The sequence below is a fragment of the Hemicordylus capensis genome, chromosome 4 (assembly GCF_027244095.1).
Source record: "Hemicordylus capensis ecotype Gifberg chromosome 4, rHemCap1.1.pri, whole genome shotgun sequence".
In the NCBI taxonomy this organism is placed as follows: Eukaryota; Metazoa; Chordata; class Lepidosauria; order Squamata; family Cordylidae; genus Hemicordylus; species Hemicordylus capensis.
The window spans coordinates 63,128,777-64,265,498 of NC_069660.1; the positions used below are offsets into that span (position 1 = coordinate 63,128,777).

The following is a 1,136,722-nucleotide window of genomic DNA, read 5'->3' on the forward strand; positions in this document are numbered from 1 at the left end:
GGGCTGGTACTCGGAGAGGGAGCCAGCGAGAAGTGCTGCAGGCAAAGAGTGGCACGATCCCAAGCGCATCTGCCTCTATGATTGTGATTTGAAAATTGGCATGCAACTGTGGTTAGAGCAGAGTCTGAGTTTGGACATAACCCTTCGGTGGCCAAACCAGAGCTCCCAGAGGTGAACCTTTGTGCAAACCAAAGGTACAATTTGGAGTTTGGTGAGGCAAACTGCAGGTCATTTTTGCTGTGAAACCGCAGTTTCATAAATTTGGATGTACTGGAGTTCCAACCTCTGCGGAGTTTAACTCTGCTTCCATGTTACGTATGAATATGGCCACAGAGTTAGTTCTTCACATTTCAGTGGACCCTTGGCAAACTGCCATTCATTGGCCTCTTACCTTAGTTACCCCGAGGGAGTTCCTCCACCACCACCAAATGAAGGCTATGGGTTCAGAGGTGATCAGGGAATAGCAGTGGGCTGTTCTGAAGTCGTTGACTCTCATGCAGTGGCCCAACAATGCCAACCATGACACCAGCCCTGCACAAAGTGGAACAAATCGCTTTTTTCATTCTTTACCATTCATATTTGACTGATAATTCATTAATTTAAAAAAGACTGGGTGAAGGACTTAACCAACCCTTCTCTCTCCGGTTTTCATCAGCAAGCAGCTTTTGAACTCAAGTGTGGCACATTATCTGTGACTAAGAGAATCCTCCACTCCCTAATAGTGTTGTCAGCCTACAATGAAAGATATGCTGGTCTTGTGGTAGCAAGCGTGAATTGTCCACTTTGCTAAGAAGGGTCTGCTCTGATTTGCATTGGAATGGGAGACTACATGTGTGAGCACTGTAAGATATTCCCCTTAGGGGATGGGACTGCGCACCTGTATGCTTGCATTATTTAATTAATTTATATACCACTGATATATGTGGTATATATGAGGTATACACCGTCCAAATTACAATATAAAAATAAAAACAATAAATTAAAACAGTTTCACAAAATGAAACAATTAAACAATTTAAAATTAATTTTAATTAAGAGCCTGGGGAAACAGGTGAGGCTTAAGGGTCTTTTTTTTTAAGCAATCAGAGATGGAGAAGTTCTTCTTTTGACAGTGAGTGCATTCCAAAGCCCTGGGGCAGTCACAGAGAAGGCCTGGCCCAGAGTTGCCACCCGAGAAGCCGGTGGCAACCATAACTGGACATCCCCAGATGATCTTAATAGGCAGCATGTTATTTAATGACAAAGAAGGTAGTTTCCTAAATACTCTGGACCTAAGCCATTCCACATGCAAAAGGTTCCAAGTTCCCTCCCTGGCATCTCCCAGATAAGTCTGAACGAGACTTCTGCCAGCAACCTTGAAGAAGTCACTGCTAGTCTGTGTAGACAATACTGAGCTAGATGAATCAAGGGTCTGTCTCGGTATAAGGCATCTTCCTATGTCCATATGTCTCTTTGTTATAAAGCCGTATAATTGTAATGGCTAATTTACATGACACTAATTAAAACATCAGATATTGCAGCATTTGGGGGGGAAAGGAAAATCTCTCTCAGTCACCATTGCAAGCAAAGACAAAGTAATCTGAGGAACAGATTATATAAGTGGATGTTGGGGAAAGGATATTTTTCAAAGAACTCCATCTATGTAGCCAGGTCAGTTTGCTTAATCTAACAGAACAGCTCTGCAAAGGATCACGCAGTAAGGCTATATAAAACCTGAACAATAATTACTTGGAAGTAAGTCCCACTGACTGAAATCAATGAGACTTACTTCTGAGTAAACATAGCACTGGGCTGAAAGCTAACTGGCTGCCAACCTGCTGAGTCCACTCCTCTGATGCCTTTGACTATTTCTCTCCTCTTTGAGACTAATCATTTGGTTACTTACTCATTCTCTATAAGCTGTTTGCAACCACTTATTAAGACAGGGAGCTTGCCAAAACTTGAAACATGAGTAAAAGAGAGAGTAGGAGCATGGCTTCTTCTGATAGTCAATTTACAGAAATTGGAGGTAGAGGATTAACTGCCATTGCCACACCCAGCTCAGTTTTCTGAGCAATTCCTTTCTATCCTCCATCCCTCAGCTCTGCAAATCTGAGCCCATGATAGACATAGGATGAACATAGGAATCTGCCTCATACGAGTCAGATCCTTGGTCCACCTAGCTCAGTATTGTCTATACCAGGCCTGCTCAACTTAGGCCCCCCAGATGTTTTTGGACTACAACTCCCACAATCCCCAGCCACAGTGGCCAATAGCCAGGGATTATGGGAGATGTAGGCCAACATCTGCAGGAGGGCTGAAGTTGAGCAGCCCTGGTCTATACTGAGCCCCTGGTGGCGCAGTGGTAAAACTGCCGCCCTGTAACCAGAAGGTTACAAGTTTGATCCTGACCAGGGGCTCAAGGTTGACTCAGCCTTCCATCCTTCCGAGGTCGGTAAAATGAGTACCCAGAATGTTGGTGGCAATATGCTAAATCATTGTAAACCGCTTAGAGAGCTCCGGCTATAGAGCGGTATATAAATGTAAGTGCTATTGCTATACTAACTGGCAGGGGCTCTCCAAGGTTTCAGGCAGGAGTCTCTCTCAGCCCTATCTTGGAGATGCCAGGGATTGAAAGAGGGACCTTCTGCATGCTAAGCAGATGCTCTGCCACAGGACTACTACAGCTGTTTGTCACCGACCCTGGAGCATGCACTCTCCCCACAATCCCCATGTGAATCTCCACTTCTGCTCTCAGTAAGTATATGCCAAGGGTGGTTCTGTCATATAAATCCACCAATCTCAGTATAGCCTGCTCTACTTGTAGCAGGGAACTCACATCTGTAACAGATGTCAGGTTCCCTCCCGCAAGTAGGATAAGGTATGCCAAGGTTGGTGGATTCATGTGAACAAAAGAACAGCCCTGCTGGATCAGGCCTAAGACCTATCTACTCCAGCATCCTGTTTCACACAGTGGCCCAGTAGATGCCTCTGGGCAAGAGGTGAGGATGTGTCCTCTCTCTTGTTGCTCCCCTACAACTGGTATTGAGAGGCATAAAGCTTCAGAGGTAGAGGAGGTCCATAACTAGCAGATTAGTAGCCATTGATGGGCCATTGATGTGTCACAAATGATCTTGGCAAATCAGAACCTACACCAGAAGCAGGACGTGTGTGTGGTCCCAGGGCTGCAGCACCTTGCAGCAATCTCAGGTGTGAACCCTGCCTTAGTTAGAAGTCACTGGCTTTAGACTCCTTCAGTCAATCAGTCTCTGTCTTTCTCCCACCTTCTCCTTGTTTCTATCTTTCCCTCTGGCAGTAGACACAGTGGAGCAGGGAGCTCTAGATTAGCCACTAGTACACGCATCTAGTTTGCATTAAGCACTGAGGCTTTGGAGAAGAAAGTTTAGATGCAGGGCTGCTCAACTTCGGCCCTTCTGCAGATGTTGACCTACGACTCCCATAATCCCTGGCTATTGGCCACTGTGGCTGGGGATTATGGGAACCGTAGTCCAAAAACAGATGGGGGTGCTATGTTGAGCAGGCCTGGTTTAGAGAAAGGGAATCAGCATTTGCATTTAAGAGAATAAATTAATGCCTGTTCTTTGTTTGGAGAGGGGGCAAGGTGTTCTTCAGCCCTCTGTGGCTGTCAGAACTATACTGGGATAGTCTAGATATCATCTAGATATCACAGAACATCTTTCACTGAAGATTTGAAAGAGTTCTGGAGCTGAGTTGTCTCTTTATAGGAGGTCATAATGTATACTTTTTAAAGAACCCATCTTAAATAGAGTTATTTGACAATTGTGTAACAAAGGCCCTCAGAGCGGGTGACCAACATTGCACTCACTTTCTTTCTCTCTGCATGCTTGGAAAGTTTATCCTTTTAATACGGTGAAGTATAAGATAGAAAACACCATGAGCTAAAATACAAAATAATCAGCAAGGCTGATGGATAAAAAAACTTGGGAGTTTTCATTCCAGAAATTATATTGCTACCAAATGTCAGTTTTGAATATACTAAGAAACTGAGGGAGACATTGCCCCTCTTTGTACATCACGCTAAACCAGAGGTGAACTCACCTATGGTTCATCCCCCATGATGTCCAGATTAAGCGCAGTTCCTGGACCCAACCATGGTTCTGATTTTGCCCACAAACCTGGGAATGAACCCTGGGTTTGTAGTGAGTCCCATCCACCCAACTGAGGATCCATCTCCTCCTCTATGTCCAGATTGGGATTTCACCCCAAACTGGAGTTAAGGGATGAAGCTCCTCCCACAGGCTGCCAGCCCATCGGCTGGGTCCTGCCAGGGTTGGAGGAAGCCCGCACAGCCAGTCTTTCCCACTTTGTCGGCCCCCAGACTTCAGATTGCGATTGTCTGGGAATATGTGGTGGGGGGATAGAGGCAGACCATGGTCTGCACATTGGATCCACAGTTTGCTGTTGTGTCCAAAGGGGGCCAGTCATTTGAAAAGCTCACAATACTTTCTTCAAACAGTAAACAGCTACTTTCCAGAATACCAGACATTTTCCCAGGTTAGAAGTACCAAGCTCTTGCCTGTGTTTGTTAATGTAACTTGGCTACAAAAGTCTTTTTAATAACAGCCCCATTAACCTCTTTGCTTGTCATGCAAGTTGGAATGCTTTCTGTGCCACAAGTCGAATAAAGAAATCTGACACTCATTCTTTAAGCAATTAGACTTTGTAAGATCAACGGTGTGCATTTCATTAAGGAAATGGATCCATCGGCCTCAGGAGTATCATAAGAATACTTCCTTGTAGTAGAAAAATGCACATGTTGACAAATGTAGGCACTCAAAATAGTTTTACAAACAGTTGTTTAAACGTGCTAGCAAAATTGGTAGCTGCATTTTTTAAAGATACAGCATTTGGTGTAAGTTGCTATTTCCCCGAATTAACTTTCATCAAGAAGCAGCAAATTATTTTACCTTTAGAGGATGTACTCGCATTCCAGAAGGGTAGTATATTAGTCTATTGCAGTGAAAATAACAAAGACACTTGTGCCAACTTAAAGAGAGAGCAGAACAGGCTGGGGAGTTGCCTCCATCCAGTTCATGTTCTGGCTGAGGTTTCCCTCACCCCACTCAGTTGTCACCACAGCAATCAGGGACCATCTTGTTCTGAAGGGAGGAGAGAAGGGAAAAGTGAGTCTAAAGAGCTCATGCTGAAGATCTTCGGCAAAGATCTAAACATGTTTCTTGATGAAGTTTTTATTGAAGTTTTTATGTAAACTGCTTTGGGAAGCTCACCTGAAAAGCAGTATATAAATGCCAGAAATAAAGACTTACTGTAGTACAGGTTTTCCATCTATAACCCACATTTCCTCCAAGGAACACAGAGAGGTGTACATGAGTATGTTTATACCCACAACAACCCTGTGAGGTAGGTTGGGCTGAGTGATAAGCAACTGGCCCATAGTCACCCAATGTGATAGATATAAGTTTATTTGGTACTCACCCAATGAGTTTCATGGCTGAATGGGGTTTTGAATTCAGATCTCCCTGATCCTAGTTGAACCCTCTAACCACTACACCACATCGCTCATATTACTGTGATGAATACCATGGCTATATAAGCCAGGGCCTTCTTAACCTACTGTAGTTGAAAACCTCATTTCTAAATAAACATGTCCTATTGGGACTAGTAAAACCACAGCACTGATGTAAAGGAGATTTATCTCTGCTTTACATTCACAGCTTCTAGTGACCCAGGGGGAGGTAGTAATGCTGGTTGCAGAGAGGATAGGTTATCAATACAGAGTATTGAATAGGAGCTGAATGAAATACTGGCTGCATTTGCACATAACATGAAACCGGAGGTTGCTGAACCCACAGTTAATTTTTTTAACTGTGAATAGCATCACAGATCTTCATCCAACTGCAGTCCAGCAACACCTGGTTTCAGGAGAGAGGAACCTCTCTCTCTCCCTCTCCCTGGTCCACTGAGTTTACATCCCAGCAACCTCCATAACACTCACATTGCCAGACTGCATCAGAGCAGCCATTGGGCATGATCTTCAAGGAGGTGTGTCGCGCACAATTGTGCCTTTTCAGAATGGGCCACCCATCCTCAGCAGGGAAAGGGCACTGAAATCCCTTTATATGCCATGCAAGCCCTTCATCTATCAGTGATTGTACCACGGCCCTCATAAGAGCCCCACAACAAAACCATCTCACACAAGCACAATTTCTGGAAGTGGGTAGATGCGGATGGGCACCATTTTTCTGTTACTCAAGGAAAGGAACATGATGACTTCCTATGAGGGGATATGTATATGAGGGAGGGCAAAGGATCCTGGGGTCTGGCCCACTGTGACCAAGGATGCACTTGTAATGGCTCACCCCAGCAAAGCAGTCCATTGAGACCAACCCACACTCCTGCCCCCATTGGTGTACCTGGGCAGGTCAGATGTGGAAGGAAGCACACTGTGGGGGTAGGCAAGGCAAAGTGAAACAAGCAGGAGGTCAGGAGTCAGAGAACAGTCCAGCAGATGCAGGCAAGCTAGAGTCAAAACAGGCAAAAGTGTCAGAAGCCAAAAATCAGTCCAGTAGGGATGTGCAAACAGGTTCGCCCCCGAACCTGTTCGAAGTCGAACTGAACACCCCACCCCGACACACACACACACACACACACACACACACACACACACACAATGGTTTGGGGGTTCACTGATTTTTTATTTTTTTAAAAAAATTAATTACATTTAGCCACTTCAGGGGGCTTCCTCTAGCCTGCCGTGGGGGGGGGGGGGTTCCGTGGAGGTTCCCCTCCCCCCGCCGGCCTTGTTTATCACCACTGTGGCTCATATAACCCTGGTTTTTGGCCATTCAGGCCTTGGTAAGCTGGCACAGCAGCCATGTTGCCTGCCACCACAGATGCACAAATGGCCTCTGCGAGGCCTGGCATGGCCCAGGGTCTCACAGAGGCCATTTGCACATGGATGGTGGCTATTTTTTTAAAATAGGTCTCGCAGAAGCCATTTGCACATGCCAGGCCTTGCAGAGGCCAATTGCCAATGCGCGGCAGCGGGGGAAATGGCCACTGTGCCAGCTTACCAAGGCCCAAACGGGCCAAAAAAACAGGGTTATACAGGCCGAGGCAGTGATAAATCAGGCTGGTGGGGGGAGGGGGAACCTTCGTGGACACCCCCCACCCCGTGGCCTAGAGGAAGCCCCCCAAAGGGGCTAAAGGTAATATTTTTTTAAGAAAAAAAATCCACACACACACCCCAGAACCGGGGGTGGTTTCTAAGGGGTGCCTGACTGAACTGGTCCGGTCAGGTCTGAGTCCGGTCCAGACTCGAACCAGGCCAGCCAGTTCTGTGCATATCCCTACAGTCGAGCAGGAACAGGAGCAACAAAGTTGCTTCAACAAATGGTGGAAGCAAAAAGAGAACCAGCACTGCAGCCCCACCCAAGCCTGGGTTGTCTTAAAGGGGCTGTACCCTATATCTTGAACACTGGCTGTGACGCAGCTGAGTGGCTGCTGGTGGGGATTGGGGTGCTTCAGGTTCATCCTTCGACAGAGGACCCAGGCAAGAGTGTGTTGAGGCTCCTGGGGAGAATTAGGAATTTTAAAAATGCCAACAGGTGCCTTATAGCAAGTAAAATTATTGGTCCATCTAGCTCAGTATTGCCTACACTAACTAGCAGCAGCTCTCCAAGGTTTCAGACTGAAGTCTTGCCCATCCCTAAACTGAGCCCTACCTGGGATTGCTGACAGGGACTGAACCTGGGAGGAGAGTTGTAGTCTGCAGGTGCTGGTCTGCAGGTGCTGGCATTTCCATTGGTAGGGGTGAGGGCCCCTCAAAGCTTGCCTTGTTCTATGACTCCTCTGGGTCAGAGTCAGGCTCAGGGGTCCAAACCACTTCACCTCGAGAGCCCATGGTGTCCAGCTCAGGCTCCTGACCCATTTGTCCTGGGACTCTTCTGTGTCAGACTCGGGGTGCATGACACCCATGTCGGCTTGCCACCCAGGGATTAGCCCTCTTATGAGAGGGCCAGTCTACTGGGGAGGGCCTTAGGCTCAAAAACCTTCAGTCTTCAATAGGACTGTGCACTCATGAGCTGAGCCATCATAAAAAGGGGCCCCCGCTTGTGTGGGTCCCTGTTCTCTCGGGTTAATGATAGCACTTTTGCACAGCGATCCCCTCCTCTCTAGGGCAGCCTTTGACTGTATATGTCCTGATGGGCAACCAGATTGGCAGAGGGCCCGCTTGGATTGATTCCTTGGAGCAGTCACCAAGACTGGGAGATAGAGATGTGCGTGAACCGGTCCAGAGGCCATGACAGAGGCCTCCAAACTCATTCAAATGTGGCCCAGTCTGGCGGTCCAGCAGTCCAGCATCGATGGGGTGGTTCTTTAAGGGCAGGGGGGTTGCACTTACCCCTCCCACCGCTTTTCCCCAGCCGACGCTCCAGTTTTTGGAAATGATTTTTGGGCGGCAGTGTTCCTCCCTGCCGCCCCTGCCCCCATTGTTTGCCAGAAATACTGGAAGTAGCAATGGCGCGTGCACCTGCCATACATGTCACACATTGCGTGCACATGCAACATGCGACGTGCGCGGCGGGCGCGCACAGCAGGGGGCACACATGCCATTGCTACTTCCGGTATTTCCGGCAAACAATGAGGACTGGGGCGGCAGGGAGGAACGCTGCCACCCCAAAATCATTTCCAAAAAAATGGAGCGCTGGCAGGGGAAAAGCGGTAGGATGGGTAAGTGCAAACCCCCTGCCCTTAAAGGGAGACTCCTGCTGATGCCAGACCGCACCTCCATGGTTCTGTGCGCATCCCTACTGGGAGAGGTGTTGCTGGGGTAAACATCCCCACAGCTTGCTTGTGTGGAGCAATCAGACTGGGCAACATCAGCTGTCCAGCCCGCATGCATGTGTCCATGGCCTAACACTCTCGTGAGAGAATGGTCTGTGGGAGAAAGGCTTTCATCACACATTATTAGTGATTCTGCTCGATCCCCCTGTCCCCCTGGATAGTTCTTCTCATGAGAGAGTGGTGTGCTCAGGAGCAGCATACATCCTCGTCACATATGAGGAATCTCTCCTTTTACTGGAGGCTATGCTGCACTTCCTGGACAGTTCTTCTCACGTCTAAGCCTAGGGACCATACACATTAACCTAAGGGGAAGGGGCTGGGCTTCCCTTCCCCAACATTATCTTACAAAATGTAGACCTAAACCATTCAAGAATTCCTGGGTGGGGCTGCCTTTTACACCTGACCCCAGTTATCTCCACCAAGCCATATGTTACATTCCCAGCATTCTAATGGGGTTGCCGAGTTTATGGTGCCACCGCAGCTTCATGTGCTTGTGATTGTACATCTTTATAACTTCATTTTCAGAGAGCAAAGTACATAGTGCCCATTTTGCCATCTCGTCTCCTTTATCTCCTGATTGCAAGTAGGAGGAAACAAGGGACAGAGTGGAGAAAGGACATGTCCCCATGTGACGTTCCTGTTTGACAGGCTTACAAGCTTGGGATGGGACGTGGTGGCATCCCTGTTGCTGGGCAACTGCTTTATTAGACTGGAGACAAGAGGTGGGACAAGTGCTCAGAGAAGAGGGCAGCAAGAAGCCCCACAGGGATGGAGTGGGCATAATCCCAGGTGGGTCTAGGCCAACCTCTCTATGATTACAGATCCTGAAACAGTACAAAACTGCGGTTATGGTGGTGTCCACATTTGGATGTATCACTGCCACCTCAAAATCTCAGGTTGGGGCAGAGAAACTCACTACAAACCAAAGGTTCAAATTGGAATGCGGCGTGGAAAACTGCAGATTGCTTTTGCCACAAAACCGTGGTTTCATGCATTCGGGTGTACACAAATTCTAACCTCTGCCCCATTTAACTGCAGTTTGGGGTTACATGCAAATGAGGCCTTGTATCTGGGTTTCCTGGTTATTTTTTATTTTAGTGTCTCTAAGCCTTGTCATTCTCTAAGCTCTTGTCAACTGCCTTCCACAGTTTCCGTTATAACAGAAATTACTATTCACAGAAAAGTTAGATAGGCAGGTTAAGCCATTCTTTTCAAGTGTTGCAGGATCTTTGGGTGAAAGGTCCAAGGGAGGTCCTGCATGTGACTGATGCAAGGTCTCTCCAAACTTTTCTCCCTCCCTTTAATAGAACTGGCCTCTCTCTAGCTGACTGCCTCATTTTTCTCTTTGGCTAGACACCATGTGGAAAGTTCCCTGGGTTATTTCCACTTGATTACAGCAGCATCTGTCAACAATGACAAAACTACAGCTAGAGTTAGTTGTGGAAGGGCAGTTTAAATCTGTTCATTGCCCTCTTGATGGGCTGAGACATTTGGTGTTTTAGGACATACCCTTTAGGCTAAGAAGCATATTCTGAAGCATATTTTCTCTCCCTCACCTCCCCGCTAATAACTTTGTTTTCTTCCTTAACACAGGATATATCTTGAGCCACAGACCACTCCAAGATTTACAGAATTGGGAAAGGGTGAAATGTTCACAACAACCTTTTCAGGATGAACTTCTCTTGGAAAAGAACACTGATATCTTACAGTGTTTTCATAAATACTGTAAGATGTCATACATTTCACAATATCTTGAACCTCATTTTTTCATAAAACATGGTGCTGCACTACTCAGAAGTCCACACGTGGCCACAGGGCTTCACCCAGCAGCCTGCATGTGGTGGTGGGACACACATGGCTACAGTGTAGACCACTCTACCCTCCTCGAACGAAAAGCAGAAGAATATAAAATGTATAAATACATAAATATGATTTAGTTTAGTTAGTTAGTTAGTTAGATTTATATGTCGCCCTACGCCCATAGGACTCAGGGCGGCTTACAAGCAATAACATACACAGCAACACAATTTCATAAAAATATATCTTACATAACCTCATAAACCACAACCCCATACAATGCTCATTCCACATGACATAATAACCATGGATTACAAGATCACTCTATGACCAGCTATCTCAGCGACCGAACACCCAGCGGAACATTTCAGTCTTACATGCCTTACAAAAGGCCAACAGATCATAGAGAGCTCTGATATTATCCAGGATAATAGGGATATCTATATATATAATTCTCCAAGGTTCACCCGTGGCTGATCCCATGCATGGCAACTCTCGCGATAGTTCGCAAGCAGAAGCACCGTGGTGATTGGGCAGTGGAGATTCCATATGCAGATAGGAGGAGGAACCGGTAAGAGCAGAAGCACCATGGTGATTGGGCAGTGGGAATTCCATATGCAGGTAGGAAGGAGGAGCCTGTGGCACCGTGCTGATTGGGCAGTGGGGATTCCATATGCAGACAGCCGGAAGGAGCCTGTGATGGTTAAGGACAGTTGGAATGCAACTTTTACTGGTTGGAAGATATTCTTGATTGTAGAGGAGAGGAATCTATATATATTAAAGGATACTGGACAGGGTTCTGCAAACAGAGGGGTCATGAGGAAGGAAAGAGCCCCTTCAGGAGAAGGAGGCTGCTGTTGTGTGAATTAGATGAGGTAACAAGATGAACAATATCTGTTAGCTCAGGAAGGGAGAAAGGGGGGAAGGGAGAGGAAGAAAGATAGAGGGGAAGAGCAAGTGGAGGAGAGAGGATGAGAGAAAAAGAAGGGAGAGCAAGTGGAGGAGAGAGGAGGAGAGAAAAAGAGGGGAAGAGAGAAAGAAGGAAGGGCAAGGGATGGCCCAAGCCTATCAATGACCTGAGGTGAACAAGTGGCCATGGCAGCAGCTGAAGCAAGGAAGGACCCAGTCAACCACTGCTGCTGTTTGGGGCTACCAAGGCCATTGGCAGAAAGAGCTACCATGGCGATCGCGGCAGCGAGGAAGGGCCTGGTCAACTGCTGCTGCTGCTCCTGTGGGGAGGAGCAGGAGCAGGACTTGGGTGAGGGTGGTGAGGTCTCTGGGGATAAGGAGCTGCAGCTTGGCCAATAGGCACCACAATGCTGCAGCCATGACCAAGAGGGGTGAGGGGGATGGGAGCAATGGGATGGAGGAGAAGGAGTGGGAGTGTGGCTCAGGTGAGGGTGGAGAGATCTCTGAGGTGAGGGGGCTGTGGCAGGGGGTGAGGGGAGCAATCAAGTACTAGTGCGCAGATGCTCTGCACGAGTTAAGCTAGTATATTAATATTTTAATTAGGATTATTCATCTTTTGGCTTGTGTTTTTTCTCTCTGTGAAAAATAAATATCAAACTGATGGATCTATATAGATATTTTTACTAATTTTTATTGCATCTGTCACCTGGGTTCTATCAACAAACAGTGATGCAGTAATATTTTGAAAACTGAATGCCATAAAGATGCCACTGGAAGCCTACAGGCAGGAGTTGAGGGCATTTCCTCTCTCCTGCTGTTACTCCCCTGCAACTGGTACTCAGAGGCATCTTGCCTTTGAGGCTGGAGGTGGCCTATAGCTCTCCGGCAACTAGTAGCCATTGATAGACTTCTCCTCCATGAAATTATCCAAACCCCTCTTAAAGCCATCCATGTTGTTAGCTGTCACCACATCTTGTGACAAAGAATTCCACAAGTTGATTATGCGTTGTGTGAAAAAGTACCTCCGTTTGTTAGTCCTAAACTTCGTGGCAATCAATTTCATGGGATGACCCCTGGTTCTAGTGTTATGTGAGAGGGAGTGCTTTGTCTAGGGTATTGCTGAAGTATCTATTTGAATAGAACCACATGGCCGGAAGGAAATTCTCACTTCCCTCTAATCCCTCGTTGCCTCTTAAGTTTGTCTCTTTCGACCTCTGCTTGATTCACAATTTCATTATCAATAGGCCAACTGCTTGAAAAATTCTCAGGCATGTTTCATGACCTGGCCGCTATTGCTGCTTATGATGTGTTAATTTCTATCTTGGATACTGTCAGTAGGTGGAAATGCAATGAATAGTGATATGTCACTGTGTTCCTTTAGCAGCACAGTGACATCACATGTGTGGGAGAAACTGTCTTGCTCTTAGTGTTTTGTGTGGTTTAAAAAAAACAAACAACTTTATACAAATTCTTCTTTTTCATTTTAATGTTCACAGCTTTGCCAGAGCTGTTGCCTGGAGCAGAGCTGTATCTCAGTATTTGTATTTATGTAGTAATTTTAAAAATGCATATCACATCCTTCCATCTTGAAAAGGTGCCCATGGTGGCTTACGCTGATAAAGGATTTAAAATATCAAAAATACCAGCTAGGGATGTGCAGAATCGGTTTGAATGTGAACCGGTCCACCGTGAGTTTGGTTTGAGCAGTTTGATCACTGGCCCAGCCAGTGGGTTCAACCAAACCAGTTCGGGGACCCACAGTTTGGTCCAAATTCGTTTTGAATTTGGACCGAACTATGGCAAACAGTCTGTGCATACCCCTATACTCAGCCTTCCCTCCCTGTCACTTCCCACCACATTCCCAAGGGGAAAAAGATTTTTCTTGGTAAGCAGATGAGGAGGCAGGGAGGACCCACTCCCACAGAACTCTCCTTAGTTGCAAATGACACCCGTACACATGCTATAAGTATAGGACTTAGGTTTTGCTTAGGAAAGATTGGAGATTAGGAGGAAAAGAGGGAACCACTTGAGCTCTTCAAGCATTCCTATCATATGCCTGAAAACATCCCTTGAGCTAGAACAAAAATAGAACCCATCTCTCTGATGCCTGGTTTCTATATGAAGGATTTAAAAAATTATTATTAGTTAATTTCCCCCCGCCACCTGCAATCTAAAGTGAGACAGTCCAGACACAAGTTTATCTTTTCTGCTGTTTGTGAAAATTCGGCCAATGTGTGTTGTGAGGAGGATTCCCTGAAAGATTGTAAGCATGCTGACTCATGAGGCTAAAGAGAGAAGAGTATAACAAGCAGCACAGCACACAATTCAACCACCTATCCTATTAATTGAAACTGAGATTGTAGGGGAGAAACAGCAGGAAAAGGTGCATGCTTTCTATTGTTGCTTGTGGGCTTCCCAGAAACAGGGCCGGCCTAAGGATTGGGGGTGCCCCAGGCAAAGCCTGGCTTTGATGCCCCCCTGCCCCTTCACTCACATGGTTGGGCACCTCCAATTGAGCAGGCAATTCCCATCACCCACCCTGGCCAGTTGATTGGCGGGCTATGACAGTGTGTGCACCCACCTGCCATCACTCATCACTCAGCTAGCTGTGGCTGGATGGATGGCAAATGTGACCCAAGCTGTCGCCACCCCTCCCTGCTTGGTGCCCTTGGCAACTGCCTAGTTTACTTAGCAGGCAGGCCAGACCTGCCCAGAAATGTCTGGCTAGCAATGTGGTAAAGAGGATGTTAGATCATATATGCCTTGGCCTGATCTATCTTATGTTCTCATGAAAGACCCAATTCTAGGGACACATTTTAGGTACACTTTCTATATATACCACCTATAGCTTATTCTATGGGGCTAGTCTCACAACCAGGAGAAATCAGGCTAAGGAAGCCTAGCCCAATTTCTCCTGGTTGTCTGATGCCATGGGAGCCACGTGGCTCCTGGCAGCAAATCACCCAAACTACCCCTCCCCTTAAACAAGGTTAGCGGAGTGAGTGCTCAGCTAACTCTGTTTAGTTGATAGTGTGCTGCCACGCTGCAGATCTCCGCCATGGCAACACACGAGGAGACCCCCGCCAGGAGGCTAAAACAAGCCTCCTGGTCTCAGGGTTCTTTCCAGAACGGCTCGCGCTTGGCATCCTGGGACTTCCAGGGGCCAAGTGGCCCCCGATCCCCGCAGCCCTCACCGGCTCTGTGACACAGCCAATAGTAGTGTGGGCAGCCAATCCAGACACCCAGGGCTTGGAGGCTGTTCATGTGCAGGGAGAGCGTGCTAAGCCTGCTCTCCACGCACAAATCCTCCTGGCACTTCACACTGGCCGTGTGAAGCACCTCTATATATATATCACCTACAACTTATTTACTCCAGGGTAACTCTTTTTTGAAAAGTGAGAGTGATCTGGGGCTGTAGGAGTCTATAGCTACCAAGCAAAACAAACAAAACATAAAAATGTGGGAGAGAAAACTAATAACATTATAGTTACAGGGTTGGCAGATACTACACAGGTAATCTCATCCAGCTTCCTATCACCTTGCCCAAATCTCACTATCCAATTAAACCTGCTTTCATGATGAAAAGAAAAACAAGAATATAAAACAAACTATTATTAGTTGAAAATGCATCAATTTTCATTGTTACAGTCCAAGACCAGCCAAGTCCAAAATGTAGCATTTAATGAATGGAGAGCAAGAAGGGCCAAGATGCCTATAGCCATGTGTTATTTAAAATGAAATTTTAAATGTTTTTTAAATTTTTAAAGTTTTTAAAGTTTTTAAAGTTTTAAATGTTATTTAAAGTGACACTATCATATCTATTTCTAAAGTGCTTTGTCCGTTTGTGAATATCCCAGAAGTCTGAATCAGGGAAGGGATAGAAAGGTAGGAGAGGCCCTTCCTTGCCCCGTCACTGTGTCACAGTCAAGTGGTGATAGGATGACAGCATTGCACTGTAGTTAAAAAGATGACAAAAAGCAAGAGGGCTGCCAACAAAACAAAACAAGAACAAAAGCAGGAATTGTCTGAGGGCAGTAGACAATTTGCTTGAAAAAAAATGAGCCTGATATGTTTTGAGACTAACCAGTTTCTGAAGGGATAGGACAGAAACATCTTTGGAAAAATACTCCTAAAGACTGTTTCTCAACTGCAAGACTGAGAGGAGAGGAGAGCTGGTCTTGTGGCAGCAAGCATGACTTGTCCCCTTAGCTAAGCAGGGTCCACCCTGGTTGCATATGAATGGGAGACTTGATGTATGAGCACTGTAAGATATGCCCCTTAGAGAATGGAGCCGCTCTAGGAAGAGCATCTAGGTTCCAAGTTCCCTGCCTAGCTTCTCCAAGATAGGGCTGAGAGAGATTCCTGCCTGCAACCTTGGAGAAGCTGCTGCCAGTTTGTGAAGACAATACTGAGCTAGATAGACCAATGGTCTGGCTCAGTATATGGCAGCTTCATATGTCCCTCTAACTGTTTATCAACTAAATAAAAAGTAAAGCAACCCAGTAAGTGAGCATAGGTTCTCTGACACATTTTCCCCTCACCTTGTGTATCACCCCAGCCACATCCTCCAGACCTTTCCTAGGAACATAGGAACTGCCTTATATAGAGTCAGACCATGGCACTGGTCCATATAGCTCAGTATTATACACTCAGACAGCAGGGTTTCAGATTAGGGTCTTTCCTCACCCTAGGCTGGGGATGCTGCCAGGAATTGAACCTGGGACTTGCTGCTTGCAAAGCAGGTGCTCTCCCACTGAGCAATGGCTCCATCTCTTAATGAGTACATTGTGTTTCTCTATGTGTATTCCTACATGTCTCCTGATTTTAGTGTACTATACCACACTCGCTTGATCTAATTGGTAACTCAGTCTTCCAAAATCTAAGGAGCATGCTCAGGCTCCTGCAGGAAAACATTGCAATGTTTTAGAGTGTAGCCAAAATTCTGCATGTTGGGGAGCTTTTGGATCTTGCAAAAGCCGCCTAAACTGGCAAACCTTGAGATACACTACCACCAGGACCACAACACCAGAGGATTGTTATGCCAGTGCACCGATTCCTAGAGATGTGATCGCCTGGGGGGGGAAGCAGAAATTGCCGGGGGGGGCAGTTCTTTTCCATGTTTTTTAATTTCCCTCCCCCCAAAAAAGAAAATATTTGGATTATGAAATATTTTATTTTCCAATTATGAATAAAATGTTTAAGCAAAGATGTTCAAATATATTCATATAAGAAAAGGTGTTCTGAGCTTTACTCACTTCTTGCTTGCTTCAGTTTCTTCTGAAACAAGTACGATGTATGAAATAATTTGGTCTGTGTTTAGAAATACACGAGATGAGGCAATAAACTAATGTGAAAAGGTAAAGAAGCTTATCTCAATCCACACAAACCTTCAGTTTTCAGATATCCATGACAATGATCAAAATGAAGGATCAGAAGAAGCAGAAACTGTTGATAGTGATAGCTCAGAAAATGAGACTGATTAGACAGTTTCATGTGACAAAAACTTGTATTCAATAAGCCTTGTATATTTTCTAGCTTTTCCCTATTTTTCTGTAAATGAGTGCTTTCCGTATTTGCTTGACACTGGAGGAGATTAAGTCCAAAACACATAATAACTTTCTGTGTTTTACTATAAGGTTATTGTGACTTAGATACAGTGCAGTACCCTGCTGATCTAGAATTATGGTGCATACAACTCAAAGACTGTTCTCACAAGCAGCCTCACTCAAGCTAGGGCAGCCCAGCCTGGGTTAGGCTGCTCATGTACAACACCAGGGTCTGCTGCACAGATCCCAGAGCTGCCCACCACCTGACCCAACTTTTTACGCTTTTACCGAGGGTAAGGGTGTGAGCGCACCATTAAGCCTTTTACCAAGGTTAAGGATGTGAGTGCGCCCTTAACCCTAGTTTCAAGGTTGTGTTCAAGGTCTTGGCCTTGCTTGCAACCCAAGTTGATCCACAGAGATGGTTGCCTAGATCACCTATCGCATGGGGGTATCTCCCAATGCACTGTGGGATACATGAAGACCAGGATGATCTGTGCTGCAAGGAACAGTGCAGATAATGTGGAAGTGTGCTCCACACTTCCTACCACCATTGAAGGATCAACTGGAGGGAAATATGTTTGACACTTCCCCGCACCCAACCACCCTCCCGCCTCCCAGTTGTATGGATAGCTGTTCATTTTGTGCATCGCTAAACCACAGCCCCACTTCTCCCAAGCTTGCAGAACTCCATGGCTCTGAAGAAGTGTGTCATTGCTGCAGCAATGAGCTCACATTAGGATTAATGGAAGGTTCACTGCTGTAGCAATGACACAATCGTGAATAGCGACGGAGCCTCTGCAAGTTTCATGAAAGAGATATTGAGGATGCACAGAATGAGCACGTGTCCTGCTCTTGGATAGGTGGGGAGCTGTGCTGTATGCAGCCAGTTTCTTCTTTTTTAGCTTTAAATTTTTGTCTGCTTCTCATAAACTGGCAAGCGCCAAGAGATGCTGGATTCCTCTGAGTTCAGCAGTTTGTAGTCCATTTGTAACAAAAGTAAATTCAATTAGTACATTTATTTGTACTAATACTTATTAACTATACTTCTAAATGTAATATACTAAACATGATCAATGTTATGAGCAAAGCATCTTATATATAATACATTTTATGTTCCAAAAGAAACCAAGTGACTTTAGGTCCGCAAAGGCTGCTAAAAAGGAGAGTGTTGCAGATATTTCCATTTTTTTTCTCAAATTGGGGGAGGAAATGGGGGGAAACAGTCTTCTCCCATTGCTTTGAAATTTCTGGAAATTTTACATCTCTACTCATTTCATAGGGATAACTCTGCCACCAGAGGCCCCAATCAAAAAATCATTGTGATATGGCATTAAAAAAAAAGAATACATTTGTCTGTGTACAAAACTGCTCTTCAGTGAGTACCTAGGGATACTTGAAGGACTCCCAGGTGTACTCAGAGCCTCCCTTCCTCCCCACTACTGAAAGTGAAGGACTCTGCACTGCCTCATGCCTCAATGACAGAGAGGGGGTCAGATTAGTGAGTCAGAGGGCTAGGGGGTCAAGTCATTGGCCATTCCTTCTCTCTACTGCTCTGACACTATCCCTTTGATATGTAGATTGCTACTCTCAGGGACTTCCTTCTTTCCTACCTCTCTCTCACTTCCTCTCTTCCTTCTTCTTCTCCCTATCACACATGCTCGGCTCTCTCTCTGCATCCAGCTAGCTAGCTAGATTAGAGATTCTATCTCTCCACCTTCCTATCTAGAATGGAGTTCTCCAATAAAGACTCCTCATATTGATTTGAAACTATGAACTGGCTCCAAGTCTTCTAAGAGGAGAGGAAGGATTGTGATAGGGAGACCCTTACTTACTGTCTCTACTGCCTATGCCCCTAGTGGTCATTGGGATAGTTGGTACAAAAGGTCAATGCACTGGAACTCCATCTCCAAAAATTGCTTATGAATAATTTAGTGTGGATGTGAGCCAGTGTCTGTCTCCATAACTGTAATGCTTAAATTTGTGTTTCTATGTATAAATATGTAGACACGCACTTCAATGTAAGCCAGTGATTGGAGAAGCCTGTCTCATCACTGTAACAGGGTACCTGAACTGAACATTTGTGACAGAAGGGGCACACTTTTTTAAAGGGGTTGGGAACCACTCCTGGGTCGTGCATCATTCTAGTGCTGGCATTTCCTGCAAACAAGAATTTCAATGCTTGGAATAGAATTCTCCCCCCTGCTCTTTATCAAATCCACAATATAGTTAATCAGAAGTGAAGAAATACATTCCTAACCTTTACATTTTATATACATGGACCTCTACCTACTGTGGCAGTCGGGGTGGGAGGGGGAAGATGAAGAGACTTTTGAAAGTGCAAGCTTGCTCTCTAGGGTGCTTCAGCTGATGAGGATTCTATTTGCAAAGAAAATCAACTTTGGAAATCATTGAGAGAATGATCTTTTTTTCTTTTTCTGGTGCTGCCTACCAGGTGATTGATCTTGTCCATATGGAGCATCAGCTCACTGCATTCTGTAATATAATTTTGCGTATATTACTTGTCTTTGTATATGATCAATATGATAAATATTATTTTAAAAACACACACTTGAAAGGAAAATGTGTTTTTTCTGACTAAAGCAGGGAGGCAAAGTGGCATGCTCTGCTCTCATGCTATGTGTCTCATGAAGCAGAAAAGCAATTCAGTCAGACTAAAGGCTACAGATGAGGCAGTATATTCTTAGCAATACATGCAAATGATTTGAATTCATTTCCCTGCTAAGAGAGGGCGGGGGAATTAAAGCTAAAGATGTTGCAGATCAAGGATTTCAACTTTAAGCTGGCACAAAATTATCATAAAAGAAAACAAGCCACTAAAGAGGAGAGAGAGAAATATTCTGCAGAAATAATCTGTGCTAATGAACAGACCCTGCACTGAGTTTGAAGTACCTTTCTAAACTGTAGCTTGGGAAAAAAAATTCCCGACCATGCACAATAGGATCAGGCCTTTGCTGCAATCAGTCTGCTGAGAACAGCTTGTAAATATTTGGATGCTCATTGGCCCATGAGGATAAATCGTCCTCCCTTAACATCAAAGAGTTCCTTTGCTAGTTCCTTTGTTAGGTAACAAATGGTTGCAGTTTTTGAAGCACATTCAGATTTCTTTTAATGAGTTGTGACATTTTTTCTTAGCCTTTTTTTTTCCTGGAGGAAAGTGAAGTGCTCCCTGCGTGATGATTAATCATGATGAAACAAAGAATAATAATGCTGATTTCTTTCATTCTCATTGCAAAGAACAGGAATAGATAGAAGTTCACCAGTGCAAAGATAAGTGGATTCTCTTATATAACAATTACTGAAGTGTGTTCTAATATACCAGAAAGAACATAAGAGCCCCTTTGCCATAGCATCCAAACACTTCAGAGTGTTCATCTCCACTGTTCCCACAATGCAGCTGAGCAGTGTTGCTGCCCTTGGTGCACTGAAGAGTTGCATAACTATTGTCACAATCATTTTGTTTGTCCTCCATTTTCCAAGCTGGATATAATGCTGCAATAAGTAATGTGCATTCATCAGCTATGCCCCCTGCAAACAAAAGCTGAATGTGCAGCCTCATCAGCATCAGGGAGCATGACTAGTGGTTGTGGTCCCACTCCTCTCTCCCCATATTATTTATTGGTAGGATTTATTGTGAACAGGGCGGGTATTTATATAGGAGCATAGGGAACTGCCTTATACCAACTCAAACCATTGGTTCATCTAGCTCAGTGTTGTCCACACTGACTGACAGCAGTTTCTCCAAGGTTTTAGGCAGAAGTATTACCCAGCACTACCTGCAGATGTCAGGAGTTGAACCTGAGACCTTCTGCATGCAAAGCAGATGCTCTAACACTCAGCTATGGCCCCATCCCCTACCACCATACATACATTACAAATTCTGAGAAGTGGCAATACCACAATAAAGGAAATGTAACCCAGTGGGTAGATTGCTGAGCTTGAGTATAAAACCCAGTCAGTCCAGCGAAGAAATTTGGATTGTCAGCTGTGGTGATTGTGGCAATAACAGAGCCTGGACATCATGTAAACTTTACTCTTACCTCTCCAAACCTTCCCTTTCTCCTCACACAGTGCCACCTAGTGGCCCTGGACAATATACATTTTTTTAAAATTTATTTAATCTATCAAATTTGTACTGGCCGGGGGTCGCCTCATGTGTTGCTGCACCATGGAGTTGCGCCACAGCAATACATGATCAGGAAGCCCAGGTTAGCGGAGCACTCGGTCCACTAACCTGGGCTTAGGGGAGGGCTGCTTTGGCGGGCTAGCCACCAGGGAACCACCAGGCTCACCTGCGAGCCCGCTGGTTCTCATGATGACTGGAAAGTGGGCCAAGCTCCCTTAGCCCACTTTCCAGTGATCGTGAGAATACCCTCCCTGTCTGGATACCTCCTCACAGGGGAAGGGGCTGAAGCATCAACTAGGGGTATGTCCTGGGTAGTATTTTCTGCAGGCTGTGCTTCAGTGATGTCTTCTGGAGACACTGCTGAATCTCCTGCCAAGAGAAGGTGTGCTCAGTTATGACTAATGATACCAATTGGGACGCAACCATATAGGATTGAAGATCTTTGTATTTCCCTGTACTGTCCCTTTTTCATGGGAGTCTTTCATCCATACTAAATCTCCCAGGTTCAGTGCTGAAAATGATTTAGCTTTGTGGTGTTTGTCATAGACTCTTTTTGGAAGCTTTGTAACGTTTGTCTTGTCCTTGGAGGCTGTGGAAATCAGGCCACCTGGGAGTTAGTTGAGACGCAAAAGTGGGGTTTGTGGGACGAAGTTTCTGTCCCATGAGCAGCTTGTCCAGCAAGCCAAGGTAGGGCCAGCAAGGCAAGGTAAGGGGTCAGGGGCCTTGAACTATAGATGTTTTACTGACTGGGCTGCTCTTTTAGCTTCACCATTGCTCTGAGGAAAGAGAGGGCTGGAGGTGATATGTTGGAATCCATAATCTGTTGCAAACTGTTGGGAAAGGTCTGGTGAAAATTGAGGTTCGTTATCAGAAATGACCTGCTCAGGTATTCCAAAGCGGGGGAAATTGGCTTCATTTTACTCATGACCACTTGAGAAGTAGTGCTGAATAGCTGAGCAACTTCAATAAATTTAAAAAAGTAGTCTATCAGTACAAAATAAGAGCTGTTATCAAGGTTAAAAAAAGAGGTCAGTTCCAACCTTTTTGCCTTTTGTCAGCTTGGAAGGACAGAAGGCTTAAGTGGTTCTGGTGGGTTGGTTCACATGGTGGCATCAAAATTACAGTGTTCAACCCACTTTTAGAGCTGTGTACTCAGCCCTGGCCACCACACAGACATTTTGGCTCATGCCCTACATTTTGTGATTCCTTGATGTCCTTCATGAAGTTTGTGTGGCATGTCTTGCGTAAGGAGGCAGGAATTACAAGTCTGGAGTCTTTCAATAACAGGCCCTGGTTTACTGTGAGGTCTCCAGAGACTTCCCAGTTTGGGTGGAAGGAGGCATCTGATTTTGCTTTTTCTGGCCAGCCTTCTTGGCAGTTGATGATGTCACAGCATAAAGTCTCAACTGCCACTTGCTTGCGTTTCAACTCATGCAGATATCTATCTGTTATAGGCCAAGATTTTAGAACAGAGGCAACAAACTCATCAATTAAAAGTTCCTCTTAAGCATGGTCCTCTGGTAGCATCTCAAGGAGTGGAACCCTAGAGAGGGTATCAACTGCAGTGAGGCTGTTTCCAGGTACATGGTAGATTGTAAAATGAAATCTCATGAGTCGCATGAGGAAGCATTGTATCCTCAGTGCTAGCTCATCCAGGATTTTGAACCCCAGCAATGTAAGAAGGGGTTTGTGGTCAGTTTCTGTGTGAAACGTTAGTCCTAACAGGAAGTCATGAAATCACTCAAAGCCCACATAATGGCCTACTTGAGCATATCACTGTTCAGTGGGTGTGAGTGATCTTGATGTATAAGCTATAGGTTGCCAGCAAGCTGGAGACTGCTCCTGGAGGAGGACTCCCATTAAGCCATAAGAGGAAGCATCAGCTGAGATCTTGATGGCTTTATTTGGATTGTAGAGGACCAAAAGTGGGAATGTGCTGAGGGCATTTTTAATCTCTTCAAAAGCCGGTTTTTGTGCCTCACCCCAATACTATGATTGTTGGGGTTTATGGAGTCTTGCAGTGGCTTTTATTTCTCTGCCAAATGAGAGAGAAATTTCCTCAAATGAGTAACCATGCCCAAAAACCTGCAGATGTCACTGATGTTCTGTGATTCTGACATCTGGGCAATTGCACAGACCTTTCCTGGATCTGGCCAGACCCCTGTACTATCAATAATCTGGCCCAGGAACTTGATTTCTGTTTTTGAAAACTCACATTTATCATTAAGAGCGATGCCAGAGGTCTCCAACCATTTCATGACAGCATAGAGTCATTGATCATGTTGTGCTTGCATGGATCAAAAAATGAGGATATCATCCATCTGGCACAGGAACCCTCCAAGGCCTTCCAGGAGTTGTGACATCCATTTCTGGAAGTGCACAGGTGCCGAAGAAATGCCAAATGGCAATCGATTCAAGCAAAAACATCCAAATGGTGTGATAAATGTAGTTAATAAAGTAGATTTGGGAGCCAATGAGAACTGCCAAAATCCTGACTGGGCATTCAGTTTGGAGAAAAAAATTGCATCACCAAGTTGTCCTATGGGTGTGTTCCACACCAGGGAGAACATGCTGTTCATGGCAGATGCTTTCATTGAGTCTATTAAGATCAACACAGATCTGTCCTCTCCCATTTGGTTTTGGTACCACCATCATGCCTGCACACCTGTTGATTGGGATGTCTACCCTTGAAATGACACCCATCTCTTGCATGCATTCCAGTTCATCCTTTACTCTGGGCAATAGGGGCAGGGAAACTCTGTGTGGTGTTGCTAGGGCAAAGGGCTTTGCATTGTCTTCAGTCTTATAGCCACCCTCCAGTTTGCCTAGACCCTGAAACAGTTTGGGGAATCTTCTCTTGATGTCTGCAGTTGGATCAGTTGTAATACTCGCTACTCTCTTCAACAGGCCTAGGACCTTGATTGCTGGGCAGCCTAGGAGAATCATGTGGAGACCATCCACCACATATATCTCTTGGAATATAGTGTCTCGACCATGTCTGAGGGTTTGTATAAAAATTTTCCTTCACATCTAACCAAGACTCTCCTAGCCCTTTCGGTTGTGGGGTTCTTGCAGTGTCAGTGCTCGAAAGTTCCTTTATCAATATAAAGAGAGGGATCACCATTACATCTGCCCCAGAATCAATTTTAAAATTTGACTTGGAGGCCTCCTATAATAACTATGGTGGTCCACGGTGGTTCTGTTGGAGTGTCTCTGTCAGTGGAGCCCAGGAAAGCTATTTCCATGTTGTTCAAGTTCTCTTCTTGGGATACTATTGCAAGCATAGTTTTGCAGCAGCATACTGCAGCATAATGCCCTATTTTTCTACAGTTCCTGCATATCGTATCATGAGCAGGACACTATCTCCTGTGGGTGACTTGCCACACCATAGGCAGTCTTTTGCATCCCTGGCTTTCAGACATTCTTTGAGTCCCATTCCTGCTGGCATCTGGGGATTTTTTATTTATCAATTTCATGGGATGACCCCTGTTTCTAGTGTTATGTGAGAGGGAGAAGAATTTATCTCTATCCACTTTTTCCACACCATGCATGATTTTATAGACCTCTATCATGTCTCCCCACAGTCGTCTTTTTTCTAAACTTAATCGCTCCAGATGTTTTGGATCCATGATCCATGATTTGGATCATTCTGGAGTGTCTCTGACAGGTGAATGTCTCTGAGCCTTACCACCAACCTGTCCCTGTTCAGTTCTTTACTCATTGCTCCATATCGACAATGTTGGATCAGGACATATAGAGCTGTGGTAAAATCAGATACAAATTCCCCAGGCTCTTGCTTGCGTGAATGAAAGCAGGCCTGTTCAAAAATAATATTACACCTGAGTAAGATGTGTTTGTCCAGTGCCTCTTTTACTATGTTAAATTGTTTCATCTGGTCATCTGTGAGTCCCCTAGAAATGATTATGTTCTCTGCAGCGGGGCCCATAGTATACAAAAGGGCTCGTTGCTCTTCAGACTGTTTATCCAGGTCAGATGTTTGGACAAACCTCTGGTATCTGTTTATCCAAAGAGGCTAGGCTTCAGGGTGTTTAAAATCAAATTCTGCAGGGAGTTTACTTTGAAGCAGGGTGGGGTGGCCATGAATGCAGCTCAGAGTAGCAGAAGCTAGATTGCTCTCACCCTTCAAAGTCCTTGTAGGCCAAACCTTTTCAGCTATAGGCCTCTGTTCTCAGGTGGCTAGAGGTGTACAACGTAGAAACAGGAGCAGTAACTGGTTGTTCTACAGGGTTAGTAGATTTTATTCTGTGTCTCCCTGTTTCCATAATGAAGTTTGCAGTGCCCTGCAAACAGTTATTCCCCACGCTGACACCATGTGGAGATAACAAAGAGCATGGACAACAGGTTGAGCTGAAATAGAAACTAACTTTAATCTTCCCCTTCCCAAACTTCCCTTTCTCCCCACACAGTGCCACCTAGGCTGGAGGAAGCCTATAGCCCTCTAACTAGTAGCCGTTGATAGACCTCTCCTCCATGAAGTTATCCAAACCCCTCTTAAAGCCATCCAGGTTGTTGGCTGTCACTAGGGATGTGCACGGAACCGGGTGGGGGTGGCTGGAGGGGGTAAGGGATTTCGCCTTAAGGGCAGGGGAGGGTGCACTTACTCCTCCCCCCACTTTCACCCTGCTGGCACTTGATTTTGGTAAAAGCCTTCGGGGCGGCAGTGTACCTCCCTGCCGCCCCTTCCTCCTCTTCAGCTGGAAGTGGCCAGAAGTATAGGGTGCACATGCGCATGTCGTGCATGAGACCGTGCACATCACAATCACGTATGTGCATGTCTGACAGTGTGCACGCACACCTGACCATGCACGTCACAATCATGACACCCAGATCTCATGAATTGCCTCTGGGACAGATGGTAATTGCTTTGTGAAGGTAGGGGCAATCTAGCATTGTTTCCCAATGTTTGTGAAATGGGAGACACCATGGCCAGGCTTGGTTTCCTGTTTCACACATATCCAAATGCTATCACTGGGGAGCTTACACCAATCATGGGTGATTGCTATGCTATCCAGTGAATTGTCTTGAATTGCCAGGGGATAATCCCGTCTTTCTCTGAGAAAATATCTGTTATGTAGAATTAGAAGCATTGTACCTATTGCTGTCTTTAGATTTCCACCCTAGGTAGATGCACACAAAAGAAAATGATTTAACTGCTCTCTCACACCTATAGCTTTAAATTTTCCATCCTAACACCTTTTAACACTCTCGGGGGATCAGGGGCCAGAAAATCTGGGGACAAAAGAAGATGCCCATTTGCAGGCTCAAGAGATGCAGATTTGCTTTGGGAATGTCAATAGAACAATACTCTGCCCAAACAGGAGATGGGACCCAGATCTTGTTTACCCTGGACAGACCTAATATCCTGAACCAATATCAATAATCAGAAGACAGGATCTGGAGGATAACAGCAACGAATAAGTCCTTTGTAGCCTTCTTCATGAACCTGGTGAGATGCCTATTCAGCGAACAGCGCAGCCTGCTCCCCTTTTCCCTCCTCCCTACAAATCACTGCCATCCCTTTCCTAAGCCCTTCCTCCTTTCTTCTCTCTCTGTTTCTCTATATATGTTTTATTAGGATTTGTTAGACAGCTGTAATTATTGATTGCACACACATGTGATAGCTAGGCACATTGCACTATGCCTTGAATCGGAAACGTGTTTAATTGGGATGACCTGTTTGAATTTTATCCTGATGAGCAACTCTCTATAATAAAGCCCTTTGAACTTTCTGAGAGTGTCTTCCTCTATCTCTGTTTGCACACCGATATCCTACATGGTCACCATCTCCAGGAACCAATTCAGTTTATGTATAATGTGACTTTGTCTCTTTCCCTCTGAGCATATACAGAGTGTGAAACCAGGTGTAGCTCACAACAAGATGGGGGGGGGAGTTCTCTCTATCCACTTGCTCCACACCATGCATAATTTTATAGACCTCTATCATTTATCCCACCCTTGTCACAGCACTGGCCCTACAGGGATCTTGCTAACCCCAAATCACGTAAGGTCTTGAAGGAGATAACCAGCATTTTGAGTTGTACCTGGAAACAGACTGTAGTTAGTGTAGCTGGCAAAAAGTAATGAAGAGACATGATCCCAAAGAATGACACCAGTCAAACCTTTGCTGCTGCATTTTATATCAATTCAAGTTTCTGGATAGTCTTCCAGAGCAGTCCACATAAAGCACGTTACAATAATCCAACTGGAAAACAATCTAGAGACTAAAGTTAGTTCTTTATAGCATGTTTGGATATTATCCTCTCTCTTTTTGTCATGGATTTGTGCAGCACTTTTTTTCCTCCAGATATGCAATCTGGAGATTGCCTGTATTTTCAGGTTACCTGAAGATTAGTCAGGGCACAGTTTTGAGGCTGGTTCATCTGAAGTGGAATATCAACACATTTGCAATGTTGCCACTGTTTTTCAGAAGACAATCTACTGTGACTTAACACAATTCTAGCCATTATTGCTGTACCCACAAGAATATTATTTTAAACTAAATAAATAAATTAGACAATCAGAAATATTTGATCTCTCTCAGGGACCACCAAGGATTGCTGAGAAATGAAGTACACCTCAAATTCCAAAGTGAGTTAGTAACCAAATAATTTCCTGTGTCAAAATTGTTCAGAGATTTGAAAGTTCATCAAATGCTGGCAGACAACTTCTTGGTTTTCCCTGTTGCCAATCCAAATTTTTCCTCCCAGTCAAGATAACATCAAGATACATGCAACAAAAATATCAAAATATTTATAATTAAAAGCAGCCCTTTCTCTTCATCAGGACTGGTATAGCTAGATGGTTGGGTGCTGGAACCTGTTAATATTTGCCAAGGAAAATATTCTTGCTTACCCCTTCTTATCTAAACATAGAGATGTTATAGAAATGGAACTTGGCAGACACCCACAGATCTTACTCATAAGGTTTTAGTAATAAAAAGTAAACTCCTAATTTTGATCAAGTTGCTTTTTCATCATTTGTATTGAGGTAGGTAGCTGGTCTGTTTAGCCATTAGCACAACAGAGCACATAATTTGAGGAGTGTGTGGTATGTCTTGCAGTCCCTGTCAATGTAATACAATGTCATGTGCATTTTTTATCTTCTACTAATCTATAGGCTGGAGATTTGGCTACTGGCAGAGCTGACTACTCTTTCTGATGTCAAACGCCACCTTTCACCAGGAATCTGATGTCAAACATCAGATACTTATTGTGCAGAGTCAGAATTTGGGAGATGATTTTGATATGCCAGTTCTAGATGAGATCACGCTCCCCCGGAACAGGTACACAGTTTGTGGATGCTTCTGGATCCGAACCTCTCCCTGGTGCCCCAGGTTGAGGCGGTGGCCAAAGGTGCCTCCTGGCCAGTGCAGTGTAGTGGTTAGAGTGCTGGAGTAAAACCAGGGAGACCTAAGTTCAAATCTCCATTCAGTCATGGAACTCACTAGGTGACTCTGGGCCAGTCACTTAACTCTCAGCCTAACCTAATTCACAGAGTTGTTGTGGGGATAAAAAATAACCATGTACACTGCTCTGGGCACCTTGAAGGAAGAGCAGGATATAAATTTAAAACAAAATAAAATCAGTGTCAGCTGATATGCCAGATGCATCTGTTTCTTGAGATGAATAGCCTCAGAATGGTGGTACATATGTTGGCAACCTCCAGGCTGGACTACTGCAATCCACTCTATGTGGTGCTGCCTTTCTACATAGTCCGGAAAATGCTGCAGCCAGGTTGGTCTCTGTGTCATCTCATAGAGACCATATTACTCCTGTGTTGAAAGAGCTACACTGACTGCCAATACATTTCTGGCAAAATACAAGGTGCTGGTTATTACCTATAAAGCCCTAAATATCTTTGGCCCTGGGTATTTAAGAGAACGTATCTTCGCCATTAACTTCATTGTCCATTGAGATCATTTGGAGAGGTTTGTCTACAGTTGCCACCAGCTCATTGGGTGGCTACTCAGAGAAGGGCCTTTTCTGTTGCTGCCCCTGGGCTTTGGAATGTGCTCCCTGTTTAAATAAGAGTCTTCCCCATCTATGGCAACTTTTAGAAAGGCATTGAAGACACATTTGTTCACCCAGGCTTTTGATTAGATTTATAGTTTTTAATGCTTTTAATGTTGTGTTTTAAACAATTCTATTGTTAATGATATTAATGTTTAAATGGTTTTAATCATAAACCACCCAGAGACACAAGTTTGGGGCAGTATAGAAATATGTTAAATAAATAAAAACAAGCAAGCATCACCGTTCACAGGTTCTACTGTGATAGAAGGGCATGATCATTATAGGGACAAGAGGAACAAAATAATCATACATGAGTAATGAGCTACAAAGCCTGGAACTAAAGACTATAGTGTAGGCAGGGGAAAGGCTAAAGTTCTTTTGAAAGAGCTTTGTACTGATGATAATCTGATTTTAAATAGAAAAAGGCTTGTCTGTTCCATTAAGTGATTGGCTGCCATAAAAGCTTCTCTGTGTGTGAATGCGTCTGTTCCACTCACGCTATGGCTGTCTAGGATTGTGTGCAGGATCTAAACATTTCTGCTAGCAAACTGCAAAGACCTACACCTTTTCTTTAATTAACCTGGCTATCTTTGTTGCTATGTGATTTTTATCACAGTATTTAACACAATTATCACCACACTCTTTTGCTAGGGATAAATTATACAGTTTGCTTAAGCTCACACTAAATAGTATTTTTGGAGAAAAGAAATTACTTCTCAATCCAATGCATGTTTACTAAGAAGTAAGTCCCACTGTATTCAGTGCTACTTACTTCTAAGGAAGTGTGCATAAGACTGCAGTCTTAGTGATTTTTCTGAATTGAAGACTAGTTCCCTGACCACCACAGCAATGACATAATGGCCACATTTTCATGTAACACAAAACCGGAGGTGAAGGGACCTCCAGTTCTAAAAACTGTACGTCAGAATGCAGGCAGCTGCAGTTTCAACAGAAAATGGACCAGTGGTTTCCCTTCCCAGACAGTGATTTGTGCCTTCGGTTTATAATAAGGTCCACCTCCTGGACCTCCAGTTCTGCATTGCCAGCATTATGACCAAATGTGAGACTGCAGAGAGGGATCTCTCTTGAATGTCCAAATTCAGACGATAGAGTAGAGGGAGGGGGCACGGAACTGCGGGTCCATTTGACCCATGGTTCCATGTTATGTTCAAATGCAGCCTCAGTATCTGTGGGTTTTATAGAGACCTAGCACAAACACAGGTGTATTAATTCCATCACCTCTCATTATTGCTGCCTCCTCCATTTTTATTAACAGGGGAGTAGTAGCAAGGCTGGAGTGGGCCCAGAGATGAGATTTTAAAATGCCCCCCCCCCCAAAGTCCAGGGCCTCCGCACACCCCAGGCCTCCAAGGATTTAAGTCTAATATTTCAAAATAAGTATGCAGCCTGGAAATACATTTCACTGAATACACACACACACACTTCACAATATATAGTGATATACATTGATACCTTGTATTTTATCAGCAAAAAGACATAGCAGAGAGCAAGAATTCAGAACAGGAAATACACTGCTACCCTCTCTCCTCCTCCTCCTCCTCCTCCTCCTCCTCTTCCACTATAACCCCAGCCTTCCAGAAACCAGGAGTGACTTCAGTTTCAAGAACTTCCTATCTTTCCCGTCCCACTCCCCACTTCAGATCCTACTACTGCAAGAGAGGCAGGAGAAGAGCAGAGACTGTTGCAACTACAGCTTTACTCTTTCCTTGCTCTGAACATATCCACACACACAGCCAAGCAGTAGCCTAGGCTGTGCTCTCATGCTTGCAAGCTCATCCCAACCCCCCCAAAAAAGTGTTGGGGTTTTTTTTTTTAACCTTGGTCTGCAGTTGCTGAGTGGACAGATGCAATAAAATGGGACACACGGGGGGTGAGATAGAGCTAGAGCTTCCCCTCGGCCCATTTCCACCCAGATCCTCATGAGCATGTGTGGGGGGGGGGCATGTCCCTTACTGCAATATCCCCAGAAATATTGGGAGATGAGAGAGACACACATATTAAGGAGAGAGAGAAAAGGTAGAAGCCATTGACTTTCCCCATCGGGGTGGATTTGGAGATGGAATGGATGCCTACTCTACAGTAGAGGCTGCCTGAGCCGCTGCCTTCATCTCCTGAAGAGCGGGGGGGGGGGGATAAGGTGCTGAGGAGGAAGAGGAGGAGGAGGAGGAGTTCTTCCTTCTGAGGCAGCTGCTGCCACCACTGCTACTGTTATGAGATTGCCAGGAGTAGTCCTTCTCCACCCCCCCCCCCGCCACCACAGCCTCACTCCCAGAGCAATGCAGGGGGATCCCAGAGTGATGCACACGACTCCCCATTGCCACTGCTGGGGGTGGGGGGAGGAGAAGGACTACTCCGGGCTCATCCTCTGGCAATCTCATTCCCAGAGCAGAGCCTGCCCTGCCGTTTGGCCCCAGCCATGTCTCTTCACAACTGCGAGGTGCACCAGCGCAGTGGAAAGAGTGTTGCTGTGATGTTTGATCGCTGCAACGCATGCCTCGCAGTTGTGAAGAGACACAGCCAGGACCAAAAAACAGGGCAGGCCCTGCTCTGGGAGTGAGATTGCCACTGCCAGGGGGTGGAGGGGAGAAGAAATTTTTTTAAAAAAATTACCAAGCTGGGTGCGGGCAATGGGAAGTCATGTGACATGTCTCGGGGGGGGGGGCTCAAGGCAGCAGGCCCCGAGACAACTGCCTCCCCTTGCCCAATAGTAGTTATGCCCATGTTCATTAATAAATACTGGCTGACATGTAGACTAATGAAACACTGGTGCAGCAAATGCACAGCACACACTCCAGGGGAAAGGCAATTTTCATAGATCTCCCCTTCCCTCTGAAACCCACTGTGACTGCTGAAAATATGTCCCTGAAGGCTGCACAATCATAGCACCACTCATCATCAACAGCACTGGGGCTGCCTTATAAATATCTTCAAATTGCCCTGAAGCAACTCCTTCAAACTTCAAGTTGCCCTGAAGCAACTCCTCATCTTGCCAAAGAGTCTAGTTACTCATGGCTAATGCTGCAGACAAGGTGCAGCAGCAATACCAACAGGAGAACTAAGGAGAGGCTTCATATATCGCTGTCCAGGTGCTGTCCATGACTACAGGCAGAAACAGAAGACTCAAAATAGCACTGTTTGATACCATAGACATCATCTGGTACTTGAGATCTGTCAGTGTAAGGGCAATATCATCTTATAAATCAAATTTTATTATTGCTGCCATCATAGTTGAAAAGTGAAAATGTTGTTAAATAAATAGAAAATGCATATTGGGCAAATACTCAACTAGTACTCTGGATGGGGAAGCTATTGGTGGGATTTGGAAATTTACTCTGCCTTGCCAGTAATGTTTTTTTCATGTTTAGAAAGGTCCATTGGAGTAATGCTCCACACATCTGCATGTAATGTCTAGTTTCATTCTATCCATTCAGATGAACATCACGGATGACATCGTAAACAACCAATGCAGATAAGCACTAAGTCATTTATCTTCAGTAGCTTCTATAAAAGAGATTGCTATCTGACCCTGTTTTCTGATGAACCGGAATATATACTTAAACAGCAACAACACTGTGCTGTCAGTCAGTTTACTTGCTGTCAGGTCTAAGGACCCATGATCATCTCCAGTGATCACTAGAACATGTTGGAGGTTTATTGGTAGCCACAACAAAAGAATTTAAGACAATTACTTTATTTATTAAAATGTGTGTTTCAACAAATGTTGTTGCATCAGATTTTTGCTTGGAAATGTTTGAAACCCAGAATAGTTAGGTTAGGGTTTGTTTTTGTTACCAAATGCCACAATTCTGTGGTTCCCAAACTGTAGTCCGTGGACTACTGGTGGTCTGTGGGGTACTGCAAGTGGTCTGTGGCCGGGGGGGGGGGATAAAGATAATTTAATAATATAATCCCATGTGTCTCTTACAGAGCCTCCTGTGGCACATTCCATTCTGCTCTGGAGGGTCCCCCAACTCTCAGGTGCAGATTGGTGGGGGTGGGCTAAAAAGGGACAAAATTGGGGGGGTATCATCTCCCTTGTCAGTCTTCCCATTAGGTAAGTGTTATCTTTTTCCCACTGATAGGCTACTACAGGCAAATCAAATATACTGTGATGAGTACAATATGTTTGTGAGTGAGCATAATAAATTATTAGAATAGCTGCATTTTAATACCCCTTGATATACAAGTTTGACTATGTTAAAAATGTTTAAAATGATTTGCTTATGTAGTGGTCCACCAAAGCTTTTGATGATGACACAGTGGTCCACATAAAATAAAAGATTGGGAACCGTGTCCATAATTGCTGATTTTTCAGAAATAGATATGGCAAAACTGTACATTAGGGAAGAAACAGCTGACATTGAAAACGGTATCCCTCCATCTCCTCCTCTCGTCTCTAATCATGCTTAAAACAAGAGAGTGCATGACAGGACATCAGCATCCTGCTCCAAGTTTCTCTGCTCCCTCTCCACTAGCCAGCTAGGAAGAGCAGGGCAGGTTCAGTTATAGGCTACTGACAGATTCTTGCACAGCCCCTTATCCACTGTCCTGAAACTGGTCCTATTCACAAAAGTGTTTGCTGACACCATCCATAAATACCTTCTCCAAGGTACTAATTTCACTGTTCAGAGGAGTGGAGCACTAATACAGTTATTTGTGTATATCATTCAGCTCCAATAAACTCAGAGTTCCCAAGGCAGCAAAGGATGGGCCCAACATGCCCCAGCTTTTTTCAGGAACTAATCAAAATCCTCTGAAAATCTTTTGAAACAAAAGGAAAGGAATCCACAAATTTACCACCTATACTCCAAGCCCCCAACAGCAAGCAATGGCAATGCAAAATGTCATTTCCTTGGGAACCATATTTTGAGTCTGTATTCCATAGACATGAGCCGGAGTCAAAGGCTGAAAGGAAGCCTGGGCAGAATACTGCTCACATCCCCAAACTTGCTTTAAAATGCCCTTTCAGCTTCATTACCATTTTTCTTGATGATTTGCAAGGGAAAGAGTGAAAAGACCAGCTGCACGGCTGAGGCTCCATAGGGACACTTTTTGACTACGTTGCTATTACTTTTTCTTCCAAACCCTCTAAAAGGGCCATGTTTAATTGGTGTCCTGGTGAAATAAAATGTTAAAATATATCAAATGGATGAGTTTTCCATCCTTTGCTGTAGAACTAATCCCCCAATATCCAGGCGCCCCTCACTGAGAATTCAACCAAAGAAAAGAACCGGCGGCTATCTCTCCTTCTACATCTGGCCATAATGCTAAAGCTCCCTAGGTACCTTTATCATACAATAACCCAATACATCAATTAAACCCGACAGACCTTTCTTCAATAATCACTAATGCACACAATAAATCTCTTTCAGTGATCATTTCTTTTCTACTTGGAGCAGACTCTTTTGCATATGGGATGTAAGTGTGTCGGTGTTAGCCTGGTGAAAAAGGAGAAATAATTGCTCAGTCACATAAACTGGAATGTGGTGTCTGCTTTGATGTCCTATATTTAAGCTGCCCACTACCACAATGCACACAAAATTAAAGGATAGTTTTAGAAGACAGCGGCCTAGAAACTGTACTTTCACATTACATTATAATTCAAAATAATGTGCTTTTGCAGTGCAAATTCACACCCTTAAGCGTTTGGGCACCATTTATACCCACACGCTTTCTTGTGCATTACTGTACTTTGGCCCCATGCCCATTCATTCCAATATTGAAAAAGAACTTCCAGGTGCATTATGCCCTTGATCCGCATTTGCACAATATGAGTTGAAAAATATTCCCTATCAAATTTTTTAAACTTGTGTTTGATTGTGGCAGTCATCGCTGTACCAAAACAAAATACTGAAAAGCCACCAAATAGTTTAATAGAATGATAGGCCAACATCAGGGTCACCTCGTCTCCAAGCACTTCTGAATTTCTCTCGAAAAATGATGTTCCTTTAGAGAAATAGAGCAAGATGAAGTATGTAATTTCTGGGGTATTGGGGAGAGAATCTTCTCAGAATATTTTAAATCATTATGGTCTTGATGATGTATCTGTTGTGGGAGCTGAGTAGATCTGAACATGACCAATGCTCGTATAAGCTGATCTAATCTTTCTAAGAGTGAAAGAAAAGTGAAATACATAATACATAAACAAATATTCTGCTTCCCTGAAAAGATAGATGAAGTCAAATTTCCTAAAACCCAGTGTTTTGCTCTTGTTTTATGCAGTACATATTTTGCAACTAAAGGATGTTGTCATTGGCAATGAAGGTATAATGTTTTGAGTTTGTTGCAGGGGGGATTTTTTGTTTTTGAGGGACTAGAAACATTTTCTGGTACTCAAAACTTAAAGAAAAATATGGATCAAGTGTTTTTGAGGAACTCCATATTTAGTATCTCTTAATTCCTGCTCTCTGGCTCTGCTGGATATAATATGAAAGCAAAATGTGCCAGTTTTGACCATATGTACTTGACTTTGTTTAGATTAGCACAGAAGTAGGGGTGTGCACAAAACTGGAAAACCTGATTCAGCTTCAATTGAACAGGACTTGACCTGAAATGGGTCCAGTTTTGTGCACACTGGAGCCAGGCCCAGTTTGGTAAGAGTTCGAACTGGTTCAGGCCCGGCTCAAGGGCAGTGGTAAAATTGTTTTTTTTTAAATGGCAGCTTACCACCACCAAGGCTTTGGCAGCCTCAGGGGGTGATGCCGTGGCCGCGGGAATTCTCCAGAGGCTCCCCCTTCACCCACCGGCCTTCCCTGGGCCAGTTCACACTGTTTCAGCCCACAGGAGAGGGGGAGCCACCAGAGAACACACACACACCCGGGTGGCTGCTGCAGCATCCCTTGAGGCCACCAAAGCCTTCGTGGTGGTATGTTGCCTTTTTAAAAACAATTGTAATGCCCCCACCAGTGTTCACCACCACCATCTTTGAACCGGGAGCTGGTTCAGCTTGAACTCAAGCCAAGCCAATTTGAGTTTGAGCCAGCTCGACCTCAAACCAGCTCACACACCCCTACACAGAGATTCTGAAACTATTTATTTAACTATTTATGCATTTGTTTATTTCTGGATCTTTATCCACCTTTCCACTCAGAGAGAGCCCAAGGCAATATACAATCAGAATAAAAATACAATTAAACAATAAAATGAGGTGTTTAAAAGTCTCAAAGAGGTGAACACGAGCTATTCAATTCATAGGAGATAATACACAAGGACATCAATGGTCAACTGAACATTCTCATTTTAGAGAGTTTTCTCTATAACTAGAATCCAACCAAGCTGGAGTCTTTTTATACCAGGACCATCCAGCCTCACATTTCCCACTGCACATAAAAACCAGGAAAGCACAATAGCTCCCCCTAACTTTCAGTACAGCAGAGGTTCCCAACTCTGGAGCTCCAGATATTGTTGGACTACAACTCCATTCATTCCCATTTATAGTGGACTTCTGAGAATGATGTAGTCTTGCGACTTCTAGGAAGTTCCCCAGATGGGAACCCCTGCACTAGAAAAGCTGCTTGTACTAATCTTCCCACCCAAATATGGGAGTGCTGCTCTTTCCACTCCACTTGAAGTGGTATCACTGCTTTGGTAACATGCCCAATACTGGTGACTCAACACCCAGGTCAGGCCCAATGTTTATCTCCCAGCCCAAAAATGGTCACTCAGGTGAGCAGGTGTCAGTTATCATCCAAAGAGTAATGATGATGAATGTATTTATTTGAAAGATATTTACCACAGTTTTCTTGCCAAATGGCAACCCAAAATGACTTATAACAAAAGCATAAGCAGCAGAATCATTATAACATACGTAGGAAGTGTGACTCTGTTGGTCCTTTTGGATCTCTCGGCAGTTTTTGATACTATTGACCATAGTATCCTTCTGGAATGTCTGAGAGTGTTGGGGGTGGGAGGCACTATTCTACAGTGGTTCCGCTCCTTCCTCTCGGACAGATTCCAGATGGTGTCGACTGGAGACTGTTGCGCTTCGAAATCTGAGCTTAAGTATGGTTTCCCTCAAGGCTCCATACTTTCTCCAGTGCTCTTTAACATCTACATGAAACAGCTGGGAGAGATCATCAGGGGATTTGGAGCTGGGTGTTACCAGTATGCTGATGACACCCAGATCTACTTCTCCATGTCAACTTCTTCAGGAGATGGCATAACTACCCTAAATGCTTGCCTGGAAGCAGTAATGGGCTGGATGAGGGAGAATAAACTGAAACTGTATCCAGATAAGACAGCGGTACTTATTGTGCAGGGTCGGAACTCTAGAGACAATTTTGATCTACCTGTTCTAGATGGGGGTCACACTTCCCCAAAAAGAACAGGTTCGCAGTCTGGGAGTACTTCTGGATCCATACCTCTCCCTGGTATCTCAGGTTGAGGCGGTGGCCAGAGGGGCTTTCTATCAGCTTTAGCTGATACGCTAGCTGCATTTGTTTCTTGAGTTGAATGACCTCAAAACAGTGGTACATCTGTTGGTAACCTCCAGACTTGACTTCTGCAATGCGCTCTATGTGGTGCTGCCTTTCTACATAGTCCAGAAAATGCTGTGGCCAGGTTGGTCTCTGCTTCATCTCATAGAGACCATATTACTCCTGTGTTGATAGTTACACTGGCTGCCAGCAGGTTTCCGGGCAAAATACAAAGTGCTAGTTATAACTTATAAAGCCCTAAATGGCTTAGGCCCTGGGTATCTAAGAGAACTTCTTCTTTATTATGAGCCCCACTGCCCACTAGGTAGTCTGGAGAGATCCGTCTCCAGTTGCCGCCAGCTCGGTTAGTGGCCACACAGAGACGGGCTTTCTTGGTTGCTGCCCCAAGACTGTGGAATGCGCTCCCTACTGAGATACAATCCTCCACATCTCTGACAACTTTTAGAAAGCATTTGGAAACCCACCTCTTCACCCAAGCTTTTTCAGTTCTTCAAAATGTTAAGGTTTTAATTTGTGGATGATTTTTAAATTGTTAATAAGTTTTTGTATATATTTTAACTTGTTTTATGCAAATTTGATAAATAAATAAATAAATAAATAATTGGGCAGCTACAATAAAACCACAACCTATCATAAAAACTCACCATTCACCTAAATAACCAGCAGCCAGTTTACATAACCACCCCCAAAGGCAGAACAGGAAAACCTGATTTTACCACAACACCCAAAAGGATAAAGACTGGGAGACAAGCAGGCTTTTCTGGAGAGGGCATTCCATAACATCAGCACAACCACCAAAAGCTCAGGGAGTAACTGGACAAATCTGGATAGCAATTGACAGATCAGGATTCTTTTTGCTGCTTAACACTTTGCTGTTAACACAGCAAATCTTTTGCTGGTTTTTGCTGTTAACAAAGCACACATTTGCACAACAAAAGCCACCTTTTATGTATTTATTTATTTTATATTTATTGTTAAATTTATATACCACCTTTCATTTAAACGATCCTAAGGCAGTTTACACAGAATTAAAAACAAAATTATAAAAGTGATACAATTAATGATACAAAATTTAAAACACAAACATAGAAACAGTACAAAAAAATACAAAGAAGAAGCAGCAGAGACAATCATATAAAAGCCTGGGTAAAAAGCAAGATTTAACATGCTTTCTAAAAGCTGTGATGGAGACCGAGGAGCGAATAGCCACCGGGAGAGCATTCCAGAGTCTGGGGGCAGCAACAGAGAAGGCCCTGTCCTGCGTGCACAACAATCAAGCCTCCCTCATTGTCGGCATCCGGAGCAGAGCCCAGTCAGATGACCTTGTCAAGCGGGCAACAACCCTTGGGGGCAGGCGGACCCTCAGGTATCAATGTAGTATCTTTGATGCTTGAAGACTATACAGTGAAATAAGGCTAGGAAAATGTCTGGCCTCAGTGGTCAGTTCAAAAGGCTAATCTCTTCATTGTAACAGGAGACCATATAAAGAGTAGGCCATTTCTCTAATAAACCATTCATTGATTGGACAGTCTCACAAATAATTTTTAAAAATCATGGCATACATTTTTACAATTACTTTTTTCTATTTTTCCAGCCCAAATTATGAATTCTATGGATTTTATTTTAATTAAGTATTGTGGAGATGAGATCGTTAAAAACATAATCATACCCTTGCCAGTGTGTGGAGATGTTCTGATTGATTTGATGGAGCCTGATAAAAAATCCTCTGACTCCAGCAGTGAGGATATAAGATATAAATAAACATTATCCTATTATTCCATTGTCATATTGGTTTCTGTCACCTGGGTAAGGACAGTTCCTTGAGAAGGCTCCTCTTACTAAAGAATGAGGCCACAACTCTGTGGTAATGCTCATGCTGTGTATCCAGAAGATCCCAGGTTTAATGTTTTGCTAGTGCAAGACGATTGGTGCATGGGGTGGGGGGGTGTTGGAACTGCTTTTTCCACAAAAGTTCCCTGCAAAACATACGTAGGTTACACACATTATTGTGCAAGCACAAATATGTTTGCACTACCACAACACAAGCCTGGAATGCAAACCACAGACTTAGCACAACTAGTTAGCACAACAGCCTTGCACTAGTGCAACTTCCTTGTACAAGCTCAGCATTGTTCAGGATGGTAGCCAATGTAGACAATGCTGAGTTAGATCAACCAATGGTCTGACTTAGTGTAAGGCAGCTTGTTATGTTCCCTATATGCTTCTCAAGTTGGTTAACATTTCACTGAAGCCACATAAAAGTGAATGCTCAGTAAAATTGCCAGTTCCCTCAGTATTATTAGAGATATTTTGATACTAGTCTTCATACCAGCCTTTCTGCTGGTGGCAGGAGTTTGCCCCTTTGCATTTCATCTGTCAAGAGCAGGGCTACTGAACTTCAGCTCCCCTGGAGATGTTGGTCTACAACTCCCTTAATCCCTAGTATTGGCCATTGTGGCTGGGGATTATGGGAGTTGTAGTCCAAAAACAGCTGGGGGTCAAAGTTGAGCAGGCATGGTCAAGAGGGAGGCATGGCCAAGATATTAATCCACAGACTTCACTGTAGGAAAATGTCTCTAGTTGGCAACTGATCAGCTATACAGTGCATTAATTCTCTTCTCAACAGCTAACACTGTGGTCCAGTCTTCTCTCTAACAGGGATTCCCAGGTGCTGTTAACTACAACTCCCAGAATCCTCAGCTGCAATGGCTTTAGCTTGGGGATTATGGGAATTGCAGTCAACAACATCTGGGAATCCCTGTTAGAAGAATACTGTTGTGATGAGATGAGGCTCTGGGCTTGCTGCTAACTGAGGACACACCAGGCCTATTGCTGCCAGCAGGAGCACAGACCCCCAGGCGGTGCCAGTGAAGGTGCTGCAGCATCCCTGATGCTGAAAGATGCTTAGGGTCCTTCTCCCTGCAGACTTGTGCCCTGCAGTGTATACGGACAGCATGGGTTGGGTCTCTATGGCAGAGCTCAAAGTGGTGCCACACCATGCTGTATTGAGAGCCGTTCCAGCCCCATTCCAGTAGTGGTAGAACTGGGGCTGCTGGTTACTTCTGGGGACCACCACTGCCCTCGGTCCAGAGCTGAGAAGGTCCAGGAAGCAGAATGCCTGCACCTCCTCAGAGAGGGGCTCACACTGCCAAGGGGGATTGGGGAAGATGGTAAAGGTGATCTGGCTGGGCTAGTGGCCAACTCCTCCACTGCCAGAGCTGCTTCCTTGACAGGGGTGGACCCCCCCCCCCTTCAATTCTACCTCAAGTACCATCCTGCAGGACTACCCTCCTCTGGAAAGATGAGTCTCTGTGGAATAGCCACAGCAGTGGGGACACCTAGGGCAGGAGGCCCCTCTTGCCTCCGTCACCCACCATGCCCAACATCACCCCTCCCTCTGCCTGCCAGTCTGCTCCTGGCTCTGCCTTGCATCCTCCTGGACATCTTGGGTTTTGTTTTGTTTTTAATTCAGTCCCTAACTCTGATGGGATTTCATAAACCCCGAGTCTGACACAGAGGAGTCCCAGGATAAACAGGTCAAGACCCCTGGACACCAAGTGAACTGGTTGTGAGGTGAAGTGGTGAAGTGGTTCTTTAGGTGAACTGGTTCTTGAGGTGAAGTGGTTGTGACCCCTGAGTCTGTCTCTGACCAAGAGGACTCACAGGATGAGGCAAGCTTCAAGGGGCCCTCACCTCCACCAATGGAAATGCCAGCACCTGCTGACCTCCACAACACACCCTTGCCTGGCTCCTTTGAGTCAGAGTATGAACCTGAAGCACCCCAATCCCCACCAGCAGCCACCCAGCTACACCACAGCCAGTGCTTAAGATATAGGGTGTAGCCCCTTTACAACATTCCAGGCTTGGGTGGGGCTGCAGTGCTTTGACTCTGACTTGCCTGACCCAATGGACTGATCTCTGGCTTCTGACTTCTTGCTTGTTTGACTTTGCCACAGTGTGCTTCCTGCCACACCGGCTTAGAGCTCTTGTTTAGACCTCGAAATGTTATGTTGTTTGTAGCAGTAAAGCATTCCAAATAAATAGTCAGCTTTGTGCAACTGGCTGATTTGTTAACTCTGCTAACAGGAGGCATAGCTACCCAGTGGCCCACAAAAACCCTGCAACTAGCAGACTATAGAAAATAAGCAAGCATCAAAATAGACTACAGGTACAAAAACTCACTCTAGAATAAGATATCATTTCTTAGAGAAAAACTCTGAGTCAGAGCTAAAATGTATTATTAGGCCTTTGTGCTATCAAGCTTGGCAATGTGCATGATGCAGACCCTTCCATGTAGCAGTACCCAAATAGAATGAATATTTAAAACCACAATTGGGACTGTTCTTAGATTCTCTCTCTCTCTCTCTCTGTGTTTTGTGTGTGTGTAAATGGCTACCTTCTTTCAGAAACAGGGATATTTCCATTAAAAATAAAATGACTAGCTACAGTTGCCTGTACCTGCCTTTTAGAACACCAAATGGCAAGGGGGAAATTAAAACATTGTGATGTTTGTATTGTCCTTCCAGGGGAACCTGCAAGGCCCAAGGGTGTAACTAGCAAGGACGCAGAAGTGTATTAATGAAAAGAGTTACAAGGACCTGTGACACATTACAGTCACATTATCAGTCTATTTGCCAGGCTGGGAATGAGGTGGATGTCCATATAACTGCAGTGAAGCTTGGCATGCAGCTTCCTTGCTGTGTTAACTTCAGTACCTAGCCAAGCTGGAAGCTGTTCTGATTGGATTTACTGACATTACAGTGTGCTATTGGTCATTGAGTATTACTGGTGATGATGATAATGATGGTGATCATGAGGCTTCATATGTTTTAGGCACGAGCAAGTAGTGTTTGTCAACTGCCTGCCTGAGATTTGGTACTCAGAAAGGGATGATGTAGGAGGAATGTAGCTAAGGATTCCAGCATCACAAGAGAAATCTGGCAAGGTCCCCAAGGAGAGAAGAGAGGCATGGATGAATGAGTAGCCTCAGTCCATTTAAATTCAGAACATGGCATGGACATGGAACATGTCATGGCTTTGGGGATTTTGGGGGATTTCCCATTTTGTGGAATGGGCAAGACCTGTCTTTTGTCCTTAGATGTCTTTTTGCAAAGCAAATATCAAAATGTATTCATGTTGCATAATTCATAAGCACTATTCAGGCAACAGTCATGCAGTCATGCAGGCACTGAATGGATGGAGAAGGCATGATTATACCCAATGTCCCTGCTGATGAACATCTCTGTGTCATCCAAGGAGCTGAACAGAAGCCATGCATGTGCAGACGTACATACGTAGGTTCTGCACATGCAGTCAGGGATCCTGCTTCTTGCAGGGTTCTCAGCTGTGGATGAAGCCTAGGCTGTACAACGTGACGTGTATCCATGTACACTCATTTTGGTTGCATGTGTGGGACAGGATTATGGATAGCAGGTGCAATCCCATTCTCTTACCTCCATACATCTTGAAAACCTGTAAAAATGTCTACAGTGTGCTATTCTATGAGAGTAGTGACAAAAAGTAATTAATTATTTGTCCAACCTATAGCTCAATAATTAACATCCAAGACTAAGAGCCTATATATTCCTCCTTAATCTAGTCTCTATTCTGCATCAGTTTATACTTCCTATAGTTCTTGCTTCTGGAAGACCATAAGAATAACTTGGGCAGGAATACCAAAGACAATTCTTAGTCCTTCAAAACACTGAGAACCAAGTGGTCTGAAGCGCCAGTACTTTGTGTCCACAACATCCCTTGTAGCCTCAAATAGCTGTATGGAAGAAAGCCCTGGCAGTCAGTGGACAGGATGAGCAGGCTAAGTCTATGGAGAGGGTGTACAGAGGTAGCCTTTGCAGAGGTAGCCTTTGCTACCTTTCCCATAGTGGTGAACCTCCCTGCTCTTACTGTTACTACTACTACATATTTAAATACTACTTTTCAACAAAAGCTCTCAAAGTGGCTTATACAGACAGACAGACAAATAAGATTATTCCTACCATACCCCTAATAATTCATCAAAAGCTACGAATTTTCTGGAAGTGCAGTAATATTTTAGGGATTGAGAAGTACTGTATGGAGTAATATTGGTTTGATACAGTATTTAATATTATAATGAATACTTGATTTCTTTGTTTTTGTTGGCATGTTGTGTTAAATGGTATTTCTGTTCATCCAAAACTCTGAAATTGGGTGGGCTAGGAATCTTTTAATAGTTTCAAAATGTATCCAAAATATATCTTTAGTACCCTTCTGCACAGTCGCAATCCATAAATTAAAAGACACAAACAGCTAATGTACTGCAATGAGTTCCTAGCACAGTAAGGAGAAAATGCCAAATGAAATATTCCATCTGCTATATTGTTGCCTCATTTTTAATTAAGTGGATAACAAATAATGCAAATTAAGATTTACATTTGCATAAATATCTGGCAGAACATGCACCCTGTTCTTACTGTCTCAGAAAACATCATTTAGGATGTTGCAGAATTCTAGGGTAATTCTATCCTTTTTGCCTCATATCCCGCCCTGTGCTGTAGAAGCCATTCTTAAGTAGCATATGAAGGCTGGTTAGAAATGCCATATTATCTGAGCCTTCAATTTTTGATATCTGCGCAGAAATTGTTGGCAATTGTGTTTTTGACAGTAACAAGACATTCTGTAACTCACGAGTCTCAGGCATTCTGTTCTGCTGTCATCCAACTTAATGAAAACACATTTCAATTGGGGGAGAAAATCCATGTTAATTTCTTCTCTATTCAAATAGCAGGCTGCGGGGGAAGAGAAGAACGCACAATTGCCAGGATGAGAGTGAGGAATCACAACAAACTGGTGAGGGAACTTGAGTCGCTTCAGCTTTCCAAGGAGCAATAGAGACAGAGCAAAATGATTGAATCACAGCTTAACACATTTACTGCAGAGTGGATATAAGAAATTCTTACGTTGAGGCAACTTTCATAACTGTTGTATGCTCCATTTTGTGTCCACGTGTGTGCACTTGCCTCTTTGACGTTTCCTTTTTCTGTCAAAGGCAATAATGGAGTGGAACTAATAATTTTGAAATAATTGCCTGTGATTCTCCTATAGTAGTGATTAAAGCTAAATAATTATTAGTTCCTTTGAACGTTGCCTCAGAGTGCTATGATGCCTCTCGGCAAAGTTTTCTAGTCTAGGCCAAGAAGGACCTGCCTAGTATGCTGAGGAACCTATAGATGGTGCTGTTTTCTCTTTATTTCCAACAAAAGGCGCTTTAGGGAGTCCAAATCAGAATAGGAGGTTTCCTGTACAATGCATCTCCAAACAATAGCCTAAAAGGTTTCTTGCAGCGCTGGGGGAGAGGCAGAGAGAGGGGGAGGGTCACTTCATTGGAGAAAATAGGGTAGAAAAAACTGCATATACTCATGAAGTGCAGTGCACATATTTATCTTGTTGCAAGTACATAATCTGGTGAGCCAAAGTACATCATACCACACTGTCCTAACTGTGGCAGAATAAATATCCATGCCACATTTCACAAGTGACAATGTGGAGAGAGAGAGAGAGAGAGAGAGAATATCCATGCTTGAAAAAACAACCAGTGTGCAGCCCTGACTGCAAACAATTTTAACTCAGACTGACTTGTAATAACTAAGAAAACCCAGGAAGTAAAACTTGAGCCAAGCTGGAGAAACTGAATGTTCAAGGATCACAAGGCCTTAAGATGGTTCAGCAAGATGCATGTTCTCTGTGAAGGTAACCCAACTTGTTTAGCTAAGAATTCACAAGGACTGTGCTGGAATTGGGGGGGGGGGGAATCTCATTCTCCTCCCTGGCTCCCAGCTTCAACCATGCGAATCAGTCACATCATCTGAGTGCACAGTGAAGCCATCCTACAACAGCATGGCATAACCTTAGTGTTGCCAATGGGTCACTTGGCAAGTGCTGAGAGTATGACATTCTAGTAGTAGACGCAGGGGTGTAGCTAGGGGAAAGGGGGCCCGTATTCATCCCTCTCTCTGGCGGCCTCCCCAGAGTGTGGGACATAATGAAGATAATAGGGAGGGGTGGATCTGGAGGGCCCTCAGGAGCTGGGGGCCCGTGTTCTTTGAACCCTTTTGCTCAATTATAGCTACACCCCTGAGTAGAAGTTTTCAGCAGTGCTCTACACAACCATGTTCCCAGCCTATTCCTGTGACTTACAAAAAGCTTGAAAGGACCCTGCAGTAGTGGCTGTTGTGCACAAGTCAACAATCAAATCATGGGGAATGTATTTGTCTGGTCACATGTTACGGTCAGTCACTTTTTCAGCTCCAGAAAGTGGTCTGCTTGGATGAGTACTGTAATGTGTGAGTTGGCAAATCACAGAGTCCCGCTGAGCAGCTTCTGTGATCATCTCAAAGGTTTCTTTGGAGCTTCCCTGAACACTGAAAGCGGTAGCAGCTGAAGCTTACAGTTTGCCAGCTGAAACATTACACTGCTTACCACTAAGCTCTCTTGCATGAGTCCTGAAACAGGAGAAAAATACAACTATGCATGAGCACCACAGCTGCATGTGTGTTTGCATCTGGCTTATCACAGCATGGGTGCCTCTTCAACTGTCAGTAGCTTTCAGCCTGCAACAGCCACTTTGTGAGAGCATATATGCATGTAAATGGCTAAATTTCTGGCTCTGTAGCTGCGTCCGTATTTATAGCTGTGCAAGAATTAGGGCTAATTCATACAACAGTTTTGACATAGTAGTGATGTCTTTGTGTATGCCAGAACTGCAACCTTACATTTTACAAATGCAAAACCCAAGCTGAGTGCAAGCATTAGCAGAACTGTGTGTATCAGTACAGATGATCTCCTGTAGTGGGATTCACACAGGCAGTTACAAAGAACTCCTGCTTGGTATATTGACATTAGAAGAAATTAACTGGTGGAAAGAGGTGAGGTTTCAGGGGCACACCAGTGTGCAGAAATTTAGTGGTCCCATTTAATGACTTATCTTCCAATTATCAGCATTAAGCTATGGCAGTTGACCAACAGTATCTTCCAGACTGCATCTGTCTGTTTGAACTTGAGAGTTCTTAACCCAAAGTTCACGGGGCAGGGGCGTAACTATAATAGGCAAGGGGAGACAGTTGTCTGGGGGCCCACTGCTTTGGGGGGACCCCCCAGAGGCAAGTCACATGACTGACTCCCCCAGCCACGCACCCGCCCGGGCTTCCTTCAGTTGTATTCATCCTCCGAAATTGATGTGAGTGTTAAGACCTGGAGCTACCAGAACAGCATGTCTTTCTCTAGTACCCTTAAATGACTTGCATCGTCCACAATTTACAAAACCTTTTCAAAAATAATTTAGGATGATGTCCTGTTGTGGCACATAGGTATATATATGCTTTCTGTTACCACTACTCAGCTTCATTTAAGATTTCTTTATGAAGAAATCATAAAGCTGAGCTTCAGTGAAGTGGGGCCTATTTTAAAATCTTGTCTCTGGGCCCACTCCAACCTTGCTACTCCCCTGTCACAGGGAATATTGCAAGACTAGTTATTGTAGGCAGCCTCTGCCCCTATTCCTTTCATACAGAAAACCCACTATGCAGGTGTCTCAGTGCATGTTTTACTACCCAGTCTTTGTCATTTTGCTGCAAATGACATTTGTTTGATTGCAAATTACTCCTGTTTGCATGAGGCCAGCAATGCACTGGATACATAATTACCCTGGTTCCATTTCAGGTTGATGATGGGGTCAGTCCTGCTCTTTTGCTTGTTTGGATCTACTGGGTGACTTGACAGCATCTGAACTTTGGCTTTTTACTGAACTTTAAACAAGTGAGGTTTGCTTCAGTATTTACTGCTTGACTCTTTTCAGTGAATTGTTGTATTGACCCTCTGTCTGCTAAAGGGGCTGCTAGTCTCTAACCCCAACCAAGCAGCCTACTTTGTGACAAACAGATACCCCATAAAAGAGCACTGGAACAGGTGGGAATCTAGCTTCAAAGATATTATTAAACTTCGAGCAGATACACAACTTACAGCCACTGTAATTGCTCCAGGTAGTGGCCATCTTCATGAAGCAAACCATCTGTGTGCAACAGCTCACCATGTGTATCGGGCAATTTGTCTATGCCACTGTAAGATTAAAAAAAACTTTAGGAGTCTATAGTGGTGTCGAGAAAATAGCTCTGGGTCATTAGGTTTGGACCCAGGTGTCACTGCTAAGCGTTCAGAGCTGGGATTTGGTATGTTTCATACATATGTATTTGCCTGGATATGCAATGGAGACACTTCTCTTTCTGTAACTGATGATGGGTTGAGCAGTGGGATTGCAGCCCACAGTTGGGCCTCTTAATAGAGAAATATTTAACCCGCCTCTCTCCTGAGATGAAAAATGGCCTCCGGCAAGCTAATAATCGCCTCTCTCTAAGCAGCATTCAGAGGAGCATGTGTGAGTGTGAAAGAAAGGCAAGCATCTCTTGCCTTTGGGTCCCTTCCTTCCCACTGTTTTATTTGATGTTTTATTTATTTAAAACATTTTTATCTTGGCTTTCCAATATCAAACTCTTCTCGAGGTGCCTCTCAACATCAAAAAGTACTGTAAAAAGCAAATAACACCAAGGGAGATAGAAATCCTGTCAAAATGAGCTAAAATAAGATGAGCAGAAGACAGCAACAAACTATATCATGCATCAAATCCTCAAGCAAATGAAACAGTTTTAAGCTGGGATCCAAAAGATAACAAAGTTGGTGTCACATGGACATTTCTGGGCAGGGTATTCCATGGATTGGGCGCCATCACAAAAAAGGCCCTGTCCCTAGTTGCCACATACCTAACCTCTGAGGGCAGGGGCACATCTGGAGCAGGCCCCTGAAGCTGATATTGAGGAAGGGGCAGGTTAATATTGAAGAAGGCTCACAATAAAACTGAGGATTCCGTTTGATTTCATTTTAATTTCCCAAGCACACCCCTCTACAATCAGCAGATTTGACCTGTGAATAAATGTGGTTTCAAAAAGCAGAAATCTTTCAGGTTTTTATATACTGAGGATTTATCAAAACCTGAAATTCAGTTCATGCAAGAATTTCCAGCTGGAGAATATAACTCTGCATATGGTCATCATTGCCCTTTGTGAGTTACAGTGCTGACTAGGCACTGATAATACTTCCCAGAAATTAACCCTAGCTCAAACTGAACTCCAACAATAATGTAAGTGCCATACAATCTATATTATTAGTTCTCCAAGACAGGCCATGTGTGGGGACGTTGCAGAAAGGAGGCGACTGGCTGACAGAGGGGGAGGAGGTGATTGGCTGACAGAGGGGGAGGGAGTTCCAGAGCAGCAGGGAGTTTTGCGAGGCATCTGGAAAGCAGTTTGACAGTTGGCTGGGGGTGCCGTGAAGCAGCAGGGAGCTCAGAGGCTGGGGGCAGCTTTGGGAGCTGGACAGTTGACTCTGGGGGCTGCAGGCAGCAGACAGTTGGCTAAGCTGTGCCGTGAAGCGGCAGGGAGCTTGGAGGCTGTCAGGTGAGTGAGTGACAGTCCCTGGAAACGGCAGGGGGAAGCAAGGACTGCGAGACAGAGATAGAAAGATGGAGGACAGGGGGGGGGCTGTGGGGAGAGTGAGCGAGAGAGTTGCAGAGGAGAGAGAGAGAGTTGGGGGAGAGAGCGAGAGAGTTGCGGGGGAGAGAGCAAGCGAGAGAGTTGTGGGGGGTGAGAGTGAGCAAGAGAGTTATGGGGGCTAGAGTGAGTGAGAGATTGGGTGTGAGAGCAAGCAAGAGATTTGTGGGCGGGGAGCAAGTGAGAGATTTGTTTAGGGGCCAGAGCTTTGGGGGGGTGGCAAGAGTTGCGGAGATGGTGAGAGAATTGTGGGGGTGGCGAGAGCGAGTGAGAGAGTTGTGGGGGGCGGCAAGAACAGGCAAGAGAGTTGTGGGGGGATGCGAGCGAGAGAGTTGTGGGGAAAGAACAAGCGAGAGAGTTGCGGGGGCAGCGAGAGCAAGCGAGAAAGTTGCAGGTGGCGAGAGTGAGCGAGAGAGTTGCAGATGGCGAGAGTGAGTGAGAGAGTTGCGGGGGGCGAGTTGTGGGAGGCGAGAGAGAGTGAGAGTTGCGGGGGTGACAAGAGCAAGAGAGTTGCGGAGGTGGCGAAAGCGAGTGAGAGTTGTGCTCAGTGAGAGCTGCAGGGGCAGCGAGAGCAAGCAAGAGAGTTGCGGGGGCGAGAGCGAGCAAGAGAGTTGGGGGGCGAGAGTGAGCGAGAGAGTTGCGGGGGGCAAGAGCGAGCGAGAGATTGGGGGTCCAGAGCCAGCGAGAGATTTGTGGGGGGTGGCAGAGCTTCGTGGGGGGTGGTGAGAGTTGTGGGGTATGGCGAGAGAGTTTTGGGGTGGCGAGAGCGAGCAAGAGAGTTGTGGGGGGGATGCCACAGGCTCATTGCACTACTGCACAGATGCTCTGGGCAGGGTCAGCTAATACCTCTTTAAACGGTAAAGCCAGAGGACCTCAGGCTGAGAAGGCTGTGTGAGAGAACTGGGGAATCCGTTTCTGTGTTACATCAGAAACCAGTGTGGTGTAGTAGTTAGAGCAGGACTACTTCGCTTTGGTCCTCCCTCTGTTTTTTGTAGTACAGGTTTGAGCATCCTCAGCCACAGTGGCCATTAGCAATAGCAATAGCAATAGCACTTACATTTATATAAGGCTCTATAGCTGGAAGCTCTCTAAGCGGCTTACAATGATTTAGCATATTGCCCCCCAACATTCTGGGTACTCATTTTACTGACCTCGGAAGGATGGAAGACTGAGTCAACCTTGAGCCCCTGGTCAGGATCGAACTTGTAACCTTCTGGTTACAGGGCAGCAGTTTTACCACTGTGCCACCCGGGGGTCTTATAAGTCAAGGATAATGGGATTTGTAGGCAAACATCTGCAGGAGAGCTGCAGTTGTAGCCCTGGGTCGCAGTTGTACTACTTGCACTTGCCCCTACTTTTTTTAAAAAAATGATATCCTGCTGTCCCTCTGAGGAGCTCAGAGTGGTGTATATGCTTATTTTTATCCTCACAACAATCCTGTGAGGTAGGTTAGGCTGAGAGCTACATGACTGGCCCAGAGTCACCCAGTGAGTTTCATGATTGAATGGGAATTTGAACTCGGATCTTTCTGTTCCTAGTCCAACACTCTAACCACTATGCTATGAGACGGGCCTAGGGGCAAGTAGACCCAGATGTGCAGGACCTTGTCCCCCTTCAAACATAACCAGTGGTTAGAGTGCTACTGTCCTATGCAGTGTTCCCTCTAACAGGGATTCCCAGATGCTGTTGACCACAACTCCCAGAATCCCCAGCTGCAATTGCTTTTGCTTGGGGGTTATGGGAGTTGTAGTCAACAACATCTGGGAATTCCTGTTAGAGGGAACACTGGTCCTATGGTCTGCTCCCATGCCATTGAAGGGCTGCATCACAAATGTGTTGATCTCATGGGCTGATTGGCACCCCTAACAACATGATTAGCCCCACTATAGATACTATTCCTGCCCTAATTCAGCTGCTTGGGTCGCACATGCATACTCCTGTTAGAAAAATCAACAATAACGCCAACCCTTGGAGGGCCAGTGTGGTTTAGAGACTAGAGTTTCAGATTAGGAGTGGACACCCTAACCATTGCACCCCCACAGTTCTAAGCAGTTGTGCAGCTGCCCGCTTGCACAACCCTGCCTGGGCTGCCTTTCACATGTGCAGTGCAGCAGCACCAGCTGATGGCCTGCACTGCCATTGCATTGCAGTGCACATCATGTATTGCACATCATGCATTGCACATCATGTGGGCCACTAAATGTTATCCGTGAACACTTTTTGCGGGGTGGGGTGGATGTTGATTTTTGGTGTTTATATAGATACTATTGCAAACCACCTTGGGAACAGCAAGATCCCTTAAAAATAATAAAATCAATTTGAGTCCAAAAGTACTATTTGGGGACTGTCTTTGGGAGTGGGTGGTCACCCCTTTCCAAACACTATATGCTTTCCCTGTTTCGGGGAAGTGCATGTTTATGCCCAGATTGTAGGCTTGGATGCCAAATAGCCTTGAAAATGGATTATGTAACCTGCAATATTAATATCCCCGCATACAAGCAGTCCCAGTGGTTTAATAACTGCAGCTCACAAGTCTGTTTTCTTCCAATCTGCATCCTAGCTCATAACATGCTGCCATGACTGAAGCAGGCTGCCAGACTGTCTTCTTGGAAGTCCCACCCCAGCTCAGCCATTGGTGAGCCCAGGAAAGGAATTACTTTGCTGGGAAAAGAAATAAACAGTATCAATAAATAATAGGCAGGAGGGGAACAGTCATGCAAGGAGAGAAATGATGGCCCTGACCCACCCTGTAGATCTTGCTATGGAAAGGAAGAACTGCATTAGTGGTATATAATGCTTTACCAAGGCAGAGCTTTCAAATGGATTGGAATGGAGTGCACTTCACTGTAAGATGGAAGGCACATCTTTGAGATCTTCCTGGCACTGAGTTCTTTCTCTGTGTTCTGTTTTTGGCACTCCAACTTAGCTTTGCTGTCTGTTGATGTATCCCACGTAAAGGATCCTCTCCAGCTTCTCCTTTGGTTTGTTGGAAATAAAAGTGTCTAAGGTCCCTTATTTAGGGCTGCCACTTGGCAGCCTTTGGAATAACTTGATCATTGATTTGTATTCCTACTTGTGTCTTGAGAAGTTTCAAAAGTTCAATTTAGATGCTATACAGTGAAGAGCAGCCTTCTTCCTCACTTTACTCTCATTGTATAGGAGCACCATTATTAAGGACACCACATTTCCTAAAATCCCATAGAACAGACAGACGTGTCCAGTTTTGATCCAGAGGGCAAAAAACTAAGAACAAAAGCACCCTGTGGCTAGAAGGAATTTCAGTACCATGGTGTAGTAGATCCTTCACCACCAGCATTCACCATGGTATATTTCCATTTTGGTTAACTCTTCCGCCATACTGCACAGCCCCATAAGCCTAAGGAGAGGAAGAGGTTAGAAAGGTTAGAAGAGGTTAGAATGCCTGGAGCCCAAATTACACATAAATTAGGAAGGACATTTAGCCCCAGATACCTTGGCTGCAAATCATCCTGCATCTAAAGCTGGAAGCTTTATAAATGGTGGGCACGGGGCAAATAAAATGCCAGGATCTCTCTTGTACACATGAGCTATTAGGAACGTAAAACGCATAAAGCTTCTTGGCTCATTCAGCAGGGATGCAGATCCCCTCATAAACATTTGAGGAGTCTCCCCATTCTACTTTATTGGGAGGGGAACTGGTCTTATGGTAGCTAGGGATGTGTAAACTGGTTCCATATTGAACAGGTTTGACATTGAACAAGTTCAGTTTGACAGCTCGATGTAGAGCCAACCCCCCGCACCTTGGGTTCGGCTCGAAACACACACCCTGCCGTTCATGAGCTTTTTCTGTTTAAATTTTTTAATTTAAACATGAGCTCATGAGTTCATGAGCTTTTTCCATTTAAATTTTTAAAATTATTATTTTGTACTTACCCTCTCTGGGGAGGCTTCTCCAAGGCTGCAGGGGAGGGCGGAGGTTCCCCCTCCCCCCCAGGACTCCCGCCCCCCAGGACTCCATTCTGCCTCAAATCACTCTGTTCAGGCATCTTCAGCCCATTCCGGGACTCACCCTTGTTGCTTGCCATTTTGGAGGCCGCCGCACATGCCCAATGGGCCTCTATGTGGCCATGTCATGACCCAGCAAAGCAGGCTGAAGGGCTAAGGCACAAGGAAGTTTCCTGACAAAAAGGGGAAGTTGAGACTTTTGCCCCAGGCACAGCAACACCCCCTCCCCAGAAAGGCCACCCACGCGTCTGAGTGGCCGGATCATGACAGAGACCACACAAAGGCCCATTTGGTCTGCCTTAGTTTGCATTTGGATGGGAGACTACAAGCAAGCACTGTAAGAAATTCCCCTTAGGGGATGGGGCCATAGCTCATTGGCAGAGCATCTGCTTAGCATGGAGAAGGTCTGAACATAAGAACAGCCCTACTGGATCAGGCCCATGGCCCATCTAGTCCAGCATCCTTTTTCACACAGTGGCCCACCAGATGCCACTGGAAGCACACAGGCAGGAGTTGAGGGCATGCCCTCTCTCCTGCTGTTACACCCCTGCAACTGGTACTCAGAGGCATCCTGCCTTTGAGGCTGAAGGTGGCCTATAGCCCTCCAGCTACTAGCCATTGATAGACCTCTCCTCCATGAAGTTATCCAAACCACGCTTGAAGGGATCCAGCTTGTTGGCTGACACTACATCCTGTGGCAGATAATTCCACAAGTTGATTATACGTTTTGTGAAAAAGTACCATTGGCTGGTCCTAGATTTCCTGGCAATCAGTTTCATGGGATGACTCCTCATTCTAGTGTTATATGAGAGGGAGAAGAATTTCTCTCTATCCACTTTTGCCATACCGTGTGTGATTTTATAGACCTCTATCATGTCTCCCCACAGTCATCTTTTTTCTAAACTAAAAAGTCCCAGGTGTTGTCTTGCCTCATAAGGAAGGTGATCTAGGCCCCTGATCACCCCTCTTCTGCACCTTTCCCTGTTCTACAATGTTCTTTAGATGTGTTGACCAGAATTATATGCAGTACTCCAAATGTGGCCATGCCATAGTTTTGTATAAGGGCATTATAATATTAGCCATCTTGTTTTCAGTCCCCTTCCTAATGATCTCTAGCATGGAATTGGCCTTTTTCACAGCTGCCACACATTGAGTCAACATTTTCAATGAGTTGTCCACCACAACCCCAAGATCCCTCTCCTGGTCAGTCACTGACAGCTCAGATCCCATCCAGGGGCGTAGCAAGGTTGGAGTGGGCCCAGAGACGAGATTTTAAAATGCCCCCCCCCCACTCAAAGTCCAGGGCCTCCGCACACCCCAGGCCCCCAAGGATTTAAGTCTGATATTCCAAAATAAGTATGCTGCCTGGAAATACATTTCACTGAATACACACACGCACATATCACAATATATAGTGATATACATTGAGTACTATACATTTGTTTTACTTTTAATGCCTAGAACACACTAGAAAGATGAATGATTAAAATGGGCCCCTCGCTGCAGATTAGCAAAGGAGACTTTCAACCATGCAGGGTGAACCTATGTTTGTTTTCTCAGAATTCTGAACAAATTCAGTCAAGTTTGATTCCAGGAAGTTTTTCACAGGAGGCTTTTAAAGCCCTTTAACACACATCTCCTCTGGAATGGAGGTGCTGCATTCACATGTTGGCCAGATTGACCCTGAAGTCCCTGCAAGTTATTGGGGAGCAGTTCACACACAAGAAAAATAAAATAAAATAAAAGCACAAGACATGCTTCACAGTTCTCACTCAGACCTTCTGGGTTGCAAAACAACTTGAACATAAGTGCATTTATAAATGAATGAATGAATAAAATAAATATAATACTGTTTCTTCCAGAAGTGTTTGTAATTTTCTGCCATGAAACAGGTCACTTATAGGACTTTTTAGATAGGTTTTTTTAAGCCAGCAAATTTTCCAAGCTGTTTAAAAATAAATATTTCTCAGTCCCTCCCCCCCCACCCATATCAAAGCTCTATGGCAAGCAGATGCCTATATATCCAGGGCGGGGGGGGAAGTTAACCACAAAAAGGAGTTCACACTCTACCTGGCTAATGCTGGGTTTGGCAGGGCAGCAGGGGGTCTTCTGCTGCAGAGAGCAGTGGTGGCCACTCTGGCTGCCTCCTCCTTCCTGGCTGGCTTGGGCCCTACTGGAGTTCAGGCTTCACAGAGGCCTACAGGAGGCCTCCGTGGAAGACCCGCCCACCCGCCGATCAGCTGAGAGGCGGGAGAAAAGGAGCTCTTTGCAGCTTGTCTGCTGCTCGATTGCCAGCCAGGAGAACAAGCTGGAGAGACGGCGAACAGGGCAAGTAGCTGAGGGGCCTTGGGGCTGGGCAGGGGGCAATGGGGAGTCACGTGAGGTGCCTCTGGGGGCCCCCTCCAGGCAGTGGGGCCCCCATACAACTGTCTCCCCTTGCCCGATTGTTGTTACGCGCCTGATCCCATCAACCTGTACTTGAAGTTGGGTTTTTCATCCCAATGTGCATCCCTTTACACTTGCCAACACTGAACCGAATTTCCCATTTTGTCACCCAGTTTGGAGAGAGACTTTTGGAGCTCCTCACAATCTGTTTTGGATTTCACTACCCAAAAGAGTGTATCATCTGCAAATTTGGCCATCTCACTGCTTACTCCAACTTCTAGATCATTTATGAATTAATTAAAAAGCACCGGTCCGAGTAATATCCCTGCAGGACCCCTTTTCTTACTTTCCTCCATTGTGAAAACTCTCCATTTGTACCTACCCTCTGTTTCCTTTCCTTCAACCAGTTAGCAATCCACACATGTACTTGTCCCCTTATCCCATGACTGCTAAGTTTCCTCAGGAGTCTTTGATAAGGAACTTTGTCAAAAGATTTTTGGAAGTCCAGGTATACTATATCAACTGGATCACCTTGATCCACATACTTGTTGATACTCTCAAAGAACTCCAAAAGGTTTGTGAGGCAAGATTTACCTTTGCAGAAGCCATGCTGGTTCTCCCTCAGCAGGGCCTGTTGTTCTATGTGCTTTACAGTCTGAGAATGACTCGTGTCTGAAACCTTGGAGAGCCCCTGCCAGACAGTGTAGACTATAATGAGCTAGATTGACCAATGGTCTGACTCAGTATAAGGCAGCTTCCTATGTTGCTAATCTGAGCCGGTCCTTGGTGTTAATGTATACTTATTTACATGCATGTGCCCTATAGCCAAGGAGAGGCATTCAATTCCAATTCAGAAATGTAGCTCTCGGAGACCTAAAGTAGTAATAAAATGCTAGTATCTCTTGCAAATAACAGTGTAACAAGATAACTCTAAAAAGCTAAAAAGCAAAAATAGGGACAGTGTTTGACCAGTGGCAGGGAACAGAAAATGGGGACAATATCTGATTAACAGGGAGGGGTCGTGCATGCTTGCGCCCATATGATGCCGACAAAAATGTCTTCGCTAGAAGATAATTAGGGTGTGCGTGTTTCTAACTACCATAAGAGAGGCCTGAAGAATGTGTCTTTCACTTTTCAAAAGAATCTCAAGTAAATTCTACATTGACATCACATCCATAGGCCTTGCTTTTGGCCCTGAATACATGGCAATAGGGGCCTGATGTTAGGGATGTGTATGAACCAAGGTTCATGCACAGGTTCGGGTCTGAACCAGTTTGGATGGGGTCCAAACCAGTTCGTTGTTGCTGGGGGCAAGGGGAGCCACCAGCGGAATCTTTCAAAAGAAAGAGAGCAGCTCCTTAGCTGCAATCTGCCGCTGCACAGATTCCTGCTATGATGGCACTCTCCCCCCTCCCCTGCAAGAACCCATACCCAGTGCCGGGACACTAATGGTGGCCACACATGAATGAGAGCCATTTGCGTGGTCAGCATAGTGTTGCTGACCATGCAAATGGCACCTGCGCATGCGTGGACACTATGTGCATGGGTTCTTTGGGGGCGGGGTGCCATCGCAGCAGCAAGCTGCATGCGGTGGCAGAAAGAAAGTAAAGACCTGTGCGCAAACCTCTGTTCGTGCACATCCCTACCTGATGTCAAGTTTGTCAACGTATTAGGGAACATAGGAAGCTGCCTTATACCAAGCCAGACCATTGGTCCATCTAGCTCAGTATTGTCTACACCAGGGATTCTCAACGTTGGGTCCCCAGATGTTATTGGACTTCAACTCCCATAATCCCCAACCAAAGGCCATTGGGGCTGGGGATTATGGGAGATGAAGTCCAATAACATCTGGAGACCCAACGCTGAGAATCCCTGGTTTACACTGACTGACCACAGCTCCTCCAAGGTTTCAGGCTGGAGGCTGTGCCAGAGATGTTTCCAGGGATTAAACCTGAGACCTTCTGCGTGCAACGCAGGTGCTCTACCACTGAACTGCAGCCCACATCCACAAACTATTGCCTTTAAAAATGCAATGCTTTTTAAAGGAATCATGATTAATGGAAGGTTATTTCCCCCATCTTTAGCACCAAAATAAGAGCAGGTTTTTACGCACTTCTGATGCAGTTTTATGCACTTCCTATCTCATTGAAAGTCACTTTAATTTACATCCGGTAATTGAACATGCTGGCAACAGAGCAGCAAGACAAATAGAGACAAACAAGACAAATATTAGACACAATTTAGATTTAATAGTAGAATTTCTACGTAGAAATAGTAGAATTTATGAGCCATAGCAAATATGGTAAAAGAAAGGGAAATGTGCACTTTTCCGGTAAGTGTGTGATTTTATATAAAATAAAAACATGCAAACAAAACAACTGCTCTTGCGTTATATACTTAAGCCCTTCTGATGAACAAAAATAAAATAGGATTGCTGTTTTGCTGTTATGCTCTTGCCCCAAAAACAATTTAAGAGGAAGCTGGAAGTAAATGACTGGGATCTGCATGGCTGGCCTGCTAATGAGTCCAGGTGAGGGAGACTAAAGGAGGCACTGCAAGGCCCATTGGCCTCCTCTACCTGCCTGACACCTCAACTAGGCCACCGCCCCACCAGAACCTCATCCAGGCAGTCACCACAGAATGCACCAGCCGCCACCATCCCCATCCTGCTCCACTCTTCCAATCATGTCTCAACCTGCCTTTTGAAAAGGCAGAGGGTGGGAAAGCTGAAGTGGCGGGATGTGTCTTCAGTGCAGGGGCAGGACAGGAAATCAGCAGGAAGGAGGTAAGCAAGAACAGCGGGGGAGTTGGTCAGTGAGGGGAATTGGCAAATGGTGGATTCTGAGCACCGCAGAGCTAGATGAGGGGGAAATCGGGTGGGAGTGATAATCAGGCTGTGGGGGACAGGCAACAACTTGCCACACCATCCTCATGCATCGGGGGTTTGGGCCAGGTCTGGGGAACTGCATGGTATTTCATTTATTTATTACTTTAAATAAATAAAGCCCCTAAAAAGTTTTGCTTATCTGGTGACAAACCCAATGTGAACATCACCACAATAACCATGCAGCTATCCAGAAATCTGTTCATGGGGATGGTGTCATTTGTTGGTAACACAGAAGTGACGCATGTATGATAACTGCCTCTCCTTGTAGCAGTAAACCTTCAAACAGCTGCAATGTGATTCTTATCCCAGTCCAATCCCAAGCCCAGTAGGAAGAAATGCAACCCTATTTATTTTTGATCCATTACAAAAGGAACAGGTTTAGGATGCGTTCCCCCACCCACCCACCAATTAGCCTTGACAATCTATATATGGTTTCATGGCAGATAGATAATCTCATTCAAATAATATAGAATATGCTTCCTTCTGTTACTACAGACATGCCTACCAATTCAACTTTACAATTTAAATCACCTATTCCCCAGGATTGTGTCCAGATCTGAGCTGTGCCATGATAAAATTGAAAGCAACTCTTTCGTTGGTATTTATCGTGCCATGCCCTTCAGCAAAAAAAGAAGGGAGCAGCTCTTTATTGTACAGAGTCACTTGTGCATACAGCTTAATGTGCGGCTGGTTACGAGAGTTGACCCGAATGTAGAAACTGTGCCATTGGCACCTGCCTTCTGCCACAGGCACATTGAAGAACTGTGGATGTAAGAAGCAGACCATCAAAGAAAGAGCAGTGTTGCCTGCCTACTACACTTTCCCTAGGGCTCCTGTGGCTAAAACCCTCAGCTGCTCCTGCACATATGGCTCTCCTTTTGTCATAATTTGTGCTCTTTGTGCTTTCCTAGATGAGAGATTTATTTACATCAGTCAGATCTCTTGAGTTCTGGAAGGCATTTTTGCTTGCTTGCTTGTTTGGCAATACATCTGGAATCAGGTCCCTGCAAGGTTAGCTATCCTTTCTTTAGTGCCATAAACATACAGTTTCTGACATTTGCAGTGAGGCAACACTATTTCCTCCCAATTGCTTGAAATTACTACGATCATTACAAGGCCACAGATTCACAAGTACTCAGTTTGCCTTTTTACTCTTCCCTCCGCTTCCACTTCGGAAAGCCTTCCTGCTCGTAGGGTCTCTTATCAATGTTAGCTTGTTGCCTTTGGGCTGGGCAGGATGGATGCAGGTTGGCTCCCTCAGCAGAGATTGTATTGGATTACTTCAGTTAGAACTGTTGCTGCTGCTGCCGCCGCTGCTGCTACTGCCAGCCATCATAGGTGTGAAAGCACCCTTTAACTCTGCCTGGAAACAATAAGCAGGTTGTAAGTATGAAGAATGTAGCACACTGACAGGGAGACATGCTGCTTACTCAGCGATCTGCTGGATTCAGGGCCTGAAGAAGTAACCCATGAACAAACACATTACATTAACATGATTTCAAAAAGGAAAGAGCATGCTACGATGCACATGCTGGCCATACAGTGATCATCTGACCCACTTCAGCAAGGGAGAGGAGGCCAGTTGTTTTTTCTAGGTGTAGCTCTGCTGTCTCTGCACCGCTTTTCTCTCGTCTTATGGTAAGGCTTTCTCCCTGGAGCAGAAGCAGGAGCAGCCTTTGTGTTGTTGTTGTTGTTGCTGTTGTTGTTGTTTTCTTGGTCATGTAGAGGAATACCCTGCCCACACACACATACCTAATTTTAGAATGGAACTAAATATATGATCAGTCCCCAGGTTCTATAATACATGGAGAGGTGTGACACAAGCCTTCCAGGAAGTACCAGCCATCCACAGATTCCTGACCCCACAGTCAGTTCCTTAGACCTTTTAGTTTATTTATTTTTTTCTTCCAGTGGCTAGGTTCCAGGATTTCTAGTGTTTGGGGGCATGAGGGCAACCATAGGAACATAGGAAGCTGCCATATACTGAGTCAGACCATTGGGCTATCTAGCTCATTATTGTCACAGACTGGCAGTGGCTTCTCCAAGGTTGCAGGCAGGAATCTCTCTCAGCCCTAACTTGGTCCCAGAAAGAAACTTTCAAGGAAACGGGATGGAACGGATCCCCTTATACTAGGGAACTGGAACGTTCCCCTTCTCATAATCAAGTGAGTAAACCTGTATGTCATTTATGCAATGCTCCTGCATAGAAGTAGGGAGAGAAGACGCGACCAAGAGGTTCACGTAGATGAGACAGTAAATTTCTTCTGGAAAAGTTTGTATGCTTATATGCAAAAAGACAAGTGTATCTCTTCTAAACAGCAATGGGACAAATCATGGAAATGGACGTTGGATGTAAACCCCCCCCCCGCCCCGATTACCTGATGTGCCTTGTAATCCCCCCCCCACTCGAGTTACAGTATTGCTTGCATATACTCTATAACCCTGTGGGTTACCAAATCCTTGTTTGTAAATCTTTGTAGATATATGATGTACAAACAACCGCTTTGTATATAATTGTGCTTTGGTAACATACTGTATGCTTTGGTAGTTTGTTGGTTCAATAAAAAAATCTTGCCCTATCTTGGAGAAGCCCGGGAGGAAACTTAGAACCTAGTTGCTCTTCCCAGAGCAGCTCCATCCCCTGAGGGGAATATCTTACAGTGCTCACACTTCTAGTCTCCCATTCATATGCAACCAGGGCAGACCCTGGTTAGCTAAGGGGATAAGTCATGCATGCTACCACAAGACTTGCTACCACAAGTGAAGGGGCAAAGGGCAAGCAGAAGAGAACTTAGTGGTCCTCTTCATTTGTTCTCCCACAGAGGACTCTGGGAAAGTGCAATCTTTACTCTGGGTATCTGATACAGTCATAAGCTGTTTCAACAGCCCTGCAATCCAGCATTTGCCAGTTCATATTGACCTCTAGTACTGGCTCATCCCATCAGTGTGTGTGTTTGTGTGTGCACACACACATAATTTGCCCCATCCTCCTTCCTTCTTATAGATTCTGCTCTCTGTCCAGCCAAGATCTTTCTTACCCCTTGTTTCTGTTGCATCTGATTCCATGCCACTCTTTTCCTTAGAAGAGCAGAACAGATTGCATCCAGGAAAAGATGCCTCTAATAATAGGATATTTCTTTCAGCATCCAGACAACTGTTCTTTAAGGAACTAGAAAGGATTTCCTGTTTCAGCTGTCATCTAAGGGCCGGTAGACTCCCGTGTTTGCAGCACTAGGGTAGCACAGTGGCTGAGAACATTAGCTTGAAAGTTCCTGGTTTAAGTCACTCCTCACAAGCTCACTAGATGGCCTTAAGCAATCTATTCTTCTCTTAGTGAGAATTTCTACCCACAGTTTGGGGATAAGAATGGTGCTCTTCAGCTTTATAGAGTTGTTGGGAAGACTACTGATATAATGTCTTGAAACGAGCTGTGTACATGCTACGTGTTTATTATTAGTAATTGGTTTATATATTTGTTTATTTATTTATTTGACATATTTTTATACTGCCTGATATGTGCATAACTAGGCAGTGTATAAAATTAAGCACAGTGTATAAAATTAAGCACAGCACAGATTAAATTACAAAACAATTAAAACAGTAGCATAAAACAATTATTAAAATTAATTATCAAAATTAATTCTAATTAAAAGCCTGTGAGAACAGGTGAGTCTTGAAGGACTTCCTGAAAACAAACAGAGAAGGAGATGCTCTTATTTCAGCAGGGAGCATATTCCAAAGCCCTGGGGTAGTAGTGTGCAAGGTTCGGTTCGGGGCAATGGAAAAGCCCTCCGGACTGGTCTGGAATTCTGGCGGTCCGGAGGTTCGGAAGGGCGGGGGACTGTCTCTTTAAGTGGGGGCGATGGTGGTAGTACTTCCCCCCTGCCGCTCTTCCCCCTCCAGCGCCGGTGCTTTTAAAAATCTTCTTGGGGCGGCAGAGTTCCTCCCTGCTGCCCCTGCCCCCGTCGTTGTCCTTCTAAGCTTGAAACGAAGAAGAGCTAGCGGTGCGCATGTGCCCTTCGCGGCGCGTGTGCTTGTCTCCGCCGCTGTCGCACACGCGCCACGTGATGTATGTGGCGCACGCGCGCCAGTGGCGGAGACAAGCACGCGCGCCACGAAGGGCGCATGCGCACCGCTAGCTCTTCTTCGTTTCAAGCTTAGACGGACAACGATGGGGGCAGAGGCGGCAGGAAGGAACTCTGCCGCCCCAAGAAGATTGTTTAAAGCACCCGCGCCGGAGGAGGAAGAGCGGCAGGGGGGTAAGTACTACCACCCCCTCGCTTAAGGAGACAGTCCCCTCAGTGCCGGACCACGCTTCTGTGGTTCCATGCACATCCCGACCCTGGGGCAGCCACAGAGAAAGCCCGGTCCTGGGTTGCCACCAAACGAACTGGTGGCAACCGTAACCGGACCTCTCCAGAAGATTGTAACAGTTGTCAGGGTTCATGACAAAGAAGGTGCTCTCTTAAAAGTCCTGGGCCCAAGGCAGGGCCCAGTTAAGTCCTGGGCCCAGTTAAAAGCTTTATAGGTAATAACCGGCACTTTGTATTTCACCCAGAAACATATCGGCAGCCAGTGCAGTTCCCTTAAAACCGGTGTTATGTGGTCCCTTCGAGTTGTCCCAGAGACTAGGAATATGCAAACAGGTTCAACATCGAACAGGTTCAGCATCGAACCCGTTTGGTTCAACCATTCGGGGTCGAACCGAACCACCCCCTGGACCGAACACCCCAGAATGTTCAAAAGGTTCGCAGGCCAGTTTTTTTCTTTCTTTTTTTATAACCTCATTCCCTCTCGGGGGTGTTCTTGGAGGCGGCATGGGTGGTCCACGGAGGTTCCCCCTCCCCCCACTGGCCTCTGTTATGCCCCTCTTCGCCCTGTTCAGGAACTCTTTGGCTGGTTTTTGGCCTTCATCTGGCAGCCTGGTAGCCATTCTGGAGGCCGCATGCCTGTGAACATGGCCTCTGCATAACAGAGGCTGGTGGGGGGAGGGGGAACCTCCACAGACCCCCCCCCCATCACCACCTCCAGGAACTCCCCCAAGGGGGGATGGGGTGTGTGTGTGTGTGTGTGTGTGTGTGTTAGAAATTGGTCCACGAACCACCACCCCCAGACTGAACTGGACATGGGGGGTTCAAGGGAGTGCTGGACCTAACTGGCCCAGTCTGGTTCAAGTCCAGTCTGGACTTGAACCGAACTGGACCAGCTGGTTCAGTGCACATCCCTACCAGAGACCAATCTGGCTGCCGCATTCTGTACCAATTGTAGTTTCCAGACTACGTACAAAGGCAGCCCCACATAGAGTGTATTACAGTAGGCAAGTCTGGAGGTTACCAGCATATGTACCACCGTTTTAAGGTCATTTACCTCCAGAAATTGACGTCGCTGTCGTATCAGCCGAAGCTGATAAAAAGTGCTCCTGGCCACTGCCTCGATCTGATAAATCAGGCAGAGCTTTGGGTCGAGGAGCACTCCCAAGCTACGTACCTGATCTTTCAGGGGGAGTGTAACCCCATGCAGAACAGGCAGGCTGGTGTAAGGGAGGAGGAGAAACTGAAGCACTAAACCCAATAAAGTGTGAAGAGGAGATGCAAGCATCCAGTTTATGATACCCCGTGGATATGCACCAAACAGCCATAGAACCTTTTGGCATTTGCCTTGATGCCCACTTCAGTTATCACCTGCACATAACTGACAATATTAACCCTGTCATATCATTCATATTATATCTAAGTGATGTCTCTGACTCTTACGTGTCTCTTCTAGCTAGTGGTAGAGGGAAAGCTCCCACATTTGACCTAGTCTTGAAACTATAGTATTGATAACAGTGGATGGAGAACCAATACTGCAGTTCAGGTCGAAGACACCTGTTGTTCACCGCTGACACAAATAGCACATGCAATTTTAAAAGTGAATATGAATCACTTTCCTCTATGAACTTCAGTCATTCAACACTGCACAAACTGTGCATTCAAAACTGGAGTATAATCATGCACATGCACACACAGATTGTGTCAGGGAAACTGGCAGTCTTTTACAATCATTTGTGGAAATGATTGGCTTAGGGCAGATGCAGATTCATAGCCTTGAACAGCTTGGCATTGCCACTAAAGTAAAATAAAGTGTGCCGTCAAGTCGATTTTGACTCCTGGTGCCCACAAAGCCCTGTGGTTTTCTTTGGTAGACTACAGGAGGGGTTTACCATTGCCTCCACCCATGCAGTATGAGATGATGCCTTTCAGCATCTTCCTATATCGCTTCTGCCCGATATAGGTGTTTCCCATAGCCTCGGAAACATACAAGTGGGGATTCGAACCGGCAACCTTCTGCTTATCAGTCAAGCATTTCCCCACTGCGCCACTAGAGGATGACAATTTAAGCACATACATAGTTGGTTGTTTTATAGTTGCTTCCCTTGTAAACACAAAACAATCTTATGTATGTTTAAATCAGTCTTATTTAGAAACAACTCCATTTTCTCCTTCTCCTTCCCCTCCCTTTTCCTTTCTGACTCTAACCCACCCGCCCCCTGCCCCACCTCACACACACTCACTCTCTCTCCAGGATCCCCACTGGGACAAACTTCTAAACAAAACATAAAAGATACTGGATAGAATACAACAATCATCTTTTCACAGCCTGATATTTGAGTCTTGAACTTCTGATGAACAGGAGATGGAAGACTTTGCCCAGTTTTATACTGTCACATTAGCCCTATTCAGATGAGCACCGTAACCATGAGCTGTGGGGGAGGGGAGGGAGTGACACACTGGAGGGTGGGACTTTGGGATGAAGAAGGATGAAGAAGGCTAATTACTCTGCCCTATCATACTGAACAGTCATACCTATATAATTCATACCTGATTGTCCATACCATTTAAGAACTACATTGTTGAATTAAACAGAAGGCCAGCACAGTGGCTTCAACAGTGGACAATGTATACCTCAAGGAAATCTATAAAGAGAACATAATGGTGATGGCCTGTGTGGTTATTTTCAGTTTCTGGTTAGGCACGTATTGCCTCTGACTACGGTTTCAGTTTTGGTTATGAAAGCTAATAAATGTTGATAGCCTTTATCTTCCAAGAATTTGACAAAATCAGCTAATCTAGTAGCTAACATCCCAATGAATTCTATACATTTATTGTGTTGTGTGTGTGGTGGGGGGAAACTTCCTTTTATTTGTTCTGAACTTATTGGCAATCGATTTTATTGGATGTGACACCATAGAAAGGTTGTGGTGTGAAACTGCAAGAATTTGGCTAGGAAGGGGGGGAAAGACTGTATAATAGAATAACGGCATCTAATGTGGGGGAGGGAAATCAGTACACCAAACAAATAGGTGTCATGTTTTGTCACAATTTCTCCCACTTTAATTTTTCACTTCATAGACAATATATTATTTTAGCTGGGATTTTCTTCTTTTCTAGTTTAAAGTGAGCCACAAAAATGTCAAAAAATGCAGCTTTTCCTCACCATGAAAATGCCAGAGAATCATATTTTTCACAGGAGACTTAAAAATGCATATAAGTAGCTCAGCAAGGGAGCATTGGATAGCTCACCAGAGACTAAGCGGTTTTAGAGCCATTAACTTTTAATCACCAGTTCAAACCCAGCTCAAGTTTGTAGCTTACTAAAAAGTGCTTACAATGCAGTGATTGTTTAGTGGTTGTGTGGAATCGCCCAGGGGCACAGGTTTTCAAGCTTTGTCATAGGGAGTCCTATCGTCATTATAACTCATGGCTGAATTATACATCCTCATTTGGGTGGTTGTTTTTTATTTGCTTGTCATAAGTGATAGGTTGTGTGAATGACAGTTGAGTGGTGGCTTTAAGACATGTTCAAATCGTTGTCATGCCAAGGAAGACAAGGCAAGGCTGGTGGGACTTTCAGGACATTCCCACAAATACTTATTTTGGGAATTAGAGATGCACATGGTTTGTGTGTATCCACAAGTGGCATTGCATTCTTGTTTCCTGACCTGTACGCAGAACTGACAAGGCCAATATGAGTTATGCAGCTCATACGGTTGGATTCCCACAGTTGGCATGGGCAGCAGAGAGGAATTTATGCTTGCCTTCCCTAGGAATAACTCCTATGTTTCAAGTCATGCATGATAATGCCCAGTCAAGAATATATGCAGCTGCTGCATGGGTGCGGCTCTTGTTGATATCAGGGTGGTGTGGGTGGGGGCTCTATCATGGCTCCCAGCATTGTCGGTTGGCACAAAGGTGAAGACAAATGGTTCCCACCACTGCTAACACTGTTATTCCATCTTGCATCCCTTCACTGTCAAGGAAAAGGGCATCATCATAGGAACATAGGAAACTGCCATATACCTAGTCAGACCATTGGTCCAACAAGCTCAGTATTTTCTACACAGACTGGCTGCAGCTTCTCCAAAGTTACAGGCAGGAGTCTCTCTCAGCCCTATCTTGGAGATGCCAGGGAGGGAACTTGGAACCTCCAGCATGCAAGCATGCAGGTGATCTTCCCAGAGTGGCCCCATCCCCTAAGTGGGATATCTTACAGTGCTCACATGTAGTCTTCCATTCAAATGCAAACCAGGACAGACCCTGCTTACCAAAGGAGATAATTCATGCTTGTTACCGCAAGACCAGCTGTCCTCCATCTGGGGTGACCCAGGGTATTGCAGCACCTGAGGTGAGGCACCAAAGTTGCCTTTCCCCATGGCCCTGATGAAGACCAGGCCCTTTCCAACACAACCCATACAAGCTTTGAATGTGGGGCAGGAAGGAGGAAAGGTTGCCAGCAGCCCCATCTTCTCTCCTCCTCCTTCTTGCAAGCTTTGCAAGGAGTGGGAAGAGAGGTGCTTTTTGCAAGCTTGCAAGGGCCAGATTTGTCTTGAAGAACTTCTGCAAAGGCAATGGCATCTTGAAGCCCTACTGGTGCCCCAGTAATCTACCACTTGAGGTGGCTGCCTCACCTTGCCTCATGAAAGGACCACTCCTGCCAGAGTTATGTGTTGTATGAGCAGAAACAGAACAAAAGCAAACTGTAATTCACAATGCAAGTGAATTAGACAAACTCAGGAAGGACAAGTCTGTCAATGGCTACTATCATAAGGACTATATGCTGCTTCCAGGTTCAGAGGCAGCATGCTTCTGAATGCCAATCATTGGAAGCAGCAGTGGAAGAGGGTTAATGCCTAAGTGTCTTGCGTCTGAGCATCTCAGAGACATCTGATTGGCCACTGTGGGAAATAGGGTGCTTGATTGGATGGATCATTGGTCTGATCCAGCAGGGGCTGCTTTATGTTCTCAACCCTGGTCTGGCATAATTTTTTCAGGATTCACACTGGTAACTCAGGCTGCAGTGTGGACAGGGCACTTTCCAGATTAAACCCTACAACAGGGTAACTACGGATCTGCTAAGTGTGCTTCTGTACTTCCTGTGTTGTGACACTGCAGTCCCTGCACTGACAATGAAGTGCCATTCACATTTCTGATGCCTTATTTTGGATGTTATCTTTGCGTTATAGTGCTACAATGTTTCAAGTCCATTGAAGAAAAATAGCTGTATTTTCCCATTGTAGGAGTTTGAGATTCTGGGGATCATTTTCAATGTGATCCTGTCAAATTGAAGCATTTTACCCTTGTTGTAGTGTGTAATCTGGAAAGGGGGGCACGTGTGCTTTTGCATAACCTGTGCCCTTGCATAAATGTGCCCTTGTTAGGATCTAGCCAAGTGGGAGAAAGTTGTCCTCTCTGGCTCTGTGTCAAGTCAAAATATATACAAAAACTGAGTTTGGGTCTGAAAAGGTACAGATCAGATCAGGAGGAAACACTTATTTGACCTCTGAATCCTTCAAGTGGGAGAGGAAGTATACGTAATCAATTCCTCCTATCCTTAAAAGACCTATAGCAGCACAGGGCAGGTAAAAAGTGACATTTTGAGAGGGAGGAATGCTAGGAACGGACTCACAGGCCTCTGAGCAACTGTCTATGCCTCTTGAGGGAGGAGACCAGTGTTGCCCTTTGAGATGCATGCCTCATGTCTGTTAAGCAAGAAGGATTTTATCGAAACGGGGCATGTAGAACTTTCGGCATCCAGCCCTGCAACTTTTCACACATCTCCTCTTCAGAATGTCTTTTAAAAGATGTTTAAATGCTAGGAATGTGAACCTGATGATATAAGATGTAGTCCTGTCATCAGTTATGCTTGGGTGATTCTGATTGACTTCAATTAGCTATATGCATGAGTAACTAGGTATAGGACTGTAGCCTTAAAACCTTTCCAAATGATTTTGTTTTTCTCATGCAATCATTTTGCAGTTAGAGGTTGTGTGCGATGCAGATGGCTCTCCTCAAATTTTTGCTGCAGAATTAATATGCACTGTACTTTGTCCCATAATCCAGACATTCTGTCATTGAGAAGGTGCAATTGTTCTCCCAACTAAAGTGTCACAGTGTGAAAGTGGTACTGTCTGAAATGTGGATTCCTATTGGATAGTGCCTATAACATCACCGGTGATGGTATGATCCTTCTCTCCAAGCCTCTTTCTCCACATTGTGAAAGTTTTAAAAACATTTCCCACTTAGCACTCAAGCACTAGAGTCAGGGGTGTAGCTACAATTAAACACAGGGGGACAACTGTCCTTAGGCCCCTAAAGGAGGGGGGCACTGGTTAAGTGACCATATGCCTTCCCCCTCACATCTCTCAGAAGAGGAAGAGGAAGAGGAGGAGGGAGGAGGAGGAGGAGGAGGAGACGATGACAGCGGGAGGAAGGGGCCAATCTTCAAGTTTTATCCCAAGGACCACTCCAGCCTTCCTGTGCGTTACCAAACATGGTCATGTAGCTCTTTAAAACAAAAGTTGGGCTCTCCATATCGCTTGTTCTGAAAAAGCCCCTTGTGTTGCACAGCTGAATCATTTGGAGGCTTGGAAAGAGCACTGAAGCAGCAATGCCAATGGCGGCTGCTCTGCCAGTGCTGAGGATAGAACTGGGTGAAAGCGCTGGAACAAGGAGACAAGTTGTTCCCTTTTTCTGGCAGGAGGGCTGTCATGGCATATGCTATGATATATCCATAACAAATACCAGGGCTGTTGGGATCGATACTGAATGTTTGCTGAACATGCTCTACCCTTTAAACTGGCCCCTAATTGTGCCCAGCTTTTCTGACAAAGCAGATGATTCGCAGTGATCCCATGCCAGGACTTTTAGGAGAGCCAGTGTGATATAGTAGATAGAGTGCTGGATTTCAACCAGGGAGACCTCAACTTAAATCCCGCGCATGCCCAGTCATGAAACTCATTGAGTGACACTCAGGGTTCTGCCTCCTGGCTTCACAGGGTTGTTGTGAAAATAAAAGGGGGTAACTAGCAGCAGGTCAATGGAAGGACTAGTTTTGAGGGTTGGCATCTATGCCACCTATGAGTCCATCTGCAGGTTCTTCTGCATCTCTCAGTCTGGAGGGCAGAGCCTGAAACCTGGACTGTGGCACCAGCTGCCAGACACCAGAAGAGACTCTCCCCCCGGCCCCGCAACACCCACCAACATGTCCCTAATTATATTGTAAATTTGTGTGGATTAGCAATAAGCTGCTTTGGGAGCCAATCTTGGCTGAAAAACAGGGTATACGTGTAACAAATAAATAAACCCCATGTACACTGCTCTGAGCTCCATGTTAGAAGGATAGAAATGCAATCCACAAATCTTCACATTTGTACTGCATTTACAAATTAGCATTTGTACTGCCATCGATGGATGTTATTGTGTGATAAGAGCATTGTGAAAGCCCTCAAGATTGCCACACCTGAAGCAAAAGTAAAAATGATGGAGACACTTCTTTCCCCCTTGCCTAGGGCTCTTTTTATTTTTTTATTTTTTTAATGACATGGAGATGGAAGCTGGAGACAAGGAAATAGCACTCTTTTGTAGCTTGTTCCTGGCAAGCAGAACACACTAGGCAGGATTTCAAATAGCAAGAACATACGCTCTGTGCAGAGAAAATGAAATCTGGTGATAAAGGCATGAAATGGGAAGCAGGATCATGCCCACTAGTCCTCCTGATGCTTACCTTTCTATCCCTATTGACACATTATATTCAATACATATATAATCCATATACAGTGTACATGACTGTCAATCAGTGTGTGCATCATTATTCCTATGTTATGTGCAATTAATGCACACGTGTTCCCACCTTCACATTTTTGCTGAATCCAGACTACAGACTTTGCACTGACTTTTTAAAATTAGGCCATATGCAGTCCCTCTTCCCTCTTCCTGAGCATCTTGGGACATCCACTACTGAGAACCAGAATACAGAAACGCTAAAGGGACAAACTTCACAAACAAGGAAATGAACTGTAGCTGTTAGGATACAATATGCCCCCTCTCTGGAAACCTGCTGCCTAGAGCAGGGATTCTCAACGTTGGGTCCCCAGATGTTATTGGACTTCAACTCCCATAATCCCCAACCAAAGGCCATTGGGGCTGGGGATCATGGGAGTTGAAGTCCAATAACATCTGGGGACCCAATGTTGAGAATCCCTGGCCTATTGGACAGCAACCTGTTAGCTCATGGTTGGGCTGGCCCTGTAACACCCTATCTTCACTGGTAGTCCAAGACATTTTGCTGCCTGAAGCCAGGCGCATAGGGATTATTTGTTTGTTTATTTCTTTTACGCATTTATATACCACCTCAACTCATGTCTCTATGCATTTTATGTCCTAAAACAACACAGATTTTTAAAACAATAATTCAAAGCAATAATAAAAGATTTTAAAGACAATCAAAACAATTAAAGGCAATTTTAAAAAATGATTTATGATTTTATGAATTCCTTCATGAACCAGGAAGAAAAAAGAAGCACTGGGCTAATGAAGAAAGTGCTTTGCCAGCGGAGAGGATGAGGGTGCACACCTTCATGCCCTCTGCCAGCCACACCTGCTGCATAGGCATGCTGATGCAGGGGAAATGGGTGAGGGAGCGTGTGTGACGCAGTCTCAGTGGCTTTTCCTGGGGCCTCCAGCAACCTTGCCACACCCCTGCCTGAGGCAAATATGCCCCCCCCCGCATTGACCATCTGCAGGCAGGTGCTCAGCATTCTCAGGCCACGCTTCTGCGGCAGTGGCTGTGGTGGTGGGCACGCAGACCCTCTCATAATGATGCTACCCAGTCGGGCAGTGGTGGCAGGTGCATTCCTAGATTGTGTAAGGGGGTGGGGGGAGTGTGCCCCAGCAGGGCAAAGAGAGGCAAGTGATCAGAATGCTCCAGTGGAGTGAGGAAGGTTGGTGGCAGCAGGTAGCTAGGAGGATTTGTGAACCACCTAGAGCTGTCTGGGCGATGCGGTATGAAAGTTTAATAAATAAATAAATAAATAAATAAATAGATCATACAAGTGTTGTGCCCCACAGAGCAAATAGTTTCAGGTGTGTGTATCTGTGTGTGATTTTTCATTGGGAAAACCATGTGGTGGGAGGAGTGTTTTTTAAAAAAGCATCCTTCTCCAGAGATTTGGTCCTGATTTGGTTCCCATGCTGTGACTTCTAAGCCTTTTTTAATGGGGCGGGGGGAGGAGTGGGAAATTCAACCATGGAATCCCTGCTGCCACATCTACGTTTGCCTTAGATATCGAGTGCTACTATGATGGGATCTTTATGACCCTAGGTAAGTAGTTCCAGTACTTAAACACCTCCAGTAGTTAAACACCTCCACTGTTGTTTATTTCCCCCACTGAAATCAGAAATGGTCTGATTTCAGCTACCATTTGTTGGCTTTCCTCGAACATTGCCTGCAAAATGTAGTTGAATTTTATTTTGCTCCCCACTCCTGTCAGCCATAGGATTCCCCTAGAACAGCTCATGCTGATGCTGTCCAGAGAGTTTAATTTTCATGTTTGGTGAATCACATTTAAAGCAATTATAATAAGGGATCCTCTTCACTGAATGATAGTACTGTAATAGTTACGATGTCCATCCACTGTGTAGAAAGCTGAGGAGAGCTGGTCTTGTAGTAGCAAGCATGACTTGACCCCTTAACTAAGCAGGGTCCACCCTGGTTGCATTTGAATGGGAGACCACATGTGAGCACTATAAGATATTCCTCTCAGGGGATGGAGACCCTCTGGGAAAAGCAGAAGGTTTCAAGTTCCCTCTCTGGCTTCTCCAAGACAGGGCTGAGAGAGATTCCTTCCTGCAACCGTGGAGAAGCCGCTGCCAGTCTGTGTAGACAAAACTGAGCTAGATAGACCAATGGTCTGACTCAGTATATGGCAGCTTCCTATGTCTCTAAAGATGGTTTGTGTTTGCTTTTAAGGAAAAACGTAATTGTTTATAGACACATTGTCAATGGCAGGTTAGCTATCCCTCTCTTCCTCTGCCTTTTCTGTGTGCCTCCTTCTCTCCCCCCCTTATGCAGACACAGAGAGAGTGAGAGTGAGAGAGAGAGAGAGAGAGAGAGAGAGAAGCCAGACAGAATGTGTGCGTGTGTGTGTATAATCACTGCAAGCAAATGGAAGTCTGGAGAAATTATTTCCCTCCTTTTATTTTGACCTAATGGGACCCTCACCCACCTCAATTTCAGAACAGAATTCCCCCTACTATGACAAGATATGACAGTTTGCCAAGCCTTATCCCCGCGTCCCCCCAATATAGAACCACCCCCACCTCTAAATTAAATAATCGCAGCGCTCTCCTGGGACTTTCACTATCACGCGCAACAAGCAGGAAGCAGGAGACCTCGGAGATCCTCTGAAGAACCACGTTACGTTTAGGGCGGCGATTCCTTAGTTGGGAAACGAACTCAATGGGTTTTGCCTCTCAGTTAACGGGACCGCCGCAAGATCCCTTCGACGAAAAACAAAGCTGTAGCGGGGAGCGGGTTCGAATCCCCCCCCCCGCCACACACACACACTTCCTCATGGATGGCAGCGATGACGAGGTCCCACCTGTGGCTGCGCACTGTGCACCTGGAACATGCTGACCCGACTGCAAGAGATCGCCTGTCCCCACGTCAGCTTCTGGTGCCTTTGGGTTCCCTTTAGCCAGCTAGCCTCAGTTGCTCCTATCGGTGTATCAGCCCGGACTCCGAATTATTTGCTGGAGTTGGATTCCAATACACACACACACACGTCACGAACCCAGTTCGCTTTCCCTTTTCTCATGGGCAAAGCAGCCCTCAAGGGGGTAGCTTCCTGGCTGTGGGTGATGGGGTCCTTTCCCTTGGTCCGTGGGGACAAACGGCTGCGACTATTTTTAAACCTGTCCCGCGCTCTCCCTCCGCCCGCCGCACCCCGCCCGGCCCCAAGCACGCCCGGTCCCCGGCTCCTAACCCACGCCCTCCTTTGATTTTGCTTGGCTCTGACGTCGCCAGAGGGAGAGAGACGCGTGGGGGTCCAGAGACTGCAGCAAATTGGGCAGGCCTGGGCTTTGGAGCGGCTGGCCGCGCAAGGGTTAACCCCCTGTGACTGTATGTTAATGAGCTACATGGTAATACAAGGAGGCTGGCTTTAGCAGGCGGGCTGCTGTTGCTACCGCTGCTGATGGGCGGCGGGGTGGGGGGGCGAGTGGAGGCAGGCGAGAGATGAGCGTAGTACCAGTCTAGAGCTGGAGGAAGGAGTGCACAGTGGCTGTGGTACTGGTGGAGGAGAGAGGAGGGGGGCAGGCGGAGGGAGGAGGGAGGGAGGAGGGAGGGAGAGGCACAGGCAGAGCCATCCATGAAGGAAATGGCAATGTGAAAAGGGAAGCCCGCAGGAGCCTTCCGGGAATTGCTGGTGCCAGTCTGGAGTCAGAAGGGAGCGAGGTGGGCAAAGAAGAGCCGGCAAGACCATTGGCCAGCTGAGAGCCCAGCTGGGCAGCCAGCCGCACGGGGGCTTCGGCGGCGGCATGACTGGCTGACGGACTTGACTGGCTGGCTGGCAGGCTGAAGGAAGGCAGCGCGAGGAAGGAGCCGATCCGAGGGAGAGCCGGGAGCGACTTTCGGAATACAGATACATGCCAGCGGTGGCGACGGACTTGCCGCGGATGGCCATGAATGCCGGCTCTGTGTGGATTACCTCTCCGTAATTCCCAGGAGGAGGGGGGGGGAGGAGTGGCGGAGAGAAACTGGGAGCCCCCCCTCCCCACCGGGGGAAAGAGGCGCGCGTCGTTCTTGAGCGTGGGTAAGTCACTCGAGCTGCCTGCCCACCCACCCCCCGAAGCTGGCACAGGGGCTGCCCATGCCTTCCGCCGGCGCCGGCTTCCCGCTGATTCGGCATGCCTCTGAGGGAGGGGGCGCGCACACCGATCTCCCAGCCACCGCACCCTTGATTCCCTTTGTAGCACGACACGGCAGTGTGATGGGAGGGATTTTTAAGACAGGCGAGGGATGTTCGTCCCACCTGGCTCCTGGCACTTTTCTACGGTGTGGGGGAGAGGCTGGGCTTTGGTTCTGCTGCTGGCCCTTAAGGCGCCATCGCTCAGTGCCCACGCTCCATGAGGACACCTGCCCCACTGGAACCACTTCTGTTGGGGGAGAGGATGGCGAGGATGATAGTTGCAGGCGGTTTCGCACCTTGCCAGAGGGAAGTTTTCTGGGGCTCGGTATTCTGCTGCCCATAGGCTCCCTCTCTCTCCGCACATCCAGTGCTGCTTCTGACAGCCCTCGTTGCATCTGGCGGAGGCAAGTGCATTAGGGGAAGCAAACAGGTTCAAAAAAGTTCCCAGTGAGAGAGCACGCTTGGTCTTCAAGTGTTCTCCAGTCCCAGTGATATATTCTTACGAAAACATTCTCTGGCTCTCCTAGTTTCTCTTGGGGAAACAAATAAATCCGTGTCTCAACTGGAGAATTGTGTGTTTTCCCCGATCCCCGCTCAAACCCCGAAGTTGTTTGCACAGCACATATGTACACTCTGCAACTGAAGCTTTTCTTTCTGTTGCACAGCAGAGAGATCTTTTACTTTTTGTCTTCCTTTGCCCAATTTAATCTGGGATGCCTGCCTCTGGGACCTCTTTTTCAGTACAGGTTGCTCCAAAACTTTTTGTGTCTGGAGAGTATGGACTGGTTAATGTTCACACCGACAGTGGTCATAGAAGAAAGTCCATAGATGGCATTCTATTCATAATGAACAGGGGTTTTTAACAGGCTAAGGGAAAAGAGAATTTTTTGCATCTTTAGTTGTGTAGTGCAGCACATGAGAGAGAGAGAAAGAGAGAGAATGAATATTATGAAAGGTGTGTGTGTGTGTTTGTGTGTAACTGTAAGATGGTGTTAGTATTTCCACCAGGATATCTACAGGATTTGTGAAACTCATAGGTGAAAGGGGTCACTTTAGTAACATCTGACTGATCACGGTTTATGAGCTCTCATTGACTGGACAGCCTTATTGATGACACTGTCTCACTAAGTTAAGTCAATGACCTACTTCTCTTCTATGGTCAGGAGACTGATGACTATATTCTCTACAGAGCAAATGCCATTCAAAGCCAGCAATGTCGATACCTTGAACAATTAATTTCCTTTGTATTTCCTTTGGTGAGTTCCTCATTCCCCTGAACCCTCGGACTTTATAAACATAATCTTTCAGTAGCATTCAGTTAACTGAATGAAAGCAATCAGTGTTGACTTAGGAAGTAATATCCAGTTGAAGATAAGTTCAGTATAGTGTTTGTGTTTTGAAATGGAACATTTATCAAAAAGTAAGTGCTTTGTTCCATCTATTCAGTGCTCTTTGCAATAAGGTAAAGTAACCTTATTTATTCTGCATTGCTCTATTTGATGAATTCATTTGTGGTTTCTCCCCATCCCAGCCCAACTTTTAACAAGTTTGGGCTGTGGAAACAGGTAACAGATGCAGTTTTAGAATCTGAACAGAATCCACAATTGTGATAGAAATACTTCCTTTCTCTCTCTTCCTCTTCTTTCAGCCTGCCTGACACTTTTCTGTTAACCCTGTACTCTGCTTGGCTCTTCAGCTGAAGAACCTGGATTTCTCAGAATTTAAAATCTTCACACACACACACACACACACACACACACACACACACACACACAACCAGTTCCAGTTCCATACGCTAGAGAATAAATGCCTGCACCTGCCTTCAGCTCTTTAACTCTCTTTGGCAAATTGCATTTACTGTAGGACAAATTGCCTTGCAAAGCAGCTAAACAGAAATGACATTTGGAGCTAGGTTTGTGGTAGAGGCATATGGGCCACAGGGTCTTTTGGAGGTCTCTTTTATGTAATCTGAGAGCCCCGATGCTGAAAGGAGCTGTAAAAACTTTCTACTTAGTTTCAAGATTGCTTGAAGGCTTCGGGAAATGTTAGCTGTCTTCGGGCAGTAGGTGTCCACCACATTCCATGGTAATGTTTAGAAATGAGAGATACAACATTGCCTTGACCACAGAGTTAGGTTGAAGAGAATTCTATGCATGTTCTTTTCCTGGCTGTGTGACACCAATGTGTGGTACTAAATAGTTGTGATGAAAGTGGTTTAAGTGTTTTGACAAAACTCTCCATAATGTTATATACTGGTACACCAAGCATCATGATAGATTGTTTTTCTAGAACTCCATAATGACTACCACTACAACATACCTGTCTGTTCCTTTGCACTTTTGCTCCAAAGTGGACCTTCTTGGAAGTGTCCAAAATGTTGCCAGACTCCATTGGAGATGATAAAGTGTTACTTGTTGGTTTTCATTCACACTTTAATTCCAATCTTGCAACAAGTACTGAAAGTTCATTGCCCACACTATACAAATGCTATTTGTTCTGCCTCTTGGTCCTTGTTTTTCAAAGTCCTTTCAACGGTACATACCACTTCTTCTTCCTATTTCTCACTCTTGATCTTCCTGTTAAGTTCCTGGAACATTTTACTCCCTGCCTATCAGGATCCCTTAAAAGAAGAAGAATAGTGATGATGATGATGATGATGATGATGATGATGATGATGTAAGAAGCTGTCTCTCCCAACCCGAGTCAGTGGTGTTCCTGAAAAATGTGCTTTCCCCATTTCCAAACACTCTTGATTATTCAGCTAATCTTTATTTCATGGGCACATTACAAGAAAGACACAAACAGGGGGAGAGAGAGTGGAAGGCGGTGACACGTTTAAAATACACAAGAAAGGCGCTGGCAGGAATATAATCGTCCTTATTCCACTGACATGAAATATTTATGCTCTAAGTTGTGGCAAGGTTTTCCCCATCCCCCCTCTGCTTTGCAAACCATTCCCCCACTTCTTTCTCAGTGAAATAATATTGAAACAATTCAACACGGGACCCTTCTTTCTGACACTCCCCCCACCTTCACCCAGCTGTCCCTTCATGTCGCTGCACACAGCTGTCTACATGCATAGCGGGGGGGGGGGGTGTACAATGTACTTCTGTCCATCACTACAAATGGGAAAACTGGGAACTGTTAGCCAAGCGACTACCCAAATCATAAAGAGACCCATGCATTGTATTACAGTCTGTTAACTAGAAATAATTCACAACCATTCATTTGGCCAATGGTGAATGGGGTGGGGGGGGACTCTACAAAAGAAGTCCCCATCCATGCTCGGTCTCCCCCCTCCCTTCTCATTTGAGGTGGCTTGTGTTTTATAGCCAATGTCTGCTTACCCCCCTGGGCGTTCTGCTATTAATTCATTAGATCTGAATTTTCTTTATTTTTTGCTCCCTCTTGGTATCTTCCCCCCACCTCCACCCCACCCCCGCTTGCAATTCAAACAGTGGTGAATGGACAAAACTCCCTCAAGGGAAACATTTTTTCACTTAGTTACAAAGATTTCATGGCTAATTAGAGTAAATGTGGTTTTTAGAGTGTTAATCTCTTAACCAGCTTGGCTCACAGGCCATGCTGCTGACAAAAGGGAGAGAAGGCTGAAGCGAAATGGCATCATTACTCTTAAATCTTCTACCAGTGTTGAGGGCAGGGTCCATCCTATCCAATAGCAGCCCAATAGAAGATCAGGTTAGTCCCACTGCTCTCCCCTACTAGGCGTTCCTTCATAAGTCGGGATGCTTTCTACTGCTTTAACAAAGAGTTCACATTTCCCCCCAATAACTTGAACTTGGTGTCTATGAAACTTAAGGCATCAGAGGCTAAGGGAAAGGAAAGGGACTTCTTTGTTGATGGAAAAGAGATTTCTTGAAAGCTTCGGATAATAACATCAGAACAAAGAGAGGATCAAAAGAGCATATTGTCCCCATCAGGTGTGGGCTACTGCCTAGTGTGCCTTTTATGGGAAAATTCATTCTGTGCCACTAAAAAAGGAAAACCCTTTATGGAGTAAAACATTATAGATCCTATGAAGAGGAAAGATGCTGCTGGTTTGTAGACTAAAGCTCAGAGCTTTCTGCCCCACCACAGATTGGCAGAACTTGGTTAAATGATTTAGCCTCTCTGTGCCTCATCCCCCGCCCCGGGTCAGGGCTGCACAACTTTGGCCCTCCTGCAAATGTTGGACTACAACTCCCATCATCCCTGACTATTGGCTGCTCCCTGCATTAGGGATTCAGCTGTGCTGTCTCACAGATCTGATGGGAGGACTAACATGTTGATAGTGGGAGGTGCTTGGGTGCAACATCCTTAAGTCTCTGCCTAGCCTCTCTGTTTTGGTCCAAGGTCAGGTCAGATTTATGATGAGGATAGGAAGGTAAGTCAAGTACTTCCCATTCTGTTTGTTCTGACAGCATGTTGAGATCCAGAAATTTTTAAAACAAAAACCTCCTTGTCATTGGTGTCTCTAGCTCTCAGCAAGAGTTAGTCATAACTTCCCCCTCTCCCATCTGAAAGAAATGCCGCTCTCTGGAACTGATGGTTCTTACCAGACCTGCGCTCTAGCTTCACCTTGCTATTTAGATATATTTATCAGTACACCCATAATGGGAAATGGGAAGCTGCCTCCGACTGAGTCAGACCGTCTAACTCAGTACCATCTAGCTCAGTACTGTCTACACGGACGGGCAGCAGCTCTCCCAGGTTTCAGGGGAGAGTATTTCCCAGCCCTATCCAGGGACTGGACCTGGGGCTTTTTTCTGCATGTAAAGCAGATGCTTTCCTACTGCGCTACACCCCCATGACTGATATTTAGATGTAATATCTAACACTGCCCTAAAATTCCAAGGCATTTCAGGCTAAAGAGAGGAAAGGCTCCTTAGTTTTCCAAAACAGAGCTGGTGGATTGCCATGCAATTTTACTTAGCTGTCTGCTTGTTGAGTTATACCCTTCATTCTTTCTATGCTGAAAATGCTCCAAAGGTTTCAGCCACTTTTATCTTTAGCTATATGTGGATTCTGCAATACCATCTCTTCCCACTAGAGGGCAGCTCCTGCAGATCAGGTTGCTCTACTAAACAGTGACTTTTGCATGAGTGTGGAAACCCTTTTACAACCACGCACTGTTAAGACCCTGCTAAAAACTGTCATTCTTATCTTCTATACATCCTTAGTCTCTTACAGCAAAGGGGTTTGTGTGTCTTGATAAAATGTATCAAGAGTCTGACCTCCTGTTTTGTGCAGCTCTAGCTATGAATGAAAATGACACTTGGGCAGACGAGCAATAGCATTTGAGTACTTGAAAAACATTCCTGGATGAGCCAGGTTGATATTTTCTTCCCTCCTTTCATCATGAAGAGAGACCTGCTCTTGGAATCTTCCCAGCATGGGTTCATCTTTCTGCCTCCCCTGCTGTGGCTGGAATGTGGCTGTGAGATCACTCGCAGATGGTGGCAAAACAGTATTAGGAGGATTCAGAAATATAAAAATGCAGCAACCCAGAAAACCAGTATCAACTGTGAGGTGTCTTTCTCTAATCCAATATATTCTAACATTGCACCGTGTCCGCTGCTTACCGTTTAGCCTGTATTATGTTCCATCCTTGCATTTCATTGGCTGGGAGAATACTGTATGGCCCTACTCTGTTAACAGATAGGGATGCTGCTGGCAACTCTGCAGGATGGTGCATGCCCATGCTGGGGTGCTGGGAAAGCGTTGGCCTCCCTCATTCCGATCTGATCTAGCCCAGCTCATGTTTCTGAGATTAGTCTTTGCTTCTCTTTGGGTTGAAATTGAACTGGGGGGAGGGGGAGGCTGGAAATATGAAAAGAGAGATAAATGTATCATGTTATGAAAGTTTAATCCTGCTTTACTGTGGCTAAAATTACATTCAGAGCTGAAGATAAAAGGCATCGAGGTAACATTATAAAAAGGCCAGATCATCTTAAAAGGCAGAGCGATAGTGAGCCGTGTCAGACAAGCCATCAATCCGATGCTTGCACACACACAGGCAGTTCTGGGGGAGGAAGAAAGCCAATGAGGTGTGTGCTTCTTCCCTCCTGCCTAATGCTGCTGACTAGTTCCACCGGGAGAAGTAGAGGAACTTGGCTCAGAATGGCCATATCTATGTCACCAGGGGCTGGCTGATATGTTACTGTCGGCTGCTTTCTTCATGCACTGGATGGAATAGTCTCATTGTGTGAGCGGTGTGAGCCATGTGCCCCGGGGACTCGGTCACAACAGGTTTGCCATCTGGAGTAAATTAGCCACAAGAAAAATGATGGAAGTTGCCAGGGTTGTGGTCTGTGAGGTTCCATTGCACACATTATACTGCTCACCCGAAGGGGTCATTCTTGGAAGCGAAGACTGCAGCCCAAAGTCAACATGAACCCAGAGGCATAGTGGAACACTGCCAGTACTTTGTGTGGCTCAATGGACAGATAGTGCCGGAGACTTGAGTTCAAATCCTGTTGTAATGAGGCTGTATATATGGCATTGTCTCAGGCACTTATTTAGAAAAGCAAAGGTCTGTTTTAGAAAACCAAGGTCTACTGCCTTGGTCATCTCTTTTACCCTTTCAAAAGCATATTTGCCCCCCTGTCTACGTCCCTAGTCAATGATGGTCAAGCCTTAGCTCAGTGGTAGAGCACATGCTTTGCATCCATAAGGACCAAGGTTCAATCCCCAGCATCCGTATAAGGCAGTTTCACAAGAACATTGTACAGTCTGAGGCCGTTACTGTTAATTTGTTGTTATACGTCCATTCCTGATTATTTAGGAATTATCCATTCCTATGGCATTTGGGTTGTTCTGGTTTCATCATGTGTATCAGAAGAATAGAATGGTCATTGAGAATACTGAAGTTGACCATCCTGTTCTGTTTTATGGTGTTAGATTTGTGTGGATTAATTTTAGATGATAGTCTTGTTCCTTCTGAGGTCCCGGGAGGGCTGAACATTTTTGTCCGCATTCTCATTAGCATCCTGCTGAACAGGATGGAGTATGGGTTGGCTAAGTCAGTGCTGACAGTAGTATGATTTCAGCGATGGCTCTAAAAATTCATGGCAACCCAGGTCACACTGATGCCCAACACTGGTAAATTAATTTAAACAGTATGTCATTTGGGTCACCTACAATATTTATTTTATTTAAAGCATTTTACCCTGGTCTTCAGCCAGAGGTGGCGCCACCATTCAGTGAAAGGGTTCAAAGAGCCCAGCCATGAGCCATGGGAGAGCCACGCAAGCTCTCTGGAGTTCATTCCCAGCCAGCATTTGCTATCTGGGTGCATTTATTTCCTTTTCTCTCCCTCACTGGGGTGGGGGGAGAGGAAGGGAAATAAATGCACACAGCCAGCAAACACTGGCTGGGAATGAGCTCTGGTGGGCTTGCTCAGGCCCTCTGGAGACCGGGCCACATCCATTTTGCATGATGGTGCATGATGTCATGTGCATGTAGCCCGGTCTCCAGAGGACCCACGCGAGCCCTCTAGGGCTCATTCACAACCACCGTTTGCTGGCTGTGTGCATTTATTTTCTTGCTTGCTCGCTCGCTCACTCTCTGCAGCAAGGGAGGAAGGGAGGGAAGCTGTCCCTCCAGTGATGGAGAGAAAGGGAAATAAATGCACCCAGCCAGCAAATGCTTGCTGGGAATGCGCTCCAGAGGGATTGTGCAGGCGCTTCGGTGATCGGGACACGCCCATGTGCTCATAACGTCATGTGCAAGGGTCGTCACTGGTGCATGCAGCACACACACACAGCAAGGCCGCTGGGCACAGGGCAGAACCCACGCCTTCATTCTCTGACTCCACCACTGTCTTCAAATGACAAGGCTCCCAGAACAGCTTGTATGAAATGGATAAAAATAGCAAGTAATGGATAGCTCCCAGAAACACTATTATGACGGTGTTGCTTTCTGACTGACTTGGAAGTAACTCAGTTTGCCGCTTTTGTAAGAGGTAAGCAAAACATCATCCTGATGAGGGGGATCATTTGATTCTACCAATCCACACAGCATCAGGCCAACTTAACCTGAACTGCTGCACATTTTGGGTTTATCTAAAGATCTTTCCTGCACCTTTTGGAGCCTGATGCAGAGAAGCTAGTACGAGTGCACATATTATAATCTGTACATGGAAGGGTCTAAGTTCTTTCAGGTGTGTGTGTGTGCACATCTTGAACATTTTCAGATATTATAATGAATGCATGTAGGAATGGGTCAAGGATAGCAGACATGATCGTAGTCCCGTCCCTATGTACATTCAGCATATATGATAATGTACACACTACACAGTCCTTAAGTGAGCCTTGCATTTCATTTTCGCCTATGTTACAAAGATATACACATCATAGCATATTTAATAGCACATCCAATGCATGTTTAATCAGAAGTCCCACTATGATCAGCAGGGCTTGTTCTCTACTCAGTGTATTTAAGATTGTAGTCTAAATCATACACAAAAATAGTGGCACCAGCAGGGTGGGGGGGGGAGCATATCCATGCATGCATATGTATGTACAAATATATGGCCATGAGTTCAGGGCAGCTAACTGTCCCCCTTACACACAGCCTGCCCCTGGTCACCAGTATAACGTGGATCATCCCTGCAAAAAAATGAAGAAGGGGAGTGGGCAACAAAATGGCAAATGTGGTTCAATGTAAGCAAGTGTAAAGTGATGCACACTGGGCAGAAAACCTCAGCTTCACATATACGCTGATGGGATCTGAGCTGTTGGTGACTGACCAGGAGAGAGATCTTGGGGTCATGGTGGATAGCTCATTGAAAGTGTCAACAGTGCAGAACAGCTGTGGAAAAGATGAATTCCATGCTAGTCATCATTAGGAAGGAGATTGAAACAAAAAAAAAAGAGCTAATATTATAATGCCCTTATACAGATCTATGGTGCGGCCACATCTGGAGTACTGTGTACAGTTTTGGTCACCATATCTTAAGAAAGATATTGTAGAACTGGAAAAGGTGCAGAAGAGGGCAACCAAGATGATCAGGTCGGGAAATTCAGGACCGACAAGACGAAGTACTTTTTCACACAGTGCATAATTAATCTATGGAATTCTTTGCCATGGGATGTGGTGATGGCCACCAGCTTGAATGGCTTTAAAAGGGGCTTAGACAGATTCATGGAGGACAGGTCTATCAATGACTGCAAGTCTGATAGCTGTGGGCCACCTCCAGCCTCAGAGGCACGATGCCTCTCAATACCAGTTGCAGGGGAGCACCTGCAGGAGAGAGAGCATGCACATACCTCTTGCCTGTGGGCTCCCCAGAGGCATCTGGTGGGCCACTGTGTGAAACACAGGGGTGTATTTGCTGTTGGGCAAGGGGAGACAATGTCTCTAGGCCCAAAGGGCTGGAGGGCCCCCTAAGGCCCCTTAGCCAGTCCCCCTTGCCTTGCCTTCTGGTCCCCTCTCCTGCTAGCTTTCCTGCTCTGGCCAGGGGAGTGAAGCAGCCTGCCAGCAGCTGCAGCCCCTTCAGTCTCCATCTCTCAGCTGTTCAGCGGGTGGGCGGGGCTTCCAGAGAGGCCTCCGTGCAGGCCTCCCTGAAGCCTGAACTTGAGTGCCGGCAGGCAAGCAGGCAGCAAGGAAGGAGGGAGGGAGGCAAGGTGGCCAGCACTGGCTGCCCTTGCCCACCACAGCTCTGCCCAGCTTTTGACTCCTCAGGCTTAGTAATGGAGGTAGGATATGATTTCCTTTTTGTGCTTATCCACCCCCTTGGATATTTAGGGATTGCTTGCCATAGAGCTTTAATATAAGGTGGTGGGGGGGGGGTGTAGGGCAGACTGAAATGACTCTGAATATTTAATTCAGAGATTGAGGAATTTGCTGGTTTTAAATTTTTTTTAATTTAAAAAACTTATTTTTAAAAAAGTAGTTCTATCCCAATATGGAAGAATCCGCTCTTTGCCTTCATAAAAAAAACCCAACCCCATTTCAGCCCGAGCCTTTAGATCACCTGGAATAACTGGGCATAGAGCAGAGAGATGTCGGAGAAATATGTATATTTAAATTGAAGTGGATCGGACACATTGTTGGTTTTTAATATTTTTTAAATTAAAAAACCATCCAAAAAGTCCTATAAGTGTCTTGTTTCATGACAAAAAATTACAAAGTCCTTTAGGTTTCAGTGAAATGTACTTCCAGCTAAATGTGGTTAGATTTTCTGCCTGAGGCTGCAATTCTCTACACACTTACCTGGAAGCAAACTGTAATGAATTTGTTAGGATTTATGAGAAAACATATATTTATGAGAAAACATACATCGTATTGCATGGTTGAAAGTCTCCTTTGTTAATCAGCAGTGAGGGGCCCATTTTAAAATCTCATCTCCAAGCCCACTCCAACCTTGCTACGCCACTGGTGAAACAGGATACTGGAGTACATGGGCCTTGTGCCTGATCCAGCAGGGCTGTTCTTATGTTCTTTATAGAAATTGAGGACCGCATCCAGACTAGATAGTCATGACTAGATAGTCATGACTTTGCACCATTAAAACCTGTGGTTTAGCCCCACTCTTTCATCAGCAGGGCTGGTGCACTGGCTGCAAGTTTGGAGAACCTGTCATCACTCCTTGCAAACATGCAGAGCCTCTGTGGCCCTTAAGAATTGTGTCATCGCTGTAGAAAATGTTGGGGATTATAGGAAGTGTCCTACAGCGCAGATGTAACTCTTAAGAGCCATGAAGGCTCTGTGTATTTGCAAGGAATGTCAACAGGCTCTCCACACTCTCGGAGCCAGCACACACGCCCCACTGATGGAAGGTGGGCGAGGGCTGCATAATATCTGAGCCGATAAGGTAAGTTCATCATGACTAAGTTAAGTTCCATTCATTTCAGTGGACATAACCATGGCTGATGTAATCTGCAATCTCCCCTGAGTCTGGTTTCCTGCAAAGAAGCATGGTTTCTATGGATGAGTGGTCTGAGAAGAGGCCAGGAACATTGCTCCTATTCATATATGTAATACAAATCTCAAATTGGAGGAGATGAATACTCTACCTTCTGGAAGTCTACGTTCCTAACCCCCACAATTCTGAGTTATATAGGAACGTAGGAAGCTGCCTTTAACCGAGTCTGATGTTTGGTCCTTCTAGCTCAGTATTGTCTGCACTGATTGGCAGCAGCTCTCCAAGGTTTCTAGGCAGCAGTCTTTCCCAGTCCTGCCTGGAGATGCTGCCAGGAGTTGGACCTGGGACCTTCTACATGCAAAGCAGATGCTTCACTACTGCGCTGTGGCCCCATCCACTACTAGTGCCCTCTTACAGTAGGCAGTGTTCACATGAAGTCATCCATTCAAATACAAACCAAGGCAACCCTAGCCAAGGGGACATTCATGCTTGCTAGCATAAGACTGGCTTAATTCAGAGTTGCCCCAGAGTTTTATATAAACCCACACTCTACCCTTGCATCGAAGGCAAGGCGTATTGTTTCATGGCCTTCTGACCAGTTTCTCGGAGCTCTTTCATTTCTTGTTTACTTTTAAAATGTGATACCTTGCCTTTTAGGTCACAGGCCTCAAAAAGCAGCTTACGAATATAATTTAGAGCACTTTAAAACTTACAGAGAGAGATACAGATTGTACAACCGACAGCAATAGAAATCAAGGTGGTGGTAGAGACACTTTGCTTTGCTGCTACTGCTGCTGCTGCTGTGCTGCTGCTGCTGCTCCTCCTCCTCCTCCTCCTCACAAGGAGGGAAGGACAAGTCCAGTCTAAAGAGCAGCAGCAGGTGAAGGTGGCAGGGGCATAGCTATAATTGAGCGAAAGGGTTCAAAGAACCCGGGGACCCAGCTCCTGAGGGCCCTCCAGCTCCATCCCTCCCTATTTACTTCATTATTTCCCTCACTCGGGGGGGGGGCACCAGAGAGAGGGATGAACACAGGCCCCCTCTCCCCTACCTATTTCCCTGGAAGGTGGCAATGGAGACCCTTCGCCTTGCTGGTTCTTGTCTCCATTGCATTGCTGTTTGTGCTGCAGCCAATATTAGCCTGTCATCCATGCAAAGTATCTCCTCCCTTTTCTCTGCCACTGAACTCCATTAACATTTCTCACACTGCTTTTTCCAGCTCTGCTGCAGTAGTCTCCCCAGCACACCCTCAGGCAACCGTTTCCATACTTCTGCTCTTCTGGTTGTTACACCTTGTTCCCAGAAATCTCACTTATGCTCATTCCATCAGCATTGTGGACCAGAAGGGTTGGAGACCCCATCATGGTCTGCAAGCAGGAAGCACTCCACTGTATTAGCATAAGCATCCTTTCTCTGACAGGCAGGCAATACTGTGCCTCACAGCCTTTCTTCTGCTTTGAAGTAATTCCCCCTGCTTCAAGAAAGTGAAAGGTGACATCTGGGTAAATATTTCATTGACCTCTCACCTCCCACTCCTCCTCCTGCTTCATCTGCCTTATCGCTTCCTAATGAAACAATCAGAGGGCCTAGTGCTGAGTGGCAGAGGGAGGCGGCAGCAAGGGAATCTCCTGCCCAAAGCCTTTGCTACTCTCTCAGCACTGTTTCCCTCTGAGGTGGGTGAAAGGAAGGAAGGTTCCAAATTCTGAGCAAAACTCCTGTTATTTCAAAACCAACGGCTAAACAGGAAAGGAAAGTCTCCTTCCTGGTTGCCCAGGGTGATTGTGAGGCTGGGTGACTGTCAGATAAGCATTTTTCTCAGCCTCAAAGTGCTACTGTTTCACTGCAGAGGAGTGAGACAGCCGGTACTTCCCAGCAGGTTGAATGCAGCTAAGGTTTGGGGTTATCAAAACCTCAAAGTTGGCTCCTGAGGAAATAGCTGTAATTTTGTGATAGGTTTGTGTTTTGCACCAACATCCCATTGCAGCAAATAATGGAATTCTAGTGTTGACAGGGTTGCTCAGAAATCCACTCCCCCCGGTCCATTAACACATCTGGGGCGCATGGCCCATGAGCTCCTAGGTGTGTGTGTAAGACTGCGTCTTGTGATAGTGCAAGGCATGGTTTTGCAGACAAGGTCCCAAGTGTGATCGGTGGTTCAGTGGTGTGATCAGGGGTTCTCAAAGCTGGGTCCCCAGATGTGGTTGAACTACAACTCCCATCATTCCCAGCTTGACCATTTTGGCTGTGGATGATGGGAGTTGTAGTCCAGCAACGTTTGGGGACCCATGTTTGAGAACCCTGGCTGTAAGGCTGTAGGGCAGTAAGACACTGTACTATGGTGGCTGAGGATGAGCTGGCACAAGTTCAGATGAAGTCAAGGAGCAGCTATACACAGGATTCAAGCACAAATTCTGAGTATGTAATCCATGTAAGAGAGTCAAAGGAGTCTATCCATGTGGAATAGCAGGAGGGTCATTGGAAAGAAGGACAGGAGTATAAGGAGCTTAGGCTGGAAGGTGAGAACTATGCTGGAGTAAGACTGGACTATGGGAATGTTGACGGCAGCCAAGGTCAAGCCACTCAGATCGCTTAAGACAAGCGAGCAAAGAATCGAAATAGACAGAAAAGAAGATTCTTAACCTTGAGTGCTCAGATGTTTTTGGACTACAGCTCCCATAATCCCAAGTTATAATGGCTGAAGCGGATGATGAGATCTTCAAAAGCAAGATCAGATTTCTAGAGAAGACCTGCTGCATTGCCCTTTGCTTAGCAGTTTTCTTGCTTGGATCATGCACACACTTGTCTTTGAACATGATAGTCCAGCAATTCATCCTCTTTCCCTCCGTGACTAAGGGGTATAGCCTGACCTAGAAAGAAGCCAGTTCAGGTCATCCATGGCCAGTCTGGGTGTGTGGTGGTGGTGGGGATCCCTCCGTGAATGTAATATTATAAGGCAAGATTTATTGTTCCAAGTTCTAGGATTGCTGCCTAGAAGGGCAGTCCTCTTTGGGACAGACAGAGTACAAGTTTGATGTGGTCACAAGAAGTAGAGACATATCTGCCCTCCAGCCCAGCACCCGTCTCCTTGGCAAGGAAAAGATGAGGGAGTTCAGCAGGCAGAGGTACAAGTGGCAGCACTCTTGACATTACAAGTGATAATCCATCATGTCGCCTTGTACAAATACAGTCCTATGAAGCTTCTTTACCATGGTGCTTCAAACAATGGCTTGATAGGGATTCTCTGTGGAAGGTGGATCCCGTGCCTGGCAAATGGGGGAAAGTTTACTGTCTTTGTCCCCCTACTAATGCAGTTATTGCAATCCCTTATATGTCTTCCTTTTTCTCCTCCCTTTCCCCTCCATTGTTTTATAACATGTGCACCATCATGTGATACTGTTATGTCACAATCAGACAATCAAGAGTTTGGAAATGCCAACAAACACTTCTCTACCATGCAAGAACAACTAGACGCTGGCACAACAACCCACAATGTAATGCTGTGCCCATGGGAAGCTATACACTGAAGATTAGGAATGGGGGGTTAGTTTTGGCTCCTTGCCTGCCAAATGGGATGTGATGGCATTAACATTACTTCACATCAGGCTGTGCAGTATTCATATAAAGAGGAGGGAGCTGGGTACTAAAATGCCTAGGATTTGTATAGATAAGCCGTTGGAGAATGCTGCCCTTGAACAGGAAAGAGGCTTAATCCAAGCTACAGTTCTTGTCTGGAACCTGTTTTCCTTGGCAAGCCTCAGCCCAGAGCTCCCAGCAGTTTGAGAATCAGTGGTCTGTGGGATTATTAAGTGACTATTTCCCTAAATCAGACTTGTCCGCCAGTTCTGGAAAGCTCATTTTGTTCAGATAAGAAACTGAAGCAGGTGACAGTCATATGCATTTTTCTGATTGCAGGATATTAATTAATTAAAGTAGATAAATGCTAGGTATTTAAATGTGCTTCTCATACATTGTCTCAGTAATCTTTAAAACAACCTGTTATGTAGAGGTGCATTATTATATCCATGTTGCAGACTGGGGGGCTAAAGCTGCAAGGGAGAATGGCTTACCTAAGACCACATGGTGAGTTCATGGTGGGGTGAGATTTCAACCAGCTGACACTCTTAGGTAATACATGACACCAGCTCTTAGCCATTTTATGCTTCCTCATCATAACCATATATAGCATGTGGCAGTCAGATTCCCACTGCTTTTTACCAGTTTTCAGGAAGCTGAGAAAAACAGGAAACTTCTCGGGAGCAGTGCTTAGTCACAAACTGTTCCACATGAAGAGGCTCTCAAGGAAACTGACTGGTGTTGGTTTGTTCAGAAATCAGGCTTTGATAACAACCTTTGGGACAGCTTATTCAGGTTATTTCCAGGCATGATCTGTTCAGGAACAAATGCCTCAAGAGTGGATGTGCTTACTTCAGACACTATATTGTCCGTGTTTATCTTTATTAGTAAGGGCCATCATAGTGTGATGGCTAACATATCTGGGCAAGGAGTAGGGAGTCTCAGGTTCAAATACCCATTTAGCCACAAAGTTTATTGGGTAACCTTGGGCCAATCGCAATCTCTCAGCCTAACTGCCTCACAGAATTGTTGTGAGACTAAAGGGGAGAACCATTTTCAGCATTCTGAACATCCTGGACAAAGAGGGGGATAAAAATGTTGGCCAACATCCAGACTAACCTTCAGTGAGGCACTGGGTTTTTCTGTTGCACCGGGGGGGTGATTTTTGGTAACTCCCCCTTCCCTCTGCCTATGCCTCCTGAAACTATCTCCCTGAGGGTTCCCAAACTAGTTTGAAGAGGCACAAGCAGTGGCAAAGGAAAGGAGAGATTGCTGAAAATCATCCCTCGCATAGCGGAAAAACCTCATGCATCTGTAGGATGCATCCCACATTTAGTCTAGATGTTGGCCGCTAATAATAATTGGGTCCTGTGAAATTCAACAGAAGCTTGCCTTGACTTTTTGCTGAATCAAGAGAAGTTAAATTTTCATTTTTCATTTTAAAATTAAAAATGGAGGCTCCTCCGATGTTTAAAATTCTTTGTTCTCATCCACAGTTGGCCAGTGCTGTGTTGGATGGTATGTGTGCAACATCCTGACTAGAAAAAATATATCCATACCTGCCAGTTCTACCACAGTTTCCCAGGAAACCCAAGGCCTCACCCATGGGAAGCAGAAGAGACATTGAGAAGATCTCGTTTATCTGATTTCTGTTACAGTTGGGTGAACTTGACCTGAAAGTGTGATCAGGTCAATCAGATTTACCAGGCTAAATCTTTTGTTTCCCATAGGTCAGCCCTGAAGTTAATTAAACAAACAGTAGAGTTAGGACCTTTAAGTGTATTCCCACCATCCTGCACTGATCTTTGCCTTATAAGAGGATGGCTCAGAAAACAGCTAGACATGTGAGAACAATGCCATTATCTGGCAAGAACCACGCTAAGAAAGCTATAGATCTACAACCAAAACAATCTTAACTTTGAATAGGGATGTGCTCGAAACACAATTTGGCATCTGAATCACAGCACAATCCCGAGGGTTTCCATCAAGGAGAGCATGTTCATGCCTGCTCGGAAGCCATGTGCATGCTGGCATCATGTAGGGGCAGCTGTGAGATGGCCCACTGGCACACAATCATAGCTGGGAGGAGTGCAACAATAATGGAAGTGGTGGCGAGTGGAGGAAGAGCAGATATGGACCTGCTCTCCTCCATGTTAAAGGGGCTGTTGAAGGCTTCAGTTTTAAAGGGATTGTGCTGTGATTCAGATAACAAATCGCATTTCAGCACATCCCTAACTTTGAAAGCCCTGAGGAATGTCTCTGCAAAAGAAAGAGCCTATCCTACTACTTATAGTAAGCACTTTTAAAATTCCTTTTAGCTCCAGAAGAGCCACTATATTTGTGAGCTGCAGGGAGGGAAGTTTAAAATACTGCTATTTGACTAGAGTCAGGAGCACAATTCTGTTCTCAGTACTGTTCATGGATGGAATGGACCAGGACTGGGCAGATTTTATATGCGGGTTAGGTGGCAATAGGGATGGGTCCTCCTTTGTGCCTTTGGATGGCAGCCTCTTGTATTATTGTTGTACATAGAAGTATGGAGAGCCATATGATGATTGAGTATATAGTCTTAGTGTCCTGGGATCCATCACTATAGTCCTATTCAGGCCCAGGTACATCACCCACAGTTTATGTAACTCGTGAAAACAGCTCAAGTCTCACCTTGTTCAGACAATTTTCCCAGCTGCTATTCAGATATATTTTCTTATAACAGTGTGAACATTCTAATCTCTAATGTACTTTTGTGCTGTTGAGATAACCTCATGCACTTTGAACTTGGCCACAGAGCAATAGAGATACCCAAGGCATTTGTTAATGGGTCTGGTTCACCAAGTGGGGCGTTAATACCAGGTGGGGCGTTAATAGTGGCTGCTTCATCACTGCAGTGTTGAAGGGAAGGGAGAGGACCCATAATACAGTATCATAATATAACTGTTGTAAGCTGCCCAGGTAGCCGCCTAATAGTGCAGCGGGGAAATGACTTGACTAGCAAGCCAGAGGCTGCCGGTTCAAATCCCTGCTGGTATGTTTCCCAGACTATGAGAAACGCCTGTATCGGGCAGCAGCAATATAGTTAGATGCTGAAAGGCATCATCTCATACTGCATGGGAGATGGCAATGGTAAACTCCTCCTGCATTCTACCAAAGACAACCAAATGGCTCTGTGGTCGCCAGGAGTTGACACCAACTCGACAGCACACTTTACCTTTACTTAAGCTGCCCAGAGAACAATTTGTTATTGGGAGACTAACAAATAAAGTTGTGGTGATGGTTGTTGTTTTTTATTGCACTGCACAACTTTTGATCTCCCAAGCCAAACACAATCCAGCAAGCATGTATTGTGGCATGTCTGGTTCTTTACCTTGGTTTCTGCAGGAAGCAAAAGAAGGAGACAGATAAGCTCCCAGTGGGCTGCCCTCCATGGGTAGTAGTCTGCTTTTGACATGGTTGATTACAAGTAGTGTAGGCCTGCTCAACTTTTAAAAAGGAAGAATGTAATTGTACCCTAGAAGGATAAAGCCACAATTATTACTGTGCTGAGACTCCATCCCTGTCTCCACACATCATGGGAGCTTTATACATGATAAAGCTCTAGGGAGCAACACTGTGCTCCCTAGAGATGCTAGCAAAACTTGTTAATCCATTACATATGAGTTTCAGTGGGACTGTAACACTCACCTTCAAGTAGGTAATCATTAGCAGCCCTGACTTCTCCATCTCTGATTAAAATCTGAGCTGGAGAAGAATTCTTGGCTTACCCCTCCAAATCCCAACCCATCTTTAAGTTTCACTTACAAGTTGGACTGCTGGAAGTAGTAGTGGTATTCTGGCCACAGGGAGAGGAGAGGAGGAAGATCCCCCCGCCACACACACCTTTGGTGCTTGGGGCACTGCATGGCTGAAAAACTCTGGTAATCCTTGGGAGACTGAAACCTTTCATTCTGGCACAATACATCCTTGGCAGCTTACCAGGTACTGGAAGGGGAGCGAGCGAGGAAAACCTTCCTCTCCTCACAGTCAAAGTGCCCCAGCACTACTGCTGAGAGTAGTAGGGGGAAGGAGCTTGGGGGATTGAATAAATAGGTGTGTGGGAGGGATGCAGGTTTGGGCTTTTAGCAAGGATTTGGTTTTGTCTAGTAAATGAGCTAAGCTACTTCCCAGGTATGGAGAAATTGTTCAGCTTACTTCTGAGTCAAAGCTGAGGTGAGCCATGGGGTGATCGCTGTAATGACTGCCTGTGGCTGTGGGACCCTTGGGTTTACTCACCTTGTGGATCATCTTGCCACAAACCATCCACTCTAGTTCTCCCAGACGCATATTTTATTATGAGTATCAGGTTTAGTATTTCCCAGACAAGCTACCCAGCAAGTACACTCCACCTTGTAAAAGTCCAAATGTGACATCATAGAAAAGTCCAGCTGCGTATCTCCTGTTGTCCTTTCCAGCCAGCTTTGAGCAAGTGGTAAATACAGTTCACAGTAAACTTCAGACTTCACCACCCCGCAAACACCCATGCTTTCTCATTATCGGATTCCTCAACAGAAAGAAGCCAAGCTAGGGAAACTTGTATATACTTTGGCTGGGCCTGTGGTAACAGTGGCAGACCCAGCATTCCACCCAATCATTATCCTAAACCTGGAAGCAAACCAGAGGGCCTAATTGCAGCAGAGCTGAAGTCCTTGAAGCTCAGTGTGCTCTTGCAATCTGCCTGGGCCGAAACCGGTCCATGTCAATGTGAAAGAAATAACTGCAATGGCAGACAGCCTGCAAATTCTTTGCAACCCTTCTAAAGAGGATCCTAGGAGTTCTTATTTGCTTGGCTGCTCTCTGTGTAATAATGTTCTGATAGAGGGGCTTGTGCAATGCAGCTTTTCAAGGCATAGAAATCACATGGCATGGGCAATTCTAGTGCATCAGTTCCACCAAATAAATTCTCTGACTTGGAGGTGGTCACAGATTGTGGCAGCCCATTCTGTAAAGCACCAGAACCAATTCTCGGGAAGATGCAAAGACAGCTGCTGTTTAAGGACTTGGAGGCCTGTTTTGTTGTTTGTTCAAAAAAGATAAATAGAATATGCCACAGGGACAGCAGGCTGGTGGGAAATCTTACTTTTAAGATTTCTTACTTGGAAAGTTAGGAAATCCAGATTGATTTTGTGAATAGACTTACTGTTATTAATCTGGCTTCCAAGAGGCAATAGTTGTTAACTTTTGCTTTTCCTAAGTCCACTTCTGAAAAGGAACGTGAAATCCCATTTTCAAAAGAAACTCCGATTTATTTATTTTTTAAATACAAGGATCCTTAGTAATTTAATTCTCATCGATATTCAGTAGCTGTGTTTTCAAAAAGCTCTGCTGGGTACTTCTGAAAAATTGTCTCCATAAGAACAAATCAGCACATCCAGCTGTCAAAAGCTGGAAGCAGCTACATCTATGGCAGAGCCTGTGGCAGAGAACAGACAAAATGAATCCCAAGGATGGGTTGGTGGAACACACATGATGCTGTTGCATTCATTCAGGTCTCTGGTCAATGCCCAGAATGAAAGTGCCCCGTGAACCACTCTGAAATCTCTGAAGGAAAAGCAGAATCTAAGTGTAATGGATAGTACTACCATGAGGAATGCAAATGCTACTCAGATAGCTTCTCCAGGTAGAACTTTGGCATTTTCCTAGCACTCACCCCACAATATTTTGTTACTGGGAAAATGCAGCTCGTTGCTCAGTGCAATGCTACTCCAAATGTTGTGTAGAATCGGGTTGTTAAGGGCAACTATTGGATATGATATCACTGACATCAGTTGTGATATGCCCTTCAGGAGAGCTGGACTTGTGGTAGCAAGCATGACTTGTTCCCTTAGCTAAGCAGGGTCTGCCCTGGTTGCATATGAATGGGAGACTTGATGTGTGAGCACTGTAAGAAATTCCCCTCAGGGGATGGTGCCGCTCTGGGAAGTGCAGAAGGTTCCAACCAAGTTCCGTCCCTGGCAGCATCTCCAAGATATGGCTGAGAGATATTACCACCTGCAACCTTGGAGATGCAGCTGCCAGTCTGTGTAGACAATACTGAGCGAGATGGTCCTATGGTCTGACACAGTATATGGCAGCTTCCTATGTTCCTATTGTATATGGCATAGTGATTCGCAACACAATTATCTCCTTCCTTATGCAGTTTTGGGAATTAGTCATTTTTAATATTTGATAATTGTGTTACCTCTATGGCAACCTTACCTAGCATTTAATAAAAATATGTATTAAATGTATATCCTCTTTATTTAGCAGGGGGAGAGTAACTGGCCCTATCCACCCCTAGCACAGTACCTCCAGTGACTGTAGCTGGTGTCTCTCTGATGTTTCTTTTTAGATTGTGAGCCCTTTGGGGGCAGGATCCATCTTATTTAGTTATTATTTTTCTGTGTAAACCAACCTGAGCCATTTTTGGAAGGGTGGTATAGAAATCGAGTTAACAACAACAACAAGAACAACAACAACCTGCATGGAACTTAATACTAAAAAGAGAGCATCTCTATGCATATGCAAAGTATACTTTCCATCACCGCTGAGTAATCATAGCTCATACATTAGGGGTTTGGATTTGCAAGTCAGAATGTGTAGCTTTCAGGCAGGTTTCGGTCTCAGCAGCCTTCTTTGTAACAATTAGTCACTACATATTTAAATGTTCTGTCATTGTCATCAATGTAGCCAATAATTGATTAAATGTTTGTAAATTTTGTAAACCAACATCCTCTAGCATGTTTAATACTAGTTCCTTCATCTGCTTCATTAGATTTGTTTCAATGATGAAAAATGTAAGAAGACCTTGCCAGAGGTCTTCAGGCAGAAGTTGGAGGACAGCCATCCGTTGGGGATGCTCTAGCTCTGGATTTTCTGGATTATGCTGGGTTTTGGACTAGGTGGCCTACAAGGCCCCCTTCCATTCTGTGATTCCAAGAAATCTAGCAAAATCCTGACTCATATATGTGGACATCTCCAATGGATTCATTTTCCATTCTCTGCTAAGAACCAGCTGTAAACAACAGCAAATGCTCAATGTTATCATAAAACCACCTTGTTGCTAAGTAGAATATCCTGGTAATTTTCTGGTGGTGCAGTTTGTTTTCCTACTGGAAAGGAATGTTTCCCCTGCAAGATGGGAGTGGGGATTTTATAAGCCCTTGGCAAATATATATGGCTTCAAATTATTGGATGCCTGGCTGGGTCTGTATTAAAAATGAGATTCTCGTTATATAGGCCAGACACAAGCTTGGGACCATCAGTATCAGCTTTTGGGTGGTGGTAGTGCAGGCAGTATTTTTTCCTCTTTAGTACTGGCAAAGTTCCCTTGCTCAGTTAAATTACATAACTTTGAATGTGGCTCTCAAAGTCAGATAGTTATGATTAAGCAGCAGGATGGGGGAAATGCTATCGGAATTTTGGAACAAGTCAAGTTTCCCTGTGTCCCTGTGAAGAACAGCCTCATGAACAAATATGCAGGTTCTGAAAGATTTATTGCATTCCAGGCCATGTTGGATCCAGCTTCTCCAGCTAGCTGTAGGAAGGAAATGACTCCAGTTCTTTACAGTGAAGAGCAACTTTGGAATGGGCAGAAATTCGAAGTTGAACTAACATTCCCAACTTACTCCTCTATAGAACCTTTTTATGGTGGTCCTTGTCAGTGGAGACCAGGCCATCCAATGCCAGGATAGGGAGGGACTTACCCTGAATGCAGCAATGTTCCTAATGCTTTATTCCATATGAGTGGATGGCAACTGTGTGTATTCAGGCACAGTGGATTTAACTGTGAGCTGTCCCATTAAGTACAATCCAATCTCCAGGCTCCCCACTCTCCCCTTTTTCTCGACTTAGCAGAAAGCCTGCTACAGACCTGTATTAAGAACCCTGCCAATGCACTAGGGATGTGCAATTTGATTTGTCCACGAATTGATTCATGCTGAATCAGGGTGATTCACATGATTCTAACGTGAATTGAATTGTCCTTAAAATAAAGGGGCTGAATCGCATTAGAACCGAATTAGTCCTGATTCAACATGAATTGATTTGCAAGAAAAAGTGGCCATTTTGGCAAGCTTTCCCCCCTTGCTGCTTGGTTTTCTGGCACTGGCTTCCGATTGGCTTGAAATCTCCTTGCTTCTTGGTTGGCTTGTTGTCATTCAAATCAAGTATTGTCATGGGCAACTATGCCCCCATTGGTTGTGGGGAGAGAGGGGGAACAAAAAATGAGGGAATTTCAAAATGTTTTCAAAGGGCATGGGAGGGAGACAGAGAGAACCCTTAGTGTGGTCTTGAGGAGGATACCTCAGGAGCGGAGAAAAATGGAATCAAGGAAGGTGTTTTCTTTTCTCTGCACTGAATATAATATGTTGTACTATTGCAGCTATATTAACTATTTGTTGTTGTTTTTCCCTGGATCTCAGATTGACAAAGGCAGAACTTGGGTGCCTGTCTGCCTTGCTTGAGTTGTGGTTCGGTTTGTGTTGTGGCATTGGACAGTGGCAGCTCAGCGCTATCTCTCTCTCTCGCTCGCTCGCTCGCTCTGTCTCTCTGTAACATCACAGGAACATAGGAAGCTGCTATATACTGAGTCATACCATAGGTCCATCTAGCTCAGTATTGTCTACACAGACTGGCAGTGGTTTCTCCAAGGTTGCAGGCAGGAATCTCTCTCAGTCCTATCTTGGAGATGCCTGGGAGGGAACTTGGAACCTAGATGCTCTTCCCAGAGCAGCTCCATCCCCTGAGGGGAATATCTTACAGTGCTCATATATCAAGTCTCCCATGCATATGCAACCAGGGTAGACCCTGCTTAGCTAAGGGGACAAGCCATGCTTGATACCACAAGACCAGTTCTCCTCTTTTCTTGGCTGTTACTGTGAGATGACCTCCATGTCTGGCCAGTGGCACACCTATGTATTTTTGGTGCTCGATCTACCCCCGCAGTGAGCCTCCCTGCTGCAAGCCCCCCCTGCATTTTGGAGGGCCTGTTGTAGCCCTGGATTGCAATATGTGTACACTCTGTTTGTTTCATCCATAGGGAACAATGGAGAAATTGAATCACCCCATTGTTTCCCATGGGTAGGGTCTTGTGACATCAGAGTGGGTTGGATGGTACGGCATTGTGGGTGCTACCTTCCACCTAACCCACAAAAGAAATGGGTGAACATGCAATTTAAAAAAAACCTTTTTAACCTAAACTCCCAAAGGGTCCTATGGGTTTTTTTTGGGGGGGAGGTTTTTTAAATTTAAAAATCACCTACTTGTGCAATTCTTTTGTAGGCTGGGTGGTAGGTAGCACCCATCATACCCGAACATCCAACCCACTTTGGTGACCCTAGGACCTTCCCATGGGGAACAATGGGGGGGTCATTTGTATTCCCCATTGTTCCCTATGGGTGAATTCTGAATCTTTTGCAAATTTTTGAATCGATTCATCAGACCAGCCGGCAGTGGCTGGCTGGTTCAGTGAATCAATTCAAATTTTTGCAATTCAATTTGAGGTCAAACCGAATAGCAAAAAATGATTCATGCACTGTGTAGAAGCCTGCTAAGTTGTGCTGATTGCAATGGCTATCTCTGCTAGTGTGATGGGGCTTGGGTAAAGGACCCTACATTGTTAGTCAGTAAGGTCATTTTCATGAACAAATTGGGGTAGGTTGGTGGGGAGGCAGGTTCCTACCTGTCTCCTCTCAAAGGCTCCTCTTGGCTCTTCCAATCACATGTTCAGATGACTGGCGTGGCTGTGATCGGCAGTGCTGGGATCCGAAGGAGGAAGTCCTCCGGAATCCCACAATGCACCATGCCAGGAGGGTGATGCATTGGGGGAGTTCCATGTTGCCAAGCTCTCCTTCCACCTGGCTCTATGGAAGCTCAGGCTTCCACACAACCTCACTTTTAGCCCAGGCACAAAACTTGGGCTATCCAGCGGAGGAGTGCCAGGATTGGGACTGATCTCAGCAGTTCTCACAACCAGTCCTACCTGGGCTAATGCTACACTACCCTGGTAGGGCTGGTTGTGAAAACAAACTCACTGTTAGTTATATTAGACCCTTCATTTTTTGCATAGTTATTTGAAGTATTTCCTGTTATTTCACCACATAGTAGGATATTTTACTAGCCAAAATGCTGGTGATATGAAAATCAAGTACAGTTTATTAGACCAGGAGTCTCAAATCTTGTCACAGTAGGTGTCCCTAAGTCCCTAATGTATAATTGCATTTCCTTTTTTATATATTGGAACCAGGAACAGTCTATTGCTGCCAAATAGGAATGAAGTGCTTGTGTCAAGGGACAAACTTTGGAGAAGAAAATGATTGCAAAAATAAAAGGTCACAGACCCCTGTATTACACTGAATGGCAGGAAATCAAGGCCCAGATCAGTATCTTACCACTAATATGTTACAAACTGAACTTGCTTATTACAGCACTGCATGCACATTTCAAAGAGTATGCAATTTGCTTGGTTAGTCACAGTGTCCACTTGTGTTGTGTGCACATTCCATTTGCCCACGCTTGCAATTAATAGACTTATAAAGATCCTTGAAGCTTGATCCTATGATCTACTGCCTTAGAAAACATTTCTAAGCTCTTCAAATTTTTCTGTCTTTTCAAGATGTGACTGACATAATTTCCTAAGAACATAGGAAGCTACCTTCTACTGAGTCAGATCATTGGTCCATCTAGCTGAGTATTGTCTACACAGACTGGCAGTGGCTTCTCCAAGGATGCAGGCAGGAGTTTCTCTCAGCCCTATCTTGGAGATGCCAGGGAGGGAACTTGGAATCTTCTGCATGCAAGCACTCAGATATTCCTTCCAGAGTGACTTGACCTGTTTATATTGCACCAGTGTCACAAGCCAATCCAAAAAGTTACAGCTGCACACCAGTGGATTGATTAAGTGCTGTCAAGTCGGTGTTGACTCTTAGCAACCACATAGATAGATTCTCTTCAGGATGATCTGTCCATAACTTGGCTTTTAAGGTCTCTCAGTGGTGCATTAATTGCTGTCATAATCGAGTCTATCCACCTTGCTGCTGGTTGTGCACTTCTCAAAGAAAAACAGCTGTTTCCATGCCCTAGTCTTAGTATCTAACTAATATTGGCTGATCATCATGGCATGTGAATGGAGCCTAATGTTCTTCTTATGCTTAGATAACTAGGCCCCCACTGACATTCCATGACTCATTTTGCAATTATTGGGTCCATGTTCTCTCCAAACATTTTGTCACAGATGGACCCATGTGTGGCAGGGGTCATACATAAGTACTGGGGTCTTCTAACAGTATTTTGGTCCTCATGGGTCATCTGTGCATCTGTTATTAGTAGTAAGCATAAAGGTCATCCACATGATCAATAGCTGGGTAGGACAAGTGTCCCACCCAGTTTCAGAAGCTGTATGCACTCCCAATTGTTGCTCATCTGCAAGGGAAAAACAAGGTAGGAGGCACTATCTGTGACCATGTGCTAAGCAACAGCTGGTATGAGGGCTTTTTGTCCTACCACATTCAGCAGCTGGGTAAGACAGAGCCCTTGTACACAGCTGCTGCTCAATACACCATCCCTGCTGGCTTCCTACCTTGTTTTCCCCTTGTAGACAATAAAAAATCAGAAGCACACACAGCTCCCAAAACTGGGTAGGACACTTGCCCCATCGAGTTATTGATCATGTGAACGTAAACTAGCACACATCACAGCAGAGCAGACCTGCCTCTCTTGCGTTACCAAGACTTCTAGTATTGAGACAATGATGCACCTCACCCACTACACTATCAGTGCAGATCTTTTATGTTATAGCCAGGAATCTCTAGGCTGTTTTGTGGAGCACTTTATTCACCCGGGTCTCGCAAGATAAGAAACATCTGGTAAGGGGAAAGAAAATTAGACTTCATTGCAAGATGCGAATCCATTCAAAACTGAATGAAGTTTAAGGGCCTCATTATATCATCATGCTGCCTGGTCTTCTCTATCTGCATCCAGCAGAAGTTCTAATCACAGCCGCTCTCACACGGAACTCTTGTCAGCTGCTTTCCCCACCCTGTTAGTATGGCTGGGGAAGCTAGAATGTGTTTTAAATGACAGAAACATCCTTAGCGAAGAAGAAGAGTCTATGTTAAAAATAAAGAAAACAAGACAGCTTGTTTCATCTAAACAGAAAGGTTATTAAAGAAGCTTGAATTAATCAGTGATCTGCCACCTCTCTGAAATCAAAAAACAGGGCTGAGGAGCACTGAGTGGGAAGGAAGTCGCTTTCCCAGGTAGAAATTTACATTAAATGGCTGCTGAAGAGATCATATTATGCTCTGCTGAAGGTGAGAAGATGCTCTTCATGCTTCTGTTTCTTAGGAGAAGGATGTGGGGAAAACACTCCAGCCAGGGGTGCACCATTATCCTTGATCAAAGCACAAGACTCCCATGATTTCAAGCCTGGAAGGGCTCCCACCTGTCTCTACTTCAGTCCCAATGATGAGAGCCAAAATGAAACAACCACAAGACAGATTCACACCACAGAATGTAAGACTAACATTATTATATCAGCCTGCTGGATCATATAACTCAGTTCTTTGCCTCTGATAGAGCTAATAATGGATTCTTGACATTTCCCCACCCTAATCTAAAGACCCATCACATGGCAAAAGCAGTTCACATGTTATTCTGGTCAGATTTCAAGTAATCTGGGAAAGTACTGTGTCCTTTCTGTGTTCTTGCAGTGTATAGGATCTACCACACTGGGATATCAAGTAATGTATATGTTAGTTTCCCCTTGTATTCTTTTTGTCTACTTGGATGTTTAGTTACTTTCCCAAATTAACTAATTCTCATACTGTTCTTAACCAAAAGGAAACTGGGATGCAATGAGGGGGAAATGTCCACAGTTTAACCGCAGCTGAGCAAGTACAAATCTTAAAGACATATGGTTTTAGGTTCCACCTGTACCATTTACAAGTGCTTTCTCAACATCTTTACAACATACAGATTTAGACGCCTATTTTGACATGTTTTCTGCCTAGACCAGTGTCATATTTATTTCTCCCCTAAGCTCATGAAAAACCTCTCTTCTTTTTCATTATACAAATGTATGTATGTACAGCTCTCTGTACAGTTTGTACACATTGCACATGTATAATGTCCCCTTGTAACTATAGGATAATCCCATAGACCACCCAGAGTAACTTCATGTAACACATTTATTTATATGCTTCTAAAGCTTTGTTGAATCTTTATGAGATTTAGATACATGAGACGCTGAAGGGGCCAGACCTCAACAGCAGAGCACATGCTTTATGTGCAAACAGTCTTGGGTTAAATTCTGGTGTCTCTGATTAAAAGATCTCAGGTAGCAGGACAGGGAAAGACCTCAGCCCTGACTTATGGCTAGAGTAGACCATACTGAGACACATGGACCAATGGTTTGACAGTCTGAGTCAACTTAATATGTTTCTGTTCCTGAGAGATGTTTCGCTCACTCTTGGATTGAATAAAGACCAATCAAAACAAATATAAAACCTCCAGTTGCAGATCTCACTATATCATGGAGATTAACTTTTTACTTTAGCTAGTACAGAAGTACCAAGTTATTGTTAACCTTCATCCAAATTAATCATAAATCTGGCCTTGCCAGTTGGTTTATATACCAATAACCGCCATTGTTAATATTGCTTTAAACATGCAGAAATGAAAATCTCCTAAATGGTTTGCTAGGTTGCACAGTATTATTCAAATCAGAATGAACCACAGGTCTATTCAGAATTCTTCTAGTTCATTTTAACAGATGAGTCAGCTTCAGTCACAATTAAGTGTTTATGTCCCTTGACCTCTCACTTTTTTACACCCCTTGTGGGTGTTAAACTATTCTCTCCTCTCAGAGAATAATAAGAATCAGAGTGTTGACAGACAGCTAGAGTTTGCATTTCTGTTGATTTTGCTCAGTGCTTACTGCTCACAAGCTCCAAAGATAATCCCACACCTGGAAGAGAATTATTTATCCAGTAACTAGAGAGAATCTTCTAGGGCTTGTGTATGCACAGGCATTTGCTGTTGCTTGTGCCTAATAATATCGGTGCTGGCGGCAGAGTAAAATCTATAGCTGCACAGTCGGGGATTCAGAATTTTAGAACCTAATTTAAGCAAATGTACAATTTCCTGGTTTACTTAGGTAACAGCACTGTGGCTTCTGTGTAGCCACCGTGGGGAGCATTCAGGATAACGAACACCACTCTCTTTTAAAGGGCTGGCACGGCCAAGGGCTTGTGTTGTTTTAATGGGGTGCCTGGGGAGCCATTTAATTTGGTGCTGGGCGGGTTTATCTGCTAGCTTTTCTAGCATGCAGCAGGGAGAAAACAAAGATTCTCTTAGACCTGCTTCTGTGATGTGCTTTGTGGCAGGCTAGCAGCTAGTATTCTGAACTTTGACATTGGAGTCTTAAATTCAATTCATTTGAAGTCAATTTTTGATATAGATTCTCTCTATGACCTTGGGCAAGGTTAGTCTCTCCTGTGTGTCTGTTCTTTTCCCTTTACATTTCTTTCTTTCCTACCCATCAGAGCAGTCCAGGGGCTCTACATCTGAGGTGCTAAGGGTCTTAGAGTCAAATCTTGTTTTCATTTTGGATGTGGTACAGTCCATCATATGGGGACAGCACAAGCTTAGTTGCTCATGTAGAGCTATTGGTATGACTGAGTGTCCACACCCAACCAATACACATCTGGAAAAAGAAGTCATGGGCTTCCATATGAGAGGGCAGGTCTTATTTTCAGCCAGGGCTGAAATGACTGCAGTCATTTGCAGTATGTGCTTGCCAAATTCAGGATGTGACATGCTTCTTGGATTTTACATCTCATAGCTGCATGAAGAAGGAAAATAGATTTACTCCTGAATATGTTTACACATCATCTTCCTCATATAGGAAGATGCAAACACTGGTTTATGGTAGGACTTCTGGAAATGGGTTTGCTGTCCACCTTGAATCATCCGTCTTGAACTCTTTGCTCTTCAGAGGTTTGTCCTCATGCAGGGTAAATTTCAAAAATATGTGATCTTCTTTTCAGGTCAGTTTGAGTCGAGTTTGTCTATGTCAGCTGAAGGCAGATGATTCTGAGGTGAATGTCATTCATGGGAACCAAGGCTGAAATTTCAGTCTGGTTTCTCAGATAAAGCTCAGAGTGTCTCAATGGGCATGATGTGGCATCTATAATTACTGTTGGGCTAGAGTTCATGAAGCTAGTTGTGCCTTTCTTCAAATTATTGTTTACTTAAATTCCTCACTGTGCTAAACGTTGTATATATCCAGATCAGAAGACTGAGATTATAACCTTAAGTACCGAGTCACACAATGTGTTTGGATAGGAATCTGTGGTTCAGAAACATACAGTCATCATTCTGAGTCATGAAGCTTCTTTCCATCAATGTGTTCTATGCTTTCAGGACATTCTTTTGCAGTGAGAGTTCTCAGTCATTTTCACAATAGGTTTCCTCAGGGCTAGACTGTACATTTCCTCTGCACCAGAATAAAATAATGATAGTGTTTCTGTGCATCTTGTCTTAGACAATGCTTTTGCTACCCTTTTGGCTGTGATGAGATGGAGAAGATTTCCAGCACAACTCAAGCTGCATATACATGTCTCATCTGTATCAAAGCATTTTAATTCCTAGTGCTTTACAGTCCTCTTGTAATAAAATGCCTGTTTTACACTAAGGGAAGTTGAATCACAGAGAAGGGAAGTAACTCATTCAGAGTTATTTAGTGAATCAGTGGCTAAACTGGAGATAGACCCCACTGGCTGGAAATCACTGTTTTTCCAAACCACAATTTGTCTACAGCTAAATGTTGTCATTACTTGCAGTTTACTGAGTTATGTGCATGGACAAATTCTGCTTCGTGTGTTTCCCTAGACAAGCTGATGTGTGCAAGGCAGAGATATGGGGTGGGGTGGAAGGAAAGAGAGGAGGCTCATCCGGTACACTTGTTGTACAAACAATATCTGAAAACGGCGACAATAAGTGAGCATTAAGTCCATAATTCATGTGATTATGTTTGTTATTAGGGAAATTCCTTTTCACAGCTGGATTTTATTCTTTCCCTCTAGCCTGCCGCCCTTGACACCCCCTCCCCCTTTCTGAATTTTGCAGGAAGCAGTTATCACAATACTGTACTTAGCTCACCTAGACATTTCTCAGATTTATGAGAACAAGATTGCAAAATATTATCCCTATGCTAGGTAAAAGATAAGAGAAAGAGTGAATTGTCAGGTCCTGGACAGTGTTTAGCTCTGACAAGTTTCTAGCTATGCAGCTCTTCTGCCCCATTACTGATATGGGTGCGGTCCTTCTGATTTAAGCTTTCACCCATCTCAAACATGCAGATACTTTGGGGGGCTGAACTTCTCAAAAATGGGCAAAAGTGGATTGCCCCGCCCCCTTTTTCTTTCTGGTTGCTTGTTATTGCTCTCTCAACTCCAGGGAGAAATTTTACATCATCATGCATTTAAATGGATCAACATATTGTCTGATGCAGCTGAAGATGGTCACTCTTGCAAAGGAACTCTAGAATGCTGCCGACCTGGTCCCTGCTGCAGGGCTCTCACCCCTACCTTAGAACCCCCTCCATAGCCCCTGGTCCCCAGGAGCTGAGGTGACACTGCACCAGGGTGGAGCCAGTGAAAACACCTCACTGTTTGAGGCCTCCCTCCCAATTGACCCACCCGGGAGAAGGAGGAGGCCAGCAAGGTGCTTCCACTAGAGTCTGGCTGGCCTGAGGATCCAGGAAAGGGCAGGGCTCTCATGAGCTATTATAAACTCTCCGTTGGCATCAGCCTCTTGCTGCTTCAACAGCTCTCTTTAGAGCTTGTGTCAGAACAGCCTGCTTAGCTGCCTGGCTTGACCTGTGTGTGGACACAATCCAGCCACAATTCCTTAGCCATTGACTTCCTTAGCCATTTATTTTCAATGGGAGACTCAAGCATGTTGTTGCATTACTCTTTTGTACTGGACCGTGTGGGAGCAAGAAGTGCTTACATCTAGCTGGATGAACCATGTAAGTGCCGTTTAAGCTCCTTGTACCAAATCAGACTATTGGTCCATCTGACTCAGTGTTGTTTACAGAGGCGGCTCCCCCATGAGGCAAGGGACTCATACAGCGAGTGGACCACCATCCCCCGTGGGCATCACACGCCTGCCTGTCGCCACTGCTCCCACCTCACCCTGCTACCCCTGAAGTTTTGTGTGTGTTCCCCTTCCTGGCCCTGCCCCATCCTCACCTCAGAAGCCGGTGCAGCTACTGCCTGACTTCCCCCTCACTTTATGGGTGCCATACATATTCTCTCCTGGAGTCAGCATATGCTGCTACTTGTTGTATTCAGGAGGCAGGGTGCCCCCTGTCTCACACTGCCAGTGCTGTGGTCACAGTTCTGAAAGTGCTTTAACTCTTGCCACTGCTGGCAATGGAAGGGAAAAAGGGGCCAGTGAGCCTGGATGCATGCACGCTACCTGCCAATACAACAAGCCATGGTCTGCACCAGCCCCAGAACAGAGCATGCATGGCACCCAGAAGGTGAGGGTGGTGTCAGTGCTGTCCTCTGCTGTGAGGAGGCAGCAGGACTGACAAGGGCAGGGCAGGGCTACATGGTGCCAGTGCTAGGCTCACCTAGGGAGGTGTGCCAGCATGGAGGGCAAGGCAACTCTCCTCATCCAGACTGGAAGTGGCTCACCATGGTTTCAGACAAGGGTCCTTCCCTGCTGTAGTAGAGATGACAAGGGCTGAACCAGGAACTTAATGCATGCACAGCATGTGCTCTACCACTGAATTACAACCTTTCCCCATAGATAGTGCAAATGTGTGTTTTTCCTCCCTATCTGGTAGAAGCACCCTGGGAAACTGCAACTATATTTACTCTTTTCTCTGAGCTCTCCTAAAAGGAGGCAGCCATGTTGTGGACAATGTAGTAGGTTTGCTTCATTTGCCTTAAGGCTGGGAAGAAGACTCCTACCTGCCATTGATGTTGCATTCTACAGCTATGTCTGAATTCTTTGATCTTGGTTGTCTTAACAGATGGGAACAAATGGCCATTGCACACTGCATCAGACAAGATGCATGTTGTCCTATATATCCTGAGATATACCCTCCCTCTTCCCACCTCATTAAGCTGGCAATTGTTTTACATGCTCATTTCTCCCTCATTCCCTTGACATTCTACATTATGCTGTGTCCGGAATCACTTAGTCCTGTCCTGCTGCCTTGCAGTAAAACTCACCTGGGACTTATTTGTCTCCTTGATTTCATTGGCCCCAGCCTTCCAAGAGCCCTTGTTCAAGCAAGCAGAAAGAGGTGGTGCAAAATCCCTGGGTCTTTTAGAGAGGTCCATTTCAGATGATTATCTAAAAACCATAGTCTTATCATGGTCTAAATCAAGAAGGTATCACAGTTCTCCACTACATCCAAACACAACAAACTGGGTTAACAACCTGGGATATCAAACTACAATTTGATATCTCGGATTTTTAAAAACTCATCATGGTTTGAACATACCGAAGTTCCTTGAATTTGGACTTTCAGTCTCCAGTTCTTGTGTGAAATAGCCGAAGAGGGGAGGAGGAAACATTGAAGCTTGAGCTCATGCAGAGTCATTTTCTTAACAAGCCATGGTTTGTAACTCTGTCTGACTTGGGACTTCATGACATACGGATAATCTTTACATCTCTCCTTATGCTGGGGCATCACTGGTAAACTAGTCTGGATGGCAGTCTAATTACTCCAACCTAGCTGCTGGAAATCTTCCCTGATAAGTGTATTTCTTTGCCCTGCACTGTCCTCTTGCCTGTATCTATTACTTGTCTTGAACCTTTTCTAAGAGTATACAACCTTTTCCTATACTCTTAACATCCATATTAGCCCCTAACCATCTAGAGTAAATGGGAATACACTGTAGATAGTGTGGGTTGATATAAAGAGGGATGGGTTGAGGCAACAAATAGCAGCACTTTTTACCGGCTGCATTTAATTCAAACACTCTGCCCATTCCTTGAGGGGAATGAACTGAAAACAGTGGTACACCTGCTGGTAACCTCCAGGTTGGACTACTGCAATGTGCTCTGGGTGCTCTAGGGCTAGGGAAGTGCAAACAGGTTTAACATTGAACCTGTTCCATGTCAAACCTGTTGGGTTCGACAGTTCAGGGTCAAACCGAACCATCCCCGGTTCGGTCTCACCCCGGACTGAACACCCCCCGACTGTTTGGAGGGTTCACAGATTTTATTTTTTTTTAAAAAAAATAATAATGACCTGAGCCATGCAGAGCCCAATTGCGCAGGCATGGCAGCCTCAAAAATGACCACTGTGCCAGAGGGGGAGGGCCCGAATGGGCCAAATTGCTGGCTGAACGGGCTGAAGAGCCGGTGGTGGCAATAAGGGAGGCCAGCGGGGGGGAGGGGGAACCTCCACAGACACCCCCCTGCCACTTCCAACAACTCCCCCATAAGGGGTAAGTTATTATTTATTCGATTTCTATACCGCACTTCCAAAAATGGCTCAGGGCGGTTTACACAAAGAAACAATAAATAAATAAGATGGATCCCTGTCCCTAAAGGGCTCACAATCTAAAAAGAATCATAAGATATACACCAGCAATAGTCACTGGAGGTACTGTGCTGGGGGTTGATAGGGCCAGTTAAAATTTTTTTTTAAAAAAATATTGTTCACAAATCCCCCGGACCAAACCCAACTGCGGGGGTTCAAGGGGGTGCCAGACCAAACTGAAACCAAACCAGACCAGCCAGTTCTCTGCACACCCCTATGTAGGGTTGCCTTTGTATGTAGTTCAGAAACTTCAGTAAGTTCAAAATGTAGCAGCTAGATATGTCTTTGGGGGTCTCCGGAGAGACCACATTATGCCTGTTCTTAAACAGTTGCATTGGCTACCAATATGTTTCTGGGCAAAGTACAAAGTGCTGGTTATTACCTTTAAATCCCTGAATGGCTTAGGTCCAGGTTATCTGAGAAAGTGCCTTTCTTTAAAATATCCCACTGCTCATTAAGATCATCAGGAGGGCTATATCTTCAGGTGCCCCCAGTTCATCTGGTGGCGACATAGGATTGGGCCTTTCAGTTATTTCCCCTGGGTTATGGAACGTGCTCCCCGTGAATATGAGAGGATTATCTTCCTTGGAGGCCTTCAGGAGAGCCTTAAAGACCTATCTTTTTAGCCTGGCTTTTAATGACATTTAGTTTTAATTTTAATCTGGATTTTTTTTAAAATTAAAATTTTAATTGTTTTATGTGTTTTTTATTTTAACGTAAACCACCCTGAGCCACTTTAGGAAGGGCAGTATATAAATTGAATGAATGAATGAATGAATGAATAGAATTGCTCATGAATTTTTTAGTTGAAACTATTGAGGCTTGTAAGACCTGCCCTCTTGGTGACCCTTGTTACAATATATGGAATTCTAGGGAATTTCTGACAGGCTGGTGACATATAACTGTGGTCAGTAGGGTGAAACAGTGATCTCCCTGTTATTGCCTTCCAGTAATGAATCTTATTTTGACATTACAAAGTGTGTGAGGCTGGGGCACAAGTGTCTGGAAAACCAGAAGGCAATCGAGGAAACCTACCCCACCACCTCTACCTGTAGATAAATCTGTTATCTATCTTGTATCTGACAGTATTACTTCTTTTTATCTATTTCCTCTTTCCTTCTGATACTGCATCAGACAAGATGCATATCTGTTTCCTCATTGACATTTTCTAAACAATATTGTTGGTTAAACAGAAACAAGATTGCTGAATTGCCTGACAACATGAGGCTCCCTGCAAGAGCTGCTCTGCACATTGATTAACATAAGCAACTTAAGCTTGCAAGAACTCAGATGAAATTCAATTTTAGATTAGAACAAAATTGCTTAAACCTAGTGTTTGTCCATATATGTGAACGTCAAGTAGTTTTGTGTTGTGGGGATTTTCATTTTTGAGATTTAGTTTCATTTTTGAATGAATGCCATTCTGAAAACACTGTGCTGGTTTCACTTTAGCAAGGGCCATGTAGCACAGATGTAAATGCAACAGGGGTTAGGGACTTTTGGATTTACAGTTGCAATATCTTCTTGTAGGTCGCAGAGAAGGAACCTACACTTACAATTTGAATTCTCATATGTAGGTTTCTGGGTGCTTGCTCTCTCTCTTTCTCCAATTAATCCTTTTTCAAGTATGGGTCATAACCCAACATAAAAAGCAAACAAGAGACACCCAGTTTCTGGTCCTGCTTTGCGTTGGTTCTAGAAAGACTCATTTCTGAAGGAAGATTCTTCTGTCTAAACTATAAGCTTTCAACATGTGCAACTAGTGAAAGTATATTGCTAATAAAAATTATTTTTATTTCTCTATGTAAACCATTTTGGGAACTTTTGTTGAAAAGTGGTATATAAATATTCATAGTAGTGGATGAGCAGTCTTCTAGAAGCTTTCAGAATTCCTGTCATCTTTGTGTTTCCTTATATAGGACATTTTTTGCATATGTGTTTTGCACATTTTGACCCAAGTTTAGTTGAACAAATAGTTGAAGCAATGGCAGGCTGAAGCCACCACATTATAATCTTTTTGGCCTTAGTGGCTGATCTTTTAAATATTCTGACACATCATATATGTGTGATGAACAGAGAGCTAACTATTTCTGGCTCAACCCAGATTTCATAAGTCCTCCAGAAGCAATTAAAAGTGATTGTAAACTCATTTAGAACATACACAGCAATCCAGAGTTGGTACAAAACCCTTGCAAATTACAAACCCTTGATTGCTACACAAGTGAAAATAGGGATATTTGTATGTGTACATCTCTATTCTCTGAGGATGTACACCAAGGATCACTTATTTATTTATTTATTCAATATATTGAATAAATAAGTCTTAATTATTTGACTTATTAAAGGAACTGCTCCCGAGGACTTGACGAGACCTCGTGCTATGTTTTAGGCATGCGGGTGGGAATTAGCAATCTTAAATGGAGCAGTCTACCTTCATAATAAATTTGTTTAAAGCTTCAGTTGCAGAAAGAATTGACTGGAGAGATTAAAGTTAAAAAACAAAGTAACATTGTATTTAAGTATTATGGGGAAGAGAAAGGAGAAAAATATTGGTTATTAAGCAACAACATTTAACTAGCAATAAGCCAACAAGTTATAAAGACTAGGTTATGGTTCACGAGGAGTTAATTTGGCTTGAGTTGTTGAATTGAATTCACTCAAGGCTGGCTAGTGAGAAATGAACAGATTTGGATTTTAGGAGAGATGAGGAAAAGGTAAGTAGTTTAAGGATAGGGGTTAGTTACATACTATCTCATTCCTTCAAGGAGAAATGGTCGAAACCTTGCAGCTCAGTCTTTACCGAGAGGCTTCTCTTCTCCGGGCAGAAAGGCAGGAGCAGGGATCCAGAGGCCCAGCAGGGGTCCAGGAGCCAAAAGTAAATCAAAAAATGAATGGGACCTCACAGCCATGAGTGCTGGGCAGACCGGGTTAGGAAAGGCTGGTGTGGAGGTGTAGGTCAAAGCAGGGCAAAATGCAAGTGCTGATGCCAAGACATGAGAAAAAGTTGAATGGTGGTTCCAAGGCACGCATACAGCACTGGTGACCCAGAAGACACACTGATTGATTGTGTCTTCACCAGTTATAAGCAAATTCTTGCCTGAGGACATTATGCTAAATGCACCTTGCAAAGGCAGACAAAAGGGACAAAGCAGAAGACTCACTATTGTACTATTCAAAAGTGAAGAGTAAGTTTCTTCTTGAACAAAGGCTAGGGAAGGTCTGAAAAGACCCGAGTGGCGTGGCGAGAGGCCAGATGCTTATATCCAAGTTTATCCCTCGCTCTATCAGAATATCTGTGAGTAACTAAAATGCAAACAAGCAGATTTCCAGCACCTTGAGTTAGTCCTTAACATGCAGGTTAGCAAAAAGAGATGACCTGTTGCTTTCTTATCACTCCTTTCTGAGGAAGTGCTGTCTTGACTTAATTAGCTGTGCCAACATAGGGAGAATACTTGGCTTACTCTTTAAAGCAGTGTTTCTCAACGTTTTTGGAGTCATGGACTGGTACATCCTTTGTGCGCAGTTTCCAGAACCAGCAGTTAGCAAAGGAGTCACTCCCACCCCGCCTCCGGAGAGCTCCCAGCAGCAGTGGCCCCCACCGGCTCGAAATTGTTTGGTTTGGGGATTAATTCCTCATGGACCAGCACAGACCGGCACTAAACTCCTCACGGACCAGCCCCGGTCCACGGACCAGTGGTTGAGAAACACTGCTTTAAAGAATGGCTCTTGATTAAATCACATCTGCTTTAGCTTCCCACCTGTTGACTAATCAGGGGGTGAACCCTACCCGGTGGGGAGGCCCTCCTGCAGTCTTTGTGCTTTGAACTTGACCTAAGAGTGGCTTCTCCCAAGCTGCTTGCCAAAGTGGCATGCCCTTTGAGTTAGCTACAGGCAAAACAAAGTGGAGATTTCACGATCCCGTGAAATCCAAATTGTGGTAACCAGAGGTTTGTAGTTCCAAATACAGCGGGGTGTTCCTTGGGGAAACCCACCGAAAGGCTCTCATGGTAACACTCTGTCTGAAGTCCCTCCTCCCTTTCACATTGGTAAAAGTTCTTGTGTACCTCCTGTGTGCTGTATTCATTTTCTCTGCAGTCACTTGTCCGGTACTAGCTTCTGATGCAAGTATGTGTTAATAAACTGACCACAAGAGTTTCCTGTTTTTTAAGCTTAAGAAGTCTATCTCATAATGCATGGAGTTATCTTTATTATAGAACAGCTGCAATTCATTCATGTTTAACATTTCCTGTCTTGGGAGACAGTGGGCAATATGGGGTGATGGTGGAAGGCGTACTGTAGGAGTACACTCTAGTGCAAGTGTGCGATGTACAAAAAGGAAAAACCAAGAAGGCAAACCCTTTTCAAGAACCAAAATGGGGACAATGATTATTAGGGATGATTACCAGAAAATAGGGACAGTTGGGGGGTGAGAGATTAGAATGCAGAATGTACTACACTGGAGTAAATGGCACCATACACAGGGCAAACAAGACCTATCACTGCAACATGTTTATATATAATCTTCATTCCTATTCCATAACTGTAAGTGATTTTACAAGGCATCATATAACTATCTGCCTTCTTAAACACAGTGGGAGTCAGAAATACAGAGACATCAGCCCAAGAGAGTTCACAGACTTATAAATGTTAAGGTTAACAGTGGGATATTTGGTCTTGCTTTCTCAAGGCAAGGATGAGAGAGCTTAACAGTGAAATGCACAAACTACTCAACCCAAAAATGCATATATGAAGACTGCAATCTCCTGAAAAATTCTGGGGAGTAATTTCTATTGAGATTTCCATGAGATGAGATGAGGAGGTTGTTTCAGGGAGCAGGCACAGAGGATGGTGCCACCCTGCCCCTACCACAGGCACCACCCCACCTGCCATACTGCCTGCTGCCTCAGACTCTGTCTCTGAACCACCTCTCCGAGCCACCTCGGCTTGCCTGAGGCATTGCTCACCAGCCGCTGCCACTATTTCTGCAGTGGCTGATACTCCATCTCCTCTTTCCAGAAGAGGGAGGAGGAGGAGAGTGATGGGCTGGAGCATATCCCCATCAGTCTCCTCTTCCAGAAGCAGGAGGAGAGTGGACCTGGAGATGCTGGTCATTGCAGCAGTGGGTGGGCAGTGCCTATGTGGAGCACATAAGAACATCCCTGCTGGATCAGGCCCATGGCCCATCTAGTCCAGCATCCTGTTTCACACATGGCCCACCAGATGCCACTGGGAGTCTACAGGCATGAGTTGAGGGGGTGACCTCTCTCCTGCTGTTACTGCCGTGCAACTGGTATTCAGAGGCATCCTGCCTCTGAGGCTGGAGGTAGAGGTCATTTTATCTCTACCACACTTTGGTAGAGGTGAGAAGGGGGAAGCATACCCTGGCAAGGAAGAGGAGTGCTCAGGAGCGGATTAAGCTTTTTGCCACCCTTTTACCCTAAACAAAAAAGGTTTGCCTTTTTTAAATAAGGTAAAAGGGGACTTTCTCCTCACCCACTCCACCATTGCTGCAGCTACTGCTGCCCACAGAAAGGGGTGGCAAAATTTGCTGCTCCTCAAATTTTGCCACCGTAGGCAAATGCCTACTTTGCCTCTCCGTTAATCCACCGCTGGGAGTGCTCGCTGGTGGTGGAGGAGACATGGGGTAACATTTGTTGCTTCACGTCACGTACCCAAAGACCTTGGACCACCCCTGCATTGAATTCACTAGGATTTACAGTTCAGTAAGTCTGCACAGAATTAGGCTGAATATAATACAGAATATCTGATATATATATATGAACATAATACTGAATATCAGAATATATTATAATACAGAATATATTGGTATAAGAGATGGGTGGACTGTGTTCCATTGCTAGGAACTTTTAGGAAGAATCCTTTTTACTTCCCAGGAGGAAAAAATAGCCAATGATAGAAGCTTTCACAGAGAGAAAAGGAGTTGCCTATAAATGACAACCTAGAAAGCTAGATATGTTCTATTTTTCCAAATACAGCAGACTCTAGTTTAATGAAGCATACACAGCTAAAAGCACATTGAAATGTTTCCCTCACTCCTGTTATTTTTTGCAGAAAATTATCTCATCTATATCTCTAATTGTCTGCATATAAGACGGATGGTAGTCCATAGCATCTGTCTGTTACTAACTGCAAAAATGAGAGAAAAGACTAATCATGTCTCTTGCCATCACATGGAGATTAAATAACACTCTCTCTCCCACCCGCTTTTCCTTCAATGAGAATCACAGGCATTTGAATAATAATACTATGGTCTCCATTAAGATGACAGTGGCGAAAAAATCAGCTCAAACCCTGTGATTATGCCTTCAATCTAATAATTATTTAAATACCAGATAACGCCTTTCAAACTAATTGAGGCCTTTCAGCTGCCTGCATTCGATTGCACCATTGCGTTTACTCCCTCTCGACTTCCTTTACCAAATGGGTCCAAATTGCTTTTAAAGTTGCATTTATAGGCTACATAAATTACATTGCACTCTTCTCATCTCCATAAGCCACCCCACAAAGTGGCCAAGCATTATAAATGATTTGAGTTATCTTGCCTGTTTTATCCTGTTTACAAAATAAAGAAAGAGTGTAGGAGGAGGGTTGCAAGGGTGCTATAGTCTTGTTTGGAGACATGTGAGCTGGGTTGAAACCTGCCTGGAAAAACTAGCGTTCAGACTCTGAAAGAAGACTTAAAATTTCAACTTTACCAAGTCTAGAGAGGCCAACTTTGTTCACATAAGTGAAGCTCCACAGACACAAGCGAGAAGAGAAAAACTGGGTAGCAATAAAGCTAGCTGAAAGGCTGCAAAGGTATGGTGCAACATAAACATACCAGATGAACAACAGTGTGGACCAGTAGTCTTCAGCTTTTTCAGACCTGTTGTATTCTATTTAGCAATCTTTTATGTTTTATTAATTAGAAGTGTGTCCCAGTGGGGATCCTGTAGAGTGTGGGAGGTGGAGTCAGAAAGGAAAGGGAGGGCGAGAAGAAGGAGAAAAATTCAGTTTCTGAATAAAGCTTAGTTAAAAAAAAATATTGCTTTGTGTTTACAAGTGAAGCAGCTATAAAATAAGACCCCAAGGCCCATCTTTCACTCGAGCCTACAACATGGGACCTGCTTTTTATTTTTATTTTTGTTCTTTCTGCTTTTGTTTTTAAGATGAGCAGCTGAAAGAAAGGACAGGGCTTCTGTATCCTTAATAATTGCCTAGAAAGTATAATTTTGGCAGGTGCAGCTTGTCACAAGGGGCTGAAAGGAACTGCAGTTGTTAAATTCTCCTCTTTTACCCAGTTATTAAAGATGCTAGAGGCCTGACTTTGTTGACATCTGGTCATCCTCTTTTTGTTCCTATAAGGAGAAAGACAATCTAAACAAATGATGTGGTGTTCATGCCATGCAGCTCTCCTTAGGTTGGCCTGCAACTCACTTGGGAGTCCCAGCCCATCACTGGTATTATATGCCAGTAGATGCTTTTGGAAGCTCAGGTGGTGGCAGTGGCCAGGGGTGCCTTTGCATGGCTTCGGCTAGTGCGCCAGTTGTGTCCCTTTCTTGAGAAGGCACATCTGGCCATAGTTACCCATGCCTTAGTCATGTCACAGCTGGATTACCGTAACACGCTCTATGTGGGGCTGCCCTTGAAGAATATCCGGAAACTACAGCTAGTGCAAAACGCGGCAGCTAGGGTTTTATCTGGAGCTGCCTGGTGGGAGCTCATCACACCCATTCTGAAAGAGCTGCACTGCCTGCCAGTTCATTTCCGGGTCCAATTGAAGGTGCTGGTTTTGACCTTTAAAGCCCTTAATGGTTTGGGCCTGGGATAGCTGAGGGACCACCTGCTCCCAAGAGTTGCTGCCCACTTGACGAGCTCATCTGAGGGGGCTCTGTTCCGGGTGCTGACAATAAGGGAGGCTAGGCTGTCTGGTACTTGGGACAGGATCTTCTCTGTTGCTGCCCCCAGACTCTGGAATGCTCTCCCGGTGGGTATCCGCTCCTCAGTCTCCATCACTGCTGCTTCTTGTATTTTGTACTGTTTTTATGCTTGTGTTTTAATTTTAAATTTTTTTAAGCAGATTTGTTTTTATATTTTTAGCTCAATGTTTTAATGTCTTTTTTATACTCTTATTTTTAAATTTTATTGTGACTTGCCTTGAGATTTTCTTAATGAAAGGCGGGGTATAAATTTAACAATAAATAAAAAATAAACAAAATGTTTAAAAGTAATCCCTGGGTGGTATTAGTCTGTAACAAAAACCCTGCCCTCAGGAACTCTCATTTGCTGCCAGGTACTTCCTGGGGACCATTTACCTGGGGGCTATTTACTTCAGGCCTCCTGCAGCAGCCATAGCCCAAGCATCTGCACAGGGTGGGGTGGGGGGTCTGTTGCCACTTTGTCCCCCAGTCCTTGCTGCCTCTGCGGATTAGAGGACAAGAACCAGAGGCTGCTCTTACTTCTGAAGCCCAACCATGGAGAAATCCCCGCCCCCTGCTGCTGTCAACTGCTGCCAGTTTCTTCCTGGTGGTTATTTTCATTGGACCTGCTGCAGCTTTAAGAACCAGCAGCCACAGCCAGAAATCTGATTGTTTTATTTTTCTTTAATTATATGCAAACCACTTTTAGAAGCCTTGGCCTGAAAGGTGGCATACAAATAAATCAATCTATATCAACAACCACGTATGGTCAGCAAGCAGTAGGATCTAGTACAGAGAATCTCTTGATACAATCATCCTATTATCTTTATTTTTTTATGGATAGATTCAATAAAACAGATCTTGAGTATTTTGTGTATTGCGTTATTGGCCCACATGCTACGGAGCCTACAGAATAGGTGGGCAGAACAAAGGCTGTACATTTTCAGGCAACCTTCAGCATCCCTTGCTGCTCAGGATCCTTCAGCTTGTAGGAGTATGTCCCTGAGGGTCACACAGCCCTCAGGAATATATCCCTGCAAGCAGAAAGGTCTTCTGCAGTGAGGGGAGAGAAGTGAAAAACACTCCTTGCTCCATGCTCCCTGCAGACGTGCAGCCCTCCTTCCTCTCACCGAATGCTGCTCAGCACATGGGCCACTGTTAAATATATTCATTCATTCATTCATTCATTCATTCAGTTTCTATACCACTCTTCCAAAAATGGCTCAGGGTGGTTTACACAGAGAAATAACAAATAAATAAGATAAGCCACTTTTCAACAAAAAAAGTTCTAAAAGTAGTTTATATTGCAAAAAGTATGAGAAAATGGTTCCCTGTCATAAAAGGGCTCATCATCTAAGAAAGAAAGAAAGAAAAGCACAAAGGAGACCTCACAACTGCCACTGGAGAGACACTGTGCCGGGCTGAATATGGACAGTTACTCTTCTGTGAAATATTAGAGAGCACCACTTATTTCTTTGCCCAGGTAGCAGGGTATAAGTACTAACACGGTTTAGTACTAAGGGAAAATTTTCTTCTTTTTAACTACTTTATTGAATTAGTAATTCTGGGCTGTTCATTAGGCCAGGTCCTACAAAGTATCCAGGTCAAATCCTTGACAGCTGCTGCCCCACACCATGCTTAGAGAGCATATCCATTAATATTTTTTTATTTGGGCTTGTACGCTATTGAGGAATCAGGAAACAAGACTTTTACAGGCAGAGAAGATACATATGGAATACATAGAGGCTATTCTCACAGTCATGCAAAATCGGGCTAAGGGAGCCTACCTGCTTGAACTTCCAAAAAGCTTTTGACAAAGTTCCCCACCAAAGGCTCTTGAGTAAACTTAGCGGTCATGGGATAAGGGGACAGGTTCATGTGTTGATCAGTAACTGGTTGGGGGACAGGAAACAGGGGGTAGGAATAAATGGAGAGTTTTCACAATGGAGGGAAGTAAGAAGTGGGGTCCCCCAGGGATCTGTACTGAGACCAGTGCTCTTCAATTTGTTCATAAATGATCTAGAAATTGGGGTAAGTAGCAAAGTGGCCAAATTTGCAGATGACACTAAACTATTTAGGGTAGTGAAATCCAAAACAGATTGTGAGGAGCTCCAAAAGGATCTCTCCAAACTGGGTGAGTGGGCGAGAAAATGGCAAATGTGGTTCAGTGTAAGCAAGTGTACAGTAATGCATACTGGGGCAAAAAACCCCAACTTCACATATACACTGATGGGGTCTGAGCTGTCAGTGAATGACCAGGAGAGAGATCTTGTGGTCATGGTGGACAACTCGTTGAAAGTGTCAACTCATTGCACAACAGTTGTGAAAAAGGCCACTTCCATGCTAGGGATCATTAGGAAGGGGGTTGAAAATAAAAATGCTAATATTATCGTGCCCTTACACAAATCTGTGGTGTGGCCACATTTAGAGTACTGCATGCAGTTCTGGTCACCGTATCTTAAGAAGGACATTGTAAAAAAGATGCAGAAGAGGGCAACCAAGATGATCAGGGGCCTGGAGCACCTTCCTTATGAGGCAAGGCTACAGCATCTGTGGGGTTTTAGTTTGGAAAAGAGGCTACTATGCGGAGACATGATATAGGTTTATAAAATTATTCCTGGAGTAGAGAGAGTGGACAGAGAGAAAATGTTCTCCCTCTCTCACAACACTAGAACCAGGGGTCATCCCATGAAACTGAAGTCCAACAAAAGGAAGTACTTTTTTCACACAGCACATAATTAATCTATGGAATTATCTGCTATGGGAAGTGGTGATGGCCACTAGCTTGGATGGCTTTAAAAAGGGCTTAGACAAATTCACAGAGTACAGGACTATCAGTGGCTACCAGTCTGGTGACTATAGGCCACCTCCAGCCTCAGAGGCAAGATGCCTCCAAATACGAGTTGCAGGTGCCAGTTGCAGAGAAACATCAAGAGAGAGAGCATGCCCTCACCTCTTGCCTATGGGCTTCTCAGAGACCAACACTGGACTAGATAAGTCTAGGGCCAGATCTAGCAGGACTGTTCTTATGCAAACACACACACACACACACACACACACACACACTCTCTCTCTCTCTCTCTCTCTCTCTCTCTCTCTCTCTCTCTCTCTCTCTCTTACTTCTTGGTATCTGCTTTCAGAGCTGTTCTGTCACTTTATCAAAGAAAAAAGCTGATCAGACAGCATGATTCTCGTGTTCCAGTCACTGGTGTGTGTTACTGTACAGGTTATCGGGCTCTTCTTGTGCACTTGAAAAGCAGTTAGCAGCCTCAAGTGTCTTCCATAGAGCAGAAGCACCTAAGACACTTGATTTTGCCCTTTGGAAATGATCTGGCTCCAGGAAGGAGGAGGGAGAGTTTTATTTTGTAAAACTTTGCTTGGAAAATTAATGAGAAGAAATATGTGACTGAGCTTGAGCTGAAAAGGTGAGCCAGTAACCTTGCGTTCCAGTCTTATTCTGTTTCCACTCTCTAATTCATGTTCATCTCACGGTAACTCTCCAGCTCCACTGCTGCAATCTTCCTCCTCATAATAGGAACTGTAGTTTTCCTTTCATTAACACTGAGACAGATACAAAGGCTGCAAATGAAAAGGCCTCCAAGAAGAGAAGGAGTCATCACTTAGCTGAACTGGCTGCCTGTTATTATTGCCCTCTTCTCCTTTTTGGCCTGTCATGTCCCTGACCGTAAGGAGTGTCTTACTTACCTCTGAAAAACACCTGTCTCTTTTAGCTTCCCTGCTGGGAAGAAATGTTAACAAGTTTAAGGGGAAGCCATGCAATGACTTATCAGCTCTTGATTTTGATGCTGCCTGAGGCATCATAAATTATTCTAAAAATGTGACATGAGAACAATATATGTGGCTTGCCTACAAATTGTTCCCTGTCCCTTTTAGGGATATCTTATGGAGCCACACATTCCTGATGAACCCACTTCTGGGGAACTATGGGACCTGGATTGACACATAAATTAGGGTAACTAATGATGATTATGTTTCAGTCCCCAAATACAGTATAAGATGCCCTGTAGCACAAAAGCATCCATGTCTTCTAGTGAAGGATCTGAAGTTACATAAACTGAATAGGGCTAAGGGAATGAGATGTATTTGACAAAAAGCCAAAAGGCCTTATTTGAAAGAATAACCCCTGCCCCTGTGACTATACGAGTCTTTTCTATCAAGCTATCAACCTCAATTCTTCAGTCAATTCAAATGAACGGAGATAGCACAGAGTATCATCCTTCCTGGACTGTAGCACATCAGAATGCAGATGGAGTATTCGATATTTGAATGTTGCCCCACATTAAAAGAAAGAAGTATCTTGCACCTGTTCATGGACGTTTTAATAGCATAGTGTGCAATGCTGGTTCAGACATATCATCCAAAGTGCTCCTAAGAGAGGAGGCAAAGATGTTCTGGGAGGGAGCTGCAGGCATATGGGGCAGCAAAGTGGGGCAGTTTGAGTTGTTTGAGGGATCAGGAGAGTTCCAAATGGCCTGGTAGAGCTGGAAGAGTAAAGGCCACAGGTAGAAGTGCAATGAGATGTGAGAGCAGAAAGATAAGCAAGGCAAGGCCATGGAGGGTGAGAATCTGGTGCTGGGTCTGGGAGGAGACAGGAAGCCAGAACAGAGGTTTAAGGAGGAGAGTGATATGATCCGAGTAAGAAGAGAGGTGAATGATTTTGAGGTGAGACAACAGAAGGCAAGAGAGGAAAAAGTTGCAAGGTGGAAGATTACCAGGGCCTGAGTCAGAGATTTTGCTGAGGGGTGCCAGAGGAAGGGTGATATGTATTCAATGCTGTAGAGGGAAAAGCAATATTATCTGGTAACAGACTGGATATGAGGATATTGGAGATAAAACTATGATAAACCTTATTTCTAGCCTAGCCTTCTCCGTTAGACAATAGTTAACTATGTGCAGGGAATTTTTTTGTATGCATGGATAATTTTTTGTATGTAGGAAATGAAGTGGGCCCACAGCATGTTTTGCTTCAATGAGAACTAGTTCTGTGTGACAGCTAGGAGAGGAAATCTGTCTGCACAGATTCAAAGCGAGGGCCAAATTCACCATTTCTTCCTTTCTATCAAACTCCACACACACTCACCCAAGTAATAGGAAACATACATCTTTACTCCTACTTCCTTAACAGCCCAATTTACTTGCTGCTTCCAGAAAGTTGACTTGTCTATCCCTTATGCTGCCTCTTAACCCACTTTGCATCAGAAATGCTGACTCATACAAATGAAGTTATTACAGAAGGTGATCCTTATCTTGAAGCACTAAATTCTGTTTTGTGACTTCCTGTATTGTACCTTCAATTCACCTCTGCTGTGCTTTTAGCCTGAGGGGCAGCTCTAAGGTTCAGGTTTGAATTAGCTGTTTCTGCATAAAGCAATCAGATTCCAGTTGAGCTGATTCCCTCCTTCAGCTTTCTAAGGAGGCTAAATAAAGTAACAAGCACACTTCTACAGGAGCTCATCTCCAGCAAAATTTTGGCAGAGTTTAATTTCTGAAATGAAGGGTGAGGGGCTTCAAGCCCCATGTTATCACATAGGATTTTTCTGTTTCCTTTTTTTTAGAGCTGGGAAAGATACAGCACCTTTCCTATCGCAATGAAAAGATGTTTAGGGTTTCTTAGTAAGTGGTGCAGTGGGGAAATGCTTGACTAACAAGCAGAAGGTTGCCAGTTCTGTACTGTACTGTATCGGGCAGCAGCGATATAGGAAGATGCTGAATGACAGCATCTCACTGCGTGGGAGGAGGCAATGGTAAACCCCTCCTGTATTCTACCAAAAAAGAACACCACAGGGAGATGGGAGAAGAAATAGGAGTGGGAACCATGAAAGGAAGGTGCTTTGCTGAGGGCCCTCTCAGACTTGAAAACTGGCCCTACCTCTCCCATGTGCCTATATGGTATACCATGTGCCTTTTCACCCTCTTTTTCAGAAAAGAGGGGCACTCTGATGTAAAAGCACTGAAATGGCATCTTGCTTTTTTGGGTTTACTTATCCACTTGTAAAATGCAACTCACATAGGATGGGAAAGCTGAGTTGCAGAAGGAAAGGTAACTGTCCATAAATTACACAGAAAGCCCAGCACAGACTAGAACTTAATGTTGCTTGTGTCCAAATGAACTATTCCACATAGCAGGGATCCTTGTGGTTATGGTGGCAATAATCACAGAACAAACGCTTCTAATTTCTGATGCTCTCTGACCATGCAATTCTGAGTAACTGGAACTTATTTTATCACATTAAAAAGCCAGCCCTCAGGTTTATGAGATCATATTGGAACTGGCACTCAGATAACAAGCTTTTCAGAGCAGTTTTGTTAAAGCATTTTCACTGGATTAAGTTAAAAGAAGTTTTGATTCTCTCTTAGCAGCTGTTGTCCTGTAAACAATATTGTATAGCTGCATTCCACAGTGTTTCAGGTAAGTGAGGAGTTCATGAGGTGCAAAAGGGATTATGAAGAATAAAGGATTTCATTTTCATTTTTCTCATCCTCATTTTTTCAAGCTTTGTATAGCTTGAGGAAGGGGGTGGTGGTGGTTTCAGAGAAAACAAGGAAAATACCAAAAGGAGAAGGCTTTTAATAACTTCAGTGACCCGGAAGGGTGGATAAAAGGCGTTCTGATATAAGCCTGCATCACATAGCCAGCGCTGTTCTAAGTCAAGCCTCTCATTTCCTAAGGAAATCCCAATCTTATGACTCCTCACTCTGCTTGACAGTTGACTGTGTGTGAATGAGTGAGAAGGAGGGGCAGGTGTACAGGAGAAAGGATCTCTAGAAGGGCCTACTCTGGCCGGGGGGGGGGGGTGACTCTAGAGCAACTAGTTTGGGGGGAGCAAATGAGTGGCAAAGAACATCATTATCTCTGATAGCTTTTAAAAGACAATTAAGACACATTTGTTCATCCAGGCTTTTAATTAGATTTACAGTTTAACAGTCTTTAGCAGCTTTTAACATTGTGTTAAGTTTTAAATTGTTTTAATGTTTTAATTTGTATTTTTTATTGTAAACTACCCAGAGACATACATTTTGGGCGGCATATAAAGATGTTAAATTAATAAAATAAATAAATAAAATTATGGGAGTAGGGATTTTGCTACGCATTAAATACTTACAGAGGTAAGGTAACTAATGTTAGTTTATTTGCCTTGTTAATTATCCAGATTCCTCTTAGAAAATGCTATCTTTTTGGATTAGACCGAACCTTCCATTCTGCTTTCCCCCAAGCCGGGAGGCTGCTTTTAAGCCTCCTGGCCGATTTTAAAAACCGGGTTTGCAGAGCGCTCACTCCACAAACCCAGTTTAAGGGGAGGGCTAGTTTGGCGGGTTAACCGCCAGGAAGCCACCGGGCTCGCCTCGTGGCTCCCACGATCAGGCGAAATCGGGCTAGGCTCCCCTAGCCCAATTTCGCCTGATCGTGGGAATAGCCCCATGGTCTCACCCAGCCCAGTTCCTGGCCTGGAAGGAAGCTAAGGCATCAGCCTGGCTCCTAGGGGGCTGGCTGAGTCTCTTACCTACCTGGCTGCACTGGCTTCTGATGCTTGTTCTGGATAGAAGAGTGAGTGAACTAGGCCTTGAAAAATAATTAATTCAGTCTATAAAACCATAATATACTATGACTCTTGCTACCAGTTGGAGTCATCCCTGGCTTTGGCTCTTCTCCGCCCACCTTTCTACTTTAATTCTATTTTGTATTACTCCCATTGTCACATGTTCACTGAGAACCAATTCACTCAACCATCTGGACAGTAGGAGTTGACTAAAAAATCTACACACAGTAGTCATGCTGTACATGGTACACATGTCAACCTGTAGCAAGCCAATCATATGAGAGTGGGTAAACTCAAATGTGGAGGGGACAGTCCTTTAGGTTTTCTGAGTCTAAGACACTACCCAGGTTGAAAGTTAGGTAAGAGGCCAACCAAGCTTGACCTACCTTCTTCTGTGGTTGTCTGTGCAGCTGTGCTGTTTAGAGCTACTCCTAGGCTGCCGGCTGCCATTTTAACCACAGAGCCAGGTGGAAAGAGGGGCCAGACAGAACAGAGCTGCTGCCTCTCTGCTGCTTCTGCACTGTATTTTGGTATAGCTGGAGGCCCCAGCTCCCAATTTCAGTAATGGAGACCAGCGTTGTGCTGTTTGCGTGGGCATGTGAGCAGCAAAGCCCAAAGCAGGCTCTGGTTGTCTGGGAGCAGGCAGATAGGGTCCTGCCTTCCCTCCAACTCTTCCCCCTTCATTTGGTTGTGAGAACAAGCTCTTTAAAACTCTTTAAAGCTCTTTAAAACTTTAAAAAGGAACAACCATATACCCCTAGTATTTCACCAATGAAAACAGGAATATGCCTGTGAAGATGTAGGGTGCTTGGCCAAGAAACCAGGGATGTGAGGCATACATTTCTGACCACAAGCAGGCCATAAATGAAAAGGAGACAAAGTGCATGCAGGGCATGTTGTTCCAGATTATCAAAGCAAATGAATCCGCCAGCACCTCAGTTTGAACCTGGAAATGAATTGAATTAGTGTAACTTTATGAAGGCTTCATGTCTTAACTTTAGTGTGTGCACTTTATGTAACTTTATGAAGGCTTCATGTCTTAACTTTAGTGTGTGCACTTGTACATTACCTCAGAAGAAGAGTTTCAGTGGCATGAAACAAGTCTTTCTGAGGATCCTAAAAATATGAGAACCACACACCAGAATCATGGAACCCCCATGGCCATGCAGTGGATGCCTACACAATCTTCAATTTAACTAGTCAGGTACGTAGGGCAATTGAATCAGAGTTAGGTAGATTCAGCTCTTCATCATTTTGAGGAGACATGACTATATTAAAAACTTAAAAGTTATTTAGTTTTCAATGTATGCTTCCAAGGAACTCTGGAAACTGTAGTTTCATCAGCACCTAAGCACTCTAAAACAAGGATTCCCAACTTTGTAACTGGGGATGAAGAGTGTTATAGTACTGAAACATCTGGGGATCCAAGGCTGGAAACCTCTGGTCTAATAGAATGAATCTTACCAAACTACAAATGCCCTGGTTCCTTCCTAGAATTTGGTGAATTCTGGAGGCTTTCCTGATGTTTGTAGGCCTCATTAGGCATATGAAGAGGCTGCCTGCATGGTGCACCACCATGACGATAACACGCTATGTTGGCATAACAGGCTTTTGTACATGTACGGTTATACCTGCTGAATTAGAGAAGCCTTTTGAAAATTTGATGGCTCCTCCTTGATTCTGTTTACTCCTAAGTCTTCCAGTTTGGTACCAAGTTCTGAAGAGGTAGAATTCAGCAGCATCTCTACTTATGAAAAATCTCTGCTAGAATGTTTGTTTGTCTAGCCCTAATTATGCTTGTAGGAGCAATGTCTTCTTTTAGGCAGCAGATTAGGGCAATGTTACATGTCATGATTGCTGTGGGAATCACTGTGTTGTTTTCTGCAGCAACCAAATAAAGCAGGGCTTTACAACTTCGGCCCTCCAGCGGTTGTTGGACTGTAACTTCCATCATCCCATTTAACTTCCATCATTCCAGGAGTCAGGAATGATGGGAGCTGTAGTCCAACATCTGCAGAGGGCTGAAGTTGTGCAGCACTGACAAAATCTGAAATTAAAGATGCATGCACAAGCATAGAGAAGGGGAACTGGTCTTGTGGTAGCAAGCATGAATTGTCCCCTTTCCTAAGCAGGATCTGCCTTGGTTTGCATTCGGATGAGTGACTACATTTGAACACAGTCTGTAAGATATTTCCCTTAGGGGATGGGGCCGCAGCTCTGGAAGAGCATCTGCACATTTGGTAGGGCTGAGAGAGACTCCTTCCTGAAACCTTGGAGAGCTGCTGCCAGAGTAGACAATACTGAGCTAGATGGTCCAATGGCCTGACTCAGGATAAGGCAGCATCCTATGTTTACACATTTGACCTGACTGACCGGAGTTTCCCAGGCATGTGTGCACTAGGGATGTGCATGAACCAGCTGTTCGGCCAGTCTGAAGACAGGGGGCATACCTTGAAGGGTGGGGAAGGGTGCTCTTACCCCTCCCGCTGTGTTTCCCCCACCCACACTCTATTTTAAAAGTGTCTGTCAGGGCAGCAGCCCTGCCACCCCATGTCCTCTTCAGCTGGAAGTAACAGGAAGTACCCAGCAAGCCCCAATGGACACATTTAAAATGGAGCGCTGGTGGGGAAAACATGGTGAGAGGGGTAAAGTTTGCCCTCCTGCCCTTAAAGTTGTGCCCCCTGCCTTCGAGCCACCCCCGCCAGTTCTATGCACATCCCTAGTATGCACAGGTGTTTAAAGGGGTGCTTATTACTCCCAGAGTTTACTCATTTGCTGTGAAAACACCACTATAACCCTGGACTTGCTTGCAACAACAATAAACTGTAATGTACAGCTTCTGTTTCTTTAAACAGGTTACCAAAAACAGGTGCCATGAGCACCATGTATACCAAAATCCTAGAACTTGAGTGCAGTAAGTGTGTATCCAAAACAACTTGAATGAGAGCCCTAGCAATTGCAGTCTTTGTATAAATAGCACTTTCCTCTCATCCAAGTCCAGCGAATGCTTTTGTTATAAAGAATGAATGCCACTGCTGAACTCTATCCCCTCACAATGAATGTTCTTTCAGACAGGTACGATGCACAGCTGATGGCCAGTGCACAGATAAAGGAAAGGGAGGCAAGCCAGCCTTGAAAGAAGCATACAGCTGCTGACTGCCAGAGCCAATCAAGGGCTGCCCTGCTGTGACAGCAAAGAGCAGGGGTTGATCTGTTCCTAGTCAGGGTGAACTTCAGCTAGCAGAAAAGACAGAGAAGGAGGTGGAACTGGAGATTCAGCAAGCTTCAGTGCAGTGTGTGGTGCAATGCAATGCAATGCAGGATGTAGCTGACTGAAATCCTGGCACATGGTTTACAATAAGGGCAAGTGGCTGTAGAACAAAGAACTTCACTCCTACCTGAAGTGATGGAAGGAAAATCTTTCTGTTTTCAGCAAGTACTTGAGCATCATACATGATTAATCCCCATCTTCTGCCTTTACATTTGATTTAAGCTTCTTGACTTGCTTAGTTGAGTGTTCTTCACTGTTCTGTTTCTGAGAACAGAGATTGTTGCATGCCACTGAATTTAAGGAGTATTAAAGGCAAATTAAACTGAGAACAGAGAAGTATTTTAAGAGCTCCAGAATGCTAACTGATGGGGCTAGTTGGATGTAGGGGATATTTATACTGAGTGTTAGCCCTGAAAGGGGTACATGAACGGCCACTGTCTCTTCTGGGCATACAGCAGTGTTTCATCCTTGAACTGGATGCAGTGGCATAGTCTGCCACTTTTGACAGGCACACACACAAGCCTGGGCTTCCTCGCTCCCCATACTGTTCTCATGTTGCCAGGCCCAGCACCAGTTTGCTTCCCCACCACAGTGAGAACAGGTGATCCCTTTAAGGCAGGCCTGCTCATGAGGCCACGCAAGCACGTCATCAGATGGCACAGCCAGTGTGGAGTTTGGGCTGAGCAACACTCCTGGCTGGATGGCTGATTCCATTGGAAGGCCATTGTGACTGGGGATGATGGGATTTGTAGTCCAACTATATCTGGGGATCCAAGCATTGGGCCAATGTGCTTAACTTCCCTTTTAAAAACAGCAGCTGTGTGTGGGATCATGGCAGGGAAAGGAGCCTCAATACTTTCCGCCCCACCATGGTCCAGGTCTGGATTGTCCTCCCCTCATGTGGTTAATGTTTTTGAAAGAAAAGTTGAGCCTGACTGTGCCAGTGGTGGATTTAACGTAGTGTTTAGCTTGGCCTCTGTTCTGGGAATCAAGGGAAGAAAGCAGTAGCTGCCAAACAGCTGCAGAACATACTCCACCGTTACTTTTGGTTCAACCACAGGCAGCAGCAAAGGTGGGACAGGGAAGAAGGAGAGGGGATGAAGGAGGTGGGAGCAGTAGGGTAGCCAAACCCAGATCCAGTGGAAAGGGAGTGAGTACATGGAGGTGTCTTGATTTTTATTTAGGGATGGGGCTGTTGTTCAGTGGTAGAGCATCTGCTTTGCATGCAGAAGGTCCCAGGTTCAGTCCCTGGCATCTTCAGGTAGGTCTGAGAGAGACTCCTGCTTGAAACCTTGGAGAGCCACTGTCAGTGAGTTGCAGACAATACTGAGCTAGATGGACCAGTGGTCTGACTCAGTAGGTTCCTAATCATTCTGACATTGATGGTTAGAAAGATGCCAGGGACCTCTTTCTGGAGGGTTTTTTTGTGGGGAAGGGGCACACCTTAGTGGTAGAGCACATGCTTTGCATATATCAGGCATATAGAAATTTGATTAAATAAATAAATAAAATATAGAAAGTTCCAGGTTCAGACCCACACATCTCTGTCTGAAGGAGTTCAGCTAGACTTCTACAAAGCTAGAATTTAGACAATTGGTCCCTAGAGGGGACAGTTTTAAAAGTATTTTCTTACCTGTGAAGGGTAAGTGAGCATGTGAAGCTTGTTTGTATCTGAGTATTTTGTTTGTATCTGAGTATACATACTGAGGGAGTGCATCCGAGTTTATAATGGTGCTGTATTTGCATTAGAGATTGGTACTGACAGGCCTGCAATGTATATGTGAAGTTTGGAGCAATTGATACATCTTGTAATGAAGACGTCCTGGTGGTTTGACACATGACCAGCAAAATACATACTCAAGTGCATCCTTTATTCTATCCATGCGCTTATCTTTGCCAGATATTCTATAGTTCTGTAAACTGGCAGTTGGTCTTCTGCAGAAAACAAGTTGCTAAACAATGTTGCCCAAGTCTCCTAGATCAATGCTGTTCTGTCCCCACTTCTATATACATAAACAAAAAATGCTTCGGGATCCAAGGCTTTGTCCACCTTGCTCTGCTCTCACTCCATCCAAGAGGAGATGCATGATGGCACATTGTACTTTACAATGTAGGAATTCCCCATTAACATCATTTCATACGAAGCTCAGTATTGTCTGCACTAAGTCGCAGCAGTTGCCCAGGGTTTCAGGCAGGAGTCTTTCACAGCCCTACCTGAAGATGCCAGGGACTGCCCTGGGACCTTCTGTATATAAAGCATGGGCCCTACCATTGAGCTTTAGCACATACAAAGTGCACCAGCGTGCATCTCATAAAATAAGTTGTTCCCAATGAGAACTCATACTGCGATAAATATATTAGTCTTAGAGGGTGCCATAGGACTCTCTCTCTCTCTCTCTCTTTTTTGTCTTCAGCTTGTAGCCAAGATTCCCTTGCTTAGTCCCATATCTTTGAGTGACTGATACATATGTGACCTGTCACGTGATGCAGATTGTGCAAGGTGATACAGCACTGGCACACTGCCAACACTCTATGGACTTGCCAATTACAGAGGGTGCAGATGCAGCCTAAGGCATCAAGATACCTATGAATGTGAGGTATGCAGAAAGAAACCGGAGATGCTACAGACATGTAAGCTCTCTCTGCCTGAGATTTGCTCTCTTTAATTAAATTGTAATCTCTGTGGGTTCCATGGACAGGAAAGCCCTCTTACTCACCTGTCAATTCAACACCTTGCAAATAAGCCCCTCTAGCCAGGGTTGTTAGATCTGATGATGGGGTAGGTAAACTGTCTGCAAAACACTTGTCTGTGGGCTGAGATTGATTATTCCCTCCTGCAGCTGAATGAACTCATGACTCAGAGCATATTATGAGCAGTTAAACTGCGTAACAATTAATGCACAGAGGCGGAACAGAGTGTTAAAGCCTGCACTGTTTACCCAAATGGGAACCCTGCTCGTGGGTTTAGAGATGTCCTCATTTTATCTCAAGGAGTCTGCTTGAGTCTGCTTGAATTGATTCTAAAGCATACTTTGGGTCTAATCTCTCTCTCTCTCTCTCTCTCTCTCTCTCTCTCTCTCTCTCTCTTTCTCTTTCTCTAGAACCATGTGAGGAACTCTGCTGCGGCAGCAAGAGACACACACAGGGAGTTTTGAGGTTCACACTCCCTTTCCTCTTTGCTCCGCACCGCAGGATGGAACAGAGAAAGATATGGCTTCGGATATGGGACTCCGATGAGTGGTCAGTGCCCTGGGCGTTTCTTTTCTTGGTTTTATGTTCATGGAATGTCACAAGCACTCCTATCTATAATACTTTTCACTCTGAGAATCGCGATTGGACTTTTAACCACTTGACTGTCCATCAGTCCACTGGAGCAGTCTACGTGGGGGCAATCAATCGGGTTTACAAGCTGTCTAGAAATTTGACCATCTTGGTAGCTCACAAGACGGGGCCTGAGGAGGACAACAAGTCCTGCTACCCACCACTCATTGTGCAGCCCTGCACAGAGATCCTGACACTCACAAACAATGTTAACAAGCTGCTGATAATTGATTACTCAGAAAATAGACTGTTGGCCTGCGGGAGTCTCTACCAGGGAGTCTGTAAGCTGCTGAGACTGGATGACCTCTTCATACTGGTGGAACCATCTCACAAGAAAGAGCACTACCTTTCGAGTGTTAACAAGACTGGCACAATGTATGGAGTTATAGTTCGCTCTGAGGGTGAGGATGGGAAGCTTTTCATTGGTACAGCGGTGGATGGCAAGCAGGATTACTTCCCGACCCTCTCCAGCCGCAAACTGCCCCGTGACCCAGAGTCATCAGCCATGTTGGATTATGAGCTCCACAGTGACTTTGTTTCATCACTCATCAAAATCCCCTCTGACACGTTGGCCCTAGTCTCTCATTTTGACATCTTCTATATCTATGGATTTGCCAGTGGCAATTTTGTTTATTTTTTGACTGTCCAGCCTGAGACCCCTGAGGGTGTGTCAATCAACTCGGCAAGTGACCTCTTCTATACATCTCGAATTGTGCGTCTCTGCAAGGATGACCCCAAGTTCCACTCCTATGTCTCTCTGCCTTTTGGCTGTGTCAAGGGCGATGTGGAGTATCGCCTCCTACAGGCTGCCTACATTTCCAAGCCAGGAGAGGTGTTGGCCAGGTCTCTCAATATCACTGCCCAGGATGATGTCCTTTTTGCCATATTCTCCAAGGGGCAAAAGCAATTTCATCAACCCCCTGACGACTCAGCTCTTTGCATCTTCCCCATCCGTGCTATCAATGGCCAAATTAAGGAACGCCTTCAGTCTTGCTACCAGGGGGAAGGCAACCTGGAACTCAACTGGCTGCTAGGGAAAGATGTTCAATGTACCAAGGCGGTAAGAATATTCACAGTATTTTAATTAGCTTTCCTTGGGAAGAAGATAATATAATGGTACCATCACTTGAACAGTGACAGGCATTCTAGGATCCAAGAACTTGATCATCCTTGAAGGAATGACACCTTCTAATGAATAAGACTCCTAATATTTATTTTAGAGAAGCAGGTTCAAATTGTAGATCATCAATAGGCTTGACCTTGTTTTCTCATGCTCTTATGGAAAATAAGCACAATGGTGGTGTATCAATCTCAAAATCATGCACCCCCACTGGGGGCATCTGCGGGGAAGGCAGGAGATTGCAGACAAGCGGCAGCATCTTTGCCTTCACTGCACTGTGCACCCACATGAGTGGTGGCATGGTAAAGGCAAAAGCTGGGAGCAGGAGGACTCCCCCCGCCCGCATCCCAGAGCGCCCGGCACCATGCGCGTAGCGGCTGCTCTCATGGAAGCAGGGGCTGTGATCTTTGTGGCCACTCTTCCCCCCACCCCAGCTCACTGCTGGAAATGGCAGCGGACTGGGCAGGAGCCTTTTAACCTGAGGGTGATCATTTACACAGTCGCCTACAGAGGTAAAACAAACCACAGGTTTGTTTTACTTCGGCACAATGCTGGGTAAAAAAAAGTCAAGCTAGCCTCTTCTGGTCTGGTGCATATGGTAACTCTTTGCTCCCGGCACTTCAGATGACACAGGGTAACCCAGGCAGCCTGTGTCGTGAAGACAGCCTCACTGTCTGTAAAACAATTCTCATTTGTAAATGCTGCTGTATAAAGCAGGAGCATCATGTTATTTTGGCTTTTGCTTCTCCAGCATCAAACTGAGAAATGTAATCAATTTATATAATATGACAGGAGAATTCTGTAATGACCGAGAATTGTTCTGCTATTACAGTAATCAAAGTCAAGAATAAGATGTCGCTGAATTCCATTTCTTTCTGATACCAAACCTGAGAATGGCTCAAAGGAACACCCTCCCTGAGCAGGAAGGTTTCATGCAAACAAGCCTCAAAGTTCCATGACAATCATCATACATTCTCATTATTTTTGTCTTTTTTCAGCTTGGTCCATCTAGTTGCCCCATTTGGGTAGGAACAGAAGAACTGAGAGTCTCCCTTTACCATGGCAGAAGTAACTTGATCTGTAGTTTCAGGTGTCATTTAGAGGTATCACACTCAAGGTGCTACATTAATTCAATCAGTGGCACCTGAACTGGGGTAACGTAGTGGTTAAGAGGCTGAGCTATGAAGCAGAACTTTCCCAATTTGAATCTTGCTTCTGCCATGAACTTGCTAGGTGGTCTTAGACAAGCCACTCCCTCTCAGCTACAATATGGGGATGATGATGATAATACTGACTTACAGGGGTTATCTGTAATCATATACTATAAAATACTTACAGGGTTTTTTAACAAGCTAATGAATGTGAACCATTTTTAATACTTGACAGTGGTATACATGTTAAGTATTTTTCAGTATTATTGTCTGTGGCCAGGTAGCAATTCTGTTTAGGCCCACTCAGCACAGAGAATGGTAAATGACATTCACATGTTATTCAGGCCTTGCTATTTTCAGAAGTGCCCTTATGGAGGAAGGATGCTATCATCTGTTCTCTCACACTCATTGTGAAATGAGGGAAGGGAAAGCACAGGCCAAGAGAAAGTTACAAATCCAGGTGTGAGCCAGCCCTGAGATTTGGTTTCTCAAGATGTGCTGAGCTGTAGCTGCCTTGCAAAGGAGCTTAGCACTTCTATGTTCTTTATGCAGGGAGTGTAGGCCTGAAAGAAGCCAGATCCTCTAGTCACACTGTTGTACAGGAGGGAGTTGGCTGCTTCCCCAAAAGGAGGGAGCAGTCAGGAGGAGGAAATCACATTTTCCTTTCTACTTTCAGAGTTCAGATACCTGCACTTCCTTTGCCTGATTTTGATCCCATGCCACTAGTTGAGTCATTTTTTCTCGCAAATCAGAAGGGTGATGTAGCTGATTTCAGCTGTCAAATCTCTGCCAGGTTGTTTGCAGAAAGATGGGTAGACAGCAGGACTCTGATTATTTCTGAATCAGGAAGTCCAATGTAATCTCAGCAGGGATAGTAGGAAGTTAAATTTGAGGCCAATGAAATGGCTCAAAAATGTCTCTTTGCTTGGCTGGCTGGCTTTCTGGGTCTGCTGAATTGTGGAAGCAAATCACTATCTCGGGATATGAAACAGGGAATTTGTGGAGAAGGGGAGTTAGGAAGCAGCATTGGCTTGTGTGCTCTTTGTCATCTCATAAAGAGCATAAAATTGCATTTTACTCAGGTCTGTATATACTTTTCCGATAGCAGGGGTGTATTAAATAACCAGGGAATCTGATTTCTAAATCCAGAGTAATCCACTGACTTTATGCAGTCCTCTCAGCAACGGTTATGTATGTTGTGAACTTATCCAGGAAGGAAAAGGGATTTCCTATCCCTCCCTTGTTCTCAGGTTTCTGTGTGGGAGCCTCAGGCTGCAATCCCATAACATTTACTGGAAAGTAAGGCTCATTGGACTTTTTTCTGAGTGCATATGCATCATTAGGGCTGCATGTTAATCAGCTTAGGTAACTGTCCCCTGCCCCCCACCCCCTTGATGTGGGAATTGAATATTGTGCTATTGTCATCACTGAGATTGGCAGATCAGAAAAAGTGCAGCTGAGGTATGAATTGCAGGACTGAATGGACAAGTTGTCTGTGAACTATTAAGTGACCAACTACAGGTAAAGTGTGCCGTCGAGTCGGTGTCAAATCCTGGCAACCACAGAGCCCTGTGGCTGTCTTTGGTAGAATACAGGAGGGGTTTTCCATTGCCATCTCCCATGCAGTATAAGTTGATGCCTTTCAGCATCTTCCTATATTGTTGCTGCCAGATATAGGTTTTTCCCATAGTCTGGGAAACATACCAGCAGGGATATGAACCAGCAACCTATGGCTTGCTAGTCAAGTCATTTTCCCGCTGTGCCATTAGGTGCCTACAAGTAACCAACTAGGAAGTAACTATCAAAACTGTCCTGTTAATGTGGAGACACCAAAGGTAGGGAAATCATTCTAGGGAAATCAAGAAAAAGGCCTTTCCTTTTCAGAGCGGTTAGCAAGCCTGCAAAAGACAGAAGAATGAGAACTTATTATTATTATTATTATTATTATTATTATTACAACAACATTTCTATCCTGCTCTTCCTCCAAGGAGCCCAGAGCAGTGTGCTACATACTTGAGTTTCTCCTCACAACAATCCTGTGAAGTAGGTTAGGCTGAGAGAGAAGTGACTGGCCCAGAGTCACCCAGCTAGTATCATGGCTGAATGGGGATTTGAACTCATGTCTCCCCGGTCCTAGTCCAGCACTCTAACCACTACACCACACTGGCTCTAACTTGCATTGTGTGTATGTGTGTGCATGCATGCACACACATGCACTTGTGTGCACAAATAGGTCTGCAAATATATTCCAAGAATGACACAGGAATTCAGTCTGTATGGTGAGTCTGAGAGATCTGAGAAAGAAACCAAAATATAGATAGAAGCTGCTCCTGGTGGTCTCAGATTATAAAATGCTATCCTGAGCAAAGCTTTATTATATGTATGTCACCAGGATATTGCTTAGAAGTGTTCAAGTGTGTATCCTTTGCATTTCTCTTCTCTCACAGGTCTTTTACTCACACTCACTTAAATGCCTTCTCCCTTTCAGCCAGTCCCAATAGATGATAACTTCTGTGGGCTGGATATTAACCAGCCACTTGGAGGATCCATACCAGTAGAGGGGGTGACCCTTTACACATCCAGCCGTGATCGGATGACTTCTGTCACTTCATATGTCTACAATGGCTACAGTGTGGTATTTGTGGGGACCAAGAGCGGCAAGCTGAAGAAGGTAAGCCTTTCTTTTGGCTCCAGGGAGCCTGAGGCCAAGAGGGTATTCTCATAACCGCTGGAAAGCGGGCTAAGGGAGCATAGTCCACTTTCCAGTGGTTGTGAGAACCATTGGGCTCGCGGGCGAGTCCTGTGGTTCAGTGGCAGCTAGCCCACCAAAATAATCCTCCCCTAAAACAAGGTTAATCCCGTTTTGGTGATTGTGGGCTGGCGCACCGCGGCTCTATGTCATGGCAATACACAAGTAGAACCCCAACCAGGAGGTTACAACAAGCCTCCCAGTGTCGGGAATTCCCCCAGAATGCCTCACGCACTTGTGCAAGGCATGCTGGGACTTCCGGAGGCCAGGCAGCCCCCAATCCCCGCTGCTCCAACTGGCTCCATGATGGAGCTGGTAATCGTGTGGGCGGCCAATCCAGCCACCCAGGGAGTCTGGAGTGCTCTTGTGCAGGGAGAGCTTCTAGTAGCTGTAAAACCATGTTTAATGAGTACCCATTTGTGAAGCAGTAGGACAATAAATTGGGTACACTCAAAATAATCAAGCAGGTAAGTACAACTGATAATTGCTTTATACTGCAATTGTTGGGCTTGCATTTAGATAACAAACACTGGATAAGTGTAAATGTGAGGATAAATGTAAAGACTGATATGAAGAATTCTGTACTTCAGATTCTTGTGGAGTTCTCATTGCTTCAAAAAGAAAAGAAAAATTTCAGAGCAGAAAAATCTTTCAAACACGATAGAACTCAACATATCAGAGATTCTATCAACCGTTTACTAGGCATGTCATTCCACAGTAGGATTTATATGTGTGTGTGTGTGCACACTCATCCCTAAGCATCTCCGACTGTGTTCTATATACATTTCTTGTTTAATCCAAAGTACTGTTTCTTTGGTGCTTAGAAAATATACAGGGCTTCCAACATTATCTCCAAACTGTGTTTCTTTACTTGGGATGGGAATCAAGCAAGTGTTCAAGAAGTGGCTTTAACTGGCGTGAAGGAGAAAAAGTCTTTTATTCATTGGTTGTTAGCATATACTGAGCAGTGAACATATAGCCATTAACATTTAGGTAATAGTTTTGTCTATATTTCTCTTACAATTCTCAGATAACATTTTATGATGGTCTCATAATCATTCTTGGCCTGCAGTTGAGCAGGACTACAATAGTGGATTTTTATTTGAGCAAAAAGACTGGAAACTTATCTTTCCCTTGTAAAATGCTCAGGAGTAGCAGGGTAGTCTTTTAAAACAACACTAAAAACATAAATGCATAATATTGGTAACTGAAAACCTGTTTTTATAGCTCATGAAATGCATCCAAAGATAAGGAGGGAAAGAATTGCACCATAATTCTTTGTACAATAAAAAAAATCTGCCCTTGAAACTTTCCTCCACGTTGTGTCAGTCAAGAACAAAACATATAGTATGGGGCACTAATGAAAAGGATATTGCTAGATCCAGTTTTGAGGTAGTATGTAACTAGCTTTTAGCAACTGCATGATGTCAGATATTTAGAATGTGTCAGTCACATGGCACTAGATTAAATTAACTGCCTCTGGATTTTACTGACTGTGCCCATGGTGTTTAACCAGCTTGGAAGTTAGGTTTCCTCTGGAAATACAAGTGTTTATGAATTTAGGCTTAGCTGTTGCCAAGTCCCTTTACAGAGCAATCACCAGAAAATAAGTCACCTTGATAAGTCAGAATGCTCAGGCCACTGTGGGGACTCTTACTGATACCTTCTCTAAATGTGCCCCGTGATGACTGCATCCACTGAAGAGTTCTTATTGACCCTCTAGCACACCAAAGTGTGGGGCATTAAAAAGATAGAAGTTTCATGTCAAGATTATAGCACTGAAGGGCAGAACTTCAGAACACTTGTATTTCCAAAGGAAACCTAACTTCCAAGTTGGTTAAACACTATGGGCACAGTCAGTAAAATCCGCAGGCAGTTAATTTAATCTAGTGCCGTGTGACTATGACACATTCTAAATATGAATGGAACCTCTACAATCTAGACACGTAGGTGCTTCAGCAGGCACTGGTTCACACAGCTGACAGGGAATGGTGCAGTAGCAGAATGGGCTATAGCAGGATGAGGCACGGTACCAATGCATGCAACTATGAATCAGAAGACTGCCAGACTTCTGTCGGAGGACGGACCATAAATTGGTGAGAAAGCACATATTTCTACACAGAGGGTCCTAGATTCAATTCCGGGCTTCTCCAGTTAAACGATACCAGGTAACATGGATGAGAAAAGCCTTTTGAGACTGGAGAGCTATTGCCAGTCAGGGTAGATAATACTGGGCTGGCTGGATGAATGGTCTGTTGCTATAAGACTGCATATGTTCACTGAATATGGGGGAAGTTGTAGGAAGGAAGAAAACTGCTTCCTAGGGATACTTCTTTTGCTCCTGGCTATGTGACCAGGGATTTAGGAAACTGCCCATGGCCTGTAGCATTTATGTTGTCCTAACAGAGCCAAACTCCAGTGGTAAAGGTAACATAAACTTAGTAATATGGTGTACATCTGTGTACTGTATTGAATGTTTACAGGGACAATGTGGAAACTCGTGGTGTTTCAAATGACACTTGGGCAGCCTAGCAGGAGCATCACTACTTGGAATTATTGTGTTGTGCTGTCATTTATTTATTTAATATATTTCCAAAACATGTATGTCTGGGCAGTCCAAAACTTGAGTCTCTGGACCATCCAAAACATGTGTCTTTGAGGCTCATCCTTTTATTCATGGCCATAGACTTGTACTGAGGACTGATACTTAATCTCTTCTGGAATATCTATGCATGTTTACGAAAGCCAGCACTCTTGATAGGGCTCTGCTTCTTGACAAGTAAGTCCTGAGTAATAACTCCTCTTCCAGTTCTTAAAAGAAGAATGAATGGGTTAAGTCCCACTGTCAGCCTTTTGGCTAGCCAAGTTGGCGGGGGTGGGTAAGCTTTCCTTTTCTGCACTGCAGACTTGCCTCTCACCTTCCACCCTTCTGATGGACCTTTGTGTGATTGATTGACTGCATTAGATAACATTCCTTCCTGTTTGCATCACAAAGGCAGGGCTACTTGCCTGAGGCAAAGAAAGAATCACATTCCTTTACCCTTCAAGGAGGGCCTTGTTTTTTGAAACTTAGGAATCCATGATTAACTTGGACTTTTCTGTTTGGTATATACTTTGTAAAGCCGAGTATAAAATAGATGTCAGAAGTGTTCACATGCATTAATTCATTTCTTTCAATTGAATGATCCAAGAGCTTTAGCTTCAAAGTTGGTGGTTTTGATTTGCCATCCATATGGGTAATGAATAGTGAGTATCTGATTTCATTTGCCTGCATAGTCTGCAGCCTGGCACTGGCACTCCAGTTCACAAAAAGCTGATGCCATATTGCTCAAAAACCTACAGTTCAATATGATGGATTTGTTACCTGCAGGAATTCATGGACATTTTTTTAGATGCGCTAAAGCAGGGTTTCTTAACCTTGGGCCCTCAGATGTTGGACTACAACTCCCAGAATCCCCAAGCAAAAGCCATTGCAGCTGAGGATTCTGGGAGTTGTAGGCCAACAACAACAGCCTGGGGGCCCAAGGCTAAGAAACCCTGCGCTAGAGGACACATTTATTTAATTATTTTAATTTATAAGCCCATCAGATCCCTGAGGCTCAGAGCAGGCAACAACCAGGCAGAATCAAAAGGCTAATTTAAAGATGGAGGATGAAATGCAAAGAAATTATACAGATAAGACATGTTGTGGGGGCGAATCCATATACATAGATGAAGGTTTCTTCAAAGTCTTTGACAGAATAAGTCACATTGCCAAAGAGACAAGCCACCTATTAAGTTCAGTAGCAGCTTGCCTTTAAAGCAGTCAGAGCTGTTGGATTAAAAACCTGTCATTCGTCTAAGTACTTTGTCTTCACATTATTAGTTTTCATCCAGTTATTTACACACACACGCACACACATACACACACACACATGCACACACACACCCCTACCTCTGAATTAAATCTTTCCTTATTTGCTAAAATGTTTGCCCAGATAGGTGATGTAAGCACTTGCATCATCACTGTAATATGTTCAAGCTTGGGTTTGGGCAGCTCCCAAGAGGAAGGGAATTCTGGAGCTGGGGACCAGCCACCAAGGATGTTGGCAACCACAGTTAGTTGGAGGTATCCTGTATTAAGGCACTGCCTACCAACCCAGGTCAAAGATATTCTCTCCTATGTTTTCATTTTATCGATCCAAGTCCAAATCGACTGGATAATTACTGCAAATACTGGATTCAATTAATTTTCTTAGCATTCAGCAATGTGGGCAACATCTGTTTCTCAGTTGATATATTAGTGCACTTGTCAAAAAATCACTATTTTTTAATTATAGATTTTAATACTTTGATCCCACCTTTCTAATAATTTACTCAGGGAGGCTTAGAATAAAAAAATGTTTTATGTCTTTGTTCATACAGAACATGTATCATGAGGTCCTGACGATTCACTAAGCAATAGTCCTTTCATTGCCAGAAATATTACACAACTTTAGAAAAGACCATCAAATTCCTTTAAAACCAAAGTCATAATTGGAGAAGGAAGGCCTGCTGACTTAACAGACCAGGACATTCATCTGAGGAAGTGTTTTCCAAAGCCTTGAAAGGGCTCTTACCTCTCACCCAGGTGAATTAACTTACTAAAACTGCGCAATCATGTCAAAATTGTATCTTCTGAAGTTCCTGACAGGAGTGTGCGCATGTGTTTTACTACATTTAGTGACTAGCGAAGGCCCTGCTTTAAAGATGCTTAAAGCAAGCGGCTTGTGCCTGCATGTTGGCTATTTAATATACCAAGTAGAATTGTGTCCCATTAATTATGTAGGATTGCTAAAGGAATGCTCTTTCTGGGTTGGTTTAATCCCTGATGGCATTTATATACTAGAGACCGTTTAAACAGCTACATCTGTGATGCTGAGTAGATCTATATGTGTTGGTGTGCTTTACTGCATTTACAGAGTAGTGTAAAGAGAGGAAATGGGCTTCTAAGTTTATTCAAGGAGTTGGCAAACAGTTGTAGGAAAATTAGATTGAAATATCTGGTGAGTTCACGCTGGCATAGAGTGAAGCTCATGGCATTTGCAAGATATCCTTATTTAACAGAATTCTGCATATGCATGCCTGATTGAACTTGGTGCTTTTAATATATGACTAGAAATACTACCCAGTCAAGCAAGAGAACTGGAATGAAGAGAGTCCACACAGAGAGAATTAGTAAGCATATGCTCGAACCTGGCTGCTCTTATTCTGTAGATGCTAATGCTGTTATTTTGCCCTGTACAGCCTGCTTTATCCTGAGTTCATTTGTGCTCTAGTGGACAAGATGGCAGTATTTTCAACATTCCATGTGGTAGAGGAAATTGGCTGATTGGTGAGGACATATGCCACAGTTCTGTGTGGAGCACTAAGGTCTTATTTACATAATCAAAACCCAGAGATAGTTATTTGATTTAGTAAAACACTTGTATGCCACCTTTCTCTCATTCATGGCAACTAGGAACATAGGAAGCTGCCATATACTGAGTCAGACCATTGGTTTATCTAGCTCAGTATTGTCTACACGGACTGGCAAGAGCTTCTCCAAGGTTGCAGGCAGGAATCTCTCTCAGCCCTAACCTCCTTTCGAGGTCCCAGAAAGAAACCTTCAAGGAAACGGGACGAAACGCGTGCCCTCATACTAGGGAATTGGAACGTTCCCCTTCTCGTAATCAGGTGAGTAAACCTGTATGTCATTTATGCAATGCTCCTGCATAGGAATAGGGAGGGAAGACGCAACCAAGAGGTTCACGTGGATGAGACAGTAAATCTCTTCTGGAAAAGTGTGTATGGTTATGTGCAAAAAGACAAGTGTATCTCTTCTAAACAGCAATGGGACAAATCATGGAAATGGACGTTGGATGTAAACCCCCCCCCCCGCCCCGATTACCTGATGTGCCTTGTAATCCCCCACCCCCGAGTTACAGTACTACCAGCATATATTTCATAACCTTGTGGGTTTCCAAATCCTTGTGTGTAAATCTTTGTAGATATATCATGTACAGACAACCACTTTGTATATAATTGTGCTTTGGCAACGTACTGTATGCTTTGGTAGTTTGTTGGTTCAATAAAAAAATCTTGTCCTATAAAAATCTTGTCCTATCTTGGAGAAGTCAGGGAGGGAACTCAAAACCTTCAGCTCTTCCCAGAGCGGCTCCATCCCCTAAAGGGAATATCTTACAGTGCTCACAGTTCTAGTCTCCTAGTCACTTCTAGTATAGTCACTTCTAAGATGGCTAATGCGAAATAATTAAAATTAAATCAAAACACAAAAATAAAAGCCTCAGAAAAAACATCAACACTGTATTAGATTGCAGGTAAAAGAAGCCCCTACAGGTTGACAGCACAACTTGTGCACACTTTGCTGGAAGTGAATCCCATTAAACACAGTGGCTTAGGTACAGCACAGTGAGACGTGCACCCAAGAGATATGTGGGCTCACTGGCTCCATGGCTCTCAGCATCCCATCCATTCACAGGCAGGGGAGGTTCAATGGGAGTGACACATTGCATTGGTAATGCTGGGATTTGTGCAACTTCAGTTAGGAACATTTGCAACATTCTAAGGCATAGGTGTACCAGTCAAGCAGAAGTGAGGAAATTCTTCAGGAATTTATAAACTTAAGAGTTAGGCCCTGGTTCCAAGGCATTCTATAAAAACTTGCTAGGTTTTATAATTGAAGTGGAGAATCTCCAATTCTCAGGACTTCTTTTCCTAGGAGGAAACCACAACAGTTTTTTTCTAAACTGGTTTTTAAGTCTGTAACATATTATGCACTCAAGGAAAGACAACAAAATAAGCCTGGAATGACATTATGAGAAGGGAAGTAGTTGGGGTGAATTCCAAAGTGCCCTGTGGTGAATGGGCTGGGGTTTTATGTGCTTAATTTACACACCCAGGCTTTAATCCACTCTTAGTAGGGCTGTCACCATCCTCCTGTGAGAGGAAAACTCCAAAGTTATATCAAAATTATATCAAAAACTTTTAAAGTAGTATGTGACTCAGAGCAGGCATCGTGGGGTGGCAGAACCAAGTACTTCTAGCACAGAGTTTTATTTTTAAAAGTAGTAATTAAAAATCTAGTTTAAGTAGGTATAAAAGGAACCATTTACAGGCAGTTAAAATGTAAGTAAAATGGTAAATATTCAAAATATACAAATAAGGTACCTTTCCATCCTGCTGATGTTAGGCAGGAGGTTGCAGTTCAGAAATAAAAAGTTTGCATTATGAATTGAGCTTTCTTCCACCCAGCCGAGCAAAGTAGCTTTCTGCATGCTCTCTGGAGCTATGCAACTTGGACTCAACAAAGAGTACAATAAAGATGAAAGCTAAAGCAGGAACATCAGGAGAACAACTCAACAACAGACAAAAACTGGCCTTTGTTTTTATAAGAAAAGATACGGTTTTTCCTGTCTGACAGGTAGACCTCAGAAAAGTATGTGTTAAGAAAGGTTGTGCCATCGAGTTGGTGTCAACTCCTGGTGACCATAGAGCCCTGTGGTTTTCTTGGTAGAATACAGGAGGGGTTTGCCATTGCCTTCTCCACAGCAGAACGAGATGATGCCTTTCAACACCTTCCTATATCGCTGCTGCCTGATATAGGAGTTTCCCATATTCTGGGAAACACACCAGTGGGGCAGGGGCAGAGCTACTATTGAGCAAATGGGTTCAAGGATCCCGGGCCACCAATAGGAAGGGCTGCTGAAGCCCCTGGTGGGGCATGGCTCAGGCTCCCTAAGAGCCCCAAACTTCCCCCCGCCCACCAGCCAGGCTCTGGCAAGCCTCAAGCCAGCTCTGCTTTGTCATTTCAGACAGCGTTAGAGGGAGAGAAAGGGAAATAGGTGCTTCCAGGCAGCACGCGCTGCCTGAAATGACAAGGCAGAACTGGCTTGGACTCTCCAGAGTTCAAGGCCATGCCCCCGGGAAATAGAGGCTTTCAGGAAGCAAACGCTGCCTGAAATGAAAGGGCAGAGCTGGCTTGGGGCTTGGTAGAACCTGGGCAGGGGGTGGGATTCCCTTGGAGCTCTTACAGATCCAGGCCCCGTGCATGTGACATCACACACATGGGACATTGCTTGAGGGGCCGCCGGGCGAGGCTGGACCCAGAGTGCCATTTGGCTGGCTCCACACCTGAGGTGCAGTTTCAAACCCAAAGCCTTCTGCTCTCTAGGCAGCTTGCTTCCCCACTGTGCCATTAGGTGGCTTGTTAATTAACAAGTTACCCATTTATCTGAGCACCATACAGCCTGGATGTTGGGTGAAATGTCTCCGGCTATATGAAGTCTAAGCTGAGCCATTATCCTCTGATGGGCAATTGGACCCAAGTTTTAGAAAGCAATTTACCTGCTCAGATTCTGCTGAACAAGGGGAACTTCTTACATAATGTCTCACCTATTCTCCCCTTTTGGCTGTTTTCTGACAGTCAGGAAATTATACAGGTGTTACTGGATAGACAACAGGCTGTTACATGAGGCAGAAAAGGCTCAAAATGGAGTTTAGACCAAAGGAAAGTTATGGTATGCATTTTAAAGGAGCCTTTTGACTAAATAAAGGCCAGTTTCATGACAGACCCCCTAAAAAAAATAAGTTAGAGTGCTGGACTAGGATCGAGGAGACCCGAGTTCAAATCCCCATTCAGCCATGATACTAGCTGGGTGACTCTGGGCCAGTCACTTCTCTCTCAGCCTAACCTACTTCACAGGGCTGTTGTGAAAGAGAAACTTAAGTATGTAGTACACCGCTCTGGGCTCCTTGGAGGAAGAGCAGGATATAAATGTAATAATAATAATAATTAATAATAATACCAGCTAATTACCCCCAAACTCCCTAAGCCCCAAGCAAACTGGGTTTGGCTGTGCTCATCTTATTTAAACATTGCATGTTTTAATAGATATTAAGCCTCGAATGCTAGGGCTATGCCTGCTTTGGTTCCTCTTCCTTCCTAAGACATTGGTTACTTTGCTGTGAAGAAACCATTCCCTTTGTGGTTGCCAGCAGCAATTTGGGGAAATCTGAAATGCTTTCAGGAAATGTTTGGAATGTTGTTTACACAGGAAGAAAAGCCAGGCTGTTAACAATGGATGTGACACAAACCTTCTATTGAAAGCAGTAACACTGGGTAGCATTATTCAGGTGATTTAAAACTCCCTGCCTCAGTTTCCTGAGGCAAACCAGGTCAGTAATACAATTCCCTGCCTGTCTTAAACATTATGGTTGAGAAGTGCATTGTAAAATCTAAGCACAATTTACAGGGTCACCACTTTGATTACCATTTTGAGCCAATGGGGGTTGGAAGCCAGGAATCCTGACTGACACAGTAAGCCATTATTAACTATGGTCTCCAATGGAATGGATTTCTTTTCCCTTTTTGCCCTGTGGTGATTTCCCTGCTGGAAGGGAGTCAGGATGCTGAGTGGATCATTTTCTAAATTTATCTGCATGCCCTTTGAGGATTAATTATTGAAAACATCACATTCCTTTGGAGATGTGCTATTTCCTATTAGCTAATTAGCTAATTCCTGTGAAATACTTGGGACTGGTCTGCCTTTGTATCTCTGTGAGCCTGTGTTGCAAAAAAAAAAAAAAGGAGGGGGGAATCCCAAAAGTACTCCAGTAACTGTGAGGGTGGTAGAGAAATGCCTTAGCAATGGCTACACTGCAAATGTATTCTCTATGGGCTTTTGCACATGCTGAATATCCTAGCCTCAGGTATAAAATACTGCAGCTTAAGAGCTGGCAAAAGATTTATTTTATTGTATTTATTGTTGAAATTATATACCGCCTTTCATTAAAAACAACCCCAAGGCGATTTACAAAAGTTAAAAAACATACAATAAAAATGACAATAAAAATATTAAGTTAAAAATATAAAACAAATCTAATTTAAAAACTATAAAATACAAGCATAAAACTATAAATGAGTAAAAAAACACATAGAAGCAGCAGTAGAAACAGTCAAGTAAAAGCCTGGGTAAGCCAAGATTTAAGAAGCTTTCTAAAACTGTGATGGAGTCCAAGGAGCGAATGGCCACTAGGAGAGCATTCCAAAGTCTGGGGGCAGCAACAGAGAAGGCCCTGTCCCACGTGCACGACAGCTGAGCCTCCTTCATTGTAGGCACCCGGAGCAGAGCCCCCTCAGATGACCTTGTCAAGCGGGCAGCAACCCTTGGGAGCAGGCAGTCCCTCAGATGACATCCTTACAATGGTGTAGACTGTGGATACCAGATTATAAACAATTATGTTCATTAGGACAAAACTGACCAGAGCACTGACTACGGCAATCTCAACCCCATCCACAAACAGGACAGTGCTGGTAGCTGTTGCCTGAGCTATGACCCATGTGGTATCCAGCTCCCAAGGTGTGCTTGAGATTTGCAGTAACTTGACCAGCTGCGTGTGACAGATGGAGAGGAGGAATAATCAGTGCCAGGGATCTGCAAATGTGCTTGCCATGGTGTACATCTCTCTCAGCCAGTAGAAAGTTAATCATGACAGGGACTGGTCCTTGACCCAGTTTGGAGCTGGGGAGGTTGGTGAGGTCTTCATCCCACAGTCAGACTGGGGCTCACACTTAAGCACAACAGGGCCAAGCCTTTTTACCAGTTTACACAGAGAGGGAAGGGTTAACTTTTGGTCCTGCAGTCATGCTGAGCCTTGCAGGCACTCTGAACACTTTTGAACCTCAGCACAGCATCACAGACTAGATTCCATCTGTCCTCCCTTGGTGAGAACAGAATCAGAAACAAGCACAGACTTTGGCTGGGGACCAACATTTGCACAACCCCTGATCACTAAATAGAGCACCTTTGTGAATTGTATCTCACTGCACAAAACAAGTTCTGAAAATGCTCTTACTGTCTCCACCTGTAAATCATCCTCAGCGGCTGCAATCCTTTGTTTCCGGCAGCTACTGTATTGTGTAAAATTGAACAGAATGTATTTAACTTCCTGGCACCTGGGCACCTATTGCTTTCCATAAAACGAAGGGAAGCTGTTTGCTATTGAGAAGCAAGCTGTTGGCCAGTCTCTACTCCTTCTGCAAACTGAAATTCTGTCATTGTGACTCAAGCTTGACCCTTTTGGACACTTAGAAATTCATCACCTCTGCCACAAACTGCAAAGCTCTGTGGTCTGTATTTAGGTATCTGCCATTCAGTTATGTCCTCTCTTTGTATACAAATCCCCACCACCACCCTTTCCTCTCTGTTCACACTATTTTGCTCCATTTACCAGCTAGTCACGGCTGTAGCTGACTTTTGGAAGGGGGGGGGGTGTTGTCTGCTCTAAGAGAAAGAGAGCTTAATGCTGCTTCCCCTATAATGAGATTGGCTCACTTCCCAGACTCCTGCAAGTGAGCTTGCTGTTTGTTTTGTTGCTTTATGAGCCCCACAGGGCCAAGTGAGTTGGGCTTTTGGAAGCTGGGCAAGGCCAGTGTCGGCAGTTTATTTACAGTTCACAATCAGCCTATGGGGGAGCTTTATTTTTGTGATAAGTCTAGAGAATGCTGGACCCTCCAGGAACTGGGCCCAACTTTATCCACATCAAATGTCAAAAGGATATTTGGCTGTCCTGAAGCATAAAAAGAGATGGACAAGGCTAAGTATCTGGCAGGGGGATTGAAATTTTGTTATGCCATTTGGAACACGGCATTCTGACACTATCTGTGTGATTCAGCATATTCCTTTTTGAGATTCTCTTACCACAAACACTATAGAAGTTCTCTTGGCATTCCTCCACATGCACACTCTAGGCAAGGCAGCTTCAGCTGAGTTTTATACATGGCTTAAATGTGCAAAAGTGGCCAACTCTTCAGTTTCAAAAGTGGTATAGGCACTTATTTAAGTCTCAGGAGGATTTCACTGAGATTTAGGAGCCTTGAACCACTTTAGCTCTCTAGAAAATGGCACCCTTGGTGAATCTAAAGTTTTTAAAAACATCTTTAACAGCCTAATAGATTTGCATTAGCTTCTAAGCAGGTGAAAAAATAATGGACTACTGAGAAAACTCTGCCACTGGAAAACTTTTGTAATTGTGGGCAAGTTTTAAAAAAGGCTTTATTTGCAGAGCTGCCAAGACTATTTCCCGGAAAAAGGTTCTATAGAAAGTTGTTTCATTAGATAAGGACATAAGAACGCAGGCTCCAGACAATTAAAAAAAAAAATTGAAGCACATTCAGCATTTTATGACTTGAGAAAAAAATCTTTTTTGGGTACTACCAGCCATCCTAATGCTCATCTTGATTTTTACTGTGTTCAAGCCTGTATTAAACAGTATCTTGTTTATCCAGGTTCTAGACCACATTTATTTTATTTTATTTTATTTTATTTTATTTTATTTTATTTTATTTTATTTTATTTTATATGTTGCCCTTCCAAAAATGGCTCAGGGTGGTTTACATCAAAGTAAAAACAATTAAAATCAATTAACAATTAAAATTAAAACTATAAAAACAGCATAAAACTAATATACAGTTAAAACATTTAAACAGTTAAAAACCCTGGAGGACCAGGCTGTTAAAAACAATTTACAACAAATGAAAAACCCTGGAAGGCCAGGCCAAACAGATAGATTTTAAGGGCTCTTCTGAAGGCCAGCAATGAACTCAGATTACAGATTTCTCCGGGAGTGTATTCCACAGCCCCGAGGCAGGTACAGAGAAGGCCCACCTCTGTGTTGCCACCAGATGAACTGGTGGTAACTGGAGACAGACCTCCTCAGATGACCTTAACGTGTGGTGGGGATCATGTAGAAGAAGGTGCTCTCTAAGATAACTTGGACCTAAGCCATTAAAGACTTTAAAGGCAACAACTAGCACTTTGTATTTTGCCCGGAAACATTTTGGCAGCCAATGTAACTGTTTCAAAAAGGCATAATATGGTCCCACGTAGAGTGCGTTGCAATAGTCAAGCCTGGAGGTTACCAGCTGATGCAACACTGTGCTGAGGTTATATTTTCACCTTGAAGATGATGAACAGGGGAAAGGCTACTCATTTCACAGCCCCCACCTTGCTTGTTTACACAATCACATTTGAAAACTGATAAGCATTTCATTTGTTTTATGATATGTGGGGATGCCACTGTAATCCACCAGGTTTGATTTCCCATATGAATACTGTGGTTCCACTGGCATGGTCAACTACCCTGGACCATTTTTATGTCTGGTGCCATTTATTTACTTACTTACTTACTTACTTACTTACTTATTTAATCGGTTAGGATTTAATCGGTTAGATTGGCAAAATCTTAAGTATGTCCTTAGAGAAACAAATTGATATGGTTGAAAGCATAACATCTTGCAGAAACTCAAAGAACTATGTACAAGGGGTGTAAAGTAAAGTGGTGAAACTGCAGCAAATCTGGAGAAATGCCTTCACAGGTGAAGTGAAATTGTCAAGGGATTTAACATGTATTGCTCATTTCACCTGTAAGTGAAGAAGTTTCTCTGACTTGCTGAAAGGGAAGGGGGAAATGTGTCATTTTCACTCATCTTTGCAGACTTTTCACAGGGTTATCACAGCTGAAGGAAGATGTTTGGCATTATCTAGTTCTCACCACAAAGGCTATGAAGAACAGTGGCTGACGTACAGAGTAAGGAAGCACCAATGCACCAAGAGGAGCAAACTAACAGCATTTCCCAACTAACTACACCATGGAAGGTACAATTTTTGATGACTTCCTCTTTCCCAGGAAACCCTCTGTGCCACCTGAAAATATGTCCCTGAGGGCTGTATAACCTTCAGGGACATAATTTTTGGTAACACAGTGGGCTTCATGGGGAAGGGGGGGTCATGAAAAATTGCACCTTCCATCATGCACCATTGCAGATAATTGGGAAGTGCTGTTAGCACTGCACTGGTGCTTCTTTGCTCTGTATGTCCGCTAGTGGTGAAACAGAGAAGTTTGAGTTGCAAAGCCTCTTTACTTTGTATGGGAACTAAATAGTATATAATTAGTGCTGAACTCTTCAGGACCAAAGGCTAGAAGCATAAACCATCATACAAGCAAGCAGACAGGGAAATAAGACAGATTTATGGTCAGGGGGAGAGAAATACACGAGTATGCAGAAAGGTTTTGGGAAATTACACACATATTTGAGACTCTCCACAGAGTTTATTGTTGATATTGGACATCAAGGGATATGTGGTGGATTAAAGCCTTTGTTTTAGAGCAAGCTCACGGAGGAAAGAAATGTTGAATCATCCCTGCTGAGCTGCTTGGCTAGGCTTCTCCTAAAACTATACTGTATTATTGGTAGGTTCAAAATACTGCCACCGCCACCCCTTTTATCGACAGAGCTTGAACCTCCCTGGGCTTGGGATGAACCTCCCTGGGCTTGGGGTCAAATCCCAGGGAAAACGCTCTTTATTTTGCTATTGGATAAGTACAAAAACCTTCCACATGCAAGCCTACACGTGGTGAGAAAACTGATAGCTGCTGAATGTTTGAGGATGTGTTTGCACCAGAGAAAATCCTCCTCCACCCCACTTTTTCCTGAGTTAAAAACCAACTCGGAGAGGCTTGTAAAAAGAAAAGACTTTAAAAATTAGTTTTATTCAGTTATTGCTAACTGCTTCCGTCTGACGCTTTCTAGCTTTCTTAGATACAGTTAAGAATACTTAGTAGATTATAAAAATAGGCTGTCTTAGGTATATTTAAATGGTTATAGAGTCTTTTGCAACACTCTATAGGATGGGCGTAGGCTAGTGTTTCTTATTTCAGTTATCATACCGCCCTGAGCCATTGTCATGGTCATGCTGGAAGACTCCGAGGAGGAGTTGGAGGAGGGGACAGAGCTGACAGCAGAGGAGGGAGGGCAAGGACCAGAAGTTGCAAAGGAGAGTGGGTCCGACGCATGGGGACTTGAAGATGAGTTAGTGCTGGGTGAGGCAGGTCTTGTGGAGGAGGGGCGACCAGTCTCAGCTGTGTAGAGGTGTCAGTCCAAGAGACAGCAAGAGTTTAGGAGCAGCATGCATAGAACAACAGGCAAAGCTGATGACTCAGGAACTCTTGGTTAACAGCTGCTGACTCAGGAAGTCTTGATTAACATTTAAGATGACTGTACCACAGCTACCCTGCTGATAGCAATGTCAATTTCCTGTGAGCTAATTGGCTGTTTTCATGTATTGCCTTGAGTGTGTTTGGACCCTGGACTGTGTTGACCTTGCCCATGGATTTCGCTCTGGACTCTGTTGGATTGATTGGATTGACTGGACTGGCCTTGGTTTGGAGGATTCCTTTCTGTAAGACTTTGCTGTTATACTGCCTGCCTACTTATTTTACGCTCCGTCTGGCTAGCCTGACAGATTTACGATAGCCATTTTTGGAAGGGCGGTATAGAAATTAAATGAATAATTATAATAATAATTATTATGTTGTAGGTAGACTATAATAAAACAGTACCAGGAGTATTGAAAACACACATACCAAAGAAATATAAGTTTCTAACTCGCAATCTGACTAACAAACTGTTCCCTATGCTGAATTCCCTTTTCCTTGAACTCACCCAATTCCTGAGGAGAATCAAGCTTCCTGCAAGCCTTTCTTTTAAGTATCTACAGAGTTATTCCATGAGAGAAACCTCCATGCTGGCTTCAACCATGAGGGATCAAACTCCATTGCCCCTCACTAAGCCTTTGGCTAACCTCGAGTTCACCACTGTGTCAGTCAAGACAACGGTTCACTCACTGTTAACTCTTTAGGGGGAGGAGAGTCTGATCACTACAGGATAGAAAACCAACAAGCTCTTAGGAAATAAAGTTCTGCAGATTTCTGTTGTGGGTGGGGGGGGGGTAACAAACCAGGGGTGCAAAACTTGTTGGACTACAGCTCCCATAATCCCCAGCCACTGTGGCTGTTGTTAGACTACACCTAGAGCAGGGGTTCCCAACCAGTGGTACTCCAGATGTTGCTGAACAACTCCCATTATCCCCAGCCAAAATAAATTGTAGCTGGGGATGATGGGAGTTGTAGTTTAGCAACATCTGTAGTAGCACTGTTTGGGAACCCCTGGTGGACTGAAATAGTGCAGCCCTAATGTAGACTATGCTTGGCTCCTGTTAATTTTGGAAGAAGCAGAGTATGAATACACTACATATAATTTTAGAGAAGCATAATTTCCCTTTGATTAATTATTTAATATAAAGTTTGGGGAAGGAGAAAATATCTGATGCCAACACTTTAATTCTAGTGTGCTGATTGCTTTAAATTCCAGTGGCATGATGCCAAGAAATATTTTTTTAAAAAAAAAAACTCTTAAAAACAATAAAATGCTTTGCTGGTTGTGCTGTTGAAGAATAATGCTTTGCTTTACTAAAAGCATCAAATGGCTGAGTTCTCTAAAACCACCAGTAAAGGTCAACTTTAAAAGTTTCACTATTGCAGACATGAGTCATGGGAACAAATAATTAAAGGACTGGGCACAATCTGTGCCTAACTAATTTAATCCTGCCACATTTGAGTTTCAAGTTGCATTTTGTTTGCTCTAATGCTCTAATGCCTTCTGACTGTATCCTCTTGTTAGATACACCCTTGACTAAAGTGCAGTGTAATGGCCCTTATTAGAATAAAGAATCCTATTATTAGAGTTTAGGATGTAGATATTCTGCTGAGAAATGCTTTGTTCTAGTGTAAGCTAAAGGTAGCAAAGGGAAACCTGCATTTAAAGTCAATGCGCTACTTTATGCTCACCTGGGACAAGTGGGAAATGCACCTGGGAACTAGGGAAAAGGCAGTACTAGGTCCTCCCTGCATTCCAAAGTGTTACGAAAAAATTATTGAATGAACACATACATAGTACATGTTTATGGGTGGTAGGTAAAGTAATGTTGGTTTTAGGTTTACAGATAACCTTTCAGTTAAACTTGCATTACAGCACAAATTTTCCATCCATCCTAATAATTCCTTCTTCCCACTACAATACTGATTCCACATGTTTTGTATTCTTCATGCTGGGGTCATGTCCCCTGTTGTGTCACAGCAGGGCAAATGGAAAGACTAGGGCAGATTGCATGGCTCATTGGTGAAAAATCAATCTTGTCTTTCATGCCAAGAAGTGGTGTATCTTATTATAGCTAATAAATCAGTGAAGTGCCCTTCATTTAGCTTGTCAATGGAGGACAGTGTTTGTGTGATTGAGAATAAATGAATGCCAAAGTGCTGTCAAGCATAGAGAAGTATATGTATAATTTTGCCATCATGCCGTTTATACCTGCTACCATAAGAAAAATGAGATTCTTAGGATAACTACAGCCACACTGCAATAGATTGTGATCATGAGGTAGTTGGGATCAAAGAGAGAGAGAAAGGGAGGAAGAAAAGAAAAAACAAAGATTCCACGTGTGGTTTTGTTGATGTTTTTTCCTTCAGAACGAATGCTAACCAAACAGTATGATTCTATCATGTTCAGTGTGTTCTAGTGTAAATGTACTAACACATGCGCTAGGCAAGCCCAGATTTCCTGCTTCTAGGTCAGTCAACACATATGAGTACAATCTTGCCATTAAGTCTAATTCTTTGACTTCTCAATTTATTTATTTATTTATTTATTTATTTATTTATTTATTTATTTATTTATTTGGTTTATATACCACCCTTCCAAAATGGCTCAGGCTTTACAATAAAAAGTTTGTTTAAATCATTCAGAACAATTATAAAATTCGGGAAACAAAATTCCATTACAAATCTCTACCCAAGTCTGCTAATCATTATCTCATCATTGTGTAGAGCCCTATAGTATTATTTATATACAGGTACTAGTTGACCCTGCACAGAGCATCTGTGCAGTCGTGCTCTGAGCCTGTGGCATCCCCCACCACAACTCTCTCGCTGGCTCTCGCCGCCCCCCCCCGCAACTCTCTCGCTGGCTCTCGCCGCCCCCCCGCAACTCTCTCGCTGGCTCTCGCCGCCCCCCCCGCAACTCTCTCGCTGGCTCTCGCCGCCCCCCCCGCAACTCTCTCGCTGGCTCTCGCCGCGCCCCGCAACTCTCTCGCTGGCTCTCGCCGCCCCCCCGCAACTCTCTCGCTGGCTCTCGCCGCCCCCCCGCAACTCTCTCGCTGGCTCTCGCCGCCCCCCCCGCAACTCTCTCGCTGGCTCTCGCCGCCCCCCCGCAACTCTCTCGCTGGCTCTCGCCGCCCCCCCGCAACTCTCTCGCTGGCTCTCGCCGCCCCCCGCAACTCTCTCGCTGGCTCTTGCCGCCCCCCGCAACTCTCTCGCTGGCTCTCGCCGCCCCCCCGCAATTCTCTTGCTGGCTCTCGCCGCCCCTCCGCAACTCTCTCGCCCCCCGCAACTCTCTCGCTGGCTCTCGCCCCCCGCAACTCTCACGCTGGCTCTCCCCCCGCAACTCTCTCGCTGGCTCTCACCCACCCGCAACTCTCTCGCTGGCTCTCTCCGCCCCCCCGCAACTCTCTCGCTGGCTCTCTCCGCCCCCCCGCAACTCTCTCGCTGGCTCTCTCCGCCCCCCCGCAACTCTCTCGCTGGCTCTCTCCGCCCCCCCCGCAACTCTCTCGCTGGCTCTCTCCGCCCCCCCGCAACTCTCTCGCTGGCTCTCTCCGCCCCCCCGCAACTCTCTCGCTGGCTCTCTCCGCCCCCCCCGCAACTCTCTCGCTGGCTCTCTCCGCCCCCCCCCCGCAACTCTCTCGCTGGCTCTCTCCGCCCCCCCGCAACTCTCTCGCTGGCTCTCTCCGCCCCCGCCACTCTCTCGCTGGCTCTCTCCGCCCCCGCCACTCTCTTGCTGGCGGTCGCCCCCCCCGCAACTCTCTTGCTGGCTCTCACCCCCCCCGCAACTCTCTCGCTGACTCATTTCCCACAACTCTCTTGCTGGCTCTCACCACTCCCACAATTCTCTCACCACCACGCCCACAAAGCTCTAGCCCCTAAACAACTCTCTCGCCCGCTCTCCGCTCCTCCGCAACTTTCTTGCCCGCTCTCCCCCCCCGCAATTTTCTCGCCCGCTCTCCCCCCTCCGTAACTCTCTCACCCGCTCTCCCCACAGCCCGCCCTCTCAATTTCTCTCTCTGTTCTCCATCTTTCTATCTCTGTCTCTCAGTTCTTGCTTCCCCCTGCTGCTTCCAGAGACTGTCACTCGCTCGTCTGACAGCCTCCGAGCTCCCTGCCGCTTCACGGCGCAGCTCAGCCAACCGTCTGCCCCCCGCAGCCTCCAGAGCCAACTTTCCATCCCCCAAAGCTGTCTCCAGCCTCCGAGCTCCCTGCCGCTTCACAGTGCCCCTGAGCCAACTGTCAAACTGCTTTCCAGCCACCTCGCAAAACTCCCTGCTGCTCTGGAACTCCCTCCCCCTCTGTCAGCCAATCACCTCCTCCTCCTCTGTCAGCCAATTGCCTCCTTTCTGCGAGCCACGTCCCCACGCATGGCCCGTCTTGGAGAATTAATAATATAGATAGATTTGAAACTAGAGATGTTACTAAATTCAGAATGTCTGAAGAAATCTTCAAAATATAAATAACTGCTTGGGTACATTTTGATATAATATCTTATTCCAGTATATTAAAAATGAACTCCAGTTTTCATAATATACCCTAACCTTGTTCTCTTTCCCCTTACCCTTCATAGAATCTAACTAGATGTCTAAGTATGTATAAGCATAATCATCTACAGCAAACCAACTTATTTTTATCCAGTCCTCTAAACAATTACCCTCAAGATCTTTCAATTTCTTGTGCATTTCTGCTCCAGCTATCAAACCATGGATCTACTCCAGCTATCAAACACTTGATGTTTTAGTGTGTGCAAAATCATTTCTCTCTCTCTCTCTCTCCCACCCCACCCCCCAATAGCAATAAAGTAAATGCATAGTACATAATTGGCTATATTACTAATTATCTCTACCATTTTCTTTCAAAAATCATGAATGTTTGCACAGCTCCAATTTAAATTTAATTTTAGTTAAGGCCCTTCCACACAACGCTTTTTTAAAACTGTGAATACACTGTCGTATTTTTTCTTTCTTGTGTGGTATCCACAGAGCTTAATTCAAGGCATCATTGACACTCCATGAATACAGCATTTTCCATACCTTCAATGCACAATGGACAGTATCTAAAGACAGTGAATCCTGGCTAAGCACCACTGATATCAATGAGACACGTTTGTTTTACTAAGTCTCATCTACTTCAGTAGAGCTTAGTCAGGAGGATTCACTTTCTTTGGATACAGCCCAGTATTTTGTAGCTGGGAAAATATTCTTCTCTGGTATAGCACAGCCTTCACTATTTAGAACTGTATGTGGAATGTGTTGCAAAAAATTATGGTCACCTATTAGATATAAGCTGTGATATGAATGGTGATGACTGATGAGAGCGATACAGATCGTGCCTATGTACTCACGGTTGTATGCCCTTTATTTTATTATTTTTGTTTTGTTTTTGTTTTGTTATTTTACATTATTATTATTTTCAAAGCTTTTATTTATAATGATTTACATACTGTGTAGCACCCTACTGATGGGGTGCATGCACTGCTTCTGTGAGGCTGCGCAGCCCATTGATGCTCCTAGCAAATATGGAGAGGCACTGTGGTTTGTCAATACTGTAGGATGCTTCTCCCATCATTTGCAATGAGAGAAGCATCCTATAGGGGGGATGCAATTCTTAGGAGCCACAGAGGCTCTCTGCAGCATTACTATCAGCACTGATGGGCTTTGCAGCCTCACAGAACTACATGCCTCATTCTACCATCAGCAGGGCACTGATAAGCCAAGGTGGAGAAGGACAATGAGTGGAAGGAAGGTCCCTCCCATCTCTTTGACCCTGAGCCCTTTCTCACGAGCAAGTGGGTTAGCGGGGAGGCCTAAAATGCTTACCTCCCAGCAGATGAGCATCGGGCTTCGCTTCAGCAGACGGATTGCCCACCCACACATCTACTGGATACTGCCAGTAGCTCCGAGGCCCAGGGTGCCAGGTTGTGTCACCTCACCCCCTGACACCCTGGGCCTCAGAGTGTGTGGTGCGTGAGTGTGTGGTGCATTAAGGGGATCCCTTAGGAGAGGGCTTGCTCTCTCAATCTCATTTTGGAGGGTGGCTCTGTAGGTGGGGTTGCTGCCGCAATGCAGCTGGGATCAGGCCCAATCCCAGTGGGTACACACACATGTGCACAACCAGGCTGGGCTTCCTTAGCCCGGTTTTGCACACGCGTGTGAATAGCTTCCCTGTGTGTTTGCTAACATAATTAATTTGCAACATTTAAACCAAGAAAAACATATAAAGGGTAGGTGAGTGGAAAACTTTGAGGCAGAAGGGGTACACTTGTTAGAGAATGAAAAGCCCTTCTCTACTGTGTTGTAGAAGTGTGGAAGTGCTTGCCTGTTTTCCATTGGAAAATAGGGGAAGCAAGCAAGACCAGCCCCTCCACTTCCAGTAGCACGCACCACAAGACTGCATGTACACTTTGCTTTGATTTTATTTAGGTATTTGATTCCTGCTCTCTAGCCACAGAGCTCATGTGTACCCTGGTTTTTTTAAAGAGAGCAAACAGTTGTATGGCAATCCTAAACACATTTGTTGTAAGTTGTGCAAATGCAAAAACTGCAAAAGACACTACACAATTGTTTGCAATGAGCTTACTCTTGTGTAACATTACACAACTGTTGTTTGCACAACTTGCATATATAGAATGTTACTGGGCTGTCTTATGTTGTATGTCAGCCATAAAACGGAACTGAATGCATATTTTATCCTGTTACCCTTGCATCTTCCTCCCTTGTGGTGAATTTTAGGTTCATGGGGCAGGGACCCATAATCTTATAGTTACTCCGCAAAAGATCATGCACATTGATGGTGCCATATAAAATGAAGTAATGTAAATAATAGTAATAAAAGTGGTAATAATAAGCATTTATATAATACATGCAAGTGTTCAAAGCATTTCAGAAAAATTATTTCAGTAATCCGTACGGCACCACTCAGCAGCCCTTGGCAGTTTCCAGTTCCCTCTGACCATGCACAGCTGAACTCTTGCATGCATGCGAATCCCATGTGTGGCACCCTCCCTCTTCCTACTCTAATCAGGGCCAAAAAAGGTTCTTCCCCCACCCCCACAATTCTTTCTAAAGCCAAAATGTTGCAATTAAGAGTAAATTATGCAAAGCTGACTGATTTGCATATTTCACTTTTAGGAAATCTGGATTTTCCGGTCACAGGGTTTAGGGGCTGGCGAAATCCTTTTCAACCAAGATTCAACCATATTTCATTACAGTCCATTCTACCAGGCTGTTTTCCAGACATTAATCAATATTTTGTTTAACTGAGAAGTTAGTTCATTTCTTGGACACAGTGCTGTGAAATATGCATTTGTGTGCCATGAAATAGACAATGATACAAAGTCTGGCACTTGGCCAGTTTGTCCAGAGAATTTAAGAGAACAATTGTTTTATTTTTCTGTCGGTCTGAAAAATTTTTCTCTCCCATGACAAAACAGCTATTTGGATCAGACACCATATTCTTTATTTCCGGCTGTAAATCTTTGTTTAGTTAGGGTGTGTGTGTGTGTGTGTGTGTTTACTTTATGTTGCTAAACTGCTGTCTTCTAACTTCTTTGTGATCATAGTTAGGAACATAGGAAGCTGCCATCTATGGAGTCAGACCTTCGGTCCATCTCACTCTGTACTGTCTACACCAACTGGCTGCAGCTCTTTAAGGTTCCAGGCAGGAGTCTTTCCCAGCCCTACCTGGAGATGCAAGGGGTTGAACCTGGGACTTTCTGAATGCAGAGCAGTTGCTCTGCCACTGAGCTACAGCTCCATCCCCTCTTTACAACAAGGTTATAGCAAGCTTGAAGGACAAGTCTACCCATTCATAAGAACAGCCCTGCTGAATCAGGTCCAAGGCCTATCCAGTCTAGCATCCTGATACACACACAGTGGCCCAACAGATGCCTCTGAGAAGCCTACAGGCAAGAGGTGAGGGCATGCCCTCTCTCCTGCTTTTCTCCCCTATAACTGTTATGTAGACGTATCTTGCCTCTGAGGCTGGTGGTGGCCTATAGTCACCAGACTAGTAGCCTTTGATAGACCTGTCCTCCATGAATTTGTCTAAGCCCCTTTTAAAGCCACTCAAACCAGTGGCCATCACCACATCCCATTGCAGGGAATTCCATACATTAATTATGTGCCGTGTGGAAAAGCACTTCCTTTTGTTGATCCTAAATTTCCTGGCCTTCAGTTTCATAGGATGACCCCTGGTTCTAGTGCTGTGAGAGTTGGAGAAAAATTTACCTTTGTACTCTCTCTCTACTCCATGTATAATTTTATAAACCTCTTATCATGTTGCCTCTCACACTGCACAATGGAGTGTGACTGGAAGTATCCCCACTGTTTGCCCCACATGTGAGCATATTGTTTGGTTTTCCTTGACTTGCCAGAGATTAGCTTCTGACAGCCTTGAACAGGATATGGACAGGGACAGAGCCACTATTGGGCGAATGGGTTCAATGAACCTAGGCCACTGCCGGTCAGAGGCCGCGCCTCGCAGCCCCAGACTCACACCCCGCATCTGATGTCAGACGCAGGGGCATGATTTCATAGTGTGGCTGAAGTGACTCTCCTTGCCTTTTAAAGGCAGGGAGAGCCGCTCCTGACCACGCTGTAAACGCAGCACTGGCCGATTTTGCTCTTGAACGGGATTCAGGAGTGAAGCCCCACCCCCTGCATCATACATATGATGCAGTTTAAAATACCCTGAGTCATACGTCAAATGCTGGTGGGGCACAGCAGGGGCAGAACCCGGGCCGCTGCTTGGCTCCCTCTGTGCCTGGATAGGGATTGTGTGGGGGGAAATTCCCCTGTAATGCTTCTCCCTACATATTTTGCAAAGCATCATACTTGGTGAACAACACCCTGGAATTGGTAAAAGGGAATGTGATAATACCTGGGGATATAGATAAAGTAGTAAGTGTATCGTTGTTACCAAGACAGTGAGGCTCTATTCCATGTTGCTCTTTATGCTCTTTGTTTCTGACTGCTTTTTATTGTTGTTTGCTTGAGGTAATACATGCAGCCTTTAAAATGGTTGCACTGAAACACTTGTGTTATTACAACTCAAACTTCGTTCAGTTAGCTTTATGTACCTATTGAATATTTCAGTGCACAATGCATAATGCTATCTATATTCATAAGTCAGCGAGGCAAACAATGGACAATTGCTTTATACTCTCTCCAGCTAAATAATAGTGGTAAGTGATCCTTTTCTGACTGGATGTCGTCATGACCCCGCAGTAATGCACAACCAAGCAGCAGTTCTCCAAATGAAGGTGCCAGAGAGGAGTGAAGCAGACATAGCTCCAAAAGAGGTAGAACAAACCAAGGACTTATCTGGGTGTGGTCAAAGTGAAGTGGGTGGGTGGGAGAGGGTTCATGGAGTAAGTTGTGTAACCAGAGACTGTCATCTATAGAAGAAATAAATAAAGGACAGTTAGAACAGAGGAGGTTCGTATAGAAAGAAGAAGAGTTGAAGGGGATGGGCCAGGAAACCAGCATGTGGTATATAAGGATAGCGGAGAGAATGATGAGATTCTTGCAGGCAGACTCTGGAAAAAGTATGTGATAGTAAACAGGATGAGGAAAGGAAATTAATATTTGGAGGTGAAGATTGAGGGTGCTCACTCCTGTTCTAAGACTTGAGAAAGTCTGACCTGAAAGCAGAATAAGAAAGACCAATGGAGGGGCTTTTTGCTACACTGGGTAACTTTAAATCTGATTATCCTCTTTTGAATGTGTGAATTTTTTATGCAGCTTACCCAAATGTGCCTTATTCCATTGGTGAAGACAGCTTAGATCCTTCCAGATGAATAAGAATTTCAGCACTTATTAGTTCATTGTCCTATGGATGTTGATCTTACTCATTTCATTAATCTTTAATTATACACAGTGTTGTAGCCTTTTTTATTTTTGAAAAGTCAGTCTTGCCTTCATTTAACAATGGCAAAAAAAAGTACAGCTAAAACAAATTTGCCCCTATCCAGCAAGATGGAGCTATGCATGTAATTAGCCTTCTGTGTCCATCATAGATACAAAGGTGCATTTGGATTAGAGATGTGCACAGAACTGGGTTTCCCTGTTCAGCTCGAATCCGAACTGGATTCAAGCTGCCCTGGGCAACTCGGGCTCAATCAAGCCAGGGCCAGTTCTGGTCTGGACATCGAGCAAGCCAGCTGGAGGGGTATACTTTTAAAGGGGATCCGGCGAGGATTTCCTTAAAGTAAATGTGGTGTGGTGGGGTTGAGAAAAGGCAGTCTGATACATCCTGGCCCCTGCAAGTCCATGCCTCCTGGGACAGTAGCAGATCATCTGGGCATGCATTCCACACGCCCAGTAACTGGAACTCAGTAGTCTGCAGGGGAGGTAAGCTTCTGTAGCCTTCCTCCCCTCATCTCCTCCTGCCCAGGTCCTATAAGTGGAATCCGGTCATCTGCAGGAGAGGTAAGCTTCTGTAGCCTTCCTCCCCATGTCCCTTCCCACCCAGGTCCCTGATTGCGAGAAAGGGCCCTTTGTGTTGATACTATTGCTAACCAATTTTCTTAAGACAGCAGTATAACCTCTTCAGCTTCAGTACAGTGGCTGTATTGTGCATCCTTGAACTATGCCCTGGGCCTATGGATTTCTAGAATATTTTACAAAGTCAATACTCGTGAAGATGTGGTGTCAGTTTTGAAAAGGTGGGAATAGCTGAAGAATAGCCTCATATATGCCTAATTGGGGCTAGGACTACCATAGTTGTAAGAGGTGGGAGCACTTCTGTTACTGCACTGAATAATTGCACTGTGTCTGAGGCTACAGAAATAAAACTGTAGCTCTTTTCAGTCCCATTGATTTCAACAGCAGAGATTTAAGCATTAACTTTGGGTAGATTGTGCTCTAATTTACTTTTTTATTTGGAATTACTATTGAGGACTTGTGAACCCTCCGAAGGTAGGGGCCAAGCCAACTAGTACCACGGTAAATCTACAATAAACTTCCATATGAACACCAATACATTTCACAGAGTTTACTTGGGAAAATATTTTGCCACTGATATAGATTATACTGTCCATGCCCATTACCCTGCATCAATCCCATTTGTCAATAGTGAGGCTCTGAAATGTGTTCTAAAATCACAAAATGGACTAAAATAAATGATTATTTTTATAACATAATTTATTTTCTTGTTTCCAAGCTTCTAGATGCTATGCATGTTGTAGATCACATTCTCTAGCATCTACATAAGAAGAGAAGATACTGGTTTGTTTGTTTTTAAAACCTATGAGATTCTCATAAAATTATGAGTTTTATTCACATCCTGCTGAATTTAATGGTAGAGCTGTCATAGATTTTAACAGAGTTGGGTTGCATCCATTATAACTTGGAGCGTCATTATTTTAAAATAGATTAAAAATTACGGGACTCATTCAGAAACATTACATTAGCAATGGAATCCAAGTACAAAGATGAATCACTTTAGTTTAGACAATAACCACAGACAATAGTGATACCAAAATGGAAGGAAGTAGATTTTTTAAATGTATTAATTTGTCATAAATGAATAATAGAAGCCAAGAGGTTCCCAGGACTTTTAAAGCCTTTGTGGACAACCGTTAGCACTATCCCCCATACTATAAATGGGGAGGGCTTTGCTGCAAGAGCAGTAATTGTGTGGTATAGGAACTGCCTGTTTGCACTTTTTGCTTAAAAAAAAATAGGATTGTTGTACAGGAGCCTGCATTGGAGAAGCGAAATGCAGAGCCTAGATGGAAAGAAAAACAAAAAATAAAATGGTTGACAAAATGGTAAGAGATTGCTAGACTTTTATTCTTCAAAATAAAAATTACTTCTTTTATTACTTCCAAGCGGCCGACATTCAATCTAATGAAGTGCCAGTGCTACATGGGAAGCAATGGTGCTGCCAGTGGCTTCAATTAGCACAACACTGGTGTGTGTGTGTCTGTGTGTGTGGGAGGGAGAGAGAGAGAATGAGAATGAATAGATCTGCTCTAGAGTGCTGTCTAGGTCTCTAACTATGCTTTTGGGCTAACGTGGGGAATCAGCTTCACAATGCGGGGAGCAGTCTATGACAGTTTTAATTTGAGCAGAGTTTTGGTCTGGAAATAACGAAGAGGTGGAAATACAGTTCAAGGATTAATTTAAGGATAAGTCAGGGTTCAGGAAATGAAAAAGTTGGTTAGGCAGGCAACAAAATCTTAAGTAACAGTCTTAAGAATCTCACGAAGAGGAATTTTAGTTTAAGGATCAAATTGTAAATAAATCATTGGAATCGATACTGGAACCTGAATCGGGACCTGCACAGGCTGTAGAAAGGGCTAAAGTGCAAGTTTAAGGCATGCCATAGACAGAGCAAGCTTGAAAAGGGAAGAGAAGGGGGTGAGGAGATTTAGAGGGGCAAGAGGTTAGTATTACTAATCCTGATCTGTTGGTGTGTCTGGTGCAATTGTAGATGGGCAGCTGAGCAGATCTCCTGACAGGGGGAAGGCAGCAGAAAGCGGGGGGGGGGGGGAAGAAAAGGGGAAAGTGGCGTAGATGCACAAGTCATGCACCCTGGCTGGAGGGGCTGAAATTTAGGCTGAACAAAGAGACTCATGGTTGCATAAAGTGATCACCTTGGGTATAAACCCGCTGAACAAAATACTGGAAATGGGTTGAATGGCTGAACTTAATGCTTTATGTAGACAGGAAATGTTTCTCTCTAACTTCATGGAGGACAGGCCTATCAGTGGTTATTAGTCTACATAGGAACATAGGAAACTGCCATATACTGAGTCAGACCATTGGTCTATCTAGCTCAGTATTGTCTTCACAGACTGGCAGCAGCTTCTCCAAGGTTGCAGGCAGGAATCTCTCTCAGCCCTATCTTGGAGAAGACAGGGAGGGAACTTGGAACTGTCTGCTCTTCCCAGAGAGACTCCATCCCCTGTGAGGAATATCTTGCAGTGCTCACACATCAAGTCTCCCATTCATATGCAACCAGGGCAGACCCTGCTTAGCTATGGGGACAAGTCATGCTTGCTACCACAAGACCAGCTCTCCTCTCTGGTGGCTATAGGCCACCTCCAGCCTCAGAGATAAGATGACTCTAAATACCAGTTGCAGGGGAGCAAAAGCAAGAGAGAGGGCATACCCTCACCTCTTGCGTGTGGCTTCTCAGAGGCATCTGATGGGCCACTGTGTGAAACAGGATGCTGGACTGGATGGGCCTTGGGCCTGATCCAGCCGGGCTGTTCTTATGTTCTTACCAGTTCTTCACTTCCTACTTGCTTTCTTGCTTCTCTTGCACATATCATAACTGGAAGCCATAAATATAAACTCCCTTAAAAATTCCATAGCAGATTTTCTTTTTTGCTGCCCCTCTAAACTGGGACCATCACATTTGTTCCTGTATCCCACCTTCTCTCTCTTGCATGATAAAATAAAGCTCATGTTCCTGTATCTTCTAGCTAGCAGTTCATTTGACCATTGTGCAGGCATCCTGTCACAAAGAAAATTGATTAGCACTAATGTAATTAAAAGAGTGGTTGCCAAGGTGTTTTTCATAATGTTTAAATTATTCGCCTCCCCGCTCATGCCTATCTGCATATTCACCCTGCTTGTGGTGAAGATGATTTTTCTTCTCTCCCATGTGTTCCTCTTTGAACAGAATTTAATTTTTGCCATTTACAGTAGTCCACGAAAGTTCAAAAGACACATCATTGGAAGCAAAGTGCAAACCATGTTAAACATGTTCCTAGTCCTTCAGAAAGAGTTGCCAGATTGAATGTTCTTTTAACAATTTGCCTTGAGCCAATCTCAGTTTATGTTTGGTAACACATACCTGCTTACAAAATACACATGTGCCTCATCAACTGTGATGAGTTATGAGTATAGAATTAAGCAGATATCTGTTTGAAATGTCAAAAGTGGAAACTGAGAAAGGATTAGTACCCAATTACAAAAAGTAAACTGAGAATCAGCTTTATTAATGGAAGCTTTTATTCCTTATTTTTCCTCCTGTGTGGACTAGTCCTTCCCACTCAGTAATGAGGACTTGTCTCCTTTAAACAAAATAATTATGTAATTTACAAAAAGTTAATTAGCACAGCTCTAATTTTTCTTTATTTAGAATATTGTCTGACATCCAGTACAATGTTAGGAGGGTAGATCAGGAGCTGTGCCAATGCAGAGAGGCTGCTTTGGATCTCAGCCAAGATGTTGATGAGCAGCAGAGTGCACACATGGGGAGAGGGAAGTGATTTTCACTGCTCTTTCCTCTCTCCAAAAGTACTTCATGGCTTCCAGGAATATGTCCCTGAGAGCATATTTCCAGCAATTTCTCCAAAATACAGAGATTTCGAAGAACCTAAAAGGAATAACCATTCTGATGCTTTGTACTATCTCGGTATTAACATGAAAAAAGAGTTCTATAATATGTTGTGATGCTTTCAATTGACTTCTTTTCCAAATTCTCAACCAGAATGATTTATCCATGGATTGTCCCAGATCTTCCCCCCAATTACTCATATATCTGAGCTTTATATACATATCGCTGGTACCAGCTACTTTCTTTCTTCTCCTGTCATTCAGAGTTAGAACACCCAATACTGAACTAAGAAGGCCAAAAGCTGAATGGAGGCCCCTATAAGTCAACGGGAAAGGGAAATTTAAAAATCAAATGATCTTCAGGAAGCAGTGCATGATTCTAGAAAAGAGAGTCCTTTGATAGGGCAGCGCACACTGCAGATGTCTCTTGCACTTCGTATACATGTTGGATTTACAAATGCAGTGGATAAGATAAACAGTAGTAAAAGATTGTGGAGGAATATAGGGGTACAGTGACGGTCAGTTGCCAGCATCCTGACTAATGCTGTGCATGGGCAGCTGAAGGATAAATGCCTGCAGTGGTGTTCACCATGGAGAAGGGGGTGATTTTTGCCCACAGAACCACTCTGTACAGTGTAAAACGATGTCCATGAGAGTCACACAACTCCCAGGGACATCATGCACATTGCTTAGTACACTTCTGGGGCAAAGAGATTGCCCCGTGCACGCACACACACTCACACAAGTCCCTGCACTTCAGAAGCTGAACCACTATTGGCATGCATGCTGCATGTGTGTGTGTGTGCAGGATGTTGGCTTTCTGACCCATGATATTTTGCTGCCTAAAGTATGGCACCAAATGACATTGCCTCCTTTCTCTATTAAAATCATACTCCCCAAATTTCTTTCTTCCTTCAGAGTTCTCCTCTTTCCCCCTTTTTTACTGGGAAGAGAAGATGAAAAGCAGTGTGGTGCCATTCTTCCTTCCTTCCCCTGCATCCACTTGAGGTGGGTTGCTGGGTAGGTTGTGGTGCTGACCCTGGGATCTAGTCCACAATTTGCTCCCTGAAGTGTCCAACTCCACCCAGCTTCATGGTAGGGCCTGTGAGGATATAGTGGTTTTTAGGGTAGACCAAAAACAAGGGTAGAGTTCTTAAACTCTACCCTTTTAGTGACAGATCAGTATTTATATTTACCCTGTTCTTGTTTGTTTGTGCGGTTTACCTTACTTTCAGCAACAAAATCACTGAAGTATGATAAGTAAGCCCTGGCATCCAAATCAGGAATCTTCCTTTTCTGTCAGTGTGGAAAAGACTTATTCAATGCACTTTCAGATCCCTGTGAAATCTATGGAACAGATGCATGCTCCTTGATTTTTGAACATTAAGAGGCTATTAACATGTGCCTGCAAAACCAGGCTGGGCTCCCTTAGCCCGGTTTTTCATGCATGTGTCAACTGCCAGGATCGGGCCAATCCTGGCAGCCCCACGGTGGCAAGCCCACCTAAATAACCACCCTACTAAATGAGATTAAGGGAGTGAGTGCTCCCTTAACCTTGTTTTCTTGATCATGTGGCAGTGGCTGCCACACTCCGGGGAGCCCGGAGAGGGAAGGGGGGATCCACATAATGCACCATGCACTTGCACGGTACATCCTGGTAGTTCCGGGGGCTGGGGTGACATATCCCAGCCCTCAACCCTTCCTGCTGCCTCAGCACACAGGGAATCGTCTGGGCACGCAGGGAGCGCACACAGCAACGCCAGTGGGATTGTCTGCGCGGAGGGTGAGTTTAACCTGCTCTCTCCACAGCCAACTCTGGAGCCCTTCTCTGTAATTGTGAGAAGAGGCTCTAAGGCTTTTTCCTCCAAGCATAATTCTTGATCATGAAGAATGCTCACCTATGCAGTATATGGAGACAAATCAGAATATGCTCATTTCTTGTATTGGATGAACTGGACTGCACAAGAGTGTTGTGTGAAAGACCTTGAGGCTGTTCTCATGAGCAGCCAAGCCCAGACTGACGCCTGGATGCCCGTGAGAGCTGCTGGGATCCACGTGGATTCTGGCGGTGGTGCGGCGCATAGCCCAGCTCAAAGCCGAGGTTAAGGGAGCAAACACGCCCTTAACCTCTGCTCCGGAATCGTGTGTTAGCATGAGCTGCTTGCACTCGTGCTGACACAGAGACAGGTGCCTAGATCGCCTGTCACTTGGGAGAACCCATCAGTGCACTGTGCTCAGCGCATGGTGCACTGTGGGATTTTTGGAGGCTGGGACAATGAGTCCTGGCCTCAGAGCAATCCACACTGCTCCACGATGCACGGAGCAGCAGGGATCATGAGGGAGCGCGCTCTGCGTTCCCACCAGGAAAACACTGATCATCTGGGGAGAAGGCAGGGTTTGGGAAGCCTCCTGCCGCCGCCTGCCCACCAAGTAGGTCGTGTGAATGGCCCCTTTATCTGCTCTCTAAACAGAGAGTTTTGTCTGTGCAGAACAAATGCAGAGTTTTATGCCTGAACATGCCATCGTGTTCTAACTATAGGAGGGGAGAGTAGTACGGTGACAGTATTTCAGTCCTGCAAGTCTATGAATGTGTGAAAACACTGATAAGATGCAGCTGCTTTTTACAGGCTACCAATAGAAGGGTCTTGTTTTGTGCACATGTGGCATCACAAGTAGATAGGGCATCTAAAGCTGAAGAGCAAATTTCCATGGAAATGTAAAGCAGAAAAAGGCCAGGATGTAGGCAGACATTCCTGTTTGAAGGTTGTTCATCAGAAAGAAATGCCTCCCTTAATTCCTGTTTGGTTTTCTGAGCAAGGGTACTACAGATTATTGTTATCATAATAGTCTGCTGCCAGCTAGTGCTACCCCAGCAGCATGGACGAAAACATAAAAGCTATAGCCAAAATTATTACATGTATTGAGCATGCAAATTCGTCACATAAGCTTCTGCTGGATATTTATGGCCATATTAAGCGGGTACGATCTGGATGCAGCCAATCTGTATTTCAGCACAAGTCTATTGCATCTCTCATGATGCATAGTCCTGTTCCTCCTTTTTTTATTACTGCCCTTTTCATTTCTGGAAATAGATGCCAGCAAAGGCAGATGTCATCTTTGTAAGGCTTGAGTTACATAATAAACAAAGGGTGATAAAACCATGGCTTGTGATACAAGCTCTCCTAGAGGCAGAGAGGTACACACATAGGAACTCTTCCTGTATCATGGAGTCAAAGCAGAATTAATGGGATAATGTAAGCTAATCTATAGGCTCTATTATACAGAGTGAAAAGGGATGCCAGAGAGCTTCCTAGCCCTTCAGGCTGCGTAATGTACTTACTGGCTGGCCTCCATCAGTGGGGTGATTATTTATGCTCCAGCCTTTAATACACTTGATCTCACAACCACTCCTCTATGTTGACGCAAATTTAACACAAGTAGAGCTGCCTGTCAGCAAATAAGGTTGCCATGCCCCAACCTGGTATCTTTAAGGCTTCTGTGTGAAGTAGACAGTGGTCCTCACTGGGTCTGTACAGTGAATTCTGCCCATCCTTCCTTCTTGTCCCCATATTGGTACAGCAGTTCCACTCTGCTGTAGAAGTGTCCTGGAGCCCTCTCTCATAACCCTCAAATTGAAGTTTCAGAACTGCATATCATCACACAGAGAGGGAATTGGGAATTGTGCTCAAAAGATAGGTTGTATTCTTGAATTCAAGCATACATTGTTTGCTGTAAAGCCAGCAGACTTTCCATTACTTCTAGTTGGTTCATGGAGAAGAATACGTATGTTCACTCTTCGTGTTTCTACCAAAAAAACCCCACCAAACCTTGTTACCAGAACACTGATTTAGTGGTGTTTGTTTGTTGGATGACTGACTGTTGCTGCCTAACATCCTGATGTGTGTGAATACCTCTGACTTCAGAAGATGGGCACTTGGTGGTGGTGGTAGGATGTGATTTTTGCCAATTTTCTCTTCTCCTGTTCAACATGCAGATATGTCCCCCGGATTGCTTCCGAGGGGAAGAGGAGATCAGTGAAAACTGCCCACAGTGTGTTAGTGCCACTTCATAAGTGGGAATGCACCCACTGCACATGTATTTCTTTTGGCTGCATGTGCACAGTGTTAATCAGAATGTCAGCCATTTGTTTATTTTATATGCAGCTTGTCAACAACAACAACAACAACAGTTCTCACAGCAGTTTATATAGAAAAAAGATGATCCTTCCCTGTCCCAAAAGGGCTCACAATCTAAAAGAAAAAAACAAGGTAGACACCAGCAACAGCCACTGGTTATGACTTCTTGCTAAGTGTTGAATTGGTATTCTTAGTTTATATAGTGCTTTTAACTTTTCATATCATTTTACAACTTGTATCCTACTCATCCTCACAACTGCCTTGTAATTTATTGCAATCTTATATATGTTTACATGGAAATAAGTTCAGTGGGATTTATTCCCATCATATAAGTGTGTATCCAACTGCAGGCTAAGTAGTATGCATAACCCTATACAGGTAGGAAATCCCTGCTACAATTGGCTTTTTAGTGGCCTTTTATAAAACCAGTTTCAGAACTTAACCCCTTTCTGTCTCCGTGTCTACAAAACTAAGCCCTCCGTTCATGGACTATGTATTTTGCCCACCTTTTTCACTCTAGACAATAAGCTGTTTGGTTCAGAGCTGTCTTTAACAGTTACACCTCTCACAAATGGGGGCCTGACCCCATTTAAGGCTGCTAGATAGTGGTGTTCTATAAATAAATAATACCAGATGCAAAGTGTTCACAATAATAAATGAATGAGGCTGTTTCTTATGAAATCCAGAGGGCCTAAAGTTAGATTTCAGAGCATACTTAGCATTCAGCTGCTGCCCCTTGTAGGGCATGTTTCTGAGCAAAGGGTGATGGATGCAACTACTTCCATTCCATAAACGTAGCCTGTTAAAGGAAAAAATAGTCTGAATTAATAATTTGGCCAAATGAGGATTTAAGATTCTTCCAACACACACAAATAGTGAAAGACTGAGAAACAGCAGCCCAGAATAACAGCAGGCTCAGAATAATTAGCATATAAGTTGACTGTTTCGCACACTATAATCACAGTGCCTACTTTTTTATCCCTGTTGATCTTCTCCTTCTTCCGTTTGTTCAGTTACGTGTTTTTGCATCAAAAAGATGCACAGCGATGAAAGTGGTGTGCATTTAAAATATATGTAGACATCATACTGCTTGAGAGAGATGCTAAATAATTTATTGTGTATTGAGCTCTAATCTCATAAACCTGCTGCCTGAAGGCCTTATATATAGCAGTGTAAGTATTCTATAAAGCACGTGAATCGGGCAAACGTAAAGCTTTTGATTGGCTATGGGTAGTAATTGTTCATCTTAGCTTAGGCTTCCCTTTCTCTAACCCATCAGCCAGGGGTGTCGCTATAATTGAGCTAATGGGTTCAAAGAACCGGGGGCCCCAGCTCCACCCCTCCCTATTTTCTTCATTAGCTTCCTCACTCCAAGGGAGCGCCGGAGAGAGGGCCGAACACGGGCCCCCTCTCCCCTAGCTACGCCCTTGCCATCAGCTTATTAAAAGCAGTTGGGCTTCCCCCAAGCAGATACTTATTTGGCCATCACTGCTAACTTATATGTTCACTCCAGCTACAACAGGTGGGAGGAGTGAAATCTGCTCCCTGGATCAGGCTTCCCCAACCTGCGGCCCTCCAGATGCTGCTGAACTACAATTCCCATCATCCCAGCCACAATGAGTTGTAGCTGGGGGTGATCGGAATTGTAGTTTGGCAACATCTGGAGGGCTGCAGGTTGGGGAAGCCTGCCCATGATCATTAGCTAGTAAAGTAAAAGGATAAAACACACTCAACTGAAGGTTTCTAGGTCTCTTTCTTCATCTCTGGGCAATTGACTTGTAGTGTTTGTCAGCAAGTGTGTGTATGTGTGTATATCTATATTATATATAGATAATTAAAGCTGCTTCCAGTGTGAGTGTAGAAGTTGGGAAACACCCCTGCCTAAAACCCTGGAGAGCTTCTGCCAATCAGTGTAGATAATACAGACCTAGATTTATCCAATGGTCTAACTTATAAGGCAGCTTCCCATGTAACTTAAGGGCCCTTTCCCAGCCCATTATTTTCTTGCTCTATGTTCTTACAAACAGCTTTTTTCTTGCAGACATGCATCTAAACCTGTCCAAGGGGGGAAAGACAGGGGTGGACAAGCTGGAGGGATATGTAAGGTGCGGAAAGGATTAAGCACATTTCTCCATCCCCACTAGAAGTACCAGCTAGTGGTAATTGTTCAGCTACTGTTACACAAGTTAGCCTGTCATTTGTAGTATGACTGTTAGCTAGCAACTTCAGGCGACTTAAGGGGGTGGTTACTTTACATCTGTATTCTGCACCTTCAAAGAACACATTGCTTCTTTACCCAAAGAGCTAAGCTGTATTCATGTTATGCACAGTGCATGTATAATATGTATACTGTGTATGTGTATAAATCTGTACACATGTACAGTTATTCACACATTATGTGTATAATAGTATACTCTCTGTACCCTGGATTTGAGGTGGCTTGTACCCAGGCTTACTTTTAAGATGAGTGCATTTATGCTTGGACTTTAGTCTGGTTTCTGTTAGGTGTGCATAGCCTGTATACATGAGTAACACTTTGATGGGGCAGTTCACTGATATTTTAGGCACAACATGCTAAACAAGTATCGGTAAAACATACTGGGGAAAATGCCACAGCATTTTCTGCTATTCCATATGTGGGTTCAGCACATGCAGCAGAGTTCACAAGCTCACTAGCAGAGCGCATGCACTGCACCCAGGAAGTCTCAGGTTCAATTCAGATAAGACTAGGAGACCCTTTCCTAAAACTCTGGAGAGCTGCTGCAAGTCAGCATAGGCAAGATTGAACTAGATGGCCCAGTGCTCTGATTCAGTAGTATAAGGCAGCTTCATAGGTTTGCACTTTGGATGGATGCTTTCCACCCTGTGTCAACTCACTTCCTGATCTGGAGGCAAAATGTTCCACATTTTGAAAGGATCTGAGGATGCTTTCACTATACTATTCTATGGCAAGCCAAGTTTGCAGAACGACATCACCCCCACTCTAATGCACCACGTAATTAATTCAAGTGGAAGCCAATGCTATCACGTTCCATCTGGTCATCTGACACCATCTAAATATGTTACTTAACAGTGTACTGTTGACCAATTCCCAGTAGATGCTTGTTTCTTCAGCCAGTGATGGTTTCTGGCTTGAAGCCTGTGAGTTGTAGTACACTTTTACGTCAACCATGACCTGCATGTTTTATATTGCTTTCACAAATCTTCTCCATTTGGGCATTGAAAAATGCCAGCTTCTCTGCATGTCTCTCAATTCACCCTCCACAAACAGAGAACTGCCAGAGACATGAGCCAGAATTGGACCTGAGTTTCAGAACCCAAACAGCTTCTGGATTATAGATGAAGGTGAGAAGTAACATGCCACACGACATGGCAACATTGCTACTATAACCATCAAAGCTGTCAGTCTTTCCTTTTAACCAACCCATGAGTTGCATTTACCAGTGATGAGGGTGCAGAATTGTTTTGTAAGGGCAACATGATACACTATCTGAAGTGGATGTTTTCCCAAGAGATGACAGTTTTGAGATTTTATAGCCAGTTAGGAGGAGAAAGTACCCCCTCCCAGAAATAAGGCCTTCTGTCTTCACACACACACACACACACACACACACACACACACACACACACACACACACACACCATCCTAGTATAGGCTACCATTCCCATCTGGCTTGTTGACAGCTTTACAACACTTGCCCCGCATGGCTATGGGGACAGGGAAGCATTACATCAGTGCTGAGCTCCTGATCAGCAGGCGTTTCCTTTGTTTAACAGTCTACTGGCTGGAATTCAGAGCCCCTGGAGAGAGCAATTCCCCATCATTGTCAACACTACTGTCCTAATTATGCTCATAAGAAATAAAGTGAGCACAAGGAGATTTACACTCCTCAAACTCTGTTCCTGTTATGTCTGAACAGGAGGGGACAGATGGAGTCTATTTCAGCACATGAAAAGATCGAAAGGAAGAAGGGGGGTTGGTTTCTCTCTACCCCTACAGATGATGCCAAAGGTTGCTAGATCTGCCCAGCTCATTGAGGCGGAAGACTTTTTGCACCTTATTAAATCTTGGGAAGCTGACATCCTAATCATCAAACTGGACATTTCAGGTGGGGGTGGGGGGTGGGGGATGCGGCGGTATATGCCACTACCAGATGTATCTTCAGAGAAAGCAGCTGCTTGGATAAATAAGACAAATTTTGACATGTCGTCTTCACATGTAGTGTTATAGCTCTTGAGGTACTCCTAGCTTTTCTGGTCAAATGTGAATGCTCTCAGGTCTGTGTGGTTACCCAGATACTACATATTCCTATCCTCTTGCCACTACAACTTGTTTTCTCTTTGCGGGTTATCACTGTTTAGCAGGTAAATACTGGAAAGTGATAAGCTGTACAAATACAGGGCTCTTGGGAATTTATGTCTCATTTTAGGTATGTCACATTTGCAGAAACTTGAGAGTGTAAGAATCTGTTTGTATCCTGAAGTAGATACAGAAGCAAGGCCTTAATCTGAAAGATGATAGTTTTGAAATATGTATCCACTTTCCATTGTTTTCTGGCCTGCTTACAATGCATTTTCTTTTTGTTTCAGTTTATTTTGTTTGATAACCAGATACATATGCATAATAATGATAATGGTAATAATAAGGATGATTATAAATAATTAATAAACTTAACAACCAAGAACTAAAAAGAATAATATAGTCAACCAAACCAGTTACAGATATACTTAGCATCAACCCATTCACTAATGAAAAGTTAATAAGTTATAAATATAATTTTACAAAGAGCAGAACATAATTTAGCCACCTTGTAACTAATTTCAGAACTTTGATCAGCTAGTAAGTCATAGAAAGTACTTTGTATCGTGCAGCAGGGACAATATTAGAGGAACAATTAAGAAATTCCAAATTTCCTGATCAAATTTACAGTGGAGAAACACATGTTCTATAGATTCAACTGAGCAAAGATCACAAGGACAGACAGTTTTGCTATAGGGTGTTCTGGTACCTTCCAGTCAAAACAGCTACGGGTATTTAAGATAACGTCTTCTTCACCATAACCCCCATGCCTGCTAAGATCTGGAGAGGTTCGCCTGCGGCTGCCGCCAACTCATCTGACAGCTATTTGGGAATGTGCCTTCTCCGTTGCAGCCCCTGGACTTTGGAATGTGCTCCCTGTTGAAATAAGAGCCTCCCCATCTCTGGCAACTTTTAAAAAGGCACCGGAGACACATTTATTCACCCAGGCTTTTAATTAGATTTATAGCTTTAAATAATTTTAATACTGGGTTTTAAATGTTTTTGATCTTTTAAAATGATTTTAATTGTTGATTGATTTAATGTTTTAAATGATTTTAATTGTAAACCGCCAAGAGACGCAAGTGTAGGGCGGTATAGAAATATTTTAAATAAGGAAATAAAGTAATACATTGCATCTGGCCAAAAATGTTCTAAAAATACTGAGTAGCATCCAAACTATTGCTGTCCTTGTGTCAGAATATCGGACACATACAATGATCTTTCCTGATCCCCTCCTTCCACGTGCTGCCCCTGATAGCCTCCCCCACCTCAAGAGATCCTAAGGAACCCTCTGGGACGTACACAGACAACACCAGATGAAAGTGGGAGTATTGGGAAAATTCACTGTGTGTGGGAAGTGTTCTAACACAAGGGCAGTATTAGTCTGGATGCTGCGCACTATCATTCAATCAGGGAGCCAAATTAATGCAGTTCCACAATTTCTCACTATCATTCACTCTGGGAGCCAAATTAATGCAGTTCCACAATTTCTCCAGATAAGACAGTTGCCAGAAACCTCTAGTCTGCAGGACTGAGGAGGAGAGTTGGTCTTGTGGTAGCAAACATGAATTGTCCCCTTTGCTAAGCGGGGTCTGCCATGGTTTGCATTTGAATGGGAGGCTACATGTGAGCACTAAGATATTCCCCGTAGGGGATGGGACCGCTCTGGGAAGAGCATCTATGTGCTTGCATGCAGAGGGCTCCAAGTTCCCTCCCTGGCAACTCTTAAGATAGGGCTGAGAGAGACTCCTGCTTTCAACCTTGGAGAAGCCACTGCCAGTCTGTGTAGACAATACTGAGCTAGATGACCAATGGTCTGACTGGTCTGATGACCTGTGGTCTAGATGACCAGTGCAGCTTCCTGTGTTCCTGTGCTTTTTGTGATGAGCCACTTGAGGCTGCAGAGTAGAGATTAAGGGTCATCAGTATCCTCTCCAAACTCTGGAATGGTTCCAGCTTAGTTGTCCCTGATCTGGCATGGTCTTGTGTGCTTCCAAGTTAAGCCTGGGATTTTGCTTGGTCAAAGCAAACAGTTTTGCCTAGTCATCTCTCTGCATTTGCCTATTGCCTCCCCCTGCTTCCCTTGGTCTGACAGCTTGGGTATGACCTCATCACTAATGGATAATCTTTTACACGTGTGTTGAGGGAGAGGCCAGCAGGCAGAGCACCTAGGTAATTTTGAAGCCTGGACCTAAAGGCCTTTGGAAGCCCCCACACTATGCTTCTTCCGGCAGGACCTGGTATGATGACTTAGTCAGCTACTTACACATTGTGGACTAAAAAGCATATGTTGCTTCCTTTTGAACAATTTGTTATGGGGTGGCTAACAAATTAAGTTATTTATTTATTTATTTGATGGTGTCAATTAGAAATGGCAGCCAGAAAGCACCAGTGAAATATGTCCTTAGTACAGGGCTGCACAACTTTGGCCCTCCAGCTGTAGATGGACTACAGAACCCATGATTCCTAGTCAGGGATGATGGGAGTTGTAGTTCAGCATCTGCAGGAGGGCCAAAGTTGTGCAGCCTTAGTGAGTGGCCATGCTCAGATATTGACTGAAGCAGTGGGTATGTGATAGCAGTATTAAGCTTGTCTTTGGGCCTCTTGCAGATGCTCTTTAGAGGTTTGTCCTATGAGCTGAGCTGTTCTGTCATCCCTATTCCGTACCCTTCCACTGGACTGGAAGAAGCCACTGGTAACTGTCGGTGGTGGTAGAAAGTTTCTACAAACAGAACAACAACAACAACAACAACAAGTATTGCAAATGATTCACAGTTTAGATCTCCTATCCAAAACCCTACTCTAAAATTTCTCTTCCTTGTATGAATCAGCCTTTTAAAAAATCTTCCTTTTAAAAAAATGAAGCATAAACAAAACAAAAGACACCAGGATACACCTCTAGCTTTTTTAAGGAAGGAAAGATGCATTTCTTATTTGAAAAAATGAGAAATGGACTCGCAGTGTTCCCAATGGATAGTCTGAGTTTTCTTTTCTTTTTCTCTTTTTATTTTAAATCACAGCTGATAAAAGTCTCCTATTAATCCAAAAGATAGGTTAAAAATAGAGAGCAACTTTGATTTGGGGAGCTGATAAGAACACAGAGGGGAGCTGAAGGCAGGAGAGACCCAGATAAAATTGCATCTGTTAAGAAGCCTGACTGGATTAGGGCTTGCTTGGCTTTCCAAGGGGGTCTGGATTTGCAATGAGTGATGGGAATATAATTACCGTGAAAGGGGATAAAGCTTTTTTCTTTTGCCAGATTTTGTCACTGTCCCAGCAATAAAGGAATTAACAGTTTTTCTGCCATCAGATATTTCTTTCATCTCTCTACCAGCCCCGCCTCTTCCCCCACCTTCAGCTCAAGCCTAGGCACTCTTTGTAACAAGAAGTTTAGTTCAGCTTTAGGGGGCATTCAGAAGAGAAGAATTAAGCTGATGGCTGCTGATGTCTGGGAATGAACTGTGATAATGGATCAGAAGTTTTATTATCCCCTTTCCCCGGCTCTGGGGCACTATGGGCCCTTGCAGTTTGCCTTTCAAGGGGAAGAATTAGATGTGGGCAATGGTAAGATGAGGGCAGTGCTAATGCCAATAAGCATCTAAATCTCCAGCCATTTGTTCCATATGTTCCTGAACTCACCCAATTGACTAGGAGCCCATTTAAAATTCATTCAGGTGCCAGGCATTTGTCCCTGGCAGCATGGCTATGGTCTGTGTATCCATTTGTATACAATTCAGAGGTAAGAGAGTGAGTGAGAAGGTAATCAAATCTCATCCGTGTAAGCAGGACTTCAAGTGCCATGCCAATCTTATCTAGCTGTGTTGTTTTTCAGCTAGTTCCAAACTAGATCAAAGTTGCTCTCGGTTGCAACAGTTCAGATCAGATCATTACAAATGGGTTGTTTGAAGTCTGATGTGAAGCAGTGCTTTGTTGCCTGGAAGGAGTGGCCATAGGCAAGAGACCAGCCAGGGGTCATCCTCCCCCCCCCCGCCCCACACACACCACTAATATACAGAGGCGATCACAGTAGGTTGTCCAAATATTTGGCTCCAAAAACCTGAAGCCAAATCTGCCCAGCCCTTCTGGCAGTGTTTGGAGATGGCTACTTCCACCATTGACCTGAATGCAGTGCTGTACTGCAGTGCTGTACTTTTCTCAGCACTGATAGTGCCCTTTATAGAGAGACTGAGCCCTGCTAAGCCCTAGGGATGTCTGGAAAGGCATATAGGGAGCACTGTGAAATTGAGTCCTAGAGCTCTATGGGGAAAGCACCCGAAAGGACTCCACTTCTCAGCATTCCCTCTATACCTTTCTAGATGTCACTGGGGCTTGGCAGGGCTCCATTTCTCTTTCAGGCACTCTTCCAGCATTGGGGAAAGTACTACAGTGAGTGATGGGAATGGTCATCTGTACATGGTGTCAGGGGCATTATTATTATTAATAGCATTATTCAGTGCCTAATATTTGCATAGGCCTAGTAGGAATTGCTGAGTCAGGCCATTGAAGCTGCTATGAAGGTCAGCTAAGGAATCTCCCTGAATTCAGAGTTTGCTGGTGGCCAGATAGTGGGTTGGGCTCTGCAAATCCTTCTGAGATGGGCTCTTTCTGGGTTCCTCTCACTGCTGGACTTGTAGAGCCCAGGTGCTGCTTTGCGGGCTAGTGCCCAGAAAGGAAGCATTTTGTCATTTGGCTCCATGCTAGTCAGTGCACATAGCCTATGGAGTAACCGGTCTAGGAGTAGCCTTCTCTTTCCCCCACATATCCACTGCAGCATATGTGTACTTGCACATCACTCTAATAAAAACAATTTTAAAGCAAAACTTTGAAGGTTCCGCTGCAAATGTCCAACCCTGACAACTTCTGACACAGGTTCTGAGACTTATTAGCTACTAGTCTGGTGGCTATAGGCCACTTCCAGCCTCAGAGGCAAGATGCCTCTGAATACCAGTTGCAGGGGAGCAGCAACAGGAGAGAGGGCATGCCCTCACCTCTTGCTTGTGGGCTCCCAGAGACATCTGGTGGGCCACTGTGTGAGACAGGATGCTGGACTAGATAGGCCTTGGGCCTGATCCAGCAGGGCTGTTCTTATGTCAAGTATCAGGCTGACCCTGGAAAGAATGAAAGGTTTTATGAAGGGTAATACTGTACACACATAAGAATCACCTTCCAAGTTAGACTGTCTGATGGCTTGGGTGGGCTTGGTCCTCCTTGCCTGAGCCAGCAAATTTATTAAACTTGTCTTACAAGCTCCTCTAGAACAGTTCACCTTCCTTGTGAAATATTCCTTGTACTTCCTTGTACTAAATTATAGCACACTATTATTTTGTGGGCAAATATGGGTTAATGTGGTGTTTCCCAAATTCTGTTTCTAGCAATGTTGGGGTTTCTCTGGAGGGATTGATCCATAACATGGTTGTACGATTTCAGCCGTCCAACTGTAGTTGGAATACAACTCCCATCATCTAGTGACCAATAGTTGGGGGTGATGGGAGTTGTAGTCAACATCTGCTGGAGGACTGAAGCTGTGCAGCCCTGCTCTATAAGAAGTGTAGTTCTCGTAGACAGTCTTTCTTTCCCCTGCAATGTACAGTACAGTGACAGGGAAACATTGGGCATGTTCTTAATATTGGGCATGATGTTAGCTTGCATAATTGATTCAAAACATCCTGGCTGACATTCCATATGGACTGAGAGTGTGTCCTTGACAGTGCCTGAAAATCCTCCACATCCAGGGGTTCTGTAGCAGGCACACCAGCGTTCCTTAATGGACAAATTAATGTGGAAACAGTTGGTTAGGGGCTGGAAGCTTGAAAACCACTAGGCGAGCCTGCTGAGGTCCTGCCTCAGCAAGGAATTAAACTATGTGACCCAAATTTCCCTTACAATTCTACAAATATATGATTCTATGAGCCTGGTTATTTTTGCTGTGAGTTTTCCCCCCAGTGTGCCTCAGGCATACTCAGATTGTGTTTGGAAAGTACCATGTGAACCAGAGGTCCATGGGACATTTTGCAGTAATGGTGTTTATCATTGCAGTACATTGTGATGGGGATATGACTACAGAAATCACTATGAAGTGGATCCATGTAGTTCACATAACACTGTCTCTATGCAGCTATATATCCTCAGGTCAGTTCTCCTGGAGAGAAATGAACCAGTCAACATGTTTGTCAGACTCCCAGGGGACAGGGTGGGCTCCTAGCTCTTCTTGGACCCCAGAATGACTGGGTCAGCACCAAAAAAGAAAAAGAAAAAAAAGTTCAGCCTCAGGAACAGCCAGGGGAGAAGGTTAGATTGTCACCTGAGCTGTCATCCTCCTGGCTTGCTGTATTCAGCCAGTTCCCTCTCCTGGAGAACTCCTGGCTCCCATACTCAGAAGCAGCTGCTTTGTCTTTAAATACCCCAGTGTAGAGCTGACAAGGCTTAAAGTCTACTTCCAGCCCCGCCCCCTTCCTGACCTGTTTCTTGCCACACCCAACCTAGCTGTCTTCCTGGAGCTTTTCCCTGGAGCTCTCCCTGCCTTGCCCTCTCAACCCCACTGGGATCTGACCAGTCAGGACCCTTCTCATCCCTACTGCCCCCTGAAGGGAACTAAAGCCCCACAGGAGGGGTGCTACACCCTTCTCCAGACTCCACAGGGCCAAGCAACCAGGTAACATGGCATCCCGACAATGTTAAAGTCCGGGGTACCAATGTTCTTGTGGAGGTGTGGACGCATTCTAGACAATCATAAGAAAATGTTTTCAGGTAAAAGTGATATGTTTCTTGCCTCTTGGTGTGTTCCAGTGTGAGGGGAAAAGGATGATGCTTTCCACTTATCCAGCCAGAAAAAGATCTGCCAAGTTTTCTCTAATAAGAGAGAGCAAGAAATAGCCAGCAGAGCATGGCCTTCAATCACTATTTCAACTTCCAGACAGGTGGCTGTTGACAATCTGTATGCTGACTTAACATTCTGAACTCTCTTCCCTGGAATACTAACTAAGAGCTCAGAAGATTCCAACCCAATTCTCAGGTTGAATTTGAGATCACATAGCAGCATTGCTAGGCCCAGGACTGGATTAACTCCTATACTGAATATTCCACAGAGATGAGCCCTATTCAGCTATTATGATCCAGATTCATACAAATGTACAGTATACACAGATACATCTATTTACACATTATGTTGAATACATGTTTAGCAATACACTTGTTAACTGTACTATCATTTGAGGGACCTGAACCCAGGTTCACTTTTAAAATGAATGCAGATAGACACTCACACAACATGTATGAGTGTACAGACATTTGTACACTTGTTCAACATAATGTCTGAATAGGGCTAACGTGTTCTGCTAAACTGGGATTCCTGTGCAACATAATTACTCAAGAGCTTGTTTGTGTGCAGAGAGTGCCTGTCCTGCTCCATCTGTTGGTGTGTGTGTGTGTGTGTGTGTGTGTGTATATATATATATCTCAGAACCTCCTGTCTGTTTCAGGATAACAGAAAAAAACCCCAGCCAATTCTCAATTGTTGGGAAACAGAAAATATTGGCAGTCAAGAAATTGTGATTTCTTTTGGTGATTTTTTCCAGCATGAATAAAGGGTAAAGATAGACATACTATAAAAGCAGCAGGTTCTATTCAGCTTCACAGCTGAAAGGATAGTCATGTATCCCACCAACTCAAACTCGAAATATATTGGTCTTGCTCCCCATCACTCTCTCACTTACCCAGTCACTACTGCTGCTCATGCCTCCTCTGGTGAAAATTAACAAAATGCCCCACAGCCAGGTGCCTGAGTTGGGAAGAGGTGGCTGTGCCACTTAAGGTTTTCCTTCCTCCCAGTTTTTCTACATGTTGGGCTTGTGGACAGTGGAATTTCCTCTCACTTCAAGCAGTGAAGCAAGTTGTCTTTGCACGTTATGTCTGTCTTCACTCAGCTTTGTACCTAGTAGCAGGGCACATCATCCAAATATACCTAATTTTCTGGGGAAGTACCAGTTTGCTTGCTTTGGCATCTTAACACATTTAGCAGCTTTGCTAGTATATACTGAGCCTGTGCACATGACATGAGCTGCCTGCGTTACCCCAGGCAAATGCTGTCTGGAGCCCTCCAGTCCTGGCTGCTCCAGAAGTGTGGAGCCTGACTGTTCTACCTGGCTCTTCACCAAGGTAGAATGAACCAATGGTTCATTCTACCTCGGCAGACTATTATGTGTGTGATCGTCCCAGGTAGCTAGATTTCCCACTGGCCCGCCACCACTCTACACAGCAAGCTGGGAGAAAGGCGTGGACTTGCAGAGTGGCGTGATTGCACTACTGAGAGCAGCCCTTTGCTGCTTTGGGATGCAAGAAGACTTCCTCCTTCTGATGCCACCTTGGGACTGCACTGCAGCACCAGTTGTGTGGGCATGTGGCATGGCTGAGCCTGAGGGAGCTGCCATTTATGTGAGGGGAAGCCAAGTAAGCTCCTTCCTCCTCCTCCCCAGCCCTGCAGCTAAGATTATGTGAACGGCTTTATTTATTTATTTAAAACATTTCTATACCGCCTAAAATCTGCGTCTCTGGGAGGTTTGCAATGACTGAATCTGGCAGTTCTGAAAATTGCAGCATTTCAAAACTTGATCAAATGTGTTGATTTACATTTGACACATTTGACAGTTAAATGTAAAATGTGTTTTCTGTGTAGAATTGAATTCTACATTTTGTAACCAGCATTTCTGAAATTGCAAAAAAGTGGAGTGTGTCAGCCATTGGGCTCCAAGGCTACATGGTACCCCACTATAAGCTGGAGCTTTCCCCCCCCCCCTTCAGAGTAAAATAGGGTAGGTGCACCTTTGTCTGACAAAATTTGGAATATGTAGTCTTGGTCAGATTGCTTGACTGGAAGTCTTGTTTACAAAATAGATCTCATAGCTAAATGAAATAGAAAAGACACTCTTTTCTTTAGCATGTAGCATGCAGAGCTTCTTGAAAAGCAGTATAACTGTTGTGTAGCACTATATTCCACATAGCTACCAGATCCACATCAAAAGAAGGACTCACTTCACTGGGTGCTGATAAATCACTTTGCCCAGAAAACACTGCTCACTTACCCAGATAACGTTTCGGAAAATCTCAGCAACTTGACCAAGTCTGTCAGAAGACTGTGGCAGAAAGAGGAGTTGGCTAAGCTAAATCTGCCAATGTCCAGCTTAAGCTATCTTCCCTTCTGGTTAACTTGCCCAGCAGACATGGAGTGGATGTTGCATTTGGTAAATTGTGTGTGTGGGGACGACAACACAACTAATTGCCCCATTTAGAGGGATACAAGTTAGTAGTGGCTTGCTATTAATGAATCCATGCAAGCAGGTGTAACTATAAAAACATTCTTGTCTCACATAGCATCTGTGATTGTTAAGAAGCTGTGATCTGAGCTGCTGAAAAACTGAGGTTCAGTGAGATCTCGGTGTTTTTTCTCTAGGAGTGTTGAAGAATAGCTGACACTGCTTGATAAACGTTGGTAAATAGTCTCCTGGAAAGTTTTCTGCCTTTGCAGCACAAATGCACATATGCTTGTGTTTGTGTTCCTTGCCATTTATTAGTGATACAAGCACAAACATGTTGTAGAGAGGGAACCTTGTTGTTTCCAGATGGGGAAGGCTGGAGAATAGGAATCGTCAAAATCAGGAGAGGAAAGGGTTACAAGGAGACATGTGGACACAGTGTGAGAAAAAAACTGCTGCTGTTTCGGTGATGGGCAAAAGAGCAGAGAGAAGTCAATGTGAAACAAGCGAAACAAGCTGGCAGGGGTGGGGGGTGGGAGTGGGGGGTGTTCAGTCAAGAAGAGACTGCATAGCATGAATAGAAAAAGGGGGAAATCCCAGAACTGTTACAAGGCCAGGTCTGAGCTTGCTGGTATCCTCAGCTGGCAGGACTCCATCTACCAGTTTTGCTCTGCAAATGCATCCCCACAGTTATGTTACCTCAGGAAACATGGGTTTGGGAACACACTTTCTGAGGTAACAAGTAGTTTCACCCAAAGACAATGTTTCAAGGAGCAAAAGAGGATTTCGGCTTGTAATATTTTTATTGTGGATTAGTAAGATTTAAAAAAGAAGGAATTATAGCGTTCTTTTTGGTTGTAACTGGAAAGCATTGCACTATGAAGAAAGGAGGAGGCAGCCCCTTTTCTAATACAAGGTGAATTTGCATTACCAAATTCATTCCAGACACCTCAGAACCAGTGAAATGTCCCCCCAAGTTGGAGAGGATCCAAGCAAGCAGTAAAAATGTTGAAGGGGCTGGAATTAGCTACTGAAGATGAAATATGGCTTGCTTAGCCAAGTGATGAGTAAGCAGGACTTGACAAGCATCTGCTGTGAACGTGTTTGAAATGTGCTACATAAGACTTTCTGAGTTAGCTGCAAGAATTGCTTTGAAAAGTTTGTGTCCTGTTATTTCGTAGATCATACTAGATGGTCATCTAGATACTCAGACTTTAAAATTTGTTAAGTTGTTCAGCACTTCCCCCACCACCACACACACATGCACATTAACACATGTACATGCACAAGCATACAAGTCAAATGGATAGGAATAATTAATTTGTGTGGCATGAGGAAATGTGCCAAGGGGATTCTCATTACAGTGCAATCCAAGAGTGCAAATGTTCAGCATAGGATCTGGTAGCAATTTAGGATACATCTAGCTGTATTACTTTAATTTAATAGAGCTAATGAAAAAGAATGTAAGAATTTGAGCTAGGAAGTTTCCAATTCATATCTCACCTAGGTGGCCTGAGACAAACTCTTCATCATCCAATGTCCCATCCCCATGTACAATATGAGGATAATATTGATCTATCTTATGTTTGTTGTAAGGGTTACTGACATCATGAGGTAATTCGCACAATTGCCAAGGGTGGGCTGGGGGGGGGATGCGGCTGGGGGAGGCTGCTCTTAACCTACCTTCCCCCAAGATGACCAAACCGTCCATCATCAGCACGCCTCCCACGCGCTCACACAGGCGGCCCTGCTATGAGCAGCTCCATGAGGCACAGAGCAGGGCAGGAGGGATCCGGGAACTTGTTGTTCCGGTCTCCGGATATCCCACAGTGCAACACATTACATGTGCATTGCATCGGGGAGTCCCCTGTCAGACGGGTGCTCTGTGTCTCCTTGGGCTAAACTCAGCTTGAAGAGAAACACGATACCTGGTAGCTGGGGTAAGGGTGCAAGCTCACCCTTATCCTCAGCTAACAGCTGGGTTCATTAAGAGGGTTAGGTGGGCAGAGAGCAGGGGGATCTGTGAGGATCCCACTGCTTCTCACAACCAGCCTAACCCCAGCTAGGTTGTCACAGGCTAGATTAGGCTGGTCATGAGAACAGCCTCCATGTAAATGAAGTACTATGACACTTAAAAATGTTATACAGTGCTTATTATAGTTGGTAACAGCTGTTAATTTGCTGTAGAACTCAGGTTAGTTCTTGTTCGGTGTATTCAGTGTTGTTATAACTTCTTTGGGCATTGAGCTATCTATTACATGCTTGATGATGGGGATGATTAAGTATTGCCTAAGCTGTACTGTAACAAAGAAGAGTTTAAACGGAAAATAGAAAAAAGGGAGAAGAAAAAGCCGGGGAAGGCAAATCAGGTAGCTTTGCAACGCCCTGCTGCTAGGCCTGAACTTGTTTCTAAAGCTGCTTTGGTTCCTGTCAGAACTGGACAGATGTGCCATTAGAATATACACTGCTGGCAGATGACCCTTTGTATTGTCCTATGTGGAGGGCCAGAAGGCTATATGAAGATGAATGCTAGACCGAATTTTGAAGCACTGTGGCAAAACTGCTTTCTACTTTGGAGAGATTCACTTTTGTCACTTTAATGTACTGGTGTGTGGGTGTGGGTGTGGGTGTATCTGTAGATGTACAATTATCCCCACTTACGCATCCAGCCCAGCAAGGATAAGTTTTTCCTTTTTTGTCTCCACTAGGGCTCTGCAATAACTACATTTCTGCAAGCTACATTTATTTTCTTTCTTTGGTGGCGCACACATCCATGGGATACAAAGTTAGGAACCCTCCTCCATGTTGCCTCAAGCCAGTAAGGAGTAGGGCTGCCATCTGTCATCTGACTTCTTTTAAACCCCTTTAAGTTTTTGTTGCCTCCTAGTAAGAGTGTTGTATTCTGTGTGGATTATTCTTTTGTGTGTGGGTGTGTGCACATGCATGCCTATACTAAGTCTTAATACTATCCTGGGTGACAATACCCAGAAGTTAAATGAACTAGCATGCGCTCATTTGCTGTAGCCTCTAGGGCTGCACAATCATATTTGATTGAGATTTTCTTAATGAAAGGCGGGGTATAAATTTAACAATAGATAAAATAAATAAAAATAAAAATATTAGTCTGATAGGAATATTGGATCAATATGGCCACTCCTGGGCATTATCAGAAGAATTATCAGAAAGTCCTATCTACTTTCAATAGTAATATTGGCTGGGAAGGGGACCAGCACCCACCCCCCTCTGCTTGGAGAAACTTTATCTCCAAGCTGGCTCAGGGCTGTTTTTTAAGGAGGGGGGTGGGCCAAAGGAACCCTCCAGAAAGCATTCACTAGCCCCATGGTTGCTTTGTGGGAGGTTACCTTGGCTCCACCCACCCCAATTTCGGGGATTCAGTACCTTGAAAACAGATTGGGAGCTGGCTTTGAGACACTTTGTCTCCAAGCTAGTTTCAGACCTGGCTTTTAAGCAGAAAGGTAGCAAGGGAACCACACAGAGACCTGGGAGGTTACCTTGACTCCCACCCCCAATTTCAGGGATGCGGTACTTAAAACAATTTGTTCTAGTAAGAACTAATCAGCCTGCTTTCTTTTCACTGTCTCTACAACTGGACTAAATTTGGTTCAAATCAAGGTCCACAAATTAGATCTCTTGCACTTCAAAAGTTCACATGTCCACAATCTTGGATTGGGGTGAATGACATCACCACAAACTACACCATTGGGGCATCACTATATGTCCATACAGCTGTAGCAGATTTGGTTCAAATCGGTTAAGCGGTTTACATAGTAGTCCACTTGTGGTTCAAAAGCTTACATGCCTGCCATATTGAATTGGTGCAGATTGCATAATCACAAACTACACCGTTGAGGTGTTCCTGTGTGTCACTCACTGCCACTGTACATAATTTGGTTCAAATGGGTTAGGCAGTCCACAAATTAGCCTGCTTGTGCCTCAGATGTTCACGTGGCTGCCATCTTGAATTGGAGTGGATAGCATAATCAAACACCTATGTGTCCCTGCAGTTGTAGCAAATTTGGTCCAAATTGGTTAAGCAGTTCACAAGTTAGCCCACTTGTGCCTCAAAGGTTTATGCATCCGCCATCTTAGACTGGGGTGGATGACACCATCACAAACAATGCCGTTGAGGTGTCCCTACAACTGTACCCGATTTGGTTCATATTGGTCCAGGTGTTGCGAAGTTGATAACGGGGGACACACGGACACACACCCGGAATGCCGGGTGATCTCATAAGTCTACTGGAAAGTAGGCTAAACAGGTTGGGAGCCGGCTTGGAGACATGTAGAGGCTGTTCTCACAAACAGCCAAGAGTGGGCTAAAGCAGCCAAGCCCGCTCTTGGCTGTTCATGAGAAGCAGCAAGAGGTAAGCGGCTGTGGGCGCAGGCTCTGGTAGTAGCAAACCCACCTGCAGAGCCTGCAGCTTAAACGTGGTTAAGGGAGCAAGCGCTCTCTTGGCCCTGTTTTTTAGATCTGTCAGCCCTGGCTGCTTGCAAGTAGGCTGGCAGACTGTGGGACTCCCAGTCAGTGCTGGGGGATACCCACAATGCACCACGCACTCGTGGTGTATCGGAGTTCCAGTGGAGGCAGAACCTCTGCTGCCGGAGGTAGTGGAGGATCATCTGGATGTGCAATCCGCAAACCCAGCTCCCTCCATGGATCATCTGTGGGGAAGTTAAGGTAACAAAACCTTCCTCCCCACCTCCCCATCAAGCTCTTCTCACAGATGGTTAGAAAGGACTCGTCTCCAAACCAGCTTCAGATCTGGTTTTTAAGCACTCCACAAAACTGGGGTGGAGGTGGCAAGGGAACCCCACAGAGACCGCCTGCTGAGGCCGTGGGTGCTTTCTGGAGGATTACCTTGGACCCCACTCCCCAAGGGTGCAGTGCTTAAGGGTGCAGTGCTTAAAATTCAGGTTGAAACCTAGCTGGCTTGGAGACAAAGAAAAGAGACTTCCACTCCAAGCGCACTTCCGATAAGGATTATTGGGTCAATGCTAACCCAATACCAAGAATGATAGTGTTGAAAGGCCATATCGGTCTCTCCAATATGTGAGATCCTTTCCCCATGATTGTATTAACCCCTGCTAACTGGGCAAAGAGGCACCTTTTACTGTGGTGATTCTCTTTATTTAGCAGGGGGAAAGTAACTGGCCCTATCCACCCCCAGCACAGTTGACTGTTGCTGGTGTCTATCTTGTGTTTTTTTAAAGAATGTGAGCCCTTTGGGAGACGGAGCCATCTTATTTATTTATTATTTCTCTGTGTAAACCAAGTGTGTGTGTGTGTGTGTGTGTATTCCTTATCAGATCAGTATTGATCTGATATTTATTCTGTGCAACAGGTGTAGTAGCCTCCCTGCTTACTGGGAGAAGTCAAAATACGACAGATTTAAAAGAATAAGAACACATCAGTGATGTGCCCTTGGAACCATGGTGTCTGATACAGAGTTATACTCTGAAAGCAGTGCCTTATCACCTAGGAAATTGCAGGCTAATGTATGACTGGGAATTTGTTTGCTAAAGCTGTGATCATGTCTGAAGTTGGTAAAGTTGCCTAGGCCCTATTGTCAGTCTGCTTGTTGTGAGGAGACTGAAGGAGGAGATGGAGGAGATGTATACCTTCCTAATCTTCCCATGATGCCTCAAATGATCTTCAGGTCAATGGGTAGAGCAGGCAAGCATGGCAGCAGACTGTGAGTATGGAGGGGAGAGGTTCTGCTCATAATATTTGAACAGAATGGCTGAAGAAAACGTAGTGGCAAAGACTGATCTACTGGAGATTTGCTCAGAAATGCAGTAGAATATACCCAGGCCAAGTAGAAAAGATGGCGGTTGCTTTTTAGCTAACAGTGCAATGTGAGAATGAAATGATATACATTCCTATTGCTTGCTGTCCTCTGGCTCATGATACTGGGAAATGTTATGAGAAGGGTTAGAGAGCTACTCCAGCTGTTGCTTCTTCCCTGACTGGTGTCAGAGAATGCTGCTACTTTTCTTTTTCTTTTCTTTTTAACTTGCTGCTTACATGTGTTAAGCTTTGAGGGAAGTCTTAGCAGGGCTTGGCCAGCAGAGCTGTTAGTCTATTAAGCATTGATAGATAAACAACATGATGGGTTTCTGCTCATTCCCTTGTGCTTGAGGTCAAAGCTGTGCGGGGCTTTGATGGCGCCAGATGCAGGGAGGGAAAGAGGGAAGCACCCTTTTGGCCCATGCAAAGGATGCCTTTTGGCCCTAATGCTCTAACTGTGGAGAAATCTTAATAAAGCTGATGCAAACATTGGCTGCAGAAGGAACTTGCGGTGGACAGAGCAAGATAGCTGGGCTTTGAATGGATGTTTCAAAGACCCGCTGATGTTTGCTTCATGCCAATTCAGATGGTGTTTGTGAGACGATGCTTATGCTACATAAAGTTTTTAATCTGACTTAAAAATTTTTTATTACTTGTATCTATGTCAGGGGTGTAGCAAGGTTGGAATGGGCCCAGAGACAAGATTTTAAAATGGCCCCCCCCACTCAAAGTCCAGGGCCTCCGCACACCCCAGGCCCCCAAGGATTTAAGTCTGATATTCCAAAATAAGTATGCTGCCTGGAAATACATTTCACTGAATACACACACGCACACGTCACAATACATAGTGATATACATTGAGTACTATACATTTGTTTTACTTTTAATGCCTAGAACACACTAGAAAGATGAATGATTAAAATGGACCCCTTGCTGCAGATTAGCAAAGGAGACTTTCAACCATGCAGGGTGAGCCTATGTTTGTTTTCTCAGAATTCTGAACAAATTCAGTCAAATTCGATTCCAGGAGATTTTTCACAGGAGGCTTTTAAAGCCCTTTAACACACATCTCCTCTGGAATAGAGGTGCTGCATTCACATGTTGGCCAGATTTACCCTGAAGTCCCTGCAAGTTATTGGGGAGCAGTTCACACACAAGAAAAATAAAATAAAATAAAAGCACAAGACATGCTTCACAGTTCTCACTCAGACCTTCTGTGTTGCAAAACAACTTGAACATAAGTGCATTTATAAATGAATGGATGAATGAATAAAATAAATATAATACTGTTTCTTCCAGAAGTTTTTGTAATTTTCTGCCATGAAACAAGCCACTTATAGGACTTTTTAGATAGTTTTTTTTAAGCCAGCAAATTTTCCAAGCTGTTTAAAAATAAATATTCAGAGACTTCTCAGTCCCTCCCCCCCCCATATCAAAGCCCTATGGCAAGCAGATGCCTATATATCCGGAGGGGGGGGGGAGGAAGGTAACCACAAAAAGGAGTTCACACTCTACCTGGCAAATGCTGGGTTCGGCAGGGCAGCAGGGGGTCTTCTGCTGCAGAGAACAGTGGTGGCCACTCTGGCTGCCTCCTCCTTCCTGGCTGGCTTGGGCCCTACTGGAGTTCAGGCTTCACAGAGGCCTACACGAGGCCTCCGTGGAAGACCCGCCCACCCGCCGATCAGCTGAGAGGCGGGAGAAAAGGAGCTCTTTGCAGCTTGTCTGCTGCCTGGATTGCCAGCCAGGAGAACAAGCTGGAGAGATGCGAACAGGGCAAGTGGCTGAGGGGCCTTGGGGCTGGGCAGGGGGCAATGGGGAGTCAGGTGAGGTGCCTCTGGGGGGCCCCTCCAGGCAGTGGGGCCCCCATACAACTGTCTCCCCTTGCCCGATCGTTGTTATGCGCCTGATCTATGTCTATCTATGTCTATGAGCCCCTGGTGGCGCAGTGGTAAAACTGCTGCCCTGTAAGCAGAAGGTTACAAGTTCGATCCTGACCAGGGGCTCAAGGTTGACTCAGCCTTCCATCCTTCCGAGGTCGGTAAAATGAGTACCCAGAATGTTGGGGGCAATATGCTAAATCATTGTAAACCGCTTAGAGAGCTTCCAGCTATAGAGCGGTATATAAATGTAAGTGCTATTGCTATTGCTATCTTATTGTTGTAAGCTTCCCCGAGCAGTATTGCACTGGAGGGGCGGGGTATAACTATCTTAAATAAAATAAAATAAAATAAAATAAAATAAAGCAAATCCTCAAATTTAAACCAGTCTGATCAGTGTCATTGCCTTTCAGTAGGTTATTCTGACTCAGGGGCGTAACTACTATTAGGCAAGGGGAGACAGCTGCCTGGGGGGCCCCATACCTCGAGGGGCCCCCCAGAGGCAAGTCACATGACTATATATTGTGAAGTGTGTGTGTGTATCAGCGAGGGGCCCATTTTAAAATTTTGTCTCCGGGCCCACCCCAGCCTTGTTACGCCCCTGTTCTGACTATCACCAGAAAGCGGGCTAAGGGAGTCTAGCCCACTTTCTGGGGTCATCAGAACTACCAGGCTGGAGGGAGAGCCCAGTGGTTCCAAGGTAGCTAGCCCACCTAACTACCCCTCACTCTAAACGAGGTTAACGGAGCGAGCACTCAGTTAACATTGTTTATTTGATCCTGTGTCAGCTGTGGCTGCTGACACTCTGGGAGGGGGAGGGAAGGCGGGACCCCAGAAAGGCATTGTGCACTTGTGCGGTGCCTTCCTGGGGCTTGGGGGGCCGGGGTACTGCATGGTGGCCCTCCCCTTCCCTCAACTCCAGGAGATCCTGATGGAGCTGCGGTCGGGCTCAGGAGCACCCGACTGGAGCAGCAGCTCATCTGGGCGGCCGATCCAATGAGCAACTGCTCATGTGTGGGGAGAGTGGACTAAGCCCGCTCTCCCCGCACAAACCCCATCTGGCGCTTCACACCAATTGTGTGAAGCGCCTTAACATGTGTTAAAGAAATTTCAGAATGTTTTACTTAGCTGCTAGGGAATGTGAAATTTTTTTATTGCTGTTGACTTTTTCCAGGAGTAACCTTGCTGTGGGAGAATAGAGGTCTTCTGTAGTCCAAGATATACATGCTGTATATGAAAGGGGGGTGTGTGTCTTGAATTAGCAGGACAAGATTGCAGAAAAGAGTAGATTGATTGATTGACATCTGGATTAATGAACTGCTTGCTCAAGGAACAAAACTGCCCTAGAGCAATTGCATAGCTGTGCAACATCCAGGAGATGATGATGATGATGATGATGATGATTTTTACATATATATCCCGCTCTTCCTCCAAGGAGCCCAGAGTGGTGTACTACATACTTGAGTTTCTCTTTCACAACAACCCTGTGAAGTAGGTTAGGCTGAGAGAGAAGTGGCTGGCCCAGAGTCACCTAGCAAGTATCATGGCTGAATGGGGATTTGAACTCAGGTCTCCCTGGTCCAAGATCAGCACTCTAACCACTACACCACGCTGGCAAGATGCCTTGAAGTTGCACTCTTGTGCAAAAGTTCCCCATGAAACATATGAGGAAGTGCTTCACAGTAGAAGGCATGCCACCTTGTCGTGCAACTGCAAACATGTTTGCACTAGTACAACTGTTTTGCACTAGTACAACTGTACAACTGTGGCCTTCCAGCTATTTTTAGATGACAACTCCCATAATCCCTGACTGTGTTTAGGTATGATGGGAGTTGTAGTCCAAAACCAGCTGAAGAGCCAAAGTTGTGCAACACTGCACTAGCACAATACATGCAAGCTCCAACTTTAGCACATCTGGCTAGCTCAACATCCATGTGCTAATGCAATACATTTGTGAATATGCTTTGTTAGTCTGGATGTCAGCTTCTGTTTTTATGCACTTTTAAAAAGTGTACTGAAATGTATGTACTTGCACTGAAATAGTATAGTGCAGGTGTGGGCAAACCTGGCCCTCCAGCTGTTGTTGAACTACAATTCCCATCTTTCCCAGCCACAAGTCTGCCCACCCTTGGTATAGTGGAAGACACAACACAGAAGTAGTTCAAAAGTCACAACATAGCACAAACATTGTGGCATAGGAGATGTATTGCTCAGTGCCATTCACAGCATACACAGTAGCCAATAGTTGCTTGTGACACTCATGGGACTATGTCTGTTTTTCATTTAGTGCTTTAGCACAAAAGTGGAAGTGCAAGAAATAGTACTGGAATAAAGATTAAATACATGGTAGGGACTCTCTTGCACATCAACACTGATTCTTTCCCCATGTGGACTGCGCAAGCAGTGCAGAGCCTGCGATTCCCTAACTAGCTGTGCAGATGGGTGGAAGATTAATCTTGCTCTTGTACCATACAGACATACACTCAATATTACAAGATTAGCATATGAAATAAAAGGGGCATCTATTGTGTTTCTGAAATATGGGGTGTCTCCCTTTAAAAAAAAGTTAGTTTCAGCAGTGGATATCTGGTAACTTGAGCTCTGCTGAATCTTGAATGTACATCATTCTGTATGCTGAACAGGTTTTCCCAGGTGCTAACTCCACGAATGTGAGATGTTATGACATGGTTTGACTTGTAGAATTCAAATACCAGCCATAGTGCAAACTCCTCGCCTCTGTCTTGCCAGGTGGGATTTGTTATGTTCCTACAGATGCTTGCAGATGGGGTGGAATTCTTCCCCTATGACTCTACCACCATTTCTCCTTGGTGACCTTTGGATTTCAGAGGTGACCTTTCTAGGACAGGGGCAATTGGGTGGGTGCAGGGTCAACCTAAGGAGCTATTTGAAAATACCAGCAGTTTGGAACAAAGAGCAAAGAGGCCGAGGGCGGGCTAAGTTTGCGAACACAGCCTCATGTGTCCTGTGGAGTGTGATGTGGCACAGCTGGGAATGCTCCATCACATCGATCGACTGATTTTAAAAACAACAACTGATAATTTCGTTCTCTGAAATGTAGAACATACATTTCATGAACTGAGCTCATTTCAGATCAAAACAGACAACTGAGCTCGTTTCAGGTCCACACTGCCCATAATTTGTGCATACTAGCTTTCACTCTTGTCTCAGTGCTTCCATGTGATTCCTAGCTTTCATCAGCATTTGTAAAATCTGATATGGGAATGGCAGGATAGCTGGGAAAGAAAATATCCCAGTCTCCAATGCGTACAACAACCTAGATAAGAATCTACAACATGGGGAACTGTCATTTCACTTGCCTTCCGCACTTGCTATGCACATTTCTCAGCACTCCTATTGTTTCCTGCTTTTCAAGAGAACACATTCAGGTGGCATCAACTAGCTTTCCCAGGGGAAGAGGCTGTAACAGATTTAAATCCCAAGAAACAAACTAGTGCACAAAAGAGTTTTTCTTTCTGCATGCATGTTTTCTATATTGCTTTATTCCTCCTAACCTTTGCCTTGATCCTTCCAATCATCGAGTTATTCCTAGCAAATCCACAGACATATACTGCAGCAATTTCTGAAGTGAGGTTTATATTATCACATTTCAAGATAGCAACTCTGTAGCCTGCACAATCAATAGGGTTATTGAAGTTGAAATGGATTGGGGCACGGACAAGAGCCCTAAAATAACCAAGCTACCTTTCCTCAACTGCTTGTCATTTCAGGGATTGCAGACACTTGCATCGTCTCAGTACTGCAAGAAGGAGAGGGTACCATTGGCTCTTTGTTGCAAGCACAGACAAATGTGAGGAATTGTACCCCTGCTTAGCCAGTGTGCAAGAGTTTCCTCACGATCTTGGCAAAGGCACGTTTGGATGCTGTTTTGTTTTCCTGCTTTTTCTGTCCTTTAGTTGTGGCAATCTAAGACATGGGATGTATGCTGCATATGGTGTTCAGTCCCTTAGAAAGTTGTGAGTCCTGATTGGCTCTGATAGCATGGAGGGGCGGGGGTGTGATGCTAACAGGAGGAGAGTTTCACAGATGCCAGAAAGCTCATTGTTTATTGGGATATGTCAGCAGAGCTTGGGTCAGAGAGGGGCCACAGATCTATCACTTTCCCTCCTTGGGTCTGGGGGAGTTCCCCTGTCGACAGCTCGTAATCTTTCCCTCCCCCATTTCCATCTTTGCTCGCTATGTGACTGTAATGACTTTAACACGTACAGGAGCCTCAAACAATGCTTGAGCCTTGAACGGTGGGAAGAGAAATGACCCGTCATGTGTTCCCTGATCTATGGGAGTGCAGATCTCTTGCTTCTTGAAGGATGTTTGATGCTCTTTAAGGTTAAAATGTTGCTGCTGCTGGGAAATAGTAGTTTTTCTGACCTGCAATATTAACTAACGAATGTGGGGCTCAAATCCCCAGGAATTCTCTGCAAAGCTGGTGTTGAAATGAATGGGAGCTGTGCAAGAAGCACAGCCTGGCTAATTGCACCCATGGTTCCAATCTGTCTCTCGCTCTGCCATCCTTCATGGTGCTCAGACCTTGCCTCATGGAAAAACTTATTTTGCAAGGGATGTGTTCACGTTCGTTCCTTTCATACTTCATGTGAAAACCCAGTGGCAGTAGCAACTCTGTACAATGTTCTTTTTCTCCACCACCATCCTCCCTGTGAGCTCAAATGCAGCCCCTGGTTATTTTCTGCATCCCAGCATCATTCCAGCTCATCCTATTGTTGTGGTTAATGATGTGCTGCCAGGGACTCTGCTCTTTACACTGCCCTTTCTTTTTCTTCTATTATCACTTCTATTCCTCCTTGATTCTTTATTTTCTGCAAGCAGCACTGGCTCATACCAGCATCAGATGTGGCAAATGGTCCCTTCACTCAAGCCATCCTATTCTGAGAAAGCGCTTTGTTTTGATTCTTTTTAAACAGGAGAAGGAAGTACTATACTACTGATTCTTGGGAGATCAAGCCCATTTAAACTGCATTTGGCTTTTGTGTTGCTCTAAGAAGGGCTTCCAGTCCTAATGCAAACATTGAAGGAGTTAAGAGAATGACATTTGTCTTCGCTCTTGCCATATTGACATAGGTAGGTGGTATGCAAACCTACCGGCTTGGAACTATAATGGAAACTAGTGTATTGCATGCCAGAAAGAGCATGTCCCTTTGAACGAGTGATGTAGTCGGGTACCTGGTTTTCCAGAGGGCTCTGATCCTGAAATTAATTTATGCATAGTGTACTCCACTTGTTATATTACACATTCTGGTTAGGAACAGCTGATTAGACCAGACAGCTGTTTGCCACAGATATCAATGGCTAATATTTTGGTAGCAGTAGTGACAAACATTAAAGCTGCTGATGGATGTTTACCATTGTATTGAACCAAATAGATTGACATCACTGCACCCAGTATAAAAGTATGTTGTAATGTTATACTGCCTAGCAGCAGCAAATTTCACAACTTTTGCCTCCTTCTCACATCTGTACACTTATGCACACCACACACACACACACACACACACACACACACACACACACACATTCTGTTTACATGTGCTTTTAAAAAAGCATAACACCTACCTTACCATCTGAATCTGCTGTAATCTCTATTTATTCTTATAATGCCCTAGTAAGGTTGAACATGTGTGTCTTTATCCATGCTGGACAGATGGGGACTGAATAATATTAACATTGAGGTGATATCTTTATATTTGTTTGTTTGTTTGCTTGATTTCTATACTGCCCTTCCAAAAATGGCTCAAGGCAGTTTACACAGAGAAATAATACATAAATAAGATGTATCCCTGTCCCCAAAGTGCTCACAATCTAAAAGAAACATAAGATAGACACCAGCAGCAGTCACCAGAGGTCCTGTGCTGGGGGTGGATAGGGCCAGTTACTCTCCCCCTGCTAAATAAACAGAATCACCATTTTAAAAGGTGCGTTAGGAGGGGTTCATGGCATAAATTTTCAGTTTATTTTTAATTGCTGTGATTTACAGCACATATGCTTTTCTCCCAGCATTCTTATCTCATGCAAATTTTCTTCCCCCCCCCCGCCCACCTTTGTACCTATGCTGTTGTTCCAGAGTTAACTGAGTTGTCCCTTGAGATAAATAGATAGTTTGTCTTAAAACCCTTCTAAATCAATAAGGTCATTCACACAACTAGTCAATGAACTGCGGGGTAGGCAGGTGGGGGAAGGCAGGCTCCTCCCTGCCTCCTCCCAGAGGACCGGAGGCTCCACTTGTGCTGCTCATGTGAGACCAGCATGGCAGCGATCAACAGAGCTGCAGTCCAGAACGGCAGCAATCGAAAGAGCTGCGATCCACAGCAGGAAGTCCTCCAGATTCCCCCACCAATGGTGAGAATTGCACAAATGCAATTCCATACACTTCCAGTATGGCATCATTGCAACAGCTTGGTTGTGACAACAAGCAAGAGAACACAGGAAGCGCAAGAACACAGCACAAAACGACAAAAAAACAAGAGCTGCAAAACTCTTTGCAAGTGTGGTTCAAAATACACTTGTGTTTTATAAAATGGCAAACTGACAAATATAGTGAGGTGGGAAAGGGTGCTACAAGCACATGGCTGTCCCTGCATTCAGAATCATGATGATCAATTCCTAGGGATTATTCCTAGGAAGTTAGTAGGGCCAAAGCAGAATTTTGGTCTACACATCTCTTGTATCACTCTTAACAATAGCAACACTGTACTGCAATTTGTAACTACTCTCCTCAATTACTGTGCATAATCTGTTCATCACATTAGCCCTATTCACACATTATGTTCAACACTTGTACAATGCATGTACATTATATATAAGTACAGTTCTGTACACAGGTACAGTTATTCACCTCTTATGTTGAGCACAGGTACAGCAGTATACTTAATATCTGTATCCTGCATTTCAGGGACCCTGTACCAGGTTAACTTCTAACATGAACACAGGTACAGTCATTCACACACACACACACACACACACACACACACGTAAGTGTACATACAAATGTGCATTCATACAACATAATGCCTGAATTAGGTCTGTTGTCTACATAACTTCCCAGTTAAGCACAGTGCAGATGCCGTAGATGAGTTGTGCATTTAATAGATATTTTAAAATAACGGGTAAAGCCGTAGTACAGCCATGCCCTATGATGCTTACTTAAAACAACACCAATTCTCGTGTAGAACGATCCATGTCCTCTCACAACTGACTGGGGCATGTTCTATCACATCCCATTTCTTAGAAGCTTGGAGATCTAATTTGCTTTGAGCCTGTGTTCACTGTTGACATACTCTAACATAGCAAGCATTAGGCTCCTCTCTTTAAATACCTATTCCTCAGTCACCTCAGGTGCAGTCAGCTCATCTCCGTTCTGGGAACATTGCCGAAGAAGAGAACAACAAGGCCCAAAATACTGGAGGCTCTGCAGGTTTGAATTGGCACCACTCTGTGTGCATCTTTCCTGTGGTACAAACAAGTGCCTCTTTGCCATCCCACTGCCACAGGAAAGCCGCTCTCTGACAGGTGTTATCCTGATTAAGGTGATGCTCCTGGAGTGCACGCAGTCATGGGGAGCATTCAATTTCCTCCCTGACAGGTAGGCTTTTCCTTTAATAGAATCTTGCAGTATTCATTACATTGGCAAAGCAGGGTTTAGTACAGCACAAAGCTTTTCCTCCCCCTCTTCTCCTCATGTACACAAAAGCCCTGTGTGAATAAGGATGCAGTAAATGTCTCCCTCTTCCAGATTTATTCCTTCATTAGGAATTTAAATAAATTCCACTGTATAGGAGAGACTTCTATAAAACTGCTGCATTTCCCTCCCCTTGCAGAATAAATACTGGGGCTGCACCCCTGATAACACACAGTACAGAAGACAGCTCCTTGGGATTTTCTCCTGGCAGCAAGTAACAGAGAAGGAGTTGTGTTTCTGCTGACTGCATAGGCTCTGCAGATTCAGTACGGGACAAGACTACATGTCTTATTGGATGCATAAAAGGGAGAATGTTGGCAGATAAACCCTCTCCCATTAAAGTGCTTCAGTGGTTGAAAAAAGCTGTACTTGTTAACATGTTCTCTTCTATGCCACTCTTCAGGAACCATGTGCTTTATTTATTTTGATGGTTCTATATTATTATATTAATTCTTCTCAGAAGTATTCAGTGATGTCCCTAAACCTTTAAAGAGTCCTTATGCAGGAGAACCTGCTATGGATTTAGCATTTTAGGTGGTCATTTGGTAAACTTGATTAGATGTTAGTCTAGTTACTCCTCCTTCAGTGGTGAGACTGAATTCACCTTGAAACACACAAAAAATCGGTAGCTGCCACCACCTATTGGGCTAGAGAGCAGTAGAGCTCATGTGGATTGAGAAGGGAGATATCTGACTGGCATAGGGAGACTCTAGCCCTGTACAGGCATTATTGAAACTATGGATAATGTACTTGTATACAGTGCCAGTGGAAACATGCTGGCAAACCCCACCAACATGCTTCTTACTCATGTCTTCTTCCTCACTCTGCAGATGCAGTGTTTGTCTGCAGAGACACATATTCAAGGAGAGATCCTCCCTGGGATTGAGACCAGAGCACACTCAGAATTCTTGGTTATAGGAAGGATCTTTCCCCAGTACAGCATTTGTCTTTGTAGATAACTACTGTATGTGCAGAGAATAGGGGGTGGGTATGGTTTAAGAGCATGTCAGTGGGGCTTGGTGGTGTGCTCCCATGACTACTTTACCTGAGCACCACATCCATGGTTTAAATAGCATCTGAAACAGGGCAGATTCTAGTCTCTAACCATCTAGCTTACACTTTTGTGGCTAAAAGGACCGAGGCAGTAATGTCAGGTGAGACAAAATTAGTTAGAATTATCTCTGACCAGAATACTCAAGTTTACTTAATGAAGAGTTAGATTTATTAACAAGCTCAAAGCACTGCAGTGAAGGAAATGAGCAAAATGGCTCAAGTTTCATATTCTTGTCCTAGCCAACCTACTAGGCTACAGAAGATCCATATCAAAAGGCTGAGTTAGTGTTGAGTTAGAAGTCAAAATTCCTCTCTGCCCTTCTGGCAGAAGATGCTGTATAGACTCCCTGGAGCATAGTTTCTGCTAATTCCAGACTGAAGAATCCTAATGAAAGACTTGGCTGAATATTATTTATAGGAAACTTGACTATGAGGTTGATGTGGGGGCATAACTTAATTGGGAATGGTTTCCTGATATAGGACATACTGCAGGGTGAGTTTGGGCTTGTCCTGAGATTGTTTCTGACACAGGATGCAAGATGAGACAAGTCTGAGCTAGCCAATATGCAGTCAGTGTCTGGACTGACCTAAAGGGCAGCTACTGGCAGTCCCTTAAAAACTGAGTTAGGTTGGCACATTCAGATACAGATAGAGGCCGCATTCACACGTAATGCCAAAGTTAAACGTGGCCAAGGTTGGAACTCCAGTATGCCCAAAAGTGCAAAAAGGTGGTTGTGAGCCGAAAGCAACCTCCGCTTTGCCTCGGCAAACTCCAAATTGAACCTTCAGTTATCTCTAAGCTTGGTTGCTGAGACCTGAGGTGTTGTCACAGAAACATTTTGCTCAACTCTGGACACAGCCATGACTGTGGTTTTCTCACCGATTTTCAAACTGCAATAATAGAAGCGGTGGTGCATACCCACCTGAGGACATGGCTGCTCCAAGCTTTTAGCACTTCTTCCTGGCAGCCTCTCAGAGAGCCAGCCCCTCCCATCCTGTCAGCTATGCAGCTGTGTAGCTGCCAGGCTACAGGGATGCCCCCACCCCCACCCCACCCTCCACCCCATTGTCAGCCTGTCAAGCTGCACAGTCGCTCAGGGGCATTCTCTCTTCCCACTCAATCCCTTGCTCCCCCCCCTGCTCTCCATACCTGGCAAGCAGTAGGAAAAGGGCACAGGATGACAGGATGGACACTAAGTGCTTTGCTCTCTAAGAAGGGAGCAACAGTGATGTCTGCTCACAAGCACAAACATTCCAAGTGTTTGTACAGGATATAAGCAGAGCACCCTGTCAAAGCGCTGGGAGGGGAGCAAATGCCTGGGGTGGTGAGGGGGACCCATGGTGGATATAAAAGGCAGACCCAAGCAGGGAACCTGGAGCAGCAAAGTCCTATTTTTTCACATATAGGTTGGGGAAGGGAGGCTTAGCCCCTTCTGAGCCTCCCTTCCCCTTGGCTGAGCCTCCCTTTCCCTTGGGGGTTTGGACTCCCTAGGTTTATTCATGAAAAGAACCATCTGAGGACTAATTTAAAATGCACAAGATGGTATTCTAAGTGCACAAGGTAGTACTTGTGATGTATGCTGCAAAGTACCCCATATACCGCTCCCTCATTAGAGTGCCTTTCTCTGGGGGACTTGATTCGGGACAGTGGGATGTTCCCAAAAGGGGGAGACTGTGTTTCATTCTGATAATAAAAATATCTATTTTGGATACTAGCTTTCAAAATTCACCTGCCTGCAGTGTCCAAAGCTTTCTAAACTTCCATGATTAGCTGTATATTTTTGTTTGTTTTGCAAAGCACCTTCAGACAGAGAGGGATGTCTACCTAATGGAGGAAAATGAGTTCACACAAGGACAAGAATATTGATTGCAAGGGAAACTCCCCAGGAACCACACAGGCATCTGAGTTCTAGAGTAACTCTGCTTCCAGAATGCAGGAACTACATAGTGCCACATTTAACAAGGGAAATGTGAACAGCATGTTTCGTTGTGAACATGCATGTTAATTGCACTGAGTCAGAATTTAAATGATTTATTATCATGCAAACATTTACTTGAGGTAAATGACATTCTGTGGGATTTTAAAGACTGGAAAACTAAGCTTAAAAAGATCTAATCTGTTTTGTACATGACAGATTATCAGTTATCTCTGGAGCCAAGAAAGACCCACTGTCATGAACCCTATCCAACCTCACCATAGCATCCCTCCAGTAGCTGCTGCTGATATTTGCCTCATGTTTCCTTTTAGATCGTGACAGGGGCCCCTCTTATTTATGTATTATTTATTTTTCTATGTAAACCGCTTTGAGAACTTTGGTGGAAGAGCAGTATATACATATTTGTTGTAGTAGTAGTCTACTGTCTTAGTGGAATGCAGTAGGTAGTAATAGATGAGCAGTATGTTGATGCATCCTTCCCTTTTTGAAAACTGTTCAAGTTATCTCTGCAGATCTAGGAAATGTTCCAGCAACCCTGAGCTTGCCATCCTCCCACTAACTGCTTCTTGTATAGTGCAACTTGAAGATGTTGATAGCTAGCTATTGGCATCTAAGGAAGCCATGTTTGTGTAGAACACCAAATTATAGAGTGCTGACAACTCAAACAGACTGTGAAGAACCTCAAAAGGGTCTCTCAAAATTGAGTGAATGGGCAACAAAATGGCAAATGGGATTTGATGTAAGCATGTGTAAAGTTATAATTATTGGGACCAAATGTCAACTTGGTGTGCAGCTCTAATGAAAAAGTTACGCTCTATGCTAGGAATGATCATGGTAGAGATTGACTGACATCCTGTTGGACACCTTCTTTGTGAGGAAAGACTAAAGTGTTTGGTGTTTTTTAGTTTAGTGAAAAGGTGTATGAGGTGGATATGGTTAGAGATCCTATAAAATAAGGAAGGAAGGCAGAGAAAGAATATAATGGAAAATGGGTATTTTCATGATTTCAAGAGGAGAGCTGGTAGCAAGCATGACTTGCCCCCTTTGCTAAGCAGGGTCTGCCCTGGTTGCATTTGAATGGGAGACTAGATGTATGAGCCCTGTAAGATCTTCCCCTTAGGGGATGGATCCACTCTGGGAAGAGCAGAAGGTTTCAAGTTCCCTCTCTGGCATCTCCATGATAGGGCTGAGAGAGATTCCTACCCACTACCTTGGAGAAGCCACTGCCAGTCTGTGTAGACAATACTGAGCTAGATAGACCAGTGGTCTGACTCAGTGAGCCGGGTCTCACGATCAATGAGACCTGGTTTTGGAGAGTGAGTGGGGAGAGTGGGCTAAGCCCGCTCTCCCCGCACACGAGCAGGGCGGGAGTCCTGGGTGGCCAGATAAGCCGCCCACACAATTGCCGGCTCCATGACAGAGCCGGCGGAGGGTGGGGGAAGCGAGGGCCAATCGCCCCCCGGAAGCTCCAGCATGCCCTGCGCGAGTGCACAGGGCATGCTGGTGAGACCCCTGGAGCCGGGAGGTGCCTTTTCACCTCCCCTCCGGGGTTCTCCTCACGCCACGGCTACTCACAATTTTTAAAAAATGGGTTTGTGGAGCGCTCGCTCTGCAAACCCAGGTTTTGGGGAGGGGTACTTAGGCGGGTTAAGTGCCTGGGAGCCACTGGGCTCACCTGTGGGCCCAGTGGCTCCCACGATCAGGCAAAATCGGGCTAGGATCCCCTAGCCCGATTTTGCCTGATCGTGGGAATAGCCCCAGTATATGGCAGCTTTCTATGTTCCAGGGTCACACAATGAACTTGATTAGCAAAAGATCTAACCAATAGATACCCAAGGTTTTTCACACACTGCACAGTTAATGTATGCAAAATATTACCTCAAGATGTAGCAATGGCTACTAACTTAGATGACTTTTTAACAATAAAAGGGTTGGACAAACTCACAGAGGATGGGGCTATCAACAGACATTAGTTATAGTTCAATAAAAGCTTCACACACAGACTGAGATATCATGCCTCTTCACAGCAGATGCTGCAGACAAACAATGGAGGAAGATTGTTGCCTTCATACCCTGCTTGTGAGCTTCTTGTAAACAGCTAATTGGCCACTGTGGGAAATAGGATGCTGAACAAAAAAGACTTTTGATCTAATCTAGGCGGGTGGTCTAAACCAGAAATGAACCCAGTCAAGCAATCTCGTGATATCCAAGTGCACTCAAAACTTGTGGTCTTCTCCACAAAGGGGGATTCAAGAGATGTAGAGTTGTGACTGGCTTTGGGAGTGGGATTGAAATGAGCCAGGCAACGACTATTGCTTGCCAGCAGCCATTGCAGGTGCTGCAAATGAACTTTACTAGCCAGCATATGCAGGCCTCCAACTTAAAACCCAAATACTATCCACCACTATAAGAGACATATACAAATTTTACGTCCCTCACCTTCCATTCTTGCAAGGTGGCTTCAGAGGGGTGGCTGGTGGTGGCAAGCATACCCTCCCCCCAGAAAAGTGGCCTCTACCCCCCTTTATTTCTGTTTCAGAAATCTAATATGTGGGCCACACAGCTCATCCACCCATAAATGCACTTTGCCCCTTCTGTGCCCCCATCATCTTTTTTCCTGGTGTTGCCACTGCACTCTTTTATATTACAGTTTCCTCATCTTGGGACCATTCTGGTATATTGCCTATTTCAGGCCACCAGACATAAGCGTCTGTGTTACGGAGAAACATCAACAGCTCTACAGTCTGAGCAGTCACTGAACCAAATGGTACAAGAGACAACAGGGAAACTAAAATTAGTCAAAGCTGCCTCAGGCACTGGGGCACTAGGGAATTGGCTGATTTTTACTTGCATCATCTCTATTTATAATTTATAGGTGATTGATTCCCACCCCCACCCCACCCTGTAAGTGACAATGAAAAGCATTATTAGCACTTGATAGAGCAACTAGTATTTTGCTCTTAGCCACGAGATCACTAAAAGTTATTAACACAGACACACCCCTCACAGCTTGTACCTGTTGTAGTCACCAGACCAGAACCACTATGTGTGCAAGTTACTGGAGTGAACTAAGAGCTCTGCAGGTATACATATTTGTGACACACTTGGCGGGGGAATGCAAATTTATCTTACCTATGTGTAAAAAGCTGTGATTTCTGAGAAGCAAGGAAATGTGTCTTTTGGAAATTAAGGTTTCTATCATTCCTTACTGAGGTGTGCAAACCACTGCAGAAGTATCAGGTTCATGTACCATGTTTTCTGCTGCTGTCCACTTAGTGTGTAACAAGTATGCTTCTTGTTGCATCACAAAATACATCTCAGTTGTATCTGTTATTGTTCCTTAGTAGGGATGTGCACGGAATGGGATTTGCATTCCATTCTGAGCTTGGAATGGAATGCAAATCCCCGGAATGTTCCATCGGAACAACTGGGTAAGCTGGTTGTTCTGAAGGAACGAGGTTGGTTTCTTGGTTGGCTTATCATACAAATCAACTTGACTTGTCATTTGAAGGGCATTCTGTTTCAAGCTTGGCACACTCGAAATGGCCCATTTCGAGTTGGAATGTTCCATGCTCGGAACATTCTGCACATCACTATTCCTTAGTCCTAAATTCTGGTTTGTGGAGTTCCTTCACCTTCTTTAGTATACCAACCACCATTGTTAAATTTCTATCCCGTGCTTCCTGCAAAGAGCTCAGGGTGGCATACAAAGTCTTCTAACATAGGTAGGCAGCAACACCCTCTACTTACTGTGGCCAGGCCAGGTTCAGACATCACAGTAGCATCTGAGGTTGCCATTGCAGTGGGAGTGTGCACTCCTTCACCCCCATGTGACCTCTAATTCCAGTGTTAGGATATGCCAAGATATGGTGGTCCAAACTTGCTAATCTTCTGTCTGCAACTTAGACTTGAAGTGAGGGACAGATATCAGTTTTCCTAAGGGAAGTAGGACAGGATATGCCAAGACTGATCATGTCATCCAAACCGGTTGATCTCGGCATATTAGAACCGACTTCAGAAACAGAGGCTCATGTGGGGATGTGGGGGGGGGGGGGGTGCACTCCAGGGCACGGTGGCAACCTCAGGTGCCACTATGAATCCGCCCTTAATTGTTGAGTGGAATCTGAATGAACTGAAACTCTTCCAATGCAAGATACATACTTCCGCTTTGGCTGAGTCAGTACTCTTCAGTTTAATATCCCAGATATTTTACTCACTATAACTTGTGCTCATCACATTTTTATACCTTGTTTCTTATTGTTAAGGATGCAAAAGAGTAATGTAGTGCTCTTTTGTGCAACAAATAAGTATTTGCCGGTGTGCTTTCTCCTTTGCATGGATCTACTTTCTGAGCTCAGGTTCTGTAATGATTCTAGGACTGTAATACATGTTGCGTGTATGTGTATAATAAATACACATAGAGGAGAGGTGGGGTTGTGCTCACTGGTCGCACCCACCCTATCTACATGCATTCAGCATAATCTGTGAAAGAGCCTAAGTGTGTGTCATTATATGTCTGTGGGCTCTTTCACCAGTTATTTTGAGCACACATGGAAATGGGGCTATCTTGCTCCTCCTCTCTACTGTTTTGTAATAGGTGTACTGTCACATGTACTGTAATAGGTGTATAGTCCTAATCCTAGGTTAAATTGGGGGCACTTCTGCAAATGTTTGGATTTTGTTATGATTCAAAGCTAAACATATACCATTATCTTGTGAATGCAAAACCCAGAGTACTGTATGTTGCTTCTTGGAAAAGGGAGTTGATCAGCTTGTTCTGCATTTTTAAAACAAGAAAATAAGTTTGCAGACTCTGACTGGTTCTGAACACGTCCTGTTTCTTTGTAATTTACTCTCAATGTGCAATGGATACTAAACAGTCTTTTTATGCTACTTACATTTATATATCAAGTTAATATTAACCAGTCCCTGTAGATTCTCTTGCTGTTCAAACTGTATAAATAGAGAGAGGATGGGCAGAGTTTACAGTGATTTTGAGGCATTAATTTGCAATATTTTAGTTTGGTGCTATCACTCCATGAAAATGCACTAGGCCCATAGTTGCAAGGAACCTCTGTGTCTTTTATGAAGCTCTAAATTATTCTTCAAGATGGTGAACCTTAATCCCAATTCCCTGGCTACAGTAAAGCACTACTTTGCTATTTCATTCCCTCTTTAAAATGCCTGGCTTCCCTCATCACAAAACTGTGTGTGTAAGCAGTGATATAATAAGACAGATGTAGGTGAGTCTCAATAGTATGGGGTTTATGGCCTTCTAGTTATCTTTGATTGTTTTGTTTTCCTGTTTTGGCTCTGCAACAGAAGAGCTTCTTGTGAAGGTATATACTTTTTACAAACCTTTGATCTGTCCTTAAATGTTTTCTGATAACCTGAATTTTAAAAACAACCCTGATGAGCCATCCTAAGCTAAAGGCAGAAGAAAGATCATAATGCCTCCAGTTCTATACCCTAAGCTTTTGGTTGTCTGGTTTAATAATGCTTAGAATACAGAGCTGCAGTCAAAACTCATAACTTCAGTTATCTGTAGACTCAGAATTCGAGATCTGAATGTATGATACAGGACTGCATAACTGATTAAAGTTTTCATTAATAGGAGCCCAAAACACAAGATCTCCCAAGCTATGAATGCTTCCAGTCCATCCAAGGCGGGGGTGTGTGTGTGGAAATCTAAGCAGTTTATTACTGCTTAGTAACTTTTTCTAACTTGTTAACCCATGGTTGCTGGAATCCTTAGTGCTGCTGAAGTACTATTTTTCTGCAATTAGCTGAAACTGGAATTAAAAAGGAGGTTCCACATAGCACTTTAATATAGTGCTGTAACGTAACAATATTCTTCGCCATGGCCAAGATCCCCCTATAATTTTAACACATAAGTCCTATTCAGCAAATACTCCAGGCAACTTCAATTAAAAGTATATTGCTTGCCAGTTCAGCCCATTTGATTGGTTTTAATTTATCCCGGCTGTGGGATTAGTGATTGATTATCCCTTTTTTGCCCTTGTTGAACCTCTTTGAACTGTCTCAGTGTTGGGTTTCTTCTTCCTGATAAGGGTAGCTTTAATTACTAATTGCATCTTGCTTTTCCTTCTTAATACTATTGCTTCACTGTTGTTGTTCTTTAAATAAAAAGACAACAACACGAGTGAAAATAAGCAATTATGCCCCCCCCCCCCCAAGTAACATTAACATGCACTGGTACAATTCAGAAAGAACATTCAGGGAGCATTAATTAATAGTTCCCCCACATCGGATCAACAAGAAGCAATAAAGTAGGCTGAACCTGCAGAGAAGAGTTTAGTTTAAAAAGCACAGAAGCACTGAAAAGCAGTGAAAGCACTGAATTGCTCATACAGGTTTTAGGTAGAAGATCATGTAATGATGTGTCCCCCCACAAGTAGGGTGTGTTCAGTTGAGTCATGGGAGGATGTTGCAGAGTTGTCTTCAGCTCCATTTCCTCCATGTAGCCATTTCCTTTGTGATGGACAGAGAAACAAAAGGAATGCAGCAGACCTGATCATGTGACATTGACACAAATGATAACTTTATATGGCAAATTTAGTGTTATATAACTAGGTGCTTTACAGAATTACCACAGGATGTTTCAAATAATAAATACGTTCCTGCTCTGAGTAGTTTATAGACTGTAATTTGACATTGGAAGCAACAGAGGTAGTGGAAGAAGATGGAACTGAGAGTAATAAGGATATGCATTCAGTTCAGCTGCCTATGCTTAGGCTTGGTTTCAGTAGGGGATGAGGAGATGCAATGAAGTACACCAAGTGTACTGGTGTATTTGTCCCCTGACAAAAAGAGCAAAGTGGTAGCAACCACCAACTTAATTTGTGAATTGTAGCTTTTATTAATTTATTTTAGGGTTAAAATGCTTATTTATAACGGAAGATATTTTATGTTACGACATAGGGACATGACTGCGAGAAGTTCCTTGCATGGAAAAATGTCCAAGAATAAAACTACCCATGCCTTAATGTTGTCTTTGTGCAGCTTTTCACAAAAATAAATAAGAAATTAGTGCACAACACCATTCAAAGCAAAAGGTTGCAGTGGAAGAAAACATTACTCTCTCTGCATCATCTTTGGGATAGATATTGTATTTATGAGCTCCCTAAGCAGGTAGCTGTCCCCTACATTTGATCTTGATAAAAAGATCAAAGATTAATGAAAATATTTGATCTTCAGGGTTGTGTTGCACAACTCCCTGCAGTGTTGCTGAGAACTTTGTAGCATAGCCTCTGTAGCCAGCCATAGCTACAAGCAGAGGTACATTAGCCTTTTTTGCCGCCCACAGGCAAAAAGAATTTTTGCAAAAAAACGCCGCTGTGTGGCGGTGGTGGCAGTAGGCTGCAGGAAGCGGGGTCGAGGGAAAACTTTCCCCATTTGCCTAGGGTGTGGCAGTGGCGGCTGCAGCAAGGGTGGGGGCGGGGTGAGAAGAAAGTCCCCCCCCCAAGGTGTGTGTATATGATATTTTTAAACACCACTGCATGGTGAGCTCCTTGCAGCTGCCTTCCCTCCTCCCAACTGACTGCACAGGGCTCTCGCCTCTCTGCTGAGCAGCCTGTTTCCAGTCTTCCTCCATGTGGAGGAAGCAGAGAGGTGGGACTTGGGAGGCCCGTGCAGTCAGGCTTTAAAAAACTTTTTTAAAAAAATTGTTAGATTTGTATACCACCTTTCATTAAAACAATCCAAGGTGGTTTACACAAAAATTCAAAACAAGACTATAAAAATGACACAATTAAAATATTAAGCTAAAATATAAAACAAATCTGATTTAAAAGATTTAAAATACAAGCATAAAAACCTGCACAAAATACAAAGAAGCAGCAGTAGAGACAATCATATAAAAGCCTGGGTAAAAAGCCAAGATTTAACATGCTTTCTAAAAACTGTGATGAAGACAGAGGAGCGAACAGCCACCGGGAGAGCATTCCAGAGCCTGGGGGCAGCAACAGAGAAGGCCCTGTCCCGCATGCATGACAATCGAGCCTCCCTCATTGTCTGCACCTGGAGCAGAGCCCCCTTAGATGACCTTGTCAAGTAGGCAGCAGCCCTTGGGAGCAGGCGGTCCCTCAGGTATCCCGGGCCCAACCCGTTAAGGGCTTTAAAGGTCAAAACCAGCACCTTGAATTGGATCCAGAAACAAACTGGTAGCCAGTGCAGCTCTTTCAAAATGGGTGTGATGTGCTCCCACCGGGCAGCTCCAGATAAAACTCTAGCCGCTGCATTTTGCACTAACTGCAGTTTCCGGATATTCTTCAAGGGCAGCCCCACGTAGAGTGCATTACAGTAATCCAGCTGTGACGTGACTAAGGCACGGGTAACTGTGGCCAGATCTGCCTTCTCGAGAAAGGGACGCAGTTGGGAGAAAGAGCTTGCCACCTCCCATCCCAGGAAAAGGGGAACTCTCCTCTCCTCGCCCCCCCTGCAGCCTCCACCACCAGCACCACGCCCCATTCCACCTTTCCTCCCTGGGTAAAAGGTAAGGGATTTTTAAAGGTGAATTCTCCCTTCCTCACCCTCCCTCCCTGCAGCTACTGCCGCTGCCATACAGTGACGGTTTAAAAAAAACATGGGGGGGGATTTCTCCTCATCCCCACCTTTACTGCAGCTGCTGCCACCATCCCCAGAGAGGTGCAGAAAAAATTGTCGCTCCTCATATTTTGCCGCCATAGGCAGATGCCTCCTCTGACTCTCGGGTAATCCACCACTGGTTACAAGCACTAATACATACTTATGTAGTGTTACTGACCATAGTTGGCATTCAGAATGTACAATGCAACCCATAGCCTTTTCCTTTCCTTTGTCACAAGGACTGATTGGAAGTACCTCTCTTCAAAGTATCCATGCCCAAAGTAGTGCAAGAGCTCAGATTCCTATGTCATTTTCAGCACAGCATGGCAACATCAAGTGTGAACGTTTGGTACTTGATACAGGCACCCATATACTGTACCATGCAAGTTACTACCTTTTGGATTGCTTGAAAATGATAATACTCCAAATTCTCATTTGTGTCACAATACTACTTGAAACTAGAGAAAATTGGAGAACCAGTTGGATTAACTCTTCTGAACTTATTCATATTAAGTGTGACCACAAAACTATGAGTCCATATTCCTCTTTAAAATCCGAATACTGCATTGACCAAACACGGACCGTTAATGGCATTTTAAGACTGCTAAACTGTTTGAGTACCAGATACATCCAAGAATCAGCAAGCACAAACGGGAGAATAATTATATAAAGGTTCAGTGGAAATCTGCCAAGGAAAGGTGATATGTCTGCTTAATTGTGAGGAAATACAAGCAACAAGTTAAGATGAACTGCAAGGTATATATACGTTAGGTGAGATAATGTCATTTAATGGTGGGCTTTACTTTTGAACTCTATGGTTCATAGCTTTAAGACTACTCTGAATACACTATATTCAGCCACTGACATACTTAGAACCAAAGTGAACAACTCATACAGGAGCTGTAAGACTCTTCCAGCTGCCCCTAGATCCGTTGCAGAGGCTTTCTTAGAAACGCACAGGTTAAAAGTTTAAAAGCTTAAGGTTTCATTCATAATTCACGTACCAATAAGGCTTTGATTCTTCCCAGGGAAAAAGGAGCCTTTATCTGGAGTGCATGCTGATAAGGTTACTGCTGAGATGCAGTTCAGGACCTGTTTAGGTTTCGTTTTGTTGGATTGTCTTTTAAGAAGCAAAGGCAAATTGTGCATGGCTCCTGGGGGTTGGTGAAAGGCTAGAGAAACTACTCTGTTTTGGGTCACTAGTTTGACCCTTGCCCAGGTCAGTAGTTGTCAAAAGTCGTTACTGTCAGCTCACTGTTCACTGGCCTGTGAAGAATGAGCCCCTGGGTTGTCTTAGTTGAGTCCTTAGTATGGGCAGATGTCCATAGGATGGTTACCATTTTAGCTGACCAGGCAACCACGGAACTGGTGGTCTGTAGAACTTGAGCTCAAGACCTACATGTTGGGGATGATGCCTGTAATAGATTCATATTCTTTGCTGTCTTGACACAATCTGGGATACAGCAACTAATGGAGTACTTTAATGCTGTCGACTCAGAAACTCTTACTACATCCATCTGCTTCCTTGCTGGGTTAAATGCAAACTATGCAAAATAAATATTAATCAGGGTAACACTGACTGAAAAAAAAGTTATACAAATGTTAAAGTAAAGTTGTGCCATCGAGTCAGTGTCGACTCCTGGCGCCCACAGAGCCCTGTGGTTTTCTTTGGTAGAATACAGGAGGGGTTTACCATTGCCATCTCCCACACAGTATGAGACGATGCCTTTCAACATCTTTCCTATATCATTGCTGCCTGAAATAAGTGTTTCCCATAATCAAGGAAACATACCAGCAGGGATTTGAACCAGCAACTTCTCTCTCCCTAGGCAAGTTACTTCCCCGCTGTGCCATTAGGTTATGAATGTCACAAATGCATAAAATATAATCATAGGAATAAGAACATGGATGAAAAGTGATATGCGTCCTCCTCTCCCCTCCCTCCTCCCATGCTTATGCCAATGCCATTTTTAGTCTCATATTATTTTCCCTAAGCAAGTACAGCTTTTTTGCTTCAGCCTTTACTAAATATTGCAATAGTGAAACACATTATCCATTTTTAACCTTCACTAAGGTGTTTACACATGAACACACAAAAACAACATAAATGGATGAAGGCAGTGCTCAAAAGTGATTGGGAATGCCAGGCAGCATGATTTGCCTCTGGGAATAGTGATATACTCTTGTAAAGATCCTTTTCTTTAGAACTTGTATAATCCAAATAACTCGATATATGGGTGTCTGTCTGCCATTAGTGTCTAGCCTTTATCTCTTCCACACACCTACACCCCACCTGCCACCAGTGCTTCAGTATAGAAAGGAAGGGGATTCAGTCACCCTTAGCCACCACTTCCATGTGCTTCTATGTTATCCTGCCTCTTACAAGAAGCCAGGACACTCAAGCCAGTCACACTCTCCCCTGTGTCATCCTTGGTGCTTTCCCTCCTTCCTTGATATAGTCCTGTGCATTCCACACAGTGTCACAGAAGGCTTCTGGCCTTCCACAAGATAACCTCCTGGCTTCATGGGAACCCATGGGGGCTGCCCCTTCTGTGTTCCTCCCTTCTGCCCCTTTGTTTCCCCAAGTGGGTAAACTGCAGCCTGCAAGTGACAAAGCCCTGCCCTATCCCTTTTGGCCATTTAGCTGTGTATCTGTAACTAGCAGCACAGTAGCATTGGGCATACCCCACTCCATGCCCACAGCTCTGGATTTGGCATACCAAGGCAGCAGAAAGGGGTCTGGACAATGGGATTTGGGGGTTACACTGGTCATAAGAACATAAGAACAGCCCTGCTGGATCAGGCCCAAGGCCCATCTAGTCCAGCATCCTATTTTGCACATTGGCCCACCAGATGCCGCTGGAAGCCACAGGCAGGAGTTGAGGGCCATATCTCCTGCCATTACTCCCCTGCAACTGGTACTCACAGGCATCCTGCCTTTGAGGCTGGAGGTGGCCCACAGCCCTCCGACTGGTAGCCATTGATAGACCTCTCCTCCATGAAGTTATCCAAACCCCTCTTAAAGCCATCCAGGTTGTTGGCTGTCACCACATCCTGTGGCAGAGAGTTCTGTGGATCAAGTGGATCACACGTTGTGTGAAACAGTACTTCCGTTTGTTGGTCCTAGACCTCCTGGCAATCAATTTCATGGAGTGACCCCTGGTTCTAGTGTTGTGTGAGAGGGAAAATAATTTCTCTCTCTCCACTTTCTCCACACCATGCATGATTTTATAGACCTCTATCATGTCTCCCCGCACTCGTCTTTTTTCTAAACAAAAAAAACCCCAGGTGGTGTAGTCTTGCCTCATAAGGAAGGTGCTCTAGGAGGCCCCTGATCATCTTGGTTGCCCTCTTCTGTACCCTACAATGTCCTTTTTAAGATGTGGTGACCAGAATTGTACACAGTACTCGAAGTGTGATCGCACCATAGTTTTGTATAAGGGCATTATAATATTAGCCATTTTATTTTCAATCCCCTTCCTAATGATCCCTAGCATGGACTTGGCCTTTTGAACCGCTGCCCACATTGATTCGACACTTTCAACGAACTGTGCACCACAACCCCAGGATCCCTCTCCTGGTCAGTCACCGACAGCTCAGATCCCATCTATCAGCAATCTGGCCACCCGGAAGGGAAGTCCAGGAAGATAGTCCACAATACAAACTGGGCTGCAGAAATGAAACACGGCTCAGAATAGTTCTCTATATCAGGCTCGGGCTGAAAGCTGTCAACAAGAGGGTTGACAAATGTTGTCTTCCAGCTGCTAACAGAAAGCTGTTGACGTGCTTTATAGTCCAAGCAGATAACTCTCAGCTGGCAGGGATTCAAGGCTTATCAGCCCTCTGCAAGAGGCGTTTACTCCTCCTGATAGTTTCCAGCTGTGCTCTTCGCCTTGTGACATGCCTTTGCTATGGAGTCAGTGGGGGTTGCCAGCACAGCTCATCTTCTAGTCTGTCCGTCGCTGTCTCTGCTGCCTCAGATTGCTGTTCCTGCTCTGAAACATCAGCCGGACCTTCCTCAGCCGTCTCTTGGGAACTGACAGCCGGGCTCTGCCCCTCAGGCACTCCTGCATCAGCTGAAAGGCTGTCAGCTTTCCCTTCCTCCTTGATATCTGAGATCGAGGGTGTGACACCATCAGCATATACTTGAAGTTGGGGTTTTTCGTCCCTATGTGCATCACCTTACACTTGCTAACATTGAGCCGCATTTGCCATTTTGTCGCCCACTCCCCCAGTCTGGAGAGATCCTTTTGGAGCTCCTCACAATCCATTTTGGATTTCACTACCCGGAAGAGTTTGGTATCATCTGCAAATCTGGCCACCTCGCTGCTTACCCCTGCTTCTAGATCATTTATGAATAAATTAAAAAGCACCGGTCCCAGTACAATCCCTGGGGGACCCCACTTCTTACTTCTCTCCATTGTGAAAACTCTCCATTTATACCTACCCTCTGTTTCCTGTCTTTCAGCCAGTTAGCAATCCACACATGTACTTGTCCCCTTATCCCATGACTGCTACATTTCCTCAGGAGTCTTCCATGAGGAACTTTGTCAAAAGCTTTTTGGAAGTCCAGGTATACTATGTCAGCTGGATCACCTTGATCCACACACTCGTTGACACTCTCAAAGAACTCCAAAAGGTTGGTCAGGCAAGATTTACCTTTGTGGAAGTCATGCTGGTTCACTCCCAGCAGGGCCTGATCTTCTAGGTGCTTTACAATTTTATCCTTGAGGATGCTTTCCATCAGTTTGCCTGGAACAGACGTTAGGCTAACCGGCCTGTAATTTCCCGGATCGCCCGTGGATCCCTTCTTGAAAATCGGTGTTACATTTGCTACTCTCCAGTCCTCTGGTACAGAGCCCGATTTCAGGGATAAGTTATATATTTTAGCAAGGAGGTCGGCAATGTCACATTTTAGTTCTTTTAGGATTCTTGGATGGATGCCATCCGGCCCTGGTGATTTGTTAGTTTTCAGTTTTTCCAGACAGTTTAGAATCTTTGGTGATTCTCTACCCACATGTATGCTGAATTTGATGGCAGTACGGTTACTGTTCCCTAAAGGGTCGATGACACTGACATCGTGCACCAGATCCTGGGTGCCATTCAGAATTAGGTCCAAGGTCATCCTCTCTCTGGTTGGTTCCAAGACCAACTGTTCTAGGGCACAGTCATTTAGCGTATCTAGAAATTTGACCTCTTTGTCCTGACCTGACTGTGAATTTACCCAGTCTATGTGTGGGTAATTGAAGTCACCCATAATTACAGCCCTGCCTCTCCTTGACGTCTCCCTGATTTCCTCCTGCAACTCCCAGTCACTGTCGGCATTATGATCCGGAGGGCGATAGCACGTCCCCAGTAGCACGTTCCCTTTCCAGCCTTGTATAGTCAACCACAGGGTTTCTGTGGAGGACTCCAGTCCACCTAGGTTTTCTAGCTTGTTAGATTCTATCCCTTCTTTAACATACAGTGCTACCCCTCCACCACGGTGCCCCTCCCTGTCCTTTCTATAGAGTTTATACCCAGGGATAACAGTGTCCACTGGTTCTCACTGTTCCACCATGTTTCTGTTATGCCCACTATATCTATTTCTGCGTTAGCAACCAAGCACTCCAGCTCACCCATCTTGGCTTGGAGGCTTCTGGCATTGGCATATAAGCACCTATACGCTGAATCTCTCACCTGATGTATGCTGTTCTTTTGACTCTTTGACCTGCTGGCACAGGCTCTGTCTGTTATTTATTTATTTATTCATTCATTCATTCAATTTTTTAGACCGGCTTTATGTGGCTCTGCTCTGTCCACATCTGTTTTATCTGAATTCGTTGCAGCCTCACACTTTAAAGGATGGCTTTTGCCAAACTGGATACTGCCCAGCTCCTATCGGCTGCTCCCCAGGCGTCATTTTAAAAGAAGCTCTGCAACCTTTTTGATGTTAAGCACCAGCAGTCTGGTTCCATCTTGGTTCAAGTGCAGCCCGTCCCTTTTGTACAGGTCTTGCTTGCCCCAAAATGTATCCCAGTGCCTAACAAATCTAAACCCTTCCTCCCGGCACGAATGTCTCATCCAAGCATTGAAACCCCTCAGATCTGTATGCAAACTGGGTGTACTCTAGGGGTGAGTCCGAACCGGTCCGGCGGCCATTCTAAGGAATGGCCGAACTGCCGGACCGGTTCGGCCCTTGCTGATTCGGGTCCGGGTGGGGGGTATAACTTTAAGGGCGGGAGGGCTTTCTTACCCCTCCCGCCTCTTCACCCCCTCCAGCGCCCGTATTTAACTGAATAACGGGGTGCTGGAAACCAGCCCCCCCCGCCGCCGCCCCCAGCAGAGTTACATTCAAAGGTACCCATACCCCTGCCGTCGCCTGCCCGCCAGCCAGCCAGCCAGCCCGCCAGCCCTCCCTCCCAGCTGCCCACCCGCCCGAGTCCTTACCCAGTGGTTTAGGAGAAAATGAGAGGAGCTACCGAACAGAGCTCCTCTCGTTAGGAAGGCCTCCAGCAGACTGAAGGCGCTTTGCGCGCGCGCATGCGCGCACCACAAAGGACGCCAATCACCGGAGGCCCGGTCTACCTGCTGGGAAAAGGCCGGGTAGACCGGCCCTCCCGCGATCGGAGGCCCGGTCTACCCCGCCATTTCCCGGCGGGTAGACCGGGCCTCCGGCGATCGGCGTCCTTTGTGGAGTGCGCATGCGCGCGCACGCAAAGTGCCTTCAGTCTGCTGGAGGCCTTCCTAATGAGAGGAGCTCTGTTCGGTAGCTCCTCTCATTTTCTCCTAAACCATTGGGTAAGGACTCGGGCGGGTGGGCAGCTGGGAGGGAGGGCTGGCTGGCTGGCGGGTGGGCGGGCGACGGCGGCGGCAGGGGTATGGGTACCTTTGAATGTAAATCTGCTGGCGGGGGCGGCGGGGGCAGCTGGTTTCCAGCGCCCCGTTATTCAGTTAAATACGGGCGCTGGAGGGGGTGAAGAGGCGGGAGGGGTAAGAAAGCCCTCCCGCCCTAAAAGAAAGGGCCCCCCTTCGGTGCTGGTCCGGACTGGTCTGGACCGTGCACATCTCTAGTGTACTCAGTCTGCAAGCAAATGGATTTCAGAACCGGTAGGAGCCCTGGCTACCTTTCTCCAGCCTCCTCCTCTCCAGAGGGAAGCCAGTCCTTTCCCACTCTCTCATCACCCCCACCAAGCCCTCAGGAGGCATTGGGTTTCTCCAGCATTTGCTGGGGTCTCTTTCCTTTTCCTTTCCTTTTAAAAAATGTCACTAGCAAATCTTGGCAAAATTCAGAGATCTAGAGAATGAGGGGGGAAATGGGGAATATGGTGGAGTGGCACTTCTTCTAGGTAGTTCTTTTACTAACAAGTAAGCACCCCCCCCCCTTCCATCTTCTTCCGGGACTAAGCAAAGCCTCTTGCTAGCTCTTTTCTCTTCCTCTTCCTCTCTCTCCTTTCTTGAGGGTGAAAGAGAGAGAGGGGAATTATAGCTTCCAAATCAAACAAGGCATTTTAAATGAATTTACTCGTTGGACTTCAAACTTATTCTCTTTGAAACGTGTGTGCCTTTAATGAAGAAATATATTTCTGCAGAATTCTGAGATTATTGCCTTCTCTTTGTGGGAAACCTAACAGCCACAGCTTGGAAACCAGGCCAGTCCAAAATAGTCAAGTAGCCCCACCACTCTCTTCTCCTTCTGCCAGTTCTTATTTGCTTTTGGTTGGTTATTTTGTCCCCACCCCTCTTTTTATTTATTTGGCGAGTGGTATAGTAGTTGAAGTGAAGGAGAAGTCCTTGGTGCAAGTTCTTTTGACAGCTCTGTGATTTATATGGCTTGATTTTCAAATCTGGTAAAGGATTCTCTCGTGTAAATGTTGCATAGAACTGCAGTCAATTCTATACAGTTTATTCCAAGTAAAGCCTTAATGAACTCATTGGGGCGTACTCCCAAGTAACTGTTGTATGCATAGGATTGCAGCTCAAGGGCATATCCCAGAAATGTTTATACTGTGAGAAGGGAGAAATAAGGCTTGCTTTAAAAAAAAAAGTATTCATGTCCATATTCATGAGAAGAAGAAAAACTAGTGGGCTCTCTGTGTGGCCAAATACATTGTCGTATTTTCAGTCAGTGTGAAACTTGTATGCAGGTGCTACCTGGAAATATGCGCTCAAGATTCAAAGCCTCCCCTGCCCACACAAAGTTGATCTTCTTAGTCTGGTCCTGCTTGGGTTGAGGAGGAGAGGGCTGAGATTGCAAGGAGGGGAAGAAATGGAGGCAATGCTGATAGAAGAAGGGATGGAGCTACTGAGGGGAAGAATAGGCATGGGGACTAGAGTGAGAGGGCATTGCTACTTTCCACACTGACACTAACCCCCGCTAACTTTGCAAAGAGGCACCTTTTACCGTGGTGATTCTCTTTATTTAGCAGGGCCCAGGGGAGAGTAATTGGCCCTATCCACCCCCAGCACAGTACCTCCAGTGATTGTTGCTGGTGTCCATCTTATGTTTCTTTTTAGATTGTGAGCCCTTTGAGGACAGGGATCCATCTTATTTTCTATTTCATATTTCTCTGTGTAAACCACCCGGAGCCATTTTTTGAAAGGTGGTATAGAAATCAAATCAATAAATAATAAATAAATAAAATTAGCACTAAATAACTAACTGCCAAGTGTTGTTTTGAATGATGGAGATTTTGGTTGAAAGAAGTAAACAATTTTATTGATGGAGAAAACCATGGTCTGGTGATTAACATTTTTTTAACTTGGGTTTGGACTTGCCTATTATTATCCCCACCTATGGTTACCCCTGACTCCCTCCCCTCCCACCTGCCCCCCAGCCCCAAGAAGAAGCAGCCTCCACTTCTGTAAAGTAATTGTGTGTTTTATTTCTTTGTGAGCCTCTGTAGTGAATAGTCTCCCCTCCCTCTAAAGGGTTAACAGGAAATGAACCCCTGTCTTGACTGACAGGTTGGTGACCTCTTGCGCTTGACCAATCAATCCACCAGGTGGGTGGGACTGGAGAGCTGTTGCTGGGAACAAAAAGGGGGGAGTCAACAGGGGGTGCGGACTAGCATGTGGTTGGCTGCCTCATGGCGGAGGCTGCAGGATAAATCTCTCAAGGTGAGAGATCTGCAGGAGGCTTGATTCTCATCAGTTCAAGAAGAAAGGAGCCAGGGCTTTGGATTCAGGAATTTCAGCATAGGGAAAAGTTTGTTTAGTCAGACTGTGCGTCAGGAATTTATTTTGCTTGTGTGTGTGTGCTTTGCATTTTCCTAAATATCTGTTCTTTGCAACTAAGGAACTAAGATTTCAAAGTGGGCCGCCCTACAACCAGCAAGGCGTATGAAGCATTCTTGTAACCAAGTTAAGCATTTTTAAGTGTATCTAAAAACTAAAAGCCTCAGATGGAACAAAAATGACTAGTCTGTAGTCATTTTAATAAAACGTCATCCCCCCCACCCCGTTCTTTACTTTTTACAAGCTTCAGAGGGTTGCTTATTAACTGAACAGGAGAAGGGGGGATTTTCTCTGGTGCAGAACAAGTCTTAAGGAGAGCTTGGCCAAATTAACAATTAACTCCACTTGCAGGCAGACATAGGGAGGGAAAGGTTTTATTCTTGCGTGGACGCAAAATGAAACGGGGATTGCTAGTCACCCAAACCCCGCTGAGAAAGACTTTCTAAGCAGTGACTTGGTGGCAGTGTTTTAAACTACCAGGACTTCTGGGATTACCAGAAACCTTTCTTAACTTTTCTGGGTTTGGAAAGTTAAAGATTTTTAAACCAGCTAGTCTGCTTCTCAGAACTCTCTCAGAGCACAGGAAAGGGATGACTCTGCACTAAAGTCTCCCTCATGCTGCAGAACTAGTTGAATCTAGCTAGTTAATCTAGTTAATCTTCTGCCTCGTTGCTGGCTGAGTCAGAGAGAGGAAAGGGAAATTTTCTACTACCCACTATTCATTACAGCTTCGTGAGACATTGCGCCTAAGAAGTGAGATAAGTATCTATTAAATTATATACATAGGATAAATAATAAAACAAGTATTATGTCTGTGGGGTTGTCATGACACAGAGCATTATTTGTACTGGCTGTGGGAACTTCTTCCACCTACTAAGATTTCTTCCTGAGCAGGGGCCTTTCCTGCTACCTTCTAAACAGCCTTGTTTTCTGTTGCCAGTGCTAGTTCCCAGGGTTTTGCCACTTCCTCTTTCTTTGGAAGTTAATGGATGCTTCATTTGTTGTGCACTAGCATTTCCCTAATTTTCTGCAATAAATCTGGTTTTTATGGCAGCTTTTATTTATTTAAAACATGGGTGGCCAAGGTGGCACACATTATAAAGTTTTAAAATAACTATAACACTAATAAAGGTGGGGGGGGGCACTCAAACTAATTCCAATAAAACCTGCAACAATAAAAATCCAGTAGAATAAAAGTCTGGAATTAAAATATGGTTCTTTACCTGATGTGCAAAAACCAGCCATGGACACCAGGGAGACTATGCTGATGAGGGTGCTCCAGAGACAGTGCGCCAGCGAAAAGGATCCTGTCCTCATTTGCCACCTGCCTGACTTGAAGGATGGGGTGCTTCAAGTGGAGCCTCTGATGAAGATCCAAGTGAATGTGTACAATAGATTCTGAAGCTTATGCTCCTCTTCTTTCTTATACTTCATGTACTTCTATGTCTTTTCTAGCCATTCTGTTCTTTTTCTTGTCAGACAAGGTTTGCATCTTCAGACAAGGAACACTTCTTCTGAAGTTTCTTCTGTGAAAGTATTTTGGGCATCACTTGCAATCAGGGATTGTTACGGTTTACTCTAAGCATTCGATTCTAGTGTTCTTACTGTTAGATGAGAGGAGTCTACCATCTCTGTCATGACAATGACATTCCTCTTTTTGACATGTCCTTTGCTGGAATCATTGGATACTATCTTAATCAACTTCTGTATCATTGGGATCCTTAATCCCTAGATCATCCTTATCCTGTGGACATGTTACGCTGGTTTCTTTGGATGCTGCATGTTAAGATGCGAGCAATTCTTCCCACAAGTACATGTTCACTCCCCACCCCTTCAAGTTGTCTTTCAGTTGTTCATTCAAGTTGTTCATTCCTCTGGTGTGCCATCCTGTTGCTGGAGTTCTCACCCCCACTGGTTAAATAAAAGGCACTCGTCCAACTCAGCTAAGTTGCACTTAAGAAAAGTTAATGGGGCTTAAGTCAGTTGTGACTAACTTGTCCCATTAATTCAATGAGATTTAGAAGTGACTGACTTGAGTTGGTTCAGATTTGTTGTGGTGTTTTTAGTGTAGAAGCAGCCCAGCCCCCTCCCCTTTCTCAGGAGCTGTTCCTTGACCATTTAAAAAACGTATTGTGGATTGTACACTCCCACATTGTACAAAGGTTTTGCATTAATAGTAAGCTGTTTGATATTAGATAAGTAGTTAAGATAAGTATGCTATTATGTATATGGTGGGTGGACTAAAACAATTCTAACTGATTTGTTGGTGTGTTCTGTTAGTCCCATGTACAATTCAAAATGAGGGGAAAGGAAAGGTTCCAGACAGGCGTATGACTATCCTGGTGCAAAAAGGCTACCCTCCTGCTGTTACTAATCCTGTCATTGCCTAATAACCTGTCTCCATCTACCAACTATTAAGCTACCAGATTGGGGCTAACACAAGTATGCAAGTGCACTTTCCCCCCAGTATTTGAAAAAATGCCTTGTCTTGCTCCAAATCAAGCTATCTGCCCCTTAGTTGCACATCTGCCTGGCACTTCCCTAAGTACATTATTTCAGAACATGGGCTCACTGATTCTTATGAATGAGTATTTTTCGGGCAGTCTGTGGTCCCAGCTGGAATGATAGAGATTAGAGCAGAACCAGCCTGGACTAGCAGATGCTGTTGTTGGTTGATCCCCTTGGCTTTACTTCATGACAGTGAACCTTCAGACCCATTCCTTCCATTTGTAAGGGGCCAGACTGATACTGAAGGGATTAGTTTAATTCCCACCCCTCTTACCCCAAGCTTCCCATGCAGCTGGTCCATGCTGTTCAGCTGTTAGTATTTTTATAGGCATACACATTTTGTTTTCACCAAGTGTTCAGATGTTTGCAGTATGTGAGATCTCCAGTTTGCTGTAATAGTTCTATCTGCAGTCATACTGAATGCAGCCTTGGTAAGGAGGATATAAGTATTTTCAGACATTGTATGAGGGTTAGCTGTTGATCAGCTCTGTGTGGGAGTTATGGAAGGGGACTTCTAGGAAGACTGGGCAGATGCTGCTTGTTCCTGTAGGACTGGACCATAAACAAAAAAAAAAGGTCAAATTCACTTGTGACAGTGGCAAAAGTCTACTTTAAAAGAACAAAAAATGTTTCTAAAAAACCTCTAACACTCCACCATGGATGGCCAATGAAGAAGCCCTGGAATCTTTTGAAAAGTTCACACCTCCTAGATTTGAGTTAACTGGGGAGATATGGCTTGGGAAGATATGACAATTCAACAGTGTACAATTTCTTATTTCTTAAATTTTAAGAAAATAAGTGAAGGCACTGAAAACTGTTAACCTATTAATTTTAGCAAAGCTGAAGATCTGTGTATGATATTTATATACAAATACAGTGGTCCCTCGACTTACAAACTACTCGACATAAGTATTTTTCGAGTTACAAACGGCAGTTTTAGATCCGGTTTTAGATGCGGTTTTTTCGACTTACAAATTTTTAGATGGGGTTTCCTCGACTTACAAATTTTTAGATGGGGTTTCCTCGACTTACGAATTTTACATGCGGTTTCCTTGACTTGCCTGCCTGTTTACTGCCTGTTTATTCTTGAAAAGAAATGTTCCTGTGCAGTTTGCAAGCCTTACTGGGGGTCTGGGTCTTTTTTCTAGGCTCTGGAACGCATTAATCCGTTCCCAATGCATTCCTATGGGAAACCGCTTTTCGACTTACGAATTTTTCGACTTACAAATGTGCATTCGGAACGGATTAATTTCGTAAGTAGAGGGACCACTGTAGTTCCTAGGGATAGTCATCTTGAAAAAGTTAATTGTAACTTTGATACTGCCCAATTTGACTATTATTTATGTCTATAATTATATTGCTAATTTTAGGCAAACATGCATTTTTAGAAGGGGAAAATTAACTGTGGGAAAATATAACAGTAGTGAATCTTCGAGGCCACATCACAGATGAAAACTGGTGTAAAAAGGCTCTAGTGGTTCCACCATACCCTTGATAGTATTTTCTTTTAATGTACGAGTTTGCCCTATTTTGCTGAGTAATGATCAAATTCCTGTGACTTTGGATTTTGCGTGTGTATATATGTGTTCTTTTTTCACAGAAGTGTGTGGGCTATTGACCTCTTTGCTGCTTAAGTCCTACTCTCTTTGAGATGTCGCTTCTGAGAAATTTAATTCAACCATGCAATGAGGAATCCCTGACACACTGAAATGTGGAGTCATGACCTTCCTCCTCCTCCCCCTCCTTTTGCTGGGCTGCCCAGGAACAAAGCACAGAATGAAAAACCATTTTGTCACCTTTTAAATTAGTTTCCCTCCTCCCCAAATCGGGTCAGTCTAACCACTCCAAGTAGAGCACTTATTGCTGCCCCTTCAGTGCGTACTTTAAACTTTACATAGCATTGTGCAATGCACTTAAAAACCTGCCCCAGTAAATGATGTGAAAGTGTCAGTCATCTATTCAGTGCAAAGCCAGAGGCCTTTGAAATTCACACTTGTGTTACTAGATATATTGTTTTATGGCATATTTCATTACCTACTAAAATATTGCCTTTCAAGGGCATTAAGGAAAATTCTGGCTTCTGTGCAGAAAATGTTACATAGATTAATATCATAGAGAATCCACACTTTACTCAGCAGCTTAATGTAGTAGTATGGCTCTTCTCAGTTCTCTGGAATACTCTTTTTTGGGGAAATGTTACTTCACAGTAAAAGCTTGCTAAATAATGTTACACCTTTCAAGCTCTTGAATGAAGACAAAGAGGCTGTTCTTATGATCAGCCTAAACCAGGCTAGGAAAGCCAAGCCCGGTTTTTGCTGACCGTAAACCACTGGGAGCCATGTGGTTCCCAGCAAACCCTGTAAAGAGGCCACCCTCTTAAATGGAGTTAAGAGAGCTAGTGCTCTCTTAGCCCCATTTTTTAAAAAAGTCATCTGCCAGTCATCTCACTGAGCGTGAGAATGTAAGAGTGTGAGCATGAGAGCGTAAGATGAGTAACATCTTAAAGTCATCTCACTGAGCATGAGAAAGGGCTCAAACTCTTTAACTGAGAAGAGGCTTGCTCTAGAACTCTGCAATGAAGTTGTTCCTGAATAAGGAGTTGAGTACCTTTATGGATCAGCTTCATTCTTCTTCTGGAGCCCTGCTCCATTACTTTTATTATCAGAGGTATGGCAAACATACATCTGGAGCAGGGCCTTCTTGGTGGTGGTGCTGATTCTGTTGGAATACCCTCCTGTTGAAGACTTGTATGGCCCCCATGCTGATCTCCTTCAGGTAGCCAGTTAAAACATGGCTTCTCTATTGTGTATTTGGAGGGGGACTGATATTTTAAGAAATGTTGCTTGCTGCTGCTTGTATTTTAGATTGATGTTTATTGAGGCTACTGTTGTTTTATTGGATGTTGTGGTTTATTGTGCTGACTTTTTAGGTTGCCTGTAGCAAGAAAGATGGGATACAAATATTTCAAATTTAAATAATATCACAGTTATAGTTCTACAGTGCTCAGATCTCAGAGTGGCTGTGATAATTAGCAACCCAGGGCCGGATTAAGGACAACTGATGCCCTAAGCACAGCCCAACAGTGGTGCCCCCCTTCCATCCACTAGAGGCAGCCATGGGGTGAGTGGGTAGAGGGCAGGCTTGGGCTGTCTCTGCCAGGGAAACTAGAGAATTAAGCCTGGGAAGGGGTGGTGGTCCGGGGTTGGGGCGGAGGTCAGGGGCCTGAGCTGAGGAAAGTGACGCATTAAGTCCTGGGAATGGGGGTGTATGAGGGGGATGGGGGCACCAGGGGGAAGAAGAAATGGGGTCTCCTCATGCGGCCAGCAAGATTTGCAGAGGCCTGGTCTACCTCCATAGCCATCTATGGTGGGTAGACCAGGCCTCCAAATGGCGGAGGCCTGGTCTACCTCCATAGGCAGCTATGGCGGGTAGATCAGGTCTCCGAATGGTATAGGCCTGGTCCACCTCCATAGCAGAATATGGTGGGTAGACCAGGCCTCCATTCCAGACTGTCATTTGAGGGTCCACAAGTCGAAGAGCCGGAAGCCCAGGCGGGAGAAGGCAGAGAAGGCCGCCGGTGAAATACCACTACTCTTATCGTAAAATATTACAAAACATACATGAATAATGCAATACTAATGCAAATAAAACTAAAACAAATGAGACAGCAACCCCAATATAGTTTATGAAAACAGAAGCTGAAAAAAACATGAAACTAGCTACGCCTCTATACAGATCTGTCACCATTTCATTTGACTTATGTTTCTGTGGTATTATACTCTTTATTTTTCTGTGGACCTGACTGAATAAAGCAGTAAAAGGTAAAACACAACAGTTCTACTGCCTATAAGTCAGCGTGGTGTAATGGTTAGAGTGCTGGACTAGGACTGGGGAGACCCGAGTTCAAATCCTCATTCAACCATGAGACTTGCTGGGTGACTCTGGGCCAGTCACTTCTCTTTGAGCCTAACCTACTTCATAGGGTTGTTGTGAGGAGAAATTTAAGTATGTCGTACCCAGCTCTGGGCTCCTTCGAGGAAGAACGGGATATAAATGTCATAAAAATTTATTATAAATAGCCACAACAGAAAGAATGATTGAGAGAAATATTTCATCTTCAGGGTCAGACATCATGACATACGATCATCTTTTACATGAAGTTTTATCAATATTTAGTACTGTTTACAATAATCTTTCACAAATCAATGACTTTTTACTTCAGATACGTAGTTTAGTAGTTTCTTGAAACTTTAGTTGCTCACCAAGCCAAAGAAATTTTTTTTTTAACAATGCAGAGTAAAGTCGAACCCGGCAGATAAAAACAATTACAAAAAATCGACTAAAGTTGAGTGTGGCAGTGAAAGAGAAGGGCATGATAGCTAGGGGGGAACTCTGTGGTGGTCCCCTTCCCTTGATGCCCTAAGCATGTGCCTGTTTTGCTTAATGATTAATCCAGGGCTCTAGTAACCCACGTACATAATTTTATTTGTACATGTGGGCACACTTGTTCTTTCCTTTATGCTTTTCTATATTTCTGTCTTATTTCCTGTTACAGACAGTGGAGGAAAGTACTGAGTCTGTCAGTATCTTTTTTAGGGTTATGTGGAAGCAAGATCCAGATGGCACAGAGCTCATATTTGCTCAAGAGGCACTGATCCCCTGAGAAGAATACAGGCCTAGAAATAGAGAAACAGCAGGTGTACGTGTAGGTTTGACTGCTCTAGATCTCAGATTAAATGCTCCAGGCAGATTGGGGACATCAGACAGCCAGAAAATTGTGCTGGCTTATTCATTCATTCTTGTGTGGCAAAGTCTACTTATGGTAAAGAGCTTGGTATAGCACAATTATTTTCATTTGATTAAAAATCACAGAACTTTTTATTAAAATGGTTACGTATACAAGGATTTTGATGCTGAGTCAGTCTTTGCTATGGTTTACCGAAGACTACACCATCTTCTGGATGGGATGCATACATTGGGGGAGTTTTTGCAGAAAATAACAGTTGAGAAAGTTCTTTGAGTAGGCATCAAAATATTGACCACAAACAACTTATGGGCTGTAGCTCAGTAGGAGGGCATCTGCTTTGCGTGCAAAAGGTTCTTGGTTCAATCCCTGACATCTCCAGATGGGGCTGGGAAAGACTCCTGTCTGAAACCTTGGAGAGCTGCTGCTAGTCAGTCAGTACCAACCTAGATGGACCAGTGGTTTGACTTGGTATAAGGCAGCTTCCTTTGTTGCATGCCTTGTTCACATGATACAAAGGCTGCAATTGTGACACCTTAACCATTTTGCATAATCATTCTCCTACATTATAGCTGCTCTGATTTTTGTGGGAAATATGGTCATGTGAATACATCTCATTGCCTTTAATTAAACCATTTGCCATATACATCTGCTTTTAAGCTGGAGGAAGAGATCTGTCTTTTCCCAAATCTGGACGTGCTGCTGAATGTGTAGTTTCTAGCCTAGAAAGCTCATAAAGTCTAGGTGTATCAACAGCTGCCACAATTACAGATTGATGACGTTGACCCTGTAAAATGTTGTTTGAAAAGGTTTCTTTGGTGGCTGTTACTCAGGAGCTGACTGATTTCCATATTCACTCTTGCTAACTGAGCAAAGAGCACCTTTTAAAATAGTGGCTTGCTTCTAGGTAGAAGAGGGAGAACTACTGTTGCAATTCAGCCCCGCATAGCATCTCTCCAGTTGCTATTGGTCTCACAGTCTAAAAACACACAAAGAAAATACCAGTGCATTTAGATTGTGAGCCCTTTTGGGACAGGGAACTATTTTTTCCACACCTGTTTCTACTGGAAGCTGCTCTAAGAACTTTGTTGTTGTTCAAAAGTCGTATGTAAATATTTTTAATAAGTGGTAAGGGGAGGAAGTCATATTTACTGCCTTCTTAATTGAGTAACAACTTATTCTGCAGTATTTTCCCATTTGTGGCACTCTGTGGTCTGTCTTGCATAGGCTGATCTGTGGTGGGCCAATAGATGGAATGTCCAGTTTCACAGCATGTTGCTGGAATAGATCATGTTTTTGGTATGGTTCATGTGCATTCTTCTAATCTCAAGCAAACAAACCTCTCAAGTGACAGATGCCGGAAAACTTTTTATATTGCTCTGCTGTTGACATATATTCGCTCCAGATCAGCCAGAGGGCAACATGGAATATACCTGATTCATGATGCATCTTGTAATGTTTGGGTTCCCGTGATTCATTTCTGAACTGATCTAAATTGTTAGATAGCTTCAACAATAGATAGTTGATATATACATAGTACAAGGCACCCAGATTAACTGAAAAGTCAAAACTTGGGATGGAAAGTTGGAGGGAGGGAACCTTTTAACAGCAGTCAACACATAAGCACAGAGGAAGCCATAATACACAGGAATTAAATGTAAGCAGATGGAAATTCCTCCTTCATATTCTTGACTGAGTCCTGGGGAATTTGCTGTGGTGGCCAGGAACATATCTATGCTTTGCACAAACCACATAAGAACAGCCCTGCTAGATCAGGCCCAAGGCCTATCTAGTCCAGCCTCCTGTTTCACACAGTGGCCCACCAAATGCTTCTGAGAAGCCCACAGGCAAGAGGTAAGGGCATGTTTTCTCTCTTGGTGTTTCTCCCTTGCAACTGTCATCTTGCCTCTGAGGCTAGAGCTGGCCTACAGCCACCAAACTAGTAGCCACTGATAGACTTGTCCTCCATACATTTGTCTAAGCCCCTTTTAAAGCCATCCAAGCTAGTGGCCATCACCACATCACATGCCAGAGAATTCCATAGACTAATTATGCACTGTGTGAAAAAGTACTTCCTTTTGTTGGTCCTACATTTCCAGGTGACCAGTTTCATGGGATGATTCCTGGTTCTGGTGTTGCGAGTAAGGAATTAAAATTTATCTCTGTTGACTCTCTCTATTCGATGCATACCTCTATCATGTCTCCCCATAGTTGCCTCTTTTCCAAACTAAAAAGCCCCAGATGCTGTAGCCTTGCCTCATAAGGAAGGTGCTCCAGGCCCCTGATCATCTTGGTTGCCCTCTTCTGCATTTTTCCCAGTTCTTTTTAATTACAGTTATATGCTTCTCTTTATAAATGCATATCCAAAAGCAGTGATATGGCAGAATGGAGAGTTGTGGATGTTTCACATCATACACTTAAAAATTGTCAGACTGAGGGCAGTGGTTTTCAGTGATAGTGGGGGCCATATCTGTGTTTGGGGGATGCTGTCTTATACTATTTTTGTTGGAGCTAGGACCCTGGCAGCATCAACTCTCAGTTGCATCTACTCTCAGTTGCAACGTCTCATAGTGACCACTGGGATCAGGGATAAAAGTGCTGGGCTCTTCCCCTCTTTGTTTTTCCAGTCCATTTTGTCTCTCCAGAGATGTCTGTCTGTTTTTGTCTCTGTCTTCAGCCATTAGCTACAGCTGAAATTAAGCTACAGGCTTTTTCACATATGTTTGTAACCTTTTCTTTAAATAAATCCTTGTAGTTCTTCAATACTAAAGAACTGTCTCAAGACCTCTTGCTTTGCTGCTTTCTCACCAAACTGATTTTGCTTTGCTATTTGGGGAGTGAACTGCCATTCTGCCCCTACAGTTTTTACTGGCATATGCAATTTCTGAGGGTCACCACCACCACCATCATTGTCTGATAATATGCAAAGTTTACAGAGTCTCTGTAAGTTTAATAGCCTTATAGAATGGGGAGTTTTCCCCCTTGCTATGCTGGAATGAGAAAAACGGCAATTCTTGAACTCCCCACATCTACATAATTATTAAAACTACAAGAATGCTCCTTTGCTTTTGATTACTTTGCCCCTAGTATGCAGTACACTAGAAGTTCTCAAACTGTGAATTTTGGAGCATCCATGGTCTGCAAAACAGTTCCAAGTACTCAGTGGAAAAGTGGCAGAACAGTTGAGAATATCTGTAATTCATCCTCAGAAGCACATGGTTTTGTTTGCCGCATCAGGCTAACATGGCTAGCCCTCTGCAATGGACAGGTGGATTTTGCACATGGTCAGCTCTGGATACTTTCCAAAGAATGCTAGAGATTATGCATTGATCAAAATAGTTTTGTACATTGCCAAATTAACATACATTTTGACCATGTAAATTCTTCATTGTCTCTGGGCAGTATGCATAGTTCTCAAGCAGGAAATATATGCAAAAATATATACTAGAGTTCAGTGCTGCAGTACAAAAAGCTGTTTTAATGGTTTAGTGATGTGTATTTTACTTCTGAGTGCTCGAATTGTTGCTGGCTGACATACTGCATAGTTGTTTGTGCATTTTAATGTAATGTGCATACAGTTGCACAAACACAAAAATTGTGCAGATGGACTAGCACTATAGTATTTATTTATTTATTCGATTTCTATACCGCCTTCCAAAAATGGCTCAGGGCGCTTTACACAGAGAAATAAGAAATAAATAAGATGGCTCCCTGTCCCCAAAGGGCTCACAATCTAAAAAGAAACTTAAGGCAGACCCCAGCAAGAGTCACTGGAGGTACGGTGCTGGTGGTGGATAGGGCCAGTTACTCTCCCCCTGCTAAATAAAGAGAATCACCACGTTAAAAGGTGCCTCTTTGCCAAGTTAGCAGGGGTATTGCCAAGTTAGCACAAGTTAGTATGACCATTATTTTCAATGGCTGTACTATTGTGCAACTGTGTGTGTGCAATTTTTGCATTCGCACAAGAGCACACATGTGCAACTGTGTGTATGCAATTTTTGCATTTGTGCATGTTATGTTACAAAGTGTGTGGAACTTTGTGCAGTATGTACACCATTGTTTTTATTGATAGTTGGTTTTATTAGTTTGTAAGTCACCTGGAGTAGCCACCTAATGGTGCAGTGGGGAAATGACTTGACTAGCAAGCCAGAGGCTTTCGGTTCGAATTCCCACTGGTATATTTTGCAGACTATGGGAAACACCTATATCAGGCAGCAGTGATATAGGAAGATGCTGAAAGGCATCATCTCCTACTGTGCAGGAGATGGCAATGGTAAACCCCTCCTGTATTCTACCAAAGGCAACCACAGGGCTCTGTGATCACCAGGAGTCAACACCTATTCAATGGCAAGCTTTACCTTTAAGTCACTTGGAATATTTTTAATAGTTGACACGTGTAGAGAGAAATGAATTTTCGTTTTGAATCTACTAAATAGACTAGAGCCTTTTATTCAGTAAATACTGCATGTTGTGGGTGGCTGAGGTTTTATCATCCATCTTCAACTTGCTTTAGATTAAAATAAAAACTGTTACACATCAGCTGTTCTCTGCCCGTCTCTCAACTAATCTGCCCACCTCATTGTTGCACCTCTCAGGTTGGTGATAATTGCTTCAAGACACTTCAACTCTCATTTAAAGTTTCTTTCCTGAATTTGGCAGAGGAGCAAGTAGTGCATCATTGCTTTAAGAGGAACTGAGGGTACAGGTAGAATAAGTTGGGGGGGGACAAAAAGAGAGAGAGAGAACAAGAGCCTTCATGTTGTTAGGAGGAAAAAATCATTTGACTATCAGCCTCTGGCAATCTGATGGTGCTGGCTGAGAACAATATACTGTCAGCACCCATCATAATGGGGGAAGTTTGAAAAAATATGCCAGCTGTATGGAGGAGAATCTGTGTGAGTGTGTGTGTGGCCGGGGGCGGGCGGGCGGATAAGCGTAAAGGCGGAAGAGGAAAAGGTGTGTTGCTGATGAGAACAGCACTGTATATTCCAGTGGCTTTTATACGTCTAGGAAGGGAGAATTCTGTGGGTGCTTCACTGTGCTCTCTTTCAGATCAATTCTTTAGGCAAAAGTGGTGGGTGGAGAAGGAGGTTTCAAGTTATTTCTGTTTTGTAGTAACAGTCTCTCTGCACCCCCCCCCAATAATATTCTAATGTATTTTGTATGTGTGATCGACATTTTCTTAAATTTTTGTTTGCATGCTGCATTGGTTATTATGGCTTATTTCTTGATAGCTCCTCCCAACATTGTAGGAACGGAGTCTCTGTATTCTATTAGCCAGAAGATTGCTGGATCTTTACCCATTCCTCCTGCAATCAGTTTGCTCCCCACTGCCCTGCCACCAGCAAGATGGACAAGTAACTGGGCGAGGAGCGAAACACACAATGGTTGTATCATTGCTCAGTGCCTTTGGGAGAGAACCTAGCAAAACTCCTATCAATTCATTATGGAGGCAATGCTGTGGTACATTAGAATAGCTGCTTTTCTTCTGATAGGAGTTTCTGTGCCTTTGCATAGCAGATAGAAAGTCAAAAGGTGAAACCTCCCCCATCATTGCATGTGAAGGAAAATGGCACCTGTTGCATTTCTGCCTGAAGGTGGAGGAGCCTTGCCAGAAAGAAAGATGGCAACTCTCTCCCTGATGCACAGAAGGGGGAAATGCCTTTCTTGTGGGGGCAGGTATTGAAGCATATACTGTGTCAGATTTACCTCCTCTCCAGAATGGACACAGCTGTCTTTAAAAGCATTGTTGAAATAGCAAAGGAAAGTCCTCAGTGCTCCCTGCTGCCTTCTGTGTCCTGCTTCCTACAGGGCAGATCAGTTCTGATGGAATAGGTAGCAAGGCATCAGCCATGTTAGCAGCGAGCTGAAAAAGCAGGCCATGTAGATTGGATCTGTCAAATGTTCCCTGGGCCCCTGTCTCCCTGTGGCAGCTCAGTAGTAGGGGTGAGCCCCAGAATTGCAAGCTTATGCCCTAATTGCTAGACTCTTGCCTTCTCTATAGGCTGCAAGCACCAGGCACCCTCTGCCTCTTGCTCTTCAAACTGCAATCTGTCCATCTCTCCCTTTCACAGTTTGCTGACGTACAGCAAATCTATCTAATAATCCATTTCAGTGTTCCCTCTAGCATTTCCATGCCTGGCTGGCTGGAAATTACCAGCACTTGGAGGGTTAACGCACCCAAAATAGCATGCTGGCTGGAGTTCTTTTAGGAGGAAACATTAAAACTGCCACAACTAAAGCCCCCTTACAAGAAAAGAATATTTCAGTAACAGAAGAAACCTTCATAAGTCAATTGTGTTCCTCTTCTGAGTTATGAAACCTTGCTCCTTTTATAAAAGGCATATCAACTCCGGATTCCCAGGTAAGATATTGCAAGCAGCCTACAAGTGCTGATAGCTCCTTCTGCCTCCCACCCACCCCAGCATAAACAGGTGTCTTATGATGATTAATGCTGGACCTGCCTGGCACTTCTAACTAAGACGCAAACTATGCTGGGCATGCAACTGATGTGACTTATTACCCCTTATTATTACTCCTACTTATTAGTCTGGACAGGAGTTCCTGACTCCAACCCAATCACATAACAAAGAGAAGAGGCTGTAAAATCCATGAACAAGTCTGGGCTTGATTAACCACTAGGTCTAAAAATATCTCACTGCTACTCAGGCTGAGGAAATCTCTCCTCCCCACCCCTTCAAAGCAAAACCAACTCTTATGTCCCTATAGTATTAAAAAGGGCAGATGGTGGCTGAGAAGTTGGGAGCATATCTTGCGTTATTATGGTTGTTCTCTCCCCACATACACCCCTTCTGTGCAGACTGTTGCTGAGATGGTAGTGGTTTTCTATCCAAGGGGCTGCAACTTAAAGCCATAGAGCAGGGCAATATTAAACTGTTCTAGAAAATGGCCCCCACATTTTCTAGACTGTGTTACCACCATTGCATCCATACAGAAGGCAAGGCTTTGACTGTTTTTGGTTAAATTTTTTACTGCAATAAACCTTTTATGGCTAAGCAGTGCACGTATTGTTTTGGTGTTCATATAACACATTCTGTTAAGTAATTCTGGGAGTAAAAAGGAAAGGAGGGAGCTAAATAAATAAATTAAACAGATTATTCATAGATTATCTATAGAAAAAGTGGCAAACATGGATAACATCACGGTTACATGAGCAAATCCGATGCTTTCAAAATTGTAAATTCTTTCACATTTCTGGAAATCTTCTCTTTGGCTGCTATAGCTGCCAAGTCCACATGTTAGTCCTCAATGCTAATCCTGGATCTAGTCCTCGGTGCTAATCTTGGATCTCCACTACCATAAGACCAGTCACCTGGTCACTAAGAGAGCGCTAGAAATCTATGAGGCTATTCTCGCGACCTCCGAAAACCGGGCTGGAAAGCCCAGCCGAGTTTCTGGAGGTCGTGTGCTGAAATGGGAGCCACGTGGCTCCCGACAGCAAACCTCTTTAATGACCCCCACCCTTAAACGAGGTTAGGAGCGAGTGCTCCTCTAACCCCGTTTAACTGATCATGAGTTGCTGCAACACGGCTTCATGCTGCGATGACTCATGAGGAGACCCCCGACCGGTAGGCTGCAGCAAGCCTCCTGGCCTCTGAGGTCTCCCCAGAATGCCCTGAGCACTCGTGCAGGGCATCCTGGGATGTCCAGAGGCCCCCAATCCCCACCACCCCTACGGCTCCGTGATGGAGTCAGTAATTGTGTGGGCAGCCCGATTGATCCAGGTGCCCAGGGTGAGCTCCCTGCTCGTTTACAGGGAGAGCAGACTAAGCCCGCTCTCCCCACAGAGCCTGGTTAGACTCTACACATGGATCATGTGTAGAGCCTCTGTGTGTTTTGATCGGAATTTAGGTCAGCTACCTTACATGGGAGTCCCAATTTAATACATAGAGTAGGTGTGAATACAACGTTTAAAACAAAAGTTGTACAACTTATAATTTGACTTGAGAATGTTGTAGAATCTGGATTCCTTGTGTGCCACATGCCTGTTCCAGTAGAATCTTCACCTAAGTGGCCTTCACTTTTAGGCTGCTTTCAGACAAGTTTTTGAACCCTATCCAGGGATGCCTTTGAAGAGTTGGAGACCAGCAGTCGAGAGAGATCTGCCTATATTATATTATAAATGTTGATGAACACAGTTTTAATAACTGCCATTTAAAGATAATCCCATGGCTTGGTTCCCTCTCAGCTGGGGAGACCTGCATCTGTGTCACTGAAGTTGGTGCTTGTCTGGTGCTTCCTGAAAAATTTCCAAGTAGTTTACCTTATGGAATTCTGACACATGTTTGTCTTCCCCTTCCTGGGACAACCTGTACTCTGACCTGTCCTTACTCTTCCATTTGGGCTCTGCAGTTCTTTCTTCGGTTACTGTCTCTGAGGGCTATATAAGTTGCAGGAAGGTAATGTCTGAGTGAATTGACTTTGACAGAAATATGTAACTAATAGTGCCCCAGAGCTACACATGTTTGAAGACAGAAATGTGCAGGTAGCATTCTGGAATACATCTCCATCCTTAGCATTGTGCACACATTAAATTAATTTTCTTGGAATGTTCTCTCTGAGCGACTTATTGAGCTTCATGAACGGGGACTAAATGGACGGGGACTAAATTCTGTGTTATGTGTTGTCTTTGAGGGTTGCATGAGCCCTCCTGGGGCACATGCTACAGGCTTCAGCTGGTTTAATAGTAATTTATTCCTCCCAGAGAATTATAGGAATGGTTCTGTGAGGCAGGAAGGGGCTAGACACCTCTAACAGAAAATTCTCAACAGCTTACCAGAGGGAAGCAATGGCAGTTGAGGTGGTATGTATGTATGCATTTATTTGATTTGATTTTTATACCACCCTTCCGAAAAGGCTCAGGGTAGTTACAATGTGGTATCACATTGTTTGTTGTGTAGACATGACATACTCTCTGACAATGGCAATGCCATGTTGTTGTTGTTTAAGTGGTGATATAGTCTGCTCAATGTCCCTTGAGATTTTGCCATCTTTCCTGGAACATAAGCACAGTGTGGTGGATGGTGAGTGCACTCAGATGAGAAAGTTCTGGATTCAGGTTCCATCTCTGCCATGGCCTTGCATAAGTTGCTTCTCAACCTCAGACTACCAACTGTAAAATATGAATAGTAGTAGTTGGTGACCAACTAGTCTAGTCTGTGGGTGATGAGGAACATTGCTCCAAATCTCTTTGGTTCAATTTTGCATCCCAAACTCCACCTTGGAGTGCATAAGAACCTGGCTCTTACAGCAGCGATCTTACCGATCTACCTTGCCTTGAGGGTGAATCCAAGAAAGAGCTCTGCATATTTAAAAGCTCTGCGTAAATTAAAAGTATTGTTCGTATTACAGATTGGCTGAAATGCATTTCTCTCCAAAGTTTGTTGGCATATACTATTGTAGTACTAGATATTCCTAATCCAAGTAGATCAGAAGTTCCTTCACTGATAATTATTTGTCTCTGTTGTATCTGTGGCAGTAGGTTCAAAGTTGAATCCCCAAGTCTACAATCCCAAAATTTTGATTAATATTTCACCATTCTCCTGTGATCAGGAATATGTAGATGCAAAGGTTTGGCTATTCTTTTGCTTTCACAACTGTCTTCCAGCTGTGCCACAGCCTGAGGCAGATGCATATTCAACTGGAATGCATCCTTTTTTTCAGACAAGGAGTTCTCCCCCACCCCCAGCTTTAGTTAAGGAGCAGCAGTGAGAAGAGAATTACAGCCTTAAGTGTGTAAATTATTATTGTTTTTAAAAAGTTATTAGTTATTTTAGGAACAGATAGCATATTAATTTAACCAGGATGGATGACTTTGCCTTCCCAAGTTTGTTGCTTTTGTGCTTGATTATTTGTCTCTTAAACTGATGGTACTCCTCTGACTTCCCCATCACCCAGCTCTGCACAACTGTTTTATTCTATTATGGACACAGATTGACATACATGCAGTCAGCACAGATGTGCTTCTGCTGCCTTATTCTCTCTCTCTATTATATAGAACCACATAACTATCTCTCTTAAGTATTCAATATATGTTTCATAATAGTTGCTCCTTTTTGTTAACTAGGAAACAGCAGCAGTTTAGCCAATGCAATAATAATTTGGATTCTTGCAATGCCCATAACGATGGGAATTGAACATATGTGTAGTGGGAGGCTGTGTCAGGAAGGTGTAACAGTAGCCCACTGCCCAAGGCAACCTTAATAGAGCAGACTATAGAGGAACAGAGAACTGAAGTAACAGCAGCAGCACAGAATATACAAATCCCTTTGTTCCACTATATCAGTGTATTGCTGATTACCTAGTAGTATAATAACATATCCCTCTCCCCCCCGCCCCGCCCGTGCATTATATTTCAACTTAAAGCTTTTTGTTGTTGGGTAGGAATTTCAAAAGGGCTATTATTTAATATATTGATTTTGCAATTGTTTTGAATATACTTGCTTTTTAGTATACTTTTAAAATTCTTAAAGCTACCAAAGTCTGAACAAATTTGGATTGTGGTATCACTGCTAACTGCTGTGTTCCAAATTGCAAAATGTTGACTGCTCAGAAAGAAAAGCTAAGCAAAATAATTTTTCCCTGGACAAAATACTGATAAAGTGAGAAATGTCTGCTATCATGCTGTGGATCTCCTAATTTCGCTTTGCATGTTGCTTTCCTTTCTCCCTTGAACTATTGCTTTCGTTTTATATTTGGTTTAAGGAGTCAGTGAGTGTGTGTAAAGCCCTGGATACACTTGGGTGGCTACTCTTCAGAAGTGCTTCAGATGTTCCAAATACTGTTCACAGGGGTGGTCCTGCAAGTCATTCATCCCTTTGCAAGTCTTAGGCAAGATTTATACCCATGTCATGTGTGTTTTATGAATCAAATGTAGGGCATACTTGAAGATTAGGGAATGGTTTAGCAACATACCCCTGTCTGACTCATTTGTGGTCAAAGGTATAAATCATTTCCCCACTATGACTTTCATCACAACCCTGATATGCTAGGGCAATGCTGTGAGTCAGCAGTAGTAGTATAGATTTTACTTTGGTCAGAATGATCGTGGGGCTGTATGTCAGTGCTTCAGTGTGAATCAGTTTGTGCTGATGTTCCAAACTACTCTTCTGATCCTAAAAGGGACAGAGGAATCCATCTCCTACTCCATTTGCATGATCCCTTATTGTTGGCTAGCAGTAGTTCAAGACTGCACTGCTGTTCCCAGCCGATGCAGTGATGAACTGCCCATAGGATAGATCACAAGGGCCAACCATATGATTGTCTCATATTTTGGATGCACCTTCATCTCTGTAAACCTAGCAGAGCCCTGAGGTTGGTGACGCAGACCTTGCTCTCTGACTTCTTGTTACCGTGAGCTCACCTGAGCTAACAGGCACAGGGTCATTGTTCAACTCGCTTCCCGAGGTTTTCCATCAGGCCCCTTCTTCATCCACCTTGAAGCAGCCATTGAAGACTTTGCCATTCTGCAAGGATTTTTAATATAGGTGTTGTAGGCTCTGAATTGTGTCCTAGTTGTTAAGTCTGTGGGTCATACACAACTAGACAAAATCCTCAGGAACAGGTTCTTTATTAACAGAGAACTCCTACCAGGCAGCCAGCAGCATCTTAAAATGAAACAACAACAGAAGCCCCCTAGAGGCTTGGCAGAGTGTGCATAACTCTCGAGATGGTGGTTGACATGATGTGCACTAGAAGCATTCCTGTAGTTCTTCCCAAAGTTGCAAGTGGGGAAAGGTGTGGTCATGTTTCTAGTGCTATCACCTGATCTCTCCAGCCTTGCTGCTGCTTCCAACTTGGTGGCAGCAGCAGCTCTGAAAGCTCTGCCTCCTAATGCAGGGCTTGCATACAATGTCTGCCACTGTGCTTTGTTGTTGCATTCTTCATTTCTGTTTTGATTTTTGGCGCTGCCTTGTGAAGATTTTATCTTAGCAAGTGGGACATGTGTATATTAAATAAATACTGCCATCTATTCATAGGCTTAACTATAGGGGGGGCAGGGGGGCACGTGCCCCAGGCGCCACTTGGCAGGGGGCACCAAAAAGTGCCCCCGCCGATTTGCCAGAAAAATTTTTTGTTTTTATTTTTTATTTTTTATTTTTGCAGAGCAGTCCCCCTCCCCCAGTCCCGGCGCCCGCCCCCCCATTGGCATTGCTATCCAGCACTGGGCGCCACAGCATCTTCGTAGTCCAAGTCTCTGACTCTCACTCCTCAGCGCGCCCCGCCGCCCCGCCACCAGTCGCGCATGTGTCGAGAGGAGGACATGCACCAGAGCAAACTTCCTGAACAACTCCCTCTTCTGAACAACTTCCTGAACGCCCGAACCAGTTCCCCTTTTTGCTCATTCAAGTCCTTCCTCCCCTATAATCTAACCATGTTTTAACTGAAAAGGTTCAGGGAGGGGGAGATGGGGGGATGTGGAACCTTGGGTTCCGCATCCCCGCATCTCTCCCTTCCTGGACTTTTTCACTATGTAATGCAAGCTAATTTAATTATATATCATCAAAATGGATTAGCTGTTTCAGCCCATCAGGAAAGTCTAAACCTCCACCGATTTAATTAACCAGACTGAAAATCAGATGAACAGAGAATGTTTTAATGAAAGGTGGTATATAAATTTAACAATAAGTAAAACTATCATTAGGAGCAATTAGCGATTACTTAAACATTGGTGCTGCCAAGCAATTTGTAAATAAAACTTGAAGCCCTTTGAAAATAAGCTGGAATTAATTGTAGGTTGGGCAGGGGGTGAAAGTATATACTTCTAAACATTTATTGTTAAATTTATATACCACCTTTCATTAAAAACAACCCCAAAGTGGTTTGGTTTTAGTCATGGATTTTAATTTTAATTGCTCTTTTTGTCAATGTGATGAAGATTAGTTAAATCTGAGTGGTCTTAGGCAACCAATGTTGCATCTGAAATGCCATTTCATTTTTTATTGTCATAAATACTCTCCAACCAATTTAAATAGCAAAGGTGTATATTATCACTTTATTCAATTGCAGGGAATCTCAAAAAAGCAGGATTTGCAACTAAGGCAGTGCATATCTTCTCTAAAATGGCCCTTTTATAGTTTTTCTAACTTTGAAATCGTAACATAAAACAAAGCATAAATGCATAAATGCTTCCCCCTCCATTTGAAACCTTTTCTGGTGTAAATAGCGCGCGGTTTTGGAAAAGGGGAGTCTTTCTTTAACAGCGGGAGAATAAGGAGTCTTTAGCACTATCACCCTAGTCCCTCGAATTACTTTGGAGTCCTTGGTTTTCGTTTTGTTAAAATACAGTCACTCACAAGGGAAAGTCAGGAACAGAACCAGGGCGTGAGGGAGGGGTATCATAATCATAATAATCATCATTGCATCATAATTCTGATGTTTGAGATACAAGCCAACTTCACAGGGTTGTTGTGAGGAAAAACCTAAGTATAATGTAGTATGTATCATCATTGCATCATAATTCTGATGTTTGAGATACAAGCCAACTTCACAGGGTTGTTGTAAGGAAAAACCTAAGTATGTAGTGCATTTTGAAATTTTTGGTAATTTTTGTAATTTTTTAAATTTTTAAAATAAAAGTTTTCTGAAACATGTGTGTCAGTCAGATGTTTGTTTGTTGTTTATTTACGATCTTAGATCAAACATCAATATATGCAGAATATACACAGTAAAAAGAAAATAATGGAAACAAAGTCTAAAATGTCATCAAATATATAAAATCAGGAATCTTTGACAGTAACCAATTGCTGTGCTCTAGCTTCTCTTAGTTCTCAGTCAGATGTATGTTGGGGGGGCGGCGGGGCGGACGCGGCGGGGGGGGGCGCAATTTCAGTGCTTGCCCCGGGTGCCGTTTTCCCTAGTTACGCCTCTGCATCTATTAGTATTTCAGTTATCCCTCTTTTCATCCGTAAGTTCCTAAAATGTCCGAGGTGTCTGCATAAGTTTCTTTGCCTGCCCCTGGACCCCATCTCAGTGAGCTGACTGATAGGTTTGGTCCATAGGTTTCTATGTGTGGGGTTAGGGAGTATTTCTTGGCTGGAAATTGTCATCTGACCGGTATTATTGCCAGTCTGTATTGAGTAACAAACATGACTATTTGAGGCCCATTCTCTATTATCACAGTCTAGGTGGGAATATAGTTTAATGCTTTAGAGAGCAGCAAGCCCGTGCTTTGATTTCCTCTTTGTTATGCATCTAGTCTCTGAGGATTCCGTTGAGGACTGTCCAAAATAAACGGATTAAGATGATGAGGGCAGACAAGGGATTCTGTGCTGCACAATGTAATTCAGAGCTGATTGCACTGAGCAGGAGAAGACCCTCCCAAGCTAATACAGTGTAGTTTGTTCCCTGATTTATTCCTATACCAATGATGCAGTTGGTATAATAGTGTATTAGTGTATTAATTTCCTTCAGAGTATCATGGATGTGCTCACATAGGACAGAAAATGCCAATTACTATTTATTTTTATTATTTACAATCTGCCTAAAAATATACCACTCCTAATAGGCCAATCATTTGGTCTAGTAGGGAGAAGCCAGAGTTCATGTGTTGCATGTAATTAGATCCCAGGTGTTCAAAATGAAAAGCAATCCTAGGTTTCTGGTAAGAAATACAAATGAGAGTACACGCATGGCATTCTTTTGATGCTTCCCTGAGCAGCTTCAGCATGGCACATCTGGAAACTGACAGTTTAGCTTCTAAACAACATTCTGAGTGTTTCTGTATGTCTTCTTCTGTTTCTAATTTATGTTGTTCAGATATGTTACATTTTAAAGGCCAGGAGAGCTGGTCTTGTGGTAGCAAGCATGACTTGTCCCCTTAGCCAAGCAGGGTCCACCCTGGTTGCATTTGAATTGGAGACTACACGTGAGCAATGTAAGATATTCCCCTTAGGGGATGGGGCTGCTCTGGGAAGAGCATGTCCTAATTCCCTTCCCTGGCATCTCCAAGATAGGGCTGAGAGAGTGGGACTTTGGCCTCAGGAGCACTTTCACTTTCCTCCTTTCATACTTAGCATTTTCCTTTACAAGCTCTTCCTCCTTATCTCCCCCCAAACTTGCCCCCTTAAGGGTCCTGAGTGACGTTAACTCTTTAGGCAGCTCAGAGTGTCAGTTGCAAATGCTATGATGCAGAAATGGGGCTGTAGATGCAAAGTCTTTTGACTTGTGGGGAAAAATTGACCCTTGAGTGTTGTATTTCCCTTTCAAGGGTAAGAGTGAATGCAGGTTGTCTGGTGTTTTGTGCCTAGTCAGCCCCCACTGACTACCTGTTAGCCAATGTTTTTTTCACTGAGACAGGAATAGCCATCACAGGAGTTTCCCATGGCTATCCACCTCTCTCCTCATCCCCTAATGCTGTGTATGTGTCATTTTTGTGCCATTTTGAACAATTAAAGACCTTTTATCCAGTGTCAGTGGTGACACTGAGCACGCCCAGCAGCAGCTGCCACCTGGGGCCAAGACAAGCCCTGCCCCTAGGTGCTCCTCCCCCCCCCCCCCCCGATTTCAGTCAACACAATGTTGGCAACCCTAGTGGTGAGTGTTTGTGTGACATTTGGTGAGCGTGTGTGTGGCATAATGCCGCCATGCACAGACACTAAAGACTGGCTTTGCCGCTTACCAGACTTAACCAGACTCTGGGTTGCTGCAAGGAACATCCCAAGGGATGGGCAAGGAGCTGTACATTTCAGGAGATGGAATGATTTGTGGCGAGCAACACAGACATTTGCTCTTCTTTCAGAAGTGGGACTTCGGCATAATATTTGTGAGTGAGTGATTGAAAAGTCTGCACTTTTAAATGGGGGGATTATTTTATTTTGTTCTCAAGGGTACCAACATATGTACACTTGTTTGTAGGATACCAAGATATACACACCTAGTTGGAGGGGACCCTTGTGGAGTGAGGGTTATAGACATATGGGAGGGGAGAGAAGTGTTGAGATGTGTGGGTATAGAAGAACCTCATTGTGGCTTTGTTAGGTGAATTTGCTGAAATATTCTGTTCAGTCTTTTCAAATGAAGTGGCTCCAATAAAAGACCTTTATGGACCTGGAATTTTGCTTTGTTTAACCTTTTTTTTTTTAATGGCTTGGAAACATGTTAAAATACTGGTGGGAGATTCTCAGGTTCACATCCTAATTAACACAAGCAAATACAGAAACGGTGCTAAGCAAAGGATACATGTGTTAGCTTTAATTATATAACAAAACCCAAGTCTATTACGGTTGCTCCTGGGAACAAAGATAGCAAGCAATGTAAGGTGGACTGGAGTTTAAAAAAAAATTAAATCCTGTAATGAATTAATTAAAGACTTACTATAGTCTATTTCCATCAGGGACATCTGAAATTGTAGGTGAGCTACTGTCAGATTAGGCAGAAGTCTGCTTCCTCCATGGTCTCTGTTGCATGTCCAGAGAGAAATCTCTCACTAGCCTTCATACAGGAGCAGTAATAGCGCTTCTTTAAGGAGATAATTAGCAGTTTTAAGAGATGGACACAGTGGCACTGAGTGGGGGGAATCTTTGTGAAGCAAATGTAGTTAGCTCTAGCGACTTCCATTCAGTGGTTGACAGCCAGGGCAGCCTACTGGTCACATGCCAGGAAGATGCAATTCTTAGGGGCCCCTTTTTGGGTGAATGTGTCAAATAATCAATTGCACTTGATGAATCAGCAAATAATCAAAATTCACTCCTCTCAGCTGTGCATGCAGCCCCTGCACAGCTAGGAAAGTTTTCTGTCATCTGACCATGTCTTCCAGGCACATTATTGGTAGGCTGCTCTGGATGTCCGCCATTCTGATTAGCCCTCACGAATTGTGTTATTGTCCAAGTTTTGAATTTGGCTGCCTAATGCGAGTTTTCATAGGATTCTGATCACTTGGATCTGACCCTTGTTCCAGTAGTAGACCAAGTCATTCATTATCAATTACCTATTGCTTGTTTTGCCTTGGTAAAATAGCATTTAAGACTCTTTTTAGGGGAATGACCTTCACAAATTTGGAAAATGATTGTGGCAGTATAGTATTTCTGAAAGTATGGACTTCTAATGTTTGATCATTCATAATTTCACACCAGCCTGCATGGCACAGATGTGGTGGTGATGGTAGTAGTAGCAGTAGTAGTAGTGGAGAAATCTAAGGATCCTTTGTGAAAGCAACATTTGGTGACAGTGTACAATCTTTGAGCTGCTTGAAACAGCATGAATGAATTCATATGGTGCTTTTACCCTTAATGATAGAACCCGGTCAAATACATTGATGCTGCAACTTTGACCCTGAAGCACTGGGAACTGTTCATATATAGCTTCCAAATTTGTATAGGTCAGGGAGCTGTGATGCTTTGATCATGATACCGTACTGCGTTTACTTCTAGTTTAGGTTTCTTCTGATCTACTGCCTGTGAAACTGGATGGAGCAGGGAACTCATGAGAGATGCATAATCTTGTAGCCTGAATTTTTACCACTCTTGGATCTCTTTCTCCATTTTCCCACATGTGCTGCACAACCCTTCCCTGTATTATAAATCTCATGCTGGCCCTGCCACCTGAAATAGTTATTGGCTACGTAACACCAGATGATATAATCTAAGCAAGAATGTTCTCGTGACTTATGGTTATGGATGGAGTACATTTAAAATCTAGTTAGAATAACCAGATTACTTAGCTGTGTAGCACTGTTCCTACACAGGAACAGTGCTGGTGGATTATCCTGCAGATAGGCTAAGACTTGCAAAAATCCAAAGGGAACTACAATGACTTGTGTCAGGCTTAGCCTCAATAACTACCAAAGGAGGCATTTATTAGGACCTCCCTTGCTCTACCCCAAACATTTCTGACAGCAGAAATGGAAAACAAAAGACAGCAGTCAGCAGAGTACTAAGAGATTATCTCCATAGCCTGGGAGCAAGCAGAGGAGATAGAGTGACTGACTGCTACATTTGTGACTGGGAAGGAATTTTCCCTCTGGTCATATAGGCAAGTGATCCTTTGTTTTGCCTTCCCATATCCTCTTCCATGTGTGGTTTGGCTGCCATGCATCGATCATCTGGAGCTATTTACACTGCAAGTTGAGCACCCTTCTGTGATGCACCTGCTCTCTGCTACTGACATGCTGTGGGCTGGATTGCACAGATTGCTGTGGTGAGTTGGTGTATGAATGGTTCTACTGCAGCAGGCGGCTTGGCGATTTGGACCCAGGAACCAAATATGCCCTTGTGGGTGAGGCTATTGTATGTAGCTTCACCTAAGGGTTGTATATTTATTTATTTATTTATTTACTTATCATATTTTTATACCACCTGATATGTACATCTCTAGGTGGTGTACAAAGTTGGATACTAAAAATCACAGGTTAAAATACATAAAACATAGTAAAAACAGTATAAAACAAATTATTAAAATTCTCATTAAAAGCTTGCAAGAACAGGCGAGTCTTGAGGTTGTTCCTGAAAGCAAACAGAGAAGGAGATGCTTCTCTGAGCAGGGAGCATATTCTAAAGCCCTGGGGCAGCCACAGAGAAAGCCCAGTCCTGAGTTGCCACCAGACGAGCTGGTGGAAACCGTAACTGGACCTCTCCAGAAGATCGTAAAAGGCGGAAGGGTTCATGACAAAGGAGGTGTTCTCTTAAAACGCCTGGACCCAAGTCGTTATAGGTAATAATCAACACTTTGTATTTCACCCGGAAACATAATGGCAAAGAGTGCAGTTCTTTCAAAACCAGTGTTATAAGGTCCCTTCGTGTTGTCCCAGAGAATGATCCGGCTGCTGCATTCTGTACCAATTGTAGTTTCCGGTCTGCATACAAAGGCAGCCACTCATAGAGTGCATTACAGTAGTCAAGTCTGGAGATTACCAGCATATGTACCACTGTTTTAAGGTCATTCATCTCTCGAAATGGATGTACCTGACATATCAGCCGAAGCTGATAAAAAGTGCTCCTGGCCACTGCCTCAACCTGAGAAACCAGGGAGAGCTTTGAGTCCAGGAGCACTCCCAAGCTACATACCTGATCTTTCAGGGGGAGGGTAACCCCATCCAGAATAGGCAGATCTAAATCATAGGAACACAGGAACATAGGAAGCTGCCATATACTGAGTCAGACCATTGGTCTATCTAGCTCAGTATTGTCTTCACAGACTGGCAGCAGCTTCTCCAAGGTTGCAGGCAGGAATCTCTCTCAGCCCTATCTTGGAGAAGCCAGGGAGGGAACTTGGAACCTTCTGCTCTTCCCAGAGCGGCTCCATCCCCTGAGGGGAATATCTTACAGTGCTCACACTTCTAGTCTCCCATTCAAATTCAACCAGGGTGGACCCTGCTTAGCTAAGGAGACAGTTCGTGCTTGCTACCACAAGACCAGCTCTCACCTCTCGGGTCATGACCCTCCACAGTCAGTACCTCCATCTTATTTGGATTCAACCCCAGTTTGTTATCGCTCATCCAGCCCATTACCAACTCCAAGCAGATATGCCATTTCCTGATGAGGTCGACATGGAGAAGTAAATCTGGGTGTCATCAGCATATTGATAACAACCTGCACCAAACCTCCTGATGATCTCTCCCAGCAGTTTCATGTAGATGTTAAAGAGCACTGGAGAAAGTATGGAGCCTTGTGGAACTCCATACTTCAGTTCTCGCTTTGCAGAGCAACAGTCTCCAAGTGACACCATCTGGAATCTACCAGAGAGGTAGGAGCAGAACCACTGTAAAACAGTGCCACCCAAACCCACCTCCCTCAGGCAGTCCAGAAGGAAACCATGGTTAATGGTATTGAAAGCCGCAGAGAGATCCAAAAGGATCAGCAGAATCACACTCGCTCTGTCAGTAGCCAATTGGAGCTCATCCATCAGGCCGACCAAGGCAATCCCATAGCCCACACAAAAGCCAGTTTGAAGTGGGTCTAGATAATCTGCATTATCCAAAACTGCATGGAGCTGAGAGGCCACCACCCACTCAATCACCTTACTCAACCATGGAAGATTAGAAACAGGTCTGTAATTAGCTAACTCTGAGGCATCCAATGCAGGTTTCCTCAAAAGTGGTCTAATAACAGTCTTCTTAAGACAAAGAGACATCCTGCCCTCCATCAGAGAAGCATTTATAATATTTACCAGACCCTCTCTGATAATATAATTATCAGATGAGATAAGCCAAGATGGCCACAGGTTGCAGTGTGCACAGTCCGAAGCAGTTTGTCCACTTCCTCAGGAGAATAGGCCCAAATCTTGGAACCCAGCTTGAATTCAGAAATGTCCATTGTGGATTTTCCAGCAACTTTGGTGCCTTCTAGGCTTCTCTGTTGTCTCCAGCACAATTTTTAAAACTTCTTCGCCTGAAACTTTTAAACTTGAAGTTTAGCTCCGTACACTTCCACTAATATTCCTTTAAAACTTGAGCAGTTCCACTTTTTTCAAATAGTTCAACTAAGTAAACGGCAACTTCTAGAGGAGATAAATACACACACACACACACACACACACACACACACACACACACACAGACATATACATACATACATACAGGTTATTCCCATTTTACCTGGCCTGAGAGTCAAATGGCTTGTGATATATATTTTTAATCAGAATCAGAGACTCAGTATTAAGGCATGATACTAGATTAGGGCGACCGAGGATCTAATCAAGTCTTGCATCTCCTATGAAGTTCCTATGGCAGTAAAGAGAACCTTCCCATATATTTAAGATAACGTCTTCTTCGCCATGTTCCCCATCGCCCATTAAGATCATCTGGGCCTGTCTGGTGGCTACCTAGAGACAGGCCTTCTCTGTTGCTGCCCTGAGGTTTTGGAATGCGCTCCCTGAGCCTCCCCATCTCTGACAACTTTTAAAAGGTCAATCAAAATGCACCTGTTAAATTTTAAATTGTTTTAGTGCTTTAATTTTGTTTTTATTGCATTTTTATTGTCAACCACCCAGAGATGTGAGTTTTGGGTGGTATAAAAATTTCTTCAATAAATAAATAAATAATAAATAAGCTTTTGCAGCAACAAATGGTGCACTGAACTAAATGCCCTTCCTTTTTTCTTTGGGAAATCAATATATCTGAAGAGCAGAATGCAATCCCTTGCTGTTAGAAAGATAATTGAAAAAGTCCAGGGGATGTAAATAATTAACACTTGTGGGGTATGGGGAGCTCTTTCCCTAGTGCTTTGTCAGAGTAAGTTAGTGCCATCTGATTGATCATCGTTTTGATCGATGTCTCTGCAACAAAACCTCTCATTCCAAGTGACAACATTGGCCACAGAGTGGTTGTTTGGACCCAACTGGCCACTTGCTTACAGAATATCAGTTGCTTCCTGTGCCTGTTGGAACATTGTGCATGTGTATGAGAAAGAGAGTGATTAAATTGGAAGGTGCTGCAATTATATTGTGTAGGGGAAAATTGCTTATTTTCCCCCAACACTACAGCATCACTGTGGTGCCTAGAATCCTTGAGTTCGAAGATTAGAAGGCCAGAAAGCAATCTGCTCCAACTCACTGTGCTTTACTAACACTAAGGATATGCCATTGGTTCCTAGCTTGACCTGCTGAAGGAAGCTGAATATGTGTAAGCAAGTGACTGTCACGGTTCTTTTAAACAGTATGACTGACTAGAAGTTGGTAGGAATGGCCCCTGTAGCAGACACAACCCCCCTAACCGTTTCTCTTAAGTTTTTTTGTGTAGCCTTCTGAATCGTGGCAACTCTCTCAAGAACAAATATACAGCAGAAGCATTTCAGGTGTGAAAAGTGGCATGAGGACATAAATGGTTATAAAAACGTGACCTGATTGGCAAGTTTGTGTTTCTAGCAAGCTGTGAGAGAGCTTTCCGTCTTGAGGTCACAGTAGTGTCATGGGGCCACCTTGCCTTCTCTGGCATGTTGCTTTCATCAAGTGCTGATATTAAAACAGTCAAAGGATGCAGTTTTGTGTGTGCTTACTTGGAAGTATGTCCTATTGAAATCAGTGGGATTTACTTCTGCATAAACATGAACAGGACTGGGCTGCTAAGTTTAAACAATATGAGTGATGAGAGAGAATGTCATATTATTACATCAGCTGCTACCTTATTATAACCAGTAGAATATGGCTATTGCCAAAGTATTTGTGAATTGAATGGATGCATTTCAGTAGGTGACAGAATTTTGCCTGTTGACATGACATGCAGGTGATGGAGAAAGAAGACTTCTGCCTAACCTGACAATAACAATGTTCTGTGGCTCGCCTACCATTTCATAGGCTTCTGATCAATAGTTTGACTCTTATACCATTTTATCTACCAGGTTCCACAGAATCCAGTTTTTATTTTAAAAATAGCAATCTTCATAGTTTAGAAATATAATTCCAAAAGTCAGGAGCTGCTAAACTATAGGAATAGATAAGAACATAAGAATCAGACCCAAGGCCTATCTAGTCCAGCAACCTGTTTCACACAGTGGCCCACCAGACACCTCTGAGAAGCTCACAGGCAAGAGGTGAGGGCATGCCCTCTCCCACTGTTGCCCCCCTGCAAATGGTATTGAGAGGCATCGTACCTCTGAGGCTGGAGGCCATCAATAGATCTAGTAGCCATCAATAGATCTGTCCTCCATGAATTTATCCAAGCCCCTTGTAAAGCCATCCAATCTGGTGGCCATCACCATATCCCATGGCAAATAATTTTATAGATTAATTATGCGCTGTGTGAAAAATACCTTTGTTTGTCCTAAATTTCCTGACCTTCAGTTTCATCAGATCACCCCTGGTTCTAGTGTTGTGAGAGAGGGAGAAACATTTATCTCTGTCCATTCTCTCCACTCCATGCATAATTTTATACACCTATATCATTCATATCTCCCCTTAGTCACCTCCTTTCCAAAGTGAAGAGCCCCAGATGCTGTAGCCTAGCCTCGTAAGGAAGGTGCTCCAGGCACCTGATCATCTTGGTTGCCCACTTCTGCATCTTTTCCAGGTCTACAATATCCTTCTTAAGATATGGTGACCAAAACTGTATGCAGTACCCAGATGTGGCCACACCATAGATTTATACAAGGGCATTATCCTATTAGCATTTTTATTTTCAATCTCCTTCCTAATGATCTCTAGCATGAAATTTGCCTTTTTCACAGCTGCTGCGCTCTGAGTTGACACTTTCAACGAGTTGTCCACCACAACCCCAAGATCTCTCTTCTAGTCATTCAATGACAGCTCAGACCCCTTCAGTGTATATGTGAAGTTGTTTTTTGGTTTTTTTGCCCCAATATGCATTACTTTACACTTACTTACATTGACTGGAATTGCCATTTGGTCACCCACTCCCACAGTTTGGAGAGTTATTTTTGGAGCACTGATCCCAGTACAGATCCCTGGGGAACACCATTTCTTACTTCCCTCCATTGTGAAAACTGTCAATTTTTTCCTACCCTCTGTTCCTGTCCTTCAACCAGTTACCGATCCACATATGAACCTATCCCCTTATACCATGACTGCTACATTTACACAAGAACCTTTGGTGGGGAACTTTGTCAAAAGCTTTTTGGAAGTCGAAATATAGTATTTCAACGGGATCGCTTTGATCTGCATTTCTGTTGAGACTCTCAAAGAACTCCAAAAGGTTAGTGAGGCAAGACTTGCCCTTGCAGAAGCTATGCTGGTTCTCCATCAGTAAGACCTATTCTTCTGTATGTTTAACAGTTTTGTCCTTAAGTATGCTTTCCATCAATTCACCCGGCACTGAGGTTAAGCTGACTGGCCTGTAATTTCCCGGGTCCCTCCTAGATCCCTTCTTGAAAACCAGGGATACATTGGCTACTGTCCATGCCTGTGAAGGGCTTCAAATTGCCAAGCTTTCTAGCCCCAATCCTCCTTGTTCAAGCCACAAGACCTCCTCTGTCTCTTGAATTTCATCTCTATTTCCGTTGATTGATTGATTGATTGATTGATTGATTAAGTGCCATCAAGTCGGTGTCGACTCTTAGCAACCACATAGATAGATTTCTCTTTCCATACTGTAGCTGTGATATATGGTAACTGGGACAAAGTACTGTACTTAAAAGAGCAGGAGTGGCACCATATTGAACAAGCTACTACCAGCTCTTCTGTTTCTTGACAGAGCTGGTGTGTTTGTTTTGAAAAAAATATAATTGATTCGTGTCAATGGACGAAACATTAAACTTGCATGGTTTATTCACTTTGTGTAATTCTGTTTCTAGTTCTCTTGCAAAATTGGCTTTCTGGGTTGTAGATTTATTCCTTACAAAAAATAATTGCTTGTTTGTTAGCTTTGTTTAAATAGAGCCTTCTTTTTAAGTATTGGAATTATCTTGGTGGTTCACTGATAGGATTGGGGCTTAATTTGATCCATGGCTCACCAGGGTCTGGCGTGCTGCTGAGTGTAAGTAGTGTGCTTTTCTGTCACTACTGAGTAACCAAAATGCTGTGAAAGGAGGTTTCCAAGTCATAGGGCATGACTCCCAGGATTACCTAAAGCTTTGCAAGTTCTCAACTGGCTGCCAAAAATGCAAGGGCTAGTTTTAAACTTTAATGTGATGCTGAAGTTTCTATTATTGTAGGAGCTCTAGTTTTCAGGGAAAACATTTCAAATAATAAAACTTAAGACAGAATCATAAGCTGACATAAAGACATTGTGCCCCAACCTTCTAGGCTTTTTCAAAAATGGGAGCTCAAGTAAATGACAAGCACCCTATCTACTAACTAACATTGATTCCCTGACAAAGGAGGTGTCGCTTCAGCTATTGATATAAAGAAAATTCCTAACTTACTGCAATACAATGAAAAGATTAAGTGTGGGACTGGGCTTCGATCAATTGTAATGGCTTTGACCCTGCCATTTGTAAAACATTCATGGCAAATGCAGAGAAACAGGTTAGGGTTCACAGATCTGGGACATCAAGGAGGCAGAGGAGATAATAAGCAGATCTTCTTCTTTCCAGGTGGGTGGCCGTCAGGAATAGAGTGCCTGGCAGAAGCAGCCACAAAGCCAGATTTGCCAAGGCAGAAATGCCTACGGCTGAGCTCAGTGGGGCATGTGGGCTACGTGTGACATGTTCAAGGGAGACTGTGTTTCAAAATGAAAAATTGTAGGTGAGAGGAGGATGGTTTTAGTTTTCTGTCATAAAATCTCTGTTATTTTCAGTAATGCCAAATTAAGCAACTTAACTTGGGTTGTCTCCTTGCAGTACTAGGTTAGAAATGAATGAAATATGGATAATTTTGAACTCATATTCCATATAAACATTTCAGGACAAAAGGACAATGTCTTATTTGTGTTGGGATATGTGATGAGCAGTGTTCCCTCTAACAGGGATTCCCAGATGTAGTTGACTACAACTCCCAGAATCCCCAGCTGCAATGGCTTTTGCTTGGGGATTCTGGGAGTTGTAGTCAACAACATCTGGGAAACCCTGTTAGAGGGAACACTGGTGATGAGGTATCAGCACTAATGCAAAATAACTTGAAGCCATCCAATATCCAACACAACTCTCTATGTAACCTTCTGTTTGTCTACAAGAATCCTATTATAACACAAGGCTGCTTTCATAGTCTTCTGGATACTTACATTACGTAGTGTTTGCCACCATTAGAAGACTGCAGTTTTGGGGATGGACTGCAGTTGAGGAGAAAAACCCTCAAATCAGAGCCTTTAGAAATGATAATTACCTCTGCAGGCTGTAGGCTCATTTCAGATATTGAAGTGGAGAGGGGCAACGTTGGTGGGACTGCATAAGATTGCAAAAAGATAGTGCAGTATTCAGTGCAGGTGAATACTTATGAGTGCTGGTGTGGTGTACTAGTTTATGTGTTAGGCTTGGACCTGGAGACCTAGATCCAAATCCCTGTTCAGGCATAAAGGTTCCTGGACAACCTTGGGTAGTCATCTATAGTTATTGTTAATTTCACTGTTGTGGTGAAAATGAAATAAGCAGTTATATATGCTGCCCTGTGCTCCTTGGAAGAAGGGAGCATATTATTAAAATGTAATGAATTATAGATTATCCCTACCTGTATCTCCAAATGATGTTGAATACAACATCAGGAGCATGTCCAACACAGCTTTATGATAGTCAGAAGACCAAAAATTGAGCACAGGATTTTCTACTTGTTTACGTATTATGGTAATATGTAGAGAACTAAGCATGCTTACCTGGAAGAAAATTCAATTGAGTTTTAATGGAATTTGTTCTCTTTCAAGCTTGTTTGGTTATTGCAGCCATGCAGTCCTTTTCTATGCATGCTTGCTCAGAAGTTGATCCCACGTTGTTCAATTTGACTTGCTTCCAAGTAAGTAAGTATGGAATTGTAGCCTTTCTTGATTTTGCCTCCATGCTGACTTGCAGTCGGCAAATGCAAATTAGATCCTTAAAATCTAAAAGTATTTTCACTCACAATCTTAAAAAAAATAAATTCAAGAGGATTTATTGGGGGATACCAGCAAGATTATTTTTTTACTTCAGTGGCTACACACATGCTTTGTTCAAAGTACACAGCAGAGAGGCTCCCAAGCTCTGATTAGAAAGAAAGAATAGAAATCTGTATTTAAAAAAAATGCACCCTAAAACAAACATAGGGTGGCATGAATTCACGTTTGCATAATGCTGTAGCTCAGTAGTACAGCATCTGCTTTCCATGCAGGAAGTTCAGGTTCAATCCCTGGCATCTCCATGTAGGGCTGGGAGAGACTCCTGCCTGAAAAACCTGGGAGAGATGCTGGCAGTCAGTAGACAGTACTGGAATAATAGTCTGGCTTGGTATAAGGCAGCTTCTTGTGTTCCTATGAAGGTATACCTGATGTCCAGTCAGAGGTACCATCCAGGTGAAAGTGATACTATAACAGACACATCTTCAGACATCTTAACTACAATTGTACTTGCAGGAGGGGAAACCATATTTAACCACCAACTGAATACTGCAGTTTTGAAAGCCGATCAAATGCAATTTCCCCACAATGCATGTGCCTGCTGAGGGGAAATGACACCTGAGCTATTACTGCACATCTTCTGTGCAAAACAAAATTGCCTGGAAAGGACTTGAGACTGTTGGCTACGTTGAGATTGATGCTTTCCCCAAGAGGAAGTACAGTATATTTGGGGGGCACCCACTACCTTCCCTACTCAGTGGATGGCATTTTGAACGTCCTTCGCAAACTCTGCTTGGTAGCATGGTTGCTTAAACAGCTGCCACTTATTACCCTAGGGATAGCAGTACATTATGGGCTAACTGACTTCCGTCTTTTAAATCTATGAAGTTTTTGCAGAATGTGAAGTGCTCTGTCAATATAAGTCAGTCTTCTATTAACAATAAATGCTGTGCTGTACATACTGTGTATGTAGACCCATAAAAATAAAGCAGTTACACTCCATAAGAAAGAGGAATAACTGACTAGATATGACTATAAGGTGTCTTCTTACATACTCATCTCACTAAGAAATATATCGATGGTTGGCTGCTGTCTGGTTAAAATCATCTTCCTGAGTAAAGCTCTACTGGTGATATCATCATGTGAAAGACTCCCTGCGGGGGATATTTTGACAGAAAATGTGATAAAGTATAATACTGTGGATATCTCCCCCTTTCGCTATTTATGAGGGATTCTGCTACCTAGGCGGATTAATTCTGTATCATGTTCCAGCACAATATAGATTTCCTCGCTTCTACTTGCTGTTTCTCTGCATGTGTAATAAGCTAACCTTCTTAAGCGTTCCACATGATATGGCAAATTTTGTGGCAGGGTCTTACACTTGACAGGCTATTAGGGTTTTTCCTTCCTCTATTCTAACCCCAAAATCATCTTGCTGAATGTACAGGAATTTTATCATGGGGGCAGGGGCGGGAATTGTCCTTGTTTTGGGGATGTTGCATGCACTATTCCATGCTTAGTTTTGCATGTAAGCACACCACCAGAATTACAGAAAATGTAAATTTAGAATTACAGGAAAATTTACCCTTTCCCTATGTCAGAAACATGCCATTTAGCATGCATGACTTTTCCTCATTCTGCCATTTCCTCCAGGCAGGAGGGAGACCACAGTGGGTATACAGACCATAGATGTACAATGTACAATAAACACACATCTGACCATACTCAAATAATCAGTACAGATGTCCCCTTACAGAAGATACGAGATCATTGCTGATTATTTTCTTCCCTCTTAATCTGGATCACTAACCTGACCTAAAAATAGTTCCCCTCTAAGTCTTTCCTCAGTGTTCAGAGGAAGCAGAATTAAATCACACAAGTCTGCAGTTTAAGCTAGTGAGTTGAAAATATATTCTTCTGAAGGCTGTCTTACACATTATGATTCTCTGGAAATAACCTAAGTTGTTATATTGCTGATATTTCCAACTATCGACTATTTCAAAACCCGTTGGTGGGTCTTAAATAACTGGTTCAGTTAATATTAATAATGGTCTAGTTGTTGACCTTGGGCTACTCACGCTGCGGCTACTCACGAGCCTAAAAAGGTTTGCTGCAGCGCTCGCTCCGCAAACCTGCTTTTTAGCAGGGGTTCCAGAGCGGGTTTGCCGCTCCAGAACCACTGGGCTCGGCTGCGAGCCTGGTGGTTCTCACGATCAGCAAAAATCGGGCTAGCGGAGGCTAGCCCAATTTTTGCTGATCATCAGAATCCCCCCCCCCATTGTGGTAGAATGTACTGTAGTACTTTAGACTACAAATGGCTCCCCATTTGTAGGGTGTCATTCCTACAAGGGTGTCATTCCTTATTGTTCTCTCATGTACCAAGTGCCCTGCAAACAAAAAAACAGAAGCACATCAGGATAGGTTCTGTCCCAGCCCCACTCCCTGCTGTGCTGTTTGCAGATTATTTTTTAAACAGGAGGGAATAAAGGGTGGGGGGGGAGTAATTCCCTATCCACAGTCTGGTTAAAGCAGTAGTCTATTCTATCATCTTGTGACACTTTCCTGTGATAGCCACCATCCCATTCTCTGCTGCATAAATGGACCAGGAATAAGACAGTTGGATGCTATGGAGTCTTTGTTCTATGGAACTCATCATGTGTTTTCCACAGGTGGGGAAGCTAAGAATTAAGTGACTTGTCTAAGGTATAATGCGAAGAGTCCTTTTCTTGCCTCTACTCTCCAGGTTTTCAAAATTTTACATAGAGCTATCATGAACCTGACACCACCTACTCTCATATGCCCCCACATAAGCAGCTGAGTCACATGCATTTATTTGTGCTCTCCAGCTGCTGGTGTCAGACTTGACTAACTACTAGTTTGTCAGACCTCTTGAGTTTCTGAGGTATTTTAATGCTTAAAAGTGTGCACCAGTGTCTCGGTTTCTCCACCACTGAAAGTCTTTTGCTCAGGAGAATATAATTCTCACTCACCAGGGACTCCTCTTAAGGCCTAATTTAGACAGTTGTGGTATGGGTCATCAAAGTCTGCATTCTGAAAGTGCATAGATCTGTCATCCTAATGTGTGAAAATAATTATGCATTAGGAAAGAAAATTCAATCACAGTGTGGGGGAGAATAAAGAAGGATAATTTCATTTGTAGTCTCGGCTTTCTGGATCTGTTTCCCTGTCCTTTCTGGGAAGTCCTAAACACAATTGCTTTATATCCTATGTCATCCATCATATTAGACATGAACAAATAATGATAAAAACCACATTTGTAATTTCATGCACATAATTGTAGTGCACAATGATGCAATCTTGGCCAACACCGAAGACTGAACCTGAGGTTCTTAAAACTGAAAGTACTAGGATACTAAAGCTTGAGCTATAACTCAGAGAACATGGTCTTTCACATATAAGGCTCCATATTCATCCTTGAGGTCTCCATAGTTAAAACGATCTTGGGCAGCAAGGCTCTGAAATACCTCTTTCTTAAAGCCTGCATACAGAGTCTCAGATAGCCAGAAATGACCATGTAATTGGGCCTAATAATAATTAATGAAGAAACACATCTGTGGAATGTGTCATACTCATGTCCTCTTTGGCTTGACCACAGCACAAAGCTCATTTAATGGTCTGCAACTCTTTTGATGTTGTCCCTTTTACTCTGTTCAGAGTTCCCTTATTTAATATGCTCTATCTGCATTTCCAGCAGGACCAGTGACCTATTGGATGGACTAGGAGTGGAAGGCCACTGAAATTAGTGTATGCATTCTGTTTGTTCTGATAAGATAAGAGAGACAGTACTGAGAGCGTAGGGAGGAGGCAATGTGGAAGTTATGCATGAATCCATACTGTGAAATTAATACCAAGAGACATGCTTTAGGCTAGCAATATTTCTACAGGATTTATTTTGGAAATGGAATATTTTTACCTTCAGGCAATAGACCTGTCTCTCTCACCCCACTGGCTTCCAATCCCAAAGCTGGGGAAGCCAATGGATACATTTTCTGTCTGCTGTGTGGAACAGCTCTAGCTTGCAATGAGATACTGAAGAGGAATTTTAATTTCATGCTGGATACAGCAAGAGCATGCATCCGTAGCAGTTGTATAAATTTTTATGTGAATAGATGTACAGTATTCATAAGAGGAATGGTGTTGTCATGCAGCTTTCATTTCTTCCGGCCTCTTTGCCATGTGCACATCACCCTTGTTGTCTGCTTATCATAGCGCTTGCTAAAATGGAAAGTATGTCTCTGCCAGATGGATGTGAACAGCAATGAGCGTGTCTCTTGGTTATGCTATGAGCAAGTTCGGAGACCCCTTGTTGCTTTAATTTCTCTGAGAAGATCCAAACATGATGCTGTTTTGCTTGGAAGGTGATATTTTTAACCTACTGCCTCTCTTGCTCAGCTTTACAAGCTTTAAACGAGAGGAGCAGTAAGATGGCAGAACCCATTAGTGCTGCTAGGATTACAAGGAGGTTGTTAAATAATTAGCTACTTTATTTTCTTAAGTGAATCACCCACTGGTGGTGGAAGTGGTTGGGCTGTTGGCCCTGGAGATGTAGGAAACCTATTTCCCTGCTTGACAAATCCAATGATAAAAAGCATTCTGATGTTGTTGAGCCCCTGAGCAAAAGTGGAGGACAGAGGAGGTTTTCATTCTCCACACTCTAGTAACATGCCACTCCCTTGATCACTTCTAGCAAGTTAGTGATTGCTTCCAGGCAAACAGGTAATCTTTGCACTCTGCACATTCTCTTTTTCCTCTGTCTCTTCTGGTCACAAAGCAAGAGATGTGAGTCTGAGCAAGGGAGGTTCCCTGGCTGCTTTATTTTCCCTACATTTTTCTTCTTCTTGGGGGTTTGGGGAGGGTGAGCAGTGGATAGAATGCATGAATCCAAGTAAGCCCTGCAATATTCACCCAGCCAGAAAGTTTTTTAAACACCCGGCTTTTAGTTCACATCTCCTCTGGAATGGAGGTGTGTGTTCACATATCGGCCAAATTTACCTCCAAGTCCCTGTGAACTATGAAGGAGCACTTCACACACAATTCAGGTTTTTTTAAATTGTGCGTTAAGAGTGTAGCCAGATTTATATCTGGGGGGGGGGGAATCCACTTTTTGTGTCGGTATTTTTGGGTAGCTTCAAACTCACAGTAAAGCCTTGCAGAAAACCCATGGAAAAACCTGCTGTCTGGGAAAGCTTTGGGTGACTTTTACAAGGCTGACTGCTTGCCTGTCATTGAGAAAAGCAACACACTTCTCACAGCAAACTCAACAGAATGGTTGTGTGAACATGGGTGTTTCCTGCAGCAAACACATCAAGTGTGAATGATGCATACATGGCTTTACATGCTTGCATGCACATGTCCGATGTATGTGCACACCTTAGTTGTATTTGTAGCATGAAGGTGTGAAGCTGCCCTGAGAAACACCAGAACAGAATGCAGCCCTGCGCACTCTGTTGCGTTGGAAGCTCACTAGTTGTGGCTGCTGCCCTCTTCAGGTTACTCACTGTAGTCTCAAAGGTGAGGGTCAGGAGCAAGTGTGTTAAACAATAAGAAAAGACAGCTAATTTAAGCCTGGGATGAAAATACTGAGCCCTTTCTCATGACCAGCGAGAAAGGGTAACAGGATTAGCAGGGAGGAAGCCCTGAAATGCTGACCTCCCCACACATGAGCAGTTCCCTCTCCTTGGGCAGGCGGATTGCCTGTCTAGATGAACACCGGCTGCTGCTCAGTAGCTCTGAGGGTCTGCTGGGATGTGTTGCCCTGCCCCCCCCGAGCTCCAATAATGCACCGTGTGAGTGTGTGGTGCATTATGGGGACCCCCTCCCCTCCCCAAGTCTGCTAGCCAGGTCTGCTTGCAGCTGTGGCTGACAGGCGATCTGAAAAACAAGGTTAGGGAGTGCTTGCTCCCTTAACCTTGTTTTAGAGGGCAGCTCCGTAGGTGGGTTTGCCGCCGTGATCAGGCCTTTTACAAATTTGTTAAAACAAATTTATGAAAGCCGAAGAATTAGCTTTAAATTTCTTCCGACTCCATCCTTGAGATGAACAACTCTGCCTGTTCTCATGCTAAACTGCTTGCAAATACATTTCAGCAAGTCCATCAAAAGCAACAGACTTTGTCACTTAACAGGTGAATACATCTTCAGCTGTATGGAAGCAGATCTTGCTAATTTGTCTGTGTGGTGAGAGGTGTTGCCAAAGAAACCTCTGTTGTAATTGCCTGAGAAGTGAATAGAGAGGTAAAGGGCCTAGAGTTTGAGGGAGTCATCAATACAACTAGCAGAATTAGCTAGGATGGCCAAGTTTGTAAATGAGACCAGAAGAAGTGTTTGTAACAATGCAAATTATCCTAGCTCCTCTTCTCATCTTATCTCCTTGACAGCCGCTGGCAATGCATTACATTGGAGCTGAGCAGTGATAGAGCTAGCTCTTTGCATTTCCTGCCAACCTGCTTGAAGGATGGAGGAACCCGGCAGAGTAACCAGATGGACCTTGCTTTGTAATCATTAACAATCCTGATGGGTTTGTCAGGCCATGGCATCCTCTTGACTATTAATTCCTTACCTGTAATTCACTGTCAAACCCACCAGGTGGAGGAGAATGCTTGTTGTTAGTGGTATATAAATAATAGTAGTAAGTAGTAGTGATGTCAGTTTTGGTTTGAGGGCTGAATCTCCATCTACATCAGGGGTGCACAGTTGAAATACAGAGCATCAATAGGCTGTTCTTCTAATACCAGCTGTAGGTTGTGATCTGTTGCTGGACAAATATTTATCTGTGATGCTGCTGATGTTGAGGGTTTCTAGTAAAAAACATAAGCACTGGTGTTTCAGTGTATGAAATTAACAATTATAGGCTAAGCATTAATTTGCAAAAGATTAAGCCCTACTCATACATCATGTTGTACGTGTGTATGGATGTTTGTACACACATACTTATTTATTCATGCAGTAAATACTAAAATTAAAATTGCCACTTCCCTTCTTAAAAGGTGGGCAGACTCATATGAGAATGTTTTCTCCCCCAAAACACCGTGAGGCTATTCACATACATGTGCAAAACTGAGCTAAGGGAGTCTCGTTTTGCGTGTATGTGTGTGTACTGCTGGGATTGGGCCTGATCCTGTGCTACCATGGCAGCAAATGTACCTATGAAGCCTCCCTTTAAAACGAGGCTAAGGGAGCCTGCACTCCCTTAACATTGTTTTTATGATCGTCTGTAAGCTGCCAGACTTGGGGAGGGGATCCCCATAATGCACTGCACACTCTCATGGTATATTATTGGAGCTCTGGGAGGCAGGGCTGCATGGGACAACATGTCCTGACACCCCAACCCTTCGAGCTGCAGCTGGTGCCCATCTGAGCGGGCAATCCACTCACCCAGGGAAGGCGGAATGATCATCTGCAGGGAGGTAAGTTCTTTAGGGCTTCTTCCCCGCAAATCCTGTAACCCCTTTCTCGCTGCTCGTGAGAAAGGGCTCAGTGAGTTGCTTTCAATACACAGTACCTTTTCCTTGCATTTAGAGTAGTTAAAAGATTGGCAGACAGCTGGAATTCCAACTCAACCCTCCCAATAGGAGCATGATTAATTTAACTATATTTTTTCCAGTTGTGCAATAGCTTCTGCTTGTCATTCTGCAGTGGCTAGTGGCATGGTGCATCTCTTGGCTTCTTGTCATAAGACCAGAATCCTCTCATTACAAAATGTTTGGAAAAATCCATGCAGTGGGGAAAAGAGTGCTTGTATGAGCCTCCGCAAAGGAAAAAAAATTGCACATATGCATGTATTACAGGAGAACCTCATTACTTGCCTACTACCATGAGTAACGGAACCGTGGGTAATGAAGCATTAGGGCTATGGGGAAAGGCGGTTAGGTTCCATGGTGGAGGGAAAAGTCAGAAAAAAGCTCCCAAACTGCCCCAAACATACTGTGGTGTGCTCCGTGGGTCCCCCATGTGCCCACACATGCCCTCCAGTATGAAATGGCCCTCAAAGCTGAAAAATCTCAGGGGAAAGTCCCCCCCCCCCAAGGAAATGAGCCACCAAATGGCTCATGCTATATCCTCTCTTTTCAGGACAAAATGGTGGCTGGAAGTGACCTTCGTGGAGGAGAGCTGGTCTTGTGGTAGCAAGCATGACTTGTCCTCTTAGCTAAGCAGGGTCCACCCTGGTTGCATATGAATGGGAGACTAGAAGTGTGAGCACTTTAAGATATTTCCCTCAAGGAATGGAGCTGCCACTCTGGGAAAAGCAGAAGGTTTCAAGTTCCCTCCCTGGCTCCTCCAAAAGAGGGCTAAGAGAGATTCCTGCCTGCAACCTTGGAGAAGGCACTGAGCCAGGTCTCACGATCCATGAGACCCGGTTTCTTTGGGTGAGCGGGGAGAGCGGGCTAAGCCCGCTCACGAGCGGAGAGGGAGCCCTGGGCAACCAGATCAGCCACCCACACAATTGCCGGCTCCGAAACAGAGCCAGTGGGGGCTGGGGAGCTCGGGGGCCGCGCGTCCCTCGCAAGCCCCAGTATGCCCTGCGCAAGCGCACAGGGCATACTGGGGAGACCCCCGAGCCAGGAGGTGGCTTTTCGCCTCCCGGCCTCACCATTGTAAAAAGCAGGTTTGCGGAGCGCTCACTCCGCAAACCTGCTTTTTACCAGGGGTTCCAGAGCGGGTTACCCACTCTAGAACCACTGGGCTCGCAGCCAAGCCCGGTGGTTCTGACAATTAACAAAAATCGGGCTAGGCTCTCCTAGCCCGATTTTTGTTAATCGTGAGAATAGCCCCACTGTCAGTCTGTGAAGACAATACTGAGCTAGATAGACTGACTCAGTATATGGCAGCTTCCTATGTTTCTATATTAACTTCCAGCCCTCTAGGAACCATGGATACATGGGTTTTAATCCATTAGTATTTGTGAATAATGGAAACAGGTGTTTATTAGACAACCCCAGATATATAGAAACACGAATAGCAGTTCCACATATAATGAGGTTCTCCTGTATCTCTTCGTAGTATTCAAGCCATCTTTCCACAACCACCAACCTCAGAATGAATGGCCATTTTGCAAACTTAAAACAATGCTTTGTATCTTAGTAATTTGCTTTCTTTCTGATAAGCTTTCACAGTTACACGTTCTAGCTTCTTCCAGCATTTCCTTTATGGACTTCAGAGCTTCTCAGCTTTGTTTGTTCTCTAAAAATGAAGCTGAAAATTTCACAAATTTTATCCCAAGCCTCTAGGCCAAGACAAAAATGGCTTCATGAACCCCATGCAGCTGATGAGCAGTGCATTGTTGTAAACCTACATGCTTAATTTCTGTGTGATGAATGCATTTTCGCCTAACTGTTATCCGTGCGTGCACACAAGCCATTTAGACTTAATGGCTATGGATTGATACAGCTGGGGAACTCATTAAAGAGTTCAGCAGCAAAGCAGACTCATAATTAATAAAATACAGACTTTCATTTGAAATCATTGCCCAGAGTAGCTTGCTAATAGAGGCAGAGCCGTCTGCTTGGTTAAGTCAAGCGCTCACTTTGCCACCATCCCTTTGGAAACCCACAGTCTCAAGATGATTTTTTCTTCTCTCCAAGGGTTAACCTGAGGTGCACATTTTATCCAAGCAGTGTTCCCATCAGCACTGCTTCATTGATTGAAGCATTTTCTCTATGGACTTGTAATAGGTCTGACAATTTAAAGGAAAAGTAGTAACCCCTTGTTCCTTGCACACCTGGGATGATTCAGCAGTACCTGTGTGCAGCCAGCAGGCTTGCTTTCTTGGAATAAAAACTCTCAAATTGCAAACTACAAGTCATTTAGATTTCTTGGCAAACAGATTAATGAATTATGTCAAATGCAGCCACTTTGAGAGCTGCAGCTTTTTATTCATTAAACAGTTGTCTTTGATTTGCAGGCAGCCTGAGGTCTAGAGCTTTAGTAAAGAGTTAAGAGGCCCTCTAGTAAGGGTTTAATAAAAGGTGTAGGACATTTACTAGGCTAGGCCCAAAACATGGAAGCAGCTTCTGTGCCATAGAGCTTGGGTGGGGGGAATAGGATTGTGGATTAAGACCTGCCTGTTAGCTAGTTTATTTGAAAACAGTACTTTTTCACTTTCTTTTTTTATTGCTCTGGTCCCTTCTGTAGGCATTCTGGATGTTCCTTAAGCCTTTGAAATGAGGGATTATATTTTGAAAGAATGCAAACAGCTTTGATTGTAAAAGTCTGATTCAGCACTGCTGCAGCTTGATTCATCAAGAAGATTTCTTGGGGGGAAATGAGCTATTTAATGAATAGCATGCTACCAAGACACCAGTTCCTCCTGGGCATAAAATTTCATATGCTATGTTGTAGAATTTGGCATCCTGTGTTTTGAAACTGTAATGCATGAGACCTCCCACTACCCAATAGTGAGTGAACTGATAGGGTTGCTCTAGTAGCAGTATACTTCTACCTGCATTATTACTACTACTTTCATGCAGTTGTGTATGCTATTTGGAAAGTAATAAGGAAAAGTTATGTAATATGTGGTAATGTTTCTCTTACTGCATGCATATAAAATTTGGTGTGACTGCATTTTTCAGCAGTAGTGCTTTATGATAGAAGCTTCAAACCATAATTACAGAATTAAGTCATAGCAGTTTTTGCAATATGTTGATCCAGTTAATATACATATTGTTTTCAGGCAATTGCTAGCTATGCACCATCATCTCAAGGACATAGCCTTATGTCTTAACAGGGACACTAAATGAGTAAGTTAGGCTGCAGGATAAGCTAAATCAGGCCTCAACGAATTTTCTTTGGCTCTAGGAGCCAGACTGCCCTTTGCTCCATGGGAGGTCGGGACGGAATCTCCACTTTCCCCGCACAATGCTCTCTGCTTCATGGGGTGGGTAGCTCACCATATCCCCCCACAAAAGCCCCTCCACCCCATTGCAGAGGCAGGTTTCTTGCTTTGCTTGTCCCTGCCTTGCTTGCTCACTCCTGGTAGCGTCTGTCTAACTCAGGTGGGCGATGGATGGACACAGCCAGGAAGAGGAGTAAGCAAACAAGGTGGAGACATGTTGCCCCTTTCTTCTTGATTGTGACTCTGCTCCATCACCTGGCTCAGGTGCCATGCTTAGTTTTCCAGGTGCCATGGCAAACATGGCAAGTCGGGGAATTGTTGAGCCTTGAGTGAAATGTTTGGTTTTTCCTTTTGCGCCTGTATGTTTTTGCATTCGGTTTCCCAGATAATGTTGTAACAATAAATGGTTCCTAGCTAAGCACTGAAGTGTCTCGGATGGTTTCTGCTGTTCCCCAAACGCAGTAAAATAATATATTTCCCTTTACGAATTCAAAATATAACACACAGTTGCTTTTTAAGTATAATCAGCATGATAAACACTCTAAATGGCTCTCACACACTATGGTGTAGTTAAGGATTTTATACTCCATGCTTTCTCTGAAGTCAAAACCACAGGGCATTGGACCCCACAATGCAGTTTATAAACACTCCATTTGTATGCCTCAGATCTCTAGTCCTAAGAGACTTCTGCAATACACTAGAGCTTGAGTCCTGCAGTTATTCTCACGGACAGCACTCTCTGAAGCTGAATGCAAACCGCCACATGTCTAACAAAATATGACATTGCAGTAAACTATCTGTCTTGGAAATCGTTATTATGAATCTGCTTCATAAAAATAAAAAAAGACTTTTCAAAATAAAGCATGCACAATTTGAAGGCAAAGTTGTATGAGAGAGTCAGCAATAACCAAGTCCTACCAACACAAACAGGACCCTCTAACTTGAAAGAGGTTGGTTGAGGTAGAATGGGACTATTCATTGAGGCTCTATACACGATCGGTGTGTAGAGCTTGCAGGGCTTGTGCAGGGGGAGTGGGCATGACCTGCTCTCCCTGCACACGATCAAATGTCGAGCCCTGGGTGGCTGGATCGGCTGCCCACATGACTACTGGCTCTGTCATGGAACTGGTAGGAGCAGCAGGTATCTGGGGCCGCCCTGCCCCTGGAAGTCCTAGGATGCTCCACACAAGTGCACGGGGCATCCTGGGGAGACCCTAGAGGCCAGAAGGCATCTTGTAGCCTCCAGGTCGGAGGTCTACTCATGTGTCGCACCGCAGTGGCACACGATCAGTAAAACACGGTGAGCAGAGCACTCGCTCTGCTAACCTCGTTTTAGGGGAGGTGTTCGTAGGCGGCTTGCCACAGTTGAACCATCGGGCTTGCCTGTGAGCCTGATGGTTCTCACAATGGGTGGAAATAGGGCTGGCCTTCGTTAGCCCATTTTTCCCCATTGTGAGAATCGCCTCATTTAACATTAACCTTAGTGAAGTAAGGTTAAGTTGTTGGTTTATAGGTTGTAGCTGGTAGCAGCAGCTAGTTAGGAATTCAGTGATTAGCAAAGAATGTGACAGCTAATGATTAAGTTTTCCTCTGAGGCCACTCTAGCAATTTAGTTTGTTATACATAGAAAACCTTGTAGTCAAACCTAGTTGTTGTATACTGTGTTCAATCTCCCCTGCTATTCTTCTTATTTTGTGAGACAACATGACACCAGTACCCTGGGAATAAAAACGTACTTGACAGTTTTAAAGAAAGTCAATGTAAATTGTAAATATTATTTCACAGAGGGATTTCTGTGTGTGTTTTGTAATTTCAGTGTATAAGAAGAGCCATAGCTAAGAGAGGACATAGTTTACGCAGTGGTAGAGCTTTGAATGCAGAAGAGCCCCAGATTCAATTGCTGAGATCTCCAAGAACGATGATTTTGGTTAGGCCATGGAAAGCTACTGCCAATTAAAGTAGACAGTTTTGGATTAAATGGACCTACAGTCTAGACTGGTTTAAAGTAGCTTCATATGTTTGTAAAAGTTTGCAAAGCCTAGATAGGCATTGCTAATGCAAGGAGCTAGAATTTCAGTTCTTTTGCCACCCACATGCACCCAAAAGCTTCCTTCATACTAGGCTTGGCACTTTGTGTATTTCTTGGTCCAAAGCCCATTTTCAGTAATTGAAGGAGACCTGTCATCCCCACTGACCTTTTTAAGAGAGAAAGCCCAGTAGGCTCATCACCTTCCACAGCCAAGTGTCTTCACAGATCAAGCGAATACTTGTTTTTAGAATCCAGAGAGGGAGCTGACAAGCATGAGGCTCTATCAGCCACACTCTTACTTTCAGCAACTGCTAGCTATTTAAACATTAAATAGTCGCATGTCAAGATAGTCGTGTGGCAGCCGCTAACCTTATGGCTTTTGAAGTGTGATTTGAAAAGCAGCCACAATCTGTTGTTTTGTCATCCTCAAGACTTGACTTTAGATACAGCTCTACTTGGCTCATAAATCAAGTACAAGTCAACTGCCGTTTGTGTGTTTGAGACATCTCCACCATTCTTTAGATGTTGTAAAAAGGCTGTTGAAAAATTATTGAACTGATTTGATTGTGCTTGCTGCTTTATCACCTGCCAAGTGGCAGCACAATATGCTGGAGCCAGTTACCCAAGCCTTATCCACTCTACCTCAGACTCCAGCCATCTGGCTAGTGGTCTGGCCTCCTCTGACTAATCTGCAATAGAAACTTTTATGATTCAGAGGCAGCAAAGGGAATTTGTCCCCCACTGTCTCAGCAAGCTTGTAGAATGTTGCGCTGTTCCTAGGTGAACACTGCCTTCCGCGGGCTTTACAAGCGACTCTTTTTCCACAAGATTCGTGAGATAAGGTTTGGGAACTATGCTGGCTGGCTCTGAGGCAGAGACCACAAACCAGTAGAGGTATAGACTCATGTTAAATTGGTATTCCATGGTGGATTTTTGGCAGGAGCGACTTTGTACTGAAACAACCCACCCTGCTGCAACCACAGTGTGTAAACTCGATATCCCAGCTGGAATTCATTAGCAACTCAATCCCCCTGTAGTGTGTTTAGCTTAGTGTGGCACTTGCGGCTAGAGAAGAAAGGGGTGATATTTATCAAGTTTTAGTTTGGGCTGCGGAGAGAATGACTCGCTTGTAAGTCTCCTTTACCGTCTGCCCCTGAAATACCCAAGTCTACGGGAAGCAGCTTGCTCACTCAACCCCCTTTTTGGGGGGGGGGGGTTGGGGGGGATCCAAGCAAATGCAGAGATCATCCTCGGTACATTAGTCCTGTTAAACGGAACGATGAACATTCTACATTCCAAGGAAAGGTAGATGGTTATGGATCAAATGCAGAGGGCATTGGTATGTGGCTTACCTGTAGAATTACGAAGTCCCCCTGCTCCCCTGACAAATGCATCAGTATCTGAGCCTGAATATCTTTCACAAGTGTTGCAAGAACTAGCCACAAGGGCTGTATCTTGAAAGTTAGCATTAAACCAGCAGGAGGTTTAATGTGTTTTACTCTGTATTATTATATATTTAGGAGGTTTATATGATCCTTTTTATTTGTTACCTCTGGTCTTCAGGATACAACATGTCATAAATTTCTCTGACTACATTTCCAGCCTGAGTCAAGAACTGCAGCTACATAAAGTGGTCTGAGACATTTGCTTGTTCAAGACTGGTTTTTTTTGACAGAAGTTCCAGGTGCTTTCTGTCTGTGTTTTGTATGAACCAGCTGGCTTTTAGATTTAACAATGTAGCTATCCTCTAAGATTTGAGGCAAATCTGATTGCTTCCACTTTCAGTTGGCACAGTTGCATGGCTGTTTCAACCCATCTGATCACTGTAGAACACAAAGGCAGGATGCTTCCCCATCTGTTCCTACACAGCTGAAGAGGAGACTGAGGAACCATACAGGCCATTTCATCTGCACAACTGGCTTTCCACAGTCAACACAGCAGTGTGTTGCAGCAAAGCTGCTGCCTTTTTCTGTGGCATTTGCTATGCTTTTAGCACTTATCAAGGAACATGGGCAGCTGGTGGCTTGACATATCCCTAGAGGCAGTATATCACCTATTACAAAGTTCAGATTGCTGTAGCATCAAAGGCCAGAGAAGTTACATACCATAGGCTGGTTGCCCTTAAGTAAACCAGGGGTCTCTTTAGCACTAAACGGTCACTATGAATCAGTTCTTTCCCCCCAATATTCTAGAAATTCAGGCTGAATTAAAATTACATTCAAGAGTTTTTTGTCTTTCCTGGAATCTCTCCCCATCTCAACTTCCCCCCCCCCGGCAACAACACTTTTGCTAATATTGATCAAATATTTGAATTGCTTGGTCATGCATTCAACATCATCTCATTTGTTACATGGTCATGCAACATCATGGCCATTATATGGTCAACATAATGAATTGCATGGTCATGTAACATCATCTCATTTGGTCCATGGTATCTGGCTCATAAACCCATGTGATCTTGCATTATCACGTAATAAACTGGTATCCATATGATGCCTGAATAAAAAGGATTGCGAAACACAGAGAATGTATTTGAAATCACTGTGTGGGAAATAGCACCAAATGAAAATGTTAAAGCCATTCAATGAACATGTTGTATTATTTTGAAAGTGCAGTTTTTGATAGGAAAACCAAGCACCTTGAATATTTAGTGAAGCCTTACTAGAAATGGTCCTGAAATCAGCACATAAAGCTGTTTTGAGTTGTTTCTCCCATTCCTTTCCTCTGTCGTCTTCCCCACTGTTGATCTTAGATTGCAAGTTCCTTTTTTGCTTATAAAATTGTAAAGTAAAGTGTATACTGATCAGGGCACTGTAGTAAAAAAAAAAAAAAAAAGGTCTGCATGTAGTTTACTATTACTTTCTCTGATACTATCAGCTGGTTTTGACCACTGCAGACAGGAGGAACAGAGCAGCTGAACCGTGGGGCCAGGCTACTGATTGTAGCATATGGGCATGTACTGTTCTGTTGTTGTTGCCTAAAGACTGCTGGACAAGGAAACTGAACAGCCTCAGTGTTATCCAAGCTTCAACATCTTACACCTGGGACTGCTGCTTGCCTTACAAGCTGATCTGCCCAAGCTCCTCTGGGACCACATGTTTGAGTTGATTTCTGTTGTGTTGATGGCATGGGAGGAATAGTTACATATTTGTTATTGCAGTCTAATGCCCCTATTATTGAAGTTCTGTCATGAAGCCAAAAGTCTCCAGTTGCAATCAATGCCTTGTTCTTGATGCCTCCCCAGTGTGGGAAAACGGAACTTGGAGGCAGGGGGTTGGTTTACCTTGTTCAGCGCAGTGATGGGTGTCAGCTGGTACTTCACGTAGGACTGCACTGTAACCGGAGCTTTTCCATTAATCCCCCCTTCGTTCTCTTCAGAGAACTGATTATTTTGTACAATAGATGTATCAGGCTGCAGATTTCAAGAGGAGGAGGAGGAGGATATTATCAAGGATAATCTTAGGCCTGATGTCCAAACATGTACCTAACAAAGAAAAAATATGGGTTTTTTTCTCCCTAATTTGATTAACCTTATCAGCCTGCTTTTCAGAGGGGGTCATCCGTCAGAATTAAAGAGACAGAGCCTTGGGAATCTGGTTTGGGTCTTCGGGTGTATAAAATAATACACTTGGATAAACTCAGAGCTATACTTCGGCTGTTAATGCAAGGTGTGGGATTCCTAAGTAAGAAGTTACTATTTTGTAGTAAACTGAATATAGCTACAACTCTGAAGATGGAATTATTAGGCTGATGGAATATCAGGGGAATTGTGATGAAGAGCTGTGAGGAGGTTCAAAGGCTAATTGAATGCCAAGGGGTTGAGAGAATTGTTTTCCCCCAGGCACCAGAGGGATGAGTCATAAGCTTCGGTTTTCCTGTGACATTTTGGCAGAATTATCTATTTTTAGGTCCTTTTTTGTGTTCACATACTGTTTCTGGAATTTGGTTCCAAAACCATATTGTGGGGACCTATACAGTGTTCCCTCTAACAGGGATTCCCAGATGTTGTTGACTACAACTCCCAGCATCCCCAGCTGCAACAGCCTTTGCTTGGGGATTATTGCAGTTGTGGTCAACATCTGGGAATCCCTGTTAGAGGGAGCACTAGACCCATACTTGCAGGTCATGGCAGACTTGCTGCTTCAGAAGTTCAAAGCAAAGCAAGGGCTTCTAGGCCCTGTGGCATGCCTAGTAATATCCCAAGTAGTAGAAAGTGAGTGTTGGGAGTGGGGTGAAGAAGCCAAACATTGTTTGTGCAACAGGCCCTAGAACCCTCTACTGACCACTCATTTTTTCTTTCTTATCTAAGCACATCTAACAGTTATCTTTATCATCTTTACAAAGTGTATTAAGTATTGGATCTCTTAAGGGGATCTAGCCCTCACTGTGCTCAAGACATATTCTAATCTAGATGATACTAGCTAAAATGCTAATAGGTGTTGGATGCAAGTGACCCTGCTCAGTACATGGATTGATGAAGTGGCTGATATGATGCACAGCCTAATGTAGCCGGATCACTTAATGTTCCCACAAGGCAGCCCCAATGCTGGAGAGAACAAGTGGTTGCACAATCAGTGCTGGTGCTGCTTCTCCCATTTGGGACAGTGTAACCATTGTTTCTCCCATTCCTGCTGCATTGCAGCCTCAACATTGAACATTCCGGCCCTGTTTAGACCATGTGGTCCCATTTAAACCGCACAGCTCCTTTTAGACTCTGCATCATGTCAGTCAGTAGTAATAAAATCCATTCAAGTCTGATAATTCTATACTTTGTGTGAATTCTAACCTTGTAATTGTATATCAGTTAAGGTACATGGAACTGAACATGTTGGCTTTCCATCCCTGCTGAAATTTAAATTAAAAGTTTGTTCAAGTGGAATCCTCCCAAATGCAATTTCTCTCTCCCCCCACCTTGCCGAGTATATGAGAAGTGACGCCAGTGAAACTGATGCTCGGAAGACTTGTGATTATCTTGATAGCTGGTCCTTAAGTAATGTGTCTATGTTTTCCACCTTTATTTTATTTATATTTTATTTATATCTATGTAAACTGCTTTGGGAACTCTTGTTGAGAAGCGGTATATAAATATTCGTCGTATTCATTAATACATGTCCCATTGACTCCTGCACATCTTTGTTTGGCTCTTTTCAACCTGGAAGACATGTAAAATTCTGAATTGCAGTATGAGATGTGACTTCAGTTTCTCTTCTATCAGCCTGATATTTTTCAGACCTGGCTGTTTTAAAAACAGGGATTCCAAAATTCACAGCTGGGCTTCCAATTAAAGTGGCTAAATTCTCCAAAGTGTTGAGCATCTGTCACTCTCACCGTCTGAAATCAGTCAGAGTTGCCTAGGCTCTGAAGTTCTGGGAACCAGGCCACTTTTATTCACAGGCCTAAATGTAGATTTTGGAGCTCAGCTTTAGACAGAGAAGTCTGTGGGGGGTGTGGGAAATCCTGGCCTGAGAAAATTGGTGTTCTCTCATGGTGTGCCTGTGTTAATTTGCAAAGTTAGAGGTGTAGATGGAAGAAAAAGTTGCCCCAACTGGCATTCTTGTTCTGCCAGTTCTATTGCTACCCTAACAGGGATGTGATGGCAGCCTTTTTGTCTGGGTGAGAAGAACGACCTGGCACTTTGGGAGATGTAAGGCCTATTAACGTTAGGAAATCATTCAGTGCCATTTAGGAAAACAAATCTACAACATAGTAGGGAGGGAAGGGGAGGGGAGGGGAGGGGAGGGGGCTGCTTTTTCTTTGTTGAACTACTGAACCGCACACTTGTATTTTCCTAGCCAGCTAGACCTGAAAGACTATTAAAACAGTGTTTTTTCTGCCTGACGTTAGCAATCAGAGAGCTAATTACACTGGATTAGGGTTTTCTGTTTAATTACATGAAAAATGTAGTGCAGCTAATGATCAAGAGCCTCTAGGGAGAGTAAAGGAACATCCTTCTGTTTATGGACTGGTTGGTCAGATAGGATGACTTAGGATAGGGCTTCTTTACCTTTAGTAGTTCTATAGAAGAGGGTATTTTGGCAGCTACATCTTGAGGCGCTTCATACGAGCAGTGTGAAGTGCCATAAGGGGGGTTTCAGGGAGAGCGGGTTTGAATTGCTTTCCCTGCAGAAGATCAGGCCGCTAGCCTTGGGCGGCCAGATTAGTCGCCCACATGATTACTGGCTCCGTCATGCAGCCAGTTGGGGTGGCAGGGATCAGGTGCCTCCCGGCCCCTGGAAGGCCCTGAATGCCCCACGTGAGTGCACGATGCATTCTGGAGAGCCCCCTGATGCTGGGAAGCTTGTTGCCTCCCTGCCGGGGGTCTACTTATGAGTCACCATCGGGCCCTGACTTTAGCCCACTGTAATGCTTTGCACCCAGCAGTGCTGGAAGGGAGGTTTAATGTTATCCCTCGGGAAGATTGGGTGTGCCCATGTGGTTCAGGAGAGGTGGAAAGTATGGCCCATGTTATTTTACACTGCCAAGTTTTATAATAATGCTAGATTTGAGCTTATTTGCCCTGAACTTGCTTTATACCCAGATTTGGATGATAATTTGTTTATCTCGTCTTTTAGCTTATCTCGTCTGTTAGGCACTGGGACACATTTTGGGGCAAGCAAGGCCTGTAAAAAAGGGACAGGCTGCACTTGAACCAAGATGGAACCAGACTGCTGGCACTTAAAATCAAAAAGGTTGCAGAGCAGCTTTTAAAATGACACCTGGGGAACAGCCGATGGGAGCTGGGCAGTATCCCGTTTGGCAAAAGCCATCCTTTAAAGCAGGGCTGCTCAACTTTGGCCCTCCTGCAGATGTTGGCCTACAACTCCCATAATCCCTAGCTATTGGCCACTGTGGCTGGGGATTATGGGAGTCGTAGTCCAAAAACAGCTGGAGGGCCTAAGTTGAGCAGGCCTGCTTTAAAGTGTGAGGCTTCAAAGAATTCAGATAAAACAGAAGGGGACAGAGCAGAACTGCATAAAGAGCAGACGGGAGCCTGTGCCAGCAGGTCAAAGAGTCAAAAGAATAGCATACATCAGGGGAAAGATTCAGCATATAGGTGCTTATATGCCAATGCCAGAAGCCTCCGAGCCAAGATGGGTGAGCTGGAGTGCTTGGTTGATAACGCAGAAATAGATATAGTGGGCATAACAGAAACATGGTGGAACAGTGAGAACCAGTGGGACACTGTTATCCCTGGGTATAAACTCTATAGAAAGGACAGGGAGGGGCATCTTGGAGGAGGGGTAGCACTGTATGTTAAAGAAGGGATAGAATCTAACAAGCTAGAAACCCTAGGTGGACTGGAGTCCTCCACAGAAACCCTGTGGGTGACTATACAAGGCCGGAAAGGGAACATGATACTGGGGACGTGGTATCGCCCTATGGGTCATAATGCCGACAGTGACTGGGAGTTGCAGGAGGAAATCAGGGAGGCGTCAAGGAGAGGCAGGGCTGTAATTATGGATGATTTCAATTACCCACACATAGACTGGGTAAATTCACATTCAAGTCAGGACAAAGAGGTCAAATTTCTAGATACGCTAAATGACTGTGCCCTAGAACAGTTGGTCATGGAACCAACCAGAGAGAAGGCGACCTTGGATCTAATTCTGAGTGACACCCAGGACCTGGTGCGTGACGTCAGTGTCATTGACCCTTTAGGGAACAGTGACCACAGTGCCATCAAATTCAGCATACATGCGGGGAGAGAATCACCAAGGATGTCTAACACAGACATTTTGAAATTCAGAAGAGAAAACTTCTCCAAAATGAGGAGTATGGTGAAAAGAAAGCTGAGGGGGAAAATCAGGAGAGTCACTTCACTCCAGAGTGCATGGAGTTTACTCAAAACCACAATACTAGAAGCCCAGTTAGATTGTATACCCAAAAGGAGGAAAGGTACCACTAAGTCCAGGAGCATGCCAGCATGGCTAACGGGTACAGTCATGGAAGCCATAAAAGGGAAGAATACTTCCTTCCGAAATTGGAAGGCCTGTCCAAACGAAGAGAACAGAAAGGAACACAAACTCTGGCAAAAGAAATGCAAGGTGACAATAAGGGAGGCAAAAAGAGAGTTTGAGGAACATTTAGCCAAAAGTATCAAGGGGAATAACAAAAACTTCTTTAAGTACATCAGAAGCAGGAAACCTGCCAGGGAGGCAGTTGGACCATTAGACAATGAGGGAGTGAAAGGGATTATTAAGGAGGATATGGAGGTTGCAGAGAAGGTGAATGAGTTCTTTGCATCTGTCTTCACGGCAGAGGATACTGAGCATACACCTGTTCCTGAACCAGGCTTTTTAGGGATGGAGGCTAGAGGGCTGAGTCAGATAGAAGTGACAAGGGATGATGTTCTAAACTGTCTGGAAAAATGGAAAACTAACAAATCACCAGGGCCGGATGGCATGCATCCAAGAGTCCTCAAAGAACTAAAATGTGACATTGCCGACCTCCTTGTTAAAATATTTAACTTATCCCTGAAATCGGGCTCTGTACCAGAGGACTGGAGAGTAGCAAATGTAACACCGGTTTTCAAGAAGGGATCCACGGGCGATCCGGTAAATTACAGGCCGGTTAGCCTAACGTCCGTTCCAGGCAAACTGATGAAAAGCATCCTCAAGGATAAAATTGTAAAGCACCTAGAAGAACAGGCCCTGTTGGGAGTGAGCCAGCATGGCTTCCGCAAAGGTAAATCTTGCCTGACCAACCTTTTGGACTTCTTTGAGAGTGTCAACAAGTGTGTGGATCAAGGTGATCCAGTTGACATAGTCTACCTGGACTTCCAAAACACTTTTGACAAAGTTCCTCATCAAAGACTCCTGAGGAAACTTGGCGGTCATGGGATAAGGGGACAAGTACATGTGTGGATTGCTAACTGGTTGAAAGACAGGAAACAGAGGGTAGGTATAAATGGAGAGTTTTTGCAATGGAGGGAAGTAAGAAGTGGGGTCCCCCAGGGATCTGTACTGGGACCGGTGCTTTTTAATTTATTCATATATGATCTAGAAGCAGGGGTAAGCAGCAATGTGGCCAAATTTGCAGATGATACCAAACTCTTCCGGGTAGTGAAATCCAATTGTGTGATTGTGAGCAGCTCCAAAAGGATCTCTCCAAACTGGGGGAGTGGGCGAGAAAATGGCAAATGCGGTTCAATGTTAGCAAGTGTAAAGTGATGCACATTGGGACGAAAAACCCCAACTTCAAGTATATGCTGATGGGATCCAAGCTGTCGGTGACGGACCAGGAGAGGGATCTTGGGGTTGTGGTGGACAGCTCGTTGAAAGTGTCGACTCAATGTGCGGCAGCTGTGAAAAGGCAAATTCAATGCTAGGGATCATTAGAAAGGGGATTGAAAATAAAACGGCTAACATTATAATGCCCTTATACAAAACTATGGTGCGACCACACTTGGAGTACTGCATACAGTTCTGGTCACCACATCTTAAAAAGGACATTGTTGAACTGGAGAAGGTACAGAAGAGGGCAACCAAGATGATCAGGGGCCTAGAGCACCTTTCTTATGAGGCAAGACTACAACACCTGGGGCTTTTTAGTTTAGAAAAAAGACGACTGCGGGGAGACATGATAGAGGTCTATAAAATCATGCATGGTGTGGAGAAAGTGGAGAGAGAGATTCTTTTCCCTCCCACACAACACTAGAACCAGGGGTCACTCCATGAAATTGATTGCCAGGAGGTCTAGGACCAACAAACAGAAGTACTTTTTCACTCAATGCGTGATCCACTTGTGGAACTCTCTGCCACAGGATGTGGTGACAGCCAACAACCTGAATGGCTTTAAGGGGGTTTGTATGACTTCTTGGAGGAGAGGTCTATCAATGGCTACTAGTCGGAGGGCTGTGGGCCACCTCTAGCCTCCAAGGTAGGATGCCTCTGAGTACCAATTGCAGGGGAGTAACAGCAGGAGAGAGGGCATGCCCTCAACTCCTGTCTGTGGCTTCCAGCGGCATCTGGTGGGCCACTGTGCGAAACAGGATGCTGGACTAGATGGGCCTTGGGCCTGATCCACCAGGGCTGTTCTTATGTTCTTATGTTAGCTTAACAGAATATAGCCAGATTGTGGAAGGTTGCCAAATATTGTTACATTGTGGGTAGGATACATATGGAGGATATGAATACTCCTTAGTTGGATATTTGACCATTGTTAATTATAATCTTGTTCCTTTATTTTATTTATATTTGTTATATTGATATTGTTATTTGTATTCTTTATGTTTCTCTTTTCTGGTCAATGACTGTAATAAAATAGAACTAAACTTATGAGTCACTGCGGCGACACACGATCAGGTAAACGGGGTTAGCGGAGAGTACACTCCGCTAACCTCATTTTATGTGTGTGTGTGTGTGGGGGGTGTATCTAGGAGGGCTGGCTGCTGGGAGCCGCACAGCTCCCTTTGCAGCACACAGCCTGCAGAAACTGAATTGGGCTCCCTTTACCCGGTTTCTGTAGGTCGTGAGAATAGCCTCCTTGTCATGTAAGAGGGCAAAAGTTGCACTCACTGGAATTTTATTCTAGAGAGTCATTCATAGGTGTAGGAGCATAGTTCTTTGCTTCTGGTTGCACTAAATGAGTGTGGGGTATCAGTTTGGACATGATATAAACTAGAGCAACCAGAGCAGACAGGTTGAACATATGAAGCTGCTGTAAACTGAGTCAAGCCATTGGTTCATCAAGCTCAGTGTTATGTACACTGATTTGCTCTACAGGGTTTAACACAGGAGTTTTCTCCAGACCCCCTTGGAGGTGCCGGGGATTGAACCTGGGACCACCTGCAGGCAAAGCAGGTGCTCTACCCCTGAGCAGTGATCACTGTTGCAGGTTGGGAGTAGACAAAAAGGAGGGGGGAAGAAATAAGAGCGAATGTAGCAGGTAAAGGCTCAGAAAGGGCAATGAAGGTCAAGGAAAAAGACCAACAACAGAATGAAACAGATGAGTTGGGTTAGTGAATACAATAAGTTTGATCCTGGGAGGTCATTTCTCTGTACAGAAAAATGGATATTAATTTTATCATTAATTGATAGAGATGGTTCAGAATGATAGACAGCACAGGCATCCATCTTGCCCTGTCTTCTCCAAGCTGGGACTGGAAATTCTATGGGGCCTTTGCTACTTCCTGTTTGGAGCTGTGTAGAGCTCCTGGAAAGTTTGGTGTCATTCCTAGATGCTGATTGCAGGGCCATCAATAACTAGTCACTCCAGGGTCACTGCCCTGGAGGTCATGAGCAAAAAAGCCATCAGGTTTAATCCCATTATCCTCTCTGAACAGGCTTTGAACCTGACCCTCTGACCCTGGGCATCTGAAACCCTGGACCACAGGAGCAGAAGGAAGCCAACCTGATTGTTTTCTCCTTCTAGCTCTGAATATTTGTATTGCTTGTCTACTTTATCCTGACCCAGTTCTGTCCTGTGCCTACATTAATCACATTGGTTCCCTCTGGGGAGGAATATAAAGGATGCAGGCATTGCATGAACTCAGTCCAGCAGCCCCCGAGTTCAGTATTACCCTCCCTCTCCCCCAAAAGCTCCACCTTTGGCAGGATTCTCATCACACTATACTTGCCAAAGGAACTTACGTTCATTCTGTTTTCATTGGCCAAGGAACTCAGAGAAAGCTTAATGGAACAGAGGGGAAGAAAGAGATGAGAAGTATCTGGTCTTACTCCCTCCCTGCTCTAGTGTTGTCCTTTTCTCTTCATAGTACTAGCCTTAAACATTCTGTACTCAGTGCCTTGTTAATTTGCTACAGTTCCATGATTTTCAGCAAGGCAGACGGTTCCCTAAAGAGGCTGAGAGCAATTGTTAGTAGAGAGGATTCTTTGGCACAGTCTTTAAGTTCGTCTTAACCCAGGAGGATTCCAAATACTGGGTTATTCATTGCCTTGTCTCCTTCTAAAGGAGTATCTATATGCCCCCCACTGCCTGTGTGAGGCTGGTAGTCAATGCAACAGCCCCCATTTTTCATGGCTTTTTTCACTTTAGTGTGTTGAAGTTCCTTCCCTCTGAGACCTGGAAGTATCCCACAGGCACAGGTGGCTCTACTCTCTTTCTGCTTGTTTGATCTGCTTGCCCTGGGCCTATGGCCATCAGCTGAGCTGTCTGTCTTTGTTCTGTCTTAGCTACACTTGGAGAAAAATGCATAATTTTATTTTCTGGCCTTCTGGGAATTCACGGTTTGTTGATTTAATGGGACTTGTGTGGTTAGAAGACTGTAAGGATATGTGCCAATGTTGGGCAATCCGTTGACTCTGTCAGAAGCACATCAGACAGGAACCAGTCTGGCTTTGCCTACATTCCTTTGCCCTCGAGGAAGGCGGAGACTACTCTGAGGTTGCTGGGATAACACAATCCCAGTGGATATAAATGGGTATATAAATGTCAGCGGGGAAATGGCTTGACTAGGAAGCCAGAGGTTGCTGGTTTGAATCCCCGCCGGTATGTTTCCCAGACTATGGGAAACACCTATATTGGGCAGCAGTGATATAGGAAGATTCTGAAAGGCATCATCTCATATTGCGTGGGAGGAGGCAATGGTAAATACCTCCTGTACTCTACCAAAGACAACCACAGGGCTCTGTGGTTGCCAGGAGTCGACACCGACTCAATGGCACACTTCACCTTTTACCTTAAATGTCAATTAAGTGACAAAATGGCACAGGAATGTAAACCGCTCTGAGCCATTTTTGGAAGGGCGGTATAGAAATTGAATGAATGAATGAATATTACCTGCAGGGTGCCTATGATCCCCTGAGGTCTGTAAGTAAGAACCACAAGGTCTTATTGGCATTACTATTGGCATTTTATTTGTAGGAACCACAAAGTCTTATTGGCAATATATGTCTTATTGACATTTCGTTTTTTAAAAAGCAAACTTCTCGTTCTCATGTTCTCTCTGTGTTAGTGCACTAACACATTCAGAGTGCCCTGTTACTCTGTGAGTGAAGAGTAGCAGCAATGCAGCATGCATTGTGTAGATTGGTCCAAATTACTGGTGCTTGCTTTCAAGTGCTTTGCCACCCAACTGCTTTAATTCTCCAAGAGCAGGTGTGAGCTGACATTTACTGTGTTAAAAATGAATAACTAGTACGGCTGTTAATTTTGTACTTTGCATTCCCTAGGTAACCCAACCTTAGTTTGGAAGCCATACTTTTTTCATCTCTGTGAAAGTAGGCACTAATCTGGGAATACACATTTCCCCCCACTAGTTTGTTAATAAAGATCTCAGATCCAGAAGTCCCTCCAGACAGAGGAGGTGTGGACAGAAAACAGGCAGCTGGATTAGTTTACTTGTTTCATGTGTATTTGCCAAGCCTCTGTAGTGCTGGATTATAACACTCCTGACCTCTGGAGATCTGCCGCGGCTTCCTTGGGATGCCAGATCTTTCTCTGACATACTCTGCCCTTGGAGAATATGCTTCTGTGACTGAAATATGATTATGCCTGCACTGTATATTAATTGTGTAGCCATCATGAATGTAAGATATTTCTGGCCCCTGTGATGCTTTATTCCTGAATGTGTGCTGGAACCATTCACACCTATTCTCCTTTATACCAAGTCTAGACTTTTATGTAGGCACATCTGACTCAATATCCCAATAACACTACCTACTGAGTAACCATGCTAATAGGACTTCTAACATTCAGGTTTCTTTCCTTCTGTCAGCTTTCTGTTAATTGCTAATTGTCATATGGATACTTCAAAGTGAGTTCTTTACTTACATGGGTTTGTGATGTCATCTACTTCAAAGAGTTCCTTCATTTTTATGAGGGAGGGATTTTATGTGACTCGGGTTGTCAGAATCTGCCCAGCTGAGAAACAGAGTGAAAACATTACTTATGAAGAATGATTGAAGTGAATCAGGAGATTCTGTCTGGCTCTCAATGGGGTAGCAAGATTGGAGGTGGCTGAAGCGTGACCCCTTGCCTGTCCATGTGCATGCCCTCCCCCATTTGATATGAGAGACTCGCACATCTCATTCACCCATTAGGACATGCTCATTCCAACTGCCCATGATAACAGGCCTACTTAATGAGGCTGCCTGTTCTATCTGGGACCACGGCCATGCTGGTGCAGAGTTGGGGTGAGTGCAGCCTGGTGGCATGGTGACAGCAGGGAGCTGCAAAGGTGGGGGTGAGCACCCTTGTGGGGGGAAGCGGCAAGCATTGCTGCTCTGGTCCCATGTGCATTGCACGTCCTCACACAAAGGTGGCTCTCTTGTTCTGCCTCTTATTTGCTAGAATAAAAACCCTATTCAGACATGTGTAGAGGTGTATGTTTTATATACGTATGTGTGTGTGTGTGTGTGTGTGTGTGTGAGAGAGAGAGAGAGAGAGAGAGAGAGAGAGAGAGAGAATTACTTATATTCATTCAGTTCAGACTTCCTCAAATAGAGGGCATAGATAGCAAGTCTACAATTGTTCATTCGTTGAACAGAATATGTGAATAACTGTGATAGCGATCTGTACATGTGTATAGTGTACATATATTGCTTGTGTGTTGAATGCAACATGTGAATAGAGTTAAAGGTTGGTTGTTAGTAAGAGTACTGTGCTATTTTATGTGATTTTAAAAACACAAAACGCCTAAATTGCTTTCTGTAGTTTTAAAGCTCTTTCCAACTGCAAAGGAGAGATCATTAGGAGATCTAGTGCAGGATGTTATCAGTACGCTGATGACACCCAGATCTATTTTTCCATGTCAACATTATCAGGAAAAGGCATACCCTCCCTAAATGCCTGCCTGGAGGTGGTAATGGGCTGGATGAGGGATAATAAACTGAGACTGAATTCAGATAAGATGGAGGTACTTATAGTGCAGAAGCCACCTAATGGTGAAGCAGGGAAATAACTTGCCTAGGGGCAGCTGTGATGTACGAAGATGCTGAAAGGCATCAATCTCATACTGCATGGGAGATGGCAATGGTAAACCCCTGCTGTGTCCTACCAAAGAAAACCTCATGGCTCTGTGGTCGCCAGGAGTCAACACCACCTCAACAGCACAACTTTACTTTTACTTATAGTGCAGGGTCGGAACTCCAGAGATGATTTTGATCTGCCTGTTCTAGATGGGGTTGGACTTTGCCCAAAGGAACAGGTATGTAGTCTGGATCCTCACTTCTGGATCCTCACTTCTCCCTGGTATCTTAGGTTGAGGCAGGGGCCAGAGGTGCTTTCTATTGGCTTCGGCTGATATGCAAGTTGCATCCATTTCTTGAGATGAACGACCTCAGAATGGTGGTACATATGCTGGTAACCTCCAGACTTGACTTCTACATAGGAAGCTGCCATATATTGAGTCAGACCATTGGTCTATCTAGCTCAGTATTGTCTTCACAGACTGGCAGCGGCTTCTCCAAGGTTGCAGGCAGGAATCTCTCCCAGCCCTATCTTGGAGAAGCCAGGGAGGAAACTTGGAACCTTCTGCTCTTCCCAGAGCTGCTCCATCTCCTCAGAATGGAGAGAATATCAATTCATCCATTCACTGAGAATATCTTACAGTGCTCACACTTCTAGTCTGTCTTTCATATGCAACCAGGGCAGACCCTGCTTAGCTAAGGGGACAAGTCATGCTTGCTACCACAAGACCAGCTCTCTTCTCCTATGTGCTCTATGTGGAGCGCTCTATAAAATGCGTTCTATGTGGGGCTTTATTTGTATGTAGTCCAGAAACTGCTGTTGGTACAGAATGTGGCAGCCAGGTTGGTTTTTGGGTAATCTCAGAGAGACCACATTACTCCTGTATTGAAAGAGCTACACTGGCAACCAATAGTTTTCAGGGCAAAATACAAAGTGCTGGTTATAACCTATAAAACCGTAAACGGCTTAGGCCCTAGGTATTTAAGAAAACATCTTCTTCACCATGAGCTCCATCTCCCATTGAGATTCATTTGGAGAGGTTCGTATCTGGTTGCCACCAGCTTGTATGGTGACCACACAGAGATGGGCCTTCTCTATTGCTGCCCTGAAATGGTGGAATGCACTCCCTACTGAAATACAAACCTCCCCATCCCTGACAACTTTTAAAAAGCACTTGTAGACTTATCTCTTCACCCAGCCCTTTTAATCTGACTCTGGTTTTAAATTGTGTTAACGTTTTTATTTTTCAGTGTTTTAACCTGTTTTATGTCACTCTAAACCACCCAGAGACTAAAGTTTGGGGCGGTGTACACATTTGATAAATAAGTATTGTCCAGAAACAAACTCAAATCACTTTTATACTTGATATAATATTCAGGAGACTGGTTCTTAAAACCAATTTTCACATGACATTCTCGTACACATAGGGACATGCAAGAAGATTTGCATTTTATAATGTGTGAACGATTATGCCAGGATGTTTTCCCCACCCAATACTGTATCAGGAAATTCTGATTAACAACACATGTAACTAAAAAAAACCCAACATACATCCTTGTACCTAAGTGTGTGGCCATGTGGATGCAACTGCAATGTGAGTCATGTGACCTTTTACATGGGGCTGCTGGTTTGGGAGATGCTTTGTCTGCCTAGACCACCACATGTGAGAAATACGTGAATATGCACATCATCCTCAGGGCACCTTTCTTAAATGCATGGGAGGTGGTAGTTTGTTCTGAACCACTCCTCTACATATGCTAGTGTGGAAGAAGAGAGGGGACTGAAGGCATGTCAGATCTTCACTGCACACCCCTAAAGTCTTCCCCTAAGCAATTTTCCCCCCTCAGCCACCACTCAGTTATTAGTGTGGAAAGACATGCACATGCAGTATTTTCTGAACAAGGCCTTAGAAGAAAGGTGACTGTTCAAGTGTTGAATCATGACTTATTTTATATTGCTCTGACTTGATTTACATTTACATTTCATTTCTCATGGGTCATCCCTGAACAATAATGTGTTTACAATTCTTAATATGCTTCAGCATCCTATTCACACAGGAGGGTAAAAAGGTACCAGCATGTAACCATAGCTAGCTGGCTCTCAGTGTGGATTGATTTAAGTCAAGGTGATTTAACTCATTGATTTAAAATATGATTTAAATCACCAAGAGAACAACTGGATATAAATCATTGATTTCAAACACGTTTCCCACTGATACTACTTCACATATTTCTGAAATGATGATGTAAATCTGATCACTAAAACTTGTTAATTCACAACTCAATAGAGCATTTACAATGTTTAGGAGAGTATACTTTATGTAATTTTTTAGATAACAATTTTCATTTAATATAGGAAATGGTACATAATACCTATATTTTAAATGTAATTTTTACTCATTACCTCTGTCAAGCTGCCCTGCATCTCCGTGTTGTACTACTTACACTTGACAGGGATTACTTTAAAATATTCCCAGAAAGGCTCTCTTACATCCAGAAGCCATGACCATTTTTCTGTGGCAAAATGTTGGTGGGGAAACATAGGAAGCTGTATATGGACTAACATCTTTACTTTTTCTTTGCACTGATTCTTCCTATTCTGCTTCCTGTCTCTGTATTAATTAACTCTTCTGCCTTGGACCAGCCCCACCACAAACCATCCTACTATCCAGACTGTGCTTTTTGTGCATGTGACTCAGAGGCATATCTAGGGGAAATAGCACCTAGGGCAAGCACTGAAATTGCACCCCCTGTCCAAACATTACCATAATATCAGCTGAAAAATACAAGTCAAGCTCGATAATCTTTTAATATGTCAAGAACTATTTAGCAGTGGACATAGCCAGACCAAAAAATGCTGGAAAACTACAAATTTCAGTATGCTGGAGCTCATGAAATACCCAAATACTATGTGGAGGTGTACTTGGAAAACTAAACAAGTGCCTGTCTAATTCTCTACTATGCATTGTAGCATCACTATTATATAAGTTTTAAAAATAAATGGAGAATTTGGCTTTTCACAGATACTCTGAAAATAATTAAAGGATATGCAGAGTAAACTGTGCCACTGCTTGGAATATATTCTAGTATTTCAGAGAGACAGTTAAAATGAGAGAAAGAGAGCAAGAAACTCCCAGTGGCCTTAATACTAAGGATTTCACACTGATTCAAAGACAAACTCACCATTAATAGCCATATTGTTAAGACATCACATTTAACTCACTTATCACAAGAAGCAAAGTAAGAGCAAATGAATCTTAGCTCATAAGCTTTAACTCAGTATTCACAAGCCCTGGTTCTCTGTACATAGTGCCAAACCGAATATGTGTACAGTGACCTATATTATATTAATTTTTTTAAAAAAATGTTTTTACCTGTAGCCCCTTTGGGGGGGTTCCTAAAGGCCCTGGGGTGGGGGTCTTCTAAGATTCCCTCTCCCCCCGCTGGCCTCTAGGGCCCCACAGGGACCATTTGAGCATGTGTTGTGGCCATTTTAAAAAAATAACCGTTTTTTTAAAAACTGGCCGCTGAAAACAAAATGGCCACTGCACATGCTCAAAGGGCATCTGTGATACCTGGCATGGTCTAGGGCCTCACAGAGGCCATTTGAGCATGCACGGTGGCCATCTTGTTTTTGGTGGCCTTTTAAAAAAAATTAATTTTTAAAAATGATGCCCCCTTCAAGTGGCACCCAGGGCACATGCCCTGCCTGCCCCACCCTAGATACACCCCTGATGGGACTTTAGTCTGCTTAGAAATAGAAATTGAAAGCCCAGTAATTTCCAGAAGGAAGAGTGGGTAGTTACCATGCAGTGCTGGGCAGATTAGAGCCATTTTCATGAGATGAAACTGAAATGAATGCCCATATTTGATTGGCAGGTGACTCAATGTAGGCATTCTCATGACATGTGTCATCTGGAGTGCCGGGAGACCTCTGCTCCTGGCTGCTCCAGTCGAGGATAGCTCACCTTTTCTACCCGGTGTTTTCCTGAGGTAGAACAAACCATAGGTGCAATCACCACCTGGTAGCGGGGCTTTACCCCGGCCCGCCACTATTTTGGGGAGTGAGCCACAGGGAAGAAGTGACTGTGCTGAGTGGAGTGGCTGCTTTCAGTAGGCACACTGGGATGTGGGAAGACTTCTTCCTCCCAATCTCAGTTCTAGACGCCACCCTGGCACTGTGGGCACACCGTGCAGTGGATCCCAAGATGAGCTACCACTCATCAGCTGTCACTAGGAAACAGAGGGGAGGTATACATGGACAGTTTTGTAAATGGAGGAAGTAAGAAGTGGGATCCCCCAGGGATCTATACGTGGACTGGTGCTTTTTAATTTATTCATAAATGATCTAGAAGTTGGGGTAAGCAGTGAGGTGGCCAAATTTGCAGATGTCACCAAACTATTTAGGGTAGTGAAATCCAAAACAGATTGTGTGGAGCTCCAAAAGGATCTCTCCAAGCAGGGGAGCAGGCGATAAAATGGCAAATGTGGTTCAATGTTGGCATGTGTAAAGTGATCCATATATGTGATGTTGGGGCAAAAAAACCCCCAATTTCACATATACAATGATGGGATCTGAGCTGACAATGACTGACCAGGAGAGGGATCTTGAGGTTGTTGTGGACAGCTCGTTGAAAGTGTCGAATCAATGTGCAGCAGCTGTGAAAAAAGGCCAATTCCATGCTAGGGATCGATTGAAAATAAAACTGCTAATATTATAAAGCCCTTATACAAAACTATGGTGCGGCCACACTTGGAGTACGCCATACAATTTTGGTTACCATATCTAAAAAAGGACATTGTAGAACTGGGAAAGGTACAGAAGAGAGCAACCAAGATCATCAGGGGCTTCCTAGAGCACCTTCCTTATGAGGCAAGGCTACAGCACCTGGGGCTTTTTAGTTTAGAAAAAAGATGACCGCTGGGAGACATGATAGAGGTCTATAAAATCAAACTCTCAACAAAAATACCTTTTATTGTGCAAACAAATGAAAACTAAACGTTGGTAAACATAAAAACATAACATGTTTTGGTGTGACACACCATCCTCAGCTAAGTAAAACAAATAAGCACAGATGAAAACCTCAGTTCCCCAGCTGTTACATTCCTTAGACATGATAACACACAGTTCCCTGACTGGCAGAGAGATAATGAGCAAGGGGTGGGGAGAGAAGGGGGGAACACCTTATTTTTCTCATAGGCTAATAAACTTCATGGCATCAGCCAGTGCCTCCCGAGCATTAATGTCAGGTCTCAATTTCTCTATAAATAATGCTTCCTTGATTTTCCTCCTTTGAAGGTTCCTTTCAGTCCCTAAAATAGATATTTTAGTGGGCACCATATGGCCTTCATGCTTAATCCTCATATGCAGTGACCAGGGTTTTGTTCTCTTTGCACAAGGCCTCGTATCTGCTAGATGTTCTTTATATCTTTGTTTCAGTGACCTGCTGGATTCCCCAATATAGAATGAAGTGCAACCTAAACATTGCATTTTATATATTGTACCTTTTCTTCCACAGTTTCCTCCCCCCCACATTCACAAATTTCACAGTTTTGTACATCACATCTCCTATCATACAATCTAGAGTTAACTAACCATTGTTTAAGTGTCATTGGTGCTGTGCAAACCACATTCACCATAATTCCCTGTCTTTCCAAGATTATCTGAGAAGAATCAGGTGTGTGTCTCCCCCCCCCCCCGCCCCCGCTCATTTTCTCTCCACCAGTCAGGGAACTGTGTGTTATCACATCTAAGGAATTTAACAGTAGGGGGACCAAGGTTTTCATCTGTGCTCATTTGTTTTACTTAGCTGAGGATGGTGTGTCACACCGAAACGTCTTATGTCTTTATAACAATTTTTAGTTTTTCTTTCTGCAATGAAAGGTCTTTTTTTTGCGTGTGGAGTTTATATGTGCATTGCATTGCCAACATATTGACTTATTCTGTAAAATCATGCATGGTGTGGAGAAAGTTGATAGAGAGAAATGTTTCTCCCTCTTGCATAACACTGGAATCAGGATCATCCCATGAAATTGATTGTCAAGAAATTTAGGACCAGCAAAAGGAAGTACTTTTTCACACAATGCATAATCAGCTTGTGGAATTCTCTGCCACAAGATGTGGAGACAGCCAACAACCTGAATGGCTTTAAGAGGGTTTTAGTTAACTTTATGGAAGAGAGGTCTATCAACGGCCACTAGTCTGAGGGCTATAGGCCACCTCCAGCCTCAGAGTCAGGATGCCTCTGAATACCAGTTGCAGGGGAGTAACTGCAGGAGAGGGGGCATGCCCTCAGCTCCTGCCTGTGGGCTTCCTAGCAGCATCTGTGGGCCACTGTGTGAAACAGGATATTGGACTAGATGGGCCTTGTGTTGCTAGAGAACAGGAATCAAAAGCTTCCTTCCTGTTCCCCCAAGAGATTTCATAGATCAGGACATTAAGGGTACTCAAGATTGGATAATGATAAATTGGTGGATACTTCTGAGCAAATATTAATTACAAAATTTCCACATATTGTCCTTACTTTAAAAGCTTAGCAACAGGGGGTCTTGTCTGAACCAGCAATTACTGCTAGGATGTCTTTGGAACAGCTTTTACAAGACAACAAGAAAGCAAATATGGCATTTCAGAGGAACCGTCTAATCGCTTACACTTGAGCAGGAGATAGTAACCATATAAAAGTGTGTGGAGTTCATAGTTCATGACTATAAAACACAAGAATTGTATATATCTGAGAAGGGAAATTTGGTACAGAACTGTTTCTGTCAGCAGCCACTGGTTGCATCAGAGGCAAGATGATGAGGCCCCTTCCATTGGCCTGGCTGGAAGCATCTACCATTTGACTCCTCTTCTCCCAGAATTGTTTCATGAAGTGGCCATGGTACCAGAATCTTATTTTCTCTTCCCTCTCCTTTCCTTATTGTACTGTGTCAGTTTAATTGTACTGTGAACCACTTACAGCACACAGGCAGAAAAACACTATATTCTCTCATATTTGGTCCAATGCATTGTTAGGAACTCTGAGAGAAATTCTAACTCTGGCGAAGTCAAGAGTAAAAATACTGTTGAGATGACATAAGGGGTATGTGTGTGTGCGCACTTGCTTGCTTCAAAAAGCAGTGAAGAGTCTTCACAATCCCTGAAACTCTGTGCTACTTTCATCTGGCATGTGCGGATTCCCCAAATTGTGTTTTGATCCTCGATTATAACTTGTCTTGCAATTTCTTATGGAGATGAATTGCCCTGAGCAAGTGAGTCACACTTGATCTATTGTTGAACAGTATTGTGAGTGGCTATTTATTCCATGTTGCCTGGTCATTCAACCAGACTGAGCAAGTTCAGGCTGTGCTGCTGTCCTCTCAGCTGTGAAACCTGTTACTATGAAACAGTGATCTTCTGGGAGAAAAATTGACGCGGTGGGTCGGAGGATTATTCATGTCGCTAGGCATGGGGAGGCATGAATGGACAATATTTAACAGGGCTTTTTGTAGCGACTTCCTTCAATTTGGACCGATATGGCATTTTTAGCTTGAAAGAAGCTTTCTTATGTTTCTGTTGCCCCAAATAAAAAAAAAACCCTGATGTTTGCCACATGCTTCACCCCAGAATCCCCTTTGTAAAACTTGCAACTAAGATCACTGGGAGATACTTTATGTACGAGTGCAGCCACAGTCTTATTTTGCTTTGGATTTTTAGCTGCCAATCCATTGGTTCATGGTGATATACAGAATTGCACAACAGTTTGGTGTTGGATGTGTGTCTGTGCATGTACCTGAGCCCTGTCTTAAAATGTCTGGACTCCCTACAATCTGTTTTGTACCCTGCAGGAAAGGGGAGTGTTACCTTCACCGTTTTTCAGAGGCAGGTGAAGTGATCTGCCCACAATCTTGAAAACAAGTTTGTTATGAGTGTCAGGGCAGTACTCAAACCACTGCACTTCTGTCTTAAGAGAAGGAAGGAAATGCCATTTTGATCCACAGAATCTCTCTAATGTCCAGACTCAAGGGGGAAATAAAATACCAGATCATGATAGAAGAAAAACCAACCTCATCTACCTGACTCCCCAAATTTGATTCTAATGAATCTATCCTCAGAAGAATAGTACTTAATTAATTAAGAGCTAATTTGCATAGAGGTGGCACGTTTATTAAAGTTCCTCTCCTGTGAGCAGGGATATGACAAGGTGCAGGCTGACAGCCTTTCAAATAAAAATTCTTTTAAAAGGAATTACCTTCCTGAACTGCTGGCTTTGTTCTCAACAAGCTTTCTCATGCGATAATAAATTAAAGATGCTGGCAGTGCTGATTGTTCCTGGTATGGCATCTCCTTACCTTCTCCCTTATTTGATCTCTTGAAGATCTCTCTTAAATGAGGAGAGGAAGAGTATAGAGAAAAAGGCTGCAGTGGCAAAGAGGAAACTGAGAGGACGGGACTGAATTATGTCCCATTTCCCTCCACCCCCGCTGCTTTCTTGACTGTGCTATTGTTTGAGACTGATTAGAGTACAATGAAAAACTTGATCCCAAATCCATTTATTGGATGTATTGGATGGTACCATGAGTCCAGGGCAAGTGTCACCCCTTGCAAGATTAGCCACAGCAAACTCAGCGGTAACAACAAAAATAAAGCATGAGATCCAAGGAAGGGCCAGCATCAGAGTTGGGCCTACAGTGAGGTGAAGGTGGCTGCTCAGAGTGGCAAATTTTGGGGAAGCCAGTGGGGTGGCAAAATGCTCCTTGCTGACTCATGTGATTCTTCCCATCACTTTGGGAGCAGTTCTTCGCCAAACAATGCCATCCATCCCCACTCAGTAAAGGAGGAATTCAAGACTGCCTCGCTCTTCCTCTGCCTCCCATTCTCAAACTGCTTAAAGATAGAAACCGGTGAAGGGAGCAATAGGAAATAGACTTGGGCTAGTAGAGTGCTGGCCTAGAGTGTCTCTGTAGAGATGCTCTGGGCCAGCACTGTGCATGCTGGTTCAAAACAACACATCCTTCAGCTCCCTTCCCTGGCTTTCAAAACCCAGGACAAGAGTGAAGGAGGTGGGAGGAGGACAGCAGCTCCGTCTCATGTGCTGCTGGGTGAGCTGAATGGGGGCTGGGCTGCAGTGTGTGTGCAGTGTCTTCCAGAGAGGGAGGAGAAGGAGAGGGAGGGATTTGTGCACCATGTAAAGAGGCGGCACGTTATTTCCCTGGCTCAAGTGCCACAGAGGCAAGGCATTTCTGTTCAAAATTATCAAACCCTAGAGATCAAGTGGGACAGAAATTTGGGGGAATGAATATTCTCCCTGTTTTAATGCATGGAGAAACTGGAAGTCAAATGAAAGGAACCATAGGAACAGCATCAGTCAGTAAAATGTCCTTAAAATATTTAAACAGACAAAAATCTTCCCTTTTTATTGCTCTAAATATGTAGAACTTGAAGCAAATAGCTTGAATACTATATTTTGCTCTAGAAAAACTGACTGAAATGGCAAAGGCTGGTTATATATTTGATGGTGTGAGAGCAAATACTTGTGTTCTTGGCATGACTGCTGGAGAGGACCATGCAAAGCTGCACATTCATCTCTTCCTTTTGTGCTCAAAAGCTCTTTAACATTGCCATTACCTTTTATCTCACTTGCCAGCCCTGTGCTGCTGTTGCTGCCATAAGGTGCAGTGCGATGGGCACTGATGCATTCATTTTTCTGGTTTCACTATATCTCATGGGACAAAATTAGATAATTTTCCTGCTCTCACTTCAGCTGTTTCCGTGAATGTACTTATTTATCACAATTGTATCCTTCCATGGAGCTCAGGGTATCGTGCTTTTGGGTTATTCTACTTTATCTTTGCAACAATCCTGAGACAGATTAGGCAGAGGGACAGTGGCCAAGGGCATGCAGGTGGAATTTGAACACAGTGCTCCCTAGGCAAAGTTGAGCACTATTTACTCACTGCACCACATTAGTATTGTTGGTTGATTTCCTAGGAGCTTTAGTTATATAAAAGGATACAGCGTTGCAAAGATTGAGAGGAGTGTGTAGTGTGTGCTGTTTGTCTCTTAAGGGTCATCTTCAGACATCAGGGCTACAGATGCACATCCAACCCTCATAGTTCACTCACTATTTTGGCTTCACTCTATGTACAGGTGAAACTCGGAAAATTAGAATATCGTGCAAAAGTCCATTAATTTCAGTAATGCAAATTAAAAGGTGAAACTGATATATGAGACAGACGCATTACATGCAAAGCGAGATAAGTCAAGCCTTAATTTGTTATAATTGTGATGATCATGGCATACAGCTCATGAAAACCCCAAATCCACAATCTCAGAAAATTAGAATATTACATGGAACCAAGAAGACAAGGATTGAAGAATAGAACAATATCGGACCTTGGAAAAGTATACAGTGTACTGTGCTTGATTGGCCAGCAAACTCGCCTGACCTGACCCCATAGAGAATCTATGGGGCATTGCCAAGAGAAGGATGAGAGACATGAGACCAAACAATGCAGAATTGCTGAAGGCCGCTAATGAAGCATCCTGGTCTTCCATAATACCTCATCAGTGCCACAGGCTGATAGCATCCATGCCACGCCGCATTGAGGCAGTAATTGCTGCAAAAGTGGCCCAAACCAAGTACTGAATACATATGCATGCTTATACTTTTCAGAGGTCCGATATTGTTCTATTCTTCAATCCTTGTCTTATTGGTTCCATGTAATATTCTAATTTTCTGAGATTGTGGATTTGGAGTTTTCATGAGCTGTACGCCATGATCATCACAATTATAACAAATTAAGGCTTGACTTATCTCGCTTTGCATGTAATGCATCTGTCTCATATATCAGTTTCACCTTTTAATTTGCATTACTGAAATTAATGGACTTTTGCACGATATTCTAATTTTCCGAGTTTCACCTGTAGCCTCTTCTTGCCTTATTCATGGATGGAGGGGAACTGGGATCCTGTTCACTGCCTGCAGCCCCACTTATTATGCAGCACATATAGGCTCCACATGTGGAGAGCTGGTCTTGTGGTGGTAGCAAACATGAATTGCCCCCTTTGTTAAGCAGGGTCTGCCCTGCTTTCCATTTGAATGGGAGGCTACCTGTGAGCACGAAGATATTCCCCGTAGGGGATGGGACTGCTCTGGGAAGAGCATCTGTGTGCTTGCGTGCAGAAGATTCCAAGTTCCCTCCCTGGCAACTCTAAGATAGGGCTGAGAGAGACCCCTGCTTGCAACCATGGAGAAGGTGCTGCCAGTCTGTGTAGACAATAGGGAGCTAGATGGACCAGTGGTCTGACTCGGTATAAGGCAGCTTCCTTTGTGTACAATTGAATATGCATAGGTTCTGTACTTTGAACAGGGCAACCATGATTTCCTTGTTCTGTACTTGTGAATAACAGGTTCTGCTCTTATGGGCAACCATGATCTCCAATTGCATGTAGAACTGTATGCACATAGATCCTGCTTTCATGTTCCACTGATTGCATGGGCAAGGGAATGGACCCAGTCCCAATTTCCCTCCACACACATAATCTATACATAGAGACTGAATCCCCTATGAGCTTGCAGAATAATGGTTCCATTTTGTCTGTCCTAGCTGCCTTTTAGCCAGAATACCTTCAATGCAGTTTAGGGTAAAAACACCATAAAAGATAACAAAGTACTTTTTGTTCCTGTACTTGCCATTCGTTTCACTGCCACAGCAAACTGAAAATATGAGAAACCCCCTTATCATGTTGTGTGTTGTATGTTTATTCATCTCTGTGTTTTGTAGCCAGCATATTCACGCCAGCAACCTCAACATTCTTACAGTAACACGCCACCAGAAATATCCCTTGTACTTGAGGATGCTGGAGCTAGTGATCAGTAGACCTCAGGGTAATCCACATACATATGCAACTCTGTGGCTTTTCTGCAGTCCTGAATTAAGAAATCTGTGGAGCTTCAGTGCCACCACAGCAAACATGCAACCCCCACCCCTCTGGGGCAGCAAGCTGTTTCTTATGCAAAGTATTGTGTGCCCTGAAAATTTCCTGTAACAGACAGTACATAGCAATTCTCTGTAACAAACCACATCGTAACAGCCCAGCAGCCTATAAAGCAAAATATTCAACAATAAACATTTGTGTGTGCATGCCCATGTTGAGTGAGTGAGAGGTTGAGAGAACACATTTTGGGAATGAATCAATTTTAGCTGCTTTCTTCCATTTAATGGAAATATATTCAAAGTCAGGAATGCTGTGTGTGTTGGATGCTTCTCCAAGTCTGAGTCTCTCCCAAGTGTCCTATATCTATGATTCAAGGGGATTCAGACTACCATGTACCAAGGGGAAGCATGGGCTCTTGCTAGAATAAAAGCCACCTTTAGTATCCTTGGCATGACAGCTGTCTTTCTGCTGTGTGCCTGTGTCTGGAATCAGGAGAGGTAACTTTGCCATTCTCTTCTTTGCCCATACCAAAGTGCCCTTGAAGGTATTTGGCCAGTGCAATGAGAAGAGACTTCAAACAGACAGAGTCTGGTTGACTCATCCTCACAATGCAGGGAAATAAGAAGTGGAGTCCCCCAGGGATTTGTACTGGGGCCGGTGCTTTTTAATTTATTTATAAATGATCTAGAAATTGGGGTAAGCAGTGAGGTGGCCAAATTTGCAGATGATACCAAACTATTTAGGGTAGTGGAATCCAAAACAGATTGTGAGGAACTGCAAAAGGATCTCTCCAAACTGGGGGAGTGGGCAATAAAATGGCAAATGCGATTCAATGGCAAGTGTAAAGTGATGCACATTGGGAGGAATAACCCCAACTTCAAGTATAGGTTGATGGGATCTGAGCTGTTGGTGACTGATCAAGAGAGGGATCTTGGGGTCGTGGTATACAGCTCGTTGAAAGTGTCGACTCAATGTGTGGCAGCTGTGAAAAAGGCCAATTCCATGCTAGGGATCATTAGGAAGGGGATTGGAAATAAAACTGCTAATATTATAATGCCCTTATACAAAACTATGGTGCGGCCACACCTGGAGTAATGTGTACAATTCTGGTCACCACATCTAACAAAGGACATTGAAGAACTGGAAAAGGTGCAGACGAGGGCAACCAAGATGATCAGGGGCCTAGAGCACCTTTCTTATGAGGAAAGGCTACAACACCTGGAGCTATTTAGTTTAGAAAAAATGCGACTGCGGGGAGACATGATAGAGGTCTATAAAATCATGCATGTAGTGGAGAAAGTGGATAGAGAGAAATTCTTCTCTCTCTCACATAATACTAGAACCAGGGGTCATTCCATGAAATTGATTGCTGGAAAATTTAGGACCAGCAAATGGAAGTATTTTTTCACACAACACATAATCAACTTGTGGAATTCTCTGCCACAAGATGTGGTGACAGCCAAGAAGCTGGATGGCTTGAAGAGGGGTATGGATAACTTCATGGAGGAGAGGTCTATCAACGGCTACTAGTTGGAGGGCCGCCTCCAAGGCAGGATGCCTCTGAGTACCAGTTGCAGGGGAGTAACAGAGAGGGCATGCCCTCAACTCCTGCTGTAGGCTTTCAGTGGCATCTGGTGGGCCACTGTCTGAAACAGGATGCTGGACTAGATGGGCCTTGGGCCTGCTCCAGCAGGGCTGTTCTTATGAGTCTTTCCCAATATTTTGGACACACTGCACAATTTTATCTGTTCAGCTCAGAACAAAGGAGTGTCGTCGTGTCCCTTTAAAAAAGAGAGAGAGATGAATGACTAGACTGCCCATGAATAAGTTCTTCCCATTCAAAAACTAAGGCTCTTAGAACTTGTGGATTGTGGCTCTCATATTTGTTGTCCTTCAGATCTGTTCTGTCCCATTTTGTTGGTATCTGAAAATTAATACACATAACCATATTGTTGTCAGTAGTTAAAAAGTTGTTAGGTTTGTTTAGATTGCAGTTTGCCAAGTGCTGCTTCAGTGAAGCCTGCACTGGTGACTGCAAAGGATCATCAGTCAGTAGATGGTACCTTCGGGGCAACATTAAAACAGTATTTATTGTGGAAAGTACTCTCTTCCCCGGCTGGACTAAAATGGATTAAAACCAGAAACTCTATTATAGTCGGTTCTTAAAAGCTGCTTTAATTTTATTTTTATTTTAAGGTTTTAAAACATTTTTTAGAAAATTTCTGAGACAATTTTAAAGTTATTTTTAAAACTAATTAAAGAGGGAGACTGATTAAGCCCCTCTAGGAGGGCATTCCGAAAGTTAAAAGGCTTGCTTGAACAGTATAGTTTAGAATTTTAATGAAGTACTAGCCGACCTGCACAGAGCATCTGAGCGCTCTTTGGGGCCTGCTGTTCCCCCCCTCCTGCCCCACTCTCTCTTGCCCTCCCTCCCCCTGCCCCTCTCTCTTGCCCCCCTCCCCCCACCCTCCTGCTCCCCCTCCTGCCGCCACAGCCAGGTCCTCGTCCACCAGGCTCAAATTCTATGTACAGAAAAGTGGCAGCAGGTTACCACTGTATAAGATCAGCATTTTACCAACTTCAGCAGGTCCCTACCCCAAAAGGATTGCAATATAAAATTCAGCACACAGGCCAGGGGCATAGCAAGGTTGAAGGCAGCTCTGAGGCAAGATGTAATGATGGGCCGACCAGCCTCATCACTTGCCCAGCTGCCTTTGCCAGCTGCGTTGATGCCAGTGCAAACAGGCCTTCCTTGAAGGGGTTGCCTGTTCTCGCTGGGATCGGGGCAGCTCTGCATGGCTCTGAGAGTGGCTCACAGAATGTACAGTGTGGGGGTGTGGCTGGTGACCCCTTGGCTGTGGGAACACCCCCTCCCCCCCACACACACCACATTGTAGCTATGTACCTGACACAGGCTCACCACATGGATTTGTGGTCATTGCATGGAGAATACCTGCCTCACTAGTGAACATTTTTAATAACAGCAGTGGGACCAGGCTTAAGGAAAATTATCTGCATGTCTTTGTTTAAATATATACAGATTGCATTATCTGCTATCAGGTGGCATTCGAAAGCCACGTCTAACCATAAAACAACCTAAAACCCCGAAAGACACAGATGAAGCACACACTCACATGATGATGGTGATCCAGGTAGTAAGCTGTTATTGCTGCCCTGTCGGGAGATGCAGTCCCATGATTGCTTCACCACAAACGCAGTTTAGCCCGGGCAACCCCCAGCCCATTTTCACACTGTCACTGTACCAGTCTGGTCTTGCAATTAGTCCTCATTTGCTGTTGTAACAAAGCATGCCTGTACTGTTGCAAGGTTTTCTAGAAATGGGCTAGCAAGTGAACAATCCTGGTGTTCTGTTTAGAAGCAAAAATTATGAGAAGCAATAAGGAAGCCATACCCACCTTCATCCATTTCTAATATAGCATCAGCAGGCAAGGCAGCCGCATGGGGGAAAGAGTTTAAGTTTTCTGTCCTCCTCTACAATTATCTTGGCATTTGGGGTCAGACTACGAGCCTTCCTCTAGGGAGCTTCAGGCTGCCGAGTTGAGACTTTGAACATTTAGTTAACATTTCCAAAGAGAGGGGTTGGGAGGCCTGTGTGTGCGCAAGAGAGAGAGAAAGAAAAAGAAATACACAGCCACACATTTTGACATGAGTATTGAACTTACAAAAGACTCGAATCTATAAATAATTTGGGTCATAAATCCTTATAAAAATAAACCCTGTGGCTCTTTTTTCTTTTGCTCTCAGTGCTGAAAGCGGGGCTGCACTCCCAATTCTACCTCATTAGCTCGCTTGCCAGCTTCTCAGATCTGATTCCCAGCTCTCATTCTTTTACATTCTCCATCACCGCCTCTTCTTTAGAGGTGGTGATTCACAGAGCATACATGCATTTTTTTTCCGCAGACACACACATTCACACAGATCTGTAAAGCCTGGGGGTAAGAGGAGATGGATATCTGGGAATGTTGTGAGGGGAAAATATGGGCGGCAGGCGGGTGGGGGGGGGGTCACCAGTTAAAGATTGGTAAGTACTATGTTTCTTAAACAAGAAACCAGAGAGGATGGGAGTGAGAAGGAAGGCATGTCAAAGAATGGCTAGGCCTGAAAATCAGAGCAGACAGGCTCGACTGGCCTCATGCTGGTTTGCTGCTTTGTTTATCCTATGCCCAGCAGTGTGAGAAAAAGACTGGGATGTCAAGCTGGATTTGCAGTCCAGGCTCAATTGTCTGCTCTTGGTTGAAATCCTGAATTGCACTTGAATATTCATGGTTGCCGTTGTAGCTTTTAATAGCTACTGCAGCACAAGTGTTGCCACCAGTGTCCTGTATATACGCTCGTGCAGGGCTTCGAAGTCTCACGGCTGTATAAGGAACCCTGCCGTCTTATTGCTAAAATGACCTTTGCTTGCATCCTGCTCAAACAGAGCTTTAGTTACCAAACAGGATTGTGGTACAAGTATAAAATTGGAGGAGGTGCCAGAAAACCACACTCTCTGACTTGGAAACTTTCCCCCTAGCCTAGATATATGAACATCTTGTTGGCGTTTATTAATTTTATTTGCATGTATATTCTGTCCATCCCCCAAGGAGATCAGAGTGGCTTAGATTATTCTCCTCCCTCTTTTATCCTCTGTGGAGGTAGGTTAGGCTGAGAGGTAGGTCCAAGGTTGTCCTGTAAACTACATGACTGAGTGAGGATCTGTATGCAGATCTTCCAGTCCTCATCCAATACTCTAATGACTATACTACACTAACTTTGGTATTAAGGGAAAGGTGTTCAGCAGGTGATCAGAGACATAGCTCTCCTACCAGGAATAGGTTTTGAGCCTAAATTCTGGTGAACCATATCTCAGCTTAATCTATTGTTACAGATTCAGAAGACATTGGCACATATGAGAGGAAAGGGAAGAAGGTAATGTAAGGGTGGTGTGTTGTGTTTCAGTGTTTCTGTAGTTTCCTAAACATATAGCCTTGGCTAGAAGCCTTGAAGGATCAGTTTATTTTTGGAAAAAAATTCTACACAGTAAATATTAGTGAACAGATATTTGGTTGGTTAGTATGTAAAACGTACATTATTTTTCCTGCCCTACTTTCTGGGGCTCCTATGTCTATGCAGTCCCTTCTTACTGTGATCATTTCAATTGCTGGACCACACCGGGGAAGTAACTTGCCTAGGGAGCAAGAGGTTGCTAGTTCGTATCCCCACTGGTATGTTTCCCAGACTGTGGGAAGCACCTATATCGGGCAGCAGTGATATAGGAAGATGCTGAAAGGCATCATCTCATTCTGTGCGAGAGATGGCAATGGTAACCCCCTCCAGTATTCTACCAAAGACAACCACAGGGCTATGTGGTCGCCGGGAGTCGACACCGACTCAATGGCACAACTTTACTTTAGTTTACTCTATGGAAGATTTACTTCTACATTCCTTTCTCTTTTTCTCCTCATTTGCTCAGTTTTCACCTTTTTCACACCATTGCCTCAGGCCTGCTACCACTGTTCCCTTGATTCCTGATTTTCAACCTACATTCTGCTTCCTTCCACCATTTTAATCCTCACTTGGGATTTCTCTGTTTCCTACCACTAAACCTTCATCACCACCATGGTAGACTCTGAACCAGCCCTGTAGCCATCACTTTAGGAACTAAACAATTGCTCCCTTTTGCTCCCAAACAATTAGCAAGTTGTCATGTTAGATCTATGCCATTGACAACTTTACTTGCATCAAACCTTTATTAACAGGGAAAAGCCAGTCTATATTTTTTTTCTTCTTACTTATTTATTTCTATGTCAATTGGCAAACTGAAGTCCAAAGAAAGGACTTACAGTGAAATTATATGCTTATTGCTTAGAAATAAATCTCATTGGAGTTAATGGGATTTGCTCCTAGGTAAGAATGAATAAGATTGCAGTCTTGAGGATTGCCAGTTGTGTGTAAAACAAGCTACATTGCACAAACAAGTATAACCATTGATCATTTATGGAGGGGCCCCCCCATTTTCTATAGGGATGTGCAAGTGTTTTCAACATTGAAAAATTTCGACTTGAAATGGGCCATTTCGAGCTTGAAACAAGCTTGAAACAAAACATCCTTTAAATAAAGGGTCTGTTTTGCATTCAGAACAAAACAAGCCCATTTTTATCTAGAACTTTTTGACATTTTGAGTGCCATTTTGGAGGCCTGTTTTTCCCTTGCTGATTGGTTTTCTGGCACTGGCTTGCAATGCTATGAGGGTTTGGGGGGGAAGGTTAAAAATGTGTTAAAAATAGCTTGCTTGCCCATTTCTTTTATTGGTTGGGTGGTAGATAGCACCCATCAAGCCCTATCACCCAGCCCCCTTTGGTGTCCCTAGGAGCTACCCATTGGGGAACAGTGGGGTGTTTCATGTTCCCCATTGCACCCAATGGCCAAAACACTAGCAATAGCAATAGCAATAGCACTTACATTTATATACCGCTCTATAGCCGGAGCTCTCTAAGCGGTTTACAATGATTTAGCATATTGCCCCCAACATTCTGGGTACTCATTTTACCGACCTCGGAAGGATGGAAGGCTGAGTCAACCTTGAGCCCCTGGTCAGGATTGAACTTGTAACCTTCTGGTTACAGGGCAGCAGTTTTACCACTGCGCCACCAGGGGCTCATTCTAAAAAGTTGTGCGTTCTGTTTTCTAAAAGTTGTGCGTTCTGTTTCGTCAAAACAACTGGGTCGACCGTTGTTTTGACAAGAAAATCTGGCCATCTTCGTTTTGTTTCAAGCTCTAAACAACATGCAAAATCTGTTTTGTGCACATCCCTAGTTTTCTTGCAGGGATCTTGTACCTGTAACTGATCTATGGCAAGCAAACATTCAGCTGTTATCTGCACGCTAGGAAATGTTTTGCCAAGGAGAATAGTATTAATATTGTTGCTGTTTAACAACTTGTAGAAACCTGCTGTGGGAACTCCTCATCTACATGGTCACGAAATGAGTCTCCTGCTCAGTTTATCTAAGCCTGTGTTATCAAGCTGGATAATCTTCTGGGAAAAATGCAGGCAAAAGTAGGAACCTGAACCAATGTATTTTAAACATTGATGAGATTAAATGGCTTCTGTGTATATTAAATCCCCTTTTTGCTTTGAACTTTATTGCACATTCTGCTCTTTTTAGCCGCTCTTCTTCCACCATTCACGTACAACAGATTTTTGCAGAGCTGTTCTCATTATGACCTATTGATGACCTTTAGAAAATGAACCCATTTACCAGTGCCCTCACAACAACAAATGGAGATGATACCCACTAAGAATGGCTTTATTCCACCATAATTTAATGCTAAATAGTAGAAATTTGACAGAGATGCTGAGATGAGGGGGCCTCCAGGTAACACAGTTAATTAGATACACTGATTTGAATTGAATATGCGTGTAAAAAGTTGTCATTAATTTCCTCATGGACATTTCTATGATTTAAGGGGAAGATATTTAATAGGATTAGTATTTCACTTTAATTTCAAAGGGGAATCTGCCCACACAGGAGACAGGGTACTAAATCACATCAATATTGCTTCTTAATGTACCAGAATACAGGGTGATGTGGGAAAAATGGCCTCCAGCCATTTTGTGGGCTGGGAGTTTCTTTTGTGATTGTATTTTGATGGTTAGGGTAGCCTAAATGGTAGAGTAGTAGCAAAGAGAACCAAGAGCTAAGTGGGTGCAAACCCAGAAGAGTCCAGATATCTGTGTTCCTCACAGTTCTACTTCTGTCTGTTACTAAAACAGAATGGGGTCAATTTATGCAAGATGTATTGTGGCTTTTATTCTCACACCACAGTCTTGATACTCTGGAGTCATGAGAGGTTTTTTCCCCATCTGTGATCTTAGGACATACCCCTACCCCATTTTCCTCTGGGGCAGCAGCTAGACACAAGATGTTGGATGTAATTATAGTGGATGCCAGGAACTACACCACAGTAAAATTTCTGGTTACACATGCAGGGTTTCACTTACAACCATTTGAGGTTGAGAAGGAATTTTTTCTCTCAGGTTGGGTAACAGTCTTGGTGAGAGGGAGGGAACAAAGATGCATGTATGGCTTGGCTAATTTGGTTGAGTTATCTGCACATTGATATCTGGGATTGTATAAACTGTAAAGGGCTTATCAGGGCTAGTGGCTGAGTGATCTATTAGACTAGAGGGACTTTTAAGTTCTGTAAGGGCTGCCAAGTCATCAGAAAACCCAGCCTGGCTATTATTTTGTTTGCTTGATTTTGAGTCATTTGAGCTCAAATAGCAAGTGGAAAGCCTGTTCTTCTCCCACTCTCAACCTGTTTTTATGTTTTTTAGGATTACACAACAAATAGACATGTGTCTGGCTTTTAAATCCATACAGAGCAGGTGGTTGAGGAGTAAACTAATAACAGGTTGGATAGAGTCTTCATCAACGAGTAATAGGAGTTTCAGGTACCAAATCTATGTCAGATCTCAAGCTTTCCTAGTACTGCAGTGGGCCAGATTCACTTCCTCGGAAGCTGGGAAGCAGCTCTCTTTTTACAGTGTGTTGAACATAATCAGGTGCTCTGTCAGAGTTCTATCCGTATGCTCTTCAGTGGCTCACTCCTATGCAAAAGCAAAACTATAGACAAATGGAAGAGATGTACAAGAGGTGAACTCAAGAGAGCCTCTGTCTCTCTTCACACTGAAGCCCTATTCACACCTTAAGGGTGTCCTCACAAACAGCCTAACCAAGGTTAGGGCAGCCCAGCCTGGGTTAGGCTGGTTGTGTGCAACACCAAGATCTACGCAGATCCTAGCACTGGCCACCTGCCTGACAAAGCTTTTTTACCCCAGGTTAAGGGCACGAGCAGTCCGAGCCCTAGAGCACCTAGTGTCGGACCATATCAAATGTGTGTACTTAAGTCTGGGGACCAGGGAAAGACTGGGACTTCTGTTGGTGTACCAATTGCCCTGCTGCTCAACCAAGTCCCTAACTGAGCTGACGGACTTGGTCTCAGACTTGGTGTTGGAGTCCCCCAGGCTTGTGGTGCTGGGGGACTTCAATGTTCACTTTGGGACCAATTTGTCCGGGGCGGCTCAGGAGTTCATAGCAGCCATGACGATTATGGGCCTATCCCAAGTGGTCTCGGGGCCGATGCACATTGCTGGTCACACGCTTGATTTGGTCTTTCACTCTGATCAGGGTGGTGTTCCTTGGGTGGGGAATCCTGAGATTTCCCCATTATCATGGACAGACCACCATCTGGTTAAGGTTGGACTCACAATCACTTCCCACCTTCACAGGGGCGAGGGACCTATTAGGATGATCCGCCTGAGAAGGCTATTGGATCCAATAGGATTTCAAGAAGCCTTGGAGGGATTTAGTGTTGGCTCTTCTGGTGATCCTGGTGATGCCCTGGTGGAGTATTGGAACAGCAAACTCACTGGGGCAGTAGACATGATTGCTCCTAAGCGTCCTGTCTGACCCACTTCAGAATTGGCCCCTTGGTATACGGAAGACCTACGGGGGCTGAAGCAGCGAGGTAGACGACTGGAGCACAAGTGGAGAAAGACTCGGCTTGAATCCGACAGATTGCAACATAGAGCTCATTTGAAGATCTATGCTCAGGCGATATGTGCGGCAAAGAAGCGGTTCTTTTCTGCCCATATTGCATCTGCAAGTTCACGTCCGGTGGAGTTGTTCAGGGTTGTGAGAGGGCTAGTGAGTGCCCCTCCTCCCTTAAATCAGAATCTTGAACCATTGATTACTTGCTGTGATGTGTTTAATGAATTCTTTGTTGAAAAAATCTCTCATATTTGGGCCGACTTAGACTCCGTCTCCACAATTACTTCAGTGTCTGATGTGGAGGTGTCCAGCGACTCCTCTTGTGTGATTGGGTTGGATCAGTTCCAGTTTGTGACTCCTGAGGATGTGGACAAGCTGATTGGAATGGTGCGACCTACCACCTGTTCTCTTGACCCTTGTCCTACATGGTTTATATTATCTGGCAGGGGAGTTGTTGTAGAAGGCCTGGTAGAGATTATAAATGCATCTCTGAGGGAAGGTAGGATGCCTCCTTGTCTTAAGGAGGCAATTATTAGACCACTTCTGAAGAAGCCTACCCTGGATCACTCGGATTTGAACAACTACAGGCCTGTCTCCAACCTTCCATAGCTGGGCAAGATAATTGAGAGGGTGGTGGCCTCCCAGCTCCAGACAGTCTTGGATGAAACTGATTATCTTTGACCCATTTCAAACTGGCTTTCGGGCTGGCTATGGGGTGGAGACTACCTTGGTCGGCCTGATGGATTATCTCCAATTGGCAATTGACAGAGGAAGTGTGACTCTGTTGGTCCTTCTGGACCTCTTGGCAGCTTTTGATACTATCAACCATAGTATCCTTCTGGAGCGTCTGAGGGGGTTGGGAGTTTGAGGCACTGCTTTGCAGTAGTTCCGCTCCTACCTCTCGGGCAGGTTCCAGATGGTGCCCCTTGGAGACTGCTGTTCTTCAAAATCTGAACTCTTGTATGGTGTGCCCCAGGGCTCCATATTGTCTCCAATGTTGTTTAACATCTACATAAAACCTCTGGGAGAGATCATCAGGAGATTTGGTGCAGGGTGCTATGAGTATGCTGATGACACCCTAATCTGTTTCTCCATGTCAGCATCATCGGGAGAGGGCATAATCTCCCTAAATGCCTGCCTGGAGTTGGTGATGGGCTGGATGAGGGATAACAAACTGAGACTGAATCTGGCTAAGATGGAGGTACTCATTGTGCGGGGTCACAACTTGAGAGATGATTTTGATCTGCCTGTTCTGGATGGGGTCACACTTCCCCAGAAAGAACAGGTACACAGTCTAGGGGTGCTTCTGGATCCGAGCATCTCCCTGGTGTCCCAGGTTGAGGCGGTGGCCAGAGGTGCCTTCTATCAGTTTCGGCTGATACGCCAGCTGCGTCCATTTCTTGAGGTGCACAACCTCAAAACAGTGGTACATCTGCTGGTAACCTCCAGACTGGATTACTGTAATGTGCTCTATGTGGGGCTGCCCTTGCATGTAGTCCGGAAACTACAGTTGGTCCAGAATGCGGCAGCCAGGCTGGTCTCTGGGTCATCTTGGAGAGACCATATAACTCCTGTACTGACAGAGCTACACTGGCTGCTGATATGTTTCTGGGCAAAATACAAGGTGCTGGTTATAAAGTCCTAAACAGTTTTGGCCCTGGGTATTTAAGAGAATGCCTTCTTCGTCACGAACCCCACCACCCACTGAGATCTGCTGGAGAGGTCCGTCTGCAACTGCCACCAGCTCGTCTGGTGGCCACTCAGGGATGGGCCTTCTCCGCTGCTGCCCCGAGGCTTTGGAATGCGATTCCTAATGAAAGAAGAGCCTCCCCATCTCTGACAGCTTTTAAAAAGTCTTTAAAAACACATCTCTTCACCCAGGCTTTTAATTAATGTTGTTTTAATGCTGCTTTAAAATATTATTTTTAAAAATTTAAATTGTTGTAATGTGTTCCCCCACCCCCTCCTATTTTTATCTTAATGAATGTTTTACTTTGTTTTTGTTCTGTTGTAAACCGCCCAGAGATGTAAGTTTTGGGTGGTATAAAAATGTTTTAATCAATCAATAAAATTAATAAATCTCATGGGGTTATCCCCCAATGCCCCACATTGTTGGATACCTGGAGGCTGGAACGCAGAGTCCTGGCCTCAGGAGATCCTCATTGTGTGCAGCAGCACAGATCATCTGGGAGTGCGGTCTGTGCTCCCAGCAGCTTTTCCTGGTTTGTCTAGGTGGAAGGTAAGTTCTGTGCAGCCTTCCGCCCATCCTCCCCACTTCCCGGTCATGTGAATAGCCTTATTATATTCAGGGGTGCACCACCTCCTCCTCCTCCTCCTCCTCCTCCTTCTTCTTCTTCTTCTTCCATTTATATCCCACTCTTGCTCCAAGGAGCCCAGAGTGGCGCACTACATACTTGAGTTTCTCCTCACAACAACCCTGTGAAGTAGGTTAGGCTGAGAGAGAAGTGACTGGCCCACCTTGTTAATTTGTGTGCATGAACCGCCCAGCTGCATGGCCCCACGAAACCTACTTTAGGGGGCCTGTTGCCGAAGCTCCATGGCTTTTTTTATTACAGCCACCACGCAGCTGAGGGTGAGTGGAGCAGTCCTTCTCTCCCCCTCCCCTTGGCGGTGGCTGGAGTGATGCTGAGCCTGTCAGTTCGGCCCAGTTTCTTTTGCCAACTGCAAGGCGCACCTGTGCAGTTGGTAAAAGACTCTGGGGTCCAGCATCGCTCCAGCCACCACCGGGGGCGGTGGAGAAAGACTGCTCTGCTCACCCCACCTCCGTTAGCCACCTCACCCCGCCCCCCCGGTGGCCACCCCTCAGCCACGCGGCAGCTGTAATCTTTAAAACAACAACAACAGAGGTTTGGTGGAGTAGGTGTGGAGTGGCTGCCAGAGGCTCCCCCCCCAGCCATTTGGAGGTTCCCCTAGACCTTGGAGGCTACGGAGCAGGTATGTTAACCCCATGTACAATCTAGCTCTGCTCAGACATTATAGAAAGTAGGGACTCTGTACTTGCATACAGTATCCCCAAGAGCATGCTTGGAAATTCTTCTCCTACTGTAACCAAATACATTTGCTTGAACTGATGAACATCGTACTTGTGAAGAGATTATCCCTGTGCTGACACTTGGGTGCAAGAGTTCCATATCAAAAGGGGCTGGTTTGGGACTATACCTTACTGGCCTATGTGATTAGAAAGGGAATATACCAAGAACATGTGTTGAGTGGCCACTCAGATGAACAGTCCCCCCACCCCCACCGCTCCATGTGATAAAGGAGAAAGCCAGGAGGGTGTTGGGATGTCTGTAGAAGATGTCATGACAGGCATGCTCTCAGCGTATTCACTTTCTAATTGTGTTGGTCAGTAGGGTATTGTCCAAATTGGCCTGGGGGGGATCTGAATGCAGCTGTAAGCATGGCAAGTGGGGGGGTTGATTCCATGGGGACAGGTCTTCTAAACATGCTCCCAGAGATGCTGTATATAAGTAGAGAGTCTGTATGCACATATAGTTATTCACACCTTCTGTTCAATGCACTCATGGTACTATACTTCCTATCTATACCCCGCATTGATATGACCTGTACCCAAGTTCTTTTTTAATGCATCAGTCAGTCACACAAAAACATGTACATGTGTACAAATTTATATATACATGTCCAACATACTGTACCTTTATGGTTAATTAGTGTTTTCAGTCACTTCTGTTGCAGGTGAGCTGAGGAAATTGTAGGGAGTTTTTTGTTTTTTGTATTTTTGCTGAAGTGAGGGTTCCCGAAAGTCATGATTGCACCTCTTTAAAATGGCATGATAGGTATTACATTTTTGCCCCCCACCCCTATGTTTGATCACATGGGAAATGGTAGCTGAGGTTCTCAGTTGAGAGAAATAGGCCTTGCTGATTTCAGGATATAAGGCTTGGAGTAAAAGCATTTATTCAGCTATTTTTCTGGCACCAAACATTTTGTCATGAGATTCTGCCATACTGAAGAATTCATAATGAAAAAAGACAGGTAATTTAATCATGGAAATTTCCCACAAAGAGTCTTTAACACCCTTTAATGAAAGCCTGCAGAGAGTAACTGGAAGAAGATGCAGACCCATCATAGCTTAGTTACAATGACAGTCATGATGGTGAGTAAAATACTGAGTGGAAGAATTGGTACAATAGGCAAATAGGGGCTTCTGTGTCTTATCAGAGCCTTGAATGGATCAGACACTATCACCAGGGGTGCTACTCTGCAACATATACATGACACAATATGGTATTTTGCTAATCTCTTAAGATAATGCAGAGCTTATGCCTGCAGTCGGCATTGTGAGGGTATTAGCCAGACAAATCTCCATGATGCCTTTGAAGAACTGAAATTTTCAAATCAGAATGCATTCTGCTTGATCACGTGCAAGTGTTTTGCTGGCCTTGAATGCTCTGAGCTGGCGCTGATATTTGGATTTGCAGATTACGTTGTTAGGCTCTTTTCAAGCTGTATTTGCAAACATTGATTGAGGAAACAAGCTCCATCCATCCCAGGAGACTCCTCAGCATTGCAGCTGAGTCCCAGGCTAGGGTTTCTTTGCCATTCTCTTGCTTGTGGACTGTTCTGTGGGTTTCTAACCTGCAGAGCCGATCCCTTTTCCAAGCAATCTGGACAAGATTCAACAGGTCACATTATAAATGGCTCTATGTCTTTCAGGCATCGTATGAAATCAATACCAGGTTAGCAGGGAGCCTCTGGAAATACGTACTTTTAAAAATGCGTTTATTAAGAATTACATTCATAATTGCTTGCAATTTGGAGCACTGTATCTCGCTGAATCTTCATCTTTATGATTGTGTATCCTTTGTTGATCCCACCCCCTCCACTTTGTGCCATTCAGTTCTATTGCCTCATTTTCACCTTAACCTCTGTCCTTTCCAATGGACGGTGGAAATAACAAATGCAATGCTGAAGAACAGCGATGGGCAACCTTTGTAGTTGTGGGGTAGACCCTCCCTGACAATGTTATTGTCCCCAGTATCATTAGAGGGCACACAAACTGGACATATCTGGCATGTTCCTTTACCTACATCATCGTTGTTGTTGTTGTTTACATAGTCAGACAGGTGTTATTGACTGGTTTGTTTTATCCAGACATCGAGTCCTTCCCAAGGACCTGGGATGGCTGAATTTTATTATCAGTATTGTTGCTGTTATTATTATAGATATTGTCACAGAATATAGGCTGTTCCCAGTAAAGTTGCTTATTGTAATTGCCTGATGGTGATTTCTGTGGCCCCTATGGTGTTGAGGTGCTCTTCAAGGTATTTTGGAATTGCACCTAGGGTGCCAATTAATACTGGGATTATTTTGGGTCTTCTTCTGCCACAGGCTTTCAATTTCAATTTGTAGATCTTTGTATTTTGTTATTTTTTCTATTTCTTTTTCTTCTATTCTGCTATCACCTAGTATTGCTGTGTCGATTATTTCAACTTGTTTTTCTTTCTTCTCGACTACAGTTACATCTGGTGTATTGTGTGGTGTCTGTTGCTGTTTATTTATTTATTTATTTAATACATTTAAAAACGCAAGTTCTCTGGGTGGTTTACAAAACAATAAAAACAGCCAATAAAAGATTAAAACATTTCAACAATTAAAATTAAAAAGTTAAAACTATTAAATCACAATTAAAACACAAACACAGAATACATGAAACTAGAAGGTGCCAAAGAGGCCTCTTCAGTATCGCAGATCAGTAGGCCTTTGATATGATCCAGAAAAACTGTTCCTATATTCTTAAATGCTTAAACATTGATGGAGAGACCACCAATAAATATCCAGTGGTTTGCTTTTGGGAAAGTTTCTCATTCTTACTGAAATATTTCCAGCAAGGCAGGGGCAGAGCAAGAAAGAGCTTAGAAGCCCCTGACTGCTTTGCAGGTTCTCTCTCTCTTTGCTTCGAAAATGGACTTCTGCTACAAGTCCCATTGTATTATGTAGGCGTGAGTGGCAAGTGCAAGGAAGTTTTGTCTGTAACAGTAAACACTTAACACATATGTAAATGTTCCTCAGCTCTAACTTATCCTATTTTTCCCTTGCAAAAGTCCTTGATAAGGACTACTTTTGAAATAAAATGCATAAACAGCATTTCCAAGTGGTAGGAATGTGTCAGAAATGTGTGTGTAGTTAATAATGTGGTTTAAATGAGAGTTTGTCACTATGCATGTTTTCTTACAAATATATGTTTTCTGCTTTCTCACAAATATGTATGCATTTTGCAATCTTAAGCTTTGAGGCTGTTCTTATGCGCAGCCTAACCCTGGATAGGGACATCCAGCCTGGATTAGGTTGCATGTGAGAATTGCCAGGATCAGGCCCGATCCCAGTAGGCCAGTGCCGCCTAGCCCCACTTTTTAGACCAGCTGCTAGCTAAGGTTTAGGGAGTGAGCACTCCTTGAACCTGGGCTACTTGCTCATGTGCGAGCCAGGCTGCTTGCAGTCCAGCCACACACAGAGCGCCCATCTCTTGGGGGAATTCCCCCAAAGCATCTCGCACCTTGCATGGTGCATTGCGGGATTCACAGAGGCCAGAACTTGTTCCATGCTGCATGGAGCAGGACTGAACATGTGGACCCGTGCTCTGTGCAACAAATGATTGTCTAGGGGGAAGGCAAGGTTTGGAAAGCCTTCCCCACACTCGCCCACCCGGTAGATCATGTGAAGGGCCCCTTTGTATTAAAATCCTTGCTCATCCATGAAGCTCTCTGCCTCTCTGCTTAAACCACCTCACAGGGTTGTTGTGAAAATGAAATTGATGATTCGCTGAGCGCCCTAGAGGCAGAAGAGGAATGTAATAAATAAATGCATATACTTGCGTGCATACATATATATACTGATATGGATGTACCTTCCTATAAGTATTAAGCAGCTTTAAAGTTGTAGTGTCTTTAAAAGGCATTGACACGAAAGTTGTCTGTGCAACAAGTTGATTTATAGAAATGGCTGTGAGATATCTGCCATAGGGTGCCATTCAAAACAGCTATCAGCAATAGCTGGTTATATGAATACACCTATAGCACTTTTGAAACGCACGAACAGTTAATGTTCTACGTAACGTACAGCTGACTTTTTCAAAATTGCGCATTCTAGATTTGATCAATGAAAATTGTGCAAATGCTGCCGCATCTTGCACATTCCTTTATGCCAGCTGTGGCCTATGCCTTAGGAAGCAGTTCTTGATAGTTATGAGATAATGGTGAAGGATGTGGTCTTTTTCAGTACCATTAATTACATGCTAATTATGTATCAGATACTGTACCAAACAGTTTTATTAGCGAGAATGGCATTTAGGTACTGCTTTTGCATATTCAGAATGCTTCACATACGTTGTTACAACAACCTTGTATGGTAAGCCAGTATTTTTCCCATATTGCAGATACAGAGACTGAGATAGAGAGAGAGAGAGTGGCTTGCTTGAGGTCACCTGGTGGATAAATTCAGGCAGCCTACTAAACAATGCTTTAGATCAGAGGTTCCCCAGACGTTGTTGGACTATAACTTCCTTCGTCCCCAGTCACAAAGATTGGGAGTCCTTGCTTTAGATGATAATGAATAAACCTGCCGACCTCATGGACTCCCCTTTGCCTCTCATTTTCCTTTGTGCATGCGGTGAGGAGGCTGAAACTTCAATTTAAAACTAACTGCAGATCCTCATAGGAAGCTGCCATATACCGAGTCAGACCATTGGTCCATCTTAGCTCAGTATTGTCTACACAGACTGGAAGGAGCTTCTCCAAGGTTGCAGGCAGGAATCTCTCTCAGCCATATCCTGGAGATGCCAGGGAAGGAACTTGGAGCCTAGATGCGCTTCCCAGAGTGGCTCCATCCCCTAAGGGGAAAATCTTACAACACTCACACTTCTAGTCTCCCTTTCATATGCAACCAGGGCAGATCCTGCTTAGCTTAAGGGGACAAGTCATGCTTGCGACCACAGGACCAGCTCTCTTCCTCGTTATGCCTGTATAGTAATGAACTGTGTGTTCGAACTCAGGCATAACAGTGTTGAACTGTATTTGTTCAAACAAATCAGGACCAAATTGTGGTTTGATATTCTGGTTTGTTTTAACAAATTACAGTTAGAACTAACCACAGTTCCTAAAGTTTGGACATAACTGGGAGCCGCAGTCAATTTTAAAATGAAAATAAGCTTTTAATCTTTTCTCCCAGCATACACAGGAAAGAGGAAGGGGAGGGCATAACCCCATGGGCAGGAAAGACTTGTTCATGATCACCTGAACCTTCGTTTCAGTTCTGTTGGATTCGTGAGAGACTCGCAAGTTGACCCAACAACTTCCTCAGTCATAGTTCAGTCTCTTAGCCACTATGATACCATATTACATGAAAGCCTGATTCTCATAACTAAATTAATAGACGCTGCTAGTATCCTACAGAGTCTGTAGCATAGGAAGGCACTGAATTGTTTCCCTAGTTCTATAGTCCATTCGGGGTATCTCTTTCACACTGAATGGGAAGAGGATCCCTTGTTTTGTTAAGAGCGGTTGGTTTTCTACTCACGGAAGGAAAAGACAAATCAGTCATGTCTCAGTGAGCCACCATGCCAGACCTAGCAACACATTGCCTGCTACCCTGTGAGGATTAATTAAATTACAATCATTTTAATGGAAGGACTTTGGAGATGTCATCTTGGCAACTGCTTTAAACAGCTGGTTTAATGATGGGTGATGAAGGGAATTTCTGGGAGGGTGTGTGCTGGACAGGGGGGTGGGATGGGGGGGCAGAGTAGCCTTCTTCCTTGCAAGTTGCCAACTGAGTAGGGATTTTGTTAGGGATGCTTTTGGAATGAATGTGGACCACAAACCACAAATTTTTCTTTCGGGTCTCAGCAAATCTATTATCTGGCCACCCTAGAAAAATATGTTTTGTTGTAAATGTTCTTATTCTATTCAACTCCAAACTATGTCTCTTCTACTTCCTTCCCTGGAAGTTCAGCTTCCTCAAACAAAAAGAAAAACCCTTTTCATGTTTTTGCCCCAGTGTGACAATCCAAAATTGAGTCACTGAGCAGAAAGATGAGATGATGTGCGACAGCCGGGCACAAGGCTCTAGCAGATGCTCTTTTGTAACAAGAGGCTCCCCCCTCCCCAATAGTTCAGCCGCCATCCTCATCCTCCTAGCATGGCAGCACATGCTTGTGCTTTGAAGCACTCTTTTTAATGCACAGCAGTTTTCTGGCCAGCAAGTCACAGCATCTCTATCAGCGAGTGCCACTGGGTCATCAGGCAGCTTCATGGAGGCTGGTTCACATGGCTGGTCTAATCTCTCTTCCTGGTGATTGCCAATGTTTGCAGCTTGGTTTTATGGAGACACCATGTTGTAATCAAATGGCTACTCAAATATGCAAATCCTGGTAAGGAAAACACAATGTAAATTATTTGTTTATCCCTCCCCCTCTCTTCCCCAAGGCCATCAATTATTAACATTTGGAAAGAGACCGGGATGTGCTCAAGCAGTTGTGTTCCCGCTGTGTGTGGTGGAGTCTATTACAATCTGAACAGAGTTTTCCTGCAGGGGGAGGGATTTGCATAATCAGGCCTAAAATATCACCAATACCAATAGGCCAGGAGGCCTTCATGTGGAGCAAGCCAAGTACTTGTTTCATTTGTTTATCTGCCAAGAGCTGTTCTCTTTGCTGGAAATGGCAAACTTTTAGAAGGTACTGGAGATGCTCAAATCAGGCCAAAAATAAAAATAAAAAATCAGTTTGATTTTAGAGTCTAAATTATACATTTTGGAATGGTGCCCCAAACAGAAAATCCTAATGCCATAATCATAAACTAGAGATTACCTGTAGTAGCTTGCTGCCTGCAGTAGTACCCCCAAATCTTCTGCTCAAGCTGGACAGCCTCACAAGGTTGCCAACTCTGATGTTGTTCTTGGATATTCCATCCACCCCCCCGCCCAGCAATATTTTTCACAATGTCAAGCCATTAAAATGTCTAGGATTGCTTTCTATAATCACCTGGAGATTGGTGCCAGTTTCTGGAGACTCCAGGCCAATCCTGGATCTGGCAACCATAAGCATCAATAATGCTGAGGAGATGCTGGTTCTCATTCCAATTCTGACTTACTGAGGTGGTCAACCTGCATCAGGGCTGTGCCACTTCTCAAAGAGGAAGCTAAGCTAGAATCCTTCTTTCTGTCATGCTTCTTCTGTATGTGGAGGAGCTTTTCCCTATATATGGATGCATAGGAAACTGCCTCATACTGACTATATACTAATGGACAATTGATCCATCTAGCTCAGTATTGTCTACACTCACTGGCAGGGGCCCTCCAGGGTACTGGCTCAGTATTATCCACTCCAGCTGGCAGGGTTCCAGCCAGAGGGGTCTTTCCCAGCCCTACCTGAGTTTTCCAGAGACTGGACCTGGAGCCTTCTGCATGCAAAACAGATGCTCTATCACTGAACTGCGGCCACATTCCATGGATTAGCACCCAGTCATTTCTAGTGAGAAATTTACTGTTTCAGTGTGAACTAGGTTTTTGTCTCAAGACAGTGGGATTGGGGCTTCTACTAGTTGGATTTGAAAAGGCATTGTTCAAGTTTCTAGCTGTTACCAACCTAAGCTGCAATTATATACGTAATTACCAACTCCGGCATGAGGGCTGTGACACTCATGTATACTCCATGTGTAACTGATAGAAGGCTTTCACGCTTATGAAATAACAATATTGTTTTTTACTTTCATGTTTTGATAGTAGAATTTGGGAGTCTACTTTGATGCTGTAGGAAATGCTGCTGTTATCTTGGAAAGTGCCAATCACAGATATGCATTGGTTCTTGGAGTTCTTATTATAGTGAGCAATGGATAAGATTGTGTAGTGTTTTTGTTGTGTGTTTTTTAAACCTCCAGTTGTTTAAAAATTCTGTTTTCAAAGCTAGAATAGATATGGTCAAGGAAGAATACAAAGCAACAGTGAAAGAAATGTGGTAAAAGTGGGAATCAATGCTTGGAGCCAACAAGTTGCCTACTTTTACATCTTCTGTTTCTGAAAGTGCAAGGAATTAAGGGTGTGTTCACAAATGATGCCAAGAGCAATATTTGAATGTCCCACACTTTAAATCAAGAGCCCAAATGACCAAATTATTCATTCTGTTTAAAAATAGCTCTCTCCTGCTTTTGGTCAGCATTTAGAAGTGGCACACTCACCCTTTTCCCATGTGCAACTGTGCATAAATAGATACGTGGAAGGGAAATTGGGATCATGCCTTCTGTCCCTGCTCCCAAATCCACACATTCATTGGTGTGCGCACATAGAGCCTAAGGGCATATGTTGTATACCGTGTTTCCCCGAAAATAAGACAGTGTCTTATATTAATTTTAGCCCCAAAAAATGCACTAGGGCAATTAGCGGTACATCAGAAATTACTGCTAGGTCTTACTTTCGGGGAAACAGGGTATGAGTAGGCTTTGTATGTGCAGTTTGTGCCCCTATAAAAAATTGATTCCTTGATTTGCATGGAGAGATCCTATGAGCATGTGGCTGGTATGAACCAAGGCTCTGTGCATACAGCTAATGAAGTACAAGAGTTTGACTTCCCCTGTGTGTTCATTCATGTGACAAGGCTATGTTAAAGACCAAAAACCATTCTTAGAATCAAATTTGAAAATAATATAACATGCTCATTCTCCATAACACTCTTCTCTTTCTCCTTTCTGATATGCTAGCCTTGACTTCAGCTTCAGATATATGGTCTGCCTCTATTTAGTATCTGCCTGTATTTCCTCTTACATTTGGTGACCAAAATTTAACCTGTAGTATGTCTGTCTTCATTCCAGATCCGAGCAGATGGACCTCCTCATGGTGGTATTCAGTACGAAATGATGCCAATTTTCAAGGATGGGAGTCCTATACTTCGTGACATGGCCTTCTCTACAGATCATAATTACCTCTATGTCATGTCAGAGAGACAGGTAAGCTCTGCCTCCATACCATAGTAGCTTTTAAGTTTGGCTTTACTGGAATAGGAAATTGCTTCATAGTATGAAATGTTCTCTGGGTTAGCATTTGCTTCAAGAATGCACAGTGCCGATGGAGGCTTTATTTTTATCTGGTTCTGACAATAATCTGTGCACCAGTGGAGGAGGAGTTTTCCTTCTCACCAGCACAGTATTGTCTTTTAAGAAATGGAAACTGGAGAGAGCCACTGTGAATGAAATATGGTTTGGGAATCTGGACTTCAGTCTGTTAGCAAAGCCTTTCTCAAGCAAAACCTTCATCCATTCATTCCTCTCCATATGTTTGGCAGTGGGCTACCTTTGCATAGAATTCTGCTTTTATTATTTTGTTTGGCTTTTCTGGTTTTCAAGGCTTGGGTTTAAAAAACAACCATGAAATTACATGATTATAATGTACAGGATTGGATGCAATGAAAACTGCAAGCCAATTATATTCAAGGAAATACAGGATATGGTTTTGATACATGTGTCTGTGATCTAAACATACATGTTGGGCACAGTGAACTTAGGAATTTTTGCTCTGCCTTCCTTAATGTTAGGAAAGATAGTAGTGTCTAAGGTAATGATCCCAAATGCTGCTAACATAGAAGACAGGAAGGAGACATTTTAAAATTGAAATTATTTGTTCTTTTTATGTCCCAATAATTATGATTCTATAAGTGTGGGGAATTTGAATACAGTTCCTTATGCTGTGTTTCAGCTTGGCAACCTGTTTATAAAATCTACTCCTAAATAAACCATCAGATAAGTTATTGAGCTAGGCATATAAAATGTCTTGGATGTAACCAAAGATATTACTCAAACTGTAATTAAATCCCTTAAATCCCATCCAGAAATAAAACCCAAATGTGTGCTCTTTCTGTGCTTGTCAAGTTGTGATGACAAAGAGGTCTACCAAGAGTTGTCATTTGCAATAGCAATATTGTGACAGTTCTGAGGTTCAATCCCTTTACTAATCACTATGCTCCTTAAGAATTTGTCTGTTCTTGGTAGGGTCAGACCAAGATTTTTATCTAATCCCCAGTTTAGTTAACTGTATGGATTCAGTTGGAATTAGAGTGCACCCTTACAATAAGTGTCCTTATTGTCATGATAGCAGGTTATTCCTTAGCAGGTTATTCCTTAGAATAAAGTCATTGTCTTATGTTGTGTCTCTGCCTCCCCAAGATCAGGCACAATTAATCTTTGTTTTCTGTAAACTATATGTAATAGTTCCTTCTGCTTCCTAGGGATTCCTGTTCATTTACATTACAAAGTACATTTCTCAGTGCCTATCTGTCATTACCTCTCATTTGAAACAATGGTATAAGTGGTATTCCACAAAAAACTTTAGCTGGTATAGGCAGGCTTTAGCCAACTCAGAGTGAATATGCAAGCTTTTGCAGAGCTGATGGTTTGCACTGAATGCTGTGAGCGTTCCTTTCTTGGAGGTCCTGAGGATATCTGATTGTGAGTGTAAAAAAGAGGAAAGCAATAAGGTCTTTTCAAACCAAATTTCAAGCTGAGTGTTGGTGGCTGAGTCACTGTTTCTCAGGCTGTGTCAGCTCTTCGATTCCCTGGTATTTACTGTCTGCATGGCCCTTGCTCTGAACCTATTTATGAGTGTGATAAACTGTCCTCCTGAAAAAAGGAACCAGATTGTACCCAGCAACTCCAAAATGATTATGATGGAAATTTATAGCCTTTGCAGTCCAGTAGAGTCTGTTGCTTAAGGCAGCCAACACCATGTAAATAATCTAGAACCTACATTGTAACATATCAGCCATATTCTACTCCTGCTGGGGATGAGAAAATGCAAGAGATCCTCGCCACAAAGCCTTGCTCTTGAGTTCATTGATTTTGTTAAGCATTTTAGTGGCTATCGCTCATGACTCTGTAATACTGAATAATGGGTCTGGATCTCTGTTTATGACAGAAGATGCTGAGGGCATGATGTCAAGGATGCTGGATTGCACAGTGTTTTCTTTGTGGAATTTAACAGTTTGGAAATGAATTTTCAGAAGCCAGGACCTGATTCTCTGTTAGCATGTAGTGATCAAAGAAAGACTCATGTTTTTGAAAGTGCTAAGAACAAAACCCCGTAGCTCCTATTGTTTTAAAAAGCCAAGCTTTTGAGATGAGCCTAATACAATGAGAACTGGGATTACACTCCTTTTGTACAATTGTACTCCAATAGTGATGTTTAATATTTTCTGAGAATGTTTCATGTATGATTATCCTTGTGGGTCTATATGAAAAAATCCTGAAGCAAAAAAGATAGTGATGTAGTTTCCAGTGATTGTGAGATAATGTTAATTGTTCATTCAATGCCTGTGAACACACACAGTATTATCCTTTCTGCTGCATATGTTTCTGTGATAGACATACTCCCTTAGGGATGGGGTTGGGAGATAAATCTTTAAGATTTCTTCATATATTTGAGTCATTTTTGGAAGGGCAGTATATAAATAAAATAAATATATAAATAAATGAAAGATGCTTATAGTGCTATTAATAAATTCACAGCAGTTTGCAATTTTTAAAAACAAAATCTACAAAAGAACTATAAAAGTATTTTTATTGTTAAATTTATATATTTTATATTTATATGTTACATTTATATATTTTATTTCATTAAAATAATCACAAGGCAGTTCACAATCACAAGTATCAGTAAACTGATCAAAACAAAATAAACAAACAAAAATAAAAGCAATAGAACAGCAATAGAACTGATAAACAAAATAAAAGCAATAGAACAGCAGCAATACAAGAGAACCTCGTCATTTGCAGATCCAGCATCTGTAGCTTTGTGTATCTGCAGTCAAGTAATTGACACCCCGACCTTGGCATACATGGAAGGAAAGGGCAAAAAAGGTTAATTCAATGTATCCGTGGGTTTAGGGTGGCCAGAAATGACCTCTGAAGTCAATTCCAGCTGCCATTTTGAGCACAGGATCCATTTTGTGGCTTGTTTTGTTAGAAAAAACAGAAGAAAAGTGTGTTTTCACCAAAACGATTGCGAATTGGGCCTTTTGGGGGGCATCGCTGGACATCTGGGGACCTGCAGAGCATGGCACAGCACTTTGTTTCTGTTATTTTGACTGTTTTTGACATTCTGTTGAGACACACACACCCAAATGTAATCCCCTGAGTCCCATTGATTCAATGCTCTGTTTCTGTGGTTCTGTTATCCGTGGTAGTAGCGGAGAATGGAACTCCCGCAGATTTGTCTCCTGTACAAAAAATGTTATAAGTGTTATAGTAATCAGTTTCCAAAGCCTCTGAAAACAAAGTTCTTAACTGGTTTTGAAAGAGCAGGAAGGAGGAGGAACACTCTCTCCCATAGTGTTGGAGCTGCGCTTGAAAGGAACATGCTCATAATGGAAGTTAATGGAAACTAGATGTGTGGTAAGGTGGGTGCTCATACAGGAGGAGATGTTTCCAGAGATAAATCAGGACTCAAACTATTTAGGGTTTTTAATGTAAGAACCAGAACTTAATAAAAAGAACTTCTTAGAGCTTAATGAGAGAATGTGGGCTTTTGAGTTATTATACTAGGTCAAAAGACTTGATCTTTGTTTTGGCAAACAGATCTTGTTTAAAGGCCCATGAAATTAGTACAGAGTAACCAGGATTTTCTGGACCCTGATATTCCAGATTTTGGTTTTTCTGACTTTGGCACTGAAAGCTTTGTGTTCAGCCATTTTGTTTACTAATTCTGCTTTTGCCCGATGTCAGGCATAAGCGACCTCATGCAGAAAAATTGCTTTCTGTGTCTTAAAGAGTGTTATATGTGGCAGCATACTGACTTTCATACCTTATCGTACTGCTTCCATACCTTATTTTAGTTTATTTTAGCAACTTTTGTGACTGTGTGCTTTGCACTTTAATTTTCCAGACAGTTGCCTAATCTGGACTGACTTTCCCCCAGTTAGTCTGGAAAACTGAGATTTATCTCTAGTTCAATTATCTAGTTTGGCCCACATCTTGACAAGGGTAGGCCAATAGGGCTTATTACAACAGTGCTCCAGTATCTGCAGTGGGTCCCCATAGACTTCCATCCATGGTTCAGGGTACTAGTTTTAACCTGTAGCATTATAAATGTCTGGAGTCTTAACTCCCCTAGTCTGTATACTTTAAATATTATTTCATACTGTGACCATCATGCTTTTTTAGATGTAGAAAGAAAACCCTCTTTTTCCACCTGTGCATCAGTTTAGGACAGCAAGGTCATGCAGAGAGGCTTTCTCGGGGGCTGTCCTGCTATGTAACCCCATGCTCCATATGACTCATTAAAGCCTAGTCCTGAGCTTCCTTTAGTTATATTTCATGACCTTTTTAATATGAGTTTGCCTTTGGTTTGGCTAGAGTGAAACTTTGCACCTTGGAATTTGACATTCGCTCTGACGTTTTTGTGTGGAAGGAAAAAATTGTGTGCGTTTATAATGTGTCTTGCCCAAAAGTCTTGGGATGGGATAGTCTAAGACCAAGATATTACAAAGTAATACAGGATGTGAATGCTTTCTACATCCACAACTTTTTTACAGTTTTAGTTTCTGTGTCCTCCCTCGTAAAGAGCTTCCCAGAATTCCCCTAGATTAGAATTAACTAAAATGTTGGATTAGTCACCCTTACCAGAACTGAGAAAAAGTTGGAAAAGTTTCTGCTTAGAGGGCATGATTCATTTAATGCTAATGGAAAAATACATACCTGGATTTTAATGCATTTGGGTCTTTCCACAAATGTTTTCATTTTGAGTCCACAGTTGATTGTGATTATATGTAAAATAACCTGAGCAGAATCTAGACTGGGGAATCTTACCCCATTTCCTTTGTATCACTGGAGCTTAATGCAAATGCAGTAATGCTGTCTCAGTGGGGTTTCTTTTGTAAGGCTAGCGCTTCCTTGCCAAGAAGTCCTTGGGATATCTGTGGCAATCCACACACACTTTTATTGTATTGGTTTTTGCTATGCCGTCAGAATACTCATTCTGTGAAACTCAAAAACTAGCTAACTACATCATGACCTCCAGTTCATCCTAATAAAGGTGTTAAATTGATGCTACTGTTTGGATTTTTTTTCTGACAGAGCTACATCGCTCTGTGTGTGTGTGTGTGTGTGTGTGTGTGTGTGTGTGTGTGTGTGTGTGAAATCTGAACACAGCTGTGAGTGGTCTTAAATGGGTGTGACCAGTGTTAAACGTAATGTCCCAATTGAAATTTAGACTAAGTGTTCTTTTTCTCAGGAGTACCTTATCTCTGTCTTATACAGAAGAAACAGAGAGAAATAGAACTGCATCTGAAGGTTTGCAATGGAGATCCAGCAGGGATGCCTCTAACTAATCTGTTATGGGGTGAGAGGGCCTAAATATTCATCAGAACTGCTAATTCTGTTAATTGTGAACTGGAGAGAATTACTAAATAATGAAACATACCTGAAGCGTAATTCCTTGTGTTTAACTCATTGGTGATGTTTTTAATGTTTCTATTGCTATTAACCTGTTTAAGATCGTTACTGCTACTGTTCCCGGATAAGGAGACACTCTTCTGACAAAGCCTAGTTGTGGGTGCAGTGTCTTCCTTAGCTATTCTACCTTGGGTTGGTTCTGATCCTACTGCCCCTGCCCTGTACCATCCTATGTTTAAGAAGGGGGACATACTGAGAGGGCACCTGGCCCGACTTTTCCCCGAACATCCTGGCATCTTCCTGCCATGTTCCTTTATGACCTAAGGTGAAGAGGTGTATTTGAACTATTTCTCCACATGCAACCCAAATACTAGTTTTTGTGTCACATGTGGAGCAATGGTTCAGATGAACTTCCCTCCCCAATGTGATAAAGGAACACGCTGGGAGGATGTCAGGATGGGATTCTATTTGGCACTTCTCCCTCCTTGTTAATCAGGTGGGCTGGTTCAGGGAGATGAAGCATAGTCTGAACCAGTCATGCTCCAGCCTGTCATAGCCCCTGCTGACTGGGGAGGCAGGACCAGGACCAGTCCTAGCCCTGGTAATTGATATCAGACCAGAACCTGTAGGAGCCCTGAAGTTGGAGACCCCTAAGGAAGCTCCCTCAAGGTCTGGAAACTTTGCCCACTACAGAGCTGGCCTCCCTCAGAATCATACTTTAAACTCCCTCAGAATCTTACTTTCCTCACTATCTGTACATCAGCAGCAAAAGCCAGCTGAGCAGGAGCAGATGGAGTGTAGGAGGAGTGCCCAGCTGCAGACGGCTGCCCCTTTAAGACTTGCATGCTGCAGACAGGAAGTGATGCTCAGGAAGTGGTAGTCTGGTCTTGGGGTACGTTGTCCAGTCTGTCTCTGACTGGTGTTGACTCAACTTGCTCCCTTTGACACCTCTGAGATCCTATGCACTAGCCTCAACACTTTGCATGTTATGAGATAGACAAGTTCCTATTTCCACATATACCATTCGAATGATGAATAGGTGTGTGTGTGAAAACATGGTAAGCACATATCTGAGAAGCGAAGTTGGCCCAGTTCCTGAATTCATGTGTTCTGTGTTTTCGGACAAACATATTGTAATATTCAGCACAAAGACACACAGTGGCCAAATGAGCACTCCTCCTTTCCTACAACATGACCTTTTTCTTTCTTCATAGGTCTTGTATTCAGTGCCAGAAGTGGCCATTTCTTGAAATGAGGAGAGAGGAAGTCTCTTCTTCTGCTGAGAAAGGAACAGTAAATCATATCTCCTGAAGAAAAGCAATTTGGGGTTGCAATGTTCATCAGAATAAACTAGAGGCGTAGCAAGGTTGGAGTGGGCCTAGAGACAAGATTTTAAAATGCCCCCCCCCCCGCTCAGCTCATGAAGTAAAAAAAATCTTAAATGAGGCTGAATGGTGGTAACAAAAAGCATAGTGCCAAAATAGAACATCATCCTACATTATTTTTTTAAAGGTTTTGTAAATTGTGGACGATGCAAGTCATTTAATGGTACTAGAGAAAGACATGCTGTTCTGGTAGCTCCAGGTCTTAACACTCACATCAATTTCGGAGGATGAATACAACTGAAGGAAGCCCGGGTGGATGCGCAGCTGGGGGAGTCAGTCATGTGACTTGCCTCTGGAGGTCCCCCCAAGGCAGTGGGCCCCCCAGACAACTGTCTCCCCTTGCCCTATTATAGTTACACCTCTAGAATAAACCATCTATCTAGAGCAGCAGATCCCAACCGTTTCCCTTAAATGGGCCACTACATTTTTTCTGAAAATTTTTGCGGAGCACCAGTAAGCCTTGACAGCCGCCTACTTCTACTTCTACTTCCTCCTCTTCCTCTTGCTGTGGCCTCCTTGCTTCTGTTTTTCTTGTCACCCCTGCTACAACCATTATGCTGCCCACTTGCTGGGGGAGCAGGGGGGTGCAGTACATCTTCTCTCACTGGTGCACAGGAGGATGCATTTCATCTTCTCTTTCGCTATACCAAAAACCTACTAGGAATATCATCCTCTATGCATCTAGTCACCACTGTTCCCTCTGACAGGGATTCCCAGATGCTGTTGACTACAACTCAGAGGCAGATCTATGATTGAGCAAAGGTGTGCAAAGAACACGGACCACCACTAGGGGGAAGCTGCAACTGAATTTCTGACATCCGTGAAAATTTCCCAATAATAATCAGTGGGAAACTCAAGAGTATTAATAATTCCGGAATGGCTGGGCAGAAAGATCTGAAATTTCACATGGTGTTCCTATATGTTTGTAGGAATATATATGCAGGTCTTCAAGGAGATCAGTCCACCTGTTGATTCTTAATGAATTAAAAAAACAACACCCTATTTAAAAACCATTAAAATGTCCTTGAATGCATTTAATGCTACCATCATGTGCAACTCCCATATAAATTTTGATAACTTTGTCCAGCCATTCTGGAATTAGAATATAAGGTGCCAAAACTGTGGTACTCCTTTTATATGAAGGTAAGAAGCAGTTTCCTGCAAATGAGGCTTGAATGATGGACAGAGCAGGGGATTCAATTCCAATTTTTTTGGTAACTTTCTGCTGTGAAACAAAACAGTTATCACACTTTTAAAAACAGTTTTAGAAACTTAAAAAAAAATCAACCAATATCCTTAAAAGTCTACACACACAGTCTTCAGTGATTTGTCTGAAAAGGCCAGTGGGCTAAAAATTAGGGATGTGCTTGAAGCTCAATTCAGCATCCGAATCACAGGCACCTTCCTTTAAAAATGAGGGCTTACACATCCACTTTAAAGTGGAGGAGAGCAGGTCCATACCTGCTGCTCTTCCGAAAGCTGCCATTGCTGTAATCCCCACACTCCCCCCAGCCCGAGAGCCAGCAGAGCATCTCCCAGCAACCCCTGCACAGCAGCCATTTGTGTGGTCTGCATGTTGACCACAGTGACCATGGCCACTGTGCAGGGGCAGCTGGGAGATGCGCCACCAGTGCATGTGCATAGATGGGGGAAGCACTGGGATTATGACAATGGCGGCAATCAGAGGAGGAGCAGGTATGGACCTGCTCCCCTCTGTTGTAAAGGGGCTGTGTATGCTCTCATTTTTAAAGCCATGTGTCTGCAATTCGGATGCTGAAACATGTTTTCGCACATCACTACGAAAATTGGAACCAAGCAGCCACTTCCAATAGCAATAAATTAGGTCATTCTCACTACCAACCCTAACCAGGTAGGCCAATGCTAGCCCAAGTAGGGCTGGTCATGAGAACCGCTGGGATTGAGACCGATCCTGGTGCTCCTCTACCAGGTAGCCCAGGTTTTGTAACCGAGTTCAAAGTGAGATACAAGGGCACATGCACTCCCTCCTACCTCATTGCCTGGTCATGTGAAAGCTCAGGTAGCTGGCTGCCTGAGCTTCCATAGAGCCAGCCAGAAGGAGTGGCCTGACAGTGGGGATTCCCCCAATACACCACACTCCTCGCGTGGTGCATTGTGGGATCCTGGAGGATGCAACCAGTTTCCCCCTGTCCTCTTTGCTGCTCTGGGAGTGCTCACACACCAGTCATGTTTGCGCGTGGCAGGGGCCCAGCAGCTAAGGTCATGTGATTGACCTTAATGACATGCTTTTAAAGGGCCTGTTTCTGTGTTGGTGATGTTTCACATGTCGTGAAGCAAAGCAACAATTCTGATGTTTTTTTAACCTCATACCAGACTTTAGTTATGAGTTTGTTGCTTTCTTAAGATTGTGGGAAACCATTAATTGTTTTATGCTTTTTAAGCCAAGTCATTTTCTGCAAAAATATATACTTGCCCCCCACTCCAATCCAGTTCTCTGCACCAGTCTGTTCCCATGCAAGACAAAAGTTAATTTTTACTTACTTTAGGGAGATATCTCTTTTTTTGAGAGAGAGAACAGATAGATTGTAGTTCCTTGTAAACTGGAAAATTACCTTTCAGTCTGCAAAACAGTAATAGTTTTGATCATGATCAACGTTGAACCAGGACAGAGGTCTTCTTTGATTGGTTTGAAAAAGCCAGTGGCCCAAAAAGAAACTTGCCATTTTGTTTGGCCAGAAAGGACCTCTTAAGGACTTAGCTCCATGTTGGTGGTGACCACCTGTGATCTTTTACACTTCCTCCTTCCTGAAACACGGCAACAGTGTGTATCACTGGACTTTTTATTATGAGTTTGTTGCTTTCTTAAACTGACTGAAAACCATGCATTCCAGTACTTATTTCTGTTTTGGTGTTGTTAATATCCCTTCCCCTGAAACAATGCAACAAATTATGTTCCTTACCTTGCATCATTCATTACATTGTGTGGCAATTTTTATTATGAGTTTATTTTCTTAAACTTGGAGGAATCTCTCCCCGCCCCCCCGCCCCAGCCGATGATTCTCAAAATGAAAGTTGTCTTGTCCATTTGTCCGTAGTTTCCTTTTTAATTCAGTCTATTTTCAGAGTGAAGATTCTTCTCCAGGCAGTGTAGTGTCTTTTACCCTACTGTCTCTAGAATTAAGCCTCGGCAAAGATTGTTTACAGAGCCAAACAAAGAAAGGAAACAAAATATTTTTGTATTTGGAGATGATGACATATACTCCTTACCTGCGGGATACTACAGAAAGATACTTCTTACCTGGAAGCCTCACCATGCATTTGTATATTGAAAAGGAGCACAATTGCTTTGCCATGATTATTCCATCTGTATTCTTGGGAAAGGAGGAGGAGAACCAAACTGCCCCTGTGAGATTCTACTTTTTCTCCTGAATCCCATACTCTGATGGCTAAAGCTTGGTAATGGCACTTTAGCATCCGCAAGGAGACAAATAGAGAAACCACCTGTGATGTCATAATTGCCAACTGCAGAGGTGGGGGTAAAGCCCTTTGGGGACAGTGATCCATCTTTATTTTTTTTTTTATTCTGCTGCTGCCAGAAACTGCTGGCAGAAACTGCTGCCAGTCTGTGTTGACAATACTGAGCTAGATGGACCAATGGCCTGACTCAGTATATGACAGCTTCCTACGTTCCTAAATTTTATTGAAAAGCAGTATATAAGTACAGTGGTCCCTCGACTTACGAAGCACTCGACATCCGAAGATTTCGACATACGAACGACAAAAAATACCGGAAGTCGTTGCCGGTTTAGATGCGGCTTCCTCGACCTACGAATTTTTAGATGCGGTTTCCTCGACTTACGAGTGTTTCCGGACCTCCGTAGATGCGCTTTTCGACTTACGGAAATTCCGACCTACGAACGTGCGTTCGGATCGGATTATCTTCGTAAGTCGAGGGACCACTGTAATAGTAGTAGTAGAATTGTAGTCAAACATCTGGGAATCCTGCTGGTCACACTATATGTGTCTGAGGTTCATGCAGAGCTTTAGAGGGTTACAAACTACACATGATTGTAGCACCACCTTAATGGTGATTAGGTCTGTGGTCCTTTTAAGAGTAGTTTCATGATTTCCATGCTTGCAAAAGTGGACTGGATTATCTCTGGCAGAGAAATTGGTGTTGAGACCAGTATTATTGCATATATGGAATTGCAGCAGGGGATTCTTCAGGTCAGGATTAAGTTGCACAAGCAGGGTGATGTGCTATGTCAGTATTGTTAGAAACAGCGGTGGGTGTTGCAGGCAAGCAAGACCAAGCAGTTCCATCAGCACATCTGCAGGGAGAGAATTTGCAAGGAGCCATTTTTAGCTCTATTCCAAGCATGAGCTGCCTTGCATTCTTCACAAACATCCAGATTCAATTAACATGTTTTTATGTGTATGCTTTCTAAAGAAAATACCACTCTGAATGCTGTTGCTGCTGCTGGTGTTTTCCCCTCCCCCTCCCCTTTCTTCTGTGGCCTCTGCAGAAATTAATGAGCCATGAGGATACACAATCGGGCATATTGCAGCTGGACAGTGATTAAGCAACAGGTGAGGGGTTAAAAAGAATGTAACAGCAGAACACTTATAAATGTCCAGGGACTGCCACAAGCCCACATATTGAAGGCAGGTTCATTCTGCTGCAATCGCAAACACTTGTTCTTGGAAGCAAATATTGAAATTGATTGGACTTCCTTATGAGTAAACACAGTTAGGATCAGGTTGTAAAACCATTGCAAACCCATACCTTCACATGTGCAAGAAAAAGTCTGTATGAATGTTTTCACTTATTGAGGTTTAAATCTATTTGTTTAGTTTGTAATAGGTTTGTAAAACCTCTTATTGGTTATAGTGTATATCTGATTTTTCTATCCCAAATGAATAATGAGAGAGAGGCTCAAAGGCCCACTAAAGCCTCACATCTGAAACTGCCCCAAGATTTTCTAGTCTTTTGAACAAACGAGCAACTAAACCTAATGTCCCCTCCTAACTGAGTAAAGAGGCACCTTTTTAAAGTGGTGATTCTCTTTATTTAGCAGGGAGAGAGCAACTGGCCCTACCCATTCCCAGCATAGCATCCCTCCAGTGGCCGTTGCTGGTGTCTGTCTTATGATTCTTTTTTAGATAGGGAGCCCTTTGGGGACAGGGAGCCTGTCTATCTATCTATCTATCTATCTATCTATCTATCTATCTATCTATCTATCTATCTATCTCTATGTAAACATTTTGGGAACTTTTTGTTGAAAAGCAGTATATAAATATTCATAGTATTCATATGTAGTTGCACTTTTCTGAACACCACAACCAGGAATTTTAAATTACTTGCTGGCCCTACACTGAACTGAAGTATGTTTAAATGAACAAGAACAACAACAGAATAGAACTAACAGTCTGCTTATTTGTGAGCACATGTGTGTGTTTCTGGTACTTAACTTAAATTCTCTCCATGCAGTTAACTGAAGAATTTTAAAACTAAAAAAATCTGTGAGTGTACGTAGGTTTCTGGTACAGTATATTAAATTGCAGGGGAAATGTTCCTAAAACTCCCAAATTATGGTCCTTGAATGGCTTAGGAGCTGGTTCCCTAGGGGCTATAATGAAGTCTTTCAGACTCGGAAGCCATAGAAAAGTGACCAAGCTGAAAGGCCAAACCATTTATATTAACTCCTGCTAACTAAACAAAGAGGCACCTTTTAAAAGTGCCATATCCACGGGGTGTTTTATTGACACCTGTTTACAGTACCCGCGGATACTAATGGGTTACACCCATGTACCTGCAATTCCTAGAGGACTGGAAGTGACTGCAGACGTCACTTCCGGCTGCCATTTTGTCTCTAGGAAGCCAGGAAGAGACAGGAGGAGCCACTTTGTGGCTCATTTCTAGAAGAAGAAGGAAGGAAGTTTTCCCTGCAGTTTGGGGGGTCATTCCGTCCTTTGGGGAGGCATTCCTGAGCACATGGGGAACCCACTGAGCATGCCAGAGTAAGTTCTGGCCTATTTTGGAGCTTTAAAAAAATTCCCTTCCACTCTGGAACCTAACCCCCCCATTCCCCATAGACCGAATGCCTCTTTACTTGCGGTTCCATTACTCATGGTAGTAGGTGAGGAACTGAACCCCCGCAAGTAACAAGGTTCTCCTGTATTGCATTCCATCTAAAATTTTCTTCCACTCTACAGGACAAGTATAGGTGGTATTCCAAACTGCCAATCCTAATGCGTGGGGGAAGAACATAGGCACATGTGTGGAGACCTCTACCCAGTGCACTGTCTCCTAATTTTACAGGGGTAATTCATCTGAATTTCTCCTAAACACTACATTAATATCATATTAAACTGGAAACACTACATTAATATCATATTAAACTGGACAGTTAGGAGCACCTACAATTATCCCTCACATATTTAGGGTAGTCCACAGTGTAGTCCCAAGTATTTTGATTGATTAGGAGGCATGTATAATCCAGTTCAATTTAGGTTGTCAGCTTGTTTCTAGTAGAGCGCCTCTGACAACTGTCGGCGGGGCGCAGAAAGGTGGATACCTTAGGTGAAATTTGAGTTATGAATGTTCTATAGGCAATTGTAGTCTGGAAGAGAAGGAGCAAGCACATCATTCTGCTTGACCTGTTTGCCTCAGCCTTGGCTCCTGTCTTCCCTTGACCACAATGCCCCTTGGTATTAATTGTCTCTTTTAAAGTTCAATTTCTATTACCTTTCTTGCTACCCAAGGAATTAAGCTATGTGCTTTTGCCCTTGTCCTCTTCTCTCCCTTCTTCCTCAGACACTACTGAAGAAGTGACAGGAAATAAAAGTCCTATTTGAAACATAGGAAGCTACCGTATACCAAGTCCATCTAGCTCAGTACTGTCTACGCCAGGGTTTCTTAACCTTGGCCCCCCAGATGTTGTTGGACTACAACTCCAATAATCCCCAAGCAAAAGCCATTGCAGCTGAGGATTCTGGGCATTGTAGTCCAACAACATCTGGGGGCCCAAGGTTAAGAAACCCTGATCTATGCTTTACATTTGCACTGATTGGCAGTGCCCCCCTCCAAGGTTTCAGGCAGGAGTCTTCCCCAGCCCTATCTAGAGATGCCAGGGATTGGACTGGGACTTTCTGCATACAAAACAGATGCTCTAGCACTGAGGTACAGCCCCATTCCCTAAGGGGAATATTTTATAGCAGACAGAACTCATGTGTAGTCACTCATCAAAATGCAAAGGGGACAAGTCATGCTTGCTACCACAAGGCTTTCTAAATCTCCTTAATTTATATTCAGCAATCATATGAGTGTACAGCTATTCCTATGTTTGTTTGCTTGTTTATTTATCATATTTTTATATTGCCCAATATATATATATCTAGGTGATGTACAAATTTTAATATTAAAAATCACAAGTTAAAACATGCAATACATGTTTGAATGCAGGTACAGCAGTATACTTCCTATTTATACCATAGATCTGAGGGGCCATGTTCACTTCTAAAATGAATGCAGGTACACTCATTTGCACAAACACATATTTGAATATACAGACATCTGTACACTAGTACGACATCACTTTTGAATAGGACCACAGTGCACACTAACTTTTTTATGTTGTTGTAACCTGCCCAGAGACAGATGTTCAGGGCAGCATAACATTTGATAAATAAAATAAATACATTAAATTAAATATTACATGAACCACTGCTGGTCTCAAAGATTAATATGCCAGCCTTAAACACACATCTGGGAAGCAGGTATTGGGAAGAGATGTGTTTAGAGTTAGGATATAAAAAGCCAACTGGCAAATAAAAGAACCACAAATGTATATTGTTACCATTGTTGTTTCTTTGTCCCAATAGCCATTGGTACAACCTGAGATCTGTTTTGCACATAGCCCAAGCCTAGTTCTGTTGTCTGCACCAAACATCCTGCAGTCAGGGGCGTAGCTAGAACTGAACAAGGTTGTGGGAGCAAATGGCTCTGGGCCCCTGAGGGAGGGGAGTCCCCACTGGTTGGGCAGCCTCCTTATAAAGGTAAGGTTTCCCTTATAAAGGTAAAATCTTACTGTGGCTTTTAGACACCACCACCCCCAGTAGGGATACACACACTCATTTTAGAGTTACATTCTTTGATCAGTCATTTTAATAACCTCTTTTCTGCTCAAGAGTTGCCCTTGACACTCCTTTCCATGTGAGGCCCCTTTTTATATCACTGTATTTTAATGTGGTTGCACATTGCAGGGTGGCCCTTTTTCATTGCCAGAGGGGCACAAAGAGGCTGTGACACCAGGTGGGCTCCCTGCTGCTCCCAAATGCTTTCTTTAGGAGCTGTAGGTGGTTCCCATTCCTGGGTTCACCTGTGGAAATAATTTTTGAAAGAAAGAATAAGCGAACAATAGAGCACCTGGGTGATTTCTCATGGCTGATGTGACATTTTTACACTGGTTTGATGTAGCTTAGAGATCCTTATGCAGAATATTATGAACAGAGGTGCACTCACACCTGTCACTTAGTGGGAGGTGGGAAAAAATTAATGCTGTACTCTAAAGATTCTCCTCACGTTGCAACAAGAAGGGCAAGGCAGTCAAAGCAAAAGGAAGGCTGAGCCCCTGCCTGTATAAATGATAGGCCTTCGCATTCCAAACCTGGGGAAGGCAGATGAACTCTGTATGGAAGAGGTGGGGACATTGACTCCTGAAGGTTATTTGAATGAAGGGGGTGGAGGGAAGTTGTGTGGGTGTGTTGTTGTTGTTGTTTTAAACTGCAGCTGAAGAAGAGCCATAGAAAGGGGGGTGTGTGTGTGTGTGTATATATATATGTGTGTGTGTGTGTATATATATGTGTGTGTGTGTGTGTGTGTGTGTGTGTGTGTATATATGTGTGTGTGTGTATATATATATGTGTGTGTGTGTGTGTGTGTGTGTGTGTATATATATATATATATATATATATATATATATATATATATATATATATATTCAGTTCAATGCTACTTTTATTAGCATGAAAAAGCTTTACATAAATTGCCAAGGAGAGATCCCCTCAGGCCAAACCAAGGAAGTTTTCACTGGGTCAGGCTATTAATATTTGCTATAGGGGGAGTCATTCCAAGAAGTTGTGAAAGAGAGCACATGAGGGAATAGATGGGTTTTCTGCTCATTACCCAATACAGAAGTTTGTTGTAAAATTCATTCCACTACAGCTGGAGATCTCATTGTTGTGCGGAGCGAATCTAGGCATACCAATCAAGATGTACATAGGATTCTCACTTCTTCCACAGAGGGAACTATCCCTTCACCAAATCTGCCATTGCATGTGAATTTGCAGATGTAAATTCATTTAAATGTAGGCAAATTTAAAATTGGTGCTTGCTGAACTCTAAGGCTGAACTTAGATTCTCAAAAGAATCAAAAGAGGCAGCATAGCATTGTGGTTAGAGTCTTGGACTAGAACCGGGAAGACCCGAGTTTGAATCCCCTTTCAGCCATGAAACTCACTGGGTGACTCTGGGCAGTCATGTATTTCTCAGCCTAACCTACCTCACAGGGTTGTTGTGAGGATAAATATAACCATGTATACCACTCTGAGCTGCTCGGAGGAAGAGCGGGATATAAGTATTAAAAAAAAAAGACTGCAAGACAGACATAAACTACGCAAGGAGTCTATTTTAAAACCAGCCTGATCAGTGTGAGGGAAGTGGCAAAACCCAGGTAAACATGGGTTGGGTTGGGGTGGGGGCAGAATTTGTTGTTTTTGAAATTTGAAGACAAAGTAGTTTTCAGTATTTCCCCCAGTTTTGACCTGTTTAAAGCTTCATAATTGCAAGACAATTAGGATATAATAATTATATCAGATATAAGGGCTGAAGTTCAGTCATTGAAGGTGATGGTTGTTTCTCACCATTTACAGAAAAATACTTTGATGCAGTCATCCATCATTAGTTTCTGTGAAACTTAAGAAAGGATTGTTCCTATGCCTTCACATGTCCAAATAAAGCAACATTTTTGCTGCTATTAATTCTGTTTTAAGAATTGTTGCAAATAGGTTTGTGATGTACTAATCATGTTGCCTATCTATAAATTTCAATTATCAAAGAATCTTTTTTAACAGTGAGCTTTTTCTCATGATCAGTGAGGAAGGGCTTGAGGGCGCATGGGGAGAGAGGCTTGAAAAACCTCCCTCCCTGCAGACGATTGTGGCTCTGGATCTGGGCGCGGAGATCATGCAGCCAGACGTGCAGCTGCCTCATCTGGCAGCGCAGAGGGTCAGGGACTGGGGCGCATCATCCCAGTCCTCCCATCATGTAAGTGCTCAGAGCATTATGGGGATTCTCCCAGCTATGGGCAGCTGCTCATCTGTGTTATAGCACCAGCTAAAAAAAGCCAGCGCTGCACACAAGCAAGGAAATGGAGTTAAGGGAGTGAGCGCTACTTTAACCTCCATAAGAACATAAGAACAACCCTGGTGGATCAGGCCCAAGGCCCATCTAGTCCAGCATCCTGTTTCACACAGTGGCCCACCAGATGCCGCTGGAAGCCACAGGTAGGAGTTGAGGGCATGCCCTCTCTCCTGCTGTTACTCCTCTGCAACCTCATTTAAGACTGGTGGGTGTGTAGGCAGATTTGCCACCGAAGCGCCGCTGGGGTTGGGTGCGATTCCGATGGTTCTTACGAGCAGCCAAGACAGGGCTTGGCTTCCTTAGCCCGGTTTTGGCTGATCATAAGAACAGCCTCAGTGTGTGTGAGAATGAGGGAATTGACATTTACCAGTAACAATGACAAAAGCTTCATAGGAATGCCAGCTCCAAGTCATTAATTTGAACTTGCACCTGGTGCTCTGTCACCAAGTCACAAAGCCACTTGAGTAGATGTTGATGATGGGCCTTGAGAGTCCTATTATTCTTTTGAAATGTGGGGTAAATCAGTTTTGAGCTCATATAACACTGATGGGGGTGGGAGGGGGCTTCCCCTATGAAATTGCTAAAATACTTGTGGTTCTGCATGGGAGTAGGAAGCACACAATTCTAAATAGCTAAAAATAATTGGTGAGGCTGCAAAGGAAAATAAAGGAAAAATGTGTACCCAGAATTAAGGAATAGGACAAGACAGGAATAACTCAGACAATTTACAGTGCTTCCACAGGAGATTTTGATTTCAAGTATTGTTCTTCACTAGGGCTGTCACTCAATTAGAGAAATCTTAATTATATGAGTTTTCGTCAATTTAATTGATTAAATTTGCATATGCATAAAGCAAGAGTACAGATGAAAAATAAAGCTTCCTTTATTTTTAGCCCATTAACACTGCATATAGATAGATAGATAGAGTAGATAGATACATGATAGATAGATAGATAGATAGATAGATAGATAGATAGATAGATAGATAGATAGATAGATAATGAGCCATTATTAATTAGCTTGTTAATGGGCTAACCACCATATTTTTGCATCTGCAGGCTCCTAGCTTGTACTTTTGCAGGGATCCTCCCATTCTGTGTCTTGAGCTTTTCATGGATTCCACGGCCCTCCTCTGCTGTTTGCAGTACTGCTGTTTGGTACTCAGAAGTATACTGGCACTAGACATGGAGGCTCCATTTGCATGGATGCAAATACTTTCTGGTTAATCCAGCAAATCTTTCCCACACAGCTGTTGTTGCTTACCTATCCACCCTCCTTAAAACTTGAGAAAATTTCTGCTGGATCAGCACACTGTTGCCCATTCCCTGAGATCATTCTCATGACCAACTCTACCTGGGCTAGCACAGCCCTACTTGGGTAGAGCTGGTTGTGAGAAGTGCCAGGATCAGTCCCAATCCTGGCGTTCCTCAACCAGGTAAGGCTAAATCTACCTGGATTCTAAAACCCATCCACCACACTGCCTGGTTGTGTGGATGCTTGGGCTGCCAGCAGCCTGAGCATCCATTTTGCTAGAAAGAAGAAGCGCCCGGCAGTTGGGAAATCCCCCAGTGTACCGTGCTCCTGGGGTGCATTGGGATTCAGAAGAATCCAGCCTGCTTTCCCCCCTCACCACTTCCAGTTGTGTGGGCACATGGTGCTGCAGAGCTTGGGTGAGGCCCCTGCCCTCCCTGCCCCTAGTTTGAACAACCTTCCTGTTTCCATCTGAGGATTCCTGAGCGAATAGATAAGGAGTGTTTCGACATCAACAGTTACCCTCTAAGTGTTAAGTATTATTGTTGTATCTTATCATTGACATGGTACACATGTATCCTATCAGGATAAATTGAACCCAAATGCAACAGCTGCATTGCAATATCTACCTCGATTTAGATAACCCCTTCCACAAGCTTCTTTCTTTGGCAAACACTTCTGTTTCTTGAAGATGATTTTTACCACTGTTGCACAAGAAGTGATCCAAGAGCATTGGTTCTGAGGAAGGGAGGGAACCTCTAGTTGATGGCAGTTTTTGCTTCTTCAAAGCAAGATAGCTTTAGCTGCTGGCAGCTTTTGCTTCTTCAAAGCAAGACAGCCATGACGCCTGTCCACTGTGATCAGCACCATGAGACACAAGCACATATCTCACGGCTACCACACTGCACTATACAGGCCCTTTAGAGCTGCAAGCAGATTTCCTCTCATGAGAATGTTGCATCTGGTCTGGCTTTCTTTGCTGCCTGCTGGGCCAGTGATGTGAGGAGCCACCTAGGACAAAATTGTTGGTAGGGGTACATTTTGGGTTGGGGCAGAGGATTGGGGCCTTTTAAAAAATAGAGACAGATATTTAATCAGTTTGGTTAATTGACAAACACTGCAGCCTACTTTCCACAGATTTCTGAAAATATGTACAGTACTATACATTTTGTAGATTTAATGCTAATCTGAGGGATGTACGTACTTTGGACAATTTGAAGTCAGTATATTCTAGGACAATTATAGTTAAACTTTATTGTCTTGTGGACCACTGCTCTGGTTTGTTTATTATTTGATCATCACCGCATATTTGTTTGTTTTTAAATATTTATATACCGCCCAAAATGCAAGTCTCTTACTTTATGACCTTGAAAGACCTTAAGTCAAACTCAGTTCCCCTGTACTCTGGTGTAAGTCTTTTGCCTTTTTGGGATGAAGGGAAATGATAATTTGCTATTTAGTGGGTAGGTACTACTAGATTTGTACACATTCCATGGAGTTTTAATGCTGTGTTTGAAGAATGCCTTTGTTTTCCCTCTTTTTTATTGTAGTCTCGTGGACCATCTGAAAGCACACCATGGACCACCAGTGATCCGTGGATCACAGTTTAAGGAACACTACTAAAACATCATTTAGGATTATAGTTGAGGATCTATGGATACATGTAGAAGGTTAAATTAAATAAATGTATTAGTAGTAATTGAAGTCCAAATCTTGATTTGTTCAGTGCGACAATATAAATTAATCTCTTCTTTCAGTGCCTCTACTTCCTACTTCTTCCACAACATGGCTTCCAGCCATGTTTGGAGAAATTATGGTGATATATTCTGTGCATATGTGTGCAAGGGGTGTGCCACAGACTTTCCTTTTGCCTCTTCCAAGCAGTGTTCTCTCTCATTGTTTTTATCTGTGTACAGAATGAATTTTGTTCTGGGCAGCAGAATCAAGGCAGTGTGTGCACACATGCATTCATAGAGGGGCCTCCTTGATTCAGCCTGAGCGGAATCTAAAATTAACTTAGTGGACTTCAAAAAATGTGTGAGCGCGTGCACATGTGTATGCCTTAGAGCAGGGATCCTCAACGTTGGGCCCCCAGATATTCTTGGACTTCAACTCCCATAATCCCCAGCCAAAGACCACTGGGCCTGGGGATTATGGGAGTTGAAGTACAAGAACATCTGGGGGCCCTTCGTTGAGGATCCCTGCCTTAGAGGGAACACTGATTCCAAGGCTGTGCAGAGTCACATCAGAAGATGGGAATCGGCTAAAATTTAGAACAGATGATTTGTCTTGTTTACCGAAGGTCTACCCAGTCCAGAAGTCTCCCAAATTGCCTAATAAGACAAAACTTCCCTTGAAGGCAGGGGAGTATATAAAAAAATACTAGGAGGCTCTGCACACAAGAAGTGTAGAGAGCCTAACCAGCCTCTGCGGGGAGAGCAGACTTAGCCCACTCTCCCCGCAGACAAGCAGGGAGCTCGCCCTGGGTGGCAGGAACAGCCGCCCACACGACTACTGGTTCTGTCACGCAGCCAGTAGGGGTGGTGGGGATTGGGGGCCACCCAGCCCCTGGAAGTTGCAGAACTTCTGGGGAGACTCCCAAGGCCAGGAGGCTTGTTGGAGCCGCCTGGTTGGAGGTCTCCTTGTGAGTTGCCACGGCGCGGAGCCACAATTGCCAAAACGGGGTTAGCGGAGCACTCACTCCACTAACCTAGTTTAAGGGGAGGGGTCCTTTGAGAGGTTTGCTGCTGGGGCCGTGCAGCACCTATTGCAGCACAAGACCTCCGCAAAGTGGGCTGGCTCCCTTAGCCCGCTTTTGGGAGGTCTTGAGAATAGCTTCTAGGATTTATTTTTTTAAAGCTCTATGAGGTAATGCTATTATAAATTCACTCATGTTCCACCTGAATCCAGGTATTTTTACCTTTTATCAGACACTTTCTCATTGATATAGTTTATTTCCCCTTTGCACCAGAAAACAAATTTTGAGAATTAGCAGGTCGTAAAGCTATACAATATTTTAAAAGCTGCATGTAATAGAGAAGGTAAAAATGTTGTTGTCATCCTTCCTGTGTTGTGGTAGCCTAGCCCATTTCTATTCCCACTCTCTTCCCAGACATTTATAATCATCCTCCTCCTCAAAAATGAATATGCCTCTCCTGGCCCTCCCCTAACTCCTCCCATAGCAATTGCAAGAATAGCAAGAATCCTGGTTGCTCCTGTTGTCTCTAGAAACATACATAAGGAAGTGTATACTCAACAGAAAAGTTAAGTTTGCCAGTCTGCTTACTAATGAGGCCTGGTGAAGCAAGCACCTCAGCTAGTGGATTGGTACAGGTGGCCACAGTAGCAAATGGGTGTTGGTAGCAGCAGCAGCTGCTGCAGTGATGCCTCTAGTACCGCAACACTCTTCCTTCTCCCAAGTCTTGCTCATCCCACTCCACTCCCTGCAATGCAGAGGATGGGGAATGGAGCAGGAAGAAGTGTGAGGTCACATGCTCCCTTCTACTCTATGTCCTTCTGCCTGCCTTTTCAAAAGGCAGGGATATAGAAAGAGCAGGAGGAAGGAAGAGCAGCAGCAGCTGCCACTGTCAAGTAAGTTTTTGTATAGACACAAAAGCGTTCGTGGGGCCAGAGATCAGACAGGAGCTCACATCCTTGGTTTCTACGGCCCATTTGACTCACGAGTATACCCCTGAGGTTCCGGCCACCCATGACATGGGTCGAAAGCATCAAGGACAAGCCTCCATCAAAGATGGCAAACCAACATTTACCCAAGTCAATATGACTGCTCTGTACTGCCATCATCAAGGTTACCTGGAAATAAAGCTGTCTTTATGTGTTTCTGTTTTTGCGTGCTCTCTCTCTCTCCTCCCTTTTCTCCTTTGCTAGTTGTGAAATAATTGCCTATCAAATGTTCCTATGTCAGGAGCTGCAGAGGCATAGGAGTCTCTAGAAATAAATTGCCATGAAACTCTGTGCCCTATAACCCTGAGATGTGTAAATCCTATGAAAACAGCTTTGTGTTTGAGCTGGATTTTCTGGCTGCTGAGTCAGGTGGTGGGGGTGAAGTAAGGAGTAAATGCTAGATGCCCAGTTGATTTACAAGGGGTTAGGATTAGATTGAGGGCTAAGAAAAGTAAAGAAGGGCCATCAATCCTGGAGTAGAGAGGCCATAAATGTTGCTGGTGTCTTGAAAAGAACCGAGAAAACCTACCAGAAATGCAAAAGATTGGAAAAGGCTGGGGTAATAAAATGGTGAGACGGGGTGGCGGGGAGGACAGAAACTGCTCAAAATGTGAACTTTATCTGCTTTTCCGGATGGTTTTCTGGACATGCTCTTGAATATTTGCTTCAGTGAAACATAGGGACCTGCTCTTGCTAGATTAATCCAACATATTATACATAATATTTGCACCTCTTTCTTGTGAAATATTGCCTCTTATGATCATGCTGAGCAAGTGGGTAATACGTGAGGATGGGATTGATGGCATTTGGAACAGGTTGTTTGAGTCAGAGTTTGAATATGTGTTTAGCTACTGAAGGCTGGAGCTCTATGAAATCTAAGGTTTAATGGGATTCAAGACATATTTTTAGAAACTGAAATATCTTTATTCTATTTCCAAACTTGCCAAATTGTGTGGAGTTAAGGCACTTACTGATCTTGTATAGGCAGTTCAGAGCTTCAATAAAGCTGCAAATTCTGTCGAGGGTGGGGAACCCAAAAGGTCAAAACCTGCATTTGTACTGTACTATTTACCTGAATCTAAGACTAGTTTTTTTTTTAAAAAAAAAACATTCTTTCATTTTAGAAATCAGGGGGTCATCTTAAATTCAGAGTCCTCTTCCTTTTGGGTAAATAAGGCTATATATATACCATTTGGGGTAAATAAGGGTATAACATATATTTTTAAAGGGTCTCATCTTAAATTCAGAGTTGTCTTGTATTCAGATACATATGGTAGTCCAAATGTCTGTTCTTGGGGACAATGGTACAGTTCATTAAAATAAGCACTTCTAGGTTTTGAGCATGCCCAGTTGGACCAGACCTGGAGAGTTTAGAATTGACAGTAGTATCTGAGCTTCCATCTGAAACTTTGTTTACAGGTGAGTAGTACCTGATCTGGGATGTCAAAAGAGAGAAAAGTTATGCAAGTTGGCTCCCAGCTGGTATCCATTGGAAAGGGAACTCTGGGTTGTTGAGGATCTAAGGAAGGAGAAAAGCATTCTGCATGGTCCGTTACCAAAAACTGATCTTGCAAACTAGAAGGAGCTGGAAGAGAGACCATAGGCAGGACAGAAGCTAAATTGTTAAGCAGTTATGTGGATGCTGAGGGGTGAGAAGTGGACATTTGAGACTTTTACAGGGGGCAAAAGTAATAAGATTAAAAATAATGTTTAAGGTGACTCTTACTACAATTAGATTTGAGTATTTCCCTCTTCTTTCCCACCTCTGTTTCCGTCATGTACAAATTAATTACCCAGATCAATCTTTTGTAGATGTGGTTGACTGAGGATTCTCTGATGCAAATCTTCCACCTTTTCTCAGCTGCCTAGGAAAATGAAACGGGGTGGAGGATAATGAAATTAAAATGCAGAAAAAGGGGGGAAACCTCACAGTTGAAGACTGGGGGCTTCTGCATCTAGAGATCATTTTTCTTTCCCTGAAATGCTACAGTAAAGGAGACACTGGGTGAGTTCAGACAACCAAATAAAGCATGATTTATTTGGTTGTGAACACTACCTGAGCTTTTGTGATCCCTCCTCCCCTTACCTCCTCCGCTCGCATCCCTTGACATCATCGTGTGCTTAAATGACAGCTTTGTGGCTCATGAAAACTCAGAGCTGTGCTTTAACTGTGGTTTATGAATCACAATTAAACCAGCACTCAAGCCCTTATCAGTGTAGTTTGTAAAACACAATTAAAGCACAACTCCAGCTACAGATATGTCACAGAGCTGTGGTTTAAATAATCTATGCTTTGGATGCTTTGTCTCAGTGACAGAAATGAAGACGCACAGGGAGGGGGACATTTGGGCATGAGGTATGGATGTTTTTGTTCATCTGAACCTATCCCACATGTCCTGGCTGGTAGATGTTTTCCTGACTCATCTTCTGCACACAATTGTTCTTTCCCAGCTTGCTCTGCCATTTGTGCAAGCCATGTGTATGTACTGGCCCATCAAAACTACCTGGTTTGTGTGCAACTCTAGAATATTGCAGATACACATAATTAACAGGAGTCAGTCTTGGAGATGGTTCCTGTTATAATTGTGGCATGATGTCCTGGAGGAAAGGCACCTGTTTTTCCACATAACATTTCCTTTGCTTCCCGTTCTACCTGGCAGTGCCAGACAGGGAAATTCCTTTGGAATGGAACTTGACTGTGCTACTCAGGATGATGCTTTCACTCATCCTTGCAAAGTGAGTCAAAGTAATCTCCACAGAATACCAAACGGAGGCCAAGAAATAGCTCAGTTAGAAATTGCTTCCCTCTATCAGGTCTTTTAGAGCAAGTCAAGAGTCTGTTGGGATTGGGGAGAGAGGCCAGAGTACCATGTAATCATTCCTGGTTGTAGAAAGGACCCAGTTTAGGACTCATAAAAGCTGCTGAGTTCCTTTAGAAAACTCTATATATGTTGCATTATGGACTAAAGCACAAGCAAGATGGAATCCTGCAGGAACCTCAGAGAACATATCTCATGGACAGGGCATCATCATCTGCTGCCTGTAAGCAAACCAACTCAAAAGTAGCCATAACAGCTATTGAGTCCTGCCTTCTATGCCACAAACACCTAATGATTAAGTATATTGAGGAACACTAAAAAATTAATATTTGCCAAGATATAATTTCCACTGTCAGTTTCTAGATGGATCATGGCTACATACTCCTGTTGTTATATCAAGGATGAAAACTGGACTGGTGTGATTGCTTGTTGAGATAATTCCTGGGTTGAGGGAAGGGAGAGACCCTAGAATGCTCTCCTGTGGGTATCCACTCCTCAGTCTCCATCACAGTTTTTAGAAAGCATGTAAAATCGTGCCTTTTTACCCAGGCTTTTATATGATTGTCTCCGCTGCTGCTTCTTGTATCTTGTACTGTTTTTTATGCTTGTGTTTTAATTTAGCTTTTTTAAAAACATCAGATTTGTTTTTATATTTTTTAGCTCATTATTTTAATGTGTCTTTTTTATAATCTTGTTTTTAAATTTTATTGTGAGCCACCTTGGGATTTTCTTAATGAAAGGCAGGGCATAAATTTAACAATAAACAATAAATAAAATAAGTGGCAAAGAAAGATGCTTGTGTTGGCACATTACTGCAATTTCCATTCTCATGATGGCATTTGGTTTTAGATTAGACATCCTTTTTTCCTGTAATCATTTAGAAGTAGTGGAGAAATCTACCGAAAAATTAGTCTAAGGTCATTTAAGAAAATCAACCCGACAAGCAGGATGTGTTAATTACATTTAATTGATCTTTAAAAAATAGTATAATCAGGTAGGATAACATACTGTCTCCTTTTTCCCCTCCACTAGGAGACAATTTGTCAGATTTTTAGAGCACTACTCGCTGAAGCACTTGTCCTTGTCTAGGTCAGTTTTAGGGCATTTCTGAATTGTTGCTCCATTTGCAAAAAACTTGCCGGTGGGCAGTCTTGTCTATTCATAGAGGCTGTTCTGAGAAGTAAAGTTCTAATGCAAGATAACTGTGTTTCTGTGTCTTTGTGTAAGAGGAGCTTTCCTCTTTTTAAATGGGCAAAACGAAACATGAATTTATTTCCAGAAAAAATTATTGTGAGTGCCTTTTCTCTAAGTGAGTTGAGTTGTTGAGAAGTACGGCTTTTAAAACAGCATGTAAATATTTCTTGTTTTCAATATTGGCCAGGGCTGCTTCACAGTACTTTTAAAGTGCTTCTGGGCAGGAGCATAGCACTCTTTTCCATTGTTTCCAGTGGAGAGGAGTGCTGCACTGCTGCCTGGAAACAGTTTAGCTCTATCACTACACTGGAAGGGATGCCTTTTAAGTTGTGCAGCAGCCCTAGAAGGCCTCTACCGCCAACAGAGGGCTGCCTATCATGTCAGCGACTGTTCGGAATCATTCAGGGGTTTTGTTTCTGTTTTTTTGCTAATCCGTCCACACTTCTGTATTTGTATCCTAAAGGTTTCCGTCATGAATTTGCCTTCATTTTAGTGTTTGTTTTCATTTTAAAAATCATGTTCTTGTTTAAGTTTTTAATTGGAAACCACACCTCTGAGACATTTCTAGCCTTGTTGCGAGAAAAGCATAGTTTGTACCAAATACCTGTGTGCAAAAACTGTGGAAATGTCAGCTGTTTTTAGTGATGGAGAATGTTTTGAAACCATGATTGAGAAGTTGTACACTACTATCAACTGAGGTCATGCTTTTAGCGTTGGAGGAGAATACTTTAAAACAATGACTGGTTTTAAATTGGGTCTATCCAATGGTGGTACTTTGGTCACAATCTCTTTTTATCTGGCAAAATCGAGAACAAGGCATCTTAATTCTTATGACTATCACTCCTATATTTAAGAGCCAAATTAGACAGTTTGGCTGCTAAAGTTTGGCATCAGTTCCATGTTTTGAATTCAGAAAACCAGATTTGCCTGGTAAGGCAGTGATTGAGATAGCATCATCAGAGACTCAATTTGTAACTTAGCTTCCACTTACTGTCCTACTGCAAAGCTGGTGAAATGGTTTGGTCTTGGGTGCAGTAAATGTGAGCCAAATTCCTACCTGGGTGCCTGTGTGATAATCATATCTCCATTTCAATGCAAATTGCATTCATATGGGTCCACACTTTCGTGTATCCTGTGCCAATGTGGTTGTGACACACAGGTAAGCTGTGATGGGTTAGAGATCCCCTGAGGAATGAAAATGTTATTTTTAAAAAGATCTCTGACACATTTCCTGGATTTAAGGTTTGCATCTCAAATGGTTTATGTTCTTGCAAGTAGAATTCATATAGTACATGTATATATGTGAGAATAGCTGTGTCTGTTCTTATCTCAAAACAGACACATCTGGAAGCAATGCAGAGATTCGGATCTAGATGTGTGTATAGACAGGTAAAAACTGACACTGATACAGGCATTCTCACATTACAAAATACACGTGCTTTCATGCACATGTGAAGACCAGAATGTATGAAAACGCATGGTGACAAACAGCTGCTAGTTTGCTCAATGATAAACAGGTCCATGTCTGACTGACACTTGCCTGCTCTAAGAATAAGAATAACAAGGTAGGAAATGATATTCTCAAGTCTGGTAATTACTTAAAGGACAAAACTGAAATGTCCCATTGTCCAATTCAAAAAGTGCTCAACTATGAAATTTAAAAGCAAACCTCAGACTCCTTGTTCTCTCTCTATCAGGACTTCCTTCCCAATGCCTTTTCAGAGCTGCCATAGCTGTTAGAGGTTTTTCAGTAAATGAGTTTGGCGGCTAGTCAGCCGGTGAGGAAGGGGAATTGTTCACGCTGGGCGCTAACAGAAAAGAAACATAACTCACAATATGGAGAAGGGAGCTTTGAAATTGCACAAATTATTCCATTTTATATTTTAATTAGTTTGAATTAGCAATGGGAATAGATGCATAAAATGATCCAGTGAAGGATGAAATGGGAAAAGGGATACGGTATAGTGTATCACTTCATTATTATGAAGTTTGCAGGGAGTGCATGTAAGAGAGACATAGTCCCTACTGGCTGATGAGACTCCCATCAAGCTGATTCATGAAGATTCCACAGGGACGCATGAGAAGTTGTCCTATGCAGGATTGCCTGTGGGTACATAAAAGGCAAAAGATCACCTGTGACTCAGAGGTTTTTTCTTTCTTTATTGTGAGAAGGAAATTTCCCAAACATAGTCCTTTGCGATCTGGCCAATTGCCATGTGTGGGTTTATCTCTTGCTGGGGTTGTGCTTCCCTTGAGAGAGACAGTTCATGATCTGAGGGTCCTTCTGGACTCGCGGCTCCTGCTTGAACAGCAGGTGGAGGCTGTGGCCAGGGGTGCTTTTGCCCAGCTTCAGCTGGTTCGCCAGTTACTGCCTTTTCTTGACCGGCAGGCCCTGGCAGCAGGAACTCGTACCTTTGTTATCTCTTGCTTGGATTACTGAAACGCACTCTACCTAGGGTTGCCTTTGAAAACAATTCGGGAGCTTTAACTAGTCCAGAATGAAGCATGGGTGGCCATAGATTTGATAGTGTCACATCTCTTTTATGCTCTCTGTACTGGTTGCCTGTTTGCTTCCAGGTCCAATTCAAAGTGCTGATTCTCACCTACAAAACCTTTATAGCCTTAGAACCTGAATATCTCTGGGATCACCTCTCTCGGCCGGGTGTATCCCATCCTGTGTGGTCTCCTCAGCTGGCTCTCCTTAGTGTCCTGTGCCCTGGTGTAGTGTGTGGTGCCTTCTCTGTGGCCACCCCTCTTCTTTGGAACACTCTTCCCCACCAGATTCATTCAGCCCCCTCCCTAGCTGCTTTTAAGGCCTTTCTTAAGACCTACATGTTTTGCCAGATGTTTGCCATTTAATTTAATTTAATTTTTAAAATTGGTATTGGTGTTGTTGTTGTCCACTGCCTAGCGTCTTTAGAAGAGGAGGTATATAAGAAAATTTTAATTAATTAATAAAATAATAAATAGTCCTTAATCTATGTTGATATTGAGGCTATTCTCACGATCGCCCAAAAGTGGGCTTGGGGAGCTTAGCCCGCTTTGGGGCGATCATGTGCTGCAACAGGAACCATGCAGCTCCCAGCAGCAAACCTTGCTAAGTACCCCTCCCCTTAGACAAGTTTAACGGAGTGAGCACTCCGTTAACCTCATCTTTTTGCTTGTGTGTTGCCGCGGTGTGCGGTGACACACAAGTAGACCCCTGACACTCGGGGTCTCTCCAGGATGCCTCATGCGCTTGCATGGGTCATCCTGCAACTTCTGGGAGCCATGTGGCCCCTGATCCCCGCAGCCCCCGCTGTCTCCGTGATGGAGCCGGCAGTTGTGTGGGCGGCCAATCCGGCCGCCCAGGGCTGTCTTTTGATCGTTTGCGGGGAGATCAGGCTAATCCCGCTCTCCCTGCAAACCTGCTCACGGCTCTTCTCCCTGATTGTGTGAAGAGCCTCATTATTTTTTACTGCTTTGCAACAAAAAAGTTATTTTGTCATACAAGAAAGGCTGTGTCTGCTCTTGTTTCAATACATCAATACAGACAACTGGAAGCAAATGCAGAGATTGGGTTCTAGCTCTGTGAACAGGTTGGAAGAAACTGACACTAGTACAGGTATTCTCACATCAGATAATATACATGCTTTCATGCACAAATGAAGACAGAGTGGTTTATATAGGAAAAAGAAAAAGATTATTCCCTGGTCTCAAAAGGGCTCATATTCCAAAAAGTAATAAAAGGTAGACACCTGTTGTTTCAGTTTGGATTATGAGCCCTTTTATTTATTAATTTTATTTACTTATTTATTTTTTACATTTATATCCTGCTCTTCTTCCGAGGAGCTCAGAGCAGTGTACGTGGTTATTTTTAGCCTCACAACAACCCTGTGAGGTAGGTTAGGCTGAGAGATATATATGACTGGCCCAGAGTCAGTCAGTGAGTTTCATGGTTGAATGGGGATTCAAACTCAGGTCTTCCCAGTCCTAGTCCAACACTCTAACCCCTACACTATGCTGGCTCCTACTAGGACAGGGACAGTCCAGCAGCTGCACTGAAAAGTTGCTATCCCAGGGTTGGATAGAGACAGTTCATTTCCGCCTCCTAAATATATAATAAGAGAATCACCACTTTAGAAGGTGCCTCTTTGCCCAGTTAGCAGGGGATACGTTACTCATGGTTTCCCAAGTAACCTGTCACATGAGGTTTTCAGAGAATAACATTCACATGTCATGGTAGAACACTAGCATTCAGTGGAGGAATTATGAGAGGACAGCAAGAGCATAAGGAAAAGTATGCCCCAAGTACCTTTTTTGCAACAAGAAAATGTTTGAACCTTTAGACATTTCTCTCACTTTATGGTAAGCAGTATTCAATATTGAAAGTAGTATTCAATTTGTTCATCAAATTGTATATGGATTTTCCATATTAATTTTCCATCAGTATTGTCATATAGGTCAGACCATTGGTCCATCTAGCTCAGTGTTGTCTACACTGACTGGCAGTGGCTCTCCAAGGTTTCAGGCAGGAGTCTTTCCCAGCCCTACTTGGAAAAAGCTGGGGCCTTCTGCATGCAAAGCAGCTCTATGACTGAGATATGACCCCATCCCTATGCCTTACATATTTGTAAGGCAGTAAAGTCCTCTTGTTTTAATGTTGCAAAAGGATTGAAAAGTGTGGGTGCTGAGTGATTTCGCCAAGGGTGAGAGGCAGAGGAAAGTACTGTACTGTGTCTGCAAGGGTCAACTTCCTTTCTATCAAGCCATCCTTCTTTTCCGGAAGTCTTCTGAGTTGAGAGTGTTAAGCTTTCTATTGATGCTACAGAACCTTTGCAGCTAAAGACTCGCTTTGCAGGCTAGCTCTATGTGAAATCCAAAGGGGGAAATATAGTTTGCTTATGTAAAGAGTCACTCTAGTCTCTTCCCCACAGAGCCCCCAACATTCTTCAGGAGCCACTTGATAACTTTGGCATCTCCTGGCGACGCTGCTGAGGAAAAGCAGCTCCATTAATAATCTTCTATTTATTTTAGCTATCCAGGAATGTGCCAGGCAGACTAAACATTCTGGCTTCCCCTCTCTACCTCAAAGCACATGGGAGTAAGGAAGTGAGGAGGGCAGGATGCCAGCATCAACAGTACCCACTGCTAAGCCTGCAGCTTTAAATCTGCCAAGTTTGCTAGTGTCCCTGCTGAGAAGGAATGTAGTGTTCACCAGCCCTTGTGTAGTGATTGTCTGATAGGATGTGAATAGTAGCACCGTGAGAATCTCTCTGGGACTTGGGCACACATTGCTAGATTTCAGATAAATCAGATAAAGGGGGATGGCGAATAAACAGTGCACAATTTGCCCCTAATCACCTGGGTTTTGAACTTCATTTTCTCTATTTCTGATGTGAGGGTAGCAGTTCACTACTTTACCTTCACGAATCACAATATGCTTGTGAACACATCCATTTCTCTGGAATGCTTTGTATGTGTTCAGAGTATGCTTCCAGAAATCAAAGAACATTTTTAAAATGCATTTATTTGTGTTACATATTTATATACGGCCCTATATAAAGTCTCAGGGCAGTTTACAATTAAACTCAGCAATTAAAACCTAAAATTCATATAAAACAGATTACATGATATGATAAAACAAAGCCTGATAAAACCGTTGTGTTTTCAAAAGTCAGTTTAAAACAACCAGAGATGGGGAGATTCTGATTTCATTTGGGAGTGTGCTCCAGAGCCTCAGGGCAACTCTAGAGAAGGCCCAGTTTTGGGCCGCCACCAAGCAACGTGGAATATAAATATATAATTAGGCTAGCCTCACAAGCGTGCAAAACTGGGCTCCCTTAGCCCGGTTTTGCACGTTCGTGAGAACCACCGGGCTTGAGGGCGAGCCTGGTGGCTCCATGCTGGCAAGCCTGCCTAAATAGCCTGCCTAAATAGCCAGCCTCTTAAATGAGGTTAAGGGAGTGAGTGCTCCCTTACCCTCACTTTTTTGATCGTGTGTCAGCCCCGGCTGCTTGCACAAGACCAGCTCTCCTCTCCATTTGATTTTATAGCCATTTGGGGCTATAAAATCAGCAGTTCATATTGAGCCCATAAATATCCTAGGAGCCCATCAGCAGTCATAAGAAGGGAGTCTCATGCTCTCAATAACTACCTTCTGTCCAGAATCAAACTGCAGCATTCTGGATTAGCTCTACAAAGATAAAAACAGTTGCAGCAGAGATTGCCCTATTAAGTGCCTGGGCAATTAACTATTAAGTGCCTGGGCAAACAAGCTGTGCTTCGATTAGTGTAGAAAATATAGTAATAATAGTGCTATTTGAACTTGGTCCACAACCACGGTGCTTCTACTGGAAAGACTCTTTCTCAGGAATAGTCACTACCTGTCTTATCTCCAAAGGCAGGAGTACCTAAGGGAGGCTTCAGAAGAAAATGGTGAGTAAGTTCAAATGGTGAGAAGTCATCTGTTTGGATTCCCAGATTGTCTAGGAGTTTGAAGGTCCAAACCAGAACTTTGAATTGTGCCTGGAAGCAAACTGAAAACCATTTAAGATCTTTAAACACTAGAGTTATATGGTCTTGATGACATATTCCAACTTGGCAACCATATTTGGGAGCCATATTCTCCATAACTTGTGATATCCAAATACCATTCAAAGTGGACCTAGCTATCCATGGTCCAAAAATAAGCACCTGACTTTGGTATATGTGGGTACAGAAAGGGTTAATACCCGCCTTTCCTCCGTTTCTAGGTGTCCGGAAGTTGCCTCCGAGGTCATTTTGCTTAAAGGAGTCATTTTGTGGCTCTTCTGTCAATTTTTAGCATACTTTCCTACTGGCATATGAGATCACCCAGCTGTGTGTGTGTGTGTGTGTGTGTGTGTGTGTGTGTGTGTGTGTGTGTGTCTCCACCCCCTATCAACTTTGCAATGCCTTGACCAATATGAACCAAATCAGGTACAGTTGTAGGGACGCATAGGGACACCACAATGGCATAGTTTGTGATGATGTCATCCACCCTGATTCAAGATGGTGGATGTATAAACCTTTGAGGCGCAAGTGGGCTAACTTATGAACTGCTTGATCGATTTGAACCAAATTTGCTACAACTGTAGGGGCACATAGGGATTCCCCAATGGTGTAATTGTTGATGATGTCATCCACCCTGATCCAGGATGGTGGACATGTGAACTTTTGAGGAGCATGTGCACTAACATGAGGACTTTCTAACCAATTTGAACCAAATTTGGTACAGTTGTATTGAGTGACACACAGGGACAGCTCATTAATGTAATTTGTAATGATGTCATCTATCTATCCTGATCCAAGATGAGCATGAACATTTGAGGTGCAAGAGATCTAACTTGTGGACCTCAATTTGAACCAAATTTAATCCAGTTGTAGAGACCGTGAAAGGAAAGTAGTCAGATTAGTTCTTACTAGAACTTGTTTAAAAATACGATTTTTCAAGGAAAATCCCAGTAATTAGAGTATATGGAGTTCCACAAGGTTCCATACTGTCTCTAGTGCTCATCATGAGATTTGATACAGGGTGTTATCAATATGCTGATGATACCCAAATTTCTTCCTATCAATTTCAGGAAATAGTGGTTTGGGTCCACTCTTAGTAATGGTCCAATACTATGTAGATAGTTTTGTTGGTTTATATCATAAATATGCTATATTGATTTGTATTGAATTATTGATTTGTGTTGAATTAAATTGAATAAATGTAAGAATGTCCCACCCCCACCCCCCAAAAAACTTTGGCAGTAAGCTTCCAGCTCATTTCCTATGGAGTTGGGTTTAAGATAGTATTGATGACATCAAGCTACCTGGCTGTTTTTATTATACACTAATATAATGTTGTACCCAGGCTTTCTGCACCAATGATCCATATGCTGGTATGAGTGTCTCTTTATGGTTTATTGTTACAATGTGTAAATTCATTCTTACTGTCTACAGTGGTACATTTGGAATTAGCCAGGGGGAGAACCTTAGTTCTAACTTGTAGAACTGTCTGAAGATTTTAATAAGAATTCCCATACATTGTAGGTCATCTTGCATTCCTTCCTGAATTCTTCCTGTATGAGGCTGACAATAGTCAGGCAAACCCTGTAACTGGAAAAATAACTAGAAAATTCGTTCTTGCTTAGCTGTCATCTATGACCACACTGCAGTGAACTGCCTAAGCTAAGTATGTTGTTAATTAGGCTGTTAATGAGTGTGATGTCAGAGTCCCTTGTTATGGATTGAGTTCCTGTGCTGAGTGCATAATGGCAGGAGAGAAGCATGGGAAACTGAGGTTAAATGACTATGGAGAATGTCCCCCACCCAAAGATTGGAAATATTTCATTTTAGCCCATCAGGTACCATGAGATCAAGAATCCAAGGTACAATGGAATAAGGTTAGCATTCAAAGGAGATAGTAATCTAATAAAGTTTGCATTGTTCCCCTCTCCCATTCCTCACTGGTACTTTCTACTATGCTGTTGCCTTCACTTTGAGGACCTCTTCATCTCTGTCCATCAAGTCAATGCTGTATCTTCATATTAAGCTCCTCATTCAATCTAGAGATGGTCCTCCATAGCTCATATTTTGCAAAGCTGCATGGGTTGATCTGTATTCTTGGGAACACATTCATTCTCAGGGTAAATCTGGCAGTGCTTTGCTTACTTAGTAGTAATCTCCACGCAGCATGAGCCATTTTGTACCAGCAAATTTTATTCTGCTGTGCTCATGAAAGGTTATGCAATTGGGCAAAGCTACTATCTAAAATCCAATCTTCCTGCCGTGATTGCTCGTCTCCCCTTGTTGGACAAAATTGGGCTATTTCTGAACATCCAGAAGACAGCAGGAAAGAGATTATGCATCAGATTATGGTTATCTTCCAACTCTGAGGATTGCCATCCCAAAAGAGAATTTGTCAGGGCAGTCAACTGCGGAGAAGTCACTACCAGCATTTCAGACTAAACAGGGAACTGGAGCAGAAAGGCTGCTTTACATGGACTTCAGCAAAAGGAAAATATTATTTCATATTTATGTTACTGACACCAATGCAGTGGTGTGTGTCACAAAAGAGGGGGTGGAAGATTGGCAGGCATAAGAGGAAGTCAAAATACATTCTTTTATGTAAAGTCACACAGACTTTGAAACTGGGCTGGTTTATGTACATTCTGAGAAGTGATAATAAGGCTCTACTGATAAAATCTGCCATCAAAGGCATGGATGAATACACTTTTGAACAGTTTGCCAATCCAATTTTTCTAGCTGTATAAGATATATTTTCTTGCTCTGTGGTCTCTGTTTCTTTATTTTAGCGTAAATGTTTCCTTGTAATGAAAATCAAGCCCAGATTTTCAGGATGGGTGTATAATATCACCACTCTAGTCTTTTCATTATTGGTACATTTAATACCTGGTCTGATACAATTCTGGAAAAGATGTTGTCATATAAATTAAGAAGAATTAAGATGTTTAATTAAATTGATATTTATACTTAAGAATTGGGAGAGTACGGACATGGTACATTTCTAAAGCGGCCCATGTGCAAACTGATGAAAGAAATGTGGTGTAGATAGTAATGATGATTATTCCTATACCATGTAGAGGACACTTTCCATATATAAGTCTCCCTGTACATTGAGATCTGGAAGTGAGGCTCTGCTCCAGGTGTCTTCTTTGTCTTAAATGATCTTCTGCCAAGTGCAAGGCAAACCTCTCTGGGATGTTTAGGAAGTAAGCAGAATAATTTCTATTCCAACAGGTTTTGGGAGCAGAGTAGAGATTTGTGGTATAGTCTGGAGGTGTTGAGATTGGAATTCTGGGATCTGGCTTGCATCTGTTTTAGATTGGGTCAAAGAACCCACTTCAAGGAACCAAATGGATATTTTTATTTTCCGGACCACTGTCCCCATTCTAAACTTACAAAGGCAAGGGAGGAAGTGGAGAGGGCACATAGTATTTGTAGGGCCTGAAGATTCAGACCCTGAGGATGCCATCCATAGACACTGCAGGACAACAGAGACACCAGGAGCTATGGGAATTACATTTTCTGCAGCCATTCTAACAAATATTAATATATATACATATATTAAAAACCCTTCAGTTTAAGGGTTTTTGAATTTAATAATTCAATACAAGTTAAATTGTCACCTTAACTTCTGTGCCATGTAATCAGTATTCATAAAGTCTTATGTATAGGCTCCATGCACCCACATTTCAGCCTGGTCTTTCATCTCAGCGTTGGGTCGGTGAGAGAATATGTCCAGGCAGAAATTCAACAGGTTCAGTCTCTTCAATAACTTGTTAGAGATGCACTTGATGAATTTTTGCCTGATGCATCTCTGAGTCACAGTGTTTCCCCAAACACTGTTGGGCCATTAGAAAAATTCAAAAACTACGAAACCAACATACAAGCAAGCTTTTGAATTCCCCAAAACTCTTCATCAGGCTGGATGTCAAGCAAAGCAAAAAGGAGGTGAGGAGAGGAGAGCTGGGCAAGTGGTCAGTAGAGCCCGAAGTCTACAGTTTAACACTCTATTGATGGAGGTGGAGTTTTAGCCGGAGTTGTGTAGTCGCAGGGCCGGATCCAGACCACGTTAGTCAGGACCACTCACTGAAATTAATTTAGTCATCTCTCATTTGTGTCAATGCTGCTTGGTCATGATCACCTGGCTTGATCTGGATCCTACTCTTAATTGTGCACGTTGTGAGGCGAACCTAATAAAACCCGCGCAGCTCCTCCAAAACTCCTTAAAAACAGTTACGTGGCAGGCGCTGGGCATATTTATTTTTTAATGGTGAAAGAAAACATGAAGAAGAGTAGTGGGGACCTGGTGTTAAAGGGAAGGGGGCAATTCTGAGATGGCGGGGGCGCAGGGCATTGTAGTGGTGGATGGCTCGTCTTCCTCGCTGGGGAGACGAGGCACTATTCAGGGTGGGAGAGGCAATGGTGCACCAGACCATGCTCGGAAGGTCGCCTGGGTCCAAGAGCTGCTGCCGCTGTGCTTGCGCACTGGAGTGTAGCAGGTGTTCCCCCATTCTCTCTCGCAGCGCACACTTCTGTGCCCCCTCCCAACTCCCCTGTATGCACCAATCACAACAGCCTGCCTTTGGGGCCACGCAGCTCACGTGGTCCCACATGCTGCCCACGTGTCGCTGCGAGGCGAGCCAAGGCAGCCCTCCTCCCTCCCTCCGCCACTTAGCCATCACCGCAGCGTGATCCCTGCCAGAGGTTGTCCCCCCACCTGGCGAAGTCATAAAGGGGACTGCTGTCTTCCACTGGCAGTGCAGACCAGGGGGTTATAGGGGGCTGAGGGACCACAACGCCCCACCAAAGCAAGAGGAAAATGGCGTTCCCTCTCAATGTGCCTTGGCCGCAACAAGCAGCTGGTTTTAAATCGGTTGGGATCGGACACGAACCGCGCTGGGCATCAAATCCCCAGGATCACTTCATTCCAGTGCCATTCATCCACTGACCCTTTTGCACGAATGCACAAAATGGTCTCTTGCCTCTCCCTCGCACCACGCCGCCTCCCTTTGCCACTTAGCCCTCCTTGGTGTGTGTGCTTGCTCCCCCTCCCCCGAGGAAGGTCCACCTGCACTCCCTCTCTGTAAAGCCCGAGCCAAGGCGGCCCTCCTCCCTCCCTCCACCGCTTAGCCCTCGCCACGGCATGATCCCAGCCAGAGGTTCCACCCCCTGGCGAGGTCACAAAGGGGACTGCCATCTTCTACCGGCGGTGCAGACCAGGTGGTTACAGGGGGCCGAGGGACCACAACACCCCACTGATGCAAGAGGGAAACAGGTTTTCCTCTCAAGGCGCCTTGGCCGCAACAGGCAGCTGGGTTTCAATCAACCAACCTTTGGCTACAAATAATGAGCATGCAAGAACCAGCAGCCCTTCAAGTGGCGCCCACTACCATACCTTTTCCTCGATGCCCCCATGCCGCATACAGTTTGAAGCTGTAAATATAGGGAATAAGATACCTGTAGGAAGATCTCAGCAGCACGTGGAGGCAAGGCGGAAGCAAGGTCCCGTGCCTCCATGATACTCCTCCTCTCCCTTTTCCATGCCATGTGGAAAATTGAGGAAGTGGGTGCCTTGACTGCAGTTGTTGGGGGGGGGGTTTGACTCCCAGTCAGGGACCGGCACTGGTCCAGGGACCGGTGGTTGAGAAAGCATGCTACAGCATGGGTAGCAACAGGGGAGAGGGGTAGCCTTGAAACCACACAAAGCTGCAGTATCAGAGCAGATGTTTCCACCCTCCTCTCTCTCTTCTCTCCTGCCCATGCTGCAATTATAGCCACTGTGTTATCACCTGACCCTTGGCAAGAGCCTTTTGGGAAGCTCATGGGGCTGCCCAGAAATGAGGTAATGATTGTATGGACTCTGTTTTCTGTAGCACATCAGTCTGTATGTGGGGGTCACTGTCTGCTTTTGCCCTCATTGCTCTGTGATCCCTTCTGTCTCTCCACTTGTAGTCAGAAATACTACCTCAATTTGTTATGTTCTGGAACATAAGAAAAAGATATGTCATTACTGCTCCAGTGTCACTGAGTTCCACAGATCAATTGGTTATTGATAACCAAAATAAGTGGTTTTTGCTATGGAATCTCTTCAGTCTGCAGAAATACACATCTCTTCCACTTGCAGACATGCTACTAATATATGACTTTTCAGATATGAAAGAAGTTCCTCTTAAATGCTTGGGAGGATTCAGAGACTTTATCCAGTTCTCTGCAATTCTTCCAACTGCTAATACTAATTTTGGCTGAGCTGTGAGCAATTGGTGTCAAACTGGGCAGCTTTCCAGGACTGAAAGTGCCTCTAGAATCCAGTACAGGTTATTTGAGGACCACAAGTGGATGCTGGGAAAGAATCTCCTGCATGGAATTGATGACACATTCTCTTAGCAGCCAATGCTGTGGATGATGTCATGTTGCATCAGGTGCATCTTTAGCAAATGATTGTAGGTTGATTGTGTACCTCTTGAATTTAAACCAGGAAGTTCACTGTGGCCTCCATGCTTATCTAAGTGACTCTCAATTCAGAAACCAAAATAAGTGTGTTACATGCAGGATTATTAGCATTATCAGCAGTAGGTGGACTCACTGGCACCCTTCTCTTGAGTTCTGTGGATAGGCCTCCTACCTATTGGACTATGAAATGGGCTGGCAGTTGTGAATTGATCTACACTCTTCCATTCCCTCTCTTAGCCCTGTCAAAAAGGCTTTGCAGGCTGTTCATGGCTGTGTTTGTGCTGCCCACCTGCTTGAGTGTTCCATTCCTGGGAGCTGTTGGCTGCAGGTGTCAGTTCCAAACCTCCTAACAACTTCAGCCCTCTGTGGTTGGACTATAAAGCCACAGGGCCCAAAGTCAGGGATGACAGCAGTTGTATTCCAACAGAGCTGGAGGGCCGAAACTGTGAAGCCCTTAGCTAAGTATGGACGTTTCATGAGAATGTGGGCACGTGTGTGGTGAAAGAAAACATAATATGGCTGTCACATGAAGTGTGCTACATGTGTGATTCATGCAATTTCCTACATGGGAATGTAGGAAACTGATCTTCTCTGAAGTGAACAATTCATCTCAACTACATTCAGACTCTGTGCTAATGTAAGGAAAACGGCAAATGTCATTTAGCCTTGCCAATGTTGATTTGTGATTTTTTACACCCATCCTTAACGGCCTGGCTTGAAGATGGAGTGGCTCCTTGTAACTGTGAGGGTCAGCTCAAATCAAGCTGTAATTCTGTAGGAGGCCAAGCTTTATTTCATTGTGCAGCCTGTGTGTAATCACATTGATGGCAGTGGCATAATGTGTGTGAATTATAGGTGGCTGTAGAGGAGGTAAGCATCTCCTTTTGCTCCCTGTTTTTACTGTCTCAGGAGCAAAAGGAGCAAGATGTATAGATCCCAGGCAAGAATGTGTAAATCTAGGTGGAAAACCAGTCCTTGATAATGAAACACAGGGAGAAAGGGATTTGGTTTCCCATCCTTATGCCTTATTACAGAGTATTTCCATCACAATTACTATATTTGTAGCCTCTTCTTTCTTCTGTATGGTTTTGTCTGTATATGTACTTGTACTGGTTGGAGAAACTGAGATGCTGCCATTGTTCTTCAATGTGGGCTTCAGGGGAGTAATTTTTTCCGTGTATACATCTGTGAAAATCACGGTTGCAAACAGTTTTGTTTCCCTGTACAAACATACAAAGCAAGATGTGAAAATGGCTAACAAAATAAGTCAATCAAGCTGTATGGTGCTTGCCTTTTCTGTTGTTCAGCATCTTTCTGTGTATAGACTGAAGCAATGGAGCCCTTGAGCAAATAAACAGAAGTAATGTCTCCCAGATAAATGTGTCTCATTACACATTTTCTTTCTTGGCTGGGAAAGCCCATGCTGTGGAGGTAGTTCCCATTCAGGGTCACACTTTGCTGCTCACTACATATGTGCCAGTTTCAGGCCTGATTCATACGTAACATGAAACCGGAGGTTGGCGAACCCGCAGTTTCAATTTGGAACCGTGAATTGCGCTGCAGATGTTTGTCAAACCACAGCCCACCAAATTCCAGTTCCAGGAGAGGGGAGTCCCTCCCAACTGCTTGGCTACCAATGCTGATCCCATTGAGATCCACAACCAGACTGTGAGCAAAGCACTGACCTGTCAGTGGAGTTGCACCCACTGGCCACAATCTTGAAGGGGTGTGCTGAGTGATCTGCACATCCTTGGCAGGTAAAGGGCATTTAAATTCCTTTAAATGCCCTGCCCTGCCATGGCATACCAGCGCTTCTTCTGGCAGCGATGGCATCGGTGGCCCCAAAAGAGCCATGCACCCTGATATTCCCGCACAAGCACACATGCAGGGGTTGTGGGGGATATTTCCCTGTTACTCAGGGAGGGGAGCATGGAGATTTTCGAGGAGGGGTTATGTAGATGAGGGAGGGCAACGGATGCTGGGGGGTCTCTCCCACGATAACCTAGAAGGATGTTGCAAAGGGTCACTCCAGGAAAACAGCCCATCCAGACCCAATGAGCATCCTGCTAAACCGGCAGCTTCCTGCTAGCGGGCTCACCGTCTCATGAGGGTGACAGTCTTCTGGGGAGACCAATGCAGCTGTCAGGGCAGAGGTCAATCCATGGACCGTGAGCTCATGAGTTGAGCCGTCCCAGCTACTCACCCACCCAAGGGGCCCCCGCTTGTGTGAAGGTCCCAACTCTCCATAGTAAAAAAATAGAACAGAATCTCCACAACCTTCCCACTCCCATTCCCTGTGTGAAGACTTGCAGGCACCCAAAGGAGATCTAGACACTTCATGTAACATAACCTGGCCATGTGCATGGATGGGGGAGAAATTGGGATGGACCTTTGAACCCATGCATGATTCAAGGGCCTGGTCCAGTGTCATGCCATATGCAGATCTGACAGCATGGGGAATTGTGGGAGAAGGGAGCCCATGTTTTGCAGGTACCTTGGGATAGCAGGGTCGCAGCTTTGGGGTGCTGGCCAGGGTGCACATGTCTAAATAGGTGGATGAGCTGTCAGGCGGCAGTCACCAAGACAAGGAAAGCAGTTTCCAAGATACCCCTCTCCACAGCTTTCCTCCACACAGCAACGTGGCTTGATTTAGAGCCCCAATGGCTTGGCAATCCCATGACAGAGCAGTCTGTGAGAGAAGGGGATGGTTTGCCATCAGGTATCATGACTGAATTTCTTCCCCTTCCCCTCTGATGGTTCTTTTCATGAGTTTCAAGGGGGTGTCCCCACAGCCTGGCACTCTTGTCCTGGGCTGGACAAATGTCTTCAAGTACTCTCCTAAGACTGGAGCACTACTGACCCTGGTGACCAGCCTTGCTCATGAGTAAGCCTAGAGAGTGCAAACCCCCAAAGAGGAATGAGCTGTGCCCTCTTTGCCCAACCTTTCAGTGGGGAAAAAAAATAGAACTTTGCTGCTCCAGAATCCCTACTTGGGGCTCCTTTGTAAACCTGGCCAGAGGCACCCCCCCAAACCATTTGCTCCCTTCCTGGCAATGGGGTGCCCTGATCATGTTGGCTACGCCTCCCATTAGAGGGGCTGTCAACTGGGAAGGAGGACCATGTGGTATCTGCCCCAGGACTCCCTTGAGACTGAAAGCTCATGGGTCAAGTGAATCCCCTCAATAGGGCCCTTCATTTGCGGGGGCACCCACGCTACAACCCCCCTTTCAATATTCCCTCTAAAAATAATTCCATCTGTGGGCAGAATGAGTTTGATTCTGGATGATAATATCAAGGCAGTCTGTGTGCACATATTTTAAGAGTGAGACCTTCCTGATCTAAAAGTAACTGAGTGGACACTAAAAAACTTGTGTGCATGCATATGCACGCCTTAGAGGGAACACTGCCCCCCTTCTCCGTATGTGTGTGTACACTGATAGGTGTTTTTGATGCCCCGTGAGTCGGAGCCTGCCCGTGTGTGCGGACAAGGGAGACACCAGGTTCTGGGATGGACCTTTAAACCCATTCAAAATCTCTGGGCTCAGTCCAGCATTGCTCCATTTGCAGATCTCCCAGCATGGGAGCCCCGGTTTCCAGTGGCCTCAGAGCAGTGGGGTCGCCGTTTTGGGGCACGGGCAAGGGTGCACATGTCCACAAGGGTGGACAAGCTGACAGGGTGCACAGTTTAAGAGCTGTTTGGTGGCAGCACTTGCCAAAGTACCTGTCCCTGCATTTTTCCTCCATAGAGCATCCTTGCTCAGTTACTGAGTCCCGAATGTCCGGCACTCTCGTGAGAGAGCAGTCCATAGGATAATGGGTGGCAAGCTCTCGAATCCCACCTAGAAAATTTGATTTTAGTTCTCAAAGACAGGAAGAGTTGAAGAATGCAACAAAGTACCTCAGAGTGCCCAGTCCTAGTCCTCACAGACAGTTCTTCTCATGAGTAAACCTACCTCCCCCTTACCTTTCTGTGAAAAGTAGAACTTGGCTGCTCCAGAATCCTGCTTGGGCAGCCTTTTAAACCTGACCATGGGGACCCCCTCCCCACATGCCAAATGCTCCCCATCCGGCACTGTGATGGGGTGCCCTGCTTATATGGCCACCTGGAGTGTCTGTGCTTGTGAACATACGTCACTGGTGCTTATTTCTTGAGGAGAACAGCACTTGGTGCCCATCCTGTCATCCCATCCCCTTTCCCTCCTGCTTGCTAGGTTGGGAGACCAAAGGACACAGTTGGAATAGGGAATGCCCATTAAAGGATGACAAGGCTGCAATGAGGCGTTTCAGCGTCCCTGTTCCCAGGCAACTCCATAGCTGGATAGGTGACAGGATGGGCAGGGCTGGTTCGCTGAGAGGTGGTCAGCGATGAGCGCCACTGGTATAGAGCAGCCACGTCCCTGGGCAGGTCTGCACTGCCGCCTCTATGAAAATCATAGTGAAACCTTGGTTATGGCAGTGTCTGGAGCTGAATATAATGCTGCGGCAGCCAAACTGGAGGTCTCAGCGGCAAACCTTTGTGCAAATGGAAGGTAATCAATTTGGAGTTTGGTGAGGCAAACTGGAGATCGGTTTTCACATGTTTGGATGTACTGGGGTTCCAATCTCTGCCCCCTTTAACTCTGGTTTGGCATTTCATGAAATAGACTTGTTGTCACTGTTCTCTCTAAGGCGTGTGCATGTGTGCGCGCTCACAAATTTTTGGATGTTCCACTTTGTTCACTTTAGATCTCACTCAGGTTGAATCAGGAAGGCCTCATTCTAAATGCATATCTGCACACACTGCCTTGATACTGCTGCCCAGAACAAAATTCATACCACACAGAGATGAAAAAAATTAGAGGGGCCACTGCTTGTCTTGGTCCTTTCTTGCTCAGAGTCTATTATATGTGCTGAAGTTTATGAGGACATCTATTGCATTGTTGGGCCTGTTTCAAAAAACCTGAATAAAAAAATTTGATCACAAAGTTTTGTTTTCAGGTCCAGACCACACACAAGCACTGCTGACTATGCTGTGGATTGCTGGGCTTTGGAAGAGCATATATTTCTAGGGATATAAAAACTGGAGTTTCTACAGTCCTGAGTTGTTTCTTTTTAAATGTCCTTACTTACTGGTTCAGTAATAGACACTTAGCTATGGTTGTCATATCATCCTATCTGATTTCTGTACAGAGAAATCAGATGTAAAGAAGGGCTAAAAGAGGGAATAATTCACTCTACTTCATCTTAGGTTTCCTGAAGTCACTCTGTGTCTCAGCTGTCCTGTTAGCTTTAAGAATTGCAATACAAGAATTCATACCAATCCTAGAGGCTAAAATAATAATACAAAGGTACAGAAGTGTCCTTCATTCTGGAAGGAACTTGTCGAGAATTGCACCTGCAGGGGGATTTAAGTAATGGTCTCTGTATTTTTGTGAGTCATGGTTTTGCCAGTAAAGCTGCACCCAGCATGGCTGAAGGAATTGTGGAAGTTGCTAAGCCAAATCAGCACTTCCTTTTCCAACTATCAACTGTGGAAATGTGGCAGTTTCTTGAACAAGCTAAGCAATAGAACACAGCAAAACAAACAATTGCTAACGGATGTCTGTATTATGTCCCTACCGTGTGAAATAGCTTCTTATATTCTGCCTTGCCTTATTTGTGCCTTTTGCCTGCTACTTGTCTACAGGGATGGATTCTTCTGGCTTATTCAGACATGACCTTTGTTCAACTCCGAATATTGATCTTTAGAATAGGTACAACTTCAGACTGACAACCTGCCTGTTTCACACAGTATTCGCCATGTTTGCAATCTTTGTCCTTCCAGAACAGATGCTGATAATGGATTCAGACAGCCTGATTAATCACATGATCATAATCTTGTCACATATTATGGCTTCAGTGAATGGAAGGTGATTGAATCTTTTGTCACTCAGTGGCCGACAGCCAGAGCAATGAACCATTTGCAGAAAGACGTTGTGATAGTGCTAAACTGTTGCACTAGCTAATTGGACTAAATATGGAGCTTGCACACCAAACGAATGTTGTGCTGCTGCAAGCATGCTTGCTCAACAGTTGCATAACTGCAGCATGCCTCATTGGTTTTAATGGGAACATTAGTTGAAGAGTGCTATAGAGCAATAGCGTGATTTTGAAATCTCTGTGTTTTTACACAAATAAGCTAAAATCTTGCGCTAGTGCAAATTTGCTTACTCTGCCAGTGGTTCATTGCTCTGAGTGACAGCCAGTGTCTTTAAAATAAGTCAATCTATCAGAAGCTACTTGCATTTAACAATACCATCATTGTCTGAATACCTTGGCAGAATCTTCATAATATGCATTTTTATAGCAATAATATCTTAGGACACCTAAACATGGTACTAACATAAGAAAAGCCCTGCTGGAACAGGCCCAAGGCCCATCTATTCTAGCATCTTGTTTCACATAGTGGCCCATCAGATGACACTGGGAGCCTACAGGCAGAAGTTGGTTTTTTCCCCCCATTGAATTAAAGTACAGGCAGAAGTTGAGGGCATGCACTCCCTCCTGCTGTTACTCCCTTGCAACTGGTACTCAGAGGCATCCTGCCTCTGAGGCTGGAGGTGGCCAATAGCCCTCTAGCTAGTAGCCATTGATAGACCTCTCCAGGAAGTTATCCAAACCCCTCTTAAAGCCATCCAGGTTGTTGGCTGTCACCACATCTTGTGGCACAGAATTCCACAAGCTGTTTATGTTTTGTGTGAAAAAGTATATTAGGATTTTTATTTTCAATCTCCTTTCTAATGATCCTTAGCATGGAATTGGCCTTTTCCACCGCTGCCACACATTGAGTCAACACTTTCAACAAGCTGTCCACCATGACCACAAGATCCCTTTCCTGATCAGTTACTGACAGCTCGGATCCCATTAGTTTATGTGTGAAGTTGGGGTTTTTTGTTCCAATGTGCTTTATTTTATTTATTTATTTTATCATATTTCTATACTGCCTGATATGTACATCTCTAGGGTTTATACTTTACACTTGCCAACATTGAAACACATTTGACATTTTGTTGCCCACTCTCCCAGTTTGGAGTGATCCTTTTGGAGCTCCTCACAATCTGTTTTGGATTTCACTACCCAAAAGAGTTTGCTGTCATCTGCTGATTTGGCCACTTCGCTGCTTACCTCAACTTCTAGATCATTTATGAATAAATTAAAAAACACTGGTCCTAGTACAGATCCCTTGGAGACCCCACTTCTTACTTCTCTACATTGTGAATACACTCCATTTATACCTGCTTTGTTCCCTGTCCTTCAACCAGTTACCAATCCACACATGTACTTGTCCCCTTATCCCATGACTTCTAAGTTTTTTCAAGAGTCTTTAATGAGGAACTTTGTCGAAAGCTTTTTGGAAGTTCAGGTATACTATGTCAACCGGATCACCTTATCCACACACCTGTTGACACTCTCAAAGAACTCCAATAGGTTCATGAGGCAAGATTTACTTTTGCAGAAGCCAGGCATGGAGGGAGGCCATCAGCTGCCTGGGTTCTGCTGCTGCCATGGCCCCTTAGGCCCCGTCCCTGCATCTAACATCAGTTGCAGGGAGCATTTTGCCACACACCCCACATCTGATGTCGGACCCAGGGTGTAGTTACGCTCCCAAATGGGGCCGCACAGCCCCGTTTGGAAGTTACGTCAGCCAGTACTGTGTTCACAGCATGGCCAGAGTGACTCTCCCTGCACCGCTCTGGCCATGCTGCGAACACAGTGCTGGCCGATTTAGCTCCCAAACAAGGCCACAAGGCCCTGTTTGGGAGCTAAATCTCCCCCCCGCCCGCAACTGATGTCAGATGCGGTGTGTGTGTGTGTGTGAAGGCACGAGGCGCTGCCCTGAGGGGTGGTGGCCCGGGTTCTTTGAACCTGTCTGCTCAGTGGTGGCTCTGCTCCTGGCAGAAGCCATGCTGGTTCTCTCCCAGCAGGGCCTTTTCTTCTATGTGCTTAACAATTTTATCCTTGAGGATGCTTTCAATCTATTTGCCTGTATCAGACATTAAGCTAACTGGCCTGTAATTTCTGGATTGCCCCTGGATCCCTTTTTGAAAATCAGTATTACATTTTCTACTTTCCAGTCCTCTAGTACAGAGCCTGATTGTAGGAATAAGTTATATATTTTGTCAAGGAGGTCAGCAATTTCACATTTGAGTTCTTTAAGGACTCTTGGATGGATGCCATCTAGCCCCGGTAATTTGCTAGTTTTCAATTTTTCCAGAAAGGTTTAGAACATTATATCTTGTCACTTCTATCTGATTCAGCTTTTTAGCCTCCGTCCCCGAAAAGCCTGGTTCAGGAACAGGTATATGCTCAGTATCCTCTGCCATGAAGACAGATGCAAAGAACTCATTTAGCTTCTCTGCAGCCTCCATATCCTCCTTAATAATCCCTTTCCCTCATTGTCTAATGGTCCAACCATCTCCCTCGCAGGTTTTCTGCATCTGATGTATTTAAAGAAGTTTTTTTTGTTATTTCCTTTGTTGCTTTTAGCTAAATGTTCCTCAAACTCTCTTTTCTCTTCCCTTATTGTCATCTTCTTCTTCTTTTTTTGCCAGAGTTTGTGTTCTTTTTTGTTCTCTTTATTTGGACAGGCCTTCCAATTTCAGAAGGAAGTCTTCTTCTCCTTTATGGCTTCCTTGACTTTACCTGTTAGCCATGCTGGCATCCTCCTGGACTTAGTGGTACCATGCATCCTTTTTGGTATACATTCTAACTGCGCTTCTAGTATTGTGGTTTTGAGTAAACTCAATGCATTTAGCATGGAGTGAAATGACTCTCCTGACTTTGCCTTTCACTTTTCTTTTCACCATACTCCTCATTTTGGATAAGTTTCCTCTTCTGAAATTCAAAGTGTCTGTGTTTCTTTATTTGGTGATTCTCTTCCTGCATGGATGCTCAATTGGATGGCATTATGGTCACTGTCCCCTAAAGAGTCGATGACACTCACATCACGCACCAGGTCCTGGGTGCCACTCAGGATTAAGTCCAAGGTCACCATCTCTCTGGTTGGTTCCAAGACCAACTGTTCTAGGGCACAGTCATTCAGTGTATCTAGAAATGTGACCTCTTTGTCATTACCTGACTGTGAATTTACCTAGTCTATGTGTGGGTAATTGAAGTCGCCCATTATTACTGCCCTGCCTCTCCTTGACACCTCCCTGATTTCCTTCTGCAACTCCCAGTCACTGTCAGCGTTTTGATCTGGAGGGCGATAGCACATCCCCAGTAGCACATTTCCTTTCAGGCCTTGTATTGTCCCCCACAGGGTTTCTGTGGAGGACTCCGGTCCTCCTAGGTTTTCTCGCTTGCTAGAGTCTACTGGTCTTTGCTCCTAAGTGTTTCTTCTAAAATATCTAAAACTGAATGCTGCCAGAGACAGGATAGTTAAGCCAGATGAACACGGTTGATGTAGCTGGACTGTTCCTTTTTCCTAAATAATGTGAACATGAAAATTCCCCCCTTTTCAGCCTTATTCCCCCCTTTTCAGCCTTAGCCTACTCTAGCTGTTCTGCTTATAATATCCATGTATTTTCCTAAAGCCATGTTTCTGCTCAGTAAATTCTTTATATTATTTTAGCATCCATAGTTTATCAACTCAATAATCTCATGATAAAGTTTCTAGAGCACTTTACATTACAGCAACTGTGTGCATCCAAATATTAAACCAGAAGCATGTATGAGTTGGTGTCACCTGACTGTGATGTCTCATAAGGAATTATGACTTATGAGCTTCACATGTAACAAACATAAATGCATGTGCTGCACCAGATACAAAAGCAGTGCAAAAAAAGCCCATCCCATTTTGCTTAAAGGATGCAGAGTTTTCATTGTTTTGCATTCTCTTCATCTCCTGCCCAGTCCAATGAGCATACATTGTCCTTTGCATATAATGAAGGCTTTGAATGTTTAATACAATTTTTAAAATGCTAACTAATCTTTCTTAATGTTCCACAGTTGCATGTTCTGTAATTGAATGTGTTTTATTTAGAAAATAACATTTAGTGCCACTTTGTATTTCCAATTATTTTTCAATTGGACTTTGAGGGTCTGATTGCTTTGTCATTTCGATACGCACAAAAGAGGGAAACATCAGAGAAGGCAAACAACAAATTATTTCCGGCCCTGATTACTGAGGAAGTTGATAAAATTGGATAACACAGGGCCAAGGAGATTTCATGGGACAAACCGATTGAAGCAAATGGAGTTTAAAGCCAGGGATAAGTTTGGCCTAGAGTCCAAATGTGCAGAGAAATTGCCTCAGTGGAGGAAGAAATGATGCTACTGACACAGGTGTGACCTGCTCTGTCTATTGACACAAAGATAATTAGTTTTCATGTCGTTATTTTGGGATGCTATTGTAGTGCATTATACATTAAGATAATCAAAAGAGAGGTCCATCTCCATCTACCACCAGCTCATCTGGCGGTGATTCGGGAGCGGGCCTTCTCTGTAGTAGCTCCTAGGCTGTGGAGTGCATTCCCTATAGATATTCGTGGTTTAACATCTTTACCAGCCTTCAAAAGAGCCCTTAAGACACTTTTTAAAAGCCAGGCTTTTAGTAATTTCAGAGTTTTAAATTTTTAATTGTTTAGATTTTTGAGCCCCTGGTGGTGCAGTGGTAAAACTGCTGCCCTGTAACCAGAAGGTTACAAGTTCGATCTTGACCAGGGGCTCAAGGTTGACTCACCCTTCCATCCTTCCGAGGTTGGTAAAATGAGTACCCAGAATGTTGGGGGCAATATGCTAAATCATTGTAAACTGCTTAGAGAGCTCCGGCTATAGAGCGGTATATAAATGTAAGTGCTATTGCTATTGCTATTGCTAATTGCTGTAATTTTTGAATGTTTAAAAAATAATTGCTTGTTGGAGTTCAATTGCTTTAAATTTTGAATGTGTTAGGTTTTTTTAATTCTTGTTTTAATAGCTGTTCTTGTTTTTTTGCTTTGTGAACCTCCTGGAGCCTCCAGAGTCAGGCAGTATATACATGAAATAAAATAAAATAAAATAAAAAATACCATATTTATCTGAATCCAAGTGCACATGAAAATGTGTGAACTTCAAAGTAAACAAATCAAGGAACAATATGAAAAAATATATTGTCCCAGTTGATTGTGGCTTGCAGGGGTGCATACTGGGAAATACATTCTGTTGGGAACTGATGCTACTGATGCATATCCATTTACTTGGTAGAAAGCTACCTTTCTTACTTCTGAGTAAATATGTAGCAGATTGCACTGAAATCCTAAAATTATGTGCCTGAGACTAAACTAAATGGAACTTGATCTAACTTGTGAGTAAATGTGCACAAGATTAGGTTGTGAGACATATAGAAATAATGAGGTTGGAGGTTGGCTTGTCATTTGGCAAGGTATGCAGAGGAAAGGCTCAGGTCCTCTCACTTGTGCATACCACTTGATTTTAAAATTAGACTCCATCCACTCTCTGTTTCATACATGATTGAGGTGGAGGTGGACGTGTGAACAACAAACATGGCGGTCATGTTGCACCTAGTTTGGCTCTGCTTCTTTTGAGTCTGTTATGCGCTCTGTTTCCTGCCCGCCCTGTGACTTTATCTGTTGTGCCTATGATATGACAACACCTAGATTATGGGACTGGGATTTAACCTCACCTAGAATCACAAAATATACGAGCCAGTTCTGTATACCCCTGTTGTCTTAATTGTAATTTGTGAGTCTATTTCCCCCTATTCAGGTGTTCGAAATAATGCTGCTCAACACCCTTACAGATATCAAAATCAAGTTGGAAGTCCTGCCTTGGCATGTGAAGGCAGGCCCTTCCCAGGCTGTCCATCGCAGAAGCGCCTGGCATCACAGTTACAGCACTTCTCTCTTCATACAAATGCTGCCATTTCTATGAGCAATCAGATGAGGGAGGTGATTGACATGCTAGGGTGAGACTTCCCACCCGCTTATTTCACATGTAAGCAAGTTCAGCAGCATTCTTTTGAACATCTGAATAAAGTCTATAAGAACAGTGAGAATAACTGAAGATACTTTCCAATGAGCTGAAGGTAACAAGTATGGAAAAGTATTTTTTAATTTAAATAATAATTAAGAGGTGGAAGAAAATTATTATGGGGAAATATGTGATAATGCTTTTAAAATCTACCTTGTTGACAGATGGAGTTTTTCAGGCTATGGAAAATAGCCAGTTCTGCCAATTTTACAGGTGTTAACTTTGTAATTCCATTAGAACTTCTCTCCTTATTTTCAGTTTCTTAAAAGTGAAAATCTTTTCAGCAATCCTCCCATGACAATTAAAAAATACATTTCTCAAATTCCATAAATTATTGGCAGACTATGGCTTGAGGAAATCAGTCTTCCCTTGCTCTTGAAGAGATCCAGCTTAAGCCTGGTTTTTCTAGTGGACATACAATTTCTTGGTAAGGTAACATTGTACCTAGGCAACAGCCAGACATTTTGAAAGCCTTCACTCTGTCACTGTTAGATCTCTGATATAATTTCTTCTTCAGCTGCAATAAATCATGTAGGGAGCCTTGTAACCGGGAGCTTCAAATAAAGGTCTGGTGGGAATAGAATGAGTAGTTTAATTTTATTTCATGTTGGGAAGACCTCAGGGAGCTTCTGAGTGGTTAAAAACTTTCTACAGAAATAGGTGTAAAGTTTGTCCTTGATTTACAGCTCAGTGCATTGTGGGTACGAGAAAGAATTCATCTTGGAGCTGTAAGCAAGATTCAAAATGCAGCTTTTGCTTTGTCCGTGTTTTTTTTTTTAATCCTTTCCTTTAGTGGCATTAAAGAAATATAAGCATCAGTTTAGAAACGGATGCAATGATTTCCTTTAAAATCAGCAGGTTCTCTGTGGAGGTGTTTGTATTGGTCCTGTTATTAATCATTCAGGCCAAGAGGAGCTTGGTACCACAAATCTCCTATTAACTGGGCACAGAGGGCATACCTTTTAAATTGGAGGCTCTCTTCTACTTAGCAGGAAGATAGCAACTAAATAGTAACTACTTTCCCTCTTTAACCCAGCATAACACCATTCACAGTGGCTGTTACTGTTATCTCCCTTGTGTTTCTTTTTAGACTGTGATTCCCTTTGGGACAGGGAACTTAATAGGGATGTGCAACATGTTTCGACATCAAAATGTTTTGACACGAAATGGGCCATTTCAAGTGTTTTAAGCTTGAAACAAAACATCTCCTGTTTTGAGCTTGGAATGAAACAACCCTGTTTTGATTGAAACCTTTCGAGTGCCATTTTGGAGGGCTGCTTCCCCCCCTGTTGATTGGTTTTCTGGCACTGGCTTTTGATTGGCTTGCAATCTCCTTGCTTCTTGGTTGGCTTGTTATTATACAAATCAAGTGTTGTCATGGGCAATTGTGCCCCACTGGCTGGGGGAGGTGGGGAGGAACACAAACGGAGGGAATTTCAAAACGTATTCAAAGGGGCTTGGAGGCAGAGTGAGCCCTTATGCCTCTCTTGAAGACAATACATCAGGAGAAGAAGAAGGAAGGTTTGATTTTGTGGTTTTATTTTCTCAGCACTGAGTGCAATATGTTGTGCTATTATTACTACAATAACGTTCTGGTTTTGCTGGATCTCAGATTGACAAAGGCAGCACTTGGGTGCCTACCTGCCTTCTTTGAGTTGTGTTTGTGAGATGGTGTTGTGGCAAGAAATGGACAGTGGCAGAGGTGTGTGTGCGTTTGTGTGTGTGTGTGTGTGTGTGTGTGTGTGGGTGTAATATTTCTTGGTGATTGCTGTGATGAGCCCATGTCTGGCCTTTAGACTAACGTGTGCTTCACTCACTGCTCTGGTCTGCTCTACAGTCTTCATTGCAAGCTGTACTCAGTCAAAATTGTTTTGTCTTTATTGTATGTATTGTTGTGAACCGCCTAGAGCAGGGCTGCTCAACTTTGGCCCTCCTGCAGATATTGGCCTACAATTTCCATAATCCCTGGCTATTGACCACTGTGGCTGGGGATTTTGGGGGATTTTAGTTCAAAAACAGCTGGGGGGGGGGGATAAGAGAGTATATTAAATAAATAAATAAATAAATAAGATTAAATTACATCTATTTCTCCTTATTAACCTCATCAGAAAATGGCATAACTTCTCTAAATGCAGAGGCAGTAATGGGCTGGATAAGGGATAACAAACTGAAGCTGAATCCAAATAAGATGGAAGTACTGACTCTGGGTGGAGGGGTGTGTGGTCTAGGACCTGAGAGATGGTTTAGCTCTGCCTGTTTTAGATGGGGTTACATTCCCTCTGAAAGATCAGGTAGATAGCTTGGGAGTGTTCCTGGATCCAAAAATCTCTCTAGTTTCTCAGGTTGAGGCAGTGGCCAGGAGCATTTATTTATCAGTTTCAGCTGATTCATAAGTGATGCCAATTTCTGCAGGTAAAGTAAAAGGTAAAGTGTGCCATCAAGTCAATTTCGACTCCTGGCACCCTTTAAAACAGTGGTACAGTAGTCAAGCCTGGTAATCTCCAGGCTTGACTACTTTAATGAACTCTATGTGGGGCTGCCTTTGTACTTAGTCCAGAAACTACAATTGGCACAGAATGTAGCATCCAGACTGATCTCTGGGACAACCCAAAGGGACCACATAACAATGATTTTAAAAGAAGTGCACTGGCTGCCAATATAGGAACATAGGAAACTGCCATATACTGAGTCAGACCATTGGTCTATCTAGCTTAGTATTGTCTTCACAGACTGGCAGCGGCTTCTCCAAGGTTGCAGGCAGGAATCTCTCTCATCCCTAGCTTGGAGAAGCCGGGGAGGGAACTTGAAACCTTCTGCTCTTCCCAGAGCGGCTTCATCTCCTGAGAGGAATATCTTACAGTGCTCACACATCAAGTCTCCCATTCATATGCAACCAGGGCAGACCCTGCTTAGCTATGGGGACAAGTCATGCTTGCCACCACAAGACCAGATCTCCTCTATATGTTTCCAAAAATATGTTTCCAAGCAAAATACAAAGTGTGGGTTATTACGTGCAAAGCCCTGAACAGCTTGGGTCCAAGGTACTTAAGAGAGCACCTTCTCTGTCATGAACCCTATCACCTATTAAGATCATCTGGAGAGGTCTGGGTACGGTTGCCACCGGCTGGTCTGGTGGTGACTCAAGACTGGGCCTTATCTGTGGCTGCCCTGGGGCTCTGGAATATGCTCCCTATCAAAATAAGAGCTGCTTCTTTTTTGTTTGCTTAGGAAGACCCTCAAGACACACCTGTTTTCTCAGGCCTTTAACGAAAATTAATTTTAAACTGTTTGTTTTTATCCCGTGAGATTGTTTTAACTTCTAATTCTGTGAAATTATTTTAACTTCTTATTCGTGACATTGTTTTAATTGTTTTAATTCTGTTTTATATTTGTGGTGTTTTAAACTGTGTATGCCACCAAGATGCACATATCAGGCAGTATATAGATAGATAAATCTTCCCCCCAACCCCCCCCCCCATAGGATCTTATGGGGGTTTAGGGGGAAGGTTAAACATTTGCTTGAAATATCCCACTTGCCCATTTCTTTTGTGGGTTGGGTGGTAGGTAGCACCCATCATGCCCTACAACCCAACCCACTTTGGTGTCCCTAGGACCTAGCCATGGGGAACAATGGGGTGTTTTGAGTTTCCCCATTGTTCCCTCCGGCCAAAATACTCAAAACATTTTGAGTTTTTTTAGTTGAAACAATTGGCGTCAACCACTGTTTCAATGAAACACTTCAGCCATCTGTGTTTTGTTTTGAGTTTAAAACAAAACAGAAAATGTTTTCACCCAGGCTTTTAAACTGGATTAAGCTTTTAAATTTTTAAACATTCATCTTTAATCCCTTTTTTGTTGATGTAAACTGCCCAGAGACAGAAGTTTGGGGCAGTCTACACACACACGCACACGCACACGCACACACACACACACACACACACACACACGTGTGTGTGTAATTGTGTGTGTGTGTGTCATTTTTATATGAAAATATAAAAAAAACACTCCTAGCAATAAGTACTGGGTTGACCTTGTTTGGAAACGTCATTGATAAAATATAGTCAGAACTTCTGGATGCTCAGTTCTTGTGATAATCAGATTGCTCTCAGCCGATTTCTGAATGTAGAACAATCCTAAAATATATCACTTTCATTGCAAACTTATGCATTTCTACTTAGAAGTAACTTTTCACTGAGTTTAAGGGTCTTACTTTCCTGTAAATGTCATAGGATTGCAACCTTAATGAATACGCTCCCTCCTTATCAGGAGCTCTGCAGTTCCTTGTGATATTCTTTTGGGCTGCCTCTTTAATGCATTTGGTGACACCAACTTCTCCACAGGTCCTGTGAGTTTGAGACTGTTCACTCCATTGCTTGACACCTTTCCTTTTGCCTCTTATTTTCTAGAACAGTGTGACATTCAGTCTTTTCATGGTGAAATGCTTCCTAAATTAAACACTGTCATGGCATTACACATTTGAAGAGTTCTCCCTAAGTGGGTATGCCTGCAGTTTGCAAGCTGCTTATTGCTTTGAATAAATATACAGGATTTCAGTGGGTCTATAATGTTATCCATCTAATGGTGCAGCGGGGAAGTAACTTGCCTAGGGAGCATGAGGTTGCTGGTTTGAATCCCTGCTAGTATGTTTCCCAGACTATGGGAAACACCTATATAGGGCAGCAGCGATACAGGAAGATGCTGAAAGGCATCATCTCATACTGCATGGGAGATGGCAATGGTAAACTCCCTCCAAAGAAAACCACACGGCTCTGTGGTCACCAGGAGTTTACACCAACTCGACAGCACAACTTTACCTTTATAGTTATTACTGAATTTAAGCTATAACCCTTAGAGCTAAAAACTGAGCTTACCAACTTCTCAATGTCTACATGCTCCTGAAACTCAGCAAAATACAGCATGACTTGTTCTAAAACTCAAAGATATTTATTTCTGTCTTCATTTTCAGTCAGAATCCATAATGAAATCACAAATTAGTGGTGTGTATGTGGGGGGCACAGCACAGAGCTGTTTTCATGAAAGCTGAAGATGGAGATGCTACACTGGCCAATACTTGTAAATGTTTTGGAGCCTCAGCAATGCCGCACTGGCCAATAGTACAGAATGCACTTTGCTAGAACAGCATATTGGCAGAAATATTTGTATCATTGATACAAGTATTTTCTGCCAATAAGAAAGCTTAAACACAGTGAGGTGATTCTCACAACCAGCCTTTTGTGGGTGAGGGTTAAGCCAGCTACAGAGGCTCTTCTGGAGCCACAGAAACCTCTCCTGCCCAGTGACTGCCTAATTGGGTAGCCTAGCTTTTGTACCCACTCTTTAACCTAGATGGGACAGAACCCCCACTCCCGCCACACTGTTCTACCTCAGCTTTTGATCATGTGGGTGATCGCTCCAGCTTCTGCAGCTCCTAGTAGCCAGTGGACATTTTTACAAGCAAGTCCAGAGGAAAATGGAACCAAGGAGAGGAATGCTGCTGCATTGCCGAGGGCAGTTCTACCTCAGCATTTGATCATGTGGTTGATCTGATCAGACCAGCTTCTGCAGCTCCCAGTAACCAGTGGCCATTTTTACAAGCAAGTCCAGAGGAAAATGTCACCAGGGAGAGGTGTGCTGCTGCATTGCTTAGGGCTGACCCTCCACTGCCTGTGCAGTGCATTGTGGGATACTGGAGGACTCCCAGCTCCTGAATGCAGCCCTGAGGAACACTTCTGTGGCATTCATGTGGGTGCACAGGCAGTGGAGTCCAGTGGAGGCTCTGATAGTGTGGGAGGGAGCAGATAGGTTCTTGACTTTCCTCCCAACTCCTCCCCATTTGGTCAGGAGAACAACTTCAGTGGCTGACATCTTGACTAATGAAGTACTTGTGTAATGAACAAAGATGCGCTAGCACAAGGTTGCATAGTTGAGCTAAACAAAGAGTTTCACCATTGCTCAGACATCCCACTTAAAACAAATGAGACATGCTGCAGTTGAGCACTGTTGTTCAAGTGCAAGCATGTTTGTGGAAGTGCAACACTAATCTGTAGCACACAGGAGCATAGGAAGCTAATCTGTAGCATGTAGGAGCATAGGGAGTACAGTCTCAGTACCTTCAAAGCTTGAACTGGGAGCATCGGTTCAAGGTTTGAATGTGAGCCATGACATAGGAACATAGGAAGCTGCCTTATACCGAGTCAGACCATTGGTCCATCTGCTTCAATATTATCCACAATGACTGGCAGCAGCTCTCCAAGGTTTCAGGCAGGAGTCCCTCCCAGCCCTAGCTGAAGATGCCAGGGACTGAACTCGGGGCACCTTCTACAAGGATGCTCTTTCACTGAGCTACAGCCCCATATCTTACAGCACTCACATGTAGCACCCATCCAAATGCAAATTGAGGCAGGCCCTACTTAGCAAAGTGGACAATTCATGCTTGCTATGAGACCAGCTCTCCTCTCTTAAGAGTAGATAGTTAGCGCAACAGCTTTGTACTAGTCTGGTTCAATATCATGGTTACATAGAAAGCTGCTTCATACCAAGTAGGCCATTGGAATAACCACTGAGAATAGCTCAGTGTTGTCTATTCTGACAGGCAATGGCTTTCCAAGTTTTCCTAGCCCAACTTGGAAATGCCAGGGATTGAGCCAGGGACCTTCTTCATGCAAAGCAGATTCTCTACCACTAAGCGACAGCCCCTTCCTTCCACAAGTGCTTTGTTAGTAAGAATGTCGGCCAGTGTTTTCTTGGAGCAGTATGATTGGTAGTTGAGGCCTGCACAGATGATGAAATGACCTCAAGATAACCTCTTTCATCCCAGGATAGTTTGGTTATCTATATAATCCTGCCAAGTGTGGCGAGGAGAATTTCACCACACATGAGATACTGCTTGTGTGGTAAAATGCTCATAGTTTGCTCTAAAAACTATCGAATTTTGTGTGTACTTGTGTGTTGGATGTGCCTCTGTTGTGACTGAGCTGTAGTTTGCTGTTGCTCCAACTAGATTTGCTCCAGTCATAAACAGTGGGGTTTCTTTCATCTTGACTGGATGTGGCTTCCTATTTTGAAAGGGAATTACATACATTGTTTTTGTTTGTCAGTCATTCCTAAAACCATTCTGATCCCTTCTATTTGCATTTGTTACCACATGAATTGGAATTATTGTCATTTGAATCCATTCACAAACTGTGGGTGATCAAATTAGAACAGTGTTGTTTTTCTTCTTCTGGTGAACTGCTATCTCAGTCTCAGTGCCTTTAGTTTAGGGTGTGCAACATATAACTCCAGCATGGAATGGTCCTAAGTAGATTCTGGCTACCGTAGTTCCTGGCTTTCTTCTCTCATATCTATAGCACTGGTGAGAAACCAAGGGCAAAGATCAGGGTGCACTTGTGATCTTCCTACTAAGATTTTCTTAAGAGCTTCATTCTTGGAGGAGCTGAGGGATTACCAACTCTTCGTAGATTGATGTAATTACATCCATAGAGGTTTACAGGCCCAGAAGGATTACAAAATGTGCTGCTGAATTCCAATTCCATCCCCCTTTTAGGTGCTAAGCCCTTTTGGATCACAGGACTGTGCAGGAGCCCCACATGTTCTATGGCAGAGAAGATGATGCAATCTGTACATATAATAATGTTTTTGAAACTTGCACCTAAGTTTGTTTACAAATACTACTCCTATTTGACACAGTGGGTCCTTGTGTTTAACAGATGAGATTTTACTTGAGATTTTTTTATATTTTATTTGGTAGAGATCTGGTTTTCCCCTCCGCCCCAGCTGCATTTATCTCCTGTGCAATATAATCAAACATCCAGCAGTCCTGCTTTCCAAGCAGCTTGGTGTCTGTGGCCAGCTACTGCAATGCTACAGTTTTCTGTATGGATATCTGAGGAAGGTTCATTTTTCACAGTGGTGGTCAGGTTCCTAAATTGCTTTTGACAGCTAGATTAGCTGATATATAGAACTGGGTGGAACGATAGAAAAAAAGGTGAAGGTGCTCGAACAGGAAGGACGATAGAAGGTAGTTTTAAAAATGACACCAAACAGCTGCAGTAGAAGAGTGTCAGGGTGCAATCAGCTCAAAGAATGAATGGCCATGTTACAAAGTCTAGTACAATACATTTCTATATCATCTCCATTCAGATTATCATTAACATTAGTTTGCAAATTATATACAGTACTATAATTATGTAAATGTATGCCTTGAGTATTTCTGCAGGCCATATATGGGGGGGGGAAGCTATATATGTTGCCCAGTAGCTTTCAAACAGTAATTAATGTGATTAATTAATTGACGATGGTGAGTCCAGATAAGCAGCAAGCAATGTTTGGTTCAGATGCAGGGTATTTAAAGAAACCCATTAGGTTATGACAATCATTTTCAGGCTTTCTACCCTCAGGGAATTTTTCTCATATTGACTTTATTGTTGAAGAATCCATGAATGTTGCAGGTTGTTTTGGTTGTACGCTCATTTTATGCAGGGCGCATGACCTCTCAGTTGTTGCCTTTGATCTGAGTCTGCCCTAGAACACACCCAAATGTAGTTGCACATTTGAGAGGAGAATCCTTGTGGTGGAAAGCTGCCTTTTAGGGAGCTCTGTTTGCTATTGTTGACTTTCTTGTTGAAGAACTCCTGAAAAGCTTCCAAGGAATTCCAGGATTCATTGAAGCACAGTTTGAAAAACACTGGAATATGGAGTTAATTCATTAATTGTCATTCTCAATGCTGTTGTGTGATGCCCTGCTTGAAGCCTGCTGCTGGCATCTCAAAGCACCATGTTTCTAACTGAGCTGGCGTTCTCTGTTCTCTGCCTCTTTCAGGAGATAAGCTGCTCTTATTAGGGAGACTGGGAAAGTACTGAGGAGCTCAAAATGTACATTCTGAGCACTTCTTTGTGGAGGGGAAAGGACTGCATGAAAAGTTGGAGTGGCCATTGAGACTTTCTTCCTCTTCCTATTACCATCCAGTGTGTGTATGTGTGTGAGAGAGAGGAACATAGGAAACTCCCATACCAGAGTCAGACCATTCATCTAACTCTCTCAGTATTATCTTCACAGACTGGCAGTGGCTTCTCCAAGGTTGCAGGCAGGAATCTCTCTCAGCCCTATCTTGGAGAAGCCAGGGAGGGAACTTGAAACCTTCTGCTCTTCCCAGAGCGGCTTCATCCCCTGAGGGGAAGATCTTGCAGTGCTCACACATCAAGTCTCCCAGTCATATGCAACCAGGGCAGACCCTGCTTAGCTATGGGGACAAGTCATGCTTGTTACCACAAGACCAGCTCTCCTCTCCTGAGAAGAGAGAGAGCACGTGCATGTGTGTGAAAGATAGAGTACACCCTCACACAGACCTGGCCCCTGTTGTTTTACCCTTTTTAGAACATTATTTTTCATTTTATTTCTTGTATTCTCTCTGCTTACGTGTCCTTACTGTCTGAAAAGCAGCTCTTGGCATTGATGCTTATAGCTTCAGGACAAAATCTCAGCTGGCCCTAGAGCTTGTTTTGGCAACAGACATTTTCGGCTTGATAAGAGGGCAAAGAAGCTGGATAGTTTAACTAACATGTGAAAAAGAACATGTGTTCTGCCATGGAAAGGTGGCAGGTTCCCTCACCGTATAGTAAAATAGTGATATTCTGTCTTCTAGGCAGAAAACCTGAAGACCAAGAGAACCAAGTGACTTGCTTTGGATAGTGGACTGTGTTGTAAACCAAAGAACAGTGTCTGCATCTCTATCATTATGTGTATTCTTCCCAGGGGCCTGCATAGATAGGTGTGACAGAAGTCAATAATGAGGCAGGGAAATAACCAACCTGTTTCAAATTCCTGAATACGCTGAGGAAATGTGAAAGAAGCAGCCAAGTCCCCTCATTTCCAAACAACCCCCTGCTCCCATTTGTCTTGGATACATATGCTGCTCATTTTTCATACTCTGCTTTCCTGCTGCCTGCATCTTTTTCATAAGAGAGGAAGCCGATCACTGTGGAGGTTCATTTGCCAATTGTCATGCTGTCAGTGCATTACAAACAGTCTCATCTGTCTGATTTTCCCCACTTCATCTTAGCCATGTGGTTCTTTTTTCATTAGCAATGTTATTTATTTATGCCCTCCATGAGCTACTGAAGACACTTGCTGGTTTGTTCCTACCTTCCAGGGCCAGCCTGGCCTTGATTAGTTGCCCAGTGAGAGATGAAAAGCTGATTTTATGGTCTCTCCTTACTCCACCTGGAGGGAAATTCCTTCATTCAGCCCAGCAGGTGGCTACCAATCTATTGCTGAGTGAAGAGCTCAGCTTGGCAGGGTGGACCTGCTCAGTAGGATCTCCTTTCTTCCTTTTGCCTGGTAATTAGAGGTTCAGAGTGAGAAAGGGGAGATCACACATGGGGTTGGCCTATTAACCTCATCCTTGACTGATTGTCCTACCGATAAACCCCTCTGCAGCGGTGAGTTTTCATTCAGCTTTGATGGGGAGGTTAAGGGGAGGGAAATCAATGCTTCAGTTCTTCCTGTATCCCTGCTGTCTACAATAAGACATGAAAACCAGGAACAGTGAACTAGAGTGAGCTAAAGTTAGATGCTGGTAGAGTTAGGTAGTTATTACAAAAGAACTGTTCTTATTTCATGATTGTTCCTTCTTGAATAATCTTGGAAGGCATTTTCCTCTACATCTTGCTTCAGCTTCTTCAGATTCTTATGTACATAACTATCTAGAGAACATTTTCTGATGGCCCCTGATAGGGATTTCAATGGTCAGCTTGATTTTTAATGTCAGCTTGATTGTCAGCTTCCTTTTTAATATTCTAGTAATATCTGTTGTGAAATACTATATAAGTAAGAAAAATACACTTGATGTTGCAAAAATAAACATTAAATTTATCAAAGCAGGTTTAGAAAATCATAATCTGGATTAACCACATATAACCTTGCACTAAGTTTGAAATATCTTGTACATGTTGCTAGTATACTGCTGATCTTTTGGTAGACCTTGCCAGAATAAACAAGTCTCATAGCTTCCTGAGCAATTCTGTTTTTCCTGGTATCACCCTAATAAATTTTTTTCCAGAATTTGGCAAGTGTTAATTTTGCAGCAACCAAAGCACACAGTAAAAATTATTATACTCATTAAGGATGAACAATTTTAACAAAATTCAGTACACAAACTTTGTTTGGGGATCTAATAGCATGTACACATGTAACATTCCATTACTGTAATTGCCTCTAATACCAGTTTCCAAAATAAGTTCACATACAAAGCCAGAAGAATCCCATCACCTACTGCTGTCATATTATATATTTTAAACTGTTTCTGTGGTGTAAGGTGCCACTGCATAGTCACTTTAAAACAGTTCTTTTTTACATTTGTCAACTGGAAATTCCTTAGGAAATAATACATTCCAAACTACATCCAATGTTCTCTCTCTCTTTTTTTTTTCATCTGTGTGTGGAATGAATTTTGTTCTGAGTGGCAGTATCAAGGCAGTGTGTGCACACGTGCATTCAAAATAGGGCCTTCCTTATTCAACCTGAGTGGGATCTAAAATTAACTGAGGGGGCATTAAAAAACGTGTGAGCATGGACACACATGCACGCCTTAGAGGGAACACTGGGACTACTTTCACAGTGTAAATTTTAACTTCATTTGGCCATATATGGTTTTTGCTAATCTGCATAGAAGTCAAGTAAGATTCTATAAAATTTTGATAATACTTTATATTATCATACATAACTAGCTTTATCAAATTTGTAAGACATTTTAATATATTGCATGTTTGATTAAGCAAGAAAAATAATTTTGAATACCAGTACACCTTTAAAAAATCTTATCAGTCACATAGATCTTAGCACAGTACATCTAAAAAAAATTAATAGTAAAATCATAAATATTGGAGAAAATGGATTTAATTTCCATTTTGTGTGTGAGAAGAATATACGTTTGCACAATTCAAGTTAACATTTATTTCACATTTGGCCTCTTTTATTCCCCAAGCCACTGGGGAACCCTAACACCTTGGGAGCAGGCACATTAACTTTTAAAAAAATGTTGTAAGTCACTCTGAGCCTTCTGTCTCTCTCTCTCTGTCTCTCTCTCGCTCTCTCTCTCTCATATTTTTATACCACCTGAAATGTAAATCTCTAGGCAGTGTACAAATCCCAGCATTAAAATCACAGGTTAAAATACATAAAACACAATAAACACAATATAAAACAAATCATTAAAAGCATGTGAGAACAGGAAAGTCTTGATGGTCTTCCTGAAAACAAACAGAGAAGGAGAAGCTCTTAATTCAGCAGGGAGCATATTCCAAAGCCCCAAGGTAGCCACAGAGAAAGCCAAAACACTATAAGCAAAAGGCCAAGGTGTCAACCCAAAATTATGCAGTACCGCCTTCTGAAAGCTACAAGTTGTATTGGTTCCAGTCAGGAAGGACTAGAACTTATGCAAAATGATGCCCCTGAGTCCCATACTAGAAGAATACTGTGGTTGATGATATTGAAAGACTTTGGGAGGATCCAGCAGAATGAGCAGGCAGTGCCAACTCAAGCACTGTTGCCACCTGAGGCAACACCAAGATGGTGCCAGTCATGCCCCAAAGCCAGTGCAACAAAGGAAGCCATCCTGGCAGCTAGCCAAGCACTTGCTAGCTGTGAAATATGGGTGGAATGGTGGTGGTGTGTGCCTTAAGGCCTTGGTGGCAAGGATTCAGGGATAGCAAGGCAGGTGAGGAAATGCTGTGGGTGGTAGGGATGTCTACACTCGCTGCCCCAGGACGCAGGCACCACCTGAGGTCATCACTTTGCCTCATTAATGAGTCACCCCTTGAGCAAGGACACACTCGCTCTGTCTAGCTCCCAGAGTAGATTGCCCATTAGATAGATCAAAGCTATTTCAGCCCTCAAAGCAGGTCAGATGTTAAACTGAAAACAATTTAATATTTGATACCCTCTAGTTTATTTTTGGTGGGATTTGTTTTTATAACAATTAAAACTGGCAGCTAAAGTTGTGGTTACTTGAGTTGCATATATATGGTTCCATGAGCATCAGCAGTGGTTTGATAGGTGTTTATCATAACTTTTGAACTTTGACAAGTCCCGCATTGCAGAAAAGTACATAGATATTCTCTGGTTGAAAAGCTATTGAGCATTAGACCCCCCCAAAATAACTCTCGGTCAAGCCATTAAGGCCCATTTTAGGGTTTTCCTCCATTGTATTCATGAGAAAAATTAGTAAGCAAAATCCATATAGATTTGTGCATTCCCCTACAGCCCTTTTCCACATGTATTATTACATCAGTATCCCTTCTCAGACAACATTAGTTCAGAATCGGTCATCTACATGATAACACTGTGTGTCTTGTGAGACCAGTGCACTAACCTTATCTGACTGGCTCATGGCTGAGCTCCTTGACCAAGCCTCCTGTGGCACAGGCAGCTGTTTCTATTTTTAAGTAGGCTAATGGGAGCTTCTTGTATGTTCTTTTCCTCTAGTTCTCTGGGGCACTTCCAAACCACAAACACTAGAATCTGCGTTGCAGTGTGCAAGAGAATAAAGTAGGAACCAGGAACATCATATACTTGACTAGCTAGTGGTAGCCAGTCTAACCCCAGGAATGGGATTTCTGAAGAATAATGGGCTGTTGCTGTTGTTAATAAATAATAACAATAATAATAAATATGCAATAATATTCAATATATTGGTTTTTATCCTTTTAAAACTAACTGCATTTTCTAATAATATGGGTGTGGGTTTTTTAGAAGCACCATTGAATTTCTCTGTCCCTCTATCTGCTTTTATTTGGCAAGCTAGATTATTTTTCCAGGGTTCCTGTCACTCATCCATTGGTCTAGGACTCAGTCACTGTAGTTTTTAGGGAAAGAATGTGGAAGGTCTATTGTATGAGCCAGCCTTCTGTCTGCATATACCCAGCTCTCAGCATAAATCTGTTGTAGAAAATGATTTAACCTGAACTTATTCATTTCTTTTGTAAGAAATTTCATTATTTAAGATTTATAAAGGTACTGTATCGGAAAGGTCATCTGTCCCCTCAGCTGCAGGAATAATAGTGCACGTGACTCTCCTGCCTTCCTGAACAGTTGGTTAGAGTAGGAGAGCACAGGCAGTAGGAATTTATATTTTCCAAGAATTGCATTTAATCTCTCCAACTTCATACATTAGTGGAGTTCTTTAGAGATAGTAGTTTGCTGTTCTCCGATGGGAGTACAGTCTCAATACCTTCAAAGCTTGAACTGGGAGCATCAGTTTAAGGTTTGAATCTGGGTTCTGACATAAGAACATAGGAAGCTGCCTTATACCAAATCAGACCATTGGTCCATCTAGCTCAGTATTATCTATACCAAGGCTCCTCAGCTTTGGCCCCTCAGCTGTTTTTGGACTACAACTCCCATAATCCTCAGCCTCAATGGCCCATAGCCAGGGATAGCAATAGCAATAGCAATAGCACTTACATTTATATACCGCTCTATAGCCGGAGCTCTCTAAGCGGTTTACAATGATTTAGCATATTGCCCCCAACATTCTGGGTACTCATTTTATCGACCTCGGAAGGATGGAAGGCTGAGTCAACCTTGAGCCCCTGGTCAGGATCAAACTTGTTAACCTTCTGGTTACAGGGCGGCAGTTTTACCACTGCGCCACCAGGGGCTCCTGGTGAGCCCTTCGTCAGGATCGAACTTGTAACCTTCTGGTTACAGGGCGGCAGTTTTACCACTGTGCCACCAGGGATCATGGGAGTTGTAGGCCAACATGAGCAGGAGGGCCAAAGTTGAGCAGCCCTGGTCTACACAGACTGGCAGCAGCTTCTCCAAGGTTGCAGGCAGGAGTCTCTCTCAGACCTAACTTGGAGATGCCAGGGAGGGAACTTGGAACCTTCTGCATGCAAAAATGCAGATGCTCTTCCCAGAGTGGCCCTAAGACAGTGTTGTGTATAGACTTAAAAGCTTAAGTCTAAACGCTTCTTAGTCTTCAAGCCATGCCTTACAGCATCCATGTGGCGTTATGTGAAATCATTGTGTGTGTATGTGTGTGTGTCTTTGTACACACATACAATTTTATTTTAAAAGATTTATATCCCACCTTTCTCTTCCAAGGCACACAATTTTTTTTCTTAAAAAATAAATAAACCAAACTATGATGTAGAAACAGTTGTCTATATACAAAAATGATACCTTCTCAGTAAGTTCCTTAGTTTAATTTCCTATAAGATCAAGAATGCCCTTTCACGTTACCCAAGATGAATATGGGTGGTGTAATGATCAAAAGGGGGGGAAGATTAAAAAATCTCTCCTCTAGCTGTGGAGTCCCGAGTAGGCTGCCACCATCTGCTTTCTTATATGAGCAGATTCACCCTTCCAAGTAAATATTCTGAGAGTGTAAAGTGGAAAACTCTTCCCTACAAGAAAGGCTTGAGCAGTCTTAGGCCTTCAGGAACGTGTGACTAGGACAGGACCCAATAAGTAGTGACACTCTTTAACAACAACAACAAATAAAAACACAGAGAAGCCGCAGTAGAAAACGATCATGTAAAAGCCTGGGTAAAAAGCCAAGTCTTTAGAAAGCTTTTAAAGACTTGGCTTTTTACCCAGGCTTTTACATGATCGTTTTCTACTGCGGCTTCTCTGTGTTTTTATTTGTTGTATTTGTTGTATTGTTTTTATGCCAGTTTTTATATGTTTTTATACTTTTAACATGATGTTTTTATTGTCTTTTTATTGTATGTTTTTAACTTTTGTAAACCGCCTTGGGGTTATCTTTTTAACGAAAGGCGGTATATAAATGCAAAAATAAATAAAATAATAAAAAACAACAAGGGTTTATTATTAATTGGATGATAAAGAAAACTATAGAGGCATCAACAACCTAAATATAATGAAAATCAACACTTTGAAAGGTGCCTCTCTGCCCAGTTATCATGGATGACAATGGACAAAACAAATGAATGTGTGCATTATGTCTCTATCATACCACATTCTTAACAAGTAGTTCTGGTAAGAACTAATCTGCCTACTTTCCTTTCACTACCCCTACAACTGGACTAAGTTTGGTCCAGATTGGTTAGGCAGTTGACAAGTTAGCCCATTTGTGCCTCAAACGTTCACACGCCCAACATCTTGAATTGGGGTGGATGACATCATCACAAAGTATGCCTTTGTGGTGTCCCTATGTGTCCCTAGAACTGCACTAAATTTGGTCCAAATTGTTTCCTACTTGCACCTACTACAACCTTACTAAATGTGTTTAAAATCAGCTAGACGGTCCGCAAGCTAGTCCACTTGTGCCTCAAATGTTTATGCGTCTGCCATATTCAGTCGGAGTGGATGACATCATCACAAACTACACCGCCAAGATGTTCCTTTGTGTCCCTACAACTGTACATTGGTCTGGGCATTGTGAAGTTGATGGTGGGGACATACATGGATACCCTCCTTCCCTCCCTCCCCCCCTCCCTCTCAGAGAGAGAGAGAGAGAGAGAGAGAGAGAGAGAGAGAGAGAGAGAGAGAGAATGAATGCCAGGTGATCTCATAAACTCACTTTCCTTAGGGAAAGTAGGCTAAAAAAATTCTTATATTTTTCAAATTAAAATTTTAAAAATAGGCTAAAAATGGTTTCTTCCCAGTCTTATAATGCTAGCCATAACTGGCAGGAGAGACCAAGCAGCTATTATAATATGCTTTAAGATATATAGTGCTAATACATTTTTGCTGCTGCATTTTTCAGCATCTCTCTGTGTTATCTCATTCTCACTTTTCATGGAATAAAACCACCAAATCTCTTTTAATGGCTTCAAACAGCAGCCGAGAAGAATTTGCTTTTACGTGGAATATGGCCTTGTTATTTATCGATGAAGAGTAATTGAAATAATTTTATAGAGTCTGTTAATGCAGTATCCAGGGATCTAATCTATCTGCTGGATATTTATGGGTAATATTCCAGTGCTTCTTTCATTCATTACTGCTTTCATTAAGGCTCTAATCCCATTTAGAGGCTTGTTTGTCATTTTAAACTCCTCTGTTTAATCGTGCCCTGTCCTAATCCTTTTTTAACAGCACAACTGAACTTGGGGTTTTCTGGCAGCTGCAGACGGGGGAGGGGTTCCCAGCTTTCCAGCATATGGTGCTTTATAAACAGCAGGTCTCTTGTGAATGGATGAGCCTTTATAATTAAAGGAAATTGACTAAGTTTGCCAGAGGAGCTCAGCTCCCTTTTAACATAGCTCTTCTGAAACTTTTACCTGTGGGGAACATGATCACAGGGATCTATAAGGGTAAAAGGAGTTTCTGGAGCATGGGTCTTTGCAAACTTGAGCTTTTTATTTGCGTCCAAATGCAAGTTGACCTTTTTAGCATCTTGGGACTGCATGGCTGGAGGCAGAGCCTGAGTACATCCTCTGTATGGTGCAGCAGACTTGCCTACTTGATAACTGTGGACAAGACATTCCTGAGATTACAGCTGATCTCTTACCCTGGTGATCTTGGGTATAGTTTACCATCTGGAACACTAGGTGGTGTGATCTCAAGCAGCGTGCTTTCCAGTGCAGTGGTATGAAGTGCAGTGGACCTGAGAGAAATGCTGACAGCTAGCAGTGGAGCCCGAGGCTCCAGGTTCTGAGGGATCCTTGGAAAAGATTCCCTCAGCAAGACGTGTGTCCTTCAGCATGCCCTCATCCACCTCACCCAACTGCTCCCAGCTATTGCTGCTATTATCTATCTATCTATCTATCTATCTATTTCTCTTAGGCATACCCGTTGCTAATCCCATGTGTGGCAGCTCTTGCGACAGTTTGTATTACACAAGTTGCTTTGGGCTATAGTTACAATAAATGTGGGGTATATGTCCTCTTGATATCATTTATTTACTATATGTACATATATAAGGTTGACAACTTTGTATAAGCACAGAATTGTTAAATCTACTTCCTAGTGGTGGCGGCTTTTTGTAATGTTTGTGGAAGGTATGTTTCACAAGAACACTAAACTTGGTGGCTATACTCCAATTTTGAATAGCTTCCCCTTGTTTATAAAATGCCTAAATATCCCTTCAGGTGGATGGTATGCAGATATAGACCTATTTGCTTGAAGAGGCAAATGACTTAAAAGCAGAAATTGTATGTAGATCTCGACACCAGGAAGCATGTGCATTATAAATGGGCAAAACAAAAGAATCTAGGTCATGATGTACAATTTGTGATAGCTATAATTTCTATGGATTCCAAATGAAAATGAATGAAAACCAGTTCAAAGACGACTTTCCTGTGCACCTACACTTTCTACCAGTTTCGTTTTTAACCTTGTCTAATTAGCAGTGTGCAGTTCTATCATATATTTCCTCACCAACTGCAGACTGCCACCACCCCAACCCCATTTTCCAAAACCTGAAGATGCTATTTATTGATGAAGATACCCTAGCTTATGCTGAGGAGCAGTATTGAGTGCATTCATCACCACCAAATTCTACAACTGACCATACAAAACTGGCGCTAGAGAGTAAGGCTTCCAGTATGCTTGAGCCTTATCACCCGCTATGTTTTATTGATGATACATTAGCTACACAAAGTGACAGTGCAACTGGCAAAGCACTAGCATGATGTGAGCAAAACACCCAGTCTCTGTTAATCGCATGGCCCTCTTTTGGGGGAAAATGCAGTAACTGTAATTTCTGAATTGTTTTTAAAGCCAGCTGTAGCGGATTTTACCCAGCCTTTGTCTTAGAGCCAGCCCACGTGAGGGGAAGAAAAATGCTGAATCATCTCCTCTCTATGCTTTCACCCACAAAGGCTTTTCCTTTAAACTTTCCTGTTTCTCCAGTAGCTTTTTCACTGCTACCACCCCCCAATTATGAACATAGTTTAACACCACCAGCACCTTGGACTTGGGTGGAATTCCAGGGAAAACTCTCCTTCTCTTACTATTAGAAAAGTACAAAAACCTTCCACATGCAAGCTTACACGTGGTGAGAAACCTGGTAGCTGAACCTATTGAGACGTGTTTGCACTAGAATAAACCCTTTTCCAGCTCCCTTTCCTGCATTAAAATACACCCAAAGAGGCTTTTTGAAATTGTAAAGAACAAAAGAAAAATAAACTTTATTCAAAATACTACAGACAGCTTCTGTCTGAGGCTCTCTCAGCTTTTAGTTACAGGTAAAAAAACACCACTCAGTAGTTGCAAGAATACTTCAAAAAGCATTCCAGCTGATATTGGAGTTGACACACTTTAAAAATTGTGGTTACCCAGTTATGGATGCAATAATATGGATGCAAGAAAATACAGAAGCACCTTTAAACTTTACATAGACTCTTTCAATGCCCTAGCTGGATGGATGGTAACAGGCTATAGCTTTCTTAGCTTAGTTGTGTTCTAGGTAAAACAACAATAGACCAGTTGCAGAGATATGCAAGGCACACGAAAGGAAAATAGAAGTCTAACGCAAACTGACTAACAAACTGTTCCCGAGGTTAAATTTCCCCCAAAGCCCTGGTAGAGGATTCAAACCCCTGCAGTCCTTATCTTTCATGGATTGCAGTCCTGCCTGTTCCAGCCTTTTCCCGGCCAAACGTCTTGCTGCCAGCCCAGCCTAGCTTCAACTGCACAAACAAATGCTTCTCTTCCTGCCTCATGGCTCTCTAGGTCCCACCCACCATGTGCTGAGTGGCTGATCCCTAGAGGTCACGGCCTGTCAGTCAGGAAAGGGTTCACTTCTGGTTACCTCTTTAGGGGAGGGCTGATCAGTGCTTGATTGTTTCAGCAGCCTGTTAACCTTTTATTTTTATTTTTTTTACAAGCATAATGATCTACTTTTTGTCTTTTGCTGTACCAGTCGTATTACTGGCACTTGAATAATGTAGTTATAGAACTCCCAGCAATTGAGGTCACCAATTATAGATAATACTGTTTGCACATGCAGCCTGTTTCGATAATCTGTCCATCAAGCATTCATCAATGGGGGCGGAGGGGGAAGCTATCCAGAAGATCTCTCTTTTCTAAATTTGCGAAACCTCCTGCCAGCCTTCGAGGCCACCTAAACTCAACAGCTGGGCAGCTAGAATAAACCTGGGTGCTACTTGGTATTTGGAAGTCAGTCAAAAATTAAAGAAGTTGTTTAGCTGGCCCAGGGAACATGGAAAGGAAGGCTCCCTCTTCCTCATCGTTGCAGGCAATCACCTCTCGATTGTGAAAAGAGCACACTGGTTGGCAGAACTGAGGATCCCAAGAACAGGAAGGGTGTGTGGCAAGAGCCAGGCATGCACAAAACAACTAGGTCTACATAGGAGCAGCGGGAGGCACATAATCACAGCCAGCAGGGGGCTAAGCAAATCCGGGTGAATAAACAGATGAACTGGGCACTGGGGAACAAAGCTGAAATCCGGTAACTACCCGAAAATCTGCGGGAGATGGCAACCTGATCTATAAGCACACTTCTTGGCCTCCTTAATGCTCTTGTGCTGAAACCGAGGTGCTGGCTATTGGTTTGAAAGAGCAGCACAAGGAAGAGTGGCACAAGGCCAAAAGTGTTAGAAGATGGAATTAAGAAAAACACAGACTTCCTTGCCTAAAGCTATACGGAGCACAGAGGAGAAGCATTAAAGGTAGTCGTACAAAGCAGCCAGAGATTTTCCCTCGTTACATCAGGAGACTACAGAGTTACGGATCTGCTTCTCTTGGGGTGACCTTTACAGTCTGACCAAAGAAACCAATTCTTCAAACTAAAGTAAACACCTGATCTTTGATTCTTTCCTACTCCTGGAGGCAATAGCATGAGATTCTTTAATATTTTAGGAGGACAGCCTTTTACAACCTTTCTTTTTTTATTTTTCAGACATTGCCACAGCCACCATTGACTACCAAGCTTTTATGGTCAGCGAAGGAAAGTTTGGTGAGGTCATTGCAGAGCAGAATTGATCTCCTTTTCCTACAGGGAGTGGGTGGTGGTAGATGATATTGCATCACCTGTAGCACCAAGGTAGCATTACATTCCCCAGGTGGTGAGGAATATGGGCCTAATTAGAGTCCCAGGAAATCAAACTACTGTGCTATTAAAGATTCTCTGGCAACATTCTGATTAAAATGGTAATTTTAATAAGCATAGCTCAATTGTTAAGTGCTCACTGAACACCTAATTACAGTGGTTATAACTCCAAAATTATTTAAAATCCTATTTTTTGTCACTTATACTAGAGTGGGAGGGATGCCTGCCCAGTAATGATTCTCCATAATTAATTTTTTTGTCTTTAAATGACTGTCAGGTATGTGTTTCTGGTTATATGGTAAAGCAGAAAAACAGCCATGGGTAAAGCCATTAGCCGATGTGAAATCAAAGTCTCTCTGTGTTGGACACTTTCCCACCTGAACTGAGAAAATTTTGAAGACTGCTCTCCTTTTATTCTTAATAAACATTTTCCCCTGAGGTCTAATGGGAAAGATTGGCAGGATAGATCATAGTATATAGATGTGCTACGTGACTCTGAATTCATTTCTAGGTTTTAAGAGAAAACCTTTGCAAATAAAATTAAGGCAGTGCATGCTTTAAGGAGAGAAGTCCAGCAAGGTGCTGAGATAGATTAGGCATGACATTCTGCAAATTGTGTCTGAAAAAACATCAAAATTTATCATTCGGCAGCGGGGTGTGTTTGTGTAAATAACATCTAAATAAGTTTAAATGGAAAATTTAAAATGAATTTAAAAGTTTTCAACCGTATAAAGTGGGTTAATTTTGTTTCCGTATGAACACTTGACATTTTCTATTTCAATTTTCAGAATGGAAAATTGAATAAAAAGAAATTGACATTTCACTCTCAAACTGCTGGTGATGGTCAGGTTTCATGATGTAGAGATAGAGGCCTGTAATTGATAGGATTCAGCCTCTCCTGAATCTCCTGAAACTTGACTCTCCTGAAGTCAAATTTTCAGCTTTGAGACCACCCTGATACTAAACAAATTGGCTTAGGTATGAAACCCAAGATGGCATCGTCAGTTAAGCAACTAACTGTACAGACCAGAACCCTGCTTTGCCAGAGATCACACACATTCAAAATAGAACTGCTAGATAGAACTGGCTAGCTGGCTAACTGCCACACCAATTCAATTCATAGGATCCTTTAACCCATGATTTTTGCTGCTCACGTTCTCCCTCTTCCTTATCTGCAGCTTCCTCTTATCTACAGTGAGGGAAATAAGTATTTGATCCCCTGCTGATTTTGTCCGTTTGCCCTCTGACACAGAAATGACCAGGCTAGAATTGGAATGGTAGGTTTATTGTAGCTGTGAGAGACAGAATAACAACAAACAAACCCTCAAAAGCCCAGTGCCCAAAAGTCAGCGATGGATTTGCATTGTAGTGAGGGAAAGAAGTATTCGATCCCTTCACAAAAGATGTCTTAGTACTTGGTGGCAAAACCTTTGTTGGCAATCACAGAGGTCAGACTTTTTTGTAGTTGGCCACCAGGTTTGCACACAACCCAGGAGGGATGTTGTCCCACTCCTCTTTGCAGATCCTCTCCAAGTCAGAAAGGTTTCGAGGCTGATGTTTGGCAACCCGAACCTTCAGCTCCCTCCACAGATTTTCTATGGGATTAAGGTCTGGAGACTGGCTGGGCCACTCCAGGACCTTCATGTGCTTCTTCTTGAGCCACTCCTTTGTTGCCTTGGCTGTGTGTTTTGGGTCATTGTCATGCTGGAATACCCATCCACGACCCATTCTCAATGCCCTGGCTGAGGGAAGGAGGTGCTCACTCAAGATCTGACGGTACATGGTCCCGTCCATCGTCCCTTCGATGCGGTGAAGGTGCCCTGTCCCCTTACCAGAAAAACACCCCCAAAGCATAATGTGTCCACCTCCATGTTTGACGGTGGGGATGGTGTTCTTGGGCTCATAGGCAGCATTCCTCCTCCTCCACACACGGCGAGTTGAGCTCGATTTTGGTCTCATCTGACCACAACACTTTTCGCCCAGTTCTCCTCTGGATCATTCAGATGTGCATTGGCAAACTGCAGACGGGCCTGTACATGTGCTGCCTTGAGCAGGGGAACCTTGCGGGCACTGCAAGATTTCAGTCCTTCACGGCGTAGTGTGTTACCAATTGTTTTCTTGGTGACTATGGTTCTAGCTGCCCTGAGATCATTGACAAGTTCCCCCCGTGTAGTTCTGGGCTGCTTTGTCACCATTCTCATGATCATTGCAACTCCATGAGGTGAGATCTTGCATGGAACCCCAGACCGAGGGAGATTGACAGTTATTTTGTGTTTCTTCCATTTGCGAGTTATCGTGCCAACTGTAGTCACCTTCTCACCAAGCTGCTTGGTGATAGTCTTGTAGCCCAGTCCAGCCTTGTGCAGGTCTACAACCTTGTCCCTGACATCCTTCGACAGCTCTTTGGTCTTGGGCATGGTAGTGAGTTTGGAAGCTGAGTGATTGCTTGCTTCTATGGACTGGTGTCTTTTATACAGGTACTGTAACAAGCTGGGATTAGGAGCACTCCCTTACAGAGGGTGTTCCTCATCTCAGCTCGTTACCTGCATATAGTGAAAAGACACCTGGGAGCCTGAAATCTTGCTGGTTGATAGGGGATCGAATACTTCTTTCCCTCACTACAATGCAAATCCATCGCTGACTTTTGGGCACTGGGCTTTTGAGGGTTTGTTTGTTGTTATTCTGTCTCTCACAGCTACAATAAACCTACCATTCCAATTCTAGCCTAGTCATTTCTGTGTCAGAGGGCAAACGGACAAAATCAGGAGGGGATCAAACACTTATTTCCCTCACTGTATGTCCTGTTTAGCAGCACTGACCATAGCATACTGTGACATTCAAAGTGGCAAGCTGTTGTCCTCCAGTCTGAACCAGGACCATAAACTTACTCCAAATCATGTGTCTGATTCTGGTTTGAAGAGCACCCTACGTAATCAATTGGTATGAGAGCATGCCAACTCACAGTTTGTTTCTGTTTCTCCTGGAATATATCTGGAAAGGTCACCTGAACTGATCCACTGATTGACTGAGCATGGGATCCTGTCTGTTTCTCATGAAGTTGCCTCTGTGCTTTCAGCGAAGGTCATAATTTTAGAATCGACAGAGTCCTTACTCTTAACCTGCACTATTACATTATTTTGTAGACTGGTATACAACACTAAATCCCATTGTTCTGCAGGCATTTTGGAATCTATAATCAGCTATCTCTTTTGAGAGAAATTACATCTCTCTCAAGATTCTCCAAGGAACACTGGGTTGAGTCAAAGTGGCTGTTTCTAAACAAAGGAAGCAGCTATTGTGATTTGAAGGAGATGTTGGAAAAGTGGGGGTTAGAATACAAAAATAAACTGTGCGGTTTGTGTGGTCCCAATAGCAGCTGATTTGCAAGGAGATATGGATTTATTCTGAAATAGTTTACTCAAATCCTGCTTTAGAATCTAGTTTGTAGCTGTTATGTTTGTGTGTGTACATGTAGCATGTTCTCTTTATCACAAAAATGAAAAGGCTTTGGGCTATAAGTACGCTAAGGTTTCTACTGGGTTTTCCTGTTGAAATGCCTACAGAATCAGATGCTGTGCACGATATTTCATCACTATATCCTGGCCTGATGCAAAGGTTTTATGTCCTCAGATGGAGCAGCTCTCAATCACGGCAACCAAGGACCTGGCTTTCTGATTTCTTTGCTCTTGACAGCCATAGTTTAGCATTGGGGTTTATCTCTGACATGTGCATGCACAGGATTGAGTAAATAGCAATGCTGGTGGCAAAACCAGGATACTATAAAGATTTCAGCAGCTTATTCAGGTTGCCTGAGTGATGTGTCTGGGATGGGAGGAAGTAGCCACATGTTTATACAAGGCTAGAGTTTGTTCATTCTTTGGAGCTTTTCTGAAAATGAGGCCATGGGTAGTGTAATAGGAATTGCTGGGGAAAGGTTCTTACCTTTATTAAATATTTATATGAAATGTTGGCCTCTAGAGTGCATATTAGCCATGTATCAAGTTTTCAGCCAGAGTTGAAATAATAATGACAAACTAGCAGTCTGCAGCCAAATACTTGACTGATGAGTAGTGATGGATAAGCTCACTTTGGATTGGCCTAGAAATGAGCACAATAATCATAATTTTATTCTCTCCCCCACCCCCAACTCAGATATATTATTATTATTATTATTATTATTATTATTATTATTATTATTATTATTAATTTGATTTCTATACCGCCCTTCCAAAAATGCCTCAGGGAAGACGAGCTGGTGGCAGCTGCAGACGGACCTCTCCAGCAGATCTCAGTGGGCGGTGGGGTTCATGCAGAAGATGGCGTTCCCTTAAATACCCAGGGCCCAAACTGTTTAGGGCTTTATAGGTTATAACCAGCCCCTTGTATTTTGCCCGGAAACATATCGGCAGCCAATGTAGCTCCTTCAATACAGGAGTTATATGGTCTCTCCAAGATGACCCAGAGACCAGCCTGGCTGCTGCATTCTGGACCAGCTATAGTTTCCGGACTACGTACAAGGGCAGCTCCACATAGAGCGCATTACAGTAATCCAGTCTGGATGTTACCAGCAGATGTACCACTGTTTTGAGGTCATTCACCTCAAGAAACGGACGCAGCTGGCGTATCAGCCGAAGCTGATAGAAGGCACTTCTGGCTGTCACCTCAACCTGGGACACCAGGGAGAGGCTCGGATCCAGAAGCACCCCTGGACTGCGTATCTGTTCCTTCTGGGGAAGTGTGACCCCATCCAGAACAGTCACTGGAGGTACTGTGCTGGGGGTGTATAGGGCCAGTTACTCTCCCCCTGCTAAATAAAGAGAATCACCACAGTAAAAGGTTCCTCTTTGCCCAGTTAGCAGGGGAAATTAGTTAATATAGTTAATATAGCTTGTGTTAATTCTGAGTCAATCTGAATTCAACCCCCTGACCCCTCACCTGCAAATCACAATGCTGTGTTTTGCAGATGGGGACTGTAGAGGCTTGCAAGACTTCACAATCCACGGTTGCAAATGAGCAGAGCACAACTCAAAGAAGAAAAGACAGCAAAGCAGATCCAACATGCATTAATTGTAAACAACCCAGAGATGCACGTTTTGGGCAGTATAGAGATATGTTAGATAGATCGACAGATAGATAGATCGACAGATAGATAGATAGATAGATAGATAGATAGATAGATAGATAGATAGATAGATAGATAGATATGCTTTGAAACAATCCTTTATCAAGGGAAAATTAAGTTATATTCTTATATAAACTGTTTGGGAAAGCTTTCATGCTGCAGTTCCTCCAACTTAAGCAGTTTAAGTTTAAGAATTAAGTTCTTAAATGTAATTTAAGAAGTGTAAATTAATTTTCTCTGGATAAAGACATGTTTTCAAAATGTGTTGGAAACAAGCACTACTAATCTGTGTAGCTGTCTTGTTATTTGGGTGACTTTCTACAGTTGTTTCTGACACACACCCCTTGTTGTGGAACATAAACCTGCCCTTGCTGAAGACTCTTGGGTAAGAGGGTGTTCAGTGGGTGGATTACTATTTTTCCCCCCACAAGGCATTTTGGGGGCTGCATCCTCTTTCCACCTCCCTAATGAAATCAGTGAAGATATCAGTGTTCCTCTCACCCTGGCGTCTTCAATGATGGGGTCCTATTTGACCATCAGAACTTTGGGTGCTAGATGGCTGTATGAAAGGGCAAACCAGAAGCTATTTTCTGGCTTAGATTTTAATATCAGTCAGAGTAGAGTTTAGTGGTATCTAATGCTCGCTTTGCCTTTGAAGTGAGACTTACTGAGCCTAAAGCTAGAAATTAGACCATGCTCTTCCAATTTGTACATGAATGGAGCACGCATATGAACAAACAAATGTTACTGCCAGCATAGCACCTCATTGCTTTTGGGCTACTGGAACAAGAAGTATTATTATTATTATTATTATTATTATTATTATTATTATTATTATTACATTTATATGCCGCTCTTCCTCCAAGGAGCCCAGAGCGGTGTACTACATACTTGAGTTTCTCTTTCACAACAACCCTGTGAAGTAGGTTAGGCTGAGAGGGAAGTGACTGGCCCAGAGTCACCCAGCTAGTTTCATGGCTGAATGGGGATTTGAACCCGGGTCTCCCCGGTCCTAGTCCAGCACTCTAATTTCTTTTTAAGAGGACGTGCCCATTGAACTAAATCTGAACAGTTTTTGTTTTCTAAGAATATTACTTCTCCCCACCAGCCTGCCTTATACCTCAGACACTTATTCTGGGAATAGGGAAGATAACTACTGTAGTTCTATATTTCCACATTTCACTGAGGTCCCTCAAACAACTCTGATGATTCACTGGAGTTGTGGTAAGCCACAGGCAGGCATTAGATTTTTTTCCCCCTCTCCAAACATTCTGCCTAACTAGAATGCTTACTTTATGCTTTGAATCTTTCCTTAAGCATCTGCCAGTCTGTCCCTGAGACACTATTTTTGTTGAATTTAATGATTTTCCTTTCTGGAAGATCCTATTTTACCATACCTTACCATACATTAAGAATCTTCAGTAAGGCAATGAAATTACTTTGGGAGCTAAATGACAGTATTCCTTAGTGGAAACAATGTACATAAACCATGTACATATCGGTCGACACAAGGTGCTGCACATATAAGAGGTTAGCTAAACTAATGTACATTCTTAACCACTTCTAACTTGCAGTGGTTCCGCTCCTACCTTTCTGGCAGATTCCAGATGGTGTCGCTTGGAGACTGTTGCTCTTCAAAATCTGAGCTTTTATATGGGGTCCCACAGGGCTCCATACTGTCTCCAATGCTTTTTAATATCTACATGAAACCATTGGGAGAGATCATCTGGAGATTTGGTGCTGGGTGTTATTCGTATGCTGATGACACCCAAATCTATTTCTCCATGTCAACATCATCAGGAGAAGGCATATTCTCCCTGAATGCCTGCTTGGAAGCAGTAATGGGATGGATGAGGGATAACAAACTGAGATTGAATCCAGACAAGATGGAGGTACTCATTGTGCGCGGTCGTCACTCGGGAAGCGATATTGATCTACCTGTTCTAGATGGGGTCACACTTCCTCAGAAGGAACAGGTACGCAGTCTGGGAGTGCTTCTGGATCCACACCTCTCCCTGGTTTCCCAGGTTGAGGCAGTGGCCAGAAGTGCTTTCTATCAGCTTCGGTTGATACGCCAGCTGCGTCTGTTCTTGAAGTTCATGATCTCAAAACAGTAGTACACTTACTGGTAATCTCCAGACTTGATTACTGCAATGCGCTTTATGTGGGGCTGCCTTTGTACGTAGTCCGGAAACTACAATTAGTACAAAATGCGGCAGCCAGGTTGGTCTCCGGGTCATCTCGAAGAGAACATATTACTCCTATATTACAGGAGTTGCACTGGCTGCCGATAGGTTTCCGGGCAAAATACAAAGTGCTGGTTATAATCTATAAAGCCCTAAACAGCTTAGGCCCACGGTATTTAAGAGAGCGTCTTCTTCTGCATGATCCCCATCGTCCACTACGTTCATCAGGGGAGGCTCGTCTGTGGCTACCTTCATGTCGTTTGGTGGCCACCCAGGGACGGGCCTTCTCTGTTCTCGCCCCGAGACTTTGGAACGCACTTCCCATGGGAATAAGAGTCTCCCCATCTCTAGTGGCTTTTAAAAGGGGTCTAAAGACTTATCTTTTTACCCAAGCTTTTTAGCTTTTTAACTTTTAACTTTTTAGCTTTTTAACTTTTAATTTTTAAAACTTTTGATTGTTTGTTATTTGTTTTAAATTGTTTTTAGTATTTGTTTGTTGTGAACCGCCCTGAGACCTTGGGTTAGGGCGGTATAAAAAAGTGCTAAATAAATAAATAAATAAACAAATAAATAAATAACTTCACATATACACTGACAGCAACTGAACTGGCAGTGACTGACCAGGAAAGAAATCTTGGGTTCATGATATATAGTGTGTGGGGGGGAAATGTCTCAATGTACGTGAAAAAAGGCAGTGAAAAAGGAGAATTCTGTGCTGGGTATTATTAGGAAAGGGGTTGAAAAATATATCTTATAATGCCACCCTCAGGGGTGTAGCTATACTGTAAAGAAGGAGAGCAGCAGGTGCTCAGGCTGGGCATTGGGCCCCAACCAGCAGCTTTTATAGCTCCATGAGGCAGAGCTGTCCTGATGCCAGCAAGAACAGGCGACCCCTTTAAGATAGGCCTGTTCTATCTAGTATCTTCCTAGTACCAGGGCAAGCTCTGTGATGGCATAAGGCCACACTAGCTCAGCCCGAGAGTAGCTGGTGAGGTCAAGTAGCTGGGCCACAACAAAAGTGGAGGAGGCATCTTCCAATCCCAGAGGAGAAGCTTTGGGAGGAACTTCAGACCCCAGGCATCCCTGTGCTCAATCCCAGGCTCCCCTGGGAGTTCTCCACATGCCAAGCTTAACTGTGAACTCAAAGTTATCCCAAAAACCTGCCGCCAAAAGGTGGATTTTTTTTAATGCTGGATAAAAATTGGGCTGCACTCTTAATGTGCAGTGAAAAACCTGAATTGTGTGTGAAGCGTTCTCCGATAGCTCGCAGGGACTTCAGGGTAAAACTTGCCCAATATGTGAACGTACACCCTCTGTTCCAGAGGAGATGCAAGTTAAAGGACTTTAAAAGCCCTGTGTGAGAAACTTCCTGCATGATTTCCTGCCCTCCCCACAAATGCTCCTGGCATTCTCCACACCCGCCCAGCCTTCCCTGTGCCAGTGCTGGGTCGGAATTTAAAGAGCTGCCCCCTCCCATACTACCTGGGGTAATTGCCCTGCAATCAGCTGCCTCTTCTTGATGGCAGGAGGGAATGGCACTTTTGGGAGCTGATACTCCCGATAGCACAGCCCTAGTAATTAAGGTAAAACTGACTGATCTTAATTGAATGCAGGAAGATAGGTAGCAGGACGATAATTCCATCTTGAACTGGAGTCTTTTTTATTAATTTCTGGAACAATAATATACAGGATAACATCCTGCCTTTTATTTCATTTGGTATAATTAATGTAGTTGAAGTAAATTGTTTTCCTCCTTTTTTCTGTCTAGTGAAAGTTATTTATGTTTTTGACAGAGATATTTCTCTTTGTTTATATTTGTGAAAAGATAAACAGCATAAAATTAAATAATTCTAGAACTTGAAATCACGCACTAAAACTTATTGGCAGCAGATTCAGGTGAGTCAACAAGAAGAACTTGTATCCAGTCATGATGAATTTAACTGGCACAACATGTGAGCCATGTGCTTAGATGGTGTCAAAATGGGATTAGACAAATTTATATTAGCCAGATTAGTCAGACTCAGAGGCAGCATCCAAGTTGTTGGGTGAAGGGGCTAACTGTGTGTGTGTGTGTGTGTGTGTGTGTGTGTGTGTGTGTGTGTGTGTGTCTTTGATCTGCTTTTCTGAGCTTCCCAGAATTTTCTATCCACTCTTGGAAACAGGATGCTGGACTACATGGACCCCTGTTCTGAACTGTCAGGGCTTTTCTAAATTCATTCTTCTGTTTCCTTTGGGCAACCATAGAGTGGTGGAACTGGTTTTATCTGAGAAATTGCATGGGATGTCAAAGGAGAAAATAGATTTCCTGCTAGCATTTTGATTCACCTAACCCTTTGCAGTGGTGCATGTCAAGTTTGATATCCTGCCCTTTGATATATTGCTGCCCCTTCCAAAAGGGCATCTGTAGATGTGCTTTAACAACACCTTTCAGACCATTAGGACAGTCGAGTTGGAGATCTAGCTTTTATTCAGCCTCTGGACCTGCTGGGTAGCCTTGTGTCAGTTCCTTCTTGTCTTTGTCCCTGTAGTGTTTTGTCTTGTGCCTCTATTGCCCCATTATCTAGTGGGGATTGTGTTTTGTTCTTTGTCATCTGTTTTTAGATCTGCAGATTAAAATAATAGTGTTATTTAAAATTCTACAGTGTTCCCTTGTTGTCCCATAGCTCATAGAGTGTAACTTCCATGTGCCCTTCCCCTTGTTGTGTCATCAAACTATGATCGTCTGTGCACATGCAAATATAGAAATTGATCAGTAGATAAACAAGTCAGATGCAAAGGAAGCCATCGGACAGCCCTACAGGTGTTTGTGCATGCAGGCAAATCTGTTTGAAAGGCAAAGCATGTCTGAGACCATGAAGCCCCACTGGATTATAAAAATTTGCAAGTAGTTCACATTATGTTAACCAAAAAGCAAAAAAAAAGAAGAAAAAAAAGAGGCGTGGATGCTTTTGGTTTTCTCACCTAATGGTTGAAGTACACATCTTTGCCTTCTGGAGACCCAAGCCTACATAGTTCATAAACTCAAATGGTTTATGCACTCAAGTACCATTTCCACTCATGATTGAAGATATGATTGCCATTTAATCAGAATACTTACCCCTGCCCTCTGAATACTTGACCCCTGCTAACTGAGCAAAGAGGCACCTTTTAAAAGTGGTGATTCTCTTTATTTAAGCAGGGGGAGAACAACTGGCCCTATTTATCCCCAACCCAGCATCCCACCAGTGGCTGTTACTGGTGTCTGTCTTATGTTTCTTTTTTAGATTGTAAGCCCTTTGGGGACAGAGAGCCAATTATTTGTTTGTTTGTTTATTTATTTGTTTATTTTCTATGTAAATTGCTTTGGGAACTTTTGTTGAAAATAGGTATATAAATATCCATCCATTAACATAAGAACAGCCCTGCTGGATCAGGCACAAAGCCCATCTAGTCCAGCATCCTGTTTCACACAGTGGCTCACCATATACCTCTGGGGAGCCTACAGGCAAGAGGTATTCATTCATCCATTCATTCATTCATTTGGCCTTCCTCTTCAAAGTAGAACCATTAGCATCTGCACTCCCCCTCACCACACACAGCAATATACGGACAGCTTGACCTACAGAACCCAGATCACATTGTGCCGCAGTCACAGAATAGGTAAGCAGTGTAAGAGCAAATAAACCAGCCGAGCAAATAGGTGCTCTATATACAAATACTAATCTGCCACGTTCTGTGGTGAAACAATATTCAGACACATAATTCGTGATACATAAATGTCATTCAGTGCAGGGGTGTAGCTATAATTGAACAAATTGGTTCAAAGAACCCAGGCCCCCTGCTCCCGAGGACCACCCCCAGCACCATCCCTCCCTATCTTCTTGATTATCTTCCTCACTCTGAGGGGCCACTGGAGAGCGGGGCGAACACGGGCCCCCTCCCCGCAGCTACACCCCTGATTCAGTGCTTAAATGCAGATATGCAAAATAATAAGAGCTAAACAAAGCCTGCCCCTCAGTATAAAAATAAAGTTTCCTACTGTGACCAATATTATTACAAGAGTTGTGATTTCACTGTTGTATATTGCAATGAGCATATGGGAATTCTAAGCATTCCATGAAGCAAAAGCTGTAGAATGACCAAGGAGCAGGGTGTGTGGGGAGGAATGCATACAGCTGGATGTTTCAGCTGGAAGAGAGAGAAGTAGCAATGGAGAGAAAAGACAAGCTGTCTCTCAGCCAGATCCAGTGACGACAAGTCCGAGGTAAGTAATTGTCGGCATGTGTGTGGTGGAAAGAACATGGTACTATTATTAGGTACCCAGCTGAGCAAAAGAGTTAATTATGTTCTTCCTGCATCCACATGCTTTTTCCAAAGGGGAGGGCTGTAGCTCAGTGGCAGGGCACATGCTTTGCATTCAGAAGGTCACAGGTTCAATCTCTGGCATCTGCAGGTAGATCATTCTTCTGAGGTTAGCTGACGTGCTAAGTCCAGAGTGGAGGGCTGGTCTACCCCCTGACCTCGCTTGGTAGACCATCTCTCCCTAGAAAAACAGCTCCATTTTGAGACCTGTTTTTCCAGCTGCCCCTGGAAATACAGGCCTCAAAATAGTGCACGAATCTCCTGAATCAGTTAAGATCAAATCAGGGGTGATTCTCTTCCTTTCTTATTTTGATGGTGATTCGATTTGAGGTCGAAGCACCCAATCACCCCCGTTTCGACCCAAATAGATTTGAGGTCCGATCAAATTGCACATCCCTATTACAAAACCATCTGATAATCAGAGTCTGGTCCAGTGGTGAATAAGGTGTATGGAAGCCAGAAGAGTTGGAATTTACAGTTTCAACAGAGGCAGCTGGTGATGGTGGTGCTGGGTGCGGCGTGGGGTGGGGGGCGGCATGAGAGGTACCTTTAAAAAGTTATTCCCGGTGGTACCACCAGCACCTGCAAACCACCATGAGCATTGGCACCCTGCCCAACATCCCGGCTATTGGCACCCCGCCCAACATCCCAACATCCTCATGCATGCACAGAGGCCAAGTGAGTACCAGAGCCATAGCACCTGCCACATTGGATGCTGGGTGGGGCTCTGCTGCTTGCAGCAGCTTGTAGGTAATAACATTTTAAAGGTACTTCTCACCCACCTACCCACCCCAGCACCACCCTCACTGGCCACCTCTGAGTTTCAGCATTTTTTAAAAAAATGGCTTTACATTATCAGGTGATATCAGGGCCAAAGGAGCCCTTGGAACTATTAGAATCCTACTTCATATTCTCAGTAAACTTTGAAGGGATACAGAAGGGGAAGAGTGTTTCCTTAGGAATACAGGAGGCTGCTGGCATTGATTTGACTGTGTAGCTTTATTGAGTCCTATAGGAGCCACCTCTGCTCCCTTCCACATTTAGAGGAGATATTGAATGTCCAAGCAAGTGTTTCAGGCTTGCAGACTGGAAATGCTATTATCTTCCATCCCCACCACCCCAATTGTTCACGGGTGACAGCTTGTTTAAGAGATGGTCAGCATACTCTAAAAGTGTAGAAAACCTATCTAGAAAGCTTTAGAAGGATATTTTGGAGATACAAGTCTACATCACCCTAAAAGATCAGGGAGTGCTCCTGGACCCAAAGCTCTCTCTTGTTTCTCAGGTTGAGGCAGTTCTTTTTATCAGCTTTAGCTGATACGTCAGCTTAGCTCCATCCGTTTCTGGAGGTAAATGACCTTAAAACAGTGGTACATATGCTGGTAACCTCCAGGCTTGACTACTGTAATGCACTCTACATGGGGCTGCCTTTGTACGTAGCCCGGAAACTACAGTTGGTAAAGAATGTGGAAGCAAGACTGATCTCTGGGACAACACGGAGGGACCACATAACACTGATTTTAAAAGAACTGCTCTGGCTGCTGATATGTTTCTGGGTGAAATACAAAGTGTTGGCTATTACCTATAAAGCCCTTAATGGTTTGGACCCGGAGTTTTTAAGAGAGCATCTTCTTTGTCATGAACCCTGCTGCCTTACGATCTTCTGGAAAGGTCTGGTTACAGTTGCCACCAGCTTGTCTGGTGGGAACCTGGGATGGGCTTTCTCTGTGGTTGCCCCAGGGCTTTGGAATATACTCCCCGCTGAAATAAGAGCATCTCCTTCTCTGTTTGTTTTCAGGAACATCCTCAAGGTTCTCACAGGCTTTTGATTAGAATTAATTTTAATAATTTGTTTTAATTACTCTTTTATGCTATTGTTTTTGTTGTGTCTCATATATTTTAATCTGTGCTGACTTTTAAATATTGTTTTAAGTTTTGTACACCGCCTAGAGGTGTACATATCAGGCAGTATAAAAATATGATAAATAAATACTGTTTCCTGTAGAACTCCTTGATGTCCCAAAAGAAGTTGAATAACTTATTGGCCCTAATGAACCATGGTGTCATTGCCAAAATATAATATTTTCTTTAACATGAATCCAACTCTATGTAGAACCAACCAAGGTTAGCATAAAATATGCATATTTAGCAACTACCATAATGTTAATGTAGGCAATCATACAATTATTGTCAGCTGTATGAAACATTGACCTTTAAGGACCAGTCATAGGGTTATTGGATGATAACTGCCATTTGGGGCACTGCTGTCTTAATTCCATGAGGACCCATCAAGGCGAGACACATCCACCCCTGTAGCATGATGCCACTAGGCAGCCTATGATGCCACTAGGCAGCTTTTTAAACAGAATCAAATATTGAGGAAAATTGTAACTGAAGAATTGTATATGCTTTCATATACTTATGACTATAAAAGCATATACAATTCTTCAGTTACAATTTTCTCCTAAAAAGAATGGATTTGTTTTCTACAAGTTGTCACTCAAGTGTGGGTAAGAGTGCCGTCCAAAGGCACTCAACAGGTTTCAGTTATATATCCACAAGTGTAAAGTCTTGCCCCAGGCCAGTGCTTTATTATGGCTACTGTTTATCACCTTTTTATTGTGCTTTGGAATCCTTATTCCAGCATTCCTACAGGATTTCTAATGTGTGTTTGCTTTGGAATTCTTATTGAGTTTACCTTTCAGGAACTCCCTAGGATAGGTCATTACTATCCTCATGTTCCTGTCATACTATTGTGCAGATGATCTGCTTTCTGAATCACAGTAGTCATTTGCAATTTGTGTGTTCATGGTGATCATCCCTGTACCGATTGCTGGCTGCTAGTCCAGATGGAATAACAGGATTGGCACAGGCGGCACAGCTGTTGTTGTGCCAAAATAGTGACAGTATCTATAAATGAATCCACAATTGGTGCTCGTTTGCTCAGCGCTGGAGAGCACATCTTTTAATCTGGTGAGAATCCCCATCTTTCTCCAGAGTCAATAGACTGGCAAAGATATTTAGAAAACATGTAGACATTTTGCAGCTAATACCCCTCATCATTGTGAATTCAGGGAGAGACACTGCCCTTCTCCAAGTTCCAGAGGAAGATGGGAGCACTCTCTGACATAGCACTGGACCATGGAGGCATTCAGAAACCAAAGAGACATCTATCTGTTTTCTGAGTGTCTCTGAAGCTCATGCAAAAGGAACAGCTGCCCAGCTGCTCCCCAGTGATGCTCCCCAGGTCATAGCTTGGGGAGAAGGACAGGGGCTCACCTTCACAGGTGTGTTGGTGTCAGAGGCACCCCAAGCACTTTGGAAGCTCATACAACATGGACAAGCCCCCCGCTGCCTCCCCAGCTCAGGGAGTATTGCTGGAACTCACCTCTGCAGCTATGCTGGTCTTAAGGATGTGTTTGAGCACTTCCAAAGCTAGAGTGGCAGCTTGTGTCCCCTTCAGCTCAGAACTGGAGAGGATTTCCTTGAAGTTGCACTGGGGTCTCAAAATTTTTTCCAACACTCAGCATGTCGACAAGACTGCTTCTCTCCCCATTGGGGCCGAGGTGGGAGCAGAGTTTCTGGTGAGCCCAAATTTTAACTGGTTCTTAAGCCAAGCCACAAATTTGGACCATTGGCTATAATCTCCTGCAATGAATGGTTCCTTTCACACTTCCTGTTTTGGTGCCTACTGTAACTGCAAAGACAGAGTCCCGCAGTGCCCTTACAGATGGGGAACTGAGGCTGAATAATAGAGACTGGCACTCAGACTTCACAGATCAATGTCTACTGCTTTCTTTCTGTTGAATCAGACTGATGCCAGTATGTATTTTAAAATACAAATAATAAATGTCAGCATTAACTCCCTTTTTTGTACAGCCTTTAGAAATAGGCTGTTGTATCTCTGTGGTTTAGCTGAGCTTTTTATAAGCCTGAAAAGAAAGGCATGTTTTCTTGTTCTTATTTTCTCTAAACTCATACAGTATGAAATGCTAACAGCTACAAAATGATGAGTTGAGCCCACACACATGCACACACAAATATATGTCCAATTTTACAACTCCTGCTGGAGCACATAGTTTTGTTTTTTAAATGAATGAAAAAATATCGTTGAAAAGTTCATCAAGTTTCAGCTCCTGGTCACTGAGTGATAGATAGCTTTAATTACATTGAATTACTCAGCATCTCCACAGAACTCCCCAAAGTCATTAAAAATTGATTTTCTGTTTGAACTCTTCTCACCACGACAGGTCTTCACGGCGGCATGCCACTGACGGGATGCCCCATGGGTTGGCTCCTAGTCAGAGAGGTCAGCTGCATTGTTTTGGTAGCAATCACAAAGGCAGGAATGGGCACATAACAGGGAGGGCTCCAGGATTACCACCCCCACCCCCAGCCACTTATTTATTTATTTAATTATTTCCAGGTCCATGTTGTTCAGCATATTTGTTTTAAGGCTCTGGTGGCTAGTCAGGGAAAGATCCAATTCTAAATGTAAAGGTTTGTGGAAAGTCCCAGTAGATTTTGAAAAACAGAGCTGATCAGGCAATCAAGGAAAACAGTAATGAGCATTTATCATTTAATTACTGGGTAGGAAGTTCTGTAATTAGGGAAGTGAAAAAGTGAGCCCCAAAGCTGCTATGTCAACTAAACAAACAAAAGGTTGTTGTACTCAGATGTTCCTGTAGAAAAGTGGAAGGATACACCAGGTGAATGCTGGCATCTTCCATGCTTGTAGTGGATAATCATTGGGATTGATTTTCAGAAGGCTAAAATGAAAACAGTGTAAATGATATGTAAAGCTCTGGTACATATTACTCAGAAAGTATCTTTCTGTATTCATTCCTTTTGTGTACATTAATTACTTCACTTTAGAAGAACAATGATTAAAGAAAATTAAAAGAAATGTGTAGGATATTTATTATTTATTCTGCTGTAGGTGACATGGAGACATGTCTTGTTTGGGCTTCATTTGGAGATTGGCTGCATTAATGGCCTACACATGACTCTTTGGGCCCATTCCAGAGACATCTGCCTATACCAACTTTCAGCTACTCTGCTATGTATGCAGCCAGTCATATGATGCTCATGATGACTTTTAGCCATCCTGTCACAGGCTCAGTAAGCCATATAACTTCTGACATCATGGGCTGGGAGGTGTGGATTTCCTTTTGGCACTTACTTAAGCATAAAGGTTTATCCATGATTAGTTTAGCACATGGCATTGTTAGCCTGGGAAAGCTAGCTGGCATGATCGATGATATGTGAAGTTTCTGGAGTATGCCACGAGCTCACCAGGGCTTGGACTTCTTACCATGTCACGCTTTTCCCTTCAGTAGGTAGAAGTCTGGCAAGGAAGTAACTTGGCTAAATGTTCTACCACCAGCTACTGCTGAAGAAGCCAGAGATGCTGTCAGTTCACCAGAGCTTGGGCTTCTTGCCATCCCGTGATCATTCCAGCAGCTGCCAACTGGTGTGCACCATAAAGTGTGCACCAAGTTATCTCCTAAATAGGCACATGTCAAAGGGGCTAGATGGTACTGCTTGGAAGATCATATTCAGAGTGCTCTTCAAAGATTCCTCATCAAACTAGAGAAAGGATTCAAGTAGGGTAGGGAAGGGCCCTGTCTTGGACCCAGTACTCTTCAATATTCATATCAGTGATTTAGGTGAAAAGGTGGAGGGAATTAATGACACAAAATAAGGGATAGCTAATGCCTCAGAAGAGATGAATAAATTCAAAATGAGCTTGACTGGGCTGAAACGAACAAAATAACTGGGATATAAACGAACAAGATAACTGGGCTGAAACGAACAAAATGAATTTCAGCAGAGACAAATGCAGTGTTCTGAATATAAGCGGGGGGCGGGAGCAAATGCACAAATGTAAGATGGGAGAGTATCTGACTTGGCAGGAGTACACATGAAAAGGATCTCAGTACAGCAGTCAGTTGCAAGATGAACATGGAACATCGTTGTGATACAGCTGCAAAAATGCAATTTTAGGCTGCATTAAGGGATCTATAGTTTTCAAGTCACAACAAGTACTAGTTATACTTTATTCTACACTAGTCATATCTCATATGGAGTCCCATGTCCTGTTCTGGGAACTACGCTTTAAGAAGGCTGCAGACAAATAAGAACAGGTTCCAAGAAGGGCTATAAAGAAGGCAGGGATCTGGAAAACAAACCCTGTGAGGAAAGGTTGAAGGAACTGGGTATAATTAGCCTGGAGAAGAGAAGACTGGAAATACCTGAAGGGTTGTCACACAGAAGAGGGCAAAGACATTTTCTCTGCTGCTGCAGAGGGCAGGACTAGATCAAATGGATTTAAGTTACAGGAGGGTAGATTTTGAATTAACATTAGGATAAACTTCTTAACAGTAAAGTTGCCCATTGAATCAATTACCTGAGTGGGGTGGGTAGGCTCTCCCTATCTGCAGGTCTTCAAGCAGAGGCCAGACAGGCATCTATTGAAGCTGCTGTAGCTAGATTTCCTTCATCAAGCAGGCAGTAGGACAAGACCCACTTTGAGTCTGAGATTCTTTGCTGGACTTGGCCCAAGGAGAGTTGAGTGAGTTCCCCACTGAGCCATGACACTCACTTGGGTGACCTTGGCTCATAATTCTCTCTCAGACTGACCTGTAATGGGGCTGCGTAGACCAAGCCTGGGGGAAATCATGGGGCTGGCTTCTGCTTCCTGTACTGTCTGGGTAAGAACTAAGCCTGGGGCCCTGCCTGAAAAAAGTGCTAAAAAGCATTTGTCCTCCTGTGGAACAGTGTGTGGCCTCTGCTTTAATACTGGCAAGCTCCAGTGGAAAGCATAAATAAGAACAAAAGCAACATCAAGTGATGGGGTTGAGTCCAGATTCCTTAATTGAACCTTACTGCAGTTCCCATCACCTGCAGGGGCTGCCTAGCGATTTTCTCTCTCTCTCCTTCCCTTTGTTTGTTTTAAAGATTTCTACCCACGTTTCTCCTTGAGGGCTCAAAGCAGCTTACAACAAACAAATTAAAAATCATCAATTAAAAAAAATAGCAGCAGCAGTCATGAAAATAAAAGCACAAAAACAAAAAAAACAGCAAAAGAGCAATCACCAGATGTTAGAAAACACTTGCTGAAACAGTGAGGCTATTCATACATGTGGAGGAAACTAGACTAAGGGAGCCCAGCCCGGTTTCCTCCATGTGTGTGAACCCCCAGGAGCTGTGTGGCTCCCAGCAGCTAGCCCGCCTAATCCCCCCCCAGTTAAACGAGGTTAGCGTAGCAAGCGCTCTGTTTTGATGATTGTGTGCTTGTGCAGCTCTGCGCCATGGCAACACGCAAGTAGATCCCCAACTGGGGGCTACAACAAGGCTTCCAGTGTTGGGGTTTCCTCCAGAATGCCCCATGCACTCATGTGGAGCATGCTTGGACTTCCGTGTGCCGGGCGGCCTCCGATCTTCACCACCCCTACTGACTCCATGATGGAGCTGGTAATCGTGTGGGCTCGGCACAGGATCATCTGCAGGGAGAATAGGTCAAGCCCGCTTTCCCCACAGGACCCTCCTCGGCTCTCTGCAGTGTGCATGTGGAGGGCCTCAGTAGCATCTTCAGTCTCTGCTGAAATACAAGCAGAGAGGGAGCTAGCTGCAGTTCGCATGGCAGGGAGTTCCACATGATGGGTGCCAGCACCGAGGAAGACTTCTCACACTTCACTGCCAACCGAACCTCAGAAGATAATGTAACACACAAGAGGACCTCCTTGGAAGATCTCAAGGAGCGGGTAGACTCACATGTCGGAAGGTGATCCTTTGGTCCTAAGCCATTTAGATGTGCCTTCTCTTGTTATCTTTGATTTGCCTTAAGGAGCAGAGAGGCTACAGCCCTGGTTCCCTATGGTTTAAGCCACTTGCTTGTCTGCCTTTCTGCCGGTGGAGAAAATGAGGGGAACTCTTTTCACCATCTCCTTGCTCTCTGATCCTCCCCAGCCATTTGGACTCCTAAAGCCAGTTCCTGCACTTTTTGCCAAGTGTGTAGTGATTAAGCTGTGCTGCTCCAACCCAGTTGTGCTGGTCTACCAAAGGGCGTAGCTAGGGGAGAGGTGGCCCGTGTTCAGCACTCTCTCTGGCGGCCCCCCAGTGTGAGGGAGATAATGCAGAAAATAGGGAGGGGTGGATCTGGAGGGCCTTCAGGAGCTGGGGGCCCGTGTTCTTTGAACCCTTTCATTCAATTATAGCTACACCCCTGGGTCTACCTTCCTTCCTTCCTCCCCTTCCCCTCTGACTTTTGAAAATGCCAGAAGCAGGAGGAGGAGGAAGAGAATAACAGTGGCAGCTGCACACCACCAAGTAAAACGAGGGGTAAGGAAGGGAGGGGCGATCTGAGGGAAGAAAAGAGCTGGGGAGGTGTGATGTATAGAGTGGCACACTCTGTATGTTGCCAAGGAAGGGTGGGGTAGCAGTAGCCAGGGTAGGGTAGCAGTAGCCAGGCTGCTGCTAGGGGTGGAGGGGAGTGATAAGCAGCATGCAACAGAGAAGACAAGGGTTGGCCCTGGATAGAGATGAGCTCTGGAGGGACTCATTAATTTAACAGTATCCTAGAGATGTGCTCTTTCCACGCATTTACCACTTTTGACCATAAAAATGGGAGTAGGAGGAGGTAAGATATGTGAATATTCTTTTTGGGCCTCCACATCTATCCTCACTGCCTTCAATTTTTCTTGTGTAATGTTGTCACTCTATTGTCCATATTTCCTGGAGAGCTTCAGAACTTCAGGCAAGGACAAGGAGATATGGGCAGGAAACTATCTGTGTCAAAAAAATTTTTTTACTGTCAGGGGCTCAGGTAATCTGACAAATACGTTTTTAATCGGGATAGACTAGTGAGGGTGGTTGGTGAAGAATGTTCCATAAATCAAGAATGATTTGCTACTTAACTTCTAATATAGATTAAACACCCCTCCCTCCTGTTTTTAATGAATCAACTATGTTTCAGAACTGATTGCTCACATTACTATATTTTTAAGCATGTCAAAGCAGAAGTGGCATCAGGGATCAGCTAAGTTGTTCACTGGTTGAGGGCTGAAGGCCAACTCTCAAAGCCCCAGTACAATATGGGGGGTGTCAGAAGGATAGGAGACTCGACAGTGGGCAGGCTGGTTCACACATGGGTGTGTCCATCGTGTTTGTATCTCACACTTTCCCCAAGGACTTCAAAGAAGCATTTAGTCTCTCACAATAGCCATGTGTGGTAGGATAGGCTGAGATATAGTGAGCTTGACAGCTAAGTGGGGATTTTTACCTGGCTTTTTCACATTGTCTGGTCAATGACTGAAATAAAGATTCCATTCCATCTCACATCTTAAATCCAACATTTTTGCCCCCTGAGGTCTGGAAGTTAAATATGTAGTCACCATGGCAGCTGGATTTGAGGAGTTTTCAAATCACTTAGCTGTTGGAAATTGTAAACTTTTAGGTACTGAAGGGAATGGAAGGAAAATAGCAAACAAAACATTGCCTTTCGTCTTAGGCAATCTATCACGTTTTGTTCTTTTGTCTCATCTTTCTTCTTAATAATGGTATAAGATCCTGCAGGAAGATGTTGCTAGATATGCTTAACCCAATTTTTGTCAAGGTATAAAATTTTTTTAAATGGTTTGTTTTGGCAGTGTGGTAATTAAAAAAAATGGAACATCTTGCAAGTATTTGAAGTTGGACAGTATCTATTGTTGTAGGTGAGACTGTGTGACAGATTATTCCCATTATTTAGGTTGTAAATTTGCAGGCAGGGCCAGTCATTAATTTACATTTGTGCAGCACCTTGGTATTTTTAGGTGCTTCAGAAATTATTATTTATTTGTTGTTGTTGATCTTCCAAGTTCATTTTGGTTCCTGCCAGTTTCCTACTCTCCACATTTTTCATTTTACGCTGGTTTATGAGTCCATCCCTCTTTGCCTGATTTAATTGCCTTAAGTCAACACAAGTGATCCATATCATTTGCCCTACAGTCTTGAATTTCAGACATTGCTGTCTTCTTTTTCGCCCTCATGTGGCATTTCACATGCAGGAGCACTTTGATCTCATGGCAATAATTATATTGGCAGAGAGCAGTATAAAAACAATCAAGGCACAAACTAATGCTTCCATTCTGCCTTTGCAAAGAGCAAGAACACACCAGCTCTTTTTTCTCTTTAGTGCCAGATTTCAGAGCCACAAGTGGCAAGAGACAACTGTATGATAATATGCAAATTAAGTGGCAGTTCTGCCCTCTATCATGCAAATGTGTATGCAGTGGAAAGGAAGTACTAGGATATTTACACTATGGGTTACATGACCAAAATACAGCAAAACAAAGCCTAGTTGTTAATATGAATCTATTTCAGCCATACTGTGATGAATAGCCTCTCTCATAGAAAAGTCCCAGTAACAACTCAATTTCTGCCTGAGAACATGAATATCAGGAAATGGTAGTATGTTTGATAGATAGAAGAGAAGAGAGACTTGTTGCACAAAAATGCAGTGCTTTTTGACATGGTCGGAGTGGAGTGTACAACAGCCATCATCCTTGATACCAAGAAGTATTCAGGAGGCAAAGCACAACCACCAGACCCAGAGCTGGATTAACAGCCAGGGGAGTTACAGTCTACGGCAGTGATCTTCACTTTGGTGAGGAACACTGGTCTAGGATCTAGGGTTTTCCCCCTCTGTTCTAAATTCCTGAGTTGGTAACATTAAGCGAAAACTCTCTCTCTCTCTCTCTCTCTCTCTCTCTCTCTCTCTCTCTCTCTCTCACTAAATTTGTATACTGCCCAAAATGCAGGTCTCTGAACTACATGCGTCAATGTGAGCTTGAACTACATGTGCCAATGTGAGATGCCTGTCTGTGTTTTCCTAATTCGAAGAACCGTCTGTTACTGAATGTGCAAAAGCATTAGATTTAGATGCTGTTGGTTTACTGTAGTTCTCAGAAACATATACTGTACTGAGTCAAAACGTGTATTTGGTATCAGTCATCACATATATTGAGTTGGTGCATCTAGCTCAATACTGACTGCAATGACTGGCAATGAATCTCCAGGATTTCAGACAGGGGTCTTTCACAGCTCTGCCTGAAGATTCTGGGGATTGAACCTGCCTGCATGGTGTGTGCCACTGAACTGTGACCCATAAGAACAGCCCTGCTGGATCAGGCGCAAGGCCTATCAGGTCCACCATCCTGTCTCACACAGTGGCCACCAGATGCCTCTTCTCACAGGCAAGAGCTGAGGGCATGCCCAATCTCCTGCTGTGGCTCCCCTGCTAGTGGTATTTAGAGGCATCTTGCCTCTTAGGCTGGAGGTGGCCTATAGCCCTCAAACCAGTAACCATTTATACACCTGTCCTCCATGAATTTATCTAAGCCCTTCTGAAAGCCATCCAGGCTGTTGGCTGTCACCACATCTTGTGGCAGAGAATTCCATAGGTTAATTATGCATTGTGTGAAAAAGCACTTCATTTTGTCAGTCTAAAATTTATTGGCAATCAGTTTCATGGGATGATCCCTGGTTCTAGTGTTATGAGAGAGGGAGAAAAAAAAATCTTATCCACTTTCTCCACACTATGCATGATTGTATAGACCTCTCTCATGTCTCCCCTCAGTCATCTTTTTTCTAAACTAAAAAGCTCCAGGTGATGTAGCCTTGCCTCGTAAGGAAGGTGCTCTAGTCTGGTAGCCTGATATTTATAAGTTCTTACAAGTGTGCACAAAACACAGGATTGAGCTGGTGACCTGTCTTGTGAGTGCTGCTCTAATATCTTTCTATGGAAAGTTGACTAGTTATCAGAGAATGATAGAGAAACTGTATGTGTAATCAGTGTGACAATTACTATGCAGTCTCAATCTATATTTTGGTTGTCACACAAGCCACTTCCTTGGACGTCTAAACCATTGATTTTTCTAGCAGTACTGTTTGAAAAGAGCCTGGTAGCCTGGTTTTTCATACTTGGTAACAGTGCATGGATATGCATTTAGGCTAGGAACAGAAGTGTCCCTGCATTTTGTATTTGACTGATCACAGCCAGCGCTAGTTTACACATGGCCCAATGTGTAGGATGGATGGGGCACTGGAATAAGCCTTTGGCTCTTTTCACCCTTTCCACCTTATCACATATAAAACATTTATTGTTATTTGAGATCTACATGAACAAATGCTTACTCATTATAATCCATCACCTTCTTTTTCATGAGGAGGGAAAGACTGCATGGTTGGCACTATTAATGTAGGCATTTACACATGTAAGCTCTGGTTCACATTAAAGTTTCTACACATGATGGGGCAATATGCACAAGGCATGTGGTTGCCATATGTGCATCCTACATACTGGGGCCAAGTATAAACTGCCGAGATGTACAGATGTATAAAGATATGTGACTTGGAGAGAAAATGAATCTAGGACAACATTCCAGAAGCAGATTTAGAAAGAGGAAACAAATCTTCTGTCTGACACATATATTAATTTTTCCCAGCATTTATGTTTTCATGGACCTTTAGGCACAGCTGTGGCTCCTATGATGATGCACTAGTGATCTTAAACACAGCTTGAGAGTTGTTCCTCAGGCTTTGCAAGATTGAACAAAACTAGGTGCATGAGCTGTGCCAGTCCAAAGACATTCACTAAAAGGAGGAACTGGGCAGTGCTTTGCTAGCTGATTGATTCATTGCCAGTGCTGTGGTTCCTTCCTGGGACAGCTTGCCCAGCCCCATTCACAGCAATAACCTCTCACTTTAAGTGACTTTGTCCAGCAGTGCTGTGTGCCTAATATTCTCCCAGCAAGGTGTGCAAGATCTAATTTATCGTGCTTGGACATCTTTGATGAAAGGCGTGACAGAACTGCAAAGTGTTTCATCATGTAAAAAAGCCAGGCTTATAAAGCCCCCAGTGGCCTCTGGCAGGCGTTTCATGTCATGGGCTCAGATGCTTGCTTTCCTGCTCTGGGAAGAAAGAAAAATTCACCTCTTGCATAGTGTCCCGTGACAATTGCCTTAATTAAAACACCACAGGATGTCAGTGAGCATGATGTTGCCGAGTGACAGGAATTCCGACAGTGAGATTGAACAGCACTAGGGGTGACAACTCCAGAGAGAAGGGAGGGTAGTTTGAATTGCGGAGTTGCTCTTCCTTCTGCCTTCCCAAGGTATCCAACAGTCTATCTGAATGAGGGAAGCAGGTTTTATGCAGAGCCAACTGTGTTTTCCACAGATATAGTTGTGTGTTCAGATGTTTGTTGCTATCTTAGCAGTCTCTGTGTTCATTTTCAGAGATCTCCAAACAAAATCTCAAGGATCTCAAGGCACAATAAATTGCAAAAACAGGTGTCCAATCCAAGAGCTCTTGCTGAGAAAGCATAAGGCAGATTCCAGATTAGAGATGGGATTAAGTTCTTTGTTTTTGGTTCCATTCCATCATGGTTCGATGAGATTTCCATTCCTTTGGAAATCTCAGAGGCTAAATCACACCTCTTTCACCACAGCACCTGATACTTAAATCCTTTATGTCAATCAAAATAAGCAGATTTCCCAAGCAAGATTTCCCAAGGCGAAAAAGTGTTTTGGGGGGGAAGGTGGTCAGAAAAACTGTAAAACAGGGGTGAAAGGAGATAATAGCCAGGAGTAGGAACCAAACTGAACAATATATGGCTAATTGAGTTGGGAATTATATATGTACTAGTGGCCCAGCCAGTGCCCACCCCCCCACACTGGCATGCCTGGCTTTCTGGCTGGTTGGTCAGCTGACCGGCTGTCCCCTCCCCCACTTCTCTCCCCCCGCCACTTTCTTGCAGGCTGGCTAGCCACCCGCTTCCTCTGCTTCCTGCCTCCTTCAAGTGGCCATGCCAAGGCTTGCCGCCACTGTCTCCTCCTCACCCCGGCGGGCCAGTGCCAGGCCGTCCTACCACTGCTGCCGCTGCCTCCTTCTGGCGGCCAGGCCAGGCTGGCCCTCTGCCGCTGCCTCCTCCAGCCAACCAGCAGCTGGGCCAGGGCCTGCCTCCGCTGCCGCCTCATCCACCATTATTTCTCTCCGATGACAGGTGCAGCTCCCTCAGGAACTCTCATGAGTGGTGCCGCCACTCTCGCGAGAGATTGCCACTCATCACCACATATCCAAGTCTTGGAGAATTAATTATATAGAAGATATGTATATTTCTGGGCAGAAAGTATAAATTATAATGATCACATCAGTTTTGGTGTGTCTAGAGGATGTTCATTGAACTAAGACAATTTTTAGCTGAATGGTGGAAGCATGGACAGAGGAGTTTTGGCTGGTTGCTCTTTATGAGGGGTAGAGAGGCATCTTTTTGTATTAGTCCTGATTGGCTCTGGGATGGTGTGTTTTTTAGCCTTCTCTTTACATAGGGTTTGTACGATTTGGTCTTATTTGTTTCAATCTGACTTTTGCCGACATGTGGGGGACAATGCAGAAAAGTGGCAAACTCAATTATTTTGCCAAAATGTGTAAAACTAGAGAGAGAAAATGTTTACATTGGCAGAACAAGATGAAAACCCGCACGATTTCATTACTGGTACACTCCGTACTTCGGCTCTGAAAGATGAGTGCTATATTACAAACTGATGAATTTTGAAATTGACACAGAGACAGGAGCTACTAGTACAATGTATTTTTAAAAACATAAAAAGCATTACAGTTGGACCACTTTAACATTCAAATATCAGATTAGTCACATACTTTAGGAATAAATTGCAAGTGTTTGGTAAACATAATTTGAACTGCAGGTACAAGCCTGGTCATCTGGAATTTGACATAGTGGATTTTGATGCATAAACTGTACTGGGTTTAAGGGCCGTGACTAATTTAAATTTGTTATTTAAATTTAATGTAATAAAAGAAGATGCAGAAGATCGATGGAACGATGATACAGCTTACCAAGAATGTCTTTCATGGCCTAAGTTGCTTAATGGAGCAATATTCCAGAAAATAACCCCACAGGTAGAAATTATAATTCAAGCAACTCAGAAGGCTCCAGTGACACTAAAGAATAAAGTTAAACAGGAAATGAATTATATGGAAAAATTACATATGATAATGAAGGTGGACAAAACAAATGAAAACCCCCCAAGATGTGTCAGTCCTCTAGTTGCTATGGTCTGGCAAATATGTTGTGACTTAAGAAATATGAGCAAAGCAATTCTAAGAGAATATTTTGAATTGCCTATTGCAGAAGAAATCACCAGTAAGTTTGGGCAACACAACTATTTATAGTCCTTGTTGCCCGTACTGGATTATGGCAAATGCAGATGAATTACAAAAGTTTCAGGTTATGTGCATTCAATGCTTCTTTTAGCAGGTACAGATTTACAAAATTATCTTTTGAAGATCTTTGAAGATCTTGATGGTGTCACGTTATATAGATTATACTCTCATGAGTGGAAAAACTACACAGGAACATAATAAAAGGCTGAAGTGTGCTCTAGACAGGTGCTGTGTGGAACCTTAAACTGAATAAAGAAAATGTAATTTTGCCATGTCAGAAATAAAGTAGGTCATGTTTGAACCAAATAAGGGTTATCACCTGCTGCGTCAGGTCAACTCTTAGCGACCACATAGATAGATTCTCTCCAGGATGATCTGTCTTCAACTTGGCCTTTAAGGACTCTCAGTGGTGGGTGCATTGCTGTTGTAACCGAGTCCATCCACCTTGCTGCTGGTCATCCTCTTCTTCTCTTTCTTTCAACTTTCCTCAGCATTATAGACTTCTCAAGGGAGCTGGGTCTTCGCATAATGTATCCGAAGTATGATAATTTGAGTCTGGTCATTTGTGCCTCAAGTGAAAATTCTGGATTGATTTGTACTATGATCCATTTGTTTGTTTTCCTGGCTGTCCATGGTATCCTCAAAAGTCTTCTCAAGCACCAAAGTTCAAAAGCATCAGTACTTTTTCTATCTTGCTTCTTCAAAGTCCAGCTTTCACATTTATAGAGTGTCACAGGAAAAACCATTTACGAACAATTCTAATCGTTGTAGGTGTAGACACGTCACGGCATCTAAATATCCTTTCAAAGGCCTTCATTGCAACCCTACCAAGTGCTAGTCTGTGGCGTATTTCTTGACTGCTAGATCCTTTACTGTTGATGGTCGATCCTAAAAGGCAGAAGCTATCCACCACTTCATTGTCAATTCTGAGGCTGGTTGCTGTACCCATTGCCATTAATTTAGAGGTCTTTACAATTAGTTGTAGTCCCATTTTTTTCACTGTCCTCCTTGACTTTCATTACTAGAGCTTGCAGATCATCCACATTCTCAGCTATCAGAGTGGTGTCATCAGCGTAGCGCAGGTTATTAATATTTCTTCCTCCAACTCTAAAGCCATGCACATCTTCTTCCAATCCAGCTTCTCTTAGTATATGTTCAGCATATAAATTGAATAAAGAGGGGGAAAGTATACAGCCTTGTCTTGCTCCTTTCCTGATCTGGAACCAGTCTGTTTCACCATGTTCCATCTGGACTGTGGCTTCCTGTCCTGTGTATAGGTTTCTCATGAGAACAATGAGATATTCTGGGACACCCATTTTCTGAAGAATATTCCACAACTTGACATGGTCAACACAATTGAAGGCTTTTCTGTGGTCAATAAAGCACATATTGACTTCTTTTTGGTATTCTTTGACTTTCTCAATTATCCAGCATGCATCAGCAATGATATCTCTTGTTCTCCGGTCTTTTCTGAACCCAGTTTGAACATCTGGCATTTCCCTTTCCACATAGGGTTCTAATCTGTGTTGGATGATCCTGAGCTTTATTTTGCTAGCATGTGAAATTAAGGATATTGTTTGATGGTTTACACAATCTGTTAAGTCTCCTTTCTTTGGTATGGATATGTAGACTGACCTCTTCCAATCTGTTGGCCTCTGTGGTGTTCTCCAAATTTGCTGGCATTGTTTGGTTAGAGCCTTGACTGATTTTTCTTCTGTTGCCTGCTATATTTCTGTAGCTATCCCATCAATTCCTGTAGCCTTTCGACCTGGTAATGATCAAAGTGCTGATCTAACTTCATCTTCCCATACTAGAGGTTCTTGCAAGAAGAACCTCTAGTACTTCTTTGATTTCATTCCACAGTTCCTCTGGTTCCCTATCAATGAGGTTCAGAACTTCAAAGCAGTTCCTGGTGTTCTCCTTGAAAATGGTGGGTACATTCTCAAGTTCTTATCATGGAAGCTGGATAGCTTTGTTTTTCTGCTTTAGCTTGACTTGGAACTTGCACATGAGCAGTTCGTGATCTGTTCCAGTCGGCCCCGGCCATGTCTTTGCTGTTATAACTGAGCTCTTCCACCTCCTTGCACTAATAATGTCATCAATTTGATTTCTGTGTACTCCATCTGGTGATGTCCATGTATATAGGTGCCACTTTGGGTGTTTGAAGAATGTGTTAGCAATGAAGAGATCTTTGGCTTGGCAGAAACTAAAATGTTGTTCTCCTGCTTTGTTTTGGTTTCCTAGGACATATAGGCCAACTGTGTTTTCCTCCTTACCTTTTCCAACTTTGGCTTTCCAGTCTCCACCCACCAGCATCACATCTTGCTTGCATGTTCTTTCAATTTCAGACTGGACTTGAGCATAAAACTCATCAACTTCCTCTTCTTCTGCATCAGTCATTGGGGCATAGAACTGAAGATCTATAATGTTAAAGGGTTGCCCACGAAATCTAAATAATATTAGTTGGTCATTGACCGCATTGTACCCAAGTACTGTCATTGTCCCCTGCTAACTGGGCATGCCCCCTGCTAACTGGGCAAAGAGGCACCTTTTTCCATGGTGATTCTCTTTACTTAGCAGGGGGAGAGTAACTGGCCCTATCCACCCCTAGCACAGTACTTCCAGTGACTGTTGCTGGTGTGTGTGTTATGTTTCTTTTTAGAATGTGAGCCCTTTGGGGACAGGGATCCATCTTATTTATTTGTTTGTTATTTCTCTTTGTAAACCGCCCTGAGCCATTTTTGGAAGGGCGGTATAGAAATCGAATAATAATAATAATAATAATAATTATTATTATTATTATTATTATTATTATTATTATTATTATTATTATTATTATTATTATTATTGCTATATCCTTCCTGACTATGAAAGCAACACCATTTTTCTTTTGGTTTTCGTGTCCTGAGTAGTAAATGGTATGGATTTCTGACTGAAAATGTTCCATTCCAGTCCATTTTAATTCACTGATGCCCAAGATGTCAATCTGTAGTCGATTAATTTCATCTTTCACTGTGTTGAGTGCAAAGTCCTGCTATGCTGCCTCATTATGGCGGGGAGGAATGAGCCAAGTACGCCAGGTGGTATACTCCCAGTAGGGTCATCCAAAGGATGAAGGTCAGCCCAGCTGCCCAGCTACAGCAAGCAGGCACCTATATTGGGCAGCAGTGATATAGGAAGGTGCTGGAGGAGGATGATCACTTCAGTGACAATGACATAGGCATCATTTCATACTGTGCAGGAGAAGGCAATGGTAAACCACTCCTGTATTTTATCAAGAAAACCACATGGATAGACAAAATAGAATGATTGTTGATGTAGTGCTGAATGATGGGCCCCTCAGGTCGGATGCTACTCAACATGCAACTGAGGAAGAGCTGAGGATCTCTCAGAGTACTGATGGCATTTATGATGCAGTTAGACTAAAGCCTTTTGGACGTCTAGCAGCTGATGTTGCCATGCGGGAAACGAAAATCAGAAGTTGCAAGACAGAATTACGATGGGAACGTGGAACATAAAAAGCCTGAATATGGGAAAGCTCGATACAGTGAAAGATGAATGACAATTCTTGATTAAAATAGCATTCGAACAGTTAAAGGAGCTAACAATAAAATAACCTTTGCTGATGATATTACAATATGAAAGAACAGTGTCAGTAAACACTAGTTCTACAAGTCTATATTAATGTAGAAAGGCCATTCTGTTGTGGATGCCTCTAAAGCACTGACCACTATGCAAGACAACTCTGTTCTAATAGAAACAGAAATGTTCACAAATGTATTTGAATGCACAATATCCCACTATGGAAAACCAGGGACTGTGGAAATCTGTTCCAAGCTGTTGGAGGCTGTTTTTCAGAAAACATTTGTATAATACACATCCAAGAATCCAAATATGTCTACTACAGGAATATAAACTGCAAGTTTTGTATAGTCCCAGCAAAGTATTAATAACAGCTGATAATATATCCAGGGCATATATGGAACAAAGAGGAGGAGTAAATTCCAAAGAAATTGATGTTGCTACACGCTACATGATGTCTTATTTACAAAAGACATCATGTCTTTAAATTTGCTCCAAACCAAAATTAAAGGAACTTCAAACAGCTACTGCAAATCCTAAATTCTGCATATTCTAAGAAAAAATACTATTTTGCAGGAATGGCCAGGTAGAAGAGTGGGAGTTCTAGAACACATCTTTGGTTATTGAAACTATAGAGAGGAATTGTGTAAATGATGGAATTTTTTTTTTTTAAATTACAACATTAGAGGGCCACATTACCGAAGGAAGAAAATACTGAAATGCAATGCAAGGATGATCTAGGAATTAAGCTACTGTATGTAAAGGAAGGGCTTGAGAAGCTGCTTATTTGCCAAGCATATGTGCTCAAATTGAAGACTTGTAAAACCCCCAAAGAACCTACTCTGCCTCACAGAAATAAAAAGAACCAATAACCATCTGTCAAAATAGAATGCAGAAACCTGCAAAAGTGACTGATAAACATATGACCCCAAGATAATATTTGGTTCAGACTGATGATGCAGCTGTCTGCAAGAGGAATAGGAGAGATCTGTAGAGCATTAAAGTCTTGGGCTAGTGATAGATGAAACAACTGGGAATGCAGACATAGTTACAATCAAATACAGACAAGCTAGAGTCTTGTCTGGAACAAATTGAACTGTTGTAGCTCAACTTGCTCATGAGACTCCAAAGGACAATTTGGATACTCAAATGCTTGTGACTACATGAAAATGCGAAATGACCCCCCCCCCAAACCCCATTAGATACAGAGAATGATATGTTATTTAAAAAGGGAGGAGATGTAATGATAATAGGAACCAATATGTTCTAAGAGTAGATACATGGAAAAAAGTTCTGAAGAACAGCAGCAGAACTGATGGAGACCCCAGGCAGCAGCCATTTTGAGATAATTTGAACTAAGAATTGCACAATCTTAAGTAAAATAAGTTTGTTCCAGATTTCAGTTCCCTGTATCTTCCTTTTACATTTGCAAAAGCAAATGTTGTATGGGGTATCTCCTATCTCTGTGTATAATCCTCAAAGGATATTAGATTTCAGCTAAAGAATGCCCTCCCTCCCCCATCACATCACAACTACTTTTGTTTCATCCTCCACACATTGTCAATGAGTACATTTTTGCACAACTGCCAAGTATCAAAGAGTATTATTTCACTTAATATGTGACTTCCATCACTTTTAATTTAATAATGGAGTTGGATTAAGACACTTTTGTGATGCCTACACTTGCTTACTTGTTCCAGGGGGAACTGAGCTGCATCTCTGAATTTATTCCCTGTTGATTTTACTCACTTACACCCATGCTTTTTTTACCCTTTGGAAAAATCTGTTAAGTAGAGCCCAGGAAACATGAAAAATAGCGGCCTTATTGGTTTCAAATGTAGAGAGGAACTGAGTTCCCACTCTATCAACAGTATTTGGCGTGAAAGTGGCCTTTGTTCCATGACACACTGATTCCTTTCAGCCTCTGACTCTCCAGCTGCTGGGAGCTGGGCAGTGTTTTGACGGACGGAGCAAATGCAATGCAGACAGTTGTTTTAATTCTCAGCCAGTTGCCGACATCACTCATGAGAGCCAGAAAAACGAAGCGGGGGTGAGTGGGGGGAAGAGTCTAGAGTCTTTCCTTTAGTTAGCTCAGCACAAGAACTACATTTGGATGGCAATGCAGAAAGAGAGCCCATTGGTGAGTGTAACGGATACAGCAGATTGTGCTTGTGCATGGGAGAGGTGAACTGGAGCAGGAATCCGACATTTCTTCTCAGACCTACTGGAGCATGAAGCTTTGGAGAGGGAATATTACACTTTATTTTTCTCTTCACTTTCGTCTTATCCCCAGGCGCTCCTTTCCCTTCCAGTTTTTCAGGCCTTCTCCCTTATTTCTTTTTTATTCTAGCTGTACATAGTGCCTGGAATTATTATTTTTTTAAGTCTTCCTGTTGTTTTAAAATACCTATAACTTGTTCATTGTCCCTTGAAGAACTTCATTTCCCTGTATGTGAAACTTCAGATACTGGAACAAAGTTGCCAAATTACATTCCAGGATAATGTGCATATCCTTAAGATTTTAGTCCCCAACCCAGTGATCAATTTCTATTGAACTCAAGGACAGACTTAAGAATATGGGCAACATGATTACAGTTAAGGAAAGTAAATGTCTGAAAACCAGAGAGATGGCAGAATTGAAGGAAGGGATTGTGAAACCTTTGGGGTTGGGACAGGGAGCATTCTTATTTAATACTTATTTTTCTCTGTAAACTGCTTTGAAAACTTGTGTCAAAAAGCAGTATATAAGTATTAGTTGCCATCGACATAGATCTAGGCCAACATGATGTTCTAATGTCTCTGTTAGAACTTGTGATGCCACTGCTACAGATGGGAAGCAGTGACAGCACTGTAGTGAACAGGTGGTAGCGCTACCATTCATGTCAATGGAAATACCGGTAAATGTGGTAACATTACTGTCAGTTGTCTATAGTGGTGGTGCTGCTTCCAGGTCTGCAACAGCAGCAGCACAGGTTCTTCTTATTTGTTTCATACAGTTTACATGTCTTCTCTCAAGGTTGTGCTTCTCAGTGGATGTATTCACTATGGACCCCACCACTGGATTAGGGAATGGAACTTTATCCTTTTTTTGCATTTTAAAATTTTATTGATTTTTACAATACCTTAACAATCAAGTTACACTTAATTAAGTAAATATTGGCTTCCCGCTTACCAGTCTGCACGGTTCTTGTTAACTATACATATAAGCCATTGCTATAATAATATAAAACATATATACTCCATCTTACAATTCGATTTTACCCTACCCAACCTGCTGTAATTACTAAATTTCAAACCCTGCTGAAAGGTCCATGTTAGAAAAATAGTTCTTTAAGTAAAGCAAGAAAAGTTCCCAATCTTATTTGAAACATTCCACGTTTTCATCCCTTATAAGTGTTGTAAGTTTTGCCATCTCCACATATTCCAAAATTTTTATCAACCAGTCTTCTTTTGAAGGCATTTTATTGTCTTTCCATTTCTGCACGTATACTATTCTAGCTGCCGTGATTGCATATATTAAAAAAGTTAAGTTTCTTCTATAGAACTCTCCTTGAGTTATTCCCAGCAAGAAGGATTCTGGCCTCTTAGAAAATGTCATTTGAAATTTTTTCTTCAACTCATTATATATCATATCCCAAAAAGGCCTTTGCCTTCCCACATAACCACCACATATGGAAGAAAGTTCCTTCACATTGTCCACATTTCCAACATTTGTTTGAAACATTTTTATACATTAATGCTAATTTTTTCGGTGTCAGATACCACCTGTACATCATCTTATAACAATTTTCTTTTAAAGTATAACAGGCAGTGAACTTTAAATCAGTTTTCCATAATTTTTCCCAAGCTGCCATCTCTATATTATGACCCACATCTTGAGCCCATTTTATCATAGTCATTTTAAACACTTCGTCTCTTGTCTCCTCCAAAAGCAAGGGAAGGGAACTTTATCTTAAGAAAAGTGAAGTGAAAAGAGCTTACCACTGGGCCCTCCCTTGGGCCAGCTCCAGTAGCTGGCATCATTGGGCTGTTGCTGAGAGCCCAGAGCTCTCGAGAGCCAAAAATGCCTGTGGCTGATCTCTGAGACTCTCTGTTTCATAGCCTTCACGTGATGTTGGTGAGGTGACTCTCTCAGGGCCCTCCAGGTAGGAGAGAGCCCATGGTGGGCAGTTTGTTGGTGGCTGATGCCGCACCATTGTGTAATTTTTTTATTTTAATGTTTAACAGATTGATTCTCTCTCTCCCCCTCCCTCCCTCGCTCCCTGTGCAACTCTAATATGGGGGTGCTCACAGTGGTGGATTAACGGAGAGGCAGAGTAGGCATTTGCCTACGGCGGCAAAGTTTGAGGAGCAGCAAATTTTGCCCCTCCTCAAATTTTGTCACCCCTCTCTGCAGGTAGCGGCGGCTGCAGCAAGGGTGGAGTGGGCGAGGATAAAGTCTCCTCTTTTACCCTATATAAAAAAGGCAAACCTTTTTTGTTTCAAGTAAAAGCCTTTTTGCCTATGGGTGGCAAAAAGCTTAATCTGTCCCTGGGTGCTCATCTCCCTTCTGCACTGGAGTGCATATGGCACCAACACTATTTTTAAAAAGTAATCTATCACAGCTATCTCCCCCCTGCATCAAATTCATATAGGTGGGATATTGCCCTTTTGCCAATGGAAAAAATATTTTGTTGATTCGTTATGCAGAAGATCCTAACAGACAGATGAGCAGAGTACAGATGAAATTTTTAGCAGTAGGCACAAAGCGAAAAGCCTGGATGTTGGATATGTTGAGGAGAAAGAGGGGAAGATACCTTGTACTGCCCTTCACTCCAAGATATCAGGTTCTAGCCATGCCATACCAGCATTTGTGAGCGGACATAATTAACCTTCTTAACCCAGTGAACAAAATAAATCTTGTGAACGCAGGATGCCTTACTAATCCACTTCTTTCCATAATCACTACTCAGAGCATGACCCACCTAAAAATAAGGCCATAAGTGTATTTTCCCAGGACTGAGTAGAATTCAGAGTCATCCCCAGAAGATGTCTGTCCCCAGTAGTCCATCAGGTTGGACATTTGGGAGAATAGCTTTTTGATCTGGAGTTGTGCCTGAAGAAGTGTTGCTTGAGGCATTAACAGAGACAGGTTCCCCTTGCACCAGCCAAGAATTGATCCTTCCTCAGTGTGTTCTGTTTGGACTGCTGGTGGGCCATCTGTCAGGACCGGCTGTACCCTCCTCTCTGGCCTTGCTAGGCTTCTCCACAGTCACGCAAAGTACCAGCAGGCAGTGAGGTAGTTCCATCTTTATGGACTGATGCACAATGCCTTGTGTTGCTGTTCTTCAGAGGAGTAATTCTGATTATCAATATTTTATTCAGATAAATGCTAACATGCTGCATAAAGAAACCAGTACACACGTAGTAACTGTCATGTATCAAATGGATATTTAATGCATTGCATTGAAAATTGCATTCCAGCCAGACTTGACTAACAGTGTCCCATCCTGTTCTGCTACCTCTTCATTTGAACTTACTCTTCTCTCACAATTGCCAGCTCCCTTGCTGAACTGCATGTAAGAATTCCTGATATATGTTAGCCCTGAAGCCACCCTCTGTTGGAAACCCTAACAGCCGGTATATGTCTGCAGTGCAGATCTCACTTTAAAACCCAGTGAAAGAACTTGGCTGGAATGTGTGCTACCGCACAGCATTCTCTTTTCAACATTCTCCCAAGTGACAAGTCTCCTTTCTAGATATGTATGCAGCTTTGTTGGTTGTAATGTGTGAAGTGACAGAGACTCCTACATGTCTCCTAGCAATCCCTTGAGCACACGTTTGCATCTATGTCCATGTGCACTGCCTGGTGCCAGATGCACCCCTCTCCACTTCAGGGCTTTCCCCCTGGCGTTTGATCCTCCAAATCCAGCTTCCAGCCAGAAAGATGAACACCTGGTTCAGCTGATAGGATGTTGATAGGACAGTCAAGACCTGTTAAATCTCATCAGTATGAATATTATTTTGTATCTGGATATGACTGTCCATAAAGCTATTCTCCCAAATGCCCAACCTGTCTGTAAAGTGGCAGTAATACTGGCCTACGTCACAGAGTTGTTGAGAGGGAGAAGCAAACAGAGATTATAAAGTGAAACTGATATGTCATTAATAGTCAATGTTCTAAATCTTATTGCTGTTGGATGCCTAACGAGGTAAAAGATTCCCACTGTATTCTTTTACCTTTTCCCCTGCTCTTGTGTCACTCAGGTAAACTTGTTTAGGCAGTGGTTTCTACTGTATAGATCTAAGGAAACTTTAAGCCCTTATTGAATGTAGTCAGTAATGATAAATGCTGAGAAGTGGTGACTGCTTGATGTAGCAACTGCTTGTTCTAATATAATCTGCAGTAAGCTGCCTGCAATGTGTTGTGAAGACCAACCAAAGGTAGCTGACTAGTGATCCTCCAAAGAACTCATTCAACCAAGACGTGTTTTAATGCAATTCAGCAGAAAAGTGTTGGGGATGTTGTCCAAAGGATGCTTTAAAAAGAGGGAGGGAAATAGTCCCTTAGCATAGGGATGATCTGAACTTGGGTTAAGCAGCAGCACATTAGAGTCCGGGTTTTTTTGTTTGCCGGTGTGATGTTCAACAAGTCACTTACAGCCACTACAGACATAACTCTGGCTTTTAACCAAAATTAAACTGAGATTGAGCCTCAGAAACACTAACTCCCTCCTGGCAGCCTTTCCTTTCCCTGCAGCAAATTCCCTCTTCCCACTTTAATTGGGGCTGGAGGAAATGTCAGCACTCACCTTAATTGTGTTAGAGTTAAACAGGGTTTTCCTTCTAAGCGGTGTAACTCTCTCCCCTCCCTAGGGAGGCAATTCTACATCAAAAGGGCTGGGGAGAGACCCAGAATCCCCGAATGATGCCTCACAACACAATACTACTCAAACAGATTTATTGAACTTTCAAACAATGGAGTCCAGGGGATTGCATCACCCCTTTCTCTCACATGGTTCACTTGATGTATGAAAGGGCTCATTCTGTCACAGTCCTTCTCCCCACTCAGATGAACTGTCTCTTCTCATCTTCAAGGAGAGGCCCAAGGCAGTTCAGAAAAGCAAATGCTCTCTCAGACTAGTAGTCCCCCCCCCCCGCAACCCCTTTTCTGTTTCAGAAATCTAATGTGCGGAATACAGCTCATCCATTCATAAATGCACTTTGCCTCTTCTGTGCCATCCATCAATTTCTCCCCTGGTGTCACCACTGGAAAGGCCTATCTCCTCCATGAATGCTTTTTGCAACCTTTTGTTGCAACAGATACCTGGCTGTCTCTACTTTCAGGACTCTCCCCCACCGCCCGACCAAGGCCTCCTTAGATAAGGGCATGGGATGGACAGCCCCTTCAACTTCATACCTTCAACTTCAGGTGTGTCAGATAAGAGGGCTCACCTGTGGTGTCCTGGGTAGGGATCTGCACAAAACTGTTTTGCTGGTTTGGCTCAAATCCAAACCGGATTTGAGCCAACCTGGCCCAGTTTGGTTTTGTGCCTGGTTGAACTGGACTTGGTTCGAGTTCGAACCAAGACATTTCATACCTGCTTGGAGCTCTACTGTGAAAGGGGAATCTGGTGAGGGGAGTAAGTAACTACTTATAAGTGCCAGCGGCTGCTGCGGTGGCAGTGGCTGGGGGGCGGGGGCAGCAGCTCCCCTCCATTCCCTCCAGCCTCCTCCAGATTAGGCAAGGCTGGCGGTGGTCCAGTTTGGGCCTCTGTGTGCATGCACAGAGGTCACTAAATGGCCTCCTCACTTATGCAAAAAGGCCTGAACTGGGCTGCTGTTGCCCTTGCCTACTCTAGGGGAGGCTGGTGGGAGTAGGGTGGAATGCCATGGATGCTTCAGCTGCCAGTGGCACTTGTAAGTAGTTACTTACTCTCCTTCCACCCACTCTACCCTTAGGCAAGTCCCCCTGCCCCTTTACTGGCAAAGGGGAATCCTCACCGGATTCCCCTTTACTAGTAGAGCTCCGAGCTGACTTGGCTTGAACTGGGCCCAGTTAGGTGCAAACTTGGAATGGCCTTGGCTGGTCCTGTTCAGCCCCAAAGCTGTCGAGCCCAGCTCCAAGCAAGCCAGCTCGCACACCCCTTCTCCTGGGTCAGCCTCAGCGCTGGTCCACAAGCTGGATCTAAACCGTGGTTTAATTTTGGTTTCACATATTGAATTAGGAAGAACTGTGTAAGCCACAGTACCAACATACTGCTTAATGGTTAACTGTAATGGAGCCAGCAGCAGGAAGAGGAGAATTTACTAGAGGGAAGGGAGGTATGGGGAGAAATGTGTATTCTCAAGGCTGGTTCCTGAGTTGATAACCATGGTTAACAGTGGCTTCGCCTTTCTGTGTTCCACTTTCCTTCTCACTATAATGAGGGCACTGAGGCAGCAGGAAGAGCAACCTATTTACCTACCTTTCCAGGAATGTTGTGAGCCTTAATTAAAATTTGTTCATTCATTTACTACAGAAAGTTCAGTTGTGCATGACTTGTTTTCTTGATTTATGGTGCAAACAAGATGAGGGAGATTGTATGAAATGAGTGTTTGCTTTGTTCTCTTTAGGTGTCCCAGGTTCCTGTTGAATCCTGTGAACAGTACACAACCTGTGGAGAATGTCTAAGCTCAGGAGATCCTCACTGCGGTTGGTGTGCTCTGCATCATACGTAAGTTGAGCATTAACTGTTGATGATTATTTTAAAACCATCCCAAATACCTCTTAATTCCTTCCACATGTGGTACCATTTCTGCTTAATTAATCCAACCCTGGTGCTTTTAAAACTGGTCATGCCTATATAAAGTTCATAGCTTGTAGGATAAATTTTATTGGACTTCTAAACAAGTGAACCCCCAAAAAGTTCATTTTGTAAAGGAGAGATTAATGCAAAAGAGATTAATGCAAAATCTCTTTTTTCAATATAATGCAAAAGTTTATATTGGTAGGCAGAGTCGTATCTAGGGAAAATAGCCCCTAGGGCAAGCACTGAAATTGCGCCCCCTGTCCAAACATCTGACACCCATCTTTCAGATAACTTTACCATAATATCAGCTGAAAAATACAAGTCAAGCTCGTTAATCTTTTAATATTTCAAAAACTATTTGACATAGCCAGACCAAAAAATGCTGGAAAACGACAAATGTCAGTATGCTGGGGCTCATGAAATACCCAAATACTATGTGGAGGTGTACTTGTTAAACTAAACAGAAGTTCCTTTCTAATTCTCTACTATGCATTGTAGCATGTGTTTTAAAAATAAATGGATAATTTGTCTTTTCCCAGATACTCTGAAAACAATTAAAGGATATACAGAGTAACCTGTATCACTGCTTGGAATATATTCTAGTATTTCAGAAAGACAGTTAAAATGAGAGAAAGAGAACAAGAAACTCCCAGTGGGGAGTAAGGATTTCACACTAAGGATTTCACACTGATTCAAAGACAAACTCACCATTAATAGTCATATTATTAAGACATCACATTTAACTCACTTATCACAAGAAGCAAGGTAAGAGCAAATGAATACAATCCAAGCTCATAAGCTTCAGCTCAGTATTCACAAACCCTGATTCTCTGTATATAGTGCCAAACTGAATATGTGTACAGTGACTTATATATATTTTTTTAAATTACCTGTAACCTCTTCGGGGGGCTTCCTAAAGGCCGGGGGGGTCTGCAAAGGTTCCCCCTTCCCCCACTGGCCTCTAGGGCCTCACAGGGACCATTTGAGCATGTGTTGTGGCCATTTAAAAAAAATTAAGGCCCCTGAAAACAAAATGGCCACCACGCATGCTCAAATGGCCTCTGTGAGGCCTGGCATGGCCTATGGCCTCACAGAGGCCATTTGAGCATGTGCAGTGGCCATTTTGTTTTTGGCGGTCATTTTTAAATTTTTAAAAAATGGCGCCCCCCTTCAAGTGGCGCCCGGGGCACATGCCCTGCCTGCCCTACCCTAGATGCACCCCTGCTGGTAGGAGTATAACCTCTAGAAACTTTAGTCACCTGAATAATCTCTGAATCCTGAATTGTTTTAAAGACACTGTGATGTGATTTATCTGTTCTTTTGCAATCAGTCATAGCAGCAGAATCTCATTGTTTTCAGTGAGATTTTGATGAAGTGATTATAGGATCCGGCCAACTAACAATAAGACATTTTGTGCAAAAAAACCAAAACAAAACCCAACATTTAAAATATCTCAATTTACACAGATATTTGTTTTTACCATTAACGTAATGCATTCATTAGATATTTGATTATATCACATTCCAGAAATAGTCACTATTGCCCTTAAAATCCACTTATTTGATCCTAAGATTGCTTTCATCTTCTTGCAATGTCTTCTCCATATCTTGTTTTCTCCCTGCCTCTATTTCTTTTCCACAAAACAAGCTACTGCACACCTGCCAAAATTCATTCCTGGCATCAATCACTTCCTTTAGGCTGTAACCTAATAGAATCGCTGCTTAAATACCACTTAGACATTTCAGAAAAGCTATACACTTCAGTCTCTGGCTTAAACCCTGAAAAGTAATGGAATTGTCCAGGCTTGCTAGCCTAGCTGTTCTCTGCTGAGCTTGAAGATGTCTGCTGGGACAAAGGATAAAGGTTTTCTAGGCAACATCCTGGGGGAAGCCGAGAAAGCTGCGCTTCTGAATTATCGAGGTGGTTGGCTTCTTTTTCTGTTCAACAATGGCAATGCTTCCTTAAGCGGAAGGGCTGCCCAAAGTGTGAAGGAGGGAGAGGCCTGAGGTTCACTTATAAAAAGGAGTTTAAAAAAACCTTTGGGCCTGATGCCAGCATTCCCATTAAATGTTTAGCAGTTGGGGTGGAGGCAAAGGGTGCCCACACAATAGGAGTTGGCTATGTGCCTATGCAGCAGGTGTTGAGAGAGTGACAGGGAGAGAGAGAAAGAAGCAGTGGGGGGGGGGCGGGGGAGGCTCTGACACCATATCCTGATTGGATCAGAGACCTGCATATAGCAAGCTAATTTCAGTGCCACACTCTGGAAGAATACATTCAACTTCGAAGGCTTGTTGCCACCTTAAAAAACAACCCAGCAACAACCCATTCCTGATGTCATTCCTATCAGCATATTAAAGTAAAGCACATGAGAACAGATTTTCCGAAAAGCTCATCTTTGGTTTGGCACCAAAAAATGGTTTTTCCAAATAGCAGAGTCTCCAGAAGCTCTGGTTGCATGCAGCCATTAGCATAAGCTTTTCCCATCACAGTTCTGAAGTGGCAAAGGAAACTATATCCAAGTGGAACCCCCAGCCCACGGTGCAACTTTTAAACGTTCAGGAGCCCTCTTAGAGGTTAGATCTGGTGACTGTAAAAGCTGTGTACTAGGCCTTGCATACATGCTCAGATTCCTCCTTGAAGGAAAGGGTCTGAATTTTGTTTTTGTTTTTAAATTGAAGCTTCTTGAGAGCATATTTTGGAACACCTTTGTTAGCATAATTCTCAAAGTAAGAGGCAGAACTCCCCAAGTCAATGCAAAAGTTGCTAGGATAGTGGCCTCAGCAACAGAGGTGCCATTAGGCACTAACCTTGGGGTCCAGGTCCATGTGCCCACTCTCTTAGAGGGCCCCATGATTTTCCCCAAGGGAAAATCGCCCTGATTTAAATGTACACTGCCCTGAGCAATTTTTGGAAGGGCAGTATATCAACCAATCAAATAAATGAGGGCCCCTTTTATATTTATGTAATGGCTTGGCCTAGAGTTCTGAAATTCAGCACAGATGTAGGACAGGCTATCAGGACTCTGTGTATTCATTGTAAAGAAGATCGGCCAACATGTTAACTTTTAATAATTTCTTGAATTAAAAGAAAATCCCTATAAGTGGCTTGTTTCATGACGTAAAATTATAAAAACATCTGGAACTGAAGCCTTGGACCATCATTCCATCCCCATGTGAATGAATCTACCCTTTGCCTTCATAAAAAAGGGCAAAATCTGCCCCACCCTTTGTCCAGCCCTTTACATTTCCAGAATGGCTAGACCTAGCATTCTGAAATTGGGTACACATGTAGCCCAAGATGGCAGGACTCTGTGAGGTCATTCACACAATCAAAAACTGTATTGTATCCAGGTTTGGGAGCTGTGTATGCTCTCAGTTTTTGGTTGTGTGGAAGCAAGTTAGGAGGAAAACCTGGGTAGCTTTTCCTCCTACCTTGTTTTCACACCGTAACTTCTACCCTTGTTTTCCTCCTACCTTGCTTCCATACAACTGAAAATTGGGAGCACATACAGCTCCCAAACCCAGGCATTACACCATTTTTGATTGACCTCTGTGTAACTTTTTTTCAAGGAGATCTGTCAATCCTGTGAATTTTAATGATATTTTTCCCTAGTGCAGTAAAGCTGCTCTATGAATCTGTTTATAGATTACTTCACACCTAGTGAAAGTGGAATTAACTTTTACATCTGAATAAACAAGCAACTTTAAAAAAACAAAACAAACATATGCACTGTGTTAAAGTTGGTTTGTGATCCAAAAGGTCTGCATGAGAACTATGAAGCAAGGGGCATGTGTTGTGGTTTTAATTCTCACCCACCCCTTATGAATGCACTTTATGTCCAAATTGGTTTTGTGTTTGTACCGTGGAGCAAGGGATACGTGTTGTGTCCCAGTTAGTTTGTGAATGGTCAAGGAGCTGTGTGAATCTATTGGAGCGTAGTCCTTTTGGGGGGGGGGGGCAAATGCTCTCTGGCCCAGATCTGTGGGTTTGTAATGAATGATGAAAAAGATGTATGGATCCTTTGGGGGTTTTATAGTTTTTTGTTTTTCTTCTTCTTTCCCAAATGCACTCTAGCCCACACCTGTGGGTTTGTGGTGAAATGTATGTATACATAGAGAATGCTTATTCTGCAGTGGGCCCTGTAAGCTCATTAGGTTCCGGTTCCAAAATTACCTAGCTCCACCCCTGCTCAACAATTACACATCGTCAGATAAAATATTAGCATCAGGGCTTCAACCCACTTGGATCAGTTATTGTGATCAGACTAAGGTACACTCTGCTTATCTATTTATTTCTTTACCCCTTCTTTCTCTACTAGTATGTTGCTGGGGGTGACCTATTTTTGCAGACCTTTTATCCCATGGATACCTTAATACATGCCATACCACCACCATCCCGGCCCCAACTTTACTTGAGTCATTCTGCCCCATATGAGGCCGGCTGTCCTTACCTCTGAGGACGGAGTGGTGAGGAGGTCCGAGGAGGCTGGGATGGGTGACAGCCGGGGAGAAGCAGAAGAGGGGCAGAGCCCTGAAAGGGCCAAAGGGGAGGTGCGCGAGGATAACATCAGCAGCACATTTTGTGAAGGGAGGGGGTCTGAGCAGGAGGAGGGAGAAGGGGGAGAGTCATTGGCAGCAGCTGCAAAGGGTAGGCAATTACAGGGAGTAAAGAAGGGCATTGGCCCCAAATTGGGGGTGGACGATGCATAGCCTGTGAGGATACATATAAGGAGCCGGCCGGGGATGAGAGGCTGGCTGGTGGCAAGGGCCCCTGTAGAGGGGCAGACACAAGCAACAAGCAGCCTGGGATGGAGGAGGCACAGGGTGACGCTCAACCCCCTCCCTGTCCCTGCTCTGAGGCCAGACCTGGTAAACCTAGTCAGGCTTGGTAAAGGGGACAGGGATGTATAGCCGGTAACAAGTCTAGTGACTGTTGCACCTGAGCTGCCTGTCTGTAGTGCCCATGCAACATTTGAAGTGGCTGAGTGATTCCTGTTTCTTAAATCGTAGAGATGCAGTACGAAAATGTTTGAGAAGAGTGGCATCGGCTTATATATTCAAGGGTCAGGAAGAAAGATTAATAGATTAGTTAGCCTGATCTCTTACATAGAATAGACCACGAGGCTCTTCCCACAACCAGGAGAAACTGGGCTAAGGGAGCCTAGCCTGGTGTTTCTTGGTCGTGTGCTGCAATGGGAGCTGTGTTGCTCCCGGCAGCAAACCTCCCTAAGTGCCCCTCCCCTTAAACGAGGTTAGCTCCACGCCGTGGCAACTCACAAGGAGACCCCTGACCAGGAGGCTGCAAGAAGCCTCCTGGCATGGGGGTCTCTCCAGAAAGTCCCATGCTGGAAATTCTGGGGGCCAGACAGCCCCCAATCACTGCCACCCCTACCAGCTCTGTGGGGCTGATCTGGCTGCCCAGGGTGGGCTAGCCACTCATGTGTGGGGAGAGCGGGCTTGACCCGCTCTCCCCGCCAAACCCCTTATGGCTTTCCACACTACTCGTGTGGAGAGCCTCCACATATGTTTAGCCACCTGCAGAATCTTTCTAATCATTAAGTATCTATCTATATAATTCTCTTGGGTGTACCTTTAGAATGTGCGTCCCGGCAGCCCAGCTGATTGGCTGGGCTGCGGAGGAGCCTGATTGGCTAAGGAGCACCCAGGAGAATTGACTGGCTGGGCAGATGCGAGGCGGCGGCTGGCGGGCCCGGCCAGGCCGCTGGTGGCGGCCGCACTCGGCCCCGCTGGAGACGGGGGGTGGATAGAGAGAGTGGTAGCCGGCCCTAAAGAGCAAACAGATGCTCTGTGCGGGGTCGGCTTGTGTAATGCTAAGAGTTGAACTTTAGGCCCTTGGTTGCTCCAAATGGATTCTTGTCCCTGCCTGGACTAGCAGGTTCTCTGATTTGCTATTGTGAGATGCTTCTGTGATGAACATAGGGAATACTCAAGCAACTGCAATCTCTTTTTATTAAGCTATTAATACTTTCAACATTTCCGCCCTTTCCATATGTCCATATTAGGGAAAGCAGGATCATCCAGGAGATGAGGGAAGCAAACAGCAGAGAATAGACCAGGGCTAATTCTGAAAGGGATCTCAGCAGGAATGGCCTTTCCTTGAGGCAAAGTGAGGTGGTCACCTCAAGCAGCAGATTATTGGGGCACCAGCAAGGCAGCAAGTTGTCTTTCACTGCTCAGCCATGAGTGTGGCAATGCTGATTGGGGCACAAGCAGGAACACTGCAGCCCAGCATACCTGTTTTGGAGAGCCCCGGCAGGGGGAAAGCAGCGGGTAGGCAGCGCCTTTAGGTAAGCAGTGCTGACAGGTAGGTAGCATCTTCCCTGTCTTTTAAAGCAGACCCCCACCCCACTCTACCCTGTAACAGTTTGTGTACATCCCTAGCTGTAACTATTGTTGCAACTTCAGAAAATCCTACAAGTCCTAGGAGCGTTCACTTCCTGGGATTCCATGGGAAAAGGCAAAAAGCTCATCTTTTAAAAGTCAAGCCACAGAACATGGATGCTTGCTCTCATACTGTCAGAGACTGACCAGGAGAGAGGTCTTGGGGTCGTGGTAGACAGCTCTTTGAAAGTGTTGATTCAATGTGCGGCAGCTGTGAAAAAGGCCAATTCCATGCTTGGAATCATTAGGAAGGGGTTTGAAAACAAAATTGCTAATATTATATAGTGCGGCCACATTTGGAGTACTGCGTGCAGTTCTGGTCACCATATCTTAAGAAGGACATTATAGAACTGGAAATGGTACAGAATAGGGCAGCCAAGATAACCAGGGGCCTAGAGCACCTTCCTTACACGGCAAGGCTACAAGACCTGGGGCTTTTTGGTTTTAAAAAAAAATTACTGAAGGGAGACAGATAGAAGTCTATATAAAATCATGCATGGTGTGGAGAAAGTGGATAGAGAGAAATACTTCTCCCTCTCACATAACACTAGAATGAGGGGTCATCCTATTAAACTGATTGCCAAGAAATTTAGGACCGACAAAAGGAAGTACTTTTTCACAGAACATATAATCAACCTATGGAATTCTCTGCCACAAGATGTGGTGACAGCCAACAGCATGGATGGCTTTAAGAGGGGTTTAGATAAATTCATGGAGGACAGTCTGAGGGCTATAGGCCACCTCCAGCCTCAGAGGCAAGATGGCTCTAAATACCAGTTGCAGGGGATTAGCAGTAGGAGAGAGGGCATGCCTTCAGGTCTTGCCAATGGGCTTCCCAGAGGCATCTGGTGGGCCACTGTGTGAATCAGGATGTTGGTCTAGATGGGCCTTGGGCCTGATCCAGCGACAGGGCTTTTCGTATGTTCCTATGTTAGGAAGTGAAGAGAACTAGATCCTTTTCTACTTAGCCCTGCCAATCCAAGAAAGCTGTTTGAGGGGGCGAGGGAGGGAGAAGCTTTGTTTTGAGCTACCAAAGGTTTTGGCTCAAATTGGGGCCAAAGCAAATTGGGGATCTTTTGGAAGCCCCAAATTACTCCCAAAGCAAAGTGGTTCCCTAAGGGAAGCAGCCCCGCTTCACACAGGCCTATAACTCTGCATCCCATTAGTCAGTGGCCTGGGCAGGGACACCATAATCCTGTTAACATTGTACAGGGTAGTATATGAATATGGCCAAACACACATGGAAAGCTTACATGGGTAAGGGTGTTCCACATGGCCACATCCGATATAAATCAGGCCTGTGTAGACTTGTAGTTATCCCAGAAGGCAGAGAAAAAGCAGGACCAAAATTGCAAGAAATGTTACATCACTGCTGCTTGCAAAAACGCTCAATGTACTTTAAATAGATTCTTGCTTAACAGTCATTGCTGGGAGGGCAAGACAGGGTTTTGATATTCTTCAAAGCAGAGGTAAAATGGGAGGCAGTAGACTCTGAGGGGGCTAATTTGTGCGCAGCCTGGTGCCTCACTTTGCTTATTCGTCTGCTCAATAACTGCCTCTTACTACATGCCTGTGTGTATATTTGTTTTTTTATCACTTTTTTCTGCTTTTTGACAAGAAGCCCTCCCCACAGCAGCCAACTATAAGATACACTCCAAAATTCTTCACATAACACTTAAAAAATTAGAGGCATGTCAAGAACTCATTTAACAACACTAAAAATAACAACAGTAGCAGCATGTTAATTTTTTTTTTAAGGGTCCACTTTTAGTCTTCCCAAACTCCAGCAAAACAGAAAGACCAGCGCCGTCTCTAGGTGGGTGCAAGGCCTGGGACAAGCAGCACTGTCCCTCAGCCACACTCCGCCACCGCTCCGCTTCTGCAGCAGCATCATGGCTGCCCCCCACCCCTGTGTTCTCCTCCTCCTTGGATCAGGCTGCCTGGGAGAGAGGGAGGGAGGCTGGGCTAAGCTGGCCAGACCCCAGCAGAAGGGTGGGAGAAGTGTAGCAGCTGCCCTGCCCACCTGGCTGCCCTCCTCTACCTCCTGCTGGGGGCAAGGCTCCTCAGCAGCATCCAGGCAGCAGGAGTGAGAGGCACAGGCACCACCACTGCTGCCCAGGCCCCACTGTCTCTCCCCCCCAACTACCCACCAGACTTGCCTTGGTGAGGCAGGCGGGGGCAGCGACAGAGGCCGCATGTGGTTTATTTTAACAGTGCCACTCTTCATCCTATTGGGCACCTGGTGGCAGATTCTGTAAAGCCTGTGTGGAGGCTAGCTGAGCGGTGGAGGCGGGGCAGACCCTGCAAAATACCAGAGGAGCTCCTGCTGCTTTGGAGAAAGAAATCACACACCTCCTCTACTGCTGCCCCTAGCCTGGCAGGTGGTTGGGGGAGAGAGACAGTGGGGCCTGCAGGAACACGGGGCTCAGGGCAATCGCCCTGGTTGCCCCGCCCACAGGATGGTACCTTTGTGTGCATTCTTAAGGCAACAATAGATATAGCATGGAGCTTTTCCAGACAGACAGCCGGCTTTACCATGGGTTTTCTGCGAGCCTTTACTGCGAGTTCGAAGTTTTCCCAAAAACTAGACACAAAAAGTGAATTTTTTAACCCTGGATATAAATCGGACTACGCTTTAATGCCCAATAACAAACCCGAATTGTGTGTAAATTGCTCCCTGATAGCTCACAGGGACTACAGGGTAAATTTGGCTTATATGTGAACACACACCTCCATTCCAGAGGAGATGTGAACTAAAAGCTGAGTGTGAAAAACTTCCAGGAGAACCTGGCAGGGAAGAACATTCCACAATGCAGCCATGACATATCAAGTATCTAACACCAAACACAGAACACAGTCAGGTTAATAGCTGATGAAGTACTCTTACAATAATTGTGATAACTTGCCAAACATCATAGAAGCCAGTCAGTGGCAGAGGAGTGTTTAACCTCTGGAGCCCTTCATCCTATGTCCAAAGTCCTACTCAGACTAAACCTTGAATCCTGTTAAGTTCAATTCTTTGGCTGCTCTTGAAATGAAATGCAAGGTGTGATGCAGTGTAAGATTACAGTTCAGAATAAAAATCCAATGGTCACCAAGGATTCATACACAGCATAAAGGTGCAAGTGTTTTATTAAACATGCTTTTTCTAGCCTAGAGGATTGTATGTGCCTTTCCTTAGAATTTATCTGCCTCACTACTTCCTATATGGAACAGTGACAATTTTTAAAGCCCTACTCTGAACTCATGAATACTGCATTAATCTTGCTGTCCCCAGTGCCATTTTTGTATTTGGAAGCTTCCAGTGTAGAATTGTGTATATTTCAGTTGTCAACTCCTGCCTTTAATTGTTTGCTGCTTCTGCCAAGTGGGTCAATATGGAAGAAGCTGGAGGTCAAAGCAGTGCTGTTCACACTTCATTTGTTAGGGGTTGGATAAGGACAGATGAGCAGATGAGGTGGTGACATTATGTGATGGCCAGTTTGTTTATGCTTAAGGCTGATTGTCCAGCTTCATAGTTTACAGACACCAAGCAGATCTGCAGCTCACCACTTCTCTTCTGTGATTTTCGGAAGGCATCCTCAAGCTATGCACAATGAGCCCCAATTTCTTCAGCTGGAGCCCTCAAGAGTTCTTGGCTGATGTAACAATGCATTCATGGTTGCAAGTTCCCAGATCTGGACACTTGTACAAGTCATTTCTGATGGGAGTAGGTCTTAAAACCCTCATGCTATTATGCATGCATAGAGTTTAATTTCTTTCTTTCTTATTTATTATTAAATTTTTTATACCACCCTTCCAAAAGGCTTAGGGCCGTTTACATTAAAACACCATTAAAATCAATTAACAATTCAAACAAAAATTATAAAACTACATAAAATAATAATTAACAATTAAAACATCATAAAACACCAATTAAATATTAAAATACTTTATTGTGCATCTGTAGATTAGTCTCCTTATTTCAGGATTCAGAGCAGAATGTATTACCCTGGACACTTAAAGGACAACTCACTGGTAGATGATGGAATTAGGGAGCTGAGGAAAGAAGGGGGTGAAGTGGGATTATGGAAAAGGCCTCCTCACACTGTGACTAGAGATGAGATGGGAGAGACTGTAAACTGTTGGCAGGCATGGGGTCAGTAAGAGCACAGAATTTGAATGGCAAAAAGGCCTGGAAGCAAGTTGTCCAGGAAGGCAGAGCGGGTATCTGTTTGAGAAACAGAGACCTGAATAAAGTATGGCACAGGAGCTCTGCAAGAAAATCTCCATTTTCTGTTAGTCTTTTTTTAAAAAGTGGTTTCCAGGCAATTTATGGGATCCATATGTCAGTGAATCCCGCCGCTTTTCCCCCTGCAATGGAGACTTAGTAATGGGAAAGCTGCATCTGTTGCAGTTTCCACCTGTTATGTAACTATTAAAAGCACAGAACTTATGTCAGGGAAAAAAGCTTCAGTCACACTGAGTGCTTTCTGTTAGGAACATGTGAAATGTTGCTTATCATATTGAAAACTTTTAAAATTGGCACTTCACCTGAGCAAAATTTAACTCCCGAGCTTACTGCACGTGAAATATGGTGCCAACAAAGATGTTTGAACCCCCTGAGAAACTTTGCTAATCTCTCTCAAACACACCGTTTAGATTTACCTGAAATACTTCCTGAAACTCAGCCTGGGCAGGACCCAAACCTTAAGAAGAAGAGAGAGTCACAAAATTCCTTATTTAGTAGGGGAAATCTAGACTTTGAGGTGAAAATAGAAGGTATGAACATTCTGCCCTACATGCAGTGTCTCCAGCACTTGGTGTGCCAGCTTTAAGGTATGAGTTAAAATAGAAAGGAATCAAAGTTGGTTCCATCTCCTCCTCCTCCGCCGCCTCCAGCCACCCTGTTGTTCTGGCGGCAGGCAGAGCCCACAAGGAGACTGCTAAAGAGTCTCCTTGGTCCAGTGGGATCTATAACCTGCATGGCTCCTCCATATGCTGCTGTTTGCTAGTATGTTATTGTCTCCAAACCTATTTATCTCTGTTAGGGCTGTTGCCATAAATAGTATGATTTTAAAAAGAGTCATTCCAGCAAGTCAATGCGATAAAGGCTCCAGTCAAGAACTCACATTAGAGCAATCTTACAGATTCACTTATAACACAATAATTCTTTTCTTTGGCAGCATTTATATTTTGGTCCTTTATATTCAAGTAAAGGAGGAGTGTGCAGAGAGAAAATAGCTGTCTGAATTGCCAGGTATCACTGCAACTGTTTGTGAAGAGAAAGCAGTACCCCCCCCCCCCCACACCGCATGTTGTTTCTTAGTCAGCCGCAAATGGTGCTTCAGTAATGAAGATGGCTTGGCTTTGGAGTGTTTTAAGTCCCAGTTTTGTGAGCTACGCTTGTCACCTCATTTGGAGGAAGTTTGTCACGCAGCGATTAAGACTCTTTGTTGAGCAGTCAGCATGCCTGCTAATGTAGATGTTTACCTAAGACTGAATCCTGCCGTAGCAAATGGAAGAAAAGACAGTGAATATGGGTTTTGCAATGTGCCTCCCTTTTCGTTATATCCAGTCTCCATGGTAGGAGAAGAACAAAATCCTCTTGCAACACTTACAGTGACAAGCGCTTCCAAGAGAAGTTTGGAGAGGCAATTTGTAGGGGAGTGCTGTATACTGGTGTGGGACTCCAAAGCCTTTCAGAACCTATTCAGAACTGTGCCAAAGTCAGTACTGATTTTATGTTTCAGTGCAGCGCATTTCTGAGGCACAATATTAGCCTTGGCCAACTACAGATTCTAGCCATTCCCATGATCCTCTAAAGCTCATCAAAAGTGCTAGAAAGTAGCCCCACACCTGCCACTACTTAAACAACTGCTGTTTTAAAGCTGCCTCCCTTGCTGAAAGAGCATACTGGCAACTTCCAGGCAAGATGTTAGACTGTTATTTCGTATACTCTTAAATTATATGGTTGGCCATAGAATCATAGGACTGTAAAGTTGGAAGGGCTCCGAAGATCATCTAATTCATCTTCCCCAAACACTGCTAGCAGACTAATCCATATCATTGAGCATGTAGAAGTGTTTTGTAGCAGCAAAGAATAGGATCAATCAAGGTTCGTGAAGCTCGAAGTGCCTACTGGAATAACACCCACCCACATTTTGCGTGCAAGTAAGCCAAGCCATGCTGCACAAAAAGAAAAAATTTAAAGGTTACCTTGCGTGTCATTCTATACAAAATTCTATGCAGAAATTCCTTCCTTTTCTAAACATAGTGATTATTTGGGCACTGAGCATGAAAGCACAATCCTCTTCTTTAAGATTCCCCTTGTAAACCTACCCAGTTAATTTGCTTAGCTTTTTAGGACAAGAACATTGGCTGTGATATGCCATATTTTGGTTCTGAGCCTTCCAGCTCTGTCTCATTGGATGCCTTATTTTCTGCCCTGCTGCACTGAGTCCCGCAGACATAGTGCGTTTGGTAGCATTCCATCTTCTACCAACTTCCTCAGAGCTCCCTCTTTGTGTGTTCATTGACCTCTTAGCTTCTCATGATGAAGCAAAATGAAAAGATGGGGGGATGATTAGCCTTTTCTCTCCATTTTTCTTCCTTTCAATAGAAGCTCAGAATTTCAGTCCACTCTGGGGCACTTCTTAAATGAAATGACTTTGGTGATGAGCCAGGTGTCCAACATATGCCAGCTGCAGTGCTCATAACTTAGCTTGTGACATGTAATGGCTTCTGTTCAAGGAGGAATGTGGGGGCAGTGGGGGGAGGAAAGAGAGCTCCTGGGAGCCTCAGGCATAAGAATGAATCTTAACTCTAGTGCCTCCAGTGTGCAGAGCAGGAATCCAAGTTTCAAGACCCTTCACCTCCTTGAGAAGGAAATTAATTAACCACAGATTTCTTTTTAAATTAAAGCATAGCTGTTGCACTGCTATTGCCACTCAGTCTGAGTGACTGGTATATTTATTAGATAGGGAAATGAAGGATCACAGTCAGCTGCAAAGCCTTGTATTGGTTGGTTATTCAGCCTCTGAAATTGAGGTCCTGTTTCCAGGGGCTTAGCAGATGAAGCCAACGAAGGGGTGGCTCAGTTCCCATTTTAGGCAGCATCAGGGAGAATCAGTTTTTGCCAAAAGGTTGCATCCCCAGAGGTTTCCATTGTCCCTTCTGTGTACTAACTTTCAGAAGAATTGCAAAATGAGAACTTTAGCTCATTGGAAAACCAACCCTCATATGACTGCCAACATTTTCAGAGAGGTCCATTTCCAAGATTGAGCCCTCATCCCTTAGATACTGTTCCTTCCCTAAATCCCATTGCCTCCTCTTACGTGTGCTAAGAATGTCCTCAACCCATGCAGCAAGTTCAGAGAGCAAAGGGCATGCCGAAAAACAGCCTGGGCTGCTTCTTCATAGTTGTGTGCTGAACTATCATTTCATACAGACTCACCTGACCTCTTTTGGAGACGTTGCATAACCTTTCTGTTTCTGCCAGCTTTTAATGGGAAGGATAATGCTTTTATTTGTATGTAAAGGATTACTATATTTAGTAATCCTTTATTGCATTTTATTTAGCCTACTCTGAGGCTTTGTCTACCTTTGCAACAGAGTGCAATGGGAACAGGTTGGTAGCATTTTGCAGTGGTTGTGGACTGTACTGCTTCACACTGCAGGGGCTGGTGGGGTTCACATTTTTGAATGCTCCCTGATTTAAAATTTAGCACACATAGAGAGATGATCTAGTTTAAGGCTAGTTTTCTACTTCTGGATTCTTGCCTGGGGTGGTGGCAGCACATGGAGGATTCTTACAGGGTGGATTATACAGGAGAACATTCAAAAGAGGTATCTTTTACACTCTGTTTTATCACCTCTGTTACCTTATTATGCTTATGTAGACCAGGCATGAGCCCCAGTCTAGGAGCTCAAATAGGTCTGTAAAGTTGGACTAGACAGTTTCTATAATCTTGGAAGAGGGGGACTTTGTTCCCCATACAATATTCCGTAGACGCACTCAACACAATCCACTCAGAGGTGACCAGTCTCTATAATCAAGTCAGTTCTGCAGAGCTGTAAGAGCTTCACAGTGTTGAGGCAGAAGCACCCAGGCAAGACTGGGACATAGCATATAAAAGCCAACATAGCTATAACACTGACTGTGGCATATCTCTTATCTCTCATTTTAAAAACAATTTTCCTTACAAGCACACCTTGATTAACATCTTACCGGGTCAATGGGCATCAAATAAAATCACTGTATTGATCAGATAGCCCACAAGACTCTAGTTGCCCACCTGTTCCTTATTCTCCAGAAGCATCTGCTCTCTGTTGATTCTCATTCTCTGATACTTCACTGATACTGAAGCCTTCTCTGTCTTGACTGATAATACTCGCTCTTACTGTTTGAGAGATTGAGGCAGGATGTGACCAGTTGGTTTAACATCATGGATGAGCTGGAGAAAGTGGATGTGGTTTACAGTAGGTACGAATTAGGAGATGAGTAAATGAACAGGGAGAAATGTTTTTCTCTCACACAGTTGTCTCATGGAAAGGCTTTGCAATAGGATGTTGCTGAGAAGACCCTTCTCATAACTGCATATCCCCCCCCACCAAAGCATGCACTAAAATTAGTTAAATTCCTAGACAATATGGCCAGGGTATGAAATAAACATCTCTTATTACTGAAAAGGTGGGAATGGCCAGTAGAAGTTTTATTCTGCAGCTTTCAACGTTTGTCTAGTACACGTCTGTATTATCTGGTTCTGGCTGTTACTGTAGATCAAGTACTAGGCTCTATAAACAGCCTTGGGGAGTACTTATAAAACTACTAGTGGTCTGTTTACACTAACCCGTGTCTTTGGTATCAGGTGTTCCCGAAGGGACAAGTGTGAGCGAGCAGACGAACCCTACCGATTTGCAGCCAACATCAACCAGTGCATGAGTATCATTGTGCAACCCAGCAGCATCCCGGTTTCTGAGCATAGCCTTCCAGTAAGTAGCAGTGGCGGGGTGGGGGGGGGGGACTGTTTGCTTACATGACATTGTGTTCATACTCTGAATTTCCACAAGTGATGTTCTCCTGTCTCAGAAAACAATGGCACAAGAAAGCTTCTGCCCAACGTGTCCTGCTAGAGTGTGGGGGCAGGAAAAAAAAAAATGCTCTTTCACGAAGTTCTATGCCACAGGCTGTATTTTTCCTGAGCTACCGGGGGAAAATATCTGCTCTCTTTTCATTTACATGGCTGAAGCTGATGGTTACTGCAAGGTTGCCTGACTCTATGTGGAATAAAACAAAAACAGATTTGTCCTGCTTTTATTAATTATAAAATTGGTTTTAAAATCATACTTAGCATTGGCAATTATTGCATTGTTCCAAGTAAGGGTCCATTCACACACAACTCTCTCAGAGTATGGCAGCCACTGGGGCTGTTTACATTAGCATCCCTACCTAGGCTTGCACATCCCTACCAGGGTAGGGGTGCTCCTGTGGAGCACTGGGATCAGGCCCGATCCTGGCACTGCCCCACCAGGTAGCCCAAGTTTTTTATCCGGGCTATTACTGAGGTATAAGGACACCCTTCTACCCTAGTCCCTGGTTATGTGCACACTCAGGCTGCCTCGTGTACTCAAATCTGGCTGGCAAGAGTGCCCAGCAGCAGGGGACTCCCTGAATGAACTGTGGTCCTGGTGTGGTGCATTGTGGGATGCTGGAGGATTTCCTTCTCCACCTCCTGGCTCTGCAGCTCACTGCAGCTCCGATTGTATGCTGGATGAGGGTTGATCGTGTGGAGGGATGTTGATTGTGGGACGAAGGGTGGGAGGGAGGGGTGGAGGGAGGAGCCGGCCTCCCCGCCAACCCTCCCCATTTCCGTTCCATCGTGAAAACAACCTTACTATGTGTCAACTTTGAGTCAAGCACTCTGAGATTGCCACATACAGATCTAAATATGGATTGGTTTTGTTTTGTTTTTGCCTGCCACTTTGAATCTAGCCTTTTCCGTATTCACACCAGCATGTGAAAAGCCAATCCATGCTGAGTTTGTGTGTGGCATTGGCGTATTTCACTGGTGGCTGGAAGCTGTGGTGGCTGGTGCAGGGTCTGCGGGGGGGGGGCAGGCAGCAGGAGGAAGCTTTAACTGTAAATTAGTAGGTGCTTACATCTCCTCCCACCGTACCTGAAAGCTGTTCAAAGTAGCGGTGCACCGCCCAGCACCTGCTGCAGTGGAGGATCAGATCAGCCACTCAGCTGGCCTCTGCACATGCATGGAGGCCATTTGCTGGCCATGCAAATGGTCTCTGCCAGCTGAGTGGCAGAGCCCATTTCCCACCGCAGCAGGTGCTGAGCGGTGTGCCGCTGCTTTGAACAACTTTCAGCCGCAGCAGAAGGAGAGGTAAGCACCTACTAATTTACAATTAATGGTGCCTCCCACTCCCCCCCCCCCCCGCGCCCCCAGCCACTGCTGGCTGGAAGTCAACACAAAGTGACCATTATCTGAGAGGTTTGTGAGAATAGTTGTCTTTTACAGGCCAACCTTTGAGTTGGTAGAGTTTTAATAGAAATAGAGTTTTAATAGAAAATATAATTCTATTATATTTTACATCTATTAATTCTATTATATTTTCAAATGACAAGTGCAAGAAAGTTCCTCTGGCTTGCCTTTTTTATTAAAAGTTGCGTGCTGTCAGACTGTGAAAGAATTGTCAGCTGCCTACTGGTATTATCACTCTTCAGGTCTACTTCAGGTCTACTGCTGCTGCTATAGAGTGACTTATGAAGTTGTTGAAGAGCAGCCCACAGCTCTGCTACTCCTCTACTACAGAGAGAAAGAAAAGAAAGATAATAAATGCTCCACGTGCCTGTTTCCTTATCCTTTGTGCAGTGTCATCTCATTCCTTCCTTCCTTCTTTCTTTTTCTAGCTCAGCTTGTTGGTGAGTGATGCACCTGACCTGTCAAGTGGTATCATTTGTGTATTTGGAAACCTCACTGAAGTAGAAGGCCAGGTATCGGGCAACCAGATTGTGTGCATTTCACCAGCATCTAAGGATGTTCCTGCCATACCTCTGGACCAGGGTGAGCTGGCTTTTAAATCGGGATACCACATGGGTGGCCAGCCTGTGGCCTGTGTGAGGCAGCTTTCACAGACAGTGGGTGTGGAACACTGGAATGGGAGCTGGTAGGCCTAACTATGGAATAATATTAGGCCTACATTGAGGCCTAACTCTTCAGAGCTATGCTGGTGTGTATTCCTTATCAGTAGGCTACTGCGAAAGACACAACACATTTACTATTGTGTGATATAGAGTGACACCCTGGCGTTTCATGACTTGTGGTTCACTTGCCAAAAAGGTTGGCCACCATTGGGGTACAGCATATCAACCTATTTTGATATGTATTTTATGTGGACTGACCTTACAGTTCATGGGAAATATAAAGCTTGGCTGTATAGGTTAGGCTTACTTTCATAGGGTGTACAAGGGAGGACAGTGGGGCTAAAAGGTAATGAAATGCATTGGGTAGTGTAGAATCCAAGGGAAAGAGTTGCGGTATGCAAGGACAAGGCAGTGGAGTGGAATCAGGGGTATTACTAGTTTAATGAAATAGACATTATGTACAGAGAGGCAAGTGCAGACTGCTTTTCAGTGCTCTTGTTTCTGGCTGTTTGTTAGCCCCACCTGTCTGTGGTACATCTGCAGATACAGAAACCTCAAATATCAAGGCATTAGGGCAATGGGGAATTGGGAGTTTGGTAGGGATGTGCATTTAACCAGTCCATGCATTCTCGGGAGGGGGGGGGGTTGCTTTTAAATGATAGGGAAGGCGCTGCCTATCTGTCAGCCCCTGCTCCTCCACTTTCCCCCCACCGGTGCTCTCTGCCATTCCCACCCCCCATCGGCACTCTCCAGAAAAGCGGGCATGCAGGGCTGCCACGTTCCTGCTTGCAGCCCCAGTACTATGCTCATGGCCGGAGCACACGTGTACATCGCTTGATGTGCGCACCAGCCATGAGCATGGCAACACTGTTGAGACTGCAAGCAAGAATGCTGCAGCCCAGTACACCCGCTTTTCTGGAGAGCAGCAGTGGGGGGGAAGTGGTAGGGCAGGGGTTGACAGGTAGGCAGCACCTTCCCTGTCATTTAAAGCAACTCCCCCATCCTCCAAGCCGGTTTGCCGGTGGACAGAATCGGTTTAGCACTTCAGGAAGGGAGTGCCAAACCAGTTCTGTGCACATCCCTAGAGTTAGACTCCCAGTCTGGGGGAAACGTCTTTAAAATATCAGATTTTGGGGGGGATGTGGAGAGAAGCTGCCTACCATCATAGCTGCTCCCCCTGTCACTCTGTGCCCCCAAATGCCTCCAAATCAGCTGAAATCACTGGGGTTCTTTTGTTCTGTTTTTTAAAAAATGCAGCCATTTTGAGGCTCAGAAACACAAAATTGGCAGCCAGAAATGATCTCCGCAGTCGTTTCTGGCCACTCGCAGATATGCATGGTCCCCCGCTTTCCCTCATGTATGCTGAGGGCAGGTGTCTTTTACCTGACCACAGATACGTGAATCCACGGATAACAAGGTCCTTCTGTAGTTTTAAGAATGCTGATGTGAGCCCTTTCAAGTGTGATCCTTAGCTGAAGATCTGAAAGAAATATGGTTGTGACTGAATATAGGTTTGTTAGTGGACAGAGCTCTAGCTCTAAAGAGTATGTGAGAAAGGGATACCATCTAAAAATATGGCTTCCAGTGGTCCCTTTAATTTTTTCCATCTCTGTGAGGTATCAGTTTTGTTCTGGGTGGCAGTATCAAGGCAGTGTATGTGCGCATGTGCATTCAGAGTGGGGCCTTCCTGATTCAACCTGAGCGGGATCTAAAATGAACTGAGCGGGCATCAGAAAATGTGTGACTGCATGCATGTGTGCATGCCTTAGGGGGAACAGTGATGGCTTCCCTATATTTGCCTGTAGTGGATGTAATCAGCTTCTACCAAACTTTAAGCACCACACATATTTAAAAGTCTGTCTTCAAGCCATCTGCTTTCTGCGCTTATGTATCATCTAGGGGTCTCAGTCTTTTGTTGTTTGAGGCAGTCCAGGAAGGAGGCAATGTGGGTGTTACTCACACTCTGAAGTCTGACTCAGTCACCAGGAGTGGGTGGAAGAGGTTTCTATTTTTCAGGCTTTGCTAATGTCACTGCTGTCAAATTCTCTCTTACACACACCACTACCAAACTGCTAATTGTTTAAAACTTGTTTCTCATAGGCTGGTACCCAAGTTACTTTCCTGCTGTTTTGTGTGGGGGGGTGGGGGATGGGGGACAAAAAACGTGTAGAATTTGCATACGAGTTCAGGCCTGAAAGTCCTGACGCGAGTTCAGCAGAGATGGCAAAAAACTGCTGTTGCAGCCCATCTAGTGTATTCATTTTCTGACTATTTCAGTCTTGACACAGATCAGTTTCTCCAGAAGGACCTCCAGGAGGATCTTCCCAATTGCTCCAGAAGGATTTCCCTTTAATACTGATTTCTTCAGAGGAAATTAGAGCCTTCAGACGAATGGAGTTCCATAACTGAGGAACAGCCATTATGAGTAACTTCCATTTACAGGTCCCTGTTACAGGTGCTTGACAGAAAGTTGGCATAATCAAGAAGGCATCATCTGTCAGTCTTGGACCTGGTGCTAACTTTACTGTGGTGGTGTGGAAGCTGCAGCGGCACCACTCCTCTCTGTGTTGCTGGAGTAACATGAGAAGCCATGAAGTATGTGAGAGAATCCCACACTGTAGCTCCCCATAACAGAATCAACACTCCAAAAACCTGGCTTGATACATGAGGAACAGCAGCAGTGTGGGCTCCTCCTCTGGAGTCTGGTGCTTCTCACATTGTCCTCGTGGTGTGGAAAGGAGTGGTCTTGTTACCACCCTGCTGCAGTAACTGGCATATTGGGCCTTACTGTGACATACAAGAATGAGTAATCTCTTAGGTATATAAAGTCCAGCCCATTGAGGGCTTCATAGGTCAAAAGAAGACTTGTGTCACGAAGGCTTTGGGAAGCTAGTGCTGAAACACTCAGTGACCCACTTATAACAGGAAACAGTTTCTGACAAATTGTCCCAGCTGTACAGAGCAACCCTATATAAAGCACAATACACTTACCTGGTTTCAGAGGCATGAATTATGTTTGCTGTATCCCAGTCCAAATAGGGAAAAATGCAACAATATCACCAGAAGCTGTGAAAGGTACACCTGCTTCCAACTGAAAGGTCATTGAGACCTCTCAGAAAGATGAAGGAAAGGGTCCCGAAAGAAACAAGGCTACATATCAGGGATCTAAGAGATTCCTCATGCCTAGCTCTTATGTCTCCTCTTGTTTCAATCTCCTTTCTCCTTCTCTTTTTCTTTCTCCAGATTGGTTTGGAATCGAGCTGCTGCTGAAATCCAAAGAGACAGGCAAGATGTTTGTCAGCACCGAATTCAAGTTCTATAACTGCAGTGCCCATCAACTGTAAGACATCCTCTCGTGTTCCTTCTACTTCACCAAAACCTAAAGATTCTGCAATAATACTAGATGTGTATGAAGGTTTCTCAGTGCAAATGTGCCATGCTCACTAGGTCTGAAAACCAAAGCGATGTGGGTGACAGTGCCAGACAACTTCCAGTTATCAGAGGCCTAGCAGCTAGTGGTCACTAACATATGCACTAAACAGAACAAAGATTATTTCCCAAGGTTGTCAAGAGAACCACTTCTTAGTTACACTTGTATGTTGTGAGCACAACTACTATTAAGAATATTTATATACCACTTTCCACAAAAGTGCGAAAAATGTTTTACGTAGAAAAATAATATATCAATCAACAAGGTGGTTCCTTGTCCCCTAAGAACTCACATTTTCAAAGGAAAGGTATAAGGTAGACATCAGCCACAACCTGGAGGGATGCTGTGCTGGAGTTCTATAGGGATGCTCTCCCTCTGCTTAAATATAAGAGAATCCCTTCTTTAAACGGTGCCTCCATGCTCAGTTACCGGGGGCTAGCAACTTGATTACCTTGTCACTAATTCTAGGCTAATGATTATTAGATATCAAAGACTGGCCAGTGTTAACATCGGTGCAACTTTATGGTATTAATATTGTAAGCTACCTCAAACTTCACCCCTAGCCATCACACACACCTTTGTCAAGGTGCAGTATAAATTGACAAAATAAATATATAAAACACATTGAAGCTATTCTCACGACCGGGCTGGTGGGGTAGGTGGAACCTACCTCCCCCTCACACCCCTCCCCCCAGATGATCAGCAACTTCCTCTTAAGCACGCAGGTGCTCGCTCATACGATCTGCGCTGCTCCATGCAGCACAGATCTCTGGAAGCTGGGACTTGTTGTGCACCATAATGCACCGTGCAGCAAGTGTGAGCATTGAGGCGCCTGATTCTGTGTATTCTCAGGCTGCGTGCAGCCCCAGTATGCACACAACCCCATACCTGACGTAAAGGCTCATGCCCTTTAACCCAGCTAAAAGCCAGGGTACAAATCCCAGACTTGTAGAGGAGGCTGCACCAGTATCGGGCTTGATCCTGGTAGAGCACACGAGCAGTCAAACCCAGGCAGAACTTCCCTAAACTGGATAGGGCTGCTTGTGTGTATAGCCTTATTTTGTGGCACTGTGCCTGGGATGCTGTTGGCATGTCTCATACTGAGCACTCATATGCTGATAAACTAAGCCTTAGGACCGGACTGTTAGTTCTGCAGACTTCAAAACCAAGGCTTAGTTTTCTTAAATACCATGATCCATGGACCTGGTACTTACCCATCTCTCTCCAAAAAGAGATGAACACTTCCTTGAAGTCAAGAGATGCAGAGTGATGCTGAATCAAGGGTGTCTTGTCATTCAGAAACCAAGGAAACACAATAACCTTAGTGTAATTCTTTGATAAGGTGAAGAAGTGGCAAAATTGCAACAGAGCAGAAATTCCTTTAAACAGCCTTCCAAAATCAGAAGTCATGAGGAAGTGAATCTCAATTGAGGCAAAGCAGAAAATGAGGTTAGGGACACCACATAGTACAATGACACACTCAAGTTTAACAGTGGAAATGGCTCTCTTCCTCCACTAATATTCTAAAGAGGAGATCCATTAGATCCTGGGAGTGGGAGTTAAAGAGTAAATGTCATTCGGATCCTTGCCATCAGAAATGAAGAGAAAAATGGGTCAATAAATAAGTAATTAAGTGTGCTTATACTGCTTAATATTCCTTTCCTACTCAGATTTGCATTTGTATGATTAGAATAAGCTTCCTTAGCTATTAAGCTACTTCTGTATCAAAAATTTTGATACTTAGCTATCAAAAGAAACATTCTTATACCACACAGATGCTGTTGGCCTCTGAAAAGATAAACTTCTCCTTTTTCTTCCACGTTGTTTATTATTAGAAATAGAAAAAAACATGACTATTTTGTGCACTAGAAGCAAAAATGCTCACAATTCAAATGCTGTTTAGAGTTCTGTCCCTTTGGGATCAGCTGCTATCAAAATATCCCAAGGCAAAATCAGCTAAGAATGCCAACACAGTGACAAGGGGGGGGGGGCGGGATGCATGCATTGCAGAGACTACCCAAAGGCCTGGGCATAATCTGGAGAAATCCGGTGATAGAATCATAGCTGTCTTTGCTTGAGCTCCAGCTGACCCACTAGTTGGCATTAAACTATTGCTACGGCTGTCACGTACCAGTTACAAGCAGCAACTTTCAGGACTCCCATTAAATGGCCTGCCAGGGCTATGCCCATCTGGAGCCATATGAAACCTGACACCCTCAGGAGAAAAAGTTTGTTTGTTTGTTTGTTTGTTTGTTTAAACTATTTCTATATTGCCCCAAACTAACGTCTCTGGGCGGTTTACAGTTAAAATCATTTAAAACATCTAATAAAAGATATTTTTATTTACATCTATAAGTGGCACAGTGGGGAAATGCTTGACTAACAAGCAGAAGGTTGCCGGTTTGAATCCCCGCTGGTATGTTTCCCAGACTATGGGAAACACCTGTATCAGGCAGCAGTAATATAGGAAGGTGCTGAAATAATCTCATACTTTGTGGGAGGAGGCAATGGTAAATCCCTCCTGTATTCTCCCAAAAGAAAACCACAGGGCTCTGTGGGCGCCAGGAGTCTAAATCGATTTGACAGAACACTGTACCTTTATAGCAAAAAGATACCAGCAAACATCTTATTGGAGACCTAGGGCAGAACAATTTCTGTGAATAGTTAATTGTGTTCTAAACAATTAATTGCTCATTAGCTGTGGGTAAAGAATTTCAGGGTGGAAAACAGCCACTTCACTCCCGATCAAAGAGGAAAATCCTCTGTCCACAAGTAGTCAAATTAACCATATTTAGTTTTGTATCGATCCATTTAGTTGTGCAAACTTAAGCTCTGCAAAGTTATGTAAAGAGCAGGTACTTGTTCTTGGGAAAAATGAACAATTGATCACAGCATATTTTTGCATCATTGTCTTTTTGTACATGCAAGTGTAGTGATCAAGTGAAGCCCAGACTCATCATTAGGTAAAACTGACAGCCATGGATCAATAGTATCTATCTATCTATCTATCTATCTATCTATCTATCTATCTATCTATCTATCTATCTATCTATCTATCTATCTATCTTAGCCGCAAACTGGCTTCCCAGAGCATCTCACAGCAATTAAATTATAGCACAAAATGCTGTTGTGGGAGTAGTCCTCAGTTCAGTTTGGGTCTAGACACAATAGAAAGTTCCTAGCTGCTACCTCCCCTCCCTGTGATGGCCAGATCATCAGACACATTATGCTCCCTCAGCATCTTTATAGTCTGAGCACTACCCACTGCACTCTAGGGTTCTTCAACTTGTAGCCATGATACTGGGAATCTGCACACAGGTGGGCCCAATAAAAAGGTAAATCATTAATTTTCTACTCTCATTGAAATCAGTAGTCAGTTAGTCACTCAGTGGAACTTAAGTACAGGAAAGAAAATGGGAGGAGAGCATTGTACACTGCCCTGCAATCCTTGGAGGGAGAGCAGGATAGAAATATAACTGATGATGATGATGATCATCATCATCATCATCATCATCATCAGAGATGTAAGATTTCATTGAAAATTTCAACCGTTTAATCATATTTTAAAACACACACCCCCACACACACACGCACACACTTCATTACTGCAACCAAGTGTGCAAATGTTTCTATGTACATATTTAGTAGCTGTTCTGGAGCATTTTGTTGATTTATGAACAACATTGGCTATTCAGTAGTAATAGTGCATCATCAGTAATAAACAAACATGCCCACATTAAAGCAGATCAAAAGAAGATGCTGTCACTCCCATAACATGGTCTTTTATTTCTTTCTTGATAGGTGCCTCTCTTGTGTGAACAGTGCTTTTCGCTGCCACTGGTGTAAATATCGCAACCTCTGCACTCATGATCCCACAACATGCTCATTTCAGGAGGGGCGGATCAATGTTTCTGAGGTATGGATACTGGATTTAGGGGATACCTTTTTGTAGAGGTTTTCTGTTTTTTCTCAGCTGTCATCCAGGGGTATACTCGTGGGTCAAATGGGCCATAACCCAGAATTTGGCTTTTAAAAACAAAAACAAAGAAAAAGAGCTTCTTTAAGATGAAAAGGAAAGCTGAGTGCATTTGATTGATGATTGTCTCATTTCAGGATTGGGGACCAGTAGTCTATAAGTAGGTAGAAAGTGGAGAACCACACATGTACACAGCATGTTTTCAGTTCAAAGATGGAAGCATATTTATAAGCAAAAAGACTGAAAAATATTCTCTGCTGGGAGGATGGTAAATAGCACCTGTTTGATTGATACAAAAGATAATGATTCCCATTCTCTTCTATTCTAGCAGAAACTGGGTTCTATATTTTTATACAGTGATGCATCATTGGTTTACTCATGCATAACCTTTAGAGAAGTTGGATTTATCCATGCATAGCTGATAGAATCAATTGTCACAACCATGGCAGTGCATCTGTGTTTGTAGAGAATGGTTCTGATACCACATCACCTAGTATCATACTGAGTCATAGAACTACTATGTAGAGGTTTTAAGGTTCATTCGGGATTGCAGAGGTTGATAGGGCATAAACTCTCTAATAGCAATGGAGAGATTTAGACCCAGATCTCAAAATTCTCTCTCTTAATGTTTTTATACATTGGTCATGTATTTGTTATTAACTCATGTTTGTTCGTATACTTCTAATCTTGATGTGAATGCTCAAACTTTTGCACCAATTTTGCTTGTTATTTATAGCCTTTATTTAAGCAAGTCATAGTAAAACACTCCACACAGTTGTTAATTGTGTAGAACAAGTGTCCTACCTAGCTTTGGGAGCTGTATGCACTCATGATTTTCAGTCATGTGCTTGTAAAAACCTAGGTCGGAGGAGGGGAGAGTAATAATCTGCGAGCCAGCTCAAGGCTCGCGAACTACCACTCTCTGCTCCTCCTAACGAGGTTTTTACCAGCATTTGGTCAAAAATTGGGAGCACGCACAGCTAACACAATTAATAGTGATGTGAACCAGCCTAGTATATTAAAAGACCTGGGTAAGTAAAGGGGCTTCCACCTGGTGCCCAAATGAATCCAGGCTTGGTATCACGCATACATTTCTGAGTCTATGTGTAATTTAATTTTAGGCTGAAATGGAGAAATCACAAACATCAGCGGTTTGAGGTATATGGCTGAAGAAGAGCCGTTTCTCTGTTTGTGTAAGAGATAAGTGGTGAGCTGAAGCAAATAGGTGATGCAATAAGGGGGTCAATCTTGCAGTGTTGGGCTCCCTGCCCTGGTACACCATTGTTCCTTGAAGCCCAAGCCTCTCACTTGAGGCCTCTCACTTGAGCTGCCACTCCCATTGGCATGCAGAGTGCACTGTATAGCAATATCCCTCTCCCACTCCTTTTGTCTCCACTGCAGCCCTACATTGCAGACATGAAAAAAACAGTCAGATAGCTTTCAGTCAAAACATCTGGATTCCTGGTTGATGTTTAGAATGTGCTGATTTCCCTTCGTCTTCCCTCATCTGGTGATGGTGGCAGCAATGGAGGATGCTGCCACTACTGCTCATCCCCCTGGTTACTCTCCTCTGCCTTTTCAAAAGGCAGAGGGTGTGGAATGGAATGCAGGGAATGATTAAGAGACCCTGCCTGCTGCTCCACATCACTCTATGCCTTTGGAAGAAGCAGGCGGGAGAAGGAGGGCAAGAATGGTGGTGGCTTGTGCATGGACACCACTGCTGACAGGTGAGGTTTTGGGAGGCAGTGGTCCCATTGAAATGGTTCTCTGCTAGGCAGGCTGGTAGAGAACACAGCAAGCGATCTGATACCTCCACCAATCTGTTTCCTGCAGTGACTGCCTCACCTGGTCTTATTAACAGGTGGACCCACATAACATATTGCTTGCTAGTAACATGCTGGCCTATGAAATATAGTGGGAGTACACCCGGAGGAGCTTGGCTCCTCCCAAGCCCACTGCCAGATCATTAAGCAGTGGAGCCCCTGGCCTAAGCCCATCAGCTCAGGGGAGTATATCTTTGAGAAAGTACCCATGCAACCTGTACAAGACTTCAGACAAACCAAAGTTTAATGTGCTGTTTGGGGTCCAGGTGCAGGGGAGTTCCTTTTCATACCTTTCCTCTCCAGAACAAACTTCGTGTGAAGCTAATGGATCATTTTAGAGAGAATCCATAAGAACAGCTCTGAATGATGTGGTCCTCCATAGTCACCTCAGCAAAGGGCCATCTCAGTCTGCTTTGAGGATTACTGGCATAAATATTGGATTTTCTGACTATTTCATTCTGTGTAGGAGACAGGGAGAGAGGTCAACAGATGTGCACCATTTACTAGGAGCAGTGTCTCACTGAGGTTTTACAAGTGCATGGTCATAAGAGAGAAGCCTTGTTGCTGGTTATTTAGCAGTCGAACCTGGAAGAGGCCATGTTGTGTATCTGTTGTCAAAGTAATCTGGTGTGTGGTGTTTCTGTTCAGGGTTTAATATTGATGGAGATTATTTATGAGCAGTGTTGAAGAGCTATGACCTCTTCCTCTAGCTGGGAATTAGCATGTTCAGGAAGGAAGGTGAGACAGAACAGTACCCGTGAGATCAAGGGAAGGCTCTCATTTCCCTTTTGATGTTAGAAGAACACCAAGCCATCAATATTTGAAAATATGGGATGGGGAGAATGTCTGCATTTGTCTGTGAACATCAATATATTCTAGACTGCAAGCACGATTAAGTGGTTGTCATTCACCCTCATAAATGTGGAGTCTGACCAGCAAGGAAACAAAATGGAAGAGAATAAATCAGTGACTTATAAAAGGCAGAATCAAGTTTCCTTTCTTGTTGTAAAGGAATTGTTCTTCATCCTAAAACAAGACACACAAAGATATAATAACACATGTGCCTTCCCAGTTAGAGAAGATGGCAGGAGATAAGTAACAAAAAGCAAGACACATAAATAAGTTGATTACATGTGTATATTCATCAGCAGGGCTTGGCAACAGAGAAGAGAAGATGTGCATAACTGGGAGCATTCGTTGCCTTGTTGGTGCCTTTTACCCAAAGCAACACCAGGTGGCCCACACTGTCTGAACTTCTAAACATATCACTCAGCGGCATGCAAAGATGCCCAAGGAGAAGTTCTCAAGCCTGGAGACAAAGCAAAATCTTTTAATAGCTTGATACAAAACCAAGAAATGTCTTTTCAAGGAGGCAAGAGGGAGTGATTATCTTTTATCTTTCCTGTGCTGTAATGAAGATAGACTTTCCTTCCTGTACAGTGGGGTCATCTGCATTCCCTTCGCTTAACTTTGGGATTTGGTTTTGCACTTTGAAAGCAACCATTTCAATGTGTCCCACTGCTGTAGATTGCTCTTATAATCTCAGCAGGAAATGAAAGGAGAAAAAGTGGAAAGCACAATTTGTCCAGTGACGCAGCTGGGAATTGATCTCCAGAGGGAATCTCGACTCTCTGACTGTTCTAATTAGTATTACAAAAAGTCTTCATGGATTTGGGCAGCATACTTAAAGGCTGTTTCCCCAAGGTCTTCTACAAATTGGAGGTCTTCTACAAATCTGACCACTTGAGAAATATTAAGAACTTTAGGAGGTTTGGCTTTCTTGAAGATCAGATGTTATTTATTTCTGTCTTTTAATGAGGAAGGACTCCTCTTCTAGAACATGATTTGGGGGAACCACAGTCCCTGAAAAGTCTGTCTCTCTGTGTGTCTCCTTGCTGCTTGCTGCCTCTCCTTTGTAGTTGGCAGAGCTTCTGTTAACCTCCGTCTACTTAGCTTATGTTGAGCAATTGTATTGTGCCACTTTGAGGGATCACTCTTGCTAAGCATAACCATCAGGATACAAATGAAACATTGTTTGTAGTTCCTGCGCACTCTCATTTGTTCACACCCAACCAGCTCAGCAGGCTAATTTGCTTAGTCTTTCTGTAGAAAAGGAAATGCTATTTGTGAACAAAGTGTAAGCAAGTTATGCTGTTAAAAGCTCTTTGTAGATAGTAATTCATGTGGTCCAAAAGTGTCTTGGTAAGGGTTTCTGCTTTCAGCACCACCCTGCTAGCAAAGATGTTCTTAAGTCTGTCTTAAGATATTAGCAGAATACTCACACACAAATAGACATTGTTAACAGAGGATGCATTGACTTTGAAGGATAAGCAAAAATGATAGTATTTCAGCCAAGTTAATGCTTATGAGAGAAGAAAATACACACAAAACCTCCCAGGTGGATGCGGTTGGCATACAGCTCAGTATCAGAATATAAATGTAGGAGCCAGCCCCCACAATTATTTTAATGCATTAGTTAATACACCTTTTCTGACAGGTTAAAATAATACCTTTTACCAGGTGTTAACCAGCAGTATGAACCCTGACATGTTGCTAGCAATTGCTTGTTTATGTCAGAGTGAAGGCAACATGAAGCCGTTAAAATAAGGTTATATTTTTCAAAATGACTGAAAAAGTGGCACTTTCATGTTTCTCTACTTTGTTCCCTACTAATGCTTGGGGGCAGATCTGCTGTCTAAAGTCACTCATGTAAATTTGCACCTGTTTGTTTCTTTTCCTTTTTGTGCTTTAGCAGAATTACTCTTTAATGCAGTTGAATCTACACACTTACACCTGTGCAAACTAGCCTGGTAGGGCAGCAGCAATGAAGTTGTGTGACACACATTCTCGGCTGTTTCATTTTCTAAAATGCAAGAACACATTCAGATCACCACCAGCATCCAACATTGAGTCATAATTCATGCACCTTGACAGGTGTTTAAGCACTATGCATTACTTATTGCAAAAGAATGTTCTCCATGTGAGGAATTCTATACAGTCTAAAGGAAAACCAAAAAAGCATTATGGAAACATGTTGGGGATGAGGACCACTGTGAACATACACACACTGACTTGGAAAGTGGACACTGAAGCAATGTGTTCTCACTGTGAATTCAAAATTAACATGGAGCTCAACATCAAGTGATGATACAGCTTGTGTTTGGAGTTGGTCCAGAGATTTTCCATCTCTGTTGATACATTGAACAGCAGCGAACCCAGCTTGATTCTGAGATCCCCTCTGCATGTTTTTGGTGATAGCATTTATAAGAAAAAACAAATTTGTTGCTATGAAATATTTGGCAACATGTACATGGAAGTCCACAATGCTAACAGACCTAACATTTAACTGAAGAAGAAGCCTTTTGATTCATGCTGGCTGTCGGAAATGACTTCTTGTCTCTGTCAAAGCATTGCATAGGTGGCCAGATAAGAATTCTAGGACATAATTTCTGTCCATTTACTTCAGGGATTGAAAGTTATCCTCCACCATTACTGTGATATAATGGTATGGACAGCTTTCCGCCATTAATATCAGTGAGAGATGGGATGACTACAAGCTGTTCAAGGACATTTCCAGATGGCAGTAAACTGTGGGATGTTCAAAGCTTTCATGCACATTTCAAGTGTGATCTTACTCCTCATACAGGCACTGTTGCAAGCTTCCATGCTACTTCCTAATCCGACCTTATCCTTTGTACAAATACACTGAGCAGGGACTTCATGTGATTTTCATAGCACCACTTGCTGACCAGTTCTTATATTCCAAGAAGAACCCACCCTTTTTCACTACTACTTTTGTGACAAACCGGGCGGGGGGGGTGTGGATTCTTCTTGGAATGCCAAAACTGGCTACCAGGTAGAACTGCAAAAATTGTGCAAGGTCCCGGCTCAGCATGTGTATAAAGGATAAAATCTCACTAGGGATTAGCATGGCATGGACGCTTGCAACAGCATATATACAGGGAACAAGATTGTGCTTGGAACCTGCACAAAAGCTTTAAACATCCCACAGTGTATTGGCATCTGGAAATGCCCTAAGTGTAACAGAACATGTAATATGACTGTACCCACAAAAGCAAGGGATTTCTCAAGTGAGCTGCTATTGTGAAAGTCATTTACTCAGTGTGCATGCTCCATCCCTTCATGCTTATAACAAAGGGCCTTCACCTTGTATGTCTTTCAGATGAGCCCTAGAACATCAAAAGGTTTTCTGTGAAAGGTTTGGGTGTTGTTTTATGCCTGTGTGAGGTTCTGTGAAAGGTATGTGTGTTGTTTTATGCCTGTGGGAGCTTTATAGACATAAAATTTATAAATGGAAAACCATGCAAGTGGGGAGCATAAGACACACACAAACATCCCTGTTCTCGTCCCAGTGGAGAGAGAATTGCAGATAAATTCAATTTTTCTCCCAGATTTGGGGATAGCCTTCCTTCCTGATGGCCAGTTTGTACAGATAATGTTGTTTCCAAATGTGTGGCATTGAATCAGGCAGATGGGAGTATTCACAGACTCTGAAAGGTTAAACTGAAGGCACATTCTGTTTCCTTTCAGTGGAATTGTTTAGGTAATATTCTCACCTGGAAAATCTCCATATCTGATTGTGTTTTCAGGCTGGCATGAAGTTCCTTGTAATTATAATCATTGTCAGCATCATCATCAACACAAACTGAAGCATCTGCTTGACCTTTAAATGCCTAGATCTTTTTACCAGAGGTTGAAACCCTAAGCTAAGTAAAGTGTCAGCCAACTTATTCACCAGTATTTTTGCTAACAGATTTTGTAAATGTAAAGCATCAAAACAAACTCAGATTGATAGTATATAAAACATATTATAAAGCATCAAGAAGACTATTGATGTATACCTCTCACTATAGCCATATAGTACAGGTATTTGTACACATGTACATGTTTTGTGTGAATGATTGTACATGTACATATTCTAACAGTGAACCTGGGCACATGCTTCCTCAGAGGCAGGGTGCAAATAGGAATGGTACTACTGTACATCATAGCCCTATTCACATGTTATGTTCAGTGTATGTACACTCTATGTACAAAGTATACATGAACAGTTATTCAGACATTAAGTTCAATGCACATACAGTAGTATATTTCCTATCTGTACTCTGTATTTGAGGGGGACTGCACCCAGGTTTGCTTTTAAAATAAACATGTCAGTTATAAAAAAAGAATGTAAACGTGTACAGACACCAGTATGCATGTACAGTGTATTGTCTGAATAAAACTGTATACAGATTGTATATGTGTTGAACATAATGTCAAATTTTCCCAGAATGTAGTCTGTAGATTGTAGTTTGGTGTTAGGTCTACTGAACTGGAAAGAAACCCATATGCATGCATAGTGTATTGTCTGAATAAGGCCAATACACCATAGAAGTTTAATAAATGAACAAATATACAGATGTTATATGTGTTGAACATAATGTTTGAATAGGGCTTTATTTACCATAGCTAGACATTCAGGCAGCATGAATTTGTGATTTTTATTTTTCCTGTAGCATTCCTTCTACCCCACACACTGAACAACCAACCAAAACCCATTTCAAATTTCCCTAGAATGCAAAAGTAGATTCTAGTGTGGTGTCAGATGGGCAAGTCTATTGAACTGAAAGGACTTCAGGACCTCAGGTGTGCAACCTCTGATGTGTACATTAAGAGTTTAAGTGGTTGATGGCCTCAGATTTCACTGAAACTAGGGGTTTTAAACTCTGTGGTTAAATGTTTGACTGTTAAGATGAGCCCTACAATTCCCAGTTTCAGTAAATATTTAAATGATCTAGTTCAGTTGCTCTGTCTTCCCACTTTCTGCCTATAGACTCTTGTGGCTAGTTTTTAAAAATCACGATAGCCTATATGATATTGCTAATGCTACCAACTAATTTACAAAAGAACCCAAGGCAATACATTTTCAAATTATATTGTCACAATAAAATGATCTGAATAAAACATTTTCATGGCAGCAGCAGCAGAATGAAAGTTAGGAAGCAAGTGTTCCCTACATTTTTGAAGTGCACAGTAGAGGTACTTTTAATATGGACATTATGTAACATGTGGAAAGAGAGTTGGTCTTGTGGTAGCAAGCATGACTTGTCCCCTTAAGCTAAGCAGGGTCCACGCTGGTTGCATACAACAGGGAGACTAGAAGTGTGAGCACTAAGATATTTCCCTTAGGGGATGGAACTGCTTTGGGAAGAGCATCTAGGCTCCAAGTTCCTTCTCTGGCATCTCCAAGATAGGGCTGAGAGAGTTTCCTATCTGCAACTTTGGAGAAGTCGCTGCCAGTCTGTGGAGAGACAATACTGAGTGAGATGGACTTTTGGTCTGACTCAGTATATGGCAGCTTCCTATCTTCCTATGACCGAAACATTTTGGGAGGGAGGCTCCAGATGGGGTTTTCCCCCCTACTGGGAAGGTTGTTTTCTCTCCCTTCCTCCCCTTTTTCTTTTAGCTGAACTTGGCCCCGAGGGGCTCTATAATTCAACACAGGGAAACAAGAGAGGAGGTGGAGAATAAAAAACATGGGCTAAACATACACTGCAGATACAGTATAATGTATTAGCATATAATAAGGATTTCCCAAGAAGGCTGATTTGAGACAGTAAATAGCATACAGCATAAAATAGTGATTCTGAATCACATATCCTGAATAACAATAAACATTGTTATTAAATATTTGTATACAGCTTTTCAACACATTGTCTGTGTTGTTACACAGTTCTGTTTTGTTACACAGATGATTAACATTTTGCTTGATGACACATAAAACTGGTAATCTAATTTACAAATGTATCTTTAAAATGAAGTAAATGGCATGTTGGATAATAGCATATGAAGAATTGACATTCCTGAAAACTCAAAATACTATCTCTTTATCATGTTTCTTGTATTGCAAATCAAGTTCATAATACACTTTTTATTCCATTTTAGGACAAAATTAAATAATATAATATGTGAAACTAAAACATTGATTTTGATCTCATTTGCACATCCCTCTTGGGAAACGCCTTATGTATTTTCACACAGTGCATTCGAAGTCTAATTTTCTTTTGTGGCCTACCAAAACCTTGTTTGGGTTTAGGGGGGTGGCAGGGGGAATCTAGTTCTCAAAGAGAAAAATAGCATCCATTCAGATTGCATTCCTGGATGTATGATAAAAACAAAAAACATTAGGATGCTTCAGATTTGCCAGTTGTTAATGCTGAAGTGTTATTGTTTTGCATGGCTAGTAAACGCTGACCTTAGCATTTTCAGCAAGTCTGTTTGAAAAACTTCAGAGTAGAAATATCTAGCAGCTTGTTTTTAACACAGCACATAATCTACAAGCTCAGGCCCTAAAAGGCTTCTTCAGGTATAGTGCCAAGAGCTGAGATCGTGAGATCGCTGCAAATTATTTTGTGCAATGTATTTCAACTCTTAATAAAATACAAAAAAGGGTGGGATAAACAAAACTAATTTTTAGCTTGAGCTGTGTTATGGAGGCAACTGTGTTATGGAATTGAGCTGTGTTATGGAGGCAACTGTGGTGGAGACATCGGAGGGAGGGGGGACATCTGGGGGGACATCTTTCCCAAATGAGAGTCAGGGCCAGCTTTGGCCCAGTTCGGGCCTCTGCACACATTCATAGGCCACTCCAATAGTATCTGCATGTGTGCAGAGGGAGGACTGGACTGCAGCCGGCCCAGCTGGTCATTTGGGAGGCCAGGGAGGGGGAGCCCCTGCCGCCACCTCCGATGACTCCACCATCCCTGCTGCCTTAATTATTAAGGTAAATACTTCTTCGAGCCAGCTCACACACCCCTATTATTTGTTTGTTAGTTTGTTTGAAAAATGTGTATACTACCCACTACCGAAGTCTCTAGGCAGTTTACAGCATAAAACAAACCAGGAATAAAAGAAACCAAGAATTTAACAGTTAAAACATATAGAAACCAGATTAAAGCATCCATAAAAACACCAACTAACTAAAAAAAGTGCTTTATCTGGCAATCTATTTCGTTTTTATCTGGCAGTTGGACCACTTACCTTAATTGCTTCTAATGCTGTTTAGAAAACCTCAGTAAGAGTGAAAAACATAGCAGAACAATGACAGAATCAAACCCAATTTCAAAGTGAGAAGAAATATCAGACGCAGCCGTTCCTTGCTTAGCATGGGATAGGAGGTCGTCTCTCCAGCTTTCTGGTTCAGTTTTTTGATGGCTCAGCAAAGCTCATAAGAACATCCCTGCTGGGTCAGGCCCATGGTCCGTCTAATCCAGCATCCTCTTTCACACAGAGGCCCACCCAGGGGCGTATCTAGGGTAGGGCAGGTAGGGCACGTGCCCCGGGCACCACTTGAAGGGGGGGCACAAATTCTTAAAATTATTATTTTTTAAAAAATGGCCACCAAAAACAAAATGGCCACTGCACATGCTCAAATGGCCTCTGTGAGGCTCTAGGCTATGTCAGGCCTCGCAGAGGCCATTTGAGCATGTGTGGTGGCCATTTTGTTTTCAGCGGCCATTAAAAAAACCACAATTATTTTTAAAAATGGCCACTGCACATGCTCAAATGGTCTCTGCGAGGCCCTAGAGGCCAGCAGTGGGAGGGGTAACCTTTGCAGACCCCCCCCACAGCCTATAGGAAGCACCCCGAAGGGGCTACAGGTAAAAAATAATAATTTAATGTAATATAAGTCACTGTACTCATATTCAGTTTGGCACTATGTACAGAGAATCAGGGCTTGTGAATACTGAACTGAAGCTTATGAGCTAAGATTGTATTCATTTGCTCTTACTTTGCTTCTTATGATAAGTGAGTTAAATGTGGTGTCTTAATAATATGGCTGTTAATGGTGAGTTTGTCTTTGAATCAGTGTGAAATCCTCAGTATTAAGGCCCACTGGGAGTTTCTTGCTCTCTTTCTCTCATTTTAACTGTCTTTCTGAAATACTAGAATATATTCCAAGCAGTGACACAGTTTACTCTGCATATCCTTTAATTATTTTCAGAGTATCTGGGAAAAGTCAAATTCTCCATTGATTTTTAAAACTTATGTAATAGTGATGCTAGTAGATGCATAGTAGAGAATTAGACAGGCACTTCTGTTTAGTTTTCCAAGTACACCTCCACATAGTATTTGGGTATTTCATGAGCCTCAGCATACTGAAATTTGTAGTTTTCCAGCATTTTTTGGTCTGGCTACGTCTACTGCTAAATAGTTTTTGAAATTTTAAAAGATTAATGAGCTTGACTTATATTTTTCAGCTGATATTATAGTAAAGTTATCTGAAAGATGGGTGTGAGATGTTTGGACAGGGGGCGCATTTTCAGTGCTTGCCCTAGGCGCTATTTTCCCTAGATACGCCTCTGGGCCCACCAGATGCCACTGGGAGCCTACAGGCAGGAGTTGTGGGCATTCCATCTCTCCTGCTGTTACTCCTCTGCAACTGGTACTCAGAGTGATGTCCTTCTTCCTTGAGACCTTCATTCACCTTAACAGCAGAGGAGCTATCAGCCTTTGAGTGAGATGCCTCTACCACTTCTCTGAAGGTCTTGTCCACATGCCTCTCTGTCTTTCTGAGCTTCTCCAGATCCTCCAGCTTGGTCTCAAAGGAATGAACTTGTTCCCTGAGAGCCAGGCACTCCTTGCACCAAGCACACACCTATGACTTCTGCCCATGGAGCAAATAGTCATACGTGCAACACTTTGTGGAATACACTGGGAAGTGCCCCCTCTTCTGCTGGCTTTCTATCCTCATAGCTGGTTTTGTTGGGTGTTCACAGTATTTGGAGATAGTTTATTAGTAAGTTAGGTCTTAGCTGTATTGGTGCTATTTAAATGTTCAAACTTCCTTTATCAAGGATATGAAGGAGGGAGTAGTAGTTACCTTCTCATCCCACTGGGCTCCTTGTGATCAAGTGGACTTGTTTCAGGCTTCCCCGCACACTTCCTGCAAAACTCCTGCAAAACTCCTACGTCCTGTTTGCTATCCCTGTTGGCTATGCTCTGTTGGCTATGCTCTCTGTTGGCTATGCCTAGGGTTCCCCCTTCTCTCTCCCTCCCACCTGAGTGTGTCAGCCGCAGCTGACACACAATTGCAAAAACAAGGTTAATGGAGTGCTCACTCCATTAACCTTGCTTAAGGGGAGAGCTTTTAGGTGGGTTAGCCACCATGCATCGGGCTCGTCTGGTGGTTCCGATAATCACTGGAAACTGGGCTGGGCTCCCTTAGCCCAGTTTCCAGTGATCGTGGGAATAGCCTCAGTGAGGTTGTGCACATGTACTGTGTGGTGTTGGAACAGGACTCAGATGTTGTTGTATGGCAGATGTATTCTGAATCGTAATGTGTAGTTGTTTGGTGTGCAGTATATTTTGAAGGCATTATTTGGCAGCACTTGTTTTTCTTGATGAGAATTGTATTCATTTCCTTACATAAGGAATTTGTGCAACATAAATGTTCATTATCCAATCTAAAACTAGGCAGGTTTGTTAACTTTGACCAAAAGCAAACTTGAACAGATAGTGAGGTTATTCACACATGTGTGCAAAACTGGGCTAAGGGAGCCCAGCCCAGTTTTGCATGTGCGTGTGAACTTCCTTGATTGGGCCTGATCCCAGCAGAACCACAGCGCCAAACCCGCCTATGGAGCCTCCCTTGATAATTTTTCCAGATCGTCAGCAAGCAGCCTCAGCTAGCAGACTGGAAGGGATTCCCATAATGCACTGCGTACTTGTGGTATTGGAACTCTGGGGGGCTGGGGCAGTGTGGGGCAGCATGTCCCAGCACCCTGACCCTCAGAGCTGCAGCAGCAGCTGGTACTTGTCTGATCAGGTGATCTGCCTACCCAGGGAAGATGGCATGATCATTTGCGGGGAGGCAAACTCTTTAGGGCTTCCTCCCCACAAACTGGCTAGTGGTCAGCGAAAAATGTTACATTCTTTATTTGTATATTTAGCATGTTTCTGTTTTTTCTGCAAAAGGAAGAAGCCAGTATCAACTCTGCCCAGTTCTTGTCAGAATTTTTTTAAATTGTTAGATGTATGTTTTATATAACCTAGTGGCCAGTCTGAATTCCTGGAATTCAGAACCCAAAGAACCACAAATAATGAGATTTTTTAAAATGAATTGGCCATGATCCAGTGTTGTACATACAACAAATGTATGCACTTTTTTTTTCTTTGACAAGACTCTGCTGGATCGCCAAAGCACTTCCTCTTGTTGAAAAAAAATCTTGCCACCCAGTGATAGTATCTCCTAGAGATAAAGGACTGGGTCTCACAATCCGTGAGACCCAGTTTGGGGTGGTGAGCGGGAAGGGAGCCCTGGGTGGCCAGATCAGCTGCCCACATGATTGCCAGCTCCAAGATGAAGCCGGCGGGGGCTGGGGAGCTCAGGGGCTGCACGGCCCCTGGAAGCCCCAGTATGCCTTGTGCAAGTGCACAGGGCATACTGGGGAGACCCCCGGAGCTGGGAGGCAGCTTTTCGCCTCCCCTCTGGGGGTTCTACTCATGAGTAGGTGTGGCGCGAGGCTGCACTGCATGATTTAAAAAACCAGGTTTGCGGAGCACTTGCTCCGCAAACCTGTTTTTGGGGCAGGGGTTCTTGAGCGGGTTACCCGCTCCAGAACCACCTGGCTCGCAGCCCAATTCCAATTCCTTTCCTAGCCTGATTTTCCCTGATCGTGGGAACAGCCCCAGAATGATTCAACCCAGTAAACCATGATTGTTATGTGGTCTCTCTTGTGCACCCATTGGAATGATGGACTTTTAGATCTTGAGCTCTTTCTTTCCCCCTGCAGCTGTGTAATGTTAACTTGTAATGTTAAACAGCTGTAAGTCTGTAAGTCTTGTAACTGTGTAATGTTAACTTGTTTGTTAAACAGCTGTAAGTCTCCTTTACTATGGGAATTGTGGGCACTGGGATTTCAATAACTGCTGACAACAGGGAGATGTGTAACAAGATAAGAGAATTAGCAATGCTGTGTTTGGGGAAGCTGTGCAAAGGATGGCTTATATTTTAGGGCAAAATATTGACTAGAACTGCAGGCATTAATGAGATAAAGCTGAGGGTGCAGGTGCAAAGGGACATATTTACTCAAAATAAATTGGTTAACATAAACTGCATTTTAAATTATTAGTAATGTTTAATCATTATGGTGAAAATGCAGTTGGCTGTTTGCAAAGCAAAGGCCAGAAAACAACATGAAATAGGCAATTGGATTTTTTAAAAAAATCCACAGAATTACAGATAAAACGAATAGAATTTTAACAGCTGTTATATAATGTACTTCCACAAGATTTCATATGAAGAGATCTGGTCTTGTAGCAGCAAGCATGACTAGTTCCATTTGCTAACCTAAGCATGGTGCACCTTGGTTGCATATGAATTGGAGAACACATGCGTGAGCACTGTAAGATATTTCCCTTAGGGGATGGAGCCACTCTGGGAAGAGCATCAGAAGGTTCTAAGTTCCCTTCCTAGCATCTCCAAGATAGGACTGAGAGAGATTCTTGACTGCAGCCTTGGAAGAGCCGCTGCCAGTCTGTGTAGACAATACTGAGCTACATGGACCAATGGTCTGATTCAGAATATGGCAGCTCCCTATGCTCCTATGTTCATCTTTTTATGCCGGTTTTCCAAATGATCACATTCTTATTCCACCAATGTAAATTTGGAATGTTGGTAAGCAAAATCAGATGAACACAGCCCTGCACATCCAAAAACATTGGGAATGTACCAAGAATGCACCCATCCTGATGTCACTTGTGGACATCCTGACATGTTCTTGGTGTGTCCTTTAAGCATTCGAGAGGGACGTTCCTCTGAATCGCACCTCTACACATGCTCCAAAACATGACTTTTAAAAAACTGTACAACCTATTGTCACAGCCAGCCTGCCTATGAGGCTGGGTGAACTTTTCCTCTTCTGCTTGCTGGCTGCTTCTTTGGTGGCAAGCTGTGCAGTTTCCCAGCCAGTGATGCTTGATGTCAACTTTGTCTTGCCCTTTCTCTCTTCCAGCAAACTTTTTCATTTTGTCTTCCCTATTTCGGAAGTAGACAAGGTGCAGAGGTTTGTAGCTAGGAGTGAGTGAGTGAGTGAGTGAGAGTCAGCCAGTCAGCATATCTGTGGCAGTGAGAGAAACCATCCACCACTGATGCTGGATGCCTGGAGCGGGGGAGAGAGAGAGAGAGAGAGAGACTGGTTTCTAATTCATCACAGGACATCATTCCGGATAGTTTTCCAATGTGTGTAGAGCTTGTGCCCAACAATCCTACAGGACTGACTCCAGTGAACAAAGTACAGTGATGTACTGTTTATGCTTTTGCTCACATTCCTTCTAGCTATCACAACACATTAACTTCTAAAGTAGTGAACAGTTGATAACTTGTCTATTGGCAATAAAAAGGAAAATGGTTCAAGTGACCAAACAACTAACCTTTTCTGGACAGCCAAAAAGGGAAAGCATACAAATGGCCGCTCACTGCCTTCAAATCTTTGCACACAGATACTCTGGTGCATTATTTCTGCTTGCCTCACCACTGATATTAATCACATGCATTAATCTATCTCTGTGTTAATTCGGCAATTTGAAGATAAGATCACCAGAAATCAAAACATGGCAACAGGGAACACCATAGAAACACTCAGCTGTGCTTTCCATAATGTGTTTCTTCCCTAAGCAGATCTAGTGCTCTCCACTACATTCATTCATCTGAGAAATGCAGTAAAAATGGCCAGTAGCACTGCAATACTCATAAGTGTGCTGTGCAGTTGGTGATGTGGCATCTTGTAGCATATCCTTCCACATTTTTAGATCCCTTTATTAGTGCAATCACTGAAGCTGTCAAACAACAGAAGGGTCCTACAGTTTCTCACTTGTCTCTAGAGTGGAGTGTACTCATGGTCTGACTGACTCTTTACTTTTACTACCATCCTAATGTGACATTTTTCTCCCAATGAAACCTTTGCTAAGATAAAATCCCCATTATATCCTCCCTGTATTTGACAACAAAAGAAATCCTTTTGCTAGCCAGAATTTCCTGACCTATGGATTTGGTTTGAGAAATAAAAAGAAAGGGAATTTCCCCCACACAGAAGAAAGCTGTTTCCAGCAGTCCACAGATCTTTTAAAGAATTGTAACCTGGGAGGATAATGGGCCATATAACACAGTCACACACACACACACACATACACACACACACACACACACACACACCCCAAAACCTAAACTATGAGGCTGTATTAAAACACACACAGGGCTTTTGTCTTATAACAAATAATAATGAACGTATTTCAACAAAAATGCATGTAGTCTTAAATTTTATGTTGTGGATCTTTACACACACACACACACACACACACACACACACACACACACAACCTCAAAGGATAGCTAGACTTCTGTCATTTTGGAGCCTGTCTCACAAAACACTGTTTTAAAAGAAAATTAAATAATAATGAAAATCCATGTTGGAGTTGGACAGTAGCATGAACAATACAGGGGCATGATAGCAGATCACCAGCCTCCTCCTATCTCTTCTCCTCTTTGTTTTTTTGGTTTTTTGGGGGGCAGGGGTTGGTACTACTTTTTCTGTGTAAATTTGTGCATTTCAAGAACCCCTTGGGCAGTCTGATCTACAGTCCCTTCAGTGCCAGAGCTTGACACTTGTATAAGGCAAGAGAGAAAGAATCGTGTAGTCCGTAAGCATCTCAAAGGAAGCTAAATGGGTCGTCTACATCAGAGGGGAAATGCTTGACTAACAAACAGAAGGTTGCAGGTTCGAATCCCTGCTGGTACTATATTGGGCAGCAGCAATATAGGAAAGGTGCTGAAAGGCATCATCTCATACTGCGCAGGAGGAGACAATGGTAAATCCCTCCTGTATTGGTATACCCCGGTCACTACCTTGAAAGTAAAGTCACTTTTCTCTCATGGCAAAGGTTATTTTCCCCCAACAGCCTTTGAAAATAACTTCTGAGTACTACTCTACTAATTCCTCTTATATGTAAAATTAAAAAAGTACCAGAAGTGCCATAAAAATTTTATGAAACAGAATGGTAAAACTACTGGCACTCCCTGAATAGGAAGCATGTGTTTTCCATTTATACACACCTGAGTTAGTAGAGACTGAGGCAGTAGTAAAGGAGTCGGGGTGGGTGGGGCCCATCTTTCAGGGCGATGGAAAGATTTGGTCTCTGGCTGTCCAAGTTACCCGATTCTATGGAAAATGGGCACTGATAATTATGCATATGTTTGTATAGGCATGATTTGTTCAGATTTGTTTGGGAGCCAAGGACAGCATATTATTTGCATGCAGAAAATCTAAAATCCAATCCCTGGCATCTCCAGCTAAAATGGTTTTAGGTAGTAGGGTTGGGAAATATCTCTACTTGAGATATTGCAGAGCTGTTGCTGGTCAGAGTAACCATATCATGCTAAATGGAACAACAGTCTACCTCTGTATATGGCAGCTTCATGTGGTCAGATCAGCTGGTTTTCCTGGAAACAGGTTCCAGATTCTTATTTAAGCTCTGATTTTACTTATTGTTTGGAACAAACTGAATCTGGCCTACTGAGTTTATCTTATATTCATTCTGAACCAAGTGCCTATAGCCATAAATGGAGGTCTAAGTTAAACAAAAGACACATCCCATTTGTTTTGTTTGGAACTCCATTCATTCTCGATGAAAGGGTCTTACTTTGGGTGTTTTTTTAAAAGTAAAAAGTGACTTAAACAATGAAAGAATAAAATAAATGCAGTATTCAGAATCTCTTTGTATGAGTTCGAGTCTTTGAGTTTACTTCTAAAAAAAAGGTACGCAGATCACTGGGGAAAGAAACTTTAGACATCTTTCCACGATCAAGAGATGACCATGGATTGTTCACAGCACAGTGCCATTAACAATGACTATTGGCATCAGTCAATGTATGCAGCAGGCCTACATTTTAAAATCTGCAATTTTACAGGCTTACATACTGTGCAGTGTTTTTCCCATGGAAGAATGGGGCACGTATGCTGGTCCTTGCTTCTACTGAGCTTGCAGAGCCTCTGTGGCTCCCAAGGATTGCATTACCACTATAGGAACACTGCTCCCATTGGGAATAATTAGAGCAGTGTTGCTATAGTGTGACACAGTCATAGGAGCCCTGAAATGAGGATGGAGATCAGTAGAAATGAGGAAGAAATTTGACCTTACATGGAGCCAGTGTATGCACCCCACTCTTCTATGGATGGGACAATGCACTGTGTGTAAGCCACAAATTTTAAAATGTTGTAATCTTGAACTCCCTGATACAGAAATGATGCATTTCTTTTCCTCTTGATCAGATATATGTGAATGCCCTGGAAAGAATAAAAGATAGAAATGTACATCCTTCCAGGACATGCATTCTCATTAATGCAAAGATAGATAGGTGTAACAAAAAAGAGTTAACCACAATGGTGCATTTAATCCTTATAATTGAGCATAGTTACTATTATGGATAATGCCCGTAGTAATAATTATATTCAGCTTATTTACACAGTCAAACAAAAAAGGTGTTCCATCATACCAGTGTTGCTTGGTTGTCTGCATGAGACATAATGGTCACCAATTATTAGAGTATTAACATTAGATTTTAGCTGTTTTTAAGCCAAAAATTGTGAAGTCCTCAGCTCTTATTGAAATAAAAGTTCCAAATTCTGATAGATTCTGAGGGATGCTTACACATTATTGCAAAGAAACAGAAAAAAAAAATCAAGCTGAACAGACTGTTTGCTGAACTGTTTGTATCTATGTCAATGATATAGATAGAAATTTCTCTGTAATGTATAATCTTCTTAAAAACTGGCGTGCTTCTTAGTTAAAATGAGACACCAGGAAATGGAATATGATATAAATTGCGATGTCATACTGAAAAATTTCCATTTGATACTTAACAAATATAAATGTTGTTATTGGCTATTAACAAATCGTGCTACAGGGCACATTATGTAATTGGGTGAGTGATTTATTTTTAAAGTTGTGAGTGCTGTGAGTTATATATTTTAGCTTTCTTTTTAAAAAAGCTGGGTAAATGGAAAAAAAACTTTATTGTAAATCAAAATGGAGTTGTCAAGGCAGATTAATATGTTAAACCAACGTATTTATCAAAAGTTTGTATTTCTTGTTGAAAATTACTGCTCACGTCAGCCTTAAATGAGTGTTTAGAATGAGATTCCCAGGAACCTAGTGCCTTACTACCTGCTCCTCCAGCACCCTGTCTTAACTAATCCAGGAATAATAAGGTTTTATGGAATGAGGGCACCCTCTAAGCTGCATTGCTGGGTTGACCATTGTCAGCCCACTCCTAGCCTGCATGTGTGCAGTTGACATCTTACTCCAATGAGGATACATCGTGTCCTATAAAAACCCTGTTTCCAAGTTAGCCTGGCAGTGCCTTGTTGTATCAAGTAACCACATAGTCTTACCACAGAAGGTGGTAGGCCCTTCAGCTAAGGCTGAAGAAGTGTCTTACCACCAGCCCTTCTTTGACCATGCCTCCTTCTACTGGCCATCTGCTCCTCATTTGCTTGATCCAGTGCCCAGCCCCAGCCTTTCTTCTGGCTCTGGCCTATTGTCCCTCATCTACCCATTCCTGAACTGACTTGCTCCCATTGTGTCCTGTCTCTGAGCTTGGCCAAAGCTCCTATTTCCCTAATTTTTAGGAAAGATACTTCGTTAGAGTAATCCCAGATTTACTGAGAAAACAAATAGTGATTGTGGAGTCTTCCATTGCTCATTTGTTTTATCCACTTAATTATCCCACAGGACCATGTTCTTTCCCGTCAATCTGCTTGATAGGTTGCCTGTCTAATTTAGAGGTATTTTGTGTGTGAAGAGAAACTGGTTTGTTTGTTTCTAGACTTGATAAGAAACTGCTCTTGGGCATCAGAAGAGATCATCCCAGAAGAGTTTGGGCTTAAACTGATGTGAACTAACACAAGTCATTTGGTGCCTCTGTAGTCAGTTTTGTGCTTCATAAAGGCAGAGGCAAAATTCTTCAGAATACCATTTGCTAGGAAATCAAACAGCAGGAAGGTTTGTTGCCTTTGTGCCTTGTGGTGGGCTTCCCAAAAGACTGTGGATGGCCACTGCTGGAAACAGGATTCTGGACCAGTGGATCCAATAGGGCTTTTCATATTTCTATATGTATGATTTCTAATCATTAGAATTGCCACTTAAAAGAAGAAGAAAGAAAGAAAATATTTTTCCATGCTTTTCGATGTTAAAACCCTTTATTTTAAAATGTCTGGCATATCATAGTTATTAACTATATTGTTTTTTTGGTTTTTCAAACCAAAAACAAACATACAGGATTCCTTTACATTTCAGTAGCTAGAAATCAAAGGCTGAAAAGAAGAATAACAAATAATTGTGCAAATAATCTGAAGATTTCAACTGAATTTCAAAAGTGCTTTCTCTCCCCCACCCCACTGCCAGTCTACTCCTGTGCCTGCCATTTAAATTCTGGTCAAGTGGCAGATTTCTGGGAAATAGCCAGATTAGGTCATTATATTTGAATCCATGTTAATGAGATCCGGTTCCCTGGAGTTAACATATAACCCCAGGAATCAAGTCTATTAAGAGTGCCAAGATGCCAGTTACCTGAATGCCTATGTTCTTTGTATATTGTACAGGATTGTCCACAGCTGTTTCCTACAGAAGAGATTCTGATACCTGTGGGTGAGGTGAAACCCATCACTCTGAAGGCTAGAAATTTGCCCCAACCTCAGTCTGGTCAGCGTGGCTATGAGTGTGTCCTCAACATTCAAGGTGTGATTCATCGGGTTCCTGCTCTTCGCTTCAATAGCTCAAGTGTCCAGTGCCAGAACAGTTCGGTAAGAGGCTACAGCTTAAGGGACAGAAGCTGGAGCAGAAGAGGGCTATGTATAAAGGAAAGTTGGAATTTATTTTTGTTTGCAACATTCTAGACTGCCATTCAATAATCATGTTCATAAGAAGATTTTTTTAAAAAACAGTTCAAAATAAATCCAATTAAAACAGTAGCCCCATTCAGACAATATGTTCAACACACATTCTAGCTGTGTACAGTGTATGCATGAACAGATCTGTACACATGTACAGTTATTCACACAAAATATTCAATGTGCATACCAGCTGTACACCTGTCTGGACCCTGCATTTGAGAGGATGCGTACTGGGTTCATTTTTTAAATCAACACATGTACAGAAATTCACACACTAATTTGTACATGTGTTCGGACACCCGAAAGCACAAACAATACAAGATCTGAATAGGGCTAGTAAGAGAATAATTTAAAGATACATAAAAGCAACAGTTTTTAAAAATCCAACTAATTCACAAATATTTATATATTTATTTATAGCTAACAATTTTTTATACCGCCCCAAACCTATGTCTCTGGGCAGTTTACAACAAAGCAAAAACAAACAGAAAAAGTTAAAACATTAGTTAAAACAAAATAAATAACAAAAAAGTTAAAACATTACAACAATTTTAAAATTTTAAAACACTATTTTAAAACAATGTTAAAACTATTAAAACAATATTTAATTAAAAGCTTGGGTGAAACAAATGCATCCTTAAAGACTTTTTAAAAACTGTCAGAGATGGGAAGGCTCTTATTTCATCAGGGAGCACATTCCAAAGCTTCGGGGCTGCAGCGGAAAAGGCCTGTCCCTGAGTAGCCACCAGGCGAGCTGGTGGCAACTGCAGATGGACCTCTCCTGATGATCTCAGTGGGCGGTGTGGTTCATGACAAAGAAGACGTTCTCTTAAATACCCAGGGCCTAAGCCAGTTAGGGCTTTATAGGTTACTAGTGTTTTCAGGCCTGTTGTAATAACGGGCGCTAGCACCTTCCCCCCCCCCCACTTGCCTCCGCGTCCGGCCCCGCAACCAACAACTGTCGCCGCCGCCGCCAGCCTCCATGCCGCGGCCAGTCTCCCCGGCCAGGCAAGGGCCCCAAATTCCCCCTCCGGCTCCGGCGGCGCCGCCAGGCTTCCCCCGCCGCCTCTTCCCCCCGCCCGGCTTCGGTGGCGCCACCAGGCCTCGGCCATGGCTCCGCCGCCGCTGCCTCAGCCACGCCTCGGCCAGTTTCCCCCGCCGCCGCTTACCCGGCTTTTTCGGGTCGGCCACTTCTGGCCGCCCAAGATGGCCGCTGGGTGCTGGCGGTCATGTCTCCCTTGCTCTGTTCTGGGCATGCGCTTCGCGCATGCCCAGAACAGCCCAGGGAGGCACGAACACACGCCTTGGTGTCCGTCCACGGACGGACACCAAGGCTTTTATTAGAGAGGATAACCAGCACCTTGTATTTTGCCCAGAAAACTATTGGCAGCCAGTGTAGCTCTTTCAATACGGGAGTAACATGGTCACTCCAAGATGACCCAGAGACCAACCTGGCTGCCGTATTCTGGGCTTACTGTAGTTTCCGGACTATATACAAGGGCAACCCCACATAGAGTGCATTGCTGAATCCAGTCTGGAGGTTACCAGCATATGTACCACTGTTCTGAGGTCGTTTATCTCAAGAAACAGACGCAGCTGGTGTATTAGCCAAAGCTGATAGAAAGCACTTCTGGCCACTGCCACAACCTGGGACACCAGGGAGAGGCTTGGATCCAGAAGCACCCCAGACTGTGTACCTGTTTCTTCCGGGGAAGTGTGACCCCATCCAGAACAGGCAGATCAAACTTATCTTCTGAGTTTCGACCCTGCACAATGAATACCTCCATCTTATCTGGATTCAGTCTCAGTTTCTTATCCCTCATCCAGCCCATCGCCGCCTCCAGGCAGGCATTTAGGGAGGTTATGCCCTCTCCTGATGATGTTGACATGGAGAAATAGATTTGGGTGTTATCAGCATACTGATAACACCCTGCACCAAATCTCCTGATGATCTCTCCCAGTGGTTTCATGTAGATGTTAAACAACATCGGCGAAATACAGAACCCTGAGGGACACCATATTAAAGTTCAGATTTTTGAAGAACAACAATCTCCAAGGGACACCATCTGGAACCTGCCCGAGAGGTAGGAGCGGAACCACCACAAAGCAGTGCCTCTCACTCCCAACCCCCTCAGATGCTTCAGAAGGATACTATGGTCGATAGTATCGAAAACCAACAAGAGGTCCAAAAGGACCAACAGAGTCACACTTGCTCTGTCCATTCCCAATTGGAGATCATCCATCAGGCCGACCAAGGCAGTCTCCACCCCATAGCCCACCTAAAAGCCAGTCTGAAATGGGTCTAGATAATCAGTTTCCTCCAAGTCTGTCTGGAGCTGTGAGGCCACCACTCTCTCATTTACCTTGCCCAGCCACGGAAGATTGGAGACAATACCTGACTTCTTTATCTGCCTCTGAAGAGAGAGCCCTATAGATTCAGGATCCACCACAGAAAAGGCCACACTCTTGGTAGATAACAGTCTTTCCTTACTAGAGGACAGAACTTGGAGCCAGGGCTTGTTGGTGGATATTAAAACTCTAACAGAGGGTGTGTATGAGAAAGATTAGGATTAAGTAGGGAAAGATGCAAGAAGAAAAGGGAGAACAAGATTATATGAGATTCTTCAGCTAAGGCAGAACCAGCAGGCCAGGCGAGATGACTTGAGTGATGCTATTAAGAGGCACATACCTACAGTACCAGAGACTAATTGCAGTTGCTGCAAGCCAGAGAGATCCAAAATGTTTCCTCTTGTTCCCTTTGTCAGATCCCTGTCAGTGCTCGAGATGACAATCAATGGTAAACTGCTAGATTGACATAACAAAAATAATGACCTTGCTAGAAGTATTTATATGGCAATTTATCCCAACAGAAATAGATCAACAGCTCCTGTTTATTTAGAGAGACTGTTCCTCACTTTCAACATGTTTTCAGCCTTTGATGAACTATTTTTTTAAATTAGAAATTATAACAACTTGATAGATTGCCTTAACATAACAGTCCATTAATTTGTACAAAACCTCAACAAGCAAACTTGCCCAACTGTGTAAGACTTATGCATCCCTCCCCATACCCTGTTAAAACTGATGCAGTGCAGATTTCATAGCCGGCTTCTAAATGCAGTAAGGGAAACTAATTCATTTCAGTGAACTGCATGACATTTGGTAAATATTTAGAAAATAGAAGATCTCCCAGGACTAGACCTACAGAGCCCGAATTCTGGGGCATTTACCTCTTGTGATCAGTCATCTTGACTGTCCATTCCTTAATGCTATGGCAGGCTGTTGTATAGCTCAGTACTGGCTGCTCTTTGTAGCCCCTTTGAATGCAACCCTCTACCCCACCCCCCGTAATTTCTTTGGGAAATGACATTTTATTATCCTTGAAATCTGAAGGAATATCTTGCTCATATTTAGTCATGTTCAAAATACCTCAGTGGCTGCCATCTTAGATGAAGAAGTTATGAATGAGGCAAATGTAGATGGTAGAAGAAAAGGCATCAGGAGGCATTATTCTGGGAGATGAAAAAAAAAATAGGGGTTAAACTAATCCTGAATTCCAGGCGGGAATGTGCTACAGGCAAGTGAGGTGTTTAATTAGAATCCTGGCCCCAGAGAAGATCTTTTATCTGTCAGCTTCCCCATCTGTGACTGTGGGGGGTCAGAGAAGGGGGAGTTGGGGTGGGGATGTGACAAAGGTGTTAAGGCAAAGCTAATTCACACAGGAGAGATAAAGAGAATTGCAGGCCTCTTATCAGGGAGCTGTCAAATTCCAGGCTGCAGTTGCTTGATAGACTGTGTAATACTGGAAAGCTGCCTGTTGCTAGAAGAAGGGGAAAGGACAGGGATTGGAGACAGGGAAGGAAGGACAGAAAAATCGTCTCCTTTCAACAACACAGTTGAGGAGGCCACCACTGCATCCTTGCCTGCTGGGAATGGATGGATCTACAGGAGTAAACAAGTTAACACAAGCAATGTTGGAATCAATCACGTCAGACATGGCAATCAGCCCTGACTGCATCCTCGAGTCTTGTAGAAGCTGCACTTGCTGTGTTGCAACTTCATTATTGTTTTAAAAACATAGAAATAATGCAAATGTGTATATTATTCACCTAGCTGGTCACTTAGCCACTATGTAAGATCTGAAAGCTTGCAACAGACTTACATGGTCATTCTTCGGGAACTGGGACTCAGAAGTAAGTTTTAAAATGGCAGGTCTCAGCTATCACTCAGGTCTGAAGAAGAATCTGGTGAAGTTCAAAAGCTCCCAACACTTTAAAACAACTAGTTGAGCCAATAAGATCCTTGGCATTCTGTCTCTAGGTCATTGAGACAAACACTGGAAAATACCTGAATAAGAGACATTTCAGAACTTTTATAGATAATTACAAGTAATGATGAGCCACATCTCTATTTCACCATGTCAAAAAGCAGTTTCTCAGGAAGTGTACGCACTGCAAAAAGGCCACTTTGGACTCATTTCCAAGTTCAAAGTGTTCAAATAATCAATTAAAAAGACCCCCAAATAAATAATTATTCAGTCCCTCTCTGCTTCACCATGGTTCCAGATTCCCTCTGCTGGTGGAAACTCTAAATCTAGAATGTTTAAGTGGCAACTTAATGGCAAGAGGACTTTGTGGCAACTGCAGCAGGAAACTATAAGGCTCTGTCCCATTTAGCATATTACAGGCTACAGTGCACAATATATTTAGTCCATCATTAAGATGTGGAAGTAGACCAGAAGTAGCCTCTTCTTTTGTCTAAAAGTTGTTGCGGGGGACCGATCCAGCTCAGGACCATGGGGAGGGGTGTTTTTGACACTTCCCTCTTGTGCTGTTTCCTGCTGAATGGAGAGGCTGTTTGCCCTGTAGTGGCTATCTGTAGCAAAGAACCACTTAGGAAAAGAGTTTTCTGTAGGGAAATGCAGCCAGGGTTTGATTTTGAGCCAGATCTTCAGTCCTCCATGCAGTGGTGCCCCTAGGCCCAAAATCAACCCAGACCTGAAGGGCTTTGGAGGCCTCCCTCCCCTGCGAGGGGCCCCCCTTAATTTTTTTAAAAACCTGCATCAAGGGCAGGGGGCAAGGAGAAAGTTCCCCCTTTTCAGTAAAAAAACAACAACATGCTGCTGCGCAGCTGTGGCAGTACTTGCAGGGAGGGTGGGGGATGAGGAGGTGAGAGTTTCCCATTTTACTGGGATGGAGGGCAGTGAGCTCCTTCCAGCTTCCTTCCCTTCCTTTCTTCTAAGTGACTTCATGAGCCTCTCCGCTGTGCAGCCTGTTTCTCGCCTTCCTCCATGTGGAAGAAGCAGAGAGGCGAGAGGCCCATGCTACCTGGGCAAAGAGGCACCTTTTTAACATGGTGATTCTCTTTATTGAGCAGGGGAAGAGTAACTGGCCCTATTAACCCCTAGCAAAGTACCTCCAGTGACCATTGCTGGTGTCTATTTTATGTTTCTTTTTAGATTGTTAACCCTTTGGGGACAGGGATCCATTCTGATTGATTGATTGTTGCTTTATGTAAACTGCTTTGGAAACTTTTATTGAAAAGCAGTATTCATTCATTCATTCATTCATTCATTCGATTTCTATACTGCCCTTCCAAAAATGGCTTAGGGCCATTTTGTTCTTGTTTCTCCTTGCCCCCTTCCCTCCCTGCAGCTGCACCCAATCCTGCCGCCAGTAGCAGCGGGACTCTGGGGAGGCCCCCCCAGACATTTGGAGAGCCTGCGGAGGCAAGAGACCACAGACCAAATCTCCAAGGTCCATGGCTAAGAGCTCTTCCAGCTCTGTGGCTGCTTTTTGAGAAAAAAGGCACTACTTGTTTACTTCGTGTGTCAAGCCCATTTCTTAATGATATGCTTAATGTAATGCATAGTTTGGTCCTTAGACTGTTACTGTAGTTGCTGGGGTACTCTGAATCTACCATAGCAGGTAAAATTCCCCCTTAGGACATTTTGGCATTTTGTGACATTTTTGGCCCTAACTGTGCATATCCATACAACTTCCAAAAAAATCCCTGATTATTGTCTAAACAAACATAAAGACACATGTGTCATAATGCATATGTTATAAAATTCACAGCTTTTTCTGTCAATGAATTGAACCTTCTTATTGCGAAAGGAACTGTGTGAAATAGGCTTCATTAGGCAAGAGAAGTGAAGGAGTTGCTGCCTAGGTTGTGAGCATTTCCTTCCATATAGAAGTATTAACCTACCATATGCATGCTAAGCAGATACCAGACAGCCTTACACCTTTATATACTGTGTCTGTCATGGGCATTCCTATTCTTGAATGCCTCTAGAATTCTTGAATAAACTTCTATGTTTATTTATCATGTTTACAGCCTGGTCTGTGTATCTCTAGGTGCACACAATTTAAAACACAACAAATATAAAACCAAGTAAAAACAATTAAAACATTTTCACAGAATAAAAACAATTCCATGGGATAAAAACAATTAAAAAGTTTAAAATTAAAAGATTATGTTGGTGGATGGAGACCGAAAACTGAAGTGTGTCTCACCTGAGGCGCTGAGCAAGTAGCTTTTGAATGAAAAGCTTCTCTATCTTATAATACCACTAGTGTTTCAGGCCCGTTGTGATAACGGGCGCTAGTAGGGGAGAGTTCCCCCCCCCCACGCCCTCCCAGCTGGCCGAGACTTCCTTACCCAGAGCAGCCCGCGACAGTCGGGCGATCAAAAATCCATTTTTTGCGAAGAAGAGAGGAGCTCCGGAACAGAGCTCCTCTCTGTGCTAAGCCAATGCCCAAACTGCTGCTATGGACGCAAAGGACGCAATAGGCGTCCTTTGCGTCCATAGCAGCAGTTTGGGCATTGGCTTAGCACAGAGAGGAGCTCTGTTCCGGAGCTCCTCTCTTCTTCGCAAAAAATGGATTTTTGATCGCCCGACTGTCGCGGGCTGCTCTGGGTAAGGAAGTCTCGGCCAGCTGGGAGGGCGGTTGGCGGCCATGGCGGCGGCCGCGGAGGTATTCTTCTGGGCCGTTTTGGCCCTTAATCATTTGCGGGGGGGGGAGCGGGGAAGGAGTATTTGGGCAGCTGGGAGGGCGGGAGAGTGGGCGGTGGCGGTGGTGGTGGCCGGGCAGACTCTGGGGGCGCCGCTGCCGGTCCGGTCCGCCCCCGCCTCACATTCCCGGCCGGTCTCCCCGGAAGGGCAAGGGCCCCAAGGACTCGCAGCCTCCTCCCCCCGCCCGGCTTCGGCGGCGCGGCTCCACCGCCGCCTTGGCCGCGCCACCGCCTCGGCCAGTCTCCTCCTTCCCCGCATTCCCGGCTTCTTCGGGGCGGCCGCTTCTGGCCGCCCAAGATGGCCACCGGGTGCCGGCCCTCATGTCTCCCTTGCCCTGTTCTGCGCCTGCGCTTCGCGCAGGCGCAGAACAGGGCAGGGAGGCACGAACACACGCTTGGTGCCCGTCCACGGACGGACACCAAGCGTTTTATTAGAGAGGATGTATTTCTGTATGTACTACCTAAAATATGACTATCCTAATTAGCATATTTCCCATACTAATTTCCATGAATGACTGTGGCATGTTTGCATATTTCTAGTTGTACTGCAGATGTGGAGCAGCCCAATGTGGTTCTCGTAGGGAATGTAGGACTCTTCTCTTTCATCTTAATTAATTCTGTAGTTGGTGATGGGACTTTATTGGCAAACCAAGGTCTGAGTGGTGGGAAGAGCCTGCATGAATTGGCTAATGAATCTATAACTTCTCTCCAGGCCCATCAGCTGATTTAATTATCTCTGTGTGGCAACAAGAAAAGACTCTCTCCATGCAGATGGGTGTGTGTGTGTAATATGCCATTCAGTCACATTCTGCTGCATGTTCCTAAGCTAGGTATTGTCAAGACTCTAAAATGTTTTCCTTCATTCTGTTTCTTCAGAGTAAGAAGAATAGAACAGTTTCAGAATAGTTTCATTAACATATACTGTTTGCTTATTCCCTAGTATCAATATGATGGAATGGACATGAGTAGTTTAGCAGTAGATTTTGCTGTGGTTTGGAATGGAAACTTCATTATTGACAACCCAGAAGATTGGAAAGGTAAAGATTTCTTAGTTTATTTTGATGTCTGTATGTTAATTGGGCTGAGTGGAGATCTGATAAGGTTTTTGGAGATTTTTTGTTTATCCATTTGAGGCAATTTTATTTCTCAACAATCCTGTTTCATTGAAAGATGAAACAGGAAAACAAGATGACTGTGTGCATCTGGCCTTCTGGGAGACTAGATGTTTATAGAGTGATTTTTTTGCATTGCCAAAAAAAAAAGCTTTGAAAAAAAGTTTAATCTTCTTATGTCAGGCCTCTGCAAGGCTGATTGTATACCTGTCCCAAGGAAGATTTTGTATGCTGTTTCCTGAAACAATTCAGGACAAGGGAGAAGACAAAAGAGATTGAGAACTGCATACACTTATGAATGTTTCTATGTATTTCAGGTATTTATAGGGCATATTTTGTGCTGCAAAGGCTCTCAAGCAAAACAAAATATGTACAGTAGAAACCTTAAAATCTTAAAACTGAAACGATTATAATGCCAGGAAAACCAATAACTTACATAGCATCCATTCAGAAAGCAAATGAACTCCATATGGTTTACCAGAAGGAAACACTTCCAAAAATGAAAAGATTTTGATCACACCCTACCACCCAAATGGTAATTAAGAAGGCACTGGATACATCTCATATGGCACGGCACCTCACAAAGTGGGTATCACTGTTGAGGAGCCCCTCTTCCATGTTGTCAGGCAGAGCATGGAGCAGGGCCTTCTCAGCCAATCTCAGTGAAGGGAAGCAGAATGACTCCTTAAAGAAATGCAGGCATAGACATACATGCAGAATTGCCTCAGCATTCCTTGGGCATTATTTCTTCCTAAGGACTGTTAGAAAAACCCTGGAATTAACATATTGAAAGAGGACTCATTTAACCTGCCATAGACATAAGTTGAGTTCTGTGCTCAGTCTTGGAGAGATCTATGGGTAAAGCTTTTACAAATTAGCCTTAGAGAGGTCTGGGGGTGGTAAGAGGGTATAGATTTTAAAGCATTTATTTTGCAATGGAAAGTTAACTCTGCAAGTGTCTAGTCTCAGCTTTCCCCTGCACATATTGCCCTGTATGTGCCCCTTAACTTTCAAGGATGACCTACCTGTGGGGATTAACAGGATGCATAATTTTCCACAATTCCCTTGTGGGGTGACATCCTTAACCTTCTATGGCTCTGATTCCAAATGATGCACCCTCTCTTTGGCCTAATGCTTTGCATTTATAAAGTAGTGAGACGGAAGATGCTGAAAATAGGCTTTCCCCCCTCCCCTTCAGAGAGTTGAAAGCTGTTTGAAAGAGTGATCACTGCTGTATTTAATTAACTCATCCCACTTTTGTCTCTGGTAAACAGTTTTTGACTTGTTTCACCAGATGGGACAGTGGAACCCCACCCCCACCCCCCAAAAAGTATGTGCAGCATGGGAAGTAAAATCTTCTTAAACCACTTTCAACCAAGGATGGGTGTTCTGCCTCTCCCGCCCCCAGCTCAATTTGTAATTAATTCAGGTTTTCTTAGTTTTCTCAGAGAACTCTTAGCAAAACTCAAGGTGGTCCTGAGAGTTTTTTCAGAATGGCAATGCCCAGGGAAGCTCACCCCCAGGCCTTCATGCCACACCTCTCCCTTTCCAAACAAATTTATCCTTGCAAAGCAAGGGCTGTTTACAACAGGAAAGGTCTTATAGGTCTCATTCTTAAGGCTACACATGCTCAGAATGTCAGTTGCTACCAGGGTTCATGGGAGTTGTAGTTTCCAGTAGGGATGAACCCAAAGCGTTTCGGTGCCTCTTTGGAGAGGCGCCAAATTGCTTTGGCTTCCTGGCACTGAAACGTTTTGGCACGGGTTCCCTTAGGAGGAGGTGGGCAGGTCCTATCTGCCTGTCCTTCAAACCCCCGCTGCAGTGCTGTTCAAACTGAAATACCTGTGTGGAAGCAGCAGCTTGTGCCACTTTCTCCTTTAAAATGCTTCGCCGTGGTGATGGAATGCTTCCCCGGCATCCCTTGCATGGCGTTGGCACGCAAATGTCATGTGCTGGTGCCATTTATATGCCAACACCATGCGAGGGATGCCAAGGAAGCATTCCATCCCTGTGGTGCGGCATTTTAAAGGGGAAAGCGGCACAAACTCCCGCTTTCACACAGATATTTCTGTTTGAACAGCACCGTGACGGGGCAGCACAGGGCAGCAGGGGTTTTGAGGATGGGCAGGTAAGACCTGCCCACCTCCTCTTAAGGGAACCCCTCGCCACCCTTGGGATGGCACCAAAGCAATTTGGTGTACATCCCTAGCTTCCAATACCTCCCAAATCAATGAATCTAATCAGGAAACACTGGAAACTTTCATGGACCCTGGCAGGAAAGGATAACTCCTTTATACATCTAGAAATTTGTTTGTAATTCAGGATTTCAGTCCTAAAGATTGTGTATAACTATCCAAATATGACTGACCAAAACTGAAATATAACTCCATATGAATATTGCAGGAAGGTTTTGGCACAACAGAGTATTTAGCAGCATGACAAGAACATCTGTGGTTGCCTATACTCTGATTAAGAAGATTGTGTTTGTGCCCCCCATGGGCTTTTTCTATGTGACAATGGAGGCTGAATTTAACTATGGTAATGCACATTACTTTATAACTTAGAAGAACTAATGGAAAACACACCTTTTCTCTTTACCAGTGTAAGTCTCTGTTGGGCCATAATGCAATTTTCTTGATTTTGGTAGGTGAACCTCTTCCTCCGATAACATGTTTACATACAAAAACACAATAAGCATTTTGGACAAAGTCCCACAGAAAGTTTGCCCTAGAACCAAATTATGACTCTCAGTTTTTCTTTGTAGTTGTATACTGCAGCAAAAGTATAGGTGTTCCACCACCTCTTCAGATCACAGACCAACCCATGCTTGGACCCTGAGAGCTTCCAGACATTGGTTGACACATATTAAACCATTAAACAATTTAACCATTCACAGGATCACCAGGCATTATGCAAATGATTCAGGTTGACTGGAAATAGTCAGCTTTGGTTGGGAAAACTAATCCAGTTTTGTTGGGTGAATCTACACAATATAGAAGGAACTCTTGTCTAATGGTAGCTGCTATTACAGGTGGAATGCCTAGAAAAAATACATATGATACAAGAGCCAGTTATTATATGACAAAAACTATGGCAGTTCAGACCAAAACAAGTCCTGTGAAAACAGCAGACTTGCTCCCTGAAATGAATACCCATTAAAGAGTCTGTTTTTTATAGCAGTGAGGACATCCATTTAATGGGTTCCCGTTTGTTCCCATCTGAGCTATATTTTGCTTTCGAGTACTTTTGAAGTTTACTGTGGAATCTGATATATTGGAAGTCCTGCCAGGCTCCCTGGGAATGGAGACATTGTTTTCAATGAGATCTTTCTTGGTTGAAATCAGTGGAGGAAACTAAACAAAGAGGTTTTGAAGGCTGTCGTCCAAATCAAGCATGGAAGAAATAATATCCAAGAACATCTGTGGAAAGGTTCAACAGGAAAGAGAAGGGTTTATGTGCCCCCATTGTGCACAAGCAAGGACCTTACATGACCTTGCCCATGGTCCTTGTGTGTTGTGTTTTTGGTTACATTCTGGCTGATACTACTTACTAATATCTTTTGTGGGAACCATTAAAACATGGATAGGGAACAAATTACTCAACAATTGTGTGATGGCTTTTCTTTTCAAAAGGGATCATCAGCCGTCATTTTGTTTGTATATCAAAATGCTGGTTATGACCTTAAAATCTTAAATGATTTGAGACTGGGATAACTAAAGGGCTGTCTTCTCCTATAAGAACCTGCTCGCCTCTTAAGATCTTCTGCAGAGGCTATCCTCAGCATCCAACCAACATCTGAATTCTGTTTAGTTGACACATGGGTGAGGGCCTTTTCAATGGTCGTGTTGAGATTTTGAAACTCCAGTTCAGACTACAATCCCACAAACTCTCCAAAAGAATCAAATGTGTATTCACATAGGCAGAATCTTTAATTTTCTCTTACTTAATGAAAGGGAATAGGAAGGCAGAGCAGCAAATAGGAGCAGCAGTAGTTTAATCCCCCTGAAGTTGCAATTTGGAGGGCACAAGTGAAGTTCTTTGCTGCTTATGTAAGAGTAGGTACTGTATGTCTAACAGGTATCCCTTAAAAAAAAGTAGCTGAGAACACACTCATTGCTGTAACAAAGCAAATGTACCTGTTATCTTTCCTTTTATTCTCAACACGTTATCTCACTTTTGTCAATGGCATCAGACTTTCCTTCTAACTATTATGTGTACATCAATATTTAAAGACTAAGATCGCCACCGCCTCAAGCATTATGGCACAACTTTGAACTGTAATGGCTTTTAAACCCAGATCCTTTAAATATGGAGATGTGGACTGTGACCTTGAACAGCTTCCAAATTCTGGCCATTTAACTGGGCTGTGGTGTGCCTCCCCAGCCAAAGAATAAGGAGATTACCAGGAAGCAAATTCAGGCTATACATTAGAGCTGTTCAACAGTGGAAGAGTTTGGTGGCCTTTTTCAAACAGATTGGACAGCCATCTGTGAGGAAAGCTGCGGCAGATTCCCACACTGAGCAGGGGACTACACTAGAAGTCCTTCAAGATCCCTTCAAACTAAAACATTCTATGTTTCCTTAGCAAAGGTGCAGCCTAGCGGAAGAAGTGGCTTTGGTTCGTGGTTGAGGAAGAGGCATTTTTCTGACCCCACATTCTGTTGTACTGAGAAAAGCCATTTTCAGTTTTTAGTTTTCTGAGAATGACAAAACCCAGCTAAACCAAATTACAAAATTGTTGTATGCACAGAATACATCCATGCTAACCTTTTGCAAAAGTGCTTCTGGTCTGCACTGCACATAAAAGCCACATCAGAATTCAATGTGGACAATCCTTTTTTGTTTGTTTTTGGTTAAGAATACATGCTGTCTTTCTTCTGTAGTTGGCATTCAAGGCAACTTACCAAAATCTCATGCAAGCATCAATATGGTAAAGAGGTGAAACAGTGGATAAAATTAGAAATCATGTTATGCATAAATAACAATAGAAGCAGAAGTTAGTTGTTAACTGCTAGACAATAACCCTCAGCCTTCAACCAACACATAGAATAAACCAGTTTGCCCAGCATAATCCCAGGTAAACAGGCCAGACTTTGCCTGGCTCTTAAATGATATTAATGGTGCCTGGTGGATCTCTCTTGGGAGGGAGTTTGGCAAACAGAGTCCAACCACAGAAAACAACCTTCTTTTACGTAACCACCTACCTAGCTTCTCAGGGAAGTGTATCTGGAGAAAGATCTAAGATTTGATTTTAGAAAGGTTCATGTTAAGGTCCATATGAAGCACTGTGAGCAGATGTTTGGCAGGTGCATGCTGCATATCTCACCCACAGCTCATGCTACTATTCTCTGTTCCACAGTTCATCTGTACAAATGTGCAGCCCAGCGGGAAAGCTGTGGGTTGTGCTTGAAAGCAGACCAGAAATTTGAATGTGGTTGGTGCACTGGAGAAGGGAAGTGCACTCTGCGTCAGCACTGCTCCTCCCCTAATGGTGGATGGGGAAGGTGGCTTGACTGGTCAAGCAGGAATGTCAAATGCTCCAACCCACGTATCACTGAGGTAATGGTATCTAGACATTTTTGTTTTCTGTTCCATAGGCTAATTAGGACACTGCCTAATACCAAGTCAGACCATCTAGGTCAGCACTGTCTACACTAACTGGCAATAGCTTTCCAGTGTTTCAGATGGGTATTTCCCAGTCCTGCTTAGAGATGCTGGAGACTGAACCTAGGGGCTTCTGCAGGCCAAGAAGATGTTCTTCCACTGAGCTATGGTTCCATTCTATTATTTGCTTCATTGCTTGCTTTTACTTCTTTTTAAGTAGTGTTTTTGCATCCCTAAAACTGCTTTAATGTGGCTGTGTTAATGAATGTTGAGATTATTAGCTGTGTGGTTGTCTACATTGATTCCTGAATTTGCAGCTTGTACATGCTTTGGTACATGTTCCAAAAGGATCTCTCCAAACTGGGGGAATGGGCAAAAAAATGGCAAATGTGGTTCAAGGAGAGAGATTTTGGGGTCATGGTGGACAGCTTGTTAAAATATCAACTCAATGCATGGCAGCTGTGAAAAAAGGCAAATTCCATACTGGGGATCATTAGGAAGGGGGTTTAAAATCTCTCTCTTCATCACTTCATGTGCCTTCTCCGATTGGGTGGTTGGCAACCAGCAAAAGCCATAGATCAAGGATTCTCAACGTGTGGGTCCCCAGATGTAATTGGACTTCAACTCCCATAATTCCCAACCAAAGGCCACTGGGGCTGGGGATTTTGGGAGTTGAAGTCCAATTACATCTGGGGACCCACACGTTGAGAAACTCTGCCATAGATGGTGGTCCCTAGAATCGTGGAGGATATCTTATGTGTTCATTTCTAGCCATTCTTTCATGACATCCATCCATCCCTTCCTCCTCCTCCTTCTTGATCTTTTTCCTGCTAGCTTTCCTTCTAGCAATTTAAAATAAAAATGCTAATATTATAATGCCCTTATCCAAATATATGGTGCGGCCACATTTGGAGTAATGCATGCAGTTCTGGTCACCGTATATTAAGATAGACATTGTAGAACTGGGAAAAGTGCAGAAAAGGGCAACCAAGATGATCAGGGGCCTGGAACACTTTCCTTCTGAGGCAAGGCTACACCATCTGGGGCTTTTTAGTTCCAAAAAGAGGCAACTATGGGGAGACATACCCCTCCTGTCCCATGAAACCGAAGGCTGGGAAATTTAAGACCAGCAAATGGAAGCACTTTTTCGCACAGCTCATAATTAATCTATGGAATTCTCTGACACGAGATGTGGTGATGGCCACTAGCTTGAATGGCTTTAAAAAGGACTTGGACAAATTCATGGAGGACAGGTCTATCAATGGCTACTACTCTCATGGCTATAGGCCACCTCCATCCTCAGAGGCAAGATGCCTCTAAGTACCAGTTGCAGGGGAGCAACCGCAAGAGAGAGGACATGGTCTCACCTCTTGCCTGTGGGATTTTCAGAGGTATCTGGTGGGCCACTGTGTGAAACAGGATCCTGGATCCTGAATCTGAGATAATGTTGGATATATGTAAATATAGTGTTGGGCTTATTTTTATTTAAAAATCTCTTCCTCTCTTTTCCGTACTCTGTTTTCTGTTGTATAGATTTGTTTGTGTTGCACAAACCTGGGACATCCAAGAGGCTCTCTGGACCTCTTTTTTGGGTGGGTGGGTGGAATATGCAAAAGCCTGAGCAGCTCATTAAATCTTGATCTTTTTTTTCCCTATTTGGGTAGGGTGACATCTCCATCATGCTCGATCCTTTCCTGCATAAAGCAATCTAGAAAGATATCATTATCATATGTAATATACATTTAATAATTACTACTATTAAATCATGTTTGTATCACAGCCTTCCTCCTAGGAGCTCAGGGTGGTATACATGGATGTGGGTTACCCCTTTTATCCTCACAACAATCCTATGAGGTGGGTAAAGCTGAGGGATACTGACTGGCCCAAGGTAATCCCATGAACTCCACAGCTGAGGGGAATGTGATTCAACTCTCCCCAGGGAAAGTCTAACACTTTAACCACTATACTACACTGACTCAAGTTTCCAGTTTGGGCCAGATTTGTAACATCTGATTCTGATCGTGTTGAACATATTACATGGAAGAAGTTCCACTAGCTGCTGCAGAACACAATTCTGCATTCATATGCTTGGAAAACATTTCTGTTCCTGGTTCCTCCTTGCTTGTCCTGATATAACACAGTCCTCTTATCTCATTAAAGAGGAACAAATAAAGTGGCATGTGATTTCCTATTAAATTAATTTGTAGCATCTTTAATGCACCACCAGTGTGCACTTCTACTGGCTTTGATCACCCAGTCTGAGTTGTCAGGCTCAGCCATCAGGGCAGGGGTGTCCTTTCTGCCCTTCGACAGGCACACTAATTAAAACAGGGAAGTAATTAGTCTGTAATTGATTTCTCTGGATTGCAGGCTAGTATAGGGCAAGAGTCTTACAAAAACTTTGTTCACTCTAAAGCTCTCATTGGTAGAAACTGGCAATGCTAGAAATAGCTTTCAGTAGTGAGTTTAGGAGGGTAGATTGAGAAATCAGTGGTCTCTTCTGTTCATCCCTAACACTAACGTGCACTCCAAAAATACATCCTTAAGAGTCCCCAGCACAGAGGGAAGATGATCCATATTTTCCAGATTTTGATCCAGATTTTGCTGATCCATAACACACCCACCCACCTTTATCAAGAACACAATACCTTGTACTAGTTGGGATACTGCCCTAAGTCAGCTTTTATACCTTTGATACAAAACATTGCCATGTCCACATTTCAAAATTGTAGTACTTTATAGGGGTGTGCACAAAACAGTTTTTGTGTTTCATTTCGAGCTTGAAACGAAGTTCAAAATGCTCAAAGCGCTTTGTCAAAATGGGGGCAAGCCACTGTTTCAATGAAACACTCAAAATGTTTTGAGTGTTTTGAGCATCATTTTGGAGGGCTGTTTTACCAGGGAGAGCTGGTCTACTGGTTGGCGTCAGCAGATAGACCAGTCCTCCAAGGTGGGCTAACATGCCAAGTCCAGAGTGGAGGCCTGGTAGACCAGGTCTCTGCTCTGGTCTTGGAGTGTTGGCCCACCTCAGAGGACTGATCTACCATTCATTTTGAGCTCAAATTGTTTTGCACATCTCTAGTACTTTGTGGTGTAAGAAGTAGCTTTGGAGCAGTGTTGCTATGCAGATGTTGCCCAATGTAAAGTACTTTGGGAATAATATCCCCTGCGAACAAGGCATTTTGAATTCAAATTCATCATAAAGGAGAGACCTAACAACCCATTTAACTTCTGGCCTGAGAAAAAGTAGAATTAGATACAAGATACGTTTCTGACAAAATAAACCACAGATTCAATATTGGCATGATTGTGGAGACATGGGAGAGGCTATAGTCTAAGGTATCTTGGTTTTTCAGCATTCTGTCATTATGAAGTCTGAAAATCCTATTCATCATACAATTCAAATGATCTGGCCTATCGGTATTAAATTTGACATGGAGAATCTACTTCAAAGTATAATCTGGCCAAATTTCAGAAAAATATGACAAAGAATGACAGGGTGGTAGCAGTTTTTAAATGTTGTATTGAGGTCTGAGGTAATCCCCTTTTTTCCTCTTTTGCCTGCCCCAAATATACCTCACATTTGTCCTTTTTTCGAGGTTTAGATTATGTTCGTTGTAGGGGGTTCTCTCTCCACTGCTTTGCTGAAAATACTTGTGTACTCCTAAAGTTATACTGTTTCACTATTCTTATTTTAAACTGTGGGAAGTGACTAATGGCAAATTGTGCATATTGTATAGTACTTTGGACAAGGAACCTTGTCATAAGGGGACAATCTGTAGGATAGTGTGAAGTGGAAAGTGTATAGAGAGACACCAATGAGATATGACATAGAAGATCCATGGTCAGGTTTTACCCTTGACTTTTAAAAACATTAATAGCAACCATGCAGGGCAATGTGCATAGGGGCCAAAGCATGGAAGGATGGTGTAGTTTAACCTTTTCCTCTCATGCTATTTTCCCAGTCCAAATTACACACACACACCCCAAGTTGCTAATTGCCCCACAAGGAAACGGTTACAGAGAGCTGCCTCTGTGTTTTCCCTTGCAGGGCAAATACCAACTCCAGGACAGCAATTCAGATTGCAAAAATGTGTGTGTGAGGAAGCATCATAGCCCTGGTCCAAATGCACACCACCTCCTCCAAACATGGATCTCTTACATTACATCTGGTTTGGTCCAGTGAGGTGCCAGAGATGCAGGCAGGAAGGGAAGGTGGTATGCACAAGAGAGAGAGAGAGAGAGAGAGAGAGAGAGAGAGAGAGAGAGAATCTCCCATGACTTGGTAGGGAGGTGAGTGAAAACGGAATTTACCAGAGAACATGTTTTTGTAAGCCTCTAATTTTATTTATCACAGATGTGGCAGTAGTCCAACATTAGAACAAACACAGCCTTGGTTACAGCCATTTATGCTAGATGTGCTTAGATGAACCTTTTATGCAGGTAATGGTGTGTTATACCCAAAGTATATTATGAGTCCTTTTATAATAATCATTGTGTTTATTATGGTAGTTCTTAATTGTGACCCTATGATGCTATGCAAACACTGATTTGTAGACAGATCTTTCTTTGTCAACACCTTAAAAACCAAAGAAGTCGGTGAGACGGATCAGAGCGAGTAACTGGAGCATTCTGTGAACAAATGGGACTGATTTAATACAAAAACTTGCAGCACCATTGAAATAAATGCTTGGCAGGGGATTTCTCCATGAGCACTGCAAGATGTTGCCTTTTGCTAATTTTATAGGGTAGAGGTTCCCAACCTTGAGACACTAGTTATTGTTGGACTACAACTCCCATGATCTTTAGCCACAATGACCTTTGGCTTATCTGGGGACCCAAAAAAATCCTGTTTTTAGGGCTATGACTGATCACACTGCCTGATTGTTTCTTGGGAGGTTAATAAGCCTCTTGTGATCTGGAACAGGAGCTTGCTTTCTCCAGTGCTTCCCTACATTTCTCATTAAGCCATCTTTGTATCACTTCTCACCCTCTTTGCAGGTTCATTTTTTAATTTTAAAAAAGTTACTTAGTGCTTCAATTTATTACTTCTTGACAAGAAATGGCACTTATTATTCCAAGCTGGTGAGTCTCAATTAACTTCACTCCATCATCTTCAAATCCTGACTTGAGAGCTCTCATGAAAGCAAATAATGTTTAGGTGGCTCATAGAGTTAACAGCTAGCACTCGCCAGCCCTATCAGTTTATGTTTCAGCATGTTGGCTGCAACCCAGCAATATATACGCATACAGCTAGTAAGTATTTTATCATGATTCAAAGATATTTAATGAGGAGTGTAGGGAAGCTTTGGAGAAAGGAAGTTGCTGTTCCAGTTCCCAAGTGGTCTATTAACTCTCCAAGAAACTATCAGGCAGTTTGATCAGTTATTGTGATATAAACAGAATTGGGTTCAAAACCTCAACTGCACATATGAATCTTGGAAACACACGTGCCAATTGGTTAGATGCATTCACAGAGAGAAGTAATACATAGAATCCTGGTGTAAATGTGGTGTAAACCAAAGTTCAGGAGCTGAGTTTGGCCTTGAGATCTATATGTTAATGTGCAAGCTTTAACAGGTGATCTAAGAGTTCCTGGCTGGTAGCTTAAGCTCAAATATTTCTCAGTCCCTTAAGCAAAGAGGTTTGATATATGTTCATGTCTGCTCCTAATTAGGTGAGCACTTATATTAATGGTGATTGATTGATTGATTGATTGATTGATTAAGTGCTGTCAAGTCGGTGTCGACTTTTAGCAACCTCATACTGTAGATAGATTCTCTCCAGAATGATCTGTCTTCAACTTGGCCTTTAAGATCTCGCAGTGGTACATGCATTGCTGTCATAATCGAGTCCATCCACCTTGCTGCTGGTTGTCCTCATAATGTGTCTGAAGTATGCTAGTTTGAACCTGGTCATTTGTGCCTTGAGTGAAAATTCTGGATTGATTTGTTCTATGATCCATTTTGTTTTCCTGGCTGTCCATGGTATCTTCGAAAGTCTTCTCCAGCACCAAAGTTCAAAAGCGTCAATGCTTTTTCTATCTTGCTTCTTCAAAGTCCAGCTTTCGCATCCATAGAGTATCATGGGAAAAACCATGATCCAAACAATTCTAATCTTTGTAGGTATAGACACATCGCTGCATCTAAATATTCTTTCCAGGGTCTTTATTGCAACCCTCCAAGTGCTAGTCTGCGGCATATTTCTTGACTGCTGGATCCTTTACTGTTGACAGTCGATCGTAAAAAGCAGAAGCAATCCACCACTTCAATGTCTTCATTGTCAATTCTGAGGCTGGTTGTTGAGCCCATTGTCATTAGTTTAGTCTTCTTTACATTTAGTTGTAGTCCCATTTTTTTCACTGTGCTCCTTGACTTTCATTACTAGAGCTTGCAGATCATCCGCATTCTCAGCTATCAGAGTGGTGTCATCAGTGTAGTGCAGGTTATTGATGTTTCTTCCTCCAACTTTAAAACCATGCTCATCTTCTTCCAATCCAGCTTCTCTCAGTATATGTTCAGCATATAAATTGAATAAAGGAAGAGAAAGTATACAGTCGTGTCTTACTCCTTTGCTGATCTGGAACCAGTCTGTTTCATCATGTTCTATCTGGACTGTGACTTCCTGTCCTGTGTATAGGTTTCCCATGAGAACAATGAGGTGTTCTGGGACACTCATTTTCCTAAGGATATTCCACAACTTGACATGGTCGATGCAATCAAAGGCTTTCTGTAGTCATAAAGCACATATTGACTTCTTTCTGGTATTCTTTGGCTTTCTCGATTATCCAGCATGCATCAGCAATGATGTCTCTTGTTCCTCAGCCTTTTCTGAAACCAGCTTGAACATCTGGCATTTCCCTTTCCACATAGGGCTCTAATCTGCTTTGGATGATCCTGAGCATTATTTTGCTAGCATGTGAAATTAAGGATATTGTGTGATGGTTTGAGCAATTTGTTAAGTCTCCTTTCTTTGGTATGGGTATGTAGACTGACCTCTTCCAATCTGTTGGCCACTGTTCTTCAAATTTGCTGGCATAGTTTGGTTAGAGCCTTGACTGTTTCTTCTTCTATTGCCTGCCATATTTTTGTATCTGTTCCATCAATTCCTGTAGCCTTCGACTTGGTAATGACCGTAGTGCTGATCTAACTTCATCTTCCTGTACTACAGGTTCTTGCCAGTAGGGAATATCTTCTAGAGTATCTTGGATGTTGACGTCCCTGCTTTACAGATTTTCAGTTTATTCCTTCCATCTCTGTTTAATCTTCTCTGAATCAGTCACTGTCTGTCCTTTGGCATCCCTTAGCATACGAATTCGAGTTTGGAACCTCCCTCTGAGTTCAGAGATCTTTGGAAAACTTGCCTTGTTTTTCTGTGTATTTCTATCCTCAGTGTCTGTCTAGCCCTGGAGTACTGGTGATTCAGTGTACCCACTGAGACGTTTGCCCCATGCTCAGAACCTTTCCTTCACCCGAGTCTCCAAAAGCAGAGGTAACACCACCCCAGGTTTGAGCTCTAGTTCCAAAGGCTGAATGCTTGCCTGGATCTTTGGGGCTTTCCATCTGATGGGCCTACTCTGGAGCAGTGGTGCTCTTACCTATGAACTTTGGGGCCAAATTCCAGGGCCTCCACACTCCATGGCCCCGCCCATATTCTACTTAGTCTGTCATGGGTGGTGTGGTCGCCATTAGCCCGCACTGGGTGGCCAAGTATGATTGTGACTTGTGCCGGGTGCTTTAGGGGGGAGTGGGGAAAGAAATATGTGGGATGGAATTTGTTACGTGTTGAAATGTTTCTGCTAAAGCAAATTTGCATAAATATTAGGGATGTGTGAATCGATTTGGGTACAAATTGATTTGTACCCGAATCTAGTTAATTTGGGCAATTTGGAGACAGAAGAAATCACCCCTGTGGTCCAATGGCTAGATTCACGTCCAAATCGAATTGTGCCAGATTCAATTCAAATTGCTTTGAGATTCAAATTCCTCCTATCATTTTCCCCAGATTCCCAGCTTTCATTAAAAAAAATAAAAATAAAGCTAAGCTCTAGACCTTGTAGAAGTGGAGTTATGGAGTAAAATGTGTGGTCACTATTTTTCAAGTGTTTGGATTCTTTGGTGTATAATAACTTTTCCTTAATGAATCTCTATGAGGATTCATAACACACCTTCATTTCTTCTATACATTTTGACTGACTTTGGACAGTGCCAACTGTCAACTGCCATGTGCCAAGAACCTTTATAAGTGGTCCTAATCAATTCAAATCCAAATCAAATTGAATCAAATCCAAATCAAATCCGGGGTAATTTGGGGGGACAGATTCGGACACAAAACAAATCAGGGGTAATTTGATTCTGGCACAAACTGAATCCAAAAAATCAATTCGAGCACATCTCGAATAAAAATATCTGTTTTATATTCTTACATTCTTGTGAGTTCAGTTGCTCTTTGTGCTCTCAAGAACCCACGTGTTAAAAATACTGCGTGTGTCATGGTGTGTGTGTGTGTGTAGGGGAATGGTGCTTAACTTGCAGCAGTGGGGTCTCCTGCAAGGGGGTGGGGCTTCAAAGATCCAGGCTCAAAAATTACCTAAGTGCACCTCTGCTCTGGAGGAAGTAGAGGTCAGCTTAGGTGCCACCTATCGAGCACAGTTGAAGATCAAGGAAGGGGCAGGACTCCTGTTGGCTATGTAACACCTTCAGTTGGTACCAGCCTTTTTGCTGGCTCAACAGCTCCTTCTGTGAGCTCGTGCCTTCAGCTGCTTCATGGTCTTGCCTGACCGGGGTATGGACACCATACTTCTTGTGTTATATAAGACACTGTGAAAAGAGTACAAGCATCCTCCTTGTTCTACTTAGAGGTACCCTGAACAGGTTGCTCAACAGAGGTGGATATCAGCTTTCACCACCCTGTGCAGCAGTTTTGTTGCCCACTGTACAGTACATCTAGGCACATAAGACACCTGTTTTTCTGCATGAAGAAGGCTACTGACAAACAAGGGCAATTGTGTTAATTTAATTCAACGACAGTATTCAAACCCCTCCTATATTCTCCCAAAGAAAACCACAGGGCTCTGCGGGCACCAGGAGTCGAAATCGACTTGACGGCACACTTTCCCTTTCCCTTTATTCATAGGTCTAGCCACCTAATGGTGCAACGGGGAAGTAACTTACCTAGGGAGCAAGAGGTTGCTGGTTCGAATCCCTGTTCGAATTTCCCAGACTATGGAAAACACCTGTATAGGGTGTTTTCAAACACCTGTATAGGCTGAAAGGCATCATCTCATACCTTCAACTTTATTGTTATTACAGCCAACGGCCTCTCATTGCAACAGAACCACACAGAAAACTATACATCTCGTCACATCAGTAGCATCGATAGAAACTACAATAGGAACAATACAATAAAAACTACAGTATTGTACATAAGAAAGTTTCAAATAAATAAAATCTGTTCACCCTCCTAATGTGCTATGCCCACATCTACCCTCTCAACATTTCTTCTGCGAAGTTTACTTGCAATGCAAAGAAACTTGGCAACTCTTGCAGAGATAAAATCGTACAGGTCTGCGAGTAAAAACTGCACTCTCTCCTGGCCTGAGGTCAATCTATGATCTCTTAAAGGGGAGAGATTGATTCTTCTCTTAGATCCTTATAAAAACAGCAACTCAGCAAAACGTGTTCAGTAGATTCAACCTCTCCCGCTTGACACGGGCACAATCTCTGGAGATAGGGGATTTTCTGGAATCGCCTTTCCAGGACGGCAGAATGAAGGGCATTGAGTCTGGCCGCAGTCATTGCTCTACGATGTTCAATGAAAGATAGCTTTATCAGGTATCTAGCCGGAAGCCGTCTATCAATTTGGGCCCCCATAAAAACCCCAGATCTTATTTTGCTAACATCCTCCTGCTTGGCAATGTCCATACTGTGCGGGAGGAGGCAATGGTAAACCCCTCCTGTATTCTACCAAAGTAAACCACATGGCTCTGTGGTCACCAGGAGTTGACACCGACCCGACAGCACAACTTTACTTATTAATCGTTCTGCCTTCCCCCATGTAGCATGGTGTCAATTAAACAATGGGTTTTTATCCATCCAGCTTTAATTTTATATTCCTGTCTCTACAATACATATATTGTACTGCCTTTGTAGGTGATTGGTGTGGGGCAGGTGGGATTCACCTCTACAAAGCCTGAGACCAATGCCCTATGACTTTCTCTTGGCTGCTTCCAAACTGTAATATGTAAACAAGTCTGAAAATGTGTTTAGCCAACTCTAGTAACCCGTGTTCATTAGGTTTTTGGTACTTTGTTAGCAATGGCTTTGGTTTTCAATAGGATTTAAATAAATACAGACATTATGCTGGCTCTCTGCCCAGCAGTGAATTTTTCATCCTCCTCCTCCCGCCATTAGAAACCGGGCAATACTTCTCTCTTTCAGCTTGATTCTATGTGCACTGAGACCCACCCACTCTCCCAACCTGATGGGCTCAGTGAATTCCTCCCCACCCCCACCCCGGGTTTTGTTTCCATTTTTATTTTTAATAAAAACCTAGAGCCTTTCTATAAATAAACAAACTTGCCTTCTCAGCATTTTAATGTTACTTTTTTCACAGGGATCTCTATGTTGTATGTAAAGAATTTGAGGTTTGCAAGTAACCAAGAGCAAAATGGCCTGTGAACAGTCTCGTCTTTCCACTAAACTGTTCAGACAGATGAAACTTTTTCAGAAATCAGAGATTCCATTTCCCCTCCTCCCTTTTGCTAAGCAAAGAGTAAAAGTTATTCCTTGACCCAACAAAGAAGCAATTTATAGCAAATATTGGGCAACTTTATTATTTATTTTTGTAAAAACAAGACAAAAATAGTTAACAAAACATATCAATTAATTATCAGATACAAAAACACACTAAAAACAGTGGCAGAAAACCAATACATAGTCCATGTGGTTACAACAGCAGTTGTCTTCTGCTTTGTCCATGGGGCTGTCAGGGAAACCTTGTGTTTATAGTTTTCGTGGAATATTGTTATCATTGGTTCAGTTGTCCAGAAGGAAAAAGAACAGAACTCAGTGGTTTGTAATGTATGTAAAAGGGCCTGCAAGCTAGGCCACTCTCCCTAGAGACACTCTCAGCGATACTAATTCACCTCCAAGATTTACCTGATGGAAATGGCTCAGTTCACTGTGTTTGCTGGCAACACTTCTGAGGCCGAGGGTTGGGAGGGTGTGTGAGGGAGGGAGGGAGGGAGGGAGGGAGAGAGAGAAAGAGAACACACACACTCATATATGTGTGTCTAGGATACCAAGAAGGGGATTACTGAACCTTCTGCCTATGTCAAAAGGCTTAGATTCAGGTTAGTATCTCGGGGGTACTTCTGAATCTCATATTGTTCTTGGATGCCCAGGTGGTAATAGAGGCCAAGTGCATCTTTTACCAGATTAGGCTAGTAAGCCAGATACACCTACCCTTGGATAAAAAGGATTTGGTCATTGTCATTCATGCCCTTTTAATGTTCAGGTTAGGTTATGGCAATGTTCTGAGTGCAGCTGCCTTTTAAAATTATTCAGAAACTGCAACTAATGCAGATTGCAGCAGCAAAGGTGTTAACAGGGCTTGCTGCACAGAGCATATTGGATACAAACTGTACTGGCTCCCAATAGGTTTCCTTGCCAATTCAAAGTATTGTTATTGACCTTCAAAAAAAAACCCAAATGGTTTTGGACTGGGGTGTCTGGGACAATAATTAGAGCCTCCAAAGATTATTTGGGTGAAAAGGCTGTTCATATAGGAAAGGTCTTTGATTCCTATTCCTGCACCATTAGAGTTGCAGAAGATGGTCTGCACAAGGCAGGGCCTTCTCAGTAGTGATAATTAGACTGAAATATTCCCTCCCAATAAATATACATCTGGGTTCCTTGTTTTAGGCATTAAATTAAAATCTTATTCTTTTCATAGGGCCTCTGGATTGTGGGGATGGGATATAATCATGGCTCTTATTCTGTTGCTGTTCACTTTGTGTGATTATGGTTTAAATGTAGTTTGTTTTTACTTTGATGTACGCAGCCTTATAGATGATTTGGTGGAAAATGTTAGTCCCAGAAAGTGTGAGGAATTGGGGTTCCAAAAGGGGAGGGGTGAGGGGAAGAAGCACATGATCCTTCACCCCACTTCCCATTGTTTAACTCACCAGCATTCAAATGTAGCCCAGTTTGTAAATATCCTCTCCACCAGACAAGGCAAGGCAGCTGGGGTTAGGAACATAGGAAGCTGCCATATACTGAGTCAGACCACTGGTCTATCTAGCTCAGTATTGTCTTCACAGACTGGCAGCGGCTTCTCCAGAGTTGCAGGCAGGAATCTCTCTCAGCCCTATCTTGGAGAAGCCAGGGAGGGAACTTGGAACCTTTTGCTCTTCCCAGAGCTGCTCTATCCACTGAGAGGAATATCTTACAGTGTTCACACTTCTAGTCTGCCTTTGAGATGCAACCAGGGCAGACCCTGCTTAGCTGTTCCAAGTGAGCAGCTTGCTCCAAGAGGTGGAATGAGGTCTTAAATATCTCCAGGTTCGGACTGTCCCTTCCAGTCTCCTGCCTGGAGAGCAGAGAGATTTAAAGGGACAGCCCTCTGGCCTGGAGTCTTTCCAGGCCCTCTTGGCTTGTTGCCAACACTAGTCTGCAGGCTTGATGAAGCACGTGACATATAGGCCTCATTCGGACATCACAGGAACTGGCTGAGAACTGCAGTTTGCAGTTAACATTCTAAACTGGAGATCACATCACAGACAATATCACATTCCCAGGTTGGGAAACTCCAGAGGCAGGTGAGAGTTTCCCCTCTCACTTTCTGGTCCTCCGAGCTTGGTTCTACCCACTTGTACAGCCATGCCAGTGCCAGGCTGTGGGCATGGCTTCACAGCTCCAGGAAATCGCTCACAAGGTTGCTGGGGGTTGTAATTTTTATCCCCTAATTAATTAGCAGAGTACTAAAGAAGCTACCCTCTCCAATTACAGAGTAGTTGCAGAATTTAGTTGTTGAAGCTATTTAGAGAAGACGCATGGAGATTTATGTAGAACTAAATACTAACTATTTATTGGTGAGGTACACTTTGGGTAGGAAAGACCTAACCCTAATCTACAGAACTACATAATGAATAGGGAGGGAGGGAGATGTTTCCATCCTCTCTCTAAGAGGAAAGGAAGGGATTTTGACTCTCAACAGGAAATACCTGTTGAGTCATGTCAGGTGTCATAGAGTGGAGACAGGTAGAACAGTTAGGGAGACCCTTACTCACTATCTCTACTCCCAGCGCCCCTAGTGGTCATTAGGGTAGTTGGCGCAAAACGTTGATGCACTGGAAGTCCATCTCCAACAGGTGTCAGGCTGTGGACATGGCTTTACAGCTTCAGGAAATGACTCACAAGAGGGGATTTTCCACAGGTCCAGCGTGCCCAGCACAGATCTATCACTGCCATTGCTGCAAGGATCAAAGACTTCAAGCAGTGCTCCCTGATAATGCCGCTGGCCCTTTAATTATAAGAGCAGGTTGGCTTGGTGTGCCTATTGAGCCAGCGTGGTGTAGTGGCTAGAGTGCCGGACTAGGACTGAGGAGACCCGAGTTCAAATCCCCATTCAGCCATGAAACTAGCTGGGTGACTCTGGGCCAGTCACTCTCTCTCAGCCTAACCTACTTCACAGGGTTGTTGTTGTGAGGAGAAACGTAAGTATGTAGTACACCGCTCTGGGCTCCTTGGAGGAAGAGTGGGCTATAAAATGTAAAAAATAATAATAATAATGGCAGGCAAAGGAAGTAGGAAGTGTGCAGGGAGGGGTGTGGCATTCAGTCAGGGAACGCACCATGGAGTGCCGGGTGAGCCCTAGAGTGTAACCGCTGTTGGTGCTGCTCCGAGCTGGCCTCTCACTGGTCGCATAAGCTGTAACCACATTTATAGCGGCAGATGCATGCAGACAACACAACAGCCCCTTCTAACAGAGTATGGGTTAGAGTAGCGAAACTGAGGAGTAATCTCAGCTCCAAATTCCAGTTTGGTAAGTAAACTGAATCCTGTGGTTTGGTTGCGGGGCTGTGGTTGCATGCATCCAGACATTGCACGAAACTGGAGTTAGCAGTTTGCCGGTGTGGTATACTAGGGGAGCCCAGGCCCAGTGAGTGTCCGTTCTGGAGTCTCTGGCTCCAGGATTTCTAGCGTCTCCAAGGGCAGGCTCTGCCTCTAACCTGTTGCCAGGGCTTGGGACTTGAATTGGGTCCAGGGCTGCCTCTTCTGGCCCAACTGACTCTGCATGACCACTCAAGGAGGGAGGACATGATAGCAAACATTCTGAGAGATAGTGGAGGTGAACGGATTTTTTTCAGAAGCAGATTTTTCATGAAAACTTAAAATACTTTGGAGGAGGGGGTAAGCTTTTAACATTGTAATGAGCCAAGAAAGGGATCCTTTCCTTGTTGACATAAAAGAAAAATCAATAATAGCATACATGTTAACATGAAATATTTCCTATTCATTCAATACGTCTTTGGGATCCATCCTATGTTCCTCTTGACAGCATAAATCTTCCCCTGCTGCCTGCAGCCTCAGTGATTAAATAAATAAAAAATCAGCTTCCTTATGAACAAGCAGCGCTCTGATCTCCTATTCATTTATTTGCAGGCCTCATTAATATAACATCACTGCAACAAACAGCTAACGGGGGTAGTGGGGGAGCAATGTCAGGCTGAATAATGGAGTTGCTCTGCTGAGATAACAATTAGGTTTGGAATGTACTATCAGCTAAGACAGAGACAAGGAGTGATCATGCCAGGCTGATGAACTAGCACTGTGGATGTTCAGAGCCCCTGCTGGGCTCATCTACTGGGATGGAGTCAGCTACAAATATAAGGATGAAATAAAAAGGAAATGAAATAGGTGCTTTCTTTTTGTTTTGCTGCAGATTTTGTTATACCACGACTCTGCCTTTTCCTTGTCAATTATGTCCAAGATAGTTTATATTGCAAGACTTCATGGGCTCTCTTAAATACCTCGGACTCAAGCCATTTAGGGCTTTATTTTATTTTATTTTATTTTATTTATTCAATTTATATACCACCCTTCCAAAATGGCTCAGGTAATAGGTAATATAGGTAATAATCAGCACTTTGTATTTCGCCCGGAGACCTATTAGCAGCCAGTGTAGTTCTTTTAAAATGGGTGTAATACGATCTCTTTGGGCAACCCCAGATACCAACCTGTCTGCTGCATTCTGTACTAACTGCAGTTTCCGAACTGCATACAAAGGCAGCCCAACGTAGATCGCATTGCAGTAGTCAAGCCTGGGTGTTATCAGCATATGCACTACTGTTTTTTAAGGTTGTTTTATCTGCAGAAATGGACGTAGCTGCCAAATAAGCCAAAGCTGATAGAAAGCACTCCTGGCCACTGCCGCAACCTGAGAAATCCAGGAGAGGTTTGGGTCCAGAATTACTCCCAGACTGTGTACCTGATCTTTCTGGGAGAGTGAAACCCCATCCAGAACAGGCATATCTAAACCACTTCCTAAGTCTCGATCTCCCACAATGAGTAACTCCCTCTTGCTTGGATTCAGCCTCAGTTTGTTCAACCCATTACCCCCTCCAGGCAGGCATTTAGGGAAGATAGGCCATTTCCTGATTAAGTAGACATAGATTAGGGTGTCATCAGCATACTGATAACACCTTGCACCAAATCCCTGATGATCTCTCTCAGCAGTTTCATGTAGATGTTAAAAAGCATTGGAGACAGTATGGAGCCATGCAGGACTCCATACCGGAGATCTTGTTTTGAAGAGCAACAGTTTCCACATGACACTATATGGAACCTACCCAAGAGGTAGGTGTGGAACCCCTGCAAAGTCGTGCCTCCCGTTCCCAACCCCTTCAGTTGCCCCAGTAGGATACCATGGTTGATGGTATTGAAAGCCACTGAGATATCCAAAAGGATCAACAGAGTCACACTCCCCCTCTCAATTCCTAATTGGAGATCATCCAACAGGCCAACCAAGGCCGCCTCAACCCCATAGCCTGCCCGAAAGCCAGTTTGAAATGGGTTCAGATAATCCGCTTCTTACAAGACAGCCTGGAGCTGAGACGCCACCACTCTCAATCACCTTGCCCAACCATGGGAGGTTGGAGATAGGCCTATAATTGCCCAATTCTGAGGGATACAATGCAGGCCTCTTCAAGAGTGGTCTAATAATTGCCTCCTTGAGACAAGGAAGCATCCTGCCCTCCCTCAGAGAAGCATTAATGACCTTAACAAGACCCTCTCCAATAACCTCACTGCTAGATTGTATAAGCCATATTGGGCAAGGGTCAAGAGGACAGATGGTAAGGCACAGTGTCCCAAGTATCTTGTGCACATCCTTGGGAGTCACCAACTGAAACTGATCCATTTTAACCACACAAGTGGAGCTGCTGGACACCTCCACAATAGACTCTGCAGTAACTGTAGAGTCCAGTCCAGCTTGAATATGAGAGATTTTATCTGCGAAAAATTCATGAAAAATATCACAACAGGTGATGGATCCAAATACTCATTCAGGGGAGGAGGGGCATGCACTAGCCCTCTCACAACCCTAGACATCTCCACTGGACATTAACTTGCAGAAACAATGTGGGCACAAAAGAACTGCTTCTTTGCTGCATGCATTGCCAGAGCATAGACCTTCAAATGCGCTCTGTGTTGTAATCTGTTGGATTTGAGCTGAGTCATTTTTCCATTAGCGCTTGAGCCGTCTACCTTGCCATTTCAGCCACCGTAGTTCTTCCGTATACCAAGGGAGTAATTTAGGAGCGGGTCAGAGAGGGTGTTTAGGAACAATCATGTCTATTGCCCAAGTGAGTTCATTATTCCAAGTCTGAACCAGGGCATCAAAAGAATTGCTGGCAGAATCAGCCTTAAAGTCTTCTAAGGCTTCTTGGAATCCTGTGGTATCCAATAGCCTTTTTGGGTGGACCATCTTAATAGGTCCCGCGGAGAAGGACTGAAGCTGTGAGTCCAACCTTAACCAGCTGGTGGTCTGTCCATGACAATGGGGAAATCACAGGAGTCCCCACCCACGGAACACCTTCCAGATCAGAGCAAAAAACCAAATCGAGAGTGTGACCAGCAATGAATATATTATAGCATGTTCAAATCGCAACACATAAAGCATCTGTTCACCTCCCTTTATGTAGTGTAGACATGTGAATGTCAATAGGATTGATTGATTGTTAAATTTTTACACCACCTTTCATTAAAACAATCCCAAGGCGGCTTACACAAAAATTAAAAACAAGACTATAAAAATGACACCGTTAAAATATTAAGCTAAAATATAAAACAAATCTGACTAAAAAGATTTAAAATACAAGCATAAAAACTGCACAAAATACAAAGAAGCAGCAGTAGAGACAATCATATAAAAGCCTGAGTAAAAAGTCAAGATTTAACACACTTTATGAATGTGTTAGTGCGGTGTGTGGTGGGGAGAGCTGGTCTTGGTAGTGAGCATGAATTGTCCCCTTTGCTAAGCAGGGTCCACCTTGGTTTGCAGTTGGATGGGTGATCACATTTGGGCACTGTAAGATATTCCCTTTAGGGGGTGGGGCCATAGCTCAGTAGAAGAGCATCTGGATGCTTGCATGCAGAAGGTCCCAGGTTCATTCTCTGGCATCTCCAAGTAGGGCTGGGAGAGACTCCTACCTGAAGATTTAGAGAGCCACTGCCAGTTAGTGTAGACAACACTGAGCAAGATGGACCAATCTGTATGAGCCAGCATCCTACGTCTATGCAAGGCCCAGTGCTCACAGCTGTGTGTCTGTGCTCTTAGTGGAGGAAATGTTACTTTATCAGTGGACTTGGCACTTGGTAGTTGCATATCTGGGATAGTAATCTGATTACAGTATTGCTTGTAATTATACTGGGTTACTGTATCGGTGCAACTTCCTTATGTTGTTAATGCACCAAGACAACATCATGATGCAAGGTTACAGTTGCCCTCGAGCTCAATTTTTGCAGTAGTTTATAGAATTGAGACATTAGACTATAGGATTGAGACAATAGAGATTGCAGTAGGACACAGAAGGATTTATACAGTAAAAGTTAAAGTGTGCCATTGAGTCCATGTCGACTCCCGGCAACCACAGAGCCCTGTGGTTGTCTTTGGTAGAATACAGTTCTTGCTTCCTAGATCAATCTCTACATCCATTTCATATAAGAAATGCTTTTATAGAAATTGTATCTAGGATGTTTGGGAGATAAATACAGTAGTACTTGTTTTCACAGAGATCCTATGAAGATTGATTAACATTTTCAGCGTGGATGAAGTATTTATGGCTTTGGGAAAGGCTTGCTAATATATGCCTGTCTCCATAGACACCAGCTCCTGAGTGACACCTTCATAATGATAATATAATACTTTCCCTTGTGTAGCTTCTTTCATCCAGTGATTATCAAGCACGTTAGATAGCAGCAGTAGCTGGAACATTGTGACATGCTGCTAGAGTTGGGATTAGAACTCGCAAGTCGCAAATTCCCAGCCCCTTTTCTGAATGGTAACATAAGCTAGAGAAGTGGAGGCATGACTTAAAAAAAATAACCTCTTTGCTTTCTTGTTGTAAGGATGAACAGGATAAAGGTGATTAAGCATCTGTACGCCAACACCCTGGGTCCAACTAAAGGCTATGCATGCACAGAAGCATGCTCTGCTCATGTTATCCCTAACTGAATGGGGAATTGCCTGTGTAAATGGTGCTGCATATTCCACAAACCAAACAAGTAGCCAGAGTTGTGTGTGCAGAGCCATTTTCAAACAGCAGGAATCCCACAGGCAAACTATTCAGCTGGATGAGCAGGGGAATTAATACACTCTCTCCCCCATATATGCCAGGTAGCTGGATTGGAGGTTTTTCAAGGGGGCTGTGTTCATGTGGTCCTTGTTGCGACACACATGCTCTGTTGGATTAGAGCTTAAAAGGTCGATACAATAATGAGTTGGCTGTGATTCATTAGTGATAGATACTTCTCCCCTCCATGCAAATTAATACCCTTTCTCTAAAGCAGGGATAGGCAACTTTGGCTCTCCAGCTGTTGCTGATCTACATCTCCCATCATCCCCAGCTGCAGTCATTACATCTGGGAATGATGGGAGTTGTAGTTCAGCAACAGCTGGGAGCCAAGGTTGCCTACTCCAGCCCTAAAGCAAACATTTATGTGACACATTTCATGACATCTTCTGACACCATAACAAAATATGGAATTATGAAGAGTGATCTGGAATCTATCATTTAGTAAATATGTAAAAATCCTAATATTTATCTTCAAAAATTAGTGACTGACATCAGAACAATGGAGCCCTTGCAGTCATAATCACAGAAGGCAACAAAGACTTAAAGGGTCCAGTTGCATAGGCCCCTGAATATAGAACTGGACTGGGTCAAATGTCCACCCAGAATCAGTAAAAAGCTGCAACCTTAATGGTAGCTGACATTCTGTAGACACTGTGATATCAACAGAAGCCTGAGGCTGGGTTTATCTTGCATAATTGAGTCTTGAATCTACAAAAGAGTAGGAAAAGCTCCTAGTTTGGGTGCTATAGATAGGGCAGCTGGGTGGACTTTTGGCCCAGTCCAGTTCTATATAGAGGGACCTATGTAACTAGACCCTTTAAGTCTTTGTTCCCTTCTGTGATTATGACTGAATTTCCCCAGCTGTAATTAATAGAATGCATCTGTTCTAACCCTGAGGCTGCATTGTGACACAGTTCCTTCAAAACTGTTCAATTAGTGGCCACTAAAATCTAGGTCAAATGGGGAGTCTGGTTCGGGTATTTTCCAGGTCAGAACATTTGAAAAATAGAAAAGCCATTCTGCCTTGTTTGACACTGTAGTCAGGTTTTGTTGACTCAAGCTAGGTAAGAGATTTGAACAGCAACTCAGAAAATGGCAAGCAGTGTGTTGTACAGGGAGGGGCAAAGCAACTTGGCTTGTCATGCAAATACTGCAGCAAATGCATTTTTAAAAATAACACACAGTTGTAAAGGAAATAACTGTCAAGAACCGTGAACCATTGTGTACGGGTGACTTCTAAGCATAAGTAGCAGCAGACCTTCAATGCTTAGTATAATATAATGCAATTTGATTTTTGTATAGTGTCTTTTGTAGACACATGATGCTTTGCAAAGGTAAATGATACAAGACGTGCTACAGAGTGTGAGTTACAGAAAGAGGGAGTGAAACAGACACTACACAGTGAATAGATTAAAGCTTTTAGTCCTAGGGTTGAGAGCAGAGGGGAAAATGGGAATTCAGGCTACGGCAGAAGATGGAAAATAGTGTTTTAAGAACACAATGCAGCACTCTATCAAATGATACCTGCATGGTTAGCTATATCATGGAACAGTTTTCAGCATTAAATAATACTGCTTTAGAATTGCAGAATCAACAGGAGCAGAAGTGAAGTGAGGAAAATTAAAGGGTATAAGCGAGAGAGAAAAGAATTGGATTCTGCTGCTATTTGAATAGAGATGAAAAATGGAGGAGGAAGGTTACATTAAGAGACCATATTGAGACTAACTGGGTAGAAGGATGCTTTCCTACAGTTTGTGGTGGGAATGGAAAGCAAGTACACAGAAGAAGCTGGTTTTAATTTGTCAGAGGGAAGAAGAGTCTAGGTGCTGGTGAGTTTCTAAAAAGAGAAATGTCAAGGCTCAGATCAGCCTGTAGGCTGCATCCTGCCACCTAACCCCAGGTGTGTAGAGTGGGCTATGGTTCCTTCATGATAAGGAACATTCATATTTTAACATACATATTACACTGCCTCCACACATGAGAGGAAATGGTTAGGAAACAAAGCTGGAACAACAGGAGATTCAGCAAGTACATTCATAAAGATCAGAGTAAAAATAACATAGTTCAGGGATTAGCTAATTTAAAGAAATAAAAAAGAATGTCCTACTTAAGTATTACTTTTCTCCATGAATCACAGAACATCTTAAAGTAAAACAATTGTAGCTCATTTAAGAGCAACAATTTCCCCGTCTTAACTGTGTTTTACAAGAAATGGTCTCTTTTGAAAGAAAATGAAACCGTTTTTGACACAGTGTTTGACACAGAAATGCTAATTCTGAATAAGTACTTCAAAACCACAGAGAGTATCAGCTCATGTTGATCCTGTTGTCATTAAAGGTATAAGACAAATGTTATTTTCTGATTTTATGAAGTGAAACGTTCCAGTACTGGCTTTCTGATGATGAGGAGAAGGAGAGGGAGGAGTCTGAATGCTTCAGCATATGCTGAAATTGCAACTCACCAATTCTTTGCTTATCTCATATTCTGAAACTGTTCCAATACATGATGAATTGTCAGGGGCGTAGCAAGGTTGGAGTGGGCCCAGAGACAAAATTTTAAAATGCCCCCCACCACTGAAGCTCAGCTCATGAAGTAAAGAAATCTTAAATGAGGCTGAAAGGTTTTGTAAATTTGGGACGATGCAAGTCATTTAATGGTACTAGAAAAAGACATGCTTTTCTGGTAGCTCCAGGTCTTAACACACATCAGTTTTGGAGGATGAATACAACTGAAGGAAGCCTGGGTGGGTGTGCAGCTGGGGGAGTAAGTCATGTGACTTGCCTCTGGGGGCCCCCCCAAGGCAGTGGGCCCCCAGACAACTGTCTCCCCTTGCCCTATTATAGTTACGCCCCTGTGAATTGTAATGCTGCTATGTGTCAGAACTTGTCAGTGCAATGGTTTATTCTGAACCCATTTGGTAGGTTCACATGTAAAAACTGTTGTTAAAAATGGTTCTGGGAATTGGCCCTAAAAAAAATTTAAGGGCACCATGAATGGGAATGGTGTACTTTGTCATACCACAAACCACTAACAGAGCCAGAAACTGATACCACATGTTCTGGTGACTGGTGTCCATCTATTGCTAAGACGATAACTGAGCCCGCCACTGGGAGTTGGTTGTAGAAGGTATCTTTTCCAAGACTGGGAGCTGCAATAGTTATGACAGAGGTGTACTATAAATAGTCAGCCCATGGATAAACTCCCCCCATTTAGTATTTCAAAGAGACATTTAAGGAGGTGTGAATGCCTTGCTCCCTAATAAAATGTGTTATTTAACATTCAAAGCCTGTCCAAAGTGGAGCTTAATGAAGTTCTCTGGAGTAACTGTCAAGCCTTTTAAGGTTACTTGCTTTTATAAAAGTCTATAAAAAGGAAACCAGTTCTGCTCTGCCACTAACAACCAGCTGTAGCCTCCCACAGCTAATTGAACTTGAGTTTCACCATAGCTGGCACAGAAGCTGCCTCCCACGACTGTAAGGTATCAGGGCATGATTCAGATGGTGGGAAAGTAAAATACGCGTGCTGGCCTAGGAGTAATTGAAGTAAACAAACCAGTCTGCAGAGCTGGACAGCATTATTAGGCTCAGCTCTAAGGACATGTGAAAATTGCAAGATGAAATGCAATGTAAACACTAGTGAAGGCTAAAGGGTGTGATGGGATATTCTGGGGCTCCCTTCTAAGGACATGTTTGTGCCAACTCCTTGTCATACATTACTTTCAGATCAGTGTAAACCTAACTCACACACCTGGTCCATGACATTTCACATCAGTGTAAACCTAACTCACACACCTGGTCCATGAAACAGGTAGCAGTTAGTGAAGCTTTAGAATTATTGTGCTTAAAGCCATATTGGAGTGACAGTCCAATAGAATGGGGTCACATTACCGTATATTACTTGACTGTATAAAGTGCAATAAAATAAAATAAAATACTGGCCCACATGTTGCACAGTGTATCTTGCATGTGAGTGGCTCAAGAGAGTAAAATGCTTCAAGTAGCACACCCACACTCTGGAAGTCATAAGTCATAACTTTATTATTGTAACCACAGGTTACAAAGAAAAAAGGAAAAGTACATACCACAGTCACCATATACCACAAGATAATTATCATAATGAAACAGAAATTATACGTTAGGACAATGCTTGCTACTGGTAATTTTTTTCGTTTCCCTGGATAAGAAGGCGAAAATAGCAACCTGGTAGGTGACATAGGGGAATATATCTGCTAAAAGAAATATCAAAAATTCTATAACAGAACCCCTAAAGTTGTTAATGATCTGTCTTAAAGTCTTGTCTCTAATTGACTCATACCAAGGGCAATAGAATACATATAAATATATATATATAAATTCTCTAAGGTGTACCCGTGGCTAATCCTGTGTGTGGCAGCTCTTGCGAGAGTTCCAGCACAAGAGAATTGCTGGAAGGGCAGCTGCTGCCGAGGAGGGAGGGAGGTTGAGGATGAGGCAAAGAAAGAAAGAAAAGACATTGAGCAATGGCATCCATCACCGCCTAGTCTCCTTGTGAGGAGGACGGCCAAGCCAGGGCATAAGAGTTTAGTGAGGGCCATCTGTGCAGGCTGGAAGGGAAGCCCGGCTCGGCTTTCCTCCTTGCGAGGAGACCCAGCGGCGATGGATGCCATTGCTGTGTCTGAGGGGGTGAGTGAGCAAGTCGTAGAGTGCAGATGCTCTGCACGGGATAAGCTAGTAATGAATAATATCCTCCACCTGATAAGACCCATGAGGGCAGAGTAATTGTTCCACAGGTAATTTGTGAAATCTTCCATAGAGATAGGCTGAAGGCATGGTTTGAAAGCGCAGGGCAGTAAAGGCCTTCCTCAAAGATGGAGAATAGCAATTAGTCAAATATTGCTAAAAGATTTTATGTTTTTTATAGTATTTAAATCAGGAGGAAAAGCCAGAAAATTGCACCATAGCAGCATCCCTGCCAGCATCTCATGCAAAAGGCCGATCTCTAATTTTTTCTCTACTCCAAAGCCGTAGCTTTGAAATTGGAGGCAAAGAATATAACAACAACATAGACCATAAGTTCTTTTCCAAACAGTAATTACGGCCAGATTTAAATGTGTGTGTGTGTGGGGGGGGGGTGATCCTAACTTCTTAAAATAATTTATCAAGGTAAGATGTATTCTAATTGATAAAGAAGGTAGGCCTACCTCCATTCTTAAGCAAGCAGCAGGGGTACCCTGGGGGAGGCACATAATTTTTATTAAAAAGGAATTTTGAACAGTTTCCAGCTGGGTGATAATTTGTTCTTCCCACCCCCATACCTCAACCTCATAAAGCATCTGGGGAATTACCTTTCCTGAAAGATCTTTAGAGCTGGGGCAATAAGCTGTCCACCTTTAGAAAAGAAGAATTTCAAAACAGTCCTGACAGAGCGATGTGCTGTTATCAATTTGGCATCCAAATGGCTCTTCCAAGTAAGAGTTTTATTAAAATGGATTCTCAGATACTTAAAGAAATAAATCTTTGCTCAATTTGATATGAATTGATTGTCCATCTATTCCTGGTTTTACTATTGCCAAAAGCTACCACCTTAGTTTTATCATAGTTAATTTTCAACTTTTTGTTCTCATAATAGGTAGCTAGGCTAGAGAACATTCTACAAAGCCCCACCTTGGCATAGGAAATAAGGGCCATATCATGCATGTACATCAAAATTGAGATTTTATGTCCACTAAGCAATGGAGAAAAAAGCTTGAAAACTTCATAGCTGGGACAAAATTGTTAATATAAAATTAAATTAAAAAGGGCTAGAAGACAGCCTTGTTTAACTCCACACCCTAATGCTGTTGGTTCAGACAGGGACCCCTGACTTCCCACCTGAATCCTAGCTTTAGTATAAGTATGCAACTCAATCAACAATCTAAGGAGCTGCTTATCGATATCTGTCCTTGTGAATTTACCCCACAACCTAAGCCTATCAATCGAATCAAAGGCTGAGGAAAGGTCAATAAAGGCAACATATTAGCTGTCTACTATGCCCAGTTGTATATTTATGTATTAATGCTTTTAGAATGGCACAGTGGTCGATGGTACTGTGACCCTTTTAAAATCCAGCCTGCTCAAGATAAAATAGTTCGGTCGAGGTCTCCCAATCCTCCAGCATATTAAAAAGATGTTGTTTATACAACTAGGAAATACGTAGCAAGCTGATTGGGCAATAATTCTGGGGTTCCTGTCTATTTCCCTAAATTGGAAATATGATATTTTGTTACCAGTTTGGTGGTATAACGCATGACCTATCAATTTCTGTAAAGAGTTGAGCCAAGGAGACCACCAATGGGCATTCAGCTTATACACTTCAGGTGGCACCATATCCTTGGCAGGAGCTTTTCCAAGGGACAAAGTAGCAATGAGCTGATTGCACTCTGCCATTGTGACAGCTGGCTGTACAAGTAAATCATTTACCTCTAAGGCTAAGTCTATGGTGCTAGTCCGTAAGTTTTCTGAGAATTACTGTATATAGCTGAAAAATGATGGATCCAAGTCTCTGCATGAATATGAGCATCAGGCAGAGAGTGGTGTACATAAGAGCTGCTTGTCACTAAAGCCCAAAATTTCCTTTCATTTTTCTGAATAACGCTGAGGCCAAGCTCTCTCCATGAATCTTTAGCATGCTGAAATTTCTTAGATTTTAATAACTGTTTATATGGTGAGTGGGCTTGTATTAAAGACTGAATGGATGAAGCAGATTTCTCAGCCCTGGCTTTGGTCTGCAGCTTTCTCAAAGGTCATCTCATAGCTCTGTATTGGTGGTCAAACCAACCCTTTCCTCCCTTATTATACTGAGGGGGATTTTCGGTGGATAATTAAACATTTAATGCCTGGGTAATTTCAACAAAAATATTAAAAATAGTATGCTGCTGTTTGACATCATGCCTTAAATTTAACAACTGTGAAGAATTTAAGAACTTTGTGTTATACTAAGATTGCAGTTCCATTGAAGGCAACATCTAACCTGAATAAGATTTTGGGAGGTATAGCAAGATGTGAAAATAGCCCCCTTTTGCATCTGGAGCAACAGCACAAGAGGCAAATGACCACTTTCAGGGCAGGCTTGTACATCAAAAGAGTGAATCTCTCTCTATATAAAAGGCTTAGGTGGTCCGTGGCAATGGAGCATGGCAAGCCCAGGCCCACAGTGCTTTACCAATCGGAGGTAACAGAGCAGGAGCACCGTGGTGATTGGGCAGTGGGAATTCTATATAGAGATAGAGAAGTGAAGCTTGTGATGGTTATGGCCAGTTGGAATGCAGCTGTTACTGATGGGAAGATTGTAGAGGAGAGAAGTAAGTGTGTGTGTGTGTATAAAAGGTTAGTGGGCAGGGATCTGCAAAGAGAGGGGTTGTGAGGGAGGAAATAGCCCTTTCAGGAGAAGGAGGCTGTCACTGTGCAAATTAGATGAGGAAACAAGTTGAACAAGATCTGTTAACTCAGGAAGGGAGGCAGGGAGAGAGAGAGAGAGAGAGAAAGAAGGGAGGAGAAGAAAGACAGAGGGGAAGAGTGAGTGGAGGAAAGAGAAAAAGAAGGGAGGGAAAGAAGGAAGGAAGGGCGAGGGATGGGCTTGGACCTGTCAGCGGCCTGAGGGGAACAAGTGGCCATGGCAGCATCAAGGAAGGGCCCGGTCAACTGTCGCTGCTGCTTGGAGCTACAGAGGCCGTTGGTGGAGGGAGGCAGGCAGATGAGGGATGCGCCCAAGTTTGTCAGCATCCTGAGGAGAACAAGCAGCCATGGTGGCGGCAGCAAGTAAGGGCCCAGTCAACTGCTGCTACTACTCCTGCGAGGAGGAGCAGGGCTTGGGTGGGGAGGTCTCTGGGGTTAGGGGACTGCAGCTTGGCCAGTCGGTGTCGGCAGCTTGGCCAGTCGGTGTCAGCAACACTGCAGCCGTGACTTAAAGGGGTGAGGGGATGAGGGGGGTGGAAGCAATGGGATGGAGGAGGAAGAGCAGGAGCATAGCTCAGGTGAGGGTGGAGAGAAGTGAGGGTGGATAGAGGTGAGGGGGCTGTGGTGGGGGGTGAGGGGAGCAATCAAGTACTAGCGCGTAGATGCTCTGTGCGGGTTGCCAGTCCTACAGTAGGTAAAAGCATAGGCAAGACCAGGAAATGATCAATAACACTGGCCCCAGCAGAGCTTATATAAGTAAAATGACCATGGGAATAGTCATAATTAGTACCATGTAAAATGTACAGACTGAACTGGAAAGCCAGCTTCAGGAGCAACACCCCTTGTTTGTTTAACATGTGATCCATAACACTCTGGAAGTGCTGTTTAGATTGGAAGCATGTTGCTTGCTGTCAGTCAACATGCTTCCAATTTCCAATCTAAGTGGTGTTTTCAATCTAAGTGGTGCTTCCAGAGCGCAGGTGTGCTACTTGCAGTATTTGTGCTCTTGCAAAAAAGCAGAAGACTGCTAGTGCTTCTCTATGAGCCCATATTAGCATGGGCAGATTGGGACTGACTGCATTACGCTGCACATCATGTGGACCATGTTCTGAGATGACATGGAAAACCCTTGCCATTCCCACTCTATATTTCACTCCCTTTGATGTTTCCCTTACTGTTGAATTTATATTGTGAATTTCTCAAGGCTGGTTCTTTTCTTTGTTGCTCATGCTTCATTATAAAGTGCACTGTGGGGTGTGTGTGTGTGTGTGTGTGTGTAGAAAGAGAGAGGAAAAATGTAGGCTTGTTCACACAACCAAATAGGGGTGGGCAGGAAGGAAGGCAAGATCCTACCTTTCTGGTCCCAGATGACCAGAACCTCCTTTTGGCTCTGCAGGTCATGCACCCACATGAACATTGGGAGCTGGGGCCTCCAGCTATCCCACAATGCATTGTGTGAGCAGTGGAAAGGCAACCCTCAGTACAGCAACAGCTCTTCTCTCCCTGGCCCCACTTGCCACACAACTCTAAGATAAACATGGCTACTGGGAACAGTTTAAAATGCAGCCATACAGACGACCAAAACAAAAAGCAAGGATGCCTCTCTTTTTAAAAAACATTATTGTATTGTTTTAAGAAAGCTATAAACAGAGAAATAAGAAATACAAAAGGAAAAGAAAAGAAAAGAAAAAAGAAACAAGATAATCAAACCCAGCAAATACAAAGATTCTCAATACAGTCTTTAGGTGTCGACCTGAATTCCTCCAACCAACATGTCTCCCCGCCACCTACAAATTATTGACTTCAGAACTGAAAAAATAACAAAAATGATATGCTTACGATCTGCATTGATTTCCTCTACAAAGAAAAGCCAAATCTCGGATGAGGTACCAATCCCTGCAATATATTATATTGAATAAATGGTTTCCATATTTGAAAGAAAAAATCCTCAAATTTGTTTTTAATATTTGCAGTCATTTTGACCATTGATGCATATTCCCAAATTTTAAAATGTCATTCATCTAAAGTCAGAATCGAATTTGCTTTCCAACAGGAAGCATAAAGGAGTCTTGCCACCGTTATCATATATAAAGTTAGTTCAGTGTGTTTTGCAGGAATATGCAGTTTAGTAAAATTTAACATGAAAATTTCTGCAAGAAAAGGGAAATCTGTATGCAAAATTTGCTGCATCTTAGAATGTATTGTTTTCCAAAATTTTTGAGCTTTTTTACATGTCCACCACATGTGATTGAAAGTACCTGGCTGCTCCATACATTTCCAACAATCTCCAGGGTAGTTATTGTCCATCTTTGAAATCATTGCTGGAGTAATATACCAACGCAGGTACATTTTATACCAATTTTGTCTTAGAGTACTCTTCACTGTAAATTTTATATTCACCTTCCATTGAAATTCCCATGGTTGCATCTCTATTGTTCTGTTAAAGTTCTGCATCCATTTTACCATACAATCTTTCACCTGTTCAGATTCTGAGTCATACTTCAATAAAAGTTTATATATAAGACCTAGCATGTGTTCTGAGTTCTTTGTTATTAAAATTTCAAATTATGTCAAATCTTTCCCACCTTGCTTCCATACTTCTTCCTGAATAATGCTGTTGATCTGTAAATATAGTAACCAGGAAGGAGCTAGGATGCCTCTCTTTTAGTTCTACCTACTTTTAACCTGGGTAGAAGATCTGGGCTACCCAGGTTTGGATGTGCTGGTTTGGGAGGACTCCCAGTGCCCCAGACAGTCACTGGAATCTATGGTCATGAGCACAAAGTTGATGTCTTTTTGGGCCCTCTCTTCCTCACCTCACGTGTGTATGTGTTTATAAATAATTGCAACATAATTAATAAATTATCTCTTACATACTGATAGAGATGTGCATCCCTTAAGAATAACATGATTATCTCAGGATTACTCAATTTGTGAAAACTTGATAAAAGGCTTTAAACATAGGAAGAAACATAGGAAGCTGCCTTGTACCAAGTCAGACCATATGTCCATCATCTGCACTGACTTCCAGTGGGTCTTCAAGGTTATTGGCAGAAGTCTTTCCCAGCCCTATTTGGAGATGCCAGGGATTGAACCGGGGATCTTCTTCATGCAAAGCACATGCTTTGCCACTTTGCCCTCCCCAAAATGTTGATTAGGTGTGAGAGCACACAAGGAGCAGGCCACTGTAGTATGAAGCAAAACCACCCCAAATATAGTTGGGATATTCTATAGTGCAGCAGACAGTCTGTCAAGTACTAAGCTGGATAGGAGATGACTGTGTAATAAACCTGAAAGCAAGCTCTATTCACAAAGCAAATAAAATTATTTTGCTTTCATTACTATTGAGCTCATCATGCAGATGACAAAGGAGAATTCTATGTCAAACGTACAAGTAGTGCTGAGCCAAAATGGGAAAGAGACATCTACTGCAAACATTTTCATCACCACCAACTAGTGAAATGCTCTTAACTTTTTGGCAGTTTTTTTACCCTTTCATTCACAAAAGAGAGAGAAACTTCACAATGCACATCCAAGTACTCATTCCATTAAAATTAATGCAGTGCAGAATTTATTTGTTTGTTTTTAAAATTATATTATATTTTATATTCCCATCTCTGGACAGTTTACAGCAAAATAAAACAAATTAAAACCTTAAAACAATTTAGAAGACTAACATCCACATTCAGATGTGCATCCAAATGCAGATGCCATTCTTCTGCACTGGATTACTTTCAACAAGGTGTGAATTTGGATGTGCATCTCACTACAAGGAAGCATCTGCCCAGTTTCCTCTGTAATAAGCACAAGTTTCATCTCCATAAGACACACATAATTAAGATTTCTATCCTTTCTATTCTAAGGAGCCATGACCAGAAGGAAAATAACAACTAGTATTATTCCACAAACACTTCTGCATGTGGAAGAGTTCATGGCCTACTTGTCTTTGGATTTAATTTCAGTTTTTTCAAGTAGTGTTCTTGCATGAAGTCTGCTTCCACATCTTCCACATCCAGAAACCTGTGCAGCCAATCTATTGGCTATGAACAGACATGGAAAATTTGTATGAGAATGCAGTTGTCGGGTTTGTAAACATTTTTGCACACACATACCCAAAAAGGCAACTATTAAAGAAAAAATGGAACTTTATAATAATTTGGTGTGGAAATGCTTTGTTGAAATGGATGGAAATACATGTGCCCACCAGAAATACATGTGCCCACCAGAAGGATCCAATGCAATAATATGTTGCCAATCAGAAATACGTTTATTCTTTTCCTTGCTCTACAACCTGCTTTTCTGCAGCAGTATATTCAGATCAGCATTTCCTCCTTGAACAAAGCCTTTTGCAAACACTTTGTTACAGGATTGCCATAGAACCGTGTCACTTGAGTAAGTCTTAAATATAACAACATACTTTCAGTAATCCTCCAGATCTGGCCTGTTCTTAGTTTACCATGTGATTGCTTCAAAGCCTGCCATGTGATAGTGGGGTAACAAGAAATGGCACACATTCCTACCATTTGAAGAGAGCCTTTTTTTAGTACTTTAAAAATTGTTTTTGAAAATTGACAGGCTGGAAATGTGTGAGTCTCAGTTTTCCTTTCTTAATAACATAACTTTATCACTTCTGACTGTGGGAGAAAATTTGAATATTCAACCCAACTATATCATAGGATGTTAGAGGCAGAGTGAGACAATAAGATGTCAGGAATTAGAAAACTATGAAGGATCGGAGGAAATCAGTCTTTTGATTTGTGAGGCAGGCTTATATGTATTTGGGGTTTTAGGGTAACCACCAGTGTTCTCTCTAACAGGGATTCCCAGATGTTGTTGACTACAACTCCCATAATCCCCAGCTGCAATGGGGATTTACACACCCGTGAGGTGGAGGGGGTCGCTTTAAGGCATGGGGAGGATGCCGCCTCCCCTGCCGTGCTTCCCCCTCCGGCGCTGCTTCAAAAACTGCTGGTGCAGGGCAGCCGTATACCCTCTTGCCGCCCCGGTCAGCATAAAACTGGAAGTGGTGTGCACACTAAAACTGGAAGTGGAGAGTGCACGCACCACTTCCAGTTTTATGCTGTCCGGGGCGGCAAAAGTCAGTTGACCTCCAGTACGTGCAAGGATACCAGTGGGAAATGTATCCTATGTATTTTACATTATAGCTGCCCCGCGCCAGGGGTTTTTGAAGCAGCGCCAGAGGGGGAAGTGTGGCAGGGGAGATAAGGGCACCCTCCCCATGCCTTAAAGCAACCCCCGTGTTCAAACTGGTTCAAATGCGGGGTTTCCGAACCAGTTCGGTGTTCTAGGGATAGAATGCTGAACTGGTTCGTGCACACCGCTATAAGTTACTTCTGCTCCCATAATGATCAGAGAATATTTCAGGCTGGCAGTTTTTCACATTCCTTGTAACTGGAAATATTACCATCATCTTGGACAGCTCACCCTTGGTTGCATAGTCTGACCCAATTAATGCTTCCCATCCAGGTGTCTTTGCTTAATACCTCATTAAACAGGTACTAATCTTTCCACAGTGGTCCTTCTTTATATTTGAACAAATTCCTCTCAGTTTGTCTCCTATTAGCTGTGGTTTCATGCATATCCACTTCATTAGCAAAGTCTTTTCCCTTAATTTTTTCCTTAGCTGATTTTGCACATATCCACAAGTTTGCAGTAGACACCTTCTATATCCGCACCCCACCCCACCCCACCCCCCAGTAGGGATGAGGACTGTAATAGTTTCTGAACTGTACAACGCCGGTTACTTGGTCATCCTTTGGTTTCTTCCTCTACTTTTTTCATATGCTACACCAAAGCTGTTGTTTGGATGGAGTTAGGAGGAGCAGTGTATTTGCATATTTACCATAGTTTAAAACAAAACTGATCCCATAATTGTCAAGTTGATGGCAAGATGATGGTATATATGGCATAAGATGAGGACACTTAGCAAATTAGCAAAGTGCAGTGTCATGGATAATGATCAACAGAAGAGCTCTCATGTGGATAGTTGAGAAGATGGTGGTAGACTTCTGATCATACAGTACAGCAGCCCCATTGACAAATCCTGGCTGCATGTGTTGTTGGTTTTTTTTGTTTCATTGGGACACTTGGGCCAGAACTATACACTTGGCTGGACATACTCATGCATTTATTCCCACTTATTCTTCTCCTTAGAAGAGATCCATTTGCTAGATGGGCCGGGGTAATTTGTTCAAGGTGACAGAAACCATATTTACAGTGACAAAGGGGGCCTAGGCCTTTTTTGCAACCACTTATAGAACCAATTCCAGGTTTCTTTGGCGGCAGAGTTTGTGCTTGATTGTAAACTCTTTGCTTTGCTTCCTCCCCAGATTCTCACAGTATCAGGCCCACCAGAAGGAGGAACACGAGTGACAATTCGTGGAGTTAACCTTGGCCTGGACTTCTCTGAGATTGCCCACAATGTGCAAGTGGCTGGTGTGGAATGTGTTCCATTGGAAGAGCAGTATATCATTGCTGAGCAGTGAGTTTTATGTGGCTGCACCCGATCCTTTATGTGAACAAAGATCACTTACAGCATACAGGAGGACTTCAATATCCGCGGATTCACGTATCTGTGCTCGGGTAAGACCCCTGACCTCGGGATACGCATGAGGGGGAAAAACCACGCCGACCTTTCGTATCCACGGGTCAGGGGTGGCTGGAAATGGCCACAGAGGTTTGTGTTTAGGAGCCTCAAAATGGCTCCTTTTTAAAAAAAAATGAAAAAGGTGATTTGGGGCCAATTTGGAGGTGTGTTTTGGTGATTTGGGGGGCACAGTGAAACTCAGGGAACCAGAGGAGCATGGTAGGGAGCTTCTCCTCGCATTTCCTTCCAAAAATTGGTTGATTTTCTATCATTTTTTATCATTTTCCCAACAACTGGGAACCTAACCCCTGTGATTCCATAGCCCCAAAGACTCAATATCTGTGGTTACCATATCTGTGGTTGCCGCCAGGAACGGAACCCCACCGAATATTGAGGTCCTCCTGTATATGTTAAATGCTGTTGCACCTTTCAACAAAAGCACAAGTACAATTACATTTACTTATCCTGGCAAGAACAGGTTGCTAGACGATGGTTTTTAATCTTGGAGTCCTAACAGGCAATCTAAAAAGAATAAACATATAAGCCTGGGTGAACCATTTGTGGGGGAAATACAGTACATAGGTTGAGGCATTCACTGCTTTAGGTCTGTGATGTGCAGGACCAAATGGAAACATCTTATGTGTATAAAAATCACTGCAATAGTATTGTATAAAATGTATAAAATGTGTATAAAAATCACTGCAATTATATTGGGGTCAAATAGACTTTAAGTCATAGGCTGACAAATGATTTGGATTCTGACACTGAGCCGCATCCAGACTAACGTTGCCCTTGTATTAGAACATTGTCCATGTGGGATGATTTTTTCTGATTCTCCCCTTCTTTCTGCTGCCCTCAAAGTATGTCCAAATTCTTGCTCCATTACTTCAATTTAAGACAAAAAATAAAAAAAAAATGAAACCATACTAATTCCTGCAGGGTCAATTACAGCCTCAGGGTTAAATGTGCTGGCATGATCCTCCCATAGGGCCATTTCTCCACTTCAGAATGCATGTGGAGGAATGCTTACTTCTGTTTCAAAATTGCCCTGTGCAATGGGAGCTTATATGAGAGGGAGAGGAGCTTCAAGCCTGCCCTGTCTCCCTGAGGTGTCTTGAACCCAAAGGACTGTTTTGACATCGTGGGGAACTTTCAGACAACGAATCCTCCACATGCATTCTGAAATGTAATGATCCCACAGGCTCCCTTTGAATAGATTCCTAGCTCATTTTGAAGCAAAATCATATGTATTTTCTTAGAGCCAACATGACCTAAATGACATATTGTTGGAAAAACATCTGCTGTTAATAGTTTATGCTTAATTAACCCTGCCTCGGTGCCAAGATGACTTCTGGAATCACCTTCCAGCTCAGCAGCTCATATGCTTCTATATTTCTGTCATTTCCTTCTTTCCTGTTCCACAGCACTGCACAAACGAAACCCTGTACCTGTCAGGCCAGATTCTCAGCTAGTATAAATCAACAGCGCTCCAATGATCTAGGCCAGCTTGCACCAACGACAAAATGAGAGTCTGGATTTTTATCTCGGGGATTAAATGGCCCTTTAAAACTTTTATTAAGCATTTTGTTTCCCTCTTAGTCTGGACTCCTGCTTTGCTAAGCAACTTTCCTGATGAGCACCTTGCAGTTTACCCTCAGCCTCCTCCCCGCTCCAATTGGAATGCATCCCGCCGTGCTGCCGGATGCAGGCAGCCATTTGTTAAGCGGGTGAGGCGGTGACAGCAGTTTAATCCGAATAGGCCTCTGCTGGAGTCAATTCATTTATTTCACTAAGAAAAATGTCAGCTGAAAATTAGAAAATAGGCATGTAACAAAGGACAGGCAAACAACCCTTCCCCAGTGACACATGTCCCTGTATTAGCTGCTTATTTGTTTGTTTTTGTGGAGTTTCTATTTTTTTGTGTGGGGGGTGAGGAGCCAGTGCCCAAAAAGGAGGAGCATGCCAGTAAATTCTCATCCATGTGGGACAAGGTAAGAAAGAATATATTAAGCCATTTGTTTCCCAGAGTAACAGCTTAAAGAGTTGCAATTCTGGGTCCAATCTCTAGCTGTCTACTAGCAATAGCTGGCCAAGTGCCTCAGAAAGGTTCGTAAGCAAGGAATTATGGCAAATAAATATATGTTTTGTTATATATTAAGGTTAGTCTAATACATTTGAAAATTTTTTAAAAAGCTCCAGCATTCAGTCTCTGAAAGCAGAGGATGCAGCCTCCATTTCCATATTAATAGCTCCTGATAGAGCTATCTTCCATGTATTGATTTAATGCTTTTAAAGAGCCATTCTTGCTAGTGGCCATCACAGCATATTGCGCCAATAGAATAATATTGTTGCATAGGGTAATTCTGTATGCTCTAGCAGCTTTCTGCTACTATGATAGAAGTTTTGGGATCAAAGTGAAGATTAAGGTACAGCATGGACAGGGATGACTCCAAGGGCCAGCAAGCTCTCCCTTCAAAGTGGTGTGGCGGGGAAATGACTTGATTAGCAAACCAGAGGCTGTTGGTTTGAATCCCCACTGGTATGTTGCCAGGTGCTATGGGAAACACCTATATCGGGCAGCAGCGATATAGGAAGATGCTGAAAGGCATCATCTCATATTGCACAGGAGGAGGCAATGGTAAACCCCTCCTGTATTCTACCAAAGACAATCACAGGGCTCTGTGGTCGACATCAACTTGACAGCACACTTTACCTTTACCATCCCAAAGACTGTAACTTTACAGCAAAGTATTAGAGTAGACAATACCATTATAGTATGTATAGTATATTATGGTCCTATAGCTTGAATTAAGTATTCTAAAAGGCCTCTGTTGTTTAAAGAAGCCTCATTCACTCACTTTATAAACCCGGACAAGCAGCAGAAGCCAGTGCAAGCAGGTAGGTAGGAGACTCTCCCAGAAACCAGACTAACCCCTTAGCTTCCTTGCTGGCCAGGAACTGGGCTGGGTGAGACCATGTGTGTGGGGGCGGTGCAGGGTAATCTCCCCTACAAATTTCATCTGCCCTGGTGGTGAACTCTCTCCACACTCCATTCTTTCCTGCCACATGGTCTTGGAAAGGAAGAGAAAACTAGCCTGGAAACCAGAATGGAAGTTGTGACCTAATCCAAAAAGCTAGTTTTCTAAAAGCAATCTGCCCATTTTCTGAATAAGTTTTAAAATGTCAAGCAAGGTTAATTTACAAGGTAAATAAACTAACATTCATTACTTTACCTCTATAAGTATTTCATGTATAGCAAAAATCTTCATTCCTGCAACATTCTTTGCCACCACTTTGCTCTCCCAACCTTATTGTTCTAGAGTTGCTCTTGAGCATCGACATCCTCAAGCCCCTCCCACACCTGGCCCTATTCAACCCCAGAACAACTCCCTCCAGTGAATATTGTGTCTACCTTTTTGTTTCTTTTTAGACCATGATCCCTTTGGAGACAAGGAACCATTTTATTATTGTTGTTCTAGGAAAACTGCTTGGAGAACCCTTTGTTATAAAGTGGTATATAAACAACAAGAACAACAAAAATAATAGTACATAAGAACTAATAATTTGGTTTGTTTCATAGCATAACATGGGAAGAGTTAATGCATTTTTCTAAGGGTGGCACATATATATCCAGAACTGGCTTAGCAGAGGCTGTATCTTTCCTGGAGGTAGCTTTGGTTCTTAGCTTTGTTACACTTTAGAATAATTTATTTTGTGTTGGCATGCAGGAAATTACCAAGGCTTGTAAACTGAAGCAGAATTCAATCTATGAGATTTTGTCATCATGATTGGATAACAACTCAGGAGTACCAAATTCTATTTGATTGTTCTGTAGTGATCTGCATCAAATGAGTTTGCCTAGTTTCAGCTCACCCATCCTTCCAGAGCATGTGTCCGTGGTTAACATCAATGGATTTATTCATGCTTTTATTGGCCATTCCAGAAGCATGTTACAGACTCACTTCCCTTTTAGGCCTAGATGTAAGGCAAAGTCTTCTTGACTGGTAGAATGTGGCAACATTTTGTCGTCCTCCTGATTTGTGTCTAGCTAAAATAACTCAGTTTGTTCCAAGATTTCCAGATTTTGCTTGTTACCGGTGCAGCTGTTTAAAAACAGATACATTAAGAATGCTGCAGAACTGCAAAGCAAGATGAAGCTCCCTCTGAATAAGAAACCAAAGTCCTTGTGAGCCACAAAGCTCATAGTAGGTTATACTCAGCTTGGCTTCTCCTTTGAATAATCAAGTTTGGCAAGGCTCAGGATTCTTTAGACAATCTGGTTTTCTAAAGGGTAAAACCATCACAGTCAGATACAACTCAGGTCAAGAGTGCTCATATATTGGAATCTTCTCCTGCAAGGGTTTAAAACTGATCTTCATATGCAGCAGAAAAAAGGTGGCAGTGAAAGAATGGACTGCACCACCTCAAACTGTAAGCAGTAGATACGAGTTTTGTCATTCCACGTAAAAATCCCTACAAGTAGAAAATGAACATGTTGAATCTACTTACTAAGGTTGTTCACATGACCAGCCCTACCCAGGTAGGGCTGGTAGTGAGAACTGCTGGTATTGTTTGCAATCCTGGTACTCCTCTGCCAGGTAGCCCGGGTTTTGTAACCGGACTAAAAATGAGCTTGGAGGGAGTTCGTGCGTGTGCCCTCCAGTGTCACCACCAAGTCTTGTGGGCGAGTGGGCTGCAGCTCCTTTCGGGCTGCCAAAAGCCAACTCGACCATAGAGCTGGCTTGTGGGATTCCTGGTGGCTGGGCTTTGCTACTCTCCAGCTCCAGATTGCTGTGTTACTCGCCGCAGCAGCGATCATGTGGGTGTGTGTGGCGCAGCAAAGCCCAGAGGGAGCCTTGCTAATGTGGGGGAAGGTAGGTGCCATTGAACGACCTTACTGTGAAATGGGGGGGGGTTACTTAGGAGAGCATGCAAACATGTGATTCCTCTCCCGCACTCTGAGGTGGTACAGCCCAGTCTACCACTCTATTATTTATTTTATTATTTCCACTTCTCCTACTGCCTTTCATCTGACAATCCCAAGTTGGTTTAAAATGTAGTAGAACATTAAAAACAACTGTAACATAACAAAAGAAACAATCACACACACAAAAAGGACAGCAGAAAATCAAGTCTGCAATCAAGAGCATCACTCAAGCAAGAAGTTTCCCCCTCTCCATTGTTCATGCTGCAACAATTCTGTATTAAAATATCACTGGTAAATGTTCATGATTACAGGAGAACAGGACAGGGGAGAGATCTTGGGCTCTTTCTCTTATATATGTTGTTTGGAAGTCAGAGTGGAGTGGGCGAAGGCAATGGATCAGACAGTGCTAGCAAACATTGCTTGGTGCAAGAAAATGGTTTGTGATTCTGGGTTTGGGGAGACCAGTGTATTCAAATACTTGCAGCAGGAGATTTTGCTCCTAGCTCTAATTCACCTTAGGCAAATCACTAAATTGCTAAGTGCCTCAATTGCCTTCTCTCAAAAATCAGCACAGCTATATTTATATATTGTTCTTGCTTGGAGTGCTGCAGGTGACCTAGTGGATATAAAGAACCTTTAGATCCCTGAATAAAAGATTCTATGGAAGAGCAAAGTAATATTATTACAGTAATGGCTTGAGGCCATGCACTAATGCCATTATAAGCTAGAGAATGGATGGGTTTGCACAGCCGTTGTGTTTTATACTACCATAGCATTCCCTTTTATTTTTAGGAGAAGAGTTGGGGGATTATTAAAATTATCCTCTTTTGATGATAGTATGAAACCCTGATTTTATAATCACAACTCTAATTAGAGCTCTCAAGCTTTCAAAGATTGTTAACATCATTAAAACATTTTTCCTGGGCAGATAACAGCAAGTGTTAGCTGCTTTTTCAAGATGAATCCAGATAAAAAGATTTTCTTAAGGGTTCTGTGGGCAGACTGGATTCTGAGACAATAATGATTCGCCATGTTCTAGCCATGCTAGCTATCAGCCAGCAATTAGGTTAATATTGGTTAAAGGACCACTTAACCCAGTAATCAGCCCCCTATAGATCTTCCAAGAGCATCATTTTGTAACAGGGTACCTGTGGTTTCAGCCTGGATTAACACTTTTGTTTCAGAGCCGATCAATCGTTGTAATTAATATCCCCACCTTTGATTTCTGTCCTACTTGCCTATGGATGCCATAAAGGGAATGTTGTGCCGTCTAGTTGGTGTCAACTCCTGCTGATCACAGAGCCATGTGTTTTTCTTGGTAGAATACAGGAGGGGTTTGCCATTGCCATCTCCCACACAGTATGAGATGATGCCTTTCAGCACCTTCCTACATCGCTGCTGCTGTCCGATATAGGAGTTTCCCATATTCTGGGAAACACACCAGCGGGGATTCAAACCAACAGCCTCCTGCTCCCTAAGCAGGTTCCTTCCCCACTGTACCATTAGGTGGCTTATGGATGCCATACCTGTGTCTTATTATTAAAGGTAAAGGTAAAGTGTGCCATCAAGTCGATTTTGACTCCTGGCGCCCACAGAGCCCTGTGGTTTTCTTTGATAGAATACAGGAGGGGTTTATCACTGCCTCCTCCCGCACAGTAGGCGATGATGCCTTTTAGCATCTTCTTATATCGCTGCTTCCTGATATAGTACCAGCGGGGATTCAAACTGACAACCCTCTGCTTGTTAGTCAAGCATTAATTCCGCCAATGAAATAATAAAAAGGTAATGTAAATTTAAGTGTAAATGGCAGTAGAGGCTGCTCATAAAACCTGAATCTTGTTCCATGGAAACTTATTCTTTCTGAAAGATATAACTATGGTTATATTGCTTTTCTTTTTGGTTTTGAAATCTGTGGGATTTACTTCCATGGAAACTTACTTAGGATTGAGTTAAAAAGTTCTGAGAAAGGATCACGTTTATTCTTTTCCAATAAAATGTGACTTTGGATCTGTTTATACATAATCAACTTAGTGTTTGAGAATGAACACTGAGTGGATGTTTGCAGCGTTTAGCACACAGTGACCACACATTTCCCCCCATCATGTGCCCAGCTTGCAATGCAATTTGCATTTGACTGATTTAGACAGACTTATAGGCTACATACAGTGGCTGACATCCAGACTGAGTATTGTACTTCAGTACAATTGTACTTAAGTTGGAAATGCTTGACCAACAAGCAGAAGGTTGCCTGTTTGAATCCCTGCTGGTATGTTTTCCAGACTGTGGAAAACAGTTTTCCAGACTATGGAAAACACCTACTGTATATCGGGCAGCAGCGATATAGGAAGATGCTGAAAGGCATCATCTCCTACTGCATGGGAGGAAGCAATGGTAAATCCCTCCTGTATTCTACCAAAAGAAAACCACAGGGCTCTTGGGGTCAAAATCAACTTGACGGCACACTTTACTTTAGTACTACTCAGGACCAAAAGACTGCTTAATTTCAGTGGGATGTCCCCTGAGTAATTTAATCAGGATGTCAGCCCATTAGAAAGAAGAATTACAGACACTTGTCTCATCCACCAAGCACACCTGTCTTCCCTGCCAACCCTTACTATTCACTTGTGGATGTTTGCATAGGATCTATGTACCCAACATCCAATGTGCATAAACCTAAGCCCCACCATGATGTCAAACTACACTAAATTCAAGAAATAACTATGCAATAGTGTCTATGCATGACATACTGCATTTTTCTATAGACAGCTAGCTGGTGAGGTGAGACAGGCATATCCAGTGGGTGGGGCAGGCAGGTGCATTCTTGCTCCTTTGCCACACCTAGGCATCTAAACCAGCTCATTGGCTACATGAATGTTCATCCAGCTTTCAGCAGCTCTGGCATGGTAAATTTAGGATGCATTGTACATTAAGAGCATGATGAAGCAATCAAAGAAGTGCTTTCATGTGTGTCATTCTCTGGGGGTGTTTTTTTTTTTTTTTTAAAGAAGTGTTACAATGTCAGCTTTTTTATTGAAGCCAAACCAAATCCCCATTCAGATCTGCTTAAGAGGGATTTTTGAAAGCTTCCCTCCACCCAAATACTTCTTTAGCTTGTTTATACACCTGCAATGTGCTGTGACCAAAATGAATTACTACTTCCATTGCGTTTAGTGTGCAAGCTTGAAGAGGGAAGCAGCTCAGTGTTGATCAGAGTGAGAAAGAGGCACACACATAATCCATGATTAAGACGATGATAGAGAAGATCATACAAAGGATTTAGGCATACAGAAGAGATGCTATGAATCTCCAAGGGCAGCATCTCTATGGGGAGCTTGTGTTGATGTGCAGCGATAGTGAATCTCACATTTGCTAGCATTTGCGTGTTTCATGTTAAGCCTCTTTCAATGATTCTGTCTACTGGGGTTTTTTTGTTTGTTTTGTTTTAAGTTTCTGTGTAGGCGTGGATTTGACTAAAGCTGAGAAAGTTGGTAGGATGGTGTAGGGTTTTGCTGTCATTGTAGTTTCAGAAAATGAATTAGCCACCATCACTGCAGCAGTACCTGTTTTTTGGACTGCTATTGTGCTGGTGAAAATAATGCAAGTTTTTGGTTTTAACAGAGCTTTTTGACTAACCTTAGAATGGGGCTAGTTAAAGCTTTAAATATGAGGCCACTCCATCTGCATTAATCATCATTGTCATTATTATCACTTAAGTACAAAATATGAATTAGAAACTTGATTAGTGAAATAGCCAACTCCCTTATGCACGGACGAAACATTTTGTCTCTGCCCAAATTCAAGACTGAATAATCTGTAGCAGGAGCAATTACTCTATTGGTAATGGCTGCATCGTATAGATTCTAGCTGTAGCCTTGCCCAATATGTTGAATCATAAAGTGTGGGTAGCTTGCTCCTGAAACGTATGAAACTGACTTAGACTGAGTCAGACTACAGGTCCATTTAGGTCAGTATTGTGTATTGACTGGCAATGGCTCTTTAGGATTTCAGGCAGGGATCTTTTCCAACCGAGATAGACCTTCTGCTTGAAATGCACATGCTCACCCACTGAGTTATAACCCATCCTCATGGCAGGTGGGCAGGGCTTTTACCTGGCATTAAACCCACATCCATTTTCAGTTGCATTCAAGCTCTGCCCAACATGACTCGGTTACAAAAAACATGGTGAAGTTTTCAGGTTACCATTTTGCATCTTTTTTGAGCACTGCCTTATTCTTATCTCCACTTGCAGGTGCTCAGATTCTACTCCCAACTAGGGATGTGCATGGAACCGGTTCGGAGGCTCTTTATGGGCCTCTGAACCGGTTTGAAGAATAGGTGGTTCTGCCAGTTCAGTGGTGTGTGTGTGTGTGTTGAACTTTAAGAGCGAAGGAGGGTGCACTTACCCCTCCCGCTGCTTTCCCCCCCACCGGTGTCCATTTTTTTCAAAGCCCATCAGGGTGGCAGTGTACCTCCCTGCCGCCCTGTTGTCCAGATATGACTGGAAGTCTCTGGTGTGCCCGTGACTTCCGATCATATCTGGGCAATGGGGCAGCAGGAAGGTATGCTGCCAACCCGATGAGCTTTGAAAAAAATGGACACTGGTGAGGGGAAAGTGGGGGGAGGGGTAAGTGCACCCTCCTCCGCTCTTAGAGCAGCACCCCTTTTGCCTTTCAGCCTCCCCCGCATGGTTCCGTGCACATCCCTACTCCCAACTAGGGATGTGCGAACCATCTCAAAACTGAGCCCGTTCGAGTTTGAACCAGTTCGGTTTGAAAGCTTGACCTCGAGCTGAACTGGACCTGGCTTAGTTTGAGCTCAAACTGAACCGGGTTGCAATTCAGGCTGGCTCAATGTCCTACCAGTAAAGGGGAATATGGTGAGGATTCTCCTTTACTGTTAAAGGGGCAGTGAGGCACGGAAAGGGGCAGTACTTTTAGGGGCAGTACTTCCCTCTATACTTAAAGGGGCAGTACTTCCTACTATACTTCTCTAAGTATAGAGGGAAGTAAAAAGTACTTACAGGTCATGGTGGCCACCGAGGGGTGGTGGTTGGCGGTGGTGGCTATCCCCATCTCTGCCAGCCTCCAACTCTCCAGGGCTGGCTGCAGCCTGGTTCAGGCCTTCACGTGGAGGTCTCTAAAATGGCCTCCACACCTGCGAAGGGGCTTGAAATGGGCAGAAGAAGGCCTGAACGGGGCCCATAATGAGCTGCAGCTGCCCCTGGAGACTCAGCAGGGGGATTGGCAGAGGTGGGGGGAGCTGCCCACTCCCGTGGTCTCTGCCAATATGAGTTGTAAGTACTTTGTATTCCCCTCTATGCTTAGGGAAGCCCCCCTGCACCTTTACCGGTAAAGGGGAATCCCACCAGATTCCCTTTTACCGGCAGGGCTTAAAGCTGATCTGAACCAGCTTGATTCGAACTCAAACTGGGGGCCTGTTTGGAGAAGGCAAAACTGAGCCAGAATGTTTCGAGTCTGTTTTGGATTCTAACTGAACTAATGAAACTGGTTTTATGCACATCCCTACTCCCAACTGATGAGTAGAAAGGTGCTTTTTTAAATGCAGTCTTCCTCCATCTATTCCAGTGTCTGTTCTATGAGGATAGAACTAGATACAGTGCCCAATATGGGACTGCCTCCAAAAATGGCATCCCTGTGTTATGTTCAGGCAAACTTATCCACATTGTTTCCCCATCCGAGCAGTAGCATCTAATGATATGGGGCAGTGAATGGAGAAATGCCATACTATGATGTCACAAAACAAGTCAGGGAGATGTGGGAGAATTGCACATAGGTTTGCTGAGTTTGGCAGCAAAACCCGATTGAGCATTGTGTCTAGTTTCATGAAGATAATGGACAGCACAAGATGTAGGAGTACCCAACAGAGAAAGACTGAAAGATAGACATGCAGAACATTATCTGTTATGGTTTAGGCTTAAAGCTCATAGTACTTCTGTGAGGATGATCTGCATTTAGAATCCAGATGGAATCCTGAAGGCATTGGGAGATTTTCCTGACAACAGGGCTGAAGGTTCTGCAAAGGTCCTGGTTGACCTTTGTAATGAAAAAATGACCTGGACTATCAACAAAATCACTCCTGAGCGATCTCTCCCCAGTTGTTGAGCCAGATTTACTCCATGGTTTTCTGCAGAGCTTTTGAATATGAAACAGATGGGTGAGTAGACAACTAGAGCAACAGAAAAGGAATTCTCATGAGAAATCCAACCAAACACAAGCTAGAGCCTATTTCCAGGATTATTTCCAGGACTATTATGGCAGTGCAGAGAGATTGCAAGATTGTTTTTCTGTCACGATTGCATCCAGAGAGATCCGCCTCTGCTATTGATTCCACAGTGGTCCATCAGCCTGTTTTAGATTGATTTGTACTCCCTTTGAAAGACCAGGCTCATAGTTTGGGAGTTCTGGACTTGGCATTGCACCTGAATATTCTGCTGTGGCTTGCAGGGCTTTAGCTGGTGCACTAGTTGTGTCCATTTTAGTCAGACTTGGTTACGGTTATCCAAGCCCAGGTTACATCTCAGCTTGGATTCCTGCAATACACTCTACCTGGTGCTGCCCTTGAAGATCTTCCAACTTCCATTCCAGAATGCAGTGGTGAGAGTCCTGATAGATATGTGGCTCTTTGAGCACTTTCACCTGTGCTCTTCCAGCTACACTGATTACTTGTCTATTTCTGGATGTGATTCAAGGTGCTGGTTATTACCTGTCTATTTCCAGATGTGATTAGGTCCAGAGTACCTGAAGGATTGCCTTCTCCCAAATGCTCCATGAGATCATGTAGGGAAGTTCTCTTGTGTGTGCTGCCTCCATCAGAGTTTCATCTGGTGGCCACATGAGAAAAGGTCTTCTTGGTTGTGGGCCCTGCCCTATGGAATTCCCTAGTCCAGAATATCCAACTGACACCCTCCCTGCCAGTTTTCATTTATTCATATTTAATATGGGAGTTGGTTCTACTTTTTCTCCTGGCTTTCTTGTTGTTTGTTTGTTTTAGTTTGTGTAAAAATAAATTTTTGTGTGCATTTCCCTTTGCTGACATTTTAAAACTGACTGTTTATTTTTATTATATATTTTATTATTTTGTTTTATTATGCACTTCTCTGTTGCCTTAAATCACCTTACAGCAAGGTGGGGTATAGGTTTTTAAATCAGATACATAAATAAGCACCTACATGTTGACACCGTACTTAATTGCTGGTTTGAGTTCGGATAAATGATTTTGGTTTTCCACTCCAAAGCGTGACATCACTAACTGTTTTAGCTTTGAATATGACTGCATGGTATCAAGTAACGTTCCATTCATCCTCATATGTTCTGAAGACTAACACAGTAAACTGAAACTGAAATGCTTTCCTCACGCTCTTATCACTATTCTCTTCTGGTCAGTCTTGCCAGTCTCCATCACTGAAGCTTGTATGGCTATTTCAGAGTAAACTGCGACCTGCAATGAGAGCTGTTCCTTTAATGAACTCATTCGTTACTTCAAGGACTTCACACTTTCTTTGCTGTAGGCTAATATATTTGCTATTAGTGCTTTGCTTAGCTCTCAAGTTTACAGCTTGCAATAATTATATCTAATTTTGACTTTCTCCCCCTTAAATTACTGCATGGCAAAAAAAAAAATACTCCATAATTACTTCATTCAGTAGATGAGAAAATCAAGCATGAAAATGATGGGGCTGGGGGAATGCAGACACACAGCAGCATCTTTCCCGTTCATGGAACTTACTATGGATTTTGCATTTTCAGAATTGTGTGTGAGATGGGGCAAGCTGAGCCCGGAATCAGCTCTGGCCCTGCACTCCTCTGCATCGGGGAGTGCAAGTCAGAATTCGTGGCCAAGTCTGCACAGCATTTCACATTTGTGGTAAGTACATGTGTCACCATTGTTGCTATTTGATTTGGATAAATCATACCAAATGTACAAAAGAGAGTCGGTCCCGGTTCTGACAAATTAATATTTTAGATGAGACACAGCAACAAACCAGAAATGGTTTATTATTAATGTTTTGATGTGCCAACAAATGTTTAGATAATTTGCTGTATTCATGTTTAGCACATGAGCTGTAAGAATGTTGTTTGCATTTTCAATCATCTTCATTTTTCACTTTGTTAACTTGTATTTGCCATCTACTCTTCCTCCGTGACTGGAGCTCCTGGCATCTTTTCCTTCCTCAGAGAAACAGCTGCATGGAGGAGTGAGAATTTGGATTAGGGCCATGATCTGGAGGAGGGAGGTAACCCTATATTGTGGCATATTGTTTCCCCCCTGCGGCCAATATCAACTTTGAGGGAAGGGTTTGTATTGGAGAACAGTGAGACAAGGTTGCCCTGCTTTTACCATGAAGCCTGATTCTTCTAACTGTGGCAGCACCACACTTTTTTCTTCAATGATCAGGCAGGTGGAGCTATCTGCCCATCTATTTCTGGACAACCAGGTGCTCCAGTTGCTTGAGTGATAAAGAAAAAAGTTGGTCAGGAATTAGTGGGCATGTGTTTATTCACATTTTTCTTTTTACCCACAAACGACTGTCCAATTCACGAAATATTCTTCCTTTGTATTGCAGGAGAAGTAGTGTGTCTTATTGGTAACAAAAAAGATTTGGGATGTATTTATATCAGTGGCAACGGAACAATTCTTAAACAGGTTTATTTTAGAAAACAAAAGTTAGGCATACAAAATAGAAATATAAACAAACATTCAAGCTAACTACCACTCTACTTCCATGTAATAATCAATGTAGTCTGGAAGACATGTCCATATTGTAGGAAGAAATCTCAGCTTTTGACCTAGTTCTTTGTCATAGACTAGCAGGGTGTGTGTGTGTGCACAGGTCTGTGAAGCCCTCCATTTAGCCAGATTTCCCTCTTATCAAGGAAGGAATTCCTCTGAACATGGACTGACCTCACAACCCTTCATGGGAGAAATGGATCTTTTGAAGTGTCAGCTAAAACATTTTTTTACATAAGACTTACAAATACTTACATTGTCCCAGGAAAAAAAAGGAAATTACATAATAAGGATTAATATAATTAATAGCCATGTCATAATAGGCATAGCCATGGCTGCTATGCTTATGGACTCAGGCGCTCTTAACAGGAGTTACGGAGACATTCAAATGGCTAAAGCCTCAGACACAAACAGAAACGAAAGCAGAAGAGTGGCATGGCTTAGGCCCAAGCTTAACTATGAATGAGGTTAAAATAGCAGTTGTTTCCAAATTTAATATGTCATGTAGATGTTAACATATTTTACATCTTTTGGTAGCATCTAGTGAATCCAGTATATTCTGGACCAGTGTCTTGTTCAGGCTGACAGCAAACCACCTCTTACTGTCCCAAAGTGTTTACAGTCAACATTGACAATGTATGTGATATGCTTTCATTTTTTTGCCAGACAAAATTAACTCACTTGGCCTTGTAAGAACATGATATATTCCCCACATGGCAGAGGTGCTGACACTTAATACTTGCAAGTATCATCTGTGCCTAAGTATTACTTTAACTGTGAGCTTGTGATAGTGTTGAGATCTCCCTCTGTGGTGTGCTGGCAAGGAAAGACGTCATGTTGACCATAATTTCCCCTCTTTTTCCCAATGGAGAGAATAATGAGGACCCTTGTTAGTCTGGGATTTAATTAACTAGAATTAATCTTTTAGTGCTGCTCTTATGGATGTATTCAGAATACATGGAATAGTGTTGTCAAGCAACTGTACTGAAGACATGAGAGGGTCATTCTTTTATCATTTACTTCTGAGTGTGTGTGTGTGTGTGTGTGTGTGTGTGTGTGTGTGTGTGTGAATGTTTAGATTTTCTCTTGCATCTTGCCTTGATTTACAAGTACACTTTTGCATTTAGGTAGCAAATGGATGCTAATTCAATAGAAGTTCAATCCATCTGCTTAATCTAGAGTTCCTGTTCATGGTCCTTCATTCCTGAAGCGATCATTGCACCTTTCTGTTATTTAATTATGACCCTTTTTATTAATATGCTTGCAAGTCACACCTGGGGCTTTTCTGCATCTCCATTTTTGCCAAAACAAGGCATTTTATCCAGCCGCATCGATTTTCTGCTGACTACATGCTAGTGCTTACCACTTGTCTACAATTTGTAAAGTAATTGATAGATAAATCAGATTTGCACCTGCCTTCTCATCACTGTTATTATGAGCAACATACTAGAATAGAATCAGACCCTAAAAAAAAAAAAAAAAAAAAGAGGATTTTCTACATCCTTAGCATGTAGAAGGGAAGCACTCCATACTTCAGAATTACCAGAATCACTGCATTTACAATGCTAACATATTTGAGCATTTTCTGGTTTTAAACTCCATCTAATACAAAACACCTTCATGATCTGGAATTGTTGGTGGAGACCTCCGCTGAGGGGGCACAAGGTCTTTCATATGCATAAAGGGACTTGCTGGATTGTAGCCCAAGTACTTCTTAATAATATACAGTTAATGTTTTGCCATAGAGATGGGCAGTTGGTGAAATAAATGTAAATAGGCTTGGGGAGAAGTGGAAAAAGGTTAAGGGAATTCTAAAACAGCATGTGACTAGAAACAATCACTTTCATTTGCTTCAAAGATTGGTTTTATTCTTTATAATCTGCCTGCTTGCGCTCTCTCTCTCTCTCTCTCTCTCTCTCACACACACACACACACACCCCATAATTTAGAGAGAGAAGGCTTTCTAAAAGAAGCACATTTCTCAGTTCTTCTTAAAAATAACAAGTGAGAGAGGTTTTTTTAAAAATCTCCCTAGCTAGAAAGGCAGTTGCAAAGCTGTGGGCTGACTTTCAAGAAGGCCCTGCCCTTGATACCTATCAGACAGATCTCTGCTAATGAAAGTCCAGAGAATAGGAACTCAGTTGCAGATCTCAGTGACAGGGTGGGTTGATATGGGGAAAGGTGGTCCTTAAGAGTAGTTTGTTTTCCTGGTCATAAAGGACTTTGAAGATTGAAACCAGCAGTCATCTAGGCATCCAGGAACAAATCCAGGTCCAGAAGTATCCCCAAACTGCACACTTGCTCTTTCAGAGAAGATACAACCTCACCCAAAATAGGTCAGACTTCTCCACCTAGGGTGTCTGTAGACAAAATGGAGGTGCTGAGGCTAGAAAAGCCTCAACACCTCCATTTGTCTGGATTAGTTTCAGTTTATTTGCCCTCATCCAGACCAAAATTGCCTCCAGATTTCAGCTTCCACTGTCTGCCTAGGATTGGAGAGGTAGAGCTGAAAGTGGTAGTCCATATGCCAGAGACCATGGGAAAGAACTGCTGTCTCATAGCACCACTTTCTGAGACTGTCCCTCCAAGCAGAAGCCACCATAAAATGGTGTCCCCTAGCCCCAGCTGCAAGAGTCTTCCCAGAAATATATACTGGTTGATGGTCATAAGAATAGCCCTGCTGGATCAGGCCCAAGGCCTATCAAGTCCAGCATCTTGTTTCACACAGTGGCCCACCAGATGCCTTTAAGAAGCCCAAAGGCAAGAGGTGAGGGCATGCCCTCCCTCCTGCTGTTGCTCTCCTGCATCTGGTATTTAAAGGCATCTTGCCTTTGAAGCTGGAGGTGGTCCATAGACACCAGACTAGTAGCCATTGACAGACCTGTCCTCCACAAATTTGTTATAAGCCATCCAAGCTAGTGGTCATCACCACATCTTGTGGCAAAGAATTCCATTGATTAATTACACACTGTGTGAAAAAGTACCTCCTTTTGTCAGTCCTAAATTTACTGGTCTTCAGTTTCATGGGATGACCCCTGGTTCTAGTGTTGTAAGAAAAAAAATTATCTCTGTCCACTTGCTCTACTCCATGCATAATTTTATACACCTCTATCATGTCTCCCCATGGTTGCCTCTTTTCCAAGCCAAAAAGCCCCAGATGTTGTAGCGTTGCCTCATAAGGAAGGAGTCCAGGCTCCTTATCACCTTGCTTGTCCTCTTCTGCACTATTTCTGGTTCTGCAATGTCCTCCTTAAGATACAGTGACCAGAACTACATGCAGTACTCCAAATATGGTCACACCATGGATTTGTATAAAGTCATTATAATATTAGGATTTTTATTTTCAATCCTCTTCCTAATGATCCCTAGCATGGAATTTGCCTTTTTTACACTGAGTCAGTACTTTCAACGAGCTGTCCAGCACAATCCCAAGATCCCTCTCCTAGTCAGTTACCAACAGCTCAGAACCCATCAGTGTACATGTGAAGTTGGGTTTTTTTGCCCCAATATACATCACTACACTTGCTTACATTAAACCAGATTTGCCCCACCCACTCACCCTGTCTGGAGAGATCCTTTTGGAGCTCCTCACAATCTGTTTTGGATTTCACTACCCTAAATAGTTTAGTGTAATCTGCAAATTTGGCTGCTGCTTACTCCAACTTCTAGTTCATTTATGAACAAGTTAAAGAGCATTGGTCCCATTATAGATCCCTGGGGGACTCCACTTCTTATTTCCCTTCATTGTGAAAACTGTCCATTTATTCCGATCCTGTTTCGCATCCTTCAATAGGGATGTGCCCGAACCGGTTCGGAGGCCATGCTGAAGGCCTCCAAACCGGTCCGGTTCCGAGCTGGTCCGGCGGTTCGGCACGGAGGGGGGCTGTAGCTTTAAGGGCGTGGGGTGGTACTTACCCCCCCCCGCTGCTCTTCCCCCTCCGGCGCTGTGTTTTTATCCAAAGTTTCTGGGGCGGCAGCGTTCCTCCCTGCCATCCCTGCCCCCGTCGTTAGCCTGCAAGTGCCAAAGTTAGTAGCACGCATGCGCCTGTTCCGGCGCGCATGCGCACCCGCCACCGCCGCGCGCACCGCATACGTCACACATCGACGTGTGACGTATGCGGAGCATCGCGCGGCGGCAGGTGCGCATGCGCGCCGGAACGGGCGCATGCGTGCTACTAACTTCGGCACTTGCAGGCTAACGACGGGGGCAGGGGTGGCAGGGACGAACGCTGCCGCCCCAGAAACTTTGGATAAAAACACAGCGCCGGAGGGGGAAGAGCAGCGGGGGGAGGTAAGTACCACCCCCGCCCTTAAAGCTACAGCCCCCCCCATGCCAGACTGGACCAGTTCGGGGGGTTGCACATCCCTATCCTTCAACCAGTTATCAGTCCACACATGAACCTGTCCTCTTATCTCCTGACTGCTAAGTTTACTCATGAGCTGTTGGTGGGGGACATTGTCAAAAGCTTTTTGAAAGTCCAAGTATACTATGTCAACTAGATTACCCTTCTCCACATGCCTGTTGTCACTCTCAAAGAATTCCAAAAGTTTAGTGAGGCAAGACTTGCCCTTGCCCATGCTTGTTGGTCTGTGTTGGTCTTTCTTGGCAGTGCTCCACTCGCATATAAGCTGAATTGTATCACACTATGGTCACTATTCCCCAATGGTTCTGCAGCTCTGACATCTCACAACTCTGAGCACTCCTCAGGATTAAGTCCAAGGTTGCCTTCTTTTTGGTTGGTTCTACAACCAACGGTTTTAAGGGACAGTTATTTACAATGTCTAGAAATTTGACCTCTCTGTCAGTATCCAAGTGTGAATTCGCCCAGTCTGTGTGAGGGTAATTGAAGTCACCCTTTATTACTGCTCTGTCTCTCTTTGACGCCTCTCTGATTTGCTGCTCCAACTCCAGGTCATTCTGAGCATTTTGATCCAGAGGGCGATAGCACATCTCTAGTAACACATTTCCTTCCAGTCCTCAAATTGTCACCCAAAATGATTCTGTGGAGGACTCCAGTCCTCCTAGGTTTTCTTGCTTGTTGGATTCTATCCCTTCTTTAATATACAGTGTTACCTCACCCTAATCCTCCCCTCCCTGTCCTCCTATAGAATTTTTTACTCAGAAATAACAGTGTTCCACTGTTTCTCATCGCTCCACCAGGTTTCCATTTTGCCCACTATATTATGTCTACTATATCTATGTTTTCATTAGCAACCAAGCACTCCAGCTCACCCATCTTGGGCACTGGTACATAGCCATCTTCTGGCACTGATATATAGACAGCTAAATGCTGAGTCTCTTACCTAGTGTTGGAGTGTGCTATCTCCCTTACTATCTCAAAAGCTGATGAGAGTTTCAGGAAAACCAACATTCCCTTGTTTCTTGCCTGGCATAGCTCATGCATTAGGGTAACCAAGGCAGTTTCTGTCCTATAGCCAGACCTGAACCTCAGTTGCAATGAATCTAAGTAATTAGTTTCAGCCAGGAGATACTACCAACTGCTCCAGGATATGCAAGAATGGAAGGTTAAATACTTGGCAATAGTCCCTCAAATCACCCTGATCTAGGGAGGATGTTTTTAAGAATTGGGTAAACTATGGTTTCTAATGGATTAGATATTATACCCTTCCAAAGGGAACTGATGACTGCTCCAATATCCAGACACTCAGTTCCTCTCTGGCAGATTTAACTGGCCAGGAAGAGGGCTAAAGGATCCATCAGTGGATCCATGTCCTCAAGCAACACAAATCGAAACAAATCCATAATAACCTGACCGGGAAGATTGAGATTGAGATTCAAATCTGATCTTGATATCATTGTGGAAACCAAATTGGCATGGATGTATAGAATTTTATCTGCAAATTGCTTTGCAGCTTGGTTACAGCCAGCAACTTATAGCTCAACTCTATAATCTACCAAGCCAATATGTAATTAGCCCTGCACCACTCTAAATAGCTTTACTGGACAACACTGAGTAGATGCGGTGCTGGTGGTGGTGGTGATCTTCACTGCCATAACTGCCACATAGAAGATCTGTCTATGGACTCTAGCCTGTGTTCAGTGGAAATCACAAGAAATCCTTCATTTGTGTTTCATTATCACCTTAGCCATTCTATTATTTTCAGCTCCTCAGTATACCATGATACTGATTTAGCTTTATGGTTAGAATGAGGACACCTAGGAGGATACCTTAAAATGATCTTATAAATATCCCACATCATCATCTCTTCCTACGGACTCACTAGGGTATTGGCAGGATTGCCAGGCATTGTCCTAATGTTGGCCTAACATACAGATTCAACTATGGAGCATTTGCCATACTGTTAGAAGGGGTCTTGTAGGGCGTCTAGTCCAACCCCCTACTCAGTGTAGGAAACCCAGAACTAGATCATCCTCAACAAATGCCCAGCTGTCCAATTGCTATGGGTTGACAGTGTAGGAGAAGCTGGTTAATAGGAATAGACAAGAGGACTCAGAGGGCAGGGGGCACATAAATGTTTGCTAAAGAAGTGGGTCTTCTTGAAAGGGGGCATAAACTAGGAAACAGGATTTTACCCTCTGGTAAAAACAACCCTATGTCTGTTTACTCAGAAACACAGCTCACTGTGCATAAGCCTCACTATGTTCAGTGCATGCATAAGATCTACAGCTTGAAATTAGTAGCTTAACAAATAGTGCCTGCAGTGCAGGTAGGATTCACTTCCATTAACTCATTGAAAAAGGGAGCTGATACCACCCACAGTCTCTTAGGTAAGGTCACTAAACAGTCAAATAGGAAGAATCATATTCTGTGATGGAAACTGTGTGATCTGAAAATAATACTCTCACCCACCCCAGAGCTGCTTCTTCAGCATTGCAAGCAGTATTGTCACTAGTGCCACAGGCAAAGAACATCTTATTGGTCCTTGTAAAGCTGCTTGCTATTAAAGAACAATTATTGAAGGCAACCATCTTGGACTTTGTTAAGTAACAGCCAGTGCCTTGGTAGAGGCAATTGTGAAGATGAATCTCAGAGTAACACCTTGCAGCAACTCGTTAAACATATGTTGAACATTATCATTCTTTGCATTGTTGCATCTTGTTTATTAAACTTCTAGCACATAATTTCCTCTTGTTGCCTGGTGTGTGTGTGTGTATGAGAGATTACGGTATTTAAGCGGCACCAACAACTTGCTGTTATGAAGTCTCTGTTAGTGCCAACTCTGAAGCTATAGCCCTCTGAAGCTGTATATATATATTCATTCATAATTTTCATTCACATATATATTCATTCATAGTTTTCATTCATTCATAGCTGGCACTAACATAGACTTCATAAAGGCAAGTTGTTGGTGCTGCTTAAATACTGTAATCAAATGAAGAGGAACTTTAAATAAAAGTTTCACTCTGAGAGGCCCAGACTCAATTATTTTTTCAAATACCCAAACCAAAAAAGATTCAGTTGGTGTGTTTTAGAGCTGGACTAGACGTGATGTCAGCAGCCACATTTGTTTGGTCATGTATCTGCCCTCTCATGTATAAAGTGGGAGAGGTCTAATTTTAGCATCAAAAGGGGAGCTCAGGTGACAGGAGCGGAATCATTGACTGCCTGAACTTTCCTTTTGTCTGCCCTGTTTCCCTTCCCTCTGTCACTTCATGCGCCTTTTCCCCAGCCCAGCTCACTTCTGGTGTTGGAATTGGGCTGGGAGAAAAGGAGTTGAGGTGGTGGATCACAGAGAGATAAGGTGGGAAAGAGTTTAGCTTTAATCACCAGCACTCTTTTTGATGTTAAAATTAGGTGCACAGGATTGCACAACCCTGTTATATAGGAGCAGAGCAGAGCAAGCACAAACAAGGCTGACATCATCACATCTAGTTGTCTCTTAGATTATCAGTTATCCTAGAATGACAACCCTTGAACTCACTTCAGCACCCTATTTGTTTACACATTCAGGAGGTGAGTCACACACTGAAGTGAAGTGAAGGAGAGTCAGTAACCCCTAGCAAGATAAATTCTGTAGTTTCCTCCTTTTCATCTCTGACTAAATGTTTATCCTTTTGAGTGTTCACAATTCATAGAGGGAAAATAGTGTTCTGAGAGAATTAGCAAGAGTTTGTAACTGAAATGCTCGGGAATTCTTGGAATTGTGACAGAGAGGTTGTTATTCAGGATAATAATTGGTAGAAATCTCAGCAATGCCAGAGAATCACACAAGGAGGACACTGTCTGTTACAGCCAAATGATGGGGGACTGTTGGCTAAGGAAAATCAATTCTGCACCAGGGGACAACAGAAAGCCATGGCCAATGTGAATATTTTTTTAAAAAATCATTCTGCTTTGCACGTTAGCTTCAAAATGGAAACCTGCAGTTTCTTGTGTTGTTTGCATTTAACCTATAATATTTATGTTCTGAAACTGATTATACCCAAAGTGAAAAACATCAAAATCTTGTCCTGTCCATAAAGTCATTACATGAATAAAACTCTTAAAAGACTATTGGCTTTCTGTTTACCCTCCACCCCTCAGTTCTCAGTCTCTTGCTTATATTCGCTTGATATACCTGAAGTCACGAGCATTGGAGTATTAAAAACCAAAATGAGTCAAGACTATGGACAACCAAAAAATGTCTCAAAGGCCACATGAAGCCACCCATTCATCTGTTGCTTCAACTTGTTTCTGCAGTGGCCATCCTGCCCATTGTTAGAGTTGCTTAGAATGTTGCCTTTTCCTTTTAAATGTTTTAGGAATACAGGAGGGCATGCATACAAGCAGCCCTACCCAGGCTTGCACACCCCTACCTGAGTAGGGCTGCTTGTGTGCGTCGCCCCACTGGTTAGCCCACGTATCTTACCTGGGCTATTACTGAGGTAGAAAGATGCAAGCATGCCCTTCTACCACACTTCCCAGTCATGTGCATGCCCAGGTTGCCCGTAGTCTAGACGTGCACAAAGCTGGGTGGCAAGAGCGCCCGGCAGCAGGGGGATTCTCCAATGCACCACACTCCTAGTGCAGTGCATTGTGGGATGCCAGAGGACTTATTTCTCTGGCTCTGACTCTTGCTGCGGCGCCAATCCTGTGTCAGGTAAGTGGCAGGGATGAGATTGTGTGTGGAGAGACAGCCCTCCATGACCTCTCCCGCAAGGTACAGTAGTGAGAAAAACCTCCAGGTCTGTCTTATTTTAAGGACTATTTAATGTTAAAGTCAAGTGTGCCCTCAAGTCGATTTCAACTCCTGGTGACCACAGAGCCCTGTGGTTTTCTTTGATCCAATACAGGAGGGGTTTACCATTGCCTCCTCCCACGCAGTATGAGATGATGCCTTTCAGCAACTTCCTATATCGCTGCTGCCCGATATAGTACCAGCGGGGATTCGAACCGGCAACCTTCCGCTTGTTTGTCAAGCACTGCTAAAATTAATATTAACACTTCGTTCATTCATTGATCTCAAATCATTTTGCTCTAGAAGTCAGCATTATTATCCTCATTTGGACAGGGAAGAAATCATGGCACAGAAATGCTATTCAGTAGCCCAGGAAGAAAGTGGGATAAGCACCTGTTTGTGTTTAGTTTGGTCACCTGTCTAGGTTACTGTGCTACCAAAGCATTCTTAAGTAGTATAAAACTCAGGTACAGATAATTTAAGACAATCTCATATCAGGAGGAAAAAAGCAATTGTTCTAATGCTTCCATGTATAGCCTCTTTGAATGCCTTTCAAGCCCCTGGAGCTGTGAAAAGCATTTCTGACACATTCAGCATAGGTCACTTTTTAGATCCAGGGCACTGGATCAGTTTGACCACTGAATTGATTTTATATGGCAGTTTATAGGATGCCTCCTGGGAAATGCCATGATTTGAGAGCAGTAAAGAACTCTCTCATATTCTGTGTGCTGCAGTAGCACCAAGAAGGCAGTGTCCAGGGAATGCAGCTGGGATGTTGCCAGATAGCAGATGAGCTCCATAATGGGAGAAGAATTAGTGAAACAATTTGATTACATTCATGGGCAGAAAACAAATTTTAAAAAGTGCCTGCTTTCATCAGATTCTCTTAGTGGAAATAAACATCCATCACTAACTGGGAGCACACGAGGTGACTTTAATTCCTCCGCATAGGGAGAAATGCTTTATCTAAAATAACCTCATCTCAGATTCTACAGAGTTTGTAAAAGTTCTATCTTTATGTAGACATATGCATTCTCAGTCCTCCGGTGGCACAAAGCTAGTATATTCTGCAAAGCTATGATCAAAGCTATATATATTTTCTGGTTAAACAACGTGATTCTGTTGTTTTCATTCACCTGACTGCAAAAGAGCTAAACAGCATAACGGTGACAGAAACACCTTACAGAACTCTTCAGTTGAGAAATTAAGACATACTTTATGAGTGATATTAATAGTTATATTGGACAGCTTCACACAATCACCACCAACTCCAGAAGCCAGGAAGTCCATTCCTAGCAAGTGAGTGCTCTTGGCGAGTTGGTTGTAAGAAGCCACCAACCAGCAGTTCCCATCTCATCCACCCAAGATTCTACCAACTTTCTCCACCTATTTGGAACCAAGATTTGAAGTTGGGCAGAGAAGGTCAATAGAATCTTGGATGGACAGGTCATGAATCACCAGTTGGCAAGTTTGCATGACAATCACCAGTTGGCAAGTTTGCATGACACCAGGAGTGTGTGCTCACTGGGAACCAGAAGTTTCCAGCTTGCAGACTTGGTGGTGATCACGCAAAGCCACCCATTTTGTTAAAATTATTTGTTAGATTTGCATCCCAGGCAGCCTCCTAGGAGGTCTGATTAGAAATTTAGCTTCATAACAACTCTGTAATGGGCTAGACTGAGAAATAATAACCAGTCCAGAGCCACGCAGTGATTCATAGGTCAGTGAGGAGTTAAGCCTCTGATTCCCGTAACTGAGCAACAACCTGCAATTATACAAAAGAATTTAGCACTAGAATAGCACTAGACCAGGCCTCCTTTGTGGCTGCCTCTGGGCTTTGGAACACGCTCCCTGCTGAAATAAGAGCATCTCCTTCTCTCTTTGTTTTTAGGAGGACCCTGAAGATGTACCTATTTCCCCAGGCTTTTAACTGAAATCTAATTTTTAAATTTTAATGTGCTTTTATCTATTATGATTTTTATGTTTTTATGAATTTTGTTTATATTTTGTATTATGTTTTTAATTTTGTACACCGCCTTGAGATTTTATATTAGGTGGTAAATAAATTCAATAAATAAAATAAATAGAAAACTCTTAGCACTAGAGATATTTACTTATTATATTTTAGACCTTCAGCTAAAGGTCCTTTGTGGCCAACCTCCAGCTGTAGAGATGCATCTTAGTGCTTTATGCTCATATGGAGTGGCATCTGAGCATGGTTGATTATCTTGTTCTTCTCTTTTCCCCCTTCTTCTCAAGAATCCTGCAGTGAGCTCCCTGAGTCCAAGCCGTGGGCCAGAGTCAGGAGGGACTATGGTGACCATCACTGGCCATTTTCTGGGTGCTGGCAGTAGTGTGTCGGTGTTGCTGGGTAACCAGACCTGCGAATATTATGGGTAAGGGGACTAGTGTGTACATATGAGTATGTGTTGAAATATTTCTCTGCTTCCATGGGCAGCATTCGAGCGACTTCAGCTGTAAATGCCCGACCTCTCATTAATCACCTTAAGCCATCCTGTCGCTGATGGTGATTAGTGTTGCATAGCAATGAACCCATTTAATGTTTATTAATTTTATCTGTTGATTCATTTTCATATATTAAAATCCTGCCTTCTATCCAAATCCCAAGCACATGCTGTTATTGTGACAATCCCTTTCAGCGTTCTCCATCCCCTTGTCTCAAGAGAAAATGTAATTCTGAAATAACAAGAGCCAGGCATCTCCATCTACACTGGTTTTGTTGTGGTGGCTATAGGTGTGGTTGGCTCTTGGTAGTGAACTGAACTTTGGGGAGAAGATCTGAGTGACAAGGATGAAGGAAGAAGCTGAGTTGTTATTGTTTTCCTGTCTTACGACTTGGATAATACAAATATTTTTATTTGGGTGATGGGTGTTTTATTCATTCATTCATTCATTCATTCGTTTACTGGTATATGTTCCTTTTAAAACCAGCTGTATTGATTTTTCAATGGTTATTTCACTGTTTAAAGAAAAAGGCACATATTATATGTACCATGATGTTATGGATTTGTATAAAATGATATGCTACACTGACGATCAGTATGGACACATCTTTGTACTTTACTGGATCAAATGTGTAAGAAGTTGTGCCTCTAAGGCAGACACTGTTGTGCAAAGCACATGGTATCCTTTTAAACCTCTGTACCAGAGGTTTCCAACCTTGACTCCCCAGATGATGTTGGACTAAAATACCCATCATCCCCTTTGGCCCTACTCCAAGTTCCAACTTATGTGGAAGCTAGATTGGTCTCCACCAGGAGCAGAACATCTGAATGGCAACCCCAGAGTGCTCTGGAACCCTCTTCCAAGGGAGAGCTGCACAGCCTCCTCCCTGTTGTCTTTTCACAGTGTTTCTATTTCAGAATACTTCTGCTGCTTCTTGAATGAGATTTGTTGAGTGGCTATTGTTTTCTTGCGCTGTTGCTTTTTAAAATTATCTCACTCATTTGATTTGCTGCTTTAAAAAAAGTTGTGTTGTCTTTTATGATACTGACTGATTATTATTTGTTTCTGTTGTAAACTGCTGTGATGAACTTCTATATTTATATTTTTATACTTATTTCTTGTATTCGGTCCGACTTGGACTCCACTACTTTTGCAGGGTCTATGAAGGAGGTGTCCAGCAATCCCTCTTGCAGTATTAGATTGGATCAGTTTCATTTTGTGACTCCTGAGGATGTGAACAAGCTGCTTGGGGCAATGCAGCCTACCACCTGTTCTCTGGATCCTTGCCTGACTTGCCTGCTTCTGTCTAGCAGGGAGATTGCTGGAGGTGGCCTGGTTAATATCATAAATGCATCGCTAAGGGAGGGTAGGGTGCCTCCATGTTTGAAGGAGGCAATAGTTACACCTCTTCTTAAGAAGCCTTCCCTGGATCCCTCAGCGATGGATAGTTATAGGCCAGTCTCCAATCTCCCTTGGTTGGGCAAGGTGATCGAGAGGGTGGTGGTCAACCAGCTCCAGGTGGTTTTGGAGGAAACTGATTATCTAGACCCATTTCAAACTGGCTTTAGAGCTGGCTATGGGGTTGAGACAACCTTGGTCGGCCTGATGGATGACCTTTACTGGGTAATTGACAGAAGGAGTGTGACTCTGTTGGTTATTATGGATCCCATCAACCATGGTATCCTTCTGGATCTCCTGGGGGAGTTGGGGATAGAGGGCATTGCTTTGCAGTGGTTCTGCTCCTATCTCTCGGGTGGATTCCAGATGATGGAGCTTGGTGACAGTTGCTCCTCTAAACAGGAGCTGTGATATGGAGTCTCTCAAGGCTCCATTCTGTCACCAATGCTTTTCAATATCTACATGAAACCACTGAGTGAGGTCATCAGGAGATTTGGGCTGGGTGTTATCAGTATGCTGATGACACCCAAATCTACTTCTCCTTTTCATCTTCATCATCAGGAAATGGCATTCATTCCCTAAATGCCTGCACACAGCCAGTAATGGGATGGATGAGGGACAACAAATTGAAACTGAATCCAAGCAAGATAAAGGTGCTCATTGTAGGGGCTCAGAATTTGAAGGATGAGTTAGACCTTCCTGTGCTGGATGGGATTGCACTCCACCAGAAGGAACAGGTATGCAGCTTGGGAGTACTCCTGGACCCAGGCCTCACCCTGGTGTCTCAGGAGGAGACTATGGCCAGGAGTGCTTTCTGTCAGCTTCAGCTGATTCAACAACTGCATCAATTCCTTGAAGAGGATGACCTCAAAACAGTGGTGCATCAGCTGTTAACCTCCAGGCTTGACTATTGCAATGTGCTCTACATGGGGCTGCCTTTGTACGTAGTTCGGAAACTTCAGTTAATTCAAAATGCGGCAGTCAGATTGGTCTCTGGGGCAACCCAGAGAGACCATATTATGCCTGTTTTGAAACAGTTACACTGGCTGCAAAATACAAAGTGCTGGTTATTACCTTTAAAGCCCTGAATGGCTTTAGGCCCAAGTTATCTTAGAGAGTGCCTTCTTCTGCACAATCCTCACTGCATGTTAAGGTCATCTGAGGAGGTCCATCTTCTGTTACCAACAACACGACTCAGAGGTGGTGACTCAGAGGCGGGACTTCTCTGTAGCTACTCCTAGGCTTTGGGATGCACTCCTGGGAGATGTCTGTAATTTGAGTTCATTATTGGCCTTCAGGAGAGCCCTTAAGACCTATCTGTTTGGCCTGGCCTTCCAGGGTTTTTAAACTGTTTTTAAACAGTAAAGGTTTGGACTGGTTTTCCAGGAGTTTAAATACTATTTTAATTGTTTTAATAATGGTTTTATGTTATTTTTACAGTTTTCAATTTTAATAGTTCATTGATTTTAGTTTTGTTTTAATATAAATCTTCCTCAGCCATTTTGGAAGGGTGGTATAGGAATGGAATGGAATGGAATAAATAAATAAATAAATAAATAAAATATATAAAAGAATGTAAAATAAATTAAGTTGACAGGTTGATGGAGCTAAGCATGTCTGTGTCTGGTCAGTGTCTGGATGGGAAGTTGCCTGGAAACTACACCACCTTGGTTTCATGACAGGAGGAAGGCAGAATATAAATGTAATAAATGAATGCATTAGCTACAGTAAAAGTGATGGAGTGCTTGGTCAAGCACTAGGGTCCTGCTATCTGATGGAAGAGAAAGCACAGGAAATTCAGGTACCTTATTCAAGAAGGGGAGAGCTAGGAGTCCATCCTTTGGTTCATTGTCCCTGCCTGGATCAACTGCCAGTTTGACATCCCTTTTGGAACCCAGGAGCAGATAACTTGATGAGATTAGGAACGACTACACCTCTTGCTTCCCCCCTTTCCTCCTCCTACTTGCTGTAAAACCAGCTTTCCCCAAACTCATTACTGAGGCTAATGAGAACGTTGTATATCAGAACTGCTGCTTTCTGAAGAGATAAAACAGCCCAGCACTCCCATTTTATGCCTGGACTGGGAAGCAGTAGATTAGGGATGGCATGTTAATCAGTGGGTAGGATTTTATGAACTTAGTACTTACTCATCTTATTCAATACAGAGTTCATTTGTATTTTACCAGCTATTTCATTTGTTATCTGTAGATGATATTCCTTCTTCACAGCTTTTGCTTCTCGCATGTCTTTTTAAGCCTGGAGTTGTTTAGGAGCTCTTGGAAACTGGTGCTGGGAGGCAACACTGGCACCTAGAGCTGCTGACTTATATGCTTACAGTCAGCCCCATTGCACCAGCATCATGAAAAACAAAACTTACCAACTGTATACATTATTTGGTGGCTTAGAAAGCAGATCAAAATGTATCCGATGTGAACATTGCTCTCTTTGGATGGTTCTCTTTATACAGCTCTTCTTAGATAGCACAATTGTGTACTGTGACATTTGAAACAGTGCATGGTCAGTGCTGGACCTTCCCTCAGCCGGCTTAGTGACTGAGCGAGTCCCATTGTGGGCACCTGAGATCAGATAATATTTGTTCATGTATTTCTATTTTTACACTGTTGATTTTATTTTTATTTTATCTATTGTTGAATTTATATACCGCCTTTCATTAAAAACAACCCCAAGGCGGTTTACAAAAGTTAAAAAACATACAATAAAAATGACAATTAAAATATTAAGCTAAAAATTTAAAACAAATCTAATCTAAAAACTATAAAATATAAGCATAAAACTATAAATGATTAAAAACACACAGAAGCAGCAATAGAAACAGTCATGTAAAAGCCTGGGTAAAAAGCCAAGATTTAAGAAGCTTTCTAAAAACTGTGATGGAGTCCAAGGAGCGAATGGCCACTGGGAGAACATTCCAAAGTCTGGGGGCAGCAACAGAGAAGGCCCTGTCCCGAATGCACGACAGCCGAGCCTCTTTCATTGTCGGCACCCGGAGCAGAGCCCCCTCAGATGACCTTGTTAAGCGGGCAGCAACCCTTGGGAGCAGGCGGTCCCTCAGATACCCCAGGCCCAAACCGTTAAGGGCTTTAAAGGTCAAAACCAGCACCTTGAATTGGACCCAGAACCGGACTGGCAGCCAGTGCAGCTCTTTCAGGATGGGTGTGATGTGCTCCCACCAGGCAGCTCTGGATAAAACCCTAGCTGCCACATTTTGCACTAGCTGCAGTTTCCGGATATTCTTCAAGGGCAGCCCCACGTAAAGTGTGTTACAATAATCCAGCCACGACGTGACTAAGGCATGGGTAACCGTGGCCAGATCTGCCTTCTCGAGAAAGCGACGCAGCTGGCGCACTAGCTGAAGCCGTGCAAAGCCACCCCTGGCCACCGCCTCCACCTGAGCTTCCAAAAGCAGAGCCGGGTCCAGTAGTACCCCCAAGCTGTGTACTTGCTCCTTCAAGGGGAGTGCAACCCCATCCAGAACCAGTAAAATCTCCTCATCCTGATTGGCTCTCCTACTGACCAACAGTACCTTCATCTTGTCTGGATTCAGTCTCGGTTTATTAGCCCACGTCCAACCCATCACGGCCTCCAGCCCCCGATTCAGAACATCCACCGCCTCCCTAGAATCAGATGACAAGGAGAAATAGAGCTGAGTGTCATCCGCATATTGCTGACAACTCAGTCCAAGTCCCCGGATGACCTTTCCCAGCAGTTTCATGTAGATGTTAAACAGCATGGGGGACCAGACCAAACCCTGTGGGACCCCACATGCCAGTGGCCACGGAACCAAGCAGTAGTCTCCCAGCACCACCTTCTGGACCCTCCCCCCAAGAAAGGGGGGTACTTTCGATTCCCATACTCGAGAGGTGGCCCAGAAGGATATCATGGTCAATGGTATCGAAAGCCGCCGAGAGGTCCAGCAGAACCAACAGGGACATACTCCCCCTGTCTAGTTCCCGGCGTAGGTCATCCAGTAGAGCAACCAAGGCAGTCTCAGTCCCATACCCAGGGCGCAGAAGCCAGATTGAAAATGGTCCAGATAATCCGTATCATCCAAGACCCTCTGCAGCTGGGACACCACTACATGCTCTATCACCTTGTCCAAAAAGGGTAGGTTAGTTGTCCAGGTTGGAGGGATCAAGAGAGGGCTTTTTTAGTAGTGGTCTTACCACCGCCTCCTTGAGGCACGGTGGCATCCTGTCCTCCCTTAATGAGGCATAATAGTCACCTCCAACCATCTACCTGTCCCCTCCCTGGCAGCTTTTATTAGCCATGAAGGGCAAGGGTCAAGAGCACATGATTCGCCCGCACACTGCCCAGGATCTTGTCCACATCCTCAGGCCGCACCAACTGAAAAGAATCCAACACAATGGGACCAGATGGGACCAGAGGCACATCTGCCTGAACTGCCAAAACTCTGGAGTCCAAATTGGCACGGATGCAAGTGACCTTATCTGCAAAGTGGCAAAGAAACTGATCGCAGCGGGCTGTGGATGATTCCTCCCCTATTACCTGGGGGGATGTGTGGAGCAATGTTTTTACCACATGAAACAGCTATGTTTGTCTGCACTGAGCAGATGCAATGGAAGTGGAGAAAAAAGGTTTCTTCGCCGCCCCCACTGCCACGGCATAGTCCCTAAACTGGGCTCTAGCCCGTGTTTGGTCGGAGTCATCACGACTCTTCCTCCAGTGTCGTTTTAGCCGTCATCCGAGTTGTTTCATCACCCTAAGCTCCGAGGAAAACCAAGGAGCAAATCGGGCTCCACCAAGCCGGAGAGGGTTTTTAGGAGCAACCGTGTCAACAGCCCGGGCTGTCTCTCTATTCCAGAGATCGACCAGGGCCTCAACAGGGTCACCAGCTTTGGACATTGGAAACTCCCCGAGGGCCGTCTGGAATCCAAGTGGATCCATAAGCCTCTGGGGGCGGACCATCCTAATTGGCCCACCACCCCTGTGGAGGGCAGACGGAGCAGTCAAACTAAACCCCACCAGATGATGATCTGTCCATGACAAGGGAGTGGTCTCAAATTCCCCCACCTCCAGATCATTTATTTCCCAGTCGGCAAAAGCCAGATCCAGAGTATGTCCTGCCACATGGGTAGGGCCCAATACCAACTGAGACAGGCCCATGGTTGCCATGGAGGCCATGAAATCCTGAGCCGCACCCACTGGGGGGGCCTCAGCATGGACATTGAAATCCCCCAAAACAATAAGCCTGGGGGAACCCAAAGCCACCTCCAAGCCCATCCCCGCCAGGGAGACTGAAGTGCAGCGGGGTGGTCGGTACACCAGCAGAATCCCCAGCCTATCTCGGAGGCCCACCCTCAAGGACAAACACTCGAAATTCTGAGATTGCCTGACCGGGCATCTGGAAACGAGGAGGATCTCTCAATAGTTGACTGCAAAACACCCTCCGCAACCTTCGAGGCGGGGCTGTTGCACGATCTGGAAACCTGGAGGACAGAGCTGAGAGAGACCAACCCCACCCAGCTCATCCAACCAGGTCTCCGTCACACATACCAGGTCAGCATGCTCATCCACAATCAAATCGTGGATGAGAGATGTTTTAGCATTGACTGACCTGGCATTCAGCAGCAACACCCTAATCCTCAAGGGAGTGTTCTCAGAGCTCCCTGGGGTCAGAGGGTTGGGAGAAGAGCTGGAAAAAGGAACAGGCCTCAATTGCCTGGACTGTTTCCCCCTGTAACGGCCTGCCCAACTCCCACCGCCATACCTCCCTCTGCCCGCTACCTGTGATATTGCTGCCCCCACTCCATCCCTGCTTTTCTGCTCTCCCAGACACATCTCCTCAGCCTAACCAACCACCGTTCATTGGCTTGATTAAAAACAAACAAACCAAATCCAGACCTATGCAGTTTCTCGTTCACACTCTTGCTGACTTCTTTGATTGCTTTGCAAAAGTCTCACAGGCAGCTAGAAACTATAAAACAATAACATATACAACAATTTAAAGCAAACCCTTGAAAACACAATAAATGCAATAAATATTTGTAAAGAATCCATTATAAAATAATCGCTCAGCAGTACTTCAAAGCCATGTGCAACACTGTTTCGGCTAGTTGTTCTTTTCAGCTCCTAAACACCAATAGTCTAGTGGGATTTAAAAAAAAAATTTAAAAAAATCCACCAGGCTGGAGGGAAAAAAGAACAGGTTTAAAGTTCTTGGAAATGTCAAAAAACCTTGCAGATATTCTAGTCCTGAGGGGTGTTTCAGGAGGCAGGTGCCAGAAACATATTAAGCAAAAGTAGGGAATATTCTGCTATGAAGAGCAAAGCCCTGTGCTCTTCCAATTCTGTAACCCTCCCACTATTTGGTACTTTTGAAAACAGGAGGTGGAAACTAGAGGTTCTGTTAATCATCTGACCAATTCGGGCCCTGAAATGTTGAAAAGCCCAACAACTTGCCCATTTCATCTCAAGGTTTCGAGAACATGACTGAACTTTACAGCTCTGCGACTAAGATTAGACGAGGAGCAATCCTAGTAATCAACTCATTGTTTTATAGTGGTGCATATTTTATTGAGTATGTTTCTCAATGAAAAATCAAAGGAAACTTTAGAAATTATTGCCTTTGAGGCCAGATGCAGTCCAGCACAATAATCCATCTAAATATATAGTTATATTTAGACACCCAGTAAACAAACCTTGCCCTAAAACACTGTACTGTTTTACTCCTGTCTTCCATACAAGGTCATAACATGGCCTGTTTCTTTGCTTGCTTGCTTTTTTAACTGCATGGTTTGTAGGTGATGAACTTGGCATGTACTCATGATGTGCAGGGAGACTGATTAGATGAAGCAGTTTCTAATGAGATTCACTATAATTACAGCTTCCTTCTATTCTCTTGCCTCTGATCGGAGGAGTGGGGAGATTCACCATGACGACATGGTAATAGCGTGGAAAGCTAATTAACTGATCACAGGGAGCTTGCAGTAACTCTTTGCCAGCAGTGATGTGTCGCTTTGGATCTTGCATGAGGGCTAAGCAGGCTTCTCTGAAGTCTGAAATGCCTGTACTTCCAAGAGGCCATTACTAGGTAGATGGACATGGCAGAGAATGACTGAGAATCACTGTGCTCTAAGAGGAATTGGCTCTTTCTGAGGCCCAGCCTGCAGCCACTTGTTTTGGCCATATATAGGTCTTCTCAGTCAGTCATCCTTTATTGCGGTCATAGACCAATACTTAGTAAAACATACATACTTACAAAAAACTCAGCATAATAAATCAGACAGATTGTAACGCAATATTGACAGGTTAAAATTAAGACAGTTGGGGTGAACTCCAGATAGATCTTACTGAAAGCCAAAGAGAGGAGAGCACCCTCCATTACAATCGTAAAGCAGGAAACACGGAAAAGAGAAAGCAAAACTTTATTGAAAACCTAAGCGGATGTTGCAAATGATATAACAGTACCTTGCCATTTTGCTCATTAGGTCGTCATCAAGGCTGGACAGTAAATACTTCAAATAGAAGTCATCCAAATGCCCAGGAATATAGCTCTTCTCACAGGCTTCCTTCTTCACCTTTCCCCCTTTTATTCCTCTCCCTTTCGCTGTGGTTTGCTAGCCTTCCCTTTTTCCTCTTCCCTTTTTCCTTCCTTTGTCCGCCACCATCATCATCGCCGCCACCACCACTGTGAGTTCTCAGAGCAGGAACTGCCTTTTGCTTTTTCTGGGAACAACTCAGAATGGCAGTGAATAAAAACAGTTTCATAAAAATACAACGGGCATACAAATTACTTCCTTTTCATAGACCTGTTCATATATTTTTCTAAAAGGCACCATACACTACTACAGCACCAAAGGTGGGTCCAGAAGTCCTGCCCCGCCAGTCACTCAACCCTCTCACTGTGCCGTTTATAGTTACAGCAGCATTTGTCTGAAGAGGGAAATGCTGTAACAGTGATGGCAGGTGTTTCTGATATCAGCAGCATGGGGCAATCCAGGTTTAAAGCAGCTATAGGGCTTAAAGCCGCTGGGGGTTGATTTTGAGTGGACTAATGAAAGGAAGGGACAGAGTTAAGCATCTCCTTCCCTGGCCATCCCTTTGCTCAGATCTGCAGTCAACTGAGGCTGCTTTGTATTTTCCGAAAACCTGTCAGAGGAAAGAGATATGTACCTGGAAGTCATGTCCCGTTTCTCTCTCTCTCTCTCACACACACACACACACACACCGTCCAACACACATTAAAAAAATAATGGTTTGGTCAGCCCTCTACCTGTCTTGTGAGTACAGAGATTTTGGCATGAGAATTCTTTCAAATAAACAATTCCCTTTATGTACTCTGAGGCTGCACAGTTAGGACTCTACCACATGTTCCTGAATGTTTGAGCTGGATCTTGGCAACAACAGATTGAAAACCCTATACAGGTCTCAGTATAAATGTTACAGCGAACCTGCCAATTGAGTGCAGAAGTGAGTGAAATTGGACAGCATGTTGGTAGTGCCTTAAACCACTCACAAAATACTTGGGAAGATGCTCATGCTTTGGCATCATAGATCCAGTGCTATCAAGTTACTACATCTATTAAGTAGCTACCACATCTTACCCAAAGGTTGTCGTTCTTTTATCTCAGAGCAATCCCAATGAATTTATATTCTCTTGGGTTCACTTAGATAATTTAGTGACTATTAACAGAATTGTCTTTGCCTGCTTACTTGTTAAAAATTCTTCTGCTCCTTTCTCTCTTACAGGAGGTCCATGAACGAGATTGTTTGCGTTTCTGCCCCTTCTACTCATGGCCTGGGCTCTGTGCACATCTCAGTCAGTGTGGATCGGGCAAAGCTAGAGAGTATGTTGCAGTTTGAATACATTGATGACCCCAAAGTTCAACGCATTGAGCCTGAATGGAGCATAGCCAGGTAACTTGAGCAGGAAGTCGCACCAGAGGGATATGTTGTTTTTATCAGAACATAGTTAATATTCTAGACCTAATTGTTGGTTAAAACTATCCTAGCTTGTTGCGATTTTGGAAATATTGATTCAAAGCCACATGGTTTTTCAAGGTGTGTGCTGTACACAGTGAATTCTCTTTTGCTTGAGGGCAAGGAGCTAAAAGAGTTTTCTAACAGTTATTTGGAGAATAAGGCCTCATGGCAGGCACGGAGCCAGCCGAATGGCGGCCAGGGTCGGGCCCTGCCCAGCGGTCCCTCTAGCAATATCTCGTGTGATGTCACGCGCACGGGGGCATGGCTCGGGCTCCGGAGAGCCTGAGCAAGCTCTCCCCCTGTCATTTCACAGCATGTATTTCCCTTTCTCTCCCTTCTGAGACAGCATGTATTTCCCGTTCTCTCCCTCCAGTGAGGGAGAGAAAGTGAAATACATGCTATCAGGCAGCATGTGCTGCCTGAAAAGGACAGGGGAGAACTTGCTTGGGGATCTCTGGAGCCCAGGTGTGGGTGGGGGGGGTTCACTTGGGGCTCTTCCGGAGCCCGAGTCACGCCCCCGTTTGGGCTTTGGCGGCCCTTTTCATTGGCAGCCCAGGTTCTTTGAACTTGTTTGCACAATGGTGGCTCCGCCCCTGTTTGGTGGCTTAAGCCATGAACCTCAGGGCAATAAAACATTTCTTGCTTTTGTGTGGAGTGCAACCCACCACTATGCAAAGCAGACTGTTCCACCATTGAACAGCTCCTGCACTTAAAGAGAACTATGTTCAAAAGCAGAGCAGTTCCATCTTCATACATTTTCCAGAATAATTTCTACAAATTCCTTCAGTGTCCTTGAAAGCTAAAGATGTTTGAATGGTAAAATGAGACAGACCTTATTTTAACTAAAGATAACATTTTGGTAATTTACTTTAGGTGCACAATCAGAACTTTCAGTTGAAATAAGGGCAAGTCACAAATTCAGTATCCTGGGGACAATATTTAAACATGATTCAAAGGGGTATTTTGCTGTATCCTTAACGACTAGTACTGTATTTACCTGAATCCAAAATTTGACTTTTTCCAAGTTGTTTGATGTTAGAAATTGGGAGGTTGTCTGAAATTCAAGGTCCTTTTACTTTTGGGTAAAAAGTATAACCTATATTTTACCCGTATTTTTAAGGAGGTCATCTTAAATTCAGGATAATCTTCTATTCAGGTAAATATGGTATGCCTGCTTTAGGTCAGAGGTCGGCAGAAGGAAGACAGGATCTACTGGGTGAACTCCAGTAGATCAGCAAGTGTTTCTGTCTCCCAGTTGTATAAAAACTGGGAGACAGAAAGACTTTACACTCTCTTAAAAACTTTACTCTCTCCCTAGCAGGGGGTGAGTAACTGGCCCTATCCACCCCCAGCACAGTACCTCCACTTACTGTTGCTGGTGTCTATCTTGTGTTTTTTTTAGAATGTGAGCCCTTTGAGGACAGGGAGCCATCTTATTTATTTATTATTTCTCTGTGTAAACCACCCTGAGCCATTTTTGAATGGGCAGTATAGAAATCGAATTAATAATAATAATAATACACCATGGGGGCCATAGAAATCACAATCAGCCAATTACAAAAAGCAGCTTTCCTGGGAACAGCCTATATTCTGCGACAATATCTATAACAACAGCAACAACATTGACAATAAAATTCAGCCATCCCAGGTCCTTGGGAAGGACTCGATGTCTGGATAAAACAAACCAGTCAATAACACCTGTCTGACTATGTAAATAAATAAATAAATAAATAAATAAATAATAATAATAATAAACAGAGGAAAAATAAGAAAAACAGAAGGAATAGAACTGCCCAAATGGAAGTAACATCAAGAACCTGGAAGAGAAAGAACATTACAAATACTTGGGCATTCTCCAGGCTGATAACATTGCACACACTGAAGTTAAAAGAAAAATTGGAAGTGAATACATCAGGAGAGTTAGAAAAATCCTCAAGTCCATACTCAATGGCGGGAACACCATACACGCCATAAACACCTGGGCTATACCTGTTATCAGATACACTGAAGGAATAATAGACTGGACCCAGGCAGAGCTAGAGACTCTAGATAGTAAGACCAGGAAAATAATGACCATCAATCATGCTCTGAACCCCCGCAGTGATGTTGATAGGCTGTACCTCCCTCGCACCTCAGGTGGAAGAGGAATGCTGCAAGTCCATCAAATAGTAGAGGAGAAGAAAAGTGGCCTTGGAGAATATATAAAGGACAGTGAAGAAGATGCACTTCAAATGGTCAATAATGAGAAACTATTCAACACCAATGAAACCAAGCAGGCCTACAAGAAAGAACAAGTCAAGAATCGAGTAGAAAAATGGAAAAATAAGCCACTGCATGGTCGAAATTTGCACAATATAAGTGGAAAATCAAACATCACCAAGACCTGGCAATGGCTTAAGAATGGCAACTTGAAGAAAGAAACAGAGGGTTTAATAGTGGCTGTCCAAGAACAGGCACTAAAAACCAATGCAATAAGAGCAAAAGTAGAAAAGTCAACAACAAACAGCAAATGCCGCCTTTGTAAAGAAGCAGATGAAACAGTGGACCACCGAATCAGCTGTGGTAAAAAGATCACACAGACTGACTACAAACAAAGGCATGACAAAGTATCAGGGATGATACACTGGAACATCTGCAAAAAATACAAGCTACCTGTAGCCAAAGATTGGTGGGACCATAAAATTGAAAAAGTTGTAGAAAATGAAGATGCAAAAATATTATGGGACTTCCGACTACAAACAGACAGACATCTGCCACACAATACACCAGATATAACTGTAGTCAAGAAGAAAGAAAAACAAGTTAAAATAATCGACATAGCAATACCAGGGGATAGCAGAATAGAAGAAAAAGAAATAGAAAAAATCACCAAATACAAAGATCTACAAATTGAAATTGAAAGGCTGTGGCAGAAAAAGACCCAAATAATCCCAGTGGTAATTTGCGCCCTGGGTGCAGTTCCAAAAGACCTTGAAGAGCACCTCAACACCATAGGGGCCACAGAAATCACCATCAGCCAATTACAAAAAGCAGCTTTACTGGGAACAGCCTATATTCTGCGACGATATCTATAATAACAGCAACAACATTGATAATAAAATTCAGCCATCCCAAGTCCTTGGGAAGGACTTGATGTCTGGATAAAACAAACCAGTCAATAACGCCTGTCTGACTTTTAAAACAAGAAATAATAATAAAATAGCAACAACTTAAAGGTGGGGGTTTCCCCCCCTAAATTAGACAGCTTAAAAAAAGAAATGGGATGGGGTGACAGGAGTGAATTTTTTGTGATAAAAGACTTGCAGGCTTAATTCTGGCATTGAAAACAAATTCCTGGGCTGAGAATGTGCTCAGAGGTATCCTGTTTCTTATTCTATGTGAGAGGCAGAGCCACCAATGAACAACAGGGTTCAAAGAATCTGGGCCTCCGCCCCTCAAGGGCTGCACCTTGCGGCCCTGACACATGTGGGGGGCATAGTTTAGCTCCTGAACAGGGCTCCATGGCCCCGATCAGGAACTAGACCACACTCTCGCATCTGATGCCAGATGCAGGGGTGTCGCTAAATGCTTCTGACGTCAGACGCAGGGGGCAGGGCAAGGGGGCTGCGGCAGCGGCCAAACACAGGCCGCTGCTGGCTTCCCTCCGCCACTATTCTGTGTTCACTCCACTGGCAGCTGTTTTGCCTTAAGCTCTGATTGGTGGACCATGGGGTCCACCAGTGTACAAACATAAAGTAAATACTAGGGATGTGCATGGAAACAGTTTGTCTGGTATGGTTCAAATCTGGACTGGATTTGAACCAGCCTGGCTTCAGGTTCAGGCAAACCGTGTCCGGTTAGGTCCATCCATCAAACCAGGCCAAACTGGTTTGCAGGCTGGTTCGAGGGTATTATTGTTAAGGGGAATCTGGCAAGGATTTCCCCTTTACAAGTAAAGGAGATTCCCTAACATGAAGTGGTAGGGGCAAGCAAAAAATACCTTTAATTTAAAGCCTGCAGCAGCAACGGAAGCAGAGAGTCTCCTGAGGCGGTGGGGGCTCCTCCAAGCCCCCTGCTGGCCTCCCGAATGACAGCCCAGGCCGGCTGTGGTCCAGTTCGGGCCTCTGTGCACACACTGAGGCCTTGTCCTTATCTCCGCACATGCGCAGACGCCATTTGCATCAGCACACTGCCTCCTGCGTCCCCTGCCTCCTCTCTGCTGCCATGGGCTTTAAATTAAAGTAGTTTTGCCCCCCCCCCTTAAGTTAGAGAATCCCCCATTACTAGTAAAGTGGAGTCCTCGCCAGATTCCCCTTTACAAGTATACCCGAACTGGTCTGCGAAGCGGTTCTTAGAACCAGAAGCCAGTCCAGTCTGTTTCAAACTTGGACTACCCGAACTGGGCTTGTTTGATGTCAAGCCTGGCTCAAATCGAACCAGCTTGCACATGCCTAGTAAATACCACAAGCCTGGAGTCTGCCCAGACCTGCTTAAGATGGTGGAATGATGACCCTCAATCCTCATGGTGCCAGCATTCCAGTTAGGGTCTCCCTCTGGTTTAGTTATTTCGTGATCTAAGCCTGAATTACATGACTCAAGCAAAACCTGTGTGAGAGAGAGTAGAGAAGAACTGGCATCATACTGACTTGTTTAAGCACGTATAAAAGACACACATAATACTTGTTCCCACATATCTGCCTAGTAAGAGTCTAGATCTGGTAGAGATTGATATTAGGCATCTAAAAAGTCATTTTGCTTGTGTTTTTAAAAGCCATTGAAATCATTTCATCTTTTGAACACAATTGGAAAGCTAGCAGACTGCTTTATCTTGAAATAGAGGGATATTTTAAAAAAACCATTTCCAATTCCTCTGTCAATGCCACTTTCTAGGAGAAAAATTGGAAGAGAAAAAACAATTAAATATTTTCTAATGAAAATTCTAGATATACTCTAAATATATTTCATGATTGTGGCAAGGAAAAATCTGTCCACCTGCTACTTTGTTTAAACTATAACAAAAGTTTTCAGGAATTCTGAAATGTTGAGCGGTTAGTCACTTTCTTCAGCCTTCTCTGAGCCTCAGGAGTCCTACCAGTGACTCGAACATCAACACTAACTTTAAAAACACTAATTTAAAATACGCTTACTGCCCCCCACAGAAAAGAAAACAGGGTCTGTGACTCAACACAGCAGATCCAAATCCTCTATGTGGGAGAAAGGGCTATTATCGCTAATTCTCTTCTATTGCTTTGCGCTCCATTGTCAACACCCAGCTTCTCAGGCTCCTGGGGGATTTATTCCACCTGTGTAAATACTGAAGATTTATGGATAAGGTCTGATCCTTCAAGGAGCTTGTCACATCTATTCCTGTGGATTTTCTGGATCCAGAGGATCTGGGCTTCTTGAAGAATTAGGCCTTTAAGAGCATAGTCTACATTTTAAGGCTATGCCTCCGTACATTTGCTCTGCCTATGTACAGTATTTGCAGAGGCTATGGGGCTTCTTTGAAAACACTTTAGCCCCATTCAATACACAGCAACAGAACAAACTCTCTGGAATCTTATGTCCTGAATTCATCATTGCCTGGCAGTTAGAGCATCCCTGTTCCCTGAGTTGGAAAATCAGAGTTATTAACTCAGTTGTAATTACTGAGGCAATTACAAGCATGGCAATCTGTGACGAGATTCCGGGAGAGTGCGTGGAGTCGCGTGATCAATTCCATCTGGTGAAGAAGTGTACAATTCCTCATTAAAGGCTTCTTCTTAAGAGCATCTGAGCATCGAATAAAACAAAAACTGTGACAATGCATAAATTTTTTGATGCTGATCAAAAAATGCTGTTCTTATCCAAGATTCAGAACAGCCCCCTTCTAACTGAGCAAAGAGGCATATTTTAAAAGTGGTGACTCTCTTCTGTTTAGCAGGGGGAGAACACTTTCCCTATGCAACTTCAGCACAGCATCCCTCCACGTACTGTTGATGGTGTCTGCTTTGTGTGTGTGTTTTAGGTTGTTTCTTTTTAGGTTGTTTCTTTTTTGGTTTCCGTTTGGGTCAGAGAACCATTTCATTTCTTTTTCTGTATAAACAGCTTTGTGGACATTTGTTGAGAAGTGGTATATAAATATATTATTTCTTGTTTACACAGTCAGACAGGGGTTATTGACTGGTTTGTTTTATCCAGACATCAGGTCCTTCCCAAGGACCTGGGATGGCTGGATTTTATTATCAATGTTGTTGCTGTTATTATAGATATCATCGCAGAATATAGGCTGTTCCCAGTAAAGTTGCTTTTTGTAATTGGCTGATGGTGATTTCTGTGGCCACTGTGGTGTTGAGGTGCTCTTCAAGGTCTTTTGGAATTGCACCTAGGGCACCAATTACCACTGGGATTATTTTGGTCTTTTTCTGCCACAGCCTTTCAATTTCAATTTGTAGATCTTTGTATTTTGTGATTTTTTCCATTCCCCCCCCCTTCTATTCTGCTATCCCCTGGTATTGCTGTGTCAATTATTTTGACTTGTTTTTCTTTCTTCTTGACTACAGTTATATCTGGTGTATTGTGTGGCAGATGTTTGTTTGTAGTCGGAAGTCCCATAATATTTTTGCATCTTCATTTTCTACAACCTTTTCAATTTTATGGTTCCAGAATTTTTGGCTACAGGTAGCTTGTATTTTTTGCACATGTTCCAGTGTATCATCCCTGATACCTTGTCATGCCTTTGTTTGTAGTCAGTCTGTGTGATCTTTTTACAACAGCTGATTCGGTGGTCCACTGTTTCATCTGCTTCTTTACAAAGGCAGCATTTGCTGTTTGTTGTTGACTTTTCTACTTTTGCTCTTATTGCATTGGTTTTTAGTGCCTGTTCTTGGACAGCCACTATTAAACCCTCTGTTTCTTTCTTCAAGTTGCCATTCTTAAGCCATTGCCAGGTCTTGGTGATGTATGATTTTCCAGATATATTGTGCAATTATTGACCATGCAGTGGCTTATTTTTCCATCTTTCTGCTCGGTTCTTGACTTGTTCTTTCTTGTAGGCCTGCTTGGTTTCAGTGGTGTTGAATAGTTTCTCGTTCTTGACCATTTGAAGTGCATCTTCTTCACTGTCCTTTATATATTCTTCATGACCTCTTTTCTCCTCCTCTACTGTTTGATGGACTTGCAGCATTCCTCTTCTACCTGAGGTGCGAGGGAGGTATAGCCTATCTACATCACTGCGCGGATGCAGAGCACGATTGATGGTCATTATTTTCCTAGTTTTACGATCTAGCATCTCTAGCTCTGCCTGGGTCCAGTCTATTATTCCTGTAGTGTATCTAATAATAGGTATAGCCCAGGTGTTTATAGCTTGTTTGGTGTTCCCACCATTGAGTTTGGACTTTAGGATTTTTTTAACTCTCTGATGTATTCATTTCCAATTTTTCTTTTAACTTCAATGTGTGCAATGTTATCAGCCTGGAGAATGCCCAAGTATCTGTAATGTTCTTTCTCTTCCAGGTTCTTGATGTTACTTCCATTGGGCAGTTCTATTCCTTCTGTTTTTCTTATTTTTCCTCTGTTCATTATTAATGCAGCACACTTGTCTAGTCCAAACTCCATTGCTATATCGCTACTGAATATACGGACAGTGTTTAGCACTGATTCGATTTTTGATTGGGACTTTCCATACAACTTCAAATCATCCATGTACAGCAGTTGGTTGATTTTACTTGATGTTTTAGATGTTTGGTATCTGAGGCCTGATTTGTTTAGCATTTGTGAAACTGGAGTGATGGCGATTACAAACAACAGAGGGGATAGTGAGTCCCCTTGGGAAATACCTCTTCTGATGCTAATCTGTCCAAGTGTCTCGCCATTGATTGTTAACTGTGTACTCCACAAGCTCATTGCTTTTTAAAATAAATATCTGAATGTTTTTGCTGACACCAGTTGTTTCTAAACATTTTAGTATCCATGTTTTTGTTGTTGTTATGGATTTTTTATATACGGCTCTTCAACCAAAGTTCTCAAAGCGGTTTACATAGAAAAATAAGCAATACATAAATAAGATGGTCCCCTGTCCCCGAAGGGCTCACAGTCTAAAAAGAAACATAATTTTGACACCAGAAACAGCCACTGGAGGGATGCTGTGCTGGGGTTGGACAGGGCAAATTGCTCTCCCCCTGCTAAATATAAGAGAATCACCTCTTTAAAAGGTGCCTTTTTGCACAAACAAATCAGATACTGCAGCAACTGAAGTTCAAGAACTATCAGACCAGTATCTAAAACATGGCCCAGTTTCTTCACTGCTGCAAATATTTCTACCTTCATAGAGCTGCACAGAAAAGATGAAACTTTGTAGTAGCTTTACGCTCTGAAAACAAACTGGCCGTTGGGGAGATGGAAGTGTTTCTAACAGAAATTGACAGAGACAAACTCTAAGAAGAAATTCTGGCCTGGCTTTAGAGGTTCCTAGAGGCATTATGCCCCTTTTTGGAGCAATTTCCAGGCATGCACAGCTTCCAGAGCACCTGAATGCTGTAAAGACCTACAACCTTTGCAGGTGTTTCTTAGGAAAACCATTGTTTGGGCTCAGCAACTTAGTTATTCCCTATTGTTAAGGGATGCCCAAATTGTATCATAGTAACCCTCTCTAGGTCAAATCAAACTCTGGACTTCTGGATGTAAAAACAGCATCAGACATTTTATTGTACAAGCCAAAGGCCATGACCAGTTTCTAGATACAGCTAAGACAGAAGATGGTGTGGCTGGCAGTGACCCTTCTCACCAACTCTAAGAAGATATGATTTTATTTTATTTATTTAAAATATTTCTATACTGCCCAAAATGCATCTCTGGGCAGCTTACAATTAAAATAATTTAAAACATCAAACCAATCATCAATTAAAATCATTTAAAAACATTTAAAACCCCATGTTAAATTTTTAAAGGGAATAGAGGAAATTAAAGGATTTGGGAGATTAAAATCTGGCACGCTTTGAATTCATTACACATTGACACATTATCAGGTCCATACAAAGGAGAGGTGTGATGGTGGATGCTCTTACTTCTTCCATAGAAACAATGTACACCTCCTTGGGGAGACCAAATTTGAAATTCAGTAGCAAATACTCCTGTGATTTCACTATTGTTGTGGACAGACCTCCGTCTGGTTAAGGTTGGATTCACAACCACATCCCACCTCCACAGGGATGAGGAGCCTATTAGGATGGTTTCCCCAGGCAGGTTATTGGATCCAATAGGATTCCAAAATGCCTTGGAAGGATTTAGTGTTTCTACTGGTGATCCTGTTGATGCTCTGGTGGATAATTGGAACAGCAAACTTAACAAGGCAGTAGACAGGATCGCTCCTAAGTCCTCTCCAACCCACTTCACAGTTGGCCCCTTGGTATACGGAAGAACTATGGGGCTGAAACAGCAAGGTAGATGACTGGAGCACAAGTGGAGAAAGACTCAACTCAAATCCAGCAGAGTACAACATAGAGCATATGCTATGTCAGGCAATACGTGCATCAAAGAAGCGATTCTTTTCTGCCTGTATTGCACCCACAGGCTCACATCTAGCAGAGTTGTTTGGGGTTTTGAAAGGGCTAGTACATGGCCTTCCTCCCTTGAATCAAAATTTGGAGCCATCAGTTACTCACTTTGACATTGTAAATGAGTTCTTTGTGGATAAAATATCTTGTATTTGGGCCGACTTAGACTCAGGCCCACAATTACTGCAGTGTCTGATGTTGAGGTGCCCAGCAACTCCTCTTATGTGGGTTAGGCTGAATCAGTTTCAGTTTGTGACTCCTGAAGATGTGGATAAGCTGCTTGGAACAGTGCCACTTACCACCTGTTCTCTTGACCAACATGGCTTATACTATCTGGCAGGGGGGTTGTTGCACACGGCTTGGTAGATATTATAAATGCTCCTCAGAGGGAGGGCAGGATGTCTTCCTGTCTTAAGGAGGCAATCATTAGATTGCTTCTGAAGCAGCCTGCCTTGGATCCCTCAGAGTTAAGCATCTATAGGCCTATCTCCAACCTTCCATGGTTGGGCAACATAACTGAGAGGGTGGTGGCCTCCCAGCTCCAGACAGTCTTGGAGGAAACTGATTATCTAGACCCATTAACTGGCTTTCAGGCAGGCTATGGGGTAGAGACTGCCTTGGTAGGCCTGATGGATGATCTCCATTTAGTAACTGACAGAGGGAGTATGACTCTGTTGGTCCTTTTGGATCTCTCAGCAATTTTTAGTACCATTGACCATAGTATCCTTCTGGAGTATCTGAGGTGGGTAGGGTTGGGAGGCACAGATTTGCAGTGCTTCCACTCCTACTTTTTGTGCAGATTCTAGATGGTGTCCCTTGGAGATTGTTGTTCTTCAAAATTTTTATATGGTGTCCCCAAGGGCTCCATATTGTCTTCAATGCTTTTTAACACCAACATGAAACCACTGGGAGAGATCACCAGGAGATTTGTTGCAAGGTGTTTTCGGTATGCTGATGACACCCAAATCTATTTCTTGATGTCAACATCATCAAGAGAAGGCATAACCTTCCTAAATGCCTGCCTGGTGGCAGTGATGGGCTGAATGAGGGATAACAAACTGAAACTGAATCCAAATAAGACGGAGGTACTTATTGTGCAGGGTCAGAACTCAGGAGATGATTTTGTTCTGCCAGTTCTGGATGGAGTCACTCTTCCATAGAAGGAACAGGTATGCAGTCTGGAGGTGCTTCTGGTTCCTGACTTCTCCCTGGTGTCCCAAGTTGAGACAGTGGCTAGAGGTGCTTTCTATCAACTTTGGCTGATACACCAGCTGCATCTGTTCCTTGAGATAAACAACCTCAGAATAGTGGTACATATGCTGGTAATCTCAACACTGGACTACTGTGATGTGCTTTATGTGGGGCTGCCTTTGTACATAGTCCAGAAACTGCAGTTTGTACAGAATGTGGCAGCCAGATTGGTGTCTGGGTCATCTTGGAGAGACCATATAACTCCTATACCAAAAGAGCTACACTGGCTGCCAATAAGTTTACAGGCAAAATACAAGGCGCTGGTTATAACCTGTAAAGCCCTAAACAGTTTAGGCCCAGGATATTTAAGAGAACACCTTTGCCATGAGCACCACTGCCCATTGAAATCATCTGGAGAGGTACATCTGCAGTTGCCACCAGCTTGTCTGGTGGCTATGCAGGGTTGGGCCTTCCCTGTTGCTGCCCTGATACTCTGGAATGCACTCTCTTTTTAAAAAGTCTCTAAAGACTCTTTCCCCCCCCACCCAAGTGTTTTAATTTGACTAAAATTGTTTTAACGTTTTAATTTTAATGTGTTTGATGTTGTTGTAAACCACCAGAGACAGAAGTTTGGGGTATTCAGCAAATTTTAGAAATAAATAAATACAGCAGCCATTCAGTAGAGCTGTTGACCAATTAACTTTCAAGTGTTCAGTGTATGCCATAGGAGGGACTTTGCTCTATAAAAGGTAACTTCTGGCCATTTTTTCCAGCCAGCTGGGTTGACTGTGGGCTTTTTTCAACTACGAATGTGGGCTGACCATGATTGATTTCTCCCCACTTGCAGGTTGCTTTTCAAATGAGCTTGTCTATGTCAAGCTAGAATATTTGAGCTAAGGAAATGGTTCCAGCTATTTGACAAGCATCCTTATTATTACTTGCTTTGGGTTACCACACCTCTCTCCCTCCCGCCCACCCCCCCTTCAATCAGGGAAAATGACATCCATCTCTTCTGTGTACATCATCCCTGCCCCATATGTAGTAGTTATGCTCAGGATTAAATCAGTAGGCTAGCAAAATAGCAGTGCCTTCCTCTATGTAATGTGCAGCCTCCCTTATTTAGAAGCATTACGGTGTAAATCATTAAACACTGTCTGATTTATTGTCCCCATTCATTAAGTCCTGGATCTTTATTTGTTTTATCCAACCAGCCCTTAGAAATAAAGGTGACTGCCCACTAGGGGGACAGATGAGACCAGAAAATCCAATTAACTTGTGAGACAGCTCTAGCTGGAGTCAGGGTGATGGTATATTAATCCACTCTGTCACCTAGTTCCTATACAGCCTGTAGAAAACATTTTGCTAAGTACAACCAGCATTTGTATTTGCCTGAGACATGGGCACTAGGATCTGCCCCAGCTCCTCTTGCTGGTCCCCATTAACCCAATGTCTTCTGCTTCCTTTCAGTGGCCACACACCTCTGACTGTCACAGGGTCCAACCTGGATGTCATACAGGAACCCAGAATCCGTGTGAGGTACAATGGCAAGGAGTCTGTCAATGTAAGTAGTTGCTCTTGCCAAAATCTTCACACTCAGCATTAACCCAGTTGTTGCAAGGTACTTTGTGTTACGGTCATTCCGTCATTAACTGTGACTGCATGGTGGTGTTTCCCCCCCCAAACCCTTATATTTAGCCTGCTGAAAAAGAGCATCCTTTACAAAGAGTCTGTCTCTGGAATGCTTTCCCAACAAGAATAGGCACATTCATCATACAACAAATAAATTTTCTTGTAAGGGTGATTTTTTCCCCAGGCTGCTGTGAACTCTCTCTCAGCTTGCTTTGGTTCTGCTTGCAGTGCTGATAGGGTACATACTGGGTACATGTCGCCAACATACAGATTTTGTTGACCCGCATTTCTCACTTTCTGTGTTGTTTCTGCTCGCAGCAGAACAACATCTTTACTTGCTTTATTTACAAGTTTCTAGCACTGAAACCCGAAATAAATGCACAGAAAGCTCCCAAATCAACGAACCCTGTTTGAATGTACTGATAACATCTATCCAGCTTTTTGGATGTACTTCTGTAATGTATCCGTTGTCGGTTTGAAGTAGAAAGATTTGTAGAGGAGGGCATATGCCTCTTTCTTTAATAAACTCCCTAGTATCTTTTTCAGAATGGCTCCTCTTGTGCCATTGGTCTCCCCCTCCACTGTGACAGCCTGAATGCCACTACTGCCCTGACCACAGAATTGTACTAGAAAGAAATATACACTTGCTTCTCAGCTGGGGAAAGCTCAGAGCTTGACTGCCAACCAGTAACGCCATGGAATCCTACCTAATGGCAACAGTGGCAGAACCCTCTTAATGACATGGGTTAGTATACATGGCTGGTCATTGTCTCTGTCACTTCATGCCTTTGCATATGGTGAACAAAATCTCTGTGGACCAAATTACACAATAGGGTTGTTCACACAACATGGGTTGCTTGGGTAAACTCCGTCCTACCTAAGCAGCCCATGTTGTCTGGGAGACAGGAAGGTTTTCCAACTCAGCAGTTACAGTCCCAGGTAGCCCAGATCTGCTACCCGGGCAAAAAGTGAGGTAGGATGGAAAAGGAGCCCGTCCTAGCCTCACTTTCTGATTGTGTGCTGTATCGGGGCTCTGAAAATGGCTACCTGGAGCAGCGGCCATAGAGCCCTAACTGCAGCATGGCCAAGGAGAGGAGCCCTGCTGCAATGCTCAACCCTGTGTGGGATGCACAAGGACTTGCCTTTCCTGATCCCACATCAGCACTGCTGATGTGGGGGCATGAGCAGAGGTGCCCCAAAGGAACAACGCTAGTATGGGGGAAGGTAGGTTGGATCCTGCCTTCTCCTCAGCACTTCCCAGCCCAAGCCCCGTGGGTCATGTGAACAACCTTAATGCATATTTAAGTGTGTAGTTTGGCCCTCAGTGTTTTGGGGTGCTTTTAACATAAATAGCAGCAACAGGCACCCCATCGTATACTCCTTTTTCTGTATACAGGAGAACCCCATTATTCACAGGTGTTCCATTCCGAGGGGGAGGGGGGCTCGGGTAGTGAATCCGCGAATGATGGGACATTAGGGCTGTGGGCATTGTGGAGGTTAGGTTCCTGGACTGCCTAAAATTGCTGAAGATAATTGTCCCCCACCAAATCAACCCCAGATTACTTCCCAAAGTGCCCTACCATGCTCCCGAGTAGTCCACCATTCCAAAAATTGTCTGCAAATAGCTGTCATCCCCCCCCCGCCTTTTTTTCCTTTTGGTAAATGAGCCATAAAAACGCTCCTGAAAACAAAATGGCGACCAGAAATTACCTCCGATGTCATTTCCGGCCACCTCCAACCTGCAGATATGCTGGTTTAACCCTCCCCCCCCCATTTTTTTCATGTATTCTGTGGTTGAGTGCTAATTACCCAACTGCAGATATGCAAAACCACAAGTGCTGGACCTGTGGTTAACAAGGTCCTCCTGTATCTTATTATTTAAATAATTAGTTTTATAGGTTTTCATAATTCTAAGCAAACCTTTTAAAATTTATCCTGTCAACAAAGCAACTGCCTGTATGCTCCAAAAATAATGTTGTCTGTAAAATAAAAAGCGAAAGCTTCCAAATCATTTTCTGATTCTAATTCTCTTCTAAATTAAAAGAACTTTAGAAATCTAGTGCCTTTAAAAAAAAGTGCCCCACCGGAAAAAGGTTTAAGCTTCCATTGTTTATAAATCAGTTGACATGTTTGTTAAAACTGGATCTCGAGGGGGCCCTAAGATAACGAATGTAGATTACTAAATCCCAAAATGCCCAGACAGTGGACTTGTTCACGCATACAAAGTAATAGTGCCTGAAAGAAGGCACATTGTTTACTGTGCTTGCTGACAGATTGCTGTTGTAATAAAAGGGATTGACAGGACAGGCTATTAACTGAGGTAGCCTTTGGCCTTTTGTTAGGCCGTAGGAGAATATGGTGCAGTCTATTTTGTATTTACCAGCTCGTGACCTTTTGCTCCCATGACTTATCCTATCCAACAACCCTTGTAGCTTAATGTATGTGAACACAGGACGCTGCCTTATCCCGAGTCAGACCATTGGTTTTAGGCACTACCTGAAGATGCCAGAGATTGGACCTTGGACCTTCTGCATGCAAAGCATGTACTCTACCACTGAGCTGTGACCCCATCCCCTAAAGGGAATACCTGACAGCAAACAGTGCTCACATGTAGTCACCCGTCCAAATTATTATTATTATTATTTACATTTTATATCCCACTCTTCCTCCAAGGAGCCCAGAGCAGTGTACTACATACTTACATTTCTCCTCACAACAACCCTGTGAAGTAGGTTAGGCTGAGAGAGAAGTGATTGGCCCAGAGTCACCCAGCAAGTATCATGGCTGAATGGGGATTTGAACTCAGGAGAACAATTCCTGCTTGCAAGACCGACTCTTGTCTCCACCACCAAATCCTGTAAGCGTTTGTTATATTTGTAAACATGAAGTTTTCAGAATGACAGCAGCCAGTCTGCTGTAATAACTACAGTGTTTGGTTTGGTTATGAGAGAGGCAGGTTCAAATGCTCACTCAGCTGAAAAGCTGTCAGGCCCCGGCAGGGTCTGAGGTGGATGTCAAGTCCAAAGAGGCTAATGGTCAGGTTCCAGAGCAGGCAGAGTTCTGGAACCTAACCATGAGGATCTAAAGATCAAAAGGTATTTGACATGGTCAGAGGTGGTCAAGTTCCAGAACAGAGAAGGAAGTGAGATAGGAACAGAGGAAGCTGCCATATACTGAGTCTATCTAGCGCAGTATTGTCTTCATAGACTGGCAGCGGCTTCTCCAAGGTTGCAGGCAGGAATCTCTCTCAGCCCTATCTTGGACAAGCCAGGTAGGGAACTTGAAACCTTCTGCTTTTCCCAGAGCGGCTGCATCCCCTACGGGGAATATCTTACAGTGCTCATACTTCTAGTCTCCCATTCATATGCAACCAGGGCAGACCTTGCTTAGCTAAGGGAACAAGTCATTCTTGCTACCACAAGACCAACTCTCCTCCCTGGGATACGAAAAGGCATAGGAGCTTCTCTGTTTAGAAACTTCTCTCATGGGGAAGTAACTCAGACTGGGGTGTCAAACCTAGGAGAATTCATATACAGGGCCAGCAGGGACCCTGTTGCCTCCCCAGATTACTTGATTCTTCTTGGGCAGACTGGTTGCAGCTTCCCTTTCCACCACTGTCAAAGGGGTGTCGTGGAGTGGCAGAGTTTGGTCAGCCAGTCCTTTCCCGCCAGCTGTCTCAGTGGTGCAGAGAGTACGGTGCCTGGGCACCACTGCCACATCCTCTGGCTCAAACCCACTGGTTTAGAGATGCGTAGTGAGAAACTTTGAGCAGATCTCTGTTCCTCAACCTACCTTACCTCACAAAGTTATTGCAAGGCAAAAAACTTGGCCTCAACTCCTAGGAGGGTTGTGTATTGAATAAGTAACTCTGGTGGGTTGTCTATTGAATAAGTAACTCTGCACAGTAGAAGGAAATAATTAGCTGCCATGAGAGTTTTTTTGTTTGTTTGGTTGGTGTTTTGTTTTGTTTTGTTTTTCACTGCACATGGCTGCTTGCTTGCTGGATTGGCAGAGGACTTGCTAGTGCTGCATAAACAACCACTTTGAGGCCACATTGCTTCCAGGAGTATCCACCCACTCAACATCTCTCTGCTAACTTGACCTTTTGAGGGCTATTAAAGCAGAGTACATATGTTTTTAAAAGCAAATAAAAATAGCCACCCAATGGTGTCTCAATGCTGGTCCCATCTGGAATTGTGAAGTCCATGCAGGTGGCGGTAGTTCATGTGAGAAAGAATGATGTTGGTGACAGATAGCTCACTCTATATTGTCTTGTTTTATAACGTCTTGAAGATTACAACCTGCACCTCTAGCACAGTGCTGAAGTGCGTGAGAAGTCATACCTTACACTACATCAGTTGAAGCCACTCTAGAGGCTTCATTATCAGAAAGAACCTCAAGGTTCATTTCTGTTTTGCTTTACAGAGTCCTATTACAAGGAGAAACAGCATGGAGCAGGGGACAATGGAGACATATGGTGTTTGTGTCATTGTGAGGCTCCACCATATATCATCCAAGGCACATAAAAGACTCTCAGCAGAAGGGAGAGGTGCTCTAAGTAAACAGGCAATGAAGGTTTGACAAGGAGACAATTGAAGCTATGCCTCCACTGACCCCGCTCCAACATCTGCTTCATGACAAAGGGGCTGTACTGGGGACCAACATGAAACTATTAAGGTTTTGCAAGAGAGGGACGAACTTCATAAAGCACACACATTTGCTCCTCCCCAGGTTGGAGCACAGCCCTTGTGCCTTGCAAATGTGCTTTGTCTGTTCTTTCCTGTAGCTTCTTCCATCCCTTCAGTAGTAGTTTTCTTCATAGCCCTTCAGCCCTATAAGTCAGTGACTAGAGAACTGCTTTCAGCCCGGTCTCCAAAACTGCAGTAATTCTACCATTTCCAGCTCTTGGGGATTAGCTTCCTTTCTTGGGTTCTTTCTTTGCAGGCCAACATCTTTTCCAATAAGTTGCCAACTGAGTACGATTATTTTAGGAGAAATCCCCCAACCTGCTTCTCTTGCAGTAGCACTGGTAAAAGCACTGTTGCAGCTTCACTGCCAAAAAAGGAAGCCAAGGCAAATGAAGTTGTCCTTAAAGAAAAATGCCTCCCAGCTGCTATTCCAGACATTTCTCAGCATCTTATGAGGAAATTAAGAAAATATATATGCAGCTGCATATGGCACTAGCACAACATGTTACAAGGAGAAAGGCCTGGAAAGAAGCAGGGAGGGCAAGAAATTACTGTGTGCATGGTGCTATCTCAAGTTCAACCTTACTTTCTCACCCTAGTGACCTTCATACTTCCAGATCTTACATGCCGTAGTTATGCAGCATTTACAGATACTGTGTGCATATTTTTAGTGGGGAGAGAAGAAACCCTGGCTTCATGTTCCTGTTGGTCATTTTATAGGGATTTGAAACCTAGATAATGATCACTTTAAATATATATATATATATATATATATATATATATATATATATATATATATATACACACACACACACACACATCATTCTTTATTAGCTCTACCTGACCCTTTAAACAATTTGTCTTTATAAACCACTGTGAAAAGTTAAAGCCAGTCAAATAGAGTTGTAATAACTTTTATCTCTGGGTACAGAGTGTAAACTGTGGTCTCCCTTGCCTCAGTCATTGCAGCAGAAGACAAGATAATCAGGATTCATAGCAGTGCCACATTTTCAGGTTATTATTTGTTTAATATGCCTCCTTTCTCCAGTTGTTAGTGAGATTTTCCCTGTCACCATTCTGTTCTGTCCAAATGGATGAAGGTCAATACGACCTTACTATTGGGTTCTTTCCAAATTCAAGGAAGTGTGGGACATTGCATCTTCCTCTAGATTCATCGTATACTTTGTATCATTTGTCCGTTCCCTGTTTTTGTGTATGGTCGAATGGAAATATTGGTGTTACCTTGAGTGCTGCTAAGCTAAAGCTGCCCATCCTTGTGAACTGCATAGAGATGTCTGCGTTCAAGATGCATAAACTGTTCCTTGAGTATGCACAAACTGTGGCTTAAATGCACAGTTAGTTTATTTGAAAGAGCTGCTGTGCAATGTTCACATTTATGTATTATTATTTTCCGTGTACAGCTCAAGTGTACCCATCCCAAGACTGATCTCTGTGCAGCTGTGCAATCATTGGCTGGCACCAAACATTCATTACAAATGTGTCACACATACCCTTTTTACCTATTTGAATTGTGGTGGTGTTAGATGTTTTATGGTTCTGAATATTGTTCTTTTGCAAGAAGCCTAGATTGCCATAAAGAAATCAAATTTACTGGTGCCTTTTAGTGACTTTCAGGAACTGTTCTGCAAGGGAACAGCTTCATTTTACTGCATGGCAACATGATTTGGTTGGCATACATATCACCAGCAGCATTCAGAATTCGGAGCTGATAAAAGGATTGTCAGACAGGATTGGATATTGACTATTGAGGTCACGAGGCAGTCTAAGCAAGATGTCAGATTGATGAAGGGCATGTAGATACACATTGCTGGGATATTCTGTAGTTGAGCTGTGTGCTTTTATGATGCCTGCCATTTTGCAGGGAAGACTATGTAAATCTCTGAAAATGTAGCTTGTGATTACTTAACTTTTAAATTTCACGATTGAGACATTTCTTCAGAACCATCAGACTAGAATCTGTAAAATTAATGGCTGCAGCCCTGTGTAGTTATGTGCACTCAAATGCCATTAATATAAATGAAATTTAAGTGCACTTAACTGTATGCAATATTGCAGCTGATATTCTCATGATTCCAAAAGGTTTAGATTTAAAACAAATGACAACTATAGAGCAATATTCTGAAATGGTCTGATTTTTGCTGGTAGTGCTTTCTTCTTTCTTCTCATTTGTTCTCATTAGGGATGCTATGATGGGTCAAAATACTTTTGAAACTGAACAGGAATATAGAATGAGCAGGACCAACTACTTGTCCAGCATGTGTCTCTCTTCCTCTGCCCTTCCAATTGATATCTGAATTCATCAAAAGAGCATCAGCAATATTTAGCTGACATTTTAATCAGATTGTCTAAACATTTATTAGCATTTTTAGCTATAGCTAAAAGTTATAGGCAGTGCAGGAGGCTTGAGATGCCAATTTTTTTAAAAAAAGAAATAAAACAAAACATACTGTGATCTTCTCAATATTGCAGCTGGACATAATATCCTACATCAGGGGCTCCTAACCTGTGGTACTTCAGATGTTGCTGAATGACAACTTCCATGATTAAAGTTGTCGCTCAGCAACCTCTGGAGTTCCACAGGTTAGGAACCCCAGTCCTACATGATGAGGAAAACTACTCATACTTGTCCTATTAATTGAAATTAAAAGGACAACATAGGCCAGGGCTGAACAACTTCGGCCCGCCAGCCGTTTTTGGACAAAACTCCCATCATTCCTAGTCACCATGGCCAGTAGCCAGGTGTGATAGAAGCTGTAGTCCAGAATCTGCAGGAGGGCTGAAATTGTGCAGTCCTGAGTTAGACAATGGCTGACTTGTCATTTTAATTTCAATGGGACTACTCTGAGCAATTTCCTTATCATGAAGGCCGATATTTGGTACTAGCTGGGCCGAGCACAGAGCAACCGCCTCTATTTTGGCCCAGCCAGTTTCTCCCACTTTCTCCTGCTTTTCTCAGCCGTTTTCTTGCTGCCCGCCTGCCCGCCCGCCCGCCCACCAGCCCGCCCACCAGCCCGCCCACCAGCACTTAGTTTCCCAGCCACCTCCACCCGGCCGTCCTGCCACCACTTCCTCCTGTCGGCTGGCTGCCTCCTCCCGCTGGTGTGGCTTTGCCCGCTGGCACAGCTTGACCGGCCAGCCACCTCCTCCCACCGGGGCAGCTTCGCCTCCTCCTCCTCCTGCAGGCGCAGCTCCACCAGCAGGCTGCCTCTGCCGGCCGCCATGGCTATTTTCTTCCCCATCCCTGTGGCTATCCACAGCTCTCTAAACTCTCGCAAGAGTTGCCACGCATGGGATTAGCCACGGGTACATCTTAGAAAATTAAATATATAGATTTCCATTGCTTTCTGTAGTCAAAGACACTGGAGCTTCTAAAACCATACTCACATTCACATATGGAGGCTCTACACACAATCAGTGTGTAGAGCCTTACTGGGCTCTGCGGGGAGAGCTGGCTTAGTCCGCTCTCCCCAAAGATGAGTAGGGAGCCAACCCTGGGTGGCCAGATCAGCTGCCCAGATGACTACAGGCTCCATCATAGAGTTGGTAGGGGCAGTGGGGATCGTAGGCTGCCTGGCTCCAGGAAGTCCCAGCATGCCCCACGTGAGTATTCAGGGCATTCTGGGGAGACCCCTGAGGTCGGGAGGCTTGTGTTAGCCTCCCGGCCTTGGGTCTTCTTGTGAGTCACCGTGGAGACGCACTGCGGTGTCTCACGACCAAAATAAACCAGGTTCACGGAGTTAACTCCATTAACCTGGTTTAAGGGGAGGGGAAATTAGGTGGGCTAGTGCTCGCCTGGCGGTTCTCATGATCCACAGAAACCAGTCTGGAATCTCTTCGCCCGATTTCTGTGGATCTTGGGAATAGCTTCATGGTTAGTGTCTAATACTACCCAAGTTGGAAATCCTGGTTTCAGATTAAGGGGTGAAAAAGAGAGCTTTTATCCCATGTAACCAAGGACCAGGGTGCCCTATCTTCAGACATCTACCATATTAGAGCTAGGAAATAATCCAGAATGTAACTAGTATATATTGGTCTATGTTGGGTAGCTGTTTGATTAAACAGACACCCCTTGCTACTGCCTTAATCAGCAAATCAGTTTACATAGCCAGGTTCCAGATCCAGAGCCAGCCTGTCATTTTAATAACTTTAGAGTGGTGAGACGTTATGCTGTGGAGTTTTATTTGCTAAAGAATGCAAGAAAGAAGTACAAGCAGATGAACCACTTGAGCACTGCAGTGAGAGGTATTGCCACTGCATACTTTCTCATTGCCTCAGGTCTTTTCAACCTACTAGGTGGAAGAGCAGCCAGCATGAAAATACTTTGCACTTCAGCGGCCAATAGGCAAAGATGGGGCAGATGTGGAGGATTCATCCTGAATGGCAGAGGTCTCATTTGTGAACCTGACTCCAACTGTCCTTCTGAAAGAGTACCACTACTACTGGATTATATCAGCCTGGAGCATATGCTTACCTGGAGCATATGCTTGAAAACAATAATAATTTGTAAATCACATTGTGAACTTGCAGGGCTGTCATCCTGAGAAGGGTGTAAGCGCCCTGCTGTTGCCTCTTTTACCTTTATTTTTCATCTTGGTTTTAAAATAACATTTTGTTGTATTATTTTTATTGAAAAGGCTGTTCTTAATAATATGTGTGGATTAAATTAAATTTGAATGAGGCTAGATTAAACATCACCAATTGCTTTATAGGACATGATTTCTAAATAAAACTCTAGCAGTAACAGCAATGTTCTGCTTTCTAATGAACTCTTTTCTCAGGGGAAGAAGGGAGCTGGACTGCCAGTTTCTTACCAATGGGATGTAACCTTCATTTTATCCAAAATCCCTTGGGGCTAGCTGATTGTTCTATACAGCTGGTATAGGAAAATTGCTCAGATTTGTCACCAGAACCAGACATTAATTACAAGCTGAGTTGAAAGGCATATTTGGTAGACAACAGCGCAGCATGAAAGACGAGTGTATGTAGGGGTCTGATTCGGGATTCCAATGTTTTACTCTTGTTTTGAGTCTGAAGTACTTTATAATGGCTCTGTGCTGAGTTGAGAATAAAGAGAGACTAAGATGACGTAAATTTGAGCTAATGTAAATGTAAATTTGAGCATACCTCAAGCAAATTTGCTTCAACAACTCAGAGTTCATTTCTGTGTTTTTCTGGGATTCTGTATCCATCTGAACTGTTCCAGATGCTAACTGTGGGATTATTGTATTGTTTGCTTACTTGCATTGCTGCATGCCTAGTATATGCGTTGCACCTATCTAAGCTCAGGCTCCTCTGACTCTGTTTGGAATACTCTTTAATATATATTTTTAAAAAGCAAAAGTGGGTGTGTTCACATTTTCCATAAGATCTATAAAAGTTTCACTTATTTCCTTCTCCCTCTCCCTTGGCTTGCACTGACTATTTCAAAAAACACATTACCTGTTGGTTTTTTCCTACCTACAAATATGCACACGGATGCACATGTGCACGTGCACACATACCCCTACCTATTGGTATTGCACTATTCTGAAATCAATGGCACGATTATGGTTTATGATGAAGTTTGCACCTAAAACTGCTAGGTGCTGTACAGGAACCAGAAATAATACAGGCCTTGTCCTCCAGATTCATAATCTGAAGGTAAAGACATATTAGGGATGAAAGAAGAAGAGAGTTAAAAGGAAGGAGCATAAATCAGGAAATGTTAAAGAGCTGTTAAAACAGACCAATTGAAGAGTCTCTTTCTCCTGTCCTATGAAGAGTGGCCGGCTGCCGCTGGAGTCTAAGAGGGAAAGGGCCAGGTTGAGTTGGCCAGATAGGCTGATGAAAAGGACCTCACACTCTCTCTTTGATGTCTGGATGCAGGTAGTGCTGACTAACACAGATGGAAAAGGGTACCATGTGTTGGTTACCAGCCACCACTGAAGTCTGTGGGTGGTTGCATGAATGTTGGTTTTGAAACTTTGTATATAGAGATCTAAGCTGATACTGGACTATCTTGTTAAAATTTCTTTGCATAATAGAACAAGAAAGAGAGAGGAAGAGACATAAGCCAGGTGCATGCTGTGAAAACCACTTTCTACCCATTTAATGCCTGTGGCTACACATGCTTTGTAAAAATGATAGCTGTAGTCAGATTAGCATGGTGTTAAAACACAGAAGAGTGCCTGTGAGGTGTTTCCTGACATGATCGTCATGTGGTCTGTGAACACAGGGGGGAAATGTTTTCATGTGTTCAGATATTTGTTTCTTTGCTTGGGTAGCATTCCACATTATTTCCAGTACACTGAAACTGTGCCAAACCTCCCAGCATCATACATCTCTATTAGCTTTCTGTGCCTCGCAAGGACACTTTAAAAAAATCTGCTAGAGAACAAATTCAAGAGAGAAAATGCTTCTATTTCAAAAGACACTGAAACAGTTCAATCCTGTCTGCAGGCAATTTGCTACCCAGCACATGGAATGGAAAGGTTGGTTCTATGCACCAAATTCCACTAAAGCTCAGGGCCGGATTACGGGCAACTGATGCCCTAAGCACAGCCCAACAATGGTGCCCCCCCAGCCCCCTCCATTGCTTAACTGAGAAGACATTAAGACTTAAGCAAATTATTTACTTATACCTTAATATTTATTTGATATTTTTAAAAGTTTTCTTCTAGATTTTTTTAAGGTTAAAAAAAAGTAGTTCCATTGCCTATAATTTTTTATACATAGCCGCAACAGAAGGAATGATTGAGAAAAATATTTCATCTTCAAGGTCAGACATCATAACATACGACCATCTTTTACATGAAGATTTATCAATATTTTGTACTGCTCTTTACAGTAATCTTTCACAAATCAATGACTTTTTACTTCAGATATATAATTTAGTAGTTTCTTGAAATGTTAGTCGCTCACCGAACCAAAGAAAATGATTTTTTAACAATGCAGAGTAAAGTCGAACCTGGCAGATAAAAACAATTACAAAAAATCGACTAAAGTTGAGTGTGGCAGTGAAAATGCAATGTGGCAAAAGAAATGCAAGGTGACAATAAGGGAGGCAAAAAGAGAGTTTGAGAAACATTTAGCTAAAAGTACCAAGGGCAATAATAAAAACTTCTTTAAATACATCAGAAGCAGGAAACCTGCCAGGGAGGCTGTTGTACCATTAGACAATGAGGGAGTGAAAAGGATTATTTAGGAGGATATGGAGGTTGCATAGAAGCTCAGTGAATTCTTTGTGTCCATCTTCACGGCAGAGGATACAGAGCATATACCTGTTCCTGAACCAGACTTTTCAGAGAGGAAGGCTAAAGAACTGAATCAGATAGAAGTGACAAGAGATGATGTTCTAATCTAAACTGTCTGGAAAAACTGAAAACTAACAAATCTCCAGGGCCAGATGGCATCCATCCAAGAGTCCTCAAAGAACTAAAATGTGAAATTGCGGACCTCCTTGCCAAAATATATAATTTATCTCTGCAATCAGGCACTGTACCTGAGGACTGGAAGGTAGCAAATGTAACACCGATTTTCAAATAGGGAACCAGGGGCGATCCGGGAAATTACAGGCCAGTTAGCTTAACGTCCGTTGCAGGCAAATTGATGGAAAGCATCTTCAAGGATAAAATTGTAAAACACATAGAACAGGCCCTGCTGGGGGAGAACCAGCATGGCTCTGCAAAGGTAAATCTTGCCTCACCAACCTTTTGGCGTTCTTTGAGAGTGTCAACAAGTGTGTGGATACAGGTGATCCAGTTGACATAGTATACCTGGACTTCCAAAAAGCTTTTGACAAAGTTCCTCATCAAAGTCTCCTGAGGAAACGTAGCAGTCATGGGATAAGGTGACATATACATGTGTGGATTGCTAACTGGTTGAAAGACAGGAAACAGAGGGTAGGGATCAATGGCGAGTTTTCACAATGGATGGAAGTAAAAAGTGGGGTCCCACAGGGATCTGTACTGGGACTGGTGCTTTTTAATTTATTTATAAATGATCTAGAAGCAGGGGTAAGCAGCGAGGTGGTCAAATTTGCTGATGATACCAAACTCTTTCAGGTAGTGAAATCCAAAATGGATTGTGAGGAGCTCCAAAAGGATCTCTCCAAACTGGGGGAGTGGGTGACAAAATGGCAAATGCACTTCAGTGTTGGCAAGTGTAAAGTGATGCACATTGGGACGAAAAACCCCAACTTCAAGTATACACTGATGGGATCTGAGCTGACGGTGACTGACCAGGAGAGAGATCTTGGGGTCGTGGTGGACAGCTCGTTGAAAGTGTTGACTCAATATGCGGCAGCTGTGAAAAAGGCCAATTCCATGCTAGGGATCATGAGGAAGGGGATTGAAAATAAAATGGCTAATATTATGATGTCTTTATACAAAACTATGGTGCGACCACATCTGGAGTACTGCGTACAATTCTGGTCACCACATCTAAAAAAGGACATTGTAGAACTGGTAAAGGTGCAGAAGAGGGCAACCAAGATGATCAAGATGAGCCTAGAGCACCTTTCTTATGAGGCAAGGCTACAACTACTGGGGCTTTTTAGTTTAGAAAAAAGATGACTGCGGGGAGACATGATAGAGGTCTATAAAATCATGCATGGTGTGGAGAAAGTAGACAGAGAGAAATTCTTCTTCCTCTCACATAACACTTAGAACCAGGGGTCATCCCATGAAATTGATTGCCAGGAAATCTAGGACCAACAAACAGAAGTACTTTTTCACACAACGCACAATCAACTTGTGGAATACTCTGCCACAAGATGTGGTGACATCCAATAAGCTGGATGGCTTTAAGAAGGGTTTGGGTAACTTCATGGAGGAGAGGTCTGTCATCAGCTACTACTTGGGGGCTGTAGGCCACCTCCATCCTCAAAGGCAGGATCCCTCTGAGTTCCAGTTTCAGGGGATTAACATCAGGAGAGAGGGCATGCCCTCAACTCCTGCCTGTAGGCTTCCAGTGGCATCTGGTGGGTTACTGTGTTAAACTGGATGCTGGACTAGATGGGCCTTGGGCCTGATCGAGCAGGGTTGTTCTTATGTTCAGTGAAAGAGTTAAGGACATGATAGTTAGAGGGGAAACTCTGTGGTGCCCCCCTTCCCTTGATGCCCTAAGCACGTGCTTGTTTGGCCTTATGGTTAATCCAGGGCTGCTAAAGCTGATGGTGTCATTGCATGAAATATCTTATTTATCTCCAGAGACAGAAAGATGTTATTCAAATATAACCCTTCCTTCTGTCTGCTTCCAGATCTGTAAAGTTGTGAACACAACCACCCTGACATGTCTGGCTCCCTCCCTCACTCCGGAGTATCGACCTGGCTTGGATGCTGTTGAACGACCTGATGAGTTTGGCTTCATTTTTAACAACGTTCAGTCCTTGCTGATTTACAATGACACCAAGTTTATCTATTACCCAAACCCTACCTTTGAGCTCCTCAGTACCACTGGTGTGTTGGATCAGAAGCCAGGATCACCCATCATCCTGAAGGTAAAATAAAAAATAAAAAATGGCACAGTTCATGTGACCTACCAGAATATATCAATCCAGGTTTATTGGAATGATCCAGTTCTGGGAAAGTATAGACACATTGTATTGTATTTTAAATATTGGCCTCAGTACATATAGCTATACCTTCATAAAACCTTCACTTCCTGTTTCCCACAGGGTAAAAATCTGTGTCCACCTGCCTCTGGTGGAGCAAAGCTGAATTACACTGTTCTGATTGGGGAAACACCATGTGCTGTCACCGTCTCTGAGACCCAGCTGCTGTGTGAGCCTCCAAATCTCACCGGACAACATAAAGTTATGGTGAGGTCAAAGAATTGTACTTTTGTCCATCCATCTTTTGTGCTTCCTGCCACTGAAGTGCCAGAGTACTATCCCTTTCTGTCCACTGCCTCCTGTTCTGACTGCTGAGAAAACAAATGGGGATGGGTGGGTGAAATCTTCTTTGATATAAAAGAAGAAAGGAATCTGCAATACCCTTAAATTTTCTAAGCACAGAAAGCCCAACTTAGTAAAGCAGCAAAGCTGTTTTATTTTGTTACCATAAAAGCATGTTGTATAGGCAATCACAAAGTTGCATTTATAACACCAAAGCCCAGAATTATACCCATGCTATTCCAGACAAATATACTAATAAATAAATGCATATAAATGCATCCCCTACAGTTAACTACTGTCAGGCAGATCATTTTTACATAGCTTTCTTGCAACTTTCTTGGGAATAATACTACCCAATGGATGGCAAATTTGTTGTTATCAGCTAATAGACTATAATTTTCATTTTCTTCTACTGGTCAACCATATCTTGTTGAAGAAAACATCCCAAGAACCTCTGTCTGGGGTTATCATACAGGGGCTACTATAAAATATGATGGTCAATGTCCTCCACTGTATCTCTGCTACAGATATTAGGGCGGAAATAGTTTTATTCAGTACAATTAGTTTGCACATGTAAATATGCATTTGCATTTAATCCTTATTGCTACAGGGAATGGATGGAGATTTTATATTTGTGGTAGATTTTTAGCCATCATGTATATGTGCGCACACATACACAAAACCACAAGCACACAAACTCCCATTCTAACACAGCATGCATTTGCATGATGATATTTATGACTAAATCAAATTTAACTCTTAATTACTAGTTGGAAAGTACAAACTCACACAGCTGTTGGGGGGAAGAGATCACACAGTCTGTCACAGTCTTTGAGACTAACTAGTTTTGTTGTGGCAAGAGCTTTTTGTTGAGCATATAAGTGGGTGCACAGTGCTCCTAGCACAGCTGGAAGGAGATACCCAGGCTGTCTGTCAGATTAATTGATTAATTTGTTGAACTTTCTTCATGTATATATACCAGATGCATCCCAGAACAAGTGAGATATGATGAAAGATAAAAACTGAATGAGAACAATGATGTAGACACAACCTCATTTGCAATTGTTCTGTTTAAGGATAGCAACCCTAAGATCAGAGATATAGTGTTCCAAGAGAGAGAAATGCTTCTGTCTGTACATATTCATTGGGGCTATTCCTACAATCAGCAAAAATTGGGCTAGCCTCCGCTAGCCCAATTTTTGCTAATCGTGAGAACCACCGGGCTCGGCTGCGAGCCCAGTGGTTCTAGAGCGGGTAACCCGCTCAAGTACCCCTTCCCTTAGCCCGGGTTTGCGGAGCAACTGCTCCGCAAACCCAGGCTATCTGATTGTGAGTAGCTGCGGCGCAGCTCTGCACCGTGGCTACTCGCGAGTAGACCCCAAGAGGGGTGGCAAAAAGCCACCTCCTGGCTCTGGGGGTCTCCCTAGTATGCCCTGCATGCTTGTGCAGGGCATACTGGGGCTTCCGGGGGCTGTGTGGCCCCCAAGCTCCCCAGCCCCTGCCAGCTCCATCATGGATCCAGTGGCCCGGGGCTCCCTCCCCGCTCACCGCCCCAAACTGAGTCTCACGGATCGTGAGACCCGGCTCATTGTATACCTAGTTTCTATCTACTTCTCCTATTACATAAGGACTGTTCCAATTAGCCTTTGTATCCATTACAAAGATGTGCTGGCAAAGCAGAGAACTTTCATGTTGGTACCAACCAACTGACAAAGAAAACTGGGCAAGCAAGTTATTTAAAAAAAAATTTTAACCTTTCCCCCAAACCCCCATAGCATCCTAATTTTAACCTTTTCCCCACCCTATGGGAGTTTGGGGAAAATATTAAAAATTTGTTTAAAATTGCCCACTTGCCAATTTCTTTTGTGGGTTGGGTTGTAGGTAGGACCCATCATGCCCTACCACAAAACCCACTTTGGTACCCTTAGGAGCTACCTATGGGGAGAAATGGGGTATTTTGAGTTCCTCATTGTTCCATATGGCTGAAACACTTGAAATATTTTGAGTTTGTTCCATCGAAACAGCCAGCACAACCACTGTTTCATTGGAATGTTTTGAACATTTTGCATTTCATTTCAAGCTTGAAACAGAATGCAAAATCTGTTTAGTGCACATCCCTACTGTTCCCTATGGCTGGAACAAGCCACACTCACAGAGTGCAATGCATTTTGCAACCCTCCTTGAAAAACACTGCAGAAGCACACAGTACAAGGGAATCTGTTCCTCCCAACACAGAACACACATTTCAAACATAGTCCAAAAATGGCCAAAAACAAATCACTAACCCAGAATCCACTGCCAGCCGCAGTGCTTGCGCTGCACTAACATCATTGGCACACACAATTATGGCTCCTTACATTACTTCCTAGCATTGCAACAGCTGCCACAGCAGCACCCTTACTTAGCAGCAAGCATAGCCATAAGCTCAACTAGAGCAATTTCAGCCACATTTTGACTGAGTACACCTTGCAATGCAGATTGCAGAGCAGATGCACAAGTTAGTCTCAAGGCCAGACATGGAGCTCATCACAGCAATCACCAAGAAATATTATACAGAGAGAAAGAGAGAGAGAGAACTGCCACTGTCCATTTCTCCCCACAACACTATCTCACAAACAAAACAAACCACAAGTTTTGCCTTTGTCAGTCGGAGATCTAGCAAAACCAGATAGTTATAGCAGTAATAGCACATTATTCAGCATATTACTCAGTGCTGAGAAAAGAAAACCACAAAATAAAACCTTCCTTTCTCCTCTCCTGATGTATCCTCTTCTTCAAAGGAGGCGCAGTATAAGGGCTCAGGGTCTCTCTCCCTCTCTCTCTCTCTGCCTCTCAATCCCTTTGAATACATTTTGAATTTGAAATTCTCACTTTAAGTGTTCCCTCCCCCCAGCCTATTTTGAATTTGAAATTCTCACGAAAAGGGTTCCCTCCCCCAGCCAGTGGGGGAACAGTTGCCCATGACAACTGACAATTTGTAAAATTAATTTGTAAAATTACCCCTAAGAGATCGCGAGCCAATTGGAAGCCAGTGTCAGAAAACCAATCAGCAAGGGAAAAACAGACCTCCAAAATGGTGTTTGGAACATTGAGTCATTTAGATCAAAATGGGGGTTGTTCTGCTCCAAGCTCGAAACAGGCCCTTTATTTCAAGCCTGAAACACTTGCAACGGCCCATTTTGAGTCAAAATGTTTCACTGGCAAAACTTTCTGCACATCCCTGGTTTCCAGAGTAGGTGAAAGGTATTGGAGTTTCTTGTGATGTGCTTTTGATAGTCCACTGCTGGAGCTGAATGTCTGTTTCAAGTTAGTACGCTGTCTGCTTCTCAGCCTGTCACCCTTTTTGAAATAATTGTTATGTTTCAGAAACCATTGTAAGTCTTATAGTGTGTGTTCAAGAGGTTTCAGGGGCAGTTGTAATTGACTAAACAAAGTATAGTCATTTTCTCCCTGTATTTCTTCTTGCTATTCTTGACTTTGGTAGAGGTAGTGGCAAAGTACTAGTATGAACATATCATATTTTAGCTTATAAAAGTACACCTTTTCTTTGAAAGTAAGTGAACCAGTGAGCAGTGGGAAACAAGTGCTGCAAGACAGATCCCATTCAAAATACATCACCTGTGTGCAACATAGTTGGAGAGCAGACGGACAGCCACTGAAGAGCCATCGTATAGTTTGCTTGTTGTTTTGATGGTGGATCATTTCCTCCAGGTTCACCCACTGAATTGAATTGAACTAAATTAAACTAAATTAAACTAAACTGAATTACTACATGAAAGGCGTGTCTCTTGGATCAAGCTTTTGTATCTCATAGCAACTGCTTAATTATATCTGAAGGAGAACCTGTGAAACTGGGGTGTTCATACTCCCTTTCTCCATAGAAATTGGTTCAATATTCAAACCTTAGTGCTATTTTAGGCGTGGATCCAGTAAAAAATATTGCCTTACTTATATTATAGGTAGCTCCCTTTTGTAGTAACAGTGCAATAAGCCTTCCACATTAGTATCTGCATGTATCAGCCGTACCCAAATCCTAGCCCATCATTAATTGTCTGTCTGCTTATTCTGCAGCATTTCCATGGTCTCCCTCAGGCTCTGCCATTTCGTTACTCCTTTTGTTTTCCCCTCTTCTTCTCTACTTTCCCTTTAAACTCCTTTGTCGATGAAATTGTCATTCTGTCTCTAATGTCCGTGGTTTACAAAAGGAAGCTGAAAGCCTGTGAAATGAAAGTCAAATGGAGCCATCAGATAATCAGAACAAAGCCAAAGATAGTGCCGGGATGACGTATTTATCATAACTTCAAGCTTCTTCTATGTTTCAAGTAGGCGCTGCCCTTTCTTTCTGAAGACAGACAGTGTTTGTACGGTCTTGTCTGTGACTTGGCAGAAAATTGCAGACTATGTCTTCTGAAGGGATCTTTGGAGCTTTGGGAATGATTTCCAGAGCAGAGTGATATGAGCAGGAGATACTAGGACCTGAAGCCAGAAGCTTCTAAAAAGAATCCTACTAAGATAACCACTGATGTGTAAATTGGAGTTTCTTTTCCATAGATCAGTTTGTATGCAGAAAAGCAGAGATATGCATTTAGAACCAAAGCTAGGATGTTCAGTCTTTTCATTCTGCCAGGGAATCCCAGGAGTCCCGGTAACTAACTTTCTTCCTCAGTAGCAGGTTGCTCAGGCTGCTTGATCCTTTGCACAGATGACCTTGTGCTTACATAGAGGTTCTCAACTCAAATTAATCTATTTGGCTGTTGAGGTGGAGTGTGAATCCTTTGTCTTTTGTTTGGCTAGGTGCATGTAGGTGGCATCGTCTTCTCCCCTGGTTTAGTGAATGTGATCTCAGACAGCCTGCTGACCTTGCCAGCTATTGTCAGCATTGCAGCTGGAGGCAGCCTTCTTCTCATCATAGTCATCATTGTCCTCATCGCCTACAAGCGCAAGTCCCGTGAAAATGATCTCACCCTCAAGAGATTACAGATGCAGATGGACAACCTGGAGTCTCGAGTGGCCCTTGAATGCAAAGAAGGTCAGTAGTACCATTCTGGCTGTTGTGTACTACCAACAAGGGAATATCAAATGAAGCATGTGAATGAAAGAAAGCATATCCTGGAAATCAGTTTCAGAAGTTGAGGGAAAGTATCTGAGGGAATGTGGCAATGCCTACATTCCTGACCCAGACCCTTCGTCCTCAGATTATTGTATTAACAATCTGACATCTTTATTTTTGGCCATTTTCAGATCTTCCAAAATGTAGTGCTTTGACCAATAACTCGTTATCTATATTATGGTCTCAAACCAATAAGATCATGGTATTGGAACTGACTAATCCTGCCTCTGGCAGTTGAAATCAAAACTTATTGAAGATTTGGTATTTCGTATTTATACTCTTTAGTATTTTTCAGGGAATTGCTTTTTACCTCACACTTATTTAGGGTTGCTTGTACATTCTCTTCCTATTTATTTGCTCTCATGGTTATCAACTTCCTTTGCCAGATTACTAAATAACACTTGCATTTGCTGCTTCCACTCTTTCTTAGCTGGCCAGAAAACTAGATGGGAAGCCAAGCACTAAGGCCGGCACTAAAATAGGAAACCACTCAAAGTCCTGTCCTTAATTTACTTCCCATTCTCAGCTACATATGTCATTGACAAATGGGTTGATACATTAATTCCATAGTGTTTCAAATATGAAACACAGCTTCTCTCTCTTTTTACTTTCTCAGTAAGATTTATTGATGTAGTATGTTTCCTGTCTCAGTGTCATTGGCTCCCAAGAATAAACTCACTTCACTCCTCTTATTTAAACGATGTATATCTTTGGAAGAGGGATGCCAGTGTGCTGATATACCCTGGCATACAAACCTCAGTTGAAGGGATACAAATGCATCCAAGCACCAGCATCAGAAATCACCAGGGCAGGGGTGTGACCTGTCTCTACATTCCTCTGACAATAGTATTGGCAAGATAGTAAACATTCCACTAGCCCACAACAGAGCTTTGTCTGAATTTGGGCCAAACTACATGTGTCGATAAATGCAGCAGTGCATAGTTAGAGTGGTTAGAGTGCTGGATTAGGACTGGGGAGACCCAAGTTCAAATCCCCATTCGGCCACGATACTTGCTGGGTGACTCTGGGCCAGTCACTTCTCTCTCAGCCTAACCTACTTCACAGGGTTGTTGTGAGGAGAAACCTAAGTATGTAGTACACCGCTCTGGGCTCCTTGGAGGAAGAGCGGGATATAAAATGTAAAATAATAATAATAATAATAAGAAGAAGAAGTCTGGATAAAACAAACCAGTCAATAACACCTGTCTGACTGTGTAAACAAGAAGAAATAATAATAATGATATTATTATTATTATTATTAATATTATTATTATTATTATTATTATTATTAGCAAGAAACAAACCAACTAATGTACAGTACAGCAACAATAACAACACAAGAGCTCGGATATAAGATCAGTGGACCTGTAAAAGAAGAAAGTAGTACATCACCTAAATGGACGATTAGATTAGAAAATAAAATTGCCTGGCTTAGATCAGATGCTAGTAAATTGAAAGATATGAAAGACAAGAAGCTGAAGAATGAAAACACCAAACAGTATCTCATCCAAAAATACCACCTAGATTCAAGGAAAATTAAAGAAGTCCTGGAAATAATAATAATAATAATAATAATAATAATAATAATAATAATACCGCCCTTCCAAAAATGGCTCAGGGCGGTTTACATAAGGAAATAATAAATAAATAAGATGGATCCCTGTCCCCAAAGGGCTTACAATCTAAAAGAAACATAAGATAGACACCAACAATAAAGCAGCAAATAACTGCAGTGTCAAAGAAGATAAGCAGATACGAAGCCAGAATTACACAACGCAGGCAGAATCTCCAATTCCAGTCAAATCAGAGACGTTTCTACCAAAGCATAGAAGGAGAAACTGCAAGAAACATAGAAACACCAAATAAAGAAGAAACAGTTCAGTTCTGGGGAAAATTATGGGACAATCCAATAGATTATAATAAAAAAGCAGGCTGGATGAAAGAGGTCGAAAAATGTAACCATCAAGTGCAAGATCTAATAATAACACCAGAATTAATAAGTGAAAGAGCAAAGAAAATTAAAAATTGGACTGCGCCAGGTGACGCATGATGAACTGCATGGCTTTTGGCTTAAACACCTAACAAGCCTTCATAAAGAACTATCAAAAGAGTTCAATCACATTTTGCAAGGAGGTGATGTTGAACAATGGCTAACAACTGGGAAAACTAATCTCATCATGAAAGAGGTGCAGTTCCAAATAATTATAGACGGATAACCTTCTTGCCGACCATTTTCAAATTATTAACTGGAATAATAGCAGATGAAGTGATGCAACACTTATTAACTAACAAACAGCTTCCAGTTGAACAGAAAGGAAATTGTCCGAACGCCAGAGGCACAAAAGACCAGCTGCTGGTTGACAAAATGATTTTAGAAAATTGCAAGAGAAGAAAAACAAATCTAAGTGTTGCATGGATTGACTACAAGAAAGCCTTCAACTCATTACCTCACACATGGATACTAAAATGTTTAGAAACAACTGGTGTCAGCAAAAACATTCAGATATTTATTTTAAAAGCAATGAGCATGTGGACTACACAGTTAACAATCAATGGCAAGACACTTGGACAGGTTAGCATTAGAAGAGGTATTTTCCAAGGGGACTCACTATCCCCTCTGTTGTTTGTAATCGCCATCACTCTAGTTTCACAAATACTAAACAAATATAGGCCTTGGATACCAAACATCTAAAACATCCAGTAAAATCAACCATCTGCTGTACATGGACGATCTGAAGTTGTTTGGAAAGTCCCAGTCAGAAATCGAATCACTGCTAAACACTGTCCATATATTCAGTAGCGATATAGCAATGGAGTTTGGACTAGACAAGTGTGCTGCATTAATAATGAACAGAGGAAAAATAAGAAAAACAGAAGGAATAGAACTGCCCAATGGAAGTAACATCAAGAACCTGGAAGAAAAAGAACCTTACAAATACTTGGGCATTCTCCAGGCTGATAACATTGCACACGCTGAAGTTAAAAAAAAATTGGAAGTGAATACATCAGGAGAGTTAGAAAAACCCTAAAGTCCAAACTCAATGGTGGGAACACCATACACGCCATAAACACCTGGGCTATACCTGTTATCAGATACCCTGCAGGGATAATAGACTGGACCCAGGCAGAGCTAGGGACGCTAGATCGTAAGACCAAGAAAATAATGACCATCAATCATGCTCTGCACCGCCGCAGTGATGTCGATAGGCTATACCTCCCTCACAGCTCAGGTGGAAGAGGAATGCTGCTAGTCCATCAAACAGTAGAGGAGGAGAAAAGAAGTCTTGAAGAATATATCAAGGACAGTGAAGAAGATGTACTTAAAATGGTCAATAACGCAAAACTATTCAACACCAATGAAACCAAGCAGGACTACAAGAAATAACAAGTCAAGAACTGAGCAGAAAAATGGAAAAAGAAGGCACTGCGTGGTCAATATTTGCACAATATAAGTGGAAAATCAAACATCACCAAGACCTGGCAATGGCTTAAGAATGGCAACTTGAAGAAAGAAACAGAGGGTTTAATAGTGGCTGCCCAAGAACAGGCACTAAGAACCAATGCAATAAGAGCAAAAGTAGAAAAGTCAACAACAAACAGCAAATGCCGCCTTTGTAAAGAAGCAGATGAAACAGTGGACCACCTAATCAGCTATTGTAAAAAGATCGCACAGACTGACTACAAACAAAGGCATGACAAGGTAGCAGGGATGATACACTGGAACAGCTGAAAAAATACATGCTACCTGTAGCCAAAAATTGGTGGGGCCATAAAATTGAAAAAGTTGTAGAAAATGAAGATGCAAAAATATTATGAGACTTCCTACTACAAACAGACAAACATTTGCCACACAATACACCAGATATAACTGTAGTCGAGAAGAAAGAAAAACAAGTTAAAATAATCGACATAGCAATACCAGGTGATAGCAGAATAGAAGAAAAAGAAATAGAAAAAATCACCAAATACAAAGATCTACAAATTGAAATTGAATGGCTGTGGCAGAAAAAGACTTAAATAATCCCAGTGGTAATTGGCACCTTAGGTGCAATTCCAAAACAACTTGAAGAGCACCTCAACACCATATGGGCCACAGAAATCACCATCAGCCAATTACAAAAAGCAACTTTACTGGGAACAGCCTATATTTTGCGACAATATCTATAATAATCAACAGTATTGATGATAAAATTCAGCCATCCCAGGTCCTTGGGAAGGACTCGATGTCTGGACTGACAAACCAGTCAATAACACTTGTCTGACTGTGTAAACAAGAAATAATAATAATAATTGGCTTGACTTTACTCACAAATAGCAGCCCTCACAAACATTTCCTGGAAGCAAAAAGGACTTTTGTGGGGAGGAGAGAGAAGCAAAACTTGCTCCGCCTTCCACCCACTCAGCACTGCGAGGCAAGCCTCATGCACTGTTCCGTCTAAGATGTGCGCATGTGTGCACACTCACACATTTTCTTATGTCCGCTCAGGTAAATTTAGATCCCACTCAGATTGAATCAGGAAGGCCTCACTCTGGATGCACATGTACATCCACTGCCTTGATACTCCTGCCCAGATCAAAACTCATTCCGTACACCGATGAAAAAAATTAGAGAGAACACTGGCCTCATGCCCAGTTAGTTTCCTGCTGCTTGTGAGGATGGACCTCTGGCACCATCCTCATAACCCTCCGCAGTCTCTGTATACTTATCTTGGAGCAAGCCCTATTGAACATACTGAGGCTTACTTTTTAGTAAGCATGCGTAGATTTGGGAGGTAAGTCTCCTGCAGACAGAGAGACAAGTGCTCTCATACATAAACACACACACACACACACACACACACACACACATATGAACACACCTGGTTTGCCTAATATAACTTTTCCCTGTTGGTTGGATACATCTGAGCAGTGCCAAGTCTAGTTTCCGTGGTAACCGCCTCCTGCTTATTTTGTTGCCTTTGATCTAGTATGAATTTAACAGGGCCTGAGCCCACGTACTGCTGTCAAATAAACATTTGGTCAATCTCTCTCAAACACACACATGCTTGTAAAATGCCCTCTTCTGTAGTCAGAGAGGCCCAGAACTCTCTCCCATGAAGCCTGTATGTGAGGAAAGACAGTATCGAGTGTATTGGGTGCAGAGGCATCTTTTGCCTGACTAATGTGTGGAGAACAGGATTACTCCTTGATCCTATTTAAGCAACATGTATAGAGTTTGTCAGCACCAGGTCATTAGGCCTGGCTGTCTGCTGACCCTTTTCTGAAGGCTTTTCGCGAGTATGGAAGGAAGGTCAGGGCCTACTACAAAGATCCAAGTGCCACATGGAGTGAATCAGAACAAGGCATAACAATAATTTGCACCCCCTGTTGGTTTACAGAGTCAGTGTGTGAATTCACACACTTTTAAACCTTGGAATATTTAATAGTGTCACAGACCACCCAGGGGGAAAAGCCAAGCTGTGAACCAGTGCAGCACAGTGTGGAGGATGCCAAGTTGCCTATCTTTTCCACAATAAAAAGACAAAATTACATCCTACTTAGTATCCTGAACTTCACTCTTAAGAAAAATTTGAAAGAGGGAGAAAGAGCTTCCTAACGCTTCATTTACCATATAAACATCCTCATTGGGCAAATAGATACAAACTCATCCCAGGAGTAATCTTACCATGATAAGCATATACAGCCATATCAGAGCCAAAACTACAGGGTCACTGAATATTTCAGAGCACCTAACTGAATTTTCAACTTACATTAAAAAGTAAATCTCTAGCCTTTTTACTTGTGGAGATAGAAGAAGCAGCAAGCAGGTAGCATTTTACCCAACTGCTCACTAAGAAGAAACACACATAGTTAACTTCAAATGTATTAGGCTGCCTGCATTTATGTTTTGGCTGTTCTGCAATACTAATATGTTTGAAGTTAATTAACTTAGACTCCCTTATCACAAATTTTTCAACAACAAGCTTCCACACGGGTAACAGATAAGCAGTAGCATTTGTTTATGTGGTAAGAATATTACCACATATCTGCACCCAGCAGAAATCCATAGAAGTACGGATGAGGCAAAATTCTCTTCATCACAGGTACAGAAGCTTCAAGAGACCACACCACATTGTTAAATGCCTGCCACGGTAAGTTATCACTTGGTAAATGGTCATTTATATTCAACCATTATGAGTCTACCAAAGTGGTTAAAGTGCATAAAAGAATAGATAATAAATGTTAGAACAGATTTTGGAGCACATCAGGGAATTCTTGGGTAAAAAAAGATTATATTGTATTGGAGTGTGTGTCAGTACATTACATTTCTTCTAAGGGAAGTTGTTTTGGAGTGATGTGGAATTTGGGAAAGGGAAATATCAAAGACAGGTATATGCTGTGTGTATTAATACTTATTTGTGTATTCATTTATTTATGAAAAACATATTTCCTATTCATCTTCAAAAAGAAACCAGAGTAACTTACAAATAAATCCACAATAAGGTAACAGCTAAATTATTAGGAACACCATAAACGATAAGAAACAGCCTACTAAATCACAATAGCAGCAAATAAATCCAGAGAGGGGCAACAATCCCCACACAGCAACAAGGGGCAAAGAAATACACTCATCCCATGATGAAGACCACTCTAAGAGCTACATGTTCATATGGCATCTAAAAACACCAAATGTGTGGGAGTCTCCCTAAGGAGGACATTCCACAGAGTTGGTGCCACAACTGAAAGGCCCTTTCTCCTGTGTGTGGACAGGTTTCCAACTCAAAGTTCCTCTCCTCACAATAGACTGTACAAAATGAAGCTTGCTAAAATGGCCATGCAGCCCACATCTTTGCTCCTGCTTCCAAGGAGTCCTGATTGGCTGAACTTCTCTTCTCTGATTGGTTAGAGCTCCGTTTAGCCCTGCCCCAAATGGTAATCAAAACTGAAGCTTTTGATTGGCTAGCATCACTATATAGGCGGGGTTTGACTATACTATCAAGGGCATTTGAGGCAAACGAACACCCTGGAAGGCAATGAGGAGAAGGATCTGGAAGGGAAGAACAATTAAATGTGTTTTGGGCTGCAGATAAAATGGGACAGAGTCAGGGAACTGGGAGACGGGGTGCTGTATAACAGGGTGTGCAACACCCATCTTGCACAAATAGGTTGGTCTCTGGCTCATCTCGGAGAGACCACATTACTCCTTTGCTGATGGAGTTACACTGGCTGCCAATAGGTTTCCGGGCAAACTACAAAGTGCTAGTTATAACTTATAAAGCCCTAAATGACTAATAATTTATAAAGCCCTAAACAGCTAATGCAGTCGTCCAACATCTCCATAGTTTATCATGTCAGGTTCCAACTCTTTTTTCCACAAGTAAAACAGACTAGGTGTCGTCTCCTAAGCAGGGCCATAGAAACTGAACCAAAAATTTTGTTTCTGTAGCCAAGCAGCAAAAGACTGTCATGGGCTGTTGTGCATGGCCAAAAGTCTACAGTGGGAATGTGCTTTTCTATGACTTCCTTGGATAATTCCACCACTGAAAATTAACATTTTAATTTAGGACATTAATTTTGCATTAATCTGTAAAAGCAAATATGCAGGTTTCACAAGAATAGCATTCCCCCCCAAATTTAATCACTCTGAATTTGAACATGATCTCACTCTGAAAATGAACATGATCTCTATGTCATATAGATATAGATATAGATAGGTGTGTGTGTGTGTGTGTGTGTGTGTGTGTGTGTGTGTGTGTGTGTGTAGCATAAACTTTAGCTGGCCTCCATTTATGTATTAGTGTGAACACTCCAATACAACATAATGGAGCTTTATGTGCACAATATTTGTGCAATCTTTATCCCACAATATGCTGGTGGTGCTATGCAAGTTTTTCTGTTCTCCCACTGTGCACATCCAAAGGGCCATTTTGATGCGTGTGTGAGTCTTAGTTCTCGTGAATTGACAAGACTGCTTGACAACTGCCAGTGTTTGTAAATCTTGCTGCAGTTTTGTATCCACAGCTGAAAGAATGGTCTTCTTCCCGGACCCTGCATAATGCCATTTAAGCTATGAAGCATGGGAATAAATTCCTTATTGCTAGCCATAGCAAAAGAACATAGGGAATAGAGAGGGTTAGGGAGCAGAGTGAGTGAGAAAGAGAAAGCCACACAGCACAGTGATTTAAAAATAGGATCTTTATTTTTATCTAGTGCCTTTCAAGGCATTTTCAGTGCTTACATACAAGGTGTGAACAGCATACAAATTAGCAAGTGTTTTGTTCTCAGCATCTGTTCTTTGCATTGTACACACTCTCTCTCTCTGTAGAATGCTGGGGAAGTGGCTCCCAGCTTGAGGGCATGTCTGAATGACACAGAGAGGTCTAGAGTAAATGAGCTTCCCAAAGTTGGCTTATTTGCAGGCTTTGATTACTTATACCACCACCTCCATTCCTAGTGCATATCTCTGATTGTCTTCCTCCCTCCATTTTTCTAATAGCTTTTGCAGAACTGCAGACAGACATCAATGAGTTAACCAGTGACTTGGACCGCTCGGGAATCCCGTACCTTGACTATCGCACATATGCCATGCGGGTCCTCTTCCCTGGCATTGAGGATCACCCTGTCCTGCGTGAATTAGAGGTAATGGAGTAGCAGTGTGTTCACTCTATCTCTCTTTCATCAGGTAACTGGCATTGGTTTTTTCCAGGTCCCCTCTGGGAAGCTAGATTGAAACCCATACAGCTGTGAAAGCACCTTTCTGCCTCCCATGCTGAATCTTATTAGAAGTGCTGGGCTAAGCACAATGAACACCAAAGTTCATTATAACAAGAGGCTCGTGCTCTATCTATTTTACACATAGTGTGCTTCCTCTCAACTTCTTCTGTGGCTGTAGCCCTGTTATCTCCGCCCTCCCCCGGCGCCAACCTGTTGCTACAGCCCCAAGTCCAAGTTTGCAGCCCAGCTGTCAGCTGCATTTGTCACTAACTCTTTAATTAAGCTCCTTTAATTATCTCCGTATAAAAAGAAAACTAAAGAAGACGAGTTTATTTGGGGAAATTACACTCTGGATTGGTTCAGACATCACATGCAACCACAGTTAAATCTTGGTTCTGCAGATCTCCAAAGCCCTATTCACATGTTGAACATTCATACATTAGAGTGAACTGTGTACACAAGTGAAGATCTGTACAGTTATATGTTGAACACAGGTACAGCAGTAGACTTCTTACCTGTAGCATGCATTTGAGGAACTTGTACCCAGGTTCACTTTTAAAATGAGTCATTCACACAAAAATATGTATGAGTGTACAGATATCTGTGCATTTGTACAACGTAATGAGGTCATTCACACAATCAAAATCTCTGTTCTACCCCAGTTTGGGAGCTGTGTGTGCTCCCAATTTTCGGTTGTGTGGAAGTAAGGTAGGAGGAAAAGCTACCTAGGTTTGCCTCCTACCTTGCTTCCACACAATCACTTCTACCCAGGTTTTCTTCCTACCTTGCTTCCACCCAACCGAAAATTAGGAGTACACAAGGCTCCCAAACCCGGGTAGAACACAGTTTTTGATTGTGTGCATGACAGTCATGACATTCAAACTGACTAATCGCTAACCAAATTGCTTGAAATAAACCAAGATCTGAAACTTCAAACTTTGGATGGAGATCTTGGTTTATTTCACTCAAACGAAGAAAGATTGGTTGGTTCAGATGTCATGAACACTTTTACCTGAAGCTAAGGGCCAAGAGGAGACCTCATGGATCCCATTATTGAATATGCAACTGCTGTTTTGGTATTTGACAAGGAAAAACTAAATGAGGGATTGACACCCTCAATGGCATGCCTGTGCAATAGTTTATTTATTTAGAATTTTCTAGCTTGCTCTTCAGGCAACTGCCTCTCAGAACAGCTAATATATATTAAAAATAATAGTAGCACAAATATCCAAGTAAAATGAACAACATGGGTTATAAAACTATGAAAACAATGTATATAAATGCAAAAAAAAAAAGGGAATGGCAAATCAAAAAGTCTTCACCTGGAGCTGAAAGGATATCTGACTTGGCGTCAAGCAAGCCTCTCTGCAGAGAGCATTCTAGAGTCAGAGTGCTACATTTGAAAAGGCCTTGTTTTGTGTACTTGTCCACATCTCCTCTGTAGAAACCATGTAGAACTTTATAGGACATTCAGTATCTTGCATTGGGCTTCATTGTGGACCAGGAGCTGGTGCAACTGTTCCAAGACTGCTGAGATATATTTCAGATGTCCTGTCCTAGTCAGGAATATCGTTGCCATGTTCCATACTAACTGTAGCTTCTGGATCTTCAAGGACAGTCCAGCATACATAGAGCATGAATGACTGTGTTATATATGCTGCGTGTGTGAGAGTATAACATGCAAATACTCATACCTCAGCCAGCCACAGGGGTTGTCCTGTTGAAACATTGCTTTTTCTGTTAATAGTTCCTGTGCCGATAGCTTCCTCTACCTTTGCCTTCTCAATCAAACTCGTATTGAACATGAGCTATAATCCTGCTTCTTTTTACCATGCACTTTGCAGAGAAGTGACAAATGATGGCAGAGAATCCAAGATCTGCATATACTGTAGGATGGACTTACAACTTAGCTGTCCTGCTATACAGCTTACACAGCTGCCGTATCCTACCAATAGCTATTTAACTTACTAAACAATATATAAAATCTCTCTCTCTAGGGTTCTAATTATAACTAACCTGGCAGCAGTGCTCGTAACTCAAGTAGCAGTGCTTTGGAGACCTGAGCTGAAGGGTTGGAGGTTCAAACCTATCTGATGAGGTTTATCCTATGACAGGATGTTGTGTTATATATACTGGGTTTCATTTTTCACATTTTCTTTTACAAGCAAAATGTGTTGCCCACACCCAAGAGCTTAAATATGCTCTAGTGCAACCCCTGTTTATATCGATGGGGCTTGCTCAAGGGTTGTTCTTGGTGGATTTTACACAACACTTCTTGTTAAACTAGTAACCAAAACTGCATGTAAGCAAATATCCCACTCTCACATATGAACATGGTTGTACATTAGTTTAAAAAGTCAAGAGACATACATACATAATACATTCATACATACATTCATACATATATACAGAAATATCACATAGAGACAGCTACATTTGACTGATTGCAGATGCAGCCTAACAGAAATTAGGCCTATTAGAGCCAGCGTGGTATAGTGGTTAGAGTGCTGGACTAGGACCGGAGAGACCCGAGTTCAAATCCCCATTCAGCCATGAAACTAGCTGGGTGACTCTGGGCCAGTCACTTCTCTCTCAGCCTAACCTACTTCACAGGGTTTTTGTGAAAGAGAAACTAAAGTATGTAGTACACCGCTCTGGGCTCCTTGGAGGAAGAGCGGGATATAAATGTAAAAATAATAATAATATTTGGGCAAGTTTGCATATGATCTAATTTCAAAATGTAGCAAAGCTAAATGTGTCAAAGTCTAGTGTGTTTCAGTTATGCTATTATTGCATTTCTAAGGTACAAAGTCCTGTCAAGAATACTTAAAATACAGGATATGCTTTCTAAAATCAGAGGGTTAGTCGAGATCATCAGCTGGATATATTTCAACTGAATGATAAGCATGTTTCCCCTCCTTTGCACAAAGCATAAGGGCCAGAATCTTAACAGTCAGATTTACATTGTAAAATGAAATTGCTTGCTGTTCAGTCTAGTTCACTTCTACCCTACACTTTCCTGCCTTGCATACTATGGGGCAGTTCAGTGATCTAATTTGAGATCTTTATTGGTCTAACATATTGGCCTAAGTATGAGCTAGTACCACTTATTTACACAATACAGTGCATATTACAGTACATACAAGGCCCCCTGGTGTCTTCTGAGCCAGGGAACAGATAGCAGTACAGTATCATAGAGCCTGACAGGAGTGCAGGCCTATCTCTTTACCATGGCCAAGCCCATGTGGCTCCTGTTCCTGTCCCAAGCTTGCCACACCACCTTACTACATGTGCTACTTATTAAGACTGCCATGACTCCAAACTGCACCCTAAGTCAGACCAAGTCCTAATGTCTATCTATTATAATTGTTCTTTAATGCTTTTATTATATGACACTTTATAAGAAGACAGGTTCCTGCCCCAAAGGGCTTACAATCTAAATAGTAACATTAGGGCAACAAAAGAGGAAAGGGAGAGGATGGAGGCAGAGGCAAGGAAAGAATATGTAGTTCTTTCAGTCTAACATCACTTAGTTTGGTTACAGTAGGGGAAAAGGTCTAAAGTTCTGTGCCAAAGGCATCCTGGAGAAGGTGGGTTATGAACTTTCTGTTGCCTTCAAAGAAAATCATTGCACAGTTCTAGTTCACAAAAATGTGACAAAGCTAAATGAGTCAAAGTTTAATGTGTTTCAGTTATGCTGTGATCACATTTCTAAGGTAAAAGGTCCTGTCAAGGATACTTAAGATACTGGATATGCTTACTAAAATCAGGGGGTTGGTTTAGATCATCAGCTGGATATCTTCCAACTGAATGGTATGATTTTTTCCTCTTCTTTGCACAAAGTATAAGGGCCAGAATCTTAACAGTCAGATGTACATTGTAAAATGAAATTGCTTGCTGTTCAGTCTAGTCCATTTCTACCCTACACTTTCCTGCCTTACATACTATGGGGCAGTTCAGTGAGCAGTTTACATAGGTCCTGTCCGATTGGGCTTGTACGTGTGCACTTAAGTAATCACCCCTTGCCTTCTCTACTTGTATAACTAAAGGAACTGTTGCACTAGAAAGCAAATATTGATGTTTGCTACTTATTTTATTTACCGTCCCGCAAAAAGCTACAGTTGTGATGAATGTGCTGCCGATTATACATCTGCTTAGTTACATAATGTGAGCAAGTGAATATAGAAGTCTATTAAAGGTTTGGTAAAGAATTACTTGCAGTGCTTTGTCATTTTGACTTGTGATGATGAACTGCATTTACAACAAGGACTAGTGGAAAAGCCTGCATAATGTTTCCTCCGCCCAACTGTTCACACACACACACACACACACACACACACACACACACACACACACACACCTAAATTGATAATTAATTTGCCAGTACAAAGTCATCTTTGTGCAACAGAAGCACCTCTTATGTGCCAGTTAGTGGGCCTTTAACTTCAGTGTGCAGACAACATAACATACTCCTTAGGGCTCCTTAGGCTTTGGAAAGCCTTTTCCAAAGGCTTTCCTGAGCCTTTGGAAAACCCAAACTAAGGGACACTAACTTGATCCTTAAGAGCACCCTTCTTTATAGAGCACTCTTTTTTATAGGTCCAAGGGAATGGGCAGCAGAATGTTGAAAAGGCCTTGAAGCTCTTTGCTCAGCTGATCAACAACAAGGTCTTTCTGTTGACATTCATCCGGACCCTGGAGATGCAGCGAAGCTTCTCCATGCGCGACCGTGGCAATGTGGCTTCCCTCATCATGACAGGTCTTCAGGGAAAGCTGGAATATGCCACTGATGTCCTGAAGCAGTTGCTGTCTGATCTTATTGAAAAGAACTTGGAGAACAAGAATCACCCGAAGCTGCTTCTGCGCAGGTAAGAGCAACAAGAGAAAAGGAAGTTGACTTGGTGGAAGTTTGTTCCTTATATGGAAAGATTGTGGTTCCAGAATCAAATAGACCAGCTGTGCAATTTGTGTGTGCATGTAGGGCTACTGAAACCAGGTTTAGTCTTCAGTCAACACCAAGTCCTTCAAAAAGTTCTGCAAAAAGCGTTTTCAGTACCATTCCAGTTTGGCACTGGAAAACCTGGTGGAATGTTTGATGATACAGGTTCCCCAACTGTCCCCCCCCCCCCGCAATAGCCCAGTCACTCTGAAGCCGTGAGGACATGCTCAGAAGCTCCACTCATCACTGTCCACGGTTACAACGTTTGTTTGCAGAGACAAATGTTGTTCCTGTGGGCAAATTATTCCTGTGATCAGAACACCAGCATTATATCTTACTGACATGAAACAGGATGCTGGACTAGATGGGCACTGGGCCTTATGCAACATGGCTGTTGTTAGGTTGATATGTCTGTCAAACTCTGTGGAATGTACTCCCAGCAGAAATCCATCGCTTGGGTTCATTGCTGGCCTTCAAGAGAGCCCTTAAAACCTATTTGTTTGGTCTGGCCTTTCAGGTTTTAAAATTTATTTTTAAATAGTTTTGATTATTGAATGGTTTTAAACGGTGTATTTGATTTTGTATTGATTGTTTTTAAATGATTGAGTTGTGGATTTTGTTTTGCTCCTGTGCATCGCACAGAACCTTTTGGATGGGGCAGTATGAAATAAATAAATAAATAAAGCTCAACCATAATATCACCACAATGCCTGTGTAATGGAAAGTGTTGATTCTGCACTGCCATCATAGTATAGTTGTGCTGGGCCAACATATCTTAGGAACACATTGAGGTTGTTCTCATGAACAGCCAAGCTCAGGTTTAAGCAGCCAAGCCTGGGCTTGGCTGCCCATGAGAACCACCAGGATACATGCAGATCCCAGTGCTGCTGCAGTGCTAAACCCAGCGCCGAAGCCCAGCTGTTAGCTGAGGTTAAGGGCGCAAATGCCTTTAAACCAGCTCCCTTAACCCAGCTCCTGGGATTGTGTGTCAGCACGAGCTGTTTGCAGCTCATGCTGACACAGAGATAGGCACCTAAGGCGCCTGTCCCGTGGAGGATTCCCCCAGTGCACTGCACTAGGCGCACGGTGCACTGTAGGATTCTCGGAAGTTGGGACAATGAGTTGGCGTCTGTTTACCCGAGTTGCCGGGTGTAGTGTCGGTCGTGTGGGCACACGGCTTGTGCGCTCGAGGAGATTGGAGTGGTCATCTGGGGGAAGATAGGTTGAACCCTGCTTCCCCCCCTGCCCACTTGACCACCTGTGCGTGCACACGGTCATGTGAATAGCCCCATTGTAAATGTAATTAGTCTTTCCTAAAGTCTTCATGCTGAAAGTCTGCAGATTTTTCCTGCATGAATAACGAGGCACAAGATTGCAACCTGCTGCTTATTGTGGCAGCCCTGATTCCCTGAGATAATGGAGGGAGCGAGCATCCGAAGTAAGAGAGGAAAAATCCTTCAGGAAACCAGTGGATCACTATCCTTTAAAAACTAACAACTTTATCTGTTGTATATGTTCGAAAACTGCATGTAAAAGGCTCTGAGATCTAGCACTAAAGAGTAGGGAGTTCCCAGTCCAGAAAGACACACTAAGAGCATAGCTGACCCCATGAGACTCTCTCATTCTTCTGCAAATTACTTTTTCATGTGTCTCAGAAACTGAGCTGGGGATCCTTGCCCAGGCTTTTCACCTGACCTGTATGAGGAGTCCTTGGAGGTCTCTGTGTTGTCAAGGAGCAACTCCACATGGGGTGACCCTAGGTGACAGTAATAAGTAAGAATATGCGGCAAAGCTTTTGACAGTTTGACAGTTTAAATGCATTACTCAGCGTCAGCAGCCTGACCCTGACCTACGGGGACATTAGCCATGTTACTCTACATTTTCCAGATGTCAGGTTTTTATTCCCAGCTTGCACCATCTCTTACCTGCCTGCTACATTGGTGTTGTTTCCCCCATTTAAACTGGTTATTGTGAAGAGATAGAAATCAGATAGCCAATTAGACCATGCCCACATGGGTATTTAGTAGAGACTTGCGGGTACTGATTTCAGTTTGTTCAGTCCCTTCAAACCACTATCCACTAAGCCCTGCGCTGATCCCTTTTAGTCCAAATGGTAAACATGGAGCATTGTGAAATCACTACCCCACATGGCAGAATGTTGCACAGACGCTGCTTGATATGCCCCCACTTTTTTGTAGAAACATCCCTGTTCTTCCTATCTAGGTATGCTTTTAATAGCACAGAGAGGATCATAGGCTGGAGATTAGCTCACCACTAGTTTCCTGGTGGTGATGGCTTCCTCTTGTATGACCATTCCACTCCTTTGCCATTTTACTTGATGAGGGGTCAGTATTTAGAAGATACTGTCCTATAGAGTTTATTAGATTTTTGGGTCCTGCTAGGCCTCCACTGTGCTAAAGAGGGGAGGGAGCAGGAAATAATAAGTGAGAGAGAAGTGCTGGAAGCTATCATTCTCTTATATCCAATTTAAGACCCTGCACAGCCACCCGTGAAATCATACGATAGAGTTAACCTCATGTTACTGGAGAAAGGAAAGGGAAATGAATTGGCTGCTCAAGGCCCCCCGATAGAGAATAGCATTTTTCTTCCCACCACCCGCCCCGTATAGCACAAATGGAACTTCATAGTGCACTGGCTGCTGAGCCTTAAGGAGGTTCACTTGATAAATGGAGGCAGAATCCCAGAACCTACCAGAGAGGTTTCCAGAATGGAAGCCTCTCTTTCCATGGAGGAGGGCCGAATATACTGCAGAACCATCCGTCTTGCCAGTGCCATGAGGTTACATAAGGCCTTAGATGTTAGACACTCTCACACTACTGCTCCCACCCATTTTCTCCAACCTATTTCATCATCTATTTGGACTGGCAAGGTAGTAGCTGTCAGAAGGAGGGAAACAAGATGAAGGGCAAGTATACAGGAAAACATGTTCCCTCAGGAGTTAGGAATGGACAGGAGATTAATCTGAGGGGAGATTCAGGTCAAGGATTCAATATACCTAATTTATCTGAATCTCTGAAGTGACATGGTCCTTATGACAAAGCCACTTGCTATTATGTTTCTTTAGCCTGCTTCACATAAGACAGTAGCACATGGGCTAATTTTCCCAGGGTCAGTGACAATCTTATAGTTTTCTTTCTGAATAATATTCCACATAACAATCCCACTGTGTGAATCCAGCTGATTCCTATAAATTATTAGCATAGGTTCCTCCAAAGAAAACTTCCTCAGAGAAGCATTTACCCAGGCACTCGCCCAGGATATTATGTGGTCCATTTCTCCATGACAACTGTTCCATGACTTGTCTTGTGTTGTATTGTGTATTGCCTCAAACATGTGACTTAGGCTCTACTTGGGCTCTGTGGGCTGGGCTCTATTTGCTCAGTGTCAGAGCAGGGATAGAAACAACCCAAAAAGAAGTAAGTTTAGTTCCAGCTCTTTCCAAATGTTGGCACTGTTTTCCTTCACAGAAGATGCATTGGAGTGAGAATTGCAGATATATTCTAGTAAACTGATGTTTGTGCAAGACAGGAGAGTATTTGAAGTGCTCTTAATGACAGGAGTTGGGCATGTTATACAGCAAGCTACACACTGGAAATAAATTCTAATGGTACATCCTGAGATAGCCCTGCAGTTTTTGTGGACTGCTATTTTGCAGTGTGTTGTGCACTATGGTAGCCTGTGGTACTTAAAGTTGTATTTTTAGGGCGTGAACACAGGTTGCTTTAAACTCAAAAGTTTAGGAGACACATTCAAAATTTTAAAATGCTAAGTATAATGAGACATCGTCCTTTGGATCAATGCATATTTATGCTCACTATTGCCTCCATCTGCCATGCAGATACAAAAAAGACAAACAGAAGCTGAAGACACATGCAGATGTAAATGTAGAGACTGGATACATTGAAAGAGTGCATCTGTATCCCATATGAAGTTCCATGAAGATTTCCTCAGATAGATAGATAAACTTTATTACGATCGTAGATCAGACAGTGCAATTAAAAACATTACATAAGACTAGAGCATATAATACAAATAATGTAGCAAAACCTAGCCACGTTGAAAGTGATCTCTTTACAAAACTTAGATAAAAACTAAACTTCATCAGAGTAACCTTGAAACTTCCCCAAAAGAGGAGAAATTAGTTTTAAATGAGCATTGCTATAAAATTTACAATATAAAATAACATGAGGGGTAGTTTCTACAGCACCCATTCCACAGGGGCAGATCCTTAAATTAAATGGAATCCCTTTATATCTACCATCCCTAACAGCCGTCGGAAGCAGGGGCGTAACTAATGGTAGGGCAGGCAGGGCACGTGCCCTGGGCACCACTTGGTAGAGGGCGCCAAAAAGTGCCATTAAAAATTATTTTTTTAAAAAAAATTTATTTAATGGCAGCGCCAGCCCAGCAGCAGTCTGCCCTTTGCGCAAAGGAGCACGTGGCGCCCCCTCCCCCATGAGTGGTCCCGGCCCCCCCCCCCCATTGCCTGGCTCCGGCTGGCTGCTGGGTGCCGCGGGGTCCTTGACTTGCCGCGGCGGATGTAACACAGAGCCACGGCGGATGTAACACAGAGCCCGATGCCGAGGCCTGCCGTTCGGCCCGGCGTCGCTTCTGAACTGCAAGGCGCGCCTGCGCACCAAAGCTTGAAACTGCGCAGGCGCGCCTTGCAGTTCAGAAGTGACGCAGGGCCGAACAGCAGGCCTCAGCGTCGGGCTCTGTGTTACATCTGCCGCGGCTCTGTGTTACATCCGCCGCAGCAAGTCAAGGACCTTGCTTGCTGCTTGCTCACCCCCGCTCCTGCCCCATCTCAATTGGTTAGCGACGCCGGGCCACACAGCAGACCTCGGCGTTGCTCTGGTGGCGGCCGCCGCTATGGGGACGAGTCCGGACTCCGCTTGCTCCCCCCCCACCCACAGCCATCCCCTCGCCTCGGAGGACACACATTTGTGGTATTTATTATTATTTTTATTACATTATTATTACTACTATTTTATTTTATACTACTACTACTATTTTATTACTATAAAATACTACCGCCCTATCCATCCAAAGGCTCTGGGCGCTTGGGGGTGTGGAGGGGGGGGCGTAATTTCAGTGTTTGCCCTGGGTGCTGTTTTCCCTAGTTACGCCTCTGGTCGGAAGGGTGTTTAGGCGGGCAAGAGTGAATGGGCAGCTAAACTGAGGGATAAGAATATTATCTAAATATGCTGCCGGTTTGGAATCATACTTTATGCTTGAAACAAAGCAGCATAACTTGGCTACTGTGCCTTTAATGCCCTGGCAGCTGTGTTCATTATTGTTTTAAAGGGTGGGGGGTTGAGTCTAAGAGCAAGCTACTGCAGTTGTTGCAATCCAAAGAGGCTAGTGGTACTGCTTGCTCCAGTTTTGCAGCACTTTTAAAATATACGTAGTTCTTGCACTTCAAAGCAAAGTGGGAAAACACTGAGACTGACATTTGTTTGGATTTTAAATGCCTGCTGGAGTCAGCAAAGTGATGCAGTTTCAGAGCAATGCCAGAAGCAGTGTTTCTTTTCTCCTGTGTGTCTGAATTGTCTAATTATAATGCAAGTTACCTGATTGCTTATGTGGCTCCTTTCTCTGGCCCTGCAGGCCTCCTGCTCAGACATTATGGAGATGAACATAGCATAAGTATTAGGAAAGACAAATGTAATTTTAACTGCTTCCATGTAATGTGCTCTAGTCCAGTCTTGGTTCATAGAATAGGTATGTTATAACACTGCTCCATCACTAACAACTGAACATAAGAACAGCCCTGCTGGATCAGGCACAAGGCCCATCTAGTCCAGCATCCTGTTTCACACAGTGGTCCACCAGAAGCCTCTGGGGAGCCCACAGGCAAGAGGTATGTGCATGCCCTTTCTCCTGCTGTTGCTCCCCTGCAACTGGTATTGAAAGGCATCGTGCCTCAGAGGCTGGAGATGGCCCACAGCCACCAGACTAGTAGCCATTGATAGACTTGTCCACCAAGAATCTGTCTAAGCCCCTTGTAAAGCCATTCAAGCTGGTGGCCATCACCAGCCACATCTCATGGCAAAGAATTCTATTTCCTATCTAGGAATAAGAACAAAACTTTGTTTGCAGAGTCTTGAATAAGACTACCATGAAAGTGATATTATATACATTGGTGAATTTCTTTCTTGTAGCTTTCTTTGCCCTTGTTCTTACAGTTTTTGCTCCAGTGAAACAACATTAATTAGCCTTCTAATTTGCATACCAATACACTCCCATAGACACAAATCAGAGCTTGGATCTTGCAAACAGAGGTGTACCTAGGTAATTTTGGAGCCTGGACCTGAAGGCCTTTGGAGCCCCCCCCCCTTCTCTGCAAATTAAGCATCATCATGCTCCACTGGGTGACCACCCCACCCGGGACAGACTAAAGAGGATTTGGGGGGCCCAGGGTCTGTGGAGGCCCTGGACACAGCCCCAAAGTCCAGAGGTAAGAGCACCTCTGCTTGCAAATATGTACTAGAACTCTCCAGTAAGATTCATTCATTCTAAGTACTGCACAGTGAGGCAATTTCTATGTGATTTTTATTGCTAATATACCTTAACCCAGGCTATATGCTATGATTCTACAGTCATAGTGTGCAAAAATTCACCATCCTAAGAAACTTGATTTTTCATGTTTTCATTGTTTTGTTTTACAGAATAAGCAAATAAATTTCTAGCCCTTATATGTGCAAAAATAAGCAATGCCTAATTTAGGCAGTGCAAGGCAGGCTAAAATAACAGAATTGTAGAATTGTAAGAGGCCTACGAAACACTTTGTACCCACTATGAATTATAAGTTATGCAAAGCATGTGTGTGCAAGTTGCCTTGTTTTGCCTACTTTATATTGTTCATATCATTCATTTCGGTGAAACTAATCTACCTACATTACTTTTACTATAATGTTAACTGATAATTACCATCCTTACAAGTTAGCCTGCTTCAGCCTTAAACGTTCACACGCCTGCCATCTTGAATTGGGATGGATGACATCATCACAGACTACGCCACTGAGGTGGCCCTATGTATCACTCAATACAATTGTACAAAATTCCGTTCAAATCAGTTAGGCAGTCCACATTAGCCCACTTGTGCCTCAACCATTCATGCGTCCCCCAACCACCCAGAGACAAAAGTTTGGGGCAGTATACAAATTTGATAAATAAATAAATAAAATAAATCTTGAATCAAGGTGGATGACATCATTACAATTTATGCCCTTGCACCGTCCCTATCTGTCCCTGCAACTGTAGCAAATTTGGTTCAAATCGGTTAGGCAGTTCACACGTTAGCCCACTTTTGCCTCAAACGTTTATGCATCCACCATCTTGAATTGGGGTGGATGACATCATCACAAACTATGCCACTGAGGTGTCCCTGGGTCTCTACAACTGTATCTAGTTTGGTTCATATTGGTCCAGGCATTGCAAAGTTGATAGGGACACACACACAAAATGCCGGGTAATCTAATAAGCTTATGTTCCTTAAAGAAAATAGGCTAAAAACAGATCTCCATCAACTTCTGCAGCATACATGTGTTAAAAGCAGTCATTAAAAAAGGCATGTGAGAATCCGTCCATAAAAGTGGTACAGTCTGTGCCCAGAGGGCATAGACATACAGATGGACAGATTTATTTTCATTCATTCATTCATTCATGCATTCAATTTATATACTGCCCTTCCAAGTCTAATAGAGTCTAATAAAAGGAATTGAGGGGAAAAGAAATTGGAACTGATAGGCAAAATGTAGAAAGGCTGAAGCTATAGTGGTTCAGGAAATGCTACTTTATTCAACAAAAGTTTCTTAAAACTGTTGTAGTTGTTTTGCTAGTGTATATGCTGAATGGACACATATATTTATCTTACTGTAGGTATTTACATTTCTATTTACATAGCACCCTTTGCCATTCTATCTGAGCCCATGGGAATCATTACTGGATTTCATTCTTTTAGCTGCCTTGAAGACAGGTGGTACCACTTAATTAAACAGTTGAGAAAAGGAACCACCAGATTTCATGCTAGGCCTGAGCAAGTACTTCTGAAAGGACAGGGCTACATTAGATAAGATATTTAGAAAATAGTGCCCACTCCTCCTTTGCCTTATGCATAACTCTAACAATTCAAGAAGGTACATCCCACCCACCAATGCCTCTTAATTCCCTCAGACTCTTATTCATTCATTCATTTATTATTTGATTTATATACTGCTCTTCCAAAATGGCTCAGGGTGGTTTACAACAAGGTAAAAACAATTAAAACAATTAAAAACAATTAATGTCCGCAAAACAAATGAGACTTGAACACTTAGACCACCCTGCCTTGCTGTGGCTGTCTGTCTATTAGTAATTGGACTTAGTAGCAAAGTTATGCAGGCCAAACATTTGGAATGATAGAATTGTTCACTAACCCATTCAGAATTAGAACCTGTGCACCCGAAGTTGAGGAGCTCTGTCCCTAATAGCCATATATTAGAGGCAAGTCGCCCTCTGTTTGGGGTCTGACCAAGGTATCGCAAAGGTCCATTCATATTCTCTCTCTCTCTCTCTCTCTCTCTCTCACACACACACACACATACACACACACATACACACACACACACACACACACACACGGCTTCAGATATGGTGAAATCATCTTCTAGAAATGCTCAGATTCATACCAAGCCAATAATTTACCACTTTGTGGGAACCGCTTGAAAAATGAGCTGTGCTGGGAATATTCTGAAAATGACATCACCATGCTACAATTGCATTCAAATATCAGTCCATAGCTGGTTCACTACACTGAAAGTTGTTCTATAAACCAGTCCACAGCACACTATAGAAGATACTGTAACACCAAATGAGGCAAGCAAGAGATGATAAAAAGCATTACAACTCAGAGGAAGCCCTGATGTGCCATAGGAACATGTACCAAGACAGGGCTGAGAGAGATTCCTGCCTGCAATCTTGGAGAGCCAGTTTGTGTAGACAATACTGAGCTAGATGGACCAAAGGCAGCTTCCTATGTTTCTGTGTGACCCGTATCCATCCCATTGAAATCAAATTCACATTGCTTTTAATTGTTTTAGACTCAGTGAATATTCTTCATTCATTCATTCGATTGCTATACCGCCCTTCCAAAAAATGGCTCGCGGCAGTTTACATAGAGACATAATAAATAAATAAGATGGATCCCTGTCCCCAAAGGGCTCACAATCTAAAAAGAAACACAAGATAGACACCAGCAAAAGTCACTGGAGGTACTGTGCTGGGAGTGGATAGGGCCAGTTCCTCTCCCCCTGCTAAAGAAAGAGAATCACCACGGTAAAAGGTGCCTTTTTGCCAAGTTAGCAGGGGTATTCTTGACATGAAATTGATGTTGTGTATCTGGCTGTAGTCATAGAACCAGTAACTTATTTCACAAGTGGAAGTGCGCCATTGCCCCATCCCCCCCCTCCATGTTTCCCCCTCTCCAGAAAGGAGTTGTCTGCCAGAGCTGTTAGTAATGACTTTTCACTGTTCTCCAAAAATATAAAGCTGACGATCTCAGCATTTCCCTGTGTCTAGCTAGCTGCAGCAGCTTTTCTTCATAATCCAGTGTACCACATCAGAGCTGGCCTGGCAGCATCACAGCCTGATTTCCACAGAGATGGAGCAAGAGGCAAGAACAACAAGCCCACAGAGGCTGTGTGTGGCACGAAGTGGTACTGCTCTTGTCTTCTCTTGCCTGCTTAAAGTGTATATGACATGTTTTATTTGACTTCTTTCTGCCAAATCCAGAGTCTGAGTGGATTGTAGTGCATCCAGTTATGAGCTGGGAAGGCGTCTCTGAGCTGAAAAGGGAAAGGAATTAAGCCAGAAGCAGATGTTTTGCTGCCCAAAGATGGCTTTAAAAGAAATCCCCAACAGCCTTTTTTGTGGCAAAGTCAGATGCTGGGAAACTGAGCTCTGGAATTAACACTGTGGTATAGCACTATTGCTGCTCAAAATAATATAAGTACCGGAGCAACTAAGTGATATTTCACCTAGCACAGGATCTTGTTGGACAGTGTGCAGGTATTTACATGCTTGACCATTCTGCATCCTAGGGTTGTGAGGATTGGTTGCATGGCCAGAAGAGCTATTGTATATACCAGCTGTGGAATTGTGTGCATTTGTGTATTTGTTGCTTTTGAAATTATATACAGGAGAACCCCGTTATCTGCGGGGGTTCCATTCTGCCAGGTAGGGGTATGTTGCAGATAGTGAAACCGTGGATAATGGGGCATTAGGGTAATGGGAATCGGGGGGAGGGGTAGGTTCCCTAGCCAGTAAAAATGCACAAAAAGGGAATAAATGGTGGGATGCCCTACCGTTACCATGCTCTGTGTCCCCAGATGTTCAGCAATGCCCCCCCAATGCTGCAGTTTTTGAGTTTTTCCACCAAAAATCGTGTTTCTTTGGTTCTTTTTTTTACAAAAACTAGCCAGAAAATGGCTCCTTTACTCAAAATGGTGGGCAGAAATTACCTTGGAGGTCATTTCTGCCCACCCCCAACCTGCGGATATGTGAGCCATAACCACCACCACCCCCTTTTATTTGTTTGGCCAGTTTTTCCGACGTATACCGAGGTTGGGTGCCAATTACCTGACCACGGATATGCGAAACCGCAGATGTCAGGGTTCTCCTGTAAACATTTCAATACAGGTTGATTATTAGAAATCATCCTTAAAGGCAAAGATCAGAATTAAGCAGCCATTTAGTAAAAAAGATTTGGATATCAGAGATCAGGAAAAGATCCATCAGGGCAAGTTCCTTCATCAGGGAAAATATGTGTTTGCTTTTTTTCAAGAAATCCTAAAACTTCCATGCAAAAGTTTGAAAAGTAGCATTTTGAATGTTAGAATCATGTTCTCGATATACCTATATAGAGATTCATCTGTTGCAGAAGAAAATGTCAATGAGGAGGGAAGATGAGGTCTGGCCACTGCAACTTCAAGCAGTCCCTGAAGGTTTCTTTATGCAGAACTCTTTCCAGCTATGTGCTTCATACAGTTCTCTTGTACTTAGTGCATTGTGTTCTGCTTCACCTCTGTGATCCTATACTTTGTCCCAGAAATTCCATGCCTGCAGTGCTATACCACTCTTCCCCTTTTTCCTGCTGTATTATTGACTTTGATTGATGACATGTTGCTGAGGCTGAGAGCGGAACCATGTGTATTAGAAAACCACAGCAGCAACCTCAGAAGGGTTAATGAGAAGTAGCAGGTATTCATAAGGCAAGGCAAAGATACAAGGAGGGAACCAGAGGGAAGAGCAAAAGAACTTAAAAGCCTGCTTCACTGTGTGAAGATCAAACATTGCAGTCAGAAAGCTACAAATAAAGGCCTGTTCCAACCCTGTGGATCGGCAGACTCCTTGAGTTTTATTTAGTATGCAAAATATTGTGAGATGGAACATTTTGTTCTACGTTAATAATGAATGAGCAGCCACAAAGTGAGACATTATTTTATTTTATTTTAGAGGTCTCTGATAGAAGTAATTTCTAACTGGCACATGGTTTTTGTTGGGGTTTGTGATTATTTCGCAAAGCACCAAGGAAGCTGCCACTCCAGTTACAGAGTGCAGAGTTTTAGTTGTTGCAGCTGTTTAGAGTAACACATATGGAGATCACTGTAGAGTCTAAACTAAATTGATTTATTGGTGAAGTACATTTGAGATAGGAAAGACATATGCTTTCTATCGGCTACATAATGAATAGGTAGGAAAAGAGAGATATGTTTCCATCTTCTCTCTAGGAGGAAGGGAAGAGGAACGACTCACTACAGGAAGTACCTGAGGAGTCAAGGCAGGGGCCATAGAGTAGAGACAAGCAGGGGCAGGTAAGGAGACCCTCACTAACTAACGCTGCCCCCAGTGCCCTTAGTGGTCATTAGTATAGTTGGTGCAACAGGTAAATGCACTGGAACTCCATCTCCAACTTCCCCTCTCATAGCCTGTTGCACCGGCTCACGGCTTATGGCTAGCCCAACTTATAGCTCCACGTGTCCACTGGTGAACTTGCGGTCTGTTCTGTCTTTGCCCCAGTCTGAATCCATGTATCCCACTAGTCTAGGTTTGCTGCTTGCTGGAAGCTCCAGTGCATAGTGTGCATTACCCTTTAGGTATCTTCCCAGTCTTTTGACTGCAGTCCAGTCATTATAGGTTGGTACACTTATTTTTCTGCTCAGGAATCTCACTGCTGAAGCAATATCTGGCCCCGTTACTGTGGCTATATACAGAAGCTTTCCAGTTGCCTTTCTGTATTGATTGCTAGCTGGTAAAGGCTCACTGTCTCCATCTTGCTTCCAGAAATTTGCATCCATTTGTGTACTGACTTCATTGGCATCTGTCAGTCCCAGGCATTCTCAGGCATTCTAGAAGATCCTTTATCTTTTGCTTCTGGTTGAGAAGGAATGTTCCACCCACTTCGCTTTCTATTTGGATGCCAAGGTAATAGGAGATGCTTCTAGGTTCCTTCACCTGAACATTTCCTTGTTCAGGTGCTGTACAATCTCATAGCTGTTTTGTTTTCCTTCATATGTAATAAGTTATCAACAGAAGTTGGGATGTACAACAGTCCATCTGTTGTCTATATCTTGAATATAGACAGGGGTCAGCTTTTCCTTGAGTGAAACCCTCTTTAAGTAGCAATTGATTCAGTTTCTCATTCCACACTCTGGCTGCTTGCTTTAAGCCATAGATGCTCTTTTGTAGTTTGCACACAAGCCTCTTCTTTCCAGGTACCCCAAAGCCTGGTGGCTGTTGCATGTAGATGTCTTCATTGATTTCCCCATGAAGGGAGGCAGTCTTTACATCCAAGTGGTCAACTTGCATCTTTCTGGCTGCTGCTACACTGAGGTCTCATCGGAGTCTTCACCATAGTTTTGGGACTATCTTTTGGCTACTTGCCTTGCCTTGTAACGCTGTACATCCCCTTCTGCATCCTGCTTGACTTTGAGGACCCACTTGCACCCCACAGTCTTTCTTCCAGTGGGTAGTTCCACAAGTCTCTTAAATCTCCTTGTTGTGCAGGGAATCAATTTCTTCTAATGCTGCTTTTCTCCATTTCTCAGTTTCATCAGCTGGCATCTTTTCTATATTTCACCATGTAGTGGGTTCTTGTATCTCTCTGCCTTTGGTCATGAGTGAGAGCCTTTTGGGTGGAGCCGCTTTGTTGGGTCTCAGTGAGTGCCTCAGTTCTGGCTCAGGCTGTGCAACTCTTTCTGAAACTGTATCCCCATCTGAACCTGCTTCTAGCACAGATTCTTTGGGTTCAGTGTCTGGCTCTTGCCTTGTGACAGTCCACTCAAATGGTTCCTCTTTCACCTGGATCTCTGGTACCAGTTCTGATACATCACCTCTAACTGGCCCTTGTCTCTCATCAGAATACACTATGTTGCAAATTCTGACAGGATCAAGGATTCTGTATCCCTTTTGGCCAAGTGGATATCCAACCAACACTCCTAGTTTGCATCTGCAATTGGGTTTGGTTCTCTTGGCCTTTGGAACATATGCATAAGCCTTTGATCCAAACTCTCTGACATGGTTTAGAGAGGGTTTGCCCCCATGCCATAGTTCAAATGGTGTCTTGTCTTTTGCTTTGGTTGGCAATCTGTTTTGCAAGTAATTTGCAGTCATCACTGCTTCTCCCCAGAATTTATTTGCCAAGCCATTATCATCTTTTCGCCAAGCCATGCATCTGGTCATTCCTAGTAGAGAGCAATTTTTTGTTTCCCCAAAAAGGCTGTAGTACTGTCCCCATGCTTTTCTGTTTAAGGTTGAAATCTTGCAAGCATGCAATTACAGTTTCCAACTCAAGTTTACTATTTGAAACCTTCAGTGCCATTTTTACATGATTATTACTTTGTGGCAAAGATCGTAGAATTAAACCAATTAACACATGATCATCCGAAGTAGATCCATGCTGTTTAAGTAATTTGTGAGTCTCTTGCATTGCATTTATATGGGTTGAAAGATCCCCTCCCTCTTCCAGCTGCATTTTGAAAATACTTTGAATTAAAAGGACAGCAGCATTGGGAAAGACACTCCTATATTGCGTTTTGAGCTTTTTGAAAACCTCTGAGGCAATTTTAGTCTCTTTGAAATGCATTAGTAAATCATCACTTACATTTCAGAGAATCAAGCCATATGCTCTTTCGTTCTGTGAATCCCATTTCTTTTGGGCAGCCTCCCCATCTGATGGTCTTGGTTCTGTGAGGGCTCCATTAAGTCCTTTTTCCTTCAGGAGGGCTTCAATTTTCATGACCCATTGATCATAATTCCTTCCATTCAGCTTGGAGAGGGCAGCACCACTCACCTCTGTATCCATTCTGTCTTTCTGACTCACTCAGCTGCACTTTAAAAGAAAAACTCTGATGCAAATTTTCTCTCTGCTGGGCCTGTTACCCTGTTGGGGTTTGTGATTATTTAGCAAAGCACCAAGGAAGCTACCAGTTACAGAATGTAGAGTTTAGTTGTTGCAGCTATTTTGAGTAACACGCATGGAGATCACTGTAGAGTCTAAGCTAAATGAATTTATTGGCAAAGTACATTTGAGACAGGAAAGACCTATTCTATCTGTCAGCTACATAATGAATAGGTAAGGAGAGAAAGAGTGTTTCCATCTTCTCTCTAAGAGGAAAGGAAGAGGACTGACTCACTACGGGAAGTACCTGAGGAGTCAAGGCAGGGGTCATAGAGTAGAGGCAAGCAAGGGACAGGTAAGGAGACCTCACTACCTACCTCTACACCCAATGCCCCTGTTGGTCATTAGGATAGTTGGTGCAAAAGGTCGCTGTACTGGAACTCCATCTCCAACAGTTTTCTCCCTCTTTCTTTCCTCCCACTGTCTCTCATTACACTTTCCCTTTGGGGGATATGGGGGAAAATTGATATTAAATGAAATTACTCTGCTTGTCCTTAGAACAAGAAACAGGCAGGAGTTTAGTCCCCCAGACAAACCCAAGAAAAATTAATAAAATACACTGTTGCAAATTAAAGCCTTTGTCTCAGAGCAGCTCACATGAGGGGGTGGAAATGCTGAATCATCCCTGGTGAGCTGCCTGGCTAGGCTTCTCCTAAAACTAATCTATATTTCCGGTAAAATTAAAATGCTGCCACCACCACCTCTCTTATCAACAGAAGTTGAACCTTCCTGGGCTTAAGGTGAAATCCCAGGCAAATCTCTTTTTGTTTTGCTATTGGATAAATACAAAAACCTTCCACATGTAGGCTTACACATGATGAGAAAACTGATAGCTGCTGAGTGCTTGAGGGCACCTTTGCACTAGAGAAATCCCCTTTCCGCCCTCTTTTTTTTCTTGAGTTAAAAAACAACTCAAGAAAAGGCTTATAAAAAGAAAAGAACCAAAAAAAACCAGTTTTATTCACTTATTAAAGACTGCTTCCATCTGAGGCTTTTAGGTTTTTAATACATTCAAAAATACGTAGTAGGTTACAAAAATAGGTTGTCTTAGGCTTCATTTTAGGTTGCTTTTAAGTACACTTAGCTGTTTATAGAGTCTTTTGCAATGCCCTAGTTGGGTTGAGTGTAGGCAAGTGTAGGCAACGTATTTTAATTACATTGCAGGTAAACTATAATAGAACAATATCAGGAATATGCAAAGCACACACACAAATATAAGTTTCTAACGCAAAATCTGACTAACAAACTGTTCCCTGTGCTGAATCCTCTTTTCCTTGAAAACTCACCCAACACCTGATGAGAATCAAGCTTCCTGCAATCCTGTCTCTCAGGGATCTGCAGTTATTCCATGTGAGAAACCGCCATGCTGGCTTTGACCATGAGGGAGCAAAAACTCCATGCTGCTCACTAAGCCTTTTCGCACACATTTCTCTCCAACAAAGACCGCCCTTCCTGATCTCAGAATTCCCAGCAACTGCTTTCTAGGTCCCACCTACCTGGTGTACTGATTGGCTGCTCTGGAGTTTATCAGCCTGACAGTCGAGACAAGGGTGCACTCCCTGTTAACTCTTTATTGGGATGGGAGGCTGATCACTACATACACACTGATTTTTGAGGGATCTCCTAAACCTCTTTGTTTGACTTGGTTTTATTCTCCTTGCCTCTAGCCAGCCAAAGGGCTTTGGTTTCTGGCATCAGGCTTCTTCTCATTCTCCTTCTCCTCTCTCCCTCTCTCTCTCTCCCTCTCTCTCTTTCTACCCCCCTCTTTTTCTTTTTCTTTTTTTGGAAAGCTGGCTCATCTCTGGAGTGTGCTTTGCCCTCATTACGTGGTCAATATGAAAAGGCTTTTCTTTTGAGTCTGGGGATAGTCCCCTGCTGGTTTAATCTTTAGGAGCTTATTTAATATTTTTAGAGGGAGATCTATAGCAGTCTTCTCAGAGTCTATGAAGCAAAAAGCATACCTGCTGTGGGGGGTCAATACAGTGCTGCGAAGAAGCTATCTTTGCAGATCAGATGCCCTTCTTTAGCAGACAAAAGAGTAGTAGAGATCACCCTAGAACATGGTGGGCAAGTATTAAGGGACTACTTAGGGAACCTCCAGCACAGGCCAGGTTTCAGAAGACTACTCACCACAATGAAATGTAGGAAGCGAAATAATCAGTATAACAGGTGGAGTTAAACCATTGGCATTTGACAAGTTGATTATGAAATGCCTCTGTTTCAAAACATGTTGCCATGCTGCATTTGGGTAGACTACAACAAAAGCCCCTTTAGAGTCACAAAATTCATACAGCACTGTACTCTGCCAGTCTAAGAACAGGGCACAGGTGTGTGCACTGGTTCCATGGGACTGCAAAGCCCATTGACACTCCTAGCAAAGGTGTGGTTCCTCCATGTGAGTGATGCTGTGTGTCAGAGCAACTGCACTCACGTGGTTCCCAATGGGAGTCTGCGCAGCTGCTCTGACGCACAGCATCGCTCGTATGGAGGAGCCGTGCCTGTGCTAGGAGTGTCAATGGGTTTTGTAGTCCCATGGAACTAGTGGACAGAACCAGTATGCACACTCTGCTCTTAGAGTGGTGTTGTGCTGTATGTAAACCACTGTTCTTTGGATCCTGGCTAATGTTTATAAAGTGTGTCTAACACTGCAGTCCTATGCACAGTTACCTGTAAGTAAGCCCCATTGAACATGGTTGGATTTACAGTTGTCATACATAGGATCAAACTGCACATGTTGTACTGTCATTGCGAGCCTCCTCGTGCCTCATTTTTCATAGTAAAATACCGGATATACCTGCTTAAAAGAAAGAAAAAACAGGAAAGTTGGTCTTGTGGTAGCAAGCATGACTTGTCACCTTAGCTAAGCAGGGTCCACCCTGGTTGCATATGAATGGGAGACTTGATATGTGAGCACTGTAAGATATTCCCCTCAGGAGATGGAGCTGCTCTGGGAAAGTCAGAAGGGTTTCAAGTTCCCTCCCTGACAAGATAGGGCTGAGAGAGATTCCTGCCCGTAACCTTGGAGAAGTCGCTGCCAGTCTGTGAAGGCAATACTGAGCTAGATAGACCAATGGTCTGACTCAGTATATGGCAGCTTCATATGTTCCTATGTAACAAAGGTAAACATAAAGGCAGGCTTTGCCCAGAGGCTTACAATCTATAAGACAATTAGGGAAAAGGGAACAGATGTAAAAAGAAGAGGATCAGTGCATGAGTGGTTGAGTAAAAACTGGAAGTTTTTTTAATGCTGATGCAAAACTAAGACCAACTGAAAAAGAAACATTAGGCTTAACCAGAATAAGTGTGCCAAAAGAACTTAAGGAGCAAGAAGAGTCCTAAAGAACTGGCAAGGGAAATATTAGAGGGAATGCGCTAGAGCAAGGGTTGCCAACTTGTGGCACTCAAGAGATGTTGAATGACTCCCATCACCCCCAGCCACATATTGGAGTACAACATCTGAAGTACTACAGGTTGGGAACCCCTGCACTAGAGGATGAATACATTTATAAGCTGGAAAAAAAGTTTAATCTGGATTCTATACAGAAAAGGAAAACCAATGTAATAGGAGTATATGTAATGTGATCAACATGAGAAGGCTCAAAGTTGCAGATGTGAGACTCGATTGTTATCCACTAGAAATGTAATGTATAAATCCAGACTCCACCTCTCATTATCAGCAAGATGCCAACAATTCACACATTACACTAAAAATAGATTTTAAAAGTAATACCTGAATATGCACTCAAAGATGTGTTAGAGGCCATAAGCAAACATGCTCCCAAGATTTCCCACTCCCTTGGCCAAAGGCCTCCCGTTTGCTCTTTTAGAATTTTGATGTCACTGAGCAATAAGGACAAGAGCTAATCTGTTGCACAGCCCTACTTATATTGTTTCCAATTTAAGTAGCGTTGTACAACTGTTTTAAGTACACTGTTTTAAGTACACACAAATCCCTCACATACCTATGTTCCCCATTCATTTCAATGGCATGAATTCCGAACAGCATGGCAAAAAGACACATTTTACCTAATCCAATAAATCCATTGTAGGTCCTGCAGTATATTATTGCCTTGTTCATACTGCACTTTGGAAGATATTCCAAATGCGGTTTTCCTAGTCCTATGAACATTTCCTTGTGGATCCTTCCCTTCCATGTTTTGTCACAGCTCTGTTGTTAAGTGGAGATGTAGAAGTACTACATAATTTATTGAAATGTATTAGTGAAGCAAGTACTTGTGCAGTTGATGAGTTTCAGTTTGGTGGTGGTAAAATATTTATCACTTTTCACCCCACAACATGAAAGTGGATAAAGAATGTAGCTTCTAATACTCAGTTTTCATATTGTTTAAAAGCAAGTCTATAATCATGGTTTTAGAAAAATTTCTGACAAACATGTAGACTGTGGCCAACATCCAAACTAACTTTTTGTGGACACACCAGGTTTTTCTTTTGCACAACGAAGGAGGAAATTTTCAACAATACCCCTACCTTCTGCAGCTGCCTCTGCCTCCCTGGGAGGCCCCGAACCTTCAGGGATATAGTTTCAGGGAGGCACAAGTGACTTTAGAGGAGGTTGCTGAAAATCAGTCCTCGCCCCTCATGTGACAGAAAAACTTGGCATGTCCATTGAAGTTTAGTCTGGATGCTGGCCACCCTTCATGAAACTCACTGTTCTTTTCCATGATTCCTAGTTCTGTTCCCTTTTCTAGCACTCTGGCCAGAACATCCTTTTTATATTATGCTACCCAAACACAGTCTACCAGATGTTATTGACTGGATTTGGTACTTTAATTATCGGGCCCTTTCCAAGAGTCTAGGATAACTAAAGAAGAATTAAATATATCGTCGTAGAATTTGTGCTGTCCCGAGGAGTGTGGCCTTCTGTAGTTGATGTGTTGTGATTTTATTCATGCCCAAGGTGTCGAGATGGTGTTCAAGTTATTTTGGTACTCCACCAAGGGCACCAACAACTATTGGCACCACTATAGTTTTCTTTTTCCAGAGCTGCTCAATTTCAGTCTGAAGGTCCTTGTATTTAGTTATTCTCTCCAATTGTTTTTCATTGACTTGTCTATCCCCTGGGGTTGCAATATCAATTATCAGAACCTGATTCTTCTCAATGACTGTCAGATCAGGCGTGTTGTGTGCTAAACGCTGATCAGTTTGTATTCAAAAATCCCAAAGGATTTTATATATAAAACATACCTGTAGCTAATCCCATGCGTGGCAGCTCTTGCAAGAGTTCACGAGCAAGTTGCCCCAGGTGGGAGGTGGAATGAACGGGCAGGAATGGATGAACTGGAGAGAGAGCGGCACCAGGGAAAGTGAGAAGGTGCCAGGGGTGGCACCAGGGTGTGTGTGAAGGAATCAGCGCTAGGGAAAGTGGTGGAGGGGGAGAAAGCGATGGCCAGGGGATGAAGAAAGCAGCGGGCATGGTGGTGGGGTATGTGTGTGAAGAAAGCAGCACCAGGGAAAGTGGTGGTGGGGATTGTGAAGAAAGTGGTGGCTGGGGGGGAGTGAAGAAAGCGGCAGCGGCCAGCAGGGAAAGGAAGTGGCGGGGGGAGGCAGCCGGCCAGGGGTGGGGAAAACATTGGAGGAGGGAGGGCTGAGAACGAGGGAGCCAGTTGTGAATAAAAAGATGAAAAAATAAAAGATGACTAAAAAATTATTCATCTCTGTGCAGAATGAATTTTATTCTGGGTGGCAGTATCAAGGCAGTGTGTACGCACCTGCATTCAGAATGGGGCATTCCTGATTCAACCTGAGTGAAATCTAGAATGAACTGAGCGGACATCCAAAAACTGTCTGCACATGCGCACGCCTTAGAGGGAACAGTGCTGGGAGCTAGAGGAGCAGATGCTCTGCACCTGGACCAGCTATTTGTTGTTATATTTTATTTTATTTTTATTTTATTTATTTTTATTATTTATAAAATGGCTAGTATTCTGTGAAACCCAATGTGTGTGTGTGTGTGTGTGTGTGTGTGTGTGTGTGTGTGTGTGTGTGTGTGTGTTTGTAAGTAAAACACTTAAAATAGACCAGGCAAATCTGAACAATCTGTTCTGCGTATAGGATTTGGTTTCCATGGCTAAGAATTTGAAAGGGCTGGGTGGTTTTGATTTGGTTTTTTTTTTAAGAACAGCATGACTCGATATGCTTTAAACATTGATCGGCACAATATGGGAGCCTCCCTAAAATTACTGGATCAGGAAAATTAATTGCAGTGTCAAGAAAAATAATGTTCAGAGTGGCCCTCGTGCACGGATCTTTCTCAGGCCTGCTACCAGAAACTCTTTAAATGGAGATACCCGAGTCAAACATGTAAATTTGCTTTCCCACTGAGCCATAGTTTCCAGGAGCATAGCAAGGCTGGCAGTGGCTCGTGTGCTGCTGCCACCGCCCCCTGGCCCCGCATACCCAATGTCTCTCCTTGCCGTGCAACCCCATTTGGGACTTAAATAATGCCCTTGCGTCTGACGTCAGACGCAGGGTGTGTGTCTGGGGCCGTGCTAGCAGCCCCTGATTGGTGGCGGCCCTGGTTCTTTGAACCCATTCGCCCAATGGTGGCTCCGCCCCTGCCTTTTTCTATATGAAGAGCAATCTCTAGAATCTAATATTTACTCATCAAGAAACAGAATTTATGCTCAGTGTCATACCTGAAAATTTGCCCTGTGCCAGTTCTTGTATGAAAGGGTATGAAAAGGCATTATCTGGTGATTAGTTAATCTGCCAAGAATTCCCACTAAATCATTGTATTTGTATTCATTCTAGAAAAAATAAGTCTTGTAATACTATTTCAGAATAATGAGCCCCTGAGTAATACATAGCAATGCTGTTTGCTGTGTACTGAAAACAGATGGATAAGCTTCACCATTGATCAGTCTGGTATGGAAGATAGCCTGTAGAAGCTACAGTATAGAGGGTATCATCTTTCCTTGTAAAAAATTCATTTGCAGCATGTTTTTGGCTGGCACAGCTGGTAATAAATGAAGCATCTTGTCCACTATTCTGCAGCTGCTCTGCGAGCACATGAACAGCATGGCTCAGCACGTAGTGAGAACAGGAACTCTATTCCTTTCATTGATGCATCTTTCAGATTTTTCCTCATTCCCCCCCATCTCCCAGAGAAGAGATTTCATTTCTTTAAAGAGGACTTGGCAATCCTGCCGAGCAGGCATTAAAAACTATCATTAAGAACCATTGTATTTAAATTAGAGATAATCTTGGGTACAATGTAGAGAGCTGGTGCTGGGTGTGGCCCTTGAGAAAGCTGCAATTTCCCCTGCCATTGTCACTCTGCTGGCCTTGATTGCCACCAGCCACAAATTCCAGTGATTTACTGAGCCACAGGGTATAATTTGCACCACGTGTGAGGAGTTACAGCTACACCAGGCATCCCCTCCAGAGGGGCTGGTGATGGGCTGTCAGCTAAGCTTTGTTACTTTCAGTTCATGAGCAATCTGCATTTACTTCTCCCCAAAAGTGTGGGAGGGGCAGGGTAGGGGACAAAAGCACCAGATTGACTTTCCAATTCCAATTGATCAAAAATCAAGAGTGGGACCATGCAACATTCATCAGCTTTAGTGTTCATGTCAGTTTTTCTTGTTCTTTTCTGGAACACATTGCAGTTGCATTTCCAAGGCTCTCCGAGATCTTGAAGGCAGGAAATCAATGTTTGCTAATAATTACTATTATTATGTATTCCATTTATATCCCACTCTTCCTCCAAGGAATTCACAGTGGCATTTTTGCTCACACAAGCTTCCTGAGGTACATTCAGCTGAGAGGGTAAGATGTACCAAAGGCTACCCAGTGAGAGAACTCCATAGCCAAGTGAGGATTCAAACCTGATTTCCTCACATCCAGGACACTAGTCACTTACTCACTCTGGCTAAGGAGAATGCAGATGTGGTGCTTTTTATTTTAACAGCTGGAGCTTGAAAAAATACACAATTCCTGTCACAATCAGGAGGCTCCAGGGCATTTAAATTCTCTGCATGCCATTTTAAATCTTCAAACTTTGGCAAAGGATTGTTGGAACTGTTATTGAGACAGCAGGTAAATAACTGTTATTCACACAGCAGGTGTAAATATCCACATTGTCCCCAATCTAGTTAAATTTAGTTGCAACTAAGACTCAGATCTTATCACAGGTTCCTTGGGATGAAACACAGTTCAATTTACTTCTGAGTAAACACACTCTGGATAAGGGTGCATGTCTCATTGGAAGTTGTGGGACTGAAGTTAGTAATAATTAACTTGCTCTGCTGATTTCATTGAAACTTGCAACACAATCCTGGACATGTTTATTGGAAGAAAGTCCCATTTCATTCAGTGGAGTTTACTCCAAAGTTAATGAGAGTAAGATTTCAGCCTTTGTTGCAACCAACTTTTGCTGGACTGGGGCCATTTTTAATTGTCCACCCAAGTGAACGATGAGATCATTTAACCAGTTCTTTATCTGAAAGAGCCTCCAAGAGTTAATGTGTTGAAAGAATTGCTAGGTGCATTTGTTAGTTTGAAGATCAGGATTTCTGATCACAACAATATCTACCGACTTTAAACCTGTGTCCCAATCAAGAGTTTTAGTTATTATTTATTTATTTGGTGCATTTATATACTGCCCTATACAAAATGTCCCTGGGTGGTTCACAATATAAAAACCATTAAAACATTAACATAATTAAAACAATTTAAAATACAATAACTGTAAAAACCGAAACTTTAAAACCATAAACTAAAAGCCTGACTAAACAGGTATGTTTTTTGTTGCTTCTTAAAAACATTCAGAGAAGGGGAGACTCTAATTGTATTAGGAAGAGAGTTCCAGAGTTCTGGTGCAACTCTAGAAAAGGCCTGGTTTCGAGTCACCACCAATTGAGCTGGTGGCAACCTCATCTGGACCTCCCCAGATTATCCTGAGAGGCAGTGGGGTTGACAGAGAACATGGCGTTCTCTTAAATACCACAGACCCAAGCCATTAAGGGCTTTATAGATAATGACCAGCACTTTGTATTCCCCCCAGAAACTTATTGGCAGCCAGTGTAGTTCTTTCAAAATGGGTGTAATATGATCTCTTCAGGCAGCCCCGGAGACGAACCTGGCTGCTGCATTCTGTACTAACTGCAATTTCCGAACTGCATACAAAGGCAGCCCAACATAGCTCACTTTGCAGTAGTCAATCTTGGATGTTACCAGCATATGCACCAGTTTTTTAAGGTTGTTTTATTTCCAGAAATGGACATAGCTGGCGAATCAGCTGAAGCTGATAGAAAGCACTCCTGGCCACTGCCTCAACCTGAGAAATCAGAGAGAGATTTGGGTCCAGAAGTACTCCCAGTCTGCGAACCTGGGGAGTGTGACCCCGTTCAGATCAGGCAGATCTAAACCGCTTCCTAAGTCTCGACCTCCCACAATGAGTACCTCTGTCTTGCTTGGATTCAGTCTCAGTTTGTTCTCCCATCCAGCCCATTACTGCCTCCGTGCAGGCATTCAGAGAAGTTAGGCCATTTCCTGATGAAGTTGACATGGAGAAATAGATCAGGGTGTCATCACCATACTGATAACACCCTGTTCCAAATCCCCTGATGATCTCTCCCAGCAGTTTCATGTCGATATTAAAAAGCATTGGAGACTGTATGAAGCTTTGTGGGACTCCATACTGAAGCTCTTGTTTTGAAGAGCAACAGTCTGCAAGTAACACCATCTGGAACCTACACAAGAAGTAGGAGCGGAACCACTGCAGAGCCGTGCTTCCCACTACCAGCCTGTTCACGCATCCCAGAAGGGTACTATGGTCGATGGTATTGAAAACCGCCCAGAGACGTAAGTTTTGGGCAGTATTAAAATATGTTAAATAAATAAATAAATAATTTAAATAAAACCACTGAGAGATTGAAAAGGATCAACAGAGTCACACTCTGCCTGTCAATTCCTAATTGGAGATCATGCAACAGGCCAACCAAGGCTGTCTCAACCCCATAGCCTGCCCGAAAGCCAGTTTGAAATGGGTCCAGATAATCTGCTTCCTCCAAGACAGCCTTGATACACATGAAGCTTTGATACACATATGGTGCTCATGTATGCATTGGCTTCCTCGTCCACTTCGGCGAGGGGTGCAATCCATGCATGCATGCCTTTGTTGTTATAGATTGGGTATCCATTGAAATAAATGGGACAAATATTGCATGTGAAGAAAAGCTGCACCTCCATTGGTGCTCCCATGATTGTAAGTGGTTGCTGGAGAGGGCACATGACTCTACAAAACCATTTAAGAGTGTCCCATCAGGGGAAATGATTCATTAAAATTTTAATCCTATGCACATTTACAGGAGTAAATCCCATTGATCAGAGTGGAACATACTTCTGATTAAACATACATAGTACTGCATGACTGCAGTCCTATGCACACTGAAACTTCATTCTAAAGTTAATTCTGAAGTTATATAGGATCAGTATCACTGTGCAACTGCTTTGTCTTCTGGAAAATTGTAATTCACAGCTTAATAGTCAGTATAGCATATGTGGCTATATAGGTATTGCTGCAGATTCTCATGGTGGCTCATATTAAATTCTAGCCTTTATGAGGAGTTCACTCTTCAGAATATATTGTGGGGTTTATGTTTGTTGTGTGAACTATTTGGCTTTCTATTACTTGGTATATTGTGTGTTACGGTGGCTCTGTTGTTCATTGCTCCATCAAGACGCAGGAAAACTTTGAAAAACAACAAATACCAAAGGATGTACAAATATGTTGTTTGATGGAATGCCACATCATTTGAAATCTCCTGTGCAATGATATATTTTCTTTACTTTTGTACTGTGTTGGTACCCTGGCTATTTCCTATTGGAGGAAAAACTGTGGAGTGGTGCCTCCTGGCAATTGGATTTTATTCTTAATTAATATGAGATGTTGATGTTGTTAAAAACTAGCCCACTCAGTGGCATTTTTTTGCAGCCAATATCACTTTGTAATGTTCATTCATGGGGCAATGATGGGTAAATGCTGAGCAGAGCATAGACTTGTTTTTAAGTGAGCTTAATCAAATACCCTCTCATCTCTTCCCAGGACCGAGTCAGTGGCTGAGAAGATGTTGACTAATTGGTTTGCTTTCCTTCTCCACAAATTTCTAAAGGTAAAAGACCTGTTACTTCAACCCTCACTTACCTTTGATTCTCTTAGCTTTTCAAATGGCTGATGGGAGCCAAACCAAGAGACAAGAAGTAACAGGAGTATGGAGACATGGCAGACTGGAACAATGTGCAAAGGTTTAGTTCTCTCATCTGAGATTTTGAAATGTAAATGGGTTTAATTGTCCTGACTCTCCCCACCGCCCCAAACATACCATGGATTCTGCCACTGATCTTATTTGAGGACTGCACATGGTGAAATGACTCGGCAGCTGAATTTTGTACTGTGGGGAAATGACTGAGATATGAAAGGGGATGGCCAGAAGAAATAAGGCTGCAGTAGTCAAGGTGGGAGATCATGAACTAGGTTTAGCCAAGGGGACAGAAAAGAATATGCAGATTTTTGCAATGTTGTGTAGGGAGATGCGATACAACATGGGCAGCAAAGGATTGAGAAGAATCAGATTATTTGTCTTGGGTATTTATTATAATTTCTTTTCCTTGAATTGTTTGGACTCTCCAGATGTTATTGAAAAATTAAGCATTAATACTATTGAAAATATTGAAATTTCATTTTAGTGCTGTTTTTCTAGTTCTGCTATTATTAATACTTTTTAAAGTGCTAACAGCATAGTGGACATAACATATGGCAAGTCCTTGTCCAATGGTTTGAACAACATGATGGACTTATTTGAATAAGATTGACATCCACAATGCAGTCTGTCCAGTAAAACTGCTAGTCTTTAACCTATGATTAATTTCTCTTCACTAAGTGGAGAAGAAAATATGGTGACAACCTGTCTAAATATTATCTTTCTATAGTGCATTGTAGCTCTTGGGAACAAAGAAACATGTGAGTTTAGCTCAGCACATATCACCCGCAAGGCTAGATAAATAAAAGTTTAAAGAATTGTATAGCTTCTTTAAAATTAAGCTGATGTGCCACAATTTGTCTGCCTTAGATAAGCTCTGCCTTTACCCATGTGTGAGTTTTCTTGTGTTCTGTGTCAAACAGGAATGTGCTGGAGAGCCGCTCTTCATGCTGTACTGCGCCATCAAGCAACAGATGGAGAAAGGCCCAATTGATGCTATTACGGGGGAGGCACGTTACTCCCTGAGCGAGGACAAGCTGATCCGGCAGCAGATTGAGTACAAAACTCTAGTGAGTGGGTGCCTTTTCTGAACAGCGTATGCTGGCACAATCCACCAACCCTTACAGGGATCATACCAAATTGCCTGGACTAGATATTTATTATATTATATTTATTTATATATATACTTATACACCACCTTAACACATAAAATCTCAAGTTAGCCAGCAAAAAAAAAAAAAAATAAATTAAATTAAAAATGACAATTGAATTACAGCCAGAATATCACAAATAACCATATCAAATACCACAGTAGAACAAACTGCCCTAGCCTGCCACTGCAAGGCAAGGAAGGTTGGGAGGGAGAAAACAACCACAAAGAGAGCATTCCACAGACTGGTGGTGTTAGCAGAGAAGGCCCTGAGCCTCTGTTGGTGTTGGCATGTGGAGGAGAGCCCCCTCTGCTGTTTTGTGTAATCACCTGAGGGAAAAGGTGGTCCTTCCGGTAATTGGGATCTAAGCCATTGAGGGTTTTTTCACTAGCACCTTTAAATTGGACCCAGAAACAAACAGGCAACCAGTGCAGCTCTTTAAGGATGGGAGTAATATGCTTCCACACCATGATTCCAGTGGGAGTTCTGGAGGCCACATTTTGTACTGGCTGAAGTTTCTGGATACTGTTCAAGGGCAACTGCACATGGAACGTGTTGTAGTTGTCCAATCGTGACACGACTAAAGCATGGGTCACTGTAGCCAGATGTGGCCTCTCTGGAAATGAGTGCAACTAGCACACCAGACAAAGTTGCACACAAGGCACTCCTGAACATCCAGGAGCAATGGGAGACCAGGAGATCTCCCAAACCCTGGACCTGTTCTTTCAGAGGAAAGCAACTCCATCTAGGACAGGTTGATAACAAAGTCCCAGATTAACTTTCCTACTAACAACACCTCTATCTTGACAGCATTAAGCTTGTGCAGGGATGGTAAGTGTTCCCTCTGCTAGGCCCTGCATATAATAGTGGACCTTTTTAAGGGTGATGCATCGTAGAGTGGCAGTTGGGCGTATCTAAGCAGAAGAGCTTGCTTAGAAAAAATGAGAGGCCCAGTCAACAAGGAGCACCTTACACCAATGAATTAAAACTTTGAGCTAGTATCTCACTTTCAGTGGTCATAGAAATCCTGTGGAAGTTCAAATAAGCACTAACTTGAAATGCACAGTTAATTATCTTCACTAGTTCTCACCCTCATTTTCAGAATTGTGGTTGCTAGAATTTCATGAGCAATGATTTATTCACTAGGTTTATGTATAACTGATGGGATGAACTCGACTTTCAAAAGCATTGTGTACATAATTCATATGTAATTATGTGCCTAATTTGTATATACTTGTGCCAGGTACAAAACAATATAGATAACTACAATAACTAACTACAATATCTGTATATACATAATTGCCAAATTGTGTGGATTTTTATCATCACATACTTCCAGACTTGGACCTCCATACCTTTCTGTGAACTTGAAATTCTCTGCTACTTCAGTTCAAGGGCATCTCATGTGTGGGTTACGCTTCTTCATGTGACTCTAGAAGGCAGAACTATGCAAATTAAGTTAGGCTTTTTAAGGCTGAGAGGAGCATCAGTTATTTTGGTCCTGCTTGGCTCTAAGGCAGCTTCTCCTCAGCTCTATCAGTTTTATTGATCTTTTCTTAAGCTCTTTGGTTTTTTCCTCTCCTCTGTATGTACTTCTATCTACCTACCTACCTACCTACCTACCTACCTACCTACCTACCTACCTACCTAAAAGCTCCAGTTTGCTTCTTTCACTTTCATTTCACTGGTTTTCGGGTGGGCTACGGGGTGGAGACTGCCTTGTTCGGCCTGATGGATGATCTCCAATTGGGAATTGACAGAGGAAGTGTGACTCTGTTGGTCCTTTTGGATCTCTCAGCGATTTTCAGTACCATTGACCACAGTATCCTTCTGGAACGTCTGAGAGTGTTGGGGGGTGGGATGCACTGTTTTACAGTGATTCTGCTCCTACCTCTCGGACAGATTCCAGATGGTGTCGATTGGAGATTGTTGCTCTTCGAGATCTGAGCTTAAATATGGCATCCCTCAAGGCTCTGTACTTTCTCCAATGCTTTTTAACATCTACATGAAACTGCTGGGAGAGATCATCAGGGGATTGGAACTGGATGTTACCAGAATGCTGATGACACCCAGATCTACTTCTCCATGCCAACTTCTTCAGGAGCTGGCATATCCTCTCTAAATGCCTGCCTGGAAGCAGTAATGGGCTGGATGAGGGAGAATAAACTGAAGCTGAATCCAGATAAGACGGAGGTACTTATTGTGCTTTGATCTACCTGTTCTAGATGGGGTCACACTTCCCCAAAAGGAACAGGTTCGCAGTCTGGGAGTACTTCTGGATTCACACCTCTCCCTGTTTTCTCAGGTTGAGGCGGTGGCCAGGGGTGCTTTCTATCAGCTTCGGCTGATACGCCAGCTGCGCCCGTTTCTCAAGATGAATGACCTTAAAACAGTGGTACATCTGTTGGTAACCTCCAGACTGGACTTTTGTAATGCACTGTACGTGGGGCTGCCTTTGTACGTAGTCCGGAAACTTCAGTTGGTTCAGAATGCGGCAGCCAGGTTGGTCTCTGGGTCATCTCGGAGAGACAATGTTACTCCTTTACTGATGGAATTACACTGGCTGCCAATAGGTTTCCGGACAAAATACAAAGTGCTAGTTATAACTTACAAAGCCCTAAACGGCTTAGGCCCTGGGTATCTAAGAGAGCGTCTTCTTCATTACAAGCCCCACCGCCCATTGAGGTCATCTGAGGAGATCCGTCTCCAGTTACCACTGACTCGTTTGGTGGCTACACAGAGATAGGCCTTCTCGGTCACTGGCCTGAGATTGTGGAATGTGTTCCCTGCTGAGATACGATCTTCCCCATTTCTGGCAATTTTCAAAAAACACCTGAAAACCCATCTCTTCACCCAAGCTTACTCAGCATCCTAAATTTGCGGGGTTTTAAAATCTGGTTTATTTTAAAATTTAAAACCTGATTTCGGGGGTTTTAATTACTGTAATGGTTTAATTGTTGTTTTAAAATGTTTTTAAATTGTTAGTTGTTATATTGTTTTTAATTTGTTTTAGCTCTTTACTGTTTTAGTGGTTTGTTTTAACTGTAAACCGCCCTGAACCATTTTGAAAGGGCGGCATATAAATCAAATCAATCAATCAATCAATCAATCAATCAATACATTCCTCTGTGCTTCTACCTCCCTGCCACCCCGTGTCCTCTTCGGCCAGAAGTAACAGGAAGTACCCGGCACACACGTGCTCACCAGGCATGTGCAGACATCGCGCTGCCCAATGTGCACACGAGCAGTTGCGATGTGTGCACATGCCCGGCATGCACGCGTGCACCAGGTACTTTCTGTTACTTCTGGCCAAAGAGGGCATGGGGTGGCAGGGAGGTACACTGCCCCCTGACAGACACTTTTAAAATGGTGCATTGGTGGGGGAAACGTGGTGGGAAGGGTAAGGGTACCCTCCCCTGCCCTTAAAGGAATGCCCACCCTGCCTTTGAATGGGCCGAATAGCTAGTCATTTGAAACGGTTTGGAAGCCCTTAAAAAGGCCACCGAACAGGTTCGTGCACATCCCTAGTAACCAATCCTCCAATTATCTGCTTTACATCGGGTCAGCTTTCTAGTCTAAACAGCTTTAAATTGTGTTCATAGATTTTCATAGGAATTACATGGGGGGGGGAGTATAGTTCTTATGGCTATATGCAGAATGTTTCTTCCTAGCTTGAGTTCAGTTTGATGTACTCATCTTTCCCCTACCTAGATATTGAACTGTGTGAATCCTGACAATGAGAACAGTCCTGAGATTCCTGTGAAGGTGCTGAATTGTGATACCATCACTCAAGTAAAAGAGAAGATTCTAGATGCAGTGTATAAAAATGTCCCATACTCACAAAGGCCACGAGCTGTCGACATGGATTTGGGTAGGAGCATCACTGTCTTGTGTGAAGAGAGTTATAGAGGATGTGTTGGGGAATGTTCCTTTGAGTGGTTTGCCATATTCAGGGAGATGATCGTTTAGAACATGCATGACTTACAATTCCTACATGCAGAATATCTGTTTTTGGAATACACGTAGAATCTCTGTACCCTTAATCAAATATGCATGTTGTGACTGTAGAAAGATCACTGACAACTAACAGAGTTTGAGTTGACTAAGTCAGTATGTTTCTCTACTCTTCCTTTGATATTAACTCAACATGCTTCCCATAGCTCAGCTCTGCAAGGCTGCTTCAGAAAGTTCTCCAGGGAGGTGGGAGAGACCAAGCAAGGTTTTGCAACTTTGTGCTTCGTGCATACAAAACAATATATTTCCAGTGCTGAGATCCGTATTTGTCTGAGCTGCACAGAGCTGACCTGTATTAACAATATGAACTGAATTTGCACAGAAATAAACTGGAGAATTTAGCCTATTCTTCTTTTGTTGGCGGACTAACATTTCAGAGAACCTTCTTCCTATTCAGAAACCTGTGCTTCTGACCCTGATTGCGTTACATTCTTTTGTGTCCCCTGCAGAGTGGCGCCAGGGCCGAATAGCACGTGTGGTCCTTCAGGATGAAGACATCACCACCAAGATTGAGGGTGACTGGAAGCGGTTAAACACCCTGATTCATTATCAGGTAAGGAAGCAAAACCTAACACAAAGCCCACAGAAACCAGCTGAGTGGAAAGCCAAGCAAAAAACAGATATTTAATTCCTCAGCATCTTTTCTAACAAGACAGGCAGAGAGAGTCACCGTCTTATGATAAATCAGAATGGTTCAATGTGTTCACGTCCTAAAAGGGAAAACAGCCCTGACACACATCTCACAGGAACAAGCAGAGCTGAAAATTGACTAAATTAAAAATGCCAGCCATGTTCACAAGACAGACAGCATATGCAGAGGAGCTGAGCTCTCAGCGCTAAGGATGTGGAGGCCAGCACAGTAGCTGCTATGTCAGAAACCAGGACTGGAATGTGACAGAGAAGCATGATGTCAAGGGCGGGGGCAGAAGCTGCCATGGACTGCAGATTATGCAGCTGGATGGAGCGATAGTCAGAGCAAATGTCACAGGATATCAGACTACATGGGCAATTGGTTTTTCACCAATTCACATACAAAGCCTTGCTACAGCTCAATTTAGGAACACTGGCCCATACGCATATGTCACTGTCTTCATACTGTGAAGATCTGGGCTCAGTTCCCTGTTCTGCCACTCTGAGCCAATCTGTGGTTTTCATTAACACTTAGGTTGCAATCCATTTGCCATACTATGTGAGTTCAGTTGTTCTGATTAAACATGCAAAAGCTGCATGAGCCAGAAAGGGGTATATGACGATATGCTTCAGATTTACACGTATGAATACTCAGCCAGGCCCATCTGCTTGCTGAAGTTTGGAGAGCTACACTAGAAATGGGTGTATTAGAATAGAATTGTATCAGCGCAAGGTGGGACAGCATTCCAAAAAGCTGATGTGTTGCCCCAAAAATCTAATCTGCTTTATCATTTCTCTCAATTGACTTCTATAACTAGCAAAGCCAGCCACTTAGCACTTTCCTAATTATTCACCAGGAAAGGGTGGGAGATGGATTCTTGCTCAGCCACATGCTTGGAATTTTATGCAGGAAGGGCGAGATATTTTTGTCAGCTCTGCATTATGCAAGAAGTCATACCAAAGTGTATTAGTCCCTCTTGGCCATTAATTCTATCAACTTCTTGAACCTTATGGGTGCAGTATCTTCTAAAGCAGAACAGATTTTCTTACCAGTTGCTCCTTTAAGAAAAATGTTCTCCTTTCAGCTTGTCTTAGTCACACAACCATTTGGTGGCCTTGCTTTGAAATAGTCTTCTGGTGGGTGTGTATTCTGTTGTCCACATCCCGAGCACAATAATTCAGCTGGTTTGTCAGTGCACTGAGTGGGAGGAGGCGTGCATAGTTCACTGCACATAAGGCCCAATAAACACACCAAGGAACAATAATTATCAGGAATGGAAATGAGATTGCCCAAACCTCTTTGTCAATGAGATCATGACTGCTGTTCACTTGGGTATGGTCCATAAGAACAGCCCTGCTGGATCAGGCCCAAGGCCTATCTAGTCCAGTTTCCTGTTTCACACAGTGGCCCACCAAATGCCTCTGGGAAGCCCACAGGCAAGAGGTATATGCATGCCCTCTCTCCTGCTGTTGCTCCCCTGCAACTGCTATTAAGAGACATCATGCCTCTGAGGCTGCAGGTGGTCCACAGCCACCAAACTAGTAGCCAGTGATAGACCTGTCCTCCATGAATTTGTCTAAGCCATCCAAGTTGGTGGTCATCATCACATCCCATGGCAAAGAATTCCAAAGATTAATTATGTGCTGCATGAAAAAGTACTTCCTCTTGTTGGTCTTAAATTTCCCGAACTTCAGTTTCATGGGGTGACCCCTGATTCTAGTGTTGTGAGGGGGGGATTTCTCTCTGTCCACCCTCTCCACTCCATGCATAATTTTATATACTTCAATCATGTCTCCTGTTAGTTGCCTCTTTTCCAAGGTAAAGAGCCCCAGATGCTGAAGCCTAGCCTCATAAGCAAGGGTGCACAACTCAAATGTTCCAGGGGGCCAGAAACAACCATGAGGATGTATGTGGGGGCCGAAGTCAATTTTCAGTGCACTGATTATTGCAGTAAAATTAAGTATAAAGATAAATATTAAAGCAATTACTAGTTAGCTGTGTCCTTCCCTCCTCCCATGAGCTGCATTTAACCAAGGATAGTGGACAGAAAATAAGCCCTGTCCTTGCTCAGTCAGTGGGCACCTTTCAAGCCCCACACAAATGCCAAATTTCAGAGCGCCTGCTGGCTACTTGGGCCCAGGGCTGTAACCAGCCTCCAAAAAAAATGGGGGGGGCAATTGCAGAAGTCAGGGGAGGCAGGTTATAAAATGTTCAGTGAAAACCGTCTGTGAGGCTGGGGAGGAAAGAATGTTTTGGTGTGGCAGGTACGTACCATGCCACCAGCTGGCTACGGGCCTGCCTGGGCCATCAAAAATGTCCCTGTGGGCCGAATTGGGCCCCTGGGCCTTATGTTGTGCGGGGCTGCTCATAAGGAAGATGCTCCAGGCCCCTGATCATCTTGGTTGCCTTCTTCTGAACCCTTTCCAATTCTGCAATATCTTTCTTAAGATATGGTGACCAAAGCTGTACATAGTACTCCAGATTGACCGCACCACAGATTTGTATATTTGTATAATGATTTGTATCATTATTCCTAGCATAGAATTAGCCTTTTTCACAGCTGCTGCACACTGAGTAGACACTTTCAATGAGCTGTCCACCACAATCCCAAGATATTTCTGTTGGTCAGTCACCAACAGCTCAGATTCCATCAGCGTATATGTGAAGTTGGGGGTTTTTGCCCCAGTGTGCATTACTTTACACTTGCTTACATTGAACCGCATTTGCCATGTTGTCACCCATTCCCCCAGTTTGGAGAGATCTTTTTGGAGTTCCTCACAATCTGTTGTGGATTTCACTACCCTAAATAGTTTTGTGTCATCTGCAAATTTGACCACTGCTTACCACAGCTTCTAGATCATTTATGAACAAGTTAAAGAGCACTGGTCCCTGCATTGATCCCTGGGGGACCCTGTATCCCCCCTGATCTCTGGTACTTTTAAATTGGATGATATAAAGGTCCCAGCATCTGTACTGCTCCACCAGTACCTTGAGTGAGCTTTAGAAATCAAGCTTGCTGAATCTGTGTTTACTAGAAGGCTGATTGCATACTGAATCATTTAAATGAATCTCACTGTGAATCAAGTGAAATCACTCTGTAGTGGTCAGAAAGCACCCATGTGGATGCAATGCAGTCCTAAGCATGTTTTTTCAGAAGTCCCAGTGTTGCCCTATTCAGTCATGGTTGAAAAGATGCTATGGGTCATGTACGGCGTCTCAGACAGGACTGGAAGCACTACTCCAGTCCCATCACTCACACCTGGCAGTGCACCACTCACGGTTCCAGCAGTGTTAGTCTGAAAAAGCAAATGCTGTATCCATAATCACATGGCCTCAATCACGGAAACAGCAGCCATCATGGATACAGGATTCGCCTCTTCAGATGAACATCACTGGAGCCATGGGCGTGCACTGCCAGGGGTGAGTGATGGGACTAGTGTAGGATTTCCATCCCTGACATCTACAACTGTACAATGTCTTTTATATAACATCCAAACAGGACTTGTGTTAAATGAGATACTTCCTAGTAAGTGCAGTTAGGGTTGCAGCATTGTAGTTTCCTTTTTTAAAGGAAAGGTTTCATATTTTATTGAAGATTTTACATGTAATGATATCAGGCAATCCCCATCCCTCAGATATCCCCGCAACCTGCATCCATACCATTATGTTTCTTCACATGACCAAATATAGGAAGCATGACGATAGTAACAATCAGTAGTCCATAATAGAATGGATAATACCACATGAATGAATATCTTCATACAAGAATACTTCAAAGGAAGCCAAACAGTAGGGTCCACACACAGACCTCCTTCCCCTAAAAAATGCGACAACACTTTTACTACTCATTTGTAGCCTTATCCTAGGCTTATGTAGGCTTAAGAATGAGAGATATCTGTTTGTTTGTGGGAGGATCCACCACACCCAACAATACCATCTTCCCTGCTGTTTGGGCTTGTTCTCTGGTAGGTTTTGTGCCCATTACAGGGATGGATATGTGGGCCACAGACACTCCTGGTGTCGCATACCCATACCATTTATTTGTCTTCAATCAAGCACATAAACAAGCCAGTATCTTAGACGCAACTCCTGACGACCTCTGCAGCCCTTGCAATTCATTGCTTGATAACCCCATTTCCCCAAATGATTCAGCCTTGTAATGTGTGCAGATGACATTGTCCAGACAAGAACTGCATGACAGAGGGATTCAATGAATTTTCAATTGTTGATTATGTTCTTATAATCAGCCAACAACCTGGATGGCTTTAAGAGGGGTTTGGATAACTTCATGGAGGAGAGGTCTATCATCAGCTACTAGTTGGAGGGCTATAGGCCACCTCCAGCCTCAAAGGCAGGATGCCTCTGAGTACCAGTTCCAGGGGAGTAACAGCAGGAGGGAGGGCATGCCCTCAACTCCTGCCTGTGGCTTCCAGCGGCATCTGGTGGGCTACTGTGCGAAACAGGATGCAGGACTAGATGGGCCTTGGGCCTGATCCAGCAGGGCTGTTCTTAAGTTCTAATTGCAGGTGCTGATTAGGGTGAATGAGAAAGTGCAGTGGGCTGAGAGAGTACATTTAACCCTTGCTGAGATGTGGTTGCCTTGCTGCCAGTGGTTGGAGGTATCTGAGAGGTGACGGAAAGACTGAAATGAGGAAGTGACTGATTGTCACATCTACTTCAGATCATGACTTGTCCCCTTAGCTAAGCAGGGTCTGCCCTGGTTGCATATGAATGGGACACTTGATTGATGTGTGAGCACTGTAAGATATTCCCCTCAGGGGATGGAGCCACTCTGGGAAAAGCAGAAGGTTCCAAGTTCCCTCCCTGGCATCTCCAAGATAGGGCTGAGAGAGATTCCTGCCTACAACCTTGGAGAAGCCACTGCCAGTTTGTGAAGACAATACTGAGCTAGATAGACCAATGGTCTGACTCAGTATATGGCAGCTTCCTGTGTTCCTATGGGAAACTAAAAAGGCTCTCAAGCAGGAGAGAGTTAACTAGTGCTTGGGAATGTTCCTTCTTAGGATTTTAAACTTGGAAGTTAGAATCATTAGGGCTTTAAGTCTGGAGAACCCCTTCTTCTTCCTCCCAAACTAAACTAGTGAATGAGATCCAAGAGTACTAGAGAGTTAGAGTCACAATAATATCCAAGGTTTGCCATTGTATAAAAAGACTATTCTGGGGAGGGTCTTGAAGATTCCAGCCAGTTCTGATGAGGAATGTCTATACTCCCTCTTATACTATTTCCATCTAAGCCTTAGACTTGGGAATGTTCATGTTGTATTCTCAGCAACTGCCCTATAATGTGACCAGCATCTATTGTAGCTTGTCTGTCTCTCTTGAACATGCTCAAAATCCTGCTTTCCTCTTAAAAGATCCCTTGTATCCATCATGAGCCATGTTCAATATGCTATTCAAGCTTTACTATATAATCTTTTTTTGCATTTTTCTGCATTTTAAGGTGCATTTCTGATATAGCCTCCTACATTTGTTCTTGTTGCCACATACTTTCAACACCTTTCTTCAAGCCACCCCAGATACCTTTTTGGGGGGGGGGGCAGTTTCTCCAGTTCAGTAGTTCAGTTCATTACTGAGTTTCATCAACTCAAAACAACAACCCAAGCCTTAAACATGGCTTGGAATTTCAGCCAGCTGCACTCCCTGGCTTAGTCTCCATTGCTTTGGTTGTCTTTAATATTGAGAGGAGTGGCTTATCCTGTCCACACTGTAGAGCTTAAGAAAACATCCAGTCCAATGCACTGATCAGTGCTGTTAAGTGTTTTTGTTCTAGGACTTGGGCTTGATTCCAATACAACCAGTACTGTATTATTGTCTGTCCTGTCCACAAGCAGGAACCCATAAGGTACAACAGAGCATCTGGAAGACAGATACATCAAGGCAGGCCAGAGCTGCAGGATCTCAGAAAAACAGCTCTGAAGAGGTTCAGAGCCTAACTGGAGGCCTTAAATTCCCCTATGCCCACTGTCCTTTCCAGAATATCCCCCCACCTGAGGATCTAGGGAACCTTCCCACAATGCACTGCATTGCCAGGAGAAGGGGGAAACTTCACTACATCACAGCCATGCTCTGATTGGCCATGAGTGGGAAGGAAGTCGGACAAGCCCCATTCAAGACATTCCAAGCATAGGGTCATACAGAGGGCTCTGCACAGGGGTGCAACTATAATAGGGCAAGGGGAGACAGTTGTCTGGGGGCCCACTGCCTTGTGGGGGGGGGCAGAGGCAAGTGGGGATTTTAAAATCCCATTTTAAAATCATGTCTCTGGGCCCACTCCAACCTTGCTACGCCCCTGGCTGTGCAGTGTAGCACATTCCCTGCTCATGGCTCCAGCAGCCACCACCCTCTCTGGAAAACATGGCAAGTGGCTGCTGAAACATTACAATGGCACAGGAAGTGGACACATGACTGCCAAACCCCCAGGTACCAGGGTCCCTGCTGCGTACTAACCTGGATTAAGAACCAGGTTTGTTTTCAGAGTTTGTCAGTTTTGGCATGCCCACGTTTGGGAGTTTGCCCTTCATTTACATGACCAGCCAGCTCAGGTTAGTCCACCATTAACCTGGGCTAGTGTCATTGTGGTGGATTGTCTCAGAGCAAGCTCACATGAGGGGAAGAAATGCTGAATCATCTCTACTGAGCTGTTTGGCTAGGCCTCTCCTAATACTATCCTGTATTATTGGTAGGTTCAAAAGGCTGCCACCACCACCTGTTTTATCGACAGAGCTTGAACCTCCCTGGGCTTGGGGTAGAATCCCATGGAAAACTCTCTTTATTTTTTATGTATTACAAAAACATGTGAAAGCAAATACATGGTAAAAAAGGGATAGCTTCTGACAGTTTGAGGATGTGATTGCACCAGATAAGTCCCCCTCCCCTCACCCTTTTTCCTGAGTTAAGAACCAACTCGGAAAGGCTTGTAAAAAGAAAAGACTTTTTAAAAAATGTTTTATTCAAGTACTGCAGACTGCTTCCATCTGAAGCTTTCTAGCTTTCTTAGATACAGTTAAGAATACTTAGCAGATTACAATAATAGGTTGTCAGGCATGTTTAAATGTTTATAGAGTCTTTTGCAATGCCTTAGGTAGGATGGGTGTAGGCTAGTGTTTCTTTCTTCAATTACATTGTAGGTAACTATAATAAAACTGTATCAGGAATACGCAAAACCTACACCAAAGAAACAGGAATTCTAACGCAAACTTTCCCCTAGACTAAACTTTCCGAAGCCAAAGCCCAGGCTTCCTTTCCTTGAACTCACCAGACTCCAGAGGAGAATTCAAGCTTCCTGCCCTCCTTTCTTTCAAGGATCTTCAGAGTCATTTTCCTGCAGTCATCCTCCTTGGCCACATGTCCTTCTATAACAAAGAACTGCCCTTCTTGTTCCCAGAATTCCCTGCAATGGCTCTCTTGGTCCCACCCACCTGGTGTACTGATTGGCTGCCTTGGAGTTCATCAGCATGTCAGTCAAGACAAGGGTTCACTCCCTTTAACTCTTTGCGGGAGGGGTGGCTGATCACTACAGTCATCATGTGTCAAGACAAACATACATACCCCTAGAAAGTGCAGTTATAGGTACAGCATTTTGGCCTGGAGTCTTGTACTCCTCCACCAACAGTCTCCTGGGCCCTCTTCTTGCCTTTGTGTGCAGGCATGGAGGCTTGAGGTTCCTGGTGCTGATAGGGCCAGTTCCTTATGGGGTCAGGCTCAGGAAGTTCAGGCTACTGGTTCAGGGTCTGTTGAATGGCAGGCTCTGTCTTGGTGTCAGGGTCCAGAACTGGTCCAGCCAACCCCTCCTCACTGGGATTAGAATCCAAACTGCTGTTCATGGTGGAGGCATTAACAATGGCTAATATTCTAATGAAGTACTAGTGTTATGTGAAAAGCACAAGTGCTGCTGCTGGGTTCAACTAACACCGTTTTGGCACTCGGGTCCCTGAGGGTGATGCAGTCCTCAGGGATATATTTTTCAGTGGCACAGAAGACTCCCAGGGGAAGGGGAGGTTGTTAGAATCTTCCTCTGGTGAGCACCAGTGCATTGTTAGTCAGGAACTCAGGAGCAGCACTGGTGCTTCTTATGTAGCCCTGGTACTTTGTTAGTCAGAATGTCAGCCACTGTCTTCATACACTGACACTGGTGGATCAGTTAAGTTTTTGCTGCATGCTGATATTTTGCCCAAATAGTAGGTTGGTTGAAGATTGGCTTTGTACTAACATATAACCAACCTGAGTACCAGACCTGTGTTATCACTAGAGTTATCCCTCTGCTGGCAACCTTGTGAGCTCTGGAATCATGTTGGCATTGTGTCCTATCTAAAATTGGTCTCGCCAGCTCAGCAGTAGTGAATTCAGAGTAAGTGTTCCCCAGTAAAATTGAGGGGTGATTCTCATATTCATTTTTACAGTATATGATAGTCACCATTAAGTGACATTCATCAATCATTTTTGTGTGGTCATTTTTTATGAATGTATCCTGGCAAGATCTGAATTTGTACTTTGAGACTACCATAACTTTCAGTGGATCTCTAGGAAGTGGGACATCTCAGATCTCTTTGTCCATTCAGAAACAACATTAATTGAATGAAAATGTAATAAGTCACTTCATTGTAACTGTACTCATTTCAAAAATGATCGTGATCTACAAGCAAGGGACTACTGGTGTTTAAAATACTTTCCCATACATTATTTATTTATTTAAAATATTTATACACTGCCGCTCCAGTATAGGGATGTACGGAATAGGTTGATTCATGAACTGGGCCGGTTCGAACAGTTTCATGGTGAACCGCTTTTTGCTGGTGGTTCACAAGTGGGCAACCTTGTGAACCACCTAACCAATTTGAACCAAATTTACTACAGCTGTAGTGAAACATAGGAACACCTCAATGGCATAGTCTGTGGTGCCATCCACCCTGATTCAAGATGGTGGACACATAAACATTTGAGGCACAAGTGGGCTAATTTGTGGACTATCTAACCAATTTGGTTCAGTTGTAGTGAGTCACACATAGGGAGGCCTCAGTGGTGTAGTTTGTGATGATGTCATCTACCCCAATCCAAGATGGCAGATGCGTAGATGTTTGAGGCACAAGAGGTCTAATTTGTGGACCACTTAACTGATTTGAACCAAACTTAGTCCAGTTGTAGGGATATGAAAGGAAAGTAGGCAGATTAGTTCTCACTAGAACAACTTATTGTTTGGTTTTGTTTGCAATAAAGTGATCACCGGAGAAGGCCCTTAGAAAGTGTGGCCCTCTTGTTCCACCTATAATACTGCTTTGTAGCCTAGGCTAATGCCATGTGACTGCACATGCAGCTACAGTATAAATTAGTGCATCTCATTGCCTAATTTACAATTTAGAATTTACATTTAAATTTAGAATTACACTGGCTGCCGATACATTTCTCAGCAAAATACAAGGTACTGGTTATTACCTATAAAGCCAAGCCCCAAACAGCTTAGGCTGTTTCTGTGAAGAATGTCTTCTTCACCATGAGCCCCACCGCCCATTGAGATCATCTAGAGAGGTTTGCCTGCGGTTGCTGCCAACTTGGTTGGCGGCTACTCAGGAATGGGCCTTCTCCGTTGCTGCCTCTGGACTTTGGAATGCATTCCCTATTGAAATAAGAGCCTCCCCATCTCTGGCAACTTTTAAAAAGGCATTGAAGACACATTTATTCACCCAGGCTTTTAATTAGATTCATGGTTTAAATTTTTAATGCTGGTTTTAAATGATTTAAATGTTAATGTTTTTAATGTTTAAATGATTTAGTTTTGACTTTAACTGTTAAATTGATTTTAATTGTTTTTATTTGTTGTAAACAGCCCTGAGCCATTTTGGAGAGGCGGTATATAAATTGGCTCTGGGTATTTAAGAGAACGTCTTCTTCACCATGAGCCCCACCTCCTACATTTTTGTACTGTCACATTGCCATTTTGGCAGAAATAGGAGTGAGGATCAGTTTTACCTCTCTAGGCAGGATGGACATAGTGGTGCAAGAAAACTTGTGCCAACACAACTGTTGTGACTGCAAATACTCATGCTGAGCCAACAGCATGGCAACACTTACCTGTTCAAATTGGCTCTCTGTTTGTAGATTTGTGCTACTGTATAGACAATAAAGGTATTTAAATGACCTACCAGGTGGGTGGGAAGACAGGGTTTCACCTACTTTCCCCCCAGACAATGAAGTTGCCAGGAGCACAGACTGCACTCCTAGATGATCCGTGCTGCACCAAGCAGCATGGAGCTCTGGAAGCCAAGACGACGCATCCCATCCTCTGGATATCCAACAATGCATTGCACAATGACCACTGTGTATTCAGGGAATCCCTCATGAGATGGGCATTCTAGGTGCCCACTTCTGTGTGTGCTGTTGCAAGCAGCCTGAGCACACACATGATCCCGGCAGCTCGGTTAAGGGCACACGCTTGACGTTGACTAAAGGCCAGGCTACAAAGTGAGGTTAATCTGGGCAGGAGCACTGGGACTGGGAGTAATCCCGGCACTCCACACAAGCAGCCTAACCCAGGCTGGGCTGCCCTTGCATGAATTAGGCTGCTCGTGAGAACAGCTTTTTATTGCTGCTGCCTTTAGTATCGTTTTCACAGAAGTGTTGTTCCCACAAGTTATTCCTGAAATTCATAATGGGAAGTACATATTGCCATGATTCATTGTGAATCAACTGTGGGTGTGCTGAAACACTTTCAGGATTTCCAGGTTCTCATTGCTTGACAAGACATCATATATATCTTTTCTCCTTGGAAGTATTTCCATGGATGGAAATCTCCCTGTCGGAAGCATTTCTGTTGTCAGTAGTAGTAGTAATTTCTATAGGGTTTTGGGGTGTTTTTTTAAAAGCGCTTTACAGTTCTCTCTCATTTATTCTCACAACTGCTCTGTGAAGTAGGTAAAGCTGACAGAAACCACAAAACAAATGGCATTATAATAGTTTTAAAAACTCCCAGTGGACAAGTGTTATATTTTCAATATATAAGCGACGATTATGTGTTTCAAAAGGTAAGCTTAATACAGAGTCATGGGAAAATAGTGCCTCCTGGCATACCGTGAAATATAACACAAAGATTTATATGTATGCATATGTACCAAATACAATGTTATGTCAACTATAACAATGAAGGAACAAACACTGTAGAACTGATACTATCCCCATTTCATTTCACTTCATCAAGTGCTACTAAGTAAGCTGCCTTAATAGTTATTTTTCATCAGCTGGTGCTGTTCTGAGAAAATGAAATATCCCTTAAAGATTCTCTATAGAGGGAATAGGCCTTTCAGAATTTATCTTTAAACTGCAAACTCCCCCCACCAGTTCAGTGTCCAATACATTACAATTACCAGGAAAAATCCACCTGCTCAAAAATAACTCCTAATAGTAATTTATTATTAACAGAATAAAAACTGGACAATTATAATGCCTTACAAATCCATCAAAATATATTTAATAAGCATTCAGTGTTGCCATGGTTGGCACCAAACCCAAGTTTCCTCACATGGTTGCAATCTCAATTTAAACATTGATTGCTCCTATAAAAAAATAAAATAAAAGCAATTCTATAGCTGTACTTATAACATGCATCAGTAAATAGCTGTGCTTATAACTGTAGCTATGTACTATATTAGCTGTACTATAGTTGTACTTATAACTTACGTCTCCCTTGCATCAATAAATAACAGTAATAGTTGGGAAAACAGAATACTTAGATTTTTTTTGCAACTCTTCTTCATGCCCAGTTCCCAACTACCAGTACTGCTATGCTTATAGAAGCAGTTTCTTTCCTTAACATTTAAGCTTTCCCCTTAACATTAAGCTTAACATTAAGCTCCGCAATTAACAAACAACCAAGTCAACCAGAGGCGTATCTAGGGAAAATAGCGCCTAGGGCAAGCACTGAAATTGCGCCCCCTGTCCAAAGATCTGACACCCATCTTTCAGATAACTTTATCATAATATCAGCTCAAAAATACAAGTCAAACTCGTTAATCTTTTAATATTTCAAAAACTATTTAGCAGTGGACGTAGCCAGACCAAAAAAAGGTGTAAAACTACACATTTCAGTATGCTGGGGCTAATGAAATAACCAAATACTATGTGGAGGTGTACTTGGAAAACTAAACACAAGTGCCTGTCTAATTTTCTATTATGCATTGTAGCATCACTATTAAGCATCATTAAGCATCACTGCTTGGAATATATTCTAGTCTTTCAGAAAGACAGTTAAAATGAGAGAAAGAGAGCAAGAAACTCCCAGTGGGCCTTAATACTAAGGATTTCACACTGATTCAAAGACAAACTCACCATTAATAGCCATATTATTAAGACATCACATTTAACTCACTTATCACAAGAAGCAAAGTAAAAGCAAATGAATACAATCCTAGCTCATAAGCTTTGCTCAGTATTCACAAGCTCTGATTCTCTGTACATAGTGCCAAACTGAATATGTGTACAGTGACTTATATTATATTAATTTTTCTTAACCTTTAGCCCCTTTGGGGGGCTTCCTAAAGGCTGTGTGGGGGCTGCAAAGGTTTCCCCTCCCCCACTGGCCTCTAGGGCCTCGCAGGGGCCATTTGAGCATGTTCAGTGGCTATTTTTTAAAATAATTTTTTAAAAAGAAAAAATGGCCACTGAAAACAAAATGGCCACCACGCATGCTCAAATGGCCTCTGCAAGCCCCCCCCCCTTCAAGTGGCGCCCGGGACATGTGCCCTGCCTGCCCCCCTAGATACGCCCCTGAAGACAATGCTGTAGTATAACCATGTTTGTAAATTTTCCTAGCAGTCTTTCACACATAAAAATAGCCTTACCACAAGGCTATTTCTAGCAGATAAAAACAGAAGATCCATGACTTTGATGGGGATATTAGACAAGTGGATTTCTGCTTCACAAAGAAAGCTCAGTTTTAAAAAGCTCCCTTAAAGATACAGACTAAAACAAGACCTTGTTTTGGTGGGGGTGGGAGAGAATAAAACAAGCAACATGGAGTCTCTATCACATTTTCTAGTGTTAGAACCCTAGATCCAAAGTGGTATTAAGGCCATTTGGAGATAATGTTGATAATGTTGATAATGTTTAAATGCTGCGATGAAGAATTTAAAATCAGTGGCTGACATGACAAGTACTCAATAGACACTAGGGACCTGCCAGGACTGCTGTGCAACTTGAGAGGCAGTCCTGATGGTGAAGATGGCTGCCTGCAGAACACTTTCAAACTGCTTCTGGGCAGCAGCACAGCGGCCCTCCCATTGTTGCCAGAAGCAGTTTAAAAGTGTTCCGCAGCAGCCCATCCCACAAATGGGCCAGTCAAATGAGCCACTGAAGCCATAACTCTTTTCCTGATTTTAGAACCATATTCAGTGAGTTCTTTTCATCACAATACAATAACAAACATTACCCTTGTTGTTGCACAATTAAATATTAAATAATAAATGATGATCCTGAGGATCTGGATAAAGGATCTGGATCGAGATCCATAAGTATGGGATTTTGTGCCTGCGCAGGACCCACACGGTAGCAATGCTGCAGCTTGTTGAGGCATCCAAGCCCTGCCTCCACACCAACAGCATGCTGTTTAAAGGCCGACCGGGCGCCATGTTCCTCAGTTCTTTTCTGACTGCTGTTGCATTTGAACCTCGGTTTGCTGCTTTCTGTCGGAATAGTTCTTCAGATTTATTCTTGTGAGTTCATCTAGTTTAAGAAAAAAAGGGGGGGGGAGGACAATTTTTTTTTTTACCTGTTTCTGGCTGACGGACTACATTTTGGTGAATTGGACTTGCTTTGGCTGATGGCCCGGACCTGTCAGTGGCCTGAGGGGATCGAGCGGCCATGGCAGTGGTGGGACCCGATCAACCGCTGCTGTTCCTGTGGGGAGGAGCAGGAGCGGGGCTTGGGTGAGGGTGGGGAGGTCTCAGGGATAGTGGGCTGTAGCTTGGCCAATAGGTGCCAGCAATGCTGCAGCCACAACCAAGAGGGGTGAGGGGGATGGAGTAAAGGGATGGAGGAGTGACCAAGAGGGGTGAGGGGGATGGAAGCAACTGGATGGAGGAGGAGCAGGAGTTGCAGCTCAGGTGAGGGTGGAGAGATCTCTCAGGTACGGGGGGCTTTGGCAGGGGGTGAGGGGAGCAATCAAGAACTAGCGCGCAGATGCTCTGTGCAGGTTAAGCTAGTTGTTGTTGTTTTATTATTGTTTTATTTTATTTTATTTTATTAACTTTCTGCTTTGACTAAGATACACAAGGCAGTTTACAATACTGAAACAAACATTTTTTTAAGTTCCAGAAAATTTTTTTTTAAGCAGAGTTGTCTCAGGGCCCTTGACGGTCTTTTAAGCAGCTAATGAGAAGCATTCCTTAGCTTGAGTTTCTCCTTTCTTGATCTATTTACTGAGAATACAACCGTTTTGCAATTGTTGCTTATATACCAAGAACAAAACAGTGAGCAGGGTTTTTTGACAATTGGTAAAGCTGACAGATCATGACTTTCCAATTGAGCTTCATAAATAAGAAGGATTTGAACCTTTATCTGCCCCTGTCTAAACCCACATTTTGTCCAGAGATCAAAATGAAAGCTTGTGACCTTGGGTTTGCAGAGTGATATAATACAGTGCAAATGAAGGCCAGGATTTGCAAAGCCATCTCAACTGCTATTAAAGCAAGTGGGGAAATAGAGATTTTCACAAGCAGCTAAATGACTAAAAAGCACAAATTCCCTTCACTCTGAAAATCCCAACCCGGCCTCCATTTAAAATGATTGGGAATCAAGTATCCAAATCCCTTTGGTAATTTGGAAAGTCTTAGCATTAATATATAGCCAAGCAATCCGTTGCCATGCCAGGATCACATTGGAGTATAAAATGACCTGTTATTTTACTATTTAAGAGAAGGAGCCCTGGAAGAGGGAGCCCTGGAAGAGTTGCATGCATGTATTCTATAGCAATTGCCTAGGGCATGTATATCAGGGATGCTAGCATTTTTCTGTGCTCCTGTTTTGTTCTTTAAATTAACCACCCTGTTGCCCAACTGACAGTAATAGCTGTTTCCATTTTACCAATATGAAAAAGCAATCATTTGCTGCCAAATGTGCACAAACAGTTCTTAGCATACACTAGATAATTTAGCAACCCAACTAAAAAGCTACAGAGAGAAGAACTGGCTTTTCTATAATAGGGCTTATCAAAGTGATATTTTCTCAAAAGCTAGTCACAATTTCAAGTTTGTTCCCAACATCTTTTCCTTTCAATTTCAGTAATAATGTTCTTTATAGTTATAAAAACTACAGAAGCTTCTCACCTAGACAATGCAGCAAATGCAGGTGTAATCTGAACAAGGAGATCATCAGGTAACCTCAGTTTATTATTCAGTACTAAACTGAGGGCAGTTCATTTCACTGCAATGAATGAGTATCCCTAAGCACTTAAAACTGACAAGCATTTGTAGACAAGGAATGCTATTCCTTTGAAAGGCCCGGTGCACAGCCCTGCATTCTCAGGCAGCAGTTTTGGCCATCAGTTGCCTGCTAAGGTGAGTCATCAGCTGTGACCTAGGAAGGCCACTATGATACATATGAAAAGGAAGGTGTTAATATCTTATCCTTATCCTCCTTCCCACCATCCTTCCCAGCCACAATATTGAAAAGAGTTTGGGGCTGATCCAACCTCAGTTCTCCCTGCCCCTCTTTGAAGTAAGCACAACAAGCCACACATGCTCCCTGGGCAGGGCCTGACTCTTTCCGGACATCCAGGCTTCAGTAGGAAGGACATCGCAACCATCCCCAGTGCCAGAGCAACCAGGCCACTGTTAAGTAAATCGGAAGCAGAGTGGGAAGGGGTGCCCAATCTGGTCCCTCCCCCCCACACACACACACCATCCTGCCCTGTTTAATGTGGTTGATATTGTCAGGGGCTGACAGCATTCCTGACCTCTTGGGCAGAATTGGAGTTCAACAAGACAGTACCTGGGCTTGATCCATATTGTCAGAGCATGATATGTTCCACAAGCCTATGACAGTCCTCCAGTTATACTTCATTTATGTTTTTTTCTGAATCAGGATAATAGTCTGCAGTCTTTCTTGCAGTTAAATGCCATTAGTCCTATTGAAATCAAAGGGCTTAATCATTTCTAACTGGGCACAGAATTGTATTCTTAGCTATTTATGCCTATTTATTAGGGCTTGGGTCCTGGGTACCTTCCCGTGTATGAACCTGCCTGAGCTTTAAGATAGTCCACCAGGATACTGCTTCAGGTCTCGCCTCCAGAGACATGTTTGGTAGTGACCTTGGAAAGGGCCTTCTTTGAAATGGCTCCTAAATGGTGGAATGCCCTTCCCTTGCAGATTCATCAGACTCCTTTACTGATGCTTTTCATGAAGCATCAGTAAGGTAAATATTTGGGTTAACATAAAATGTGAGGTAAACATTTTTATTTCCTGATTGATTGATTCTGTATTGTGATTTTATGCTGCACATGCTACTCTATCTATCTATCTATCTATCTATCTATCTATCTATCTATCTGTCATATTTATATATCGCCTGACATGTACATCCCTAGGCAGTGTACATAAGTTAAAATACAAGTATAAAACAGAATAAAATGATTAAAACTACGAATAGTTATATATACTATGAGCCGGGTCTCATAATCAGTGAAACCCAGTTTCTAAGGGTGAGCGGGGAGAGCGGGCTTAGCCCACTCTCCCCACACATGAGCAGACAGTCTGCTCTGGGCGGCCAAACTGGCCACCCACATGACTGCTGGCTCTGTAATGGAGCCGGTGGGTGCTGGGGGGAGCAGGAGCCAATCAGCCCCCAGAAGCTCCAGCATGCTCTTCACGAGTGTGCAGGGCATGCTGGAGAGACCCCTGGAGCCAGGAGGCGGCTTTTCGCCTCCCCTCCGGGGGTCTACTCATGAGTAGCCGTGGTGCGGAGCCATGCCGCAGATACTCATGATTTTTTTAAAAAACGGGTTTGCAGAGTGCTCACTCCACAAACCCGGTTTTAGGGGAGGGGTACTTAGGTGGGTTAACCACTGGGAGGCAACCAGGCTCGCCTGCGAGCCCAGTGGCTCCCACGATCAGCCAAAATCGGGCTAGGATCCCCTAGCCCCATTTCGGCTGATCGTGGAAATAGCCTCTATGAATATTTATTTATATACTGCTCTTCAACCAAAGTTCTCAAAGCAACATAGAAAAATAGATAATCCATAAATAAGATGGTCCCCAGTCCCCAAAGGGCTCACAGTCTAAAAGAAACATAAGGTAGACACCAGCAACAGCCACTGGAGGGATGCTTTGCTAGGGTTGGATAGGGCCAGTCGCTCTCCCCCTGCTAAATATAGAGAATCACCACTTTAAAAGGTGTATCTTTGCTCAGTTAGCAGAGGTTCACAATTGTATGATCTAAAACAGGCTATTTACAAACAAACTTCTGAGAAAACAGGTGTGTCTTAAAGGTATTTTTTTAAAACAGCCAGAGATGGAGAAGCTCTGATCTTGACAGGGAGTTGCCACCTAATGGTGCAGCGGGGAAGTAACTTGCCTAGGGAGCAAGAGGTTGCTGCTTCGAATCCCCTGTATTGGGCAGCAGCGATATAGGAATATGCTGAAAGGCATTATCTCATACTGCATGGGAGAAGGCAATGGTAAACCACTCCTGTAATCTACATGTTAGAGTGCTGGACTAGGACCGGGGAGACCTGAGTTCAAATCCCCATTCAGCCTTGATACTAGCTGGGTGATTCTGGGCCAGTCACTTCTCTCTCAGCCTAGCCTACTTCACAGGGTTGTTGTGAGGAGAAACTCAAGTATGTAGTACACCGCTCTGGGCTCCTTGGAGGAAGAGTGGGATATAAATGTAAAAATAAAATAAATAACCCCAGGACAGCCACAGGAAAGGCCTGGTCCCAAGTAGCCACCAAACAAGCTGGTAGTAGCCATAACTGGACCTCCCCAGGTGATCTTAATAGGCGGGAGGGTTCATGACAGAGAAGGTGCTTTTTTAAATATCATGGACCAAATCATTAAGGGCTTTAAGGGTAATAACCAGCACTTAGCATTTTGCTCAGAAACTTATTGGCAGCCAGTGCAGTTCTTTCAAAATCGGTGTTATATGGTCTCTTCGGGTTATCCCAGAGACCAGTTTGGCTGCTGCATTCTGCACCAACTGTAGTTTCCGGACTACATACAAAGGCAGCCCCACATAAATGCATCACAATGGTCAAGCCTGGAGGTTACCTGTATATATAACACGGATTTAAGATAATTTACCTCCAGAAATGGGAGTCACTGATGCATTAGTTGAAGCTGATAAAAAGTGTCCCTGACTGCTGCCTTTATATGCTTTATATTATTTTAATTGTGTGTGTATATATAACATCACTTTTAGTTTTTAAAAGGATAAAATGGTATATAACTCCAATAAAAATAATTATTATTGTATGATAAAGAGAGCCATGTATCCTTATGACTGTTTATGGCACACCTCCAAGATTTCAGAATACAGATGAATACTAAATCATGCTCTGTTCAGCCCTAGACAACAGAAACCTACAAATTCCTATTTGCTGTTTCAAGGGCCAGCATATCCCAACATACCAATGTATTTCAGATTCATAGCCCTTCAAATATACACAATTTATTACATAACTGCAATAAATAAAACTAAAAATGTAAGTATTCTTAAAACGGACTGACAAATTAATGGAAAGGGGAGAAATGTGGCTTTCACACATGCATCCTTTTGCAAGGAAAAAAAAACTTGTCCTTACTTTAACATTGAACAATGGCTAATTGCATATATAAGGTTAATTCCAAGACAGTAAACCAAGTCAATGGAAGGCTGAAAGAACTAAAGAAACAGAGATTAGGGACTATTTTCAATTAAAAATTAGGATAGGGAAGAATGAGCAGTGTAGAAAACAAAAACCAGATGCCTTGTTGAGTGATTCATTCTCATTGTTCCATTCAAATGAATGAACAAGTATTAGCCGGTCTCTGTTGTTCCTTAACCCAATTATTCAAAAATTAAGCATTGCTTGTGCTCCAACTGTCCCTGTTTACCCATTCTCTCTTTGGTGGTCCTTGTTCCTGGTCAATCACTTACCATATTTTGTCCCTTTTTTGTCCTATAGGGAGATTTTGGGGAATGCCTTTTAGAAATCTTTTGTTAAAAGCACATGCACACTAGAGTGCACCAGCTTCCCTTCCCATCAACTGCCTAACCCGATATAAATGGTTGGAGTTATGTTCTATAATAAATACAAACAGATCACTTGTGAGATTTAACATTATATTAAGCACTGCTTAAATTCCTGCCTAGCAATTTGTTTTTTAAAAAACTGTTATGGTCAGTTTACTAACATATCTTCTAGGAATGTGCACAAATCAAGATTTGAGCACAGATTCTAAGCCGAACCAGTTTGTGGGGCCAACGAACCAATCCGACTGGGGGCAGTGAGTGGCACCTTTAAAACTGAGGGCAACAGGTCCTTACCTGCTTCTCTGCTGCTCCACGCAGCTTCCTACAGCGGTGCGCGCACACATCCCCAGCAGCCTGTGTGTACCGGCAGCATTTCCTCCAGCTGCGGCAGCATGCACATGGTAGTTGTGCATGTGCAGACGCCATGTGCATGCTGCTGCTGCCACCCAAGAGCTGCTGGGGGAGCACTGCTGCAGCAGGAAGGTGCAAAGAGGGAATGCAGCTCACCGCCCTCAGTCGGAGTGGTTCATTGGCCCCAGAAACTGGGGAGTTCAGCAGCCCCACAAGCCAGTTTGGCTTCAAATCTGTGCTCGAATCTCAGTCCATGGACATCCCTAATATCTGCTTCAGAAGCTAGCATAGAACAGGCTATTGCAATGTGAATGAATTATGTCATCCAAAAACTTTCAGTTTAAAATGAGAGTTAAGAATGCTTTAAATGTTCACTCGTGCTCTAAAAAGCATGGAAATTCCAAGATAAGGTACCTATCTTAATTAACTTCCATGCTATATTAGCCATAAAAACTCTGTACAGTCTTCTATATTACACTGGCTTTAAATTGAGGCCCCATGCAGCCACACTTTGCCTTAGTCTTTCAGCAGGATATTGGGCTGGGGAGAGGTGCCTCCAGGCAGAAATTCAACAGGTTCAACATTTCCAATCACTTCCTAGAGATGTCCCTGATCAGTTTCTGCCTGGCGGCATAACTCCCCAGCTCAATATCCAGCTGAAAGACCAAGGCAAAGTATGGCTGCATGGAGCCTCATTTGTAAAGCCAGTGTCATACAGGAGACTGTATAAAGTATTTACAGTTTATATGGCACAGAAGTTAAGATGGGTACCTTAAGCCCATAAAAGGAAAGGAAGGGGGAGGAATTTTTTTTAACTATTTAAGTGCCAGAGTGCTCATATAGTATCCTTATCAGGTATCTTTGTTTAGAACTAGAAAGTCACTCACTAGAAATTGCCAGGACTTGCCCCTCTCAAGTCCTGGCAATCCCAATCAAACTTCCCAATCAAACTTCTTTAGTTTCAGAATTCTCAGTGGGCAGAATCAGTTATCCTAACCCTTAGTTATTTTTCCCTGTTGTTATGGGGATTTCAAACAATAATTACTCAAAAACTACTGGATGGATGTTTTTCAAACCAGCAAAAGGCAGCAGTCCAGTAAGGAGCTGAAATTTTGGGGAACTGGAAAAAGACATCACAAATGTAAAAATATACATTTTCTGTGCCAGAAAAAGTTCACCAATTCTTTGACCCCTCTTGTAGGAGTTTAAAATTTTAAACATCATCATCATCTTCCAACAGATTTACACCAAATTTGGAGGAATGATGTCTCTTTTCACTTAGTTAATGTATGCAAAATTTCAGAGGGATTGGATGGATACTTTTGAATTTATAGGGAATAGAATGTTTGGGACATGTAATGGCAGACAACTCCTCATTTTAACTCCTCCTTGTTTTAACTATACTGGCACTACTGTGCCAGTATAATACTGTTTACAGTAGACAGAAAAACTTTCAGCAATACAAAGTGTATGGAGGGGCACGTTCAGGCAATGAATGTTAAGAGTTATATCATGCTGTCCCAATTTTCATCTGTGAAATGTTGCTGTGTAAAGAACCGGGAGGGAACTCCCACAGCAAGTAACTGATGCCTTTACAATAATTATTCTGGTTCATCCTGGGGAGAAAGGTGGGCTAATGTGTTTGGAGAGAGCTTTGTTGCAAAGTACATGTATAGATCTGGCAGGTAAGACCCATACTGAGTGTTAATTTGCATGTGTGCAAATTAGACTCTGTCCAATTATAGGATACAAAAAACAAGGGTAGGAAACATTGCTTCATCCATCCATGTTATAATGTTTCATTTGTTAAGACAGAAGTGAGACACTGTTATAAAACACATCCTCCAACCCACAGTCTGATTTAGCCCCATTAAATCTGAGTTTTTAGACTTCACTGAATTGTAAACCAGGATGAAAAGCTATCAGTCCATTCTTCTGCATCTCTAGGATTTAGCCTTAGAGGAACTATATGAAATGAGATGAAGAAAAGTATTAACATCAGATACCACTTTAGCAGTCACGAACTATTCTATCTAAGTTTTGGAGAACAGCACTGGAAACTTCCTAGGTAACTGCTTACCTAAATGAATCTCGTGACTTTTAGTACACTTGTGTGATGACACACAGCTCTGCCTCTCCATTCCAGAACTTTCTCCTTCCATTTAATCCTGCATCTCCAAGTGCCTCTCTAATATTGGATAATTAGAGAGTTTCATCATCTTGGATGCTTCATCATCATCTCAATCTCAGTATTTCCCCTCAAGCCTTCCACTCCTTGATCACTCTCCTTTTTCACTAACAGTATCACCATCTCTCTTTCTAAAGACACGCTAGGTTTACCTTTCTCTTAGACCTCTCTCTCCATTGCCCCCATATTCAATCCACTGGCAAGTCATATCACTTCTCCCTTGCAGCATTACAAAAATTTACCCCTTCTTTTCTGTCACCTTAGCAAAAACTCCACACCCTGGTCATCTCTTACCTGACTGTTGTAACTTTCTCTCCATGGTCTCACCTTAGTTTTCTCATCTCTATTTGGCACTCTGCTGCAGTAATCATTCACCTCTCTTGCCGCTTCAGCCATGTGAAACCACTCCGTTAACCTCTACACTGGCTTTCTGTCTGCTCCCAGATCCTGCACAGGGATTTTGTTTGTTTGTTTGTTAAAGGTTTAATATACCGCCCAATCCATAGACTCAGGGCAGCGTACAAACAAGAACAGCATCCGAGATTTATTTTATTTTATTTTTTAAACAGGCAAATGCCTGGAAGAAAAGAAATGCCTTCAAAGAGGTTTTAAAGGCTGAAAGGGAGGAGGCAGACCAAATCTGGGTGGGGTGTGGGGGGAGAATTCCAAAGTGAAGGGGCAGCAACAGAGAAAGCCCTTCATGGGCCCTAGTTCTATGGACCTCTCTGAGACCAGGGACCGAAAGAAGGGCAACCTGAGAAGGGTTCTAATCTATACCGTCACAGCCTTCCATGGCCTAGCCCCCTTTATCTTGCTGCTTTCATATCCTGACACATCTGTATCTCTGGCCTTTACTTTTCCAATTCCACTACTCTCAGCCATTCAGAGTTTTCCTTCTCTCTCAAATTTCTCCCTTTCTCCTCATTCCAAGAACTGTCTTCCAGATCACTTCTGTGATACCACCTCTTTTACTTCATGTAAATGCCCCCCCCAAAACCCCAACCCATTTCCCCCCCATGAAACTTTTGGCCCAACTTCCTGGTCCCCATATTCTGTTGAACCAAGCTCAAGTACATGTAAATGAAACAACCACACATCCTTGTTCTCCAGCATGTCCCTCCCTCCCTTTCCTTACACTGTGGACCCCTTGGGACAGTGACCTGTCATTTTATTCTTTGTAAAGTGCTATGCACACAGATGGCACTATATTTTGAAAAATCACTGACATATCAATTAAAAAAAATAAGCATTTGAAATATTTCCCCAGCCCTGCCTGGAGGCCCAAATACTATGTGAGTGTGTAGCATTTAGAATCTCTTTCTTTGGGTTAACTACAGCAGACCTAGAAGCCTGGGAGTGATTGCTTTTATGTGTGAACTACCTTATGTATTCCAGCCACTGGAATTAAACCAAAGTGTCCGCTAATAAACATCCTAAGAAAATAAAATGATTGCTGATAGTTTCTTCGAGAGACTTATAAATTGGTTTGAGGTGCAGAAGCAGAAACAATAGAGGAACAAAGAGTTGTGCGTGTCAAATGTAAATACCTTATTCATGTTGCATTATCATGCTAGGCAATTATTATTATTATTATTATTATTATTGTTAATTAATAATAAATAAAGTTCATGCAGTAATAACTTTTATAATGAAGGCCTTTACAGGTTTCCATACACTAGTGATTGCCTATTGCAAGGGCAGTGACAGTAAGAGTTTTTTGCAGCTTTTTATAATGTTCCCCACTGATGTAGCACTTTAAACTCATCTTCTTATGAACTCTCACAACATCTCTGTGAGAGAAGGAGGGTGTTGGACTTGGACTTGAGAGTGTTAAATTCATATCAAAACATTTACTCATTGTGAAGATAAGTAAGATAAAATAAAGCACACTTAAACACTGCATTGTTTATAATAATAATGACAGGAGGGCTGTGGCATCTTAGGTTGCTTCCACACTAGGGCCTTTTAACGCTGCTGAGACATTGATGTTCCAATCAGCTGGAAACAGAATTAAAATGGTGCCTCCACATGGCAAAGAGCTGAGCACAATTTCCCCCATTAAAAATGTCTGTCAACCTGGCCAAGAAGAAAAAATGTTTTCTCCTTTATTTGGTGGCTGGGGGTGGGATGGGGTGGGGGTCACTTCCCAGTTAATTATCTCTTAATTTTTAGGAGCACAGTCTTATTATAATGCACTGATAGATTTTTAAAAGAAAAATGTTTGTAAACCACAACAAACTGGGGGAAGATGAGGAAAGGGCTCCTCCTAGACCTCAGGCTGAGTGACGTTCCCTGTAGCCAGACATGGAACTGGTCCAGCTCCCCCGGTTCCTCTGGCGTGTATGCAGGGGAGGGCTTTCCCTGAATGCTGACTGAATGTTTGTCCTCATCTCTCCTTGATGCAGTAGGCATGGCTGCTGTGACTGCCTTGTTCTGATCCTCCCTTTGTCACAAATAGGCCAGTCTTCCTTCCAGCATCTCACTTGCTTCTGGCATTCCAGACTTGGCAGACTCATTGCATTATAAGGGAGAAAAGTCACCACAAATCATGTCTAAACAAAGACAAGAGGGGAATCGGGGTGGGGGAGAACTGAATTGAATTGTCAATTATGACATCTGGCAATTCTAGACTAAATGGCTAGTGTAGAACCAGCCCTAGAATCTGACTGATATAGTGCACTCTGTCTTTTTGTTGCAGCAAAAATTCCCTCCATTTTTGGTGCAGTTGCAGGGTTGGCAATTTAAGATCCCAAAATATTATGTTATGATTTGTTTGGCCATATATCAGGCTTTTAAACCAGGCATAATAATACCACAACTACATGACAAATTGATTATTCCCACTATACCAAAAGAAACCCAAGGCTGAAGGATGAGAATCATATGTTATGATATGAATTATAAATGCTTCTCTGAGGGAGAGCAGGATGCGTTCCTCTCTTAAGGAGGTAATTATTAGACCTCTTCTGAAGAAACGTGCATTGGATTCCTCAGAGTTAAGCAACTATAGGCCTGTCTCCAACCTTCCATGGTTAGACAAGGAAATTGAGAGGGTGGTGGTCTCCCAGTCACAGACAGCCTTGGAAGAGACAGATTATCTAGAACCATTTCATGGCACAGCACAGGAAGCATCAATGGATGATTATAGAGTTGTTTGGGACAAAGAATTGATCACAGCAAAATGCAGGAGTGTGCAAAAGAAAACTCCAAAGGACTGAAGGTGGAAGTACCACAGATACAAACTGCATGTAGATTCTATAAGGTGGAACAAAATCCTAAGGAACAGTTTTTATCTCCAATGTTTCTTACACCACTTTCCAGATGTATGCTATAGTTACCCATGGTGAGTAAAACTGGCATGCATGTAATTTCCAAGAGAACCATGCAGCATTTAAGAGTATGACCTTCTGGACTAGTATTACTAATTTTGGTGAAGGTGCTCACATCCTTAACATGTACTTTGTAGTCGCATTTGGGAAATGGAGGTCATCTAGAAAAGGAATGGTTGTTTTGTGCATTGAAGTTGCATTTAGGAAATCAAGGTCATCTCCAACAAAAAGGAAATGGTTGTTGAGAGCCTTTCAGGTGGCTCATATGGACAGATTTACTGACACAGATGGACAAACTGAACATGCTTCCTTCTTGAAGAAATGACAACTACAGTTATTGGAATTTACAGTATGGAAGTGTATGACTAGATCAATATGTTTTTCTGTTAATTTTTATGAATAACACTAAAAAAGTGTGTGCTTGAGCACTTTAACAACTAATCAGTGTTAAACAACTTCCAAATTGACAGCTTGTTAATGATTTAACACTGGCAGTGAGACGATTGAAGGGGTAAGATCCTGTATTAAGTCAGCCACAAGTCAGAGAGCATTTTAGCCCAAAGAGTGTGCCATTTCAGTTCCCACAACCGTTCTATACTAGGAGGCTGTTAGTACAAATCTCAGAGATGTAAAAGTCTGTTAATGAAGATAAGTTAAAAACTTCGTGACGCAGATTTATAGGGAGGGTAAAATTAAACGCCACCACTAAAACCTGCTATAACAAAATCTCGTTAGTGCTAATGTTCATTTATAGTTTGACTTCCCCAGATTTAATCCCCCCCCCTTTTTGGTGCAGTTGCGGGACTGGCAATTTAAGATCCCGAAAGATAATTTTATGACTTGTTCGACCATAAATCAAACTTTTAAAGTTCATAAAAATGGTTAAAATAAAAAATGGTTTAATAGGAATGTTTTATGGTCCATAACATTATTATAGCTGTTTTATTCCCAGTGCGTTATTGCTTTAATTGGGTTGCTACAATTCTTGGGAATCTCCATTTTTATTGGATCAAATGTAATCCTAAATCAAAATGACCAAGAATGCCTTCAATATGTCTTTTCATTTCTCAGCCTTTTTCTTCAGGGACAGAATAGGTCAACAGGGAAATATACCCTTTATTTTCCTTGGTCTTCTGGCATGGCATGTCATTCCATATGTTTCTGCCAAGTCTGAATTGTAAGATTTATAACTTCCAATGCTTTCAGACAGCTAGGCTCCATGAATACCTTTTAGTACAGATCTTACTTGCAATGTTCCGTTTGCTTACTTATCCTCTTTTCTCTATTCTTCCACTAGGTGTCTGATCGCTCTGTGGTTGCCCTCGTTCCCAAGCAGACCTCTTCCTACAACATTCCCACCTCTGCCAGCATATCACGGACCTCAATTAGCAGATATGGTAAGAAAGAAAGCCACATGATACAATCGTAAAGATTCTGTGATTTCTAGACTCTCTAGATCAGTGGAACATAGGAAGCTGCCATATACTGAGTCAGACCATAGGTCCATCTCGCTCAGTATTGTCGACACAGACTGGCAGTGGCTTCTCTAAGGTTGCAGGCAGAAATCTCTCTCAGCCCTGTCTTGGAGATGCCAGGGAAGGAACTTGGAACCTGGATCCTCTTCCCAGAGCAGCTCCATCTCCTGAGGAGAATATCTTACAGCGCTCACACATATAGTTTCCCTTTCATATGCAGCCAGGGTGAACCCTGCTTAGCTAAGGGGACAAGTCATGCTTGCTACCACAAGACCAGCTCTCTTCCTTATAAAGGAATACATAGGAAGCAGTGGTTTAATTTTATATTTGTGCCCATTTCCAAGGGATTAGCAAGTTTATTGGAGTTCTAAGTATTGAGAAATACCGTATTTTATGGACTATAAGACTCACTTTTTTCCTCGAAAAATATCCGCCAAAATTCAGGAGCGTCTTATATGTTTTAACAGTTTACTATGTTAAAACTCTGAAAAACTGGATTAAAATTAAGGTGCGTCTTATAGTCCGTAGCGTCTTATAGTCCGTAAAATACGGTATATTCTTTGGGGACTCATTGAGAGCAACTTTGAGTGCCCCAGAATAATTGGATTCAGACAGTTGCTCCTAAAGAGTCACAAGTCTGCATTATTAAATGAACTTTATATTTAAAAGCTGTTACATTGGATACAGAATTCAAACATTCAGATTAATATCCAGATACTAATCTTAATTTTGGTAGGCCGAGAAAAGGACCAGTTCAATGATATTATTATTTTTTATGTGTGCACTAAAGATTTTTTCACTGATCAATCTAAATGAAATATGTGCATAAGACAAATATGTATTTGGGAAAAGGCGATAGTGATATTCTCCCATGTTGATTTTGGGGAAGAAATTATGTATTTTGGTTCTGTGGAATACAAATTGTTCCTAAACAATGCTCTAAAATGTAGGAATATTCATCTTTTTTCAATCCACCATCTGTTAGAGCATTGTTCTCTTTCTAGTACTTCGGTGATCCCAGCCAATAAGGCATCACAACATGAATATTATGACATCACAATACTATATAGTTTTAGCTATATATTGACATCACTAAGGCAAATAAAATCATTTCAAAGTAGTGCTAAGCCATAACAGGAGTATTTCATGAACATTTATGCCTCCCATCAAATAAACTCCCACCCTTTTTGTCAGTTTTTAGAACCCCTTTTCATAAGTATTGTGGGGAGGCCAAACATTTCTCCATTATTAAAGGAATTGTTCACACACATTAAGATGTACATCCATATGCACATCTCATTGAAATATTAATGCAATGCAAAGGAACAACATCCATATCCAGATGTACATTTGGAGACCAATCGACCACTTCCAAATGCAGATGTTGTTTCTCTGCAGGAATGAGATAATGCTTCCATGAGAAATGAACTCTATCAAAGCAATTTTTTAAAAATAATTGTAATTTTTTAAAAATAGTGTTCATGAAAAAGAATGGATACTTTTGGTTTAGCCCGAATTTGGAAACCTATATATTATACAGGTGTACCCATCAGAAAGCCACCTAATGGCGCAGCAGGGAAATGACTTAACTAGCAAGCCAGAGGTTGCCGATTCAAATCCCCACTGGTATGTTTCTTAGACTATGGGAAATGCTTATGTCGGGCAGCAGCGAGATAGGAAGATGCTGAAAGGCTTCATCTCATACTGCGTGGGAGATGGCAATGGTAAACCCGTCCTGTATACTACCAAGGAAAACCACAGGGCTCTGTGGGCACCAGGAATCAACACCAACTCGACAGCACACTTTACCTTTACCTTACCCATCATAAAACCATGTTGGCTGCAGCTGCCTGTCAGGAATACTATGGGTTGGTTCAGATAACCTACTGCAAGCACTGCTGATGCAAACTTGCCACTTATGGTGAGCGCATTTTTCCTGCAAATTCGGCTCATTTTGTAACATGTGAACCTGGAAAAGTGAGGTTTCTGAGCTGCACTTCCCTCTTCTGCCACCCAACTTCAAATCTTGGTTTCAAATGCCAGGTGCTGGGAGGGAAGTGCTGCTCAGGAGCCTGAGCTCTCTGGGTTCCTGCATTGCAAAATGAGTTGAAATTGTGGCTTGTGTCGATAGTGCGGGCTTACCAGAACCTGTGGTATGTGCCAACAGTACTTGCAATGGGTCATCTGAACCTGCCTTATCAAGGCCCAACTGTACTTCCATTTTTTGAATTTTAACAAATGATCATTGTTAGGTTTCCCCCCCCTCTCCATGAAAGTTTATTTCTTGGGAATTTAGCTTTTTGATGCATATCATTTGATTATTTGCTAGCATGTATTTTCCTATTAATATGTTTTAATATTAAATAAAAATGATAATTTTAAGAAAAATTCAAATGCTTGCATTTTGGGCAGCATACAAATATGTTAAATAAATAAAAATAAAAATAAATAAAATAAAATACTGATTGTGGAGTACAATTATTTGATTTGTCACAAAAACAAATGAGATTAAAGTAAAATATCAGAGTTAACAATTTGAGCGTATGTATTCTGGCCAACATCCTGACTAATGCAGTGTGCATGCAACAAAGGATGCATGTGTACAGCTGCTGCATTCCAGAGTAAAGCACTGTGGTTGCTCATGGGGTGATTTTCACTATTCTTCCCTTTCTTCTGAAGCATTCTGTGCTACCTGAAAAATATGTTCCCAAGGGCTGTACAACATAGCACTTTGGGTGGCTCACAGCTCTTCAGAGGGGAGATAAGTGAAACTTCCCCTCCCCTTCCCACTCTACTTTACTCTGGAACACATAAGCTGCACATATGCTTCCTTTGCTGCATGCACGCTGCATTAGTCATTTTGTTTCAGCCCTAAGAATTGTGCACCAGTAATAAAACAACGTGATTGCTTTTTTTTTAATGAACTGGCAAGCAAAACAGATTTCTTTCATTTTTCAAGCTAGTAAGAAAGAGATCTAAGATCCTATTCAATGTTGTTCCAAAATTTTCAAAATATAACATCCAAAGCCAAACCTAAAAGGAAACTTTCCTAAGACCACCATTACAGCTCTCTGAAACATATCATTGCTTGCATCAAACTAGGAGTCTTCCCCTTTGAAATCTCTTCCTCACAAGGATCCTTGTTTTCAAGAAAGACCTTAGTTGTATTAAGTTAAGCAACATCAGTGCTGAATTGCTCAGAGTCAGAAGTTGACATAAGAGCGTTTGCAATCAATGAGTCTCCATAGTTATCGTTAACATTGATATTGATATCTCTGATTGCTCAGATGGCATGCAAATGAGGCTGCATATTTACTTTCTAAATTTGCATTATGTATTGGTTCAGAGCTGGGTTTAAAAATAGAATGATTCAGTGCTCTCACCCCTTAATTACATCCACAGGAATATTCATATTTATCTGAGCATTAATCAAGAGTGAAGCCTTGGCAAATTTTGTAATGATTCACTCATTCTCCTGCTAATTTATGGGGATCCCCTTAATCCTACTGTCACCCAGAAGGGAAGAGTTGCAAATTAAGAAACCAGTCTGAGCTGGTCACAGCAAAACAAGCATTTACTTGAGAAGAAGGAGAGAGCGAAAACATGGACAGTACAGAGACTGACTTTATTCCAAAATAATGCTCCAGTGCTCTGGTGAATAATACATCATGGGCAGACGTATTGTACATTATGGGTAGATACTGGAAACATGTTATTCGATCCTAAGCTTCTACTGCATATAGATGTGGCAAATTGACTTCATTTCAGTTCTTGTTTTCCATATTCTTTCAGTAACATTAGCCACCTCTATTCTACCAGACCAGGTTTATAAGATCCAAGATCTACTGTGCCATAGAAGTCGAGTAGTTGCACAATGCTGCCCTTATCCTGCCCTTATAGGAAATGATTGGACCAATTTGCACAACCCCAAATATTAGATGGACTAGCTCAGTGAACTAGAAACCGTTTGGGAGACAGTATTACTTGGTAGTGTGTTACATTCCCATTGCTGTTCAAATAAGCCAGTGAAGATACTTTCACTGTTAGAAAACTGTGGGCATAAAGTGAGACAGAGATGTAACCAAGGCTGTTTCCCTTTTGTGCATTACCAGCTTCTTTTTCCTCTTGCCCAGATTCCACATTTCGGTACACAGGCAGCCCAGACAGCCTTCGCTCCAGGGCACCCATGATTACCCCAGACCTAGAGAGCGGAGTGAAAGTCTGGCACTTAGTCAAGAACCATGATCATGGTGACCAGAAGGAGGGTGATCGGGGCAGTAAGATGGTGTCAGAAATCTACCTGACCAGACTGCTAGCTACAAAGGTAATATCATAATCTACTTGGGGAATAGTAGATGAACTGGTCACACAGTGGCAGCCTGTGGCCAAGCAACTCCATCCCTTTTGCAAATTAAGTCTTTCTGTCCTTCTGTGAAAATGGGTCTGTTACATTAATTCTGCCTTTGGATTGCTGATGTACAGGAGAATGTGCAACTGTCTTGTATCCTGCAGTGTCCCATTTCTATATTTTATTAGTTCCAGGCTGGCTGGTTCAGGACCAGTGCTTTGGCCTCTACATCCTCTTTTTGTCAGTTGACAAAAGGCAAACATCAACAACAAGGGTTACAGTGAAATTTCTTACTGTTCAACTATCCGCCTTTTTGCACACAACAAAAACAATAATTAAATTAGCAATGAAACAATGGTATGTTCATCTCCCAAGTTAACTCACAGGATCAGATACAAGCTACCAATTCCCAACCACTAAACAAACCTACTTAAAATTTAAAGAGGAGTACACAACACATTGTACTTATTTCTTTGACCCAACCAGACCTGTGCATCTTTTTGCAATTCTTTGTAGTGACATTCCAGAAAGCAAAGAAACCAGAGTTGGCTGAAAGAGTAAACTTACTTGTCCTCCAGTCAATTTTACCTTTAGGTTTGTTGGTTTTTTATTATTATTGCAAACCAATATCAGGACAGGGAGAATGATTGTCCCATGTTGGAAATTGTCCCATGTTGGAAATTGAAAATATGGTGGGGGGGGGCTGTTCATGGAAAAACTAGGAGATGGATAGTCTTGATTTAAGCATGACATAGCAATACTGTTCTTTGCCCTCACACTTTGGCTTCTGCTTCAATCAGGGTACGCTGCAAAAATTTGTGGATGATTTGTTTGAGACCTTGTTCAGCACTGTGCACCGAGGCAGCGCTCTCCCACTGGCCATCAAATACATGTTTGATTTCCTGGATGAGCAAGCAGATAAGCATGGCATCCATGACACAGATGTGAGGCACACCTGGAAGAGCAACTGGTGAGAACGGTCAAGAATTATGGGTATGGAGAGAGAAGTGAAATTACAGGGATCTATACCACAGGGATTGTGCTTAAAATGGACTTTGTGTGGTTCAGGTGCCGCTAGCCTGTCTAGGTTGTGTGCAGCTTGTTGTCTGAAGTTAAACATCTTTTATGCAGTTGCTCTAAATCTGTGGCTTTCAAAGTATGGGTCATGACCCAGTGCTAGATTGGGGATATTAGGCACTGAGAACATTGCTAATTAAGATTTTTATAAGAACATAAGAACAAACCTGTTGGATCAGGCCCAAGGCCGACCCAGTCCAGCATCCTGTTTCACCCAGTGGCCTACCAGATGCTTCTGAAAAGCTCACAGGCAAAAGGTGAGGGCATGCCCTCTTTCCTGCTGTTGCTCCCCTGAAATTGGTATTTAGAGGCATCTTGTCTCTGAGGTTGGAGGTGGCCTATAGTCACCATACTAGTAGCCATTGATAGACCTGTCCTCCATGAATTTGTCCCTTTTAAAGCCGTCTAAGCTAGTGGCCATCTCCACATCCTGTGGCAGAGAATTCCATAGATTAATTATGTGCTGTGTGAAAAAGTACTTCATGGCTTCATTGGATGACCCCTGGTACTGCTGTTGTGAGAGTGGGAGAAAAAATTATCTCTGTCCACTCCATGCATAATTTTATATACCTCTATCATGTCTCCCCATAGTTGCCTCTTTTCCGAACTAAAAAGCCCCAGATGCTGTAGCCTTGCCTCATAAAGAAAGTACTCCAGACCCTGATCATCTTGGTTTCCCTCTTAAATTGTTGTCCACGACATGTTTAAAGTAATGTAATACAGTTATTTAGATATAGGAATAATAGTTTATTTCGCGTAAGATTGCTAAATTTAAGGTTACACACTATACGCACAGCATTGCAGTTTTGAATATACCCAATCCACTCACGAGAGCATTTTGCCTTTCCCTGATGTGGAAGCATGAACTGCAAAACATAATCAATAAGCCCTAATGTACTGTCCTGTTGTGATTTTATGAAAACTCTTATTTTTTCGGGTCATGGGAATAAGCTAGTCTTCAGCTGAGTCACAAGAAAAAAAGATTTGAAAGTCACTGCTCTATCACAGTCTAGAAGTCTCAATCAGTCTTTTAAAACAAAATTAAGAAAAGTAGCATATTTTGTATTTAGTGTGCCTTTGGCATATGCTATTCCCCATTGTATAAATTTACCTCCATGTATCTTAGCAATGTGCGAGCTGGCTTGCTTTGAGCCAGGCTCGACATCAAGCCAACCCGGTTTGGGCGGTCCAAGTTCTATCCGGACCGCCCCCCCCCCCCCAGTTAGAAGAACAGGCTCGCGGACTGTCTCAAGGGCTATACTTATAAAGGGCATTCCCAGTAAAAGATTCCCCTTTACAAGTATACCGCCCCCCAAGCAAGCCTGTGAACCAGCTCGATAGCAGACCTGACCGGTTAGGTTCGTATGTGGTCCAGATTCAAACTGAGCCGGTTTCATCTCCAAGAACCTCACACTCATTGTTCTAGGCTCTTGAAACTCTCACATAGCATTGGCAAGGTAGCACTGACCAGGCCATTTTATGCTGCTTCACTGCACCTTTAATTCTAGAATCTAGCACACACATGTCATCTCAGTCCTGGTGTACAGTCACCTGTGCTCTAGGATTGCTGCTTCATTTCCAACACAGTGACAGCTATGCCAGCACAGAAGCTTACATAATGCCACAATGGACTTCCAAGTAACAGATTCTTCCACAAAGTATCCCCCTCCTTCTTATGTAAAACCATAATATCAACATCTGGTTATATTTCTAAGTGTGAAACACACGGGAAGCTGCAAAATGCCTCTGGTGTTTGTCAGATAGAATAAGATAAACCAAGGCAGAATACGATCTACTGGGCCGTTCTTAATAAACCTGAACTGCATTGAAATGGATCATGCAGATTCACAGGGCACTGGAACAGTTTTCAGCTAAGGGAAAGTGAAGTCAGACTTAGATGGTAGTATGTCCTTCAAGAGCAGACATTTCCAAGTGTCTTTCAACCATTAATCAAATTTTGTTACTAAAACAAACAGAAGAAATAGCTCTCCTAAAGTTTATTTCAGTAGCCAGTGTAACATAGTGGCTAAGAGACAGAGCTACAAATCAGAAAATCCCCAACTTGAATCTCACCTCTGCCATTAATTCACTAGGTGGTCTTAAGACTATCTGCTCTGAACCTTGTGTTTGTGTGTGAGAGTGTGTGTGTGTGTACGCACACACACACACACGCACGCACACACACCTCAGCATGGGGATAATAATACTTCCTTATCTTAAAGAGTTGACTGGATTAGAGCTGAATAATACAATTGAAGAGCTTTGAACATGCAAAAGTGCTGTACAAATGCTTATTATTACCACTTCTGAAAAAGAAGGTGGATTTTATTGTGTGCAGCTCTCTTTCTACCCAGGCAGTTCTGTCTTAGTAGTAATGTTTGAGCAGAGTTACAAGTGTTTGCTTAACTTTTTCTTTGATATTTTCTAGATAGTCAGTTTTACAGTTTAGCACCATCTACTTCTCCCAAATGCTAGTACAAATTATGTCTGTTCCAGCATTGTGCAGAACTTCAGTGAAGCATGTTTAGTGCCATTCCTTTAACATGGAATGCAAGAATGAGCAGATCTTTTTCATGAACTGTCCCGCAAACATCTACCAGCTCAGTCTGTCATATCACCAGTACCTTATTTGGGGACAGTAAGGTACAATTTCTTTTGTTGACCTGTTGGCACATCAATAGTCATATGGCTACAACAGTCTTAACAACATATTCTGGTAGAAGATCAGACTGGCAGGGGTATAAGCTGATAGAGGCTGAGTTCATCTACAGCAATAGGGACCATCTACTCAACAACCAGCATGGAAATGTTGGACAGCAACTGAATAAGGAATCGGCATCAATATCTGAAGTCATGGACAGAGTCTTACAACCCCAAACCTTAGGTTTTCTTTGCAATTATAGGACATTCCAGTGAATCCATCCAACAGAGGGCCCTGCTTTGCCAGGATGGCTTTCACCAGTGTTTTGTTATTGACAATGATAAAATCTAATGCTTCAAAAAAAGTACAAGATTTGCATTAGTTAGGCACGGAACAATTTGACCTCAAAGTCCATCCGTATATAACTATTTATTTGAAGTCTGGGATTGATTTATACCCATCATTAATTATTCTAATCTTCTTAATTATTCCATCACTTGATAGTGTTATTACATCTATCATGTAGAGCTGATTTAGTGATGCATCTTCAGTCAGTAGAGTCAGAAATGCAATCCATGTTTCTTGGAATGCAGAGAAGTACAGTAAGGGCAAGAACAACCTTCTACTTGATCACTGCGAAGAGATGACAGGCTTTGGAAAAGGCTGGACTGCAACATACAAATGGGGTTGTAACTAGGACTAAGCCAGATGTGACTTATTTTATATACCATGTATAAGCCATCTCTCAGAATGTAACTATGGGTGGGAGCCAGAGCTGGGCAGGCCTCTACCAGTCACAGATTCTGGAGGAAAGCTGCTTTCACGAAGTGTAGAAAAGAAGGTTGCAGGAGTGTTTGCTCAGTTGGCCTAGGGAGCTCCCTCAATCTTGGACCTGGAGTGCTGACTCCCTACAGCCTTTTATTTAAAAAATCACAACCTTTGGGGCTTCCCTTACAGCTCTCCTTGATCAGTGCTTTGTCCCCCATCCCCCACCTGGACAAAATAGAGCAAAACATTCAAAGGGGCTGCCCCCCCCCCAAAAAAACCCAATGAAAAACAGAAGCATTTTTGGGCAACAAAAACAAATGGAATTGAGAGCTGGGGCTCAGCCATAGTTAACGACTACTTAGCTAGAGCACCTACGGGGAGGTGATTGCTCAGCCACTCCCCATGTGTTTTTGAGCACTTCTAGCCAATCTCTTCTGTCGCAGATGGAGTGGCTGAGAGGAGCCCGTGCACAAACCAAGTACAACTGACACAGGCTGCACTTTCTGTCCCATATTTTCAAAACAATTGTTGCTGTTTCCTTTTTCTCTCTGCTGTTATTTTAGGATTAAAAGTTCCCTGGGTTAGAAATTTATCACTGAAAGGAGAATAAAAGCTCATACATACACCAAATGCCAACCCCCAGACAATGTCATTTTTTTCTCCTTCAATCCCTTGTGGTTTGAAAAGCCTCTAATCATTGTGTCTGCCAAAGCCAGATTCCCTGCTAAGGCTGTAGGGAGCTAAAAACAATTTAGCAGAAGCTTTAGAGGAATGAGTTATTAGGATAAAAGGTTGGAATCAAGAATAAAATGACACTTCTTAAAGCTACCAAGTGGTGCTGATGAGCAGAGATTTCTTTTTTTCTCATGGCTGCCAGACCTCATGGGCCTTCAGCATGGAGAGCTCTCAAGTGTTAGTGATATCTACATGCAGCAGCTAAGAAAGAATCCTGAAAGGGGAGACAAACGCTTCTGTCTCCAAATGCAGACCAGTGTTTAGAACTTTGGTATAGCTTTTCCTTTCAGCTGTGAGCATATAAACATGCAAAGCCTCCTTTTACTAAGTCAAATCATATACTAAGTCAAATCACAACCATCTAGCCCAGTTGTGTCTCAGATAAAGGTCTTTCCCCATCTTCCTACCCAAGATCCTTTAACTGGAGAGGCCAAGGGTAGAATCTACAATCTTCTACAAGTAGAGCATGTGTTTGCCATTGAGCTATTACTACTCTTCAAACATTGATTAGAAGCCCCAGATCCTGCCAGAGGTAGCCTTGTCCACAAAAGGAAAGTGAAATATTTATATTTATGTATTGGTTGATTTAAATGTGTAGCCTGCCAAATTGCAAAGAAGGCTTGGCCCGAGGGAGCATTTTCAAGGGGCAAAAGTGAGCAAGTTCTCCTTTTTTGGCAATTGCAGCTACTGTACAGAATAGAAGCTTCACAGGGGAAAAAGTGTCCTTTAAACCATGCTATGAAGCCTTTTCACTCAAGAGAGCATCCACTTCATAAAGCATTTTTATTCAAGTGGGCATCCAATCAAAAACACCCATGGACTATGGATCAGAAAACAGCCCCAAATGGACTCTGAGGGGTGTGTAACCCTCAGGGGCATATTTGTGGTTTGCGCAGAGCACCTTCTGGGGATGGGAAAATCAGCTAAAATCCCCCAACCCACCAACTACCAACACTCCTGAAGTGGGAACAGAGCCATTGGGGCATGTATTCTTTGCCTGCATGCACACAGTATTAGTTAGGATATCAGTCATTATTGCCGGGCACTGATTTTTTGGCACAGATCATCAAATGCCACTTTTGCAAAAAAAAAAAAAAAAAAAGCACCAAAAAGCTGAAAGGGAGGAAATGTGCTACCTTATTTCTTTTTCATGATGTAATGTGTGCTTATGCCCCTTTTTTCCACAGCCTTCCTCTCCGTTTCTGGGTGAATGTAATTAAAAACCCACAGTTTGTCTTCGACATTCATAAGGGAAGTATCACGGATGCCTGTCTCTCAGTCGTGGCTCAGACATTTATGGATTCGTGTTCCACCTCAGAGCACCGCCTGGGCAAGGACTCCCCCTCCAACAAACTGCTCTATGCCAAGGACATACCCAGCTATAAGAGCTGGGTAGAGAGGTCAGTGTGAAGATTAAGATTGCCTCTCACAAAGCCTTCTCCAGTTTTTGGTTACTGTGCCTAATAGTTGTTTCACTGTGAGCTTGTGAATTAAGACAAAAGGGTAGTTGGATTAAGATGGGCAAAGAAGTATCCTTTGCTTGTCAAGGATCCATTTGCACATTCTGGAAGAGCTGTATTAACCCTCATGTCCTCTCCCATTTCACATTTCTGTTTTAGTTCTGAATGTACTTTCCTCTTCTTGTACTTCCAATTAAATCCAGAACAGTTTGGGGAACAAACTGCATGTTAAATTAAACAAGACAAAGGCATACTTAACCTTACTAAATAGCAGCTGTGTGAGGGCCCAGTCCATATTGGGACAATGGCATGGGGGAAGCCATATTCTTTTTCTCACACTAAAACTGCAATCGGGAGTCTTTGCAGCTGCTGTTTGATCCGGGAGAGAACTCCTGTTTAAGATTCACCACATATCCTCCAAGATTCATCTGATTAGTTTCAGTTCCTTTTGTGGCACTGCTTGCCTGCTGAACATTACTTGTGAGTCCAACACAAGTCATGCCTGCCCTCTGCTTTCTTTGGGATGAGAAGGAGCCATTTGTTCTGTTCTAGAGCCTTGGGCTCCATTGTTTAGGATATGAAGGCTGGAGATGGAGAGGGAGTTACCCTTTGTGCATTGCCAAATGTTTATACTGTACTAAAATCCACATTCTTGCCTTGAACTTCCTGCTGTTTACTACCAAGTGATAAGTTAGAACCCACTCGCTTCTGCGGACATATTAAGGTTTGTCTGCATGGCAGGTTCTCCCAATCCTGGCTCAGCATCTTTTGTGCTAAAACAGAAATGAAAATTAATATCCGCCCCCTCTCAAAAAAAAAAAGCATAATGTGGTGTTAACAGAACTGCTCTGGAGCGGCGACGGAACACCCTGAGAATACTTTTGAGTTTGTGTGGGGAATTAGTGAGACTATAGTGAACAGACCATTACAATAGCAATGTGTGCAAAGTTTTAGTCTGGAAATAAGGAGAGAGAGAGAGATGGTACAATCAGATTTATTTAGGGATACAGGAATAGAAAAATTGATTAAGCAGGCAAGAAGGCAATAAAATATTAACTAATAATTCTGATTTAGAATCTCACAAAGAGGTTTTTTAGCTTAAGGTTAGTCCAGAGGTGGTCAGAGCTCTAGGGACCAATTGTCTGGGACAGCCAAGTGTGGTGCACGGTTTGGGTCTGGAGGCAGGTCTAAACTGGAGGCTGGGATCAGAGCTGGAATCAAGACAGAAGCAAAAGCTGTATCTGATGGTATGGCTATAGCTAAGACACTCGCACGCACTCATATCTGCACCACATTTGTTGGCATTTGGGCTAGAAATAGGCAAAATCATGCCTTTGGGCCATCCTCGGGTCACACTTCTTTGTTGGGGCAGACATCCATGGTTAACAAAAGAATTGTTATTGCTTTATTTGATCACTGGTAGGTGTGATCACAATTAACAATAAAGTGAAATGGTTTGGACAGCCTGTATGGGCTAGAGTGAATGGGCAAGTTCAAGGCTTATCTGGTATACCAGGAAGACCTTCCAGGTGGGGAGATAAAAATTATTTTGAAACTAACCATTAACTAACCAGCCATAGTGGGGTGGGAGTGCTTCAGCCTTATCTGATCTCCTGTGAAGTGTGAAGACAATTAGTGATAATTAGTAATCCTTCATGCCAAAAGAGGGAGTTTTACTGTTCTCTTGAGAAATAGTCCTTCTCCTTAACTCCAGTCTGCTCAGCCAGCCTCCTTTTCTGTATTGTAAACAAAGAGGCGCAAACAAAGAGAGTGCCTTCTTCTGCACGATCTCCACCGCACGTTAAGGTCATCTGAGGAGGTCCATCTTCAGTTACCACCAGCACATCTGGAGGCGACTCAGAGGCGGGACTTCTCTGTAGCTGCTCCTGGGCTGTGGAATGCACTCCCAGCAGCAGTCCATAATCTGAGTTCATTATTGGCCTTCAGGAGAACCCTTAAAATCTGTTTGGCCTGGCCTTCCAGGGTTTTTAAACTGTTTTTAAACCGTAAAGGTTTGGCCTGGTTTTCCAGGGTTTTAAAAACTGTTATAAATATTTTAATAATGGTTTTATGTTGTTTTTACAGTTTTCTATTTTAACAGTTGATTGGTTTTAGTTTTATTTTAATGTAAACTGAGCCATTTTGGGAAGGGCAATATAGAAATCGAATGAATGAATGAAATGGGGAATACATTACAGTCATGTGTCGTACTTGACCTGGGGTAAAGTTGCCCTATGCTGCTTGTGCTCTGCAACTGTCTTGAGTGTTTCCCAAATATGGGCATGTGTGGAAGTCACAATCCTGTGAGCTCATAGCCAAGATGGAGACTGCAAGTTTGCAGTTCCAAATCACAAAGTGTAGTGCTGTTTGTAGCCCCCAAACAGGCTGTTCAGTGATGTAGGAGAACCTCAAACTGATATATCACACCTTGAGTCATGGCTTGGTGGGTCACAAGTTCTGTAGGCCTGATCTAGAAATGCTTCTGAGGATCATGAGAGGTTTTGAGAGAGAGTGTGGGGCTTAAGGTGTTTTTCCTGTTAAGCATTAGTCCTACATACATACAGTCATCTTTTTAAATTGCACAGTCCTCATGTACTCCTTTCTATTCTTTTTATAGGTATTATGCAGATATTGCAAAACTCCCAGCCATCAGTGACCAAGACATGAATGCCTACCTCGCAGAACAGTCACGCCTGCATGCTGTTGATTTCAACATGCTGAGTGCGCTCAATGAAATCTACTCCTATGTCAGCAAATACAGTGAAGAGGTGAGAGATCTTTCCCTCATTGTAGGGGATGGGGAAACCATTTGTCTCATAACACATTTCCTTGTTGTTGCCCTAAAAGATCTATGAGATAGAGGAGAAAAAGTATCTGGGCAAGGAGGATTTTGTGCCCATATATTGTTAATTTATTTCTATTCCATGATGATAGCACCAGTAGATTTCATGTCAAACAGTTGAATTGAAAGTTTGGTTTAGAGAAGCATGGTTTGTTCTAATCCAGTTACCTCTCTGAAGCTATGGTCAGTTTCCAGTGCTCCAAGAAGTTAAACTATTAGCAGCTTGTAGAATGGGTGCTAATTTGTATCACTGTGAAAGTTGTGGGCATCTGGAGGGTTCTGCTCCTGGTGGGGCTGCCAATCTCCCAGTCAATGGCCTCAGAATACAGTGGGAAAGCAGGTAGGCTATGTGGAAGTTGGGAGATTCAAGCACATTTGCCCCATCTTCTGCTTAAGGTTGTCACCTCCTTTTTCTCGTGGGCACTCAGGTTAAGAGAGACCTCTGCCTCAGTGGGCTCACACACCTTCCAATTCCTTGCCCACTCATCACCAGCCTGCTCTTTAAATAGGCCCCTTCAACAGCACAGCTCCCTTGGTAGGCCAAGCCCTCATCATGTCTGGGCTTGGCCTCTTGCAAAACTGCCCAGCAACAGGAGTGCCACAAAAACATCTTCATTTACTGTTATCACTATGAATATTTACATACCGCTCTTCAACAAAGAAGTTCACAAAGTGGTTTACGTGAAAAAGAAATGATGGTTCCCTGCCCTCAAAGGGCTCACAATCTGAAAAGAAACACGAAGTAGACACCAGCAGCAAGAGGCTGTGCTGGACTTGGAAAGAGACAGTTACTTTTCTCCTGCTAAATAGAAGAGAGTGACCAAGACGAGAGAGTGACATAAGACCTTTAAAGTTACCACTTTAAAAAGGTACCTCTTTGCTCAGTTAGCAGGGGTCTTTTCTTCCCCCACCTGCAGATGACCCTTGATTCAGAAAATACGCAGCTGCTATGGCAGCTGGCCCAGCTAACTCCTCCCCAGCAACACCCCCATGGCTGCTGTAGCGAGGCCACACCTGGTTTCCGGCTATTAGCCATCCTCCAAAAGTCTTACCATAACAGCTAACTTTTATTTTATTGTCTGGCTTAGTCATGAAACAGGAGGTCTTCTGTATTTCCCTACCAATGGCTTATGATGGGTTAAAAGAAAACCCCTTGTGAGGTTCTTATGTAAACATTCCAGGTCACCAAAATGAGTTATTCTCACAAAATGAAAATTATTATTATAATCATTATTTTGTTTCATAAACAATGCATATAAGATAGAATGTAACAAAATACCCACTACAAGAAACTCTTGAGTAGTAAACTCATGTTTTGGTATATATGTCTATAGCCTAAACTCCCTTTTGCCCCAAGTAATAACTGGGCAGACATAAGAATTAACTAATGAAAAAATGAAACAAAGCACTTTTTGGAGAAAACGTGTAGTAATCGAAACAGCTACTTCAGATGAGCCTAGGAGCCTGCAGCTTCGTAGTGGGATTGCTGAAGAACAGACCACCAACAATCTGGAGTTCCATGGCACCATCTACTACAAAAACTCCTCAAGTTTCAAAAGTAGCTTGCCAAAGCCCCTTTGGGTCTGTACAAGTACTTCCCTGGCCCTCAAACAGACATAAGAACATAAGAACAACCCTGCTCAATCAGGTCCAAGGCCCATCTAGTCTAGCATCCTGTTTCACACAGTGGCCTGCCAGATGCCGCTGGAAGCCTACAAGGAGGAGTGGAGGGTATGCCCTCTCTCCTGCTGTTACTCCCCTGCAACTGGTACTCACAGGCATTCTGCCTTGGAGGCTGGAGGTGGCCTGTAGCCCTCCAACTAGTAGCCCATTGGCTTCTCCTCCATAGACCTCTCCTCCATGAAGTTATCCAAACCCCTCTTAAAGCCATCCAGGTTGTTGGTTTTCACCACATCTTGTGGCAGAGAATTCCACAAGTTGATTATGCGTTGTGTGAAAACATACCTCCATTTGCTGGTCCTAAATTTCCTGGCAATCAATTTCCTGGGATGACCCCTGGTTCTAGTGTTATGTGTGAGGGAGAAGAATTTCTCTCTATCCACTTTCTCCACATCATGCATGATTTTATAGACCTCTATCATGTCTCCCCGCAGTCATCTTTTTTCTAAACTAAAAAGCCCCAGGTGTTGTAGCCTTGCCTCATAAGAAAGGTGCTCTAGGCCCCTGATTATCTTGGTTGCCCTCTTCTGCACCTTTTCCAGGGCTCACAATCTAAAAAGAAACATACGATAGACACCAGCAACAGTCACTGGACACCAGCAACAGTCACCCCCTACTGTGCAGGGGGTGAATAGGGCCACTTACTCTCCCCCTGCTCAATAAAGATAATGACCACATTAAAAGTTGCCTCTTTGCCAAGTTAGCAGGGGTTTCCGGGAGTTTATGCTTGGAATATGTAGTTTTAAAAAATGCTTTCTCTGAGGACTGTGGTTGTTTTCTAGTTACTTTTCTGTGGTTACCTCATTTCTGATTACCTCCGTTGTCTTCACCATTATCCAAAATTTATTTCAAACAGAACCAAATTAATTTTGTAATTAGATCACAGTCCTCTGAGAAAGCCGAGGGTCATGCTGTCTGAATGCTTTCAAAAACGGTCCTGACCTATGTTGCTGCCCTACCATCCTGTCTCCCCGGAAACAAATAGCGTGGCATAACCTAAGCAAGATCTGTTTTACAAAGCGTTGCTGGCAGCATGGGCTCTTCTGATGGATGCATCATTTGAAACCAAGTTCCTACCATCTGTTCACCCCTTTAATTTGCAATGCAAGAAAAGCCTGTTTTGCAATTACAACCATTAAAGGCAAGGTTTTTGTCATTTAATTGCGTGTATATGCGCATGGTACTGTACAGCAGCCATTTGCCAATTAGGGATGAGAACCTCATTACTTCCCTGCTAAATGATACAGGAAATGTAGCATCAAGCATATGACTGTTCCTTGCTGGTAATGTGCACCAGCACGATAACACAGAAATGAGTACGGGCTGGTGAGTGCTACAGCATTTGCAAAGGCTTTCATCCCTTACACGTTTCCTAGGAGAATACAGCAGACTGAGATTTATACTGGCCAACTTTACATTAGCTGCCTCATGCTTAAGTTCTTTCTAGCATGAGGTATGCTTATCGTTGTCCTTTGCAGTCTCTGGAAAAAGACTTTATAGGTCTACTGTAAATATTAACAAAGCGAGGCTCAAATGTCAAGAGCACCACTCCTGTATGATCCAAGTGATGGAGTCATTAAATTGAGCTACATGATGCACAGTCTCCGGTCAATGCCAAGGACACATGGGGACTGCTATGCAACTTCCAAGGCAGTCCCAATGATGTAGTGAGAGGGGCTGCAGCAGAATGACTTCAAGGAGCTTTCAGGCAGCAGCATGTTTCCAATGGAAAGGAGCACTGCGTTGGAGTCACCCTGCAGCAGTCCCATCACTACATCATCGGAGCTGCCTTTGAAGTTATGCAGTGACCCCAGGGTGTCCTTAGTGTCATTGGGAGACTGCACACCATGGCACTCCTTCTGTCAATTTATGCACACATGCATGGTCATCTGCCATATCTACACGCAGAAGATAGCAATATGGGCCATGCTTAAGAAGAGCACATGCTCATGCAGAAAGCCCCCAGTTCAATCTCTGGATTTCCAATTTAAAATGATACCAGGCAATAGATGGGTCAAAAGCAAGAGCTTTTGTATGGTGTCCCTCAGGGCTCCATTTTGTCTCCAGTGTTCTTTAACATCTACATGAAACTGCTGGGAGACATCATCAGGGGATTTGGTGCAGGATCAGTACACTGATGACACCCAAATCTACTTCTCCATGTCAGCTTCATCAGGCAATGGCAATTTAACTTCCCTAAATGCCTGCCTTGAGGCAGCAATGGACTGGATGAGGGATAACAAACTGAGACTAAATCCAAACAAGTCGGAGGTGCTTACTGTAGGAAGCCACAGTTCGGGCAGTAGGATAGATCTGCCTGTTCTGGATAAGGTTACACTCCCCCAGAAAATACTAGTTCACAGTTTGGGAGTACTTCTGGACCCAACCCTCTCTCTGATACCTCAGGTGGAGGCAGTGGCCAGATGTGCTTTCAATCAGCTTTGAATGGTTCTCCAATTGCACCCTTTCCTGGAAGTGAGTGACCTTAAGACAGTGATGCACATGTTGGTAACCTCCAGGCTTGACTACTGCGATGCACTCTACGTGGGGCTGCACTCTACATAGTTCAGAAGCTGCAATCGGTGCAGAATGCTGCTGCCAGATTGGTCTCTGGGATGCCCCTTAGAGACCATATTACTCCAGTTCTAAAAGTTCTACACTGGCTAACAAGAAGTTTCTGGTCAAAATACAAAATGCTGGTTATTACCTATAAAGCCCTTAATGGCTTGAGCCCATGGTTTTAAAGAGAACACCTTCTTTGTTATGAACCCTGGCACTTATTAAGATCTTTAGGGAAGGTTCATCTGTGGGTGCCGCCAGCTCATCTGGTGGCAACTCAAAGGTGAACCTTCTCTGAAGTTGCCCCAGAGCTCTGGAATGCATTTCCTGCTGAGATTAGAGCTGCTCCATCCCTGTGGATCTCAGGAAACAACTTAAGATGCATCTCTTAAGCCAAGCTTTTTAGTTAGTTGGTGTGTTTTTATGGGTATTTTAATTTGACTTTTTATATGTTATAATTGTTAAATTCTTTTTTGTTTTATGCTGTAAACTGCCTAGAGACTTCGGCAGTGGGCAGTATACAAATCTGCTAAATAAATAAATAGGTGGCTTTTAGATATCTTACCAGTATATTGTAAACATAGAAATTGCACTGTAATGTTCATATTTCCAAGACTATTTCTTTGTCTAAGCTTCCATCATCCCTTCCTCTGTTTAATTTCTCGTGGCTTTATCCTCTTTCTAAATGATAGAGCCTGAGTTTTTGCTTGTTTGTTCCCAGATTATCGGGGCTCTGGAGCAAGATGAGCAGGCGCGCCGGCAGCGCTTGGCATACAAAGTAGAACAGCTTATTGGTGCCATGTCTATGGAGAGCTGAAGAAAGGAGCTGGAACTCCTAGAACAAAGGAAGGAAGTGCTCACCACAAAGACTTCCAGGAGTTAAGAGTAAGAACTGGCAAGGAGGCCGCTGGGAACATACCTGAAGTACTGTGACAACCTCCAAAAAGAAGCTGAAGTTGGTCCAAATACTTAGCTCAAAAATTACTCATCATAATTCCAGTTGAAAGGACAGAAGAAAACCAACAGCAGCAATGCTTCTCACAACCCGGTTGGATCAGCCAAGAAGTTCAGCTCCTCAAGTTTGTCTACCTAGAAAGATCTTGGGAAGCTTAGATTCCTCCATGACTGCTGCTTTGCATGAAAGTTGTTTGATGTATATTAGGAGATTAAAAGAAAAATGCTATTTAATTTTTTTTCTTTTTTTAAAGAAAAAGGAAAGAAAGAAGAAGAAATAAATGTAACAAAAACCACAGTGGCCACATCAAATACCCTGTTACAAAGATTCTGCTGCACACAATGCCCCTCCTCTTTCATGAGGCCCCTATTGTTCATGGCTCAGATGGATGGTTTTTGAGTGGATGCTCGCACTGTTGGGAATCTTTAAAAACTTCCTTATTCCTCTTCCTGGGAACTTACAGAAAATCCCACGAGCACAAATTTGCACCAAACCTTTTTAAACAAAGGGAGATAACCAGTGCAGTTGAGGAAGAAGGCCAGCAAACTGCATCTGCAAGAGGAACTTAGCTGAAATGTACCTGAGTGGAAAAGCCATTTGGTCATTCAACCCATCTGTCTTGAAATCCATCTTTAGCTATGTATTTATACAGTATGCATTTTTTAAAAAGAAAAACCCTATTTACCATTAGAGGGGCACTATATATATATTTTTAAAGTCCTTCATTCCTTGTCTACTTCAACACAAAATGCCACCCTGTTGCAAAGATTCCTCCTATTTCTGTGCACTTGAAAATTATGTTCCTGAGGAATGTCCTGTCCTTTTGAAGCTAAGGAAGCTGTGAGTCATTTAAATTGAAACTGGTGCATCATGGGCTTCTGCAGGTGCAATTTGTGTAAAAACTAATTGGCTTTTGTAGTTGCTTGGAGTGTGGGTTGTTTAGCTTTTTGGTTTGTTTGTTTCTCCTAGTCACTATGTGATTTCTTGCAGTAAAAAAAAAAATGTTTACAGCAAGCAATACTTGAACAGTGTAGAGCTAGTGAGTCAACATATTTATTGCTTTCCTGTGCTGGATTCTCTGCTTATGCGATCAGGAAAAATGGCATTTGCATTTTTCTCACACCATATGCAAGGTCATTCAAAGGTCAAGCATAAGACTTCTGTGTCCATTGGGAGAGTGAGGCAAGGAGGGACCTTCTCTCTAGATAAATGGAAATGGCATACACTACATGGTGGTTAATGCCTATTGTCTTTGTCTCTGTCCACTTGTCTTGTCTTAGGTTAGGTTTCCCAGCAGCCCATTTCTTAGCAATCAGTGGAAGGCTGATGTCTGTGAGTTGTTGTTCCTTAAAAAAAAAAAAAAAAAAAGACCAAAGCTTTCTTGTCCTTTTCAAGAGTGCCAAGTAGCAGGTGGGATGCTGTAAATATTTCTCTCTGTAATAAATATTGATATTTGTGCAGGCTGCAGTTAAGAGGGGTGATTAGGGGGCAAGGCGATTAAGCCTAATGGAAGGCAGGATATCGACCAGTTTCGGACCATGTGACTAGAATCCAAATCAGATTTGATAGGAAGAATGGTTTCCTCAACTGAAATCTAGGAAGGGCTGGTTTTACCACCGACCTTCTGCATGATGCTTCTGAGCATATCAGTTTCTCCAGAGTTGGTACCATTTTTCTGCACAAGGCAGTTGTCTATGGTTGTTAACAGCTGCTCAGAATGGAATCAGTAGATGTTTTAGCTTCTCAGGTATAGGTTGCCAGGGCAGCAGTACTGAAGGCCTCAAGAAGTTGAGGGTGAGTGGATTTCAAGGAGCAACCATTTTACTGTATTGTATAGTTATTCAGAAGAGGAAAGTTTTAGAAGGTCTGTGCTCCTGCCCTCCATCTTCTGCACCTATGTTATCTATGATATCTCCTGAAGCTATCCTTCCACATCATCCATTTTCCAATGCCAGATTCAGATTTAAGAAATACTCAAGAAGGGACAGTTACCCAACATTGACTAGCCAGTCACAGTATCGATGAGAAGTATATAGAGAAGTAGCTATATAGCAGAATAGATGCTTCATGTCATCAGTGACCTGTACGTGTGTGTATCATCAGCCATAATGTCACAGGACCACATTCTCACCTTCCAGTACACACCAGTCCTATTTCCCTTTCAGGGCCTACAATAGGCAGTAGGTGAGTGGGTTGCACTTTGAATTACCTACTCTGTGAGAATCCCTGATTTTGTACTTTCTAATCATTATCCTCCTGAATGCTGCCAGCAAAGGGATAAAGAAAAGGAGCAACTTGCTGCTTTAATTATAATTCATTAAAAGCTGTGCCAAGCCCACTTTCCCCCTGATAATTCACTTTCATAAGTTTCCCTGGGCCCTATTAATAGCCTGAAAGAAATACTAATGACTGACCTTGTGCAATAAGCCAAAGCCTTTGACATTCACAGCAGCCAAAGCTTTGCAGCCAAAAAGCTCTGATTTACATTGACTTGGCAGGAGCAGGGACAGGAGCCAAATGCAGGAAGCATCTCCAAAGAGGAGCAGCCTGGTTTCAGGAGAGTTTCCTCTTTATCTTCTGGCAAGGTGGTGAATTTGACTGCTAAGGCAGATTTGTCTCCTTGATCCCAAACTTAATTGATGTAGGTGATAAGTTTAACAGCCAATTTTTGTGAGAAGAATTTTCATTTCACCCAATTACAGGCACTTCACAATTAGACCATGTTAGGTCCCCTTCAGTGCGCTTCCATTTTTGTCAGGTTTTACTGTGGTGACAGATGGGCTATATAGCTGTAGCTTCAGCCTCCCAAATTAAGGCTGCATCCAGCCTACCATTTCTTATATCACTAGTCAGAAGTGAAGGAAGAGGGTAACTTGCAAAAGACATACCAACTAGTAAGGGTGGGTAGTCACTGCAGCTACTGTTTTGGATTGTGCCACCCATACCAATTTTGCTAGTTTGGACTCTTTGCAAACATCACAAGGATTGACAGAGGTCTTATGGGCTTGCAGGGTTTAGCATGCTGATTCAGGCACATGCTGTCTAGAAGTACTCACTAACTAGGACCATGGCTTCTTACCATCACGGTTTTCAACAACAGATTGACATCTATGTATAGAGTTTTTAAGGCTGGAAGGGATCTCCTGCACAGTTACACTTCATCTAGTGTTTTCTGCATTCTGGTTGGCTAGAACTCACCTTAAGCTGAACTGGAAATCCAAGTTATCATATTTTTCTTGCTCTGTAATTAGATGCACATGGGAACTAAAAGGCAACCAAAGTGTCTAGTGACTGCATGGCCTGGCTCATGGATGACTCAAGTGTTGTGGGATCAGTCCCAAGTGTTTTCTTTGGAAAGCAGCTAGCCTTGAGCATTTAGAAGCCATAGCAATTGCCTTAGGTGACATTATACCCTGTCTGTGTCTCTTTCCCCTGATGTTCAAGTCCCAGTCTGCCCTGTTTCAGGTGTTTTCACATCAAAGCTAAGGACGTCATTTCTGGAATTTCTGTGCCTCACACTGCTGTTTAAATAATTCCATTTAATCTTCTCCTGATGAGTGCTATCCAGAGCCATCAAAGAGCCTACTGCAAGAAGGAGTGATGTGCTAATCAAATGATTCTTTCCTTTGAAGGCCTTTTTTTTTTAATCCATCTTGTTAGCACACTTGCCTGCCCTGCTATACTTTTCCCCCCTTCAGCACTAAAATCCTGCAGCCACTTCACTTGCCAGAGCAATGAGCCTTTGTCTATCTAGTATCATCTGAAACATGGCCTGCAAGCATTTAGAAGAGGTAAACAGCTAAACTGCTGCACTACACTGAGATTAGCCTCTGGCCAAATTAACAACTGGCATGGTAGAGAAGTGTTGGAAATTGCATTGCTTTCCTGTTGCTAGTGGGATATACTCTTGGCAAAAGTAGTTAAGGGTGCTTTACCTCATTAAGATTAACAGAGGTCTTCCTCTTACCCAGGAAAATGTTGTGATATCGGCTGGCAAGCTGCCATGCTGTCCCTGTGGTGGGATACCTTTTGTTTGCCAGTAAGAAAATCCCATGCAACACCTAGCATCTGTGTTACAGCTTCATACCTTTAAATAGATCCTTTTTATGAAAATGGAGCATTGGTTCACTTACCGTGAAGGCTTCTTCTGGTTGCTGGGGCCAAAGACATCTCCATGGGTTATACTCCCCCCGAGCTCCTAGGCAGGACAGTTCTGATTTGCTGATAAAAAAGAATGCCTACTCAAGGGGGGTAACCCCACCCCAGTTCTTTTGAGCCAAGTTACGTAAGGTATTAAAACAGACAAGGTATAACAATAGAAAAAATAGGAAGAAGAGAAAACCTGAGGACTCAACGTGGACCCCAAAACAGAGTGTTGAGAATCACCCTAAGAGTCCAGATGGCAACAGCAGTCTTCCAGATCCTTAATTATCAGGTCTATCCCAGAATAAGAATTTTGGATGCCTAAAAGATGGTTTTCCAGGAACAGACAAGCGCGCCAAACCGGGTGGGCCGAAATGTCCTTGGCCCCAGCAGCCAGAAGAAGTCTTCACGGTAAGTTAACCAATGCTCCATTCTCTGTTGCTGGGGCCAAGGACATCTCCATGGGACATACCACAGCTTGTACACCACTCAGGGTGGGAGCGCTCTTGTCTATTCCTGGGGAAGCACCTGCTGTAAGACCCTTCTACCAAATGCAGCCTGAGCTGAGGCGTGAGAGTCAATCTTGCAGTGTCTTGTAAAGGTCGATGAACTTCACGTTGCTGCCCTGCAAATGTCCTGTACTGGTGCATTTGTGAAGAAAGCAGCTGAAGTCACTTCTGCCCGAGTAGAGTGGGCAACCAAGGAGGCCTAAGGAGCTGGACCTCGTATGTCAAAGATATGCATGCCTTGATCCGTCTTGCGATTGTAGATGATGAAACTGCTATTCCCATGAATCTCGGAAGGAACGAGATCACGACACGAACAGGGTATCAGTGACTCTGAATGATGCTGATCTTTCTATGTATGTCTTGAGACAGTGACGCATGTCTAACTTGTGCCACTGCATCTTTTTGGTATGCACTGGATTGGGGCAGAAGGACGGAAGGAAGATGTCCTGAGATTGGTGGAAAGTTGAGGCCACCTTAGTTCTTACAAATGGATCCGGAATGAGGCAGATAGAGTCCTTTTGGAAAATGCAAAAGGATTTGTGAGCTGACAGTGCCTGCAACTCTGAGATGCGCCTCACAGAGGTGATGGCAATTAGAAAGGCTAAATTAAACGACAAAATTCTTATAGGTATTTTTGCTATAGGCTCAAAAGGATGAAATTGTAATGCCTTTAATACAATGTGTAAGTCCCATGTTGGAAATCTATGGACAGTTGGTGGAGACAGCAAGGTTGCTCTCTCAAAAAAATGCCTCAGGTGATGATGAGTCTGCAGTTCTTTTTGGAAATGCCTGCAATGAGGCCGACTAATGAAGATGATTGCCGCTTCAGGGTATTTGGTTTTAGACCTTTTTCCAGCCCGTCCTGTAAAAATTGCAACAGGTGTTGTAGAGTAGCACCACCTCTAAGGATTGAATGGTGTGTCATGTATCCATCTCAGGAAGGCCCTCCATGTGTATTGGTAAATTCTATTTGTGAAGGATCTGTGTGACGCCAACATAGTCTCAAGCACCCTATCGGAGTAACCCTGTTGGCTCAGAACTCGCTGCTCAGTTTCCAAGCGGCAAGCCGTAACCAACCCTGGTTGGGATGCTGTACCAGTCCCTGAGTGAGCATATCCCAAGACACTGGGAGAAACCATGGCTCTTTGGTGGCAAAATGTAGAAGTTCCGGGAACTTGGGCCAAAATGGAGCCACTAGAATAACGCTTGCTCCTGGCAGACTTATTCTTCTTAGCACCCTGGCCAACAGTGACATTGGTGGAAAAGCACAGAGTAGTCTTTCCGGCCATGGGCTTGACAGAGCATCTATATCTTCTGTTCCTGAGCAGGGAAACCTCACCAAGAACCTTGGGAGTTTTGAGTTTATTGGAGTTGTGAACAAGTCCATAATTGGCAGCCCCATTCATCTTGTAATCCATTTGAAAATCTGGGGGCTTATTGCCCATTCTCCTGGCATCAGTTCCTCCCAATTCAACCAGCCGGCCAGCTAGTTTTGATCCCCCTTCACGTGATGGGCTGTCAAGGAGCTGAGGTTTTCTTCCGCCCAGCCGATCAGAAGTACTGATTCCTGGTGAAGTGACTTTGAGCGTGTTCCGCCCTGTCGGTTCACGTGGGCTTTTGCCATTGTATTGTCTGTTCTTACAAGCACGTGTCTATTCTGCAGAGTCTGATGGAACGCTACCAGAGCTAGCCGAATGGCTTTCAGTTCTAGCCAGTTTATACTGTGATCTCTCTCCTGTTGAGACCACATTCCCTGGGTTGAAAAGTGCATGCAGTGTGCCCCCCAGCCCCTGTTGCTGGCATCTGTAGTTAATACGATCCTTGGTGGATCCAGAAACTCTGCCTTGTAGAAGGTTTTGAGGGACCAGCCACCAATTGAGGGACTTATGGACTTGTGGTGGTAGGTGTAGTTCCACTCTTTTCTTCTATGCAATGGCCAGCTGGTGTGGTAGCAGGAACCACTGCAGAGTTCTTAAATGGAATCGTACCCCTAGGACCACTTCCAATGCTGCAACCTTTAGTCCCAGGATTCTTGCCAATGCTGTGAGCAGTACTGCTGGTGTTGCTAGAGCTTGTCTGATTTCCGAGGTGATGGTTCAATACTGATCTTGTGGTAGAAACAAACGGTCCTTTTCCGTGTCTATCACCACCCCGAGGTGTTGGAGTTTCTATGTTGGAGTTGGCTCTTTTCCTGGTTGATTAAGAATCCGTGTTCTTCCAGGGCTAGCAGAGTTGTCCCCAAGTTGCGCAGAGCGGTTTGTTTTCAGTGTGACTGGAGAAAGAGATCATCTAGCAATATGAATATCCAGACTCCCTGTAAGCGTAGATGGGCGAGCAGTGCCAGCACCCTTGAGAACACGCGGGGAGCCGATGAAAGTCCAAATGGGAGTGCTGCATATTGGTAATGACAACCCACATACTTAAACCTGAGAAGGTTCTGGCTGCTCTGAAGAATGGGGATATGGAGATATGCCTCCTTTAAATCTATGGAAGTCATAACATCCAGATAGTGAAGAGCTTCTGACACTGATCACAGTATCTCCAACCTGAAACACTCTCGCTTGAACCATTTGTTCAGGTACTTTAGGTCCAAAACCGCTTGTCTTGACCCATCCTTTTGTGAGATGGTAAACAAGATAATGCCCCCTCCCTCTTGATGGCCTGGGACTGGTTCCACTGCTCCGATATCTTCCAAGTGTCAGATTGCTTTTAGAAGCTCTGCATGTTTGATAAAAGAGCGAGAGCAGGGAGTTGCGAGAAACCTGTGGAGGGGAAGGGCGTCCAGTTCTATCTTATACCCATGTTGGATAACATCTGTCCATGGTGGAGGATTCCCATCTGTCCATGGTGGAGGATTCCCAAGCGTGGTAATGATTGGACAGGTGGCCTCCCAGTTTGACCATCTCTAAGCCATTGCTGAGGCTTGAACTATTTTGTGGGAATGTCTGCTTGTAGTTGCCAGTGCCTCTGTAGGTACCATGTTGATGGTTCCAGGATCCCCTTTGACTTCTGAAATCTCTTTCCCAGCCCCTGCAGAACTGGAATCCTCAAAAGAGCTGCGATTGCTGGAAGGACCTCTTAAAAACTAAACTTTCTGGCTTATGTGGCGCCGAAGGCATGGTCTTCCTTTTGTCCTTGGATACCACCAGAACATCTTTGAGGGCAGTCTCCCCAAACAGTTTGGTGCTGTCATATGCCACTGTGGTCAGGTTGTTCTTTGATGTAGCATCTACTTGCCAATTCTTCAACCATAGATGCCTTCTTCCAACTACCAATGCTGCTGATGCACATGAAGAAAATCTAATTAAGTCCAAGGTTGCATCAGCCACAAGTGCTTGCATCTTCTGTATTTTCACCAGTTGTTGTCTCATCTTGATAGGGTCAGAAGCAGGTTCATTAAGCAGATTGCCTACCCATAAGAGGGAGGCTCTTGCCACCATGGAGGCTGCCACAGTGATGCACATGGATAAGGAAGAATTATCATGAACCCTTTTAAACGCCAATTCTGCCTTCTTATCTGCAGGGTCTCTCAAAGGTACTTCTCCATCTTTCGGCACCAAAGATCCAGACACTAGTTGTGCTATGGGGGCATCTGCATTTGGAGTTTTTAACAGATCTGTTATCTCTTGTTGAAAGGAATAAAAGTGGTTAGCCACAGCCATCGGCTTTCTATTTGTGGCAGGCAGTAGCTATTCTTGTTTAACCGCTTCAGAAAATACTTCTGGCATGGGTAAAAGCATGTCCCTAGGCTTTGACCTGGGAAAACCCAGGTCCCCTTTGTCAGATGGTGCGGGGTCCAAGTTCGCTTTTGCTTGGAGTAATATTGCATTAATAACCCTTGTCATAAGAGAATTAAAGTCATCTGACACAACCAAGTGCTGAGAGACATTCGCAGGTTCAGTATTCCCCCCCTCCCCCATTCCCCCTCTTCCTTGTCAGGTTGGCATCATTGTTATGGTTGTTCTCACCAGGTTCACCTATTTCCTCCTCAGGATCAGCCTCACAATCAGTGACCGGATTTGTCCCAAATCTTTGGGTTTTTTGCTTAGCAAGGGTCTAGGGTTAAGCACCTCGGGGTCCCCAGACTCTTGTTCAGAGGCCTCAGAGGAGTGTAATGTCTTAGATTTACTTTTTGAATGTTTAGACCCCTTTTGTTTTTTAAGCTGTTTCTTTTTGCTAGTTGCCTTTTTGGGTGGAGGGCTGGCAGATTCAGAGGAAGAGGAGCTATCAGTAGAAGAATACTCCCTCCTCCTTTTCTTTGATCTTTTTTCTCTTTTATGAGGCCTGACCTGACGTATAGTATCAATGACTGCATTTTTAAACCAGGGTATTTTAAAATATCCTTCCATTCCATGCTGTCATAGTTAATGTTAAGGTCATTTAAGTCACTGATTCAGAAACCTGGCCATAGGACAACTGGTTTTTGCTCTCTGCCAAAGTGATGGGAGGGGTCCCATTTGTTTCCAGCAATGGCTACTTCTCTATAATGAGGCCTACCTGTGGGCAGTTTATTTGAGCAGTCCAATTCACCAACTTCATTTTAAGTGAACCGAGTTTACAATATATCCTCTGACCTAAACAACTGCCCCAAAGCTGTGGCAGCCCAATAAAAAGGTACCGGGCAAACTCTAGACCAGGGATTCTCAACGTTGGGTCCCCAGATGTTATTGGACTCCAACTCCCATAATCCCCAGCCACAGTGGCCTCTGGTTGGGGATTATTGGAGCTGAAGTCCAATAACATCTGGGGACCCAATGTTGAGAATCCCTGCTCTAGACCATCTAAAAGGTCCCATGCACACGCTAGCCTATTCAGTCCTTTACTAAAGTGGCTGGCCGACATTCTGTGCAATGGAACGCCGGCATTAGGAGCTTGCCGGAACTGCTGCGTAATGTGGAAGCATAATGTGCTGCGTAATGTGCCTTGATGGTGCAGAATGACTTAAAACAGCTTCTGGGCAGTTATTTTAGGTCCTTCCACACAGTCATGCTACATCATCAGGGCTGCCTTTCATGTTATGCAGCAGGCCCAGTGGATCTCTACACCAGCTGTGCCAACCCACTGCCCAGAATGTCAGCCACTGCCCAGTCAAGGCTTCTTATGGAAGGGGCCCTATTTGGTCACAAGACCGACTCTAGAGCCAGCTATATTCTGCTTTAAGTAAGCAACCTTCACTTCTGTGAATAACTGTTCAGACATTTGTGGGGTAGTGACTAGAAAGAGCCTGTCTGGGTGCCTCCTCTTAGAGATCAGCAGCCTCCATCTTGATACTTCTATCTGGATTTGAAGCAACAGAGGAAGGGTCATGGTGACAGGCCTTTGTTGCCTTTGCTTACCATTTTGTTGAACTCTTTTTCGTGGAATTATGCTTGGAGGCACAAGGAATCTATCAAAATGACTGTCCACAGCAATGGTATATTTGTTTTAGTGTCACTTTTTGAGGTTCGGTAGTAGGCCCAGCTATACTTCTCTTGTTTTCTCTGTTACTGTTTTGTCATGTATAGAGCCAGAACAAAACAGTAAGGAGTCAGGTTTGGCTGAAACAGTAACAGTTTAGATCCAAATTCAGATTGACCACATGGAAACTTAACAGGAAGACTACTTCAGTCAAATAATTTGCCTGTGTATGTTCCCTTGAATGAGTGGAATTTGTTGTAGAACTGAGAACATCCCCAGGTGGCTCCTGTTGGTGGAAACTCTTATTTCAGTGACCTGAATAAGCTTGGGGAGGTGGGGGGGGGAGATAGAATGAGTGGATACTGAACCCTGGGGGAAGAGGACAGAGAGGCAGGATTGGTTGTAGAAGGATAAATAACCAACATGAAAGAGCCATTTAAACTCCAGTAGAGCTGGAGTTTATCAGATTTCAGTATTCAATCTGTATCATAAATCACAAGCCAGTAACAATACAGAGAGCCATCATACTGTATATATTTACTTGCTAGTTAGCACTAGGTGAGCAGTTTGACCTAAATAGTGAATGTGTCTCCAGTGATACATGTCTCCCCCATTTCTGTGTCCTGTCAGCTGCGACCCATCTGTCCCATATCTCACCCAGTAAACAAGGAAGTGGGAACAAAGTGATTAATACTCAAGAAATAACCTTTCATTTTTCAAGATACTAGTTGGATTTTCCAAAAGTCTGAGCAATGCAGCAAATCTCTTCCTTTTGTTTGTGAACGTGACAACTAGTAATCACTCCCTCCCAATAATGCAGCCAAGGCACTTGTCATTTGTAGAGAGGGAAGTATAGGAAGAGATGTCATTTGGGTTCAGAAACACAAACACACCCTTAGGAATTTCACAATGAATTCACAGTCCAGAAATCAATGGTTTGAAATTAGACTACTAGACTACTGCCTGCAGGCCATTCCAGTTTAGAATATTTTTGAAAATACCTTTTGAACATATTATTTCCTTTATAAAAATACTCCCCAGAATGGAGGGGGAAACGTCTTTGTTAAATTTCCAGTAAGAGGAAATCTACCAAAAGGAAAATGTTCCAGAAGGATTTGTTTGTGTTTCGAAATACAGTTCTTAACAAGGGGTTTCCTCCCTGGCCCACTCCAAATGTGCACTTGTATCTAGTATATATGACTAGCAGTTTCACACGGTACAACAAAGCTGGAGGAGTGAAAGCACATGTGGGTCATCCTTTGTCTTTCTTGCACTTTCCATGTGACATGCAAATAGAGACCTTTGTCAGCTCCCCCGCCATGAGAAGATGACTGGTTTCTACATGTAGCTCATCTCACCAGAGGGGAGATTACAAGTCCCCCTTTGCACATTACACCAGAGATATGATCAGAGGAACCACAATTCACTCTCCCCAAGCTTCCACTTACCTATAATGGCAAAGCATTGTTGTCAGACAAATTGATGATGCATTGATTCCAAATCCCCATATCATAATTTGTGTGTCTGTAAGCGATTGTCTGGTCTGGTGGTTCTCATGGAAGAATCTTTACAGCAGAACAGTCTTGAAGACTTACCCCTCTGAAATGCAAAGCTCTGTTGCACATGTGTATTCTGCCTCAGTTATGGGTAAGGAGCGGATGTGCCTCTGCTGTGTTCAGTCTCTTTTGAGTAAGCAACACAGTATCTGGAAAGTGTGGATGAACAAGTGACAATTCACCTCAGTGGGTCATCTGAGATGGTCATCATTTCTTAGCATATTATATGAAACCAGTCAGGTCACTTAATAAAAATGAGACACGGTTTGCTTTGTATGTTGTTAGTGCTTAGGTGTCTGTGTTTGTCTATTGCTTTTACCAGAATCTCTCTTTATGTAGTCTGTATTTTGCCTTCTCCTCTATGTGACTTTTTCCCTTCACAGATGAAACCTGATGATGGGCTAGGACTAAAACAACAACAACCAATTATCCCAATAAATAAACGGAAGTGTGGATACTTAAAACTTGCCATAACTTTCTTCTGTCTTATTTCCAAGACAGGTGATGTTTTAGAGAGGACAGCAACATTTAAAACCAGATTTTCAAATGGATTTGTGTGTGTGTGTGTGTGTGTGTGTGTGTGTGTGTGTAATTCTGTTGTTGGCTAAAAATGGGAGCATTTGTAAGTTAGAGCTATAAAGTGGAGTAAATACGTCAAGACACACTCCCTAGCTTGATCAGTAATTAAAAGGGGATTTTGGTACCTGTCCATTTTTATTCTCAAATTTTACTTAACATTTCTGAAAAGTGGAAATGGTTAACATTTCAAAATGTGCTGTCAATATTTTGCTTAGATGATGTCCTGGCAATGTTGAATCAATATTTCAGAATGTTTACAGGAGGAACCAAATTTTGCACAGACATTTCTGAAATGGTGCTTTTGTTTTGAACATTTCAAAACTCTTTCTAGATTTATTATAAGCATGTTATCCTTTTCATCAGCTTTCATTATGCCTGACAAAGCAAAATGAGGCTTAATCACAAACTAGTATGGGCACCAAGGGTGCAGTCCACTGAGCATCTCCCACCAAGCCTTGTTGAAATGAATGTGGGTACTGAAGAAGTTGCACTCAGTGGATTTCTCTCTCGTGCCATGCGATGGTGATCCTTATAAATGTTTCCTTCTGCAAGTGCACTAATGTCATAAATAATAATAGACAGGACCCAAATCTTGTGGAATTTCTAATAAAGATCAATTTAAGTACTATGAGGAAGATTTGAGGGGGTGTGAGAAAGGGCTTTATTAATTTGTCCCATTCCTAGAACTGAATTGCAACAACAGGCTGGTAAAGCTGTTGAACTGAATGGCCTACATTTACGCACTCCACACTATCCTTAACTTTTTTTCATCTTCCTCCTCCTTTATACTTGACACTGGAGTTCTGTATTATATTTTTTTTAAAAGATGGTTGTCTGGTTTTTGTTGTTTTTACAGTGTTTGTGGGGGAGAAATGTAAGAAAGCTGAAGTATTTAAAAATGTTCCAAGGGAAAAAAGGTTTTTGTTATTATTCTAATATATTATTGTGTACCTATTGTAAATATGAAACACTCCTATTTTGCAATCCAAGGACTCACTTTGTACTGTTGTTATATATAAATAAAGTTTACTGGATAAAAATATCTGGATCTATTTCCTGAGTGGGCTTGGCTTGGGATAGATGGGATTTACTTCTGCATGCACTCACTAAACCAGTGAAGAATATTTACTTGTTATGTTGCACCAGTAATAAATCAGTAACAGGGGATCCAAAATGAAATATTTAATCTCATTTTTGCAACATGCCAAGCACTTAAAACTCAAGAGGCTGAAGCAAAAGAAGAAGGTTAAACACTGCCATCTAGCTTCAGGTGTTGAGAAAAAAATGTTTTTTTTCATTGTTAACAAAGAAGTAACTGGATTTTAAAAAAATTCTTCCATTGAGAAATACAGTGAGTATCAAAAATACAATGAAAGTAAGGAACATTGTGGTTTGATTTGGAAAGTTATACTGGTCCAAGTTTGGATTTGTTTCCCTCATGCAATAAATACAAAAGTAGTTTTTCTTTCGTTTTACTTGGTGAATCTCCTTTTGAGGTATTGATATGACATTCCAAGAGTGTCTGTTTCTGCTTTCTGATCCCAATGAAATGGATTTCCAACTTCCAGAATATCCCTCTTATTCAGGCACAAGAAACAACATCAAAGATATCTGATCCCTCTTATTTCTTGGCATCATTCCTAATAAAGGGCATAATCTGCAAGGCACAACATTTAAAAGCTTGCTCCATTGTGTTGAGCACTTTAGGACAGATGTTTCAAGAAAATTTAGACTCATTTCTATAGGGTTCAAGGAACTCTGCCCATAATCTGCTCAAATAAGGGTTTGTTGCTGGGGCATTTTTGGTCTTTAAGAATTGGAGTCCTGACTAAGCAGGAATAGTTGAATATTGGTCACTTTTCTGTTCTATGGAATTTCCAATTAGGGCCAAACTACATTACAGCTATGATGTGAAAGCTACTTTAAGTTGAAATAGCCTCTATATTACCTTCTCAGTATGCTTTCACACTAACCTGCAGTTCTGCTTTCCATGTTGTTTCTATATGCCATGTGGACAGTATCCTTGAGAGTTAGTCATCACATTTTAATCCAACTTTTTCTCCAAGGAGCTCAGGGTTCTCTTCTTCCCATTTAACTTGCACCTGTTCATTTACAATGGGAAAAAGGACATTAATATTATGATCAGGAAACTTAGTTTGTTTCTCAACTCCCCCTTCTCTCTCACTCAACAAACAAACAAAACCATGCTCCAAATGTGCATGTTCCAAGCTGCACCTATTCTAAAGCAGTGGATTGGTACAGGCAGCAAACTGACTATTGCCTCTGGCCACCTCACCCAGCTACCATCATCTCATAACTCACTTAGAAGTGGTGGCATGCAAGCCCACCACCACTACCTGTTCCCTCCCTTCCACCTGTTCCATCCTGTCCCTTCATTTTCAGAAGGTAGAGGGCAAGGAAACAGTGTCAGGAAGTGTCTTTAGATTACTTCCTGCTGCCCTGCACCATCCTCTGCCTTTTCCTCCATCCGCTACTCTAGTCAGGGTGGGATGAAGAACAGGAGTAGTGGCCACCATCACCAGCTAAGGTAAGGAGAGCTGTGCAGGAACGCAGCTGGTGGGGCAGATAGGTGGAAGAGAGAGAATTTGGTGCAAGATGCAATTGGTGGAGCTTCGGAAGGAACAGACGGCATGATCAACAGCCGGCTTGTAAAAGAATATTCTCCAAGACATTTAATAGAATGGGTAGAATAATTCTCCGAAATATTCTCTCCTAAGCTATACAATGCAGTAATAGGCCTTGGGTAGGAGAGATGGAATTGGGTAAAGGTGCAATTTACTAGAATTGAGAGGGAAGGAATCAAGCTGGAGAGAGGCATGATTGGCAGAGGGGAAATCAGCTGTGGAGATAATGTGTGTGGCACACTCTGCAATGGTGGGGGTGGCTTGGGGTGAGCCAGATTAAAACTAGTGCACTTTAATCCAAATTTCAATTCAGGCCTTGTAGGCTGATTTTATAAGAGTGGAAACTGGCATATCTTCATGATAATATGAATTTGGTCCAATAAATAGCTGCAAAATTACAGCTCCCAGCATAAGTGCAAATTCATTTTGTGGGTATGGGCCATATATTCCATATTGCTAAAGTACTGAGGCTTTTGAACTTTGGTCCTGGAGAAGACTTTTGAGGATACCATGGACAGCCAGGAAAACAAACAAATGGATCATAGAACAAATCAATCCAGAATTTTCACTGGAGGCACAAATGGCCAGGCCCAAACTGTCGTACTTCGGACACATTATGTGTAAACCCAGCTCCCTTGAGAAGTCCATAATGCTGGGGAAAGTTGAAGGAAAGAGAAGAAGAGGACGACCAGCAGCAAGGTGGATAGACTCGATTACAACAGCAATGAACCCACCACTGAGAGACCTTAAAGGCCAAGTTCAAGACGGATCATCCTGGAGAGAATCTATCTATGAGGTCACTAAGAGTCGACACTGACTTGATAACCAGTGGCTCACCTGGGTCCAAAATAAACCTGGACCTGAGGGGCTTTGGAGCCTCCCCGCCACGAGGACCGCCCCCCCTTAGGTTATTTAAATACCTGCCACCACTGCTCCTGCCTCCAGAGGGCCTCCAGATGTTTGGCAGTGGGATGGGGTGTGGCTGCAGTGAGGGCGGGGGGGGCAACAAATGCTGCTGCACAGTGGCTGCAGTACTTGTGGGAGGGTGGGGCAAGGAGGGGATAGTTCCCCTTTACCTAAAGATTTTTCTTGACCCAGGGAGGGGGTGCAGCAATGGCGGTGGCTGCAGGGAGGGTGGTGGGCGAGGTGGTGAGAGCTCCCCATTTTATTGGGATGGGAGGCGAGCTCGCTCCTTCCAGCTCCCCTCCCTCCTTCCAAGTGACTGCACAAGCCTCTCTGCTGTGCAGCCTGTTTCCAGCCTTCCTCCACATGGAGGAAGCAGAGAAGCAAGAAGCTCGTGCAATCACATAGGAGGAGGGAGGGGAGCTGGAAGGAGCTCGCCACCCACGTCCTGCGCCCCATCCCACCTTCCCTGGGAAAATATTTAGGTAAAGGAGAACTCTCCCCTCCTCGAGAGTTCCTCGAGAGTTCGCCCTCCCCGCAAGTACTGCTGCCACCACACAGCTGCAGGGGTTTTTTTTAATGTAAAAGGGGGGACTTTCTTCTTGTCCCCCACCCTCGCTGCAGCCATGCCCCGTCCTGCTGGACCAAATCCTGGAGGTCCATGGCTAAGAGCGCCTCTGTTGACAGCACTTAATCAAACGGGAGGGAGTTCTTAGGTCGGTTTTCTCTTGAAAAGGAACCCCAGGCAGTTTACTAGGAACCTGCATGCAAAACGGCCATAGAATTCCTGTATTCCTAGAAGTTAAGCTATTATCTCAATGGCAAGTGTGTAGAAGTTATTTTTCCAAAATGCATTACTGACTTTGAGCCATAAGAGAAAGCTTGAAGGGAATCTTTCCTTTGCTGAATAGTTTGGTTTGATTTAGGGAAGGTGCATGTGAGCCTTGTTTACATATAAAGGCACCATTTCTTTCTGAATATTCTTTCCCTGCACAAATGATTGTTCCTGGAGGTAAAAGGAATGTGCTGCCTCTCCCAGAATGTGCTGCAATTCAAGCTTGCCTTTGAGCCAGCACTAGAAGCTGCAGCTGAGTGGCAGGAATCAATGAGAGACTTTCTCAACAGCTGTCTGTCAACTTTAATGACCAATCTGGTTGCAATTACAGCAATGAACTTTCTCTAACAGCCGCAAATTACTCTGGATGATGAGAAGAGACAGAGAAATGGAGACCCTTTGGGGAGCACAGAAAGGAAATATTCTAATCCAGGGGATTTTTCATACATCTCAAAAAGAAGCTCAAGACTTTTAATACATTTAGAGAGATCCTGCAGGTAAAAACCACATAACTTAGTCGCATTGTGGAGAACAATACAGATGTAATTGCCAGACTGAATGAAAAACGTTCTTATTGGGGAACTACTATCCTATTCTAGCAATGTAGGAATTGTTTCATTTGGAAAATAAACTTCCAATATACTTTTTCTGTATGAAGGCTGTGAACTCCCCCAGACTCCATTTGGATTGGGATCAGCAATTATGAGTCAATGTGGAAAATCTGTGAAAGAAAGTTCTTTCCCTCCCCACAAGAGTTCTAAATCAATTCATAACAGCTGACCTCAAATGTTGCAAAAAGGAACCTAGGCAGATTAGGACAGTACTGTGGATGAAGATGGAACCTGGATTGGTTGACCACACTTCGGAAGAAGGCTTTTCAGTCTCTTATTTGCAAACATACAATATTCTCAGGCACTAGAAGACTGGATCAGAGGGGACATTTGAATACTAGTGACTCTTCTCGTTCCTGGGCATCTCCACTGCATGCAAGAATCACTTTGAGCCTTTTGGAAGGCTGAAAAACATATTTTTAGTCTCCAGAGCATTGCTTCTGAGTACACTGAGCACACAAGAGAGCCATTTAAAAAATGAATATAAGATCAATGTGACTGTTTTAGGCTTTTTGCAAATAAAGTAAATTCAAATACAGTTCTTAGCATCCCTAATGAAAATGTCCTCTTGCTGTTGCTGTTCCAAGCAAGTTTCCAATGCAAGACAAAGCATTGTTAATGACAAATTAGTCTTCTGAGAGTATAGTCATTTTTGCTTACTTCACTATCGTGGGTCATGTAAGGTACTCCTGCCAAGGAAACTGTGATGTGAATCATCATTCTGGAAGAGAAAAAGGTGATTACAAATGAGATCCTCTGTAGTGCAATGCTGTGGAGAAACTAGTATATTGGTGGGCATTTCAGTGGCATTACAGACAGCAAACAGATACCATAAGACCAAAAAAAACACTGCTTTTCCAAATGCTTCCTCAGGGAGGTCATTGTCTTTTTCAGCCTTGTGGATTACAAAAGAAATGTTAATCAGAATGAGAAGGATTCAGTGGTGGCAGGGTCATTTGTATTCCATGCCACCTTGGCCAGATATATAACTATACTTAATTAAAATTACATTTTGTCTGGTGTGCACTTCACAGGGCTTTATCTGCACTGGCAAGGTCAAACGATGCTTAGGAAAGTTAATATATAATGCAAGATAGTGCACTCTGCTCAAAGCCCTCACTCTATCAACCTCTCCTGTTGAACATGGTGAGTCCAGGGCCTGCATCTAGAGGCACTTCCGAAGCAGCCTTCAAAATGGCACCTGTGGAATTAGCTTTTTCTGCATACTTAAGGAGTCTTGTCTGCATAACATCCCTCTCCTACACTGAAAGCAATATAGTTTGACTTAATTCAATATAATTACTTTTCTGTCCTGCTCTTCTTCCATCATGGAACTCCCATAAGATTCTTTTGCATGCAGTCACCCTTCTAGGAACTGACCAGATCTAGGCCTGCTTAGTGTCCACAAGGCAGCTGCATCACATGTCCTGGGACCAGTTGTTATATAGTTATACAAACAAGCCCACACAGAACTTGAGGAATCTAGTGCCCACCACCTGGAGATTTCTATATCAGGTGGTATAGAAATTCAATCAGTCAATCTAGGGTCCTTTCATAAGAACAGCCCTGCTGGATCAGGCCCAAGGCCCATCTAGTCCAGCATCCTGTTCCACACAGTGGCCCACCAGATGCCTCTAAGAAGCCCACAGGCAAGAGTTGAGGGCACACCCTCTCTCCTGCTGTTGCTCCCCTGTAGATGGCAATAAGCTGCACTGTCCCAAACACTGCCCTCCACTTTCCCAAGCACTGCTTCCATTGTCCTTCCCAGTGTGAATTCACACACTGTTCAGATGCCCAGCAGGGTCTTCCAATGATTTTCAATTTTTGCAGCCAACTAGTTCTTGCTTTCCAAGAAGAAACATTATACTTTTCTGGTGAATGGTGGTTCGTGGAAAGCAAGAGCTGGCTGGTGCTGTGAAAATCATGTGAAGACATGCTGAGCATCTGAACGGTATGTGAATTTAAACTGGGAAGGACAACAGATACTGAAAATCTTCTCCATGTACACTCACCACTTAGGGGGCTCAAGGAGCAGGGCCAACTTGAACACCCACGGTGCCTGAGGCAAGCACCTACGCTGGCCAAGGCATTCTGCCCCCTAACACCAACCAAGGTCCTTACTGCTTCCTGCCTTGGTACTCCTTGCTGTTCCCTGCCTTGCTGCCCGTTGCCATTTCCCAGCCAGCTAGCATGGCACTAGGTGGCTGTTTGGGTTCTTTTGTGGCAGTGGATGCACATGCACCCTGATGCCAAGCACATCCCCAAACAGAAGTGCACCTGGGTAATTTTGGAGCCTGGACCTAAAGGCCTTTGGAGCCTCCCCCCTCCCCCATAAATTAAGCACCATCATGCTTGACTGGGCAACCCCACCAACCGGGGGGGATGGGGGGGGCCCAGAGGCTGTGGAGGCCCTGGACTTCGGCCCCAAAGTCCAGGAGTAAGAGCGCCTCTGTCCCCAAATACTAGCTGGTTGGCATCATAGTGCAAGCACGAACCATCAGAGGCCATGTCACTCCTAAAGAGGATGGGGGGGCAGATGCTATGGAGGCCCCGGACTTCGGCCCCAAAGTCCAAGGGTAAGAGTGCTTCTGTCCCCAAATGCTAGCCGGCTGGCATCACGGTGCAAGCACGACACATCAGAGGCCATGTCAACCAGCCACCAGCAGTCTAGCCACCCAGTACTGCTTTAGCTAGCTGGGAACACATCCAGATGCCTAGAGGTGCACTACCCAGCTAGGAAATGACTTCTTGACGGTTGGCTAGAAGGTATCATCAGTCTTGGGCAACAGATGTGATGTTTTTAATTTTCATATAACAATTTTTCTTCCTTTCAAAAACATGGATTAGTAAAGCATGTAATAAATTATGTAAGGTATTCAGTATGTTGGAAAGAAAGCACCGCCATACAGGATGAAAATGGCTATTGTACATAAATAGGATCCATTCAGACAGCTATTTCGACCTGGTAGTGCATTAAAGGCCCTACTGAAGGCTATTTTAGAGTAGTGACTTGTATGGTGTATCACAGCTCACAACCTCCTTGGTTTACCCACATAACATTTTTTCAAAATAGTCTCAGGGATGTTTTACACATTACTATGAAGCCGGGAGGGAGAAAGTGCAAACAAATTATGCTTCCCCTCTCTGCATTTCCAGTGTAATGTATGAAAAGGAACTTGAGAGGATAAGATGTGCAAGCACCTCCAGATGTTAAAACAGTAATGTGCGAAATGTCTCTTGCAGTGCCTTTCATCATTAGCTCAACTACCATTGTCTCCACTTTGCATGCCTTGCTGTATATCTGTCCGCAAAAACATCAAGCTAATTCTGGAACAATCTGCTACATTTCTATGCACAACGACCTCCACTCACATGCTTGTGATGTATGTAAAAACAGTAGCATCTTGAAAGCAGCACTGCTTAGAGCTTATAGTGGCATGAGCTCTTACAGGCCAGAGAAGGAGACTCTTGCCTATGAACATTCATGACACAATAAACCTATTATTCTTTATAGACTGTGAAGGAGAACAGAACCTGAGGCCGCACAAGGCACAAGCCAGGTTGCTGCAAAAGCTGAGTAACAACAGAGGACTCTGGGTTAGGAACCAGTATTACATATGTCAGTTGGATGCATTTTTCCAACCATTTTATTTCTGCCATTATGCTCTCATGGGTTTGCTGACTGACTGAATATATATATATATATATATATATATATATATATATATATATATATATAATGGTAACTTTTTTTTTAATGTTATGCTGTACCAAAAAACCAAAGCTACTGTTTTAAATTAACATTTCTCACAAAGTAAAACATTCTTGTTGTATTTAAAGAGCCGAAGCTTCTTTCTGATTTTCTACACCCTACGCATAAAGCCTTTCCACTCTACTGGGTTTTTGTTTTACTACAAAGGTTGAAGGTCTGTTACAACAGACACAGCCTGAGAAAAGAAAAGTCGACTTGATGGCAGCAGTTAAGAGTAGGGATGTGTGAACAGTTTCGACATAAAACGTGTTTGACGACGAACCTGTTCGGTTTGACTGTTTGGGGCCGAACCAAACCATCCCCTGTTCAGTCCGAACACACACACACAACTGTTCAGGGATTCACGACCGGTGGCAGCATAGAGGCCAGCAGGGGGAGGGGGAACCTCTGCGGGACCCGCCCCCCCGCCACCTCCAACAACTCCCCCAAAGGGGGTAAGTTAGAAAACTTATTTATTTATTTATTTTTAAAATGTTTGCAAAGCCCCCTGGACCAGGGGGTGTTGGACCAAACTGGCCCAGTCTGGTCCGGGTCCAGTCCAGACCAGAACCAAACTGGACCAGTTGGTTCCATGCACATCCCTAGTTAAGAGTAGAAATCACGGGGCTGGTTTAGTCTGATCTATAGCAACACGGTGGGCAGATTCCTCCACAGTACCACAATCTCACAAAGCTGCTCTACTGAAATTTATTCCTTAGGTATTCCCGTGCTTCGTTGCCAGTCTTCGCTTTTGTTTAGCCTTTTCTCAATCCTTTTCAGTCACATCATATCAGGAACATTTCTGAGCTTCTTCCTCCCTGCTTTTCAAGATAAGCTAATGGAGGTGGCATTCTTAATTATAAAACACAGTCACTACATTAAACGTTGACCTGCAGTTGTTGAGACCCCAAACATCTCTCCATCTCTGCAAACACTTCGCTGGAGGGTGACACATAATTGGATTTAATCACAGGTGGTTGCTCTAAATAGACAATAATAAACACAAAAACCCAATTCCTTTTATTCCCATAGATATTCCTTTGAGTTAATATGTATAGATGGATCAAGCATTTGAAATGTAAATTAACACCATGGTGTACTAGTGACAGACAGCTCAATGTATTCCACAGATCTTCAGAGCTTGCTTTCTTCTGCTGGGAGAAAGGTTCACATCTGGAATATTTTATTATCCTAATCACAGGGCAACATGTAAGCACCTCCAGAGACCTAATGAGTGAATTCTCTAACCCAATCCAAAATGGCTTATTTATGGAATCTTATTATTTGTATTTCCACATGGGAAATCCCAATCTAATTCCGCAACTGGGATGCACCAAGGACATCATTAGCAAGAGAATCAGGTGATGGGAATCCACTTCTGTTTATCCCATAGAGGTTCTAAAGTACAATAAAAAATCCAGTCCTTCTATCTTCATCTAGTGGCAACATTCAGCTAATTATGTGCATCGCACCAGTGGTGCTAACACCCAATGGTGGATTTAACAATCTGTAAAGTCAGCTGACTGCTCCTTGGGGCTGTGTGACTTCTCCAATTTCCCAGTTGAATATGCTGTGTTTGGAGCATTAAGTACTCTTGGTGTGCTGACCTTTAAAGCTGTCCTTGCAGGATGCTTGTAATGATGGAGGGCCTACTTCTCATCATCTTGGTGAAACACTAATTGCCTGTAAGTAATTCAAAAGAGGAACTAGTAATTATATGACCTTTATCCAGCTTTGTAGTCATGCACCATAATCTCAGGGAAATTCTTTGGGGTTGCGATAGATTCGCTGGCTTGCATACTGCACTGTATGATGATGTGACTGAAAACTGTGTTGTATTCCGCAGGCGTTTTGCACACTGTTGGTGCTGCTACAGTTTCCAAATGTAAGTTGCACTAGAGCACACTTGTGTAAATGCCTAAATTGTGCAAGGGAGTTGCAAGATTGCATGGCCACTGGAAATAATGACTGTGCGCTCATGTAACTCCCTTGTGCAATTTTGGCATTTTTGTAAGTGCACTGTGGTTTCACATCATTGTGAAAGGTGATGCAAGGGAAAGAGATTAGATAGCTCTTTGGAGTGGCAAGCATTTATACCATGAGCTCCTTTGGAAATGTTTATCTTGATAGCCAATGAGGTGTCAGGAATGGGTGGTGCTCTTAATATTAAAAACACCCAAGGTAAATGGTTCAGATCAGCCCTAAGCCTCATTCAAATGCTTGAGTGCAGTGGTGCTCATGATCTCAACTCTGAAAGTGGGCAGGAAGATTGACATTGCTGCTGTCAATCACTTCTGCTGCTGCCCACTCATTACAAATGAAGGGAGTTGTGCCATAACCATAATGCCAGTGCTTCTGTGAGCAGTAGCCTCAGGCGATCCAAGCTGCCACTCATGGAAGCACCAACTATTTCGGTTATGGTACTTCGCCCTTCACACAAACAGCGCTGTAATTGTGAGTGGCCGGCACGAGGGGTTGACGGGTGGCAGGGTGGGACTTCTTCCCCGCTTTCAGAATTGTAAGCATGAGCACCGCTGAGCAAAAGAACATGTGGAAGAGGTGCTAGAAATAACTCTGTTCAGATGCAACATGGAAGTCTCACGTATGCCCAGTGGTGAACCAGGAATCTATGTTTGGGTGCTCTTCAGACACGCTAGAACTACGAACACCATGCTCAAGTACAAGGGGGGAAAGGAGTGCCCCAACTAGCCACACCCCTGGATACTGATGCACTCCATATCCACATCCCCTGCTATCTCCATGTTCAGTGTTTGTTTACAGAGGCAAGTGCTAATCACAGGGAAAGTTTCTTTCTGTGATTTGAAATGTTGGCTGGCAAATTACAGGGTAAAACTCTCCCTGCATTCAGTGCTTACTTCCAAAGACAAGTACTGAACACAAGGAGGAAGCGAGCATAGTGACAGAGTGCATAGACCCCAGAGGCAATGCTCACCAACACACTCCTATTCCTCATGCAGCATACCCAGTAGCAGAATGTGTGAAGAGATCTTTGAACTGTAATGTGCTTCCGAATGTGCTTCCATGTACTTGGCACCTTTTCCTCATGGATAACGTTTTCCTTTGGACCACAGAATAACTCAAACAGACAGCTGATCCTTCTAATGTGTGGTATATAGCATCAAGAGATGCTCCCACCTTCCTTGGCAGAACAGGGACCAGGGGCATAGCTAGGGGAGAGGGGGCCCATGTTCATCCCTCTGCCCAGTGGCCCCTTGGAGTGAGGGAGATAATGAAGAAAACAGGGAGGGGTGGAGCTAGGGGGCCCTCAGGAGCTGGGGGCCCCAGGATCTTTGAACCCATCCATTCTATTATAGTTACACCCTTGATAGGGGCCTTGCATCTGAGGAACCTTTGTGACTCGAGATTATGGTATTCAGCTGCTTAATACAGAAGTCTGTCACCCAGGAAACACTAGGCCCTAAAACAATATCAACAGGAATGCTTTCCCCAGAATTTGAGGGGATTATTAGAGTAAAACCTACTTACTCTGCATGATTTTCATTTCATTCTTTCAAGCCTCTTTCCAGGGGTTGGAGATAGGGAGTGTATGTGTAGTCCTGCCTACTGGAAGGAAAAAGAATGATTATTTTCTATATCATACATATGGCGGAGGAGGTCAGTTAATAGCAACCCCCCTTTCTTCCCTATGTTCTGCTCTGGTTCTGTCTACCTCAGTGAAGGTTATTTGCTTCTTTGATTGTATTGGCTAGGAATCTAGGGAGATTATTCTTTATAACATTCTCCATGCCCTTTTAGTCAAGCTGATGTCCTGAAAAACTGATTACTCATTGAAGAGTAATGCCACAAACATGGAACTAAAATTGTAGAATATCTTTACCGAAGTCAGTAGCTATTTGTGATGGGAAGTGGAGCTGAGAGCGGTTTACTGAACCACCTAGTTGTTGGAAGTGAAGGACTATGCGCTGTCTCTTGTCTCAATGACATAGGAGGACAGACTAGTGAGTCAGAGGGCTAGAGGGTCAAGACATTGGTCATCCCATCTCTACTGCTCTGACACTATCCCTTTGATATGTAGATTGCTAATCTTAGGGACTTCCTTCCTTCCAGCCACTCCCTTCCTCTTCTCTTCTCTCTTCCCTTCCTTCTGCCTTGCAACATGCAAGCTCCTCTCCCCTGTACCATGTGTGCAGAGATGCAGAATCCATCTGCATCCAGCTAAATAGATAGATTAGAGATCCTATCTCCTCACTTTCCTATCTAGAATGGAGTTCTCTAATAAATTCCATTTATATTGATTTGAAACTATGAACTGGCTCCAAATTACTTTACTCTCAGCATACATGCATGCTTAACTAACTTCCGCTGTGTTGTGTCTCTGTGCACTCTCCTATAATGAAAAAGAGTTTCTCCTACCAGAGAGAATTCCCAACACTAGTTGAGTTATCTCTTGACAACATTTAACTGAACTATGGCAAAAGATAACCCTATACTGAGACTGAAATTCTGCACATGCTTCTGTGGGATCAAGTCCCATGGAATATAGTGAGATTTGCTTCTAAGTAAACATGGCAAATATGGTGTGGCAACTATGCTCCCTTTGTATATAAATGTTCTCTGATTTCATGCATCCTCAGTGGTTATGTGTTAAAATTATTTAAAAACAACTGCTCTCCAGTCCCACAAAGGATTTTTCCATGAACTAACAAATACTGAAATAGAGGTCTGTGGACATTTATTGTGCCTTTATAATTAACTCCAGTGATGGATACCATTTTCCACTGTTAAGCAAGTAAGCAAAATGCAGCAGTGTCTGGAAAAAGGGAGGGATATCTGAGCTTAAACAACAATTACACTAAAATGAAATCCATGGCTCCATCTGATAATTAAGACAGGCATCCCCATTAGCTTATTAATGATGGGGCTATTTATTTTACATTTCGATACTGAAGTTTTAGTTTTATGGCTACCATTTTACCCCTGAAAATGTCCTTTCCTGATTGCAGTACTGAACATAGAGGGTTAATGCTGGGAGATTATAATAGGGCATTAATGTTGGTTTTGTTCATTTCTTATAAAACATTTGCTATGTTGGTCATCCAGACATATTAACAAGAATGTTTATAGGGTATAATTATATAAAACACAGGAAGTTGGGGTGGTTTCCCCCCACTTTTTAAATAGCAGCATTTTCCAGATTGCAGCACATGGTTTCTATTTTAATAGGAACAGAGGCAAATGCATTCCATTATCTTGGAATATAAATGTGAAAACTGAACTTAAAAACAAAAGTCAATCACGCTTTTCATTGGTCAATGGTTTTTTTAGAGCTGCAAGTGGATTTTGATTTGCAAATTAATTGAGTAAAATGTTCCCATTGATGTCAATGAGACTTGCACAGGAATGTTTCTTTCTTTCTTTAGAGATCTGACGACCTTCCTGAAATGGTCAGTTGACATCCAAAGCACAAAATCATTATTTTGTAGAAACCCTTTTGGCTCTGATGTGTTGGTTATACTTTATATTCCAGATTCTCAGATACATGAGAAAAAATATGGAGGTTAAGATCTTCCCTTTAACAAGTGTTCACATCTGTTTATTAAGTAAATTCCCTTCAACAAGGACTTATGCCTCTATAATCCTTTTTTAAAAACCCTCTGTTGAAGTTCTAGTGATATGCAAATTTATTTGAATATCACCAATTAATTAAATGCCAGATATGCTATACAACCTGGGAAGTCTACAGGTGTTCTAAGATTTGTAGTTTTAGAGTGAAATCCTAGATTTCTCAGGGTTTTAGGAAGACATGAAAACCTAGAAGGCATTTTCACCAGATGCAGCCCAAGGAAAGGCCTGCTTGGCACAAGGACAATTTGCAGCCTTGCCTAGAAGCCCCACCCTGCCTGACCACAGTTCCACCCTCTGGGCCAAAATGCTCTGACTCCCCAGTATGGGGATGAAGCAGACAAGTGTTGTGCTACTGGGAAGCAAGAGGCAGCTAGAGACTGATAAACATGGAAGGACAAGCCAGAAGGCTGCTCTCCAGCTAAAGTGTACATGTGTGGCGGTGCTGAGGAGACAGCAACAACTGGAGAGTGGCAGGCAGGCAAGGGAGGCAATGGCTAATGCACCTGTAGTGTCAGCAAATGACAGACTGGCAGGTAGTTGCTGTGTGCCTAGGAAGGGGAGGTAAGAGGGAATAAGAAAAAGACCAATGTGCTCCAGGCCATGAGGTGGGGTGAGAAGAGGTGGTACAGTGGCAGCAGGCAGGTACGTGATGCTAGCAGAGGAGGTGGAGCAGAGTGCCCGCCAGTGGCAACCCTAGAGAGAAAATAGGGGGAGGGGGCACAGAAGGGGCAATATGCATATCTGAGTGGATGAGCTGTGTCCCACATGTTAGATTTCTGAAACAGAAATGGGGGGCAGGTGGGGGGCAAACTAGTCTAAGGGAGCACTTGCTCCCCTTTAAAAGATTCCAATATTACTAAAAGTCTGGCTAAAAAAATGTATCTTAAGGGCTCTTTTAAAGGCTGGTAAAGATGTTAACCCTTGAATGACTATAGGGAGTGCCAGGGGCGTAGCAAGGTTGGAGTGGGCCCAGAGACAAGATTTTAAAATCCCCACCCCCCTGAAGCTCAGCTCATGAAGTAAATAAATCTTAAATGAGGCTGAATAGTGGTAACAAACAGCATAGTAATATATATGTGTGGCACATAGGCGATGTGTGTGTGTACGCGCGCACATACGTACACACATACACACACACACACACACATATAGATCTCCTATGTGCCACAATAGAACATCATCCTAAATTATTTGTAAAAAGGTTTTGTAAATTGTGGACGATGCAAGTCATTTAATGGTACTAGAGAAAGACATGCTGTTCTGGTAGCTCCAGGTCTTAACACTCACATCAGTTTCAGAGGATGAATACAACTGAAGGAAGCCCAGGCAGTTGCATGGCTGGGGGAGTCAGTCATGTGACTCCCGAAGTGGCCAAACATCTCGGCACCTGTTGCCTCCACTCTTGCTGCCCTCGGGGTGCCCAGATGCCCCCAGATGCCCAAGACCCTGCCGCTCCCAAAGCGGCCCAACTCTTCACTGACAGTTGCATCTCGCGTGGTGCTTCCCTCCCACCGAAAGCCTGGGACTCTCACGAGTGGTGCTGCCACTCTCGCTAGAGGTTGCCATGCATTCCCATGTATGAACCGTCTTGGAGAATTAATTATATAGATATTTAGATATTGACTGACATGAAACTCCCAGACCAAACCAAAAAAGACAGAAACATGCTGTTTTCACAGGTAGATTCCAGACCTTGCTCAGATACCAAAAAAAGTCCGAAACCCTGGAAAAATCCATTGCTTTCCTGGAAAATGTGAGGAAACTCTCCCATTGGACTGTATGGGGAATGAGACCTCATAGAAAAGACAAGAGTCACAGCAACATAAGACACTGACATACTTGCAAACTGCAAGCAATTTTAGTAGTATAGAATAGAAATTTGATTCAGACTTCACAGGGGATGTCATATTAAATCTTGCCCAATGTAATAAACAACTTGCTAAATAAAAAGCAGACACCTTAGCACACCAGGAGGAAAGGTACTAGGCTAACCCTTACTGGGAAGTACGCTTGTTTTTGAACTGGGGAATATTAAAAAATGTGATTCTTCACCTTCAGTCAAAAAAGGTTCTTCAGTTTACTATCTCAGCCTTCTATAATTCCTTCTGCTGTATGTGTAGACCAGGACTCAGCTGAGACTTGCTTCTGCTCCAGTTCATACTGGACAGGTCAACCACACTTGCCACATGTAGTATGTTGCTTTGGCTGTTGCAACAACTGCAACTCCAGGTACAATCTAGCTGCTAATCTTACTAAGCTGGGTAATGCACTTTGGTTTCATTTTGTCTTGGTGTATGTATTTGGGTCTAATGTGGTGAATTAGGTTTTGAAAAGGGTTGTGGGTGTCCCTGGTTTTTCAGTGTGTTGAGAGGTTTGGGTTTTTTAAGTTAGTTTGTTTTTTAGGCCTTAAAGGAATCCAGTGAGATCTGGTTCAGAATTGGAAACTGTTTATTGATTTTTGGCGAAACAGAAATCCAAACATATAGCTAGTTTGTTTTTAAAAATTTATAACAGTTTTTAACTTTTCACAACGGCCAATATCCACACTAACATCACATCTGCAGAATAGTATTTTATGGCATACAAGTGGGGAGAGGGGATTTTTGCTGATGTCTCCCAAAAAATATGTCCTGGAGGATGTGGATCCCTTGGGACTTATTTCTGAAGGGCAAAGCTAGCTACAGATGGAAAGGGGAAATCGCCAAAAATCACTCCTCCCCTTTATGTGATGGAAAATGCTCTTCTGCCAGTACAGCATTAGTCTGGATGTTGGCCCACAACATCTTTTTTTTTTTCTTTTGTAAATGCTCTGTTTTCAATTTCTAAAGAAGGTATTCTAATCTTTTAATTTTATAAAATACACTTTTAACTTGAAAGGAGATCTTCTGAGTATTCATTCCTTTAAAAAAAAATCACTTTTTATTTCATGCTTTCATAGAAGCCTTTTCAAGCTTTTGTGAAACATCTACCTGAGTTTGGATGGAATACTGTAGAATACCAGACCTAGAACAATCTTGAAAACATGCATTCTGCACATTTGAATTACAAATGCCTCAGTCCTGCAGTCACTTACAAAAACCACACCCACAACCCTGAGTATTCATTCCTTTTTTAAAAAATCACTTTTTATTTCATGCTTTCACAGAAGCCTTTTCAAGCTTTTGTGAAACATCTACCTGAGTTTGGATGGTATACTGTAGAATACCAGACCTAGAACACTCTTGAAAACATGCATTCTGCACATTTGAATTACAAATGCCTCAATCCTGCAGTCACTTAAAAAAACCACACCCACAACCCTCAAAGGCTGTTTAAGTGTCATGTGTGAAAATTCCTCCCTTCTTTCAGGTGAGGCTGTTTCCCTAATGCTCTCCAAACTGTAATTCTGGTCCAGCTGCTAGTTTCTGAAAGAAAGAGGAAAGCATTTTCTCCCTTGTTAGGTCTCAATTAGATTTGGCTTTGAAGGGAAGATATAAAATGCTTAGGTTCACTTTTTCTTCTTCTTCTTTTAAAGCCATGTTCAGCTTCTCCAAAGGGATGGTGGGGGGTGAGGGGGGGAATGCTCTTGAGTGAGGTTTTAAACATTCCTTTGACACAGTCATTTGATTTTTGCAGCTGGAACCAACAGACAGCCTGAGCTCACCACAGAGGCATTGCCTCAGGCAGTACAGGAGTTTATAGCCTAGGTCAGGGTTCCCAATGCATATTTTACATGTAGTCTCAAATGGCACGTTAGCTTTTGGCAGGCCAATATAGGTCAAAGGAGCTGCTGAATGCAGAAAAGATCACCATCCTTGTCATTTGCAAGAGGACAGGGGCATCAGGTGGAGTTCTAGCCAGGAAATATGAGGTCTACTGGGACTTTAAAGTAGGTTGTTTGCTCTTTGGGTAGAGGTTGATAGACTAGCTCTGTGGCTATGAAAACAACAAAAGGCTACTTCAGATGTCACACAGAACCATGGTAGGCATGTCCACAAATTGCGATTTGAAGAACGATTAGCAGCATATCCCCAAACGGAGCAGCAGGTGCATACTTGCTCCTCTGCTGCTCACTGCCACTTCCTGTATTGGCAGCTGTATTTCCTTTTCTTCTCTTTTCTTTATCTCCTTCTAATATCTCTATAACTCTGCTAACTGGAGTAGGAGAAGGAACATAAGTGATTTGTTGGTGCGGTCATGGGGTGTCTCATGGAGATTCACGCATAATCTTTGTCTCAGTTCCCTATCTGTAGAAGGGAATGGCAGCATGGACTTGTCTGCCAAATACATTATAAGTGCATCAAAGTGGTGGTTTTATGCAGAGAGGAGGGAAACATTAAAGTAGTGACTGACACTGTGCAAAGTTTATGCATATTGCAATGGAACATGCATGCAGTACTGCAATAGCACTCTGGTGCAACTGTGTACACATTCAATTGCAGCACAATGGAACTTTTGTGCAGTATTTCAGCCAATGAGTACTGTCGATCTGTCACCTGGGTTGCAATGACTTAGGATGGTTTAAGGTGCATTGTTTTAATCGCTTCATGTTCTAAAGGCTCATTAGTTACCAAGTAGTATTCAGTGCGGAAGGTCTGAACCAAGAGATCTGTTTTCAGGCATATCCTATTTCTTGTGGTTTGTGCTTCCTTTCCTTCATTGTGCTGTGTTGCAATGCAGATATTGCATATCCATGCATCCCCAGGCTACCGCACATATTCTTTTTGACAGATGTCCAACTCCTGTTGGGCATTTGTTCCAGCCTCACTTACTTATGAATAAGACCAAAGGCTTCTATGTTTTCATTCAAAAATCCAAACAAACTATGTTGTATGAGTCTGAGGCTCACCCAACCTGATGGAGATAGGTAACCACCTGTGCCCAAGGCCCAGAACTCTGGATGTTTGTGGAAGAAATGTGCATCCCTTCTCTCAGAGCAGACTATAACTCCAATGAACAAGGGATGTTTCAAAGGATAAACCCCTGCTTAAGCTTCCTCTTGCTCTGGCTTGGCTCCTGCCAAGAGGCTGGGAAACCGAGTTTAAATCACAGGAAATCCTCACAAAGCTGCCTTCAGTAAGCCTTGTGTGTTCCCAGAGTTTCATGTTCCGACACACCTCCTCTGCCTGTTTGTAAAACAATCTTTTTAATTTTCTGGTTCGCTTGGCAAATCACAGCTGCTCGTTCCCCAGAGCTGCCGAGTGCATTTGCTCAGGTTCCTATTTACATACAGTTGGCTTTTAATTTCCTTCTCACCACACATTTTATAAAGAAGCCATCTGAAATGCTGCAGATGGCTGAGGAGGGAACCAACTACAGGTTTCGGAGCTGAAAGCCCAGCATGAAAAAGGCAAATTTCACTTAACAACAGAGCCCCTGGTTTGTTGTGGCTGCCCCATGGCGAGGGCTCGCTTTCCTCTCATTATTTCTTTAACTCAATAGCTTTGCAGTTACCCAGCCTCAGCCAAGGTACTTGAGTAATAATTGATACGTGCCACTGAGAGAAGCTTATTAAACACTAGCTTTTGAGGGGTGAAAGTGGCTGTCCTCACAGGTGGTAACAAGCAGAGAGAGGCCCAAGCCTGAAAAAATTAGCTCTCCTTCAGCATCTGTTATCGCAATTACAAATACGTAAAGGGCTGCAACAAGAAGACTCCTCCTGCAAACGCCCCCATTCCAGAAAATGATAGGGATTTTCTCAGCTTGCTACATTCTGCAGCTGGGTTAATTACTGCCATTTTGCAGAGGACTGCCCAATCCCACTACCAAACAAATTCTGAATAGAAACATAGAGCAGGGAACAGAAATTACTAATTCACTAGCAATGGGGCTGATTGGCAATAGAGACTCTCCTTCACAGGTTGGAGAGGGGACTAATTGGCACACTGTAGTGATTAATACAGTGCAATTCATATACATGGTGATTATAGGGATAATTTATGCATTCCACCAACAATAGTTTAGTTTCTGCAGTAGCAGTTCGTACATCAAAATTCACTGAGTGTAACTCCCAATACACTTTTCTGAATTTGGGAAATGTTCACCCATCATAAGTAGTGACTATAGATGGGCATTGCCTTGAACAGATTACATGTTTAAACACCTGGGTGTTCTGTTTTACCGAGCTCCTTAAGCTACTCTTCAGTATGATAAAAATTCAATGTATAAAGAAGCACACAAGCAATTCTGGACTTCACTGAAGGAAAGGTCAGAAATCTGGTGGTCTCTACTCTGAAAATATCCATATGTAAAGTTGTTCATTATCTTATATACCGGTTTGAAATATGGACTGATATATGTCCAATCATTAAATGCAGGACCATCTTAAGGTATTAGTGAGCCCTAGTGCCTACCCACTTGCTTTTAAGAAAATATCACACAACCTGATAAATATATTACATTTTTTTCACCAGATTTATTAAGAAATAAAAGGGGGAGAAAAACATGCTACCTGAATTTACAAGTCCACTGTCACAAAACAATACCATCCACATGTGATATCACTATGCTGCTATATCACATTACAGAACACCATAATGCAAACTGCAAATGTAATATAGCAGAAAGCAAGAAATAACCTAATGCAGACCAAAGTTAATTGCTCAAGGCCAGAAACTGAATTCATGGCAGAGATTGGGTCTGAGACCCAAAACACCAACCACTAATGGCAACTAGCATTTGCTACCACAACATAACATCAGTTTTATAGTAGGCAAAGCAGTTTTTCCTCCCAGATTCCCACCCCACTCTAAATCAATCTTTCACTTTATAAGAAAGTTTCTTATAACACACACAACATCATGATACAGGTCTGGTCTTTCTGGAGAGCATCAGCAGGCTATTTCCTCAAGTGAGGGGGTCGGAAACTCAGCAATAAGAGACAGAGGCTCTGTTCAGGTGATTCTTCTGACTGGCACTATTCCCATGTGGTTAGGAACACGAGTGTATATATCATGTCCCCTGTTGAAATTTTACTCCGTAACTAAGCACTATCTCTCTTTTTGCCTAAAGCTACGTACTTACCTCTGTATGTATGTGTCTATGTTGGGTCCTTGGGGTGGAGTCAGTCTTCAGTTCTGTTGATTGGTCATTTTATCAGTTCAGTTGGTTTTGCTCTCCCCCTTACAGAAGTGACTGTTACTTTGTTAGCTAGTGTTAATAAATAATTAACTAGCTGACCTGGCGCAGAGCATCTGCGCCCCTAGTTCCCCCTGAATCTCCTCCCCATCTTCATTTCTTTCTCCACCCCCCACCAGCCCCATTTTGTTTCCCACCCAGCCCATTCTCCCTCGGCAGGCAGGCAGTTGCTCCTTGCCAGCCAGCCACAATTTCTCCTCACTGGCCACTTGCTGGCCTGGCGGCAACCACTTCTCCTCAACCAGCCACCAGCCGGCCTGGCAGTGGCCGCTTCTCCTCCGCAGCCGCCTGCCGGCCTGGCTGCTGCCACTTCCCCTGGACAGCCAGCCAGTTTGGTGGCATCCACTGCCCCTGCATGGCCAGCCGGTCCAGCGGTGCAGAGGCACATCTAGGGAAAATAGCGCCTACGGCAAGTACTGAAATTGCACCCCCTGTCCAAAGATCTGACACCCATCTTTCAGATAACTTTATCATAATATCAGCTCAAAAATACAAGTCAAGCTCGTTAATCTTTTAATATGTCAAGAACTATTATTTAGCAGTGGACATAGCCAGACCAAAAAATGCTGGGAAACTACACATTTCAGTATGCTGGGGCTCATGAAATACCCAAATACTATGTGGAGGTGTACTTGGAAAACTAAACAGAAGTGCCTGTCTAATTCTCTACTATGCACTGTAGCATCACTATTACATAAGTTTTAAAAATCAATGGAGAATTTGGCTTTTCACAGATACTCTGAAAATAATTAAAGGATATGCAGAGTAAACTGTGTCACTGCTTGGAATATATTCTAGTATTTCAGAAAGATAGTTAAAATGAGAGAAAGAGAGCAAGAAACTCCCAGTGGTCTTAATACTAAAGATTTCACACTGATTCAAAGACAAACTCACCATTAATAGCCATATTATTAAGACATCACATTTAACTCACTTATCACAAGAAAAAAAGAAAGAGCAAATGAATACAATCTTAGCTCATAAGCTTCAACTCAGTATTCACAAGCCCTGATTTTCTGTACATAGTGCCAAACTGAATATGTGTACAGTGATTTATATTATATTAAATGTAAAAAAAATGTTTTTACCTGTATCCCCTCCGGGGGGATTCCTAAATGCTGTGGGGAGGGGTCTTCAAAGGTCCGCCCTCCCCCCTCTGGCCTCTAAGGCCTCGCAGGGACCATTTGAGCATGTGTGGTGGCCATTTTTTAAAATAATGGTGTTTTTTTAATTTTTAAATAAGGCCGCTGAAAACAAAATGTCCACCGTGCATGCTCAAAGGGCATCTGCGAGGCCTGGCATGGCCTAGGGCCTCACAGAGGCCATTTGAGCATGCGCGGTGGCCATTTTGTTTTCAGTGGCCATTAAAAAAACTTTTTTAAAAATGGCGCCCCCTTCAAGTGGCGCCTGGGGCACATGCCCTGCCTGCACTACCCTGCCTGCAGCGGCTATTTCCCCTGTGCAACTGGCCGGTCTGGTGGTGGCTGCTTCCCCTGCTCAGCTGGCCAGTATGGCAGTGGCCGCTTCCCCTGTGCGGCTGGCAACTGGCTGCCATTTCTCCTCCTTGGCTGGCTGGCCGGCATGCCACTTCTCCTCCCATCTCCATCGCTAATCGGCAGCTCGCTCACAAACTCTTGTGAGAGCTGCCATGTATGGATTAGCGATTGGTATGTTTAAGAGAATTAAATATATAGACAATTAAGGTGTTGTTTCTGCAACTAAAGTTAAGCCTCTTGTTTAATTCCTTATAAATCAAGGAATAACCCATAACACTGGGTTATGGGCCCAGTTGTGTGTGTGTGTGTGTGTGTGTGTGTGTGTGTGTTTATATATTTTCTGAAGCAACAATCTCAGAGGCAATGAGGAGAGTTGTAGGCAACAGAGGTGAACAAATGACTAATTTTGAATCTGTAAGAAAGCATCCTACTATTGAACTGCTAAACAATACAAACTACAGAAAATGGTCAGAGTCAAGATGTTGCTAAATACACTTGAACTGTTTTATGTTCTGGAAAAACAGAGACCAAAAGAGAATGAAAGGAAACAACCAGTTCATGGACCATCAGTTCGGTTCAAATTCAGACCGAACCACAAATTTCAATTCATGCACACCCCTACTTCATATGCTCTGGATCGAGCCAAACAAGCAAACTGAAATCTGGACTAATTTTGTTTTTAAATGTATTTATTGACCCTTAAAGTGGAACTGAGTAAGGCTTTTTATTTTTACTCATATGTATTGCACTTTTCTTTAGTCAGTTTCCTCTTAAAAGCAGCCTGTGATCAGCATTGTAACAATTGAGTATACCCATGAATAAGAAAAGAACAGCAACATGAATACAGAGAGAGAGAGAGAGAGAATAAGGTACATGTCTTTTATTTCGCGACCTTGGAACCCTCTAGTAAATATAGTTTAGTTTAGTTTAGGGAAATAGGTTTATTGTGTTGCATGTTTACAAATCCCATGCATAAGTCATTGTCAGGCTCAGCAATACCATTAAGAAGGCACACTCCTCTGGAAACTTTGGATCCTTTATAATTGTCTAGATACTCTGGACCCCAAAAAATGTCATCATGCTGTGGTATCAATATTTGAGCAGATCTCCTTGTCAATGGCCATTCTTACACATAAATATTTCAGCACTGTGATAGATAAACTCAGCCCAGTACTCGATGTAAGCTTCTTTGGATGGCAGCCATGACTTTACAAGAAGACTCTGCTGAGGCAGCAGAAGAAGGAATATGTAAAGAGAAGAGTAAAGGCTCATTTTGGCAAGGTTAGCAACTATTTCAGTGGGACTGGGACTACCCTCGCAGCAGTGCAAACCACAAGGGCAGATTTTCCTTCCCTGGAGACTATGGCCGTTTTTACTGATCTTGCAAGCTAGGCAAGCTTGAGCCAAGCTCAGCATAGAGTGCAATAATAATAATTTTTAAAAATTGGGGTTTTTAAAGAGAAAAAGTAAGACTTATATTTTAATATAGTTAGCTGGTCAGCTTTGACATTAATTACACAAGACAGCATGACTTAGGTGGGTTCAGACAATCACCAGGAAGTCTGGTTCCCCAGGAGTTTTTGCTCCCAGCAAGCGTGTTATGCTGTCCTTACAAAGTCCAGAACCCTTACCCAACATTTTCTGCCCAACTTCAAATCTTGTTACAGAAGTCAGGCAAATGTCAGGTGGAGGGCTCAGGAACTGAAGAGCAACTAGTGATCAACTGAACTAGCCCATGGTCACCATCAGAAGCACAGAGCTACCTGATCAGTCCCAAAGAAAGATGAGAATGTAGTTAGGGATTGAAGACTGACTTAATGGTCCAACATGACAACCTATCTAGCACCTGCAAATACCTTTTGGAGATCAAAATCCCAACCAGCAAAAAGAGAAAGAAGAAAGCAGGTATAGTCAAGAGTGGGGGCAATCTTAAAATGTCTTCCCAATTAACTACCAATATTGACTCACTAGCATCTTTCCACATTTCAATTAAAGTTTGTGGGTCTTCATTTATTACTAGGGATGTGCATAAAACCGGTTCTCCCGGTTCGGTTCGGGTCCGAACCGGGTCCGGACCGGACCGGGGTGGTTCGGTTTTGGTTTTGCCAGACCACCCCCCGGTCCGGTTCGGTTTCGAACCGGTTCGGATCCGAACCGAACTGGTTCGGATCACAAAAAGTGGCTGGTTTTGAAGGGGACATTGTGTTCTACCTGCCACCCAAATTTCAAGTCGATTGGACCTTCCTCTGATTTTTTACAATTTTTTTTCAAAAAATAAATTTTTGCCCATAACTCACAATGTGGAGCCCTTAGGGGCAAAAAAGCTGGGGTGGGTGGTAGCCACCCATGGGTGTCCTCCACCCCAAAAATCCCAAGGCAATTGGTGGCTCCTAGTATTATTGGTGAATTTCTGAAGAAAATTTTTTTTTCCATTGGCTAGAATGGGGGTTCGGGGCTGCCCCAGACCCACCTCTGTGGGGTGGCAGCACCCCCAAAGTGGGTCCGGGGCCATGGCAAAAATGCCCTCAGTCCCTCCCAGCAATCCCCGTAGAGATAGGAGTGATGGTTCTGTTGTTTTTCTGAGGTATTCTGAGTGTAGATTCTATGATAGCTTATGAGATTTCCAATGAGACACCATGAATCCACTCTCATTTGCTATCACAGAATCCACACTCACTCAGAACACCTCAGAAAAACAACAGAACCATCACTCCTATCTCTACGGGGATTGCTGGGAGGGACTGAGGGCATTTTTGCCATGGCCCCGGACCCACTTTGGCGGTGCTGCCACCCCACAGAGGCGGGTCTGGGGCAGCCCCGAACCCCCATTCTAGCCAATGGAAAAAAATTTTTTCTTCAGAAATTCACCAATAATACTAGGAGCAACCCAACAATTGCCACCCCATCTTTTTGGCCCCTCTCTCTGGGCGCCCTAACACGTAACACCTAGTCAGTCCATCTTAATGCCTACCTACTACCACCACTCCTATCCAAGCAAGTAAGAGGAGGACACTCAGAGAGACAACACCCACTCTCTGATCTAACAAAAAGGCCACTGCTGTGCTGCCTGCCAGCACAGCAGCAGCAGCGGAGCAGCACACTAAGCACAAGAGCAGCACACACAGAGAAGAAGCAGGAGGCGGAGCAGCAGAGCAGCAGACCTGCCGCTCTGCATGATGGGTGACGTGATGCCCAAAGGAACCACCGCCTCACTCAGTGCCTGCCACTGACTAGGCCCGACAGACAGAAGCCAGCCAACCTGCTCTGCTCTGCTCTGATGCTCCCCATGGATGATGCACACACACCCTACATCTGCATCCCAATGACCAGACCAGACCAGACCAAGTGCGCAGAGTCAGCACAGGCCAGCAGCCACCAGCCCAGCAACAACAACAGCTACTACTGCTACCACCACAACCAGTGTTGCCGCTACAATAACATTCCCAGTCCAGTCACGCGCGCCACAGCCTGAGCCTAGCACACAGCCAACAGCTGCTGCCAGCCAGTGCCTGGCAAGCCCAGCCAACATGAGGAGGAGAGAGCTAACAAGTAGACGGCGCACGCACATCACCAACCCATCACGACGGCGCAACTGCAAGGGGAGAGGGCACAATTACAGGCAGGAGGAGGAGGAGGAGGAGGAGGAGGAGGCGGGCGAGGCAATCCTAGCACAGATTTGAAAGTTTAAAATCCACCAGGACATCTTCTAGAATCTAGACTTCTGTTTTTTCTACCACCAGCTGTAGTGTCTAGTTAGTCAGTGTGCTGTGCAGCTGAGCTGAGCTGAGCTGAGCTGCATGTGAGGAAGGGTGATTGTAGCTAGTTCTTTAGTTTCAGCAGACTGAGCATTGAGCATGGGCAGTGGCCTTGGGAAGCAACACAATTACACGACACTCACCTGCTGCTGCTGGTTCTAGAAGTTGCCTCTTCTCGTCTTCACCTCTTCGTGTGTGTGTGTGTGTGTGTGTGTGTGTGTGTGTGCAGTGAGTGCATGCCTTTTGCCTTGCTGGAAAGAAATGCTTCTCTGGTCCACCACCACATATCTGCTCAAGGACACAGAGGCCCAAGGCAGAGGTGGTGGCACCAGTGTGAGTGCATGTGTGCTGGTGGTGTTTGCCACCACAGGTGTTTTGTGTGTGTATGTGTGCGCTGCTAGCTAGGAGGGGGGAGGGAGGCAGGGAGGGAGGCTGGGAGGCAGGGGGGAGGAAAGGGGAGGGGGAGAGGGATGTAGAGGGGATTGAAGGGGGGAGGGTCCGGCTCAGAGTTGGTCAGCCACATATTTGTGCACACACGTGCTCACGTGTGTGCTTCGGTGGGAGAGACCAGACTCTCATCATCTGCCAGACCGGGGTTGGGGGCAGGTGAGGCGGTGGTGGGCTGGAAGGGAGGGAGGATGGAAGGTGGTGAAGAGGAAGGGGAGAGTATGAGAGGGGAAGGATGGAGGGAGGCATGGGGGGGAGGAAAAAAAACATGTAGACAGACACACACCACACTACACACAGAAAGCATCCACACACAGAGACAGTGCTAGGCATCCATTCACACAGACAGACAGACAGACAGACACACAACAGGAAGAGACAGACTGAGCCTGCACCACACACACACACACAGACCCAATTCCCCCCCTGCACAGTTATCAATCAATATGTTGTGTTGGCAGCCAGTTCATTGCTATTCTGATGGTTTTGGGTTTTTTGCCATCAGCCAACATCAACAGTGACCACAATCAAGATGAACATAAGATGATAATAATTCATTCGTTTCATTTCAAAAAATCACCCAATCATCTTCTCCATGTAAACCAAGCCCCCCACACATGATTTCTGGTGACATTTTCAATAAAATCAATTCATTTGGCATTCATCATTTTGTTCTCCCTTTGTCACCTTTTTTTCTTTCTTTTGCATAATTTTGAGGCTTGATTTTGACATGGGGTTTTTAAAGAAAAAATTATTTACATGTTTATTTACATACAGTATTTACATATCTACACTGCATTTTTGAACGTATACCCGCCGCTGCCGCTAAGTCTAGTACTCCGTGGGCTGTGCTACTTTGGGGGGGTGTGCCGTGCCCACGCCAGGTCCCCAAATGCTGACAGGTGGATAGATAAAGGGCCTGTGCTGGTCAGCATTGGGTTTCTTTTTAGGTGGGCGTGGGCATTGTAAACATCTGGCCAGTCGCAGCACTACAACTACTACTACAACTGCATCTCTGTGTGGGCACACTACACGCTGCGACTGGCTGGCACGGCTCAGCATCTGTCACGTCAGCTCAGCTAGAGGTGGAAGGGGGGAGGGTAGGGATAAGCACAGAGTTCGAGCCAGGCAGGTGACCAACCATGGGGCAACCCACGGTAATCACTCGCCCGTCTCAAACTGCAGCTTGGGGTAGCCCAACAGGGGGAGGTTCACCTTAAGGAAGACCAGCTGCTCCACCAGACCAGGGTCCAAGCGGGAGCGAGAGGGTGTCACCACGTCCCCGGCACGTGAAAACACCCGCTCGCTCTGGACACTGGTTGGGGGGCAGGAGAGGAGGCGCACAGCCACCACCGCCAGGTCCGGCCAGACTTGGCGGCGGCTCGCCCAGAACTGTGCGCAGTCCACGCCGTCTCCCTCCACAGGCTCCTCCAAGTACTCCGCAACGCATTGCTCAGCACTGGAGGGGGGCCTGGCAGGTCGAGCCTCCCGCATACCAGGCATGGCGCCATAGCAGAACCGCTGAAACCACTGGGCGGATCTCGAGTCGGTAGCAAATGGCTGCTGCGATGGCGCCGCCTGGGATGCCGCGCTGCTGGACTGGGAAGAGGGAGGGGAAGGGGAAGCTGACGCCGGCTGGCCGCCCATGCTGCTGCTGGGTGCGGGTTGGGCCGCGAGGGCTGCCCCCGCACCACTACCAACACCCTGGTCTCTGCGGGCCCTAGCGGCCTCCTCCTCCCTAACCTTCTCGACCAGGATGCCCTTCCACCTGGGCAAGTCGTCGGCACTCACGGCATTGCCCTTGAGGGCTGGGTGACAGAGACAAGCGAGGACATACTCCTCCCTGTCTCCCAGCACATCAACGAGCCGCTTGTCAACCCCAGACCTCAGCCTCCCAGCCAGAGCACGACCCTCTGGCGTGGTCAGAGAGATATGGAGTCCACCCATCAGCTTCTCGAGACCAACAGCTGTGGGCAGCGCCTGGCTCAAGGGAGTGGTGTCGCCACACAAGCCCTTCGTGGCAAGCTGGAAGGGCTCGAGTGCCGACACCGCCTCGGACATCTGCTTCCACTCTGCGTTCGAGAAGTCGCAGACATCCAAGGACTCGTCCCTCGCCAGGGCGACAAGGGCTCTCTCCTGCTCCAACAGGCGCTGGAACAGGAGGAAGGTGGAGTTCCACCGCGTCTCCACATCCGTAGGGATGAGATGGCGAGGAAGGCCAAGGTCATCCTGCTTCTGGCGAAGCAGTCTCCTGGACTTCTCGCTGCGGTGGAAGTGGGCGGCCAGCTTGCGGGACTTATCCACAAGCGTAGCCGTGGCAGCAACAGCACCTGCGATGGGGCGGGCCCCCTTCTCCTGGGACGCCCTCAGCTCCTTAAGGCCAAGGGCGTCCCTGACGGTCAGATGGAGCGTGTGTGCCATACACCGTATGTTCACACAGTCCATGACTGTCTCGACAGCGGCGGTAACGTTGGCTCCATTGTCGGTGACAATGAAGCCGCGGGAGAGGTGTGGACACCCGCCAATCCACTCCTCTATCTGGCAGTCGAGTACGGCCGCCACCTCCTCCGCGGTGTGCCTCGTGTCCATCGTCTCCACGTGCAGGACGGCCCACCTGTGCCGTAGTGCATCGGGAGCCGCGCCGGACCCGGAAGCATCGCCCGCGGAGGTCCCCTCACTCTCCGGTCCCCACCAGTGGGCAGTGAGGGCCAGGAAAGAAGCGTGCATCCCACTGACACTGGTCCAGAGGTCAGTCGTGAAATGCACGCTTGTCCCGGCCGGAGCTGCACGCAGCTCGGCCGACACGAGCTCCCTGCACCGGCGGTACAGGGAGGGGACCACGTTCCGGCTGAACGTCGTCCTTGAGGGGATGACGTATTCGGGAGCCAGGTATTGGAGAATACGGCGGAAGCCGTTGTTCTCGACCACCTGAAACGGCTGGTCATCGGTGGAAATCATCTCCCCTATGAGGCGGGTGAGGTGATGATGGTCCACGCGAACAATACGCTGGCTGCCCGAGGACTGCGTCTACCGCTGGACGGGCAGTGTAGCCTGCCTGCTGGCTGGCACACTGCCGCTGCCCGCCCTAGTGGCAGATGCACAAGGCGCACTAGCGCTGCCAGCCTGTCCCCTGAGACCTGGGTGGTGACGCTCTAGGTGTCTCCACATAGGCGTCGTACCCAGGTGCGCAGGGTCCCTTCCACGGCTGACAAGCATCCTGCAGTGGACACAGCGGGCGTGGAATGGGGCATCTTGAGGGACCTCAAAATGCACCCATGCACCACTGCCCTTGGCCTCCTGCGCCCTGGGCGCCGTCCTAGGCCGTTTCTCGCAGGGTGGCTGCAGTCCTAGCGGGGGGGCGGCCGCCGCTGCCTGCCCACTGCTGCCACCCAACCCGCCCCTTCCGCCCTCCACAGCGGAGGAAGGGCCCGGCTCAACTGGCATCGGAGAGGCAGGCCTCTCCTCCACCACCTCGCCAGACCGCTCCCCACCAGAGTGTCGGGCTTCACGAGGGGGGGCCCCACTGAGCGGCAAAAGGATAGGGGGAAGGGGCCCCAGAGGGAGGGAGAACCTGGCTGCATCGCTGCCAGCCGCACGGTCCTCACCGCCCTCTACCTGCTCTTCCAACTCCACAGTCTCCTCCACCTCAACAACTGGCGGTAGCTCAGCAGCACCTGGTGCCGCCGGCGAGGAGGGACCCGCCACAGCCCTAACAGTGCCTCTGCCTCTGCCGCGATTGGCGGCAGCAGGCGTGGGGAACTGAATCCTGCGCACCAAAGATGGGGCCGGAGCAAAGAATTCTCCAATGGGGAGAACTGGGGTGTCCTCAGGCTCCCCGCGTCCTCTCCCTCCCCGTGCCGCAGGCGCACCCCGCACCTGGCCTCTCCCACCTCTGCCTGCCAGCCTTGAGCGAGCCCTGCCCGCCACACGGCGCTCAGACATGCTGCTAGGTCAGAAGGAGGGAGACTTTAGGAGGAAGGCCAGACAGGGTCAAAAAAATAATTTGGAGGGGCTTAGGGGCCAAAAAAAAGGCAGCTGATTTGGAGGCGGCGGGGGGGAAGTTTGTTTTCAAAAAAGGAAGCCAATTGGGGGGAAAGGAAGACTTTTTGATATGGGGGGGGAAGCCAATCGAAGTGAGGGGGAGGGTGTCCTTTTTGAATTTGGGAGTCAACCACCAAGCCAATTGGGGAGATGGCGCTGGGAGGGTTTTTTTTTAGAAAAATAGGGGGTTAAAGGGTGGAACCCCGGTGTGGGAGGGTGGCACGGGCAGTTGGGTGGAGTAGTTGTGGTGTGGGTGGCAAGTTTTTAGCTTTTTTGGGGGGGGAGAGTGGATGGGGGGAGGGCACAGCACCTACCGGGGGTGGGGGAGGGATGCAGTCAACGCTTGGGAACCTGCAGATCAAAGGAGGAAACCCTTATTTAGTGAACTGGAACACAAAGTGTGGGTTCTGGGGGGTGGTTCTCAAGTAATGCTCCTGTGGGGGGAGCATCAAACTCAATGCAGCCTATTTAGTGACTCTAAATTGCACACAACCAAAACCAGAACCCAGTCACACCAACACAGAGGTTGAACCCACCCACTCTGTGACTCTGCCTGCCCAATGCCATGGCAAGCAAGCAGCAGCAAACACTTGATGGCAGCCTCATGGATTGAACATCATGATCATCATCATACGTGTGTATTGGCCCAGCATGTAGTGGCAGCATCAGAGCCCAGCCAGGACCCCACTCAGACTGCCCCAGAGGCAAGGAAGCACTCTGGCATGGCATGGGCCCAGCATGTAGTGGCAGCATCAGAGCCCAGCCAGGACCCCACTCAGACTGCCCCAGAGGCAAGGAAGCACTCTGGCATGGCATGGGCCCAGCATGTAGTGGCAGCATCGCATCAGAACCCTGGACCCCACTCAGACTGCCCCAGAGGCAAGGAAGCACTCTGGAAGGCACCTGTTCAAAAACCACCTGCAAGACGCATGCAATGCAACGCAACACACAGCAGCAATTTCTTTACTGGGCATGGGCATGAAGACACAAGTTTTACAACAGTACATCTCCTCTCCAAGGTTCCCTCCCTCCTCCCCATACCCAAATGCATTTCAGAATAGGGGTGTCCCTATTTAAAACCGCCAGCTAGGGAGAGAAAGGGGCAACAAAAGGTGCACAATCGCACACGCACTAACCCCTCTTCTTCCGGTCCTTCTCCTGCCACTCACTGCTGGTCACGGATTCGCCGCCGCCAGCCAGCCACCCTGGGCTGAGACACAGCAGGGCGGCCGCACGAGGCACACAGGCAACCGGGGTAGTTCAACAACGATGGAGGGGCAGAAGTGAGGAGACAACACTATTTGTGTCGCTCAACTCACCCCCAAGCAGAGACAAAATCAACCAAAAACTATAAAAAGAAAAAAAAAACCGATGGCAGCCGCCAGGTGGGTAGGCTACTGTGTGCGGCTGCAGCTGTGGGAGAGGAGGTGGAAAGTGAAGGGGAGCAGAGAGAGAAAAGACTAAGAGAGAGAGAAAAGAGAGGGGGGGCAGGGACAAAGAGAAAGAGAGGAGAGAGAGAGAAAAGAAAGAGAGAGAGAGGAGAAAGAGAGATGATAGAGAGAAAGAGGAGAGAGGAGAAGCGCAGCGCAGCAGGGAGGGGGGATTCAGGTGTGGGGGGAGGACACAGCAGTAGCAGCGGTCCAAAGAGGTGGGGGGAGCAGAGAGGGTGTGTGTGGTTGGGGGCTAGTGTGTGGCAGGGGGCCTGGGGTAAGTGGAGAGAGTCGGGGGCAAGGAGGAAAAGAGGTGGGGTGGGGGGAGCAGAGAGGGTGTGTGTGGTTGGGGGCTAGTGTGTGGCAGGGGGCCTGGGGTAAGTGGAGAGAGTCGGGGGCAAGGAGAAAAAGAGGTGGGGTGGGGGGAGCAGAGAGGGTGTGTGTGGTTGGGGGCTAGTGTGTGGCAGGGGGCCTGGGGTAAGTGGAGAGAGTCGGGGGCAAGGAGAAAAAGAGGTGGGGTGGGGGGAGCAGAGAGGGTGTGTGTGGTTGGGGCTAGTGTGTGGCAGGGGGCCTGGGGTAAGTGGAGAGAGTCGGGGGCAAGGAGGAAAAGAGGTGGGGTGGGGGGAGCAGAGAGGCTGTGTGTGGTTGGGGGCTAGTGTGTGGCAGGGGGCCTGGGGTAAGTGGAGAGAGTCGGGGGCAAGGAGAAAAAGAGGTGGGGTGGGGGGAGCAGAGAGGGTGTGTGTGGTTGGGGGCTAGTGTGTGGCAGGGGGCCTGGGGTAAGTGGAGAGAGTCGGGGGCAAGGAGAAAAAGAGGTGGGGTGGGGGGAGCAGAGAGGGTGTGTGTGGTTGGGGCTAGTGTGTGGCAGGGGGCCTGGGGTAAGTGGAGAGAGTCGGGGGCAAGGAGGAAAAGAGGTGGGGTGGGGGGAGCAGAGAGGCTGTGTGTGGTTGGGGGCTAGTGTGTGGCAGGGGGCCTGGGGTAAGTGGAGAGAGTCGGGGGCAAGGAGAAAAAGAGGTGGGGTGGGGGGAGCAGAGAGGGTGTGTGTGGTTGGGGCTAGTGTGTGGCAGGGGGCCTGGGGTAAGTGGAGAGAGTCAGGGGCAAGGAGGAAAAGAGGTGGGGTGGGGGGAGCAGAGAGGGTGTGTGTGGTTGGGGGCTAGTGTGTGGCAGGGGGCCTGGGGTGAGTGGAGAGAGTCAGGGGCAAGGAGAAAAAGAGGTGGGGTGGGGGGAGCAGAGAGGGTGTGTGTGGTTGGGGGCTAGTGTGTGGCAGAGGGGTGTTGGGGGGAAGGGGAGGGGGCAACAACAAACAGCAAAGGAGAAACTGGAACAACTCGGGCAGCAGCAGCGATTAGGCTGGATGGGGTGGTTGGGGGAGGAGCTGGGCCTGGGCTAGGGTAGGGTCTGGGAGGAGGGAGGGTGGGGGGGGCAGGCAGGGGGGGGGAGGAGGAGGAGGAGGGTAGCAAAATATATAAAGCAATATATATCAAGAGAACACAAGCCAGAAGTTTAAAAAAAAAAAATTAAAAGAAAGACTATAACCAGCAGAAAAAACTTGGGGGTGGGGGTGTGGGGAGGGGGAACCAAACACAGACTCTGAGGGGGGCCACTAAGTGAACAGAGACAATGAAACCACAATTGCTGCAAATTAATAATAGCAAATGAATAAGTGGAACCAAGCAAAGAAAACTGGACTCGGTTTGGCAGCAGCAAACTTGGGAGAAGGCTGGATGGGGTGGGGTTGGGGTGGGGTGTGGTTGGACTTGGAGGGGCAAGTTTGGAGCAGGGAACCAAAACTGATTATATGGGACAACAAGAAACAACAACAGAATCCTCTGGGGGTGGGGGGGAGGGATTCAGGGAACCAACTCGCAGGGCAGCAGCAGTCAGCAGAAACAAACAAAATGGTACAATTTAAGCAAAACCAGCAAGCAATATATAACTGAAACCAATGGAATGCAATGTGAAAATCAAAAAGTTGGACAACAACAAGGCAGGACAAAGAGCAATAATTAATGGAAGAAGATTTAAAGCAATGAGGATGCAGTGGGTGGGAGTGGGGGAGGGGGAGGGTAGGCCCAAAGGATGAGAAGGGAAAGGGGGGGGGAGGGGGGGGAGAAAAGCAGACAGACAAGGAACAGGGAAAATTGGGGGAAATTAAGAAGAAAGTAAAGTGAAGTAACACACAGTATACAGACAAGAGACAGACAGAGAGAGGAGACACACAGAGAGTCACAAAGGGCAGGTGGACAAAGGATTAGACAGAGCACACACAGAGAGACACAGGACACAGTCAGGACTCACAGAGACACCAGAGCAGCCAGCAAAGGGCAAGCAGGTCTCAGAGATGATCCCACAACTGCAGCCAAGAGAAGTTTCCAGAGAAGAGGCTTGGGTTTATATAGGTTTGAAATTCCCTCCTTTGGGAGCCCCCACCTTTGCACTCCCCCCACGGCCAACAGGGTGCCAGCTCTCAACAGTGCAACAGCCAAGCAGCCTACCAGACCAAAGGACTCATTCTGGCCAATCAAGGATCAATAGCGCAGCCAATACAATGCCTGGAAATAGCATCACAAAATGGATGCAAGGAGGAGCAAAAGTTTCGGGAAGGAGACACAAAATGGAGGACACACTTTAAAGAGACACTGAGTGAGACTCAATTTCATTCCCGAACCGGTTCGGGAAACCCGAGCCGGTTCGGTACCGAACCGGCTCGAATTCGGTCCGGCTCGGTCCCCGGGAGGGCCCGATTCGGTCCGGGATCGAGCCGCCGGATCCGGACCGGTTCGGACGAACCGGTCCGGATCCGAACCGAACCGCACATCCCTATTTATTACCACCAATCATGGATTCTAATGAGACTATGCAAGAGTCTAGAACTACAAGGTGCAGTTATTGTTGTTGTTATTATTAATAATAATAATTCTATTTCTATACCGCCCTTCCAAAAATGGCTCGGGGTGGTTTACAAAGAGAGATAACAAACAAATAAGATGGCTCCCTGTCCCCAAAGGGCTCACATTCTAAAAAGAAACATAAGACACACACCAGCAACAGTCACTGGAAGTACTGTGCTGGGGGTGGATAGGGCCAGTTAACTCTCCCCCTCCCCTTACTCTCCCCTTGTTACTTGCAGAATTACAGTACAGGGCACTAATACGTTACAGAAGATTTTTGCTTGTGGGTAACAATTCTGATCTGGGGCTTAGGAGCCAGCTTTTAAAAGGCAGTCATCTTAGATGTGGATTGTCCACTCTAAATTGTTGTATAATATTGCTTGTTGTCTCTACATATTTGTTATATTGGTTATGCACTGTTTTAGAGGGCTATCTATAAAGATCTTTGCATTTCTTGGTCAGGGGTGGAACCCTTACAAGAATGAAATACTCCTATTCAAAATATTGCTTCACTGCTGCAGTTGGAGACAAGAAAAAGGCCAGATGGTTTATACAGTGTTGCAGATCTCAAAAAGGTCAAAAAAAATGACAAAGGGAAGAGCGTACAATAATATTTCTCAAAGAGGAAATAAAAGAATGGATAACATCTTTAAAAGAGTGAACATGTGTGGCAATGACAAAGGGAAGAGCTTACAATAATATTTCACAAATTGGAAAGAAAAGGTCTTCTAAAAGTGCTAACATTTGAGATGAGTGGCACGCTCTCATTTCTAAAGCACTTAAAGCTTAAATTTCCCCCAGACTAAAGTTCTGTCACTCCCGTAAAGTGCCTCATGATGACATATAATGTGGGCAAAGTGGCATGCACACATACCCAAAGGGGAGCAGGCACAGCACCATAAAAAGGCTTTTCTGTTGACACAAGATAATAGGTGATGATAACTCTGCTTGCAAATGTATCACCTAAGAGGCTTGCTCTATGCCATCATTTAAACAAATCTTCTGCAGAAAAGTGCCGCATTTGTTGTTCTTCATACCAAAATTTGTATTGTTTGGAGCTAATATGATAACTTCTCTTATCCAGATTGATGGCCAATCTATTCTTGTAAGAAGGAAAGTTCAGTTTCTTCTTAACTGTTAAGTTATATACAGTACCTATATTTAAGTAAGAGAGACATAGTAGACAGTACAGTTTACATGTGGATTCAGGTTCCAACTCAGTCATGGATTTATTGTGTCGTCTTTGGCAGTTCACTAGGTCTTCGCCTCAGTTTTCTCATCTTTAAATATGTACACTTTTAATGTATAGGCAGATTTTCTAATATAGTCACCAAATCAATATTACCAAATGAAATAATTATTCATTAATATGGTGAATAATCAACACAGTATCTTCACTATGGCCTCCATAGTTTCAACACCAGCCATACCAAAAGCATGTTTAATAACTTAGTTCTGAAGTGAGAGCAGCATAAATTATTATCACTGGTCCTTGATCAGACAAGAGGTTGCCAAATTCAGATGCCCTTCTGAATCCGTAAATCAGATAATTGCTAAAGAGTGTTCCTTCCTATCAAATGAAAAGTTTATTCATTCATTTATTGTTCAATTTCTATACCACCTTTCATAATGCCCAAACTGTTAAGGGCTTTAAAAGTAACTAGCCGACCCCACACAGAGCATCTGTGCACTTTGGGGCCAGCTGTTTCTCCCTCCCTCTCCCTCCTGCCCCCGTCTCTCCTCTCTCCCCCCCTCCCTCCAGCCCTGTGCTCTCTAGCCCTCCCCTCTTCTGTTCCTCCCCACACACAGAACCTCACCGGGCGCCGGGCGGCCAAAAAGGGCCTTGCCGCCATTACCACCCGTTCCCCACTCACCTCTGCCGGTGCCACCAGGGCCAGTCTGTCCCACTGCCTCCCGCCTCCTGCCACCTCCCAGCCCAGGCCGCGGCGTCAACGGTCACAATTGCGACTGGGCTAGGCCTGCAGCCACCACCTCCTCACAGCAGCCAGGCCAATGAGCAGCCAGATTGGCTGGGCAGCAGGAGCTCATGCGTGGCTGGGGCCGCCGCCACCTCCTCTCTGTGGCTGCCACCATCCCCCCCCCCCACAGCAGCTCAACTCAGTGGCCTCCTGCCGTGTGAGCTCCCTCTGCCCAGCCAATCTGGTTCCTCCGCCACCCAGCCAATCCGCTGGGTTGCCAGAATGCATCCCCCACAGAGGCACGTCTACGATAATTAATATAATAGATAACCAGCACCTTGAATTGGATCAGGAAACAAATTGGCAACCAGTGCAGCTCTTTCAGAATAGGTGTTCTTTGCTCTGAACAAGAGAGAACCATGGCAGCTGCATTCCGCACCAACTGAAGTTTCCAAATATTCTTCAAGGGCAGCCCATGTAGAGCTCATTGCAGTAATACAGCTGTGATGTGACTAAGGCATGGGTAACTGTGGCCAGATCTGCCTTCTTGAGGAAAGGACACAGCTGGCGCATTAGCAGAAGCTGTGCAAAGGCACCCCTGGTCACCCCCCTCCACCTGAGCTTCCAAAAGCAGAGCCAGGTCCAGTAGCAGCCTCAAGCTGTGCACTTGCTCTTTCAAGAGGAGTACAACCCCATCCAGAGCCAGTTGAATCACACTGTTCCGATCAGCTTCCCTACTGACCACCAGCACCTCCACCTTGTCTGGATTTAGCCTCAATTTGGTAGCCCACATCCAGGCCATCACCACCTCCAGCCCCCAGTTCAGTATATCCACTGATCCCCTAGGATCTGATGTCAGGGAAAGGTAGATCAGAGTGTCATCAGCATATTGATGACACTTCAGTCCAGCTCTCCTGATGACCTCTCCCAGCATCTTCATGTAGATGTTAAACTGCATGGGGGACAATATTGGGCCTTGTGGGACCTCCATAGGCCAGTGGCTAAGGAGTCGAGCAGAAGTCCCCCAGCACCACCCTCTGGAACTTCCTCCCAAGAAAGGAACAGAACCACTCCAATACACTACTGCTGGTCCCTATAGCTGAGAGGTGGTTCAGAAGGATACCATGGTCAATGGTATCGAATGCCACTGAGATGTCGAGAAGAACAAACAGGGATTCACTCCCTCTGTCTAGTTCCTGGTGTAGGTCATCCACCGGGGTGACCAAGGCAGTTTCATATTGAAATTCAATATGGTTGCAGAATAGGGTTGTCAACTGGAGTCCAGATTTTTCAGGTGCCTCTGGAAATAGAGGCTAGCTAGGGTTATTGACAGGTTTCTCAATGGCCGCTAGTATTGATGGCTGTCTGCTACCTCCCAGGATCAGATGAACCTTGCTTCTGAATACCAGTTGCTGGGAAGCAAAGGCAGGAGAGGGGATATGCATCCATCTCTTGCTTGTGAGCTTACCAGAGGCATCTGGTTGGCCACTGTAGGAAACCCGATGCTGGCCGAGGATCCAGCAGGGCTCTCCTTATTTTATTATTGTCAACTTTTTGCAGTTTCCTAAATTCTGCTGCTTGGGGAGGGCCCAGGGGTAGGATTGATGGGGTCAGAGACCAATCTGATCACAAAAGGCATAGACCCCATGGAATATGCTCTTAGATCATTCACATGACCACCCCTATGAGGGGTAGGACAAGGCTGGTTGTGTGAAGTGCAGAGATTGCTCCCGATCCCGCTGCTCCTCCCCTGGTAGCCCAGATTTTGGAACCAGACTAAAAGGTGATGTAGGAGGACAAGCATGTGCCTCCAACCTCACTGCTTGGTCGTGTGGGCTGTCAGGCTGCTGGCAGCTGCTCCCAGGCTGCCGGCAGCTGTTATAATCATAGAGTCGGGGGGAAGAGTAGCCTGGCGGCAGCAAGATTTCACAATGCACCACACTGCTCACAGATTCCTGGCAGCCCAGCTTTCTTCCCCCTACCTCCCAATCACCACACCACTTGCAACCACACCACTCATCTGGAGACATGGGCAGCGGAGCCCTGTTCAAGCCCTGCTCATGTAGGGGAAAGCAAGTAGCTTCCTGCCTTCCCCCAAGCTCCCCTTCCCCCATTTGGTTGTGTGCATTAGCTCTCTGTTTATCCATGTTGTACAGCTATTCCATGTGCTTGGAATCCCCTGCCACCAAGCAACTCATCCATACACAATATCAAGCCAACAAAGACCAACTTAAAACATTCCAGACTCCAGTTGTGCCCCAGGAACAAAGCTGAGTCCAGTTTCAGACTGCATTATCCATATAAAACAGAGTATTAAAGAATTAAGCATTTAACAGATAACAGATAAGATTTACCAAATTTACAGCTGGGGGAGAATGAGAGACTATCATTGACAAAAAAGAAAAACAATCAGTGAGCCCCAGCCAGAGAACACAAAATCCATGCAGAACAGATGATTCAAAAAGCAAGCCAACTGAACATTGTTTGGTCAATGAATCTAGATGCTAGAAAATATGTATTAATTGCACTTCTCCATATGCACACCCACATAGAATATACTTTCTCATAACCTTTCATACACATAGACACACTCGTTTTGTTTCCAATAAGCCATATTTCTGGATAGTGCTGAAAAGCACCCCTCTCTTTAATGTCCCACAGCACTGGATCATGGACTCATTATCATAGTGAACTCTTCACCCCACCTAAAGGCAGGATCCACAGGCGATCATTTGCATGAGCGAATGTTGGGAAACATTCCTAAAGGTCAAATTAGCAATCTGACTGGAACCGGATGCCTCTGCCCCTTTCTTTTACAGAAAGGCATCAGCCTGAGAGCAGACCCCCTTTTCAAAAGTGTATACCAATCAGGGAGGAATTTCCTCACCTAAATGAGATTAAAAGTTTGAAACGCTCCTTCCAGGAGTAGCATAGAAATGCGGTACATTTCTCAACTCACCATGAACAACTTGGTTGGCAAGGACTCACTGGAGAGGCTCATAAAAGCTATAGATGTGTAATCTTTCCACACCTGGTCTTAAGATAGTCAACCAAGTACAGCCCTATTCACCACATGCATCACATTTACATAGCTTCCTCCTGCCTTTGTTGGGCAGCTACCCTCAGAGTGATTAAGTTCAAGTGAAATCTGTCATCCTCTGGGTAAGCAGAATGGCTTGTAAACTGCCTCATGGAACATTTCAGGGTATATCTATCTCTAGTCAAAAGACATGGCCTCAGAATCTGTTTGGATCGTTATCCTATGGACTCTTATACACACGAGTTGTAGCCCTTCACTCTTCTTCTTCACTTTTCTGCCTGATTACCCATGAGGAGGCCTTTCCCTCCAATATGCAAGGAATGCACCAACTTACCCAGGAAGGATAGATAAACTAACCTCTGGCCCTTTTAAAGCATCCTTGCTGCTTCTTTCCCTTCTCTGCATCCTTTTCTGATTTCCAAGCACTTTTCATGGCAAGCCTTAAGCCAGGCACTGGTCTAAGTGTCTTAGCCAACTTGATTTACTCTCAATTAGGACTTTAGCTAAAATATTTCCAGTAGGACTCATAATTGTAATATCAGACAAGATTGATTGCATTGCCTAACCAAACTCTTGCCTTCTGTACCTCCATTTTACCCTTAAATAAAACCTTTGAACTGTATTCCTGTTTCCTCTTTCCCCCAATATTATTATTACTACTAGCCGACCCCGCACAGAGCATCTGTGCACTCTTTGGGGCCAGTGGGTACCTCTCCCCCCCCCCCACTGCCCCAGTCTCCACTTCCAGGTCCAGCTGCTTCTCCTCCCCACCACCACTTCTGCCCCCCCCCCACTTTCTATCCCCCCCCCCCCGCTCCTGGGCCTTGCCTCCATGGCTGGGCTGGGCCCGCCGCTGCCTCTGGCCTCTGCGGCCAGGCCTGCCACTGCCGTGGTGACCAATCCTCCTGGGTGCCCCTCAGCCAATCTGGCCTGTCTGCTGCCCAGCCAATCAGCTGGGCACTGGGATGCACATTCCAAGACAAACTCAGGAAAATTTATTATTATTTATACGATTTCTATACCACCCTTCCAAAAATGGCTTAGGGCGGTTTACACAGAGAAATAATAAATAAGATGGATCACTGTTTTTTGCACTGTTGGCAAACCTATGCCCAGATCAAAAGCTGATCTGATTCACTTGAAGTGTACAGCTAAAAATTAAAAATGACTGAGGGGTGGGGAAATGGCTTTGCCCTTTCTTTTCTGTTAATTGACCTGAAAATGAAAAAGCCCAGGCTGACTTTTGGTTTTGTGATCAGCTGGTAGGAGTTAATGTTTATCCACAAGAGCTTCTTTTGTTTTGTATGGCTTTTTGTCATGACTTTTGTAAGGAAAGCATCCTATCTGATGGAAGGAATGAGTGTGCTGAACAAACTCATGTTTGAGAGAGAGAGAGGAGAGAGAGAGAGCGAGAGAGCACTGTAGATATTTCACTCTTTGCTGGCTTTTAGTCAAGTGTTTTTAACCGATGTGAAATAATATAGAGGCTTTTATAAGCTCTTCAGAACATGATATTTGGGGCTGCCATTAGATATCTTTGTAGTCAGTCCTAGCCTTTTGTCTTTCAGCATGGAGCCAGTTTCAAAAGGAGAAAGAACAAAAAAACAAGCCTCAGAAAAATCCTTCCTACAAAGATTTATTACCATCTAGGTGAGATGGGAAATCAAAATCCTGGGTAGTTATCAAAGTGCTAAAGTTTATACTACCGCATCAGGATGAAATAATTGTTCCACCTAACTTCATTACTCTGACATTTTTCAATTTTCATGTCACTTATTGAAAATAAAGAGTCACTTCTCCCTTGATAATGAGCTACAGCTTCAGTATATCAGAAAGATTTTTATGTCTCTTCTCCACCAACAGATAATAAAAACATACCACTCCTCCAAAAATCACTTGGGCAGTAGGAAGAAAGGTAGTGATGGCAAGCTATGACTGGCTTGAAAAATAAAGTGTGCATTTTCTGGTGCATTCTGCCTGCTGCCGCTTTGGAGCTTACCCAGGTTTTGTGTGACGTATGGATGTTGCCACAGAAGCAGAATGCAGATTGTCAGGTGTCCAATGGGAAGTGTTGGGTGAATGTCTGTATTTTAAGTGCAGAAAGGAATAGGGTTGCCCTTAGAACTTGAAAGCAAAACCTAGCAATAACAAGATTTATTTAATGGAGTGGCGGTTCTTGACCTGAACTGTGGCATCAACTATTAATATCTACTTGAGACATTCAATGTGTATAAATAATAGTATGTTCTCTAGTAACCATAATGGTGAGAGAGGGGGAAAAACCCTCTTATTTTAAGTGTATGGCATGGAGAAAAGCAGTGGGGAGAAGAAACCCCTAAATTCTGTATCTTTCCAGGTTGTGAACATCTGGACTAGAGTATCCTCAGGCTGTAAAGCTGCATTACCATTTGTGTTCCGCCCTTAGACTATTCATGGATTTTGCGGGGTGGGGGGAGCGGTTTGGTTCAGATACCTTTAGCTAATACACCCAGAGTGAACTGTGAGTCTTAAAGAGATGACAGAAAATGAATTATTTCTTTGGACCCTGGGGGACTGTCTGTAATAGAACAAGGTTTGCACAATTTATTCCTGGATAAAGAAATACCTCCTTTTATCTTCCTTTCTATTTTTCCGGTTCACTGCCAAAATTGCCTCTACAATATATAATTTTTTTTAATTTAAACATTCATTTTCATTTTTCAAGAAATAGGAAGCTCACAGCCAGATAAGAAGCTCCATCTGTCTTGAAGAAAAAGGATACAGGATTTTTGTGTCACTAATCCAGTAACGTCTTAAATGATGGCGCCACTTAGAAGTGCTTTCTTCATATTTATGAAATGATTATTTGACAGAGAGACATTTAATATTGTTAAAATAATTACTGTGCCTGTTTAATACATCAATTTGAGTTGTTATCGTGAAAACTATGAAATGCTGGATAATTTCATAAATAATTACAAGCCTTTTACAAAATGGCACCTTAATGCAAAGCATTGTTGCTAATCCTTTTTTATTCATAAATAGAGAAATAACAATTAATTTCTGAAATGAAGAAGTGTTGTGTGGGAAATGAAAGAAAGTCCATCTTCTGCTACATACATCCAACTATTGGGAGAAAAGAAGCATCGGACCTTAAACTAAAGCTCACCACCTTTCTCAAGACTTACATTTTTAGATCATGGTTTTCCTGCAGCTTTTCTTATGATCCAGGTGAGATTCTTCTTGTCTGAAATCTTAAAAAAAAAAGTTCACTTCATTTTTAAAAAGAGATGGCTGCACTAACTTCACTGGGTAAGCCATCTTATCCAAAGCACTTTCATTCATAGTGACCTTTTATTAACTATTCTTAGAGGAAACTACATGACACTTTACAGTAGGTAGAACGGGACAAGCTTCCTGGATACGAGAATGTGTACAGGATCAAAATTTCATTATAGAACACCATCTGGATGAACAATCTCATTCTAAGAGTAATGGAGGTCATTTAAGACTATTGCATTATTAACCCTTTCAATACACTTTGAATAGAGCAAAAATAATGACAATAGCAACAATCATTGCTCTAGCATTTTCAAAATTATTAGTTTGGATGTTATTGTTGATAAGCAGTTTCAAGGCTTTATGTCATCATTGCTGTTTGATATTTATAAAAAGACCTAAAACATGCTGTATGTAGTAACCCATGTTCCTGCCTGCAGGTTCACAAACTAAATGGAAACAAAAGAAGGGAAAATGGAAGGAGGAAGGAAAAGCTTTGGCCATTACTAGGCAAGATCAACTTAAGTGGAAACAAAGAAGGATGTTCAGGTAGGATGGTTAGTTAAATCCAGCATCTTTCCTTGATGCTGGTTCACTATACAGAAAATAATGGAAAAACCGAGTATGCATAAAATGGCCTGAGCCCATGAGCCAAAGCTGCACATCTAAGGTTTTCTGCTGAAGGAAAACAACCACCACTTGTATCTAGATCTCTGAACAGTGAATTCTTTCCAGGCTGAATGGGTTAAAACTGAGATGGGGGACTTCCCCAGGACTGTGTTGAATTCAGGGTCAGTGTTGGATTGGCATGCCTGGGCAGCTGCTGAGGTCCCAGGACCTTTAGTAGAGCCCACTGCTGATTCTTAGCCGCCTCTATATACCCTTAGCCTTCATGCGGTGGTGACAGAGCACTTGTCTTGCCTATAGAGAGCAGGTTGCCAAAACCCCCATAAAGCCCTTGACTGGATTGTCTCAGAAAATAAATCTTGTGATAACAGTAATGAATCATCCCCTTTGCTAAGCAGGGTTCACCTTTGTTGCATTTGAATGAGTGACCATGTGAGCACTTATGCTGTAAGATATTCCCCTTAGGGCATGGAAACATAGCTCAGTGGTGGAACTTCTGCTTTGCATGCAGGAGGTCCAGGTTCAACTTCTGGCATCTCTAGTAGGGCTGGGAAAGCCTCCTGCCTGAAACTTTGGAGAACCACTGCCAGTCCGTGTAGACCAGGGTTTCTTAACCTTGGGCCCCCAGATGTTATTCGGCTACAACTCCCAGAATCCCCAGCCACAAGGGCCATGTCTGAGGATTCTGGGAGTTATAGTCCAACACCACCTGGGGTCCAAGGTTAAGAAACCCTGGTGTAGACAATACTGAGCTAGATGGATCAATGGTCTGACTCAGTATAAGGCAGCTTCCTATGTTCCTATGACCCCCAAAGTCCCCCCACACCCCTGCTTCCCTTTAAACCACATTTACCAGCAGTAGCTCTCCAGCCACAGTGAGAGGAAGGTGAGACTCCCTTCTCTTGACACTACACTAATTTCTGTACAAACACATTAGGGATGTGCACGGAAATCTTTGGCGCCGGCAGGGGTAGTGCTTTAAGGACGGGGGAGGGTGTACTCACCACTCCTGCCGCATTTCCCCCACCGGCATGTTGGGTTTTTTTAAGCCCCTTGGGATGGCAGTGTTCTTCCCTGCCGCCCCGTTTTCCCCATCGGCCAGAAGTGGCCGGAAGTCACGAGTGTGCGTGCACCCATCGTGCGCGCACGCGCACACGGCAGAAGGGCGCACGCACACAACAGGCGCACATGCACTTGCGACTTCTGGCCACTTCTGGCCGACGGGGAAAACGGGGTGGCAGGCTGGAAGTGGCCGGAAGTCGCGAGTGCGCGTGCGCCCATTGTGCGTGCACACGCACACGGCAGAAGGGCGCACGCATGCAACAGGCGCACGCGCACTTGCGACTTCTGGCCACTTCCGGCCGACGGGGAAAACGGGGCAGCAGGGAGGAACGCTGCCGCCCCGAGGGGCTTAAAAAAACCCAACGCGCCAGCAGGGGAAATGCGGCGGGAGGGGTGAGTACACCCTCCCCCACCCTTAAAGCGCTACCCCCCTGGCGCCGAAACGCTGAAACCGCCCCCAGCGCCGAAATGTTTTGGAGACCTTCATAATGGCCCCCGAAACATTTCGGGCACATGCCTAAAACACATTCTTATACTAATGCAAGATGACCAGTGTGTTGCTTCTGGCCTGCACAGTTAAAAGGGGATGTGCCAAGAGTGTGCCTGTCATGACATCTTTCATGAATGTTCTGAACTGCTCCATGGGTGGGGCTGTTCATGCAAATGACCACTCTACACACACTCCAGAGTATTTAGATCACAGGTAGAGCAGCCATTCAGATAAACCCCCTACCACTCCACTTGATAAAGGTACGTGCCAAGAGAGCATCAAGATATCAATGGTAGATGTCGCAATGGATACACTCTTGGTGCATCCCCTTTCTAATCACGTGGGCCAGTAAGACATCATGAACCAGTTCATGAACCATGTCAGTTCATGAACCATGAACTCAAAACTACTTGCCATTGCCCCAGAGAAGTAAAATGGCTTCATTTCCAGCTGAACCAGCCCATTGTTCAACACTGAAGCACACTGAGGCAAGCAAACATTAGTAGGTGCACCAATACCTGATTAGTTAGCAGAAGAAAGGCAACAGGAGATTTATTGGTAGATTCATTTCCTGCTTCCTAACCTCAGATGCTATCAGCTTTTCAAGGTGTATGTGCAAAACAGACCTGTGGCTACTATTCTTGTGAAAAAGGACTAGTCCAGAGGATTAAGCCATGTAGGAGGGAAGCAAAGAGTTGAAGTAAAGGGACTGAGATGAACTATAGCAATGCTTTTTAAAATATTACTGATTTTAATCCCAACTTTCCACAATGTAATCAAAGCAGGTCACAACAATCTCAGAAACAATAAGTAAGAAGAATGCAATCATGAACACTGCATAATGGTATGAGCACATACTGTATATTTAAAACATCAGTCCATTAACCTCTATTGAAATAGTGTTGTTCCTGTTGCTCACCTGAAAGTGAGCAGTGAAGGAGCCAGACATACTTCCCTTAGAAGATCATTCCAGATTTGGGAAGCTACAACCATACTTCAGGTAGTGACGAAACCTAGAGGAAGAACAATCCATGTTTTAATTAGAGCAGTTCTTATTCTGGAGCAGTATCCATTTCACCAAGTGTAGCCTTGGCATCCAGTTTACTCTTTAGCTTCTCCTGAGATGGCAAGAACACTGTGTGGTTCATACAGCCTCTTTCAAGTATCAGCCTCTTTCTCCCATATCTTGCAGGCATGCCCACTTTCCCCAAATGCTCTTTGAAAGGTAGTCTCTCATTTAGGTGTCATTTACTCTCCATTCCCACTGAAGTGAGCTGTGTTCTTAGTGAAATATGGGAAGCCTGTTTCCCTGTACAGAAAACCAGTCTGCTCTTTCTTAAAATCTGGACTATCAAACCTGCTGTAACCTTATGTACCTTATTATAAGTTTGAATTGCCCTAAACCAAGGTAATACATGAATTTCTTGTAGAGCAAGTGTATAGAAGTAGTGAAATTTTTTCCCCTTTGTTATTTTGACATAGCCTATGATTACTATGCTTTCCTTCTGATGCCATCATAAATATATCTGGATCAAATTATCAATACTTTCTGCCTTGGGTTTCCCATAATACTAATTGCCCACCCACAGAGCTGACTACTGAAGCCTGAAGCTACTGGTAAGAAGTGATTATAGATACACAAGTCAGTTGGGAGGAATTGCTCTGCCAGAGGGTGATCCCTTGCCTAGTCTAAACTTCTTCTGATAAGTGATATGCAGAGTCCTACTAGTCTGGAGATAAAATAACCCACAGGCCATGATAGTGTTACCTTTGAATTTGGTATTGGCTTTCACAGTAGAAGAGCCAATTCCCCCTCCCTTTAAAAAAAAGTTAACTGGCATGATATTCCAATTGAAGTGGAACATTTATTGTCCCTGGGTACCTATAGTGAATGACAGGGGTGATGCTAGGTAGGTATCCACTCAAAACTACTTGCCATTGCCCCAGAGAAGTAAAATGGCTTCATTTCCAGCTGAAAAAGCTGGCTCTTTCCCCTGTGATGAACTGCATCACCACTACTTCTGTGGTGGACAGGAGTTCGGTGTGCACAGAACCAGCGAGGGCCGGTTCGAAGGTGGGAGGTTATCTTTGAGGAGCAGGGAGGGTGCTCTTACACCCCACCTCACCCCCACCGTGTTTCCCCTGCTGGTGCTGTGTTGAAAAACAGTCCCACAGGGTAGCAGCATACCTCCTTCCTGCCCTGGTGCATGTCAACTGGAAGTGCCTGGGCGCGCTTGCGGTCCAACATGCACCAGGGCAGCAAGGAGGTACGCTGCTGCCCTGAGGGACCGTTTTTCAACACAGCGCCAGCAGGGGAAACATGGGGGGGGGAAGTAAACGCACCCTCCCTGCTCCTTAAAGGTAACCTCCTGCCTTCGAAACGGCCGAACTACTGGACCTTCAAACTGGTCTGGAGACCCATAAAAGGGCCTTTGAACTGGTTCATGCACATCCCTAGGCAGGACAGGTGAGCGCACATGAAGTAGCTGGAGAGACCGCCTTCCAGTGCCACACCAATAGCCCTCACTCAATCATAGGCTGCAGGGGTGCAGGGGGAGCAAACTGGCCCTGACCCACACACAAGGGCAAGGCTGAGGGGCCCCCAAGATATTAGTTCATATGGAAATCATTTGGAGAGCGGGATGCAGGAGAAGGGCTCCAAGACTCTATTTAGCTCCATTTAACCTCTCTGTGGCCCTAGGCTGCTGGCACGGTTTTGGCACTAGGCCAGGCTGCTATTGCCACTGCCAGGTGCTACTGCCACAAGTCTAAGCCAAGCTGTCTGAAGAGTTACAATGCTGCCCCCATTTAACTGCTGTTTTCCACCCTCCCACTATGGGCGGAGGCTTGGAGGAAGTGAGTAGCCCACCAACCACACAGGTTCCTCCTTGAGGCCCAGTCATAGAGGGGGTGAGGGGGGAAGGAAATACTATGCCTGACTTGAATGTCCGGGACAGCCCAGCCTCAGCCTGAACTGCAAACCCATTAAACTGTAGTAAAGTGTAACAGAACTGTGGGAACTGAAAGGTTAATAGTTATAAGAGGGACTTCTACCACCAGAGGTGTCTGGGAAGAAGAACCTCCTTCTTAGTGTGTGTGAGAGCCACAAGATGGCTGAATGGATCAGAAACTCCTGTTGTTCTATGTATGTATTCTTTAGTCTGTTAAAATAAACACCTCTAACTTCATCTCAGCACAAGCAAGTTTGGTTCAATGGTGAAGATTGCAGGAACTGGAGGTTCAGTTACAGCATATACTTCCGACGGGGTGGGGGATAGAAGCAAAATTATAGAACATGCTTGAGGATGTTTCACCCTACACAAATGTATTATGTCCATATCTTGTAAGATCTTGTGAGATTCACATCAGAAGCAGAACAGAGCAAATTACATACTGAACAGTGAGTTATTGGGCCATGCCATCTTCTAGAATGATGTACCCGGGTGGAGGGGGGGGATTTAGGGCTTTAGCCCTGTACACACTGGCCTATGAGTAAGCCCAGTGCACATCAAACTAAGTGCAACTTACTTCGGAGCAGACATGCCAAGGATTACTCTAAAGGACTTATATATTGAGAAACAGAGGGGGGAAAGAGCCCCTGGTGGTGCAGTGGTAAAACTGCTGCCCTGTAACCAGAAGGTTACAAGTTCGATCCTGACCAGGGGCTCAAGGTTGACTCAGCCTTCCATCCTTCCGAGATCGGCAAAATGAGTACCCAGAATGTTGGGGGCAATATGCTAAATCATTGTAAACCGCTTAGAGAGCTTCAGCTATAAAGCGGTATATAAATGTAAGTGCTATTGCTATTGCTATATGATATTATTTATTATGACTATGTATTCACTGCTTTTCAACAACAAAAAAGTTCTCAAAGCAGTTTACATTAGAGGAAGAAAATGATGATCTGAAAAGAAAACAAGTTTGACACCACCAATAGCCACTGAAGGGGAATGAACAGGGATAGTTGCTCGCCTTGTTAAACAGAAGAGAGCCAACACTTTAAAAAGCTGTCCTTTTGTCCAGTTAGAAAAGGAATGGTTTGCGCTCTCTCTCTCTCTCTCTCTCTCTCTCTCTCTCTCTCTCTCTCTCTCTCCAAATTCCAGAGTTCCTTCCTTTCTGCTGGCATTTCCTGTGCACAGGCAGCAGAAGCTAATAGGATATGGCAGCCAGTAGGCAACAGAAGAGGGGACATGTACCAGAACTCAATTAATCAATCATCTTTATTATGATCCAGGACCAGCATAAGATAGCAGTAAAGCATGATTAAAACAAATTATGAAACCATAAAACTATGTTGTTATAAATTTCTACGCTAATGCTATAAAGCTATAACATAATTCTAAAAGGCTACTACCCTTAAAAGAGATGGTAGCTATAAAATTCTTCAAATTCTAAGCGGAATATATTAAATGCAAAAAGCAGTGGCTAAAATAGAATATATGAAATAAAACACCTAACTGAAAATATTAAAACATATATTATAAACAGCAGTTTAAAACTATGCAGAGCTGGTGCAGGGAAATGGCCTGGCAGTCATGACCTGGCAGATCCTACATGCTGCCATGCAGAACTTGGTGGTGTTATACATGAAGAACGGATCTTCATCTGAGAGCAGCAACTGGGTATAGTCATGGTTTAAGCAGCTAGGGTGCTTGCAAAATAGCAGAAATATAAACTTAGTCCAAATGTCCCTGTAAAAGAGGCAAAAAAGAGTACATGTTCTGTAGATTCTACCTCCCCAGTGTCAGAGGGACAAAGTCTCTGCAACTGGGATCTTTCTGAATTTGCCTTCAAGTACTGCAGAGGGAAGGGCATGACAATGGGCAAGGGTATAATTCCTTCTGTGGCTTGGGATTTCTAGCTGTGACAGGTATACGGCGGGGGAGGCAGAATATCTGAGCCTTTCCAAGGACAGGAAGGATGGAACCCTGCCTAAGTCAGGCTAGCGCTCAGTGTCCCTTATCCTTTGTTTGATTACTGTTTTTGCCTGGTCATGGCCCATAGCAAGTAGCAGCGGGGGGCGGGGGCAAAGCCCAGGAGCTACAATTAAGTCCACATGGCCCTTTTTCAGGAAGACTGAAAATTGTCCAATAGGGTCAGGGGGGGCAAGCACCAGAACTACCAGGATACTGAGATCACAATGACAATGGGAGCCAGTGCAACCGATAGGATGTCCAGCTCAGAACATATGTGAGTCAGTAAGTTAGGTCTCCTGTCTCCAGAGTTCATAGCAGAATTGATACTAGATCACAGGGAGAACTAACAGTGTGTAAAGTACACTGCTGACAAATGCCCATGTGTATTCTATTAAATATACAAAATGCTAAACTATTGGGTCTGGCCGTAAATACAGTCAGGGATCCAGAAACGTAAGGAGATTAAACAAAGGGGACTAAAAAAAGCACAAAAAGACATCAACAAATCCTCCAATTTTTAAAACAGGCAAGGTTTTTCATGGGTGTGTACATTATAAGTTTCTACTGGGTCAGAAAAATGAACCTTGGGCACAGCTCCTCCTTGCTAATGTTTTCAGGGTGTGAAGGACCAGCTAGGACTGATTGCTTTAAATTCTGCTTGTACAGGAAAGCCAGTACAGAGGAGAAAATGGCTTTCCCCCTTTATGAATCTTTATCTGGTGGCCAACCTAGAATTTCAAAAGGCCAGGCCAGCCAAAAACCAGCCAGTTAGCAACCCTGTAGAATGGTCATTTTAATGAGTTCCTTAACAAGTAATTGCCATTTTGAAACCCAAACACCTGGGTTCCTTAAATGATGATAATCTACTAAAAGGTTTGCTGGCTTTGACAGAAACAGACCCAGCTGATTTACATAAGGAATGACACAGCATTTGTTAATGTCACATGGAGTCAGTTTTTCACCAAAGGCCTTATGTAAATTTGACAGCAACACAGCATTACTCAAGATAACAGAAAACCACAAGGTTCTCATGGTCTATCCCCCCATTACTGGCAGATTGGCTCAAGTGTCCTGGTTCTTTATCCGGTTTTGTTGGACACCACCTATGTCATGGAAGTTTTCTAAAGCCCTGGTATTCACATATTGAGGTTATTCACAGATGCGTACAAAACTGGGCTAAGAGAGCCCAGCCCGGTTTTGCACACGCATACCTCCGGGATCGGGCCTGATCTTGGCGGCAGCACAGTGGAAACCCATCTAAGTAGCCTCCCTTCTAAATGAGGTTAAAGGAGCAAGTGATCCATTAACCCCATTTCCATGCTTGTGTGTCAGTCGTGGCTGCTTGCAGGGTCCCAATAATCCCAAGGACAGACACTTGTGAGGTGCATTACTGGAGCTCTGGGGGGTGGGGTGACATGTAGCGGGGCTTTCCTGCCCCCCACCCCCCGGAGCTAACAGCAGGAGCCAGTGCTCGTCTGGGCAGGTGATCTGCCCGCCCAAGGAGGGATATCTGTTCGTCTGTGGGGAGGGTGAGTGTAGCCCTCCCTGATCATGAGAAGAGCTCCATTATGTTCAATGCACACACAATCTGTGTACAGTATATCATGTGCAAGTCTGTACATACATACAGTATTCACACCATACAATTTGTATGATACCTTTTCTCCCTGAACCTGCCCATGTGATTAAGGGAGATGTGCAAAGTGTGTGCCTTTCCTGAAGTCTTTCTCACATAACCTGATGTCCTCCCTGCACATTCTTTTATCACGTGCGGGCCATTTTGTCTGAACTGCCCCTCTACACATGACCCAGATACTAATTTCAACTGTGTTTTGGTTGCATGTAGAGTTGAAGTTTGGAGAAATCTGCTCCCCTGCCCGAAGCATGCACATGATAAAGGAATGTACTGGAGGATGTTAGGATATCTGGGAAAGTTGTCAGGACAGGTATGCTCTCAGCGCATCCCCCTTAATCATGCGAACTGGTTTGGGAGGGAAGCATCTGACCCAATATGTTCACACACATACAGATCTGTATACACACACAGTTATTCACACAATTATGTTTAATGCACATACAGTTTTTATCTGTGCCCTGCATTTGAAGAGGCCTGTGCCCAGGTTCATTTTAAAAATGAATGCATGCACAGTGATTCATACAAAAAATATGTAAATAGGTATAGACACCTCTATGCATGTACAACATAATGTTTGGATAGAGCTTGAGTAACCCTGAGAACTGGAAACAGATTCTTTAAAAAGAAAACCACGGTTTAGATTTTCACTATGCCAAACTTCTGCAACAGACAGTAGAATCCATTCTTGGATCAGGGGCGTAGCCACTATTGTGCGAACGGGTTCAAAGAACCTGGGCCGCCAATGGTAGGGGCCACTGAAGCCACCAGAGGGGTGTGGCTCAGGCTCTGGAAGAGCCCTGAACGAACCCCTCTGCCCACAGCTGGGCTACTAAGAGCCCTGAGCGAGTGCTTGCCCATCCTTTTCAGGCAACGTGACGTCACGCGCAAAGGGGGCATGGCCTCAAGCTCTGAAGGGCCCGAGCGAGCCCTTCCCTGTCATTTTGGGCAGCACTCTCTGGAGGGGGAGAAAGGGGAATAGATGCTTTCAGGCAGCAAATGCTGCCTGAAAAGGATGGACAAGCGCTTGCTCGTGGGCGGGGAGGGGATTTATCTCGGGGCTCAGGCACACCCCATGCGTGTGACATCACGCTCACAGGACGTCGTCAGAGGGGCCGTCGGGCAGGGCTGGACCCAGGCCCCTGCTCGGCTGGCTCCGTGCCTGTCTTGGGTGATGAAAAAGCATATGTATTGAATCCTAACAGCCGAGCTTATAGCCCTATCCATACATATTATTTAATGCAGTGCAATCTGTGTATAGTGTACACATATGAAGATATGTACGCACATACAGCAATCCACACATTAAGTTGAACACACATACAGCAGTGCACTCCTGTCTGCACCATCCCTTTGGATGACCGGTACCCAAATTCACTTTTAAAATCAACGCATGTACAGTCAGTCACACAATATATGTCCATGTGTATGGCCACCTGAATGCACATATAACATAATTAGACTGTTCTCACATGCAGTGTAACCCAGGCTAGGGAGGCCCAGCCCGGGTTAGGCTGCACATGAGAGCCACTGGGATTGGGCCCGATCCTGGTGCACCAGCACCACCTAACCCAGCTTTTTAGCCCAACAGTTACCCAAGGTTAAGGGAGTGATCACTCCCTTAACCCAGGCTTGTGGCTCATGTACAAGCAGGGCTGCTTTCAGCCTGGCCACACAGAGAGACGGGTGCCTAGAGCGCCCATTTCTTGGGGGAATCCCCCAATGCATTGTGCATTCTCAGTGAAACATTGTCAAGGAGGAATTGCTTTTGTTGAAAAAAGGGTAGACATCCTCCTCTACATCATTCAGGTTGTGAGGGAGGAGGGAAGAAGAAGATTTTGCTTTTTGTGCTAAAGATATATTTAAAATCTTCTTTAAAAAAATTAATTTAAGAATTTTCAGGAGTGGCTTTCTCCTGGTTTGTGAGGAAGCATCTGGAACTGTCGACTGAGCAGTACATCACACTTTGGTGACTCTGTCACTGAGAGACATGGCGGAACGAAAACAAAAGACGTGACAAATTGTGTATCCCCCCCTCTTCATAATTAGCCAAAATATCTCAGCATGAAACAAAGCATGGCTCTTAATTAAGAGGCAGGCGGGAAGCTATTTTTTAAAAAATGCAATTGCCTTTCTCCCCACCACCTCCTCCCAATAATTATACTTGCAATGGAGAATGATATTTCCGTCAGATGCAGCAGACTGAACGCCCAGTCCCCAGTGTAGCAATTAATATTTCACACCTGCTAAGCAGAGCGGTGGCAGAAGGAGAGAGGGGAATAGCACTGAAAAGGGGAGGTTGAACCATGAGGGTCCAAGGTTTTTCAAGTGCAAACTCGCAAAAAGAAAATTCCTTTTGTCACACAGTGAACAGCGAGGTGATACCATTGTTATTGAAAGTCGGACGGTTGGAGTGGGCTTTATAAAAATGAATGCCTGTGAAATAATGATTTGGGAGGAAATAGCCTGTGAGCTGCAGCATCTATAAGGATCAGAAAGATCATCAGCTCTGAAAGGTGGGGGCTTTTTAAAGGTAGGATTTTTGATCAATAAAAAGACTTCTCTGTGGTATCCTGGAGCTCTCATAATCACCTGCTTCATTTTACCACATTGTCTGAGTGCCTTAGGATTTGAATACCACTTCCTTGCTAGACTTCTCACTCACTCCATATACACTCCTCATCACCCCATGATATAGGGATGTGCTATAACTCTCATCAAGTAGCAGCACACACGTGCCATTTGAGTAGGCTCCAAGTGTCCCTATTTACCAGGGACAGTCTCTATATTCTGGAATGTGTACCTGGTAAATTGCTGTCCCTGTATTGTCCCTATTTTTGCCTTTTGATAATATCTTGCCATGTGAGATGCCTGATTTGTCTTTTTTCAGGATTCAGCTTCTTCCCCAGAGTCTCTAGATATTAAATCTCCAAGCGGATGGATACATCATGCCTGTAGGACATCTGCATGTAAATGGGTGCACAACATTAAGGCACCATGCAGTGTACAGCATATAGCTGGTGGAATCCAGTCTTCAGCAAGGTTTGATAGAGGGTGGGGGCCTTGCGCAGTAATCCTTGGTGTCCAAATTGGCTGTTACAAGTGTATCTCTGAATTCATCAGCGAAATGTTGGAGGACATGAGATTGGCTCATCTGCTTTGGTCATTTGGATTAATGTACTATGCATGCACTTTATTACCTGCTTTTCATTTGTGGCATGCTCGTAGTCAGAATTGTATCTCAGGTTGCTTGACTGCAACCCCTTTACATTCACAGGCATGGTTTATTTTCATTGGTGGAGAGTATTTATTTAGGAGTTTTTATTCCAAGCAGAGGGATGAGGTGGGTGCAGAAGAGGGCAACCAAGATGATCAGGGGCCTAGAGCACCTTTCTTATGAGGCAAGGCTACAACACCTGGGGCTATTTAGTTTAGAAAAAAAGATGACTGAGGGGAGACATGATAGAGATCTTTAAAATCATGCATGGTGTGGAGAAAGTGGATAGAGAGAAACTTTTCTTCCTCTCACATAACACTAGAACCAGGGGTCATCCCAGGAAATTGATTGCCAGGAAATCTAGGACCAACAAACGGAAGTACTTTTTCACACAATGCATAATCAACTTGTGGAATTCTCTGCCACAAGAAGTGGTGACAGCCAACAACCTGGATGGCTTTAAGAGGGGTTTGGATAATTTCATGGAGGAGAGGTCTGTCATCAGCTACTAGTTGGAGGGCTATAGGCCACCTCCAGCCTCAAAGGGAGGATGCCTGTGAGTACCAGTTGCAGGGCAGTAACAGCAGAAGAGAGGGCATGCCCTCAACTCCTGCCTGTAGGCATCCAGCAGCATCTGGTGGGCCACTGTGTGAAACAGGATGCAGGACTAGATGGGCCTTGGGCCTGATCCAGCAGGGCTGTTCTTATGTTCTTATGTGTTCTGGAACTTTTTATCTATAGATACTTATTTTTAATTTTATATCATGTTTTTTGACTGGAGTTCCTTAAGTGCCTCACAACATTTATAGAATGTCAACAATTCTATTATAAAAACCTTACAGCTTAAAAATGAGAACTAAAACACCAATGGACCCATGGAGAGAGATGGAGAAGATGCTGAAAAACAGAATTTTAACATGTTAAACTCAGCTAAAACCACAAAGTAGCCTTCCCACACCTTGAGAATGACTGTTCCAAAGAGGAGAGCAGCAGAAGAGGCAGCTCTTAACTAAGCCAAGAGCAGATGGGTGATGGTGGTGCTGTCTTCATCCATCTCCACCTCTCTCCAGGCTCTCTCAAACAGGGCAGTTAATGGTGATCATAATGGGATTAGTCCTAGCAATGAGTGGACTCAACCTCTCCTAGTATGCATCAGAAATACTTGGAGAGACTTGAATCCTTTTGCTGAATGTCCTTCAGATGTTCAGCAAAACAGGCCTGGGGAGGATGAGGCCCTTACTGCAGCACCTCAATGATCTGTCATTGTGTGGCATGTTCAAGCCATCTAAAGGTTTTTGTAACATCACTACTCTAGGTTTTTTATTGCTTCACAAGAAGCTTAAGAGCATTTTCTTCCATTTCTTTAGGATTACTAAAGATACTTGAGCTACAGATGGCTTCAAAGGGAGATTAGACAAATTCATGGAAGAAAGGTCTGTCTCCAGCTATAAATTATTATTAATAATATTCAGGAGCAGTATACAGTAACTCAGGGCACCAGCAGTTGCTGGAGGCAACAGCAGGAGAGGGATATCGCCTTCATGCTCTTTTTGTAGACATCATAGAGGCATCTAGTTGGCCTCTGTGGAAACAAGGGGGTTAAACCTGATAAGCCCTTGGTCTGATTCAGCATGGCTCTTCGTATGTTATTATTAGGGCTTGAGAAATCCCTGGCACCAGGAAGCAATGACGCCTTGAAATTTAACTGTGGCACCTAGACTAGGATATTCAGAGCAAAAATTACAGCAGGACCTTGTTAATCGTGGGTCCAGCATTCGTCGTTTTGTGTATCTGCAGTCAGGTAATTAGCACCCACCTCAATATATGCAGGGGGGAAACTGAGGAAAAGAGGTTAGCATAGCCGCAGATAGGAGGGGTCCGCCATTTTGACTGCTGGAGAGATCTGGGGCCATTTTATGACTCAAGAACAAGGCAAAAAACCATGATCTTTGGGCGATTTTTGGCACTGTGGATGACAGTGGGCCACATTAGGGCACGGTAGGGCATTTTGAAGGGCCATTTCAGGGGCGATTGGGGGGAAAGGGGCAAAACATGCCATTTTTGCCTGATTTTCAGCTGATTTTCTGTGTCCAGGAACCTAGCCCCTCAATTCCCATTGCCCTAATGCCTTGTTATTCATGGATTTGCAATCCACGAGGCCCCCCACAGAACCCCCATGAATAATGGGGCCCCCAGTATTAAATACAATTTTTATTTGTCCAGCAGCCACTGTGTCTGTTCTAAGTATGTCACTTGTAAATGGGATAAAGCAAAGCCCATTTACAGCACTCGGCCCCACAATGTCTGTCACTAAGTTCATTAATTTTGCCAAGGGCTCATTGTCTGGATCCTACTTTTGAGTTGCTTTCTGGATCCAAAGAAAATTTGCAAAGGCCTGCTTATTATAATTCTTTCAAACACAACCAATATTCTTGGTAAAATATTCATTTTCAGCACATAATTTCGCCATGCCAAAATATTTCCAACTTGATCCGTTTTTAAAAATATCTTGAAGTGCTTCTCCTACAGCATGGCACCTTCCATGAATCCCCTCTACCCCCTTTTCCTTTCTTCCAGTCCTAAGATGTAGTAGTGACTGTGAGGAGAGATCATGGTGACAAACTTTAATATGTCCTGGATATTATGTCCTGGGTAAGATGTCCTGGATAATATGTCCTCCCATTGTCCAGAAAAACCAGGAATTAGAAAAACATCCTAATTCCCTACATTACTATAGGGAAACTACATTCCCTATAGTTTCTAGTGTCTCTGAATGCTGCTGTGTATCATTATGCTCTTTTTGGGGTGAGATTTGACCTAGCCACAGTCATGAATATCCTGGTAATGTCCAGATTGGACTCTTGTAATGTGCTGCACATGGAGCTGCCTCTGAAGAGTATTCAAAAGCTTTGATAGGTAAAAAATGAGATGGCAGTGGTATTAACTAGATCCTACTGTAGGCAGTACACAACCCCAATATTGTATCAATTGCATTGTTTCCCGACTTCAAAGTGCTGGTGTAACCTTAAAACCCTACATGGTTACCTTATGAAGTATCATATGATCCTGCCCATTCTGTTCCTAAGCCATTCTCCAGATGGTGATTTATTCCAGCTTCAGTACAAAATCTGGATGTGTGGAAGAGCAGATTTTTTTTAATACTACTTTTATTCTAACTTTTAAAAGACAGCCTTTCATGGATTGTCAGCAGATGGCATGAAGAACTTATGTGACACACTTGAACATGCTGTGGATCCTGTTACATCTCATTTCGGAACTTGTACTGAAGTTGGAATAAATCACTCCCTGAAAGAGCTCTGGGTGGATAGATGAATTGGACAGGGCCTTATTGGCTGTTGCACCCAAGCTCTGGAACTTCATTCCCTCATGACATTCCACCATTTCTTTCAGAAGATGTCTAGGGGAGAGGGTTAGTTTCATTCCATTTAACTTTTTTACTTTTACATTACTTTTTAACTAATTTTTCTTTTTCTTTGCTAGCTCTGGTTTTTATGGTTGTTTTATTTTATTGGTTGTTTTTCTCTGTATCTGTTGTTATAAGCCATTTTTGATGTGTTTCAAGGAGAGAAGCAGAATAAACATGTTTTTAAACAAACAAATAAAATAAAGTATTTAGATTTTGGCAGTGCAGTCCACAAACCTCCTACAGTGGTACAGTCAATGGGACTAAGCTAGTTTAAAGCTTAGTCCATTAAACCAATGGAGTGATTAGCAATCTGCAGATTGTTACAAGTCCACATTTAATTTTCTGTGAAGCACAAACATTGCTTTTGTAAAATAAATTAAGGGAAGGAAGGACTGAGACTTTATCCGAAGTCACTCTGAAAACATAATGCAGTCATATTCAGAGCAAAGTTGCCAGCTCTTGAAATTAAAAAATCCTCTGTCTGGTCAGGGCTTGGGGAAGAGCCCAGAGCGAGTCTGCAAGTACAACTGTGAGATGGAACCTAGCCATTTTGATGGTTCCAGGGGCAGAGCTGAAGAGTCTGAGGTACATCCAGTGGTGGTGCACCATGGTTTCTGATAAAGCCCCGCACAAAACCTGTCAGTCCTTCTAAGATGCACAGGTTTTTAAAAAAAGACTGCTGTGGGAAGATAACCAGCGGTACCCTTGCTTTTCTGAAGGCTAACAACAACTGGCCAAGCCATCTTTTTCCTAGTTGGCTGGTAACCCTTGCTTGGAGGGAAAACCCAGGACTCCTGATTGGAACTGTTCTGTTAATAACTTCCATAGCCTCTGAACTCAGAACATATAGTGGGACAGCTGTGCGCTATGTTATAGCCTCACACGGTATAAAAATACAATTCATTCTCAGCTCCTGTTGTTACTAAGGCAACAATTTTTTCCTGATAATGTTGGTATACTGAATATTTCATGTCTGTAAATAAGAAAAACCCTACCAGGCACCATCTCCTTACTCTATTCATTGGTCTCTCCAGCAAGAAGGTCAGTCAGCAGGAAGGGTGATTGGCTGCCAAGCATAAGGAAATTTTCTTCCAGCAAAAACATCTGGCTTCTTGGCTGGCGTGTGCCACAAAAGAGCCAGAAGGCCACTGAGGCTTATCACAAATTAAGAAAGCTCCCCACTCTTGGAGGCTCCTCATTTTTTGTTTTACTGATATTTGTCAGCTTTTATCTTTCTTTTGATAAAGTTAAAAAATGATAACTGTGTGTGTGTGTGTGTGTGTGTGTGTGTGTGTGTGTGAGAGAGAGAGAGAGAGAGAGAGAGAGAGAGAGAGAGAGAGAGAGAGAGAGAACTGGTAAGTGTGTCTATATTAAAGCACCCTTTTTAAATTCCTCACAGCCTAGCATGGGGAAGGTGTTTATCATTTCTTTTGCATTGTAAGAACATAAGAACAGCTGCTGTGCACTGAGTTGACACTTTCAATGAGCTGTCCACCACAATCCCAAGATCTCTCTCCTGGTCAGTCACCGACAGCTCAGACCCCATCAGTGTATATGTGAAGTTGGGTGGGTTTTGGGTGGGGGGGGTTGTCCCAGTATGCATCACTTTGCACTTGCTTACATTGAACCACATTTGCCATTTTGTTGCCCACTCACCCAGTTTGGAGAGATCCTTTTGGAGTTCCTCACAATCTGCTCTGGATTTCACTACCCTAAGTAGTTTAGTTTAGTTTAGTTTAGTTTAGTTTAGTTTAGTTTAGTTTAGTTTAGTTTAGTTTAGTTTAGTTTAGTTGCACATCCTCTTTGTTCAATCAATCAATCAATCAATCTTTATTACGGTCATAGACCAGCATAAAGTATGAGGGCTGATTACATATTAAAAGTAGGAGTAGACAAAAAGCACACAGGTTATATATGATACAGTATTTAAGATACATAATACTTAAAAAAAAAAAGTAGAAAGTATACAAGAAGCATGATGGCATAAAAAGCCTGAAAAGGCATAAAGGTAACAAGTTGTTCTAGTAAGAACTAATCAGCCTACTTTCCTTTCATTGTCTCTACATCTGGACTAAATTTGGTGCAAATTGAGGTCCACAAGTTAGATATCTTGCGCCTCAAATGTTCATGTGTCCGCCATCTTGTATCAGGGTGGATGTCATCATTACAAACTGCACTGTTGAGGTGTCCCTGTGTGTCACTCTCTAGTAACTAGTAAAACTTTATTTCGGTCGTAGACCAGCAATACAACAATATTAAAATAATAATGATAATAACAATAATAAGATGATAATATAAAATCAGACTACATTTATACGCATTTGGCATATTATATAACAATATTTGGCCACGATATGAATAACATCTGGATTAGGATTAGTGAGCAAATAGTTTAAATAGAAATCCTCTCCACGACCCGGAAAATTTATCAAAAGTGGGGCAATTTGTTTGCGTCTTATGTCTCTGTAATATTCACAATGCAGTAAAACATGAGCAGTTGTTTCAACGTTACCAGATCCACAAGGGCATAATCTTGATGTGTATGGTATACCCTGGAATCTCCCATGGAGCACAGCTGTTGGGAGAGCATTTACACGGGCAAGTGTTAGAGCTCGTCTAAATTTTGGAATTAAAATGCTACTTAGATATGTAGCAGGCTTGAGCTCGGTGCACTGGCTACCTATGTAGATGCTACTCGGTAACTTTGCATGATCCATCTGCAACTCCCCGTCATGGATACGTTGCACAATTTCTCTTCTGGCCTGATCGAAACCTAATCTAATAAAGTCATCATGAGAGAATCCATATAATAGAAGTTTTTCTGTAATTGCCAATTTCCAATTGGATTTAAAGGAGTCTTCCAGAATTAAATGCACTAAGCCGACTTTCATGAAAACCAATTTTAACCAGTAGAGTATGATAGATCTCCAATAGTGTGATTCAAATCTAACCAGACCCACCTCCCTTCTAATAACAGTATTTGGGACACAACATGGCAGCTGTAATATAGTTCTTATGAACTTAGTTTGCAGTGTTTCTAACGGAGCAAAATTACTAAATGGGCCCAATTGTGCACCATACATTATCTGAGGATACACTTTGGCCAATAGTGATTTTATTGCAACAGGGATGTACAGAGCTCCCCGTGAAAAATAAAATGATTTGATCAGATTGATTGATAATTGGGTGCTCTGAATAATATGTTTTTGATGCGCAATACGGGAACCAGATGAGTGGAATACAACACCTAAGTATTTATAAGATTGAACTTGTTCAATTGTGTTCCCATTCATGTGCCAGGTATATCTCTTTGGCCGTTTAGCAAACACCAAAACTTTTGTCTTTTGGTGGTTTACCTCTATCATCTCTCTGTTACAAAATGAACTTAATTGTGCTAGTGCTCGACGTAGTCCTATGGGCGTCTGGGATAAAAGGATCATATCGTCTGCATACAGCAGGACTGCAATGTGTTTCTGTGCCAGTTTTGGAGGGTGCCTAGACATGTCAGATAAACAGCTCACCACTGAGTTGATATAGATGTTAAATAAAGTAGGTGCCAAAATACAACCCTGCTTTACCCCTTTACTAGTTGGAACATCTGACGTTAAATAACCATACTGGTTGCAGCGGACCCGCAATCGAGACTTCTCATATAGTTTATAAATTAATAATAGTAATCTCTTATCAATTTCCAAATCTATTAGTTTTTGCCAGAGCCTGTCTCTTGATATGGAATCAAATGCCGATTTCAGATCTATAAATGCAGTATAAAGTGCAGCACTCGACTTAGCTGTATATTTTTCAACAAGATAATGGAGGGTCAGGGCATGTTCTGTAGTAGATCGACCTGTTCGAAAGCCAGCCTGTTCAACTGCAAGAATGTTCTTTTCCTCAATCCAGTCCACCAGCTTAATTGCTAAGTGTTTAGCATAAATTTTACTAATCACACTCAGGAGGCTTATAGGCCTATAATTTGCAGGATCACTCCATTTACCTTTTTTGTATATTGGGACTATTATCGCCACTCCCCATTGTGGTGGAATTTTTGCCGTATTATCAATAAACGTGAACAGTGAGGCTAAAACTGGAACCCACCAGTCTAGGTTAGACAGAATCACCTCTATAGTAATATAATCGGTTCCAGGGGCTCTGCCTTTAAAAAATTGTCTTACAAGACCTTCTACTTCCGAGCAGGAGACCGAGTCCCATCTTGGGGTGTCAGTTATATATGCCTCAACATTCACCGTTATGGCGTCATTTCGTCTATACATTTCGTGAAAATGATTTCCCCATTTATCAGCTGGAATTATACAATCAGGTAAAGTGGGAGCTCTTCCTAATGAAGGTGCTACCAAGCACCAAAAGGTGCTTTGATTTTTCAGTTTGGCCGCTTCTATTAACTCCTCCCCTCTCTGTATCATCCATTGAGATTTCTTTTGCTTTAATAGTCTCTTATATTGCCTCCTCATTATTAGTAAACCCTGTACATTGAAGTTAGTTGTATCATCTGTGTATCTATCAAATGCCTTTATTAATGAACCTTTTGCCTCTTGGCAGTCTCTATCAAACCAGGGACGAGAAAGAACTTTCCGTCCAGTTTTTGGCCTAGTGTTAATGAGCATTGGGTGTATTAAGGTTAAGAGGCTATCATAGTGTTCTAGCAGGCAGATACCATCAGGGGCAGATGTCCCTTGAATAATAACACTCCGTAACAACTGGGCTTTTGAGGAGTTTAGTAAATCAGTAAGACGTGCAGCCTGCCCAACCGTCCATTTTACCCTTTGTGGGGCATTTCCCTTTGGTATGCCCAAAGCCCATTCACAGTCCAAAGAACTTCTCCCTCTTAGTGTTATGTTCAGCAATAATGGAAAATGGTCACTTTCCGGGCGAGGTATCACTTGAAAGTACCCCACCCATGGTGCTAAATTTCTTGTTACAGCAACATAATCAATTAATGAGGGATTTGGGCCCGTCCAGTGCGTATACTCAGCCGGATAATCCGGTTGCATTGCACCATTGAGCAAGTGTAGGTCCAATTTATGGAGAGTTGATAATAAATTCAGACCTGAAAAATTAATTATAACATCCTTCAACTGCCTTATAATTAGGGGAGAAGGGGTAGGTAGCATTACCGGGTAGAAATGGTATTTTGCAAAAACTGCCTCATTATTCTTCCCCAATCGGGCATTAAAATCACCAGCAATAATCAGATGAGAATCATGATGTACTATTAATATGTCTGTAATAAAGGTTTCCAGTTTGGCCCATATCTCTGTCACCTCTGTACTTGAACTCATTGGTGGTATATAAATATTGGTGTCACTCTCTACAGCTGTTCCAAATTTGGTTCAAATTGGTTAGATAGTCCTCAAGTTAGTGCACTTGTGCCTCAGATGTTTATGCATCTGCCATCTTGAATTGGGGTGGATGACATCATCACAATCTTTGCTGTTGAGTTGTCCCTATGTGTCCCTACAGCTGTAGCAAATTTGTTTCAAATCAGTTAGATTGTCCACAAGTTAGCTCACTTGTGCCTCAAAAGTTAACACATCCGCCATCTTGAATCAGGGTGGACGACATCATCACAAACTACACCACTGAGATGTCCCTGTGTCACTCACCACAGCTGTTCCAAATTTGGTTCAAATTAGTTAGACAGTCCACAAGTTAGCACACTTGTACCTCAAATGTTCATGCATCTACCATCTTGGAGTGGGGTAGATGGCATCATCACAAACTATGCCATTGACGTGTCCTCATGTGTCCGTAGAGCTGCAGCAAATTTGGTTCAAATCGGTTAAGCAGTTCACAATTTATCCCACTTGTGCCTCAAAAGCTTATGCTTCTGCCGTCTTGAATCGGTGTGGATGACATCATCACAAACTATGCCATTGAGGTATCCCTGTGTGTCACACACTGCAACTGTACCTAATTTGATTCAAATTGGTTAATCAGTCCACAAATTAGCCAGCTTGCACCTCAGATGTTCACACAGCCACCACATTGAATTGGAGTGGATGACATCATCACACACCACACCATTTGGGCATCCCTATGTGTCCCTACAGCTGTAGTAAATTTGGTTCAAATTTGTTAGACAGTTCACAAGTTAGCCAACTTTACACATCCGCCATCTTGGATCGGGTAGATGACATAATCACAAACCATGCCATTGAGGTGTCCTTACAACTGTACCCAATTTGGTTCATATTGGTCCAGGCGCTGCAAAGTTGATATGGGGGGGGGGGCACACGGACGGAAACACACATACGGACACATGGACGAACACACAGAATGCCCGGTGATCTCATAAGCCTACTGGAAATTAGGTTAATAAAAGTCATAAAAGTGCATAAAAGGCATAAAATGGGACAGGGGCATAAAAAGGGATGTAAAAAGATAAAAAGACATGAGAAGACAAAAAATGCACAAAAGTCTAAGTAATAAAACTGGATAATGGTCAGACTATATGGCTATAGGGGGCAGTAAGAGAAAGAGAGGAGCATAAGTTTTTCTATTGAATCAGTATTGAGAGAGCAAGTGTAGAGCCCGCCCTGAGTCACCCAGGGTCAGATTAAGGCTGATAGGGCTCATTGACTACCATTCGTCAATGAATGTTGGTCACTGCCACACAGAACCTGGCAACATTATATTTGTTGGCAGGCTTAAAGTCAGAAAACAGCAAGGATCTGTAGAATTGACTCGAACATCCCACATATTTGCATAGCAATGGAAGGATGAGGGAGATGCAAATGTCTCTATAGAACAAACAGTGGAGGAGGACATGCTCTGTAGTTTTGAACTGCCCTGAGCCACGGGGGCATAGTCGCTCTGCAAATTGAGTCGTTCTATAATGGCTGCCTAGCACTGCTGAAAGGAGGGCATGACAGCAAGCCAGAGTGAATGCCTCCTGTGTTTTGGAACCTCCAATTGGGTGATATATGCCACTGGAGAGGCAGAATATCTAAGCCCATTGCTGATATGAAAGTTTGGAACTGTGCTGAGATTGGTTTGGTGCTCAATGTCTATAATACGCTGCTTGATGGTGACTTACGCTTGGTCATAGCCCATACTAAACAAGGTCAAAGGTGAAAGACACAGGGTGGCTACTTTTGTCTCAATTGTCCAAATCCAACTAGATTGGTAATCATCACATAGAGTTAGGGGGGCAAGACCAACTTGGCAAAAGGATAGTCTGAGCCAGTAGCAGAGGATGGCTATCCACACCCTAGCCTCCAGATTGATCAGGCCTGTCTCCAGGCACAAGGTGGCATTGGAGACACATCTTGGTACTTGGGGCACTGCCCTCAGGAATTTAGATTGTACAAGTTTCAGAGTCACAAAGTTGGGGAAGGGGTCCAGCTGGGCACCATAGAGGAGCTGAGCTAGCAGCTTGGCTACGAACAGTTCAAGAACCGTGGATACATAATGACCTCCTCTCATCCACAAGAATATAAGAATGGCAGAGGAGCTCCTCTGAGCATTTATTTATTTATTTATTTGTTAAATTTATATACCGCCTTTCATTAAAACAATCCCAAGGCAGTTTACACAGAATTTAAAAACAAGATTGTAAAAATGACACAGTTAAAATATTAAGCTAAAAATATAAAACAAATCTGATTAAAAATTTAAAACACAAGGATAAAAACAGGACAAGCAGCAGCAGAGACAATCATATAAAAGCCTGGGTAAAAAGCCAAGATTTAACATGCTTTCTAAAAACTGTAATGGAGACCAAGGATCGAATAGCCACCAGGAGAGCATTCCAGAGTCTGGGGGCAGGAACAGAGAAGACCCTGTCCCACATGCACAACAACCGAACCTCCCTCATTGTCGCTCAGGTAAGGAGACTGAAGTGAAGTGGGGTGGCCGGTACACCAGCAGAATCCCCAGCCTATCTCAGAGGCCCACCCTCAAGGACAAACACTCAAAATTCTGAGATTGCCTGACTGGGCACCTGGAAATGAGAAAGATCTCATTTCTGCAACGCCCCCCTCCCCAACCCTCTAGGTGGGGCTGTTGTAAGATCTGAAACCTGGAGGACAGAGCTGAGAGGAACCAACCCTGCCCTGCTCATCCAACCAAGTCTCCGTCACACATACCAGGTCAGCATGCTCATCCACAATCAAATCATGGATGAGAGATGTTTTGGCATTGACCGACCTGGCATTTAGCAGCAGCACCCTAATCCTTGAGGGAGTGTTCTCAGAGCTCCCTGGGGTCAGAAGGTTGGGAGAAGAGCTGGAAAAAGGAACAGACCTCAATTGTCTGGACCGTTTTCCCCTGTAACGGACTGCCCATCTCTCACAGCCATACCTCCCTCTGCCCGCTACCTTTGATATTGCTGCCCGCATACCATCCCCATTTTTCTGCTCTCCCAGACACATCCCCTCAGCCTGACCAATCACAGCTCCTCCAATTGATAAAAACAAGGTCCAGGATCTCGAGGTCCATTTAGAGCCACATGTTCCCCATGAACTTTCCTAGAGCTGCCAGAATGAAAAACTACCCCCAAGTATTTGAAGCATGAAACCCGCTCGATCGTATGCCCCTCAATCCGCCAAGAGTGGATTTTGAGCCTCCTGGTGAAGGCCATGATTTTAGTTTTGTGATAGTTGATTTCCAGGCAGTCCTCCCTGCAGTGCAGCATCAGGGTTCTCAGGGCTCTTCTAAGGCCTATGGGGGTCCTTGAGAGGATAGCTGCATCATCCGCATATAATAGGATGGCAATGTGTCTTCCAGTGAGCTTTGGAGGGTAGAAATCTGGATTGCTGAGCTGGCCCACAATAGAATTAATGTAAAAGTTGAAGAGGAGTGGGGCCAGAATGCATCCTTCTTTGATGCCCTTCTGAATTGTAACAGCTCTTGTGAGGTGGCCTTGGGGGCTACATCTCACCTTGATGTCTACATGCAGGGTGCGAAGAAGATATAGCAGGCGCTGCTTAATGGAGGAGGCTTCCAACTTCTCCCATAGTTTGACATGTGAGATGGAATTGAATGCTACCTGAAGATCAATGAAGGCAGCATAAGAGAGGCCACATTGCAAGAGGTGTATTTCCCATTGAGGTGCTGTAGAACTAAGCACTGATTGATGATGGAGCACCTTTCCCTGAAGCCCACTTGTTCCTCAGCAAGAAGATTTTCCTGTTTGAGCCAATCCCTAAGTTTCCCATATAGGTGTCTCACATAAAGTTTACTAATAGTATTGAGTAAACTAATGGGTCTGTAATTGGCGGGGTCATCCTTCCTGCCCTTTTTAAATATGGGGAAGATGATCACTACCCCCCAGTCTTTGGGAATTCAGCCATTCATGTCAATATAGGTGAAGAGCAATGCCAAAATAGGGGTCCACCAATCCAGATTGTTTGTAACAGCCTCTGGCGGAATAAAGTCCTTCCCTGGAGCCTTCCCCAGTCTTGATTGGGCAACTAGACTGTGGATCTCCGAAGTTGACACTGGAGCCCATGCTGGAGTATCCTCAATGGCACAGAGGGGGCTTCCACAATCAGCAGCAGGATCTTTGTATAGGTCATGAAAGTATTTCTCCTAGATCCCTGGGTGAATGTGACAATCCAAATGGTTTGGACCTGCAAGAGTGGGAGAGTGCTGGGAGGGTGGGAGAGTAGCTGGGAGAATGTTTTGTAAGATGCCCAAACATGGCAGAATCTTTGGATCTAACAGCCTGAATGAGACCCATCCAGGCATCTTTCATGGTGTCTCTTTTCTTTCGAGCCTGCAGGAGTTTGTACTGTCTTTTCTGCTGAAGGAGATTCTGTGCAGCCAACAGTCCAGAACTAGATTTACAGACTTGATAGATGGTGGCAAGGGCTGTTTTGGCATTAATGAAGTCCTTGTCAAACCACTGCTTGGAGAGGAGCTGCTGTAGTTCCTGGACGAGGGCATTGTAGGTCTCCAAGGGTGTGCCAGCACGGTTGTCAGTAGGGAGGGATGAATGTGCTGCAGGTGGTTAGAGGCAAGTAGCTCACTTAGTGCTTGATCCAGTTGTGGGGACCATTTGGCTCAGCAATATGCTATTCCCACCAAGGATATGGGGCGATTATAATGATTCTCTGTGTGGGACTGGTGAATGAAAGGCTTTAAAAGGAGCAAAATTGAGAGACGATCAATGTCAAATTTGGGGGTAACCTCAAATCTCTCCACCAGAGGAGCAGGTTCCCTGAGGCGATAAAGTAGTCAATCAGGCTCGTTCTGGAGCCAGCCAGATAGGTGAACCAGATAGGTGGGATGGTCATTTTCAAGTGAGCTGTTCAAAATGAAGAATTTAAGTCTGGTGGTCATTAGACTCAGTTAGTGACACACATAATTTGACCTCTGGTCATTTGAAAGGTGGATATAATGGAGCCCATCTGTCTCAGGGCTAGGGGTGTGCATGGAACCGGCTGACCCAGTTCAGTTCTAGTCTGAACCAGACCCAAACCAGACTCGGCCAGTTCAGTCCAGCACCCCCTCCCCCCCCCCACAGTTTGGTTCAATCTGGGGGAGTTCGCAAATATTTTTTAATTTTTTTTAAACTTATCCCCTCCAGGGGACTTGCTTTAGGTGGCGGGGGGGGGGTCTGTGTGGGCTCCCCCTCCCCCTGCTGGCCTCCTTGCCTCCCAAACCAGCCAGTTCAGCCGGGTCTTCTGCATGGCCTGGCTGATTGCGCAGGTGCGGCAGCCTCCAAAATGAAGAGCCGGCCAAACAGGCCGGTTTGGGAGGCAAGGAGGCCAGCAAGGGGAGGGGGAACCACCGTGGACAACCCCCCTGCCACCTAGAGCAAGTACCCCGGAGGTGGTAAGTTCTAAAAAATAAATTAAATTTTAAATAAAATTGCGGACCTCCCAAACAGCCCGGGGGTTAGGTCCGGGGTTGGACCGAACAGGGGGTGGTTCAGTTCAACCCCGAACAGTCAAACCGAACTGGTTCAACATCGAACCTGTTTGCACATTACTATCTCAGGGCTGGGTGGATAGGCCCTCTGTTGAGCATATATGGTATGGTCATCAGGATCCTCAGTGTTCATTTTGCATGATATCCATTTAATAGCCAGGTGTCTTTCTGGATCAGATTTGGGGAAATTTTACTCTGTAAAATCAAGAGTAGAATAGTCTATACCAGTCATTTCTGTTCTGATTTGGGCTTTAGAATTTTAGTTCTAAAACATTGTTCTCAAGTGTCTTGAACACATCCAGCAGTTTTGTGTATCCAGTTTGATTTTTAAGGGCTTGTTCCAGCCCGTTCCATTCTGGTTTGACTAGGAATGGCTTAATGCTTTAGTAATGCTTGGATTTCATTCCGAGGCTATCGTCGGACATGTATTTGATATATTCCAGCTATCGTTGGACATGTATTTGATATATTCCACTATTCTTAGGAAAGAAATTATGTTTGGAATGACCATTCTGGGTTGCTCTGGGCCATTCCAAGCTGTTCTTGGCTGAGCAGGGGTTGATAAAAGTACAAGATTGTAAAGTTTTCAGTTCTGTCATATTGTTCTCAAGTGTCTTCAGCACATCCCATTGTTTCTGGGATCCAGTCTGCTTTTTAGAGGGTTGTTCTGGCCTGTTCCATTCTGTTCAGTTCTAGCTTTTACACTGTCCCACCTGATATGGCCCCCTCCCTCAGCAGCAAAACTTCAAGCATTATCCCCAAAGGATTCTCATTTTTAAAACAAAAGCAGCTCTCTCAAGGGGAGGGGCAAGAGAGAGTACTGAATCAGTAGTTATCTATCTATCTAATTTATATACCGCCGGATATGTGTATCCCAAGGCGGTGTCAGTATTTGATGTCCGGTATGTCAGTCAAATGGATTGCAAATGTGGCAGGAACCTGGGCTTTCTATGAATGTCTCTACACCCCTCTTTCAGTCCAGACTACTTCTCAAACAGCATATTTGCAGATCAGAACAGTTATTTTTGTAGTTCTTTGACTTGTAGATTATTTCCCCTAGGGAACTGTGCAAATGTCAGAAAAGAGTCATCCATTGGAAGCAAGCTTTCATCAGTTACTAGCCAGATTCCAAGTTATTCCTTTTGTATCCTGGAAAATAGCCAACAAAACAAAACAAAACAAAACAAAACACCAAAAACAGTTTTGTCTGGGTTATGAAGGCTACAGTAGCACCTTCCAGTAGAGTGATAGGGATCTTCAACTATGACTGCATGCTTAAGGTCACTGACTGACATACTGTGCAGCCCCCCATGTGTGTTTAGTGCACTGCAGGCACTGCTGCATCTTTCTAATGGCTGTTGCAAAAGCACACACTTGTGTAAATGCCAAAATTGTGCAAGAAAGCTGCATGATCTCGTGGCCATTATTTCAAATGGCTGTGTGATCATGCAATTCCCTCAGGCAATTTCAGCATTTGCAAAAGTGTGGGCTTTCACAACAACCATTAGGAAGACACAGCAGCGCCCATGGTGCACTAAATGCACATGGGAGGTTGTGTGGTATGTCAGTGATTGAATATCAATTGCTCTTAGCATCACTGTTAGCATACCTTAATCATCATTTTCATAATGCAATCCTGGTATTCAAAGGGCAATAAAAAGTTTATTTTGTTGTTCTTGCAGGGCATGGTTGTGGACCGAATGAGGATTCAAATCTACATTATGCTTGCAAATATGAAAATAGATTGATGATTATTTTGCATGATTGATCCAAGGTATGATCTAAGCACCATAGAACTGGGGGATTGGGGAAACTGGAGAATAAACAACATTTTCTTATTCTCAGGAACTACTGAGACTATCCCTAAAAGGGCATCTGTGAGGTGCCCTTTAGATGCACAGCATTTCACGTAGGTTCATCCTACAAAACAACTAGAACATTTAAAGATCCACCACCACATAGGTGGGATCAATAATTTAGGTTCTTACTAACTGATAGATGCACTCCATTCTGACTGGCTAATGATGGGGGGGAAAGGACCAGTGCAATTTGCCCCACACATGTGGTGGTGGGCCTTTAAACATAACAGCAGTACTGTGGAATGGGCCCATGTAAAACCAGCTCCCATAAAGCTGCTATAATGTCTAAAGGGCACTTCATAGAGGACCATTCCTGAAGATAATGTGAGCATATAACTTGGACATTTGTTGATGGCCTACTTTAAAAATAATGAGTTCTTTGGGCATTCTCTAAACTTCAGTGTGAGATCAGAAGCATATCACTGCAATGATATAGGAATCACTCATTCATATATTCTGTTTTATTTTTCGAATAACTAAAAATGTCACATGCTGTTACTATCACTCTTCATTCATCCCAGAGCTTATTGTATGACTTATTATTCTTGTTTCATGCAGAAGAACTAAAAAAAGACATCTGTTGGATGAGGGAATCAACAAAAGGCTGCTCTTCCCATTCATGGTAGCGAAGCTGCATTATGTCAGACATACTGACGTGAGGCAGTTGTTAAAAGCAAATGGTATGTATGGAAACTATCAAAGCCATCATTTTTACAAAGAAAACAATCAGGGGTGTGCTTTTGTCTAAACTGAGGATTTTTCATTTCCATGTAGAAGTCACCTCTGTATTCGGAAAAGGCTATGTGGAAACATATTCACCACCATGTAAGTCAGTTTATGCAGCAGCTGCCCCAGGCTTTGTACTTATGACAAAAAGGAACTCGCCCACTGCACTTCATACATGAGAAGGTCCATGCTTTTTCTGCACTGAGATGATTACAATAGAGGAAGCATGTCATGTATCAAGAAGCTCTGAAAAACAAAACAAAAAGCACCCTGATCTCACTCTGGCTGTCTTCTGGCTCTAAATGACTTACAAGAATCAAGCAACTCTATCAAGGTAGATTTAGGTTTTAATTATCCTTTAAAGCAGGTGAGATGAAGAAGGCTCATGTGGCATAAATATGCTCCAGGCCCATGATCAAGTAACAGGAGGGATTAGAGTACACACACACACACACACACACACACCCCTGAAGAATGGTGCATTCCTAATGTTCATTGCCAGTGAGAGAGGAAACCCTGAAGATTTGAGATGGGAAGAACATCCAACAACTATCTAAACTGTTAATGACTCTCTAATTTAGGCATTTATGTAGCTCTCATAGCATTTGAACACTACATCATGTGTAATGTGCTTTCCTCACACAACTGATAAGTTGTGGTAGTGCTCAGCTTGTGATCTATAAATGAGGGAACTGGGAGAACAGGTAACATGTCAGTGTCACACAGGAAGACCAGCCAGAGATGTAAGCAAAGGAAATGGGGAGGGGAGGTGAATGAAACTGCACTCCCACCAAAACATATATTAATTCTTTCTGCTTATTTATTAATTATATGGATTTCTAGACCGTCTCAACTCGCGTCTCTAGGCAGTTGATAAATGTCTGCTTAGGAAGATATGTGAGATCTATCAAGATTCCACACACACACCCCGTTGTGTCCTGTTGCCTCTCAAAGCTGCTATGGTATCTTCCAGCTAGACAAGGGATGTCTACTCTGAAGTTCTAGGTTAGCAGAGTAAACTTGAGTTTTTCTTGAGTTTTCTGGTCAGCTACTGTAATAAAGATGATGGTGATGATGATGAGTAAACTTGAGAATGAGTAAACTTGATGATGGAACAAGTAATGTATGTGCTGCAAAGGAGACAGACTAGTGGCCAATCCTCCCCCTCCCCCCTCTCTCCCCAACACACAATTCTCTCATACCTTTATCTCCTCGAGCACTGTATCAGGTTGGTACCTCATTGCTTCCTGACAATTTATCAGTACTGGTATCAGGTACCTCACTGTGAACCCACACAACTTCTATATATGCCCCATCTCCGGGGTGGTATATTGTTTACTTCACCAGATATATATTTTAACCTGGATGTTTCACCTTAGAATGGCAAAGCAGGGGATTGAACCCAGCTTTCTCTGTCTGATACCCCCAAGCTCCAAAGCCACACTGAATCTGCACCTTTTCATGTCCTAGACATCCTAGTCCACTAAGATATGTGGTGTCACTGATGGCTTACTTCTTCTCACCTAGCTCGGTAGGTGCTGTTGTGCAGATGGCCAAGTGAAGAAGAGGAGGAGCTGTGAATGGTTTCTTTCCTCTGAGGAGGTTGCTCCATTTCTGCCTTTTGAGGACTAGCTGTGATAACCTCCAGGACAAGCACACTATTATTTTCCACTATGTAGGTTTCGTTAGTAGGATTTTTAAATCTGTCTGCTGTGCTAACATGCCCTTTCTCCATGGGAGAGAACCCTTGCCATCCTTAGCTCCAGTGGAATGTTCTTCAGTGTGTTTTCACCACCAAATGGGAAATGGTACAATTTCCAGTTGTCTTGTACAACTGGAAATAGAAATCTCTGTTCCCAATTGCACGAATGGACATCTTATGTTCTCCTCCTAAACCTGCTTGGTTTTGGAACAGCTTAGCTCACACCAGTAATGAGTTTGGTTTGTTGTTGGTTTGGAGTGGAGTTAGTTTATTTTAGTCTGACACTTGCTTTCCTTCCTAATTCTAGGAAGTCAGACTACAACCCCATCAGTGGCCAGCCATTCTGTAGGAAAGCCAGAGGAGAGACAGCAAGGTTCCTTCATTTGGCCTTTTTTGACTTATTGGTATTTTATATGTAATTGCCTTGAGTTTTTCTGTTGAAAAAGAAAGGCATCATAGAAATATAATAACTAAACTCTAGAGTAATTTTGTTCAGGCAATAAGTAACTAATTTTTTGAGAGGCTGTTCATGCGGACATTTAGAAGCACTATGCAAATAATATCCATGCCCTGACTTGTTCTGATGTATTAAATTTTGACACACTGCTGAGACATTTCAGTTTTTCTTTGCAAACCTCTTTAAAACTTACGACTGAAAAGACTTTGATATTTTATAAACACAGGGAAGAGGGAGTGGGTCCTCACTCTTGCTGTTTCACTCAGACTGTGTGTGAAGTGTACATGTGTGATGATAACCCCCAAAGCCTGAAAAATGCAAGGCACCATAAAATGCTCTTGTGTGTTATTTGATTTCAGAGCAAGCCAAGTATATCTACTAAGCAATTGGGGCTTCTTCCTCACCCATCCAGAATCCTTGACTAGTGACATTTATATCAACAGGCTTTTGTTTAACTACATTCCTTGTGATCTTAAAGCACAAAGGGAGAGATGCATTCCATAGGAGTTTGGTAATCAAAGCCATTCTGCCTTGGTTCCTTTCCCAGATGGCACATCTCTGACATACAAATGTCATTTGGCATCACTGCAAGGTCAGGTTGGATCAGCACATTGTTCCCATCACTCTTGACTTTGCCCAGAAATATCTCATTGGTATCCCTGTACCTGGCTTTTGACAATCTGTGAAGCCGTCAGGGCTCATCAGCCGTCATTGTGATTCTAGGCTATGCTTGCAGCAAGGTGGCTGGAGAGAGCACAAACAGAATAAATAGGACCCTTTGCTCCACAATAGGTGCCTAGAAGGGGAAGTGCTCTGGGCCTGCTCCTGCTTCAGCATCACAACTGGCATCATATAGCTTTTGATGGCAGCCCTGATTAAATGTCCCCTCCCGCTCATATGTTTTTCCCAGGCTGCGTTCAGCTGCAGACAGACATAAAGGGAGAAACAAAGGTTCTAAACAATGCCACATTTCCTCCTGCTGATGCAAAAGGTGATCTCAGTATCGTGTTTTGAAATGGCTTTGCTCCCAGTGAAGCCAGTTTGATGTTTTCTGACAGCTATGACAGGGCCTCAAATGAGACAATTAATATTTCACAGCTGCCAGGTTTGGATAGTGACAAGAAAAAGTGGGGGAAAGGTTTGGGGTGGTGGGGGGGAGTAGTGCTTAAAATGCAAAAACAAAACCAAAGACAGAAGTGTAGAGAACTGATCAGGCTACTTCATAAGTTGTTTTTAAGGAACTGACGCTCACCACAAAAGGACTTTTTAAAACATATGTCCTCATCTTCAGATCTCAACTGTCTACTGAGAGCTAGTATAGCCAAGAATCTGAGTTAAAGAGTCCCAATTCAAGTCTCACCTCAGCCATTAATTCACTAGGGCCACATTCTCGTGACCACAGGGATTGATTGTTATTGATCCTGGTTAAATGCTGTCTAACCGCATCAGTTTAACTGGGATTGTCTGGAAATTCTGGGTTTGCACATCACACTCCATTGAAGCATGTGGGGCTGGTGATCATAGTTAATTCTTTAACGACACCTCCTGTAGTGGTGAAAATGTGGCCTAGGTAACTTTAGGCAAGCTGCTCTTCTCGTCTAAGCCCCATCTCCACCTCAGTTTTCCATATGGGGATAATAAGACAGGCTTACCTTACAGCACTGTGGTAAGAATTGGAAAGATACTATATGAGATGCTTTGATCACCTAGAATATGCTATATAAATGCTAATTATTATTATTATTATTATTATTATTATTATTATTATTATTATTATTGCAGCCATTTGCTAGGAGCAGAAGATGACAGCTCCTCCCGTCCTAAACTCTTAACATCATTCCAAGCATTTTTAAGAAAAAAGAGACTGGAAGACTTTTTCAACGTCACCCCTCAAACTCATAAGCCTTTTACTTTGTATTCTGAAAGATTCAAATCTGTCACACCACCAAAGTACAACTACTTTTAATTAATTTCTAATTGTAGTATTATTGGGTTTTCCCAAAACAATTCCTTAAAAAAATACATTTTGCTTACAAATGAAGCACAATGCAGATAACAATAGAATCAAAAGGATTCAAGAGAGGGTGATTATGTACATAATTCTAAAGCTATTTTGTATGTGGGGAGGTGGTTGAGCATGGATCATCAGCAAAGGCCATAAAAGGGTTCCAAGCTGTGAAAAATCACTTGGGTTTCACCAAGACTCTGGAAAGTCTCAACCAGTGACTTACTGTTTCCATTTTGAAGTGCCATAAAACTATGAGCATTCAGGAGATGGATTCAGTCTTCTCCCTGCAATGTGCAGTGATTTCATTTGGAGTTGAAAGAGAAATGAAGTGTGAAATAAAGTCCACATACCGAGGAGTGATGTGCTAAATATGGTTTACAGATCTTACATGAGCCCTTCACTAAGCACCAAACTCTTCATGGATCCACAAAAAGCATCTTCTTACCATGTCAATCTCCTTCTATGAATTGGCTCCCCAAAGTACACTCATCAGCAATTTGTCCATCTAAAGGAGAAGCTCTGAACCCTTCACAATTTCTCCGTGGCAACAGAGAAATCAAAGCCAAGAGGCTCAGAATATTAGAACAGCACAGGACAGTTTTATGGATGACTTTGAGCAAAGAAAAGTCAAATCAAATTGAACTGTGGATATTGCTTTTTAAGTCCAACCGAAGTGCTTGCAAAATGATTTGAGAGATGGGAAAGACAATGCTCATTCAAACTGCTAAACTAGGGGTGTGCACAAAACCAGCTGGAGTGGTTCGGTTCAAATTTGAACCTCACTCAAACCAGTTCGGAGAGGTTCTGCATAGGGAATAATGGGCACTCGAACCAGCCCATTATTCCCTATGGAGAGCACGTATGGGTGGGTGGTAGGCACCCATGGTTGACAATTACCACCCAGCCCCCTAAGTAATCAGGCACACATTTTAAATTATTATTCATCATTTCCACCATAGAGAATAATGGGGGTTTGAGGCGGCTCCATTTCCCCCCGGGGGGCTGCCCAGACACTCCAAAGTGGGTTTGGGGGTAAGGCACATTGGAAAACAACTCCGTTCTCAAGCCCCAAGCCGGTGGGGTGTATAATTTTTTTTTAAAGGAATATTTAAGTTTTTGGCCTCTTTGAGAGTTATCTCAGTGAATCCTTATGAAGAACTTATATAGCAACCAAGAATCCACTTTGTGTTTGGATTCTTGGTTGCTACATAAGTTCTTCATAGGGATTCATTGAGAGATCTGTCAAAGAGGCCAAAAACTTAAAAATTCCTAAACAAAAAACACCACACACCATATACCTTACCGGCTTGGAGTTTGAGGGGAGAGTTTTTGCCCAATGTGCCTTACCACATACCCACTTATGTCCTTGAAGGTGGTCCTTGAGGGGATGATGTAGTCGGGAGCCAGTATCTGGAATATATTGCGGAAGCTGGAGTACTCAACCAGCTGAAAAGGTTGATTGTCATTGGCCATCACCTCCCCTGTGAACCGGGAGAAAAGACATGGGCCTGTCCAACCTTGATGCTTGTTGCCCGATACCTCTGTCCACCACTTGACTGTCAGCGTCCCCTGTTTCAGTGAAGAAGCTGGTGCAGGCAAGGAGATCTGGGTGACAGTGCCGCATGTGTCGCCACATGGTGGCTGTCCACAGATGCTTGACATCCTTCCTCTGACTAACCTGTGCCCTGCAGTGGACACAGCAAGCGGTAATTGGGGCATTTTGAGAGACCTCAAAGTGCCTCCAAACCTCACTTGTGGTGGTCTCCAACGATCTGGATGCTGGCTTAGACTGCTTTGGTGATGGTGGCTCTACTGTGACTGCTGGCCACCTACTGCAACCACCCCCACCCTTACCACCATGCCGTAAGGGCCCGGGAGAGGCTGAGGGGAGTGCCTCCTCCACAACAGCAGACCCTTCCTTAGAGCTGGTCTTGGCCCTGGAGGACCCAGAAAACTCCATCTTGACTTGAGCAGCAGGGGCCTCACTGAGTGGTGAGTCCCCCCTCACCACACCCTCACTCATTGTGGTGGGATGAGAGAGAGGGACAGTGGCTGCGCTACAGCCATCGAGCCCATGCCCTCCACCCCCACCATGGAAACATCAGCTTCCTTGGCAGGGAAGTGCCTTCCCTCTACACACACGGCACTGCCAGGCGTCGCTGGGGGCAGCAGCTCTGGTGCTACAGATTTTTGGGAATTCTCTCTGATAAGAGATACCTTTCTATTACAGCAGAATGCACAGAGGCAAAATACAGTGGAGTCTGCCTAGGCATGCATGTATGCTGAGAGTAAAAGAAACTTGGAGCCAGTTCATAGTTTCAAATCACTATAAGGAGTCTTTATTGGTGAACTCCATTCTAGAGAGTAAAGTGGAGAGATAAGATCTCTAATCTAGCTAGCTAGCTGGATGCAGAGGGATGGTTTCTGCATCTCTGCACACATGGTGCAGGGAGAAAGGAGTGTGGGTGTTGCAAGGGGGAAGAAAGGGAAAGAGGAACAGGAAGTGGCAGGGCAGGCAGGCAGGCAGGCAGGAAGTCCCCGAGAGTAGCAATCTACTTATCAAAGGGATAGTGTCAGAGCAGTAGAGAGGCGGGAGGCTCCTCAAGGTAGGAGAGCCTTCACGCCACCTCTCCAGGGGCAAAGCATTGGGTGACGGGTAGCTGTGGCACCATCACCCGTCTTCTCCCTCCCATGCCCCCTATCTTGCTCACCAGCAGGGCCACCCCTCCCTCTGCCTGCCACACAGGTCTGAGCCTTGTTCTGGACATGGTGCTCAGACATCTTCCTCCCCACAGGGCTTAATTTTTTTTAAGCCTACCTACCACCTAGCACTAGATTACCAGGACAGGGATCCACCCCTCAACAACACATTACACAACAAAATAGTACAAGGTAAAGGAGACCTGCAAAGGGAAAACCTGCAAAAAAGGCACACAAGAAACAGCAAAAATACCTCCCCAAAACCAACCAAGGAGGCCCTATTTAAACCCCAAAGCCAGGGGCAAAGCAGGGTAAAAAAATCAATGAACTCACTCCACTGTTGTCCTGTAGTCTTCTTCCCCGGCTGATGCACACAGGCCAGGGGGCTGCATCCCGGAAAAACAACACCTGTGACCTGGCAGCACACTCAGTCAGGAGAGGGGTGGGGGAGGGCAGATAGGCCACTAACCCAACCCAAAAAACATTAAAATAAACACTGAGAAATCAAATTAAAAGAATAAAAGTGCAAAAAAAAAAAAAACCCAACCAAAACCCCCAAAGCTTAAAAATAGAAAGAAAGGGGGGAAATGCCTGCCACCCCCTCTCAAAAAATTGAGAGGTAAAAACAAAACCAAGAAACAATCAGGAGCCCACGGCCTAGACTGGGCAGAGCCCTGGACCCTGAAGGACCATCCCCCACAAGACTCAGCTGCTGCTGGCCGGGGAGTATGGGCAGCATGCTTCAAAAAGGTTTGGGTGTTTTTTTAAGCACCTGCTCCAATAATATATTTTTTAAACATAACAAGAATTTTTTTTTAAAGGCCAATGGTCCAACAGGAAGGCCAGATAGCACAACCCGTATGACTGCATAGAGGCTGGAGACACAGAGAGTCAACCCAGAGAAAAAAGCAGTCAGGAGAAGGGTGGTAAGTAAAAAATGGGCCAAAGGCATGCAGCCTGCTGGCTAGCTAGGCTAGAAAAAGGAAGAAGGCCCACTCACTCACTCACTGCGGGGTGGGGTGGGGGATTCTAAGGGGACAGAGAGCCAGGAAAAACTGCAAAAACAAACAAACAAAAACAACCCAAGGAGGATTCTTTAAAAAAATTAAAAAGGATTTAAAAAAAAAAACCAGGACAGAAGAACACAGACCTGAGAGTCTGAGACCACCACAGACAGAGTCAGTCTCCAGCCAGCAGCAGGCACGGGCAACAGCAGCTCTCTCTCCATTCAGTCTCTCTCAGCAGTGATTTTGCAAGGCCAGGGCTTGCCTTTAAATATTAGTTGAATCTCCCGCCTTTGGAACCCCACCTTGTCCCTCCCCCCTGGCCAATAGGGTGACAGTTCTCCATTACTGGCAACATTTCCAAGACTACCAAAAGGGCCAGACACATCTGGCCAGTCAGGGAAGCAGGAGCTCAGCCAATCAATTTAAGTGACACAAGTGTCACAAAATGGCCACTGGTCACTAAAATAGAGGCAAGAGCCTTTGAACTGGAGGCGAGAGCCTTTGAACCTACTCTAAACCCAGGTTTCCTGGTCCCTGACCCCTGCTGCTGCTCTTAACCTCTCTTTCCCAAGGGGCAAATCCACAGACAAAAACTGGTTTAACATAATAACACAACATAAGAACAGCCCTGCTGGATTAGGCCCAAGGCCCATCTAGTCAAGCATTCTGTTTCACACAGTGGCCCACCAGATGCCACTGGATGCCTACAGGCAGGAGCTGAGGGCATGCCCTTCCTCCTGCTGCTACTTCCCTGCAACTGGTACTCAGAGGCATCCTGCCTTGGAGGCTAGAGGTGGCCCTCCAACTAGTAGCTGTTGATAAACCACTCCTCCATGAAGTTATCCAAACCCCTCTTCAAGCCATCCAGCTTGTTGGCTGTTATCACATCTTGTGGCAGAGAATTCCACAAGTTGATTATGCGTTGTGTGAAAAAGTACTTCTGTTTGTTGGTCCTAAATTTCCTGGCAATCAGTTTCATGGGATGACCCCTGGTTCTAGTGTTATGTGTGAGAGAGAAGAATTTCTCTCTATCCACTTTCTCCACATCTTGTATGATTTTATAGACCTCTATCATGTCTCCCTGCAGTCGTCTTTTTTCTAAACTAAATAGCCCCAGGTGTTGTAGCCTTACCTCATAAGAAAGATGTTCTAGGCCCCTGATCATCTTGGTTGCCTTCTTCTGCACCTTTCCCAGTTCTACAATGTCCTTTTTTAGATGTGGTGGCCAGAATTGTATGCAGTACTCCAGATGTGGTCGCACCATAGTTTGGTATAAAGGCGTTATAATATTAGCAGGTTTATTGTCAAGTGGGGTCCTGGGGGACCCCACTTCTTACTTCCCTCCATTGTGAAAACTCTCCATTTATCCCTACCCTCTGTTTCCTGTCTTTCAACCAGTTAGCAATCCACACATGTACTTGTCCTTTTATCTCATGACTGCTAAGTTTCCTTAGGAGTCTTTTATGAGGAACTTTCTCGAAAGCTTTTTGGAAGTCCAGGTATACTATGTCAACTGGATCACCTTGATCCACACACTTGTTGACACTCTCAAAGAACTCCAAAAGGTTTGTGAGGCAAGATTTACCTTTGCAGAAGCCATACTCGTTCTCTACCAGCAGGGCCTGTTCTTCTATGTGCTTTACAATTTTATCCTTGAGGATGCTTTCCATCAATTTGCCTGGAACGGACGTTAGGCTAACTGGCCTGTAATTTCCCGGATCGCCCCTGGATCCCTTTTTGAAAATCGGTGTTACATTTGCTACTTTCCAGTCCTCTGGTACAGAGCTTGATTGCAGGGATAAGTTATAGATTTTAGCAAGGAGGTCAGCAATTTCACATTTGAGTTCTTTGAGGACTCTTGGATGGATGTCATCTGGCCCTGGCGATTTGGTAGTTTTCATTTTTTTCCAGACAGTTTAGAACATCCCCTCTTGTCACTTCTATCTGACTCACTTTGTTAGCCTCCATCCCCAAAAGGCCTGGTTCAGGAACAGGTATATGCTCAGTATCTTCTGCCGTGAAGACAGATGCAAATAATTCATTTAGCTTCTCTACAACCTCCATATCCTCCTTAATAATCCCTTTCACTCCCTCATTGTCCAACTGCCTCCCTGGCAGGTTTCCTGCTTCTGATGTATTTAAAGAAGTTTTTGTTATTCCCCTTGATGCTTTTAGCTAAATATTCCTCAAACTCTCTTTTTGCCTCCCTTATTGTCACCTTGATTTCTTTTGCCAGAGTTTGTGTTCCTTTCTGTTCTCTTCATTTGGACAGGCCTTCCAGTTTCGGAAGGAAGTCTTCTTCCCTTTTATGGCTTCCTTGACTTTACCTGTTAGCCATGCTGGCATCCTCCTGGACTTAGTGGTACCTTTCCTCCTTTTGTGTATTTATTTATTTTATTTTATTTATTTATTAAATTTATACCTCGCCCAAACTTATGTCAATGGGCGGCAATCTAACTAGGCTTCTAGTATTGTGGTTTTGAGTCAACTGTTTTCATTCTGAAGTGACTCTCCTGATTTTCCTTGTCCGCTTTCTTTTCACCATACTCCTCATTTTGGGGATGTTTTCTCTTCTGAAATTCAAAGTGTCTGTGTTAGACACTTTGTGTCTGTGTTAGGCTTCCCTGCACTCTGTCATTTCCCTGCACTCTGTCATTTCCCTGCACTCTGTCATTTCCCTGCCAGATATTTCACATGGATTCTCTAGAGCAGGGCTGCACAACTTTGGCCTTCTAGCTGTTTTTGGATTACAACTCTCATCATCTCCAGCCACAGTGGCTAATAGTCTGGGATTATGGGAGTTGTAGTCCAGCATCTGCAGGAGGGCCATAGCTTTGCTGCCCTGCTCTAGAAAACTTGGCCACAAGAATTCTTCCTATCACGAAGAGTGCAGACCACATGGAATCAAAAAATTACATGAGGTCATCAACCATTAACTGGAACTGGTACTATAATAATATTTTAGAATGGTTCCAGATTTGTCTCTGTTTCTTCTCTGTATCTCTTGTACCAATCTCAGTGTCACTTAGATTCACCACTGCCACCTCACATAGTGGTGGAGAGAATAGTCTTATTCACATTTTATGTTCAAGACTCATACGAGTATACAGTGTACACATGTACAGATCTGTATATACTTCACAGTACAGTTATTCACACATTATATTGAACATAAGTACCTTGGGGAGCTGCTGCCAATCGGTGTAGACGATATTGAGCTAGATGGACCAATGGTCTGACTCAGTATAATGCAGCTTCCTATATTCCTATGTACTATCTGAACCATGTATTTGTAGGGCCTGTACCCAGGTTCACTCTTAAAATTAACACAGCCAGAGTCATGCACCAAGAAATATGTTCAAGTGTACAGATATATGTACACTCCAATGACATAATGACTGATTAGGGCTTATGTGTATGCTGCGTTTAGGATGGGCAGCAAACGTCTCATTTGTCCCACAGATGGGTGACTATGCACAAACTTAAGAGATCAAGAGGCATACAGCCCAGTTTAAATTCATGAAAATGCACGGCTTGGTAACTCAAGAATTGGATTAGAAATTGGTTGAAGTAGAAAATATATTTTACTGAGTGCCAAATGCAAGTCAAGTTATCAAGGCCCATGACATTGAAAAAGAGAGAATAATTTATGTCTGTTTATAGTTGAGAGAGACTGCAGACATGACATCATGGCACCCTGCATCAGGAATGATAAATGTCAGGAATGACAAGAATTGAATTGCTACATGGAAGGGGGCATGGGGAGGGAGAGAGGCTGAGCAAGTGAAGAAACAAAATAAAGTATGAGAAACACTCAAGCACATACCTCCCCCAGCAGTGCTATTATAACTGTCAGTCTCAGAAATAGTCTAGTGGTACATAAACCAAACACCCTGAACCTTCTGTCTCCTCCCTAGAATAGTGTTGGTTCACAGCAGGATAGAGTGGGCATTAGGGATGTACACAGAATGGTATTTTTGTTCCGGTCCAAGTTTGGAACGGAACACAAATGCCCAGAACGCAAATGCCCAGAACGTTGAGTTTTGATGGAATTAGCTCGGAACACTTGAAACGTTCCGAGTGCCATTTTGGACTCCAAAATGGCTCCCTTCTGGCCTCTGCACACAAATGCAGTAGCCATTTGTGTGGTGGTGCTGACCATACAAATGGCTGCCATGTGTGTGTAGAGGCCAAAGCACACCATTTTGGAGTTTTGACTTAGAATGGGATCATTCCGTTCCAAGCTTAGAACAGGCCCTTCATTTGAAGGGTGTTCTGTTCCAAGCTCGGGACACTCAAAATGGCCTGTTTCAAGTTGGAACGTTCCAAGCTTGGAATGTTCTGCACATCCCTAGTGGGCATTGTCTGACCTCTACAAACTCCAAGGGCCATACATTTCTGGTAGCCATTAAAGTGGCTAGGGAACCTTCCAAAGATGGACCAAGCAACCATATTATTTCCATTCCCTGCCTTACACCAATATTCACCACTCTGGTATCTCCTTATTCCTTGTTTTGGTTGCATATGAGAACTTAAGCAAATGCCTCATGGAAAAAAGTGGGATTTGAGGAGGGTTAGTCTGAGGAGGGTTAGTCTTGGGTAGTTGTGATATTCAGTGCTATCTCTATCTCTCTTATTATGGAATTTCTACAATACAGTTATTATCATTCCTTATTTCTGCTCTGGTGTAATCTTCAGCCCTGTACAGATGACAATGGCCGACATGATCCACAAGGGTTATGGAGTCAGAAGACCTTGGTGCTGTTGCTGCTCTGTACATGGAAACAGTACGGTTGCGGCTGTCCCAACTGGCAGTTGTGCAAGCTGTGGCCCCACTGTTTCTCCCATTCACTGCAATGGGAGAAATTGTGGGGTTGCAGCATGCACAACCTTCATTTGGGATACCAGTGCCACCGCTTCCATGTACACAGCAGCGCCATCAGCCATGTTTTCCGACTCCATTACTCTTTTGTGTCATGTTAGCCACTATTTCCCTTCACTTTCTCCTCTTTCTTTGTTAAAATTTGACATAATTTGTATTTGGTACGTTTGGAAGAACAATCTTTTCCTAAATCCTACTGAACATATCAAGCGTCAAGTCCGTAAAATATTCCAGTACAGCAGGTGACTTTAGCAGCTTTGCCAATCTCCAAGAATCCCAATGCATTGAAATGCTGATGGATTATCTATTTGTAGGCAGCTTAATCCTGATCACAATTAACACTAGGTGGGAATGCAAGCACACAACTCATCTCCATAACTGATCAGGGAAACCTGTGAATATGGGGAACAGGAACTGGTAGGCTTGCATATATACATACTTATATGACAGCTGGTAGTGACCTCTGAAACTAGACTGTGTTGAAAGCTGAAAAATGAATTATTAATGCTTTACCTTAGATTTCCTCATTGTTCATCCTGTGTTTTCTGCTTCAGACCACTTTGCAGGCTCCACACCCAAGAAAGTATTTTGTTCTCTTTCTCATTCATATCCTTAATAGCTTATTTCCTCTGATCTTGTCAAAATACAAAATCTTCAAAACAATTTAGCAGTCAATAAGAGAACGGACGATTGTTTTATTTTTTCTGTGCCTTGATGGAAGATGGGCCCAACTGCAATCATCTATGAACTTTAAACCTGTTTCAGATTTAGTTAGATTATGAGATTGTTCTATTAATCAGTTGATCAGCCAAAACCAGGCTAAGGAAGCCAAGCCCGGTCTTGGCTGATCATAAGAACTGCTAGGATCACACCCGATCCTGGTGGCACTTCAGTGGCAAACCCACCAAAGAGGCCAGCCTCTTAAATGGGGTTAAGGGAGCAAGTGTTCCTTTAGCCCCATTCCCCCCCCCCCGCCCAATCATCTGCCAGGTCTGGCTGCTTGCAGCCGGGGCTGGGAGACTGTGGGGCTCCCACCTGATGCTGGGAGGATACCCAGAATGCATCACACACTTGCGTGGTGCATCTTGGGAATTCCAGGGACTGGGATGACACATTCTGGCCCCTGGCCCTCTGTGCTGCCAGGGGCAGCCGGCAATTGTCTGGGCAGCCGATCCACCTGCCCAGTAAGGACTAGGTAATTGCAGGGAAGGTACGTTTCTGAGCCTTTCCCACCACTCACCCTCAAGCCCTTCTCATGGATTGTGAGAAAGGGCTCTATTTTTGGCTCAAAAGACTCCTCAAGGGCTTTTGAGTCAAGAAGATGAAATTAACTTTTTGAGTAAATTTAATTAGTATCTGAATGTTTTACCTGGAATTTGAATATTGCATTGCATCTTTTCTGTTATTGCTGTTACTGTTCCAAAGTAATGTATCTGTTTTGAATTACTTGTTGAAATAAGGGAAATGCTTATATCTGTCATGCTAGATTCCTGAAAATATGGTGATAGGCTTGTGTGTGTGTTCATTTTATGGAAAAAATTGTTTTTTGGACAATTTTTGTCCTGCTCATGTGTGTGTTTTGTACTTGTGTATTATTCCTAGTGTGTACCATAGGCTATGTAACCTGAATGAGGAGTTATACTCCAGGATCCTCCAAAACTCACTGGTGCTGTTTAGGCAACCTGATCTTTTGATGTTTTCCCATTTTCAGTGGTGGGTTGTTGGGGAGATGGGCATTTCTTCTTTGTTTGGGAGATGGGCATCTCTTCCTCCCCCTCCCAGTTCTCATCAAATTCTCAGGTCCAGTACCATGGTTGGTTAGTTAGGCTGTTCTCACGAGCAGCCTAACCCAGACTAGGGCAGCCCCGCCTGGATTAGGCTGCTTGTGTGTAGCACCAGGATCTGCACAGATCCCGACACTCTCACCCAGCCAAACCTTACTTTGAAGACCAGCTTTTAGCCAGGGCTAAGGTCATGAGTACACCCTTAACCTAGCGGTCAGGATCGTGTGTCTCCTCAGGCGCAGCCCGAGGAGACACAGAGATGGGTGCCTAGAGTACCCATCTGATGGGGGAATCCCCCAATGTAATACACTCGGTATTGTGGGATACATGGAGGCCAAGACAACATGTCCCAGCTCCGGATATCCATGCTGTGTGCAGCAGCGCATATCGTGCGTGAGAGCAGTCCACGCTTCCCACCAACATGGGATGCCCATCTGGGGGGAAGATATTATTTGTGCAGCCTTCCCTCCCCCTGCCTGCCCGTCTGCTGCATTGGCCGTATGAATATCCTTAAGCTTTCCCAATTTGACTTTTCCCTTTAAGGCAGCAGGACCAGACTCCTGGGCCTTGGTGGCTTCGATCCCCTCTGGGGCAGCTTCTAGGCCTTTGCCACACTGGAGTGAGCAGAGGACGCCTTAGATATCAGTCTGTTTTGGAGATCTACTGAGAACTATGAAAGGCCAGATCAAAAAGCCTCCACCTGTGCAACTTGTTTGACTTTAGAGGAGAAGGGAGAGTCCACAGACTTGGTTCTTCCTAGGAAACTGAGATCTGACCCTAAGGAAGAAAACAGTTACAGCTAGTTCCAATCTCCTCAAGAGGAGAGAGGAGGAACCAGGGACTCCAAATGGACCTCAAAAACGCGCTCGCACAGGGCATGCTGGAGCTTCCAGGGGTTGGCGGCCCTCGACCCTCCCAGCCCCCGCCGGCGCTGTAACAGTCGTGTGGGCGGCAGTCATGTGGCAGTTGTGTGGGCAGCTGCTTCATGTGGGCAGCAGAGTTGTGTGGGCGGCTGCTGTGGCCGCCTGGAGCAGACTGACTGCTCGTCTGCGGGGAGAGCGGCTAAGCCCGCTCTCCCCGCTAACCCTCCCCAGGCAGCTCCCACTGATTGTGGGAACCGCCTCACAGACATCTTTCCATTACTAAAACTGTAGCAATGAATAACCCCCAAATTATTATTTATGGAAACCCAGTTAATTAGCTCACATACAGAGCAACCATCGCCTCCAGGTAGCCCACTGAATTGCTGGAGAAGCCCTTGGAGAGAGTTGAGAGACCCTCGGCAATGTCATGGGCTGCATCTGGCGGGGGCGGGGAAGAGTAGGGTGGAAACACCAGCTCTGCTAGTGAAAGTCCATCAAGTTCCCAGGCTCTCACCCTACAGCCACTTGCATCACAGCCCATGGCATTGCCAAGGGGGACACTCAGCAAGGACACCTTGGGAAGCCCAGTGGCCTGTCAGAGAGGAGGTAATTGTTTCACAGATTCTGCATTCTGCTGACATCACTCTGTCTGTGAGCCGGTATCCACATTACATTGGAAGATACAGCGGACAGTCTCCTGATCAGGGGTATCAATAGATCAGAGTTCAATAAGGTTTCTGTGTGTGTGTTGTGTTGGATGCTTTTTACGATTTTTTTTAATAATGATAATGCAAAATTTCTTGATACTTTATTTTTCTATTTGTTTTTGAACTGTTAACAATTTTGTAGTTAGCTGTTAAAAATATTTCTCTATCACTTCTGTTTTAAACAAAGAACTTCTTGGCAAGAGCTATACTTGGGTGGAATCATCCAAGTTTGCATGCCTACTATGTTGCACAAAAGTTTAAAACAAACAGCTCCATTATACCTACTGCAGTTTTGGAAAGGCAGCTTTTAATTTTTTGTCTGCTTTTGGGCAGATGAAAACAGAACAGCGGTTGATTTAATTTCCCAAGTTTGCAAGACTGCCTGGTCTTAATTTTTAATGTGCATTTACTTTCTACTAAGGAGAGATTCCAAGGTGCCTCACCATTGCAAATGCAGTTTTAAAGTGGTTGATCCATTGTGTGCCTCAACCAGTGGGGAAGCAAGAAGTGAGGAGATGAATGGTAGCAATCACAGCAGTGTGTTCAAGCAGCTGGTACAGAGTGCTTTGCCACAGTCTTCTTGTCCCTTGCTTGCTATTAAAGTTTCTTATTGAATTTGCTGGAGGCCAGAATCACACACCAGATAGGGTTTTTTTGTTTTGTTTTAGTTTTTTGTTTTACAAGGCAGCCTATGACTTTTGTACCCTTTGTTTCTCTTTGAATTAAAATATACTGCCCTCCCAGACTACCTTTTGACATTTCTCTCTCCCATATCTTTTGAAGGTGAGAGAGCTTTCTTTACCTTTCTGCTTCTAGGTGTTTGTGATGTGCAAAACAGAAAATTCCCCAACATCTAGGAAAGTCACAGTTGTCAAAAGACTGTACACCTTCTCAAGTTTGTAGTTCCAGCAGTAGCAGGATTCTGATCTTCTTGCAACAAATACACACCCTAATCCCAGCCAAGTCAAAGAAGCTTTTTGTCTTGTTAACTGTATGGGGCCTATTAAACATCGTGTGTGTGTGTGTGTAAACTCCTGTCCCATCTCAAAGGGTTTAGGGCTGGTCACAATAATTGTGTGCTTATATGCAGACGAAAGGATTTAATATAATACTAGCTGGCCTGGGCACAGAGCATCGGCCTCTAGTTCTCCCCCTCCCCCCCAGCTCTCCCCCCATTCTTTGCCCCGCCCCCCGGCTGCCACCATTTTCTCTCCTGCCCCTGCAGTGTTCTCTCCCCCCACACCATTTTCTTTCCCCTCTCTGCTCGCATGCCTGTCCGCCGCCACTTTCCTCTGCCCCTCCCAGCAGCATACTTGCAAACTTTCAAGAGAGCTGCCACACATGGGATTAGTGACAGGTACGTCTTAGAGAATTATATATATGCATATGTACAGTACTGACTTACTTTGGTAAATTATACTTGCACACCTTGATTTTCCTGCTTGTCATATAAACAGTCTTGGGCAGTCTTCCATTTCTTCCCCTGTCTCTTCAGCAGAAGTAATTTAGATCTGTCTGCACATTGTGCTGTCAGGGGTAGCTGGGGTTGTGCAGTTGGTGTGGCCGAGAATGAAGGCACCTGAAGGAGTAAGGAAAAGCCAATGTAATTGAATGGATTGTGGTTCCTATTTAGAGTGGCATAGGAGTAAGCCATCCGTAAGTCCCCATGGAAGAATAAACATGCTTCAGGAGTTTCCCCCTCCCTTCTCTCTGCAAAAACAGCATGTAGCATAGGCGAGTCTCACTGGAGGTTGATGGCTTACAGCAGGTCAAGGTTAGTGGAAATGGGCTTCAGGTCTCTGTGCAGCAGAGCATACCACATCCATGCTTGTACTCATTGTAACACCAAGTCGTACATGAAAATGAACAGCATAACATGGTCAGGTGGGTGTTTGGGGGCAAGTGGAGTGAAAAGCGGGGAGACACAGCCAGGGCTTTTCATTTTGGCATACTTCTTTCTTTCTTGTTATTTCCATCATTTGCAGTCTTTTAGAAAACAAAACTACCATTTATTTTCAAGTGAACAATTGGAACCTCCTGGCCACACACTTCTGTCTATTTAAATAAAAATAGAAAGCAAGTGGGAAATGGCATTTAAAATAAAGCTGCACTAGGTTCCCAGCAGCCAGCATATCTTCATGACACTCAGTATCAAGTAGCTTGTCCCTGACATTTTTGTTTGTTTGTTTTACAAAATACAGTTGCAGCCATGGAGACTGCAACTAAAGCAAAAGACTGAGTGGAGGGAGAGAAAAGTGTTCTTAACCCTTTCCTTTCATGCCATGTTCCTACCAAAAGTCCTGGTGTTTTATTATCTTCCTGCTTTTTGCCCTGAAAGGGAAATGATATAGATATCCATTTAGGGTGCTACACAACTGGCAGCAAGTCTGGTTGGCACAACCCACAGGTTCTGAGTGAATGAGCGCTTCTGGCACAAGCCGGTACTTCCATCCCTTTGGCATCTTGCAAACCCGCCAATATCAGGTTGGCGAGCCACACTGCCCTACGACCACTTGACATCAGTCACCAAGCTTAGAAGTCAGGTGGCAGATGTCAGGTGGCAGCGGGAAGTGCGGCTTGTTGACATGACATTGCTGGGGTTACATGCAGAGGTGCTCTTACCCCCCCCCCGAACTTGGGGACCCAGTCTGTGGCTTCCAAGGTCCAGGGGGCCTCCAAATGTCCAGGGGTGCCTCCTGCCACCACCCTGCACCCACCCCACTGCTGCCCCACCATGCTGAATCACCATTTCCCCCCATAATTTTAGCCGCTGTGTGTGGCCGGGGGTGGGGGGGTGAGCCAAGCCCCCCCCCCCCTGACAGCAGCAGCAGGAGGAGTGGTCACTGAGCCTGTCTGGCTGGCAAGTGGCCCTTGAGAACTGTGAGGCGCTCCAGCATGCCTGCACAGTTGGAATAGATTGTCGCAGGCCCATGACAGAAAGGGGCTGCAGTCTATAACAGAGCCTCAGCCCGAGTGCATTCACTTGGGAGGAGGTGGGGAGGATGAAAGAGCTGAGCTTGCCATAGTCAGTGGCAGGCTATTAGAGGTTAAAAAGCGGGGGGACTCTCTCCTCCTCGCCCTTCCTCCCTGCAGCCAGCCACCGTGCCCTATCCCACCGCTGACAGCAACAGTCTTTTAGGGGAGAAAAGGGGGGACTTTCCCCTCACCCAGTCACCAAAAAGGGTAACTTTCACACTTCCCCAGAAGGAAAAGGTACACAGTCCGGGGATGATTCTGGATCCAAACCTCTCCCTGGTGGCCCAGGCTGAGACGGTGGCCAGAGGTGCTTTTTATCAGCTTCGGCTGATATGCCAGCTGCGTCCATTTCTTGAGATGAATGGTGGTACATGTGCTGGTAACCTCTAGGCTGGATTACTGCAATGTACTCTTTGTGGGGCTGCCTTTGTATGTAGTCCGGAAACTGTACTTGGTACAGAATGCGGCGGCCAGTTTGGTCTCTGGGTCATCTAGGAGAGCCCATATTACTCCTGTGTTTACACTGTGTTTCAGGGCAAAAAACAGGAGGATTTAAGGTGCTGGTTATTACCTATAAAGCCCCAAACAGCTTAGGCCCTTGGTAGTAAGACAATGTCTTATTCACCATGAGCCCCACCACATGTTAAGGTCATCTGGAGAGGTTCATCTGCAGTTGCCGCCAACTCATTTGGTGGCTACTCAGGGACGAGCCTTATCCGTTGCTGCTCCTGGACTTCGGAATGTGCTCCTTGTTGAAAGAAGAGCCTCCCCAACTCTGGAAACTTTTAAAAAGATACTGAAGATACATTTATTCACCCAGGTTTTTAATTAGATTTATGGTTTTAATTTTTAATGTTGGTTTAAAATGATTTTAATGTTAATGATTTTAATGTTTAAATGATTTTAATTGTAAACTGTCCAGAGATGCAATTTTTGGGCAGTATAAAATATGTTAAATTAAATAATTAGATAGATAGATAGATAGATAGATAGATAGATAGATAGATAGATAGATAATGAATCCTCATAGGGATTCATTATGAGGAAAAGTTATTAGACACCAAAGAATCTAAACACTTCAATATTCCTAAAAAAACTAGTGGACCGGCATCTGCATCTGCACCTCTAGAGCATCTGCACCTCTAGTTAAGCTCTGCTGAACAGGCGCCTCCCCCTCCCCAGCTGCCAGTGCCACCTCCCACCTCCTCCTCGCCGCCATTTCTCCTTTCTTATTGCTGCCGCCAATTTCCAGCTGATTGGCCATCCCCTCCCCCACGTCCTCCTTGCCGCCACCCCAGCACCTCCTCACTCCAGTGCCACCCGCTTCGCTTCCCCCCGCCTCTAGTCATTGCGTGGCCACCCAATGTGCTTGCAAGAGTTTGGCAGCTCTTGTGAGATTTCCCAGATGCATCCCCCTTCATCCACGCATGGACCGTCTTAGTGAATTAATAATATATATAAATTGAGTACACCACTGCATTGCAGCTGTGTGTGTGTGGGGGGGGGGGTATGGTTAGTACATGGCAGTTGATAGTTGGCACTGTCCAATGACAGTCAAAATAAACAGAAGAAATAAAGGTGTGCAATGAATCCTCATAGGGATTCATTATGTTGAAGGAATCCAAAGAATTCAAACACTTGAAAAATAGTGACTGCACATTTGGGTCCATAACTTCACTTCTACAAGGGCTAGAGCTTAGCTTTCTTCCTTTCTTTTTAATGAAAGCTGGGGATCCGTTTTAGGGCTACACTAGTGCAACTTTGAATGCCTATTATTTCCTATGGCTGAAATATACAAAACCAGTAAAAATGAAAGAAAACCATTAAAAAATCAACCAAGCGCCCCACTGCCTTGAAATTTGGGTGGTAGGTGGCACCCATGGGGACCTACCCACCACCCAGTTTGGTAACCCTAGGACCATTATAAGTGGTCCAAATTCATCCAAATCCAAATTGAATAAAATGAAATCCAAATCAAATCTGGGGTGATTCTGGGGGACAGATTTGGACACAAAACAAATCAGGGGTGATTCAATTTGGGCATCAAAAAAATCAGTTAATGCACATCCCTGATACCAAACCCTTTGCAGAATTACTCATCTGAAGTGGCCCTCAGAAAGGGAAACAGGCAGATATGGATAGGAATGGAAGCCATTTGTTTGCTCTGTCTGTCTCAAACAAGTTATGACCTATCCCACCAAATGGTACCTACCATCCATGTATTGTGTCTTGCTGGTTAATGAGCATCTTGTTTTCACAGTCCTGGGCAGGCTTATGAATGGACTATCATTCATGGCTCGTGGTTCTATTTGGCTTTTAGAGGTCGTAACTTGTCTTTTGTCAGGCCTGAGATACCAGGATGGTCAGTTCACTATTTCACACACAAAAGGAGGAAATTTAGAAATTTCTAATGCTGAGTCTACTGGAGCTGCAGTGTTCTGACATGAGGGTCATTTAAGTAAGGAAGCTGTGGTGTTCTTCATAAGGAACAGTCATTTCAAATAAGAAACATCTGGCTGTCCTTCTGTTGTGGCAGAAGACATGGCTCTGCCAACTGAGCCAAAGAACAAATTCCCTTGAGTTAGGTTGCACAGCAAAACAATTAACCTTTTCTCTGTGGGATGCTATACTTTGCAGATACCTATTCATTGCTGTAACCTGTGCAGAAGGCAGAACAGCAACATCAATAAAATATACCTTGAATTACTGCAGTTGCTTGATACAGGTCTGACTTTAATCTTGCTTAGCCACTGACAAGGTGCCAACGTGAGCAAAGAAAGGACAAATCTGCTTCACCCAGCAAGCATCTATCAGATCTGACATCCACCCTGTATCTCTGGACAAATTAGGAGTCATTAATTCTTCATTATGCTAGGGAGTCTTATTCTACCTTGGGTATTCCTAATGTGCCTATTATTCTCACCCACTGCAAATACAGTTAACCTCAAGGCCATGGGACATCAAGATAGATGGCAGCCAGATGAACGGGACAAGTTAATGGTACTTCATATGTCTCATTATAGTGCATAGGCCCTGAATGTTTTGTTTTATTGCAAAATTATTCCAGTATCCGCAAATTCCATATCCTGTTAAAATAAAATATTTGGCACACTGATGGTCTCACTTAACCTGGAAGCTGCTAGGCTGGAAGCTGATTCAAAAGATTTCAGGGAGGAGAATTTTATGTGTGCAGAGGATTCGGTAAGAGGAAACTGACTAGGCAAGAGGCACAATCCTTTTTCACCTACATTTCCTGATAATTTCTTAAACTATACTACATTTTTTAAAAATCCATCACTTTCTACAATTTAACTGTTAGTTGCTTGACTAACAAGCAGAAGGTTGCCAGTTCAAATCCCCGCTGGTATATTTCCCAGACTATGGGAAACACCTCTATCAGGCATCAGCAATATAGGAAGATGCTGAAAGGCATCATCTCATACTGTAAGGGAGGAGGCACTGGTAACCCCCTCCTGTATTCAACCAAAGAAAACCACAGGGCTCTGTGGGTGACAAGGTTCAAAATTGACTTGAGGGCACACTTTACCTTCCCTTGCTTGTGTACTATGCTTATTGACATTTCACCAGTTCAGATTATTTCATGTTCTCTTTATCTAAACAACTTTCATTTATCCTGATGTAAACATGGCAAGACTGCCTCCTGCATCTGCTCCTTTCCCTCTTGTGACCAGTTCTTTGGTAAGTACTAATAATTTTGTACTTGTCAGTTAGGAAAATAGTTTATCTAGATCAGGGATTCTCAAACTTGGGTCCTCAGGTGTTATTGGACTTCAGCTCCCATAATCCCCAGCCTCAGTGGCCTTTGGTTGGGGATTATGGGAGTTGAAGTCCAATAACACCTGAGGACCCAAGTTTGAGAATCACTGATCTAGATTGAGGCAAGGTGTGAGGAGGCAGGCAGGTGAGTGGAGAGAGTGGTGCTAAAATCCTTGGTTGTGTACCTCAAACATCTAGCACAACTGTGTACATGTGCATGCATGCATGCTTGCTTTATATTATGTGAACATTATGCCAAAGTACATAATAAACAAATCATTTATATGAAATTTTGTAATGCCCTGCCGTAAAAAATAATTGGGGGGATGGGTTCTTAATATTAAATCATCTACAACTCTCGAACTACAATGAAGCATTTAATTGTTGTAAATTTCTATTACTTATTGATATACAACCTCTTATTCCAGAACATAGAGGGCATAGGTACATAACACACTTACTGTATATAGCTTTTATACCAATTTAACATAGTTTCCCTCATACATTTTGAAACAGACTGTAAGGGAGCTGAATATTCAAGAGAATTGCATTTCTCAGGATTTCCTGGCAAGGAGGAGAGACCATAGATAAGGTATGTTCTAACATTACCAGATGATCAAAATTTTTAAAAAGGGACAAAGTTTTGTGGGATCCTGTTATGCCAGCCAAAGTGATATAACTGGCAGGTGTAAGGGGCATTCACACATTGCATGTTTATTGCTCAATGACAGCAACCAGATCAAGTGGTAACTTCCATGTGGAAAAGAGCCATAACATATCAAACCATAGAGCTTTTATATAACTTCACATCACCTAAAGCACACTACATTTCAGTGGAGGATTTTTATACCTTTATCTGAGAGTCATCAAGTGATACATATGCACTGATGAGATCGAAAGTGATTTGCACACGTTTGAATTGGCCCTAAGCTCCATTATTAAGCATACGTTCAGTATACACCAGCAATCTGTATAATAGTGAGAAAATATCTACTAGGTTATGTAGCTTTTACCATACTATGTTCTTGTAGGCAAGTGATGACCACTGGCATATACTGTAACATCAGGACTACATTTGTGCAGTACATGCGGTTGCCTGAAAAAGGTTTTCTTTTCTTTGTGCATAGCATTGTAGCCTAAGTCAGTGGTAGGTTTATGCAGGTAAACGTGATCCATAATGTATCTGGCCCTAACAGTTACAGCTTATAAGGTCAAAACTCACACTTTGAATTGACCCTGGAAACAAACTAGAAGCCAGTGAAATAAAACCAAGAGCATTATGCACCATAATGCATGCCCCAGTTAACATTATTCTTGCCACATGCTGAACTTCTTGTATTTCTGAACACTTCTTCAAGGCAGCTCCATATACTGAACATAACAGTAGTGCAGTCCTGATGCAACAGTGTGTTACAGTGGCCATTACTTGCCTACAAGATCTGAGGAGAGTGAAACTTGCTTCTTACCTACATGTTATATTTTTATCCCTCACTTCCTCCAATGAGGTCAGAGCAGCATACATGCCCCACCCCCAAAATGATCCATTTTTACTTCTGAATTAACATGCATTGGAACTCGCTTTTAGATAATCTTCTGGACAGAGCATGCATGTATCCCCCGCTGCCCTCTGATGTGTTGTACAGTGGATGGCTATACAAGACACGACATTTTCTCACAAGCAGACAATGAGCCCTTTCTCACAAGCAGTGAGAAAGGGCAAGAGGGTTAGTGGAGAGGAAGACTTAAAAAGCTTACCTCCCCACAGAGGATCCAGGGCCCCCTCTTTGACACAATTGGGCATGTGTGGCAGCCTCCAAAGTAGCTGCTATGACAGAGGTGAGGTCCAGAATGGGCCAAAGACTGCCCAAACAGGTTGATTTCACACATAATAGAGTCCAGTGAGGGGGAACCTCCAGAGCCCTCCACTGGTGGCCTTGGAGAAGTTCTCCATAGGAGATCAGTAAAAATAAATACATACGTAGTGGGGGGGGGAGAATGAACCCCCCCTCCGAAAGGCTGGGGGTAGGGTCGGTCCAGTGCCAAACTGAACCAGGGTGTGTGTGTGTCGTATGACACTGGACCATCAAACCGAATATGTTCAGTGTTGAAACTGTTCGACATCAAACCTGTCCGCACATCCCTACCTCAGGGTATGAATATTTTCAAATATTTATTGAAATAAGCAAGTCTATCAAATAAACAAGTCAGTACACGTACACACACACACACACACACACACACATTGACTTGATTGTTTACCAGCCTTGCCTTTAGGCAATGCCTTTAAGTATATACTTTCTGAAGTATCTGATGAAGTAATGTTGTAATCATTTGCTACTTCTGCAACTAGAATGCTGCTGAGTCCTGTAACAGTCTTGAGGCTGACTGCAAACCCCGGGCTGCTACAACACAAGCAGATTAAACAAGAAAAATCCAAGTGAATGCACTGCATGGCATCAGGTTTATGTAGGATTATTGCTGGAAGTACAGCCCTCCCTGACTAAATTAACCAAGACAGGGTTGGGGTTGTGTAAGCTTCTCTTCCCAGAACGATAGATTTTGCCTAAGGGAAACATAAAACACCTCCCTTATTCACTCAGGGTAGTTTTTTTAAAAGAAAGAAAAAAATCCCCCCCCCTTAACCTCTGTATTGATAATTTGTTTTGGCTAGAGGGGCCGGAGGAAAGTTGTGTGTCTTATATACAAACTACATTTTAAATGGCACAAATTAAGACCTCCGATATGTTCTGTCCCCTGAGTTTTGTCTTTTGCCTAATGGGGGCTCTTATGTTTAAGTTTAACCCCTGTAGTTCACAAAAACAAGCATCCTCTCATATTTCAGCTTATGGTCCCACAGTGTCTTCCTTTAGTGTTTGTTTAGCTTCCAATGTATACAGTACATTATGTTAAACAAATAGTTTGGTTTTCTGTCTCTCCCTCCCACCCCACCCACCCGTGAATCTCTGTGCTTATCATTTACAAGCTGTTGCCCCTGTTAACTTCTGCTGTAATGGAAGTGAATTAGCTCCTGAAATACTCCGCTATATAAGTAATTAGCCCCAAGACAGCCTTGCTCCAGGGTCCAGAGTAACCCAGCACTAGCCCTAGACTAGTGTTGGGAAATAAGCAAAAGCAAGACTGGAGCAAACAAGTGCAAATACCTCAGTAGTACTGATGGATTGTCTGGAAATTCTGTCTGACTTGGCTCATGATGAAGGGAGGAACCATGAAGTGAATCCAGTTAAGAGAGAGTATGTGTTAGTCAAAGAGAAAGGTTTAAGAGACAATGAGACAACAGAGAGCTGAAAACTATAACACAGAATAATGCAAAAACAGAATATAAAAATGCTCATTCAACTTTAAAATCTATTGTTTTTCTCTCACAAGATAAGTTTATTTTAACCTTCTTGCAACACTACATTCTCTCTTCCTTAAGAAGTCCTGCCTCTTGCCCTTTTCCTGTGAGGTTTAACTGCTTGCTTTTATGCACTTTGATTTGTGGAGTTGCTGTGTGGGTTTTGTTCTATTATTTAGTGTGTGTGTGTGTGTGTGTGTGTGTGTGTGTGTCCATGTGCCGTACTTCTAATGTATCATCAGTAGGTGGTTGGGTGTCTGCCGCGTTGCCAAATACCACTAATGCACACACACACATCAATAAATAAGCGGCACCTGAATTTTGTAATGTACTTATAATTGCTATCATATCTACATTTTGGGGTAGGGGTCATCTAACACAAAGCTTGAATGCTTCTGCATTTCTCACTTCTATAATCAAAGGAGGACAGACTGATTTTTTTTCCCCACAGAGCAGAAAGGTAATTAAAATACACTGATTATTCTCCACATGACAGACATTTCACCAGCAAGTCCAGAATGTTAGTTATAGGTTTGTCTTAAAGCTATGCCTTAAAGGTGTGACATTTGATAAAATAATTATCCTTAATCGTCAGTAGATGTTTCTTTATGGCAGTTAATTGTTAGAAAATGTTCTCTGGGTTCAGAGAATTCTCTTGAATGTTTGGAAAAGAGAAAGCCAATCCAGCAGACTCTGGGGAAGTTAACACTTCCCATCTCTCTCCTGCTAAGGAGAGAGGATGATATAAGAGGTGCATGTGAAGAAACAGCAGTTTGACATGGAGAGGCAGAGAGAACTGAAGGCACCTTGGGGTGCAGAGCCTGAATCTGGCGATCTGTTGTGAGGTAGCAAATCTGCTGCCTGGCAAGAGAACACATACTCTTAACCTGCATTTAAGTTCCACATATATTTGTAAATAAGGGGGGCGGATGTATTTGTTAGTAAACAAATATTAGTAACATGCTATAAGCTTCCAGTGCTCTCCCACCCAAAGGAAACAACAACAACAACAACAACAAAATCAAAATTAATACATTGTCCCTGGAATTTCTCACCACTGGGAAATGGGGAGTATGCAGTGTTATAATAAATAGATGAGCAGCTCTTCCTTAGATCAAATGTTTCCTCTGTACACTGTAAGGATGCACAAATGGAAAATTGAGATTCACTTTGAGTTAAATCAAAACACGTGGGTATCAATTCAACCTCGAATCCAGTCTCCCCAAACAGGTCTGATTCAATTCTGATTGGTTTGATTTCTAGGGGTTATCTTTTAGGGGTGATTCGATTTGAAGTCAAAAAACTCGACACAGTCAGATTCAAGGCGAATTGATTTGCTTCCGAATCGATTTGCACATCCCTAGTACACAGTTTCTCATCTTTGGGAGTCTCATGTATTTAAAGTGGGTATTTTTTGAGTGTTGGAAGGTGGGTATTAGGATGAGGTATCCTCCTTTATATTTAAAAATAATGTGCAAAATTAATTCAAAGAGAAAATATGACAAAAATATTTCAAATGTTAACCAGATACAGACAGAGCCCTTCTAAATGGCATTTTGAACCAGTTTCAGTGCTGATTTCAACAGAGGATGTTGCTGCCTGTATAAGAACATAAGGACATAAGAACAGCCCAGATGGATCAGGCCTAAGGCCTATCTAGTCCAGCATCCTGTTTCACACAATGGCCCACCAGGTGCCACTGTTGAGGGCATGCCCTCTCTCCTGCTGTTACTCCCCTGCAACTGGTACTCAGAGGCATCCTGCCTTGGAGGCTGGAGGTGGCCTATAGCCCTCCGACTAGTAGCCATTGATAGACCTCTCCTCCATGAAGTTATCAAACCCACTCTTAAAGCAATCTAGGTTGTTGGCTGTCAACACATCTTGTGGCAGAGAATTCCACAAGTTGATTATGCATTGTGTGAAAAAGTACTTCCATTTGTTGGTCCTAAATTTCCAGGCAATCAGTTTCATGGGATGACCCCTGGTTCTAGTGTTATGTGAGAGGGAGAAGAATTTCTCTCTATCCACTTTCTCCACATCACGCATGATTTTATAGACCTCTATCATGTCTCCCCGCAGTCAAATTTTTTCTAAACTAAATAGTCCCAGGTGTTGTAGCCTTGCCTCATAAGGAAGGTGCTGTAGGCCCCTGATCATCTTGGTTGCCCTCTTCTGTACCTTTTCCGGTTCTACAATGTCCTTTTTTAGATGTGGTGACCAGAATTGTACATAGTACTCCAGGTGTGGCCGCACCATAGTTTGGTATAAGGACATTATAATATTAGCAGTTTTATTTTCAATCCCATTCCTAATGATCCCTAACATGGAATTGGCCTTTTCACAGCTGCTGCACATTGAGTCAACACTTCCAATGAGCTGTCCACCACAACCCCAAGATCCCTCTCCTGGTCAGTCACCAACAGTTCAGATCCCATCAATGTATACTTGAAGTTGGGGTTTTATGTCCCAATGTGCATCACTTTACACTTGCCAACACTGAACCACATATGCCATTTTGTTGCCCACTCCCCCAGTTTGGAGATATCATTTTGGAGCTCCTCACAATCTATTTTAGATTTCACTACCCGAAAGAGTTTGGTATCATCTGCAAATCTGGCCACCTCACTCTTACTCCTACGTCTAGATCTGTTATGAATAAATTAAAGAGCACCGGTCCCAGTACTGATCCTTAGGGGACTCCACTTCTTACTTCCCTCCATTGTGAAAATTCTCCATTTATCCCCACCCTGTGTTTCCTGTTCTCCAACCAGTTAGCAATCCACACATATACTTGTCCCCATATCCCATGACTGCTAAGTTTTATTAAGAGTCTTTGGTGAGGAACCTTGTCAAAAGCTTTTTGGAAGTCCAGGTATATTATGTAAACTGGATCACCTGTATCCACATACTTGTTGACACTCTCAAAGAACTCCCCCAGCAGGGCCTGTTGTTCTATGTGCTTTACAATGTTATCCTTGAGGATGCTTTCCATCAATTTGCCTGGAACGGACGTTAAGCTAACCAGCCTATAATTTCTTGGATTGCCACTGGATCCCTTTTTGAAAATCAGTGTTACATTTGCTACTTTCCAGTCCTCCAGTACAGAGCCTGATTGCAGGGATGTTATATATTTCTGCAAGGAGGCTGGCAATTTCACATTTGAGTTCTTTGAGGACTCTTGAATGGATACCATCCAGCTCTGGCGATTTGCTTGTTAGTATAAATGATGCCTGTAGAAATCCATAGCTTTCTGCCATGAATGTCCCTCAAATCTATGCTAAAAGTGGGGGATGGACATCACTTTCCCCCCAGGTTGAGTTCAGGAAGACTGCTTTGTGCACATTAGGTGGATCCATGTCCACAGTTCCTATGGGTTCTCATGGGAAATGTGAGTGGAGTAATTGCCCTTCTGAGGAGGGGCGAGGGAGGTATAGGATTTCCCCCCCATCTTTGCACGCACCTGTCCCTTCTTCTTCTTCTGGTCACCTATCTTTAAGTGTGTGTCTTGTTCCTTTACCCTGTATAAGTGAAAGAGACGATGAGGGGAAAGGGGTAAGTGCTATGACTTAGGGAAAGTCCCTCTCTCTTTCAACCTTCCTTCCCTTCTCTTCTTCAATCAACTCATGCTACTCATCATATCAGGGGTAGGGATGTGCATGAACTGGCAGATGGCCGGTTTGACGGTGGGGGATTTTAAGGGACTGGGAAGGTGCTCTCCCCCCTCCCTGTGTTTCCCCTGCTAGCACTCTCAGCAATATTGCTGGTGCGGGGCAGCAGCGCACGGCCACTTCTGGTCTGATGCTGACCAGGATGGCAAGAGGTTACCTTGTCGCCTTGCACCAGAAATTTTGGTGAGAATGCCAGCAGGGGAAATGCTGTGGGGGGCAGAAAAGGACCTCTGAACCGGTTCATGCACATCCATTTAAGCTGTGTGTGTGTGTGTGTGTGTGTGTGTGTGTGTGTGTGTGTGAGAGAGAGAGAGAGAGAGAGAGAGAGAGAGAGAGAGAGAGAGAGAGAGAGAGAGAGAGAGAGAGAGAGATCTGCTTTCAACTCTCTGGCCTTACCACATGCAAGTTTTTAAAGTGCCTGGAGAACTAGCTGTGCTACTACTGTGGGAAGGGGATGTGAACTCCCATAAAGAATGAAGCCTCCTCTCTCCTCCTCTTCTTCTGCTCCACAAGGTGGGTGGGGGGCAGTGGAGCATGAAGAGGAGGGGATAGGAGCCTATGTCATTCTGAAGCCCCAGTACATTCCATGTCTGGGAAAGAATGTTAAAATGAAAGCATTACAGGTAGCTGTTGCCACATTGGTTCCAAAGTATTAGGAAGCAGGGATGTGCATAAATCAATTTTTTTTATTTGATTTGTGCCTGAGTTGAATCACCCCTGATTTGTTTTGTGTCTGAATCTGTCCCCCCAAATCACCCCAGATAAGATTTGGATTTGATTTAATTTGGATTTGGATCAATTTGGACCATTTATAAAGGTCCTATGGGCACCAAATTGGGTGGTGGGTAGGTCCCCATGGGTTCTACCTACCACCCACATTTCAAGGCAGTAGAGCACTTAGTTGATTTTTAATGATTTTTAAAAAACTGATTTTGTATATTTCCACCATAGGAAATAATGGGGATTCAAAGTTGCCCTATCCTAACCCTAACAAAGATTCCCAGCTCTAGCCCTTGTAGCAGTGGAATTATGGAGGAAAATGTGTGGTCACTGTTTTTCAAGTGTTTGGATTCTTTGGTGCATAACATTTCCTCAAAATGAATCTCTTTTAGGATTCATTGGACACTTTCATTTCTTATGTTCATTTTGACTGTCATTGGACAGTGCCAACTGTAAACTGCCATGTGCCAATTACCCCCCCACACACACACACACTGGGGTACTCAGTTATATTTTTAATAGGAATTTTTGAGGTGTTTAGATTCTTTGGTGTGTAATGCTAACCCCTGCTAACTGGGCAAAGAGGCACCTTTTACCGTGGTGATTCTTTTAATTTAGCAGGGGGAGAGTAACTGGCCTTATCCACCCCCAGCACAGTACTTCAAGTGACTGTTGCTGGTGTGTGTCTTATGTTTCTTTTTAGAATGTGAGCCCTTTGGGGACAGGGAGCCATCTTATTTGTTATTTCTCTTTGTAAACCGCCCTGAGCCATTTTTGGAAGGGCGGTATAGAAATCGAATTATTATTATTATTATTATTATTATTATTATTATTAATCCTCATAGGGATTATGCCCTGAGCCATTTTTGGAAGGGCGGTATAGAAATCAAATTATTATTATTATTATTATTATTATTATTATTATTATTATTATTATTAATCCTCATAGGGATTATGAGGATTAATAATAATAATAATAATAATAATAATTCGATTTCTATACCGCCCTTCCAAAAATGGCTCAGGGCATAATCCCTATGAGGATTAATAATAATAATAATAATAATAATAATAATAATAATAATAATAATTCGATTTCTATACCGCCCTTCCAAAAATGGCTCAGGGCGGTTTACAAAGAGAAATAACAAATAAGATGGCTCCCTGTCCCCAAAGGGCTCACATTCTAAAAAGAAACATAAGACACACACCAGCAACAGTCACTTGAAGTACTGTGCTGGGGGTGGATAAGGCCAGTTACTCTCCCCCTGCTAAATAAAGAGAATCACCACGGTAAAAGGTGCCTCTTTGCCCAGTTAGCAGGGGTTAGCATTACACACCAAAGAATCTAAACACCTCAAAAATTCCTATTAAAAATATAACTGAGTACCCCAGTGTGTGTGTGGGGGGGGGGGTAATTGGCACATGGCAGTTTACAGTTGGCACTGTCCAATGACAGTCAAAATGAACATAAGAAATGAAAGTGTCCAATGAATCCTAAAAGAGATTCATTTTGAGGAAATGTTATGCACCAAAGAATCCAAACACTTGAAAAACAGTGACCACACATTTTAAGGTTAATAGGCACTAAAGAGTCTAAACACTTGAAAAAATTCCTAGAACATAAACTGAGTAGTACCCCACTGCCTTGTGAGTGAGAGGGGGGTGTAGTTGGCACATGGCAGTTGACAGTTGGCACTGTCCAAAGACAGTCAAAATGAATAGAAGAAATGAAGGTGTGTAATGAATCCTCATAGGAATTCATTGAGGAAAGGTTATTATACACCAAAAAATCCAAACACCTGAAAAATAGTGACCACACATTTTGCTCCATAACTCCATTTTTAGAGCTTAGTTTCCCCCACCCCACCTTTTCCCTAATGAAGTTGGGAATCTGAGGGAAACGATAGGAGGAATCTGAATCTTGAAGCGATTCGCAAAAAATCTGGCGTGATTCGATTTGAACCCAAATCTAGCCACTGGACCCCAGGGGTGATTTGTTCTGTCTCCAAATCTCCCGAATCAGCTAGATTCAGGTACAAATAGATTTGTAACCAAATCGATTTACACTTCCCTATTAGGAAGTCAAAATGCGTACATTTTCTGTCTCTTGCTGGACTAATTTTTATAACAGAACACAAACCTTTGAGTCATGAAGCCATAAGAATTCAGTGCCCACAGATTCTCGTCCAGTGAAAAGATCTCAAACATACCTATTTTGTATATTTTGGGGCTCAGCGTGGCACTGACATCCATGCAATATGGTGTGCCTCCTCTTGCACTGCCAGTGCCAACAACTTTACATTTCTCTCTTTCCAAGTACTGTCAGCCTCGACCAAGTTTTGCTTGCAAGGTTCATAAAGGCTGTCATTCATTGTGGTGTAGCTACATAAACACCGATTTGTTGTGCTCTAAATGTTAGTGACTTCCCAGTGAAGCTATTCCAAACAGTAAATCTATTTTAGAACAACCCTGCTTTCTTTCCTCTTGAAAGATATTGTCAGTGTCTTTAGACGGTGCTTACTTTAAATAAACTACAGCTGGAGGGGATTTACCTCTTTTGAACATTGGAATTGGAGGGGTGTTTTTCTCCCCATAATCCTAGCTAATGTTACTTTTCTGACTATTTTAGATTATCCAATTAGGCCTAACGATCACAGTTATGAGCACTAGCAAACTCAAGTGTTCATTTTTTCAGACACTTCCTTCCTTTCTAATGCACAGGCTGTATTAAATTAAACACTCTCCCAATCCACAGCTTTGACAATCAAAATGAACAGACTGGATTTTTTCACTACAGCTCTTCATCAGAAGCAAGAGAATCATGTGTCCCTTGACTTTCAGAAGGTTATTCAGGAAAAAATTGTTTTTATTCAGTGAATGGACCTGAGAAAGGCCAATTGCTGCAGACAAAGGCCAATGTATAGGGTGAAATGCTGAGATAGGTGATAAGGATGCTTTTGTGAGCAAAGACCAAAGCAAAGGTGACCATGTACTCAAAGATAAAATGTAGCAAAAGCAATCATGTGATGTCATATAGTTCTCTATAGCTGTATTGCAGTTTGCACTGTATTATAGGTCTTTATTTTCTTTTAATTTTAATTTAGCAAAGACACATCCACACAGAGATTTTCTTCTTTTAAAAAAATAATTTGGATGAGCATTTTATGTACTTCAGAGCCCTGTTGTGCATGTTCATGGAGGTGCTGGCATGGCACTGATCTTTATATACCTGCCAAAGCACATTGTAGCAGAGAACCAGTCAAGGTTCAGTTCTAGTTGTGTGGTCAAGTCAAATGAAGTTCAAAGATTTCTGCATGCACATCATCCTTCTTCAAGATTCAATCCCACACATATACAAGGGTGATATGGGAGGGGACACCTGCAACTAGCAGGAGGTGCTACGGGTGTGACGCATGCACATCATATCCACATAGCCAAAGAGACAAAAATAGTTTTCACACTCTGACAGTGCGAATTCCATATTTTGGGTGAGACTGATTCCAGGGTATCCCCTTCTCAAACCGTCCAAAGTGCATCAGGTGTGCACAGAGGCAGGGGCAAAACTACCATTGAGTGAACTGGTTCAAAGAACCCAGGCCACCAATGAAAAGGGCCACTGGAGCCTCCATTACGCATGATGTCATTGGCAAAGGAGATGTGGCCCGATTGCCAGAAGGCCCACTCCAGTCCTCCCCCTCTCATTTCCAGGCAGCACCTGGAAATCCAAAGCCTGGTTTCCCAAGCCCAAGTCACACCCCTGTCTGCATGACATCACACACAAAGGGGGTGTGGCCTGGGCTTGAGATAGCCCAAGCAAGCTCTCCCTCTCTCATTTCAGGCTCCCTCCTTCTCGCTGGAGGGAGAAGAAGGGAAATAAATGCTGCCTGAAATGAGAGGGGGAAAGCTCACTCAAAGCTCTCTGGAGCCTGAGCCATGTCACGTGCAGGGTGTCACTGGCAGGGCCACCGGGCGGGTGGAACACAGGCTGCCATTTGGCTGGCTCTGCCACTGCACAGATGAAAAGCTTCAAGAGCAACTTCAAAAAAAAAAATCGTGGGGGAGAGAAAAGACATTTTTGGGGGAGAAAAATATGTTTTGGGGACAAGATATGAGTTATTAGCTTTGTCAGGGGGTGTTCAGTAAACGGGGAGAACTCCTGAATCTGCACTCCTGAAGTGCATGACGATCTCTGAATCAAGGACACCCGGTTTAGCACTAAAACACTTAATCAAAAATGCAGAAAGCTGTCATGTGATTGCACCAAAAGAATTAGCATTTGCTGTCAAGAACAGTTCCAGCTAGACATAAATTCTTGGGTCATGTCCCAGAATGCTTTGGGTGGTCTCTTAAGACCACTGTGAAAATACCGCAATGGGCTATACATTTTGGCAAGTCTCTAATCTTTTTCATGACTTCTGCCAGTGATGGGATGGAAAATGGCAGATTTATGAGATTTTTCTTGAATACATGCCATGATGTAAATAAATAAGATTGGGGGAGAAGAACTGTGCTAATGCTGTGCAGATGCCAGTCTACTTCATGGGGAGCACCAGCACCCCAAGGTAAACCGGATCTTAGAGCATTCCCCATAAAAATGATGTTGTGTAATATATACATATGTTTACAATTATATCTTTGTTTATTATGCTTGCTATATTTCCATGTGGAGGCTTTATGGATGTAAGTAATCTAGAGACTATGGCCTAGCTAAATTAGTTACCCCTGCTAACTTGGCAAAGAGGCACCTTTTAACGGGGTGATTCTCTTTATTTAGCGGGGGGAGAGTAACTGGCCCTATCCACCCCCAGCACAGTACCTCCAGTGACTGTTGCTGGTGCCTATCTTATGTTTCTTTTTAGATTGTGAGCCATTGGAGACAGGGAGCCATCTTATTTATTTGTTATTTCTCTGTGTAAACAGCCCTGAGCCATTGTTGGAAGGGCAGTATAGAAATCAAATCAAATCAAATCCATCCATCCATCCATTCATCCATCCATCAATGTGATTGTTATTAAGGGTTCATTACAATAGGTGAGCCAGGTGCACTCCTGCAGAGCATGATGTGAGAACCTGCATTTTAGCACCAGTTATAGTCCCACTGCTGAGATTAACTAGCATTAAACAATGAATGGTCACTAAAATAAGATGGGAATGAGGTCAAAGCTGCTGCTGCTACAAATATTTATATATTGCTTTTCAACAAATGTTCTCAAAACAGAAACATAGGAGAGTGAATGAATGAATGAATGAATGAATGCATGCTTAAGAAGGCTCAGTGACAATCTGCTTTGCAGGTTTCCAGGTTCAATCCCTGGTATCTACAGGTTGGGCTAGGAAAGACTCCTGCCTGACGCCTTGGAAAAACACACGCAGTTAGTGTAGACAATACTGAGCTAGATGGACCAGTGGCCTGACATGGTATAAAGCAACTTCCTATGTTCACAGTTTTATCTTTGTTGTAACTTTTATAAGCACAGGAGACCTCTTAAAATCTAGACCACCTGGTTCAAGACCACCTCTGACCCCTAGGCTGCCTAGCTTATGGTACCAAGACCTTTTCTTCTGTTTCTTCCACTTGCCTTTTCCTTGAGTTCCCATATCTCACCCCATTGTCCAGTTCCCCATTTCTTTTGCTACCCTGCTCCCAGAGGCGTATCTAGGGAAAATAGCGCCTAGGGCAAACACTGAAATTGCGCCCCCGTCCAAGCATCTGACACCCATATTTCAGATAACTTTACCATAATATCAGCTCAAAAATACAAGTCAAGCTCGTTAATCTTTTAATATTTCAAAAACTATTTAGCAGTGAACTTAGCCAGACCAAAAAATGCTGGAAAACTACAAATTTCAGTATGTGGGGGCTCATGAAATACTCAAATACTATGTGGAGATGTACTTGGAAAACTAAACAGAAGTGCCTGTCTAATTCTCTACTATGCTTTGTAGCATCACCATTACATAAGTTTTAAAAATCAATGGAGAATTTGACTTTTCCCAGATGCTCTGTAAATAATTAAAGGATATGCAGAGTAAACTGTGTCACTGCTTGGAAAATATTCTAGTCTTTCAGAAAGACGGTTAAAATGAGAGAAAGAGAGCAAGAAACTCCCAGTGGGCCTTAATATTAAGGGTTTCACACTGATTCAAAGACAAACTCACGATTAATAGCCATATTAGCAAGACATCACATTTAACTCACTTATCATAAGCAAAGTAAGAGCAAATGAATACAATCCTAGCTCTTAAGTGTCAGCTCAGTATTCACAAGCCCTGATTCTCTGTACATAGTGCCAATCTGAATATGTGTACAGTGTCTTATATTATATTTTTATTATTATTATTTTTACCCGTAGCCCCTTTGGGGGGCTTCCTAAAGGCTGGGGGGGTTTGCAAAGATTCCCCCACACCCCACTGGCCTCTAGGGCCTCACAGGGACCATTTGAGCATGTGCAGTGGCCATTTTTTAAAATAATCTTTTTTTTGAAGGCCACTGAAAACAAAATGGCCACTGCGCATGCTCAAATGGCCTCTGCAAAGCCTGGCATGACCTAGAGCCTCACACAGGCCATTTGAGCATACACGGTGGCCATTTTGTTTTTGGCAGCCATTTTTTTTAAAAAAAATTAATTTTACAAAATGGCGCCCCCCTTCAAGTGGCGCCCGGGGCACGTGCCCTGCCCCGCCCTACCCCTAGATATGCCCCTGCCTGCTCCTGAGCTTTCTGTTCCTCCCCCACACCCATCTTATGGGGCCTTAGCTTTCTTGCATAGTTACTCCTTTCACAGTGCCTGATATCCCCAGCCAAACTGACAACTGACACTTCTTAGAGAAGCTTGACTGTGCAGACATTATTGCTGAAAGCTTTTGTTCGTTGAGCATTATGTCCATGGACTAATCAGGGTCATAGGCTTTGCTTTCACAAGCACAAGACTACACAGATAATAACCTTCCTAGAGAAAAGGGGTAGCATCAGGAGTTGGCCAGGTTGGGCATGAGTCAAGGATCCACACTCACTGAAGTGCTCAGCTGACTCAAATGACCCCTGAAATTGCTGCTGCTGCTGCCTACTGCCACTCAGTACAGTAAATCTTCCCACTGGGGCCTGGTTTACACGATTATGGTTGGTGGTAGCACTTGTTCCTCCCAAACGCAGAGCCATTTTAAACACGCCTTACTCCCCACAATGTGCCCCAGCTACTCAGGAAGATAAACGAAGAGTGGACAGATGCCTTGTGTCTGCTCTCCTTTTTTCTTACTCAGATGGCTGGGTACTATCTGGGGAACAGTGTTTGTGTGCCCACCAGGAGGGGAGAGGAGGCCCAGAACTCTATAAGGGGGCCAGCAGCATACTGCTTTGCCTTAGGGCCATTCAGATCCTGGTGCCATTCCTCTTAGGGAAATAGCTTAAAACAAGGTGCAGAGTCCAGAGTTCAGCTGTAATGTATAGTAGCTATCTAGAATAAGGAACAAATATCCAACCCCTCTCATTTCATTTTGCCAACTATAAAATGAGCCGGGTCTCACAATCAGTGGGACCCGGGTTAGAAGGGTGCGCGGGCTAAGCCTGCTCTCCCCGCACACAAGCAGGGAGGGAGCCCTGGGTGGCCGGATCAGCTGGCCACATGATTGCCGGCTCCCTGATGGAGCTGGGGGGAGTGGGGGCCAATCGGCCCCCGGAATCTCCAGCATACCCTGCGTGAGCACATAGGGCATGCTGGCGAGACCCCCAGAGCTGGGAGGGGGCTTTTTGCCTCCCCTCCGGGGGTCTCCTTGTGAGTAGCCACGGCACGGAGCTTTGACACGGCTACTCATGCTAAAAAAAACCCGGGTTTGCGGCGTGCTCACGCCGCAAACCTGGTTTTAGGGGAGGGGTACATGAGTGGGTTAACCGCTCTAGAACCACCGGGCTCGCAGCTGAGCCCGGTGGTTCTCACGATTGCAGAAAATCAGGCTAGTGGAGGCTAGCCCAATTTTCTGCAATCATGAGAATAGCCCCAATGAATAATACTCATATGCAGTTCAAGTTAGATATTCCACCAAGGTTATCAGCTGACCTCCACTATAATATAGAGGCTATTCTCATGACCAGCAAAAATTGGGCTAGGAGAGCATAACCTGATTTTTGCTGGTCGTGTAAACTGAAAGAGAGGCCACATTTCTAGACATGCTAAATGACTGTGCCTTAGAACAGTTTGTTGTGGAACCAACCAGAGAGAAGGTGACCTTGGACTTAATACTGAGTGGTGCCCAGGACCTGGTGTGAGGTGTCAGAGTTGGCAGAACCATTGGGGAACAGTGACCATAGTGTGATGCAGTTCAACTTATATGTGAGCACTGGATTTCAGAAGAGGGAACTTCTTAAAAATCAGGGGAATGGTAAAAAGGAAGCTGAAAGGGAAGTCAGGAGGGTAAAATCACTCCAGAAAGCATGGAAAGTATTTAAAACCACAATACTAGAAACTCAATTAGAATGTATACCAAGAAGGAGGAAAGGTATCACCAAGTTCAGGAGGACGCCAGCATGGCTAACAAGTAGAGTCGGGGAAGCTATAAAAGGGAAGAAGACTTCCTTCAGAAAATGGAAGTTCTGTCCAAATGAAGAGAACAGGAAGGAACATAAACTCTGTCAAAAGAACTCTATCAAAAGAACTGCAAGGAGACAATAAGGAATGCAAAGAGAGAGTTTGAGGAGCATATAGCTAGAAATATCAAGGGAATAACAAAAACTTATTTAAATATATCAGAAGTAGAAAATCTGCCAGGGAGGCTGGATCCTTAGATGATGAGGGTGTGAAAGGATAAGGATTAACGAGGATAAGGAGATTTCAGAGAAGCTGAATGAGTTCTTTGCATCTGTCTTCATGGTGGTGGATACTGACCCTAACTGAGCTTCTCTGGTATAGAGGCTGAAGAACTGGGCCAATTTGAGGGAAGATGTCCTAAATTATCTTGAAAATTAAAAAAAATTAACAAGTCACCAGGGCCAGATGGCATCCATCCAAGAGTTCTGAAGGAACTCAAATGTGAAATTACTGATCTCCTAGCAAAAATATGTAACTTGTAATTTCTGGACTGCAGGTGTGTCTCCCTGCACTCGCCTCCTTGATTACTTTCAGATGATAAATGCCAGAGTAGACGTGACTGAATCAGCACTATTCTTTTCTAGAATCAGCCAAACTCCCTATGCTGGCATAGCAGATTAGGTCATGATATCACCTCCTCAGGAAGATATGATAAGGTAGCAGGTCATCTCCTCTGCTAACACGTATGTTAATGGTTGGTTTAAGGTGCAGGAAGCTAGCTTGTTTACATTTTAATTACTCCCAGATATTCTAAAATACATGAGAGATGAACTTTGATGCATCCATTATGTTTCTTCCTACACGGGTCTTTTAGATCTTTCTCAGCCTTTGTGCAAGAAGAGGTCCACTCCTCACAATTGAATAGGACAATACCTCACCCTGTCCTTTGCCCCTATTGTCCACCTTTTAAAGGTACGATCAGCATAATGCCTTCAGGCAAGAATTTTCTTATAAGAGATCAAGACACAATCAATCAGTGTGTCTCTTTGGTCACTCATGGCTCTATCTAACTCCTGCTTTCCTTTTCACCTCCAGACTGGCCTTTTTCCTTACGCAGTCTTTGCAGCATTCCTGGCTGCAAGATTCTAGTTCATTTTTTGATTTTGCCTGGCTCCCAGACCTCTGCCTGGTCCCTGGGTTCCTGCTCCAGCCTTTCTGCCTTCCTGTCTGCCTTGGAGGAGAGAAGCCTCTCAGTAACATCTGAGCTGCAAGGGTTCACAGCATTCTTCTGGGAAGGAGCGAGGTAGTATATAACCCCTGCTCTAAAACCTCCTTTTTGTCCTACAACCTTCTAAAATCCTTAACTACCTGTTACTCATATTTGTCCTACTCCTCCTAAAATCCAAAACTGTCTGTTTCTCTCTTGTCAGCCTTGAGTGAACGTCATTCGTAAACTCAAGCCAAATTGCCTCCTTGTGACCTGTAACATCATCTTTTACTCTCTCAGCCTTCTTAATATTGTTAGTTCAATATTGTTGCTCATTAACCATTATTTTCTCTTCCTGTACCCCTAAAAACCCTTCAATGAACCTCACTTTATTTTTTTAACTTTAAGCTTTCTGTTCAGTTCTTTCCACAACCAAAGCTCTGCACAAATTTATTCTGAAGGTGGGACCGCTCCACTTCAAGTTAACTAATTCCTCTTCACAAGCCTAAAATATAGCTTGGGGTCCCCTCCAATCCCCTGGGAGCAGCTCCGTTAACAGAACTGGTGGAGAAGGTTTGGGCAGTAACACATAGTATACTTGGACTTCCAAAAAGCTTCTGACAGAGTTCCCCACCAAAGGCACTTGACTCCAGATTAATTCTGTTAGTTCTTCTGGATGATCATTTGTCCAGATGAAAATCGGAAATCACCAAGAAATCTGGTCTTTCAACAGAACTCCTTATCTCCCTAGGATATGAACAAGCCAAACAGGTATTCTTTCAGGGGGTGGATGATATAGAACATCAAAATGAAGTTAATGGGAAGTCTCAGAATGTGTGGGGTTGGGTGGTAAATGCTGTTTGGGAACCAGCAAACTATTTAACAACACTTATTTTCTCTAGGCTGTGGAGTTTTAGGGAATTTTAGGGCCAGACATAATGTTCTCCCTTCTGCATTCCTGCAGGATAGGTACTCCAAAGTGCTACTAGTGGAGTGAACCTACCTATGCAGGGCAGAGGAGGTAGAGACAATACAACATGTCCTGTTCCATTGCCCCATTTATAAGGACTCCTTTACAAGGTATATCACCCCTCTTCTGCAGATATATCCAGATAGGTTTGTTTGTTTGTTTGTTTGTTTGTTTGTTTGTTTGCCACCCCATCCAGAGGCTCTGGACGGTGATACAACAACTTTTTAAAAAGACATAAAACCCACAATTCAAACACAATGCTAAAAACAATATAAAAACAATTCAAAAATGATTAAAACTATTTAAAACCAATTAAAATACCTTTAAAAACAACAACACTTTACAAGCCTTGGAAGGCCAGGCCAAATAAATAGGTTTTTAGGGCTCTCTTAAAGGCCGACAGCGAGCCTAAACTGTGGATATCTGCCAGGAGTGCATTCCATAGACCAGGAGCAGCTACAGAAAAGGCCCAGTTCCAAGTCGCCACCAGACGTACCGATGGTAACTGGAGACGGACCTCTCCAGATGACCTCAACAAGCGATGGAGATCATACTGAAGAAGGCGCTCTATAAGGTAACCCAGACCCAAGCTGTTCAGAGCTTTAAAGGTAATAACCAGCACTTTGTATTTCACCTGGAAACATATCGGCAGCCAGTGCAGCTGTTTTAAGACAGGCATAATATGGTCTCTCCAGGTTACCCCAGAGACCAATCTGCCTCAGCATCATTACCATCTGCATGGCTGTCAGGTAGGAAAAGTTCTTCATTAAGATTTCTTGTGTTCTGTTGATTTTTGGTCATTTAAAGTGCATTTGAGTGATTATTTATTTATTTATTTATTTACTATACTGCCTGACTCCAAAAGTTCTAGGCAGTTCACAATAGAAACAGAATAAAACCAACTATTACAAAACAATTAAAAATTTAAAACATTCAAAGATTATATCAATATTTTGATTGGGGGGGGGGTCAAAAAATGTCCAGAGATTCAATCTGCTTGGTAACTTTTGCTGATTCTTGGTGACTCCTGGTGATATTTAGAGATTTTTTTTTGTTGTTGTTATTTTTAGCTGTTTATGACCATTTTCTCCTTGATTTTGAGGTGTTTCCGCGACTGTGGTTCCCCATACCCCCTGTTTCCCATTGATGCCTATGTCTTGCCAACCACTAATTTTCCAACCGTGTGGTTTTGCGTGAACATAACCCTCACAGTGGCGAGGGATGACTACTGCAGCAGCTCCTACACTGAACATGTAAACTGAGTAGGGGCTCTTTGTGCTCCATACGACAAGAAATCCTGGCCACTGCAAAAGAAAAACAGTTAAGAAAAACAAAACTGTATTTTGCAGAAAAAGAAAACTCAGCAGGTGCATGTCCTCCTTTGCATCTAGGCATCCTCTAGGATGCCCAAGGAAAGCAAGGAAAAGGAAAGTGCCTATACATTCACCCTTGCATGCCTGTCACACAACCATGTCAAGCACAGCAGACAAAATATGAAAGGGGGAGACATTTTGCACTTGCTCAGCATGGGGATGGTTTAACTTTCTCTGGTGATGTTATTGACTCGGAGACTGCTCAAGCTGACATACACATTCACCAATAGCTTTGCTAATAATCACCATAGCTCTAACAATGGAACGCATGCACCTATGCTATCTTTGCTGAGATTCTAGCACCCTCTACTGTTCCTCCCTTAATTGGCAACTGATCAGTTCTGGTTGCTTACTAGTCTAATACAGGCAAATTGAACAATGAAAGACCCATGAAACTGATTGCCAAGAAATTTAGGACTGACAAAAGGAAGTACTTTTTCACACAATGCATAATCAACCTATGAAATTCTCTGCCACAAGATGTGGTGACAGCCAACAGCCTGGATTGCTTTAAGAGGAGTCTAGATAAATTCATGGAGGACAGGTCATAGGAACATAGGAACACAGGAAGCTGCCATATACCAAGTCAGACCACTGGTCTATCTAGCTCAGTATTGTCTACACAGATTGGCAGCAACTTCTCCAAGGTTGCAGGCAGGAATCTCTCTCAGCTCTATCTTGGAGAAGCCAGGAAGGGAACTTGAAACTTTCTGCTCTTCCCAGAGCAGCTCCATCCCTTGAAGGGAATATCTTACTATGTTTACACATCAAGTATCCCATTCATATGCAACCAGGGCAGACCCTGCTTAGCTAAGGGGACAAGTCATGCTTGCTACCAGAAGACCAGCTCTATCAATGGCTATCAATGGCTACTAGCCTGAGGGCTATAAGCCACCTACAGCCCCAGAGGCAAGATGCCTCTAAAGACCATTTGTGGAGAGGTCATGCCCTCAGTTCTTGCCTGTGGGCTTTCCAGAGGCATCTGGTGGGCCACTGTGTAAACAGGATGCTGGATTAGATAGGCTTTGGGCCTGATCCAGCAGGGCTTTTCTTATGTTCTTACTGAAGGGAATCTAGTGCAGGCTGCATTTGGCAGTACTGGTTGACCTTCACCCTGAGGTGTCATCTTCTTATCATTAGAATGTTCTCAGTCCAGAATTATTATGGGGCTGTGGATGTTGTACACCATGCTTTGCTTAATAGGTTAGACAGGTGTTTTCCAGCCAAGGTTGCCTGGTTTCTCCCTAGACATGCCTCTGAAAACATAATGAGCTTAACATTTTCTATGAAGCTTTGGTCCTGATTAGTATATCCCCTTCCTCTCTCCTTTCCTCTGTCCTTAATATTGCCACTGTCTACCCTGTGTTCTTAGCTGAGGTGAGATTTTATTTTGGAGAGGGGAAAACTTCCACCCATTAAGTGGATGGATTCAAGAATGAATTAGGCTCCCTTCACATGCAACAACATGGGACCACTTCACTGGGGTATGATTGCTGTGACTGTGGTAGAGGTGTGAATATCAAAATCACATGGATGAGACCGATCACATGGACACGTTCCACCTGATTGTCATGATGTAACCAGAGGGACAACTCAGAGGGACAACAAAATCTGGTGGGAGAATTGGGTCCCACCAATTATTGCTGCAGATAAGTATGAAGGAAGCCTTAAGGCAGGGATGGGTGAAGGAGGATCGTGGAGGGATTTTTACAGCCCTTCCAGGGAACTAAAGACAGTGAGAAGGGTCTATGATCTCAGGAAAAATAGTGGACATGAGTGGAAAGGGTTAGAATTCCAGGGGAATGTTTTGTATCCAGAACCAGTAGGTTTTGAGCTAAACAGGCCAGAGGTAAGGTGTCAGCCTGGGAACAAGAGGACTCAAAGGGCCAGAGTCAGAGGGTGGTCCGTATCTGGAGTAGGTAGTGAGGGATCCAAGAAAAAGAGGCATAAGAAGTTGAGAAAGGCAGGCTAGTAGTCAGGTTCCAGGGCAGTCCAACATGATGGCAAGGCAAGCAGATGCAAAATGAAGTGCAACAGGGCAAGGCATGACAAGAGATAGTTTGGCACCTTCTCCTAGAGCAGGGCTGCTCAACTTTCGCCCTCTTGAAGATGTTGGCCTACAATCCCCATAATCCCTGGCTATTGGCCACTGTGGCTGGGTATTATGGGTATTGTAGTCCAAAACCAATGGGGGGGGGGGCTAGGTTGAGCAGGCCTGTCCTAGAGACCAGAAGTTCAGACTGGGAGAGTCAAGACCAGAGGAGCTCTTATATAGGGCCAGTAAGAACCCTGTTGGCTCCTCAGGGCATACAATTATTCCAAGGTTGGCTGGCTGCAATTTCCCTTCTTGCCACTGTCAGGTGGGTAATCTGGAGCAGTGAGATTTAGGTTAGTCAGTCCTGCTTGTGAGCTCTGCTATCGGAACTTTTCATTTGAGACCCCCAGTACTTTATGGTTTGTTGGAATTGTTATGAGGAAGAGAGGTCTCTTCCTCATGAAAGGCAACATGGGTCTGGCAAGAGAAGTCTGAGCTGAGACCAGGGAAAGAGTTTCCTGGTGACAGACAGGGGAATTGGTAGTAGGAGATGAGAAAGACTGGAAGAGCAATGGAGATGCACATGGGGAAGGGCTTTTGGTATCCCCGAGCCTTGCTGAACCAAGCCAAAAGGCCTATCTAGTCCAGTATCCTGTTTCCCACAGTAGTCAATCCAATGCCTCTGGAAGCCCACAACTAGGAGATTAAGACATGTGTTCTCCCGCCATTACTCCCCTGCAACTGGTATTCAGAGGCAAACTGCCTCTGAACCTGAAGACAGCATACAGCCATCAAGACTAGTAGAACTGATAGACTTGTCCTCCATGAATTTGTCTCATCCATTTTTGAAACCATCTAAGCAAGTGGCCATCACCACATATTTTGACAGCAAATTCCGTAGAACAGTTAGGCATCCATGTGAAGAAGCACTTCCTTTTTTCTGTCCTAAATCTCCTGTTATTATGCTGCTATCTGCCCTCCTCTTCTGCGGTTGTGCTGTGATTTAATAGTATTAAGCTGTGCTGTGTTTAATAACACTAAGCTCTATTCAGTAGATCCTAGTTAACCCATTGATCAGCAGCTTGCCCTCTGAACCAGTCAATTAAAGGAAGACAAACATCTTCAATTATTGTGGTTCTTAATGGGTCTACTAACTCTACTGTAATGGCCCATCAAGTTGGAAATTATATATACTTTAGAAAAAATCTTACCAGCAGGACCAGAAAAGGGAACCCTGTATGAAACACACTCGGGTGGCTCTTAACTGTGAGTTTTGGATTTTCTGCCATACATTAATTGATTGTCTTTTAGAGTAGAAACTCTCAGCCAGAGTGTTTCCTATCTGTAACATACATAAATTGAGGGGGGGTCCCACCACCAAAATGCTTATTCCTTAATCATATGTTGTGTGTGTGTGTGTGTGTGTGTGTGTGTGCGCGCGCACGTGCTACATGTGGATTGATGTATAGGTTGGCCTCACCCACTTGAGTTATGCACATTCTGTTTCTGCTTTCTGCTAGTGACATAACTGGAGTTAAGATATTAGGTTGATGTGTGTTAGGCTGCTATCATGTGTGAATGTGTGAAAGCAATCTTGGCAGATTGCTAAGACTGGCAAAATGGAATAGCTATGCACCTTAAATTCAGAGGACATTTTTAGTGGATCCCACCCTTTTACCACTCACCTCTTTACCTAAGGCCCCAATCTTCAACACACATGCTCTGCCTCTATAAATGACAAGGCCCCAAATGCATGGGTTATATGAGCATACCGAACACATGAAGCTGCCATATACCAAGTCAGACCACTGGTCCATCTAGCTCAGTATTGTCTACACAGACTGGCAGCAGCTTCTCCAAGGTTACAGGCAGGAGTCTCTCCCAGCCCAATGCATGCATGCAGATGCTTTTCCCAGAGTGGCCCCATTGTTACAGACCATTAAATGGTGGCAGTAACACCATCCCCTAAGGGGAATATCTTACAACGTTCACATGTAATCTCCTATTCAAATGCAAACCAGGGCAGCTTATCAAAGGGGACAATTCATGCATGCTACCACAAGACCAGCCCTTCTCTTGGGTCCAGGCGCGGCTCGTGAACTCTCCTCCGGGGGGGCGGGGGGGGCTTTTTAAAGGTAAACAGAGCCAGTACTCCATGCCGCGCAGCAGCCCCGCAGTGGGGAATTGCCTCCACCACTCACCTGGCCGCTGGTGGGGGCTCGCCTCTGCGGGAGCTGGGTTAGTGGTGGGGGCAATTCCCCATCGCGGGGGCTGCTGGGCAGCACGGAGCACTGGCTCCGTTTACCTTAAAGAAGCCACCCGCTGCCCCCCCCAGAGGCACGTTCACAAGCCACGCCTGCTCGGGTCCCAATCTCAAGGCCTTGTCCAGGAATTTCTTGTTCAGGAGCTGGCAAGCATAGTGCACACTGGTTTTAAAAGTCCAATTTAAAAGCTTTTGAGCAAAAACGGAGGAAAGGGGACAGATCTTTGCACTTACCAGTTGCCACTCAACAATGGCCAGAGTGGGTGCCTGTTTGTGTGGTGCAATGTTCTTTGCATTTAGGGGATTTCCAGATGGGATGTCCTAGCACCGGGTCAAGTTAGTCTTTCTCTGGTGACATGGCTCACTCTGTACGCCCAGTGGCAAGCACATCCCAATCCAAAGCAATGCATCACTCACAGGGGCAGTTAATCCAGACCTGTTCCACTTTCCCACACACATTCACTCACCACAGATTGAAAGTCTGGGTTTCTGTCTGCCCATAACCACCCTGAGCCTTTTGGAAGGACGATATAAACGTTTTAACAAACAAACAAACTAACTAACTAACTAACAAAATAATGAATGGCTTACCCAAGTACTTCACTGTGAGCTGTATTTTGAGTTCACAATGAAAACAAAAGGGCTCACCTGTGCATAGTGTCCCAGCAACTGTTCCCCCAAAAACTTTCCATATCATTCTGTTTCGTGCTACCAGCTCAGCACATGGTTGGTAGCATGCCGTTATTGCTACATAAGTGCTAAATAACAGCAGTAATAGCAGCAAATATTGGTGACCCATTTTGGAATTGGACCAGGGGAAGGACAAGGTAAATGTTTTCTCTCAGTAGGACTAGGAACTAACATTTACTTTTCTTCTCTTTCCGCCCAAGTGTAAAGTAGGATTTTTTTCCCCATCTCTGATAAGAAGATCCTTTTTGATTATGATTAATCACAAAAGATGTGTTTGAGGAGAGAGCAATCAACTGGAAAAGACCCACAGAAAATTAATCTCACCTTGCCTATGAACTGATTGCCAGTGCTGTGCTGGTGTCATAGTGCTATTAATATTGTCCTTTATTGGGGCATCTACTACAACAACAAAATTATGAAGGAGAAATTTCTCTGCTATGTAACTACTTTTCCATAGTTTTTGTTGAAGCATGGCATATATTCAGTTGTTTAATAAATAAATAAATAATAGCAATACCTACCACAAGGGGGAAATGTTGCACCATGTAATCCTCATTCTAAAGCCATTTTCTCTCTAAGTGCTGGAAAAGAGAATCTGCCCTGAAAATGAAAACCGAATGGATAGTAACATGCATGCTGTTTTAATCTGGTGGATCCAAGATCTCTATTCTCATAGAAATCAAGTGACTCTACATTCAAGTATAGAAGTAATGTGAGGTTCTGCCCCTGTTTTGTTGTTAATCTTAAAATGTAAGATTCAGAACAATAGGTTGTCATTCCTAAGTGTTCAAAATGAAGACACTGGGCACTTGAAAGCAGGGGTGTGCACGGACCATTTGGTGCAGTTCAAATTAAATTCAGATTCAGACCAAACCATACCAAAAGCGATCCAGTTTGGTCGAACCAATTAGCTGGGCCAGTTGATTAGATGATCCAGCTCAAACTGGTTTGAAACAGTTCGTGATTGAACTGCTTGAACTGGCCCAGTTGGTGGCAGTCCGGTTCTCAAGCAAACCTGTTCTGCACATCCCTGTTTGAAAGCATGCTCCTTCTAGAGCCAGTCTGTTGTTACTTTTCACTTTGAATTGCAAGTGGAGTTTCATCACTGCTAACATACCAGCATGTTTTTGCTTTTCAACTTGCAATCATGTGGAATTGCAATGTTTCTTCTACAAAGCAGCAGATATAGCATGTTTTTTGAGACACAGTAGATTGACTTGCCCCCCTTCACCCCTCCTGTTTCTATTGTTATATAGAAAAAAATGTTATATTGTTATATAGAACAAAAAATGTTATATAGAACAAAAAATGTTTCTATTGTTATATAGAACAAAAAAATGAAGCATAAAGTTCTCAAAAAAGAAGAAACAGTAATGCTAACAATCCACAACTTTGGTTATTGTGCTCCAGTACCATTTGTTTCCCCAAAACAATCACATTTTCTACATTAATAAATGTAATTACTTAAGTGTGGGGGTAGGATTTTGTGTGCATCCCCTGTAAAGAATGAGTAAATGAAGTGTAACAATCCCAGACTAAACACCTCATCTGAAAGTACCCATTGTTTTAAAACTGTAGTGGTGATGGAGTTTCAGTTTTGCTTCCACATTTATGCTGTGGAAAGGGAATGATCCCCTACTGAGTCAGTAACTTTTTTTTAAAGGGTTCGAAATCATTTGATACCATTTATTCACAAATTCTATTGTCATTGTTTTCAGCCCTTTTGTCCACAGACACTGCATGGTATCAGTTTTGCCCCATTCACACACAGCCATTCAAAAGTATTTTGCAAAATTAGGCAGATCCCCCCTCCTTTTATTTTATTCAAATCAGGAAGAGAGAAGCTATGCAATTGGCCCTGCCTGTGCAGCATTCATTTTCCTGATGAACTCTGCTGAGAAACTGCATTATGGAGAGGTGGTTCCCATGCCATTGTAGGTGGTGTGAACAGGGCCCAAGCATGGGGAATTAGGGAAATTGTTACACTTGTATGGGTACTAGATCTCAGAAGTCTAAGGAGGCTCAATCTGGGCAGCAAGCCCAATACTGTGAGGCTAAAATACTATTAGGCTAAAATTTAGATCATGCTTGAGGATATTTCTGCTAACTTACTTCCCTGTATTAATTTAATATACCTTTATAGCCCTGTTCAGACATTACACTGGCTGTTTGTACTGTCTCCATATATGTATATGTTTTTGTGTGAATGACTACTATATGTCCTCATTTTCAAAGTGAACCTGGATAAAGGCCCCCTCAAATGCAGGGAATAGCAAGTGTTCTTCTGTATGTGCTTTGAGCATAATGTGTATGAGCATACAGATCTGGACATGTGTACACTGTACACAGATTGAATGTGCATTGAATGTAGTGTGTGAATAGGGCATCTGTGGTCTTCAGATCATGTGAGATTTGCTGAAGCCAATCGGAAGCAATGTTAGAACTCAACAAGCAACCCTCTGAATAACTGCTGCTGCAGACTCTTCTCTAGAAGACAGAGATCCAGTGGTGGCTGGTGCAGGCACCACCGGTGGTGGTGGTGAGGGTGGCAGGAGGCACCTTTAAGTCTAAATTAGTAGGTGCTTATCTCCCATACTGCTGCACCTGAAAGCTCTTACCAGCAGTGGTGCCCCGCCCAGTACCCGCTGTGGCGGAGGATTGCCTCCCTCACTCAGTGGGCGGAGGCCATTTGAGTGGCCAGAAAATGGCCTCCACACATGGGCAAAGGCCAGCTGAGTGGTGGAGTCTACCCTCTGCTGCAACAGGCGCTGGGCGGTGCACCACTGCTGGTAAGAGCTTTCAGATGCGGATACAGGAGGTCAGTGCCTACTAATTTAGACTTAAAGGTGCCTCCCACCACACGCACACATAACCCAGCGGTGCCCACACCGGCCACCATTGCAGAGATCCTGGGCCGAAAACATAAGGGCGTTTAGTTTGAGAGACAGAGAGAAATGTGCCTCCCTATCTGACCTTTTTTTTCAAGAACTACAAATCCCATAATTCCTTAGTTCCTGCTGGCATTCATGTTTAGGAACTAGGAGAGGCAGCAGGAGTGAACAAGATGTAGTAGCCAACTGAAAGCAGGAGGGAGGGACAAGGAACATTAAAAATCAGGGACATTTTGATCCACTCATACATAGGGATGTGCACAAAACCGGTTTGCCTGGTTCGGTTCAAATTTGAACCAGCTTCGAACCAGGAGGGGGTGGTTCGGTTTTGGTTTTGCTCGAACCTCCCCCTGGTTCAGTTCGAATTTGAACTGGTTTGAACCAGTTTGGACATCCAAAAATTGGTAGGATGGTAGCTGACACCCAGGGGTACCTGTCACCCAAACCCCAAAGCAATCGGACACTCGTACGATTTTTTATGAATTTCTGAAAATTATTTTTATTTTTTTCTCATAGGTTATAATGGGACTTGAACCAGCCCATTATACCTTATTGTGGAGCACCCATGGGTGCCAACAACCATGTAAACCCTGAAGCAATTGGACACCCCTATGATTTTTAAAGAATATTTGAAATATATTTAATTATTTTTCTCATAGGGTATAATGGGACCAGAACCAGCCCATATCCCCTATTATGGAGCACCTAGGGCCACAAAAGTGGGGTGGGTGGTAGACGACCAGGGGTGCCTACTATCCCCAAAGTTCCAAGGCAATCGGACACTCCTCTGATTATTGGTGAATTTTAAAATTATTTTGGAATTCCTCATGGGGGTTTGGGTGGCAGGTACCCCTGGGTGTCAGCTACCAACCTACCAATTTTTGGATGTCCAAACCAGTTCTAACCATTCAAATCGAATCACCCCCTGGTTCGGTTCAAATTCGAACCTGCAGCTCGAACCTGATGGCTGGTTCGGTTCGAATTTGAACCTTTGAACCACCCTGGTTTGAATTCGAACCAGTTCAAATTTGAACCAGTTCGCACATCCCTACTCGTACATATAGGATTTACAGGCCCCAGGACATATGTGAGTCAATGAATTAGGCCTCTGGTCTCCACAGTTCATAGAATGGATTCTATATTCCATGGACAAGGAACAGTGGCACACACTGCATGAGCTGTGCCCTCATAAAGAGGCTGCTGTCAAAGGCTTGTTTCACAGCTGAATGTGCAAGGATGGCAAGGAGTGATTTTCACTGCTCTGCACTCCCTCCAGAAGTACTTTTTGACCTCCAGGTATTGGTCCTTGAGAGTTGCACAGGCCTCAGGGACATGTTTCTAGAAGCCAAAAAGTACTTTTGGTAGAAGGTTAGAGCAGCAAAAATTTCTCCCCCTTCTCCCTCCAACTGTGCACTCAACTGTGGGGAAAGCCTTTGGCTGAGCTCCACAACAGCCTCTCTGTGAGGGCACAGCTCTGGCTCCACCCTCCTAAGGCTGAAGAACATGTGGTCCACTGTCTAAAAGGAATTTGCCAGCACTGAACCTGTTTTTATTTAGTAATATACAGAATGTCACATTACTGAGTTTTTATTTAATAAACAAAATGTTATACTGCTGAGGCTGGCTATAAATACAAATCAAGTAGCCAGGAATGTAAGGTGGTTAAACAAAGGGGGCCAAAGAAACCTTCAGGAGTCCAATATTTCAAAAAGAGAAGGAATCAGGAATGTGTGTGGGTGGGGGGCAGTGTTACAAGTTTGTACTGTACCCAGAGAAATTATGTGTCGGTATGGTGTGTTAATGCAAATTTAACTTGGAAAAATGTGCCTGTTATTTGAGCCTGCAATCAAGTGAGGTATAACTTGATGATATTATATAATGACATGCCATGATCTCTTGATTTTGAGTGCAGGAATTTGCAATTCAGATATTTCTCCTTTATAGACCTTCTTTATTGCGTATAAAAGGTTAATCCAACAGGACTCTGTTAAAAGCAAACATTTCAACATAAAAGAAGTCATTTTCAATGCTTGATTGAAACAACAGTGTTTGAACCGGCATTCCTATGTGGATATTTGACAAAAATGAATGCACATTTCAGTGGAGTACTGAAAAATGCCAAAATTGTGTATGTGTGTGGGGGGTGGGGTTTGTATAAAACAAAATACACTAAAATATATGCATAATTTCAGGTCTACACTGTTCTAAACCATACACTGACCTCCATGTTCAGACACTTCCTGCTCTTCTTTAGAATACACTTTCTTCAACTTGACCACCTTTTACATTTGCTCTCCCGACCCACTGTGTCACCATTTGCTTTGTGAATAGGCTCATAGAGAGGTCATTCATACAATCAAAATCTGAGTTCTACCCAGGTTTGGGAGCTGTGTGTGTTTCAGTTTTTGGTTGGGAGCACATAACTTGTGGAAGCAAGGTAGGGGGAAACATGGTAGAAGTGATTATGTAGAAGCAAGGTAGGAAGAAATGCTACCCAGGTTTTCCTCCTACTTTGCTTCCATACAACAGAAAATTGGGGGCACACACAGCTCCCCAACCCAGGTAGAACACAGTTTTTGATTGTGTTAATGACCTCAGAGATGTTTTTGTGCAACTGCATGCACAAGAAAGCTAACACCCTAATTTTTCACTGCACCATAATTGGAGCACTCTTGTCACACTACATTTGCTCTCCAGTCCATCCAGCTTGGAAGTAGACAAGGAAACAAGGCTGGCTAGAGGATGCAAGTGACATATTGACCAGAGGATCTGACACTCATGTCCCCTACTAGATATTTTGTGGCACCAGCAAGAGCCTGTCTCATAGCTTGAAAGCCTAGGAACTTCAGGATTTGAAAATATAGATTCAGTCACTACATTATGATCAGGGGCACCATTAAGCACAGACCTGGGGGCCCAGGTCCACGTGCCCACTCTCATAGAGGGCCCAATGATGTTCCACAAGGGAAAAGAGGTCCCCCTTTATATTTCCAGAATGGCTTGGCCTAGGTTTCTGAAATTTGGCACAGATATAGGACAGGTTATCAGGACTCTGTGTGCTGACTTTGAAGCAAATTGGTCAATAAGCTGATTTTAATGATTTTTTAAATTCAAAAAAAGACTTCCAAAAAGTCCTATAAGTGGCTTGTTTCATGGAAGAAAATTACCAGAACTTCTGGAACTGAAGCCCCCGCCCCCACCCCACCTTGGACCATCATCCCACTAGTATGTGGAGGAATCTGCCCATTGCCTTCATAAAAAGGGTAAACATCACCCCTCTCTCCCTTTTTATATTTCTAGAATGGCTTGTTTTAGAGTCTAAAATTGGGCACAGATGTAGGACAAGTTAGCAGGACACTGTGTATTGATCTTAAAGCAGATTGGTCAATCTATTGGTGTTGTGTGTATGTGTGTGTGCATTTTTTTAAAGAACTAAAAAAAACTTCCAAAAAACATCCTATAAGTGGCTTGTTTAATGGAAGAAAATTTCAAAAACTTCTGGCACGGAAGCCACCACTCCCTGGACTGCCATTCTACCCTTATGTGAAGGATTTTGCCCTTTGCCTTTAAAAAAAAAAAGCAACATGACTCCCCTGGCCCTACCCATTACATTTCTGGAATGGCTAGGCTTAGCATTCTGAAGTTGGGCACACATGTAGCCCAAGATGGCAGGACTCTTGTTTATTATATTTCAAGGAAATTGGTCAATGCAGTGATTTTTTAAATTATTTTTTCCCTACTGCACTAATGCTGTCAGAAACAGTTAACTCTATCCATAGAGTACTTCACACCTAGTGTGAAAAAACTGTTACATCTGAATAAACAAGCATTTAAAAAAACCAATAGCACTATGCTCAAATTGGTTTGTGTTCCAAAAGGTCTGCATGAGAACTGTGGAGCAAGGGGGCATGTGTTGTGGCTTTAATTTATTTTCCTTACTAATGCACTATATGTCCAAGTTGGTTTTGTGTTTGAACTGTGGAGCAAGGGACAGATGTTGTATCCCAGTTAGTTTGTGAATGGTCAATAATTTGTATGAATCTGTGGGGGCTTGCATGGTCTTTTATTTCTAATTTGGCATATGAACTCTGGCCCTGATCTGTGAGAATGACCAAAAAGATGTATGGAACATTTGTGGGTTGTGTAGTCCTTCCGCCCCCCAGATGCACTCTGGCCCAGACCTGTGGATTTGTGGTGAAATGTATATATACGGACAGGATGCTTTTTTGGGGGGGGGGACATGTACAGTTGGCAAAGACTAGCTCATTAGGTCCAGGGCCTAAAATGACTTAGCTGCACCTCTGATTACGATGGTCTGCCAGATCAGTTTGAGTTACATTACATGTTTCTTGGTACTAGGTAATAGAACTATGTCCAGGACTGAAATTTAGTTTTAAAAGCTGATGTCAGATTAGCAGGTGTTGGGGCAAACAATCAGCACTTGCCATGAGTAGCTTTTGTCACTGGGGCAGGCATTCAGCATAAACGTGCTTTGAGAACTTTTTTGTTGAAAAGCTGTATAAAATAGTGGCACAGCGGGGAAGCAACCTGCCTAGAGAGCAGGAGGCTGTTGGTTTGAATCCCTGCTGGTGTGCTTCTCAGAATATGGGAAACTCCTATGTTGGGCAACAGCAATATAGGAAGGTGCTGAAAAGCATCATCTCATACTGCGAGGGAGAAGGCAGTGGTGAACCACTCTTGTATTCTACCAAGAAAGCCACATGGCTCTGTGGTCACCGGGGGTTGACACTGACTCAACGGAACAATCTTTCCTTTTTTAATGGCGTAGCAGGGAAGTAACTTGCCTAGGGAGCAAGAGGTTGTTGGTTCAAACTGCTGGTATGTTTCCCAGACTATAGGAAACACCTATACTGGGCAGCAGTGATATAGGAAGATGCTGAAAGCACCATTGACATCTCTCATACTGCATGGGAGATGGCAATGGTGAACCCCTTCTATATTCTACCAAATAAAACCAGGGGTTCACCAGGGGTCGACACTGACTCAACAGCACAATCTTTCCTTTTTTAATGGTGTAGCAAGGAAGTAACTTGCTTAGGGAGCAAGAGGTTTTGGTTCAAACCGCTGGTATGTTTCCCAGACTATAGGAAACACCTATACTGGGCAGCAGTGATACAGGAAGATGCTGAAAGCACCATTGCCATCTCCCATACTGCATGGGAGATGGCAATGGTGAACCCCTTCTGTATTCTACCAAAGAAAACTACATGGCTCTGTGGGTCAACACCAAATTGATGGCAGAACTGTAACTTTTTAAAAGTAGTAGTAGGAGGAGGAGGAGGAGTAAATATGTAGAGAGATTATAAAAGGAAAACTGGTATGATGATGGGCTTTTATTTTCAGCAGATTCTTAGATAATATGTTAACCCCTAATTCTTGAGACATTTATATTAAAAAATGTCTATGGAGAAATAAGTTAGGAGAGGGAGAATTTCAGGGATGAATACAATAATAGCAGAGAGACATAAAGAAGGGGAATCTAACTACCCATCACCCACCTGATCCATTTGATACAATTTGTTGTGACAGCTGAAACTGTATCTTTACACAGAGAGGTCTGTTCAGTAATGCTTGGTGGAAATAATGAGCAGTTATTGTGAAAAGTAATGGATCCCTTCACCTGATGGGGAATTGAGCAGTCATGAATGGCACAAATAGTCCTGGTATTGTTAGCATTAATCCCTCCCTAATCATCTCCCAAAGTATGTCTTAATTTATGGCCATCTTGTATTAGTTTTATTGCTTGACCTCACTTTTTCTTGTCCTAGTCCTGGACCCAGTACAAGTCCACCAATGCATCAGAGTCAGAACTGGGGCATCATTCCCTTCCATTCCTGTGCAGAATTGGTCTTCCTTTTCCATGTAATATATGCCATTTGGGTCTATCTCTAATAGTTGCATATTATCAATAAAATTTGAAATTCATACATTTGCATAAAAATTTGTTGCTGTAACTGCAAAGATACTTGCCAATATACTATAGTTTATAACTTCATGGAAATTGCCAATTTTAAAAATAATATTTAAAATATATGAACTGGCAAACAACCTATTTATTGAAAATTAAGGTTAAATTAAACACCCAACATCTGTCTCTGGTAATAACTGCCCATTTTGCCAGTCAGACTGTTGATGGATGGAATATCTGAGTAATAAATCTAGTGCACGCCTTTATGCGACATCCATAAATGGGTGGAATAAATTGCAATCAGCAATCTACACAAGTATGTAGAGGCTAAACTGCTTGCTAAATTATGAGGTTTATGCTTTAATGATTTTTATTGGTGTTTTGTTGTGCTGCTGTTTATTATAGTTAAGTACTTCGGACAGTGAAGCATTGAAGAGCAGTCAATGAAACCAACCAGGTTAATGGAGCTCTGACACCTTCCAAATGTACTGATAAATGATTAGGAAATCTGACCAGTTAATCTCTGTCCTCCTCTGCCACTGTTTGTCCTCCTTTGATTGATGGCTTCCTTTACCAAAGTCTCTGCCTCTTAGTGCCTCCAACATTTGAGTATTTGTGGGCAAAGTTGGACTAAATCTGACCTCTCTGATCTTTGTTGCTTTCTTCTACGAAGAGCTGCCTCCTCTTCTTGGCTGAGCTTTCTTTGGTCCCACATTTTCTCCCAAAGATTTAGACACAGAATACACATTCTGGCATGAGGATTTGAAAGAGGATTTGAACTTTTACTTTTGTAGCCCCATTGACCTCTCTGTGAAACCTGGTATACGTGCTCACACTAAAATTATCAGTGTAAGCCTTGTAGTTAAAAAGATAACTCTTTTAACACCCACATGATATAGAAATCATTGAAGGATGCCAGCTAAAATCTGGTCCACACGACTTTGAAAATGGCAGTCTGCTCTGATTAAATAATACATTTGTGCATTCCATTTCTGTGACCATGGAACACTTTACTGTTCAACTGCAGTGAGTGAATGCCTAATGGATACACATTAGTATAACTAGTATAACATTAGTATAACTAATGTGAACTAAGAGGGGATCACAGAAGAGAAGGTTTATAGCCTGGAAAATGATGAAGTGCCATTTCATTAAATGTTGGGCTCGTCTATTCACTGCAAGAATGAAAGCTAGGCCTTTGTGGTGGACTCTTCACACACACACACACACACACACACACACACAAGCTTCATACTTAAGTATCAATTCTGAGTGAACTAAAAAGGCACTGGCCTTATGTATTGCTGGTGGATCCAATATGTTTTATTATTTATTGTTATTTATTTATTATTCAATTTTATACAGCTTTTCATGATGTATCGCAAGGCATTTTACAAAAGTTAAAATACAATAAAATTCCATAAAAGTTACATTTAAAACCTTAAAATCAACATTAAAAACCATAAACACACACACAAAACAATTAAAAAGATAAACAGAAGCAAAAAAGCTGAGAAACCTGGCAGTCTCTAAGAGGTAAAAGCCTGAGTAAATAAATTTGTTTTTTAAAAGCAGCCACGGGTGTCAGGGAGCAAACATTAACTGGGAGAGCATTCCAGAGCTTGGGGGTGGCAACAGAGAAGGCACTGTCCTTTGTGCACAACAATTTAGCCTCTCTCAACATTGGCACACAGAGCAGAGGCCCCTCTGATGAACCTGTTGAGCAGACAGACACCCTTGGAAGCAAGCAGTCCCTCAGGTATCCAGGACCCAAACCATTAAATTAAGTTTTATACTGTTATGCATGATCCCCACCTCTGAGTGGTGAGTAGTTCAGGGTGAGAGGCAGCATTACCCTGTTGGGGTTTGTGATTATTTTAGCAAAGTCCAAGGAAGCTACCACTCCAGTTACAGAGTGCAGAGTTTAGTTGTTGCAGCTATTACAAGAACACGCATGGAGATCACTGTAGAGTCTAAGTTACTTAACTAGTTTATTGGTGAAATACATTTGGGATAGGAAGGACCTGTCCTACCTATCAGCTACATGGTGAATAGGTAGTCGGGGGGGGGGGAGAGGGAGGGAGAGAGGGAAATGTTTCTATCTTCTCTCAAGGAGGAAAGGAAGAGGACTGACTCACTACAAGAAGTACCTGAGGAATCAAAGCAGGGGTCATAGAGCAGAGGCGTGCAGGGGCAGGTATGGAGACCCTCATTAGCTATTTCTGCTCCGAGTGCCCCTAGTGGTCATTAGTAGGGATGTGCACGGATCGGTTTTTCAATTCAATTTGTACCTGAACCAAATCACCCACATTTTGTTTTGGGTCCAAATCTGCCCCCCCCAATCACCCCAGATTCAAATTGTACCCACATTTTTTGAATCCAAATCGATTCAGGGCAAAAACAAAGGGGTTCCAGGGGCAAATCTGGGTGATTTCTTATGTACCCAAATCTGGGCAAATTTTGTTCTGTCTACAAATAGCCCAAATCAGCTAGATGTACCTGAATCAATTCGCACATCCCTAGTCATTAGGATAGTAGTTGGTGCAAAAGGTTGATATGCTGGAACTCCATCTCCAACATACCCAGATTCTAGATTCCACTGGAGAACAGATCACTGGAAGCTTATTGTATCTTTGTAATATTTGGCTTTTTTACATATACACAGGCTGAGCATACTCCTACAACTAACAGATTACAGTCAGATCCCCAGAGAGACAACCCTACACCCCATAAGATGAGAGAGAGAGAGAGAGAGAAAGAGAGAGAGAGTCACCTTTTTGGCTTCCCCACAACCCAAAATATCCCAGGGCCACCTCTCAACCTGAAGAAACATGAACTGGTCAATAAATATTAACTCTGCTTTGTCGAATCCCTGCTTCTCCATTCAGAGACATCCACTGGCTTCTTGCACTATCAGTCACTAATCTGCTGAACAAAGAGATGACCAGCTAGCATTTATAATCATACTTCAAACTTGTTACAGTATATTAAGAACTCCTGAAAATTCCTGTTTCTGCAAAACAAAATGTGTGAATTCATTCATTCATTCATTCATTCATTCATTATCTGTATATACTACCAGATATGTGTATCTGTCTATGTGGTCGCTAAGAGCTGACACCAACTTGACACCACTCAATCAATCAATCAAGCAAGCAAGCAATGTGTACAGTATCTCTTGGTGGTATTCACAATTTAAAATACAAAAAACAGAGTAATTAACAGTGAAAACAATTCCAGAGTAAAAAGTTAAAATAATCACATGAGGTAAAAACAAATTAAACCAGTTAACATTAATTTCAGTTAAAAGCCTGAGAAAACAGGTGCATCTTGATGGTCTTCCTAAAAAGCAAACCGAGAAGGAGATGCACGTATTTTGACAAGCCAATTCCCTGACAGGGATCCTTGTAAGGGAGATGGTATTCTTATAGACACAGCCACCCCACCTCCCCATCCACATCCTATCACCTGCTCCACCACGGAGTAACCCACCGGGAGAAGCTGGGCCCACACTAGCCTCTCCCAACCAGGTCTCCATAATGCATACCAGGTCAGCTCCTGGTATGAATTGGACTTTAGAGTCTTTCGTGGATAAGAATAAATTATCTCCTAAGGCAGCCAATTTTGGCTTGTACTTACTATTACAAATATAACTGACTGGGGAGAAATCAGAATACAGTTTAGTTTCAACTCAAATAACACCAGAAATCCAAATTCTGCAGAGGCATCAAAGAGAGCCACAACTGGAGACTGAGTCCTGGAAGCGCTATAGTGCTAATATTTCTCTTCATGTGAAGGGCATACCAGTTACTGACAGACAATGGAGATACATTTCATGATACATTCCCACTGTAGATTCTGATTGGACTTTGTCACGTAACTTCCAGATTGCCTTCTTCCTGACATGTTTGTTTTCTGTGTGCAAGGAATCTTTTTGTATGGAATCATCTGAACAGAACAGAACTTTATTACGGTCATAGACCAATATACAAGAAATACAAACAATGCATCATGTAAATAAAATTTAAAAAGAAAAGAGAAATATATAAACTACTTATGAAATGCTTTGCTAAAGATCAGATCGAGTTTTGCAGATTATAAAACAAAACCTGGCCACTATATTAATAGTTTTTTCATCTGGGTTAAGTAATAAAATAAATAAATAAAAATCATCAGAGTGTCCTAAAAACTTAGACAATAAGGGGAAGATTAATCTCAAGCGAGCTTCCTTAAAAAAATCACAATGTAAAATTGAATGTGTAGTGGTCTCTACTTGGCCAGAACCACAAGGGCAGAGGTGGGCGGGGAAAGGGGTGCCCTTGAACCTGCCCTCTAAAATGGCAGATGGAAGGGCATCCGTTCGGGCTAATGTCAATGCATGTCTGAATTTGGGGGTAATAATAGGATGCAGATAGCCTGCTGGCTTGAGATTAAACAATTGTGCCCCAAGATAGACGGTCTTAGAAATAGAAGCAGCTTCCTCTTGCAGTCCTGCATCAATGATGCGTTGTTTGATCTCCCCCTTAGCCCGGTCATTGCCCATCTGCAGCAGAACCTCTGGAGAAAACCCATAGTAAGTTAATTTATCGCTAATCAATGAAAACTATTTACATTTAAATGAATCAGTCTTAATGAGGTAAGCCAAGCTTGAGCTGGAGGACATAAATTTTAACCAGAATAGGAAAATAGTTCTCCAGACTCTAGATTCCATTTGTAGCAGGCCAACCTCTCTTCTCAGTACCACCGATGGAACACAATGAGAGACAGCTAATAATGATCTCAGAAATTTAGCTTGCAAAACTTCTAAATTCGAGAAGTTTCGAGGTGGACCTAATTGGGCACCATAAAACAACTGAGAATACACTTTGGTGGTAAATCGTTTAACTGCTGTGGGGATAAAAGAATCATCTGAGCCAGCCTGCACCTGGAGTCAGAAGTGGTACAGTCCAGGAACAGGTTTGGTATTCTTGTGAGAACTAAGCAGGAGTGGCATAATTCTTGTGGCATGAGCACAAACTGTTGGCCACATGGTGTAAGTCTGCATCAGAAAGTGTGGTTTTCATGTCAGACTGACAGACTAATATAGAGATTCTGCAGCCAGGCTTAAAATACCCATATTATATGTAACAACACTCTGATGCTGTTCACACGTGTGTGCAAAACTGGGTGAAAGGAGCCCAGCCTGGTTTTGCATGTGAACCGCTGGGATTGGGCCGATCCTGTCGATTCCATGGCAGCAAACCTGCCTAAATAGCCACCCTATAAAATAAGGTTAAGGGAGCGAACACCCTTATTTTTGGGTTCATGTAGCAGCTGTGGCTGCTTGCATGGTGCATCCTGGTAGTTCCAGGGGCCTGGACAACACATCCCAGCCCCCGACCCTCCCCACTGTCCTGGTGCACGGTAATTGTCTGGGCACACAGGGAGGACGCTGAGCAACACCAGCTTGATCATCTGCAGGGAGGGTAAGTTTATCCCACCTTCCCCGTATAGACTGCCCTCTAGCCCTTCTCTGTAATTGTGAGAAAAGGCTCCAAGTCTTTTGTTCTACCATTTCTCCTGAGTTGTTCTCTAAGTGTCAGTGTTTGTTTCTGAGTGCTAAGACCTCAGCTAGTATCACTCCAATGAAACATCATTCCGACAGTATTTTTAACTGTATTTTTAACTAATTTCTCTTAAACAATGCAGAGCCTTGCATGTTTGGAGGTACAGCTTCAGGATAGGTTCAGGAATCAAGATGAGTTCAAAATGACTGGGGATGCATTGTTTTGAAGATTGTAAGGAGTGGATGCTATTTTGCTGAGTAAGAAGATTGTGGCTTAACTAACTACAAAGGATTTCTCTGGGAGCGTTTCCATGGTGTGAGGCCATGGAATCAAATCAAACTAACACAAAGGGTGGACATCAGATTGACTGGCTGAGGAAAAAGAGGCAATTTTCTATGTGACCCCCTGTACACTGATAACTAAACAGGGAGGGTATTCTCACACACAGGCAAAACCAGGCTAAGGAAGCCCAGCCCAGTTTTGCCTGTGTGTGAGAACTGCTGGGAGCTGCATGGCAAACCCACCTCTGGAGCCGTCCTTCAAAACAAGGTTAAGGGAGCAAGTGCTCCCTTCACCTTGTTTTTCTGATCATCTGCCAGCTCCAGTTGCTTGCAGCCAGGGCTGGGAGACTGCGGGGCTCCTGTCTGGCATCAGGAGGATCCCCATAATGGAGGTTCCCCACCCAGTGTCGGGAGGATCCCCACTCATGCAGTGCATTATGGGAGTTCCGGAGGCCAGGGCAACATGTCTTGGCTCCCGACCCTCCACACTGCCCAAGGAGGCAGCTGCACGTCTGGGCGTGCGATCTCCACACCCAGACCAGGAGTAAGGCTCATCTGTGGGGAGGTAAGCTTATCGAGGCTTCCTCCCCACTTGCCCTCAAGCCCTGTCTCACCAATCTTGAGAAAGAGCTCAGTGAGGGTATTCTCACAATCACTGGGAAATGGGCTAAGGGACATTAACCTGTGTACCAGTCATCGTGAGAACCAGTGGGCTCACAGGCGAGCCCGGTGGTTCCCTGGTGGCTAGCCTACCAAAGTAGCCCTCCCCTTAGCAGATTAGCCAGATTAGCGGAGCGCTCGCTCTCTAACGCTCACTAAGCCTGCTCTCTCCACAGAACCCCCTCCGGCGGGTCTCACTGACTGTGAGACTTGCCTCAGTATCTATTAGTAGATCTGTGCTTATACCATCAGGTGCTTCTGACTAATTCTGATACGTAAACTCTCTCACAAACGACATAGACTTGTGATAAGACTATCACGACAATAACATGGCAACATGCTGTTGAGGCAGCACAGTGTTCATGCCATTTATTCCCATCATGTCCCTCACAGGCTATTATATACTCTCCCAAGAAGATTTGCAAAGGAATGATAGGTGGAGTTTTGTAATCTGTGTACCTGCTGCTTCTGCTGACTGCACTTGCTGTGAGAAGAAGTTGGAAGGTGTGGTGGTTTTGGCTAATCCATTCCTTGATCCAGGCTAGCTTTTGAATGGCGTTTTAGTTACTTTTAGTCCAGTTCTGGAGTAGAGGCAGGGCTATTATGCAACCAGAAGCAAGAGCATTGAAAGCAGTCTGCACCTGCCTTTCTGTAAATAAGATCTTTTTCATTAAGCCATTAATATTCCTGATTCTACTTCACTGCCTTGTCCATGCATGCTTCAACTCTTTCCTCTGGATTCTACAGAACAGTGTGTGGGATGGGTTGACATACAAAGTGGCATGGTCAGGTGGTTCTGAACAGAGGCATCTAAAATAACTAGATACTCTGAAAATGGTTTTGTATCTTTTTCATTCCACCCACTAAAAACAGGTGGTTGATATTCCTTACCCTGTAAATGTCAGGACTGGTTAGATGATTTTAAAAATGCTCATAGGGATTTTAAGCATAATTCCTCCCTCCACATGCTCTCATGGGCCTGTCTCTAGAGACATTCCAGCTGGATCCTTAAAGGATTCCACTTCCCTCACTGTGCTGAGCCTCAGGGAAACTCCAGTGTCTCAGGCCAGAACAGAATCACTCCTGGTTTCTTACTCTCCTTTTAAAGCCAAAAGCAAGCAGGTTGAGAGTCGAGAAGGTTTGGCAGGGGACTAGGGATCAGAGGAGGATCTTGCTGTAGTTAGCAAGGCTTGGGGTGTTGACTTGACCTGAATCTTGGTTTTCCTGACATTCAAAATGTCTCTAAAGCGGGCCTGAAGTATGAGTACTGCTTACTGAGAGCCTGAATTAATACTAATACTAATAATTAATTATTATTAATAATAAACAAACACTTTATTTGTTAGTCGCCCAGAGAACAAATGGTTTAATCCTGGATTAAAACATAAAATATAAACACATACTGTAACACATTAAATCATAAATCAACAGACAGTTTGGGTAATATTTCTACAATGCCATCTGAAGGTGACATCATACATATACATGCTTCACTCAATGACTGAAACATAATGATGCCTTTGCACATGTGAAAAGGTCAAACAGCAGAAGGGAAGCTTTCATTTTACCCAAATGAAACCTTATCACAATATTTTTCAGTGGAGGTAGCTCACATATCCAGCTGTCAATCTCTGAGTGATGAATTCTGAGTAGTACACAGTAGACTCAGCCCATAGCGAAAAAGATAGCAGAATCTGTCTTGGCATACCTTACCATTGTTTTCAAATTAAATAGCTTCTCTTTGTTTTTATACATACAGTTTCATACATACAACACACATACAATTCTACCTTTTGTCTCTGTTGAATATTCAATATACTGTATGAACAAGGTAACCAAGATACTACTCTAGATTAAACACATTGAGCTGCCTTGTACCGAGTCAGGCAATTGGTCTATCTAGCTCAGTATTGTCTACACAGACTGAAAGCAGATTTCCAGAATTTCAGAAAGCAGTCTTTCATAGCCTTATCTGGAGATGTGAGGAATCGAACCTGACATATATTTTGCATGCAACGCCCCTGAGCTCCAGCCCCTCTCCTATTTTGGTGACAGGCATATCCCAATCAAGAATTTTTAAGCCTTCACACTGAATATGGCTAAAGAGGGTTTGTTATAGTGTCTTGTCTCCTATAGCAATGGTCACTAAGGCTACTGATTCAACTCTGGCAGTGACATCAGCTAGCTAGTTTTAGAATTCCCATGGAAAATGGGGACAGCCATTGTTCCTCCCATTATACAAAGTTCCTACTTCTCGGGCAATAATAGATTGTCTGTTTGCTCCTGTTCTCTGTTTGAAGCTTGATTTCACCCAACACTGGGTTGGGATGATGATATATGCATACAACCAGTTTCCCATATTCATGAAGTAAACACCCCCTCCCTCCTAAATATATATTTCACTCCTTTGCAATAATATTTTATAGCTAAGGCATAGAAAAAGAAAACTCAAGACAATAAACATGCTCCCCTTTGTGCATTTGGTACAATGGCAATTGCTTCAAGATGCCTGTCTATATGGCCAAATGGCCTTTATGTTTCCGAAGTAACAGGAACTGAACCTTTGAACAATAGCTAACCACTGGAAGTTCTCTGACTCCCAAACAGATGCTTATCTCCCTCTCCCAGGCTGCCTGAAAGCCACCGAGGCTTCCGGAGAGTACAGAACTCAGACATATTAGTTTCTTCCAGCCCTCCCATTTCCCTTCACCCCCGCTCAGTTGTGTGAGAGGTGACAAAGTGGTGACTATTTTTAAAGCTGTTTCCCCAAACATTTAAGATGATTTTTAAGTGATGGTAAGTAAGTCCTTTTGAAATCAGCGAGAGTTACTTTGGAGTAACCGTATTTAGGATTACGCTGCATTGTGAGGGCCTTCTGATTAAACACAGAATTTAGCACCAATAAAACCACACTGTGCAATCCGAAACATAGTAGTGTGTTGAGCAGTTTTTGAAGATCATGGTAATTATACATATTTAAGCATGCTGTTGTTCTTCCTGCCAGACCACCTGTGCCTTTTACAGATCCATGACAGAATGAAATTCGACAAGACTTTATCGATTTGTGGCTTGATGGGCTATGGCAGGTGATGTTTTGGGTAGGCATCTAATTCTCCTGCTCCCAGCACGTTTCCATAACAATGCTTCTGCAGCTAACATTCTGACTGTTATTTCTGATGGATGAATGAATACAAACCATAATTCACTCAGAGTGCCAATGAGTCTGTAACTCCTATAATATCTACAGCTAATAGGGCCACCTTGGAATGGTGAACAAGTTTCACACTTTAAGTTATTCTGATCCTATCAGGAGCTGGATATAATTATACACATAAATTCAGCTTGTGGTGTACAAGCATACATACATGTTCCTGGGTGCTATTGGAAATTCCTCAAGGCTGATTAATATGCAGTTGAATTCCCATAGTTCAATTTTTCTACATATTTCTTTGTGTGGTACCATACATCCTGCCCTGTCCAACAGTTCTGGCCTCTATTATGCGGGTAATGTCATATCCTGTATTATTGACTGTTAGATCTGAAAAACAAAACAAAAATCCAAACCCCACTTTCAGATTTTTCTGGTAATCAGGCTATCTTGAGCACCATCTGTACCAAATTCAGCTTCCTAGCTTGCATGGGAATTGCTTAACCATTCTTACGTATCCTTCAGGTACCTATACTGAGGAAGCGATGTATGTCTTATGTTCAGGCTTTTCTGCTAGTTTAGGAAGCTCTTCTCATGATCAGTGAGAAGAGCTTCTGGAGGGTCTGTGGGGAGAGTGGGCTTAGCCCACTCTCCCCACAGATGAGCAGCCTCCAAGCCCTGGACTGCGGGCTCCATCACAGAGCTGGTGGAGGCTGTGGGGATTGGGGGCCACCTGGCCCCCAAAAGTTCTAGGATGCCCCACACAAGCACGCAGGGCATTCTGGAGAGAACCCCAAGGCTGAGAGGCTGGATTCAGCTTCCCACTTGGGGGTCTGCTCGTGTGTTGCCGTGCACTGTGGCAGCACATGAACAAAAAATGAGGTTAACGGAGCGCTCGTAGTTTGTGTTCCTCTCTTCTGCATGATGTATTTAAAGGTGTGTGTGTGTACATAATCCATTGTGTGAGCACAAGTGCTCCATAACATAATGATAAGACTCTTATTTCCAGCTGGCGCCAACTTTATTATGGAGCTAATCAAGAGAGTTCAGTTGGTGCAGCTGTGAAGAAACGAGGCCTAAACCTCCTCTTTTTGTATATAAGATTTTATGTTGCAATTGCATTTCTTATTCCCTATGTTAAGAAAGCTGTGCAGGGGTCAAATGTTCACGGCTCCTGTTCTACGGTTTGGTTCTGGAGGGAGAAGAGTTTGTTAAAAATCTTGAAGGAAATGGGGGTCTGATTTTATTGTGTATGTTTTAAAAAATGGAGGGAACTTGAGTTGTGTAATGCATTTGACGGAACTTAATTGGATGGTTTGGAAAAATGGGAGGGAAGTTGGAAAATAAAAGGAGGCTTATCACAGTGAGTCATAGTGAATATCAAATGGACGTCAGAGCTGGAAAGAGTTGCTGAGCTGGAGTGGGAAAGAAGAATTGGAAGGACTTGCTAAGAAAGAAAACTGAAAAATCACAAGGAGAGAGTCATTCTCTCTGGAGAGAGCAAAGAACCTGGGCTGATGCCCCTCAGGGGCCATGCTTCATGGCCCCGACACGCCCCCCGTGTCTGATGTCAGACGCGGGGGGGGGCTGGTTTCGCTCCCAAGCAGGGCCGCACAGGAGTTAAATGGCCATCACTGCGTTCGCAGCACGGCCAGGAGAGGGTCTTCCCTGCCCTAAAGGCAGGGAGAGCCACTTCTGGCCACGCTGCGAATGCAGTACTGGCCCCTATCTAGCTCCCAAACGGAGCCGTGTGGCCCTGTTTAGGAGTTAGACTGCATTCGCAGTGCAGCCAGGAGAGGCTCTCCCTGCCTTTAAGGCAAGGAAGAGCCACTCCTGGCCATGCTGCAAACGCAGCGCTGGCCTGAATCTAACTCCTGAACGGGGCTGCGCAGCCCCGTTTGGGAGCCAGACCACGCCCCCCCCCCCATGTCTGATGTCAGATACCGGGGCATGGTGAGCAGGGCTGCCGCCGCGGCTGGACACAGGTCGCCGTTGGTCTGGCTCCGCTACTGACCCTAACTACAGGTCACTGGATACAATCCAATCTAAGTTTCTTAGAGCAGTATTCAGGGGCCCTTGATGTATCTGCAACACAGCGTTGCGGTTGGAAATGGGCCTCCAGGGGGTGGGGGGGGGGGGAAACCGTGGATTTTAATCCTCAATTATTGGATTAGGATACATTTCTCCCCTCTGGGATTGATCCCTCTTATGTTGGCCGATAGGTTTCAGTCCACCTGGACATGAGCACTGATGGGTAAATTGTCATCACTTGGCCTCTCTGCTGAACATTTGTCATTATTAGATTACAGTCAGGCCAAGGAGATCCTCAATCTCCTTGGTCTTGGACATTGAGCATCAGAATGATTTAAGAGCCATCCCAGAGACCATAAGAGGGTGCCTTGGTGACTTTAACCGGGAACCTGCTAGCTAACTATTGTGCCTCTCTTTACCAACCCATCATGGGTTTGCCTCAAAGCAAGATATGATGACTTACCATCAGCAGTTTTATCTGGAAGGTTTTTGAAAACCTCTCTGGCCAGTCGGTTATGCCCCTGTGGCTCAGGTGAGGTCAAATCTGTCCACCATGTGCTGCTCTTTTGTCCTTTCTATAATGACAGCTGGTGCAGTCTTATTTCTCCCTTACTATCGTGCTTTCCCATCCGGGCTGCTGAATTTTACTTCTCCTTGCGGATAAGAAACTTTCTATCACCTACAAGGTTACCAAATTTTGTGCAGCTGCTGTTGAGATCCGTCAACAGCTAACCTCCAGCCCTTGTTTTTAGATGATGTTACATAAGGCTTCTATGTTGGTGTATTCTGTATGATTTACTTCTTATCTGGATGTAGTATCATCTTTTTGTATGTATAACTGATCAATGATCATAATAATGCTATTCATTCATTCAGGCTTGTTTGGATACATTTTGATCTGATTTTATTTCTTCCTTGTGTTCATTTGGTTGCTGTTTTGGTACTAAACTTTCCAAAGGAACTATTGTTCTAAATCAAACTGTTTTCAAAGTAAAATTTCTTGTTTGTATTTAAAGATATGTTGCTTCTGTCTGTTTTCTCCACCTTACACCTAAAGCCTTTACCACACGACTTAATTTTTAATGCAACAGAAGTCGGAAGGCTGTTTTCAGTAGAATCAGCCAAAGAAAGCCTAAAAGTCTACTTAGTGGAAGTGATTAAACTTAAAAATTATGGGGCTGGTTGAAATTGGGCTGTGACATGTGGTGGCAGCATGGTGACATTTTTAATTTTTTTTTTTAAATGGCCACCGCACATGCACAAATGGCCTCTGCAAGGCCCTGGGCCATGCCAGGCCTCGCAGAGGCCATTTGCGCATATGCAGTGGTGGACAAAATGGCTGCTGCACAAAAATACGGAGGCTCGAACTGGCTGTGGCAGTGATGACCAAGGCCGGTGGGGGAGGGGGAGGGGGAACCTTCACGGACCCACCCTCCACGGCCTAGAGGAAGCCCCCGCAAAAGCGGCTAAAGGTTTAAAAAAAATTTAAAAATTTAAGAACCTGCCCCCCCCCCCGGACTGAACCAAACCAGGGGGAGGGATTCGAAGGGGTGCCGGACCAAACTGGTCAGGTCCGTACTCGAACCGAACTGGGCCAGCCAGTTCCGCACACATCCTTAGTGGCTTACCCATATCCCCAGCAGCTCTCAACCTACTACTTCCTCAGGGCCCTCCAGGGACAGAACTAACTAACAGACCAAAGATTCTGCTGGTGGCTGAGCCAGAAATCCCTGCCCAGTCTTCTGGATTGGTCCCTTTGATTTGAACTTCTTGGGCTTTTTTTCCTTTTTAGGAAAGGCCCACCCTCTCAGAGGTTGCTCTAAGTGAGGCCTAGTCCTCCCTCAAAGCCTTCCCATCACCATACCTTTCCTTTCTCACACCACTGTGAGCAATTGTTTGAAAATGCCTTACTAAAGCTTCCTTTAGTAAGTCAGACCATTAGTTCATCTGACTCAGTACTATCTATACCCATTTCTCAAGGGTTTGAGTTCTGAAGGGTCTTTCTCAGTTCTCCCTGAAAATTTCAGAGATGGAAACTGAGGTCTTCTGTGTGCAATGCATGTATTCTACCACTGAGCTATTGCCCCTCCACCGAAACCTCCATCTTCAACCTCACCCAAATGTCCCCTTCAGTCTTGCTCATATAGGCCTTGCTTGCTTGTCACCCCTTTCCCTCAAATTTTAATCCAAACACAAATATTTAGAAAGTACTATTCTATTGAAATTTAATCGCAGCAATGCACCTAGCGCGTATATTTTCTTTTTTCTTTTCTTTTTTCTTTTTTGAGTGGGGGGAATCTACCTGCACCTCTTCCCCTTTTTGTAAAATACTTCCTATTTACCTGCATCAGATACAAATTAAATTAGAAATATTTTTAAATGCCTTGAAAGAAATCTTTCTAGTGCTCTTTCTCCATAGAATTTTACAATATCCATTTTTAAACTAATAACAGTCAGACCTTGGGAGCATAGTAGGAATCTAATGTCTGCAAAGCAATGACCTTCTTTCATATGGGGAAATAATTGGGCCAAAACCATTATCCACCATCTGTCTTGATGAATTCAGCAACAATTCTTATAGAAAACATGTTTCCTGCCAGATAAATTCCTAACCATATGTCCATTGCATCATTGAGTTAAACGAAACAGACTTTTAAAATTTGGACAAAATCCTTGTAGATTTGAATTAGTATTCAACACAAAACCATAGGCACTTAGTTTAGCATTCTGTAAACATTCAGCGCTCTGTTCTCTACCAATCACTGGTTAGTGTTTGTAGAATAACTGCTTCCTGCATATCTCTTGCCTGCCTGTATACCGGAAAGAGCAAATGTGTTGAGGCCTATGTTGAAGCTTTTTAATTTAGAAAAGGGGTGTGATAGACAATTTTATTTAGGCATGATAGACATTTATAAAATGATGAATGGTATAGAACAAATGAATGGAGAGAAATTATTCTCGCACTCTGAAAACACTAGAATTTGGGGCCCTCCAATGAAATGGACTTGCAATAGATTCAGGAAAAGACAGAAGAAAATACTGCTCACACAATATACAATTAAATTACGGAATACATTGGCACAGGATGTTATGATAGCTAATACAACAGATGGCTTTTTCAAAGGGTTTGACATATCCATAGTGGGTTGCTATAGTCCAGCATGAAGAAAAACAAGTGATAGTTTAAGAAAGCTAAAAACGTTTGACAGTTGCATTGCTTTTTATGTATTTCTTTTTGTCACGGTGTTATTGCAGGAAAACAGGTTTTGCAGACTTTAAAACAACAGAAAACTCTACAAAACCTGTGCATGAGATGCAAAAAGCTGAATAAGTATACACACAACACAAGCTGTGACAAATAGGGATGGGTGAATTCTCCAGAACTCATCTTGAACTAACTCAGTTATTACTGACGTTCTTTCCACTAAAATCAGAAAGAACTCAAATCGATGGCAGAGCCGAACTGAAGTGTTTTGGAGTTCTCCACCCTGTCCCCATCAGCCTCGATTCTTGCCTTATCAGTCTAAGCAGCAGGCCAGTAGGAGAAGTAGCAGTGGCAGCACTACCACGCAGGGAGGAGGAAGAAGGCTTTATTTTCCTCCTCATCCTCACAGTGCGCCAAGAGGCGAATGGCAACGGTCCTACCGTGTGCAGACTGAAGTTTCATTCCTCTCACCATTGTCACTCATATACTGCTTTACAGCACCTCAGTGCAGAGCAAGCACATCAGAGCAAAAACACTACAGTAGCACTTGTGAAGAGTCCCAGTCCCAAGGGCTAGGCCTATTCAAACTGCTTGTTTTCAGCCTCATTGGCTATAAGTCATGATACAGTAGCTACGAATGGAAACTTTTATTCAGTATAGCCCTATTTAGACATTATGCTGTACCTGCGATCAGAGGTCTGTACACATGTGCATTTTTTTGTGTGAATGGCTGTACCTGTGTTCATTTTAAAAGCGAGTCTGCGTACAGGTCCCTTGAGTGCATGGTGCAGATAACAAATGTACTGCTGTATGTGTGTTCAACATAAAGTATGAAGAACTGTAGATAGGTATAGATTGGTACCTATGTGCACTATGCACAGATTGTACCATCGTTGAACATAATGTGTGAATAGGGCTAATATCTCTATGATTACTGGAGGCAATTTTTTTTAAGACATCTGGAGGTCCAGGGTAAAAAGAATAGAGTGGACTGAGTGAGGAGGAGTTCTACTTTACTACTGCAAACCATACTGGGATCAATGTATTCACAGTACAAATAATGGACTATTTAGCTGCCACTGATTTAAATGGGCGTTAAATGCAGTTATTTGTGTACTGCACTGCCTTCCCCCATCTCAGATGTATGGTTGTATAGCTTAGTATGACTATAATGTCAACACTGCCCATTCTGAATTTCAATAGGAAAGAAAAGTTCATTGTAAGCAGATGTCCATAAGAACACTGCTGGATCAAGCCCAAGGCCCCTCTAGTCCAGCATCCTGTTTCACACAGTGTTCCACCAGATACCACTGGAAGCCACAGGGAGAGTTAAGGGCATGCCCTCTCTCCTGCTGTTACTCCCCTGCAACTGGTACTCACAGGCATTCTGCCTTTGAGGCTGGAGGTGGCCTATAGCCCTCCAACCAGTATCCAATGATAGACCTCTCCTCCATGAAGTTATCCAAACCCCTCTTCAAGCCATCCAGGTTGTTGGCTGTCAACACATCTTGTGGCAGAGAATTCCACAAGTGGATTACGCATTGTGTGAAAAAATACTTCCATTTGTTGGTCCCAGATCCTGGCAATCAATTTCATTGGATGACCCCTGGTTCTAGTGTTATGTGAGAGGGAGAAGAATTTCTCTCTATCCACTTTCTCTACATCATGCATGATAGAGGTCTTTTATAGACCTCTATCATGTCTCCCCACAGTCGTCTTTTTTCTAAACTAAATAGCCCCAGGTGTTGTAGCCTTGCCTCATAAGAAAGGTGCTCTAGGCCCCTGATCATCTTGGTTGCCCTCTTCTGCACCTTTTCCAGTTCTACAATGTCCTTTTTTAGATGTGGTGGCCAGAATTGTATGCAGTTCTCCAGGTATGGCCTCACCATAGTTCTGTATAAGAGCATTATAATATTAGCATTTTTATTTCCAATCCCCCTTCCTAATGATCCCTAGCATGGAATTTGCCCTTTTCACAGCTGCCACACAGTTTGCCGACACTTTCAATGAGCTGTCCACCATGACCCCAATATCCCTTTCCTAGTCAGTCACCAACAGCTCAGATCCCGCAGCTCAGGTCCATCAAGGAAACACAAATGAATAAAACATAGTTTATATTAATTTAAAAACATGGTAAATTAAAGATGTTAAGGAAGTTACATCTGAATTTACATGGTAAATTAAAGATGTTAAGGAATTCACTTCTGAATAGAGATGTGCATGAATCGTGATTTGATCACTGATTCGAAGCACAGCCCGGGCACCTTTAAAAGAGAGGAGACAGGTCCAAACCTGCTCCTCCACCACTCGCCACAACTTCCTGCTGTGGTGGTGCACCCCCCCCCCCCCAGCTACCCAGGTGTGCTGGTGGCACACACATGGCCTTCACGCATGCATGGCAGCCATTTGCATCTTCCGCGTATGCATGGAGGCTAGGTGCGTGCTGCCGGTATGCAAGGACAGCTTGGGGGGACACTGCTGGCATACGAGGGCAGTTGAGGGGTACGCAGCAGCAGCAGGAAGCTGCGACAAGTGGTGGAGGAGCAGGTATGGATGTACTCTCCTCTCTTTTAAAGGTGCCTGGGCTGTGCTTCAAATCAGTGATCGAATCACAATTGTGCACATCCCTACATCTGAATGCAGTCTCCACTTCCATAAGCTATGTAAAACCATTCAGATTCCCACACGCTAAAGGCCTGTAGGTTGATTCTTATCCTATTTTTTGTATAATGCTCTATTTTTAACCTTTTCAGAAAAGGCAAGTGGAGGTCAGTAGCTGTAGTCCGGATGGGCTTGATATTTTCTTCCATTTAAGCCCACGTTTCAATGCAATGAGAAAGAATACTAGGAAACTGGAGCGCACAGACAGGAGAAAGCCTGAAGGGCAGTCAGGAAGAGACACGATGAAGGTGAAATGGAGGAGTCATGCTCAATGCCACACACAGGAATTGACATCTGGTTTGTGGAATGCACCTTTATATACATCCTGGCTTTGACAGTAGAGAGCTATTTTACTGCTGCTACAGCTTGTCTCTCTTTCCAGGGACTGGATGTTGCTTTATCTGTGTCAGAAGCCTCTGCTTGCCAGACAGCAAAAAAGGCCTCGACTGCCTGTTGGAAATGAAGTTAGTAAGACTTAAGTCCTTTTCAGACATTGCATTGTACAGATGTCTGAACACATGTATATGCTTTTGTGTGAATGACTGTATATGCATTCATTTAAAAAGTGAATCTGGGAACAGGTACCCAGGGAACAAACAGGAAATGTACTACTATATGTGTGTTGAATATAACATGTGAATAACTGTGCAGGGATACAGATCTATACTTGTGCACTCTGTCCAAAGAAGGCTGATACAGATTATATGTAGCCTGGCGCACATAATAACAAGGGGTCACACTGAGAAGGATCAACGAACACACCTGCCAGGACATCACTGGAGGCCATCCTGATGCAATCCCAATGCATTCCTCTATTGTGTGAGTGGGCTGTTCATCTGAATTGCTCTCCACATGTACTCTAAATACTTGTTTAAACAGGTATTTTATATGGGAGTGCTCTTGGCGTGACCTGCTAAGTCAGCATGCTTTCAGTGCTCCCCTTCTTTATCACATGTGCCAAGCTATGTATCGTCCATGCTGGCCCAGATTGTAGGGTTGTTGTTGTTGTTGTTAACAAAATGTATGAACAGGGCTTTAATTATTGGTGAATGTGCCCCAGAGCAGAAAGCTAGTGCCTGTTCTACTGTTCTCAGGGCCTGTTCTGTTTTCCAGACAGCTGTCCAAAGGGCAGAAATATATTTTGTTGTACAAACTAACCTCTTCCTAATTAGCTCAATAATAAAGTTGGCACCATGTGGTAGTAAGAATTTTATAACTCAAGCAAAAGTATTATGCTCTGACATACATGCAAACATCTACATAACTGTTAGATACAGTAATCAAAAGAAAGAATATTGGCTGGATTCAGACGAAACACAAAACCAGAAGTCCATTCACACGCGGTTTCACTAGTCGAATGTCCGAACCCAGGGAACTGTAGTTAAAAGGAGGGAAATGGACCTGCAGTTTCCATCCCCTAACTTAATTTGTTACTTTTGGTTTGTAGTGAGTTGCGCCACCGATAAATTTATTTCGGAGGTGCCTTAGTTACGTCCAGTTTGCCTTTGCCTTTGACTAGAGTTGAGGGAGGAAGCTCTTCCCTTGCTCCTGTTGGCTGCACGGGCTGTCCTTTTAGACAGAAGGAAGCACAGCCAGCTCCCCTGCCTCTCTGCAGTCTTGCTGTCTTCAGATCGGTGAGACTGGAGTACATCTGAACACAGAGCGGGGAGGGGGCATGGAAATGCGGTCCAGTTCCGAATGTTGCCTGAACCAGCCCAATATTAAAATGTGGAATATTATCTACTGCTGCTGCTGCTACTACATACTTTTCAATGAAAAAGTAGTTTACATGGAGGCTGTTTCATGGAGTAAACTCAAGCGGTTTACGTGGAGAAGGATGACATTCTCCATTGTCATGAAAGGGCTCAGAGTCTACGAAGAAACACAGGGGAGGCAAGAACCACTGGGGAAAATGCTCTGCTGGGTTTAAATAGGACCAGTTGCTCTCCTCCTGTTTTCTCTATTTCTTACCATTGTGGATTTTTTTTTCCTTTGAGTGAAACTCTGAGCAAACATTTTACCACTCCTTAATTATTTTTAGAAGAAACATCAATACAAAATATTTGATGATCTGAGAACATTTTTTTAATGCAGAGACAATTTTGGAAAGGAAATAGAACATGAATGACATGGATAGATAACTAAAGTTGGTTTAGCTCAGCCTGAAAAACATACAGCCCATGGATTGTGGTGCCTGTGCAGAGGGAATATTCAGCTTTGTATTATGCCTATTACTCTTGGTCTTCCACCTCTTTAACACTGGAAGCTTCTCAGTGTACATGCACACCACAGGCTTCCCTTGCCATGCATTTCACAGGCAAGCACAGGAACAGTTTAGCAACAGCAGCAGAGAAGGATCAATAAGCATGTATGCAATTGGCAGTTTGTAGAGGCCCTTAGCTGCAGAGGGCCAGTTGACTTGCTTTCTCTCGCCCTCCCTCCCACACACAACTGAATCTCTGTTCTCCTTAGTGAAGGAGAGCTTCTAACTGCTATCGGGTGGTGTCATGGAGCAAAGCAACAAGGCTTTGATTTGATATAAGTTGAACTTTTTTTAAAAAAAAAGATAGCACTATGACAAATAGCATGACATGCCCACTAAATGGGTCAGGTTCCATTTCCCCCTCTTAAAATATATTTATCTATCTCTTAGGTGAAAGTAAAGTAAGGCTTTGAAGGGTTTTTTTTTTAAAAAAGACTACTCAGATAACTAACTACTTTTGCCTCAAGTTACTTCTAATCTCGAACTGACATTCTTTATTTCCTTAGTTATTATGAGGAATTGAGAACCTGTTGTATTCCAGTGTTTTCCCTGTTTTTTCCTTAAAAAAAATCTGTAGTGATTTTGCTAACTTTAAAATCAACTGCAATGCCATCCTGCCCAATGTGTACTGGCAGGTGACTATTGATGCATGTGGCAGAGGAGCTTGAACACTCCAGGATGAAGGAAGCCCCAGTTTCCTGCACTTCCCTCAGCCATGGCTGAATTTGCCTTGTCTTCTTCATTAGTCAGTATTTATTTTGAGCAAAAATGGTGGTGTTCACTCTTGCCCTTAGGAAATAATAATATCCCTCTCCTCAGAACAGCAGCTTCAGAAGAAAAGAGGGCAGGAAGAAATGACAATAGGTGATTAAGAGGAGGAGGGCTGACAAAGGAGGACCCGGCTGCCTGTCTCCACAGCGGTAATCTCAGCTAAACATCCTCATGGCAAGGCTGCTAACACCTTTCTTTTGCCAGCTTGTCATCCCTCCCTCCAGCGCTCAGAAAAGCCAGCATCTGCACCACCCTGGATCAGTGTCAGCAAAGGAGGAAGCAAGGAGGAGCCAGGAAGGAGCTGGTTTGGGGTCCAGCCAGTGCCAGCAGTCCCTAGGCAACACTAATGCCACCATACCGCACTCATCAGACACACCCCTTGCTGGCCCAAATGCCACCCTCTTTTCACTTGGCATTGAATGGAGCATACTGCCACTATTTTGCTTCCACACCATGAGGCAGCAGTTAGTGTGCACTGAAGCACCAGCAGCTTTGTGCGCTGGCCTCTTTTCTTCATCCTGGCACTTGCACAAGCTCTCTCTCTTTCTCCTGTTGCCTCTCCCCTCCAGCATATGGAGACAAAGTGGACACGTTTGGTGCTTCAGGAGAGAAACATGTGAGGTGTGATGCCCTCAGTGGGGAGAGTGCGAGATGCCTGCACTCTCTGCCCCGTGCTGCCTGAGGCCGTCACCACACAGGGCCTCATGACAGAGCTGCCCCAGGCTCAGCAGTGAAAGAACATGCCTGCAAGAGGGTAAGAGCAACAGGTGAGGTGCTGCTGAGTGTGTGGAAGCTGGCCTGCTCAGAGAGGTACCGAACAGCTTTGCTGTCTGGAATAGAGATGAGCTTTTTCTTTTATGTTTTGGGTTAAAGCACAATTGCATGAATGAAAAATGAAATAAAGTGGAAATAAATAAAGCAGAGAGAACTGTACCTTGGCTGCAAGGAGTAGCCTTAGGCATGTAAGTAGTGAAGAAGGAGCTGCTGACTGCCTTTTTCAGTTTATTTCCCCTGATCGCTCTTCCTAGCAGCTAATTTCCCCTAGGAGCTAGGAGACGAAGATTAGGGAAAATTATAGAAGCAACCAGCAGCTTCTCCTGCACTTTATTTGTAATTTCTAACCCCTCCAGCTTTTCCTTTCTGTTGCTGAAGGAACCTTCACAATGGTAGAACTCTCATGTGCTGAGTATAATGTGAAATCAGGCTCTGAGACATTTCCTACAACCCTGGGCATGGTTGATGTTACTAAAACCCCTGTGAAGAAGGGCCATATTCAAATGTTTCTTCCATGTGTACCAGTGCTTGAGGCATCGAAGGAGCTTTTGAGGGGTCACGTCTCTGGAGTTCAGACTCATATATCCATTAGACATTACTCTCTGCCTGTAATTATGACCAGAAAGCTTCTCCTCTCATGAGCAATCCTTGTATCACACAGCCAGAGAAGCATCACCAGGATCATATAGCCAGAGACATAGTTGATATTGGTAAATGAATGTTCTATGCACTTGAACTAGAACCTTTGGGAGCACTGTTCCCTCTAAAGCATGAGCATGTGCTTGTGCTCACACATTTTCAGATGCCTGCTCAGTTAATTTTAGATCCTGCTCAGGTTGAATCAGGAAGGCCCCACTCTGAATGCATGTGCACACACACTGCCTTGATACTCCCACCCACTCATTCTGCACACAGATGAAAAAAATTAGAGAGAACACTGCTTGGGAGAGACATTTAAACATTTCTCCCCATTACTTAGATTGTCCACAAGAGGAGGATCTTTCTGATGGCAACCATGATCAGTGAGTAATGTCAAATGGACATATGTATGAGTGATGTGAAGCCCAGAGGTGTGACCCATGAAATGCTCCTTCATTGCCCCAACCACTATGAAATGAGACAGTGGCTGCATTTGAATGGAACATGGAACTGGAGTTGTATAGGGCAGAGGTTTCCCTACCGTTACATCCGAATTCGTTCAACTCCGGTCTCACTCATCTAGAGACCCAAAGTTTCACTCAGCAGACTTCAGTTTGAACCTTCGGTTTGTAGTGAGTTTTTCTGCTCATAACCGGGGTTCCATTATGCTGCCGTTATGTCCAAATGCAGCATTAGAGGCTGCATTCGGACAGACTGGAGTTGAGGGTGGAAGCTCCTCCCTCTCTCCGTGCATGATTGCCTGTACAGGCTGTCCTTCAAGCAAGAAGGAAGCCTGCACAGCCAGTTCCCCCTCCTCTGACTGCAGAGAGGCTGCTCTCCATGTTGTCTGAATGCAGACAGGAGAGCGGGGATGGGGTGGGGAGCAGAACTGCAGGTTCTTTGGTTCCATGTTATATGCAGATGCGAGAGACCAGTATGAGTGCAAACTTTTAAACTGTGGGAGATGGCCCAGCCACAAAGACCACTGAGGAAGTATTTGTGAGTACTGAGGTACATGAAGACCCAAGGAAAGATCTTTAGTAATATGCCAGTATGGAGTAGTGGATGAATCTCGTGGAGCAAAGGAGATTGGCAAGTGATTTGGGGTTATGAGAGATATAGCAATAGCAATAGCACTTACATTTATATACCGCTCTATAGCCGGAGCTCTCTAAGCGGTTTACAATGATTTTAGCATATTGCCCCCAACATTCTGGGTACTCATTTTACCGACCTCGGAAGGATGGAAGGCTGAGTCAACCTGAGCCCCTGGTCAGGATCGAACTTGTAACCTTCTGGTTACAGGGCGGCAGTTTTACCACTGCGCCACCAGGGGCTCTTATTTCAGAATTTTGACCCTTCAGGGTTTTAAATATTCTCTACCTCCATACTGTTTCATCCTCACAGAAAAGGTCTATTAAGAATCCAAAGTTGATTCCAACATAATGTTTTGTTCTCACAGATTCTGTTTTGAATTGATCCCAAGAGTGTCTACACATGTAGAATATTGCATGGGAACCCCAACTTTCCCTTCATGTACTGTGAACATGATCTTAGCCTCTTGCCCAGTGCTGTCAGAATAACTTATGTGGAGAGAATTTTCCTTGTAGTGTTTCCACATGTAAAAGAATGTAGGATACCTTTAAAAATAACTCTTTATCATGTGGGAATAGGCGTTTGGCAGTTTGGAAGAAAATGAAAAACTCATAAAACTTTATTTTGAAATTCTAAATCTAAACCATGGGTCAATGTGAATGAAAAAGTAATTGTCAGATAAATATTTCTTACTAAAAGATGAGTCACTCATCCAAGGAGTGAGTCAATCTAACAAGGAGATATAATCAAATCCATGCCTAGGTGACATATGGACCTTTTTAGCTTCTTATGCAATTGAAGTGCCCTTTTAACTTAACCAGCTTTTAATCTCATAAAGTTATAAACAGATTGAACGTCCTCATTTTGCTTTTAACCATGAATTTATCATCAAATTGGCATATTAAATAGTCTCATAATTCATTTACAGGCTAAAATTAAAGATAAATGTGCGGTGAGATTCATAGTTCATAATATTTGGTGTAGTGGTTTATTTGATGGCTTCTTAGCAGATAGCAAGGAAATGTTTACAAATTGTGCACTCAATCTGAACATGAATATTGTCCTTTGAGTTTGTCTTTCTTGGGTGCTATCTCTTATCCTGGGGACAGGGGTTATACAGATGGGGCAGCCCATGCTGGTGGAACTTTCCTTCCTGTGTATTGTGCAGGTATGTGAGGGATCATCATGGGCTCTCCTTAACAGTTGTGTGGCTTATTGGGATCAGACTTATTCCTGCTAGTCATCAGAATTGCAGAAATATTCTCTATTTCTCACCCTAAAAGTCCCATGACTCCCATGTACACTTTCATGAAAGTACTATGTCAGATAAAGCTTTAATTGAAACCATTTTGCTTGTTATGTAAGTTTCCCCCTTCCCTGTGGTTTACAAGGGCTTCTTAGTTTCCCTGCTCCCCACAGGACTAAACGAAGGGAGTAATTAAGTACCAGCCAGGTTTCAGGTTCCTGGTGCCATTACCCTCCATAATCCTCCAGACAGCAGTGTAGAGAGGCTGGCGGTGGCCTGTGGGCAGCTGCCACCATGGCCCCCTGGCCCCACCCCCCATGTCTGACATCAGACGCAGGGGGCCCAGCTAGCTACTCCCCCACATCTGATATGAGATGTGGGGGATGTGGTCTCCCTCCCAAACTGGGCATCATGGACCGGAGCGACTCTCCCTGTCTTAAAGGCAGCAAGAGAAGAGCCGTTCCAGCCACGCTGCCAATGCAGCACGGACTGATCTCTCTCCTAAACGGGGCTGCGCGACCCTGTTTGGGAGGGAGATTGATTGACCCCACTGTGTTGGAAGCGAGACCCGGAGTGGCTCTCCCTGTCTTTAAGGCAGGGAGAGTCACTCCGCCCACGCTGCCAACGCAGCATGGGCCAATTTCGGCTCCAAACAGGGCTGTGTCTGGGGCCACGCTCGCGGCTCCTAATTGGCAGTGGCCTGGATTCTTTGAACCTGTTAGCCCAATGGTGGCTCCGCCCCTGACTCCAGAGCAGCTTGATTTAAATCACTAGAATAAAAGCTCAGTTTGAATCCAGCTTCCTGTTAATACTCTAGATATTTCCTCAGCAAAAGTGCACACTCACGGTTTGATATAACATATTGATTTACAACTTAAGTAGAGCCATCTATATATATATTTCTCCTGGGTGTGCCCAGGAGAAATGCGTCCCGGCAGCCCAGCTGATTGGCTGGGCTGCTGGGGCACCTGATTGGTCCTCGCGCACCCAGGAGAATGGCGGCAGCGGCGGCCATGGCCAGGGAGCCAGGCGGGCCCGGCCGCGGAGTCGAGGCGGCGGGCTTGGCAGGGCCCGGCCCGGCCGCGGCGGCATTCTTGGGCCCGGCTGTGGCGGTGGGCCTGGCGGCGGCAGCACTCTCTGGCCCAGCGGCGGCGGGGGCACTCTCGGGCTCGGCGGCGGCGGCGGGGGCACTCTCGGGCCCGGCAGTGGTGGGGGCACTCTCGGGCCCGGAGGCGGCACTCTCGGGCCTGGCCGTGGAGGTAAGGCGGCGGGCCCGGCCGCAGCGCAGGCGGTGGTGGGCCCGGCCGCACTAGAGGCACAGATGCTCTGTGCCCGGGCCCACTAGTATACCCTATTTTCAAAAGAATATCTGTTAGTAATGTATAAAGCAATGATTTAAATTCTTCTTTTCTCTTAGTGATTTAAATTATGAATATTTTAAACGTTCTCTCTGGTGGAAGGCCCTTGTCTGCATTTTAAACAGGTAATCCTGGTGACAGAAAGGTAAGCCATATCTGCAATCTGTCACATGAAAAGCCTCTGTGCAGATTTTATTTATTGTCAGACTTGTATAAAGCCTTTCATTAAAAAACCCCAAGGCAGTTTACAGATCATCTTGTGCCACATTGTTCCTGGTTAAATGGATACATTCTGTCATGTGACATGCTCACCTATTTCTGATTCAGCATGATGCTCATCTTTGTTGTGAATGCAAGTAATCCACTTTCTATTCAGACACAAAATTCCAATAACTAAATATTGTTTCTATATTCTATAGAGTTGGCTTTCAGCCAAATGCAATTATTTTAATTCTGGAATTGCTGATGACTTGTTTGCTTGTTCTCACATTTCCTTGGTGCTTGAAAAATTATCGTGCAGACTCTTTCCCAGTGGATTTTCTATGTGCTGATTTACTGGGTATATATTACTTTAAAAAAATAAATGACCAAGTGAAACATGATGAGGCTGTTCACATGCGCAGCCTAACCCAGGCTAGGGCAGCCCAGCCTGGGCTAGGTAGGCTGTGAGGCTATTCACACGATGGGAGAAAATCGGGCTAGCGGAGACTAGCCTGATTTTCTCCCATTGTGAGAACCACCAGGCTCGGCTGTGAGCCTGGTGGTTCTTAAGTGGGTTAGCCACTTAAGTAGCCCTGCCCTTAAACCAGGTTTGCGGAGCAAGCGCTCCACAAACCCGGTTTTTCTAATTGTGTGTTGCCGCATCGCGGCAACTCATGAGTAGACCCCCAACCGGGAGGCTCAAAAGCAGCCTCCCGGCTCAGGGGTCTCTCCTGCATGAGCCCTCCCGGCTTGGGGTCTCTCCCCTGGCTCAGGGGTCTCTCCTGCAGGGCATGCTGGAACTTCCAGGGGCTGCACAGCCCCCCAATCACCCCAGCCCCCGCCAGCTTCGTAATGGAGCCAGCAGTCGTGTGGGCAGTCATGTGGGCGTAAGCCTGCTCTCCCCGCTAACCCTCTGGAGATGGGGCTCCTTGATCGTGAGACCCACCTCTGTGTGTGTGAAGTGCCAGGATCAATCGCTTAACCTTGCCAGCGATCATCTGGGGAATCTCCACCAGGTTAAATGGTATCCCTCCAGCTCACTGCCATTTCCAACAGCAAGATGGGGGGGAAGTCCTCCACCTCCCAGCTCCTGTGGTTGCCAACTGCCGTGCTGCCGCTCATGTGGGTGCAGGGTTCAGCAGAAGGTAAGGTGGTTGCTGTTTGTCTGCTGGGGAAGGAAGTGCACCCAACAGCAGCCTTGAGGTTATCTGAAAGATCTCAATGTCTTATTTCCTTTTCTTAACAACAACAACAACAACAACAAGAAGTAGTTTATTAGTTTATTGTAGTAAGTGACTACTGCCCAGAATCATATAGTGCAGAGTAACCCATGTCTTCCTTCAAAACAAAAAGATGGTTGAAGACCTTTCCAGACCATGAGGTGAGTCTCACGATCAGTGGGACAGAGACTCACCTTTAGGGAGGGTTGCAGGGAGAGCAGGCTTAGCCCACTCTCCCTGCAGACGATCGCCTGCAGAGCCCTGGGTGGCTGGATCCTCTGCCCACACGACTGCCGGCTCCATCATGGAGCTGGCGGGGGCTGCAGGGATTTGTGGCTATGTGGCCCACGGAAGTTCCAGGATGCCCCGCGCGAGCATGCGGGCCATCCTCGAGAGACCCCCAGGGCCGGGAGGCTGGTTTCAGCCTCCCGCCAGGGGTTTCCTCATGTGTTGCCGCAGCGTGGAGCCACGCCACAGCAATACATGGTCAGGAAGAAGAAGTTAACGGAGCATTCGCTCCGTTAACCTCAGCTAAGGGGAGGGGGAATTAGGCAGGTTAGCTCCCTGGAGCCACGCGTCTCCCGTGGCAGCACCCGACCACCAAAAAGCGGGCTAGGCTCCCTTAGCCTGCTTTTTGGCAATCATGAGAATCACCTCATTGTCTCAAATGATTCACAGTGGTACAGCACTATTGTGAATGGCATCAGGGTTGCTGCAGTTCCATAAGGCACCCCCAACACCGTATGGAACGTATAGTTGCATAAGCAGCACTGCTACAGTTTCTTCAGTTGTCATAAATGGGAGAAACCACAGCAGTGCTGCTTTCACAACCACATATTCTCCACAGTGTCAGGGCTGCTATATGAGTCTGCAACAGCCCTGACACAATTTGCAGTAGCATTGTCCTGCTGCGCATCATGTTGGTAATGGTAGTTAAAACAGCAGTGATAATACTTATACAGTTTTGATTGCACTTATTTTGTGCTGTCTCTTGGTTTTATTTATTTTATTATTGTTTTATTGTTGATATTTTATTTATGTCATTGTTTTTAACATTTATTTTATGCTGCTTTGGAAACTGCAAATTTGAAAAGCAGATTATACATTCAAACAATAAAAGGTGGGTGGGCTGCTGCAGCTGCCACCAAATTAATCAGGTTTATTTAGGGGTTTTTTTTCCTATCCCACCCTTCCTCCAGGGAATTTAGGGTAGCATATGTGCTTTCCTCCTCCCCTTTTATCCTTACAACAACCCTGTGCTATAAGCTAGGCTGCGAGAGTGTGACTGACTAACCCAAGGGCACTCAGGAAGTTTCAGGACTGAATGGGGATTTGAACTCAGACTACTCTGGTCTAAACCCACACTGAAAAAACTAATCCACACAAGCTATATCTCCTAGCAAAGTGCTGTCATTGTGGGGGAACCAGTGAACCAGTAGTGGCATCATTTTTAATTATCTGTCACTTGAAAAGATATTTCTGCATGATTGAACCATACAACATGTATCATTTTGTTAGCCACGGATGCCATCCATTTCAACCAGGAGGTCTGACCCATGTGACCCCTGAAGGCATGTTTGTGCCTTAAGCCCCACTTAATGGTGTGCTCCTTCTTGGGACCCACCACTTAGGAGCATAGGAAGCTGCCATATACTGAGTCAGACCATAGGTCCATCTAGCTCAGTATTGTATACACAGACTGGCAGTGGCTTCTCCAAGGTTGAAGGGAGGAATTTCTCTCAGTGCTATCTTGGAGAGGCCAGGGAGGGAACTTGGAACCTTCTGTTCTTCTGAAAGTGGCTCCATCCCCTGAGGGGAATATCTTACAGTGCTAACACATCAAGTCTCCCATTCATATGCAACCAGGGTAGACCCTGCTTAGCTAAGGGGACAAGTCATGCTTACTACTACCACAAGACCAGTGTGTGCTTTGGTGCTGGCAATTCCATCAACCACAGCCATTGCTCCAGCTGAACCGACTGGCTGGGCAGTTGGTTCAATAAATCAACTCAAACTGGTTCAAAGCGGTTCACTATATGCAGCTGCCACAGCATATTGCCACCCACAAGCTCAACTAAAGCAACTTCAGTCACATTTTGAAAGAGCAGTGCACCTTGCAAATGCAGAATCAGATTGCAGAGCAGACCAGAGCAGTGAGTGAAGTACAAGGCCAGACATAGAGCTCACAGCAGTCACCAAGAAATATTACACACACACATACACACAGAGTCGCCACTATGTCCATTTCTCACTATCTCACAAACAAAACAAAACACACAGTTTAAAACTCTCTCCTTTTTGATCCCCCATTCCCCACCCCCAGCAATGGGGGCAGAGTTGCTCTGACAACACTTGATTTTGAATGATAACAAGCCAACCAAGAAGAAAGGAGATAGCAAAATGGCTTCCGCGGCCACCCACCATAGCTGTTCAGACCGTCAAACTGGTTGACTTTGAACCAGGTTCAGTTCAGGTTGCTCTTGGACTGGCCCTCCTTCCTGAAAGATGCTCCAGTCTTGAATTGGCCTGGATCATGATCAAACTGTTCTGCGCATCTGTAACATTAACCCTCTGCATTGCTCAAGTGCATGCCTCTTCCATTAAAAAAACAAGATTTTCCCATTGTGGAGAGCATATTCTCTGGCAAGACTACCCTGCTCCCCTTCCAAGATGTGGGAGATAGGCCAACCACATATTGGGAAAATTGTCAAGAAAAGGAATGGTGTTAAGGAGATGCTAAAAGGAGAGGACATTTAGTCTGGAAAAGCTTAGGATGCAATGAGCTATGTTTAGTATGATGAAAAATCTCCTGATAAGTTATTTTGGATAAATGTTGCAAATTCCTGGAGAAACTTGGGGGAAAGTTGAAAACTGATTTTCTTTTTTTAAAGAATAGATGGCTTGGATACTTCATCTTCCTTCCACCTCAAAACCAGCCTCATTACTATGAGCATGAAGAGTTTGTGACAGCAGCAATAACCTGGGAATCAATACCAGTGAAAGACAATTTCTTCCAGAAATGGTCTGCATTTATGAGGAGCAAACATAGCTTCCAATCAATGAAGCCTGAAAACCTTTCTGAGTAAACAGTGGTTAGCAGTTAGGTGTGAAAGGGTGAAACAATGATCATCTTCCCCTAAAACCTGCCTGTGCAACCTCTTTTCCTAAAACCTGCCTGTTCTTCTGCAGATAGATTGATTTTCTCTCACCACAAATATCTAATAATTTCTCAAGGAGAAATTTACAATGAGTTGCAACTCCACAAACACAACAGCAATCAGATGATAATTCTCTAGCTTTTTCACACCACCTGTGAGTTAATAACAGCAGCCTGTCAGCCAGCTGGAAAATTGTTTGATAAACTAGTATAAGTAGAAGTCCAAAAGACGGACTCACCAACTGAAATTGACCTTCCATGGTTCCACCAAAATGAAATATTTACCTAGGGCCTAGCTGTTATGTCAGCTGGAAGAAATAACAAATCACTGAAGGAGAGAGGAAGAAATAAGAAAAAGAAATGCTAACAGTGTTTTACACAAATGATTGATATCACTAATAATTATTCAAGTTGTATAAAATAAATATAAGAATTCTGTGGTGCCTTGAAAGTAACCAGTTTATTACAAAGGCTATGTCACATGATGTGATTATTGAGAGGACTGTGTATCCGCAAGTGTGTGTGTGTATGTGTGTGTGTGTTAGGGATGTGTAAAACATTTCAGGTACAAAAATTTTTGTACTCAAAATGGGCCATTTAGGGTGTTTTGTAGACAAAACAAAACACCCATTTTCCGAATCCAAAAGTTTTTTACACAAAACAAAACTTCCCTGTTTCGGCAACAAAACATTTTGTTGTTTTGGACCTCCATTTTGTGGCGATCTCTGAGTCAGTCTCCCTTTTGTGTTTGACATCTCTTTGAATTTCCCACCCTTCCAGCCTTCCGATCGGTGACCTAAAGCATGGGCTGACCTGCTGACGATTCCCTCCTTGTTCCCCATTGGCTCTTTTGCCTCTTGCCACTCTTTACTGACCCCACATTGGCCAAGGGAAAGGTTGAAGAAGGGGCAAGGGTGGGGGGAGTTCAAGCAGGGGTTTTCAATTCATTCAACAAGTTAGTTACTCATTCACCATTCTGCCATTCTGCATCGAGAGAGAGAGAGAAAGAGAACTAGTTTGCATTGCATGGGATGCCTCAAGTTGCCATGAAGAAGTCATACCATTGCCTATGCCTGCCTTGTTGCCAGCCTGAGCCCAGCCCGTAGATGCTCTGGTAGCATATAAGATTTCCAACAACAAACCATGAATCCACTCTCATATGATACCAGAAAATCTACACTCAAAACATCTCAGAAACAACAAAACCCAGTACCCTATGGGTTAGCAACCCATGGGGGTGGTTGGCACCCTATGTGTTCTAAACCACCATTCGCTCTGGGCCACCCTGATGCCCCCCAAGTGCAATTATGGGGCTGCTGAAACCTCCATCGTTACCTATGGGGAAGTACCTTAAAGATGGGTGAACTCCATTAAATCTTTAAAAACCAGCCCTCTGCTCAATTCCTTTGAAATAATTCTGGCAGCCTCCTTGCCCCCACTGGGCACTACCACCCACCCTACTCTGTTCCGGGCCACTCCCTTTCCCCCCAACATGAAGCTATACTTTTGCTGAAAACTCCATTATTCCCCATGGGGAAAATCTTCAAAAATTCACCAAAAATCAGCCCTTTGCCCAATTCCTCTGAAATTTGGGTGGTAGCTTCCACCCATTGGGCTCTACCACCCCCACCCACTACTTTTGCCCTGGGACCATTCTTTAAAATCCAAAATGTTTCAGGTTTGGATTTTGGAATTTCGAACAAAGAACAAAACTGGGGTGTTTCAGATTGGCTGATTTCAAACAAAGAACAAAATGTGGGTGTTTTGGATTTGGGCCAAAAACAAAACAGGAGGGGGGAAAACCCGTGTGTGTGTGTCCATAAATGTAGTTTGCATTCTGCAAACATAGATACAAATTACTGCCTGTGACTGGTAATTCCATCTCCCCTCAGTTTTGTAAAACCATTTACGAGATATGCTATTATAAGGTACTAACTCACTCTATCCAGACATTAGGCCCATTTACACATTATGTTCAACACTTGTACAATGAATGTACAGCATACACAGGTACAGATCTGCACACAGGTACAGTCATTCACATGTTATGTTGAATGCAGGTGCAGAAGTACACTTCCTATCTATATCATGCATTTGAAGGGCCTATATTTAGATTCATTTGTAAAATGAATGCAGAATCCACACACACACATATACATATACACAAACATATGCATAAAGAGCTGGGAGAGAGGAGATCAGTACAAGCATCAGCATAACGTCTGATTTCATGTTGCACAACGGTACAAATGTCTCTGCACATGTACATGTGTTTGAGTGAATAATTGCACCTGTGTTCATTTTAAAAGTGAGTCTGGGTACAAGCCATTCAAATGCATGGTACAGTTTGGGTTTGGAAATGTACTGCTGTACCTGTGTTCAACATAACATGCGAACAAATGTACCTGTGTACAGATCTGTATCTGTGTATGCTGTTCACTTGCACAAGTGTTGAACAAAACATGTGAATAAAGCTTTGTTTCCCCATTTACTAAGACGACGATGATGACGAATATTTATTTACTGCTTTTCAACAAAAGTGCTCAAAGCGGTTTATGGATAAATGGATAGATAGATAGATAGATAGATAGATAGATAGATAGATAGATAGATAGATAGATGGTTCCTTGTCCCCAGAGGGCTAAGCAGTCTAAAAGGAAACCTAAAGGAGATACCAGCAACACTCACTGGAGGTGTGCTGTGCAGGGGCTGGGATAGGGCCAGTTGTTCCCCCAGTACTAAATATAAGAGAATCACCACTTTAAAAGGTGTTTCTTTGCTCAGTTAGCAGGGTTAACAAGGTAACAAGGTTAGCTCAGTTAACAAGGTAAAATTTTTATGAGGTTTTTCTGTCTAGCTACTGTAAAAAAAAATCTTAACTATCTTTGGATGTATGTCACATCTCCCATTTAAAGGGAAATGAATATACATGCCCCCATGTTCAGTTTTCGAGCAAACAGGGTTTCAGACTATATAGGAACAACTCTAATGACTTTGAAATCCACATGAGGAAATGAGTCAGTTAGTCCCAAGGATATATTTAGTTACAGGGAAATATGAGATTGACAAAACAAAGATAAGCATGAAATATGGTGTTCATTTTAATCAAATGTTTCAGCTTCTGTCTTCATCAGTAACTTGTAGCTGTTAGAAGAACTTAAAACAGGCAGCAAGAGTCAAGAACAACAGTACAGGGATAGGAAAAAATTCTCAGGAAAGTGACATTGCCACATGGGGGGAGGGCAATAATATGTTCATTTAACACAGTATTTAATGTATATAAACCCCTTATGTGTTGTCCTCCAAAATGATGCCACAACATGGGGTATTCAGCCTGTAAATCCAGCAATTTACTATTGTTTCAGGTTTGAGTGGCTTTTCTGTTTGAAAAATGTCTATGCCTACAAGTTTGTAGTCATTTGAATTGAAAATTCTGACACGGGGTGCTCAGCATTTTTCAATTACCAACACACAGTTTCTTAAGCCAGTATGCATGTGCAGATAAGTAGTTGTTTTGCCAACACACTTTCTGAGATGTGCATAGCTTTCTACATATTATAACATATATAAAAGTCATGAATTTGCAAATGATACTTAATTTTATGCAGTGGGTTTTGCCATCTGTGATGGAATGACCCCTTCCCATTATGATAGATAGATAGATAGATAGATAGATAGATAGATAGATAGATAGATAGATAGATAGATAGATAGATAGATAATGTTTTGTGGGTTGTTTTCTTTAATTTGTTCTGGCTGCATTTGCACATAATTGGATACTGGAGTTGCAAGGGCCTCAGGTTTCCTTACCGTTACATCAGAACACATTCAACTCCAGTCCTGTCCATTCCGCAACTTGAGGTTTCACGCTGGAGTCTCCAGTTTGAACCCTCGGTTTGTAGTGAATTTTGCTGCTCAAAACCGAAGGTCCACGGAGCCTCTGTTGTGTCTGAATGCAGCACTGGAAGCTGCATTTGGCTGGACTGGAGTTGAGGGAGGAAGCTCTTCCCTCTCTTCCACCATGTTTGGCTATGTGGGCTGTCCAAGCATGTCCACATAGCTAGTTCCCCTTCTTCTCTGCAGTCTCGCTGACTGCAGAGAGGACGTTCTCCCTCTGTGGACAGGAGAGCAGGGGTGGGGTGAGTGGAACCGTGGAGAGCAGGGGTAGGGAGAGCGGAACCACAGGTCCATTGGCATGACAGTGAATGCACTCTCTATGACCCCTCCAGACTCTGCAGCAGTTAAAAGGTAGCAACCTCTTACAACCAAGCCTGTGGTAAAGGTTGTCTGCTACAGAGTTTGGGGGGGAAAGTTGTAAATTGTTACTATTGGTTGTTACCAGGCAGAGAAAGAAGGTTCTAGCTGCTTGAGGTAACAAAACTCTCTCATTGGCAAGGTATCTCTTTGGAATTGAAAAAAGGAGACAGTGTTATAATTCGAGAGAGCAAGAAGCGAGGAAAGAGCTAGGAGAGAGGAGGTCAGTTAGACCAGAGATTCTCAACCTTGGGCCCCCAGATGTTATTGGACTTCAACTCCCATAATCCCCAACCAAAGGCTACTGGGGCTGGGGATTATGGGAGTTGAAGTCCAACAACATCTGGGCCCAAGGTTAAGAATCTCTGAGTTAGACGATTTGCTGCTGAGTGTTGTGTGAGCCAGAAGGCTAGAACACTAGCAGTATAAGATCGAGCTGAAACTGCTAGGGAAGTTTGCAGTGAGGAAGCTGGTTTTACTGAAGCCTGCTAGGCTTCAGTAAGAAGCAGAAGTTTGCTGTTTTTGTGTGTATATATCACCCATCTAATCTTTCAGCTATTGTTCCTGTACTATTTGTGGGTTTTTGCATTTTTGAAACCTCGCCAACCTAATCTTTCAGCTATTGTTCCTGTACTGTTTGTGGGTTTTTGCATTTTTGAAACCTTTTACCACAATTAAACTTATTTTGTTTTAATATATTTTCTGCTCTCTCTGTCCGTTATTTTAGTTCCAGCTCATGCTACCTGCCATTTTTACCACACTACTAATTTTTGCTCTTATTTTTCAGTGACAGAGGGTTTAAAGCTACAGCCAAGCCTTCACACCATCATTAGGCTTTTGTGGCTGACACCTCCCCTATACAGGTGTTCTGTGCCCAGGTTGGCTGTACCCAATTAGGGGATTGAGAACGTACCAGCTAGTCATTACCCCCGATGCTGACATGTTCTGTGCTCAGAGACAGATTATGCTCATGCTCAGAGACAGATTATGCTCTTTGCCGCCTGTGGGCGGCCAAGATTGCTACCCCAGAGGCTGGGCGGGGGGGAGTTTAATTAAATTAATATTTTAATTAAAATTGCCGACATGCAGGAGTGCAGTGGCACAAATGAGAACAATCGCCAAATGAGAGCGATCGCACGCGTGGGTGCAGAAAGGCCCAAAACATGATCGCTCTCATTTGGGAGGTAGGCGGGCTTGGGATAGGGCCTATCACTGCCCTCTCCACTTCATTGGCTATCACTGCCTCACTGCCTGCCTGCTCTCCTCACTGCCCATTTCCCCCACCGTCGCCATGCTGTGCTGTCAAGTGGGGGGGGGCTCTCTCTCTCTCTCTCTCTCTCTCTCTCTCTCTCTCTCTCTCTCTCTCTCTATATATATATATATATATATATATATATAACATTTCCTTTAAAAAATGCAGCTGGGGGGATATTTGCCACCCTAGGCAGCAACCTCCACAGCCTCTCCCATAATCCGCCTATGCCCCTGCTGCCTCAGGTTTGTGCTGAGCACCCTGGGATTAGAATTTCTCCTTGTGAACAAGAACACTGACTACCAAACATTCCAAATAGCAGGGAGAAACTGTCCCCAAACTCAAGGGTTGCCTCTGCAGACAAATTCCAAACTGGGTTTAGGAAGGGGCATGTCATCAGATTGTATTTTAACTGGGGGTGTGACTAACTGGAATGTTCCCATTGTTTTTGTACCTGGAGACTATGTCCCTAGATACAGAACATCTGTATAGAGTTGCTCTGTATCCACTCTGTTTGCTGTACTTTTTACTATTAGCTAAAATATTTCTTGCACACAAAAGGAACAGGTACAGAGTTTCCAAGTGTTTCTGGATCCGGCTTCACCCTGGTGTCCCAAGCTGAGGCTATGGCCAGGAGCACTTTCTGTCAGCTTTGTGTGATATGATAGCTGTGTTCATTCCTTGAAGATGATGATCTCAAAACTGTGGTGCACTCACTGTAACTTCTTACTACAATGCATTCTATGCGGGGCTGCCTTTGTATGCCATTCAGAAACTTCAGAGAGTTCAAAATACGGCAGCCAGATTAGTCTCTGGGGTTTCTTGGAGATACCATATTATGCCTGTTTCAGTGGCAGCCAGTGAGGGCGCTGTCAGGGCGAGGGGCAGCGGGAGGTACCTTTAAAACTAAATTAGATAGTGGTTACCAATGGTACCTCTGCACCTGCAAGGTGCCGTGAGCAGTGGTGCTACACCCGGTATCCCATGTGGTGGTGGCATGACTCTGGCACTCACCTGGCCTCTGCTCATGCACAGAGGTCATTTGCATAGTGTGCAACATTATGCTGACCTTGCAAATGGCCTCCACACATGCACAGAGGCCAGGTAAGTGCCGGAACCACACCACTGCCGTGAGGGATACCAGGCAGAGCACTGGTGCTCACAGTACCTTGCAGGTGTGGTGATGCTGCTGGTAAGCATGATCTAATTAAGTTTTAAAGGTACTTCCTGCTGCCTCCCCTGGCGGTGCCCTCACTGGCCACCACTGGCCTGTTTTAATACAGTTGCACAAACTGGGCAAAATACAATGTGTTGGTAATTACCTTTAAAGCCCTAAAGGGCTCATGACCAGGTTGCCTGGGAGACTGCCTTCTTCAGCATGATCCACCCCGCCCCCCCCCCCCCGATTAAGGTCATTGAGAGAAGTCCATCTCTGGCTGCTGCCAGCTCACTTGGTGGCGACTTGGGATCAGGTCTTCTCTGTAGCTGCTCTTGGGCTGTTGGACATGCCCCCTATAGATCTTAGAGGCTTAAGATCTTTACCGGCCTTTAAAAGCGCCCTTAAGATGTATTTTAATGGCACTTTTAAAGGCTGGTAAAGTTCTTAAGCCTCTTTAGCCTGGCCTTTAGTGATTTTTAAATGGTTTTACACTGTTGTAATTTTAGTTGTTTTCAATAGGTTATTTATTTTGTTTTTATTTGTTTTTATTTATGTGAAGAGCTGGTCTTGTGGTAGCAAGCATGACTTGTCCCCATAGCTAAGCAGGGTCTGCCCTGGTTGCATATGAATGGGAGACTTGATGTGTGAGCACTGCAAGATATTGCCCTCAGGGGATTAAGCCGCTCTGGGCAGAGCAGAAGGTTTCAAGTTCCCTCCCTGGCTTCTCCAAGATAGGGCTGAGAGAGATTCCTGCCTGCAACCTTGGAGAAGCTGCTGCCAGTCTGTGAAGACAATACTGAGCTAGATAGACCAATGTTCTGACTCAGTATATGGCAGTTTCCTATGTTCCTAACCGCCTAAAGCCATTTGGCGGTTCCCATATAAAAATTAAATAATTTAAATAAATCCCAATACAAATAAATAAATAAATCCTGGTATAAATATCTCTATCTATAATTCTCTAAAGCATACCCATGGCTAATCCCATGTGTGACAGCTCTCATGAAAGTTTGTGAGCAGAAGCGCCTGATTGGGCAATGGGGATTCCATATGCATATATGGAGGAGAAGCCTATGAGAGCAGAAGCACCGTGGTAATTGGGCAGTGGGGATTCCATATGCAATTAGGGAAGAGGAGCTTGTGGCACTGTGGTGATTAGGTGGTGGGGATTCCATATGCAGATAGGGAGGAGAAGCCTGTGATGGTTAAGGTCAGTTGGAATGGAACTGTTACTTGTGAGAAAATGTTCTTGAGTGGGCAGGGGTCTGTGAAGAGAGGGGTCGTGAGGGAGGAAAGAGTCCCTTCAGGAGAAGGAAGCTGCCATTGTGTAAATTAGATGAGGCAGCAAGATCTGTTAACTCAGGAAGGGAGGGGGGAGAAATACAGGGGAAGAGTGAGTGGAGGAGAAAGAAGGAGAGAAAAAGAAGGGAGGGGAAGAGAGAAAGAAGGAAGGGTGAGGGATGGGCCTGAGCCTGTCAGTGGCCTGAGGGGAATGAGCGGGTATGGCGGAGCCTATTGGCAGCAAGGAAGGACCCAGTCAACCACTGCTGCTGTTTGGGGCTACCAAGGCCATTGGCAAAGGGAGGGAGGCAGGCAAGGGATGGGCCCAGGCCTATCAGCAGCCTGGGGGGAATGAGCAGCCATGGCAGTGATGGCAGTGAGGAAGGGCCTGGTCAACCGTTGCTGCTGCTCCTGTGAGGAGGAGCAAGAGTGGGACTCGGGTGAAGGTGGGGAGGTCTCTGGAGATAGGGGGCTGCAGCTTGGCTAATAGGCCCCAGCAACGCTAAGGCCACAGCCCAGAGGGGTGAATAGGATGGAAGCAATGGGATGGAGGAAGAGGAGTAGGAGTGCGGCTTGGGTGAGGATGCAGAGATCTCTGAGGTGGGGGGGCTGTGAGGGGAGCAATCAAGTACTAGTGCGCAGATGCTCTACATGGGTTAAGCTAGTTTAAATAAATACATGATAATGGACCGGGTCTCACGATCAGGGATACCCGGTTTTAATGGGCTAAGCCCGCTCTCCCCGTTCACGAGCGAGCAGGAAGCCCTGGGCGGCCGGATTGGCCGCCCACATGATGGCCAGCCCTGAGATGGAGCCAGCGGGGGCTGGGGAGCTCGGGGGCCGCGCTGCCCCCGGAAGCCCCAGTATGCCCTGCACAAGCGCACAGGGCATACTGGGGAGACCCCCAAGCTGGGAGGCTGCTTTTAAGCCTGCCGGCCGGGGGTCTACTCACGAATAGCTGCGGTGCAGAGCCGTGCCACGGCTACTCACAAGCAGATTGCCCGGGTTTGCGGAGCGCTCGCTCTGCAAACCCAGGCTAAGGGGCGAGCTACAGGAGCGGGTTAGCCGCTCCAGAACCACCAGGCTCGGCTGCAAGCCCGGTGGTTCTTATGATCACAAAAATTCCTAGCCCGATTTTTGTGATCGTAAGAATAGCCCCAATAAATAATAAAAGGAGTTGTGTGTGGTGGAAATTTCCATCTTGAAGACCTTTTACCGCTGTCTGGGACAGTAAAGCTTGGTTATAAACTGTTTCCAATTGGGAAGCTGATTATTATTTTTAAGGGAGATCTACTTTACCTAGGTAGCCTACAATATTTTTCACATTTACAATTTTCCTTGTTTAGCTATGTTTAAAAGCTGACTAAGTTGTAAATTGTATGCTGAAAATACCTAAAACCCTGAATCATAGAGTGAATGAAAGCTTTATTACCCTAGGCACTCTGCAAAGGCAAACAGGGACAGCAGATGGATGAATACCAAAATAGGGTCCTGTTGGCTGACCCCATAGCTGCATTTTGTTAACTTACTGACTTCATTTAACAGGCCATAGCTGACTGCAAGTTTTATATGGAGAGAGTGATGTGTAAAGGGTGGCGGTTGGTAATGTGAAGGACAAGCCTAGGGCTGGCATTTTGCACAGATTATTTAACAGCGATCTTGTGTATGTTGAGAGACTATGGGAGACGGATATCTTGTGTATGCTGAGAGACTTGTGGTCTTACTCATGGTCCCCTCCCTGTTCCTACATTACAAAAACAGGAAGATTATAAAATGCTTAGGGCTGTGGGTTGTATTAAGGCAGCACAGGGGTGTTTTTGGAATTAATTTTAAGAGTGGGCTATGTACTGTCAACATGTTCCATGCAAATGAATCTATGGGCAGCTCCAGTAGCAGTTTTATGTAGCTACCAAAACAGACACAGGGATGCTCTGCTTGACATTTACCAAATCTATGGGTTTAATGGTGTGTCTGTCAAAGAGGCATGTTGTGAGCCATGAGAGCATGTATTTATTGTTGACATAAGTACACCCCAAAGCCTGCATGATTTCATGCATCTGAACATTTTGTGAATGATAACCATCAAACAGGAGAATTCTGAGTCAATTTCAGACTTCTAAGGGCTACTCCTTGTATAAAAGCTTAATTTCTGAAAAGAACAGTATCAGTGGGCCCAAACCTGCCCATAAGCTATACTGTCTGTACTGGAATTACTCCTGGTGAATGTATGGAAACAAGCAGTAGCGATACAGGCATATTCCATATTCCCTTGTGTTGAAACTAGATCAGGCCTGCACAACTTAAGACCCAGAGACCAGATCTAGCACACAGAGCCTTTTTTGCTGGCCCGCAGGAATATCCCACAGCAACAGCAGGAGCCATGAAGTTCTGTTGGTCTGTCCTGCTGATAAGCAGCAATGGCTCAATGCAGTTGGCTGCTTGAGACCAGATGCCCCCTGCCTTTGGTCTGCAACCCACTGATAAAATCCCTCACCGCCCCCCACCCTTACCTTCTGATACCACCCAGAGATTGGCATGCATACTCCTGTGCCCTACTGGTGGGGGTGGGGGTGGGGGTGGGGATGGGCAGTGACTATTTTCTGACTACTATTCTCAGTTAAAATTCCCTTAAATCAGCAAAGAGATCTACAAGTAACTAATTTTATTTATTTATTTATTTTTGCATTTATATACCGCCTTTCGTTAAAAGACAACCCCAAGGCGGTTTACAAAAGTTAAAACATACAATAAAAAGACAAAAAAACCATCAAGCTAAAAAGTATAAAAACATATAAAAACAGGCATAAAAACAATACAACAGATAAAAACACACCGAAGCGGCAGTAAAAACGATTATGTAAAAGCCTGGGTAAAAAGCCAAGTCTTTACAAGCTTTCTAAAAGCCGTGATGGAGTCCAAGGAACAAATGGCCACTGGGAGAGCATTCCAGAGTCTAGGAGCAGCAACAGAGAAGGCCCTGTCCTGAGTGTACGACAGCCAGGCCTCTCTCATTGTCGGCACCTGGAGCAGGGCCCCCTCAGATGTCCTCGTCAAGCGGGCAGCAACCCTTGGGAGCAGGCGGTCCCTCAAAAACCCCAGGCCCAAACCGTTAAGGGATTTAAAGGTCAAAACCAGCACCTTGAATTGGACCCGGAAATGAACCGGCAGCCAGTGCAGCTCTTCAAAATGGGGGTGATGTGTTCCCAATGGGCAGCTCTGGATAAAACCCTCGCTGCCGCGTTTTGCACTAGCTGCAGTTTCCGGATATTCTTCAAGGGCAGCCCCACGTAGAGCGCGTTACAGCAATCCAGCTGCGACGTGACTAAGGCGTGGGTAACCGTGGCCAGATCTGCCTTCTCGAGAAAGGGACGCAGCTGGCGCACTGGCTGAAGCCGTGCAAAGGCACCCCTGGCCACCGCCTCCACCTGAGCTTCCAAAAGCAGAGCCGGGTCCAGTAGTACCCCCAAGATGCGTACTTGCTCCTTCAAGGGGAGTGCAATCCCATCCAGAACCGGTAAAATCTCCTCATCCCACTTGGCTCTCCTACTGACCAACAGTACCTCCGTCTTATCCGGATTCAATTTCGGTTTGTTAGCCCACATCCAACCCATCATGGCCTCCAGCCCCCGATTCAGGACATCCACCGCCTCCCTAGGATCAGATGACAAGGAGAGATAGAGCTGAGTGTCATCCGCATATTGCTGACAACTCAGTCCAAATCCCCGGATGACCTTTCCCAGCGGCTTCATGTAGATGTTAAACAGTATGGGGGACAAGACCGATTCCTGCGGGACCCCACAGGCCAACAGCCACGGGGCCGAGCAGTAGTCCCCCAGCACCACCTTCTGGACCCTCCCCCCCATGAAAGGACCGGAACCACTGCAACGCTGCGCCTCCGATTCCCATACTTGAGAGGCCATACTAATAATAAGAGCCAGTGTGGTGTAGTGGTTAGAGTGCTGGACTAGGACCGGGGAGACCCGAGTTCAAATCCACATTCAGCCATGATACTAGCTGGGTGACTCTGGGCCAGTCACTTCTCTCTCAACCTAACCTACTTCACAGGGTTGTTACGAGGAGAAACCTAAGTATGTAGTACACCACTCTGGGCTCCTTGGAGGAAGAGCGGGATATAAATGCATTATTATTATTTCTTGTTTACACAGTCATACAAGTGTTATTGACTGGTTTGTTTTATCCAGACATCGAGTCCTTCCCAAGGACCTGGGATGGCTGAATTTTATTGTCAGTTGTTATAGATATCGTCTCAGAATATAGGCTGTTCCCAGTAAAGCTGCTTTTTGTAATTGGCTGATGGTGATTTCTGTGACCCCTATGGTGTTGAGGTGCTCTTCAAGGTCTTTTGGAACTGCACCCAGGGCGCCAATTACCACTGGGATTATTTGGGTCTTTTTCTGCCACAGCCTTTCAATTTCAATTTGTAGATCTTTGTATTTGGTGATTTTTTCTATTTCTTTTTCTTCTATTCTGCTATCCCCTGGTATTGCTATGTCGATTATTTTGACTTGTTTTTCTTTCTTCTCGACTACAGTTATATCTGGTGTATTGTGTGGCAGATGTCTGTCACATAAGTCGGAAGTCTCATAATATTTTTACATCTTCATTTTCTACCACCTTTTCAATTTTATGGTCCCACCAATTTTAGGCTACAGGTAGCTTGTATTTTTTGCAGATGTTCCAGTGTATCATCCCTGCTACCTTGTCATGCCTTTGTTTGTAGTCAGTCTGTGCAATCTTTTTACAACAGCTGATTAGGTGGTCCACTGTTTCATCTGCTTCTTTACAAAGGCGGCACTTGCTGTTTGTTGTAGATTTTTCTACTTTTGCTCTTATTGCATTTGTTCTTAGTGCCTGTTCTTGCGCAGCCAGTATTAAACCCTCTGTTTCTTTCTTCAAGTAACCATTCTTAAGCCATTGCCAGGTCTTGGTGATGTCTGATTTTCCACTTATATTGTGCAAATATTGACCATGCAGGGGCTTATTTCTCCATTTTTCTGCTCGGTTCTTGACTTGTTCTTTCTTGTAGGCCTGCTTTCTTTCATTGGTGTTGAATAGTTTTGCGTTATTGACCATTTTAAGTGCATCTTCTTCACTGTCCTTGATATATTCTTCAAGGCCTCTTTTCTCCTCCTCTACTGTTTGATGGACTTGCAGCATTCCTCTTCCACCTGAGCTGCGAGGGAGGTATAGCCTATCGACATCACTGCGGGGGTGCAGAGCATGATTGATGGTCATGATTTTCCTGGTCTTACGATCCAGCGTCTCTAGCTCTGCCTGGGTCCAGTCTATTATCCCTGCAGTTTATCTGATAACAGGTATAGTCCAGGTATTTATGGCTTGTATGGTGTTCCCGCCATTGAGTATGGACTTGAGGATTTTTCTATCTCTCCTGATGTATTCACTTCCCATTTTTCTTTTAACTTCAGTGTGTGCGATGTTATCAGCCTGGAGAATGCCCAAGTATTTGTAATGTTCTTTCTCTTCCAGGTTCTTGATCTTGCTTCCATTGGGCAGTTCTATTCCTTCTGTTTTTCTTATTTTTCTTCTGTTCATTATTAATGCAGCACACTTGTCTAGTCCAAACTCCATTGCTATATCGCTACTGACTATACGGACAGTGTTTAGCAGTGATTCAATTTCTGACTGGGACTTTCCATACAACCTCAGATCGTCCATGTACAGCAGATGGTTGATTTTACTGGATGTTTTAGATGTTTGGTATCCGAGGCCTGTTTTGTTTAGTATTTGTGAAAGTGGGGTCATGGCGATTACAAACAACAGAGGGGATAGTGAGTCCCCTTGGAAAATGCCTCTTCTAATGCTAACCTGTCCAAGTGTCTCACCATTGATTCTTAACTGTGTACTCCACATGCTCATTGCTTTATTTATAAATATCTGAATGCTTTTGCTGACACCAGTTGTTTCTAAACATTTTAGTATCCATGTGTGAGGCAATGAATCGAAGGCTTTCTTGTAGTCAATCCATGCAACACTTAGATTGGTTTTTCTTCTCTTGCAGTTTTGTAAAATCATTTTGTCAATCAGCAGCTGGTCTTTTGTGCCTCTGGTGTTTGGGCAATTTCCTTTCTGTTCAACTGAAAGCTGTTTGTTAGTTAATAAGTGTTGCATCACTTCATCTGCTATTATTCCAGTTAATAATTTGAACATGGTTGGCAGGCAGGTTATCGTTCTATATTTACTTGGAACTGCACCTTTTGCTGGGTCTTTCATTATGAGATGAGTTTTCCCAGTTGTTAGCCATTGTTCTACATCACCGCCTTGCAAAATGTGATTGAACTGTTTTGATAGTTGTTTATGAAGGCTTCTTAGGTGTTTAAGCCAAAAGCCATGCAGTTCATCGTCGCCTGGCGCAGTCCAATTTTTAATTTTCTTTGCTCTTTCACTTATTAATTCTGGTGTTATTATTAGATCTTGCATTCGTTGGTTACATTTTTTGACCTCTTTCATCCAGCCTGCTTTTTTATTATAATCTATTGGATTGTCCCATAATTTCCCCCAGAATTGCACTGTTTCTTCTTTATTTGGTGATTCTACATTTCTTGCAGTTTCTCCTTCTATAGTTTGGTAGAAACATCTCTGATTCGACTGGAATTGGAGATTCTGCCTGTGTTGTGTAATTCTGGCTTCATATCTGTTAATCTTCTTTGACACTGCTGTTATTTGCTGCTTTATTATTTCCAGGATTTCTCTAATTTTCCTTGAATCTAGGTGGTATTTTTGGATCAGATACTGTTTGGTGTTTTCATTCTTCAGCTTCTTGTCTTTCATAGCTTTCAATTTACTAGCATCTGATCTAAGCCTGGAGATTTTATTTTCTAATCTAATCTTCCATTTAGGTGATGCACTGCTTTCTTTTTTGACAGGTCCACTGATTTTATATCCGAGCTCTTGTGTTGTTATTGTTGCTGCACTGTACATTAGTTGGTTTGTTTCTTGCAAATTATTGGTTGTTATTTCTGCAAGTGCAGCATTGACATCTTTTAATGCCTGAGCAAGTTGTTTTTTGGCAACTGTTTTTAGAGCGGGAAGTCGAACCCTGGTGGTTGTTTGGTTCATGTGCTCAGTTATTTTTTGCTTTAGTTCTTGTTGCTTTTCTGTTAAATGGCATTTGGGTTTTTGAGGTGAAGGCAAAGGGGCGGTTGCCTGGTTTTGATTTTGAAACAGTTCAGCAACAGTGGCATCCTCTATTTCCAACACCTCCTCCACCTGCGCCTGAGCAACTTCTTCAATTGGTGGTAATTCTTCTTCCATATTTTGAGCCTGTGTTGCTCTTTGCAGTTCTTCCAGCTCAACTCCTGTGAATACTTTATTTCTTATTATGAATCTTCTCTGGTCTGCTAGCCTTTGTTCTGTTATTTCTGTATCTGGATGCTTCTCTTTCCAAATTTGGTACATTCTTTTTAAATAACCTCTTCTAGTTGGACTAGACTTGTAATAGCAGATCATTATTTCCTTGTTGGCATTTTTCGTATATTTTTTCGTTTAAGCGACATTTCTTCCAGTAACCTTGCAGTCTCCAGCCCTGGTTGCTCAACTGAAGATCCTGAGTCCTGTTGCCCACTTGCCACCAGATGTCCAGGGACTATAGCACCTGGTGCAGTCCTTGTTGACCCGGGCGACGACTGATCCGGTATAGATTTATTAAAGTTACGTCTCACCATATTGTTGATGGGAGAGGCACTCTTTGTCTGGCTCCTCTGGTGAGACCTGTCCAGTATGGTTGGACCTCTGGCATAGCTCTCACCTTTCTCAGAGCACACAAGCCCCACAACCACGCCAAGGTAGTGCCTCACTGGGGTTTATTGTTGTTGTTGTTGTGATTATTATTTTTCAATGATTATTTTTAATGTAAATTACAGTAATGTACTGAAAATGCACCTTGCCCCCTGCGCATCAAGTCATGGGTGGTTCTGGCCCCCCAGGGCATTTGAGTTGTGCACCCATGTACTAGATCAAATCAAACTTGTTTAACCTTTCAAAAACCTGATGCTTCCCAAACACACTTGACAAGAATTTGGTATAAATCCATCCTGAGGACAAAGTTTCACTTTTTAAATTATCTGTCACTGATATCTTTATTTTTAGGCATTTATATCTGATGCAGACTTGTGCCAACTATCTTTTTGAAATGAAACATAACATGGCATAAAATGATTCTATATATAAACCATGGAACAAAATATCTTAGCAACAGAGGTTTCCCTTTCAGGAAAAGTTCCAGTCCTAAGCTGAAAACAAAAGTATTATATTGTACCAGTAAATATGAATTAAAACATAATTAACTAAGGAATTACCTTTCTTATTTTGTTTCCATTAAGTAGGTCAGTTTTCCTTCAGAGTTATACCTACTGGGATACATTTCGCTCAACTGTAGGAGAAGAGTGTTTACCAGTTTATCGCTAAGGCATCTGTATACGAAGAAATTTCTAGGTAGAAAAATGCCGGATAGGGTATGTACAGGAGATTCTGCTTATCATAGTTTTTTCAGATTCTTAAAAAAATAATAATAACATCTCTAATTTAAAAAATGTGCACAGTATTCCATGTAATTTATGCCAGCTAGATTACATGCAAGGATACTATATATTTTCCCTACCACTTCACTTCAAATATATTTCTTAAAGAGAATAGGATCCACATTGATTTAAAACCACAAAAAGATTATTTTCCAATTTAACTTTTGCATTTGTGTTGAGCATCGATATTGAAATTGTCCTCTATACAGCAAGTCTTGCCTTTCCATTGTCACAACCAGGGGCATTGGGACCATGGAGCAAGGGGGGATGATGGCCCCCTGAATGCCAGGGTCTGGTGGGGTTGCCAAGGCACCCCCCTTTCCCCCTCCTGCATGCAGCCGGCAAACAACACCAGCTGGGAGCGCGAAGCATGCCCCTCTCCTCTCCAGCCAGTGTTTCAATGAAATGCTGACTGGGGAGAGATGGGAGAGAGTCCAAACAGACCTTCTCCTAGGCATTGGCCCCGCCCCTGCATCTGACATCAGGCAGAAGTGGGTGGGGCCACTGCCAAGGACAAGGCCCGTCAGCCCTGGCAGAGTTTCCCTTCCCCAGTCAGCGGTTCATTGAATCACAGACTGGGGGCTCTTTTTTCTGCCTTCTCAAGAAGATAGGGAAAGGAGCTCCCTGTCAGCAGCTCCACATTACACTGACTGGGGAAGGCAAGCTCTGCCAGGGCTGATAGGCCCCGTCCTTTGCACGGTCCCCATCCCTTTACATCTGATATCAGATGCAGGGGTGTGGCTTGGGGCGCACACATGCTTCACATGCACAATTGTAAAGCCTAGGGGGTGTGCGAGCCGCTGGAGGACTTGGTCCTTTGGCCATGGCCAAGCTCCCTATGCCCCTAGTCAGGATATAACAAAGCTTTTCCATTCAGTTCCGGTTGGAGGCATGTTCTGAAGTTAGTTGTGACAATGTGCCATTGAACCACAGGAAAAAGTTAATCACACAGCTAAGCTAAACCCGATTACTTTCAAAGAACTCACTGCTACTGCAATAGCATGTGAACAAATTTACTGATACGGGTCTATCAGATTGAGTTTGTATTCTTTCAGTGATAGGAGAAAGTATATTATTCATTTAGCTTGGTTTTGCCTTGTGTTCCAGAAGCACTGTTTTACTGGACAAAGAACACTTTATAAACTTAAAGAACTAACTTATAGAACTTGTAATACCCTGATTCAACTATTGTTATTGGATATGAGAGCTGTATTAAGGGAGACAATCCATATGTACATTTCTTTGTGCCCACAAATTTATTAACCCACACATTCTTGTGCAAGACTTCCAAGTCCATCACAGCATAACAAGATTATACTGGCACAGTCGTGCCCATATAATTAAGATAGAAAGTAGTTTCAACATTCCACCATAATAAGCCCTGAATATTTTATTGCTTATAAAATCAAAGCCATTTGTATGATCTGCCTGGCCATCAGCACACATTCACTAGGTGACAAGAGACACCTGCCCTGCAAATTTGGTGAAGATCCATTAAAAAATAGCTTAGATAGAGCAGTTTAAATTTTTTCTCTTTTGAACGGGGGTTTAAAGGGTTGGTGATGTTCTTGGAGGAAGTGGTATATAAATGATTTTGTAGTCCAGTGACTTTGTAGTCCAACTATTTTCAGTCTTTAGACTGCATGCCAGAAAAGTGCCTTTTTGTATATTCCTCTGGGACCCGATCGGTGGTTATTTCACAACTCATTCTCAAAGTTGCATTTTAAGAGGCTGAAAAATGCATCTTTACTTCTAAAAGAGTCTGTGCAATAGGACTTTTGAAGCTGCAGTGCCCACAGCATTGCCCACAACCAGTATGCCGGTCAGCTCCTTCCCTGTCTGAGCCTTGGGAGCACAGCTCTTCAGTTTCCTTCCCTGCCCTACTGCAGCCTATTCCTTTGCCTTCGAAAAAGTGCTCTTCAGCTCTGGTCTTTGGTTACTCCATGGTCATCTGTTTCGTCCCAACCTCAAACCAAAACCAGTGCGCTGCTCTGTGCAGCAAGGTGTTTGCAGGAAGTGGGGGGAAGGAGCCAGGCTGCAAAGGGTTCCTCTGGGCTCCTCTAGGCTGGCTGTGTGTCTGTGTCTCTCTCTGTGTGTGAATGGCTGCAGTGTGTGTGTATGTGTGTGTGATCCTCCTTTTCAAAAACGATGCAAATTCAATAATAAAAAAACACCAGTTTAAGATGAGAATTAAGATGGGCTTACATTTTCACTTGTGCTCTAAAAATCATGGAAATTCAAAGTTAAGGTTCGCATCTTAACTTCTGCACCATTTAATCTGTAAATACTTTGTACAGTCTTGTATATCATACTTGCTTTAGAAATGAGCCTCCATGCACCCACACTTTGCCTTGTTAAGATGGGAACTTCATTTGGAATTTCCATGCATTTTAGAGCACGTGTGAAAACGTAAGCTCGTCTTAACTGTCAAACCAGAGGTTTTTTAAATTACTCAATAGATATCCAGATTAGGGTGTAACTGGTTGGTATGGGTTTTTCACAGGAAACAGCCTCCTTGATCAGATGTATTGATATTGTATTAACAATACAATATGGTGCTCTCTCTTCAGCACTTCAGAAATATTTCTGTTTGTGATGTATACTTTTCTGGAACTAGATGCATCCCCCATATGTTCAAATACTTTGAGATTCTTTGGTTAGAGATGGACTAAACTGAAGCAGCATAACCTTGTCACTTATACTGTTAATGTCACATTAAGCATTTTGCTAAGACCTGAATTTCCTGAGAAAACTTTCCTTCTTTTCAGCAGCTTGCAGTAATTAATGAGACAAATATTTTCCATGTCGCCATACTCTTATTCTAGGGGACTCTGAATACAGTTTTAATAATGGGAGATCTTGGTTCTCTATCAGCACCTACAATAAGAATCCAGGAATTATGTTTTCAATTGCATAAATACAATCAGGAACATGTTATTTAACATCTACATGAAGCCATCTCTAGATGGCCTCTGGGTGCTTAAGAGTCCACACAGGGGAAGAGTGAGGGGAGGTGTTTTTTTGTGGGGGGGGTCTGTTCTATTTTTTACAAAGAAAGGGTGGGGAAGTGGGGCCCAGCCTCTTCACAAAATGACCACGCGGACTACGCCCACTCAAAAATGCATCAGGCCATGGGTGTTCCAAGTGGAGCTGTGTTGCTGTGTGTTGAGAAGCAGTGGGCAAGTGTATCCCTCAGACTGCCTTCCTGCTCCTGGGGATGGTGGCCGAGGTGCCTTGGAAACCAGCCCCCTGCCTGGCCATTCACACCTATGCACAGGTGAGCCATCGCCAGTGGCCCCTCCAGGTGACCCAGCTGCCCTGGGGTCGGGGAAACAGAGGAAATGCTCTCTCCTGTGATTCTGCACGGCTGCTTACCTGCATACGGCACATAGACAGACTGGACCTGGGATTTTCAAAAGCTGTGTGAATGTATTGCCCCGTTGGCCCACCCCACAGCCAGGCTATGGCACAAGGGGTGTGGGGATGTCCTCTGTGGTGTGTGCAAGGCTTCAGAGGGATTTGGGGAGAGGAGGAAGCAGGGTGTTTTTTCTATTTTTCAACGAAGAGAGCCGGGAGCCCTGCCAGAGCGGGACTCCCTTGGATTCCCTGGTGGTTAAGTGGGTGGCTCAGATTGTGAGCTTGCGGTCCATGGCTGAGGATAACGCCTTAATAGGCACAGACATATCCCCAGTAGACTGGCCCTCTCATGAGAGTGTGAGCCTATTGGGCAACAAGCTGCTTGCAACAGGTTTGTGATGGGTCTGGCTGCAGTGTTCTGCCAGGGTCTCCCCTCACAACATCTTCCCTGGTCATGGTGGGACAGACCCCCCCGCATCCTTTGCCCTCCCGCATCTGCATATCCCATTCTAGCAAATGTGGTGGGTTGCCCCCTCCCCTCCGGCACTGAAAGCGAGATTCCACACCATCCAGGCCCCAAAATCCTGTGGAAATTTGAGTTTGCACAGTGCTTTCGGGGTGTGGGGCCACTTGGGGTGGTGGCGGCAGCGGCAAGGCTGTCAGAAGCAGTGCTGGCATTGCAGGGCATTTAAAGGCCTTTCAATGCTCTTCCCCTGCCTAGCGCGAACGGAGCACTCCTAAAATGTACAACTGCACTCAGCACCACCTCCACTGCCCCAGAGATCGTAGCCAACCACAGCCACCCCGGTTACACAGTGATGCTTTGCCCACAGTCTGGCCGCAGAGCTGGCTGGTATCGGGCTGGGAGACCGAGGGGCAGGGAGGGGCTCCCCTCCTTCAACTCCAGTTAGGTTGGCTATGATTGGCTGTACGTCTGCAGCGTGAGTTGGAATAAGAAACTGTAACACTGGTCACAATTAACTGCAGTTATAGTGTACGTCTGAATCTGGCCTATAGGGGGAAACTTTAACAATGTGATGTCGGGAGTCTGTTCTGAGCTATATAAAACTATGAGATCAGACTTTAGAAAACTCCACCTCACAGTCTTGAGCTACAAGCAGATCTTTTAGAAGGGAATCCCATCCCACAATGTACTGACCTCAAACAGCTTGAGCTAAAAGGAAAGAACACTGAAGCCTCAGCAGCACTGCAGAAGAAACTAAAACCCACGAAGATCTCAGAAAAACATTCGGCTTGACTTGTAGGCACTGCTTAACAGTTCAACTTTGGGAATGATGATACTGTGGAGTTTTAAAGCAATTACAGGGAAGCAGCTTTTCTGGAGAGCTGTGTTTTTCTGGACATTCTGTGCTTTGAGCCTGCTGGGTGAGTATTCCATATGGAAAACTGATAATTAACTGTAATGCACATATAGAAAAAAGTTAAATAGTAAGGCTCTTCCTGCCTTTTGCATAGTTATTGGAATACTGAGGAAAATGTATGTGTTGTAATATGTTTGTTAGAGAGTTAGAAGTTCAGAGCAGTTTTATAATCAAAACAGAATGTCGAATGCACAGTTTGTAAAGGAATGATGCAAACAACTGAAACCCCCCAGATCAGTGGCATACAGAAAGGTATTATGCAGGTTGCCATAAATGTGAATCACCACCCATATGCGGAGTGGAGTACAGAAGTATTGGATGCACACATTTTATCCATGCCAGAGATTACTGAGGATTGTTGGCAACATCCCTCAGACTGTCATGCATTCTTTCTTTCTATCAAAGAAAAAATATATAATTCAATATAAATATAGAATATAAATTCAATATAAAATTCAAACTTTGAAAATAAACACAATGTAATAAGGTTCTACAAATGGTAACTTTGCAACTCTAATGGGTCACCAGTGCTACCAGCTGTTTGGAAACCACTCGTATATGGACACAGACAAAACTGACAAGTTTGGGTAATTTTATTGTTTTTTCTTACAGTAGATCATTTACACAATCAATATTCTCTCTCTTTTTCTTTTTGAGAGAATAATTTATCAAAACTATTTTTTAAACATTTGGTGATAATTAGGGAGACACGTGTTGGTATTTCATATATTTTCTTAAGTTGAAGGTTGTATACTATGTGAGAGCAATATTGAAACTTTTGTCAGGCAGCCAGATTACTTGCATTTCTCTCTAGTTACTAGACCGTGAGATGGCAGATCCCCTCAAACAATTCCTTGTTTTGTGTTCCTCTCTTTTAATGTTTATTGCACTTTTACTACTCCCTAAAGGATCGTGTTTACACTGTTCTAGAGCTGGCATGGTCTGTTTATTTATTTATTTTGAAGCTTTTCCTTTTTATAGATTACCTCCATTGATCTGAGACCAATTTGCAGTTCAGTGGCAAACATGGCACCCATATAGGCATGAACGGAAGATACATCTCCAAATACTTATGAACATGCAGAGGACATATGTTGGGAGCCTGCAGTTGGCTAGGCCATGACTTCCTGATGTATGTTCACTACATTGCTGATGTTTTTCCTGTATACTTTACATGTATAAGTGGCAAAATGCATCTGTCATGTAAAGTATTGATTGATTCTTACAGAAAGAAAATAGGAAGGAACACTTGAGGAGTATTTCAGCTGTGTGTGACCCTTTTGTGGACATATAGATTGCTGCCCTCTTGTGCAACAGCATGCATTCTGGTTGAGAAATCAAAATAGTCCATTATTTAAGAGGAAAAAAAATCAGACATAATTTGTGAGGCTGCAATTAAATAAATAAATATAATACTGAATGCATCACCTTGAACCATGCATCTCTGTGCATTGGTCTGCAAACAATCAACTAACGTGTTTGTGGTTTTTCAAATATGGGAAATGACATTCTCATTGCACATAAAATTAAGAACCATGAATGTTCAGCCACTTTGAAAATAAACCTATGAATAGTTTGTCAAGGCAATACATGCATGCATGACTTCCGTAGTCATCAAAAGAAAACTGACTTGTTTATTTTAATGCAAAAAGCATTTAGTTCCAAAAATATTGGTGGCATCCAGACTAACATTGTGCGTACCAAAAAACATTCCCCGTGGGCAACAGGGAATTAAGAACTGTGAATGTTCAGCTGCTTTGAAAATGAACAATTTTCACTGATCAATGCTTCCCTCTGCAGCCCACTATGTCCCCCTGAAATAATGTCTCTGAGGGTTGCAGGAGCCTCAGGAACATATATATTTTTAGGAGATAGAGTAGGCTGCAGAGGGAAGGTGAGATCAGTGAAAATTGCCCCCCTTCTTGTACACAGGGAACAATTTTTGGCACACACATTAGTCTAGATATCAGCTCTTGTGTACATTTGTGCTAGATATGGGGGGCTATTAAGAAAAAGACATGACAGTAAGGTTGTGACTTTACTAGGCATATGATCAAAGGACATTTTCACCTGTGAAGTTTAAATTACTTTGTGCTTAAATTGGTCTATAGTACAAATATAAAACCAACTTTGTCGATATAATACATTTGAATTTTCTTCTGTATTTTGCCATGCATATGTAAGTTCGCATAAAGACTCAAATGCACTTTTTTTGTGTCAGGGGTGTGCCATAGCTGACTTTCTAACATACAAATAGTCAGATTTAGGCTTCAGCCCAGCAAGGAGGAATGCACATGTGGAAATAGGCTTATAAGTATATGGCTAATATGGATGCACATGGGTATCTGAGTGTCTGTTTGCATCCACATTGTGATACTCATTGAAGCCCCACTGAAATGGCCAGATGTATCTTCTGATGCAGATATGAAAGAGCTTCAGGGCCACTAGTTGTTAAGTGTAACTAGAACAAGATTAGAGCCAAAGCTAGAGAGGTTTTCTGACAAGTGCTTTTCACACCGTTCAGAAGTTGCATGTGGGGTTCTGTTTTGGCTCCTGTTTATACCTGGCAAACATTTTCAAGGAGGTTGTTTTACACCTGCATGTCTTGGCTCCTTCTTCTCCAATATGTTCATAATACTTTCTTTGGCATATTGCCTAGAAACGAGTGCATGAGAAACATTATGTCAGAGCGAAAGCAGTGGTGGAACTCAGATGCTTGAATTTCATAGCTAAGCTGGCTAGATATTCCTCATCAATAAAGTTGGTCCTCACATGGGGAGGGTCTGTTTGGTAAGCAAACCTTGTAATCACCCTGCCTGGGGCTTAAACATGTCAAATCTCCTTCTGTTAAAGCAATGAAAAGCAAAGGAAACCATTGGTTGCTTTAATGTTTTCATTGGCTGTTTTATCATGGGATTTATTCCCATGCCTAAATCTTCATCACCTAGGAAAGCTTAGTACATTATTACTGCCTCTGAGAAAGATACAAATACAGCTGGGGACAGAGCAGAAAGCTTGTGGTTACATCCACCTGTTTCTCTGAAGAAGTAAAAGTATACTAACATATCAAAAATTGACACATACAGGTGGCCCTCATTATCCGCAGGGGTTCTATTCTGGCCTACAACCATGGATAACAAAACAGCTAATAATGAAACTTTAAATCATTGCGAATTGTTGGGGGGGGGGGGTAGGTTCCGTAGTCCAGGAAAATGACTGAAAAATCAAAAGACAGAGTAAAAGCAGAAATAAAGATGTAGCACAGCACCGTACCTTGGCCCTCTCAGATCTTCCGCTCTCCCACTCCCTAGCTCCTCTAATGATGCCCACCAGCTCCTCCAGTAATGCGTAATGACAAAGTTTCCTCACCCCACAGTTTAAGTCCAGCATTTAGCAGCACAAGCCCCCAGGCCTGTTTGGTTGATAGGTTGGCCAAATAGGCAGTACAAAAATTAAACCCATTTCAAGTAAACGCACACAGAGGAGTGTGTGAGAATCAAGGAGTGAGAGGAGAATAAATTTTCAATGGATAATTAAAATCAAATTTTAATTTAAATTGAGTTTAAATTTAAATTTAAATTAAATACAGTACTGCAATTATCAAAATTAAAATTAATTTTTAATTTGAATTTTGAATTAAAAATAAAGTTATTAAAAATTAAATGTATACAAGTGATATTTTAATAAATTTGCACAATGCTGTGAGAGGCTTTAGACAATGGCTCCAAGAACCTCCAGAGGTATGTCTCAAAAAAAGCTCCTAAAGGCCCCCAGTGGCTCCCTAAGGATACCAAAAGCTATCCAAAGCTGCCAAATGCTAACCAAAATGGCTTTCAGAAGTACAAAAAACTCTAAATATGAAGACCAAAGAACACCACTGTCCTCCTCCAAACCTATCTCACAACTCATGAGAACATGCAGCAAGAGCACTACTATGTAAGGGCAGAACTACTCAGCTGAAAACCATGGATACGTTAAACTGCATACTGCAGATAATGTCAGCTACAATGTATATTGCCTGACCGCGGATATGCGAAACCACAAGTGCTACACAGATAACCAGGGCCACTTCTATATATTCCTGCAGTGGCAAAATGTGAAGTGGCACCTGGTGTTTATGGGGTGTTTTCTCTTGGAAATTATATAAAATCCATAGTCAGGGATATTACCAAATAGAATGGAGCCATTGCAGGCAACACTCTGCAATTTTGATATGAAACAATATGCATGGGGCTAAAAATATGTTACTTTCCTGGCACACCAGCAAGTCCTTTTAAGTCCATTTCCTGTCACAACATTCCAGGTTGAATGTTCTCAACTCATGTACAGCATCAATGAACGCAGAAAGTTCAGACTGGAATTTGGTGACTGGAAACATGTTTGCTATGGCTACTTAAGGATTTGCTATGTTAAACACATCTTTATTTATTTATTTTTATTTTTTAATTTATTAAAACATTTTTATACCGCCCAAAACTTACGTCTCTAAGCGGTTTACAACAGAATAAAAACAAAGTAAAACATTTGTTAAGACAAAAATGGGAAGGGTGGGGGGGACACGCACATTACAACTATTTAAAAAATTTAAAATAATATTTTAAAACAGCATTAAAACCATTAAAACAACATTAATCAAAAACTTCAGTGAAGAAATGAGTTTTTAAAGACTTTTAAAAAGCTGTCAGAGATGGGGAAGCTCTTATTTCGCTAGGGAGCACATTCCAAAGCCTCGGGGCAGCAGCGGAGAAGGCCCGTCCCTGAGTGGCCACCAGACGAGCCGGTGGCAGCTGCAGATAGACCTCTCCAGCAGATCGTAGTGGGCAGTGGGGTTCATGCCGATGCCGAAGTAGGCGTTCCCTTAAATACCCAGCGCCCAAACTGTTTAGGGCTTTGTAGGTTATAACCAGCACCTTGTATTTTGCCCGGAAACATATCGGCAGCCAGTGTAGCTCCTTCAATACAGGGGTTGCATGGTCTATCTGAGATGACCCAGAGACCAGCCTGGCTGCCGCATTCTGGACCAGCTGTAGTTTCCGGACTACGTACAAGGGCAGCTCCACATAGAGCACATTACAGTAATCCAGTCTGGAGGTTACCAGCAGATGTACCACTGTTTTGAGGTCATTCACCTCAAGAAACGGACGCAGCTGGCGTTTCAGCCGAAGCTGATAGAAGGCACTTCTGGCCACCGCCTCAACCTGGGACACCAAGGAGAGGCTCAGATTCAGAAGCACCCCTAGACTGCGTATCTGTTCCTTCTGGGCAAGTGTGACCCCATCCAGAATCATCTCTCTAGTTCCGACCCCACACAATGAGTACCTCCCTCTTAGCTGGATTCAGTCTTAGTTTGTTATCCCTCATCCAGCCCATCACCGACTCCAGGCAGGCATTTAGGGAGGTTATGCCCTCTCCCAATGATGCTGACATGGAGAAATAGATTAGGGTGTCATCAGCATACTGGTAGCACCCTGCACCAAATCTCCTGATGATCTCTCCCAGCGGTTTCCATGTAGATATTAAACAACATTGGAGACAATATGGAGCCCTGGGGAACACCATACAAAAGTTCAGATTTCTGAAGTTGACATGTCTTTGGAGCAGAAAGGGGGCCTGAGGGGCAAAACAGTGGGTTGGGTGGCAGTGCCCCAAGGGGTGCCTGCCACAACCCAGATTCCAAAGGAATAGGGCAAAGGGCTGATTTATTAGGAATTGTTGAAGTTTACACTTCTTTAAGGTTCCGCCCCCCCCCCCCACCGGAATAATGGAGGTTTTGGCAGACCCATAACTCCACCTGGGGGGCACTGGGGAGGCCGGGAGTGAGTGGTGGTGTAGTGCACATAGGGTGTCAACCACCCACATGGGTTGCTAACCCATGGGGTGCTGGGTTCTGTTGTTTCTGAGGTGTTCTGAGTGTAAATTCTCTGGTAGCATATGAGATTTTAAATGACAAACCATGAATCCACTCTCATATGCTACCAGAGAATCTGAATCTACACTCAAAACATCTCAGATACAACAGAACCCAGTACCCCATGGTTGGCACCCTATGTGCTCTACACCACCACTCGCTCTGGGCCACCCTGGTGCCCCCCAAGTGCAGTTATGGGGCAGGAATTATGGAGGTCCATCATTCCCTATGGGGAATAACTTTACAGACGCACAAACTCCATTACATCTTTAAAAATCAGCCCTCTGCCCAATTCCTTTGAAATAATTCTGTCAGCTTCCTTGCCCCCACTGGGTACTGCCACCCACCCTACTCTTCTGGGCCACCCCTTTCCCCCCCAACATGAAGCTATACTTTTGCTGAAACTTCCATTCTTCCCTATGGGAGAAATCCTATACTTCAAAAATTCACCAAAAATCAGCCCTTTGCCCAATTCCTCTGAAATTTGGGTGGTAGTTTCCACCCATTGGGCACTACCACTCCTACCCACTAGTTTTCCCCTGAGTCCATTTTTTAAAATTCAAAACGTTTCGGATTTGGATTTTGTAATTTTGAACAAAGAACAAAATTGGGGTGTTTCGGATTGGCTGATTTTGAACAAAGAACAAAATGGGGGTGATTCGGGCCAAAAACAAAACAGGAAAAAAACCAAAACGCACAACCCTAGTCCTTTAGCCCAGATGCAGTTCTTAAGAGTCACATAGGCTCTGTGTGTTTGCAAGGAGCTTTGATGGATTCCCCAAACACACTTACGGAGCCAGTGCACAAGCCCTGCTGATGGAAGAGCAGAGCACTGCACAGTATCTAAGCCACCATTTATAGACTGCTTTTCCACAATGAAACCACTCAATGCAATTAACGAGTGTAACATCAATTAAAACAATGCAAAAACATGAAAACAGGACAAAACAGCACAGTGGAAAACCACACACACACACACAAAACCCCAGAGTGAGCAAATTTTTTTATCATCAACTGAACACTTAGGAATAAAAGTATCTCCATGTCATTAGAGAGTGGAAAGGTTACGGAGCCGTGTGGGCATCTTTGGGGGATGGGAGTTCCTGAGGAGTGGCCAAATGTGACTACATGGAAAGGTCTATGCAGGAAAAAGCACACAACACTGTGTGTAGACTCTTGTGTGATAATCTCATGCATGCCTATGTATAGTGTATGTGTGTTTTAAATAGAAAAGTATTTTCTGTGTAGGAAATGTGTCTCTTTAAAGTGGGTATAATAAAGTAAGTAGAATGTTGAGGATTTCAGTCCAGATTTTTCAAAGGCTGGCACCACACATATTCAAATTTGTGGGGAAGATCTTTTGAAAAATAATATAGAAAATGTGTAATGGGTTCATTAAATGTCATGTAAATTAAATGTCATTTCACCATTTCTGTGAAAATCATAGCAAATTGAATTAATTATTTAGAAAATTGTGCTTATATGTAGGCTAATTGTGCCTCTCTAGATCTTGATATATTTCTGGCATGGACTTAGGCCTCATCCATGATGACAGCCTGAGGGAAGTGTTGGTTTTTTAAAGCTTCAGTATGATCAGTAGAATATACAAACAACCTGAATCAGAAATTCCCTAAACATTATTTTAAAAGGATGCTAAATTTAATTCTGCCATTTAAGCATTATTTTTCTTTGAAATGTGTACACATTGGATTTGGGATTTTGACATCCTAATATCATCCAATCAATCACATTCATCTTATTTTAGAATCAAGTTTCAACATTTGCAAAGATTACAAAACCCAAATATTCATATCATATGTAATCCTTTGGCTGAAAGATAAACCACTGGTGTTGCAGGCTCTATGCCAAAGCAAAACTCCCTGGCTTTATTAGTTGTATCTGAGCAAGCTTGAGTGTTCATGAGATGAGTGTGCTTGCTGCTTAACAGGGTGATGTAATGGCTGAAACTGTCATCCTTTCTCCTCCCCACATTCTCTTCTCGGTCTTCTTGTCATCATTCGTGACTACAGACCTCCACACCCATATCCTGTCTGCCATGTGGAAAAGGAAAATGGGTCCAGGAGGGGGAAGGGGTACAACTTTATCAGATACTCCAGAGGGAAGGGGACTCCACCCATTTGAATTGCTGCCACATGGCTGGAGAGGAGCAAAACTAGAGGTTCATGAGTAATGCAGTACAGAGTCCCCAAAGGTGGTGCTCATTAAAACTTCTGGCAGAATAAAATGTAAATAGTGAATATAATATTCCTGGCCTCTCAGTCTCCATTACTCCATTACCCATTTTGTCCAGGACATGAAATGCTGGATTTGAGCTTCATCATTGCCAATATGCTGTGGTATCAATGTGGTATTGTTTTGGCAATACAAGTTTGTGTGTGTGTTTATTAATGTTCTCACAATTGCCTCACACTTGCAACTTCAGTCTCACTCTATTGATATAGTACTCAGTTATAATCGGGAAATGATATATAGGCATATAGAGTTTAGAAGATCAGGGTTTAAGGTCTCCTTCTCAATTGCTTTTTAATGCTGGTGAACCCTTGGGAAAATATGAAGAGACACAAATTCAAAGAATGGCCCAGTTCAGACATCACATGGAGCTTGCCAGAAATGAATCCTGACTTTACACAACATCCCCTAGCCTTGGCTGCACGCACTCCTCCCTCCCTTTTGGTGCAAATGGAGGAAGGATTCTACTTCTAATCTTGGCTTAGAACTAGTCAGGATCTCTCATTATACCTGAACCAAACAATCTTGGCTTATTCTAGTCAGAATTTCAACAAAACCTAGAATCTGAAACTTGGATACAATCCTGTTTTGATTGCTTTTTAATGACATGAAACATTAAAGCAAGTTCACATATACACATCTTCACAGCAGGTTTAACACTACAGTGTGCCTTGATTTTTTTATCTGTAAATACATGGATATGTTCCACATCCTATCCTATGAACTCTGGTCAGATTACCACAATTTCATCAGGGGCACATTATTGTCCCAAAAGACACAAAGGGTTTGAGCAAAGAAGGAAGGAAAACTAAAAGTTTAAAAAAAGATTCTTTTTTATTCACAAACATATTATTCTCTTTTACTCTCTTCGTCCTGATATATGGTTCTATACAGTTCCATTAATTTTACTTCTCACCTCTCTTTCAGGCCTTAAACAAAAGATAGCTGTAATGTGTGGGGTGTGGGGCACCAGTATTCTAATTTTTTTCATCTATTTGTGGAATGAGTTTTGTTCCGGGCGGCAGTATCAAGGTAGTGTGTGCGCACATGCATTCAGAGTGAGGCCTTCCTGATTCAGCCTGAGCGGGATCTAAAATTAAATGCAGACATTAAAAACCATGTGATCGTGCACACACGTGCATGCCTTAGAGGGAACACTGACCACCACTCTCTCTCTTTAAATATACGAGGTGGAGGGAATATCCTGTGAGAGATATTTAAAGAGCTAACTCTCACACAAACCATCCTAAATAGCTTGCATGAGATCAAGAAGGAAGCCAGTTCCAGCTGATGGAGCAGCAATACATAGGGATGTCTGTGGTTCACCTTATTTGTTTATTTCCCTTCTCTTTCGCACAGGAGTGTGTTTCTACATGCCTGCTGTGATGTGAAGTGATAATAATACTGTCATAATTGTGCTATATACATTTATTTATCTATCTATTTATTTATTTAGCATATTTGTATGTTAAATGTGAGGTTATGTACGGCATCCCTCAGGGCTTCATACTGTCTCCGATGCTTTTTAACATCTACATGAAGCCGCTGGGTGAGAGCACCAGGAGATTTGGTGTGGGGTGTTATCAGTATGCTGATTATACCCAGATCTATTTCTCTATGTCAACATCATCAGGATAAGACATAACCTTTCAAAATGCCTGCCTGGAGGCAGAAATGGGTTGTCTGAGGGATAATAAGTTGAGACTGAATCCAGATAAGATGGAGGTACTTCTTTTGCAGGGTCAGAACTCAGGAGATGATTTTGATCTGCCTGTTCTAGACGGGTTCACACTTCCCCAAAAGGAACTGGTAGACAGTCTGGGAGTGCTTCTGGATCCACACTTCTCCCTGGTACCTCAGGTTGAGGTAGTGGCCAGAGGTGCTTTTTTTCAGCTTTGGCTGATATGCCTTTGGCTGATATGCCAGCTGCATCCATTTCTTGAGATGAATGACCTTAGAATGGTGGTACATATTAGGGAAGTGCACAAAACCAGCTGGCCCAGTTCGGAACAAGTCCGAACAGTACCCAGACGGGACTGGGCCAATTTGATTTTGCCCCCCCCCCATCGAACTCCCCCCCCCCAGCTTTTTTCAATGCAGGGGGTTCGCTAGTCAATTTTGTTTAAAAAATTTCTTAGTACTTACTCTCTCTGGGGGGCTTCTCCAAGGCCATGGAGGGGATCTGCAGAGGTCGCCCTTCCCCCACCGGTCTTCCTCGTGCCAAAAATCACCTGGTTTGGGCATTCTTTGGCCCTTTTCAAGACTTTCCCCCTCACAGTGGCCATTTTGGAGGCTACTGAGCATGTGCAATGGGTCTGCATGGCCTGGGTCATTTTTTAAATTGACCCACGAACCCCCCGAATGGCCTGGGGAGGGGGTTGGTCTGGGTCGGACCGGATGGGATGGTGTTTGCATGTCAACCTGATGTGCAAACAGGTCAATGTTTGCACATCAACCTGTTTTATGTCACTGTATTCCATCCAGAGATGAAAGTTTGGGGTGGTGTACAAATCAGATAGATAGATAGATAGATAGATAGATAGATAGATAGATAGATAGATAGTTAACACATTAAAACAATTTAAAACAATGAAAGATTCTATAAAAGCCTGGGTGAATAAATATCTCTTAACAGCCCTTTAAAAAGCTGTCAGAGATGGGGAGGCTTTTATTTCAACAGGGAGTGCATTCCAAAGCCTTGGAGTGGCAATGGAGAAGGCCCATCCCTGAGAAGCCAGTAGACGAGCTGATGGCAGCTGTAGATGGACCTCCCCAGATGATCTCAATGGGCTGCGGGGCTCATAATGGAGAGTGTCTCATAAATAGGTATAACTTTGATTAAAAAAAACCTCAGAGCCACACTCAAAAGAGAACAAAGGACAAATCCTGAAGTGTAGTAGCCAATACAGCAACAATTATTTATCTACAATAAACAAGGTTGAATCAGGCTTACAGATCTATCCATCCATCCATCCATCCATCCATCCATCTATCTGATTTATATACCACCCCTCCAAAATGGCTCAGGGCAGTTTACAACAAATAAAAACAATTAAAATCAATTTAACAGTTAAAATCAAAACTAAATCAAACAATTAAAATCATTTAAACATTAAAAACAATACCATTGAAATCATTTAAGACCAACATTAAAATTTAAACCATAAATCTAATTAAAAACCTGGTTGAATAAATGTGTCTTCAGCACCTCTTTAAAAGTTGCAAGAGATGGGGAGGCTCTTATCTCAACAGGGAGCACATTCCAAAGTCCAGGGGCAGCACTAGAGAAGGCCCGTTACCAAGTAGCCGCCAAACGAGTTGGCAGCAACTGCAGGCGAACCTCTCTAGATCAGTGTTTCTCAACCACCGGTCCCTGGACCGCTGCCGGTCCCCGAAGGGTTGAGTGCCGGTCCCTGACTGGGAGTCAACCCCCCCCCCAACTGAAATCAAGGCACTCACTTCCTCAATTTTGCACATGGCATGGAAGAGGAAGAGTATCACAGAGGCATGGGGCCCTTCTTGTGCCTTGCCTCCACGTGCTGCTGAGATCTTCCTACAGCTATCTTATTCCCTATCTTTACAGCTTCAAACTGTATGCGGTGCGGGGGCATGGAGGAAAAAGTATGGCAGTGGGCGCCACTTCAAGGGCTACTGGTTCTTGCATGCTCATTGTTTGCAGCCAAAGGTTGGTTGATTGAAACCCAGCTGCCTGTTGTGGTTGAGGCGCCTTGAGAGGGAATGCTGTTTCCCTCTTGCATCAGTGGGGCTTGCTTGTATGTTGTTTTCATTGGCCCCATGTAGCTTTTGAATTTTTCTAATGGCCCAACATCCCCTCTCCATTGAGTAATCACAAGCACCTCCACTCCAGACATACTGGAGACAAATTTGTTCACCCAGGCTTTTAAATTCAGGAGTTCTCAACCTTGGGTACCCAGACATTGGTGGACTTCTACTCCCATAATCCCCAGCCATAATGGCCAAATGCCATTGTTGTTGGGGGTTATGGGAGTTTAACTGAGGGACCCAAGGTTAAGAACCCCTAATATTCCATGTTTGCAAAAGATTCCAAATTTAATTATTTCAATGCTTATATTATTTTCATTCTAAACTGCCCAGAGATGCAAGTTTTGGGCAGTATAGAAGTATGATAGATAGATAGATAGACAGATAGACAGACTTGAAACCCCTTTACTAACTGCTGGTCCGGGAAACTGCGCATGAAGAATGTAGCGGTCCTTGAAACTCTGCACGAAGAATTTAGCGGTCCTTGACTCCAAAAAGTTTGAGAAACACTGCTCTAGATGATCTTAACAGGCGATGGGGCTCATGGTGAAGACGACGTTCTCTTAAATACCCAGGGCCTAAGCTGTTTAGGGCTTTATAGGTAATAACCAGCACCTTGTATTTTGCCTGGAAATGTATCAGCAGCCAGTGTAATTATTTCAACACAGGAGCGACGTGGTGTCTCCTAGATGACACAGAGACCAACCTGGCTGCTGCATACTGTACCAAATGCAGTTTCCGGACTACATACAAAGGCAACCCTACATAGAGTGCATTGCAGTAATCCAGCCTAGAGGTTACCAGCATATGTACCATCGTTTTGAGGTCGTTCATCTCAAGAAAGAGACACAGCTGGTGTATCAGCTGAAACTGATAAAAAGCACCTCTGGCCACTGCCTCAACATGGGATATCAGAGAGAGGTTCAGATCCAGAAGCACCCCCAGACTGCATACATGTTCTTTCCAGGGGACCGTGCCCACATCCAGAACCAGCAGATCAAAATTGTCTCCCAAGTTCCGACTCCACACAATAAGTACCTTCGTCTTATCTGGATTGAGTCTCAATTTGTTATCCCTCATCCAGCCCATTACTGCCTCCAGGCAGGCATTTAGGGAGGTTATGCCTTCTCTTAATGAGGTTGACATGGAGAAGTAAATTTGAGTGTCATCAGCATACTGATAACACCCTGCACCAAATCTCCTGATGATCTCTCCCAGCGGTTTCATGTAGATGTTAAACAACATAAGAGACAATATGAAGCACCACCCTTGGGGCACTGCCACCCAACCAACTGTTTTGCCCCTGAAGCCCCACATAAACAAGTTGAAAGAGTGGCGAGAATGATGAACAACAACGACACTTAATTTTTTGGCACAGTTATTTGAGAGTTTTGCAGCGGTTAGGAGCCTGTCCCTGTGACACTAGCACAGCAGCACAACACATTTGTGGATTCAAGCAATCTTTCAATAAAAACACTCCCTCACCATGGAACAGTGACCACAGGTCATTTGAGATAGCAAGATAGACCAATGAGCCAGTGTAGTGTAGTGTTTAGAGTGCTGGACTAGGACCGGAGAGACCTGAGTTCAAATCCCCATTCAGCCATGATACTAGCTGGGTTACTCTGGGCCAGTCACTTCTCTCAGCCTAACCTACTTCACAGGGTTGTTGTGAGGAGAAACCTAAGTATGTAGTACACTGCTCTGGGCTCCTTGGAGGAAGAGTGGGATATAAAATGTAAAAAAATAAATAAAAATAAAATAAAACTGCCTTGGTACTATGAAACAGCTTCAAATGTTCATTTAACTGAAGTGGAGTGAGCCATAGCCCAAACAAATCAGCCTACTGTTCAGAATTGTTGAGATTTATCATCACTGCATTTTAAAAAGTGCAACCATGGATCATGGTTACAAGAAAGAGAGAAGCAACTAAGATTCCTGGGGGTGTCAATAGATTGACAGGGGTATTCCCCATCCCACTCCTTTTGTCTCCTGTAGTCCCATGTGGATGACCTGTCCCTGCAATGGCAAAAGTTGTGAACCACTGGCTTAGACATCATTTCCCACCAAATTACATTGTGTCCTAAATTACATTAGACTGCTCAACTTGGGCAACAAAACTTAGACACCACTATAACTCATAAAAATCAGGAGAAAAACAAAATAGCTCTTCAAAAGACCCCTGAACAAGTCAAGAGATTCTTTCTAAACCTTTGGAAAGAAAAACCTGTGTAATTTCAGAACTTTCCTAACCAGCTTCTCGAAAAGCTTCTCCACACAATTTATACCATGGCTTTTAGCAAGAGCTTTGGAATTGCATTGAGCTCCCAAAAGATATTTGGGTATTTCTGTCTCAAAATGCTGTCTTCCAAATCCCTTTGCAAGGTCAGTTTGCATTTCAATCACACTGAATACAACACATACTTCTTGTTTTTTGTTGTTTGTTTATTCGATTTCTATACAGCCCTTCCAAAAATGGCTCAGGGCGGTTTACACAGAGAAATAACAAACAAATTACTTAACACATGCTCAACAGCTTTTTGCATATCTTATGTTCTGCTAATCACTCAGTGCCTCAGCTGGAGTGGAGAGAGTCAGAGAAGTCAATTTTAATTGCAATGCTTTTCTGAAGAACAAAGCATTCTGTCCAAAACACAGTCATTTCGATTTGTAAACAAAAATCTCTGTTTTTTAATTCTTGATTTTGTTTTGGTTACAAAACCTCCGAAATTGCCATTTTCGGGCACAAAACATTTTGTACCCGAATTGAAATGCACAAGTCTAGTCTCCACCCCATAGACCGCCCGAAAGCCGGTTTGAAATGAGTCTAGATAACCAGTTTCCTCCAAGACTGCCTGGAGATTGTCAAAGCACCAGCACTACTTGGCACTCTACATAGTAAAAATAAATAAATAAAGTGAATCAGCTTATTAACCATCGTTCTTTGCAAATATTTGCCACTTTTTAGTTTTCAAAGTGCTGCACTTATATTATTTCAGCAGTTTTTGCAATAACCCTAAAGGATAGGTCAGTACCACTCAGGAGCACCAATCTATTGCATACTATCCAGGAAGACTATCATGAAAGGATGCCTTCTTTAGTCTTTATAAATCCTATCTATGAATGCCATTTGCGAGGGGAAAGCAGGGAGGAAGTCCCATGCCCCACTAACACTCCCCCCTTCCATGCCTGATGATCATACTTTTGGCGCTGACAATCCCATGAGCTACAACCTTGATCGATCAAGGTGGCCATCATGATGGATGGAATGATGGAGTGCTGGCCATCATTCTTATTGGGCCACCCCATTCAGACAAACAGTGATGTAAGTGTGGTCGTCAGGGGGGCGGGTTAGTGAAGTGGCAGGGTGAGACTTCCTCCCTGCTTTCCCTCTCACGAGTGGCACTCACGGTTAGGATTTATAACATCTGAAGAGCACTATTCTGTATTCAGCTCACATAATAGCCTTTCAACAATGTTTATTATTCATATTGCAATAAAGAGGTTTTTTAAAATCAGTTTAGCCCATCAGAGAATATGAACAATTATGGATGCACAATTTATTATTTAGAGAAAACTAAATACACAAACTTCCTTTTGTTAGGTTCACAGCGTCACACAATAAAGGCTAAGCCTTTCCATTTTTTTTATTGAGAGATATATCTGAGTTAGGTAGGTTAGGTTAGGTAATGATGTAGGACTTCCTTTTGACTGTGTAAGGACAAATCATATTTATGATGTTTTTTATGTTAGGGGCGATTTGATTTGATTTGATTTGATTTGATTTGGAACAAACAGTCCTGTGACTTAATTGTTTGTCTTTGGAAAGCCAAGGAGGCCAGTACTCTGTAATTTGTAGAATGCAAATCAAAATTGGCAAAATATTGTCTTTTTCCTCTTCCCTCTCCAACAGCTAGTTGATATGAACCAGGGTGTTTTTAATACAGTACAGACTCATCCATGTGTTGGCTCCCCTAGATATCAGTTGTTTCTTGCTTTTTGTATCCATTTGGCTTTGACATGCAAACTCTTTGTGCTAATAAATTCACACAAAGTTTCCAAAGCTAATGAAAACATGCTGTGCAGAAAATTACTTTGCATATTCAGATGAATACCACCCAGGAGTGATATGTCATTGTCCATCTGCATTGTTAGGCACCATTTTGGCTCTAAGTGCAGAACAATTTGATACCTCTAGTATAAAGTGTGCAGACTATAAATGAGAGTTTAGGAAAAGGACCAAGACAAATTACCACGAAGAAATGTTCAAGAGCTTGTTTTACTGTGCATGCTGAGGTCAGAAGCTTTGACAAGGAGATCTGGGTTGCTATTTAAAAAAAAAAATCTGGAAAAATGTAAAAGCTTTGTCTGTATGGTTGTGGTACTTGGAGAGGCCAAATTCAAGGAATTATACCATTATAATGAGGTAAAGTTTTCTAATAATGTCCATGTAAACATATACACATGCATATTCTGAGCTTACGAAAGCAGCCTATGAGGTTGAGTATACTACTTCTACTTTTCCATTAAATCATGCCTCATGGTCTTGATTTGTACAAACTTATTATGGGAAATGAAACATAGCAAATTTAATTTTGTCATAATCTTGCTGCAGAATGCATTCCCCCCCCCCAAAAAAAACCCCACCCCCCAAAAAACACATGTCCTTTATGCAGAAACTGGTTCTAAAGAATAAAATTCAGTTTCAACGAAGGAGTTCAAATTCAGAAAAACAGATAATAAAATTTGCATGTTGATCCTAACATCCCTTTTGAAGCATTCCAAAAATATTATCCATGCTTAAGGGGATGCCAATGGGAAACAGAAAAATTTTGACTTCAAAGGGTTCAGGTTTTTCCAGGTCTGTATGATGCATAACGCGCAACATTGCTTTATAAGATAAGTACATCCCATGGTGTCCACTGTTTTGAACAAGTCTTCTTTTGCCACCCTTATTAATTTCAGTGTAACCTGGGTTAGAGCATTGTTTGCTAGAGTATTTCACTAACACCATCAAATACTCTTATCTTTAGGCAAATCTATCAATGATATCATTTTAGGAGATATAATGCGACTATAATGAATTGATTTACAATGTTACCCTTTTAAATCTTATCTACTTCCGTGTAATTTAATTTCCTCTTGGTAGGCTTCATTACAAGGGTTGCTAATACTCCTTTTTATTCTTCTTTGAGGTTCTTTGAACTAATTTATGACAAGGCAAGACAGATAAACTTTGTATGAACTGAGGTGCTGGCAAAAGGTTTAGCTCCTCTGCAAGCTAAGATAAGCAATTTAAGGCTTTTAGTATTGGTTTGCATGTTGATTAAGATTAGATTTTATGGACTGTGGAAAGAGCTATCTCCTATAATCTGAGTTTTCAAATGCTGAAATATCTTCTAGTTCAATCTCGGTTATGTTAATCAACACGTTGGCTAACACAAACATACCACAGAGATAACAATGGTTGGCAAGAAGGGTTATGTGTTTGCTTGGATTTAATTAATTTCAGTACATTTACACCCTGCTTTCCCATGTAAATACTCAAGGGGGTGTTTTATAGCTGCTTCCTTCATACTCAAAAAGAAATTTTATGTAGATTTAACTAAAGGGTTATATTAAGCAACAACTCCATTTTCTCTTCCTCGTTTCTCTCCCTTTTCCTTTCTGACTCCTCCCTCACACTCTCTTCAGGATCCTCACTGGGACAAATGTCCAAACAACTAAATACAAATGATTACTGGACAGAATTTAACAGTGGCTTCCACCCTTATTCAAACAGTCATAAAACATATATAAGATCAATTAAAAAATCACCATTACAGCATCATTACAAAAGAACAGGTAAGAGTAGCAATCCGTCATTAAAAAAAGAAAAGAAAAGAAAAGCAAGCATCAAAGACAGAGCAAGCCAGAACAAACAGGTCTTAACTGAATGCAAGCAGAGGAGGAGCACAACAAAACACAAAAAACTATACATGGATAAAAACACACAGAAGCAGCAATAAAACAATCATGTAAAGGCTTGGATAAAAAGCCAAGATTTAACCAGCTTTCTAAAAACTGTGATGGAGTCCGAGGAGGGAATGGCCACTGGGAGAGCATTCCAAAGCCTGGGGGCACAACAGAGAAGGCCCTGTCCCACGTGCATGACAACCAAGCCTGTCTCATTGTTGACAGGGCAGCAGGCCATTGCAGGGGAAGGGAGATTGGAAACTTAATTGCTGTTTCCCCTTCTGGCTGACCTGTCAGCTCTTTGACCTTGGAAAGCAGTGCCAACCATCCACAGAGCCTCAACTTGCTCCTTTGTAATACCAGGTTGGCCCAGGATAAACCTGAAATCATCCAGGATCTGATTCTGGATGAAGGGGCTGATCTGGTATGTATTACAGAGACTTGGTTGGGAAAGGCTGGTGGCCAAGTCTGGTCCCGGCTTCTCCCTCTAGGGTATTCGATTGAGGAGCAGGAGTGCGGGACATGGAACATTGGGACATAGGAACATAGGAAACTGCCATATACTGAGTCAGACCATTGGTCTATCTAGCTCAGTATTGTCTACACAAACTGGCAGCAGCTTTGCCACGGTTGCAGGCAGGAATGTCTCTCAGCCCTATCTTGGAGAAGCCAGGGAGGGAACTTGGAACCTTCTGCTCTTCCCAGAGTGGCTCCATCCCCTGAGCGGAACATCTTACAGTACTCACACTTCTAGTCTCCCATTCATATACAACCAGGGTAGACCCTGCTTAGCTAAGTCATGCTTGCTACCACAAGACCAGCTCTCCTCTCTGGGTGGGGATCAGGGAGTGGCTGTGGTCTATAAGAACAACATCTCCCTTGTGAGGATCTCTGTCGAAGTGTCTGACCATATTGAATGTGTGTACTTACGTTTGGGGACCAGGGATAGACTGGAACTTCTGTTGGTGTACTGATCACCCCACTGCCCAATGGAATCCCTAACTGAGCTGCAAGACTTGGTCTTGGACTGGGAGCTGCAGTCTCCCAGGCTTGTGGTGTTCAGAGACTTCGATGTTCTCTTTGGGACCAATTTGTCCAGGACAGCTCAGGAGTTAATAACAGCCATGACAACTATAGGCCTATCTCAAGTAGTCTTGGGACCAATGCACATTGCTAGCCACACGCTTGATCTGGTCTTTCACTCTGAAAAAGGTGGTGTTCCATGAGTGGGAATTCTGCTGATTTCCTCATTGTCTTGGATGGACCACCATCTGGTGGTTGGACTCACGACTACATCCCACCTCTGCAAGGGCGGAGGGCCCATTAGGATGGTCCGCCCAAGAAGGTTACTGGATCCCATAGGATTCCAGGAAGCCTTGGAGGGATTTAGTGCTGGCTCTGCTGGTGACCCTGCCAACACTCTGGTGGAGAATTGGAATAATCAACTCACCAGGGCAGTGGATATGATTACTCCTAAGCATCCTCTCTGACATGCTTCGAAACTGGCCCCTTGGTATATGGAAGAACTACGGGGATTGAAGCAGCGAGGTAGACGACTAGAGCACAAGTGGAGAAACACTCAACTCAAATCGCTTCTGAAGAAGCCTGCCTTGAATCCCTCAGAGTTAAGCAATTACAGGCCTATCTCTTTCCATGGCTGGGCAAGGTGACTGAGAAAGTGGTGGCCCCCTAGATCCAGGTGGTCTTGGAGGATACTGATCATCTAGACCAGTGTTTCTCAATGTTTTTGGAGTAATGGACCGGTACATTATTGGTGCATAGTTTTCCAGACCAGCAATTAGTAAGGGGCTCAACACCACCCCCACCCCCAACCCAACCCCCAGGCACCCCCCAAAAACCAATTTCGAGCAGCTCTCCGGAACTCATTTCTAGGCAGCCCTCGCTGCTGGATAATGTTCATTTTGAGGAAACGAAATGAATGTTATCCAGCAGCGAAGGCTACCTGGAAATGAGCTCCAGAGAGTTCCTGCCAGCCCCTGCTGGCCGAAATTGTTTTTTGAGGGGTTGATTTTTATTAGTGATGCCTCATGGACTGGAACCAACGCCTCGTGGAGCAGCACTGGTCCATGGACTGGTGGTTGAGAAACACTGATCTAGATCCATTTCAAACTGACTTTTGGGCTGGTTATGGGCTGGAGACTGCCTTGTTCGGACTGATGGATGATCTTCAACTGGGAATTAACAGAGGGAGTGTGACTCTGTTGATCCTTTTTTGATCTCTCGGTGCCTTTCAATACTATTGAATGTAGTATCCTTCTGGAATGTCTGAGGGGACTGGAGTGGGAAGCACTGCTTTGCAGTGGTTATGCTCCTACCTCACAGGCAGATTCCAGATGGTCTATCTTGGAGACTGTTCTTCAAAATCTGAACTTTTTGTATGGTGTCCTTCATTGCTCCATATTGCCTCTGATGTTGCTTAAAATAAGAACATAAAAACAATCCTGCTGGATCAGGCCCAAGGCCTATCTAGTCCAGGATCCTGTTTCACACAATGATCTACCAGATGCCACTGGATGCCTAGAGGCAGGAGTTGAGGGCATGCCCTCCCTCCTGCTGTTACTCCCCTGCAACTGGTACTCAGAGGCATCCTGCCTTTGCGGCTGGAGGTGGCCTATAGCCCTCCGACTAGTAGCTGTTGATACACCTCTCCTCCATGATGTTATCCCAACCACTCTTAAAGCCATCCAGGTTGTTGGCTGTCACCACATCACCACAAGCTGATTATGCATTGTGTGAAAAAGTACTTCTGTTTGTTGGTCCTAAATTTCCTGACAATCAATTTCATGGGATGACGCCTGGTTCTAGTGTTATGTGAGGGGAGAAGAATTTCTCTCTATCCACTTTCTCTACACCATGCATGATTTTATAGACCTCTATCATGTCTCCCCACAGTCATCTTTTTTCTAAACTAAAAAGCCCCAGGTGTTGTAGCCTTGCCTCATAAGAAAGGTGTTCTAGGCCCCTGATCATTTGGTTGCCCTCTTCTGCACCTTTTCCAGTTCTACAATGTCCTTTTTTAGATGTGGTGGCCAGAATTGTATGCAGTACTCCAGGTGTGGCCACACCATATTTTTGTATAAGGGCATTATAATATTAGCAGTTTTATTTTCAATCCCCTTCCTAAGGATTCCTAGCATGGAACTGGCCTTTTTAACAGTTGCTGCACATTGAGCCAACACTTTCAATGAGCTGTCCACCATGACCCCAAGATCCCTCTCCTGGTCGGTCACCGACAGCTCAGGTCCCATCAATGTATACTTGAAGTTGGGGTTTTTCGTCCCAATGTGCATCACTTTACAATTGCCAACACTGAATAGCATTTGCCATTTGGTCACCAACTCACCCAGTTTGGAGAGATCCTTTTGGAGCTCCTCACAATCCATTTTAGATTTAGCTACCCAAAAGAGTTTGGTATCATCTGCAAATTTGGCCACCTCGCTGTTTAACCCTACTGCTAGATCATTTATCAATAAATTAAAAAGCATGGGTCCCAGTACAGATCCCTGGGGGACCCCTCTTCTTACTTACTTCCATCTACATGAAACTGATGGGAGAAATCATCAGGAGATTTGGTGCAAGGTGTTATCAGGATGCTGATGACACCCAAATCTATTTATCCATGTCAGCATCATCAGGAGAAGGCATAACTTCCCTTAATGCCTGCCTGGAGGCAGTAATAGGCTGGATGAGGGATAACAAACAGGCTGAATCCAGATAAAATGGAGGTATTTATTGTGCGGAGTCAAAACTCAGTAGATGATTTTGATCGGCCGGTTCTGGATGGGGTCACGCTTCCCCAGAAGGAACAGGTATGCTATCTGGGGGGGGGGGGGCGTGCTGGATCCAAACCTCTCCCTGGTGCCCAAGGTTAAGGTGGTGGCCAGAGGTGCTTTTTATCGGCTTCCGCTGATACGCCAGCTGTGTCCATTTTTTAAGATGAATGACCTCAAAACGGTGGCACACATGCTGGTAACCTCTAGGCTGGATTACTGCAAAGCGCTCTATGTGGGGCTGTCTTTGTATGTAATCCAGAAACTGCAGTTGATCCAGAATGCGGTGGCCAGGTTGGTCCCTGGGTCATCTTGGAGAGTCCATATTACTCCTGTGTTTAAAGAACTACACTGGCTGCTGATACGTTTCCAGACAAAATAAAAGGTGCTGGTTATCACCTATAAAAACCCTCAACAGCTCAGGCCCTGGTTATTTAAGATAACATCTTTGCCATGAGCCCCACTGCCAGTTAAGATCATCTAGTCTGCAGTTGCCGCCAACCCATCTGGTGGCTGCTTGGGACCTGGCCTTTGCCGTTGCTGCCCCTAGACTTTGGAATATGCTCCTTTTAAAAATAAGAGCCTCCCTATCTCTGCCAACTTTTAAAAAGGCACTGAAGAAGACACATTTATTCACCAAGGTTTTTAATTAGATTTATAGTTTTAAATTTTAATACTGGGTTTTAAATGTTTTTAATATTTTAAATGATTTTAATTGTAAATCACCCAGAGATGCAAGTTTTGGGCAGTATAAAAATATTTTAAATAAACAAGCAAGCAAGCAAACAAACAAATAATTTCTCAAGTTTTTTTGGCTCTGGCATTTCCAAGGAATTGTAAGTAATAAATACTTATTAGAAGTCTCGAGTGGTGACAAAGGTGGGATATATGTGCTGCTGCAAAGACCCCTGATTAAAAAAAAAATGAAATCCTAATCTCTGTGGAGTTTTTAAAAAAAAGTGATTTTCATTCCCTTGTAGTACCTGCTTCATCAAACACCAGGTTCTATGCTGAACTGGTTGCTTTGCTGACAACACATTTCTGCCTAAGGAAATCTGTTACTTGACAGAGGTATTATTTGTTTAAGCATGATCAGTAAACCACTGAGATCATAGCAGATTATGTGACAGAATTCCATTGCTTTGCTGAATTTTGTGAATTTTGTCACCTCCTGGATGCCTGTTCCATGATTGCCTTATCCTCAGAGTTCAAGGTGAAATAACACAACACCAATGCTTTCTGAGCCAAATCTGGCTTTCACTACTGTGCAGCAACAAGGATTAGCAGCTGAAACAGCCTCTCATAATGTAAAATTTTTTGCCACCAACGCCAATTCACTCCAAGAAAATCAAGAATCTGATCATCAGGAAATACGGAGACTCATGCGTTCATCAGCAAGATCATATCAGTCAAGTAAATCATACACGTGCTTAAGTTGTGGGGGGCAACATAAATGACATATATGTCAGTTCGGCCCTAACAGAATTGCCTTAGTTTCTTGAATGACCTCAGTGATAAGGGGAAAGGATTACAGTAAATGGGAAGATTTAGGCACCTCTTTTTCCTGTCTCCTCAAGCTCTTCATGTCCAGCTCCAGATGGGTGCTCACATTGAAAAATAACTTGTCATCATGGAATATTTCTCTCCTCCAAGCCTTTCCCTGACTTCCCTAATCATCAGACAGATCTCACAAGAGGCTGAGCCCCTGTCTCGCACAAGTTCACCCTCCTGCAATATCAACTGGCAATGGGGCTTCGGTGAGATTGCCTCCCTTACCTCTGAACATTGCCATCCTGAGGCTTCAAGCTGCTACAGTGGCTGGTCCAGCTGACTCCTCCCTGGCCACATCTCCTTGGCTAGATGAGAGAACTCAGAGTGCGGGCCTTCCTACAATGTATCCAGATTTTGGAATGCTGAGTGTCATTTCAAGAAGAAGGGTCACAGAGAGACAGTCTGTTGGCCAAGAAGAAAAGTGACAAGTCGCAAACTACCATAAAAACATGAGGCATCCCTGAGCAAGAGGTGAAATGTGGAGAGCCAAAGTTTGGAATAGATTACACCAACAGAAATAAATGGTCAGGAGTGCAAAATGGAAATTGGGCCTTGAGCATCATGACAGATGAAAACACATTTCTCCAGCTTTTCCGGTATCATCTTTCCAGGCTACTGGGGCTAAAGCGTCCCCTTCAAGACTAAAATACAGGGGCATAGCAAGGTTGGAGTGGGCCCAAAGACAAGATTTTAAAATGCCCTCCCCCACTGAAGCACTCACATCAATTTCAGAGGATGAATACAACTGAAGGAAGCCCGGGCGGGTGCGCGGCTGGGGGAGTCAGTCATGTGACTTGCCTCTGGGGGCCCCCCAAGGCAGTGGGCCCCCAGACAACTGTCTCCCCTTGCCCTATTATAGTTACGCCCCTGCTACAATAGCTAGATTGTTATCAGGCCTGCACAACTTTGGCCCTCCTGCAGATGTTGGACTACAACCAGCATAATTCCTGACTATTGGCTACTGTGGCTGGAGATTATGGGAGTTGTAGTCCAAAAAGAGCTAGAGGGCTGAAGTTGTGCAGCTCTGATATATATCATTGGGAACTATGATGTACTCATCTATGATGTATCATTCTGTCGAACAGAAACTACCTTTTGTTGTAAGAAAAGAAAGGATTGCAAATGTGGGAGTTGCTGGTTCACATTCCTGGGAATCAGTTTTCAAGGTGTGCATACTGTCTTCACAGATTAGAAAAGCTAGATAGCATCTGTATGTACTTATTGGAAAATTAGGAACTAAGCTACAAGTGCTCACCCATGACATTTCAACTGGAGTTGATCCACTATGAATTCCATCTGCAATTGCTGAGGCCATAGGGCCTATGTCATATAAAGTACAGACTGCTGATGGAAACATCATATATACCAGATGCATGAATGCACTTACATGAATAGACCCTCATTCGATATTTCTTCCTTCAACTTCCAACTCAGAAACACTGGTCATGGACTCATTTGAAAAGCACCACCCTGTTCCCATCAACATAGATTCGTCACTTCCATTACCAGAAAGCAACAAAAATATTGATTTACCTTTGGAAGAACTTGGGACATTCTCTGCCAAGCCTACTCTATTGCCAGACCTTGTGGGAAGATCACACCAAGTGTGAAGTTGCTGGTTATAGACTACTTTGTTTAGGGAGGATGGGTGTAGTTGTATACTGGCCTTTAAAAAGCCCGTTTGAGGCCTCCAAATGAGACAAGCTGTGTGGAAGGAGGGACATTGTACTACCTTTTAAAAAGCCAGTCTCAGACCTCCAAATGAAATGAGCCATGTGAGAGAGCTGGAAAATCAGTTTTACTTTAGTACAGAGGTCTGTGTGAATGATTCTTGTGTAAATATTATATCCTCGGGACCTGAATAACCCTACACCATATGGACTTATTACCAGAGACAGATAAAGGGGGCATTCACATGACCGGGGGGTGGGTGGGCAGGCCTTGGGAAGGCTGCATGAAGCTTACCTCCCCCAGTCCCAACCTGCCACAAACAATCCATGTATCATTGCTGGGAGCGCAAACTGGAGGCAGTGCGGAGCAGGCAGGTGGGGGGAAAGGCTACACGAAATGTACCTCCCCACCAGACGATCCATGTATCATTGCTGGGAGCATGAACCAGATGCAGTGCGGAGCTCTGGAGGCTGGGACAACATGTCTCGGCCTCTGGGTATCCCACAGTGTACCATGTACTGAGTGCATTGGAGGATTTCCCCAGGAGGCGGGCACTCTAGACACTCATCTCTGAATCTCCATGGGCTAAATGAAGCCTGGGGAGACACATGATCCTGGAGCCTGGGCTAATGGCATGTTGGCTCCATTAACCCAGGCTAACAGCTGGCTAAAAAGCTGGGTTAGGTAGCGCTGCCCTGCCAGGATCAGGCCCAATCCCAGCAGTTCTCACATGGCACATGCAGCCTAACCCAGGCTGGGCTTCCTAGCCTGCGTTAGTCTGTGCATAAGAACAGCCTGAAATTGTACTTGCTATTTCTCCAGACTAGGTTTTCTGCCCCGAGTCTTTTCAGTGAGTTGTAGGTAATCAATAGAGTGGAATTATTAGAAGAAGTCTTGTATGTTCCTGCACTCATATATCCAATATATATGGGATGAATTAATCTCTGTGTTAAGAGCCATTTATTTAATCTCATTTAACCCTATTTTTTATATAAACAAAATAGAGTAGATCACTTACTTTGAATTAAATATGTCTATATATTGCCTTAAAATCAGTTTAAATTAATATGTTCACTTGATTTGGCTTGATTTTGTTTTTTACAACAGCATTGACTGCTGCTAAATAATAAATATGAGCCCTCTTTCCTCACATGTACTGTAGCTATAGTTGTTGTGTGCACAGCTGTTCTAATATTGCTCTTAACATTGTCTGCAGTCATCCTCCTTTGGGATATGAAGTGGAAGAAAAAAGTCTAAATAATCCTGGATCTTTATTATTAAAGTGTTTTACAATAGTTTAAAGCAGTCAATGTAAAGAAAAGTAAAGGGAGGTAGTGGGAAAAGGAATTTCACAAAAAGAATACATAAATATTGACTTATCTAGGGCACGGAAAATCGATAGGTTTGGGTGAAATAGTTGATAATAGGGGTGTACATGAACTGCTGCTCTGCAAACCAGTTTGGTTGGACCAACTGGATGGGCTGGTCGAACTTATGAACCGGTTCAGAGCAGTTCATGACCAAACTAATCAAACTGCCCTATTCGCTGCAGACCAGTTCAACCACGAACCGGTCTGAGCACAACCACTAAAAGTTGTATAATACATTCTGAGCCTTTTGCAGACATTCCAAACTATGTACAATCAATAAGTGAAGAGGGGATCAGGGTCACAGTGGCAGGAACTCAGCTCTGGCCTCAATTTGTTCACACATCAAGTCATACACACATAGGCTCTGTATCCATAATCTGGTCGTTTACATTGTTTGCAGAGAGCCAGCACATACACACAGAGGCTTTCTTACCCCTGGACTTCAGGGCCAAAGTCCAGGGCCTCCACATACCCTGGGGGGTCCCAAAATCCTCTGTACATGCACTGCTTGCTGTGCTGATAGCAACTGTAGAGAGTTATTTAAATTGTCCTGCATGTGACAAGTGAATTGTGTATACCAGCCCTAAGTAAATTCATCTAGAACAGATGAACCTGCTGCTGCAAAAATGATCATGTATGATTGACCAACATGATGCAGTCCTGTGTCAGCATTAGAGTCCTGCCAGGGCTGCTGTGCAACTTGAAAGATATCCCCCGATGTTGTCGCATGACAGGCAGCTGCAGAACAACTATAAACCATTTCTGGGCAGTCGTGTAGCACTGCATCCATTGGAAACAGTACTGTATGACTGCCCAGAAGCCATTTTAAGTCAACCCACAGCTGCCCTGTTGTGCTACACCAGGGGTTCCCAACCTGTGGTGCTCCAATTTATTGTGCCTGGGGATTATGGGAGTTGTAGTTCAGCAACATCTGGAGTACTACAGGTTGGGAACCCTTGTGCTGCACCATTGGAACTGCTTTTCAGATTGCTTAGCAGCCCCAGTAAGAACCTAATGGTGATGTCAGTCACTGTTATACCATGCCATCAATATATTTGTAAAATTATGTAAAAAGATACATCCCTGCCCAACAGGAGCTTACAAACTGTGACCTGCTGCTTCTCTTGTTATTCATTTATTCATGTCAAAATGTGCTGGATGCTGTACAGAATGCATGAGTGATATGGTCTCTGCACAGAAGCCTAGAACCTGCGGTATACAAACCCAGCTCTTAGTTTATAAGATTTCTTAACTGGAGACTGTGTATAATCTTCTGGAGGAAAAATTATTCCGACAGTTCATATTTGAGTTGGATGTTTTATTGGAGTGATTAATATAAGATGTTTTTTTTCTGTACTGAAATATATTATATTATATTATATTATATTATATTATATTATATTATATTATATTATATTATATTATATTATATTATATTATATTATAGCATTCTTCTCTAAACATGCAACTGGGTATGTATAGGTGGTGGTCCATTAAATATAGTAAAGATTAGCAGCAAAGCTGTAGGAAGGCCACCCTGAACCATTCACAAGTTAGTCAAGACACTTATTGGGTATCAAGGCTCCAAAAGCACCAAAATACTTCCTGACTGCTAGTTAAAAGGATGTGCTGCCATTTGAATCCCTTGCTACTTGGAAAGCCCACTTATATAAATATTCTGACTGATATACTGACCTGGTCACAGGGCAAACCTAAAGTGATTGTTTGTTCAAAAATCATAGAAGTTGCTGAATTCTTAAGGGTGGATTAAGTATGGAGAATAATTGATATCTGATTGAATTCTTGCATGCTACTACTGGTTGAAGGAAGCATGTGCTCACCATGGAAGGCTCATCCTCCTCTCATAGCAAAATTGGAAATAAAATCCATGAATCTTACTTTAGTAACTAAATCACAACTTTCCTTGTGATTAAATCCCTGCTTTGTGCAACATTAGCTACTATTGCAAAGAACTATTTTGAAAAATTCCTTTCCCTCAACAGGACTCATCAATTGAGGTTTTCCTATACTCTGTACTTAAGACAGGATAGAGGTCTCATGGTGCTATTTTAAATCTAATTGTGAATATAGCCTGGATTTGGGTGCCAGGTCATAGTCTGCCATCAATTTAAACTGCAACACTTTTGGTCTGTTCTCTTTTTGAAGACACTGTGAAGCATTAGCCGAATTCAGACGTAACAGGGAACTGGAGGCCCCTTCAGCTTCCTCACCCACGTGTCTGGATTTGGGGGAAATGAGTTTTTGGTGGAAAGGGACCTGCAGTTTCCCTCCCCAAACTCCACTCTGAACCTTGGGTCAGAGTGAACTTTTGCCACCACAAACTCCATTTTTGCAGTGTCAGTGTTACATCCGAACACTGGCAATGCAGTTTCGGCTCCACAGAATCGGAGCTGAGGGAGGAAGCTTCTCTCTCACTCTGGCCCAATTGGCTGTGCAGGCTGTCCTTCTGTCAAGAAGGAAGCCCACACAGCCAGCTCCTCCGCCTCTCTGCAGATTTGGTGAGTCAGCAATGCTGACCACAGAAAGGCAACTCTCCTGAATGTCTGAATGTGGAGGGGGGGAATGGAAAGGTTCCATGTTATGTCTGAAGGTGGCCAAGGTCTTCTCTTCATATCTCCTATGGAAAAGCCAAATCCCATGACTTCAGCTGCCACTTGTTGTACACCGCTAAGTCAGCAAGCAGGGAGCCAGATACTATTTGACCCAGGGACCTCTAATGGTGCTGAAAGGTGGTGCTCCTGTAGTTATGCTACCCATTGAAGATATGTATGCTGATTTATGAGCATACCTATGCTAATTTAGACTATTCTCATGCCAAAACAAGTGGCCCATTTTCAGTGTGCTTTCATCTATTTACAGTATGAAGTCATTGCTGCCTAAAAAAAACACACAGCAGCTGTCCTTGGAGCAAATCCTTCTATTAACTACTCATTATTTTCACTGGAGAAAAGCCCTGTAAGCAGGGATAACCATTACTTTGTGAAAAGTCTATTTGCCCTTGAACATGTAGCACATAATAATATTGTTTTATAGGGTGTAACTAGACTAGATAGCAGGAGATCTGTGATGGGATCTCCTTTTTTAAAAAATAGCAAATGCAGTGGTGGGGGGACATGATTTGGACTGGGACCACAGTGCTGGAGAAAACCTTTTCCCGTGCTGTTTTCCCAATCCAAATCCCCTCCTAGTGCTGTTATTTGCCTCACGGGGGATGATGACATATAGGTATGTTTTGTCCCATGAGGCAAAAAGCATCTCCAGGGGCAATGCAGAATGGGAAAACAGTGTGGGAGCACAGGTTAAACACTCTCTCTGGTACAAAATCCCTAATATGAACTGGGCGGCCCACAGCTACATTTGCGCTTCTAAAAAATGATGGGATATCCCATCAGGGATCTCCTGTTATGTCCTGTTTGGCCCGTACTCTCTGTTCTGAAATGGTGTGTGAATCACACATAAACATAACTTTCCCCTTTGTTCTGTAGCTGCAACATGGCAGCATAAATTTGGACTGCAAAGAGTTGCTCTCTTGTTCTCCATAAAATAAAGGACCCCACTACACTTGCATACCAGTAATCACTTCTCATTTCATTTGCTTTATCCCCTCTCATTTTTAGAAACTGATAGCAGGAATTAACCACTATGAGGGAAAGAAAAAGACCTTGAGGCTATTCACAAGAATGTGCAAAACCAGGGGAAGGGAGCCCAGCCTGGTTTTGCATGCATGTATGAACCACTGGGATCGCACCCAAGCCCAGCGGCACCATGGCGGTAAACCCACCTATGAAGCCTCCCTTCTAAATGAGGTTAGGAGAATGAGTGCTCTCCTAACCCTGTTTTTCTGATCATGTGTCAGAAGCGGCTGCAAGCATCCGCAGCTGGCAGACTCAGGGAGGGGGATCTCCCAATGCACCGCACACTTGCACAGTGCTTTATTGGAGCTCCGGTGGGTATGGTGACACAGGGTGATGCATCCCGGCATCCCAACCTGCAGAGCTACTGGCTGCAGCCAGTGCTCATCTGGGCGGGTGATCCGCCTGCCCAAGGGAAGGAAACGGATCATCTGCGGGGAGGTAAGCTCTTCAGGGCTTTTCCCCTGCAAACCCGGCAGCTGTTTCTCATTGCTTCTGAGAAATGGCTCCTTGAGTATTCTACAATAAAACTGTGAGAACTACAAACTTGCATTTTAAAAACAACAACATGAAAGCAGAGGTTTTTGAAATGTACTAGATCTGCAAGCTCTAGTAATGAAAGTCAAGGAGCACAGTGAAAAGATTGGACTATGACTAAATATAAAGAAGACTAAACTAATGACAACAGGTATAGCAACCAGCCGCAGAATTGATAATGAAGACACTGAAGTGGTGGATAGTTTCTGCCTTTTAGGATCGACCATCAACAGTAAAGGATCCAGCAGTCAAGAAATATACAACAGATTAGCACTTGGTAGGGTTGCAGTTAAGACACTGTGAAGTGTCTATACCTACAAAGATTAGAATCATTCAGACAATGGTTTTCCCTGTGACATTCTATGGATGCGAAAGCTGGACTTTGAAGAAGCAAGATAGAAAAGGTATTGATGCTTTTGAACTTTGGTGCTGGAGAAGACCTTTGAGGATACCATGGACAGCCAGGAAAACAAACAAATGGATCATAGTACAAATCAATCCAGAATTTTCACTTGAGGCGCAAAAGAACAGGCTCAAACTATCATACTCCAGATACATTATGTGAAAACCCAGCTCCTTTGAGAAGTCCATAATGCTGGGAAAAGTTGAAGGAAAGAGAAGAGGATGACTAGTTGCAAGATGGATGGACTCAATTACGACAGCAATGAATGCACCACTGAGAGACCTTAAAAGCCAAACTGAAGACAGATCATCTTGGAGAGAATCTAGAGTCGACACTGATTTGATGGCACTTAATCAAACAATCAATCAGTCACTAGATCTTATGCTAGCAATTGTACATAAATATGCAGTTTTCCTGTGTTCAACAGTTTACATACTGTAACTGTACACATGTATAGCAAATGTATGTACAAATGAACATATGATTCCCACCATACACATATGTAATAACTGTATGAACATGAGTATACAAATGAACATGTAAGAACTTTCCCAGATTTATTCAAGTTATTTCAAGGCATTTTGGGAATGAATACATGTACACTTATTCATACAACTACTTGTATGCATGTACACAAAGCATAAACATGCAATCAAACTAATGTTTGCATGGGACTATGATGAACCCACAACATATGTAATGCACACCTCCTTAGTAGTGTCACTTGAGACATCAATCATACTGATTCAAGTACTTGGCTCTGAATGTGTGTTCTAGATTAATTTTAAGATAATCCAAAATTCTTGGCAGAGAGAGCCCATCCTCTCAGACAACAGAATGTTCTTTTAATAAGGCTGGTGGGTATAAATAAACAACGTATCCAAACACTGGGAAATAATTGATTTCTTGTTCTCTTTCCAACCTTTTGACCTGAAAAAGAAAACCTAGAATTTAAAATCCTCTCAAAACTCTTGTCTGCTTTCAAACTAAAACAATTACACTATTGATGAATTTACAGAAGTGCTGTTTAATGGTGGAGGAAGCCATGAAATAAATCAGAATCACAGTGTTCTAGCTATACAACTATATAGGTCGCCCTTGGAATTGTAATGGCTGACATGTTGCACAGTATACTTGCACTAATATGAAAAATTGTGCTATGGCCACTGGAAATAGTGGCCACAGTATTACCAGTGCAATTTTACATATTAGTGCAAGTGTGCTCTTGTGCAACAGCGCTGGCATTGTTTCAGATGCCCACAGTAACATGGGCAGTGCAGAACTATCCATGGTACATTGTGTGGTATGTCAGCCAATCTTTTCACAGAAAAGAGTTCTTAAAAAATAACAAAAAAGTAGCTTTGGTGAAATGTTAGGACATAGGAGGAAATACCTTTTCTTATTACCCAAATTCTAAGATCTTACCACCTCAAATCTCTCCCTACTGTAAAAGAAAAGGTAGTACAATATGAAGGCTTTTTGGATAATACATTTCCCAGAGATATACCTGTTCAACAATTTTGTCATTGCTATGAATATTATCATTACTATCTGCAGTTTGTGTATAGTTCCTGAATAGTGGCCATATTTTTCCAGCGTAATTTTATATTGGTTTTTGGTAAGTTTGCTCTTCTTTTTGTTTTTTCATGTATTAGGTTTTTGTTTTGTTTTAAGGTCTATTTAAGGAGTAAACTGAGTAGTTGTAACAAAATTGTAATCTAAACATGACAGGTTTAAATTAACTTCTGTGTAGCAGCAGCAATAGTAATTGTGCCTAAAATGAAGAAAAAAGCAACCCTGTTTCACCTAAGGTGTTAGGGGGGAAAGTAAACTTATTTCAGATTCATTTTAAAGGTAATGGGCAATTTCCATGTTCTATTAATTCTTGTTATTACTTTAAATTGTAATTTTAAATTGTTTTTATGAATGAAAATTGATAAAACTTAATGGCTGACATGATTTGCAGCCCATCACTTCCGTAATGATCCAGCCCAGGAGGCTGATGATGGCGTCAAAGGCAGCCCCAATGTTGTTTTGAAGCAGCAATTGAGGAAACTGCGTTTCCAGAGGCTTCCCCATTGTCACCAATGGGAAAAACTCTGGAAATGCAGTTTCCACATTTCCTGCTTCACAACAACAAATAGTCTGCCTTTGAAGACCACTGAAGCCCCAGGGCAGACCATTACAGAGGGAGTAGGCTGCACATCAGGACAGCCAATATTTTTAAACAGCACCCAAACCATTAGATGCAGTACAGATAAGATAGGTTCTGTCTATACATGCACTCTCTAAGGGCAAAATTACACATCAGTAGATCTTATGACTTAAAAAAAAATGAAGTGTGTTTGAAGGAGGCAGCCAACTTCATTGGAGCAGCAATGTAGGTGAGCAGGTGTTTAACCCTCGCTACTGCACTGGTTTTCAAATCAAAATGCCCCCGACAGCTGCAGTTCTCCCCAGACATAAAAATGCAGGTACAAGACAAAATACATCGGGAGGAAATTAAATGAGGAAAAGCTAGGGTGAGCATCTTTGTTTAAAGGGGCACTTCACTGTGGTAACAGAGAAAGAATATCAGGTGGAAGGGTATTCCAGTGGTATAGAACTGCTAAAGAAAAGCAGTACAGGAAGTGGCAGTGTCAAGAGTTAGCTGAGTCCATCAAATGGCCAGTGGCTTAGCCCTGAGGCCCTGGCTACTACCCACCACTTTTCCAAGGGTTGGAAAAGTGATGGCTCCATAACTGGCCTTTTGTTCCCTTCCCATCTGCAAATGGGCTTCTTTAAGAGGCCCTGCCCTGAGTCAGCACAGGAGACTGACAAAACCCATTCAAAAGTGTAGAGGGTGGGAAGATACAGAGTGAGTTGCTCAGCTATTTGCATTTGAAAGGGGGCAAATGCAAACCCAGAAATTTATTATAGAATTTTCAGTCTCAAAAACTCACTCTGTTCTGTTCCAACTTGTATTTCTTCTGCCGTCAATACAAATTAAATGGTTTCCTAGTATGACAAGCTGCACAAGTCCTGGACATGGGCTCCAGTTTAGTGTTATACTATTTGCTTGAGGAGACCCTAGGCATTTTCAGATGACAATAATCTGCGTGATGTGAAACGTTTGCAAGGAGGTTCTAAGTGAAAGCTTACTGATCCTCCACACACTCCAGCAGCAGGCTTCTGTCCTCTTTCCCAGCAGGATCTCATGCCAAGCAATGACTTTGCCCTGAGCAGCAACCTCACATGATTTTTGAAGTAACACCTGCTGACCAGCTCTTCCCTTCTGAGAATAACTCACCCTTTCCTCCATTCAGAAGAAGAAAAACAGTAATGAAAAGGGCAGGTTATTATCAGAAAGCAAGAGCTGCAAAAATCATGTGAGGTCTTTGCTGAGCGTCTGAAGAACATGTGAGAGCCTACTGGGAAAATGGAAATAAGCCAGTGGGAGTGTGTGGAGGGTCAGTAAGCTCTCACTCAGAACTTGTGCACAAGTTTAGCATATCATACAGTTTATTGCCATCTGAAAATGCCCCATCAGTTCATCCAATTCAGTATTGTCTGCTCTGATTGGCAGTTGCTCTCCAGGAGAGACCCTTGGGTTACATAGGAAGCTGCCTTATACCAAGTCAGACTATTGGTCCATATAGTTCAGTATTGTCTACAGTGACTGGTAGTGGCCCTCCAGGGTTTCATATGGAGGTTTTTCCCAGTCCTACCTGGAGGTGCCAGGAATGGAACATGTGACCTTCTACATACAAAGCACATGCTCTACCACTGAGCTATAGCCCCATCCAGTATAAGCTCAAACCTATACATGCAAAAACCAACAACAACCCAAGGTTCAGTCTATGGCATCTGCAGTTCAAAGGGTTGGGAAAGTGTCATTGCCAACTGCAAAAGAAAGAACTGGGCTAGATTCTGCAATGGCCTGACTCAGCTTCATGTAGCCAAACTGTAAGAGACAAATTTGCTGTCTCTTGAAAACAAATACTTTCACTAAGTTGGCTTATATATGTAAGCTGCCTTTATTTTAAAATATTGTGCATGGTGTGATGTGAAATTTCTATCTCTGGTTTTTGAACTGCAATGAGTCTTCCACACATGCAAGTCATGATTTGCATTGAGTAATGAGCATGTTGTTTGCACCATCTCTAATCTGAGTCCCAACAGAGAATCTTGTTTTATAGCTCAGCAGCACATTAGGACATCAATCTCTTTTTCTTTTCTAGAATATCAAGTGGCAAGTGATGATTCCACCACAAAAGCAGGCGAGACCATTACTATTACTACAAAACCAACAACAACAGTCAACTCTATCACAACTCCAGCAATGACAAAATCCCCCACTGTTTCTGCAGATACCAGTGCAACACCTGAAGGTAAAAGGGTATAATGGGTTAACTAATATTTTTCCCCTCTGTGTAGGTTTTACCTGTGGATGGCCACTGAGACATAGGATCCAAGCGAAGGACAAACTGAAGACCAAACTAGATGAGAGGCAGTGGGAGATCCGTAACTTAAGGTCCATTTCCTATGGGAAATTTTAGCCTACATACCAAAGGGATGAAAACTTATAAACTCACCAGGTCTGTGTGTGTCCATGGATGTAGCTATGTGTCCCCCTTTAATAACTTTTGCAGTTATTAAAGTACAGATGCACAGTGCTTGGGAGAAGGTCCTTGAAGACTTTGATGGGGATAGTTTTTGCCAAGCTGCCATCTTATTTCAAGATAGCAATCGCCCCTATGCAACCCATGTGCTGACACTCAGATGCAAACTAAATTCATAGCACATGGGAGGGGGTCCTAGGTAAGAGCCACCATGTTAAAGGGAGTGGAAAGTAGGCTCCATTTGTTCTAGTTAGAACTACTTTGTTCTAGTTAGAACTCCATTTGTTCTAGTTAGAACCACTACACCTGTGTGGGTGTGTGCAAACTGGATCAGGGAAGCGGCTCCCGATGCAGGGTATTTAACTCTTTCTTCTCTGCATTGTTGCCCCAATCTATATTCCCTTCCTCAGACTGCTGTTGCCCCACAGATGAATACATGCAGGTAGCTCTCATAGCTGCTTGGGATAAAAATGAGGGATGTGCACAAACCCATTCAGAGGCCCTTTTAAGGTCCTCTGAACTGGTTTGAACAACTGGCTATTCAACCAGTACGAAGGTGGGGTCACGCTCGCGTCAGGTACCTCCTGGTACTTCCGGGCAAAGAGGAGGTGGGGCGGCAGGGAGATATGCTGCCGCCCTGAAGGAGACTTTCCAAACGGAGTGCCAGCAGGGGGAAAGTGGAGGGAGGAGTAAGTGCACCCTCCCCCACCCTTAAAGTCAGACCCCCCCACACACACACCTTCCAACTCCCCCCGCTTGGTTCTGTGCACATCCCTAATGAAAACTGCAGGAAATCATGGCTCTTCTAGCATTTCATCAGACTTGTCCCTTAACATCAGAGCTATGGGGTGGGGTGGGGGGGGACTCTTGGATTTTCCAGAACTATACACTTGAAAGATCTGAATTCTAATAATTCCCAGTCCTAATGCTTGAGAAACCTGTAATTGTCATAAGTACATTGGTTTCCTATGCTGCAACTCTGCATTGTTAGGCTGCTTAAATCCCATTGAGGCTGCTTAAAACCTATTGAGGCTAATTGTGTGAAGCACAGCACTGGTAGTTTTAAAGCAAATCTATTATGCTTCTGGAGATATGCCACAATCCAAATGCAATTTATTATGACGAATTGCCAAGTAATGGCAGATCAGCAAGCCGCTACAGGGTTGCACTGATATCAGAAATTTAAACCATACAGAAATCAGAACTGTAATAGCTGTTTCCCCTTCTGACTGTCCTGCCAGCTCTTTGACCTTGGGGAGCAGTGCCAACTACCCACAGAGCCTCCCCTTGCTCCTTTGTAATGCCAGGTCAGTCCATAATTAATCAGAAATCATCCATTATCTGATTATGAATTAAGGGACCGATCTGGTATATATCACAGAGACTTAGTTGGGGGAGGCTGGTGGCCCATTCTGGTCCCAGCTTCTCCCTCCAGGGTACTCTGTTAAGGAGCAAGTGAGAGGACGTGGGTAGAGAGGTGGAGTGCCTGTGGTCTATAAGAATAACATCTCCCTTACCAGGATCCCTGTCGAAGTGTCTGACCATATCGAATGTGTGTACTTAAGTTTGGAGACCAGGGATAGACTGGGACTGTACTGATCACCCCACTGCCCAATGGAGTCCCTTACCAAGCTGAAGGACTTGGTCTCTGGCTTTGCATTGGAGTCTCCCAGGCTAATGGTGGTGGGGGACTTAAATGTTCACTTCAGGACCAATTTGTCTGGAGTGCCTCAGGAGGTCATAGTGGCCATGACAACTATGGGCCGGTCCCAAGCGGTCTCAGGACTGACGCACTGGACACACACTTGATGCTGGACACACACTTGAACTGGTCTTTTACTCTAATCAGGTTGGTGTTCCATGGGTGTTTCCACATTGTCATGGATTTCCCTATTGTCATGGATGGACCACTATCTGGTTAAGGTTGGACTCACACTCACATCCTATCTCTGCAGGGGTGAGGGGCCTATTAGGATGGTCCACCCAAGAAGGTTATTGGATCCAATAGGATTCCAAGAAGCCTTGATTTAGTGTTGGCTCTGCTGGTAATTCTGTTGATGACCTGGTAGAGAACTGGAACAGCAAACTCACTAGGGCAGTAGACTTGATCACTCCTAAGAGTCCTCTCTGACCCACTTCACAATTGGCCCTTTGGTATATGGAAGAACTATGGGAGCTGAAGCAGCAAGGTAGACAACTGGAGTGGAAGTGGAGAAAGACACAACTTGAATCCTACAGATTACAATATAGAGTGCACTTGAAGACCTATGCCCAGGCAATACATGCAGCAAAGAAGCTATTCTTTTCTGCCCGCATTGGATCCATAAGCTCAAGTCCAGAGGAGTTGTTCAGAGTTGTAAGAGGGTGAATATATGCCCCTCCTCCCTTGAATCAGAATTTGGAACCATCAATTACCCATTGCGATGTTTTAAATGAGTTGTTTGTGGATAAAATATCTTGTATTTGGACCAACTCAGACCCCACAATTATTGCAGAGTCTAATGGGAGCTGTCCAGTAATTCCTCATATGTGGTTAGGCTGGATCAGTTTCTGTTTGTGACTCCTGATGATGTAACTAAGCTGCTCGGAATAGTGCCGCCTACTACCTGTTCTCTTGACCCTTGTTCAACATGGCTTATACTATCTGACAGGGGGTTTGTTGTAGAAGGCTTGGTAGATATTATAAATGCTTCTCTGTGGGAGGGCAGGGTGCCTCCCTGTCTTAAGGAAGCAAACATTAGACCTCTTCTGAAGAAGCCTGAATTTGAGCTCTCTCAGAGTTGAGAAACTTTAGGCCTGGCTCCAACCTTCTGTGGCTGGGCAAGGTAATTGAGAGGGTGGCGGCCTCCCAGCTCCAGGCAGTCTTGGAGGAAACTAATAATCTAGACTCATTTCAAACTGGTTTGGGGGCTGGCTATGGGGTTGAGACTGCCTTGGTCAGTCTGATAGATTATCTCCAATTGGAAATTGACAGAGGGAGTGTGACTCAGTTGATCCTTTTGGATCTCTCAACAGCTTTTGATACTATCAACTATAGTATCCTTCTGGACTGACTGAGAGGGTTGGGAGTGCTTTGCAGAGGTTCCACTCCTATCTCTCAGACAGATTCCAGATGGTGTCACTTGGAGACTGTTGTTCTTTAGAAAGTAAATTTTTAATGGCATCCCCCAAGTATCTCCAGTGCTCTTTAACATCTACATAAAACCACTGGGAGATCATCAGGAGATTTGGTGCAGGGTGTTATCAGTATGCTGATGACACCCAAATCTATTTCTCCATGTCAACATCATCAGGAGAAGGCATAACCTCCCTAAATGCCTGCCTGGAGGCAATGATGGACAGGATAAGAAAAAACAAACTGGGATTTGGGTTTTTAAGAGAACATCTTCTTTGCCATGAGTCCCATTGCCCATTGAGATCATCCAGAGAGGTCCATCTTGCCACCAACATGTCTGGTGGCTTCTCAGGGACAGATCTTCCGTGTTGCCACCCCGAGACTCTGGAATGTGTTTCCTGCTGAAATAAGAGCCTCCCCATCTCTGACAACTGTTAAAAAGTCTCTAAAGACACATTTATCAACTCAAGCTTTTTAACCAGACTTGTGGTTTTAAATTGTTTTAAGGTTTTAATTTCTGCTTTAATTTGATTTACATTGCTGTAAACTGCCCAGAGATGGAAGTCTGGGGTGGTGTACAAACATAATAAAATTCTTACTGTATTCCAGCAATTGAAATGATGTATTTTGGTTTGAGCATTCACATGTGTCTGTGTGCTTTTCTTCTTCCCATCTAGTATCTTCAAAAAATTCCAGTACAACTGAGGCAAACACCAGTAGCCCTTTATATACAAAGTCCACATCAACTCCGATTTCGACAGTGCAGTCATCTACAACACAGGCAAATGGAACAACTCAGCCTGACAGGAATGGGACAAGTCAATCTGTAATTTCAAGTACAGGCCCAACTACTGCTTTTACTAAGAACACAACAGATAATTCCTCTGTTTCATCTATCACATCCAAACCTGGGTATAGCAGTGATATGGTAAGGTGTATGAATTATTTGGAATGCTAATTTGGTTGCTATGAAAGGGGTCAAGTTCCAAAAATGTTCTGTTTGAAATCTGTGATCAAGCAATTAATACCACAAATCATCAACCATTTCAGCCACGGTTGGAAAGCATCTACAAATTGAAATTCCATATTTACTCTGCTTCTTAATCATTAGGGCTGAACCTGTGGCCTTCTGGGGGCTTAAAAAAAGACCATGCTATCCATGCTAAGTCTAAGAGCTTATGCAACTATGAAACACCTCATATGGTCTAATGGGAACTTTTGTGGAAGAGTGCAATTCTGCACATCCCCATTTTTTTGGAGCATGCGATTGTTTCCCAATATGTTCCCAATCCAGAGGCACACTTACATTAAAAGAAAATTGGCACCCCCTGACCCCAGACACATCTGTTTGTTTGTTGGCCACCAGGTGGTTTTATTTATTTTTGCTTCCATTCTCCTCCAGCCCAGTAGCATACATTGCTTCTGGGTACAAATAGCCATAAGGGAGCCAGTCAACTCCAAAAGTGGGGGATTTCAACACTTCAGTTTTGGAGCTGACTTGTCCCATAATGCACAAGGCAGGCTGTATCCCTCCTGGTGTATAAGAGAGTGAATCACCAAAGCCATCATTGGGGCATTTTAGTCCAGGAGCAAACTCTCTTGCGGCTTGGAGATGGCTCCAGCCAGCCCAAAGAACTGTGAGCTGCCTTTCAGTTTCTGTTTGAGAACCCTGATGAAAAGCCTTCTACTCAGCAGCACCATGTACTAAGGGGAATGTGGCCATCTGCTAATGCCCATTTCAGATCCTCTTCCTTCTTGATGGCATGGATTACTCCAGTATCTTCATTCACGGAGGGCTGGCAGCTAGTTTTGTGGGTGGCATTCAGGAGAAGGACTCGCAAAGCTGTCCTCTTCAGTGGGATCTCCACAGAGACACACCAGCCTGAGCCAGCCACTAAGGTGGAAAGGAGGAGCCCCAGGAGCTGGTCCCTCATCTTCCAGCAGCATCTGCTCTGTTATGCATTAGGGGGAACACATCCTTCCCAGTGCATTATGGGGTGAGTCATCTCCAAAAGTGGGGGGATTTAAATTCCCTGCTTTTGGAGATGACTCAGAGGCAACAGCAGATTAAAGGACAGGCAGTAGATGCGGCTGCCTATGGCAGCAAAATTCCCCCAGTGGCAAATTTGGGAAATGTTAATAAAAATGTTAATTTTTATTCAAACCTTTAAAATTGCTGCTGTGCACAGCAGTAGTGTGGCAACAAGAGCTCCTGTGTGCACCTGCCTGCCTCCTTAAGATGGTGCATGTGGCGGCAGGATGGCAATGGGTGCAGCCGTGGAGTGTCATGGGCAGTGGTCTGGCAGCAAGTGATACCGTCCTCCTAACACCAGCCTGCCTACCTTCCAAATGAAAGAGATTGTGAGTGTGCAGAATAGCCCAAAATTGGGCGATCTCTTTCATTTGGGAGGTAGGCGGGCTTCAGTTAGGAGGATGGTATCACTTGCTGTCTGCCCTCTCTGATGGACCGCTGCCAATGCCAAAAAATAGATTTAACTAAACTCCCCTTCTCCCCCTTCTAACTTTAAAAGGGAACGGTAACCCTTGCCACTCTGGGGTGGTAAACCTTTGGCTGCCTACTGGCAGCAAAGACCTTAATATGCCCCTACTCAGAGGGAGTCAGCATGACACACCAACCAGTTATATGATTATTCACTTTCTCCTAGGGTAAAAGGGGGGGGGCAGCCTGTTAGGATTTGGACCAGGGAGATGCTCCAAATAAATGTGAAAGAATGAAGGGATAAAGGCTTGGTGGAATATTTCAGACTGCAGTAAAACAATGTTTGGCTTCAAATTCTCAGCCCTATCCATTATTTCTAATGGATGAATTTCCAGATCAGCAGCTTAGCTCTTTGGCTTTGCTTCCTTAACTTCCATTCATCCTATACTCATTAGTGTGCACTACCATGGGGATGCTCTTTGCATGATGGTAGCATATGGAGATATCCAATTAAGAGAGTACTTCCAGCACCACAGTATCTGCCTTAGCACTTGATTCAAAATAGGTTTGAATCCCCAGTCTGTGGAATGAGGTTGGGTCAGCAGGGCTGACACTAATAAAAGTAGGGCTGATTCAATTTTGTATCTATCTGGAACACCTCAGTGGGAATATAAAGCTTCCTTGTGGTTGAAAGTTTTCTAAACCTAGGCATGAAGAGCCATCCCCTCTTGGCATACTGACAGTGGTGTTTCATTTTGCCTTTTAGACAGACATCAAATGCATAAATATCAAGCAGATGTCCACCAGGAAAGTTATATGCTTGGAGCTCAATGAGACTTACTCATGTGTAAGTAACAACCATGCAGATGAAATCTGCACTAAGGAATTAACAATACTGGGCAGGTTCAAAAAGGCTTTTGGGAAGGGCCTGTTGTGGTAGATACTTTGGGAAAGGGAACTTAATAACCATGAGGGAAAGGGGGGTTATTTTTATTAAGAAAATAGATATATGGTTTTGCAACAACAACAACAAAAAGTGTCCATAGGAAAAGGAATAAGAAGATGCTTCCCTGTCCTGACGGGTCTCACAATCTAACAATAACTCAAGAGAGACACCAGTAACAGCTGTTGGGTGGGGGCATATGCTTGCTGTGCTGAATAGGAACAGTTGCTCTCCCCCAATGAAATATATGAGAGCCGCTACTTTAAAGATGGCTCCCTGTCAATTTAGCAGGGATAACTTGTTCATGTTCCATTGTTACATGCTTTTCATCTACTGTGGTCTTTGTTGTTAATCTTTGTTAATGTATAGTTATATCTTATAATGATTTGTCAGAAGTTAGTCTGAAAATTCCAAAGCCTGACTACTACTGAAATTCGACTTAGCCCTAATTAAATATATCAATGCTAGGGCTGATATTTATGTCAGTTTCCCTTATGTGAAAACCTATGGGCAGAAGTTTGGATTTAGCCTAGGCATAGCTCAGCTCATACTATGGCTGCATTCACACATAATGCATTGAATGGGCCAGAGGTTCCTCAAGTGTTACGTCCAGATGCAAGGAAATGCAGTTTGGAGAGGCAAAGAACCCAAGGTTTCAGATTTTTGCACTGGGATTCCCAGGCAGCCAAGTACAGGGGTTAGACCATAGCAATCTCACAGAGGGAATAACCCAGCCTCAAGGTCTCTCTCTAGAGTTTCACTCTTTGGGGAGGAGAGCTGGTCTTGTGGCAATGAGCATGAATTGTCCCCTTTGCAAAGCAGGTTCCACATTGGTTTGCATTGGATGGGTGGCTACATGTGAGTGCTTTAAGATGGCTACATGAGGCTACATGTGAACGCTGTAGTGGAAGCTAGTGGGATGGGGCTTAGTGGAAGAACATCAATTGTGCATGCTTGCATCCAGAAGGTTCCAGGTTCATTCCCTGGCATCTCCAGGTAGGGTATGGAGAGACTCCTGCTTGAAACCTTGGACAGCCACTGTGGATCAGTGTAGACAATACTGAGCTAGAGAGACCAATGGCCTGACTCATTATAAGGCAGCTTGCTATGCTCCTCTAGGGTCTCAGGGAGTCAGGCATAGGGATAGTCCTGTGCGAAGGCCACACAGAGAGTGACCCAAGAATTCTGGTTCCAAGGATGCCCAAGGAAGTCCAGTGCAGATCTCCTTGCAGCAGGCCCACAAAAGGATGCTCAAGGACAATAATTTCAGCTCAGTAGTTATTCAGGACCCTGCAGTCCATTGTTCCAGCTTGGGGCTCAGCTGCCCAGTGATTCGGCTTAGGCTAAAGGGCTTGAGTACACAACAGGTACTTAACTGAGCAGGCTCTGAAGCAGTAAGTGGGAGTTGGCATCACTAGACTCCCATAACAGCAGCAGCAAAGACATACATGTCTAGGGGACATGTTATAATGTTCTGTGCTCTGCAAAGTCCCAATGGCAGGGAAACTTTAGGTTTCAAAGTGGACAAAGCAGAAATTCCAGATATTGGAGAGGGTGTGGGTGTGGCATTGGCTACTTGGAGGGAGCACAGAACAAAAGAGTTCTATAATGCCAAATCTGCATAACTGACTTGGGGTACCTTGATGATTTAAAGGTTCTCTAGCTTCAAATACTCTTTACTGCTAAAGATCCTTTTGCTGTGTTGGGAATTAAGAATGCATAGGATTCAGTGTGGGGCACATCACTTTTGCTAGGTAGAAAACTGGTACAAGTACTAGTTTGGTTTTTGCACAACACTCTGCTTGATCCAAGCAGAGGCCAATTTCCTCTTGGCACTTCCTCTTGAAGTGACTGTTCATGCTCTGTTTCTATTGTGTTCTTTAGAAAGCCACAGTTTGCCGGGGAGGGGGGAGGAGAGGAGGAGGCTGTCTGCTAACAAGAAATCCCAAAGGTACTATTACAGTTGACACATTTTGTTTAGATTTATTTAGCAGGAGTTTGCATTATTTCAGGCTCACTTTGAGCTACTTTTAACATTTAGATCAATAGTCTCTACTATGATTTGTTGCTTTCTATGTTTAATGCTGTAAACTGCCCTGGGAGTTCTGTTGAAGATAAATAGTTACTTGCTATTTTTCAGTTGCAAACCTGGAGAGTAGCTGATTAAGTCCCAGTTATCTCTGTGGTGTGATAGTTGCCAGAAAAGGAACCTATACAAATAAACTGCTTTAGAAGCTTCTGGGGAACTGGCTGTGTTGGGGCTTTTGTAATAATATTTCCAGTTCCATCACACATTTTAGTTCACCTTTGTCTAGTAATTTATGCATTTACATGTCTTACTGATCAGCTACTTGTGAGGGAGAATTTTGAGTCAACCCCTTATTTAGCGGAGAAACCGGTTTGATGAGAAGAGAGCTCACAGAGGAGATCTGGAGACAACTGCTTAGGGTATAGAACAAGTGAAGTTTTATTTGAAAAAGTTATGAACTTGAATAGAAAGGTCTGCATCTTGTACTAGCTACCTCATATTGGAAGGAAGAAGGAAGAACAGAGAGAACAAATTAAAAAAGGAATATCCTAAGAATCACAAGAGACTTAGTGCGGAGATACGAGAACAAAGAAATAACAAGGGGACTGTCCTATACTCTCTACTTCTACTCCTAATGTCCCTAGTGGTCAATAGGAGGTATTGGTGTTGAGAGTTGATGCCTATGGAGTCACATCTCCAACAATCCTGACTTTGTACAATCCATTGTACAAGGGGGTGGAAGTGGCTTGAGCACCTGCATGCATGTAAACAGCTGTGATGGGGCAGCACCTCAGGGCAGCAGTATTTGGCAGTAAGGGTTCCATGCATGGACTTCCATTATTGGAAGAGCCCTTACCAATGCCTACACAGATTACTGCTACCCTATGGTGCAGCCCCATCACAGCTGTTTACAGCATCACAGCAGCGCACAGGCAGTGCTCAAGCGAACTGTGTCCTCTTGAAGCAGTATGTCAGCCACTATCTTTTCCCTAAGCCTGGCAACATGGTGCTGATACCGGTTATGCTTTCTAAATCATTCTGATCACAGACATCCTTCACAAGGCTGAATTTGTTTAGGCTAATGTTTAAGAATGCAGGTTCAAACATAGTGGTCAAATTGAGGATTAGCTGATCGCATGAAAATTAATGGTGAATTCTCTGCTCTTGAGGAATATGCACAACTAGATAGGTTAAGATGAGAATGACAGATCCTGATAATTTTATTGTATACAACCTTTACATACTTACTTGAGAGAAAGTCCCATGAACTCCAGGGCCAACATCCAGACTAACCACCTGCAGATGCACCATGTTTTTCATTGTGTGAGGGGGTTTTTTTTTGAGATCTCTCCTTCCCTTTGAAGAGCTCTCTCCTTCCCTTTAAAGCTGCTTGTGCCTCCCAAAACTATGTTTCTGCGGGTCCTGAGACATGGTTTTAGGAAGTTGCCAAAATTTTCCCCTTGCGTAATGAAAAAACCTGGTGATAGGTTAGTCTGGATGTTGGCCAGAGAGACTTACTTCCAAGTAAACATCCACATGCCCAAGCTACACATCTTATTGATTTTAGGGACTGACATGTCCCATAGCATAATGCAGGACCACCACACCGCTATGGTCCTCTAACACACACGATGCTGCTGCATGCAAAAGAGGGCTCTTTTGGTACAGATTACCCTTGTGTGATTGCAGGATGCATGCTATTTGCATTGGGAATAATGCAAGTTGTATGTGACCTGCAATTGTGTAGGGGTAAGCTGTACCAGAACAGCCCTCTTGCACAGAAGCATCACTGTGTGTGTTAAAGCCTTGCAGCAGTGTGGGTGGGTCTGCACCACCCACATTACATCATTGAACACATCAGCCAGTGCCTTTACATTCAAATCCATTGAACTTGTTTAGGGATAGCATTGTTTTTTAGTGGTCATCCTAATCTGATCATAAATAAAAATAGAGTTACCATGCGATTCTGTTCCGAATCCTCTCAATAATAAAAAATAAGTGGACTGAGCCAATCACAGCTAGCAAACCTCTATCTTCACTAATCTTTATGCAGTGGGGGATGGGATCTCTGCTTCTCACTTTGTCTCAGATGCTATTTCTGGGGAAACTGATAATTGTGTCTGAGCTGTGAGCAGATAAAATAGACTGAAGCACTTCTCCATTTTCCTGTTGGCTTTTCTCAGTAAACTGGTTTATATCTCTGTTCAGTACAAAGGAAACTCTGACATTCTCTTAAGTGTTCTTTCCACAGCAAAGGAAAAACTGCATAGGAGTGGTTTTTCCTCCAAGCTACCTAACTATAATGTCTGTGGGAACACTATGATTAGATTTTATTTTAAATTTTTCTCCTTCCAAGGCATAACGTGTTCTGTGATAGATAACATTCCTCATTCTGTAGTTTTCTTTAGTTATGTCATAGAGCCAAGATTTTATAGAAGTGGTTATAGTGGCTCACATTGTTCAGTGTTAAATGTGAGGAGCAAGAGCTGTGTGTATAGAAGAGGCTGCATTGGAACTCAGCCCAAACGTAGCCATCAGGGACATATTTCTGAAGTCAAAAAGTACTTTTGGAGGGAGAATAGAGCAGCACTCTTCCCTCCCCTCCATGCATGTTTCACTGCTCGGAAATGCTCTGGGCTGAGCTTTGCTGCATGACCTGATATTTAGAAAGCCCTAAACCTGATGCCTATTTGGGGTAAACTAGATCTTTTATATGCATATCCAGTAACAGACCACAGATTCATCTTTGTACTGCCTTCTCTACAAGGAAGGCTGAAGCATCTGAGGGTTTTTAGTTTAGGGGAAAAAAGACAACTAAGATAATGGAGCGGGACATGCTAGATATGAATGCATGGTGTAGAGAAAGTGGAGATGGAGAAAAACTAGAATTTAGCTTTACTGATGAAATTGATGGGCAATAGAATTGGAAAAGACAAAAGAAAGTATTTATTGACACAATACATAATTAATTGATGGAATTTGCTTTCACAAGGTTTGGCCACAAGCACAGATGGCTTTAAAGGGGAATTAAATGAATGGCTATTAGCCACAATGGCTAAATGGAACCTCCATGTTCAAAGGCAGTGTGGCATTGAATGTCAGTTGTGGAGACCAGCATTGGGGGTGCTCTGTTGCCTTCAAGCTTGCCTAAGGGCTCCCCAGAGTTTCTGATTGGTTATTGTTGGAAATAAGATGCTGCAATTGCTGGACCTTTGGTCTGATGATCTAGCAGGGCTCTTTTTATTTTCTCATCAGCTCTGAAGGACTTCAGCTCACCAGTATTACTGTTATATGCTTGTAACTTCTGGAAATTAAGCCAATAAATGTAAGGATGTTTATCACCTGACGGGGTGTGTGTGTGTGTGTGTGTGTGAGAGAGAGAGAGAGAGAGAGAGAGAGAGAGAGAGAGAGAGAGAGAGAGAGAGAGAAATATGACACCTCAGGTCAGACCTAGTGGCCATCACCACACCTCATCTTGTGGTAGTGAATTCCACATGCTTATTACACCATTGGTCTTTAACTCAAGCTAAGGGGTAGTCACAACCATATTTTGTATTTTTAAAAAATTAAGGGGAGGGAGGGAAAGAGGGAGGGAAAGCTGTTATGCAGCAGGAAGGCAGAAAGACCCTATCCTAGTAAATTTGTTATAAAGGGATACTAGAATAGCAATGGTGATGGCTCATGTCCAGATATTTTGGCAGGCTGCTCCCACAGCTACTCACGCACACACCACTGGCCTCTGCAGGGTCCCTCGTTCACCACTGCTGTTGCTGCTGGCCTCCCATTATACCACATCATAGCAGTATAATGGGAGGCTAGTGGGGGGGCAGGGAACAGCAGCAGTGAGTGTGGGGCTGCCGTGGAGGCCAGCGGCAGGTGGGTGGGGGGCAGGCAGGCGATGGTGGCAGTAAGTAGTGGGCCACCATGGAGACCAGTGATGGGTGAGTGCCGAGTGCAGAGCATATCACTCGGAGAAATTTGCCCCTGATTGTTTGGCTGCTAGGTGAGGATGTCTGAGTTCCCTTGGGTCCAATCTATGTCATTTGGTATACTGAAGCAACAACAGACATGAAAACAAAACATGTTGCTCATGTCATGGAATGTGTTTGAACCATATATCAGTGTCAACACCACCAGGCCTTGTGATTATTGCTGGGTCTAATTCTATTGAGTTCAACATAAGTTGCTGTTTGAAGTGACTGAAGCAGCTACTGGCAAGTATTTGTTGTTCAGTTCCTTTGATGGGCCAAATTCTAATAAAACTTTCCCATTAACCAAACTTATCTCAAAAAAACACTGTAATCTTCTGTTATGGATGCCACTTTTGTCCATGGCACGTACATATGCATGTTTTCTTGTTTTAGTTGGAGATTGAAATCTGGATACTGGACATGACCTGCAAAATAGGCAAAGAGCATTTGCCAGATGACTTAATCTCTTCAGAAACAGCTGTGTTTTCCATGTTGTAACCTCCAGTGGACACTTGGGAGCAATTTGATTGTTGTATATCAGGAATTATTTGCCACACCATGCTTAAAGCATGATGAGGATAAAACTAAATGTATCTTAAAAAGAGAGAATAATGAAAATCACAAAAGCATAAGTATTATATATATAAAATTAGTAACTCAGTTATATATAAAACTGTAATAGACAGACTGAATTGTTTCAACCAAGTCATCACTGGAAGTGAATGATTCAAATCTGATCTCTGTAGTTAAAATGCACTATGTGATCTCAAAGCCTCTGTGCCTGCTAACTGAGCAAAGAGGCGCCTTTTTAAAGTGGTGATTCTCTTATATTTAGTAGAGGGAGAGCAACTGGCCCTATCCACCCCCAGCACAGCCTCCCTCCAGTGGCTGTTGCTGGTTTCTGGCTTACGTTATTTTTTCAGATTGTGAATCCTTTGGGAACAGGACACCATCTTATTTATGTATTATTATTATTTTCTATGTAAACCGCTTTGAGAACTTTGGTTGAAGAGTGATATATAAATATTTGTTGTAGTAGTAGCTCCATATCTGCAATGTGGGCATAACAACACTGGCCTATCTTACAGGAGATTTGTAAGGATTACTGAGCTAATGTGTATATGGAGCACTTTGAACACTAATGTACTATAGCAAGTAGCAGTAACTGCTATTATTTAACTTGAACCATCTCTGTTCTATGTTTGGTGCAGCATAGAACTGAGACAGTTCCCACCAGAGTTTTATTCTACATTAGATGAATAAAAGTGAGGATGGGGTAGGAAGAGTCAGGTGACAGTGGAAGGAGCAGGTAAGCTGAGGCTAGGCTGGTTCTGGAAACAGCAGTGCACCCAGTTAATTTTGGAGCCTGGACCTAAAGGCCTTTGGAGGCCCCCACTCCCCTGCAAATTAAACATCATCATGCTCCACTGGCTGACCACACCACCTGGGACAGACCAAAGAGGATTTGGGGGGCCCCAGGGGCTGTGGAGGCCCTGGGCTTTGGCCCCGAAGTCCAAAGGTAAGAGCGCCTCTGCCTGGAAATGCTTTGGTTAAACACCACACCCACCCCATTCCTGCCGCCATGGTTGCTTCCACTCCGATGCCGCTGATCTGTTGGCTAACAGCCACGCAGGCAATTTATTTCCCAAGGGCGTAACTGTTTGAGATATATGTGAAAAGACTTTCAAGCATTTTAACAACAGATTCAACAGTGAACTGTGACATTCTCTGATGATGGGTTGCAGTCCCTGACACAGGGAGCACCACGACAGGGCATGTTGCAAGAAGAGAAAAGGGAAGGCCTACAGTAGACGCCGAATTGAAAGAGAGACAAAAAGGGGGAAGATGAAGGAGGATGTATAGTTAGGGGCCAAGAGATGGAGAGTTGCTTTAATTTGGTGAGGAAGGGGCATGGCAGAGTAATGGTTTAAGGAGCAGGTTATCCCGATGACAGGCATGAAATATTAGTTAAGCAATTTACGAGGGTAAATACAGCAGAGAAGACATTCCAGTAAAGAAAATGGCTTTCCCCATCAATACAGTGATCTGACTTGCACAATGGTCTGCACCACACTGTTTCATCCGTTCCAGCATCACTTTCACATAATCCATTCATTCTCTGTGCATTTTGCAAAATTCTGCTCTACTCTATTGGCAATGGGATGAAAAGACTATGAACCACTGAATTTTGATTGTTGCTGACATCCAGATTAATGAATTCTGCATGCACACTACAGTGGAGAGGTGATTTCTTTGGATCACCCTCCATAGCTGACTTTGATTCCCAAAAACATATCCCTGAAGGTTGCACAGCCCACAGAGACATACTTTTAAGAGTCACAGTTGGAGAAAGAGGGAAGGGCAGATTAACGAAAATCTCACCCCCATCGTACATGCTGCATGTTTGCTACATGTGCGCGTCGTTAATTGATGTTGTCCTGTGTTTTCTTAATATTCGCCACTTTCCCCTAATAATCTTTTTGGAGTCCCCAGAGGGGCCTGACTGATAAGCAAAAGGGGCTGTTCAAGCAGGCAAATGTGTTGGGCTGCCACTGAATCCATGACTGATCTTCAGTCTTTCTGAGCCACCACCAAGCCTGCCTGTCCTGGAACATTGTGTGACTTAAGAATGTATATTTTAGCTCTGTTTTAGTAGAGACTCCAAAAATGTTTATGTATTGAAGTCCAGAGACTTCATCATGTTTGACCCACAGATTGACCAAGAGGAGGAAAAAGCTGTAACATCCTGACTCCCCTTTCCCCCGTCTCCTCCCACCCAAAAGTCAACAATTGTTTGAGAAAAGAGGGATCGTTTTATTTAAGTCTCCGTGTGGGAAGATTCTATCCCTTGTGAAACCTGTGATCAAAATGCTATCTGAAATACTCGAGGCATTTCCTAAACAGGAAGACCAAATGTTCCTGTGTTGTTTCCTTCATCTCCTGCCTGGTGACAACACAAAAGGAGATGAAGCTTATGATTTCACACCAGTGAGGGCTGTCTTGGCTTCTTTCTCTTTTCATTTCTTACAAAGGATTCTCCTAAGTAGGATTAACTTGATCAGTATAAAATACTATTGATCTATAATGCTTAGCATCTTAAAATCAAACTTTGGAAAATAATTATTTTCAGTTAATATTCACAGATATATTTTTGATAAATGCTCAGGTCACATTCAGTGTTCCCTCTAACAGGGATTCCCAGATGTTGTTGACTACAACTCCCATAATCCCCAAGCAAAAGCCATTGCAGCTGGGGATTTTGGGAGTTGTAGTCAGCAACATCTGGGAATCCATTAGAGGTAACACTGGCCACATTCCTTTTTACTTGTTTATCCCCCCCCCCCAAAAAAATTATCATTGAGAGAGAAAATAAAAATGTCCAAAATGTATCTCTAGGCTTGTGCTGTGTTTTTTTAACAGCTAGGAGCATGTTCATCCACTGTAACTGCAAGTGGGCAAACTAAGAGTTCTACTAATATAGTAAAAGATGATCCAGAACCTGGTCCTCCTCACTTGGTATGATCCAAAACTGCAGCTCTGCCTTCATTTGCCATAACGACCCACAATATGTCTGCTATCTTGGCAAAGAGGCACCTTTTAATGTGGTGATTCTCTTTATTTAGCAGGGGGAGAATAACTGGCCCTATCCACCCCCAGCACAGTACCTCCAGTGACTGTTGCTGGTGTCTATCTTATGTTTCTTTTAGATTGTGAGCCCTTTGGGAACAGGAATCCATCTTATGTATTATTTCTCTGTGTAAACTGTCCTGAGCCATTTTTGGAAGGGTGGTATAGAAATCGAATTATTATTTCTTGTTTACACAGTCAGACAGGTGTTATTGACTGGTTTGTTTTATCCAGACATCGAGTCCTTCCCAAGGACCTGGGATGGCTGAATTTTATTGTCAATTGTTATAGATATCGTCGCAGAATATAGGCTGTTCCCAGTAAAGTTGCTTTTTGTAATTGGTTGATGGTGATTTCTGTGGCCCCTGTGGTGCTGAGGTGCTCTTCAAGGTCTTTTGGCCAATCACCAATTACCACTGGGATTATTTTTCTGCCACAGCCTTTCAATTTCAGTTTGTAGATCTTTGTATTTTGTTATTTTTTCCTATTTCTTTTTCTTCTATTCTGCTAGCCCCTGGTATTGCTATGTCGATTATTTTAACTTGTTTTTCTTTCTTCTCAACTACAGTTATATCATTATTATTATTATTATTATTATTGCCATGCGCGCACACGCACGCACACACATCAATGCACCATCATATAAAGACAATTTTGACAATTTTTAATAAGCACTTGAAAATCCACCTCTTCACCCAAGCTTTTTCAGCTTTCTTAAAAAAATTAATCTGTTTTTGACATTTAGATTGCCTAAATTGTGTTAAGATTTTTGTGTATGTTTTTACTTGTTTTATGTTATTGTTAACCACCCAGAGATGGAAGTTTAGGCAGTGTACAAATTTGATAAATAAATTAATATGACCAAATAGATGCCTGAGATGGATTGTACCATTGAGCTGGAATTGCAGTCAGTTTCTGTGGTGGTCACGAAGCCACATGGCCTGCGTGGTGAACTAAACTGCTCTCTCTTGCTCTTGATTGGTTCCTTAGGAAATCCTCTTAAATTCCTATGGGTCCCATACCCCTATTCATGCATTCCTGTGGTCAAGGAAGAGCCACAAGTTCCTGGTACTGTGAGAAAGCATTGCACCCTGGCCTTTACCTTGGAAAGATTTTGAGCACTACAGAAGCCAATCATAATCTACTGATATTTGTATAATATGAATGCTGAAAAGAAAGTTGACTTGATGCCTGTTTTAAAAACTATTTCTCTTCTGACCTTTTGCAGGATCAGTTTAAGAATGGGAAAGGAGCACACTTAAAAAGGGCAGTTTGCAGAGAGAACCAAACTTCATGCTACATCACACTGGCGAAATCCGATGTGAAACAAAATTGCATATTGTTGGTTACAGTTAATGGGGAAGGTCAGTTGAGCCTATTTATGTAGTTCTTACAATGAACAAGTTATGGTTTTATTGATTTTTTGAACGCATGACAGAAGGTGGCTGACATACAGTGCAGCATCCCATGGATTCAAGTGCGCATGCTACTTCTGTGCATGCTACTTCTGAGCCACTGAACGGTCCATGCTTGTGAAACCCATTAGTGTAAATATACACTGAATCACTGCAAGGATCATGGGACTCTTCCATGCCTCTTAAAGAGTGCGTCATTACTTCTGCATTGCTGCTTCCATTATCTTCTGTGGAAGTAGCAATGAGCAGTGGGGACACACTCTTTAGGAGGCATGAAATAGCTCCATGTCTGTTATGTGGTTTGGAATCAGTGTTCCAAGAGCAAGCACTGCTCTTAGATCCATGGAGCACTGCACTGTGTCAGCCAATGAATGGTTTTCAGTGATTGGGATTTATTTTCCCTGTGTGATTTTGGTCTACATTTCTCACTTCTCACGCACACATTTCTCATTTCTCACGCACACACATGCACAGGTAGCAATGTAGAAATTTGAACACTAAATGTATTGCATAGAGAGAACAGATTCTGTGAACCAAAATTCTTCCAGAATATGTTGCCTTTCCTCATTAATTGCTGCAACTTCCAAGTGGCATGATCTGTTTCTTAAAACATAAGATCTTACCAAAACAAGGCACTGAAATTCCTTCAGTCATGACTATATCCCACCTAGTGCCTAACATTTGATACAAATATCCCAGCATTAAACTAAAACGGTGTGTAACAGGTATGTGAGTGATGGCTCTGAATGTTGTGAGCAAACTGCTTCTTTGCCTGACAGCCTGTTCCCATTTTTATTCCTTGCAAATGCACTTATGGTTCACCATGTGTTGAACTGCAGTGTTTTCCCCCCCTTAAATGAAGATTATAGGCATTTTTTATTTAGTTGAGTCACTTTGTAATGTGGATGCAAACTTTATAATGAGTCAGAATGCTCATTATAAATGCCACTTGTTCATGAACAATGATCAGGTGCTCTTTTAAAAAAATGTGGGCTAGTTTGGATGCTACAGTCCCTGTGCACACAATTAGGATGCATCAAGAATGCACCTATTGGAAAGTCCTTTGCAGATGTCCTAATGCCCTCCTGGCATACCTCTTTATCCAAATACTACGTGTCTGGGGCACATGTAAAGGGACTATTTGGATGAACAACCCCACCTGATGCAATAAAGGGATGTACCAGGATACTGTCATTATGCCCCCTGCAGAAGTTCCAACAGACACTTTTTGGCATGCCCTCATCCTAACTTTATGGGCAGATATGGTATCCTCCATATCAGCCCTGTGAAAGAGACTCAGAAGTGATTTAAACTGCATATATGAAGATTCTTGATATCCTCACAGCTTCTTCTAGTTTTATAGTAACAAATACTAATAAAGATGGACACTAATTTTGTCATGTAATTAATAAAAAAATTTGTTTTGGAAATGACAGATGGAGGTACGTACAGTAAGATCCTTCAAGAAAAGAGGACCGCTTTGGACAAGGTAATAAGTTAGGGGTAGTTACAGGTGGCAATTGGATTAAATGTACTAAGAAATCACAGCTTCCAAAGTATTTTAAAAGCTGAATAAAATGCTTCGAGTGCTAGTCTATAGATCTGAGGAGTTTTGTTTTTCCCCAAGGAATTGAAAATATTTCAATATTTCAATTGTAAACAAATTGAAACCAATTTTTCTTAATACTTTTTAATTCAGACTGCTGTTATATGAAGTCCTCCACAACTAAATCCTAATTAACCTTGTTTACTATTTTAAAAGATGGACTATACTGATTTTCATTTCCTCTCCTGATATAAGTAAAAGAGAATTTATTACGGTCAAACTGATGACTATAAGGCTTCTGGATTTGAGGGTGGGGTGCCATCTGAAGCATACTAAAGACAAAAGTCTTGTAGCCAGTGATAAGACTTGTCCTCCATGAATTTATCTAAGCCCTTCTTAAAGCCATCCAGGCTGGTGGCTGTCACCACATCTTGTGGCAGAGAAATCCATATAAGAAGTATGGCCTTCTCTGTGACCCATGCCTCTATCTTTCAACCCCCAGTAGTGCAGACCCCCACTTAGGGCTGGACTTCAGCACTAACATAACGGATGTGTTAGGAGGACAGGGTCTATCATTGGCTACTAGTTTGGTGGCTATAGGCCACCTCCAGCCTTGGAGACAAGATGCCTCTAAATACCAGTTGCAGGGGAGCAACAGCAAGGGAGAAGGCATGCCCTCATCTTTTGCCTGTGGGCTTCTTAGAGGCATCTGGTGGGCCACTGTGTAAAACAAGATGCTGGACTGGATAGGCCTTGGGCCTGATACAGCAGGGCCGTCCTTATGATGGCCATCTGAGTATCAAAGGTGTTGTCTGGGATGTCCCTGCGGATCATGTTTTCCAGGAGATACTGCTAAATCGTAGAGAATTGATCCAGGAGGATACTGATCCAGGAGGTACTGCTGAACCACAGAGATTCAGCAGTATGTTTCCAATGTTACTGCATGCTTTTGGAGTGCAAGGAGTGCTCTGGAATCTTAGCCCTCTTACACAACTGCTTAAGCACAAGAGGATATGGGAGCTGTGTGAAGGAGGCTGCTGTGTGCTCACAGACCCGACTTACATGGTGCTTCATTAGTCAGAATATGTCGATAAGTTTAAGACTAAGATGATAGATGCTTCTGGAATTTTTATCCACATTTCTCTCCCCCATCCATCCTTGAAAAAGAAATTGAATCTTGGACTAAATAACTCAGCATATTTATTTATTTTATTTTTATCTATTGTTAGATTTTTATACCTCCTTTCATTCAAACAATCTCAAGGCTGTTTACAAAACATTTAAACAACAGGGAATAGTTACACAATAAATATTAAATTGGAATATAAAAATACTAATCTAATTAAAAGTTTTAAAACATACACAATGAGTCCATAAAATACAGAGCAGCAGCAACAAAAACATGCCTATAAAAGCCTGGGTAAGAAGCCAAGATTTCACTTGCTTTCTAAAAACTGTGATGGAGACTGAGGAGCAGATACTCACCAGGAGAGCATTCCAAAGTCTAGAGGCAATAACTGAGAAGGCCCTGTCCGGTGTGCATGAGCCTTCCTCCAGGCGCGGAGCATGACTGCCAGCGGCCCGTGTCAGATGTGGGGGTGTGGTCTGGCTCCCAAATGGAGCCCTGCAGCTCTGTTCAGGAGTTGGCAGTCAGGCCAGCACTGCATTTGCAAAGCCAGCCATTTAACTACCAAAGGGGCCACTCGGCCCCTTCGGGAGCTAGAGTGGGGCTGCGCTGTGTTCGCAGTGCAGCCAGGAGCAGCTTTCCCCTGCCTTTAGGCAGGGAAGCCGCTCCTGTCTGTGCTGCAAACACAGCGCCAGCCATTTAACTCCCGAAGGGGCTGCTTGTGAGCTAAACCAGTACCCCCATGTCTGACGTCAGACATGGGGTGGGGTGGGGCTATGAGGCATGGCCCCTGATTGGGCGTGGCCCGGGTTCTTTGAACCCGTTCACCCAATGGTGGCTCCGCACCCTGCCTTCCTCATTGTTGGCATGCGGAGCACAGCCTCCTGAAATGACAATGTCAAGCAGACAGGAACCCTTGGGAGCAGGCAGTCCCTCAGATATCCAGGGTCCAAACCATTAAGGGCTTTAAAGGTCAAAAACAGCACCTTGAACTGGACACAGAAACAAACTGGAAGCCAATGCAGCTCTTTCAAAATGGTTGTAATATCATCCGAGAGGGCAGCTCCAGATAAAATACTAGCTGCCACATTTTGCAGTAGCTGCAGCCCCATGTAGAACATGTTACAGTAATTCAGCATGATGTGACTAAGGCATGGGTAACTGTGGCCAGATCTGCCTTCTCAAGAAAGGGACACAGCTGGCACACTACCCGAAGCTGTGCAAAGGCACCCCTGGCCACCACCTCCACCTAAGCTTCCAAAAGCAGAGCCAGGTCCAGCAATACCTACAAGTGGCACACTTTCTCTTTCAAGGGGAGTGCAACCCCATCCAGAACCAGTCAAATCCCCTCATCCCAATTGGCTCTCATACTGACCAACAGCACCTCCGTCTTGACTGGATTCAGTCTCAGTTTATTAGCCTACATCCAACTCATCATTGCCTCCAGCCCACAACTCAGGACATCCACTGCCTCCCTAGGATCCGGTGATAAGAAGAGATAGAGCTGAATGTCACCTGCATATTGCTGACAACTCAGTCCAAGTCCCTGGATGATATCTCCCAGTGGTTTCATGTAGCATGGGGAGACAAAACTGAACCCTGAGGGATCCCTCAGGCCAATGGCCAAGAAGCCGAGCAGTGGTCCCCCAGCACCACCTTATGGACCCTCCCCTGGAAGAAAGGACTGAAGCCACTCCAAAACAGTACCTCCAATTCCTATACTTAAGAGGCAGTCCAGAAGGATACCATAGTCATGGTCCAGCAGAACCAACAGGGATGCACTCCCATTATCAAGCTCCCAATGTAGGTCATCCACTAGAGGGACCAAGGCAGTTTCATTCCCATATACAGGATGGAAGCCAAATTGAAAGGGGTCTAGATAATCCGTATCATGCAAGATCCTCTGCAGCCAGGACGCCATCATATGTTCTATCACATTGCCAAAAAGGGGAAGGTTAAAAACAGGTCTATGGCCGTACAGTTTGAGAGGATTAAGTTTAATAATGGTCTTTCCATTGCCTCATTGAGGGACAGTGGTATCTTGCTCTCCCTTAAAGAAGCATTGTTTATAGCCTCCCTGGAAGATTTTATTAGCCATGAAGGGCAAGGGTCAAGAGCTCACAATGTTGCCCACACACTGCCCAGGATCTTGTCCGCATCCTCAGACTGCACTAATGGAAAAGAATCCAACACAATAGGATCAGGTGGTACCCGAGCCACAAGTCCTGGTTCTGCCAAAACCCTGGAGTCCAAATCAGCACAGATGAGAGTGACTTTATCTGCAAAGTGACATGCAAACTGATCACAACAGACTTCAGATGGCTTCTCCCCCATTACCTGGTGGGTGTGGAGCAATGCCTTTGCTACATGGAACAGCTCTACTGGTTTGCACTAAGGATGTGCATGGAACGCCATTTGTGAGCTTGGAACAGAATGCAAATGCCCAGGATGTTCTGTTGGAACAACTGCAGAGGCCATAAAAGTGCCATTTTGGCACAAATTGTGATTGGAATGCTTGGATTGGAAATGAAGATTGGAATGCTTGGAACATTCCAACTCAGAATGGGGTTGTTCTATTCTAAGCTCAGAACACTCAAAACAGCTCATTCCAAGTTCTGAGCTCAGAATGTTCTGCACATCCCTAGCAGTGTTCCTTGTAACAGGGGACCCCAGATGTTGGTAACTACAACTCCCAGGATCTCCAACAAAAGGCCACTGCAGCTAGGGATGCTGGGAGTTGTAGTTAACAACATCTGGGAATTCCTGTTACAGAGAAGACTCATCCCTAGTCTGCACTGAGCGGATGCAATGGAAGTGGAGAAAAAACATTGAATGTAGTACAGTACAGGTAGTACGGTACGGGAATGTACTGTTTCCTGTTTGTTACATTGTTGGCTCTGCTTTGTATCATTCCAGGTAGGAATAAAACCTCATGAACAAGAAGACATTAGGAGTCACCAGGACTTCTCCCGGAAGACAGTTATTGCTGTGGTCACCGCTGGTCTGCTGCTATCATCTCTGGGATTGGCTGGATACTTCTTTAAGAAACGACAGAGCTGGAGCCCCAGGGGAGAGAGGCTGGTTAGTGCTTATAGCTGGCAAAACAAGTAGAAAGCTCACAACATTCAACAGGAGTGTAAAGTTGAGAATGCCAGAAACTTTCTAGAAACTCCCTACTGTTTTAGACTTCCTTTCACTATTAACAATCTCTGTTCATGTGTTTTGGAATAGGTGGATCTCTTTCTCAAGAGCTGGTGGCTGATACCCTTGACAATGTTATTTTTCTTTTAAAGATCACATCCGGAGCGTGGGAAGAGCTAGAAAGCTTTGCCTGCTTGTGCAACAGTGTACATGTAGAGGGACTGGGGGGAATTGTGTGTGGACCCACATTGCATCTGCAGTCCTCCTTTATGTGTGGATTTCATTAATTAGGATGGTAGCCAGTTAGTTTACTTTTTCATAACCTTCTGTCTAACCGTGAATGCATGTTTTAACTCAGTCAAACTACAAAGACTGAGGAACCTATGATTCTTTCAGGGACAGCCACACTACATCACAGTTTGGGAATGAATGAGAAATACTCTCTCTATCCCCCTTCCAATATTATAGGTTTCATAACTCTTCATTTAGGAAAACTACATTTCACTATTATTGCCAATTCCAATACTTATTTTTGGTCAGTAAGAATCTACAAACCACAGATGCTGTTCAAGAGGGGACTACATTTCCCTCCACATCATTACACTTGAAATCCATATATCATCTCCTTGCCTTTCTGCTGTACTGTAGGTGGGTCCTTACCCTTCAAATAACAAATTATGCCAATAAAAGAAAGGAAGAAAGATAAATATTTTCTTTGACACATTTGTTGCCTTCCAGTTTCTGTTTGTCCGCTCTTTATGGTTGGTTGCATCTTTCGGAAAACCTCCGACATATCAGTTAGGCCTAATTGCCGCTACAGATGTGCTAGCTGTTTAATATTTTGAGATGTTCAAAGATTGCTACACAAACCCAGCAGACTGAGGGCTGAGTTGCACACATTTTTGAATGCAACAAAACCCTGTTCGCCATCTTGTTTAAGGAAACGCTGCTTCATGGTGGATGGTGCTGAAGCCTTTCCCCACTTGTCATTTTTTTATTCCCTTCCCCAAGCCATTTCTACCCCTCTGGAAAGTACCTCCAGCAAAGAAATCTTCCACAGAGATATGACAGCAATTGAATGTCCCTAATTTTCCATAAATGGCAGGAGGGGAATCTTGAACTAGTTAGACCATGAACTTTATGGACAGGCAGTTTGTGTGAAATGACTTTTCTTGATAATGATTACAGATGGTGCAGTCCACTAAGACTTTCTGCCTATTTCTTTACTTACTGTCAGACCTTCTGTATTCAGGGGCACAAGTGTCCTCCTACCTGAACAAAGACAACATCACACATGATGAATACCCTACACCATCTCACATTCATGAACCTGACCCTGGAGGGGGGATTACGACACCCTTTCTATATACTATAAACCCCTGACTTGTTGGGTATCAATGCCGTCACAAATTGAATGGGCTGCAGTTCCATTCGTCTGGAAGCTGCTTGACCTGGACTGCAGATAAAGGAACATCTCCAAATGTTTATCCACTTTTTTCACTTCACTCAAACAGATTACACAAAGGATTACATAAAGGGGGTTGAAAGCCAATACATTTTCATTTGAAGGTCAAACAAACATTTTGCGCTCTGATGTGTTAAATCCCTTGAAAGCCTCAAATAAGACTCCATGTCTTAGTAAGTTCTTATAGCTCTTGGCAGCCTTGAGAACATAGTTCTCCCATACTGCACATAAAGTGAGGTAATATCATCACTCACTTTAGACACCAAGCCTAGGCTCATGTATTGTTGTGCATGAAGCATGTGGTGGGACAAGGCTCCAAAGCCAGTCTCCTCCTGTTTTCTTTGCCTATGTGGAATCTAAACCAGTTGTTACCCATTTTGCACCCTTGCCTAATTCTGTATTCTCTTTATTATTTTTGCCCCCCTTTAGGGCGAAGATCCATATTGCACCGAAAATGATAGTCATAGCAACACTGTGATTTCCGTGGCTTCTCATGAACAGTCCAACCTGCAGGATAAACCTAACCTCAATGGAGGGGCTCAGGAAAATGGCACTGGCCAGCCAGCCTCGAAAAATGGACACTCAGCCAGGCCCCATGTTGTTGCTGACACTGAACTGTGAAATGTCTTGTGGGCAAAAGTCTTGCTAATGTGGCTTGAAAGAGCAGAGTGGAAAGCTAGAGGAGTTAGGTTGCTAAGAGTATCATAAATGGAAACATTATCCTTTTATCTTTACAATGATCTCATAAAATCCCATTCTAAAGCATCCCTTTCCTAAGAGCTGGCACAGGTGCTACCTGTGTACAAGCTTTTGTTTCCTTAGCAAGCTGCTTCAGTGGGATTTCATATCAGATTGAGCATGCCCTTAATATCTTTTTGCTCTTTCTGTTTCAGACCAAAATGAGATGTGACTGGCAACAACCAATCCAGAGAAAGGAGAAGGATGTTGTCTGAAAATATAGAGTAGATCTATCATTGTTAGAAAATCACCCAAACAGTTCCAGTGCTGCTTAAGAGAAAGGAGGACATTTTAGCCATAAAAGTTAGCATATGTTAAAGAACAATGGGGCGTTCCACCACTTAAATCAGTGTGATTTTAAGTGTTGATTCACATTACCAGTTTTACAAAGTAAAGTCAACAGAAATGAATCAGTTTTGTGAATACTCCAACACATGGGCATAATATGATCTGGTTCAACCTGCATTTTGAATTTTTCAAGATGTGGAGAATTGACATCTGGGTGCATGCTGGGTTACCATACTAAAATAACTAAAAAAATTAACCGCATAATTAAAAAAGAGAGAGTCATGGGTGTCCGTCCTTAGGAAATCCAGTACTTTTATTGCTTTCATTGGGCCATGTTGGGTTTCACTAGTCATTCCCACACCCTACTGAGAAATCCTTCCTCTGTCTCTTTGCTTTTTATGGCCCTCTGTAACCCATGACAAGCCTTCAGAACTTGTGATTCACTACACAGAAGAAACTCTTTATTGGACTTGCTTCCCAGCAGAAATGCAGGTGATTCAGTCAAGGTGATTCCACTAGAAAAATATTAATTCATGGACAGAGAGCTTTCCTAACTAACATGCTCTAGCCCTGTATATCAGTTGTGCCTCCCTGCCCCCAAATAATAGAATGTTGTTTCTCCACTTTGTGCTTATTATTTCCCCTGCTCCCTACAATGTCCAATACCATCCTGGGCTTTGTTGACTATGTAAATTTTGTGTGTGGGAGGGCAGGGGGTTGTTGATGTTGAATACAATGCAAAGATGCAGCCAGGCTTTGAAATGTATTATCTTTGTTTTGCCCAATCAGTATGAACAAAGTTCTGTTTTACATTTATATCTATGAACCATCATTAGGAATAATATAGGAAGTTTTAGTATGAATTAGACTACTTTATTTACTCTTGGACAATGGCAGCACCAGATAGATGTGAGATAATGTATCCAACATCTAGTGACTGACTTTGGGTTGTGCAGCCCTCAGAGACATATTCCTGGAAACCAAAGAGCACTTTTGGAGGGAGGGGAGAGCAGCAAAAATTGCTCCTCCTCCCCCTGCATGAAAGCTCTGTTGCTTGACAAGCCTTCAGCTAAGGGCTTAGCTCCTGCTCTGCCTTCTAACACTGTGTTGGATGTCAGCCACTGACTAATTACTGTGATCCGTAGACTGAAGTTCTGTACTTTTCATTTGATCATGTGTATATATGTGCTGATTGCTTCAAGGCTAATGTTTCCCCCCATTGGTTGGTTCATATCTCCCTTGGGATACTGGAGAGAGGATCCACCAAAAACAGAGGACAAAAGAATGTTTTATACTACAGAGTAACCAGTCTTTTATGAACATAAATTCTATGTCTAATAGTTAATGCAAGAGGCAAAAATAGATAGGCAAACTTTAACGTCACTATATGTTAATGCTGAAGAAACTGCTGCTGTTGAGTCAAAAGGATGTAAAATGAGCAAGAGCATCCTACAGCCTTTCCATCTAAGCAAAAGTACAACAAGATGAGGATGGTGGAAAGGCCTTATCCTTAGAACAATTGCAGCATGTTACAGGCTTCTCATTTTAAACTCTCATTTCTTCATAATGGCAAGTGTCTACCAGGTAGCACTACAATAGTTCAGTATATAAGAATACTTAAAAGTGAAAGGAAACTGTTCTTTGCTCTTAGGGCACACGGAAAGGCTATTTAGCTAGTTCTTCAAAATCTGCATTTCATTGCCTTTGTGTAATTACTCACAGAAAGATAGCTTAAGGTAATAGGGGGCTAAATTTTTTAAGCCGGCAGAGATGGCCTTTAAAAGAAGATATATAGCTGTCCCAAATTATTAACAATGTAAACATATTTGTCACAGCCAGGTCCTGTCCAAATGCTGGTGTGGAAGAAGAAGTAGAAGCCCATTTAATAGATTAATATAGGTACACTGATACGTTTAGATTTCAGACTAAAGGTTTACTTATATGGTACTGAGGAATTAGACGGTCTCTGGAAACATGCCTGAGCAAATAATTGTTGAAATATTAACTTTAAAATATATATATTTCTTCAACACACAAAGTGGAACACACAAATTACAATATCTTTTGTCACACATCTAATTTAATTTCCTAAATACTACAGTATTAAGGATGACAAAATGCAGTTCACACTAGCGAACCTGTGAAATCCAATTCCCAAGACAGATAGGTGTAACTGGCAGTTATGCCACAGTACAAAATCAGACCACACCTGCAATCTATGTAGAGAAAATAAACATTAGACTTCTTAAACAGGAACCACTGGAGGAAATGAAAGCCACATAATACTGGAATGCTGGTTATTCTTGGACTCAATGGTTGCCAAAAGATTTTTTTCCCTCTTCAGTGTCCGCTATCTCAAGAGGATTGGTTGCTTAAAAACAACTAAGATGTCCATTAAACAAAGCCTGTCCTCTGCCTCCAGAGGAAATGAATGAGCATTGCAATGAGACATTCACAAAGTTATCTCAATTGATTTTGGTCTGGGCTCAAATAAAATAAGCAAAAAGATTCAGTGTTAAGATTCATATTTGGATTTTAATTTATTTGACGGAACCCTGCTGTCTGCCGGAGCCTGGTGGAGTGGGGGTGGGGACGGGGACGGAACTATCCTGCGTACAGTCTTGTGTATTTTGTACTGCACCAACTGTTAAAGGAGAAGTTTGGGCCCTGGAATTTGCTTTGGACATTCAAGGTTAAAATCCCAGCTACTCTTGTTACTTACATATGTGATAAGACCCAAATGTTCCCTGTGTTGCTATAAGAAGATAAACACTACTGGCTTTGTAATCCCAGCAGACTGCAAGTATAAATTCATACGGGACAGCCACAGGCCAGGCTGTTTTGTGACTGCTGACCAGCACACTCAGAAATCTCTATGTTTATAATAATACTTAGCATTTGTTGAGTGTGTTTTTTAGGGTTCGGTGCACTTCATACACCATCCTATAATCCTTATAACAATCCCATTAGATAGGTAAGTATTATTAACTCCATTTTGCTGATTGCAGACATGGGAAGAACAACTGAGGCTGAGAGGTAATGGGTTGCTTAAGGCCTCCTAGTGAGTTCACATCAGAGGCAAGATTTGACCCAGGACTTCCTGATTCATAGTTCAGTATCTTAGCCATTGCACAAGGGTGTAGCTATAACTGAGCAGATGAGTTCAAAGAATCTGAGTCTCCCAGCTCCTGAGGGCCCCTCAGCTCTTCCCCTCCCAATTTTCTTCATTATCTCCCTCACTCCAAGGAGCCGCTGAGGAGACGGGTGAACACGGGCCCCCTTTCCCCTAGCTACACCCCTGCCACAGCACATCAGATTTTGCACTCAGACCAAACTGCAAGTTTTTGAGCACAGGTGACAGAGTGCCAAATATCAGTGCATGAGATTATTGGGCATTCTCCATTATTTATTTATTTATTTGATTTCTATTTGCAGTTTCAGCTATTTGTGGTTTGGCTACATATACCCAGTTTCCATTATTGTGGGAGTGAATTTCAGCTATTTACGGTTCCTATGTGCTCATTTCACACTTCTGGTGGCATTTCCGGATTGGAGGCACTTCTGGAGGCAGTGTTGAACCATGGTGGGATTTTATTTTATTTTATTGGTGAAATTTGGAGGGGCATACTGGAGTGGGGAAGGCATACTGGTGTGGGGGGCATACTGAAGGAGCTTGAGAGGTGCAATGGCTAGGATACAGTGCTGTACTCCTGTTATTTCTGGGTCCCCACCTGGGTGGTGGTGGTTATTTTTAGCAGTTTTCAATATCCTGAGCAACCTGACCCATAGGCGCAAGGTTTTAATTATTGCGGTTTTGGCATTAATGGTAATAGCCAAAAACATAGAACATAGGTACATATGAATCTGTCATATACTCAGTTAGACCATTGGTCTATCTAGCTCAGTATTGTCTGCACAGATTGGCAGTGGCTTCTCCAGGATTGCAGGCAGGAATCTCTTTCAGCCCTATCTTGGAGAAGCCAGGGAGGGAACTTGAAACCGTCTGCTCTTTCCCAGAGCAGCTCCATCCCCTGAGGGGAATATCTTACAGTGTCACATGTGGTCTCCCATTCATATGCAACCCTGTTAGCTAATGGGACAAGTCATGCTTGCTACCACAAGAACATAATCCCCGCAATAATCAAGGGCATCCTGTATATGTGATATTCAGCAGTCACATGGCCACCTTGGCCTGTGGCAGCACAGCTAAAAATTGGCACACAGCTGAGAGGATTGTCTAAAAACTACAAGCGGCCATCATGGCCCTAAGTCCTGACTTGGCTCAGGGCCCCTTCTCACATCCTGTTGGTGGTTTGGGAGTACCTGCTCCTATTTGTGCTATTAAGGTCACATAACAAGGTCCAGCCCAAATAAGAGAAACTTATGCTGGGGCTCCTCCTCATACCAACATTACCACTCTGGGAAATTGGGTCTATGCTAGGGAATGAGCTGTGGGCTTTCCACACATGCCCCAGACTTCCAGCTCCTGCATGTAATGTAAAAGAAGGCCTAACACTAGAGAAGATTGTAAACAGGGGCGTACCATACATTAGGCATGGGGAGACAATTGTCTCCTGGCCCGGCTGCCTCAAAGGGACCCCTAAGCCTGGCCAGTCTCCCATGGCACAGGCAGTGCACGCACTCACCCCACGGCGCCTGCCTGCCATGATGACTGTAGCGGCCGCAGGCTACACAATGGCCAGCACCACCTCGGCAGGCCACAGCCTGGACGGCGATGGGGGAAGTTTTCCCTTGCCTTCAAAAGGCAAAGCTGCACCTGTGCCTCTTTCTCTTCTGTCCATCTGGGCAGGGGGCGGGGCAGGTCAGCAGTTGCAAGCCTATCTCCCTCCTGCCATGTGCCATGAACATCAGGAGACGAATACAGCAGGTACGTAGGGAGCTAGGTAGCGGCGCTGACTTGAACGATGGAGAGGAGACAAGGAGTAGTGGGAGTGGGAGAAGAAGCACCATAGAGTAGCAACAGCCTCTCCCCAACGACCGCTGGGGTAGGGACTCCTGTTCGCCATTAAATCCACTGCTTTGGAGCTGCTCTCTTCCCCTCCTCCTATTGTTGCTGTGTGTTCCCTTCCCTTCTTTCAATTTCTCTCTCCTTCCTCTTCGGTGTGTGTGTGTGTGTGTGTGTGTGTGTGTAAATTGGGGGTTCCTGCATTTCTGTTTGGGCTCTCTGTCCCTCCTTTGCAACTGCTTCCTCAGCGATTTAGAACACCCTGATTTAGAACGTGTGTGTGTGTGTGTGTGTGTGTGTGTGTGTGTGTGTGTGTATGTTCTAAATCATTTTCTCCCCCTGCGTTTCTGCTTGGGCTCTCTCTCTCTCTCCTTTGCAATTGCTCCATCAGGAGGGACAGAGCCCAAGCAGAAACACAGGAAAAACCCCAATTTAGAACGTGTGTGTGTGTGTGTGTGTGTGTGTGTGTGTGTGTGTGTGTGTTCTAAATCATGTTTCTCCCCTGCCTTGCGTTTCTGCTTTGGCTCTGGATTAAGTTCTGGATGGTGATGTGGGATATGATAGTATATGGGTGGTGGTGAGATGTCATAGTTGGGATATGTGCAATTATTAAAGTTCTCATTGATATTGTTGTATTAGTTGGTCCTGCTCCTTGTAACTGTAGTTGGGATAGTAGGCAGAGACATGGTGCCAGGTGAAGGAGAGGAAGGCAGCGAGGGGCCCATTTTAAAATCTCATCTCCGGGCCCACTCCAACCTTGGTACACCCCTGATTGTAAATAACTGTGTTATACAATTTAGTGGCTCATCCTTGGTGTATGCACATAGGGCAAAGAAGGATGAATTCATTTTGCAGTTGGTGGCTGGAAAAGCTGGAAAGTGGAACTCAGTTTGGGTTTCATTCAATCATTTGTTTCCATGCAAATAAAGTCAAAATACAGATTTGTATCAAAGGCAACATAAATAAAAGCTTTTATATATGACATAGACAAATGAGGCCTCGTGCTTTTTGATTGCAGAGGAAATGACTATTACAAATATTTATATACCACTTTTCAACAAAAATGCTCAAAGTGGTTTACATGGGAAAATAAATAAGATGGTTCCCTTTCCCAAAACGAAAATTTAAAAGGAAATATAAGGTAGATACCAGTGTCCGGCTATGTGCCCCTTTGTAGCCTGACCCAGCCTGATGAAGTGCTTGTGGGCTTGGCCTCAGAGTGGAAATGGGGAGGGGGTTCAATTTCACCCAGTTTCTCCTCTGTCCCTGGCTGTTCGCTCCTCATGCTGGCCTCTCTCCGGAGGTCCCTAGCACTCACCTCCACCCACCCTCTCATCCTTGGCCAGCCGCTTATATACTTCTATACAGAATATGCACTGCCCACCTCCAATTATGGGGCCAACACCTCTCTTTATTCCCCTTAATCTCTCATCCCCTCCAGGCGCAGTCTCTGTCTTTCCCTCTCCACCCTCCTCCCACTCAGGCCCCCTCCCTTCAGGATGTGCGCTGCTGACATCATCCCCACACACTTCCCTGCCAGCACTCTCAGGGCTCAGTATGCTCATTGCCTGCTCCGTGGCCCGTGCCTTGGGCTGCCGCAGACTGCTGGGGCTCAATGGGAGCTGCTTCCCAGCCCTTCGGCTGCTCTCTGCCTCTTTCCGGCTGTGGCCCACCTTAGCCTCCTCACCCATGCCTTCGGAGGTAAGGCCGATTGGCTGGATCAGACAACCAGCAACAACTACTGAAGGGATGCTGTGCTACGGTTGGATTGGGACAGTTGCTTACATAAGAACATAAGAAAAGCTCTGCTGGATCAGGCCAACGGCCCATTAAGCCCAGTATCCAGTCCAGTATCACACATGGCCAACCAGGTGCATCTGGGAAGCTGGCAAGCAGGGGAAAGAGGGCAACCACATCCTCCTCAGCACGTGATATTCAGGGAAATGTCATCTCTGATCCTGATGGAAACATACAGCCACCTAGGCTGTATGTTTCTGAAAGCCCTGTCCTCCATGAATCTGTCGAATCCCCTTTTAAAACCTTCTAGATTGGTGACCATCACCACATCCGGCAGCAGTGAATTCCACAGTTTTAACTACATGTTATGTAAAGAGGTTCTTCCTTTTATCTGTCCTAAATCTCCCAGCATTTAGCTTCCATGGATGACCCTGGGTTCTAAATTTATGAGAGAAAGTGGAAAAACTCTCTATCCAATTTATCCACACTATGTATACGTTTATATATCTCTTTCCTGTTTCCCCTTACCCACCTTTTTTCTAAGCTAAAAAGGCCCAAACGTTGTTATCTTTCCTCATAGGGGAGCCTCTCCAACCCCCTGATTATTTTGGTTGCCCTTTTCTGCACATTTTCTGGCTCTACAATACTACAACCAGCTCTACAGAACAATATACAGTATTCCAAGTGTGGTTGCACCATAGGTTTGTATATGGGCATTACTATATTGGCAGTTTTATTTTCAATCCCTTCATAATGATCCCTAGGATGGAATTAGCCTTCTTTACAGCTGCCACACACTGGGCCAACATTTTCAGTGAGCTATCCATCCAAGATCCTTTTCCTGGTCAGTCACTGCCAGCTCAGACCCCATCAGCATATACGTGAAGTTTGCATTTTTTGCCCCAATGTGCATCACTTAACACTTACTTAAACTGAATTTCATTTGCCATTTTAAAGCACATTTGCTTAAGTAAGAGAAATTAGTTTAGGGTCTTCACAAATCTTTTTTTTTTACTACCCTGAATAATATAGTGTCATCATCAAACATGGCCACCTCACTGCTCACCTCTAACTCCAGATCATTTATGAACAGGTTTAAAAGCACTGGTCCCAATACAGATCCTTGGGGGACCCCACTTTGTACATCCCTCCACAGAGAAAATTGTCCATTTATTCATCCTCTCAGCTTTCTGTTATTCAACCAGTTACCAGCCCATAAGAGGATCTGTTCTCTTATCTTATCTTAGTAGAAGACCTGTGAAATTTCACATGTGGGGAAAAAGGGTTGCAGCTTCAGCCCTTCCACCTATCCCTTTCCACTCCATCTCATCACCCCTCCTGTGAAACCTCCTTGGCTCACTCTCTCCTGTTTCCAATACTGCTCCTCAGCAATACCTTTCTGATGCTTTCATTCCCCAACTACCACCATCTGCCCCTGGCCCCACCCCACTCAGGTGCTACCTTCTTCCCAGCTCCTATAATTCTCTCATCTCACTTACATTCCCCTGGCCAGAGGTGTAGCTAGGAGAGAGGGGGGCCCATGTTCGTCCCTCTCTCCAGGGTTGCCAAATCTGATTGAAGCTATTTTTGGACAGGTTTTCCCAATATTTCCCCAGTATTTTACACCATTATCATATCAGGCCACTAATATCTCCAGAATTGTTTTCAACAGCCCTCTAGGGATTCATGCTGATTCCTGGACACTCCAGTCCAATCCTGGAGAGTTGACAACTTTACCCATGGCTATTCCCCCATTACATCCCCCATTATGTCTCAAGCTCTCCCTCAGCCATCCACAGGTGAGGTGCCTCATAGAAATGAATAGCTACAATTCATGTATGTAGCAGGAAGCAGTAATGAACATATGACAGTACTTTACTAATGGCGTCACTGATGCTATTAGGGCAGAGATTAAATTGTTCCCTGCCATCAGAAACCCCAGCCATTGAGAAATAAGCCTGATCCTAGCTGTATACCCCAATCATAGTTTGCTCTAAAGTGTGCAAGAAATTTAAGAAAATGGGATGGAATGCTGGGAGCTCCCTTTTTGTTATATATGTACAAGTGGGCTCTGCAAAAACAAAAACAAAAACAAAACTGCAGAGAGGAGACAAAGTAAAGTAAAGTGTGCTGCTCAGTAGGGATGTGCACAAACAGGTCCAAAGGCCCTTTTACGGGCCTCTGAACCAGTTCAAACGTTGCGCAGTTCAAGGGTTGGGCGGCGGGGTGGTAGTGGCTTTAAGGGTGAGGGAGGATGCAGTTTCCCAATCACTGCATTTCCCCCGCCAGTGCACCTCTCACTAAAAGCCTGGTGGGGCAAACCTCCCTGCCGCCCCGCCCCAACGTTATTCAGAAGTAACCGGAAGTTTTGTGAGACGTACGCTGGCGGGGGAACCACGGTGGGGGGAGTGCATCCTCCCCCACCCTTAAAGCCGCCACCACCCCGCCATCGAACTGGCCCCTACCGGTTGCATGCACATCCCTATCACCAAGTCGGTGTCGACTCCTGGCGACCACAGAGCCTTGTTGTTGTCTTTGGTAGAAAGCAGGAGGGGTTTACCATTGCCATCTCCCGTGCAGTATGAGATGATGCCTTTCAGCATCTTCCTATATCGCTGCCCAATAAAGGTGTTTCCCATAGTCTGGGAAGCAAACCAGCGGGGATTCGAACTGGCAACCTTTTGCTCCTTAGGCAAGTCATTTCCCCGCTGCGCCATTAGGTGGCTAGAGAGGAGATAAGGGAAGGACAAATAGGAGGGATTCCCCCCCCCCACACACACATTTTACTTCTTTCATCACTTTGCCACACCACATCTCCATGGATATGGCTCTGGGGACAGATACTGCCTCAATCCCCCTCCCACCTCAGTACCGACATTAAGGGCAGCATTGTGGGGCAGTTGCCAAGAGCACTCAGAAAGGCTCATGGTTGATTCCCAAGACCACCTCTATGCCCATAGTCTTCATGTGATGGTGGCAGAGCGACTCCCTCTGGCCCCACCCAGGTAGGAGGATTGCCAAGGTCCCCCTGAATCCTGGAGTCATCCCTGACAGGGGATTCCCTGTCTCTGCTCAAGCCAGGAGGACAGCTCAGGCAAACATTCCAATGGCAACAGATAGAAAGGCCAGTTTGGAAAACATGTGTTCTCCCTCACGATGGTCCTTTAAAGTACAAGGGCATTCCCAGGGTCATAGCTATAATTAAACAAAGGGTGAAATGCCCCTGGGCCCTTAGGGAATGGCTGAGTGAAAGCTTGTTCTTCAGTCTTTACAGTTCTTCTGTCAATGGGGAAATGATACAAGATTATGCCCCAAAGAAGACTACCTTCTTAACTGAGGTATTTAGGAATAGCCATTGAACAAACTAGCACACTTGCCATAATTTGAGGCTGCAACTACAGTAAGTATGGGACAATAAATGCAATTTCTAGGACTTAGTCTTGCTTTTCTTCACAATTCAGTAAACCTTTTGACATAAGTTTGCCCTACCACTGGCAAGTTTCTTAGCCCCCTCCACCACACTGTGATCTGGACTGGAGTAAGAAAACAAAAGCTGTTCCCAAACTGGCCAAAGCCACAGGAAATACAGTATATGGTGCCAGCAATGGTGCAAAACAGGAGAGAATCCCATCCGGAAAAGGTAGTGCTCCTAGCAGAATAAGAAAACAGGAAATTTTCTCCAAGTGTGTAAATATGGCCAGGCTTGGATTGAGCAAAACTAAAGATGCTATTTCATCTTTCTTATCAACTTGCATGCATTGTTTCCTTGTGGGGGAAATCCACCTTAATTTCTTGGTTTTGAAGGCTGATAATAGTAGACTAAACCCTTTTCAGTCTCTAAAAGTTTCTACAATGCTTAAGAAAGCATAGCAACCCAATACTTTGCCATGTTTGAATTTATAGGCATTCTTCTATGAAAATGTATTGCTCAGTTCATCATTTAAATGAAGTGGAAAGGATAATGTTATGCTACTTATTGCTACATGGGGAAAAAGGACGTTGGGCATTGTTTTGCTAAGTATTGCTGATTTTGCTAAGTATTGGTTTTAATTATGTTGTTATTTTATTGACCTATGTAAGCCACCCTGAATCTCTGTAGTAGGATGGGGTGGAGATATTTTAAAATAAAATGTGTTACACTAAACACATAATTAGCCCTGATGTGTTTAATTTTTCTTTACTAAACACCAGTCATGGTGGAGAGGAGGACTGGGATCAGGAGAATGAGATGAGAGGATGGAGGCTATGCCCCTGCCACAATCTTGATCCAGATTCCCACACCTCACAGCTGCTAGTTGCCCTGGAAGGGAAACTCTAATTGAAACCATTGGGAGTTTTCCTCCTTGGTGCAAATAGCAGCCATGATGCAGGGGAGATATTCCAGATTGAGATCATGGTGGGAGTACAGACCCATACTGTTGCCTTGATTCCAATTACTTCCCCCACCCCATGATATTTAGTAAAATAAGTTAAGTGTATCAGGGTCAATGACATGCTTAAACATAATGACCAACATTCTGTGCAGAGCAGCGTCAGCATTAGCAAGCCACTGGGGCTGCTGAGCATGTTAAAGGCAGCCCAAAGCTGTTGCGGAGGTGAGCTGTTGCAAAACTCCTTAAAACAGCGTTCAGGCACTTGCTTTGTGCTACTTCTATTGTTTCCATTGTGCAGAATGTTGGCCAGTGCATACTTTCGGCCTGAGCCAATAATAGCAAGTTAGATTAGGTTAGATAGAGCAGTTCTCTCAACCCGTATAAGGCAGCTCCTTATATTTTATAATACACAGAGGCTGCTCACACAACTGAACATAAGTGTCCTACCCAGATTTGGAAGCTCTTCGTGTTCTCAACTTTTAGTCGTGAGGGAGCAAACAACTAAGTGAGAGGAGAGAGAAGTGATTAAGATTGTCCACATGTCCTGTAAGCAGGGCAAAGAGGGTGGGGGAGAAGGCACAATTGCACCTACCTTCCCCCCAGATGATCCTGTTCTTTTGTTTGGCCGTACAGCCACACAAGCCACACTGCCAGGAGGCGGGAGCCACGCAGTGGCTGGCCTTGTAAGAAACAAAGCCCAGCCTCCAGAAAGCCCACAACACACCATGCATTGGGGGATTTTCCCACTGCCGAGTGCTCTAGTCACCGGGCTCTGTGGCTGCTTAGGCTGCAGGCAGCCTGAACAGCCACACAACTGGGGACTGAGGCAGAAGGGCATGCTCATGTCCTTCTACCTCAGTAAAAGCCCAGGCAAGAAATTCGGGCTACCTGGTGGGGCAGCCTGATCCTGCCGCCCAACATGCAGCCCGACCCAGGTAGGGCTGCTCATGTGAACAGCCCCATTGTGTGGGAGACAGGAGCTGGGTAGGACAGCACCGTCCTACCAGTTTCCATATCTAGCATTTGACCAAGGTAGGAGGAAAAGCTGTCCTGCCCAGTTTCTGCCTCCCACACATCACTTCCTCCTCTCCCTACACACGTCTCCCAAAAGCTAGGAGTGCGCACAGCTCCCAAACCTGGGCAAGACACTTGTCCTACTCAGTTTTCAGTTGTATTAACAGTCTCATTGTAAGAAATGGTCACTGGCCAGTGCATTTTGCTTAGAGAACTACATTTCTTGCAATGTATAGGCAAACACATATGCAGCCATTTCCCTTTAGGTTGGTGGTTCCTATATCTATAGAATTTTGTCTGTCTTCTGGACTTATTTGTCAATTTCATCCTAAAAATGAAGCCTTCCTATTCCTGTCAATAATGCCCACTGTTGACAATCCATTCAAAAGGTTGTTGTGGCCTTCTGGTAGAGTAATGAACAACTACTAGTTAAGCCACTCATTTTACATGGTTAGTTTCATCAACTTGTTTTTCTAATTTAAATAATGCCTTTGCTTTTAGAAAAACATAGCAAATAACACAAGCATTCTTGCTCAACTTTAGGACTTGGACACATGAAATACAGCAATATACTCTGCATTATTCATTCAGCTACAATGGAAATTGGTTGAAGAATTTGGCTTAGAGACCATCAGATTCCTGAAGCCAAATTATTCACCACTTGGATCTGTCCTAGAAAATCATGTACAATCTCTCTAGACTGAGTAATAATAATAATAATAATAATAATAAGAAGAAGAAGAAGAAGAAGAAGAAGAAGAAGTATCAAAACTGTATCAGTATCAGAATAAGTGAAAAATGCCTCTAGTAGGGTAGTATACTTTTGGTCATAATATCTATTAAAAGAGCCTGACTCAAATCTGTTCTTAATGTCAATTGATTTTCTGTTGTTCCTTTGGAAACTCTTAATAATCCCTGCTGGTGGGATTGGAGGCAATTAGGATTTCCCCAGCCGGGTGTAACTGCAAAAGTGTGCGTCTATGGGAGCCTGCTAATGACATTGTGTAAGGAACCATTTCCAGTCTGAAACCCATTAATAAGCTGTGGTTTCTGGCAGGCCACAAACTCAGCTTCTTGCTGGTGTGAACAGTCTGATATTCTCATAGGAAAACAAGTGAATTGCCAATGTTTCCAAGAGATAGATTCATTGAGCAGCACATGTCATTTTGTTCATTAATTGAATTCAGCAGGACTTCAAAGTGTGCTTAGTTCCTTAAAGGAGTCAATATATTGATGGCTTACTCAAAGCAAGAAAATACAATGTGACTTCAGAGTGGTCTAGATCTTCAGTTTTGTTTTTGTTGTTTTTGTTGTTTGTGTCATCCTATCCTTCTCTCCTCCATCTAGCCACTTGCTCTGATAATTTTACTCTGCTTGCTGTAGTATTTCAGCACAAACTCGTTATTTAATAGACTTATTTTCACCATTTTCTTTGTATTAGAGAGGTTTATATAGGGCTATTATATTTCCCCCTGGCAGGGCTCCTATGCCTTTAAACAGCTGTCTAACTCACATACATTTAGCAGGGTTTTGCCATCTTTAAATTATTGTGTGTCAGAAAGCACACAGGAGCCCCTGCCAGACAAAACACTGACAAATCTGAACTTGTGATCCAGAGGCATAGTAAAGAATCTTAAATTGCTATCATGGGGGTAGGAGAACAGGGTGGATGGAAGAGAGAGGTAGTTACAAATGGAAATATTAGCACCACTATTGAGGAATACGAAAGCCTTTTCCTGCCAGCTGCTGCTCCATTGTGCCTTCAGGTTTTATCTGAGGACAAGTGGTCTTAAGTTACTCATGTTCCTGCCTCCAGTCACCCTCCACATACTGAAACAGGGTGTGCAGGAGGGAGGGAGCTTCTCTTTAAGAAGCATGTGATTCTGTTTTCCTTTGCCCAGCCTGGCTCAACTACAAGGGAGCGATATCTTTAGAACCACATCTGCACTATGATAAAGTGCATGGTTGGGCTCAAAATGGTTTCCTAACAGATGTAAACAAGAACAAAATGTGATTAGGCTAGACTTGGCTTGGCTGGTTGAATTAAGGTCTTTGTGTACGTTGCAAGTCAAGGAATTCTATACAACATTCGTCTACAGCAGAGCCACAAACACATAGCTCAAGCCCAGGCTATCTATCTATCTATTAGGGCAACTATGGACTTGCACTCACCACCTCAAAAATGGCGGGATGTTTGTATCTGAGGACAACTTTACTATGTTTAGTTGCTATCTTCATGCATTAGCTTGACAGGATGGTTTCTTCTACTGGGAATTCAAATTATGTAGGTGCTTCATTGTGGTTAGAAACTTGCATGAAACCTCACCCACACTATTTGTTTAGATTGATTTGCATGAACTGGGAAAACCCCTTGGGTTGGGGGAATTTGGTTTAAAGTCATCCAGAACTAAATACCAGATCACAAAAGCAGCTAACCACAGGGAAGGTTGCCTATGCAGTGAGTGTGGGTTTGTGGGGAAAGCCTTCTGCTTCTGCTTCTTGATCTAGATCTGGTGAGTACTGACGTCTTGCCACTTTACACTGAACCAACAAATCTGCAGGGTTGTGGTGGCCTATTTCTTCCTTTTCTAGCTGAAGTGACACATTGCAGTCTGAGCACAGAAATTCAAGGTAGTTGCCTTGGGCCTATCCTGGACTTCCCTGTTCATCTAACTGCTTCAGAAGAACCAACTCTGGTTGAGCAACCTATTATCTAATCCTCACAGCTTGTTGCCCTGACAGACCAAAAGTATTGTGGCTGCCTCACAGAAGCTGTATATCAAAGGATATGTTGTGCTGAAGGTAATGCTGTTCGTGATTCCTGTGATCTTGATGTACCCACAAGGCTGTACTAGCAGAATTATTTTATAATGCTCTTCTGGGAACACAGTGACTTCCAGTACATGCTTCTATCTTGCTATGGAAAAGGGATATTTTACATTCATATCTGGATTTTGCTTACTGAATATGCAAGTTGACCAGCTGTTGGGTCTCCATGGGGATCTTGTAAGTATATTCAGTCAGCATCCTACTACAGTGCATTTACAGGGTTGTGCCTGTATCAGAGCCCTGCAACCCAGGGGATTCCAACCTGTAGTCCTCCAGATTTTGCAGAACTACAACTGCCATCATCCCCAGACACAATAAATTATCTCTGAAGATGATGGGAGTTGTAGGTTAGCAACATCTGGAGGATGACAGGTTAGAAACGCCTGCTGTAACCCACACAGTACCTGAACACAGTACCATGAGCCTCTAAAGGTCCATGGGAATTTGCACTGCAAGAAGGGGATGGAGTTGACATGGAATAGGAAAGGGAAGACAGTCCAAATTGGTATTTCAGTAGGGTAGGGGTAGGGGGGTAGGCTTGCCAACTTTTTTTCAAGCAAGATCTTCTGCGTTTATCAGTTGCTCAGTGGGCAAAAATTCAACAGGTGAAGATTTTTCTAGCATAGAAAAAAAAGTACTGGGGAAAGCTTTGCTTCCTGTGTTCCTGTCAGTAAGTCTGACATTTAAAGTTGTGGGGGCGGGGGGGGGGGAGTGAGCAAACAAGGGTGGGTGGGGCTGTAATATTTCCTGGAAATCTGGTTTTATGTTATTATGCCAAAATGGAAACATGCAAAGCCTCCATCAGACATTCCTATGGATTTCCTTCCTGATCATTTCTCACTTGTGTGCCTCAAAACACTAATTAGGACTATCAATTCTTCAGTGACATGTAAAGGCTGTTCTCATGAGCAGCCAAGACAGGGACAAGGCAGCCAAGTCTGGGCTTGGCTGCTGATGAAAACAGAGGTGCTCTTAGTCCTGGACTTTTTGGGGGCCAAAGTCCAGGGCCTCCACAGTCCCTGGGGAACACCAAATCCTCTTTAGTCTGTCCTGGGTGGTGTGGTCCTCTAGCCAAGCATGATTATGCTTAATTTGCCCGGGTAGGGGGGTTCCAAAGGCCTTTAAGTCCAGGCTTCAAAATTACCTAGGTGCCCCTCTGCATGATAACCACTGGGAGCCATGTGGCTCTCAGTGGCAGACCTGGCTACGAAACCTGGCTGTTAAACAAGGTTAAGGGAGCAAGCACTCCCTTAACCCTGTTTAACTGACTGTGTGTCAGCTGGTGCTGAGACATTGAGGGGCACCCGACCCCCGCTGCCCGTCATTCAAGCAGTCCATTGTGGGATTTCTGGGGGCCGGGAAAATGTGTCCCGGCCCCTGCAACTCCACACTGCCTGAGTCAGCAGCAGATCATCTGGATGCGCAATTCGCACACCTAGCAGTTGGGACCCGGCCATCTGCGAGGAAAGTAAGCTTCCTTCCCATGTGCCCTCTTGACTGAGTCCCTGATTGTGAGAAAGGGCCTGTGTTATAGGGTTTGGAACAGTCTCAATATTACAATAATCAACAAGTGAACCCTAGAACACTAGCTTTCTTTCACAAACCTTATTGATGTCTTTGCTCCTGTGCCCTTTAACACCAGCTTGATCTGCATATGTTAGCAGCAGATCATGCTATCCCTGGATTGTGAAAAAGCTCTACTATCTGATATCTGCAGACTAGGCTGCTATTACACAGGTTATGTTGATTACCTGTCAGTTAGCAACAAAGAGGTCATTCACACAATCAAAAACTGTGTTCTACCCTGGTTTGGGAGCTGTGTGTACTCCCAATTTTCAGTTGTGTTGAAGAAGAAAACCTGGATAGAAGACCAAACAGTATCTGATCCAAAAGTACCACCTAGATTCAAGGAAAATTAGAGAAGTCCTGTAAATAATTAAGCAGCAAATAACAGTGAAGATTAGCAGATACGAAGCCAGAAATACACTATACAGGCAGAATCTCCAATTCCAGTCGAATCAGAGATGTTTCTACCAAAGTATAGAAGGAGAAACTGCAAGAAACATAGAAACACCAAATAAAGAAGAAACAGTGCAATTCTGGGGGAAATTGTGGGACAATCCAATAGATTATAATAAAAAAGCAGGCTGGATGAAAGAGGTCAAAAAATGTAACCAACAAATGCAGGATCTAATAATAACACCAGAATTAATAAGTGAAAGAGCAAAGAAAATTAAAAATTGGACAGCACCAGGCGATGATGAACTACATGGCTTTTGTCTTAAACTCCTAACAAGTCTTCATAAAGAACTATCAAAACAGTTCAATCACATTTTGCAAGGAGGTGATATTGAACAATGGCTAACAACTGGGAAAACTTATCTCATAATGAAAGACCCAGCAAAAGGTGCAGTTCCAAGTAATTATAGACCGATAACCCGCCTGCCAACCATGTTCAGATTATTAACTGGAATAATGGCAGATGAAGTGATGCAACACTTACTAAGTGACAAACAGCTTCCAGTTGAACAGAAAGGAAATTGCCCAAACACCAGAGGCACAAAAGACCAGCTGCTGATTGACAAAATGATTTGAGAAAATTGCAAGAGAAGAAAAACAAATCTAAGTGTTGCATGGATTGACTACAAGAATGCCTTCGATTCATTGTCTCACACATGGATACTAAAATGTTTAGAAACAACTGGTGTCAGAACAAACATTCAGATATTTATAAAAAAAGCAATGAGCATGTGGAGTACATAGTTAAGAATCAATGGTGAGACACTTGGACAGGTAAGCATTAGAAGAGGCATTTTCCAAGGGGACTCACTATCCCCTCTGTTGTTTGTAATCGCCATGACCCCACTTTCACAAATACTAAACAAAATAGGCCTCGGATACCCAACATCTAAAACATCCAGTATAATCAACCATCTGCTGTACATGGACGATCTGAAGTTGTATGGAAAGTCCCAGTCAGAAATCGAATCACTGCTAAAAACTGTCCATATATTCAGTAGCGATATAGCAATGGAGTTTGGACTAGACAAGTGTGCTGCATTAATAATGAACAGAGGAAAAATAACAAAAACAGAAGGAATAGAACTGCCCAATGGAAGCAAGATCAGGAACCTGGAAGAAAAAGAACATTACAAATACTTGGGCATTCTCCAGGCTGATAACATCGCACACACTGAAGTTAAAAGAAAAATTGGAAGTGAATACATCAGGAGAGTTAGAAAAATCTGAAAGTCTAAACTCATTGGTGGGAACACCATACAAGCCATAAACACCTGGGCTATACCTGTTATCAGATACACTGAAGGAATAATAGACTGGACCCAGGCAGAGCTAGAGACGCTAGATCGTAAGACCAGGAAAATAATGACCATCAATCATGCTCTGCACCCCCGCAATGATGTAGATAGGCTATACCTCCCTCGCGGCTCAGGTGGAAGTGGAATGCTGCAAGTCCATCAAACAGTAGAGGAGGAGGAAAGAGGCCTTGAAGAATATATCAAGGACAGTGAAGAAGATGCACTTCAAATGTTAAATAACGAGAAACTATCCAACACCAATGAAACAACGCAGGCCTACAAGAAAGAACAAGTCAAGAACCGAGCAGAAAAATGGAAAAATAAGCCACTGCATGGTCAATATTTGCCCAATATAAGTGGAAAATCAGACATCACCAAGACCTGGCAATGGCTTAAGAATGGCAACTTGAAGAAAGAAACAGAGGGTTTAATACTGGCTGCGCAAGAACAGACACTAAGAACAAATGCAATAAGAGCAAAAGTAGAAAAATCCACAACAAACAGCAAGTGCCGCCTTTGTAAAGAAGCAGATGAAACCGTGGACCACCTAATCAGCTGTTGTAAAAAGATCGCACAGACTGACTACAAACAAAGGCATGACAAGGTAGCAGGGATGATACACTGGAACATCTGCAAATAATACAAGCTACCTGTAGCCAAACATTGGTGGGACCATAAAATTGAAAAAGTTGAAGAAAATGAAGATGTAAAAATATTATGGGACTTCCGACTACAAACAGACAAACATCTGCCACACAGTACACCAGATATAACTGTAGTCGAGAAGAAAGAAAAACAAGTTAAAATAATTGACATAGCAATACCAGGGGATAGCAGAATAGAAGAAAAAGAAATAGAAAAAATCACCAAATACAAAGATGTACAAACTGAAATTGAAAGGCTGTGGCAGAAAAAGACCCAAATAATCCCAGTGGTAATTGGCGCCCTGGGTGCATTTCCAAAAGACCTTGAAGAGCACCTCAACACCATAGGGGCCACAGAAATCACCATCAGCCAATTACAAAAAGCAGCTTTACTGGGAACAGCCTATATTCTGCGATGTTATCTATAACAACAACAACATTGACAATAAAATTCAGCCATCCTAGGTCCTTGGGAAGGACTCGATGTCTGGATAAAACAAACCAGTCAACAACACCTGTCTGACTGTGTAAACAAGAAATAATTACAAAAAGCAACTTTACTGGGAACAGCCTATATTCTGCTACGATATCTATAATAACCAACAGTATTGATGATAAAATTCAGCCATCCCAGGTCCTTGGGATGGACTCGATGTCTGGATAAAACAAACCAGTCAATAACACCTGTCTGACTGTTTAAATAAATAAATAAATAAATAAATAAATAAATATTATTATCATTATCATCATCATTTATAAATAATAATTAATGGTATCTTTATTGTTGTACACCACTTTGAGCTTTATAGAAAAAATGGAAGACTTATTTAATAACAGACAGCTTTGGTGTATATACCATCAAATGTGCTACATGGAGAGCTTTTTGAACTGTAGTTTGTTCTCCTTAACAGCAACTTGATCTGCAGCAATTAGCAAGTGAGGATGTTTTGTTCCATTTTGAATTCTACAGATCTTTTGCCTTGATAAAAGTAAAAGAGCAGGTCAAGCATTTTTTAATTTCCTTACTATTTGGCATCTCTAGCTAAATATTGGCCGGCAGGTAATACTAGCCAACTTTAGACTTATCAGGACCTAATTCAAAACCTTACTCTCTTTACTTGACTTATCACATACCTCCAATCATGTTCTGTTTCTGAAAGGTAACACTATTCCCTGATCGACTTCTCAGCCTTCACGCACAGCCACCAAGAGGTGCTACAAAGTCACCTGAAATGACTTTAGCATCCACAGTTTTTCAAGAGTCCCTCCTTGGGCCAAAGTCACTCATTCACTCACCCACACCCACTCTCCTCATAAGAAGAGTTATTGGGGTTTATTGTAGGAATTTTTATTTTTTTAATATGGATTTTTAAACTGTGTTGCTAGCTGGCTTGAATTCTACTAGAAAACAGACAGGATATACTTCTTTTAACAGAATAAGAGCTTACAAAAATCTGCCAGAGGACAAAGGACCCCTGGGAGGTTGCACCCCTTGCCTTCCAGGAAGAACATTTTAGCATGGGGAAAATCAGCCTGGCATGTACTATTGGCTAATGAGGGAACAGCAGGAGAGGGCGCTTGCTTCCCCACTCCCTGCCAGAAGAATTCCAGTGTACTCTATTTGCCAGTTGCCCATGGACTACAGACCTGAAAGAAGAACACTATGTCCTCTGGCCTTGGTCATTGGACTAAGGGCTGCTGGGTAAGAGCCAGTGGGGTGTAGTGGTTAAAGTGCTGGACTAGGACCAGGGAGATCAGAGTTCAAATCACCGTTCAGCCAAAATACTTGCTGGGGACTCTGGGCCAGTCACTTCTCTCTCAGCCTAACCTACTTCACAGGGTTGTTGTGATGAGAAACCTAAGTATGTAGTACACTGCTCTTGGCTTCTTGGCGGAAGAGTGGGATATAAAATGTAAAATAAAATAAAATAAATAATGTGCATGCATGTGTGCTTTATTATCGTATTATTACAATCTCTTGTAAGCTGCCTTGAAGATCTTTTGATGAAAAGGCAGAATATGAATCTAATAATAATACAAAATAGTAATAATAAAATATAATAAACTAGGAAGTGAGGCCCGTCATTAACTGAAAGTTCATGAAATTAAATATATGTAATAGAATTTTTTATTAATGTGCTTGCAAAAGGAAACCAAAAGAACCATTGTAAATTTGTAGCATTTCAACTTCAAACATTATTCATTTTATTGAATAATTACCATACATAGTAAATTTGAATCTTAGAAAGATCTTCGGCTTCTCTTGGGCATGAAGCTGTTTTTGAATTATTGATCTGATCCTTGAGTGTAAAAATATGTTGACAACAATAGCAGTTAAAATAAGATTATTATATTCAAAATTTCTTCTAAAAATTTATGTGTGTGTGTATGTATGTGTGTGTGTGTGTGTGTGCGCGCACACACACACACACACACACACACACACACACACACACACATATACATCTTTCACTCAGTATATTCCCAGGGTAAAAAGTAGTGCATTCTGCTAATTCAATTGGCAGGATCATTTATGCAAAATTTGGTATCTGTAGATAATCACCAAGTATGACTTTACATTGCACAAACAAATCTGCCAACTCAATCAATCAGTCAATCTTTATTATGGTCACAGACCAGCATAAAGTATAAGGGTGATTACAAGTTAAAGTGAGAGCAGGTAAAAGTGATTACATGTAAAACGGTACATAATAATACCAAAAGGACTAAGAGTACTAAAAATAGTAAAAACAGAATCACACCTGAGAAATAGTAAAATAGTCTATGCAGTCATAAAAATGCATAAAAAAGCATAAAAAGCTTTTAAAGGGGGGGATAAAGTTGTATGAAGGTTAAAAGGCATAAAAAACCAGAAATATATAAAATATATAAAATCCTGAGTAATAAAACTAGAAAGCAGCTGAATTGAGGGTTATCAGGAGCATTAAAAGGGAGGCGTGTGAACAATTGCAAGCCCTGCCCAGAGTCACCGGGAGTCAGATTAAGGTTGATAAGACTCACTGCCCATCATCCAAATCCACCAACTCTTCAAAATATATTATAGATCAAAAATAACACATCTCCAGGCACCTTAAAGAGCCAAAAGGTATCTACCATTCATTAACTATAATATGAGTTATGTTTCTAACTAACCTAGATTCCCTACTATCGGATTTAGTCACTCATCATCAGCATCATTTTTTCTAGCGGCATCCACAGATTTGCTTAATGGTTACTAGCAAATTGAAACCAGCTCAGTTTAGCTACATGGTGCAATGCTGCCATCTGCTGTCTGGTCTTGTAGTAGTATTTTAATACAGTACTTGGAAAAATTTGCTAATTGCTAGATTATTCTCTGGATCTCTGGAATCCGTCTCTGTATTTCTATCACTGAAGGATTTTGGCTCAAGGAATTTGAGACTGTGCAGTAGCCATAACTTACATTCTACACATGTGATTTTCATGAAAAAAATGATCTTCTGTTATAGGGGGACAAGCAATCATGGTATATTAGTAACTTTTATAGCTGCTTCCCTCATAAATGTAAACTAAATCTTATGTAGGTTTAACTAAAGGTTTATTCAGAAACAACTCCAATTTTCTCCTTCTCCTTTCTCTCCCTTTTTCTTTCTGCCTCTACCCCCTCCCCACCGCCACACACACACACTCTACAGGATCTCCACTGGGACAAACTTCTCAGCAACAAAATATTAAAGATTACTAGATAGAATGCAACACATCCCTCCCCTTATAAGAACCAGAATTGAATTAATTTAAAAGTAAGTGACAAAGTCTTGAAGTCTTTTAGGTGGTCTCCTGTCACGCACACTTCTCCTAATTCTTCGGTTCTCTGGCACAAACATTTTAGTGATGTTTTTTCTGCTACTGAGGATTGTCCAAACTTCCATCAGCCTCCTCTGTGAGGTCAAAACTGGAGGCAAGATTAACTTCCTCACCAGTTCTTCTCTTGTAATCAGACTCCCTTCCCTCTTATCTCATAGTATGCATGCTGTAAAGACTCAAACTGTTCCAATTCTTCCCATCATTCAATATGACAGAATCTTCTCGAATTTTGATAATTTGTTTTGGTCCAGAATATCAGGAACACCCCTTTCTCACTTTATAAGGCAGCCGCACTCAAACAAAGTCCTTCAACCTGAAATGTTCGCTATTTTGCACTCTGTTTCTGATCCACATAAAATTTGTATTTTTATTGTTTTTCCTTTACCCAGTCATGAATCTCTGCATCCTCAGAGTGAGATGGCATGAAAAGCCCTATCAGTTGTTGCCATTGAGTAAGCTGCTTTGTGTCATCTCAGCAGTTCGAAAGGTGATTTTCCTGTAGCAGAATGAGGAGCAGTTCGAAAATCAAACAGATTTTTACAGATTGCCTCTTTCCAGGGTTTTTGTTGTGCAGTAGCCGGTTGTAAACTTTCTTTCACTAATATATTCATTCTTTCCACTACGCCATTCCCTTCAGGATGGTACAAGGAAAGAGTCTTGTGTTTTATCCCATGCTTATGAAAGCAATGCTCCATTTCAAATGAGGTAAGCAGTGTCCCATTGTCAGTCACTAACTCTTTAGGAAGACCTTCCCTCACAAAAACTGCAGCCATTAACTGGATCACCTTGTTTGTTTGTTTGTTTGTTTGTTTGTTTGTTTGTTTATTCAATTGTTATTCAATTTATTGCCCTTCCAAAAATGGCTCAGGGTGGTTTACACAGAGAAATAATAAATAAATAAATAAGATGGATCCCTGTCCCCAAAGGGCTCATAGTCTAAAAAGAACTGTAAGATAGACACCAGTAGCAGTCACTGGAGGTACTGTGCTGGGACCGGATAGTATTGTTTATGGTAATGCTGTCAGAAAACGAAACTTCTGGCCACCTGGAACAGTGATCCAGCATCACTATAACAAATCTTTGTTTTGCCGGTAGGTTATCAAAAGGCCCCATTATATTCAGAGCACATTTTTCCCAGGGACCATTGAGATACTCTTCTGGCGTCAAGGGGGTGGTAAAGGTTTTCAGTGATTTGTCAGCTACAGCACAAGCCATACAGTACCAGTTTACATTTTCAATGTGTTTGTCCATACGTGGCCACCAAAAACTTTCTCCGATTTGCCTTTTAGTCAACCTCCTGCTCAAGGAAATCATGGGCAATTTTGATCACTTTTGCTTGTAAGGAGGTTGGCACCGTCAAACGATCAGTCAACACCAGCTCATTGAGAAGAGACAGCTCACTTGCTATGTGCATGTATGGTTGAAGATTTTCAGGCACCTGTTTTTGCTCAGTGCCACTACTAACTGAGCAAGGAGACACCTTTCAAGTTGTGATTATCTTGTTTTTAGCAGGGGGAGAGCAATTGGCCCAATCCAATCCAAGCACAGCATCCCTTCAGTAGCTGTTGCTGGTATCTGCCTTATGTTTCTTTATAGATTGTGAGCCCTTTGGGGACAGGGGACCATCTTATTTATGTATTTTTTTTAAATTTTTATATGTAAACCACTTTGAGAACTTTGGTTGAAGAGCGGTATATAAGTAGTAGTAGTAGTTGTTGTTGTTTTGTTTTGTTTTACATGGCCATCCATTAGTTATTTAAGGTTCAAGTTCAGTAAACACTTGATCAGCACTGAGGGCCACTTTCCATTCAGAAGACATGATCATTCCATGAGTGGATGAAGTTATTTGTGCAATTTCTACTCCTTCATCCTTGTCTTCTGGGATCTCCTCTTGGCCTGGAAGTAGAAGCTGAGAAAAACTATCTGCATTTGTATTCCGAAGACTGGAAGATATTCCACCTGGAAATCAAAATCCATAAGTCTGGTGATCCATTTCCTATTATTGGGGTTACTCAACTTTATCCCTGAGTAGTAAATAAAGCGGATAGGGGTTTATACTCTGACTGTAAAGTGAATTTTCTGCCCCACAAGTTAAGTCCTGAAGTGCCTCACCTCCCAGAAACATGCTAGAACTTCCTTTTCAATGACAGGATACATCTTTCCTGAAGCAGTAAGCACTCTGGAAGCAAAGGCTTCCCGGTCCTCTTTTTGCTGGATCAAGACAGCACCCAAACCATATTCATATTCTTTTGACAACAATGGGCACAATATTGCATCTGTGGTTACAATATTGTGCCTATTGGTGTCAAAAGAAGTGAGAATAGAGCTTTCAGCAATGGCCAGTTCAATAGTCTGAAAACTAGTCTTGCAGGATGCATCCCAGTTAAATACTCCATTCTTTTTTAAAAGACACAGTGGAGCAACCTTTGAGGCAAATTTTCTAACAAATTTAGAGTAATACTCAGAGTCCTTAAAATAATCATAGTGCATCCTTGTTTTTTCATTGTGGCTCTGGTGCTTCCCGAATAGCTTTCACCAAGTCTGTTTGGGATGTACGTCACTTTGAGATATTGTGTGTCCCAAATGCACCGAGTGCATGCAAAGTTGACATTTCTCTGCAGAGATAGTAAGTCCATGTTGTCAGAGTTTTATTAAGACTTCTGTCAGTTTAGCATCATGCTCCTCAGTGGTTTTGCCATACACTAAAATGTAAGTGAAAGTAAGTGATGCCATCCATAGTCCCAAAAATTGCATGCATCATTCTTTGAAATACCAAAGCTGCAGAGGGGCCACCCAAAGGGCAGTCTTTTGTATTTAAAAAGTCTATCTGGTATAATAAAGGCTGTGTATCTGCAAGAACTTTTGAGGAGAGGAATCTGATGATAGGCTGAAGACAAGTCCAAATCTGTGAACACGGAGGCCACTTTCAGAGTAAGCAGCATCTCACTCATATTGGGTAATGGATGACAATCCACTACCACGTTGGAGTTCACATCTATTTAATCTATGCATGTTCAAGGAGTACTGTTTGATTTCTGCACAAGAACAATGGGACAAACCCATTCTGTTGAATCAACCGGCTTTATTATATCAGCATGCTGTAGTCTTAAGGGCTCCTCTCTAAGTGGTTTGCACAATAATATGGGTATGTTTCTCACTTTGTGTTGTACAGGTATTTGCTTTCATTTGAATTTTATGTTTGAAATATATGGCAGTGCCAAGAGTATCAGCAAAAATGTCCAAGAAATCAACAGTCATCTCCATCATCTGTAATACGGGTTCCATGCTATTTGGGTCTAACTATCCATACATCTTTCTGATGTTTCCAGCCCAACATTGAGACTCCTTTTTGTGACACATAGACTTTCCCTTCTACAGCATGAACTTTGTATTCCAGGACAGCAGTGAAATATCTGTTTATGGTAATATGGAAACCTCCATGTCCCCATGAGTGGATGTTTGAAGGCTGCAAGTGCAGATCTAATATATTAGTAAGGAGTTCAATTATGGGAAATGATAGTGTTCAGAGAGCCAGAATCAGCCATCATATGCACTTCATCGCCATTGTTTAACTTGACAATGTTGAGAAGTAGGCTCTGATTCTGTCACACTGAAGACATTGTCAGGAAGTGGTTCATCTGCCTCATCCTGATCACATAGTGAATCAATCATGGAGTGGGCAGCAGATTTACAAACTTTAGCAAAGTGTCCCCTTTTTTGCACCTGTTGCAAATGACCTTCTGTTCATGACAGTGAGAAAAATTGGCTTTGAGGGCATAGTCTCCTCATTGGTAGCAGCAGTAGCTCTTCTTTTCTTCCCTGCTGCTTTCTGGGGCAGTGCCATATGAGAAGGTTGGGATTGGAAGGATTTAGACCAGGGCTGCTCAACTTCGGCCCTCCTGCAGATGTTGTCATACAACTCCCATAATCCCTGGCTTTTGGCCATTGTGACGGGGATTATGGGAGTTGTAGTCCAAAAACAGCTGGGGGGCCTAAGTTGAGCAAGCCTGGTTTAGACCAAACAGCCTGGATTTGGGGAAGCTAGTTTTGGGGTACCAAAGAGAGTGATTTGGCACAGTGAAGAGCCTTTTCCACCCTCCTACATGGCTAGGAGTGTAGGAAATGCTCTTCACTGTGCCAAATTGCTGCTACTAATGTGAAGACTCTGCCCACAAAGCCAATTTTGGTCACATTGCTGACATTGCTGAAGAGACTACACTGTGGTATGTGGAGGCATGAAGGCTCTGACTATCCCCTAGGAGCCTTCAAGTACCCTTAGTACCTCCTGTTGGCAAATTCTGAATTACATGAAGGGTGGAAGGACTTCTGGAATGTGAAGTATCTCTTGAGCAATCATATGGGGTAACAGGTCTGCTGCCTGGTAGGAGCACATACTGTTTGCCTCCACTTATGCTCTGCCTGCATATTTGTAAGCAAAGAAAATATTACAAACTTGCCAAAAAGTATTTTTCTGTGCTCTCTCTTCCAAAGGAAACCAAACCCAGGTTACACTGCCCCTGGAATTCTTGCCACTCAGGGAGGTAGAAAGTGTACAATAATGTTCAAGTTCTGCTCAAGTATCGGGTCCACTGAAGAACACAGTGCTCAGATGCTCCCATCCATAAATTCATCAGGAGATTACCTCAGTAACTGGGGTGCAGTATGAAAGCACTGAGAAACCAAGTTCAACCATACCCCAGGCACCTGCAGGGCACTGGATCAGTGCCCGGCAGTGATTCAAGTACGTGATTCAAGCAGCTGAGGGCTGACTTGTCTTGTCCTGTGGACATCTTTACTTTGGTGCATGATGCATTGGGTATGTAATGAATGATGTCACCTTCTACTTGCTTCCTATGTATCCTTTTCTAGGCTTCTGCATTTCGATTCGGGTACAAAATGTTTTTTTGCCTGAAAATGGCAATTTCGGAGGTTTTGTAACAAAAACAAAATCAAGAATTAAAAAACAGAGGGTTTTTTTCCAAATCAAAATGACTATGTTTCAGACAGAATGCTTTGTTCTTCAGAAAAGCATTGCAATTGAAATGGACTTCTCTGACTCTCTCCACTCCAGCTGAGGCACTGAGTGATTAGCAGAAGATAAGATATGCAAAAAGCTGTTTAGCATGAATGGTTTAGTTAAGTATGTGTTGTATTCAGTGTGACTGAAATGCAAACTGACCTTGCAAAGAGATTTGGAAGACAGCATTTTGAGATAGAAATACCCAAATATCTTTGGGAGCTCAAAGCAATTCCAAAGCTCTTGCTAAAAGCCATGGTATAAATTGTGTGGAGAAGCTTTTCGAGAAGCTGGTTAGGAAAGTTCCGAAATTACACAGGTGTTTCTTTCCAAAGGTTTAGAAAGAATCTCTTGACTTGTTCAGGACTCTTTTAAAGAGCTATTTTGTTTTTCTTCTGATTTTTATGAGTTATAGTGGTCTCTAAGTTTTGTTGCCCAAGTTGAGCAGTCTAATGTAATTTAGGCCACAATGTGATTTGGTAGGACATGATGTCTAAGACAGTGGTTCACAACTTTTGCCATTGCAGGGACAGGTCATCCACATGGGACTACAGGAGACAAAAAAAGGGGGGTGGGGAATACCCCTGTCAATCTATTGACATCCCCAGGAATCTTAGTTGCTTCTCTCTTTCTTGTAAGCATGATCCATGGTTTTGCACTTTCTTAAATGCAGTGATGATAGATCTCAACAATTCTGAACAGTAGGCTGATTTGTTTGGGCTATGGCTCACTCCACTTCAGTTAAATGAACATTTGAAGCTGTTCCATAGTACCAAGGCGGTTCATTGGTCTATCTTGCTATCTCATATGACCTGTGGTCACTGTTCCATGGTGAGGGAGTGTTTTTATTGAAAGATTGCTTGAATCCACAAATGGGTTGTGCTGCTGTGCTAGTGCCACAGGGACAGGCTCCCAACCGCTGCAAAATTCTCAAATAACTGTGCCAAAAAATTAAGTGTTGTTGTTGCTCATCATTCTCTTCACTCTTTCAACTTGTTTATGTGGGGCTTCAGGGGCAAAACAGTGGGTTGGGTGGCAGTGCCCCAAGGGTGGTGCACCCAGATTCCAAATAGGGAAAGGGCTGATTTCTTAGGAATTTTTGAAGTTTACGCATCTTTAAGATTTTCCCCATAGGGAATAATGGAGGTTTCAGCAGCCCTGTTGTGTTTAGATTCTCTGGTAGCAAATGAGATTTTTAATGAAAAACCATGAATCCACTCTCATATGCTACTAGAGAATCTACTCTCAGAACACCTCTAGAACAACAAAACCCTGTACTTCATGGGTTGGCAACCCATGTGGGTGGTTGGCACCCTATGTGCTCTACACCGCCACTTGCTCTGGGCCACCCCAGTGCCCCTCAAGTGGAGTTATCGGACTGCAGGAACCTCCATTATACCCTATGAGGAAAATCTGAAAGACGTGTAACTTCATTAATTTTTTAAAAATCAGCCCTTTGCCAAATTCCTCTGAAAAAATTGTGGTAGCTTCCTTGTACCAACTGGGCACTACCACCAACCACACTCCACTCTGGTCCAGCCCTCCCCCCACCCCACGTGAAGCTATACTTTTCCTGAAATCTCCATCATACCCTATGGGGAAAATCTGAAATATGCACAAACTTCAAAAATTCACCAAAAATCAGCAGTTTGCCCAGTTCCTTTGAAATTTTTGTGGTAGCTTCCACTCATTGGGCAATATACCCCCCACCCATTCTTTTGACTATGTGACCCATTTTTTAATCTGAATTAATTCACATTCGGATTCAAATTAATTCGGATATAAAACAAAAATGAGGTGATTCGGAATGCTTAATTTTGGACAAAATACAAAATGGGGTTGATTCGGATTTTGTACAAATCGAAAAAGGAAAAAATACAAAACATGCAACCCTATCATTTTCTCTGTTTGGGGTATGATGAATTCAGTCAAAAGAGCAAAGAGGTCAACTGCCAAAGTTAACAAATATTTCAGTCAGCTGGTATAACCAGCTGGTATAATGGTGATGAAATACGCATTATGACAAACCTGCAACAATACTCTTTTGAAGACTTTCTTTATTGCATATGTGTGTGTGTATATATATATATATATATATATATATATATATATATATATATATCAAAAAAATGTTTCTATAAAAGCAAACGTTTCGACTAACACATCATCATCAGTGCTCAATGTTACACTGTTTGAACTGGCATTCTTATATAGTAGCCAAACACCTGAAAGTTAATGCATGGGGGGGATGGAGGGGAGGAAGATAACAGAACTTTCCCAACTAAGTGCTGACAAGGAGAAAGGGAGGGGAAAGAAGCAAGTTCAGCAATACACCCTTTAATGGCCAATATATTTCACAATTTATCTCAGTTCCTCCTTACTTTTAATCTCAGGTATCAGTTTATTGATATGCAACGCTTCCCTGCTTTTTCTTTTAAGTGTGCAGTGTTCTAGCTCCAGAATGCATACTTTATGTGGCATTGTTTTTCCATTATGCTTGTCTCTCATATGTACTGACCAAGGTCTTTTCCTATTGCTATATTTTGAATGCAAGATGTTCTTTAATAGGAATGCGCACGGACCGGTTCGGAGGCCATTCTAAAGGCCTCCAGACCGGTCCGGACATGGGGTAGTTTTGGTTCGGAAGGGTAGGGTGGGGGTTCCATTAAGGGCAGGGGGGGCTTTACTTACCCCTCCCGCACTTTCCACACTCTGGCGCCGTATTTACTGTAAAAATCCCTCTTCGATGGCTGCTCCAATGGCTGCTCCAGTAAAAAAATCGGGCGGCAGGGTACTTCCCTGCCATCCCCTTGAAGCCCCCTGTTGCTGCCGCCCCCTTGAAGCCCCCTCCCGCCCCCTTAAATCTCGCCCTGGGCCCCCGACCGATAGTTCTTCAGAAGCGGGCGGGCAGCGGGGAGATGTCCTCCTCCCGCCCCCTTCCCTGCCGGGCTGCAAAAGTATTTAGGAAGCCTTCTGCGCGTGCGCGTGCAGAAGGCTTCCTAAATACTTTTGCAGCCCGGCAGGGAAGGGGGCGGGAGGAGGACATCTCCCCGCCGCCCGCCCGCTTCTGAAGAACTATCGGTCGGGGGCCCGGGGCGAGATTTAAGGGGGCGGGAGGGGGCTTCAAGGGGGCGGCAGCAACAGGGGGCTTCAAGGGGACGGCAGGGAAGTACCCTGCCGCCCGATTTTTTTACCGGAGCAGCCATTGGAACAGCTATTGGAGGAGCCATCGAAGAGGGATTTTTACAGTAAATACGGCACCAGAGTGTGGAAAGCGCGGGAGGGGTAAGTAAAGCCCCCCCCGCTCTTAATGGAACCCCCCACCCCAGTGCCAGACCGCAGCTCTGCGGTTCCGTGCACACCCCTATTCTTTAAATCTGGTCAATAAGGGTTTTCCGGTTTCTCCTACATAAGATTCGCCACAATCTGCACAAGTGATCTTATAAACCACCCCTTTTTGTTTGCAAGTATCTTCCATTCTTCTCAAACTGGACAGGCTTTAGTTTCACACTTTCTATCATATAATCTTGATCTCACCAATTGTTGCCTTAAGGTCTTGGCTGTCTGGCAAACTACATTGGCCTTGACGCCATGTTTAATTAAGCTTCTCTGAAATTGCCTAATAAAATTATCTGAAATAAAGGGAATCTTCAAAATGGGCAATCCTGTCTCATATTTAACCCCCACCCCCGATATTTTAAGGGGAACTTGTATCCATTAATCTCTGCTAAGTTTCTTGCTCTTTCTTTTGCCTGACTTACATAGTCCTGAGAAGAAATCTCAGCTGTCCTCCTTATGATATTTTCCACCGTCTGTGTTTTAATTGTTTGTGGGTGTGCAGATTTACTGTTTATAAGTAATTCTTTTTTGGCTGGTTTCCTGTACCATTTGGTCTGTAGGTTACCCTCCCTGGGACAAATCTCTGTCTCAAGGAAAGGTAACCAGACTTGAATATCTGGAGCCTCCCTGGTCAGGCTTATACTCGCCTTTTTGATCGAACACTTCACACTTAAAAGAAAATCAGGGAAGCATTGCCATCTTGGGCGTGGCTTGTGAACATACATAATTGTTGCTTCATTTTCGTAAAGCAAAGCACTGAGTTCACATCTTGCCATCCTGTCCCCTTTCTCTCCTGATTGCCAGGAGTGGAGAGCAAGGGACAGAGTGGCAAGAGGGCATGCCCCTTGATGTTTGACAGGCTGCCAAGCTTGGGGCGAAACATGGTGGTGTCCCCGTTGCTGGGCAACTGCTTTGTTGGATCAGAGACAGGAGGGGCGGGGCAAGTGCTTGGAGTGGCAGCCAGCGAGAAGCACTACCAGCATGGAGCACAATTCCAGGCAGGTCTGCACTGCTGTTTTTATTATTACAGCTCCAGAAATTGCCTGGAAATCTAGGATTGCCGGGAAATCCAGGACCAACAAACGGAAATACCTTTTCACACAACGCATAATCAACTTGTGGAATTCTCTGCCACAAGATGTGGTGACAGCCAACAACCTGGATGGCTTTCAGAAGGGTTTGGATAACTTCATGGAGGAGAGGTCTATCATCGGCTACTAGTTGGAGGGCTATAGGCCACCTCCAGCCTCAAAGGCAGGATGCCTGTGAGTACCAGTTGCAGGGGAGTAACAGCAGGAGAGAGGGCATGCCCTCAACTCCTGCCTGTGGCTTCCAGCGGCAGCTGGTGGGCCACTGTGTGAAACAGCATGCTGGACTAGATGGGCCTTGGGCCTGATCGAGCAGGGCTGTTCTTATGTTCTTAGAAAGTGAACAAAGCCATGGTTATGGCACCATCCATGTACAGACATAACACTGCCACTGAAAAACCTCAGGTTATGGTGGCGAAACTTATTACAAACTGAAGAGTCGCATTAGAGTTTGGCGAGGCAAACTGCAGATCACTTTTGCTGGCACGCATTCGGACGTAACAGAGTTTCAACCTCTGCTCCGTTTACCTCTGGTTTCACATTGTGTGTGAATGTGGTCATATGCTGATCCGATACCCGCCCTGTTCCTCACTACTTTGGGGCTGGAAGGATGGGAACAGGCCTCAGAAGAGACTGTCTTCAGGAAAGAGATCACTAAAGCTGCTAGAATTTGAAAAAGAAATGATAAAAGTTGCATATGGCATTGAGATTGGGAGATGGGCAGGAACAAAGTTGTGCACATCCCCAAGCCCACACATCAAAAAATGGCATGGGTGAGCTGATGAAATGTATTTTCTTTGTCTCTCCAGTCATAATATGTGTGCAGAAAACAGTAAAAATCTTAGTCCATTTAAAACGGATCTGCACAGCTTCAGCCCTTCTGCAGATACCAGAATGCAGCTCCCATCATCCCAATTGGCCACTGTGGCTGGAATGATGGGAGTTGTGGTCCAAAAAGAGCTGCAGAGCTGAAATTGTGCAGCTCCGCTTTAAGACTGAATATTAGAAGGATACCTGTGGGGTATTGCAGGATTGCATTCAAGTCCAGTCAGAAGGTGGAGTGAGCCAGTATCCAGGCATGTGTGATGAAATTTAAAATGAGAAAAGCATTGCAGGAAAACCTTGGTATTCGTGGAGGTTTCATTCTCAGCTAGGGCTGCGGATACCGAAACCACAAATACCAAGGATTGGGGGCAATGGAAATCTGGGGGTTAGGTTCCTATGGGGCAAAAAATGGCCAAAAATTGGGGGGATAAAAAAGTCAAGTAAAGTGCCCTACCATGCTCCACAGGTGCCCAGCAGTCCAGCAATGCCCCCAAAGAGATACAATTCCACTTTTTCCCCCCTGCATCACATTTTTTCCCCTTGGAAAACAAGCCACAAGATGGATTCTGAGCACAAAATGGCGGCTGGAAATGAACTCAGAGGTCATTTCCAGCCATCCCCAATCCTCGGAAATTATTATGATGCTATTTACGCACAGTCTACCAGATGTTATTGACTGGATTTGGTACTTTAATTATCGGGCCCTTTCTAAGGGTCTTGGATAACTAAAGAAAAATTAAAGATAGCGTTGTAGTATCCGCGCTGTCCCGAGTAGTGTGGCCTTCTGTAGTTGATGTGTTGTAATTTTTTTCATGCCCAAGGTGTCAAGATGGTGTTCAAGTTCTTTTGGTACTGCACCAAGGGCACCAACAACTATTGGCACCACTATTGTTTTCTTTTTGCAGAGCTGCTCAATTTCAATCTGAAGGTCCTTGTATTTAGTTATTTTCTCCAAGTGTTTTTCATCTACTCATCTATCCCCTGGGGTTGCAATATCAATTATCAGAACCCCGTTCTTCTTTATGACTGTCAGATCTGACATATTGTGCGCTAAATGCCTATCAGTTTGTATTCAAAAATCCCAAAGGATTTTTGCTCCTCATTTTCTGTGACCTTCCCAATCGGATGATTCCACCAATTCTTGCTTGCTGACTTGTAATTCTTGCAAAAGTTCCAGTGGATCATTGCAGCAACTTTATTGTGTCTTTCCTTATAATCAGTCTGTGTGATTTTCTTACAACATACAAGATGCTCAACTGTCTCATTCTTCCTTGCATAACCGACACTTACTGTCTTTCTGGGTCTTATCAATTTTTGCTTTTATAATATTTGTTCATAGTGTTTGTTCCTGGGCTGAAAAAATGAGACCTTCCATTTCTTTCTTCAGTGTCCTCTTCTTTAACCACTACCATGTTGTACTATTGTTGACTTTTGGTTGTATGTCATTAAAGAACTGACTGTCCAATGATTTGTTGTGCCATTTTTCTTGTTGATTCCTCATCTGCTGGTTTTTTATTTTATTCATCCTTTGATTCCTTTATTTTCAACAGTCCTGTCTTACTCACTTCCTGTAACATTTCTTTTTGGCTTTCATTGATGTATTCTGCCAATGCTCATTTTTCTTCTTCAACAGACTGATTTGCAACATTCCGCATCCACCTTCATTTCTTGGCAGGTACAGCCTATCAACATCACTTCTTGGGTGCAGGGCATGATTGATGGTCATTTTCCTGATTTTATGATCCAGTGCATCCAATTCTGCTTGTGTCCAATCAACAATACCTGCTGTATATTGGATTACAGGAATTGCCCATGTATTGATTGCTTTGATAGTGTTACCACCATTAAGTTTGAATTTCAGTTTTTTTCTTACTCACCAGATATATTCCTTACTAACTTTGGTCTTTACTTCAGTGTGCTTGATCTTGTCACTTTGGAGAATGCCAAAACACTTATAACTTTCCTCAGGTGACAGACTCTTTATGCTGTTTCTGTTTGGCATCTCAGTTCCTTCACTAGTTGCCATTTTTCCTCATTTATTGCCAATATAGCACATTTGTCCTGTCCAAACTCCATTACGACATCATGGCTATAAATTCTAACCATATTGAGTAATGACTCAATTTCGGATGGTAACTTTCTGTAAAGCTTTAGATTGTCCATGTAAAGAAGATTGGAAAGCTTAACTGATGTTTTTGAAGTTTGGTATCCATGGTTTGTTTTGTTCAAGAAAATTGATAGTGGAATTAGGGAGATTACCAAAAGTAAAGTTCGACAATGAGTGTCCTTGAAATATTCCTCTCCGGATGGTAACTTCTCCCACTTCTTCTCCGTTGACTAGCAAATGAGTCTTCCATGTGTTCATTGCCTTTTTTTAAACAAAGTTTTTAATGTTATCATTCATTCCAGTCATAACCAGGCATTTTAAAATCCAGTGATGTGGTAATGAGTCAAACGCTTTCTTATAGTCAATGCAAGCTACAATTAGGTTCGTCTTCCTTCATTTACAATTTTCCAAAACCTTTTTGTCAATAAGAAGCTGATCTTTCGTGTCTCTTGTTTTCTGGTGGTTTCCTTTCTGTTCCATTGGTAACAAACTGTTCCTTTCTAGGTGGCCTTGCACGGCATCTGCTATAGTTGTTGTCATGAGCTTGAATATTGTTGTAAGGCAAGTTACTAGCCTATAGTTACTTGGTACTGCGCCTTTTTCATAGTCTTTCAGAAGAAGACAAGTCTTGCCAGTTGTCATCCATTCATCAAGTTCTTCACCTTTGAGTATATCATTCAGTTGCTTGGCTAATCTTTTATGTAAGCTGGTCAGCCAAAAGCCGTGTACTTCATCCATTCCTGGTGCTGTCCAATTCTTATTCTTTTTTGCTTGGTTTGCAACCGGTTGGGGTGTTATTATCAAGTCATCCATTTTGGTTCCATCCAATTTCCCCTCACCTTTTTTTAATCCATTCTGCATTCTTGTTATAATCAACAGGGTTGTTTCTCCAAAACCCAAGGAGCTGTTCCCTGTCCAGCTGCATAATGTTATACAATTTTTCTCTATTAACACTCTGATAAAACTGACATTGATTCAAATAGAAAAGGATTTTGTTGGTATTGCAGTACAAAAGCATCATATGGGCTGATCTTCTTTGCTATTGCTGTAATTTGCTGTTTCACAATTTTGAGGGCTTCTTTGATCTTCCTGGTATCCTAATGGTACTTCTTTACTAAGTATTCCTTGATCTTTTCATTCTTAAGCATTTTCTCTTTCATGTCCTTCAATTTCCTGGCATCTGCCCTTAACTTACTGATATTATATTCCAATCTAACCCTCCATTTTGGTTTTTCCTTTTGTTGAATCTTTCGCTTGTTAAGTTCATATCTAAGCTCTTGTGTGATCACTGCTGCTGCACTGTACATGAGCTGGTTTGTTTCCTGTAATGTCTCAGTCTTAATCTCGGCTACAGCTTTGTTCAGGTCATTTAATGCTTGTGCCAGATCTTTTTTGGACACCAGCTTCAGTGCAGGGAGTCTTTTACACTCTTTTTTTACTTTCATATGTTCATCAATTGTTCCTTTCAGTTCTTTTTGCATCTCAGTTAGCTGATGATCTTGAGAATTTGGTGCAATCAACAGAGGTGTTTCACTTCTTTCTTCATATCCATTTTTAACTATGACTTATTGCTCTACCACTGTTCCTTCAGGATCTACTGGAGAATGTGTCAGCAATTCATGGTCAATATCCTCACTCTGGATATTTTGCTTGAGTTCATCCAATTCCACATCAGTAAGTACTTTCTTTCGCATTATAAATCGACGTTGATCCACTAATCTAAGTTCCATAATTTCTGAGTTCAGATATTTTTGTCTCCAAATTTCATACATTCTTATCTGGAATCCACATTTTGACAGTTTTGATTTAAAGTAACAAATCATAATTTCTTGATTTTCTGCTATTATATTTTGTGTTTCTGAGCACAAAATGGCATCTAGAAATGACCTCAGAGGTCATTTCCACCCACCCCCAATCCTCTGATATTATTATTATTATTATTATTATTATTATTATTAACATTTATAAACCGCCACATCCAAAGGCTCTGTGTGGTGTACAAGTTTAAAAGACATAAAAACAAACACCATCTAAAACACAGTGCTCAAAACAACAAAAACAATTTTAAAACAATTCAAAACCCTTTAAAACCAATTAAAATATTTTTAAAAACAATTTAAAAGCCTTGGAAGGCCAGGCCAAACAAGTAAGTTTTTAGGGCTCTCTTAAAGGCCAACAGTGAGCCTAAACTGCGGATATCTGCTGGGAGTGCATTCCTTAGGCCAGGAGCAGCTACAGAAAAGGCCCAGTTCCAAGTTGCCACCAGACGTACTGGTGGTAACTGGAGACAGAACTCTCCAGATGACATGCAGATTTAATCCTCCCCCTTTCCATTTTTTTCTCATGTACACTGAGGTCAGGTGCCAATTATCTGACTGCAGATACGTGAAACTGCAGATGCTGGATCCATGAGTAACAAGGTCCTCCTGTACTGCCTTAGTAATGTGTACTAAAGGGTGAGGAGAAATTCTTGAATCCTATATAATAAAAGGCTAAGTGAGTGGCCGTGGCTTTGGAACGTTGGGGATCTGCGTCCCTGCCTCCCTGGGCTGTTCTGGGCCTGCGCGAAGCGCAGGCCCAGAAGAGCCCAAGGGACACAGGACCTCAGACACCAGTGTCCCACAGCCACGGGCGGCCATTAGCCGGTGTGTGGCGGCGGGGGAAAGTGGCCGAGGCGGCGGCTCGGCCATGAGCTGCGGCACGGCGAGAGGAGGCCGAGGCAACCAGAAGCAGCCGCCCTGAAAAAGGCGAGGGCAATGGCGGCGGGGGAAGACCGAGACGGGGGACAGGGAAGCTGGGCGAGGTGGCGGCAAAGCCGCCAACGAGGCCCCCGCCCGCTCACAGCCGCCGCCCCCGCCCTCCCAGCTGCCCAAAATGAAGCTGGGCGAGGTGGCGGCAAAGCCGCCAACAATCACCTTCCCCGCTCCCCCCCCCAAAAAAGATTAAGGGCCAAAATGGCCCAATGGAAGGTCGCCGCCCCCGCCTATCGCCCTCCCGCCCACCCAGCTGCCGAAGACCACCTTACCCGCTCCAGCCCGAGGGAAAAGAGAGGAGCTCACGAGCAGAGCTCCTCTCTGTGCTAAGTCACTGCTCAAACTGCCACTATGGACGCAAAGGACGCCTATTGCGTCCATTGCGACAGTATGGGCAGCAGCTTAACACAGAGAGTAGCTCTGTTCCCGAGTTCCTCTCTTCTCCTTCGGGCTGGAGCGGGTAAGGGGGCTCCGGCAGCTGGGTGCGCGGGAGGGCGATAGGCGGGGGCGGCCACCTTCTCATGGGCCATTTTGGCCGTTATTCATCCACACACACACACCCCAAAAAAGTAAAAGCAAAATAAGGAAGAACAAAAACAGAGACAACAACAAAAAAACAAACAAAAAGATAGAGGGGACAAGGGGGGAAAAAGAGACAGAAAGAGAGAGAGAGAGACAGAAAAGACGGGATAGAAAGCTAGCGCCCGTTATCATAACGGGCTTAAAAATACTAGTGGTAATAGAAGTGTGATTAGCCTGTGTTTTAAAAAATTGGCTTGATTTGGTTTTTTTTTTTTTTGCATCCCCCTTAATTTTTTTAAGATCATAGTTCTTTATTTATTTACCAAAATAATCAAGTTGAGATCTTGTTTCAGTTCTCTGTACCCATTGCCCCCACCTTGCATTTCTCTTTAAACCTTTCAGTCATTTTATTTTTCTTTGTTTGTTTATATTCTTTTCTTTCCTATCCTCTGCCAGGCCCTGGGGCACTTCTTTTTCTTTGGCAACACGTTATCATGTGGAAGGATGATAAGGTGTCTAATTAATAGATTAATTAGTTGTACAACATTCTTAATGGCCTATTACAGGAGAAATCATTCAGAGGCATTTTCTCCCTTGTGAAGTATAATTTATGACTAGGTCATAAAATGGTTTATCAGCTGTTCTTCAGCATGCCAAAGGGATGCTGTCAGCTTAGTTTTCTCTGTTAATAGTTTGAAAAGATAATTATTGTAAAAAGCAAATAAGCTTTAGCAAAGTTTTTGCAGCTATAGGAACAGCTGTGTCTTGCTAGAACACAGAAGTGCTACTTATTTAGGACAAAAGGACTGCTTGTTATTACCATAGTCGGATGGCCAGCATATAAATGTTTGATGACAGATTTCTCATATCATGCAACAGTGCTTGCCTTAGTATCCAATCCTTATATAGCTTTGCTTTCTCTTAGATCTGCTGTGTTTCCCACTTTGCATGTTGTACAGGAAACAAATACTGCACAGAACTTAGCATAACATTGCCTGCAGACACTGCACACTGACATATTAATTATTGTGTGTACAGAAATCGAAAAATGTTCCATTATTTCTGCAGCTGCTTTGTTGGGACTTGAGTGAAAGCCAAAATACCAGGGAGCTTCTTTTAATTTCATCATTCAGGGAAAGAACTCTACTAAAATCATGAATACCACTGAATAAGAAGGCCGGAGGGCTCAAAGGACATTTAGCACAATAATTAATTACATATGAATGTATTAAGCTACCTTATACATAGTCAGACCATTAGTCCATCTAGCTCAATATTGTCTACACTGACAGGCAGGAGCTCTCCAGGGTTGCAGGCAGAACTCTTTCCTAGCCTTACCTGGAGATGCCACGGATTGGACCTTTTGCATGCAAAACATACACTGTATCATTCAATTATCTACATACCAGCACCTTGCACATCAGAACACATGAAGGGTCTGGCCAGGAAAATGAACCTCTGTACACTGCCCCCAGGTGATCACCAAGCTATAACAGTCCAAGTTTTTTCCAAACATATCTTATGTATGTATGTATTGTTGCAATTTTATTTGGAAGGAAATGTATGTATTATTGAGAAAAACCAGGACAGGACAGGATGCATTCTGATCCCTACTTCCCTGAGAAAAATGTAATATTTGAGTTTACAAATATATGTATTGCATGAGTTACTAAAAATACTCATAAGTATAATTTATGGGTTTTCTCTTTAAAATATATGCAGGTCAAACTCAACTGTCTGCTGTGTGCATATGTATTAAACAAAAAGCCAAGCATCTTTTATGTTTCTGTCCTCCATAATGGCCACCATGTGTTGGTGTTTGTATTTAGGATCTGTGCTTCAGTACAACATGTCCCATGACAAGTGTGAGAATAGCACAATACTTATTTGAAGGAGAAGTCCTTGAAAAGGAGTAATAGGAGATCAAGAAAGTGACAATGAAAGGTTTCCGTGAGTGATGATTCAGAAGATACAATATACTTTTAGACTGGAACTAAAAAGAGGGGTGCTTTGAAAGGACAGTGGATCATTTCCCATTATCACTGAGGAAAGAACAAAAGGCAATCATAAGTTGTCTTTTAAATTGCTCTATGATGAATGCAAATTGAAATTAAGTAACTATAAAGACTTATCCAGATATACAGCACTCAGGAAATCCATTCTATCCATGACAAGTGAAAAATGATGCTTAATGGGCAATGTACCAACATAGCTTGAGAAACTATCTTGCGAGTCAAATTTTGTCTGGCTGGTGAACTGAGCCAGCATTTCTTGACTCCTGCACAACTGGCTTAGCTCCATAGCGGTAAACTAGTATGGGGCTACGAGAGAGGCACCATACAAACCAGTGCAGAGTTGCGCTTTTGAACTTTTGTCACCCATGCCAATCCTGCAAATCCCTGTCCTCCTGTTCATATGACCAAGGATCAGAACAAGCTGGTTTGCTGTTGCATATTACAGCGCTAACCACCGAGAAGACCTTGATGTGTGAAAAAGGGGACTTGTGATCTGAGTTTCAGTATCCACATAGTAGAACTTGCTGCCTTTCCAAAACATGTAATACAGAGCGTGAAGGTGAAGGTTCTGAAGTTAGAAAAGTTCCAGAACATCAGAAAGCCCCAAGAGGATGACAAGGAGCCAGTGGCCAAGAGATACTTCAAAGAGAAGCAGGAAGATGAAAACATAATCCAGGATTTCCTTTCTAAAGTGAAAGAAATGTCATCGAAAGGCATGTCTGAAGAGGACATTAGAACCAAACTGAAGGAACTTAAGGGTGAATTGGGGTGGGGTGGGGGCAACAGTTTTGTGAATGAAATCATTCCCCAAATTAAAGCTACTTCATGATATGGGAAAGCTAGATGAGATTACTGCTTAACGTTTTTCAGTTGGAACTACATATTGGACATGTAGCCACTTCCAAAAGCAGTGGCCACATCTCCTCCTCCTCTCTTCCCTGCGATGTTTAGTGGGTAAGGTGTAATATAATTGCACTGCAAATTTCCCAATTCTTGCAGCTGACACCCAACAAAATGGCCATTTTAAAGGGAATTTGCAGTTGAATGGTGTCAGACATTTTGCCTCGCAGAGCGTGAGATGAGGAGAAGCAGCAAGACTTTGGGTTTTGATACAGCTCATATGCTGGCCGTAGTTAAAATAGCAACTATTTTCGTGTTCACTGGGTGTGGGCATCTGATAATGTTGGATATGGAGTTCCAGTGGATCAACCTTTTGCACCGACTCTCCTAATGACCACTAGGGGTATTGGAAGTGGAGGTAGTGAGTTGAGGGTCTCCTTACCTGTCCCTGCTTGCCTCTACTCTATGACCCCTGCTATGACTCTTCAGGTACTTCCTGTAGTGCGTCAGTCCTCTTCCTTCCTTCCTAGAGAGAAGATGGAAATCTCTCTCTCTCCCTACCTGTTCATTATGTAGCTGATAGATAGAATAGGCATTTTCTATCTCAAATGTACTTCACCAATAAATCAACTTAGTATTTAGATTGTACAATAGTCTCCAGGCATGTTGTTTAAGTAGCTGCAACAACTAAACTCTGCACTCTACTCTGTAACTGGAGTGGGTAGCTTCTCTTGTTGGCACTTTGCTAAATAATCACAAACACTCAAAGATAATGTAGTAGTAGCTGGAATAGTAGTAATTCTTTGTAATATTTTGCTCTGCTCCTTAAAACAGCTCTTGCATCATCAGTATAATCGTGAAATGTAGGTATTGGTTGTACCAACTATTCCATTGTTTATTATTATTATTTATTTATTTAATATATTTGTATACCACCCCAAACACAAGTCTCTGGGTGGTTTACAACAATAATTTAAAAAAATAAAATAAAAAGGTTAAAACATTACAACAATTTAAAATTTTAAAACAACATTAAAACTATCAAAAACCATCAAACTATTAAAACACTGGGGCTATTCCCACAATCAGGAAAAATCGATCTAGGAAAGCCTAGCCCGATTTCCCCCGATCGTGGGAAGCTCTTGTTTCAGCAGGGAGTGTGTTCCAAAGTCTCAGGGCAGCAATGGAGAAGGCCCGTTCTAAAAGGATTCTGTTTTAGGAATGGACTTTGAATCATCCTTTTTTTTGTTCTGGTATCAAAAGCATTAATCTCCCAGAAACAAAGACAATGTATGGATAGTAATTCTTGGGCAGTTCCTGACCAGGGTAGGCAGTCTTTTGCTGGAAGGCCCCAGCAAAAATATGTAACTGGACATCTAGCCAAACATGTTTGTGATTTACATTTTGAGAATCTCACCCCCAACTCTTACTTTCAGATACAGTATACCTCTTTTTGAATCTCCATGAAGAATAGTCCCTTGAGAAATATGATTGCCATTTTGTTTGCATGTAAGCTAATTTCCCATGACTGTTTTCTGTACAAGTCTATTAAATTCTTTTAATAATAGTGTTTCCAGTTTCCCAGTTTTGCCTTGTCCCCTGGAGCTTCTTCGCATGGTGCTTTTACATCAAATCTGCCGCAGAAGAGAGGGTTGTTAGGGGTTGTAATTTTTATCCCCCATTTAATTAGCAGAGCCACTAAAGAAGCTGCCCAATCCAGTTAACAGAGTAGTTTCCAGAGTTTAGTGGTTGCAGCTATTTAGAGAAGACACATGGAGATTTTTGTAGAATAAAATACTAAGTATTTAGTATTTATTGGTGAAGTATACTTTGGACAGGAAAGACCTAATCCTAATCTATAGAACTACATAATGATGAATAGGTAGGGAGAAAGAGAGATCAGGGGTCCAATCAGGGGTCATAGAGTAGAGACAGGTAGAACAGCTAGGGAGACCCTTACTCACTATCTCTACTCCCAATGCCTCTAGTAGTCATTAGGATAGTTGGCGCAAAAGGTCAATGCACTGGAACTCCATCTCCAACAGTACTTTCACACTTCGACCAGATTCTCTCTGAAGTCCCTGCGAGATCTTTGAGAGCATTTCACACACAACTCGGATTTTTCATTCTGAGTTTAAGCTTAGCCTGCTTTATGTCCGGGGTAAAAAAGAACCCTGTATTCTAGTCGCTTTTTCCGGATAAAGGAGAGCAGCTGCCAGTCATGTTTTTGAGATGCAAGCTTTTAAGATACAAATAGGAAACTGCCTTCTGTAATGCCACGATTCTTATTAGAAATGGCTCGCTCGTGGCATACTCTGAGAGCTGAAGCACCGTGTAAAAAAACTCCCTGGCAAGCTCCCTACGCCCCTGGTGGTTGGCCATTGTGGCTGGGGATGATGAGAGTTGTAGTCCAACAACATCTGGGGACCCAAGTTTGGGACCCTACACTCTAGGCAATGCATCTCATATTGCCTAGCCATAGGATATCCTTTTCAGAAGCAATACTGCTATTGCCTTTGCACCTCATAAATATAGAAAAAGACCAGTGACAAATACCCCACAGTCTTTATTAGTACTTCCAGTCTAAAACTGAACTGATTTTCCGCACTAACTTTCAGTGCAAAGTATATATGATTTTCACTATAGAGCTGCAGCATTTAATTTTTAACAGACTATGTGCCCCTCTAATCTCTCTCTCTGTAATTAATCTATGCTGCAAATGTCCTGCCTCCATTCACATATTATTCTACACTCTGTTTACTACTACAATAAACATTCAGTATCCCATCTGCAAACTGAAGTAGCTCTAAGAAATGAAGCAATTCTAGACAATGCACCTCATGGTTAGAGATACATTATCTAGCATGATTGTGTTTCTTAAGGCTACTTCAGGTGGCAAATGGGGAACTGGCGAGTGGGAAACTAATTGTTTGAACCCCCACCATAAAATAAACTCCCTGCATGTAGGAAACCAGTAAAGGTGGCCCTCATTACCTGCAGTTGTGACACTCATGGTCTTGCATATCCATGGTTGGATCACAGAAACCCAGTTTATTTAAGGGGCAAAAATAGGGGTATTTTCATCTATCTGCAGTTCTTGAGAGGCCATAAATGACTTCTGGCATCATTTCCTGCTGCCATTTTGTAGTGCTGAAAGAACTGTACTTATCTCTGCTCTCTCTTGCTTTTTAATTGTGATTTTCAGCACACTTCAGTGTGCTTAGAAACCTACCCCACCCCCAATCTCCATAAGGGTTAAGGTTTCTTTATTCACAGTTTTGTTATCTGTGGAAATTGGTGGGAATGGAACCCCAACAAATAATGAGTGCCACCTCTATTCCAGGAAGGAACAGCTAGCCTTTTCCTTGACATGCTATTTTTCTATGTGTAGGAAGTCTGGGTTTTCTTGAGGTAGATTCAGATATGAAAACCCACCTCCTGAATTAGTACAGCTTAGGAAAAACTTTACCATTTCATTCTGATCTTATGATTATATGAACTTGCCCTTAATCACACACAGAATATGAAAAAGGTATGGAAGTGACAAAGTGCCTTCTATATTTATAAAAATGCTCCAGGGCTAATCTTAGACACTGAGGAAAAATCTCCCCATATGATCCCTGCTGCCTCAGATTAAGCCCTCAGTAAAACACTCTGTTGCCAGGGTGCTTTCCAGATCAGACCCTGCAACGGGGTCACAGCGGGTCTCGGAAGTGTGCTTCCTGTGTTGTGACACCACAGTCCCCACGTGGACAGCAGGGTGCTGTTGACATTTCCAATGCCTTGTTTCGCATTTAATTGCTGCAATATAGAGGTAGGACGCTGTACATCTGTCATTATAAAGGTGTTATTTTGGGGGTTGTAAGTTTTTGTGAGACTGCTCCCGCTGCATGTTTTACGTTTTGAATGCGATTTGCCGGAATGAGGCATTTAGTCGCTTTTGAGTGGCTAATCTGGAAAGTGCCCAGCACCCTGCTATTTAAGTTGAAGTCAAACTTTGTGCAAAATGTGCAACAACTGATTTATCTTTTTTACAAATCACTTATCTTGTAACCAGTGTTCCCTCTAACAGGGATTCCCAGATGTTGTTGACTACCAGTCCCAGAATCCCCAGCTACAGTGGCTTTTGCTTTGAGGATTATGGGAGTAGCTTAAGCTACTCCGTGATCCACTGGTGCCACTGGCACTGCTGTCTAAATTACAACCAAGTTGCCCCTGGTCCCTGGCACAGGGACCAGCAATAGGTAACTGGGGTGATGATGTGCATAGCAGTGGGGCGGGGCTGGATGCCTGCACTCCCCACCCCACAGTGTACACATCCTGAGGCCTTCACCTCTTGATAGAGACACCCCCCACCTGCAGTGAACCTGTTTAGGACTGGGTTTTTCCATGCCCAGCTGAAAATGTCTCGCCTGAAGTGATTAACTGAAGTGGGAGTGAATCATTTCCTTGAAGTGGCAATTTGTCACTGTTTCAGGGCAATTGCTGCTTTGGGGAAGGAAGGGTGGGGAAAATTTCAGTGGGAAAATGGAGACTAGGAGCTTTCCCAGAGAGCAGGCTTTACAGCGGGTTTACTGTGCAGCTTTACTGCAAATTCAAAGTGCCCCCCCCAACAAAATAAACTGGATAAATGGTCAGAAATTTGGGATAAGTTTTCTGAAGTATTCTTAGGATGATAATTAAAAACAACCTTTCTGATTTACCCAAATATGTTGATGTGACTGTGTGTATCTCCTTCTCTTCTTCCCTCCCCACCTTCTGCTCCCCCTCTCCTTCTCTCTCTTCCCCACCCCATCTCTCATTTCTTTTCCCAACTCCTCTCAGCCAGCACTGTGCACGAGGGCTGGTTGGGGAGGGAAGGTCAGGCTCAAGGTGGGGGCAGGGAGGGGGGGAAAGGATGGGGGAAATGGAAAAAGATGTATGTAAAATAAAAAATGTCCTTTAAGAAAATGAAATAAAATAACACTTGGAAATAAAGCTGCTTCATTTTAATGGGGGGGGTGGGGGGAGTGGATTCCCCTCCCCGGGTATAAATCAGGCTACACACTAATGTACAATGAAAAACCCGAATTGTGTGAAGTGCTCCCCAATAGATCTCAGGGACTTCAGGGTAAATCTGGCTGATATGTGAATGCACATGTCCAATCTGGTGCAAACTAAAAGCTGGGTGTGAAAAACATCCTGGGAAAGATTTTTCCCTGGCTGCTCCTGTCCTCTGGCAAATTCCAGTCCATTACAGGTCCTGACCGATCCCCAGCCCTCAGCAGCTGTTTTTAGGGAGCGGGAGAAAGAGGTTCTTCCAGTTGGATTAATACCTCTAATCACGTTTGCTTGCTCATGTAGCTTGGCCTTGGGAGCGGGTGTTGAATATGTTTTTCCATTTTTTAAAAAAAATCTATGCACGAAAAATCACATGTCAAGGGGAAAGAGTTCTAGCCCAGCTTTTTCTTAATTGTCAGCTTTGTATATGCTGATACTTTTTAAGTTTTGGTGGAGCATACAATCCCCTGCCTGTAGTGGCACAGGCAGCATCAGCAAGATCTCGTGCTCAAGTTCATTAGTCAGTTGAACAACACAGTCAGTCCTGTGTTGTCTTTGCAGCAACTCAGCAAGTCCTTAGGACCCTTTCAAGTCCTTAGGGCCCTTTCACTCTGACATAAACACACACAGAATCATACAGCACATGCTACGGTATCATGATCCACAGATACTAGCGGTGGTTGAAGACTCTGCTGCCTGAAGCAAAGGACACTATGGCTTCCCTGCCATCTGTGGATGGGCAGGGATGTAAACTTCGTGGGAGTGGCAGGGCTTAAGCCCCCTCTGGGATGCCAGGTGGGGGCAGCGGGTGGGGGTGGCAATGCCCCCCACCCACCCCTGGCTGTCAGGTAGCATCAGCAAGATCTCATGCTCAAGTTCCTCAGTCAGTTGAACAACACAGTCAGTCCTGTGTTGTCTCTGTAACAACTCAGCAAGTCTTTAGGAGGCATGGCTGCCTCTCCAGGCCCTTTCACTCTATGATTCTCTATAACAAGGAGAAAAGCTAGTGGTGCTCTGTGCATACAGGTGCTCTGCCCAGAATGACCCCATCCCCTAAAGGGAGTATCTTACAGTGCTCACATGTAGTCTTCCATTCAAATGCAAACCAGGGCAGACCCTGCTTAGCAAAGGGAAGAATTCATGCTTGCCACCCCAAGACCTCTCCTCCTATGTGCCCACTGCCCCCCCCCCGAAATTGAGAAGTCTATGCCCCTGTGGGTGAGTGCCCAGCATTCTCAGGCCATGATGTCAAGGGTGCAGCTATAATTGAATGGATGGGTTCAAAGACTCTGGGGCCTCCAGCTCCACCCCTCTCTATTTTCGTCATTATCTCCCTTACTTCAAGGGGCTGCCAGGGAGAGGGGTGAACACGGGCGCCCTCTCCCCTAGCTATGTCCCTGGTAGCAGTGGTGGCACATGACCACTGTCAGATTATGCTAGCAAGCGAGGCAGTGACAGCAGGGCATTCCAAGCTCTCATGGAGCAAGGGGGAGAGGTGAAAGAAGAGATGTACCCCAGCAAGGTGAGTAGGGGATAATGAACATGCCCCAATGAGGTGAGGAATGACAGTGGTAGTGGGCAGTAGGGAGGCCCAAAGGGTGATGCCTGTACCTCACCCTGTCTAATGGAAGGGCTGCCCCAAGGAACACATCATTTGTGAAACAACAAAAACTCAGCAACTTATGATCAGGTTTAATTTTTCAGCTACATATGAATTATTTGGAGAGGCTGAGTGGAAGGATCCATCCCCACCCCCACCCCCTATCTAGAGAGATGTGTGTGTGTACACACACACACACACCATGCAGAGAGTGGCCCTTTTTGCAGCAGCAGAAGCAAAAAAAAAGAAAAGAAAAGTAGGACAACAGTTCTGGAAGTTAACTGCTGACTGATTTAGATTATTTAGTCTAATGTTTTACTGTGCATTGCAATTAATAATTTCCTCATGTATCGTATCTATAATGCTTTATTACAATAGCTAAGTACAATAAAAGTAGTTTGGCTGCGTAGATCGCTGTGAAAATATAAAATATTCGAATTTGTTTAGAATATGGGCCTACAGAAATGGTAGCTTTCCCCTTTCCTCCAATAAAAACGCAGAGGTGTATCAGGCGCAGCCAATGGCAGAGCTGGGTAGCCTCCGCAGCGCCTTTTTATTCCTGAAACAAACACACCACGAGATTGGTGGGAGGCAGGAAGTTCTTGTGCTTAGCGGGGTCGGAGTGTACTTGTTGCAGAGAGCTGTCCTCCTTCGCCTCGTTGGACGGGCTTAAAAAAGAGAGAGGAAAAAAAGGAACGAATAACCGCGAGTAGGTGGCATGGAAGAGGAAAAAAGTGTTCCTGCTGCTCATCATCTGACGCATTTTGCTTTGCGGGGCAGAGGATGGAGCCAGGCAGCCAGCAGAAGACAAGCAGAGGCAAGTAAACAAAAATATCCCTGTGTCGCTTTTGAGTCACCCGGCGATGCCGGTGCTAAATGTTAGTACTGCCGGAGGTTTGCAAGGAATTGGCACTCAAAGAAAGTAGCTGCAGGATTTGATAATTACAAGGGAAACAATACCAGTAACTGAACACTCGTGGAGGCGGAGGGAAGGAGATGCAGGAATGACAGTCCAAGAATCTGGACTCGGGGGTATATCGGAGGAGGCAATGTTTTAATACTCTTGCGTAATACACCATGGTGAGCTGTTAGGATGAAATACAAACGCCGCGCAGGAAGGGAAGCCGATGCCGATCCAGTGTCAGGACCTCTTAAGAGTATTAGAATGGGATCTGCTGGTTTTGAATAGTCCCATGATGTTTATGAGACTCTCGGGCTTAGTTGTCTGCAGCCGTCCTGGTTGCCCAGGAAAACCTTCCCCTTGACGTGACTGAGGGGTTGCTTGTCCAATGCTAGGCTCTGACTTGCAGTCCCAGCACAAGGGCATTCTGAGCGAGGCGTTTTGTGTTCAGCTGCTTTCTGGCTGTTCTTGCGTTGGGAATATTTGGGTGGCAGTGCTGCTGGGGGCTGCTGCAGAGTGAATCTGGGCGGCGGGGGGGACTAGGGCGAGTTTTGTTTTGGTGTGTGGCAACCTGGCACGGGCAGTGAGTGACCCAGTTAAGATGGGCGACTGCGTGGCGGAGCCGCTGGGAAAGCACAGGAACAGCTAGAGCCATCCTGTCGCGGGAAGAAAGAAAACAAACGCTCACCTCCTCGGAGGAAAACGTTCTGTGCCGCTGCTGCGGTTGGCCGGGCAATGACAGACCTGATGATGCAAATCGTGTAACCGGTTCAAGAGGCGCTCAAGCGCCACCCACTTCTGAAGTTCAGCCGGCGAGCTGTAAAGCCAGCCAGGAATCTGCATGCTCGCAGGCACGTTCCCTTGTCCCCGCTTCCTGCTGATCCTTGCTGATCAATCGTTTGTAGTTATTTTGATGTAGAGAAAGAGGCAGACAGACATGTTGAGGAGTGGTCTCTGTGCCGTTGCAAAGTTTTGGTATAAGAAAAGGCACGCTGCCACGCGATTCCACCGGGCTCAGAGGTTCTCTGGACAAGGCAGAACTGTGCTTCAAAATAAAGGGCATTTGACAACCCTGTAGCTGAGGATCATGAGAGTCGTGGTCTGATCCAGTGCATGTTTGCTCAGAAGTAAATCTTGCTGGATTTGGGGCCTCCCAAGTTTGTACTGGATTTGGGGCCTCCCAAGTTTGTATGCGATTGTGTTGCACCCCGATTTCTTGTTCTTCGGTTTGGAAGAGTCAATTTGTAAACAAGGTTGCCAAGTATAAAGAAAGAATAGCATAGGTTGCGGGTGCAGGTGGTGGTAAGCAGCATCCCTGCAAGGTGCTCGCCCTTCCCACTGCTGAATAATAAACTGGATATTAAAATAAGCCTGCAGTCCTAAACATGCTTATTTAAAATTAACTTCATCAAAACCGACAGGACTTGCTTCAGAGAAAACATGTTTAGGATGGAAGCATTAATGCCAATTATACGGTGGTTCATTATTCAGAAATCTGTCATATACAGGACATATCTTCTTCCCTGCTAAAAATGCACTTCCCCCTTTTTGTGGCCTCCCAGTATTTTTATGTTTTCCTGGTGCTGTCACTGAAGAATAGATAGTAGGAATGGGGAAGGGATCTCATGGTTTTTATACTGCTCTAATAATTTGGCGGGACTTGTTTTCAAACCATCCTGGATATCCTATGAAAAGCTCCATCCTGAGAGTTTTTGCTAAGGCTGTGTTCCAAGATTACTTTCTAGGGCTGTTTGTAGTGCTAGCTGAAATTTGTCTGACAACAGCTTGCTGCCTACACAGATAGTGAACTTACTTATCCCATATGAAATGTTGGCTTTTGCAATCAGTCAATCAATCTTTCTTGATACAGTCACAGACCAGCAACTAATATCAGTAGGAAAAAATAAAGCAATTAAGCATTATACAGTAGCACAATTAATATTGTATCCAATGGTGTCCACCTATGCACAGTAAATTAGGCTCTATACAATGATAAGGCTCAAATGTTTGTTGCCGGATTTTGCTAGCAGTCCAGCAAAACTTGGCAACATTTAGAGATATCTCATCTTTCTGGTCAGAAAGGAAAAGATTTACATAAAAGAGATCTGAATGGTTTGGGAAGTTGATTCAAAGCGGGGAGATATAGTGGTGGCGAAAATCCCTGTATAGATCACAATACAGCAAAACATGTGCTGTAGTTTCAGTCATCAAGAAAGACACCTTTGGGGATCAAGGGTTGATCTATTTGTGCATATCCCATTCTTAATAAAGACTCCGGGCTGAAGCCATATAAATTTAACTTTTGACGAACTGCTCTTTTCCAAGATGTCGAACTGGTTTGCCAGTATCAGGGGAGCCAAGCCAGTAGGATGGTAGTTTAGTTATCCTTAACCAGCAATCAAAGACACTCAACCATACCCTGGATTCAGTCTTGGGGGTGGCTGCTTCTATGTGGAGGACTACATTGGGAACGCATCTAGGAACTTGAAAAATGTTTCTCAAAAATTTGTTTGCTTCTAGTGCAAGGAGATTACTATATGGACCAAGTTGTGCTCCATAAAGAAATTGAGAGCGGAATTTTGCTAGGAATAATTTTACGGTCACAGGGGTGAAATGCTCACCACCGGAGTGGAAAAGAGATTGGATGGCTAATGCAGTCTTTGGGATCTCATGCTGAAGGTGTGCACAAGGCGTGAAAGTTGATGCCAAATATTTTAAAGTTTTGACTTGTGCTAATTTGTGGCTCTCCAGTGACTAATTTGGAACTCTTGGATGCTTTACAAATGTAAGTATCTGTTTTGGTGTAGCTGATAACAAGTGCTTGTTTCTGGCAAAATACCTCCAGGGCATGTAAAGCTCTTTGAAGGCCCACCAGGGTCTGTGATAGAATAACTGCATCATCTGCATAAAGCAGGGTAGTAAGGTGTCTATTGGCTAGCTTGGGTGAATGAAAAGCCAAATTATTAATGTGGCGAACTATGGGGTTAATGTAAAAATAAAACAGTGAGGGAGCCAAAATACAGCTTTGTCTGACTCTGCATGTTATTGGCTTTTGTAGAAATGAGTTTAGCAGAGGAAAAAACCCCAGCATTTCCCTAAAGCCACATTTTTCACATTAATTTAGGAGGAAGAAAGGTTTTTTCTTCCTGAATGAAACAACTGATGTATCATTATCTACAACTGGATGAATAATTATAAGAGGTTCTTCTTATAAATTGTAAAAGTAGCTCTTGTTTCTATAACACCTTGGAAAGGTGCACATTAGGGATGTCTGCGGATGATATTTAGCAGACAACCCAGAGGCTCCCTCCAGTTCTTAAATGAGATTGCATGTGTCAAAGAAGCATGCTAGCCAGAATGATACCCGCATTGTGTAAACTACAAAGTTATGTCCAAGTGGTTTTAGCTTGATTATTATACAGAATCTAATAATGAAAACTAGTTTGGTTTATCATGGCTTCCTTTTTTATTTCATTTCTTTGACTTTTCGGAAAGGAAAACTATGTAGTTCTGTAGCATAAGGAAACAAGACCTCCTTCACTTCTATTTTGTTGATGACAGCATGACCTCTTGTAGAATTCAGCTGATGCAGATCAGACTGTTAATTGTGGCATCAGTTTTCATAGACAAGGTAGACCCTTTAGATGCCTTGAAATACCTTATTTTCTTAATTTTTCTGGCGAAAACAGTGGACGTATTGTTCTGTCACTAGCCATTTCATTTAGCTTGGATGAAGTGACTTCCCCTTTTCTATTAATAATAATAGTAATAATAATAATAATATTCACTGCATTTCAACAAAAATGTTTCCAGAGAGGTCTTATGAGATGAGATGATTCCCTGTTCCAAAGGAGCATATAGTCTAAAATGAAACACAAGGGAGGTGCCAACAACAGCAACTGGGAGGGACTCTGTGGACATACTCTGTCTTGCATTGTGAACTCAGTTTCTGAAAAGTGCAGTGTGTTGTATTTGCGATGACGTCACAGATCTGAACCTGTATACTTGAAAGATAGAGTGCATTTTATAGATTGTCATATTTGCAATGACTAATTAATACTTAGATATTATCAAACACAATACTAAAAGTTTTATATTAATATTATAAATATTTAAGGTAAAATCCATTCAAATTTAAACACTGATAGGTCGATTTCGGAGGAAGGAGCATGTTGGACACAATCTCACACAGAAATCATTGGGCACTTTACTCTATAAAAGGATGTTGTGGCCTTGTGTACACTCTAATTGTAATTTTTATTTGCTTGAACATTTTCAAATTTCTGGAGCTATTTGCCAGAACCATCTGCCTCGTGAGCTTTGCTAAACTTTCAATACCGCCCTGAGCCATTTTTGGAAGGGCGGTATAGAAATCGAATAAATAACAATAATAATGATAATAATAATAATAAATCTACACATTATCTTGTTAATGAATCTAGAATTATGAATGGGTCTAGAATGTATGCAGAAACAGTACAGTACTTGAGAGAATGATGGTAGACATCTCACTTTTGTTAATCTTTATGACTTTTTAAATTAATTCTATGAGCACTGACTCTTTGCTTAGCAACTCATATTATGAGATGATAAAATAAAGAGAGAAATGTCAAAATATGTTACTATTAAGTGACCCATCTTTGTTCTTTAAACACATCTGACTTCTTGGTTTTTACGCTACTAGTAATTGTAAAGTTGGTAAGTTGTTTGCAAGGAAATCTGACTGAAAATAGGTGCTTTGGAACCTTTATTAAACTATTAAACCACTGTGTGTCACTGTTTACAAAACATTTTCAGAGCTTATTATTAATACTTTTAGTGGTTACAGTGACCAGCTATACTCTGGAAGAATACAGTTCTAAATCACCATATGAATATTGCATATTTGTATATAATATGGAAGATTAGCCACCTAATGGTGCAGCGGGGAAATGCTTGACTAACAAGCAGAAGGTTGCCGGTTTGAATCCCTGCTGGTACTATATTGGGCAGCAGCAATATAGGAAGATGCTGAAAGGCATCATCTCATACTGCGCGGGAGGAGGCAATGGAAAACCACAGGGCTCTGTGGGCGCCAGGGTCAAAATCAACTTGACAGCACACTTTACACTTTACTTATATGGAATATTGCCTTTGCTTTAAAAAAAAAAAAGTATGTGTGTTTGTGAGCCTGTAGGCTTACGTGGATGGAAATGGGGGCAGGGGGGTGGAATTCATCAACATTTCACAGCATTTTTTTTCTTTAAAAAAACCACAAAGTATAAATAAATTGAGAGCTTTCATGGGAGTGCCACAGGATAATCCTTTAAAGAATAAACTGCATTCTCTAGCTGTATTCTAATTGCAGAAGTTTCCAAATAATTCTAATATAGTGTTATAGGCCTCTTGTCTTATCCTATAAATACACTGTTTTATTTATGTGAGAAATTTAATTGATTTTCTCTTATGGTCACTGAATCTGTCCCATCTTTTGGAAGAGTAAGGAAGCAATTCAGCACTTACCTGACGGTAAGCCCCACTGAACACAATGAGACTTACTTCTGAGTAAACATGCATAGGGTTTTGCTGTAAACCTAAGCGTTCAGCTAGAGTTCTAATCATTCTTGACTGTTTCTCTACAGTTTCTCTTTTCATTTGAATTTGCAGCCTGAAAATAGATTTTCAGAGAAGAACTTTTATGACTAATATGTTCTCTAGAAGTGCGACATGGTTAGGAACAGAAGCAAATGAAGTTCATTGTCAATATACATGATTCCTCCCCGGCCCTTGATATTTTTATTTATGCAGGAGATGTACTTATATATTATTACTTTCAGTTTGGTGTCAGTCTCTTGTCATGTAAAGGAAATGGAAGCTGAAATTAATGGATTATCAAAAGTGTACATGTAAATAAATTCCCAAGTAGTCTCTTGAGTGCAATGTAAAAATTATCTTGAACATCCAAGAGTGGAGGATGCTGTAAGGCAGAGTCTGCTTCAGCCAAACATCCTCAAGGGATTAACACATGTAACAGAATACAACCTATAATCAACCAAACTTCTGTGTAATGCAAGCAGAGAGCAGAAAGGCTATAGAAAGCAAATGCTTCAAGAGCATCTAATACAAAGAATTTTCACAAGAACAAGTTCTCACGTGTTCTTGTGCTTTCTCATTAAATAATTGTGAGGGCTTAAATATTTGTAGGTAAAGATTATATGTATCCGTTTCCTTATTATTACTGACTGCCTCTTCTGTTCTTAAATATTTGTAGTGAATCATTTTTAACTTTTGAACTGGAAAATCTTCTGCATAACTCCTACCACAAGTGAAAGGGTGCCTAAATGTTTCATTCTTGCATTTGAGACAAGAGTTGGACAGCTTTTGAATGTTAGGGATGTTGTACCTTTTATCAGGTGTGTAAATGAGGGCTTTTTGGGAGGCACAGGTTACAAACTCAGCAATATGATACAGCAAGCTGCTCTTGCCAAGAAGTCCCAACTTCCTGCACAAGTATTCAAAGAACAGAAACCCTAGTGCTGAAAAGTCAATCATCTCACTTCTGGATTACCACAGTTTCCCCATTCAGCTGCAGCAATTGCGTTCCTGGCTCACTTCACCACAACATCTTTGGTATAAAAATGCATATTCAAGTTGGCCATAGGTGACACTAACATCCTGTTAAGAGAGAAGGAGCCTTGCTTGTAACTAGCCACTCAAGACAAAGAAAACACTTAACTGATTTCACCCTTCTGTCCCACAGCTACCCGCACTTCAGCCTTGGCAGCTTTGTTCCAGGACAAACAACAAAGCCAGAGGAATCAAAAACAAATCATGTGAAAGGCACTTGTAGGGAGGATGTTACCATGGCAATAGAAAGTCAAGTTTTTTCCCCTCATTCAATACTGGAAGGTGGTAGTTTCAGTTCTGAAATAAGTTCCTTTTCTTTCTTTCTTTCTTTCTTTCTTTCTTTCTTTCTTTCTTTCTTTCTTTCTTTCTTTCTTTCTTCTTAGTGTTTAACTTTATTCATGCTGCTGCTTCCCACATGGTGTTTCAAAGCTGCATGACAGCTCTGGGGGAAATTTGTGTAGTCTTTGTGGTCATGTAGGAGGGATGATCACTGTAGCATGTAGATCGGCTTTGCCTGAAGAAGGCCATTTTAAATGCTGGAGGGTGGGGGCAAAGGTTATATGTATCTATTTCCTTACTATTACTGACTGCCTCTTTTGTTCTCTCCCTTATCGCATATATTTTTTCTCAAAAGGAAGCATTGTCCCCTATGTTCTAGGCATTATTAAGTTCCTGTATTTGCACTTTATGTGAGACTGCACGTGATTCAGGAGAGAAACTGTAAATCATGAATATGAAGAAGCAATCTTGTCAAAGGGTGGATTCCCTCATGCAAATGTAGGCTTATTTCTGTCTGTCTGTCTGGTGTTACTCCATGCAAGGTGGAGAACTGTGAACTCTGGACGGTTACTAGTAATAGTCTCAAAGCCTAAAGGTACCATACAGCAGAAACCTGATGTACTGTATACTACTTTGTAAGCATATTGCCTGAAATAGGTGCATTTAGCTCTTTCAGACATGCATCTGTGTGGTGGGATGAGTACCATAGCACAATGTCTGCAAAGCACTATTAAAAACTTGGGAAGTGTTTCTGTATAACTGCTGTCTGTCTTTCACTCTGCTTAACCCAGGGCAGTTGCTGATGTTTTTAAAAAAAACACCCTTTGTTATCTATCATTTATATCTTTAAAACCAAAGACTGCTTTCATAGAGATAGATAGCAGTGTACCTTATGTAACTTGCATTGTGTGAATTCTTAAAACACTTATTTGTCTTGACCAAAATACTATACCAATGTCTGTATGTCCTGAGTTCTATCAATGGCTACTGGTCTGGTGGCTATAGACTGTCTCCAGCCTTGGAGGCAAGATACCAGGGGAGCAACAGCAAGAGAGAGGATGTGCCCTCAACTCTTGCCTGTGGACTTCTTAGAGGCATCTGGTGGGTCACTGTGTGAAACAAGATGCTGGACTAGATAGGCCTTGGGCCTTATCCAGCAGGGCTGTTCTTATGTTCCTATGCTTGTGCTACCTGGGTGATGGGCAGTGGCAAATGTTAGGTGAGGCTTCCTGGTTTATCTGTGACTGGAGATACTGGCTTACATACACCACAGTGTATTACCACTGTAGTGACACTGTTCCCATTATTCTCAATGGGAGCAGCGTCACTAAAGCAGTGTTGCTAAAGCTCCCATGATTAACAATGGGATTTAGCATCACTGCGTGATGCAGTGAGGAGCCACGGAGGCATGCATTGACTTTCCATACTCGCAGAGCCAGCTTGTGCGCCCCACTCTTCCATTGGCAGCGCACTGTGCTGTATGTAAGCCAAAATGCCCACTGAACATCTTCCCAGTGTGTAAATACTAAAGCCGTAAGACCTCCTTTGGAATGGCAAACAGGCAGTCCTTATCCAGATATTTAATGCTGATACTGATTGGATCTGATATATTTATCACAATTTGGCTCTCGAGCCTCTACTAAGGGCTGCCAGAGCTGCTTCTTGTAACCCATTTTTTCCCTGCCACACCTCTTTCTGGTTGCCAGGTAACCAATCGTATTGCTAAGAATCCATATTGCTATGCTCTCTTCATTTCCTTTCTTCCTCCTCCACCTGTTTTGCTTCTGACGTTAATTAAATAATTTTATAGAGCAAAAACATGCAGTTTTCTCCTTGTCAACATGAGACACTTGTATACATTTTTAACAGGCATCTGATGAGTAAGGGTATGGTTTTAGGAGGTGTATGTGTGTGTTGTAACCAGCTAAACAGGCCCCTTGCTAAGAGAATTCAGGTTGCTACGGTTACCTATAGAAACTAGGACTTTGGGTTAACTGAGGACATTGATGCAGGAATCTCAGCATATCACGTCTCTCTATTCCAAATGATATAACTGGTGTAGTCATCTTTGTATTTGAGTCCCCACCCAGTATTTTATTTGCAGGATAATTTCTTGAAACTTACTACACAGCATTCATCATACGTAACAGTCTGAACCTAGGTTTAGTATATACTAGTGGGCCCGGGCGCAGAGCATCTGCGCCTCTAGTTGGGCCCAGCTGCCGCCCCCGCATGCCGCCGCCTCACCCCAGGGGGCCAGGGCCAGGCCGTCCTGCCGCTACAGCCTTCCTCCACCTTGCCGTCCTCTTCCTCAGGACAGCAGAGTTTTGCCCGCCGCCCATCCTCCTCCTGTTGCCCATCATCCTCTTGCCCTCCTCTTCAGGGCGGCACCGCCGCCTCCCTCTGCCTCACCGTCCTCCTCCTCAGGGCAACGGGGCTTCACCCGCTGCCAATCATCCTCCAGCCACCCGTTGTCCTCCTCCTCAGGGCGGCGGGTGCAGCCGGCTCCTGGCACATGGTCCTCCCTCACGCCCCTGCACGTGTGGCCCCCTCTGGGCCGCCATTGGTCACGGCTGCAGCAGGGGCGGAGCTTGCCACATCCCCACGCATCCTCTCTACAGGAATTAATTATATAGATGTTTTAAGCTGAATTTTAAACAGGTTGAATTTGTGATGTAAACTGCCCTGAGCCATTCTAGGATGGGCAATATATAAATATCAACCCAGTTTTTTAAAAAAGAAAGCATAAAGCTTGATCTATTGAAGTACTTTACCTAAAAAGCCTACATGAAGTTCCCAGGGTTTTATTATTATTATTCTTTTGTTTTTGCCTGTCTGAACTCTGAGATCCTGGAGAAAATTCAGAGTTTAGTTATCTTTTGAGTGGGCAATAATAGCCTCAGTAGCAGAGTTCACTTCAAAACAGAAAAGCAGAATATAATTTTAAGCTAGTATAAATAAAATTAAATTGAGTTTTCAACTGCTTAGGCAAAGAAGAAATCAAGCAAGGATTAGATTATTTACGCTATGCACATTGCTTAGTAACTAACTATTGAATTTCAACATGTTTGTAAATTAATATGTTAAATATAGGTTTCAGTTGGTAATCAACCATAAACATAGGCCGCATTCAGACATAATGCCAAACGTGTTAAATGTGGCCAAGGTTGGAACTCCAGTACACTCAAACACTCGAAACTGCAGTTACGGGCAGAAAGCAGCCTCCAGTTTGTCTTGGCAATCTCCAAATTGAACCTTTGGTTATCTCTAAGGTTTGCTTCTGACACCTGAAGTTTTGTTGCTGAAGCATTATGTTCAACTTCAGACACAGCTATAGCCACGGTTTTGTGCCAATTTTAAAACCCCAATCATAGAGATGGTAGCGCAGACCCACCTGAGGATGTGGCTGCCCCAAGCCTTCAGTACTCCTCACTGGCAGACTCTTGGAGAACCAGCCCCCTCCTATTAGCTATGCAGCTGTGGAGTTTCCACGCAGGGATGCTGCCATACCCCATCCCGGACTGTCAAGCTGCACAGTCGCTCGGGGGCATTCCCTCTCCCCACTCTGTCCCTTGCTCTCCACACCTGGCAAGCAGTAGGGAAAGGACATGGGATGACAAGATGGGCACTAAGTGCTTTGCTCCCCGAGAAGGAAGCGACAATGATGCGTGTTCACAAGCACGAACACTCCAACTGGTAACATAAGCAGGGCAACCCATCACAGCACCAGGAGAGGACCAAATGGCTGGGCAGGAGGGAGTATGCTGCAAAGTAGCCCATTATCCCATGGACTGCTCTCTCAAGAGAATGGTTTTCTCTGGGGGACTCAATACCGAGCCCAGATGCTCCATGCAGGAAAGTCACAGTGATGGGTACTTGGCCGAGTACTGTCCTGGTCTCAGCAACTGCCAGAAAGCTGCTGTTAAACCCTGCACCCTGTCAGCCTGCCAGGCCATGTGGAGATGTGCACCCTTGCACGTGGCTCTGAAGAGTGAGCCCACTGACGGGGCTGCTGGAAACCAGGGATCTCCTCTCCTGGGAATCCCTGCGCTGGGAGATCTGTATAAGGCACCATGCCAGACCAGACCTGGAAATTTTGAATGGGTTTAAAGGTCCGTCCAACCCAAAACCCAGTGTTTTCCCCAACCCACTCAAATGGGTGTGTGTGTGTGTGTGTGTGTGTGTGTGTTGGGGGGTGTCTATGGGAAGGGTTCAAAAGGCAGTCCACAGCAGGGATTCATGAGCAGCCAAGTTCTATTCTTTTCACAGAAAGGTTCAGGAAGGGGGGGCCAGCCCCTTCCCGGGGGGGGGGGGAGTTGCTTGCTCATGACCAAGATTGGTCACCAGGTCCAGTAATAGTAAGCCGAAATCCTTCTCCAAAGATACGGCCACCAGACCTGGGGCATACTGCTCAGCCATGAGAGTGAAAGGTCATGAGGACATCTCCACACAACTCATGAGAAGGACCATCAGAGGGGAGGGGAGAGAATTACTGAGCAAATTCAGTCCTGATGCCTGACAGGAAAACATCCCCTTCTCCCATGGACACCTCCCTCATGAGAGTGTCAGGCCATGGGGGTTTTAAATAAAGCCAGGCTGCTGTGTAGAGGGAAGCCATGGGGAGGTGTACCCCAGAGACTCTTTTCCTCATCTTGGGGACTGCATCCAAGTTGCCTCAGAAACATGCCCCCGCCAGCCTGTCCATCCATGTTGACATGTGTGCCCTTGCCAGCACCCCAGAATGGCCACCCGCTGTTCCTCTCCCGTGATCCCCACACCCGCAGATCTGCATACAGTGAGACACTGAGCTGGGACCCTCGGTTCTGAATGGGTTTAAAGGTCCATCCCAGTGTGTTCCCCCTCCTCTCCGCACACGCTTCTGGGCCATGGCACATGGAATATCTAGATGTCCTCTGGGTGCTTGCAGTGCTTCAGAGGGATTTGGGGTGGGGAAGGTTGCAGACAGTTTCTATTTTTTACCGTTGACAGTTTGGGGCCCCACACAAGTGGGGACCCCTTGGGTGGGTGCGTGAGATGACTCAGTTCATGAGTTTGCAGGTCTGTGGATTGGGCAAAGCCCTTACATGGGCAAAGCTTTCCCCAGTAGACTGGCCTTCTCATGAGAGGGTGAACCCTATCAGCAGCAAGCTGCCAGACAGCAGATTCCAGTTGAGTCTGCATGGATTGCTTTGCCAGGGTTACCCCTTGTGACATCTTCCCAGGACAGACCCCCTCAGCATCCATTGCCCTCCCTCATCTACGTATCTTCTCCAAGGAAGCTTCAATGTTCCCCTCCCCTCCCTTAATTAAAGTGGTATACCAACCCCCAGACCCCAACCCCCTGAGAATTCAAGTTTGTGTGGGTCTGACAGGTTGTGGAGCTACTTGGGGTGGTGGTGGTGCCGTCACTGGCAGAAGAAGTGCTGCCAGGGCATTTATTTATTTATCATATTTTTGTACTGCCTGATATGTACATCTCTAGGGGGCGTACAAAATTTAAAATAATATTTAAAAATCAGCGAAGATTAAAATACATGAAACAAAAACATTAGCATAAAGCAATTATTAAAATTAATTCTAATTAAAAGCTTGCAAGAACAGGTGAGTCTTGAGGAGCTTCCTGAAAACAAACAGAGAAGGAGATGCTCTTATTTCAGCAGACAGCATACTCCAAAGCCCTGGGGCAGCCACAGAGAAAGTCCAGTCCCGGGTTGCCACTAAACAAGCCAGAAGCAACCGTAACCGGACCTCATATGCAGAATTCATATGCAGAAGTATTTTCATTTAACAGTGGCTGTTCTGCCACTAGTCTTATCCTTCCATTTTTAGCCTATCTTCCAGTAGACTTATGAGATCACCTGGCATTCTGTGTGTCCCCCCACCCCAACTTTGTGATGCCTGGACCAATATGAACCAAATAGGGTACAGTTGTAGGGAAGAGACACATAGGGACACCTCAGTGGTGTAGTTTGTGATAATGTCATCTACCCCGATTCAAGATGGTGGACATGTAAACTTTTGAGGCACAAGTGAGCTACCTTGTGAACCGCCTAACCGATTTGAACCAAATTTGCTACAGCTGTAGGGATACATAGGGATGCCCCAAAGGTATAGTTTGTGATGATGTCATTCACTCTGATTCAGGATGGTGGACACGTGAACATTTGAGGTGCAAGAGATCTAACTTGTGGATCTCAGTTTGAACCAGATTTAGTCCAGTTGTAGAGATAGTGAAAGGAAAGTAGGCAGATTAGTTCTTACTAGAACAACTTGTTCCCCCCTGAATTCTTTGAGTAATAGCATAATCTTCATTGTAACACCTGAGGACCAGTGGCAGCCCCCATCAACCCTAAGTGCAGCTTCCTGACTAATTGTTTGTTGGGTCTCTGAAACTTCGACCAAAGCTGAATATTCTGCATAGTTCCCCTGGCACCAGTTGGGCACACTTGCTCCTAAATACCAATTGAGGGGAGCAGCAGCAGGAGAGAGGGCATGCCTTCATCTCTTGCCTGCAGGCTCACCTGAGGCATCTGGTGGGCCACTCTGGGAAACAGGATGCTAGACTAGATAGACCTTGGACCCGATCCAGCAAGGATATTCTTATGTTCTTACTATGCACAGAAATGACCATTCTCACCATGCAGTTCTGCACTTTGCCCAGGGCCAGGGGGCTTCTTTAAGGGAAACAGAGCCCTCTTGAGCCCTTGCACCATTTTGTAAGGTGTGCACAGAGGGCTGGGAAGTGTGTCTCTTCCCATTGTTTCCTCCTAGAACTCCGAGGAGAGGGTTCCATCTCTTAAAGGGCTCTCCCAGCACTGAGAAGAGCGCAGTTGTATGTGGAGCTCAACACAGTTGGAAACGGCTCTCACACCAAAGGGTTTTGTTTGTTTGTTTGTTTGTTTGTTTTTGCCAAAGTGGCCCCTGCTTAAAAAATAGTGAAAATCACTGAAGTAGTGGATAATGTCCAAATCTTCTATGTTACTACAAATGCAGATCCATAAGTTATGGCAATCTTTTAGCATCTTCCATCTGAAAAATTCATTTTTTTCCAGCATTCATTGAAATCTAAGAAGGGTAAAAATTATTTCTTAAGCTGAATTTAGTATCAGTTAAATTATTTTCAAATTGATGTTGCTATTTGAGCATAACAGGTTTGGCTTTCAGCTTATTTTTATGCTCCAGCTTTGCACTAGATATCTTAATTGAAGAAAAATGATAAACTTAAAAACACACACCATATAACTGAGTTCGCTACACATGTCTCTGAAGCTAGATGGTTGAACTAGAGTTAATCTGTTAGACAGATTTTGGGACATTTATTTTCAGACATGAAAATTCGTTTCATTCAATTATTGGTGTTGGGTAAGCCCCATGGCTCACCTTGGAAAAATATGTAACAACCTGAGAATACTTGAGTGGGGATGGGGGGAGTGTAACATGGATACCCACCCCAAATGTATATAGGGAGGGGGACTTGTCTCCACAGAGTTTAGAACCTTTCTCATCGATGCAATGTTTAAATAGATACAGGGCAAAACCACAGTCCTGCTTTATACCCTAGGGCAGGGATTCTCAACGTTGGGTCTCCAGATGTTATTGGACTTCAACTCCCATAATTCCCAGCCCCAGTGGCCTTTGGTTGGGGATTATGGGAGTTGAAGTCCAAAAACATCTGGGGACCCAACATTGAGAAATCCCTGCCTTTGGGCACTGGAATGATATTGGATAAAAGATCAGAGGGAGATCTAACTCTTAACTAAATTGCTACTGGCTTGTTTCTGGGTGTGATCCAATGTGCTGTTAATTAACTTTAAAGCCCTAAGTGGTTTTGAGTAGGGGTATCTGAAGAATTTGTTTCCCCTATATGAATCTGCCTGCCCTATTTGATCTTTTAGGAGGACTCTCCTGCATGTAGTGCCTCTAGCTTTAATTCATTTGATGGCTTTGTGGAAGAGGGCCTCCTCTGTGGTGGCCCCTGTTCTTTGGAATTCCCTCCCTTGCAAGATTTATGAATACGAATATGACGAATATTTATATACCACTTTTCAACCTATAAATAAATAAAATGGCTCCCTGTTGGGCTCACAAGCTAAAAGTGATCTGCACCTTCCTTCACTGAGGTTAACAATGGCCTGGCTTTTAAAACAAGCCTTCTTTCATCTTGTTGGTCTGTGATATGCCATGGATTTGTTCATTGTGTGATGCTGGCCTGGGTTTTGTTTTACTGTTTTGTTATATGCTTTTTAGTATGTTTTTAATGTTTGTGATTTTAATCTTCTTTATATATAATTCTCTTAAGACATTCCCATTTCTAAAACCATGTGCGGCAGCTCTCATGAGAGTTCGGAGAGCTACCGGATAGCCACGGGAGAGGGGGGCGGAAATGGTGGTGGCAGCGGTAGCCGGCCAGAAACTAGTGGTGGTGGCAGGAGAAAGAAGAAGCTGGTGCTCGGCTGGCCAGAAAGTGTGTGGGGGGAGCAGTGGACAGGCGGGAAGAAGCCAGCCAGCTAGAAAGCGGGGGGGTGGGGTGGGGGGGGAAAGCTGGTGCCTGGCCAGCCAGAAAGCGGTGGGCAGGTGAAAGTGAGGGGCGGGGGAAGAAGGCGGTGGAGTGTGAGTGGGCCGGCCAGAGGCGCAGTTGCTCTGCACCCGGCCCAGCTAGTCTGCTTTAAATCTTCAAGAAAAACAGGACATATTTCTTAGAAATTAATTATTTAAATTATGACAAGTGCCTGTCCAGAGTGGCATGATTTCCTACTAACTGGACAAAGAGGCAGCTTTTAAAGAATTGACTTTCTTATATCTAGCATTGGGAAGAGCCACTGTCCCTTAACAATCCAGTATAGCGTGCCTCCAATGGCTGTTGCTGGTGCATCTCTTGTGTTTCTTATTAGATTGTGAGCACCTTTGGAACAGGAAAACATTTTCTTATTGTTGCTGTATAAACCACTGGGATAACATTCGTTTTTAAAGTGGCGTTAACAGTAATAATATGCAGAAGGTCTTCCCAGGGCTTCTCTTCTCTGTTAATCGTGTTGTAAGCAATTGTCAGATCAGGAAAGACAGAGAAAAACTACACATCTGCAACATAAAGAGGTCATTCACACAACCAAAATCTGTGTTCTATCCAGGTTTGGGAGCTGTGTGTGCTCCCAATTTTTGGTTGTGTGGAAGCAAGGTAGGCGAGAAACCTGGGTAGAAGTGATAGTGTGGAAACAAGGTAGGAGGAAAAGCTACCCAGGTTTTCCTCCTACCTTGCTTCCACACAGTCACTTCTGTCCAGGTTCTCCTCTTATCTTGCGCCACAAAACTGAAAACTGGGGGCACACACAGCTCCTAAAACTGGACAGAACACAATTTTTGAGTGTATGAATGACCTCAATGTGTTTCTGTATAATATGAGCAATATGGAATATTTATTCATAGTGGAATGACCATATCTGAATTAGGTATGCTCCTCAGCAGTGAAATAATTGGTAGCTTCATAGCTCTAGGGTTTGAGTAAATAATTAACATACATGTTATTTATTTATTACATTTATAACATTGACATGTTGGACAAATGTCTGTTATGCTTTTTGGTCTATTGTTTATGGGGACTTCTTAATTGCCTCTTTTTTGAGTGGAGCTACAATACTCATGTTCCAGTCAGTGAGAATAATTCCAGTTGTTAAAAAAACCCTTGCTTTCTCCCATTGTAGTTTGTTTGGTTGTGTGGGGGGAAAATGTTGTTAATAAAATGTAAAAGTTCACTAATAACCAGGACCCACCACTTTGGGACGTTTTGAACACCTTTCAGAGGATGCCCTCTTACCTTTATTATTTTAAAGAGGTTCATTCTGTTCCTTGGCTTCCACAGTAGCAACAGGACCACAAACCAGTGTCAGAAAGGTCATTATTATGGCCTGAGTCTCAGGGTCCTGAAATGCTTTATTGATTGCAAAATCAAAATAGGCTCATGTGTCTCTGATAGGCAGATTATTAGGCTTTCAAAAAGCCTTTATAATCTTATTGCCTATTTGTAATCAACTCAACAGTCAAAGGACAGTCCTTGTGTTTGCTTTTCCTGACAGCTTGATTTATTCTGTTATTGGCATCTCTCAGTCTTTATCAAACAATATGGCCCCATCACATTTGCATACCTGCCAGCATTTCAGAATGAGAAATAGGGACAGTTGTTTTTTTTTTACAAAGCACCCCCACTGGCCCCCGGCAGGCATTCTGTGCATAGCTAATAGATGGCAACAAGACAAAGTAACCATCTGATTTTAGAAGATCTCAGGAAAGCAAAGTCAGTGCTCTGTCAAATAATCTGACTCCTTTCTGCAGGGATATATTATACAAACTGAAGAAATTATTCTGAAAAGCAAAGTCAGTGCTCTCAAATAATCTGACCCTTTCTGCAGGGATCTGTATCCTGAAGCAAGTGCTCTCTCAAACGAATCTGACCCTTTTCTGTAGGGGACATATATAAACTGAAGAAATTAATATTCTGAAAAGCAAAGAAGTCTGTGTTCTATCAAATAATCCTACAGGGATATGAAGCAAATACTCTCTTAAACGAATCACATCCTGCTTTCCTGCAGGGAAATCTGCATGCTCTGAGAGAGAGACCTTGTGGCTAGACTCCCTTCAGAGAACGATGGCTCTCCATGACGGTCTCATCCCTCAAAGCTGCATCATAGACATAGACAATTCTCTGAGGGGAGAAGGGAGGCAGTGGAAATCAGGATTTTTCATTGTATGGTCATGAGCCGGGAAATGTGGGAGTTCATGGCTGTCCCAGATAAATCGGGGCAGTTGGCAGGTATGCATTTGGACTTGGTTTTTGTTATGTCAAGCAAGTCTAGTGGTCAACAATTGCTTGGAATAGTTTTCAAGTTATTTGAAGAGGAAAAACTCAGAACGTAAAAATAAATTGTGCAGATGAAGTATAGCTCAGAAAGAAGTTCTAATACTGTCTGCAACATTACCATTCAAGCATTAACCCCTACTACCCATCAGCTCAGGTTCAGTGATAGAATATGTGCCACTTATCATCATATATTTTGTTTCTAGAGGTACTTGGAAGTCAGTCTTCATTGGCCAATGGTAACACTAAAGGTAAAGTGTGCCGTCGATGTCGACTCCTGGCGACCACAGAACCCTGTGGTTTTCTTTGGTAGAATACAGGTGGAGTTTACCATTGCCATCTCCCATGCCTTTCAGCATCTCCTATATCACTGCTGCCCAATATAGATGTTTCCCATAGTCTGGGAAACATACCAGCAGGGATTCAAACCGGCAACCTCTGGCTTGCTAATCAAGTCATTTCCCCACTGCTCCATTAGGTGGCTGTATCCATAGAGTAATTCTTTAAAATTTAAAATAAAACCAGCAAATTAGTTTGTTGGAAAATTGTTGGGGACAAGTGGCCATCTCAGCATAGTACTGTGTGCTTCCAGTGTCAGTGGGTGGGTGGGTGGAATCCTTTATTGAAAACGGAGCCTTATATTGCCCCAGTTAAGGCTGGGATGGCATGCATGGGGTGGCAGGAGATGTGTGTAGGGAGGTCTGGAAGGGGTAGTGCTTCCAAGCACTTTCCCCATGGGAGACCTCCTGCCATGCTCCCACACACCATCCCAAGCTTTGCTGGGGCAGTACGGGGAGGCCACCTTCACTGGATGTGCACAGTAAAGCATGCAGATGGCCACACTGTGAGGGCCATCTCTGTGCAGTAGCAATGCAATAGTACAGATTATTCCGCTTCAGCAATACCGAAGCCTGGGTCTATTTGTTCCTTTCAGAGAAGCTGTTGACTCCTTGGTTTTCTTTTACATGAGCATTAAAAGTCCCCAACCAGTACAATGACTTAATTTAAATAACTTTTCTCCAGTAGTTCAGTTGTTGAATTAAGGCTATGCCAAATAGATCCAACATATTTAGACCCCACCCCCCATATTTACCGCGAACAAAGAAAAGGCTTCTTAATTCCATACCTTAGTTATTAAAAATGAGTGATTAGCCATAATTATTTGTTTGCAATCTGTTTTAAATTGACAAAGGTAGCCAACCCACCAGCTGATCGGCCCATATCCACTTGCAGAAAGAGACCGCACTTTATAGCCAGTGGAGTAGGACCTTAGCTATTAATTTCCTGAAGACAAACAATATCTTATTTCAACAATATACAGTATAAAGGAATTTGCAACCCACACATTTGAAGTTCCATCCTGCAATATTCCAGGACAAGTGTGCAAAACAGCTACGATCCACAAAGTTCAAGGAGGGGAGAGTCAAATGTCAATGAATAGATAATCTTTCCTTGCAGAAGAGGTGAGTGAGATAATGATGAAAGTGACATTTTTCTCCTGGATACTATGGCTGGGATCCAAAAATCTACACAATGAGTTCTGCATGCCCAGGGTAGCTTTGGACTTGAGTGTCTTGAACAGCAGCCCCCTGTGCTACACTGGAAACTGAGGCAACTTTTAAGAAACAGTTTGTGATCTAGTCCAGGGGTGTGTGTGTGTTCCCACAAGTAAAAAAAATATTATGCATACCCAAGTCTTTGGATCTGAGCTCTTTGCATTCTGGCTCTATAGGTACAGAGAGCTGTGATAGGTTTTTTGAGGGGCCTGTATTGAATTATATTTCACCTAGAGTTTGACAGATGGAGATAGTGGGATTAAGTTAGGATTACTGCTGTTTCTAGAAGTTATTTCTGTTTCTAAGGCCTTTTGGTCTAGAACAGGACTTCACAACTCTTGTCCTCCAGCTGCTGTTGGACTACAGCTCCCATCATCCCTGACTATTGGCCACTATGGCTGGGGATGTTGGGAGGTGAAGTATAACATCTGGAGGACTGAAGTTGTACACACCTAGTCTAGAAAGAAAACCAAATCCTGTTATTTTCTAAAACATTTCAAACCTAAGAGAGGAGGAAAAACTCTAGTCTCAGGAAATAAGGATATATATTCATTTAAAAGATCTCGGTGATTTCAGAGAATATTCCCAAGTAAATTGTTCTTTAAGATATGCTATTAGCTTTGTTATTGGTATCATCACATACCTTTTGGATAGGGTGTCGGGTGTCTTTCTCTCTCTGCCTTTGAGTATAAACTCATCCCTGCAATATCCCTCAGAGTGCAATCTAGTTGTGGGTACAAAACAATTTTGGTACAGGCATGCAGAATATTTGGAATTATTAAAGCACCTTGTCACAACTTATTAAATCAGTCCCTACTACCATTATTTGAAATATCAGAAGATGAACTCTTGGACTTCTCTTGATAATTAGAGAAATCACTGGTACTGGCTTTGCCTCTGCCTTGACCCGAATATCAATGCCCTCTGTCATAAACCATATATTTTTAGAAAACCTGCTGCTCGGAAGGACCCAGTTGGTTTCTCTTAAGCCAAAGGTAGCTAAGTTTCTGAGGTTGTCCAAGGTATAAAACAAGTTATGTGAATCATCAGCACTAGAAAATCATAAAGCTAAATAAACAAAATTCTGTAAGGGATGGCCATGGGACTGCATCATATATTTAAGACCTAACAAAACAACTTTATTTCTTTGGACAGCTTCTACACCCATTTACTAATAAGCATGTATGAAGACCCCAGAGTCTCCGACATGGAAGGATCAGAATGAGCTGCCTCAGTTATCAAATAATATCAGCTGTTGTAGGATCCAGTATATAAGAATGAAGCAACTTCTCAATAGCTGAAAAAAAGCTAACCCTACTCTGAAGTATGTGCTTTATCACTAATAGATTGTCTGCTTCAGATTACCTACTGGTAGAGTGTAGAAGAGAAATAACCCAGGGATCAGTAGCCTAGTTTCCTATATGAGATGCAGTGTTCTGACTCAGACAAAAAAAAATGTTCAAGTTAACCTCAGCTTGGAATTAATCTTGAGGAAGTGTTATTTGTAATTATTTGATCTCTGATTTGATGCACAGGCTGGGCGCCTTTAAAAGGGAGAAGCGCAGGTCCGTACCTCCTCTTCGGCTCACCTACTACTACTTCCTACTACTGCGGCACTCCCCCCAGCTGCCCTCGTGTGGCAGCACACACAGGGCTGCCGCGTGAGGGCAGCTGTGGGGAGCACTGGTGCTACACGACGGGTGCTGGGGAGGGGGGATGCCACTGCAGCAGGAAGTTGCATCTAGCGGAGGAAGAGCAGTGGAGGAGCAGAATCTGCTCTCCTTCCTTTTAAAGGTGCCTGGGCTGTGCGTCAAATTGATTGAATCACAATTCGTGCACATAAAGCTTCAAAGAGATTTGGCCATTCAGAGGCCTTTTTCTTGCAGTTTTTCAATGACAGACACTGTAATTTTTGACACTGACGAAAGGGAGGGACTGAGATTGTGTTTCATGTATGGAAAATGCTAGAGAAAGAAAGAGTCCTTTGAAATTGACATTTCAAACTGACCAATGACTTTGTTTAGCCTCTCTGTCCTCTTCCAATTGCCGTGCTTTGGGGGAAGGGATGTAAAAAATATATATCAAGCTCTGTTTTCTCAGCCATAGTGCCTTCTTATAGTTGCTGTGTCTCTGAATAATGCCATTGGAAGAATCTACCAGTTCCTAGCTATTCTCATCCTGCTACTGGATAAAAATTTTAGTTTATTTCTTTGGAAAGTTCAGCACCTGTTTGAAAATTTACAGGCTTCATGTCTAGTTAAGTGGCTACTACACCTGTTTTCATCCCATTCTGCAAAGAAATGAACACAATCTAGGCAGTTTAGTATTCTCATATCCTATGGACAAATATTCAGACATCGAATATTCACTTGCAATAATTGAATATGAATTGGGAAGCTGAAGCACTAAATCTGAATACTGACTTCAATGCTTGCCTATTTGCATGGGCCTTCTGCTCAAATGTAGAGCAACATGTTTTTGTGAGTGTGCCTTTAGTTAATAATGCAAACAGCTATTTTCCGAGAATTCACATCCCACTTAATAAGTGTCTTTATGGTTTCCCATGTTACTGATTTTGAATCTCTGCTTAGGAGGTATGTAGTTATTATTTATTATTATTATTTATTTTACACAGTCAGACAGGTGTTATTGACTGGTTTGTTTTATCCAGACATCGAGTTCTTCCCAAGGACCTGGGATGGCTGAATTTTATTGTCAATGTTGTTGTTATAGATATCGTCGCAGAATATAGGCTGTTCCCAGTAAAGCTGCTTTTTGTAATTGGCTGATGGTGATTTCTGTGGCCCCTATGGTGTTGAGGTGCTCTTCAAGGTCTTTTGGAAATGCACCCAGGGCGCCAATTACCACTGGGATTATTTGGGTCTTTTTCTGCCACAGCCTTTCAATTTCAGTTTGTAGATCTTTGTATTTTGTGATTTTTTCTATTTCTTTTTCTTCTATTCTGCTATCCCCTGGTATTGCTATGTCGATTCTTTTAACTTGTTTTTCTTTCTTCTCAACTACAGTTATATCTGGTGTATTGTGTGGCAGATGTTTGTCTGTTTGTAGTTGGAAGTCCCATAATATTTTTACATCTTCATTTTCTTTGACTTTTTCAATTTTATGGTCCCACCAATTTTTGGCCACAGGTAGCTTGTATTTTTTGCCGATGTTCCAGTGTATCATCCCTGCTACCTTGTCATGCCTTTGTTTGTAGTCAGTCTGTGCGATCTTTTTACAACAGCTGATTAGGTGTTCCACAGTTTCATCTGCTTCTTCACAAAGGTGGCACTTGCTGTTTGTTGTTGATTTTTCGAATTTTGCTCTTATTGCATTTGTTCTTAGTGTCTGTTCTTGCGCAGCCAGTATTAAACCCTCTGTTTCTTTCTTCAAGTTGCCATTCTTAAGCCATTGCCAGGTCTTGCTGATGTCTGATTTTCCACTTATATTGTGCAAATATTGACCATGCAGGGGCTTATTTTTCCATTTTTCTGCTCAGTTCTTGACTTGTTCTTTCTTATAGGCCTGCTTTGTTTCATTGGTGTTGAATAGTTTCTCATTATTGACCATTTGAAGTGCATCTTCTTCACTGTCCCTTATATATTCTTCAAGGCCTCTTTCCCCTCCTCTACTGTTTGATGGACTTGCAGCATTCCTCTTCCACCTGAGCTGCGAGGGAAGTATAGCCTATCGACATCACTGCGGGGGTGCAGAGCATGATTGATGGTCATTATTTTCCTGGTCTTACGATCTAGCGTCTCTAGCTCTGCCTGGGTCCAGTCTATTATTCCTGCAGTGTATCTGATAACAGGTATAGCCCAGGTGTTTATGGCTTGTATGGTGTTCCCGCCATTGAGTTTGAACTTGAGGATTTTTCTAACTCTCCTGATGTATTCACTTCCAATTTTTCTTTTAACTTCAGTGTGTGCAATGTTATCAACCTGGAGAATGCCCAAGTATTTGTAATGTTCTTTTTCTTCCATGTTCTTGATGTTGCTTCCATTGGGTAGTTCTATTCCTTCTGTTTTTGTTATTTTTCCTCTTTTCATTATTAATGCAGCACACTTGTCTAGTCCAAACTCCATTGCTATATCGCTACTGAATATACGGACAGTGTTACCAGTGATTCAATTTCTGACTGGGACTTTCCATACAACTTCAGATCGTCCATGTACAGCAGATGGTTGATTATACTGGATGTTTTAGATGTTTGGTATCCGAGGCCTGTTTTGTTTAGTATTTGTGAAAGTGGGGTCATGGTGATTACAAACAACAGAGGGAATAGTGAGTCCCCTTGGAAAATGCCTCTTCTAATGCTAACCTGTCCAAGTGTCTCACCATTGATTGTTAACTGTGTACTCCACATGCTCATTGCTTTTTTAATAAATATCTGAATGTTTTTGCTGACACCAGTTGTTTCTAAACATTTTAGTATCCATGTGTGAGGCAATGAATCGAAGGCTTTCTTGTAGTCAATCCATACAACACTTAGATGTGTTGTTGTTGTTGTTGTTGTTGTTGTTGTTATTATTATTATTATTATTATTTGTTATTATTATTATTATTAGATTTGTTGTTGTTGTTATTTTTATGATATTTATATCTCCCTTTTTCTCCAAGGAGCCCAAAGCGGTGTACTACATACTTGAGTTTCTCTTTCACAACAACCCTGTGAAGTAGGTTAGGCTGAGAGAGAAGTGACTGGCCCAGAGTCTATTGATTATTTATTTATTTGTTTATTTTATTAAAATGTTCTTATATACCGCCATCTCCAAAGACTCTAGGCGGTGAACAACAATATCAATAACAATTAAAATAATAATAATTAAAGGGCAAATGCCTGGTGAAACAGGTAGGTCTTAAGAAGGGTCTTAAAAGCAGCCAGGGAGGAGGCTGAATGAATCTGGGGGAAAGAGTGTTCCAAAGAAGAGGGGCAGCCACAGAGAAGGCCCTCCTACAGACCCAGGCACCACGCACTACACCAGGGCCTAAGGTGGACTCTAAAGTGGACCAGCTTAGAAGACCTCACAGGCCAGGATATATCTGGCCAAGAGAGGCTGTCCCAGAGATGTACAGGTGCTAAGCCCATAAGGATTAGATTAGTTATCTGACCATATCTAAATTGTTGCTGTAGTACTTGTATAGAAAACCTGGCTTGGGCTTAAAAAGCAAAGGGACATGTGGTACAAAAAGATATCTCTCTTGAGCGCCTTGCATTTCCTGTGTCCTTTATAAAAATCAGTCTTATGAGCCTTTTTTTAACACACTAAGTCAAGCTCATAAAGTCAGGAGTGTACATGAAAATCAAGTGTGGAACATCTGAGTTAATTGTCCTTTTGAGAGATCTCCAGACTTTTCAGGTAAGAGATCGTCTACAGCCAAACAATGAAGCTCTTCACAAGACCAGAGATCCCTGTATAGGAGAGAATTAACTCAAGGATCCTTGGTCATCTGGGGAACTGGGAGCCCTCTTGAGCTAGCCATGCCAAACCTGGGTAGCCTGGATTTGCTACCCAGGTTAAAAGTGAGGTAAGAGGACAACCAAGCCTGACCTACCACATTCTGTGGTTGACTATGTGCACAATCTGCAATAAATGCAGCTCCAGCTGCCATGGCCATGTTTATCATAGGGTTCTGGGCTTGTAGGAACAGGCAGAGCTTAGCTCGAGCAGTACTGAGGGTGGCCTCTCTGCTGCTCGTGCAATGTATTGTGGGATAGTGGAGGACCCAGTTCAGGTTTTCTTCCCTCCTGGAGTGTGCAGCAGCATGATCATCTGGGGGTTGGTAAGTTAACCCAACCAGGGGTTTGGGTTATCTGGAATGCACAAGGTAGGAGCTTGATTTCTTTTGTATAACCCGTTTTGTGAACTTTTTTTTCTTCCTCAAGATGTGCAATTATCATGTATACGAGTTTCATGGAGAAAGGGAGTAAAAAGGTGATAAAGATATTAAAACAGGAGTTGGGAGTATATGTATATGAACACAAATGCAGCACATTACGTGAAATTAGTATGTAGACATCTTCTATACCCAACTTGTAAAATGGACAAGGCCTGTTTTATAGGCTGGTTGCAATCTGGAACAAGTTCTACTTAGTTCAATTTAAAGAGTTATTCGGAATACCATATAATTTGCTGACTAACCCACAGAAGTCCATCATCTGAATCTTCCATTTATTAATATGCTGCATTTTGGGCCCCTAGTTTTCTATTAGGAAGGGCTGCATTTTATAGATCTTATCCACTGAGATCCAAAACCCTGTGGCCCAGAATTTAGGAAAGAAAGGAAAATTGTTTAGCTCTGTCAGTAGCTTTCGTTCCTTCGATTAAAATAAAAAATAAAATAGGCTCTTGGGACATCTGCCCCCCATCCCTGCCCACCCATTCATGAGCTTTCTCTGAGCTCATGAAACAGGAAACCTTGAAAAAGTAGAAGTGTGGCTGTAATTGGGATTATTCTATTTTTAGCCCATCAGCAAGCTGTCTGTTGCCCTGTCCGTGTCCCAGCAGAGGTGTTACATAACTCTGACTTAACTCTCTGTATCTGCTGCTGCACCAACTTCCCCTTTCTCTCAGATATGCTTCCTTTTAGAAGCATGTCTCTTGCTCTTTGATATAACAGAAATATGCAACAATAAATTCATAGTACTGTTTGTCTGCATGGGGATTTCTTGAATTCACAAAATTGTTTGTGGGTTTTTTTTAAAAAAAGCACTGTAACTATCTATAAACCATGAAACTGAAGGTTGGGGAATTTAGAACTGACAAGAGGAAGCTAATGAATCTATGGAATTCCTTTCCATGGGATGTGGTGATGGCCAGCACCTTGGATGGCTTTAAAAGGGGCTTAGACAAATTGAGGGAGAACCGGTCGGTCTATCAATCACTACTAGTCTGGTAGCTGTGGGCCACCTCCAGCCTCTGAGGCACTATGCCTCTCGATACCAGTTGCAGGGGAGCAACAGCAGGAGAGGGAGCATGACCTCACTTCCGGCCGGAGGGCTCCCCAGAGACATCTGTTGGGCCACTGTGTGAAATATGATGCTGGCCTAGATAGGCCCTAGGCATGATCCAGCAGGGCTGTTCTTATATTCACCTCTGAAACACTGGACACTGTTGCTTCTATATTAAGGTTGCTGTAACTTGTTAATATGTATTTTTGTTGCACGTAAAATCATAACAGACAAGTAAATGCACAATATAGCTGTTTAGGACTCTCTCTCTTTTAAGCTAATGTTGTTCCTGCTGGGTTAATCTGTGGCTCTGGGTGCTTGCTGTAGCCTGGCCATTCCCCAAAGTATGACAGTTGATAGTGCTTCTGGATTGTGGGGTAAGCTCAGGATATGTTTTCTGTCCTGCCTCTGGGTTTCACTACAACAGGCATCAAGAAGGGGAAAGGGAAGTTTGAAGGGAAGGGATGTAGAGCTATAGAGGAGTTTAGAAGGATGTTCAGTGGAGGACAAGACCACAGCATCTCATTGTCTAAGTTGGGTCTTGCTTATGCTGTGTGTGTGTCTGTGTGCATGCGGGCACTCATGTAGTGGCATGCACGAAACTGGTTTGGCTGGTTTGGTTCAAATCCAAATTGGATTCAAACTGGTCGGGTCCTGGATCCAGCTGAAACTGATCCAGTCCGGCCATCAAACAGGGCCAAGCCGGTTTGGGGGATATACTTGTAAAGGTGAATCTAGTGAGGATACCCCTTTACAAGTACAGTGGGGTGGAGGCCCTTTGGAAGGTAAGGGGTGGCTGGGCAGGGGTGGCAAGAGATGTAAAGGGCTGCTTACACTGCCAGTGTGGCTGCCAGTGCCTCCACTCACCCTCCTGGCAGCCTCAAGCATGCTCCTCTCTCCTTTTACCAAGCCACTGCTGCTTGGTAAAAGGAGAGGGGAGAATACTTTGGGCTGCTGGGAGGGTGAGTGGAGGCACTGGCAGCTGCGCCAGCAAGGTAAGCAGCCCTTTACATCTCTTGCTGCCCCATTTGTGCAGAACCAGTCTGCTCAAACCGGGCCTGGTTCGCTTCAATCTGTGATCGAACCTATAGACCGGCCCCAGTTTGAGGTGAACCACTTTTGCACGGACCATTCATGCTCACCCAGTACACCAGATTCTTTCATGAATACTTTGTGGCAGATCAGTTCATAACTTTAGATTTGCTGTATGTGTAAATAGTTGATATGGGAAGAAAGGTCGCTACTTTTTGCAAGGAGTAATAGTGTCTTTTTGTGTGTATGGCAGCTGATGGTTAGCTGTTGGGCACGTTGCTGCACTTCTTTATCTTGCAAGCACGGCTCTTAGTTAGTAAGTAGTGCATCTGCTCAGTGCTTTTGAAGGGAGACATATTTGCTTGAAGTAGGAAAAAGTGACAAGGGTTGTTGATGGGGAAAGAAATGTGTAGTTCTATTGAAGAGTAGTAGTGTTTTGAAGCAGCTGGCAAGCCTCCCAAATTGGCAGTGTTCCGTCGAATCTGTTGCGTGCCCAACCATCCTGAAAGTGCTCTAATATTTTTCACGCTATGGCAACAAGTGCTACATAGTCCTGGTGAATTTTTGTCTTTGCAGTATTCTAACTTCTTCATGTCAACCACGTCCTGCAACCTTGCCAAATCCCACAACCACCTTTCCGCCGAGATCCATTCAAATTTCATTCTGTAGTATGCTTATGTGCCTTGCAACTGCGACAAAAGTATGTATGTGTAAGAATGTTGGGGGGCTTTTATTTGAAAGAAACAACTGATGCTAGGAAAAGAATGGCAGCATAAGCAGAGTTGAACAAAATTCTAATGAACCAGAATAATGGATTTCACAACAGAATATCTCCCATGAATTTCTGAAATATGCTAAAAATATACTCCTATATGGTAACAAATGTGCAGGATCTTCCTAAGCACCCCTCGCTCTGCAGCCTACCGCCTGCACTGCTGCCCCATGTGTTCACTTGGCAAGTGTGACAAAAGGGCAGAGTGAAGTGGGATAAAGAGCTCCACTGCCCATGATACCTTCCTTTCCAGGGCATTGCCTCTTGCTCTTTCTGGCTGTGTGCTGAGGCTGCAATCCTAAGCACACTTACGTGGGATGCTGCCCAATTGAAAACAGGGAGACTTGCTTCTAATAATAAGCATGCATCAGTGTGGGCTGCATGCTACCAAATGAACAGGAGGTTATATCCGTTCCTTGAATTGCTGTAAGTTGTTACTTGCTGCTCTCGACTCCCCCAGAGACATGCCTGGTAGCACGTGTATGCCTCTTGAACTCTTGTCCTCTTGTGTTTCTTCCATGATTTGCAAAGTGCCATTTGCAGAGGATGGCTATTTCTGGGCCTCCAGTGCAATTCCTGAGATCTCCAGTTATGCTACCAGTGTGTACCTCCATAGAACGGGGCACCTTTGTGTTCTGTTCTTAGCAGCTAATCTTGGAAATATCCCCCCCACCCCAGCATTACTGGTGTCTCAGATTCAGAGTTTGCCTGCTTTCTTGCTTATGAAGGCTATCAGCTTCCTGTCATTTACCCACCTGCAGAGTGGGTAGCTCTACTAGGTATCATATTGCTGCTCAGGCCAGTATCTGAACACTGCTCCTGTTACTGACACTGTCACGGTCATCATGCTAAGGCTCTTAAGGATTGTGTCTGTTATTTACTTATAAAATGAAATGAAGAACAGTAGCATCTAATGATGCTACAGGACATTACTGAAACCCATAATTAAGTCCTTGCATGTGATTGCATAATTGTCTCTTTAAAATGGAGGCTTAGGGTGCTGCATTGTCTCAGCATTGCTAGGACTGCATGTTCCCTGTATTAATGCCTGCCGTTTAGTTCCAGTCTTCAGATTTATCGCTGTTTGCTCCTGTGTGTGCAATTATTTGTACTTGCTGAAGTAAGCGTGCAAGCATTTTTTCAGCTATCTAATATGCGTGCTTTAGAAAGCTGAAAAATGAATGATAGTGCCAGACAACTCAAGAGCATATACATCTTGAACAGCAGGGACCAAGTTTTACAGAATGCTTAATTTACTACTGAAAGATAGACTCAAATATTTTGGTATTTGAATTTTATTGTCAGTGTCCTTCTGTGTCATCATTTGGGGGTGTGAACTTTCTTTACCAACTTTTTAAAAGCCTATATGACACTTACTAGAAGTTTTTCTTAGCAGCATAACAATGCTACTCAGCGGGCAGTTGTAAATTTGCTTACATGCTTAAAACTGAAATGCTTAAGGGAGCAATGGCTGTTTTCCCCCTGCTAGAGATGGAAACTCTACAGGGATGACAGTTTTTCAACATGGTTTAAGTTTAAAGCTGCATATGCATCTCCTGCATCTAGGAGGATGCCTACTCCCATGTATTCCTACTTTCAGGAACTTTTATCTGGGTGCCCCAGCCTCTGGAGTGAGTCAGATGACAACCAGGGAGAAGGCCACTCTGGTTGTGGTATCCCGCCTATGGAATTCTCTCCCAGAGAGACTTGTTGCCATTTGCTTATTACATGTATATTCTGCCTTGCTTCCATGATGGAACTCAAGATGACTTACATGAAGTTCCCAGATGGTTTCTCATCCAGGCACTGGCCAGACCCTGGGACATTATTGTCCTTCAGGCATTGGGTGAAAACTTTTTTTATTCAGAAAGCATAGAAATAATCTTAGTACTATTTTAACTGCTGTTTTAATCTGCTGTAGCTAATTTTGTTGTATTTGTTGTTTTTAGCTATTCTTGTTTTTTTATTGTACACTGCTTTACGTATCTTAGCCAACATTCCACACAGCAGAATCTCGGCATTAGGGACCCACCAGGACTGCTGTGCAATGTGAAAGGCAGCCCCAGTGGTGTTGCTCAAGGAAACAATTGAAGTACCACTTCCAACTGCCCAAAAGCTGTTTTAAGTCATTCTGCAGCTGCCCTGTCAAGCAATGCCACTGGGGCTGCCTTTCATGTTGCACATCGGCCCCAGTGGGTCCCAGATGCCAGTGCTTCTCTGCATGGAATGTTGACCATTTTTTTAAAAAAATAGAAAAGTGGCCTAAAATAGCTTAAATAAAGTAGGACTCCTAAGTGGCAGGAATTAAAAAGGAAGACCTTGAGATACTTTGACCTTGTAAAATGTTAACAGTATAGCACAAAAGTAATCTATTCCATACCTTAGGTCAGTGATCTTCACTGTTTTTTTCATGTGGGGCCACTTTTACAAAATATTTTCAATGTGAGAACCATTTTCCTCTGTGCTGACCTGTACACAGTGCTGCATTTCCCCCAGCACCAGGAAGGCACCCTTTATGAGAAACAGAGCGCTCCCAGTTTATGAGAAACAGAACCTCCCAGTGACATCTTGGGAGGTTCTCATGGTTCTCATGAGCCCCTGGTGGTGGTAAAACTGCCGCCCTGTAACCAGAAGGTTGCAAGTTCGATCCTGACCAGGGGCTCAAGGTTGACTCAGCCTTCCATCCTTCCGAGGTCGGTAAAATGAGTACCCAGAATGTTGGGGGGCAATATGCTAAATCATTGTAAACCGCTTAGAGAGCTCCGGCTATAAAGCGGTATATAAATGTAAGTGCTATTGTAAGTGCTACATTTCCCGGCACTCTGTGAGTAATTTCCAAGATGACAGTGGGGCTTGAAAGTAAGGGTGTGCACAAAACCAGTTTTGCCAGTGTGGCTTGAATCCAGACCAGATTCAAGGCAGCCCAGTTGAGGTTTGCCCCCGGTCGAACCAGACCCAGTTCGAGTTCAAACAAACTGGTTTTACCAGCTTGGAGCTGTACTAATAAAGGGGCAGGAGGGCTTTCCTAAGGGTATGGGGGCGGGAGGGAAGTAAATAGCTACTTACAAGTGCTGCCAGCTGTAGCACTGGCCAGGGGATGGCGGCAGCTTCCTCTCACTTCCGCCGGCCTCCCTCAGTTTCCAGGCTTTTTACATTCCCCCAAGGATCCTTTCATTGTCAGAGCAATCTGTGTGGTCACACAAATGGCCTCTGTGCATATGCAGTGGTGACTAAAATGGCCGCCTCGCATGTGCAGAGGCCCTAATTGGGCTGAAGAAGGCCCGAACCGGGCTGCCACCAGCCCTGCCTACTCCGGAGGAGGCCAGCAGAGGGTGGGGGAAACTGCAGCTGCTGCCGGCGGCACTTGTAAGAAGCTGTTTATTTCCTTCCTGTCCCTTCTACCCTTAGGACAGCCCCCTTTACTGGTAAAGGGGAATCTTCACCGCATTCCTCTTTACCAGTAGAGTTCCAAACCAACTCAGTTCGAACCAGGCCCAGTTCGACATCAAACCCAGCTTGAACCAAGCCAACTTGCACACCACTACTTCTTTATTTTCCCTTAAAGGAGCCCCACTGATGCAGGACAAAACACAACCCTGTGTGGTGGGATCACCTGTATGTGGTGTCAGGGAGGTTGTGCAAAGTGTTTGGCTTTTGCTGAATTTCATGCAGACCTGATAAACAACTAGGGAGCTGCACTTAGGATTGATGGTAGCCACCTCTGGCAACAGAAGGAGCCCTAGGGGGATGCAAAGAGCTTGGTGCATTTCTTTCTTCTTCTGCAGCCCAGCAGCAGTGGAGGGAGCAATTTTTGCTGCTTTGTCCTCCCTCCCAAAAGACTAATCATTTGCAGGAATGTGTCCCTGAGAGTTGCACAGCCTTTAGAGACCCATTCCTGTAAGCGAATAGTCCTTTAGAAGAGAGGGGAAAGCAGCAAAAATTACTCTGCAAAGTATTTTTATTCTTTGCAAGGATGCAAAGAATAACTAGTTTCTAAGCTTTTTGCATTCCCCTAAGAATTCTTCCATTGTCAGAGCACTGCAGCAAATGTTGGTCATTATTTTTAAAAAATGTATGCTTTGCTTACTAGCCCTGCAAGAGCCCTCAAAAAAGCTTGCAGTGCAGTTAAAATAGGATTTTAAATTCAGTTAACAGAAAACCACTTTGAAACCAACAACAATCTAAGAAAATAAAACCTAGTGTAAATTGCTTAAACAGAGCTGGCTTCCGAAAGGGTGCACGTGAATGCACCAAGCAGGCCTCCTTATGCAAGGAGTTCCACATAGAAGGTGCTGCACATCTGGGTTAAAGTTAAAACTGCACTAGTGGTAGTAATAATGAATATATGTATTTAATAAAATTCATTCTGTGCCTGGATAGGCTTGTATATGATAAGTGGTGCTTGAGCAATCCTGGTTCCTGACTGTTTAGCATTTAAAGGTCAAAATCAGCACTTTGAATTGGGCCCAGGAATAAACTGGAAGCCAGAGCATGAGGCTATTCTCACGAGCAGCAGGAACCAGGCTAAAGGAGCCCAGCTCGGTTCCTACTGCTTATGTGCAACAACGGGAGCTGCGTGGCTCCCAGCGACGGCTCAGTGTCAAGCCCGCTTACAGAGAAAGCACCCAAAATCCAGGTTAAAAGATTGTGTGTTGCTGCGGTGTGGCTCCGCACCATAGCAACTCACAAGTAGCCCCCCAACCAGGAGGCTACAACAAGCCTTCCCACGTTGGGGGGGCTCCCCACAAGGCACAGTGTTCTCTCAATTTTTTTTCATCAGTGTGTGGAATGAGTTTTGTTCTGGGCGGCAGTATCAAGGCAGTGTGTGCGCATGTGCATTCAGAATAGGGCCTTCCTGATTCAACCTGAGCAGGATCTACAATTAACTGAGCGGGCATAAAAAAAATGTGTGAGCGTGCGCCCATGCACACGCCTTAGAGGGAACACTGCCACTCACTCACGTGGTACCCTTATGAAACGTCTGGGAGCTGGGAGGACCCTAATCCCTGCCACCCCAACCAGCTTCTGGGTGGCCAATCTGGCCACCCAGGGAGGGCTCCCTGCTCATCTGCGGGGAGAGTGGGTCAAGCCCGCTCTCCCCGCAAACCCCCTTTCGGTTCTACACTTGCCTGTATCAGCATCCTAGCAGCCACCATCTGGAGCAGTTGAAGTTTCCTTGCAAACACATGATGAGGTTCTTGTGGGGCAGTTACAGATTGGTTGGGACCATTCCTTGGGATTGCTAATCTCCCTTCCTTTGAATTGTGGAGAACTGGATAATCATTTCCACTACAGCAGTTGTGTGTAACCATTAATTGGAATATATTTTAAAGACTGTTTTATAAAGTGTATTGTAGTTGAAAGTAGCTGTGTAACTGCTCATTATTATGATTGCTTATCTTAAAATGTTCTTCCATCCTCTGCCTTCCACCTATAACCAGCCATTTCCCAGACCAAAATGCTGCAGCATTGTACATGGAGACTGAGGTGAAGAGGTTATGCATAAATCAACAGCCGCACCTCTCAGTTATTCCCGGAAAGGAACTAGTTTGGCGCTGCAGACGCCCTTGGTGTTGTTTGATCTTGGACTCTTAGAAAAAACATGGGCCTTGGCCTGATCTTAACCATTGTTATTTCTTGTGCCTACAAGGAAATTTGTGGTAGAGGCTGTGTAAACTGTAGCCTAAGCTAAGGCATCACCAGACTAGAAAGGCCTGTGCAGTAGAGGTGTGCACGAATCATTTTTTGCAATTCAATTGGAGCTCAAATCCAATTCGAATTGTAAATGCTTGAATCAATTTGTCAAAATGGCTAGCCATTTCAATGAATTAACTAAAAAAAACCACACCTTGACTGATTCAACCATAGGGAACAGTTGAGAACTCTAATCACCCCATTGTTCCCCATTAGGGATGTGTACGAGCTCATCTCACAGCAATTACCAACAAAATATTACACACCAGAGGTGCACCTAGGCAAATTTGGAGCCTGAACCTAAAGGCCTTTGGAGGGCCCCCATCTTTGGCTGCAAGTTAAGCATCATCCCTCTACACGCACACCCCGTGACACACTCAATATTTTTAACATGTGGGTTCTTGAGGGCACAAACAGCAATTGAACTCACAAGAATGTAAGAATATAAAACAGGTATATTTATGCAGGTATATTTATGCCCCTGGCCATAGAGAACACCTTAATGCTCTGGATGCTGGTTGGCGGGCACAAGAGAAACCATCTGGCAACCACCACCAAGTCGGGCCCTGCGGACCTTTGTCCTGCAGTGGATGCAGATAATATGGTGTGGGTCACCAGGGCAGAGCTGAAAGTGGTCCCATACCATGCTGTTATTGGTCTGGGACCATTCTGGTAGTGGTACTGGGGCTGCTGGTTCATTCTGGAGGTCACCACCACTGCCTTCCATCCAGGGCGGAGATGGTCCAGGAACAACCAGAATGACTTCCTTCTGCTCCTTAGTCTCAGACAGGGGAGCTGCACTGCCAGCAGGGATTGGAGGGGATGGAAAGAGCAATCTGGCTGGGCAAGCAGCCAATGACACCTCCTCCTCTGCTGCCACAGGAAGAACTTCTTCCCTGAGAGGGGTGAACCCCCCCTTACTTCTACCTTACCTGCCACAGGTGGTTGCGCTGCGGGCCAGGCTCCTCCAGAAAGGAGAGCCTGCGCATGACCTCATCAGATGTCATGACTCGGGAAGTAGGCCCATCTCACTATCGCCCACCATAACCAGCAGCATCATGACCAGCAGCATCACCCCTCCCTCTGCTCCTGGATCTGCCTCACACCCTCCTGGACATCTTGGGGTTTGTTTGTTTTTTAACTTAAGCCCTAATTCTGATGTGGGGAGAAGAAGTGCATTTAAGGGGGTGTCGGGGGTGGCCTAGTTTATGTAGTGCACACTAAGAAGCTAGAAAAATTAAATCCCCCGAAATGAAGAAGCAAGCTTTATGGAGGGGGGCTTTTTTTAGGGGACCCAGCAACAATGGAGCAAAATGAAGGGAAAGCAAAGAAGAGCATGGGATTACTGTAGCCTGTCTAACCCAAGCCCACCCCTCCTGTCCTACAGTCCTGCCACTACTCACCTAATCCTCACTCCCCAAACTAGATTCTATTTAAAGAATGCTTAAGTTCTAATACTGACCAAGGCGGTGAGGGGGCTCTTGCCTTTCAGCATCTTCAGCTGGGGGCTTCTATTCCAGCATCTTCAGCTGAAGTCTGCCAGGTGTTGCTCTCAGAGGCACTCTGGACCAAGCAGACCCTGGGACTCAACAGCTGTGTGGAGGGGAGGTGGGCACCAATCAGGCACCTACTCAAACAATCAGAACAACCTCCCCCCCCAAAGGGAAACACAGTGAGCCTGGCAAGCTGGGTACCAGACAGAACACATCAGCCTACATAAGGGGGGAGGAATGGATTCACCAGGCCCATAGACAGCAGCAAAGAGGAGCAGTTTGGGGCTGCAAATTTAAAAAAAAAAAAAAAACAGCACAGCACCCCAGTTATTAAAGCCACTGGGGGCTGGCTACAAGCAAGAATAATAAATCTAAATAAAATAAAACTCTAAGCAACACCCCATTAAAGCCACTGGGGCTGGAACAATTATAAAAAATAGTAAATAAAATAAAAGCAGTTGTTGGCACTGCAAATTAAAGGGATTTTTAAAAATAGTCAGGTAAACCTAGCAGGCACTGTCCATCTCATTCTTTCCACTCACTGGGCCAGGCAGGCAGACCCAGACTACCACCACCACCAGTGCTGCTACAGTCTATGATCCTTTTCTCATGAGGCGCAAAATGGCTCTCTGTTTCTCTGCCTCCAAACAGCCCCTTAAATACATTTCTGAAAATCCCTTCTTTGACCTCACCCCTCCCTTCTCCCTCCTTCCAGCCAATGGGCATGGTTGCCCATGCCAACATTTGATTTGAATGACAAGCGAACCAATAAGCAAGGAGATCTCAAGCCAATCAGAAGCCAGTGCCAGAAAACCAATCAGCTAGGGAAAAACACGGAGACAAAATGGCACCCACAATTTGAACCACTCAAATTGATACACGTTGAATTGGAGGTGATTAGATTCAATAAAGAATCAGGCACTTTATTTTAGGGGTGATTAGATTCAAGGTCAAATCACTCTAATTGCCCTGATTTGGCACAAATCAATTTGTGAACAAATCAAATTACACATCTCTAATGTGCAGTATTCTATTGCATCCCCAGAATTATTAGACTATCTTTAGTGGGCAGGTGTTCGTACCATGGGTAAATTGGAGTGCATATGTGTTTTGGGCACTGTAGAGCAGACTTTTGGGACATAACTGCTCTCATGTCTCATCAAGAGACAAATAAAATTTACTGCATCTTCTAAACTAGTTACTCCCACTAGTTACTCCCACTGAGCAGTGACTCTGCTCCCACTTCTCTCCTCACCTGAGCACCACTTCAATTATTGCCCCTCTCCCTTTCCCCCCAGAAATGCTCTGTACAATATGCAGTTATGTCCCTGAGGGTCACGCAGCCCTCAGGGACAAAATTGCACATTGCACAGAGCACTTCCAGGACACGGGAGATACGTGAAAACTAATCTTGGTGCACACAAGCACCCATGCTTCAGAAGCAGGAGTGTATTAACTGCAGGCCAGCATGCATCCTTTGGCTGCATGCCTGCAACATTGGTTAGGATGTCATTCATTGAGAGTTTTTTGTGCCCTCACCATGATGAATGACAAATGACAATGACATTCTTTATATACCACTTTTCAACAAAAGTTCCCAAAGTGGTTTACATAGAGAAATAAATATGGATCCCTGTCTCCAAAGGGTTCACAATTTAAAAAGAAACCGAAGATAGACATCAGCAACAGCCACTGGAGGGATGCTGTGCTGGGGCTGAATAGAGCCAGTTGCTCTCTCCCTGCTCGATAAAGAGAATTGCCATTTTTAAAAGGTGCCTCTTTGCTCAGTTAGTATAGTCCCGGAGGGGCAAGTGGTCACCAGTAATCTGACCAATTCCCCATCACTCTCTCAAAAGCAAAGGTACATGTGTGCCTTCTTTTAAAGATAGTAGTAGTTTGAGTTCCTTGTTAACTTCAGCCGTAAGGTACTTCACTTCTCTAATGTTTGCACTGCCACTTCAGTTGGCGTTAGATTATTGCTGTTCCCCTTGACTTTCCCCCCCTGCTTGGAAGAAAAAAAATATTTGATCCTTTTACAGTGAGTAAGGGCGTGTAGATGATGATGCCTTTTAAAACAGCACTCTGCCAACTCTTTCTGCTCAGGGGGACAAAAGCAGTTATTCTCAGCTGTCTGTGTTGTCCCTTTTCATGCTTCCCAGAGGAAACAGCAATAAACTATTTCTGGGTCTTCCAGCAGTAATTTAAAACCAAACTACTGCTGGTCAAGTGCAAATCTTACAGTGATAGGGGCACATACCCAACCTGTGTGAATGTACCCTTGCTTGGATACTCAAGATAATTCTGGAGAGTGATGGGCACTGTATGTCCACTTAGCCTTCTTTTTGTAAATGTTGTTCACCAATACTCTTGTTGGCATTCTCCCATGTTACAGCTCAAGGGAACACTGTAGTGCCTTTTACCCTATAATTTGTACATTACAGGTTGCATTCCAGTTATAAATAAAGAAATATGTGGGCATGGTTCAGTTTTGGGAACACTTTGTGCTCATTAGACATGTGAAGGCATGGCAGGCCGGGGTTTTTTGTTTTTCGTTTTGTTTTGTGGTGTGTGTGTGTGTGTGTGTTGTGAAGCATCTTCTGCAGTTTCAGTAGTAGTCCTCCTCAAAATGGTGGATCCAGGAAGCTCTTATGGCTCTTGTCCTTGGGGGTAGCAGGGGGAGGGGCGCAGTGCGGCGGACTCTTCTTTCTGAGATAAGCATCAGAGAATTCTGTACTTCTTATGACAGGTTTGGGGTTCAAACCATTTAGGCATCTTAGTTGTTCTGGCCTTTCCAAACAAAAAAGAAACAAACAAACTCAGTTTCTTCAACACAGGAGCAATGCTTGCTTTTTTTCTTTCTTATTGCTGTTATATTGGGTGCCTTTAAAAACATGACCCCACCCCATCCCAAACATACACACAAATGTTTTTCCTAGCAAAACTCTTAAGACATCCAAAAAGAATGCTCTTCTTCCCTGCCTGGATCCATTTAGGATCCTATTTGATGCAGCACCGTGGTTCATCTGAACACAAGCTAGAGAGGGAAATATGTATGCCTACTTTTTTTTTTTTTTTAAGCATTTGGGAGGGGGACGGGAAGAAATTCTGCTCAATCAAAGGCATCAAGTTCAATGAGAACTCTTGAAACCTTGGAAGGTACCCTCTATTGTATCCTGTCCAGCACTCTTTCTTTGCTTTTGCCTTCCTTGCCTTCTGATTTCTGCCTCTCTTTCCTCACTGTTTTAGCATTTGGAAGTTTTGCAATTATTCTTACATGCATCTGTGCACAACAGATGTCACTTTCAGGCAGTGCATTACTCTAAAATAGCTCTGTAAAGAAGAGGGAGAGGGGAAATGATGGGTACTTTGCTCTATTAGAAAATCCAAATTGTGCAGCCAGTCTTCCAATGCAAAAAAGAAAAAAGAAAGAAAAGAAGAAAGGGGGGGAGAGGCACGTTTCTGTTCAGAGGTTATCGCCATAGCTTTTCTTTTATCTCCCTAGACTCTCTCCCTTATCCTTAAAAAAGCAAAGCATTCAGTCTTTCCTATTCTGTTTTTCCCTAATCCCTCCCTAAACTACCTTCTTTTGTAATGCGCTGATCACTCTGCTTAATGTGCCTAGTGGTTTCCTCTCTCAGTGGGGACAGCTAGGCCTTTTAACCTTGCAGTAAATTTGTCAATGGGACAAAAGGGTTAACATTCAGCCTGCTGTCGGGGTGGGGTGGGGGGGGACACTATCCAAACCCTCAGGAACATTTTGGAGGGAAAACCATTTGCCGCTCTCGAGTCCTGCCATGCTGAAGTGATTAGCAGTTGTAAAATTCCTCTCCTGAGGCTAGCGCTGCTGGTGACCTAGACCTGTGGAGTCGCAAACACAAAAATCTTAGCACTCCCTGCTTCTCTTTAATTTGGACAGAGATAATTAATCCTTTGTCCCCCTTATTACCACACTTCCAAAGTGGGTTTGAGTGGAATGCAGAGGGCTTGAAGTTTTCTGACGTTTACAGCTCACCCAAGTTACAGAAAAGTTAAACGCATGTGCTCAAGCATGTCTGGCCTGTGGGGAAAGCAGCTTTCTTCTTCTGGACTGAAACATGTTTTCTGTCCCTTGAAAGAGTTAAATAAAAAAAAGAATAGTGCCTGGCTCATCAGGATGCGATGTACCTTCTCTGAGGGTTGAAAAGGATCTGATGTTTTTGTTTGCTTTATTTTGTTTTATAAATGGGAGGGGGGGGAAATGACACAGAGTTTGTTCTGTTTTCTGCTACGTCTGCTCGAGAATGGTTGACTGCCAACCCTAGAAGAGTTAAGGCTTGTAAGTGTAACTGTGAGGGAGCCGCAAGAAGGCTGGTGATGTGAGCATGAGAAAAGTATGGCTTGGAAGTGAAGGAAAGAAACATAGGTGAGAAGGGAACGTAGAGAGATAAATAACTTGGGTGCTTAGCCTGGGAGTGACTGTCTTCTCTTGGCTTGTCTGGCCCTGGTACTGCTGGCATCGGCTCTCTGGGGAAAGCTGCAGTTCTGCTGTTAAAACACAAGGAGCAGCCTGGAGAATTTTGAGCTGCGTCACACAGCTCAGAGGGAGAGAGAGAGAGAGAGAGTGAGCAAGCTCTGTCGATAGGTCTACTAGCAACAGCCCTGCTGCAGCAAGAGAGAGAGAGATATCATGAAACAGAAGTGATAACAACATTGGAAGCATGGTTCCTTCGGACATCTGGCATCTTTTTAAAAAAGAAATATTATTTGGGAGCTTGTTTAGTACCAGCGGATTTTGTCCACTGACGCTATTGGGAAGATGCAACACGCTTAATCCCGCGCCGGGTGGGGGGGGGCAGACGTAGGAAGGGTTAATGGGAGGAAAATTCTGGAATGTTCTATCCTGCGGCGGAGTGAACAGAGGGTTGAAGGACTGCACAGGTGTAGATGAACAGATCTCATGGTTCCTCTTTTCCTTACGTATGTATCCTTTTGGTTGGGGAGATGGGGTTAACTGGCCGTCTCGTGGTTGTGTGTGTGTGTATTTGGGGGTTTCTTTCTCTGCCCCCTCCCCACCCTCCAAACTCTTCCACCCCATGTTATTTTTCTGTGGCTAGATATTGTTGCTGTGTCCTGCGTCAGACCAATGGAATGAAGGTACAGGTTGTAAAATGTCACTGCGTAGTTATAATGCAGATTCAGGGAGAGAGGGAAGAGAGAACAGTAGTTTTGCAGAGGTTATAATCTAATACCACCCTCCCTTCTTCACTTTTTACAGTTGGCACATCAAGGAGTTGGCAAAAGGGTTAACAAGACTCTCTTAATGTTTAAATCTGAAAGGCTGTATCTGCATAGTTTAGAAAGTGGTAAATGATGACGCAGTGATCTTTGCCTGGCATGTTATTAAGCTTAACAAGCATCAAGGGGGACAGGTACACTCTGGCTCCCCAGACCAGCTGAAAGAGTCTGAGTTAAGAAGGGCAGATAGCATTTAGGCATTAAATGTCATCATTTTGGCGTTGGAAAGTTGTTTACCTTGCTCTCTCCGTGTCTCCATGTTGGCAGTCTTCCAGCTCACATGTGATAGTCTTCCCTGTACTGCTGCATCATTAACTGAGTGTCTGAGCCTGCACATGATTGGCTGGGGAGGGCTCTCATTCTAAACATACATTTCCATTGGAGGCAGAGGCAGTGGCAGGTGAAAAGCTGCCTTGGATTGGCTGAGTCTGGGATATCAAATCTAAATGTGCCGTTCCCCTTTCTTTAAAAGGGGCTTTGAACAGTTTGTGACTTAAAATATCGGCTGTTTGCTTCCCCCTCCCTTCTCCCTTACAGCAGGCATTGTGGAATGTGTCTGTGTTCTAGGAGCTTGTCATTTAAAGAGAAAAGTAAAAAAAAAGCAGGAACTTGACAATTGTGGATTAGTTTAGTTTATTACTGGTGCAAGTGACGCAGAAGGAAAAACAAATATTCTGTGACTCGAGTTGCATCAGTGACAGGCGTGTTTCCGGCTGCTGTGAGACAAGCCACGATGACGTGACATTATTATAGGCTTCAGAGGAGACAACAAAAAGAGACTTTTGTGGGTGTCTACCTCTGCCTGTGAGTGAAAAAACTCAAACTAGACCAAGCAATTTACTTGTATTATGAATTCTGACAGTGCCTGTCACTGGCGTATCTGTAAAAGTCTGGACAGGGCTAAAAACCAAAATGTGTCCTAGGCTATGTCAGTGTAAACTCGGAGTCAGTGTCATTTCTGGACTGAGTGGCAACGGAACATAGTGGGAAGAAATAGTAAGTTCCAGTTCTGGTTTTGTTTTTAAATGGGGAGATGGAGATTTCTAAGATGGTTGGAGAAGAAGGGTGGGATAGTTGAAAAGAATAAATCAGATGAGGTGGGAGGACACATCAGAATAAGGATAAGAATCTAAACTAGACACAGTGCTTGCTTTAACCATTTACTGATGCATGTTTCCATTCTGGCCCATCCCAAAGCCAGTTCCAAAGAATGATTCTGTTCTGGAGACTGAGGTCTATGTTCTCTTCTCTTTGGAACCCACCTTGAAATCCAGAGTAACGCATAGAATGGAAAGATGTGTTTTGGGGTGGCATTTTTTCATAAAATTCTCCAACGAACTGAAGGGTTTACGCTGGTATAAGGATTTGTATGGGTGACTCACCGGCATCAAGAGAGTCAAGCACAGCCAGTTGTTCAGCAGCAGTTTGCTGGCTTTGGAACTGGATCAGATTCATTTTGATTCTCCATCTTGATTTCTTTTAGAGTACTCTGTCTTCTCAAGTGTTGTTTCAAGATGTATACCTACCAACAAGCTTTAAAACCCTGGGAAAAGGTGGAGAAGCTTAGTCTGCTTTTCACATTTGCTAGCTCCAGGGGGAAAGAGTAATAACCAGGAAGCCATTTCTGGAAAGAGAGACAGACATGATGCGTGAAGCAAGGAAAGCAGGGAGACTCGGCAAATGAACCCCTCCCATCTCAACACTTTGTACGCACCTTCGTTTTCCCTTTCTCTTCTCTTTTACCAAATGTTATGCTTTATTTGGAATGCTTTAATTGTAGGTGCATTACTTTCTCTCTCTTTTCTCCCCCCCCCCGGCCCGGTGTGAGTCCTTGCTCTGCAGAGCAGTCTCCTCCGGAGGCAGTCTTGCATCCTGCAGTGCTAGTTCCGCAGAGGAGGGCAACAGGAGACACAACTATGGTGGCTGCTCCAGTGAAGGGATGGACTCAGTGCCAGGATCGTACTTGTTCGTGGCAGGAGCAGGGAGAATACATGCAGCTGGGTAGGTTGGGAGAGTGCTGGGTTAAATTTATTTTGACCGACGCCATCTAAACAAACCTCCTTTGCATTTTCTAGATATGGCCACTAGGGGTTGCATATCAGCTTCTTAATACATGGTGTTCCATAATGGCGTACCTTAGTTTTCTGGGGGGTGGATTCGATTTGTACATGAAGAATAAAGATCGAGCACTCATCTGTCTTGATTGTACGGAACTAGTATTTTTTAATGCAAGTTTAGCTCTGAAGGTAGAGATTTATTTGCCATCTCTAGTTTTATTGACTAGCCTGAAGATGCTCTTTGTTTAGTTTTTGTGAATCTAGCTTTTAACACTTACTACCTTGAGCAGTGATTGCTCAGGCAGGGATATCTAAGTCTATGGAACCTAAAAACTATAAAGAGGGAGAGAGAAATGACCTTTCTTTGGTCTGATGGGGAAAGCGAGATTGTCCAGCTTATGTGGCTGGAGTTATTATTATACAAGGGTATTAAAGGCAGGTGAGCTCGACTGAAAGTGGTTTGGAAGCTGACAGGGTTTGTCTGGAGATCTGGCTCAGGTGCTTGGCTCAGCTTTGTGACCTTGGGCTGATTTGTTTCTTTTTGCTTGCCTCTTTTTTCACTTCTGCAAATTAGGCGCGATAAGAACTGCCTCTGAGGAACATTGAGAACTATATTTCTTTAATAAGGAGAACCATCAAGTCTGTACTGAGACCAAAATTCTCCCTTTTAGCCACATGATTGTTCCACTGTGTTAGGATTCCACAGTTTGGTGGCATATGCTGAAGCTACGCAATAGAAGGTATTGTGGGTCAAAATAACTCCCTTTTATTATTTGTTGGTACTTTCTAAGTCAAGAAATGGATACAATTCCTAGTTTTGTTTTTGTTGCTGGTGATCTGTGGTGCAGCTGAGTTTGGCTCTGCTGTTTGTTTGGAAAGGTGGAAGATACAAACAATAACTGAGGGCGGCGGTGGGGGGTGCGGTTGATGGAAGGGAAGCACATTAAGAAAAACCTCCTGTGTATCAAAATAAGTGCACCTAATTGAAAATGGTTGTGGTGCTGGCATATGTTCCTTTCACCCCAGCTACCAGCAGAGGAATATAGAGGCAACAACGCACTTCTGGCCATTTTGTTGCAGGCAAAGTAAGTTCGGAGCTTGCAGCACTGCTGCTGCTAATTTCCATGTCATATAAAAATAGTATTGGGCTTTGTGTCAGGAGCTCTGCTGATCCTGGGAGGAGAATAAAGTCATCTCGAGAAAATGCTCTGTTTTCGCTTTCCTCTTCTGTTTTTGTAAGAGACCATTAAAAAACTTCTGCTTATAAAGGGTTGACTTGTTTCCCTTTTGAGATTTCCCTCCACCAATCAAAATAAAACCCCAAAGCACCATTCCATTTTTAAATGTTTTTTTTTAATCCAGTGTCTTGTATTTTTGCGGTGATTTGGGTGTGGCCTCTGTCTGCCACCCCCCACCCCCCGAACACACACACACACATTCTGTGAGGGATAAGAAAAGAGATTGGGGAATTTGTTATAACCGTGATGATGGATAGGAAGAAACATACAATGTTTGTTTAGAGGACCGCATTTGAAACACAAATGTTTCTGTAAATCGGAAGATGATGTGGAGAACTGTGTTTCTTCATAGGTTCAGTTTATTGATTCAAAAAAAGAAAATAATTATTAGCTTGATTTTCAAAGTAATATTTCCTAGAACAACTCCTTCCTCTTTCAAAACTGCTTGCCAGAACAGGGACAACATCACGCAGCTGCTTGGGTGGCCATTTTGCTGCATTGCTATCTAGCTCTAGCATATTCCAGAACCCCAGATTATATTTACTTGTGGTTCAGAGACATACATTCAGTAACTCCATTTTGATTTTGTTGCCAGCTCTTCCTGCTGAAATAGACTGAGCTTAAATACGAATTCAGAAACAACTGAAGCCCTAAATTATGGTTAGAATATGTGTTAGAAAAATTTTACAGTTGCCTGAGCCAAAATTAATTGGGGATATTCTAAGAATAATCTCTGTAGCTTGTATATTTGCATCCTGCAGTATCTGCACTTCCTTCTGCAGCATCGAATTTTCGCTTGCCAGAAGACAGGATACAAAACTTAGAAGGACCTGGTTTCTATTCCAAGTGTAATCATTTCCAAAGTTCTTTCCCACTTTTTTTTTTTACATGAGTCACACTTGCACACCTTGTTTGATCTGGTGTGTTGGACAGTGATGCCCAAGAGAGACCCACCAGGGGTTTTCTGGGTAGCTCATCAGGCTGTTTGTAGTGTGAATTGGCAATAATATAGCACAACAACATAGAAAATAATTCTTTCTGGATTGACATTTGGATGCAAACAATGGCAAAATTCGGTTGGCTAATCTTCTTAGAAAAACATATAGAAAGCATTGTTATAAAATAGATAGAAATCCCAGTGCCAGCTCCCCAAAGGACCAAACAATTACCTGCAAGTAGAAAACCTCATTACTCTCTCAGAATCATTCAGGTGTGGGTCTGTTTGCATTTTTACCCGTGTTCTTGCATAAATGCTATTAATTTCAAGTTGAAGGCTGTGCTTTTCTCTGTGGCTTCCTTTCTAATACCATTATCGATAGCTTATGCCATAAGGGTAGCTGTCCATACCTTGTCATACCACAAACTTCTGTATTTCCATATCCTTCTGCAGAAGAAGTAGGAAGATTCCGGGATTTAGGAAGCTTTCTTTTCACTTGTTGCTATTGACTGTTTTCATGGGTTTTATAAATCTAGGGAATGGATCTCTTGCCTCTGCTGCTGCCTTTTTGTGACTGTCAGAGGCAAGATGCCCCTCTAGGCTCAACGGCTTGCATGCTAAAAACTCACCCTACGGAGCAGGAGTAGCTAATAATCTGTACTCTAAATGCGTCACAGCATCTTGTCTGAGTGTCTGTGTTTTGGGAGCTCCTATCAGGCTACCACTGGCCTCTTGTTTGGCTGTAGTTAATTTCAGATCTGCTGCGTAGCTCAATTGAATGACAAGTATAATACTTTTGGTTGCTGTTATTTTGAAATAGCCATATAATTGGAGCAATACTACCTGTACTTTTGATGCTTTAAAAAAAAAAGGTGTTCCAGAAGTTGAGTTAACCTTTCCTAGTATTTATTGATAGGACAAATGAAAGTTGGCTGTGGTGTCAAGAAGAGGGGAGAGGAAACTGTATGTGGGTAGTGGATAGCTTAGGGATGTAGTCTGCCGCTATAGTCCAACTAGGGCGGATCCATTGCGTATGCGGTTTTGGCCTTGATCCAGATGTCTGTGAGCGCATGTCCATGGCTGTGTTCATAGTCATTCGTTTCTCCCCTGTGTTGGGGTGTGTCTATAGGGCAGGATAAGGGGATGCCTGCCCTGTTGGGCAGGGTCTCTATGAGCACAATTACTGGATTGGGGTCTAAATCTTTCATTGTTTACTGTACAAGGCAATGTAGAGGACTTTTGCTTTACAAACTTTTAGGTAAACAACTCGGATTTCTTTTATAACTTTAAAAAATGGCTGGAATGCAGAGAATGGTACATCTAGTTCTCTACGTACAAAGGTACTTTGGGTTTGTGTTCTCAAATTGTAGGCCCCATATGCCACTTTACACAACTGAGGCTACTTTGAAAAAGCAATTTGTTATGGAAGGGGCTGGTGGTGGTCTGCTGTTCAAAGAAAAAGAAAAATCAATACACCCACAGGGCATATCCAGGTTCTTATGCCTAGTGTCGCTTTTTGGACCCTGGCTAATCAGTTTTAACCTTTTTTTTCTCGTCACAGTTGACTTGTTCAAAATGCTATGTAGTGTTTTGGATGCCATATAAGGATATGCAACAGTGCAGCAAGACAGGGTGCAAGGGAAATGAAAACCACATGGTGACTGACATCCAAATTAACTCTGCGCACGTGCAGCCAAAGGATGCATGCCCGCAGCAGCTGTGCTCCTACCTCAGCTGCATAGGTAGTCATATAGGGGAGTAATCTTTTTCCAGTCTCTTCTTCCCCCAGAAGCGTTCTGTGCAATCTGTAAATATGTCCCTGAGAGTCACATGGGTTACACACATGCAGCATTAGTTAGGATGTCACCCGTTTTTCGTTGCATTGCTTACTCTCTTTCGTTGCATTGCTTACTTCTTACTCCTCTGCTGGATGCTATCTGGGTTATACTGTCGTAATCCACACATTCTCCTTCTTTGTCTGTGTCCTGTGGTCCAGAGCAAAGAAGAGCATTCTTTCTTCCATCTCTAGGAATTGAAGTGGCTACTGCAGAGGTATCTGTAGCATTTGATGCAAGAAGGGCTTATCTCGCAGTTACCAGGTTTCAGTGAAGCAGTTAGAGGCAGAACTGATTTTTGTGGCATGGAGCTTTTGTCCATTCTTGACTGCCAGGGCATTTCCCATTTCACTTGCATTCATTCAGAGTCTCTTCAGATCCTTTTTTAGGAGCCAAACCTTGCTGTCAATCTTGCTGTTGGTCCTTATCCTTTTTTTTTTTTTTAAAGCAACCCTTTCAATAGCAGTTGGGGTGGCAATTGGGATCGAGAATGTGGTGAAGGGAGATAGTTTTTTGGGTTTTTTTAAACCCTTTATGCCCATGTGACAGTCCTGATGAAAATGCTCCTGTCCCCCAGTTGCTATTTGACTCAGAAGAAGGGAAGCTGCCACTGGTGCCAGTAGTAGCTTCCCTCCTAGCAGCTGGGACAGCATTTTTGTTGAGACCCCAGCATGGAAGTAAAGGGTTTTTAGCCTTCTTTTCTTGATCTCAATCCGGACTGTGCCCCTTGTGAACACACAAGGGCCAGCAACATGTGACTCTGTCCAGTTAACGCTAACCAGAGTTTCCATCTTAAGCAGGGTTTGAAACCAGGATTTAAAGTGGATTACAAACCCTAATCACATGGGGGGCTGGCTAGCATGGGGCGGGGAGTCAGCTGTGCTGATATCTTTGAAGCGTGACTGAATGATATTTGGGACTTTCTATTCAATAGTGCCTTCCATTCACTTTGGTGAGGGGAGCTGTCTTTGTTGTGGAGCCTGACTTAATTAAAACATTCTTCAGGTGTTTAGAATCGGACTGTTGGAGACCTGGTACAGTTAGAGCCCAGAGATGAAGGTTTGGGTGATAGATAGATAGATATAAATGTGATAGATAGATAGATAGAACATTGTTGTGTATTCCCCAGACCCTAATCGTAGTGCTCCAGTTCAGGCCTGGAACAAGAGCCTTGTTTGGGGCACATTAGATAAGGGATTGGGTGGAGGACGGGGGGGGGAAAGAATATGCCATCCTTTTTCTTTCCCATCCACCTATGTACTTCCCCACTGTGCTCTGATGTGGAAGGTGTTCAGGTTAGGGCCTGACTGCCAGCCCTACACCTAAGTGCTTTATTGTTATATAGTGGGGGGTCTCACGATCCGTGAGACCCAGTTTGTAAGAGTGAGCGGGGATAGCGAGCTAAGAGAGCGGGGCACATGAGCAGGGTGGGAGCACTGGCTGGCCGGATCGGCTGCCCCCACGACTGCCGGCTCTGTGACGGAGCCGGCGGGGGCTGGGGAGTTTGGGGGCCACGTGGCCCCTGGAAGCTCCAGTATGCCCTGTGCAAGCGCGCAGGGCATACTGGGGAGACCCCTGAGCTGGGAGGCTGCTTTTCAGCCTCCCGCTGGGGCTCTACCCATGAGTAACCGTGGCGCTCTCCGCAAACCCAGTTTAAGGGGCGGGCTACTTGAGCGGGTTACCCACTCAAGAACCACCAGGCTTGCAACTGAGCTCGGTGGTTCTCACGATTGTAGAAAATTGGGCCAGCGGAGGCTAGCCTGATTTTCTACAATCGTGTGAATAGCCTCTGTGTGTGTGTGGGGGGGGGTTATTTATCTATTTATTTATACATTTTATATCTCACTCTTCCTCCAAGGAGCCCAGAATGTTGTACTACATACCTAGGTTTCTCCTCACAACAACCCTGTGAAGTAGGTTAGGCTGAGAGAGAGAAGTGACTGGCCCAGAGTCACCCAGCTAGTATCATGGCTGAATGGGGATTTAGAGGGGAGTTTTAACCTTATACACATCCCTCCCCCACAAACCTAATCCCTACCTCCCAAAATACTGTAAGTATTTAGGGGCCCAAGCAGACCAATATTCTTCCCCTTTCCTTCCTCTCCCTCCTTTTTCAGCTGACACCTTCAACATTCCTTGGCTCTTGAAGGCCACAGAACATGCACATTTTTCACTGAGCTGTTGAGGTGGGTTTCTTTTTCTTTAGTTACTAACATATTTCTGCATACCTGAGGAGTACCCCAGGTATGCAGAAACTGTCACAACTCCCCCTTTTTCTGTCAAACTGAGAAGCACCAGACCTCTCTTATTCTTGAGAAAGAATAATATAGAGACTTTCTTGTCCTGAATAAGACTACTTTTGTGACATGTCATACATATCTTACATTGGAAAATACTTTCATTTCTGAGCACCCGTTTTCAGAGTGAACACATCTTTTTAGTTTTTCAGCCACAGTGAGCAGCACCTCTGTTTATCAAATGCTCCCTTAGCCTAATGTGGCTCTTGTAAGGAAGGAAAAGCCATTGCAAAGTGCACTGTGATCCTTTCTCCGATTGTTCTCTTCTTCCAAAAATTGCGGAGCTGGGCTACTGCCGAGTCCTTATGCCAATACCATGCAAGCTAAGCAGCCACTCTCCGCAATGCAGTAGGTATTCCTGACTGCCACCCTTAAAGTCTTTTAAATGATGCAGCGGGAATATAGAGAAACACTGGGAGATGTGCTAAATGTCTGTGTAGCCCCTCCTCCCCCGCTCTGTGGTTAGAAGTTACAGAACCTTTGTACAAGCCCAACCCTATACCTTATCAAAAACTGTTTGATAATGGTGTTCCTACTTACTTCAGCTAATGGTATCTTCTGATACTTCTGGGGAATTTGGCCTTTCAGGAAAAGACATAGAGATTTTAAAACTATGAGTCCCATATTCAAGAATATGAAAAATTAAAGATGGCCATTTTAATCCAAAGATACAAATTTGGGGTTTTGGTTTCAACTTGCAAATTGCATGGATACTTCTTACATGTTGTTTCTTGAGCAAACATAACCTGTGTTTGCTTTCCTTTCCCAGCAGTGCCTTGCTCTTGGATAATCATAGATGAGATGCCCGAACAGGCCCTGATTTGGAGAGAACAATGCTGAACAGCAGAAACCTCATCCCTTCTAGCTCTAGCTGTTGTTTTCTGGTCCTTGGTACCTTCTACACCTGATGCGGTAAGACACAGGAGTGTGCATAAGTTTCTGGTTTCCTGTGGTATAAGATTAGGTCCCTCGTTTTAAGAGTGGGCTTCCGATTCTTACTGACATGAGGACAGGTAGAGAAATGAATTCAGCTGAGAAACTAAGAACAAATGAGCTTGCATAATCAGTTGTGACTATGGTAATTTGTTTATAATTGTTCGCCCTCTTGTGAGTGGATACCCCATATTCTCCCTTTCATTTACACCTCCAGGGCATTTTCCAGACTAGCTGCTGAAACAGCAGCAAAATGCCTCCGTTCAGGCAAGTCACACTGAAAACGTAAACAGCAGGGCGAGCAGTCTCTCAGCAACTAACAACCCGAAAAAACCGCAACTTCCTTATGCCGGATATACGATGCCCTAGCTCTATATCACAGCGATTAAATTTGAGACAAGGCATTGGCAATGTGAACAGCACCCTGGGCAATGTGAACAGCACCCTGCTGTCCCTGTAGGGACTGCAGTGTCACAACGCAAGAAGTGTGAAAGCACACTTCCAAGATCCAACGTGACCCCGTTGCATGGTCTAATCTGGAAAGCACCCAGGCACATTCTTTATAGATTCATTATCCAGCAAAAGTAGCTGTTTTGTTGTTTTATTTGACCTCTCTATCTAGCTCCATTGCTAGCATTTCTGAGACTCTCAGTCTACAAATGATTAATCCTTATATAGAGCCGAACTATCATCCTCACTCTTGCAGATGGAGCAGAGCAGTTTTATCTTCAAAGTATTCTGTTAATTCAGGTTCTAGAGATGAATGGGACAAGTGCTTTGGGGAGGAACTGTAAGTGATTTGCCCTAGATTAGAAATGATGACTTAATCATTGGCAGTCACATATGCACACTCCTTGTACTTAGAGAACTGGTGGCACAAGTGTCCCATAAACTGCTAAAGATCTCTCTGGTCTTATTTTCTGTGCATGTGTGATTCTGCCTTAAGAAAGGTTTTGAACATACATCTTATTTATCTTGAACATTCTTCTCATGTTACAAATACAAGACTTAACAGATGTATCCAGTGGAGGTTACTCCCATAACATTGCAGCCTTTATGTAGTAATGGACTCTGCTGTAAGGCTCTTAAAAGTGTGTGGGACAAGTGGGTGGGGAGAGGGACAGAGGGAAGTAACATACTTTACATCCTTTGCTTTGTTTTCTCCCCCAGCCCACCAATTATTCTTGCTTCCACAGACTGAGTAGTTTGCAATGCTGATGGCTTGTCCTCTTGCTTTCATCTTCCTTTAAGTACATATTTATTTATTTACAATTAAAACAACCTCTAAAACAATAAAAAACTAAAACAAATTAAAAAATTTAATAATTAACAATTTAAAAACATTTTAAAACAATTAAACAATTACAGTGATTAAAAACCCTGAAATCGGGTTTTGAATTTTAAAATAGACGAGATATTAAAAACCCTAAAATTTAGGAAGCTGAGAAAGCTTGGGTGAAAAGATGAATTTTCAGGTGTTTTTTGAAAATTGCCAGAGATGGGAAGGGTCGTGTCTCAGCAGGGAGCGCATTTCACAGTCTCGGGGCAGCGACAGAGAAGGCCCATCTCTGTGTAGCCACCACAGGCTGGCGGTAACTGTAGACGGACCTCCCCAGATGACCTCAATGGGCGGTGGTGCTCATAATGAAGAAGACGCTCTCTTAGATACCCAGGGCCTAAGCTGTTTAGGGCTTTGTAAGTTATAACTAGCACTTTGTATTTTGTCCGGAAACATGGCCAGAGGGGATCCTGTATACATGGAGCAGAGGGCAGGCTAGCTTCAGTGACTGTGTGGATTATCTGTTTGAGAGCTGTTGAGTGCCATTGGTTCACACCCTTGAACATACTGCATACACATAGAGATGCTGGTATAGCTTGCTGTACATGAGCTTTAGGGACTTGTAATGCATGCCTACCAGGTGAGGATTAGGAGCCTTAAATTCTCCTCCAGCTCTGATTAAAATGTGAGCTGAAGAAGAATTCCCAGTTAACCCAACCCCAAACCCCATCAAGCCCCCACTTTCCTTTAAACAACAGTCAGCTAGCTGGGGGCAGCAGGCATGTAGCCTTGGGGAAGCGACATTTCCAAAGGGCCAGAGGGACTCTTCATCCTAATGCACTGTCAGAGCACCAGAGAGGGGAGGGAGGTAGCTCTCTCCTTTCCTCTTCCCAGGACCATAGCACTGCTGCCAGTGCTATTGCCCCAGCCAGGTACATGTTGGAGAAGGTCTTGGGGTATGGGGGCAGGGCTGAATGGGGGCAATGAATTTGAATTGGGACTGGAAATAAGTGGAGCTATTTTCTGTTGGGTGTTTGTGTGTTTGCTTAGCTTATTTTCAATTCCAGTACAACAGACACAAACCATCTCTAACTGGAGCCAGCATGGTGTAGTGGTTAAGAGTGCTGGACTAGGACCGGGGAGATTTGACTTCAAATCCCCATTCAGCCATGATACTAGCTGGGTGACTCTGGGCCAGTCACTTCTCTCTCAGCCTAACCTACTTCACAGGGTTGTTGTGAGGAGAAACTCAAACATGTAGTACTCCTTGGAGGGAGAGCGGGATGTAAAAAAATAAAAAATAAAATAATTGCAGAGGAATTGTTTAGATTGGGGAGGGACCAGAATCAAGCAAACTTTCTTTTTCCCAGTAGACTTCTCTCTTCTCAGCCTCATTTCTCAGCATCTGCTCTAGCTTCAGCTACTATAAGAATCCTGGCCAGTTTACATGTGCTTGAAAGAAGGCACTTGTTTATGACTGATCAGCATCTTTTTTCCATTTTAAAAAAACTTTACTTTAAAAAAGTCAACCGGAGTCTCTACTGTTATGAAGTGGAGACCGTTGGCAGGGCAACCTGCCCCTGCCCTCCAATTATCTTCACATGGTCATCTGAAGTTGCTGTTAGTACATCATTTGGGATTGTTATGTATTATGAGAGCAGAGAAGAAGAAATGTATTATTTCCAGATAAAGTCTTAGAATGAAACAGGCAAAGAAACGCTTATTTGGGTTCAAATTCAGCATACCATGATTTGTAACTGTCCTATTTTCCTTTATTTGATATCCTCATTTCCTCTGCATATCTCTCCCTTTTTTCATAAATGCCTTTGGTATGAGGTAGAGGAAGAAAACAAAATCCAAATGAATAAGAGAAGTGAAAACTGGAAAACTGTTTTCTTCTGGAATGCTTTGGGATCTCACCCCTGCTAATCCTACAAATTGACTAAAGCTCTGAGCTACAGAAATCAGTTTTACCTTTCTTTTAGTGTACAGAAAGTCATTGACTTAAGATACTCTGCGTTAAGATGAATGGCACTTAAGATGCAAATTGCCACCTTGTCTCAACTTTACAACTGCATTTCAACTTCACAACACTCACTGCAGGAGCGAATGTTGTTGTGTGAGTTAGAGGAGAAGATGGCAACCATGGCAGCCCAGGCTCACATTGTCATTGAGACTGGCAGTCGCTGCTGCTGTATCTGAGGCTGTGGGGGGATTGGCTGACACGCCCATCTAAGATGCTCCCCATTGCTGCCATTACTTCTGCTTTGGGTTCTCCTCCTCCAGGCTCGGCTACTGTGCTGTGGTGACAAAAGGGAAAGAGTCCAGCCTGTTCCCAGCCCACATGCCACTTCTTGCCCAGCTTCCTTTCCTATCTAACCATTGCCCAGGAGGAGGAGGAGGAGGAGATGGAGAAGTGTTACCCAGTTCTACTGAGTTACCTCCCTTCTTTTCATAGAAAAGTGAGGAAGAGCCAGGAAGGGAGTGGGTGGCAAAGGTGAACAATTGTGATTCTCCACCATGATCTTCTCTGTTGGATGTCTGATTGACACAACACCAGCTATGAAAGCAGCTGGAAAAAATAGGGTTTCTGGTTTTGGTTCAAGAACCAACCCACCCAGGTGGGCAGGGAAGGCTTCAAAGAGCTTACCTTCCACACAGATGATCCAAGGCTTGGTGGTGGGGTTGCACTCCATGCTCCCACATGAGCATCCCTGATCCATGAAGCCTGGAACAGGGTTGAGGGATTTAGGGCCAAAACTTGTTCTGGCTTCTGGGCATTCCCCAATGCAATGCACGACATGCACATTGCATCTCCCCCATCAGATAGGCTTTCTGTCTTTCCTTGGACTGAACTCAGCTTGAAGAGACACACAATACATGGCAGTCACATTAAGGGTGCGAGCGCACCCTTAACCTCAGCTAACAACTGGGTTGTTTAGGAGGGTTAGGTGAGTGGGATGCGTTCAGATCTGTGGGGATCCTGCTGCTTCTCGTGACCAGCCTAACCCAGGCTGGGCTGTCCCAGGCTGTGTTAGGCTGGTAGTGAGAACAGCCTTCCTCACAGTTTTCAGGAACCAGTTGTGTTGCAAGTCTGAGGACTTCTTGTATTCATTGACCTCTTTGAGAAATATTTTGTGAAGTTGTAAATTATTATGTTAATATATGTGGGATGGTGAAGTCTCTGGTCTTACTTGTGTTTGTATATTGTACAGAAATGCAACTCGTTTAAATGCCATCTCTGGTGTCACAACAGTTTGACATTTAGAAGTGGCAGAGGGTAGAAATTTTATTGGTTTATGTGGAAAGTTGAAATGTTCTGGTACAAGGTTGCAACCTCTCCCCCCATGTTTAATTGTACAGTTTTATAAATAATTCATTGAGCTTACTACCTTGTTTCTATTTTAGAATGGAAAAGCTAGTAGCACACAATTTGTTTGTCTGATATAAGAATGGCTTGTACTGTATCACTGTGTGCATCGTGTTTTTGTCCTATAATATGTTTTTGAAAGGATCAAGTGCAAATCTTTAAAGGATTGTGCTGCTTTTAAAATTAAAAATTATGATTAAAAAATAACTAGCAGGCAAAACTGTCCTTGAAAGTGATGTGCAGCCTGAAACAGATAACTAGTTGAGGTAGAGGGAATAATGGTTGCTAGGTGTAACTGTTAGTAGCTATGACTATAATGAGGCACAAGTATCTCTATGGAAGAGGAGGAGGCAGTAGTGAAGGGCTTGTCAACAAATAAAGCAAATAGGAACAGAAAAGTGTCATGCCACGTTTCCAAAGTTAAATTTGACTAGTTCAGTTAACTCTTTCTGCTCATGAGAGGCAACCCTACTCAACCATCATAGGTGCCAGACATATGGGGGGTTAAACTTAGAATCTTGAGGTCTGAAACTGATAGGAAGCAAACCATAGTAGGATTTCAGACTTTAAAGACATTATAAATAGTTTTTTAAAAAATATTTTAAGCATATATGGCAATAAAGAAAATAAAAGATTGTAACAAAATGAATGTATTGAAGATATCCTCTCTGGATAGCACTATAGCAATAGCACTTACATTTATATACCGCTCTATAGCCAGAGCTCTCTAAGCGGTTTACAATGATTTAGCATATTGCCCCCCAACATTCTGAGTACTCATTTTACCGACCTCGGAAGGATGGAAGGCTGAGTCAACCTTGAGCCCCTGGTCAGGATCGAACTTGTAACCTTCTGGTTACAGGGCAGCAGTTTTACCACTGCGCCACCAGGGGCTCTTATGGGGGTTTGGGGGAAAGGTTAAAATTTGTTAAAAACTTGCCCATTTTTTGTGTGGGCTGGGTGGTAAGTAGCACCCATCATGCCCTACCACCCAACCCACTTTGTGTTCCTAGGATCTACCTATGCGGAACAATGGGGTGTTCCGAGTTTACCCATTATTCCCTATGGCCGGAGTACGCTACACTCCCAAAGTGCAGTGCACACAAGTTTGGCATTGCAATTTACAATGCATTTGCTACCCTGCCTTGAAAAGCACTGCAGAAGCATATAGTAAAAGAGAATCTCCCTCCCAACACAGAACACACACTTCAAACACAGTCCAAAAATGGCCAAAACCGAATCACTGTCCCAGAATCCACTTCCAGACAAAGTGCCTGCACTGCAGTAACCTCATTGGCATAAGTTGCTCTCTCACACACGATTATGACATTGCAACAACTGCCACAGCTGTTGTCATTTTGACTGAGTACACCTTGCCGTGCAGATTGCAGAGCAGACCAGAGCAGTGAGTGAAGCACAAGTTAGTCTCAAGGCCAGACATGAAGCTCATCACAGCAAACACCCAAGAAATATTACTCACACACAAAGAGCTGAGCTGCCACTGTCCATTTCTCACCACAACACTATCTCACAAACAAACCAAAGCACACCTCAAAAGAAGGAAGGCACCCAAGTTCTGCCTTTGTCAATCTGAGATCCAACAAAACAAGATAGTTATAGCAGCAGAAGCATAGCATATTATATTTGGTGCTGAAAAAAAACACAAAATCAAACCTACCTACCTCCTCTCTTCTACCTCCTCTCCTGATTCAAGAGAGGCACACTATAAGGGCTTTCTCTGCCTCCCAGTCTTTTGAAGAAAATTTTAAACTCCCTCCTTTTGGGCTCCCCACTCCCTCCTGCTTCCCCCACAGCCAATGGGGGCAAAGTTGCCCATGACAAGACTTGAATTGTTTGATAATAAGCCAACTAAGAAGCAAGGAGTTCACAAGCCAGTCAGCAGCCCGTGGTGGGAAACCAATCAGCAAGGGAAAAACAGGCCTCCAAAATGGCAGTCGAAACTTTTTGAATTGAAATGAGGTTGTTTTGTTCTGAGCTCAAAACAGGCCCTTTATATAATGGCATTTCCCCCCAAGCTCAGAACAGCCCATTTCTAGTAGAAATATTTCAACATCCAAACATTTTGCATATTCCTAACGGAGCCATTTTTTGAAGGGCAGTATAGAAATCAAATAAACAAACAAACAAATAAATAACTACCTGCTCTTTGCTGGAATGATGCCCCCTAACAGCAGACATAACATTGCTCTATGTCTCATTTCTCTCTTGGTTCTCTCCATTGAGAATGGTTGCCAGTGAATGCATTCATTAAGATTTTTAATGTTTTTAACCTTTGTGTCTAAAAGTAAACCTTTGCCCCAACCATAAAGGAGGTATAAATTGTTTTTGGAGACTCTCCAAAACAGCTCAAAGTGACAACAGCGTCAGCTTAAAGTGGCAAGAAGGTCTTGAATTACACAGCGCTAAGCCAGTCTCCAGAAAAAAAGGTATCCCCAAGATGTGTTGAAGTGAGATACTGAAAATGAGGGCAATGATTTACAGTTGATGATTGGAAACTGGGGTCCTTGTATAACAGGGGTCAAATTCTCAAGACTAGGCCTTACAGACAAGTAACATGATCTAAACTTTGTGCTGCAGACGTCTGCAGTGAGTTCAACAGCAGGATGCAATCAGCCAAGGTCCTAGCATCTACTCTTCCCTCTCTTCAGCACCTAGACAAAATTTAGGTTCTTTGTGATTAAATACCTTTATAGAAAGTAATACTCCTGAATTCAGTTCCTTAGTTTGCCAGAGACTAGGGATGTGCACAGACGGGTTTATGCACTCCCAGGAGGTGGGGGGACCTTTAAGGGGGAGGGAGGGTGCCCTTAACTTCCCTTCTGTCCCCCCCACCCCGCCGGTGCTGTGCCTCCCTGCAGCCGTGGTCAGTGTCATAATGGAAGTGGCCAACGCATGTGCATATGGCATGCACATGAATCAGCCACTTCCTCTATGATAGCAATAGCAATAGCACTTACATTTATATACCGCTCTATAGCTGGAAGCTCTCTAAGCGGTTTACAATGATTTAGCATATTGTCCCCCAACATTCTGGGTACTCATTTTACCGACCTCGGAAGGATGGAAGGCTGAGTCAACCTTGAGCCCCTGGTCAGGATCGAACTTGTAACCTTCTGGTTACAGGGCGGCAGGGCGGCAGTTTTACCACTGCGCCACCAGGGGCTTTTAATGATGCTGGCCAGGGCTGCAGGGAGGTATGCTGCAGCCCCACACCAGCGGTTTTGGGTACAGCGCCGGCAGGGGGAAAGCAGTGGGAATGTAAGGACACCTTCCCTGCCCCTTAAAGGACCCTCCGTCTCCAAACCTGCTTGAACGCCGGACTGCTGGACCGGTTCGTGCATATCCCTACCACAGACTAATCTTGGAAAAATCACTTAAACCTTTGTGAAATGGGAATGGTAGTGAATAAATGTGAATAAATGTGTTAGATGTTTGGTCTGACAGTGCTGACATACCCACACGTATTTATGGAGCATCAAACTAATTTCAAAGTTTGAAGAGCTGCAGACTTCTCTGTCAGTACCAAAGTGGTAGAAGGTCCAGGTCTTCTCGACACTCTTATCAGTTTCTTTAGCGTCATTTTGAATTTTATTATCTAAAATTAGTTTCAAGGCTAGTTATAGGTATTTTCTAACTTGCCATGAAACTTAATTTATTTTAACATTTGTTATTCCCGGCTTTATTTGAAGCTAACTTGGGCAGCCTCTTGAAGATCTTCTACCAGACCTGGCAAGAAAAAGTGATAGTTTAAGCCAAGCATAACCAAAGTACTTGGTTTGAAACCTCAGTTCACTTTAGAACATGTATACCTTGGACATATCACACAAGATTCATTATTGCCTGCTAACGAGGCAAAGGGGTATCTTTTAAAGTGGTGGCTCTCGTGTATTTAGCTGGATAGATTTATTCATCTCAGCACAGCAGGCCTTCCAGTGGCTATAGTTGGTATCGCCCTTGAGTTTCTTATTAAATTGTGTGCCATTTTGGGACACGGAACCATTTTCTCATTTCTTTTGCTATGTAAACAGCTTTGATGATGATTGATGAAGATGAAAAGCAGTTTGTGTGTAGAGAGAGAGAGACAATTTTTAAGGCAGCAGTCAGAATTCCATACAAGTATTTTCTGGATCCCAAATCAAAAATCAAGTGAAGTGATAATCAGTTATTTTTGTTAATCAGAAAGAATTGTATAGGTTTATTGTTGATTAACAAACATAAAAATAATGAATGTGGAAGCTGAAATGTCTTGCACACTATATTTGTTTATGAATCAATTTTAATAATTATAACTGTGTGTTTTTCTGAATTGGTGTCCTCTTTTTGTTTTTGTTAGGGAGATGGAGACCTATAGCTGGGAGGAGCAGCTAGAGCAGGCCTGCTCCTCCCCTCCAGTTTCTTTTACAAACAAATAATTTTCAAATAACTTCGGACGGATTGGGCCAGATAAGCTTCCCCCCTACTTTTTTGTGCTCTCTATAAACCTGTAGGCTAGCTAGAGGCCTAGGGAGATGCAAATCATTCTATGTAACTGTGGACGTTAGATAGATGTGACAGTCTTGTTGCTATCATCATTAGCACAAATATTGTCCTACGTTGCAAACTGTTGTGTGGTAAAAAACTTTAAATGTCCAATCCTGAAATATGCTAGTCTAGATAAACTATATGTGATGCAGCTACCTATTTTAGGAAGTTACCAACATACTTGAGCATATCTCAGTCCTCTATAAAGGACAACAGTGATATTATCAACATTTTACAGAAGAGCAAAAAAAAATGCCTGGTGATACAGTGCTGCTTCCCTGACTAAATACAGAAAGTCCCCTGCATACAGGCTAGCATCTAGTAACATGAGTTTGTCAGTGGACAAACTACCCAGTGGGTGGGTAGTTCCCCACCCCCCACAAACAGGTTTGGGTTTTACTACTCTAGCATGTGTGTTGTAAAAATACACTCAACATTACAACCAGAAACTCAGTGTTTTGGAGAGTCTGGCTCAAATAAGAAGGCAAGAATGTATTCTTCACCATGAGCTCCACTGCCCACTGAGATCATCTGGAGAGACAGCTGGAGATAGGAATAGCAAAAGCACAACAGTCACATAACTGTCTGACATTAGACCTCACCAGGTTGAAATGGCACAGCAAGAGAAGGAGCCTCTTCCACTGGCAACTCTATGGGAAAGTTAGATTATTTTCTGGGCTCATTTCTTTGTAGATGCAAAAAAAAAAAAAGGGGGGGGGAGACCAAAGTCCCAGGGTGCTGTGAAATTGTTTGTTGCAGCCCAGCGCGTATTGGCTGAAGCCTTCTTTCAGGGGCAAAATATTTTCCAATGAAATCCTGTCGTACAAAACCAACTTCTCCACAAACAGGTAAAACTAGCCAAGACTCCTTAAGCAGATTTTCTGCTTGTGGGAGGAAGATAGCAATTTCACAGCACCGTGGGACTTTGGTCTCCCCTTTTTTTGCATCTTGACTGGGTGCTTCTAGTTTTTCTTCATTTCTCATTTCTTTGTAGCAATAGCTGGTTTTTAACCTAAGTAGTCAACATTTGAGTATAGACTTGTTGCGAAAGCAGAAGTGTGTGGAGTTTATAAAGAGCTCTCAGATTAGGAGTTGTGCATCATGAGAGGCACTGGTTTTGCTTACAAATTACTTACAAATGAACTGCAAAAAAAATAGCTGTGACCTGTTTTTAAGCAGTGCAAGTAGCTTCTCTCCATGCAGAAGTGGAAGGCTGACTTGTACATTGTGTTACAGGTCAAGGCTTCTGTTCTCATTCACTGTGGACATTGTTCCATTGGTTCCAATTTGCTTCCATTCATTTGTGGGGGCTTTCTGTCCTGGATGTTGCAAAGTATTAATATATGCTGTTTTGTTGTCCTGGAGTTTTCAGTTATCTATTTTCAAATTCAGTGTTTAAATTAGTTTAAATTAAACTAGAAACATAGATAGGAGGCCTAAAAAGCGTCATCTTTGACTGTACTAGTACAGTAATGTACATTTGCATAAACTAATTTGCAAGTAGTGGAAGTTTTGCAATTTTGGGGAGGAGTGGTTAGGGAACGGAAAAAGGGGAAGGACTGAATACATGAGAGCCACAGATACATAAGAGATAGAGAAATATGACTACAGTAATGGAGAAAATATAGAAAGCGTTTTGAGAGATGGATGTTGTTCCGAGCTTCACTTCTCATAGCATTTTCCCAGAACCATAAGAACTAGAATAGAACTAAAAATAACAAATTGATTGATAATTTGCTTTTATTGTTTGTTTAAAATATTTCTACCCTGCCCATTCAGCAGCTCTAAAAACAATAATAAAATAAAATTAAAACTGACAGCAACAAAAATCAAAAGCAATAACAAAGGCTAAAATTAGTTTTTTAAAAGTTATTTATTTATTGCCAAGCAGGAAAATTGCCTTACAGTACATTGAACATATTCAAACAAATTCACAAGAATACTCGGTGACATAACACAGTTTTCTTTACTCTGGAACACAGAGTCTCACTCCAGAGAAAAGACTACTTACTCCAGAGTAGGACTCCTTGTTCTAGAGTACAGGAGACAAATCGACCATAGGCTACTGATTCATTCAAACACATTTAAATTATCCATTTTGATTGTCACCTCTACAGTTCATGAACTCATTATTCATAATTAGTTATTGCCTCTGCTCCCACTATGAATAATTAGGGATGAGCCCAAATGGGCTCAGGCAGCCACGGGCGGGATGGAGAGTGGTTCCTTTAAAAAGCAGGTAAGCAGGTCACCCCACTGCTTTTCCGGTGCGGCACATGCTTTACAAAAGGCCACGTGCAACTGTGGCATTGCGCTCTGCAGCCTGCATGCAGCATCAGCACACACATGGTCACCTCTGGCTAACTCTCTCCTACCCAAGCAGCTCTTGTCATGAGAATGGATTCACTATCTTGTTTAGTGTGTTGTTCAGCAAAACAAAAACCTAAATTAAATATTTTGGCTTGATACACACCCAATAGTGCAAAATGCCAATTTGTGAACATTTCTCTTCATAATACATTAGCCATAGTTCAGTAACTGAGTGCATAAGCACTCTAAAAAAATGTCTAGATTTCAGTCTATGATGAGTGAACAAGTCATATTATCAAGAGGGTAAGGTGGGGAAGGGGAGTGAAAAGCAGTTGTTGCTCATTTCTCTGCTCAGGATGAGATGAAAAATGGTTCTCTTTTACTTGCACATTTCCCTACTGTAGAAGTTAACAGCAAACAAAATGAGTCATAATAAAGAAATTAGTCTTCAGTCCTTATGGGATATGCCCTTGAGTATTAGTCTGAATTGTTACTTGTTTTGATGTGTAGTACCAATATCACAGGAAGCTTTTGTTTGATCTAAGAGTTGAATCCAGAGCGACTCAATTTTGGCCTTCTTACCTATCTGGCCTGTGCCATTTCTCTAGATTATCATCATGCATAGTGCAACCAAATATGTCAGCCAACCCTGCCAGTTCTCTGTGACAAAGCTTGTGAGAAAACTGTCACTGAGCCAGCGTGCCCACTTCTGAAGTGGTAGGGTGGCCCATTGCATTAGAGCTACTGTTTGTATAGTTTGTATAAAATTTAGGGAAAATTCAGACATTGCTTTCCCAAATGGATTCCATAATATTTGAATAAGTCCTGAGTCACCTGTCAGAAAGACCAGTGGAACATACATGGATAGAAATATGCTTTGCATGTTTTTGCTCCAAAGGAAGTGTCTGTGTTCTTGAATTAATGGGTTTGGGCCGTTTCTGTGTACTTGAATTAATGGGTTTGGGTTCTTCACAGGTCATGCATCTGTTTTCTCCCTTAAGAGAGAATGACCTGTAATGTACAAGAGACCTATGCTACCTCTATTTGTTTATATATTGATAGATAGATATATTTGTTTAGTTTTTTCCTAGGTGAATTGTTAATATCTAAAATGTAGGCCTAATCCAGATAAATTCTTTGGCACAGAATGGCCAGGCTAAAGCACACTGATGATAGAAGTCTTGAGGAGACCCAGTGAAGCTTTACTGGGGATGTTTGTACAGTTGTTGGATTTCCCCATGTATTAAAAGCAGCTAACTTTCCAAAGAATTACTAAAAGTAAACAGTCCTTTTGTATGACTAGGCAATTGGCATACAGTGCCAAATCAGAATGACTAATGCTGTGGTAGAGCAGACAGAATTTGCTGGAATTACTTGTATTTTAAAGCTGTTGGAACTAATCTGCCATGTGTCTTTATGTTTGTCTCAAACATTTTCCTTGGTTGTTCTGTGGAACTGATGTCTTGGCTCTGAAACAATTTGATAGATATATTGGTTTGATGGTATGTTTTATTTATTTATTTATTACATTTATATACCACCCTATCCAAATGGCTCTAGGTGGTGCACATCAACAAAAACAAAACCCACAAATCAATCCCCTTAAAAACAATCACTACAAAACAATATAAAAACTAGGGATGTGCACGAATTGATTTTTTTATTTCGATTTGTACCCAAATTGAATCACCCCTGATTTGTTTTGGGTCCAAATCTGACACACACCCCAATCACCCCAGATTCAAATTGTACCTGAATTTTCTGAATCTGAATCTGAATTGATTTGGATCAAAAAAAGGGTCCCGGGGCCAAAAGAGTGGGTTGAGTGGTAGTACCCAATGGGTGGAAGCTACCAGTGATTAAATGATTTTGAAGTTTATGTGTCTTTAAGCTTTTTCCCAAAGGGAATAATGGGGGTTTCAGCAACTTTAGTTATAACTCCCGGGGGGGTGCAACAGGGTGGCCCAGAGTGTGTCGTGGTGGGTGGTGGTGCCCAATGGGTGCAAGGAAGCTACCACCCAGATTTCAAAGGAATTGGGCAAAGAGGTGATTTTTAAAAGGTTTTTGAAGTTGGTATGTCTTAGGGGCTTATTCGGGGCAGAAAAAGGATTTGGGGGACAAAGAGTGGGTCAGGTGGTAGTGCCCCAATGGGTGCCTGCTACCACCCAGATTTCAAAGAAATTGGAGAAAGAGGTGATTTTTAAAGAATTCCTGGATTTTGTATGTCCTTAAGCTTTCCCCCCATAGGGAATAATGGGGAATTTCAGCAGCCCCATAACTCCACTTGGGAGGTGCCAGGTGGCTGAGAGCGGGGTGTGGTGTAGTGCATATAGGATGCCAACCACCCACAAAACGACAAGCCCATGGGGCACTGGGTTTTGTTGTTTCTGAGGTGTTCTTCTGAGAGTAGATTCTCTAGTAGGAAATGAGTGTGGATTCAATGTTTGTCATTGAATCCACTCTCATTCTTACCAGAAGATCTACTCTCAGAAGGACACCTCAGAAACAACAAAACTCAGTGCCTTGTGGGTTTGGGCATGGTTGGCACCCTATATGCATTACACCACCACTTGCTCTGGGCCACCCTGGTGCCCCCCAAGTGGAGTTATGGGGCTGCTGAAATTCCCCATTATTCCCTATGGGGGAAAAGCTTAAATATGTGCAAACTTCAGAAATCCTTTAAAAATCACCCCTTTCACCAATTTCTTTGAAATCTGGATGGTAGCAGGCACCCATTGGGGCACTACCACCCAACCCACTTTGGCCACAAAATGGAGCTCCGAATCTCTGAATTTTTCAAGTCTGAGTCTGGGTTGATTTGTCTTGTACCCGAATCTGGGCGATATAGGACAGGAGTGATTTGTTTTGTCTACAAATCATCCAAATCAGCCAGTTTCGGGTACAAATTGTTTTGTATCCGAATCATTTCGTACAGACAGCATAAAATCTGTTTTAAAACTATTATTACAGAACAATTTTAAAACAGCATATAACCATTAACAATTAAAACAGTTAAAACAATTTAAAAACCCTGGAAGGCCAGGACAAACCAATAGGTTTTAAGAGCTCTCCTGAAAGCCAACAATGAACTCAAAACTATGGATTTCTGCTGGGAGTGCATTCCACAGCCCAGGAGCAGCTACAAAGAAGTCACACCTCTGAGTTGCCACCAGATGCACTGGTGGTAACTGGGGACGGACCTCCTCAGATGACATTATCGTGCGGTGGGGATCATGCAGAAGAAGGCACTCTCTAAGAGTTGTTCTTAAGCCATTCAGAGCTTTAAAGATAATAACCAGCACTTTGAATTTTGCTTGGAAACATATCGGCAGCCAGTGTAACTGTATTAAAACAGGCATAATATAGTCTCTCCGGGTTACCCCAGAGACCAATCTGGCTGCTGCATTTTGAACTAACGGAAGTTTCTGAACTACATACAAAGACAGCCTCACATAGAGTGCATTGCAATAGTCAAGCCTGGATGTTACCAGCTGATGCTCCACTGTTCTGAGGTCATCTTCTTCAAGGAATGGACACATCTGTCAAATCAGCCGAAGCTGATAGAAAGCACTCCTGACCATAGCCTCCACCTGAGATACTAGGATGAGGCCTGGGTCTAGGAGTGTCCCCAAGCTGTGTACCTGTTCCTTCTGGGTGAGTGTAAACCCATCCAGCACCGGAAGATTTGCTATTCCCTCATCCAGCCCATTACTGCCTGTAAGCAGGCATTTAGGGAATGAATGCAATTTCCTGATGATGAGGATGACAAGGAGAAATAGATCTGGGTGTCATCAGCATAGTGATAACACCCAGCACCAAATATCCTGATGACCTCACCCAGAACTTTCATGTAGATATTAAAAAGCATTGGTGACAGAATGGAGCCCTGGAGGACTCCATATAACAGCTCCTGTTTAGAGGAGCAACTGTCACCAAGCTCCACCTTCTGGAATCTACCTGAGAGATAGGAGCAGAACCACTGCAAAGCAGTGCCCCCTATTCCCAGCTCCGCCGGGCGATCCAGAAGGATACCATGGTCAATGGTATTGAAAGCCGCCAATATATCCAAAAGAACTAGCAGACTCACACTCCCTCTGCAAATTCCCCAGTAAAGATAATCCCTCAGGCCAACCAAGGCTGTCTCAACCCCATAGGCAGCTCTAAAGCCAGTTTGAAATGGGTCTAGATAATCAGTTTGCTCCAAAACCGCCTGGAGCGGCTCGGCCACCACCCTCTCACACCTTGCCCAACCAAGGGAAACTGGAGACTGGCCTATAACTATCCAATGCTAAGGGGATCCATGGAACATAAGAACATAGGAAACTGCCATATACTGAGTCAGACCATTGGTCTATCTAGCTCAGTATTGTCTTCACAGACTGGCAGCGCCTTCTCCAAGGTTGCAGGCGGAAATCTCTCGCAGCCCTATCTTGGAGAAGCCAGGGAGGGAACTTGAAACCTTCTGCTCTTCCCAGAGCGGCTTCATCCCCTGAGGGGAATATCTTGCAGTGCTCACACATCAAGTCTCCCATTCATATGCAACCAAGGCAGACCCTGCTTAGCTATGGGGACAAGTCATGCTTGCTACCACAAGACCAGCTCTCCATGGAAGGCTTCTTAAGAAGCAACCTAACCACTGCCTCCTTCAAACAAGGAGGCACCCTACCCTCCCTTGGCGATGCATTTATAGTAATAACTCAGCTACCTCCAACAATCTCCCTGTTGGATAAAAGCAGCCAAGTCGGGCGAGGGTCCAGAGTACAAGTGGTAGGCTGCACCGCCCCAAGCAGCTTGTCCACATCCTCAGGAATCACAGATTGAAACTGATCCTAACACTGCAAGAGGGATTGCTGGACGCCCCCTTCATAGACTTTGCAGAAATAGCAGAGTCCAAGTCAGCCCGGATACAGGAGATTTTGTCCGCAAAGAACCCATTAAAGGCGTCACAGCAGAACAACGTTACTGGGGACTGATTTAAGACAAAAGGAGTGGAAATTAAACTCCTCACAACCCGAGAGCTCTTACCATCTGGTAAGATGGTATGAGAGGGTGGGAGAATAGTATAAGACCTCCGGTAAGAGATGCCAGATATGCCTGAAAGCCAGAAAGGGGAGCTGGAAGAACTGCCACCTCAGCTCATTTTTAGCTTACTTTCCAGTAGGCTTATGAGATCACCTAGTTCTGTGTTTGTGTGTCCCTATCAACATCTCAATCAACATCTTTTTAGATTGTGAGCCCTTTGGGGACAGGGTTCTATCTTATTTTTATTTATTATTTCTCTGTGTAAACTGCCCTGAGCCATTTTTGGAAGGGCAGTATAGAAATTGAATAACTAACTAACTAACTAATGCCTGGACCACTATGAACCAAATTGGGTACAATTGTAGGGACACATAGAGACACCTCAACAGCATTGTTTGTGATGATGTCATCTACCCCAATTCAAGATGGTGGACACATAAACATTTGAGGTGCAAGTAGACTAACTTGTGAGCCACCTAACTGATTTGAACCAAATTTGCTACAGTTGTAGTGAGTGACATATAGGGACAGCTCAAGGAAATAGTTGGTAATGATGTCATCCATCCTGATTCAAGATGGCGGATACATGAACGTTTGAGGTGGGAACCAATTTTGATCAAATTCGGCAAGTGGGAACCAATTTGGATTAAATTTGGTACAGTTGTAGAGATACATAGGGACACCTCAAATGCAGTTTGTGATGATATCATCCACCCGAATTCAAGATGATGGGCACAAGAACACTTGAGGCTCAAGTGGGCTAACTTGTGAGCTGCCTAACTAATATGGATCAAATTTAATCCAGTTGTAGGGATAGTGAAAGGAAAGCCGGCAGATTAGTTCTTACTAGAACAACTTGTTTTTAATGGTGCAGTGCTGTGGTAGTTCAATGGTAGAGCATCTGCTTGTGTGCAAAAAGTCTCAGGCTCACTCCCTGGCATCTCCAGATAAGACTGGGACAGACTCCTGCCTAAAACCTTGAAGACCCTGCCAGTCACTGTAGACAATACTGAGAAAGATGAAAAAATGATCTGATTCGGTATAAGCAGCTTCTTATGTTAATTTATTTTGTGCCTTATTGTTTTAAGGCAAGAAGGTAGGAGGAAGCCAGAAGAACTGTGCAGCAAAAAAGATGGAGGAGCAAAGGAAAATTGAGAGAAGGTGAAAGACGAAAGATGATGCTCAGATGATTTTAATTGTCTAATTGATTTAGTTTTGATTTTAATTGTTTTGTTTTTATTTTGATGTAAAATAAAAATGCCCTTCCTGAGCCATTTTTGGAAGGGCGGTATATAAATAAATAAGTGAGTGAGTGAGTGAGTGAGTGAAGTACAGTATAGATTGGGCAACCACCAGCCAAAACAATAGAAGACAATTATGTGCTTAATTTCAGACAAAGCTTGATGGCATCAAATCCCATAATATTTTTCAGAAGCTGACGTCAGGCCCTGCAACTCCCATATCATGCCTTACCACTGCCTCATGTCCTTGCACTCTTTTCCATGAAGCCTTAAGGTCTATCTGAGCATGTGGATGATGCATTTCCCCCCTCAAAATGGGGTATCCATAGCCCTCTCGCATGTACCTGGTGTCAAGGAATCTGGTTCTCAAGCAGGATAATCTCTTCCATGGTCCCAAGAACTGCCAAGTCAGCCAGGAAAACATAGTAAAAGGTAAAATGTGCTGCCGAGTCAGTGTTGATTCCTGGCAACCACAGAGCCCTGTGGTTGTTTTTGGTAGAATACAGGAGGGGTTTACCATTGCCATCTCCTGCACAGTATGAGATGATGCCTTTCAGCATCTTCCTGTACCACTGCTGCCCAATATAGGTGTTTCCCATAGTCTGGGGAGCATGCATAGTACTAGTTTCCATATCTACCCATTAATTCTGTGGTAGCCTGCACTCCTCAATGAATGGCATATTCCTATGCAGGCTGCTATGGTGAGTCTACTCCTGCTCCAAACTAAGAGTTTGATTTCTAGTTCACACAGCAGAATTAAATACGAATTTGAATCCAGAGGTATACAATCTTCACTTCTTAATAGCCCTATTCACGTATTAAGTTCAACACACTTACTATGTTTGTACAGTGCACATAGAGCTATTCGTACATAATGTTCAATGCTGGTCAGGCGCAGCTTGTGAACTCTCCTCCGGGGGGTGGGGGTGGCAGGCGGCTTCTTTAAGGTAAATGGAGCCGGTGCTTCGTGCCGCCCAGCAGCCCCCGTGGCGGGGAATCGCCTCCACCACTCACCTGGCTCCCGCGGAGGTGAGCCCCCACCAGCGGCCAGGTGAGTAGTGGAGGCGATTCCCCACCGCAGGGGCTGCTAGGCAGCATGGAGCACTGGCTCTGTTTACCTTCAAGAAGCCGCCTGCCGTGCCCCACCCCACCCCAGAGGAGAGTTCACGAGCCACGCCTGATGCTTGTTCAGTAGAAACATTCCTGTTTGCATTCTGCATTTGAGGGGGCCTGTACCCAGGCTCACTCTTAAAATGAACACATGTATGTTTACAGGAGTCATTTACACACAACCATGTAGCCACCTGTAGGCATGTACATTTCTAAAAAGGCCTAATGGCAGTGAGCTAAGTGAATGTTCTGTGGAAAAACCTAAGTAGTGTTCTGGAATTCCTGATAGAGTAACAGCTCCGATGGTGTCTGTGGCACACAGTGCCTTTCACCAACTGAGGCTGGTACACCAGTTGTGACCTCTTCTTCGGAGAAAACCTTGTCACAATTATCCGTGATCTGGTAACCTCCAGATTGAACTACAGTTGTCTGTTGTATGTGGGCCTCCTTTCTGAAGGCTTCTCAGAAACATCAACTCAGTCCAAAATATAGCTGCTATATTTATTAACTGGAACAGGCCACAGAGTACACATCTCCAGTCTTAAAACAACTGCATTGGCTGCCAGTCCATTTCTGAACACAATTTAAAGTCCTGGTACTTACCTTTAATGCCCTAAATGGCATGGGACCTGGGTGTTGCAAGAACTGCCTTCTGTTGCATGAACCTGCCCAAATGTTGTTGATGCTGCTACTGCTGTTGTCTTCCTCTGCCCTCTAATTTCCAGAGAGTGGACCTTCTCAGTTGTGAGATGGCTCTCCTGGCACCAAAACTTTGAGCACCAGGTGACCACCTTTTTATTTGACCAGGTCTTCGGCATATCATCTAGCTAGTTTTAACCAACTATTTTTATGGATTTTCTTGCTTGGTCATTTGATGAAATTTGTTGTTGTTTTTCTTCTTGTTGTTGTTACTTGCTCTGGGAGTTTTTAAAAATTGAAGTATGGCATCTATAAATATATATGGAGGCTCATGATTAGTGAGAAGAGCCTGGGGAGGGTTTGCAGGGAGAGTGGGCTTAGCATGCTCTCCCCACACACAAGCGGGCAGTCTGCTCTGTCCAGCCAAAGCAGCCACCCACACTACTGCCGGCTCCGTTAGGCGAAATCCATCAGGCGAAATCGGGCTAGGCTCCCCTAGCTCGATTTCTCCTGATCATGGGAATAGCCTCATAGTCTTTTGTTGTAAAAGCAAGAAACTGAAGGAAAGGATGTTTGGCCGTGTGGTACTGATGTTGCTTTCTTCCTATTAGATTCTTGCTCAGTTTTCTTTTTCATTCTGTGAACTTCTTGTCAATGGAAAGGCTGTTGACCAGCACCACCACCACTCTGCTATGTCCAATTTGTTTGCTTTTGGAAATCACCAGAGTTCATGCACTGCTGCCATGTTACTTTAGTCATATCGCTGCATGCCTCCTAGCATCACACAGCCATTTTGTTTCTTTCTCTGAATCTAGAACTCTCATTGTCTAGCTAAGATTCTTGGTGATGCCCCTCTGGTTTGTGTGGACTGAGTGTCTTGTCTTGCATTGTAAACGTGCTTGAATGCCTCTTACTGGGTTTGGGAGGCACTGGCTGTGAAACAATGGAATATGCCCTCCCACCACTGAATGAGCAGTATTTGGCAGACTTTCCTACAAGATACAAAATGGATTCCTGCTGATGCAGATTCCTTTGAATAATAACTCTTGTAATCTGTTATGCATGCATCGTACTCACTTCATAATAACTGGCGTATTTTTCTCAGAAGTGGGGAATTTTAAAAAATGTCCTTACCTAATCATTCAGAACTGTTTGTCATTTTTTTGTCTTCAGATAAGCTTCTAAAACCCCTGCTAACTCAGCAAAGAGACACTTTTTAAAGTGGTGATTCTCTTAAGTTAAGCAGGGGGAGAACACCTGGCCCTATTCAATCTCAGCACAGCATCCCTCCAGTGGCTGTTGCTGATATCTGCCTTGTGTTTCTTTTTAGATTGTGAATAATTTGGGAACAGGGGACTATCTTATTTATATATTATTTATTTTTCTATGTAAAGCACTTTGAGAACTTTGGTTGAATATAAATATTCATCGTCATCGTAAAACCCGAGAAAATTGCTAAATGCTAAAGAAATAAAGTAAAATAGCCAACTTGCAAATAGCATCTAGATGCATTTCATAAGATAATAATTAATGTTAGAATCTTAGAGTGAGGGACTGGAATATCACATTATCCCATGTCTGTAGAGAGACTAGGTCTCTCAACTCCCCACCCCAACAATTTCACACATAATACAAAATTTCACACATAATACATAATTGTAGAGTGTGACATCCTAACAACCAAACATGTAGGTTTTCTGGAAAAAACTGGAGGGCAAATGAGGGAACTTGCATTATTGTTTTTCCTTTGAAAAAACTTGCTAAACCAAGTTTTATGTGGAAATACTTTGTATTGTAATATTCAATAAATCAATAAAACATATGTACCATTCCACTTTCTAGGTATACAGGAGAACCTCGTTAATCACTGACCTGGCATCCACAGTTTCACATATCTGTGATTGGGTAATTGCCACTCAACTTCGGTATACATGAAAAAATTAGGCAATTAAATGGCTAAGACTCATGTATCCACAGGTTGGGAATGGGCAAAAATGACTTCTGTGGTCATTATATAATCTTTATTACGGTCGTTGACCAGCACAAGTTGTAAAACAGTAATACTATACAATCTGTGGTCATTTCTGCCCACCATTTCGAGGAACCTATCTTGCCCCAGACAAGCAATTTGTGTTGCTTCAGTGTGTGAGCCACATGGCCCACACTGCCTCGAGCAGCGCAGATCAACAGAGGCTGGGACCTCTCATTTTCCTTCCCTCTGGATATCCCACAAGGCACCACACAATGAGTGCAGTGTTTGGGGGGATTCCCCCCATCAGATAGGCACTCTAGGTGCCCATCTCTGTGTCTCTTCGGGCTGCGTGGAGCCCGAGTAGACACACAATCCCGGCAGCCGGGTTAAGGGGACACTTGCTCCCTTAACCTCAGCTAAGAGCCAGACTTGGGAGCAGGCTTAGGCTGGGTGAGAGCGCCAAGATCAGCGCAGATCCCGGCGTTCCACACGAGCAGCTTAGCCTAGGCTAGGCTGCCCTAGCCTGGGTTAGGCTGCTCGTGAGAACAGCTTCATGGTGTGTCTTAGTATAAGACAGCTCTGTATGTCCCACATTGTTTCTGAACTGTTTGTTGAGCATTATCAGCACAGGAACAATGAGAGATAAGAAAAAGCAAAGATGGATAAAATCAAATTGATCCTTCAGGATGTGCTGCTGTACCTTTCTGTAAATAAATTTATGTGTATTTACATAATGTAAATGGACACAAATAATGTAAATGGACACACCTGCTTGAAATGGCACTTTGGTGCACATATCAGTGAGTATATTTACTTGCAAGTAGTCTAGAAGAATGGGTGACAATACTTTTGGAATGCCTGTGCAGGAAACTCAAAAACATGATAGGAAATTTTAACTTTTTAAATGATGTACAAATTTCACTGCAACAAAATCTGGAAGTGAAGCCTAATCAAGACCTTGCTTTGGATAAGCTACAGATTTCACCAGCTGCTTTCAGTGTGCTTGCGAGTGTATCCTGGGCAAAACAGCTGATAGACCTAAGCTGAGATGACGCACCCTCTTTTAGACAAACAGGGTGGATTATTACAGCTGTTCACTACCTAGAAGAGCCCCTCCAGGGATCACTTTGTTTGCCAGAAGATGCAGTGGAATCAAAGAACTATTTCTTCAGTTCTAACTGCCACACTTATTTAAAAATAAATATTCTAGTGATTATCCAGCTTCCGGGTGTGAAAAAAAGAACAATCTGTGAAGTCCCCCAGTCCCCACACAATTAGACTTTGCCTGCCCTTTAGTGTTATCTGTCATGCAGTCTCAGACTCTAGCCGCCATTGGAAAACCACAGAGAGAGGAAAAGGATAATAGGGAAATAATTCATCATGCAGTGTTTCACAAATGTTTCCTCCTGCTTATTTTATACAGTTTTTTTATTATTATTGAGGTTTTTTCAAAATTAATACAATGTATAGTTAAAGAGGAAACAACAAACCAGGAGAATAGTTTTTCCAACAGAGCAAGAAGTAAGGCCAGGGCAATAGTACATCAAAATAAACAGTTTGGACAATACTGTATAATAAGTAAGGCCCTCTTCCAAACTGATAAATAATCGAAGAGTGGGGTGATGAGCTTTGATGTTCCAATGAATTATTGGATTTTACTCTGCAGTGAGATAGTAATTCTAATGGATTTGCTACAGCAAGAGGGATTACAAAGGAAATTCTTGTATGAATTCCTCTAGTTAATCTGAAATTATAGAAAACAGGATATACATGCCAATATTATACTATATGTAGAATTCAGGTGCTTTTTAAAAGCCTTTAATGCATGTCTACTTGTTTACATGCTGTTGCTTCCTTAAAGATGATGATTAGATAAGAATATTTGCATTGACTTTAATGGAATCTGGACTTTGGTAATAGCAGAAAAAATAAATGTCCATATTATAGTTTTTATAGTGGTTTCTAAATATTTTAGTAACAAGCAGGACCCACCACAGAAATCTTATTTTGAATTCAAGGCTCCTGTTGAGCCCTCTCTGCTTTGGGAGTTGTATACTCTTTTAATTATTTTGAACTATGTTGCTCCCAGTACTTACCCTTTTCAGCCCATTGATCTCTCAGCAAGATTTCTGTAATCTGTTCCTGGTCCTCCATTTCAGGAATATTAGCTTTGAAATTATACATCTAGCATCTCTGAACTGGATTATGAAATAGTTTATTAAAGAAGAAAGGGGTTTCTATTGTCGAATCACCTGTAGTTTGTACGTGTTGAATATGAAATGTTATTTAGCTCTGGGCAAAGGTAAATGACCCAGTGCTAATTATCCTGCTGTGAACAGGAAAGAATGCCAGCTGACCTACAGGTAGGAGCCTGTGTATAGCATCTCATGACTTGTTCAAGTACATTACACCTGCAAGAATAGCAATGGAAGGTTGAACTAACTTCTGTTTTCTTGGATCCAACAAACAGGTTGAAAAGCACTTCATTTATGATCTGCTTATACATTTCATCCAGCTGGAGCAGTTCTGGACTCATTTTGTCCATTGACTGAGGATATTCTGAGAAACAAACTATATTTTATATCTTTGTTAATTATTGGATGCTCTCCTTCCTCAGTTAAATGATACAGGATTGCGCTTATTCAGTCTTGCATTGTAGTAGAACTTGGTGTACCAATTACATTTTAAATCTATGATGCAAGAATTCATTTCATTCAGGAAATACCTGAACAAAAGGAAAACTAACCTTTGTTCAGTGATCTTAAGTATGCACTTTGGGTTATAAACGTAATTGCCTTTCTGGGACAGACTAAAGGCTAGCAATCCAGAATCACAGCAACCAGCAAGCACTCTGCGGTCCACAGGATACTGGTCAGTGGTCCACTGCTGGACCATGGACAAACTTCAGTCCATGTGTGGAATACAGAATCAGAATTACTCATCAAATGATTTGCAGAAGTGGTTGAAGGATTTTATACAGCCTCATTCTTTTGTAAACAACACTATTTGATCTCTGCAGTAATGCAAAACTGTTCTAGGTCTGAGGATCCTTTGTGGACTACCCAACATTATTGGAAGACTAAATGAGCTGAATAAGCTTTTGATGTGGCTTTGTGCCTGCCTCCTAGTTGGTCTAATCAATCCCAGGTGTTTCAGGGCTGTTTGTTACATTACCTTAGTGGTATAGTGAATATAAAATCAACATGTTTCGCTTCTTTAAATATTCATTTTAATGTTAAAATTGCTTAAGATATTTGCCCAGTGCTGCAGTGCACAATTATATATAAATTAATATGTATAGCGCCACATTGGGGAGAACATATCTTATATCTTTTTATGATGGAGTTACTAATTTCGTAGATCATGGGAATAATGTGATCATAGTTTATCTTGATTTCAGCAAAATATTTGATGAATTCTCCCATGATATCCTTATTGACAAAATGGTAAAATATGACCTATATGATACTTCTGTTAGGTAGATTCACAGTAGGTTGAACAACTGTACACAAAGGGTTCTCATGAATGCCTCTGTGTCAACCTGGAGTGAGGTATCGTGTCATAGGGCTCTACCCTGGACCACAAGCTAGCCAACATTTGCATAAATGACCTGGAGGAGAGAGTAGATACTTATTTATATTTGCATATGACACAAAGCAGGGGGTGGGGCTTAGCTAGCACCGTAGAAGACAATCAAGATTCCTACTGGTCTGGGTATGTTTAACCTGTAGAACAAATGACTAAGACAAGATACGATAGCCATCTTCAAATATCTAAAGGACTGTCATATAGAAGAAGGATTGGACTTGTTTTCTGCTGCTGCTGAAGGCAGAACAACAACCAATAGGTTGGAAGTATATTTAGGCTAGATGTTAGGAAGGCTCTGCTGTGTGTATAAGTTTTGCGACAATGAAACAGTCTGCCTTGTACATAGGTGGGCTCAGGCGCGGCTTGTGAACGCACCTGGGGGGGGGCTTCTTTAACTGTAAACAGAGCCGGTGCTCCGTGCTGCCCAGCAGCCCCCACGGCAGGGAATCGCCTCCACCACTCACCTGGCTCCCACAGAGGCGAGCCCCAGCCAGCGGCTGAGTAGCAGAGGCGATTCCCCGCTGCGGGGGCTGCTGGGCGGCATGGAGCACCGACTCCATTTACAGTTAAATAAGCCGCCCACCGCCCCCTCAGAGGTGAGTTCACGAGCCACCGCTGGGTGGGCTCTTCCTTCTCTAGAGGTCTTCAAAGGCTCGGCAGGCATCTGTCAGGGATACTGTAATAGTTCCCTGCACTGAACAGGAGATTAGATTAGAAAACCTAAGTGCCTTCCAGCTCTAAAAGCCTATGATTCCTTATGGGAGAGATGTATGATATGCTTACTTCCCACACCACTACAGCGCCAGCCTGAGGAGGAGGGGTGGTGCTGGCATGGGGAGTCTAACTGCATCATACACCCTACCCATGTGGTCTACCCATGACTCACATTACCAGAACAAAATTGGAAGCAACTACACAGACGCAGCAATCATTCTGTATAGGTAACAGAAGAAACAGCTCAAAGAGGCATTGTTGGGGACAGATATGAGCAGGCAGCATGTTATAAAACCAGTGAGAAGGCAGAGGCTTTGGAACGGAATTCCAGCATGCAATATTCTTATAATGAGAGGTGCTTTATTTGGGTACTGTCTCTCATCAGCATTAGATTAACTGTAAATGACTTATTCTGTTATGTTTTTCCATGCTTATTTCCTCTAGGAGTGATGCACTGAAACTCCTCGGAGAGCATGGGGATGCTTAGATAAGCTTTCGCTTCATTTTTCTCAATGGCTTGTAGCATTCCAGCCACAAACACATGGACAGAGCACACAGTCCTTGTATTTTGTAACCTCTTCAGCTGGTCCTATTTCAATTAAAGAGGAACAATGAGGTACTACAGATTAGCTGTTGCAAAACATCTTACGTGGCAGCATGATGATTTGCATATGTGGTAGGAGTCCAGGAAGGCACCATTGCCCAGTTCATGTTGACATTTTACATGTCCTTAAAAGGACTTGGGGAGGGGGGGCAGGGGGAAAGAGAGAAAACAGGCAGCTTGCTGTGCTTGTTAAAAAGTAAGAAAAAAAGCCATTTACTATTAACTGTAGCCTACAACATGAAACTGAATACTTTTCACTGAAATTGTTTGATTCTTTTAAAATTCTATCTGTCTGAAGAATGCTTGTTTTAAATATAGCTTACAGGCATCTTTTTATACCATCTCCAGTATGGATAAGAAGCTTGATAAAAGCTCTCCATTATGCCATAGGGACAAGTTTAAAACCATATAATCTGCCTTTCTTAATACACAGCAAGGACAGTACTGGGCTTGAGATTACTCTGAGACCCAAGAACTTCCTTTTGCTTTCCTCCTTCCCGTGTTTTAAAATAAATAATAAAAACCCCTTAAAGGCTGCCTCATAAATTATTTCATCTTTTCTCATGCTGCATAAAAGCCAAAAAAAAAAAAAAAAAACCACCCCAAAAACAAAAACCCTTTCTAGCCCTGGGTTTAAAAACTATAAAATATATAGATATATTTTAAAATCCAGGGTTTTTAAACTTTGTATTTGAGTTTACATACTGATAGAGCATTTATATTGTTTTTCATTGGGCTTGGCTTCATTGTATTTCAAACTATTGCTCAATAACTTCTTTATAGTGTTTCTGATGAATGTTTCAACAACATTATCCTATATACTCCAGGTAGCTTAAATATCAGCCAGTTTAAGGGCAGTTCCACAGACTGATGGTTGCAATTAAAAAATGGTGTTGTGCTTGTGTTTCCTGCAGCAAAGTCACACAGGAAACAACTGCCATACATATACAAAAACACATTTTAGTTCCCAGGGAGGGAATGTCTGCACACAAATGCTCTTCCCAGAGTGGCCCCATTCCCTAAGGGGAATCTCTTATACTGCCCGTGCATGCAGTCTCCCATTCATATGCAAACAGGGCAGATCCTGCTTAGCAAGGGGACAAGTCATGCTTGTTACCACAAGACCTGTGTGTACCCTCTGTGTGCCCCCTTGATGCTATCCTCTTCTAACTCTTGGTTACCATCTTCCCTGCCATTATCCATCCTTTCTACCACATCAAGAAGTCTGTCTCTCTTCTGGCTCCTTCCCACCCTTTGCCTCCAGACTCCTGGAGCATGCTGTTTACACTCATTGCCTTGACTTTCTCTTCTCCAGCTCTTCTCTGGATCCCCTTTAATCTGGCTTCTGCCTTTTGCATTCCAATGAAAGTAAAGGTAAAGTGTGCCATCAAGTCAATTTTGACTCCTGGAGCCCACAGAGCCCTGTGGTTTTCTTTGGCAGAATGCAGGAGGGGTTTACCATTGTCTTCTCCTGCACAGTATGAGATGATGCCTTTCAGCATCTTCCTATATTGCTGCTGCTCAATATAGTACCAGCGAGGATTCGAACTGGCAACATTCTGCTTGTTAGTCAATCATTTCCCCGCTGTGCCATTAGGTGGGTACCCTCACAAAAGTAGCCAGTGATCTTGCTGCCAGATTAGATAGAAGGTCTCTATACTGCCCTCATTTTTCTTGATTTCTTTGTTGTGTTCAGCACACTCATGCTTGTCTCCCTTTATGCCCTAAATCTCTGTGAGTCTGTCCTCAGGTGGTTTTCTTCTGTTTTAAATGTAAACATGTTCTGTTTAAGTTGAAGAATGTCTAACCCAGGGCTGCACAACTTCAGCCCTCCAGTTGTTTTTGAACTAAAACTCCCATCATTGCAGACATAGAGGTCAATAGGGATGATGGAGGTTGTAGTCCAACATCTGAAGGAGGGTCATGTCATGAACCCCGAGTCTGACATGGAGGAATCCCAGGATAAAGGGGTCATGACCCTTGAGCTCAACACCAGGTGCTCTTGAGGTGAAGTGGTTATGACCCCGAGCCTGATTCTGACCAAGAGGAATGAGGCAAGCTTTGTGTGGCTCTCGGCCCTACCAGTGGAAATGCCAACACCTACTGACCCCCTCAACACAACCTTGCCTGTGTCCTCTATGTTGGAGGATGAACCCAAAGCACCCCAATCCCCACCAGCAGCCACCCAGCTATGCTGCAACCAGCACTTAAGAAATAGGGTGCAGCCCCTTTAAGACATTCCAGGCTTGGGTGGGGCTGCAGTGCTGGCTCTGTATTTAAGGGCTCAGTTTGCCTCCACCATTTGCTGAAGCAACTTTGTTGTGGATGTGTGCTACCTTGATTCTGCTCCTGTTCTTGGTTTCCCTGGCTTCTGGCCCTTTGCTTGTTTTTGGACTGCAACCCTGCCTGCTCCTAAAGGACTGACCCTCTGCCTTTTTTGACGCTGACTTGCCTGCCCCTACCAGAACAATCTTTGGCTCTTGACCTCCTGCTAGTTTGACTTCATTCATTCATTCGATTTCTATACTGCCCTTCTGTCATGGCTCAGACTTCTGACTCAGAGGAGTCAGAGCAGGAGGATTTGCCTGCTAGTGAGGGCTCAGAGGCACAGCAACAGGAGTTGGCAGGGAGACCAGACTCTGGAGCTGAGGATTCGCAACAGCTACCAGACATGATTTCTGATGGGGAGGAGCCTAGGATTTCACCTGTCTTGAGAAGACAGCTCAAGAGGGAGGCTCAGTGGAAGTCATGCAGGCACAGGAGATCACTAGAGAGGAAACCTAAGTGCTGACTCAGGGAAGCCTGATTGGCTGCTGGTTCTCTTGAGCCATATATATTTAGCAGTCTCTCAATTGCTGAGATGCTGTTTGCAACTTTCACTGGCCGCAGACAGTGTGCTATTTGAATTCCAGACTTTTCCAAGTTCCAGTTTGCCTTGTTTATGCTTTCCTGCTTTGTTCCATTAATTCCTTGTTCTGGTGTCCTTCGCTCTGGTTCTGGTGTCCTTGTTTTGTGTTTTCTTTTCACTTATTATTCAGTTATTGTTAGAGGGGGGTACCTAGTTCAGTTCAAGGGACTTAATTCATTTACTATTTTCTTTGTGAGCCCTTTCTTTTCTTTTCCTTCTTGCAGTTTCGCTGCTGCTTTCTGTTATCTCACAGTGGGAGTGCTGAAGGGGGTTGTAAATCCTGTTGGGTTAGCCAAGCTAACAGATATGACACCTTCCAAAAATGGCTCAGGGTGGTTTACACAGAGAAATAATAAATAAATAAGGCAACTTCACCTTCCCTGCTCCCACAGTGTGCTTTCTGCAACACCTGACCCACCTAGGTACAACAGGCAGAAGCTGTGCAAGTCTGGTCTAACCATTGTTTCAGTGTTTCCACAGGCGGCAGCTATTCCTCTGTTTTTCATCTCTGCATTGGGGTCCCTTGGGGACCTGTTCTTGGCCTGCTGCTCTTCCCTCTCTATAAGCCGACTCATGGCTTTTAATACCACCTGTGTCCTATCCTGAAATCAGGAACCTGCAGAGCAGGGTAGTTGGGTTTGCAGCACCATGGATAGCTCCCAGTGAACAACTTACTCCAACAAATGCCAGAAGATCTTAAATACCTTCAGGCTCAGATTTCCCCTTCCAGGCTCCACATCCCTTATTTATTTGATTGATTGATTGATTTATATACTGCCCTTCCAAAAATGGCTCAGGGCAATTTACACAGAGGAATAATAAATAAGATAGATCCCTGTCCCCAAAGGGCTCACAATCTAAAAAGAAACATAAGCTAGACACCAGCAACAGTCACTGGAGGTACTGTGCTGGGGGTGGATAGGGCCCCCTTGCCTGGAGAGCAGAGAGATTGAAAGGTTCTGGTCCACAGACTAGTACTTCCCCATTCCATTAGGTCTCCTGACCTGGTCCATTGATGGTGCTGCTTTGCAGACTTGGGGGAGCATGAGGTATGGGTGGTGGAGGAGTATGGTTCACTGAGGGACTTGGGCTCAGGCTCCATGTGTGCTGACCTCAGGGTCTCCAGAAACCTCCAACTGAAGTCATCAGTTCTGGGGTCTCCCAGTTGGAAGGTTCAGGCTCCAACTTGGTGTCAGGTCTGAGGCTGGCTTTTCCTACCCAACTGAACCCTAATCAGGATCAGACTATGTGCTACCACTTAGGGCTGGGGGCATGACAACCAATATGCTGATAATGTCCAGCTCTGCTTCTGTACCCCAGAACTTTCTCTCTCCATCACATCCCATATCTTCCAACTGCCTATCTAGCATTTCTGCTTGGATGCTTCATCATTGACTCAGAATATGTACAGGACAGAATTGCCTATTTTTTCTCACAGACCCTTCTCTCTTTGTATCCAGTCCCTATCCAATGTTGTCATTCATCTTGTTGAACAGGCTTAAAGCCTTGGTTTATCTTGGCCTCTCTCTCTTTTAGTGTTCATATCTAATCTGTTTCCAAATCATGTTGCTTTTTCTCTCTACAACAGTGGTTCCCAGCCTGTGGTCTGTGGACCAATGGTGGTCTGTGAGCAGGGGCAGAGCCACCACTGTGCGGATGGGTTAAAAGAACCCAGGCCACCAAAGGAAGGGGTCGCTGGCGCCCACAGGGGGTGTGTGACTTGGGCTCCAGAAGAGCCCCGAGTGAACACCCCTGCCCATGCCCGGGCTCCGGAGAGCCCTGAGCAAGTGCTGCCCTGTCATTTCAGGAAGAGCATGCTGCCTGAAAGCAGCTATTTTCCTTCACTGGAGGGAGAGAAAGGGAAATAGATGCCTTCAGGCAGCAAACACTGCCTGAAAAGGACAGGGAAGTCACGCTTAGGCTTCCCTGTAGCCCGGGCGCGGGGGTAGGGGAGTTCTCTCGGGGCTCAGCCATGCCCTGTGTGCACGACGTCACAAACACGGGACATCATTAGAGGGGCCACCAGCCAGGGCTGGACCCAGGCCGCTGTTCAGCTGGCTCCACGCCTGTCTGTGAGGTTACTGCAGGTGGTCCATGGAGTGAAAAAATGATAACTTAATTATATCTCATGTACCTCTTATACATCATATTCAATGTTATATTATTATTCGCAATGTAATTCACAGTTTCTGGGTAAGCATAATACATTAGAAATAGCTCTGTTTTTAATAGTGCTTAATATACAGGCTGTGATTAACATATTTTAAATGGTTTGCTTATGTAGTGACCTGCAAAAGTTTTTAATGATGATGTATGGTCCATATGAGCCACCTAATGGTGCAGTGGGGAAGTAACTTGCCTAGGGAGCAAGAGGTTACTGGTTCGAATCCCCACTGGTATGTTTTCCAGACTATGGGGAACACCTATATCGGGCAGCAGTTATATAGGAAGATGCTGAAAGGCATCATCTCATACTGCGTAGGAGATGGCAATGGTAAACTCCTCCTGTATTCTACCAAAGAAAACCACATGGCTCTGTGGTCACCAGGAGTTGACACTGACTTGTCGGCACAACTTTATGGTCCATATAAAGGAAAAGGTTGGGAACCGCTGCTCTCCCTCTTGACACTTCCAGCAAAAATGCAGTTCATCTCTCATCTCACCTATGGCAACCTTCTCTTTCTCTTTCTAATCTTCTGTTTTCATACCGACTCTTTGGTTGAAGAATATCATGTAATATTCTTCCCTAATTCCTAAAATGTTATGTTCCTGTCTACTCCCAGATCATTCTTTGGCTTCTTATCTGCTCCCAGATCATTCCATGATCTGCTCCCAGATCATTCTGCTCCCAGATCATTCCTTCAAAGCCCTCCATGGCATTGCCCTTCCCTATTTTTCTGCTTTCATATTTTCTTGCACTCCTGCCTGTGACCTTCACTTTACCACCTTCAACCATTCATTCTAAACGAAGACTTTTGGCTCCTTGGGACAGAGGTTTTTGGTTTGTTTTGGTTATGTTGCTCTCTCATGTGCCATGAATTCTGATTGTGCTCTGCATACATAACAATGGTAATAATTGTTCTTCTTTGCTCCACAGGCTGGCTATAGTTTGAGGATGAATTCTGAAAAGGAAAGTCATCAAGAATCCTTACTGAAGTAAATAAATTTAAGGAAAAGAGATGTTGCAGATTCCAGGTCAATTTTGCTCATCTGGTTTCATATGACTGAATTATAGATATCTGATCCAAAGATGACTTTCTTCACCACTAGTAAGTATGAAACATGGAGTTTACACCTTAGTAATACATAGACAATGCTATCCACAAAATAAATATGCAGTGACTGACATGACGGACATATATTCTGGCAACAAACAGTGCTTTTTCAGGGAGAGAAGTAAAAAATTGCTTCCTTATCTCCCGCACTCCCAGATCTGCCCTACCCATCAAGCCTGCAGCATAACTACTCTGAAGGTTCCCTGCTTCAACACAGCTCTGATCCTGTCAATGAATCCCTGCCCATCATGTCAGCCAACAAAGTTAACGCATGCAATTTATAGATTGCAGTCTAAATATTTTTTATTTAGGATACTATCATAACATGATGGAGAGAAGGAATAATTGATTGGAATCTGCTGCTTCTACTCATGGGATCAGAAGAAAAGACAGCAGGAATTGATTACAAAGCAATTGAAACAGTCATCATAATGTATAACTTTTATCACACTGATCAAGATGCCATGAAAAATTAAGAGACATAGCCCTATGGTGAATTTACAAAATTATTAAGAAATCTATGTACTCAGAGAAAACATATTTGATTTGCAGAAACACACACACACAAATGATATGATCAATACACCAGGAAGGAGTTATGGTAATAATGCTCAAATTTTTTAATACCAATAAATTGTAGAAATGTCCATTAATATGCAATGAGTGAGCAAGATTAACTACTTAGAACAGAAGAAAAGGTCATTCACACATAGTGGTTAGAGTGCTGGATTAGGAACGGGGAGACCTGATTTTAAATCCCCATTCAATCATGAAACTCACTGGGTGACTCTGGGCCAGTCATGTATCTCTCAGCCTAACCTACCTCACAGGGTTGTTGTGAGGATAAACATAACCTCTTGGCTCCTTTGAGGAAAAGCAGGATACATGTAAAAATAAAATAAAATAAAATAGTTTCTGGTGGCTAGGAAGGGCTGGGGTGGGGTGGAGCCAAGATTATACCTGCCTTCCTCCACACGACCACAGGGATCCTCTCACTGTGCTGCTTGGCTGCACACACAAGCAGCAAGGCAAGCAGCACGGCATTCTGGAGGCTGGGGAAACACATCTTGGCCCCCACAAATCCCACGATGCACGGTGCAAGGATCACGGTGCATTGAAAGATTTCCCCACAGTCTGCTCAGGCTGCAGGCAGCCCAAGCAGACACACAATGGGGGACCAGGGTGGAAGGGCACACTTGTGCCCTTATACCTTGGTAATAGCCCTCGGCGGGGTGGGGGAGACCTCGGGCTACCCAACAGGGCAGCACCACAATTGGGATTGATCCCGTCACTCCACATGAACAGCCCTACCCTGTAGGGCTGTGCAAGCCTGAGTAGGGCTTCTTGTGTGAACAGCCTTGAACAGTTTTGTACAGAGATCAATATTACTTAGTATTGGTCTACGTTAACTGGCAGTGGGCCTCCAGGGTTTCAGATCAGGGTCTTTCCCAGCCCTACCTGGAGAGTCAGAAGTTACATCTGGAACTTCTGCATGGAAAGCATATGCTCTACCCTGCAGCTACAGCAAAACTGATCTACTTGATTCATTTTTGCGCTATAGTCCTGAAACTTACAAAATGGGTTTTATTCAGGACTATTGTCCTTAAATATATAAAATGCTGTAACCTTCACTTGGAAGAGAGAACCTGATCCTGTCTGCATGCACTAAAGAGATGGCAGAAGGGCTGTTGCCTGATTTTTGTGCAGAAAACGCAAAGGACATGGAGCATGATATGATGGACAGTGCACCATCAGCAGCACAGGTACTTCAGTGGCCGATATTTTAAAGGAACATATTTCTGCTTTTGCGAACAAGCCAGGCAGAATCACTCTAGCTACTCATCAAATCCTCAGTTAGAATGCAACACCTATGGTTTCTGGTTCCTACCAAGCAACAGGAAAACATGCCATGTGTTTTACATGAGAAATAGATCATGTACTGGCTCTGGATGGACAGGGTCTTGTGGCAGCAAGCATGACTTGTCCCCTTAGCTAAGCACGGTCCACCCTAGTGGCATATGAATGGGAGACTAGAAGTGTGGGCACTGTAAGATATTCCCCTCAGGGGATGGAGCTGTTCTGGGAAGAGCAGAAGGTTTCAAGTTCCCTCCCTGGCTTCTCCAAGATAGGGCTGAGAAAGATTCTTGCTGTCAACCTTGGAGAAGCCGCTGCCAGTCTGCGTAGACAATACTGAGCTAGATGGACCTATGGTCTGACTCAGTATATGGCAGCTTCCTATGTTCCTATGGATGCAATAGTCTACTATGGTACAAATAGTGGACTCTGCTACAGGGGCTGTGCTGCTCTAAACTGGATCCAGTGGAGTGCTACATTCTGTGGTGTCCCTTTCCTCTGTTAGCAGCTTCTTACCACAGGAGCTTTATCAAGGTAGGAAAAACGTCTATTATGTGGGCATTTAGCTAACTAAAACAAACTAAAACTAAACTTGTGCGGTAGCTCTAGTTTGAAGCTTCCGAGGTGTGATCTTCTGAGTACATTCTGAGTACCCAGAATGTTGGGGGCAATATGCTAAATCATTGTAAACCGCTTAGAGAGCTCCGGCTATAGAGCGGTATATAAATGTAAGTGCTATTGCTATTGCTATTCTCATGCAGGACTTTAACTTGTATGTTAAAAACCATTTTTTAAAAGCAGCATATACTGCCATTGCAGATGCTCTGCATTCCAGTAATGTACCCTATACTTAAGCACTTGCAGTCGTTAACATGTTACTGGGTGCCCAGCTGCCTAACAGTGGAAGTTATTTACGTTTTAGTGGCTAAATAGCTTTGTACTAGCTATTTAGTACAACTAAGTAGCTACTTACCACCCAGAATATTTATCAAGAGTATTAGTGCTCTTGTCAGGAGGAAGTGTGTTTGCATCGAGATTTCTTTTTGCATGGTGTTTTGATCATTTAATATGCACTCATGCACATTGGTAACCAATCAGCAAATAAGAGGAAAAGCCCTCTGCTAACCGAGCAAAGAGGCTTTATTTAATGTGGTGATTCTCTTTATTGAGCCGATGAAGTGCAACTGGCCCTATCCATCCCCAGCACAGCATCCCTCCAGTGGCTGTTGCTGGTGTCTGCCTTATGTTTCTTTTTTTAGATTGTGAGCCCTTTGAGGACAGGAAGCCATTTTATTTATATCTATGTAAACCACTTTGGGAACTTTGGTAGAAAAGTGGTATATTAATATTTGTCATATTTGTATGAAAACTATGGAAAATTGTACATGTACAGTGGTCTGAACAAGGTTTGGATATTAAACTGACTATTGTTAGATCACTAATACACTGGTTCAGCTCCATAAACAAGATCAGGTAGATTGGAAGCCCAAAATATGGAGAGTAATTTAGATCAGGACAATTTCATACATTCCCCACAGGTATGTACTAACTTTGTTTAGAGCCCCTACCTAATAAACATGATATATGATAGAGAATTTGGAGGTGAGAGGGATAGCATCAAATGTCACTCAAGAAAAGACCAGAGGAATCATGCGCGTGCGCCCAGTACTTCTGGCCACTTCTGGCAGAAGAGGCAGCAGGGAGGTACGCTGCCGCACCAAGGGATTTTACCTAACACCAGCGCTGGTGGGGGGAAAGCAGGGGGAGGAGTAAGTGCACCCTCCCCTGCCCTTAAAGTCCTACCCCCCAACCCCAGCCAAACATTCGAACCCACCAGTGGGTGGCACTGAAGATTGAAGAAGGTGGGGGAGTGCAGGAAAGATCATTTTTAGAAGGTAAATGCCATATTTGGTGCTTGCTTTTTTGAGACTGCCCAGGAGGCACAGGGCATTGTGGGGATTGAAGCCATGGCTGCATTCCTTAGAGGAACTACAGTTGCCACACTGCCCTATGCCTCCTGGGGATTCCCAAAAGGGCAAGTGCCAAATATGGCATTTACCTTCTAAAAATGATCTTTCCTGCACTCCCCGGTTGATGGTCCCCTCACTTTGTACACAGAACAGCCTTCGGTGCTGCTGAAGCCACAGCAGTGCTGGAGGCCTGCCAGCCCAAGAGAGCAGCATATACAGCAGCACTGGGGCCCACAGGCCTGGGATTGCAGCAACTGGTGGCAGCAGTGGGATCAGTGCTGGAGGCCTCCAATAGAGGCCCAGTATCATGTCCCTGAATATTGGCCATTGGGCCAGTGGCAGCAATGGGGCCAGTGTGGCAGTGCGACTGGGAAAAGCGGCCATCAGGCTAGCCAGAGGACCAAAGTGAGCAATGGCCGGTGGCAGCAATGGGGGTGGTAGCGACCCAGGGTGGTGGCAGTGAGTCACTTTAAATGTACAATGGGGGAAGGATCCAATAGCATTATTGGTAAAATGTTGGGTCAGTGCCAATATCTATATCTATCTATCTATCTATCTATCTATCTATCTATCTAAAATCATTATCGGATCAGCATTGATCCAGTATTCCTCATTGTGCACGAGTAACAAATGGTCATACAGGAAGGGATATATCTGGGGGAAGAAGACACAGATAAGGCTGTGTCTTTACAGTGTTGTACAGGAAGAAATGATGCGCTGAGGCTTGGGAGCAAAGGGGGCGCATAGGAAGCTGTCGTATACTGAGCTAGACCATTGGTCTATCTAGCTCAGTATTGTCTTCACAGACTGGCAGCGGCTTCTCCAAAGTTGCAGGCAGGAATCTTTCTCAGTCCTGTCTTGGAGAAGCCAGAGAGGGAACTTGAAACCTTCTGCTCTTTGCAGAGCGGCTCCATCCCCTGAGGGGAATATCTTACAGTGCTCACATGTGGTCAACAGCTCACATGTGAACAACAGCATAAGACTGAGAAGAGATCCCTGAAGAATCCTAATGAAGAGGGAAAGAAGATGAGAGCTTACCTCTATATGATGATTATGCAGCTAGGAAAGGGAGCCAGACAATTGTGGACAGGTAGAGCATGAAGAGAGTCCAGCAGGAAAGGGTTATCATCAACTGTATCAAAGGTAGCACTGTGGTCAAGGTGGATGAACCTTTGATTCTATCAGTGATTTATCAGTGATTTTCGGTGATTTAGGTGAGGGCAGTTTCAGTGTAGCGAGGAGGTTGGAAGCCAGATTGTATGGAGTCAAGAGAAGAGTTGGAAGAACAAAGTCAAGAGAGTGGGAGTAAGTGGCACACTTCATGAGCTCGAAGGGAAATCAGATGCTGGAGAGGCAGGCTGAGTCAATGTATTTTTCTTCTTCTAAGAATGGTAGCATGCTTATGTGCACCTGGGAAAGTGCCAGAGAAGAAAAATAGGTTGAAAAGAGAGGATAAATAGAGAGGATAAATAACAGAGATGGCAACCAGGAGCTAGATGGAGATAGATTCAAGGGTGTGTGTGTGTGTTGGGGTGTGGGGTGTTAACAAGAATATTAGGGTTGTCAATTTGTTAGTTATGGTTGGTGGAGATGTAGGAGTAGGGGGAGCTGGAGAACCATAGAAGCAAGGGGAGCTAGAGAACCCAACACAATCTAGCAAAACCAGAAATCCTAGGGCAAAAGAATGAGAACTATCAGACGTAATTCCAAAGTATCAACTTTCTCTATAGAATGAATTACAGAATTGCTCAGAGATAGATAGTAAGGTAGTTTAAAAGACAGAAAAGGTTTTAGGAGGAGAGCCAATTTTATTCAATTTATGGTTGAATAATAGCTTTCCATGAGTGAAGAACCATTAGGGAAACATACATATTGTGAAGAACAAAGAAGATGGAACAGAAATACACAATTCAGTGTTACAGAACCAATAAAGCTGAATGGGTGAAGCAACATCAAAAACATAGCATTATCTGTAACACTGAATGCAGAAGAACGAGCCAAGAATGAGAATAGGGGGAAAGGACACCAGTTTAGCATAAGATAAATTGTTGGTAATGGTAACTGTACACTTTTTGTTAAATGAAGAGGAGAAAAATGGATCTTGAAAAAAGATCAAGAAAGTTCAATAGAAGGAGGTATGACATGTAGAATGAACAATTTACTCAAATGGGTTTGAAAGGAATGTTTGATGAGAAACAGAATGATAGTTGGAACCAAAGGATCCAAAGATCATTTTTAAAAGAGAGAGAAACAATAGCTTGCTTAAGAACAGACCAAGTCAGAAGATAAAAATGTAAGGAATAGGTTAAGAGAGGAAAGAAAAGAAGCAACATAAGTTGAATAAGATACCAAGATTAAGGGAAACTCAAGGGAACTGATTGTAAGTTCAGCAAACTAAGAACAGCATCAGTATTTGAACATGAAATAGATTTAAAAGAAGCAGAAGAGACCAAGGAATAATCAGTAATGACAAAAGAAGATGGTGGAGAAGAACAGGTGATGGGAATGTTTGCCCTGTGCAAGGCGCACACACAAGGTGAAGACTTGGTGAAGAGGGGAAAGAGGATCAAAAATACCTCCAGGAGACAGAACTGAGGAAATGATTAAAAAAAATAAAGTCAACAGATACACCAGTTATCTCCCCTGGTCTCTCTGTTATGTGTCCTGGCTGGCATAGGTGTTCTCTCCAAGGAGTCAAAGGATGAAAGGACAACTCCACGGTGCCAGCATACTCCCTGGCCTTGGAGTGTCCCTGCAAGCCTTGTTGCTGGCTCTCACTCTGTCTTCTACCTCATGGTCTGCCCAATGAGCAAAGAATAGTATCAAACAAAGCCTACCCATTCCTATTAGAAAGCCCACTCCTTTCTCACCTCTCTAGTCCAGTGGTGGGATCAACCTCCGCCATATTATAAGAAAACAGAGTAGGCCAGCCACATCCACAAGAACTGGCCTTCTGCATGTGGCAAGGGGTGAGGCTTTCCTCCCTTCGTCCTGACCAAAAGAATGCTTATGGGAATCAGAATGAAGATGAAGAACATGAGCATCAAGATGAAACAAAAAACATTGCATAGAACAATAACCAATGTGAAGTTTAAAGTTACAAAGAATGAGAGGGTGGGGGAGAGAGAGAAAATAGGTAACAAAGAAAAAGAGCTGAGAGTATGCTAAACAGCATACAAGCAGCATGAATTTAAAAGTTCATAGAAAAATAATAAATATGAAAGTCAAAATTACAAAGAATAGGAGAGGATAGAGAAGACGAGAGAGAAGGAAAGTGTTAGAAAGTCAAAATGAGAAAGAAACAAAGAACAAGAGCTCAGAGGACGATCAACTTTGAAATTCACGCAACTCATATGCTGTTGCCTATTGCCAACAGCAGATAAGTAGCATGAACTTAACAGTTCATAAAGAAGAAAAACAATGTTGAACTGATAAGGAGAAGAAAAAGAAAACAGCACCATGACCTGTAGCACAGGGGAGTGAGAGAAGGCAGACCAAATAAAAGAGAGCCAGTAGTAACTAGTGGTGTGCATCAATCAAATTATGTGATTTGATTTTCGGTCAAATTGAATAGCAGAACCATCTAATTGATGCATTGAGAACAGCCGGCTTGGCTTGTTCAAATTGATTTGAATGATTTGAGGCCTGTTTTGCTGGAAACATTGGTCTCAAAATGGCGCTTTTCCCCCAGGGAGAGCTAGTCTACTGATTGGGGTCAGTGGGTAGACCAGCCTTCTACTCCTGACTTAGTGTGACTGCCCACCTCAGAGGGCTGATCTACCCGCCAACCCCAATTCTTAGACCAGCTGTCCTTGGAAAAATAGGAGAGCTGTTCTGCCGATTGGGATTAGCAGGTAGAACAGCCCTCAGCACTTGACTTAGAGCATCAGCCCTCCTCAGAGGACTGGTCTACCCAGGGTCTGCCAGTCCTCCAAGGTGGGCAGATGCACCAAATCTGGAGCGGAGGGCTGGTCTACCCACCAATCCTGATCAGTAGACCAGCTCTCCTGGTTTTCCAGGGAGATCTGGTCTATCAATTGGGGTCAGCAGGTAGACCAGTCTTCTGAGGCAGGCAGATGCGCCAGGTCCAGAGCAGAGGGCTGATCTACCTGCTAACCCCAACTGGTAGACCAGCTCTTCCCAGAAAAACCATCATTCTGAGGCCCATTTTCCCAGCAAAATGGGCCTCATGGCATTCAAATAACCCAAATCGATTTCGGTCAAATTGGGGGTGATTCGCTTAGACCCCAAATAGGGCCCTCTATTTTGAGGGTAATTCAATTCAAGGTCAAATCTTTGAATCGCCCCCTATTTGACCCAAATCTATTCAACCTTGAATCAAATTGCAACCCTAGTAGTAACTGTATTGGAGGAAAAGATCCATGTCTTTATGAGGGTTAGGAATGAAGGAAATTGTATGAAATGACTGCTTTATTTACTGTTTTATTTATAAATAAATAAAATTTATTTATTTACTAATTAATCGTGGTTAATTAGCCCTAATGTGGAACAGAAATAAAATAAGAATATGACACTGAATAGGAAATAATAGCAGATATTACAGAAGATACAATAGTAAAAGGAGTGATGAAAATAACAAAATGGCCATCATGAGACACAGGTAACAATTGCTGAGGCATTGCCCATGTCCTTGAGATGTAGCCTCGAGACCAGAGGTTCTCAATCTTGGGTCCCCAAATGTTGATGGACTGCAACTCCTCTCGTCCCCACCTCTGGGCATTGTGGGATGATGGGAATTGTACTACAACATCTGGAGACCCAAGGTTGAGAACCTCTGATCTAGACAGAAGGTGACACAAATAGGCAAAGGAGCACAAAATGTCAAAAAGCAATTTGTGAAGCTTTCATTTCTTGTTGGAACACTTTTTCCTAACAGAGGACAGGCTGAGATTATGGTAATGAGGTTCAGTTTGGCAGACAGGAGGTCAGTTGAGTGAGGCTTGTTGTCTCCTAAACTCAGTTGATGGTTGACCACCTTAACAGTTGAACCGAGTTTCTGAACCTCTGCCTTCAAGTAGATTCCAAAGGGATGCACACCCTTTGGCAGTTCCCATTTAGTAGTTGCACAAAGGCATCTTTGAAAAAGCAGCCCCTGGGAAATAACGGTGGGAGGAAATCAGGTGAGTATGCTCAGCCCCTAATAGAATTTTTGTTGTTTGAGTTGCACAACTGAAACAGTACATGGAAAAGGTGGTGGTCGTTACAACTGATGTGGATGATGAAAAAGTGTACTTGGACTAAGCTTATATAAGGCTCCGCTTGACAAAAGAGTTTTGATATCTATTTTAACTCTCCTCTCTAATACTGTGCTGCATTATGGTTGTAATTGCACCACTGTATGTAACATAGAATCCGGCCACTTGAGTAGAACCCTAGGACATTTTTGTCTCATGTTGCTTGTCAACATGGTGCTGGTTCAGACAATACTTTACCTGACCAGCCTGCCCCACATGATAAAGGTGGGAGTGTGCACATTTACACATATGTGCACACACACACCATTCCTTAATCATGCAGAGGATGGCTCATCTTAATTGTCCCTCTATCTGCAATCCAAATACTACATTATGGTAGCATTTGGACTACATGTAAGGGGTGCAGTTTGAATGAACTTGACCTATGCATTAAAGGAATGGACTGCTTGGAGTGGAGGACCTGCCGACCCATGGTGCATGCACGTATTTCTCACACGGGGCAGGTTGGTTGGGCAAAGCATAATCCAAACCAGCTCATAGTTATTGAGCACCCTAACTAAATACTTCCAGCATATGTGCCTGAGAATCACACAACATTTTTTGAGCCAGAGCAAATTGTCAAAAATCACTCCTTCCTGCTATATGCCTGAGACTGAAGGCACATCTTCCATGCACGTTACCATAGGCTTCTCTGGATGTCAGCCACTATTATTAATTCCTTTATAGAAGTTAACAATAATACTGAGTAGTTCAACACTGCAGTGTGAATAAAAAGTATAAGCAACTAATATGTAAAATAAAAAATTATCCTTATCGGCTTGTAAATGGGTAAAGAAGAGAATGCAACCTTTTCATATTGCTGGAAACAAATCAAAGTTTCATTCTGGGATTTTGTAATTGCTTTCTTAAATCAGTATGCTTATTTTGTATAGTGTTGTGGATTATTCAGGTTTCAAGCAGAATGGAATGTTAACATGCAGTTGCCTTCCAGATTTTCAACATTATCCTACTTCTGTAATGGATAAGTGTGCACATGCATGATAAACCAAAAACAGCCATTTTATTCTATGAATCTTGGAGGGACAACTTCCTTTTTAACCTTTGGATTCAGAAGATGGTAACAACCCATATGTCTTCCTCTGGAAGCTGGTTTCACATGGTGGCTTAGATTTTTCCATCTTAGTATCTAGCACCATTTGAAATCAGTGTTCTAGGAGCAAGAATTACAGCACTGGATGTAAGAAGCAACAGCAGCAGCAGCAGCACACCTCTCGAGAAGCAGTGAAAGCTTTCTTTCTTTCTTTCTTTCTTTCTTTCTTTCTTTCTTTCTTTCTTTCTTTCTTTCTTTCTAACAACCATGATTTCTTGGTGTGGGTAAGAAGCCATGACTGAAGTTTTAACTTACTAGGCCTAGAGTACAGGACAATGTTCCATAATAAAGCATGGTTCTGATCCAACAGCATGTGTGCAGCAACTGCGGCTGCAAAGTGGCCTTAAAAATAAAATAAAAAACCACCTGTGGCCAACATTCCATGCAGCAGAATGTCAGCATTACGGACCCACTGGGATTGCTGCACAACTGGAAAGACAGCCCTGACAGTGTAGTCCACCAGGGCAACTGTGGAGCGATTTAAAACTGCTCCTGTGCAGTTTTAACACCGATTCATTCCAGGGAGTTGTGCAGTCCATTTACATTGTTTCCCATGGAAAAAGGGCTGCATGACTGCCCCAAAGTAGTTTTAAATCAGTCAATGCCTGCCCTAACACATTGTACCATCGGGGCTGCCTTTCACGTGCAGCAGCCCCAGCAGGGCAGGCATTGCCTGATTTAAAACTACTGTCATTACTACCAGCAGGTCCATAAGGCCAGTGTTATGCCACATAGAATGTTGGCCAGTAATCTTCTGAACAGACTGGTACTATATATACTTATTACAAAACCCCAACATGTTCTGAGCTATGTGCTCTTCAAGTAAAAGGATGAAGAAATAACACTATTCCTTGAGGAAAGAGCTATCTTCGGGGTCTTTTGGAACAGTGCTCCTTCTAAATCTTTTCCCTCTGGTGAAGAGCACATAGGTTGAAACACGCTGGGATTTTGTAATTTTCTTTTTCTTTCTTTGTACTAGTTGACTCCATTTTTTGGCTTCTGGTTTTAGTGCAGCCCTATCAGACTCCTGGGGGACAAGGTGGGCTCTTGGCCCTTGCACTGCAGAATGACTGGGTACACACAGAAAAGGTCAGCCAGGGGAGGAAGTTAGTTTGTTACCTGAGTTCTCCTCCTGGCTTCCTGGTTAGCCAGTTCCCTCTTCTGGGGAACTCCTGGCTCCCATACTCAGAGGCAGCGCCTCATCATCAGCTGCTTTGTCTTTAAATGCCCCACTGCAGAACTGACAGGGCTTTAAACCTACTTCCAGCCCCACCCCCTTTCTGGCCTCGCTTCCTGTTTCCTGCCCCGCCCAACCTGGCTCCCAGGAGCTGTTCACTGCAGCTCTCTCTGCCTTGACCTCTCAACTAACCGGGACCCAACTGGCCTAGACCCTTCTCACCTCTGCCATTCCCTGAAGGGAACAGAAGCCCCACAGGAAGGATGCCATGCCCTCCTCCAGACTCTACAGGGCCATGCAGGCAACCAGATAACATGGCATCCCGACAGGCCCTCTTTCTTTTTTTTTCTTGTGCAGTACTAAATCTTGCCCTCCCTGTTCTTCAAACAGTTGATGCATGTGATCACTGCCTTTTGAAGAGGGTACACAGTAGGGATGTGCGGACCGGTCTGGGGGTCCAGAGGTTCATGGTCGAACCGAACCACCACCACCCCCGGTTCCGTTGGACCGGGACTGGACCAATAGGTCCAGTCCGGCAAGTCCGCAAACTTTTTTTTAAAAAATTTAAAAGTTAAGGAAGTACCTGTAGCCCCCTCAGGGGGCTTGCTGAAGCCACGGGGCGTGTGTGTGTCTGCACAGGTTCCCTCTCCCCTCACTGTCCCTCCTCACCGTGGCCTCGCAGAGGGTATTTGTGCAAGCGCGGCGGCTGCCAAAATGGCGGTCGTTCGCTCTTACGGAGGCCCGAAAGGGCCCAAAAGGCTTCAGTTACCCGGACGCAGCGGTGATGAAGAGGGCCGGCGGGAGGAGAGGGAACCCATGCGGACACCACCACCACCCCGCGCTGCTTCAGCAAGCCCCCCAAAAGGGCTAAAGGTACTTCCTTAACTTTTAAAAAATTTTAAAAAGAAAAGAAAGTTCATGGACTGGTCTGGGACAGAACCGGACCGGGGTGGGGGGTTTGATGGGGGGCCAGACAGTTCTGTGCACACTCCTAGTACACAGTCTCGATTGTTGGGCTGAGGAAAGGTACCACACATGCAGCACCTGTTGCACACGTCTCTACCTAAGGACACATGCAAAATTCTGCTTCCATATCTACATGGCTCCTGGTTGGATCAAATTTACTGAATCTGTTTTGTGATTGGAACATCTATACTGAAATACCTTGAGTAAGCAGTGTTGAAAAAATAAGTTTGAAAATACATTGCTATTTACTGACTTAGCAGTTAAATAAAAAGTACTTCTAGTTTGGTCTCAGTGAATTATAGGCTTTAAAAATATATATAAATGATCCTTGTATTCTGGACTGAAGGTGCCCTGTGGTTCCCTATATTGGCTATCCTTTGCCTTCATAGAAAGTAGCAATTCTGTCTAGGATGTTTGCAGCTGTTGAGGATCACTGCTTTCTCTCATGTTTAGATGGTAGGATGCTATTGATTGTCACCTCAGAGCAGCCTGACTCCCAATCCATAGATTCCCAAGAGTGCTCATGAGATGTAGCTGGCCCTTTTCATTTCAATAGTTATCATCTGAACAGATCCTTGCAATAGTAATTTTTGGAGTCAGTTGGCTGGGTTACATGCACACACTAATGTGCACAGCTGTAATGGGTGCTTTGTAACAATGTAAAGGTTGGGAATTTTGGGAAAGCACATCATGTGCATCAAATTAGTACATGCTAATGTTAGTGTAAAACTATTTGACAAAAGGTGATAAATTTAGATTTTTCTTTTCTTTGTTGGTGGTTGTAGTTTTGCTCTGAATAAGTCATATTAAAGTTAGGGCCAGAGCATTCAGAGCACTCTGTGACCAATAACACTGCAATTATTATCGGACTAGCTTTTTTTGAACCGTTTTCAGTATTAAGAGGATACATTGCCTAATATAACCACTTAATTAAAGTTTCATAGGACATGATCTGAACGACCTGTAGCCACTCATAACAAAAGAAGCCAAGTGGAACTGGGGAAAAAACATCTCTTACACAGGCTGACCGATTTCTCTTGGTGTTCAGAGTCTTAGTTTTTGTCTAGCACCATTTGAAATCGGTTATGATGTAGGGGGAAAAGCAACTACAATGCAATTGAGGAAAAATCGAGGAAAAATCATTCTATATGAAGAGAAGCTTTAAATACAGTCACATGAATATTGTTTGTTTTGTGTTCTCTGTGTGTGAAATGCATCTTATTTCAGTAGCTATCTGTAAGTTCTACTGCAAGCTATTCATATGGAGTAACTGTCTAAAATTGGTTGCTTATCTGTACCTTTAACTTCTTCCCAAATGTCCGTACACAAACATATGGGAGTTTTGTGCCTGTGAAGAGCACATTTGAAAACTTCTAGAGCTTTGTTGCGCATTCTTGGCCTCAGGTGGGAAGACCCTGTACACTGCATGCCTCAAAGGTGGGAAGAGCGCTCCTTTCAGTTCTTTTGTAGGGTTCTGCAAGCCTCTTTGATTCATCTATGGACCTGCAGTAGGGAAGGATGCATGAGTTGTGTGTCTGCACAGATGAAGACTTTAAAGTTACAGGTAAGCAACCTGTCTTTTTTTCTCCATGATGAAACCACTCGGAAGAAATGACTCATCACTTACTTCTCATGAGCATTTTTATAACACGTTATCAGTTTCCACAAGAATACAGAATTTGTATTCCACCAAATACAATTTCCACAAGAATACAGAAAATGCATGGCAGTCTTTACTCCTAGTAGTGAATATTTGGTTAAGGAGATGCTGGAACAATATATTACCACATAATATAACTTTACTGCCCCATAATAAAATTGCTATGAAAAGGTTTACTTATGAGTTGAACCTTTTTCTCTTATAATAATATGTCACATAAGAACACGGTACAGGACATACTGTCTGACATCCAGACAAGTACTGTATTAGTACAACAGTGCCTGACATCCAAACTAATGCTATTCTGCTGTGTCAGGAAGGAAAGGCGATTTTCAGTGCTCTCCCTTCTTGTCTGAAGCCCACTGTGCCTCCTGAAAATATGTCCCTGAGGTCATGCAGCCTTCAGGGACTTATTTTGAGGAAACCAGGTGGGCTTCAGAGTGGAGGAGAGATCACTGAAAATTGTCCTTCACACAACAGCATACCATTAGTCTGGATGACAGGCACTACTTTTAATTTAGAATAAAGTAATGTCATAATTTCTTTCTGTAGCAAATAAGTTGTCCTCTTAAGGTCACTTCTGGATATTTGTGTGAGTTTTTATTATATTTTTTATTGTTTCTTCTTATTGACAATGTTATTTGGGTTTTATTTTATATTCTGTAATTTGTTTATGTAATAATAAAAATTAAATGTCAACAGAAAGAGGTCCATCATGGCCAGTGATTCAAAGGGCTTGTCTATGAGCTGGGTCGGGACTGACAATAGGCTCTACAGTGGCACTGGAGTATTTATTTGTTTATTTAACATATTTCTATACTGCCCAAAACATTTTTTTATTTATTTACATTTATATCCCACTTTTCCTCTGAGGAGCTCAGAGCAGTATACATGGTTATGTTTATCCTCACAATGACCCTGTGAGGTAGGTTAGGATGAGAGAGAAGTGACTGGCCCAGAGTCACCCAGTGAGTTTCATGGCTGAATGGGGATTCGAACTTGGGTCTTCCTGGTCCTAGTCCAACACTCTAACCACATCTCTGGGTGGTTTACAATTAAAATCATTTAAAGATTACAATCAATTAAACAATTAAAATTATTTAAACATTACAATAAATAAAAAACCAACATTTAAAGTATTAGAACTTTTGTTGGTGGATTCAGATTTTCAAGGCCTTTGAAAATTCTCTTTAGCATCATAGAATTCATTAGAGTTGGAAGGGACTTCTAATCCAACCTCCTGTAATATCCCTGACCGATGGCTATCCGTTCTCTATTTGAAAACCTCCAGCAAAGGAAAGCCAGCCGTTGCATGAGGTGGACTTTCACTGTTGAACAGCTATTATGGTTAGGAATGTTTTTCTAATGTCTTGCTTAAATCTGCTTCCTTGTAATTTCAACCCACTGGTTCTAGCCCTGTCCTCCAGAGCAACGGAGAATGTTCACTCCTCTTATGTGACAGGTCTTTAGATATTTGAAGAGTGCTATCATATCTCCCCTTTGTGTCCTTTTCTCCAAGTTAAACATACCCAGCTCCTTCAACCATTCATAGGACTAGGTTTCCAGACCCCTCACCATCTTGGTTGACCTCCTCTGAATCCCTTTATCATGGGGTGAAATAATTGCTTCCACACAATCACTTCTACCCAGGTTTTCCTCCTACCTTGCTTTCAAACAATAAAAAACTGGCAGCACACTCCGCTCCCAAACCTGGGTAAAACAAAGTTTTTAATTGTGTGAATGGCCTCTAGGCATCCCAATCAGATCTAGGCCCAAAGTCAGCTCCTCCACTATATCACAACATATTGATATCACAGTTGGGAGAATCAGACACTGATGATCCTGCAAGTGTGTGGTGCATTATGGAGATCCCCTTGGCAATAGCCAGGAGCAGTGTTCCCTCTAAGAGGGATTTCCAGCTATTGTTGACTACAACTCCCAGAATCCCCAGCTGCAGTGGCTTTTGCTTGTGGATTATGGGAGTTGTAGTCAACAACATCTGGGAATCCCCGTTAGAGGGAACACTGGCCAGGAGCCCACCCCTCTGCCAGCACCGGCTAGGAGCAGCTGGCACTCACAAGCAGTTAGCCCAAGTTAAGGGCATACTCGTGCCCCTAACCTCTGCTAACCCATGGGCTCCATAGGTGAGTTTGCTGTCACGCCACCAGGAGCCATGCAGCTCCCACCAGTTCTCATGGGCAGCCAAGCCCAGGCTTAGCTGCTCAGCCTGGTCTTGGCTGCTCATATGAACAGCCTTACTGCATAGAAAATGCGAAGAACAACTAATTATGTTACTGCAAGTACTTGGTGATGCTAGTATTTCTGTTCTATAAACCTGTTAACTGCAGTTTGGCTATAGACTTCAAAGTAAGTAGCACAACACTATTAATAGGGCTGTGCCAAATGCTCATCTGCAAAGATCTCTGGGCATAAAAGCTGTCCTTTTGGGTGGGAGGAATTGTTCTGATTTGGCTGCTACTTTGAATCCATCCTGCCCGCCCCCTCCCAAAAGAAGGAAGGAAGGAAGGAAGGAAGGAAGGAAGGAAGAAAGAAACCTCAGAGACCTTTTGGGAATAGGGACAACACTATGTAAGCAATAAGTTTTGGCTATGCAATTATGTTATGGGGAGCAAACAGCCAATGAAGAGTGAGGGCAATGCTTCCTGAATCTTATGGTTTGAGGGAAGAAAAGTGGAGTTCCTTTTTTTTTTAAGCACAAGGCATATGTGCACACCAGAAGTACTATGTGTAATAAATACTTTTTTTAAAAAAAATGACTGGTCAAAGCAGCTTCACTCGTGGAGAGCAGGGAGCAGGGGGTGAGGGCAAAGAAGAAAATGGTTAGGAGTAAGTTATACAAAAAAGGTAGGGCTCCACATTGCCTCCAGCCATGTCACTGACCATTCCTCTTCTCCAGGTGAGACGACTGCACTAGTCAATTCCCTCCAAGAAGCAATGTGCTGAGATTGTATTAGAAGCTTAAAAATCCCTGGGCCTTACAGAGAAGAACACTGCACTAGCTGAAGAAAAAAATGGGACAGTGGAATAAACAGACGTGATGGTTTGGAAAGGAATATTGGCTGACATGATGTGCAGTTCTTCGAGATATGGGGAGACTTGTGGAGCCACTGCTGCAGAGAAAGAAGTAGCAGCCGCACTCTAAAGCAGGGATTCTCAACATTGGTTCCCCAGATGTTATTGGACTTCAACTCCCATAATCACTAGCCAAAGGCCACTGGGGCTAGGGATTATGAGAGTTGAAGTCCAATAACATCTGGGGACCCAATGTTGAGAATCCCTGCTCTAGAGAATGGGCAGTAGCGACAATGGGAGGAAATACAGTAATGTTGGTATATAAGAACAGCCCTGCTGGATCAGGCTCAAGGCCTATCTTGTCCAGCAGTGGCCCAACAGATGCCTCTGATCCCACAGGCAAGAGGTGAGGGCACACCCTCTCTCCTGTTGTTGCTCCCCTGCAACTGGTATTCAGAGGCATCTTGCCTCTGAGGCTGGAGGTGGCCTATAGCCACCAAACTAGTAGCTATTAATAGACATGTGCACCATTAATTTGTCTAACCCCCTTTTAAAGCCATCCAAGCTAGTGGCCATCACTATATCCCATGGCACAGAATTCCATAGATTAATTATGCACTGTGTGAACAAGTACTTCATTTTGTCAGTCCTAAATTTCCTGGCTTTCAGTTTTATGGGATGACCCCTGGTTCTAGTGTTGGGAGAGAAGCAGAAAAATTTCTCTCGGTCCACTATCTCTACTCCATGCATAATTTTATACACCTCTATCATGTCTCCCCATAGTCCCCTCTTTTCCAACTAAAAAGCCCCAGATGCTGTAGCCTTGACTCATAAGGAAGGTGCTCCAGGCCCCTGATCATCTTGGTTGCCCTCTTCTGCACCTTTTCCAGTTCTGCAATGTCCTTCTTAAGTTACAGTGACCAGAATTGTACGCAGTACTCCAAATGTGGCCAAACCATAGATCTGTATAAGTGCTTTATAATATTAGCGTTTTTATTTTCAATCCCCTTCCTAATGATGCCTAGCATGGAATTCGTCTTTTCCACAGCTGTCGTGCACTGTTGACACTTTCAATGAGCTGCCCACCATGACCCCAAGATCATTCTCTTGGTCAGTAACTGACAGCTCAGACCACATCAGTGTATATATGAAGTGGGGGGGGGGTGTTTGCGCCAATATACATTACTGTATACTTGCTCACACACTGAACCACATTTGCTATATTGTTGCCTACTCACCCAGTTTAGAGAGATCCTTTTGGAGATCTTTACCATCAGTTTTGGATTTCACCACCCTAAATGGCTTAGTGTCATCTGCAAATTTGGCCACTTTGCTACTTACCCCAATTTCTAGATCATTTATGAATAAGTTAAAGAGCACAAGTCCCAATATAGATCCCTGAGGGGCCCCACTTCTTACTTCCCTCCATTGTGAAAACTGCCCATTTATTCCTACTCTGTTTCCTGTCATTCTGGAAGTCCAAATATACTATGTCAACCGGATCACCTTTATCCACATGCCTGTTGACACGCAAAGAACTCCGAAAGGTTAGTGAGGCAAGACTTGCCCTTGCAGAAGCCATGCCGATTCTCCTTCAGCAAGGCCTGTTCTTGACAGCAGTGCCACTGCTTCCATCTTTGATGGACACAAATGTATGCAGAAATTTGATGGGCACAAAATTTGATGGGCACGATATTTGATGGACACAAATGTATGCAGAAATGTGCCGTTTCCAAAATCTGTCAATAAACGAGTCTAAAAATGAGCCCCTGGTGGCGCAGTGGTAAAACTTTCGCCCTGTAACCAGAAGATTACAAGTTCGATCCTGACCAGGGGCTCAAGGTTGACTCAGCCTTCCATCCTTCCGAGGTTGGTAAAATGAGTACCCATAATGTTGGGGGCAATATGCTAAAGTCATTGTAAACCACTTAGGGAGCTCCGGCTATAGAGCGGTATATAAATGTAAGTGCTATTGCTATTGCTATATTGCTGTCTTGCAGCAGCAGCTCCGCATTTATTACTGAGAATCCAGATAGTAGCTGACATGATGCACAATTGCTCCATGTCCCTAAGCATGAATTGTCCCCTTTGCTAAGCAGGGTCTTCCCTGATTTGTATTTGAATGGGCGATATTCCCCTTAGGGGATGGAGCTGCTCTGGAAAGCACCTGCATGTTTGCATGCTGAAGGTTCATTTCCCTCCCAGGCATCTCCAAGATAGGGCTGAGAGACTCTCCTGCCTGCAACCTTGGAGAAGCCGCTGCCAGTCTGTATAGACAACACAGAGCTAGATGGACCAATGGTCTGACGAGGTATGAAGCAGCTTTGTATGTTCCTATGTTTAGCTGTGCATCATGTCAGCTACTCAGTAATAAATGAGTAAGCAAATAGTGTTATAACGGAGGAAAAGCCTAGTATAGAAGCAACTATGTAAAACAAAAACCACCCATATTTTGACCATGCATTCAGAGCTAGCAAAAGCAGAGCTAATTGTAGAGTATTATTGCAACAGCATGTAATGGCGACCACTGGAGTAGATGACTCTAAAAGGAAATTTGACTAGTTAGTGAGAAATGGTTCTATTAGCCCAGACAGCTAAAACTGGAGCCTCCATATTAAGACTCCATATTATACACACGTGGAGAAATTTGTTGGTTCCCTTGCAGCTCATTGAAAAAGTGTTTTATGCCTCCTGAAAAACGATTCAATGAAAAGCAATTGTCCCATGTATACTTGCATGCCTTTGATAGGTCATCAAGTAAAGCAAAGCAAGTGTGAAAAGAGATAAAGTATTGCTTATTCTACAAAGATATTCTAAAGTGGCCTGGACATATTTGTTGGTACCCCTAGAAAAGATCATAAATAATTGGATTAGAGTGATTTTTCAAATTAGCTGTTTTCTTTAATTAGTATCACACATGTCTCAAATTGCTCAATCAGTCATTCAGCCTATTTAAATGGAGAAAAGTAGTCACTTTGCTGTTTGGTTATCATTGTGTATCCCACAATGACATGGACCAGAGAAAGCAAAGGAGAGAGTTGTCTGAGGAGATCAGAAAGAAAATTATAGACAAGCATGTTAAAGGCAAAGGCTATAAGACCATCTCCAAGCAGTTTGATGTTCCTGTGACAACAGTTGCAAATATGATTAAGAAGTTCAAGGTCCATGGGTCTGTAGCCAACTTCCCTGGACGTGGACGTGGTCGCTAGAGGAAAATCGACCCCAGAATGGGCAGAAGAGTAACGAGAATGGTAGACAAAAAACCAAGGACAACTTCCAAAGAGATACAAGCTGAACTCCAAGTTGAAAGAAAAACATCAAAAAGCCAGACTGGAATTTGCTAAAATGCATATTGACAAGCCACAATGCTTCTGGCAGAATGTCCTTTGAACAGATGAGACAAAACTGGAGCTTTTTGGCAAGTCACATCAGCTCTATGTCCACAGATGAAAAAATGAAACTTTCAAAGAAAAGAACACCATACCTACTGTGAAACATGGAGGAGGCTCGGTTATGTTTGGGGGCTGCTTTGTTGCGTCTGGCACGGGGTGCCTTGAGTCTGTGCAGGGAACAATGAAATCTCAAGACTATCAAGACATTCTGGAGCGAAATGTACTGCCCAGTGTCAGAAAGCTCTGTCTCAGTCGCAGGTCATGGATCCTCCAACAGGATAATGACCCAAAACACACAGCTAAAAGCACCCAAGAATGCCTAACAAAACATTGGACTATTCTGAAGTGGCCTTTTATGAGCCCTAATTTGAATCCTATCGAACATCTATAGAAAGAACTGAAACATGCAGTCTGGAGAAGGCACCCTTTAAACCTGACATAGCTGGAGCAGTTTGCTCAGGAAGAGTGGGCCAAACTACCTGTTGACAGGTGCAGAAGTCTCATTGAGAGCTACAGGAATCACTTGTTTGCAGTGATTGCCTCTAAAGGTTGTGCAACAAAATATTAGGTTAAGGGTCCCATCATTTTTGTCCATGCCATTTTCATTTGTGTTATTTGAAATATTCTGTTGCATCAAAACTCTAAAGCAAAGTCGGATTTTTGTTAAATGCGGAATAAACAATGATGGGTGCCAATTACTTTTGTCAGTTGCAAATTATTTCAGAGACAATTGTGGGTTCTTCTTTTTTGTGTGGAGGAGTACCAACACATTTGTCCACGTGTGTAAATGTTGTGAGCCACCCCAAGTAGTAATGTACTGCAGGGGCAGGGTATACATATTTTAAATAAATAAAAGACATTGTACACTTCTAATTGTTAAATGCTGATGAAAAACAAGAAGAGATTGCCAATATATTTCAGCGTTGATTCTGTACTGCAGTGTAAGGATACTACTGACTTACCTTATATACCTACTACAGGGATTATTTAGATGATTAAGCATAGTTTTGTCATGACTTGTGGTTATGTCTGTTCCATTACTTTAAATGGGACTTATGTTGTGACTTGCTTTTGCTGGATTGTGCTCATTATATGTTAAGTACTTTGAATATCCTGGAGTGCTATAGGATCACTAATTATTGTAATCCCTACACAGGCTTACACAGTACACACAGGCTTAGCTGAATGTACTTGTGGAAGCATGTTCTCCTATATGAGCCAAGCCCTGTTTTAAGATCTGCGAAGGAGACATCTTGTTCCAACTATTGAAATTACTGAAATAAAAGTTTCTGCTGCCCATAGTGGGGCTTGGTTACAACTACAGCTGTGGACACTCTCCTTAAAAATGCCCACAAGACTTCCATTTTGTATACTTTTAGGTAAAAACTGAAAACCTTCTTATGTACAGAGTTGAAAATTGTTTATTGTAACCCTTTTAATATATGGTTTTAAACAGATGAGCTTTTGCTTTTCTAAAAAATTGTCTCATGTTATAATAGAAAAGTTATTTACAAGATTTACAAGTTTTGTATGGTGTCCCTCAGGGCTCCATATTGTCTCCAATGTTGTTTAACATCTACATGAAACCGCTGGGAGAGATCATCAGGCGATTTGGTGCAGGATGCTATCAGTATGCTGATGACACCCAAATCTGTTTCTCCATGTCAACATCATCAGAAGAGGGCATAACCTCCCTAAATGCTTCCCTGGAGGTGGTGATGGACTAGATGAGGGATAACACACTGAGACTGAATCCAGATAAGACAGAGGTATTTATTGTGCAGGGTTGGAACTCAGGAGATGAGTTTGATCTGCCTGTTCTGGATGGGGGGACACTTCCCTGGAAGGAACAGGTACACAGTCTGGGGTTGCTTCTGGATCCAAGCCTCTCCCTGGTGTCCCAGGGAGAGGCAGTGGCCAGAGATGCCTTCTATCAGCTTCAGCTGATATGCCGGCTGCATCCGTTTCTTGAGAGAAATGACCTCAGAACAGTGGTACATATGCTGGTAACCTCCAGACTGGATTATTGCAGTGCGCTCTATGGGGCTGCCTTTGTATGTAGTCCGGAAACTACAGCTGGTCCAGAATGCGGCAGCCAGATTGTACTCTGGGTCATCTTGGAGAGACCATATTACTCCTGTATTGAAAGAGTTACATTGGCTGCCGATAAGTTTTGGAGCAAATTACAAGGTGCTGGTTATCTTTATATATATATTTCTCCTAGGCATATCCGTAGCTAATCCCATATGTGGCAGCTTTCACGAAAGTTCGGGTTAACAACAGGATGGCCAGGAGGGGTGGAAATGGTGGTGGTGGTGACAGCTGGCCAGTTGGCCAGTGGAGAAACAAAATGCTGGCAAGTGGTGGCACGGCCGGCGGGTGGGGGGAAGAGGGCAGCCAGCCAGCCAGCCAGGAAGAAAATGGCAGCAATGGCAAAGGACAGGCGAAGCATGGGGGGAATAGCAGCGGAGGCTGGCGGTAAAACGGCAGCAGAGGCAGGCAGGGAAGAAGATGGTGACGGCGGTGGTGAACTAGAGTCCAGGCTGGCCGGTTGGCCACCAAGCAGGATGGAGAAACCTGGCTGCTGAGGCTGAAGTGGAGGAACGAAATGAATCTGAAGTGGGGAGAGACAGGGAGAACTAGGGGCGCAGATGCTCTGTGCCAGGTCAGCTAGTTACCTGTAAAGCCCTAAACAGCTTGGGCCCTGAGTATTTAAGAGAACGTCTTCTTCGTCATGATCTCCACCACCCATTGAGATCTGCAGGAGAGGTCCATCTGCAGTTGCCACCAGCTTGTCTGGTGGCTACTCAAGGATGGGCCTTCTCTGCTGCTGCCCCAATGTTTTGGAATGTGCTCCCTATTGAAATAAGAGCCTCCGCATCTCTGACAATTTTTAAAAAATCTTTAAAGACTCATCTGTTCACCCAGGATTTTAATTAAATACTTTTAAAATAGTTTTAACATAGTTTTAAAACATTGTTTTAAAATTTTTAAGTTCTAATGTTTTAACTAATGTTTTAATTTTTGTTGTCATTTATGGTGTTAGATGTTTTAATATTTTGTAATTTATTTTGTTCTGTTCTAAACTGCACAGAGATGTACATTTTGGGCAGTGTAAAAGTATGTTAAATAAATCAGTCAGTCTGACTGGGTTCTGCTGCAGGGTGCTGTACTAGAAAGATCTGATTCAACACAGTAATTTTTAAAATTCTTAGGTGTTCAAATGCCAAACAATATTGGCCTAAATGGTTTATCAGACTATGATCTAAACCTAACACTAGATGGCACTACTGCTTTACTGTTGTTAAAATAGTATTGTATGCTGTGTATGTAATTTTCAAATAATTCAGTCAAAACAGGTGGTTTTACTTGCTGTTTCAGTTCTTAGCAGGCCTGTCTTCACCCTAGGCTCTATTCTATTTTTTATAAACAAGTTTATCTTGTGCTGACCAACTGTTTCTAGCAAAATCGCGTTTGAAAAAGCTCTTATCTATTAGAATAAATGAATGTTAGACAAGAGCTATTTATTAATGCCACATTGTACATGACAAGAGTGAGGGAGGAGGTGTAAAGAAAGTGTATTCCAGTGTTGTTAATCTCATATTATACAGGACATGAGGTAAGGCCTGAGAATTGGTCCCTCTAATTTTTTTCATCTCCGCGAGGAATGAGTTTTGTTCTGGGAGGCAGTATCAAGGCAATGTGTGCACACCCGCGTTCAGAATGGGGCCTTCCTGATTCAACCTGAGCGGGATCTAAAATGAATTGAGCGGACATCCAAAAACTTGTGAGCGCGCGCATGTGCGCACACCTTAGAGGGAACAGTGGCACCGAGGCAATGATACTTCTAGAACAACTCTGTAATCTAGTCTGTTGTTAACTCTGCAGTATACAGTGGGTGGGAGAGCCTGAGAAATTATACCTTTCCTCAAAAGCTTATAATGTAATATTTTTGTTTCTGCATTATACATGGGGGAGGGGTGCTAAGAGTGTGTTGTATGACAACCATGTAATGCAGTCCAACATTATTAACCCCATATTGAATACAGAGTGGGGGTGGGGGGGCTAAATGGCTTTTCAGACAACCCTGCAACATGCTCTAGCATTATGAACCCCATATTATTAACAAAGAAAGGGCTTTCTACTACAACCCCGTAATACAATCCAACATTGTTAACCCTATATTGTGCATGATTTGAATGAGTGAGAGAGTAGCTTCTTACACAACCAAAGAATCTAATCCAGCATTATTAACCCCCACTATGCATGGGAAGGGTCGGCTGGAGACAGTGGCTTTTCAGACAACTCTGTAATGTAAATCCTGGGTTATTAATTTTCAAGAAAATATTATAAAATATAATTTGTTCACCCAGGCTTTTGATTACATTTATAGTTTTTAGTACTTGTAATGTTGGGTTTTAAATTATTTTAATGTTAATGATTTTAGTTGTATACTGCCCAGAGATGTAGGTTTTGGGTGGTATGGAAGTATGATAAAGATAGATAGATAGATAGATAGATAGATAGATAGATAGATAGACAGACAAACAAATAGCGGCTTTTATGGAAACCCTGCAATGCACTTCAGTGTTAAGATCACATATTATAAAATGGAGAGAAGGGCTGAGAGAGTGTTGCTTCTATGACAACACTGTATACCGTAGTCCAGTGCTAACCTCCACTGAGAGAGGAGGATTGTAGGGCTGGCATGCTTACTATTTTGGCTTCAGTGGTTGGAATAAGCACAAGCAGTCAGAGGATGGATGCTCAAGTGCCCAAAGTTATGACAACCTTGCAATATAGTCCCGCCTTATTCTCCGCACATTATACGAGGGAGGGGATTTAGATGCAGCGATTTTTCAGACACCCAGATTTATTAATCCTGCACTATACGTAGGTGGGTGGAGAGTGGGCCTTCTAGGGGTACCCTTAGGTAAAGTGTGCCATCAAATCGGTTTTGAGCTCTGGCGCCCACAGAGCCCTGTGGTTGAGGGGTTTACCATTGCCATCTCCCACGCAGTATGAGATAATGCCTTTCAGCATCTTCCTATATCGCTGCTGCCTAATATACTACAAGCGGAGATTCGAACCGGCTACCTTCTGCTTGTCAGTCAAGCATTTCCCTGCTGCACCACTTAAGGTGGTTTTAAAGTGTGCTGACAAGTCGATTTCGACTCACTCTTGCCTTATTATACAAGACGGGAGTGGGCGGAGGGGGTACAAGGTGAGGTCTCTATGACAACTGTCGTCTTTACGCAGCAATATTGCTCGAATAACATCGGGCTCAAAGCCAAATGAATCAGTTAACCGACTACGACCACGTGACTCTCTGTGGTTCTTCACACACCCCCTTCAAGGGCACGAAACGCCTGGGGGGGCGGCATCCGTGCGCTTCTCTCGAGAGCCGCGAGGGAAAGGGGCCTACGAGGACACACGCGTGGGGAGGAGGGAGAAGAAGGGCTCGACAGACTCCTCCGCCTGCTGGTACCCACCCAGCGACCCCTGGGGCAGCACCGCCAACGCCAGCGTCCCCAACAACGGCCGAGCCCACCAAGGGGCCCTCAACGGCCGTCGCATGATGCCAATGCGAGACGCGGGTAGCCCGTAGCCGCCGGGAAAAGCGACTCTCACTCTGCGCATGCGGAGCTCGGCCCGGCGCCGATTGGCTGCCAGGAAGCAGCGGCGCGCCGAGGAGGAGAGAACAGCTGACCTGCGCTATTGCGGCTGAGTCTGGCTGCTGTACTCGGGGTGTGTGTGTGTGTGTGTGTGTGTGATTGGGCAGCGGCTCCCCTTTCTGCGAGGATCCCGGGATCAAAGGGAGCGAAGGTGGGCTGCCGGAAAGCGTCTCTGCTTGTTGCCCTGGAGACAGCGGTGATGCAGGAAGTGGGAGAGTGTGGGGCGGAGAACGTAGCGACCATCCACCAGACGTTGCCGCGATCCCATTCGTTTCTGAGTCGAAGGAAGCATTCGCTATGTGTTGGCAAATGTGCTTAGCCTTCCGGTCGTCTTTTCGACTTGATTCGCCAACAGGTGCAGGCCAGTTCTTCAGCTCTGCTTTCACCCTGCTGGGAACCTGAAACTGTACAAATATAGCTTTCTACCGCCTGAAGATGGGGCTGTACTTTGGGGTTGCTCGTGACGGCCCCTCTGACCACTCGGGAATAATACCCACTTGGCTTCTTTTGATTCTGTACCTTGCATGCCATCTAAAACTTATCCTTAACTTTTACACAATATATAAAGACACCCACGTTTCCCCTTCCTTCTGTTCTGCAACTTACAAGGGACCCGTGCTCTCGGAATAGTACTAGAAGTAGAAGAATGAAGTCTGCTACCTTTAGAAAACGGGGGGGCGGCTAATATTTATTTTTTGCCTTTGCCTTGAGTGCACACTTAATCAGTGTGTAGCACTTAGTGAGGCTCATCGTCTTTAGTTTGCTAAAACTTTAAAGCTGAAGATTTTTAGGATTTCGCACAAGACCAGATTCCTCTCTCCTCTCTCTCACACACACACACCCTTTGATTTGTCATCAAAATTGAGGAAAAGTGCTAGAGAAGGAAAGCTTGCTCCCCGCAAGTTTGTGTGGTTCTTTGCTATTAGAAATCAGGGGTTGTCTTAAACTCAGGGCCCTGTTCTTTTGGGATACATACTGGTATAACCTGGTATAACCTGTATTTAACCACTGTTTTAAAGGGGTTGTCTTCTATTTGGGTAAATACGGTTCTTAATTATAAAAAATCTTAGTAGACTGATTATATGGGATAATTAATGTGTGCATAAATGCTCACATATAAAACAAGATTATGAAGAACAAAAACATGCACTTTATCGTTAAATAACATCCACATAGCAGCAGCATTGGGAACACCAGAGCGCTGTAGAAAGACTTCAAGATCATGTCTCCCCTGGCATCTCTCTTGGTTGTCCCCTGACATAATTTTCAACTGAACTGTAGAATATTTTGTTAGTCACTTTGAATATGATCTCATAGGGAAGTGAGGTATAAACTGCTCATCTTAAAAGAGCTCGTCTTAAAAGAGCCATCCCTTCCTTTATGAGGGGTGAGTGTGGTAAATGTTCACCACACCGACCTCTCATATAGAAAGGGATGGCTCTTTTAAGATGAGAGCTGTCATCCATGTGTTTTGGAAGTACACACATAAGTATTTTATATGCATTCAGGAGGACATATTTCTCAGTAAGCAGGCATAGGATCAGGGTACTTTTTGACGTTTTACTAACAATTGCAAATTGTAATTCTAAAGTAGCATGTGTTTGCTTGAATTACTTTAAAATGCTAAGCCATGTGTTGCTTTTCTGTTATTTCAATAAAGATCCATGGCTTTTCTGTTATTTCAATAAAGAGCCATCCTGATCTATATATGTCAATTGATTGTTTGCCATGTTTCTTGGAAGACATCCTATTTCCTTAAAAGAAAACTATTTCCTTTAAAAAAAAATAGGAGAAAGAAGACGTCTGTATCTGAGAGGATTTGGTGGTCATGGTAGACAGCTCTTTGAAAGTGTCTATCTAGTGTGTGGCAGCTGTGGAGAAAGACTTATTCCCTAGAGATCATTGGAAAGTAGATTGGAAATAAAAGTGCTAATATTATATTGCCCTTATACAGATCTATGATGCAGCCACATTTGGAGTGCTGAGTACAGTTCTGGTCACCATATCTTAAGGAGGACATTGTAGAACTGGAAAAGGTGCAGAAGAGGGCATCCAAGATGATCAAGGGCCTTGAGCACCTTCTTTATGAGGCAAGGCTGCAGCATCTGGGGCTTTTTAGTCTGGAAAAAAAGGGTCATTTTATAGAGGTGTGTGAAAATATGCATTAAGTAGAGAGGACAGAGATAAATTTTTCTGCTTATCTCACAGCACTAGAACCAGGGGTCATACCATGAAACTGAAGGCCAGGAAATTTAGGACTGAGAAAAGGAAGAACTTTTTCACACAGCGCATATTTAATCTATGGAATTCTGTGCAAAGGGATGTGGTGATGGTCACTAGCTTGGATGGCTTTAAAAGGGGCTTAGACAAATTAATGGAGGACAGGTCTATCGATGGCTACTAGTTTGGTGGCTATAGACCACCTCCAGCCTCAGAGGCACAATGCCTCTAAATATCAGTTGCAGGGGAGCAACAGCAGGAGAGAGGGCATGCCCTCACCTCTTGCCTGTGGGCTTCTCAGAGGCATCTGGTGGGCCACTGTGTGTAACAGGATGCTGGACTAGATGGGCCTTGTGCCTGATCCATCAGGGCTCTTCTTATGGGATCATGGCAAAATTCCTCCCAATAGCTATGAAGATGAACCAATATAATAAATGATCAAATGTAATCATTCTGGGTGTGTTTGGTGTATATTCCCTTGTTCTCTCCCATATATGCTTAATGGAGTACAGTCTCTAATTGTATGAGAGTTTTTACACTGCATTTTGCAATGTGATTGATTAATTGATTGATTGATTAAGTGCCATCAAGTAGGTGTTGTTTCTTAGCGACTACATAGATAGATTCTCTCCAGTGGTGCATTCATTGCTGTCATGATCAAATCCATCCACCTTGCTGCTGGTCATCCTCTTCTTCTCTTTCCTTCAACTTTTCCCAGCATTATGGATTTCTCAAGGGAGCTGGGTCTTTGCATAATGTGTCCAAAGTATGATAGTTTGAGCCTGGTCATTTGTACCTCGTGTGAACATTCTGAATTGATTTGTTCTATGATCCATTTGTTTGTTTTCCTGGCTGTCCATGGTATTCTCCAGTAACAAAGTTCAAAAGGGTCAATCCTTTTCTATCTTGCTTCTTCAAAGTCCAGCTTTCACATCCATAGAGTGTCACAGGAAAAAACATTGTCGGAATGATTCTAATCTTTGTAGGTGTAGAGACGTCACGGCATCTAAATATCCTTTCCAAGGCCTTCATTGCAACCCTGCCAGTCTACCGTGCTAGTCTGCAGCATATTTCCTGACTGCTGGATCCTTAACTGTTGGTGGTCGAACCTAAAAGGCAGAAGCTATCCACCACTTCAATGTCATCATTGTCAATTCTGAGGCTGGTTGCTGTAACCGTTGTCATTAGTTTAGTCGTCTTTACATTTAGTCGTAGTCATTTTTTCACTGTGCTCCTTGACTTTTGCCCATTTTTTCACTGTGCTCCTTGACCTTCATTACTAGAGCTTGCAGATCATCTGCATTCTCAGCTATCAGAGTGGTGTCATCAGCATAGGGCAGGTTATTGATGTTTCTTCCTCCAACTTTAAAACTAAGTGCATCTTCTTCCAATCCAGCTTCTCTCTGTTCAGCATGTAAGTTGAATAAATAAGGAGAAAGTATACAGCCTTGTCTTACTCATTTGCTGATCTGGAACCAGTCTGTTTCACCATGTTCCATCTGGACTGTGGTTTCCTGTCCTGTGTATAGGTTTCTCATGAGAACAGTGAGATGTTCCGGGATGCCCATTTTCCTAAGGATATTCCACAACTTGACATGGTTGACACAATCAAAGGCTTTTCTGTAGTCAGTAAAGCACATATTGAGGCTATTCCCATGATCCCTGGAAAGCGGACTAAGGGTGCTTAGCCCACTTTCCAGGGATCGTGAGAACCATCGGGCTCGCAGGCGAGCCCAGTGCTCCCAAGGCAGCTAGCTCGCCTTATTCCCCCTCCCCTTAAATGAGATTGACGGAGCGAGCGCTCCGTTAACCTCATTTTTTTTTTTTGCTCAGGGGTCTCTCCAGGATGCCCCACATGCTCAAATGGGGCATCCTGGAACTTCCGGGGGTCACGTGGCCCCCGATCCCCACAGCCCCCGCTGGCTCCATGATGGAGCCGGCAGTCGTGTGGGCGGCTGATCTGGCCATCCAGGGCTGCCTTTTGATCTAAGGCTAAGCCCGCTCTCCCCGCAGACCCAGAAGAAGCTCTTCTCACCGATCGTAAGAAAAGCTTCATTGACTTCTTAGCATTGTTTTATTGAGTTCTGTTGACTGGTTTTAAGGACATGCAGGTTATACTGCTAGTGTGTTTCCTACCTATATGGTAAAAGTCAAACATGTCACAGTTTGTTTCAGGAGTGAATTTAGCTCTGCAAAGAGGCAGAGCAGTATCTCTCTGAGCACTTTCAGGTGAGCTCTTCGTCTCTGTAAAAAGAGGAGAAAAGGGGTACTTTAAAGCCTTATTACTTTTCTCCGTGAACTTTTTGAATACAGTGAATCTAATAGTCAATTAAATAAATTCTATAAATTCTATCCATAAATCAATTATAATTTGAAAATATTGAGATGCAAGTTATACCTTATTTTAGGAATATGCACACCTTCCATATAAAACAATCTTTTCATCAGAATGGGAAAATAGTATCATCATTTATATATAAAAGTTTAATGGGGTGGAAAACTTCCTTGAGTGGAAACATTTTCTGCTGCTTTTTTCAGGGAGGAAAAAAAATCCATATCTAAGAAAGCACTGCTTCAGAAAATCAATTGGTAACAAAGAAAATGGATCCAATACAAGGCTATTCTCATGAGCAGCCTAACCCAGGCTAGGGCAGCCCAGCCTGGGTTAGACTGCTCATGTGCAGCGCTGGGATTTGCACAGATCCTGATCCATCTTTTAACTCCAGCCTTTTACCAAGGTTGTGTGACCGCAGCCTGAGCGGACACAGAGATGGACACCTAGAGCACCAGTTGCATGGGTATCCCCCAATACACTGTGCTCATCACACGGTGCATAATGGGATATGTGAAGAGCCAGATGCATTGTGTGAGAATGCGGTCCACGCTTCCCACAATCTGGAGGGAAAGTGAGTTTGATGCAGCCTTCCTACCTTCCCACCTGCTGGTCATGTGCATAGCCTTTTTATGTTTAATTGGGCAGTTTCAAGAAGTAAGTTCCTCATAGTCTCTGTAAGAAGAGAAAAGGACTGCTTTTTTCATAATTATTTTCTCCTTGAATTTCCTGCATACAGTGAATCTTGATAATGTTTCATAATAGTTTGTAGGTGGTCTAATAGTTAACAGCTAAGGGTGTATAACAGAAGAGTTGATACACTCTTGGAGTGCATTACTAATCCTAAGAGGCCTTTCAGAGAATGTTGCTTATCAGACAGTGATGTGTGGAATCCTAGTGCAAAGGTCAGTGGAGAACTGCTTTTATCCTGTAACAGGACACAGACATCGCATGGTCATGGTTGTAGTCTTTGCAACTGGAGGCATCTGCTTGAAATGTCTTTCTCTGTACCATAAGTAGTACCTTCAAAAGAATCAGTAATACAGCTGTATGTCATTATCCGCATGGGTTCTGTTCCCACGTATTACCATGGGTAATGAAACTGTGGATAATGAGTAATTGAGTCTATGGGATCGCGGGGTTAGGTTCCCAGACTTTTAAAAAACCACACAAAAACAGGCCAAATAAAGTGGCCAGGAAATCTAACAATGGTTGATATGCTACCTTGTTTGTTTTTGGTGTGCATGCATGGACTATGGCCTCATTTGCATGCATATTAACAGCAGGATTCCATAGACTCCATGATGAAAATGTCAATCCCTAACCAAAAACTGCTGTAGTGGATAAAGTGTTGGATATGGGCTGAGGAAGTTCAAAGTCAGGCTCAGTTATGAAGCTCAGTGGGTGCCCTTGTAACACTGGGATGCTAGTCAACTGTTAAGATTGAATTTAAGGTTGTCCGCTATTCCACAAAAACCCCTGTCTAGTGGCATACAATCTTTTAATCACATGTTGGTGTCCTTGGATACCAATGGCTAGAGTGGGGCCCTTTGCTACCCAAACCTGGAGGTGTTAGGATATCTGTTTCTCTCTCACCATTTAGGAATAAGTTCCTTCCAGAGCAAGGAAGAACATAAGAATAGCCCTGCTGGATCAGGCCCAAGGCCTATCTAGTCCAGCATCCTATTTCACACAGTAGCCCACCAGATACCTCTGGGAAGCCCACAAGCAAGAGGTGAGGGTATTCCCTTTCTCCTGCTTTTGTTCCCCTGCAACTGCCATTTAGAAGCGTCTTGCCTCTGAGGCTGGAGATGGCCAGTGGAGGTGGCCCACAGCACCTGTGAGTGGTAAACCCTAAATTTATTAAAAGCTAATCATTTAATTAAAACATTTACTGTCTCCTGGGGTGGTAATTTATGTTGGAGATGGAGCTCCTGATGGCATTGATTCTTAGCAACAGCAACCCTATTGACCACTAGGGGAAGAGATAGTGAGCAAGGGAATCCCCTTTCTGACTACACTTATTCTACTCTACTTTCTGTTAGCCTGACAGAGTCAAGTTTCATTCTCTCATCTGGAGAGAGAGACTTCCTCCTTCTCCCTTCCCTGCTTCCTGTATGTAGCTAGCAGCAGATGGATTTCCTAAATAAACTATGCGATTTAGAACTTTAACTTCATGTCTCCAGACAATATTAATTAGCAGTGCTCTCGCCTGTGCACTTCTACTGCAGCAGGAGTAGATAAAGAAATCTCCCCTCCAAGCTCTAACCATTTAAAATATCTTTTTACAAGATTATAGCCACAGTTATCCTATTAAAGCAAATTATATTGCCAACTACAAACAAATATGAACTCATTGTGGGGGAATAATTCACCATTTTCCTTTCTTGGGCCACACTGTGAGTATGATACTATACTATAAGCGGGCTGTATCCACAGTGTTGTTCATAGAAAAGGAGAGTGATTGTTTCCTATCCCTTCCCGTCATGTAGCCTGTTATACAGTTGTTGGTCTGTCTTTGCCTAAGGGGCAGGCTCCCAGCGCCTCTTGCCCCAAAGAGTGTTAAAAAGTCAAAAGGGGTTGTTTAAGAAGGAAGAAACTAAGCTATATGTGTGAGACAATTAAATTATGTCTTGTGTACATCTACATAGTGTGTAATTATAAAAAAAAATGTTCAAAGTAACAGCAAAAGGGTATATGTGTGAGGCTAGTTAATCAATGCATTTGACTAAGGCAAAACAATATAGGTGACATCAACATGGTAAGCATTCTGTCAAAGGAAGTAGGGGATTAGCTTCCAACTTGTCTCCTAGGAATTAATCAATTCACTCAGAGTTGAGTGAGGCCTTGCAACAGGGAATCTCTCAGTGGAATTGCTGGCAAAGACTCACAGGCCGCAGCCTGACCTGCTGGGCTATGAGCTCTGGTCCAGTATGAGTGGCCTGGGCCATAACACATGCAGATATACAGATATCACTCCCCCGCCCAACCTCATAGGGCAAATAGCAGCTGTTCTCTTTGTATGTGCTATTTCAGTCTAGAAAAATGGCATGGTGGTAATGAGTTAATCATCTTTCCCAAGGACTGTGGTCCTAATCCAAATCCTGCTCCCCCTTCCATGGCTACTCTTCCATCCTTTTTTTGTTAAGGCCAGGAGATCCTAGTTATAAACCTCCTTGACTGTGGGTAGTTCGGCCCATATACAGTTTCCTACCTAAGACATGGTGGTGTTGTAAGGGGCTTCACTCAAATACTGCACAGCACCAGTCTGATGGGACAGAGCGGAAGGGGCACCTGAATTTAAGCCTTACCCTGAGAGTTGTTTGGATTGTCAAAAACTTTTGAACTGTGTTCACAGCAGTGCCCTGCCTCTTTCTTTGGTACTCCCAGTTTTCTAGGTCAGGCTAGTTTGCTGAGATCTTGGTATAAACTATCTAAGGCCTCCATGAAGTTTTGGTAAATCTGTACCAAAGAAAATTAAAAACTGAACAGAGACTAACTGCTTCACAAACCTTTTATTCTTATACCATCCACAATGCAAATTCAGCTCAGAAACATGTACAGATGACTTTCCTACAAATGAAAGCAAAATACCACAACCAATATCCCATCTCGGCTTGTTTAAAACTGAGAATTTGAGTTAATTTGCTTAACACTGTAAATATTCCAAAAAATTTTCTTCATAGGTGAGAAGTATTCAAAGTCAGCTTGAGATGGTGGCTGGCATAATGTGCAGCTCTATAGCAATAGAAGAAGGGTTGCATGTCTGCAGAAAGCCTTCTGTATCCTTGCAGTGAAGGCCACTTGTGCAGCAGATCAGGCATGGTGGGAGGGAGGAACAATTTTCACATCTCTCCCCTTGCTGCAAAACCCCTTTCCACTTGCATAATTCTGTTCCTGAGTGTCCTGCAGATGTATAGCAATAAAGAAGAGTTTCAAGTCTGCAAGAAGCCTTCAGCATCCTTTTCACTGAAGGCCTCTTGTGCAACAGCCCAGAAGGAGAGGGGGAAGCTATTTTAATGTCTCTCCCTTTGCTGCAAAAGCCCTTTCCACGTATATAAATGTATTCCTGAAGGTTGTGTTGACCCTTGGAAACAGATCTTTGCAAGCAGAAAGGGCTTTTGCAGTGAGGGAAATTCCTCCCCTTCCAGTCTGCTACACAAGAAGCCTTCAGCACAGGGGTGCTGAAGGCTTCATCCCAATCTGCAGCCCTTCTACAGCTGTAGAATATGTGGGCCACTGGGTTAGTTCATGCATGACCAGGAGCATGTGGTGCCTACTTGTAGTGGAGGAATTGAAATGCCTTTTCGGCTTCCAGGGGCCTGCATGATCATGGTGGATGTTGCTGTTGGAAATTCTCTGTGGTGAGAGAATCCCTTTCTCATTATAGCAGAGTGCACAGAGGCACAACACAGTGGTTTAGTTAAGCATGCATGTGTGCTGAGAGTAAAGTAACTTGGAGCCAATTCATAGTTTCAAATCAATATAAAAGGCATTTATTAAGGAACTCCATTCTGGATAGGAAAGTGAGGATTTAGGATCTCTAATCTATCTATCTAGCTGGATGCAGGTGGATTCTGCATCCTCTCTGCACATATGGTGCAGGGAGAGAGGCTTGCCATGTTGCAAGGTAGGCGGGCCAGGTAGGAAGGGAGAGAGAAGGAGGAAGGAAGTTCCTGAGATTAGCAATCTACACATCAAAGGGATAGCATCAGAGCAGTGGAGAAGTGATGACAAATGTCTTGACCCTCTAGCCCTCTGACTTACTAGTCTGTCCTCCACTGTCTGAGGCAAAGAGACAGCGCAAAGTCCTTTAACTTCCAACACCCCCTCTTGATGTCTCGTGACTCAGCTCACAAGATTCATTTTCTCTCTCAGCTTTTCAAAGCAGGGTCTTGGTAGTGGCTTAGTGAGTATGTCTGCAAGCATTTCATTTGTCGGGCAGTAGATCAGCTTGATTAGTCCATCTTTCTGCAGACTTCTCACTATATGGTACTTCATATCAATATGTTTGGTACTCCTCTTTACATCTTCTTGTTTGGAGAGTTGAATGCAGCTTTGGTTGTCTTCATACACTAGTATGGGCTGTGGTACATCTGTACCTAGGTCCTTCAGTAGTTGACACAGCCATTGTATCTCGTGACAGCCCTGTGCAGCTGATACATATTCCGCTTCAGTGGTTGATGATGCTTCTGTGTCTTGCTTTCTGCTTGACCAGCTTATCGCTCCATCTCCATAGAAAATTATGTAACCGCTGGTGGATTTCCTCTCTGTTATATCTCCACCCCAGTCTGCATCTACATATGCTTCTAGTTTTGGTTGACTATTAGCTGGCAGCTTGAGCTTAGTGTACGGTACCCTTTAGGTACCTAACAAGTCTCTTAATTGCATTCCAGTCCTTGACTGTTGGTGATGCAGTCTTTCTACAAAGTAAGCCAACTGCTGTGCTAATATCTGGCCTAGTGAGTGTACTAATGTATAAAAGCTTACCCAATGCTTCACGATATCTATGGTTGTCAGATAGTGGCTCAGTTTGATCTTCTTGCTTTATGTAGTTCACTTCCATTGGAGTTGGTGTAGGATTTGCATTTTCCAGTCTGAGCAAGTTTATCAAGTCTTTGATTTTCTGTTCTTGGTTGATCAGGAAACTTCCATCTTTCTCTCTTTGTACTTGAATGCCCAAGTAGTGTGCAAGTCATAGGCAAGAATTAAATCATCAGCATACGCCAAAATATAAGTCCACTTGCCTTCTATGCATCTCGTGTATAGACAGGGATCCGCGTTGCTTCTTTTGAAGTTTGCTTAAAGCAGCATATCATTCAGTTTTATATTCCATGCTCTGGCAGCTTGTTTTAAACCGTAAATGCTCTTTTGCAGTTTGCATACATAGTCCTCTTTGTCTTTCTCTAAGAAACCTGGTGGCTGTTGCATGTAGATGTCTTCTTCCAGTTCACCATGCAAGAATGCAGTTTTAACGTCTAGGTGTTCAACATACATTCCTTTGCTAGCAGCAATACTTAACAGAGTCCTTACTGTGGTATGTTTAACCACTGGTGCAGAGGTTTCATCATAATCTTCTCCATATTTCTGTGAATATCCTTTTGCTACTAATCTGGCTTTGTAGCGCTGAATCTCACCATTAGCATCGTGTTTGAATTTGAAAACCCATTTGCAGCCTATAACTTTCCTTCCTTGAGGTAACTTAGTAAGAGTCCAGGTTTTGTTTTCTGTAGAGCCTCAAGCTCTTCAATTGCGGCTTGTTTCCACTTCTGGACTTCTGGTTGTGGTAGCTGGGATATTTCCTCCCATGATGAAGGTTCTGGTTGTTCCGCCGTTCTTGTGAGGTAGGACAGTCTCGGAGCTGGAACACCTCTGTTTGAGCACGTTGATCGCCTCACCTCACCCTCTGTGGTCCCTTCCATTACCTCAGGTGCGTCTGGTGGATTGCTGGGGGTCTCTGTGTCGACTGTGGTTGGATCTGGATCTGCTGTCTTCTCCTCCTCAATTCCTCTGAGATCAGGAAGCATAATCCAGTCATCAGGGTGCTTGGTCTGGTTGCTTGCTTCGGTGTAGGCCCCCTCTGAAGGTGTAGCTCTTTCATTCTCATCAAAATACACCGCTCTGCTTATGGTTATCCTGTTGGTGTCAGGATCCAGAATTCTGTAGCCTTTGGATTGTGCTAAGTAGCCTACAAAAATCCCTTTTGTGGCCCTAGACCCTAACTTAGTCCTTTTTTCCTTTGGGATGTATGAGTAAGCCGTGCTTCCAAAGACACGCAGGTGCATCATAGATGGCTTATGACCATGCCAAAGTTCATATGGTGTTGTTCCTATAGGCTTTGTGTGCATTCTGTTTTGTATGTATGTAGCAGTCATGATGCCTTCTCCCCAGAATTTCTGTGGGAGGTGTGCGTCAGCAAGCATGCATCTTACCATGTCCAGTAGAGTTCTGTTCTTTCTTTCTGAAATTCCATTTTGGGACAGGCAGTAAGGTACCATGGTTTGATGCACGATTCCATGTTCTCTCAGGAACTGCTGTGTGGCATTGGACATATATTCTCCTCCATTGTCTGTGCGCAGGATCTTTGGCTTCCAGCCAAATTTGTTGCTTGCCATCGCCACATATCCTTTTAATTTCTTGAGCATTTGTGACTTCTCCTTTAGTAGAAAAGCACACGTGTATCGTGAGAAATCATCTGTTATAGTTAGAAAATATTTTTGATTACCTATGGTTGCTGGTAGTGGTCCAGATATATCGCTGTGGATCAGTTCCAAGGGTCTTCCGGTCTTCCTTTCACTCTGCTTTGGGAATGGCTTGTTTACTGCTTTGAACTCGAGACAACAAACACAGTTAGTTATAATGTCACATGGTACAAAATCAATGCCATTAGCTAATCCCTTTTCCTTCATGTTCTGGATTGACTCATGACTCCTGTATCCTAGCCTTCTATGCCACAGTTGCAAGCAGTTTTCATGCAGGCATGACTTAGCAAGGTTTACTTTATTAGGCTTGTATGCCTCAGGTTGTGGTCTTTCTCTGTCTGTAGATTCCACACAATAAAGACCTTTGAATTCAGAGCCTACAAGGCAAACTTCTCAATTCTGGGTAACAACACATTGTCCATTTTTAATATACAGTTCACAGCCTTGTTGCTCTAGCTTGGATATAGAAATCAAGGAGCTTGAGAAGTCAGGGATATACAAAACATCTTTAAGAAAAAATGGTTTAACAGATCCATCCAGCAATTTGCAATACAAAATTCCTTCGCCTTTCTTCTTGGCTTTAATTGTAGTATTATTGCCCAAATAAACAGTCTCTTCAGGAATATCAAACAGTTCAGTATAGAAAGCTAGATCATTTGAGATATGCACAGATGAACCAGAATCTAAAATAAACTTTTCATCGCTTTGTATCAAATTAACATTAAAGCTTTTGTTGAAATGATTTCCATTCTCCTTTGTCTGATTCTTAGGACAGTTCACCACCTTGTGGCCAAATTCGTTACATAGAAAACATCTAAAGGCATTACTCCCGGTTGGCCTCATTTTCGCAGTCTCTTTACTGGCGGTCATGTGACCTCTCTCTGGGCTGAGTTTCTTTGGCGGCAAAGCCAGATCTCTTTGTATGTAAATGTGAGGGCCCCATGCGGTTTCCTCTTGCAGCATTCCCTCCCCACCTTGGGTTTCGGCTGGAATGATCAACTGTTGCTTTAAGAGCAAAGTTACTTGCCAATTCACTTTCACAGTGTGAGTTCAAAATTTTCCTTCTGCTTGCCTCCGAGGACAGCATCTCCACAGCCTTTTCAAAGCTTAGATTGGTGTGGGTTTCCAATTGGCCGATTATACTGCTATAGCTGGGGGGCATGCTTAGGAACAGAGCTTCCAGCTTCTGACTTTCTGTAAATAGCTCCCCTGCCTCTCTAAATTGAAAAAAGAAATCTTCCAAAATTCCCACAAAGGTAGAAAAACAGTCCCCATCTTTATATTGGAGGTCTTGCATTTTCTTTTTTAAATTAAAGGTGTATGCCCACCCTTTCTTCATATGCAAGGAATCTAGCTTGCTTAGCATTTCCTTTGAGGTTCCAAGGTCACATATAGCATAAAGAAGATTTTTACTCACAGAAGCTGCGACCATCGCTTGAGCTTGAGCATCTCTGCGCAACCATTTCTCTTTGAAAGTTTTCTCAGCATTTGTGGGTCCATCTGGGGCGGGGGTCCTCCTCAGTAACGTAGGAGAAACCCTTTTTCATTATAGCAGAGAGCACAGAGCATGACGTCATGCGGCGTGCGTGCACCAGTGGCGGAGATGAGTGTGCACGCCACAAAGGGTGCATGTGCGCCGCCAGCTCTTTCTAGTTTAACCCTTACAGAGACAACGACGGGGGCAGGGGCGGCAGGGAGAAATTCTGCTGCCCCAAGAACGTTTTTGCCAACTCCAGCGCCGGAGGGGGAAGAGCGGCGGGGGGGTGGAAGTACTACCGGCCCCCCCTTAAAGACACACTCCCCCCAGTGCCGGACCACGCTTCTGTGGTTCCGTGCACATCCCTAACCTCAACCTGGGACACCAGGGAGAGGTCAGGATACAGAAACACTTCTAGACTGTATAACTGTTCCTTCTGGGGAAGGATGACCCCATCCAGAACCAGAAGATCAAAATTGTGTCCTGAGTTCTGACCCCACACAATAAGTACCTCTGTCTTATTTGGATTCAGTCTAAGTTTGTTATCTCTCATCCAGCCCATCACTGCCTCCAGGGAGGCATTTAGGGAGGTAATGCCTTCACCTGATGATGCTGACATGGAGAAATAGATTGGAGTGTCTCCAGCATACTGATAACACCCTGCACCAAATCTGATGATCTCTCCCAGTGGTTTCATGTAGATGTTAAAAAGCATTGGAGACAGTATGGAGTCCTGAGGGATGCCATATAAAAGTTCACATTTTGAAGAGCAATAGTCTTCAAGAGACATTGTCTGGAATCTGCCGAAAAGGGAGGAGCAGAACCACAGCAAAGCAGTGTCTCCAACCCCCAGCCCCCTCAGACACTCCAGAAGGATACTATGGTTGATAGCCACTGAGAGATCCAAAAGGACCAACAGAGTCACACTTCCTCTGTCAATTCCCAATTGGAGATCATCCATCAGGCTGATGGAGCTGGAAGGATACCACCCTCTCAATTATCTTGCCCAGCCATGGTAGCTTGGAGACAGGCCTATAGTTGCTTAACTCTCCAATGCTGTCTTCTTCAGGTGAGCTCTTATGATTTTCTCCTTAAGACAGGGCAGTATCCTGCCCTCCCTCAGAGAAGCATTTATAATATCTACCAGGCCCTCTACAACAACTCCCCTGCCAGATAGTATAAACCATGTCGGACAAGGATCAAGAGAACAAGTGGTAGGTGGCACTGTTCCAAGCAGCTTGTCTCCATCCTCAGGATGGATCCAAACCAACCACATGAGTGGAGTTGCTGGACACCTCCTCCACATCAGACACTGCTATAATTATGAGGTCTGAGTCTAAATCGGCCCGAATACAAGAGGTTTTATCCACAAAAACTATAGAACCATATAACACTTCCTTATATTCATTTTAAAAAATGAACCTAGCAAACAGTCTAGTTTCATACATGTAGATGATTACACACCTTTATTCTCCAGTTACTGAAAATACGAGCAGAACGTTATGGACGGCTGGCAAAATATGGTGGTGGTGCACCCGCTAAATGTTACACCCACATTCATGGTAAGCGGTAAGGTGCCTCTATAGTCAAACGGGACCTGGGGGGAAAGTAGTTTTTATTAGTGGCTCAGATTCATTCATCAGGGTATATTATTTATTTAGTATATTATTTATTTAGTTATTTAGAACATTTATAGCCCTCCTTTCTATGTTTTAAACTGTAGCTTACAAAATAATAATTCATCAGTACTATTTTTGTACTCCAATATAAGTATTTAAGGCACCTATCCCTTTTGGGGGGCTTTAAAAGAGCTCTCAAGTTTACAAAAAATCCAAGATAAATAATATAAAATATTTAAACAATTTCTAAAAATGACAGCTGACTTCAGTATTCCTCCAGTGATGGAAGAAGGACTGCGAGACTGGAAGAAGCCTTCAGTGTCCCTGTGTTAAAATCTTTGGGCAACAGCCCCGGGGATGGAAGGATGAATGATTTTTTTATCCCTCTTCCCCCTCCAAAAGCCCTGCAGCCCTATGGAAGGGGGGGTGGGGTAGGCAGTAGAAAGATCTTTTGGAGGGTACAAGAAGAAAGGGCTTCTGGAGGGAGGGGGAAGAAGCTAAAATGGTTAGAAGTGAGAATTCAAATTCATCACTCTTAGCACTGCAGTAAACTCTTCTGGCCACTACAGGCATGAGGAGTTATGTTAATAGGTTACTCTTGGTCAGTTAAGAGTCAGTTAAAATTGTTCAATTGTTGTTGAAGGCTTCTTTCTGTTTGTGCATGTTGTTCAATGACTCTCTCTCAGTATGCAATGTTTTAGTTTCTTAATAAATCTTTATGTTTTTTGAACTTTTAGAATACAATACCTTGAAATGTATCCAGTCAAAGTTAGTCACAATTAAATCCCACTGGCTGACAGTGACATATCACACAAGAGCACGTCAGCCCAGTAATGTGTGTATGCAAGTTGTACAAATACAAAAATTGTGCAAATGATGTTTTAAGACTTTAAAAGGGAAAAAGTGACTTTTTTTCCTTTTCTGTTTATTTATCTCTGTTTATATCTTTGTTAAAACAATAAAATAATATTATTAGAAAGACTTTTAAAATACTTAAAATAATGGGCTTACTCTTGTGTGACATTTATGCACATTTTGCATTTTTGCAACTTGCATGCATACATTACTGACCTGATGTACCCTTGCACAGTATGCCAGCCACTGACATTAACAGGATTTAAGTTAGTCATGATGAACTTGTCCTTTTAATTTCAATGGTTTTTAGTCTACATTACTAATTACTCTGGATTCCCCCCTTGTGTTTAGAGGTAACTGATCTCTTTTACACATTCAAGAACAGGCACCCAAGAATTCAGATTCCTAAGTATCCATTAAGCTTACCTACTTTGCTAATATTGTACCCTGGAGTATGGAGTCGCAGTGCACCATGTCAGGGCTACTTTGGTCCCAGAAGGCAGCCCCAACACTGTGGGGCAAGCCCTGCTGCAAGTTTCTCCCATTTGTAACAATGGGAGAAACTAGGGATGAGCGAACAGGTTCGATGTCATGTCAGCCTCTACAGTTTTATCTTTTTTCTTAGTTGAGATGCTGAGATGTAGAGGGCATGTGAAAGAAACACTCGAAACTATTCTTTAAGCTGGTAGTATCATGATGTTTAAAGGTCTTTCCGAATAGGGTACAAGTACCCAGAATGTTGGGGGCAATATGCTAAATCATTGTAAACCGCTTAGAGAGCTCCGGCTATAAAGCGGTATATAAATGTAAGTGCTATTGCTATTGCTATTGCTAATATTAGCTAAGTAGATAAGCTTAATGAATACTTAGGAATCTGAATTCTTGGGTGCCTATTTTGCTATTTTCCCTTTTTTCTTCTTCTTTTTTGGCCAATTTTCCAGCCCTATCATATTGCACAGCTGTCCAGGAATGCCCCCCAAAAGTCCCAATCCCCCCATTTCCCCATGAAAATTTGTAGGGGAAACATGAAAAAATGTTGGGTTTTTTAAAATGAAAAGGAGCCACAAAATACCTCATTCTCTCAAAATTTATTATTTATTTAACATTTTTATACTGCCCAAAACTTGCATCTCTGGGCAACTGGTGGCCAGAAAAGAGCTCAGAGGTCATTTCCAGCCACACCAACACCACAGATATGCAAAATTAACCCTTTATAAACCACAGAGGCAGAGAGACCTGTCTATGCCAGGGCTGGGTGTCAATTACCTGACTGCAGATATGCGAAACCACTCAGTATGCTGCAAGGGTTGCTTGCACTGATTCACTTAGACTGGCATTGCTCTATATGTGACCTGTTTTTATTTCTAAATCATTCTAAATTTATTTGGGTTTAGGTGATTTTACATCAACAAATAAATAATATAAATAAGAGCGGGTGGGGGGAGGTAAAAATCTTTCATCAACATTAATGACTGCAAACAGAATTGCAAAAATGATAACACTAAGAAATGCAAAAAAAAAAGTTTAAGAGGGAAAATCTTACCTTGCCCGGGTTGAGAAATTCTTGTAAATCAAAAAAATTATGAGCATCAGTATAATTAATACGATTGCTTTAAAGAAAAACAGAAGAGGTGTTATTCTAGTAACAGAAAATAATGTTTGAAAAAAACTAATTGACAAACATAAATAGACCACGTTTTCTGCTACTGTAGGAGAGTGGAAGACAGGGCTGCATCATCACAGAGAGGCTGCAGCGTACCTGCAGTGAAGGTTTCTTTCTTCCCCAGCTGAGTGTAGGCAGAGGGAATACAGAAGCCATTTTTGTTTATCTCCCGTCCCTACTAATATTTTCCCCCTCATATGCAGAGATATTTCACCAAAGAGGCATGACATAGTAACAGTCTATAATAGTGCACTGTTAGCTAGTTCATACACGAGTTAGTAAAAAGTCTTATCTTGTCTTGACTAAATTAAAGTTCCATTAAGACAGCAGTCTAAACATACATTTTCCTGGCATTTTAGAGCATGAGTGAGTGTGGTAAGCCCTTAACATAGTATGTACAATAGAAAGGGTTTTTTTTTTTTTCTATTGATCATATAAAATAGTTTCATATACCACTATATTAACAGTCAAATGGCAAATAAAAGTTTCATACCCATGTCTGGGATGTATAATAATGCCCAGCCTTTGAGGAAGATATGGTAAGCACAGATCACACTGTTGTGTACTCTATAAATGTCCAGTTATAGTAGTAATAGTAGTAGTAGTAGTAGTAGCAGCAGCAGCAGCAGCACTTTGATAACTATTTTTTAACCATTTTTAGAGATCAAATACTCCCTCTGTTTTCATAGTATAGTTCACAAATAAATTCTGAAGTTCAGCTTCCTGCAGCCATATTTATGTTCATTTTTCAAAAGCATGTGACAAAAAGGTATTAGTCAGGACAGGGGTGGAGCTACCATTGGGAGAACGGGTTCAAAGAACCCGGGCTGCCACCAATCAGGGGCCGCGCCTTGTGGCCCTGACACGTCCCCAGAGTCTGAGGTCAGACGTGAGGTGGCTGCGCTGCGAATGCAGCGCTGGCCGGACTCAAATTCCCAAACAGAGCCACACAGCTCTGTTCAGGAGCCAGACCACGCCCATGTCTGACGTCAGAGCCCCCGCGTCTGACGTCAGATGTTGGGGGCAGGGTCAGCGGGGCCGCCGTTGTGGCTGGACACAGGCCGCTGCGGCTGAACACAGGCCACTGCGGCTGGACATAGGCTGCTGCGGCCGGACACAGGCCGCTAGCAGTCTGACTCATGATGAGTCAGGATGCCCCTTGATCTGTCATAGGGAAACAGGACTGAGAGGGGAACACAGGAAGCTGCCATATACCAAGTCAGACCATTGGTCTATCTAGCTCAGTATTGTCTACACAGACTGGCAGCAGCTTCTCCAAGGTTGTGGGAAGGAATCTCTCTCAGCCCTATCTTGAAGATTCCAGGGAGGGAACTTGGAACCTAGATGCTCTTCCCAGAGAGACTCGATCCCCTAAGGGGAATATCTTACAGTGCTCACATGTAGTCTCCCTTTCATATGCAACCAGGGCAGACCCTGCTTAGCTAAGAGGACAAGTTATGCTTGCTACCACAAGACCAGCTCTCTTCTGAGAGGAGTGAAGCGAGATAAAACAGTTGCTCTCTATGGCAGAAGCTTAGTCAGTGCTGTAACAAGCTCTAAAGGCGCCTGTGTGAGAGAACTGAACATGGACCCCATCAGATAATTTCCCCATAGGGATCAATAGGTAACTCAGAAAGATTAATAACTCAGAATTATCAGCAGTGAGATGTAAAGCTGACAAGTAAGAACTATATTTCTATTCTTGAACAAGAATTTGTAATGGTTGGGGGCAGTTTGATCCAGCAGATGAGGCGAATATTTTAATATCTCTAAGTACCAAATATTTAGCTTCCTTTGTTTGACTCTTTCCCAAGGCTTAATTCTAGAGAGAATAGGGGGAAAGACAGGGATGTGCATGAACCTCTTCAGAGGCCCTTTTACAGGCCTCCGAACAGGTTCAAACACGGGGCCGGTTCAAAGTTCAATGAGGGGGGTGCCACTTTAAGGGAAGGGGAGGGTGCACTTACCCCTCCCGCCGCTTTCCTCCCGCCGGCACTCGTTGCTGTTAAAAGACTTTGGGGCGGCAGTGTATCTCCCTGCCGCCCCATTACCATCCTCAGCCAGAAGTACCAGGCGCGCGTGCGCCCATCTGCTGTGCATGTGTGCACACGTGACGGGTGAACACACGCCCAGTACTTCAAGTCACTTCCAGCCGAGGAGGGCAACTGGGCAGCAGGGAAGTACGCTGCCACCGCGAAGGCTTTTAACAGCAACGAACGCCGACTGGGGGAAAGCAGCAGGAGGGGTAAGTGCACCCTCCCCTGCCCTTAAAGCAGCACCCCCGCTGCCTTCGAACTGCCCAGCTGCAGTTCCGTGCACATCCCTAGGGAAAGATACTATGTTGCCTGGAGAAGAAAGAATCTTCACCCTGGAACTAGTCCAATTTAAACTGAAAACTACAGACAAATGGACAACAATAAGATAGCCTTTGCTTTGGAAATCATCTGGAAAAATTGGAAAAACTTCCACCAAGTTTAATAAAAATAAACTCATAACAAAAATGAGTAAGATGAAAATGATGCAAAGCAAGGAACATAACTTGTAGCACTGTTTCGGAAAAAGGGGAGTTTAAAACTTCAAATATCAACATCACCAGCACTGAGATAAGTGCTTTACTGCTAAAGAAATCAACCATTTGCTTTCTTTCCTACAGAATGAGAGGCAACACCATCACATTATGCTTTTTTAGCAGGAAATGACTTGGCTTGAAATGCATGGTTTCTAACAGTTTTAAAAAGCAACAAACTCATTGGAAAAATTCCTGTGATATACATCTTTGCACTGTTTCAGGAATGAAAAAGTCTAAAAATATCACAGGTGTTCACCACCAACATGTAGGTAAGTCCTTAAGATTGAGTCCTTTCTTGCCAAAGAAAATGAGTACTTGGTTTCTTTTTCCGGCCAACTGGCCTTTTCAGACTAATCACAGAAGACATCTATTGTGGTTAAAACTGGATCAGACCATTTTAATTACTATTTTGCAGACTGAAAGGTAATTTTCCAGTTAACAAGGAAATGTGTTTTATCTGTTCCTCAAAAGAAAAAGAGATACTTCTCCAAGATAGTGTTACCAGCTGAGCTTATTCTGCCTGCTGTTACAGACCAGGCCTGATCTATATACTAAACTAGTATTTTTAAGCCCGTTATAATAATGGGCGCTAGCCTTTTATTTTCCCCTTTAAGTGATTCTCATTTAGTGTGTGTGTGTGTGTGTGTGTGTGTGTGTGTGTGTGTTTTTACCTGTCACCCCTCTCCCGGCAGAGGCACCTCGCTTGAGGAGTAGCCGGAGGAGGAGGAGGAGGAAGGGCCGCCTTTTGCCCAAGAGGCGCAGAGAGAAGGAAGCAGCCTTTTCCGCTCAGACAGCATGGCGTGGCTGGCGGGAGGGCAGGCACAACAATCGCCCCGCACTCTTCCTGGTTTGGGCTCCAAGAGCAGCAGCACCGCCGCACGCTTCGCTGCCCCACCAACTGTGCACGCATCTACACCCACACACCCCTGCACTCCGCCCGGCGCCGCCGCTGCCCATTGCCCTCTCGGGCGCAGCCTAGCCAGGTTGCTAACGCAGTCCACAGCACGCCAAGGTGATCACTTCCTGGATCTGTCCTCCCTCCATTACTGCAGCCCAGCGCCAGTGCCGCCCCCGGGAAGAGCGAGTGAGCAGCGTGCGCAGCTCTTTCCCCGCTTGCGCCTTCCCTCTCCCCAGCTGTCCCACGTCGCCCCCTAACTGGCTCAGATGAGCAGATCGAGCTGGTTTGTGGAGCCCTCATGCAGGGAAGTCGCTGGGAGGGCGGGCGGGTGGTTGACGACGACAGCCGCGGGAGCATTGTCATGGGCCGTTTTGGCCCTTAAACGTGGCGGGGGGGGGTTGGTTGGAGCAAATTACAGCTGGGAGGGCGGGCGGCCGGTTGGTGGCGGCGGCATTTACATGGGCCATTTTGGCCCTCATCTAAAAGAACACGGTCTGTCCCTTACTTTTGAAAAAAATGGCCGCCCATATCTGGGCGGCCGTATCTTTTTCGGCCGATCTGGGCATGCGCTCTGCGCATGCCCAGAACGGCCCAAAAAGACACGGGCAGCACGGCCGCACACCGAAGGCTTTTATGGTATAGGATATGCTCATTAGCTAGTATATAAAACAGGTCTGGGCCAAGTTCTTTTATATTGGTGACCACGTTTGATCTGGAAACAAGGAAGAAAAGAGATCCAACCACTCAAAGATTCAATGGGCTTTATTGAGTATAAAAGAATAACAACATAATCTAGCAAGCAGAAAGCAGAACACTCTATCAATATTGCTAACAGTATTTAAACAGAACATCCTAACCACTACCAATATTAACTTGTGTGCCTGGCTAACATATGTGTGTGCATTAAATCTTCCTAGATCCTAATACATTTCAGATACAGGCAGAAAAGAAAAAGGGGGGGGTGAAGGCTGTGAGCTGGCATGGTTTTGGGGTGATTAGTGGAGGAAAAGGGGGAGGAGAAGGGAGCAGGGAAAGAGGAAGGGATGAGGGGATTCCAAGCAGCATATTTACCCAGGATCCGAGGCTGGAGAGAGAAGAATCACTTCAGTTGAAGGAGTGAGGCGCTGGCGGAGACAGGAGCTGTGCAGCCGCTCAGATCAGGCAGCCCGGGCAGCAGAACTCAGGCATTGCTGTAGTTTCTGTTCATGAACAGAGTTACTGCTTTGCCCCACGGCTTTAGCAGCAAACTCTGGGATCTTGTGAGCAGCTTTGCTGTAGGCAAAGATTGCTGGCTCTCTGTCTCAAAAGCCTCATTCTTTATAGTGTTTTTCTCTTTGATCTTTGAATAGAATCTATTCAAAATCTCCTCTTCTCCTGGGTGTTCAAAAAGGTGACAAAGCTGTTACCTTCTGAACAAAATCTTAATTATTCAGGATATCGGCCAGTCCAGAGAGATCTCTGATTCTCATCTTCTGTAAACTCTGTGCGCTCAGGAAGGGGGGGGAGCATTGCCCAAGGCAAATCTGCATCTGAGAGCCACATGGCATCTCCCCAAAAGGTGTTAGAATCAGCAGTTAGTGAAGGAATTGAGTTAGTTCTATTTGTGTGAAACATTATTTCTTGTGTACCTCTTCCTAGTGTTTTTCTTGTAATTGAAAACAAGAGAATATATGTGCGAGACATTCAATACATTTAGCTAGGCAGACGCCGCAGTGAGGTAAGAATTTAAAGTCCACAGGCATTTTCTCTGTATCCATTTGGCTATGTTGAATTTCTATAGACAGCAATTGAGCTAATCACTTGGGCATTGCAGGGCCATCACTGACAATGGAAGGAGGAACTCAACAGGTCGGGCAAACCCTTCCACAGACATAGTGAGTCACATTTTTAGCATATGAAAGCTCAGGCTTTCTGTTTCAGGCTTTCTCAGCCTTTGTTTCTTGCATATCAATTTTAGCAACACAATGCTAAATTCCTCCTGCTCCACAGAGCAGTTGACCTGGGTGCCAGAGTTCAGGTATCATTTCATTTCTTGATATAAAGTGGAGTCAGACACAGGCCTATATTTCTGAGTTGGTACCTCTGGTTCTGATATGTTATAAACTGTTCATAACACTGCTCCCAGAAGCCTCCCTGGTTGCAACTGCATCTCCAGGCTTGGAGATTGCACTTTTGCTATGATCAGGAGCTGCATTGCAAAGTGAGCTCCCAGTCTATGTTATACATGGGGACAAGTCACTTAGTTGGCAGTGGACTGGTCGCCCCTAGATTTGGCTACAGACCCACAAATTGGAAAGGGGATTAGATCCACACTCCCTCTCTGTGAGGGGGCCCTGGCTACGCAGACTCCAAAACTGGCTACTACAAGTGTCTGGCATTCAAGATCATTTCAGCCTTGGAATGAATCTAAACTCCCCTCTTTCTCTTGCAAAGAGAGATAACACCTGCTGTTAACGAAGCACTCAGGTTAGGAAGGGAAAGCAGATAAGAAGGGCAACAACAGACTCCATTACAACAGGAATAAGTCAGTGATGTAACTTTGAAGAGGTGCCCATCAAAACTCTTGAAAGAATTATTGGGATGGGAAGCCCTTCCCAGCATAGGATATTCTTTAAATGCACCTGCACCCTCCAGTTGTCCTCACAATCAGCCTTGAATCCATAGGCAATTCACACACATTCCTAGCCAGGAAGGACTAAGACACAATGAGGCATTCCAAAAAAAGGTTGTCTGGGCTGCCCTGTTCAGCAGAGCAGGACAAAAGACAAGTGCCCTCAAGGGACGTTTTGGGATATAAGTATCTCTAACCCAGTGTGCTTCCTTGTGTATTACTAGAAACATCTCAGTGTTCCCTTGTGCCTCTCACTCTGGACCCCAGCAGACTGCAACAAGAGACTCCAGCAGACCACCTTGGTGTTCCTCTTCAGGACAGGTGATTTAGCCTCTTGCCCGGCTCCTTCAGGGCTGAATCTATCCCTTTCCCTTATTTCTGAGATCTTGCCCCTCTATCTTAAAGTACCTCTCTAGCCCACCTGAGAATTTACACATAATTTGGAACTTTAAGCTAAATGTGCCTTACAATAGTCTGTTTCTTAGCATATTTGTAGTGCCTTTAAACTAGGGCCACATAGTAATTTAGTCTGATTTTTGTTTTAATAAACTCCTTTTTGATTTAATTCAAACCTCTCTCTCAAGCCGATTTTCTTGAGTTCATACAGTTGCACAACTTAAGGCTGATTGGAACTCTCTCCCCTTTTGAGCTACATTCCCCACATTCACCGGAACTAGGGGGTGCAGGCTATTCACCCTCGAGGCAGTTTCATCAACAGTAGACAAAAATACACCTTTGTCTTGCAAGGGAACAGACTTGTGCAGACAACTGGAGGGTGGGCGGGGGGGGGGCAATCATTTGCAATAAATGGCTTGGATTAAAAAGCATAAAGCAATTCATGCTTTCCCACAAGCTTAAGAAAGCAACCAACTTTAAAAGAAACATAACAATAGGTCTGGTGTGAGGTAGTGTTGCTTTGCTATACGATATGTGAAACATCACCAAAGTGGAAATATATCCCTAAGAAGCAAGTCATCCTTTCAAGGATCTTGGTTTACTTACTGATTATAATGATTTTTTAAAAAGTTTTGAATACTGTTTAAAAGTGTCACAACTGCTTTGTTTGATGGCAGAAAGTTTTAAAATATTCTGGACTGATATCCTTGAACATCCATGCATTTAATCCTACAATCATGTAGAAACATCATATGGAAAATTCAGAGCTTTCTGCCCAGCCATTCAGGAGTTATTAGCTTTCTCAAATGAACATCCAGCAGTGAGGGCTGCCTGGAAATGAGCTCCGGAGAGCTCCCAGAGGAGGTGGCCCGTACTGGCCCGAAATTGTTTGGGGGGACTTGGAGTTGGGCTGGGACCATCTTATTTGTGTATTTATTTTTCTGTGTAAACCGCTTTGAGAACTTTGGTTGAAGAGTGGTGTATAAATATTCATAGTAGTAGTAATAGTTTTTGAGTTTCCCATTGATTCCTATGAGGAAATGATTAAAGTCAGATTTGCAGGTGCAGCTCCCGCTAATGGTGGGCAATGTTTATTGCACACACTTGCTCATTTGTACTTACGCCCCTGACTGCTGGGTGAGCAGTGTTGCCAGGGCCACAAGTGGAAATGCTGCTCAACAATAACGTCAGAGTGGAAGTTAAAGCACTGCCTGCACAAGCACACGGATGTCAGTGCTGTAAGCTATTTAAAGGACATGAGGGGAGCAAACAAATTAGGAGAAAGGTCAGAACTGATGGCTTGGTTTCCAAAGGGAAGGGAGCAGAGGCAGGGAAAGCCAGCAGGACAGGGAGCTGAGGAGTATAAGGGTGACTCCATAACCCTCTTCCTTCCCCCTCTCCTTTCTGAGGTCAAGTAGTAGAATGTCATTTCTAGGAGGAGACTAAATCAAACTAATTTGCACCTGTGCCTGGAAATATACCAAAGACTCTTCAAATTTCTATCATTCTTTTTTGAGAAATTACTTACCAGCTATCAATATGCCGATGAACATGCCTAGAAGTTAAAAAAGAAAAGATGCCAATAAGCAACTTTAGGAGACAATGGTTTCTCATGATATAATTGTGTTGAAAGTTATAAACATATTCATATTCTCCAGTACAGACTATGTGTTGAACTCTGGGGTCCACACTGCAAATGTATCATGAGTTTTTATATTGCAGATACATAGCACATAATATTTCAATGTAATTCAAATAAATTATATATCGTTTCAATGAGCAAAGTGGGTTCCAAACTGCATCCCTCATTCCCAGTTGTCAGGGTTGTTGATTTGACAGGGCTCCCCAACAACTAAACCTGTACTATCTGTTGGAAAGTTAAAGGACTTTGCGCTGTCTCATGCCTCAGACAGTGGAGGACAGATTAGTAAGTCAGAGGGCTAGAGAGTCAAGACACTGGTCATCCCTTCTCCACTGCTCTGATGCTATCCCTTTTGATATGTAGATTGCTAATCTCAGGGGATTCAACTTCCTTCCTCCTTCTCTCTCTTCCTACCTGGCTGCCTACCTGGCAACATGGCAAGCTTCTTGCCCTGCACCATATGTGCAGAGAAGATGGAGAATCCATCTGCATCTAGCTAGCTAGATAGATTAGAGATCCTAAATCCTCACTTTCCTATCTAGAATGGAGTTCCTTAATAAATGCCTTTTATATTGATCTGAAACTACAATTGGCTCCAAGTTACTTTACTCTCAGCACACACGCATGCTTAACTAATCCGCTGTGTCGTGCCTCTGTGCACTCTGCTATATTGAGAAAGGAATTCTCTCACCACAGAGAATTTCCAACACTATGCAACAGTTTGCTCAGACTAAAGAGCCAGACCAGATACAGCATGAGCTGGTCTTGAATAAGTCTTTAATTAATGATATGTGATATGGGGCCTTTATTAGTTCCTCAGATTACCTGATCTGGCTCAGGACAGAAGCTACTCTGCAGTGTACAACCTTCTGCAGCAGTGATAATACAGAACAGCAAGGATGAAACCTATAGTTTCCTCTCCTTGCTAGCTGCCCTTGTGACATAGGGAATAAAACATCTATGTCCTGCTACCAGAGAACGCAGCTTGAGACGTCTAGGCCTCAGAGAGTTGTCATGATGATAAAAGAAAGAAACTACATATGCTACTTGGGGGAAGGATGGAATGAAAATATGTTTTGACAAGTTTTACACTTGAGCCAGCTCTTTGAAAATTCATTATTCATGATGATAGGCCCATTTCACCACCCTACCATGCACCTATTTGAGCTAAGAAATGGAGGAAAAGCAAAAGGCAGACAATTTGAGAACTATAGAATGATGGCAGTGGGGATATGCATGAATCAATTTTTGCAATTTGATTCACAGTCAAATCAATCGGCCAGATTCAACTCAAATCTGCAAACTGATTCGAGTTGGATTAGATTTGATTCGGATTCAAAATGATTTGGCCCACTTTTAAAGGTCTAGGGGGCACTAAAGTGGGGTGGTGGGTAGGGCCCCATGGGTGACACCTACCACCCAAATTTCAAGGCAGTGGGGCACTTAGTTGAATTTTTATGAATTTTTTTTTTTTTTGCTTTTAGTGATTTTGTATATTTCCACCATAGGGAATAATGGGAATTCAAAGCAGCCCTAGCCTGGATCTGCAGCTTTCATTAAGAGGAGGAGGAGGAGGAGGAGGAGGAGGAGCTCTAGCTCTTGAAGACGTGGAGTTATGGAGCAAAATGTGCAGTCACTATTTTTGAAGTGTTTAGGCTCTTTGGTGTATAATGACTTTTCCTCATCAGGAATCTCTATGAGGATTCATTACACACCAGAGAGTCTAAAAAATTAAAAATTTCCTAAAAAATGAACAGTACCTCACTGCCTTGCAAGTGGGTGGGTGGGAATTAGTGGCATCCCATGTGCCAACTAACCCACCCCCCACAACCCGCAAGGAGTCAGTGTTTTAATTTTCCCCCATTTATGTGCAGAATGAGTTTTGTTCTGGGTGGCAGTCTCAAGGCTATGAGTGTGCACGTGCATTCAGAGTGCAGCCTTCCTGATTCAACCTGAGTTAGATCTAAAATTAACTGAGCGGATATTAAAAAATGCATGTGCACACACATGTGCATGCCTTAAAGAGAATACTGAAGCTTGTGGGGTACTTGGTTTATTGTTTTATGGAATTTTTTGAAGTGTTTAGACTCTTTGGTGTGTAATGAATCCTCATAGGGATTAATTATTAGGAAAAGCCATTACACACCACCAGAGTCTAAACACTTCAAAAATAGTGACCACACATTTTGCTCCATAATTCCACTTCTACAAGGGCTAGAGCTTAGCTTTTTTTAAAAAATGAAAGTTGGAAATCAGGGGGGATAAATAAGGGAATCTTGAATCTTGAATCAATTTGAATCGAATGGGGAGATTTGATCCGAGTTCAAATTTGACCAGGAGTGTCTGGGCAGATTCGTTTCAAGGTCGAATCACTCTATTTGAGTCGAATTGAGTCAACCTTGACTTGGTTCGCACATCCCTAATGGCAGGTAATGCCATTAGGTAACAATAAGCAACATTAAATGTCTATTAAAAGCCAGTAAACAAGGACATCTGCCAGACTTTCCAGCGAGGTGTGTGCGCATGTGGGGGAATTGACACATATAAAGGATGCAAGTAGAAATTAAAAATCCTGTCCTTTCAATTATTTTTTAAACATTGCTGGTGTTTTAATTCCTAAACATTAGGAGTACAGACTTGCCAGTAAGGTTCTTTAAAAATCTTCACATAGACAGCCAAAATCCATTGCTCCTATAGCAGTTCTTCAAAGGACCCCAAAACTCAGCTTTGCCTGACCTTTTCCTTTGTGCCTGAGCTGCAAGGCCTACACCTCATATTAAACACTGATTTGAAAAAGGGTGTTTAAAACTGCCACTTTGATATTTAAGGAAAAGCAGTCCATCTGTAAGATCAAATAGGAAATGGCAAATCACAATCTCTCTACCTTTCCCTGTACGGCAGCACCCCAGCCAGGAAGCCCCAAGGTCTCTTATCCCACAGCACCTCTTTCTCTCAGCATTGCCACTTCTGGGAGCAGCAAGGGAAGTGTAAGAGCAACAGTAGGCAAGCAGATGTTCCTTCCTCCTCTCTCCTGCTCACTGCACAGAAATATTCTTAGCAGGATACTGCCTTGCTTCGCAAACTCTACCGTGAAAATGAATCAAATGAGGAATGGCAGACAAATCCTACTCAGAAAACCCACACAGAAAAATTAGCATACAGTCTCACTTGGCAAACCATGCTGTGAGAAATTTGAAAATGAGTCAAATGAGGAAGGAAGGTAAGTAAAATCCCACTCAGAAATACCAACATAAAAATTGATAGCAGGAAGATACAGCCTCATTTGACAAACCCACTGTGAATAATAAAATATGTAGGAGAGTGAGTTAGGCACCCCAAGATTCAAATAAAAACTGTGAGCCAAATTCCACACAGATATATAATGCTAGTGAATGGGATTTAATAATACAAGTTTTAAGGGAGTTCCAGCCCCCCACCCAACAAAGTGGGGTGGAACGACTCTTGTTTCCAATCTAAGCTCTACCCAAATAGCTGAGTTCCCACTCTCGGAGGTCATTCACACAATCAAAAACTGTGATCTTGTGTGGAAGCAAGGTAGGAGGAAAAGCTACCCAAGTTTTCCTTCTACCTTGCTTCCACACAACTGGGAGCACACTCAGCTCCCAAACCTGTGTGAATGACCTCTATGCATCCCAATCAGATCTTCTGGCTCAAGGCCCAAAGTCAACTCCTCCACTATAATATATCGACATCACAGTTGGGAGGATCAGACAACAGACAGGGTCAAAAGTGAGCTCAGGAATATTTTAGCAAGTTCAAGAACATGTCTCACTTTAAGATCTTATCTGACCACATATGCTACAGGACACAACTTGCAACCTTCAGAGGCTTTAGAAAAGAATATCTTCAATACAGTTCATCTGAAATCAAACTGTTTCATAAGACTGTTTCATACTCTTGGAAGTATCAGCTTTCCACTCCCAGAGTTTCAGTATTATCTCACCCCATGAAAAGGGGGTTCAAAAGAGGTAAACCAAGAAGGTGAGGGGTCTGGAAACCAAGTCCTATGAGTTGAAGGAGCTGGGTATGTTTAAATTGGAGAAGAGAACATGAAGTGGAAATATGATGGCCATCTTCAAGTATCTAAAGATCTGTCACAAGGAGTGAATGTTCTCTGTTGCTCTTGAGGACAGGGTAGAACCAATGGGTTGAAATTACAAGAAAGCAGATTTGAGCAAGAGATTAGGAAAAAAAAAATATCCTAACCATAATAATAGTGAAAGTCCACCTCATGCAGTGGTAGGCTCTCCTTTGCTGGAGGTTTTCAAACAGAATGGATAGCCAACTGTCAGGGATACTATAGGAGTTTTCTGAACAGAACAGGAGGTTGGATTAAAAGTCCCTTCCAATTCTAACATTCTATGATTCTAGAGACTTTTCAAAGGGCTTGAAAATCTGAATCCACCAACTAAAACACCAGCGCTACTGTAGAGCCTATTGTCAGTCCCAATTCAGCTCATAGACAAGCCCTCTGAATCACTTGCCATGATGGACCTCCTCTGTTGAAATTTATCTTGCTTCCATACAACCAAAAACTGGGAGCACACAGAGTTCCCAAACCAGGGTGGAACAGTTTCTGATTGTATGAATGACCCCACTGACTGCTTAAAGTTAACCCTTCCCTGCTGAGAGAGGGGAGGGATCTTATAAGTTTTACCATTGGTTTTCTCCATTCTGAGTCTTTCCTTCTTAGCTCTTTCTCATTATGGCACCCTGCACACTCCTACTTCCTTAACTCTGTCCTCCAGTTGATATGAGAAAGAGGCAAGGAGGAGGGACTCTCAGCACCACAATGGGATAAAAAGAGCAGGTGATGGCAGGGGGAGAGATCAGAGAGGAGAAAGAGGTAAGGCTTTGAAAACAGCTCATGAACCTTGAAACAACAATCTGAACAAATGGAGGGAAAGGGAAAGTGGGGGCCAACAAAAAAGCAGGATAATCTACTTCTTCCTTTGCCCCCTACGTCTTTTTCTCTGTGTTGCAATTGTTATTTGAAGCTTCCCTTTGGCTCCTTTCTCCTGTTGGCCAGTTGGCTACTTTGCATCCCATCTGCAACTTTGGAGGGGAGAAATAACAGGATGGTGTCCAAGCAGCATTATTGGCTCAACATGCAGTGGGATCCCCCCACAACTCTGGAAACTCATGGCAGTAGGTATTTATTAAGCTAACACTTACTCAAGAAACAAGATGGACCTTTAGGTGACTGTCCTGTTTCCATCAACATAGTGAAGCACAATAATTTTTCACACAATAAATAGGCAGACATTCGAGAGCAACACTATCCAATCCCCCAGATATATACTAGGGGTGTGCAATTCAGATTTTCTGTGTTTTGATTTGTAACCGAATCAAAACAACCCTGATTAGATTTGGATCCGAATCTGACCCATCCAAATCACCCCAAATTCGATTCGGATCCAAATCGCGGCTGATCCGAATTGAATCGATTTGGGTCTTGGATCTGTCCTTTTAATTTCCCCAGATTCCCAGCTTTCATTTTTTTAAAAAAGCTAAGCTCTAGCCCTTATAGAATTGGAGTTATGGAGCAAAATGTGTGGTCACTATTTTTTAAGTGTTCGGATTCTTTGGTGTATAATAACTTTCACTCAATGAATCCTTATGAGGATTCATTACACACCTTCATTTCTTCTATTCATTTTGACTGTCTTTAGACAGTGCCAATTGTCAACTGCCATGTGCCAACTACACCCCACTCCCACCCGCAAAGCAGTGAGGTACTACTCCGTTTAAGTTAAGTGCCTAATGGGTAGTTGGCACTGGCATGGCAGTTGACAATTGGCACTGTCTAAAGACAGTCAAAATGAATAGAAGAAATGGCAGTTGGCAATTGGCACTGTCTAAAGACAGTCAAAATGAATAGAAGAAATGAAGGTGTGTAATGAATCCTCATAAGGATTCATTGAGTGAAAGTTATTATACACCAAAGAATCCGAACACTTAAAAAATAGTGACCACACATTTTGCTCCATAACTCCTCTTTTATAAGGGCTAGAGCTTAGTTGTTGTTGTTTTTAAATGAAAGCTGGGAATCTGGGGAAATTAACAGGACAGATCCGAAACCCGAATTGATTCGAATAGAATGAGCCGTGATTCGATTTGTACCCGAATCTAGCCAATGGACCACAGGGGTGATTCGTTTTGTCTCTGAATCACCCGAATCAGCTAGATTCGGGTACAAATCAATTTGTATCCGAATCGATTTGCACATCCCTAATATATACAATAACCCAGCATAGTATATGCAGCTCATGTAGCTGGTAAAGAGCTCCTACTAGTGTCTCATGAAGTTGGTGTATATGGTAAAGGAATCTTAGTAGTGTCTGGTGTAGTTGGTGGAACTGGTGAAGGGTTCCTAGTAATACCTGTTGAAGCTGGTGAAGGTGGTGAAAGGGTAATCAGTAGAGATGTGTCTGATGAAGCTGGTGTAGTTGTTGCTTTTGTTGAAGTTCTTGGTGAAATTGGTGCAGCTGAACACACACAAATATTTGTAAACAGAAAATACTTAAATATTTTCCCAAGCAGGTCCTTTGTTCCCAACTTTCACATTTGAGTACTATAATATTATTCAATAATAATAATATAAATCTCCAGGCATGTAATTTATTTGTTCCGATATCTACTGTTTAAGTAAGTCTTATCTACTGTTTAAGTAGATATGGAATTGATGGGAACCATCAGAATAGTTATAAGATATGACTATCATTTTTCGTGTTTAAATGATGAAGCTGAACTGAATGATGAAGCTAACACTTACTCAAGAAACAAGATGGACCTTTAGGTGACTGTTCTGTTTCCATCAACATAGTGAAGCACAATAATTTTTCACACAATAAATAGGCAGACATTCGAGAGCAACACTATCCAATCACCCAGATATATACAATAACCCAGCATAGTAATGCAGCTCATGTAGCTGGTAAAGAGCTCCTACTAGTGTTTCATGAAATTGGTGTACATGGTAAAGGAATCTTAGTAGTGTCTGGTGTAGTTGGTAGAACTGGTGAAGGGTTCCTAGTAATACCTCTTGAAGGTGGCGAAGGGGTAATCACTAGAGATGCTTCTGATGGAGGTGGTGCAGGGATAATCAGCACAGTAGTGTCCGATGAAGCTGGTGTAGTTGTTGCTTTTGTTGAAGTTCTTGGTGGAATTGATGCAGCTGAAAACACACAAATATTTGTAAACAGAACATACTTAAATATTTTCCCAAGCAGGTCCTTTGTTCCCAACCTTCACATTTGAGTACTATAATATTATTCAATAATAATATAAATCTCCAGGCATGTAATTTATTTGTTCCTATATCTACTGTTTAAGTAAGTCTTATCTACTGTTTAAGTAGATATGGAATTGATGGGAACCATCAGAATAGTTATAAGATATGACTATCATTTTTCGTATTTAAATGATGAAGCTGAACTATTTTAAAATGACATACAATTGTTACTGTTTTTATGTACAACACATCTTGTCAACCCTAATAATACAGCCAATACACTGGTTTGAGTCATGTAACTGACATCCATTATTATACTCCTGCAGCAATATTATTAGAAGATAATATATTCTTACTTAATCATTAACACTGAGCACTCTCTTATTCCTGCAGGTTTGGGGGGATTTTTTTTGCGATCTGAAGTAGGTTATTCAGTACTGATCTCTATTATTTTAAATCACCATTGCAGGAAATATTGCTGAATCCCAAAAACAAAATGCTATCATGCAAATATTACAAGATTAAGTAGACACCCTAAATATAATCATGTACACCACTCTAGACTCCTTGGAGGAAGAATGGGATATTAATTGATGGATGGATGGATGAAAACACTGTTCTTCATTGTAAGGCCCTTGGCTGATAGTGGCCCCCATAAACCCTACATACGGCTCCTGGATAATTTATTGAGTCTCCCAGTACTTTCCTCCCAGAGCTCATAAGAGAAGTCTCTGTCTCTTTTAAAGCCCCCCCCCCCCCCCCCGCTGAGAAAAACACAGTACTGTGCAGAGGTCAGCACAGTGGGGAATGGCTCTCATATTGATAGCTTTTTGCAAATTGGCCCTTGCTTGAAAAACATTGAAGATAACTACATTAAACAGAGCAAGAAATAGGAAATGATACACTGTAAGACTTGTGCTGCAGTTCTAAACAAATTAACATGGAAGTAACTGTTACCAATTTCAGTATTAGAATTTATATTCCAGATAAGTGCTGTAATTCACACAAGAAGAATAATTCTAACCTTCAAAACAAACTGATTTCCCCCACCTAAATACAGTTTGTTTGTTTGTTTGTTTGTTTATATATATATAAAATTTGAGAGAAGGTGAGACACATACGGATACAGGGATCTGAGATCAGCATCCAGACACGGCGCAAACATATAACACGATCTGGTTCCTGTGGACTCTTTTTAACAAAGCCTGGTTTGCATATGTATACAACAGCAGTAGAGGAAGGAACAATAGGTGGAAGGCTGTGCTTTTCTGGCTCAGAGTTCGATAGCTTCGGCAAGTCTTTGATAGCACATTGACCTGGGAAATTTTAAAAGGCGAAAATTACTGATAGTGTTACATAACAATGGCGGAAGAAGGATTTTGGTTTTTACAAACATAATTGTATCTCCAGTGCAAAACTGGTCCAGAGGATAAGGACTATAACCAACAGTAATGAGACAACAGCAAGAATGCAAACATGAAAGGAGGGAGAGAGATGGTGGTAGCTGGTGACTTGTCCCCTTTGGTAAACAGGGTCCACCCTGGTTGCATATGAATGGGAGACTTGATGTGTGAGCACTGTAAGATATTCCCCTTAGGGGATGGAGCTGCTCTGGGAAGAGGTTCCAAGTTCCCTCCCTGGCATTTCCAAGATAGGGCTGAGAGAGATTCCTGCCTGCAACCTTGGAGAAGCCACTGCCAGTCTGTGTAGACAATACTGAGCTAGATGGACCAATGGTCTGACTCGGTATATGGCAGCTTTCTATGTTCCTATGTAAAGTGCTTTACTACAAGTATCTTGACATTTATGTTAACAGGACAGCTGATTCTCACTTCACATTCAAGGCTAACTAGCAGGACCTTGCAAGGCTCACAGTAGAAGCCCCAATTAAAAAAGCAGGTATGTTCTTGTAAAATTCCAATTAATTTTGCATACAAGAAGTATCTGGCAAATTGTCTATTCACATTTCTTTAAAGAAAATTACAGGTCAGTACAGATGGAACATTCCTAATTCCTAACCATAGGAATGGGACTGCACACTCCCTCCCACATGCAAAAATCCCCTTTCCCTACTATGGTTTGCTTTAACTATGGTGTAGTAACTAAGTGTACACTGGTACTAACCAGAACTGTAGTGCACGCCTGACTGGTATTCTCTGCAGTGTTAGAAATGTGTGAACGGGACTCGTGTTTATGGAAGAGGCTGCATCAGGGCTCAGCCTAGTGGGTTGCCAAGCAGAGAAATGGGTGTGGAGCAGTGGCATTCCATCTGGTTGGGCCTGGGGGTGGATGGAATATGAGCTGCAGGTGTGGTTCATTCCCACTCACAGTGCCCTGGTGGCTGCACTCTCCCACACCTCACTTACCCCACTACATTAACTCCAGGTGCAGAAGATGGCCATTTCCCCCAGTCCCTGAATCTGGCAAACTACCAGTCTGCATGCCTGGGGTTAATGTGGCAGCGGGGGCAAGGTGAGAAGAGTGGGTTCAGTCTGCACCTGCATCTTATCATTTCATTCATTCAATTTCTATACAGACCTTCCTGAAGTGGCTAAGGGTGGTTTACATTAAAATCAAAAGCTCATAATAAAACAAGTAAACATTTTTTTAAAAACATGTAAACCAGATTAAAACTGGATGTCATTAAAAGTTAGGTTAAAAAATAGGTCTTTAAGGCTCCTCTGAAGGCCTCCAAGGAAACTAATCCTCTTATATCCACAGGGAGTTAGTTCCACAACCTAGGGGTGAAAACTGAGAAGGCCCGATCCAAGGTCATTACTAGATGAACCAGTGGCACCTGAAGACGGACCCCTCCTGATTATCTCAATGAGTGGTGCGGATCTTGTATTGAAAAGCGCTCTCTCAGGTAACCTGGAGCTAAACCATTCAGGGCTTTAAAGGTAATAACCAGCACTCTGTACTTTGCCTGGAAACATATAGGCACCTGGTGCAACTGTTTAAGAACAGTCATAATGTGCTCTCTCTGGGATAACTTGTTTTCTGCCCCTTTGCCCCATCCAGATGTTGCAGAGGGAGAGTTGGGAAGGGTTTTTTGCCACTCTTTCCTCCCTCTAAAAGGATTTTTTGTCTTCAGAAATATGTTCCTGAAGGCTACATGAATTTCAAGGATGTATTTCGGCAGTCATAAAGTCCATTTGGAGGAAGGAGCAGTGAAAATCCCTCCTCCAGCTCCCTTTGTGCACAATCCCTGCTCAGCAACACGCTGGGCTGTTCTCTGCTGCAGCCTCTTCTGTGGACAACACCTCTCCTGGCTACGCAGTTCTTGCACTGTCTGTGCAGAATGTCTTCACCAACATGACAGGAACTCAATAGTTTGTGGAAGGTAGCTTACTGGGTACAGTTTACTATAGGCTTCAGCATTCTTTATTTTGGTCATATGAAAGTTGAGAACAAAACCAGGGGCCTGGACTGAGATTTCTTCATGATCAATGTGGTCATTTAATTGGTTAATATCTCTATACAAAGGGATATATTGCTAGATCCAGAGTACAATAGCCTTGATTTGTTCACTAAAGACTGAATATATGGACACTCTCATCCATTTATCTGACCCATTTCTAGTATACAATATTGTCTAATCTTGGGGGGGGGGGCATTCTCAGGAGCCCACACACCAGTGGCAGCTGGTGACTCCTGGGACTGGGTGGGTGCCAGGCAGGGCAGCGCCAAAGTGGGCAGTGCAGGGGTGGAGTAAAAAAAAGAAAACCCACAATATAGTTTTTCTCTCTCACTCATGCCTTTTATGCTTCCTATGCCTCTTATGCTTTTATGGCCTCATACTTTTACAGCCTTTAGATTTTTACAATTTAATTACTTTGTACTGCAAGACTTCCAGTCTAATATTTGCGGTTTATCTTTTATGCCTTTCATGTATTTCATGCCTATTATGCAATTAAAAACCCTCTTACTGTTTGAAATCAATCTTGCCTTGCACCTTATGCTGGTCTATGACTGTAATAAAGACTGATTAATTTAGTTAGCATGGGTGTACAGATTGTCCAGGCTAGCAGTTCCACATGGACAGCTGCGTAAGATAATAACAGGGAACCTTTTTTGAGAATACTGGTGTTTCCATTTCTAACACCGTGCAGAGCTGGAAGGTGCCATCTCTGGACACAGCCCAATTTAATTCCATTTTTGAACAGGAATTCTGCCTGACACACAACCACTTCAGCGTAAAACTGTAAATGAAAGGAACAGCACAGCAAGGTGATGTGATGGGACCACATCAGGCTATGAAAAGTAGTATTGCACTTCATTCCGACTGGTGTACTGCAGACTTGAGCCAACTCTGCAGATTGCAAATGGGTGGGGTGCTGGACAGTTCTTTTGTTTGCAGACTGGATTTAATGTTTGGCTTTGCACTCATGACTATCTCATCTTAAGAGTGACACAGGGCAGCTGCTCCTAGTAGACAATGGAAAAATCTGTACTGTTGGTTGTTTTGGTGGCACTATGTCCCACCCCTACTCCGCCAAAGTAAAAATAAAGGCAGAAGTTCATATTCCTTCCTGCACAGGTCTTCGTTTGTAGGGAAATTTAGATTTTTTCCCCCCAATTTTAAATGTTTTAAATTGCCCTGAAAAACCTTTTGGTGCTGAAGGATAAGAAACAGAGCATCCATATTATCCCTACAATGTAGATGGTGTGTAGATGAGGCTGAGAACAAGTGGTTTATGATGACCCTGCCATGTGAGATCCATAGAATCCTGGCTTGCAGAAGGGGAGGCAAGACAGAGAAATATTAAGCACATACACAAGAGGGAAGTTTAAGTCAAGTAAGTAGCTTACATACTGTATTTTGCTATACTCTTAAGACCTCCAAATTGTAGATGAGGGAGTAGAGGGGAACTGAGGATGAGGGAAAGTGGCTTCTATGACAACTCTAACAGGCCACCCAGAGCTATTCTATTAGGACCACATTGTACGTGGCAGGTGTGAGAGTTATTAACCTTACATTATACAGTACATGACATGAAGCGAGCTCTGAATTTTATTGCTGTAAGAACCTGGTAATGTGGTCCAGTGTTGTTAACCCTGCAGAACCTAGTGGGTGGGGAGTCTGAGACGTTATAACTTTTCTGACAACCTTATAATGTAATCAATGAGGCTATTCACATGCACATGCAAAACTGGACGAAGGGAGCCCAGCCTGGTTTTGCACACACAGGGGTACCACCGGGATCAAGCTGATCCCGGTAGCACCACAGCGGCAAATCTGCCTATGAAGCCTGCCTATAAAACAAGGTTAAGGGAGCGAGTGCTCCCTTAACCTTGTTCTTATGATTGTCTGTCAGTCATGGCTGCAAGCAGCCATGGCTAGCAGACTCGAGGAGGGGAGGGGAGATCCCCATAATGCACCGCATACTCGCGTGGTGGGTAATTGGAGCTCAGGGGGAGGCAAAGCGGAGTGATGCACCCCAGCACCCTGACTTTCAGAGCTTCCAGCAGCAGCTGGTGCTCATCTTGGCAGGTAACCCACCCGCCCAGGGAAGGCAGAATGAAAGTCTGCCAGGAGGTAAGCTCTTTAGGGCTTCCTTCCCGCAAACCCTGTAGCCCTTTCTCATTGCTCCCGAGAAAGGGCTCAATGTTTTTTGTCTCTACATTACAAATGGGGGTACTGAGAAGAGTGTGTTGTGTAATAGCAATAGCAATAGCACTTACATTTATATACCGCTCTATAGCGGAAGCTCTCTAAGCGGTTGACAATGATTTAGCATATTGCCCCCCAACATTCTGGGTACTCATGGGTAGTCTAACATTATTAATCCCATGTTGTATACAGAGTGGGTAGCGCTAAGTGGCTTTTCAGACAAACCTGTAGCATACTCCAGCATTATAAACCCCATATTATACACAACAGGTGTAGAGGAGAATGGATTTTCTACAACCCTGTAATGTAATCCCACATAGTTAACCCTGTATTGTACACAGTGAGGCTATTCCCACGATCAGGTGATTCTGGGCTAGGAGAGCCTAGCCCGATTTTGCCTGACCGTGAGAACCACCATGCTTGCAGGCGAGCCTGGTGGCCTCCAAGCGGTTAACCCGCTTAAGTAACCCTCCCCCTAAGCCCATGTTAGCTGAGCGAAAGCTCTGCTAACCCGGGCTCTACGATCGTGAGTTCCTGCAGCGTGGCTCCGCACCACAGCAACTCACGAGTAGATCGGCTGGGAGGCTTAAAAGCAGCCTCCCAGCTCGGGGGTCTTTCCAGCATGCCCTGTGCACTTGCAGTCGTAATGGAGCCGGCAGTCGTGTGGGCGGCCAGTTTGGCTGCCCAGAGCAGACTGACTGCTTGACTGCAGACTGTCTCCCTGGTTTTCTGCAATCGTGAGAACTACCGGGCTTAGCTGCGGGCCCGGTGGTTATTGAGCGGGTAACCCACTCAAGTAGCCCACCCCTTAAACCAAATTTGCGGAGCAAGAGCTCCACAAACCCATTTTTAAAAAATCATGAGTAGCCACGGAGTGGCTCTGCACTGTGGTTACTCACGAGTAGACCCCCAGAGGGGAAGCAAAAAGCCACCTCCCGGCTCCGGGGGTCTCCCTAGTATGCTCTGCGTGCTTTCGTAGGGCATACTGGAGCTTCGGGGGGTGCGCGGCCACTGAACTCCCCAGCCCCCTCCGGCTCCATCACGGAGCCAGCAATTGTGTGGGTGGCTGATCTGCCCTGCTCGTGGGCTTAGCCCGCTCTCCCCACTAACTCTTCCAAACTGGGTCTCATTCATCGTGAGACCCGGCTCAGTGTGTATTAGTGTGAAAGTGAATAGCTTTGTACACAACCAAATAATCTAATCCAGCATTATTAACCCCCACTTTAGAGAGACACCTAAAGATAGTGGCACTTGAGACAACTGTGTAATGCAAATCCAGTGTTATTAATTCTACATGGCCTTGGGGTGGAGGCTGAGAGTGGCTCTTAGGAACATAGGAAGATGCCATATACTGAGTCAGACCATTGGTCTATCTAGCTCAGTATTGTCTTCACAGACTGGCAGCGGCTTCTCCAGGGTTGCAGGCAGGAGTCTCTCTCAGCCCTATCTTGGAGAAGCCAGAGAGAGAGCCTGAAACTTTCTGCTCTTCCCAGAGCAGCTCCATCCCCTGAGGGGAAATCTTACAGTGCTCACACTTCTAGTCTCCCATTCAGATGCAACCAGGGCAGACCCTGCTTAGCTAAGGGGACAAGTCATGCTTGCTATCACAAGAGCAGCTCTCCTCTTCTCCTATGACAGAGTTCTGTCATAACGACTTCAGTGTTATTAAGAGCACATAATACAAAATAGAGAGACGGGCTAAGGATAGAGTTGCTTCTGTGACAACGCTATAATCTAGTCCAGTGTTATTAATTAACCTATACAGTTCCGGACCGAGAGAGGTGGACTGCAGGGCTGACATGATCACTATTCCGGCTTCACTGGTTGGAAGCACAAGCTGTCAAGAGAATGGATGCTTAAGCACCCAAAACTATAAAAACCTTGTTATAAAGCCCCACGGTATTTATCCGACATTACTGGTGGTGGTGGGGAGTTAAATGCAATAACCTTTTAGGTAAACTACTAATCTAATCCAGGGTTATTAACTCTGCACTGCATAAGTCACCTTAAGCGGTACGGTGGGGAAATGCTTGACTAACAAGCAGAAGGTTGCCAGTTTGAATCCCGCTGGTGCTATATCAGGCAGCAGGGATACAGGAAGATGCTGAAAGGCATCATCTCATACTGCACGGAGAAGGCAATGGAAAACCACAGGGCTCTGTGGGCGCCAAGAGTCGAAATCGACTTGACGGAACACTTTACCATAGGCAGGGCAGGGCAATTGCGGCTTAAAGCAACCCTTACTCCTGCGTTATACACAAGGGGGGCGGGGAGTGGAGGCGGGCTGATGAAGAGTCCAACCCTGAAAGCAGCTCTACCGCTCGAACTAAATCGGGCTTAAAAAACCCAAATGAATCAGTTAAAGGGACTTCGACCACGTGACTCTCTGTGGCTCTTCATTCCGCCGCCCCCGGGGAGGCACGAAACGCCTCCCGGGGGGGAATCGGGACATCCGCTCCGAGCGCTTGCCGTGAGGGAAAAGGGCCTACGACGACCCACTGCGGGGGGAGGAGGGAGAAGAAGGGCTCGAAAGACTCCTCCGCCTGCTGGTACCCACCCAGCGACCCCTGGGGCAGCACCACCAGCGCCAGCGTCCCCAACAACGGCCGAGCCCACCAAGAGCCCCTCAACTGGCATCGCATGATGCCAAAACGCGAAATTGGGACAGCCGCCGGGAATCCGGGATAAAGGGAGAAGCGACTCTCAGTCTCACTCTGCGCATGCGGAGCTCGGCCCGGAGCCGATTGGCTGTCGGGAAGCGGTGGCGCTCCAAGGAGGCGGGAGTGGCTGAACTGCTGGGTCTCGGGGGCTTTCTTTTTTCTGCGAGCAGCCCGAGATCAGAAGTGGCGGGTGGGCTGTCGGAGAGCGCCTCTGCCTGTCTGTCCCTGCGTCGCCCTTTGCAGGCGGAGAACGGAGCGACCAGCTGTGTGATCCTGTTTCTTTGCGAGCTAAACCTTTTCGACGCTCTGCTCGCCTGCAGAGACAAGTCCGACTCCAATCCTTTAGATGCGCTTTTGTCCTGCCGGGAGCCTGGATCATCTGGATAATGTGGCTCTCTACCAGCTGAAGATGGGGCTGTTTTATGCTGGGGTTAGTTAGTGGTATTCTGACAGCTCGCGAATGGTACCCACTTGGCTTTTCTCGACTCTGTATCTAACATTCTATATAACACTATCTTTAGCTTTTTTTAATAGACAGAAGATGCCCGCGGTTCTCCTTATTTCTTTTCTTTGTCTTACTAGGGACCCGTATTCTCCAAATCGTACCAGAAGGAGAACCGAGTAAGTGCTTCCTATATTTTTCTTAAAACAGGGAGGGGGCAATATCTTATTGGTGCCTTTTGTCCTGATTGCAGTATGTAGCACCTAATGAGGCAGGCTCATCATCTTAAGTTTACTTAACTCCTAAAACATTTAGGCTAAAGATGCCTGGGGGCTGCTATTATGGACAGATTCCTCTTTTCTCTCTCCCCGCCACCCTTTGATTTGCCATTCAGGTTGATGAATAGTGCTAGATATTTTGAAAACTTCCTCCCCACAAGCTTGTGTGATCACGATGGGTCTAATAAAGGTGGTGGTCATAATACAAATATGATGAATATCTATATGCTGCGAGGCACAGTGGGGTAGCAACTTGCCTAGGGAGCAAGAGGCTGTTCGTACAAATCCTCGCTGGTGTGCTTCCAGACTGTGCCTAGCAAATATATACAGAGGTGATGATTGATTGATTAAGTGCCATCTAGTCAGTGTGGACTCTTAGTGACCACATGGATAGATTCTCTCCAGGATGATCTGTCTTCAGACTTGGCCGTTAAGTTCTCTCAGTGGTGCATTCATTGCTGTTGTAATCGAGTCCATCCACTTTGCTGCTGGTCGTCCTTCTCTTTCCTTCAATTTTTCCCAGCATTATGGACTTCTCAAGGGAGCTGAATCTTCGCGTAATGTGTCCAAAGTATGATAGTCTGAGCCAGGTCATTTGTGCCTGGAGTGAAAATTCTGGATTGATTTGTTCTATGATCCACTTGTTTGTTTTCCTAGCTGCCCATGGTATCCTCAAAAGTCTTCTCCAGCACAAAAGTTCAAAAGCATCAATACTTTTTCTATCTTGCTTCATCAAAGAGGTGCACCTAGGTAATTTTGGAACCTGGACCTAAAGGTCCTTGGAACCCCCCGCTGCAAGTTAAGTGTCATTTTTTAACACATAGGTTATTGAGGGTACAAGTCAGGATAACCCAGGACAGACTAAAGAGGATTTGGTGGCCCCCAAGGTGTGTGGAAGCTGTGGACTTCGGCCCTGAAGTCCAGAGGTAAGAGCACCTTTGAATATACATTTGTAATCACCTGTAATCAGCAGCAATATAGGAAAAAAGTGCTGGAGGTGGATGCTCACTTTAGTGGCATCATTTCATACTATGAGGGAGGAGGCAATGGTAAACCACTCCTGTATTCTACCAAGAAAACCACATGGTTATGTGGTCTCCAGGAGTCGATATCGACTCGATAGCACAATCTTTCCTTTTCCTAACCTAACCTAGCAGCGTTTTCCTAACCTCTTAGCTTTTTCTACCTACTTTCTCTGATTTTGCATATTTCTATCCCTTTTTTCCACTATTTCACAGACTTTCCCTAGTTTACATGCTTGACCAACAAAAACCAGGTAGTTCTTGTACAGAGGGGTGTTGGACAAAAAGACTTTGGACCAGCTCAGTCTCTAGACCATTCTGGGGGCCTCCTTATTCCTGCCCACCAGGAATGCTTGCAGCAGAAACAGCCACTAAAGAGCCTTCTGTCCTGTTTGTTCCCAAGCCACTTGCAGCGCTAACAGCCGCCAAACAGCTGCCCGTTCTGCCTGACTGAGGCAGAAATTCTTACGAAACATTTATTAGACAGAGGGTATCCGAGACAAGTGGTTGTTGCAGCCAAAAAGAAAGCGTGCAGTAAAAGGAGGAGACAGCTGTTGGAAGAAAGACCTCATAAAAAAATGAACCGCCTTATATGGTCCTCAGACTTTACACCCCTGAGTTTTAAGATTAAAAACATTATTCTCCAGGAATGGCGTATTGTTAAAGATATTCCGGGATGTGCACCACCACCAATTTTTGCTTTTAGGAGAACAAAAAACATTAGAGACCATCTTATTAAAGCTGACATAAGTGTTACTCCATCACCTCCTAAAAATCCAACAGGGTTTTATCGTTGTGGCCATTGTGCCGCTTGCTCTTTGGCTATGGAAATCAATGAAGTATATATTTCTAGTGAGAGACGAATGTCTAAATTCTTATTCTTTGCCAATTGCAGCAGTAAAAACATCATTTATGTAATTACGTGTCCTTGTGGTTTAAAATATGTGGGCAAAAGTAATTGGGCAGTTAGGACTAGAATCCTTGAACATCGTTCTAGAATTAAACATATAGTTTTGGAAGCACCTCTTACTGAACATTTTAGGAGTTTCCAACATTCCCCTGAAGCTATCAGGTTCAGCGTAATTTATAAATACCAACCAAAGAAATTTGAGCATGAGAATGTTGAACAACTATTGTTAAGAATGGAGCCTACTTTTATATATAGATTGAATACAATCATCCCGCATGGGCTCAATGTGACATGTCAGTGTTCTTGTAATTATCCTATTTTGTTATGTGATTTATGTATTTAATTATTGAAGGTTGGTTTTTTACATCAGTTTTATCTAAAGGGATTTACTGTAGATTTACCATTTGTGTATAGGAGTTGCTGGACTTTTGCTTATTAAAAATAAGGCTTGCTGCTTGTGCAGTCTTGGCAGTACGTCAGTAATCTGCGAATTAAGAAAAAGGTGTATTTACATTGAATGTGTTGATGTCTTTGGCTGTATTTGAAGGAATTTACCCCAGACTTGCTATTTGTAGATAGGGGTTTTCTGTATTTCACATGGTAGGCTGCTTATGCAGCCTTAGCAGCATGACATGGCAACAATCCAAAAAGCAAGAAAAAGTTGAATTTTTACTGAATGTGGTGATATCTCACAGCTGGTGCAGAAACGTTTATATTAATTTTCTTGTAGATCTAATTGGAGGTGGCCCCACCTGGTATGACGCATCCTAATTGGTGCTGGGCTATGTATCTCCAAGCTCTTGGTGCTTGAAGGTTAGCAAGCTTTTTTTTCCCCTCAGCAAGGTATAGGAGGAAAGGCTGCCTCCATAAAGATTTGTTGGTCGAGCTATCGTTGTTTGAGCTCAGGGAGGATAAAATTTGGTTTGTCTTGGCCTGTGTACAAGGAGGAGGATGTTATGTTTATTATTACGGCTATCTATTTAAGTTGCCGGTCAGAGGATTAGCAAGTGCTTGTCTTATCTTAACAGAATATTGTAGTTCTCTGAAGAAGGACTAATTCCGAAATGGGCTCAAGAATCCCGGGCTAGCCTATAAGGACTTCTTTCACCATTGCAAGACTTCATTCTCACGACTTTTTTCACCATTGTAAGACTTTATTCTTAAACATAGAGAAAAGAAATAAGTCTTTGTTCAATTTACTGAGATGCTATTTTTTTACATATGAAAAAACTTGCAAGACAATTGTTATTGTTACTCATTCAAGGTTTTTTTCACCATTGCAAGACTTTATTCTCAATACAGAAAAGTAACATACTTTTTTCACATACTTACGCTGTATTTTCAAATACATGAATGGTTGTGAATTGAATTTGTATTCATCCTCAACGGTGATTTTTTGCTCAATTTACTGAGATGTAATATCTTTGATATATGTATGTGCAGATATAACTTGCAAGACAATTGTTATTGCTATTTATTTACTCTATGACTATTAAAACAGTATCTTCAGTCACAGAAGCAATGGATACACGTGTTTTGTCTATTTCCTCCATATAGATTCCTATATACAGCATAGCTTGTGTTTTTGCATTTTCTGGCATTTTTTGAGGCCCCCCTGTCCCATTATTGTGCATGGTTTCTTTTTTGTTTTTTCTTGACTGCTCCGCATCAGCGATGGCCGCCTCCTAGCCGCACACGCTGCACACTGCTGGGGCCGTGGCGAGTCTCCTGCCCTTGAGCTGTGAGACACGCTCTATGGCAGCCCGGAGCACCTCCACCATTCCAGGACTCCACTCGACTGCAGAGGTGCCATTTTCGATACTTCCTCTCACTAACCCGCCCCCAACGTCTGCAGAGAGTCGAGTCTTGGGAGGGTGCAGTGAGTTAAAAATGGTGGCTTCTTCTTCTTTGGCCTCAAAAATGGTGTCCAAGTCAGACAAGCCTGCCATTTTTACCTAAAAAGGGGGGCTGTGCTGAAGCTAGAGAGTCTTCCTGCCTTCAGGCTTCCTCATCACAGGAGGCAACATGGGATGCCCGCGGGTGGGAGAAACCTATATCAGACAAGGCTGGGAGCGCTTCTAAGGGAATATCTGAGACTAACGTTAGCTCTGAAGGTTCCGTTCTCACCCTACCTAAGGCGGTCCCATCAGAGTGGCAGGTGTGGTTTAGGGATGCCATTATATATACTGTGCAGCAGGTTAGACCCGCCCCCCCGCCCAAGAAGGGAAAGAAATCTAAAAAACGGAGAAGGCATAGGTCTACTAATGACAGTTCATCTTCAAGTGATTCCGTTAGTCCACCCCTCAAAAAGAAAACCACCAAGCATAATAATGTTGAGTTTCAAAAAACAACAAAATGCAAACTGTGGTCACACTCATCTGAGACTTCAGATCAGGTTCCGGCCCTTCCGCGGCTGGGACAGAGATAACAGGAATCAAAAAGGCTCTTGGAACCATCAACACTACCCCTTCAAGAGCTCTGTAGGCTTCAAACAGTCTACCATGCAGCCCAAGCAATCTAAGTCTCAGCAATGACGGGAAGCCTACCAAGCTTGGTGGGCATTTGTCCAGTTTCCTCCACGCCTGGGAAACGTCAGCATCAGACAATTGGGTACTATGGATCATTCGCCAGGGCTACAAGATAGAGTTTGACTCCCCTCCCTCCTACCAGTTTCTTCCAACACCAAGACAGAGTGCCTTCGCAGGACACTCAGAAATACTCCAGGCAATTCAACACCTTCTGGAGATCGGATCAGTGGAGCAGGTACCACCCTCACAGGAGCGGGGTGGGGGGGTCTATTCTATCTTGTTCACCATCCCCAATCGGGATGGGTCAAGAAGAGCTGTGCTGGACTTGAAGTTTCTAAATGGATGGGTACGATGAGAAAGATTCCACATGGAGACCCTAAGTTCAGTCTCAGAGGCACTACATCACCTAGATCTGTTGTCGTCGATAGACTTGAAGGAGGCCTACCTACATGTTCCCACCTACCCAGGCAGCAGGAGGTTCCTTTTCTTCAAGTATGCAGGCCAGCATTTTCAATATGTAGCATTTCCCTTTGGACTATCCTCGCTCCCCACCGCCTGCGTGTTTTCAAAGGTCTTAGCACCACTGGTTGCACATCTCCGGCTGCGGGGGGTTCGAGTATTTGCATTTCTCGACGATCCACTCCTTCAGTTACGAACCTTACTAGAGGTGCAGCAAGATCTTGAAAAGACCATCTTGACCTTACAAGACCATGGGTTTCTCCTAAACAGGGAGAAAAGTCAACTAACTCCCTCTTACCAACTTCGCCATCTGGGAGTAATCTTGGATACAGAAGCGGACCATCTCATCTTACCTCAGGACGGGCTTCACACACTCCAATCGGAGGTCAGGCTCACACTCACAGCCCCGAAGGCACCTCTCAATTCTCTGGCAAGGCTGCTAGGCTTGATGGTAGCCACCTTGGACTCGATTCAATGGGCACGTTTCCATCTCTGGGACCTTCAATGGTTCCTGTTACCACATCAGGCCTCCATCACCAGGAAGTGGAAGCTATTACTTACCTTACCAAGTCACCTCTGCAAGTTGCTTCGTTGGTGGTTGGTCCCCAACAATCTACTTTGGGGCAAGCAGTTTCTAGACCCACCCAAGGTAATCCTGATGACAGATGCCAGCGGCAGGGGCTGGGGGGCTCACTGCCTCAACCTTTCCACACAAGGCCGTTGGGCCACAATGGAATGCAGGCACAGCATAAACTGTTGCGAGCTTTGTGCCATTCGTCTGGCTCTGATAGCCTTCCAGTCCACGCTGCACAAGGCTCATGCGTTAGTAAAAACCAACAACACAACAGCCAAAGCATAGGTAAACAAACAAGGAGGGACTCGGACTAGATCCCTACACCAGGAGGCAGTTCTTCTCCTTTTCTGGGTAGAAGAGAATCTGAGTTCCATAATCGCCCATCATGTCAAAGGGGAGTTGAATGTGGTGGCAGATTGGCAAAGTTGAGCAGATCTCTGTCCAGGAGAGTGGTCTCTCAACTCGAGCGTATTCACACAGATTATGGAGAGGATGGGAACCGCGATAATGGATCTTTTCGTGTCTCCGGAGAATGTGAAGCTTCCCATTTTCATGTCCAGATTCCCTTGCAGGGGAGCAGTAGCTCCCTCCGGATCCGTTTTTCCGCCCTAAGTTTCGTCAACCTTTCATCTCTCTCAAGACGTTATTTCTCCCTTCCTTCTGTCCCCACCCGTCGCATCCTAGGGAGCGGCAGTGGCACAAGTTGGACGTCCAGCACTGCCTTAAGGCATATATAAAAAGGATAGCTTCGTTCAGAGTGTCGGCGGCTATGTTTGTCTTGTTCCACCCGCATTCTTTGCGGACGGCTGTATCGTCAGCGACCATCATGAAATGGATACGGGCTTTTATAGCCATGGCCTACAAAGCCCAGTGCCTTAAACCACCTACTCACGTCTTCATGCACTCGACTAGGGCAGTGGCAACATCGGCAGCCTTTTCCACCAATACTTCAGTGGACGAAATATGTAGAACAGCGACTTGAGCTTCACCCTCCACTTTCATCAGGCATTACAAAATTGATGATTATGGCTCGGCCTAGGCCTCCTTTGGCAGATGGGTGTTACAGTGGGTTCTTCCTCAGGAGTAGACCAGAGCGCGCAAACCTGAGCTGTGGTAAGTCCCATAGAGATGTCCCTGGCCTTAGCAACCGAGAATGGAGCATTGGTTCACTTACCGCGAAGGCTTCTTCTAGTTGCAAGGCCAGGGACATCTCGGCACACCCAGTTTTTACGCTCTGACCTGCTCCCGATGAGTTCCAAACTTCTGCTGTTACTAATGTACAGGTTCTAAGTATAAACCTTATGTACTTGTTTTTACTCACCCATTTCCGTACTTTTTTTTTACGTCTGGTCTATCTGCCTTTGTGTATCTCGGCCTGAAAGAACTGGGGTGGGGTTATCCCCCTCAGTCTAGGGTGGGCATGTCTCTTTCTTTTATCAAATCGGATTCTGTCTTGCCTAGGAGCTCTCGAGAGGGATAACCCATAGAGATGTCCTGGGCCCTAGCAACCAGAAGAAGCCTTCATGGTAAGTGAACCAATGCTCCGTTCTGCTTGAATAAATCCGTTTCTGTGGGTTGCACTGCCATACAGCAGTTGAAGACGGACTGTAGCTTTGCAGACTGGGCGGGCATGCAGAGGGCAGGGGGAGTGATTTTTGTGTGTCTCCCCTTGCTGCAAAAGCCCATGCTACTTGTATAATTGTTTTCTTGTTGGAGATAGTGGGATTGGGACCACAAGTGTCAGCAGCAACTGAACAGTGGAATCGTAAATGATGTATTCGTGACAGATTACTTCAGATGTTGAATAAAGTGTATAAGAATGCTGAGAGACCAAAATCAGCAGGGGCCAGGAGAATACAGAAATTGCTTATTGTTTCAGTACACCAAATACAAATCATGAATGCTGTCACAGCAATCTATAAAAACCTGTGGTAATGTGAAGTTCCCTGGAAATTGGGGCAACAGAGGGCTAGAAATGTAGGCATTTGCTGCTGAAACACTATACTAAACTTATAACACAAATAAAATTGGATAACTCTATGAAGTTTAAAAGCAAATTCCTGGGGGAAATACAAAATAGATTTTTCAAATTCAAAAATTACACTGCTTTAGCCACGCCTGCTATGAATTAATTCTGGGAAGAATGCCTTGAGAGTTTCTATCTCTCTGCCCAGAA

General features: G+C 43.5%; 3 protein-coding genes and 5 long non-coding RNA genes across 46 annotated transcripts; 6 read left to right on the forward strand and 2 right to left on the reverse strand.

Annotated features, from left to right (window-relative positions):
* The first annotated feature begins 22,670 nt into the window (after positions 1-22,670).
* LOC128322027 (uncharacterized) lies at positions 22,671-28,522 on the forward strand. The gene is made up of 3 exons (XR_008305478.1): positions 22,671-22,805; positions 24,133-24,229; positions 28,363-28,522. It is a non-coding gene; the product is annotated as an uncharacterized LOC128322027 (long non-coding RNA).
* A 45,696-nt stretch (positions 28,523-74,218) lies between these two features.
* Positions 74,219-689,224, forward strand: PLXNA2 (plexin A2). Of its 14 annotated transcripts, XM_053244548.1 has the most exons (33): positions 74,554-74,675; positions 101,564-101,731; positions 130,639-131,918; positions 135,618-135,800; positions 313,782-313,916; positions 425,072-425,172; positions 440,498-440,621; positions 442,549-442,702; positions 446,026-446,122; positions 450,014-450,128; positions 470,674-470,874; positions 478,922-479,018; positions 484,453-484,652; positions 517,319-517,470; positions 530,269-530,386; positions 542,651-542,787; positions 552,986-553,153; positions 565,390-565,483; positions 579,499-579,738; positions 579,916-580,059; positions 584,929-585,163; positions 593,721-593,863; positions 598,538-598,806; positions 624,407-624,473; positions 625,484-625,630; positions 629,423-629,582; positions 630,175-630,278; positions 656,756-656,855; positions 661,046-661,257; positions 662,082-662,251; positions 667,690-667,902; positions 670,580-670,730; positions 675,765-689,224. In XM_053244548.1, the coding sequence occupies exons 3-33, from the start codon at positions 130,731-130,733 to the stop codon at positions 675,858-675,860; spliced, it is 5,715 nt and encodes a 1,904-aa protein (XP_053100523.1). In that variant the 5' UTR covers positions 74,554-74,675; positions 101,564-101,731; positions 130,639-130,730; the 3' UTR covers positions 675,861-689,224. The 14 variants fall into 14 exon arrangements, with proteins under 14 accessions (XP_053100521.1, XP_053100522.1, XP_053100530.1 ...); XM_053244546.1 differs by lacking the exon at positions 101,564-101,731 and having other exon boundaries at positions 74,219-74,675; XM_053244547.1 differs by lacking the exon at positions 101,564-101,731 and having other exon boundaries at positions 74,219-74,675; positions 661,067-661,257.
* A 179,247-nt stretch (positions 689,225-868,471) lies between these two features.
* Positions 868,472-932,587, forward strand: CD34 (CD34 molecule). 2 transcript variants are annotated; one of them, XM_053249385.1, is made up of 8 exons: positions 868,473-868,766; positions 903,855-904,004; positions 908,028-908,278; positions 910,557-910,637; positions 921,589-921,724; positions 923,212-923,264; positions 927,364-927,528; positions 929,483-932,587. In XM_053249385.1, the coding sequence occupies exons 1-8, from the start codon at positions 868,673-868,675 to the stop codon at positions 929,672-929,674; spliced, it is 1,122 nt and encodes a 373-aa protein (XP_053105360.1). In that variant the 5' UTR covers positions 868,473-868,672; the 3' UTR covers positions 929,675-932,587. The 2 variants fall into 2 exon arrangements, with proteins under 2 accessions (XP_053105361.1, XP_053105360.1); XM_053249386.1 differs by lacking the exon at positions 910,557-910,637 and having other exon boundaries at positions 868,472-868,766.
* An 83,905-nt stretch (positions 932,588-1,016,492) lies between these two features.
* LOC128322772 (uncharacterized) lies at positions 1,016,493-1,019,651 on the reverse strand. Its single transcript, XR_008305980.1, has 2 exons — positions 1,019,594-1,019,651; positions 1,016,493-1,016,869 (listed from the first exon to the last, which is right to left on the reverse strand). It is a non-coding gene; the product is annotated as an uncharacterized LOC128322772 (long non-coding RNA).
* On the forward strand, positions 1,018,501-1,064,523 carry LOC128322769 (uncharacterized). 19 transcript variants are annotated; one of them, XR_008305968.1, is made up of 7 exons: positions 1,018,501-1,019,038; positions 1,020,840-1,021,357; positions 1,028,490-1,028,632; positions 1,046,265-1,046,337; positions 1,046,609-1,046,849; positions 1,054,885-1,055,056; positions 1,061,050-1,064,523. It is a non-coding gene; the product is annotated as an uncharacterized LOC128322769 (long non-coding RNA). The 19 variants fall into 19 exon arrangements; XR_008305965.1 differs by lacking the exon at positions 1,054,885-1,055,056 and having other exon boundaries at positions 1,018,505-1,019,038; XR_008305974.1 differs by lacking the exons at positions 1,046,265-1,046,337; positions 1,046,609-1,046,849; positions 1,054,885-1,055,056 and adding exons at positions 1,021,988-1,022,153; positions 1,027,541-1,027,609 and having other exon boundaries at positions 1,018,506-1,019,038.
* A 27,072-nt stretch (positions 1,064,524-1,091,595) lies between these two features.
* Positions 1,091,596-1,128,375, reverse strand: LOC128322767 (uncharacterized). Of its 7 annotated transcripts, XR_008305955.1 has the most exons (10): positions 1,128,231-1,128,375; positions 1,121,181-1,121,375; positions 1,119,868-1,120,002; positions 1,119,209-1,119,313; positions 1,112,691-1,112,717; positions 1,104,569-1,104,635; positions 1,102,016-1,102,148; positions 1,100,492-1,100,591; positions 1,095,184-1,095,334; positions 1,091,596-1,091,784 (listed from the first exon to the last, which is right to left on the reverse strand). XR_008305955.1 is itself a non-coding variant. In XM_053244674.1 (7 exons), the coding sequence occupies exons 1-7, from the start codon at positions 1,128,313-1,128,315 to the stop codon at positions 1,102,109-1,102,111; spliced, it is 654 nt and encodes a 217-aa protein (XP_053100649.1). In that variant the 5' UTR covers positions 1,128,316-1,128,375; the 3' UTR covers positions 1,102,003-1,102,108. The 7 variants fall into 7 exon arrangements, 1 of the variants encoding a protein (XP_053100649.1); XR_008305953.1 differs by lacking the exons at positions 1,095,184-1,095,334; positions 1,100,492-1,100,591; XR_008305958.1 differs by lacking the exons at positions 1,100,492-1,100,591; positions 1,128,231-1,128,375 and having other exon boundaries at positions 1,121,181-1,121,367.
* Positions 1,107,358-1,124,001, forward strand: LOC128322771 (uncharacterized). The gene is made up of 5 exons (XR_008305979.1): positions 1,107,358-1,107,526; positions 1,110,991-1,111,087; positions 1,121,876-1,121,958; positions 1,122,781-1,122,925; positions 1,123,154-1,124,001. It is a non-coding gene; the product is annotated as an uncharacterized LOC128322771 (long non-coding RNA).
* Positions 1,127,905-1,132,511, forward strand: LOC128322770 (uncharacterized). The gene is made up of 3 exons (XR_008305978.1): positions 1,127,905-1,128,763; positions 1,128,916-1,128,954; positions 1,129,878-1,132,511. It is a non-coding gene; the product is annotated as an uncharacterized LOC128322770 (long non-coding RNA).
* The last annotated feature ends 4,211 nt before the right edge of the window (positions 1,132,512-1,136,722 follow it).

Coding starts and splice junctions, on each gene's coding strand:
- PLXNA2 (XM_053244546.1), top strand. CDS start 74,549: ATGCCGGCTCTGTGTGGATTACCTCTCCGTAATTCCCAGGAGGAGGGG. Junction 565,484..579,498: donor ATGGCAAGGAGTCTGTCAAT/GTAAGTAGTTGC, acceptor GTCTGCTTCCAG/ATCTGTAAAGTTGTGAACAC. Junction 656,856..661,045: donor GACCTCAATTAGCAGATATG/GTAAGAAAGAAA, acceptor GTGCATTACCAG/CTTCTTTTTCCTCTTGCCCA.
- CD34 (XM_053249385.1), top strand. CDS start 868,673: ATGATGATACTGTGGAGTTTTAAAGCAATTACAGGGAAGCAGCTTTTC. Junction 921,725..923,211: donor GGTTACAGTTAATGGGGAAG/GTCAGTTGAGCC, acceptor TGGAAATGACAG/ATGGAGGTACGTACAGTAAG. Junction 923,265..927,363: donor AGAGGACCGCTTTGGACAAG/GTAATAAGTTAG, acceptor GTATCATTCCAG/GTAGGAATAAAACCTCATGA.
- LOC128322767 (XM_053244674.1), bottom strand. CDS start 1,128,315: ATGCGATGCCAGTTGAGGGGCTCTTGGTGGGCTCGGCCGTTGTTGGGG. Junction 1,120,003..1,121,180: donor GATCTCAGATCCCTGTATCC/GTATGTGTCTCA, acceptor GTGTGTTTTCAG/CTGCATCAATTCCACCAAGA. Junction 1,102,149..1,104,568: donor AATTTCTCAACCCGGGCAAG/GTAAGATTTTCC, acceptor CTTTCCCCCCAG/GTCCCGTTTGACTATAGAGG.